Source organism: Chiloscyllium punctatum, chromosome 25, assembly GCF_047496795.1.
Source record: "Chiloscyllium punctatum isolate Juve2018m chromosome 25, sChiPun1.3, whole genome shotgun sequence".
NCBI lineage: Eukaryota > Metazoa > Chordata > Chondrichthyes > Orectolobiformes > Hemiscylliidae > Chiloscyllium > Chiloscyllium punctatum.
Genome location: NC_092763.1, coordinates 76439286 through 77592718, shown reverse-complemented (window position 1 = coordinate 77592718; position 1153433 = coordinate 76439286). Strand labels below are relative to the sequence as shown.

The window sequence follows — 1153433 nt, the reverse complement described above, 5'->3', positions numbered from 1 at the left end:
CATCTGCTCTCTTCATAGACCATCCTGGGAAAGAGAACCATTCAGTAAAGCACAGACCATGATAGTGCCAGCCAGCTGCAATCTAGAGAAATGCATTGGCTGAAAGGGGAATGCTCATTGTTAGAATCATAGAATCCCCACAGTGTGGAAGCAGGACATTTGGCCCATCGAGACCACGCTGGCCCTCCAAAGAGCATCCCACCCAGACCTACGCCATCCCTGTAATCCTGCATTTTTCCATGGCTAATCCCCCTAGTCTGCACACGGCTGGACTCTTTAGCTTGGCCAATTTAGCATGTGCACGTCCCTGGGTTGTGCAGACAGGGGGGAGAACATGCAAAATCCACACAGTCACCTGAAGCTGGAATCAAACCTGGGTCCCTGTCGTTGTGAGGCAGCAGTTCTAACCACTGAGCCACTGGGTCTTAGTTTAGCTTTTCACCCACAATTCTGAAATCAGTGATGTCACTGATCTTTAATTTGTCCGTACTTACATTCAGAAAAACCGGTGCTGAGTCTCTGTGATCACGTAGCCTGCAAGATAGGATTTTTAACTTCACATACTATGTCGTTACCTTTAGTCAGTAGAGTGCATTGACCTGAAGGGTCAATGAGCTGAGTTGCTAGTTTGCAGTGTAGATTGATGCAAACAGTGCAAGTTGAATTACCCCACCGGCTTAGGTTACCATGAAGAACTCTCCATCTCAGCGTCTACCCCCATGTAAGGTATGGTGACCCCTCAGGTTAAACTCGCCACCAGCCATCTAATGAGAGTGTAGCCTTTGGGATGATGACAGTTTTACAAGTGGGTTTTTATTTATCCAGCATAGGTCTTTTTTTTAAAAAAAGGGAATTAGATATTTGAAAGGAATTCTAAAAGATGCGCAGGCTGGAATTTGGTTTTTCCCTGATTTTGGGATCCGGGGCCACAGTGACCCCCTTGCTTTCTGGACTGACAGCTGTCTGTGTGCACAGCCCGCGCGTTGCTTCAGGCAAATCCAGCAGAGCTATTGTTTTCTTAAAGGCTCACAGGATGTTAATGACAGATTGAGCATTCACACAAATACATACACACTGCACAAACATGCTAACTTCTGGGATCTATGCCTCCAGCTTCCTCTGTGCCACTGAAGCCTGACATCTCTCTCCAATTACACAAAATGGAGCTTTTCGATTTGTGTGCCAAAGTGAACAGCTTCATATTTTCCCACATTATCCATCTGCCGCCTTCTGTCCACTCACTTTAACTGTTCATATCCATTACGAGCTCTTTAACTTCATTTCACGACTTTGAACAGATCGAGGAACTCAAGGCTGAGACATCCTGAGCCACCAACAAGATATCTGCACAAGACGTTGGTGAGACCACGTTTGGAGTACTGTGTGCAGTTCTGGTCACCCGACTAGAGAAAGAATATTATAAAACTAGAAAAAGTGCAGAGAGGATTTACCAGGATGCTACCTGCACTGGAAGGTTTGAGTTATAAGGAGTGTTTGGACAGGCTGAGTCTTTTTTCCCTGGAGCGTAGGAGACTAAGGGGTGACTTTAGAGAGAGCTACAAAATCATGAAGGCCGTAGATGAAGTAACAGCTTATCTCCATACCAGGGGAGTCTAAAATTCTAGGGCACAAGTTTAAGGTGAGAGGGGAGAGGTACAAAATGATCCAGAGAGGGGCAATTGTTTCACACAGAAGGGTGGTAAGTGTCTGGAACAGGCTACCAGAGGTGGTGGTGGAAGTGAGTACAATTTTATCAGTTAAGAAACATTTTGACAGGTACATGGATGGGATAGGTATGAAGGGATATGGACCAAATGCAGGCAAGTGGGACGAGTTTCATTGTGAAAACTGGGTGGCATGGGCGAGTTGGGCCGAAGGGCTTGTTTCTATGCTGTCGACCACAATGACTCTATGAACAGCAGCTGCAGAATTGTATTTAAGAACTATCTCTAGGTACACCTCCACTGCACCATTGCCATCAAAATGGGAGACCAACCCTGGCCCCACGGAGAGCAGCACCAGGCTTACCTAAAAATGATGTGTTAATTTGGTGAAGCAAGAATGTAGTACCATGCCCCATCAAACAACCAAAACATCATGCAATAGGCAGGGCTCAGTGATCCTACAAGCAACAGATCGGAACTAGGTTCTACAGTCCTGCCATATCCAGTTGTGAATGTTGGTTGACAAGTAAACAACTTAATGGAAGAGAAGTCTCCACAAATACCCTCAATGTCGGGGGAGCCCAGCACATCAGTGCAAAAGACAAACTCAGAAACGTGGAAACCAATAGCAGGAGTAGGCCATTCAGCCCTTCGAGCCTGTTCCACCATTCAATATGATCATGGGTGATCGTCTATCTTAATGCCATAATCCCGTATTCCCTCATTTCTCGTAATGTGATTAATATCTAAAAAATTCATTGGTGTCTTTCTTGGATATCTTTAGTGATTTGTTCTCCACAGCCTTCTGTAGTTGAGTTAACTGGTAGTTCACTGGCTCAAATTAGATTCCCATCGCCTTGTCCCCCGACATTTGGTCCCTCTACCTCCGGCTATCTGCCCCATTACAAGCTCAACCTTTTCTTTCCTTCCTTTCCCTTGGTTAACACCTGGTGCAGATCTGATTTTTTTTTCCATGTTTGGATGAAAGGACACCGGTTTGAAATTTAACTCTCTTTCTGTCTCCACAGGTGTTGCCAGACTTTGATAAATGTTGCATGGTTTCAGTTTTTGTCGCAGTACTCTGCTTTCTGGCCTGCTCCACTTTGTGTGTAACAGCACCATCCTCTGGCAAAAGGAAGAATAACATCTTACTCTAAACCTTAACCGCCAACCCAAAGCAACCAAAATGTTCAGTCAGGAATTTTGAAATGTTATTGATATTTTGAAACTTTTTATTAAACTAGTTAGTTTAAATGGAATAACTTAAACACTCATGCTTTCTAAACAAACTTACAATTCAAGAATAATTGAAAAGTGAATATTTTTTCAACTATTCACCAGCAATTTGACCAATTGTTTGATGTTTCTGATGTTCTTTCAAATTCTTTTCAAATAAAAAGTAAACTAGAGCAAGCAATGTAAAGAAAAAATGGTGGAAATCTGAAACAAATGCAGAGAATGCTGGAGAAACTAAGCAGGTTTGATTGATTGATTGTCACGAGTACTGAAATACAGTGAAAAGCTTTTCTTTCAAGCAGTACGGACAGATCATAATGAGCAAGGAGAGAGAAACAGAGCTAACATTTCAGGTGCAGTATGATTTTTGTTCTTGTGAAGAACACCACAGCCAATGAGCAGGATTTGCTCATTCTATCCCTTAAGGAGACTCTGTGTTGTCTTTAATATTGAGTTACTGATTCACACACTCCCACAGGAAAGAAGGAGGCTTTTCATCCTATCATGTTTGTGCTAAATCTTTAAAAGAACTACCTGATTTATCACATTATCCCCTCCTGTTCTTACACGATAATCCTATTTTTTTTTCCTTTCAACTGTTTATCCCAGGTCCCAGATTAAAAAACAAAATCTGTAACTAAGAGTTTAATGATGATGGTAAATCCTTTGTTAATTGCCAGGAAAATGCCAAGGATGGACAATAAATTCTGGCCCAGCCAGTGACACCCACATCCCATAAATGAATAATAATTCACCTGGAAATAAAAGAGCTGATGTTGAACCCATTAACGTCAAATTGCATTCTTTCTGTCCTTCAAATCATTTAACCAGAATTTATCAGATTGGGAATATCTTCTAAGGCCTTGTATATTGATCAGGTGATTACTTAATGCAAATAAAAAAGAGAAGGAAGTTTAAGATACATTGTTTGGCATTTACAAACAATTTGTTACATCACGACTCAAAAAACAGGCACTGGTGGGAATATACAGCTGTTCAAACATCAGGTTAATGATTTTGATACAGGGTGCTAAATCAATTTGGAGAAGTTTTTTTAAAATCTCTCATGTTAATCACCCGCTTCCACTTACAAAATCCTAATCTCGCTGGGGTGCATGTGGTTCTAACACCTGTTGGTTGAGTTTCAGATTTTCAGTGTAATCAGCAGCTTCATTTTCATTTCACATGTAATTTAAGATCCGCAATGGAATGTCCCAACTGGATTCCAGGAAAATAATCCAGTAACTTGAATAACTAAACACCTCTTTGTTTTCATTTCCTATATCCAGCCATGCTCTTACACACAATTGAGTGTGTCTTTTTTCATAATTGTGGTATTTTTCATCCGCAGTAGATAATCTAATACCAGTGAATGGAGTGGAGAGAGAGCATGTTGGAGAAACTCAGTGGAGCTTGGCAGCATTTGAGAAGATAAATAGTGTTAACATTTCAAGTCCAGTTTGACTTTTCTTCAGAACCGAATGAAGTGGGAATGCCATGTGCCTGTGTCCATTTTAGCCAAATATGTAGATTGCTTTTCATTTGGTTCCCTTGATAGAGGCCAGTAACATAATTTATGCTTTGATATGCAGAGGCAGTTCTGAAACTTTAGCGAGTCTTTGATTTTTTTAAGCAACATTTAGACTTATTCATCAGACAGGTGGGGCGGAGCAATCAAAAAGGAGCATAGTTATTTTGAATTTAAAAAAAATACTGTGATGCTAGAAATCTGGACCAAACACTGAGAATTCTAGAGGAACTCAGCAGGTCAAGCAGCGTATGTGGAGAGTAAACAGAGTTAATGTTTCACTACCAAAGTTACTCTTCTTCAGAACTCTCTAGAATTTTCCTTGTGTGTTTTCAAGAAGTTTCTTTCTTCCATTTTCTCATCTGTTTTTATACTATTAAAATCACTCAGATTTGTTGTTTGCTACTCTTTTTTCGATCCATCAGATAGCGGTGAACATTAAATCTTAATGATTCCTTACTGTTTTCATCTTTGTGGCAGGATTTCATTGACGATGTTGTCTGTTTTATCAGCTCCAGAGCTCCACCAAGAGGAAAGTTAGGACACAGGCAGAGCTTTGTAAAGCCGTACATTTCTGTCAGAAAAGTGAGGGCAACCACACTTTCTTGAAACTTTGGGTATCAGCAAGATGGAAAGTCAGAAGGATTTAGATACATTGGTCCACAGCACTGCCATCGTTCAGCAATGCCTGAAGAAAGCAAAACTGTGGCTTCATTTCTCTGGTAGTCATGATTTGGAGATGTCGGTGTTGGACTGGGGTGTACAAAGTTAAAAATCGCATAGCACCAGACTATAATGCAACAAGTTTATTTGGAAGTACTAGCTTTCAGAGCCCTGCTTCTTCATCAGGTAGCTGTGGAGCAGGATCATAAGACTCAGAATTGAAAGCAAAAGGTCATAGTGTCATGCATGTGAGATATTGAACAAACCTTTCCCTCTGACTTTAATCCCTTAATCTGAGACAATGTCCTCTGTTCTTAGATTTTCACACAAGGGGAAACAACCTTTCAGCATCTGACCTGTCAAATTCCCCCATGAATCTTATACATTTCAAGAAAGTCATCTCTTATTTTTCTAATCTCCAATGAGAGGCCAGGAACTGTGTGAAACACTCATGAAATGACTGTACTGTGTACTCCATGTTGTTCTGGTCATCACATGACATGAAGAATTGCAATACGGAAGGTACAGAGGAAATTCACAGCGGTGTTGCCATGATTGAAGAATCTTCGTAATGAGTAAATATTGGGGAGGCTGGGAGGAGACTTGATTGAGGTGTTTCAAGTGACGAGGAGCCAGGATAGAATGGGTAAGAAGGTCTGATTTCCATGACAGAAATCAATGCTCAGGACCATAGAAGTGAAATAATTAGATTAGAGGAGATGAAAGGGCAATTTCTTTAGAAGGTGATGAAATTCAGTGCCTGAAAGAGTGAGTCAAAAAGTGTGGCGCTGGGGAAGCCCAGCAGGTCAGGCAACATCTGAGGAGTTGGACAATCGACATTTTGGGCACAAGCTCTTCACAGGAATGATGAAGTCCTGATGAAGGCCTTATGCCCAAACCATCGATTCTCCTGCTCCTCAGATGCTGCCTGACCTGCTGTGCTTTTCCAGCACCACCCTTTTCGACTCTGACCTCCAGCATCTGCAGTCCTCACTTTCTCCTAGTCGCCTGAGAGAGTGATACAGGCTGATATCTTCAACCTAATTAAAAGCACCTGGGTGTGCAGTAATCAAAGAGCTAATGCCTTTCAAACCTGTTCTACTATTCAATAGGATCATGGCTGATCATCCAACTCGATTCTCTGTCTCTGCTTCTTCCCCGTATCCTTTGACCCCTTTCACCCTAAGAACTATATCTAACTCCTTCTTGAAAACATTCAAGAATTTTTTGGCCTACATCTCTTTCTCTGGCAGAGAATTCCACAGGCTTATCAATCCCTGGATGAAGACATTTCTCCTCATCTCAGTCCTAAATAGATGCCCCCTTTGATTTTGACCCATGGTTCTGGATAACCACGTCACTGGGAACATTCTCCCTGCATTTATCCTGTCTATGAAATCTCCCTTCATTCTTCTGAACTCCAGTGAATGTGATGCCAACTGATCCAGTCTCTCTTCCTTACATCAGTCTCACCCTCCCAGGAATCAGTCTGGTAAAATTTTATTGCACATCTTCCATAGCCAGAACAACTTTCCTCAGATAAGGAAACCAAAACTGTACACAATACTCTGGATATGGTCTCAACAAGGGCTTGTACATTTGTAGCAAGACATGCACTGTCATAGTGTCATAGAGATGCACATCATGGGAACAGATCCTTCGGTCCAACTCGTCCATGCCGACCAGATATCCTAATTAGTCTAGTTCCATTTGCCAGCATTTAGCCCATATCCCTCTAAAGCTTTCCTATTCCATATACCTATCCAGATGTCTTTTAAATGTTGTGATTGTACCAGCCTCCCCACTTCCTGAGACAGCTCATTCCATATACGCACCATCATCTGTGTGAAAAAGTTGCCCCTTAGGTCCCTTTTAAATCTTTTCTCTCTCATCCTAAACCTATGCCCTCTAGTTCTGGACTCCCCAAGCCCAGAGAAAAGACCTTGTATATTTACCCAATCCATGCCCATCATGATTTTATAAACCTCTATATGGTCAACCCTCAGCCTCCACCTTGAGTATTGTGTGCAGTTTTGGTCTCTTAACCTGAGGAAGGATATTCTTGCTATTGAGGGATTCCAGCAAAGTTTCACCAGACTGATTCCTGAGATGGCAAGACTGACATATGACAAAAGACTGGATCAACTGGGCTTGTGCTCGCTGGGATTTAGAAAAAATGGGGGCTCTCATGGAAACATATGAAGTCCTGATAGGACTGGACAGGCTAGATGTGGGAAGAATGTTCCTGATGTTGGAAAAATCCAGGACACGGAGTCACAGTCTAAGAATAAAGGGCAAGCCATTCAAGACTGAGATGAGGAAGAATTTCTTCACAGAGAGTTGTGAACCTGTGGAATTCTCTCCCACAAGTAGCTGTTGGGGCCAGTTCATTAGATATATTCAAGGGGGAGCTGGGCATGGCCCTTGCAAGTAAAGAGATCAAGGAGAGAAAGTGGGAATGGGATACTGGAATTGCATGATTAGCCATGATCGTATTGATTGGTGGTGTAGGCTTGAAGGGCTGAATGGCCTACTCCTGCACCCATTTTCTATGTTGTTATGTTTCTATCCCTGCTCCTCAAGCTATGAAGGCCTGCTTCACCACTTGCTGTACTTGCATGTTGGTGGATTACATTGGATGAGGCCAGATTATCTGACAATTTCCAATCGTCTGGCATGGACAAGGTAGACTGAGTGGCCTCCTCCTGTGTCATAATCTTTCCATGTTTCTAAGTTGAGACAGATAGCATGGATGCATTTCAGAGAAAGATTGCTAAATACAAAGGAGAGAAATGTAAAGAAACTCTGCTGCTAGGAAAAATAGGAGCAGGGAGAGGCCATTCATCCTCTCAGACTTGCTCTGCCTTTCAATGAGTTCATGCCTGTTCTGGGGCCTAACTCCATATACCTGCTTTTTGCCCATATACCTTAATACTTCTGCTCAGCAAAAAAATTATCTGTTTCAGATTTAAAATTAACAACAGATCCAACAACAGCCATTGGAAGTAGACAAATCCATTGCCATTTGTGGAAGACAGTTGCAAATCTCTACCACCCTTAACACCTCTCCTGAACAGTCTGGCTCTAATTCTTGGGCTGTGCCCCCGAGTTCTAGAATCTTGGTTAAATGCAAAAAAAAGTAGTCACACGACACCAGGTTATAAACCAAAAGGTTTATTTGAAATCACGAGCTTTTGGAGCACTGCTTCTTCATCAGGGAAAGTGAAGAGAAAAAGGTAGAAGGAGGCTCATGTGAAGCATTATCATAAACAGGGGTTGGTGGGCTGAATGGTTTATGTGCAGTAAATAGCCTGAAATGCAATAGAAAATGTTAACATAGCATTGGGACACAGGCAGACTTCATATCCATTGTTTAAAAAGCTGAGCTAACTTGAGATTGTAATTTAAAAGAAGTTCTGGGATTTACATATCAAAGAACAGAGACCAGCATATCCCATTCTAAAAGATGTAAGTTTTAATCTAAGATTGTTTACTGTATCACATCTCCATGACACTGGACTCCTTCCGCTATATATTATGTGAGCATGATCTTAAGCTCCACAATCACCTGATGAAGGAGCAGCGCTCTGAAAGTTACTGCTTCCAAATGAACCTGTCGGACTACAATCTGATGTTTTGCGAATTTTAACTTTGTCAACTCTCTGAAGACATTGATCAAATAGATACTCCTCATAGGACTGCAAACTTTTGCAGAAATGCATTTAACCGCAAATTATTCCATAAAATGGTGTAGAGATGAACTGCAGCGCTTTGTTTATTTTTAATGGCCTTATTAACATGCAGCACTACTTAGGGACCATGATTTAGCATCATTTCCCTGTGTAAATATAACATAGTACGTTTGTTATTGGTTAAAGTCAGATGAGATACTTTTTGTAGGGGTGTATATTCAGATTGTTCAATTGCATGCATTTATTGTAAATGGTGAGTGTAAATTGTTCTATTGCAGATACAAATGTAAGATATTGTTATAAAGAAACTCTTGTTATTCTGAATAACCTGTTTCTCTTCCTTTGTCTTATGGAATGTTAACATGATCAACAAGAAGATGGATAGAATAATTCAGCTAAATTTATGTAGTCTCCTTCACATCCTTGTACTATCCTGGGATATATTTCGACGAACATTTGAAATTGCAGTCACTATCGTCACGTGACTAAAAATGGCGGGCAATTTAAAAGCAGCGGGAAGCCACAGACATCAAATTAACATAACTCCGGGTGATCTATTCTGCGTTAAGTTCATTTAGAGAGCAATGGGAGCTAGAACAACAGCAGGATGCTCTGTTTTTATCTAAATTAGCACCATATTAGCAGCCAGCTGCTGAGACAGACAGCACCTTGTTTTCACGGGGTAACCAGAAGGCTGCAGCTCCAGTATTGTTTGAAGGAGAAGCTGAAAGACAATGAATAAGATTCTCACAATTTCAAGCGAGAGCAAGTTGCATTTCAATAGCATTACAATGTCACAAAATGTTCCAAGGTGCCTTACGGAACTATTCACAAATAGAATTTGACCATGCGTTACTAGTGGAAGTATTAGGGCAGGTGACCAAAACTAGATGGTAACTTTCAAGGAACATCAGAAAGCAGGAGAGGCAGAGAGGTTGCGGGTGGGAGCTGCAGTGGGTAGGGGCTAGGCAACTGAAGGTGTGGCAGCAAAGGATACGGAGATTAAAATCAGGGATCTGTGCCAGGCCAGTTGGACTCAGTCATGGAGGCTGTAGCCTCCAAGTCATTCAGAATCCCAGGTTGATGTCCTTGGGACATGGATTTGAATCCAAATTCAAGGATTAACTTTCAAATATAATTAAAAAACTACCCTATTGTCAATTAAAGTCCATCTGCTTGACCCATTCCATTTCAGAAAGAAAATGATAGACTCCCTGCAGTGTGGAAGCGGGCCATTTAGGCCACTGGCTCCCCAAAGAAAATCCCACCCTTACCCTATTCCTCTAACGCTGCATTTCCCATGGCTAATCCACCTAGCCTGCTCATCCCTGGAGACTATGACGTGGCCAATAGACTTAGCCTGTACATCTTTGGACTATGGGAAAAAACGAACGCAGACAGAGGGAGAACATGCTAAGTTCACACAGATGGTTGCCTGAGTCTGGAATTGAACCTGGGTCCCTGGTACTGTCAGGCAGCAGTGCTAACCACCGAGCCATCATGCCACCTTTCCCCCTAGTTGGTTTCACTTGGTCTGGCCTACATGTGACTTCAGACCCTCTACAATGTGGTTGACTCTTTCAAGGAACATCATGTAGCAGAGAGGTTTAAGGAGGGAGCTCCAGAGATTATGGGCTGGGCAGCTGAAGGTATGATTGCCCTCTAAAATAGTTGAGTGAGTCATTGGATGGACCAAAAAAAATGCTGTTTCAGCCAGCCATGCTCACATCTTGTAGACAAATTTGTTAAAGTTATTGAACGTAATAAATTCCATGTTGCATTTTTTTAATAGAGATATTACTGTTTCCGACAGTGATCTATTTCAACAGTTTACCAGTCTGGAATAGTCATTGTGTGAATCAGTACTGGCGTGCAATCTTTGACAGTATAAATGAAGTTATTACATTTCCCCCATTTGGAATAATCATTGTTATCATCATTCCAAGTATCTTGCTAAGTGCATATCTAATCTCTAACCCCAATTTATGTGCTTCCCAGAAGTATACATTGAAGAGGCCTTAGCCTCCTGAAATGTGCAGTGTAAAAATAGCAGATTGATGAACTATTAGCAGATATGAATTACAATCTGAGCATGAACTGGAACACATGCATCCTTATTATTGTGCACTTAGCAGGTCTGAGCTTTCATGTGGATTAACAAAAATACTGAATCCTTGAAAACGTAATTGATAAATAGGTATACACAGTGGAGACAGAGACAGAGAGTTCAGGGTCAAGTACACACATTGCGAAAGATGCAAAAAGGCTAATGGAGAAGGTATGTCACAAAATCTTAGATGTAAAAGAAATCAAAATAACATGATGGTATCATTTTGAATAGTGGCAAAGCAATCTGTCCCTGAACATCACAAGTACAGTAGAAGCAATGAGCCTATGATTGAGAAAGAATGTGTACTGCTGGAGGACTGGAAAAGGTAAATTAAGTTCCTTTATTTAAGTTGAAATGGTGAATTAAATTGCAATGGTGAATTAACTTCCTTTTTTTTAAACAGGGGGAGAGTAAACATCCAGCAAACTATAGGAACACATGTCCGTGGGTACAGGAATAAGCCATTCAGCCCCTTGAGTCTATTCTACCATTCAACAGATAATAGTTGATCTCTAGACTGATTTCATATATCTGCCTTTGACCCATATCCCTTAATACCTTTGCTCAACAATAAAAAAAATTTGATCTGCGATTAAAATTAACAACTGACGTACCATGGAATTGTAACAGGGATGGTCACCAAAATAATCAAATAAAGGAGACAACAGAAGGATATCTAAAAATGAGAGGTCACTGTGACCTCCCTCCATTCTATCCATGTGGTTTTTCATAGAAAGGATAAGGAGATAGCTGATTACTTTAAGATACAAGTCCAGATGAGGGAGAGGAATCAATGAATCTCAGAGTGAAAATAAACCAATTACTAATCATTGTGCCAGTTGTTAGCAAGGTCAGAAATTCACCAAACCAATACTGGGCTTAATTTCAACCTGGAGGGATAGAACTGATCTGGAGGGAAGTTGTGGTAAACCTGTACTAAACCATGGTTAGAACAAACTTAGAGTTATGTGTGCCAATAAGAACACCATCCTATGCAAGGGATATAGAGGCCCTGAAGAAGATTTAAAGAATGAACAAAAAATCACATTATCCCACTGGCTCACTAAGAATGTTGACTGAGTGACAATCTACTCCCATTTTTCAGTAAAACAGCATAAGCAGCGGAGAGCAGACACTACAATAAACATTGTCTGAGCAAGAGAGAGACAGCGAGAGAATGAGAGAGAGAGAGAGAGAGAAATAAGGAGAGAGAGCTCTGCAGAGCTCTACAGAGGCCAGTATCCTGTCACCAAGTCTCCCTCCATTTACACACAAACAATCCTTCACTATAGTACTGCCTCAAACAGAGCCAGGCACCACACTATCAGGATCTCTGGCACCAAACCTTTTTATTCTTATTTTTTCCACACTACCGCCAACTGTGGTAGTGCTTATTTTTCCCCAGCACTCATGTGTGTGTGCAGGTGTGAGACACAGTGAAAGACATAAGATGTACAAATCTTTATTTAATTTCCACCACCAGAAAGAAAGGTAACACCCAAGTGTGCCAGTGACAAACAGTGTCCTTCGCATCAAAGGGCAATGCTGCGCGATCAAACAGTGAAGGGGAGAGCAGAGATTATATCAAAATAGAATTGAAGGGGGAAATAATGCACTCCACTCCCTGTGGTGCCCACCTCTCCTTGAACAGCTACCAAACCTTTTTATCAGTCAGCCAGGGCTCCCTGATTGGACCAGATTAACAGCCCCAATCAAGAAACTCATAATCTATGAAGTCCACCTGGCTGATCTCATTATAATCAATATAAGTTGAGATCAGTTAAAATACTGTGAGAGAGAGACAGAGACAGAGACAGAGACAAGGAGGGAAAGATAAAGACAGCCTGAGCAGAAACCAGCAAAACCACTGCTCCAGAAAGAGAGAGAGAGAGAGACAGAGAGAGCTGAAACCAGTTAAAACACTGGGAGAGACAGAGAGAGACAGACAGAGCATGGACATGAGATAAAACACTGAAAGGAAGATTGAAAGAGTGAATCAGAGGTGGTTTCTTTGATTGGTTTTGGAATATGTCAATGAGGATTAATACATGACCTCAGAATAAAGGCACTGCAAACCTGTCTTCATACCAGGGCTGAATTGTAGTTCCAGCAATATCTTCAGTTCAGGAGCTGGTGATACAGCAGTCAACTTAGCCAGAGCTCTTGAAGAGCAGTGTTCCTTTCACTGAGCAAGGTAAGTTCAAATTCCACCCACTTCAGTCAGTCTGTGGTGTGTCATTGCTACAGGATGGTCATGTTTATAGGGGTCAGCTGGTGATTGACAGTGGTGGGGCCAAACTCTGGCTCTGTAACATTAAGCCAGTTTGTTGCTCCTGATATCCTCAGGCATCAAGAATATTTCCTTTCTACTTTGTTGTTGTTCCTACCACACTGTGACTAAACTTTACTATTCTGCTTTGATTTCATTTCATTTTGTTGCTCGTCTCTGACATCTCCCCAACTCCTATCCAACCTGCGGCCTCCCAGCCCCATTCATCCATGTCACCAATGTCCATATAGCTTTGTCATTTTCATATCATTGAATCTGAGTCATTCCTTAATTTTGGCATGCTTGCTCAATCAGGAACCTTTCACCTCGGTGACTGCAAGCAGAATCCAGACTGACCCACCAAGTGCTGGACTGAGAGAGTGAAGCAGGGTCAGAGATGTCAACTGTTAGATGAGATGCTGGACCCAGACACCACCAGCTCCCGTATGAACATAAATGACATTCTTTTGAAATGGAACAAGGAAATCTCACTGGTGATCTGGCTGCATTTTTGTAAAACAAATAAGGGCTGGACTTATGTAATTAAAAATAGGGCCTTAGTCATACGGTAGAACAGAGACCTAGGGGTTCAGGTACGTAAATCTTTTTGAAGTTTGAGTCACAGATAGACAAGGTGATTTAGAAAGCATTTAGCACTCTTGCCTTTACTACTCAGACCATTGAGTATGGGAGTCTATTTTCATGCTGTCTGACTCTATGACTACATTTATTCATCAACTAATATCTAAAACAGTGCAAATCGTTGTTTATATCGCAACTATTTGTGGGTCCTTACTATGAACAAATTGTAGATTTCCTTACAGTAGCTATACCTCAACTGTATGTCATTGGCTGTAAATTATCTGATAACATCCTAAAGTTGAGAAAGCTTTTGGTCTTTCATTCTTATAACTAGTAATGCTTTTTTGCTCAATTCACCAGCTTAAAAATTAATTTCTTAATGCTTAGGTGTTGTGTAAGGCAGTTGGATTCAGTCAACAGTCTAGAATTCCAATAATAATATTTATTATCAACAATAATAATAATTAAGGCATTGTGTTTTACAAAGCATTCAATAAATATGAAAATGTTTCTCAACCTGTAAATCACAGAACAACATTCCACCTCTCATTTGTGTCAGTAACATCAATTTTCAAAAAATCATTTCAAAAAATGTAAATAATTACTCCACAACACAATTATCTCACCAAGTCAGCCTTCCCATTCTGATTGCAGTGACAATCTTGTGCTGTTATTTATAATTTGGACTGGGCAATCTGCCAGTATACATTGGTCAACCCAAAATCAAATCACACAGAGTAAATTACAACCTACATGAATTTTAATCATTTTGATCCTGCAATAAGTCTTGGAAGAAATAACAAGAACATGGATAACACAGGAAATATATAGTACAAAAATAGATATATTACAAACCTTGCAGAGTATTAACTTTTTTTTGTATTCATTACACTTACCTCCTCCAATACCTCCTTGTCATTCTTCCTCTTCCTTGGCAGTAAATATTATTTGCTCTGTCCCAGGTAAGCAGAGACCCTGGCACGACCAGCCATGATAAACGGCAGGAAGGTTCAAAGGGCTGAATGGCCTCCTCATGCTCCTATCTCCTATGTTTCTATGATAACACTGTGTGGAGTAAAGAGTTAACTATATCTTTACGTCATGAGTACAGGTTGTAGTGAATGGACTTCATAGAATATGAGTTCACTGATTGGGGCTATTAATCTGTTCCAATCAGGGAGCCCTGGATGACAGATATAAACAGGAGTGTCACCTGCACACACACAACGTGGGGGCTGAGGAATAAATAAGCACTACCGTAGTTAGGCGGTAGTGTGGGGTAAAGAAAGAAAAAGAAAATTTAAAAAACAGGAGTGTTAGGGGTTTTGCTCACTCTAGGAGCCAGCCCTGAGCTACCTGGGTCACATGTAAATAAATGTTGACTTGTTGACAGGATACCAGCCTTCATGGAGTTATTTCACAGTTGGTCCCCAGTTCACAAACATCTGATTTATGAATGCTCATAAGTACGCACATAGAGTCATTGAGATGTACTGTAGTAACACACCTAGGCTCCTTTGACAACATAGAGTCATAGAGATGTACAGTACGGAAATAGACCCTTCAGCCCAACTCATCCATACCGACCAGATATCCCAACCTAACCTCGTCTCATTTGTCAGCATTTAGCCGATATCCCTCTAAATTCTTCCTATTCATGTAACCATCCAGATGCCTTGTAATTGTACCAGCCTCCAACACTTCCTCTGGCAGCTCATTCCATACACACACCACCCTCTGCGTGAAAAAGTTGCCCCTTAGGTCCCTTTTCGATCTTCTCCTTTCACCTTAAACCTAACGTGACTCCACATTGCAGGTTGGCAGTAGAGTAGGACACTCCAGTTGGAGCCTGTCTGCTCCCCCTGTCCTTCTATTCTTTTTTTCCTTCTCTTTTTCTTCCTCTTAATGCATTTTCTCCTTCTTCTCTTTCAACTTTTTTTTACTTCGACTCCCAGCCCCTGGCTGTGATGATTCCTGGCCTGGTTCAGTGACCTCCTGTAGCGGTCTCTCAGCATGGGGTGTCACCAGCGCAGTGTGAAGCCAGGGTGCAGTGTGGACTGGAAGCTAGGTGCCAGCATGGTCTGTTATACTGAACTTTATTTCTGTAATGCTGGACATTTATTTCTCTATTCTCTAATATCTTTTTAGTACAGATGCTGTCCCTTACTGCTTTTATATCTAAATCGTGCTGTAATTGGCAGTGGTTAGCACTGCTGCCTCACAGCACGAGAGACCCAGGTTCAATTCCCGCCTCAGGAGACTGACTGTGGAGTTTGCACATTCTCCCCGTGTCTGCGTGGGTTTCCTCCAGGTGCTCTGGTTTCCTCCCACGGTCCAAAAATGTGCAGGTTAGGTGAATTGGCCATGCTAAATTGCCCGTAGTGTTAGGTGCAAGGGTAAATGTAGGGGAATGCGTCTGGGTGGGTTGCGCTTCGGCGGGTCAGTGTGGACTTGTTGGGCCGAAGGGCCTGCTTCCACACTGTAAGTAATCTAATCTAATATAAACTTTTCACTGTACCCATTGAGTATATGTGACAATGAAGGCTATTCTATTCTATTGTATTCTATCCTCTCCTATTCTACTCTATTCCTCCACACTCTTTCCACTACCAATGCTCAGTAGCAACAGTGCATACTATCTATAAGTTGCACTGCAGAAATTAATCAAAGATCATCAGACAGCACCTTCCAAACCCATGACCACTTCCATCTAGAAGGACAAGGGCAGCAGTAACACCATCTCCTTCAAGTTTCTCTCCAAGCCACTCACCATCCCGACTTGGAAAAAGATCGCCATTCCTTCACTGTTGCTAAGTCCAAATCCTGGAATTCCCTCCCTCATGGCATTGTGGGTCAACCCACAGCAGGTGGTCTGCAGCTTATCACCACCTTCTCAAGGGCAGTTCGGGATGGGTAATAAATGCTGACCCAGTCAGCAATGGCCCCATCCCACAAAATGAATAAGTAAAAAAAAGGGAATGTATTAAAACTAATTTAACAGATCTGACATGTGAATATTCCTTTGTATTTATGCACGGTTATTTTATATCGTGCTGTATTGTGTTCCAGCTAATGGGCAAATCAACATGCAAACAGATGGCAGAACAGAAGTCATTCCCAACCCAGGGGCTGCCTATAGCTTCTGAAAATCTGATATTTTGGTTTTCTTTCTTTGTGTGCTGGGTATGAGTATTGCTGGCAAGGCCACCAGTTGTTGCCCATCCCTTATTGCCTAGAACACAGGTGGCAAACTAGGACCATTTCAGAGGGCAGCTCAGAGTCAACCTGTGAGTCTGGAATCACACGGAGACCAGTACGTTTGGCAGATTTCTTTGACTAAAAGACATTAGAGAAGAAGTTTCTTTTATAACTATTGGCACTGGTTACATGACATCATCAGACTAGCTTTATAATCCCGATTTTATTGAATTTGAATTTCAACATCTGCCATTTGGGATTGGAGCCCATGTCCTCAGCACATTAGCCTGTTATTCTGGGCAGCTTCCTTTAAATAAGAACACATGCAAGAAAATTAGAATGGAACCAGAATCTATGAATGTAAGGAACCAAACAGGTATCATCTCTGTTATATGGCTGTGAATCTGAAAGGATTAATTCTGAAGACTGCCACATACCATACCCACTAGTGGGGGACATGATGGCTTTGTGATCAGCACGGCTGTCTCACTACACCAAGGACCCAGGTTTGATTCCACCTTCAAACGACAGTTGATGTGGGTTTTGTACATTCTCCCTGTATCTGCGTGAGCTTGCTCTGGTTTCCTCCCATTGTCCAAAGATCTACAGGTTAGTTGGATTAACCATGCTAGATTATCCCATTGTATCCGGGGATGTGCAGGCTAAGTGGGTTTGCCACGGGAATATTTTTTTGATAAATAGCCTGGGGTCACAGAGCAACTTACAATCACAAGAATCTGAAGAAGGGGCCATTAGACTCAAAACATGACTTCTGTTTTTTCTCCACAGATGATGCCAGACTTGCTGAAGTGTCCCATTAATTTCTGGTTTTGTTTCGGGTTCCCAGCATCCACAGTTTTTTTTTAACTTACATTCACTTCCTTACTCAACCAGGTAGCCATTAGGATTCATCACAGTTGTTGGCTAGACATGTCACTCTGGGCTTTGGGTCATGAACATACTCAGTCTTCAAGCAAGAACACAACAACCGCCTTTAGAAACTTTTAGGCACATTGATAATCAGCTTGGTCCACCCAAAGTAACCAAGGATTGTAGCCTACATTGGAGTTGTACTCCTGTACCTTTACAAGATGCCTTCGTCATCTGGATTGTGCAATTGTCAGTGATTTATGTCAAATCATTCCCAATGTTTTGTGATTGTTTTCCACAGTGAAGTGCTTACCAAACAGATACATGTGGAACTAATGATACCAAATACCCAAACAAGTGTTTCACTTTCTATCTTGGAATAATTGGATTGTGCTTGTGATAGACAATTGGATCCAAATGCAACTGATTTTCCATTTGCATGTCGCATACTCTTAACGTTTTCTAGGAAAACATTGCCATCTAGGATTGTCTTCTTCCTTAAATATGGTACAGACTTCTGCAGACAACTATTGCTCGGTGACTTGAACATGTGCCATAGAACATAGAACAATACAGTGTAGAAAGGCCCTTTGGCCCTCGATGTTACACCTACTGTTGCTGTGAACTAATCTAAGCCCATTCCCCTACACTATCCCATCATCATCCATGTGTGTATCCAAGGATTGTTTAAATCGCCCTCATGTGGCTGAGTTAACTACATTGGCAGGCAGGGCATGCCTTACCACTCTCTGAGTAAAGAACTTGCCTCTGACATTTGTCTTAAATCTATCACCCCTCAATTTGTAGTTATGTCCCCTCGTACAAGCTGACGTCAGCATCCTAGGAAAAAGACTTTCATTGTCTACCCTACCTAATCGTCTGATCATCTTGTATGTCTCTATCAAATCCCCTCTTAGCCTTCTTCTCTCCAATGAGAACAGACCCAAATCTCTCAGCCTTTCCTCATAAAATCTTCCATCCAGACGAGGCAACATCCTGGTAAATCTCCTCTGCACCTTTTCCAATGCTTCCATATCCGTCCCGAAATATGGCGACCAGAACTGTACACAATATTCCAAGTATGGCCACACTAGCATTTTGTATAGTTGCAGCATAATATTGTGACTCTGGAATTCAATCCCTCTACACATGAAACATAATACACTGTATGCCTTCTTAACAGCACTATCAACTTGGGTGGCAACTTTCAGGGATCTATGTACATGGACTCCAAGATCCTTCTGCATATCCACACTACTAAGAGTCTTTCCATTGACCCAGTACTCTGCCTTCCTGTTATTGGCGAAGGTCCTTCTGCCATATGCATGGGATATCTTTCCTTAAGGGCACTCTTAACAATAATGCTTTGTTGAAAATAGTTGGTATGTGTGGTGTTAGGAAGTTAAAATATTCAAGTCATCACTACAAGTCTTCTCTACCTTGGGGAGGAGGCATTGATTGTAACTCTTCGACTTTGCCTGGATTGGGACACATCTAAAGAATTGAATAGATGGAGCCAAAAATGTTGATCAAATCTTCATTCTGATAGCACTCCTTGCTGCTGAAGAAAAGTCCTTCACAACAAGCCACTATGCCTAGTGAGTGTAGATTTTGATTGTGCCATTCCTTCATTTTGCCTATCACCCTGATATCTTTGGCTCTATGACAGCCAGGAATTCTTTCTTCCTTCTGTCCATGTGTTGCTGGAATAGGTCCTGATTGAATGTGGGTGACCCAAAATATGCTGTCCACTTTGCAGTTGTACATTTCATAATTAACTTAGAGCCATAGAAAATAGAAGCAGGATTAGGCCTTTTGCCCCTTCAAATCTGTTCCGTCATTCAATATGATCATGCTTGATCGTCCAAATCAATACACTATACTACTATTGTCCCATACCCTTTGATCCCTTTGGGCTACTATAACTATGTCTAATTCCTTCTTGAAATCATTCAATGTCTTGGCCTCATACTTTATTTTGACAGAGAATTCCACAGACTCACCATCCTCTGGGTGACGAAATGTCTCCTCACCTCAGTGCTAAATGGCTTACCCACTGTATCCTTAGAATGTGATCCCCTGGCTCTGGACTCCCCTGTCTTAGAAAGTATCCTGAGTGCATTTATTCTGTTCAGTCCTGTTCAAATTTTATATGTTTCAATGACAGCACCTACCCCCCCACTTCCTGCCAATTCTTCCAAACTCCAGTGAATATTGTCCTAACCAATTGTCCTTCATACGTCAGTCATGCCATCCCAGAAGAAAGACTTCCTCTACGCAAGGTACATAAATGTCATTATTCTAAATGATATGACGTTTGCATTGACTTCCATGTCAACTTTGGCCATAGCATATGTTGATCAAGTGTTTCTCATATGATGCTAACTGGAGCAAAAATTTCTAATTGTTTGACCTCATCCACACAATGCATAAGACACTGTATGTGAAATGCTGATTCACCGTCTCGTTAAAGACTCTTTCACTTTGAATTTTCAGCCTGACCTGCATTGCTGCTAATCTCATGCACATGCCTATGTTTACGCAGATCTCTGAAACACTCCCTTAGCAAATGTGCTGCCAGTATGCTGTGCAGTCGGTTCTGCGATAACACGGTCATTCCGTTCTCATACAATCCCGTGTTATAGGAAAATCGCATAATAGCAGCACCATTTAAACTAATGGGGCCAGAATTGTGTTATAACTAATACATACTTTAAAAGTTTGTGCTTCAGAAACAGTGTCACCAATTCGTCAATTGTGTTATTGTGGGTTTGCATTAAAGAAAAGCGTGTTATAGCCGAATGACCTGTACATGGCTTTTACATAGAACATAGAAGAATACAGCGCAGTACAGGCCCTTTGGCCCTCGATGTTGCGCCGATTCAAGTCCACCTAACCTACACTAGCCCACTATCCTCCATATGCCTATCCAATGCCTGTTTAAATGCCCATAAAGAGGGAGAGTCCACCACTGCTACTGGCAGGGCATTCCATGAACTCGCTGAGTAAAGAATCTACCCCTAACATCAGTCCTATACCTACCACCCCTTAATTTAAAGCTATGCCCCCTTGTAATAGCTGACTCCATACGTGGAAAAAGGTTCTCATGGTCAACCCTATCTAAACCCCTAATCATCTTGTACACCTCTATCAAGTCACCCCTAAACCTTCTTTTCTCCAATGAAAACAGCCCCAAGTGCCTCAGCCTTTCCTCATACGATCTTCCTACCATACCAGGCAACATCCTGGTAAACCTCCTCTGCACCCGTTCCAGTGCCTCCACATCCTTCATATAGTATGGCGATCAAAACTGCACACAATACTCCAGGTGCGGCCGCACCAGAGTCTTATACAACTGTAACATGACCTCAGGACTCCGGAACTCAATTCCTCTACCAATAAAAGCCAGTACGCCATATGCCTTCTTCACCGCACTATTTACCTGGGTGGCAACTTTCAAAGATCTGTGTACATGGACACCAAGATCCCTCTGCTCATCCACACTACCAAGTATCCGACAATTAACCCATTTTGTTCAGGGTTAATTCCACATCCATCAAAGTTTCACCTGCACATCCACCAATATCATTTATTGTATCCGTTGCTCCCGATGTGGTCTCCTCTACATTGGGGAGACTGGGCGACTCCTAGCATAGCGCTTTAGGGAACATCTCCGAGACACCTGCACCAATCAACCAAACCGCCCCGTGGCCCAACATTTCAACTCCCCCTCCCACTCTGCCGAGGACATGGAGGTCCTGGGCCTCCTTCACCGCCGCTCCCTCACCACCAGACGCCTGGAGGAAGAACGCCTCATCTTCCGCCTCAGAACACTTCAACCCCAGGGCATCAATGTGGACTTCAACAGCTTCCTCATTTCCCCTTCCCCCACCTCATCCTAGTTTCAAACTTCCAGCTCAGTTACTGTCTCCTTGACTTGTCCGACCTGCCTATCTTCTTTTCCACCTGTCCACTCCACCCTCTCCTCCTTGACCTATCACCTTCATCTCCTCCCCCACTCACCCATTGTACTCTATGCTACTCTCTCCCCACCCCCACCCTCCTCTAGCTTATTTTTCCATGCTTCAGGCTCACTGCCTTTATTCCTGATGAAGGGCTTTTGCCCGAAACGTCGATTTCGCTGCTCGTTGGATGCTGCCTGAACTGCTGTGCTCTTCCAGCACCACTAATCCAGTATTTGGTTTTCAGCATCTGCAGTCATTGTTTTTACCTACCAGACTGTGACCAGTACCTAGATTCTAGCTGTTCATAACTTACATCAATGCTTCAGATGAATGGACGGAAGATAATATTTCCAAGTTTACATAAGACAGAAAATGTGATAGAAATGCATATTATGAGAAGGATGAAAAGACCTCAAGGGGATTTAGACAACGGGTGAGCAACAGTAGACTAGATAGAATGTAATATGGAGAAGTGAGCTTATCCACTTTGAGAGGAGGAACAACGATGAAGAATATTTCTTAAATAGTGAGAGATTGGGATGAGTTGGGGCCACAATTATCTACAATCCATATTAACAACCTAGATCAGGAATCTGAATGTACTATAGCCAAGTTGGTGGCTGACACAAACATAAGGTGGGAATGCAAGTGGTGAGAATGGCACAAGGAGTGTACAGAGGGAAACAAACACATTAAACAAGTAGCCAAAATATTGACAATGGAGTATAATGTGGGGAAATGTGAAGTTATTCATTTTGGCAAGAAGAATAGTGGAACTGAATATTATTTAAATGGAGAAATACTACAGAATGCCACAGCACTGAGGCAGTTGAGATTTCTTGTGTATAAATCTTACATAACTAGCATTTAAGTTCAGCAACGAATAGAAAAGGCATATGGGATGTTAGCCTTTATTGCAAAGAGAATGGGATATAAGAACAGGGAAGCACTGCTGAAGATAAACAAGGCACCAGTCAGATCATAGCAGGAACACTGTGATCAGGGTTGAGCTCCATATCTATGGAACAATATGGCTCCATTAGGCTGATGCTGGCAATGGAGAGGCCACATTGTGAGGAGAGGTTGAGTAGGTTGGGCCTGCACTCATTTGAGTTTAAAAAAATGAGAGGTGACCTTCCATATATGATTCTTAGGGGTCATGACAGGTTAGATGCACAAAGGTTAAATCCCTTTTAGGTCCAGAGAGCATAAAGTTAGAGTAAGAGGGTCACCTTTTTAAAGACAAAAGTGGGGAGGAATTTCTTCTCTCAGAGGGAATATGCGGAATTCTTTACCACAAAGAGCTATTGAGGCTGGGTCATTAAATATATCCAAGGCTGAGATAGATAGATTTTTAATCAGTAGGGAATCAAGGATAATGGGGAAAAGGCAGGAAAGTGATGTTGAGGATTATCAGATTAATCAAGATCTCGATGAATGTTGGAACAGACTTGATGGGGTGAATGGCCTACTTTTGCTCCTTCATCATCTTCTGGTCTTACCTGGTTCCAAAGATGAAACTAGAGTCTATAACAGGACAGCACCAAACAAAAACCATGTCCAGCATACTGGCAACAACAACAGGGAGTATGCCAAAGATCTGCTTACACTTAAGCACATGTATGAGATTAGCAGCAAGCCAGAACCATAGAATCCCAACAGTGCAGAAACAGGCTATTTGGCCTGACAAGTCCACACCAACCCTCTGAAGAATAACCCATCCAGACCCATTCCCCTACCTTATTACTTTACATTTATCCCTGACTAACTCACCTAGAGACAGAGGCTACTAAGCCCAACACATTTGTGCTAACACTAAGTCTTCAACTGAAGATTTCAACTCCAGCTCTTTCACTCTGCACTTTTTTGTTTTTTCTTTCAATATTTTTCTTTTCAATTGCTCACCTAATTTTCTGTTCAATCTAGGAGTCACTTACATTATGCATTTCCTGTTTTATTAATCCTCAGTGTGAAAACAGTTATCCTGATTTTTTTTTCTCTTTTCCTAGAGGTAATCCCTATTTCTTCCTGCTAATGCACCATTTGTCGTCCAGTCTGCAATTTATGATGTCGGTAAGATATTTTCTGCAATCCAAATTAGGAGTAAGTAATGTAGTGGTTGGATGATGTACCTATACAGCCTTAATTCATAACTTGCATTCTTCCAATTAAGTTTCAGTTCATTACAAAATAAAGGTATGTTTTGCTGTCAGATCTGGTAAACAGTGTTGGGAATATGCCAGAAGGACAATAAAACTGATCAGCTGCACATTCTCTCCCATTCTCCCTCTTGACATCTAATCTTTCTTTCTTTGCCAAGGTTCATCAACAGTTGAACCCTCCTCCTACCATCACTGGTTCCATCTCACTTTAAAACTTTGCCATCCTCCCTTTCCCAAACTCGCCAAAAGCTGCCATTTCTCATTGAGGTCCTTGAATGTTTATTGCCACCTTATTGACTCCTCACACCGAAACTTGTGATGTTCTGCCTTCATTTTATGATTACTCTGTTTCACTGAACAACCAAGAAGATCATCCATTCCATTTTGTGTAACAGTCATAGAACATAGAACATGGAACAGTACAGCGCAATGTTGTGCTGACCTTTTGTCCTACTCTAAGATCAAATTATCCTACATTCTCTGCATTTAACTATCATTCAAGTGCCTATCCAAGACTCATTTAAATATATTTAGCATATCTGACACCACTACCACCACTGGCAGTGCATTCCATGCAACCACCACTCTCTATGTAAAGAAGACCTCTGACATCTCCCCTAAACCTTCCTCCAATCACCTTAAAATTATGACCCCTTGTGATAGCCATTTCTGTCCTGGGAAAAAGTCTCTGACTATTCACTCTATCAATCCCTCTCATCATCTTATACACCTCTATCAAGTCATCCTTCTTCGCTCCATTGAGAAAAGCCCAAGGTCCCTCGACGTTTCTTCATAAGACATGCCCTCCTGTCCAGGCAGCATCCTGATAAATCTCCCCTGCACCCTCTCTAAAGCTTCCACATCCTTCCTATAATGGAGCGAACAGAACTGAACACAATATCCCAAGTGTGGTCTAACCAGGGCTCTACAGAGCTGCAGCATAACTTTGCAGCTCTTAAACTCAATCCCCCTGCTAATGAAAGTCAACACAACATACACCTTCTTAACAATCCTATCAACTTGGGTGGCAATGTTGAGGGATCTAAGGACATGGACCCCAAGATCCCCCTGTTCCCTCGCAGAATCCTGCCTTTCACCCTGTATTCTGCATTCAAATTTGACCTTCCAAATTGAATCACTTCACACTTTTCCAGGCTGAAGGTCATGTGCCACTTCTCAGCCTAGTCCTGCATCCTGTCAACGTCCTGTTGCAACCTACAACAGCTCTCCATATTATCCACCACTCCACCAATCTTCATGTCATTGGCAACCTTACTAACCCACCCTTCCACTTCCTCATCGAAGTCATTTCTAAAAATCACAAAGAGCAGAGGTCCCAGAACAGATCCTTGCAGAACACCACTGGTCATCGAGCTCCAGGCTGAATGCTTCCCATCTACTACCACCCTCTGTCTTCAATGGGATAGCCAATTCTGTACCCTGACAGCCAAATTTCCCTGTATCCCATGTTTCCTTACTTTCTGAATGAGCCTACCTTGGGGACCATATCAAATGCCTTGCTAAAATCCATGTACACCACATCCACTGCTCTACCTTCATCAATGTGTTTTGTCACATCCTCAAAGAATTCAATAAGTCTTGTGAGGCATGACTTCCTCCTCACAAAGCCACGTTGAATATCTCCAATCAAACTATGGTTTTCCAAGTAATCATAAATCCTATCTCTCAGAATCCTCTCCAATAATTTGCCCACCACAGACTGACAGATCTGTAATTCCCAGGATTAACCCTTAGTTTGTTTGTCCTCATTCGCCTCCAGCACTGTTGCATTTGTAGTGGTCATGCATATTCAGGCTCAAGGATGCTTACTTTGCAGGATGTGCAACCCTTTCAAGCTGTGGAAAAAAACTGGCATTGGAAAGTACGACATTTTGCAAAATGTTTAGCTGATTCCAGATTTGCTGCAAGTTGCATTCCCTCATCAGCCAGTTCTCATTGAACTTCATTAGCTTCTGATTGAGCAATACTTCAATTTTAAAATTCTCTTCCATGTTCAAATCCCTTCAAACCCTTGTCCCTTCCTATTTCTAATATACCCGAATCTTCAGAACATCCGCAAAATCAGTAGTCCTCGAATGCTTGTCACTTGAGCATCCCAATATCAATTGCTTCACTGTTGGTGACCATATCTGCAGCTTTATTCACCCCACTTCCACTGCTTTCTTTTCTCCTTTAATGTACCACTTAAGAATTACCTCAAGAAGCTTTTTTTTAAGATGTGGTGACCCTCTTGTTAAACCAAAACCAGTCATTTTTCTCTAAGGAGAGAGCAGCCCTTTGGTCCACTGGGACTATGGTGACTTCACCTTTTCTTGCATGCCCTAAAGTCTCTTTACATTTGTTATTAAATATCATTGCTCTATGAAGCACTTTGGGATGGTAACTCTGGTAAAGGTGTTAAATAAATGCAAGTTGTTGTTGAAAGCATAAAATTAGATTAGGATTCGCAATATGTTTCCTGTTTATGTATCTCTCATTTGCAGGATATACTCTCTGACAATATTGTGGAACATTATGCTGCTTTTGTCATTGTGAGCAAGTGTGGCAATTCCCCCATTTCCTCCTGGGACTAAACTATGGTAGCAAGATTGACAATATGCATTGTTGCATTCGTTGTACCCGCTGAAGATCATGATGATTTGAAGATTCTGTTAATAAAACAGTCCCCCGAAGCAATGAGTAATGACTTCCCAGAAAAATCGTACGGAGCAAAAAGTGATGGATACATGAGACTTGCTTGCTATAATCTGTAAAAAGTTGGCAAACCATTAGAAAGAGTGATAACCAGACTCTTGCTGAAGGTTAAAAACACTTCTTTAATAACATTGAGAGGCAATACCCTTTCGGTGATTGATTACAAGCCCTCTTGTTCATATGTTGAACTTGTCATTGAAAACATAGCGTTTCTTATTTAATATTGATTTTCTGCTGCAAAAATACTTCGATAGGCTTTTATCAAATCTGAACCTCCTGGCATTGTGGAATTTCCATTTTACATATTTTGAGTAGTCAGGTGCATAACATTTATTTTTAAGCACAACTAAACGGGAAGGCAACATGACCGGAGACTCTAGTTACCCTAACATACATCAAAGACATTTCAGAGATAACCACCAGACTGCTCTGGCCCCTAGGTATCATGGTAGCCCAGAAACCTACTACTACATTGAAACAATTACTGATGAAGTTAAATGACCTCCTACCCACAGCCAGCAAACGAACGTCATATACAAAATACCCTGCAAGGACTGCAACAAACATTACATTGGACAGACGGGTGGGAAACTAGCCACTAGGATACATGAGCACCAACCAGCCACCAAAAGACATGATCAACTATCACTGATATCCATACATACGGACGAAGAGGGACACCAGTTCAACTGGGACAATACATCCATCCTGGGACAGGCTATATGAATAAGTCCTAGAGGCCTGGCATTCAAACTGGAACTCCATTAACAAACATATAGATTTGGACCCCATTTACCAACCTCTCTGAAACAGAACCGGAAGTGATATCACCCAACACAACAAATCGAGACAGATAAATAGAAAGTGGAACAGAACACCAATGTTTCACCGGAGGCTCACTGATGATGTTACCTAGCACAGTGACGAAACATCTGAGAACAAATCCACCAGCTTTGCGAGCAAACCAACAACCTGATCCACAAACTGAGCTACAAATCTTCTCCAAGATCTCAAACAACTTACTTTGTTTTCCTAATGTAGTTTCCTCAATGGGTACTTGAAATGGAGATACCGCATGTACCACAAAACAGTACCAACACAGGAACAATGGCCTGAATGGTCCTTACCGCCACGGTGTGATTCTATTAGATCTGAAGCTATCATTAGCAACAAGAGAAATAAATGCACATGTAACTGCTTAGTCAAAGGGATGCTTGATGCAGAATCTTCTTTTCATTTAGTCTGTTCTTGAGATAAGCGCATTGCTCACATGTCCATCCTTTATTGCCACAAAGTCATACAGCTGTACAGCATGGAAACAGACCCCAAAGACCAACCCGTTCATGCCGACCAGATATCCTAAATCAATCTGGTCTCATTTGCCAGCATTTGGCCCACATCCCTCTAAACCCTCACTATTCATATACCCATCCAGATGCCTTTTAAATGTTGTAATTGTGCCAGGCTCTATCATTTCCTCTGGCAGATTATTCCAATCAACCATCCTCTGCTTGAAAATGTTACCCCTCAGGTCCCTTTTAAATCTTTCCCTCTCATGTTAAACCTGTGTCCTCTAGTTTTGGACTCCCCTACCATGGGGAAACTACCTTCGGTATTCACCCTATCCATGCCCCTCATGATCTTATGAATTTCTAAAAGGTCACCCCTCAGCCTCCAACATTCCAAGGAAAATAGCCCCAACCCATTCAGCCTCTCCCTATAGCTCAAACTCTGGCAACATCCTTGTAAATCTTTTCTGAACACTTCCAAGTTTCACAACATCCTTTTGATAGGAAGGAGACCAGAATTGCACAAAATATTCTAAAATTGGCCTAACCAATGTACTGTACAGACTCAACATGACCTCCCAACTCCTGTACTCAATGACTGACCAATAGCAAATGCTTTCTTCACTATCCTATCTACCTGCGATTCCACTTTCAAGGAGCTATGAGTCCGCACTCCAAGGTCTCTTTGTTCAGCAACACTCCCCAGGACCTTGCCATTAACTTTATAAGTCCTATTGGGCTCAATGGGCACTATAGATGATGGTATTTATCATCATCAAAATACATAGGAAGGCAAAATGTATTTGTGAAGTTCTAACAACTTTTAGTAACAGTCTAAGAATAAACAAAATCCTTGAAAGGACAAGATTTAACAGAAGAGTTGAGCACCACAGGAAACCGTAGACAATCTTGTTATCACCTCTATAGATGGTTTTATTCTTTTATAGAATGTGGGTGCCTCTGGCAAGGTCAACAATTGCTGCTTATCTCCAATTGTCCTTGATTTGAGGGTCTTCTAAGGTCACTCAGAGGGCAGCTGAAAGGCAACCACAATACTGTGAATCTGGTGCCACAATGTAGGCCAGGCCAGTAAGAATGAGGGATTCTCTTAACATAGTGAACCAGGTTTTTTTAAAACTACTGGTGGAAATTTCATTGTCACCACTATTGAAGCTAGCCTGCAATTCCAGATTTATTCATTGATTCAGTGTAATAGGATTTGAACCTATGTCCCCAGAACCTTAGACTGGCTTCTGGATAATGAGTCCAATGGCATTACCAGTATGCTATAATAGTAGGAAATTGTGCCTGTGGAGCTTTTGAAATCATAATTCATAAGGAATAGAATTGTCATTGAACGTTTTGATTTTTTTTGTCAAATCTATTGCCGTCCAAAGAAGATTTGGCTCTGGAGAACACTATTAATAGTATGTGAGAAGTACAAATCAGGAAGCCTTGCAAAAAAATCCTGACAGGACAAATACTATAGGAGAGTAACACTTAATAATGTACAAACATTCTACAGACACATGCTACAAGACAACTCAAAGAGTCGGCCATACAGCAGACACAGTGAGTGAGTGTCAGAGCTGTGTCAGATAACTCCACAGAGCTGGTATCCTCCCACCTAGTCAACTTTTATTCACACATGAATAGTCTCGGACTTTAGTACTGCCTCATTAAGAGTCAAGTACCAGAGTGTTAGTATCTCTGACACTCATTCATTTTTCACATGCCAGCCGGGGTTCCTGAATGGCCCAGATTAACAGCCCTAATCAGGGACTCATAGTCCATGATGGCCAACTGGCTGATGTTGCTATAATCACAACATCCTTCCATTTCTGACTCTGAGGACACAGGCTGGTCCTTTCTCTTGGGGCATTTTAGCACTGAGTCAGGTTCCTCCAACTTGACGACTGATATGGGAAGCATGTAACACACAGAAGTTGGCCTCTGGTCTCAGGAGCCCCTCAGTAGATCTCTTCTTCTGGCAGCAAACGCATTGAGGCCATTACATTCATTTTGCTCGTCTCTAAATCTGAGGACTCATCAATGCTTGACAGAGAGGATGAACCCCCAGGTTCTGGCAGCCTTTCCAACTGTTCCAAGGGGCAGGGCACATTTTGCTCCTGCACTGTTTGCGAATTAACAGCTTTCATGTGGTCCACAAACTTGTTCAGGACCTTTGCAATTACCCAAACTTAATACACTACTGGTCCTGACTTTGCATCAACCATGTCTCTTACCCATGCAGGTCCATTTCCATGACTCGTCCCCTGCGTTAAACTGCCTCTCTTATTTGGCGGAGCTTTGGAGTTCTTGGTGCCGTTTCACCATCCCACTCCCCAAGTCCAGGAAGATCAGACTTAACCTGGTGTGGAGCCTTCTACCCAATAATAACTCTGCTAGTGCTATCCCTGTAGTTGCATGTGAGGTGGTCAGATAGTCAAATAAGAACGCGGACAGTTTGATATCTCAGGAGACTGTAGGTTGTTTCTTCAAACTAGCCTTCAAAGTTTGGACTGCTCTTTCTGCCAGGCCATTGGATGATGGGTGGTACGGAGCTGAGCTTATATGATAAATCCCGCTTTAAGAAGTAACCAAATTACCTGCTGGTAGACAATGGTCCATTATCTGTGACCAACATTTTTGGGACTCTGTGTTGAAAAAGAAGGGCAGAGTTTTTCTCATCCCCATGTTTGACAAATGAACCCTGTGCACATCCAACCACTTTAAGTGGGCATATACAATGACTAAGTACATTGAACCTATGAAAGGACCTGCATAGTCGACATGCAACCCAGGTTTACCCAGCTATTCCCAGAACTGCTGGCTTTAATTTTTGTTGGCACTCTGGGCACTGCCCCACCAATGCAGCTATAACTGCATCCAAACCTGGCCAGCAAACATTGCTTCCTGCTAGCATCTTCATTTTGGAGATCCCTGGATGGCCTGGAGGCATTCAGCCAATATTTGACGGTAACCTTTGCTCAGGAAAATCACTCTCAAATCCCCATAGCAATATGCCATTCTTTACCATGAGCTGGTCTTTCTGGGTCCAGAATCATGCATTACCCCCGTTGCACTGAAATAACTCTAGAGAGTCTGGTATCCTGTCACCCTATATCTACACATGAAAAGTCTTTGACTTTAACACTGCCTCATTCAGAGTCCAGTACCAGAGTGTCAGTATCTCTGACACACAACCTTTTATATATGTCAGACCAGATTAACAGCCCCAATCAGGGAACTCATATTCAATGATGTCAAACTGGATGACCTCATTATAATCGCTACTCAGTGGAACAGCAAAGCCTCACACATACAGGCAATGCCCGGCTCTGACAAAGGAATGTACCATTTATCAAACTGTAAAGCACTTCCAGATATGCAAAAATAGCACACAATTCCACAGCAGCAAAAATTCAAAAACTTGACCCATGCATAAAATTAAATCGGTGGAACCTTATTCTTTAGAAAAAGATACCCTGATTTGCCGTCATTGGAAACATACCCATGGCATTCCCAGGAGATATTGGTGATTTGACCAATCTGAATATGACAGAACTTGTCTATGTCAATGGATATCCAGTTAATTTTAAACTTGACACTGGTGTGGTTGTCACTGTCCTCATAAATTGAATCTCACAGCTGAAAAAGCAACGGTTAGAACCTATTGAGGTAAGAGTGAATACCCCAGGTAAAATAACTCCCAAGAAAGATAGTATGCCACAAGTAACAACATGACACAAAGAGCACGAGAGAGTTGATAAAGCTTATATTATTTGCAGTCAACATTTCGCACTTTTTAGCAAGCCTTAACATCCTTTAGCCAACAGGAGGAATTCAACAGGTTCTAAGAGAATGACTGGGCAGAAACAACCTGTTGCCAACCAACTGATCAAGATGCAAATAGTGAAAGATTTCATTGAGTTTCTGAGAATCCTGAACAGCGAATTCAAAAAGAAGGAAGTATCTCAAAAGATTGCCAATACTGCTATAGTGCATTTTTCACACTGTTGTCAGAGAAGATTATGCAGAATTTACTGAAGTGGTGGAAATGTTTTTGTTTCCTATCATTATTGAAAATTTTCAAAACACAGCTTTCACCACATTATTGGAAGTACGTGATTGCACGGGGGAGGCTACTGAGGAGTGCTATCAGGATGATACCTAGATTGGAAAGCCTCAGTTATGAGGAATGAATGGATCGGCTGGATTTGTTTTTCTTGGAGCAGAAGAGGCTGAGGGTTGATCTGATTGAGATATACCAAATTATGAGAGGAGCAGACAATGTAGATTGTGAGAATCTTTTCCCCACAGTAGATGTGCCCAAAACCAAACAGCACTAGTTTAACATAAGGAATAAGTAGTTTAGAGGAAATCTGAGAACTGTTTTTTTCCACCCAGATTGTGGTAGAAATATGCAATGTGCTACCTGAGAGGGTGGTGGAGGCATGTATTCAAGCAACATCTAAAAAGCATCTGGATGAGCAGTTGAAATGCCAGGGCATTGTAGGCTATGGACTAAGTGCAGGTAAATGGGATTAGTGTATTTTGCATTTGTTGGTTAGCATAGCCATGATGGGCTGAAGGGCCTGTTTCTATGCTACATGACTCGAGTTAACAGAGTTTGAAATATGAATATCTATCCTTCTAAATACCCCAAAACACAGACACAAATACGTCAGTGAAAAAGAGAAAATAAAAACAATTTCATTTCTGCGGAGATTTACTCTGAGAAAAAAATTAAAAATCACACAACACCAGGTTACAGTCCAGCAGGTTTATTTGGAAGCACGAGCTTTCAGAGTGGTGCTCCTTCATCAGGTGGTTCATCAGCGCTCCGAAAGCTAGTGCTTCCAAAAAACCTGTTGGACTATAACCTGGTGTTGTGTGATTTTTAACTTTGGTTGCTTGACCTGCTATGCTTTTCCAGCACCACTCTGATCTCAACTCTGGTTTCCAGCATCTGAAGTCCTCACTTTTGCCTAATTGATTTTTAACTTTGTCCACCCCAGTCCAACACCGGCACCTTCAAATCATGGTTAATAATGGTTAGCTTTTGAAGGCAAAAGAGAGAAGGTGTGAAATGTTCAGGTGGCTATTGATCTTGTTTTCTCCCACAATGTAAATTCATGTCACAAAACATAGGCTGTTGTCTCCCGGATCTTTGTTTCCTGAACAAACTACAGGCTGCACAGTATTAAGACGTTTTCTAATGGCTCTTCAAGCGTATGTTCATACATATCATAGCATACTAGATTCACAGGAAATGATTATATGCAGAAACAGGAGAGCATTGCTGGGAATTCCTTCTCTTTGAGATGCTGGTCATCAATCCCTCTAAACAATATTCAAATCAGAAACAACATGACAATCATAAATCCAGACAGGGAGCCTTCTGTAAACAAGCAGATATTGTACGGTATCTACTTTTCAAAATGATATCTTGGTTAAAAAAATCCAAAGTCCTTTCATCGAGCTCTTAAAAAAGTCACAAAATGTGAAATAAACACTTTTTTTTCCCACAATGTTTCAAACTCAAGTCCATAAATGATTGTAAAATCATAGAATCCCTACAGTGTGCAACAGGCCATTCAGCCCATCAAGTTCACACCGACCCACTGAAAAGCATCCCATCCCCCATTCCTGTATTTTCCATGGCTAACTCATTAAGTCTGTACATTCCTGAATGCTATGAGCAATTTAGCATGACCAATCCACCTAATCTGCACATCCTTAGACTGTGGGAGGAATCCACACACAGAATGTGCAAACTCCACACAGTTACTAAGGGTGGAATTGAATTCAGTCCCTAACACTGTGAGGCAGCAGTACTAACCACTGAGCCACCAAGCTACCCTATTAAGGCTTTATACCACCTTAGCCGTTGACATGTTCAATGAAGTTCAATGTAATCGCAAGGCAGAATCCTTCATCTTTTAATTGAGCACTTGCAGTGTTCCAGTCTCAATACTGAGTTCACGAATTTCAGGTTATAGCCTCTGTTTCCATTTTGACACCATTATAACTGATTCTATTTTCTTCCCATTTATGCTTCGATTGCAATGTAGGGGCTGCAGAGAAGATTCACCAAGATGTTGCCTGGGTTGGAGCATTTTAACTATGACGAGAGAGGTTTGAATTGTTTTCTTTGGAGCAGAAATGCCAAGGGTTGGGGTTACTGATTTAGGTGATTAAGACTTTCAAGGACTGCAATTTCCCCTTCCACATGGCTGATGATGCCCTCCAGTGCATCTCCTCCACTTCCCGCACTTCCACCCTTGAACCCCACTTCTTCAACCACAACAAGGATAGACCCTCCTCTGGTCCTCACCTTCCACCCCACCAATCTCCGGATACAACACATCATCCTCCACTATTTCTGTCACCTACAATCAGACCCCACCACCAGAGGTATATTTCCCTCCCCACCCCTTTCAGCATTCCACAGAGACCATTCCCTCTGCGACTCCCACAATAGGTCCATGTCGCACACCAATCTATTCTCTACTCCTGGCACCTTCCCTTCCCACCACAAGAAGTGTAAAACCTGTGCCCACACCTACCCCGTCGCCACCATCCAAGGTCCCAAAGGATCCTTCCACATTTGGCAGAGATTTCTCTGCACATCCAAAATCTCATATTGTGTCTGTTGCTCTCGATGTGGTTTCCTCTATATTGAGGAGTGAGGACACCAACCTGCGGAATGTTTCAGAGAACATCTCTGGGTCACATGACAACCCCACCGCCCTGTGGCTGACACTTCAACTGCCCCTCTTGCTTTGCCAAAGACATGCAAGTCCTGGGCCTCCTCCACCACCAAATCCTAGCCACCCAACGCCTAAGGAAGACAACCATCTTCCGCCTTGGGACCCTCCAACCCACACAACATAAATGTTGATTTCACTAGTTTCCTCATTTCCCCTCCCCTCACCTTATCTCAGATCCAACATCAAACTCAGCACCACACTCTTGAACTGTCCTGTCAACCTTCCTTCCCACCCATCTGTCCACCCTCCCCTCCGACCTATCACCATCACCTTTCACCTTCATCTACCTATCACCTTCCAAGCTACCTTCCCCCCGCATCCCCAACCCCCTCCTATTTAACTCTCAAACCCCTTGGTCACCACCTTCCCCACATTCCTGATGAAGGCCTTATGCTCGAAACATCAACTCTCCTGCTCATTGGATGCTGCCTGACCTGCTGTGCTTTTCCAGCAACACACTTTGACTCTGATCTCCAGCATCTGTAGTCTTCACTTTCTCCTAGTAGTTAAAATTATGACAGACATGAACAGGATGGATAGAAAATAACTTTTCCACTTTGCTGATGGGTGAAATAATAAGAGAAATTCATTTTAAGATGAAGGGCAGGAAGTCTAGATGGGATTTGATGAAAACAGTTTTCACCGAGAGGGCGGTGGGACTGGAATGCACTGCCTGGGAGAATAGTAGAGGCAGAAATAACTTCACAAATTTAAAATGCACGTTGATGAGCATTTAACTATCATAAAATTCAAGGCTACGGGCCAAGTGCTGGAAAGTGGGATTAATGTAGGACAGGTCAGCACCGATTCAATGGACCAAAGGGCTTCTTCTGTGCTGTACGACACAATGTTTCCTTTAGCCCAGACCTGGGCATTTTAAGGCCCGTGGATCATACTCGGCCCTTTGGTCGTTCTTGTCCAGCCCACATGAGGTCAATCTTAAATTAGAACATAAATGAAAAAGTATTTACGCCATGCATACAATACAACTGTGTTGCTTTTGTTTTGAAAGGGATGCTTTTTTTATTCATGTCTGGACGCACATGCGCGTGTGTGCATGCATGAACAGCTAAAAGTGATGCTTGCTGGCTGGCTCTCAAAATGTCAGCTCACGCCAAGACAAGTTATGTCATATCCCACAAAATCGCCAGAACCAGTAAACCGTTTTCTGATGGAGAGTTTACTAAGGAGTGCTTGTTGGACTCTGCAGAACTAATATGCCTGGAGAAAAAGGAGGCATTTGAGAATGTGCCCCTCTCCTGACGTACTGTAGCGAGAAGGATTGGGGACATCGCGAGAAATCTGGAGCTTCAGCTGCAGCACAGAGTGGTCAACTTTGACTTTTTTTCCTTGACCTTTGATGAGAGCTGAGACATACGTGACACTGCCCAGCTACTCATCTTCGTATGTGGGATAACTACGAACTTTAAAATCATGGAGGAGCTGGCAGCCATGCAGTCAATGAAAGGAACAACAACTGGTAATGATTTGTTCACGGATGTAAATGCATGTTTGGACACATTGGGACTAAAATGGGACAAGCTGGCGGGTGTGACAACGGATGGTTGTCTAAATCTAACGGGAAAAAATGTTGTTTAAGAGAATGCAGGATAAAGTGACAGAAATTGACCCTGAACAGAAATTGGTATTTTTGCATTGTATTATACATCAGGAAGTATTGTGTAAGTCAGTGTTAAAAATTAACCATGTGGTTGATGTTGTAACTAAAATAGTTAACTTCATCAGGGCAAGAGCTTTGAATCACTGGCAGTTTGTTGCACTTTTGGAGGAAAATGAGACTGAACATCGTGACATAGGTTACCACAGAGCTGTCAGGTGGCTCAGCCTGGGAAAAATGCTGAAAAGTGTATGGGACCGAAGAGAAGAGATTCAAGATTTCTGTGTGAAGAAAGGGAATGGCATTCCACAGCTTTCAGATGCAGACTGGATTGCAGACCTTGGTTTTGCTGTTGGTGTGACTGCACTTACGAATGAACTAAATGTGAAACTGCAGTGCAAGGGTCTTTTTGTGCATGAAATGTACAACTTGGTGAAGGCTTTTATGAGAAAGTTGCAGCTTCTCTGAAGCCAAATGGAGGACAACATTTTCACCCACTTGCCAACACTGAAGGAAGCCACTTCAGCTTGAACACCTCCACAGGTACTCATCTATGTTAGAAGCACTGCATGGTGAATTTTCAAGGCGATTTCAAGACTTTAAAACGGTTAAGAATGAAATACACATGGTTTTTTTCCCCATTTACATGCAATGTGGAGAATGCACCTAGTGATGTTCAGCTTGAACTCTTTGACCTGCAGTCTGACACACTTCTGGCAGAGTACTTTAGGTCAGTCTCACTGCTTGATTTTTACTTTTCCCTCAAAGAGTAGAACTTTCCACACATGAGGAGGCATGCTCAGAAGATTCTAGTCCTCTTTGGATCTACCTATATATGTGAACAGACATTCTCAGTGATGAAGTTCAACAAATCCAAATACAGATCCTGTATCACTGATGATCACCTCTCAGCTGTCCTTCGTATATCCACCTCAGACGTTCAACCAGATTTCAATGCACTTGTTCAAGCCCAAAACAGACTGGATTTTTCTCACTAAACAAGTAAAATGAACTGAAAAACATCAAAAGCATTTACTGCTTTTTGTATGGAGTTGTTTGTTGTTTGTAATACTGAACAATAATGAAACAACTTTTCATTATTGGTTTGTGAGATTAACATGTTAAAAATAAAACAAAGTACTGAAATTATTGTTTTTACTGTTTATTTCTTCTATATTTGATCTACTCCACAACCTCATATCTTTATTGTAACAGAATATCCTTATTCTTTTGATGATAAGTTTCAATGCAAAACTATATAATTCAGTACTTTTTACAATGGGAGAAAATTAATACTGAGTAGAATTATATTCAACTTATTGTTAGTTCGGCCCTCCAACACAAAAAAAGGTTTCGCATGTGGCCCCTTCGAAGATATAATTGCCCACCCCTGCTCTAGCCCCATCTTTTGATTGTTTTCACTTGTCCCATGAACTATCATCCCTTTGGTCACACAGTCTCCCCTTGTCACAAACCTTCCCTTTTCTTCACCACTTCCCTCCCTGCTGCACTTTGCATAAAACGTTTTATTTTTAGCATCTTTCCATCCTGATAACAGGTTATTGAACTGGAAAATTAATTCCACTTCTCTCTCCAGAGGGGAGACCTGCTGAGTATTTCCAGTATTTTCTCATTTTATCCCTTTAAGTAAGACTTGAACTCTCAGGCAGTGCTGTGTTTACTCCAAAAAAAAATGATTGCTGATAAGGAGTGTGTTCATCAAAATGCTGACCAACACATCTTGTTCAGGCACCTTTCAGAAGTGTTTTCAGGCAAGTAAAATGGCAATCATTTTTTCAATGGTTCCAGGATGTAAACGGTTCTTCTGGGACAATGGTAGTGTCCCTACCTCTAAGCTGGGAATCATAGGTTCAAGTCCCAATTGTTCCAGAAGTGTGGAACAGCATTATTGAAATGGTTTGACTTTTCTTTAAAAAAGTAATTTCTGGCACTATCAACATCATCTTTCGAGGATAAGATGCAATTCTAACAATTAATTAAACTGGTGTTTCACCTTAAGACTCCAACATTGGCCACCTCTTTAATGCCTAAAGTATTCAGTGAAAAAATGTTCTGTTTAGAGACAGCTAAGAATAATCTTTGCAGTACAATTACACAAATGCCAACTGGAGCCCTACTCAGAGCGAAGCTGAAGAAGAATCATATCACACTCAAAGTGTTAATTCTGTTTCGGTCTCCATGCATACTGCCAGGCCTGCTGAGTTTCTCCAGTATTTTCTATGTTTGCTTTAGATTTGCACTATTTTGCCTTTACTTGAGTATTTCAGGGGGCCTATGTCACGGTGATAGTGTCCCTACTTCTGAGCCAGATGGTCCAAATTCAAGACTTACCCACCACAGAGTACTACGAATGACTTGCCCAAAAAGGCTGATTAAAATGAGTACGTTCCCTATGGTTCCTGTGGCACTGCACTCGGGGCTCTACATCTAGGTCAGAAAAGCCTGGCTTCAAATTCTATCTTCTCCGGATGTGTTTAACATGTCTGAACAGGTTGATTCAAATATATGTAAAAGCACTAGATTATTACATTGTCTCATGGAATGGTTGAAGTGTGGAAATCTTTGAAAAACAACTATTTGAAGGAGTATAGAATTCCCAGGAGCAAACAGCTAAGGGACTCAAAAGTAGCTACAGTGGAACCTTTATTTCACGCACTACATTAACTTAATATGCTCCACAAACTTTGAGTGTACCAGAGCTTCCCAAAGTAGGAATGAGAGTTCTGAAGCAGCAATGACCAAAGCTCTGCCACTCTTCACCCTCATCCCACTCCCACCAGTCTTCTCTTCAACCCCCAATCGCCTACTTCCCACTGAGGGGTCATGACAATTTTCAAGCTTCAAATGGGGCCACAGGGAGATAAAAATAAAGGAAGCATTGTATTATACATTTTGGGCTTGGCCTGTAATATATTATGCTCTGCATTAGAGTTAAGTAAATATCTGTCTGCAGGCCCAAACAACAGTAGGCACACTAAGGCTGAACAAGTTTTACAAAATCCGCATAAAAATGTTAACAATAATAACTTGGGTGGCATAGTGGCTGAGTGGTTAGCACTGCTGCCTCACAGTGCCAGGGACCCAGGCTTGATCCCATCCTCTGGTGACTGTCTGTTTGGAGTCTGCATGTTCTCCATGCGTCTGTGTAGGTTTCCACTGGATGCCATGGTTTCTCCCCACAATCCAAAGATGCGCAAGCTAGGTGGATTGGCCATAGGAAATGCAGGGATAGGGTGGGATGGTGTACCTGGGTGGGATTTTTTTATCTCTCCATCCCTCCTGGCTCCCAGCCTCATTCTTGATGAAGGGCTTTTGCCTGAAACCTCGATTTCCCTGCTCCTTGGATGCTGCCTGACCTGCTGTGCTTTTCCAGCACCACACTCTCGAATCTAATCTCCAGTGTCTGCAGTCCTCACTTTTGCCTGGGTGGGATGTCCTTCGGAGGACTGGTGTGAACTTGATGGGCTGAATTGTCAAGACAAGATTGACAACTGCCCTCCAGTTTAACATGCACATCTTAAGGATCCTTTCTTCCCTATGTGAGCAGCCTTTCCTGTGCCTCTTGTGGAGGAAGTTGTCAGGTTTGGTTCTGTGAGAGCCAGGCAATGGGCATGGTTCTTTTGGCTGATACATGCTCATGTTCACTGACCCGGCTGACCTAGGCAGGATGCGTGAGTGCCAGGTGATGCAATGAGTGGTGTCTTCCACCAGGATCAACTGGGCCAAATTTTCTGGTCTTCTAGTCAGTCTGTCAGCAGGTGGACTCTCTACTGGAGGGGCTACGGGGGTTCAACTGGAGTCCCACTCATCTCCTCTGTCTCAGGGTCTACCTTAGCCCAGCTAAGGACTCCTGGCTGGCCAATTGGTAGGAGCTGGACATCAAAGTCTTAGCTTGCCTAGGTCACTGGAAAGGGCTGCTCCATGCTGTCTTACAGGAGTCGAGTGCTGGAGTTAAACCAGCTGGTAGCTTCCATGATATGGGACCTGTTGGTCCCTTCTCCTGGTTTTGTCGCTGACATACAGAGAACGTTGGTTCACTTCTCCTGGGACAAAAAGATGCACTAGGTCATGGCGCAGGTTCAGAGGCTCCCTATTGAAGGGGGCTAGTTGTTGCGTGTCTGCACCCAGGTGATGACTTTCCACCTTCAGGCCTTGCAGCGATACCTCTACATTGAGTCTCCTACTAGGTGGTGCGCCCTGATGTATTTTTTTGCCAGGTGCGTAAGCTGAATTACGACACATAGCTCCTGCTTATCAATCGTGAGAGTTTGGAGGTCACCCTAAGGACGCTGGTTGTCTTTTACTAGGACCTGATGACTGTCTGGGATACAGTCAACTAGTGTGGCACCTACCTTCCGTCTGGAGTAGCTGCTATCATCAGAGAGCCACTGCTCATGGATCTGCACCTCCACAATCGCAGGCTTGAGTGGCTAGCAGGGAGGAGTGGCTACGACGGTGACCAGTCAGGGATGTGCTGGGTGGTGGGGGCCCGGGCTAGATGCTGTTGCAGGATTTGGCACGCAGGGCGGTGATAGATATCTGGTTCACAACCTCTGCCATCCGATGTCTTAGAATGGCTGAGCTGACATTGTGCACCAGTTGGGAGATGCTCAGATGTGCAGTTGAATACCATCTGCAAATCCCCTGCCCAGACAGAATTCCACATTGGCCCAGGATCCTGTACCTCTCCTGGAAGCGTGTGCCCCACAGCTTGAGACACCTCCACAACAAAGATAGTAAGGATTTTACAAATGCTAAACGGTGGGCACTGTACAGACTGCTGCTGCACATAATCCACCTCTTCTCCATTTCCACTGCACAGACAGGCCTTGCTGTGCCCATTTGCCACCAGGCAGTGGAGATCCCCAGTGGATGGCTCTCTAAGTGGGAATCCGCCTTCTTTCCCTTGGGGTAGAGGGTGTTGCTTGCAGTAGGCCAGTGCAACCACAGATTGCAGTGGTTCGCAGACTCCCAGCCAAATGTTTGTTTTGTGGTGCTGTGGAGTCCATGGACCATGCGTATATTGGGTGTGGGCATTTGCACTCCCTTTTTTAGTTATCTCAAACAGCTTCTCCTCTGCTTTTGGTTGCACTTCAGCCCCACGTTCCTGATGTATAGGCACCCGGTGCCAAGTGGTGCAGGCAGGTTGGAGGATCTCCTCGTGGGTCTGCTCCTGAACCTGGCCAGGCTGGCCATTAACAGGTCCAGGCAGCAGGCTGTGGAGGGGCTGACTGCCTGCCCCTCTTCCACGGTTAAATTTGGACCCAGGTGTCCCTGGAGAAGCAGCATGCAATGTCCACCAACACTCTCAACGTCTTTAGGGAGAGATGGGCAGAGCAGGGGGCGGAGTGCTTTATTTCCCCTTGCAATTCTATTTTGATTTAGTCCGTACCCTTCCTGTCACTTTTTCTCTCATGCAAGCATTTCCCCTACCGCAGCTCTGCTTACCTCTAATTCCTTGGTGAGGTGGCTATTTTCTCCTGATCGTGGAATACTAATAAAGTTATTTACACAGCTGGTACTTGTCACTGGGTCCTGCATCTACACACACAAAAGGGGTAAAATAATATATAAAAGAACTAGCATTTGGCAAGTTTTGAGAAGATTTGTAGCTCAGGTTGAGGTTCTGGATGTAGGTTTGCTCGCTGAGCTGGAAGGTGCATTTCCAGACGTTTCAGCACCATACTAGGTAACATCTTTAGTAAACCTCCAAATGAAGCACTGTGGTGTACCCCGCTTTCTATTTATATGTTTGGGTTTCCTTGGGTTGGTGATGTTATTTCCTGTGGTGACATAATTTCCTATGGTGATGTCACTTCCTGTTCTTTTTCTCAGGGGGTGATAAATGTATGCAGGTCAATGTGTTTATTGATGGAGTTCCGGTTGGAATGCCATGCTTCTAGGAATTCTAGTGCATGTCGATGATTATGACATAGTCTCATGGGATGGTGCAAGGTTAGGGTGTGGAAAGCTTTGAAAAACAACAATCAAAAGGAGTACAGAATTCCCAGGAGCAAACAGCTAAGGGACTCAAAAGTGGCTACACCGGAATATTTCACAAACTACATTAACTTAATATGCTCCACAAACCTCGAGTGTACTAGAGCTTCCCAAAGTAGGAATGAGAGTTCTGGAGCTGCAATGACCAAAGCTCTGCCGTTCTTCACCCTAATCCCACTCCCACCAGTCTTCTCCTCAACCCCCAACCACCTGCTTCCCACTAAGGGGTCCTGACAATTTTCAAACTTCAAATGGGACCATAGGGAAATAAAAATAAAGGAAGCATTGTATTATACATTTTGGGTTTGACCTGTAATATATTATGCTCTACAACGTAGTTAAGTAAATATTTGTCTTCAGGCCCAAACAACACAGTAGGGACACTAAGATCTAAACAAAGTGTTTTACAAAATTAACATAAAAATTTTAACTTACAGTAGCAATAATCTAAGTGGTACAGTGGCTCAGTGGTTAGCACTGTTGCCTCACAGTGCCAGGGATCAGGGTTCAATTCCAGCCTCAGGTGACAGTCTCACCGTGTCTGCATGGGTTTCTTCCAGGTATCCCTCCCAGTGCAAAGGTGTGCAGGTTAGATGGATTGTCTATGGGAAATGCAGAGTTGCAGGGTGTTAGGGCACTGGGATGCTCTTTGGACGGTCAGTGTGGATGTGAATGGCCAAACTGAATGCATCCACGCTAGCACTGCTGCCTCACAACACCAGGAACCCAAGTTCGATTCCAGCCTCGGGCGACTGTGTGGTGTTTGTACGTTCTCTCACTGTCTTCCATTCTCTGGGGAACCTTGGTGAAGTCCATATAGATTATGTCCACTGCTCTGCCCTCATCAATCCTTTTTGTTACTTCTTCAGAATCCATATGGCTGTCAACAAGGTTCCCCATGGGAGACTGATTAGCAAGATTAGATCTCATGGAATACAGGGAGAAATAGCCATTTGGATACAAAACTGGCTCAAAGGTAGAAGATAGATGGTGGTGGTGGAGGGGTGTTTTTCAGACTGGAGACCTGTGACCAGTGGAGTGCCACAATGATCAGTGTTGGGCCCTCTACTTTTTGTCATTTACATAAATGATTTGGATGCGAGCATAAGAGGTACAGTTAGTAAGCTTGCAGATGACACCAAAATTGGAGGTGTAGTGGACACCGAACAGGGTTACCTCAGATTACAACAGGATCTGGAGCAGATGGGCCAATGGGCTGAGAAGTGGCAGATGGAGTTTAATTCAGATGAATGCGATGTGCTGCAGTTTAGGAAAGCAAATCTTAGCAAGACTTATACACTTAATGGTAAGGTCCTAGGGAGTGTTGCTGAACAAAGAGACCTTGGAGTGCAGGCGGTACAGAAGAAGCCCTTCGGCCCATCAAGTCCGTACTCGCCAATGCTACAGCTGCCCTCACCCTCCAATCTCTGGGGGGAAAAAAAATTTAAAACAAAACTACTTTTCCTGAGGCTTTCAATCCTGTAGAAGAGTCACACCAGACTCGAAGTGTTGACTCCGTTTTTCTCTGTACACAGGTGCCGCCAGACTTGCTGAGCTCACTCCAGCACCCTCGGTGCAGGTTTGTATTACGTCTGGGGGCTCAGCAATAACAACCAACACCTCTCCGAAGAAGGCCGCACACCTCATCACCATGACAACCCAGCGGCGATCAATCATCGTTTCAACGTCCCGCCCACTACGCTGAGCGAAGGGTCTTACGAGCGATTGGGCCAGGCGTCCGTCGATCAGTGCACCGTCCCAGAAGCATACGCTGATTGGGTAGCCACTTGGAGCGATTGGTTTATTTCCATGTCAGACAATTCAGGACTCCGCCCCGCAGCTCCGCGACCAATCAGACAGACGCCGTTAGATCTTCATGTTTTTCAAAACGATGTCTGCCTCGCCCTCAAACCACACGCTGATTGGCCAATATGCGGGCACTGACTGGATGAAGGTCACGTCAATCATATTCATATTGATCCCGCTCTCAAAACCCACACTGATTAGCCAACCCAAGGCTGATTGGGCGAATAGCACGTTAACACTTTGTGGTGATTCCCTCCCTCAGAGACGGCACTGATTGGCGGGTCTCCGACGGCCAATTAATTTACGTCCACGTCAGTTAGTTCCTTTGCGTCCAATGTACCAATCCCATTTCAATCGGCCAGCCCTACACGCAGCGATTGGTTTATCTTCACGTCAATCCATTCAGTTGTGGTCCTGCACGACGCTGGTCCGACCTCCGGGAGACGATTGGTTCATCGTATTGTCAATCACCCTCCTACCCCCCGCCTCCAAAGACCCGGCGCACCATTTGTTTTTGTTTAATAAACGCGCGCGCCTTGTAATAAAACGTTAATCCCCACTTTTCCCGCAAGGACGTACACGTTTAAAGGAAAAAAATACGATTGCAAATTTAAAAAATCGTCTTGACCGCCTCCGCAAACCCCTGGCCCCCTGTCTGGGAGAGGTGAGGAGTCTCAAGCGCGGCCGCCGGGGGACGGTTGCGCGGCTTCCCCTCCCTCCATTCGCGTGCACGCGCGTGGCCTCCGGAGGTGAGGCAGGAGTGCGCGCGGATTCCTTGACTCTCCGTCCACCCGCCGTTCCCCGAAGGCATTCGTGCACACACAGCGCGTGTGCTGCTTCCCGCCCTTCCCCTCCCCCCCCCTCCATGCGCACGCGCGGTGCTCGACGCCGGCTTCCCCCTCCCCTCCCCCCACGGTCCCAGAGTGCATCGCGCGTCAAGCCAAGATGGAGGATTTAATGGTGGAAGTGCGCGGCTCTAATGGAGCCTTTTATAAGGTACGGGGAGTAGGGGAAGGCTGTTGATTCATTTCCATATCCACTCATACAGTTCCCTCCTCCTGCTCCTCACGGTGAATGTCTCACGCCGGTGAGAAACTCCCATTCCCGAGTGACTCCTTGTATCCCATTTGATCATTCTCTCTCTCTCTCTCTCTCTCTGTCTGATGGCTTTTACCTCAGGAGTCCCGCACGCTTTGCTTTCCCTTTTTCTCTGGGTGGGCGGGTCTCCTCTCTCTTGGCTGCTCCTCCTCGCTTGTAGCTCAAGCTGCTGCTTTTGTTATTGTCCTGGTGAGGAGGCCCCTCAATCCAGTTTGGAGACGTGCGTGTCTCTGTGTGTTTGGTGTGAGCCTCTACCTTCAGGCTCGGCGGTTTGGAAATAAACGAAGGCCCTTGCTCCCTCCCCTTTTCTCTTTTGTGTTTACACTTGCCTTTGTGTCTGGGGAATGTTCACCTTCACATGGTCTGCTGTGAGTTGCTTTGTGTTTGAGTTTTTTCCCCCAAACTGGATGCCTGTGTGGGCGTGCACTTTGTCCACGGCTTGAGCTGGTGTGTTTAGACTGTCCCAAGTTACAGTTTCGGGGTTGATAATAGTCAAGTGAAATCTTCACTCTCCTGCAAAGATTGGCATTCACCACTGTAATTTTCATATAGTTTAATTTTTTTTCAGTTTGTGTAGAGTCTGTACTACAGAATCTGTATTTTAATTTTTAATTGATTACATCACATTGAATAGTAGTGTCTTTACTATCTGGAATGTGGATATGTTGCTAAAGTGATGGATTCTATTTCCAGCTTTTTCTGAGGGGTGATGAATTACTTCAGTTAATTCATTTATATTCCGTGATTACTCAATTTCTCAACGTCATACAGTACAGAAACAGATCCTTTGATCTAACTTATCTGGGCTGACCAGTCACCTCAATTGTAAAACGAAAATGCACCTTTAACTTCACAAAGTGTGAATATTTTGAGGAAATAAACTTTGGATTCTCAAATATTGCTGGCCATGATCCATTCTTTGATCATATTCCATTGATGTAAAATGTCCAGGCAGCATCTATGAAGAGAAAAATAGTTAATATTTCATGATTTATAGTTATTCTGTTTCTGGCATCATAGAGATGTATAGCACCTCCTTCAGTCCAACCCGTCCATGCCGACCAGATATCCCAACCCAATCCAGTCCCACCTGCCAGCACCTGGCCCATATCCCTCAAAACCCTTGCTATTCCTATACCCATCCAAATGCTGCTTAAATGTTGCAATTGTACCAGTCTCCACCACTTCCCCTGGCAGCTCATTCCATACATGTACCACCCTCTGTGTGAAAAAGTTGCCCCTTAGGTCTCTTTTATATCTTTCCCCTCTCGCCCTAAACCTATGCCCTCTAGTTCTCAACTCCCCCACCCCAGGGAAAAGACTTTGCCTATTTACCCTATCCATGCCCCTCATGACTTTGTAAACCTCTATAAGGTCACCCCTCAGCCTCCGATGCTCCAGGGAAAACAGCCCCAGCCTGTTCAGCCTCTCCCTGTAGCTTAGATCCTCCCACCCTGGCAATATCTTTGTAAATCTTTTCGGAACCCTTTCAAGTTTCACAATATCTTTCCGATAGGAAGGAAACCAGAATTGCATGCAGTATTCCAATAGTGGCCTAACCAATGTCCTGTACAGCCGCAACGTGACGTCCCAACTCCAGTACTCAATACTCTGACCAATAAAAGACAGCATACCAAATGCTGTCTTCACTATCCTATCTACCTGCGACTCCACTTTCAAAGACCTATGAACCTGCACTCCAAGTTCTCTCTGTTCAGCAACACTCCCTAGGACCTTACCATAAGGTATATAAGATCTGTTAAGATTTGCTTTCCCAAAGTGCAGCACCTCACATTTAGATTAGATTCTCTACAGTGTGGAAATAGGCCCTTCAGCCCAACCAGTCCACATCGACCCTCCGAAGAGTAACTCACCCACACAAATTTCCCTCTGACTAATGCACCTAATACTATGGGCAATTTAGCATGGTCAATTCACCTAACCTGCACATCTTTGGACTGTGGGAGGAAATCGGAGCACCCGGAGGAAACCCACACAGACACGGGGAGAATTTGCAAACTCCACACAAACAGTCGTCCAAGGCTAGAATCGAACCTGGGACCCTGGTGCTGTAAGGCAGCAGTGCTAACCACTGAGCCACCGTGTCGCCCTATTTATCTGAATTAAACTCCATCTGCCATTGGCCCATCTGGTCAAGATCCTGTTGTAATCTGAGGTCACCCTCTTCGCTGTCCACTACACCTCCAGCAAATAACAAAGCAATGACAGGTGCAGGAATGCAAACTAATTAGTTTTCAGTGGATTTTAAAAACTTTTGCTTTCATATTTCTGATGGTCTTTCAGTTTTTGTGAATTCCAGTGCTATACCATGACAGTCTAAACTTGCCCTTCAGCAAAGCCTTGATGAGGAGGATACTTTGAAAGTTTTTTTGTCTTGTTCAAGTTTATATAAACTGTCCAAGTGCATTGCATTCTGGTACCTTGATCAATGTTGAATTTTCAATGATCATGAGCAAGACATAAAACTAGTCACTTGTCTCACATTTTCTGTGGGGACTTTGCTGTGCGTAAATTGGCAGCTGTGCTTGGCTGCAAGAGAGTTGTTGCTAATTTTCATAAGTAATTTCTTGGCTGTGAAATGCTGTGAGACATCCTGTGAATGGCCTTATTAAAATTAAAAGAACCTACATGTAAGGATGCAATGTGGAGAGATGTTTGCATGCTTAAACTTTGTAGAAATTTGAAAAGCCATAAAACTACTACCATTAACATCAAAACCAATGAAGTAAACTTCGCAGTTAGCAACAATATAGTATGTTAATATTAGGCAAATATCATTGTTGCTTTTGTATGTTCTGTACCTGAATGGAGGATGGTGAGTACAAGGTTATTTAGAATTTATTTCATTAAAGAAGTAGCTGTGAGTTAACAATGTCAAGATACCCACTTCTCCGCATTTTATAGCACCCACAATCCTGTTAGGTAGAAGGTTTTAAAGTTTCACAACCCTTTAGAACAATAAGCTTCCCTTTGTCTTGATCCAAAATAGTCAACCCTTAACCTGTGTGTATCTCCACGTTCTAGATTCCTAGTCAGCAGAAGTAATGTGTCTGCCCTTTCCAGCCACTTGAGACCTTGGATATTTATCTTTTAAATCAGTTCAATTTGTTCAGTCTCATATCACAAGATAATCTTCTCATCCTAGAGACCATCCTGGTAAACCTTTGCTGTGCAACCTCCAAAATAAAAACATTCTTAAATGTTGAGACCAAAATTGTGCTCACTAATCCAAGTGTTTTTTTGCCCGAAGGTCTATGCAATTGTAATAGGACTTGTATTATTCTTATAACTCCAGTCTCTTTGTATTAAAGGGTAACATGCTGTTTGCCTTTTTAATTGCTTACTTTACTTGTGTTGGATTTCTCTGCTGTTTTTATGAGGGAACCAAACCTCTAAACATCAACATGTGAAAGGTTCATGCCTTTAAACAAATATTCAACTTTTCTGTTTCTCCTATCAAAAGTGAATAACCTCATTTCCCTACATTACTCCCATCTTCCACCTTATTGTCCATTATATCTGCAGTCTTTGTGTCTTATATCCTATATTCCCATCTAGCTTCAAATCATTAGGAAGCCCAGATAGCATAATTCAGTCTTTGTCTAAGATTAATATAAGTTGTTAGTAGCCAAGACTAAATACTGATTCTGGAGCATTGCACTGATTTAGTCCTGATGGTTTGAAAATGCTACATTTATGTCTGCTTCCTGCCCGTGAACAATTCCACTATCTGTTCTAAGTTATTGCTCCCAAATCCATAAGCAGAGATCTTGTGCATTGGCTTTTTGTGTGGGACCTTGTCGAATGCCTCTTGCAAATCCAAATACACTACATCTACTGTTTCCTTTATCTGTTACAGTTACCTGTCAAACATGACATTTCTTTTGTAAAACTGTAATGTAATCTAATATAATGAATAATTAATTAAAGACTTAATAGATGCAAGTATTTTACTGATATTTACTGGCTCGCTTATCAACCTCCTTCTGGAGGATTGTAACTGCCTTGTAATCCCTTTTTTCTCTCCTTTTCTTGACTAGATGGCTAGATTCTTTCTGGCATGTAATTGTTTTATAAACTTTTAAGTTTGCCATTCTCTCTGCTATGTTTTAATCTCAATATTGTTTGATTTGTGCTGAAAAATCAAGTGGAAATTTTTAAAACTGCAAGAAACTGGAGATGAGAGGACTTGGTTCATGAATCCCTCTGATAAGTCATAGATGATCTTCAACTCCATCTTCCCTCATTATCACAATATCCTTTGATTCCCTTAGATCTCAACAAATTTTCAGGTGCTATCTTGCACATACTGTATGTTGCACCACCTTCGAGGTTAGAAAATTCCAGAGGTTCATAAGTCACCATGTGAAGATCCTTTCTTTAAATCTTAGAATAAGGAATTGCTAATTTAAGACTGAGGCAATGGCCCTCAGCTATAAACTCTGTAGCCATAGTAACCTTTCAAATCCCTTTCAGCATGTATAAAATTTATATCCGATCACCTCTGTTTAAATTCTAAGGAATGTAAGCCTTGTCTACTGTTTTTCTTAAGGGCATTCCCTCCTTGGGAACAGCCAATATTCTGCATAATGCTCCAGGGTTGATCTCATCAAGTCTGCAGACAATTGCATTGAGACTTCTTTGATTTCATACTCAAATGCTTTTGAAATTTGCCTTTTGAATTACTCACTTTACCTGCATGCTAACTTGTACTTCATACACAGGGCATATGGTTATCTCAGAGTACTGACATTTCCTACCCTACACTATTTAAAAATAAGTCCCATTTTTCAACTTTTCCTGGCAGTTCCTAACATCTTCCATCTGTTATATTCTTGCCTACTCAATCAGCATGTCTGTATTCCCTTGCTGGAGCCTGTGTTGCACAGCCTCTCTCTCCACGACCCCATCTAAACACACACACGCGCGCGTGCGCAGACTATTCATGCATTATCACGCTCTGTTCCTTCACCACTGATACCAACCCTTGTAATGTCCCACTGTTGACATGAAAATAACTTGTGTTCTTAACACGCTCTCGCGATATGCTTGTACCAAAAATCAAAATATGCTATTTCCACAGATTCTCTTGTATCCATTCTGCCCATTATGATCTCAGATTATTTTCCTTTCATAAATAGTGACTTCATTGAACATTGATTTTCTACAAGTCCGGTTATCATATATGTAATAACAGATCCTTGCATTTCCATTACTTATGATGTCAGTCTAACTGGCTAAGACTTTTCTTTTACTAACCTTTCCTGAATGCTAGCATGTGTGGAAGATAGCACAAACTAATCACAATTGCTAATAATACTATGTTATAATTGAGTCTGACGCATGCTTACTTGCATGCCGTCTGTAATTGCATATCCTACCAATGTAGGGCTCATTTTACAATTTATTTCCAACAATCATGCTGTCTGCTACTAGCTGTATTGATGCTAACATGGAAACAGCAACTTGAATTTAAAATAATCCTTCAACATAAAATGCCCAAAATGGAGCATTACAAAGCTTATTTACCATGCATGGAGGGAGAAGTTACGATAGATAGCATGATGCTTGCAGAAAAAGATAGATAGAATAGCATTGTAAAGAAGAAAAGTAGAAGCAGAGTGATGTAGTAAGTGAATTCGATGTCTCTAGGACCCTGATAGCTTAAGTGATATTCACCAATGATGGAGCACTTGCTTGGGGATGGTCAAGAATCCAGAATTTGCAGGAGCACAGGAATCTCGGAAACTAGTAAGGTTGGAGGGGATTGCACGTGAAAATTTAATCTTGAGATATTGCCTGACCAGAACTACGTAGAGGTAATAACTCAGTTGAAGTTGACATGAGTTAGGGAATGGGCAGCAGTGTTTTGAATGGCCTCGATGGCCAGTCATGCATTGAAATACTCATCTACAGGTAAATCATTGGTGACGGTTTCAGCAGCAGATGGACTGAGACAGGGACAGAGGTGGAAAGAAGCAGTTTCCATGATGATATGAATGTCTCAGAAGCTCGACCCTGGGTCATATTTGACACGAAGGGTACAATTAGTCTCATTAAACTTCACACAGTTGCCAGAAAGAAGGATGGGATAAATAACTAGAAAGAAGGTGAGGACTGCAGATGCTGGAGATCAGAGTTGAGAGTGCGGTGCTGGAAAAGCACAGCAAGTCAGGCAGCATCCGAGGAGCAGGTGAATTGATGTTTTGGGCAAAAGCTATGCTTTTCCAGCACCACATTCGACTAAGTAGCTTGGGAACTGAGTTTATGTTGGGGACTGAACGCAATGGCATTGTATTCTCCAGTGATTATTTGAAGGAAACTTTACATGCATATGACAGTCACTCTGTTTTTAGCTAATGTTGCCAAAAAGCATACAGATGAGGAATAGGAGTCCAAGGAAAGATCTTTGGGGAATCATAAGATATTGGTGAGGCAGCAGGAAGGGAGATCTTTGGAGATAATTTGCTGACTGTGGTTAGATATATATAAATAGAACCAAGTGACAGTAATCCCAGTCCAGTCAACTGCTGATGGTGGTGAGCGACATGGTTGTTGTCTGTGGGATATCATTTGTGATTTCAGTACACCTCCATTTGGTTCTGTGGAAGGATGAAAGTCAGCTTGGAAGAATTGAACATGGAACTGTGCCAGTAAAAAAAGAGGAATGGGCTTTGAAGAAGATAACAGCAAAGACCTGGAGCAGGGGGGTTATGTTGGATAGCTGTTTCACAAAGAAGGAGTTGTTGAAGGTTGATTTTTTTTTGAGGTAGAGAGTAAGTTCAAGAAAGAGTGCCTTGTACATATCGGTTTAAGAAAACTGGCAAAACAGGAGCGGGAAGAGATCGTTCAATCTTTTGAGCTTATTCTACGATTCAAGTGCATACGTTCTATGCTGAATTAACAACCAAATATATGCAGCTCTTTGGGGAAGAGAATTCCAAAGATTCTGACTTTTAAAGCAACAAAATGTTTCCTCATCTCAACCAACATTCTGAGACTATGATCTCTAGTTCTGGAGTCCCACAGCGGGTGGAATGCATCCTCTCAGTATCTAGCCTACCAAACTCCTGGATTTTATGCTTTACTGAGGTCATCTTTCATTCTTACAAATTCCAGAGAAAATTGTTCTACTGTCCTTAAACTTACCACTGTAATACACTGCCCTTATCCCAGGAATTGGTCTAGTAAGCCACTTTTACCCATTATGTTTAGGCATGTTCATCGTTTCTGAGTTACGGAGACCATAATTGTGGACAGTATTTCCATTGTGATTTCACCAAAGCTTGGATAATTACAATAAGACTTCAGTTTTAATTTGCATGACTTTTTAATAAAGACTTAGATTATTTGCCTTCCTAATTGCTTGCTGCACCTACCCGTTAACATTGTAACTTACGAACAAAGGCACTGGGATTGCTCTGAGTGTCAGTACATCCATTCTCAATCTTTTCATTCCAAAGTGGATAATTTCACTTTTTCCCATATTCTATTCATTTGCTATGTTCTTGTCAACTCCCTTAACTAGTTTCTTTTTGTAACCTATGTCCTCCGTGAACTTTTTCTATCTCGTCCAGTTGCTTGAGCAAACATATACATAACGCTGAGATCCTTTGTTTAATTTATTGATTATAACTTGTAATTAACTGAGACTCCAGCAATTGTGTTATCCTACTAGTTGCACCTGTCAACTTGGAAAATTAAGTGTTCATTCCTGCACAGCTCAAAATCAATTCCCACTGCCTTTTGGACTATGACTCCTTTGTTCTCAAAACTCCCTCATCCTTTAACGTTCTATCCAATTTGCAGCTGCCCAATTAACATGGAATCTACAAAGAGGAGCTTTTTTTCGTGATCAACTAATGTTGAGGGAGTAGTAATTGATTCTTCTGCACAAAATCAACTCTGGGAGGATATTGAAAACTAGAAAATTATTTAAGATTTTAGGGTTCATCTTTACTCTGTAAGATCTTCATCAAATACAATTATAGAATAAATTGAGAGATCCAGTCCAAACTTTACCGGTATTGCTTAGTTTACAAACAATTGAGTATGTTTTCACAAGTTTTACAGCGTTTAAGTTTTGTCATAGCAAGTACGAAATAAATAATGCTTAGGAAAAGTAGTAGTTTTTCAGTCAATCCGTTTTGGGATGCCAGTTTGTGTCATTGGTTGGGTGGGCAGAGGTCTATTGTCTTTTCTGCTCACTGAAGTTCTCCTTCAAGCCTCCTTTTTGTGTAGCAAAGTGTTCAAATCTCAGGCCTTATTAACTTTTACTAATCGCTACCTCAGTGCATGAACAGTACCTGGTCAATCCTGAGCATGTGCAGGAATGGGAATTAATAAGAGGAAATTTGACCCACTGAGCTAGAGAAGAGGAGGAAAAGGATAGTGACCTGATGAGGTGATCTCTGTATCAGTGATAAGGCCACAAACTCCTTGCACCAGTTGGGTTTGATATGATGGGAGAGAGGCTAAAGAAGATGGTTTGCAGTAGCAAAAAGAAACTGAGGGCTATTTTCATATTCCCAGATAATCCTGGAATAATGAGTGAATTTGGTAGATGAGAGCAGGACCAAATACTGTTTTATGGACCAACTATATCTGGCAGAAACAGCTGAGCCAGTTCTCCATTATGTCCATTCATCTGCATTCTTTGGTCTTAAAAGAGCAAAAGCTCAGGCAGAAGCCATGGAATGACTGGGATTAGAGAGTAATAACAATTTAAGTAGTGACTAGGGGTTTGGTTCACCAAATCGGGAGCTGCGAAAATACTGTGGGTGCAGGGTTAAAGGTGAGGCAGTTAGGGTAATGCCATTCAAGAAGGCACTTCACCAACATCTTTATCAAGGGCAACTGGCATTGGGCAATAAATGCTGCCCAGACAGTGACATCCATGTCCCACTAGTGAATTCTTAACAAGTGCATTTTTATGTGAATTGGGAAGGGTTCTTATTTCCAGGGGCAAAACAATCACTTCTGAGAGGAAGGGGCAGGAGATTGTGTATGGAAAGCGATACAAGACAGTGATTGAGGTAGCCTTATCTGCAGTGGATACAATGGGAAAAACAAGACCACATGAAATGGCAAGGCCGCTATGAATACAGAATGGGGAATTTACATGAAACAGTGATTATAGGAGGATAGGATGAAGAGTGAACTCAGAAAAGAGAGCCAGAGGAATTGAGATAAAACTTTGAGAGGAAATATCTCTCCTTGAGCTGATGCACATGTCAGATTCCCTCAGGTTATCTGAAAATACTTCAGCCAATATCTTAATGTTACAAAAATCAGTGTGCTGTCCAGAAACAGTCCAAACAGGGAGATTTCAGCTGAAATAAACCCAGTATGGAATTTTGAGCATATTCCATTACATAGTGCAGAGGCAAAGCTATACTAAGTCATATATTCTCTGTTCCCCTTCAAGGCATAAGTGATATGATATCTTGCCATACTGTTTTATTTGCAGTGACAGGTATTTTTCTAATGATTAGATTAACAAGTGGTAAAAGATCAGTTTTAATTTAAGCATTGTTATAATTAGATTTTAGATGCAGTTGTAACAATGCTGACTTTTCATAATTCAAATACTAAAACTGGTCATCAAAATCATCTATTGAGTCAACTTGTATAGTTTGCACATTTGATCCTACTATAGTACTTTGATCCTATTTTGCAAAACCTTCTGGCTAGCTTTGTCATATTGCAATCATTAGATTGTATATTTGTTTTGTACCTTGGCAGTCAACATAATTGATTTGTTCAGTCCATTCTTAGTTGGATATAGTGACTAATATATCCTGGTCTAAGGTTAGAATACTGTGTGCCTGATTGAATTTTATCAAGTACATTGGTTTTTAAGTATCTTTTATTCTGGTCAATATATCAATTTTTAAGTCGTTTTCTGACCCTTTTGTTGTCAGTTAGACACAGTGAGCTCTAGGAAAAGTTGAGGTTTTAAGGAAGTATATTCAAATGTTACTAGTAGTCGCAGCTTCAAAGTTTCTTTCTTAGTGCCAATTTTCTTCATAAACTATGTTTTCTGTGGCATTTTCCCCACATCTGATCTACTGAAAAAACACTTTTAGAAATTCAGACAGATGGGCACACCTACATAATCTCATGTTTTGAATGAACTGGTGTTTCTACTGTGTATAATAATCTTACCACATTTCCTGACATTTTGTTTGTGTTTTCAAGTCATAAACGGAGGTGGGTTAATTTTTGGAAGCTATTGGAGACATGTTATCTTGGAATTTGCATTTACTTGGAATATACAGAATTCTGCCCCTTGTTGCATTATTTGGATTAGAACTCCAGCATGCAGAAGTGGGTGGAAGTTAAATGATTCCCAAACCTTCCTATTCTCTTCCACTTCTCCACTGCACCCTGACCCAACCTTGTTTGAGCTGTGTACATTTCTCATGCAGATAAGGTGCACCAATTTTAAACAAACCCACAGCATTACAATTATTACAGTGTGGAAGAACACAGTTTGGTCCATCATGCCTGTAGTAAATCTAATACCTAGTGCCAATATACTTTGGAGCTGCCATTCCTGGTAGTTTCTAACTGTCCACCACTGTTCTTGACTGGATGTGCAACGTTGCAGAGCTTTGATCTGATCCATTGCTTAAAGGATCTCTGATCTAAATATCACACGTTCATTCTGCTGTCTGCCTTGCAAGTAGTCCTGCATCATAGCTTCACCATGTTGACTTTTTTTTAGGTATACCTGATGCTGTTCTTGGTATGCGTTCCTGCATTCTTCATTGAACCGAGATTAATCCCTTGATTTCATGATATTAGAGTGTGGGATATTCTAACCATGAGCTTATAGTTTGTGATTGAATACTGTTTTATTGCTACTGGTAACCAACAGTGCATCATGGACACCAAATTTTAGCTGCTAGATCTGTTCTGAAACTATTTGATTTCATCTCCACAAGATTTGACTAGCTAACTAGAAATTACCCATAAGTTGGTTATTTTCTGGATGGCAAAATTATAATAAGTGGTGTGCCACAGCGATTGGTGTGGGTACTTCAACTTTTTACAATTTATTTTAATGGTATGATTGCTATCTTTGCTGATGATGTGAAGTCAGTTGTAAAAAGGGTGTAAGAAGGCTTCAAAGGCTGTGAATAGGTTGAGAATCGGTAAAAATCTGCATGATAATTGTTAGAAAAAAATTAAATTGTCCATTTTAGCAGGGAGGGTATGAAAGAAGCATATTATCTGAATGGTGAGAGATTATAGAACTCTGACATGCAGAAGAATCTGGGTGTCCTAGTGCATGAACCACAAAATGTTAGTATGCAGGTACAGCAAGTAATTAGGAAGTCAAATAGAATGTTTCCATTGTAAAAAGAGATTGAATTCAAAAGTAGGAAGGTTATATTTCAGTTTTACAAGTCATTAGTGATGAATATTGTGTATAGTGTTTGTCTCCATATTAAATGAAAGATGTAATGTGTTGGAAGCAGCTGAAAGAATATTCACTCGACCAACACCTGAAATGGGTGTATTGTCTTCTGAGGAAAAGTTTTACTCAGTAGGCCTACATCTACTGGGGTTTGGAAAAGCAGAAGGCAGCTTGATTGGAATATGCAAGATTCTGAGGCAAATTTACCAAATGGATGTTTACTATTGTGGGAGAATCTGGAACCAAGGGTCACTGTTTGAAAATAAGGATGTCTATTTAAAGCAGAGCTGAGATTTTCTTCTCAGAGGGTTGCGAGTCTTTGGAACTCTTCTTCAAAGGATGAAGGAGCAGAGTCTTTGGAATTTTTAAAGATAGAGGTAGATAGATTCTTGATAAGCGAGGAGGTGAAAGGTTATCAGGTTGAGTAGGAATATAGAGGAGATATGAGGGGCGATTAGCCGTCTCTCGCTCCTAATTAATCTGTTCATAAATAGGTTGTATTAGCAGCCTCATTCTTGCTGATGGGAGAGCCTAATACACCAATATAAAAAATAAGGCTGAATCCTTTTCAATTAGAAGTGTCAAGTAGATGATCTATTTTGGCTTCAGGTCCCCAGCAGAAGCTGGTCTTTGGCCAGTTTGATTCATTTCAGGTGAGACCAAGAAACAGCTGAAGTGCTTGATACAACAAAGTCATTTTAAGCCCTGATAGCATTCCATCAGTGGTGCTGATAACTTGTGCTCCTGAATGAGCAACCACTGTTGCAGAGCTATTTGAGCACAGCTGTAAAACTAACATTTACCGTACAATGAAAAAATTGTCCTGGTATTTCCTCTCCATATAAACTGGAGCAAATCCAATCATGTCAATTACTGCCCCATCAGCCTCCTCTCAATTATCAACAAGCTGACTGAAAATGTCGTCGACAGTGCTATCAAGTGGTTCTTGTTTGGTAATAGTCTGCTCTCTGGCACTCGATTTGAGATCCTATATGGCCACTCACGTCCTGATCTCATTGTATACTTGGTCCAAGCATGGACAAAAGAATTGAACTCAAGCAGGATGGTTCGAGTTCTTTACATCAAATTTTGATATCACTTAACCAAGCAAAAATGAAGCTAATCAGAATTAGTTATTCACATCCAGTTGTTGTGGTCCACTAGGTACCAACAATATAGGTAGAAAGAGGAAAGAGGTCCTGCTGAGGGAATTCGAGCAGCTAGGGACTAAATTAGAAAGCAGAACCAAAAAGGTGATAAACCTCGGATTACTATCCAAGCCATGAGCAACAAGTTTAAAGAGGTGAACTTGTGAATCTAAGATTGGTGTGGGAGGAATGGGTTCAAATTCATGGAACATGCTTTCATCAAGGGGTGGTCATGCCTGATAAATCTGTTAGTTGAGTTAATGAGCAAGTTAGACGGAGAGCATGTTTTTAAAAATGTATTTGCTCCATAGGGTGTTGCTGGCTGGCCAGCATTTATTGTCCATCACAAGTTTCCCTTGAGGTAGTGCTGACCTGCCTTCTTGAATCGCTATAATCAATAGGCTGCCTGTTACTGGTAGCTAGGTCCATCTGATTTCATTTCTTTGACATTGGGTAGCAATTGATACAGCTGAGTAGCTTGCTAGTCTATTTCATCTCCTGCATCTCCTCCAACCTAGTTTACTGTATCTGGTGCTCCCGAAGTGTTTTTTTTCTAAACTGAGGGATCATTTCACTGAGCATCTCAGCCAGGCCCATAAGGACCAGCCTGACCTTCCATTTCAATTTCCCTTCCCACTCCCTGTCCAACATGGCCATCCTCAACGTCCTTCATTGCCACAATGAATCAGACCACATATTGGAGAAACAACACTTTATCTTCTGCCTGGGCAGCATACAGCCTAGAGAACTCAACATTGAGTTCTCCAATTTCAAATAACCTTCCTACCCATCCCCTGACTTCCTTTCCAGACCAACCTCCTCCCTTCCATTACACCTACCAACCTTCTTTCCAGCTTCCAACCAGATTCATTCCTCCCATCGACCAACCGAGTCGTGCCTATCGCTACCACACCATTCCACCCCTCTCCTCACCCAAATGCCTCCCCTTTATCTGCAGCTTCCCCTACTCCCACCTCCATTCCTGAAGGGTTGTACCTGAAATGTTGACTTCCCCACCTCCTGATGCTGCCTGGCTTGCTGTGTTCTTCCAGCCTCTTGCTTATCTACTTTGGATTCCAGCATCTGTGGATTGTTTTTGTCTAATTAAGACTATTTCAGAGGGTAGTTGAGAATCAACCACAATGCTGTGGTCTGGAGTTGCATATAGGCCAGACCAGATAAGGATGGCAATAGTTTTATGGTCTTCAGTAGATTCTTAATTACAGATTTCATTGTTGATTTCAATCCATGGCAGATTCGACTCTGGATCCCCAGAACCTTTCTGCATTAATAGTTGACAGATAATACTACTAGACCATTGCCTCTCCGCAGTGGACGTGATCTGTTTGGGTTTCCGGAAGGCTTTTTGACAAGGTGCAGTAAAAGGTGACTACTAAATAGGATAAGAGCCTAAGATGTTGGGGCAAGGTACTGATATGGATAGAGGATTGGCTGACTGGCAGAAGGCAGAGAGTAGGGATAAAGAGCTCTTTTTCAGGATGACAGCTAGTCACTAGGGAGTTCTGCAGGGGTCAGCGTTGGGACTACAACTATTCAAGTTATACATTAATAATCTGGACGAAGAAACTGAGGGAATTCTTGCTAAGTTTGCAGATAACACAAAGACAAGTGGAGGGGCACATTATGTTGAGGAAGCTGGAGACTGTAGAAGCACTTGGACAGGCTAAGAAAGTGGTCACAGAAGTGGCAGATAAAATACAGTGTGGGAAAGATGAGATTATGTGCTTTGGTCAGAAGAATAGAGGCACAGACTGTGGGGAAAATGCTTTGGAAATCTCAAAGGGGCTTGGGAGCCCTAGTTCACGATTCTCTTAAGGTTAACACGTAGGTTCAGTTGGCGGTTATGAAGGCAAATGTACTGTTAGCGTTCAATTCAAGAGAGCTAGAATACAGGTTTAGCAATGTACGGTTGCGGATATACAGAGGAACCTCAATTATCCGGCAATTGATTATTCAAATATCAGATTGTCTGCCAAGATTGCAAGGTCCCGATACTTGTCTAAACTATGTTATCTGGCATTCAATTATCCAGAATTCAATTAACTGAACAAAATACTCCCCACCCATGTCCTTCGGATAATCAAGGTTCCCCTGTATAAGGCTCTCGGTCACACTGCATTTGGAATATTATGAACAGTTCTGGGCTTTGTATCTAAGGAAGGATGTGCTGGCTTTTGAGAGGGTCTAGAGGAGGTTTGCAAGAATAATCCCAAGAAATAGGGCTTGTCATTTGAGGAGCAGTTGAGGATTCTGTGTTTGTACTTGGAGTTTAGAAGAAAGGAGGAGATTGGATTAAAACTTACAGAATACTGAGAGGCCTGGATGGAGAAGATGGTTCCAAGAATAGGAGAGACTAGGACCCTAGGGAACAACCTCAGAGTAAAGGGACGACTTTTAGAATAGACATGAGGAATTTCTTCAGTCAGAGGACTGGGGAATAAATGGAACTTATTGGTGCAGAATGCCTTGGGGAGGGGAGGTGGTGGGTAGTAACTGTAATATAATGGAATTCACTCTGCCGTTTGAACGGGAGAAGCTCAAATCAGATCTAATGTTATTATACTTGAGTGAATGTAATTGCAAAGATATGAGGTAGGACCTGGCTAGAGTTGATTGGAAGGGGAGCCGCAAAGGGAAGACAGGGGAGTCACAGTGGAAGGAGTTTCTGTGGGTAATTCAGGCACAGTAGAAGTTCATCCCAAGGAAGAAGAAACATACGAAGGGGAGAACGAGGCAACCATGGCTGACAAGGGAAATCGAGGACAGTGTTAAAGGAAAGGAAGAGGCAGACAATGTGGTGAAGATTAGTGGGAACCCTTTAAAAACCAAATTGTAACTAAAAAAAAGAGGAGGGAGAAGATGAACTGTGAGAATAAGCTGGCTAGTGATCTAGAAGATTGCAAGAGTTTGTTTTATATATCTGAAATGTAAGAGATAGGAGGCAAGAGTGAAAGGTGTATAAGGCTCAGACCTCATTTGGAATTTTATGAGCAGATTTGGGTCTCATGTCTAAGGTTGAGCTGGGATTGGAATGAGTCCGGGGGAGGTTCATAAGAAAGATCTCCAGGAAGAAAGACTTGTCATATGAGGAGTGTTTGAGGTCTCTGGATCTGTACTTGGAGTTTAGAAGGTTGGGAGTGATATCATTGAAACTGAGGGACTTTGAGAAAATGACTCCACTATTAGTAGAGACTAGAACATGAGGGCACAGCCTCAATGTGAAGGGAGGAGCCTTTAATACTGAGATGAGGAGGAATTTCTTCAGTTAGAGACTTTTTAATTTGTGGAACTCCTTGCTGCAGAGGGCTATAGAGCCCAAGTCATTGAATGTATTTCGGTGAGATTTGGATAGGTTCTGATTTGATAAAGTGATCAAGGGTTGAATGGAAAAGGCAGCAATCTTCAGCTGCTTCATCTAGGCCATCCTCTCATCTCAGAGTCAGAAGACAGGATGTTTGCTGATAATTGCACGAGGTTCAGTGCCATTTTCGACGACTCAAATGCTGAAACAGTCCATGTCCATATGCAACAAGACTTGGACAACATCCATACTTGGATTGATCACTGTCAAATGATGTTAGTCCTGCACAAGTGTTAGGAAATGAGAGGATTTAATCATCTTGTCTTGGCATTCATCGGTATTACCATCACTAAATTTCCTCAAATTACCATTTGGTGAGTTACCATTTAGTAGAAATTAAACTGATTTTAGAACTGTGGCTATAAAAGCATGTAAGAAATTGTGAATTCTGAAGCAAGTTACTCACCCTCTGACTCCTCAAAACTTATCACCATCTGCAAGTCACAAGTCAGGAGTGTAATGAAATAATCTTGGGCAGTACAGTGACTCTGTGGTTAGCACTGTTGTCTCTCAGCACCGGGGACCCAGGTTCAGTTCCACCCATGGATGACTGTGTAGAATTTGCACATTGTCCCTGTGTCTGTGTGGGTTTCCTCCCTGTCCAAAAATGTGCAGGTTTGGTGGATTGACCATGCTAAGTTGCACATAGTGTCCAGGGATGTGTAGGTTAGGTGGATTAGCCATGGGAAATGCAAGGTGAAAGGGAAAGGGTGGTGTAGGTTTGAGTGAGATGCTTTTCGGAGGGTTGGTGTGGACTCAGTGGGCCAAATGACCTGCTTTCCCTCTGTAGGGATTCTATTATTCTATGGAGTGCATTCCAACAGCACGAGAAAAGTTCCATGCCATCCAGGATGAAGCGGCCTGTTTGATTAGCATCATAACAAAACAGTTTTCTGATTCAGTATGTGATGTACCTACGAGAGAAGATGCAAAACTTGACCTACTCTTATTTACTGTTGAAAAGGATATGGAAGATATAGACTGTAGGGAAATAGATGGTGACATCTTTCAAAATGTCCAGATTACAGAGGAGGAAGTGCTGGATGTCTTGAAACGGTTAAAGGTGGATAAATGCCCAGGACCTGATCAGGTATACCCGAGAACTCTGTGGGAAGCTAGAGAGGTGATTGCTGGGCCTCTTGCTGAGATATTTGTATCATCGATAGTCACAGGTGTGATGCCGGAAGACTGGCAGTTGGCAAATGTGGTGCCACTGTTTAAGAAGGGTGTTAAAGACAAACCAGGGAACTATAGACCGGTGAGCCTGACCTCAGTGGTGGGCAAGTTGTTGGAGGGAATCCTGAGGGACAGGATGTACATGTATTTGGAAAAGCAAGGACTGATTAGGGATAGTCACCATGGCTTTGTGCGTGGGAAATCATGTCTCACAAACTTGATTGAGTTTTTTGAAGAAGTAACAAAGAAGATTGAGGGCAGAGGAGTAGATGTGATCTATACAGACTTCAGTAAGGCATTCGACAAGGTTCCCCACGGGAGATTGATTAGCAAGGTTAGATCTCACGGAATACAGGGAGAAATAGCCATTTGGATACAGAACTTGCTCAAAGGTAGAAGGTAGGTGGTGGTGGAGGGTTGTTTTTCAGACTGGAGCCCTGTGACCAGTGGGGAGCCACAAGGATTGGTGCTGGGTCCTCTACTTTTTATCAGGGCTTATACACTTAATGGTAAGGTCCTAGGGAGTGTTGCTGAACCAAAGAGACATTGGAGTGCAGGTTCATAACTCCTTGAAAGTAGAGTCGCAGGTAGATAGGATAGTGAAGAAAGCATTTGGTATGCTTTCCTTTATTGGTCTGAGTATTGAGTACAGGAGTTGGGAGGTCATGTTGCGACTGTACAGGACATTGGTTAGGCCACTGTTGGAATATTGCGTGCAACTCAGGTCTCCTTCCTATTGGAAACATGTTGTGAAACTTGAAATGGTTAAAAAAAGATTTACAAGGATGTTGCCAGAGTTGGAGGATTTAAGCTGTAGGGAGAGGCTGAACAGGCTGGGGCTGTTTTCCCTGGAGCTTCGGAGGCTGAGGGGTGACCTTATAGAGGTTTACAAAATTATGAGGGGCATGGATAGGGTAAATAGGCAAAGTCTTTTCCCTGGGATCGGGGAGTCCAGAACTGGAGAGCATCGGGTGAGAGGGGAAAGATATAAGAGAGACCTACAGGGCAACTTTTTCACGCAGAGAGTGGTACGTGTATGGAATGAGCTGCCAGAGGATGTGGTGGAGGCTGGTACAATTCCAACATTTAAGAGGCATTTGGATGGGTATATGAATAGGAAGAGTTTGGAGGAATATGGGCCAGGTGCTGGCAGGTGGGACTAGATTGGGTTGGGATATCTGGTCGGCATGGACAGGTTGGACCGAAGGATCTGTTTCCATGTTGTACATCTCTATGACTCTATATCCACCATCTTAAAATTAATCTTTTCCCTCTACCACCTCAAGTGACAAGGGAGCAAATACACATAAACACCATTGTTTGTAAGTTTCCCATTCTAAGCACTCAAGCTTTGGTTGTATATCACTGTTCCTTCATTGTCATTGAATCAAATTCAAGAAATTCCCTAACTGTAGATGTACATGATTCCCGATGAGCAGTTTATACTCGAAACATCGACTCTCCTGCTCCTTGGCTGCTGCCTGATCGGCTGTGCTTTTCCAGCACCGCACGTTTTGACTGTAGATGTCCATGCGTCAGGTGGGCTGCACAATTCAAGGTAGCAGCTTATCGTCACTTTCGCATGAGTATTTAGAGATGGTTAAAAATCTCAGAACACCAGGTTATACTCCAATAGGTTTATTTGGAAGTACTAGCTTTCAGAGCACTGCTCCTTCATCAGGTAGCTCTGAAAGCTAGTGCTTCCGAATAAACCTGTTGGACTGTAATCTGGTGTTATGCGATTTTTAAGTTTGTCCACCCCAGTCCAACACCAACACCTCTATGAATGTTTGAGATAAAGGTTTGGTTAGTCCTCTCAATATCTGCTACAGGCCCAGTCAAGCAGCTTTGTCCACTAGAATCCAGTCAGAATTCCCCCACCAAGCATATCTTGAATGAATCTTTCCAAGGAATGTTCAATAATGAGGAATACCAATTAATCAGCTGAGGGCATATGATGGTAATCAGCAAGAGGTATCCAAACCATATGGAACCTAATGTTCTGAGCATTCATGGGTTCCTCTGTCAGTGACAAAAACCCATTGGACCACTGTCTCTTTCTTGTATCATTCTGCTTTCATCACCTAGCAGTGGACAAGTAAAGGTGAGAAGTTTCAGATTTTGGTTGATAAATTTGATTCTGTGAATATGATGAGTCTATGGGAAAGCACTGGTTCCCAGCAGTTTGAGAGAAGGTCTTTACTATAGTGTTACTTCAGTAGGGTGTACCTTTGTTAAAAAAGGCTTGATGCCAAGCATATGCTGCATGCTGTATCTGGTTTTATTCTTGGTTTCCTTATTCTTGCTATCTGTGCTACTGTATAAATTTTCATCATGGTTTTCTTTAAAATAATCAGTGTCGCATTCATTTGCAAGAGCCTTTCACGTCACAATAAAATGCTGAGTTGGAACCTACTCAACAAACATGATTTAAAGTGTGTATCAGTCATGGTTATCCACAAACTGCATTTATTTTATCGCATACTTTTTATGTTTTTTTATTCTTTACAGGCATTTGTGAAGGATGTGCATGATGAGGCTTTAACTGTTGCTTTTGAGAACAAGTAAGTCCTTGTCTTGCATGGTATTTCCTTTGTAACATTACTGCATCTTGTTAGTTTTTGAAGGAAAGTAACGCTTTAATTGAGAGTAAAAATGTAAGTCGCATGATTGCCTTATTTTTGTTTTTTGTTCCGAGTACTAATTTTCTGAATAAAACTTAGTTTGCTTTCTCCCCCAGGAATTTTTCCCCTCCTTTTAACAGTCCAAATATTAATTTTCAACCATTCGTTTATAGTGCTTATCAGCTGTGTTTGAATCCAAGCCAAGCCCAACCTAATTTTTATCCAATATCCATGCATACTTGCATTTCTAGCATTAAGCAGATAGCATTGAGAAGTTTTGCCAATTTTGTTCTGCCCTGATCTTTGAATGATGCAGCCATTTGCAGAAATTCTAATACTACTTTGATCTGGTACAAATGGAATTCTTTCCTACTGGGGAGTTTTGTGAAAACCTTTTTTTACGAATGAATTTGCTTTGATATAAATTCAGGTCCCTTTATTTGCCTGTCGATTCTCGGGGTGATCTGACTGACCTCCGATCACTTGAGACTCTTTAAGCTGGTTGTGATGTTTTATGTTCCTGGCAATAACTTGCTACAACTATTTTTAATCCTGGTAGTTTTTCTGGAGAAAATTTAAATCACTGACTCACGTCGTTTCACAATGATAGCAGTATTTTCTTTTGCAATACTTTTTTTTTCACTTAGGTGAAGAATTTAGCCAACTACCTTTTTAAAGTTAATAAACTGCAGTCATTTCTCGTGTCATCAAAAGAAAAAGTAGGACATCCAATCCTGATCTAATAAATGGTCTCAATGCAGGGCATGGGTTATGTTCTAGAGCACTGGATGGGATGCATCATGAGTGGTTTATATTTGGCTTTGAGATGTGGGTGGTCACTAACAATGCAAAGTATTGTTCATTCCTAGTTGGAAGTCACCATATTGTGTGATTCTGGGACATCAAGACAAAGTCAGGTGGGATAGTGGATTCTTCTCTTAATGTCGTTATGGTAGCTCTCTGCTAATTTGTGGCCTGACATGAATCACTGCATTCAGTTTCTCAACTTGGCTTGTTAGGAATATGGACTCTCAAATGGCTTTGTAAGACCATTTTCATTGAGTTATTGCATTCTCTTTTGATATTGGTACCCCTTCTGTTCCCATTTTGCAGTCTAATTTTGCAGCGAATTAGGAACAGGAATGCACAGGCCTAAGTGCAATGTGCCAGAGATGCTTTCATTGTTTGGGGAGTGTTGTAGGTCCTAGTTTGGCAATTCTCGTTGTGTTGGTGGGTCTGTGCCCAGGAAAGGTGACAACAGGCAGATGGCTGTAGGGGAGGCAGAGGTGGAAGTGTAATAGTGAGTCAGGAACGCTCTGGGAGAGAGGAACTAATGCAATGCAGCATTAGATATGGGAAACACCTTCTCCAGGCAGTTAGTGCCACTTCCTCTCATTGGTAAGCTTTGATTCGAGCACGTTTTTAATGGGAAAGGACAGGACTCGCTATATTACAGGAGCAACACTAAGCTGGCAAGCCCTGTGCTTTTGAAATATTTATTTCAAACAAGAATGTGGGCAATTTAAATCTGCGAGCTGAAATAAAAATCCAAACATCAAGCCAGTTTGTTATATCTCTTGTTACTTAGAATCATTTCATTCTCTGATTCGACTCATTTAAATCCTGGTTTCAGTTGGCAGCCTGAGCGGCAGATTCCTTTCCATGATGTTCGATTTCCACCACCAGCAGACTATCACAAAGACATTAATGAAGGGGATGATGTAGAGGTATGTGAATATCAATGAGTGTGTTATGTTACAGTACCTTGACGTTCCTAAAAGTTAATGAAGGGTCCACCCATGAAGTTAACCTAATGTATCTGAATGCTTGACATTTTAAACTTAGCATGGGTATTATTTAATTTGAATCTTCAGAAAAACCATTTTTTACAATTGTGTGACAAAACCTTAACTTTCAGAAATCTGATCTGCACTCCTAGAGCCAAAATATGAATAATTAATGAGAGACCATCCCATTTATAAGCTTAGTCTGCATGATGGGCATTTTAGAACTAAATTTAAGTGTCACGCTGCTAAATTAACTCTATTTTCTTTTCAGTTAATGCTTTACACCGCAATAATCACTATCAAAGTGCTTCATTGGCTGTACAGCACTTTGAGAAATCCTGAGAGTCACAAAGGTGTAATGGAAAAGCATGTCTGCCTTTCTTTTCTTGCTTTAAATATCTCCAGCTGAGGAGCCTCCGCTCATAGATGCACTATAAACCATTGTTAAAACTTCTATGGTTCCATGTTATATTGTGCATTTTGCATTGACTGCATTGAACATTCTAAGATGATTATCCTGAAGTGTGAGCTTTAAACTGGGATCTCCTCTTAACTAATTAGATACTTTTTCCTTTGGCTGAGAATGTGAAAATCGGAATACTGAAAATTATCTTAAACATGCTGTCCTTCCTTTCCTCTCTATTATTTCCTTCAGTTATTAAATGTATATCTAATTTTGCCTCGATCTCAATACCATTTGGGCATTAATAAAGCCGACCAGATTTCAATACCTTCCTTCCACATTTATTTATCTCTAGAGGGTTGGAATGTAAAAGCAGCGATGTGCTATTGATATTTTATAAAGCTCTGGTTAGGCCCCATTTGGAATACTGTGTCCAGTTTTGGACCCCACACCTCAGGAAGGACATACTGGCACTGGAGCGTGTCCAGCAAATGTTCACACTGATGATCCCTGGAATGGTAGGCCTAATATATGGTGAACGGCTGAGGATCATGGGTTTGTATTCATTAGAGTTTAGAAGGTTGGGGGAGATCTAATAAAAATTTACAAGATAATGCATGGCTGAGAAAGGGTGGACGCTGGGAATTTGTTTCTGTCAGGCAGGGATACTAGAATCCCTGTGCAAAGCCTTAGAATTAGAGGGGGTCTTCAGCCAGAGAGTGGTGGGCTGTGGAATTCATTGCCACGGAATGCACTGGAGGCCAGGACATTAAACGTCTTCAAGGCAGAGATTGTTAAATTCCTAATCTCTCAAAAAATTAAGGGATACAGGGAGAGTGCGGATAAGTGGAGTTGAAATGCCCATCAGCCATGATTGAAAGGCAGAGTGGACTCAATGGGCTGAATGGCCTTACTTCCACTCCTATGTCTTATGCTGTCATCCATGGAAAGAGTGTGTTGCTCTTCCTTACAGTTGATTCAGACTGAACACAAGTCATTGAGTCAGTTTTTAGGTGAATTGTCATCCCTTTGTATTTTTTTCTCTTCAGTGTTTAAACAATACTGCATTTATTAAGCTGAAAAGATTGTGGAACGCTACCATCTTGATATATTTTCCACAGTAGAATGGCATGCCTCTTTTCTGATATTGAATGGCAAATGGGAAAACTGGATTTCTTTCTTGAAGGACATGAGTGAATCTGCTGTTTTTCTTAAAACAATATGGTGGCTAATGTGGCTATTTTTCTGGTGGTAACTCACAAATTGCCATAGAATCATACAGCAAAGAAGGAGACAGATTTTCTAATTATGCCCTTGCCAGTCCTTTACAAGAGATATTCATTTAGTTACCCTGCTTTCTTGCAAAATTTCCCTATTTAAAATAAGTGCTTTTCAATCAGTTGCACAGTGTAGTGGAATTTGAATTCATCGCATGAGTTTTTTTCATTACCTTAACTACACTTCAATGTACCCATCTGCCTGCCAACCCACAAGTTATTTATTTGCGGTGAGAAAATGACATAATCCTAAATAATTGTGTCTTGGAAATATGTATGTAAAGAAGTTCCAGGAGGTCCTACAGAGTAAAAGAGGAATTATGGACATCAGCATTATCCAGGAAAACAATAGTGCATTGTATTGATGACCTCTCTGCACCTGGGGCTGGAAGAAGTATTCTAATCCACTGTAGCCAATTCCAATGGTGTTTCTTAGTAAGGGCAAATTCTACAGCATTCTGATGTGGTTGAGTAAGCAGAGCACTTGAACCTGTTTAAAGAATGGACCAGCAAATCTGTGACCAGCACGGATTTGTGAAGGGTAGGTCTTGCCTTACAAGTCTTATTGAATTCTTCGAGGAGGTGACCAAGCATGTGGATGAGGGTAGAGCAGTGGATGTAGTGTACATGGATTTTAGTAAGGCTTTTGATAAGGTTCCCCATGGTAGGCTTATGCGGAAAGTCAGGAGGCATGGGATAGAGGGAAATTTGGCCAATTGGATAGAAAACTGGCTAACCGGTCGAAGTCAGAGAGTGGTGGTAGATGGTAAATATTCAGCATGGAGTCCAGTTACAAGTGGAGTTCCGCAGGGATCAGTTCTGGGTCCTCTGCTGTTTGTAATTTTTATTAATGACTTAGAGGAGGGAGTCGAAGGGTGGGTCAGTAAATTTGCAGATGATACAAAGATAGGTGGAGTTGTGGACAGTGAGGAGGGCTGTTGTCGGCTGCAGAGGGACTTAGATATGATGCAGAGCTGGGCTGAGGAGTGGCAGATGGAGTTCAACCCTGCCAAGTGTGAGGTTGTCCATTTTGGAAGAACAAATAAGAATGCGGAATACAGGGTTAATGGTAGGGTTCTTGGTCAGGTGGAGGAACAGAGGGATCTTGGGGTCTATGTACATAGATCTTTGAAGGTTGCCACTCAGGTGGATAGAGTTTGTAAGAAGGCCTATGGAGTATTATCGTTCATTAGCAGAGGGATTGAATTCAAGAGTCGTGAGGTGATGTTGCAGCTGTACAGGACTTTGGTTAGGCCACATTTGGAGTACTGTGTGCAGTTCTGGTCGCCTCACTTTAGGAAAGATGTGGAAGCTTTGGAGAGGGTGCAGAGAAGATTTACCAGGATGTTGCCTGGAATGGAGAGTAGGTCGTACGAGGATAGGTTGAGAGTTCTCGGCCTTTTCTCGTTGGAACGGCGAAGGATGAGGGGTGACTTGATAGAGGTTTATAAGATGATCAGAGGAATAGATAGAGTAGACAGTCAGAAACTTTTTCCCCGGGTACAACAGAGTGTTACAAGGGGACATAAATTTAAGGTGAAGGGTGGAAGGTATAGGGGAGATGTCAGGGGTGGGTTCTTTACCCAGAGAGTGGTGGGGGCATGGAATGCGCTGCCCGAGGGAGTGGTAGAGTCAGAATCATTGGCGACCTTTAAGCGGCATTTGGATAGGTACATGGATGGGTGCTTAATCTAGGATAGAAGTGCGGCACAACATCGTGGGCCGAAGGGCCTGTTCTGTGCTGTATTGTTCTATGTTCTATGTTCTAATGATACCCTGTTTTGTGTGGACTTGGCCTCGGTTTGTTCAAAGAAAAGAAAGGAACCAGTGTAATTTCTCATCTTTTTTCTTTTGTGTCCTGAAAACAGTCTAATCACTGGATTAGCGTAAACTGCATGAACTAGACGACTTGGGGTGTCTTTCAAGTGATCTCCCTGGTTGCTGAGAATTAACTGGGACTTTGTAGTGCCTGTAAACTGAATCTTAAGATTTAGCATTAGACATCCAGCCGTCAGTTTGAGTCTGGCAATTGAGGGACAGTCAGGAAAAAGAGACGATGAGATGAAGAATCTTAAGATTTTCAACAGTTGCAGTGAACATTACCAGAAGCCCTCGCTCACCTTGTACTCAAATTCTAACCTCAGTCTTAACCATTTTCTTTTCTGCCCACTTTGTGCATTTCCAAACCTAATCCCCATATCTTAAATTTGGCTGATCTTTCATCCTTCTAGAATTCCAGACTTCCTAATTTTCCAGACTCCTTCTACTTGACCTTCTTTTTCGCATGTGCTGTATGTCCAATCCATTATTCATCCCTGCTTACCTGTCTGTCACTCCAGTTTTTCCACTTTCTCACATGCATGTTCCTGGACAGCTTTTCCTGCCATTATGGGTTACCCTTTACCTTATAAAAACTAAGATTAAAGATTGATCTAATGCCCAGAGCGAATGTAGTTGATAGACTTGCACAAAAAAAAGGGGAAAGGAAGAAATCTCACAAAATGATAAAAAGTTTGGTGCCAGTGGTTGGTAAGATAGAGGGAAAGCAAAGGTTGGCAAATATTAGGAGAACAAGTGCTCATTGTAGGATTTCTTTATTTAATTTGGGGAATGCCTTTGTTGGAATCCACATTTTTTTAATAAACTAGCTGGATGACAAATGAGCCATGATTTTAAGGAGCTAAAGGTCCATAGTCATAATATTATAATGCATTTACAACAAGTACATTACCAAAGGTGTAGAATCTCTCTCACCCCCCTCTCCAAACCATTTGCATTAGGCTTATTTCTGGCATTTTATCAGATTCTTCTTTCAAAATGTGTAATAATAACCTAAACTTTTATCAATGTCAAAAGGCCATGCTTTTTTTTGGTTTATTTTTTACTCAATGTTTCTTAAGTTGCCTTCTCTAAATTAGGAATTGTACTTCTTTTCTCAGGTGTATTCTCGAGCAAATGAAAAAGAACCTTGTGGCTGGTGGTTGGCAAAAGTTAGAATGATGAAGGGTGAAGTAAGAAATTTGTTATGCTTGTATTCAGGTTTCAATTTAGTATTGATTTCATTGATATTTACAGTGCAAATTACACTTGATTTTAAAATCGAAATCTATTTGAAATGGTAGAAAATATTTAGAGGCACTTTTCATTCTGAAGATGTCATTATGTTTTACAAAAATGCATGTTTTAAATTATATTACTTGCTGCCCCTTTATATTTTGAAACATGGCTTTAATCCTGCATGTTATTTTGTTTGGACTTGTGAATTAAATCATATTGCCATCACAAAACCGCAAGCTGACAGTTGTAGTAGTATAGTGGGTGAGTGGGGGAATTGAAAATTGACACTCGTGACACCTTCACATGAGGAAACTATTTTCATAAAATTTTTATTTTTTCCACAGTTAGTCTCGTGCAGTGCAAGCTAAATAATGTAAACTACTGTTGGGCGTGTATGCTAGATACTTGGTGTCTCATAACAGTAACCATTCAGTGAGCATTAAGTTAATGGCTTACTATCTGCTCTCTATTATAACTCTATAAATTTGTTAAATTGTGGCATGTTGGTGAAATTTGCTTATTTTCATAAACATTCTCATTTCTGATTTGAAATTTTCATTGATTTATTTACAAAGTTTATGTTTAAAATTAATAATGGAAATTGCTTCTTTAGAAGTAAAAAGAGTAACAATAGCATCAATTATGTTAGAGAGTAAAGTAACCCACATTGCTATTGATGACTCTTTATTAAGCCTTCTAGGGCTTGGTGAGGTGCACATTAAATAGCAAATATAGTCCCAGCAATTGTTGCAAGCATCACTTAGTTGTTGTCATCAGTACTAAGTCGTAAAGGATTTTTCATCCACATGTGCAGCACTTTCGTTCAGTTTTCTTTTGCGCTTTTGACTAATTCTGTTTGTCATGCATTTATGTCAAAGAAAGCACATATTTGAAGAAATGCTTTTTAAAAAGAAAAAAATTATTCAGTTTTATGTTATAGAATACGCCGTCTGTGATGCCACTTTCAATGAAATTGTTACAGTGGAACGACTACGACCTATTAACCCTAATAAACCTGCAACAAAAAGCACATTCCACAAAGTAAAGCTTGATGTTCCAGATGACCTGAGGCGGGCGTAAGTAATATTTTAATATCTTAAAAATAAATTTCAGAATTTAATGACTACCATATTAAATCTCGACTCTGTGTTTAATAATTAACCCTTAATCTGCTTTGTAACCTTAACTCTCATTCACTATTTCCAATTGTGTGTTTCAATTATTTCTAGATGTGCCAATGAATCTGCACATAAGGATTTTAAAAAGGCTGTTGGCGCTTATTGTGTGTACTTTGATTCAGAAAGTAATCAACTAGTTGTTTTGGTATGTGTGAGATTTTCTTTCTTGTTGCCTTCACAATGCTTTCAGTTTTGAGCTTCATTGTACTGAATTTATCCTGATACCATGCTTCTTTACAAAACCCCAGTCCACCAACGAAATGACAGCAAAGCGAGCAAGCATGTTGAGTGACATGCATTTCAGAAGCATCCGTACAAAGTTGACACTGATGTTGAGGAATGAAGAGGCCAGCAAGCAGCTGGAGGTATGTTTGGATGGAATAGTTTTGTTTTCAAATATTCCCTTATCTAACGATCGATTGTTTGTTAGGGAGTGGAAGTCTCTAATGAAAGCTTACCGTAAAATACTGGTAGGTAGGAAACGAAGGTACCTTCTGTGATTAGTCATGTTTTCACTCCATTCTCCTTTCTCACCCCTCAAAGCCTGAAAAGTTATGAAAGATTTGCAAACCAACTATTGGAAACTAATGGTTTGTTGATAGCGATAATCAGGCCAATGTTGCTGAACTACATATTGGTAACAGTTATGATCCCAGCTATGGGACATGACAGATCCCAATGTGAGTTCGGACCTGATCGAACAAAGGTCTTATTTTAGTTATTATTTATTCTAGACATCAGTTATTGAACATATTTACAAGAGGCTGCCGATATACTTTTAGCAAAATAACATTACTTCCTTTCATAAAAGAAAAATGCAAACTGGGCAGTACTAAATAAGAATTACTTAAAATGATGTTGTGGTTCTGTTCGCCGAGCTGGGAATTTGTGTTGCAGACATTTTGTCCCCTGTCTAGATGACATCCTCAGGTCTTGGGAGCCTCCTGTGAAGCGCTTCTGTGATGTTTGCTCCGGCATTTATAGTGGTTTGTCTCTGCCGCTTCCAGTTGTCAGTTGTAGCTGTCCGCTGCAGTGGCCAGTATATTGGGTCCAGGTTGATGTGTTTGTTGATAGAATCTGTGAATGAGTGCCATGACTCTAGCAATTCCCTGGCTGTTCGCTGTTTGGCCTGTCCTATAATAGTAGTGTTGTCCCAGTTGAACTCATGTTGCATGTCATCTGCGTGTGTGGCTACTAAGGATAGCTGGTCATGTCATTTCGTGGCTAGTTGGTGTTCATGGCTATGAATCGTTAGCTGTCTTCCTGTTTGTCCTATGTAGTGTTTTGTGCAGTCCTTGCATGGGATTTTGTACACTACATTGGTTTTGCTCATGCTTGGTATCGGGTCCTTTGTCCTGGTGAGTTGACTGCGAGTGGCTGTTGGTTTGTGTGCTGTTATGAGTCCTCGTGGTCGTAGAGTCTGGCTGATAGTTCAGAAATGTTCTTGATGTATGGTAACATGGCTCGTCCTTTAGGTTGTGGCATGTCCTCATTCCGTTGTCCCCTGGTAGAGATACAATGGGTCTGAGTGGGATGTCTAGTTTGTGCACTTTAGGTTGTCCATAGAATCTGTGGATGAGTGCCAGATTCTATCAACAAACACATCGACCTAGACCCAATATACCGGCTATTGCAGCAGACAGCTGGAACTGACTGGAAGCGGCAGAGACAAACCACTATAAATGCCGGAGGAAACATCACAGAAGCGCTTCACGGGAGGCTCTGAAGCACTGAGGATGTCACCTAGACAGGGGACGAAACATCTGCAACACAAATTCCCAGAACTACAACAACGAGCACCCGAGCAACAAATCTTCTCACAAATATTTAAAATGATCTTATAGATGTCACATTCATCCTTTTTACCCATTTAAGCACCTTGTAGACACTCAAACTGACGAGTCACCCATGTCTCCACAATAAAGCTTTCTCTCAGTGCTGTTTTCTTCAGTTAATGTCTCGTCCAGATACGCTTAAATAAACTGCTAACTCAGTTCACATATTACTTGTGTTCCTTAAACTCACCGTACCACCATTGTAGGCTGTCTTTCTCTTTGATGCTTTGTCCTTCTGGAGTTTTTCTCTTAATGTCAAAGCTGCTAAGGATTTCTTTTCAGTCCCAGTTGCTTAGAAACTGTTAATATTCATCCACAGTAAAACCTAAGCACTCATCAAGAGAGCTTGTTCATCACACCTTCCTGCAGAATGTTGCAATACAAAGATAGACAGCTGAATCAAATCAGCCTCCCTACTTCAGTATTCACAATATAGTAGAATTAAAACATTCAAAGACCTTCAAAATTTGCATCAGTGATTCCTAACCAGACTTTAGAAGAACCAATCCCAGATTTTGTGAATGGTCAATTCTAGACACTGGGTTTATATCTTAAAAAAAGACAAAACCAATTTATTAATAATACACTAAGTTTAGCGGTGTAGAATTAAACAGTAAACTAGTGTTATTAGTATCTATGATTTAAACATGATAACCTTTGTTTTCAGCGCCTTTCTCACAAAAGATAGACCAATAGTTAAGGGATAAATTACATATAAAGCAAATAACAAAACTGGACAGATGATTTCAGCAATTTTCACAAGACATTATTCCATAGGAATATGATTGTTTCCTGGTTAATTTTCTGAAGATTTCAATCAGTGCCACCTTATCAGTTCACTCTGAGGTTTCATGATGCTTATGGTTTAGTTTCTGTTCACTCAACTTCCAGTAGCTGATTAGGTAGGTTAGACAGACAGCTTTCAAATATTCATGCTGTAGCATCCACAGCCAAACTTCTATTCCTCTTCAGAAACATTGTCCAAAAATCAGTTCAAACTCTCTAGCCCTCTTTTATTGAACGTCATGTTTCCTCCCAGACTTGCAGGCACCAATTCCTAGGTACTGACCTCCTCAAAAGGCAAGCATCTGTGTTCTGGTTAAACGTACTGCTTTCACCAGTGTGAGACGATCTGTAGAATCCTTTGATCAAGAACCAACCTGTGATTAACTCCCAGGCCTAGCTTCCCCAACCTTAGTTTGTTCCTTTTTTGAAAGCAAGCACCTCCTCATAGTCCAAAGGTCACCTTTCAGCTGTCAGCTCACAGATCACAGTTCCAAACCAAGACTGATTAAAAAAGATAAAATAATGAAAACTCAGGAGGGTTCTATCAAAAAAAAGAACTGAAAAGCTACCTTAAAGAGGCCATTTAAAATGGCAGAGCTATTGAATAAATATTTTGCATCAGTATTCACATTAGACGCAAATAATAGTGTTCCAAAAATAACAAATAATCAAGTGTCAAAAGCAGAATAAATAAATATAATAACCAGGGAAAAAAAAGTGCAAAGGAAACAAATAGGACTAAAGACCCCTGATCAGTGAACCTTTCAAGCATTATCATATTCTCCTTTCTGATTTCTCAAAGGCCAATTTCAGAACTTCCATTTTCCAATTCATTTTTATTTTGCTCTTTCTTTTGCTACTATAAATCAATTTCTGTCCGGACTATTCTTCTTGACATAATGTTGCCTTAATATGATACACTTTTTCATGAACGTTTCTCCTGTCTCTAATAATCACTACATGCTTTGCATCATCCAGGTTCTTTAAAGTTGATGACATTCAGTGAAATTAGCTTTTCGTGGTTTCCAGGCATAGGTAACAGCACTAACAACTTATCTCTCGCAACAAAATTCTGAATTTTGAACTTTTTAACCTGCTCAAGTTTTCATTGTTTGTTGTGCTTTTTGTCCAATCTTTCACTTTATTTTTTTTCTCAAACTTGACTCAACTATCGGAAGTGTGTCTGTTTGGTTTAAGAATTGTATCACAAAAATAGGCTCTTTGGCTGCCATTGATGTCATTCTAATTAATTTCATCTGCTGACACATGGTCCATATCCCTGTATTACTTGCCAGTTCATCTGTGTGTCTAAATGCCTCTTAAATGTTGCTGTCTACCAATTTCCTAGCAGTGTGTTGCTGGCATTGACCACCCATTGTAAAAACAAAACTTCCCATGCACACCTCCTTTAAATGTCTCCCCTCTCACCTTAAACCTATGCCCTCTAGCATTTAATGTTTCCACCCTGGGCAAAAGACTCTGACTATCCATCCTTTTCATGCCCTCATAATTTTGTATACTTTGATCAGGTCACTGCTCTGCCTCCGATGCTCAAATAAAAACTATCCAATATTGCCGACCCTCTCCTGATAGCTAGTACACTCTAGTCCAGGCATCATCCCAACATACTCCAAATGTGGACTAACCAAAATCTTGTACAGCTGCTACATGACCTGCCACTTTTATATTCAACGCTCCAACCAATGAAGGCAAGCATGCCATATGCAACCTTTATCACCTTGTCCACTTGTGTTGCAATGTTCAGGGTGCTGTAGACTTGTACCCAAGATCACCCTCTATATCAATCCTCATAAAAGTCCTGTATCCTTTTCTCTTGGGTTCAGCCTCCCAAAATGCATCACCTCACATTTGTCCACATTAAATTCCATCTGTCACTTCCCTGCCCAACTTTCCAACTGATCTCTATCCTTTGATAACCTTCCTCACTATCCACAACTACACCAACTTTCATGTCGTCTGCAAACTTAATATTCAGACCACCTACATTTTCATCCAAGTCACCTATACTAGAGACAGCAGAGTTACCAGCACCGATTCCTTGCAAAACACTGCTGGTCATAGACTTCCAGTCATAAAAGCACCCATCGCAACTACCCTTTGTCTTCTATGACTGAGTCAAATTTGTATCCAACTGATCATGGATGCCATATGACTTAACCTCCGGAAGCAGCCTACCATGAAGAACCTTGTCAAATGCTTTAATGGAATCCCTGTAAACAACATCCACTGTCCTCCCCTCAATTGTCAGTTCGTCAAAAAATTGAATGAAATGAGCGAGAAGGCATCCCACACAGACACATGCACATGTGCGAGCACACAGCCATGCTGACTGTACACAATAAGTCATTTTTCTTTCCCAAATGCAAGTAAGTCCTGTCCATAAGTATCTTCTCCAATAATTCCCCTGCCACTGATATAAGGCTCACCGGTCTATAATTTCCTAGGTTGTTCCTGTTACCCTTAAATAAAAGAAAACCACTGGTTATTCTCCAGTTTTCTGGGACCTCTCCTGTGACTGAAAAGGATACAAAGATCTTTGTCACAGCTCCAGCAATCGCCTCCCTTGCCTCCCTCAATATCCTAGGATGGATTTTGACTTTAATGTTCAAGATACCCAACACCACCACCACCTTTAATATTGACATTCACCAGAATATCAACATGCTCCTCCCTAATTTTACCATCATCCATGTCCTTCTCATCGCTGAATACTGATACAGAATGCTCATTTAATATCACACCCACTTCCTCTGGCATCATGCTTAAATTCCCTCTTTTGTCCTTGAATGGACCTGCCCTTTTCCTCTCTACCTTCTTTCTCCTAATATATGTATAAAATGCTTGCGGATTCTCCTTAATTCTACTTGCCGAGAGTATTTCATGGCCCCTTTTAACCTTCTTAATTTGTTGTTTAAATCTTTTCTGCTCACTTTGTATTTTTCAAGAGCCTTGTCTGATCTCAGTTTCCTAAGCCATACTTATGCTTTGTTTTTTGTTTGAGTAAACTTTCAATATCTTTTGTCATCCACGATTTGCCATCCTTACCTTTCGTCCTAACAGGAACATGCTGCTCCCGAGCTCTGATCAACTCTTTCCTTTAAAGTAGCATCCCTAATGGCGAACTGAACAGAGGAATTGCATTATCCAAATCATTAAAACATTCCTGACAGTAAGCTTGAATTATGGCCTTTAACATTTGATTCCATCTTTCTAATGCCTGAATGTAGATGATAAGTTGAGATGTAAATTATTGGCATTGAGATTGTTCCCTTATCAACTTGGTCTCCAGATTGCTATTCCGACAAACTGATACGCACCTTTATAGCTGTACCTGTCAGGATATTCTGCAATATTAAAATTCAAATTTTTTTTGGCCACTTTAACTTCATAGCTGTTTTTTGCAAGTGAGATGAAATGTCTTAATTCCATCTTCTATAAATGTAAGCACTAAATACAGATTTCTACTAAAATCAAATCCCTCATTGGAATCAGAATCATCCTCTAAATTACTATGTCTTCTTTCTTCCTTTACTTTTTCTCCAGCCATTTCATGTCTCACTTCCTGTTTTTTATGGAGTTTAAACTTTTTTACTTTTTACCCTTTTCTCACTTCTTGCTGATCTGAACTTCTCATCCGGCTCTTTTTTTCTCTTGTCTTTTCCATACTCCTCTTCCAATTCAAGTTTTTAAAATTTCTCGTTTTTGTTCCTCTAATTGAAGTTTTTTTTCCCTATTTCAGACTTAATCTTCACTAATTCTCAATGACATAGCAATTTCAGGTATCGCCCCTTTGAACTTTGAATGCTAGAACTCACTTTAAGTATCTCATCCTTATGAGATTCTGTTCTAATTTTCTTTCTTTGGTTTTTCTGTTAACTCTCTCCATTTAACCACAAAGATTTCAAATATTTCAGCATTCAATTTAATACAGAAATGTCCAAACCACAATTCCAGCAAATACTGTACAACTCTTGTTTCTGTTCTCTGAGAAGAGAGAGAGGGCTGGAGATGCTGAATATCAGAGTCGAGAATGTAGTGCTGAAAAAGCACAGCAGGTTAGGCAGTATCCGAGAATGCAGGAGAATCGACGTTTCGGGCATAAGCCCTTCATCAGGAATGTGGAAGGGGGCTGAGAGATAAATAGGGGGTGGAGGCATGGTAGCTGGGAAGGTTATAGGTAGATGCAGGTGGGGAGGATGGAACAAATGGGTGGGAAGGAAATTGCACATTCTTTTATTTGAAGATTCATAGATCTCGCTAAAACTGGATGAATTTTGACCCTGCAAAGAACCTTCACTTTACTCCAGCCGATAGTAATATTTTGCTCCCTCAAAGCCTGCACGTTACAGTGGGTGAATTTGTGTGATTTGTTAACAGATATCAGTCACTGATGGCTTCTTGTTAACATTGATCAGGCCTGTATAGCTGAGCTGCACAAGGGTAACTGTTAAGATCTTGGTTTAATACTGAACCAATTAGGTCACAGATTGAGACCTGATTTGATAGGCCCCCATAACAACCTTCGATGCACTGAAGTCTTTGAGGGGGGGGTCACAATCTGTTTAGAATCAGAATTTTTGCTTTTGGCTTGATGCTATTTTCTCTAGTTAATGCCTCTTTTTGAGACACTTAAATAAGATGCCAATGAATTCCACTAAGTATTTAATGTGTGTTCCTCAAACGCATGTATTCATATATTGTATAATATCATTTTCTCTGACTACTCAACAGCCCTCTCTTTCAGGACCTTTTCTCTTATTAACTGCTATGACACGCGAGACTTCTTGTTAGCCTGCATTGCTTGTAAATTATTAATAACAGTATCTCCTCTGATGGGGACTTTTTCTCTTTGAAAGAACCTTCACACTACCTGCCATTTATATTGTTCCTACTTTTTGTATTAGTAAACTCTTGTTACGCAACAGCATTTTCTTTTTCTCTTTATTCTTCCTTTCCAAACACACTGAGCAATTGACAATTAAGACTTAAAGATATAATTAAAATGCACGTCATCAAGACAAATCTCCAGACACCCAGAAGCCACTCTAGTAACAAATCAAAAACAAAGCTTAAGACCATGTGTTTCTCCTTCTTACCAAACAGTATTGAAACAAAAGTCAAACTTAAAGCTATATATCATTGCGCCACTTCAGAAGCTAATCTGACCAACAATAATCATAACTTATGAACTTCCATCACAGTAACAATACAATATTTGAAGTCTGTGGGTAATAAATGCACCTCGAGCTGAGTAACAATGACTAGCGAGGTGAAGTTTTAATTGCATCGCAAATTATTTCACTGACAGCCCATTGCAATCTATAATGGCACCCATACGCTTTTTTTTGCCGTAATGGATGGAAATCGGTACTTTCCAACTGATATAGTACTTGTGATAGTAAAGGCAGAATTTGAAAACTATTCTAATGGTCATGAGTTACGTAAACCAAGTATAAGAGTTCATACATAGCGTGCATTTTTGACATTATTTTTGGGAATTAAATTACTGGGTTAGTTTCCTGCACCGTTATTCAGAATGTGAATTTGCTGAGAGATATTGGTGCTTTTCAAAAAAAAAATTCTTTGTTATGTATTTCTGAAGAATCTGTTCCTAAATTTTAAGGTACAGTAACTTATGGTTCTGCCTGCCCTTCTCTCTTTCGGTTCTCGTGGATGTAGTCTCAAAATCTTGCAATGCTTCACCAAAATGGCATTACTTTTTGTTTATAAGTTTTAGTAATGATCATAAGATCCTAGGGGTATGACAGGATAGATGTGAAGAGGATGTTTACTCCACTGAGCAAATCTAGAATTGGAGATCAATTTTTAAAAGTAAATTATCACTCATTTATAACCAATGGGGTGAATTTTTTTCTTCTCTCTTGAGTGTCATAGGTCTATGGAACTCTCTTAAAAAGGCAGTGGAAGCAGGATCTTTGAACATTTTTAAGGCAGTGGTGGATAAAGTCTTCATGAGGGAAGAGCTGAAAGATTATTGGAGTTGACAGGAATGTGAATTTGAGGTTAGATTTGCATCAGCCGCAAGTTTATTAAACAGCAGAATGAACTGAAAGGGTTGAGTGGTCTACATCTGCTCCTTTTGGTCAGTTTTTGTGTGTTTTAATAGACAGTAGACAATAGGTGTAGGAGTAGGCCATTCGAGCCAGCACCACCATTCATTATTATCATGGCTGATCATCCACAATCAGTATCCTGTAGCTGCCTTATCCCCATAACCCTTGATTCCACTAACTTTAAGAGCTCTGTCCATCACTTACTTGAAAGTATCCAGAGATTTAGCCTCCACTGCCTTCTGGGGCAGAGCATTCATATATCCACCACCTTCTGGATGAAGAAGTTTCTCTGCAACTCTGTTCTAAATGGCCTACCCCTTATTTTTAAACTGTGTCCTCCGGTTCTGGACTCACTCATCAGCGGAAACATGCTTCCAGCCTCCAGAGTGTCCAATCCTTTAATAATCTTGTACGTCTCAATCAGATCCCCCCTCATCCTTCTAAACTCAAGCGTATACAAGCCCAGTCACTCCAATCTTTCAAAATATGAGACTCCCACCATTCCAGGAATTGACCTTATGAACCTACACTGCCCTGTCCTTCCTCAAATTTGGAGACCAGAACTGCACACAGTTGTCCAGGTGCGGGCTCACAGGGCCCTGTACAGCTGCAGAAGGACCTCTTTGCTCCTATACTCAATTCCTCTTGTTATGAAGACCAGCTTGCCATTAACTTTCTTCACTGTCTGCTGTACCTGCTTTCAATGACTGATGTAGAAGGACACCTAGATCTCGTTGTACTCTCCCCTTTACCTAACTTGACTCCATTTAATCTGCCTTCCTGTTCTTGCCACCAAAGTGGATGATCACACAATTATCCACATTAAACTGCATCTGCCATGCATCCGTCCACTCACCTAGCCTGTCCAAGTCACCCTGTATTCTCATAACATCCTCCACACATTTCACCCTGCCACCCAGCTTTCTGTCATCAGCAAATTTGCTAATATTACTTTTAATACCTTCATCTATATCATTAATGTATATTGTAAACTGTTGAGGTCCCAGCACCGAACCTTGTGGTACCCCACTAGTCACCACCTGCCATTCCAAAAGGGACCCGTTTATCACTACTCTTTGGTTCCTGTCAGCCAGCCAATTTTCAATCCAAGTCAGTATTTTGTCCTCAATACCACGTGCCCTAATTTTGCTCACTAATCTCTTATGTGGAACTTTATCAAAGGCTTTCTGAAAGTCCAGATACACTACATCACTAGCTCTCCCATGTCCATCTTCATAGTTACATCCTCAAAAAATTCCAGATGTTTAGTCAAGTACGATTTCCCCTCCGTAAATCTATGCTGACTGTGATCTGCCTTGTTATTGCTATCCAAATGAGTCGTAATTTCATCTTTTATAATTGACTCCAGCATCTTTCCCACCACTGACGTCAGGCTAACACGTCTATAATTCCCTGTTTTCTCTCTTCCTCCCTTCTTGAAAAGTGGGACAACATTAGCCACCCTCCAATCCACAGGAACTGATCCTAAATCTATAGAACATTGGAAAGTGATTACCAATGCGTCCACAATTTCTAGAGCCACCTCCTTAAGTACCCTGGGATGCAGACTATCAGGTCCTGGGGACTTATCAGCCTTTAGACCCAGCAGTCTATCCTTCATCATTTCCTGCCTAATATAAATTCCCTTCAGTTCATCCATTGCCCTAGGTCCTTCAGCCACTATTACATCTGGGAGATTGCTTGTGTCTTCCTCAGTGAAGACAGATCCAAAGTACCTGTTCAACTCTTCTGCCATTTCCTTGTTCCCCACAATAAATTCACCCGTTTCTGTCTTCAAGGGCCCAATTTTAGTCTTGACCTTTTTTTTACTTTTCACATATCTAAAAAAGTTTTTACTATCCTCCTTTTATATTTTTGGCCAGTTTGCCTTTGTACCTCATTTTTTATGCACATATTACCTTTTTAAGTTATCATCTGTTGCTCTTTAAATGTCTCCCACTCCTCCGGCTTCCCACTCATCTTTGCTATGTTATACATTTTTTTTAATCTTTATACAGCCCTTAACTTCTCTCGTCAGCCACGGCAACCCCCTACCTCCCCTTAGGATCTTTCTTCCTCTTTGGAATGAACTGATCCTGCACCTTCTGCATTATACCCAGAAATACCTGCCATTGTTGTTCTGTTGCCATCCCAGATAGGGTATTGAACCATTGAACTTTGGCCAGCTCCTCCCTCATAGCTCCGTAGTTCCCTTTGTTCAGCTGCAATACTGACACTCCCGTTTCTCCCTTTTCCCTCTCAAATTGCCAATTAAAACTTATCTAATTATAGTCACTACATCCTAAGCTTCTTTACTTTTGAGATTCCTGATCAAATCCGGTTCGTTGCACAACACCAGATCCAGAATTGCCTTTCCCTGGTAGGCTCCAGTACAAGCTGTTCTAAGAATCCACTCAGAGGCACTCCACAAACTCCCTGTCTTGGGGTCCAGTACCACCCTGATTCTCCCAGTCTACCTGCATGTTGAAATCCCCCATAACAACTCTAGTAATATCTTGGTGATCTTTTGTTTGATCATGGGAGCATCATAGCCTGATTGCACGCTCATTTGGTTTCCATTTGGAATCTTTGGAAATGTGATCCCACTGCCAGTTTATCTGAGATCAGCAAATGGATACAAGAAATCGTATTCCAATATAGATTTACAGAGCCTTGGAGCTCTAATCTATTTTGTTCTGGGTTTTGATACCACTGATGCTAAGCATTAAAGGAAAATAAAATATGCACTGTGGGCTAATGTTTGCTTCACTCCTTACTGAAGAAAACTGAAGTAATACATGGCTTCTTGAATGACACACAATCAAATCTATGCTGTGTATGAAATAATCCAAGCATAGTACTCAACTTTATTTTCAATAATCGCACCCTACTTCCCTTTGCAGATTATTGACTGCAACCCTAATTAAAATTTGAAAATAAAGCCCTGAAAATCTCCTACGGTTTTGAAATCATTCAACTTAAGTCCAAAATGTTCAACTGAAAAATTACCTTCTTGTTTCGTAATTGATCAGGACAAGAGAGACCACTGGAACATGTTTGCAGCAAGCCAGACATCAACTACAGTGCCTTTAGGTAGTAAGTTCAAGAATCGTGACTCAGTGATGATGAAGGAACAGCAATATATTTATAGTTGTTTTCTTCCTATTTGCAATAGAGGTCACAAATTTGTGAGATGCCGTTATAGAAGCCATGGTGAGTTGCCACAACTCATCTTGTAAGTGATTCATAATGCAGTCACAGTATGCTTGTGATGGAAGGAATGAATGTTTAAGCTGGTTGATGTGATGCCAAGCAGGCAGGCTACTTTGTTAGGATAGTGAGCTTCTTGAGTGTTGGAACTTTACTCACCGAGGTAGATGGATAGTATCCACCAAGCTCCTGACTTCTGCCTCATAGATAGTGGAAAGGATTTGGGGAATCAGAAGGTGAGTTGATCACTGCGGAATTTACAACCTGTGACCACTATACGTATAAACATATGGTTGATTCGTTTAAATTTCTGGTCAATACTAATCCCCCAATATATAAATGTAATTAAATGTCAAAGTTAAGTGATTAGACTCTCTTATTAGAGATGCTCATTGGCTGGCATGTCTGCTATTTACCATTTAATAGCCCTGGCTTGAATGTTATCCAGATCTTTGCAGCATGTGGGTACAGATTCTTTCACTGCCAGTGGAGATATGAATGGAATTGATTGCGGCTATTAGCAGCGAATATCGCTTCTTCTGACCTTATGAAAGGAAGTTTGTTGGTGAAGGCTGAGGACAATTCTTTGAGGAAATCCTGCAGTTGAGATATTGGCATTCAACAATTGCAACCATTTTCCTTTGCTAGGTATGACTTCAACAAGCGGACAGTTTTCCCCCTTGATGCACATTGATTTCAATCTTACTAGGGCTGATTAAAGCCGCAGTTGCTGCATTAACGTCATGGGTAGTCACTCTTACTTCACCTCTTGAATTCAACTCTCTGTCCATTTTTGGGCTAAGTCTGTAATGAGGTCTGAAGTCATCTGGCTCAGGCAGAACCCAAACTACATTAAGTACGTTATTGGTAACTGTTACTTTATAGAACTTTGAATGTAGGTTGATGGGTTAATAATAGGCCTTGAATTAATTTTTAAAATCCTCTTGACAGAACGTAGCTGGGCACTTTTCCATTCTGTATGATGGATTCCTGTGTTATTTCAATCCTGTAATTATGCATCTTCGGTACTGAGCCGTGATGTTTTTATGGCCTGTAGCATTTGCAGCATCCAGTACACTCAGCTGTTCCTTGTTTATCACTTTTTCTGGTATAATATACTCTGAAATCAATTGGCAGATCTTAGAAGGATACATCCAATTAAATCTTTATTTGCTGTATATGAAAGTCCAAAGTATTATTTTGTGTGTACTTACTGCATAGAGAAGCAATTGTATGTATGTTGCTATCCAACAATGAGCATGTGAAAAACAATAATGTAAGAAAGAATTTACCTACCCAAGTGATTGATGTATAGGCTTATTATAAATTTTGAGACTCTATCCACACTCCTTAGCCCAAATAATCTAGATTTCAAGTCTGTGGTTAAATTTTCAGTTGCACTTACGATCTTGTTTTCCTGTTGATTTCTTTATTACCTTCACTTCTGATATCTCTTAAGATCATTCCTATTTCTTAATCATATGCTGTATCTCAGTGATATCTTCTGAAGGCATAACATTAGTTTTCACACGTATGCTGACAACACCCAGCTCTGTCTAACTACTACTTCTCTCATTATGTTCACCGTTGCTAAGTTATCAAAGTCCTTAAATGACATTCAGTGTTGCAAGAGTAGAGATGTCCTACAATTAAATGTTGGAATGACTGAATGTATTCTCACTCTAAATTCTGTTCCCTAACTACCAGTGCAATGCATCTCCCTGGGAGCAGTCTGAAACTAGTCTGTTTGAAGCTATGTCATATTTAACCCAAGATGAGTCTACATGCACAGATTTGTCTTCTAAATAAGACTGCCTATTTCCTGCCAGTAGCCTTAACTCTGTGTCAGCTCATTTGCTCCTGAAATCCCCAATCATGTTTATGTTACCTCTAGACTTGACCAGTCCAGTGCTATCCTGGTCTCCCACATTTTACCTTCTGTTCAAAACTACTGCCTGTATTTTATCTCGCACTAAGTTATGTTCACCCATCACCTCTGTGCTTGCTGAATTACATTGACTTCGTCAAGCAACATCTTGATTTTGACATTCTCATCCTTATTTTCAAATCTATCCACAGTCTTGCATCTCTATTTCTGCCTCAGAGAGCTGCATGTATATTCTGGTTTCTTGAGCATACCCAATTTTAATCACTGCAGTAAATGTGGCCATACCATTGCTGCCTAGGCCCTAATTGCTGGAATTCCCTCTCTCCACTTCTCTTGCTTACCGCATTTCTTAAAGACACACCGTCCATTTTTTTACCCCATGTAAAATCATTGTGGGTATCTACCAGGCAAACATGATATCTTGTTTATTTTTAACACATTCGCCAAAGTTGAATATAAAGTGAAATTATCTCTTGATTTGTCTAGGACTTGTCAGGTGATCACATGGACATTGCAACACCAAAGCCCCTCTACCCAGAGGGTTAGAATTCTGAATTTGTCTAGCATTAAGAAGAATGTTAAGGAGCTCACTATATTTGCTTAGCCATAATGTTTTTCCAAGTTACATGTTATAAAGAAGAAACTCTCCTGATATTACATCTGTTTGTGCTTGTTTTAATTTTGCAGAGCTCTCGACAGCTTGCGTCACGCTTCCACGAGCAGTTTGTTGTACGAGAAGACCTCATGGGTCTCGCCATCGGTACGCATGGAGCCAACATCCAGCAAGCTAGGAAAGTGCCAGGCGTCACTGCAATCGAACTGGATGAAGAGACTTGCACTTTCCACATCTACGGTGAGGTGGGTTCCTTTAGAAGCTGTAATAAGTGCAATCGGATTGACAATTAATGGGTGGAGCTGCTGAGTTTCATTTATTTTCATAAACCCATTGCATCAGTTTCAACTGAAGAATATTGCTGAAAGAATGAAATCAATTTTTTGCAGCAAATCAACATTCCGTCTAACTGTTTTCTCTGCTGCGCAGACCTCCAAGGTCCGTGCCCAGCAGTGGCTTCTGGAATTGGCATGCATCTAACCTCTAAGTTGCTGCAAGTGCACTAAAACATCTCAATTTCTCTATACCTTGGATTCTGCATTCATTCTCCATTTAAGTAATACCAAGTTTTGTATTCTTCCTGCCAAACTGATCAACTTCACATTTGCCCACATTATGCTTCCATCAACCAGATCTTTGCACGCTCATTGAACCTAGCTATATCAATCTGCATTCTTGCTACATCATTTTGGCAACATACTTGTTACCTATCTTTGTATCATCTGCAAATTTAGCCACAATATCTTAAATTCTCTCATCTAAGTTATCGGTGTAAATTGTGAAAAATTGAGGGATCCAGCACAGACCACTGCAGTATATAATCATAGAGACCCTTGGGGTTTGCTAGCCTCTAAGCTTTGCAATTTGCTCTTTAAATCTCCTCTCCTATCTATCTTCCTTTCTTCATTTAATACACTGTCAAAGCCTGTGCCTTTGACCAAACCTATGACTGCTGTCTTTGGCATGGCATCTAAATTGCTTTATCGCTGTCATTCCTGTAAAGCATTTTGGGGCACTTTATTATGTTGTAGTGTAAAATATCATAAAATAAGCTGCCGTTTATCTCCGCAATCTTTACCAGTCATTTTATAGTGTGTTCCTTGTGATGATGTCTCTACGATGTTGGGGAATTACATTAGTTTGCCCCAGTGATATTCAAAAGAGATGAGTTTGTGTGTCAAAGTCAGAATGGTGCCTGATAAGGAATTGTAGTCCAGTTGGTTTGCTGCTGTTGTCCTCCTTGGCAGTAGTGGTTGCAATGAAGTGTAGGTCTTTTGAAGTAAACTTGAACATAGCAATGCATGGTCCATCTGGCTAAAAGGAGGAAGGTGCGAGACTGATGAGACTAACGAGTCCAGTTTGAAACCTGAGGGATCATCAGCTGACATTACGGGGTCTCATCACCTTCCATGTTTTAACGAAAGAAGGAAGCATAATTACTGGAGACAAATGAGAGTTTGTGGGATATCTTTCCAAAGAATGTCATTCTGTTTTGGTTATAATTATTTTTAAGTTGTGGAAAAATCATAAGTAGAGTACTCAATGAATAAAAGCTGACAAGCATGGAATTGCACAATTCAGTCAGAATTCCCATTCTAAGCAACAAATGTGAAAGCTTTGACCCTGACCAGAAATAATGATATATTAGATATTCCAGTTTAGTTCAATTAGAAATAATTGTTTCTTCTAAGCTACATAATGCTAATTTCAAGTCTTTCCTAGTTAGTACCAAATGAATGTAGCAAACATCAAGTAAACCTTTTTAAAGTTTTACATTTTGCTTTGAGAAAAATTGCCCATGAGTCTCTCTCAACTGTACAGTATGCAGAGTGTATGAGAGGCTATTATCAGTGGCTAGATGAAGCCCCTGAGCTATTCCAGACCTTAAGCTTATAATCTCAATGTAATCTTCAGCACTGACCAGAGTGCTGCGTTCTCGAGGTCCATCAAATGATGTATGAAACCAGGATCTGGTCTTGCTTTTTCAGGTGGATGTTGAAGCTTCATAGCGCTAGTTAAAAACAAGCAAGACATTAGTTAATAAGATAATGTTCAATTAACCATACCACACCTGATCATTTATCCCACTGATGTCCTAGGATCCAAAATGACAGCAGTGGTTGATTACAACATTCCACGGTTTTGACATGTTTTGAGATATGATAGAGTATGACACTGAATAAATGAGAGTCTTTTATTTGTCTGTTGTTTCTTTTTTTGAGGCGTAATGTGTTTTTGTTTTAGTGATGCAAGTAAACTGCTTTGGGTGTACAGATTGAAGCCAGGAGATTTTGCCTGTTAATTGTGGTGTCACGCTTTAATTATTGGGGGCAGCATGATGGGGGCAGAGATGAAAAGAGAAATGGGGGTAAAATATAGCAATTTCATAACAATGCAAGCAGATGCATTAATAAACAATCTGTTTTCAGTTTGTGACTTGTAGTGGTGATAGTTTGAGATTCTTGCTGTGAAACATTAGGGACTCAATTTTTCCATACTTAATTTTGTCAGGTAGCATAATGCAACTGTTAGTTGTTATGTATCACTTGGTGTAGCTATCCTTGAGGAATAGTTTAGATTAGATGACTTACAGTGTGGAAACGGGCCCTTCGGACCAACAAGTCCACACCGACCCGCGGAAGCGCACCCTACCCAGACCCATTCCCCTATATTTACCCCTTCACCTAACACTATGGGCAATTTAGCGTGGCCAATCCACCCAACCTGCACATTTTTGGATCGTGGGAGGAAACCGGAGCACCCGGAGGAAACCCACACAGACACCGGGAGAATGTGCAAACTCCACACAGAGAGTCGCCTGAGGCGGGAACTAAACCCGGGTGAGGTTTAGTTACTGCTGTGAGGCAGCAGTGCTAACCACTGTGCCACCCACTAAAGATAGATTAGGTTTTCTTTTAGATTAGAATACTTACAGTGTGGAAACAGGCCCTTCGGCCCAACAAGTCCACACCGATCCGCCGAAGCGCAACCCAACCAGACCCATTCCCCTACATTTACCCCTTCACCTTCACGGGCAATTTAGCATGGCCAATTCAGCTAACCTGCATTTTTTTTGGACTGTGGGAGGAAACCGGAGCACCCAGAGGAAAGACACAGGGAGAATGTGCAAACTCCACACAGATGGGAATTGAACCCGGGTCTGGCACTGTGAGGCAGCAGTGCTAACCACTGTGCCACCATGCCTTCTCATGTGCCAGCGTGCCTTCTTGAATAGTCTCTGGATTTTTCCAGAAAAATGTTTTGAAATTAAATTCCAGTTGATCCCAACCTAGAATAAACATGGTTCTTAGTATCTTTGTCCATTGAAGCCATTGTACTCTTAGAAAATTTAATTTACACGTGTGGCGATGTATGACTGTATTGTCTTGGTCAAGAGGATTGATAAATTTGTGAGCATTTCTAGTTAGTTTTTGATCTATTTTCTTTCTGTTTCATTGTGAAACTGTTTTGCTTAAATATTCTCACTAAATGTATCTCCATCAGTAAGTCCATCTCCAAAAGAGTTGGCTATGGAGTGTAAATGTCATTATGCAAATGCTGAAAGCACTTTTCTGTTTATGAATGCCCCTCTTTGGGGGGAGCTGCCCCTTGAAAGAACAGGGATTGTAGTCTCCTGGAAAAGTACGGGGCAAACAGTTGAATTAATATATTTTCTTGGTTACATTTTAGTGGAAAAGAAACCTATAGGCAATGAGTATAGTGCCATTGGGCCTCGAGATTGCTAAACTAATGAATTGTTAACAGTATTTGGAGGTTCATTCCTTTCTTGCTGCGTTTGGCATTTATTGCTAAAGGAATAGAGTAAGAAAGTTGGGAACTGTTGCTGCTACTGTACATGGCGTTATTGAGAATGTATCTGCAGTATTATGTACAATTTTAGTTCCCTAACTTGAAGACTCATACTGAAGGCAGTTCAAAGGAAGTGCCCTTCATTGATTCTAGAGATGAGAGGTTTGATAGTTTAGGGCTATACTGTTTGGAGTCAGAAGAATGAGAGCAGAGTTAATTGAGATATATAACATCAAGATGATTAACAGAGGAGATCTAGAAATGAAGTTTCCTCGGGCAAGCTAGAACAAGAGGTCATATTTTTAGGATCAATTGTAATAGGTTTTATTAAAATGGATGAGAAATTACTTAAAGAGTCCCAATCTGGGGGATTCATTACCTCAGAGTAGTGGATGCTGGGACATTGAGTAAATTTCAGGAGGAGATAGATTTTTAATTAGTATTGGGCTTAATGGGTTATGGGGAACTGGCAGAAAAGTGGAGATAAGGCCAAGATGAGATCTGTCATGATCATATGAAATGGCAGAGCAAACTTGAGGGGCTCAATTTTCTACTCCTTCTCGTTCTTTTGTTCTTATTTAACCTTAAGTGATTTGCACTGTCGTAATTTGTTGTAATTGCAAGGTGTTTTTTTTATCTTGGTTAGAAAGTTGGTAATTTGCTTCCCCTTCCCAGGAAATATGACTGAATCTCATGGAGTCATTCTAGTTGAGATTCGGAAGAATATGCCAGAGGGTCATTGGGTCCTTACGGCTGGCTCATGAGGCAAAAGTAACCCTTTTAAAAAGTAACATTCTATTCAGAGTGGCTGTAGAGCTGGAGATGTGCACAGAATTTGGTGCCGGGACTCCAGGGACACAGTCTTATGTTAAAAGTTTGAACAACCAGCTGAGCAGGTGTTGAGGCAGTATGAGTCACAGTGGTTTTTGAGGAACATTCACAGGCTGGATCTCAGAACATGGAGTGTTGAAATCCCTTAGGAAGAAGACTACGTTTCACAGGATTTTGTGACTCAGTGTGATTATTGACGTCTGAATGAGTTGCTGTCAAATCCACGAGATCTGTCTTGGTCACATGTACTGTTTATTAAATAGTGTGGTGTATATGAACACAACTTGCCTATTAATTCAGAATTACCTCAAATTCTGGATGTTACAGTTTGTGTAGGTTGTTTACTTTTCTGATTTTGTATGTCAAAATTTATTTTACGTGGTTTAAAACTCTGCAAACCTGTTGCTTTTCTCTGAGTAACTGAGATTTTAAACTTTGTCATCTTTAAATAAACACATTGCTGGTTCCTAACAAGATCGTAGCATGATTTAGCTGTCTTGTCAGAGATTGTAACACATGGCATGATGATCTCCATGACACCAAAATCATCTTAAAGATACTTTTATTCTTGTTGATCTTTCCACCGGGACTTGCCCCTTTATTATGTGGAGGATGGTTTCTTTTGAAAAGTAAGGAAGCCTTTTCAAGAAAAGTAACTCATCTTCCTATATCTGCATGATGTTTCTCATATTCCTGTAATTAGTGAGATTTTATAATGTTGATGTGTGCCTACATGTCTCTCCTTAAGCTAGTTATTGGAAGGTGTGTCCCTAGCACCGTACACCGATAGGAACCGATGCTTTTAATAAGGAGGAAGCAAACTGGTCAGATCACCCTTCAAATTGCATTGCAGTATAACTATATACAGAAATGGTAACGTTAATATAATTAATTTAGTTGAAATTAATGTTTCCTCTAGGCGACATTCTTCCTTTAATATCAATCTGATTTATAGGACCAGGAGGCAGTCAAGCAAGCCAGAAATTATCTCGAGTTTACGGAAGACTCTGTACAAGTACCAAGGAATCTAGTAGGTAAGTCCAATTTAAGAAATGCACCAAAGTGAATATTATTAATTTTTGGATTTATAAAATGGAACTGGTCCATTCCTTCTCCAGGAAAAGTAATAGGCAAAAACGGGAAGCTCATACAAGAAATTGTAGACAAATCGGGAGTTGTCCGAGTGAGAATTGAAGGAGATGGTGACAAAAAGATTCCACGTGAAGAGGTGTGTTGTGCTTTTGTTGTGATTATTTGACACATGGTATACTGCTTGTTATTGATCTAAGTATGATGTCTCTTCATAAACTCTTACCATCCTCATCCTCCACTTACCAGACTGAGCATCCCTTCCCACCCATCTACCTCAGGACCTGACACAATTGAAGAGCTTGGCATGTCCTGGACTTTCTCATTTAACAACTGCCTCTCAAACTCTCCCAACCCCCACCAACACATTTGTTCAGCCCCTTGATTCATCTAGAAAGTTCAACCTCACATTTTCACATAAATTGCACCCACATTCCACTTGTTAGTTCTCACCAACTCCTAAGTTTCACCATATTAATATTGTGGAATGCACTACCACACCCCAAACGTGATTTCCATCTAATACCTTTTATGTGCTATTAAACTTGCTAGAAGTACTCTAACCTCAATGTACCTGTTTCCAGTCTGCTCCTTATTACTTAGCATTTTTTAAGTATAGCTTTTTATAAAGAAAAATTATTAAATACACGCAGTTGTTTTGTCACATGGACCTTAAACATTGCTAATCAGATGCATGCAATCAAAGCTGTCTTTTTAAACTAAACACGACTGAAATGCAAAAAAAAACAACTTTTGAAAGGAAAGAACAATTTATATCGCATGGGAAGTGGATGTGGATTGATTAAACTGTGGTTGGCATGGAGGAATGGCAGGAACCGTTAAATCTTTGAGGCAACTGATTAAATTAAAAAGTGGCAAGTCAACTTTGCAAGTTAGTTTAACTTGCCTCAAACAGATCAGTTGGTTTTCTTGCATTTCTGTTCTGATGAGTAGAACACAACATGTTTTGACATTGTTTTGTTTTAGCTGGGATTAAATGATAGATGAATGTACATTGCAAGCAAGTTGCTTGCAACTATTTCACAGAAAATGTTAGAATTTGTTCTCCTGCAGCAAATGAAGAATTTTTGGCAACTATATCATAATTTGACTTGCATGGTTGTGAGAAAGCAGTTTCCCTTGTAATACATGACATAACATTTCTATCATTCTCAACCAATGTCACTAATTACTTTATCCAATGCCATAGGAATACTTTTGTGCTTTTTTTTTCCTGAAAGAAAACGTGTCCAGTCCATCTTTAAATCTCGAGGATACACCTTTGCTATATTGAAATTGCAGGCTCGAGCTTAAACCAAAGAGAAACTGAGTACTCCATATGAACACCAAATATTAGATGTGTGTGTCTGCAAACCCTTAACTGATTTACATGAACTCACTAAGTCTTTAACGGCATTTAGATGTTTACATCCTTACACACGGCTACATCGACATTTTAGGTAGAACACTAATGTGTTATCTTCGATATAGCTTAAGGTTCCTTTCCTTCCAAGGCAGCACTATCTCTGTCTTGCTGAGAGCAGTATCATGAGAATGCCAGTATGAATTTAAGAAGTCTGAGTTGGCATTTGATCATTATGCAACATCTTGGAAAGTTATTGTGCCTGAAAGGATGGAGTCAGTTGCATCATGTCTCCAAGTGACATACCTCCAATGGTTACATTTCAAAGTATCAGGTTTCCCTGAATAAAACAAGCTTAAATGGCTGAAATAACCAATTTTTTAACAAGTCATCATTTAATAATCTAACTGATGCAAAAAGGATAAATGACTGAAAAATGACAACAGGAAGCCATACCGTCTTTTATTCCCTTCAGGCTTTCACTCTTGAAACAGCAAGTTATTATCGTGCTGGAGTTATGAGCTCCTACTCAATTTATAGTTTAGAAGTTCAGAGGAAAATATTAAAAATGCCAAATGTTTAAATCATTCAGCAGTGAAGCCAGTTTCCTAGCCACAAAATCCGTGCTCACCTGCTTCAGGCCTTAGAATTTATCATTCTGGAAACTTGTATTTTTTTTTAATTAATCCAATTAAAATTAGCAATGCGCATTATTTGTTTCTTCCTTTCTCATTTTTTCGTAGTTGTTAGAGGTAAGGATCTCTATTGGCATTTTGACCAGAAGAGTTTTTTTTTCCTGAGTCAGGGAACCTTAATTGAGATAAAAAGTGGCTTCAAATTGTCTTCCTTTTTAAAACTATCTGAAATTAACATGAGGAAATCTTACTATTCTTCTTACTGGTCAATATGTATTTACAGAGCACAAGCTGCAGCAAATTGTTTTTCTCGGCTTCAGACAGGTGCATTTACAAAATTGTTCAATATAAATTTTGCCTTAAGATTTTTTAAAATTGTTCTCTAGCTTTTCTTCAAATAAATTTGAAAAGCACCGGAGCCGAAGTCATTAGAAATTGAAGAAAATGTTGCATCAGTACAGCTTATTCAATGATATTGATACATTCTAGGACATCAGATATGTAGCACTTGCTTAGAGTGTACAGTTCAAATTAATCACATTATCATGACTCAAGGCAAATATATTAAGGCCAAGGCTGTGTTTTCAGATTGCAAGCCCTTTAAATGAACATTTTTTTTTTAAAAAGAGCTTACTGGATAAATTATTGCAACAATAATTTCTGTGTGAGCCCTTACTTCAGAAATAAGTTAGAGTGGATTTCAAATGATAAATTTGTGGGGGGGGGGGGGAGAGTAATAGAATATGAGTCAGATCCTCAAACTATAATCTTATTAAAAAGAAAAGAACATGGAAAAAAAATTAACGCCTTGCGTATGTGCCAATAAAGACTTCATCAAGTCTATAACAGCAACAATTCTGCAGATACACAAGATTTTTAAAAATAGTCAGTTCTTTTAGCATTCATTGACTTCATATTGAAATAAAACAATCATTTGCAATCTGCAGAGAGATTCCATGACCAACAAAACACTTGGAAGCATAGATGGTTCACTTGAATTAACCTTAATCACACAACATCTATTGTATATCTATCTCTCTGGCACTTGGTTTGTCTCATATTTCATACTGCAGTAATAAAGATGCAGATCACAATTTTGCAGGCCACCGACACGCCAATATGCAAGGAATATAGGAATATAAATCTTCCACAGTTTTAAAATGGAATACACAATGATTCAAATATTGAATATTGTCTAAATGTGTTTTGATGTTAATTTTGCATTTTCTCAGTAGACTAATTCTGAGCATCCAATTCTAAAAATCAAGTTTATAAACAAAATGTTACAGCATTTATAACAAATTAACAAAACTTAGCTATGCAGTTGCATTTTATGATATAATCCATTGAAGCATTGTAGCTTCAAGGAACCATGGCTTGAGCTCGTGAAACTTCACAAATATCATTTCACTAACTAAATGAAGCATCTGAAGCATTTATCAGACTAAAATCTGAGATAATGCAATCTTTAGAATAGTATTAAGGGCTGTCTGATTTCTGAATCAAATGAACACCACAATACTTTGAAGTTGGGTGTAATGAAACCCCAGACAGTGAGGTGAGTTGTTAACTGAGCTGCCAGAACCTGTTTCTTAAATCCTTCTTTATGACCAATCTCAGTAGAAATCATTGTATGAAACCTGGACCAGTCACTCATCTTTGTCTTTGAGTTGGAAGTCCCGTTGAAGGACTTAACTATTATTAAGAGAAAGTGAGGACTGCAGATGCTGGAGATCAGAGTCGAAAAGTGTGGCACTGGAAAAGAACAGCCGGTCAGGCAGCATTCGAGGAGCAGGAGAGTTGACATTTCGGGCATAGCCCTTCATCAGGAATTATTATTATTTCAATGGACACTTTGTATCCGTACCAATGTTTAGATGATTTCGTAAACAGCAGAATTTTCCACTTGTTCAAGTAGAGGTAAAATGTCCTGTTCTTCATGGAAGATCAGTCATTTTTGGGCACTTAAATGAAAATATTTGAAAGTAGATCAGTGCAACTTGACAGTTTGTTGGGAAGGGGCTGAAAACATGATAATATAAATAGAAAGTCTTTACACTCATAGATTGGTTATGCAATTTGTAGGCAGCTGGTCAATCTTTGTGCACCAGCTCCCTGGTTCTGACACTGGGCTTATCTAGTGAGATGTAGTGAAAATCACAGGAGGCAGATGCTTCAGAGGCAAAGGAAACTCTAATGTTATTAAAACAAGCAAAATCGAGAATATATATAATCCCTGACAAGAAAATGAATATTTGGGGAAAAAATGCGATGCATCAAGTGAAATGAGACCTGTCTGACAGCTAGTAACACCCTAATTAACCCTTTCAGCCCTGACTTGGTACGGGTTTTAATTAGCTGTTAATTATTGGGTGGCAGAGGGAGAGATAGTAAATGCAAATCCCATCCTGTTTCCTTGCCTGGGGAGTGCACCATCAGCCCTGAAGCCCACCTTTCCTACCCTATCTCACTGAGCTGGGACAGAGGGTCTCGATGACTTTATGCTCACCCCCAAGTGGCTTCTCTTGGCTTGAGCAGTGGTGGATATCACTGGTAATGTCCCAGTCGGTCTCTCAGCTCTCCAGTCACTTCTCATCAGTACGTGGGGGTTCTGGATTGGAAGATTGCTCACTCTCCTTTCCCTGAATCTATGACTGGTTGTGGCTAATTCTCTTGATGCTGGCTGCACCTCCTGCTGAACAAACCCCAGAGATCATGGTTTCCCAGTTATACTCATTGCCGGTTTCCCTTATCTCCCACTAAATCTGGATTGGATCACTGAGCTGCTGTTCCTTCTCTCGGGACTGAATGAGCTTCGGTGAGGTGTGAGTGATACTCCAATTGAAGTGAGTGGGTTTCCGGTAGCTTTGAATGACCATTATTTCTCTTGGATGGGTGTGGGTTAAGGTATTGCTGATTGTGTGAAGGCCATTCAGGGCAAACAGGTTTGCATGTCATACAATGTTCTGTATCTCTACGTCCGAGCAAATGATTACAACTAGAATGGTTTCATAATTTGTAGGCCCCAAGATGTCTTGGTTGTTTGCTCTGCAGGCTGATGTTCATTGTCTTGAGCTGAAGTGTTTGTGGGGGTCTTCCTTTGGCCTTACAAGCTAAACCCCTGTTCCAAACAGCTGCCCCTCGGCTTGCATATTGCCGAGTCCTTCTCAGCCAGAGAGCTCAGCGACTGTTAGTTCAAATTTGAATTCCACAAATTCCTATGCCAAGTTGAGAGGGTTTTAGTCCAGGGTATCTGATGGGAATTTATGCCTTCCCTTCAGCACTAACATGAAATAACGTGAGTTACACCAGGAAATAAATGGGGGAGGAGAAGAGTGAGTGAGAGTTCACAACCATTTCGATGAATGCTGTTAGTGAAGTCGTAAATGTGATAAAAAATGTTAGACAAAATCTTCTCTACTCTTTTGTTTGACCACCTGTGCTGGATGAAGATTTATAATTCATCACTTTGTAGGCATAGCTTTATTGACTTTGAAGGCTCCTTGTGACAAGTTTAGTTTTACTTTTATTGGCTGAAAAAGCTGAAAGCGTTTCCGAATTAATGAAAGGTATCATCTCCATAAATCAAGCTGGTTTATAACAACAAAATCCTCTGAAATATCTATCTATCCCATCTGTTTTAATTTGCTAGAAATAGAATGTCATGTTCAAGGGCTACTGCACAAAAATAACCAAAGTTTCTGACTTCTTGTAGGGGAAATAAATAGAATCACTCAATATTATCTCTAATAGATATGGCTAACCATCCAAGATTCTCATCATTGATAGAAGAAGTCAATTTCTCAGCATCCATAGTGGCTCTGAATGTTGTGTGTGCGTGTGTACATAATGGATTAGCAAAGCTGCTTCAGTGAACCAGAACTTGCATGTGTGCTAACAAAGCATGAACCATCTGCTTCACAATCCGATTAAAGTCATCTTACAGTATATCTTGCTATTTGGTCATGAGTATTTAAATATTTAATGATTTATGTTCATTATAGCTTTTTCCCAAAAATAATTTAGTAATCTGCAAGAATTTTGAGACTCAGGCATAAATAAAATACTTAATTCAAAAATCACTTACAGGGCATGGTTCCGTTTGTGTTTGTTGGAACAAAGGAGAGCATAAGCAATGCACGTGTTCTATTGGACTACCATCTGAACTATTTAAAGGTAAGAACTAAAATTTTCCTTTGCAGGACTGACTGATAACCTTTTGATTCCTAACTTTTTAAATTTTTTTGTAATGGAGCCGATATTGTTTTACTAATATCACTGCCTATATTGTCAAAATTGAGTGAAGTCAGCCAGAATTCATTGAAATTCGCTGGAGGAAAATGTTCATCTGTCATGAGGATAGATAGAAAAAGTTGACAGTTTTCTTCTTTGAGAGAGGAAGGCTAGGAGGTGATCTGATAGAGGTTTTTAAAATCGTGATTGGGCTCGAAAGAGTAGATAAGAAGAAAATGTTCCTCCTTGTAAAAGGAAGAAGAATGAAAGGGTCTAAATTTAAAATGATTTGCAAAAAAAGCAAGGCTGATATCAGAAAAAGCTTTTTCACTCTGCAAGTAATTAGGGTATGGAATGCCTGGAAACGTGATTGAGGCAGGTTCAGTTAAGGCATCCAAGAGGACATGGCTGATTAGTTGGATATAATAAGCAAGGATATGGAGGGAAACCAGGAGTTTGGCACCAGGTAATGATACTCACGTGAAGAGCAGTGCATGCACAAAGGGTCAAATGACTTGTGTGCCATCAGATTTCTGTGAACTGCTGCAAACTTCTAAATTCCACACTAACCTCTCTGCGCTGACCCCTACACTGTTTCAAGCTAAGGAAATAGTATCTTGTTGTCTCCCATCCACTGGTACAACCTTCCGGACTGAACACAGAGTTATCATACTTCTGACCTTGAACACCACTTCTGTTTTCCATGAGAGAGTAGATGCTGTTGGTTGAGGAAAGCTATTCAGCAGACAGTGTAAGTGGAAGAAGGTAATCTTGTACTTCAGGATGGAAATTTCCTGATGGTAGTTTGGGTAGTCCACACCACCAGGGTTCACTCTCAAGTTTTGACCACTTTCCCATGCATAGGACCTTCTCTTCACCTGAATTTTCCATGATTTTCCCATCTTCTATATTGCAGTACTGTTTACACCTCCTCTGAACATTTCTTTTGTGTCTTGTATACCAACGTTCCCTTTTGCTTTTAACTTTACACAATAATTTTTGTTATTTAGTCACCCCTGTCCATCCTTTCTCAGATCATTCTCTTTACGCTTTCTTACTCAATCACAACCCTGCATGGTAGACCTTGCACGCCAGACAATAGTGTACCCTGATGAGGCATTGTAATTTAGATTTAAAAAGTAAGCATTTTTAAAAAGTATTTGTTAGTATTGAAGTGAACTTCCCTTGGCAATCTCCAATACTTTTAACACGATCCTCTAGGTGGCTCCCGAGGATCACCATCTCTGCTTTCTTAAAATGCAGTAACTAAAAACCTCCTCTTTTAACAGCAAAAGGTAAGGTTGCCAATAGTCTTACCAAAGATAGGGCTGCTCTCTTGTTAGAGATAGATGACTGGTAGTGCTTTAATCTGAGGATCACCATGCCTCAGAGAAGGGAAGAGATTAAGAAGGAGAATCCTTCATGGTGAACTCAGCTGCTAAGATAATTGAACCGCATTGTTGATATCACACTGCATCGCAAACCAGCCATACTTTTAATAGACCACTTTGCTGATTGCATCCCCATCCCTTGTTGCATTTGTCTTCAAATTCCGATGTTCCATTTACCACCCTCAATCTGCTGAGAATTCTCTTTGGTGCCCTGTTCTTGGCCTGCAAATGCAGTGGCTCCACCCAGTGTTGTCTGTTTTCAGTCATGCAAACTGATATGACTTTGGCCCAGTATGCCAGTGGGCCTGTGAGTAAACTTAAGCTTAATTCGTGGGTCTGACAGAAGTTTTTGAATTTGCAGCCCATTAACCAATCTGGAAGAGAGATTTGAAATTTTGACCTAAACCCTATCACTTTATTGGGTGAACGTAACAAGGCTCCTCCTTAGCCTCTGTTGTGAGGGTTTACTGTCCATTCCCTAATATTGGATAGTTCCTCCATCTTTGCTGTTCCTATTTCTCTCCCCAATTCTTTTCCATTACCTCATCAATTCCAGGCACCTCCTCTTCCCTACCTGTCCCAGATGTTGAAATCATTTTCCTTCTCCCTCTCACTTCTTCCCCTTTGCTCTGCTGTCATCCCTTTCTTTCTATTTACATCCCTTCTTACCATCTACATTCCTCCTTTCCATGGTACTCCTTCCCTCTGTCCCCATTCTCCTCTTTGCTTTCTCTGACCACTTAGCTCTTTTCACCTTTAAACAGTGAGCATGTTTTTTGCAGTTCTTTATTTTATCCCTCTTCCATAAACTACTTTTACATTTCCCTCTTATTTCTCTTTGCAGTGATTTAACTTGGCAATTTTACATCTCTTTGCAGATTTAAATATCTTTGTTTTTCCTGAGAAACATTGTAACTTCCTTGAATGCCAAATGCCTGCATATTATTTTTCATGTGTAAAACATTAAATAAAGGACTTGAGGGTTATTATATTTGTAGAGTAATGTTCAGTGCAGAAGGAGTCAAGAGTGTGGTGCTGGAAAAGCACAGCAGGTCAAGCAGCATCTGAGGGGCAGAAGAATCGATGTTTCGGACAATGAGACTTGGGAGCCAAGGTGTGGAGAGATAAATGGGAGGTGGGTGCAGCTCAGGGGGAAGGTGTGATAGGTAGATAAAGGTGGGAGTAATGGTGATAGGATTTGGGATAAGGTGGGGGAAGGGGAGTTGAGGAAATTGGTGAAATCCACATTGATCCCATGTGGTTGGAGGGTTCCAAGGCAGAAGATGAGGCGTTCTTCCTCGAGGCAGTGGGTGGTTAGGGTTTGGCAGTGGAGGAGGCCCAGGACCTGCGTGCCTTTGGCAGAGTGGGAGGTTAAGTTTTAAGTGTTCGGCCACAGGGCAGTTAGGTTGGTTGGTGTGGGTGTCCCAGAGATGTTCTCTAAAGCGTTCTGCAAGTAGGTGTCCTGTCTCCCCAATGTAGAGGAGATCACATTGGGAGCAACTTAATACAGTAAGTGATGTGTAGAAATGCAGGTAAAATTCTGATGGATGTGGAAGGCTCCTTTGGGGCCTTTGGTGGAGGTGAGGGGGGAGGTGTGGGCACAGGTTTCGCAATTCCTGCGGTGACAAGGGAGGGTGGGTTGGTGGGGGGGGTGTGGACCTGACGAGAGTCACGGAGGGAATGGTCTTTACAGAATGCACCTAGAGGTAGGGAAGGAAATTATCTCTGGTAGTCGGTCCGTTTGTAGGTGGCAGAAATGGTGGAAGATGTATCTGGAGGCTGAGATGGGGTGGAAGGAGAGGAGCAGAGGGGTTCTGTCCTTGTTGTGGTTGGAGGGATGGGGTTCGCAGGCGGAGGTGAGGGAAGTGGATGAGATGCACTGGAGGGCATCATCAACCACACAGGAGGGGAAATTGCACTCTTTGAAGAAGGAGGCCATCTGGTGCATTCTGTGGTGGAACTGGTCCTCCTGGAAGCAGATGCGATGGAGGAATTGGGAATAAGGGATAGCGTTTTTACGGGTGGGAGGTGGTGTAGTCCAGGTGTAACTGTAGGAGTTGGTGAGTTTATAGAAGATATCCGTGTTGTGTCGATCATCGTTATGGAGATGGAGAGGTCCAGGGACGGGAGAGAGGTGTCAGAGATGATCCAGGTGAACTTGAGGTCAGGGTGGAATATGTTGGTGAAGTTCATGAACTGTTCAACCTCCTCGTGGAAGTATGAGGTGGCACCGATACAGTCGTCAATGTAGTGGAGGAAAAAGTGGCGGTGTAACAGCAGAAGATGGACTGTTCCATGTAACTGACAAAGAGACAGGCATTGCTGGGGCCCATGGCTACCCCTTTTGTCTGGAGGAAGTGGAAGGATTTAAAGGAGAAATTTTTGAGGGCGAGGACCAGTTCAGCAAAACATATGAGTGTGTCGGTGGAGGGGTACCAGTGGGGATGCCAGGAGAGGAAGAACTGGAGGGCTTGAAGGCCTTGGTCATGGGGGATGGAGGTATTGGGACTGGATGTCCATGGTAAAAATGAAACGTTGGGGGCCAGAGACACAAAAGTCTTACAGGAGGTGCAGGGCATGGGTGGTGTCTCCGAGCGTATGTGTGGAGTTCCTGGATCGGGGGGATAGGACAGTATCAAGGTATGTGGAGATGGGTTCGGTGGGGCAGAAGCAGGCTGAGACGAATGGTCGGCTGGGGCAGTCAGGCTTGTGAATCTTGGGTAGGAGGTAGAACTGGGCAGAAAGAGGCCGTTCAGCCCATTACATAATTCCCGACATAGCAGTCCAGTTAAGACCAGTGTTATGGTCAATTGCTATTTCAGTTAAGTACCCATCCAATTCCCTTTCAAAAATCATCAGGTGTATTCATTCCCACCATCTTGTGGATAGTGTGTTTCAGGTTATTATAACTCACTGCATTAAAATGTTCTTCCTCACATTTTCCTCCTCCTCCTCTTCCCTTTCCACCCAACCCCCCTCCCAAACACACACACACATCTCACTCAAGACCTTAAATCTGTATTCTCTAGTACTTGTACTAACAGTTACTGAGAATTGATTTTCCATGTCTACTGGAGCCATTCTGGTAAATTTCTTCTGCACCCCTCCAAAAACCTTTGCAATTTTCCAAGGTGAGCAAAACAGATGCAGTCTGTTAGTTGGGCCTATCTCAAGCTTTGAAAGGTCAGTGTTACTTTCCTGTTTTCAATTCAATGCCTCTATCTATAAAGCCTAATATCCGATATACGTTATGGAATCATAGAGCAATACTGCACGGAAACAGACTCTTCCATCCAGTTCATCTGTGCCTGACCTGATTTGATTTGTCAGCATTTGGCTCATATCCCTCAAACCCTTCTTATTTATATACCCATCCAGATGTCTTTTAAATGTAATAATACCCACCTCCACCATTTCCTCTGATAGCTCACTTCATACACTAACAACTCTTCTCAATATATCCTGCAACTTCAAAGATGGATGCACATTCAGTTCCCTGTCAGAACATCCACATCCCCACCACCTGCCCTTAATTCATGCCATTTTTGCCACTTTTGTAAAATCTGTACTTTCTTAAATTAAAGCTCTAAACAAAATTTCTGGTTTTATTTGTTCTTTTTGTTTGTGCTTTTTGTTTCCTGAGTTGCAGATGGAGGTTTGTAGAATCCAATAAGAAAATTCCTACTCCCCAGATATGCAACATTAAATAACCTAAATCTTCACTGCTCTTATCCCTGAGAAACCATGTGGAAGCAGTGGCTCGACTCTGTTTCATTCTGCATTTCTCCAGTTCTGGTCGGGTAATTCATGTTGAAACAAAGTTGTATTGCGTACATTCTCTGTTGAGCAAAAAAAGACATACATGTCCATGTTTACAATGTGGACCACAGTTCATCCTCCTATCCTCTACAGCAGACTCCAGTAAACGGCCACAGAGTAAGAAAGCCTTCTTTCATGCACTTTTCTGTCTTCCTTTCCTGTACCTCTCTTCCTGTGTGAAGACAGTGAGCATCAGTAGGCTGTTTCCACGAGGTCATCACACCCAAGTCTGATCCTGTAATTTCTCTAATATCCCCATATGTACATGTATGTGGAGCTGTGTAATAGTCACCACAGGGAACACTAACCAGTTTTTAATTATTTTCTCATCTTTCCTCCCTAATCAAGGATTGCTGAAAGCATTTATTATACTGCAAATAGGTGATTTATGCTATCTTACTCAGATTCAAGGCATAAATTTAAAATAAGATCCATCTGTTGACCACAGATACTAGCTGCCTGGTTTGGCTAGATCAGCCAGTTAAAGCCTTAACTCATTAAATCAATACAGCATCTACTCATTCTCTTAAAAATTCAAAAGAAACAGCAACATCTTCCAGTGTCTAGATGCCATCAGTGAAGCTGCTGACGTTAAGCCCCTGTCACTTGTGTGGCACAAAGTAGACTATCATATGAACACTTCCATTTCACTTATGTTCTTACATTGGAATGATGTTTCTTTAAGTTATCAAAATGTTAGATATTAGCCAAGTACTTGGATATTATCACATGGCCATAGTACAATGTACTGAAACACCTTAGGCACAGGCTGTGTCTGGAGATTAATGTGTACTGGATAAATTAGTTTAAACCCAAGAGCGATCTTTATTTACACAGAATCCATTTACCTCTTCTGTGTTACATATTTGAGAACAGGAATATTATTAAATGGTGCACAGCTGAGATTTTGTTTTCTGACAGAAAAAAACAAATGAGACCAACTTTACAAGCTTGAAGACCAGGGGCGCAGGAGCAAACAGTATAATAGTATGTAAGTTCTCCTCCAAGCTGCCCGCCATCTAGATTGGTAATATATTGCTAATCCTTCAGTGTCACTTGGTCAAAATCTTGGAATTCATCAGGTATTATGGGTTGCAGCAATTCAAGAATGCAGCTTATCAACATTTTCTCAAGGGCAATTAAGGATGTGCAGTAAATGCTGACCCTGCCAGTGGTGTCAACATCCCTTGAATGAAAAAGCAACTCAGCAATCCAAAAGTTCCAGCAGTGCAGAGAGGTTTCTTGTCCAACTGACAGTACCTCCAAGTTGGTCAGGTTTATGTATGCAGCCAGATGAGTTGAACCTGCCTTCTCTGAAGGTTATTTCTGAATACTCTCAACTAAGAAAACACTTGCATGAATTAGAACAATGAGAAAAGAATTGCATTCAGAAACGATCCAGATCCAAAAGAACAACCCCTAAAACAAGATTCAGGCTGATACATGAAGCTCTAGCTACAGTGGTCAAAGCACAGAAGAAGTGTACCAAGTTAAATGTCAAGTGAAAAGACAGAAGAAGAGAGGAGGATTGATACCAAATCCCCCATCATGAACTGAAAGGCAATGGATCCACTCTGCGTTCAGACTTTTTAAACAAAGGCTGCAGCTGTGTTTCATGGACTATGCAGTTGTAGAACTAATTGACCAGCTTTGAAGATGCTGATGGTAATTGATAATGAGGGGTTACACTGAGTCAATACACCACCCTTATCTGGAAGGTGAGAAAGGTCCCACGAAAGAATGGAAAGTTCAAGTGGTACAGCTGCATGCAAGAAAGAACTTCAGCTTCCAGCACTGTGAATTGATGTCCTGCAAGACTGCCACAGGAATCAGTACATCAGGCTGTCATATCTTGTAAGAATAGCATCTGTGGAATTCACTACCCCAAAGTGCAATGGATGCGGAGACATTGAGTAAATCTGAGGAGGAGATAGACAGATTTTTGATTAATAACATACTGAAGGGTTATGAAGAAAGGTGGGGTTGAGGCCCAGATGAAATCAGGCATGATCGTATTGAATGGCAAAATGGGCTTGAGGGCTGAATTGTCTACTCCTGCTCCTAGTTCTTATGTTCTCAACAAATGCTACTTTTCTGTGGCTAATGGTTGGAGCAGATAATGGAACTCATAATTGCCACAACACCTATCAACGAACTTCAAAAAGACCTCTTGAAATAAAGAATGGTTAGAGTGCTCAAAATGGCAGAACGTACGAAAATGTTGTAGTTGGGCAACAACACCTGCAAGCTTTTGGTGTTGAAAACAGTATAGGCACGAAAATTAGGTGCAAAATGCAGGGAACAGTGTGGCGCACATAGCCTATTACCCACCCCCTGCAAAGCTGTCTCATGTTCTAAGATCATTTCAAGATGTTTGGTACAAAAACAACAATGGACCCACCTATATAAGAAATTTGGCTGCAAATGTCTAATCAGAGCTACTACACGGTCCGACCAAACTGAAGGCATTTATGGCAGAATGGCAACAATAGACAGGAAAGCACCATGATCTACATAATGTGAGCCAATAAAGGACCCTCACAGCAAGATCAACTCAAGTCTAGACCCAGAGTGGAATAACTTCCAACTGGAGGCTGAATAGGCTTTCCAAGTTGTGAAAATATCACGTCGTGTGGGTGAAGTCATCCAAGTAGAAGCTTTTGAAACAGTCAACGTCATTTGGCCAAATCAACCATGCAAACATACCCAGAATCAAGAATGACTTGGAAGCTAGTGCAAGCGTCCTAGCAGTCTGAATTCTGAAGATGGGGTATCAAAATCGTTCGATCTCCATGGTGCAACTGACAAGTGCTAAATTAACTGGCATCAGATCGATGTAGTTTGATTGTACATACTGAGCGCAGAATCATTTCATATATGTCTAGATGAGAAACATCTAAACTTATTCCTAAAGAGATGCTCACAACGATTTTGTTGCTAGACGAGTTGAATCCCAAGTTCGCAAAATCCAAATTCTCCCATTGAGCACACCTAGATGGAATTTTTCTGGATCTTTTGGAGCAAGTTTACTTTCTGTGCCTGTGATTCTGAGTATTGACTGCCACCTTCATGGACTGAGAACTATAACATCCACCTCATTGTACACTTGTTCATCTAGTGCCAAGAAGTATACAACCCCTTAATGAGGAACCACTACTTAGCTGTTTTAGTCTGTCCATAACCTGTTTTTCTTTGTCTCTTTGTTTGTGTCTGAGTGTAAGAGGGAGTTTATAATTAGATTGAGTTTTAATTTGTAGTGTTATACGCCAGTGGTTTTTAAGTGTTTATTTGTAGCTGGAGTTCAATTACTTGTAATAACTACTCATTCTTGTTAAGTACAAAATCCTGGTCCGTGCTTTCTATCTACCTGAGTGTGAAAATCAGGTAGTTTGGGGAATATTGTGAACTTAGTTTTAAAAACTTTGATTTTTGTGACAACTCTGGGAACAGCAGGACTTCATTTCTAGCAAACCACCCAGTAAGTTACCAATTTCAGTATAACCAGTATTCACAGTAAATCCTGTCTGTTATTAACCTGTACCATCTCTACTCTATCATTGATTTGTCAGCTTCATTTTCCTTCATAAAAACGAAATAAACTAAATATTCCTGGCTTTCCCTGCGCCTCTAAGCATATCTCTCACTCATTGTCCCTAATGGGATCCACTTTGCCTCTTGCTACCTGCTTAGAAGATTTTTGGGTTAATTGCTGTTGGAAGTGAAATATACTGATACTGAAAGTTCAGAAATATTGTTTGCATTCTGCTAATTCTTTATTGAGTAAGGGTAACAAGGAATGCGGAACAATAGCGGGTAAATGGTGTTGGAGTATGGATAGGCAATGATCTAATTGAAAGACAGAAAAGGAATGAGTGGCTGAATGGCATAATAATGTTGGTTTATTTCTTGACTAATCACCTAAAACCTTCCTCAAGCCCTGATTAATTTGACACCTGGAATTGTGTCTCAAGAACAGTAATATCTGTGTATCAAAAAATAATGTATTTATCTTATTACCATATATATCCGAGTAATAGTCAATCTCATGTAAAAGGCGACCCTACTTTTTCACAGATAACAGATCAATGTTTGAGTAAGTGTGCCGGCCGTTACGTTCCGCTCCAGCTTTCCAGTCTAACAGTTGTTCCACTCCCTCCCAGTCTTGACGTCCGCTCCAGGTTTTCAGAATTACTATAATTCGTTTTGGGTTTTTTTTTCATTTGTTTAGAGATTAGTTGTGCTTCTGCTAATGATACAGTGTGAAGTTTGACAGGCATGAATTTCAGCACCTCAAAAATAGTATCCATGCAATATTCAACCTCATAAATTTAACCTTAAAAAGTAGTCAAAAAAATGTTGACTATTACTCAAGTATATACTGTAGTTTGCCAGAGTTGGCACATGTCTTGCATAGCAACAAGACAACTGTTTTTGATCTACTTCATCCTTCACCTTCGTAATTTGTCTTGGGATTTGAGCTTAATCGCTTTATCCACCACTGTCTTTCGACTTCCTTACTGATCTCAACGTTATACAATTGTTAGGTTTATTATATATCCCTTTTTTGGATCCTGGCCCATTTATACGCAAATGAAATGTCCTAACTGTCTCTGAACTAGCTGTATTTGTCTTCCTTATTGACTCACCTTTAAGTTCTGAGTCACACAGCACAGAAACAAATGCTTCAGTTCAACTCGTCCATGCCAACCAAGTTTTCCAAACTAAACTAGACTCACTTGCCTGCATTTGGCCCATATCCCTCTAAACCTTTCCTATTCACGTACCTGTCCAAATGTCTTTTAAATGTTGTAACTGTACTTCATCTGCCACTTTGGCAGTTCATTCCACCTATGAGCCATCCTCTGTGTGAAAACATTGCTCCTTAGGTCCTTTTTAAATCTTTCTCCTCTTTACTTAAAAATATAACCCCATGTTTGAACTCCCCCATCCTAGGGAAAACACATTTGCTATTCACCTCACCTGTACCCCTCATGCTTTTATAAACCACTGTAAGGCCACCCCTCTACCTCCTATGTTGTACTGAAAAAGTCCCAGCCGGTACAGCCTTTCCTTATATCTTAAACCTTCCAGACCTGGCAGCAACCTAGTAAATATTTTCTGAACCTGCTCAGATTTCATACAGATACACAATCCTTTATCCGAAATCCTTGGGGCTAGTTGTTTTTCGTAATTTGGAATTTTTCAGATTTTGTAAATACTGACATTTTAATAGTGGAATTTTATAAAAATGACCTAACAGCAGACCCACATTTGAATAGTGCGAGTGCTGAGTCACAAGTAACGCCTGCCAGTGCTGGGCCACACCACCACATCATATTTGAGTGATGTGGTTCAAGGGTGTGGAGTTGGGTCACCTGCTCACATGCCAAAATGGCACACTCTACTCCATGAACAAATTTTGGATTTTTGGATTTCAGAATTTCGGATAAAGGAGTGTGAACCTGTAATAACCCTCCTATTACATGGTGACCAGTTCTCCAAAAGTGGCCTTACCAGCATCCTGCACAACTTCAACATAATGTCCGAACTCCAACACTCAATGGTCTGAACAATGATGCAACTTTCAAAGAACTATATACGTAAAACCCTCAGTGTCTCTGTTCAACAAGCTTTTTTTTTACAAAACCTGCCTTCAACAGCAAAGACACAGTACCAGTTTTCCCCTGTCCAGGCTTAGCTTTCAAGCTTGAAGTTCTGATTGATTGATGTAGCCTGTTTGTGACTTTTAAACTTAAGGATTGCCTTTATCCAGTGGTTATACTTTTCCTTTTGTTTGATTACTCCTTTGCTTAATCAATGTAGGGTCTGATAAAAATTTCTGAAATCCAAATGCAAAACTGTTGCATTTTGCTTTCCCACTTTATTTCTTCAAAAAGGTGATGGATTATTTTGGGACAGTTTCTGCTACCTAAATCCGTGCTAATTAGTTGCATTTCTTTCACATCCATCCAATAGCTACATTACTGCACCATGACAGAGCCAGTGCAAGACGTGATGGCTCAACGGCCTCCATCTGTAACAGTTCTGTGAACTTAATGGGTATAATTTTCTTTGCTATCCCTCCCCCATTCTACCAATTCAGAATTATCAACTGCAGTAAATTTAAAGAATAAATATTCTTGCCAGCATTAGTCAAAATCCAGTGGATATACTTTTACCTTTTGTGTCCTTAGTCTTATGCTTAATCAATGTAGGACCTGGTAAAAATTTCTGAAATCCAAATGCAAAACAGTTGCATTTTATTTGCCCACTTTATTTCTTCAAAGAGGTGGTGGATTATTTTAGGGTGGTTTCTGCTATCTAAATTCATGCTAATTTAGTTGCATTTCTTTAGCATCAGTAGGTTCTGGAAATCCTAATTTCTAACTACAGTTCACTTTGCCCATTCTGAAAGTACTTGTGCTTTCTATGCAGGAGGTTGACCAGCTACGCATGGAGCGCTTACAAATCGACGAGCAACTTCGGCAGATGGGTGCGGGATTGAGGACCCCTGCAAACCGTCCTGACAAAGAAAGGGGCTACTCGACTGATGAAAGTACAAGTTACTTGCGAGGGGGCAGACCTTACAGTAGTCGAGGGCGTGGCAGACGGGGCCCAGGCTATGCATCAGGTTTAATATTCTTAATTTATAAGCATCCAGTTTGTGAGACAAGTCACTCTTTCAAACAGCAAAGTTGTAGCGATTGACTAGTCTAAGGTTTTAAATTTGAATGCATTACATGTGCAACAAATTGTTTTAGCTTATCTCTATAAGTTACCCAATGAAATTTTTTTTAAAATAGCAAATAAATTTGGATTCTGTACAGGAGACATGTACATGAATTTTGTTTCACAGTGTCAAAAGTGATCAAATCTACTTGCCCTTGTTGAATCAGGCCATTTGGCCCATCTTTGTTCATCCATCCAGAAAGGTTAATCCTTACTTAGTGCCAAGTTTCCCACCTCATTATTCGATGGGAACTGCTGTGGTTTTGCGGGATATGGAATTGTTAGCTTATGGTTGCTGTCTGGATACCCCGCCTTTGTGGCTGGAGAAACTGAGAAATGGGAAGGTTAAATGGGAGGAAAATAGTCTGGCTGAAGGAACTGTGACATTTGAATATCAATATTTTGTAGCTATCACTGTTGTAGATAGCTTAAGAAAAAGTTGATCAAAGTAGAGACAGCTTTCAACAAAATCAATATAATTATGAACCTGGATTTTATATTATTTTCTATAAAGTTTCAGCAATGCATTGAAAGATTGATTTATGATCCAAGTGAAAATAACTTAAGAAACGTAAGGCCGTATGGTTTTTACACAGTTGTTTGCATGATAAAGATTGGAGCGGCTTTTGCTGAGCAAAGGTTTTACAATCCCACAACTGAGTTTTGTTTTTCTTTCCTTTCTCTCCTCCTGGCTGCTAAGGTAATAACTCTGAGGCGTCCAATGCCTCTGAGACTGAGTCCGAGCACAGAGATGAGCTGAGTGATTGGTCACTGGCGCCAACAGATGAAGAAAGGGAACCGTACTCACGCCGGGGTGACAGTCGCAGGAGAGGGAGTGCTGGCCGTGGCCGTGGTGGAGGTCGAGGCCGTGGGAGCAACAAAAATCCCTCAGCAACTTCAGGTAGTTAGCGAGTATGGTTATGTTATCTGCATGCATTTCAACATTAAACTAAGATTGGCTCATCGCATTTTGCAAAATGCACCCAAATGAAGTTGGGTGTCAAAAATATTAAATGCCACATGAAACTGACTTAAAAACGAGCCAAATTTCTAAGGGTGACTCTGAATGCATATGCATGAGTATGTGCTACTTTTGTAGCAGTATTCTTTTTGTGTGCAAAGCTGGATAATTGACGCAATCTGTGACTGAACAGGTTACAACATATTTACGTTTAGATTAGATTAGATTCCCCACAGTGTGGAAACAGGCCCTTCGGCCTAACCAGTCCACACTGACCCTCCAAACAGTAACCCACCCAGACCCATTTCCCTCTGACTAATGCACCTAATACTCTGGGCAATTTACAATTCAGCTGACCTGCACATCTTTGTGGGAGGAAACGGGAGCACCCAGAGGAAACCCGCGTGGACAGAGAATGTCTGTGTGGAGTTTGCACAGTCACCTGAGGCTGGAATCGAACCTGGGATCCTTGTGCTAACCACTGACCCACAGTGCCGCCCCGGGTTAGCTAAACAGTGATATGCCTTCGTGAATTCTAAATATTAAAGTTCATTCTGTGTGTATTGTTTTATACCACTAGATGATAACTGCTGGAATACTTTAATTATGCTCTGCAGTCCTGATCTAAATCTTTTTTAAATCCGTTTGGCATTTTAGATGAATTCTTGAGGGCAGACATCCGTAAACGCAACTCATCAAGAGATTCAAAAACCAGGACGACAGATGGCTCATTGCAGGTAGCCTTTCGATTGTGGTTTTAGGTTGCACAGTTGAAATGGGGCTACTCTGACGTGCAGCTTATGAAGGCTGTATTCTGTAATTTAAGAAGTCTGAAGCTAAGCCTGCCAAATTGCATTTGTGAAAATTGTTCCTCTTGACAAAACAAATGATCTGGAAAATAATAGTGGTCATTGTTTATTTTCTCAAATATGCAAGTATTAGCTATTAACTATAACAGATTCTGGATTAGTGGTGCTGGAAGAGCACAGCAGTTCAGGCAGCATCCAAGTAGCTTCGAAATCGACGTTTCGGGCAAAAGCCCTATAACAGGCACAAAGTGAACATATGCTGCTTTATTTAGTGCAGGAGAGATAGATCTGTTTACCAAATAGTGTACAAGGAACCAAAACTTGAGAAAGAGGCAGGAAAGTTAGGTACTGAAGAAGTTTGGACTTGACATTTATAGAATTCCAGACAAAAACGAATAAGATGCAAAAAGCAAAGCGCTTAAGTTGAGTTTTATTGAAAACCGTAAGACACAGTAGAAGTGGACCATTCGGACCATTGATTCTGCTCCAACATTTGCTGAGATTCATTCTCAGCTGATCTATTCATTCTCAACTTAACTCTCCTGTGATTTCCCATGATTCCTTTGCCATATAAAACTGTGTGTTTCGGCATTTAATGATCACAGGAACAGGAGTAAGCCATTCAACCCCTTGTGCTTGTTTCACCATTCAGTGAGTTCATGGCTGATCTGTGGCCTAACTCCATATACCTTATTTGGCCTTTACCACACAGTACTTTTGCTAACAAAAAATTATCAATCTCAGATTTAAAATTAATGAATGGTTCTGTTCGTGAAAGAGAGTTCCAAACACCTACCACCCTTTCTGTGTGGATGTGCTTCTTAAAGTCTCTCCTAAATGGTCTGAGCCTCAGGATCCAGCCTCAACAACCCTTTGCAGTAAAGAATTCCACAGATTCATTACATTGATTGGAAGAAATATCTCCTAACCTCTGAGATGATTTGGCAACCTTGAAACTAAATTGTACTGTCTCATCATAGACTCTTCCCCCAAGGGGAACCAACCTTTTCATGTCCAGTGTGAAGCCTTCACATGCTCTGCTAATCTGGCATTAATTTGTCTGCTGGTCCTAACTACATTTCTGTCTTTTGTGATGTGGTAATTTTACAGTGATGTTCACTTTTCCAGTTTTGCGTCAGATGCTTACTGTATTGTAACATCATCCATTACTTTGAACCCTTCCAGCCTTTTTATAAACATTTTCTCTTGTGATTTTGTACAAAATTTGAATTTGCATTATTGCAAGTAAAAAATTGACAGATTATTTTATGTATTTCTTTACTTGTATGACCTGCATTAAGTTTTTGCTGTTTGTTCGGTCAAAAGGTCAGTGGTATATTATAATGCTGTCTCCTCGTGACCCAGCCACCTTTTAGCACAAGCTGGAAGTCCTTTGTACCCAGTAACTGATGTTTTATTCTTGGTGTGTACATTTACTGAAATACTTGTATTCAATGTAATTATTTTGGGTCTTCGGCGTTTGATTTGTCTTCACACGGATTCTTTCACTTATTTCTAATTATGGAAGCTTGGGTTTGTGAAATTTCAGAAATATTTTACGAGAAAACTAATCTGTTTGTCCAAATTTCCACATTCTTAGCATGCTGCTCATAGGATTTCACTGAAAGCACACTTGTTTGATGTTTCTTCCTCCTGGCATCTTTTAAATATTCATTTATTTATCTCTTTTTTTTGCTGGCACTATCAAGATTGGGAAGCCTGTATATGGGGAATCACAGGTATGAATGAACTGACGTTACATTATGGTGCAGCACAGCAAAACGGTTTGAGGCACATAGCTTAATTTATATAGCACCATTTTAATATAATCCAGTAAACAATGGTTTACAGAAAAATGGATGATGCACAATGTGACAACAGTTGGGAGGATCAGTTATAATCATGGATTCAAAGCAACTGATAAATGTGAACAAACAGCTAGTAAGGCAAAGGAACATGCTAAACATTCATCCACTGACAGATTAGCAGAGAGTGTGCAGGCAGGGTAATGAGCATGCACACATAGATTAATTGCAATATCCAGTGGACATGGAGTGAGACATGGACTGGCAGCAGTCAGAGGTAGATTTGGACAACTCCATAGAGAGATTGGGATTTGTAAATAAGGTCAAGGTGAGTCCTAAAAAGGAGCTTCAAAATGAAGATGTTGGGAGAATGGCCAATGAGTGTTTATATTGGGGACTTACAACAAAAACCTCTGGAAAAGCTGAAGGCACTATCCCAGTGCCTTTAGCTTGATCAACAATGCAATCAGTAACTAACAGAATTAAAACTATCTCCTCATCAATAGAAAGCATGATGATATATAACATCTATCAGCTAGTTGTAGGCTTGATCTGTTCATCTGTATCAACCCATGAATTATGAGACTATTAAGAATATATGGAAAATCTGTTCAATTTGTGCTCCACCTGAACTCTAAAGTTAGAACTGTATTAAACTTCTCAATTATCTTGGTAAACGTTTTCTAAGCTCCAGTATTATGCCTTGTCTCCGACCTATACTAAATGTTATGGGCTCAGCATCTCATTTCTGAACACTTTCTAATTTGTTCCAGATCAGAATTGACAGCAATAATGAAAGGAGTGTCGTGTCAAAAGCTTCCCACAGCCCAAATGTTTTCGGCGAGAGCACTCGACAGCGTGCGGGCAAGGAACGTGCTCAGAAGAAAGAGAAGCCAGAAAGTCCCACAGACAACCAGCAAGTGCTGGTCAATGGAGTATCTTAAATCTCATTCCTGTAGAGTGACGTTCTCTCTAAATTTCCTTTCATTAACCATACAAACCGGATGCTTACATGTCATTTAGAGAAACCTATTAGGCCAAAGACATGAAACTCATTTGTGCACAATTGATGCACATGGTCCACATTGTCTTTTGGTGGACAGGTGGAACATTTGTGATGTAACCATTTTCATTTCACTTAGCGAAACTCCTTTTTAAAGAAAAGATTTACAACAGAGTATATTGTTTGATCTGTGCCTTCAATATAACTTGCCAGAAGGGGGTAACCTTACTATAGTTGCAGAAATCAGGGAAGCTAAATGAGCAGAAGACAGTTACATTGTATTATACATGTATGTAGATAAAAAGTGTGGTTAAATATTGGGGAACCTTTACAGAAGAATGCATGCTTTTCATGATTTCATGATTTTCCTTATATATGCATCTAGCTGAACAGTAAAGGATCAGAAATCCTTGCACTGAAGTTTGTATGGCATTGATCAGACTGTGGGAGGGCACTTTTTTCTTTACAACTCTGCATTTGATGTACAAGAGTAAATGTAAAGAATTAAATAGTGTACTGTTTGAAAGGCATAAAATGCCTGAAGATTGTTGCCAAACTGATGATTTGTAGTTATTTATTTTTGGGAATGTACAGTATTTGGGGAGGAAAAAGCTTTGTTTATGTACCTGTCCACTATGGGCTATTGTGTTAACTTAGTGTAGATGATTAACAAAGGTAGATTGACCTTACAGTATATGAATCTGCAACAGGGGCAATATTTTTCTCTGTACATAGTAGTGAAAACAAATAATTTGGTTTTATGTTGATATTGTTTGGTTGAAGTGCAATATATTTTGTATGCAAGCAGTTTCAATTAATAAAGTTTGATCTTCCTCTGCTGACTGTAGGATAAAATTTACTTCCTGCTAATTTACCACAGTACAATTTGAGTTGTAGTGGTTATTAAAGAAAATGACAGAACATGATGTTGCAGCATATAAAATACGAGATTTGCATTGTTTTTTATTCCATTTTCATTGTCATGTGTTATTTGCTTGTATAAGTCATTATAATTTTTGGAACTACATTGCCCCAAAGTTTGGTGACAGTCGTGATAGCAAAATCATCTGTGATCGCCATCATTATTCCTCTGAAACAGATGCAACTTCTAGTGTCTGCACATGCATAATTAAATGCCAAAATCCCAAAATTACTATGAGTGATTCTGTGCCGTTCTGCAAAGGGTGTAATGTTGAAGTATCCCCCTCAACTACGATTCATTGGAAATCACTGAAGTGACAAAAACCTGTCCTTTTACGCTTTTTTTGCTGTAAAACCCCTTGACAAATGAACATAGAATGAGAATCCTGCAGAATGAGGTACAATTGGGTTTTAAATGGCACACTTAATTATAATGGCACACTCATAATTATTGCTGAAACCCTGATAGTGCAAACTTATATTTGTGGAATGTTAAATTTCGTACTCTTTAAAAAGTTGTTTACGATTCTATAGCTTCTAATTTAATTCCATATGTATTGTTTTCTGTCAAGTTCAATTAAAAGTGAAGGATAATCAGTGCATTTTACTTCCTGGTTTGCTGTCTGTGAGAATACCTCAGTGTGATTCACTACTTACCCTGCTCAATGCCACCACTATTACTGGGTGCCTAGACACAAACTAATATTGGGAAAGAGAAAATTCCATGCTGTTCACTATCAATTTGCTGAAAATGATGCAAATTATGATTGGTACGTAATTTAGTCAAAATCTATAATGAAGAGGAGAAACCCCATGGTATTGCAAATTGCAGTTAAGTATCTGAAGCTGCAATTAACCTTGTACTACTTATAATTGCTGTATCTGCAAGTTGCTGGTCACAAACTGCAAGTAACTCTCAGCATTAGCACAATTTTAATGGTACAGTGATTGATCCAGAGAGTAAGTAATTATATGTTAAGTCTAATTCATTCTACAGGATGTAAATAGTTTTTGTTTTTAAAAATCCTATTCACTTTCCTTCTCGCTTTATTCTTTTATTTCTCCCCTCTGTTTCTCTGGACATAACTTCAACGCCCTCAATTCTTGCTCTTTGTTTTTCATTCACTAGTTTTATCTCACTGGTTCAGGCAATTGCAATCTTGATCCCGTCATTCACCAAGGTCAGAGAGGCCCAGCAAATAAAAACAAAAGGTTCTCGAGATCTGAAACAAAATCAAGTGCTGAAGAAACTCAGTCAACCTGGTAACATCTGTGGAGTGAGAAACAGTGATTGAGTCTGATCTGAGTCTTCTTCGGAACCCAGAGAGCCTTCACAGTGCCATTATAAACTCTTAATTCCAACAACTTAGTAAGCAATGTTTTAAAATATGAGCCTGTGCTAACACATTTAGATGCCCCAAACAGGTCAGAAGTGTGACTTTGTGAGCAATTGAAACTGCAAGGTAAAACACTGCACCAGCAGAATTAAATCCAATTGGGAGTGAAATTATTTGATGTTGGATGCACTGACAATCTTGTCAGGTGTTGCTGTGGTGCAGTAGTCCCTTTCAATTTATAATGGGATGTGGAGGTCACTGGCAAGGTAAGTTTCCCATTCCTAATTACCATTGAACTCAGTGGCTTGCCAGGCCATTGCAGAGGGCAGTTAAGGGTCATCCACCTTTGTGGTGAGACCGGAAGATCAGACTGGTTAAGGACAGCAGATATACCTCCCTGGAGGGAATTAGTGAATCCGATGAATTTTTCGGACAATTAAAGAAGATAATATGGTCATCATAAACTGAGACAAATTTTCAGTTCTGGATTTATTAATTGATTTTTAATGCCATCAAATGATGTGGTGGGATTTGAACACACAAACCAAGAGCATCAGCCTGGACCTCAGGATTATAAATCCAATGACGTTACCAGTTTACTGTATTCTATACTCGGGCAAAAAATTCAAAATGCTCTGTCGGGCTGATGGAAGGGCGTCTAATAAATACGAGCATTGGATTTGGCTTCCCATTTATTGTTCCCACTATTATAAATTAAAACTAAAGGAAAAATCTCAATGTGTTCACAGGAAAACAAGAGAAAGGGATGCATTATTTTCATTTTCATAGCAATGTATAAGGGGTAATGGAGAGTGTTTTTAATCAGATCATGAACAAATCAAAGAGAGCAAATGTCATTTTCTATCTAGTATGTGCCCTGTCCAAGCGTAAGTATAAAGATATTTGCACTCTGAATTGCAAGTGTGGAATTGATATGCAGAATCCACCTACATAACTGCAAATCAATTATTGGATACATGGATAACTAGCCAGTTTCATACAGAACTGACTCAAAGGTAGAAGACAGAGGGTGGTTGTGGAGGGTTGCTTTTCAGACTAGAGGCCTGTGACCAGTGGTGTGCCACAAGGATTGATGCTGGTCAATACTTTTCATCATTTATATAAATGATTTGGATGTGAACATTGGAAGATATAGTTAGTAAGTTTGCAGATGACACCAAAATTGGTGGTGTGAGCAGTGAAGGAGGTTACCTCAGAGTTCAACGGGATCTTGATCAGATGGACCAGTGGGTTGAGGAATGGCAGATGTAGTTTAATTTTAGATTAATGTGAGATGCTGCATTTTGAAAAAGCAAATCGAAGCAGGACTTATACGAAATGTTAAGGTCCTAGGGTAAGTTGCTGAATAAAGAGACCTTGGAGTGCAGGTTCATGGTTCCTTGAAAGTAGAGTTGCACGTAAGTAGGATAGTGAAGACGGTGTTTGCTATACTTTATTGGTCAGAGCATTGAGTATTGGAGGTGAGAAGTCATGTTGCACATGTAAAAGAATTTGGTTAGGCCACTTTTGGAATATTACATGCAATTCCAGTCTCTTTCCTATCGGAAGGATGTTGTGAAACCTGAAAGGGCTCAGAAAAGATTTACAAGGGTGATGCTAGGATTGGAGGATTTGAGCTGTAGGGAGAAGCTGAATAGACTGGGCATGTTTTCTCTGGAGTGTCTGAGACTGAGGGGTGACCTTATGAAGGTTTATAAAATCATAAGAGATGTGAATAGGATGAATAGATGGTCTTTTTTCCTGTAGTGGGGGAGTCCAGAACCAGAGGGCCTAGGTTTAGGGTGAGAGGGGAAAGATATCAAAGAGACCTGTGGGGCAACATTTTCACACTGGTGGTAGTGTGTGTGGGGAAGTGGTGGAGGCTGGTACAATTGCAACATTTAAAAGGCACCTGGATGGGTATATGAATAGGAAGGGTTTGGAGGGATATGGGCCGGGTGCTGTCAGGTGGGACTAGATTGGGTTGGGATATCTGGTCGGTATGGACGAGTTGCACCGAAGGGTCTGTTTCTATGCTGTACATCCCTATGACTCTATATGTTAAAACAGTTATAATGTCTTTTGAGAAGGTTGATCAAAGCAAAGCTCACTTGAAATGGTTTTTTGCAAAGCTGAATCCAAAAGGGATGTCTTGAAAATACCTCATTTATCCCTTGGTAAATTTTTTTTGTCATTTATATCATGGGATGTGGATGTCACTGGCAAATAATTTAAGTGGGAATAGTGATTTTATTAGCTTTCAGCAAATAATTTAAGTGGAGTAGTGATTTTAATAATTTTCAGCATTTTTTTAAAAAATGGAGACATATTTTAAATGTTGGGTGTCCTTGTATGCAAATTATAAGAATAGAGTTCAAACACAGATACAACAAGCAATAGAAGATTTGTTACGGAATATTAGGAGATCATATTTTGCGTAGTGTGTATGGCTTTTTGTTGCCTTTTGTAAGGGGTGATGTCCTTTCTTTGCAAGCAGTACAACAAAGGTTCATTAAAATGATTTCTATGATGAGAGGTCGTAAGGAGAGATTGAGTAGAATCAGTATGTATTCCTTAGGGTTTAAAAGAATGAAATGAAATCTCATTAATAGAATCCTGACAGTGTGGAAACAAGCCCTTCAGTCCACAACGACCCTCCAAAGAGTAACCCATGCAGATCCATTCCCCATATTTACCCCTGACTAATGCACCTAACCTACACACCCCTGAACACGATGGGCAATTTAACATGGCCAATTCACTTAACCTGCACATCTTTGGACTGTGGAAGGAAACCAGAACACCCTGATACAAGGAGAATGTGCAAGCTCCATGCAAGCAGTTGTCCTAAGCCTGGATTCCTGGTGCTGTGAGGCAGTCGTGTTAATCACCGTGCCACCATGATGCCTATGAAATTCTAAGGATTTTTGGTAAGTGCGATGATAAGAGGCCATTCAGAGGCCAGACAAGCTAGAACTAGGAGTCTTAGTCTCAGGCTAAGAGGTTAGCCTTTCAGGACTGAGTACCTTTACTCAGAAGGTTGTGACTCTTTGGAATTCTCTGTCCCAGATGGCTATGGATCTTCATCATCCTTGCATATCATCAATAAGTGCAGATTCTTTGGAATAAAAGAGTTCAAAAGAGAAGTGGAAATGAGGTAGAAGTTTGGATTGGATTGTGGCCTGTTGAGTTGTATGGCATTCTCCTGTTCCTATTGTTGTCTTCACACATTTCTTCATCACTTCTGAAATCACCCACCAAAATCAATTACAGATAAAATGCAAGACTTCCAATCCAAATTTTCCAGCCACTCACTTCCAATAAACTGAGAGAGCTACAGAAAAATCAGTTTATTCTTAACATTTGAATGTATTCAATATCTTGGAGTGCAGGTTCATAGCTCCTTGAAAGTGGAGTCGCAGGTAGAGAGTATAGTGAAGAAGGCGTTTGGTATGCTTTCCTTTATTGGTCCGAGTATTGAGTACAGGAGTTGGGAGGTCATGTTGCAGCTGTACAGGACATTGGTTAGGCCACTGTTGGAATATTGCGTTCAACTCTGGTCTCCTTCCTATTGGAAAGATGTTGTGAAACTTGAAACTTGTGAAGCATGGATAGGATAAATAGACAAAGTCTTTTCCCTGGGGTTAGGGAGTCCATAACTAGAGGGCATAGGTTTAGGGTGAGAGGGGAAAGATATAAAAGAGACCTAAGGGGCAACTTTTTCACACAGACAGTGGTACGTGTATGGAATCAGTTGCCAGAGGAAGTGGTGGAGGCTATTACAACTGGGACTAGATTGGGTTGGGATATCTGGTTGGCATAGACTGGTTGGACCGAAGGGTCTGTTTCCATGCTGTATATCTCTATGACTCTATGCCTGTTTTGCTACCATATGTAAACATTGACTACATGCAACATTGTATGACAAATTCTGCTGTGTTTTGATGAATTCCTTGATGACAATTCGATCCCAGATCCAGTCAATGGTCATAAAATGAAAGTTCTCAAAATACTCTTGAGAAATTGGTTTGATTAGATTTTCTTTAAGATGTAATTGTCATTACTCTCCCACAGAGTGGTTAATTGTACAATCTAATTTAAAATTTGTGAGGAAATCGACATTTGAAATTAATTAACTATCCATTGGCTACTCATCTCATGATCTGTTTAATACTCATTGCAGGGTACTCATTTTTTTTCAGTGACTTAGTATAAATTCTCCACAGGATGACAGGCCTAATTTATGGCAGAATGTAACTCATCACGCTATTGATTTTGAACATAGGATGAACAGAAGTAATTATATCAAATTTTATTGAAAATTGAATCAAGCATAATGCAGGAGAAACTCAACAGGTCTAGTAGCATCTGTGAAGAGAGAAAAAGAAGCTGAGTCTATCCGTCAATCTCTCACAGTTGACATTATCTGCAGTATTTTGCTTTCATTTACTGAACATCGCAGGTTTATATGACATTAAAATAGCTGAACAGTTTACAATTCACCTCATTTCAGTACAGTCACTAGAAGGTAAGAGTAACATGAAAGATTATGAGAAACATGAAAGATTATGTGCAACATTATTGCATCAGTACAGAAAATAACCTTATGGGCAATGGGTGAGGAATGGGTGAGCCCCTAGGCAGTTCAAGAAAAAACAGGCAGGTGGTGGAGGGGAGCCGGAAGATCCTGGAGACTCCTCAGTTTTCCATTCTGGAAAATGGCAAGGGGATTTCTTGGAAGGAGTGTATCAACAGCCAGACCTTTGGTGGCCCAGGAGGAAGAGTGGAAGGAGAGTACTAATAGATGGCTCTCTGGAGGAGCCTAAAGAAACTGTCAGACTCAGCCTAAAATGCTCAATTTCCCTAAGTCCATTTCAACTCAAATAGAACGAAACAGTGAAGGAAGAAGCCTCATTGCAGGCTCCTGCTTTACCTTTCACATCAATAACAAAGACAGTGTCAGCTTCAACCAGGACTACACCTGTGACTGGCCATCAGTGACTGCTCTGGCTATTGGAGTAGATGGCAGCAGCAGCAGCAACTCGGTGGCGACGCTGGTGAATTTATTCTTGCCTGCTCCCCGTTTGGAGGGAATGGTCCTTCCTTCCGTCACTTTCAGTGATTGTGAAGTCACTCAGTGACCTGAGTCGAGCCAATACTGGGACTGACCTCCACAGCCATTCAAGACCTTGGGAGTTTCACAGGAACCAGGCGTGAGGCACTCACCGAGCGACTCCTATCCTGGAAATCCAACAGCATTGTCATGAAGGGGAGTTAATTTTCTGTGAAGTTGTCACGGAGCACCACATGTCAGGTATGCATGTTTGTTGGATCAGTGAGACAGCCTGATAACCCAGTGTTAAGTAAGACTCTACGGCAAACGGGAATTACATTTTGTACCGTGAATATATTTAACAAATGAACGGCGGTTTCCATTTCTAGGAACAGTCGGTAATTGTGTGAAGTTAGTTAATGATGCTACTGAGCCAATGTGTGAGGTCTTAGCTAAGAAAAGCAACCCCAGAGTTAGTGATTCGTACTGATGTAAACTTACTCATGATGGTAAATATCACACACCGCAAAAAAGAACACACTTTAAAAAGATTCCCTTTAACACTGCTTTGAAAAGTTGCTATTGTGTGACATTGCCCTGATGTCTTTGCCAATATAACCATTGCACTGTCTAAACAAACTAGAGGATGAATTTTCAGTGCTGTGCACAGGGCAGGTGGTAGTGTTAAAGAAATGTACAGGACCCAAACAGACCCTACACTGCAACTCATCCATGCTGACCAGATATTCTAAGTTAATCGAGTCCCATTTGCCAGCATTTGGCCTATATCCCTCCTAAACCCTTCCTATTCATATACCCATCCGATGCCTATTAGATGTCGTGAAACGGTTAAAGGTGGATAAACCCCCAGGACCTGATTAGGTGTACCCGACGACTCTGTGGGAAGCTAGAGAAGTGATTGCTGGGTCTCTTGCTGAGATATTTGTATCATCCATAGTCACAGGTGAGGTGCCGGAAGACTGGAGGTTGGCAAACGTGGTGCCACTGTTTAAGAAGGGCGATAAAGACAAGCCAGGGAACTATAGACTGGAGAGCCTGACCTCAGTGGTGGGCAAGTTGTTGGAGGGAATCCTGAGGGACAGGATGTACATGTATTTGGAAAGGCAAGGACAGATTAGGGATCGTCAACATGGCTTTGTGCGTGGGAAATCATGTCTCACAAACTTGATTGAGATTTTTGAAGAAGTAACAAAGAAGATTGATGAGGGCAGAGGAGTAGATGTGATCTATATGGACTTCAGTAAGGCAATCGACAAGGTTCCCCACGGGAGATTGATTAGCAAGGTTAGATCTCACGGAATAAAGGGAGAACTAGCCATTTGGATACAGAACTGGCTCAAAGGTAGAATACAGAGGGTGGTGGTGGAGGGTTGTTTTTCAGACTGGAGCCCTGTGACCAGTGGAGTGCCACAAGGATCGGTGCTGGGTCCTCTACTTTTTGTCATTTACATAAATGATTTGGATGTGAGCATAAGAGGTACAGTTAGTAAGTTTGCAGATGACACCAAAATTGGAGGTGTAGTGGACAGCGAAGAGGGTTACATCAGATTACAACAGGATTTGGACCAGATGGGCCAATGGGCTGAGAAGTGGCAGATGGAGTTTAATTCAGATAAATGCAATGTGCTGCATTTTGGGAAAGCATATCTTAGCAGGACTTATACACTTAATGGTAAGGTCCTAGGGAGTGTTGCTGAACAAAGAGACCTTGGAGTGCAGGTTCATAGCTCCTAGAAAGTGGAATCACAGGTAGATAGGATAGTGAAGAAGGCATTTGGTATACTTTCCTTTATTGGTCCAAGTATTGAGTACAGGAGTTGGGAGGTCATGCTGCGGGTGTACAGGACATTGGTTAGGCCACTGTTGGAATATTGCATGCAATTCTGGTCTCCTTCATATCTGAAAGATGTTGTGAAACTTGAAAGGGTTCAGAAAAGATTTGCAAGGATGTTGCCAGGGTTGGAGGATTTGAGCTACAGGGAGAGGCTGAACAAGCTGGAGCTGTTTTCCCTGGAGCGTCGGAGGCTGAGGGATGACCTTATAGAGGTTTACCAAATTATGAGTGGCATGGATAGGGTAAATAGGCAAAGTCTTTTCCCTGGGGTCAGGGAGTCCAGAAATAGAGGGCAGAGGTGTAGGTTGAGAGGAGAAAGATATAAAAGAGACCTAAGGGGCAACGTTTTCACACAGAGGGTGGTACGTGTATGGAATGAGCTGCCAGAGGATGTGGTGGAGGCTGGTACAATTGCAACATTTAAGAGGCATTTGGATGGGTATTTGAATAGACAATAGACAATAGGTGCAGGAGTAGGCCATTCTACCCTTTGAGCCTACACCACCATTCAATATGATCATGGCTGATCATCCTTAATCAGTATCCTGTCCCTGCCTTGTCTCCATAACCCTTGATTCCACAATCCTTGAGAGCTCTATCCAACTCTTTCTTAAATGAATCCAGAGATTGGGCCTCCACTGCCCTCTGGGGCAGAGCATTCCACACAGCCACCATTCTCTGGGTGAAGAAGTTTCTCCTCATCTCTGTCCTAAATGGTCTAACCCGTATCTTCAAGCTGAGTCCTCTGGTTCGGCACTCACCCATCAGTGGAAACATATTTCCTGCCTCCAGAGTGTCCAATCCTTTAATAATCTTATATGTCTCAATCATGTCCCCTCTTAGTCTTTTAAACTCAAGGGAATACAAGCCCAGTCACTCCAGTCTTTCAGCGTAAGGTATTCCCGCCATTTCAGGAATTGACCTCGTGAACCTACGGTGCACTCCCTCAATAGCCAGAATGTCTTTCCTCAAATTTGGAGACCAGAACTGCACACAGTACTCCAGATGTGGTCTCACCAAGGCCCTGTACAGCTGCAGAAGAACCTCTTTGCTTCTATCCCTCTTCTAATGAAGGCTAGCATGCTATTAGCCTTCTTCACTACCTGCTGTACCTGCATGCTTACCTTCATTGACTGGTGTACAATAGGAAGGGTTTGGAGGGATATGGGCCGGGTGCCGGCAGTTGGGACTAGATTGGGTTGGGATATCTGGTCAGCATGGACAAGTTGGACTGAAGGGTCTGTTTCCATGCTGTACATCTCTATGAGTCTATGAGTCTAAAGGCTGTAACTGTATGCGCCTCTACCACTTCCTCTGGCAGCTTATTCCATACAAGCACCATCCTTTGTCTGATAAAGTTATCCCTTAGCTTCCTTTTAAATCTTTCTGAACCCTCACCTTAAATATATGCCCCCTAGTTTGGACTCCCCTAGCCTGGGGAAATGACCTTGGCTATAATCTTCTATAAGGTCACCCCTCAGCTACCGACGCTCCAGCCCCAGCCTATTCAGCCTCTCCCTGTAGCTCAAACCCTCCAAACCTGGCAACATCCTTGTAAACCTTTTCTGAACCCTTTCAAGTTTCACAACATCCTTCCAAAGCAGCAAGACCAGAACTGAACACAGTATTCCAAATGTGTTTGAAGCAATGTCCTGGACAGCCACAACATGACCTCTGAAATCCTATCCTCAATGCTTTGACCAATAAAGGCAAGTGTCTCATACACCTTCTCCATCAGAGATGCCTTTATTTTTGGATTAGACATTAACCTATGGTCCCATTTGTTCTTTTATGCAAATGTAGAAGATCCTAAGACAATACTGGAAGAAGTATTGGTCTTATCTGACCAATACTTATCCTTTATCTAATATTAAAATAGGTTGGTCATCATCATATTGCTCTTTATGGTAGCTCTAGATCTGCAAGTTAGTTGCTCGTGACTGCACTTCAAGAGCACTTCACTGGTTGTGAAACATTTTGCAGCATCTTATAGTTAGATATTGTTACAGAAGTAATGCAAGGTCTTCCTGTAATGTGAGATTTCAAAATACGGATAACATGAAGTTAATGAGGCACTATTATTTAGTCCCACTGGTATCAAGTCATCGCAAACAGGAAGCGATGTTAAGGATAAGTAAAGAACTATTCCATACGTGGATTACATTTGTCCATCTGCTGTCGCTTCCCATCAGTCCTCCTTCCACACAAGACACTTTATTTCTAGAGAGAGGCCATATGACTGTTCCAGCTGCCCTCCTTCACCATTGCCACCTAGTTCCTTAGCTCAGTGCCTTCCATCACTGACACTGCAGGAGGTGATGTGACATTTGGTTTTTTTTTGTTTCAATATATATTCTGGAAAAATCTGAGCATGTGTCAAATCCAAGTTCTTTTTATCACTGGTGTCAAACAAGTTCAACAATAGCTTTAGTGCCCATTCCTATTGATTGTACCATTTGGCGAAAGCATGACCCTGTGAAAATGGAGGGGTCTCAACTTTCCACTCAAGTTCAGAAGGATTCCTGAAATCTCTGGTTTCCTAATTTGTGCATTGAGAATACTGATTCCAATGTCACGTTACAATTTTCTTGTTTAATTTAACCAAGATTATTCACTAAGTATTTCATTTTTTTTAGTCTAATTTTCCTAATCAACCTGTTCAGAGATGTTATTACACACCTCTGGAGCAGGTGGGATATGAACCCAGGCCGGGTAAAAACAATGACTGCAGATAGTGGAAACCAGATTCTGGATTAGAGTGGTGCTGTCTCTACCCCTGGTTCAGGAGGCCTGGGTTCATATTCCTGACAAAGGGCTTTTACCTGAAACGTCGATTTTCCTGCTCCTCGGATGCTGCCTGAACTGCTGTGCTTTTCCAGCACTGTCTCAGCTCCAATCTGCCAATGACTCCTCACAACAAGCACACTCCAAGATAACATAAACTAGAAAATCCCCTTAAACTCCATCCTCTCCTGATGAGGGGCTTTTGCCCAAAATGTTAATTTTCCTGCTCCTCGGATGCTGCATGACCTGCTGTGATTTTCCAGCACCACGCTAATCTAAACTCTGGTTTCCAGCACCTGCAGTCCTCACTTTTGCCTCCATGACAATGTAATCTGTTCCTGGCTAATATGTTTTATAGTCTTTAAAAGTTCATTGAATACTTACAATTAATTTAAATTTAACTGTTTTCCCTGGACCGTTGCAGGCTGAGGGGTGACCTTATAGAGGTTTACAAAATTATGATGGGCATGGATAGGATAAATAGGCAAAGTCCCTTCCCTGGGGTTGGGGAGTCCAGAACTAGAGGGCATAGGTTTAGGGTGAGAGGGGAAAGATATAAAAGAAACCTAAGGGGCAACTTTTTCACGCAGAGGGTAGCACGTGTATGGAATGAGCTGCCAGAGGATGTGGTGGAGGCTGGTATAATTGCAACATTTAAGAGACATTTGGATGTGCATGTGAATAGGAAGGGTTTGGAGGGATACGGGCCAGATGCTGGCAGGTGGGACTAGATTGGATTGGGATATCTGGTCGGCATGGACAGGTTGGACCGAAGGGTCTGTTTCCATGCTGTACATCTGTATGACTCTATGACTCTATAACTCCCAAAACAATACCTCTGAAATTGTAATTGCTGCAAATTTTGCAAAGACTCACATCTCTAGTTAAGTAAGTTGACTAATTTTACAACAACATTACTTTTATTCTGATTCCAAGAAACAAACATCTGAACCACTTGCTTTCAGAGTTCTGCCAGTCTCTAAACTCCAACGTTTTGATTACCTTACCCTCCCAGCTGTTAACCCTCATAAAGAAACATGACCACAACCTTTGAAGTGCACTCAACTTTAAGGTGCTAGAATTATATGCATTCCATCTTCTATTGTTTACTTTACATTCCTGAAATTAAACATTCTGTCCTAAAACACATGAATATGAGATATTCATGACAAAGGACAGACCAGACAGCAAGCTCTACAATCTGCACAGAGAAGTCAAAATTACAGCAAATCTTGGTCAGAGAATATTTCTATGTTGATGTTCCTGCTCTAGACACTCTTCAAAAATGTGACTATAAAGACAACTAGATTGTCTCTCTCATTTCTGTCACAAGGTCTCCTCTCGTATAAACATCAAGAACACTATTATAGATAGGGTCATGAAACAACAGCCTAACTGAAAATGGTTTAACAGCTTCTGCTACCTTGGGCCCAGGGTGACAGACAATGTGTATTTGATATGGAGCCTGACAGACAGAGAAAGAAAGCAGCAACCATCTTTTTGCCAACTCACAAATGTGCACAGAAGATGATCAAACTGACTCTTCGCATTATCCTGGTTTCCAATATCTTATAGTGTGATGGTGAAACACTAACTACTTCCTATAAATGAAGAATCTCAGCAATTTTCATTGACATTTGATAAGTATTCTTGGCATCTCAAGGAAGGACAAAAATATAAATGCGACAATCCTACCAAAAGTAAATCCCTCAGTATGATCTGAAACACAGGCAACTTCACAGTCTGAGGCACATTCATAAAATAGAGGGTAGATGTATTCCCTAGGATAATCTGTGCACTGAGATATCTGATGCCAGGTAATTGGCAGGATGTTCATAGCTCTGCTTCAAGGATGTGTACAAACCGAATATGAAAGTCGCAAGCATACATTCATATTTTTTTGGTGACATCAGCCAATAATAGAGGGAAATCACCTGCCAATTGGTGGCTAAGGCAGTTTAGGAACAGACACTAACACTGAAACAGCCATCCACAACAACATTTGATAACCACCTCATACACAGCTCTAGTGGCCAAACCTGCCTCTTGCAGATTGACCCCTTAGCCAGAAGCAAGAGTGTATGATATGTAAAGGTAGCTGCAAGACCAAAGCGCTGCCCTGTCATCAGACTGAGATGACTAGTGGTGGCTTAACCTGAGGGTCTCCACACCCAATGCAAGGGGACAGGTTGAGAAGGAGGGTCCTTCAAGGTAACTTCAGCTGGTGAAGGAATTGAACCCACGATGCTAGCATCACTCTGCATTGCAAACCCAGCCATCTTGCCCCCCTGAAATAAATCAACCCCTACCCCATTGCCAATTGATTTGTCACATGTGCATCGCCATCCATAAACAAAAGAATGCTGACAATCTTTTCAAATTGGCAACCTCTGCCCTCCAGAAGGCCAAGGCCAGAGATACAGGGCAGAACCACCACTTGCAACCTTTCATCCAAGTCACATATTAGCTGGAGTGGCAACTGTATCCTGATGAAGAGCTTAGACCCAAAACATCAACTCCTGCTCTTCAGATAGAACATAGAACAGTACAGCACAGAACAGGCCCTTCAGCCCACGATGTTGTGCCAACCACTGATCCTCATGTATGCACCCTCAAATTTCTGTGACCATATGCATGTCCAGGAGTCTCTTAAATGTCCCCAATGACCCTGCCTCCACAAATGCTGCTGGCAATGCATTCCATACTCTTACCACTCTCTGTGTAAAGAACCCACCTCTGACATCCTCTCTATACTTTCCTCCAACCAGCTTAAACCTATGACCCCTCGTGTTAGTCATTTCTGCCCTGGGAAATAGTCTCTGGCTATCGACTCTATCTATGCCTCTCATTACCTTGTATACCTCAATTAGGTCCCCTCTTCTCCTCCTTTTCTCCAATGAAAAAAGTCCAAGCTCAGTGAACCTCTCCTCATAAGATAAGCCCTCCAGTCCTGGCAGCATCCTGGTAAACCTCCTCTGAACCTGCTCCAAAGCATCCACAACTTTCTTATAATAGGGCGACCAGAACTGCACACAGTATTCCAAGTGCGGTCTAACCAAAGTTTTATAGAGCTGCAACAAGATCTCACGACTCTTAAACTCAATCCCCCTGTTAATGAAAGCTAAAACACCATCTGCTTTCTTAACAACCCTGTCCACTTGGGTGGCCATTTTAAGGGATCTATGTACCTGCACCCCAAGATCCCTCTGTTCCTCCACACTGCCAAGAATCCTACCCTTAATCCTGTACTCAGCTTTCAAATTCGTCTTTCCAAAATGCATCACCTCACATTTATCCAGGTTGAACTCCATCTGCCACCTCTCAGCCCATCTCTGCATCCTGTCAATGTCCCGCTGCAGCCTATAACAGCCCTCTATACTGTCAACGACACCTCCAACCTTTGTGTCATCTGCAAACTTGCTGACCCATCCTTCAATCCCCTCATCCAAGTCATTAATGAAAATTACAAACAATAGAGGCCCAAAGACAGAGCCCTGTGGAACACCACTCACCACAGACTTCCAGGCAGAATATTTTCCTTCTACTACCACTCGCTGTCTTCTGTTGGCCAGCCAATTCTGTATCCAGACAGCTATGTTCCCCTGAATCCCATTCCTCCTGACCTTCTGAATGAGCCTACCATGGGGAACCTTATCAAATGCCTTGCTAAAGTTCATATACACTACATCCACAGCTCGACCCTCATCAACTTTTCTAGTCACATCCTCAAAGAACTCTATAAGGTTTGTGAGGCATGACCTGCCCCTCACAAAGCCGTGTTGACTGCATTTAATCAAGCCATGCTCTTCCAGATGGTCATAAGTCCTATCCCTCAGAATCCTTTCTAACACCTTGCAGACGACAGACGTGAGACTTACTGGTCTGTAATTGCTGGGGATTTCCCTATTTCCTTTCTTGAAGAGAGGAATTACATTTGCCTCTCTCCAGTCCTCAGGTACGACTCCAGTGGAGAGCAAGGATGAAAAGATCTTCGCAAGTGGTGAAGCAATTGCATTTCTCGTTTCCCAAAGCAGACGAGGACAAATCTGGTCCGGGCCTGGTGACTTGTCAATCTTAATGTTTGACAAAATTTTCAGCACATCAGCTTCATCTATCTCGATCCATTTCAGCATGCACACCTGCTCTTTAAAGTTTGTTTCTTTCGTAAAGACAGAAGCAAAAAACTCATGCTGCTTGACCTTCTGCGCTTTTCCAGCGCCACACTTTTCAACTCTGACTCTCCAGCATCTACAATCCTCTCTTTCTCCTTGCATCTAGATCACCGTTCCTTCACTGTCACTCAAACAAAGGCATGGAATTCTGTCCCAGACAGCACAGTGGATGTATCGACCCTGCATAGACAGCAGTACTTCACTGTCACTACCTTCTCAGGGGCAATTAGGGAGGGGCTATCAATACTGACCTAGCGAGCGATGCCCAGACACCATAACTCATTACAATAACACACCATCTAAAACTTCTAAATTAAAATTGACTGAAAAGTTGTGAGCTGATATGTAATTTTTTACTTTTAAAAAATCTTTGAGGTAGAGATATATGCGTGTGTGTAATTTCTGTATTTTTTTAAGGACATCAATATTTTTATTCCTTGTTAGGAATGGCACTTTGATGGGTCTCGCTGTGAAGACTTGGTTGGTTTTACTATGGTTTGGTATTCTGTATGTCATGACCTGTAAGTATGTCAATCACTTTGAGAATAGTTTTACCAGTTAATGAATTAAATGTTGGTGTCTAGGCGGTTAACTTGAAATGCACTCGTCAATATATCCCAAATCGACTTTGAAGTTTGAATACAACAGGGACAAAGAATATTTCTTGTTATGTAATAAGCCCAATTTTTAAAAGAAGTCAGCGCAATTCCATGAACAAGCCATTTATTTATTAAAATAGTTGAACTGACTATTGTTCGCCTAATGATGTATAAATATCATGAGGAGAAAGACCTAACTATTATACAATATCTAATCAACAGCAAAGCAAGGTTGGGTCTGTAATTAGATTAGATTACATACAATGTGGAAACAGGCCCCTCAGCCCAATAAGTCTACACCGACCATTTGAAGAGCAACCTACCCAGACCCATTCCTCTACATTTACCCCTTCACCCAACACTACGGGCAATTTAGCGTGGTCAATTCACCTAACCTGCACATCTTTGGACTGTGGGAGGGAACCGGAGCACCCAGAGGAAACCCATGCAGACACGGGGAGAATGTGCAAGCTCCACACAAATTACCTCTTAGTCTAGTGTTTACCCCTAAGTGGGCTGACAGACAAGATTGGGAAGTATCTACAATTGGAATAATTATTAAATTGATACTTTTTGAGCTTTGAGCCGTGGTTAGAAATGATCATTTAGTATCCCTTCTCGGGATGACCTCATTTCCCTCACCTAACTGACTTTTCTATCCTGTTTCAAAATGAACAAAAGCAAAATATTATTACTGCTGGAAACCTGAAAGACTGATTGATTTATTGTTATTAAATGCACCAAGATACAGTGAAAAGTGTTGCTTTGCATGCTATCCATGCAGATCATAGCATACACAGTGCATCGAGGGTAACAGAACAGCATTCAGAATACAGGGTTACATCCACAGAGAAGGTGCAGAGAGAGAGATCATAATCAACGTTTGAGAGGTCCATTCATAATTCTCATAACAACGGGGAAGAAGCTGTTCTTGAATCTGTTCGTACATGTTTTCAAACTTTTATATCTTCTGCCCAATGGAAGAAGGTAGAACTGGGTGGGAGGTGGGGGTGGTCTTTGATGATGTTGGCCGCTTTCCTGAGGCAGTTGGAAGTATAGATGGAGTCAATGGTTGGAAGGCTGGTTTGTGTGATGGACTGGATTGTGATCATGACTCTCTTGCAGAGCAGTTGTCAAACCATACTGTGCTACATCCAGATGGGATACTTTCTATGGTGCACTTACAAACACTGGTAAGAGTCTTCAGAGACCTGCTGAATTCCCTTTGCCTCCTGAGAAATAGTGGGCTTTCTTGACCATCATGATGATGTATGTGGACTCGGACACATTGTTGGTGATCATCACTCCCAGGAATTATCACCCATGTCCATCTCAGCACCATTGATGCACATTGGGGCATGCCCTCCACTCTGCTTCCTGAAGTCCTTTCATTTTCCTTTCAGCTCCTTCATTTTGCTGACATTGATGGAGAGGTGTTGCCTTTACATCATGCCACTAAGCACTCAGACTCTGTTCTGTATTATCTTGTCGTTAACTGAGATCTAATCTCGAAAGGTGGTGTCATCAGAAATTTGTAAATGGAGTTGGGGCAGAATTTGGCCACACAGTTACGAGTTTATAAAGACTATAGGAGGGTGCTGAGTATGCAAAATGTTTCAGTTTAACATGGAACTTGGCCAACCATTTGTTGGCTCCAGCTGATGGACCGACAATGATGGGAATGACTCTAGGAATGGATTGAGTAGGATGGGAACTCAGTGGTGCAGCTGATCATCTGCTTTGGTGAATCCAGTCATAATTTGAGCTGGTCATCAAGGCCCACATCCGGAGAGGGTGGCCCCATTTTCCCGACTTGCTTTCAAGTTTTTCCGTGGCAGGTTGGAACCTGGGACACCACGACTCTGACCATTTTCCAGGTTGTGGTTAGTGGTCAGTCAGCAGGTGTACCATTGAGAGGGAGGGTTGGCATTAGTTTGCAAGTTCTGGAGCATGTTCTGGTAACAGACGCCAGGACTTGAGATGGGTGCCTGAATATTGTCTCTCAGTGTTGATGCTTTGTAGTTGTCTGTAGGTGGCGATCTCTGAGGAGGGTGTTCCTGCTGCTGACATCAGGAAGTTCAATATTTGCTCGCACAGAAGGATACTGAAGCTAGGAATAACCTTAAGAACATGGACCTTACCATGTTGCTATGGCAGCACCTGAAAAAAAATTCCCTGAAACGAGAACAGAAGAAGCTGAAAATATTCAGCAGATCCAGAAGTAACTGTCGAGAGAAAATAGTTAACACATCAAGTCAATGATGCTTTGTCACGGTCTTAGAACTGAAATGTTTAACTTTAAAATACTTTAGAATCAACGATCATCCAACAACAAATGAGGATTTTTGCACTGCATTGCTGCATGCCATGCCGCACAAATAGAGAAGGATCTACCATCCAACCATAGCTTATACCCAGCAGACAACTGCAAGTGACGTTGCCTAGTAACCATTTGTCTGCCCACTCTGACTCACAGAACATTCTTCATTAATGAAAGAGGAAAAGGAAAGAGATATGTGATGAACAAATGTGTTGAAAACTAGTCTAACTGTACACGGGACAGAGAATGCAAATTAAAATTCCATGTACAAGTAAGTGGATGTCAGCGAAAGACGTTAGAGTATGCCACCAGCTTAGATTGTGCGTAATTGAGATAACAAGAATCCAGAGAAAATATATTCCTGTCAGGGTGAAAGGGAAGGCTGGTAGGTAGAGGGAATGCTGGATGACTAATGAAATGGAGGGTTTGGTAAAGAAAAAGAAGGAAGCATATGTCAGGTATAGACAGGATAGATCGAGTGAATCCTTAGAAGAGTACAAAGGAAGTAGGAATATACTTAAGAGGTAAATCAGGAGGGCAAAATGGGACATGAGATAGTTTTGGCAAGTAGAGTTAAGGAAAATCCAAAGGGTTTTTACAAATATATTAAGGACAAAAGGTTAACTAGGGAGAGTATAGGGCCCCACAAAGATCAGCAAGGCAGCCTTTGTGTGGAGCCACAGAAAATGGGGGAGATACTAAATGAATATTTTGCATTAGTATTTACTGTGGAAAAGGATATGGAAGATATCAACTGGAGGGAAATAGATAGTGACACCTTGAAAAATGTCCATAATACAGAGGAGGAAGTGCTGAATGTCTTGAAATGGTTAAAGGTGGATAAATCCCCAGGACCTAATCAGGTGTACCCGAGGACTCTGTGGGAAGCTAGAAAAGTGATTGCTGGGCCTCTTGCTGAGATATTTGTAACATCGATAGTCACAGGTGAGGTGTCGGAAGACTGGAGGTTGGCAAACGTGGTGCCACTATTTAAGAAGGGTGATAAAGACAAGCCAGGGAACTATAGACTGGAGAGCCTGACCTCAGTGGTGGGCAAGTTGTTGGAGGGAATCCTGAGGGACAGGATGTACATGTATTTGGAAAGGCAAGGACTGATTAGGGATAATCAACATGGCTTTGTGCGTGGGAAATCATGTCTCACAAACTTGATTGATGCTTTTTGAAGAAGTAACAAAGAAGATTGATGAGGGCAGAGCAGTAGATGTGATCTATATGGACGTTTGACAAGGTTCCCAATGGGAGACTGATTAGCAAGGTTAGATCTCATGGAATACAGATCTCATGGATACAGAACTGGCTTAAAGGTAGAAGACAGAGGGTGGTGGTGGAAGGTTGTTTTTCAGACTGGAGGCCTGTGACCAGTGGAGTGCCACAAGGATCGGTGCTGGGTCCTCTACTTTTTGTCATTTGGATGCGAGCATAAGAGATACAGTTAGTAAGTTTGCAGATGACACCAAAATTGGAGGTGTAGTGGACAGTGAAGAGGGTTACCTCAGATTACAACAGGATCTGGACCAGATGGGCCAATGGACTGAGAAGTGGCAGATGGAGTTTAATTCAGATAAATGTGAGGTGCTGCATTTTGGGAAAGCATACCTTAGCAGGACTTATGCACTTAATGGAAAGGTCCTAGGGAGTGTTGCTGAACAAAGAGACCAAGGAATACAGGTTCATAGCTCCGTGAAAGTGGAGTCGCAGGTAGATAGGATAGTGAAGAAGGCATTTAGTGTGCTTTCCTTTATTGGTCAGAGTATTGAGTACAGGATTTGGGAGGTTATGTTGCAGCTGTACAGGACATTGGTTAGGCCACTGCTGGAATATTGCGTGCAATTCTGGTCTCCTTCCTATCGGAAAGATGTTGTGAAATTTGAAAGGGTCAGAAAAGATTTACAAGGATGTTGCCAGGGTTGGAAGATTTAAGCTACAAGGAGAGGCTGAACAGGCTGGGGCTGTTTTCCCTGGAGCATCGGAGGCTGAGGGGTGACCTTATAGAGGTTTACCAAATTATGAGTGGCATGGATAGACAAAGTCTTTTCCCTGGGGTCAGGGAGTCCAGAACTAGAGGGCATAGGTTTAGGGTGAGAGGGGAAAGATATAAAAGAGACCTAAGGGGCAACGTTTTCACACAGAGGGTGGTACGTATATGGAATGAGCTGCCAGAGGATGTGGCAGAGGCTGGTACAATTACAACATTTAAGAGGCATTTGGATGGGTATATGAATAGGAAGGGTTTGGAGGAATATGGGCCGGGTGCTGGCAGGTGCGACTAGATTGTGTTGGGATATCTGATCGGCATGGACGGGTTGGACCGAAGGGTGTGTTTCCATGCTGTACACCTCTATGACTCTGTGACCGAATGATCATGGTTGTACATTGTGGAGGAGAAGAAGACAATGTAGACCAAAGCACAGCATTCTAATAATGCACAGAAAAACGGTGGGTGGGGTGGGTTTGCAAAACCACGAACAATGATGATTGATGTTAATGAACAGCAGCCAGCAGCAAGATACACAAGTTGTCCATCAAGAGCAATCAAGACGGTGCTATTTTCTGGATCTGTAGATTGTGAAGGTGGAAAGATGGCCTTTAGTAGAGTGATATGCGCTTCCTGTCAGATGTGGGAGTTAAGGGAGAGTTTAAATGCCACTGAGGACTAAATGTGCAGGAAGTGTTTTTGGGTGCGAATCCTATCAGATCAAATGGATCCGTTAGAGTGACAGAGGCAATGAGGAATTTACAAGAGCCAGGGGGTGTGATGGATGGCAGTTAAATGAAGGGAAAAAAGCTGCAGATACAGTCAGATAAATGGGTAAACTCCAGGAAAGGTAGGAGAGATAGGCAGGTAGTGCAGGAGCCTCCTGTGGCTATCCCCATTTCATACAAGTATGCTGTTTTGTAAAATGTAGGGGGTGATGGACTTTCAGGGAAGTGAAGCATGAACAACTAATTTTCTGATTTCAAAACAGGCTCTCATGCAATGAGGGTACGTTGGGTTCCAAGTGATCGATTGTGATATGGGACTCTCTAGTCTGAGGCACAGACAGACATTTTTGTTGCCAGCAGCGAAAAATCAGAATAGTGTGTTGCCTCCTTGGTGCCAGGATCAACGATGTCTCAAAGAGTGTGCAGAATGTTCTCACGGGGGAGAGGGACCAGTAGGAGGTCATTGTACACATTGGAATTAACGACATAGGAAGGGAAAAGATGAGATTTTGAAGGGAGAATATAGAAAGTTAGGCAGGAATTTAAAAAGGAGGTGCTCAAGCGTAGTAATATCTGCATTACTCCCAGTGCTATGAGCTAGTGAGGGCAGGAATAGGCGGATAGAGCAGATGAATACATGGCTGAGGAGCTGGTGCATGGGAGAAGGGCTTACATTTTTGGATCATTAGAATCTCTTGTGAGGTAGAAGCGACCTGTACAAGAAGGATGGATTGCACCTGAATTGGCCGGGAGATTTGCTCGAGCTGCTTGGGAGGGTTTAAACTAGTAAGGTGGGAGGATGGGAGATAGTGAGGAAAGAGATCAAGCTGAGACTGGTACAGTTGGGAAAACGGACAAATCAAACAGTTAGGGCAGGCAGGGATAAAGCAGAGAACAAGGTAGGACTGATAAATTAAACTGCATTTATTTCAATGCAAGAGGCCTAATAGAGAAGGCAGATGAACTCAGGGTATGGTTTGGAACACAGGACTGGATAGTCACCGGTGAGGTGCCAGAAGACTGGAAGTTGGCTAATGTGATACCACCATTGAAAAAAGATGGTAAGGACAAGTCAGGGATCTATAGACCTGTGAGTCTGACATCGATGGTGGGCAAGTTGTTCGAGGGAGTCCTGAGGGACAGGACTTACATGTATTTAGAAAGGCAAGGGCTAATTAAGAATAGTCAGCATGTACGTGGGAAATAATGTCTCACAAACTTGCTTGAGATCTTTGAAGAAGTAACAAAGAGGATTGATGAGGGCAAAGCGGTGGACGTGATCTATATGGACTTCAGTAAGGTGTTCGACAAGGTTCCCCTTGGCAGGCTAATTCGCAAACTTAGATTTCATGAAATACGGAAAGAACTAGCCATTTGGATAGAGAACTGGTTAGAAGATAGAAGACAGAGGGTGGTGGCGGAGGGTTACTTTTCAGACTGGAGGCCTGTGACCAGTGGAGTGCCACATGAATCGGTGCTGGGTCCACTAGTTTTCGTCATTCATACAAATGATATGGATGTGAACATAGGAGGTATAGTTAGTATGTTTGCAGATGACACAGATTGGAGGTGCAGTGGACAGTGAAGAAGGTTACCTCAGATTACAATGGGATCTTGATCAGATGGGCCAATGGGCTGAGGAGTGGCAGGTGGGGTTTCATTTAGATAAATGTGAGCTGCTGCATTTTGGGAAAGTGAGTTTTAGCAGGACTTATACACTTAATGGTAAGGTCCGAGGGAGTGTTCCTGAACAAAGAGACCTTGGAGTGCAGGTTCATAGCTCCTTTGAAGTGGAGTCACAGGTAGAGAGGATAGTGAAGAAGGCGTTTGGTATGCTTTCCCTTATTGGTCAGAGTATTAAGTACAGGAGTTGGGAAGTCATGTTGAGGCTTTATAGGACATTGGTTAGGCCGCTTTTGGAATATTGTCTCAGTATTAAATGCTGTTTGATGATGCTCCTGTGAAATGTTTTGAGACAGTTGATTCTATTAAATATGCTATTTAAATGCAGTTAGATGTCATATTGTTGTTTCTAAAAAACACAATGGCAATACAGCAGGATTATTGTGCCCGGTCTGGACATCACACTTCAGAAAGGTTGGTTTGCTTTTTGTTTACTCACTCCTGGTTTTGAGCATTACCAACTGAGCTGGCATTTATTGCTCGTTTCTAGTTGCCTTTGAGAAGGTGATGGTGGCCTGCTTTCTTGAATCACTGCAATCCACATCCTGAGGGTAGATCCGCAATGTTTTTTTTATTTATTCACAGGATGTGGACATCACTGGCTGGGCCCAACATTTACTGCCCATTCCTAATTGCCCAGAGAGCAGTTCAGATATTGCTGTGGGTCTGGAGTCCATGTAGGCCCGAGCAGGGAGGGATGGCAGATTCCTCCCTGATAGGACATTCATGAACCAATGGATTTTGCGACAATCGACAATGGTTTCATAGCCATCAGCTGATTCTTAATTTCCAGACATTTTTAAAATTGAATTAAAATTAAAATTGAACCTGGCATGACAGGTTTCAAATCAGGTCACCAGAACATTAGCTGAGTTTCTGGATTAATGTCTCGACTAGAGTGGTGCTGGAAAAGCACAGCAGGTCAGGCAGCATCCAAGGAGCAGGAAAATCGACATTTTGGGCAAAAGCCCAACATCAGGAATGGAGGCAGGGTGCCTGCAGAGTGGAGAGATAAATGAGAGGGGGGTGGGGGTGGGGAGAAAGTAGCATAGAGTACAATAGGTGAATGGGGGTGGGGATGGAGGTGATAGGTCGGAGAGGAGGGTGGGGGATGGTAGCAAAGAGTACAATGGGTAAATGGGGGTGGGGATGAAGGTGATAGGTTAGAGGGGAGGGTGGAGTGGATAGGTGAAAAAGGAAGATAGGCAGGTCGGACAGGTCATGGGGACAGTGCTGAACTGGAAGGTTGGACCTGGGGTGAGATGGGGGAAGGTGAAATGAGGTGAAATTGATGCCCTGGGGTTGAAGGGTTCTAAGGCGGAAGATGAGGCGTTCTTCCTCCAGGCGTCCAGTGGTGAGGGAGCGGCAGTGGAGGAGGCCCAGGACCTGCATGTCCTCTGGATTAATGGCCTAGAGACATCGCCTCCCCAGGGAGGAGAGAAGGGAAGGAATTCCAAGATTTTGACCCAATGACAGTGACAGAATGGCAATATATTTCCAAGTCAGGATGGTGAGTTTCTTGGAGGGAAACTTGCAGATGGTGGTATATCTGTTGGCCTTAGAAGCAACTGTGGGTTTGGACGTCTGTCAAAGGATCTTTGGTGAATTTTTGCTGTACATCTTGTAGATAGTACACACTGCTGAGTGTCAGTGGTGGAGTGAGTAACATTTGTGAATATGGTGCCAGCCAAGTAGACAGTTTTGTCCTGGGTGGTGTTGAATGTGTTGAGTTTGGTTGGAGCTGCACCCATCCATTAAGTGAGCAGTATTCCATCACACTGCTGCCTTGTGCCTTGTTGATGGTGGACAAACTTTGGGCAGTCAGGAGGTGATTTACTCGTTGCAGTATTCCAAACTCTCTGACCTGCTCATGTACTCACTCTGTTTATATGATGCGTCCAGTTGAGTTTCTGGTCAGTGGTAATCCCCAAGTTGTTGATAATGGGGGATTCAGTGATGGTAACAATAAGAGAGACTCTAACCACTGCCCCTTGACATTCAGTGATGGTAACATCACTGAATGTCAAGGGGCAGTGGTTAGAGTCTCTCTTATTGGTGTTGGCCATTGCCTGACATTTGTGTTGTGCAAATGATCCTTTGCGTCTTTGCTGAATGAATCAACATAATGCATTTCTTTGCTTTAAGGACAAAAAGCTTTAAAGTGAGTCATAGTAGGCTCAAAACATTAACTCCCTCACCATGGATGCTGCCAGACCAGCTGAATTTCTCCAGCATTTATTGCTTTTATTTCAAATTTCCAACAACAGCAGTATTTTGCTTTTGTCTAACTTCCTTCCCCGGTAAGGACCGACTTGGTCATGCCCATAATCCATGTCACCTTTACTGGCATTGCCCGAGAATCAATCTAATCTTGCACTAATTGAGAAGGGAGGCTTGTATCCTTGTCTTAGAGTTGGCACAGACAATATGGCCAAATGCCCACCTTGTGATTCTAATTGTGTTACTGAAAAGATTTATTGGCGATGACATCCAACATCACTGGGTTGCCGAAATAAAAATCATGCCATCCCTTGTGTGGATGGGAAAATCCTTTAAATTATTCATGTGCCAAAGACATTTTTTTTCTCTAAGCTAAAGTGATGCATAATTTACTGTAGAACTGTCAAGCAGTTTTGGCACCAGTTGTAGATTAGCTGAGTGAATGAATTAGCTTCGATTATGCAAATCTCCTTTGTCAAGTTTCTTGTCATTAGTGAATTAGCTAAAATAATGCAGCCCATCTCCACAAAAGCAGCAAAGATCCTGATAAGGAAAAGGCCCTGGTACCATCAAAAGAATTTCTTGTGTCTTCCAGGTTACATTGAGTTTCAATATTCAGTTAAAGCTGGGAGAGAAAGAGTTTTGTTTCTCACATTTGTAACCTCAGGTCATTCCAATGCAGATTACTGCCAATGAGGTACATTTTGTAAACTAGGAGGTCTGCATAAAGAAACTCTCACAAGCAACAAAGAGATAAGAGATCAAGTCATCTAGGCAGCGTTGACTGAGGCATAAATATTACCCTTCAGAAAACTACCCAGCTCACCCTTGAGGAAGTGCCATCTGGTGTCTTACCTCCACCAGAATAGGAGGTCAGGGCTTATCTGAAAGGTTAAAAATCACACAATGCTAGGTTATGGTCCAAAAGGTTTATTTGGAATACAAGCTTTCGGAGTACTGCTCCTAGCTACCTGACAAAGGAGTAGCACTCTGAAAGCTTGTGATTCCAAATAAACCTATTGGACGATAACCTGGTGTTATGTGATTTTTAACTTTGTCCACCCTAGTCCAACGCCAACACCTCCGCATCATACCTGAAAAGTGACACTTGTGACAGTGCATCGCTCCGTCAGTGTTGCTCCAAAGAATTAGGTGAGAAATGCTGTATCTGTGTAGAGACAAAAAAAAACCCAGATGCTGGAACCCAAGATAGACAGGCAGGAGGCTGGAGGGAGACAGCAAGCCAGGCAGCATCTGGAGGTGGAGAAGTCGACGTTTCGGGTATAACTCTTCTTCAGGACTGGGGGTGGGTGCACAGGGAGTTGCAGATAAAGGGGGTGGTGGGGGCAGGGCGATGAGGTGGAGATAGGTAGAGACAGGTAGAGGGTACAACCTGGTTGGTTAATGGGATGGATGAATCCGGTAGGTGACTTAGAGGAATGGATGGGAGGTGGAGGGGCTGGGAAGGGAATTGTGGAATGGGAAGGGAGGTTATTTGAAATTGGAGAACTCAATGTTGATTCCTCTGGGCTGTAGGCTGCCAACTTGTGGTATTCAGATCCCTGGAGAGGAACTTGCTCCTGGAACCTTCAGACTCTGAGGCATGAGTTTTACCCACTGACCCAAAACTATAATGTGAACATTGATAAACTATGTTAATAATTCATGAAATGTCAAGGGGCACCCCAATGGCTCAGTGGTTAGCACTGCTGCCTCCCAGCAACAGGAATCTGGGTCCGATTCCAGTGTCGGGTGACTATCTGTGTGGAGTTTGCATGTTCTCCTTATGTAGAACATAGAACAATACAGTGCAGAACAGGCCCTTTGGCCCTTGATGTTGTGCCAACCTGTGAACTTTTCTCAGCTCATCCCCCTACACTATCCCATCCTCATCCATGTGCTTATCCAAGGATTGTTTAAATGCCCCTAATGTGGCTGAGTTGACTACATTAGCAGGTAGGGCATTCCACGCCCTTATCACTTTCTGAGTAAAGAACCTGCCTCTGATGTCCATCTTAAATCTATCACCCCTAAATCTGTAGTTATACCCCTCATACAAGCTGATGTCATCATCCTAGGAAAAAGACTTTCACCGTCTACCCTATCTGATCCTCTGATCATCTTGTATGTCTCTATCAAATCCCCTCTTAGCCTTCTTCTTTCCAACGAGAACAGACCCAAGTCTCTCAGCCTTCCCTCATAAGACCTTCTCTCCAGACCAGGCAACATCCTGATAAATCTCCTTTCCACCTTTTCCAGTGCTTCCACTTCCTTCCCGAAATATGGCTGTATACAATATTCCAAGTGTGGCCGCATTAGCATTTTACATAGTTGAATGATATTGTGGCTCCAGAACTCAATCCCTCTACAAATGAAACCTAACACACCATATGCCTTCTTAACAGCATTATCAACCTGGATGGCAACTTTCAGGGATCTATGTACATGGACATCAAGATCCCTCTGCACATCCACACTACCAAGAATCTTTCCATTGACCCAGTACTCTACCTTCCTGTTATTCTTTCCAAAGTGCATCACCTCACATTTAGCTGTATTGAACTCCATTTGCCACCTCTCAGCCCAATTCTGCAGTTTATCCAAGTCCCTCTGCAACCTGTAACATTCTTCCAAACTGTCCACTACTCCACTGACTTTAGTGTTGGCTGCAAATTTACTAATCCATCCACCTATGCCTGTGTCTAAGTCAGTTATAAAAATGACAAACAGCAGTGGTCCCAAATCAGATCCTTGTGGCACACCACTAGTAACTGGATTCCAGGCTGAATATTTTCCATCAACCATCACTTGCCTTCTTTCAGAAAGTCAGTTTCTAATCCAAACTACTAAATCACCCTCAATTCCATGCCTCTGCATTTTGTCCAACAGCCTACCATGTGGAACCTTATCAAAGGTTTTACTGAAGTCCATGTATACCACGTCAACTACCCTACCCTCATCTACATGCTTGGTCACCTTCTCAAAAAATGAGGTTTGTGAGACACGACCTGCCCTTGACGAAACCATGTTGACCATCTGAAATCAAATTGTTGCTTGCTAGATAATTATAAATCTTGTCTCTTGTAATCCTTTCCAAAACCTTTCCTATAACAGAAGTAAGGCTCACTGGTCTATAATTACCTGGGTCATCTCGACTGCCCTTATTGAACAATGGCATAACATTTGCAATCCTCCAGTCCTCTGGTACTAAACCTGTCGACAATGATGACTCAAATATCAAAGCCAAAGGCTCTGCGATCTTCTCCCGAGCTTCCCAGAGAATCCTCTGATAAATCCCATCTGGCCCAGGGGACTTGTCTACTTTCACTCCTTCTAGAATTTATTACACCTGTTCGTAACTTACCTCAATCCTTTCTAGTCTAATATCTCGTACCTCATTCTTCTCCTCTACAATATTCTCCTTTTCCTGAGTGAAAACCGATGAGAAATGTTCGTTTAGCACCTCTCCGATCTCGACAGGGTCCACACTCAACTTCCCACTTCTGTCTTTGACTGGCCCTATCCTTACCCTAGTCATCCTTTTATTCCTCACAAACCTATAGAAAGCTTTAGGGTTCTTCTTTATTCTATTTGCTAAAGACTGCTCATGTCCTCTCTTTGCTCTTCTTAACTCTCTCTTTAAATCCTTCTTAGCTGATCTGTACCTCTCCATCACCTCATCTGAACCATCTTGCCTCATTAACGCATAAGCCTCCTTCTTCCACAATTTCTGTAGTAAACCACGGTTCCCTTATCTTATCGCTTCCTCCCTGCCTGACAGGGACATACCTATCAAGGACACGCAATATCTGTTCCTTAAACCAGCTCCACATTTCCATTGTCTACATCCCCTGCATTTTGCTACCCCATTCTATGCATCCTAATTCTTGCCTAATTGCATTATAATTGCCCTTGCCCCATCGATAACTCTTGACCTGTGGCATGTACCGATCCCTTTCCAGCGCTAGACTAAGCACAACTAAATGATGGTCTCTTTCCCAAAGTGCTTATCTACAACTAAATCAAACACCCAGCCTGGTTCATTACTAAGCACCAGATTCTGGATTAGTGATGCTGGAAGAGCACAGCAGTTCAGGCAGCATCCAAGGAGCAGCGAAATCGATGTTTCGGACAAAAGCCCTTCATCAGGAATAAAAACAGAGAGCCTGAAGCATGGAGAGATAAGCTAGAGGAGGGTGGGGGTGGGGAGAAAGTAGCATAGAGTACAATAGGTCAGTGGGGGAGGGGATGAAGGTGATAGGTCAGGGAGGAGAGGGTGGAGTGGATAGGTGGAAAAAGAGATAAGCAGGTAGGACAAGTCCGGACAAGTCATGGGGACAGTGCTGAGCTGGAAGTTTGGAATTAGGCTGAGATGGGGGAAGGAGAAATGAGGAAACTGTTGAAGTCCACATTGATGCCCTGGGGTTGAAGTGTTCCGAGGCGGAAGATGAGGCATCTGGTGGTGAGGGAGCGGCGGTGAAGGAGGCCCAGGACCTTCATGTCCTCGGCAGAGTGGGAGGGGGAGTTGAAATGTTGGGCCACGGGGCGGTGTGGTTGATTGGTGCGGGTGTCCCGGAGATGTTCCCTAAAGCGCTCTGCTAGGAGGCGCCCAGTCTCCCCAATGTAGAGGAGACCGCATCGGGAGCAATGAATACAAGAAATGGTATTAGTGGATGTGCAGGTAAAACTTGGATGGATGTGGAAGGCTCCTTTAGGGCCTTGGATAGAGGTGAGGGAGGAGGTGTGGGCGCAGGTTTTACAGTTCCTGCGGTGGCAGGGGAAGGTGCCAGGATGGGACGGTGGGTTGTAGAGGGGCATGGACCTGACCAGGTAGTCACAGAGGGAACGGTCTTTGCGGAAGGCGGAGTGGGGTCTTTTTGGTGGCGGAAATGTCGGTGGATGATTTGGTTTATGCAAAGGTTGGCAGGGTGGAAAGTGAGCACTGGGGGGTTCTGTCCTTGTTACGGTTGGAGGGGTGGGGTCTGAGGGCAGAGGTGCGGGATGTGGACGAGATGCGTTGGAGGGCATCTTTAACCACGTGGGAAGGGAAATTGCGGTCTCTAAAGAAGGAGGCCATCTGGTGTGTTCTGTGGTTGAACTGGTTCTCCTGGGAGCAGATCCGGCGGAGGTGGAGGAATTGGGAATACGGGGTGGCATTTTTGCAAGAGGTAGTGTGGGAAGAGGTGTAATCCAGGTTGCTGTGGGAGTCGGTGAGTTTGTAAAAAATGTCAGTGTCAAGTCGGTCGTCATTAATGGAGATGGAGAAGTCCAGGAAGGGGAGGGAGGTGTCAGAAATGGTCCAGGTAAATTTAAGGTCAGGGTGGAATGTGTTGGTGAAATTGATGAATTGCTCAACCTCCTCGCGGGAGCACGAGGTGACGCCAATGCAGTCATCAATGTAGCAGAGGAATAGGTGGGGAGTAGTGCAGGTGTAATAATGGAAGATCAACTGTTCTACGTAGCCAACAATGCACCAGATGCAGTGTGGCCTCCCCTCTTGTCAGCCCATCGACATAGTGTGTCCGGAAACCCTCCTGTACACATTGGACAAAAACTGATCCGCCAATGTACTAGATTTATAGCATTTCCAGTCAATGTTGGAGAAGTTAAAGTCCCCCATAATGACCATCCGGTTCCTTTCACTCCTACCCCAAATAATTTTGCCAATCCGCTCTTCCACCTCCCTGGAACTCTGTGGAGGCCTATAAGAAACCCCAAGCAGTGTGACCTCTCCTCTCCTGTTTCTAACCTCAGCCCACACAAACTCAGTAGACAAGTCCTCATCAAAAGTTCTCTCAGCCACCGTTATACTATCCTTGACTAACAAGACTTCACCTCTCACTCTTTTACTGCCTTGCCTGTTCTTAATGAAATATGTAAAGCCTGGAACCTGCAACATCCGTTCCTCACCCTGCTCTATCCATGTCTCTGAAATGGCCACAACATCGAAGTCTCAGGTACCTATCCATGCTGCAGGCTCACCTACTTTATGTCTGCCTGGGTTTCAAAGATGTGCAGGTTAGGTGAATTGGCTGTGCTAAATTGCCCATAGCATTCAGGGATGTGTAAGTTAAGTGCATTAATCAGGAGTAAATGTAGGGGTGTGGGTGGGTTACTCTTTGGAGGGTCAGTGTGGACTTATTGGGCTAAATGGCCTGTTTCCACACTGAAGGGATTCTATGATTCAATAAAAAGAAATTATTTTGTTCTTTATTTGTGAATTAGACAAAATACAAATTAGGAGCAGGATAGGACTCTCAAACATGACCTGATTGGTCACTTTTCTGTTTGCTCCCCCCAACCCCCACCCCGATATCCTTTCATACCCTGGCTTATCAAGAACATTTCTACCTCCGACATTTTGTCCATTGCCTTCTGCGATCAGGAAATTTCTGACTGCTGCCCTGATCGAAAGTACATTGAAATGAAATACAATTTGAGCAAAGACTCCTTTTCTCTGTCTTAAATGTGCAACCCTTTGTTTTGAAACAGTGACTCCTATTGTCCTGCTACAGGACAAAACATGGAATCCCTTCAGTGGAGAAACAGGCCGTTCAGCCCACACCAACCATCTGAACAGCATCCCACTCTATCTCTGCATTTCCCACATTTAACCCACCTACGTCTGCATGTCCCTGGGCACCTGGAGCAATTTAGCATGACCAAGCTACAGATCTTCAGACTGTGGGCAGAAACCAGAGTACCCTAAGGAAACCCAGACAGGTGGGGGAGAGAGGGGGGGGGTGAATGGACACACTCCACACTGTTACCTGAGGGTGGAATCAAACCAAGGTCCCTGGTGCTGTGAGGCAGCAGTGCTAACTACTGGGTCACTGTGCTGGTACAAGAAGGCGAGCATCTTTTCCATATTCACCCCATCCTGTATTGGAGGGAAACATTTTTTTGTTACAGTTTATAAAATCAAATCCTTTTTTTTCTTAACTAAGTGCCCTTTTACAAGTAAATCCGCTTTCTTGGTAATATGTAAAATCTATTTCCATTTCTGTCATTAATTTCCAGGTAGTCAGAGTAAAGTAGTTACATGGAAATACATTAAGATTATCTTCGCAGAGACAGGCTATTCATCTTAATCAATCCATGTCGATACTTGCACTCTATTCATGCTTCCTCTCATCATTCTGAACCCAACTCTATCTGGGTAACTAATTTTCCTCACTCATCGAGCTTTTCTTTAAAATTGTGTTTCCTGCTGATGCTACTCCTGGAAATGTCAGATCCCCAGAATGTGATCTGTCTTGATGAATATTTCTTTTAAATTTTAGTTAGCATGGTGGTCATTCATGGAAAAAGAGTCATATGAGGCTGCAAAGTTTCAGAGCAACAACTGCACCAGCACAGTGACCCAGTGGTTAGCACTGCTGCCTCACAGCACCAGGGACCTCGGTTTGATTCCACCCTCAGGTAACAGTGTGGAGTGTGTCCATTCACCCCCCCCCTCTCTCCCCCTCACCCCCGCCCACCCCCCCCCAACCCACCTGTCTGGGTTTCCTTAGAGTACTCTGGTTTCTGCCCACAGTCTGAAGACCTGTAGCTTGGTCATGCTATGACACACAAGATGCAAACTAAAACAGAACAGAACAAGCTATTTAGATATACAAAACAGTTTAGAAAAAAAAATCTTAAATAATACAAGACAATATTTTTCAATGTTTTGGAATGTTGTGTGCAATTCTGGTCTCCTTCATATCGGAAGGATGCGGTGAAATTGAAAGGGTTCAGAAAAGATTTGCGAGGATTTCGAGGGTCTGCGCGATAGGCTGGGGTTGTTTTCCCTGCAGCATTAGAGACTGAGGGGTAACTTTATAGAGGTTTAAAAAATCATGAGGGGCATGGATAGGGTAAGATCTTTTCCCTGGGATGGGGGAGTCCAGAACTAGAGGGCATGGGTTTAGGGTGAGAGGGGAAAGATATAAAAGGGACCTAAGGGACATTTTTTTAATACAGAGGGTGGTCTGTGTATGGAATGAGCTGCCAGAGGTAGTGGTGGAAGCTGGTACAATTACAGCATTTAAAAGGCATCTGGGTGGCTGTATGAATAGGATGGATTTAGAGGGATACAGGCCAAGTGCTGGCAAATAGGGTTAGATTAGGTTAGGATAACTGGTTGGCATGGCTGAGTTGGATTGAAAGGTCTGTTTCTGTGCTGTACATCTCTATGAGTCTATGATTCTATGACCATCAACTTACAAGGACTCAAATCCAGGAAAATACCGTGCTATGTCAAATCTTAAAATTCTTCATAACTGATTCTCCCCAGTTTCTTCCTTATAAACAGATTTAAAGTCATAGAATCATAGAGTTATACAGCATGGAAATACACTCTTCAAACCAACCAATCCATGCTGACCATAATCCCAAACTAAACATAATCATCATCATCATAATAAATCCATAATTCTTATTTAAGTACTCACAGTACTGCGAACTTAAACTTTCTGAGCTGCTGATAACCTGCAGATTTCTAAGAAAGCTCTGTTGGTTTGGAAGTTGCACTAACTAAACTTTTCGACTGAGGTGACTATGATGTCCTTGAACTCATTTCAGGAGAGAAACCTAAATTTGTTTCTGACCCCAGTCAGGTCAGTCTTTGAACTGTCATAAAATCTTTTGAGTTTTTAACTCAACCTCAATCCTCCATTATTCTGAATTGAAAGCAAGCCATAAGTTACCTCAGTATAAACAATTTTCCCTTAATACCACAGCGGCCTACAGATACATGTTCTCTAAACAATGTTGGGGGTGAGGTTATGGTTTCAAAAGGAGTCTGACCTTGATTTTATTGTTAAGAAAATCTCCATAGATATGAGCCACACTCAGTGTCTCAGTGCCTTGTGACAGTGGGGTAGGCTATTTAGAATTGAAATGAGGAAACATTTCTTCACCCAGAGAGTGGTCAGACTGTGTAATTTGCTACCACATAAGGTTGTGTAGGTCAGGCCTGAGTGTATTCAAGAAAGGCCTGATGGCCTAATTCTGCTCATATTACATGGTCTTATGGAGACTGATCAATGTTTAGATATTACAGGTATCAAACGATATCAAAGAGAAAGCAGTATTATGACATTATGATCAATTTGAATTGTGGGTTTGGCTCAAAAGAGCTGAATGGCCTACTCCAGCTGTTTGGAACCACAGCCAGGTGGTTCTCATTGGCTATGAGATCACTGACTAGGGTTGTTAACCTGGGACAATCAGGGAGCCCTGGCTGACAAATATAATCTCAGGTCTCCTGAGTCTATTGACTGTCTATGAGTTGGCTGGTCAGAGCATGTACTGTGCGTGTGGAAATAAAGGGTGATTTGGTGACAGGATACCAGCCTCTTGGACCCATCGAGGCTGCTCTACCACTCAATGAAACATTGGCCGATCCAATAATCCTCAATCTCACTTTCCTCCCTCTCCCCCATAATCCTCGATTACCTTACTGATTAAAAATCTGTCTATCTGAGGCTTATATTTTCTTATTCACCCACCTTTTGTGATAAGACATGATCTGTAAATGATTCCAATCTCATACCAACATAATTGATTCTTGGCTGCCTGAGGAGGTGGCATAACAAACAAATCTGTTTTATGAAGCAACTATTGCAGAGCGACTGGGGATGGGTATTCAATGCTGGCTTTGCCAAGATTTGCCACCCTGAAAATTAACAATGAATATTTGCAAAGGTGAGACAGTAAGAAGATTAAGAAGCAATTTGATTGAAACATGTAAAATCCTGAGGGAGCTTGATGGAGACCATGATGTAGGGGATTCTAGAAATGGGGCTCACTGTTTCACAATAAGTGGTCATCCATTTATAACAGAGATGAGGCAAAGAAGATAATTCTCAGAGAAGGCCATAAGTCTTTGGAACTCTCTTCTTGGAAAGGTAGTGGAAGCAGAGTCAATGAAAACAAACTAAGGCAAAAGTGGGTTGATTATTGGTAAATAATAGGGTGAAAACTGTTATCTGGGTATGTAGGAATGTGAAGTTGAGGTTACAATCAGACCTTAGACCCAAGGAGCTAAATAGTCTATTCCTGCTCATTGTCTGAATGTTCATACATCCCTGCACCAGGATATTAGTAGCAAGGCTGTAAAACTTTCATCTGTCTGGGAGACCCATGGAGGAACATTCCCTCACACCAATCTCTGCTCAGATCTAAAGATAGATTAAAAACATAATTTGTCTTGTGGCTTATTCTGAAATTCTGTTGCCTCAGCAAACATGTTAAGGTTATCGAAACAGAAACAGCAACCTCCAGAAGTCAGTGCGCAGAGTTACCGTAGGTTCACGAGGGATTCAACGAATCGAAACACCTTCAGCAGAATATTTCGTCCACTCGGTAAGTATAGGTTTATGACCATGTGAAGCATTTAGCTGAAGTCACATCTCAATCATTTCAATTATTTTAAGTGAAAATGTGGAGGCTACTTAAAGATAACTTGTGTTGTTATAGAGTAATATAACACAGAAACAGACCCTTCTGTCCAACCTGTCCATGCTAAACATAATCCTCAACTAATCTATTCCCACTTGCCTGCTCCTGGCCCATATCCCTCCAATAGTTTGCATTCATGTACTTATCCAAATGTCTATTAAACGTTATAATTATTTCCACATCCACCACTTCCTTTGGAAGTTAATTCTACACGTGAACCACCCTCTGTGTAAAAAATGTGGCCCTCATGTCTTTTTAAAATCTCTCTCCATTCACTTTAAAAATTTGTGCCCTAGTCTTGAAATCCCCATCCTTAGGAAAACTTGGCACCATTAAGTCTATTTATAGCCCTCATTATTTTATAATCCTCTATCAGGTCGCTTCTCAACCTATTCTCCAGTGAAAAAAGTCCCAGCCTATCTAGCCTTTCCTTATAACTCAACCAGGGCAGTCAGGTTTGTGAATCATAGGAAGGAGGTAGAATCAAGCAGTGTGGAGTTCATGGTCAATGAGGTTAGAGGCTGTGGGTGGGAGATCATTGTCCATGAATCTGACTGCCCCAGTCGACCCATTGTCTCAGCCTGCGCCAGTCCCACTGAACTCATCTCTTCCTACCTCGACACTGTACTGTCCCCCTTGGTCCAGGAACCCCCCACCTATATTTGGGACACCACCCCCACCCTTCACCTCCTCCAAGATCTTTGTTTCCCAATGCCCCATCTTCACCATGGACATCCAGTCCCTGGACACATCGATCCGCCACGACAAAAGTTTCCAAACCCTCCGTCTCTTAATCTCACGCTGTCCCAACCAGTACCCTTCCACCAACACCCTCATCCACCTGCCTGGACTGGTCCATAAGACCATAAGACCTAGGAGTGGAAGCAAGGCCATTCGGCCCATCAAGTCCACTCCACCATTTAATCATGGGTGATGGGTGTTTCCATGCCACTTACCTGCACTGTCCCCGTAGCCCTTAATTCCTTGCAAGATTAAGAATTTATCAATCTCTGCCTTGAAGACATCCAATGTCCTGGTCTCCACTGTGCTCTGTGGCAATGAATTCCACAGGCCCACCACTCTCTGGCTGAAGAAATGTCTCCTCATTTCCGTTCTAAATTTAAGGTTGTGCCCATGAGTCCAAGTCTCCCCTCCTAACAGAAACAACTTCCCAGCATTCATCCTTTCTAAGCCATGCATTTCCTTGAAAGTTTCTAGTAGATCTCCCCTCAACTTTCTAAACTCTAATGAATACAATCCTAGGATCCTCAGCTGATCATCTTATGTTAGGACTACCGTTCCAGGGATCATCCGTTTGAATCTCCACTGGGCATGCTCCAGTGCCAGTATGTCCTTCCTGAGGTGTGGGGTCCAAATTTGGACACAATATTCTAAATGGGGCCTAACTAGTGCTTTATAAGGTCTCAGAAGCACATCGCTGCTTTTATATTCCAACCCTCTTGAGATAAATGACAACATTACATTTGCTTTCTTAATCATGGACTCAACCTGCAAATCAACCTTTAGAGAATCCTGGACTAGCACTCCCAGATCCCTTTGTACTTTGGCTTTATGAATTTTCTCACTGTTTAAAAAATAGTCCATGCCGGTATTCTTTTTTCCAAAGTGCAAGACCTCGCACTTGCTCACATTCAATTTCACCAGCCATTTCCTGGACAACCCTCCTAAACTGTCTAAATCTTTCTGCAGCCTCCCCACCTGCCTGTGCACCTAACTTAGTATCATTGGTGAACTTCGCCAGAATGCCCCCTGTCCCTTCATGCAGATCATTAATATATAAAGTGAACAGCTGTAGCCCCAACACTGAACCCTGCGGGACACTACTTGTCACCAGCTGCCATTCTGAAAAAGAACCTTTTATCCTAACTCTCTGCCTTCTGTCAGACAGCCAATCCCCAATCCATGCCAGTAGCTCACCTCGAACACCATGGGCCCTCACCTGACTCAGCAGCCTCCTGTGAGGCACCTTATCAAAGGCCTTTTGGAAGTCTAGATAGATAACATCCACGCGGTTTCCCTAGTCTAATCTACTTGTTACCTTTTCAAAGAATTCTAACAAGTTTGTCAGGCACAACCTCCCCTTACTAAATCCATGCTGATTTGTTCTAATCCGACCCTGCACTTCCAAGAATTTAGAAATTTCATCCTTAAATCTAGAATTTTACTTAAAACCGAGGTTAGGCTAATTGGCCTATAATTTTCCATCTTTTGATTTTATCCTTTCTTGAACAAGGGGGTTACAACAACAATTTTCCAATCATCTGGGACTTTCCCTAACTCCAGTAATGTTGAAAGATCATAGTCAGTGCCACCACTATTTCTTCAGCCACCTCCCTCAGAACTCTGGGATGTAGCCCATCAGGGCCAGGAGATTTATTGATTTTTTGGACCTTTTAGCTTTGCTAGTACTCTCTCTTTTGTAATGGCTACTAGAGTCAACTCTGCCCCCTGACTGTCCTTAATTGTTGGGATATTCCTCATGTCTTCCACTGTGAAGACTGACAAAGTACCTCTTAAGTTTTCAGCTGTTTCTTTATCTCCCAGCACTAGCCTTCCTGGATCAACTTGGAGCGCCTAATTTTTACTTTTGCCTCTTGTTTGTTTCTTATGTATTGAAATAAACTTTTACTATCATTTCCAATGTTACTGGCTGGCTTACCTTCATATTTGATCCTTGCCTTCCTTATTTCTCTATTTGTTATCCTCTGTTTGTTCTTGTAGTCTTCCCAATCTTCTGATTTCCAAGTCCTCTTGGCCACTTTATGGCTCTCTCTTTTTCTTTGATACATTTCCTGACTTCCTTTGTCAGCCATGGCTCTCTAACCTTTCCCCAGATAATCCTTCTTTTCTTTGGTATGAACCTCTGTAACTGTTCAGAAACTCTTGCCATTGTTGCTCTACTGTCTTCCCCACTAGGCTCTGCTTCCAGTCGATTTTCATCAGTTCCTCTCTGCCCACCTCCCTTTTTTTTGATAAGTTGTAAGTTGAGTGTTGAACTGCCAGTCCTGAACTCCTGCAACCACATCTATGTGATGCCTACCACATCATAATCATTCACGATGATTTGTGCTGTTAATTCATCTACTTTGTTACGAATACTACGAGCATTTAGATAAAGCGCCTTAGTGCTAATATTCTTATCCTCATGATTTCCAACATCTCTAGTAATATGTCCGAAGTTATCATTCCTTTTTGCTTCATTCCTAGCCAGCCTTGAACTTAAACCCTGCACACATGCTAACCTGCTGCTTATCTTTCTACTTGACTCCATATCTCTGTTGCTTTCCCTTTCCCTTCCCCCCGATTTGCAAGTTGAAAGTCCTAGTGACTACCCTATTTATCCTTTTTGCCAGAACACAGGTTCCAGATCGGTTCAGGTGAAGACCGTCCCATCGGTACAGATCTCCCTGGTTCTGGATTAGTGGTGCTGGAAAAGCACAGCAGTTCAGGCAGCATCCTGCTGTGCTTTTCCAGCACCACTCTAATCCAGAATCTGGTTTCCAGCATCTGCAGTCATTGTTTTTACCTAGAGATCTCCCTGGTTCCAAAACTGATGCCAATATCCCATGAAATGGAATCCTTCTTTCCTACACCAATCTTTTAGCCACGTGTTTACTTCCCTAATTTTCTTATCCCTATGCCAATTAGCATGTGGCTCAGGCAGTAATCCAGAGGTTATGACCCTTGAGGGCCTGTTCTTCAGTTTCCTTCCCAGTGCTTGATAATCCCCAAACAGGCTCTCCTTCCTAACCTTGCCAATGTTGTTAGTGCCAATGTGGACCACAACAACTGGATCCTCCCCAGCCCGCTCCAATATCCTTTCAAGTCAGTCAGAGATGTCCTGCACCCAGGCACTGGGCAGGCAACACACCATGCAGGACTCCTGATCTGGCTCACAAAGGATACTATCTGTCCCCGTAAGTATAGAATGCCCTATGACAACTACTTGTCCCTGATCGTTAATTGAGTTTGAATTACTTAAACTACCGGGTGTGACTGCCTCCTGAAACAAAGCATCCAGGTAACTCTCCCCCTCCCGGATATGCCGCAGTGTTTGAAGCTCAGATTACAGATCATCAACTCTGATCCGGAGTTGTTCCAGGAACCAACACTTGCTGCAGATGTGGTCACTGCCATTCAATGGGATCAGCCAGCTCCCACATCATATAGCTACAACACATCACCTGTCCAGCCATCTCTACTTATTGAATTAATTTATACAAATTTATGAGTTAAATAATTTCTAATACTTCTCTATGGTCTTAATCAACTAACCAACTAATAGATTAAAAGTTTACTATCAGACGATATACAAGAAATATAAATTAAAACGCCTTACCTTAGCAACACATGAGAGCCCCTTTTTTTTGGTTAGAGGAGGAGGACAGGTCCTCACCCTCAATAACTTCTCCTCCCAATCCTCCCACTTCCTCCAAACCAGAGGGGTAGCCAAGGGCACCTGCATGGGACCCAGTTGTGCCTGCCTGTTTATCGGATATGTGGAACAGTCCATCTTCCGCAGTTACACTGGCTCCTCCCCCCACCTGTTCCTCCACTACATCAATCACTGTATCGGCGCTGCCTCATGCTCCCACAAGAAGGTTGAACAGTTCATCAACTTTACCAACACCTTTCACCCCACCGCAAATTCACATGGTCCATCTCAGAAACCTCCCTTCCCTTCCTGGACCTCTCCATCACCGTTTCCAGCGACTGACTAATCACATACATCTACTACAAGCCCACCAACTCCCACAGTCATGTAGACTACATCTCCTTCACCTTATCTCTTGTAAAAATGCCGTCCCTTATTCCCAATTCCTCTGCCTCCACTGCGTCTGTTCCAAGAATGACTAATTTCACCTCCGAAGGTCCTAGATGGCCTCCTTCTTCCATGACTGCAACTTCCCTTACCATGTGTTTGACAATGCCCTCCAGTGCATCTCCTCCATTTCACACACCACTGCCCTTGAACCCCACCCCTCCCATTGCAACAAGGACAGAACCCCCTTGGTCCAGACCTTCCACCCCACCAACTTCTGCATACATCGCATCATCCTCTGCCATTTCCGCCACCTACAAACAGACCCCACCACCAAAGATATATATCTCTTCCTACCCCTGTCACTGTTCCGGAGAGACCATTCCCTCTGCAACTCCCTCATCAGGTCCATGCCCCCCAACCACCCCACTCCTGGCACCTTTCCCTGCCACCGCAGGAAGAGCAAAACCTGTGCCCATACCACTCCCCTCACCTCTGTCCAAGGCCCCAAGGGATCCTTCCACATCTGTCAGAAATTTACTTGCACCTCTACCAATGTCATCTACTGCATCTGTTGCATCTGGTGTGGTCTCTTCTACACTGGGGAGACAGGATGCCTTCTTGCGGATCGCTTCAGAGATCATGTCTAGGACACCCGCACTCACCAACCCCACTGCCTCGTGGCAGAACACTTCAACTCCCACTCCCACTCTGCCAAGGACATGCAGGTCCTGGGCCTCCTCCACCGCCAAACTGTTACCATCCGACACCTGGAGGAGGAATGCCTCATATTCCGTCTTGGGACCCTGCAACCACACGGGATAAGTGTGGATTTCAACAGCTTCCTCATTTCCTCTCCCTCCACATTATCCCAGTCCCAAGCCTCCAACTCGACACTGCCTGGCGGACCTGTCCATCACTCCTCCCTCTGAACTATCACCTTCTCCCTCACCTTCATCCACCTATCACTTTCTCAGCTTTCCCCCCAACCGTCCCATTTATCTCTCGGCCCCTGCCCACAAGCCCTATTCCTGATGAAGGGCTTATGCTCCTAATGTCGATTCTCCTGCTCCTCAGATGCTGCCTGACCAACTATGTTTTCCTCAGCACCGCACTCTTTGACTCTGACCTCCAGCATCTGCAGTCCTCACCTTCTCCCCATAGTTTTGACTGTTAGATTTATGGATATTGTGCTAACGCATGTCATGTGAAAAGTAGCAGAACATTTGAACTTTGGACATTGAAGTTAAATTCAACAATACGATAGTATTTTTTAGAAATGAAAATGAATCCGTCATTCCTTCTTCCCTTTTGCTGAACTTGGTGAACTCAGCATCTCACTCTAATGGAAGTCTTTACAAGACCTCCCCATTCTCTTGAAACTCCCTTTAATTGTTGGGTTCCAAATGGAATAGGGTACACTTATTTAAAGCAAACCTGATCAGATTAAGCACTATCACTGCTGCCTCCATGCTCGCTATCCAAGACTATCAATGCACAACTCCATGCGACACTAGCAAGTGCGTTTTAAAAATATTAACACAAGGTACGATTGTAAATGATAAAGGAGGTCATGCTAACCTCAGGAGGATTGTGATACAACCAAGGGTTTATGACATCTCTCTGGGTTTGAGTTCATTCATTCCTCAGACAGAATCAGCACTTAAAACTTATTGTTGCTGAGAGTCTGCAGGGTTCCTCTTATTGATCTGATGTAGTCCTGGAAAGCTAGCGGAACACCCAGGAAAAGGATGGACACTGGTGAAAATTTCAGGGCCACCTCACGGCTTAATTCCCCACACCCCTCCACCAAATCTACACTTCCTCTTCCCTGAATACTCTTGTATTGCTATCTCATGTGTATCCCTCACTGTACCTCATCCCTCAATATCACCATCCCTTTTGTCTACCCAGCAACTTGATCCACATACTTGAACCTCTTCACTGGTAGCTCCTCATCAACTCTATCAATTTCTCATCCTCTATCTTTTTCTGTTTTGTTTGAATACCCTTTCATGAAGCATTCTACATTGTAGGTGTGTAAATGCAGCTCCTGAGTCTCAAATAGGCCGTTGGCGCACAATGTTTCGGTCTTATTAAAGTAGTGAGGGCAGCCTCCTGCTCTATTTCCAAGATGCTAGGGAATTCTTCCCTCTGCCTTCTTCCTATCCTTCTAATCCATCTTCCATCTGATGATGAAAACTGCTGTCTTGAGACAGCACGAGAAGACCAGCTGCCTACAAGCTCTGCTTGATGAGAACTATCTGCTGAGAGAACTCCCCTTTGCCCAAGACACTTATGGTAATCTCGTATTTCCAAGGGAAGGTTATTTCTCTGTGTCAATCAATTGTCCAAGCCCTTTTGGTCAATGTCCACTCATGACCTCAGATGACCATTGTCCCCTTGCCTCCCTTCACCCGTGGGTTAGTTCACCAATATTCTGAGAAACAAACATGCCTTATTTTCAAAAAAGAGACACACTGACATTCGGATGCATTTGACATCAGATAAGTTGTTGACTCCAGTTCAATTGGCAACTTCTATGTTTTTTGTAATGCTTTCCTTTATTTTCACATGCTAGAATTTTGATAAGTTAACTCCTGCTGTAATAACTTTTAAATGAAATTGCACAGTAAACACGAGGAAATTCTGATTTTAGGGGACCTCCAATATGCAAGCAGAAGTGTTGTACTGGTTAATTTTATTATTTTCATTTCATGTGGCAGCTGTTTTAATTTGCTTAACTTTTATCAAACTATATATATTTTTAAAAATCTCATCAGTCCTTTTCCTCCTTAAATATTCATGCTGACTCCTTTCCCCACACTCTCCTTTGTCACAGATTCATCTGGTGGACATTATATAGTTCATCATCAATGACCTTTCTCATTGTTGGGACACTAAATGGTTTCGAGCCAAAAAGTGAAGTATGAAATTGACACAAAAGCCTATGTTTTTGAAACAGAATGCACTGTTATACATGACAGCCTATGTGTGGCTCACAGTGTTGCAGCAGGCTGCCTTTCTATGATTCAAGATACTTAATCATTACTCCCCGTGTGTTTCTCCTTAAACTGAGCAACCCAATTAACACTTTAACAGGAGTCTGGATGTGACAATGGAAGATGAACAGTAACTCACAACAAATCTTAGCCTGTCATATTTGTTATAGACTAGGCCCACTCAAACTTTATTAAGAAGGTAATCTAGACCCTTTAATTTTCCTGTTTTAAAGCTAAATATTAGATGATGCATTCCAGATGCAATTTGATTGATCGCACTACTTGATGTTAAGCAAAACACATTATAGTTAACATGCAACAATAAAACAAAATAAAACAAAGAATTGTCTTAGCTATAACTCTATTGGAATACTTTACAAAATAATAGATACAGCAACTAATACTAATTATCTGTTCCAATATAGTAACATCCCTTAAATACTGCCTTGGCAAAATGCAGATTCAGGAAACAAATTGTCTTCCAATTTTCCAATCTAAGAGGAAAGAACACCGAAAGACAATTCTGAGAAAAAGAGAACTCTAGATTTCAGCTGTAGCAAAGAGAGATATTTTTTGCAAGGTTTGTAGCTCAGGTTGAGGTTTAGGGTGTAGGTTTGCTCGCTGAGCTGTAGGTTTGATATCCAGACGTTTCATTACCTGGCGAGGTAACATCATCAGTGGCGACCTCCAAATGAAGCGAAGCTGTTGTCTCCTGCTTTCTATTTATATGTTTGTCCTGGATGGGGTTCCTGGGGTTTGTGGTGATGTCATTTCCTGTTCGTTTTCTGAGGGGTTGATAGATGGTATCTAGATCTATGTGTTTGTTTATGGCGTTGTGGTTGGAATGCCAGGCCTCTAGGAATTCTCTGGCATGTCTTTGCTTAACCTGTCCCAGGATAGATGTGTTGTCCCAGTCGAAATGGTGGTTTGTTTCATCCGTGTTTAGGGCTATGAGGGAGAGAGGATCGTGTCTTTTTGTGGCTAGCTGGTGTTCGTGTATCCTAGTGGCTAACTTTCTTCCTGTTTGTCCTACGTAGTGTTTGTGGCAGTCCTTGCATGGAATTTTGTAGATGATGTTGGTTTTGTCCATGGGTTGTACTGGGTCTTTTAAATTTGTTAGTTTTTGTTTGAGAATGTTGGTGGGTTTGTGTGCTACTAGGATTCCGAGGGGTCTTAGTAGCCTGGCTGTCATTTCTGAGACTTCTTGGATGCATGGTAAGGTGGTTAGGATTTCTGGCTGTGTTAGGTCTGCTTGTCGTGGTTTGTTCCTGAGGAATCTGCGGACTGTATTTTTTGAGTATCTGTTCTTCTTGAATGCATTGTATACATTGGATATCAAACCTACAGCTCAGTGAGCAAACCTATACCCTAAAGAGAGATATGGTAGCTTTTCACAAACCCAGCAGTTTTCAAACTCAGCACAGACCCCAGCAACAACTGCTGCTGAAAAATAGCCAGAAATTCTGGTTCTGTAAGAGGTCAACCCTACCCATTCAGGCTGCCTGTATTGTTCCAACATTTAAAAAAAACCCAAAGGCTCACATCCTGTTTACACTAGTGGTTTTGGTAGACTGCTCATTGGCCTTAAAACCTTTCTTCAAAAATAAAAACCAGGACGAAATAATCTTTTAAAGCCACACCATCTCTCTTGCTTTTTTTTGTCTCTCCTCTTCATCATCAGTAGTGACCAGTCTTTGTAAAGTGCCTGGATTCTAAGATCAGTACTTCGCTGGTTGGTGAGCTTGTATTGAAATCACTGAAGACTGCAAGGACTTACTGCTATCAAATGTATTCTGTTTAGTTTACATTTCTGTTTTGTTTAGGATGTAATCCTTATGCCAAAGATGTTAAAGCATGTGCTGTGGAAGATGTAACCAATAAGACGATTTGTCTGCTTGAAGGATGTTGTTTTAAGGACAAATCTGATGAACAATGTTACCATATGACAATAAATAGTAAGTCAAGTATCAAAGCCATGTCATTTTCTGGTAGCTTCGAATATGGTTTGTATTTTGTCAAATATTATCTGTGCAGTTATTTTTGGGTAAGCTACTCAATAGATTACAAGCTGATAATATGTTTCAATATAAACATTGGAGATTAAAAACTGAAAGAACTGTGGATACTGTAAATCAGAAACAAAATCAGAAATTGCTGGAAAAGCTCAGCAGGTCTGGCAGCATCTGTGGAGAGAAATCAGAATTAACGTTTCAGTTCCAACGTCCCTTCCTCGTAACAGGAACGGTTGCTCAACCCGAAACGTTAACTCTGATTTCTCTCCGCAGATGTTGCCAGACCAGCTGTGCTTTTCCAGCAATTTCTGTTTTTGGAAACATTCAAGATACTGATGGTAATGATTGTCATTCACAGCTATTGCCTTCACTGGGGCACATTAATGTCATTGTTGAATTGTTGACAATTAAATGCGCTTATAAAGTGCCTTTAATCATGGAGTAATTAAAATCAGGTCAAAGAGGTTAAAATGGGATGAACACAGCAATCTCAGAGGGGTGCAGAGCTTGAAGGGGATATAGAGATAGACAGAAGTAAGGCCATGAAGAAATTTGAAGACCAGGATTATATGTTATCAATTTTTGCATTCAAGCCACCAACCATTTTGCAAATACTATGTGTATTTCACGCAGATAATCTTTAATTGAGTCATTTTAACATTATTCTCCTTTTAGATCCTACATGATGCTTGCCCTTGCTTCATCTCTCTTCTGTTTTGCTTACTACTCTTCCACTTTGTTTTGTGTGGTTGGCTTCCTTTGCATCTGAGATCTCTCTTTGGTTCCCCTCTCATTCCAATCGAGTTTAAACCCAATCCACCAGCCCAAATAAATCTCCCTGCAGAGTTGTTAGTGCCAGTCCAGGCAATTTGCAAGCTGTCCATCTTCTACTGCTCCCACCGGCTCGAGAACTGGTCCCAAAGAATCAGAAATGTGATGCTCTCCCTTCTATGTCAGTGTTCCTGCCACCTATGCAATCACTCATTCCCCTGTTGAATGTAAATGGTTGCCATGGTGGGATTTGATCTCATGTCCCCAGTGATTTAACAGCAGATCTCCACCATCTCATTTTAGATTTATGAACCTTATTTCAGGAATCTCCCCACAAGAACAAACACATGGACAGCTACACTCTCAATCCCTTCATGATATTGAACACCTCTATGAAGTCAGTCCTCAACTTTATACTTTCTACAGAAAAGACCCTCATCCTGTTTCGGTAGGTAGAACCTCTCAATTTAGGTATCCCTCTTGAAGGCTGCTTTTTTTTAAGAGACTTTTTTCCAGTGCTACTTTCCCACTTTAGTAATAGGGAAACCAAAACTACTGCTCCTCAGATGCTGCCTGAACTGCTGTGCTTTTCCAGCACCACTAATCCAGAATCTGGTTTCCAGCATCTGCAGTCATTGTTTTTACCTACATACCATACCCCAAGTGCAGTCTAACCCAGGTGCTTTTCCATCATTCTAGAAATGAAAGTCAGTGTTTTTGTTAATATTATTATACTCTTGTTAAATCACATTATTATTTTTAAAGATGTAAGATACTATAGCCCCTAAATCACGTTTCTCCTCCACTCCATTCATGTTCTGAATTCCAAAAATGATGGGACCTCATAATTCCTTTTTCCAAATACACCATCTCATGGTGATCGATATTGAAATCCAGGATTAGCTATGTGGGATTTGTCTAGCTAAGCCTTGTTTAAGGGAAAGGAGAGCTGCATGGGTTTTTAATTGCATGACTGATGTTATCGACATTGTATGCATTTTCAGTATCTTATGAATAAATGGCTCAGTGGGGACCAGCTATTTTGTAGGCTTAGTTTTAATAGGATGAATATTTTTGACTGAAGTGCAAGGTACAATTTCAAAGGACACGTTTCTCAGGTTAATGACTGTTGATCTATTGTCAGGCAACTTTCCTGTAGCTTGTTATGAGTGGCGTTTTTTCAATTCACAGGAACAAAGCAAATATTGAATATTCTTGCACTTGGGTCAATGATACTTGCTTTCATAGCGATATGTCCATTGCTGTTTTGCCTGCTAACAGAAAGAACGTAAGTAAATTTTCTCTTACTTCAGGGAATGTGCAATGTTACATTTTATATATGATCGTATAAATTAGCTGCAGTAGGCCATTCAGCCCCTTGAACCTGTTCTGTCATTTTGTATGATCACCGTTGACCTGATTGTTGCACTTTTCTGCCTACCCCAGTTAACCTTTGACTTGCTAGTTAATGAAGAATCCACATCAACCTTAAAAATATTCACTGCCTCTGCACCAACTTCAAATTGCCTAGTTCTTCAATATAGATTCCTAATTCCCATTCTGATCTTTCCTCTGGGTCTGATACAAAGGGTTGGTGCCCAAGTTGGTAAGTATTTGATTTGATTTGATTTATTGTTGTCACATGTATTAAGATACAGTGAAAAGTGTGTGCTGACCAGACAAATCATTATGTAGTTAAGTACCACAGGGTTGCAGAACATGGCAGAATATAGTATTACAGCTTAGAATAGAATAGAATCTCCTTTATTGCTACAGTAAAGGTGCAGAGAAAGATCAACTCTATGAGAGTTCAGTTCATAAGTCTGATAACAGCAAGGAAGAAGCTGTTCTTGAATCTGTTTTCAAACGTTTGCATCTGTATGTATTGACTATATTGAAGAGCAGCAAGAATCTGAAGCTGAGAAGGGAGCTCAGTCAGCAGCTTACAGTTAAGAGTCTCCAAAGATTGTTCACCTTTCACTTTCTGCTATCCCTTGTTGACTTTATTCATCATAACAATGACTGGATGACAAAAGACTGAGGCCTATCTAATGCATCTTTCACCTTCTATTTAGTCACATGATATGATACTTGACCTGATGACTATGAGCACACAGAGCAATTTCTAAAAATCAATCCACATCTGATATGAACATGAGGCAACGAAAAACACCATTAACATCTGCAAAGGCATAGAACATGGAAATGGATTCTATGGTCCAACTAGTCCATGCCAACCATGTTCCCAAACTAAACTAGTCCTGCTTACCTGCAATGGTCCAAAGCCTCCAAAAACCTTTCCTATTCATATAGTTATCCAAATGTCTTTTAAACATTGTAACTGTCCTTACATCTCCCACTTCCTCTGGCAGCTTATTCCACACACTAACTACTCTCTGTGTAAAAACGTTACCCCCATGTCCTTTCTAAATCTTTCTCCTCTCACCTTAAACACATGCCCCCTTGTATTGAACTCCCCCAATTTAGGAAAAGGACTCTTACTGGAGAGATTTGGGAAAGGATGTGATAATAGCCCCATTTGTGGGCGTCATTGCTACTGAGCACTAATTCAGTCATGTGAAGTTAAGAGAGGGCATCTGCAGGAGCACTAAGCACCAAAATGGCAGTCAGATCCAAGGTCTGAAAAATTAACTCGGTTTTTCTCTCTCCACAGATGCTGCCAGCCCTGAATTTTTGTGTTTATTTCTGATTTCCAAAATCTGCAGTAAATTGCTTTTGGTGTTGAGTCATGGTATCAAGTCAGCAATAGATGCTGAGTGATGTCACAGCTTGCACTCTTTGGACAGATTAGATTAGATTAGATACAGTGTAGAAGCAGGCCCTTCAGCCCAACCCGACCCTCCAAAGAGTAACCCACCCAGACCCATTTACGTCTGACTAATGTACCTAACACTATGGGCAATTTAGCATGGCCAATTCACCTTTGGAGTGTGAGAGGAAACCGGAGCAAACCCACACGGACACAGGGAAAATGTGCAAACTCCACACAGACAGTCCTTCGAGGCTGGAATTGAACCTGGGACCCTGGTGCTGTGAGGCAGCAGTGCTAACCACTGAGCCATCGTGCCACCCCTATGCTCCCTCTGCGCTTGCTAACACCATCACCAAAATGGCGTCTGACACAGCTAGGTCTAATTGTGTTCCTCTATACCAATGCTGGCATTTTGGAGGCAAGACACACCCTGTAGTGCTGGAGTATGAGCTCTACATATCATCTGATTTTTGTGGGACTCTCAGAGTGCACATAAATTTCCAAGTGTTATTGCTGAAAGGGATCTGTCTAATTTAAACAGGGTAATAATAATTGCTTGCATTGGGTCTCTGAATGATCAAAACTGAAAGCTTCTTCCTTTGCTTGTTTTTTTTTAGAAAGCTAAATCCACTTCTCCGCAAAAACCAGGCGGTTGAACAGGCGAAACAGAAGGACATGAGAGTGGGAACTTATGTTCTGTCTTTGCTTCAAGATCACAAAAAGAAAAGAAAGCAGGGTATTATGCTCATATACCATGTCAATATGCTGTGTGATGTGTAGGCCTAAAATCATGACCCCAACCTTCATCAGGTTGGGAAGGAGGGGCACGTGTTTGGGATGGATAGTGGTGGAGTCAATAGGGCTTTCAGCATGAAGAATGAACAACGAAGAGACTAGAAATTCTGCAGAATGTAACTCCCCCAGAGCCTGTCTACAATCTACAAGGCACAAGTCAGGAGTGTGATGGAATATTCCCCGCTTGCCCTGGATGAGTGCAGCTCCAACAACACTCAAGAATCTCGACATCATCCAGGATAAAGCAGACTGCATCATTGACACCACATCCACAAACATCACTGACACTCAGTAGCAGCTGTGTGCATCATCAACAAGATGCACTACAGAATTTCACCAAAGATCCTCAGACAGCATCTTCCAAATTCACAACCACTATCATCTAGAAAGTCAAGGGGAGCAGATATATGGGAAAACCACCACCAGTAGGTTCTTCGGTCAAGCCACTCACCATTCTGACTCGGAAATACATCACTGTTCCTCCAGTGTCACTGGGTCAAAATCCTGGAATTGCCTCCCTAAGGGCATTGTGGGTCAACCCACAGCACATGGACTGCAGTGGTTCAAGACAGCAGCTCAACAAACACCTTCTCAAGGACAACTAGAGATGGCCAATAAATTCTGGACCCAACCAGCGACACCCACATCTCCTAAATGAATAAAATTGGAATTAAATCACAGGATTATAAATAATCTGGGACAGGACCCTCTCACTACTGAAATGTAGAGGAATGACACCAGGGCCATCAGTCAGGAGCTGGGTTGTGGAGTCAGTGGCCTTAAGGGAATGAGAAAGCTCTTTACTGTGATCTCAGCATTGACTAAAGGTATTGATTATTGACAAAGAGCCTGAAGGGAGAGTTGACATTAAGGTTCGGAAAATTCATCGGCATCCAACCGCAGAACTCAAGAAAAAATACTGTTTTCTCCTCCCACCCCCACAGCATTATCCATTAAAGTTTATTTGATGAAACTTACCTTGTCCATTTCTGATTCGGAGCTTCCCACTGTTGCCTTGTCTGATAAGTTTCAATCTGAGAGGCCTCCTATGCTTTGTCCCAAAGATGAGCTGTCAGTGCTGAGTGAAGGTGAGTTATCACTGCAAGTGAATGAGGAAACTTGAGACTTGGCCTCATTTTATCTCCAACACACCAACTACTCTTTATGGCTGAAGGCTATAGGTTAAAATCAGACCTGTGAATCCAGGAAACATATACTTATTAATGGGATGAGCAAAACCTTTATGAGCAGGCCAGCTTGAATTATTTATGGAACAATATAGTGTCAAATGACTCACCAATACACATGTACACAGATGAAAAGTACCCAGGTACAAATTAAATAAGACACAGCCATTAATTTGGGTAGAGAAGGAATGGAGTAACAATTGGAAATAAGATCAAAGCTGAGTTCAAAGCCATGCTATGTTGGGTTAATTAATCAAAACTAAATTCACTCAATAAAGAACTTACATTGACATTTTGCCTTCAAAGTCTTCATGGTGTTGCAAAACCCTTTACAGTAAAAATTATTTTCGTACTTATTTTTGTCTTCTGGTTTCTTCATAATCTCAATCTCTCCTAATCATTGTATTCTGCTCTAACCCTCTGTGTTTCTTTAACCTTGGTCTTCTGTACTCCCAGTTTTCATGGCTGCATCATAGCTGGCCAATCCCTTGTACATCTTAGGTCCTGACCTTTCGAATTTCCTCCCTAAACCTCTGCCATAGGATTCATATCCTCTTGTGTTTTGAAGAATGAGGGGTGATGTCTTTGAAGTTTACAAACATCTTCCAGGGAATAACAGGGTAGTTCTAGATTGGATGTTTCCCTTGGTCACTGAGTCTCGAACCAGGGAGCATACTCTCAGGGCTGGTTATTCAAGACTAAGAAGACATAGCAAGTTTTGAGAAAATTTGTAGCTTGGTTGAGGCTTTGGGTGTAGGTTTGCTCGCTGAGCTTGTAGATTCATTCCCAGACGTTTCATTACCTTACTAGGTAACATCTTCAGTGGGCCTCATGCAAAGCAATGCTGAAAATTTCTGCTTTCTATTTATATGTTTGGGTTACTTTGGGTTGGTGATGTCATTTCCTGGGGTAATGTTATTTCCTGTGGTGACGTCACTTCCTGTTCCTTTCCTCAGGGGGTGGTAGATGGGTCTAATTCGATGTGTTTATTGATAGAGTTCTGGTTGGAATGCCATGCTTCTAGGAATTCTCATGTGTGTCTTTGTTTGGCTTGTCCTTGGATGGATGTGTTGTTCCAGTCGAAGTGGTGTCCTTCCTCATCCGTATGTGAGGATACTAGTGAGAGAGGGACATGTCTTTTTGTGGCTAGTTGATGTTCATGTATCCTGGTGGCTAGTTTTCTGCCTGTTTGTCCAATGTAGTGTTTGTTACAGTCCTTGCACGGTATTTTGTAAATGATATTAGTTTTGCTCGTTGTCTGTATAGGGTCTTTCAAATTCATTAGCTGCTGTTTTAGTGTGTTGGCGGGTTTGTGGGCTACCATGATGCCAAGGGGTCTGAGTAGTCTGGCAGTCATTTCCGAGATGTCTTTGCTGTAGGGGAGAGTGGCTAGGCTTTCTGGATGTGTTTTGTCTGCTTGTTTGGGTTTGTTGCTGAGAAATCGGCAGCCTGTGTTCATTGGGTTCCCTTTCTTTTCGAATACAGAGTATAGGTGATTTTCCTCTACTCTGTGTAGTTCCTCTGTGCTGCAGTGTGTGTTGGCTCATTGAAATAATGTTCTGATGCAGATTTGTTTGTGGGTGTTGGGATGATTGCTTCTGTAGTTCAATATTTAGTCCGTATGTGTTGTTTTTCTGTAGACGCTGGTTTGAGGTTGCCTATTGGCTGTTCGCTCTGCTGTGACATCTAGGAATGGCAGTTTGTTGTTGTTTTCCTCCTCTTTAGTGAATTTTATGCAAGTAAGGGTATTATTGATGGTCTTGAAGGTTTCCTCTAACTTGTTTCATTCAGTGATGACAAAGGTGTCATCCACGTAGCTGACCCAGAGTTTGGGTTGGATGGTTGGTAGAGCTGTTTGCTCAAGTGTCTGCATTACTGCCTCTGCTAAGAACCTGATATTGGAAATCCCATGGGTGTTCCATCAGAAACGGATGCCATCCGACAGAGTGCCACCTTCTACTAAGTGTTTTCGTCTTTGGTGTAGCTTTTTGGCCAGTCTGTAAGTTGGTGTTCCAGGTAGCGAGACTATAGGTTTGAGGGGGGCTCCTGGTTTGTGAATTTTGGGTAATCCGCAGATGCATGGTGTGTTGGATCCGTCGGGTTTCATTTTTGGAAGTCTGTCTTATTTATTTGTGCAGATTTCTGAAGTTTTTGAGTAGGGCTGTGATTTGGTTCTCTAGTTGTGGGGTTGTGTCTATCGCCACTTGTTGGTAAGTGTTGGTATCTGCAAGTAGTGCGTTTGCTTTTTCAACATAGTCTCTTTGATTTAGAATGACTGTCAAGCGTCTTTTGTCTGCAGGTAGGATAACATTGTTTTTATCTTTTTTTAGTCTTTCCAGTGCTTTCCTTTCTAGTATATTGAGTGTGTTTCCTTCCCTTTTTTCTGCTTAATGTTGGTGCGACTACCTGTCTGATGGTTTGTTGGGTTTCTTCTGTGAGTTGGTTGTCTTTTGCTGTTGTTTCTAATGTTGCTAAGAAAGCTTTCTTGTCCACATCCTGGCAGTTGTAATTTAATCCTCTTACTAAGACGGCTTTTTCTGTGTCTGTTAAGTGTCGGTCAGATAAGTTTTTTTATCCATGCTTCTGTGTTGTTATTGTTGTTACTTTGTGTAAGTTTGTCTAGTTTTTTCTGCAGGTCTAGTTTTATTCATTTTCTATGTTTGTCGCTGTCTAATATCAATGGCTTGTCGTACTGTGTCTGTCCATTTTTGGTCTGTTGCATGACTGAGTAGAGATTTTTTTGTGCAAAATTTCCCGGAGTGTATTTACGGAGTCTGTTGTGGTCATCATGAATCATTTCTCTTAGCATTCTGCAGCTGTTTTGCTCTGCTATTCTTATGGCTAGTGGGGTGTTAAGGGAAGGTTTGTATTGAAGACATTTAGGTAGTACCTGTTTCCTTAGGCATTTGTTCAGGAAGTACAGCTGTTTGCGGGTGCCACTCTATCGGTTGGCATTCCTTTCCCATTTTCGGGCCAGTTTTAGCATATTGCCCCCATAGGTCTTAGTCAGTTTTGAGAAGACACTAAGATAGAAGAGGATGAAATAATGGTCTCCTTTGATGTAACAGCCCTGTTTGCTTCAATCAACATTAACCTGGCCAAGGAAACAGAGAAACCAATGGAACACCCATGGGATTTCTGATATCAGGGTTCTTAGCAGAGGCAGTAATGCAGAGACTTGAACAAATAGCTCTGCCAACCATCCAACCCAAACTCTGGGTCAGCTACGTGGATGACACTGCGAAACAAGTTAGAGGAAACCTTCAAGACCATCAGTAATACCCTTACTGGCATAAAATTCACTAAACAACAACAAACTGCCATTCCTAGATGTCACAGTAGAGCGAACAACCAGCGGGGAGCTTCAAACCAGCATCTACAGAACAACAACACATAAGGACCAAATATTGAACTACAGAAGCAATCATCCCAACACCCACAAATGAAGCTGCATCAGAACATTATTTCAACGAGCCAACACACACTGCAGCACAGAGGAACTATGCAGAGCAAAGGAAATCACCTATATAGTGTATTAAAAAAGAATGGGTACACAATTAACACAATCCGCTGATTTCTCAGCAACAAACCCAAACAAGCAGACAAAACACATCTAGAAACCCTAGCCACTCTCCCCTACATCAAAGACATCTCAGAAATGACTGCCAGACTACTCAGACCCCTTGGCATCATGGTAGCCCACAAACCCACCAACACACTAAAACAGCAGCTAATGAACTTGAATGACCCTATACAGACAACGAGCAAAACTAATGTCATTTACAAAATACCATGCAAGGACTGTAACAAACACTACATTGGACAAACAGGCAGAAAACTAGCCACCAGGATGCATGTACACCAACTACCCACAAAAAAGACATGTTCCCCTCTCACTAGTATCCTCACATATGGATGAGGAAGGACACCACTTCGATTGGGACAACACATCCATCCTAGGACAAGCCAAACAAAAACATGCACGAGAATTCCTAGAAGCATGGCATTCCAACCAGAACTCTATCTACAAACACATTGAGTTGGAGCCTATCCACCACCCCCTGAGAAAAGGAACAGGCAGTGACTTCACCACAGGAAATAACATCACCACAAGAAATGACATCACCAACCCAAAGAAAACCAAACATATAAATAGAAAGCAGGAATTTTCAGCATTACTTTGCATGAGACCCACTGAAGATGTTGCCTAGTAAGGTAATGAAACGTCTGGAAATGAACCTCCAAGCTCAGTGAGCAAACCTACATCCAAAACTATGAAGACATTTATTTTTCGCTCAGAAGGATGGAGAGTCTTTACAACTTTCTGCCTCAAAGAGCTGTCGAAGCTTAGTCATTGCACGTGTTCATACCTAAAATAGATAGATTCGTGGATATTAATGACACCAAAGATGTTGAGGAAACATGCAGTAGAGATAGATGATCAAGCATGACCTAATTGAATAGCAAAACAGATTTCATAGGCCAAAAAGTCTGATCCTGTTCCTGGTTCCTCCATCCCCTCAATTCTTTATTTCTCTTTCCTCCCTTTAAGATTACTTTTGAAATCTAATTCTTCATTCATGATTTTGTTCACCTGCCTTTGTAACTCTTCATCTAATTTAGTGTCAACTTTTTTTTGATGACACTCCCTCCAGTGAAACAGCTCAGATTGTATTACCGCATCAAAGATATAAGTTGTTCTTTCTACTTTGAGAGACTGGAAGTAAAATTTAGCCCATTTAGGGCTTTTCAAATGATGATTTCTTTTCTCATTAGAGTAACTGGCTGCAAATCTATAATCCTACTGACAAAAGAAGAGAAACATTTGTCACAGTATGACTTTCTTAATTCTCGTTATAATGCCTCAGCGAATTCATCAAAGTAAATGTTTAGGGTTTGTGCTTCAAATTGGAGTGAAGACACAACTGTTAATCCTTTTTTGCTCCACAGCAGTAGTGCTTCATAAAGATATTTCAACAGGGTGAAACTGATTCCTGAGAAAGGACTTCACGTAAATACCATGGTTTCTCAATGTTTCAAAATTGTGTTGAATGCTACTTGGGATTTGAAATTTTGGAAATAGTGATGTTTGGAACAATAGACAATACAGATTTCTATGTGGCATGATTCACAATAATAACAGTATTTTAGAAGGGACAATTGAGGACTGTACTCTACATTTGTCTCCTTCGATGTACCTTTCAAAGTAGAGTTAACTGGCAGGCGTTTCTATCTCTTGAAATGAGAACACTGAGGTGTGATGTGACAGAGTCCTTTAAGATTGTAGAAGGACTTGATAGGGTAGGATACAGAAGATGCATTCTCCAGTGAGTGAGACTAGAACTAAAGGCTGCAAATATAAGGCAGTAAATCCGAGAGAAAATTCTGAAGGAAGTTTTTTAAACAAACAGTGGTTAGAATGTTAAAATTAACCAGTTCTAGTTAAGGCAGATAGCATGGACACATTTAAGGTGAAGTGAAAAGGAGTGGAAGAACATATGGATACAGGGAGGTGAGAAAGGGTCAGAGGAACAGGATCAAAATATTATTTTATACAATCATAGTCATACAGCATGGAAACAGACCCTTCGGTCCAACCAGTCCATGCCAACCATAATATCAAACTAAACTAGTCCCACCTGCCTGCACTTGGCCCATATCCCTCCACACATTTTTTATTCATTTATTATCCAAATATCTTTTAAAAACTATAACTGTACCTGCATCTGGAAGTTCATTCCACACATCAACCACTCTCTGTGTAACAAAGTTGTCCCTCATGTCTTTTTTAAATCTTTCTCTTCTCACCTTAAAAATATGCTCCCTAGTCTTGAAATCCCCTACTCGAAGGAAAAGATACTTACCATTCATCTTATCTACAGCCCTCATTATTTTATTAATCTCTATATAAGGTCACCCCTCAATCTCATACACTCCAGTGAAAAATGTCTCAGCCTGTCCAGCCTCTCTCTCTAAGTCAAACCCTCCACTCCTGGCAACATCCTGGTGAATCTTTTCTGAAACAGAAGTTGCTGGAAAAGCTCAACAGGTCTGGCAGTTTCTGTGAAGAGAAATCAGAGTTCTGAGGAAGGGTCACCAGACCCAAACTGTTAACTTTGATTGTTCTTCACAGAAGCTTCCAGACCTGCTGTGCTTTTCCAGCAGCTTCTGTTTTTGTTTCTGATTTACAGCATCTGCAGTTTGTTTGGTTTTTAAGTCTTTTCTGAGCCCTCTCCAGGTCAATAATATCCTTCGTATAACAGGGCAACCAGAACTGGACACCCTACTCCAGAAGAGGCCTCATCAATATCTGATACAACCTCAACATTACTTTCCAGCTCCTGTACTCAAATGTCTGAGCAATGAAGGCACGCATACTAAAAGCCTTCTTAACCACTCGTATGATGCAAACTTTAAAAGATTATGCACCTGAACCCTGAGGTGTCTCTATTATACACCACTGCCCAACGCTGTATTTTTTATTGTAGAAGTCATACTGTTGTTTATTTTACCAAAATGCAATACATTACATTTATCCAAGTTAAACTCCATCTGCCATTCCTCAGCCCATTAACCCAATTGATCAAGATCTCTTTGTACTCTTTGATAACCTTCTTCACTATCCATTATACCAACAATTTTAGTGTCATCTGCAAATTTACTAACCATGTATCCTATATTCTCATGTAAATCATTCTTTAGATTTTCTTGAAGGCTGCTTTTTGAGTTTCAGAAGCTCTATTTTCTGTCTCATTAACTCTATCACTCGGTGATTCAGTCACTTAGTATCAATGCTCTCTGTGTTTTGTTGATATATGGGGCATTAGTCCTCACACTGAAACAGAATTGGAAGAATTCATCAATATCCTCAAAGTTTATCACCACTCCAGAAAACCTAAAGCCACAACACACAAGAAAACCATTAATTTCTTCAACACAATAGTTGTCAAATTGGCACAAGACAATTGGTAGAGCTGGCAACATTAATTCATTAAAAGAAATTGGCACACACATCTCTACACAAGAAACCTTAACATCCTAAGCACATTTTCCACTAACTGGTGACACATCTGTCTCTCATTCAGTCACTGCTCCACAAATAATTTACAATGTGAGTAGGTGACAAATGCAAATAAACAAGAAAAAAAATAGTTCACTATTACATTATCGACTTGACGCACAGTTCATTGCAGCCTTAATCTAGAGATTCCACTTCATTTGTAAGGAAATTGTTACCTCAGTGACTTTAGGTTTACCTGGTTCCAAGATAGTTGAATATTCCGATGTTGCAAAGGTTACAATTGCTGTATCCCTTTTGCAGCCTCTGTCTTCTCTATGCAGATCCCCTTCTCTCTCATAGCTCCTCATCTTGGAAGCACCTTTGCATCTTCTGCCCCTTTGCTGTTCCTCATTTCTGTTGCAGCCCCTCAATGCCCCGTGCAGCCATATTCCTCCATCAGTTTAACATCCTTGTCAACTCCAGCCTGGGAATAGTGCTCTCTCTACTCACGGTCATCTCACCAATTCTCCTTCCCTATAGTGCCACTTGCTCTAGCCCTGCTTCCTCCAATCTCTCCCCCCAGGTCCCTCCAATCCCAGAGCTTCACCCTCTGCCACTTGCACATTTTTCTGTGCTCCTCCAATCACAGGTTCCTTTTCTTGGGGGGGGTTGGAGGTGGGGGTGGGGGGCACGTGAGGAAGGAGGAGAATCTGCTCCATGATTTCAATTAGATTAGATTAGATTCCCTACAGTGTGGAAACAGGCCCTTCAGCCCAACAAGTCCACACCGACCCTCCGAAGAGGAACCCACCCAGACCCATTTCCCTCTGACTAATGCACCTAACGCTATGGGTAATTTAGCATGGCCAATTCATCTGACCTGCATATCTAGGGACTGTGGGAGGAAACTGGAGCACCCGGAGGAGATCCATGCAGACATGGGGAGAATGTGCAAACTCCATACAGATAGTTGTCCGAGGCAGGAATTGAACCTGGTGCTGTGAGGCAGCAGTGCTAACACTGAGCCACCGTGCCGCCCTAATTTGTTGCCTATATTTTGAATTTTCCCAGGCATTTTGGCAACTTTCAAGGGAAGATTTGTCCACTGATTTTGCTTATCATAAATGCTGCAGAGAAAGCTTTGAGGAACAAAAACTCAGTAGGTCTGGCAGCATCTGTGGAGAGAAAACAGAGTTAACATTTTGTTTCCAGTGACCCTTCTTCAATGACCCTTGTTCTGAATAAGGATCACTGGACCTGAAACATTAACTTTGCTTCCTCTCCATCATTGCTGCCAGACTTGCTGAGTTTCTGCAGCAATTTTCTGTTTTTGATTCCGATTTCCAGCATCTGCAGTTTTGTTTTGTTTAGAGTAGGCTTTCAGTTTTGTTCTCAACATGGTCAATAGTTTTACACTTTCTCTGATGGCACTAGATCTTAGTTTTAATACAGAGATCAGACTGTTCACAATATTCCAAATGTGACGTAGCTAAGGTTGTGTACCAGTTACTGGGTCAAGAACTTTCCCTACCAGAAAGTAACAAAAGCGTGTTAACATAGCAGAGGGAGGAATTTAGTCTGAGAATGTTAAACAAACATGTGTGAACAAAGCCCATCACAATTTTGACCTTTTAATTTGTGATTACATACCAACTCTGAGCTGTGTGTATTCTAAGCAAATGCAGAAAATGCTGGAGAAGCTCGGCAGGTGTGTGGACAGAGAAACAGAGTTAATTTTTTTGATACGACTTCTTCAGAATTAAAAGGTGTTTGTAAAATGTTACTTTAAGACTTTTAATTGAAGTGGAGGGGTCACATGGTATCGCGGTTCAGTGCAAAATGCAATGGGAGTGTTGTTGGTGGTGAAAGAGAAAGAGAGATACAAACTGGGTGTTAAATTAAGGTGTCTCTGTAGTTGTTGCTAATGTTCAAATGCAACAATAAGAGATTGTGGTTTCCTGTGTGGTGTCATGATCATTTGCTGTGTGGCAAATCTGAGTCAAAGCAATGGGCATTCTTTCTGTTTTGGGTGGCACAGTGGCTCAGTGCTGCCTCACAGCACCAGGGACCCGGGTTCAATTCTAGCCTCGGGTGACTGTCTGTGTGAAGTTTGCACATTCTCTCTGTGTCTACGTGGGTTTCCTCCGGGTGCTCCAGTTGCCTGCCACAGTCCAAAGATGTGCAGGTTAGGTGAATTGGCCATGCTAAATTGCCCACAGTGTTCAGGGATGTGTAGGTTAGGTGCACAAGTCAGGGGTAATGTGGAGTAATAGGGTAGGGGAATAGGTCTGGGTGGGTTACTCTTCGGAGGGTCAGTGTGGACTTGTTGGCCCAGAGGGCCTGTTTCCACACTGTGGGGATTCTATGAATAACACTTAGAGAATCATTCCAATATTTTTAAATGTAACTTATATGCTAAATATACAAATGAGACTTATTGAAGCAACAATTTGATATTTTTTATTATTCCTAGAGAGAAACTCTTCCACCAAGACTGAAGTCCCTTCAGCAGATTTGGCTTATGGATCATCTTCCTGAAAGAGATTGAAGAAAAGCCTTGCTAAGTTTGCAAATGTATATTTAACTTGAGAGTTTACCATTATTTTATTGGAAATACAATGTAGGATAAAATAAAACAGTTTGAATTTTTGAATGATCTAACTTCTATTGTGAAGAACTCTCAGGAATAAGCCATCCAGACCCAGTTCATTCAGGCTCTTTCTCAAATACAATGGAACTTTAAGTTAAAGGCACAATATAAATGCACACGGTTTGTTGTTTTGCTTTGCAAATTTGTGGAATATATCCCTGGGTGACCTGGAAGATTCCAGTCTGGAATGATAAAGCAAGAGGACACCATTCATCCTACTATATCTACTGTCGTGTCTCTGAACTAGTCAAATTAATCTCACACTTTTACTCTTTTTCTATTGCTTTGCAAATTCCTCCTTGATAAGTATTCATCCACAAAAAAAAATTCAACAGCACCAGGATATATTCCCCTCAAAAAAAAATACAATATTTATTGTTGATATAATGTGGAGTTGGGAAAAGCACAACAGGTCACAGAGGAGCAGGAGAGTTTCAGACAGGACCTGCCCTCAAGAGGGGATAGTGCATTTCCTCCTTGAACTGTTGCAGTCCCTGACCTATAGGGACATGCGCAGAGCTATTAGAGAGTGAGTTCCAGGATTTTCACCCAGTGACAGTGAAGGAGCAGCAGTTTAGTCCTAGGTCTGGATGGTGTGTGGCCTGGAGGAGCACTTGCAGTGGTGGGGATTTTCCTATGTATCTGCTGCCCTTGTCCTTCAAAGTGTGGATTTGGAAGGAATGCTGTTGAAGGTATAATGGTGATTTGCATCTGCTACCACTATTCATCAGTGAATGAATGTTGAAGTTAGTGCATGAGGTGCCAATCACGTGGGCTGGCTTGCCTTGGATGGTATCAATCCTCTTGTATACATTGAAGCTGCAGTCATCCAGGCAAGTGGGGAGTATTCCATCACACTCCTGACTTGTGCCTTGCAGATGGTGGAGAGGCTCTTGAGAGTCAACAGGTGAGTTACTCAACAGAACATGACCAGCCTAGGGTTTAGAGATTTGGGGACGAGAGGAGCAGATTGAAAAGATGTGTTCACGTCAAAGATCAACCATCATCGTATTGAAAGGCAGAGCTGACTTGATGGGCTGAATGGTCTATATCTGCTCTTAATTCTTCTATTCATGCATTCCCATCTATCCAGCTATTTTTAACAATCACTTCTTCTTATTTACAGGCATGATGGATAAGAACAAGAATGGAGCTCAGATGAAGATGTTATACTGGGGGAAGGTCAACTTTAACTGAACTAGGCAAGAATTGAAGAATGTGGAATGGAAACGGCTGTTTGAGGGGTAAATCCACATCTGATAAGTAGGAGTCTTTTAAAGACCAGTTGATTAGAGTGTAGGCTAGAAAAATGTGGTGCTAGAAAAACACAGCAGGCCAGGCAGCATCCGAGGAGCAGGAGAATCGATGTTTCGGGCATAAGCCCTTCTTCAGGAATGGGGCTGGTGTGCCAAGTGGGCTGAGATAAAAGGTCGGGGGGAGGGAATTTGGGGGAGGGGCGCTGGGAATATGATAGGTGGAAGGAGGTGAGGGTGAGGGTGATAGGCCGGAGAGGGGGTGGGGGAGGAGAGGTCGGGAAGAAGATTGCAGGTCAAGAGGGCAGCGCTGAATCTGGGAGTTGGGACTGAGATAAGGTGGGGGGAGGGGAAATGAGGAAGCTGGAGAAATCTACATTCATCCTGTGTGGTTGGAGGGTTCCTGGGCGGAAGATGAAGTGCTCTTCCTCCAGGCGTCGTGTGGCCAGGGTCTGGCAATGGAGGAGGCCAAGGACCTGCAGGTCCTTGGCAGAGTGGGAGGGGTGTTAATGTGTTCAGCCACGGGGCGGTTGGTTTGGTTGGTGCGGGTGTCCCAGATGTGTTCTCTGAAACATTCCACAAGTAGGCGGCCTGTCTCCCCAGTGCAGAGGTGACCACATCGGGTGCAGCGGATACAGTAAATGATGTGTTTGGAGGTGCAGGTGAATTTGCGACGGATATAGGAGGATCCATTGGGGCCCTTGGAGAGAGGTGAGGGGGGAGGTGTGGGCGCAAGTTTTGCACTTCTTGCGGTTGCAGGGGAAGGTGCCGGGAGTGGAGGTTGGGTTGGTGGGGGGTGTGGACCTGACGAGGGAGTCGTGGAGGGAGTGTTCTCTCCGGAACGCTGTCAGGGGTGGGGAGGGAAATATATCCCTGGTGGTGGGGTCTGTTTGGAGGTGGCGGAAATGACGGAGGTGCTCCGGATATGCTGTATCCAGAGGTTGGTGGGGTGGAAGGTGAGAAGCGCAAAACATACGCCCACACTTCCCCCCCCCCACCTCCCTCCAAGACCCCAATGGATTCTTCCATATCCGTCGCAAATTCACCTGCACCTCCACACACATCATTTACTGTATCCGCTGCACCCGATGTGGTCTCCTCTACATTGGGGAGACAGGCCACCTACTTGCAGAATGTTTCAGGGAACACCTCTGGGACACCCGCACCAACCAACCCAACCGTCCCGTGGCTGAACACTTTAACTCCCCTTCCCACTCTGCCAAGGATATGCAAGTCCTTGGTCTCCTCCATCGCCAGACCCTGACCACACAACGCCTGGAGGGAGAGCAATTCATCTTCCGCTTAGGAACCCTCCAACCACACGGGATGAATGCAGATTTCTCAAGTTTCCTCATTTCCCCTCCCCCCACCTTATCTCAGTCCCAACCCCCGGATTCAGCACCGCCCTCTTGACCTGCAATCTTCTTCCCGACCTCTCCGCTCCCACCCCTCTCTGGCCTATCACCTTCACCCTTACCTCCTTCCACCTATCATATTCCCAGCACCCCTCCCCCCTACCTTTTATCCCAGCCCACTTGGCACACCAGCCCCATTCCTGAAGAAGGGTTTATGCCCGAAACGTCGATTCTCTTGCTCCTCGGATGCTGCCTAGGCTGCTGTGTTTTTCCAGCACCACATTTTTCAACTCTGGTCTGCAGCATCTGCAGTCCTCACTTTCTCCTAAAGTGCAGGATAGGCATGTACCTGTGAAAATGAAGGGCAGGAATGGCCGAATTCAGAAATGATCAACTTAGTCAAAAAAAGGAAGCATACCTAAGGGCTAGGCAATGAAAAACAAAGTCCTTGAAGAATACAGTGAAAGTAAGAAGGAGCTCAAACAGGGAGTGAGGAGGACTAAAAGGGCGATGAAATGTCTTTGGTCAACAAAGATATGGAGAATCCCAAGGCATTTTATACATATGTTAGGAGCAAGAGGATAGCGAGGGAAAGCGTAGGTCCACTCAAGGATAAAGGAGAGAGGTTATGTGTGGAACCAGAAGAAATGGATGAGATCCTTAATAAGTACTTTATATTGGTATCCACCAAAGAGAGGAATGTGAGGGATGTTAAGGATGGGTGAATACTCTTCGGCATGTCAACATAATGAAGGAGGAAGTGTTGGGTGTCATGAAACGTATTAAGGTAGACAGGTCCCCAGACCTAGACAAGATTTAGCCTAAGAATACAGGCCCAGTTGGGATCTATCCCAAGATAATGTGGGTCGCAAGGGAGGAAATAGTTGGGGCTTTAACAGATACCTTTGCATCCTGTTTGGCCTCAAGCGAGGTTCCAGAGGACTGGAAAATGGCTAATGTTGCTCCTTTGTTTCAGAAGAGAAACAGAGATAACTAATTTAATTACAGGCCCATGACCCTGATGTCAGTGGTGGGAATGCTGTTGGAGAATTTACTGCGACACAAGATTTATTCACATTGTATTAGATTAAATTCCCTACAGTGTGGAAACTGGCCCTTCAGCCCAACCAGTCCATACTGACCCTCTGAAGAGTAACCCACCCAGACCCATTTTCCTCTGACTAATGCATCAAATACTATGGACAATTTCGCAGGGCCAATTCACCTGACCTGCACATCTTTGGACTGTGGGAGGAAACCCACGCAGACATGGGAGAATGTGCAAACTCCACACAGATAGTCACCCGAGGCTGGAATTGAAACTGGGACCCCTGGTGCTGTGAGGCTGCAGTGCTAACCACTGAGCCACCGTGCTGCCATTTGGAAGCAAATGGACTTCTTAGTGATATGCAGCGTGGGTTTGTGCAGGGAAAGTCAGTCACACCAATTTAATCAAGTTTTTTGAGGAGGTGACAAGAATGATGTTGTCTAATTGACCTTTGGTAAGGCATTTGATAAGATACCTTATGGCAGGCTAGTACAAAAGGTCAAGTCACGTGGGATCCAGGGTAAGCTGGCTAGATGGACACAAAACTGGCTTGATCATAGAAGACAGAGAGTAACAGTGGAAGGTTACTTTTCGGAATAGAGATCAGTAACGAGTGGTGTTCCGTAGGGATCAGTGCTGGTACATGTGTTGTTTGTAGTATATATAAATGATATGGAGGATAATGTAGGTGGTCTGATTAGAAAGTTTGTGGATGACATCAAAATTGACAGAGTTGCAGACCATAAGGAGGATTGTCAAAGGATGCAGCAGGTAACAATACTTATAACAAAGATTAAACAAACATTTTAAGTATGAAACAAGGCAACAAAATGTGTGCAATGCGAGATCAAAAACTAACAACTATTATGCAAAATCTGAAGATAATTTCAAATGCCTCGCAACAATCAAACAATGCAGTAAAACTCGCCTGTAGAAGACATGCCACCAGAAAATAATAAGCTTCCAGGTCGATTTGATAGATCAGAGAATTAGCATATGTGGAAAGCACAATATCTAAGATTTTGAACAGCTCCACAAAGCAGATTAGCATATTTCTCTCCTCGATGGGTAGAGTATTGGATCATTTGCTACACAGACAACAGATCAATATGAACCAAATCACTTTGACAACCTCATAATAACGTTGATCAATATTTTACATCAAGAACAGATAAGGCATTGGCAAAACTGCATTTCACTAACAGGTATCACCTTCCAGAAGTGTTTGTAGGTAGCTCCATTAATGAACTGTGTGTACTCTCTGAATTATGCAGCAATGAAAACTTAGAACAAGGGCTTATTTACAGCAGAATTGTCATTAATCACTTCAAAAAATCAATCGCTTAATTTCTTCAATCGAACAAGGATCTAACTCGAGAATGAGCAAAGCAAATAGCAGTTGATTCAAATTCTAATTAGTGTGACTACAACCCAATCTGTAGTGGTGTATCACATAGGTCAGTGTTGAGACTATATGATATGGGGCACAATTAGACCATTCGGCTCATTGAATATTTTCCACTATTCAATCATGTCTGATAAGGTTCTCAACCCCATTCTCCTATCTTCTCCCCATCACACTTGATCCTTTACTTATCAAGAAACTCTTGATTGAGTTTTTTGAAGATGTAACAAAGAAGATTGACGAGGGTGAGCAGTAGATGTGATCTATATGGACTTCAGTAAAGCGTTCGACAAGGTTCCCCATGGGAGACTGATTAGCAAGGTTAGATCTCATGGAATACAGGGAGAACTAGCCATTTGGATACAGAACTGGCTCAAAGGTAGAAGACAGAGGGTGGTGGTAGAGGGTTGATTTTCAGACTGGAGGCCTGTGACCAGTGGAGTGCCACAAGGATCAGTGCTGGGCCCTCCACTTTTTGTCATTTACATAAATGATTTGGATGCGAGCATAAGAGGTACAGTTAGTAAGTTTGCAGATGACACCAAAATTGGAGGTGTAGTGGACAGCGAAGAGGGTTACCTCAGATTACAACAGGATCTGGAACAGATGGGTCAATGGGCTGAGAAGTGGCAGATGGAGTTTAATTCAGATAAATGCGAGGTGCTGCATTTTGAGAAAGCAAATCTTAGCAGGACTTGTACACTTAATGGTAAGGTCCTAGGGAGTGTTGCTGAACAAAGAGACCTTGGAGTGCAGGTTCATAGCTTCTTGAAAGTGGAGTCACAGGTAGATAGGATAGTGAAGAAGGCGTTTGGTATGCTTTCTTTTATTGGTCAGAGTATTGGGCGGTCATGTTGTGGCTGTACAGGACATTGGTTAGGCCAATGTTGGAATATTGTGTGCAATTCTGGTCTCCTTCCTATCGGAAAGATGTTGTGAAACTTGAAAGGGTTCAGAAAAGATCTACAAGGATGTTGCCAGTATTGGAAGATCTGAGCTACAGGGAGCGGCTGAATAGGCTGGGGCTGTTTTCCCTGGAGCATCGGAGGCTGAGGGGTGACCTTATAGAGGTTTACAAAATTATGAGGGGTATGTATAGGATAAATAGGCAAAGTATTTTCCCTGGGGTCGGCGAGTCCAGAACTAGAGGGCATACATTTAGGGTGTGAGGGTAAAGATATAAAAGAGACCTAAGGGGCAACCTTTTCACGCAGAGGGTGGTACGTGTATGGAATGAGCTGCCAGAGGATGTGGTGGAGGCTGGTACAGTTGAAACATTTAAGAGGCATTTGGATGGGTATATGAATAGGAAGGGTTTGGAGGGATATGGGCCGGGTGCTGGCAGATGGGACTAGATTGGGTTGGGATATCTGGTTGGCATGGACGGGTTGGACCGAAGGGTCTGTTTCTATGCTGTACATCTCTATGACCCTATGACTCTATAGCCTATCTATCTCTGACTTAGATACATTCAATAACTTGGCTTCCATAGCCTCCTGTGGCAATAGGTTCCACAGATTCCCCATCCTCTAGCTGAAGAAATTCCTCCTTACCTCAGTTAAAAAGGGTCGTCCCTTCACTCTGAGGCTGTGCCTTGGGTCCTAGTCTGTTCCCTGAGTGTAAACGTCTTTGTGTCATCTGCATACTTAGCAATAATACTCTAAGTTCCTTCGTAAAGGTCAATGGGGAAAAAAATCACACAACACGAGATTATAGTCCAACAGGTTTATTTGAAAGTACAAGCTAGCTGATCCTTCCTCAGCTAGCTAGCCACCTGGTGAAGGAGCGGCGCTCCGAAAGCTAGTGCTTCCAAATAAACCTGTTGGACAATAACCTGGTGTTGGGTGGTTTTTAATGTTGTACCCACCCTCCTCACCCGAGTACAACACAGGCACCTTCACATCATTTGTGTAGGTCACTGCTGTATAACTGAGAGTTATGGTCACAATACTCACTCCTGTGGAAATCCACTAACCACCGGCTACCATTCTGAAATAGATCCCTTTAGCCCCATTCTTTGCCTTCTGCCAGTCCCTCTGATTGTGATATTCTTAAATGACATGGATAAAACCATGGGAAGGGATGATAAGTAAGTTTGCGGAAAACACAAAGATTGGTCAGGTAACTGACTAATGAGGAGGAAGGGGTTATTTTTTAGGATCTAAACAGATGGGCAGATCATTAGCAGATATGATTTAACTCTGATGAATGAAAGGTGATGCACTTTGAAAGGAAGAACAAGACAAAGGAGTACTCAATGAATGGCAGGGCAGTAGGAAGCTCAGTGGAACAGAGGGATCTTGGGGTAATGGTCCACAGATCCCTGAAGGAGTCGGGGCAGGTTGATTGGGTAGATTGGAAGGCATTAGAAGACACTTGCAGAGATGATGAGAGCAGTGTTACGACACTGGGTAAACCACTCTGCTAATTTAACACCAACACACAGAGAAGCTCATCTCGCACCAAAATCTGTTAAATTTTGACAAAGAACTATCCCAGATGTCACTACTTAAAGAAAAATTAACAATTTTATTCCTGAAGTCCAAAAGAGAACATTAAACAACTATTTACAACTCTTTTTTCTTAAACCTACCTTTTATCTCCCATTCTACAATACTGGTCCAATTAAAAAATCCTGATTAAGTTTACAAAAGAATTCAACTTTCAAAACCAGTCAGTTGTCAAATTTTATCCTTGTATTTTCCTCTGTAGATTTTCCTCCATCGTCTTTTCTTCAGTATTCTGCCCCCCAGGTCTTTCTTATGAACAGGTACCCTTCAGAGAGCTATTCATCAAACAGTCTTTTCTCGTTGGTGCTTGGTAGTTCTCCCCCTGACTGTTCACAATGTCCAGTTTTATAGCCCAAATAATCAGATTATTTCATTGTTCGATGTCATCCCAAATGGAAAATTCAAATTTGATTGGATTTTGGTATCTGGGGCATAATCTAAACTGATTGGCCAAACTTGAATTTGTTTTTTTTCCATAACAATACAACTCCAGCGATTTGTTTCAACCAAGTGTTACATTTTTGCCTTGTTCAGGACACTCTGCGCTATCTGCCAGTCCTTGTTAGCTTTTCAACTTTCTTAAAGGCACAGTACACCTCTACACCTTCATAACACCTCCACTCTTTAGAAAAAATGAACCATCATAATGAAAAGATGCTGTCATTTCTTTCCTCTATTCTCTAACCACCTTAAGCTAACATACAGATCATTTACTCTAAGTTCATTTTCACTTCTCCCAAAATATATTTATTTTTATTTATTAATAATTTGATCCCCTACAGTATGCAAACAGGCTCTTTGGCCCAACAAGTCCACACTGACCCTCTGAAGACACACCTAGACCCATTCCCCTACCCTATATTTACCCCAGACTAATGCACCTAACACTATGGGCAATTTAGCCTGGCCAATTCACCTAACCTGCACATTTTTGGACTGTGGGAGGAAACCGGAGCACCCAGAGGAAACCCACGCAGACACGGGGAGAATGTGCAAACTCCGCACAGACAGTCGCCCGAGGCTGGAATTGAACCTGGGACCCTGGCGTATATAACATTGGATATATACCAATCTCATCTAAACTTTATCAGTTAAATCTGCAATAATGCATCTGCAATACATTCTTATGACCCACAACATGTACGATTTGTAAATTAAAAGTCTGTAACATAAGACTCCAATGAAATAGTCTCATATTGTAGTCTTCCAAGAATGTAAGAAAATTGCAATCCCTGTACACAACCATCTCCGACACATTGTTTGTGAGGTACATATTAAAATGTTGTAAAGCCAGTACCAAACTCAATATTTCTTTTTCAATCGTAGATTTTTTTCCTTTGCTGGATGTTGAGTTTCTTCAAAAAGTAACCAAGTGTCAGTTCAATCTCATCATCATCTTCCTGTAGCAGTACAGTTCCAACTCCTGCGTCACGAGCATCGATGGCAACTTTGAAAGATTTTGAAAAGTTTGATTTAGCTAAAACTGGTTTGGTGGTTAATATTGCTTTGAAATGCTTGAATGCCTACTGGCATTGTTCTGTCCACCAAAACTTTGTGTTCTTCTTCAGCAAATTGGTTAATAGTGCCACGACACTGTGGAAGTTTGGAACAAACTTCTAGAAAATTTGCTTAGTCCCAAAAATCTTTCTTCGAGTTTGGTCATGGAAATTCCTTGATGGCCTTTTGTTTTTGCATTCCATGGGGTCAACCTTCCATGACCAATGTTATATCCCAAGAATGTTATCTCAGCTTTCGTGAAGTCCGTTTTGTTTAAGTTTATTACCAGTTTGGCTTCTCGTTCAAAGAGTTCTGCCAACTGTACTATGTGAGCTTTCCAGGACTTACTAAAGATCACTACACCGTCCAAACAGACTGCATAGTTTGTTAACCCAGCTACAACTCTGTGGCATGAGTCTTTGAAACGTGGCAGGTGCGTTCTTCATTCCAAAGGGCATCATTTTAAACTGATATAGTCCATTTGGGGTTACAATCGCAGATATTTCTTTCACCGACACTGATAAAGGTACCTGCCAATAACCACGCATCAAGTCCAACTTGGTGATGTAACTGGCTTGTCCAACTTTCTCTATACAGTCCTCCAATCTCACTATTGGATATGAGTCTGATTTTATAACAGCGTTGACTTTCCAATAATCCACGCAGAATCGTTGTGTCCCATCCGATTTGGGAACTAGGACAATCGGCAAACTCCACTCGCTCTGGCGTGGTTCGATGATATCCCTGTTGATCATGGCCTCCACCTCCTTCTGAACCTGTCTGGCTTTGAAAGGATGAAGCTGACTGGGGTGTTGTTTTATCAGAACAGCATTCCCTATGTCTACTTCATGTACAATAGGATTAGTCCTCCCATCTGATTTCTGCATATGTCCTCATACTGCAGTAGCAAACCTCTCAGCTACGTTCCTTGCTTCTGAGACAGATAATTCACTGATCTATCACATTCCTCAAGGTCTTCTTCATTTTTTAACATATTTTGAGGCATGTCAAAATCCACATCATCTGGATTTCATTCCTCATTCTGCGGGGCAGTAACTAACACCTGTTTCTCCAGTTTTTTCTCTCCAGTATAATACGGTTTCACCATGTTCACATGACATAACCAATATCTGTTTTTTTCTATCTGGTATCTTTACTAGGTAGTTGACCTGACTCAACTTTTTCTCAATTTGATAGGGACCACTAAATCTGGCTTTGAAGGGATCTCCTATCAGTGGTAACAGTCCTAAAACATAATCCCCTCAGGAAAACTTCCAGGTCTCAGAGCTTTTATCATCTTGTCTTTCTGTTGCAAGTCCCTTAGTCTTTCAGGATTAAACACCTCTGTCTCCCCCTCTGCCTTTTTCCTGCACCGTTACATCAAACAAAGTGTCCACTAACTGCACCTCAACTCCTTCATCTTTCTCCTTAGTTTTTGCTTGGCGCTGTGACTTATGATAATGGGATCTGGTTTCTACACAATCTGGGAACGAACCAGGATATTTTTCTTTTAACTCCTCAGTTTCTTGGTCTTCCTTGGGCTTCTCCACACCTTGGACCCTGCTAAATCATTCCTGAGAAGAAACTGGATTCCTGGAACTGACCCTCTGTCAATCATTTCATCATAAACTTCTACAGTCTTAAATTGGCACTCCAACCTGATATAACATAGGGGTATATTAAATTTCTGTTCATCTATACCACACTCTTGGGTAACAGATCAGAAAGAGTGCAAATTCACTCATCTCTTACTATTAGAGACTTTGTGATCCTGTATCTTTCAAAATCATAACTTCTTTCCCATCTCCCTCTGATCTTTCTGAGTAAACTTCTCCCACAGAGGCAAATTCTTTATAGAGATCAGGTACTAACTCCATACCCAGCCCCTGCCTAGGCTGTGCACTTTCTTGGGGTTTCCTTTACTGCTTTCACTAATGCCACTGACCTAACTTCTTTTACATCATCTTTTCCCACAATGCCTTTCTTTAATGACCAAGACTGTGCCTTTGTGTCCCACTTTAGCACAGTGGATACACCTGAGGCCTTTCACCTCCTTGCCACCCTCTTGGGCTTCACTAACCTGTGGTAACCACTTACCAGTGCTCTCAGCTCTTTGCTTTGTAATGTAGGATCTCCCCTTCTCCCAACTTCTATCCCTCACAGGATGAAACTCTGGCTGGAAGTTTTCTTATGCAGCAACATGTATTCATCTGTGAACTCTGCTGCCCTTCTCATTTCCTGAACTTTCTGTTCAGCCACGGGAATTCTGGAAGTGAATTTTTAAACTCCTCCAGCAGAATAATCTCTCTTAGAGCCTCATAGGTCTTATTTATCTTTGAGGTCCGCACCCATCTATCAAAATGACTGTGTTTAATTCTTTCGCACTCAACATAAGTCTGATCTGGTTCCTTTTTTGTGTTTCCAAAACGCTATCTATGTGCTTCTAGTACCAATTCATAAGCATTTATAGTATCTTTTTGACATCTTCATAATCCCTTGACCCCTCATCTGACAGCGTGGCAAAGACCTCAGTAGCTCTGCCTACCAGTTTATTCTGAACTAGCATTCCCTATAAATCCTTGGATCACTCCATCTGCCAAGCCAATTTTTTCAAATGAAATAAAGAAGGCTTCAACATCTTTCAAAATGTGGCAGAGTTTTGACATATCTGTTTATACTACTACCTTCTCCTTTAATCTCTATCCTGTTCACTTGACTTTCCTGACTAAATTATAACTTCTCAAATTTACATTCTCTCTCTTTTTGCTCAGCTGAGTGCCTTCTCTCGCTTTCTTTGTCCCTTTCTCCTCTACCTCTCTCCCTTTCTTCTCTCTCTTTCTTTGCTCAGCGAAGAACGTCTTTCTCTTTTTTCGTCTCTCTCTGTTCTCTCTCCCTCTCTTTCTTATTCTATTTTTCTCTCCCTTTCTTTTTCTTCTAACTCTATTTTTCCTCAACTGTAACTTACGTTTTTCTAACTCTACTGCATTTGTCTGTTTCTCTGACATACCTAAGTGTTTGAGTAATTCCCTTACAATTTCCACTTTACTTTTGTCCTTGGTTAAACTCAAATCTGACTTCTTTGCTAATTCTAAAAGTATGGCCTTTTTCTTTCCTTCTAAACTTTCTTGGCAAATTTGAGAATTGTCTTCAAAACCCAGAACCTCTTTAGCAATTTTAAGAGCCATTTTTCTCACTGTTAATTTAACCAAGCACAAGTAACCAAAATTAAACAAGTTGTCTCACCTATGTTTTATTTAAAGATCTAGGACACTAACCGGCAAGTGTATAAATCTACTCGGCTTTTTCTTACCCCCAAATATGTTGAAATCTGTCCAAATCTCAGACTGGAACTGTCTAAACGTTTCAAATCATAGACAAAAGCCCCGAAACTGTTAAATCCTGCGATGAGCCCCCAAACTGTTACAACACTAGGTAAACCCCTCTGTTAATTTAAACCCGACACACAGAGAAGCTCACCTCATGCCATAATCTGTTAAATTTCGAGGGACAAAAAACCATCCCAGAGATCACTATTTAAAGTAAAAATTAACAGTTTTATCCTTTAAGTCCAAAAGAGAACATTAAACATCTACTTACAACTCCTTTCTCTTAAACCCATCTTTTGCCTCCCACTCTATAATACTGGTCTGATTAAAAAACCCTGATTAAGTTTTATTTAAAAATTCACCTTGCAAAACCAGCCAGCTGTTGAATCTTCTCTTTATATCTTCCTCGGTAGATTTTCCTCTGTCGTCTTTTCTTCAGTATTCTGCTCCCCAGGTCTTTCATATGCACAGGTACCCTTCAGAGAGCTATTCCTCAAACAGTCTATACTCATTGCTGCTTGGCAGTTCTCCCCCTGACTATTCAAAACTTCCGGTTTTATACCGCAAATAATCAGATCATTTCATTGGTTTGATGTCATCCCAAACAGTAAAATTCCAATTCAATTGGATTTTGGTATCTGGGGCATAATTTAAACTAATTGGCTGAACTTGGATTTGTTCTTGTTCCATAGCAACACAACTCCAGCTATTTGTTTTGACCAAGTGTTATATTTTTACCTCGTTCAGGACACTCTGCACTTGCTATCTTTTCAACTCTCTTAAAGGCACAGGACATCTCTATACTTTCATAACAGCAAGGATCTTATGTTGGTGTTGTACAAAACTTTTGTGAGGCCACAACTGGAGTACTGTGTGCAGTTCTGATCACCACGTTATAGGAAGGATGTGTTTGCAGAGGGGCTGCAGAAGAGCATAGACGGGGTGGATAGCGAGCACTTGATCTCCTTTGTCGTCAGGCCAATAACAAAGGGCAAAATTTTAAAACAAAAGGCAAGATGTTTAGATGGAACTTTCGGAAAAATTTTTTCACCCAGGGGTGGTAGGGGTCTGGAATGTACTGCCTGGGAAGGTAGTTAAGGTGCAAAACCTCACAATGTTTAAAATTTGCTTGGATAAGCATTTGAAGTGTCTTAACATTCAAGGCTATGGGCCTACTGCAGGATAATAGGACAAGTGTAAGTCATAGGGTATTTTGACAGTAATGATTTGGTGCCTAATGGTCTCTTCTGTACTGTATAATTCTGGACAAATGTTCAAGAAACATATTGCAAAAAGTCTATTTAATGCAAACACTTTGCAGAGCATGTTGTTCACTTAAATCACAATAAATATCCAATCAGAAGAGACTGATATCTCAGCTGAACAATGTACCATGTATGAAAATGTCAAATTTTATTCCTACACAAACTGTGCGCCATCTATAAGATGCACTGCAGAAGGGCACCAAGGCTCCTTAGAAAGCACCTTCCAAACCCACGACCACTTGATTTTGAAGCTAAGGACTAATTCCACCTCCCAGATACACCTGCCAAATATGTGATCAGGGATGAGGCTCTAGGATTGTACTCATTAACCACGGAAGGTCCCTCAGAACCCATGACCAGTGACATGGAATTTCCTGGGTAGATAATCATACTCGCAAGTGAGTGATTGCCAATGGATATGGCTATAACTGAGTACCAAGCAATACATCAAATCAATCCCAGCATGTATATTAATGCATTGGAATGGAACCATGATCAATAAGTCAATATTGCTAGGGAGTAATATTGTTTCAGTGAAAGATGACAGGGAATGAATGGACAGCTTCATTTCTTCCCAGGGGAAGCTAATCCTGGTATCCAATGCTCATGGTGGAGTAAAAGACATATACCCATCTCACAATTCTCATACACTCCTGCAGTTATGTTACCACAGGTTTCTACAGCAAAGCTGATTGGATATCTAATCCAATGTAAGCCAGCTGAGAATAAGCAAGACCACCAACTATTGTCGCACAACTTGACAAATTGGTAGGAAACTCAAGAAACAGGATCACAACCATTAATTTTAAATGTACATAAAAGGTGCTAGCCTTGTCAGCGTGAAACGTAAAACCAACTCTGCGTGGGTGCAGAAACTTCCAAGCTTTACACAAAGTATTACATTTCATACTCCAGTGTTCTCTCTCTTCATCAAGGTGTCTTTCATTATGTACTGTTTTCACAGGCTCTGCCTATATTCGTGCTATTGGTGCTATCCTAATGATAATCCAGGCTGCTAATGTAGGAGCCACACAGTCTGTACATGTGCTTTTTGACCAAGTCCTTGCATGTCTGTGGCTCTCATTCGCCTTTGTTATTACTAACAATATGACTGAAAATTGAACCCATAACTAACTAAACAGATTTAACCTGCTACCGACATTTCCACAATTATTTCTATACCTAGTCGTAGACTTTTCAGACTCACCTGTCAACACAAATGAATCATATCAAAGACCTGAGGAGGGGGTAAAGGAGATTACAGTAAATGTTGTAAGAAGGAGTAATCTAAATAACTAATTTGAGAATGTATATAATTGTTAAACAATTTTCATGATGAGGGGAAAATAGCTTGGGGCGTGATGTTATGTTAATGCTTCAGGACCCCAGAGCAACCTTGCAATGATATCAGAGAGTTGCACATTACTGGTTATAAAAACCATAATGCAGGTGAAATTAAACTCATGATCAGGAACACTCTGGCTGCCACACGAGGGCAGCACTTTTGGGAAGAAACACAGAGCACATGGACAAGAACACACAAAAGATAGATCAATCCTTCTATCATGTATCTAGAATTCAGAGGCTGGTATATCTACACTTACCCATACGTATAATAAATATTATAATTTTCAAGTCTTAGCCCGAAGTCAGTCCTTGAGTTTACTTTTTTCCTTGACCTGTCTTTAAAGTATGCAAACTCATGGTGTGATAAAAGTTGCAAAATAACAGATTTCGGAGGAGGAAGAAGTCACATCAGTCCCTTGAATTTGTTCACCATTCAATAAAGACATGGCTGATTTGGTTACTCCACATTCTTGTCTCTCCCTTTTCACCATTTTGCTCAGTACGAATCGATCTAACTCTGCCCTAAATTATTACAGGGGAAAGTGAGGACTGCAGATGCTGGAGATCCGAGTCGAGAGTGTGGCGCTGGGAAAGCACAGCAAGTCAGGCAGCATCCGAGGAGCAGGAGAATCAAAGTTTCGGATATAAGCCCTTCATCAGGAATGAGGCTTGTGGGTCAGGGCTGAGAGATCACTGGGAGGGGATGGGGTTTGGGGAAAGGTAGCTGAGAAAACTGTAGATGGATGAAGGTGAGGGAGAAGGTGATAGGTTGGGGGGTGGGGGTGATGAACAGGTCCGGAGGGCAGTGCCGAGTTGGAGGCTTCAGACTGGGATAATGTGGGGGGGAGGGGAAATGAGGAAGCTGTTGAAATCCACATTGCAGGGTTGTGGGGTCCCGAGGCGGGATATGAGGCGTTCTACCTCCAGGCATCAGGTGGTAACGGTTTGGCCATGGAGGAGGCCCAGGTCCTGCATGTCCTTGACAGAGAGGGGGGGATGTAAAAGTGTTCAGCCACGGGGCGGTGGAGTTGGTGGGTGCGGATGTCCAAGAAATGTTCACTGAAATGATCTGCAAGAAGGTGTCCTGTCTCCCTGATATAGAGGAGGCCACACCGGATACAATGGATGCAGTAGATGACATTGGTAGAGGTACAGGTAAATTTCTGACTAATGTGGAAGGATCCCTTGGGGTCTTGGACAGAGGTGAGGGGAGTGGTGTGGGTGCAGGTTTTGCACTCCAGAAACGTGTCAGGAGTGGGGTGTGGGCTGATGGGGTGGGCGTGGACTTGACAAGGGAGTTGCAGAGGGAATGGTCTCTCCGGAACACTGACTGGAGTAGGGAGGGAAATATATCTTTGATGGTGGGCTCCGTTTGGAGGTGGCAGACGTGGCGGAGGATGATACAATGTATGCGGAGGTTGGAGGGGGTGGAAGGTGAGGACCAAGGGTGTTCTGTCCTTGTTGTGTTGGGACGGTTGGGGTTCAAGGGTGATGGTGCGTGAATTGGAGGAGATGCGCTAGAGGGCATCATCAACTACTTAGGAAGGAAAGTTGTGATCATGGAAGAAGGAGGCCATCTGGAACTTTCTGAGGTGGGATTGGTCATCCTGGAAACAGGTGCAGGCTGAGACAATGGGTTGACCGGGGCAGTCAGGCTGGTGAATCTTACAAAGGAGGTAGAATTGGGCAGTGCGGGGTTCTTGGATTATGAAGTTGGAGGCTGCGGGTGGGAGATCCCCAGAGGTGATGATGGTCTGGGAGATGATGGTTTGGTAATGGGAGGTGAGGTCATGATCGAGGGGGCAGTAGGAGGAGGTATCTGCGATTTGGTGCCTGGCTTCAGCAGTGCAGAGGTCAGTGCACCATACTACTACTGCGTCACAGAGGTAGTCACATTCGACAAATTCGTAGATTTGATTATATTCACTACCTGCACTACCTTTTAAGCAAGAGTTCCAAAGACTCATGAGCCTCTGTGAGAGAAAATGTTTTTGCATCTCCTATTCAAAGTGATGAAACAGTGACCCCAAGTTCTAAATTCTCCCACAAGAGGAAATATGCTTTCCACATGGACCCTGTTATAAATTCTCATGGCCAGAAGTCAGACGACACCAGGTTATAGTCCAACAGGTTTATTTAAAATCAGAAGCTTTTGGAGCACTGCTCCTTTGTCAGGTGAACTGAAGTACAGAGCGATTGGAATCCCAAAGGAGGGGTTTTTTTTTGAGAAGGCTGTGAACAATCCTTTTATTATTATCTGAATCCATCCAACTCCAGATGGTGGGTCTGGTTCTTGATTCTCTTCTCAACATGGGGCTATCCTGTGAAACCAGAAAATTTTAAAGCATGTTTTTAAAATAGCCAATATATCTAGCTTGTTGAAAATTCGTCAAACTATCCTACCAGCTGTAATAATAAAACTTCCTTACTCACTCTCCTGACAATTTCACCAGGTATAATTCCAAACAGACCATGTAGCAGGTTTAAGCCAATCAGACTTGTGACTTGTACAACAAATTACATACAGTTTGTGAATACAATGGGCAGCTTGTATACTGGCTTCAAATAGTTAACTCTCCAGTTCCTTGAATTATGTGTCTGTGCATCACAGGGGTGCTTGGGGTACAAGAGGCAAGCTAATTGGAGCAGGCAATGTTGAATGTATTTGCTAAGCAATTGGACTTCCAAACAATGGGAAGAAATGGAGAAGACCAATAAGACGGAGTGCAGTTTAACCTTCACAGTGTGGTGGTACTAAACTGTGTTCTGTCCAACAGCTCTATGTATTGGAGATTCCAGCACTGATGTTCAAATTGATTTTTCTAACGCTCTACTCTACTCTCCTGCCAGTCAATGTTTGATGCCGCAAGCGTTAATTAACACAATCACCGTCCACCCCCAGCCCATGTATGGTTTCAATGTGTTCTGCAAGAGTCCCCCTTATCAAAATCTTGGGTGTGTTCTTCAGACATTAATACAAGCTCAAACCAGACTGATTATAATATCACGATTGTAACAATGCCCATTATAAGGCCACAAAGCAGGAGACTCCAAGCCAGACAGGCTGCAGCATTTTCTTGGAACACTGACACATGACAGCTAACGCCACAGAAACATCAGAGGGCCTTCTTCACAATCATTGAACCCTACCTCAACGATAATGCAAATTTATCAGCATGAGATTCTTGTGGAGCTAGGGTGGTCCATAAGAAATAGAAATATGGATAAGCTGTTCAGCCTTTTAAGCATGTTCCACCATTTAATAGGATCATGATTGATCCAACACACCTCACATCCACCTTCCTGCCCCTTCCCCTTAATCCTGGATTCCACGACTGGCCAGGCATCTATCTCAGTCTTAAGTATACAAAAGGATTCTGCCCCCACAGCTCTCTGTGGTACTGAGTTCCAATCACTCAACCCTCTGAGAGAAGACATTCCTCCTCATCTCAGACTTAAACTGGTGTCCCTTTACTCTGAGACTGTGCCCTCTGATCCTAGATTCTCCCACGAGGGGAAACATCCTCTCAGCATTTACCCTGTCAAGCCTCTTAAGAATCCTATATCTTTCAATGTGATCACCTCTCATTGTTCTAAACTCCAGTAAGTCCCAACTTGTTTAGCCTTTGCTCAAAAGACTGCTTTTCGGATGTTGCGAAACTTGAAAGTGCTCAGAAAATTTTTCCGAGGATGTTGACAGGTTTGGAGGGCTTGAAGGATAGGGAGAGACTGAATAGGCTGGGGCTGTTTTCCCTGGAGTGCAAGAGGCTGAGGGGTGACCTTATTGAGGTTTATAAAATCATGAGGAGCATGGATAAGGTAAATAGACAAGGTCTTTTCTCTGATGTGGGGGAGTCCAGAACTAGAGGGCATAGGTTTAAGGTGAGAGTGGAAAGATATAAAAGAGGCCTAAGGGGCAACTTTTTTCACACAGTATGTATGAAATGAGCTGCCAGAGAGAGTAGTGGAGGCTGGTATAATTACAACATTGAAGAGGCATCTGGATGGATATATGAATAGGAAGGGTTTCGAGGGGTATGGGCCAAGTGCTGGCAAATGGGACTAGATTAGGTTAGGATATCTGGTCGGCATGGACGAGTTGAACTGAAGGGTCTGTTTCTGTGCTGTACATTTCTATGACTCTGGTTCCAGAGTGTTTTTTGGGGGGAGTCTGTCTGTGAGAGCCAAGTCAAATATTCTGAGGTTGTTAATGCCTTTTTTTTAAAAAAATGTATTCAGGGGAAAAGGGTGTCATTGGCTAGGCCCAGCTTTTACTGCCCATCCCTAATTACCCAGAGAGAAGCGCATTGCTGTGTGTCTGGAGTCACATGTAGATCAGACCGTGTAAGAACAGCAGATTTCCTTCGCTAAAGGACATGACTGAAGCAGATGGGTTTTCCCAACAATCAACAATCATTAGGCTATTAATTTCATATTTTTATTAATTTTATTGAATTCAAATTCCACCATCTACCATGGTAGGATTTGAACCTAGGCCCATAAAACATTACCTGAGTCTCTGGATTAATGTAAGCAATAATATCACTACACCATCTTCCTCCCCTTCTTGCGACTATAACAGGTTTCAATCAGCTAAAGACCTGGCTGTTGGCCCACAGTGGGAACAAGTCTAAGCTCACATTGAGTTCTGATGCTCCATTGCCAAAGTTACTGAAAAACTTTATCTGTAAATATAAAAGGGGGGCTTTCATTTTCCCTCTTTGCACAACAAGTTAAAGTTTTAAATTGTTCCTCCAGATGACTGCTGCCAGTTAATCTCATCCTAATGCATAGTCTCATTGAGAGCTCTACATTACAGATAACGATTTTTAGTGCCCAGGTAATTAGCCCTTGGATTGTCATTTCTGTTGGTGTTGTAGTCAGTCGCAGTCCTGGGAAGGAACCAAATTTTCAGAGGACACAAAAATAGGTGGAATGGCAGGGTGTGAGAGGGACACAAGCAGTTTACAGAGAGATACTGATAGTTTAAGTTAAAGGGGCAAAAAAGTGGCAAAGGGAGTATAATATGGGAAAATGTGAACTTGTTAAGTTTGGAAGGGCCAATACAGGAAAAGAATAGTTATTGAAAGGAGAAAAACTGCAGAAAGCTGCAACACAAAGAGACCCGGGGATAGTTATGCACGGTGGTACAGTGGTAAGCACTGCTGCCTCACAGCACCAGAGACCTAGGTTCAATTCCCGTCTCAGGCAACTGTCTGTGTGGAGTTTGCACATTCTCCCCGTGTCTGCGTGCGTTTCCTCCCACAGTCCAAAAATGTGCAGGTTAGGTGAATTGGCCATGCTAAGTTGCCCGTAGTGTTAGGTGAAGGGGTAAATGTAGGGGAATGGGTCTGGTTGGGTTGCTCTTCGGAGGGTCGGTGTGGACTTGTTGGGCTAAAGGGCCTGTTTCCACACTGTAAGGAATCTAATCTAATCTAAAACACAGGAAGCTAGCACACAGGTGCAGCAGGTAATCAGGAAGGCAAATGGAATGTTGGCCTTATTTCAAGGGGTGGGGGAATTGGAGAAGGGAAATCTTACTCCAACTATAAGAGGGGCTGGTGATATCACATTTTGAATACTGTGATTGGTTTTGGTCCCTTTATTTAAGGAAAAATATCATTTCATTGGAGGCAGTTCAGAGACTGTTCATCAAGATCTCTCCCCTGGTGTGGAGGGATAACGGTACTCTATTCACTGAAGTTTAGAAGAATGAGAGGTGATCTCATTGAGAAATATACGATTCCTAAGGGGTTTGACAGGGTAAATGGTGAGAGGTTGTTTCTCCTCATGGAAGGGTCGAGGACCAGAGGCTGTCATTTCAGAATAAAGAGGCATCAATTTAAGACTGAGATTAGGAGGAATATTTTTCTCTTAGCGGGGTGAGTCTTTGAAACTCCTTGTCACAGGGAGCTGTAGGAGCAGAGTCCTTGTGTATATTTAAGGCTGAGATAGATAAATTCTTGATCAGTCAGGGAATCAAAGTTTATGGTGTTTCCATAGTCTAGTCATCTAAAAGCATGATGACCAAAGCCGTAGCAATTGAAAGTCGATATAAGAGGCAGGTTTGGCGATGCACAAATTATGACTCAGAAGATCGTCAGCCTAAACATGATGGCCAAGAGAGGTTGTGGGCTAAGTCTATGGGGGGTTGATTGAAATGGAGTGCGGGAAACATTATATCTGTGTATCCAACCCTTACTGCTGTCCTAAGGAGTGGCATGTCATAACTGTCAATTCAATGTGTTTTCAATGCTGTATACGTATAAGGTTGTACTGTCCACGTATTCACCAGTAGAGTGCACTCACACACTATCGTACGGGCACAAGATTTTAAACTCAACGCATGACTCAATAACTATGAGCCCAGCACAGAAACACAGAATTAAATCCTTTTACGTTTAGCTAACATCTATCTTCAAAAAATAGTGAGGATTCTATCCAGTCAGGCATTTCAGATCTCTGTGTGGGGAATATCTTCCAAACTTGCTGATTTTTTCTTAATGGCTTTAATTTGATGTCCACTGGTTGATCAATCATTGAGCAGTTTCTTTTCCAATTCTCCTTATTGAAAACCCTCACAGTTTTGTGCAGTTCAATACATGCCTTGCTCCAATGAAATGAATCCCACTTTCACTAATCTCTCTTCATAATTAATAAAATGTTCCTCAGACTTAATATTTAATAAAAGCTTTTCATTAGTAGTGGCCACAACAGAGAAATGGCTGGATGAGAACTATTATTAAAACACTTTACTATTAATTTTGAATGGTTTCCAAAATGGTTTCAGATTCTGTTTTATGGTTAGAACATGAGAATGTGCAGGAACAGGATTAGATTGTTCTCAGCCTGCCCCTGAGACAGGGGTCAACATACTGATGTGTCCTCTCATCCTATCTTGCAATCTATTCTCTCTACTCCATTGCTTCCTCAATCCTGAATATATGAAGTGATATTTCCAGCTAATACATGCAGCAAACCCTCAGTCAAAAAGCTCTACCCTTAATTTCCTATTTTGTAACTTGTGCTTTTCTTCATGTTAACACATGGGCACCGTAAGCTGATGACAGAGGAAAATGGTGAGGCACTACCATGGGGATGAATGGAATCAGGTCTTACCAACAGGCTCCAACATCGAAAACAACACCCTGCAAAGACCCCTGCATGTGGTACTTGTGGCAGAACCTCGCTTTGACAGATTGGCATCAGCAACAATGTGTGTCATACGAGGCTATTCCCTCCCCCCAACAGACTTGTAGCAAGCCCATCATCTTATAAAAATGTCGCTTTGATCACATCAGCACAGATGGTCAGAGATTGCGAGGCTGGTCATCCCATGTGTGGAAGCCTCTGCACTGATCGACTGCAATGTAATGTTTATCTGGAATCTGTTTATCTGACTGTAATGTTTATCCTTTTAACTGTGTGTCTCATTTTCTAACTTATACAATGAATCACTGTAAGGTCATGTAATTTTCTCTTCTTTATTTCTCTTTTTGTATCTAAGATTTGTACCGAGGTACTTCGACATTTTGAGCTTTTTACCGTACTTCTGTACTTGAGTACGTGCGACAGCAAAACCGAAATCCATTCTATCCTATTCAACGGCTATGCAGCTTAAACCTTGACCAAAGTGAAGATCTTGTTTATGCCAGTTTTGTCTATTCATTAATCAATTTTGGCAATTGATTTTATAAAGCTACTGCACCTCCAAAACTTGATTTCTTTCACCTAAACATAAATTCCTATTGTCAAGAGTCGCCTCATTGCTTGTTTAAGTTCAATAATGTCCTTCTTCTCATCTAGAATCACGGTATCCCTACTGTGCGAAAGCCATTCAGCCACTGAGTGGGCACTGACCCTCCAAAGAGCATCTCACACAGACTTACCCTCCAACCTTGTCCCTGCATTTCCCATGGCTCATCCACCAAGCCTGCACATTCCTGGACACTATGGGCAATTCAGCATGACCAATCCATTCATCCAAACCTGTACATCTTTGCACTGTGGGAGGAAATTCACGCAGATACAGGGATAGTGTCAAAAGGTGTGGTGTGCCGGAAGAGCACAGCAAGTCAGGCAACATCTGAGGAGCAGGAGAGTCAATGATTAGGGCATAAACCCTTCATCAGGAATGTGGAGGGGAAGGGGGTTAAGAGATAATAGGGAGTGGGGGTGGGGCACGGTAGCTGGGAAGGCAATAGGTGGATGCGGGTTGGGGGGTAATTGTGATGGGTGGGGAGGGTGGAGCAAAGAGGTGAGAAGAAAGGTGAACAGGTAGAACAGTTCAAGAGGTTGGGGTTGTGTTGGAGAGTTTGAGCTGGATTGAGGTGGGGGGAGGTGAGATTTGGAAATGTTGAAATCGATGTTGATGCCGTGTGGTTGGAAGGTCCCAAGGTGGAAGATGAGGCATTTTTCTGCCAGGCGTTGGGTGGCTAGGATTTGATGGTGGAGGAGGCCCAGGATTTGCATGTCCTTGGTGGACTGGGAGGGGGACTTGAAGTGGTCGGCCACAAGGTGGTGGGGTTGTTTGGTGTGTGTGTCCCAGAGAAGTTCCCTAAAACATTCTGCAAGTTGCCGTCCTGTCTCCCCGATGTAGAGGAGACCACATAACAGCAACGATCACAATAGATGAGGTCTTTGAATGCACAGGAGAATCTCTGCCAGATGTGAAAAGATCCTGTGGGGCCTTGGACGGAGGTGAGGGTGGTGGAGGTGTGGGTGCAGGTAGTAGCAAGGGAAGATTCCGGGAGTGGAGGATTGGTTATTGGGAGGGTAGGGGTGGCGGGGGGAAGACGGCGAAGGGGGGGGAAAGGGGGTTTGGACCTAACCAGGGAATCGCCTCTGCAGAGCACAGATAGGGGTGGGGAGGGAAATATATCTCTGGTGATGGGGTCTGATTGTAGGTGGCAGAAATGGTGGAGGATAATGCGCTATATCCAGAGATTAGTGGTGTGAAAGGTGAGGAGCAGGAAGGTTCTATCTTTGTTGCATTTGGAGGGGTGGGGTTCAAGGGCAGAGATGCAGGAAGTGGAGGAGATGTGCTGGAGGGCATTGTTGATCACATGGAAGGGGAAATTGTGGTCCTTGAAATCGGAGGTCATCTGGGATGTCCCGGGTTAGAATTGCTCCTCCTGGGAGCAGATAAGGTGGAGGCGGAGGAATGAGGCGGAAGGGATTGCATTTTTACAAGGGGGTATTCGGAGGACCTGTGGTCCAGGTAGCTGTGGGAGTCAGTGGGTTTGAAATAGGTGTCCATGTTGAGTCAGTCACCAGAGAGGTCCAAGAAGGTGAGGGAGGTGTCCGAGATGGTCATGGTGAACTTAAGGTCAGGGTGGAAGGCATTTGTGAAGTTGATGAACTTTTCAACCTCCTTGGAAGAGCATGAGTTGGCACTGATACAGTCATCAATGTAGTGAAGGAAAAGGTGGAGGATGGTGTCAGTGTAAGTGCGTTCTCCATTTGGAGAACGTGCAAACTTCACACAGACTCACCTATGGCTGGAATCAAACCTGTGTCCCTGGTGCTGCGAGGCAGAAATGTTAATCACTGAGCCACTGTGCAACCCTAATTGGAGCTGAGGCCCCGTACAATATACCTGATTGAAGTTCTGATCAATGCTTCACATCTCAACAAAACAGTGGGCGAATATCTGAAACATGCTCCTCTAACTGTCCTCTAAATGCGTTGCATTAACTTTGGTTGTTCCAGACCCCAACCAGAATGCTGATGTGCTATCATTAGTGAAACTTCCATTTGAAGAGCATTAGCAGTCCTCCACCAAGTGAGACACTGTAGTCCTGCTATAAATTGAACCCACCTTGATTGTAGGGACCCAAACTATACTCCCTACTGGGTTGAGTGCCTTAAATTTGCATAGAAATTGATGGATCTTTGTATCTGCCCCAAAACCTCTAGACTCACTCTATGTCCCAGAAACACTCATTTCTATATTCATATGAATTTTAAGTAACATATATGTGTAATAATTGCACTTTCATTTTTCAATCTGCTTCAACTTAGCATCAGCATTAGCACTCATCAAATATAAACAGCACAAATAAGCATTTGGCTTCTCAAACCTGCTCCACCATTTAATAACACCATTGCTAATTTTCAATTTCAAACTCTGCCTTTCTGCCTAATCCCCACATCCCTCGATTCACTCAATGTCCAAAAACATCAGAATCTAGTCTTGAATTCCATCCCTGAGTGGGAATCCACAGCTCTCTGGAGTAGAAAATTACAAGTGTAAAACATCATGAATTATGCTGCAAATTTATCTGAAATGTTCAGAGAAAAGGTTTTTGTTGAGTAACTGGTATTACTTCCTATGCTGTTTTACATGCAGATGGTATTTGAAGTTTAATGGGCATACACAAATTCCTACCTTCTGTTTCATTATCAGTTTTCTGCACCATGATGACATGGTGAGGCTGAAACATGCCTGATGCCAGTATCTGTGGTGGGTGCTTGTTGGCACTGCCAAAGGAGCATGCCTGGCGATATTGGGAACTGGCGCTTCAGATGAAAGCCAAGAGGAGCAAATGGCAAGTTGACAGGTCCCCACTCTGACTGTCATGATGGGAACTGTCATCACCCAGCTTCTCTCTGCCACATGGGAGAACTGCAAATAGCACTTAAGTGATGTGAAGGTGTCAGTGTTGGACTGGAGTGGACAAAGTTAAAAATCGCATAACACTAGCTACCTGATGAAGGAGCAGTGCTCCGAAAGCTTGTACTTTCAATAAACCTGTTGGTGTTGTGTGATTTTTAACAGTTAAAGGAGGTGAGAGTTGGTAATGATCAGCTGTTAATGCATGAAATAGATGTCTTGTTGCTCACTGGCAAGATTCTCATTTTTTTTTTCTCGACATTGGGTAGCCCATTTCTCAGCTCTCACTCTATTATCCTAATTTATTGCCCTAGAATGTGCCGTTCAGGGGCTGGGAAAATTCAGCCCTTGGTATGGGACTAAATGGACAGCTCTTTCAATGGGCTGGCGCCCATACCATGGACTAAGTGGCCTCTTTCAGTGTTGTACTATTCTGGTAATCTGTGCAAAAGTTACTGAGACCACCTATAAGGACAAAGTATGTTTGGGGACACCAACACTTAAAGGTTCCCCACCATCCTGACTTGGAAATACATTAATGTTTCTCTACCATTACTTCAAAATCCTGCATCTTTCTCTCTAACAGCACTGGCTATACACTTTTACCACAGTCACAGAGAGCCTCAGGAGTGTGTTCACCATCACCTTACCCAGAGGAATTAGGGATGAGCAATAAATGCCAACTTAAATTACAACATTCACATCCCATGATTCAATTTTTAAAAGTCACAGCACAAAAACAGACCATTCAACCCTACAAGTCCTTGCCAATCTTTAAGCTGTGCCTGAGTTCTCTCCTGCCCCTCTTCAACAAATCACTTCATAATATCTTTCCATTCTCTTCTTCATGTATTTATCTAGCTTCCACTTAAATGCATATATGCTTTGGCTTCAAATACTGATACAGCAAATTTTACATTGTCATCGCTCTTCAAGGAAAGCAATGTGTCTTAAAATTTCAATTTGGTTTATTAGTAACCACGTTATCTTTTCTAGTGACTGGTCAAATGTATTGGCATAGTCTGATGAGTAAAGGCTAGCCTGTTTGTTAACTCAGCAGTAGCTAGAGGTGTAACTATTGTAAAAAAGTGTGTTGAGTTCATGAACTTTCATGTAACCTCTCTATCGAGAAAACCCTATGAATTATCTTAAATCAGTAGCATATGTAATCTAAGTGCCTCAGTTTAAACTACAGATCATTAATAAAGTATTCCTTGGATGTTGAACTCATGTGTTGGATTTTACCTTTTCAAAAATGTTGACTGCTGATTGATTAAATTCGTTTTCAAAAACTTGAAGAACTTCTTCAAAAGCATCTCCATTTCTGGCAATTTAGAACATTTATAGCTGAAGATACTATTGAATACAGCAACATGTTTACTTGCTCAGCTTGAGATTTAGTATTTAATTTAGAAGCAATTCTCTATCTTCAGAATATCTTACCTCTCAAGATATCTAACTCACTGTTATGTTGGCCCATCTCTAATATTAAAATTTACTACACACACACACACACACACACACACACACACACACACACACACAAACACCAGCAGGTTCAAGGATTATTAGTTTGATGAATGGATTCTGTAAAATCAAATAATATTGATCTAGCTTTATGCACCTCCTGTGCAGTGTAACCTATATACCTCACTCTAAGCACCCTATGATCTGTATGCCATTGTTTGCTATGATCTGTCTGTACTGCTCACAAAACAAAGCTTTACACTGTACTTAGACACGTGACTACAATCAATCAAATCAAATGTTCCCTTTCATGTTGGCAATGACACTCAATATGAATAATAAATTCTCTTTTGTTTAACGTCTATTGTAACTAGCCTGGTCCTTTGTGCCATTAATTCAAAATTCTTTCTTTTTGTTCCATAAGGATTTTAACCTTCACTCATGAAACTCCAAATCCAGTTGGCCTCCCAGTCAAGCCTCATGTCCAGTCTACACTACAGATCTATCTTCTGTCAGCTCTCTAACTGCCTAGCCTGACGAACATTATTCCACTCTTACTATCCTACATTATTTCTCATATGCCTTTTTCCATATCAGAGGTCCAGATTTACTTTACAGTGTTGTTTTTGTTCTGCCATTCTTTCTACAAAATCTGCTCGCCACTTGTCTGTTCAAGTAACTCCAGCCGCTGACTGTCTGAAGATTCTTAAAATATCTTTAAAGTTGTGAACTCACTAAAGATCCTTTCTCAGGATTGAACAGGCATTTTTAACTGCTGTTACCTTGAGATATTTAAACAATGAACTCACCACTGATCACCATGTTATATATTGTGCAGAATCAACCAGTACCAGCTGATGGAATGCTGCAACAGAATCCTTCTTTCTACACTGGTTCAAAGGAGGAAAGGATGAACTATGAGTGAGTCTTAACAAGAAGAGGCACGTATCTTAACAACAAGTAGTTTATTGCATGATAGCAAAATTGGAGGTGTAGTGGACAGCAAAGGAGGTTACCTCGGATTACAACAGGATCTTGATCAGATGAGCCAATGGGCTGAGGAGTGGTGGATGGAGTTTACTTTGGATAAATGTGAGGTGCTGCATTTTGGGAAAGCATATCTTAGCAGGACTTATACACTTAATGGTAAGGTCCGAGGGAACAAGGAGACCCTGGAGTGCAGGTTCATAGCTCCTTGAAAGTGGAGTCGCAGGTAGATAGGATAGTGAAGATGGTCAGAGAATTTAGTAGTGGTGCAACTGTACAGGACATTAGTTAGGCCACTTTTATAATATTGTGTGCGATTCTGGTCTCCTTTCTATCGGAAGGATGTTGTGAAATTTGAAAGAGTTCAGAAAAGATTTACAAGGATGTTGCCAGTTTGGAGGATTTGAGCTATCGGGAGAGGTTGAACCGACTTTCCCTGGAGCATTGGAGGCTGAGGGGTGACCTTATAGAGGTTTATAAAATCACGAGGGGCATGGATAGGATAAATAAACAAGGTCTTTTCCCTGGGGTGGAGGACTCCAGAACGAGAGGACATAGGTTTCGGGTGAGAGGGAAACAATATAAAAGAGACCTAAGGGGCAACATTTTCACACAGAAGGTGGTGCGTGTGTGGATTGGGCTACCAAGGGAATTGGTGGAGGCTAGTACAATTGCAACATTTAAAAGACATCTGGATGGGTATATGAATAGGAAGGATTTGGAGGGATATGGGACTAGATTGGGTTGGGATATCTGGTTGGCGTGGATGAGTTGGACAAAATGGTTTGTTTCAGTGTTATACATCTCTATGACTCCATGACTCTAAGTACAAGTTACATGGTCTCTGTAATGATGTTTAACTAGCCAATCAGATTCCATAGGTGACAAGTCTAACTCCATTTGGATCTCAAGCTAGATTCCTCATTCTCTAACTTATAACATCGGATTAGATGGAACTTAATGTCATTTCAAACATTAACCATTTCAAAACCATTGTCTTATATAATTGAACAGAACAAAGGGATATAGGAACAGAAGTAGGCCATGCAGTCCGTTGAGCCTTCCTCCCCATTCAGCATGATCATAGCTGATCAACCACTCCAATGTCTTTTACCCAACTTATCACATCTAGCAATCAGAAATCTATCAATCTCAACTGTAAACATACTCAAAGACTGAGCTCCGTGGCCCTCTGTTGTAGAATTATCTAAAGGTTCACAACCTTTGAGTAAAGAGCAAATTTCTTCTCTTGACATCCGCTTATTTTCGAATCATAACACCAGGATTTAAACTTCCGAACAGGGAATTCACCTTTACTGTGTCTCCTGTATTTTATTTAAGTTTCAATAAAATCACCTCATTCTTCAAAACTCTGGAAAATAAAAGTCCAGTTTGCCCAATTTGTCTTCATCGGACAGTCCTGTCTTCCCAGGAATAAGTCTGGTGAACATTTGTTTCACTTTGTGGTGAAGGGACTGAATGTTTGTGGATGTTGTGCCAGTCAAAAGTGGGCTGCTTTGTCCTGGGTGGCGTCAAGCTTCTTGAGTGTTGTTGGAGCTGCACCCATCCATCCATCATTGTCTTGATTTGTGCTTTGTAGATGGTGGACAGGCTTTGGGGAGCTACTCACTGCTAAATTCTGAGCCTCGAACCCACTTTTGCAATCTCTGTACTTGGCGAGCCCAATTCAGACTCTGTTCAATGGTAACCCCAGGATGTTAATAGTACTGGATTCAGTGATGCTAATGCTATTGAATGCTATGGATTAGATTCTCTCTTATTGGAGATGGTCATTGCCTGGGATTTGTGTGTCATGAATGCTCCTCGACACTTATGAGCCAAAGACTGAACATTGTCCAGATCTTATCACATTTCAATATGCACTGCTTCAGTATCTGAGGAGCCATGAATGATGCTGAACATTGTTCAGTCACCAACAAACATTCCCACTTCTGACCTTATGACAGAGAAGAGGTCATTGATCAAGCAGCTGAAGATGATTGGAAGATGAAGATGAAGACACTACCCTGAGGAACTTCTGCAGAGATGTCGCAGAACTGAGCTGACTGACCTCCAACAGCCACAACCATCTTCTTTTATGCTAGGCACGACTCCAATCAATTGAGAGTGCTTCTCTCTGATGCCATTGACTCTAGTATTGGCTAGGCTCACCTTCCACCCTACTAACCATCGCATAAACCAAATCATATGCTGACATTTCCGCCACCTCCAAACGGACCCCACCACCAGGGATATATTTCCCTCCCCACCCCTTTCCACCTTCCGCAAAGACTGTTCCCTCCGTGACTACCTGGTCGGGTCCACGCCCCCAAACAACCCATCCTCCAATCCTGGCACCTTCCCCTGCCACCGCAGCAATTGCAAAACCTGCACCCACACCTCCTCCCTCACCTCCATCCAAGGCGTTAAAGGAGCCTTTCACATCCATCAAAGTTTTACCTGTACATCCACCAATATCATTTATTGTATCTGTTGCTCCCGATGCGGTCTCCTCTACATTGCGGAGACTGGACACCTTCTAGCAGAGCGCTTTAGGGAACATCTCTGGGACACCCGCCCCAATCAACCACACCACCCTGTGGCCCAATATTTCAACTCCCCCTCCCACTCTGCCGAGGACATGGAGGTCCTGGGCCTCCTTCACCGCTGCTCCCTCACCACCAGACGCCTGGAGGAAGAACGCGTCATCTTCCGCCTCGGAGCACTTCAACCCCAGGGCATCAATGTGGACTTCAACAGTTTTCTCATTTCCCCTTCCCCCACCTCACCTTAGTTCCAAACTTCTAGCTCAGCACTGTCCCCATGACTGGTCCTACCTGCCTATCTTCTTTTCCACCTATCCAATCCACCATCCCCCCACCCCCGACCTATCACCTTCATCCCCTCCCCCACTCACCCATTGTACTCCATGCTACTTTCTCCCCACTCCCACCCTCCTCTCACTTATCTCTCCACCCTTCAGGCTCTCTGCCTTTATTCCTGATGAAGGGCTTTTGCTCGAAACGTCGATTTTACTTCTCCTTGGATGCTGCCTGAACTGCTGTGCTTTTCCAGCACCACTCTAATCTAAGTCCCTTGATGCCAAGCACAGTCAAATATAAAGTTAAAAATCACACAACACCAGATTATAGTCCAATAGGTTTAATTGGAAGCACACTAGCTTTCGGAGCGACGCTCCTTCATCAGGTGGTTGTGGCACTACCACCTGATGGAGCGTCATTCCGAAAGCTAGTGTGCTTCTAATTAAACCTGTTGGACTATAACGTGGTTTTTGTGTGATTTTTAACTTTGTACTCCCCAGTCCAATGCCAGCATCTCCACATCACGGTCAAATATGGCCTTGATATCAACTGTAGACACTCTCACCTTGCCTTAAAGGTGACTAGTTGTGTCTGGAGCAACCCAAACAAGCTGAAAATAGAAAGCTGAGGTATCCCAGACTTACGATATTAGCAATTAGCGCCCTCCTTTATAGCAGTGAGACATGGAAAACCTGTAGAAACCAAGGAAACAGGCTGAAAGATTTCCACCTTTGCTGCCTTAGAGGACTGTTTCCTTGCAAGACAGAAAGGTGAATATGGAAGAACTCCACTGTGGAGAGATCTACAGGTTGGGGCAGAGCTGTGCCAAAGGACATGGTCAACAGCAAACTTGCTATTGGCACTGGACCAACAGGTCATCCATGTTTGTGACACAGGGAATATCTGTAGGCAAAGCATTAAATTAACTGGAACTTGAGTCAGTGATGGGAGTTCTCGCTGCTGACTGTTGTGCCTGGAGACAAGCAGTTAGGAAGGATGGTAAAGAAATAGAAAAGAAAAGAAAAGACTGGATGGTGGAAAAGTGACCCCGTGGAAGGATTAACATCAGCCAACCTCAGACCGTCGCTATTCATCTGTATCAGTTGTGGAAGGGACGAGCATTCAGGATTCAGCATGGCCAGCCACAGCAGACAACTCTCCTCCGACAATCCAAACAAGTTCTCTCATAATTTTAAAGACCTTTGTCAAGTCACCTTTTCCAAGAAAAAGGGCCCCAGCCTATTCAAACTTATCCAATCAGTACAACTTGTCCACTTTGGTGTCTTTCTATGTGTTTTAGTGCACTTTCTCCAGGCTTTCTACATCTCTGCTTTTTTTCATGGTGATCAGAATTGTGCACAGTACTCCAAGTGCAGAAACCAGAGCTCTGTGCAAGTTTAACATAGCTGTTTTGTAATCTATCCCTGCAGAAATGAACCCTGTCTTTTTATGACCTTATTACAGAATAGAATAGTGCTAATGAAGCCCTTGTTTGACCAGTTGCAGTGTTGGCATTCAAGAACTTTTCTTTCTATCCTGCTGAAATATGGCAACTAAATTGTAACATGTGGAAAGTATCAAATTTTGTGAAGATTCCACACGCAGGTTGCAATATCAGTAAAGATGTTGTCAAGCAAGCTATTTGTCCACTTTATTAATGAAAGGATTCATTAATTATTAGAAATAAATTAACATCTCCATTCACAGAACTGAATTTGACATGTTGCAATTTTGAGACAATATTGCTAATGGGCAAGATGGTTAGAAAACCATCAAATCTGGTAGGAAAGGAAAGAGCCTGGACAACGCATAGTGAATTAAATCATAATGGAGCCTGAGCAAAATAGATACTTGTTCACAATATACAGATAGTCCCCAAGATGGCCTTGTCTAAAAGTCTCCAATTCTAGATGTTGAGAAATCCTCACAGGATCTTAATTGTCTGCCATAATAACCATTGTGTTCAGTTTTTCCCATGTTGCTAATCTAAGCCTGTTCACTACTGTCGCTCACTGTGTTTGATTGGTTAAACCAGCAGAAAAAAGCAAATATAACTGCGGAAAGTGCTGGAAATAAATAGCTGGAAACTAAAATAGTGTTCTCAGAGAGTTGACATTGTAAACAAAGTTTCTACATTCATAGGATCTGACATATCATCTTTTGTAGATTTCAGAGACATAAAATTTACAGCAGTGACTTCAATGAAATTAAAACATCAGAGGATATAAACCAAATTGCTATTTAGTCCGTTTTACGTCGTCATACCAAGTCATGTTTGGTGGTAACAGAATAAAAACTCTTTTCCTTCATTTGCCTTTTAGATGAGATGTTAAACAAAGGCTCTGGTGGATGTGAAGGATATAATTCCATTGTATCATTCAAAGGAGAACAGGGGAGTTCTGCCCAGCATCCTGGTCAATATTTATATACAATTTACATCCTTAAAAAGCAGATTCTGGTCATTGTATAATTGTTACCTGTGGGAGATGACAGACCCTAAATTAAGTGCCACATTTCACACACTACACGTAAGTACACCACAAGTAGAAAAAGTACCTTACTGGTTGGAAAGTGCTTTGGCATATCCTAAGGTCATGAAAGGTGCTTTATAAGTGCAAATTATTCTTCTTGTAGAACCTCTGTTGTGCACAAGGTACTGCTTGAATTTAACCAGGCAAAACTTATGAGCACAGACTGCTGTTTAGGCAGAATCATTCTATTCATTAAGGCTTTGACTATTAGGGTTCTGTGTAACTAAGTGAGAGACTCCTGGCCTTCTCCTGTGACAGCTCCATTCTCCATATCCCATTAATGAGTCAGACTTGTCAGCTCAATCACCAACAGAGTTCTGAAGTACTACAGACCAGCCTCGCACAAGTATTAGATTACGGGTCTGCTACAGCGAGCTGGCTCAGTTCCGAATTTCTCAATTTCTACATTTCTTGTATCAGCTGGGCACCAAAGAGACTCCCACTTATGACCCTAGGGAGCTAACTGTTAGTTTGTTGAGCAACAAATGACACATGTGTGCTTGACCCCTCATGAAGAGGGCAGCAAATAGCAGGAATGCTTCAAGATAGAAGCATCGCAAACTACACCATGAACTGTATAAGGGCAATCCCATTCTTCAGATCAGGATTCTTGCATTCCAGGGAGCAGGTAAGAGGAGGACTCTATGACAGGCAGTCTGCATCACATAGCATATGATACTGTGGCAGTTAGTGACAGCTGATTGGAATTAATTCTTGCTTTACAACAGAGAAGAGTGTATTACTTGGTGAATCTCTGGTAAGTGATTACAGCCTTTTCCATTCCATTTTCAGATAGTATGCCAATTAGTCATGAAGTTAATGAAATATATCAACAGCATTGGTAAATGAATACCATAGTTAAGTAACTAAAACTCATTTAACGTGGTAATTCAGGTGATCACGTCAAGGCTGCAACATGTTGGTGTCCCTGGATACCTCTGTGATCCAGAAACACCAATCAGCAGCAAGTTCTGAAGAAGGGTCGTACTGGACTGGAAACGTTGACACTGCTTCTTTCTCCACCAATGCTGCCAGACCTGCTGAGTTTCTCCAGCCTTCTCTGTGCTTGTTTCAGATTTCCTACAGCTACCTTTATATATCTGTAGGGAGTACTTGATGTTTGAGGAGCTTCGGTTCAGAGTTTATGAGCTGAAGGCTGAACTGCAGTCACCACAACATTACAGGAAAGGGACATTTTTCCTGGACCCTCCCAAGTGAGGCCGTGACACCACTTAGCATCGGATTGTTTGATTTGGTCAAATAGGGGATCCAGAGTGCTGGAGTGTCAGCTTCTGCAAGTTTCCAATAGGTTTGAGGTTCTCTCAACTTGTTTGGGGGAGAGTAGGGGCTGCTGGGCGGAAGTGCAAATGAACCATGACACTGCGGTCCAGGAAGTGGGGGAGTAACAAGGAATATAACAGCACTAGATGGGGGAGACTGACACTATTCACTTCAGCAAAGGGAGAGAACCCAGGTGGCTGTGTTGCCTGTCCCGTGCCAGGGTTTCAAGCATATGTTCAGGGCTGGGAAGGAACTGGCAGGCGTTAGAGGAGAATCTGGTGGTCATGATCCCTGTAGGTACCGATGACTAAGGAAGAACTAAGAAAAAGGTTCCGCATAAAGGTTATGAGGAGTTGGATACTAATTAGAAACCACAAAGTCTATAAGCTCTGGATTGGACTCAGAGCTGGCTGATGTCTCATCCTTATTTTTGTTATATCCTGTGCTGCTCTCTTGCTGACATTAAGGGTCAATGAATAACTTGTACACCATCCATAGACCTGTGGATCATTGGCAGAAAAAGCACAGCAAGTTCTCGCATTGAGGAAATTAGTTCTGCATTTTTGATAATATCACACAGTTGTTAAATCTGTAGATCTCTTTCTCAATATATTTCAACTGTAAGATCACAAAATTGGGTGGCACAGTGGCTCAGTGGTTAGCATTGCTGCCTCACAGTACCAGAGACCTGGGTTCAATTCCCGCCTTGGGCAGCTGTCTGTGTGGAGTTTGCACATTCTCCCAGTGTCTGCGTGCGTTTCCTCTGGGTGCTTCGGTTTCCTCCCACAGTCCAAAGGTGTGCAGGTTAGGTGAATTGGCCATGCTAAATTGCCTGTAGTGTTAGGTGGAGGGGTAAATGTAGGGGAATGGATGTGGGTGGGTTGCTCTTCGGAGGGTCAGTGTGGACTTGTTCGGCCAAAGGCCTGTTTCCACACCGTAAGTAATCTTATCTAATCATATAGGAGCAGAATTAGACTATTCTGCCTATTGAGTCTGCTCCACCATTCAATCGTGGCTGATACATCTCTCAACCCCATTCTCCTGCCTTCTCCCCATAACCCATGCTCCCCTTACTAATCAAGACCAACATACCTCTGTCTTGAAGATACTAAATTGTGCACTGTTACCTTTCATATTATTTTTGTTCCATTGAGATCTGCTTTCACCCAGACTTTGAACAAACTTTGCAGATGAGAACGATACTCTCTGCATCTCTAACTTCCATCCATGCATGGGGTTTCAGCTACTGGAGCTCACACAATGCTCTGTGCTTCCTGTAGAAACACCAAGGCAAAACAAAAGTCTCAGAGGCATATTCTCAGTGTTCGTTTCTGTAGTTCTCCGAATCAATGTATCTCACATACCATGGTGATGGCTAAATAATTAATATGACAAAAGCAAAAGCATGTTCTGAATCCCAACCTTATTTAAAATTCAGTCTACACTTGCTGTGCAGCAATACAATGTGGTTTGAGGATGACCACTATGTGAAATTCTCAGTGTGACTTGGGAAATTAACCCCTATCTGGATCGTGGATACACCAAAGCTGGGAGATGTGGGATCTCTGTGTGGTGTTTAGAATTCACTCTGTCATCGATATCACCCATCACGCTGCCACTATGGCCCTCTATAACATAGTACATAAAACGATACAGCACAGGAACAGGCCCTCAGCCGATGATGCTGTCCCAAACATGACACCAAATTGAACTAATCCCTTCTGTGTGCCCTTGCTCCATATCCCTCCAATTCTTGTATATTCATATGCTTATCTTAAAGTTCCTTAAACACTATTATGTACCTGCCTTCACCACCATCCATGACAATGTGTTCCAGGCTCCGACCACTCTCTTTGTGAAAATCTTGCCCCTCATATCTCCTTTGGTCATTCCCTCCTCTCCTTAAATTCATGCTTCCTAGTTTTAGATATGTCAGTTCTGGGGAAAAAATTCTGATTGTCAACCTTATCCATGCACCTCATAGCTTTACAAACTAAAACAGAAGTTGCTGGAAAAGCTCAACAGGTCTGGCAACATCTGTGAAGAGAAATCAGAGTGAATGTTTCAGGTCCAGTAACCCTCATGATTTAATAGACTTGTATCAAGTCTCCCCTTTGCTGCTCCTGAGAAAACAACCTGAGTTTTTCTAGCCTATCCTTATAACTCATACCCTCTAATCTATAACTCCATCGAACTTTGTATCATCTGAAAACTTACCTACCTACCCATCTACATTTTCATCCAAGTCATTTGTATGTATCACAAACAACAGAGAGTATGGATCCTTGCAGAACACCACAAATCTCAAACCTCCAGCCTGAAAAGCAACCTTCCACCACTACCATCTGTCTCCTTTGGCAAACCAATTCTGAATCCACATGGCCACATCACCGAATCTCATGCATTTTAATCATCTGGATGAGGCTACCATGAGGGACCATGTTAAAAGCCTTATGAAATCCATGTAGACAACATCTACTGCTCTACCCTCATCGATCACTTTGTCTCCTCCTTGAAAAATGCAATCAAGCTAGTAAGATATGACCTACCCTGAACAAAGCCATGCTGACTGTCCCTAATTAGGCCATAAAAACTGCACTTTTAGCCATGTTTCTGCTGCAATAATCTCACTTTGCATTTGACTAATATTTACCTGCCTACTGGTATGTAATTGGTCATATTATGATGGAGGGAACAGTCCTGTCTTTGGACCAGATCTCTATGGAGGTAATGGTGTCTCTCTGGGAAGCTGCTATTGTACCTAGGGCCCTTGGACTTCTTGAAGGTTAATTTTAGAGAGTTATCATGTGAGTGAAGTTTCTAATAATCATAACAGAGTCATAGAGCCATAGAGATATACAGCATGGAAACCGACCTTTCGGTCCTACTCGTCCATGCTGACCAGATATCCCAACCCAATCTAGTCCCACCTGCCAGCACCCGGCCCATATCTCTCCAAACCCTTTCTATTCATATATCCATCCTAATGCCTCTTAAATGTTGCAATTGTACCAGCCTCCACCACATCCTCTGGCAGCTCATTCCATACACGTACCACTCTCTGTGTGAAAACGTTGCCTCATAGGTCTCTTTTATATCTTCCCCTCTCACCCTAAACCTATGCCCTCTAGTTCTGGACTCCCCGACCCCAGGGAAAATACTTTGCCTATTTATCCTATACATGCCCCTCATAATTTTGTAAACCTCTATACAGTCACCCCTCAGCCTCCGACGCTCCAGGGAAAACAGCCCCAGCCTGTTCAGCCTTTCCCTGTAGCTCAAATTGTCCAACCCTGGCAACATCCTTGTAAATCTTTTCTGAACCCTTTCAAGTTTCACAACATCTTTCTGATAGGAAGAGACCAGAATTGCATGCAATATTCCAAAAGTGGCCTAACTAATGTCCTATACAGCCACAACATGACCTCCCAACTCCTGTATTCTGACCAATAAAGGAAAGCATACCAAACGCCTTCTTCACTATCCTATCTACCTGCGACTCCACTTTCAAGCAGCAATGAACCTGCACTCCAAGGTCTCTTTGTTGAGCAACACTGCCCAGGACCTTACCATTAAATGCATAAGACCTGCGAAGATTTGCTTTCCCAAAATGCAGCACCTCACATTTATCTGAATTAAACTCCATCTATCTGCCACTTCTCATCCCATTGGCCCATCTGGTCCAGATCCTGTTGTAATCTGAGGTAACCCTCTTCGCTGTCCACTACACCTCCAATTTTGGTGTCATCTGCAAACTTACTAACTGTACCTCTTATGCTTGTATCCAAATCATTTATGTAAATGACAAAAAGTGGAGGGCCCAGCACTGATCTGTGTGGTACTCTACTGGTCACAGGCCTCCAGTCTGAAAAACAATCCTCCACCACCACCCTCTGTCTTCTACCTTTGAGCCAGTTTTGTATCCAAATGGCTAGTTCTCCCTGTATTCCGCGAGATCTAACCTTGCTGATCAGTCTCCCACGGGGAACCTTGTTGAACGCCTTACTGAAGTCCACATAGATCACATCTACTGCTCTGCCCTCATCAATCTTCTTTGTTACTTCCTCAAAAACCCAATCAAGTTTGTGAGACATGATTTCCCCCTCACAAAACCATGTTGACTATCCCTAATCAGTCCTTGCCTTTCCAAATACATGTATATCCTGTCTCTCAGGATTCCCTCCAACAACTTGCCCACCACCGATGTCAGGATCACCGGTCTATAGTTCCCTGGCTTGTCCTTACCACCCTTCTTAAACAGTGGCACCACGTTAGTCAACCTCCAGTCTTCTGGCACCTCACCTGTGACTGTCAATGACACAAATATCTCAGCAAGAGGCCCAGCAATCACTTCTCTAGCTTCCCACAGTGTTCTCGGGTACACCTGATCAGGTCCTGGGGATTTATCCATCTTTACCTGTTTTATGACATCCAGCACTTCCTCCTCTGTAATAAGGACATTTTGCAAGATGTCACCATCTACTTCCCTACAGTCTATATCTTCCATATCCTTTTCCACAGTAAATACTGATGCAAAATACTTATTTAGTGTCTCCCCCATTTTCTGCGGCTCCACACACAGGCCGCTTTGCTGATCTTTGAGGGGTCCTATTCTCTCCCTAGTTACCCTTTTGTCTGAAATGTATTTGTAAAAACCCTTTGGATTCTCCATAATTCTATTTGCCAAAGCTATCTCATGTCCCCTTTTTGCCCTCCTGATTTCCCTCTTAAGTATACTCTTACTTCCTTTATACTCTTCTAAGGATTCACTCGATCTATCCCGTCTATACCTGTCATATGCTTCCTTCTTTTTCTTAACCAAACCCTCAATTTCTTTAGTCATCCAGCATTCCTTATACCTATCAGCCTTTCCTTTCACCCTAGCAGGAATATACTTTCTCATTTAAAATCATTAAATATGTCTATATGTGTTTGTTGTGTGTGTGTTATCATAGCTTAGTAAATCATTACTGGGGGTCAGTTCGCTCAGTTAGTGGGGCACCTGGTTTGTGTTGCAGTGTAATGCCAACAGAATGGGCAACAAAATAGAAATTGCTAGAAAACCGCATCAGGTCTGGCAGCATCTGTGGAGGGAAATGGGTATTAACGTTTCAGGTTAAATTACCTTTCCTCAGAGCAGCATAAGTTCAATTCCCCACACAGATGAAGTTATCATGAAGGACTCTCCTTCTCAACCTCTCCCTTTGCCTGAGATATAGGACGTTCAAGTTAAACCACCACCAGTCATTTCTCCATAATGAAGCAGCAACCTTATGGTCTAGTAAGACTATGGTAACAGTATTTGAAATAATTATTTAATTTTTCCATTAGAAAGCAGAAGGAATATCATGATTGCAATTTCAGCTATTTTATCCATTTTGTGTTCACTAATATGTGTTGTTAATTATTGGTACGTCTGTCTGCATGCATGAGAAAGGAATGAAGGAATTTTGACTCTATAGTGCTTGTTAGAATCTCAGAATGTTCCAAAACACTTCACACCAAATACTTTTGCAGTTTAACCAACTTGGTAGCCAATTTATGTGTAGCAGTTTTCCACAATCATAAATGAAATAAGAGATTAGGTAGTCTGTTTTAGACAATAAAGGCTATCATTTCAAATGTGCTCCAGGATCATTGACATCCATCTGGGAATGCACGTGGGGCCTGAAACTGCCTCCTAATTCTGACAGTGCAGCCCTCAAACTGAGGTTATATTGCCCAATTTTCTGGAGTGTCAGAGCGACAGAGTTCTGATGTGGAGGTGAACATGCTACCACCTAAGTCCCAGCCTGGAGAGAGAGCAGCACATTGCAGTCTTCACTCAGCCTCATGGCTGCCCACTTTCAAACCCTCATGAGAGTAAATTTTGCAAAGTTGCAATCCGAGCACAAATCTTCATCTTTGCCATTCAAGAATTGAAGATCCATTCATGGAAGAATTCACTCAATTGACTTGAATGGAAACATGGCTCAGCTCTGCCATTATTTCCCAGTTTAGCAGGTGCTTTGTCAAGAGATTCTCAAATGATGTGGGAAGCTTGACTACTGACTACACAATGGATCTAAAAGGGACACACAAGATCCTTATCAGTGGGCTCTTTCTCCTTTAAACAAAGCCCCCACTTTACAACTTGGCATGAAACCAAACCACAGTTTCTGAAATTCAAGACCTTGAGTCTGAACAACTGATTAAAATACTTTCCTTTGATCAATAGATTCTGAAATAACTGCACAGAGGCTGGTATCCTGTCACCGAGTCATGCTTTATTGACACGTGGAGAGTTCTTGACACTGATCTAGCTCCCTCAGAGCCAGCTCTCAGAGTGAAGAGGAAACTCCTGCTCTTATCAGTCAGTCAGGGGTCCCTGATTGGACCAGATTAACCACTCCATATCAGAGAACTCATATTCTATGCGATCCAGTGAGCTGACCTCATTACAATCACTACAGATTAAGTTGACATGGTGGATGAGACAGCATGCAAAATAAATGAAAATTGATCATTAATACCCCCACCATTTTTGTGTAAATTGATTTTAGCCCACGAGTCAATTCTTCTCATAGATTTTTCAATTGGTGCTTTGTCAAGTACAGTTCCTTTTCAATGATTTTATTCATTGCCAGTGAAAAGTTGCAACTCAGCATTTCTCATAGAGTTCTCAGCATTAACCCATTCTAACTGACTGGAGTACAACTTCAAAGGGATATACTACAGAATGGGCATAAAGAAAGCATTTCATTCCCTCAGTTACCTTCATGCTTCTCTTCAGATGACTGTGAATTGTTCATGTGCACCAACGGATTTATCTCACATCTCCATTCTGAAGTTGCCAACAAGCCTGCAATGGAATCTCCTACAGGGAGACAAACTATGAGCAATGGTTCTTCTGCAATTTTTTTAGCTGTATTTTTAGGATCTCGGTGACAATCTGATGCTGTTTCTGTGTGAATATGAAAAGTAATCAGGATTTGGGATAATTGGAGTAAATTAACATTTGTTTATCGCGTGCCTCAGTTGAACATGCTTTCAATTCCCCCTTACATGGTCAATCTTAATAATGATGCCCAAGTTAACTCTGGGTTACAATATGAAAACTTTCTTTCTTTGGATCAAAGATACTATTCATTGAGGAAAATCATAAATTGTCTCTTCTGAAAGTACTGGCCAATATTGGCTTTTCATTCTAGCAATGTCAAAATTTTACAACTGTCCTCCTTTCCACATTTGGATTGTTGTGAGCAGTTTTGGGTCCCCTACCTAAGGAAGGATGTGCTGGAATTGGATGGGGTCCAGAGGAGATGCACAAAAATGATCCTGGAGATGAAGGACTTGTCATGTGAGAAGAGCTAGAGGACTCTGGGTCGCTACTCAATGGGAGTTTAAGAGGATGAGTGGGGGCATCTGATTGAAACTTACAGAATACTGAGAGGCCTCAATAAACTGGATTTGAAGAAGTTATTTCCTCCAGTTGGAGGGATTAGGACCCTAGGGCGCAGCCTCAGAGTGAAGGGATGACCCTTTAGAACTCAGATGAGGAGAAATGTTTTCAACTGAAGGCTGCTTAATCTATGAAACTTATTGTAGCAGAAGGCTGTGAAGGGCAAATCATTTGAGTATATTTAAGACGGAGATAAATAGGTTCTTGATCAGTAAAAGGATCAAGAGTTATAGGGAGAAGGCAGGAGAATGAGTTGAGATACATATCAGCCATGGCCGAATGATAGAGCAGATTTGGACTGGATGGTTTAATTCTGCTCCTACATCTTATGGTCTTCCATAATCATCCATGATCACACTTATTCCTAACTCTGTAACATCCGACAGCACTCTCTCCACCCCCCTGGGCCCAGAATGTTTTGTTCAAAATTTGAGTTCTCTGGTTACTGATCCTTCTGCCAGTGAAATCCATTCCTCCCAGTTCACACATCATTTTGAACACCTCTTTGTCATAGAGTCATAGAGATGTACAGCACTGAAGCAGACCCTTCGGTCCAACTTGTCCATGCCGACCAAATATCCGAATCTAACCTCGTCCCATTCCTCAGTACTCAGCCCATATCCCTCTGAACCCTTCCTATTCAGATACCCATGTAGATGCCTTTTAAAACTGTAATTGTACCAGCCTCAATTATATGGAATTAACAAACACAAATGTTAACATATCACTTTCTTACAACACACATTGAATATCTTCAGAGGTTATGCTCTAAATGGTGTATTACCAATCCCATCAGACATTGAAGCTCCACTCTCATAACCACTATGAACAAGAAGTCAACTCATCTCTTTGCCAATGATGGGGATTTCCTCTCAATCTCCCTCTGTTAGTGTCCTTTCAGTCAGCCCTCCTAATGTGTGTCCCACATCCATTCATTCCAAACCACTGGGCCTGGAGTGTTTTGTTTGAAATTTGGGTTCTCTGGTTACTGACACCTCTCTCAATGAAATCCATTCCTCCTTGTTTGCTCTTTTCTTGCATCTCGGCTCATTTGAGATGAGTTAAAGTGAATGCAGCTTTTGTTTGTTTTGGATCAGTGATGGGAAGGGTGGGACACCTTGTGTTTTTCTCATTATCTCATCATTATGCCATCAGTCTGTGGATCCAAACCCGTGCCCCAGAACGTTCATCTGGGTCTGTGGATTCTGAGAGCAGTGTCAACGCCACTATGCCACTGTTTTTCCCTGATTCAGTGTTAGTGACTGTTTATACTGATAGCTCTTCTTTTGCAAAAAATAGAAATATTCATTTTGCATCCTCTCTATCCTTTATATTTTTTAATAGTTTCATTTGGCCATTCCTCAACTTTCTCTTTACAAGAGACAAGGAATACAGCCTTTTCATTGTTTCTTAATAAACATAGTCTTATAGTTCAAGCATCTTTGTACATCCTACATGCATCCTCTCCAGTGACTCTCCACTCTTTCAATACCACGATGATTAGCTCTCTACTTGTGACTCCACGTGAGGCCTAATCAAGGTCTGATACAGGGCTTGCATAACTCTTTCACATTTCCAGTCTTATCCCTTGAAAAATAAATCCTCTGGAGGTGAGCAAATGGAAACATCCACAGATCAGACTGATTTTGGAGGTCAATAGATAAATTGGTATTACACTCACTGTCACAGAGCCAAGCTTCACATTCCACTCTTCTGTATTTAATGAGCTGAATTTAAATTCTGCAGCTGTCAGCCTGGGATTTGAACTCATTCTTCTATCTCATTATAATAGAACTCTAGTTGAGCTGAGTAATATCACCACTAGGTTATCGTCCCCAGCAGCACCTGGAAGCACTTGCTGTAAAAATTTCTGAGTTTCAGCACCTGTGGAATTTTGCTCTTCAATGAAAGAGAATATCAATGCCTTAAGGTTTTCGGGGTGGGTTCACTATACAATGGCAACCTGTGGTAAAGGCAAAGAGATAGAGTCATAGAGCTGTACAGGAAGGAAACAGATCCTCATTCCAACTTGTCCATGCCGACCAGAGATCCTAAATTAATCTTGTCCCATCTCCCTCTAAGACCTTCCTATTGACATATCAGACCAAATGACTTTTAAGAGCTGTAATTATACCAGCCTCTACCACTTCCTCTGGCAGCTCATTATATACACGCACCACCCTCTGCATGAAAATGTTGTCACTTAGGTCCCTTTTATATCATTCCCCTCCCACTTTAAATCTATGTCCCCTAGTTTGGACTCCCCTACCCTAGAAAAAGACATTGTCTATTCACCCTACCCATGCCCTTCATGATTTTGTAAACTTCTATAAGGTCGCCCCTCAGCCTCCAACCCTCCAGAGAAAAGATCAAAGATGTTCTTTGCAGGGAGGATTCACGACACATTTCCAGTATTGCCAACACAGGTGGGTAAATGGGTTCATCTTGCCTTCAAGGTGTTGGTAAAATGTCTGATTTGGTTTTAAAATAGCAATTTGGGAGTTTAATTGGGGGAGCCTTACACAGCAGAGGACACATCAGCTGTTTCACTTTTCAAATTCTTGCCCTCTCCTTCAAATCCCTGCATGGTCTCACCCCATGCAATCTCCTTCACCAACTCACTCCTTCCCACATTCTGGGTTCACTGTGCACCTCCAAATCCAGTTTTGTCCACAAGCGCAATTTCCTTTGCCATTTCAGTGGCAGTCTCTCCAGCGCCAAGAGCTGGAATTTCCTCCCTCGCTGCTAACACTTGTTTACTTGCCCGACTTCCTCAAAGATGCTGACTGGACTGCACTTCTTTGGTCTTCCACTCCCTCTGAATTTTCCTGCTGCTGCATAAATCTCCAAGGTCCATGCGCAGCAATGAATCCTCATCAATTGGCATGTGCAGGTCCTCTCAGCACAGAGAGCATTGCTTTGATCATATTAGGAAGAAGAGGATAGAAGGATATGCTGCTGAGATGATGAAGGGGTGGGAGGTGATTCATATGGAGCCTAAATGACATGTTTCTGCAGTGTAACAATTTGAAATAGATGGCTTGTTGGAATTCTCTGCTGTTTCAGTCTGCTTTTGCAGTTCTTCTGAAGCACATGAGCTGGTTCAGTTGAACAGCAGCACTTGCACAGCGGCTAACCACTGAGATGTTAGAATTAGAATTAGAAGCCCTACAGTGTGGAAACAGGCCCTTTGGCCCAACAAGAGCACACCAACCCTCTGAAGAGTAACCTACTCAGATACATTCCCCCACCCCATATGTACCCCTGACTAATGCACCGAGCCTCCACATCCCTGAACATTATGGGTAATTTAGCATGGCCAATTCACCTAACCTGCACATCTTTATAGTGTGGGAGGAAACCGGAGCACCCGGAGGGAACCCACACAGACGTGGGGAGAATATGCAAACTCCATACAGACAGTTGCCTGAGGCTGGAATCGAACCTGGGGCCCTGGTGCTACGAGGAAGCACTGAATCACCGTGCCATCCTAGCTCAGCGTGACAGTTGCTCAGTAGAGCGACAGCCATTGGCATTGACATTCGGATTCATGCTGGGAGCTCAGCGATGCCTCCAGCTTCCACACCTCCATTTCACCTGTCAGCTATTTGACAGAGGGCAGGGTGTGCCAGTCATGAGTGTGCCAGTGCTCTCATGAGTTGACTGGTCTGTCCTTTAAATAGAATGCCTCTTTTGATGAGCTGGAGTTATGTAGACTGCTGGCAGCAAGACACTGCTGCACTGTTTCAGTGGTGCATTCGATGTTTTCCATTCAATACGCTTTACAGTGCTAGGTCCACTTGCAAGTAGTCCTTGTCTCAACTCATTTCCAATCACATCAATCACCCATTGCCCTGTCCATCTCATGGCTGTATAACACTGGCTCAAATCCCAATAGTGGTTTCCTGAAATAGGAGGAAAACATTTATTCAAGCTGGCTTTCCTCTTTATCATAAGAATAATATAAATGTACCTATAATAATATAATTGATGGATTTTTTGATATTTCTCAAGATTCAGCATCTTCTTCCTGTCTTTCTAACAAACACTGAAGGCTCTGTTGTTCTGTTTTTAATGTCTTTATTTCTCACATGTATGTGATGCATTAGCTTTTGCTGGTTTCTGCGCAATAAACAGTCTCTTTTCTTCTGAGAAAGGGAAAGAGATTTAGAAATTGCTGGACGAACTCAACAGGTCAGGCAGCATCCGAGGAGCAGGGAAATCGACATTTCGGGCAAACGCCCTTCATCAGGAATAGAGGCAGAGTGCCTGAAGGGTGGAGAGATAAATGAGAGGGGGGTGGGGGTGGGGAGAAAGTAGCATCGAGTACAATAGGTGAGTCGGGGTGGGGATGGAGGTGATAGGTCAGGGAGGAGGGTGGAGTGGATAGGTGGAAAGGAAGATAGGCAGGTAGGACAGGTCATGGGGACAGTGCTGAGATGGAAGTTTGGTTTCAGGACATGGTTGAAGAGCTTCAGGTCAGAGGAAATGACCTGGGAGTTGCAGTGGGTAAGGAACACTGCATCCTTGCACTCTGCCTCTATTCTTGATGAAGGGCTTTTGCCCGAAACGTCGATTTTCCTGTTCCTCGGATACTGCCTGACGTGCTGTGCTTTTCTAGCACCACTCTAATTCAGAATCTGGTTTCCAGCATCTGCAGTCATTTTTTTTTTACCTCGTTGATTTTAACCCTACTGCGAATCCTCTTGCAAGGATGCCTGCCTTGAAGAAGTTTTCCTCCTCTCTCTACAAGAATCTCAGGGAGTCCCTCTCCCACTGCAATTTGCAGGTCATTTCCTCTGCCCTGAAGCTCTTCAACCATGTCCTGAAACCAAACTTCCAGCTCAGCACTGTCCCCATGACCTGTCCTACCTGCCTACCTTCCTTTCCATCTATCCACTCCACCCTCCTCTCTGACCTATCACCTTCATCCCCACCCCCATTCACCTATTGTACTCTATGCTACTTTTTCCCCACCCCCACCCTCCTCTCATTTATCTCTCCACCCTTCAGGCACTCTGCCTCTATTCCTGATGAAGAGCTTTTGCCCGAAACATAGATTTTCCTGCTCCTCGGATGTTGCCTGAACTGCTGTGCTTTTCCAGCACCACTCTCATCCAGAATCTGCCTTCACTCTTCCCAGCTCTCCCTCACTGATCATTACTACACATTCATTCCCTTATCATTCCCCCCCCATTAATTTCTTACTCTCTTCCCCCTCCTCTTCATGATTGCAAATATTTCATTCAGTTAACTAATTAAGTCAGGCCTCCCATGTTCAGTGGAGAGGAGTTAATCTGAAAGGCTTTTAACTCATTTGGTTTGAATGCACAGTGCAATCAGGGAAGCTAAGATAAATATTCCTCACTCATGCTGTCACAGAGACTGGGCACAAAGATGGAACAAGACTTGACCTACGTCACTGTCCGGGAGAGGCAGTTGAAACTTACTGACGTGAATCCATTGTTTCGAAGGATGTCATACTTATTACCTGAGCTGCTCATAATATAATTTTTCATTTTTTCTGTTGACCTAGTTTCCAGATTTAAAGCAGCAGTTGTATCGATAATCCTCTCCTGTTCAGCAAGCTGCATGAAGCACTCTCTAATGGACTACAGGAAGCACTATATAAAAAGTGATTTACAGATCAGGCTGCACAAGTTAGTAAGCTTCTGATCTTTCTTCTTTCGTTTCTGATTCATAACCCATTTCAAACCCACTCTGTGCAAATACATATACAGTATAGCATTGTAAAGATCGTTCACAGAATCCCTACAGTGTGGAAACAGGCCCTTCAGCCCACACTGACTTCCTAAAGTGTAACCCATCCCCCTACCCTATTACTCCATTTGCTCCTGACTAACACACCTAACCTGCACATCCCTGGACACTATAGGCAATTTAGCATGGCCAATTCACCCTAACCTGCACATCTTGGGATTGTGGGAAGAAACTGGAGCACCCAGAGGGAACCACATGGGGAGAATGCACAAACTCCACACAGACGGTCGTCCAAGGCTGGAATTGATCCCAGATCACTGGTGCTGTGAGGTAGCAGTGCAAACCACTGAGCCACCGTGCCATCGAAATGCTTATGCTAAACACTTCCAACAACAAACTTCAACAAAATAAAATAGCCTAAGGCAGGCCAGAGGAGAATTATTGGGCAGGATGTAACACTGAACTAAAGAAGGAGATAGCTTCAGGAGAGGTAACTTATACCTTTAGTCCAAGAGGTAGATTTTTAGCAGAGGGAAGTTGTGAGATTCAGTGAGGGATATTTCAGAGTTATGGAGTTATACAACATGGAAACAGACCCGTCGGTGCAACATGTCCATGCTGACTGGATATCCTAAACATGTCCTACTTGCCTGCATTTTGCCCATTTCCCTCAAAACCTTTACTATTCATGTGCCCATTCAAATGCCTTCTAAATATTGCCATTGTACCAGCCTCCACCCCCACTTCATCTGGCAACTCATTCCGTAATTGCACCACCCTCTCTGTGAAAACATTGTCCCTCAGGTACCTTTTAAATCTTTCCTCTCTCACCTTAAAACTACTCCCTCTAGTTTTGAACTCCCATACCTTGAGAAAAAGACCTTTGCTCTTCACCCTATCCATGCTCCTAATGGGTTTATAAACCTCTGTAAGGTCACTCCTCAGCTTCTAACACTCCAGAGGGAAAAAAACCCAGCCTATTCAGCTTCTCCCTATAGCTCAAACTCTCTAATCCCAGCAACATCCTTGTAAATCTTTTCTGAACCCTGTTAAGTTAAACAAAATCTTTCCTAAAGCAGGGAGACCAGAATTGATGAGAGCTTTGATAGCTGGAGGTAACAGTGAAGATGTACATGAGTCAAGAAGTATAGCGATCCTGGAGAGTTGTGGGTTTGGAGGAAATTACAGAAATCAGGAAGGGATTCGGAAATGAGAATTTGCATTCTAACTTTAAGCCTTTGATAGGCCGAGATATTTGAGTGGAATGAAATGACTTTTGAGATGAATGTTGCTGAAAGCTGCTTCTTAATGCTGAATCTATGGCATTGACTGGTAGGAGACTGAATTACAGATAATGGTCAAGCTGGAAAGATAGAATCATACAGTACAGAAGAGACACTTTGACCCATTCAGTCTGTACAGTCAAAAATACACTGCTGCATACACTAGTCCCACTTTTCTGAAGTTACTGAATTTACACGGCTCAGTGGTTAGCACCGCTGCCTTGCAGCAACAGGGACCCAGGTTCGATTCCAGCTTCAGGCAACTATCCATATAGAGTTTGCATATTCTCCCCATGTCTATGTTGTTTCTTCCCACAATTCAAAAATGTGCACGTTAGGTGAGTTGCCCACAGCATTCAGGGATGTGTAGGTTAGGTGCACTAGTTAAATGTAGAATAATAGAGTAGAGGAATGGGTCTGGGGGGATTACTCTTTGGAGAGCTGATGTGGACTTATTGGGCCTGTTTCCACAGTGTAGGGATTCTATGATAAAGCGTCAAGTAGTTTTTAAACGTTGCTACATTTCCAACCTCAACTACTCTCCTCGGCAATCCATTCCAGATTCCCATTACCCTCTCAGTGAAAATGCTTTTCTTCAAATCCCCTCTAACTCTTCTGCCTTCCATTTCATGGTTAAACATTCAACAACTAGCCTACTTTCATGTTCATATGTATATTTATTTGTCAGATTATCTTGGGATACAGAACTTCAATAGGTAAATAGAGTTAAGACACATATCAACTATGATCTAGTTGAATCGCTCAAGTAGTTAGATAGCCTGTGCTTGTAATTATCCAAATCCCCTTTTGGAAGTTTCTGTTGAATTTACTTCCACCATATCTTCAGGCCGTACCTTCCAAGTCATATAAAAATAATTATCCTCACCTCCACTCTGGTTCTTCTGCAAATTATCTTAGATTTGTGTCCATTGGTTAATTAATTTCTCATCAGTAGAAATGCTTATGCTCATTGATTTACAACTTCAAACATCTTTGTTATGTTTCTCTGTGACATATAATCCCAGCCTCTCGAGTCTCCCTGTGTGACTTAACCCTGCTACAATTTTAGTTAATCTCCTTCAAACCCTCTCCATGCCTTAAAATCCTTCCTAAAGCATTACAGCCAGAATTAGACAGAAGTACTCCAGCTGAGGCATAGCCAGCATTTTCTAAAGCTTAAACATAGCTCCTTAACTCTGTCCAGCTCTAGTCATAATGACAAATTTGATGGTAGGTCCTGAGTGTGTGACTTGATTAAAGTATTTAAGATCCTGAGCGGTCCTGACAAGATGGGTGTGGAAAATCATGACGAGTCATCTAGACTTGAAACATTAGCTTGCTCTCAATCCACACATGCTGTCTGACCCATAGAACATAGAACATAGCATTACAGTGCAGTACAGGCCCTTCGGCCCTCAATTTTGCGTCAACCTGTGGAACCAATCTGAAGCCTATCTATCCTACACTATTCCATTTTCATCCATATGTTTATCCAATGACTATTTAAATGCCCTTAAAGTTGACAAGTCTACTGCTGTGATCTACAGCATATGTTGTTTTCTGTGGAAAAGATGTTTCCTCTTCTGGGTCTGGCGATAACGACATGCCACTTTCAAATTGAGATGTCCTTTTTAGAACAGCGATTAGGGAAATTCTTTTCTTGGATGGTGAGGCATCTTTCAAAAGTCTTCGAATCAGAAGGTGGTGGAAATGGGTTACTGAACTTTCTTAAGGCAGAAATAGATAGATTCTGTTCGGAAGGGAAATAAATGTTTATCAGGGGTAATTGAGAATTCTAAACATCAACTGATTAGCCTTCATCATATTAATGGTACAGCAGCTCGAGGGGCCAAATGGCCTACTCCTGCTTTTAATTCACATGCTCACATGACTGTAAATTGTTATCATTATTGACAAACATTTCCTTGTTTGTTTCTGCTCCTTCACCTTGTAATAACAGTGATTTCCACAACTCAGCCTAAATCAATCAGCAAAAATTGCTTTCCTATATCACCTCCAACTTAAAGGCTTTTATTAAGTTCACCCTGTGTTTAATGAGGTGCTTTGGGCAGACAATTACATGCAGGCACATGCTTCATACTCAACGATATAACGCGTTAAATTATAAAACATGTCAGGGTTATATGCAATCTCTGAATTTGATTCTTCTTGAGGGGAGAAAAAAATCCTTTCATTCATTTCCTGAATTTGCCACAATATAAATCCTGCATCTGTTTATTTTCAGATATTCAGAGTTGTGTGCCGATTTCTCTGAGCCACATCATATCATAGACATATATTCTGTATAGCACAGAAAGAAATATGAATTTCTCATGTCTGCTGTTCAGTGAATGGGACGTTAATCATTGCTGGATGATATATTAAATTGTGAAAGCATATTTAACATCCTCACTGTGAAGCCAGTAAGATTTTTTCTCAGTTCCCTTGCTCTCAATGGCTGTCCTTTCCTCACAATTCCCCATTTGGAGCCATGTAATTATCATATAAAACCAGATGTAGAACAAAGCACTGAAATATCCTGAAGAAATACATTCAAAATGGATCTTTTGAGAGATCAGCTTGCAAAATGAAACACCTGAATGCCTTTCCATGGGATTCCAGGCATGGTCTGATTATAACTCTCCATTATTCCTGTGATTGGTGGGGTATGGGCGCAATAAAATATTATTGCCTCAGTGAGTAGCCGAGGTGAATGATGTAGCTGCCTTGGGTGAGAGAGCTAAGCGTGGACGTGAGGGGTGAAAGCGAGAGAAGGATGTATGGATATACAGGGATCATGTAAGGCTGAGCAGTGTGGAACATTAACACTAGCATGGACCAGTTGAACTAAATAGCCTATAATCTATATGATACAATTATGTGCATCTGCCAGCTGTTCTGGATTCATATTTTGTTTTATCTCTGGCCTTGTTTGCCTGAACCGAAGCTGTAGCTTTTCCGTAACTTGAAGTAGAAAATGGGCATAGAGCTATCCAGAGTTGGGAGGAAGATGATTGGCCAATGCTGCTCGCAACTCCTTTTGAAGCTAAATAAAGGCGTGCTAACGCTTTGTGACCCAAAGGCATCTGATATCACTTTTTGACTGACAAAAAAAATCACAAATAAATCCTCTTTTGAACTTTAAATCACACACGCCTCCTGAAATAGCAACAGATATGAACAGAGCGATGCTTGTATATAGCAGCTGATTCGGTTAGTTGCAGACTCTCAAGTGGAAAAGAAGACCTGAGTTTAATTGTAAGTCTAGGAGACAGTGAGGACTGCAAATGTTGGAGATCAGAGTTAAGAGTGTGTTGCTGGAAAAACACACCAGGTCAGGCAGCATCCGAGGAGCAGGTGAATCGATTTTTCGGGATTCCTGAAGAAGGGCTTACGTCCGAAACATTGATTCTCCTGCTCCTTGAATGCTGCCTGACTGACTGTGCTCTTCCAGTGCCAAACTCTTAATTGTAAGTCTGACTCTTTTCGCTGTTAAACAGCATTGACTAATATTATAGAAATCAGTGGAAACATCAGTTATACTTACAAGCTCATTGTAATTCATATACGGAGTTATAAACAGATGTGCAGCATTTGAGACTCTTAATTTAAACGAATCCCCTACTGGATGGACACGAGGACCCAGGAGAGTCATTTAAAAAAGAGGGGAAGTTGCCTGTTTTGATCCCAATGTCTTTGCTGTGTGTCCTGTTGTTCCCCACTTTGTTTTGAGGGAAAGTATGGCATCTACCTCAATAAGACATGATTCTCTTAAAGTAACATGACCAAGATTCTTTGGAGTCGTCATTGTTAGTTGTCAGTTGTCCTTCAATTTGAGAGTGTTGTCTAATCAAGGTTGTGAGTTTCTGCCTTGAGTCTGCCTGTGACTAAATAGGCCAGTTCTGGAGAGGCAGGTCTTTGGGCACAGCAGCCAACCTGTAGTGAGACCCAGTAGGCAGGTTTTGCCTCTTTTCATAGAGAATCAAAGAATACATATGGAGTGGAAGCAGTCCATTCAGCCCATTGAGTTCAGAACAACCCTTCAAAAGCACCCAACTCAGATTCACCCCCTCCCTGCATTTTCCATGGCTAATCCATCTCGCCAGCATATGTTTGGGCAATGGGAGGAAACTGGAGCACTTGGGGGAAACACAGACACATGGAAAATGTGCAAACACAACACAGTTACCCAAGGGTAGAATTGAAACTGGGTCCTGACCCTGTGAGGCAGCAGTGTTAACCACTGAGCCATTGTGCTGCCCTCTGCCACAGCACCTCATTCTTAAGGGATTTGAACCTAAAATAAAGTACAGTTGGATAGATACATTGTTGGATAATCATAATATGTTCCACACAGTTATTAATGATACTGTTATTGAAGGAGCATATTAAAGTCATGCAGTTGTAGAGATGTATAGCACAGATATAGACCTTTCCGTCCAACTCGCCCAAGCTGACCAAGTTTCCTAACCTAATCTAGTCCCATTTGCCAGCACCTGATCCATATTCCTCGAAACCCTTCCTATTCATATACCAATCGAGATGCCTTTTAAATGCTGTAATTGTACCAGCCTCCACCACTTCCTCTGTTAACTGATTCCATACACGCATCACCCTCTGCGTTAAAAGATTGCCCCTTAGGTCCCTTTTAAATCTTTCCCCTCTCACCCGAAATCAAGCCCTTTAGTTCTGGTCTCCCTCACCCCAGGGAAAAGACCTTGTCTGTTTATCCTATCCATGCCCCTGATGAAGGAGCTGGGCTCCAAAAGCTAGTGCAGCCAATTAAACCTGGTATTGTGTGATTTTAACTTTGTACACCACAGTCCAACACTAGCATCTCCAAATCATGCCCCTAATGATTTTATAAACCTCTATAAGATCACCCCTCAGCTTCTGATGCTCCAGGGAAAACAGTCCCAACACATTCAGCCTCTTCCTGTAGCCCAAACCCTCCAAACCTGGCACCATCCTTGAAAATCATTTCTGAACCCTTTCAAGTTTTACAACATCCTTCGATAGGAAGGAGACCAGAAGGAGACCAAAAGTGACCTAACCAACCGCAACATGACCTACTAACTCCGATTCACAAAGCTCTGACCAACAAAGGAAAGCTTACCAAATGCCTTTTTTACTATCCTATCCATCTGCGACTCTACTTTAAAGGAGTATGAACATGCACTCCAAGTTCAGTAACGCTCCCCAGGACCTTATCATTAATTCCTGCTCTACATAGAACATAGAACATAGAACATAGAACAATACAGTGCAGAACAGGCTCTTCGGCCCTCGATGCTGCGCCGACGTGTGAACTATTCTCACCTTCAATTCCATGCCTCTGCATTTTTTCCAACAGCCTACCATGTGGAACCTTATCAAAGGCTTTACTGAAGTCCATGTATACTACCTCAGCTGCCCTACCCTCATCGACATGCTTGGTCACCTTCTCAAAAAGCTCAATGAGGTTTGTGAGACACGACCTGCCCTTGACGAAACCATGTTGACTATCTGAAATTAAGTTGTTGCTTGCTAGATGATTATAAATCTTATCTCTCATAATTCTTTCCAAAACCTTTCCTATAACAGAAGTAAGGCTCACTGGTCTATAATTATCTGGGTCATCTCTGTTGCCATTCTTGAACAAGGGCACAATATTTGCAATCCTCCAGTCCTCAGGTACTAAACCCGTAGACAATGTCGGCTCTGCTATCTCCTCCCTAGCTTCCCAGAGAATCCTCTGATAAATCCCATCCGGCCCAGGGGACTTGTCTACTTTCACTCCTTCTGGAATTGATAACACCTGTGTGTAACTAACCTCGATCCTTTCTAGTCTAATATCTCATACCTCATTCTTTTCCTCTACAACATTCTCCTTTTCCTGAGTGAACACCGATGAGAAATGTTCATTTAGCACCTCTCCGACCTCTACAGGGTCCACCCTCAACTTCCCACTTCTGTCTTTGACTGGCCCTATTCCTATCCTAATCATCCTTTTATTCCTCACATACCTATAGAAAGCTTTAGGGTTCTCCTTTAATCTATTTGCTAAAGACTGCTCGTGTCCTCTCTTTGCTCTTCTTATCTCTCTCTTTAAATCCTTCCTAGCTGATCTGTAACTCTCTATCACCTCATCTGTACCATTTTGCCTCATCTGATTTGCTAAAGGAAATATCAGGGTGATGGACTCTCAGGGGCATGTAGCACGAACAGTCAAGTTTCTGGTATCAAGACAGGCTCTAATGTAATGAGGGATTTGGCAGGTTCCAAGCGATTGATTGTGATAGAGGACTCTCTAATCAGAGGCACAGAGAGACTTTTCTGCAGCCAGAGACAAAACATAGGAATAGGAGGATAGAACAGATGAATGTGTGGCTGAGGAGCTGGTGCATGGGGGAAGGATTCACATTTTTGGATCATTGGAATCTCTTCTGGGGAAGAAGTGACCTGTACAAAAAGGATGGATTGCATCTGAATTAGAAGGGGACTAATATACTGGCGTGGAGATTTTAAGCTGCTTGGGAGGATTTAAACTTATAAAGGGAGGGGAGGAGATGGTGGAGGCAACAGGGAGATAGTGAAGATAGGATAGAGATCAATCTGAGACTGGTACAGTTGGGAAATGGAATGAGATAAATACTCAGGGCAGGAAGGAACAAAGCAGAGAACAAGATAGGACTGATAAATTAAACTGCATTTATTTCAGTGCAAGAGGCCTAACAGGGAAGGCAGATGAACTCAGGGCATGGGACTGGGATATCATAGCAATTACAAAAACATGGCTCAGAGTTGTACAGGACTGGCAGCTTAATGTTCCAGGATACAAATGCTACAGGAAGGATAGAAAGTGAGGCAAGAGAGGAGGGGGAGTGGCGTTTTTGATAGCATTACAGTTGTACTGAGGGAGGATATTCCCGGAAATACATCCAGAGAAGTTGCTTGGGTGGAATTGAGAAATAAGAGAAGGATGATCATCTTATTGTAGACCCCCTAATAGCAGGAAATTGAGAAACAAATTTGTAAGGAGATTTCAGTTGTCTGTAAGAATAATAGGTGGTTATGGTATGGGGTTTCAACTTTGCAAACATAGACTGGGACTGCCGTAGTGTTAAGGGTTTAGGTGGAGAGGAATTTGTTAAGCATGTACAAGAAATTTTTTCTGATTCAGTATGTGGAGGTACCTACTAGAGAAGATGCAAGTCTTGGCCTACTCTTGGAAAATAAGGCAGGGCAGGTGACTGAGGTGTCAGTGGGGGAGCAATGGGTCAGCGACTATAATTCTATTAGTTTTAAAATAGCGATGGAAAAAGATAGACCAGATCTAAAAGGTGAAGTTCTTAATTGGAGGAAGGCTAATTTTAACAATATTGAGCACTTCAGAGTGCCTTTGTAGCATTTTCTTTATTTTGCTCAGATCATCGGCCATTTTGGATTTAAAAATAACATGTACGGGAGAAGGTTAAAAATCACACAACACTAGGTTATAGTCCAACAGGTTTAATTGGAAGCACACTAGCTTTTGGGGCAACGCTCCTTCATCAGGTGATTGTCGCTCCGAAAGTTAGTGTGCTTCCAATTAAACCTGTTGGACTATAACCTGGTGTTGTGTGATTTTTAACTTTGTATACCTCAGTCCAACACCGGCATCTCCAAATCATGTCCTGGAGAGATACTATCCAGAAATACTGGCCAATCAATTGTAATTTATTCTGCAGGATGTGTGTTTGAATGTTTGCTGAGTTGGCTTCACTACATCCTCCCATTGAATCGGAACGATGCTGAGGGAAGGGAGGTGCAGTGAACGTCTTCTTTATGAAACCAAATCCACTGAGTGCCACAAGGCAGGAGTAGTGAACTTTGCTAAAAGTGCCACCCATTTACCATGAAACTGAGTACCATTTTCCCCAGATCCCTGCACACTCTTCCTTTTCAAATTATCGCCCAATTCCCTTTTGAATGCCTCAACAGAATCTGCCTCCACCACACTCTGAGGCTGTGCATTCTTGACCGTAACCACTTGTGTGTGAAATGGTTTGCGCTCATATCACTTTTGCTTCTTTCATCAATTACTCTAAATCTGTGTCTTCTTGGTGACCAATCACTGATGAGATGGCATTAAAGATACATTGCCATTCTATCCCAAATTCTGATCTGTCTCACATTAATTCATTGCAAGCAAAATGACCTAATTTGCAAATGAAGGCTGACTGATGATTTGAAAATATATTGCATTGTTAACCTGTCAAAATGAAAGATGTGCTAAAAGTTTGAATCTGAATGTCATTGATAGATCGATCCGTTATTCCAAAATAAGCATAACATACAGTTGCATTGCATTATCAATATTTTAACCGTGATAAAACACTAACCCTGGGTTATAAATCCTTCACTAAGTGACAAATGCAGTACTTGATGAGCTCCTGTCTAAGCAGTGTGACTGTCACAAACTCCTGGGTGGAGGGAAAATGGCAGTCTTTCATCTTGGGCACCCAGAGTCGTGCACGGGTGCATTTGATACCCTTAATAGGCAAAGCTCCACAGTGGGATTGGTGATTGTTGCCTGACCACTGGAAGTGGGCAATCTAATGAGATTTCCCAACTGCAGTATTGTCAATGAACTACAGACAAACAGTAGCATTGGTGCCCATCACCCATCAAACCAAAACTGTCACCCTTGGGGGCAGCAAGTGGAGAAGCAGGAAAGGTGTGTGATCTCAAAGGTAATGTACATCCAAAACAATTCTGAGTAAGTGATCCATATCCTTATGAGTATTAACAATTAGTTTGATTGTGCTGTCTTTAAGAAGTCCCGCAACAAAACAAAATGTGCATTTACAAAATACCTTAAATGCACTAAGCTCTGTCAAAAGTATGACTGGCACTCAAATTTTAACACTGAGCTAGAGACACAGAGATTTTAGGACAGGTCCTAAGGTTTTTTTTATATTTGGTCCTAAAATGTGAGCTTCATTGAAAAAGCAAGCATTTGTTTCCCATCCACCCAATGCCTTTCAGGATGCGAGAGTGATGAACTGTCTTTTTGAACCACTGACTTACAGATGATGTAGGTACACCCACAATGGTGCTAGGGAGGATATTTCAGGACATTCACCCAGTGACAGTTAAGGAATGACAGAGTACTAGAAGTCAGGACGTCACGAGTCTTGGATGGGAATTTGGACAAAGATTCAGGTTTTATGGAACACCTTAAAGGAGGAGAGAATTATAGAGGTGAAGAGGGATCTACAGTGGTGAAAGACACACCTGCCAATAGTGAAAATAAGGAAGGGGTTAAACAAAAGGTCAGTATTTGAAAGACAGCGGTACACAACTCATTGTGTACATCATTGCAAGCATATCAATGTGAGGTAGCCATTACTTGGACCAAGCACAGTAAACTATAGGGAAAGATGCAGGAAGAAGACGATTACTCTTTTTTTCCCAGGTACTGATCCAGGACTTGATTTCATGTCAGCATTTGTTCAGGTAAAGTTTAAGGAAAATGCAGAAATGCCTCCAAGCTGTGCTGTGACATGGCTGTGACCGCAGTGATCTGAGACTCTGCAAGAAGGAGGCAACTGGAGCAGCTCAGAGCAGAGAGCTCTTCAGTACAGGGGGGTCCCCATGTTACTAAAGCCAGGCTTATGAACACTCACACTTTGGAAAATGATCCTGCACATGTTTAGTTCACAAACATGTGCAGGATCATTTTCCTAAGTGTGAGTGTTCATAAGCCTGGCTTTAGTAACATGGGGACCCCCCTGTACTGAAGAGCTCTCTGCTCTGAGCTGCTCCAGTTTACAAACATGTAATCTGAGAAATACATATGAATGGTTCCTGCAGTTACAAACACCTATTATATATTGTCTTGTATTATGTTCCAACTTTCATACAGATTGGCCTGTGAACGAACTCAATATTCGAACCCTTTTGCAACTTGGGAACTGCCAATACAGTCATTAATTATGCACTGTTGGCAAGTACAGTTTCCAAAAGTATCTTGAGGTCTGATCTGAGCTGATCTAAACAGACAAACCCATATTAAAATATCAGTTATCCCAGCTCCCTGAAACAAGACAAGAATCTTCTAAATCCTACTGATCTACACAACCTCCCCTCTTAATAACATGATCACATTTAAACTGTTTTCAACAGTTTTATTTATTCATTCACAGAAAGTGGGCATCCCAAGATTTGTTGCCCATCCTGCGTTACCTTTGAGAAGACGTTGGTGAGCTGCCTTCTCAAACCACTGCGATCCCCAGCTGGACGTGGGGATTTTAATCTGGTAAAAGTGAAGGAATGGTGATTTAATTCCAAGTCATAATGGTGTGGAGGGAAACTGGCTGGCAGCCAGGAAACAAACAGTTTCCGAGTCTTTTTCCAAATGGCAACCAGTAACTAGAGGGTACAGAGGGGATCAGTGTTTGGACCTCTGGTATTCACTATATATATATATATATTATGAACGATTTGCAAATGTAATGGTCCCAAGTTTGCAAAGCTGGGTATTCGGGTGAATTGTGAGGAGAGGACACAGAGGTGGTTCCGTGAGATTTGAACAAACTGCGTGAATGATTAGATTAGATTAGATTACTTACAGTGTATAAACAAGTCCACACCGCCCCGCTGAAGCGCAACCCACCCATACCCCTACATCTACCTCTTACCTAACACTACGAGCAATTTTAGCGTGGCCAATTCACCTGACCTGCACATCTTTGGACTGTGGGAGGAAACCGGAGCACCCGGAGGAAACCCACGCAGACACAGGGAGAACGTGCAAACTCCACACAGTTAGTCGCCTGAGGCGGGAATTGAACCCTGGTCTCTGGCGCTGTGAGGCAGCAGTGCTAACCACTGTGCCACCGTGCCGCCCACTGGGCAAATGCATGGCAGATTAAGTATCATGTCAATAAATGGGAGTTATCCACTTTAGTAGCAAAAATAGGGAGGCAGATTATCGGCATGGAATAGCACAGGCAAGTTGATTGCCTGTAAACTGATAATGCACACTCAATGGAATGAATGACCTATTCCTGCTCCTTTTTTCCTAAAGGTGTTGCCAAAGTTCAAAAGGATGGCACACCAACTTCACAAATAGGACAATTACAGATGAGCAATAACTGTTGAGCTTGTCAATGATACACACTTACCATGAAAGAATGTTAAAGAAATCTACAGTCCAGTTATCATTCCTGTAAATCGTTTCATGCATTTTCACCAGCTCCTGCACTCACATGGTGCACTGACAAAATAAAACATCCCAAGAGTTCGACTGAGACATAGTAAAACAAAATATGGCAGAGGGACACATAACAGAGTTTCAAGGTTTGGATAGAAGGAGGGCAAAATGTAGTGAGCATCTTGCAGGAGGTAAAGAGGTGGTGGTGTTTCAGGAGGGATCTCCAGAGTTTGGGCCCAGTCAACTGAAGACTCAGACACTAATGATGGAGCAATTAAAATTGGGGATGCTCAAAGAGGGCAGAACTAGGGGAGTGCAGAGTTTTCAAAAGCTTGTAACCATGGAGAAAATCACAGCGATAGGAGGGGGTGAGGCCAGGGAGGAATTTGAAAACAAGGTGAATGAAAGTATTACTACTGAAGGGTTGCTTGAATGGGACCCAGTGTCAGTCAGTGAGCACAGGAGTGACTGGCGAATGAGGTTTTGGTGCACTTTAGGAACTGGGGAGTCAGGTTTCGTTGATCTAGAAGGTATCGAATATAAGAAGTCAGACCATTTTGTGTTGTTCCAAATGTGGTCAAGTATGGTCTCTGCAAGGCTCTGGATGGTTAACATAGGAAGAAACGCCCTGCAAACCAATTACAATAAAAGTATACACAGCATCCCAGGGGTTAAATTGGTGCAGCTGCTGAACCATTAAGCCCCAGGAATTTAAAACATTTCCCTTGTTTATTCAGAGATTCTTTGTTTGAATTTGACCACTAATGTTCTGTTGGATTGACTAGCCATTCAGTGATAGGAATCTCATTGTCAAAAACAGCTTTCAATCCTCAGTGAGCCTGTGTTAAAGATCTGTCGTAGAACTATTCAATTGTGTAGATTATTTGAATGTGAGTACTTTGATAGGAAAGGGTTTAAAATGATTCGTTTTGAACATTGAACCTGAATGTACTTCGCCAACAAAGAGAAGATAAAATAGTTCCTCTCGAAGGAGTAATGTATGCTTGGCGTTCTCTCCATTTTTTAAGAAGGGCCGATCTTTTCTGCGATGTGTGTCAGCTGACACCAACAATCTGATGGTGAACTCTACCTGCAAATACTCACTTCCATTTTTTTAAATTAGCACACACTCGTGAAATACAAAACCAATTTTTTTAAAATTAAAAAGAAATCTACTTTATTTAACAGCATTTTTCTCTTCTTCTAAATGCGTTTTTCCATTTTGTCACTTTTAAGGTTTATTAGATTGCTATCACTCTTCATTGCACATTATTTCAGAGATTTAGCTGTTCCTATTGTATTTCTGGGTGTCGGCAGACACAGCCTTCATAAAATTCCACTGAGAATTTCCAGCAGAGAAACAGGCCATTCGGCCCAACTGCTTTGTCTCAGTATTCATACTCCACCCCATTGTCTTCCCACATACATTTCCTCATTCAACTCAATCTGTCTATTTCTGTCTGCCCTTGTATCACGCATCCCCTGAAATGAATCTGTTGCTTGCCTCAACTGCTGCGGGTGGTATTAAGTCCCACATTCTCGCCAGTCTCTGGGTAAACAAAAAGGGTTTCTCATGAATTCCCAGTCAGATTCATTCGTGACAATCTTACACTGTGGGCCTCTTTGTTTAGGACCTCCTCGTGATTTCATTTGGAACCATATATCAAAAAGTCTCTCATGTTTACAAGGCTTTGACCTTATGCTTTTACTTTTTAAAGTCTTAACATTCCCTCGAATACCAATATCTCAGTGTAGCCATTGATACCATGCCCAGATCAGGAAGCCCATTGCTTGTCCAGAGCAATTTTCTATTTTAAACTGTGAAGAATGCTGGATTGTGTTAAATAAATTGAGCAATAACTTAAAATATTATCCAAAGCATGCATTCTAAGTTATCTGAGGCTATGTCGTATGTCATCTCTCTGCAACATGCCAATATTGTTACAAACAATAGTGATAACTTCTTTTATTCATGAGGGTGTCACTGGCTGGACCAGCATTTGTTGCCATCCCTAATTACCCAGAGGGCAGTTAAAAGTCAACCACATCGTTGTGGATCTGGAGTCTCATGTAGGCCAGATCACGTAAGGACGGTGATTTCCTTCCTAAAGGGCATTCGTGAACCAGATGAGTTTTTCCAACAATTGGTCATGGATTATGGTGATCATTAGGCTCCTAACTCCAGATTTTTATTGAATTGAAATTCCACCATCTGCCGTGACAGGATTCAAACTCGGCTTCTGAGAACATTACCTGAGACTCTGGATTAACAGTCCAATGGTAATACCACCAGACCATCGCCTCCGTGATACAGGTGGGCTTCAAAAGTGGCACTTCTTGAGCATTTGGCAAGATGACGGGGGAGAAAGATGAGATTTATTGTTCACAATAGTATCATGGTGTACTGTTTTCTGCAGTTAAATAAACTGCTTATAGCTATTAAGATCTATAAAAACTGTTGCTAGCTTTTATTCAGCCATGCAGCGGTCTGCAGTACAGTAGGATGTTGTACATAATTCTATCAAGAAAATGGGATGAAAGCTTTCAGGCAGTTAGAATCTTGAAATGTTATATAAACCGAGTTAAAATCTGACTGGAACATCAGTACAAAGTAAGCAATAAGAAACCGGTGACATGCCTTTTCCCTCTAACAGATTTTTGTGCACCTGATATTGGCAATGTTTCTGTTATTCCATATAATCTCGGGAAATAGGAGTGGACTTTTCAATACCATACTATCCACTCCTATTTCCCTAGATTATGCAGAATAATGGAAGCATTGCCATATCAGGTTAAAAAAAAAATACCCTGCTGGAGGTAAAGGACATGTCACCAGTTTCTTACTGCTCACTTTGTACAGATGTCCCAGTCAGATTTTAACTCGGTTTATATAACACCTCAAGATTTCTACTGCTTGAAAATTTTCATCTCATTTTCTTGATAGAATTATACACAACATCCTACTGCACTGCAGAGTGCTCCATGGCTGATTAAAAACTAACAATAGTATTTATAGATCCTAATAGCCATTTATTGTAGTTTACTAATGTATGCAAATATTACATTCACAGGCACTTTGGTATCAAAGTCAAATTTAAGGTAATCATTGTTGTGGTTCTGTTCGCCGAGCTGGGAATTTGTCTTGCAAACGTTTCATCCCCTGTCTAGGTGACATCCTCAGTGCTTGGGAGCCTCCTGTGAAGCGCTTCTGTGCTGTTTCCTCCGGCATTTATAGTGGCCTGTCTCTGCCACTTCCGGTTGTCAGTTCGAGCTGTCCGCTGTAGTGGCCGGTATATTGGGTCCAGGTCGACACATCGACCTGGACCCAATATACCGGCCACTACAGCGGACAGCTCGAACTGACAACCGGAAGTGGCAGAGACAGGCCACTATAAATGCCGGAGGAAACAGCACAGAAGCGCTTCACAGGAGGCTCCCAAGCACTGAGGATGTCACCTAGACAGGGGACGAAACGTTTGCAAGACAAATTCCCAGCTCGTTGAACAGAACCACAACAACGAGCACCGAAGCTACAAATCTTCTCCCAAACTTTGAATTAAGGTAATCATGATTTGGAGATGCTGGCATTGGACTGGGGTGTACAAAGTTAAAAATCACACAACACCAGGTTATAGTCCAACAGGTTTATTTGGAAGCACTAGCTTTTGGTATGCTGCTCCTTCATCAGGTGGTTGTGGAGAATAAGATTGTAAGATATAGAATTTATAGCAAATGTTTACAGCGTGGTGTAACTATAATTATATATTGAAAAAAACCCGAATCGTTTGTTAAGTTTCTCATCTTTAGAATGACCATGATGGTTACAGTTCTTTTATATGTAAACCGCAAAACCTTTTTTTAAAAGTTACATTCTCAATTGCACTTTAACAATTAGTGTCACGTTGGCCCAGATAAGGTATTGAAAATGTTAACTCCCTGTGAGGCTGTCTGTGCCGCAATGGTCAGACTGATTCTCACCAAAAAAAAATGGATTCACAGAATCTTACATGGATTCATGCAGTTTTTGAGCGAAGTAAAATGTAATTCTGCAAGTACAAATTCATCCCAGAAACCTATATTGTATGTGTGTGCATGTGTGTGTGTGTGTAAGAGTGGGGGGAGGGCTTATGACTGTATGTGAGAGAGGGTGTGTATGTGTGTGAGTGTAAAGGGTCTACGTCTGTGAGAGGGTGTGTGTGGGACTGTATGTGTGAGTGTATGAGAAAGGGTCTGAGTGTGTGTGCGTGTGCATGCGTGTGTGTGTGTGTCCGTCCGTGTGTCTGTGTGTGTGTATTGTGCAGTGGGGTCACCTGTAGTGTGACATGAACCCAAGTCCCAGTTGAGGCCATCCCCTTGATACTGAACTTGGCTATCAGCCTCTGCTCGGCCACTTTTTATTGTTGCCTGTCCCGAAGTCCGTCTTGGAGGGTGGTCACCCAAAGGTCTAAGGTTGAATGTCCTGGACCACTGAAGTGTTCTCCAACTGGGAGGGGACACTCCTGTCTGTTGATTGTTGTGCAGTACCCATTCATCCGTTGCTGTAACCTCTGTTTGGTCTCACCAATATACCACACCTCAGGGCATCCTTGCCTGCAGCGTATGAGATAGACAATGTTGGCTGAGTCGCATGAGTACCTGCCATGTACATGGTGGGAGGTGTGTCCATGCGGAATGGTGGTATCCGTATTGACAGTTTGACACATCTCGCAGCGGTCTTTGGGACAGGCAACAACGAAAAGTGGCCGAGCAGACGCTGATAGCCAAGTTCAGTACCCATGGGGATAGCCTCAGCCGGGACCTCGGCTTCTTGTCACACTACAGGTGACCCCATTGCACAATACACACACACACAGACAGACAGATGGACACACACACACACAGACACTCCTACACACACCCTCTCATAGACTTAAACCCCTTTACACTCACACTCACACAAATACACATACCCTCTCACAGACACTCATAAGACGCCCCTCCTCACACCCACATACCCCCATGTACACATACACATATAAGTTTCTGGGGGAATTTGTACTTGCAGAATTACATTTTACTTTGCTCAAAATCTGCATGAATCCATGTAAGATTCTGTAAATCTGTTTTTTAGATTAGAATCAGTCTGACCATTGTGGCACAAAGTTAAAATCCGGTCGGAGGGTGTGGTCCGATAAGTTGATAATAGACTTCCCCGCAGTGATAATGTTGTCTACTGTGGTGCCAGAGTGGGCTTCGCTACCACTGGTGGTGATGTCAAGTTTCTCCAGTTTTTCGTTCTTGGTGTGTGTGTACGTGGTGTAGTTTTGTCACCTTCTCTGTTTGGCAAATCCCATAACTGTACTGCTGTATCCTGAGCACAGGCTGAGAGTGTGGACTCCATCTGAATTTCAAGGTTCTGGCACCTTGGTGGCACCTGTAGAGTTGGTGCATGGGATGATTGAGGAATTTGCGAGAGGTGCGGTGGCAAAGTCTCTCCGCGTAGGCTGTGTTGTAGATCGACTTGAGCGAGTTTGTGATCCGTAATCCTTTTGGGATCTTTCCTGCTTTTTAACTTTGTACACCCCAGTCCAAAACCAGCATCTCCAAGTTATTGCGGCACAGACAGCCTCACAGAGAGCTAACACCTTCAATACCTTATCTGGGCCCACATGACACCAATTGTTAAAGTGCACTTGAGAATGTAACGTTTTTAAGAAGTTTTGCAACTTAATATGAAAGAACTGAAATCAACATGGTCATTCTAAAAGATGAGAGACTTAACAAACAATTCAGGTCTTTTTCAATATATAATTTCAGTTACATCATACTGCAAACTTTTGCTATAAGTTCTGTGTTTTACAATCTTATTCTGCACAATCACCTGATGAAGGAGAAATGCTCCAAAAGCTAGTGCTTCCAAATAAACCTGTTGGAGTATAATCTGGTGTTGTGTGGTTTTTAAATTTAAGATAGTAAGTTACACAAAGTACAATGCATTCAATAGCATGTCATGCTCTAAATGATTGGAGTGATGATGGAGACTGAGTCCTTAAGATTCTCAGATCCATGCTCTGAGAGTTATGATGATGTGGAGGTAGCAATGTTAGACTGGGGTGGGCAAAGTCAGAAGTCACATGACACCAGGTTATGGTCCAACAGGTTTATTTAAATCTCAAGCTTTACTGAATGCTGCTTCTTTGTCAGGTGAAGTCTGAATAAACCTGTTGGATGACAACCTGGTGTCGTGTGACTTCAGATGATATGATGAGCATGTCTCTGAAAACTGTTCTGTATAATGAACGTAGAACTTTATGGAGTGTTGAGACTTTATGTTACATCCCACTTGGTTAACTTTCTTTCCAACTCCAGATTTGCTGTCACCCATTTTGGGCTACTTACAAAGTCAAATTTAGTTCTAATTCAATATAATTTAACTCTTAATTCTGGTCACCATTATCTATACTTATCCATATATCATAGAAGCATGGAGCCATACATCACAGAAATACACCCTTCGGTCCAATCAGTTCATGCCGACTGTAATCCCAAACTAAACTAGTCCCACCTGACTGCACTTGGCCCATACTCCTCCAAACATTTCTTATTCATGTACTTATCAAAATATAGTTTTTAATCTTACCACAACTTCAACCCAAACTCTGGGTCAGATACGTGGATGACACCTTTGTAATAATTAAAAACACAGAAATAGAGAACACACACCAGATCATCAACGCCACACTCACAGGAATCCGATTCACTAGAGAGGAAGAAAAGGACAACCAACTCCCATTCCTAGACGTGATGGTACAGAGAACACCGAACGGAGAATTCACCACAAAGGTTTACAGGAAAGCCACACACACAGACCAAGTCCTAAACTATGAAAGCAACCACCCCAACACACACAAACAAAGTTGCATCAGGACACTATTCAAAAGGGCCACAACACACTGCAGCACACCAGAACTACAAAAAGAGGAAGAGGAACACCTATAGAAAGTATTCGCCAAAAACGGATACGCTCGCAATTTCATCAACAGATGCCTAAGGGAGAGACAACGGAACGAGGACATGCCGCAACCCAAAGGACTAGCCACACTACCATACATCAGGAGCATTTCTGAACTGACAGCCAGACTACTGCGACCACTAGGACTCATAACAGCACACAAACCAACAGCCACGCTCAGACATCAACTCACCAGAACAAAGGACCCGATACCCAACATGAGTAAAACTAATGTAGTGTACAAAATCCCATGCAAGGACTGCAGAAAACACTACATCGGACAAACAGGAAGACAGTTAACGATCCGTATACACGAACACCAACTAGCCACGGAACGACACGACCAGCTATCCTTAGTAGCCACACACACAGACGACAAGCAACATGAATTCGACTGGGACAACACTACCATTATAGGGCAAGCCAAACAGAGAACAGCCAGGGAATTCCTAGAAGCATGGCACTCATCCACAGACTCTATCAACAAACACATCGACCTGGACCCAATATACCGGCCACTACAGTGGACAGCTCGAACTGACAACCGGAAGCGGCAGAGACAGGCCACTATAAATGCCGGAGGAAACAGCACAGAAGCGTTTCACAGGAGGCTCCCAAGCACTGAGGATGTCACCTAGACAGGGGACGAAATGTTTGCAAGACAAATTCCCAGCTCGGCGAACAGAACCACAACAACGAGCACCCGAACTACAAATCTTCTACCAAACTTTGAATAGTTTTTAATGTATTGCAACACATTGTCTATTAAGCAATAAAGATATGCTCAAATGATCAGATGATGTAAAGATATGCTCAAATGATTAGATGATGTGAAAATAGCACATTTGGATGATACAATTCTTACTTTAAAAACAAAATTCCAGGTAAGGCAAAGTAACTGGAAGCATCACATTAGCAAACATTGAACTAATTCAGTACTTAGCTCTTTTAAATTGTTGGTATTAACATGGTGGCCTCAATAGCCTCCATCTGTGTGATAAAATGTGATTAGTCCCCTTGACCTCAACTTAACAACAAGCTTATGATTTCTGACCTGCCAGGCCATTTCAATCCATAAGGTAAGATTCCCAATACCTGCACACGCTCCAGCTTGAAATCCATGAGTTTTACACCACAGAAGGAAGTCAAACAGTTCACGATGCTGTCTTTTGCAAAGAGCTGTTTGCTTCATCCAGGATTGGGATAAGTTACAGTCAAAGGCAACATCCAACCTCTGGGCACTTTTCATTCAGTCTTAAAACTACATTACATCATTACAATTATGAGTTTGACCAGAGAAGTAAGTTATATTATCTGCTTTTATCAGTTTAGAGCATGTGGTAACTGTGATTTTCAAGGTAACTCAGATCAAGTTGCCACCAATTCTTCTTCCTCTGCTAGTCTCAGGGCTTTCCAGTAGTCTGTGGTAAAGGATGAACTAAAATAATTCTCAGTGATGGGAATAGGTGATTCAGTCACCGAGCCCATCTGATGACTGGGTGAGTATTCATGGTTGGCTTTCCTCATACTTGTTTGAAAGGCCAATGGGAATCTGCTACAATTCCCTAACAACTACACCAACCAGACAGAAGAGACAAAGTTTACTCTATCTTAACAACAATATGCAAGTCATGTTATATAAAAGGCAAAAGTGGCCATTGGGGCACTGGAAAATATCGCTGGAGAGATAGTATTGAGGAACAAGGAAATGGCTGAAGAATTGAATAATTACTTTGTGTCAGTCTTCACAGTGGAAGACACGAGTAATTTTCCAGAAATTCAAAAGATTGAGGGGCAGAGCTGAGTATGGTGGCCATCACCAAGGAGAAGGTGCTAGAAAAACTGAATGGCCTGAAGATGGATAAATAACCTGGACCAGATGGACTACACCCCAGAATTCTAAAGGAGATAGCTGAAGGCATAGTGAAGGCATTAATGATTATCTATTAGGAATCTATCAGAAAAGACAGAAAATTACAGACTTATTAGCCAAACATCAGTCGTGGGTAAGATCCTGGAATCCATTGCGAAAGATGGGATTTCTGAATACTTGAAAGTATATGGTAAAATAGGGCAGAGTCAGCATGGTTTCATTAAGGGGAGGTCATGCCTGACAAATCTTCTAGAATTCTTTGAGGAAGTAATGAGCAGGTTAGACCAAGAAGAGCTAATGGATGTTATCTACCTGAACTTCAAGAAGACCTTTGACAAGGTGCCACACAGGAGGCTACTGAGTAAGATAAGGGCCATGGAGTCAAGATGCTAACATGGATAAAAGCCTGGTTGTCTGGCAGAAAACAGAGAGTGGTGAATAAAAGGGTCCTTCTCAGGATGGCTGCCAGTGACAAAGTGGTGTTTCACAAGGATCCATGCTGGGACCACAACTTTTCACTTTATATGTTAATGATCTAGATGAAGGAACTCAGGGCATTCTGGCTATGCTTGCAGTCAATACAAAGATAGGTAGAGAGATAGGTAGCATTGAGGAGGTGGGGAGTCTGCGGAAGGATTTGGACAGTTAGGACAGTGGGCAAAGAAGTGGCAGATGGAGTACAACATGGGAAAGTGTGAGGTCCTGCACTTTGCTAGGAAGAATAGAGGCATGGACTATTTTCTAAATGGGAATGAAATTCAGAAGTCTGAAGTGCAAAGAGACATGGGAGTTCTAGTCCAGGATTCTCTCATGGTAAACTTGCAGGTTGAGTCAGTAGATAGGAAGGCAAATGCAATGATGGTGTTTATTTTGCAAGGACTTGAACATGAAATATTCTTGAATATACTTCTGAGGCTCCAAAAGGCTCTGGTCAGATCACGTTTGGAGTATTGTGCGCAGTTTTGGGCCTCATATCTCAGGACGGATGTATGGCCCTGGAGCATGTTCAGAGGGTGTTCACGAGAATGGTCTCAGGAATTATAAGTTTAACATATGAGGAACATTTAAGGACTCTGGGTTTGTACTCAGTGAGATTAGAAAGATGAAGGGGATATCACTGAAACATACAGAATACTGAAAGGCCTGGAGAGAGTAGATGTTGGGAAGATGTTTCCATTGGTAGGAGAGACTAGAACCCGAGGGCACAGCCTTAGAATAAAGGGAAGACCATTTTAGAATGGAGATAAGGAGAAACTTCTTCAGCCAGAGAGTGGGGAATCTATGGAATTCATTGCCACAGAAGGCTGTGGAGGCTGGGTCATTGAGCATACTAGAGTCTGAGATAGATTATCAAGGGGATCAAGGTTACAGGAAAAAAGTGGGAGAATGGGTTTGAAAAACTTATCAGCCATGATTGAATGGTGGAACAGACTCAATGGGTTGAATGGTCTAATTTCTGTTCCTATGTCTATGGTCTTATGGTTGCATGAGGTGTAAAAGTAATGAACGCCTGCAGCTGCACTGACCAAGAACTATCCATGACTACAAGAGCGGCCAAAAGTACAGTTTAGCTCCTAGATTCATTCTCACATACCCATTACCTTATACAACAAATTAGAGTAGTGGGTTTCAACTATTTTTCTGGTTCAGAAACTCCACAATGTATTGTGAGATTCTGTGGAATCTGGAATGTTCTCTCTCTCTCCTCACTTTCCACTTTATTTGGGATAGTTCTTTGCCACTCAAAATTTAACAGATTACAGCGCAAGGTGAGCTTCTCTGTGAGTCAGGTTTAAATTAGCAGAGGGGTTTATCCTGTGTTGTAATGGTTTGGGGGCTTGTCACCAGGATTTGAACAGTTTGGGTCTTGGATTTGTGGTTTGCATAGGTTTAGACAACCCAGTCTGAGATTTGGACAGATTTGAATAGATTTGGGGTATGAGAAAAACCCAGTAGAGTTAAACACTTGCTGGTTAGTGTCCTAGTTTTGTAAATAAAACACAGGTTTATTTCGGTTTAATTTGTTTAATTTCGGTTTCTTGTGTTTGGTTAAATTAAAAGTGAGAGAAATGGCTCTTAAAATGGCTAAAGAGGTTCTGGGGTTTGAAGATGATTCTCAAATTTGCCAAGAAAATTTAGAAAGAAAAGAACATAGCCTTAGAATTAGCAACGAGGTTAGAATTGGGATTAACCAAGGACTAAAGTAAAACTGAAATTGTAAGGGAATTACACAAACACTTAGGTGTGTCAGAGAAACAGACAAGTGCAGTAGAGTGAGAAAATTTTAAACTGTAATTGAGGAAAATGAAGTTAGAAAATAAACAGAGAGAGGGAGAAAGAAAAAGAGAGAGAGAAGAAAGAGAAAGAGAGAGAGGGAAAAGAAAGAGAGAAAACGTTCTTAGCTTAGCAAAAAGAGAGAGAATTTGAACTTGAGAAGTTGTGATTTAATCAGCAAGGTCAAGTTAACAGGATGGAGATTAAAAGAGAAGGTAGTAATGCATACAGATATGTCAAAACTCTGCCACACTTTGCTGAGAAAGATGTCAAAGTCTTCTTTATTTCATTTGAAAAGTTTGCTAGGCAGATGAAGTGGTCTGAGGATTTATGGGTAATGCTCGTTCAGACTAAACTGGTAGGCAGAGCTAGTGAGGTATTTGCCGCACTGTCAGATGAGGGGTCAAGAGATTGTGAAGAGGTTAAAAAGGCTATTTTAAGTGCTTATGAATTGGTACCAGAAGCATATAGACAGCTGTTCGGAACACAAATAAGGAACCAGGTCAGACTTATGTTGATTTTAAAAGAATTAAACATCGTCATTTTGTTCGATGAGCGCGGACCTTAAAGATAGATAAGACCTATGAAGCTCTAAGAGAGATTATTCTGCTGGAGGAGTTTAAAAATTCACTTGCAGATTCACATGGATGAACAGAAAGTTCGGGAAGTGAGAAGGGCATCAGAATTAACAGATGAATACATGTTGGTGCATAAGACAAGCTTCCAGCCTGAATTACATTCAGTGAAGGATAGAACTTAGTGAGGTTTGAGAAGATTTATAGCTCAGGTTGAGGTTTTGGATGTAGGTTTGCTCGCTGAGCTGGAAGGTTCATATCCAGATGTTTCGTCACCATACTAAATAACATCTTTAGTGGGCCTCAGGCAAAGCAATGCTGAAAATTCCTGCTTTCTGATTATACGTTTGGGTTTTTTAGGTTGATGATGTCATTTCTTGTGGTGATGTTATTTCCTGTGGTGAAGTCACTTCCTGTTCCTTTTCTCAGTGGTGGTAGTTAGGGTCTAACTCGATGTGTTTTTTTGTTAGAGTTCCAGTTGGAATGCCATGCTTCTAGGAATTCTCGTGCGTGTCTTTGTTTGACTTGTCCTAGAATGGATGTGTTGTCCCAGTCGAAGTGGTGTCCTTCCTCATCTGTATGTGAGGATACTAGTGAGAGAGGGTCATGTCTTTTTGTGGCTAGTTGGTGTTCATGTATCCTGGTGGCTAGTTTTCTGCCTGTTTGTCCAATGTAGTGTTTGTTACAGTCTTTACACGGTATTTTGTAAATAACATTAGTTTTACTCATTTTCTGTATAGAGTCTTTCAATTTCATTAGCTGCTGTTTTAGTGTGTTGGTGGGTTTGTGGGCTAGGGATCATGGATGCTAAGGGGTCTGAGTAATCTGGCAGTCATTTCAGAGATGTCTTTAATGTAGGGGAGAGTGGCTAGGATTTCTGGACGCATGTTGTCTGCTTGTTTGAGTTTGTTGCAGAGAAATTAGTGGACTGTATTCATTGGGTACCCATACTTTTTGAATATACAGTATAGGTAATTTTCCTCTGTTCTGTGTCGTTTATAGAGATACAGAAGCAATCATCCCAACACCCATAAACAAAGCTGCATCAAAACATTATTTCAATGAGCCAACACACGCTGCAGCACAAAGGAACTCAGACCCCTTGGCATCATGGTAGCCCACAAACCCACCAACACACTAAAACAGCAGCTCAAGAACTTGAAAGACCCTATTCAGGCAACGAACAAAACTAATGTCATTTACAAAATACCATGCAAGGACTGTAACAAACACGACATTGGACAAACAGGCAGAAAACTAGCCACTAGGATACATGAACATCAACTAGCCACAAAAAGACATGACCCTCTCTCACTAGTATCCTCACATACAGATGAGGAAGGACACCACTTCGACTGGGACAACATGTCCATCCTAGAACAAGCCAACAAAGACACGCACAAGAATTCCTAGAAGCATGGCATTCCAACCGGAACTCTATCAACAAACACATTGAGTTAGACCCCATCTAGCACCCCCTGAGAAAAGGAACTTCACCACAGGAAATAACATCACCACAGGAAATGGCATCACCCACCCAAAGAAACCCAAACATATAAATAGAAAGCAGGAATTTTCAGCATTGCTTTGCCTGAGGCCCACTGAAGATGTTACCTAGTAGGGTAACGAAACATCTGGAAATGAGCCTTCCAGCTCAGCGAGCAAATCTACATCCAAAAGAGATAGAAGTTTGGAGAAGGGGGATCCTACACTACAAAACTCAGTAAAGAACAATGATAAGTGTTTATCACAGGATAAAAGAAAAGTCCAAGGAGGAGGAAAGGAGGTGAAAGGCCTCAGGTGTTTCCATTGTCGTAAAGTGGGACACGTAAAGTCACAGTGCTGGTTGTTAAAGAAAGGCATTATGGGAAAATATGTGGCAAAAGAAGCTAAGCCAGTGGCATCAGTGAAAGTAGTAAAGGAAACCCCAAGAAAAATCGAGGAGCTGCAGGAGAGGCAGGTGCTGGGTATCGAGTTAGTGCCTGATCTCTATAAAGAATTTGCCTCTATGGCTAAAGTTGACTCAGAAAGAACAGGGTAGAAGGGCAAAAAGTTATAATTTTGAGAGATACAGAACCTAACTGGCCTCTAGTAGTAAGAGATGAATAAATTTGCACTCTTTCTGATCTGTTACCCATTTGTGGGATAGATGGACAGAAATTTAACATTCCCCTATGTAAGATCAGGTCTGTGTTTCAACTCAAGACTGGGGAAGTAACAGCGGGAAAACTGACACAGAGTGTCAGTTCCAGAAATCCTGTTTGTTCTTGGGAATAATTTAGCAGGGTCCAAGATGGGAGTGACACCCCTTGTTGTGGAGAAGCCCAAGGAAGACCACGAAACTAGAGAGTTAAAAGAAAAATGTCCTGGTATTTTCCCAGACTGTGTAGTAACAAGTGTTTAATCCTAAAAGGCTAATGGGCATGCAACAGGAAGACAAGATGATAAAAGATATATATGTGGATGTGTACTCCGAAAAGGAGGCAGGGAATATTCTGGAGTGTGGTTATCTGAAAGATAGAATCCTCAGGCGTAAATGGAGACCAAGGCAGGTTAGGGCAGAGGGGAACTGGGCCGAAGTGCACCAGATTGTGTTGCCAGTAGGATACAGACATGAAGAGTTACGGGTAGCACATAAACTACCTGAAGGAGGTCACCTAGGTGTACGGAAGATTCAGGCTAAGGTACAAAAACATTTCCATTGGTCAGGAATGCATAAGGATGTGGTTAACCTTTGCCATCCATGCCATATGGTAAGTAAGCCACAGCCAATAATAAAACTAACATGTTTGTTGCCAATTCCTGCATTTGAAGAATCTTTCACATAGGTCATAATTGATTGTGTCAGTCTTCTCTTGAGAACTAAAAGTGGGAACTCCAGTACTTGTTAACCGTAATGGACATGTCTACCAGATTCTGGAGGCAGTGACATTACAAAGTATCAAGACAAAAAGGATGGTAGAAGAGTTAGTAGCTTTCTTCACATGGTATGGGCTACCCAGAGAGATTCAGTCAGGCCAAGGGTCAAATTTTGCTGCTAGGCTGTTTAAGGAGGTCATGGATAGCTTAGGTATCCAACACTTTAAATCCAGTGTGTATCATCCTGAATCCCAGAGAGCTTTAGAAAGGTGGCATCAGCCCTTGAAGACCATGTTGAGAGCATACTGTCAGGATTACCTGAATGATTGGGATAAAGGTATCCCATTCGTATTGTTTGCCATTAGAGATGCCTGAAGCACTAACAAACACAGTCTGCTAGCTAAATAGCTCTCTGAAAGTTCTTCACCACTCAAAATTTAACAGATTACAGTGCGGAGTGAGCTTCTCTGTGTGCTGGGTTTAAATTAGCAGAAAGGTTTACCCCGTGTCGTAACTGAAGGTTCCTCACTGCCAGTGTAAGTTGAATTCTCCAGGTGCCCACTCTCAATGTCCAGCACATTTAGTAAGATAGTAAGTGGAGTATTGATGAGGTCAGTTGTGCTATTAATATGAAATTTTACCAGCAGAATTGCAGCCCCCACCCCACCCCCACCTACTCTTAATTGTCAACTCACTGCTGTCTGGTGAGAAACAGAGCCATGCAGCAAGTTTGGGAGGTGATAAAGAACAAAGAAAATTTACAGCCTAGGAACAGGCCCTTTGGCCCTCCAGGCCTGAGCCGATCCAAATCCACTGTCTAAACCTGTCACCCAATTCCTAAGCATCCGCATCCCTCTTCTCCCCACCTCCTCATGCATCCATCTCGACGCACTTTAAATGAATCTACTGTGCCTGTCTCAACTACCTCTGCTGGCAACGTGTTCCAGGCACTTACCACCCTCCATGTAAAATACTTTCCACGTATATCCCCCTTAAACTTTCTCCTCACACCTTGAACGCGTGACCTCTCATTATTAAATCTATCACCCTGGGAAAAAGCTTATCTCTAACCATCCTGCCTATACCCTTCATGATTTTGTAGACCTCAATTAGATCCACCCCCCAAATCTCCTATTTTCTAATGAAAACAATCCTAACCTATTCAAACTCTCTTCATAGACAGCACCTTCCATACCAGGCAACATCCTCGTAAACCTTCTCTGCACCCTCTCTAAAGCGTCTACATCCTTTTGGTAATGTGGTGACCAGAACTGTACACAGTATTCTAAATGTGGCCGAACCAAAGTCTTGTACAATTTTAACAATGACCTGTCAGCTCTTATATGCAATGCTCCGTCTGCTGAAGGTAAGCATACCATATGCCTTTTTGACCACTCTATCCACCTGTGCAGCAACCTTCAGGGTACAAATGGACCTGAACTCCTAGATCTCTCTGCTCAACGACTTTTCCCAAGACTCTTCCATTTACAGTATAGTTTGCTATCAAATTAGACCTTCCAAAATGCATCACCTCACATTTGCCGGATTGAACTCGATCTGCCACTTCTCTGCCCAACTCTCCAGTCTATCTATATTCTCCTGTATTTTTTGACAATCCCCTATGCTTTCTGCTACGTCACCAATCTTTGTGTTATCCGCAAACTTACTGATCAGACACCAATGCCCTCTTCCAGATCATTTATGTATATCACAAACAACAGTGACCCCAACACTGACCCCTGTGGAACACCACTGGTCACCTTGCTCCATTTCGAGAAACTCCCTTCAGCTACTACTCTCTGTCTCCTGTTGCTCAACCAGTTCTTTATCCACCTAGCTAGAACACCCTGCACACCATGTGACTTCACTTTCTCCATTAGTTTATCATGAGGAACCTTATCAAATCTCTTACTAAAGTCCACGTATATGACATCTACAGCCTTTCCTTCATCTATCAACTTTGTCACTTCCTCAAGGAACTCTATTAAGTTGGTTAGGCACCAACTCCCCCACACAAGACCATGTTGCCTATCACTGATAAACCCATTCTTTTCCAAATATAAATATATTCGATCCCTCAGTACCTTCTACAGCAACTTTCCCACCACTGACATCAGGCTCATTGGTCTGTAGTTACCTGGAATATCCCTACAACCCTTCTTGTACAGGGGGACAACATTAGCAAGCCTCCAGTCCTCTGGCACTTCACTGTTTTAAGGATGCTACAAAGATATCTGTCAGGGCCCCAGACATTTCCTCTCTTGGCTCCCTCAGCAACTTGGGATAGATCCCATCCTGTCCTGGGGATTTGTGCACCTTAATATCCTTCAGCCTACCCAACACATCTTCCCTTCTTCTGTCAACATGATCCAGAGGAAACAAACTTCTATCTCTAATCTCAACAATCATCATGTTCCTCTCCTCAATGAACACTGATGCAAAGTAATCATTCAGAATCTCACCTATTCTCTCAGGTTTGACACACAACCTTTGTTACTTATCCTTTAGTGGACCAACCATTTCTCTAGTTACCCTCTTGCTTCTTATATATGAAGAAAAAGCTTTGGGATTCTCCTCAATTCTGCTCACTAAAGTTATTTCAAGACCCCTTTTAGTCTGCTTGATTCCTCATTTAAGATTGGTTCTATTCTCCTGATATTCCTACAAGGCCTGTTCTGTTCTTAGCTGCATGGACCTTATGTACGCTTCCTTTTTCCTCTTGGCTAGTCACATGATTTCTCTTGTCATCCACGGTTCACAAATCTTGCCTTTCTTATCCCTTGTTTTCAAAGGACATGCCTATCCTGCACTATCTTCAACCTATCTTTGAAAGTCTCCCACATATCAAATGTGGATTTCCTTCAAATAGCTGCCCCCAATCCACATTTCCCAGATCCTGCCTAATTTTGATATAATTGGCCTTAGCCCAGTTTAGGACCACTTAGGACCACTTTTATCTTTATCTACGAGTATTCTAAATCTTACAGAATTGTGGTCACTATTCCCAAAGAAATCCCCTACAACTTCTACCACCTGGCCTGGCTCATTCCCCAACTCCAGGTCCAATATGGCCCCTTCCCTTGTCAGACTATTGACATACTGCTCTAGAAAACTTTCCTGGATGTTCCTTACAAATTCTGCCCCATCCAGACCTGTGACACTAAGTGTATCGCAGTCAATGTTGGAAAAATTAAAATCTCCCGTCACCACCACCCTGTTGCCTCTACATCTTTCTATAATCTGTTTACCTATTTGTTCTTCTACCTCATGCTCACTGTTGGGAGGCCTGTATTACAGCCCTGACAATGTAACTGCACCCTTCCTATTTCTCAGCTCTACCCATAATTCCTCACTGCTCAGGATCTCCATAGTGTCCTCCTTTAGCACAGCTGTGATATCATCCCTGACCAGCAATGCAACTCCACCCCCTTTTTACTTCCCTCCCTGTTGTATCTGAAGTATCTATACCCTGGAACATTTAGTTGCCAAACATTCCCTTCCTTCAACCAAGTCGCAGTGACTGCAATAACGTCATACTCCCAGGCACCAATCCAAGCCCTACGTTCATTTGCCTTATCCACTATACTCCTTGCATTAAAGTATATGCACTTCAGGCCACCAGTTTCTTTGCATTCATCTGCTCTCTGCCTACTCTTCCCCTTGGTAATGCTAACTTCATGATCCTATTCCTTACAGTCTCTAGTTTCCACCTCACTGTCTCGTAGTCTTCCCTTCTGGTTTCTAGCCCCCTGCCACATTAGCGAAATCTCCCCCAAGGACATTAGTTCCAGTCTGGTTCAGGTGTAGACCATCCAATTTGTAATAGTCCCACCTTCTCCAAAACCGGTCCCAATGTCCCACAAATCTGAGCCCCTCCCTCCTACGCCATCCCTCAAGCCTGCCTATTCTTTCATTTCTACCCTGTCTGGCACATAGCACTGGTAGCAATCCCAAGATCACTACCTTTGAGGTCCTCCTCTTTAACTTCTCTCCTAGCTTCCTGAATTCTGCTTTCACGATCTCATCTCATTTTTTTACATATATCGTTGGTGCCAATGTTCACCCTCCCCTTTCAGAATGCTCTGCAGTCGATCAGTGACATCCTTGACCCGAACACCTGGGAGGCAACATACCATCTGGGAGTCTCGTTTTTGGCCACAGAACTGCCTATCTACTCCCCTCACAATAGAATCCCCTACAGCTATGGCCCTGAGAGTCTTTTTCCTGCCCTTCTGAACAGCAGTGCCCACCAAGGTGCCATTATCCTGGCAACTGCTGCCCTCTCCTGGTGAGCCATCTCCCCAACAGTATCCAAAACAGTATACCTGTTTTGGAAGTAGGTGACCGCAGGGGACACCTGCACTGCCTTCCCACTTTTTCCTCTGTCTTTTGGTCACCCATTTACTGTCTCCCTCCACAATTCTAACCTGCGGTGTGACCAGTTCCCTAAACATGCTATCCACGACCTCCTCAGCAATGTGGATGCTCCACAGTGAGTCCATCCGCAGCTCCAGAGCCATCATGCGGTCAAACAAGAGCTGCAGCTGGACACAGGTCAGCCACGTCCCTGAGCTCCCACGTCAAGCAAGAGGCACATGCCACGGGTCTGAGGGCAGCTTTATATCAACTAACTAAAACCAAACAATGCACTTAAATATCTAAAAGAAAAGGAAAAATAACACCTTACCCTACAGAGTCCTTTTCTTCTGGTTAGAGGAGGGAGGGACGGGTGGGAGGGAGACACTACATGTGTAGTATCTTGGGTTTAGCCGCTGCCCAAATATATACTAAGGCCTTACCGTCCCGGAAACCTCCTGGTCTCCAACATCGCCTCCATTGTGTCTCCTGCTTCTCCCAGACAGGAAAAAGTGATGGCCTCGTGATATTGTCGCTGGACTGTAAACCCAGAGACCCAGGTAACGTTCTGCAGATCTAGGTTCAAACGTTGCCACAGCAAATGGTGCAATTTGAAATCAGTAAAGATCTGGAATAAAACAGTCTAATGATGACCATTAATCCATTGTTGGTTGTTGGGGGAAAAACCCATCTAGTTCACTCATGTCCTTCAGGGAAGAAATCTCCAATCCTTACCTGGTCTGACCTACATGTGACTCCAGTCCCACAGTATCGTGGTTGACTCTTAACTGCCCTCTGGGCAATTAGGAGTGGGCAATAAATGCTGCCTGGCCAGTGTTGCCCTCATCCTGTGAATTAACAAAGAAAAACAAATGCATAAAGGTGTAGGGAGATGGTTCTGACTTTGAGATAAACCTCACCCGACTTCTTGTAGGACTCTGCCACAGGTTTCACCATGACTGACATCATTCAGACCTCTATAATATCCACCCCTCAGAAGTTTAATAATGGTGCAATAATTCCAAGGGCTAAGAAGGGTTTTGGATAAAACTGTGTCATGTTCATTAATACGTCATTAAGTGTTGCTATCTGTGCAGGAATGGTGTAATGGGTTCTTTGTATAAGTTTTAACAAACAAGGAACAAAAAAAAACAATTCTGGATGTGAACAGGCCTTTGGGCCCTCCAAGCCTGTGCCAACACACTTTGCCCTTTTATATTAAAACTGTCTTCACTTCAAGGATCCCATCTCCCTCTATTCCCTTCCTATTCATGTATTCGTCCAGGTCCTTCTTGAAAGCTGCTATTGTGTCTGCTGTGCGTTCCAGGCACTGGTAGCTCTTAATTTAATTCATTGTATGCATACAACCCTCAGGAGCTCACCAAAACCTTCAAAGTGGCTATCCTACACAAATCGTTGTCGCTCTGTCAATTGATCCCATTTCTCAGCTCTTTCCTCACAGCCCTGTTCATTTCTCCTTTTATGGAATCCCAGTTTGGAAGTTGCTATCGAACGTGCATCCACTGTTCTTCAGCCAGAATCTTCCACAATATGCAAAGAAAAGCCAAATTCTGCGGATGCTGGAGATCTGGAGTAGAAACAGAAAGTGCTGGAGAAACTCAGCAAGTCGGGCAGCTTCTGTGAAGAGAGAAACACAGTTAACGTATCAAGTCCAGTGTGAACCTTCTTCAGAGATCAACGTGCTCTGCTGAAAACATCCCTCCTTTGTTCCAATAATCCTAAAACCTGTGTCCTCCAGTTACCACTTTATTTCATTAAAATCTCTTCATAATTTTGAAAACCTGTATTAGATTGCTTCTGATCATTTCTGCATGAAAGGATAATAATTCCAGTCCCTCTGGTCTCTCCATGTAATTGAAATTCTCCATCCCTGTGCTAGCAAACCTCTGTGCACTCTCCCTGATTGTACTTATTCCAACTGTACTAAATACATTGCCTCACATATCAGGCGTAAGCAGTCTGCCTTTGCTTATAGGTGGCACCAATTTGAATAATGTGCAGCTATTGCACAGCCAGAAGGCTTAATATACTAAGTCGCGCTGTGCAGCGTCCTTCATTTCCCCTCTGAGGATGTCTTGTGTTCCATGTACTGTCAAAATTCAGTATTTCAGAATTGAAGTCAGCAAGAAGGAAATGGAATAGATTCTTTGTTACGCTGCAGTGAGTGACAGGGAAAGGAACAGAAGACACAGCTGGAAGCTAATCTTAGGGCTGTGCTCCTGAGCATTAGGAATGTCCTTTGAAAAGTCCAGGCCAAAGCTCGGGAACAGATAAAACTGACACAAATGGAGATCAGAAAGCCAAGGCACTGCTGAGGTGAGCAACACAATAGGTCAATGTCGTGGGCATATTGAAACCGTCAGCAGTGTGTGTGTCGCTGAGATGCAAGGGGAAGACAGATGAGCTGCAGATGAAACATATGAACTGTTGAACAGAAACAGATGAGTTGCATGCTGACTTGGTGATAAAAACAAATAGCCTGCAGATGAAAATGAATGACCTGGCACGTGGTGAACAGGAACACCACAATAAAGGAAGGATGAACGAAGTCCAGTCGTAAAGACAAAGTTAATTTGACCCTACTTCAGAGTGGGATGTCACAAGGCAGAGTTATCAAAGCTGTTTCCCTTCATGGGTCACGTAGAGATGCCCCTTTTGACATGGAGGTCACATAGAAAATATAAGCCTACATTCCTGCTATGATGCTTATACCTCAAGGTACTAAGAGGCTGATGACCATGTTCTGATTAGCACTTGGCCAGGGCTGAGACTAGCATGCAAAAGATGTTCCAATCTTTACAATAGCTCAACATACAAAAAAGGCAAGACTCTAAAATGGGATCGGGATAAGTGGTTGGCTATTTAAGTTCGAGATGAGAAATGTGTGCGTTCTTGGGAAAGTGATGGCCCAGTGCTTTTATTGCTAGACTAATCCAGAGACCCAAGCAAATGTTCTGACCCAGGTTTGAATCCTGCCATGGACAGATGATGGATTTTGAATTCAATAACAAATATGGAATTGAGAGTTTAATAATGACCGTAAAGCCACTGCCAAGTGTCGGGGGAAACTCCATCAGTTCACTTTAGGGAAGGAAATTGCCATCGTCATCTAGCCTCACCTACATGTAACTGCAGATCCACAGCAATATGGTTGACTCACAACTGCCCTCTGTGTAAATAAGGAAGTGGAATGAATGCTGGCTGAGCAGAGACACCCACATACACTGAATGAGTATAAAAATATTCAGAGCCTTTTGGAATTCCTCCAGAGAGTTATGGAGGCTCAGGCATTCAGTACATTCAAGGCACCAAATGGTTCAATGTTTGGCTGATGAGGGAGCTCAGGGCATTGTAGATTGCACAAGAAAGTGGAGTGGAGGATGAAGATCAGGCACGATTGTACTGAGTAATGGAGAATGCTTGAGGGAGTTTCCTATTTCAATTCCAGACATGCTTACAAAATATACAACACATAACCAGCCTGGAGTATACTTGCTTTAATACTGCACATAAATCTCCTCCCTTTCCATTAACCTCACCTCAGCAATTCAGTATGTTTCCATATTCAATTTTCTCACGGAGTCACTTCCTTTTTATTTGAAAAAAATTAAGCAGTTTGTCTTCACAATTTCCTGGTTCCACATTCTAACCACTCACTGATGCAGAAGTTTTCTCTTTATGAGTAATTAGCCTGCGTCTCTGGCCCTAATGTTAACAATGAAAGCATGGGTTAAATTTTACCAGAAATCGCCTTGGTGTCAGTTTTGGTGAGTTTCGCAGAGAGACGGTTTCTCTCTGTGAGGCCTCATGGGTTTTGTTCCAAACAAATGCCCCAAAGTGTGCCTAGTATGATGCGCCAGGTTGTATCCTCCCTCTCACCACAGGCAGAAACTCTTACCACTGCTGGGAACTCCCAGGATGCCTGGCATTAGTGTCATCTTTAAAGACCAGCCATGCACTGAGTCAAGCACTGGCAGTGCTGAACTGTCCTGTATAGTTTCCTGTTGGTTGCTGCAGACACAACAGACAGAGGGCATTGGCACCTTGCTTTGACTGACGAGGACAAAGATGTGCACACAATCACTGCCCATGGAGACATTGGTGCCTAGTGTCCAAAATGGAGGGCTGGAGCAGCAAACAATGAGCCAGAGTTAACAGGAAATTGCTTAGACTTTCCTGTCGAGAATTATTGCTATGTAGCTTGCATCCAGTGGTTGGGAGAATTTTTTTATTCATTCACGGGATGAGGGTGTCACTGGCTATACCAGCATTTATTGCCCAACCCAGAGGGTAGTTAAGAGTCAGTCACATTGCTGTGGGTCTGGAGTCACATGTAGGCCAGACTGGGTAAGGATGGGAGTTTCCTTCATTAGTGATCCAGATGGGGTTTTTCCCAACAATTGACAATCGATTCATGATCATCATTAGACTCCTAATTCCAGATTTGTTTTTGAATTCAAATTCCACCTTCTGCAATCGCAGGATTTGAACCCAGGTCGGCAGATTGAAGGGAATAGAAAAGTCTATGTCAATATGGTGAGATAATGATGATGGTTCTTTGTCTAATGATATGTATTTAGGACTGAGTTGAGGGGAAACTTTTCCCATGGTTGGGGAATCGAGGATGAGACTGTATAAGGTTAGAGGAGAAAGAATGAAAGGGAACCTCAGGGGCAACCTTTTTTACACAGAGGGTGGTATGCATATGGAATGAACTGCCAGCGGAGGTCGTTTAGACGGGTATATGAGCAACATTTAAAAAGTATTTGGACAAATACTTGGATAGGAAATGTTTAGAGGGATTTGGGACAAGTGCATGGAAATGGGGTTAGCGTGACTGGACATTTTGGTCGGTGTGGACCAGTTTGGGGGAAAGGGCCTGTCTCCGTGCTGTAGGACTCTATGACTCGATGAAATTTCTTTCCATAAGGCGTGATGACTCTGTGGATAACTCAGTTGACTGGATAGCAAGGTTTTAATACAATATATTGCCAACAGCATGGGTTTCATTCCCACATCAGCTGAAGTCCCCATGCAGTTGCACTCCTTCTCAACCTCTTCCCTCATGTGAGACATTGTGGCTGAAATAACCACAGAGGCCAGTATCCAGTTACCAAGTCACTCATTATTTAAATGCGGAGTGTCCTTGACACTGATCCAGCTCAGTCGGAGCCAGCTCTCAGAGTGAACAGAACCTCAGACAATCCTGTTTATATCTGTCAGCCAAGGCTCCTTGATGCAATCAAATTAACAGCCTCAGTCGGGGAACTACGCAGTCTACCTGGCTGACCTCATTGCAATCACTACAGTGACTGTCAGGTTACACTTAATGAAAGAGCAGTCCTGTCATCTGCCAGAGACTATGGCAGCTTTACCTTTACAAGATTTGAGCAAGCAACAAATGGGTTGGATGTCAAGGGGCTGGTGGTGCAAGAAAGCAGCTATCAAAGACAATGGGCAAGGAGGCTCTTTGTGGAGAATTGTTGTTCACCAGTCCTGATGGTGCAATTTGAGGGTTACACATGCTCGAAAAAAAATGGAATGTGCCATTGGCACGGACTATCTGAAGATGAACCATATAAATAGTAACCCTATTGTCACAGAAGGCTGTGGAGGCCAGGTCATTGAGTAAGACTGAGATAGATAGGTTCTTGATTGTCAAGGGGATCAAGGGTTACAGAGAGAATGGGGTTGAGAAACTTATCAGCCATAACTGAATGGTGGAGCAGACTTGATGGGCTGAATGGCCTAATTTCTGCTCCTGTGTCTTATGGTCTATGCCCTTATGAGAAAACATGAGGCATAGCTTCTTTTTTATTTGAAAACCTGCATTGATAAAGCCCATCCACGATGTGCTTCACAGTCAATCAATCATTTTCGAATTGCAACCACTGTTACTAAGTAGGCAACAGACACAGACGATATGCACACTTCAAAGTCCCATAAGCAGCTTAAAGGTGAGTGGCCAATTATTCCGCTTTAATGATGTTGGTTGAAGAATAAATGTTAGTGAGGACACTAGGGAGAAATCACCGCATTTTTCTTTGAAATAGCGCCTCGGGATCTTTCCCAGTGCTCTCGGTTTTACATCCCATCTGAATGACATCACCTGCAATGCTGCAGTCAATCCCTCAATACTGCCCTGGGAGCATCAACCTGGATGATGTGGTCAAACTGCAAAGTGGGATTTGAACCGTGTTGCTGAGCGGCTTCATAAAACAGGGCACTTAGTGATAAAGGAAAGCTTTTACTGTAGATACAGTACAATCTCTAAAAGCCTTCAGGGCTTTTCTTGAATACCTTAAAGAGACTTTAAACGTTAAAATATGACTGGTTGCCCTGCTGATTCAAGCAATGAATTAGCCAAGTTGGCCATATGCCATCAAATTAAGAGACCTCTATTTTCATCCTGACTGGGGACGGAAGCAACCGAGCAGCAGGAAATAAACAAGGACTTCTATGGAAGGCTCAATCAGCCACATTGTGAACCCACTAAAGTGGCCATTGAATCACTGCTGGGTTTGCTAGGCCCTCCATACATCGCTGGTGAAAACAAGACAGCTCTCCACCAGCCTTCATCACTGCCGGTTGGCTGAAATGTTCTTTCATTTTACACAGTGAGACTCAGCTGGCTGTTCTGTCGGTTTCATTAAGAGTTTCAAGGATGAATCAACACCATTAATACTCAGAGTTTCACATAAAGCTGGGGAGAAGGGAACTTATTTTTTCCATGATTTTATACCCAAAGGAGTTTGAGCAAAATGTTAACTCCTTCCCTGTCTTGATCTTAATTTAGCAGCTGGCAAAGCAGGCGCTTGCCTGTGTATGTATTGCACTGAGCAGACCCAGATGAGGCTTTCAAATTCAACATGGCTTCCGACAGGATACACCACCTCATTAAACTCCCGGGTGAGGATGAATGAATTGTCTACTCTTCTTTACTCACCTGCCTCCCCTGTCCGGTTGTAGAAGGTTGATTCCAAAAGGATCCCTCCCTTGTGGATGCCTTAGCCCCAGACCAAATAAATTTATGTTTCAAAAGGAGGCAATTAACCAGGCTTTCTTGAGCTAACAAAACGGTGAGCTTATTATTTAGTGACTGCAAAAGGAATTGCTATTGCGACATGCATATACTCAAATTAGGAATAAGCATTGAATCCAAAAAGTTAGAAGTTAAAAGTTGTTTATGCAGAGTTAGTAGTAGAGCATTGATAGTTGACCAATAAATTTAAGCTTTTTGTCATATTTCCTTATTTCACTAGTTAGTTGGCAATACTAAGGTAAGAGATCCTTCTGTAATGGTCGGCTTCTTGTTAATTCATTCTGGGATGTGGACAGCACTGCCAAGACCAGCATCTCAGAGGATAGTGAAGATTCCTCATATTGCTGTGGGCCTGGAGTGATATGTAGGCCAGACCAGGTAAGGGGATGGCCAGCCAAAGATTTCCATCCCTCATGGGCATTAGTGAACCAGTTTATGTTTTTTTCCCCTCCAACAATTGACAATGGTTTCATGGTCATCATTAGACTCTTAATTCCAGATTGTTTTATTAAATTCGAATCCCATCATCTGCCATAGTAAGATTCAAACTTCAGTACCAGAATATTGGCCTGGGTCACTGGATACATAGTCTTGCAATAAAAGCACTAGGCCATCACCTCCGCGTCTAGTACTCAAAGTGAGAGATTATTTTAACCTGTAATGCAGGGATGGCTAGTGCATGGTTCTTTGACTGTGCCATTTATGGCACATTTGTACTTTGAACAAAAGCTAGTATACATAAGTTCTTCAGTTCTCTTATATATCTTCCAATAGTACACTTAAACCAGGCTTTGAGTTAGTTTTTAACCCTGTTTTTATGTATTCGTTGACGGGACAAGCACAAAAAGAGATGGCTTTATGCTACAAGTAGAAATATAGTCATTGTCCTTGTTATCTCTGCCTATTGCATCTCTTTCCCTGTTTAAACTTCATTTAACACTCCACAGGTGTGGCATTCCATAAGCCGCACATAGGACTTTTCCAGGCAGCACTGAATTTATACCTGCTATCTTTTATTGGTCTGTAGCAGCCATCTTATAAAAACACATTTTGGAATTAAAGGTTACTATCCATAGTATTTCTTGTTATGATAACATTATATACATGGATATACGATGAATGCTTACTAGCTGACTTTACACTCCGCCACAGTCAGGTTTGAAATCGGGGCAGGGGTACTTATTAAAGCCATTTGGTACTTTGCTTAATACCTACCTGCCTGTCCTTGCCTCCAATGTATTTAGACCATCCATGTTCAAAGATGTGAGGTGAGGTGGATTGGCCGTGCTAAATTGCACATAGTGTCCAGGGATGTGAAGCATAGGTGGGTTAGCCATGGGAAATGCAGGGTTACAGGAATAGAATAGGGAGGTGCGTCTGGGTGAGATGCTCTTTGGAAGGTCGGTGTGAACTCAATGGACTGAATGGCCTACTTCCACACTGTATGGATTCTATGGTTCTGTTTGTCACCTTTATGGATAAATCCCCTTATCAGCTCACTAATCACTTTTATGATTTGCATGTCGATAAAGCCTCTGAATTCCATATCATGTTAGCTGCCAGTCTCTTCTCAGACTTTCCCTAAGTTTCTCTAGTTACTTAATTAATTTCCTCTCTGAACTTTCAACATTGTGGCTGATTTTCACGTGTATTATTCTGACCTCCATCTGCCACACGGACCCTCTTCCTGTTCATTTCCCACCCATGTCATCCAGAGATCTGTGTTTGCTGACATTGTTTTCCCCCTTAACTCCTGGTGAGAATATATCTGAATCATATCTGAACTATTGCCTCTTTAAGGCATGGCATTACTCCGATGACTTTGTGATCTCTCATTTCTTTTCGTTTTACCCTCAGGACTGCCGATGTTTGAGGTGCCGTTGGCAGATTTTCAAAGGAATAAACCTCTCCTTATTCTGATAATTCTCTCCAAATTGTCTACATCCCATTAAAATTTCACCTGCGTGCTATTTTTATTACTGGGATTGAGGAAAAGGGCCGAATTGGGTGAAACACAGAAGTCCTGGAGGATGATACAGGCCGGAGGAGATTAGAGACTTAAGTGATCAGTGGGAAATGAAAACAAACAGGAGAAATTTAAAATTCAGGTTGACAGAAATAATAACATTGTTTGGATAAAGACTTGGGTGAGGCTCACACTGCTTTCTTACCTTCAATATTCCTCACGTTTACTGCTACAGGAATACAAACTTTGCAGAGTGTGCTGATCTTTGAACAAAACATATAATTTCATTTATCAGGATAATTTTTAAGTGGGCTATCGTTTCTAATTAATGACAGGTGCAAAAGGCTGATCAAGTCACCCGCTGGCATTGAAACTCTTCTGTCTCTAAGGGTTTAAATGTGAGATTAATTTGGTAAATTTTAATTTAGTTCCTAGTGGGTACAAATCCTCTGTCTAATATTCTCAGTCAGTCAGAATTACTTGGCATTAAATTGATCATTTCATCTTGGCCGCATGTAGTTCATACAAAGAAAGGAATTGAGTTCCCCTTGTGCTAACCTTTATCCATGCATTGTCTATCTTTCATAAAACAGTTGGATAAAGACATGAGGTGAATATATATATACAAGGATGTGGCTAAAACGGAGGGATGTCTGGCTGATAAATAAGCAAATTCCTGCAGATGTTGGAAATCTGAAATAAAGTCAGAAAATGAAGGGACTGCTCACCAGGTCCGGCAGCATGTGTGATGACAGAAACAAGGTTAACGAGCTTTCAACACAATGGTATTAGTTGGTTAGCTCATTAAAAAGATAGCATGAGGAGAGCACTATCCTCCTTCAAAGTTGTAGCATAATTTTATTCAATTTTGATGTCCCTGTCATAGGAGATGTTGTTAAAACTTAGAGTGTTCAGAAAATATTTACATGGATGTTTTTGGGATTGGAGAGTTTGAGCTATAGGGAGAGGCTGACTAGGCTGGGGCTATTTTCCCTGAAGCATTGAAGGCTGGTGGTTGAGTTTATAGTGTTTTATAAAGTCATGAGGGGCATTGATTGTGTGAATAGTCAAGGTCTTTTCCCCAGGGGAGACCAAAAGTAGAAGGCATAGGTTCGGGGTGAGAGGGGGAAGATTTAAAAGGGACCTAAGGGGCAACTTTTTCATACAAAGCATGTATGGGATGAAGTACCAGAGGAAGTGGTGGAACGGTGGCACAGTGGTTAGTACTGCTGCCTCACAGCGCCAGTTCAATTCCTGCCTCAGGCGACTCTCTGTGTGGAGTTTGTACATTCTCCCCGTGTCTGCGTGGGTTTCCTCCGGGTGCTCCGGTTTCCTCCCACACTCCAAAGATGTGCAGGTCAGGTGAATTGGCCATGCTAAATTGCCCGTAGTGTTAGGTAAGGGGTAGATGTAGGGGTATGGGTGGGTTGCGCTTCGGCGGGGCGGTGTGGACTTGTTGGGCCGAAGGGCCTGTTTCCACACTGTAAGTAATCTAATCTAATCTAAAAAGCTGGTACAATTACAACATTTAAAAGGCATCTGGATGGGTACCTGAAGAGAAAGGGTTTCGAGGGAAAAGGACCAAATGCTGGCAAATGGGACCAGATTAAATTAGAACATCTGGTCAGCATGGATGAGATGGACCGAAAGGTCTGCTTCCACACTGTACAGTTCTATGACTCAATGACTCTAAATCATTCCAACGATTGGGAACTGGAAATTACTTGGTCATGATGCTGGAAGCTCCTGGAATTGTGACAATCTGATATTCCTCACTGGGATTTCTTTTATTATTCATTCACTGGATGTAGGCATTGCTGATTAGGCCTTAGTGGGCAGTTAAAAGTGAACCACATTGCTGAGGGGTCTGGAGTCACATGTAGGCCAGACCAGGTAGGGACAGTAGATTTCCTTCCCTAAAGGACATTAGTAAGCCAGATGGGTTTTCTCCCTCAGGAGAACCAACCACAGCTTCATTGTTGTCATTGAAGTATCAGCCTTGATGGTATTGAATGGTAGAGCAGGCTCGATGGGCTTATTGGCCAACTCCTGCTTCTAGTTTCTGTGCTTCAATGTTTCTCATTAGAAGAGCTGTCCCACGGACGAGTCTAGCAACAGCCTAACATAATTATACTCACCTCCAATGGGCCAGGTCATAAGACCAAGAGACATTGGAGCCGAAATCGGTCATTCAACCCATCAAGTCTGCTGCACCCTACAATGAGTTAACGGCTGAACAGCTTATCCTCAACTCGACTTTTGTGGCTTTCCCCACAACCCTCAATTCCCTTACTGATTAAAACTGTGTCAACCTTGACTATAGTTAACGAGTATTCTGTGGTAAAGACTTCCATATATGCCCAACCAGCTGAGAGAAGAAATTCCTTCTCATCTTATTCTGAGATTATGCTGTCTAGTGCTAGACTATCCCACAGGAGGAAATAACCCTCTCAAAGGTACTGTAGCTAGTCCTTTAAGAATTGTGCATGTTTCAATAATGTCACCACTCACTCTTCCAGACTCCATTGGGTACAGGCCGAAAGCCAACTCCCTCCAATTCTCCAGATAAGAGTCTACATCAATGCAATCTTTGTCTTATGTGAATCTCAGTGGGTACTCAGGGGGTGAAATTAACATAGAAACATATAAAATAGGAGCAGAAGGAGGCCATTTGGCCCTTCAAGCCTGCTCCACCAAAATTAATTGAAAATTCGAGTTGATTTTAATATGGAGCATATTCATCATGCATTGTTCTGGCAGATCACTACAGAATGCTGCTGCATTGCTCGACGTTTTAAAAAATGGCTTCAATCATGGGGTCTGTGACATTGAACAAAATGCAGACCTTCGATTATGGAAAATATAAGCCATCAGCCAGTCGGTGTTTAAGTTGGGCGGGAGTTTAGTTTTAATTTGCGTGAGGTTCAATTCTCAGTAAAGGACAGACACGCTTCAAGTCTGCTATGTTGTCTCACCTGTGTTGCTCCAGTAGTTTTCGGTCTTTTCGTAACCAGCCAGCTTTCTAATTTTTTTTGACGAGAAGGTGACCAACAAGGTGCTAATTGCTTTTGGTCTTTCCATCTATCTGCTGCTGTGTGAAGATTAAACAAGTCTTTCTTTCAGCATGAGTTCATATTGGTTCTCAATAGCAGCAATTCATGTTGCAGCTAGGCAATAAAACTTGGCTCCTGCCTGGCTGGAGATTTAACTATCTTGCTCTGCACGCGCCTGGACACAGATTTGAAAATTCAGTCTCTAAATGTTCAGGAAGATCTGGGAAGAGCAAGAGTCAGCATTCTAAATCTTTTAATTAATAGTAAGCAAGTAAGTCAGCCCACTATGGTATTGCTTTTATGTCCCGCTTTGAGCTGCTAGACTGTCCTTAATCTGTAGCACGGCATAGTTCCACAATAAAAAGAACATAAAGTAAGGTAACTAGAAAGTCTAATTGTCTAGAAAATATTCTCTCCATCGGAGAGAGACAATTGGCTATTTATTGCTTGATGGTAACCATTGCACAAGTTTGGGTGTTAAGTTGAGGAGGGTGGGCCTTCATGAACCAAACACAACTGATATGGGGATTGAACCCATACTGTTGGCTTTACCCAGCATCACACATTTCTGCTCATTTTTCCAACTGAGAAACCCAAATAAATATACTTACTGAAAAATACCAAGCATATTCAATAGAATCTTATTCATTTTATAATACAACCTTGCAGTACGAAAAGAAGATCCTGTGTTTTCACAGACTCTTTCCACACTCTCGGGAAGTCCCAATGCCAATGCAATTCTTGAAGTGTCGAAAGGTAGGAATCCCAGCAACCAATTTGCAGAGAGCAAGTTCTCATAAACAGCAATGTGTTAATATTAGCAGATCATCTGTTTTATTTAATGATAGAATGTTAATTGCATGGGGTATTGAATACAAGGATAGGGAGATTATGCTTCCTTTATATAAGATAGTGGTGAGACCCATTTTTGGAGTACTGTGTACAGTACTGGTCACCATACTTATAGGAAGAAACAATTGCTGGGAAATAGTTCAGAGAAAGGTTACCAGCCTAATAGCTTTCATGAACAGATTGCCTTCTGAGGAAAGGCGAGACAAGCTTGGCCTGTATTCTCTGGAGTTTAGAAGAGTCAGAGGTGATTTATTTGAAACATGTAAGATGCTGAGGGGACTTCACCAGGAGGATGTTGAAAGAATGTTTCCTCTTGTGGGAGAACTTAGAATGAGGGGTCATGGTTTACAAATAAGGGGTCACCCATTTTAGACTCAGACGACGAAAGAGATTTTCTCTTGGGCTTGAGAGTCTTTGGAATTCCCTTTTTTGAAAGGCAGTGGACACAGAATCTTTAAATATTTTTAAGAAAGATGTAAATATATTCTTGATGACCAGGGGGATGAAAATTTATCAGGGATTTGGAGGAATGTAGAGTTGAACTCATAAGACCGTAAGATATAGGAGCAGAAATTAGGCCACTCAGCCCATCAAGTCTGCTCCATCATTCAATCATGGCTGATAAGTTTCTGAACCCAATTCTCCCACTTCTCCCTGTGACCCTTGATCCCCTTGATATTCAAGAACCTATCAATCTCAGTCTTAAATACATTCAATGACCTGGTTTCCACAGCCTTCTGTAGCAATGAATTCCACTGATTCCCCACTCTCTGGCTGAAGAAGTTTCTCCTTATCTCCATTCTAAAAGGTCTTCCCTTTACTCTAAGGCTATGCCCTCAGGTCCTAGTCTCTCCTACCAATGGAACCATCTTCCTGACATCTACTCTGTCCAAGTTGAGGATAAATTCAGATCAGCCACTATCTTATTGAATGGGTGGGCAGGCTGGGTGTCAGTTCTGCAAAAACAAAATAGTTTCAATCTCATTCAATCCCATGTTCTAAGAAAATCACATAATGCCAGCACCATTTAAATTCATAGGACTGGAATCACTTTATACAATACATGCTTTAAAAGTTCATGCTATAGAAACAGTGTCCCCAATTCATCAATTACACTACAGCGAATTTGCATTAACCAAACGTGCATTATAGCAGAGTGACCTGTATTGTTTGTGAGTCTATATTTAGTAGTTTTGGTTAAGTGATCAGGACATTGATCAGGACATCGAAGATATCTCACCTACTGTTCTTTGAGGGAGTGACATATGATCTTTGAAGTCTGGCACTTCATTAGCCATGAAGTGGAGGTCTACACCATGTCCTAACACCAAGATCCTGTTTTCCTTGGAGAGTGGGTCTGTATCTGCTGTACTATGCCAGTAATCTGGAGGTGATCATTGCAACAAGTACAGTCCGATGCTTATTCCACAGTTTCCATCATTGGGCAAACTTGGTCAAAATTCAAAGATCAGTGGCATGGTGGCTCAGTGGTTGGCACTGCTGCCTCACACTGACAGGGAACCGGGTTCGATTCCAGCCTCGGGTGACTGTCTGTGTGGAGTTTGCACACTATCTGCATGGGTTTTCTCCGGGTGCTCTGGTTTCCTCCCACAGTCTAAAGTTATATGGGTTAGATTGACCATGCTAAATTGCACATAGTGCTCAGGGATGTATAGGTTAGGTACATTAACCTTTAAATGCAGGGTTACAGGGATAGGGCGGGATGCTCTTCGAAGTTGAAGGGCCGAATGGCATGTTTGCACAATGTCGGGATTCTGTGATTTCGGACAGTGCAGTAATCCCTCAGTACTGCATAGGCGATTAAAGGGACATTGATAAATAAAATGAACATGCAGATTTTGACAAGAGCACTGCTAGCTTGATAAAATTCTTATTTCTTAATTATTTATCCAAGCGCATGATTACATCAAAAAAGATCCCAGATGTGGGTTTAATGATCTGTGTAAAAAATTTGTGTACAAGGAATAGTGAAGGGCTAAGCTGAAGCAACATCTGGTGACAGGCAGCACTAAGCCCTCAGTCTAGTTTTGCAGGACAGACTTCATTTCCAATAGCTCAATTTGTGAAGGTTTCAAACATTTAATGACACTGTTGCAGATTGAGCTTGTGTTAAAATGAGCACAAGTTACCTTTTCAGGGGAGAAGATGTTTATAAAAAGGTAAATAAATTGACAAAGCTAGTATGTAGAAATGTTCATGTTTCCAGACATGTTTTACCAATTTATTGGAGTTTCTTTCAAGGACTAACATCTGTTATGCATAACTGGGAGCCTCTGGATGTGCTGTTCTGGATTTCCAGAAGTTATTGATAAATTGACATAAAAGTTTGTCGTTGAAAATAAAAGCTCACAGTGTCGAGGTAAAATATTAGCATGGAAAGGATATTGGCTGGCTGGAAGAAAACAGAGAGTATATATAAAATTGCCTTTGTCTGTTTGAGAGAATGTGATGAATAGCATCCGATTGGGATCTGATCTGGGGTAAAATCAACTAGGAGAAAGGGAGGACTGCAGATGCTGGAGATCAGAGCTTAAAAATGTGCTGCTGGAAAAGCGCAGTAGGTCAGGCAGCATCAAAGGAGCAGGAGAATCGACGTTTCAGGCATAAGCCTAATCTGATCTGTGGTCGCAACTTTTTACAATTTACATTAATGAAGGGAGTGAAAGCTTGGCACCTAAATTAGCTGTTGAGCCTCAGATAGATAGAGAGGTAAGTTGTGAAGAATTCATAAGGGGATTGCAGATGGATACTGATGAGTTGAGACTGTGGGCAAACATCTGACAAATGGGATACAGTATCGACAACTATGAAGCTTTTCAGTTTGGCAGTAGAAATGAAAGGGCAGAGTTTTACTTAAACAGAAAGCACCTGCAGAATTCCAAGGTACAAAGGGATTTAGTTATTCTAATGCAAGAGGCCCAAAAAGTTGGAATGCATGCATAGCACATAATTAAGATGGCTAATAAAGACTAATAAAGATTATCATGAGAGGAAGTGTGGTTTTTCCACCAGAAGACACATATGGCACCTTTTACGACATTGCCACATGTCCTTGAGAAGACCTGTCCTGTCAAAAAGTTATCTTTGATGTATTAGGATCTTTGGATTCCTAGAAATCCCATTGTAGGAATATCATGAACTATATTAATGTATCTTGACAATGTTGGGTGGTACCACTATTTGGAGCACCACCACCTACTCATTATCCTTACATCCTCACTTCCTCTTCTGTAATGTGAACTGTTTTCAAAACATCAATATTTATTTCCCCGAGTTGTCTAGCCTCCATTTCTTTCTCAACTGGAAAAACTGACGTGAAATATTCATTTAATATTTCTCGCATTACCTGAAGTTCAACACAAAGACAATCCCATTGATCTTTAAGGATCCTACTCTTTTGCTAATTGCTCTTAGTATATTTGTAGAATCGTTTTGGATTATCTTTAACCTTATTTGCCAAGGATATCTCTTATCCCCATTTTGCCTTCCTGATTTCTTTATCCTCCTCAATTGATTGAGTAGATCCCAGTTGTTTATATCAAACATATAATACTTTTTTAATTCTTGACTAGAGCTTCAATATCGTTATTCACATATTGTTCCCTAATCTTACCAGCCTTACCCTTCACTCTAACAGAAACATAATGCCCCTGAACTCTTGTTATTACATATTTGAAGACCTTCCACTTTTCAGTCATCCTTTTACCTGCAAAGCGTCTACTCCTATCAACTTTTGAAAGTTTTTGTTGCAGACCCTTAAAACTCTCTTTACTTCAATTAAGAACTTTAATGGAAAACTTATCCTTTTCCATAACTATTTTAAAACTAATTGTATTAGATCACAAGTTCCCAAGTGTTCCCCATCTAACACTTTAGCGATTTGCCCAACCTTGTTTCACAAGAGAAGGTCAATTTTTGCTCTTTCACCAGTAGGAACACTTACATATTGATAAAGAAAATTTGCTTGAACACAAATTAACAAATTCTTCATCATCCAAAACCTTTAATATTATAGTAGTCCCAGTCAATTTTTGGAAAATTAAAATCTACTATTACAACCTTATTATTCTTACATATATTTGAGATATATTTGCTTATTTGCTTCTCAGTTTCCCGCTGACTATTGGGGGGGCGGCTTATAGCACAGTCCCATCAAGGTAATTATCCATTTCTTATTTCTAATTTCAACCATACATTTTCACTAAATGATCCACCAGAAATATCGTCTCTAACTACAGATCATGACTACAGTAATAATGTTTTCCTTAATCAAAAATGCCATGACCCTTACTGTCTTGTCTGTTAAGCTAGCCCCACAGTACCATCAAGGAGCAAGTTCCAGGATTTTGAGCCAGTGGCAATTAAGGAACGGCGACTCAATTCCAAGTCAGGATGGTGTGTGTGGCTTGGCGGGGAACTTGCAAGTGTGGTGTTCTGCTGTCCATGAATGTTGAGGCAATAGAGATCATGGGTTTGGTATGTGCTGATGGAGGAGTCTTGGTATGTTGCTGCAGTACCTCTTGTAGATGCCAAGCACTGTGGTCACTGTTCATTCTTGATGGAGTGAGTCAATGTTGAAGATGGCAGTTGAAATGCCAGAGAAAACTGTTTTGTCCGGGTGAGTGTTAAACTTCTTGAGTGTTGTTGGAGCAGTCTTAATCCAGGCAAGAAAGGAGTATTCCATTCCATCCTTGACTTGTGCCTTGTATGGTGGACGGGCTTAGGGGAGTCAGGAGTGAGTTGCTCACTACAATATTCATAATCTTTGACCTGCTCCTGCAGCCAAGTATCAAAATGGTTGAGTCAGTTCAGTTTCTGATCAACGGCAACCTCTAGCACATTAAGAGTGGGGTATTCAATAATGGTAATGCCATTGAATCTCAAAGTGTGATGGCCAGATTCTCCCTTGTTGGAGATGGTTTTTCCTTGCATTTATGTATCACAAATGACATTTGTTGTTTATAGGAGAAAGTGAGGACTGCAGATGCTGGAGAGTCAGCGTTGAAAAGTGTGACGGGGAAAAGCACAGCAGGTCATGTAGCATCTGAGAAGCAGGAGAGTAGACATTTCAGGCATAAGCACATTATCTATAGTGTGGAAACCGGCCAATCGGCCCAACAAGTCTACACCTTGCTGGACTGAATTGAATTGCTGCATATGGACATAGGCTACTTCAGTATCTGAGGAGATGTGAATGATGCTTAACATTGTGCAATTATCAGCAAACATTCCCAGTGCTGACCTTATGATGGAGAGAAGGTCATTGAAGCAGCTGAAGATGGTTGGGCCAAAGACACTATCCTGAGGAACTCCTGCAGAGATGTCTTGGGGCTGAGATGACTGACCTCCAACAAACATAGCCTTGACTCCAATCAGGTTGAGAGCTTTAACTTGTTTTCTAGGGCTCCTTGATATCATATTCAGAAACATGCTGACATGGTGTCAAGGGCAGTCACTCTCCCCTCATTTCTTGCATTGAGCTTTTTTGTATATGTTTGAACCAAGAATGTACCGAGGTCAGGAACTTAGTGATTTAGACAGAACCCAAACCAAATCAGGGAGCAGGTTATTGTTAAGCAAGTGCTCTTTTACAACATTGTTAAGAACTACTTTCATCACTTTGCTGATGATTGAGAATTGATTGATAAGGAGTTATTTGGATTTTTTTCCCTTTTTATTTGTTTTAAGAACACACCTGGGCAACTTTCCACACTTCTGGGCCAGTGTTGCAGCTATGTTGGAACAGCTTGGTTAATGGAGTGGCAAGTTCCGGAGCACAAGTCTTCAGTACTACTGCTGGGAAGATGTCAAAGCGTTTGCAGTAATAAGCGCCTTCAGCCATTTCATGGCATCACATGGAGTGAATTGAATTGGCTGACAATAGGCATCTGATGTGTTGGGGACCTCAGGAGGAGGCAAAGATAGAGATGGGGGTGGTAGGTGATAAGTAGTAGGAGGTTTCCATGGCTATGTTTGACTTGATACCATGAGCCTTCAATGGATCTGAAGACAAAGTTGAGGGAAATGTCCTCTCATCTGTAGTCGATGGTGCAAAAAGGAGGAAAAGACTTGCCTTTCAAAATCTCAAGATGGCTTAAACGCATTGCAACCAATTAAGGATTTGTGAAGCATAGTCGCTGTTTTAATGTTTTAATGTTGAAAACAATTTGACACAGAATATCCCATGAGTGATCACTGGAGTTTTTATTTTAGTGTGATTTGAATTAAATTGAATGATTTATTGTCAGTTGTGTTGAACAAATAACTACAGTGAAAAGCATAATTTGATTGTGGCCAGGGCACCAGTCAGAACTCTTCTTTGTAATTGTGCAATTGGTTCAGTTCTGCGGACTTGATGTGTGTAATTGGGCTTCAAATTGGTATCTTATCCAAAAGCCAGCACCTCTCGCCGTGCCCAAGCTGGGTTTGTCAGTCAAACGGTAGTGCTTAAGCCATCAGAGTGGGACTTGAGCCCTTGGCTTCTAGACTGAGAGGCAGGCATGCAACACACAAGGCCACAGCTGACATGAAGCCTGCTTATGGAGGCTAAAGATTTGGTGGATCTCACATGCCTTAATGGATTAGATGTAATAGGTTCACTGGACTCTCTAGCCGAGTCACTAATGATCAGCAATTCAGACACTTACTGCCACTGTTTTGATGAATTGACTATAAATTGGACAGCTGAGCTGTCAATGTTCTGGCAAAGTATGAAGACTGGCATTTATGATCATCAACCCTGACGCTGATTGCAAACACATTAAAACATATGAAGCTTTTTTCTTAAGAAGGACATATGTCAAAATAGGTTTCACTTCTCAATCAAAGTGATTGCAACTTCCAATGGATAAATGCATCACTTATTGATTTATACCTCACCATTATGAGAAAGACTGACCCTCTTCTTCAACCCACTAAACTACCTATGATCTGGCAGAGACATACTGAATTAATTTAAATTGGAATTGTGCTTTTCAGGCCCTCAGGATGTGCCTTTACAGTCATTCAATTATTTTGCAGTGTGATCAGAGTTTAGTACAGGAGACTTGATACACAATTAACACAGCAACCACTCCCACAAATAGTATTTCTTTTTGATTCATTCCATGGATTTAGGGATCACTGGTTAAGCCAGCATTTATCGTTCAAAGGGAGTTGAGAGACAATCACATTGAAGTGGATCTGGAGTCAAATGTAGGCCAGGTCAGTGGTTTCCTTCCCTGTAGGGCATTCTAGAAAATTTGTTAATGAATTCAAATTCCACGATCTGCCATGGTGAGATTTGAACTCGGGTCCCCAGAACATTACTTGGGCTGCTCATGTGACAATGTTGCTCCTTTAACAAGGTTATGTTATCCTTTGATATTTTTCAAAAGGGGTCGTAAAGGGAGAGGTTCAGATACGTCTGGAAATATCTACTTGAGAATGCTTTTAGGTCATTCTTTTAAAACACTTGTACAATGAAAGGGGAGTGGCCAGTTCTCCCAGTTCCAGGTTTGGTTTTAGCTGTTGGTCTGAAGCTGTTGGTCAAAAAAACCTACTGGGAGGGAGAAGCTTCCCAGATTCAACAGAGGTTTTCTGGCTGTCTCTCTCTGTCTCTCTCTCTCTATCTGACATCTCTCTCTTGTAAGAACCTGTGTTTGATTTTACCTTTTTTGCCAAGTGGGTGTTTATGGGGATGTTGCAGGTGTTTGGAACAGCATCATTAAGTTGTAATAGAGTCGATTGAGTTTCCAAATAAATTATGTTATTCTAAATTTGGATTTTTTTTGCTCATGTATAAATAAATTCTGTTTTGTTTAAAATTGAGTGGTTGGTCCAGCTGCATCACTCCTGAAATATCCACTTTTCACCTGCTATCTGAGCTATCTTTTTGAAATGTTTTGAGGGGATCTGGCCTCGTCCATAACACTGAATTAATGGTCTAGCAATGATACCATTAGGCTATCGCCTCCTTGATTATGATCTGAGTAATCTGTTTTCCTTGATATAGTTGAAGAATAAATATTGGCCAGGGGTTCCTCCCATTTGCTGTTTGGATGTAAATTACAGTTGGTAATAGTTCTTGTGGTCAAAAGAGAGCAATCAAACTAAGTAGTGCAAGAGAAAATTGTTGGAATTTATGGTTCCAATGTCATACGGTGTCTGACTGTTTCATTTATTTATTGAATATGAACTATATTCATTGCTCATCCCTCAGTACACTTAAGAAGGTCATGTTGCTGGAAAAGTGCAGCAGGTCAGGCAGCATCTGAGGAGCAGGAAAATTAGCGTTTTGGGCTGGAGCCCTTCATCTGGAAAACTGGGTGGTGTTTTGGATAATGTTTATCATTCAGTCAATGTCTCCAAAGTATACTGCTTGGCTATAACCATATTGATCTTTATGCGATATTGTTGTGTGCAGACTCTCAGTTGTGTTTCCCACACCATAACAGCAAATATACCTCAAAACTGCTTCATTGGCTATAACAAAAGCAAAACACTGTGGATGTTAGAGATCTGAAATAAAAACAGAAAGTGCTGCAGAAGCGCAACAAATCTGGCAACAGCTTTGGAGAGAGGAACAGAGCGAACATTTTGAGTCCAAGATGGTTTTTCTTCATTGGCTGTAATGTGTTTTGAGATTTCTGGTGCTGTGAATGGTGCTATATAAATGCAATTTTATTTTAATTGTTACTTTTCTGTTTTGTTTCTGAACAATGAACTGTGAAATAGTACTGTGTAAAAAAAAGAGTACTGTGTCCAATTCTGGCTGCCTGTTATAGGAAGGATATTGTTAAACTGGAGAAGGTTCAGAAGTGATTCACCAGGATGTTGCCGAGAATGGGAGGGTTTAGGTTATAAGGAGAGGCTGGACAGGTTGGGACTTTTTTCACTGGAATGCAGGAGGTTGAGGGGTGACTTTTAGAGGTTTATAAACTTATGAGAGGTATAGATAAGGTGAATGACAGTTGTTCTTTCTCTCGGTTGAGGGATTCGAGACTCGGGGCATATTTTTAAGGTGAGAGGAGAAAGATTTAAAAAGTACATGAGCGGCAACTTTTTTACAGAGAGTGTGATTCGTGTGTGGAATGAACCTCCAGAAGAAGTGGTGGATATGGGTACAGTTCTAAAGTTTACAAGACATTTAGATAAGTACACGAATGAGAAATGTTTGGGCCAAGCACAAACAGGTGGGACTAGTTTAGTTTGGGATTGTGGTCGGCATGGACTGGTTGGGCCGAAGGGTCTGTTTCTGTGCTGTATGACTCTACGATTCTATAAATAATACTTCCTTCATATTGTCCAACTGTCCCTTCAAAAAGAATAATAGATTTGACTGTAAGTATCAGTACCATGGTTAAAAGCAGACATTTTATCATCAGTATCTTCTCTACCCTTGGCAATGCACACTCACATGCTTAAGAACATCCAAGCAGCTGGAACCTTGCCCATAATGCAATATTTTGTCTTCCTGACACCAATCAAATTCCTTCACGCAAAATCGTGAGAGAAAGCTTCCATGGGACCAGGACAGATGTTGTGATAGGAAACTGTTGCACCCAATCTGCAGAAAGTAATAATTCACACAGATCTTCCATCGCTGGGCTCACCATATAAACACATTGAGGGTGTAGTGCTGGAAAAGCACAGCCAGTCTGGCATTATCTGCCGAGCAGGAAGGTGAAGGGCTTAAGCTCGAAATGTTGACTCTCCTGCTCCTCAGCTGCTGCTTGACCTGCTGTGCTTTTCCAGCACCACACTCTCGACTCTGATCTCCATCATCTGCCGTCATCACTTTCTCACATATAAATGCATTGGCCCTATTGTGGTGTGGTGGTAGTGTCCCTACACTGGATCAGGAGGCCTGGCTTCAAGTCCTACCTGCTCCAGTGGTGTGTCATAACATCTCCAAACAGGTTGATTAGAAAAATGGGTTGATTTTAATAAAAGGGAGCAATACAGTGGCGACAAGACCAGGTCAGAGGCTAGGAATCCTGTAATGAGTAACTCACCTTCTGACTCCCCAATGTCTGTCCACAAAGTACAAGTCAGGGGCGTGATGGAATACTCCCCACTTGCCTGGATTGTTGTAGCTCCATCAACATTCAACAGCCTTGACACCATCCAGGACAAAGTAACCACTTGATTTGCCACCACATCCACAAGCATCTACTCTTTCCCCCAACAACGTTCAGTACCTGCAGTGTGTCTCATCTATAAGGTGCACTGCAGAATTTCACCAAGGATCATTAAACAGCACCATCCAAACCCATGACCACTTCCACCTCAAAGGACAAGGGCAGCAGATAATACACAAACAACACCACATGCAAGTTCCCCTCCAAGGCATTCACCATCTGTACTTGGAAATATATCGCTGTCCCTTCACTGTTGCTGGGTCAAAATCCTGGAACTCCCTCTCTCACGGCCTACAGCACATAGACAGTAATGGTTCAAGGAGACAGCTGACCACCACCCTCTCAAGGGCAGGTTGGAGGTGGGCAATAAACGCAGTGCTAAGGATAAGTATATATCATGATTCCTGTTGTTCTTGAAGATAATGCCATGAAATTTCTACATCCTCCTGTTGAGCAGGTTGTTCAGTGTCTCAAGAGGGCACCTCCAAAAGTGTCTGAGGAAGGGCTTATGCCCAAAATGTCGACTCTCCTGCTCCTTGGATGCTGCCTGACCTGCTGTGCTTTTCCAGCACCACACTTTACAACGCCACTTCCAACAGTGCAGCAACTCTCTAATCTTGCACTTGGATGTCCACTTGGATCTCTGCAATGAAGTCTCTTGAGTGAGGCTTAAACCTACAAACTTCTGAGTTAGAGACACATATGCTATTGAGTGATCCCCTGCTAATACCTTACACTCTCGCATTCTGCCACATCCCTCCATACTCACGGCTGCAGCTCAACCTAGCGAGTACAGCTGAATACAAAATGAATGTGAGATAATTGCAAGGAAGCAAGGAATGAAAACAGGGAGATTTGCTATTCGAATCATTGACATGACCCCAGGATGTGCATTTCTTTGTACGAAGGAAGACTTAATACAGAAAATGACAAGGGGTGTAGGAAATATGGTGGATCATCAATCATTCCCAGCAACTGATTCACAACAGAATGTGTCGCAGTTTCTTTGCATCCTGACCCTTATCATCTTTTCTCATAAAGTCACTGTGTTATTTAATTTCCTTTAGGTAAGGATGCTTAGTCTTTTTTCTCATTTCCTAATTTGCTTTCCAGGCTTTCTCCAAGTCTGTGGGGAGTGAGCAATACACAGAGCTCCGAAAACTGACCTTCAGCAACTGGGAGCTCAGGATAAATCTTGCCCTGAGTACGATGATGACTGGAACCATTCTACATGGAATAAAAATGGACTGGCTTCACCCACTTGCTAATAAGGGTGTACAGCAGAAGTATCATTTACTTCAGCATGCATTAATTAGCAGAAAACTGAACAGGCAGCATTTCTTACTACAGATTTCAGAACCTTGGGCCAATAAATGGCAGATGGGTCTGGCCCCTCTTGAATAGTGTAGATCTCTCAAAGCTACAGGGCCGTTTGGTAGCATTGCTTTTTAATATCATGTAGGACACGGTCATTGCTGCCTGAGTCAGCATTTTACTGCACGAAACATCGATTTTCCTGCTCCTCAGATGCTGCCTGACCTACTGTGCTTTTCCAGCACTACTCTAATCTTGACTCTGATCTCTAGCATCTGCAGTCCTCACTTTCACCTATTTTACTGCCCATCCCTAGCTGCCGTTGAGAAGGTGGTGGTGAGCTGCCATCTTGAACTGCTGCAGTCCATGTGCTGTGGGTTGATGCATAATGCCCTAAGGGAGGGCAGGATTTTGACCCTGTGAAGGGAAAGTGATACATTTCTCAGTCAGGATGGTGAGAGGCTTGGAGGGAAACTTGTAGGCTCCCATGAATTTGTCACCCATGTCCTTCCAGATGGAAACAGTCATCTGTCTGAAAGGTGCTGTCCAAGGCTGTTTGGATTAAAATGCAAACATGTTGCAAATATCCTTCCTGCTTTATTCAAGTGACCTTTACCACGGGGCACACACAGTGGAGACGGTTATCTTGCAAGCAATTCAATAAAGTTGGCATGCAGATGGGACTACACAGCACGTGGTGAGGCTGTGATTGAGTGTTGATGAACTGTATAAAAAAGCATAGCTGCTGACATCAAAACAGAGGAATGTTCTGAGCTGTAGAAGTTGCAACTGAACTGGATTGAGAGACAATAAGGAGAGAGGCTCCAACTGCAACCCTGGATAAGACACATGGCTGCAACTTTCTCAGTTCAAAGTGAAAAGTGATAGGAAGTAAAACTGGCAGTTTTTCCATATGCAATGACAAAAAATTATGAAATAATAACAGACCTTGGAGCTTGATAAGACTTTGGTTAGGCCACAGTTCGGGTATTGCATTCAGTTCTGGTTGTCATATTACAGGAAGGATGTGGAGGCTTTGGAGAGGGTGCAGAAGAGGTTTACCAGGATGCTGCCTGGCTTAGAGGGTGCAAGCTATAAGGAAAGGTTGGAGAGATTCGACTTGTTTTCTCTGGAGCAGCATAGGCTGAGGGGAGACTGATAGAAGTCTATAAGAGTCTGAGCTACATCGATAAAGTTGATGGTCAGAATCCTTTTCCTGTCATTGAAATGTCTAAAACTAAGGAGCATGCATTTAGAGTGAGAGGGGAAAAGTTCAAAGGAGATGTGAAGGATACATTTTTTAACATGGCGAATCATATGAGTCTGGAACGTGTTACCAGGGATGATGGTAGAGGCAGATACAACAGGGGTGTTAAGGAACTTTTAGATAAGCACATGAGCATGCAAGGAATGGAGGGGTATGGACCAAGGGCAGGCAGAAAGGATTAAGTTAATGTGGCGTCATGTTATGCACAACATCATGTACTGTGCTGGGCTGTTCAATATTCTATCTGCTTAATAAGCCAAATCAGCCCAGAGTAATTGGTATGAGGATTGATGATGGAAAGGCCATTGATGTACTGTACATGGATTTCCTAAAGGTGCTAAATACAGTGTCACACCAACAGACTTGTGAGGAAAGTTATAGCTCATGCAATAAAAAGGAACAATGGTAACTTGGATGCAAAAAGTCATAAGAAACAGAGGGTGGTTATGAATGATACATTTCAAATGTTTTTTACTGGAATTCCCCAGGAGTAGGTATTGAGACACTTGCTTCTCCTAATAAATATAAATGATTTAGATCTTGGCATGTGAGGATAATTTCAATGTTTGCAAAAGGCACAACATTTGGGAGAAACAAATCCTTTGGTTCACCAACCAACCAACACCAAACTACACTAATCCCACTTCCCTGCCCTTGATTCATAGCCTTCTTTGCCCCGGCATTTTAAGAGCTCAGACAGATGCTTCTTAAATGTTGTGACAGTACCTGGACATTACCCTCTCAGGCAGCACATTCTATATTTCTACCAGCCTCTCGATGAAAAAAAAAATCTTTCTCAGATTTCCTGTAGGCCATTTGCTCCTCACCTTAAACTTAAGCCCTCTGGCTTTAGAAACATCTGCCATGGGGAAAAGATTCTCAAGGTCAATCCTGTCTACGCTTCTCATTGTGTACATCAATCAGGTCCCCCCACAGCCTTATCTGCTCCGTGGGAAACAAACCAAGCCTATCCAGTGTCTCCTCATAACTGAGACTTTCCATCCCATGCAACATCCTGGTGAATTTCCTCTGCATCCTCTCCAGTGCAATTACATCCTTCCTGTAATGTGATGACTAGAACTGCACACAGTACTCCAACTGTGACCTAATCAATGTTTAATAAAGTCGTAGTAAGACATCCTATGTCTTACATCCCAGGTAATGAAGGCAAGCATGCCTTATGCCGCCCTCACCAACCTGTCTACCTTCAGGGATCTGTGGACTTGGACACCAAAGTCCCTTTGTTCTTCAGCACTCTCTGGGGACCTACCATCCATTGTGTATGTCCTTCCCTTATGAGACTATCCAAAAAACATTAAGTCACACTTATCAGAATTAAAATTCATCTGCTATTGCTCTCCCCAATTTACCTCAGGTCTTCTTTAAATCACTTAAACTACTTAAACTTCTCCACTTACAATGTTGAACTACAAAACAACATTGACATGTTGCTGGAGTGGGAAAATGAGTGGCAGATGAGGTTCAATGCAGAGAAATGTGAGACGATACATTTTGGTACAAAGAACATGGGCAGCCAGTACAAAGTAAAGTCTACTGTTCTACAGAGAGACATGGGTGCATTAATACATCGTCATAGAGTCATACAACCCAGAAGTAGACCCTTCAGTCTAAAACATCTACGCCAAACATAATCCCAAACTAAACTAGTCCCATCTGCATGTTCCTGGTCCATGCTTCTTCAAGCCTTTCCTATTCATGTACTTATCCAATTAAAGATATTAAAAGTGGCAGGACAGGTAACAAAACCAATTAACAAAGCACACAGTATTCTAGGGTTCATAAATAGTGGCATAGTGTATAAGAACAAAGATCAAAGAACAATACAGCACAGGAACAGGCCCTTTGACCCATCAAACTTATGCCAATTCCTCATCCTTATTTAGACTCGCTAAATATTGCCCATGCACGGTTTCTATCCCTCTGATCGCCTCCTAGTCATGTGTCTATACACCTTGAACATTGTTAGTGTGCAGGCTTCCACCATCTTCACTGACAGTGCATTCCAGGGACCCACCACCCTCTATGTGAAAACTTTTCCCTGCACTTCTCCCTTAATCGTTCCTCCTCACCTTGAACCTGCGCCTTCTTGTAGTTGACCTTCCCATCCTGGGAAAAAGCTTCTGACTATCCACCCTTTCTATGCATTTCATAATTTCATCACCCTGAATCAGTTTGTCCCTCAGCCACCATCTTTCCTTTGAAAGAAATTGAGTTTATCCAACCTCTCCTCATAAAACCTCCAAATCTGGCAACATCCAGGTAAACCTCTCTGCAGCCTCTGCACGGTATCTATGTCCTTCTGTGTACTGAACTGCGTACAATATTCCAAATGTGGCCGAACTAAAGATTTGTACAGCTGTAACACAACTTGCCAACTTTTACATTCAATGCCATGGCTGATGAAAGCAGGTGTGCCATATGCCTACTTGACCACCTTATCCAACTGTATTGCCACTGTCAGAGATCTGTATTCAGATCCCTCTGTATGCCAGTGTTCCTAAGGGTTCTGCCAAATATTATATAATTCTCACCTGAATTTGAATTTTGAAAATGCATCACCTTGCATTTGTCCAGATTAAACTTCACCTGATGTTTCTCTGTCCAAATTTGTAACCTGTCTATATCCTGCTGTATCCTTCGATAATCCTCTTCACTATGCAACTCCACCAATTTTGGTGTCATCCACAAACTTACTCATCAGAACACCTACGTTTACCTCATTTATTTCTACATATTACAAACAACAAAAATCCCAACTTTGATCCCTGAGGAACACCACTAGGTACTGATCTCCATTCTGAAAAGTACCCTCCCACTACTACTCTCTGTCTTCTACAATCTCAAACTGCCACTCCCAATCCACGTTCTCCAATTCTTGTCTAATTCCATTATAGTTGGCCTTCCCCCACTTTAATGGCTTCATCTGTGATCCACTCTTGCCCTTATCCATAAGTATTTGGAAACTTATTGAATTATCGTCACTATTCCCAAAACGTTCCCAATTGAAACTTTGATCACCTGGCTGGGCTCATTTCCCAGTACCAGGTCACTTGGCTCCCTTCCTCATTGAACTAACTACATATTGTTTCAAAAAACCCTCTTGGACACATCTAACAAATTGCTCCCCATCCAAACCCCTGGCACTAAGGGAGTGCCAGTCAATATGGGGAAAGTTAAGATCACCCACCTCAACAACCCTATTACTTTCACATCTGTCCAGACTACAGCTGACTACATACCTCTTTCTGTATCTCTTGTTGGCAGCTAAACCCCAGCATTGTGCAACTTGGTATTTCTGAGTGCTACCCATGAGGCCTAGCTGTCAGATCCCTCCAGGGTGTCCTCAACAAAGCTGTGATCTGCTCCCGAACCAGTAATGTAACTCCTCCACCTCTTAAGCTTCCTCTTCTGTCTTGTCTAAAACATTGATATCCCGGAACATTAGGCTGCTAACCCTGTCTCTTCATGTCTCTGTGACAGCAACCACATCACGATTGCATGCATTAATCCAGGCTCTAAGTTCCTCCGTCTTACCTGTTATACTTCTTCTGTTGAAGCAAATACAGTCCAGGCCTCCAGCTCCGCTGAGCTCATTAACCTCTCCCTGACTGCTCTTCCTCTTTGCCTGAGTCTCAAGTTCTTCCCCAGTTTTATTACTTACTGACCTGTTGCTCCAATTCCCGCCTCCTTGCCAAACTGGTTTACAGAGTCATAGAGTCACAGAAATGTACAGCACGGAAACAGACGCGTCAGTCCAACTCGCCCCTGCCCCATAGATATTCTAACCCAATCTAGTCCCATTTGCCAGCACCCGGCCCATATCCCTCCAAACTCTTCCTATTCATATACCCATCCAGATGCCTTTCAAATGCTGCAACTATACCAGCCTCCATCACGTCCTCTGTCAGCTCATTCCATACGTGCACCATCCTCTGCCTGGAAAAAGTGCCCTTAGGTCCCTTTTATATCTTCCCCCTCTCACCTTAAACCTCTGCCATCTAGTTTTGGACTCCCCCACCCCAGGGAAAAGACCTTGTCTATCCTATCTACGCCCTTCATGATTTTATAAACCTCTATAAGGTCACCCCTCAGCCTCCGGACTCCAGGGTAAACAGCCCCAACCTATTCCTCCAACTCTGGCAATAGCCTTGTAAATCTTTTCTGAACCCTTTCAAGTTTCACAACATCCTTCCAATAAGACGGAGACTAGAATTACACAAAGTATTCCAACAGTAGTTTAAACCCTCCTCATAGAGCAGGATGTTATGATGAGCTAATAGTAATGAACATTGTTTGAACTTCAGCTGGAATATTACATATAGTTCTGGGCTCAACAGTATGGGAAGGATGGGTTTGCATTGGAGAGAGAGCAGAAGAGGTTTTTGAGCATGATTCCAGGAGGAACAATAGGAGAAGTTGGGATTGTTTTCTTGGAGAGGAGTAAAGAGGATCTGGGGTACACTGTCTCCAAGGGGGATGCAGGCAAGTTTGATTGAAGCATTGTAGAGTGCATTTGATGATGATTTAAATAGGAACAACATTCAGGGTAATGGGGAAAAGGCAGGAGATTGGGATTCATTTAAAATGCTTAGCGAGCCAGTGTAGTCTTGATGGACTGAATGGCCTCCTTTTGCATTGTAACAATTCTGTGAAGTAGCAATTCTACACTTTCTGGAAATCATCACTGCAGCAGAAACCTTAAATCTCAAAAGGCAAATACCTTGATCAAACTAAGCCAAGTATCCCACAAAGTGTAACTCTGAGTTCTGAAGCACTCTGCTATCTTCCCACAGGTGCTACCAGACCTGCTGAGTTTCTCCAGCAATTTCAATCTTTGCTTCAGGTCTCCAGTATTCACAGTTTTTTTTTATTTCATTATGGTGTAATTCTCCATGTTTTGCAAGGAGAAGCAATGAACAAATGGCCCAAGCACATCAAGGACACATCTACGATATGAGTGTGATGGGAATGCAGAGATGACGCATTGTACAAAGGCAATAAAAATGCTATCCTTCAACAGATGAGAAGAGAGGCTCTAAAGCATAACTTTGCACACCATTAAGGATTCGAGTCAAGTCTAAGGGATGCAAGATGAGACCTCTCCTGGTCAAACACGAGCAATCAATTTAAGGACACATTGAGCATTGCAGTGTTCGTAAGGAGCACCAAGCTCAGCAAGCTAGAGAGTCACTGATAGCACTGACATCCCAGACAGATCACAGCTAAAGCTGGGAGCAGGCAATTATCAGAGAAACTGCTTCTCCCGCGTAGGCAGCAGATCAGAAAGATGTGTGCTCACCACCTACACAGTCTGTACCTCAACCATTAGACACAGTGTCCCACAGCAACCTAACAATGGATATGAAACAACAAAGAGGTACTGCAGTAATAAGCAAACAATGTGGGAATGACACTGCCCTAAAGAGGAACATCACCCAGATGAATAGCCAACAACGACACTCATGTGCACCATTAATAGATCGGCATGAGTTAAAAATAGGAATAACGATCAGTTGTTAGTGCATGAGAACTGTAGTTTGTAAAATTTATGGGGAGGTGACTCATAGTTGCAAATGGTGTGTGCAAATTTATTTTCACTTGTTACTTGTAAAAAGAAAGATATTTGGATCAAAATGCAATCATTTACAATGTCCTTCCTCCTCTGCCATAGTCATCTGGTCTGTGCCATGAGGCATACATAGGGGAAGCAGGTATCACACAAGCATTTCAGTAAAAGCATAAGTAATGACCATACTCACTGCCTCTAAGAATGGAGGCATCATCGATCCAGATGTTTGTTGTGATGATGCTGCTCCTTTCAAAAGGTTGGGTTGTCCATGGGATTTGTTTTCAGGAGGTCATAAAGACACAGGCTCCAAAATGTTTAGGATTCAATGAGATTTAGGACCAATTTGATTAAGCTAACAGATACCACCTCAGGCAAAAGCTTTCAAGTTTCTTTTTAAATCACTTGTATGACGAAAGGGGAGTGGCTTGTTCTCCCAGCTAAGCTTTTCTCTAGTTTGTTTTGGTTTTTGGTGGTCTGGCTGTTCACTGAAAACAGGCAGGCAGTTTGGAGGCTGCTAGTCCAAGAAACAGTGACACGGAAGAGGGTGTTTCATGCTGCCATCTCTCTCTCTCTCTATCCTGGAAAACCCTGTGTTTGTTTTTGCCTTTTGTGCCATGGGGTAGTTATGGAGATTGTTGCATGTATTGGGAACAGCCTCATTAAGGTCATAGGATGATCTGTTGGGTTTTCGCAATTTGGTATTCTGGTCTCTTTTGTTTGTGTTTCATTCAGTTATCTTGTAAGTAAAGTCTGTTTTGTTTAAAAATAAATGATTTGACCAGCTGCATCCCTCCTGGAATATCCACGTTACATCTGCTTAAAACTGCTGGCAAAGTGAGGGTCTGGGCTACTTTCTTGAAATGTTTTGCAGGGGTCCAGCTTGGTTCATAATATTGTGTAAAAACAATGACTGCAGATGCTGGAAACCAGATTCTGGATTAGTGGTGCTGGAAGAGCACAGCAGGTCAGGCAGCATCCAAGGAGCTTCGAAATCGACGTTTCGGGCAAAAGCCCTTCATCAGGAATAAAGGCAGTGAGCCTGAAGCGTGGAGAGATAAGCTAGAGGAGGGTGGGGGTGGGGAGAGAGTAGCGTAGAGTACAATGGGTGAGTGGGGGAGGGGATAAAGGTGATAGGTCAGGGAGGAGAGGGTGGATTGGATAGGTGGAAAAGGAGATAGGCAGGTAGGACAAGTCCGGACAAGTTATGGGGACAGTTACTGAGCTGGAAGTTTAGAACTAGAGTGAGGTGGGGGAAGGGGAGGAAGCGAATGTGGCTGTGGTAGCGAGTTTGTTTCACGACATGGTTGAAGAGCTTCAGGGCAGAGGAAATGACCTGGGAGTTGCAGTGGGAGAGGAACTCCCTGAGATTCTTGTAGAGAGAGGAGGAAAACTTCTTCAAGGCAGGCATCCTTGCAAGAGGATTCGCAGTAGGGTTAAAATCAACGAGGTAAAAAAAAGTGACTGCAGATGCTGGAAACCAGATTCTGGATTAGTGGTGCAGGGAGGAGAGGGTGGAGTGGATAGGTGGAAATATTGGTAAATTTGCAATTTGCAGACTCACACAAACAAGAGTACACCACTCACTCATTTTAGGCTGCTTCTCCAGTCAATCAAATCGTAAGGGATCTGATTTCAACCTGAACTCTACATTCCTATATAGCTCTGATAAGCTTATATCCCCTTTGTAATCAACCAGAGGACCTCTGTGGTGCAGGGACAACCCCTCTACAGGTTAAAGGTGAACTCACCATAGTCTTAACAGATCATAGGACTGATTTCTCTTCTTAGAGAGTGAAGACAGCTGGTGGTTTAACCTGAGAGTCACCATGCCTCAGGTGTGGGGAGAGGCTGAGAGGGAGAATTTTTCATGGTAGCCTCAGCTGTTGGCGTCACTGTGTGTGGCAAACCAGATAAGTGTACTAACTGATCCTCAGGTCTACAGGGCAGTCTATGGCTGAAACCAAACTCAGGCAGGCATCAAAGATCTCAAAGTCTGCACCTTCTCCTTTCATCTCACCCTCACTACTCCTCACTCTGGCATCAGCAAACAAAATTCCCATATGCTTTGATATTTGGCATTAATACAGTCATAGAATCATAGAGATGTACAGCATGGAAACACACCCTTCAGTCCAACTTGTTCCTGTGACCAGGTATCCCAACCTAATCTAGTCCCACCTGCCAGCACCCGGCCCATATCCCTCCAAACCCTTCCTATTCATATACCCATCCACATGCCTTTTAAATGTTGCAATTGTACCAACCTCCACCACTTCCTCTAGCAGCTCATTTCCTACATGTACCACCCTCTGCAAGAAAAAGTTAACCCTCAGGTCTCTTTTATGAAATCTTTCCCCTCTCACCCTAAACTTATGCCCTCTAGTTCTGGACTCCCCACCCCAGTGAAAAGACTTTGCCTATTTATCCTATCCATGCCCCTCATAATTTTATAAATCTCTATAAGGTCACCCCTCAGCCTCCGCCGCTCTAGGGAAAACAGCCCCAGCTTGTTCAGCCTCTCCCTGTAGCTCAAATCCTCCAACCCTGGCAACATCCTTGTAAATCTTTTCTGAACCCTTTCAAGTTTCAGAACATCTTTCCGATAGGAAGGAGACCAGAATTGCACTTAACCAAGGCAAATGACCTACCTTCTGGGCAGCTAGCTCAGTCCCTCCACCATCTGGCCCATTGGAAAATGACTGTAGGGTGATGATGGAGCTGGGAAGCTGCCACTCTTATCGGTGCTATGCAATTTCACGTCCACGTACCTGACTCCATCCAGGTCGAAACCTTCATAATCCCTCACCAGCTTAGTCAGACTGTGAAGGCAACAGACAAATTGGAGAGGGTTTCACTCTCTGAGATTGAATGCAGATCATATCATGCTCACTCACTAAACAGCATACAACACCAACTTGCAATTCCAAAGTTGCTTCTCGGTTTGTGAAATGGGCTAAACTGTTACAGAGCAGCATTTCCAGCAAACATTTGTGACACTGAGTTACAGGGAGATATTAGATGACCAAACGGTTTCTCAAGGAGATAGGTTTTAAACAGGTTCCGAGGTAATGCAGTGTAGGAAACCCATCTGTTTGGTAGGATGTATCTGAGTCTTGTCTCTGAATCAAAGCACCGGGCATCAAACAGAATAAATAGGGAGCTGGCAGAAGATCGGAGAGGTCTGAAGCTAAGCGATGCCATGGAGAGAACATATATTGTCTCTTCTTCCCTCCTGAGTATCTCAAACTATAGTCTTTCTTCCTCGCCCAACTCCATAGTGGAACAGTAAGTACTCATCCTTGGAGTAGAATAATGGTTTTGGAGTCAGGGAAAGTCTTGACATGCAGCCCTGATGAATTTCTGCCTTTAAGCAGAATGAGAAGCTCAGTTGAAGTGAGAAGATAAGAGGCCTGGGGGGGGGAGGTGGGTGGAGGTGAGGGGATGGGGGGGTGGTGTATGTGGGCAGGGTGGCACAGTGCCTCAGTGGTTAGCACTGCTGCCTCACAGCACCAGTGACCCGTGTTCTATTCCAGCCTCGGGCGACTGTCTGTGTGGAGTTTGCACATTCTCCCTGTGTCTGTGTGGGTTTCCTTCGGTGCTCCGGTTTCCTCCGACAGTCACAAAGATGTGCAGGACAGGTGAATTAGCTATGCTCAATTGCCCGTAGTATTCAGTGATGTGAAGGTTAGGAGCTTTAGTCAGGGGAAATGTAGGGGAATGGGCCTGCATGGGTTACTCTTCGAAGGTTCAGTGTAGACTTGTTGGGCCAAATGGCCTGTTTCACACTGTAGGGAATCTGTGATTCCATTAGTGTTGGCCTATTATAATCAATTCCTTACCAGAACAAGTTTATGGTCATGTACTCCTGAAATTAATGTTTAATATTCAGGGCACTAGTGTGAGCAAACTCATTGAAATAACTGCACAGTATCCCGACATCAATTTACATGTACACAGAACATGGGCTCTGACCAGCCAGCTCAAAACCAGTCCCTAAACTGAGGAGACTCTGAATCTGTTGTTTATTTTTTTTTGGAACATGGAATTCATAACTCCCACAAAGGGTCAGGTATAACTGAACCCAACCATATACACACCTTTGAAGTGGACCAAATAGGATGGAAATAGTTCCACAGATGCCTGTATCCCGTCACCAGGTCACCCTTTATTCATATGTGGATAGTCCTTGACACTGATCCAGCTCCCTCAGAGCCAGCTGTGAAAGTGAACAGAACCTCTGACACTCATGTTTTTTTTCTCTCTTTTTTCTTTTTTCTTCTTTTTTTTCCTTTTCTTTTTCCCCCTTTTTTACCCCCACACTGCCGCCTAACTGGGGAAGTGCTTATTTAATCTGCTGTTTATCTTTTTTCTTACACACTGATCCAGCTTCCTCAGAGCCAGCTCTCAGAGTGAAAGGAAGCCCTGACTCCTGTTTTGTTTTATTTTTTTTTCTGTGAAGGGGAGGGCAGGGAAATCTCCTGTTTATTTTTTTTTCTTACCCCTACACTACCGTCTAACTGCAGTAGTGCTTATTTTTTCCCCCAGAACCCATGGTGTGTGTGTGCAGGTGTGAGACACAGTGAGAGACACAAGGCGCACGAATCTTTATTCAATTTCCACGACCAGGAAGATAGGAAAACACCCGAGTGGCCAGTGACAAGCACTGCCCCTCACATCAAAGGGTAATGCTGTGTGATCAAATCTGCTGTTTATTTTTTTTTATTATTTTTTTTTATTAGAGTTGGAGGGAGGAATGATGCACTCCACTCCCTGCGGCGCCCACCTCTCCCTGAATGACTCCAGGGTGTTGGTGGACACCGCGTGCTCCTTCTCCAAGGACACCCGAATCTCCTACTTCTTTTTTTTTTTCTGTGTGCAGGTGTGAGACACAGTGAAAGACACAAAGTGTACGAATCTTTATTCAATTTCCACCACCAGGAAGACAGGAAAAACACCCGAGTGGCCAGTGACAAGCACTGCCCTTCAAACCACAGGGCAATGCTGTGTGATCAAATCTGCTGTTTATTTTTTTTTTTTTTTGTTTTTTTCTTTTCTTTAAACTCACTCTGGACTTCAACCCAAGGTTGATGGGGTGATATTTGTTTTTTTTTTCCCTTTTACACCCCTGTTTTATTTTCTTTTTTAACACTTCTGTTTATCTTTTTTTTTGAAGGGAAGGAAACACTCAAGTGGCCAGTCACAACTCCAGGGTGTCAGTGGACACCCGCGTGCTCCTTCTCCAAGGACACCCGGGCTACAATCCTGTTTATTTTTTTATTTTTTATTTTTTTTATTTTTTTTTTGTTTCCCTTAACCCCCACACTACCACCTAAGTGCGGTAGTGCTTATTTTTATCCCCTGCACCCATAGTGCGTGTGTGCAGGTGTGAGACACAGTGAAAGACACAAAGTGCACAAATCTTTATTCAATTTCCACCACCAGGAAGATAGGAAAAACACCCGGGTGGCCAGTGACAAGCACTGCCCTTCAAACCACAGGGCAATGCTGTGTGATCAAATCTGCTGTTTTTTTTTTTTTTTGTTTTTTTTTCTACCACGTGCTCCTTCTCCAAGGACACCCGGGTCTCCTGGTTATATTTTTTTTTTTCTTCTTTTTTTTCTTATTTTTTTTTTATCTGTGCAATGGTTGATCTGTTTTTTTTTTCCCTTAACCCCCACACTACCACCTAAGTGCGGTAGTGCTTATTTTTATCCCCTGCACCCATAGTGCGTGTGTGCAGGTGTGAGACACAGTGAAAGACACAAAGTGCACAAATCTTTATTCAATTTCCACCACCAGGAAGATAGGAAAAACACCCGGGTGGCCAGTGACAAGCACTGCCCTTCAAACCACAGGGCAATGCTGTGTGATCAAATCTGCTGTTTATATCTGTCAGTCAGGGGTCCCTGATTGGCTCAGATTAACAACTTCAATCTTACCAGTAATACGATCCTTCTAGCTCTCGAACCTATCAATACATTGATAAAGAAAAGCTCACAAACCAATTGGATGACAAATTGTTTGTTCCTTTTCCAGTTGATTATTGTGCTCCAGGAAGATGGGAGTGTTGGATCCCAGGTGGCTTGAGGTGGGAGGTCACGTCATGACAGTTCCAGGAATCCATTCCAGACAGGTTGCATAACATGATGGTAAGGCTGATCTTTGCTCTGTTCTTGAATTAAATTGGTCCATTCAGGTGTTGGACTGGAGTGGTGAAGGTCAGAAGTCAGATGACACCAGGTTATAGTCCAACAGGTTTATTTGAAATCACAAGCTTTCAGAGCATTGCCCTTTCATCAGGTGAAGTGAGTTCTGACGAAGGAGCTGTCCTCTGAAAGCTAACCTGGTGTCGTCCGACTTCTGACCTTATTCAGATAAGGGCGGGAGTCACAGCATTAATACAACACAATTGGATTTATCTTGGGTTACAGGGCTGTCTGTGGTTTATATACTCTGGGTTAACAGAGTGTGAGACCTTCCAGACTGATACCCTTCTCTACTTATCGGGCCAGAATTAGCACTAAAAATAATAGTGAAACTGTAAGATTCATTGTTATGTAAAGAGTCATTTAGACCACACCCTCAGTGTCTACACATGCACAGTTAAACATTGAATTCAGAAGGTTTCTGTCTGTGATGACTAACTCCTCCAATAAGCTCCAATATACCATTATCTTGAGAGATGTGACATTGAAGTACAACAAACAATGTGAAGTTGGTTATATCTAAGTAAATATGCCAGAAAGAGTGAGGTATAATAAAATTTCTTGCATTGAAGTGTCAGTGAACTAACTGTTCATAGCTTTGTGAGTCTTCATTACCTACACACTACCTCTCTGGCACTGAAAATTAACTTTTACAAACATCAAATATCCATGCTTCAAATTTTTAATGATTGGAATTTGAAAAAAAAATAAATGCCTTTTTTTAACCTTTATCTTTCTGACATTTATCTCCCTCTCTCCTTATCCCATCTTTCTTTTCTCTTTTTTTATTCTATATACTACTTTACATTGAATTTAATGCCCTACCTAACGTTTCCAGTTTTGACTTTGTAAGACATCAGTAAAAATTCTTCAATATGATATGCTGACTGTGCACACTGTTGGTCAAACACCTCCCATAGCTCCTGAAGAAAGTGAAGTGTTGTTTTGGGTTTCTAATTGAAGACAATATCTAGTATAGAAGCCCATGGAATGTTCATAGAATCCCTACAGTGTGGAAGTAGGTCATTTGGCCCATTGAGGCCACACTGACCCTCTGAAGAGCATCCCACCCAGACCCACCCCCTTACCTTAACCCTGTAAATCCTGCGTTTCCCATGGCTAATCCATCCAGCCTGCACATTCCTGGACACTATGGTCAATTCATCTAACCTCCACATCTTTAGACTGTGGGAGAAAACTGGAGCACCTAGAGAAAACCCACACAGACATGAGGAGAATGTGCAAACTCCACACAGACAGTTGTCTGAAGCTGAAATCAACCCCAGGTCCCTGGCACTGTGAGGCAGTAGTGCTAACCATTGAGCCACTGTGACGCCCCCATATTGATGGGAATGTGTGAATTGAATTTTGTAAATGACTGCAAAATCCAGGCTATTATGTTTATTGCGGAGATGGATGAATAATATAACCTCTTAGATGCAGACGTTAGAAGCGCATTTAAAATTTTTAACCAGAAAGATGAATAAATATTTATTTTGAAACCAACCCTTTGTCGTTTCCTCTGACTCGAGAGCATTAATCCTAACATTAATCAGGTAAAGCTAAAGAACAACACGATGATGTTGACATCAAAATGACGTTTGTACATTGAAAGAGTGAAATCCTACTTTATTTCACATTACTTGGTGTTTATTGTTATTCAATATGCATGCAATCAATAGTGCTTGACAGCAAGAAAGATTCTACAATACCTTTAAAAATAAATAAAATCCTGTCAAATTTTCTGCAATTGTTTATAGGAAGGCAGGCGTAATAACCTGAAGTCAGTTGTTAAGGTGATTCCTGGAATATCCCTTGCTTTAAGCCCATAGATTATGCTGAACGTTGAGGCAGTCTGATTTAATGTGACTAGCAATGTACATGCAATCACTTTAAGCAAGATAGCTGGCAAATGATCATAATTGTTTGCTTATCTAATGCATGTCTTTAAGCAGATCTGTCATTCTGAAAGACCCAGGGAGCTGAAATCATGTCTATCGACCTCAGCAAGGATAATCTTCTTCTGTCATTCAAAACTATTTCCAGGGAGTCGAATCTGGCCTCGAAGCAGAGAAGCATTATTTTCTTGGCTGTAAATCCTGCTTTTGATCTGACTGCTGCCCTGTTAACTTCAACTAAAATCTGATTGTAGCAACACAAAGAGGAACGATATTTGTAGTTGGGAATCAGCAACAGTAATTACATGTTTGTACAGCTTCAATTCTAAGTGATGCTCCTGAAGGGCCATTACAATTAATGGTCCCAGGGCAGTTTTGGTTCAAACAGCACATATTAAAACCAAAAGGTAATCTCTGGGTCATCATTAGATTGTGTGACCTGTGTTTAATAACTTTTGTCCTTTGGAAAAATAGGGCTTTATATTGATTAGTTCAAGTCAAATGCTGCTTTAGATAGCCACTGATTGGCTGTATATTGTGTAGCCATCCATTAGACTGAAACACTGAACAGTTTCTAGACAGATATGACGGGCAGAGATCACATCTCGCAAAGCGTGAGTGATTTAATGGTCAAAGTAGTCTCTTAGACTACTTAGTTCAATCAATTGTACAGATTGGAAAGGGATTTTCCAGTACAGTTTTTCTCTGTTGTCCTGGACTTAATTTTCCTTTTATTTTGCATTTCTGTTGGAAAGTGTGTGAGTGTGCGTGTGTTTAGTCAGGAATCAGATTTACACAGTTGTCATGCAGTTGGGACAGGCTCAATGGATGAACTAATCTTTTCGTGTCTGTCTAGTTGGTCTGTCTGTATCAGCATTGATTTACAAAGCAGCAAATAGATGAATGAACCGCAGCAATGAGACATTCCAGACAGGACTATCCCCTTACTTTTGAGAAGATTGATTGGCGGAGTTGGAGGAATACTGTTTCCTTTAATAAACATAAATTGCCTTCTGTCTTTACAGGAGCGACTACATTTCATAAGTACCTCAATGATTGTAAAATGCTTCAGGATGTCCCGTAAGGGCCTCTATTTTAAGGTTTGTCAAGTCTTCCTTTGCTTTTCCCTTTTTTGCTGGTTCTTTCCTTTCTTCCTTTATCATCTTTCTTCCTCTCTTTCTTGCTGATACACTTTGAGTGAGGACTGAGGTGAATCTTAACATTGCCTACCTGGTTTCCAAAGATTGGACTGTGCAATTTATAATTTTCCAGGTTACTTACTCACCAGTTCCAACCAGGACACATGATTGCTTTTCCCATGCATGTGACATGTCCAAGCGATGTCCCATTTGAAACACGGTCAATCTCAGGAGGGTCTTAACAAAGTGAAATATTTTTCTTCCCTTTTCTGATCAAGAGTTTAATTTTGATTTGCTTTATTACTGTCCCCTGTACCAAGATACAGTAAAAAGTATTGTTTTGCATGCTATCAAGGTAAACCTTACCTTCGTAAATCCATTAGGGTAGTAGAACAGAATACAGGATATAGTGTTACAGCTACAGAGAAAGTACAAAGAAAGGTCAACCCTAATATATGAGAGGTCTGTTCATAAGTCTGATAACAGGGTTTCGGCAAAAAGCAGGATTGCTTGAGGGCTCCCTCCTGGAGATGGCATGGTGGCTCAGTGGTTAGCACTGCTGCCTCACAGCACCAGGGTCCCAGGTTTGATTCCAGCCTCGGGCGACTGTCAGTGTAGAGTTTGCACATTCTCCCCGTGTCTGTGTGGGTTTCCTCTGGGTACTCTGGTTTCCTCCCACAGTCCAAAGATGTGCAGGTCAGGTGAATTGGCCATGCTAAATTGCCTATAGTGCAAGGTGCATTAGTTAGAGGGAAATGGGTGGGTTACGCTTCAGAGGGTGAGTGTGGACTGGTTTGGCCGAACGGCCTGTTTCCACACTGTAGGGAATCTAAAAACAGCAGAGAAGAAGCTGTTCTTGAATTTTTGCTACATATTTTCAAGCCTTTGTACCTTCTGCCCAATGGAAGGGGGTGGAAGAGAGTATAACCGGAATGGGAGGGGTCTTTGCTGGTGTTGATTGCTTTCCCAAGGCAGTGGGATGTGTAGAGTTAATGGATGGAAGGCTGGTTTCATGATGAACTGGGCTGCATTCACAACTCACTGTAATTCTTTGTGGTTTTGGGCAGAGCTGTTGCCATACCAAGCTGTGATGCATCCAGACAGGATGGTTTCTATGGTATATGTTAAAGAGCATGGTCAGAGCCATTGTGGACATGCCGAATTTCCTCAGCCTTCTGAGGAAGGAGAGCCATTGGTGTGCTTTCTTGACTACAGCATTGGCATGGATGGACGAGGAGAGATTGTTGGTGACATTTACTCTGAGGAACTTGAAGCTCTTAACCACCTCTATTTCAGCACCATTAATACAGACAAGGGCATGTCCTCCACTCCTAAAGCTCCTCTGTTTTGCTGATATTGAGGGAGAGATTGTTATCTTTTCACCATGCTGTTAAGTGCTCTACATCTTTCCTGTATTCTGACTCATTGTTGTTTGTCATCCAGCCCACTATGTTGGTGTCATCTGCAAATTTGTACGCAGAGTTAGAACAGAATTTGGCCACCAGTCTTGAGTGTATAAGGAGTATAGTAAGAGGCTGAGTATGTAGCCTGGTGGGTACCAGTGTTGAGGATTATTGTGGAAGCAATGTTGTCACCTCTCCTTACTGACTGCATTGTGCTGGTCAGGAAGTCGAGAATCCAGTGGCAGAGTGGGGAGCTGAGACCTAGATCCCCGTGTTTGGAGGTGAACTTGGTTGGAATTATGATGTTGAACATGGAGCTAAAGTCAATAAATAGGAGTCAGACTTAGGTGACCTTGTTATCCAGATGTTCCAGGGATAAGTGTAGGGCCAGTGTCTGCTGAGGAGCAGGCATTGTCTTCTGAACCCCAGAAGGAAAGCTGAAGTCTCAATCCACAATCTGGTCTGCTTCACTTCCAGATTATGTTTCCCTGAGAATGTGCTAACCACAAGTCTCCCCTGGATTCCGATCCAGTCACATTGATAGAAGGTCGATGTTATTGAATTAATTGATGTCAAATTGAAAGAAGAAATCTATCAAACTCTGCCTTGAAAACTTACATTGTCCGTTAGCATGTATCGCCTTTATGGAAGAGAGTTCCAGAATTCCAGTAACATTTGTATGAAACAGTTCTTTCAGAGTTTGCCCACAGTCAATGTCTTAATTCTAATTTTAAAGTTCATTCTTGACTGTTCCATGAATGGGGCAACAAGAAACAGTCCCTCGTTATTTGTTCTCTGAAGCACTTTTTCATAATTTAAACCCCGAGATCAGATTGCACCAACCCTCCCCCAAATCTCTTACTCTAGGGGCATAAATTCAGACAAGCTGCTCCCTCCAATCTAACCATCTACCCGGGAACCATTTCAAACTTAATCACATTTGACTTGACAGAAGCGAAACACAATCTGAACAAATAAATGGTAACTTGTTAGAGGAACAGGAAGAAACTCATCCCCAAAGTAACAAAGGCACACAGTGACTGGGAACTGTGCCATGGGACGGAAAGGGCCAGCCTCACAACTGCAGTCACTCACAGCCGAGAGTTCATCAACAAGGCCAAGTTTAAATCGTCTTCAGGAACAGCACAACTGAAAAGCAAGGACAGAATTAGCCCAGGATGTTGTCATGTAAAAAGAAAATTTCAAAAAGAATCAGCTGCAAACCTGAGTTGGCAAAGATGTTGATATTTTACCCACCAACTCTGTCAAATCCCTTAACAGAAAAAAAGAAAATGTAATTGAGATGGGGGGAGACAGGTACTGAACAGTAAGGAAGTACTTGTATTGATATAGCGCCTTTCACAACCTCAGGGTGTCCCAAGTATCCTTTGATCAATGAAGCTCATTGTTTCAGTGTAGTCACTGTGATTGTGTGAGAAATGCAACAGCCAACTTGTGGACAGCAAGCCCCCATGAACAGCTGGAGTGATAATGACCATGCAGCCCGTTTATTTCAAGTGTTTTGAGAATGATATTGCCAGGTTGTCAGGACTAACTAACTTCAGAATAGTGGGTGGAGTGAACTGCCAGAGGAAGTGATGTATGCAGAGACAGTTACATCATTTCAAAGACATTTAGATGAAAACATGAATAGGAAAGGATTGGAGGGATCTGGCCAAACGCAAATAAGTGGGACTAGTTTAGTTTGGGAACATGGTTGATGTGGACTGGTGGGACTGAAGGGTCTGTTTCTGTGCTGTATGACTCCCATGACTCTCTGAGTGCAGTTACAACACTGGCATTTAGATTAGATTACTTACAGCGTGGAAACAGGCCCTTCAGCCCAACAAGTCTACACCGACCCTCCGAAGAGCAATCCTCCCAGTCACATTCCCCTACTTTTACCCCTTCACCTAATACTATGGGTAATTTAGCATGGCCAATTCACCTCACCTGCACATTTTTGGACTGTGGGAGGAAACCGGAGCATCTGGAGGAAACCCACGCAGACACGGGGAGAATGTACAAACTCCATACAGCAGTTGCCTGAGGCAGAAATTGAATCCGGGTCTCTGGCGCTGTGAGGCAGCAGTGCTAACCACTGTGCCGCCGTGCCGCCAAACAATGTGAAAAATTTCCAGGTATGTCCTGAACACAAAAAGCAGGACAAATCCAAACCAGCCAATTACCACCCAATCAGTCTCCTCTAGATCATCAGTAAAGTGATGGAAGGTCTCATCAACAGTGCTATCATACAGGATCCACGTTCAGCAATAACCTGCTCAGTGAAGCCCAGTTTGGGTTCCGCCAGTGCCACTCAGCTCCTGACCCCAGTACAGCCCTGGTTCAATCATGGACAAAAGAGCTAAATCCAGAGGGGAAATGAGAGTGACAATCCTTGACAACAAGGCTACATTCGAGTGAGTGTGGCATCAAAGAGCCCTGAAAACCTGGAATCAATGGATATCAGGCGGAAAACTCTTCACTGTTTGAAGTTATACCTGGTACAAAGGAAGATGGTTGTGGTTGTTGGAGATCAGTCATCTCAGCTTCAGGGCATCTCTGCAGGAGTTCCTCAGGGTAGTGTCCTAGGCCCAAACATCTTCAATTGCTTCACCACCAGCCTTCCTTCTATCATAAGGTCAGATGTGAGGATGTTTGCCAATGATTGCACAATGTTCAGCACCATTTGCGTCTGCTTCGATATTGAAGTAGTCCATTTTCAAACACATCAGGATCTGGACAATATCCATGTTTGGGCTGATGAGTGGCAAGTAACACTTATGTCACACAAATGCCAGACAATGACCAACACAAATAAGTGACAATCTAACCCTGATGCTAAAACATTCAGTGATGTTATCATCCTTGAATCCCATACTATCAACATTCTGGGGGTTACCATTGACCAGAAGTTCAGCTGAACTTGCCACATAAACACAGTGGCTACAAAAGGCAAGGAATACTGCAGTGATTAACTCATCTCCTGACTCCTCAAAGGCACAAGTCAGGAATGTGATAGAATACTCTCCACTTGCCTAGATGTGTGCAGCACATCCTCAAACAACACTCAAGAGGATTGACACCACCCAGGACAAAGCAGCCAGCTTGATTGGCACCACATCCAAAAACATCTACTCCCTCCACTATCAATGCTCAGTAGCAGCAGTGTGTACTATCTACAAGATGCACTGCAGAAATTCACCAAAGATCCCTAGTCAGTACCAGAGGTCTGGAGGATTGCAAAAATTGTGCCCTTGTTCAAGAAGGGCAGTAGAGGTGACCCAGATAATTATAGACCAGTGAGCCTTACGTCTGTTGTAGGAAAAGTTCTGGAAAGGATTATAAGAGATAGGACTTATAATCATCTAGCAAGCAACAATTTGATTCGAGATAGTCAACGTGGTTTCGTCATCGACAGGTCATTGAGTTTTTGAGAAGGTGACCAAGCATGTAGATGAGGGTTGGGCAGTTGACGTGGCACATGGACTTCAGTAAAGCCTTTGATAAAGTTCCACATGGAGAAAATAAAGTGGCATGGGATTGAAGGTGATTTAGCAGTTTGGATTAGAAACTGGCTTTCTGTAAGAAGACAGCAAGTAGTAGTTGATAGAAAATATTCAGCCCGGAGTCTGGTTACTAGTGGTGTGCCACAAGGATCTGTTTTGGGACCATTGCTGTTTGGCATTTTTATAACTGACTTGGACGCAGGCATAGGTGGATGGGTTAGTAGGTTTGCAGATGACACTAAAGTAAGTGGAGTGGTGGACAGTGTGGAAGAATGTTGCAGGTTGCAGGGGGTCTTGGATAAACTGCAGAATTGGGCTGAAAGGTGGCAAATAGAATTCGATGCAGCTAAATGTGAGGTGATTCACTTTGGGAAGAATAAGGAAGGCAGAGTACTGGGTCAATGGAAAGATTCTTGGTACTGTGAATGTGCAGAGGAATCTTGGAGTTCATGTACATAGATCCCTGAAAGTTGCCACCTAGGTTGATAGTGCTTTTAAGAAGGCATACAGTGTGTGAGGTCTTATTGGTAGAGGGATTGAGTTCTGGAGCTGTGATGTCATGCTGCAACTGGACAAAACACTAGTGCGGCCTCACTTGGAATATTGCGTACATTCTGGTTGCCCCATTTCGGGAAGAATTGGAAAAGGTGCAGAGGGGATTTATTAGAATGTTACTTGGTCTGGAGGGAAGGTCTTATGAGGAAAGGCTGAGGGCCTTGAGTCTGTTCTCATTGGAGAGAAGAAGGCTAAGAGGGGATTTAATACAGACATACAAAATGATCAGAGGATTAGATAGGATAGACAGCGAGAGTCTTTTTCCTAAGATGTTGATGCTGGCTTGTACGAAGGGGCATAGCTGCAAATTGAGAGGTGATAGATTTAAGGCAGATCTCAAAGGGGCATGGAATACCCTGCCTGCCAATATAGTTAACTCAGCCACATTATGAACACTTAAACAGTCCTTTGATAAGAATATGGATGATGATGGGATAGTGTACGGGGGTGGGCTTAGGTTAGTTTACAGGTCAGCACAACATTAAGGGCCAAAGGGCCTGTTCTGCACTGTATTGTTCAATGTTCTAAGTTCTATGTTCAGCACCTTCCAACACCACAACCACTTATATCTAGAAGGTCTAGGGCAGCAGATACTTGGGAACATCAGCACCTGCAAGTTGCCCTTGCAAGCCACTCACCATCCTGACTTGGAAATATATCATCGTTCATTCACTGTCGCTGGGGTCAAAATCCTGGAACTCCCTCCCTAATGGCATTTTAGATCTACGTAAAGCACATGGACTATAGCGGTTCAAGAAGGCAGATCACCACCACCTTCTCAAGGGCAACTAGGGACAGGCAATAAATGCTGTCCAGCCAGTAGCACTGATGTCCCATGAGAGAGTAAAACCAAAATATTAACTCTGCTTTCTCTCCTCAAGTGTTGCCTGAGCTACTGAGATTCTTCAGCACTCTCTGTTTTTATTTCAGATTTCCAGCAGCGAGGGAGTTTTACTTCATCAGTTTTTGGCCCTCAGACTGAACAGAAGGCCTGGAGACAACCACTTCTGAGGTATTCTATGGGCAAAAGCACCAAATATGTCTATCTGCTAGCAACAGGGAGGGGACTGGGGGATGGGGGTGGGGCATCATGGGATCCCATGTAGTCCCAGATTCAGAGTCCCGAAGATCACAATGGAAATCAGCACACAATCCCAGGCTTATAGTCCCAGGGCAGTACTACAGAAGTGCTGCACTGTCAAAGGAGCTGATTTTTCATTGAAACAGTAAACTAAGTTCTTGTCTAGCTTCTCAAATGGATCCAAAAGATCCCATTACACTCCAGTATTTCAAAGAAGACCAGTGTACTAACCAACATTTATATCCTCGTTAATGTATTTTAAAAACCTTTTAATCAATTGTTCCATTGATGCATGTGAGATCCTACTGTGTATAAACTGCTCTCGAAAGTACAACAGCTACTTGGAAAAGCCTCACTTTCACACATGTTTTGTTTATTCTTTTGTGGGATATGGGCATGACAGGCTAGGTCAGCATTTAATGCCCATCCTTTATTACCCAGAGGGCAGTTGAGAGACAACCAGATGCTGTGTGCCTGGAGTTACAGACCAGACTAGATTAGGAGAGCAGATTTCCTTCCAGAAAGGTCATTCTTGAACCAGATGTGTTTTCTTCTGACAAATAACAACCATTAGACTCTTGATTCCACATTACAATATCTACACAGGGATCAATCTGGTAGAAATTGGAAGGAGTTTCAAGACTAGCTGAAGACTTTAACATTTCGCACTGACAAAAGTTCGTGATTGATGCCTCCACAGCTAATGCTGACAAAAGATTGAGAATGCTTTGCACAATGCATTTTTAAATGAATTACGTTCTTGAGACACAGCTGTCACTTGCAAGGTGGGCATTTTCTTTCTTATTGAGGAGGGGGTAGGAGAGGTGAAGGGGTATGTTAGAAACGTGAACACTCTTGCTCCTCAGATGCTGCTTGGTCTGCTGTGCTTTTTCCAGCACCACCATTTATTTACTCTGACTTCTACATCATCTGCAGTCCTCACTGTCTCTAATTTTGTTCCTTATCCCGTCCAGTGTCATCCGGATGTGACGTAACACTTAAGAGGGTAGTTAGGAGCAGGGCATGCTGTTGGAGTTCTCGAGTCATGTGCAGGGCAAGGTAAACAGGTTTCATTCTCTGATGGACATCATCAAACAATTGTGCTTTTCCCAAGAATCCAGCAACATCCTTGTCACTTTTACCACTTTGAAAGAAAAATAAGCTTTTTCCTTCCTTGTACAGATATTTTCTGATCATCTCATTCACAGATGCTCTTATACATCTGGGAGGAGGTGGGAGTTGAAGTCAGGCCTCCTGGCTCAGAGAAAGGGACACTGTACCACAAGAGAGCATATCTTACCCGGCGTACATTCAGTTAATAGGTGGTGCTAGTTGATCAAAGATGCCGGTTAATAGGGTGTTAATTACTGCCGATGGCAAACAAGGCACTGCACTGGTTTTGACAAGAGGGGTGAAGGACGGAAAGACTTTGGGAAGTTAAGGGCCTCAGTACAACACAAACTGAAGGCCAGGTTTATTTTATTAATTTGTTTATGGAATGTGGGCATTGCTGGCTAGGCCAACATTAATTGCCCATCCTTCATTGCCCAAAGGCCAGGTAAGAGTCAACCCCATTGCAGTGAGTCTGGAGTCACATATCGGCCAGACTGGTTAAAGATGGGAGATTTCCTTCCCCACTGTCAGCTGTGGTTTCATGGTCACCATTAGCTTTTCACTCCAAACTCCAATTCAAACTTCACCATCTGCCATGTGGGATTTGAACCCATGTATTTAGGTCCTTCTGGATCACTAGACCAGCGACACTGCCACGCCAATACCCCCGAGAATGATATCACTGCCAAGAATTTCTGGTTATTATTTTCAAGGTTTGATGGTGGGCCCCATGACACACGGGTCAATGTCACTCACCCAAGCACTGTGATAGGGAAGGTCCACCAGACCTTGTGTCTGTCTGGTACCTGAGGGCTTTTGTCCTCTGTGCAGCACTTCCAGCAACAGTGGTACCTCATGCCTACCTGATGCTGCCAGTTCAAGCAAAGGCCAGAAGCCCTAGGGACTAGCTAAGCCACCTCAGAGGCTGTGCCAGATGGCACAACCACAAAGAGCCCAGGGGCAGCAAGCCAGGTAGGTCAGTGTGAAGCAGAGCAGTTCAGACAGCATCTGAGGAGCAGGAAAATCGACGTTTCGGGCTTCACAGCTATTCACTCTGACTTCCAGTATCTTCACTCCTTCCTGTCTCCGAGCTTTGTAAGCGAGTCTTCCAGAACAGGAATTGGAGAAAATTGCTGGGTTTGGGGACCGTGAAGGTGATCTGAGGGAGAGACTCAGTGGCAGCCAAAGGTAAGAGAGGGATGTGACTTTCATTGCCTGCTGTTCCTACTCCCCCTTCCTGATTTCCAACAATCTTGCGCCCCTAGATTGGGGAATATCGAGACCCCTGTCCCAACCCCAAAATCCACCAGGGTCAATTAGAAAGTCTGCTACGGTTCTCACGAGTGGATCAGAGTTAATGGCAGCAGTGAAATGCAGTAGTCATTAATCAACCTCTTAATGAGGGGGGAGGGGGAGGTCGAGCTTAAGCCTTCCTGTACAGAACCACATTCCTGTGATGAGGCGAGGGGGGCAGCGACTTCCCCAGTGCTAACCTGCTCGCTCATCTTCACCCACCCCCACTTTCCAACATTTCGGCCCACACTTCCTTAAAAACAAAATTGAGCTGTCACTTGCACTGGCAGTGGCTCATCCAAGCACCGTGTCATTGTGCAGGCACAATAACCAGAACTGTCCCAGTAAATTAACAATTTCAATGTTAGGCCTGAGAACAACTTCAGCAGATTTGTAATCCACCGACTTTATCGCTGTTGTTTTGACAAATGCATTGTTTGATTACTGAAAATAGATTTTTTAACAAAAAGAAATGGAGTTGTGAGAAATATCAGATACTGGCAAATTTCAGTTTGTAATGTAGAAACATAGAAATTAGGGACAGGAGTAGGCCATTCTGCCCACTGAGCCTACCCCGCCATTCGAGACGATCATCCAACTCAGTCTCCTGTTCCCACTTTCTCCCTCATACTCTTTGATCCTATCAGTCCTAAGAATCATATCACTTCACTTCAGCTCTGATGAAGAGTCACCTAGCTCGCTGTCTCGCTCGTTAGCTTGCTGTCTCTCCATGGATGCTGTCTGACCCATTTTGATCTCCAGCATTTGTTGTTTTCAGCCATATCTTACTCCTTCTTCAAAATATACAATGTTTTGGCCTCAGCCACTTTCTGTGGTAGAGAATTTTGGCTCACTACTGTGTGGGTGAGAAATTTCTCCTCATCCCAGTCCTGAATGGCCTACCCATATCCATAGGCTGTAACCTGGTACACTTTTGGAATACACAAAATTTACTTTCAATTGAAAATTCTCAAGACTGCTGTGGTGAATGTTCAATTTACACTCCCTGCAGTCTGTGGAGTGAAGGATTAATACTGTGCCTTACCTGCAGCAATCTAGAGTGTAAATAATATGCTTGTATACCTTTGATACTCAGAGATTCCAAAAGCTACTGTTCCCTGTTGATTTGGAATCCCTCAGAGTGCTTTATTAATGGGCCAGAGGGGGGTGGGACATCTGCACAATTGTTTCAGCTTTGTGCAGAAAATAGATATTCTTCTTTTACGATCTTCATTGTGTCTTCCTTTTAGGATGTTTTTCTGATGTTCATTTGTCTGAAGCAGGAATACACTAAGCCTCCAGGAGGCTCCACATCCCTCTCTAACCCTTGCTGTGTCACTTCACTGCTGCAATTCAAATACTCGTCCACTCGTGACAGGACCTCCCACAGGCCAAAATGCGTGTTGAAAATATGATTCAAAGATTGTAGCAGTCACACAAAGACTGACAAAGAAAAGAAAGTGTGTTAAATATTGATAATATATAAAAAATTTTTCAATGTACTGTACACATTTTGACGCTTGGTATCATAAATATTAAATATATGTAGATCCTTTCTAACTTACAGTGCTAATGCATGATTGTGACAAGGCAGTTACAGCCCATTTCACTTGCAAGTGACACAAAGGCATCAGCTGACTCTGTGCAACTCTTTCCTTATACCTTTGCTCTTGGCAGCTTCAGCCTGAACCTTTCAAAGTGTCCTCCGAAAACAAGCCTGGAATTCCTTCACTAAATCCCAATGCCTCTTCAGCTCTCTCTCTCTTTCCTTCTTTAAGCCACACTTTTGGTTGCATCAATCTGAGGCCCCCTTTTAGACACCTGTCCTTCTGTGGTTCAGCTGCACTGAATTGCTTTGGGATGTTGAATGAGAATATAAGGGCTGTATAAATCCAAGGTGGAGTATTGAGGATGATCATAAATGAAAATTGTTGTTCTTTATTCTCTAATGTGTGCTTAATTTTGTTAACAAGAAATTGAAGATGTCAAAGGCTTGAACAAGAAATTGAAGATTCTCTGCTAACCTGTGCAAACTATTGGCACTTGGCAAATTTTACTTCTCCCCTTTCATACAGAAAAGTCTCATTTTATTGCTTCAGGCAAATGTGGTTTGTAAACTATCGTATTCCAAATTACAATCACTTGCTGTGACAATTCTTGCTCTTTAATGAAATATTCAATTACAGCAGCAACAGTCATTGGCAAAGTGTTGCAATTAATGCTTTCAAGTAAAGCCTTTATGCAAAGGGAAACCCTTTTCTGGAATTCACACACTTTATATGGTGTGACTTATGCTTGTTATAATTGCTGAGTTATTTTCTCTGGCCTGTTAATCTCTATACTTGCAAAAGCCTCTTTTAAAAATTGCAATTGTATATATTACCTTTCATAGCCTTGAGACATTCCAGTTCACTAAAGAGACATTGAATCAGTTTAGATTAGATTAGATTCCCTACAGTGTAAAAACAAGCCTTTCAGCCCAACAAGTCCACACTGACCCTCTGAAGAGTAACCCACCCAGACCCATTTCCCTCTGATGAGTACACCTCTGTGTGATAATTTAGAGCGGCCAATTCACCTAACCTGCACATCTTTGGACTGTGGGAGGAAACCGGAGCACCCGGAGGAAACCCACACAAACACGGAGAGAATGTGCAAACTCCACACAGACAGTCACCCAAGGCTGGAATCAAGTCTGGATCCCTGGTACTATGAGGCAGCAGTGCTAACCACTGAGCCAACATGTCACCCCAGTTCTTGAAGCGTTGTTACTGGTATAATGCAGGACATTTGGCAGCTGATTTGAAAACAGGAAGGTCCCATAATCAGTGATAATCCAAATTGCCAGATCATCTCATTTAGTGTTGTTGACTGAGCGATAAACATTGGTTTGGATACAACTCTCTTGACATTCCTTCAATAGAACCATAAGGTCTTTTTACCATGGTCCACCTAGAGAGGGTAGATAGGGTCTTGGAACTACTTCTGACAGTGCAGCACCCCTTCAGTGGATTCTGCATTCATTGCTCTGGTGTGGAACTTGAACCCTTAGCCATTTGAATCAACGACTTGACAAGTCACAACTCCTAACTAGCTAACGCCACCACATACAGCTCTGTGCTGGGGACACTAATTTGCCAATGAGAAAGTGAGAAAGTGTTGCTCCTCTCTTTCACAAGGCAATGAATATTAAATGTTTTGCCTTTATGTGTAGCGGTTGCTGCCACATTTCGATATTAACACAAAAAGTCAAAGGTGCAATCCTCCAGCTTTGGGACTGTGTTTTGTGCCTGTTGAAATAACTGTGCAGACATTGCCCAGAAGGCCATGGGCAGCTCTCACGGTGCTGTGTCAGGGATAGGTGTCATCATGCTGGTTTCTATGGTTCCAGACAACCCTCGCCGTTGGAGAGTGCGAGCACAGTTTGAAGTCATTCGGATGTTTGGCGTAGCCAATGCTGACGAGCTCTCAGACCAGTGGTTCAGTAACGCGCAAAGAATTAACTCATTGTTCCAGCTCTGTACAATTAACAGCTTGAATCCCATATGCTGCAGGAAGGGATCCAATAAGAATGGCTGTTGTTCATTGGTGAATTGCCAAATATGCCTTGGTGTTCACACAGGAGGCCCCTTTAAGAGAACAGTACAGGCACAAATGATCCAGTGCTTGACTGATTTGTTTTAGTTAAATGGTGCATTTCCCAAGCTTTGGAAGGCCCCCATATACCTTACAAACAATGAAGAACATTTCAATGTGCAGTTGGGGTTGTAATGAATGAAATGTGGCAGCTGATTTGCACACAGCAAGCTCCCACTAGCATCAATGTGATAACAACCAGAACAATTTAGTTTGGTGACATTGATCAGAGAGATCATCATTGGCCAGGGATCTGGGGAAAACTGGTCTTCATTCACCAGACAGGGCAGGCTTTGCCTTAAGATCTCATCTGAAAGACATCACTTCGAACAATGCAGCACTCCCTCAACTCTGCACTGGGGGTAGCTTCTATCCTCATGTAGTTGGCGAAGGACACAGAAGAAATTTATGTCAGGCGTTGTGCAGAGAACTTGTCATGTGAGGTGATTTGACATTGTTTTCTCAGTCTCCCTCTCTCATTTAGCTGATGTGAGCCTGCCAATCCAGGTTATATCACTGTTGAGTAAATGGCTGTGCATCTGTCTGTCTGATATCTTGACAGCAATCTGTCCTTAACATCTGACTGCCTGATGCCTGTGGTGGAGGGAGGACAGGGACACTATGACATATGTGATTCACAGTGACCATGGTCTCAACTCACTCAAGTGGCATATCAGGCTGATGTTGTCTGGCAGCGGTTCACACTCTCACTGACCCACCACTGTCATGGGAATCTTTCAACTGTGTGGACTCCTGGAAGTTTAGATCAGAGTGGTGCAGGAAAAGCACAGCAGGTCAGGCAACATCCAAGGAGCAGGAAAATCAACGTTTCGGGCAAAAAGCCCTTCATCAGGAATAAAATGTGAATTGACTGAGGTCTCACAGCCTGCCCTCCATGCACACTATCCAATGGATTGTCCTATATTTGTGATGCCTTCAAACACAATGATTCCCAAACATTTTTCTCCCTCCTTTGAGAATTGACACGAGCTCCCAATGAGAATTGAGAGGGTGGAGGCAGATGAGTGGGGGAAGGGATCTGTTTGAGCAGGTGCATTCCCACTTGGACAATATTCCATCATGGTCTCAATGTTCTGTCACTTGTGACCCCACTGCTGCCTCAACCCCCTGCTTTGGGAAGTCCTGCTCGGACGGGGGCACGGGCCGGGCAATTAACCTGCTGCCATCCCAGGGAGGCAATAGAAGGGGGAGTGGAGGGACCATACCACAGAGGACTGTTGAGGCTGGGTCATTCAGTATATTCAAGGCTGTGATGGACAGATTGTAAATCAGTAAGAGAATCAAGAAGAAGGTAGGATGATGGAGCTGACTCTTATCAGATCAGACCAGATCCCATCGAATGGCAGTGGACTGATGGGTTGAATGGCCTGCTTTTGCTCCGATATCTTATGGCTCTATGTCTTATTGACACAAGACAATACTAAGTAAAAACTTGATTCATAAAAAGGAAAATTTGGGAGGGAGAATCTACTCAGTGCCTGCCATCTCCTCCATCAGCTGTATTTTTTTTTGTCAGCATTTTGGAGTTTAGCTGTTATTTCTAATTCTCTGTGTGTGTCTGTGTGAGTGTGTGTTTGTGGGTGTGTGTGTATTTGACTGTGTGCATGTGTGTGTTTGACCGTGTGTGTTTGTCTATGTGTGTTTGAGTGTGTGTGTCTGACTGCGCGTGTGTTTGTCTGTGTGTGTATGTCTGATTATGTGTGTTTGTCTGTGTGTGTGTTTGTCTAAGTATGTGTGTGTTTGTCTGAGTGTAAATGTGTTTGTCTGAGTGTGTGTCTGTATGTTTGTCTGAGTGTAAGTGTGTTTGCCTGTGTGTCTATTTGTGTGTGTGTTTGTCTCTGTGTGTGTGTGTGTTTGTCTGAGTATGTGTCCGTCTGTGTGTGTGTGCTTGAGTGTGTGTGTGTTTGTCTGAATGTGTGTATTTGTCTGTGTGTGTGTGTTTGTCTGGGTGTGTGTGTGTGTTTGTCTGTGTGTATGTGTGTTTGCCTGAGTGTGTGTGTGTGTTTGTGTTTGTGTGTGTGTGTTTGTTTGTGTGTGTGTTTGCCTGAGTGTGTGTGTTTGCCTGAGTGTGTGTTTGCCTGTATGTGTGTCTGTCTGTGTGTGTTTGCCTGTGTGTGTGTATTTGTCTGAGTGTGTGTTTGCCTGAGTGTGTGTGTTTGCCTAAGTGTGTGTTTGCCTGTGTTTGTGAGTGTTTGTTTGTCTATGTGTGTGTGTGTTTGTCTGTGAGTGATTATGTGTTTGTCTGTATGTGTTTGTGTGTGTATGTATGTCTGTGTGTGTTTGTTTGTCTCTGTGTGAGTGTGTCTGTGTGTTTTCTCTGTGCCAGATCCTGAGCTGATAGCATGCTGGCTCCATGTCATGGCTTCTTGCTGCCTATAGCTCCACCCCACTCTGTGTAATGTTCAGTCTGCCTTGCACATCTAAAGGCAGGCTCAAAGAGCCAGCATTCTCTCACTGTGAGAGCCAGCCCAGCCAGCACGTACAGTACGGGTTACAGTTAACAAGAACAATCGTATGTTCTGTCAAGCCCACTGCTGTCAGGAATACTAGTTCCAGGGACCTGACCAGCAGAACTGCGATGGACCTTTTCGAGTTTGACTTCTTTAGAGACTGGGAATTGGAGCAATCGTGGTAGGTCTGTGTGTGTGTGTGTGTTTTAAGCCTTTGTTATGAATAAGGTTGCTTCATCCCTTTTCCTACAGGCTTCACTGCTACCAGTGCCTTCCTCAGTCGCTATCATTGTGAAACGCTGTTTGTACTGCAGCCCTTTTTTTTCTCACCTCTGTCAAAGCAGATCCACGTTGGCGTCAGTGCGAGTCTGTATTTTGCCCACACTGATTTTTATTTTCGCTGGGAGCTTTTGCTTTGTGATGTGTTTTATTTTTCTTGCCAGAGCTTTGGTGAATAAAACGCACCAGAGACACCTAGTGCCCCCATGACACTGACTGACTTAAGTTGTAGCTGGAGATTCCTGCGGGGAAAGTCAATAGATGTTTCCAATTAACGAGTGACTGTCAGGCCTTTGAGGTCAGCATCCGACACAAACACACACATTTTTAATATATATATATACATATATGTGTGGAAAATGTTAGGTGCTTAAAGCTATACCCTCCTGGTGCGAGTTATAAAATTGCAATGCTTGATCATTCAATACATCATCTTGGTAGACTTACATGGTAATACTTAGGGGGTGCTTGAAAACTTTCAGGACACAAGAAATTTGTCCCTTTTTTTGCTTCCCGCTGGGGGAAAAAAAGCAACGTTGTAGTTTTGTGAGAGTAAGACTGAAGTCTCAGTTTTTAAAAAAATGTATGTTGGGTACAACCTTTCCATGTAATATTCTCAGTGCTGCTAAGCTGCATTGAAAAACATATCTAGGTCCATGCACTGTGCTCACTTGTAGGACCTGCCATAACATAAAGATAATCTCTTATGATCAAAGGGGGAGGTGGGATTCAACAAATTTTTTTTTCTCTTAAAGGGTTAAAGTGTAGAATTTATATTAACCCACCAATATCCAGGTTAGGTTTGGGATAATTGTACTTAGAAACCAAACAGCTTTCTCTAAAGTGGACCAGACTGAATCCATTGAGAGAAATCTCAATTTGGCCAGATCTATGAACATCTACAGTGCGCTATCTCTTTAAGATGAATGGGGATGGTTTACTTGTATCCTTCTGGAGGTGCAATGATCCAATGTGGCATGTGTGTGTGTGTGCGTGCACGCACGCATGTGTGCCTGTGTGTGTATAGCAGACGATCAACGGGCCAAATGGCCATTTTCTGAGTGGCAAAATTGGGAGTGAAAACATTTTGTAGATTCTACCAATGTGCCACTGTTTAGTAAGCGGTGCTTGAGAATGTTCCCAAGTAGTTGTTCCTTTAATCCGATTCTATTGTTACTTGCCCGTGCTCCATGGCTTGATATTGCCTCTTGTTTTTGTTTAGAGTGATTTTATAGGTACATGTGCCCATTATCACTGGTGGTCTAGTGAAGTGTGTTTTGCCTGTGTCCTAGCAGTCAAGTGGCGGTCATTCAGACTCTAGCAAGTAAATAATGAACATCTGTTTGATCTTTGGTAGTCTAGCAAAGTAGTAGTAGATGCCCAATGTTTGTTGACTTAGTGTCATTGTGTGCTGGTGCTTGAGAGGCCTATGATTAGAATATGTTACATGTTTTTGATTCAGTGATGACACGTACCAATTTTTGTGGTCTATTGACTGTGCATCTGATTCCTGTCAGTATTTTGGCAGTAAACGTCTTAGTAGTAATGTTGTATTGTCCTGCAATTGTTGACTTTGTCTCAATGTGTCCACTCTAAATTGGCCAAGTTGAAGTTTAAATGCACTCCTCTCATTGGATGAGGGGCAATGACTATTTAACCTTCATTGTTGTAATAGCATTAGGTATTTGGTCCACGGTGATTTAATGGTGCATATGAATTTGGTCTTTGATGATGTAAAATGGGATTAGGGAATGGTGAAGCTATGTTTACATTGTTCTTCTGTCCAGCTGGTCACACTATGCAATCATTCATTAAGGTTACGAGTGCACCGTCTCTAGGGTTAGTGTGGCAATGAATCTCAAAGGTTTTTAGTTCCATTTTGGTAAAGATTCATAAAATTAGAATTTCTTCTTGAAGCCTGCATGTTTTTGCAAACTCACTTCCAATGGGTAGTGCAACACAGATCAGCTACACTAAAGACAAAGATGATTTAGAATAAATATGTATGTACATGGACCTAATTTGCTCCAATACCATATGAAAAAGCTTTGCATTAAGGAGGCATGAGTCAACTTTCTGTTTCGAGACGTTATACATCCAGATGATTCACAAGGGACCTGTGTTTTAAAAACCAATAACCTTTAGCCCCGCACACACATGATTAGTTAATGGTTTCCTTATTCTTCAAACAAAATAATATTCAGTGGAATGTTCGTTCTCCAGGAAATCACAGCCCTTCTGTCTGTCTTGTGAGAGTACTTGTAACAGTATAGGGCAGTTTGTGTCTCAGATTTAATATAAATCCCTTTTTGGCAAATCGGTGTTAAGAGGGGAGATTTACAGAACTGGTAGGCAACTTTAATAAGATTGTATCTGGTACAGCTGTTGCACATGAACGTAAAGCCTGACCTGGAACAGATCACCTTTGTTTAGGGTGTACGATCCTGTCCAGAATGTCAAATTATGTTGGAACCTCACTCAATCTGATGGTGTGAAAGGCATTCAGATCACAACAAAAGTGTAACCCGAGTTTTTATTTTAATGGAAAATGAATCCTGTTTCAGAAGGGCTTGCTCACACCCTTGTCTTTGGCAAAAAATGGACCTTTGAACTTTCTAATTATAAAACATGGTGGATTCTTTGACATTTTTGCACATGGGTCTTTGTGCTCTCACTGAGGTCTGCCTAAGAGTGGAACACAGCAACAGCAGCCAAAAACAAAATCCCAACAACATCACTAGACTTTGTGATTTCAAACAGAGGGGTTGTGTTAATGTTCAACTATGCAGGTTGCTTGCAAGATCAATTATTAATCATTGGGTTAATTTCTGTACTTACTATGTCTGTTTCTGTCTTCTGTCTGTTTATCTCGAGTAATTTGACTCAATTGATTCTATTTTAGTGACATCTGACATGTATCTCAAAGCTTGAACACAGCGGCAATCCTATGAACAAGTGCCAATGTCTAGTGAAATGCAGTTTACTGTTCCCGAAAATGTGTGAATAATAAATAATGTAGTATGTTTTATGTGGACAGCCGTGGCTGCTGATATAAGACCATAAGATTATAAAACATAGGAGCAGAAATTCAGCCATTCAGCCCATCGATCTGCTCCATCATTCAATCATGGCTGATAGGTTTCTCAACCCCATTCTCCCGCTTTCTCCCCGTAACCCTTGATCCCTTTGACACTCATGCACATGTATTAAAAGTGCCAGTCTAGGAGGCAGCAACAAAAGTTTTGTCTTTTAAACACATGCATGTGCGCAGATATATGCATCTGAACATGTTGAGTAGAAATTTCAGTTGGAGGATGGTATGTGCAGTAGGCAGCATCTCTACCTTTTCTCCAGAAGTTTCAGATTGAACTCCCATCCCGGGACTTAATGACCATCGAAGGTGTGTTCATAATGCAGCCAATTTAGAATCTAAATCTTTCCAATACATGGATGGTCAGATTGGGAGAGTCTCCTGGTCAGTCATACTTGTTGCAGAGTGACGCCTGGCAAACTTTAGCATCCTGTGACAGACTACTGACCTGCTCCAGGAAGCGTGAACAACAGAACCAGACGTGTTTGCTTTGTCCACCTTGTGTGCATCTGGACCTGAGATATCTAAGTCTAATTGCAGTTACTGCATGATTAATTAAACATTGGTCCATTTGATTTGCTGCTATCAACCATGATGGAATAGTGTGTCAGAGTTGCCTGATGCAACATAAAAGGCAGGTCATTTTGAAATTTTATGATGTTAGTGTGCTGGGTTTTACTGCTTGGGACAGAGAGGTTTTTCACAATAGCACCACACCATGTTCCTGAGGTCTTTCTGCTTTAAGATATCCCAAAGGCTTCATCTGAGTGGTGCACTGAAACCCGAGTGATGGCGCTATATTGTTTCAACAGCATGCCACTGACAATTTCTTTGAAATGATTTTAGAGACGCAGGACAGGAAATGTCTGGAAGTCCCTGATGGCACAATGGTCCTTAAAGGGACACATTTCTTTTTAAACGCCTGAGAAACAGTTTTCTGTTTGATTGATAGTCACATTCTGACTTGACGTTGCCATTTGGATTGCCTGTCAGTCTGCCTGAAGGGGAAGCAGATCAAAAGAGAATTGGGTGCACACTGGAAAAGGGGAGATTGGCAGAATTTGGGGGATAGAATACCTAGGAGAGGGAATAATTGAACAGCTCTTTCAAAGAGCCAGCACAAAGACTGTGGGGCCAGTGGCCTCCATCTCTGTTCACTTTTTTGTTAAGGTGTAGTGAACGTGGGCTGGGAATTGGAACAGGCCATTCTGCTATTGGACATGGCAGCTCAATCTCTTTTGCTCCGCTTTGGAAACTTCACCAGTCTTGGCACCTCAGATAGTAACCCACGTTGATATATGGTGAAGATTCCAAATCCCTGGGCTGGTTATTGTTTAGTTGTCATCACTTGCAAGTGGGACTGCAAGCTGGGAGCATGGAAGGGCCCTGCTCCAACAAAACTGACCAACACTTTTTCACGAAGATGTCAGTGATTGAATGGTTTGGATTTCTAAATGAAAAAGAGGATTTGCCTGTTTAACAGACAAAATGTCTGTCGATGCCTCCTAGACTGGCACTTTTAATACATGTGCCATAACTCACTTCATTTGATCAACCACACCAACAGGTCAATGATGTTATAATATGGCTGCCTGTGAAAATATATGATTCTCTGTCACTGACCATTTTAATTATTGATCATCCCTGCCTTCAGAGATCAATATGGACAATGATAGCTCAAAAAAAATCTACAACTGTATCATCTTGCATTCACATAGCACCTTTAATGTGGTGAAGAATCAATCAAAGGCACATTTCACAGGAGCATGTTCAGACAAATGTTGACATTAAGCTACATAAAGAGACATCAGGGCAAGGTTGCTAAAAGTTCAATAAAAGCAGTCAGATTCTGAATGGTGGAGAAGAGAGTGAGAGAAGAGGGGAGGTTGAGGAAGGGAATTCCAGAGCTCAGGGCTTTGGCAACTGGAAACATCATGACCCATTGTGGAAAACATTCTGATGGGAAAAAACAAGGAGGATGAATGCCAGAAAGTCTAGAACATTCCGGACTGTTTCCTAGGACACAAACACATTTCAACAATGGAATTTACGATATGTACTGTTCTCACTTTTGAACGCATAACAGTTGAGGCTATTTTACCTCATGTTGCACTGTCTGATTTAGAGAAGGTTTTGGAATGTTTTAGTGGACATGCTTGAACCAGGAACAGCAGCAAGGGTCAACACTACCCCATGTAACTGTCACCCATGACCTGCCTGGTGGCAAACTCTTACTGCTGAGTTAGAAGATGACTGGCTCAGTAAGCCAGAAACCTGGTCTTCATTGTGAAAGCAGATGTGCTGAGTGCAGTACTGAGGGACTGCTGTGCTGTTGTCGAGGTCACCTTTTATATAAAATGTTAAATCAAGAGCTTGTCTGAACTTTAAGGGGAACAGAAGTAGATTCCACAATGCACAATCTTGACAAAGAGCGAGGGATTTTGGGCGGGCATTTATTTCCTTCATAAACTGAAAAAAAAACAGACAGCTTTAACACGAACCAATTTGACTCGATGTGGTCTTGCAGCTTGCACAGTGATTTCCTGCATTGCAATGGTGACCACAATTCAGAAGAGTTCTTTATTGGCTGATAAGCAGTTTGGGTCACTTTGAGGTATTCTAGGACTGTCTTCAGTGTGACTGATTAATATGAAGTTGCTGCATATGTCCTTTGTGTAGAGTTGGAGTGTCAAAGACAAATAGCAATCATGAAAGAGAAAATAGTTAGGAAAACTAATGGAATGCTGGCTTTTATATCAAGAGGACAGGAGTATTGGAATTCAGAAGTTATGCTGCAGTTATGCAAATCCCTGCTTAGACACCACTTGGTGTACTGCGAGCAGATCTGGGCACCACACTTTAGGAAGATTACGTTGGCCAACGAGGGAGTACGAGAATAATCAGAGACTTCAGAGATTAAATTATGAGGAGAGATTATACAAACTAGACATATTTTCTTTAGAATTCAGAAGGTTAAGGGATGATCTGATGGAAGTCTTCAAGATATTAACAGGAAAAGAGAGGGTAGATAAAGATAAATTATTTCTATTGGTCGAGGATTCTAGAACTAGGGATACAGTCTGACAATTAGGGCCAGACCGTTCAGGAGAGATGTTAGGATGCACTTTTACACACAAAGGGTGGTAGAGGTTTGGAATTCTCTTCCACAAGCAGCAGTGGTTGCTAGATCAGTTGTATGTTTTAAATCTGAGACGTAGATTTCTTAACTCAACTATGCCATCTGATAATACAATGAATAAAGAAAATTCCAGCACAGGAACAGACCCTTCAGCTTCCAAGGCTGTGCCAATCCAGATCCTCTACCTAAACCTGTCGCCTATTTTCTAAGGATCTGTATCCCTCTGCTCCCTGCCCATTCATGTAGTCTTAAATGACACTATCTTGCTGGCCTCTACCACTTCTGATGGCATCGCATTCCAGGCACTCACCATGCTGTGCGTGAAGAAATTTCCACGCATATCTCTCTTAAACCATTCCCCTCTCACTTTGAACTCATGACCCCTAATAATTGAGTCCCCGACTCTGGGAAGAAGCTTTTTGCTATCCACCCTGTCTATACCTCTCATGATTTTGTAGATCTCAATCAGGTTCCCCCTCAACCTCTGCCTTTCTAATAAAAATAATCTTAATCCACTCAATCTCTCTTTGTAGCTAGTGCCCTCCATACCAGGAAACATCCTGGTGAACCTCCTCTGCACCCTCTCCAAAGCATCCACATCCTTCTGGTAATATGGCGACCAGAACTATACGCAGTATTCCAAGTGTGGCTGAACCAAAGTCTTCTACAGCTGTAACATGTCCTGCCAACTCTTGTACTCAGTACCCCGTCTGATGAAGGAAAGCATGCAGTATGCCTTCTTGACCACTCTTTTGGCCTGCGTTGATTTCTACATTTTAGGAAACAAAGTTATTAAGAGGAATGGGACACAGATCATCCATGATCTCATTGAGTGATGGAACAGGCTTTCTGGGCTGAATGGCCTATTCCTGTTTCTATGTGAGCATAAAGGCAGTCTATTCCCTTCTGCAATTTCCATCACAACTTTGCTGTGTTATAGGGGAAGGAGTTGCTAGGAATGTAATCAGGGTTTGTGGTATACACAGGGAATATGACAAACCCTTTAAGCAACTGTTGTATTTTAGTCCTCCTGCTATGTCAGACTTTTCCATCAATTAATTGTGGACTCTTGAGAGGGAAGTACATTGTGATCCTGCAGTGGCGTTGAAGGTTGGCAAGGGTTGGGGTGCGTGGGCTGTGTATTTCACAATTAATAGTTTTCTGAATGCAGGTACAGAAAGAGGAATTGGTACCAATGCTGAATAACTATATCTGTTATATGCAAATTTCAACAATTTGGATGTGGACAACACATTGCAAAAGCAAATGTACAATTCAAAACAAAAATGTTGTAACTAATTTTTGAATCAAATGTATTAGTCTGTTTCAGTATTGTAAACTATATTTGGAGCTCTTTGTAGATGGGAATTGAATACAGTGTTCCAATTATTCTTTGGATCATTACATTTTGAATTCTGTTTTTGCAGTATCACTGACTCAATGGCTCTACGCCTAACTTCAGGCTTGGACCTGGCCTGCTATTTATTTATAAGCTCGACATATCTGTTACTAATATTGCTGCCGACTTGAAACTGTCCGGTTTCAGATGACAGAGAGGCAAGAGCTATCAACAGAGCACTCACGCCCCATTCACTGACAAACAGGAAGACCCAACCAGCTATTTGCAAAGATTTACCAGGTCATCATCCAATGCCAGAGTGAGGGTCAGAACTATACCTCAGTTTATATATTTTGCAGGACCACTAGAGGGGATGAAAAGAAATCTCCTTCAGCAGCTCCGGGTGCACAGGGATGTGGTAATGAATGAGAAGTGTCACGGAGATTCATTTCTCTCTGGCATTTCAACCGTATGAGAGAAGGCATGTGTCCAACCACACCATTCCATAATTATCCTGATCCCTGATCCATGTGTTCAGAATGCCATTACACTCCTTTGGAGCAGGCAGAACTTGAACTGGAGTCTCAACAAAACAAAAAGGACGATAGACTTGTGGGAAGATTTGTAGCTCAGGTTGAGGTTTTGGATGTAGGTTTGCTCACTGAGCTGGAAGTTTCATTTCTAGATGTTTCGTTACCTTACTAGGTATCATCTTCAGTGGGCCTCAGGTGAAGCAATGCTGAAAATTCCTCCTTTCTATTTACATGTTTGGATACGGATGAGGAAGGACACCACTTCGACTGGGACAACACATCCATTCTAGAACAAGGCAAACAAAGACACGCACGAGAATTCCTAGAAGCATGGCATTCAACCGGAACTCTATCAACAAACACATTGAATTAGACCCCATCTACCACCCCCTGAGAAAAGGAACAGGAAGTGACTTCACCACAGGAAATGACATCAACAAGCCAAAAAAACCCAAACATATAAATAGAAAGCATTGCTTTACCTGAGGCCCACTGAAGATGTTACCTAGTAGGGTAACGAAACATCTGGAAATGAACCTTCCAGCTCAGAGAACAAGCCTACATCCAAGGACTATAGAGACTGGAAATCTGCAATTGCTTGGGAAACTCAGTAGGTCTGGCAGCATCTGTGTAAGAGAAACAGATTTCATGTTTTGAATCCAGAACACTAAAGCATTCTGAAGAAGGGTAACTGGACCTGAAATGTTAACTCTGTTTTCACTCCATTGATGCAGCCAGACCTGCTGAGTTTCTCCAGCAATTTTGGGTTATGAATCCAGGACTCCTGGCTAAGAGTTAGGGACACTACCACTGTACCACAATAAATGTTCAATGCTTCCCCTGATCCACATGTTCAAAGATGTTATTAAGGGTAGAGTCACCATAGTCTTACTAGACCATAGTCATACTCTCTCTTTAGACAGAGATGACTAGTAGCGGTTTAATCTGAGGGTCACCACATCTCAGGTAAGGGGCAGAGGTTGAGAAGGAGAGTCCTTCACAGTAACCTCAACTGCTGCAGGAGTTAAACTCTCGCTTCTGGTATCACTCTGTATTGCAAACCAGCCATCCAGCCAACTGAGCTAACCATCCTGCAGATCAGAGGTGTTATTATACACCTCTAGAGCAGGTGGGATTTGAACCCATGCTTCGTGGCTCAGAGGTAGAGATACTACCACTACCTGACAAGAGCCATCCCATACAATACATCCAATACCAGAGCATAACTGAGCAATTCCCTTCATGTTCACTCACTGAGATAACACACTCAGGCTTTTCAGCCCACCTACTCTCTGTTGGTGCTTATACCCATTGTAAATCAATTATTCTCATCCTGTTAACATATTCCTTTGTGCTTCATGTGTCTATCCAGCCTTTCTTTAAACACATCTCTGTTATTTGTCTCAACTGCGCCATCTGGTAATGATTTCTACATTCTAACCTCTCTCTGGCTGAAAGGTTTCTGTTGAATTCTCTGTTGGTTTGATTGTTAAATTTATGGCTCCTAGTTTTGGTCTCCCTTATACAAGTAAAAACATCTCGATATCTATATGATTAAACCTTTTTCAGAATTCTAATGAACTCGACAGATTGCCCCTCAGCCTTCCCTTCTCTTGAGGCTGTTCAGGCTCTCCTGGTATGTACAAGCTCTCCGTTTGATGCCACCTCAACGTCATGGTCAGTTCCCTGCAAGAATCGGTTTTGCATCTTCTCCAGTCTTCTTAGAACAGACGACATAGAACAGTACGGCAAAGTACAGGCCATTCAGCCCACGATGTTGTGCCAAGCATTTATCTTAATTTGTCTTAATCTAAGGTCAATGAATATCCCTTCTTCTTCCAAGGGTAGGGAAGGTGCTCTGGTGGGGTTGTGTGATGGCTGAATAGTTCAGCCCTGGAGCTGCGGACTCTGGCACAAGTCAAGGTCAGTAGAGGTGCGGGGATAGGGGGCGGTATTTGTTGAGCCTGGTTGGTGGGATGCTCTGGCCTTTGCTTGCTCTTTCCGCTGTTTATGCTTGGCCCCCACGTGCTTACACTTGGCATCCTAGCCAATGCTCCTTCTCTGGTTTGTGTGTCCCAGGGGCAAGTGATTCCCATGTATCTGTGGGGATGTTGCATTTGGAAGGCTTCCACGGTGGTATTTCCTCATCTCTCCCAGTGATCACCTCCCATTATGGAGGTCGGAGTCAAGCACTTGTTTTGGGAGTCTTGTGTCGGGCATGCAGATGATGTAGCACACCCATCGCAGTCGGTCATGTGTGACCAATGCCTAAGTACAGGGGACATTAGCCTGGTAGAAGATGCTCACGTTGGTACAACCCATCCTGCCGGTTGATTTACAGTATTTTGCAAAGTTGGTGGTGGTAATAAAGTCTCCAGGGATTTGAGGAGTTCTGCTGTGCATGGTCCATGTTTCTGATGCTTACAGGAGTTGCGGGGTGGGGGAGGGTGGGGGAGGGTGGGTGGGTCCCTCCATAGACCATGAGCTTAGTGCTGGGTTTGGATCTCAGACTTTGAAGAGTCTGTCCGTCAGGTAGCTGAAGACTGCACTGGAGACAGGCAGGAGGCTGGAAGAACACAGCAAGCCAGGCAGCATCAGGAGGTGGAGAAGTCAACGTTTCGGGTGTAACCCTTCTTCAGGACTGGGGTAGGGGGAGCTGCAGATAAAGGGAGTGGCAGGGGCAGGGTGGTGAAGTGGGGATAGGTGAAGACAGGTGGAGGGTACCACTTGGTTGGTCAATGGAAGGAATGAAAAAGGGCTGAAAAATGTGTTGCTGGAAAAGCGCAGCAGGTCAGGCAGCATCGAAGGAGCAGGAGAATCGACGTTTCGGGCATAAGCCCTTCTTCAGGAATGAGGAAGGGCTTATGGGAGGAATGAATCAGGTTAAATCAATGTGAGATTTCATCGTCAATGCCTGTTAGTACTGAGAGGAAGCTCCTGAGGTATGAGAAATGATCACTGTTGTCTAGCATCTCACTGTCAGGGACAATGCAGTGTGGCAGAAATGGGCTGACAGAGAACCCATGTTTTCCAGATATTTCATCTGAGACCCATTCTCTCATACACCCCAGTCAAAGAAGGTTTGTAGCTCAGCCTCTTCATGCATTGTCTGTGTGCTGCAGCTCAATGACTGAAGTTGGGCTGGTCTTGATTCTGGCTTGAAGATTGAATAGATTACAGTTTGTACTGCTGGTTAGCTCCACTCTGGCAGGGAGCTTCAGGAGATGGGGTGGAGTGTTCTAATGATGAAGGTAGTTGGTGCGGTAACGCGGCCCTGCTTGACCCCAGTTTCGGTATTGGGTCTGTGCTGTGTCCATTGGTGAGGATCAGGGCTTATGTATCATCATGAGGCAGGTGGAGAATTGTGAAGAAATTCCACAGAAAGCTGAACTTGAGGAGAGTAATCCGGAATCCCTCACAGTTGACAGCAGAGTTGAAGGTCTTTGTGAGATTGAAGAAGATCCTGTACCGAGGCTGGTGCTGTTCCCTGCACTGTTCCTGGATTAGTCACCCAATGGAAATCATGTCCATTGTGCCTCTTGTTGAGTCGGAACCACATGAGACTTATGGAGGAGTTCTTCAGCCACTAGGAGGAGGCAACTGAGTAGCATTCTTACAATGACCTTTCCCCTGGCAGACAGTATGGAAATCCCTCCATAATCTCCACACTTGGACTAGTGCCTGTGTCACAGTTGCTAAGGTATTTGCCAATGCAGCTGTAAATAAGCAAAACTCAATGGGGCCATTACAGACACTTGCTGCCTTCCCATTGATAACCAGTTAGCGTTTTAACTAAACTGAAATAGAATGTGCCGGAAAGACGTAGCAGTTCTGAGAGAGAGAAAACCACCAATTACCATTTTGACTTGTAAAGTTAATTATTTGCCTGATAAATAAGTAGCACAAAACAAGGCCACTTGGCCTATCACCGCCCATGCTAGCCCTTTGAAAGAGCTACCCAATTACTTTATTAATTTAGTTCTTTTGCCATTGTTCTGCAAACATTTTGCCTTACAGCTTTTATTTGATTTTATTTGGAACATTACAAGTGAATCTGTTTTTACCATCCTTTCAGGCAATGTGTCACACATCATAACAACTTGCTGCATAAAATGTTTTTCCCACATGTCACCTTGCATTTTGTCAATCACCTTAAACCATGTCTTCTAGTTACCGACCTGTCTGTCAGTGGAAACAGTTTCTCCTTATTTACTCTATCAAGACCCTTTGTCATTTTGAACACTGTTTTATGAACTGCAAAACACCATTGGATGCTGCACATCAGAAATTAAAACAAAAAAGAGATACGCTGGAAATAATGACCAGATCGGGAAGTATTTGTGGAAAGAAAAGCAGAATTAGCATTTTCTGCTTTATACTGTATGTTTATTTTCAGACTTCCAGCATCCACAGTATTTTGCATTAATTTTATTATTCAGCACCAGAGGATCTACCAAAGGAAGTTTGTTGCTCTGAAATATTAACTCCAATTCTCCCTCCATAAGTGCCACCAGAGTATTTCCAGAATTTAAAAATTTTTTTTTACATCTACTAAATTTCATTTGAACCCATCTCTGCCCTGAAGATGATTATACTGGTGTCTCCAAATTCTCTGTGGAGCTAAAGATCTACAAACCCTTGGAATAAATCTTTTCTCACAGGGCCTTCAACTCCTTCCTGGGTTGGAAGTGGTCAGCGTTGTCTAAGACACGTGGGACCTGAAAGGGTTAACCAACATCGTGGGACCAGCTCCTTTAGAAACTCAACCTTTCGCGTAGGTAGAGCTAACGCCACAGGACAAGCAGGAAACTGTTCAACCTTCAAGCCAAAACCAAGACCAACCCAACCTCAGTCATTAAAAGCAATACTTTACAATGCACTTTCAAGGTGCCTCTGAAATGTCATCACCATTGCAGCAACAGATGACAGCACAGCAAGATCCCACCAAGCAAGTTGCCTTGCTTAAGGGCTTACCTCAAGGGGAGAACTCCCGGGTTCATCTTTAAGTGGGTGTGCTTGCTACAAGCTTCCTCACAGCCCAGTGGAGACAGCAGATGGAACCTTGGGTTAATGTCTCATCCTGTGCACCATGCCTCTGACAGTGCTGCTGTTCCCTCAGTGCTGTCCCCTTGGCAGCGTCAGACTGGATTATGTTTATGAGTCTACAGTGTGGGGGTTTGAACCCGCCACCTCCTGGCTCAAAGTTAGCTGTGTTACCCACTCACCCATCAATTAAAACATCGATGGACATTTTCCATCAGCCTGACAAGACCCCAGTGTCAGAATGTAGCCAAAACATTGGTCATCGATTGGATTTTTAATGGTCCAGATCTGCCCTATCAAAATATTTTCCAACCGGTGCAGTCTGAGTGAGACCTCCTCAATCTCCATGACAAGATGTGAAAGAAAACATAGCTTATAAACTGGGAAAAGAGATGCAGGCATGCTGTGTACATCACTGTGTACAGGCAGACTTCGATAAATGCCAGTGCTTTCTTTCAATGATTGAAGTTGGACCAGGTTCCTGCCACAGAGCTAATCAGAGGTCTGCTATTACACTGGAACATTTCATAAATCGTAGCATCTTTGATTGGAGTGTCACGGAGGCTTATCTGGATCTGCCTTGCACTAAGTTGTTGCGATGAGGTGCCGCTACATTAACCAGTGGCAGCATTGCTTCTTGTCACTTTATTTGTTTAGATAAGTCCTGTTCTTAACGGTGTGAGCACTTGCAGTGAGAACATGTGCTGAGTTGAGTGCTAGAAGATTGTAACCCATCATTCTAAGAGCAGCTAACAGTTGACGCAGTTATCTACAGAGTAATTGCTTCAGGTCTGGTAATTATCATCTGAATTAAGTTTGAGTTATGGCCTGAGCTAGTGACGCTAACCAGATTGTTCTTATCTGTGACCTCGTTGATAACTCACATACCTCACCAACATGCAGTGTCACCCAGGTGGACGGAATTGAATATTTTGATCTGCCATTGTATTAAGTTCCAGACTTATGCACATGCTGTGATTTTTCCTCCCCAATTAATGGTGCAAAGTACAGGGGTTTCTTGGTACCTTTACACTGACATTACTACAACTCCCTAGGCCTTACATCTGCTTTTAATTTAACCTCAAAGACTAGACTTCTCTTTTGCCTAAAACTCCAAGCCACAGTGTAGCATTTACAATTCAGTTGTATTGAGAGTACTGGGTAAATGGGGAGTTTTCTGGTATTTCTCCAAGGCCTGCTTAAAATCACATCCCACCCTCTGGCTCACTCAGTCTGCCCTCAGTTGCTTAGATTCATTCTTGGAATGGGATGTTGCCAACAATGCTGGTTCTTACTGCTCATGTTTATGAGTTTAAATTCATTTCCAGGATGCGAATGTCCCATGCATGACCAGCATTTACCACCTCTCCAATGAACTGCTCCTTGAAGACCAGTGAGCGACATTGCTCGCCTATTTCAGAAACTGGTCTCAGATGCATTCACATTTCTCAGGCTCCATACTTACTAGCCTCTTACACTATCTCAATAAAACCCAACAGCACCTTGTCCTTAAACTAGGCACTTTTTCTGGAGATAATGTTAATTTCAATCACCTCAGACACATAATCACTGCCCCTTTTATTTTCAGTCACAACTGTCAGTAATTCTGCTTCCCCCATTTATAGCTTCCATCCATTGTTTCTTTAGTTGTTTCAGCACCTTCCCTTTTGCTTTATCTCATCCCTTTCATCATTTAATCTTGCCTGCCTTCCTCTCTGCACAGAACTGATTATTTTTCCTCTTTACTTTCCTTTCTTTTTACATTTTCTGAGTTTTGACAAAAGGCCATTGATCGGGACAATTAGCTCTGTTTCTCTCTCCGCCGATGTTCTGAGTATTTCCAACATTTTTGCTTTTTATTTCACTTTCCGGGGTCAGATGGGGTATTGATGGCAGATTACCATCCCTAAGCATGATTGTGAATCAGATGGGGTTTTAACTTTTCACAATAGTTTGATAGTCATCATTACTTTGAGCTCCAGTTTTAAGAAATTTAATTCTAACAAATCAAACCTTAAATTCCTCGAATGTTGTTCAAGTATATGGGACAATTTCTGCAGGTCCCTGGGTGGTTAGGTTGGTGGTATGATCAGTGTAACACCATACCTCTCTTCAAAAGTTGATGGTTGGCATTTATCTTGAACCAATGCTGTCCCTGTGGTGTCTGTGCAACCATAGTGCTCTCAGGGAAGGAGTTCCAAGAATTTGATCCAATGATAAGTCATCTAAAAGTTAGGAGCAGGAGTGGGTCATTCAACCCTTTGAGCTTTTTCTGCTATTCAGTAAGATCGTGGAGAGTCTGGACTCAATTCCACTCCGAGGAAGTGGAGGATATGTATCAGGTACTCTCTTATCATTAACAAGAGAGCCGTAACCCTTTATCCCTTGTTAATGATGAGGGGTTAGATGATACATATCCAGGTCAGGATTGTGGAGGAGAATTATGAGGTGACAGTGTTCAGGGGTATGTGCTCTTCTTATCCTTTTTGGTTGACCAGTGAAATTGCATTTCTTCAATGTAGCGATGGTTTCAATTTGTTTCTTCCTGGCATGGATGTGCTGATATTGCACTTGATGCGTACTCCACCACCAACCAATTTCAGGCAGAACTTGTCAATATTATCTTCTCAGAACCTCCAAAGGGAAGAATTGAGACTCAGCTTTGAGCTCTCAAACCCTCTGTTTGGGAATCTACTCTTCAATTGTTAAAAGAACATAATTTCAAGCATGGTGGCTCAGTGGTTAGCACTGAGCTGCCTCACAGCGCCAGGGGCCCAGGTTTGATTCCAGCCTCAAGTGACTGCCTGTGTGGAGTCTGCACATTCTTTCCGTGTCTGCATGGGTTTCCTCCGTGTACTCCGGTTTCCTCCCACAATCCAAAGATGTGCAGGTTAGGTGGATTGGTCATATGAAGTTGCGAGGTGAAAGTGGATACTGCAGATGCTGGAGATTTGAGTCAAGATTAGAGTGGATCTGGAAAAGCACAGTGGGTCAGGCAGCATCTGAGGAGCAGGAAAATCAAAGTTATGGGCAAAACTTTTGCCCGAAACATCGATTTTCCTGCTCCTTGGATGCTGCCTGACCTACTATACTTTTCCAGCACCACTCTAATGTTGACCCCCATGCTAAATTGCCCATAGTGTTCAGGGATGCATAAGTTAGGTGCATTAGTTAGGGGTAAATGAAGAGCAATAGGGTAGGAGAATGGGATTCGGTGGGTTACTCTTCAGAGGATTGGTGTAGACTTGTTGGATTGAATATCCTGTTTCCACACTGTAGAGATTCGATGAATTTTATTAAAACAAAAATCGCTGGAGAAACTCCAGCAATCAGTGATGAGAGAAACAGAGCTAACATTTTGAGTCCAGTGACTCTTCTTCAGAAACTCAATTGACTCAAAATGTTAACTCTGTTTCTCTCTCCATACATGTTGCCAAACCTGCTGAGTTTCTCCAGCAATTTTTGTTTTCGTTTTACATCTTCAGCACCTGCAGCTCTTTATGAAAATCGCCATGTGTTTCATTTCCTACTATTTATAATTCAAACAAAACTGGGACAGTCAGTCTTAATATCACAAGATTAACAACGTAAATCTCCCTCAACTCAACTAATCCAGGTATTTCAAAGAGACTGATTTCCATGTGTGGGAAGAGTTTCCTATTGGTTGTGGGGAAGAGGTTTCCAACTGTCAGGAAAAAAAATGTTGGGGCGATAGTAACAAAGAACTATAGAATTCTGAAGGAATTTCTTTCCTTCTTTCCATGGGCGGCACGGTGGCACAGTGGTTAGCACTGCTGCCTCACAGCGCCGGAGACCCGGGTTCAATTCCCGCCTCAGGCGACTGACTGTGTGGAGTTTGCACGTTCTCCCTGTGTCTGCGTGGGTTTCCTCCGGGTGCTCCGGTTTCCTCGCACAGTCCAAAGATGTGCAGGTCAGGTGAACTGGCCATGCTAAATTGCCCATAGTGTTAGGTAAGGGGTAAATGTAGGTGTAGGTGTAGGGGTATGGGTGGGTTACGCTTCGGCGGGGCGGTGTGGACTTGTTGGGCCGAAGGGCCTGTTTCCACACTGTAAGTAATCTAATCTAATCTAAAAAAAAATGATGACAATGTGGAGTGCACTGCCCAATAGGATAGTCAAGATGGAAACCATGGATATTTATTGCAATGTGGTTGAATACAAGGGAGGACGGCATGGGCGTCAGAGCAAGGTACAGTCTGGAAGCTAGGTGCCAGCATGGCCTGTGTTCTAAACGTTTATTTCTGCAATGCTGAACATTTTATTTCTCTGTTGTCTAAGGTCTTGTAACTAAAGAAGCTTTTGCCTAGGTACCTTTTGTAATTAAGTTGATATTATAAGTAGAGCCGTATAAACTTTTCACTATACTCATTGAGTATATGTGACAATAATGGCTAATTCTCATGCTAATTTTAATTCTAAAACAAGGTGAAAGAAAGCTTCCATGAAGCATATAGACATTAGTATGGACCAGTTGGAATGAATAGTCTGCTTCAGTGCTGTAAATTCCATGTAATTCGTTGTAAACAGCACACTGCTTTGTTGCAAAATCATTCATTGTCATATTCTGAAAGTAGGCTTCAGTGCACTTAAGAATTGCATGTTCAGTTGTTTGGAGAACGTTTGAGTCGAATTAGTGTTGTTTACTGCTGTGTAATTGCTCTGCGGGTTCTGGATTAGTTGAGTTTAGGGAGATTTACTTTGTTAATCTTGTGATATTAAGACGGACTGCCCCAGTTTTATTTAGATAATGTATAGTAGTAAATAAAACAAATTGTGATTTTAAATGGGATCATACTTTCCTTCATATTTAGATTGTGTTCATTTCTAAATCATTTATATTAGGAACAAAATAGAGGAGGATTTTATGTGCACTGTTGCTACAGTGTTGCAATCCTGCAGTGGACCCCTGGTCCAATGTTGAACCTATCCCCTTTTTGTTCTTTCAGAATAAATGAGATGAAGATCAGGCAGATGCCTCTTAATAGTTGCACAAACATTTTAAGTGTTTGCTTACTAATATTATCAACAATCAGTTCCAATCTTAAACTATTTATCTTTGGAGGTGAAGAACTTAATCTTGAAATAAAAGTTTTAAATCCATGTTGGCAGATGTAAAATTTAACATTGATTTCTTCCTTTTCATATCTCCTCATTTTATCTCTATTACCTTCCTTTAGCCCCTTTGAGGCTGGGGAAGCAATAACAGAAATGGTGGAGGAGATGAGTAAACACTTTGTATCAGTCATCATTGTATTTGCTTCTGATAGCATTCCAAAAGTACAAAATAGAGTCATAGAGATTTACAACATGGAAATAGACCCTTTGGCCAAACTCATGCCAACCAAATATTCTAGATCAATCAAGGGGGAAAAGTCAGAAGTCACATGACACCAGGTTATCTAATGTGACTTCTGACTTTGTCCATCCCAGTCTCCATGGCTACAAACAAAGGAGAGGAAATAAATGCAAAGCATTTTCTTAAACATCCATATTAGGAAAATTAATGGGGCTGAAGACTGATAGGTCCCCTGATTCCGATGGGATGCATCCTCAGATATTAAAAGAACTAGCTACAGAGATAATGGATGCAGTGCTAGTAATCTTCCAAGAATCCTTAAATTCTGGAAAATTCCCAGAGGATTACAAAACTGCCAACATAACATTTGTATTCAAAAATGGAATGAGACAAAAAGCAGCTAACTATAAACCGGTTAGTTCAACATCTGTTATTGGGGAAATGTTAGAGTCTATTATAGAAATAGAAAAGCAGAGAATTTAGAAGTATGCAATATGACCAAGCAGAATCAGCATAGCTTCATGTGGGAGAATTTATGACAAATTTACTAGAAGTCTTTAATGAGATAACAAGCAGGATGGCTAAATAGGAAATGGTATATTTAATGTATTTGGATTTTCAGAAGGTGTTTGAAAAGGTGCCACATGTTAGGCTACTAAACAAGGTAATGGCAATCGGGGTAGCATATGAGCATAACTAGCAGGTTAGCTAACTAGTAGATGACAGAGTTGTGACAAGGAGGGGCATTTTTAGGAGGCATTCTGTAACTAGTGGAGTGCAAGATGGAGCGGTGCTGGGGCCACAGTCATTTACAATGTAAATTAATGACTTGGATGAGGAAATGGAATGTCCTTTTGCCAAGCATGCAGATGATACAAAAGTAAATGGGAAGGCAAATGGTGAAGATGATACAAGGAGTGTACAGAGCAATATAGACATGTTAAGTGAGAAGGCAAAAGCTTAGTAGATGAAATATAATGTTTGAAAATGTGAGGTTACACACTTTGGCAGGAAGAATAGAGGCACTGAATATTATTGGGAAAGACTGCAGAATGCTATTCATTGAGGAGTTTAGGAGCCCTCTTGCGTAAAGCTAGCATCCGAGTTCAGTAGATAATAGGGAAGGAAAACAAAACATGACGTTTATTTCAAAAGGAATCAAGTTTAACAATAGGGATGTCTTACTGAAATACATGAGGCACGAGTGAAACACTGTAAACAGTTTGGTTCCTTTATCTGACGAGAGATATATTAACATTGGAGGCAGTCCAGAGAAGGTTCACTGGGTAGATCCCAAGTATGGAGGGACTGTCTAATCAGGAGAGATTGAGTAGGTTGGGCTTGTACTCATTGGAATTCAGAAGAATGAAAGTCAGCCTTATTAAGACATAAGATTCCTAGTGGACCTGATTGGGTTGATGAGGAAAGGTGGTTTCCCCTTTTGGGGGAGTCTAGGACCAAACAGCATAATCTCAGAGTAAGGAGTCACCTAGTTAGGACAGAGATGAGGAGGAATTTCTTCTCTCAGACAGTAATCATCATCAAAGATCAATCCCACCCAGGTTATAATCTCTTCCGTCAGGCAGAAAATGCAAAACCTTAAATACACGAACCAACAGCTTCTTTCCTGCTGTTATTAGACTTCTGAATGGATCGGCATGGCGGCACAATGGTTAGCACTGCTGCCTACCAGTGCCAGAGACCTGAGTTTAATTCCTGCCTCAGGCAACTGTCTGTGTGGAGTTTGCACATTCTCCCTGTGTCTGTGAGGGTTTCCTCTGGGTGCTCTGGTTTCCTCCCACGAAGATGTGCAGGTCAGGTGAATTGGCCATGCTAAATTACCATGGTGTTAGGTGCATTAGTCAGAGGGAAATGGGTCTGGGTGGGTTGCTCTTTGGAGGGTCGGTGTGGACTTGTTGGGCTGAAGGGCCTGTTTCCACACTGTAAATAATCTAATCTCTCAAATTTCAAGTCTAATGTTGATCTTGCTTTTTGTGCATCTTCTTTGCAACTGTAGCTTTGTATTCCCCACTCTGTTCTATCACCCTATGATCTTTCCATAGTAATATCTGTCTGTACTGCACACAAAACAAAACTTTTCAGTGTACTCATGTACAGATGACAATAATAAATTAAATCAAGTCAAAACAAATCAAATAGTGAATCTGCAATTCTTGACCACAGGCAGCTGTAGAAGCTGTTATTAAGTTTATTCATGGCCAAGAGAGAAAGGGCTTTTTAATCAGTAGGGGAATCAGGGGTTATGGAGTAAAGGCAGGAAAGTGGAGTTGGAGATTATCAAATCTGCCATGATCGCATTGTACAGCACAGAATATTCAATGGGCTGAATGGCCTATTTCTGCCCCTATATTTTCTGGTCATCTGGTCTTTTCTCCAATTTCCTTTTGCTATTTTTCTCTTTTTTGGCTCTTTCCCCTCCCCCCTCCTTTTGCCTTTTTCCCTTTCTGACTATTCCGATTTCCCCATCTGTCCACCTTTCCTTCCACCTCACTTTCCTGACATTTCCCATTTTTCTCATTTACACACATTTTTTGGGGGCAAAATGGTAATTTGCTCAGGCTCAGAGCAATCAGGCAAAGAGAAAATCCAATCCTGACTTCCAAAACGGAATGGGACATGCACGCAAATCTTTGCGGAGGTGTACAGAAAGACAAAGGAGAAAGAATAAGTAGGTAATTTTTAATGACCTGGCAAATTACAAGTCCAATGGCTATGCTTTAAGATTCTATCAGAAAGTTCTTCCTCAGCAGAGTCGTGTATCCATGCTGAGTTTCTGCCTTCATTTATTGTGATTCCCATACTATTCATAGAATCATCATAGAAACAGACGGCACAAAAGAGACCCTTCAGCCCATCGAATCTGCACCGACAAAATCTACACTAAATTTATACCAATCCCACTCCCCAGCACTTGACCAATGTCCTTGAATGTTATGACCTTTCAAGTGCTTGTCCAAAACCTTCTTAACTGTAGGGTTTCCTGCCATAAACTGAGGGAACGGTTCACCGAGCATCACAGCCAGGTCTGCAGAGGTCAACCGGATCTCCCAGTAACCGTCCATTTCAATTCCTCCAACCACTACCTTTCTGACATGACCATCGTTGGCCTTCTCCATTACCACAACGAACTACACCGCAAATTGGAGGAACAACACCCCATCTTCCGCCTGGGCAGCCTACAGCACAGAGGACTCAACACTGAGTTCTCCAATTTCAAATAACCTCCCTCCCGATCTCTCGGCTCCTTCCCACCTCCTATCCATCCCTTCTACTGCTTCCTGCCATCAACTAGATTCATTCCTCCCATTGACTAACCAGGCTGTATCCTCTACCTGTCTTCACCTATCCCTACTTTACCACCCTGCGTCCCGCCATCCCCTTTATCTGCAACTCCCCATACACCCACCCCCAGTCCTGAAGAACTATGAATTGTCGATTTCTCCCCCTCCGTGAAATTCTGGTCTCCTTCCTATCAGAAAGATGTTGTGAAACTTGAAAGATTTACAAGGATGTTGCCATGGTTGCAGGACTTGAGCTATGGGGAGAGGCTGAACAGGCTGGGGCTGTTTTCCCTGGAATGTCGGAGGCTGAGGGGTGACCTTATAGAGGTTTATAAAATCATGAGGGGCATGGATAGAGTAAATAGGCAAAGTCTTTTCCCTGGGGTCTGGGAGTCCAGAACTAGAGGGCATAGGTTTAGGGTGAGAGGGGAAAGATATAAAAGAGACCTACGGGGCAACCTTTTCACACAGAGGGTGGTACGTGTATGGAATGAGCTGCCAGAGGAAGTGGTGGAGGCTGGTACAATTGCAACATTTAAGAGGCGGTTGGATGGGTATATGAATAGGAAGAGTTTGGAAGGATATGGGCCGGGTGCTGGCAGGTTGGACTAGATTGGGTTGGGATATCTGGTCGGCATGGACGAGTTGGACCGAAGGGTCTGTTTCCATGCTGTACATCTCTATGACTCTATGACTCCTGATGCTGCCTGGCTTGCTGTGTTCTTCCAGCCTCCTGCTTCTCTACTTCGGATTCCAGCATCTGCAGTTTTTGTTTTGTCTTCAGTCACTGTCTTAGGCAGTGCAGACCCCTTCATCCTCTGGGTGAAAATAATTTCCTCAAAATCCCTCTAAACCACGTGCATTTCAACTTATAATTACACCCCCTTGTTATTGAGCCTTTGACTGTGAGGAGCAGCTGTGCAGCCTCCATGCCTCTTGTCACCATAGACACATCTATTAGGTCTCTTCTTAACCTACTCTGCTCCAAAGGACACAACCTGAGCTTATCTAGCCTCTCTTCCTAGTTACAGTGTTCAAAACAGGGCAACATCCTTGTGCATTCCCTCTGCACCTCCACCAATGCAATCACAGCCTTCTTGTGGAGACCAGAACTGTAGACAGTACTCCAGCTGTGGCCTAACCATTGTCTTTTATAGCTCCAGCGTAACCTCCCTGCTTTTATAACCTATGCCCACAACTGATAAAGGCAAGTGTCCTTATCTACCCTATTGACCTATCCTGCCTTCAGGGATCTGTGGAGAAAGTGAGGACTGCAGATGCTGGAGATCAGAGCTGAAAATGTGTTGCTGGAAAAGCGCAGCAGGTCAGGCAGCATCCAAGGGTCAGGAGAATTGACGTTTCAGGCATGAACCATTCTTCAGGAATGAGGAAAGTGTGCCAAGCAGGCTAAGATAAAAGGTGGGAGGAGGGACTTGGGGGAGGGGCATTGGAAATGCGATAGGTGGAAGGAGGTTAAGGTGAGGGTGATAGGCCGGAGAAGGGGTGGGGGCGGAGAGGTCAGGAAGAAGATTGCAGGTTAGGAAGGCGGTGCTGAGTTCAAGGGTTGGGACTGAAACAAGGTGGGGAGAGGGGAAATGAGGAAACTGGAGAAATCTGAGTTCACCCCTTGTGGTTGGAGGGCTCCTAGGCGGAAGATGAGGCTCTCTTCCTCCAACCGTCATGTTGCTATGGTCTGGCGATGGAGGAGTCCAAGGACCTGCATGTCCTTGGTGGAGTGGGAGGGGAAGTTGAAGTGTTGAGCCACGGGGTGGTTGGGTTGGTTGGTGCGGGTGTCCCAGAGGTGTTCTCTGAAACATTCCGCAAGTAGGCGGCCTGTCTCCCCAATATAGAGGAGGCCACATCGGGTGCAGCAAATGCAGTAAATGATGTGTGTGGAGGTGCAGGTGAATTTGTGGCGGATATGGAAGGATCCCTTGGGGCCTTGGAGGGAAGTAAGGGGGGAGGTGTGTGCGCAGGTTTTGCACTTCTTGCGGTTGCAGGGGAAGGTACCGGGAGTGGAGGTTGGGTTGGTGGGGGATGTGGACCTGACGAGGGAGTCATGGAGGGAGTAATCTTTTCGGAATGCTGGTAGGGGAGGGGAGGGAACTATATCCTTGGTGGTGGGGTCCGTTTGGAGGTGGCGGAAATGACGACGGATGATACGATGTACATGGAGGTTGGTGGGGTGGTAGGTGAGGACCAGTGGGGTTCTGTCCTAGTGGTGATTGGAGGGGAGGGGCTCAAAGGCGAAGGAGCAGGAAGTGGAGGAGAGGTGGTAGACAGCATCATCAACCACGTCTGGGGGGAGATTGCGGTCTTTGAAGAAGGAAGCCGTCCGGGTTGTTCGGTATTGGAACGGGTCCTTCTGGCAGCAGATGCGGCGGAGGCGAAGGAATTGGGAATATGGGACGGCGTCTTTACAGGGGGCAGGGTGGGAGGAGGTGTCGTCTAGGTAGCTGTGGGAGTCGGTTGGTTTATAGTAAATGTTCGTGTTGATTCGGTCACCCGAGATAGAAATGGAAAGGTCTAGGAAGGGGAGGGAGGAGTCTGAGACAGTCCAGGTAAATTTGAGGTCGGGGTGGAAGGTGTTAGTAAAGTGGATGAACTGTTCAACCTCCTCGTGGGAGCACGAGGCAGCGCCGATACAGCCATCGATGTAGCGGAGGGAAAGGTGGGGGGTGGTGCCACTGTAGCTGCGGAAGGTGGACTGTTTCACATATCCTACGAAGAGGCAGGCATAGCTGGGGCCCATGCGGGTGCCCATGGCTACTCCTTTGGTTTCAGGGATCTGTGACAATCACTCCAAGGTCCCTCTATTCCTCTGAGCTGCCTGGTGCCCTGCCGTTCATTGAGCACTCACTTGTTTTGTTCTTTCTTCCAAAATACATCACCTACCTGTCATTTATCAGGGTTAAAGTCCATCTGCCAGCGACCTGTCCATTTGACCAATTGTCTTGTAACCTAAGACATTCTTCTGTACTGTCAACCACTTGGTCAATCATTGCATCATCCACAAACTTACTTCCACATTTTTTTCAATCTTGTTAATATATATCACAAACAATATGGACTCAGCACTGGTCCCTCTAGTACACCACTGGACACTGCTCTTCAGTCACACAAACAGCCTTCTACCACCAACCTCTGTCTCCTACCATTTAGCCTAATTAGGATCCAACTTGCCAATTAAATCTGGATTTCATGTGCTTTTATCTTCTTTATCAATCATCCCATATGGTCATTGTGAAAGGTTTTGCTGAAACCCATATAAATAATATCAACTGCACCATTAATATTAAACTTCTTTGTTTATTTTGATGACACTTGTATGTGTCTTTGTCATGATGAATTGAGGAGAGATGGTGTGTAGTGTTAACATTCTGAAGGCTAGGTATATATAGGTTGATTGTTGGAAATGAAAACCTCTTGAGATTTTTGTCAGATATAATTGCCTTATATAGTTGGCAGCTTGGCTCAGTGCGATGTCTCATGGTCAGTATACCTTTAACAGAAATGCACATGATTTCACCACAGCATCATAGGATGTGACCTACAGTTATAATGGTCTCAGTTCAAAAGAATGTCTTGCGTTACAGGACGATTGGTCAATTGGGCAGATGGAGTTTAACACTGGTAAATGACAGGTGATGCATTCTGGAAGAAGGAACAAGACAATCGAGTAACCCAGGATCACTCAAGAATAATGTGCTACTGGAAGCATGCTCAAAGCTATTCTGTAATAATTTAATCGTGTAATATTAGTTAAGTCACTTGTGCCTAAGGAATGTAATGTTTGTTTGTAATTGTTAGTGGATATAAACATTTGCTGGATTCTTCCATACCATGCTATCCATGCCCAATTTCTTATGTTTGTCATTACTGCATCAGATAAAGCACCCTGTTTGATGTAACTCACATCAAGAAGCACATATGCTTCCTTTAAGCCAATAGATTGGAGATTCAAACTTCACTGCAGAACCAAGCAAACCTTTGGTGCCAGTACTGAGGGTGTGCTGTACTGTCAGATGTACAAACCTTTCAAATTAGACATTAAACTGTTTGATTTCTCAGGTGGATGTAAAAGATCCCAACCTGTTTTGTGAAGAATATCTCTGACATCAGAGCCAATACTTACACCCCAGCCAACGTCACTGAAACCAATTATCTGTTTGTGTAAATATTTGTGGGATCTTGCTGTGTGTAAATGAGTTGCTGAGCCTCTTACATTCCAACAGTGGTTACATTTCAGAAAGTACTTCATCCAGAATACAGTGGTTTGGGATGCCTTGTGGTTGAAATTTGTGTTGTTTGACTGGGAGTCGTTCCCTTCCCTTTACATATAGAGATTTGGGAGTTGATTTGTGAACAGTGAGATTCCCCAGTTAGTGTATGAATGATTTGATGGTTTATGTTTTGCTGGTGTTGCTTAATGACACTTGGAGAACACTGTGCTCTTGAAAGCTGCCCAGAGACCACAAGAGTTTCACCTGAATACGCAGACAGAGTGTTAATTTAGATGCTCCAGTGCTGTGCGTGACTGAGCATGATACTGCACAAATTGCACTCACTTAACAATCTGCTTGAAAAAAGAATGTCAGTGTTCTAGGTACAGGAAATGGAAAATATCACATCCCTTCATGTCTGGGTGTTTTTCTTACCTTAGTATTAACATATAGTGACATGTCAGGGTGTGTGTATGTGTGTGTGTGTGTAGCATGGGACCAGTTCCTGACAAGGATACAGGGTCAAAATCCTGCAATACCCTCCCTAGTATCACTATGGGTGCATCTACACCACATTTCCAAAGAGGTTTACAAAGGTAGCATGCTCCCATCATCTCCAGGCCAATTAGGGATGGGCAATAAATGCAGGTCTAGCTTATGACACACAAAAATCCAAGGGGTAAATAAATAAGAAAGACCTAATTAATATCTTGGATATGTTTGATCGTCTGAGGGGTTTGAAAGTGATTTTATTTCAAAGTATTTATTGCTTTCTCTTTCCCTAAAGAGTTAAAATGTTGCTGTGCAGTAGGAAGGCACTCAACCTATTATATCTATACCAGCTGGTTTTATGAGCACAGAGTCATAGAGATGTTTCTGTTGATAGGAGAGACTTGTACCAGAGGGCTCAGCCTTAGAGTAAAGGGAAGACCTTTTAGAATGGAGATGTGGAGAAACCTCTTCAGCCAGAGAGTGGGGAATCTATGGAATTCATTGCTACAGAAGGCTGTAGAGGTCAGGTCATTAAGTGTATATAAGACTGAGATTGATAGATTCTTGAGTACCAAAAGGATCAAGAGTTATGGACAGAAAGCAGGATAATGGGGATGAGAAACTTATCAGCCATGATTGAATGGCGAAGCAGACTCGATGGGCCGAATGGCCTATTTTCTGCTCCTATGTTTTATGGTCTTATGTGCAGCATGGAAACAGACCCATTGGTTCAACTCATCCACGTCGACAAATCTGACCAAGTCCCATTTGCCAGAATTTGGCCCATATCCCTCTAAACGCTTCCTATTCATGTACTCATCCAGATATCTTTTAAATGCTGTAATTGTACCAACTTCCACCACTTCCTCTGGCAGCTCATTCCATGCACGCACCACCCCTGCATGAAAAAGCTCACTCTCAGGTCCTCCTTGAATCTTTCCCCTCCCACCTTTAACTTATGCCCTCTAGCTTTGGACTCACACAACCTAGGCAAAAGACCTTGGGCTATTCACCCCATCTGTCTCACTTATGATTTTATAAACCTCTGTAAGTTCACCCCTCAGCCTCCAATGCTCCAGTCCAGCTAATCCTACACCCCGATCTTTGCCCGTATCCCAGAAATGTGTTTTCTTTCAGGTATTTATCCAATGCCCCTTTGAAGCTTATTTCTGAATGTGTAACAACTGACATGTTAGATTGTGCAGACCAAATCTTAATCATATGTTTCTCAACAACATTGTTCTTCATGTGGCTTCACTTGTGATGTTCAAACGATGTGGGGAAAGACTTTTTTGGTCAGCGAGTAGTTAGGTTGTGGAATATATTGCCGAGAAGTGTGGCAGAGGCAGGTTCAATTGAGACATTTGAGATGACTTTGCATTAATATTTGGATAGGAATGGTGCGTAGGGATGTGAGGGAAAGACAGGAAATTGGCACTAGGTAATGGAACTGGTGTAGGCATGATGGGCTGAATGGCCTCTTGCTGCACTTCAACAACTCTATGATGGATCATCTGGTCTACCCATCCCTTTTATAAATGTGTGTGCATGTATATCATCTGGGCTCAGGGACAATATTGGGTGATAAAAGTGGAAAAACAACTATTTTCTCCAATTTTGAAATCCCCTGAATTTTTAAGCAAAATAATTGCAGAAAAGCAAAATGGATAAATGAAAGTGATTAAACAATTTTTCAGTTGTATTCTGCACCTCTTCATTTTTAAACATCACACAACACCAGGTCATAGTCCAACAGGTTTATTTGGAAGCACTAGCTGTTGGACTATAACCTGGTGTTGTGTGATTTTTAACTTTGTACACGCCAGTCCAACACTGGCACCTCCAAATCATGACTACCTCTTCATTTTGTTATGAAGCAGATTTCCAAACTATATGTTATTGGCTATGCCCTTGATAAATGTCCAAGTAACAATAATAGGATTGAGGTAATGATTTTTATAAGATGGACTTGTAAGTAATTGGCCTTTAACTGGTTAAACATTCTGAGGCATTTCTAATAGTTCTTGGAGATAAAGTTTGAGGCTGAACCACAGAAGGAGGTATTAGGGCAGATATCTAAAAGCCTGGTTGAAGTCCTGTTGGAGCATTATAAAAGTGGAAAGTGAGTTATAGAGTTGGAGAGGACTCTGTTGGCCCCATCACTCTCCCTGGTTAATTAGAGAAGGTCAGATGTCACTATGCCAAAAATAGGGCCCGGGGTGCTATTCCATCAATCAGAATCACAAAAAAGAAGAGATTATCAGTTCATTATCACTTTGCTGATTGTGCTGTGAATAAATTGGTCGCTGTGTTTCCTATCTTACTGTAGTTCCATTCACTGTGAACCACTTTGAATTGTCCAATGGTTGTGAAAGGTGCTAAGTAAATGCAAACCTTTCTTTTCCCTCAGAGCCCTGGATGGCTGAATCCATATTCACCAACAGTACGGCCTGAAAATGCAACCAAAATTAGAGGAGGCTAGAGATCCAGAAGGTCAAAAAGCTCAGGGTGAGGCCATGGACGGAGGAATGAGAGTTTTAAAATCGAGAATGCAATGATCCAGGCATCAGTGCAAATCAGCAAGCACAGGGCTGATAGATGAAGCAGACTTGGACCGAGATAGGATATTGACAGCTGAGTTTTGGATGAAATTAATTTCTGCAAATAAAGGTTCTTGATTCTAAGGTTTCATTATTTAGCATCTTAAGGGCTGTGAGTTCAGCAGCAGTAAGATGGAGCAATATTTTACTACAAAATATTTTTATTTATGAGTAATAGTTTATTATGGGTGGCATGGTGGCTCAGTGGTTAGCATCACTGCCTCACAGCACCAGGGATGCAGATTCAATTCCAGCCTTGGGCAACTGTCTGTGTGGAGTTTGCGCATTCTCCCCGTGTCTGCGTGGGTTTCCTCCCACAGTCCAAAGATGTGCAGGTTAGGGTGAATTGGCCATGCTAAATTGCCCATATTGTTCAGGGATGGCTTGGTGGCTCAGTGGTTAGTACTGCTGCACTCATAGTACAAGGGACCCAGGTTCAATTCCAGCCTTGGGCAACTGTCTGTGTGGAGTTTGCACATTCTCCCCGTGTCTGCGTGGGTTTCCTCCGGGTGCTCCGGTTTCTTCCCACAGTCCAAAGATGTGCAGGTTAGGTGATTTGGCCATTCTAAATTGCCCATAGTGTTAGGTGCATTAGTCAGAGGGAAATGGGTCTGGGCGGGTTACTCTTTGAAAGGTCGGTGTGGATTTGTTGGGCCGAAGGGCCTGTTTCCACACAGTAGGAAATCAAATCTGAAAAAAATGTGTAGGTTAGGTGCATTAGTCAGGGGTAAATATAGGGGAGGGAAATGGATCAGGTGAGTTACTCATCGGAGGGTCAGTGTGAACTTGTTGGGCCGAAGGGCCTGTTTCCACACTGAAGGGATTCCAGAAAGCAGAAACATTAGATAATTGAAAGTAACACTGAGGGTTATGTATGCCTGAAGACAGAATTTGATATCTACCATAATATTCCTTCATGAGTGTCAGACTTCACAGTTTCTTCTTGTTTACAATGCAGAAAAAGCAGTGAAGATTTCTTCCATTCGTTAATTGATGGTGTTTGTAATCACTCGAAGTGTTCACGCATTCCAAAAGCACAATGTGATCTGCCTATTCCTTTCTGCCTGGCTGTTCTTCCTTGTCAAATCTGCAAGAACGTCTCCAGGGAGGCACTTTCAAGAAAAGTCTCACGTCATTAGCCTTGCAGATTTATTCAAACGCCAGTCCATTTTATTCAGCGATGGATTTGCTTGTGTTTCAGATTGAAGGCTATAATTGTCAGCATGGAATGTTCGCCAACATTGGCTCTGTACTTCTCATGCCCGTTTGTTTGAGTCCTTCTAACTGCCATGTGAAGTGTCACTTGCAGGATTTAATTGTTGGAGAGAGGAGGTCTCACTTGCATTCTGAGTGAGTGCCCACATCTCAGTGCATTTCTCTCAGCTGTTATGCCTGAACCACTTCGGCAAGAAACTCACATTTTCCAAACTTGGGGTCCAGAATTGAAAATTCATAAGGGTGATAAGGTGAATGACAGGGGTCTTTTCCCCTAAGGTGGGGGAGTTCAAAACTAGGGGGCACATGTTTAAGGTGAGAGGAGAAAGATTTACAAAAGACATGAGGGACAAATCTTTTACACAGAAAGTGGTCCCTGTGTGGAATGAACTGCCAGAGAAAGTGGTGGATATAGGGACAGTTGCAATGTTTAAAAGATATTTGGATAAGTTCATGAATGGAAAAGGTTTGGAGGCATATGGGCCAAGTGCAGGCTGGTGGGGGTTGTTTAGTTTGGGAACATCGATAGCATGGACTGGTTGGACTGTTTCCCTGTTATATGACTCCATGACTCTATCATTGCTCAAACCCGTTCCCCTTGTTCGAATGCATCGCCTCATCCTCTTCCCACCACTTACTGACTGCTCACAACCGGTTTCCAACCTCAAATTGAAGTTTGGGAAACAAAGTGATATTCCACTGAGTCCTTGGTCCCTCCAGGTTTGATGATCCCCTGATTAATCGCTGCCTTCTACCTCTTGCTGTCTGTTCTCTCCAACCTTCACTGCTTGTCAGAGTCCCACCATCATTGGACTTCCCAGCTATGGATTCAGCCCTGATTTTGGGACCTTTCCAAAACGTCTTAGGTCAGTGTTAGCTGCCAACTCCAATTCCTGGAGGCATTGTCACTGTGTACCTTTGTGCTTGGTCGTCTGACATGCCCATGGAGTATCATATTGCAAAATGCCAGTCATTTGTAACAGGATGCACAGTAACTTCTGGCTCAGTGAGTAACACCCACATCCCATAGAATTTCTGTTGTGTGGAAGCAGGCCATTCAGTCCACTGAGTCCATACTAACCCTCTGGGGAACATCCCACCCATTCTCTGTAAACCTGCATTTTCAATGGTTAACCCACCTAGCCTACACATCCCTGACCACTACGGTGCAGTTTCCCATGGCTAATTCATCTAGCCTGCAGACCTTTGGACTGTGAGAGGAAACCGGAGCACCACGCTGACACAGGGAAGAATGTGCAAACTCCATATAGACAGTTGCCCCAGGCTGGAATCGAACCCGGGTCCCTGACGCTGTGAGGCAACAGGGCTAACCGCTAAGCCACCGTCTTTTTTTTAAAAAAAGCTGCCTCATTGGGCGAAACGATTTTGTTACACCATCTGCAATATTTTTACACAGTATTTGTCAGAAATGTTTCAAGATCAGGAAGAGAAACGCACACCATTTCATTGGATGGATCTCGACTTTACACGTCTGTGTTGTACATGGCAAAGTTTATATTTAATTCCTCAAGGATGACTCTTGTCCATTTTCTGGGCTTGAGGTGCACTCAGGGGAGCTGCTTGATAGATAGATAGATAGCAGGGGTTGTGTCTCAGCCTTTATATAGTAAATAACGGATCAGACAGGAACTAACTTTAAAGTGGTTCACAGGGAAATGGAGGCATGGCGACTGTTTGTCTGTTTAATGACTGCCGGGTGTTCCAAATTGATTCGAATATTTGTGACAAGGTTTCGACTTTTTTTCCACCTCGTCCCTTTCTGAGCAGCACTGCCGATTGAAACGTTCTACTTTTTTGTCCCCGAACTATACATTGCGGGTGGAACTGAACACTTCGGCATCGGCACAGATTCAAAAGCTAAGGGCAGTGAAATTCTTAATGCTTTGTGCAACATGAAAATTGAATCAGTCAGCAAGATGTAGACTGTTCAGGTGACAAGCATTCTGTTTTACTCCAAAATTCTATGGATTGGAAATTATCGAGCGTGCTGTAATTTAATTATGCAAATTGTCGCGGAATTAAATATTCAATGTTGTTGTAAGAAAAGACAACTGGCTGACTCACCAGGATATTTATCTTTGCACTGTTATTTAAGACTATATTTGTGCATCAACCTTGCAGAATAATTCCAAAGAAATGTCGCACGCGTCTGTTTTAGATTTTCAAATTAATTGCTCTGTTTATCTCCCTGAATTGACCATGTCATGAAGTTCCGTAGAACATTTTTAAAAAATACTTAGGACTGCATTTCATTTCATTTCATGTCTTTTGCAATTTCTGACTTGACGTCCCCTCACCACGGGGCATTGTAACCCTCCGTTCTGTCCCGATTTCTCCACGCCAAAGAAGAGAAGCTCTTTGCACTTGTGTAGCGCCTTCCGCAGCCTCAGGGTGGCACAGAGCGCTTCGCAAAGGTCACGTGTCTCCCGTTTTACAGAAGCGGGGAAAACTTCAGCTAATCTCCCAAACATTGAGGCTCTTCAGCTGCCAATTCAGTAATAGCATCCCTATAGTGTGGAAGCACGCCATTCGGCCCATCAAGTCTGCACAACCCTTCAAAGAGCATCCCGCCCAGATCTACCCCCCTCACCCCATATTCCTGCATTCCCCATGGCCAAGCCCAGGCAATTTAGCACAGCTAGCCCACCCAAGCTGCGCGTCATTGGTGCCCTAGGAGGAATCTAGAGCAGCCAGAGGGGATCTGCACAGATACGGACAGAATGTGCAAACTCCACACAGACAGTCACCCGAGGGTGGACTATGAACCCAAGTACCTAGCGTTGTGAGGCAGCAGTGCTAGCCATTGAGCCACCATGCTGTCTTAGTGCGCTTTGGCGGGGCGGTGTGGACTTGTTGGGCCGAAGGGCCTGTTTCCACACTGTAAGTAATCTAATGTAACCTCTCCAAGGTTCTTGTTGCACAGTGATGGCTCTTCAACCCCTAAGCTAAAAAGCTTGAGATTCAGGTCCCACCTCAGACTGTGATGGCTGCAGAGGTGTCACAAGCGGTCCAAGCAGTTTGTTAAAAGAGCATCCAGCTTTTAGTGGGCTGGGTGCCAAGCAAGATTCAGGAGCTCCTCTGTGCCCCTCTGACACATCTGCCCAAAGGGCATTGCTCTCCTTAACCCTTCCCTTGCAACCTTTTGAACCCCAAACCCTCTCCACCGTCACCTTTCCCACTTGGTGTGACGCAACCCCAAAGATTCTTCTTCAGGCTTTGCATGTAGTTCCAGCTGTGGCCACAGCATGGACCTGGTGACACTGAGATTGTAAAGCTGCAGGGCAATCAGATTAGCCTTGGGGTCTCTCGACAGTGGAACTTTCTCTTCAGATTGGAATGAAAGACTTCACCAATTTTTAAAGTTCATTCACTGAATTCTGCAATCACTAGCTGTACTAGCATTAAATGCTCATCTCTAATTACCCTTCACTAGGTGATGATGAGCTGTTTCCTTAAACTGAGTTCCGAACCACAGTGTGGTTTGGAATTAAATTCCAGGATTTTGACCCAGTGTCAGTGAAGGAACGGCGGTATATTTCCAAGTCAGGATGGTGAGTGGCTTGGAGAGGATCTTGCTGGTTTCCCCATGTATCAGCTGCCTCGGTCCTTGTGGATGCTAGAGTTCATGAGTTTAGGTAAAAACAATGACTGCAGATGCTGGAAACGAGATTTTGGATTAGAGTGGTGCTGGAAAAGCACAGCAGGTCAGGCGGCATCCGAGGAGCAGGAAAATCGACGTTTTGGGCAAAAGCCCTTCATCAGGAATAGAGGCAGGGAGACTGAAGGGTGGAGAGAAAAATGAGAGGAGGGTGGGGGTGAGGAGAAAGTAGCATAGAGTACAATAGGTGAGTGGGGGGTGGGGTTGGAGGTGATAAGTCAGGGAGGAGGATGGGGGAAGGAAGCACAGAGTACAATGGGTGAATGGGGGTGGGAATGAAGGTGATAGGTCAGAGAGGAGGGGGGAGTGGATAGGTGGAAAGGAAGATAGGCAGGTAAGACAAGTCATGGGGACAGTGCTGAGCTGGAAGTTTGGAACTGAGGTGAGGTGGGGGAAGGAGAAATGAGGAAACTGATGAAGTCCACATTGATGCCCTGGGGTTGAAGTGTTCTGAGGCGGAAGATGAGGCGTTCTTCCTCCAAGTGTCAGGTGGTGAGGGAGCGGCGGTGAAGGAGACCCAGGGCCTCCATGTCCTCGGCTGAGTGGGAGGGGGAGTTGAAATATTGGGGCACAAGGCAGTGTGGTTGATTGGTGCGGGTGTTGGAAGGTGCTGTTGATGGATCCTCGGTAATTTCCTGCAGTCCATCTTGCACATGGTACACCTTGCTGTAACTGAGTGGGGGTGGTGGAGGGACTGAGTGTTGAAGGTGGTGTTGACCATATGGGCCGCTTCGCCCTTAGCAAATTGACATTGCTTCCACTGAAAAGTGGCAGCTGAGTTCTTGATGCATCAGTCTTAATACTGACTTTATTTTTGGAGGTAATTGAAATAGAGTGTTCCATAAAATTCAGTGCACTGTTGTAATGCAAACCAGCAACTTAGTCGCCAAAGCAGAAATCTGATAATGCTCATTAAATCTATTTTTGTAAGATTGGTTGATGTGTGAATATTAGGCGAAAGTGAGGTCTGCAGATGCTGGAGATTAGAGTCAAGATTAGAATTGACATTTCGGGCAGGAGCCCTTCATCAGGAATCAGCCCTTTCCTGCCTGAAATGTCGATTTTCCTGCTCCTTGGATGCTGCCTGACCTGCTGTAATTTTCCAGCACCACTCTAATCTTGACTCTGATATGTAAATATTGCCTGGTGAGAACTCCCCTTCGCTTCTATGCAATAGTGACCTGAGATCTTTCACATCCACCTGAGAGGGTAGTTGAGGCCTCAGTATGATACCCCTGACAATGCAGCATTCTTTCAGTCACGTACAGAATATGTCAGCCTGGGCTTTGTGCTCAGGTCTTGGAGTAGAACTTGAATCCAGAGATGGATTGCTAACGCCACTTAAAAATGGATATAGATAGCTGGCCAATGGCTAAAGTTGTGCACATCATTTTTAATACTTCACTGATACCTTATTCCAGGTAACGTCATTTATAAAATGTAAATGGTCAATTTTTTACCAAGGGTCACCCTGCACTAATTCTTACAGTGGAAGGATCATTAAATATATATAAAATCTGGGTCAGAAAGCCTGTATGACAACTAGCTTTCATGTGCCATTTACTTCCAAACATTGGCTGTTCTTCAGTGGTCACCTGGTTTCAGTCCATGCCAATTTTAGTTGAACATGCCCATGAACAATTGCTGTCTTTTTGGATTGCCGGGTAAGTGAACAACAGTTTGAAACATGTTCAAATGAGGGTAATGCACATACACCTCAACTTATGAGGTGATGGCCTTATGGTATTACCATGAGACTATTAATTTGGAAACCTGCCAAGGCTGTTGGTGGAATTGGCATTCAATAAAAATCTAAAGTTAAGATTCTGATGATGGTCATAAAAAAACAGCCTCAACTGTTGAAAAAACCCAACTAGTTCACAAATGTCTTTTAGGGAAGGAAACTGCTGTCCTTACCTGGTCTGGGTAATTGGGGATGGGCAATAATTCTGGTCTGTCCAGTGATGCCCATACCTTATGAATGAATAAAATACATAATATTCAACAACACTCTTCTGCTTCTATATCATCCTTTCATTTGTGGTAAGATTGAATGATCTCAGGAAACAGCTCATCACAAAAGCAGTTACTACCTGGAGCAGTCTGCTGTTGGAAAGCTGTGGAGGCTGGGAGGTCAATTTCAAAACTGAAATTGCTGGGTATTTCCTAGTTTCAGGACATTAGTGCTTAGGATGTTGAGGTGTTGAGATGCAGATCAGATGTGTAGCTGAATGGTGGAATAGGTTCAGGCAATGAATCCCTCAAACTGTTGCTCTGATCCAATTTCTTTGGTGTTTGGTTTTCATGATCAGACAACATTAAGTAAGCCTAAGCAGGCAGGTCAACCATTGGACTGCTCTATGTGTGTTTGACACTTTGCTCAAGAGATTTGTGATCATGTTGCTCGGTTTCGGAAACTCTGTACCTAAAACCATGAGACTTAAAATTCCCGTGTGGTAAATTGGCAATGTCTTCCAGTTTTAGCTAATCAGAAAGGATCAGTCCAGCTATTGGAATCTATCACTTCTCAATAGGGCTGACTCGATTAGGCCAGATTACTTCATCTTAATTTGACCAGGGAGTGGAATCAGGCCCAATGTAAAAATGAGTTATTTCCCTTGAATATACTTTTTGCTTGCCTGGCAGGTTAGCCAAAAGATTGGTCTAGTAGTCTCTGACAGAGTACAGCAGCTGACTTGCAGAGTGGAGTGGATGTACTGGAGAGCAGGCAAGAAAAATGGACTAAATCCACTTGTTGACATTTCCTTGTAAGCCTTGATTCCCTTACTGATTCAAGCAAACTCCGCCTTATATACTTCCATTGTTTATTTGGGAGTGCGGTCAAATCAAGATGATAGGGCAGGAACATGAGGAATGTTGGATCAGCCATGATCTGATTGAATGGTGGAGCAGGCACGAGGGGCTGAATGGCCTTTTCCTGTTCTATTTCTTACGGTCTTATGGTCACAGTTGCTGTGAGAGCCTAAGGACACGCAGACAAACGTCATACCCTGTTTTGGGTTTTGAGTGATTTGCACCTTGATGCTGGACAAGAGAGATTGCTGTGTTTTTTAAAATATTTGTTTATGGTAAGTGGATGTCATTGGCTTGGCCAGGATTTGTTGCCCACCCCCAATTGCCCAGAAAGCACTTAAGATTCAACCACATTGCTCTGGGTTTGGAGACACATGTAGGCCAGAGCAGGTAAGGATGGCAGATTTCCTTCTCTGAAGGAAACCAGATAGTTTCTTTCTGACAATTGGCAACATTTTCACAGTCATCATTTGACCCTTGATTCCAGATTTTTATTTGATTCAAACTTCACCATCTGCCCTGGTGGGATTTGAACCCAGGTCCCCAGAATATTACTTGGGTCTGTGGATTAATAGCTGAGCAAAAACCCTACTAGGATGACGCCTTCCCAGTTCTGTCTCTCTTGGCATTGTCTCTTGCAAAGCCTCCAGTGCTTTGAGGTGCCTGCTGTAGGTTATCCAAGTCTCCAAAGCCGATAGGATATCAACAATTCATAAGAAGCACAATATTGGAATGAATGAAGAAAAAAATGGCATTGTAAACTGATTTATTCTTGTTGTTTTGGTAGCTGCATTGTCAGTCCCTCAGTTTCTTTATCAGCTCAATGTTGAGCACAAATGGATGACAGATAATTCTTTTTGCCACGTAGGACACAACAAAATCGGGCAATTGGAGGTGCAATAAATCCTGTACAATCCAAGTGACAACTAAGTACGATACATCTCAGCCTTGAATATATGAAGCAATTATTTTCTCAAAGGTTATCCCAGCCCAGTAAAGTGAAATTTAAAGCATAATAATGTCCTACTGTGTTCGCAGCCATCAGAACTAAGATCTTTATTAAAACAGACTTAAACAGTCCCGCATCTGAAAGATGTTTGCAGAGAGTAATGCGGAAAATTATGATTTAGTGTGATTATTACTTTGTTTGATGATACACAGAGACAGCACATGCAGTCAACCTCTCTTTAACCAATTTTCATTCCGACATGACAAAGATGGATGGAACACTGTCCTCTATCGTTCACTAGAGAGTGAAACTGTTAATGAGGTCATTACCTCAGCCCAGGCAAGTGGAGAGAATAGTGAAATTACCATCAGTTTGAAGCCCATTTTAAGTCCCATTCAGCCACTGATCCTGCCTGGAGCTGCTGAGGCAGTGGCTCTTCCCCTCTCCATTGTCGTTTCATTTACTTCCTGTTTTCCCAATGGTTCCATCGCTGAGTGGGCTTTTGTTGGTACAGATTTTGCCTGCATGTCATGGCAAATTACCACTGCTCCCCCCTCACCAGTCCAAGGTTCAGTGCTGCTAAAATTAGTGGATAACGGTTAGCTGTGTGACACTTATTCGACAATGAGGCAATTCCTCTTGGGCGGCTTAGTGGCTCAGTGGTTAGCATCGCTGCCTCACTATGCCAGGGACCTGAGTTCGATTCCGGCCTTGGCTGATTGTCTGTGTAGAGTTTGCATGCTCTCCCCGTGTATGCTGGGGTTTCCTCCAGATGCTCTGGTTTCTTCCAAAGATGTGCAAGTTGGGTGGATTGGCCATGGGAAATATGGAGTTATGGGGATAAAGTGTTGGGTGACTTGTTTTCAGAGGGTTGATGCAGACTTATTGAGCTAAATGGCTGCTTTCCACACTGTAGGGATTCCATTATTCTAGATTCCTAGGAGAATCAAGGATGGGAGAAAGGGCAGTAGAGTGGATGTCAGATCAATCATAATCAAGTTGAATGGCAGAGCAGCCATGAAAGGCCAAACAGCCTGCATCCTGTTCTTATAAACTTGGCCAAAGGGGCAGATATTAAGGTGAATTTTGAACAATTACTTATGAAAGGAAATTCTGGAGTTCAGAGGCTGAGCAGCCGAGGACATGGAAAGCAGGCATGGAGCGATGGAAATCCGTGGTACATGACTTGGAAGAGCACATGGAGATCTCGGAAAAGAGTAGGCCTCAGATTGGGATAGGCAAGGTATTGTGGGGATTGAAAACAAGAATAAAATTTAAAAACCCGCTTCAATGATCTGCACTGAATTCCCGCAGAGAGTCGTGTCAGAAAAATTCTGTAAAGGGGTCAAATGCAAATCTCATCAAAGTAGAGAAGGAAGGTTAATACTTTGCGTGCAGAATCTTCATCACAACCTTCTATTTTTAGCTGTGGACTGTGAGTTACCTTCGATGCTGAACAAAGAAAGGCACAGCATTCCTTTTCTGATTCTCAATTAGTGTCGGAGTTTATTAGAAACCAGCAGATCTTCTGTGCTCAGGTCCCAAATGGATTTCTGTATAATAGCTGCCAGTAACCTGCTGAGACTGGTCAGAAGCTTGTGGTAAATGTTTGTACATTGCTGGCGATGGCTCAGTGACTTCCTTTCCTTTAAAAGAGACAGATTTGCATTTGTAGCAATTTGGGTCAGCTGACATGTGACAAGGACCTGTCCATATGTTATGGGAAGTAGAGTCATAAGGGTGTGCAGCTGTTTGGCCCATCGGGTTTGACCGTCAAATACAAGCCCCTCACTATTCTAATGCCATTTTCCAGCACTTGGCCATAATCTTTGATGTCTTGGCACATCTCATCAGAAGTCACACAACACCAGGTTATGGTCTAACAGCTTTTTTGAAATCAGAAGCTTTCTAAGCGCTGGCCCATCATCAAGTGAATAAACCTGTTGGACTATAATCTGGTGTCATATGACTTCTGACTTTGTCCACCCCAGCTTAACACTGGCACCTCCACATCTTGGCGTGTCTAATTACTGCTTAAATGCTGCGAAGTTTTCTGCCTCGAAGAACCTTACAGGCAGTGAGTTTCAGATTCCCAATACCTTCCCACTATCTACTCTAAATCTTCCATCCTTTACCTTTAATTATTTCCCACGTCAATGATCCCTCCTCCAATATCTATAATTTAAAATCAGAATCTACAGTGAGGCAAAACTAATTCTGTGTGGGGGCTTTCAATAGCAAATTCTAGGGTTTCAAAGTACTGTTTTTAAACACAATTCAGCCATTTGTCAATTAGAAATCATCTATGGTGTTTCGCAAAGGCTCTTGATGCGCCCTCTCAGTGGTTAGCACTGCTGCCTCACAGCACCAGGGACCAAGGTTCAATTCCATATGTATGTGACTGTCTGTGTGGAGTTTGCACATTCTCCCTGTGTCTGCGGGTTTCCTCCGGGTTCTCTGGTTTCCTCCCACAGTTCAAGGATGTGCAGGTTAGGTGAATTGGTCATGCTCCATTGCCTGTAGTGTTCATGGATGTTGTAAATTAGGTGCATTAGTCAGAGGAAATGTAGAGCAATAGGGCGGGGGAATGGGTCTGGGTGGGTTACTCTTCGGAGGGTTGGCATGGGCTTGTTAGGCCAAATGGCCTGTTTCCACACTGTAGGGATTCTATGATTCTTCAATGGCATAAACTTCTAACACATAAGAGATGGAAGGATAAGCTATTGGATTCAAGTCCCTGCTTGGCAACTCATGGTACGGACCTGAAAAATGGGATTAAATGGGCAGCTAGTGCAGACTCGATGAGTTGAATGACTTCAGCCTGTATTGTAACATTTCTATTGCCCTTTGGTAAATTTGTGACTCTCGGACTGGCACCAGAAAATAAACATTAAAAAAAGTGTTGTTGCCTGAAAATGAAACAAAAATCCAGCAGGATTGTGAATGCACTCAGTTGGACAGCACCAGATCCCACAGTTTGTGTTTCACTGACGTCTACCTCAGGGCAGAGAGGAATGGGCCCCCACCACCGTGCAGCTGGTATTGGGTTAAAAGTGTCAATTGATGTGATTGTTCCGTAGTACCAGCCAATTAGATGTGGACTGTCAAAGAGTGTGATGCTGGAATAGCACAACTAGTAAGGCAGCCTCCAAGGAGCAGGAGAATTGATGTTTCGGACAGAAGCCCTTCATCAGCAATGAGGCTTGTGGGCCAGGGCTGAGAGATAGATGGACGGGTGGTGGAGCTGGGTAGATGGATGGCTGAGAAAGTGATAGATAGATAAAAGTGGGGTTGAAAATGATAGTTTGATGAGAAGGTTGGGACTGATAGGTGGGAAAGAAGATGGACAGCAGATCTTGGGCCTCCTCCATCACCAAACCCTAACAACATGACTCCTGGAGGAAGAACTTCTTCTGCCTTTCGACCCTCCAACCACATAAGATCAATGTGGATTTCACCAGTTTCCCCATTTCCCCTCCCCTCGCCTTATCCCAGTCCCAACCTTACAACTTGGCACTGCCCTCTTGAACAGTCCTACCTGTCCATCTTTCTTCCCACCTCTTCGCTCCACCCACCACTCCGACCTATCAATTTCAGCCCCACCTTTATCTACCTATCACTTTTCCAGCTACCTTCCCCCCAGCCCCGCCCCCGTCCCATTTATCTCTATAACCCCTTGGCCCACAAGCCTCATTCCTGATGAAGGGCTTATGCATGCAACGTCGACTCTCCTGCTCCTTGGATGGTGCCTGACCTGCTGTGCCTTTCCAGTGCTGCACTCTTTGACTCTGACTTCCAGTACCTGCAGTCCTCACTTTCTCCTTCGAGAGGTGGACTGGTCTCCTTCTTGAATCCTGCCCAATAAAGCTTTCAGGCTCTATTCCGAAGATCACCTTGAAGTGTAGCAGCACTGAAATTAGTGACTGGAAGATGCTTGTTACCAGTCAGTCAAAATGGTGACAACTTGTCCATCCATTCATCTGCATCACGGCTTGTATCCAACTTGGAACCAACGACATAGGAAGGGAAAAGGTTGAGATTCTGAAGGGAGATTACAGAGAGTTAGGCAGAAATTTAAAAAGGAGGTCCTCAAGGGTAGTAATATCTGGATTACTCCCAGTGCTACGAGCTAGTGAGGGCAGGAATAGAGCAGATGAATGCATGGCAGAGGAGCTGGTGTATGGGAGAAGGATTCACATTTTTGGATCATTGGAATCTCTTTTGGGGTAGAAGTGACCGGTACAAGAAGGACGGATTGCACCTAGTTTGGAAGGGGACTAATATAGTGGCAGGGAAATTTGCAAGAACTGCTTGGGAGGATTTAAACTAGTAAGGTGGAAGGGTGGGACCCAGGGGGACATAGTGAGGAAAGAGATCGATCTGAGACAGGTACAGCTGAGAACAGAAGTGAGTCAAACAGTCAGGGCAGACAGGGACAAGGTAGGACTAATAAATTAAACTGCATTTATTTCAATGCAAGGGCCTAACAGGGAAGGCAGATGAACTCAGGGCATGGTAAGGAAAATGGGACTGGGATATCATAACAATTACTGAAACGTGGCTCAGGGATGAGCAGGACTGGCAGCTTAATGTTCCAGGATACAAATGCTGCAGGAAGGATAGAAAGGGAGGCAAGAGAGGAGGGGAGTGGCATTTTTGATAAGGGATAGCATTACAGCTGTGCTGAGGGAGGACATTCCTGGAAATACATCCAGGGAAGTTATTTGGGTAGAACTGAGAATTAAGAAAGGGATGATCGCCTTACTAGGATTGTATTATAGACTCCCCAATAGTCAGAGGGAAACTGAGAAACAAACTTGTAAGGAGATCTCAGCTATCTGTAAGAATAATCGGGTAGTTATGGTAGGGGATTTTAACTTTCCAAACACCGACTGGACTGTCATAGTGTTAAAGGTTTAGATGGAGGGGGATTTCTTAAGTGTGTACAAGACAATTTTCTGATTCAGTATGTGGATGTATTACTAGAGAAGGTGCAAAACTTGTCCTACTCTTGGGAAATAAGGCAGGGCAGGTGACTGAGGTGTCAGTGGGGGAGCACTTTGGGGCCAGCGACCATAATTCTATTTGTTTTAAAATAGTAATGGAAAAGGATAGACCAGATCTAAAAGTTGAAGTTCTAAATTGGAGAAAGGCTAATATTGACGGTATTAGGCAAGAACTTTCGAAAGCTGATTGGAGGCAGATGTTCGTAGGTAAAGGGACGGCTGGAAAATGGGAAGCCTTCAGAAATGAGATAACAAGAATCCAGAGAAAGTATATTCCTGTCAGGATGAAAGGGAAGGCTGGTAGGTATAGGGAATGCTGGATGACTAAAGAAATTGAGGGTTTGGTTAAGAAAAAGAAGGAAGCATATGTCAGGTATAGACAGGATAGATCGAGTGAATCCTTAGAAGAGTATAAAGGAAGTAGGAGTATACTTAAGAGGGAAATCAGGAGGGCATAAAGGGGACATGAGATAGCTTTGGCAAATAGAATTAAGGAGGAAGTGCTGGATGTCTTGAAACAGTTAAAGGTGGATAAATCCCCAGGACCTGAGCAGATGTACCCGAGAACACTGTGGGAAGCTAGAGAAGTGATTGCTAGGCCTCTTGCTGAGATATTTGTATCATCGATAGTCACGGTGAGGTGCCGGAAGACGGGAGGTTGGCAAACGTGGTGCCACTGTTTAAGAAGGGCGGTAAAGACAAGCCAGGGAACAATACACCAGTGAGCCTGACCTCAGTGGTGGGCAAGTTGTTGGAGAGAATCCTGAGGGACAGGATGTACATGTATTTGGAAAGGCAAGGACTGATTAGGGATAGTCAACATTGTTTTGTGCGTGGGAAATCATGTCTCACAAGCTTGATTGAGTTTTTTGAAGAAGTAACAAAGAAGATTGATGAGGGCAGAGCAGTAGATGTGATCTATATGGACTTCAGTAAGGCGTTCGACAAGGTTCCCCATGGGAGACTGATTAGCAAGGTTAGATCTCATGGAATACAGGGAGAACTAGCCATTTGCATACAGAACTGGCTCAAAGGTAGAAGACAGAGGGTGGTGGTAGAGGGTTGATTTTCAGACTGGAGGCCTGTGACCAGTGGAGTGCCACAAGGATCAGTGCTGGGTCCTCTACTTTTTGTCATTTACATAAATAATTTGGATGCAAGCATAAGAGGTACAGTTAGTAAGTTTGCAGATGACACCAAAATTGGAGGTGTAGTGGACAGCAAAGATGTTTACCTGAGATTACAACACAATTTGGACCAGATGGGCCAATGGGCTGAGAAGTGGCAGATGGCGTTTAATTCAGATAAATGTGAGGTGCTGCATTTTGGGAAAGCAAATCTTAGCAGGACTTATACACTTAATGGTAAGGTCCTAGGGATTGTTGCTAAACAAAGAGACCTTGGAGTGCAGGTTCATAGCTCCTTGAAAGTGGAATCACAGGTAGATAGGATAGTGAAGAAGGCATTTGGTATGCTTTCCTTTATTGGTCAGAGTATTGAGTACAGGAGTTGGGAGGTCATGTTGTGGCTGTACAGGACATTGGTTAGGCCACTGTTGGAATATTGCATACAATTCTGGTCTCCTTCATATCAGAAAGATGTTGTGAAACTTGAAAGGGTTAGAAAAGATTTACAAGGATGTTGCCATGGTTGGAGGATTTGAGCGACAGGGAGAGGCTGAACAAGCTGGGGCTGTTTTCCCTGGAGCGTCGGAGGCTGAGGGATGACCTTATAGAGATTTACAAAATTATGAGGGGCATGGATAGGATAAATAGACAAAGTCTTTTCCCTGGGGTTGGGGAGTCCAGAACTAGAGGGCATAGGTGTAGGGTGAGAGGAGAAAGATATAAAAGAGACCTAAGGGGCAACGTTTTCACACAGAGGGTGGTACGTGTATGGAATGAGCTGCCAGAGGATGTGGTGGAAGCTGGTACAATTGCAACATTTAAGAGGCATTTGGATGGGTATATGAATAGGAAGGGTTTGGAAGGATATGGGCCGGGTGCTGGCAGGTGGGACTAGATTGGGTTGGGATATCTGGTTGGCATGGACAGGTTGGACTGAAGGGTCTGTTTCCATGCTGTACATCTCTATGACTCTATGACTCTAAATGCTTTAATGATGAGGCAGATTGATGGCAAGGAAGGAAAGTAAAGGATACAAGTCCTGCACTTTGAGTCCCAGTAAACCCCTTGATTCCCATTGACTTCAGTTTTGCTTGGACTTCTGAATGCCACACTCAGTCAAATGTAATCTCGCTGTCAAGGGCTGTTACTCTCACCTCACCTTTTGAATTCAACTTTATTGTCCACATTTCAACCAAAGCTGAAATGAGGTCAGGAGCTGAGTGGCACAGGGTAGTTACCCAAACTTGGCGTCAATGAGCAGGTTAAATGCACAGCCATCTCATTGTCTTAAACATTCAGTTGCGCCACCACCAACACACCTTGTCTGATGTTTGTAGCATCTACAAGATGCAATATAGTAAGTGTCATAGAGTCTTAGAGATGTACAGCATGGAAACAGTCCCTTCAGTCCAACTCGTCCATGCTGACCAGACGTCCTAACCTAATCTAGTCCCACTTGCCAGTGCTTGGCCCATATCCCTCTGAACCCTTCCTATTCATATATCAATCCAGATGCCTTTTAAATATTGTAATTGAACCAGTCTCCACCACTTCCTGTGCTGCAGCTCCTTCCATACATACGCCACCCTCTGCATGAAAAGGTTGCCCCCAGGTCCCTTTTAGATTAGATTACTTACAGTGTGGAAATAGGCCCTTCGGCCCAACAAGTCCACACCAACCCGCCGAAGTGCAACCCACCCAGATCCATTCCCCTACATTCACCCCTGCCCCTAACACTACGGGCAATTTAGCATGGTCAATTCACCTAACCTGCACATTTTTGGACTGTGGGAGGAAACCGGAGCACCTGGAGGAAACCCACACAGACACCGGGAGAATGTGCAAACTCCACACAGTCAGTTGCCTGAGGCAGGAATTGAACCCGGGTCTCTGGCGCTGTGAGGTAGCAGTGCTAACCACTGTGCCGCCGTGCCGCCCACTTTTTAGATTAGATTACTTACAGTGTGCAAACAGGTCATTCGGACCAACAAGTCCACACTGAACCTCCGAAAATCAACCCACCCAGACCCATTCCCCTACATTTACCCCTTCACCTAACACTGCGGGCAATTTAGCATGGCAAATTCACCTAACCTGCACATTTTTGCTCAGTGGGAGGAAACCGGAGCACCCAGAGGAAACCCACGCAGACACGGGGAGAATGTTTAGGTCATGATTTTATAAACCTCTGTAAGGTCATGCCCTCAGCCTCCGAGTCACTCACCGTCTTGACTTGGAAGTATGTCTTTCACGGTTTGGGCCAGAAGTGGGGATATTTGCTGAAGATTGTACAGTGTTCAGCACAGTTTGCAGATACTGAAGCATTTCAACAAGATCTGGACCTTATCCAGGTTTATGTAGATGACTGTCAAATAAAATTCACGCCACACAAATGCCAGGCAATGACCATCACCAATAAGTGATGTTTAACCCTACCCCTTGACATTCAGTGGTGTTACCAGCATTGAACCCTCCACTATCAACATCCTATCATAGAAACATGGAAGAGGTAAGAGCTGGAGTAGGACATTCAGCCCTTCGAGCCTATTCTGCCATTCAATATGATCATGGTTGATCCTCCAACTCAGTAGCCTTTTCTTCATGCTTTTGCCCCTTATCTTTTGAGCCCTTTCGCCCGAAGAGCTATATCAAACTCCATCTTGAAGATATTCCATGTTTTGGCTTCCATCACTTTTTGTGGTTATCCTAATGCCAGTGCAGGTCTCCCTACACCTCATGGACTGCAACAGTTCAAGAAGGCAGCTCATTGCAACCTTCTCAAGGGGCATTGAGAGATGGACAGTGCTGGATCCGGCAGAGATACCCACATCCCAAGAAGGAATTAAAAACAAGCCCAGAGCCTGCAGCAGCATACACACAGCTGACAGCTTACGTACAGGATTTTCACTCTAATAGTTCATATCAGCAGATTGAATGTTAAACATTGACCAGCAACATTGATGATCTGAAATTGGAGAGGAAGTGTGCACAGGTGCAATTTTAAATAAATGTGGAGGGTTAGTTTTAAGTGACTTATATTTTGACAATGTTACTGACATCAGTTGTCTGTATAAGCAAACAATATTTTTTAAAAAATCTATTTCAGTGATCTGAGATGTTTGCAACTTTATCCAATGACACTGGATCATATTGCATTCTGTTAGACCAGCATGTTCCAAAGGGAGAATTTTAAAAGCATTGGAATTCCCAAATTCCTGACGTATATTCCCAAGTGTGAGCTTTCCCATCATGGCTCTCAGTTGTAAATTCACTTCATGCAAAATGATCAGCTGTGACTGTATTAAATGGCCTGTTTGTGCTCCTATTTTCGATATTTGTACCACCAATATTTGCCAGTCAACCTGTGCCGAGATATTATTCTGGAGTAGGTGGGACTTGAACCCTAGGCCTCCTGGTTCAGTATACAACAACAGCCCTCAGTACCTTTTTTCTGGGTAAAAACAATGACTGCAGATGCTGAAAATCAAATACTGGATTAGTGGTGCTGGAAGAGCACAGCAGTTCAGGCAGCGTTCAACGAGCAGCGAAATCAACGTTTCGGGCAAAAGCCCTTCATCAGGAATACTACTTCAGTGACTTTGCTTCAATCCCACTCCCTCACCACTTGTTACCATGACAATTAACTGGTAAACACTGGTTGTTATGTGATATTGCCTCCAGCTCACGGTCATGGTTCACCAATAATTTTGACACCAACCTTTCATCATCTGAGTTTTCGATTTATTTCAAAACGACACTATCCTCTTTCCTATGCTCTTGCTGAAAATCGAAATGCGAATAGACTATGCAAACAGTTAGTAAGGAACTCCTTACCTTGTGTGATACTTGGCAAAGAAAAGGGGATTGTGCCTTCGGGGTAAATAGCTCATCTGTGTTGCCTCATCAGTTGTAATACTTAGGTAAATGTCAATGCCATGTAATCTTGACAATTCCAACAGATGAGTTGTTGGCAGGTCTCCGGCAGAGCTCATTTTGTTACTTGCTCTATGTGAGGCAGTATACAGTGCGTTCACGGAGTTGGTCAAAAATCAACAACATGCAATAAGGTACTTCAGCAGGCAAAGCCACCCTCTCCTCCCCTGTCAATCTCTCAAATTAAACTGGGTTTTTGTCACCAGGTTTGGTGGAATTAGTCAAACAAATGAATGACACAGATGACAGGTTTCTTGTGGTGCATAGGTAGTGTCCCTCCCTGTGGGCCAAGGGAGTCATGTTCAAGTCCCATCTACCCTAGAGGTATTTAAAACGTCTCTGAACTGGTTGGTTAGAAACTAGATACTTGAAAAGAATGACAAAGACTAGAGGAAACTTAAATGCTGCTTTCCCCTTCAGAGGAAGCTGATAGTCAGCAAATTAAACAAATAGTGTGCTGTTGTGTGCTAAAATGCACAGCTGAGCAAGGCCTTTGCCATGGCCTTGTTGATTGATAATGGAACATATACAGCGTTAAGTGCAATTGCTTTCCTTTTTACAAATCGGCAATAATCTAATCTGAATGTTAGACCTCTCATTTTAATTCTGCACACATACATAACATTGGAATCAATAAGGTCGAATCTCATCTGCACCTTTTCTTTTAAATCCACAATAATGCATCTGCAAACTGCCAATCAGGTCAGTGTAAAAGATCCCAGGCAACAAAGGGATTAGGAAGATATGTTGACCAGCATAGACGAAGGGGAGTCGCACATGGACCTGTTGAGCTGAGTAGCCTGTCACTGTGCTGCAAATGCTTTGTAACTCTTTAGAATATTTTGAAGAGGAGCAGTGAAGATTTTCTGAATAAGGTTTATCCCTCGATCAGCATCAATAAAGCAGTTGCCACATTGCCGTTCATGTGACCTTTCTGAGTTCAAATTGGTTATGCATTCCTACTGTTGCAACAATGAGCGGACTTCACAAAGGACCTTCATTGACCAGAAAGTATCTCTGGGAGTGGCATGTCCTGAGATGCACCTCTTCATGTTTGGAGAGTGGATAATTATGCGTTTATTCAGCAAGGTCTCTCATCCTGCAAAAATCCACCTGTATTTTGGAACAATTCCATCTGAAACCGTCAAGGCGGAAATTGACACAAGCCGATTGTCTGGATTTTCAAGATCAAGTAAGCTTTGCATGGCCAGAAAGGAGAGATCACTTCCAGAGTGAGACGCAACTAAGTGAGTATGTACTTTGGGGAATTCTAGAGGTAATGTGGGAATTCAGTGCAGAGGGATACAGGTGCTTTTTGCTTGGTTTTGTTATAGCTCATAATTTGTAAATTTTTATTTCAAACAGGATAACTTGAAGTGCAGGATCAGGGTTCCAGCACCAAAAAGTGTCATCACAGGTAAACAATAAGTTCATCTTTGGGATAGCTACCAATTTAGCTATCTCCAATAGGTTAATTTCAGATTGAGGGTAAATAGCAGGAAGATTTACAGGCTACAAATTAAAAGAGCGATATGATTTTAATTTAAGAACTTGGGCCAACAGATAAGGGTCAAGAGTGTGGTGCTGGAAAAGCACAGCAGGTTAAGCAGCATCTGAGGAGCAGGAGAATCGACGTTTTGGGCAAAAGCCCTTCATCAGGAAGCCTAGGGGGTGGAGAGATAAATAGGGGGTAGGGGGGAGGTGGGGCTGGGAAGAAGATAGCTGAGAGTGCGATAGGTGGATGATGTTGGGGGTAAAGGTGATAGGTCAGAGAGGAGGGCAGAGCGGATAGGTGGGAAGGAAGATGGACAGATAGGACAGGTCATGAGGACAGTGGCAAGTTGGAAGGTTGGATCTGGGATAAGGTAGGAGGAGGGGAAATGAGAAACTGGTGAAATCCACATTGATGCCATGGGGTTGGAGAGTCCTGAGGTGGAAGATGAGGCATTCTTCCTCCAGGCATTGGGTAGGTTAGGGAGTGACGAAGGAGGAGGCCTAGGACCTGCAAGGACATGGGGCGGTGTGGTTGGTTGGTGTGGAACCTCCATCCACCTAGCGCACTCTCAGCTACTTTCTCCCCAGCCCCCCCGCCATTTATCTCTTCACCCTCAAGGCCTCCAACCTCATTCTTGATGAAGGGCGTTTGCCGAAACGTCGATTCTCCTGCTCCTCAGATGCTGCCTGACCTGCTGTGCTTTTCCAGCACCACACTCTTGACTCTGATTGCCAGTATCTGCAGTCCTCACTTTCACCTATACAGGTAAGGGGCAAACTATAAAAAGGGGGCAGTTAACTCGGGACCGGGGGTGTTGTACTTAAATGTACACAGAACATGAAACAAGGTAAATAAGCTTGTAGTGCAGATTGAAGTTGGCAGGTGCTGTGGGTAAGACAGAGACATGGCTGGAAGAGGGTCAGACTGGGAACTAAATATCCAGGGAAACGTCCTTTCGAGAGGATAGGCAGATGGACACAGGGGTTGGGTTTGTCTTGTGAGTAAGAAATGAAATTAAATTGATGGTAAGAAGCAATATAGAGTTGGAAGGTGTGGAAGATGTGTGGGTTGAGGATCTGCAAAAGAAAGATGATCCCAACAGTTGAGTACAGGCTTCCCAGCCATAGTCAAGATGTGGGGAAGAAAATAAATCAGGAGATGGAAAAGGCATGGAAGAAAAGTACTTTTACTGATGGGGACTTCAATATGCAGGTGGACTGGAAAATCCAGGTTGGTAGAGGATCTTAAGAAAAGGAATGTGTGGAATATCTATGAAATTCATTTTTGGAGTAGATAGGAGTGGAGCCCACTATGAAACAATCAACGAGGAGAAAGTGAGGATTGCAGATGCTGGAGATCAGAGTCGAGAGATGGTGCTGGAAAAGCACAGCAGGTCAGGCAGCATCTGAGGGGAAGGAGGATTGACATCTCAGACAAGAACCCTTAATCAGGAATCAGAGAATCAGGAATGAGTCCCCATTACGGAACAGGCAATTCTGGATTTGGTGATATGTAATGAGGCAGACTTAATTAGGGGGCTAAGGTAAAGGAAACTCAAGGAGGCAGTGACTATAATATGATAGAATTCACCCTGCAGTTTGAGAGGGAGAAGCTGGAATCAGATGCGACGGTATTACAATTGAGTAAAGGTAACTACAGAGCATGAGGGAGGAGCTGGCCAGAGTTGACTGGAGTGATAGATGATCAGGGAAGATGGTGGAGCAGCTATGGCAGGGGTTTCCGGGCCTAATTTGGGAGGCACAGCAGAAAATTATCCCAAGGAAGAAAAAGTACACAAAGGGGAGGATGAGGTAATCATGGTTGACAGGGGAAGTCAGGGAAAGCATAAAAGCAAAAGAAAAAAGCATCTGTTGAGAGATAGATTGTTCTTGATTGGTAAGGGGATCAAGGGGTATAAGGAGAAGGCAGGGGAATGGGGTGAGAAATATATCAGCTATAATTGAACGGCAGAGCAGACTTGATGGGCTGAATGGCCTAATTCTGCTCCTTTACCTTCTGGTCTTAATTTGTGTTTTCCATAATGATGTCCCCAGATCCATACAGATGTATCACTCAGCCTTTGAGGAACAGGATGTTAATCCATATCTTGTCTGACTTTTTTAATGCTGAGTTGCTAATGCTAACAGGCTTAGTGGTTACTCACCAATTAAGCACAGCTTCCCTTGCAACCCCTAAGCTCTCCCCTTGACAAAGAACTCAAGAAATATGGGCTCAGGGGCTTTTCTTATGTCATTCACAGGATGAGGGCATTGCTCGCCATCCCTAATTGCCCAGAGGGCGCTTCAGAGTCAACCATATTGCTATGGGTCTGGAGTCACATGTAGGCCAGACCAGGTTAAAGGGCATTAGGGTTTTTTGCCTCCTGACAATTGACAAGAATTTCATGGTCATCATCAGTCTCTTAAATCCAGACCTTTTGCTGAATTCAAATTCCACAATTTGCTATGGCGATTTCAACCCAGGTCCCCAGAACTCTACCTGGGTTATGAATTAAGAGACGCATGATAGTACCACTTAGTCATCACCTCTCCTAACTCTCCTGCTCAGACCCAACCTTAAAGATAGGATAACCTGACTCCACGATCCCACTCTGTCTACAACAAGAAGATAAAATGCTCGGCTGAACTTGCAGTACCGTACTGAGAGAGTGTAGCACTGTCATAACCATCTTTAAAATATGTTCAGTGGAGACCTATCTACTTTCTGAAGTAATAGATCCCATTGAATGATTTTATAGATGGCGAGGGACAGTGGGATATCCCTACTGTCTTTCCTAATAGATGTCCCTCAATGATCAACTCTGAGGCAAAGAATCTGGTGCTTTTCAGTTCGTTGCTCATGGGAACTTGCAGCAAAAACTGCATTTTTCCATATTACAATAATGACCACTCCTCAAAGTACATCATCATTGTTTTCAAAAGGTCAGCCTGAGGTTGTAAAAGGCACTATAGAAATGCAAGTCTTTCCGTGTGACGTTGTCATTCTGTGGAACAAGAATGACAGGCTTGCCTAGCGTTTTAAGTTCACAACTGAACGGTGGTCTTATTGTCGACTTGCTTAACACTGAGCGGATGTAGCTTCATTTTCCAAATAATTCATTTTAAAATGCGTTGGAATGAAAGGGCTTTCAAATTTCTCATGGGATATTGAATATTCTATCACCGCTTACATCAGCTTATATATTTTTTATGTCACGATTTATTCCCCAGTTTCAGCGTGCTCATCACACAAAGTAAACTGACAGCCTCGCAAGAAAAATGGGGCAGTCAGTCAAGATCAGGCAGTGTTCCCTCACCATTCAACATTTTGATCAATGTGGTCGTAATTTGAATTTAGCAGCAGAGAGAGAGAGTAATTGACAGTACCAGGGGTAATAGAATGATAGAAAAGAAATCCAAATGACTGTGGATTGTCTCAATCAGAAACAAAAGCAGAAATCACAGGAAAAGCTCAGCAAGTCTGGCAGCATCTGTGGAGAGAAAGCAGAGTCAATACTGCCAGAGCTGCTGTGTTTTTCCAGCAATTTCTGATTTTTGTTTCTTGTAGAATAATAGGTCTGGTTGCCCCTATCTGCATGGGCTATACTCCCCCTCCCCGCAACTTCCCAGCCTACAAATCCTGCAGATGTGCAACAATGAAATTGGTGGTGGATGTGTGAGGTGCTTAGAGTTGCAGGAAAGCAAATATCTTGAAGTGTTATGGAACTGGAGGAGGTAGCAGAGATAGAGCTACACACTTCTGAAATAAAACTGGGAATTACTGGAGACACTCAGCACGTTTGGCAGCATCTGTGGAGAGAGAACAGAGTTCATGTTTGGAGTCCAGTGACCCTTGAAATAACTCTTCAGAGGCCAGCATCCCATCACCAATTGCTTTTTGTTTACAAATGTATAGCCTTGACAATAGGAGCAAATTATTGCAGATGCTGGAATCTGTACTGAAAACAAAAAATGCTGGAGATCACAGCGGGTCAGGCAGCATTTGTGGATAGAGAGCAAGATGATGTTTTAAATCTAGATGACTCTTTGTCAGAGATGAAAAGTGAAAGCAAAAAGTGCTGGAACTCACAGCGGGTCAGGCAGCATCCATGTCATTTCCAACATTTTTGGTTTGCAGCCTTTGATAATAGCACTGCTTCTCACTGAGTAAGACATTCCAGAACCTCAATATCCTTGACATTTATTATTTCATAGGAGAAAGTCAGTACTGCAGATGCTGGAGATCAGGGTTGCGAGTGTGGTGCTGGAAAAGCACAGCAGGTCAGGCAGCATCCAAGGAGCAGGAGAATTGACATTTCAGGCAGAAGCCTTCATCAGGAATGAGGCTTGTGAGCCAAGGGGCTAGAGAAATAAATGGGGAGGGGTAGGGCTCAGGGGCACTCTCAGCTACCTTCCCTCCAGCCACACCCCCCCTCCCATTTATCTCTCAGCCCCCCCCAACCCGCTCACAAGACTCATTTGTGATGAAGGGCTAATGCCTGAAACATCGATTCTTTGATGCTGCCTGACCTACTTTGCCTTTCCAGCACCACACTCTCAACATTCATTATTTCATGTCAGCCAGGGCTCCCTGATTGGATCAGATGAATAGTCCCCATTAGGTCACTCATATTCTGTGAGGTTCAGGAAATAGTGAGGACTGCAGATGCTGGAAGGCAGAGTCGACAAAATGTGGAGCTGGGAAGTCACAGCAGGTCAGGCAGCATCGGAGGAACAGGAAAGTCGAGATTTCAGGTCGGGATCCTTCATCAGAGCTGGGTACTGAAACGTTGACTTTCCTGCTGCTCCGATGCTGCCTAACCTGCTATGCCTTTCTATGAGATCCACTGGCTAACCCAGTTACAATCACTGGATGGAGCAGAGTAGATGGGCTGAATGGCCAGATGGAGCAACCTGTTGCTAATGCAGGTCACCGAGTGTGACAGGTGATGGGTGTGTGTCACTGGGTGAGAGTTCAGTGGAATTCTGTGGGAGTTGAGCCTCAGTACAGGCTGCAGTGTGGGATGTACCAGCAACAGCTTCACTCATTGGCACAGTGTCAGGCTACAGTCTATCTCCCAAGTTAATTTGACAAGCAGTGACACCAGGAGTGAGGGCAGAAGGCAGTCCCGTGACCCGATCAGGTGAGGGGAGGACTGTAGAATGGCAAGGAGGAGGAAATGCAGTCATTTCCTTTGAACCGCCGTGCTTTCAGCCGAAACACAATTTCCCTCTGCTACCGAGTGCTTTAGAACACGGTATGTTACACACTCTCTTTAATTTACCTGCTTTTAAGTCGCGACTCTGGTTAGAAGTGCTGGTTTTGCCTTTGGGGCTGTTGGGGAGCTAGGTGTTTTTGTTGCTGATATAAAAGATGACACATCATGTTATTCTTACTGTGTTTTCAATTGCCTGTGAATATATTCTGAAGCTTTCGTTGTGTCATTGAGGGCGTGGGTTAGTTAGAAGCTCTGGATCAACTCCTAACTGTGATCAGTACACACAACAGCTGAGAAAAGCAAATAATAATTACAGTCAGTGAACCAGTTTGTTCCTACCTGATGTAACAGTTGTTTAAAGGACTTAAGTGACAGTAAGGAAACGGAGGCTTGAATTTTGATATTATATATCTTTAAAGAGAGTGAATTTTTAGCAGGCAAGTTCTGAAATAGAATGGCTTATGGAAGGAACAAGATGGAAATTGCGCCTTTTCGATTCTCTCCACTGCACATCATCTATTGCAAGAATCAAACCTTCCTCTTTCTTCACAAAAGTGCTACAAGCAAATTGATGCAAACAGGTCCCTAGAGATCAAGGGCAGATTCTGCTGTAGTTTGATTATAGTTTCGAGACCTCATGATGAGCAGTCAAAACAAGCTGGAAATCTGGATGTAAAACAGAAAATGCTGGAAACAATCAGCAGATCAGGAAGCATCTGTAGAGAGAGAAGGAAAGTTAATGTTGTGTCATGAGCCAATCTTTAGGTCAATGTTATCTAAACCTGTCAGAATCATTTACACTTCTATCAAATCCCCCATTAATCTCCTTTGTTCCAGCTTCTCCTACCCAACTTTGCAGCTCAAACTCCTCATCCCTGGAATCATTCTCGGAAAGCTGTTTTGCATCCTCTTCCAGAATCTTACATTCTTCTCAAAGTGTAGTGGCTGGAATCGAATGCAACACTTTAGTTGCTTTATCAAGTTCCAATGTAACTTTCCTGCATTTTGCTCAATGTTTCTCTGTATAAAGTCTAAACTCCACATGGCTTTAGAATTGTCCTCATAATGTGACTTGCCAGATTCAAAGGCCTTTATTAGATGAACCCTTGGACCCTTTCTTCCTGTACACACTTTAACACTTTGCAATTAATTCTATATTTCCTCTCCCAATCCCTTCTGCCAAAATTCATCACTTGACACTTCTCGATGAGAAGTTCCAGTTGCTGTTTCCTTGCCCAGTCTGCTGGCTGACTTTATATTATTTTTCAGTTGATTAGCTTCATTCTCACTGTTTGTTAAATTTGTTACCATCAGCAAATTTTGTAACTGTGCCTGCATTCCAAAATCCATGTCATTTTTATATATATCTCAAATATATCGTCACAGTCTTCCATCCACCAGTCTGAAAAATAACCAGTTACTACTATTTGTTGATCTCTGTCCTTCAGCCAATTTTTTGCTCAAGCTGATACCGACCCTCCTGTGAACCTCAGTTTTGTTAATCAGCCTTATATGTGATTATTTGTTAAACACTTCCTTAAAATCCATGTAGACATTATCCATTGAGATGAGCTTGTCAATGGATAATGTTACTTCTCTGTTACTTCATCAAAAATATTCAGTTGGATTAATAGGCATGATCTGCCCTTTACAAATTGGTCTTGGATCTCTTCAGTGAACTTAAACCTCCCCAGTTGCCTGTTGATTTTTCTCTCTGATTCATGTTTCTATGCCCTTACCCACTGCTGATGTTATCTAGGGAAGCTCTTCCACTTTTCTTGCCCCACTGCCATCAGTTAACTAGGATGCCAGCTTCCTAGATGATTGCTTAATAAGTGTATGCCTTAAGATAATGTAACTCATCTGCAATGTTTTCTACGTTACAACAATGATTGCGCTACAGCACAACTTCATTGATTGTAAAACACTTTGGAGATGCCCTGAAGTCACGAATGGTGCTATATAAATGCAAGCTTCTTTCTGTTAACAGTCTTTTACAGATATACTTCATTGCAACATTGTTTACCCAACATTGTTTGCTCCAGGGACATGACTGCTTTTTCTACGTGGCAAATGCGAGTGTTTCTTTCCGTTAAACAGCAGTGAAATTTGCAATGGCACACCATTGTTATTCCCACATTACCTAGAATTTATTTTGGGCCCTATATTGAAGCTGTATTGACAAAAAATATCATTCTTCATCTCCCGAAATTTCAATTGACGGTTCTGCTGAAAATGCTATGAGACCATTGATTGGTGACTGTTGAAGGTATCAGCTGTGGCTCAAACATTAGAGTTGTTGCCTCTGAATTTGAAGTTTTTGAGTTCAAGTTCCGGAACTTGAAGATAAAGATCTAGATTCACTTTATCGAGGGAGTGCTGCGTTGCCACAGTTGCCATCGTTAAGATGTGATGTTGAGCTGTTTGCCCTTTACAGATGGACGCTAAAGCTCCTGTGATGCTATCTCAACCATTAAAAAGCACTTGAGTAGGCACTTGAAGTGTCATAACACTAGTATGGAAAAGTGGGACGAGTGTAGTTTTTTTGGCAATGCAAGCCTGATGAGCTGAAAGGCCTCTTCCATTACTGTATGATTAAAAAGACTGGAGAGTTATTGCCAGTGTCCAGGTAAAGAGACCTAAGGGGCAACTTTTTCACGCAGAGGGTGGTATGTGTATGGAATGAGCTGCCAGAGGAAGTGGTGGAGGCTGGTACAATTGGAATATTTAAGAGGCATTTGGATGGGTATATGAATAGGAAGGGTTTGGAGGGATATGGGCCGGGTGCTGGCAGGTAGGACTAGGTTGGATTGGGATATCTGGTTGGCATGGACAGGTTGGACTGAGGATGAAAACAAGGTAAAAACAATGACTGCAGATGCTGAAAACCAAATACTGGATTAGTGGTGCTGGAAGAGCACAGCAGTTCAGGCAGCGTCCAACGAGCAGCGAAATCGATGTTTCGGGCAAAAGCCCTTCCTGATGAAGGGCTTTTGCCCGAAACGTCGATTTCGCTGCTCGTTGGATGCTGCCTGAACTGCTGTGCTCTTCCAGCACCACTAATCCAGTAGTTGGACTGAGGGGTCTGTTTCCATGCTGTACATCTCTATGACTCTAATTGAAATATCCCACAATCAACATCACAAAAAAAGTCTGTTTGTGGGATCTTTCTGTGCACACTGAGCTGCAATTTTTCCTACGTTACACTTTAGTAGTTCCTCATTGGCTGGAAAGTAGTTTTGGTGTGGTGGGGCCATGAAAGGTATTACAGAAAGACCGATTTTTATTTTCCCTTTTTTTGTTGTGTAAGTGGTCATCCACTGGTCTATCAACAAGTGATGTACAGACAGACAGTTGGAACACATGTCTCTGAGTCCCTAATGGTGACGGCCATGCTGCTGAACCAGTAACAACCACAGTTTGTGAGTTCATGTTCTGTTTTGACGAGTAGCTGGTATTGAGTAGAAAAACATGTGGAAGTATGTGGGCACTTATTACTCATATCCCAAGAGCCACCAAGTTGCGTTGCTTTTCAAAGTAAACAGTGTTTGTATATTTACCAGGATAGTGGCAGAGCAGAGAGCCTGTAAACATCACGAAAGACCGAACAGTTTAGAAATTGTTTTGCCTTTCAAGAGAACTGGAAATTGAGGAGTGACAGGCGAAGGATTGGTAGTGGGAGAGACAAAAATTAGGGTTAAAAATATAAGCTAGGTGGGCATAAATCCGATAGCAAATTCAGTAGAAGTTTATATCTCCCAGAATGGTTCAGATATGGAACCAGCAGCCAAAAAGAATAGTTGATGCCAATGTATTGATAAATTTCAGTGGAAGCTAGATAAGCTCATGAGGGAGAAATGATTGAGGTGATAGTGAGAAAGAAAGGAAGGTCAGGGTGTATTCAAATGTCATGTTATAGAACCATTCAGTATAGAAACAGACCCTTTGGTCCAACTTGTCCATGCCATGTCAAAGCTAGCATTGACTAATTGGGCCAAATGGCCTATTTCTCTGCTGTAAATTCTCTGTTCAAATCAATGTATATCTTTTAGCTTCAAGTTTTGGGTTTTCCTCTGTGTTCACACAATTGGAATCATTCTCATTCCCTATCGATTTCTTTCAAATCCTCTATAAGGTTCCCCCTCACGTATCTCTTTTTCTGAGAGAAAAGCTGCATCTTCAGGGTATTGCATCGTTCCTTAATCAGCTTTTCCCGAGCACAGAAGCCGCGAGCTAAACTGTGAACTTTGCCTTAATTTTACTTTTTTAAAATTATTATGTATGATTTCTGTCATTAATGTAGGCGCCATGATGAGGTGATTTATAAAACCATATTTTTCATGTAAAACTTCACATGGCAATAAATTTCTATTCTATCCTATTCTTCTGTTGCTGATAAATGCAGGCCTGCAGTGAATTCACTTTCCCATCAGGGCATGCACAGTATAATTTATAGAAATCCTGGACTTTGAATTCTATTTTGTGCAACTTCCCTTGTTCATATTTCTCTCCATCACCATGATTCTTTTGATGCATAAATCACTCTCAACCACAACTCCCTTCACAAGCGTGCATACATTCCGTGGCTCCATTCTGCATTTAATATCCGTGCCTTGTCTGTAAAGCTTCCCTTTAAATCTTATATCGTCTTCCAGAGGTCCTGTGAGCTCAACAAACTGGACAAGACATCATTAGCTGTGCCAGTGATGTATTACGGTGCTTGTGTGGCATCAAGTCTTTGCAGTCATCCTCAACGAAGCCTAGTGCTATGACCGGTCTGTTTGAGGATCTGTGAAAAGTTCTGGGAAATAAAGACTCTTGTATGAACGTTTAAAGAACAGATTACAAATGTTGCAAATTAAAATGGCATTAGCGGATAGATACATGGGGTGGGGTGGGCGTTTATTTATTCTCTGATGGAAACAGAGGAGGTTAATGGTTTGAACACCTCGGCACAAAGGAATAGGACATTCAGCCATTTAATTAGATTATGACTGCCCTACAGGACACCGACATTATGGAAACAGGGTCATTGAGTCAGCACCAACCCTCTGAAGATCATCCCACCTAGACCTATACCCTACCATCTTATTTCCCATGGCTAATCCACCTAGCCTGCACATCCCTGGACACTATGGGTAATTTACCATGGCCAAACCACCTAACTTGCACACCTTTGGACTGTGGGAGGAAACCAGAGCACCCAGAAGAAGCCTCTGCAGGTTGGAATTGAACCCAGGTCCCTGGTGTTGTGAGGTAACTGTGCTAACCACTGAGCCCCCGCGCCGCCCTATACTTTGACATGGTTTTGCTCGACCTAACAAAAATCCTTTTGTCCCAATGTTGAAATTTTCAGAATTAGCCTCCAGTTTCAGTGGCCTTTTTGGGGGAAGGGGTTGCAGAATTCCACTGCCCCTTTTGTGAAGTTCTTTGAGGTACTGCCTGCACATGGCTCTGCTCTAATGTTAAGATGTCACATTGTCCAGACTCAGCTCCCAGAAGAAATACTTCCTCACTGTCTGCCCAAGCAGTTGAGTTTGTCAGCTCGATCTGTATGTATAGGCATAAGATTAACAGTTAAATAGTATTGTATGAGACACAATAGGCCTGGATTTTCTGTTCAAAGTTTGGATTTTCTGATCAGCTTTGTTATAAAGCAGAGGAAAATGCCACCAGCATTGTCATAATATCCAGTGGAAAGATTAGGCTCATCTTTGGAAACCATGGCAATATCCTCTGTGGAATGAAACTGGTTAGTGTTAAATAACCTTGTGTGAAATTGATATCTTGAAGTCTCACTTGGGAGAGCTGAAAGGGATGAGCCCATAATCCCAGTGTGGAAAAAACCCCTATGGCTTCACTGGGCGTAATTACTTCTTGTTGGAACCAGAAGAGTATGGGAGCTGCATGTACAATGTCTGTCTTGATTAGAATAATTCCCTTTATTCTTTTGTGAAATGTAGGCAAGGACAGCATTTGTTGCTGTTCCCTTGAACTGAGAGGTATGGCTATGGGCTCTGTCAGAGTCAACCTCCATTGTTGTAGTTTGGAGTCACATGTAGGCCAGACCAGAAGATTTCCTTCTCTAAAGATGGGTTTTTAGATTAGATTAGGTTCCCTATAGTGTGGAAACAGGCCCTTCGGCCCAACAAGGGGGCGGCACAGTGGCTAGCACTGCTGCCTCACAGCACCAGGGTCCCAGGTTTGATTCCAACCTCGGGTTACTGTCTGTGTGGAGTTTGCATATTCTCCCCGTGTCTGTGTGGGTTTCCTCTGGGTGCTCCGGTTTCCTCCCACAATCCAAAGATGCGCAGGTCATGTGAATTGGTCATGTTAAATTGCCCATAGTGTCAGGTGCATTAGTTAGAGGGAAATGGGTCTGGGTGGGTTACTCTTTGGAGGGTCAGTGTGAACTGGTTGGGCCTGAGGGCCTGTTTCCATACTGTAGGTAATCTAATATAAAGTCCACACTGACAACCAATACTAGTCTCCATGTTCACCATCTGAGATGAGCTTCCAATTCCAGATATCTGGAGTCACAGGGATAAGAGGGGTTTGGGTGGGATGCTGTTCAGAGGATTGGTGCAGACTCGAAGGGCTGAATGGCCTCTACTTGCTTTGTAGAGATTCCGTGACTCTATACATTAATTGAATTCAAGTTCTATTCATGACCAAGTATCCAGACTGAGCCTCTCTATTATTAGTCAGGATGAGAGTGGTGCTGGAAAAGCACAGCAGTTCAGGCAGCATCCGAGGAGCAGGAAAATCGACATTTCGGGCAGGAGCCCTTCATCAGGAATGAGGAATCCTGATGAAAGGGCTCCTGCTCAAAATGTCAATTTCCTTCCTCCTCGGATGCTGCCTGACCTGCTGTGCTTTTCCAGCACCACTCTAATCTTGGCTCTGGTTTCCAGCATCTGCAGTCCTCACTTTCACTTCTCCACTATTAGTCCGGTGACAAACCCACTAAGTTACCATCTCTCATGCTGTCTATAATAGAATCACATAGAATCAACTGTTAAAGATTGACACCATTTGGCCCATCAAGTATGTGTTGACTCTTTGAAAAACATATCCACTCGGTCCCATCTCACCTGGTGTTCAGCCTCAACCCTGCAAATGTTCCTTTTGCAAAGATTAATCCAATTCCCTGTAGGAAAATTAAATCTGCTTCCACTGTCCTTTCCAGTGAAGTGTTCCAGATGACTGTGCAAAACAAAGAAAAATGTCCTCATCCACCCACTCTGGCTTTTGCCAATTATCTTGAATCTGTGTCAGTTCGTTACCAACTGCTCGACTGTAGTGGAAACAGAGTCTAATTTTGGCAATGCAAAAAGTAAAAGTAGTAAACAGTCTGTCACCTGGTTTTACTTCTGCAATTTCATATGATTTAGAGTTAGATTGTGTGGGGGAAAATTTCAGTATTAATTGTGATTATGTAGCTCCCGTGTAAGTTGAGTTCAGTTGGTTGAATGCCAAGAAGGAGTTTGTCTTCTGTTTGTTCTGGAAGGAGTAGTATTTAAGAACCAAATTGCCAGTTCTCAAGCCAGATACATTTACTCAAGCTGTGGGTGGAATCTTCTGGTCAAAGAGATGGTAAGATTGGGTGTGAGAAGGGCATTTAATTACGCAGGATAGTGGCATTACAGAACTTAGCCAGATTCTCACCTCTGCCTGAATTACATACTAGGCCCAATTGCCGGTACAAACCTGCGTGTGATTGTGTGGGCTCACCGAGGAGGTGAGTGAGCCTGCCCTTATGATTCCGAGGAGAGCACAGGACCTGGCATCGGCTGCTGCACCGGCAGAGGTGAAGTAGGTGAAAGAGGGTGCCTGGCAATCGCCAACTTCTTTGATTGGATCTGGTACTGGTGGCGGTGAAGCGGTGGTGGAGGTGGGCCCAGCAGCAAGAGATGCGACTCTGATAGTGATTGGTCTGATGCAGGTAGCAGCAAGGTGGTGGTGGCAGAATATCAGCCCAGCGGCGAAAGATGGCAGCTGAGGATTGGCGACTTTGTGGTTGGGTTCAGTGTGGAGGAGAGGCGATGGCACAGGCATCATTGATGTTGATAAACTGGCTTCGGGCTGGCTCAGTTTCTTTCTTCTCTTTCTTTTTCTTAAACCATTCAAAATAGTTCCAGATTGCAGCAACAGTGGAAAATCATTTAATTAATTTATTAGCTCATTCATTTATTAATGAATTGACTGTCTAACTTCAAATAATGCAGATCTTGTTCATGTTGATCTTGCCTTGCATTTGTCCTGCGCGGGATAACCTGTATACCTTACTCTGTCCAACTCTTGTCACCCTATGATCTGTGTGTCCTTGCTTACTTTGATCTACCTTTACTGCTCACAAACAAAGCATTCCACTGTACTTAGGTACATTTGACAATAAATCATATCCTCTCTCCCTCCCTCCCTCCATCCTTCTGGATCACTTGGAGGACCTCCTTCACCCAAGCTAGTCAATATCCAGGTGGCTTAACAAAGAACAAAGAAAATTTACAGCCCAGAAACAGGCCCTTCGGCTCTCCAAGCCTGAGCTGATCCAAATGTACTGTCTAAACCTGTCGCCCAATTCCTAAGCATCTGTATCCCTCTGCTCCCCACCTACTCATTCATCTGTGAAGACGCATCTTAAATGAATCTACCGTGCCTGCCTCTATCACCTCTGCTGGCAACGCATTCTAGACACCCAACACTCTCTGTGTGAAGTACTTGCCGCATGTACCCCCCCTTAGACTTTCCACCTCTCACCTTGAAAGCATGACCTCTTGTTATTGAATCCTTCACCCTGGGAAAAAGCTTGTCTCTATCCACCCTTCATGATCTTAGACAACAGAGTCAGGCTATCCAACTGGTAAACCATCATGAACAGGTCAGTATGGGGTGAAGGTGGGAGTAGCGGTGTGCTGTTTATTCAATATCCATAGAGAAGGTGGTTATGAGATGTCTTTTAAAACCATTACAGTCCTCTGAGTGTAGGGATATCACATTGCTGGTAGGGAGGGAATTCCACGATTTTCACCCAGCCACGTTGAAAGAATGGTGCAGTATTTCCAAATCAGGATGACGTGGTTTGGAGGTGAACTAAAATGTAGTGGTGTTCCCATGTGTCTGCTGCCCTTGTGCCTCAAGTTGGAAGAGTTTCGAAGATGCTGCTGGATGAGCCTTGCTGAGTTGTTGCAATAAATCTTGTTGACAACATACATTGGTGGTACCATGTCAGTGATGAAAGAATTAACTGTTGTAGGTCATAGATGAGGTGCCAATCAAATGGACTGCTTTGACCTGGGAGTGTTGGGCTCCTTGAGTGTTGTTGGAGCTGCACCCAGCTAGCAGAGAATATTCTATCACATCCCTGACTTGTGCCTTGTAGGTGGTGGGATAAGCTATGGGGAGACAGAAGGTGAGTTACCCATTGCAGTATTCCTATTCCCGACCTGCTGTTATAGCCATTATATTTATAGTGCGGGGGGTTGTTTGGTTTTGGCAATGGTAATAGCATTGAATAAAAAGGGGTGACAGTTAGACACTCCTTCGTTGGTGATAGTAATTTCCTACATTTGTGTGGTGGAAATGCTATTTACCACTTGTTAGCCTAAGCCTGAATATTGTCCAGGTTTTGCTGCATTTGGACATGGACTGCTGCAATGTCTGAAGATTCATGAAGGGTGCTGAACGTTGTGCAAACATCCTCACTTCTGACCATACGATGGAGTGAAGTTCATTGAAGCAGGTGAAGACAATTGGGCCCAGGGCATTACCCTGAGGAACTCCTGCAGAGATGTTGCTGGAGCTTAGCTGACTGACCTCCAGAAATCACAACCACCTTCAATGTACCAGCTCTGACCCTAACCAGCAGAGAGCTTTCCTTTTGATTCCCACTGACTCAAGTTTTGCTAGGGCTCCTCGATGCCGCACTCAATCAAGGGCAGCTGCCATTTGGAATTCAGCCCATTAGCCCTATTTGAACGAAGGCTACAATGAAGGCAGGAGCTAAGTGGCCATGGCAAAACCTGAATTAATGTCAGCAAGCAGGTTATTGCTGACCAATGCCTGTCTAGATGATGGCCTGTTCAATCAGATTAATGCTCATTGGGAATGGACTGATAGGGCAGTAACGGGCCAGCTTGAATTTGATCTACTTTTTGTGAAAAGGACACACCTGGGCAGTTTTCCACATTGTCAATTGGTGTAGGTATTAGAACAGGTTTCCTTGGGGTGCAGCAAGTTCTGGAGTATCAGGCTTCAGTCCTATAGTTGGAATGTTGTCAGGGCCTTTGCAGTATCCAGTGCCTTCAACCCTTTATTGATGTCATGGGGAGTGAATCGAATTGGCTGAAGACTGGTATCTGTAATGATGGGGACCTCAGGGGGAGGCCGACACAGATCATGCACTGGGCATTTCTTGCTGCAGTTGGAAGCATATGTTTTGGTCTTGCCTTTTTGATGACAGCTGTACTTTGTGGCGACTCTTCCTCCAGTTAGGTGGTTAATTGCCCACCCTGTGCATGACTGAATGTGGCAGGACTGCAGAGCTGATCCATCGGTGGTGGGAGAGCCACTTTCTTGCTGCTTCTGCAGTTTGTCATTCACGGTAGTCTTGTGGTATAGCTTCACCAGGCTGGATGCCTCATTTTATAAGTGCTCCTCTTGACTTGCGTTTCACACTCTTCATTGAACTAGAGGCAATACATGAGTTTTGGTGGTGTTTATACCATGCCTTGAGGTTACAGACTGTGGTTGAAGACAAATTCCTATTGTCCCACAGTGCCTAATGATGCCCAGTCTTGAATTGTTAGATCTGTTTGAAGTTTGTCCCATTTAGCACGATGATAGTGCCACACAGTACGGTGAAGAGTGTTCTCAATGTGAAGGTGGGAATTTGTCTCCGCAAGGACTGTTCTGTGGTCACGCTTACTGTTGGTTTCCTCACCACCTTCCACAGACCCAATCTAGCAGCCACATTTTTTCAGACTCATCCAGCTCACTCAGTGCATGCTGCTGCCAAACCTCTCTTAGCGATGGACATTGAGGTCTCCCTGTCACAATTCATTCTGTACACTTGCCACCTTCAGTGCTTCCTTCAAGTACCATTCAAAATGAACAAGTACTGATTCATCAGCTGAGGGATGATGCTACGTGGCTATCAGCAGGCAGTTTCCTTGCCCATGTTTAACCTGAAGCCATGAGACATCATGGGGTCCAGAGTCAATGTTGAGAACTTCCTCCTTACTGTATGCCACACCTCTAGTGGGTCTGATCTGCTGTAATGCTGTACATGTTTTAGGAAGGAGAACTGTAGAGTTTACATAGAATCCCTACAGTGTGGAAACAGGCCATTAGGCTCAACAAGTCCATGCCGACCCTCCGAAGAGTAACCCACCCAGACCCGTTCTCTAACCTATCACTCTACATTTAGCCCTGACTAATGCACCTAACCTACACATCCTTGAACACTATGGGCAATTTAGCATGACCAGTTCACCTAACCTACATATCTTTGGATTGTGGGAGGAAAATGGTGCACCCAGAGGAAACCCACAAAGACATGGGGAGAATGTACCAACTCCACATAGACAGTCGCCCAAGGTTTGAATCGAACCAGGGTCCCTGGTGCTGTGAGGCAGTAGTGCTAACCACTAAGCTAACGTGCTGCCCTATTTGATAGTACCGTTGTCACTTCCTATGCTGAGGTTAGTGTTGGCTGGTGCATCTGGTTTGATTTCTTCGTTTTTATACAACTGAGTGGTTTGAAGGGCTTATGCCCAAAACGTTGACTCTCCTGCTCCTCAGATGCTGACTGACCTGTTGTGCTTTTCCAACGCCGCACTTTTTGACTGGGGCAATTAAAGGCAGTGAAGAGGGAGCCACAGTGCTCTAAGTCTAGAATCACATATAGACCAGGTAAGGATGACAGATTTCCTTCCCAAAAGGGCTTCAGTGAACCGCAAGGGTTTACCACCGGTGGTTATGTGGTTGTCATTAGACTCAACTTTAATGACAGATATTTTATTGCAATCAAATTGAACTATCAGCCCCCTTGGAATTTGAACCATTTGACTAGTTAACATTACAGCTGAGAGTCTTCCCTTGCTGCTGATTCCCCTTCACACATCTTTGCACAGCCTCAGCTCCAGAAGACACTCCTTTATGAAATGCATTTATGTGATCCCTTGGTCCTCAGGATGTTGGATGTTCTCCTAGCAGCAGCTACTGCCTTCCACATGGCACTGAGTTTGGGAACCACCAGCCTCTGATTGGGAACGGCTGCTGGTTTTCAACAAAGGACCCACTGCTTCCTTCTGAACAGCTGATTGTCAGAAAATGTAGGTAGCCTCGCTGTGAAAGGTCAGCTCGAGTGCTTTGTCACTTCTTAGCAAGCAAGTAAGAAATTGATGAGGAGCGAAGATTCCGCCTCTTGTCTCAGTTGGCCGTGCTTTCCCTTCCATGTTAGAAGGTTATAGGTTCAAGTCTCACTCACAAAGACTTGAATCCAAAACCTAGGATGATCTCCAGGACTGTACCTCACATCATGGTCTTGTTGGGTTAGACACAAAACTAAAGCATAGTTGCCCTCTCATTGCCATGGGATCTTGCCCTCTCATAGTGCCATGGGATCTTGACATTTCATTGTGCCATGAAACTTGATGTCTCATAGTGCCATGTGATCTTGCCCTCTCAGTGCCATGGGATCTTGCCTATCTTGAAGAAGAACAGGGAATTTATCCTTGTGGTTCTTGCCAGTATTTATCCCTTAATCAATGTCACTGAAAATAAAACCAGATAAATCTGGTCATTATTATCTTGCTCGGGAGGTAGGTTAGCTAACTAAATAAAAACCGAAAGAACTGTGGATGGTGTAAATCAGAAACAAAAGCAGAAGTTGCTGGAAAAGCTCAGCATCTGTGAAGAGAAGTCAGAGTTAAAAGTTTGGGTCTGGTGACCCTTCCTTAGAATTGATGGAAGCTAGGAAAATGTTGGCTTATATGTCTGTAACTAAAGTTAGCTTAGTTGGCTGAATGGCTGGTTTGCAGTACAGGGTGATGGCAACAACGTAGGTTCAATTCTAGCACCAGCTGAGGGTACTGTGAACGACTCTCCTTCTCAATCCCTCTCCTCAACTGAGGTGTGATGAACCTCCAGTTAAACAGTCACCAGTTGTCTCTCTGTCTCTCATGTGACCACTAAGACAATGGTGACTTTACTCTTATCTTGATGTTTGGCACAGCTTGCCAAGCATTAGTTGGCTGTTATTTTCTCGATGTTACACTTCAAAAGTGTGTCATGGTTGACAGAGTTTTTGGGACAATCTGAGTTTGTGAAAGTTGCAAATATAAATAAATGCAAATATTTTACTTACATGATGGTAACTAGGAAAATGGTGGCTAGGGGCACACAGCAGCTCAGTAGTTAGCACTGCTGCCTCGCAGCACCAGGGACCTTGCTTTGAATCCAGCTTCAGGCGACCGGCTTTGAGGAGTTTACACATTCTCCCCGTGTCTGTGTGGGTTTCCTCCCACACTCCAAAGATGTGCAGGTTAGGTGAATTGGCTGAGCAAAATTACCCATAGTGTTCAGGGATGTATAGGTTAAGTGCATTAGTCAGGGGTAAATGTAGAGTAATAGGGTCGGGGAATGGGTCTGGATGAGTTATTCTTTGGAGGTTCGGTGTGGACTTCTTGGGCCAAAGGGTCTGTTTCCACGCTGTAGAGATTCTATGATTTGTAAGCATTGTTCTCTCAAAACGATGATTATCTTTTGCTTATGTCAGCCACTTGCCTTGTTAGAAAATGAATTGTCACAAAAAGGTGAAAGTCAGGAAGATAGATTGGACAAGTTGAAGGCCTGGAGAGAGGAAGACTGAGAAGAGACCAGATTGAGGTTTTCAAAAATTGTGACTGGGCTGGGCAGAGTAGTTAGGGCAAAGCTGTTTCTGCTTGTAACAGAAACAAAAAATGAGAGGGGCATAGATTTAAAGTGATGTGCAAGCAAAGCAAGAGTAATGTAAGAAAAACCTTTTTTCATACAGTGAGTTATTTCTTTATTTTAGTTTTTTATTTCTTTGTTTTTATACTTTAATGCTAAGAAGACTAGTGCTGAACGTTTTAACTTAGTTCCAGAAATAGAAGAATGAAGAAATAAGATGTTTCATCGAGGTACTGGTGCCATGTATGGTGGCCCGGTACATTCTTTTCTGTGCTCTTGCACTCCGTCCTTGAGTACATGTGACAATAAAATTCAATCGAGTTAGGCTGTGGAACGCACTGCCTGGAATATGAAGGCGGCAGGTTCAACGGAGGCATTCAAGATGGGCATTGGATGTCATTGCTAGCCAAATAAAAAGTCACGTCGGAATATGTGGAAAAGGCAGGGAGTAATAGAGCTGGACTAGATAATAGATTCAGTGCAGATAAGATGGGCTGAATGGCCTGTTTCTGCACCATAATAATTTTTTTTTGATTCTGTGGAGTTGTCATAATTCAGAATGTTTTGCCAACATTCCAAAAGGCAGTTTGTTGAGGATATGGAAGGTATAAGGCTACAGAAAAAAAGCAGGGGAGGGGACCTAACAGCGAGTAGAGGCTTGATTAGAAACAAAAAAACCTGCAAATGCTGGAATCCAAAGAATACAGGCAGGAGGCTGGAAGAACACAGCAAGCCAGGCAGCATCAGGAGGTGAGAAGTCAACATTTTGGGTGTAACTTTTCTTCAGGACTGAGTAGAGACTTGATGGTTTAAATGCCAATCATTTGTGCTGTAGTCTCCTATGATCCAAAGTTGGAGTAGCTCAATGGCTAAGATCAACGAGGTAAAAACAATGACTGCAGATGCTGGAAACCAGATTCTGGATTAGTGGTGCTGCAAGAGCACAGCAGTTCAGGCAGCATCCAAGGAGCTTCGAAATCGACGTTTCGGGCAAAAGCCCTTCATCAGGAATAAAGGCAGTGAGCCTGAAGCGTGGAGAGATAAGCCAGAGGAGGGGGGGGGTGGTGGGGAGAAAGTAGCATAGAGTACAATGGGTGGGTGGGAGAGGCGATGAAGGTGATGGGTCAGGGAGGAGAGGGTGGAGTGGATAGGTGGAAGAGGAGATAGGCAGGTAGGACAAGTCCGGACAAGTCATGGGGACAGTGCTGAGCTGGAAGTTTGGAACTAGGGTGAGGTGGGGGAAGGGGAAATGAGGAAACTGTTGAAGTTCACATTGATGCCCTGGGGTTGAAGTGTTCCTCCAGGCGTCGAGAGCGCTTTAGGGAACATCTCCGCGACATCCACACCAATCAACCACACCGCCCCGTGGCCCAACATTTCAACTCCCCCTCCAACTCTGCCGAGGACATGGAGGTCCTGGGCCTCCGTCACCACCAGACGCCTGGAGGAAGAACGCCTCATCTTCCGCCTCGGAACACTTCAACCCCAGGGCATCAATGTGGACTTCAACAGTTTCCTCATTTCCCCTTCCCCCACCTCACCCTAGTTCCAAACTTCCAGCTCAGCACTGTCCCCATGACTTGTCCGGACTTGTCCTACCTGCCTATCTCCTCTTCCACCTATCCACTCCACCCTCTCCTCCCTGACCTATCACCTTCATTCCCTCCCCCACTCACCCATTGTACTCTATGCTACTTTCTCCCCCCCACCCCCACCCCCCCCCACCCCAGCTTATCTCTCCACACTTCAGGCTCACTGCCTTTATTCCTGATGAAGGGCTTTTGCCCGAAACGTCGATTTCGAAGCTCCTTGGATGCTACCTGAACTGCTGTGCTCTTCCAGCACCACTAATCCAGTCGCTCAATGGCTGATGAAGTATCCCTTCTGACTCATTTAGCCAAAGGCCTGACTATCCAACCTACAGTTACAACTGTCAATGGGAAGGAATGCAGATAAGCAAATAAACTGTGGCATTTTAGTCTTTCACACTTTGGGTCGTAAAAGATTTGCATCAGTGCACCTGGAACATTTATAAGATGAATGCCCTGGGGATTGGTGGTTAAGGAAGTGATCTCATGTTACAATTGCTGAGACAGCTTTGAACAGTGTCAAAATCTGAACAGACATTTGTTCACCAGTAAATTTGCCCAAATTTTAGCTTATATGAGCTTGTAGTTGGTTTCAAACAAATAGAATTTCAACAGTATCACTAACTTGCATTTGTGTGGTGCCTCTGACGTAGGAGGAAGCTCCAATGCACTCTGCAAGGACTTTGACGTTGAGCGCAAAGACGGAAACCTCTCAAATGGAGATGGGTTACTTGGTCAACAAGGTGGTTTATGGGTTTCACCTTTGAGGAAGGGGCGGGGCTGAACTCAAGAAGAGATTTGGGAGGCAATGCTGGGGTTTGTGCCTAACAACTGAAGATATGGCCACAAACTGCGGAATGTAAAGAGGATAAATGTGCAAGAGGTCAAGCTGGGAAGGACAAAAGGTTGAGATTTTGAGCTCCATGCAATGTGTTTGGGGCAGATATCTTCAGGTGTGACTGAAACCCCAACCCCCCATCAGTAATGAAGCCCATCAGATTAAGCTCCAATTGGCCATTGGCAGGCTTGAACGGCATGATGGTAATTGCTTTTAGTTTTTGGGTTTCACAGAATTGGGGTCGTGGTGGAGGAGGGGGACCCAGACAAGGAGAGGGGTGTGGCCAGCTCTTTTGCCCACCCCTCCCCGTTTCCCAACCCACCCAGGCTGATGGCAAATGGTGCCCTCTCTCTCTCTCTGGCATGGAGATTGCCATGGTTTCTCAGCTGGGCAAAAGACTATATTTCTCATGTGCCAAGGTCATTAGGCTAGTGGTGAGTTGAGGCCCTTAACTGGCTTAATTTATACATTAATGTGGCAGTGAATCACGAAAGCCTTTTCATCCAGTATTTAATCGCTGAGGAGGAGGAAAGGAGGCAGGGTTAATTTACCAAATTTGTTTGTCTTATTTTGCCTCCTCCCCATCGGGGGTAATTGCACCCATAGTTTTCTGGAGGCATAAAGGGCCAAATAAAGTTTGAGATAAAACAGCACAGAAAATAGCTCTCAAAGTGGACGTTAAATGTGATGTAAATTGTCACTATTGTAAGACAGTTGTACTTATTGTACAAAGTTATCATTTTTTTGTTAATGAAACAATCTGTTGGGTTGTTAAGTTATATTGGACATTTTTGCGAGAGTTTTTTTTCTGCATTTCCTTAACTGCTTTGTTCTTTTTGTTCTGTTTGGTGCTCCGTTACTCATTGCATTAGCACTAAGGGAGACTGTGCAACGTTGTGATTGTGTCACCGGGCTAATAGAGTCATAGAGATGTACAGCACGGAAACAGACCCTTCGGTCCAACTCATCCATGCCGACCAGATATCCCAACCCAATCTAGTCCCACCTGCCAGCACCTGGGCTAATAATCCAGTATTCCAGTCTAATGCTCTCAGGACACAGGTTTGTGAAGCTTAAATGCAAGAAAATATCTGGAATTCAAGCCAGTCTCTTGGTTTTGTTTTATTCATTTATGGGATGTGGGTATTACTAGCTGGGCCAGTATTTATTGCCATCCCTAATTGCCCAGAGGGCAGTTAAAAGTCAACCACATTGCTCGAGGTCTGGAGTCACATGTCGGCTTGGATTTGCATGTAGGCCAGACCAAGAAAGGATGGCAGTTTCTTTCCCTACAAGACGTTAGTCAACCGGGTGGGTTTTTCCAACAATAGATTCATGGCCATTAATAGACTCTTAATTCCAGATTTTTGTTTGTGGAATTCATTCCACCATCTAACATGGCAGGATTTGTACCTAGATCCCAGAACCTTGGCTGTGCCTCTGGGTTAAGAATTCAGCGATAATAACAGTAGGCTGTTACCTTCCCGTGTCACTGAGTAATTATTGTTAAAAACCCATGTAGTTCACCAATGTGCTTTTAAGGGATGGAAATCTATGGTCTGGCCCACATGTGACTCCAGACCCACAGCAATGTGGTAGACTCTTAACTGTCCCCTCAAATGGCCTCATTGGATGATGGTTCTCCACTGATGTGCCAGGAACATTTGTACGTGGGTAAGGAAATTCTGTTTCATTTTTAATGACTGAAACCAAAATTAAACGAGAACTTGTGAAGATTTGCAGGTGGTCCTCTCACCAGTTCTTCCCCAGATCAAAAGGCTTTGCAACTCGCCAGCAAGCCCAGGTTTCCCGCTCACCAGATATATTGCAATTTATTCTGTTATGTTTTGCTCTGACCCATTGAATTTCAATGATGGATCAGTTCCATGAGCGTGCGGAACAGCTTTAGGGCCTTGAACGGTTACAAGTAGTTGAGTTGAGCAGACTTTGAAAATGCATCATTATGCAATGTGAGTCATTCACCCATTTGCTTGTTCTTTAGCTTGTTGGATGCACTATTTTACAAACCTCTCTGGTAAGTCTGTAACCATAGTAAATGCAAGTAATTGTGATGTTTATGAGCAATCAATTCAGCTGAAAGAAGTGGGTATGCTGTGGAATTGTTTATCTCATTGAAATGTGCCTTGATTCTGAAAAGGTTTGGAAACCACAGGCCTGGAGAGATGTTCAGTTCAAACGCCAGCCTTGTCAGCGATGTCTACATCCCATGAATGAATAAACAGCAAAAAATACTTTTTTTATATTCGCAAAGCTGTCAGACGGACCCCTCATTCTGTTTACAGTTCTCCCTCTGCAATACACTTTTTAATCCACAAAGTTCATCACCTTTATTGATTCAGAACCCAACATGGCCCAGCAGGATTTCATGCTTTTACAATCTAAGTGCGCAAAACAAGTGCCTGTGTTATTGAGAGTCCTTCTGTAACACACAAGGCGGTGTTTCAGAATTGCATCTTGACTTTGCAGCTACACCGTTGTGCAAAGATGACCCACACATAAAGTGTGCTTTGATTGATAACTTATTGCAACTGTGGAAATGTTTACCCTACAAATAACTGCTACAGCTGGGAAATCCGTGTAAACAGCGATAGGCCTTCATGGCTCTTGCTATAACTCTTTGAAAATGCTTTACAAACATGATTCCTCTCTCTTTCTGAAAGAATGAGCTCCAGCATTTGAGCACAGCTGATAATTTTTCATTGAATGAAAATGGACCGTGCTGTTATTTTAAAAAAAAATCACTCTTGTAGAAGTGGTGTTGACGATAAGGTCAGCATTTTGTTACTTGTCAGAAGTGGGTTCCGCAGATGCTGGAGATTAGAGTCAATTCCTGATGAAGGGCTTTTGCCCGAAACGTCAATTTTCCTGCTCCTCGGATGCTGCCTGACTTGCTGTGCTTTTCCAGCACCACTCTAATCTTGACTTTGTTACTTGTCTCTAGTTTCCCTTAAAATGTTGATCTTGTTTTTATAATTGCTATGATCCGTGATGGCATGTGGAATTCCTCTGTGGAATTCCCTGCTCCAGAAAGCAGTTGAAGACAAAATAGAATGTTTTCAAGAAGGGAGTTAGATAGTTTTTTTTTCCCCCAGAGTTGAAATGTTTAATACTAGAGTCCGTGCATTGGAGGTGGGAGGGAGGAAGTTCAAAGGAGATGTGAGGGGCAAGTGTTTCACACAGAGAGTGGTCAGAAGCTGGAACATGCTGCCAGAGGTAGTGGTGGAGACAAAGAAATTGCAGCTGTTAGAATCCAAAGTAGATAAGCAGGAGGCTGGAAGAACACAGCGAGGCAGGCAGCATCAGGAGGTGGAGAAGTTGACATTGCGGTTATAATCCTTCTTTAGGAAAGGCAGATACAATAGAGGTGTTTAAGAGACTTTTAGATAAGCACATGAATAACAAGGAATGGAGGGATATGGGCCAAGGGCAGGTAAAAGGCATTCATTTAATTTAGCGTCAGATTTGGCATAATATCGGGCTGAAGGGCCTGTTCCTGTGCTGTACAGCTCTTAGGACCAAAGATCAAAGGGTATGTGGACAAAGCAGGAACAGGGATGATCAGCCATGAGTTCATTGGATGGCCGAACAGCCTCAATGGCCAAATCCTGCTCCTACTTTCTATTTTTTTTCTATGTTTCCATGAAGTGGGAATGCTCACCTGGTGCAGCTAGAGTATGATTTTGACCCAGTGGTGGTGAGGAAACAGTGGTATAGATTCAAGTTATGATGGTGTGCAGTAATGGATGACCAGCCATCCCAGAATTTCTGGGACTTTGACTTGTTGTCCCGTGCACCGGGTCATGCTTTCCCGGAAGCATTGATCCCAAATTCATCTGCCACTCGAACATTGTCTTTGTGTTTGCATGTGCATCAGCTTTGGAGGAACTTAAAGGTGCTGGTGTTTCCATGTGCCTGCTGCCCTTGTTCTTCAGAGTGGTAGATGTTTAATCTGAAAGGGAATAGGGCAGGAAAGCTGAGTAGAGGATTATCAGGTCGGTCATGATCTCATTGAATGGCGAAGCTGACTGGATAGGCTGAATAGCTGACTCTGTTCCTGTGTCTAATGGCCTAAAGCCTTGGAAACTCACTGCTGGGAAGCTGCTGGCCCTGAGCTTACACTCATGCCCGAGGGACAAACAGATAAGGAACACAGAACTGTACAGCACAGCAAAGGGCCCTTTGGCTTGCACTGTTATGCCGACATGATGCCATATTAAACTAATCCCTTTTGCCTGCCATACCCCTCCATTCCTTACAGATTCATGTGCTTATCTAAAAGTCCCTGAACCGCCCCTTTCGAATCTGTCTCTGCCACCACCAGTGTGTTCCAGACTCCTACCACTTCCTGTTTTAAAAAAATGTACCCCCCCCCCCCCCCCCCCACATCTCCTTAGAATGTTTCCCGCTCTCAGCTTAAATGCATGGCAGCATGCCAACCCAGTGCTTAACACTGTTGCCTCACCACGGCAGGGACCCGATTTCAACTCCAGCCTCAGCCAATTGTCTTTGTGGAGTTTGCACATTCTCCCTGTATCTGTGGGGGACTCCTCCAGGTGCTCTGATTTCCTCCCACATGTGCAGGTTAGGTGAATTGGCCAAGCTAAATTGCCCACAGTGTTCAGGGATGTGTTGGTTAGGTGCATTAGTCAGGGGTAAATGTAAAATATTAGGGTAAGGGAGCAGATCTGGATGGGATACTCTTTGGAGTGTTAGTGTGGATTTGTTGGGCTGAGTGGCCTGTTTTCAGACTGTAGGGATTCTGTGGCCCCTAATACTAGACATTGCAAGTCTTGGCGGGGAGGGGTGAACATAATGATCAAGGCAAATCACAGTCACAGAATTATTTTAGTGCAGATGTGGCCATTCGTGCCCACACTGGTTCTATCATCTGGTGTCAGTCTCCTGCCTTTAACCCATATCCCTGAACCACATTTCTATCCAAATAATGAAAACTGCTCAGAATGGCACAAAAGCACACAGGCTCACTTCCAAAGCTGGCGAATGCGCATTGCAAAGTGAATTTGCAACGAGAGCCTCTGTGAAATCTTTCATGTCAAAATGTCAGGCAAAGCAATTCCAGACTGCAACTGGTGAGCTAACTGCTGTCTGCTGAAGTCAGGCTATCACTGTCCTTCTCTCCATCTGCAGGATGCCTACCCCTGTTGTTTATGGTGTCAGAAGTGGGAGGGGAGGTGGTTTAACCATGTCATGCAACTGATAATCTCACTGCACAAATAGTTTAATCATTGTTGGACACACTGGAAGGGAATAAATAGAGCGGAGAGATGTAAACAGGGGAATTTCAATAAACAAAACATATAGGGAAACTACTATGAGGAAACAGAGGGAACTGTTGAGAATTGATGTTTGGAGATTTGTCACTTCTGTAGAAAGGGGCAAGAGCACTTTATTAACTATTGTAATAGATCGGTTCTTAAGACTCTTAAATGACCATTAAAATTGCAGTCATTAAAGAGCCCATGCACGCACCTCGTGAATAGTAATTTGGTGGGATTCAGCAATTTAGTAATTTATTAGAGGCATGAATTCTCTTTGGCAACAGCTTTGAATCAAAGGCAATAAACTAAAGCAAATAATAAACATGGCAAATGTAATTGCTTTGTTGTCCGATAGAGCTGCCATCCCTTTCTCAACAATAAAACATGATTGTCTTTTATTCCTGTGCTGTCATAAAATGGTAAATAAATTACCCATCCTGTTTCCTTTGGCCAGCCTGTCATCACACTTTTTTGGTTTTTTTTGGGCTCTGCACTTTAATAATCACTGAGGTGTAAATCACTGAGCATTGACCAGAGCCTAGCACAGTGAGTACAGCCACCAAAGGAGCGCAAAGTGTTGCTAGCATGAAGAGACATCGCTTTAAATTGAGGGGTGATTGATATAGGACAGATGTCAGACGTAGTTTCTTCATTCAGAGAGTAGTCAGGGTATGGAATGCCCTGCCTGCAACAGTAGTAGACTCACCAACATTAAGGACATTTAAATGGTCATTGGATAAACATATGGATGATAATGGAATAGTGTAGGTTAGATGGGCTTCAGATTGGTTCCACAGGTTGGTGCAACATTGAGGGCCGAATGGCCTGTATGCACTGTAATGTTCTATGTTCTGCCCCAAACTGACAATTGTGAAGGAAAACAGAAAGTTCCAAGTGGATTTCTGTGGAGGAAGTGACTCTGGCCTGAAGTTCTGACCAGAGTCGTTTCTGTGCCCTGCATTGGAATTACATAGAATTGCCCGGGAAATTGACATTAGTTTGGGCATCTACCCTGTGTCTGTAATGTCCCCTAAAGCTGGTCATTTCAGATGTTTTCCACTCGATTAATTTAGGATAGTTCCCCATGGTGAGATGATTTTTTTAAAACTGTCTCTAATTCCTTGTTGAAGCTTCAAGGATACCCTCCTAATTACTTACCCCAGGACAACCCTCGCCCTGACATCACCGACTCCCCTGGGACCTGTCCTGTGCACTTAGCTGACACCGAATACCTTTACCCACCTGGCAGCTTTTACCTGGCACTCTAGACCGTCACCCACCTGGCACCTTTAACCCAATGCTTCATCCAGTTTGCACACTGCTCCCTCAAATACCACACTGTCTGTCTCTCACTCACTCACACACGCACACACAAATACATTCTCTGTCTCTCTGTCTCATTCTTTCTCTTTCTGTGTTTCTCATTCTTTCTTTCTCTTCCTCTCATTCTCTCTTTCTCTCTCTATATACATAACTCTCTTTCACACAGACACACACCTACCCTCACAATTAGTGTAATACCATTAGAAAAAAGAACAGTAGACCATTCAGCCCCTCAAGCCTGCTCTGCTAGTCAGCTAGATCATAGCTGGTCATATTATATGTAGGGATAATACTTATATTTTCACAATAGTTATCAAAATGGTCACAGAGCACCAAACTCTCCCGACTGCAAAGGGGAACGTGGTTTCCATATTGGTCCCTCCTCCACTGCTGACTGTGATGTTTCCTGGATTGGTCTCTGCTTCTGTGCAGGAAATTCCTGAATGGAACTGGTCAAAGGGTAAATGTGCATTTTTTTCTTTTATTTTGATCAGGCTCAGAAATGGAGGTTTTAGTTTCTTCACTGGAATTTCTGGGCCAGACGTAACATTTCAGATTGATGGTCCTTCTTTTTCGTTCAGCTCTAATAATAATTGGGGTCACCAAGCAGAGGTGGAAGGTTACAGCTTGTTCAAGAGATGGGGTTGGTAATGTCCCCAGCTTTGAACAGAAAGGTCCACCACACATCCACCTGTTTTACATCCTTTAAACATCTCAGTTACATCACCTGATAATCTGGACACAAGGGGATGTGTTTTGCACCATATCATGCCTTCTTAAAAGGGCCCTAAGCAAACTTTGACTGCCGTATGATTTTGAGGCTAACGGTAACTGTTCAGAGTTTTTGTGGGATGCTTTGGCTTGTGATTAGATTGTGAAATCTAATGAAGTGGAGAGATGCATATTGGGGAAAAAGCAACTCACATGTGAGCAAGTTACCTATTGACTTACTCTTTGTGTTTGTGCACTGCCAGCTTTACTGGATATAACCCTGTACTACATCAGCAGGCACTGGTCCTTTTTTTCCCCAGGTAAAAGAATTATAAACCTCTCTCTATTCAATCTGCCAGGGCTCATAGAATCCCAAACGGTGTGGGAGCAGGCCATTCATCCTATTGAGTCCACACTGACCCTCTGTAGAGCATTCCCCTAATCCTGCATTTCTCATGCCCAATCCACCCATCCTTGGTCACTATGGGCAATTTTGAATGCCCATTCCACCTAATCTGCACATCTATAGACTGTAGGAAGAAACCAGACCACCCAGAGGAAATACACACAGACACAGGGAGAATGTGCAAACTCCAAACAGACAGTCATCCGAGGGTGGAATTGAACCCAGATCCTTGACATTGTGAAGCAGTAATGCTAGCCACTGAGCCACCATGCTGCCCATTCAACAACTCCTTCAACAGCATCTTCTGAACCAATGAATTCTACCAACTAGAAGGACAATGGGACTCAGATGGGAGTGCCACGACTCGTAGGTTCCCTTGCAAGCCTCGAATCGTCCTCACTTGAAGCTGTATCACTGTTGCTTTGTTAAGGCTGGTTCAGAATCCTCGAACTCACTCCCCAGCAGCACTGTCGGTGTACCTACAACCCGAGAACTGCAGTGGTTCAAGAAGATGGTTCATTCTCCAGGGCAACTAGAACTGGAGTTCTGAGGAAGTGTCACTCAACCCGAAATATTAACTCTGCTTTCTCTCTGCAGAATCTGCCAAAACTGCTGAGTTTTTCCAGCGCTTTCTGTTTTTGTTTCTGATGGACAGCATCCACAGTTCTTTCAGGTTTTATTAGGTAGGGCTGGGTAATAGTTGCCTTGTTAGCCATTGTTATATCCTGTGAATACAAGAATACAAAGAAGTTGTTACTAAGGGGTCTCCCCTTCTAATCAGTCAGTTGCTAGCATAGAGCTGATGGGCTGAATAGCCACCTGTGCTGGAAGCATTTTGTGATTCTGCAAATAGCAACTTTTTTTGGCTACATTGCCAAGTATTGGTCCATCAGAACCAACGGCTTGTCAGGGCAAATCATCTGACATTATTTGTCAGGAATTTGGCCATCAGAAAGAAACTTGCATAAAAGTCAAAATGTACTATTCCATTTGCATTTATTGGTAGCAGGTGCTTCAGGCTGGCTATGGAACACAAACTCCTGAATTTTCAGAGGGCACTTCGTTATCTTTGCATGTGCAGCGTGCCCATTATTACACCAAAGCTATCATTATGAAAGAGCTGGCATTATGTTTTTGGAACACACTTGGAAACATCCACAAACTTACCTCAAACGGATTAATTTGAGTGGGTGCACAATTTGCATTGGGCAACTCCACTTACTCAAATAGTACAGAATGAAAATTGGGTCAATTTCCAATTCAAATAAAACAGGCAAATTTCCCTGCCTAGCTTCGTTCTGTAAGTGAATTAAGTGTAATTTTGTTTCTTGATCTGCATTTTCTTGGCAGCAGCTCAGTGATGCACATACTGGCTTCAGAAAGAAGATGGTCACAATGACCAAATCTTCCCACCACTTCAGTCATTCCACTGAGTAGGAGTTCTTGCATCGATGCTATTTACAAATTGTGTCCTGGGACTTAGGCATCAAGGAAGCCCAGTATCTGTTGCCCGTCCCTGCTGCTTTGAACTGCTTGCTACGCCATTTTCAAGGACAGTTAATAGAGTTTTCAGGACAGAGATAGATATACCTTTTGTGGCTAAAGGGACCAAAGGATATGGGAGGAGGGTGGGATTGCGATATTGAGCTCAATGATCAACCATGATCATATTGAATGGCAGTGCAAGCTCAAGGGGTCAAATGGCCTATTCCTGCACCTACGTTTCTGTGAATCAACTGCATTGCTGAGAGTCTGCAGTCAAAGACCAAGTCTGGATGATCCCTAAAAGACATTAATGAACTCAATGGGCTTTTAGATTAATCAGTGATTAATTGCATTCAGTCAGTGGTTAATGTCCGGCATTGTTGGCATGAGTTGCTGAAGTTAACCTTGAGATAATGTCTTGAGTCATTGAGTTTAGGAGGTCCTTTAGCCCATCGAGTTTGTGCTAGGCTTTTGACACTAATCCCCCACTCCAACACTTGGCCAATATGTTTGTGCCAGCCCATTGACATTAATCCCACTTTCCAACACTTGGCCCATAGACTTGAAAGTTACTTTTTATTTAAAAGGTTGAGGTCGACTACCTTCTAAGGATGCAGAGTAGGGCATTTAAGATAGAGATGAGGAGAAATATCTTCACTGCGAGAGCAGGCCTGTCGAATTCTCTGCCACAGAGAGCATAGACACCAAACCATTGAATGTTGGAAGGCTAAAGGGATCAAAGGGTGTGGGCAGAATGTAGGAACAGGTACTGAGTTCGATGGTTAACTATGATCATGTTGAATGGTGGAGGCTGGAAAGGTCTCCTGCTGCTGTCTTCTATATTTCTGTGTTTCTTGAACCTTTATAGTGTGATCTAGTCAAGGTCCTTTCACCTTGCTGTTAAGTAGGCAGCTCCAGGATTTGTTAACCAGCCTAAACGGGAACGTTACAGTAAACATCCAAGGAAGTGTGTGCAGGAGACCCAGACTGAAGGTGTCTCAGGCACCTGCTGCCCTCTTCCAAATAATTGCTGGACATTTTGTGGAATGACATTTGGCCATTTCATTGTGGATCTGTGGGGTTTTCTTCTGAATTTGCTGCCACCGCTGTTAATTCCACCGGGGTTAATTACGAGAAATTAAGGAGCTGCTATGAACAGACTGTACCTTTCCCACTCTAATAAAGCCTGAATTGTGGTGTTAGAGTGTTAGTTCATTAATTTAGAATCCCCAGGGGCTTCAAGCAGGCAGCTTTCAGAATATGAATCATAAACGATGACTTTCCTGCAGGAACCAGAAAGGATTGGATCCACACACACGGACCGACACACACACACACACACACACACACACACACACGTGTGCGAGCGCACATACACATGCGCACACACGCACACATACTCTCTCACTCGCGCACATACGCGTGCACACACACATATGCACAGACACATACGCACAGACACACACGCACACACTCATACGCGCGCACACACATGCTCTCAGACACACACACACACACATTGACTGTTTCAGCTTGATTGCCCCAGGAATATGATGAACAGTCTGTCAGTCAGGAGGTAACCCTGCTCCTGACAGTGTTGTGGGCAGAGAGAGAGAAAATAATGTGTGCACTCAAGTTACAGACTCGCAATCGTTCAATTGATGAGCAACTTTTTTTGTTTTAACACGCACTCTGAACTTCAAATTAACGAGAGCGATTTCACTTGAAGAACTGACACAAAAAGAAGGGGGCTAAAAACATGCTGGAGCTGAAGGAGATTTTGACAAACTCTTTTCTCAAACCCCCTCCCATTTCATGTCAGATTTAAAGGGGGGGTCTTGATTCTATTGTTGCATCGTATCAAATAAGGCAGCCTGATCAGCACACAGTCCAGACCCAAGCTGACTATTGTGCCTGGGCTAGAGGAGGCAGCAGCGAAATGGTGTGGGCTGTATTGATGAGCAGCTGGGACAGTAGGGGTAATAGCTGCACATTAACTGCAATAGACGACCCTCCAGTATCAATGGAGATACTGCCTGCTGATAAACTGTCTCCTGTTGGCCCATGTGTTGCTATCAGCACAGGGAGCGAGAGAGAAGATTGTAATTAGATTCCCTGATCTTTGTACTATTTACTGCAAGCTAGCTGATAAGTGAAGCTTTTAGATTGAATGAATTTCCTTTGGAACGTGTGCATTTCTACTGAGTGGTTGTAACCAGATGCAAAAAGTAAACACGGGGACCTGTTCTAATGATTTATTAATTACCTCAAATTCCTCTCGAAAGAATTACATTATTTTCTTTGCCATTTATACATAGGCAACCAAAAATAATTTTGTCCACCCACCACCACACACACACACACACACACACACACACACACAGTTCAGTTACAGTGTGATGTAGGCTATGGAGAAGGGCTGGATACCATTTCTACCTTCTCCCCTGTTCTGACCCTGAGTGTTAACTGTGCCCTCCCTGCACAGATGCAGCCAGACCTGCTGAGTTTCTCCAGCAATTTCTGTTTTTGTTTCTGGATAAACCACATTTTCTTTGGAGCAGGGAAGGTTGATTTTAATCACTACTTTAGGAGGAGGTAATGGCCTAGTGGTATTAGTAATCCAGAGACCCGGATAATGTTCTTGGGCATCTGGGTTCAAATCCTGTCATGGCAGATGATAGAACTTGAATTCAATCAAAGAAAATTTGGAATTAAGAATCTAATGATGACCATGTGTTAATTGTCAGAAAAACCCATCTGGTTCACTAATGCCCTTTAGGGAAGGAAACCGTGATCCTTACCTAGTCTGGCCTGCATGTGACTCCAGACCGACAGCAATGTGGTTGACTCTTAACTGTCCTTAGGGATGGGTATTAAATGCTGCCTAGCCTGTGACACCCTCATTCAGTGAATGAATTTAATACAGGCTCCACCATTTTTCTGAGCGTATCTTTGCCTGTCTACCCACTTTTCTCCTTTGGAAGTTCCTTCAAACCTATCTCATTGCTCAACTGCTGTAATATATCCATGATGTGGAAGTGCTGATGTTGGACTGTGGTGGGGGGGAGCAAAGTCAGAAGTCACGTGACACAAGGTTATAGTCCAACCTGTTTATTTAAAATCACAAGCTTTCTGAGTGCTGCTCCTTCGTTACTTCATCTGATAAGGAGCAATGTTCCGAAAGCTTGTGATTTCAAGCAAACCTGTTGGACAATAACCTCATCATATATCCATGTATGGCTTGGTTTAATCTTTTGTAATATTTTGCTTTGTAATGCTCCTCTGTTGAAGATGCTATGTAAATCCAGCCTGTAAATGTTGTTGAAAAACTGCGTAGACACGGAGAGATTTCGGGATGGAATTAAGGTCCAAGATGTTGAGGAGATGGCCCCCAGTGGGTGGGTTTAGGAAAACTGGGTATCCACAAGAGGCCAGAATTGTAAGGGCGTAGAGGTCTCTGGAGGATTGTAGAACTGTTATAGAGTCACCTGTTTCTGACTGACAACATTCAGGGTGTTCACAGTCTGAAAGTAGAGGCATTCAGGTAGCTTACTCTGAAAATTAGTCCTCGTTTTCCTCATTGGTTACCAAGAAACAGACAGCCTTACTCATGGATGAATATATCACATTTTTTTCCTGCGGAAGGTATAGGTTATGACAGGGAGTGAACCCATTTATGGAGGATTTGAACTCTTTTCTACATTGACATTTCCATCCATGATGGGCAGGTGAAACATTGCTATCAGTGTTGGCACTTCTTTCTTGTGGTTTGAAATGGGTGGTCCCGGCGGTTTTGATGGGTCTGTCTGATTTCCTGTTATCTCATCAGTGATATATCCTAAAATTCAGCAGAACAAGATCTGTTAGAAACTGCAGCTTGAGTGCAAATGGAAATGCTGATTTGGACTTTATGCATGAGTTCCTTTTGTATGGCACTTATTAAAGCTTCCCCTTCAGACATATGAAGGAAAGAATTGTATTGATATAACACAGTTCATGAACTCAAGGAACTCTAAGGGGCTTTCCAGTTGATGAAGCCCTGTTAAGACTAGGGAGCGCAATTTTAAGGTGAGAGCTTTAAAAATGACATGGGGGTGAATTTTTTATGCAGAGGGTGGTTCGTGTGTGAAATGAACTTCCTGAGGCAGTGGTTGATGTGGGCACAGTTACAGCATTTGAAAGACATTTGAATAAGCACATAAATAGGAAAGGTTTGGAGGAATATGGGCCAGGAGCAAGCAGGTGGGATTAGTTTAGTTTGGGATCATGTTTAGCTTGGACTGGTCGGATCCGTGCTGTATGATCCTATGAAGTGCAGTCAATCTTGTGATATAAAAAAACAACCAGTGAGCTCCCACAACTGTGATATGATACCGATCAGATAATCAGCTTTAGTGGCAATGGATGAGGTTAAATATCAGCCAGAACTCTCTCCCTCTTTTCCCTGTTAATTATTAAATCCTTCCAAAAGGACAGGCACAAATCTCTCTTAGTTTGATGGAGGTACAGTTACCATGATTAAACAATGTTTGGATAGTGACATGAATAGGAAAGGTTTGGAGAGAGATGGACCAAACCATGGCAAGTGGGGCTAGTTTAGTTTGGGAAACTTGGTCAGCATGGATACGTTGGACTGAAGGGTCGGTTTCCATGCTGTACGACTTGATAACATCCTAATCGACAGAGTCTTCTGTTTCAGTAACATGTCGAGAGTGTGGGACTGGGGGGAAAGTGATTGAGATTGCAATAGGTAGATGAAGGTGGGGGAGAAGATCGTTCAAAGAGGAGGGTGAAGTGGATAGTTGGGAAAGATGATGGACAGGTCAAGAGGGGGGTGCCAATTTGGAGGCATGGGACTGGGATGGGGGAGGGGAGGGGAAATGCCTTTCCCCAGCCCCACCCGCCCCCACCCATTTATCTCTCAGCACCTCCCAGACCACAAGCCTCTTTCCTGATGAAGGGCTTATGCCCGAAACATCGATTCTCCTGCTTCTCGGATGCTGCCTGACTTGCTGTGCTTTTCCAGCACCATTCTCTCGACTCTGATCTCCAGCACCTGTAGTCTACATTTTCTCCTTGTTTCAGTAACATGCAAAGTTCTTAGAGGACTTGACGGGGGTGGTGCAGAATAGTTGTTTGCCCTTGTGGAAGAGGACCAAAGGAGGTGCATATTTTAAGATAGAAATTTCTTCTCTCAGAAGCTAGTGAGTCTGTGGAATTTTTTGCTACAGAGGGCTGTTGCGGCTGGGCCTTTCAGTATGTTTAAGGTTGAGATAGGCATATCTTTAATCAGTATGAGAATCGAGGGTTACGGGGACAAAGGCAGGAAAGTGAAGGTGAGGTTATCAGATTAGCCATGATCTCATTGAATGACAGAGAAGAGTGGATGGGCTGAATGGTCTGCTTCTGCTCCCATGACTTATGGACAGTGCAACATATTGCGAGCACGGCTCTAGGCATTTCGAATCGAACATTCGGAGACGAACTTGAACCTCCAGTTTCAATTGGAGCCTCCAATACCTACTGACAGAGCACCAACTATTCCTCTGCCCATGGTCATCCAAGTCTGAAAATACCTGATCTCAGAACCTAAGCAGACTCAGACCTGGTTAGTACTAGGACAGGAGAGTGCCTGGGAATGTCCAGTGCAATAGGCTTGAGGGGCCCTCTTGTGCATGATAGTGACCCTATCCCTGGAATAAAATGCCTGGGTTCACATCCCACCTACTCCAGAGGTGTGGGCGGCATGATGGTGCAGTGGTTAGCACTGCTGCCTCACTGCGCCAGAGACCCGGGTTCAATGCCCGCCTCAGGCAACTGTCTGTGTGGAGTTTGCACATTCTCTCTGTGTCTGCGTGGGTTTCCTCCGGGTGCTCCGGTTTCCTCCCACAGTCCAAACAATGTGCAGGTTAGGTGAATTGGCCATGCTAAATTTCCTGTAGTGTTAGATGTAGGAGAATGGGTCTGGGTGGGTTGCTCTTCAGAGGGTCGGTGTGGACTTGTTGGGTCGAAGGGCCTATTTCCACACTGTAAGTAATCTAATCTAATCTAATCTTTGAACAGGTTGTTTAGAAGAATAAGTTCAATGAAAAAAGATTGATTCCCTGCCAAGCAAGTGGGAAGGACACTTATTCAGATCACAAACCCAACGCTTTGTAAAAGGCTGACTGCTAGAAGGTGCAGATGACTGGTTAGGTCTTTCTTCCCTCACTTACCCTGAGGGTGTATATTTTACTCCTGCTCTGCGGCTTCCCATGAGTTTAAGTTCCTCAGTGTGGTAGTGTACTACTGGTGTACACTACTACACAAACTCTTAAATAATTCTATTTAAAATAACAAACTGTGGAAAACCTAACTACAAAGAAACATCATCAGTGAAACCCTTATTGAACGTTTTGTGCTGCCAAAAAAATATTTGACGCACATTGAAAACACCAATGATGGTTTTTTTTCTGTCTGTGGCTTTTCAGATGTATTCTTGGGAGACAAGCACAAACATCCTTCTCTAACTAAACAGCATCGTGGTGATAATGATGAACCACTTTGATTAAAAGGCAAATTATATGCAAATCTGGAAGCTACTGATGTAGCCACTGTAGACTGACAATCATTGAATGCTGTGGCATCTTTTTTAATGTCAAGGGAAAGTGGTCAGAATTTCTAAAATCATAGAATCTCTCAGCAGAGAAGTAGGTCATTTGCCTATTGTGCTTGTGTTGGCTTTTTGAAAGAGAGAGATCCAAACCTGTTTTTGAACCTGCAAGTTTTAATGCCATTTTAAGTACATCTCAAATTCCACCATCGCTGTTTCAGACATACCAGGTCACACAACTTACAAAAACTAATATTCTCCTGAACATACCTTGGGTTTTTTTTTCAATTATCTTAAATCTACATCCTCTGGTTACCAACCCTCCTGCTGCTGGAAATAATACTCCTTATTAAAGGAAGAAAAGATTACCTTTGAGCTTTATCGTATGTGATCCTTCAGGTCTGCTGTGATTTCTTGCCATTGATTTGTGTTTGAAGGGATAATAATGGTCAGAGCTTTTCTGTTTATCCTGGCAGTTCTGTCCTGATTGGGGAAGTGTTATTTTATGAGTTGAGCGTTCATTCAGATGGTAGAGATATCAAATAGCAAAAGGCATGTTGCTGTTTACTTTGCCACAATGGTGATGGAGATTGCGAGCATGACTGTAAATTTACAAGTGTGGTTTTTGACTGTAAACAACTTCTGAGCTCCACATTGCTTTGGCTTCATTAAGAGCGGAAAATGAAACATTCTGAATGAATGTAACACGTGAACTGTATTGTCAGAGATAGTGCAGCTCCACACATTTGACACCTTTCTCTTGCTAGCTTGTGGCTTCCTTCCTTTGACTGTGGAGATGAATAGAGCCATATTTTTGCCTTTGCCTAGGTTTGGCCTGACTCACTATTTTGTTCCCATGTGCACCTATTTTTCTTAGTCGAGGTAAGGATTTCGTACTGCCTTGTAAAAGGCGCAAGAGATTTGTTTCATCTTTAAAGTGGCAGCTATCTGTTAGATCAAACAACATTTTACTCCAGGGTAATGCTTTATCTAAGTACACATGAGCTCGTGCATATTAAATAGTGACAATGCAGAAGTTTAAAATCAACAGCTTAATGATACCCCAAAAAAAGTCTGTGTTTGTGGACGAACAGCGGAAACACATATATTTATGAAAAATTTGACTCCAGAGTATTCAGGTTATTTATTCCAAGTAACCCTCCAAATTGATTTTTTGATGTTTTGCATGAAGATAGGATTGTCTTGAATTTAATAATTTCCAGAGGCCTTCCTTTATACTTTATAAAGGCTGCTGAATAATGACACATCACGTATTTTTAATAACACTCAGCCTATAAATAACTGTTCCTGACTATGTGCACAGATCCTGCAAAGGTGTTATAGAATCTGTATTGGTGAAGAGGGGATTTATGAATTATCAAGTGTAAGTATTTTGAGTATCGCGATATCTCATGTAGCAGGTTGGTTGATCTTTTCATGTACAAACGTGACCCCCAAAGATACATGAGACATGGTAATATTAGAAACATAGCTTGTAAATTAATTGTGGTACTTAGAAACAGAAACTAAACGCAGTGATTTATAAATCACCTCAGTTGGAAGTGCTGTGAACAAATCCAGGCTCCACATTTTTAGGACAGATGTCAAAACCTTGACAAGGGGTCAGAAGGATACAGGAATGAAAGACTTCAGCTATGTTAAGAGACTAGAGAATCTGAAATTGTTCCCTTTACAGCAGAGAAATGGGAATATATGACAGAGGTGTTGAAAACAATGAAGAATTTCAGGAGTGCCCACAGAGAAACTGTTTCCTTTGACAGAAAGGTAGATAGCCAGAGGACACATTTTTAAAAAAATTGACACAAGGACTCGAGGGGAAAGATAAGGAATGTTTTTTGTTCAGGTTGTTGTGATCTTTCTGTCTACAAGAGGAGTGAAGCAGGTTCAATGATATCAATCAAGAGTAAACTGGATATATATTTGAAAATGGTAAATATATATGTGCTTCAGTGTAAGAGCAGGATTATGAGACCAATTCCTTCGTCTTTTGAAGAGTCAGCACAAGCTGAATGGCTTCTTTCTATCCACTGTTTCTTTTAATGTATTATTCCAGGAAGAGATACAAAACATGGAGGCAATAGCCTAGGGTGTAAGGGATGGGAGTGGAACTAATTGACTTGCTTTTGCTAAGACCTGGTCTTGACCTGGTGGGCTGTATGTTGGCCTTCATTTCAAGAAGGTTTGAGTTCAGAAGCTGAGATTGACTTATTACAGTTACACAGGGCCTTGGTAAGACCACACCTGGAATACTGCATACAGTTATGGTCTTCTATCGAAGAAAATATACTTATCACAGAGAGATGAGACGTCTGATGGAAATGTATAAATATTTAACAGGGCTGGACAATCTCAATGCAGAGAATGAGGTTTCCCTGGCTAGGGAAAAACAGTCTCAGGATATGGGCTAGGTCATTTGAGACTGAGATGAGGATGCATTTCTTCACTCAAAATGTAATGAACTTGTAGAATTCGCTACCAATGAAGGCTGTGAAAGCCAAGTCATTGAACAAGATGAATAATGTTTTTATATTTTAAAGGGAGACTGTGGGAATGTGATGTTGAGATAGAGGATCAGCCATGATCACAGTAAATGCTGGAATTGGCTCAAAAGACCAAGTAGCCTAGTTTCTCTGTTTCATAGACTGTCCTCCTTCTCTGCTGTAACTGTTCGTTGATTCCAAAGTATGTAAGACTAATGAGCTTTTAAAATACAGGAGGGCTCTTTCTCAGGAGACAGTTTTAGTTTGCTGCATGTGTTGTAACTCCAGACACCGTCACAGCAGCATTAATGCACTGGGCTTGACAAAGTGGATGATGGGGTGTTTTACAGAATGTAAGCCTCAAGTTCCAAGCCAGTTTCTGAAGGTTTTCATATTTTACTGAGGGCTGTTGCCTCACCTACATGCTGTCGGTTTTGAATGTTAGCATCTGTGGATATTTAACTGTCCAGGCATATGTTCAGTCCTTTCACATTTGACTTTGCAATGCCAAGTGTGCCCAAGATCTAACTTGGCAATGTGTTTTGCACTTGCAATTTAGCAACACAATGGGCCTCTATGGATAACCTCACATGGCACCAATTTAACAACTGATTGTTTGTGCATGCTGAGGAGGGAAACTGACTAATGCAAATGGTAAAAGGTTGCAGTAAAAACAGGTCAGTTAAAGCCATGAATCTGATGCTATTGATGACTAGCCAGTGAGTTGTTACAATGAGGGGAGACAGATACGTTAGCGCCTTTCAAAGGGGAATTGGACAAATGCTTGAAAAGGAAAAAAATGTATGGCTCAGGGGAGAGAGTAGTGAGGGAGGGGGTTTTAATTGAATAGGTTTTTCTAGGAGCTGTTGCAAGCCAGATGGGCAGAATGACTTTCTATGGAATGTGATTCCACAACTAGCTTCAGCAACTGGGGTAAAGTCAGACTTCTGGAGTTGTCATTTCAGTGGGAATGATCCAGGTCACTTCAGTTTGTGCTGAACATTGACGGGCACGTGGCGTATGACTGGTATCTCATTGGGATCCAAAGACAAAGTTGCACTTTAATCACACCTACCTAGAGTTGTATCAACCTTTACAATTGAAAGCATACTCGATGTAGGAATGGCCTCTGACACAGGAAATGTTTGTTGATAATTAATCTTTACTCAGGATGTGGCAAGTCCCCACGTACAGTGATAGCAGCATCATCAAAACTGCTTTCTTAGCGTGGGACTCCACCAGCACTTTTTCTTTTCAGACAATTTTGTCTTCATTGCCTGAACATCTTGACCAGGTGTGACTCCATGAATACAATAGTTCAATCCATTGTTTTGATCCAAGTGAACCTCCCAGTTTCCAAATTCACAATCACTTTATGGGCTCACATCGGAAGTTGTTGCTGGTAGGGTTAAGCCATTCTGTTTTAAATGGTTTAATTCTTGTCTGCCAAATAGATTATATTAGTTTTCCTACAGTTTGGAAGCAGGCCATTTGGCCCAACAAGTCCACGCCAACCCTCCGAAGAGTAACTCACCCAGACCCATTTCCCTCTGACTATTGCACCTAATACTATCGGCAATTTAGCATGACCAATTCACCTGACCTACTCATGTTGGACTGTGGGAGGAAACTGGAGCACCTGGAAGAAATCCATGCAGACACGGGGAGAATGTGCAAACTTCACACAGACAGTCACCTGAGGCTGGAATTGATACCAGGTCCCTTGCGCTGTGAGGCAGCAGTGCTAACCACTGAGCCAGTGTTTGTTACAGTCCTTGCACGGTATTTTGTAAATGACCTTAGTTTTGCTCATTGTCTGTATAGGGTCTTTCAAGTTCATTAGCTGCTGTTTTAGTATGTTGGTGGGTTTGTGGGCTCCAAGATGCCAAAGGGTCTGAGTAGTCTGGCAGTCATTTCCGAGATGTCTTTGATGTAGGGGAGAATGGCTAGGGTAACAAACACTACATTGGACAAACATGCAGAAAACTAACCACCAGGATACATGAACATCAACTAGCCACAAAAACACATGACCCTCTCTCACTAATATCCTCACATACGGATGAGGAAGGGCACCACTTCGACTGGGACAACACATCCATCCTAGGACAAGCCAAACAAAGATATGCATGAGAATTCCTGGAAGCATGGCATTCCAACCGGAACTCTATCAACAAACACATCAAGTTAGACCCCATTTACCACCCCTGAGAAAAGGAACAGGAAGTGACTTCACCACAGGAAATAACATCACCATAGGAAATTACGTCACCAACCCAAAGAAACCCAAACATATAAATAGAAAGCAGGAATTTTAAGGATTGCTTCGCCTAAGGTCCACTGAAGATGTTACCTAGTAAGGTAACGAAACGTCTGGAAATTAACCTTTCAGCTCAGCGAGCAAACCTACATCCAAAACCTCAACCTGAGCTACAAATCTCAAAACTCACTAATGAAAGAAGATGGGTAGGTGTTGCAGACAATTAAGAAGACAAATAGTAAACTGGCCTTAACACAAAAACAGAAATTACTGGAAAAGCTCAGCAAGTCTGGCAGCATCTGTGGAGAGAAATCAGAGTTAACATTTCAGATTGACTGACTCCTCTCTAGTAAATTGACCTTTGTTACAAAAGGATTCAAGTTCAGAAGCAGGAATGTCTTACTGCCATTATACAGGGCCTTGGTGAAACAACTAGGAGAAAGTGAGGACTGCAGATGTTGGAGATCAGAGCTGAAAATGTGTTGCTGGAAAAGCGCAGCAGGTCAGGCAACATCCAAGGAGTAGGAGAATCCACGTTTCGGGCATGAGCCCTTCTTCAGGAATGAGGAAAGTGTGCCAAACAGGCTAAAATAAAAGGTAGGGGGGAGGGACTTGGGGGAGGGGCGTTGGAAATGTGATAGGTGGAAGGAGTTTAAGGTGAGGGTGATAAGGTGAGGGTGATAGGCTGGAGTGGGGGTGGGGGCGGAGAGGTCAGGAAGAAGATTGCAGGTTAGGAAGGTGGTGCTGAGTTCGAAGGTTGGGACTGAGACAAGGTAGAAGGAGGGGAAATGAGGAAACTGGAGAAATCTGAGTTCATCCCTTGTGGTTGGAGGGTTCCTAGGCGGAAGATAAGGCGCTCTTCCTCCAGCAGTTGGGTTGCTATGGTCTGGCGATGGAGGAGTCCAAGGACCTGCATGTCCTTGGTGGAGTGGGAGGGGGAGTTGAAGTGTTGAGCCACGGGGTGGTTGGGTTGGTTGGTAGTCCGGAGTCCGTGCGGGGTCAGTCGGTTCCGTAGGCAGGTGCTGAGGAAGGAGATGTGGCTGTAGTAGCGAGTCTATATGAGAACGTGGCTGCTTCCTTGAAGAAGCTCTCTTCCTCCCTCTACAAGGATTTCAGTGAGTCTCTCTCTCACTGCACACCCCAGGTCATCTCCTCTGCCCAGAAGCTCTTCAGCCACGTGTCTCAGTCCCAACCCTCGAACTCAGCATCACCTTCCTAACCTGCAATCTTCTTCCTGACCTCTCCACCCCCACCCCCACTCTGGCCTATCACCCTCACCTTATCACCCTCCTTCCACCCATCGCATTTCCAACACCCCTCCCCCAAGTTCCTCCTCCCTACCTTTTATCTTAGCCTGCTTGGCACACCTTCCTCATTCCTGAAGAAGGGCTTATACCCGAAACGTCGATTCTCCTGCTCCTTGGATGCTGCCTGACCTGCTGCGCTTTTCCAGCAACACATTTTCAGCTTGGTGAAACAACATCTGGAGTGTTGTGCGCAATTTTGTTATTCCGACCTAAGAGAGGATATACCTGACACAAAGAGAGTGTAGCAGAGATTCACTGGGCTGATATCAGGGATACCTGTTCCCTAGCCTCCAACTCGGCACCACTCCCTTGACCTGTCCATCATCTTTCCTGTCTATCCACCCCACCCTCATCTTCTCCTCCACCTTCATCTAGCTATTGCATTCTCAGCTACCTTCCCCTGAGCCTCTTCCCCCTCTCACTTATCTCTCAGCTCCCCGGCCAATAAGCCTCATTCCTGTTGAAGGGCTTATGCCCAAAATGTTGATTCTCCTGCTCCTCGGATGCTGCCTGACCTGCTGTGCTTTTCCAGCAGCACACCCTCGATTCTAATCTCCAGCATCAGCCATCCTGAGTTTCTCCTCCTGATACCAGGGATGGCGGAACTGTCCCATAAGGAGGTGCTGGGCCTGTATTCAGTAGAGTTTTGAAGAATGAGAGGAGATATGATTGAAGCATTTAATATTCTAACAGAGCTGGACAGAATAGATGCAGCGGGGATGTTTCCTCTAGTCGAGGATTCCAGAACCAGGGCTCAGAGTGTCAGGAAATGAGGGAGGCCATTAAGTACTTGGGAAACAATTTTTCATTGAAAGGATGATCAACTTGTAGAACTTGCTGATGCAGAAGACAGTGCAGACTGGGTCACTGATTGTATTCAAGAAAGACTTTGATAGATTTCTAGATGTTAATGCCATCAATGGTGTTGAGCTAGCAGATCAGCCGTGATCTTTTTGAATGGTACAACAATGTTGGAGGACAGAATGGCCTACTCCCAGTCTTTGTGTTTACTGCACTCACCCACATTTCACATCCAACCCTCTATCACCACTTGCTGAAACAAAAGGCACTGAAATAGGCTGTTTTAAAAAGAAATCTGCCAGCCTTTACAAGGTTCATGAGTTTGGAAGAAAGATGGGATGGATCTTTTTTTCATCCCCTAGTTATTAAATCGAGCGAGTATGAACTAATTTGCTCACTGCCTTGGAGTTGATTTAACTTTGGAGCTGTGAAAATGTGTTGCTGGCATTTCTTTCTCTTTAATTTATTCATTTTTTAGTGGGATGTGGGCATTGCTACCTGGGCCAGCATTTATTGTCCATCCCGAGTTGCCCTTGAGAAGGTGGTGGTGAGCTGCCTTCTTGAATTGCTCCAGTCCACCTGCTGTGGGTTGACTCACAATGCCATTAGGAAGGGAATTCCAGGATTTTGACCCAGTGACAGTGAAGGGAAAGTGATATATTTCCAAGTCAGGTGAGTGTTTAATCATCTACCACCATTCATGGGTGGATGTGACAGGCCTGCAGAGCTGAGATCTGATCTGGTGGTTGTGGGATCGCTTAGCTCTGTCAATCACTTGCTGTTTATGCTGTTTGCGATGCAAGTGGCCCTGTTTGGGAGTGTCACCAGGTTGACACCTCATTTTCAGGTTGCCTGGTACTGCTCCTGGCATGGCATCCTGCACTCTACTTTGAACCAGGGTTGAACTCCTGGCTTGATGGTAATTAGATTAGATTAGATTACTTTACAGTGTGGAAACAGGCCCTTTGGCCCAACAAGTCCACACCGCCCCGCCGAAGCGCAACCCACCCATACCCCTACATTTACCCCTTACCTAACACTACGGGCAATTTAGCATGGCCAATTCACCTGACCTACACATCTTTGGAGTGTGGGAGGAAACCGGAGCACCCGGAGGAAACCCACACAGACACGGGGAGAACGTGCAAACTCCACACAGAAAGTCGCCTGAGGCGGGAATTGAACCCGGATCTCTGGCGCTGTGAGGCAGCAGTGCTAACCACTGTGCCACCGTGCCGCCCACAATGGTTGAGTGGGGGTTATGCTGGACTATGAGGAAATTACAGATTGTGCTGGAGTACAATTCTGCTCCTGCAATTCTTCACACCATGGGAAGCGTTCTTCAGTTGGATTAAATAGCTGCTGGTGAAGCCGCAGTGGAATATTTTGGCTTGACCAGAATCGCTGAACCAATTCTACCCTTTTTATCTGTGTTCGCCATTCACTGATATTTCACCCAGTGCCGGATGGATCACTCAGACACAAGTAGCAAGTTGGTAGACAAGATCCCAGATTCACTGCTTAACTCTACACTTTCATTCCTCCTCATGCCAATTGTGAACATTATTATTGGTGCAGTTCCAATAAATCACTGCAAGTCTGAGGAACAGGACCAAGCAGGATATGAATTTTAAATGCAGCTTTCAACACAGTCTGCACAGAGGTAGTTGCTGGACTACCTGAGTGCTGTGGTTTTATTGGGGTTGGGTCTGCCACTGAGATGAGGGTAATGCTAATGTGAAGCTCCCACCAAGAAAAATGAAAGCTAATTTGTACTTCTACTCATCGCTGTTAAAACAGATCAAAAAGGTTGGTGTGATTTATTGGCGCCAGTTTCTCGAAGTGAAGAAAATTCTTTAGTTTGGGATTGTATGAGTTGGAGAGATCTGCAGGAATGTCTGAGTTAGGCCTGGTTGGCCATGCTGTGTACTGCTCAGTGCACTGGTTTTCCAAAGTGATCAATGACATTTGCAAAGTTGGGCAGTCTGAAGGTTACTAAAACAAAACAATTTGAAGTGTTTTGTTTCTTGGATGTTGAGTGCGAGCTTTTTCACTTAACAGGGGAGGTGGTAGTCTAGTGGTATGGTCGCTGGACTGTTAATCCAGTGAACCAGGTCATGTTCTGAGGACCTGGGTTCAATTCTCACCATGGAAATTATTGAAGTTTGCATTCAATAAAAATCTAGAATTAAGAGTCTAATGATGACCATGAACCCATTGTAGATTGTCAGGGAAAACCCCATCAGGTTCACTAATGTCCTTCAGAGAAGGAAACTGCCTCCCTTACCTGGTCTGGTCTACGCAGCATCTGAGGAGCAGGAGAGTCGACGTTTTGGGCATAAGCCCTTCATCAGGAATGACCTTATCAGGAATCTCACAAGGGAAGCCTGATTTTACTGTCTGTCCTTGAAAATAGATTCCTAACCCATGGTGCCAGTCACACATTGGCAAGGCTAGGTTAAAATATTTCCAAAAGTCTTACCATTGGTTGAAATTAGAGCACTTCCGTTTTGAGTCAGATTCAAGGCACACTCCAGTTTACATAGTACTTCCAAGCCAGTGCTGAGAGAGTGTTGCATAGTTGGAGGTAACTCCTTGAGTAAGACTCCAAATGTAGGAATGGGAGTAGGCCATTCAGCCCATTGAGTCTGTCCTACCATTAGACGTAATCATGGCAGATTGAACACTTCGACGTTTCTTACTTCAGAGCAGTTCTGAAGAAATGTCACTGGACCTGAAATGTTAACTCTGTTTTTGTCTCCACAGATGCTGCCTAATCTGCTGAGTTTCTCCAGCAATTTCTGTTTTTGTTGCAGCAACATTAACTAGTCATTTAAACCACTCAGTTACCTCATCGCTGTTTCAGATTCTTGTGTGTAAAATGGCTTACATTTGCGAGCATTATTCTGATAAAAATGTATTGGTTTGAGCAAATACTTCTAAGAAATTGTAATTGAAGATCAGCCTCTTGATGCTGAGGCATAGCAGTAGAGAAAGAACTGCTGGCGGGTAACTGCATAAATCATTCAGATGACACATTCTGTTGTTTTAATGTGAGTGTTAACCATTTATTTTCAGTGGGGGAATATCACAACCAAGTTCATAAATAAGTTTCAAGCATTCACTTGCTATTATTCCCAACAGGAATATTGTCAATGATAGGAAAATTGATGTTTTGGGCAAAAGCCATTCCTGATGGAGGGCTTTTGCCTGAAACGTCAATTTTCCTGCTCCTCGGATGCTGCCTGACCTGCTGTGCTTTTCCAGAAGTACTCTAATCTTGACTCTAATCTCCAGCATCTGCAGTCCTCACTTTCGCCTATCGTCAATGATAGTCACCCTTCACATCATACCTTCATTCAGCCAAAGCCTGTCTACATTCAGGAAATTACCTTCAGAGTGCTGTTCTCCCTTTATTTAGAATTTTTACCAAAATGTACTACAGCTTTTGGCAGCCATTATAAAAGACACAAAACAGTAACGTATTAAAACAAAATAACTTAGCAAGTATTTACACATCTCTATCAATGTCATTGCATGCAGGGGATAAATTAGCTCAAAGGATACTTCATTTTATTGAGATTTGCAGTGGTGAGAGTTCTGTCATCTGATAGTTAACTGTCTTTTTGTAATAAAAAACTTAAACAGCCATGAGATTGAGAGGCAAATGGAACAGAGAAGGAGATGGTATTCTGTAGGCACAAGGTGTCCAATGCTGAAGACCAAACCCACTTAGCAGACAGGCTGAATGATGGCTCAGGTAAAAATAGCTGTAAAATTTCTGGCTGTGAAAAAACAAAAACCTTGGGTTTCACAACTTTAGATTAAGTTGTAAGGGAGTAACTTACTGTTGTAATTCAGAGAAAAATGAATCACGATGAAGCTGAGTGTTACTTGATTGCAATTCAGAAGAGCCAGCATGGTCTCAATGGACCAAGTAGCTGGACTGTTTTATGATTTTTAAATTCAGATTGACAATACTCTCATTGATAAATAAGCAAAATTTGATTAATTCATTAATTCAATTCAGTTCCCATTGAACTTTGAAAAGCTTCACTCAGTGGAAAAATGTTAATGGAGAACAAATGTCATTCTTTCATCAGTCATATTATTGGAAATGTGAAACTTTCTGAATGAGTTGCTCATTTGAAACATTTCACTTTTTGTCCATATCAGTAGTTAATAAGCTTTGGAACTCTATATCTATTCATTCATTATATGTATCAATTGTAGCAGGTTTGGTTATGACATTTTTGACAGAGGCTGATAGCTGTCTTTTAAATGAATATATTGCAGTTCCACTGGGTTTATATAACAGTGAAATGTCCAAAGGGAGCATGCAAACTTCTGATTTTATAAAGAGCTCAACTATCAGGATTTTGATCTGGATCAAAATCTCTTGGTACGTGACAGTGTATTGCTATAAAGCATGACAAATCAATATTTATGGAGATAAAGCAGAGTGTTTTATACATCAGAGCCGAGAGTGTGGTGCTGGAAAAGCACAGCAGGTAAAGCAGCATCTGAGGAGCAGGAGAGCTGACGTTTCGGGCAAAAGCCCTTCATCAAGATTCCTGATGACTCTCATCAACGCTCCTGCTCCTTGGATGCTGCCTGACCTGCTGTGCTTTGCCAGCACCACATTCTCGACTCTAATCTCCAGCAACTGCAGTCTTCACTTTCGCCCTGTTTTATACATCAGATAGAGGGTTGCCAATTAAAAGTTTCAGTCCCTGGCTTTCCACCCAAATTTCTCCATCCTCCATGTACATCACGGTCTAATAGCCAGTTACCGACAGACTCACGAAGTCTTACTTCAGTTGTACACAATGTCAGTGTGACCATACATGCTTGTCCCCTCAACATCAGAAGGATATTATTGCTGTTGTGGGAGCACAACATCAGTTCACCAGGCTTGTTCCTGGGAAGTAGAAACTGTCCATAGACATAGGAGCAGACATTAGGCCATTCAGCCCATCAAGTCTGCTCAGTCACTCAATCATGGCTGATAAGTTTCTCAATATCATTTTCCTGTCTCCTCCCTGAAGCCTTTGATTCCCTTAACACTCAAGAACCTATCTCTCTCTGTCTTAAATATACAGAGGAACCTCGATTAGCGGATACTTGATTAACTGATCTTTGGATCATCCAGACAAGATCGCAAGGTCCCAATGCGTGGTTAACGATGTTATTCAGCATTGATTATCCGGCATTTAATTAACTGTACAAAGTACTCCCCACTTATGTCCTTTGGATATTCGAGGTTCCTCTGTACTCAATGATCTGGCCTCCACAGCCTTCTGTGACAATTAATTCCAAAGATTCACCACTCTCTGGCTGAAGAAATCTCTTCTCATCTCTGTTCTAAAGGGCCTTCCCTTGACTCTAAGGCTGTACCCTTGGGTCCGAGTCTATTCTGCTAATGGGAGTGTCCTCCCACTGTCCAGTGTAAGTGTCAATTAGATCCTATGAAGAAAGATTTGAAAACTTGGCCTTTGTTCTCTCGCGTTCTGAAGAATAAGAGATAATCATATTGAAACTTAGCACATACTTTAAGGGATAGACAAGGTCGGTACAGGTGAGGTGTTTCCCCTGGTTGAGGAGTTTAGTACCAGGAGACTCAAATACAACATAAGGGGGATGTCACTTAGGACTGAAATGAGGAGAAATTGGTTGATTCAGAGGGTTCTGCATCCACAGAATCCTCTACCACAAAGGGCTTTCGAAACACAGTCATTGAATATACTTAACATCAGAAATCACACGACACCAGGTTATGTCCAACAGGTTTATTTGAAATCACAAGCTTTCAGAGCACTGCTCCTTTGTCAGGTGACTTCACTAACACCTCCACATCATGAATATAGAACATAGAACATCACAGCGCAGTATAGGCCCTTTGGCCCTCGATGTTGCGCCGACCTGTGGAACCGGTCTGAAACCTATCTGTCCTACAATATTCCATTCTCATCAATACATTTATCCAATGACCATTTAAATGCCCTTAAAGTTGGTGAGTCCACCACTGTTGCAGGCAGGGCATTCCATGCCCTTACTACTCTCTGAGTAAAGAACCTACCTCTGACCTCTGTCCTATAACTATCACCCCTTAATTTAAATTATGTCCCCTCATGCTAGCCATCAGCATCCGAGGAAAAAGGCTCTTACTGTCCACCCAGCTAACCCTTTGATTATCTTGTATGTCCCAACTAAGTCACCTCCCAACCTTTTTCCCTCTAACTAAAACAGCCTCAAGTCCCTCAACCTTTCCTTCTATTTAAAGTAGAGATTGAAAGGTTTACAAATCCCTGTGGTATTAGGGATCTGAAGATAGCGAGCGAAAAGGGCATGGAAGTGGATGATCATCCACGATTGTACTAAGTGATGGAGCAGGCTTGATGGAATGCTGCTCCCATGTTTCTATGAAACACTTAAGAAGGGAGGGAGACAGAAGACAGGGAACTATAGGGTCGGTGGTCTGACCTCGATCATTGGTAAGATTTTAGTCCATGATCAAGAATGGGATTGTAGAGTGCTTGGAAGTGCATGGTAAAATAGGGCTGAGTAAGCGCGGCTTTGTCAAGGGGAGGTCATTCCTGATAAATCTGTTAGAATTATTTGAGGAGGTAATGAGCAAGTTAGACAGAGGAGAACCAATGGATGTGGTCTCTTTCAGTTTTCAAAAGGCCTTTGACAAGGTACTGCACAGGAGGCTGCAAAATCTGATAAGAGCCCAAGGTCTTAGCGGACCAGGACAGAAGATTGGCTGACTGGCAGAATGCAGAGGTTGGGGATAAAGGGGTCTTTTTCAAGATGGCAACCAGAAACTAGTGGAGTTCCGCAGGGGTCAGTGTTAGGACCACAACTATTCACATTAACAAGGATCTGAGGGGATGGTTGCTGAGGTTGCAGATGACACAAAGATAGGTGGTGGGTCTCCAGCATCTGCAGTCCTTACTTTCTCCTGGTGGGATGGGTAGAAGTGGGGAGGCTGCAAAAGGACTGGAACAAGCTAGCAGAGTGGGCAAAGAAGTGGCAGATGGAACACAATGTAGGTAACTGTGAGGTTTAGACTAAAGACAACTACTATTTTCAAAATGGGGAAAGGCTTTGGAAATCTGAAGCACAAAGGAACTTGGGAGTGCTAGTTCAGGATTCTATTAAGTTAACATACAGGGTCAGTTGGCAGTTAGGAAGGCAAATGTTAGTATTCATTTCAAAAGGACTAGAGTACCAGAGCAGAGATGTACTGCTGAAGGTGTGTAAAGCTCTGGTCAGACTGCATTTGGAATATTGTGAGCAAATCTCTGGGTCCCGTATCTAAGGAAGGATGTGCTGATGTTTGAGGGGATCCAGAAGAGGTTTGCAAGAATGATTCCAGGGATGAAGAGTGCGTCATATGAGGAGCTGTTGAGGACCCTGCGTCTCTGCTTGATGGGGGTAGGGAGGATGTGATCTCATTGAAACTTGCAGAATACTGAAAAGCCTGGATAGAGTGGATGCAGAGAAGATCTTTCCCCTGGTAGGAGAGACTAGGAACTGAGGGGACAGTTCTGAGTAAACATACGACCCTTAAGAACTGAAATGAGAAATTACTTCTACCAGAAGGTAGTTAATATGTGGAACCCATTCCTGTAGGAGGGCTGTGGAGGCCAAGTCATTGAATGTATTTAAGACAGAGATAGATAGGTTCTTAATTGGTAAGGGGGATCAAGGGTTACAGGGAGAAGACAACAGAGTGGTTATGAGAAACATATCAGCCATGATTGAATGGCAGAACAGACTTGATGGGCCAAGTGGCCTAATTCTGCTCCTTTATCTTGTCATCTTATAAATAGCCTCATTGTTATCCAATTGGATTAATCATGTTCATCACTCAAACCAACTTTCCTGCTATTTTCTATATTTATTTTGCCATTAATAAATACACAGTGAAAATGAACAGGTCATTTTTAAAAACAGATTATTTTCCTTATTGTTACTGCTAGTAGTAGCCTGGGAAATAAATCTTCAATTCCTGTTAGTCCTGTTGTGCTGTTCGCACTAATCAAATGGGATAAGATCACAATGTAGAGCCCATTAACCCGGTGCCAGTGTAATTATATTGAGTAATAATGGACACGTTGCAGATCTTCAACAGTCTAAATCTTCTTGCAGCAATTCTGGCTGGCCAAATGATGGCTATCTTTCCATTTAAGCACCGAAGGAAAGGAATTGAAGTTGAGATGTCTGTAATGAGCTCTGTTGGTTGAAGTGAAGAGTAATGAAAGTGAACTTAGACCTCAGATGCACATGTGGAATACAGAGATCCTTTACCTTTTGATGAGATCTGGATTAGGGCCTGTCTTGGAAGTATAGTCTTTTGAGCAATACATGAACAACAGGAAGTTGATCTCAATCCATTCTGCCATTCAGTAATCTACTCGTGACTGATCCACAACTCAGCTCCATATCCCTTGATGTCCATCCTGAAGTAAATCTGTCAAACTCAGTCTGGATATTTTATCAGCATTCATGGCCTTATTGTGAAATGTTATGTTATGCCTCCTGGTTGGTATGTCCTTCAGGAGACATTTTGATCATGACGTGTAACACAACAGGGAAGGAGTTCCAAACTAGCCTTCCACCTGAGTGCCTCCATCTGAGGTTTAAGTGGTGCTAATGGCCTCATGGACCAAGAGCCTAAAACATGGATGAACGCCTGTGGTGTGTTTGGCACCATTTTGAAAGGAATCTCAGGTTTTCTAAGGTGCCTGTATTATAGATGTTGGATCATTGTAAAATGTTAAGGAGAGTCCTGCACTGTTAGAGAGACCTGAAATTGCCATTTGACATGCCCTACTTTGGACATCTCAGCTATACGGTTTTGTTGGCAAATATAACTGATTACTTCTGCCTATTGTTTAGCATAATGTTGAAATGAGAACTCCAAAGGATATTTTGCTTTCATTCTGCAGTTCATACTGATTTCTTTTGGAATGTATTATAATCATACAATTAAGAATTTTATACATTTCAATCATTTTGCCTTTCATTCTTCCAAATAACAGGCCAAATCTGGTTAGTCACAGAATATGTGGTTTTATGAGCATTAATATACTTTAATCCATAACCAGGCAGAAGCTGTGTATAAGCTGTGTTTTATGGCCATCATGTCATATTGCTATAATTACAGATTGATTAGGGGCACCTTGGGGTTAACTAGAGGGTCCTTTCAACAAATTTAAACTCACTTTCTGTTCCTCTGTTTTATTAAAGAATGTCCCAGCAATACATATAGATGAAAGCCTTACATATGTCCCTCAGTACTCAGCACATGTTTTTCCCCTGAAGGCTCCAGAGGGGCTTGAACCCACGACCTCCTGACTTCGAGGAAAGAGTGCTACCCACTGAGTCACAGCTGGTACTGAATGCCAGCTTTGTAGTGCAGCACTAAAGCAGAGGCTGTGGAAAAACTAGCCTGCAGTGTTTACACACAGGCAATTGCTGTTGGAAAGCAGCTGATTTGAATGGCTGTGGCCCTGTGTGCAGTCTACAGAGTACGACAATGTATACTGGAATTCACAAACAATAATATATTCTGTCTCCAAAATCTCCTCTGACCCTGCAAACCTTCGAGATCTTTAGACTTGTTCAACTGACTACAGGAGTTGGGAGGTCACTTGCGGCTATATAAGACATTGGTTTGGCCACTTTTGGAATATTGTGCTCAATTCTGGTCTCTCTGCTATAGGAAAGAGTTTGTGAAACTTGAAAGGGTTCAGAAAAGATTTACAAGGATGTTGCCAGGGTTGCAGATTTTGAGCCAAAGGGAGATGCTGAATAGACTGGGGCTGTTTTCCCTGGAGCATTGATGCTGAACCTTACAGAGGTTTATAAAATCATGAGGGGCATGGATAGGGTGAATAGTCAAGGTCTTTTCCCTTGGGTATGGGAATCTGAAACGAGAGGGCAAAATTTTAAAGGAGAGGGAAAAGATTTAAAAGGGACCCAAGGGGCAACTTTTTCATGTAGGAGGTGGTGTGTGTATGGAACGTGCTCACAGAGGAGGTGGTGAAATTGGGTATAATTACAACATTTCAAAGGTATAATTATAGGAATAGGAAGGTTTAGAAAAATATAGGCCAAATGCTGGCAAATAGGACTAGATTAATTTCGGATATCTGGTCAACATGGGCGAGTTGGACCGAAGGGTCTCTTTCCATGCTATGCATCTCTCTCACTATGAATCTGTGAATTCTGGCCTCTTGCTCTTCCCTGATTTTGATCACTCCACCATTGGCCCATACCTTCAGCTGCCTGGTCCTTAACACCTGGAATTCCCTCCTTCGCCCTCTGGCCACCTCTCACTGCCCTGCCACTGTCAGGCACTACTTAAAAGCTGTCTCTTCCAAATGCAAAAATGCCTCCTTATGAGGCTCAATGTCAAATGTTGTCTGATGGCACCCCTACCAAACACCTTGGGTTGTCTTTTGGAATAGATTAGATTCCCCACGGTGTGGAAACAGGCCCTTCGGCCCAACAAGTCCCCACCAACCCTCCGAAGAATAACCCACCCAGACCCACTGCCCTACATTTACCCCTGAGTAACGCACCTAACACTATGGGCAATTTTTAGAATGGCCAATTCACCTGACCTACACATCTTTTGGATTGTGGGAGGTAATTGGAGCACCTGGAGGAAACCCATGCAGACACAGGGAAAACGTGCAAACTCCACACAGACAGTCACCCATGGTGAGAATTGAACCCGCTCCCTGGCGCTGTGAGGCAACAGTGCTAGCCACTGAGCCAACATGCCACCCCAGCATTAACTGTAGTGGCAGCACATCAAATAAGTTGTTCTAAATACCCCCTTTCCCCATAATAAACACAATTACATTTCATACACTACAGCAGTAATTATTCATAACTAACCATTGTCTTGATTTGGGTTTCTTGTTCTATTAATGGAGCACGCCTGAGAATTATACTGCACAATCAGTGTTTTGTCCAGTGGGACTGATCTATTAGGGTGTGATTGAATGATGATTTGTGCAGCAATTACCCACTATGTTCTAGATTTTCATGCTCTCCTGGCTGACACTGGTGAGCCATAGCTATGTACAAAAGCTTTATTGTGTAGCACTGTAGACCTATCTACTGTCTCAGCAACAGACTTTCAGAGCACGATGCAGCACAGCATGTAATATGCACGGCAAACAAGGGGGATTTGTTGAAGCTGTATGTGGCACATAAACTCAAACAGAATCTTAATTGAAGCGAAAAGACAAAACTACCTAGATGTACACCCTTGAAAAATACTATCGACTGTCATATGCTTACCAAATACATTTTTGGAAATAAGTAAATATTTCAGGTTTTTTTTGTTTTGAAGACCACCAATCTCAATTTATTCAGCGCTGGCAATAAAGCAAAACATTATGAGATGCGTGACAGCAGCAAACATTGACAAGGACCTGCAGAGTGAAATACATCAACAGGAGATCAAAAAGACAGAAGTTATGATGTGGAATGCGCTGCCTGAAATAATGGTGGAAGCTGATTCAATAGACACTTGAATGGGAGAAGATGTTAAGGATTGTAGATGCTGGAGATCAGAGTTGAGAGTGTGGTGCTGGAAAAGCACAGCAGGTCAGGCAGCATCAGAGGAGCAGGAGAGTCGACGTTTCTGGCATAAGACTTTCCTGACGAAGGTCTTATGCCTGAAATGTCGATTCTCTTGCTCATCAGATGCTGCTTGGCCTCCTGTGCTTTTCCAGCACCACACCGTCAATTTGAATGGGAGGCTATGAGTTAATTAGAACTAGGGGTAAGATAGAATTAGCGGAAATGATTGGTTACTTCTTTTGAAGAGCTCTTTCACAGACATGATGGACTGAATGGCCTTCTTCTGTACTGTTTTATGTATGCATATACACCACACAGACTGCAAGTTAAAATATTTAATACACTGTGATATTAATAGTACAAAGAAAATTGGAGAAAGGATAAAACCTGGGATAAAAAGAGAAAGACGAAAAGGGCAGTAAGCAAACCTTTAAACAAATGTTGTTTTAAAACCTCTAACAATAATTATTTTCGGTGAGAGTAAGTGTCCAAGCTTGTAGAACTAATATAACTGAAAGGAGACGCATATTCTTTTTCATCTTGTGTACATCAGGACAGACAGAAGAATTCCGAATTTAAAACAATCATCACAATTTATATTACAGAAATCATCACAATTTATACTGCAGAATTCATCACAATTTATACGATCGAAATGATCAGAATTCATACTGCAGAAATCATCACAATTTATACTACAGAAATCATCACAATTTATATGACAGAAATCAACAGTTTATACTACAGAAATCATCACAATTCATACTGCAGAAATGATCACAGTTTATACTACAGAAATCATCACAGTTTATACTACAGATATCATCACAATTTATACTACAAAAATCATCACAATTCATACGGCAGAAATCATCATAATTTATACTGCAAAAATCATCACAGTTTAAACTACAGAAATCATCATAATTTATACTACAGAAATCACAATTTATACTGCAGAAATCATCACAATTCATGCTGCAGAAATCATCACAGTATATATTACAGAAATCATCACAGTTTATACTAAAGAATTATCACAATTCATACTGCAGAAATCATCACAACTTATACTACAGAAATCATCACAATTCATACTGCAGAAATCATCACAGTTTATACTACAGAAATCATAACAATTTATATTGCAGAAATCATCATAAGTCATACTGCAGAAAGCATCACAATTTATATTACAGAAATCATCACAATTTATATTACAGAAACCATCACAATTTATATTGCAGAAATCATCATAAGTCATACTGCAGAAATCATCACAATTTATATTACAGAAATCATCACAGTTTATACTACAGAAATCATCACAATTTATATTACAGAAATCATCACAATTTATACTGCAGAAATCATCACAGTTTATATTACAGAAGTCATCACAATTCATACTACAGAAATCATCATAGTTTTACTGCAGAAATCATCACAATTTATATTACAGAAATCATCACAATTTTTATTACAGAAATCATCACAATTTATACTGCAGAAATCATCACAACTTATACTACAGAAATCATCACAATTCATACTGCAGAAACCATCACAATTTATATTACAGAAATCGTCAAAGTTTATACTACAGAAATCATCACAATTTATTTTACAAAAATCATCAGTTTATACTACAGAAATCATAACAATTTATATTGCAGAAATCATCATAAGTCATACTGCAGAAAGCATCACAATTTATATTACAGAAATCATCACAATTTATATTACAGAGATCATCACAGTTTATACTACAGAAATCATTATATTTTATACTGCAGAAATCATCGCAATCTTTATGACTGAAATCATCACAATTCATACTGCAGAAATCATCACAATTTATACTGCAAAAATCATCACAATTTATGCTACAGAAATCATCATAGTTTATACTACAGAAATCATCACAATTCATACTGCAGAAGTCATCACAATTTATACTGCAGAAATCATCACAATTTATATTACAGAAATCATCACAGTTTATACTACAGAAATCATCACAATTCATACTGAAGAATTCATTACAATTTATGTTACAGAAATCATCACAATTTATACTACAGAATTGATCACAATTCATACTGCAGAAATCATTACAATTTTTATTCCAGTAATCATTACAATTCATACTGTAGAAATCATTACAATTTATACTACAGAAATCATCATAATTTATACTAAAGAAATCATCACAATTTATACTACAGAAATCATCGCAGTTTATACTATGAAAAAAATCATAATTTATACTACAGAAATCATCACAATTTCTACTACAGAAATCATCACAATTCATTCTGCAGAAATCATCGCATAACATCCTACAGAAATCATCACAGTTTATACTAAAGAATAATCACAATTTATACTGCAGAAATCATCACAGTTTATACTACAGAAAACATCACAATTTATATTACAGAATTCATCACAGTTTATACTACAGAAATGATCAGAATTTATACTACAGAAATCATCACAATTTAGACTACAGAAATGATCAGAATTTATACTGCAGCAATCATCACAATTCATGCTGCAGAAATCATCATAGTATATATTACAGAAATCATCACAGTTTATACTAAAAGATTATCACAATTAATACTGCAGAAATCATCACAATTTATACTGTAGAAACCATCACAATTTATATTACAGAAATCATCACAGTTTATACTACAGAAATCATCACAATTTATATTACAGAAATCATCACAGTTTATACTACAGAAATCATCACAAGTCATACTGCAGAAATCATCACAGTTTATACTACAGAAATTGTCACAATTTATACTACAGAAATCATCACAGTTTATATTACAGAAAACATCACAATTCATACTTCCGAAATCATCACAATTTTTGTTACATAAATCATCACAGTTTATATTACAGAAATCATCATAATTCCTACTGCAGAAATTATCACAATTTATATTTCAGAAATCATCACAATTTATATTACAGAAATCATCACAAATCATACTGCAGAAATCATCACAATTTATATTACAGAAATCATCACAGTTTATACTACAGAAATCATCACAATTTATACTACAGAAATCATCACAGTTTATATTACAGAAATCATCACAATTTATATTACAGAAATCATCACAAATCATACTGCAGAAATCATCACAATTTATATTACAGAAATCATCACAATTTATATTACAGAAACCATCACAATTTATATTGCAGAAATCATCATAAGTCATACTGCAGAAATCATCACAATTTATATTACAGAAATCATCACAGTTTATACTACAGAAATCATCACAATTTATATTACAGAAATCATCACAATTTATACTGCAGAAATCATCACAGTTTATATTACAGAAGTCATCACAATTCATACTACAGAAATCATCATAGTTTTACTGCAGAAATCATCACAATTTATATTACAGAAATCATCACAATTTTTATTACAGAAATCATCACAATTTATACTGCAGAAATCATCACAACTTATACTACAGAAATCATCACAATTCATACTGCAGAAACCATCACAATTTATATTACAGAAATCGTCAAAGTTTATACTACAGAAATCATCACAATTTATATTACAGAAATCATCACAATTTATATTACAGAAATCATCAACATTTATACTACAGAAATTGTCACAATTTATACTGCAGAAATCATCACAATTTATATTACAGAATTCATCACAGTTTATACTACAGAAATGATCAGAATTTATACTGCAGCAATCATCACAATTCATGCTGCAGAAATTATCACAGTATATATTACAGAAATCAACACAGTTTATACTACAGAAATCATCACAATTTATATTACAGAAATCATCACAAGTCATACTGCAGAAATCATCACAATTTTTGTTACAGAAATCATCACAGTTTATATTACAGAAATCATCACAATTTATATTACAGAAATCATCACAGTTTATACTACAGAAATCATCACAATTTATACTACAGAAATCATCACAGTTTATATTACAGAAATCATCACAATTCATACTTCCGAAATCATCACAATTTTTGTTACAGAAATCATCACAGTTTATATTACAGAAATCATCTTAATTCCTACTGCAGAAATTATCACAATTTATATTACAGAAATCATCACAATTTATATTACAGAAATCATCACCATTTATACTACAGAAACTGTCACAATTTATACTGCAGAAATTATCACAATTTATATTACAGAAATCATCACAGGTTATATTACAGAAATCATCATAATTCCAACTGCAGAAATCATCACAATTTATATTACAGAAATCATCACAATTTATATTACAGGAATCATCACAATTTATATTACAGAAACCATCAACATTTATACTACAGAAATTGTCACAATTTATACTGCAGAAATTATCACAATTTATATTACAGAAATCATCACAGTTTATACTACAGAAATCATCACAATTCATACTGCAGAAATCATCACAATTTATATTACAGAAATCATCACAATTCATACTGCAGAAACCTTCACAATTTATACTGAAGAAATCATCGCAATTTATATTACAGAAATCATCACAGTTTATACTACAGAAATCATCACAATTCAAACTGCAGAAATCATCACAATTTATATTACAGTAATCATCACAATTCATACTGTAGAAATCATCATAATTTATACTACAGAAATCATCACAATTCATGCTGCAGAAATCATCACAGTTTTTACTACAGAAATCTTCACAATTCATACTGCAGAAATCATCACAATTTATACTGCAGGAATCATCACAATTTATATTACAGAAATCATCACAGTTTATACTACAGAAATCATCACAATTCATACTGCAGAAATCTTCACAATTTATACTGCAGAAATCATCACAATTTATATTACAGAAATCATCACAGTTTATACTACAGAAATCATCACAATTCAAACTGCAGAAATCATCACAATTTATACTGCAGAAATCATTACAATTTATATTACAGTAATCATCACAATTCATACTGTAGAAATCATCATAATTTATACTACAGAAATCATCACAATTCATGCTGCAGAAATCATCACAGTTTTTACTACAGAAATCTTCACAATTCATACTGCAGAAATCATCACAATTTATACTGCAGGAATCATCACAATTTATATTACAGAAGTCATCACAGTTTATACTATAGAAATCATCACAATTCATACTGCTGAATCATCACAATTTATACTATAGAAATGATCAGAATTTATACTACAGAAATCATCACAGTTTATACTATGGAAGTCATCACAATTTATACTACAGAAATGATCAGAATTCATACTATAGAAATCACAATTTATACTACAGAAATCATCACAGTTTATACTACAGAAATCATCACAGTTTATACTACAGAAATGATAAGAATTTATCCTGCAGAAATCATCATAATTTATACTACAGAAATCATCGCAGTTTATACTACAGAAATCATCACAATTCATACTACAGAATCATCACAATTTATATTACAGAAATCATCACAGTTGATACTACAGAAATCATCACAATTTATACTGCAGAAATCATCACAGTTGATACTACAGAATTCATCACAATTCATACTGCAGAAATCATTACATTTTATATTCCAGAAATCATCACAATTCATACTGTAGATATCATCATAATTTATACCACAGAAATCATCACAGTTTATACTACAGAAGTCATCACAATTTGTAGTACAGAAATCATCACAATTCATACTGCGGAAATTATCACAATTTATACTACCGAAAAAGAAAAAGATACTGATCGGTTGGCAACCTGATTGACTGAGATGGTGCCATGATGAAAGCAAGACAGCACTCATGGCCTTGCAATCTCAGAAATAACTCAAAATTGAAGCGAAGCTAGATCGGTTCCCTTCTGTTGTAATTATACGTTTGTCGTTGGCAGGCTGTTGTGTTCTTTCAGATAATGGTTCTGAAAGTGTTAACTTTGGGAGCCATTTAATCAATTTACAATTTGAGAAGGCAATAAGGAAAAGCTGAGAACCTTAGGATGGTGCATGGTTTATAGTATGTCCACATGTCTCCCAGTAGTCTTTGTGTTGATATCTAACTCATTCAGATAACTTATTCCTGATTGCTTTCATGCAACCAATACAACAAGTTGAAGATAAGTGTCTCTTGCTAGATTTCAGTTGTGCTCTTGGTCTACATTGTTAGTCAAGTATGCCCTTTGACCCAGCAGGATAGTGGCTGCAAACTACCCAGTCACAAACTGGTAGTGGTTGACATCACAGTGCAGACAAAAGATTGGTATCCTCAAATATGTTCACCCTGTATTTCTGTGGTGTGTTTTCTATTAGGTAGGTACCCACTGATCACCAATAGTTTCATGATAAAGTAATGGTTATGTTCCTGGTCTGGCCTAATGATTGGGAGGAATGAGTTAAAATCCTACCATGACAAGTGGAAAGTTTAAATTTAGTCTTTAAAGGCTCATCTAGCTGTGGTCGCCATAAAACCACTAGAGTATTGTGAAAAAGCCCATCTGGTTCACCAGTGTCCCTCTGAGGAGGAAATCTGTTGTCCTTCCTCAGTTTGGACTACGTGTGGCTTCAGACCCACAACAATGTGGTCAAATCTTCACTGACCTGTGAAATTGCTCACCTTTTCAAGTGTATTTTGAGATGAACATTAAGTCTCAGCCAGCAATTAGTCTTGCCACTTGAATGAACAAAAAATAATAAATCTATTACGAACCCTTTTTGGTCAGGTCCCGCTGTGGTGATACTTGTAAAGAATTTTAAGTAAGATATGATTTTGCTGATTTCATGTGTTTATTTGTACATTTGTAATCTCCAGAGGCTGCTGCTTGACTTACTTGGAACATTGCTGGCCTTGCCATTGATCTTGATGCAAATCTGGGCCAACTCTTTTCTTGTGGGCATGCAATTTTCGAAATACATTCAAGTCCATCCATCCATCCGTTATTAGCCATAGTCTGCAAGGGTGGAGAGATAAATATAAGGGGTGTGTGGCTGGGGAGAAGGTAGCAAGGAGTACAATAGGTGGATGGGGGTAGGGATGAAGATGATAGGTCAGAGAAGAGCTCCTATCTGACCTATCACCTTCATCCCCACCCCCACCACCTATTGTACTCTTTGCTGCCTTCTCCCTATCCCAAACCCCTTCCATTTAGCTCTCCACCCTGGAGGCTCCATGCCTTCATTCGTGATGAAGAACATTTGCTCGAAACATCGATTATCCTGCTCCTCGGATGCTGCCTGACCTGCTGTGCTTTTCTAGCACCACTCTAATCAAGACTCTGATTTCCAGCATCAGCACTCCTCACATTTGCCATAGCCTACAAGGGACTATAGACATCTCAGCTTGTTTCAGAGTGAGATGAGTGCTGACATCTTGAAGTACTCCAATCAAACATGGCCGACAAGGAGTCTCTCCTGAGTTTGCCACCTTCCTGTCATAGGTTGGAAAGATTAACAGATTGGTTGCATGATCAGGTATTCCTTCCACACCCAATTAGTCATGGAGATGGATTTGAACGCAGAGGTTCTGACTTGGAGGTAGGGATGCTACCTACTAAGCCTCAAGATCTCCCTGAACTCCTCTTGCGCAATCTATGCTGCTCAATTCTTCCATGAATTTTCAAACTCCCACATATGAACATGCATTGATTGAGTGAGTGCATTACCTTGGTCACTCTTGGAAATGGGAAACTCTCCAATGAAATCTTAGAATGATGAAACAGCATAAGTCACAACAGCTTGTATTGATGTCATGACAAGATTCTAGCTGGTGTTATCACTAGACAAGTTTGATCCCAGTCTGAAACCTGGTTTGAAAGATCATGGTTTGTTTTTTTTAATTTCAGTTTGAACAAGATAGCCTTTCACTGCAACACTAACACATAAAGCTGCAGATTTTGTATTTTTAATAAGATAGAAGGCTATTTCACAAAAGAAATGAAGAATGAAAAGATAAGAAACTAAACTCCTTATTTACCACACTAGTTTGAAGATTTCAAATGCATGGTAAAATCCAACCCCATTAATCCCTATTGTGTTCCTTTATTATTCTCTCTTACCAGAGAGATGGCTTTCCTCTTTACGTCTTTAGGGTTTAATTTAAACTGAGGCTTAAATTTCTGAATCTGATCACCTCTTCTTTGAGCCTTCAAACGTTGTCCTTTGATATTCTCAGCTTCAAATAATCCTTTCAGTTTTTTTTAACCAAACACTTCTGGCCTGAAACTTTACCTCAGTGTCAGGAGTTTAGTTTTACTTAATTGATTTGCAGTTCTAAACTGCCTCTCTTTAGGAGCAACTGTCTTACACATCCCACCAAGACCTCTGCAAACTCCTAAACCAAATTAAAAATATTTCCAAGCTATGGGTGTTTCCCCTCAGCTTAAAAAAAACACAAGTTATAGAATTTTCTAATTGACTCGAATGCACAACTGCTCACTCTGTTGGCTTATAAAGTTCACCCAATGAAAACAAAACTCTATTCAGCTTTAGGAAGTTTTCTTTTATACTGTGTTTTAAATGATCTAGCTGTAGAAATACTTAAAAATTAATTGTTAAACCTCATCATAGGCATGGAACAAACCTACATGCCACTAGTTCAAAATTCAAATTCTTAAAAAAATACTGCCAGTTCTGATATAAATGCAATAGTTCCATTCTGATGCAATCTTGCTTTATAAGAAAATCACGCAATGCCACTTTTGGTGGAAGCTGGTACAATTGCAGCATTTAAAAGGCATCTGGATGGATATATGAATAGAAAGAGTTTGGAGGGATATGGGCCGGGTGCTGGCAAATGGGACTAGATTAATTTAAGATACCTGATTAACAAGGATATGTTGGACTGAAGGGTCTGTACAACTCTGCGACTCTGTGATGCTTAAACCAATGGGACTGGAATCGCATTATAGCCAATACAGGTCAGGAAAGTTTGCGTTTTACAAATAATGGTCTAAATTCTTCAATTGCATTTAAGTCAATTTGCTTTAAAAAAAACATGCATTATAGCAAAACCAACTGTATATAAATCATACACCTTACAGCACAATAGCGTTTCGTGTAGTAAACTGTCTCAGCTATATCACAAAAATAAAATTGGACAAAATTTAATAGAAGCAGGTGAATGAAAGCGTGTTTAATTGGCAGGTTTCAAGGTTTACCCTAAAACAGGAAAGAAGAGATCTATGCAGGGAATTCTAGAACGTAGGGCTGAATCAGCTGAAGTAAAGCTGTGAGTGGAATAGGAATAAAAATCAGGGATATGCAAGAGGCCAGAAATGGAGCATACGAAAATTGATGTGATCTTTTTTTTCAGCATCTAGACCAGTTGTGCGTTAGGTTCACTTCAGCCCAAAATAGAATTGTTTTTTAATGTAAAGGGAAAACTCAAGCCTTTGTTGCATCCTAACCAAGAGCTGGCTGGGTCTCACTTTGTTCGTCCAAGATGGTTCACTAACTTTCTTGCCAAACAGACCAGCGCTATGAATGTGCTCCAACTCGTCTGTAACTCTCTGGCCCTGTTTTGCATAAGACTTTTATCCTCAGCCAGGCCCACGTTTGTATTCATTGGGGAAAGGAATTGTATAGCAACCCGTCTAATCAGCAACAAATGCCACAGTCGAACTGAGAAGCTTTGAATTGTTACGTCTTGTTAAACTCATAGAAGCATTAAGATTCTGCGAGCATTTGGAAAACAGGGAGAAAAGAAAGAAAATCGAAGTTGAAGAGAATGAAAACTGACAAAGAAGTAACGGACGCGTGCCAAGCATTGAGTTAATAAAAGGGCATAGAGATAATATATGTACTTAAAAACCACAAAAATAAAACTGGTATGGTACTAATAAAATTCAGCACATCTCTTGTTTGGCCAATGTGCGTGCATCAAACAATACCTAAAACAGATTACTTGGTCATTATCAAATTTCTATTCATGAGAGCTTGATGTGCACAAATTGGCTGCTGTTTTTCCTGCTTTACAACAGTGATTACACGTCAGAAGCAATTCATTGGCTGTGAAATGCTTTGGGATTCCCCGACATAAATTCTAGTTTTGTTTTTGTTTTTTTTCAAAATACAGCTGTAGTGAATGGAGCAGCACTTCACTGTCACAGCAACAACTATCTTTTCTTTTTAAAAAAAGACTTGCAGTTAAATTCTTAATTTGAATTTCGATTTACACATTTAAAAGAAACTGGTACAATGCATGAGAACAGTGCACTCCTGTAACTTCCAGCAACCTTCAGGGAATGTGAGATTATAATTAAAATAAAAGTGTAGAGTCAGGGCCCAACTCCACCCTGGGCCTCAATGGAGTTTCATTTTAACCTTCTTCAATCTAAGTTTGGACTAGTCTCAGTTCCTGGAATTAGACAATACAGAATAGCAATCTTACCATGAGACTTGTGAGAACCCTCGTTGAGTTTTCTTTATTTTTATCATTTTGGACCAGTGAGTTGAGAGCTGAGGATGATCTTTGGGCTGTGAACAGCAGTGTGTGTTTTTTTTTTGAAAAGAGGAGAACAAGCCTTTTGATGTTTGTTTGATGCCAGCCTGGACATTAATTACTGGTTGATTCTTGTTCAAAGAACACTCTAGATATTTCTGTTCCGGAGGCGTATTATGTGTTGGCAGTTTGCCGATGTTTGGACATTACCTGGCGCCTCACAGAAAGTTATAATATCAAGCTGTCTATCACAGAAAATGTTAGGAAAAATAGAAAGAGAAACCAAAGTTTGCCCTAGTTTTGAAGTGTACATTTTTGTCAGAAAGATTTTGGCTGAAAGAGATTTGATTGTTCCCTAGTTGTCTTCACATTGCCAACTTATTGAAAGTTCAGAGTATATAATCCTAACTATGAGTACTAAGTGAATGTTCTTCAGAGCCGACCTGAAGTTACTTGCATTGACTGGTTCTCTTAGAAATGAAGCAAGATACAACTGCAAATGCCTGTGATATTACAGATTGTGGAGACTGCTTCAGTGAACAGGCCAGCGATAACTTTATGTTTTTTTTAGTTGATTTATCCCTTAACTGCTTCTGTTTGTCTGTCTCTCTGTCTCTGTGAGTGGCTGAGGGACTGATTAATTACTTCACGTCAGTCTTCACAGTGGTAGACACAAGTCATTTCCCAAAAATTCAAAAGAGTGAGGGGGCAGAGCTGAGAAAGGTGGGCATCAACAAGGAAAAGGTGCTCGAAAAACTGAATAGCCTGAGGGTGGATAAATCACCTGGACCCGATGGACTGCACCCCAGAGTTCTAAGTGAGATAGCTTAAAGAGATAGTGGAGGTGCTAATGGTAATCTTTCAGGAATCACTAGAATGAGGGAGGATCCCAGAGGACTGAAAAATCACTAATGTAATGCCCCTGTTTAAAAAGGGAGGAAGGCAGAAGATAGAAAATTACAGACCAATTAGCTTGACCTCGGTCATGGGTAAGGTTCATTGTAAAGGAAGGGATTTCTGAATACTTGGAAGTGTATGGTAATATAGAGCAAAGTCAGCATGGTTTCATCAAGGGGAGGTCATGCCTGACAAATCTGCTCGACTTCTTTGAGGAAGTAATGATCAGGTTGCACCAAGAAGAGCCAATGGATATTCTCTACCTGAACTTCAAGAAGACCTTTGACAAGGTGCCACACAGGAGGCTGCTGAGTAAGATAAGAGCCCTTGGTGTTGAAGGCAAGATGCTAGCATGGGTAGAAGCCTGGCCGTCTGGCACAAAGCAGAGAGTGGAGATAAAAGTGTCCTTCTCAGGATGGAAACCAGTGACAAGTGGTGTTCTGCAAGGCTCAGTGTTGGGGCCACAACTTTTCATTTTATACTTTAATGACCTAGAAGAATGAACTGAGGGCATTCTGGCTAAGTTTGCAGATAACACAAATATAGTTTGAGGGGCAGGTAGTATTGAGGAGGCGGGGAGGCTGCAGAAAGATTTAGACAGGTTAGGAGAGTGGGCAAAGAAATGGCAGGTGGAATACAATGTGGGAAAGTGTGAGGTCATGCACCTTGATAGGAAGTATGGACTATTTTCTAACTGGGGAGCAAATTCAGAAGTCTGAAGTGTAAAGAGACTTGGGAGTTCTAGTCCAGGATTCTTTCATGGCAAACTTGCAGGTTGAGTCAGTAGTTGGGAAGGCAAATACAATGTTGGCATTTATTTTGAGAGGATTTGAATATAAAGGCATGGGTGTACTTCTGAAGCTCTATAAGGCTCTAGTCAGGCCACATTTGGAATACTGTGAACAGGTTTGGGCCCCATATCTCAGGAAGGGTATACTGGCCGTGGAGCGTGTTCAGAGAAAGTTCATGAGAATGGTCCCAGGGATGAACAGCTTAACATATGAGGAACGTTTGAGGACACTGGGTATATACTCGATGGAGTTTAGAAGGATGAGGGGGGATCTAATTAAAACTTGCAGAATCCTGAAAGGCCTGGACAGAGTGGATGATGGGTAGATGTTTCCATTGGTAGCAGAGACTAGGAGCAGAGGGCACAACCTTAGAGTAAAGGGAAGACCTTTTAGAACGGAGATAAGGAGAAATTTCTTGAGCCAGAGAGTGGGGAATCTATGGAATTCATTGCCACAGAAGGCTGTAGAGACCAGGTCATTGAGTAAATTTAAGATTGAGTTCGATAGGTTCTTGTGTATCAAGGGGATCAAGGGTGACAGGGAGAAAGCGGGAGAATGGTGTTGAGAAACGTATCAGCCATGATTGAATGGTGGAGCAGACTCGATGGGCTGAATGGCCTAATTTCTGCTCCTATGTCTTATAGTCTTATGGAGTTAGAATCAGAGAAAATTGGATCTAAGTCAAATATTAATTAGATTACCTTGCTGTTTAACTTTGTTATACTGAAGCTAATGTATTAGTAAGACAACCATAGAATCTCTATAGTTTGGAGTAAACTGTTCATTCTTTTGTTTCAGCTGTAAATTTGGTGTTTTGTTTTGGTTATTCACAGTCTGGTATTTTAACAAGTCCGTTTATGTACTATGGGGGTATTTTTGAGGATCATTTGAATATCTTAAGTGTACCTTGTTGAGAATTCGGGATAGAGAGGCTGATTTTATTTTGTTCTCGGTCTCTGTGTCATAACACAATGAAGAAACTTTCTGATATAAAAGTTGCTTTGTACCTAATTTACACTACTTGTATTTTAGACAGGAGACTGGTCTCATCGTACCAGTACAATGCAAACTTGTGGTTTTCTGTCTATATATAGGTTTTACTTGTGTTGCTTGTGATGTTGCAGGTGTCTTGACATTGTTGATTTCATTATTTTCAGTTAACCCCCCAGTCAGTTGAATTTGAATATTACTGGAAAAAGATGCATTTTGTCTGAACTTTTTGTCTCACCCTCATCAAGATAGTTTGCAAGAATGCAATTCAAGTGGACAAACAATATATTTATACACCATGAAAGGAGAGTGCTAATTGATTGGAAAGTGAATTCTGATTGCTGGAGGTGTTGCTATGGAGAATAAATCCATTAATGCTGATTTACAGTTAACTGCCAGACTTGGTTTAAATTTTAAACCCAACAAATTACTTCTAATTGGTCAGGCCATGCCATTACCAACTAGAGTCTACTTGGTATCTAATCAGACCCTCCTCTCATATATTTATGAATGTTGGTTTGCCCCTCAACTTGTCAGCTCTGATGCTAGAAACCTGAAGAGGAGGTCAAGATGGATCCTCCAGTTAACATTTCTGGCATTTTTTTGAGATGAATGCTTCAGGCTTGCCGTTTGCAGTCCTGAGCCAGGCCCCCTACTGAGGGTGTGGCTAGTTGTCGACACTCCTCCTCCCTCCACATTGTGAATTTGTCTACCCAGTTCATGACTGCTTGGGGCAACACTGCAGATTGGATCCATTCAATTGGATTGGATCACCTAGCCCTGTTGACTATCTGCCACTTCTGCTAATTGGCATATAAAATGTCCTTTGTTGTAGCCTTACACCTCAGTACTGCTGCGGTGTCCTCCTGCAGTCTTCATTGAATCAAAGCGATCCCTTGGCTTGGTGATAACTGCACTATTTCAGAGCTAAAGCATGGGATATGCTGGGTTTTGAGGTTACACATTATGATTGACTACAGTTCTGCTGCTGACAGCCCACAGTGCCTCCAGGATGTGTAATAGGTTATTAGATTTGTTTGACTATCCCATTAAGCTTGGTTACAATACAACATGATGCAGGCTATATTCAATATGAAAGTGAGACTTTGTCTCCACAAGGATTGTGTGGGGGTGACTACAACTGATCGTATGGTGATCTGATATGTCTGCAATGGGAATTTTGTTGAGGCCATGGTACTTTTCCCTCTTGGTTCCCTCACTACCTTCAGCAGACTGTGTTTGGAAACTATATGCTTCAGGACTTGGCTAATTTAGTTCATAGTGGTGATAATGAGCCACTTCTGGTGGACCTTTGAAGTTCCCAGACTCACTGAGCTCCTCCTGTTTTCCCTATAACTAGTTATCAAAATGACAATGGGACCCGCTATCATTAAGATCATTGCGATTGCTCTTTTGTCATCCAACTGATGCCCACTAGCTTACTGACATTCCTGGGCATGCCTGGATCTGTCAATTGGTCTGAGCTGAGCATCTGTAAGACAGTGTAAATGTCATCCCCATGCCTTTTATAGAACGGTAGCTTTCAGATTTTTGCCTAACTTGACAAATGATTTCTTTTCATCATCATCTTAATCTCTTTTCAAAACAAAGTTTGTCAGGAGCTGTTGCCACATCTGAGACTTGCAGAGGTGAGCATTGCAACTTGACACCAGGCAGGGTACATGTGACTGGATTGTCAAGCCAACTCTCTGAGCTGATAACATTTCTTCTTCTTCCCTCCACTGACAGTCCCTCAGAATGGAGGATGACTTGCTTCCATTACAGTTGGTTGGTGTCTGAGACAGCTTATCAGTCCAGTGTGTAGACTTTGCCACACAAGCTTGGGGTGGGTTTCTTGCACTCCTTGGCATGTCTCATTGTTTCCTTTGTGTGTTTTCGACAAGTTCCTTGATGTGTTCCATCCCTTCTGGGATGAACAATCATCATTTTGGCCCGGCACAAGCTGAGGAGAGAGGAATCTCATGAGCTGGTGGTTATTGGAGGATGTTTTTTGGGGGGTGTTTTCAGGTCAGCCCTAAAGTATTTCCCTATCCCCTGGAAGTCTTGGCTCCACCACCAAGCTCCGAGCAGAGCCCTTACTCTGGGAGTCTGATGACAGGCATACCAACTCTGTATTGCACCCATAGAGCTTGTTTTGAGTGATTAGCGCGTGTGCTGTGCGTGCTGATGTGTGAGAGGTGCTGTTGGACTGCCTTCCTTGCAACTCGGGTTTGAGGATTTTCTGGAGGTTGGTACTTTTCTCCAGTGCTTTAGGAGTGTCTCCTGCAGGTTATTTTTTAACTTACATTACCATTCCCAGCGTGTGAGTATTACTGACAAGGTCAACCTTTTTGCCCAGCCTTAATCATCCTTGGGAATGTGATGGGAATCTGACTTCTTGAACCACGACAGGCCTTGGAGAGTAGGGACACGCAAACAAGTTTCCCAAGTCTCAAAGCATGGAGGGACATGATGACCAGCACTGCTTAATAAACCGTGACCATAGTCTTGGGTTGGTGATATGGGTCAGAACATATTCTGATAATGATTCAGAAATTTGGATGCCTGAGAACGACTGAGAAAGGAATGGGATCAAAGTCAAATCGGTACGGAAGCAAAATAAAGACTTCCATTTGTACACTGCATCTTTTACAACCTTTGAACATTCTACAGCCACTGAAATTGAAACGTAGATTATTTTGTAATGTATAAAACATAATAATAAATTCAGACCCAACAAATTCCTTCAAACAGTTAGGTGAAAATATCCAGATATTTCTGACGTTGTTGGAGAATATTAGCCAGGCCACTGGAATTACGCCCTTAGACTTCTTCAAAATAGCAAGATGAGATCTTTTCATTCTCTTGAGATGGAATGTCTCATCGAAGAGACATCATCTTTCCTAGTGCAGGGCTCCCTCAAGACTGCAGTCAGTCAACGTTTCAGCTTAACTCCCAGAAGGAGATGTGAACTCACGGTCATCTGACTCAGATTTGAGAACGTTGCCAAATGAAGAGAGGGAAAAGAAAAATGGATTGAGCGAGACATACATAGTTCTTTTTTAAAAAATCTTTAAATATAATGTTACATTTTGTAAGAACTCTAAGGACAATTCACCAAAGTGAATGAATGAAATTCAACAACAGAAACTTAAGGGTGGTGTGGTGGCTCAGTGGTTAGCACTGCTGCCTCACAGCACCAGAGATCCCGGTTCGATTCCAGACTCAGTCAGCCATCTGTGTGGAGTTTGCACATTTTCCCTGTGTCTGTGTGGGTTCCTCCCACAGTCCAATGAAGTGCAGGTTAGGTGAATTGGCCATGCTAAATTATCCATGTAGGTTGGGTGTGTTAGTCAGGTGTAAATATAGGGTTGAGGAATGGGTCTGGTTGGGATACTGCTTGGAAGGTTGGTGTGGACTTGTTGGGCCAAATGGCCTGTTTCCACACTGTAGGGATTCCATGAAATTATTCCATTTCAGGGCCAGAGAGGTTGATTGTTGTTACACTTCGAATGTTCATGTAGCTGAAAGGATCCTTGAATTCATGATTATGAGCCAGAAGATTTTGTATGTGTTTATTGAGAAACTCCTGTGTAAACAAGCAAACTGTTAAAATGACTGGGGAGACTAAGAGTGAAATGTCATTTGTGTGAATGTTCTGAATGTAACTAGTAATTCTGCAGATTTGCTTTTCACTTTGTGAATTCATAAGAACCTGTATTATTAACAGTCTCCTATTGTTCCAGTAAATTTCAGTTCATTGTTTTGAGAAGTCCATTTACTTAGAAGAACATATTGGGAGGGAACTTGGTTGAGATGTTTTGATGTTGTGTGGTGATCTGTTCCAGATAAATAGATTGCAGTTGTGGGAATGCACTTTAGAGAGAAACTGAGGAATTGTTGCAGTTATGGAAATGAAATGAAATGAAATGGAAGCAGACAGCAGCAGAAACTGATCATGTGGTTAAGAAAGTGATAGAAGGTCAGAAAGGATAACTAAGCAATGCAGAGGCTTGAATTGCATCTTGTCCCAAGGGTAAATAGTATGTTTGCCAGAGGTTGGCACTTGGCAAAAGGTTAAATTGTGATTTTAAATGTTGAAATTTATTCATAGATGGGTTTAAGCCATTAGGCTATTGAGAATTTCTGTTTTTTCAAGCCATTTTTTTAGCTTTTATGTAAGGCATTTATTATTAATTTTGATAGAATTACCAGTACTTTTCAAAATCCATAAATGACCTGTCCAACACTGCACTTTTATTGCTATTTAAGCAGCTATAGAGGCACATCAATGGAAAAAAAGACTTGCTCTCGTAATACTCATTGTCACAAGACCTGCCAAAATGCTTTGAAGCATTTGCTGTTGTAAGGCAGAAAGTATGATGACTAATTTGAGTGCAGCAAGATTCCACAAGCAGCACTGAAATCATGATTAAATCTCATTTTTAGTAATTTGATTCTGGATAAATATTGGTCCAGTCTCAAACTCAATTCCCACACAGTTTTTCAAAGTTGCACTCGGGGTCTGAAACAAAAACAGTAATTCCTGGAGGAACTCAACAGCTCTGGCAGAGCCTGAGGGTAGAAAGCAGAGTTAACAGTTTGGGTTCAGTGACTTTTCTTCAGAGGGCCTGCATCTGAATTCTGCAAATCTTCATATTTCTGACTTTATGATGGAGGGAAGATCATTGATGAAGCAGCTGAAGATGCTGGACCCTGAGGAACTCCTGCAGAGATGTCCTGAGCTAAGATGACTGACCTCCACAAACCACAGCCATCTTCTTGAGCGCAAGGTAAATTTCCAACTGGCAGAGAATTTTCCCCTGATTCTCATTGATTCCTGATTTGCTCGAGCTCCTTCCTGCCACACTGGAATTCAGCTCTTTTGTCCATGTTTAAACCAAGGCTTTAATGAGGTCAGGAGCTGAGTGGCCTTGGCAGAACCTAAACTGGCATTGCCGAGCAGGTGCTGCTTGATAGCACTGTTGATGACACCTTCCATCACTTTATTTGATGATTGAGGGTAGACTGATGGGGCAGTAATTGGGTGGGTAGGATCAGTCTTGCTTTTTATGTACAGGATATACCTAGGCAATTTTTCCCATTGTTGGATAATGCTCGTGTTATAACTATTCTGGAACAGCTAGGGGAGTGGCATGTTCTGGCGCACAAGTCTTCAGTACTACTGTTGGGGATGTTGTCAGGGCCCATAGCCTTTGCAGTATCCTGAGCCTTCAATCATTTCTTGCTATCACGTGAAGTGAATTGAATTGGCTGAAAACTGGTATCTGTGATGTGGGGACAAATGGAAGAGGCTGAGTTAGATCATTCACGCAGCACCTCTGCCTGAAGATTGTTTTGAATGCTTATCTTCTGTACTGATGTGCTGGGCTCTCCTGTCATTGAAGATGGGAATATTTGTGGTGCTTCCTCCTCCAGTGAGCTGTTTAATTGGCCACTTCCATACAGTGGATGTGGCAAGACTGCAGAGCTTATATCTGATCTGGGATCACTTGATTGCTTAGCTCTGTCTATCACTTGCTGCTTATGTTTTATAGCACACAGGTACTCCTGGTTTGTCACTTCATGGTTGACACCTCATTTTTAGATATGCCTGGTGTTGCTCCTGGCATACCCTCCTGCACTCTTCATTAGTACAGAGTTGATCTCCTGGCTTGACAATAATGATTGAGTAGGGGATGGGCTGGCCATGAGGTTGCAGACTGCGCTGGAGTACAATTTAAATATTACTGATGGTTCCACAGTGCCTCCCTGAATGACGGAATCTTGAGTTGCTAGATCTGTCCAAAGTCTGTCCCATTTAGCACAGTGATAGTGCCACATAATATGATGGAGGACCTCCTTGCTATGAAGATGAAACTATCTTAACAAGGACTGTGCAGTGATCACTGTTACCAGTATTTTCATGAATAGATACATCAAAAGCCTGCAGGTCAGTGAGGGTAGAGTCAAACTGTTTCTCCTCCTTGTTTGGTTTCTTCATCTTTTGCAGACTGGTCTAGCAGCAATGTCCTTTTTCAACTAACCAGCTTGGGCATTGGTGGTGCTGTGAAGCCAGACCTAGTGGTGGACATTGAAGTCCCCCACCCAGAGTACATTCTGTGCTCTTGTTATCCTTAGTGCTACCTCCAAGTGGTGTTGAATGTGGGTGAGTGCTGACACATTATCAGAGAGGGATGGTCAGTGGTAATCAGCGAGAGGTTTCCTTGCCCAAGTTTGACTGGAGTCAGTCTTGAGGACCCCACCATCTCTGCCACCACTGATGTTGCTTGGGACATGGTCTATAAGATGTGATTCCATGAGTATGGCAATGTCAGATTATTGCTTGACTAGTCTGAGAGTCTGGACTAGTCTCTTATTGCTGGATCAAAACCCGAACTGCCTCCCCTAACAGCACTTTGGGATTACCTTGAACAGATAACTTGCAGGGGGTCAGCAAGTTGGGCTTCTCAAAGGCATCTGGGCACGGGTAATAAATGCTGACTTTGGTGGTGCACCCAAATCCCATGAATGAGCAAAGAGAGAGATCCCAATCTGAATCAAAAGCTGCTTCACTTGCCTGAGTCCCATGCTTGTGCCAACAATCTCCCTGTGGTTGGACCCTATGCAGTGGTAGTAATATCAAAACAAGTGTCTATATTTTGGTAAGGCAGATGGCTGGGGAACACCATTAAAACAGCACCCAGCTTCCTTAACCTACCCAGTAGCATTTTATTTGCCAGTATGTGTGGCCAGTACTTCAGAAACTGGTCCTACTGGCATAGCGTTGAAGTAAAAACTGCAGAACATAATAGCACTGACATAGCCTAAAGGCAAAGCCACTTCTAGATGGAACCTCACGCACATAGACGTCAGTGCGAGTGAAGTGTAATCAAGATTTAGGAAGTGCTCCTGTGTCCACCTTAATTTTCACATTGGGTTCAAAGTATGTATATACACATATCACTTGAAATCTTTTCCCTGTGTTCACCCACTTAGTTTAATCTGGAGTTGTGATATATTATCTGGAACAAATATTTCCTGTTTGAGAGGGTAGTGGGAGCAGAATCAGCGGTAACTTCCGAAAGGGATTTGGATATCTGCTTGTGAAATGGTAAATTTGCTTGGTTCTTTGGAAAGAGGAAATGTTTGGAATTGGGATTAATTTGTGCCGGCCATAGCTTCTACCGTCGTGCTGATGCAGTAAGTTCAAGTGCATCTCCAAGACGTGAACACAAAAATCAAGCCTGACTCTGCAGAGCTTTGGGAGTTTTCCGAGCACATCTTGGTGACTGTATTGCACACTTTATAACTTCAAATGTGTGTCATTGACTGTAAGATGTTTTGAGACTTCTGGGTGATCGTGAAAGGCATTATATAATGCAAGTCTCCTGTCTCTTTTCCTCTCTTTCAAAGAACTGGAATAGGTACAATGGACTGAATGCTCTTGTTTTTTGCACAATGATTCCTGATTCTCTTGACAATAAAAAAAATGAATCACAGCTAGTGTTTGCTGGTTTTGCTGTCTGTCTTGCACTGTGTAACCCCCCAGTATGTTGCTGCTCCTGTTCAACTGCTGCAAGGCAAAGCACTGTGGATGCTGGATATATAAAACTTCAATTGAAAGCACTGGGACCAGCCAAATGGTCAAGCAGGAGTGGCAGGTTGTTCACATTAAGACTTATCAGTGATGGTAAGCATTCTCTCTGTAAAGACAGAGAGAAAGAGAGACAGTTGTTACCTCAGGTGAACAGAGCTGCAGTACATGCTGTATTGTAGCAAGTCCAAATTCTCTTGTTATGTTACCTCAATGCCATTTGAGCCTGGTCCTCAATAGCTATTTTTATGCACTAACACCCTTCGCAGTCTTTTGTGAGAGTGTTGCTCTGTGGTTTCTGCATGCCCTCGGTCAAAACATCGTCCTTTCACTGGAGTGGACATATTTCAACAACGTCTGACCAAGCTCAACCTCAACATCATTGCAACCCTGATGTGTAGGCCTTTGCATTTGTGCACCTTGCAACATAAAAAGCTAAAAGGAGGACAAAGAGAGTTTCGAAGTGGATTGAAAATGGTGTATTACGCACTTTGTTACGCAGTGCACTCCTACACACATACAGATGTACTTGTTCTGAACTTTGAAACAACACCAGACAGATTCAAACCACCTGAACCCTTTCTTTCTTTTTCTCTTCTGTACTTGCATTTGTAAAGGCTAGCTCTGAGTGGCCTCGTTGCAGCTGGAGCAAACAACCGTCTCATGTGAAATGTAATGACAAAAACAAAATTGCAGGACTTTTATTGTCATTCCTGTGAAACCCATTTTTCTTGTCAAGTTGAGGGAGGAGGTATCAGACTTGAAATTGTTTGATCAGGACTGAGATTCCCCCTTTTTAATGAAAAATGCCACAAACTATGCCATATACCCATGCTTTCAAGAGGTTCTCAAATGGTTCATGAACGGCAAACACATGTTTGGAGTGCAGTTGCTGGGGCACTGTAGGAAACTCAGTAGCTAGTTTGTGCACAGCAAGCTCTCAGAAAAACCGTGGACCAGGTTTCATATTTCATGATATAGGTTAAAGGAGAACTATTGGCCATTCTTCTATGAAATAGTGGGTCCATGGGATCGCTTACATCCACTTGAGAGGGCAACTGAAGCTTGCATTTGGCATATCATCTGGACACTGACGCCTCTGACAGTGTTTACACACAAGACTTCACAGGACTAACCACATTTTCAAAGTGATTCATTGGCTTTAAGCTGCACCAGGACCCCATGAGGTTGTGAAAAGTGCCGTAGAATTGCAAGTTCCTCTTTGTTTCTCTGTTATGGTGAAGGGGAGGGTGTTGGTACTTCTTGTGAGGATCTATGTAGCCTCTGGTGCGAGAGTATAGAGAGTGTTTTGAATTCCTGGTTGGATATTGTCAGTTGGATCAATGTCACTGGACAGTTCAGTTATTGAGTTTACTAAAGAGTGAGTGTTGTATTTGTGATCTGGTGGTTTTTTAGGGTGTGCCGGATATGGGGAGATGGAAGCAGGAGTGGCAGGTTGTTCACATTAAGACTTATCAGTGATGGTAAGCATTCCATTCACATAGCATGTTATTATAGAAGCATAGAATCTCTACAGTGTGGAAGCAGGCCATTCAGCCCATTGAGTCCGCAGTGACCTTCCGTAGATCAACTGAGCCAGACCTCGCCCTCTACCCTATAACCCTGCATCTCCCATGGCCACTCCACCTAGTCTGTACATCCCTGGACATTATAGGCAATTGAGCAGGGCCAATCCACCTAATCTGCACATCTTTGGATATTGGGGGGAAACCAGAGCACCCGGAGGAAGCCCACACAGACATGGGAGCATGTGCAAACTTCAAACAGACAGCGTTGAGCAGTGTGCAAGAATTTGGAATAATATTTTGGCAAAATTAATGTCTAGTTCAATGTCATCCGACAGTTTGTATGTTGTTGAGTCAGTTTTTGTTAATTGGCTAATGTGCAACGTAATAGTTTGACCATTGGTAATTCTGCTTGTGGGATGATGCTGTGTGTAGTGAAGCTCGTGCAGACTTGCAGCTGTACATAATATGGATATCACAGAAGTCTAAAGCTGTTTGAATGGGCAATTGGGTATGCAATTATGGGAAAAGATTGGAGGTAGGGGGTCTATGTTTGATAGCTCTTTCAAAGAGTGGACACAGGCACAATGGGCCGAATAGCCTTGCTCTGATTTGGTTAGGCCTCGGCTGGATGATAGTGTTCAAACCTGAGAGCTGCAATTCTGGAAGGATGTGAAGCAGCGGCAGCGGTGCTGGATTTTAGGGGGTGTGGGAGTGAGGGGGCATGCTGAGGTGGGGCAGTGGGACGGATGGAAGAGCCCTGCCTGAAAGCTAACACAGGCGAGTGGACCAAACAAGCCTTTTTCTGAGCTCTACAGCTCATATATTTTCCTGCAATTTCACCTGATTTTTTTCATGTGGTCTCTGGGTACCAAAGTTCTGATGTTCTCTTGCGAATGAAGTCCAGAATCCTCTGCCAAACTAACGCAGATGCTCATGAGCTGTCAGACGAAATGTGAAACTCTTCCAAGGCACTTGCTGTGCTGTATGGAATAAGGTGAAAAATACAGTTCCTACCTTTCCCTGTGCTGATCTAACAGTGTGGAAGCCCTCCCTGCAAACTTGGCTTCCCAATGGTAAGTTTGCACAAGAAACGCAAACAGATTCTCAATCTCCTGTTGAATGCCCTGGAGATAATTATAATGTCGCTGGCTGATGGCCTGTACCAATGTCACTATGTCTTAAGTGCAACCATTTCCTTTTTGTTGATTCCTTCATGCCAGAGGCCAGGACACTAATAGAACCATCCACAATATAGGGGTGATTTCAATCTTTCTGTGGTTGATAGTAACTCTATAGTTGCAATCATCATTTGAAATACTAAAAGGCATTTTCCAATGTTTTAACAGCCTAAACCTCCTCCACTGTAGACAAGGCTTGAGTTTGGAGTGCGGTGGACCCACACGCAAACGTATGAGCTAGGAGCAGATGTAAGCCATTCAACCTTTTGAATCTTCTCTGCTATTGAATGAGATCATGGCTGATCTGATTGTAACCTCAAATCCACATTCCCGCCCACCATTGAGAACCTTTCAAGCGCTTGGGGCACACTCTGCACCTTCAAAACTCCATCCACGACAAAGCAGCCTTCCTCATGAGCAGTCCATCCATCATAACAGTGTCATCCATTGTTACTGTGGGCTCAGAATGGCCTCAGTGTGTACCTTCTGCTTGTCAAGATGTCTTCAACTGCAGCCCTCAAAGCATTCCCCCACATATTAGGATAGATCATAAAACATCGAAACATTCGACCCATCGAGTCTCCTTCACCATTCAATGAGATCACGGCTGATCTGATAACCCTTGATTTCACTTTTCTCCATAACCCTTGATTCAAAAGCCCTCTATGATAAGGAGTATCACAGATGCGCTACCCTCAGAGAAAGACAAAATGGCTCCTTAAATGGGTGGCCCCTTACATTGAGATTGTACCCTTTGGTCTTGGACTCTAACAGTGGGAACAACCTCTCCATGTCTATCCTGACCAGTCTTAAGAATCTTCTTCACCTCAAATAACAGCAAAGGAACACCATCAGCTGCAGTTTCCTTTCCGAGTCACACATCCTCCTCACCTTGGGCACATGTAGTGCTATTCCTCCATCCTTGAAATGTCTTATTGGACAGTACCTTAAAAACACAGACAGGGATGATTTGAGAAGGCAGCTCACCCCTACCTTGCCAGGAGCAAATAAGGATGCGCCATAAAAGTTTGCCTTGACTGTGTTAGCCCATCAGAATAAATTGAAAAGCAAACAGAATGCTTCTTCAGAGGAAGAGTGAGGGTTTACATTGATGCCACTTCAGGAATACTGGGGCTGGATTTCATGGGGTGGGGGGCAGTAATCCTCTACCCTGACCTCTTCTTACCACCCCCAACCAAAAATTGGGAAGGGGGTTAACCCGCCATCCCAGGGCCTGCTATTTAACCATTTAATTCAAAGTGTTAATTGGCAGAAGACAGGACTCCCACTTGGAATGAAGTCATTAAGATGATTGGGAGCTCTGTATTGTGACTCTGTCAATCTGGCAGGCAGGAGTGAGGGATGGGCAGATGTATGGCTCATTCTAATCGATGGGAAGGAAGCATTAAAGTAGGAAGACCTTCCAAGTGAGTCTATGGGTCTGACTGCATTTATGGTCTCAAATGGTCCAAGGAATATATCTGTGTAGTAAAAGGTTAACTCTACTTGTATGGACATCCTCAGTAGTTATTTGCTGAGTAAGAAGCTATTTAAAACATAATGGCAGATCACATGGGTCTGAGATCCAAGTCTCCAGAGTTCCAGAAGATTCACAAATGTTTTGTCAACCTTTTTTTTTAGACTACTTACAGTTTGGAAACAGGCCCTTCAGCCCAACAAGTCCACACCGACCCACCGAAGTGCAACCCACCCATAACCCTACGTTTACCCCTTACCTAACACTACGTGCAATTTAGCATGGCCAATTCACCTGACCTGCACATCTTTGGACTGTGGGAGGAAACCGGAGCACCCGGAGAAAACCCACGCAGACACGGGGAGAATGTGCAAACTCCACACAGTCAGTCGCCTGAGGCGGGCATTGAACCTGGGTCTCTGGCGCTGTGAGGCAGCAGTGCTAACCACTGTGCCACCCACTAAGCATCTCCATTCAATAAAGTCTGTTAATGTTCACATACCTGAATGCATGCAAGATGATTGCAAGAAATAAAGCTTCAGTGCACTGTCTCTTTCCAATCATTTCTGAAGAGGCATTGTATAAAGTGAGTTACCTTTGGGAGGAAGTGAGGACTGCAGATGCTGGAGATCAGAGTCAAAGAGTGTGATGCTTGAAAAGCACAGCAGGTCAGGCAGCATCCGAGGAGCAGGAGAGTCGAAGTTCCGGGCATAAGCCCTCATCAGGAAGGCCTTTGTTACTATCCTTTGGTTGAATGATTAAACCTACCAACAAAACTGGATGTGGAATATCCCTTGGACGTCTGAAGCAGAGGTCTGCTGTGATACATGTCCGGCTGTCTCCATTCTCTTCCCAATGTTTGAACAATATTTTCTTGGAAGCTGATATTTACATGTTCCTCTTTGTTTTTCTGGCCTAGTGTCCCTTCTCCAATCTCTCCTGGTAGGCAGGAGAACTGCAACATTAGTATTCCCAAAATAAAATCAGAAGACCCTTTCACCCCACAGAATTGATTTTACTGATGGTGTAGAAGGTTAATATTATATGAGAGTCAGGACTGAATTCTGCTTGTGATTGTTTGGACTTGCAACTTGGAATGTCGAAGGAAGTTGGGCTGCTTTTCTAAACTAGAGGAGCTACATTCATGTTGTTGTTGCTGCTTCATTTTGCTTGCTCCCTCATGTGACAGTATGAAACAGCAGTGTATGAGTGGCCAGTGTGTTCACCTGGAATTCCTCATTTTCACAAGAGCTGAAGTGTTGGTGTCCAAAGAAGGAAGACTAGAATTTCAAAGGAATTGAGCCAATGCCCCACTGTAACATTTTGAAGCTTTTGCATTTTATCATGCAGTTTTAGAAAGGAATATAATAAGCATTGAGTGTTTAATGGTGACAGGTTGTCACACAACACTCAAACACAGTGATCTATTAGGTAATAAACATAATTGTACATTCTTCTCCCAAAGAACAAGTCCCACACAAGAGCACACCATGCTAGTTGACAGAAATACAAAAGATTTATCATATTTGTTCCTCAGTGGAAAAAAAAACATATTGTGAAAGAAAGTAATCAATTAGAAGCATTCCAAATTAGTAAGTGACATGTTTCTCCTTATCAGACAACATGCTTGGCTGAATATCATTTGGCAGTTTGGTCCCTCACGCTAGCTATTTTGCCTTGACAGTGTTTTGGGCCATGGGTAACATCATTTAAAAGTCAAGCTAAAAACATGTTGGAGCCAAGCCACGTGGACTACCAGAAAGGACCATGAGTCAATAGACTAATGAGATTTATATTAGTATTTTTAGGCACCTACCAAAAATGCCGAATGTGCAACTGGGCAAAACTGAACCCTGATATGTTGAAATATCATATAAAGATATTGTCATATTGCAAGGACATGACGAAATCTTGACTTAATGCTAAACCATGTTTCTTATAGCCCAAATCAGTTGGTATGAATTGAGAGTTTAAAGCTTTCTGACATTAACTAGTGTGATGTGGTTGGATTTTGGCTATCATTAACAAACAGTAACTGATGTAATGCAGACTGTATGATTTCCCATTATACGCAGTTGGCACTGTGACAAATTATGACCATTGCCATATCTCAGCCGTTCTGAAATAATTCTGGCCTGCAACTACAATATATTTTGTGAATTCTACAAGATTAGTCATGGACAGTTTGAGGTCAGGAGAAGGTGGTTATTTTCAGACCTTTCTCCTTTTTAGTGCCACTGTTTTGGTTCCCACCAGATGTCCAGCTACAGTCAGTTCTTCCATAATCCAATGCTTGTGTTCTTGTGCAACCCCATGTTATAGAAAAATCACGCTAAAGAAACAGCACTTAAAGTGTTGATGCTGTAATTGCATTACTGCTAATGCAAGTTAAAAAGTTTGGACTTTAGAAACAATGTCCCCATTGGTCAGTAGCGATACAGCGAATTCACATTAACTAAACTCGCGTTATAGCAGAATCGATTTGTGAGGCTACTTAGAAGTTCAAACAGTTTTGTTTTAAGTATCTATTTTGATCTCCTTGTTTTTAAGATCAGTTTACATCTGTAACAAAGTTCATCTCTCAGCATCAGAAACCTGGGTTTGTACATTCTCCCCGTGTCTGCCTGGGTTCTTCTGAGTGGTCCCGTTTCCTCCCACAGACCAAAGTTGTGAAGGTTCGGTGGATTTGCCATGCTAAATTGCCTCATGTTCAGGGATGTGTAGGCTAGGTGGATTCGCCATGGTCAAATGTGAGGTTACGGGGATAAGGTGAGGGTCTGGGACTGAGTGGGAGGGTCAGCGCTGACCTCTTTCCATATTGTAGGGATTCTATGATTTGGTAATGGCTGGAGGGTGTTTTCTTGTACATAACAGACTGCAGGTTTTAGGTATTATTTAAAAGTTATTTTACACCTGCAGTTCTCATTCATGCATTATAATATAGTTATAAAGTATATATAACTATATTAACAACCACTCACCTCCTAAACCCGTACCATCTAGAAGGGCAAGGATGTAGAATAGTGCATCACAGGATTAGGCCCTTCGGCCCACCATGTCTGTGCCGACCATGGTGCTATTCTAAATTAATTTCATCTGCCTGGACATGGTTCATATCCCTCCCATTCCCTCTTTGTTCACGGGACTGCCTAAATGCCTCTTAAACAGCAGCAGATACAAGGAAACACCACCACCAGCAAGTTGCCCTCCAAATCTCTCACCATCTTGCCTTGGAAGTATTTTACTGCTCTTTCATTGTCACTGGGTCCAAATCCTGGAATTCCCTCGCTGAATATCACTGTGGATGTACCTGCACTACATGAACTGCAGCAGAGCAGTTTGAATCTGGTTCAGGGCAGAGTAACTTAACTTACTGTTCCCCAGTTACCCACGAATCAGATCATCGATTCATCATTGCACTCTGGAGACTTGAGAGCACAATCATAACAAGACACAGGAACAGTCGTAGGCCGTTAAACTCATTGACTATTTCCATTCAATGAGATAATCCTCAACTCCACTGCCATTCCATTGATTCCCTTATGGATTAAAACCTGTCTATCTCTGCCCGAAATATACTTAATGTGACAGCCTCCACAGCACACTGTGATAAAAAATTCTACAGAGAGAGGAAATTCCTCCTTATCGCTGGTCTTAAATGGGTGACCATTTACTCTGAGAATATGTCCACTGGTCCTTGACTCTCCCACAAGGAAAAACAACTTTTCCCCATCGACCCTGGCAGATCCCCTAAGGACCTTATGTTTCAATAAGGTAACCTGTCATTCTTCTGAATTACAATGAGTACAAGCCCAACCTAATTAACCTTTCCTCATAAGACATCCCTACATACCTCAGATCAACCTCGTGAACCCTCTCTGGACTGCCTCCAATGCCACTATATCTTTCCTTCTTTATGGGGACCAAAGCTGATCACAGTATTTCAGGTATTGTCTAACTAGTACCTTGTATACATTCAGCAAGACTAAAGACCCACATTCCATTTATCTTTCCTATTACCTGCTGAACTTGGATGCTAGCTTTTTGTGATTTAATCATGAGGACTTCTAAATTTCTCTGTGCTGGAGCTTTCTGCAGTCCTTCCCGATTTAAATAATATTAGTTCCTAAATTCCTTCTGTCAAAGTGCATAACTACACGTTTTCCCACATTATATTTCATCTCCCAAGTTTTTGTCCACTTGCTTCACCTGTCTGTATCCTCCTGTATCTGTTTCTGTCACCTTTACCACTTGCCTTCTCATTGAGCTGACTCTCTCAGTGTAGCAGGGAGTAAGTGATGTCTTTTGATGAACTGGAGGTCCATCTACCCTGTTGTGTTGATATAAAAGATCCATCAAAATTTTTGGAAGGGGAGCAAGGTTAGATTTTCCCCAATGTATTAGCCAACATTTGTCATCTATCAGCATTTAAAATCTGACCATCTGATATTGTCTGTGCACAAATTGATTACATATTTCTTACATTAATATAGTGACCAAGAAATACTTTCATGAATGGAAAACACTTCAGGACTTCCTGCAGTTGTGCAGCTAAAGCTTGCTCCAGATTTAAGTCTTTTTATGTGCCTCAACTCAGCATTCATATGGCACCTTTAATGTGGTAAAGGATCTTAAGGTGCTCAAGAACGTTATGAGAAAATGCTTTGACACTGTAGACACTGGGATTTGACACCAGTGAAGATTAGGATTTAACGCTGCATTATTTCAATTCTACCATTGCATTGCCAGCTGCTGTAATACAATCAATTTAAAAAAAGGCAAACATTCCCTTATGTACTTAGTTATTAGAAAGGATCCGAATGTTGGTCTAAATCCAAACATATGTACAACATATACTTCAAAGAATTCAACTTGTGTCAACCAAGAGGACAGCAACACTTATCAATGAAGTGACAAAGTAATGAATGTGTTCCCAAAAGTATTTTAAATACTTGACTTTGGTAACATGCCCGACCTAATCCTCAGATATATTACTCACTAATTATTGCACTCGATGTTCATTATCCCTTAAATGTAATTCAGTTTCTTTTCAGAAATGTCTGATTGGCAGGCTGCTTGTCTGAAAAGATATGAATTAATGTTGGCAGATCATTGCTCTTAAGACATTCCTTTGATCTATCATATTTAGCAAGTGTGTTAACTGACTCCAGATAAACGTGTTATTGCTTGTTTTGCAACGGCACACAGAAGAACATTGCAGGTATCTTTTAAGCTTGCATTTGTCACTCATCACCCACAGTATTTTCTCGAGTATGTTTATTACAGCTGCCTAATATGTGTTAACATCATTTCATTTTCGTTCACCAATCTTTTGAAATGTCTGTCGGCTGGATCTGTCTGGGGATGAGCTTTTTGCCCCATGCACCGTTAGTTCAATTTTCTTTAAAAAGATGTTCTCTGAAGCTCACAATTCTTTAGCATTTTTAAATTGCTGCAACGCAAGCAGATACTGACATGATGAGGACAATAGGCTACCTGGGACCTTTAGTGAATGACAGGACCAATAGATAATTCGTTAACAGATGAGTGTTGAACAGCTGAGAAAGAAATGGCGAATAATGCATTCAGAACCTGAGACACTTAGAGTCAAAGAGCTGTAGAGCATGGAAACAAGCCCTTCAGTGCAACCCGTCCATGCCGACCACATATCCTAGATAAATCTAACTTAAAAATCACACAACACTGGGTTAGAGTCCAACAGGTTTATTTGGGAGCACTAGTTTACCAAGTGCTGCTCCTTCATCACAACCTCCTGATGAAGGAGCAGTGCTTCGAAAGCTAGTGCTTCCAAAGAAACGTGTTGGACTATAACCTGGTGTTTAGATTAGAGTGGTGCTGGAAAAGCACGGCAGGTCAGGCAGCATCCAAGCAGCAGGAAAATCGACATTTCGGGCAAATGTTTTGTCTGAAAAGTCAATTTTCCTGCTCCTCGGATGCTGCCTGAGCCATTGTGCTTTTCCAGCACCACTCTAACCTAGACTCTGATTTCCAGCATCTGCAGTCCTCACTTTTGCCTAGTTGATTATAACCTGGTGTTGTGTGATTTTTAACTTTGTCCACCCCAGTCCAACACTGACACCTCCAAATCAAAAATAAATCTAGTCCCATTTTCCAGCACTTGGTCCATATCCCTTTAAACCTTTCCTATTCATATACCCATCCAGGGTATATGCTGTAATTGTACTAACCTCCACCACTACCTCTGGCAGTTCATTCCACACACGCACCGCCCTGTGTGTGAAAAGGTTGCCCCTTTGGTCCTTATAAATCTTTCGCCTCTCACCTTAGACCTATGCCCTCTAGTTCTGGACTCCCCCAACCCAGGGAAAAGACTTTGTCTACTTATCCTATGTGCCCCTCATGATTTTATAAACCTCTATAAGGTCACCCCTCAGCCTCCGACACTCCAGGGAAAACAGCCACAGCCTGTGCAGCCTCTCCCTGAAGCGAGAAGGAAAGAAAAGAACCATAAAGAAAAGTAAGAAAAAAATAACGTTTTCAATATAACTTTTAAGAAAAATCTCTCATAACAATTCACTGCATAAAGGTAGATTTTGAATATTTTAAATTGTTCTCTTTCGAGACAAGAGATGTTGATTGGCATTGCATGAGCAAATGTTAAAGATAATAGATGGGATGCAGAGGAGGTTCACTAGGTTGATTCCAGAGTTGAAAAGCTTGCTTTATGAGGAAAGCTTGAGTAGACTGGGACTAAACTCACTGGAATTTAGAAGAATGATAGGGGAGAGATCTTATAGAAATATATCAAATTATGAAAGGAATAGATAGTATAAAAACAAGGAGGTTGTTTCCACTGGCAGATGAAACCAGAATGAAGAGGCACCGCCTCAAAGTAAGGGGGATAGGACTGAGCTGAGGAAGAACTTCTTCACCCAGAGGATTGTGAATCTGTTGAATTCCCTGCCCTGTGAAGCCGTTGAGGCGACCTTGTTGAATGTATTTAAGGCAAAGAAAGATTTTTGAACCGGAAAAGAATTAAGAGTTATGGTGAGTGGGCGGGTAAGTGGAGCTGAGTCCATGAAAAGATCAGCCATGATCTTATTGAATAGCAGAGTGGGCTCAAGGGGCCAGACGGCCTCCTCCTGCTCCTGGTTCTTACGTTCTTAAGTCACATTGTTGAAAAGATGCTCAATCCCGCGTCCTAACTTTCTGCAGTATGTTTATTGAACAATTAATGCGGAAATTAGTTTGTGCAAACTCAGAAGCACTGCAATGTGCTCTGAGCATCAGGTTTTGGAGAACCATAACACGAGGCGTATCACGTCATCTTGAGAATTTGCTGGCTGATTGGTGTGTAATAATAGCATGCATCATTAATGTGCTATTGTTTTTCCTCAAGGCATTGTTACAGCTTTTATTTTGAAGAGCCAACATTGCATTGGAACAAGAGAGAAGCACACACCCCATTTATTCTAAAAGGCTGATTACAGTTAAGATGCTTACATAAATGCAAACAGAACAAAGGGCCTAAATAATCCACCACTAGTTTAATTGGCTGCTGTTTCAAATTAATAATTGACATTTCAAACATTGAAAGAGACATTGCTGTAGTATTTAATCCTCTAAGTGATACAGTTCATTCCCCATTACAACCTTTGTGATCTATTTGGACCTGTTTAAAATACTGGAAAATTAGTTAGAGTTCTTGATGATTTTTTACATGTTAGCTGATCTGACCAGTGCCGAGATGCCCCAACCTTGCAGTAGATATTAATATTTGTACTTGTGCTGTACAAAATCCAGCAGAGATTGGGGCTTTTCCTTGCAGCAGATATCATCAGTGTGTGCAATCTACTATTTAAATTGTCATCTTGAGTTTGTTCACTAATTAACTGCTACCAAACGCTCATAACAAATCAATGCAGGCTGAATGCACACCAGTGTCCTTTGCTGCTGGTCCCTCATGTGTTGGCACTGCAAGTTGGAGCCTGCCTGCCTCTTTGGATTTTAAAAAATCTTTCCCGCAATATTTCAAAGGATTTGTGCATCGAACCCCCGCATCACTCCTCCCTTCCTTGCCCCGCACCACTCCTATTCTGTGAGTTGAGCTGTTCCTTGTATCGAGGGGCATCACTGCTCCTTGCACAACAATCGTAAGTTCTGTTCTCTTGTCTGTTGCGTTACTCTGTCAGCTCGGCAGAGCCAGCTTGAGCATACATGTCTTTAACAGCCATCCCTCCCATGTCTGTTGCAGTCACTACGAGCAGGATCGGAATGCACTGCGGAGGAAGGAATGGGAAAGACGCAACCAGGAAGTCCATCAAGATGAGGACCTGTTTGCTGCAAGCTTTAATCTATTCAGTGAACCCTACAAGGTAGCCTGGTCCAAATGCGTTAAAAGGTTGTTTGTTTAACTTTGGTGTACCTTGGCATATTTGCACATTAAGTGACAGTGATAGCACTTTAATAATCTGCTTTGTTTTGAACCACACCGTTAATTAATCAATTTGCAGTAATTACTGTTAAACTTGAGCAATGTGAGAAAAAAAATCACATCTATAATTTCTAAATTTAGTTAATTGGTGTTACAGGATTCACTCTGACTAAAGTTGTCTTTTTTAGCTTGATGACCAAAATTGTCACTTTTTTTTCAATTGATTTGAAAGTGAGAGGCTGAGAGATGAAGTCCTGATGGACCCAGCTCTACAGGGGAGGATTGAGCAGAGATTCAGGCTGGGTCATTCAGGGATACCAGACCTCTTAATGTGCAAAGAACATTTCCATCTAAGCTGGCCACAGAGGGAGAGCAATTGTGTTTAATGAAAGCACCAATTAATTAACAGTTTCACTTGTAGGTGAGAGGGATAAACTGCAGAGAGAGTATAAAAAAGGAAGTGACATGCCCTCCCATGTTGATACATAGAGAGAAAGATTGATGAATAATGTGGTCTAGCTGCCAATGTTGAGCTGTGGCTGTGGTTGTAAGCAATAGTTTTGACATTGGGTTTGTGGGGCCTAACCATCATTTTAACCAGGTACATCCAAGCTGTCAATAGGGAAAGTAAACAGAGTTCCTGCAAAGGAAGTGCTTATCAGAGGTAAGGGCGTGGGGGGGTAGAGAGGTGGAGAGAAGGATGTTTGGTTGGGTTCATACAGTCATACAGCACAGAAACAGATCCTTTGGTCCAACCAGTCCATGCCGACCATAATCCCAAACTAGAATAGCGCCACATGCCTGCATTTGGCCCATATCTCTCCAAATATTTCCTATTCATGTACTTATCCAAATGTCTTTTAAATGTTGTAACTGTACCTACATCCACCATTTCCTCTGGCAGTTCATTCCACATATGAACCACTTTCTGTGTGAAAATGTTGCCCCTAAGGTTGCTTTTATATCTTTCTCTTATAACCTTAAACCTATGCACCCTAGTTTTAAACCCCCCAGCCGAGGGAAAAGACATTTGCTATTCACCTTATCTATGCCTCTCGTGACTTTATAAATCGCAATAAAGTCACCCCCTCAACCTTCTGTGTTCCAGTGGGGAAAGTCCTGGACTATTCAGCCTCTCCTTATATTGAGGAAGATCTAATTACCTAATAGCAGGAATATCCAAAGTGCAGAGCCCCTTCTGATACCTCAGATATATGTAAATATAATCTTGTATAGTAAGAACAGCCTTTGGTTTATTTACTGGATAGAGTCAAACTTCAGTGTTTATTTCTTCATACGCTACTGTACAGAACTGAACTTCTTTAGGAGCTATGTATGTATATAAAGATATTTTTATGAATAAAGTGTATTTTTGAAACTTAAAAAAAAATCCATCGTGCAGAGCCACACCCCTATCAGCTTTCTCAGAGCTGATGGGAACTAAAAGATTCTGCAGGCAACGAACCTCTTTGAGGCTGCACACAAAAGCCCTTTGCAGTGACTGAAATTAGTTCTTAGCTCAACAGGAAGTGAAGTGCAGTCAGAAACGAAAGCAAATCATCTTTCTTATTTGGATCATCTTGCATGATTTGTGTGGGATAATCATTTATCAACCAATTGTTCACCAAAATGCCATAAATAACAGCTTTAGTGTGTTTGTGTCTCTGGTAAAGAGAAGTGTGATTCAGCTACTAGCATGGATTAGACTGCTGAAAACAATGTATTTACATGCCCATCATCTGAAAACTCGATCCAATCTTTTCTGATTCTGAGGCTGTCTAGTCCAGTTATCCATTGTAAAATGCTGTATTCCTTGTAAATGAATGAGGTGCCACATAATTATTTTTATATTGTGATTGAGTATATTTGCAACACATCTTCTAAGCTTTGATCAATAGAGGTACAATGGCGAAAATGGCATTTTATTGATTGCAGTATAATTGCTTTATTATACATCACAGGGCAGATAAATGCCGTTTGCAAATTTATTTTAAATTGTTTTTTCTCGAACAAGTGCAGTTTTTGCAGCCAAGTGTTTAATGTTTAACTCGTTCCTCCCAACCCTTAGTAAGGTTTAAATGCCACTATAAAAGAGGCTGGGGGGGGGGAAGAAAAAAATCAAAGATGGGTTAATTGAGTGTAAATTCTGAAGCCTTTAAGCCTGCAATCTTCAAAAGGGATTGTGCTTTTTTGGCCAATGCTGCGAGGGACTAAGTGGAATGACCTTTTAAAGAATTGGCTTGCCATCTCGATGTAATCAGTAATGTGGCAGAAATGGTCCCTGTTCTGGCTCTGAGATCATTTTGTTTCAAACGTGGAGTTGGCTTCACCCAAATTAGATTATTTTTGTTTGATTTCAGGCTGCTAGGTTTTATTTACTGCCCAGACACAATCAAGGGGAGACAACATAACCTAGTGATTGCAGTTGGTAGCTTCCTTAGCCATTTTCAGAGTTTTAAGGCTCAATTGTACCAGGCTGGACTGAAGTCACGAGTGTTCTAGGTTGGGTAAGGGCAGCACCTTCCTGTCTTCCCCACTGGGACACTGGTGAGCCACTTCAGTTTTTAGAACGACCTCAAAGACAATCACATTAATTAATTTTTGGTAACTGTGACTCAATATGTCAAACGCGAGCAAATGTATTGAATATCATTTGGTGACTGTGCCGTGTTGTCTATTATAAGGATTCTTTGTTGTGCTTTTAAAATAATTACTGTTTAGTCTTGTATGCCGTCTAATTTCTTTCAGACCAGCAAGGGGGATGCTCTTTCCAATCGTGTGCAGAGTACATTAGGGAACTATGATGAAATGAAGGACCTGTTAACGAATCGCTCGAACCAGAGTCACCTCGTAGGGATCCCCAAGTCGTTGATTCCACAGACGCCTGTCGAGAAAATGGAGCAGAGTTTCTTCACCGAACCCAGAGCCAAAATAGCCTCATCCCACCAAAGCAGTAGTCATTCCTCATCATGTATGCCTCCACCTTCTTCCTCTTTGTCATTGAGTTCAACATTGCTGCATGGGCACCAGAGCAGCAAGAAATCCCGGATGGACTGGCCTCGCAGTGGCCATGGTTCTGGGAGTGGGCATAGCGTGCAATCCATAGGCCAGTCCGGCAATCAGCAGAGCCGAGGAAAGCATGAACAAGCCCAGGACCGGTACGGTGACCTGTATAGCAATCAGACTGAGCAGCACAAAAATGATCATCAGGCTATTGTTGATGATTGCGTTAAGTCACAGTCACCTAGTCCCAGTACCACTTCCCGTTCCAAAAGACACAGCCATTCCAAATCCAGCAGTGGGGATCATGCCTATAAAGAAAGCTGCCATGGAAAGTCTCCCGTTGACAGTGACACTGCTCTCCATTCTGCGGGATCTCCAGCTCCTTCAACATCCCTGATACCCTGCAGCAGTGCAATCTCCGCTCAGAATTTCCCTCCTGGACTGTATTCTAAGTCTAGCATGCTCCAACAGAAGCCCACTGCTTATGTGAGACCAATGGATGGGCAAGACCAAGTTCCTATCGAGTCGCCCGAACTAAAGCCACTCATGGAGATGGACGATGCTTTTAGCAGCCAGCTGTTTGGCAGCCTTCTAGATGGAAAGCCCAGCACAGCAAGTACTAAGTGCAAGTTACCCAAGCTGACAATCCCTCAACCTGGTGAGGTAAGTGGGCCCCTCACTACTTTCAAGCTTAAAGTAAAAACACAGATAAAAGCAGAATACTATTAGTTTGTTTTAGAGCAGGAAGATTACATTTTGGCAAAGTGAGATTGGCATTATCTTACTGTAGGGAAGCCTATTTAATGTTGGGATCAATCTGGCTACATCAGAAATGGTTACAGCGAGGAAGTATAATGCATGTAAATCTGAAGTGGTTTTTGATCGACCCAATTTGAATCCCTGGCATTTAGTTGAAAGCACAGAGATTAATAGTAATTTGGGATGAACCATTGATGAGTCAGGTAAAAACAATGACTGCAGATGCTGGAAACCAGATATCTGGATTAATGGTGCTGGAAGAGCACAGCAGTTCAGGCAGCATCCGAGGAGCAGTAAAATCTTTTGCTAAATGCTATGCAGTGTACAATGCTTATCTTTTTGTCTGCATATCACAGTAACGTTAGTAACAGAAGCAGACTATTCAACACCTCAAGTCTGCTCCATTCTTCAAACAGATTATCCATCTCCAGTCCAGAGGAACCTCGATTATCTGAAGAACACGGGTGGGGAGTATTTTGTTCGGTTAATCGAATTCTGGATAATCAAATGCCAGTTAACATAGTTTAGCCAAGCATCGGGACAATGCAATATTGCCAGAAAATCTGATATTCAGACAATCAAATGCTGGATAATCGAGGTTCCCCTGTTATTTTTCTGCCTTTTTTTCTTATCCTGTGTTCTCTCACCCAACAACATTAGCCATAGGAATAATATGCACACCTAAAAGTCTACTTTGGCTGTCAGGACCCAAGGATATGAAATAATGTACAAAAATGCAATTGTTTTCTTTCTTGATAGTTTTAAAGTTACAGTCAAAAAGAGCAATTTCATTGCAGCCACTATTTACAAGTAACTTTACTGTTTTATCAAATTCATTTTGTGATTGAATAATAGTCAATGCTATAGATTATTCAAGGTAGCACTTCATTTGTGAATAAGTATTTTTGGTCAATCTGAGGTAATTAAAGTTGCTACGTAAATGCAAGATTATTTTTCTCTTGTTCTTTGAGACAAGAAAGACTTTGAGATGTTTGGAGTTGCGAGTTATCCATGTTCCCATTGGCAGAGAACACAACATGTACAAGTCATGGAAAGGAAATAGATCAACTGCTGGCACTAGCTGTTGACTTGTACCCTCGGTTATAATGCCCTAATCCTTTGAATCCAATTGTATGATGAAAGTATTCATCCAAAAATACTTGTGAAGAATCTTAATATTTCTTTAACAGCTTTGCAAACTGTAAATGCTACTGGAGTAAAATCATGCAGAATAAATCAAGGCATTACAAAGTGACCCTTTCAACACAGATAACAGTGTGAGAGAGATTATGAAGCATAAGTGCACTTCCCTGCAACGTTTCAGTGATTTAGACTGAACATTAATTCAACTCTTATGAGCCCTTGCTCTTACCCTGAGTATTGTGGTTTACATATCAACTGGTACTTTATCTTTGTGCAAGTGAAGGGCAAACAATACTTCTCTGTTTGTAATAGAATGCCAGCCTCTTTATTCACCTCTGGCCAACAAAAATAGGACTTGGAACTTGGGCTGGAGGAGCTGTTGCCTTGGCAGTTACACCAACCACTTGTGTAGTTACTATTCACGCTTCATGTCACACTATACAGAATGTGCTGTGTCACCTCTTTGAGACAGGATGTCATATTCCTGAACATTGTAAACATCAGTGATTGTATCATGTGTAGAAACATATGTGTCAGCTACTGCTCGTTGGAATGATCCTACAGTGAAATATTACCAGGGAGGTCGAATTCCTGTCGTCTGTCTGGGTAGGGCCATAACGTTGTGGATTCATTATTTGGTTTAATTATCATTTTTTTGGGTTAGCAATTTCACAAATGTATAAGGAATAAACATAAATTGACACTTTATTTTATAAAACTATTTTACAAAACAGTAATGGACAGTTGAATGGTAATCATTACCGTTGATACCAAATTAAGAAAGGACTTGCATTTAGATGGCTCCTTCTATGAATTTAGAACTTCCTGAAGTATTCTTCAGCCAATGGAGAGTGTTTGATGTGTGGTGGGTGCTCTCATTTATTAAATTCTTTTCATAAGATGTGGATGTCACTGGCAGGCTAGTCACAGTACCCATCTGTAATTGCACAGCATAGTCGCTCAGTGGTTAGCACTGTTACCTGACAGCGCCAGGTTTGATTCCACCCTCAAATGACTGTCTATATGGAGTTTTCACACTCCCCCATGTCTGTGTTGGTTTCCTCCCACAGTCCAAAGATGTGCAGGTTAGGTGTATTGGCCATGGGATTGGCAGGGTTACAGGGCTAGGGTAGGGGATGGGTCTGGGTGGGATACTCTTTGGAGGGTCAGTATGGACTCAATGGGTTGAGGGGGCAGGGATTCTAGGAATTGCCCTTGAACTGAGTACTTGTTTGACTAATTAATGATAATGACATTGCTACAGGTTTGGACTAAAATGTGAGCCAAACCAGGTAAGGATAGCTGATTCCCTTCTCTGAAGTACATTTAAAGAGTCAGATAGGATTTTACAGTAATCATTTCAATGACTTGCTTTCAATTCAAGGATTTATCAATTGAAATTAAGTTCCACCAGTTTCTCTGGCAAGATTTGAACCTACTTGGCCCACAGCATGGCTTGGCGCTCTAGATTAGTAGAATTGCCACTGAGCCACCATCTCCCTCTGTGTCATGTATGTGGCAATTTGCACACTGTAAGGAGCCACAGGCAGGAATGCAATGTGGGAGAGACCATTTAGGAGTGAGTTGAGAAGGAATGTCTTCACCTAGTGAGCCTGGGGAATTCTGTGCCATAGAAAGCAGTTGAGGACAAAACATTAAATATAGTTCTTAAAACTGAAGGGATCAAAGGGTGTGGGCAGTGAATGGGAACAGAGTAAAGAGTAAGTATTGACAATTGCAGAAGTTTTGTCCGTTAATGTACATTCACATATAACACACTTTCCCGAAAACCCTATAGGGTCTTTGCCTACTCAGCAGCATGACTGGTATATAGCAGATACCTCATCTACTGTGTCTGTTGTTCCCAGTGTGCTCTCCTCTACACTGGGGAGACAGGACACCAAGTTGCGGAGTGGTTCAGGGAACATCTCCTGGACATATGCACCCAACAACCCCACCATCCTGTGGCCGAACACTTCAACTCCCCATCCCACTCTACTAAGGACATGTAACACCTGGGCCTCCTCCACTGCCAAATCCAAGCCACCCGACGCCTGGAGGAGAAACACCTTATCTTCTGCCTTGGGACCCTCCAACCACACAGCATAAATATTAATTTCACCAGTTTCCTCATCTCCCCTCTCCACACCTTATCCCAGAGCCAACCCTCCAACTTGGAACTGCCCTCTCGAACTGCTCTACCCGTCCATCTTCCTTCCCCCCATCTGCTCCACCCTCCTCTCCGTCCTATCACCATCAACCCCCAGCTTCATTCACCTATCGCCTTCCAAACTACATCCCCCCCTGCCCCACCCCCATCCCATTTATCTCTCAGCCATCTTGGGCTCCCCCCCTCGCCCCGACAATCCTGACGAAGAGCTTATGCCCGAAGCGTCGACTGTCCTGCTTCTTGGGTGCTGCCTGACCTGCTGTGCTTTTCCAGCGCCACACTCTTTGACTCTGATCTCCAGCATCTGCAGTCCTCACTTTCTCCTGGTTTCTAGTAGGTGTCTAACGTTGACACTTCCGAGTTTCACAGATCCCTGGAGTAGGTTAGATGAGCCATATAACCCTTTTCCTGTTCACCATTTTCATAACTTTGAATCTTTAGATTTGTTCATTATCCTGCTCCAAGAGTTCTCAAACTCTGGAAAAAAAATCCCATCCCTTAACAATGGGCCATCATCGAATATCACCACAAACTGTTGGAACTGTTGCGGAAAAATTACGTGTCATCGTTGAATTACTTTTGGAGAGTTGTCCGTATTTGTGTGAGATGTTAAAAAGTTAGTAATCTTAAAAACAAAATGCTGCAGACGGTGAAAAATTGAAATGAAAACAGAAGGTGCTGGAGAAATTCAGATCCAGCAGTATCTGTGGAGAAGGGGAAACAGGTAACATTTTGAGTAACATGATTATTTTTCAGGCTGTTATATTTATTGGCAGTGGACAGGGTGAGGGTTCATAACAAGATAAGGGAAGGGGAAGAAATTGTGTTTAGTTAGGGGCATTTTTTATTCTTTCATGGGTTGTGGGCTTGGCGGGCAAGAATAGCATTTGTTACCCATCCCCATTTACTGTGACTGAGAATCTTTTTAGACCATGTCAGAGATCAGTTGTGTGTTCCCTAGACTCTGCGTAAGGATGTTAGATTTCCTTTTCAAAAGGGCATGAATGAATCATGTATTTTTAGGACAGTTGATAGCTTCATTATTTGAGACCAGCTTTCAGCTCCAGTTATTATTAATTCATTGGATTGGTAACAAGGCGACATGGTGGTTCAGTGGTTAGCACTGCTGCCTCACAGTGCCAGGGACTCAGGTTTGATTCCAGCCTTGGATGACTGTCTGTGTGGAGTTTACACATTCTCCCCATGTCTGTGTGTGTTTCCTTTGTGTGCTCTGGTTTCCTCCCACAGTCCAAAGATGTGAATGCCATGCTAAATTATGCATAGTGTTTTGGGGTGTGTAGGTTAGGTGCATTAGTCAGGGGCAATGTAGAGTAATAACATTGGGGAATGGGCCTGGGTGGATTACTACTTGGAGGATTGGTGTGGAGTTGTTGGTCCAAATGGTCTGTTTCCACGTTGTAGGGATTCTATGAAAATCTATGAGCTGGAATTTAACCCAGTGTCCCCAGAGTACTTGCCCAGGCTTCTGGATTATCCGTCCAGTGACATGGCCAGTATCATGGAAACTTTGAACTGAGGTCTGGCCACAACAACTCTTCTCAAATCAGGGTCCAGATTGCGGACAGCAGTGAGGCTTTCAATTCTGAGAGTTTACACATGTGTTAAGCACTGGTATCAAGGTGTAAGGAACAAGTGCTATAAAATAGATGTCATGAACAGCGCCACCTCATTATAATTAAGTGCCGGTGCAGGCTGGAGGGGCCTGTTATCATATTCCCATTCCTACTATTGCCATCTTCTTTTACTTGTCTCAATTCAAGTATGATTCCAAACTTAAAACCATGCATGGACTGTCTACCTTACGAGCAAGTGTTCTGTGGAAAGGACAACACATCGTGAGATTTCTGTTTCTGGCCAGAAAGTGGATGATCTGGTAAATCTACTCCTTTTAAATGATTAGTTTTTACGCTGGTGATTTGTCATTGGCTAACCATCTTCCACTACCTGCGTTTGGTGGGAAAAATGATCCGTCTTCTTCCAGGAGAATTTGCTCTTGTTTCTGTCACAATTTGGTGAATAATATTGCACTTTGTTTTAACTTCTGCACGTCCTTCTTTCAAATTAAAATCAAGAATTGTGATGAGTAGAGACTGAGTTTCTAATTAGACTCTGTAGACTGTTTGCAGGGCACGTGGACTTTATACACTGTGAAATAAGGATGTTTGGATGTGAGTCCTGTCGTAAGTCCTGTCCGCAGCTTAGATCTCATGATAGAAGCCATGATCATCTTAGTCACTCTGGTGTTTTACAGAGTATCTCAAGATACTAATTCAGCTTGCACACAGTATCTAAGATGACTTCGGTGATGCATCGTGCTTGATAATTGGACTTGAGATAGGTAGCCGGTTCCATACCCTCTGTTTCATTGTGTGGGTGACACAGTGGAATTCTAACCTCTTAGAAAAGGGTGAATTAGTTCACATGTGACCTTACCCATGAAAGGGGAACAAGAGAGCACCCTAGTGATGAAATCTATGCACTGTTTCCAAAACGTGCAATTTCCCCACAAACATAAACGCCACAACAGCGTACAGTCACAAACAGCTGGCAGCAGATCATGCTGGTGAGTAAAGTATTAATATTTACCATTTCTTAATTTCTCTCCTCTCCATGCAGCTTGCTAGATTGACAAGAACCAACTCTCTTGGGTGCCGGTTATGTAAAAGTCAAATCTGTAGCATTTCAAATTAGCTTAAGGTGGAATAAGAAATGTTTGGCTGTGTTCTTTTTTTTGTATTTGCTTACATTTTGTGAGGATTTTGTTGTGTGTGTGTGTGTCTGTGTGTGCGTTTCTGTGTCAGAATTGCCAAACATCCGTGTTACTGCAGGTCTGGGATATTAAGTAATCAAACCTGTTACATTGGAATTCAGAGAAATAATCTAACCGTTTGAATCATTTCTTGTGTTTAAAACTCTGTAGAGCAAAGCAATGATTAAAGGTGCAGTTGAAGATTCTATGGGTTTAAGACAGATTAATAAGCGGAAGCCCTGACAGCTGTTGTGGGTATCGGGAGTAGCATTTTGACTTTGAGTCGGAAGGTTGTGAGTTCATATCCCAGCCCAGAAGCTAAAAGCACATAATGTAGGTCAGCGTTTGTAGTCATTGACTGAGAGAGTGCTGCATGGTTGGAGGGGTAGTTTTTCACATAAGATGTTCAAACTGTAGACTTATCAGCTGTAAGACCCAGTAGAGTTACTTCAAAGAATGGGGCAATTCTCCCCAGTATCCTGGTCAATACTTTTCTCTCAAACAACATCATAAAAACCAGATGATCCGGTCATTATCACATTGCTATTTGCAGGACCTTACTGTGCATTTCTCATCTGACGATGCATTCCAAAAGTACTTCCTTGACTGTAAAGTGCTTTGGGATGTTCTGAGGTCATGAAGGTTGCTGTATAAATGCAAATTATTTCTTTCCCTCTTAGATGTTACAAGCTTTATTGATGTTCACACACAAAAGAAGAAGAATAATCTCTCAATATTGCGATCAGCAGTTCCAGGAACAGTTTGTGTTCTGACAGTTTTAAAAAGCAGATAATGCGCCGATTGACTTCCTGCTGTTGGTCAAAGCACAGATTACTGTCTGAAACAAGAGTGCAGTTTATTGGTAGATTAATATCTACAATTTGTACGTAGTACTTTTCAAAATACATAACAGTTTAGGAAGTAAAGGGAAACAATGTGTAATTATTAGTCCCCAAGGATTCAATTGCAGAGCAATTGTGTTAATAGTATTTAAAATATGCAAATAACTGTACAACTAGGCTTCTAAGTGTGCGGGAAAGGGGCACTTAAAAAGAGGTTGGTGTGTTCAAAGTATGCCATCTGAGAGAACTATACAAAGGTCTATTTATATCCACAGAAGACTGATTGCAGATGGTATTTAGTTAGAAGAAAATGAAAAAGTTTATTATTATATACAGTTTTCGCCAGTTTGCACTACAGATGTTACTGTTTATTTTTACTTCAGGAGAAAATTTGCTGCTGAACATTTTTCCTGCCTCAGTACATTTTGTCAATATTAACTCTTGAATTACAAATAAACACCAGGCGTATGAGAGCTAGATTGCATATTGACAAAGTAATCAGGAAGAATATTTTGGGCACTTTGGGATTTTTGCCCTTTTTTTTAACAAATCAACATTAAAGAATAAAAGTTGCACAAAACTATTGGACATCTCCTTTAACACAATACATGAGGGTGGTCTTCAGTTCTCCGTGATTTAGACTAAAATATTCATTCACTTGACAAGGCTATGGAGCTGGGTTTTACAAGGAGGAGTCCTGTCCCAATACCTAAAATGTCAGGGGTGGGGAGAGAGAGTGTACTCTTGTTTCTCCAGAGACAGAATGGGGAATGATAGATCCTGGACTTTAAGGAAATTCCACATATTTGATAAAATGTTCCTGTGGGACATGGGTGGTGCTGACTGGGCCTGTCCCAAGTTGCCCTTTAAGAAAGTGGTGCAGAGTTGCCTTCTTGAACTGCTGCGGTCCATATGTTAAAGGTAGGCCCACGATGCCCTTCTGGGGGTGGGGAGGAATTGCAAACTTCTCACCCAGTGACAGTGAAGGGATGGTAATATATTTCCAAGTCTAGAACTTTTCACACCGCCCCGTGGCCCAACATTTCAACTCCCCCTCCCACTCTGCCGAGGACATGGAGGTCCTGGACCTTCTTCACTGCTGCTCCCTCACCACCAGACGCCTGGAGGAAGAACGCCTCATCCTCCGCCTCAGAACACTTAAACCCCAGGGCATCAATGTGGACTTCAATAGTTTCCTAATTTCCCCTTCCCCCATCTCACCCTAGTTCCAAACTTCCAGCTCAGCATGGTCCCCATGACTTGTCCGGACTTGTCCGACCTGCCTATCTCCTTTTCCACCTATCCACTCCACCCTCTCCTCCCTGACCCATCACCTTCATCCCCTCCCCCACTCACCCATTGTACTCTATGCTACTTTCTCCCCACCCCCAACCTCCTCTAGCTTATCTCTCCACGCTTCAGGCTCTCTGCCTTTATTCCTGATGAAGGGATTTTGCTCGAAACGTCAATTTCGAAGCTCCTTGGATGCTGCCTGAACTGCTGTGCTCTTCCAGCACCACTAATCCAGAATCCAGCTCAGTCATTTGCCATGACTTCAGTGATAGCCCTTTCCAGCACCACTTCATTTATGGATGTGGTGCAGGCTTGGTGATTAGTTTCTGCTGCCTTCCAATGTGTGTCATCATCATCCTCTGTAAGACACAGGGAAGTGTCAGTAAGTGTCATGCAGTTTTGTTTCGTTTATGCCACCATCATAGTTGAATAGCTTTTCTTTTGGATTAACTCACTAGATGAGGGCATTGCTGGCTGGGCCAGTATTGATTACCCATTTCAAGTTACTCAAAGGACAGTTAACCACCTTGCTGTGGGTCTGGAGTCACATGTCGGCCAGACCAGGTAAGGATGACAGCTTTCTTCCCTAAAGGACATTAGTGACCCAAACGGGTTTTTCTCAACAATTGACAATAGATTAGTGGTCATCATTATGCTCTACATTCCAGATTTTTATTATGTTAAACATCCTACCATCTTGCCATGGTGGGATTCGACCCCATGTCTCCAGTACACTACCAGGGTCTCTGGATTAACAATCCAACTGTAAAGCCACTAGGTCGTCACCTCCCTCATTGCCTTGTGTGCAAGCTGTTTATTCACTTACAGTTTCCAAGTGGAAGAACATCATCCTTGATTCTGAGGGACTGCTTTGGAAGGAGGAGGAGCTGACGGGCAGAGGGGCTGGAGTGGGATTGGATAGAGAGGGAAAATATTGGGTGGGGAGGTTGGCGTGGATGCACCAATGGGTGCAGAAAGAGGTACCCTCCCCCCACTACTGGCCATCTGATTGAGCAGTGAAAATACAATGGGCTGCATGCTACGAGCAAAATCCCAGTTATGGTGGGAGGAAGGTTTAACGGCCTCATTTTGCACTAGATTAGACAAGACATCAATATCTGCCCTGTGGGTGATAACATTGAGGTGGCCAGTAGCGAGTAGGCACCTATGACATTGCACCCAATTCTCTAGCCCCCATCTGCCAGCCCGGGAGGTTTGTGAGATGCAGGCTCTGGTCGATGGAGAGGCCATCTTCAGTTTGGGCTCCACTGGATGTTCCCATTTTTTTAAAAAAAGCAAGTGTTGCACACAGGAAACTAATTAGTTTGGTCAGTGTGCAAACACTTTCAGTGTGTGGTTCATTGCATTCAGAACTGCAAAAGAAAATTAGCAAATATTTGTCAATAAAGAATATTAACAGCTGCTTAACAATTAGCAATTGTTTTTAAAAATTGACTATTTGACCCACAAAGTTTATGGCAACTTACTGTACATGAATTGGCTTTGTCCATCACAACAATAACTCAATTTCAAAATGTTTCATTGTCAGTGATGACCTTTCTTATGGTTTGAAGTTACGAAAGGTGCTATAGAAATGCATGTTCCTACCTCCTTAACGGGCATTTCCTAACCAACCTGTTCATAGATATTGTTACACACTTCTGAGACAGGTGAAACTTGAAACTGGGCCTCCTCCCTTAGAGGTAGGGACTCTACCACTGCATCACAAGAGCCTAGACACAGATATTTGCTAATCAACTTGTTCAGAGATGTTATTACACATTACTGGAGCAAGTGGGATTTGAACCCAGGTCTCTTGCCTCAGGTATGGACTGTACCACAAGAGTGCCATCCTTTCTGCTTTCTGTATTGACCACAGTAATCCAGAGCACCAGGAACTCATCTTGCTCATTGGTACAGTCTAAGGAGGGCCAGCATTGCATGTTTAGTTTTTGGTCACTTGGGTGGCGAGGTAACACAGCAGTTAGCACTGCTGCCTCACAGTGCCAGAGACCCGGGTTCAATTCCCATCTCAGGCAACTGTCTGTGTGGAGTTTGCACATTCTCCCTGTGTCTGTGTGGGTTTTCTCCGGGTGCTCCAGTTTCCTTCCATAGTCCAAAAATATTCAAGTTAGGTGAATTGGCCATGCTAAATTGCCTGTAGTGTTAGGTGAAGGGGTAAATGTAGGGAAATGGGACTGGGTGGTTTGCTCTTTGGAGGGTCAGTGTGGGCTTGTTGGGCCGAAGGGCCTGTTTCCACACTGTAAGTAATCTAATCTGTAAGGGGAGGTTATGGCCTCCCGGTATGACTGGTAATCCAGAGACCAAGATAATGTTCTGGTGAGCTGGGTTCAAATCCTGCCGTAGCAGATAGTGGAATTTGAATTCAGTCAAAGTCAGAATTTTAAAGTCTACTGGTGACCATGATTCCATTGTTAATTGTTGAAAAAACCCATCTGGTTCACAAATATCCTTTAGGGAAGGAAACTGCCATCCTGACCTGGTCTGGCCTATGTGTGACTCCAGACCCACAGCAATGTGGTTGACTCATAGCTGCCCTCTGGGTAATTAGGGATGCTGGACTATCCAGTACCTCCCTTATTCAATGAATGAGTGAAAGCAAAACCCAATAGATACCCTGTACCCCTTCATGAAGCATTGCAGCAGTAACATTCCCAGAAGCAGGAACCAATAAATGATGCAAATTGGTCTGACTTATACACATCAAATTGGAGTTCCAGTAGGACCAGTACGTTCATTTCCAAGTGTTGCTGTTTTTCATCTTAACTCATTTTTTTTTCCTCTGATTGGGAAGACCTTACAACCAAGTGTTCAAAATGCTGACAGCTACATTGTGACAGCTGTCACCATGTCTTAACATTGAGGCCAAGTGGGAGACAGAAAAAGTGAGGAAAGGCCTATTCAATCATGGCAACTCTGCCTTGACATCAACCTTAAATCAAAAGTCAGTGATGAAGAAAGTTTTGAAAGGAGAAGAACTTAATTGAGGGACCTCCAGAGCTTAGGCCTTTGGCTGCTGAAGTGATAGCCACCAATGCTGGAAAGATTATAGTTGAGGTTATATTAGAGGCCAGAGTTGAAGGAATTTGGGGTCTGAACAGATTACAGAGATAGTGAGCTTCAAGACATGGAAAAATGTTAAAAATAAGGATGAAAATTTTAATGTTGAGGTATGGTTTAACCAGGAGCTATTGCTTCTTATAATGAATGGGGCTTGTGAGAGTTGAGAGACAGAACAGCATAGGATAGAATGACTTTGGGTCCACAGAAAGTAGACTGTGAGAATCCTCCAAGGAGTGCTTTGGAACAGTTTTTGCTGGTGGTACCAAAGTCATTGATGGATTTCCAGCAGCAGACACTGGAGTAAAAGAAGGAAACAGTGTCTACTAGAGAGTCGACAACAGAACTAGACATGAAGGTGAGGAAAAGTTCCAGTGTTGGAGAGATTTGAGAATCTAGGCCCATTGTCACCTTAGTCCCCAGGATCACAATGGACATCCTTCAGTGGGGGAGGTGTTGGCCTCATGGCATTATTGTTAGACTATTAATTCTGGGATCCTGGTAATGTTCCTGGGGTCTGGGTTCGAATCCCTCTATGGTAGATAGTGGCATTTGAATTCAATAAAAATCTGGAATTAAGAGTCTAATGATGACTATAAATCCATTATCGATTGTCAGAAAAGCCCATCTGCTTCATTAATGCCCTTTAGGGAAGGAAACTGCCATCCTTACCTGCTCTGGCCTACATGTAACTCCAGACCCACAGCAATATTGTTGACACTTAACTACCCTCTGGGCAATTAGGGATGGGCAATACACGCTGGCCTAGCCAGTGACGCCCACATCCCATGAATGAATTAAAAAAAACTGTAGGTGACCTTGGATGATCCTGAATGTTTCATGACTGATAAATCCAGCTGTCCTGCCATAAAAAGCTCAATAAATTTTAAATGAAAAGTGAACATTCCAAAAGGATGACAATTATGGATAAAATTGGCCCAGCCCCCAACCGTCATTGTCTGTTGGAAAAAATAATTTTGAATAGTATTATATCTTCAGGTATTGTTCAGCTTGGCACACAGTTGCTGTCTCACTATCAGTGACAACAAGACTTGCAAGCAAATCAAAACATGCAGTTAGTGAAGGTCTTCTCTCTCTGTTATTGAGTCATTGACAGGAACATTTTTACTGGGAACAGAGACAGACTGGCGGGCTTACAAGTAACTCATGTAGCTGCCAAATAATAAACTGTGTGGGTACAGAGTGTGCTGTACCAAGATACTGAGCAAGTAGTGACTAAATGAGGAAATGCACACAAGAACTCAGTAAAATCAGATATGCCCTGTTTGCAGGAAAGAGTCAGGCTGATTTACGTTAATGAATCTCCATGATGTGATGTGTATTTCCATTCACAAAACAGGCGGAAGTGCTGAGTTGGAAGACTGGTTGACAACGCATCATTCAGTATGACATAGTGGCCTGTGCTGGCATAGTGGATTAGGCATGTTGTGTCCCACCCTGGCTTAATGGGTGATCGACGTTTATCTCTTTTTGAGATATTTTGAAAAATCTGGACTGCTGTCTTGACGTATTAAGTCAAATATTACTATTTCAACCAGATTTTTTTTCTCCTTCTAAAACGTTTAGTTTTACTTTGAAGAAGGATTTTGTATCCCCTTGCTTTCCAGCGCCTTCCCCCAACTGTTTATTTCATCCCATGCGCTGACTTTCTGTCAGTGTAGAAGATTCGTCAATGACTGCTTTCTCGAAAGCATTCTCAGTCTGTTGGGAGGAGGGCTACAAAAGGTAGTTGTGTAACGTTGAGGTGTGAGACACTCATTCCAGCTATTTCTTTGTCCTTACCTGAAATGCGAAACCCCCTGCAGCAGGGGAGATAAATCTTTTCACTTCTGAGAATACATCCCACCACTAAAGCGACCTCAGTGTAGTAAAACATTCCAATGTGTTTGACAGAGCTACAAAAACAGAATTACATCAGATGATCAAAAGCCTTGACAGAAAGCTGGATTTTAAGGTATGTCTTAAAGGAGGAAAGCCATGATTCCGATGTGCCAGTGTTGGACTGGGGTCGACAAAGTCAGAGGTCACATGACACCAGGTTATAGTTCAACAGGTTTATTGAAATCGCAAACTTTTGGAGTGCTGCCCCTTCGTCACATCAGGATAATAGAACAGAATGCAGAATATAGTATTACCCCTACAGAGAAGGTGCAGAGAAAGATCAAATCTAATATGTGAAAGGTCTATTCATAAGTCTGATAACATCAGGGAAGAAGCTGTTCTTAACTCTATAGTATGTGTTTTCAAACCTTAGTGCCTGCTGCCCGATGGAAGAAAATGTAACAAGGATGGGAGGGGTCTTTGATTATATCGACTGCTTTCCTGAGGCAGTGGGATGTGGAGACAGAGTCAATGGATGGAAGGCTGGTTTGCGTGATGGACTGGGCTGTGTTCATAACTCTCTGTAATTTCTCTGTTGCCTTACCAAGCTGTGATGCAGCTGGATAGGTGTATCTATAAAAATTGGTCAGGGTCTTTGTGGACATGCCGAATTTCCTTAGCCTCCTGAGAAAGTACAGTCACACATATGCCAGACAAGATAAGGATGATCGATATCCTTCCCTAAAGAATATTAATGAACCAAGTGGGTTTATAAAAGCAATTGGTGACGGTTATCAGGCTCACTTTTAACTTCCACCAGCACCAATAGTGGGATTTGAGGACACATCTTTGGAGTATTAGCCTCAGCCTCTTGTCCAATGAGATTACCACCATGTCGCCATTTCCCTGATTATAACAGTATAATGGGATTATTTCCCTTCCAGTCCAAACATGTGCAGACCAGGTGGATTGGTCATGGGAAATGGAGGGTTACAGGGATATGGTACAGGTGTGTGTCTAGTAGGATGCTCTTCAAAGGATCAGTGTGAACTTGGTCTGAATGACTTGCTTCTGTGATTCAGAGGAAACACTTCCTCTGTGTATACTTTGTGCAATTCCTTCCAGCATTTGAAACACTTGGATCATGTCCCTCTGAAGGGTCAAATGGCTCTGAAGGGGCGATGAGGCAAATGTTTATCATCTGTTCTTTTACCTTAGCCTTCGGTAACCTGATATCATTCTGAAGTAAATCTCTTAGTGTTTTTGATTTGCTTCTTTTCTCAGTCCTGGACAAGACACCTCATGTTGAAACCACTAACGTGGTTGGGGCTTGTTTCATTTTCTCAAGCTGTCCTTTTAAGTTCACACATGGAAGGGACAGGAAACCATCATCTGCACCAAAAAACTTCACCCACCCAGATTTCCCGAAGCCATGCAAATCTTCAGCGCCTTGTCATGCTAAAGGAAATGAATCTGCAGGAGCAACTTTGGGAGATTGTTCCCTGACTCCTGAACAATGCTCCAAAGGACTGCAGTAACTCACAAGCCCCACAATGTAAACTGTGGAAATTGATATACCTCTCTCACCCTGACCTATCCAGCACTGTCAGATTTCCAGCATCTGCAGTATTTTGCTTTTGTACTGTCACATGAGATCTGGATAGGAGTAAATGCCTACACTGTTGTATGCTGTGGGCCATTTCTTAACAGACCTAACAAAAGGGCAATAGCACTGTGTTTCCAAGTGCGAATTGCACTGATCTGCATCCAGCGATAAACAACGAGATAAATTCTTCCATAACATAGTACTTCCAAATGAGATGTAATTGTACCTTTCACACTACAACAGTGAAATCTAGAGTTTGCTGATTGTGACTTGTGTTAAATGTGTCTATAATCACCTGCAATCAGAGTGACTATTGATTAAATACACATTTCTACATCATTTTAGTACATAACTGTCTGCTACACAGCCATTGCATTGACTATAAAGAATTGATAGCACCATAATAGTATTGATCTGCCATTGAAGAGTACATAGGCATATTTATCCTTGATTGGAACCTCAAATCTCCAGTACAATCATCTCTGTCAGAGTATTCCCAGTCGTATGAATGGGTACTTGTTTATTGGGCATGTGTGGAAGCAGATTCAATCATAACTTTCAAAAAAGAAATCTGATAAATATTTGTAAAAGCCAAAAAGATTGCAAATGGGGACAGAGCAGGGGAAGAAGGATAGATTTTCAAAGAGCCAGAACATGCACAGTGGGTCAAATGGCCTTCTGTGTTGCAAGACGCTAAATTTGACTTTGTCCGCTAGCAAATCGGCAAACCATTTCACATCCCTCCAAATGGACAATACCTTTAATGTCGGGGATTTTAACTGAGGATGGGGTGTCAGAGGAAGTTGACCTGTTAACTTCCTTTCAGTATTACTGCCCAATCACCTAATGTCCCCTTTACTGCAGAGGTATTAAGATATTTAATGTAGTCCATGCTTAGTCTAAACCAGGGGGAGGTAGTGCTGTGTCCCTAGGGATTCTGAGTTACTGGACAATCTAATCTGATAGAGGTTGGAGCCTTGGAGGGTGTTGGTAGAGGCAACAACACTTTATCCAACACATGCTTGGTCAGGAAATTCTTGCACACCACCTGCCTGTCATTGGTATGTGCTTGCTTGATACTTAATCTATTTATGGGGCGTCACAGTGCCTTAGTGGTTAGCATTCTTGATGAAGAGCTTTGCTCAAAATGTTGACTCTCCTGCTCCTCAGATGCTGCCTGACCGGCTGTGCTTTTCTAGCACCACACCCCTGGAACCTGAGGGGCACCAGTATCCTTGGGGGGAGGTTTGCTAGTGCTCTTTGGGAGGGTTTAAACTAACTCTGCAGGAACATGGGAACCTGGAGTGTAGCTTTAGGGTACAGGACCTTGAGTGTAGGGAGGTTAGAAACATGGCATCGATCTCGAAGGAGGGTGCCGGTAAACAGGAAGGTGGCTTGAAGTGTGTATACTTCACTGCCAGAAGTATAAGAAATAAGGTAGGTGAGCTTGCAGCATGGGTTGGTACCTGGGACTTCGATGTTGTGGCCATTACAGAGACGTGGGTAGAACAGGGACAGGAATGGCTGTTGCAGGTTCCAGGGTTTAAATGTTTTAGTAGGGTCAGAGATGGGGGTAAAAGAGGGGGAGGTGTGGCATTGCTTGTCAAGGATAGTATTACAGCAGTAGAAAGGGTGATGGAGGAAGACTTGCCATCTGAGGTAGTGTGGGCGGAGGTTAGAAATAGGAAAGGTGAGGTCACCCTGTTAGGAGTTTTCTACAGGCCTCCTAATAGTCCGAGAGAAGTAGAGGAAAGTATTGCGAGGATGATTCAGGAGAAGAGTGATAGTAGCAGGGTGGTTGTTATGGGGACTTTAACTTCCCAGATATTGACTGGGAAAGCTATAGCTCGAGTTCGTTAGATGGGTCGGTGTTTGTCCAATGTGTGCAGGAGGGTTTCCTGACACAATATGTAGACAGGCCAACAAGAGGTGAGACTATACTGGATTTGGTTCTAGGTAATGAACCAGGCCAGGTGTTAGACTTGGAGGTAGATGAGCACTTCGGGGGCAGTGACCACAACTCGGTGACTTTTACTCTAGTGATGGAGAGGGATAAGTGTGCACTGCAGGGCAACAGTTATAGCTGGGGGCAGGGAAATTATGATGCGGTGAGGCATGACTTAGGATGCATGGATTGGAAAAATAGGCTTCAAGGGAAGAACACAAATGATATGTGGAGATTGTTCAAGGAACAGCTAATGGGTGTCCTTGATAAGTATGTACCAGTCAGGCAGGGAGTAAAGGGTCTTGTGAGGGAGCCATGGTTTAATAAGGAATTGGAATCCCTTGTGAAAGGGAAGAGGGCGGCCTATGTAAAGATGAGGCGTGAAGGTTTAGTTGGGGTGATTGAGAGTTATAAGGTAGCCAGGAAGGATCTAAAGAGAGAGCTAAGAGCAGCGAGAAGGGGACATGAAAAGTCCTTAGTTGGTAGGATTAGGGAAAACCCAAAGGCTTTCTATAGGTATGTCAGGAATAAAAGAATGACTTGGGTAGGTATCGGTCCAGTCAAGGATAGTAGTGGGAAGTTGTGTGTGGAGGCGGAGGAGATTGGTGAGACACTAAATCAATACTTTTCGTCAGTATTCACTCAGGAACAGGACACTGTTGCTGATGTGAATATTGAGTCACAAGTGATTAGAATGGATGGCCTTGAGGTATGTAGGGAAGAGGTCTGGGGTATACTGGAAAGGATGAAAATAGATAAGTCCCTTGGGCCTGATGGCATTTATCCTAGGATCCTCTGGGAAGCTAGGGAGGAGATAGCGGAGCCATTGGCCTTGATTTTTATGTCGTCGTTGTATACGGGAATAGTGCCAGAAGACTGGAGGATAGCGAATGTGGTCCCCTTGTTCAAGAAGGGGAGCAGGGATAACCCGAGTAACTATAGGCCAGTGAGTCTCGCTTCTGTTGTGGGCAAAGTCTTAGAGATAATTGTAAGGGATAGGATTTATGAACATCTGGATAGGAATAATGTGATCAAGGATAGTCAGCATGGTTTTGTGAAGGGCAGGTCGTGCCTCACAAGCCTTATTGAATTCTTTGAGAAGGTGACCAAGGAAGTGGACGAGGGTAAAGCAGTAGATGTGGTGTATATGGATTTTAGCAAGGCGTTCGATAAGGTACCCCATGGCAGGCTAATGCAAAAACTACGGAGGTATGGCATTGAGGGTGCATTAGAGGTTTGGATTAGGAATTGGCTGGCTGGAAGGAGACAGAGGGTAGTAGTTGATGATATAGGTTCATCTTGGAGCGCAGTTACTAGCGGTGTTCCACAAGGATCTGTTTTGGGACCATTGCTGTTTGTCATTTTTATAAATGACCTGGAGGAGGGGCTTGAAGGCTGGATGAGCAAGTTTGCGGATGACACGAAAGTCGGTGGAGTTGTGGACAGCGAAGAAGGATGTGGCAGGTTACAGCGCGATATAGATAAGTTGCAGAGCTGGGCAGTAAGGTGGCAAATGGAATTCAATGTAGCTAAGTGTGAAGTCATTCACTTTGGTAGGATTACTGGGCTAATGGTAGACTACTTAGTAGTGTGGATGAGCAGAGGGATCTTGGTGTCCATGTACACAGATCTTTGAAAGTTGCCACCCAGGTAAATAGTGCGGTGAAGAAGGCATATGGTGTACTGGGCCTTATTGGTAGAGGATTGAGTTCCGGAGTCCTGAGGTCATGTTGCAGTTGTATAAGACTCTGGTGCGGCCTCATCTGGAGTATTGTATGCAGTTTTGGTCGCCATACTATAGGAAGGATGTGGAGGCATTGGAACAAGTGCAGAGGAGGTTTACCAGGATGTTGCCTGGAATGGTAGGAAGATCGTATGAGGAAAGGCTGAGGCACTTGGGACTTTTCTCATTGGAGAAAAGAAGGTTTAGGGGAGATTTGATAGAGGTGTACAAGATGATTAGGGGTTTAGATAGGGTTGACAGTGAGAACCTATTTCCGCGTATGGAGTCAGCTGTTACTAGGGGACACAGCTTTAAATTAAGAGGTGGTAGGTATAGGACAGATGTTAGAGGTAGATTTTTTACTCAGCGGGTTGTGAGTTCATGGAATGCCCTGTCAGTAGCAGTGGTGGACTCTCCCTCTTTATGGTCATTTAAGCGGGCATTGGACAAGCATATGGAGGTTATTGGGCTAGTGTAGGTTAGGTAGGCTTCGGTCGGCGCAACATCGAGGGCCGAAGGGCCTGTACTGCGCTGTATTTTTCTATGTTCTATTTTTCACTCTGGTTAGCCCTGGTGCCTCACAGCACCAGGAACACAGATTTGATTTCAGCCTCGGGCGACTGTCTGTGTGGAGTTTCCCCATTCTCCCGTGTCTGCGTGAGTTTTCTCCGAGTGCTCTGGTTTCCTCCCACAATCCAAAAATGTGCAGGCCAGGTGAATTAGCCGCGGGATATTCAGGGTTACAGCGATAGGGCAGGGGTTGGCTCTGAGTGGGTTGGTCTTTGGAGGGTCAGTACAGACACAATCAGCTGAATGGCCTCTTTCCACATTGTAGGATTCTATAATTGTATTTGACCACATGGTGCGTGTGCCTTCTTCAGCTGCAAAAATATGATCGGGCAGCCAATCCCTGAGCTTCTGGTTCAGAGTCAGGGAGGCTAACCCCTGCACCAGAAGTGCTCCTGTAAAAAGACAACACAATAATTTTGTAACATAAGAATTAGTATTAGGAATAAAGAACTCAGCACCTCAAGACATCTCCAGCATTTTAATACCACCATGACAGGCCTCATAGAATCATAAAGCATAGAAACAGACCAACACTTCTGTGCTGACTAGATATCCCAATCGGATTTAGTCCCATTTGCCAGCACTTGGCCCACATCCCTCTAAGTCCTTCTTATTCATATACCCATCCAGGTGCCTTTTAAATGTTGCAATTGTACGAGCCTCTACCACTTCCTCTGGCAGCTCATTCCATACACGCACCACCCTCTATGTGACAAAGTTACCCCTCAGATCATTTTAAAATCTTTTCCCTCTCACCTTAAACCTATGTCCTCTAGTTTTCAGTTTCCCCATACTAAGAAAAAGACCTTCCAATCATTATCATGATTTTATAAACCTCTATAAGGTCACCTCTCAGTCTCTGATACTCTTCAGCCTTCTTCACACACCCCTGTCTGCCTATGACTCCACTTTCAAAGAATGTGGTGTCATTGCTTGGCATCATTCCCCAGGACCTTATGATTAACCGCATAAACCCTGCTCTGGCTTGCCTTAGCAAAATGCAACACCTCACATTTATCCAAATTAAACTCCATTTGCCCCTCCTTGGCCCATTGGCCTAATCTCTGCCTCAAACCCCACTTTCCTGTCTGCTCTTCACAACTCCTTGACCCATTACTCATTAAAAATCTGTCTATCTTCCCCTTAAATTTATTCAATGTCCAGTGAATTCCACAGATTCATGATTCCTTGAAAGAAATAATTCCTTCTCCTCTTCATTTTAATTCTGTTATCCCTTCGCCTAAAACGGTGACCTCTTGTGCTCAATGTGTATCAAATTGTCAGTTCTTGAGTTGCCAGGTTTGCCATTAACTCTGGCGCTGTGACTTCACCTAGGGCTTTCAAACAATGTTTTGAATCTAATTCTGTAGTTCTCTCCTTGTTTTGATCATTGACCCAGATTTGCCTCTGATGGGAGGAAGTGGGGACTGCAGATGCTGGAGAGTCAGAGTCGAAAAGTGTGGCGCTGGACAAACACAGCAGGTCAGGCAGTGTCCAAGGAGCAGGAGAATCGTTGTTTCGAGCATAAGCCCTTCATCAGGAATGTGATGGGGGGAAGGGGGCTGAGAGATAAATAGGAGGGTGGGGCTAGGGTTGGGCTGGAGGTAGGTAGCTGGGAAAGTGATAGGTCAATGCAGGTCCTGGGCCTCCTCCACCTCCAAATCCAAACCACGTTACGACTGGAGGAAGAACGCCTCATCTTCTGCCTTGGGACCCTTCAACCACACGGTATCAACATCGACTTCACTAGTTTCCAAATCTCTCTTGCACCCCACCTCATCCCCAATCCAATCCTCCAACTCGGCACTGCCCTCTTGACCTGTCCTACCTGTCCATCTTCCTTCCCACCCAGCCGTTTCACCCTCCCCATTGACCTATCACCATCACCCCCACGTGCAGCCACCTGTTGCTTGCTTCCACACTATGAGGATTCTCTGATTTGAGAATGACAGATGAGTCATTAAGCTGATGATTCTTCCTTCTGTTTGTTCAGACAGATCCTATATGAGGAAGGGAAGGTTTCCATGGCCCCAGGACATACTGCGATACTTCACACCCAGTGAAGCACTTTTTGAAGCGCACGCGCTGTTTTATTGTGCTCATTCTTGGGATGTGACTGTCTCTGACAAAGCTGATCTATTTATTGCCCATCTCACATTGCCCTGGAGAAGATAATGGTGTGTAGTCCCACCCACACATAGAGGTTAGGAGCAGGAGTAGGCCATTCAGCCCTTTGAACCTGTTCTACTATTCATTATGATAGTTGGCTGATCATCTAACTTAGCCTGTTTGCACATTTCCCCCATATCTTTAATTTCAAATGCTGTCCAACTCCTTCTTTAAATCATAAAATGTTTAGCCCTCAACTGCTTTCTGCAATAATGGATTCCACAGACTCACCATTCACTGATTGAAGAAATTTTATCCTCATCTCCGTTTCCCCAAGTGTCCTTGGACTGTGACCCCTAGTTCTGGACTCCCTGGTCATTGTGAACATCCTTCCTGCACCGACCCTGCCTAGTCCTGTAAGAATTTTGAGATTCCCCTCACTCTTCTGAATTGCAGTGGATGTAATCCTAGCTGATACAACCTCTCCTCATCCGTCAGTTCTGTCAACCCAGGAATCAATCTGGTAGAGAGAAACCTCGGTTATCCAGCATTCGATTATCCAAATTTTGGATTATCCAGCAAGATCACAAGGTCCCAATGGTTGGCTAAACTGTGTTATCCAACAGGCGATTATCTGACATTCGATTATCCAAGCAAAATACTCCCCGCCCGTGTCACTCGGTTAATTGAGGTTCCTCTGCCCTTCACTGCACTCCATCTGTAGCAAGAACATCTTTCCTTAGATAAGGAGACTAAAACTGCACATAATACTCCAGGTATGATCTGAGCAAGGCCTATATAATTGCAGCAAGACATCTCTGCTCCTGTACTTAGATTCTTTCACTATTAAATCATTAATATATATTGTGAATAGTTGTGGGTACTTCATTAGTGACTGCCTGCCATTTGGGGAAATAAACCTGCTTATTCCTGTTATTTGTTTCTTGTCTGCTAATCAGCTCTCTATCCATGTCATTACACCACCTCCAATCCAAATGTACTTTAACTTAATATGCTAATTTTTAAATGTGGGACTTTTATTGAAAGCCTTCTGAAAGTCCAAAATAACCTCAACTACTGGTTCCCCCTCATCAACACTGTGAATTAAACCATTGAAGAATTCCAATAGATTTGTCAGGCGTGATTTCCCTTTCACAAATGCGTACTCACTCTGTTCAATCCAGTCACCGTTTCCCAAGTGCTGAGCTATTAATTCTTTTATAATGTACTCTAGTGTTATCCCCACTACAACATCAGGCTGACTGGTCTAATTCTTGGCTTTCTGTCTACTTCCCTGTTTAAATACCAGGGTGACATTAGCTGCTCTTTAATTTATAAAAAATGTTCTAGAGTCTAGAGAATCTTAGAGGCTGATTACCAATGCATCCACTATTTCCAGGGCCACTTCCTTAAGTACTCTGGGATGTAGTTTATCAGGCTGTAGGGATTTATCTGCCTTCAATCCTACCAATTTCCCCAATACTAGTTCCCTAAATACTGATTTCCCTCAGTGTCTCCCTCTCTCTCTCTCAACCCTTTGACTCAGTAACACTGAAGGAACGGGGATCTATTTCCAAGCGAGGAGAGTGAATGGCTTGGAGGGGAACTTGCTGGTGCTGCACTTGCTACCCTTATCCTTCTACATTGTAGAAGTCACCATTCCCAGCTTTGGAGGGTGCAGTAATGGGCAGTGCTGATGAAGGAATCTTGAAGGTTTGTAATGTATGAAACACAACAGCCAATTTCTGCTTAGCAACATCCCACAGTCAGCTGAATATGGGGCAGGATAGTAGGAATTCCTCCCTGCTTGTCTTTGAAACAGTACCATTTATGTTCAGCTGAGAGGCTAGTTGGATCAGCTGGAGATCTCATTTCAAAGATGGCCTCACTGACAGTCCCTCAGGCTTGTCTTGGTGCATCAGCATGCTTTATGTCCCTCATTCTCCCGAGGGAGGTCCTAATCCATGATGACTAGCATGGCTTCAATTCCCATCACCGGTTTGAGGTTACCGTGAAGGACTCTCCTTCTCAACCTCTTCCCTTGCCTGAGGTCTGGTGGCCCTCAGGTTAAATCACCACCAGTTGCTTCTCTCCAATGAGAGAATGGCCCCTATGGTCTGGTAAAACTGTGGTGACATAACAACAACAACTGTTCAGAATCAGAGGCCAAAGTGGTACCCCCGGGAGCCATAGATAACACCCTCAGGACAGTCGGCTTTCCTACAGCCATAACTCTCATCCTCATATCTCGTAACATAGCAATTTACATTTATATGTTAGCTTTAAAATAGTAAAACATCTGAACATAATTTACAAGAACTCTTCCTAAGTTCAATATAACGTTTAGTCATAGAAGTAGATGGGAGGAAAGATGATTACAAGTTTATGGGAGGGGCAGTTTAATGGAGCCTTTGGTGCCAAAAGCTGCATTGCACTTTATTTGATGCCGGCAGGATCTTGTGGGCCAGTTATTACTGCTTTTGATGTCCCGGCAGGGAATGTGCTACAAAAGCAGCTCATAGGTTAGTATTTCTACGTTTCATCCACAGTGAACTTGAAAACTCATCATGTAATGATTTAACTGGGAGGAGTGCACTGATAATCATCTCCCATGGTTCCACAAGTCACCATCAAAATGACCAATTACCTGATTGACAGCTACTCAGGACAAGAGCAATTCGAACTAGGCTTTATCATTAATACAAAATAACAATTTATTGTAACACTTTAATGATTGAGAAAGAAAAGAAAGAATTCCAAATTTACTACTATGGAACATAAAATATACCCCTTTAAATAACCTCGAATATACACCTCTCTCTCTTTCTCTCTCTCTCTCTCTCTCTCACATTGTCTGTCTGTCTGTCTGTCTCTCTTTCTCTCTCTCATTATTGAGACAGATGGTTTGCTGCACGTATATTATTGTGTGGTGGGAGAAACAAAATTCCATAGATCAAAAGTCCAAATTACAGGAATTGCCACTCAGTTCCTTTTGGTTTCAGCAATGATATTGGCTGTGAAATGATGATTGTTCTTCACTTCACTCATTGATTCAGTGGACCCAGGCTCTTTCTTGTTTGAAATTTTTCTAAGCTTTCTTGATTTTCTTGTCTTTTGGCCCACATGAAGAGAGAAAGAGAGGCAGGCTGAGAGACAGGTTCGTGCAGTTTGCAAGCCTGGATGTCTCTAATTGCTGTGCACTTACTGATTTGAAACAAACTGCAGTTCAACCAAGTCGTAACACTCTGCTGGTATTTCAGCAATTTAGACGGATAAATTGAAATGAAAGTTCGAATGCTACCAGTCCAAAGCAGTGGTCCTTCAAAATCTAATAATCTGATGCCTGTTTTCCAACTTGAACCACATACCCTTCACCCATTACTCCTGTTCTTGCTCACCTTAATTATCTCCTCTTCTACCAAAATTCTCATCCATTGTGTCACCTTCCCTGTGTCTGTAATTTCCTCAAGCCACATTCAAAAAAAATCTGGGCCCGTAACACGACATCAAATGCCTTCACCCTGCCATTGATGGCTGTGACTTTAGTTCCTTGGGCAGTAAACTCTGGAATTCCCAAGAATTCTACATTTCCCTGTCACTCACACATCTCCATCCTTACAGGCATGCTTTAAAACTACTCCCTTTGATCAGATTTCTGCATGCGTGTGTGTGTGAATGTGTTTGTGTGTGTGTCTGTTTGTTTGTCTGTGCATGTCTATTTGCCTGTGTTTGTGTGTGACTGTCTGTCTCTGTGTTTGTGTGTATCCGTTTGTCTGTGTGTGTTTGTGTGTGTGTCTGTTTGTCTGTGTGTATGTGTCTGTTTGTCTATGTATATGTGCCTGTGAGTCTGTTTGTCTGTATGCATGTCTCAGAGTGAGTGTGTGCATGAGATCTTTCAGGGAGGTTTCACCGCATGAAAGATACCTTATAAATAGGTGTTGTTGTTGTAAATCTGAATTCACTTACCAGATTCATCCACCTCGCTGGTCTCTTCTGTGGCCTGTTGCTGGAGCGAATCATTTGGTCAATTTGTGCAGAGATAGTTTGAATATAGCCTTGCACATCTCAGCAATATGTGAAAACCATTGCTTCACGGTGAGCTATCATCTTGACTGAACCACAAAGTACAAATATAGCATTGGGAGAAGATTTCTCAGTGTCAGCGCCTTCATTGGGTGATGCTTGTTCTTCGGAAATGGCACTTTGCATCAAAGACACAGGACAGTTGATAAATGCTGCAACTTGATTCAAAAGTAATGAGACCCCAAGATTGATTTACATAAAGATAAGACGTTGTAGCATCCAAAAGAGCTTGGACCTGGCTCCACTGTGCACCTCTCACTGTGCAGTCTCTTCACACATTGGAGACACAATGTCGTGTCATAAACCACAAACAAAAAAAAACTCTCAAGCCTTGAAATGACAACATATGGGGACCAAATGCATAAAAGCTTCCTCTCCACTTTCTATCCAAGCAGGCACAGGCAACGTTCAAGCATTTGTGGATAATGGTTAGTTACAGTCATAGAGTCATAGAGATGTACAGCACAGAAACAGACCCTTTGGTCCAACCCCGTCCATGCCGACCAGATATCCCAACCCAATCTAGTCCCACCTGCCAGCACACGGCCCATATCCCTCCAAACCCTTCTTATTCATATACCCATCCAGATGCCTTTTAAATGTTGCAATCGTACCAGCCTCCACCACTTCGTCTAGCAGCCCATTCCATACATGTACCACCCTCTGTGTGAAAAAGTTGCCCTATAGGTCTCTTTTATATCTTTCCTCTCTCGCCCTAAACCTATGCCCTCTAGTTCTGGACTCTCCCGTCACAGGGAAGAGACCTTGTCTATTTACTCTATCCATGCCCCTCATAATTTTGTAAACTTCTATAAGGTCACCCCTCAGCCTCCGACGCTCCAGGGAAAACAGCCCCAGCCTGTTCAACCTCTCCCTATAGTTCAAATCCTCCAATCCTGGCAACATCCTTGTAAATCTTTTCTGAACCTTTTCAAGATTCCGATAGAAAGGAGATCAGAATTGCACACAATATTCCAAAAGTGGCCTAACCAATGTCCTATACAGCCGCAACATGACCTCCTAACTCCTGTACTCAATACTCTGACCAATAAAGGAAAGCATACCAAATGCCTTCTTCACTATCCTATCTCCCTGTGACTCCATTTTCAAGGAGCTATGAACCTGCACTCCAAGGTCTCTTTGTTCAGCAACACTCCCTCGGACCTTACCATTTCTCTGCTAAGGTACTGGGACAGGGGGAGAAATATTAGATGTCAGTGTATTTTTTTTCACAGGGATTTTCCCACACATGTGCTAAAACATCTTGGAAAATCCCAGAAAATATGCCTTGAATAACCCCCCCTGCCAAGTTCTCCCACTAAACCCAGACTGAATGAAGGCAACAACTCACTAAAATGTTCATGCTCTAGTATCACAAGTCATCACTTCAAGTGCCCTGTTCATTTGGTCATAAGCCAAAACTGGTCAGAGTAGCCCTTGATGAAAAACTGCTTAAAGCTCTGGTGAAAGCCACTTTTTTAGCTGTGGTTCAGTCTGTAGCTGTCTTGCCTTAGAACAAAAAGATGGTGCGATGCAGGCCCCACAAAAGACAGCACGGTTGGGTGGCACGATGGCTCAGTGGTTAGCGCTGCTGCCTCACAGCACCAGGGACGCGGGTTCGATTCCAGCCTCGGGTGACTGTCTGTGTGGAGTTTGCGCATTTTCCCCATGCCTAGGTAGGTTTCCTCTGGGTGCTCTGGTTTCCTTCCACAGTCCAAAGATGTGCATGTTAGGTGAATTGGCCATGCTAAATTGCCTATAGCGTTCAGGCGTGTATAGGTTAGGTGTGTTAGTCAGGATAAATGTAGAATAATAGGGTAGGGGAATGGATCTGAGTGGGTTACTCTTTGGAGGATTGGTGTGGACTTGTTGGGCCAAAGGGCCTGTTTCCACACTGTAGGGGTTCTATGATCCAGTGTGGAACTGAGGGACGACAGAGTGCTGCCTGTTGGATCAGATGTTAAACTAGGGCTTTATGTGCCCTTCCAGGTGGAAAGAAATGATCCCATAGCACCATTCTGAAAAGGAGTAAGAAGTTATCCTCAGTGTCCTGGCCATTATGACACAGCAATAGTGGTTTATGTGAGCTTGCTGTACACAGATTGGGTGCTGCCTACCTGGTTGCAATAGTCATTGCATTTTACAATGACTTAAATGACTGTAAAATGCTTTCAGCTATCCAGGGAAAAAGCAAACGTGAGTCCTCATAGTCTGCTGTCTTGTTACAGACAGAGAGAGAGGCTGATGTTGGTGAGATGAACCTCAGGCCCAGCACACACTGGTAGGCAGGCGGCAGCCTAGTGGTATTACGCGATTTTCTGGGGACCTAGGTTCGAATCCTGCCATGGCAGATGGTAGAATTTGAATTCAGTTTTTAAAAAATCTGGAATTAAGAGTCTAATAGTGACCAGGTTTCCATTATTGATTGTTGGGAAAAACCATCTGGTTCAGTGTCATTTAGGGAAGGAAACTGCCATCCTTACCTGGTCTGGGCTATATGTGACTCCAGACCCAGAGCGATGTGGCTGATTCTGAACTGCCCTCTGGAAAATTAGGGATGGGTAATCAATAATAGCCTAGCCAAACTCCCTTATCCTGCGAATGGCTAAAACAAAGGGGATACTGCCTTCAGGATAGTCTCTGCCAGTATGAGAATTGAACCCTCACTCACTGGGTGACTGACTGACAGACCAATGCAGGTCTCTTGTTGACATTTGTCGTCCATCTTAGTTTGGACAGCACAATAGTGCTGTCATGAAAATGTTGTTTAATGTCACAGTTCTCAGATGCACATTCAAAATATTATTCTGAGTACTAATAATACTGTAATGCTGGGAAATCAATGGGGAAACACGTCTGGGAGGTTTCAACTATTTTTGTAAAAACATTTTGAAAGGAAGAAAGTTTCATTTCAACAGCACCTTATAGAACATAGAATGTTGAACATTACAGTGCAGTACAGGCCCTTCGCCCTTGATGTTGTGCCGACTTGTGGAACCAATCTGAAGCCCATCTAACCTACACTATTCCATTCTCATCCATATGTTTGTCCAATGACCATTTAAATGTGCTTAAAGTTGGCGAGTCTACTACTGCTGCAGGCAGGGCAGTCCACACCCTGACTACTCTCTGAGTAAAGAACCTACCTCTGACATCTGTCCTATATCTATTACCCCTCAATTTAAAGCTACGTCTCCTCATGCTAGCCATCACCATCTGAGGAAAAAGGCTCTCAATGTCCACCCTATCTAATTCTATTAACCTTCTTCTCTCTAATGAAAACAACCTCAAGTCCCTTAGACTTTCCTCATAAGGTCTTCCCTCCATACTAAGCAACATCCTAGTAAATCTCCTCGGAACCCTATCCAAAGCTTCCACATCACTCCTATGATGCAGTGACCGGAACTGTGCGCAATATTTCAACTGCGGCTGCAGCAGAGTTTTGTACAAATGCAACATGATCTTATGGCACCAAAACTCAGTCCCTCTACCAATAAAAGCTAACACACCATATGCCTTCTTATCAACCCTATCAACCTGGGTGGCAACTTTTAGGGATCTATGTACATGGACACCGAGATCTCTCTGCTCATCCACACTACCAAGAATCTTACCATTAACCCAGTACTCTTTATTCCTGTTGCTCTTTCCATACCTCACACTTTTCCACATTAACCTCCATTTGCTACCTCTCAGCCCAGTGCTATGTCCCTCTATGCAACATCCTTTTGCACTATCTGCCAACCTTAGTGTCATCTGTGAATTTACTAACCCATCCTTTTACACCCTCATCCAGATAATTTATAAAAATGACAAACAACAGTGGCCCCAAAACAGATCCTTGTTGTATACCACTGGTAACTGAACTCCAGGATAAGCATGTGGGCGGCATGGTGGCACAGTGGTTAGCACTGCTGCCTCACAGCGCCAAAGACCCGGGTTCAATTCCTGCCTCAGGTAACTGTCTGTGTGGAGTTTGCACATTCTCCCTGTGTCTGTGTGGGCTTCCTCCGGTTTCCTCCCACAGTCCAAAGATGTGCAGGTCAGGTGAATTGGCCATGCTAAATTGCGCGTAGTGTTGGGTGAAGGGGTAAATGTAGGGGAATGGGAATGGGTCTGGGTGGGTTGCGGGTTGGTGTGGACTTGTTGGGCCGAAGGGCCTGTTTCCACACTGTAAGTAATCTAATGATTTCCCATCAACAACCACCCTCTTTCTTCTTACAGCTAGCCAATTCCTGATCCAAACCCTCAATCCCATGCCTCTCTATCTTCTGCAATAGCTTATTATGAGGAGCCTCATGAAACACTTTACTGAAATCCATAGACACCACATCAACCGCTTTATCCTCATCCACCTATTTGGACATCTTCTCAAAGAACTCAGTAAGGTTTGTGAGGCACGACTACCCTTCACCAAACCGTGTTGACTATCCCTAATCAATTATTCTTTCTTAGATGATTATAAATCCTATCTACTACAATCCTTTATCAATACTTTACCCACCACCAAAGTAAGCCTCACTGGTCTATAATTACCAGAGTTTTGTCTCTACTCCCCTTCTTGAACATGGAGACAACATCTGCTATCCTCCAGTCTTCTGGCACTATTCCAGTAGACAATAATGTAAAGATCAAGCCAAGGGCTCTGCAAACTCCTCCCTGGCTTCCCAGAGAATCCTAGTATAAATCCCATCCGGCCCAGGGAACTTATTGATCTTCACACTTTCTCGAGTTGCTAACATCTCCTCCTTTTGAACCTTAATCCCGTCTAGTCTAATAGTCTGTATCTCAGTTTTCTCCTCAACAACATTGTCCTTTTTCCTGTGTGAATACTGATGAAAAATATTCATTTAGCGTCTCTCCTATCTCCTTAGACTCCACACACAACCTCCCACTACTGTCCTTCACTGGCTCTAATCTTACTCTCATTATTCATTTATTTCTGACATACCTATAGAAAGCCTTAGAGTTTTCCTTGAGCCTACCTGCCAAAGACTTCTCATATCCCCTCCTGGCTCTTCTTAACTCTCTCTTTATGTCCTTCCTGGCTAACTTGTAACTCTCAAGTGCCCTAACTGAGCCTTCATGCCTCATCTTTACATAAGCCTTCTTCTTCCTCTTGACAAGAGCTTCAATTTCTTTAACAAACTATGGCTCCCTTTCTCAACAACAACCTTCCTGCCTGACACCTACATAATTATCAATGATACATCGTAGCTGTTTCTTGAGCAAGCTCCACGTGTCAATTGTGATCATCCCCTGCAGTTTCCTTCCCCATCCTATGTATCCTAAATCTTGCCGTATCGCCTCATAATTGCCTTTCCCCCAGCTATAACTCTGGCCCTGTGGTATATACCTATCCATTTCCATTGCTACAATAAATGTAACTGAATTGTGGTCAATATCACCAAAGTGCCCACCTACCTCCAAATCTCGCACCTGGCCGGGTTCATTCCCCAGTATCAAATCCAGTGTGGCCTAGCCCCTTGTTGGCCTGTCTGCATACTGTGTCAGGAAACCCTCCTGCACACATTGGACAAAAATGACCCATCTAAAGTACTAAGTGTACTTATCGAAGTCTCTAAAAAATGTCTCAAAGCATTTTGCTCAAACCAGGAAGTGCTGTGCCTGACTTTTAAGTAGACAAACCCTGCAGTTAATTTGTACACAAGTTCCTCATTATGACTGCACTGAGTTGTTAGGTTCGGATGTGGATAAAATGTTTGAGCGGGATTTGGAACCGCAACCATTCAATTTCAAAGGTGAGAGCCTCTGTGTATTAACAAATTGGTTCCCGGAAGAAAGATTTCGAGAAATTAAGTACCTTACGTAAAAAATGTAGTCATTGAGATGCAATAGATTGAGAAGTTACTGCCTCAGTTTTAATTGCATTTTGTACAAGTGAGGTCCAACATGACAGCAACAATTTGCCTTTATATGGTGCATTTAGGATAGTAAAGTGTTCCAAGTTACTTCACAGGAAGCGATAGTCCGATAAATTTCAACCCGTGTTCGGAATCTTCTCTAGAGGCTTTGGGCAAGAGTTGGAAATGCAGTTTAATTTGGCGTAATGCCCTCAGTTTCCTGCCCAATAAATTCTGTCCACTTCCATCTCGTGGACAAGGGCAACAGATAGATAGGAACACCCTCCCCCCCCACCCCCCACACCCCACCACCCATGCAAATTCCCCTCCAAGCTACTCACCATCCTGACTTGGAAATATATTGCTATTCCTTCACTGTCGCTGGCTCAAATCCCTCATGGCATTGTGGGTCAATCTACAGCACATTGACTGCAGCATTTCAAGAAGGCAGCTCACCCCCACCTTCTCAAGGAACAGTGAATAAATACTAAACCAAACACAGAGAGTGCTGGAGAAACACAACAGATCAGGCAGCATCTGTGGAGACAGAAACTATTGACATTTCAAGTCTGGTATGACTCTGCTTCAGCAATAAATCCTGGCACAGCCAGCCACTCTCACATCTCATGAGTAAAAATTTGATTGAGACATTGAGTCATGCTGTTGTTCTTAAAAAAATACTCTCACTGTTTTGAATGAGAGCAAAGCAGCTCATCCCACTAATCATAAAGATCATAACCACTCATCAGAAGATCATAATCACTAATCATCTATGGAGAGAGAGAGACAGAGTTACTGTTTTGAGTCTGATACAACTTTAATGAGAAAAGTCATCTTGAACTCAAAGTGGAGACAGTGAGGTCTGCAGATGCTGGAGATCAGAGTTGAGGGTGTGTTGCTGGAAAAGCACAGCAGGTCCGGCAGCATCCGAGGAGCAGGAATATCGTTCCTGATGAAGGGCTCATGCCTGAAACATCAATTCTCCTGTTCCTCGGATGCTGCCTGACCTGCTGTGCTTTTCCAGCAACACACTCTCAACTTTGGACTCAACGTGTTAACTGTGTATCTCTCTTCACAGATGCTGACCTACAGCACATTTGTAATAGTTCTTTTGTTTTTATTTCAGGATCCAGCATTTTCACAGTTGCTTTAGTCCTTCCCAGTGTCCTGGCCCATATTCACTCCTCAACTAACCTCTCAAAAACTAAACCTGATGTTTATCATACTAGTGTTTGTGGGAGCTTACTGGGAGGAAATTGGCTGTGGCTTTTCCGACTTTGTAACAATGACCTACACCCCCAGAAAAGGAAGACTGGCATTTATTTCCCATTTTCACATCCACGTCACAGCCCTTTAAAGTTATAGAGTCATAGTCATAGAGGTGTACAGCATGGAAACAGACCCTTCGGTCCAACTTGTCCATGCCGACCAGATATCCCAACCCAATCTAGTCCCACCTGCCAGCACCAGGCCCATATCCCTCCAAACTCTTCCTATTCATATACCCATCCAAATACCTCTTAAATGTTGCAATTGTACCAGCCTCCACCACCTCCTCTGGCAGAGTTATAAGGAGTTCTTTCTGAATTGTTATTGTGGAACAGCAGTCGCTTTTCCACAAACAGCAATAGGATAACCATCAGATAATCTGTTTTTCATTAAGGGCTACATATTGATACATTCTACATTCACATCCAAGTTGTTAGTGCACATGACAAGTCACAAGAGTCCCAGCACCAATCCTGGTGGTACACTGCTGGTCACAGGCTTGAGGTTGTGAAAGTTGCTACATAAACCTCTTTAAAATACTTCAAAGCTGGCTTCTGCTGATTTAAAAAATGCATACAGTTGAATATAACCTTTGACACTTTCCTTGCTGATAGATAGCATGCTACTGAGTAACAATGGTGAATCTGGGGAAGCAGGCATAAATGGCTGAGTGGCCTCCTTCTCCCCTGTACCATTTACAAGTCAGCCATTAAGTCTGTCCTTGTTTCGAAGGCAGTCTGTTCTGATCGGGTGCACTTGAGAAGGATTTTGCTAACAATGCTATAAACTAAGGAGCTGGTGGCAATGGCTGGGCCTGACACTTTGATGTGCCAGTCAATTCAATGGAAACGTTTATGGGCTTTGTGTGAAAGCTGATGGATCTATGGACAACTTATGCTGAATGCAAATGAATTCAGGGCAGACTGTGGAGTAGATCAGAATAATAATTTAATTATTTTGTCACAGGGAGTGTTGACAGGGTGGGGGGGTGGGGTAGCGGAGAGGGTAGTGAAGCGGTGGAACAAGAAGGATGTCAGTAGATTTTATGAAAAGGCACTATCAACAAATGGCAAACAATAATCGATTAGGAATTGGGTCAGTCAACTTTGGTCTCTTTCACTGACCCACACATGATTTGCTCCACTCAATGCTGCTATTTAAAAAGATCTTTCGAGTTTAATTGGTATTCATGGCATTTCAGGCATTGAGGATTACTGCTTGCGAAAATTAAAGGCTGCATGTATCTGATGTGGTTTTTAAATCTGTAAAAACAGAAAAAAACTTAATGTTTTGTTCATCATTTTATGCTGTGGCTTGGAATTTCAAACGACTGTGCATTTTTTCACTAGGCACTGGTGTTCAATGTGCCAAGTTCCTGGTTACACTGTCAGAAGGGTGAGGGTTTTAGTTCACTTGGAGGCACAGGGAACAGTGCAGATTAACAAGTAAACACACATCAAACTTTGAAGGAATGGCACAGTAGATCTGCTGCAATGGGTAATTTCAACTTTGCATGTTGTACACCAGCAAACAATGTTGTATTGGCTGCCCATTATTACATATGTCCAGATTATCCTGTCCATTCATGAAACTAACTAACATTTGCTCCATTGCTGACAGAAGCGTATCACATTATGTATTCATCCACTAATATTGCCTCCAATAGCTTTAAGTCCAAATGCTTCCTGCATTCTGCAGCTCTTCTGTCTGTCATTTTGATTTCTGATCTCTCTTTTGGACTGTTAAAGGACAGTTCTAATTCCTCTACTTATCCATGTCCTCTTTGCCAGTGGGAAGTATGGCACACAAGAAATAAAGAGTATATATTTACATATTCCATGTATTGTAGTAAAGCATCCCAAGGAGTGTAGTCAAGGAAACATTGACATTGGGCCATGTGAGAATATTGGGATCGGTAATCAAAAAGCTGGTCACAGAGGGAGATTCTAAAGATGCTCGTAAAAGGAGGTGACAGAGGTTGAGGTGGGAGACATTTGGAGAAGGACATCATCGGTTTAAAACCCGGAGAGATAAAGGCACATTTTCTAATGATGGAGTGAGGGATGTGCAATGGTACACCGAAGCTGTAGGACAGCAACATTCCTCCTTATTTTAAATGAGTTTCCTCCAACGCTACAATTGTTTAATGGTGACCTTTTGTGCATTCACTCTTTTAATTATTGCATTGCTGCTGTCCTTGACTTCAGCCACATCGGTCCCATAATCTGTAAATCTTTTCCTATCACTGTCCATCTCTCTCGATTTCCCTTTATTTGTTTTGATTTGATTTATTATTGTCACATGTACCTAGGTACAGTCAATTCTTCTGTAGTGTGATACTTGCATTCTTGTGTAAGCCCTTGGTTTGGAAAACTCGCGCTTTCGAAACAGCGATCAAAGCGTTGGTGATGTTATACCCACCGTTTAAAAGTTTGCTCTTTAGAAATAGTCCCCCAATTTGTCAATCGCATTACAGCAAGTTCAAGTTGATGAAATGCACGTTACGACCTGTACAGTGAAGAGTTTTGCTTTGCAAGCAGTGTAGACAGATCATATTATTTAAAATGCATATAGGTAACAGAACAGAGTGATGAATACAATGTTACAGCTTCAGAGAAGGTGTACAAGAGCAAGATCAACATTGAATTTAAGATTTGAAAGGTTCATTCAGCAGTGTAATAACATTGGAGAAGAAGCTGTTCTTGAATCTGTTGGTATGTGTGTTTAAGCGTGTGTATGTTCTGCCTGACAGAAGAGCTTTGAAGAGATTATAACTGGGGTTATAATCCTTTAAGACACTTTTTTCTCTTTAAAAAAGTCTCTTGTTAACTTCCAATATATGCGGTTTGGCATCAACGTTTGTTTCATAACACTCAAGCATGTGCCTTTGGGTGCTATGTAAGTACAATTCATTGTTTTCTGAGAGTTGCAAGGCTGATGACATTCCGATCTGAAAGGGATTTTAAAATTGGTTGTAAATCCAACTTGCATAAATCTTCAAAAAGACTTGATTGTTATGGGCTGTTGGTGTGAAAATAATCAGCAGCTATTACTCAAATGTTTAGTGGTTGGAAGTCAATACAACTGATGACCAAGTGTTTTAACTGAGCTTTATTCTAATGACTGAAATGGCTTAGTGTCTTGGAGTGTTGCAAAGTAATAAGCAGAGAGGCAAGCTGTTAAGCCTTTAAGTCATTAAAATTTATATTTGATGCCATACGCAGTTGCGAATATCTTTGGTGGTTTGCAATAACATACCTACTGTGCACTATCGCATTTATGTCAAAAGAAAGCACGGCCCAGTATGCAAATATGATACTGAAGTGTCAAAATCATATTCACAATGCTTCACATCAGCCCTGCTACGCAAGGAGCCCTTTGAATGGTTCGTACTTGAACGCTGTGACCCAAATTAAAAATCATTAGTGAATTCTTTTTTCCAGCATTCACGCAGAGAGAGGACACCCCTCCAGAAGGATCAGCAGCACTTGCAAAAATTTAATTAGGTGGATTTTAAAATAAACAAATTCTGCAGGAAGCCCGGCAAATGACTTCTTGCGATTATGGTTGTATTATGCAAAAAGAGCTTAACCTGGGTGATTAATACCGTGTGCAACTTAAACATGTGCCCTGCAATACTGCAAACACTTTTTGTTAATTAGTTCCGCTAGAATACCAAATTGCTGGGGGAGCATGTTTTAAGCAGCCTTTCTAGCCATTTATAGAATGTACAACAGAACAAAAGAACCTAAGAACAAAAGACCCTTTGACGTTTGTGGGTGTCTGATTGTTTTCAAAAAATAGGGGAAGCCTTTTCATTGTGGAGGCTGAGCAGCAAAGGTCAAGCAGGGAAATGGAATGAAATGGCATGATGGGCTGAATGGTCTTCAGCTGCACTCTCACTCATTGCGATCTTATGCAGTCTGGTAGCCTCAACAGGTATGGGATTTAACCTGCATTGTTGGCATCGCTCTGTACCTCAAACCAGTTAACTGTGTTAACCATTTTCTCAATCTCGACCCTCACCTGAGGTGTGGTGACCCTCAGGTTAAACTTACCAGCTGTCACCTCCACTCTAATGAGAGTACTCCTGTGACTTCATGCAGTGAATGGGTGCTACATTGTCAGAGGTACTGCTTTTCTGTCGCAATACTGTGTGTAATCTTTGCAGAAGTGGGCTTCCCAGTTTAACTTGAAAAAAACCCGCAAGACTCAGTTTGGGCCAAAGAGCCTGTCTCAGTGCTGCAGGACTCTATGGACTCTGTGAACTGCAGATGCTGTAAATCAGAAATAAAAACACAAATTGCTGGAACAGCTCATCGGGTCTGGCAGCACCTGTGGAGAGAAAGCAGAGATAACGTTCTGGGTCAGTTGCTGAGGAAGGGTCACCAGAGTGGAAACGTTAACTCTGATTTCTCTCCACAGGTGCTGCCAGACCTGCAGCGCTTTTCCAGCAATTTCTGTTGTTGTTTCCCAGTTTAATTATTTGACAACAGCAACTGCACTTTACTTTGGAATTTTCTTCACAAGATGTGCCAAAAATGGCAAATCATTTATTTTAAGTTTTCTATTGATACGTTTCCGTATAATTGAATAACAAATATTTTCCTTTTGAGATAATTTTGTTCTGGTGTTGGAACTGGAACAATGGTCCAGACTGCTTTATAATGTGTTGAGAGTGTGTTGCTGGAAAAGCACAGCAGGTCAGGCAGCATCCGAGGAGCAGGAAAATCGATGTTTCGGGATGAGGAATGAGTTTGTGTGTTATTAAAAACTCCCATGATGTGGATGCAGAAGCAACAGTTAATGAAGAATTAAGAAGGGAAGTCTTTGCTAAAACTATAGTTTGCCTGCTGCTGAAATATTGTGAAGGGTTTTGGCTCCCTTCTCAAAGGGAAGATATGCTGGTATTGCAGGCAGTCCAAAGGACATTCACAAGGTTGCTTCCAGGTATGGAGGCACCATCTTATAAATGAGAGGTTGTTGGGCCTGTACTCATTGGAATATAGAATAATGAGAGGTGACCTTATTGAAACATACCAGATTCTTAGAAGATTTGACAGGGTATACACGGAAAGGTTGTTTCCCCTTGAGGTAGTGTAAAGGGCCAGGGCACATAATCATGATGAGGCAGAGATAAGGAGGAATTTTATTTCTGAGGGTCATGAATCTGTGGAATTCTTTACTGCAGACAGCTGCTGTGGCTGGGCTATTAAGCATACTTAAGGCTGAGATTTTTGATCTGTAAGGGAATGAAGCGTTTTAAGGAAAGGTCAGGAATATGGAGTTGAGGATGATCAGATCAGCCATGATCCCATTGAATGGTGCAGCAGACTTGATGGGCTGAATGGCCTACTTCTGCTTTTGTGGAGGTGGGTACTGCAGATGCTGGAGATCAGAGTGGTGCTGGAAAAGCACAATAGGTCAGGCAGCATCTGAGGAGCAGGAAAATTGACGTTTGGGCACAAACCCTTCATCAGGAATCCGGATGAAGTGTTCCGCCTGAAACATCGATTTTCCAGCTCCTCGGATGCTGCTCGACCTGCTGTGCTTTTTCAGCACCACTCTAATCTTGACTACCTCTGCTTCTGTGTCATATGCTCTTTATAAAGGTGGACACCTCACAAAAATTGGCAACAATAGAATGCCAGAGAACAAGATCAGGATAATAAAAACCAAAAGTACTGCGGATGCTGTGAAACTGAATCGAAAACCAAAGTTGTTGGAAAAGCTCAGCAGGTTTGGCAGCATCTGTGGAGAGAAATCAGAGTTAATGTTTCAGGTCGAGTGACCCTTCCTCAGAAGATCAGGATAATGTTTGCTTTTCTCACTAGTAGCTAGCCCGATAACTTGCTATGTTAAGCCTGCTGGTTATCTAGTAATCCAGAGGGCTGTGCCTAGTGTGTCACCATTCACAGAAAAAAAAATCAGATAATCACTTCACATTCCGGAAAGGCTTGCATTTATCTCACACTTTTAACAAGTGCCAGCCACCTCTGAGCACCTTGTAGCTGATGTTGGAATGTAGATAACGTGACAACCAATATGCACACAGCAAGCTCCCCAGAGCAGCACTGTGATAATGACTTGATTATCTGTACTGTCATTGGAGGATAAATATTGGACAGGAGAAGTCTGTTTTTCTCAAACCTGGAAACAAAATGTTGGCATCGGTGCAAAGGTAACCATGAAGCTGTTGAATTTTCATGAAAGATATTTAATTCATTAATCGTCTTTCGAGAAGAAACCCTTCTCTCCTTACCTATTCTGTGTCTAACTGTGGTTACAATGCCATAGTAATCTGGTTCACTCTTCATTGCTCTCTGGAGTGGCATGGAAAGACAGAAAATAATGCTCAGCCTGGATAATGAGGGATGGATTGTAGAAGTTAGTCTGCAGTTACAGTCAGTAGTCATGAAAGCTAAAAGTGTGTTACATTTTATTGCAAGGGGAATTCAAATCCTGACTTATACTTCAGTTGTATAGGGTATTGGTGAGATCGCATCTGGACATGTTATCTACATTCCAACATCAGCTGCAAGGTACTCAGAGGTGACTGGCACTTGTTAAAGAAGTCTTGCCAGAATCTGAAGTGATTATCTAAATTTTTTTGTGAATGGTGACACACTAGGCACACTTGGACATTGCACTTCGAGAGGGATTTTCATGGAATGCCCATAATGTGGAAGCAGGCCTTTTGACCCATCGAGTTCACACTGCTCCTCCAAACAGCATCCCATCCAGACCCAGCTTGACCTTATCCCTGTAACCCTGCATTCACCATGGCTAACCCACCTAACCTGCATGTCTTTGCACTGTGGGAGGAAACCGGAGCACCCGGAGGAAACCCACGCAGACACAGGGAGAGTGTGCAAAGATGTGCAGATTAGGTGGATTGGCCATGTGAAATTGCCCATAGTGTCCAGGGATGTGTAGTCCAGGTGGATTAACCATGGGAAATGCAGGGTTACAGGGTTAGGGTGGGGAGGGTGGATTAGGGTGGGATGCTTTTCAGAGGGTCACTGTGGACTCGATGGGCTGAATGGCATGTTTCCACACTGTAGGGATTCTGTGATTCCATGAATATTGAGTTGAGGTTAAATACTGGTAACTTTATAACTGGAATGCAATCTGTGAAAAGTTTGCACTGTTGACTAATCTTGAACACTTCAACTTCAAATGTCGAGTGCCTCATCACTGTTTTTTTTGCCTGAATCAAGTTTGAAATCTCCCACTAAGGTGTACAGGAGCTTTTCACTGAATGAACAAATTGTTACAGCACAGAAAGAGGCCATTTGGCCCATCGTGCTTGCACAAGCTCTTCATATGAGCATCATTATCTGTTCTCAATCAGATTTGTCCCAAAATCACTGCACATTATTCCTAATCATCACTCAAAACCCTCTTGAATGTTACGATTGAACCTGTCTCCATCATATTTCTAAGCAGTGCCCTCCAGAACCTAACTACTCGCTGTGCCAATAAGGTTTTATTCACATTACCCGAGTTTCTTTTGCACACCACTATAAATCTTATGACTTCTCATTCTCACCTTTTGCAAACAGGAACAACTTATCCCTATCTACTCTATCCGTGAGGTGGAATAGTATTTCCATATTGTAAGATTGAAAGAAATGTGACAGGTCCCACAGAAGAATAAGATAGGCTTGGATTATCAAAGTGATTCCCAGTCACAGACAACTGTAGTAAGGTGGGGGACACTATCACTGGCTTTGTGGTAACAGAATTCGACAATCGTATGACTGGACAGAAGTAGAGCATGCACGTACGCAAGCTCTTACGCAAAAAGGAGGCTGTGAGCGAATAGTCCAGTCTGTATAAATTGCTGTGGTTTTCCAAAGACAAGTGAGATGCTCTCTTCTGTTTATGAGTATGCTGTATGTCTGTATTGACCTCACTGCTGTGGAATGTAATGGGAGTGAGGGCGGCACACCGATAGAAACAGCAAACTGAGCTCACACAGGCAGCCTACTCCACACTGCCCTTTCAAAGCTCAGAAACCCAACAAACCCAGAAGCATCAGTCTCTGCTTTACCCGTTTCTTTCTTATGGGTAAATCTGAAGAGCAGCTGGGTAGAAATCCCATGGCCTTATCGAATGTTTCAGCTACAGCTTCTTCTTTTTCTCTTAATTAAAAATCACACAACACCAGGTTATAGTCCAACAGGTTTATTTGGAAGCACTAGCTTTCAGAGCGCCGCTCCCTCATCAGGTGGTTAACCTCCTTTTCTCTTGGTTACAAAAATCCTGATTGAGAAGTGAGATCATGCTTTGTCCCCATCTTCTCCTGAGCGTAGGAGATTGAGTGGCGATGAAACTGACTGCTTCCCCTGCTCAGATATTCTGCAGGATGAATCCTGTGAAACAGTTCAGGTACAATCAGGAGTCAAGATCTTATCAACCTAACGGTGCCCTCAGTACTGAAAGCATCAGCTTAGAGTTTGTACTGAGGTTTGTGCAGTGGAATTTAAACCGACAACCTCCTAATGAGGAGATGAGAGAGCTACACGTTGAGTCACTTGACTCCCTGAGCAGACACAACCCACCCACTGCCAGTCCATATCATGATTGATCACTCTTATGAAAGACTGACTATGTGACACTCCGTCGAGAGTAATCAAGCTCTTTTTGAAGCCCCATATTCATGCAAATAATTTTCCTTTCACTGTCAAAGAATTCAGGTAAATATAAGACCTTCTTTGTGAGTGATAAGCACAAAGAGTGCAACCAAGTATTCCATTTTGGAGCGAAATAGAATTTACAGCCATTCAGTCCATCAGAGCTATACATGTGTCTATGCCCTACATGTGTGTCCTTCTATCCCTCTTCAACTCCATCCACATAACCTTCTCCTTCTTGTAAATATAAATATATCTATGCTGTTGATCCTAAAATATGGTAGGGGGTTCCACTACTCTCTGGCTGAAGAAGCTTTTCCTGAATTCATTGTCAGATTCATTAATGCCCATCTTATATCTCGGAATCCTAATTTTGGACTCTCCCATGACCCAAATCAACCCCTCTCATAATCTCAGTGGCCCATATTAGATCAGAGCACACTCCACCACCACCCTTCCCTAGCACCACATCCTTGTTCCTCAAACAATTTTATTTTCCAGAGAAAAGAGTTCTACCCAGTTCATTTCCAGATCAATTCAGATTTTTGAACAGAGCCTGGTGTTTTCAGCTGCTCTGAGTTTACTGCAAATGGATATAGGGTCACTGCAGCAATCACATTAACTGGAGGAGCAGGGTCAATGATGCCAGGAACGAATAGCAGAGAAGGAGGAGAGTCACTCAGTGAATAAATCCAAGAAGGGAATTGCCGGCAGTCCACCTAAAGAAGGGGACCTGCTGTACTAATAGTTGCTACTGTTTATAGCAATTTGATGTTTGAGAGGGCTGAGGTCAAAGCCCGTGTTCAACAACAGCAACAGCTTGCTTCTATTTATATTTGGAATTAATTAAATACAAACCTGCCAAGGTACTTCGCAGGAGTGTTGTAAAGCAAACTCTTGACACTGAGATGCTCCGAATGATATTGGCATTGCTGCTCAATGGCTTGGTTAAAGATGTAGCTTTGCTGGAGAGAGTCCGAGAGGGATTTCCACAGCTGAAGACCTCAGGCAGCTGAAGCTGTTGAAATGAGGGAGCAATTAAAATGGTGAACGCTCAAAAGCCTGGCACTAGATGATCGGAGATTACAAAGAGAAGTGTGGACACTTGACAGAAGTTTCCAGCGGCTGGGACATGACAGCTTTGAGCCCAGTTTCTTTCAAGTGGTTAGAGCATTGAGAGTGTTCCCTTGTCGGATGAATGAGGAGTGACAGCAAGAGAAAAATGCCGAATGTAATCATTGAATTGAATTTTTTGTCATGTCTACTGAGGCCCAGTGAAAAACTTTGTCTTGCAAGCAATACAGGCAGATGTTTGCACATACCGGATTCACCTGACCCAGGGGGAGGTGATGACGTAGTGGTATCATTGCCAGATAATTAAGTAGGAGGTAATGTTCTGTGGACCCAGGTTCGAATCCCACTATAGCTGGTGGTGGAATTTGGATTCAGTAAAAATCTGGAATTAAGGATCCAATGATGACGGTGAAACCACCCCTGATTGTTGGGAAAACCCCATCTGATCCACTGGCATCCTTTCAGGATGCAAACTGCCATCCTTAGCCAGTCTGGTCTACATGTGTCTTCGGACCCACAGCAACATGGTTGACTCTTAAACTGCCCTCTGGGTAGTCATTGCTGTGCCATTAAAAAAAACTTTAAAATTTTATGTAAATCTCTGCAGAATATTTGATGTGTCTTAAGGAAAAAGCATGGTTACTTCAAGGCATCAACCAGCACTTGAACAGGCAGCTATCCAGTGAAATAACTGAATCACTGATTCTGGTAAGTCACCAAAAGAGGAGTTCTTGGTGTTTTTCAAGTGAATTGAATCTACAAAGGTCCCATTTATGGGCGGCACGGTGGCACAGTGGTTAGCACTGCTGCCTCACAGCGCCTGAGACCCGGGTTCAATTCCTGCCTCAGGCGACTGACTGTGTGGAGTTTGCACGTTCTCCCCGTGTCTGCGTGGGTTTCCTCCGGGTGCTCCGGTTTCCTCCCACAGTCCAAAGATGTGCAGGCCAGGTGAATTGGCCATGCTAAATTGCCCATAGTGTTAGGTAAGGGGTAAATGTAGATGTAGGGGTATGGGTGGGTTACGCTTCGGCGGGTCGGTGTGGACTTGTTGGGCCGAAGGGCCTGTTTCCACACTGTAAGTAATCTAATCTAATCATTGACAACTGCCTGTGTCAAGTCACAATGTGTGTCACGATGTTGATTGAAAGTCATATTTATGCCTTTGTATTTTTCATTCGAGAACTTAAAATTATCAGTCTTTATGTTTCCTTTCTCCAAGTTAATCACTGCAGAAAAACGTTCTTGTAAATTAGTGACCCTGTGTGTGTTTATTAAGCTTGCCCTTTCATATTTCCAAGTGTGTTAATCAGCTTTATATATTGGCCAAATAGGTTCTACTTTCACAATAATCAATAATTATATTGTCTATTAAAGAAACCTAGTAGATGGATCAATCTTAATCTAAACCAAATATTGATATTTGCTTGGCAAAGCATTTAAACATCTTGACAGAAGAGTCATGGGCTTTAATAGAGACAGTGCACTCCTCCAACCTTGGTCATAACAGTACCTCATAGAATAGAATCCCTACAGCGTGGAAACAGGCCCTTCAGTCCAACAAGTCCACACCAACCTTCCGAAGAGTAACCCACCCAGACCCATTTCCCAACACTGCTGCTCTACATTTACTCCTGACTAATGAAAAATATCTAACCTACACATCCTTGAATGCCAGGGCCAATTCACCAAACCTGCACATCTTTGGATTGTGGGAGGAAACCAGACCACCCAGAGGAAACCCACACAGATACAAGGAGAACATGCAAATTCCACACAGACAGTTGCCCAAGGCTGGAATCAAACCTGGATCTCACATTCTCTGAGGCAGCTGTGCGAACCACTGAGCCACTATGCTGCCCTGAACATTTTGGATATTTAATGCAGTCCTAGTTAACCAAGAGATGACAGTGTCATCTTTCTACTTCGGACTATTGCTCTCATGTCGGGGGGAGAATCTGACAGTCATGTTGCAGCTTGGCCTCAGAGTGTTTAGAGTTTTGGAAATTGTGAGAAAGCCCATGGGTGATTTGCCAACTACTTCCAGATGCTGCATGATCTATTAGGCAAATACCATGGGAAAAGACAAGGAAAGGGAAAAAAAACATAATCCTCGAAGAGAAACCTTCCAGCTGAAATATTCTCTCATGCTGAAACACTGTTGGCCAGTTGTGCACTTAAAATGTATTTAGAATTCTCCCCAGGTTCACTGATTTTTCTTTTATCAAAATTAATCAATTAATTCTTGCAAATTATTGGCTGTTGGAGTTATACATATAACTGGCATAGGATTTAGGAGCAAGTGCCAGCCTTTTGGCTTTACTGCCTGCTGTATGATTCAATAAGATCGTGGTTGGCTGGTTGTGGTCTTGGATCCAGTTTCCTGCCTGACCCTCAGTCACCCTTGACTCCTTTGTGTGTCAACAATCTTCATAACTTCATAAGATCCAGGAACAGACATAGTTTCTCCTCAATTCTGTTTTAAATTTGCTACCCCTTATCCTAAGGCTATGACATTTCATCCCAAATTGCCGCACAAGAGGAAGTATCCACTCCACATCTATTTTATTCACACCTTTTATCATCCTGAATGCCTCAATTTGATTTTCCCTCATTCTTCTAAATTCTAGAGAGTATCGGCCTAAACTATTCAATCTCACTTCATAACGAGTAACCCCTCATCTCTGGGATCAGTCTAGTCAACTTTCTCTGAACTGCCTCCAATGCCATGACATCTTTCCTCAAATTACTCAGCCTCCAGTCCTCTCTTCGAGGGGAAGAGAGCTCCACACTCTAACCACCCTCTGAGAGAAGAATTCTCCTCATCTTTGTTTTAAGTGGGAGATCTCTTATCATTAAGAGCACCCCCACCTTATCTAGTTCCCTCTTAGACTTTTATGTTTCACTGAGGTCACCTCTCATTCTTCAAAACTTCAATGAATTTAGTGCTAACTGTTTAGCATTTCTTGAAAAGACCTTTCTCTTATAAGTGAGATAGAGAAAGGGATGAATGGCTTACTGTTCACTTGAGTGATCGATGTCTGACTACATGGTCGCCCATAAATGGATGCATCTGATAATAAAAAATCTCTAACATAGATTTGGAGATGCGGGTGTTGGACTGGGGTGTACAAAGTTAAAAATCACACAACACCAGGTTATAGTTCAACAGGTTTAATTGGAAGCACTAGCTTTCGGGGCGCCACTCCTTCAACAGGTGTGAATCACCTGAAGAAGGGCTTATGCCCAAAATGTCGATTCTCCTGCTCCTTGGATGCTGCCTGACCTGCTGCGCTTTTCCAGCAACACATTTTTCAGTTCCAATTAAACCTGTTGGACTATAACTAGGTGTTGTGTGATTTTTAATTATATACATATGTAAACACACTTAAACACCATGTGTTTGGCCTGTGCTTCTTGTGCATGAACTTTACTTGCTCTAATCACAATCATTGGCTGCGTTTGAGAAGTCAGTCATTCAATTTTAGTGTCGTTGCAGACCCCACTCGCTAAGTAGTTCTGCCAAAATCCATCACCCAACTCACTTGCCATCCTGTATGGAGCGGGAAAAGAGCCTTTGTTCTCAGTAACAAACAGTAGGGCATGGTAAAGGAATTTCTGAGGGCTTTTGTTAAATTCCACAGTGAAGATAGATTTTTTTTGAGTGATTGCCTCTGCACAATGCTATGAGTGTGACTGGAATTTCTTTGTAGTGGGTTGTCTTTTTCTAATGTGGACTGGTAGTGAATGAGCTAATTGGCTTGTGGTTTGGCCTGGACAGTTTTGTGCACAGGGCCTCTAGCTTCTCACTGTCATCTTTCTTGAAGGTTTCTGCACTGTTTTCCCTTTGTCGGACTGCTGGTCCCAGATCCAGTATTCAATGAGTAGGACTCACCTTCAAACCAATCATAACCTTGGCCAGTTCCACCCCGGCTTCAGTTCATCAGCTGCTGAAACCCTCATTCGTGCTGTCCCTTACCTCTCAGCTTCTGCTCTCCCATTGTTTGCCCTCTGTCAACCTGGGATCATCCAAGTGTCTGCTGCCCTTTTCCTAAGTAAGGCAAAGCTTCATTCTTCGATCTGCTCTGGGCTCATTCCTTAACTAGGAGTCTGTGTAAGCCAATGTTTAATTTAAAATGTTCACCCTTGCTTTTTTATCTTCTAGTGGTCTCACCCATACCCAGTCCCTTAAGCACCTGCAGCCCTGCAAACTCTAAGTCATCCATATTTATCGAATCTGGTCTCTTCCACACCCCAGATTTTAATTGGTCCACCATTGAAGGCTACGGCATCAGCCACCTTGGTCATTAGCTCTCAGACATGCTCCTTACATTTCTCTACTCTCCAACTCATTTTCTTCCTCTAACAGACTTGTTTAAAGGCAACTCCTTTGACTAAGCATTGTCACATTCCAATCACTTAATATCAACTATCAACATCTTTTCTGCACCAGTGTCCTACACCCAGCACCCCACATCCCATCCCCAGTCAACAGCAGCATAAATGCTGTCCCTTCCACACTTCTTCATAGATGAAGTGAAGTCATTTAATCTCGGCACGTAAGCTTGCTCTTTCTCCATAGCTGCTGCCGAACCCGCTGTGATCTCCAGCATTTGTTCTTTTCAGTGCAGATTCCAGTGTCTACAGTAAGTTGCTCCTACTTCCTGGTGTGGTTTGGTCTTACATTTTGTTTGATGACACTCCTGCGAATTGTAATGGGGCATTCCAGTGGGTCACAGGTGCTGAGTAAGTTCACATTTATTGCTATTGTTCTTGATATCTTTCTCGACCAAGCATTCACATTCCTGGTACAGGTTACACTTTATTTTACAAATGATGTTGCTGTTGCTGCATTTCTCTGTGGATTTATGTAAGTAACGCACAATGCTAAATGTATTATTTTTTAAAAAATGATACAGCACTTTAATATCCTATTATCATACTTGTATTTATCAATATAACATGTTATGGTAGGCCGTACATGTGAATATGAAGCCATTTTTATTGGCTTTATTTTATGTATTTGTTCAATAAATGTGTCATATAAAGTTTTCTGTGATACATTCTAATTTCATAAGGGAAAGGTCTGGAAGTTTTAGTGTTTGGAACAGCTAGAATGTGTTAGCAGCCTTATGCAAAACAGATGCCTTCTATAAAGATTCTGTTAGTTTTCTCTCGGCCTGACTTTGCAACTGCCTAACAAAATGGAAATTGGAAGTGTTTCCACATTCATTTATAATGGAAAACATTGGCAAAGAAAGCACCACAAATTGCAGCAGGAGGAAGTAATATTTTTGGGCAAAAAGAATGTAAGAATTATATTTTAACTTGTAAATGTATTCCTCAGGTTTATTTGGCATTGCTTTGATAATATGAGGGCATAATATGATGTTTGTGTTTACATATGTATGTCTATATATATAATGTCTAGAGTTGGGATTTTAAAATAGTGGCACATGGGCTTCTTAGCTTTTCTGAAGTGATTAAAAAAACTAAGTCAGACGTCATTTAGTGATGTTGACCTAACCCAATACATGTGTCAAAAGATAATATAAGATTTGTTTTTACTGTGCTGATTTGGTTTAAGGGAATCAAGGATTGATTTTAGCTTAGAAAACCCAGAGATTGCAAGCTTTCAGGAGAAGTAATGGTCAAGTACATTTTCTCTCCTGGAAAGCTGCATAGGACAGTTCAGGGCAAGCACCATTGCCTCAGGAGAATTGTTAAGATTTGAAACATCCAAAGGAAGACTGATGAGAAGTCTAGAGGTTATTAGAAGCTGCAAAACTCTAAGCTTGCAACTTTGTGAATCTTCGTGCAAGAAAACTTCACAGCTAACAGAAAAGGACTAGGAAAAATTAGTTAAGTTGAACTTAAAGGTTTTGTACAAATGAGTAATTTTTCTAGGTTTGAGTTTTTGTAACAGAGAGTGTCAGCGAGTGAGATGACATGGTTTTGAAATGTGTTCCAAGATCTTTCAACTGTTCCATGTTTAGATTTTTAATATATTTCTTCTTTTATGTTATAAACTTCTGTTGTTAAGGAAAAGTTCTTTAACTTTGTTTGACTACATTTCACTGAATGGTCACCACATTAACAAAAGTTATCAGTTATGTATGATTAATTAAGCCAGATTTACTTCTGGGATTTTGTTTATCCAGTAGTACTGTCAGCTGGGATCATAACAGTTGGATCATGGAAGGTCATTCTGCCTTTTGGGCCAGTTACACTGTTCAATCATGTCTTGGCTGTTCTGCACCTCAACTGCAAGTATACATCTTTGTTCATTTTTTTTAACCAAGACACATCTGTTGATCTTGGTTTTGTAAGTTTCTCCATTAACCATCTCCTTTTGAACATCAGAGCTCTGTATTCCCATTATACCTTGTGTGAAGTCCTTCTTGATAATATCCCGACTAAATGTCCCATCTTTAATCTTAACATTTTATTTTAAAATTCCCTAAAGTGTGGAAACAGGTCATTTGGCCCAACAAGTCCACACTGACGCTCCAAAGAGTAACCAACCCAGACATATTCCCCCACTCCTCTACACTTAACCATGTAAAATGCATCTGACCTGCATTCCTGACCACTATGGGTAATTTAGCCTGATCAATTCATCTAAACAGAACATCTTTGGAGTGTAGGAGTAAATCCATGCTGACACGGGGGAACATGAAAACTCTGCACAGTCACCCGATGCTGGGATCAAACCCAGATCCCTGGCACTCTGAGGTAGCAGTGCTAACCATTGAGCCACCATGCTGCCCCTAACATTAAGATGTAGTTTGCCCTGTATGTGTTCTGTTAATCCTTTGAACATTTAAACATGAATCAAAGTTTATTGAGATCATGTGGCATTCAATCCATAATGAAAACTGTATCTCAGTGCATGTGACAGGAATAAATCAGATCAAATCAAAAATATCCAATTTGATTGGACAAGGTGTTGAATGGATAGTGCACCAGGAACCTATTGCCCCTTCCCAGCACATTTTGTGATTTGCCATTTTCTAACAACTCACCTTTTGTTCTGCTGTCATCACTTTCAGTCTCTTTCAATTTTGTCAACGTCATTGTCAGTGTTAACAATGTTAACTTCCTTAATGATGCTTTATAGGCTGCTTGCATCCATTCTGTGTGAATTGAAAGTTAGTTAGTTTTAAAGTTGCACAAGGACTGTAAAAATATCCTTGATGTAGATGCAGGTATCCAACTTGACCGATGTGCAAAGGCTTATGAAATAAATTTCCCCGCCACGGTATTGTTATAAACGAGGATGTATTTTTGACAGCTTTTTTCATGTGTGATACAGAAATGCGAATAGCATCTTGCTTATGACAGACATCCCTTGATCCCTGCAGTGACAGAACTTCAATGCCATTGCTTCTAGCCAGTCTGCTAATGCACTGTTTAATGGCCACTGGTTGTGATGGGCTGCGTGTGATATGCAATAAATGGAATTCTTACAATGCAAGTGATTCCAGGATCTGGCCAAGAGCAATTAGCTTCCAATTGAACTAGGAAGCCTGAGAATAAATCTTGATTGTCTTGTTATATCGCAAACATTTTCACTTGCATGTCAGAATAATGCATCAATAGGGCCAATCTTAAACTTTTGGTGCAAAGTGTGAAGGTCTTTTAATTTATTCAGAGGATGAAAAGAAGGATATTATTAATGTGGAGAGTCATGATCTAGAGATGCCAGTGACAGATAGGGGTGTACAAAGTTAAAAACCACACAGCACCAGGTTACAGTCCAACAGATTTATGTGGAAAAACGAGCTTTCAAAGTGCTCCGAAAGCTAGTGCTTCCAAATAAACCTGCTGGACTATAACCTGGTGTTGTGTGGTTTTTAACTAAGCTGAAGAGGGTTCAGAAGAGATTTACCAGGGTGTTGCCAGGTATGGAAGGTTTGAGTTAAAAGGAAAGGCTTGACAGACTTGGACTTTTTTCACTGGAACATAGGAGGTTGAGTGGTGACGTTATAGATATTTGTAAAATCTTGAGAGTTACAGCTAGAGTTAACCGTAGTTGTCTTTTCCCTCGGATAGGGGAATTCAAGACTCGGGTGCACATTTTTAAGATGAGAGGACAGAGATTTGAAAAAGACATAATAGGCAATTTTTTTACCCAGAGGGTGATTCGCATGTGAAATGAACTTCCTGAGGAAGTGGTGGATGCGGATACAATTACAACATTTAAAAGACATTTGGGTGGATACTTGAATAGGAAAGGTTTGGTGGGCTATGGGTCAGGAGAGGGAGGTGGGACTAGTTTAGTTTGGGATTATGTTCAGCATGGACTGGTTGGACCGAAGGGTCTGGTTCCTTGCTGTATGACCCTGTGAGTGTTGCTGGTTTGGTCAGCATCAATTGCGTACATTGCTGTGAGTCAGGAGTCATGTATCAGTCACACCAGGTAAGGAAATTTCCTTACTTGAAAGTCATGAGTCAAACAGATGGGTTTTACAGCAAGCAATTGTCGCCCATTTTTCAGAGGGGTTGGAGTATAAGAGTGGGGAAGTCTTATTGCAACTGTATAAGGTGCTGGTGAGAGCACATCTGCAGTGCCGTGAGAAGTTTTGGTCCCCTTTATTTCAGAGGAGATGGCATTTTAATTGAGGCAGTTCAGAGAAGATTCACCAAGATGATCTCCAGTGTGGGGAGATTGTCTTTTGAGCAAAGGCTGGAACTCAGTGGAGCTTAGTAGAATGAGAGGTGATTTCATTAAAACATGTAGGACCCTTGAGAGGCTTGACAGGGTAAATGCTGGCAGGATGTTTCCCCTTGTGGAGGAGTCTAGGACCAGAGGGCACAGTCTCAGAATAAAAAGGCGCCAGTTTGAGACTTAGATTATGAGGAATTGCTTCTTGGAGGGTTATAAGTCTTTGAAACTCTTGGCCACAGCGAGCTGTGGGGGCAGAGTCTTTGTGCACATTTAAGACTGAGATAGATTGATTCTGGATCATTCAGGGAATCAAATGTTAGGGGAAAGATCAGGAAAGTGGACTTGAGGAATGTCAGATCTCCATAATCCTATTGAATGGCGGAGAGGTTGGAAGGGCTGAAAGGCCTACTTCTGTTCCTATTTCTTGTGGAAGACGGACTTACATTAAGCCAGCTTCTTATTCCAAGGTTTATTGAATTTAGATTTTACCATCTGACACAAGTAGGATTCTGTTCTTTGTCTCTAGAACATTTAGCCTGGGGTTGCTGGTCCAGTGATAGTACCACTGTGTCATCACCTCCCCTTAACTGGGGAAAGTGCAACCTGCCAGTCAATACAGTGGATGGGGAAGGGGTCACAGTTGTTAGGGAGGGTGGGGGCTTAGCATTTCTGTGGTGAAAAGTTGAAAGAAAATTGATGATGAGAATTGGTTTTAAACCTATCTTTTGTGCAGTTACTGCTGGTTACTTTAAGGACCACAGATCAGCTTGATAAACTCCCAAATCAGTGAGTGGCACATCAGTGTTACTCGGTCTATTCACTTGGACTGCAAAATCTGGCAACAGGCTGAGTATTAAATGTGGCTGTACTGATATGAACAGCCAAGCTGGTGGAAACAACACATAATTTCCAAAGGGAGAGGAAGTGGAGTTTCAGAAATGGCTGAAAATTTAAGCTGTAAGGATTGGGATCCTGTTGTGCTATTGCGGTTCTGAAGCTGCTTTCCCTAGGCCCAGGGATAAGCTCTATCAGTGGGTTGGTCCAGTGTGTTAACAGTGACTGGTAAAATGATATAACCCAGAAAGTGACACACACGTGAATTTTGTTTTTTCAGAAAGAGTGTTTATGTTATGTCAAGTTGTTTTACCCAAGTTATTGATAATATTTTGAAAATTCCAGACCGCTGTGCTCACGGTCTGGATGTCCTGAAGTCTGGAGGTGGAACATGCCTTTGTAAATCTCCAGTATTGTCAGGAAAGCATGGAGGGTGCTGAGGGTCACATGGTTCACCCAAGGCAGGGTCTTTATGTAATATTGTAACAGAGTGGAGCAGGGTTCTTCTGGAGCAGTGGTAGTGTCCCTACCTCTGCCAAGGTTCAAGTCCTACCTGCTCCAGAGTTGTGAGTGTGTTGCTGGAAAAGCACATCAGGCTAGGCAGCATCCGAGGAGCAGGAGAATCGATGTTTATGCTCCTTGGATGCTTTCCCAGCAACACACTCTCCACTCTGATCTCCAGCATCTGCAGTCCTCGCTTTCTCCTGCATAATAACAATTCTGAGCAGGTTAATTAGAGTTATCTAGAAGAGCAGAGTGCTGAAAGAAGCAGTGTTTTCAGCCCATACTGGCTGTTTCACAGAGGAATCCAGTTGCTCCCACTCGGTCACGCTTTCCCATTTCCATGCAGTTTCCTTCTGCTTCAAACATTTTTCCGATTCCCTTTTCAAGGGAATCTATTCAATTTGTACCCCTCATCCTATCTGACTGTACATTCCAAGTAAAACAAGGAGCTGTGGATGCTGGAAATCCAAAACAAAACCAAAAATTGCTGGAGAAGCTCAGAAGGTCTGACATCATTTATGGAGAGAAATCAGAGTTAACGTTTCGAATCTGGTGATGACTCCTACATTCGAGATACTGACCATTTGTTGTGTAGTACGTCCTCCCTCAGAGTGTCTTCTTTTGTTTTGTAAATAGCTTTATATTGGTAACCTCTGTTCCTGACACGTCAGCCTTCAGTTTCTGTTTATTCTCTTCTTCCTAGTTTTGAACACATCTGTTAAATCGCCTCTGAGCCCTTTCTGCTTTTCGGTGAAGAACTCCAGCTTTTCCAAGTAACTATTATTTCTCATCTCCAGAGCCAGTCCAGCAAACCCCTCAAGCCTTCACATCCTTCTTAAAGTGTAGCATCCAGAGCATGTTATAATATGACTCAACTTTTGCTCTGATGGAACAGGAGGTGGCCATTCAGCCCATTGAATCGACTCTACCATTCAGTTAGATTATGCTAAAACATCTACTTCCATCTTACCTTCCCACACCATCTCCATTTCACTTGATGCCATGAGTCTCGAGAAATCTATCAATTTCTGTCTTGAATCTGCTGAATGACTGAGTCCTCTGAGGTAGAGAATTCCGAAGATTAACCATGCTCTGAGTGGAAAAGTTCCTCCTTCTCTCGATCTAATCCTGTGATTTTGTCCCCTGGTTTCAGACTGTTGGCTGAATAACACTCTTATTTACATCCCACCCTGACACACTCTTGCTTCCAATGTTGTCCACAGCTACTTCTAGGTGGCAAGATTCCAGTAATTGGAGGTGTACTGTGTAATTTACTGGCTGCTCAATTTCCATTGTGTTCCCTCACATCTATCGAGGTGCCAGGTGTCTTTCTCAGAAGGTTTGGAGGTTGTTAGCATAATTACTCTTCAGGGATGCCTTACCTACAACAGCAGTGAGGCCACACAAACAGTAATTCCTTACAGCGTCAGCAGCTGATGCCCTACATGTTGAGGCGAACAAGGCGAGGTATAAATTTAACTTGCTGGGAGTATTAAACTTCTAAAGCGGAAGCAAGATGCGAACTGTAGCAGGGCTTAGCTAGGCCAGCTGTGTTTCATTTACACATGTTTAGTTCCTGCCAGTTCCTAATATTGGATCAACATTTTAATGTGCACTTATATTTAATTTTACATGCTTCACTTTCCGAAGTTATAGGCTGACCGCATTTTAATGTGGATTCATATTCTGTCAATTCAGACAGTACAAGCGTTGTTAGGAAGACTAGCATTTATTGTCCACCTCTAATTGTCTTTGAGATTGTAAGTGTTGAGTGGCATTCTTGAACTGCCACAGTCTGAGTAGTCTTGAATTCCATGCACAAACTTCTCCCACTCTCTAAGTTGCTTTCTTCCTTAAAGCCTGCCTCTTGCGCCAGCCTTTTGACACCTGTCTCAATGTCCCTTGTGTGCTGGTGGCAATATCTACTGCACAAGGCTCTGAAGCACCTTGTTAGAGAGTGTGGTGCTGGAAAAGCACAGCCAGTCAGGCAGCATCCGAGGAGCAGGAGAATTGACGTTTCGAGCATCATGGTCATTGCTGATGAAGAGCTCATACTCGAAATTCTCCTGCTCCTCAGATGCTGCCTGACCAGCTGTGCTTTTTCAGGACCACATTCTTCGACTCTGATCTCCACCATCTGCAGTTCTCACCTTCTCCCCTCTGAAGCACCTTGGGTTGTTAAAGGTGCTATATAGATGCAAGTTTTTGATGTTCTTCTATATCTGTACATCATTCATCCACTCCACGAGCTGAAAGGTTGTCACATTGAAGTGTAAAACAAAGACAGTTGTCAGGTCTTTGCAACTTGTTAGTGTTTATATTTGTATCAAATTATTAACCAGTTGGAATTGCTCTGAAAGCTCTTCCAGAGTCTGATCCCACTCACATTCCTGAACCCAACTTGAATGCTGTGTTGGGGGGTGGGGGGGGGAAGAAGAACCGAAAGATGTGCGGATGCTGTAAATGAGAAACAAAATCAGAAATTGCTAGAAAAACTCAGCAGATCTGGCAGCATCTGTGGAGAAGAATCCAAGTAACATTTCAGGCCCAGTGACCCTTCCGCAGAATGCTGTGATGTGGTCTTCCATTGGAAGTCGAACACCTGATGAATTGTGTCTTAATTTTATTTTTAATCTCTTTGCTTTTGAGGTCAGCTCTGTGCTTCTGAGATGGAGCGGTCTTGATTAGAGCTACCTTGATGAAGGGTTTATGCCTGAAATGTCAATGCTCCTGCTCTTCGGATGCTGTCTGACCTTGCTGTGCTTTTCTGGTTCCACATCTATTGAGTCTGGCTTCCAGCATCTGCAGTCCTTCCTGTCTGCAGGTCTTGATTTTAAATTTGCCTCTTCCACCTCCCCCTGACTCCACCCAACCCGAAATAGGCAGGAGAGGGGTGGCTGAAGGGCTAACCTATAAACCAGCACATTTCTGCTCAGGGCTTCTACTGGGAAAGTGTTGATTTGGAGATGCTGGTGTTGGACTGGGGTGTACAAAGTTAAAAATCACACAACACCAGGTTATAGTCCAACAGATTTACTTGGAAGCACCGAACGCTCGTGCGTCCAAATAAAGCTGTTGGACTATAACCTGATGTTGTGTGATTTTTAACTGGGAAAGTGAGTCTGTTGAACCATGGATTAAGAAAACTGGTAGTTCAACTCTCCTCTTGAGGTATTTAGATTTTGGTGCTCTACACTGGAATATCTGCCAGCATTTGTGTGCTGTTAATGATATCTCTTAAATGGCTAACTGAAGGATGACAGTATACTTGCAGGCATTTGATTTTCTGGCTGTGCAGGACGACTTTACAATTGTTAAAAAGTGAATTCCAAACATGCAGATTAACCACTGAGTGCGATCTGGCATGAGCCAAGATTACAGTGAGCTAAACCAGCACAGCATGTTTCTTCAGCTGTGCTTTGGAGTATCGGGCAGGGTTGCCAATCCCTCCGGCACTGGCCTAGAGATTCCAGAGATTAAAGGTCTGCCTCTCGCTGCAGACAAACCCAGGGGAATCAAATCAGAGGAGCCTTCAGAAAGTGGCGTGTCTTCTTTCGCTTCCTTTGCAAACTTTGTTTTAAATTTTGAAGACGGTGCAAAAAATTAACAATTCGACGAACGGTGAAGAATGGCCCGATGGAGATAACGAGGAGTCAGTTGGCTTTCTGACTGGCTGTCAGTAAGGCGAGGCAGAAGGATAGATACAGAAACTAATTGTGAGAAGAACTCGGCAAATGTAGCAACCTTTGTGGAGAGAAAACAGAGTGAAAGTTTAGGGCAACAATTTCTGTTTTTGTTTCTTATTTCCAGCATCCGCAGTATTTTTGTTTTGTGGATGGACATGTTGGCTGACCAATGCTATTTCTGATGAAGGGCTTTTGTCCAAAATGTCGATTTTCCTGCTCCTTGGATGCTGCCTGACCTGCTGTGCTTTTCTGGCGCCACTCTAATCTTAACTCTAATCTCCAGCATCTGCAGTACCCTCCTCCGCCTGACTAATACCAGGTGCCTAAAGGCAGGGTTGGCATGGAAGATGTGCAATCAGAGTTCCCATGTTCCCCATTGAATGGCTGTCTCATGGTGCCCTTGGATTAATCCGATTTTGAACCATTTTGTTTGGTCAGGGAACTGGCCAGTTCACGATGTGCTGGGGAGATTCAGTCACCATCCTGGGCAAAGCAGTCTGTTTGATTGGTACCACATCCACAAACATCCACTCCCTCCACCAGTGATGCTCAGTAGCAGCAGTATGTACCATCTACAAGGTGCACTGCAGAAATCCACCAAAGATCCTCAGAAAGCACTTCCAAACCCACAACGACTTCCATCTAGAAAGATAAGGAAAACAGATACATGGGAATAACCCCAAGTTTGTCTCCAAGACTTTCACTATCTTGACTTGGAAATATATTACCGTTCCTTCAATATCACAGGGTCACAGTCCTGAAATTTCCTCTCTGATAGCATTGTAGGTCAACCCAAAGCAAGTTGACTGCTGCGGTTCAAGAAGGCAGCTCACCACCACCTTCTCAAGGGCAACTAGGGACGGGTATTAAATGCTGGGGCCTAGCCAGCGATGTCCACACCCCAATGAATGAAACAAAGCTAGGTCTGATATGTTCAGCTTTATGTGGGAACCAGAGTCGAGATGGAGATGAAGCGTTACATGATGGAGGAGTTTAAAACAATCAGGGAAAATGAAAGAAAAGGAATTTTGTCATGGCAGATGAAGAGAACGCTAAATGAGAGCACAGATGCACTCCAAGGGTGGAAGTATGTGCCTGTACATCATGGGCACCACAGCTTGTTGATACCCGCTGAAGTTTATAGATATTTTCTAATCAACTCTATTCAGAGATGCTATTACACATCCCTGGATTAAATGGGACTTGAACCTGTGTTTCCTGGTTGATAGGTAGAAACATTTGCAGTGCACCACACAGGACCCTTTATTAGAGTTGGTAACATTATACATCATTGTGAATTTTATTTTAGCAAAGACATGTCCTCTGTGTGAGCTAGGTTATCTCAATGTGGGAGGAGCTGAGTTATAGCTGAACAAATGAAAGTATCCAGCTCATTTAAGAAGAAAACACTTGTATTTATGCCAATGCCTTTCATGTCCTTAGGTTGGCCTCAAATGGTTTATGATCAAGAAAGTACTGAAGCAGTCAGTGTTATAGTGTAAAGATGTAAGGCAACAATGTTCACATAACAAGCCCTCACACAGAACACTACTATAATGGAGAGTTAATTTATTTTCCTGGTGCTAAATAAATATTAGCTAGCACACCAGAGAGAGTTTAATGGTGCTGTTGGATTGTTTATATCTGAGAAGGAAGGCAGAGCCTTGTTTAAACCTCTTATTCTTAAGGCAGTACCTCAGACAGCGAAGGACTTCCACAGCACAGCGCCGGGATCATTCATGTGCATTTCTGTTTTAGGTCATTGCGTATACAACATTCAAGGCTGAGACAGACAGCTTTTTAATCAATAAGGGAACCAAGAGTAAGGCAGAACAGTGGAGGATGATCAAATCAGGCATGATCTCATTGAATGGCAGAGCGGACTTGATGGACTGACCGGCCTACTTCACCTTTATGCTCGTAAGGCCTCATGCAGTGGGGTTTAGAGTCAGAGAGATGTACAGCATGGAAACAGACCCTTCGGTCCAACGCATCCTTGCCAACCAGATATCCTAAATTATATCTTGTCCCATTTGCCAGCATTTGTCCCATATCCCTCTGAACCTTTCCTATTCGTGTACTATTCCAGATGCCTTTTGAATGTTTGAACTCACAACCTGCAGAGACTTGAACCCCTAACCCGTAGATAACAGAGCTACCCACTGAGCCATCACTGACACCAATAGTTTGGGAAGAAAATGTTAAGGAGGTAGTGTTTGACTTTGAGCTCCCAGTGGAGCACCCCTGCTGCTGGGAGCAAATAATGGAAATCCAAAATCTGGGCATGATTTTCTTTTCACAGTGGGATAATAGTGTGTTGCTGAGCCCGAATTCCAACAACATGCTCCCAGACATCTCCCTGCCATGGGCACTCTGTCAGAAAATGAGTAAAGGAGAAAATAGACAGCCGACTGGCGGATATCTAATGGCCACCATTAAAACAGGAACACTTTGTTCTGGACTGAAGCTCAAGTAAGTTTTCTCAAAGCAAATCAATGCCAGTTAATCTTCCAGTGTCAGACGGGTGAGTTTTGTAGTCGTGATAAATGCCTTTGCAGGAAAGTTGTAATTCTGGAATGTGAGTCTGTGCTCTGACAGCTACAGATGGGACCAATTACTGCCAGGGAACCTATCCTTCTGTGAGTCTATGGAGAATCTAAGATCACAGCATGTCAACAAAACAAAAAAAAAGAAGAGAAAGTTTGGCGAGGTTCACACCGAGACTAACACCTGCTCTGTGAAAACTCTTGTTTGATGTAAAGCACAGTAAGATCCAGGCAGACTCTGCTTAGAATAACTCCAAATGAAGACATTCTTTCCACATTTGACTTGGCAGGATTTTGAAAGCTGACAAGAGAAATTTTATGTGGTGTGTGTTTGATGCAGGGGCCCACGTTTAATGGAATGTAAATGATATTGCAATTATGAGCATAAAACGTTAAAATATTTCTACCTTGTGAAGGTGCCTTCTGCCAAGAATGAAGTTTCACGGCCACCAGAGTGCCATATGGTTATTGTTTAGAAAGCAGTCCAGAATCAGACATCATAGAAGTTTTCAATTATGTTAATTCAACAATAGCTACATGAACTGCCAACAGCTTTCACCACTGGCGTCCCCAGGTCAACTTTGAAAATGGTGAATTGTGAGGATCAGTTATAATTTTGTTTCACATGTTGAATTGCATAACTACAATGACTTTCCATGAAGGTAAAACAAAATCCCTGCTTAATGGTGAGAAATATTCATTCCCAAATCCTGCTCAAGTAGTTACAGACTCAAAAAGAGGTTGTAAAATGTCAGGGTAAAGACTGAGCAGTTATCACCTGAAGCCTTCGATTACAGTAGGTCTACATGGTTGAACTGTCATGATGCAGTCCTTAGGCTAATAGTCTTGTAGCTGAACAGTTTATCGCAATTATCATTCAGTAATGCCCATTATTGGAATGGATCAGAAAATAAAATGACACTTTTCACCCACCTCAGGATTATCCACAAATCAGCAAAGTACTTTCAAAGTACCGTCAGGGTCAAGTTTAGCTCAGTTGGCTGGTCTACCATGTGGAGTGAAGCCAACGGTGAGGGTTCAATCCCTGCACTGGCTGAGATCACCGTGAAGGGCTCCCCTTCTCAGCCTGTTCCCTCTCCTGAGGCCTAGTGACTCTCAGGTTAAACTGCCCCACCACAAGTCATCTCTTACTCTCTCTGATAGAGCAGCCCTAATGGTGGCTTTACCTTTTTTGTGTTTTAGTCAATGCTGTGAGACACCTTATTTTTGCACAGCAAGATCCCACAGGCAACGACATGGGAAATGACTTCACTTCTGTGTCTCCTGTACAAAGCAGCATTTTATGCTTCCTGCATTAATTGGAGTGCATCACAGTCTTTTATTCTCTCTTGCCATGCTGAGGTGGGTGGCATATGGGCTTAAGCTTGTTCCTGCAGTGAGACATTCCTGGAACAGCTCGCTAGCGTCTCACCAGAGACGGCAGCAAGTTGGGGCACCACGCCATGTTATCTTCAGCTGCACCAGGAGGTGTTCCCACTGTTACCACCGTTGGTGCATTCGAAGAATTGCAGGCTGGTAACAAACCTATTTGGCTCCGTCAAGCCCTGGAATGGAAACAACAACAAGAAATGGCTGGAAAAACTCAGCAGGTCTGGCAGCATCTGCACAGAAATAGCAGAGTTAACCTTTGGGGTCCAGTGACCCTTCTTCAGAGCCCTGCAGTGGTACTTGAAACATTAACTTCATTCTTAATCAGGGATGCTCTCAATTATAAAAACCAAAAGGACTGCAGATGCTGTAAATCAGAAACAAAAGCAGAAGTTGCTGGAAAAGCTCAGCAGGTCTGGCAGGATCTGCAATGAGTAATCTGAGTTAATGTTTCGGGTCTGGTGATCCTTCCTCATGCTCCCAATTATCTTGTCTCGTCATGCTTTGTCCAGGTTATACACAGACTTTAAACACCAGCGTGCTTCACTCAAGGGAACATGATCTGGTTTTATACTTGTAATGTCCTCATAAAGCGTTGCACCAGGTCGATCTTCTCCAGGCTCATAAGGTGATCAGAGTCTTTTGAGTGTTGCTAATTGAAGATTAAATTGTTACAAGGCTTCTCATATCTTATCCTCCTGCATTAAGTACCGCTTTCCAACCTTTCAAAGGCACACAGACAAATCTGATCTATCAAATAATTATAGGATTCTTTTTTCTCTTTACCAGTGGTATGCTGGACAGTTGCCATGGTGTCTCATATTTAAGGTTGTATATATACCTGAGCAGTCACTGGAAATAAACCTGAAATAACAAGGCATTTCTTTTGGTGTGATGTAGCCATCTGTTTTGGCTATACCACAGTAGTTATATCAATGTAGAATCACAGGACTGTTACAGGACAGCAGGAGGCCTTCTCAAGGGAGAGGCTGAACAAGCTGGGGCTGTTTTCTCTGGAGCATCGGAGGCTGAGGGGTGACCTTATAGAGGTTTACAAAATCATGAGGGGCACAGATAGGATAAATAGACAAAGTCTTTTCCCGAGGGTTGGGGAGCCCAGAACTAGAGGGCAAAGGCTTAGGGTGAGAGGGGAAAGATTTAAAAGAGACCTAAGGGGCAACTTTTTCACGCAGAGGGTGGTATATGTATGGAGTGAGCTGCCAGAGGATGTGGTGGAGGCTGGTACAATTGCAACATTTAAGAGGCATTGGATGGGTATATGAATAGGAAGGGTTTGGAGGGATATGGGCTGGGTGCTGGCAGGTGGAACTAGATTGGGTTGGGATATCTGGCTGGCATGGATGGGTTGGACCCAAGGGTCTTTTTCCATGCTGTACATCTCTATGACTCTATGTCAGTCCTGACTCTCTAAAGCAGTAATTCTGAATGAAATTCACCCTTTTGAAAAAAAAACTACATTACATTCAACCTACACTCTAGATCCTAACCACTTCATAGAATCCCTACAGTGTGGAAGTAGGCCATTCAGCCCATGCCGACACAATGAAGAGCATCCCACCCCCTACCCTATCCTTTCATTGCCCATGACTAATCCACCCAACCAATGCATCCTTGGAAACTCTGGGAAATTTAGCATGGCCAATCCACCTAACGCACACACTTTGGATATTGGAGGAAACCGGAGCTCACACACAGGCACAAGGAGAACATGCAAACTCTTCACAGACAATCACCAAGGCTGGAATTGAACTGGGTCAACTGTGAGGAAGCAGTGCTAACCACTGAGCCACCGTGCTATCCTCGCTGTGTAACGTAATTTCATCTCGTGTCAACTTTGCTTCTTTTGACAACCTCCATGAGTCTATACACTCTACTGCTTTACCTTTCTCCCTATGGGAACTGTTTCTCACCATCTAGAACTTTGAACATTTTGACTGAATCTTCTCTCAACCTTCTCTTCTCCAAGAAGACTGTCCCAGATTCTTTAGAGTGAGAGAATCATAGAGACTAACAGCACAGCAAAAAGCCCTTCATATCCACACCAGTCAAAAACAGCCACCAAACTATCCAAATCCTATTTTCCAGCACTTTAGCTCATAACCTCTTATGGCTTGGTATATATTGAAATACTACTTCACTGCGATGAGGGTTCCTGCTTCTCCTACTCTTACAGGCAGGGAGTTCCAGATTCCTCCCAGCCTCTGGATGAAAAAAAGATTTTCCTCACATCTCCTCTCAACCTCTTGCCCCTTATCATTTTCTAATCCATTCACATACAATAAATCTGACCATAAATTGTCTGAGCATTTGCCTGATACTCCTCTGGCATTACTTGAGTGGAGATGTTAAGCAGGTATACAGGTAATGTTGCAGACTAAAATAGTGGAGGGAGACATTTCGAGCGAAAGGGTTAAAGATCCTTTGCTAGGGTCATGTGGTTCTCAGTTAAAGTTCCTCTCGAAGAGCATTAACATGTGTATGATGCTTCAGTGCAGTATTGAGCGAGTGCAGTACTGTTGGATGAGTTGTCAAGCAAGTTTGTAAAATAAACATTATCCTATCTCAAGAAAGAATCAAGGAAGTTTTTCCTGAGGTCCTGGCATTATTTATCGCCAGGAAATCCTGATGAAGGGCTTTTGCCCGAAACGTTGATTTCCCTGCGCCTCGGATACTGCTTGACCTGCTGTGCTTTTCCAGCACCACGCTCTTGACTCGGCAGTCAGTTTAGGAATGTGCAGAACAGACTCTGGATGAACTCAGGGCTTGTGTGAGAGAGGTGAAAATGCTCTTATCATTATGTTTGCATCTTCTCTACTTTGGGCAGTTTTGGGCTCATGATTGCCAAGAATCACTGGAATTGAACCCAGGTTTCTGGCTCAGTGGTTAGCACTGCTGCCTCCCAGTGCCACAGAGCTGGGTTTGATTCCAGCCTCATGTGACTGTCTGTGTAGAGTCTGCAAATTCTCCCCATGTCTGCATGGGTTTCCTCCAGGTGCTCTGGTTTCTTCCCACAGTCCAAAGATGTGCTGGTTAGCTGAATTGGCCATGCTTAAACATTTCCTGTAGTATCCAGAGATGTGTAGGTTAGGGGAGCTAGCCATGTGAAATGCAGAGTGATGGGGTGAGTCTGGGACTAATGCTGTTTGGAGGGATGGTGCAGACTTGATGGGCTGAATGGCCTATATTGGCATTGCTGGTGGTATTTTTCTCAAGATTTAAAGTATCCTTTGCAGATTATCCATGTCTCTGGTTCACGCAGGAAGGCAGGTAACAAAGCTGCCTTGTAGACCATGAGCTTTGTGTCACTATGCCACCATTTCCTCCCCAAACTAAAGGCTGTACCTTGGCTCTGTTTCTCCCTTTAATCCATCTCCTTCCTAAAATAGAACAAGAGTTAGCTTGGTTGATAGGAATTAGGTAGGTTGGGTGGGGAGTGTGGGACATAGGTCAGCAGTGAGAGGCATTTAGTTTTCCACCCATTCCCAATGAATTCCCACTGACTTCAATGGGGAAGAATGCAGAAGATAGTGTTGCCATTTTTTTATTGCACAGAGTCCAGGTCTACGCCCCCATTCATTCTGCTGAACACAGCCATTAGGTCTGGACTTAAAGTGGACCCAGTGAGTTTCCCATGTGCACACTATTGGAGAACTGAGAGCTGCTAACAGATAATAAAGCAGAAACTGCATACATCAAAGCGTGATTTCCACAGCCTCTCCAAAGTGTGGACGTCACAGATTAGCAATGGGGCTAATGTTTCAGTGATTCATATTCCAGTGTAATTATATGGTCCACTGAAAGTGATTACATCTCTGCTTCCATCTCCAATTGAAAAGTTTTGCCTTGATGGTGGCTTCATAATTTACAGCCTCGGCATAATAGGCCGATCTCATGGAAAGAAAGAAAAAGATAGATGATGCTGGCAAGGTTTCATAGATTTATTAAATTTCTATCAAATAAAGAAAAAAAAAGTCTGCCGCACTTGGAAATGGTCTGAATTTTTTTAAATCAAAATTCATGAGCCTCAGAGTTTGGTTCAGTAGGTGAGAGAGGGGTTTGAATCAAAAAATGATGAAAAAAAAATAAAGAGCCTGTTTCAGGTAATTTTTCAACGCCAGCTTTTAATTGGCTGTTAAATCAAATGCTTATCTGCCTTCCTGCAGATATCACATTATATAAAATACAATTAGTGTAACTTGCAATGTAACTGATACACTGAATAATAAGTTACAGGGATGACAGACCTATTGCATTGGTCACTTGCAGAAATATTGAGTGCACTCGTCAGCAGCATTAGAATGGACTCTGCATCAGTCACGCTTAAATAACACACCCAACTGAAGGGGGTTTGATGGCAATTTCCAATTGTCCTGCTTACACTCTGAGATGAGAGAGCTTTAGAGAAAGAGTAGGGCCAGGGGAGTCATTGGAATCATTAGATGGTTACAGCACAGAAGGAGGCTATTCAGCCCATCATGTTTGCATCGGCTCACAAAAGTGCAATTCATAGAGTGCCCCTTCACCCCCCCCCTCCCCTGCCCCCACTTCTCCCCAAATCCCGCATATTCTTCCTTTTCAGATAACAATCCCATAGCCTTTTTGAAAAGGCTCCCTCCACAACGATCCCAGGAGTTGCACTCCAGATCGTAACTGCTGGCTGAGTGAAAATGTTTTTGCCATGAATCTGCGCTGTCTTTCTCTCAACGGGAAGAGCTTCTCCATATCTTCTCTGCCCAGATGCCTCATGGTTTTGAAAACTTGAATCAAGTCCCTTCTCAATCTTCTCCTCTCCAAGAAACAGTTCCAACTTTTCCAATCTATCTATGTGACTGAAGTAACTCTTTCACAGGCTGCACACTTGATGGAGTTGAATGGGCTGATGTGCTGCAATAGTCTAGATTAGAGTGGTGCTGGAAAAGCACAGCAGGTCAGGCAGCATTGGAGGAGCAGGAAAATCGATGTTTCGGGCAAAAGCCCTTCAGCAGGAATAGAAGCAGGGTGCCTGCAGAGTGGAAAGATAAAGGAGAGGGGGGTGGGGGTGGAGACAAAGTAGCATAGAGTACAATGGGTGGTGGGGATGAAGGTGATAGGTCAGAGAGGAGGGTGGAGTTTTTGCCTTATGTTCTGCAAAATAATTCTATATTCAATTCTCAGTATGTTGATATTTCCTTATTGCCCAATAACAATATGAAAATATTTTAAGTGGAAATATTTTATATAAATGTAAGACCAATGATTACAGTGAAATTTATGGCAACTGAAAAGGTGGGCAACTCCTTTTGAATGTCAATTTTAATTTTGTTCAAGTACAGATTTTTGCTTAATTTTCCTGCTTGTGTTATGTTTTTGCCCCTGACCTTTTATTTATAACAAAACGGAAGAAAAATTGAGTGTAATTTGCAAAACTATCTCATATGATTCATATTTACACTGTTCAAAACTGATTTGGAGTGGGTTGGTGAATTTTGGAATGGCTATTTTTTTGTTGGGGTAATTGTTTCAGGAGCTATGAAGCAAAGGCAAATTGAGGTGCATCTCAGCTGTGATCTAATTGAGTTGTGGAACAGGCTTGAATAGCCTCATCAATGCATTTGAAGAGAAGTCAGATACATTGATTAAGTTGCATTGAAATTCCAACAGGACTGAACATGTTTGATGCAGTAGGGAAGTTCCTGATGGTGGGGGAGTCCAGAACTAGGGGTCACAGTTTAAGGATAAGGGGTAAATCTTTTAGGACTGAGATGAGGAGAAATTTCTTCACCCAAAGAGTGATGGAATTCACCACCATAGAAAGTGATGGAGGCCAAAACATTGTACCTTTCAGAAGGGGGTAGATCTAGCTCTGGTGGATAAAGAGATCCAGGGATTTTTATGGGGTGGGTATTGAGCTTGATGATTGGCATTTATTGAATGGTGGAACAGGTTCAAGGGGCTGAGTGGCCTCATCCTGTTCTTGCCTTCTATGTTTTTATGTGGTGGAATGAAGTAGGACAGAGGAGATGAGTTTTGTGCTCAAACACTTGCCTGGCCTTTTTGGGCCAAATAGGCAAAAGTGAGGACTGCAGATGCTGGAAACCAGAGTTTAGATCAGAGTGGTGCTGGAAAAGCACAGCAGGTCAGGCAGCATCTGAGGAGCAGGAAAATCGACATTTTGGGAAAAGCCCTGCATCAGGAATGGGGCCAAATGGCTAGTTTTGCTGCTGTTCATTCAAGTTAACATGTTCCTGAATTTTGAGTGTATACTGGGTCATTTTGAGATTTCCTATTCTTTCATGGCATATGGATTTTGCTGGCTGGGCCAGCTTCTGTTGTCCATTCCTTATTCCTCTTATGAAGGTGGCGGTGAGCTGCTTTCTTGAACCGCTTCAGTCCATCAACTACAGGTAGACCCACAGTTCTGTTAGGGAGGGAATTCCAGGATTTTAATCCAGTGACAGTGAAGGAACAGCAATATATTTCCAAGTCAAGATGTTGAGTGACATGGAGGGGATTGTGCAGGTAGTGACCCTTAGGTTAAGCCCACATTGCATTATCTCTCTTTCTCTATCTCACTCTCTCTAATGAGAGATCAACCCTATGGTCCTCTGGGACTATGACAACTTTGCCTTTTTGCTGTCTTTGTGGGATCTTTCTTTGCTCAAATTGTCTGCTGCATTTCTCACTTCAAAAAAAGTTAACCCTTTATTGACTGTAAAATGAAGTGGGACATCCGGTGGGTGGGAAAGGTACTGGATATATGCAAGTCTTTTATTTTTCATTGCTGAGACCATCAACCATCGTAGCCAGGCCATGTTCAGTGTTCAGTAAAGCTTTGAGACAATAGATTTGGAATAAAATCAGTGCATACCATGATATGTGAAGCAGGGACTGATACCCATTGTAGGTTCCGATCGAAATGCCGAACACTGTAATGTCTGCTTTGGGTTAATGAGCACAGAGCAGTGCTGGGGCTAGCACTCAGTGATGGCGTCAAAAAGATTAATAAGGCACTTGAGGAAATTCTACTGATCAGTGATTTATTGCAGAATTGTGACTGACTCATGATAGAGTGAAATATTAAGATTTTCAGCGAAACTCTGTTGCAACTGCATTTTGATTTCCAGTTGTTTTCTCAATCAAAAGTCCTTGCAGCTAATATCCAAGGCAGAATATTGATCTGATCAACATTTCCTTTCCATCATTCTGTCCAATTACTATGAGGCCTAACTGCACACACTGTTTGTAATGTTAATATGTCCATTTGGCTCGATTATGGGGAGTGCCTGACTGATCTGAAGAGGAGGAAACATTTGCATTTAAATAGTGCCTTTCAGAAAATCAGAATGAGCCAGGGCCCTTTTCAGTCAATGATGCATTCATTGTGCTGTTGTAGACAACAAGATAGCCTGTTTAAACACATCAGCATCCCACAAAAAGCAATCAATTAAGTGACCAGGTAATTCGCTGATCTTAATGAAATCGATGGCTGTGCAATTGAACGCTTCTACTTGGGCAAGTAGACAGGGGCCTCAGTGAACATTTCATCCCAAAGATGACACCTCCTGTAGCAAAGCCCTTCCTTGGTGTTACAGTGGGAGTGCTAGCCTGATTGCGTGACTCCAGAGATCCTCTTACTCTTCACAGACAATCTAACAGAGCCCCATCGCTGCACAGCAGGAAACATTGAGATTCTAACCTCATTAGCGATTCTAATACTTTTACTGTTCTGATATTCTCATTTAGTATTTTAATGCTGTTAGCTCAGTTGGCTGGATGGCTGAGCGATGTCAACAGCACAGGTTCAATTCCTACACTGGCTGAGGTTCCCATGAAGGACTTCTTTTTTCAACTGCGCCCCTTGCCTGAGATGTGGTGATCCTCAGGTTAAACCATCACCAGTCATCTCTCTCTAATGCATGAGCATCCTCTGTGACTATGGCAACTTTATCTTTAATACTTTTGCACATTAACTTCTGGCCACAAATGCTGCATTTCCATGGTGCTGTGTTGATAAGAGTATTGTTGAGAAACGACTCCACCTGAAAATGTGTTGCTGGAAAAGCACAGCAGGTCAGGCAGCATCCAAGGAGCAGGAGAATCGACGTTTCGGGCATGAGCCCGTCTTCAGGAATGCCCTTCCTGAAGAAGGGCTCACGCCTGAAACGTTGATTCTCCTGCTCCTTGGATGCTGCCTGACCTGCTGTGCTTTTCCAGCAAAACATTTTCAGCTCTGATCTCCAGCATCTGCAGTCCTCACTTTCTCCTAAAAGACTCAACCTGTCTTATATACATCAGGACAATTTGCAAGAATGTCAATGCACTCTGTTTAGAAGGGTGCTGAGTGGTTGTCTTCATGTGGAAAGTGCAGTCATGGAGGATGCATTATTTTGTGATGATTGACAGTTAACAGCCACATTTTGTTTACATTGTAAAGTAGGCAGGTTGATTCTGATTAGTCCGGGCATTGCCCTTATATTTGAACCTGTGAAATCTGTCACTGGTTTTGTTGGGATTTCATTTCGGCGAAGCTCAATTTCTGTACTACCAAATAGCTATTGGTATACATTGGGAAGTTCAATGCCCGATGTTGGAAACAGAGAATCCCAACAGTGTGGATGTAGACCATTTGCCCAAACCACTCTATCCCTGTAATCCTGCATCTCCCATAGCTGATCCACCTAACCTACAAGCCTTTGACACTATGAGCAACTTAGCACAGCCAATCCACCTAAACTGCAACCTTTGGACAGTGGAAGGAAACCGGAGCACCTGGAGGAAATTCATGCAGACACAGGGAAAATGTGCAAGCTCCACATGACAGTCACCTGAGGCTGGGATTGAACCCAGGTCCCTGGCGCTGTGGGGCAGCAGTCTGAACCAATGAGCCGCCCTAAATATGATAGCAATTTTGAAATATTAGTATTCTTTCTATTCCAGCCGAGTCAAACTAGACCTAGGAATGATGACATTGATGAATGTTGACTTTATGTGCAGTTTATACTGAGACTGACTGATCTTCTGGGCAGTTGATCATGGCTCTTGGTACGTTGTTAGTATTGGGTGGGGGGTACACAGGCATCTGTTGCCGCTGGCAGTTTCTTTGCATTGGTAGCTGTTCGGCTTGGTTCCTTATTGGGAGACCAGCTTCTCTGAATTGAAAATCTTGCAGTAAACACTTGGCTTTTTTCCTGTTATTTATTTTCAGTGACTCAGCTATGATTGTTGGTGCTTAATACAGAGTCTGAAGTATGATCGCTGAGAAAATCTGAGATTATTGTGATGCATTAACAGTACACATGAGATATTTGCTAGATCAGTCACACAAAGTATCTGCAACACCTTCTGCCATGTTTTGGTGATAATAGCCTTATTGCTATTGGGGTAATTCTCGCTGATCCCAGTGATAATAAATAATAAGTCAGTAGTATTGTCTATTAAAAATCATTGAAGAAGCCAGTTTGGAGATCTTAGCACAGAACAGTTCTATATCCTGTGATCTCCCCTCATTAGAATAATACTGTGAGTGACTTGCTCGTTAGGTGATACAAATATAAACTTGCATGGGGGTGCCCTGTTTTTTTCTGCAAGCATGATGTGGGCACGGTTGCAACGTTTAAAAGTACATAAATAGGAAAGGTTTGGTGTGTGTGCGCGTGCGTGTGTGCGCGTGTGTGTATCTATGTGCATGTATAAGTGTGTGCGCATCTGTGTCTGTGTATTTATGTGCGTGTGTGTGTAGTGATAAGTAGATATTAAATCAGTTACACTCTTCTCTAAGTTGTGATGTTTCCTTTTCTTCAGTTACTCTGTTGTGCCTTTCAGGTACTCCCTCTCTGCTGTTGCAGGATAACTAAACATTAATGCTCTTAATCATCTTCATTGATATAACTACTTTACTCACATCCCTCGTTATTGTTCTGGAAGTCATGGCTGGGACCACAATGTTATGGTGTTGTTAAAGCTCATGCAGAATTAACCATTCCCCATGATGTGGAAGATGTTGTATTGCTGCCTTCCATTCATGTAATGCAAATTACACTCTGTTCATGTCAGTTCAATTTGCTAATCATGACTCATTTTCTATGTAGCGAAAAGGAAAACAAATTGAGCATTAACGTAAATTACATCAATGTTAAACTCCTGAGAAAATGAAAAATGATTTTGAAAGATTCCTTGTGGAGCAGACTGCAAGTGCATCGAGAATGGCCATCTGGGCTTTTAACGTACAGCTGTGGTCAGGTAAATTAGTTCGAAATGTGGGTCAATTATAACGTCCACCCCGTGCTGAAGAACACACAATCTGTTTCGAAACAGTGACTTCCATGATATACTTGCACAATAACATGGCAACTGAAGTTATATATTTGGCATATTATGTATGTGTAATAATTATTAATGCCTACTATCCATTTTAGTTAAGATCTCACTCAGACCTAAATACGTTGGAACAATTTTCTTCATAATTCACCTGTGTGAGTGTTTCCTCTACCCTTTGTGCTTAACATCCTACAAGCAAGCTGTACTGATGGGACTCGAGACTATGATGCTGGAAAAGCACAGCAGGTCAGGCTGTATCCGAGGAGCAGGAGAATCAACATTTTGAGCATAAGCCCTTCATCAAGAATGAGGAAGGGCTTATGCTCGAATCGTCGATTCTCCTGCTCCTCGGATGCTACCTGACCTGCTGTGCTTTCCAGCATCACACTCTCAACTTTGATCTCCAGCATCTATAGTCCTCACTTTCTCCTGTACTGATGGGACTCTCAGATCAGTCAAGTGAGTTTGACAATTGAAAGCGAGTGTAACCCAGAGGTGTTACACTAAACGTCAGAACACTACTTAACTTACAGGTGTCAACCATGACTCACTGTGGAGCATTCTTACTTCAGAGTCTGAAGGTCATGGTTTAATGTCCCCTTCTAAATACAAAATCCAGGCTAATACTCCCTGTGTGGTACTGAGGCCGTGTTATATTGTCTGAAGTGCTGCTGGATCATTAAACTCAGTCCCGGGCTGACTTTCTGGAATTGGGGAAGGATTGTACAAGGTCCCATGGCATGAACAAGAAAAGAGGGAGTTCTGACCAACACTATCCCTCAGTTGGCAGTGCCAGAGGGAGGTTTAAACGAACACAGAGAATGTGGGAGAAACTCAACAGACCTGCAGCATCTGTGTGGAGAGACAAAGTTAATGTTCTCAGTTGATAAAACATAAGAACTAAGAGCAGGAATAGGTCGTCTGGCCCATCGAGCCTGCTCCACCATTCAGTAAGATCATGGCTGATCTTTTCATGGACTCAGCTCCACTCACCCACCTGCTCACCATAATCCTTAATTACTTTACTGCTCAAAAATCTATCTTTGCCTTAAAAACATTCAATGAGGTGTCCTAAACTATTTGAGTGGGCAGGGAATTCCACAGATTCACAACCCTTTGGGTGAAGAAGTTCCTCCTCAACTCAGTCCTCAGTCTACTCCTCCTTGGTTTGAGGCTATGCCCCCTAATTCTAGTCTCACCCACCAGTAGAAACAACCTCCCACTTTTATCTATCTTATCTTGGTGATCCCCTGTTGGCTGACCTGCTGAGTATATAAACCAACTTTCTTTCTCTGTAAAGCCTAATAGATGTTTCTCTAAAATTCTCCAGAAGCACTTGATTTTAGCCAGACTGTCAAATCCCTTTTGCATTAATGTTCTGGTGACATTTTGCTGGGACTAAAATAGAACATTGAAGTGATTTCCAATGTTCTCGCACTTTGCTGAATTGTGGCCTACACACGAACAGCATGTGTCTGAATGCTGATTACAGGGCCAAATATCACCATCAACACCAGGATGAGGACTAGTAACATTTATTGTTCATTGTTTAATCACTGGAGATTCAGATATAAAGCATGTTCTTTCCTATTGCACCTCAGGGGAATGTCACCTTTTGAATTGTTCGATATTTCTCCTTGCTTCATTGTTCTGGAAATGGAAATAAGAGCAGGAGAACCTTTCCCCCCATTGTCCTAACCTGGCTGCCTCAAATGTGGAGGCACACAGGCCCCCTTGTTTTCCTATTAAAGCTTGCCTCAGTTCAGGTTTTATTTCAACAGCAGGTGTTAATGGGCAGTAGAGTCAAAGTGTGTTCAAGTCCCACCTGCTCCAAAGACATGCTTTGCTGTGGTGTTAACTGTCAGTAATGTTTACTTGACTGGGCTCAAACTTGGGGTTTCCACAGTAACACTACACCCTGCTTATATGAGCATTCCCACCTCTAGAGCCAGTTCCTCTTTTTACCTGATTTCATCTGTGGCCAGTTGAGCAAGGAAATTGAAGATGATATATATGTTTATCTCATTCTGTCCCTCATCTAAAGACCATGAAAAGGATCTTAGCGCACAGTGGGACATATTTCAGCCCTTCGTTGAAACAGCTGTCCAAGTGGTCCATCCTCCATTCCTCCCACCATCCCTCCCCCATCAGGCTCTTAGCGGGACCTTGGCATCCTTCCTATGTTGTGGCATCCAGACTTGATCTAACCAGCACTTTGCAAAGATTTACCATGTCATTATTTGCTTTCATCTGTTTTTTTAAAATAATTCACTCATGGGACGTGGGTGTCTCTGGCTGGCCAGCACTTATTGCCCGTCTCTCGCTGCCCTTGAACTGAGTGGTTTGCTAGGATACTTCAGAGGGCAGTTGAGAATTAGCCACATTGCTTTGGGTCTGGACAGTTAGGGATGGGCAGTAAATGCTGGCCCAACAAGCAACCCCTCCCATTGAATGAAAGAAAATCCACTCTCATGCTACCACATGCATCATCGAATTGACATGGGGCAGCTTTAAGTTCAAACCCAGTGAGATCCAAATCAAAGTAATCCTTGTGAACCAAAGTGAGTGATTTTATTTTTAAAAAGTGTTCATCAGATGACTAAATGTAACATCACTGTAATCCTACTGACCATCAGGGCTGCTTTTTCATTAGAGAAAGAGCAGATGGTAGTTTACTCTGAGGGACGTTACATCCAAGAGGAGGAGAGAGATTAAGGACAAGTCTCCTTCATGGTAGCTTTAGCTGGTATAGGAATTGAACTCACATTGGTAACATTGCTGCATTGTAAGCCAGCCATCCAGCCAACTAAGCTAACCAAGCCTATGAGGTAATCAGAAAAGACCTAGGTCTGTTTGTGCACCATTGTCTTAATAAGGTTTAAATTTTAAACAGATTGTTCCTTTAGTCTGACGATTTTCCTACGCTGTCTTTGGAAATGGAAAATTCATATCGGAAAGGATACTCAAAAAATACCCTGACATCAGATTAAAATGAAACAAATGACCTCATCCTCAATGTACAGATCCCATGGTGGAAACAAAATGGATTGTAGCTGGTCATTAATGCCCTTGGTCTGTTACACTGCCATGGTTAGCTCTTCTTTGATGTCCTGCATCTTTTGCAAACATGTTGAAAGGGTCTCATTATTAATGCATGCACTTGACACGGATGGCACATTACTTCAGCTATCCAGTGAATGGGATTCTAGTCAGAGCAGGCTTGCTGGAGTGTTTTATATGAAATGTCAATTATTAGACATTGTGCTCTCTGGTCCTGTCGTGACTACCAGAAAACAGGCCATTGCTGCTGGAAACTCTGATACTAAATCAAAACAGATGTCGATCCTCTAGCCTATAAATAAAGGGGGAAAAATTACGCTGTTTAATTACTCCGATTACTTCCGTGGCTTTATGTGCAGCGGGGACTCAATTCCTCCTCACTGTCCTCCTCACATATCCAGCTGGAAGAAATAAAATATTAATTCTTCCTTTTTGGCATTGACTGTGTCTCAACTGAGTCTCATCACCCATCAGGCTGTGCTCACCGACCGCCTGCATCTGACCCAGCAGTGTCACGTTCTTCAAATACTCATCTTTGATATCAAATCCTTGCAAGACCCCCTCCCTTCCAATTCTGTAACTTCCGCCCGCACCCCGCCAAGCGCTATATAAATGCAAGCTGTTGTTGTACCATTTCTCAATTTGAGCAGATTCGGATTCACTCCGATCGCGGCACTGAAAGCTTTGTGCGCTCCGAAAACGATCAAACCGATCTGTTTAATTTGCTCTGGCATTGGAGGTGAATTGACGTGCATGTGTGTTTATATTACACAACGATATCCCAGTGTCCTCACTTTGTTATGGAAACTTCTAAAAAAAAAACTACAAAGTGAAACCTCTGGGCACATCTGCTTTCAATCCGTTTCTTCTTCCCCTGGATTAAGATTAATGTTGTCAGGGTAGAGAATTTTAATAGCAAGATCTTGGGTCTGTTTTTAAGGTTAGACGCTGGGAGAGAATTTCAGCATTTGTCCTTTCTGACAATTTCACAGCCTATGTTTGAAAGACAACATGATTCCCCAGGTATGTAAACTTGCGTGTGACTGTGTGCATGTGTATTTGGTCACTGAGCTACATTGTATTGCATTACTGAACCCTGACCTGTTATGGACGAATTGTGATAGAGTCCTACAAAGTTTTAACAGGACTAGACAGGGTATATGCAGAAGGGATGTTCCCAATGACTGGGGAGTCCAAAAATAGGGGTCACAACCTAACGATTCAGGGTAGGCCATATAGGACTGTGATGAGGAGACACACCTTCACCTAGAGCATGGTGAACCCGTGGAATTTCTCTACCACCGAAAGCAATTAAGACTAAAACATTGATTTTTTTTCAAGAAGCAGATACAGGTTTTAGGGCTAAGGCGACCAAAAGGGATGGGGAGAAAATGGGAACAGAGGACTGAATTGAATGATGTGCCATGATCCTATTGAATAGAGGCAGAAAAACCTGCAGATGTTGGAATCCAAAATGGACAGGCAGGAGGCTGGAAGAGCACAGCAAGCCAGGCAGCATCAGGAGGTGAAGAAGTCAATGTTTCAGGTGTAACCCTTCATCAGGATTGGGGGTGTCTGAAGGACCCCCAGTCCTGAAGAAGGATTACACCCAAATGGCTGGAAAAGACTCAGCAGGTCTGGCAGCATCTGTGGAGAGAAAGCAGAGTTAACATTTCAGGTCCAACAGCCGTGCTTTAGAACTGGACTCAAAAACATTAACTCTGTGCTTTCTCTCCCCAGATACTGCTGAGTTTCTCCAGCCATTTCTGTTCATTTATTTCAGGTCTCCAGCGTCTGCAGTTCTTTGTTTTGTTTTCATATCAGTTTAAGGAGCCTCTTTTGAATGGTTTTGACCAAGAGTTTGTGAAGCAACTAACAGTTACAGATAAAGTACTTATTTTAAGTTGAAAGGAAAATGAACAGCTTGGAAAAAAGCTTGCAGAACCTAAAAGCTGTTAGACAGTGAACAGGGCACTCAAAAGCAGTAACTGATAATTATAGATCAGAATTAATGTAACAAAATGCCCAGTCAAACAGTGTATTGATTTTATAATTCTAATCCCTCTATGGTCACACCCCTCCCATTCTAATCATAGAAGTCTTCTGCAAGGAGTTAAGAGCAGAGAGGTATTAGTCCTGATGACCAAATTAGAAATAGTGAATACACAAGGTCTTTTCCCTATGGTGGGGGAGTCTAAGACTAGAGGGCATAGGTTTAAAGTGAGAAGGGAAAGATTTAAAAGGGACCTGAAGGGAAACCTTTTCACGCAAAGGGTGGTGTGGGTATAGAATGAGCTGCCAGAGGAAGTGTTGGGGGCTGGTACAATTACATAATTGAAAAGGCACATAGATGGGGACATGAATAGGAATGGTTGAAGAGGGATATGGACCAAGTGCTGGCAAATGGATAGTGAAATTTGAATTCAATACAAAAATCTAGAATTAAGAGTCTCATGATGACCACAAATTTAGGATAGCTGGTCGGCATGGACGAGTTGGAGCAAAGGTCTCTTTCCATGCTGTACAGCTCTATGACAAGATAGGTTCAAAATTAGGGAGACAGAGGCAGATGAGTTGAGAGGGAAATCCAGAACATGGGAGCCAGGCAATTGAAGGTATGACCATTGATTGGATAAGAGAGAAACCAATGGTCTAGTGATATTATCGCTGGACTGTTAATCCAGACATTTAGGCAATGTTCTGGGGGCTTAGATTTAAATCCCAGTATAGCAAATGGTGAAACTTGAATTCAATAACATATCTGTAATTAACAATTTAATGGTGATCATGAAACCATTGTTGGAAAAACCCACCTGGTTCATGAATGTCCTTTAAGGAAGGAAATTGCCATTCTTACCTGGTCTGGCCTACATGTGACTTTAGACTCATAGCAATGACTCTGGGCAGTTAGGGATTGGTAATAAATTCTTGCCGAACCAGTCATGCCTTGATCCCATGAATGAGTTTTAAAAAGGAGGCCAGAAGAAGAGGAGCAAAGATATCTTGGAGGGTTGTGATTCTGGAGGAGGTTACGGAAATAGGGAGGGACAAGACCAAGGAGGAATTTGAAAACCAGGAGGAGAGTTATAAAATCAAGATATTCCTGACTTGGGACTAATGTTTGTCATTTGAGGGGAGGTGATGGCCTGCTGGTATTATTACTGGCCTGTTAATCTAGGGATCCATATAATATTCAAGGGGTCCCAGGTTCAAATCTTGCTTCAGCAAATGGTGAAATTTGAATTCAATACAAAATTCTAGAATTAAGAGTCTCATGATGACCACAAATCCATTGTAGGCAAAACCCATGTGGTTCACTAATGCCCTTGAGGGAAGGAAACTGCCATCCTTATCTGGTCTGGCCCCCCTGTGACTCCAGACCCACAGCATTGTGATTGACTCCTTAACAATTAGGGATGGTCAATAAATACTGGCCTAGTCAGTAATGCCTACATTCTGTGAGTGAATAAAAAACAGTCAGTGATGATAGGGGAAATAACAGCAGCTGAGATTTGAGACATGGAAAGCAGGATGACGTCAAATGCATGGAAAACTTGGGAGCGCAGCCAGGAATGAATCAGAGAATCCCCTACTAGGTAACATCTTCAGTGGGCCTCAGGCAAAGCACTGCTGAAAATTCCTGCTTTCTGTTTATATGTTTGGGTTCCTTTGGGGTCTAACTTGATGTGTTTTTTGATAGAGTTGGATCCAACTAGAACTCTATCAACAAACACATCGAGTTAGAACCAATCTACCACCCCCTGAGAAAAGGAAAGGAAGTGACTTCACCACAGGAAATAACATCACCAACGCAAAGAAACCCAAACATATAATTAAAAAGCAGGAATTTTCAGCAGTGCTTCACCTGAGGCCCACTGAAGATGTTACCTAATAGGATGACGAAATGTCTGGAAATGAACCTTTAAGCTCAGCGAGCAAACCTACATCCAAAACCTCAACCTAAGCTACAAATCTTCTCAAAACTCGATAGAATCCCCACAGTGTGGAAACAGGCCCTTTGGCCCAACATGTCCACATGGATCCTCTAAAGAGTAGGCCACCCAGACCCATTCCCCTACATTTACCCCTGACTAATGCACCTAACCTACACATCCCTGAACACTATGGGCAATTTAGCCCAGCCAATTCACCTAACCTGCACATCTTTGGACTGTGGAAGGAAGTACACACAGATACAGGGAAAACGTGCAAACTCCACACCAATAGTCACCTGAGGCTGAGAATTGAACTTTGGTCCCTAGCGCTGTGTGACAGCAGTGCCAGCCACTGTGCTGCCATTAAAATGAGTTTGAATTGTAACAAGTGACTGATAAGGGCTTCTGCAGTGGGTGAGCTGAGTTAGGGCCAAGGTCAGGCAATGCTATCTACGTTATTTAATTATTATCAATTTTTGTATTGGTTCTGTAAGAAGACATTGATAAATATTGCAATTATTATCGATGCAAACTGGGAACATTAATTGTCATTAGAAAGCGTCGGTACACTACATGTTTTTGTAGCAGCCGTTAGTTGGTGAAGTGTTGACAGAGGTGTACAAGATGAGAGGCATAGATAGAGTGGATAGCCAGAGACTTTTTCCCAGTGCAGAAATGGCTATCACAAGGGGGCATAATTTTAAAGTGATTGGAGGAAGGTTTAGGGGAGATGTCAGAGGTAGGCTCTTTACACAGAGAGTGGTGGATGCATGGAATGCATTGCCACTGGTGGTAGTAGAATCAGATGCATTAGGAACATTTTGGTTGGGCACATGGACAATAGTGCAATGAAGGGTATGTAGGTTAAGTTGATATTAAAGTAGGATAAAAGGTCGGCACGACATTGAGTGCTGAAGGGCCTGTACTGTTCTTTGTTTTATGTTGATATGGAATCCAAACAGAATGTAAAACTTTATCCATCCCAACTTATGTTGGTGCACTGATTTGAACAAACAGTCATGCCAACTCTATTGGATTTGGATGATAGGCAAACTCAGTGCCTCCGTTATTAGTGTGAGGTTTAGAGTGTTCCTCTGTACTTGGTGGGGGGAACCTGAACAGCAATGTGTCCAGACCAGACGTGTTCAGACCTGCCCTTCTTAAAGACAGTCTGACATACAGGGGGACTTCAGCTAAACAAGAAAAAGATGACTCGATCCTGCAGAGCGGGTGGCAGCGAGCAAAAAGTCAGAGTAATCTTGTTGCAACTTTAAGGATGGAAAATGGAGCATGGACAGTGAGTGGGCTTCCAGGTGAAGGTTGCATCTCTTCAGGCATTGGTCTTGGATGCTGGTGGCGGGGGGAGGGGGTGAGAGAGACGCCATGACTGCTTGGGCAGGGGGTGCTGTTGGCAGAATATCCACGAGCCCACCCTCAGAACCCAGAGGGTAGACCTGAGGACCTGGATAGGAAAAGATTAGAAGGATATGGGCCAAGTGTAGGAAAATGCGGTTAACATTGATGGACATTTTGGTTGGCATGGACCACTTCGGGGCCAAAGGGCCTGTCTCCATGTTGTATGACTCTATTAATTACAGATCCTGTAAATCAGAAATAAAAACAGAAATTGCTGCGAAAGCTCAGTAAGTCTGGCAGCATCTGTGGAGAAAAATCCGAGTTTACCTTTCAAGTCTGGTGACCCTTCCTCAGAACTGAGGTTCTCAGACTCTCAGTTCTGAGGAAGGATCACTGGATCCGAAATGCTAACTCTGATTTAGCTCCAGAGATGTTGCCAGACGTGCTGAGCTTTTCCAGCAATTTGTGTTTTTGTTACATCCCTTCCATGTCCACATTGTTCAGACCATTCAGAGATAATGTAATTCAATCAAATCATTCCTTGCTTTTCTAAACTCCAGTGAAAACTCCAGCTTGTCCTACCTATTCTCATTAAAAAGAAACCTGCTCAAAACAGATACAATCTAATCAAAATCCTCTGAAACTTGAGAGAAGACAGGAATATGGAGATGAAGCCACACTTAGTCTTGAGCCTATTGAATGGTAGAGCAGGCTCGAGGGGCTGAATGGCCTTTTGCTGCTTACTTGCATATTCCTATAAGAACCAGCTTCATTCCAGCACCTTCCTCAAAGACCCATAAAGAGGCATGATTGGCAGAAACATCCAATGGTGATTAATTCAATCTGGAGGCATATTGTGTGGATGAGATAGAATTGCAGCACCTTGCTTTGTAGACTAATGCAAAGGACTGGAGAAATCTGATCTGCGCTGGATGTAATTTGCTTTTCAAATTCCATGATCGTTTGTACTGATTAGAGCAGAAAAGACCGGTGTAACCAAACAGCAACTCTAGGCTGTGATCTGATGTAACGCTTTTCTCAGTAGTTTTGTAGAAACCCAGGAAATGTGCAACATGTTGGGGGTCACTTGCCCCATCTTGTCTTTGTCAGCTGACAAGGTTCTGACCAGCATAATGTGCATAGGTGCTGCCTTGTTACTCCCATTCTGTGAGTAAATGTCTGAAACTCATAACCATCTGTAAACAATGATGCTGCTGTACTTTTGAAAATCAGTCTCATTTTTTACGACTATCTCTTTTGTATTTCCAGACTTTCTGTTGTCTTTCGTACAGGCAGACCAGGCTTCCTATTCTGGAATTCAGACCTTTTAATGATCCAAAATTATTATATTTTAAATTTATTCAATTTTGGGATGTGGGTGTCCCTGACTGCCCAGCATTCATTTCCCGTCCCTAGTTGCCCTTGTGGTGGTGAGCTGCCTTTTTGAAGCGTTGCAGTCTTCCTGCAGTGGATTGACCCACAATGTCTTTGGGGAGTGAGTTCCAAATATAGAAGACATTTGCTAAAATTTCACGATGATAAAGAATTTCAGATGTGTGGACAGAGTAGAGAAGGTTCACTAACCCTATCAAAATATTCATCTATTCCTTATTTCCCCTTATTGAAACGTACAATATGCATTGAGAACTTGACAGGACCAATATGGAGAGGTTGCTTTCCCCTTGCGGAAGAGTCAAGGACAAGCAGGCACAATCTCCCATTAAGGTCTCACACGGAGAAGAGGAGGAATTTCTTTGCTGAGGGTAGCGAACCCTGTGGAATTCTTTATTGCAGAGGGCTGTTGAGGCTGGGTCATTAAGGCCACGATAGACATTATTAATGAGTTAGGGAAACAAAGGTTATGGGGAAAATGGCAGGGAAGTGATAATCCACAACCCCAGATTAGCCATGATCTCCTTGAATAGTGGAGCAAACTCAATGGGCTGAATAGCCTTCTTTTGCTCCAATGTCTTATGGTCTTCAGACTTCCCTTTAACAGCATCTATACTAATTGTTTCAATTACTCAGTGTTGTATTCAGTTCCATATTTTCATCATGGTTTTCTCCCGAATCTCTCTTGAACATAAAAGCAAATACTTCAATTTGTATAAAACCCTTCACTACTTCAGGATGCTCCAAAGAGCTTTCACAACCAATGGAAAACTTATGAAATGTGATCAAGGGTGCAATGTCAGAAAAATGCCGCCAATTTCTACACAATAAGTTCCGACAAACAGCAGTGATGATCTGTTTTGTGATATTGATTGAGGGATAAATATTAATCAGAGCAATCAGACAGATAAATTGGATTTAGCAATTACTTTATCATCATATTCCCTCATTTTAGATTATCCACAAGTGGAATTGTGTTCTTTATGTCTAAAGTATCAAAACACCTCATGGCTTCAATGCTTCAGCATACAGGGCAAGTTGAACAGTACAAAACAATACTGTGACATAACAGCAATGAAATATTCAATTAGTCCGGCCATGGCTCAAATCAAATTGCTTCTAAACTGACATGTACATTTACATAGCCGGCTGCAAACTCATAGCCAGAATTTAAATTGGCAAACAGATAATTAGGATAAACGGAGATAGTTATTCTGCCAATACATGGTATAATTAGAATTCATGGGAAGAGTTACTGCTGAGGCTAATTAGAATAGTGGGATGAACCAAGTCAGAGTGAATGAATGTTCTGTGCAAATGAATATGATTAAAAATTATTCTCTGTCTGATGTACATTACCTATTGAAATGTGATATTAAATTGGTGATGATGTGAATGGTTCAACAATTGAAAGATTCCATAGGTGCGCACATCAGCATGTAAAAATTTACAGCATGGTTTGTGTCATATGAACCTGATTGATTGGTATTTCGTTTCCCCTCTGGTAGCATTTCAATTCAGCGTAAGGACCCATGAACTCGGCAATAATTTAATCAAATGAGTCATTGGGCTGTTGTGACTCATTCCAAGCAAGGTTGTGACTTGACAGGAAACAAAGGCCAACCATGTCACAAGAACATTGAGGACATTTACAGGATCTATATAACAACTCTAGAATTGAAAACATTTATTTACTTACGACTTACTGTTAGTTTTAGACATGAATATGAGAAAAACAAAACAATGATTGGATTTAAGCCATTCTCATGAGCTGACACATCTGACAGAACGGCTTGTGAGTTGTGTTCAGGAGCTTGTGTCCTGACTAGGTCTGGCTTTCAAACAAGTCTGAAAAAGTTCAGTTTGATTTTTTTTAAAATGCTTACAGCTGCCCAGACATTATTTAACTTATGTAGTGTACTACTTCTTCAAAGCATTCCAAAACACTTCACAGGAGCAATTATCAAACAAAGTAATGACCCATATAAGGAGATGTTAGGACAGTTAACTGAAAGCTTGATGAAAGAGTTGGGTTTCAAAGAACATCTTAAAGGAGGAAAAAGAGGCAGAGAGGATTATTTAAAATTTGTTCATAGGATGCAGGCGTTGCTGACTCGGGGTAGCATTTATTGTCCATCCCTAATTACCCTGCAGAAGGTGCTGGTGAGCTGCTGCTTTGTACCTCTGCAGTTCATGGGTGTTGAGACACCTACAGTGCTGGTCGGAAGGGAATTCTAGAATTTTGACCCAGAGACAGTGAAAGAACGGTGATATATTTCCACACCAGGATGGTGAGTGGCTCGGAAGGGAACTTGCAGGTGGTGGTTTTCTCATGTATCTCCTGCCCTGGTCCTTCTAGATGGTTGTGGTCCTGGGTTCGGAAGATGCTGCTGAAGGAGTTTTGCTAAATTTAGGTCGGGTATTCCAGTGGTTAAGGTCCAGACATCTGAAGAGACGGCCACCCAAAATGGTGCAAATTTTATTATTCACAAACTTCACTAAATGTAGCAGAGAATTTCAATGGCAGCTATGTTTTTGTTGGAATGTAATATTTGGTCTCTGCTAAGGTCATGTTTAATGACCCTATGATAGCCAAGGACTGTAAGACCTTGAACAAGGAATGAGATGAGATAGAAAGACAACATTTAGTTTTATTTATCTAGATTTTCTTATTTCAGAATGGATGTTTATTTTTTCTCCAGTTATTCCTCACCCCACACTTCTGCTATCACACACTGCACATCAATAATGACCAGAAGACCACAAGACATCGGAGCAGAGGCATGCCATTCAGCCCATTGAATCTGCCCTGCCATCGAATGAGATCGTAGTCTGACCTGATAATCCTTAACTTCACTTTCCTGCCTTTTCCCCATAACTCTTGATTCCCTTACTGATTAAAACCCTGTCTATCTCTGGTGTAAAGCATATCACAATGCTCCAAAAGAAGAAATTCCCTCTCGGCTCTGTCTTAACTATGGTTCCCCTTATTCTGCAATTATGTCCTCTAGTCCTAGTCTGTCCCATAAGGGGGGAGCTACCTTTCTACATTTACCTCATCAAGTCCCCTAGGAATCTGAGATATTTCAATTAGATCTCCTCTCATTGTTCTATATTGCAGTGAGTACAGGTTCAAACTACTCAACCTGTCCTCATAAGACATTTCATCCATGCCTGGGATCAGCCGAGTGAACGTCCTTTGGACTGTCTTCAATGCCAGTATATCCTTACTTTGATAAAGATCCAAAAAATACTCACGGTATTCCAGCTGTTGTCCGACGAGTGGCTTGTACAATTTTTCCAAAATCTCCCTATTTTTATACTCCATTCTATTTAAAATAAAGATGAACATTCCATTGTCCTTCCCTGTTACCCACTGAACTTGAATGCTAGCTTTTGGTGACTCATGAATGAAGACTCTGTTCCATTGCTTTCTGCAGTCCTTGTCCAATTTATTTAATATTCCGCTGTTGTATTCTTCCTGCCAAAGTGCCTAACTTCAATTTTCCCCACATTTTCCTCCAACTACAAACAAGGTTGCGTGTTGCCTTAACCAGTCTGTACCTCCTCTCACCAGCTCGCCCCACCCCACCATGGGCTGTCATTTTATTAATTAGGGGCTTACATGTGGTACTTAATGCTTGAGGGAATAATATGATTCTGCTACTATTTTTCAAATAATGTCTTTAATGGTTGCCTCAGGCTTCATATAAAGGCACTTATAGCAGAGTTAGAGGTTACATGTCTATGATAAGCCAGCCAGTACATGAAGTGCAATTTCAAATCTCCAAAGCCCCTCTGTGGCCTTACAATCCCCTGTCTCTTTGGTTGGTCACTGTTTGCTTTTGACTGCCTATGTTGGCGGATCTGGAATTTCCTCTCTTAACCTCTCCATCACCAGCTCCCCACCCCCATCCTCTTCTCTCTCTCTATCTCTCTCTCTCTTTCTCTCTCCCTTCCTTTGCAACACTTCTTCAAACCTATTGCTTTGACCAATCATTGGGCATTAAGCCCTAATTGTAGGTAGCTGTCAAACTTAGTTTGCTAATGTGGTTGGTACATTTTACCACACTGCAGCTGCTAAAACAATGCAGAAATGGATCCCTGGCCTGAGGCCTCATGATGAACAGCCACTAGTTGTCTCTTTCTAATAAAAGAGCAGCCCTATGGTCTGGTAAGATGATGGTAACTTTACCTTTACGTAGTATGCCAAGAAGTACTGGTGCACTGAGAGTCAGGACTTGCATTATACTGCTGTGCTGTATTCAAGTACCTTCAGTACTTTGCAGATCCACATTAAAAAAAAGAAATCAAAATAAACTGCTCGTCAAACATTGAGTTAATAAGTGGCCTATAATCCTAACGTGGCTGTGATAAGTCATGAAATGCCAAATTGTATTTTCATTTAAATCCATCGCTCTATTGTGGAGTCACTTGCCCTTTCTTTGTTCATTGAAGCATGCTGCAGGATATTTAGAACAAAAATAGATCCACGTTTATAGAAATAGTGGGAAATTGCATTGGAGTGTTTTAGACATGAGGCACTTTAGTCTTCATGCTTATCATCTCACTGTGGAGCCTGGCTGAATTTGCTTCAATGTTTTAATCAGTTATGTCAATGTGTGTTCTCTTAAGCGTTTCAAAAATCAATATTTAATGCAGACAATTACAAAGAAGGCCTCTCACAGCGACAGCAAGATACTGAGGATGAGATAGAATGGGCCATTATTTATCTGTGCCCGAGATATTAATCCTTCTTGACTGCCTGGGAAATAAATCTGAGGAACGTTTCTTTCATCATCGAGATTTTAGGGAAGACCTTAATTATGATGCACAATCAATATTTCCATTCTACCCACGGAGGTTCAAGGAAATGATCATGAGGAAAGATATGAAATGGGTTCCCATTGGCTCTCACCCATTTTTCACTGTCTCCCAAACTCAAGATTATACAACTTTTGCTCATTCTATTCTGGAAATGGTCAGCTGATTAGATATGTAGTGATGACTATTAAACTCCCCAGAAATATTGACTTGGCAAGTTGAACCAGAACTGAATTGAGCTGGAGTGGAGGTTGGTAAAATGTGCTTAACGACGTGTGCCCTGCTTGGAATGTCTGATCTCTAATGATTGAACCACGATAAGGCTGGAGAGGAGATGATGACTGAGCATTGGGTTTTGCTTATGGTTTGGGTTAAGTTCACTCTTTGTGAAGTGACATATTTTGATAAAAGGCATTGAGGTGGCGTGGTGGCTCAATGGTTAGCACTGCTGCCTCACAGTGTCATGGACCTGAGGTTGATTCCACCTGTGGGCGACCGTCTTGCATGTTGGGCGACCGTCTGGAGTTTGCATGTTTTCCATGTGTCTGTGTAGGCTTTCTGTTTCCATCTGAAGTGTAAAGATGTGCAGGTTAGGTGCTTTGGCCAGGCTAAATTGCTGATAATGCCCAGTATATGTGGGTTAGCCATGGAAAGTGCAGCATTACAGGATTGTGGTATGGGGTGGGTCTGGGTGAGCTGCTGTTTGCAGGGTTGGTGTAGACTCAATGGGTCGAATGACCTGCTCCCACAGAGTAGGGATTCTATGAATATGGACAGGTAACATAAAACAAAGTGAACAATGTAAGAGTTGCAAAAGCAGAGGGATCTGAGTGCATATGTGCACCAATTATTGAATATGGCAGGATAGGTTGAGAGAGTAGTTAATAAAGATACTGGATCCCAGACTTTGTTATTTTTTTAAAAAAAATGACCCTGCCACTTCAAAACACCACTGTGTTTCCTGGCCAACATCTCTGTCTCGGGTTTCCTGCAGTCCTCCAGCAAAGCTCAGTGCAAACTAGAAGAACCGCACCTTATTTTTCCATTTTCCCTACAGTCTTCAATATCAATATCAAGTTCAGTAACGTTAGCACCTGAGCACCTTCCCCGATGTCCTTACCTTGATCCCAACACACCAGGCCTTGTCATCACATGGGCTGCTACCACAACTAACCCATTGTCTGTTACTATTGGTCCCCAATAGCAGCTACTGATTCTCCCAGGCTGACCTTTATCCACTCCTTTGTCTGTCCAGCTGCTGTTCTCTCTCTCTCTCTCTCTGGACTCCATCACCACCTATCATTTATTCCTCCTGCCCACCTCTCCCTTTTTGGCATGTACACCAGTGTTAGAAGGATCGAGAGCTTGAGTGTACATATGTAAAGTGATCAGTAAAGAAGCAATGGCAATATGAGGGAGAACCTTTTCACGTAGCAAGTGGTTAGGATTTGGAATCCATTGTCTGAAAGCGGGGGAGGCAGACTCACTTGAGACATCCTAGATCTTAATTTTCAAATCCCTACAGTGTGGAAGCAGGCCATTCGGCCCATTGAGTTCACATAAACCCTCCGAAGAGCATCCCACCCAATCCCTGTACCCCTGCATTACCTATGGCTAACGCGCCTGCCCTGCACATCCCTGGACACAGTGGGGCAACTCAGCATGGTCAATTCACCTAACCTGTACATCTTTGGACTGTGGGAGGAAACCAGAGCACTTAGAGGAAACCCATGCAGTCACAGAGAGAATGTGCAAACTCTACACAGCGAGTCACTCTAGGCTGGAATCAAACTTGCGTCTCTGGCGCTATGAGGTAGCAGTGATAACCACTCAGTCATCATGCCATCGCATTGAAAGCATTGGATCATTTTATGAAAAACGAGAATGTACGGGGAGAGGGGGACGGAGTGGCACAAGGTGAATTGCTTCAGTGGAGAGCCGTCACAGACAGGATGGAATGAATGGCATCCTGTAATTCCGTTTGTGGTGCTTGTGTGTTAACTCCTTGGTCTCCACCTTCTCTGATTGCTTTGATGTTGATGATGGTTCTCATTTCTGTTTGGAGATATTATCAGGTGCCTTTACCCTGCCATTGGTTACCTGATCTGCCCCACCTTTCCATTCCATTGGGAGCATGGATGGATTTCCCTTACCTGATGATGAAATTGGTAGTCACAAAATCGTCCTCTCTTCCTTATTTCTATTCCCGAGGAAGTTACTCTTTCAATGCTGGAGACTTGAGGACAACTCTGACAACCCAACTGGGAAACTATTCTCTGCTAATTAAAAATGGAAAGAACTGCAGATGTTGTAACTCAGAAACAAAAACATAAATTGCTAACAAAGCTCAGCAGGTCTAGTGGCATCTGGGGAGAGAAATCAGAGTTAGCATTTTGGGTCCAGTGACCCTTCCTCAGAATCATTCTCTGCTATTTTATGACAACAGCGTCTTATCAGACAGAAACAAAGAGCAAGGCCAAAGAAGGGTCTCTTTTCAGACTGCTCGCATTTTTAAAAAGTGGAAAGAATTGTTCACAGGCGTCCATATTAATCACCTGAAGCACTCCCTTTGGCAGCAAGTTCCACATCATCGCTGCTCTCATTGCTAAGTATTCCCTTCTGAATTCCTGACCGGATTTCTTGGTGACTGTTTTAATTGATGACCTTGACTTTTGTTCTAATTCCTCAAAATCAGTCTGGATTTTCAATATCTTCATTGAACGAACAAAGGGATGTAACTGCAAATATAGAAATATCGTACTTCAGAATATTTTACAACTTGACTTGTACCTGGCAGAAAGGCATTGTTTCCCACCAGAATTCCACATTCCTAGCATTTAATTTTCATTTGGGAAGTGGTACCATGTGTTCTTCAAGGGACTAGGATGCCAAACTATCTGTTGGCTTAAGTGTAAAACAAATTGCAGACAATAGGACCTTGGAATAGTGGCTGTTAAGCTTATAAAAACACTTGGCTGTCGAACCTTCATATCTTCATTAACTCTTTGTTGTCGATTGAACATGTATCTGTAATGTTTGGATGAGATGGTCAACTGAGACCTCTTCTTTCTCCGTAAAGAAACAATAGCACAACTAGGAAGGAGAAAGTGAGGACTGCAGATGCTCACAAAATTCACAAACCTGACTGTCCCAGTCAACCTTTCAGCTTGGCCTGCTCCTGCCTCACTGAACACATCTGCATGTACCTTGATACAATCCTATTCCCCCTGGTTCAGGAACCCCCTACCCACATTCACAACACCACCCACGTCCTCCGTCTTCTCCATGACTTTCATTTCCCCGGCCCTCAACATCTCATCTTCACCATGGACATCCAGGCCCTGTACACATCTATCTGCCATGACAAGGGTCTTCAAGCCCTCCGTTTCTTCCTCTCCCGGCATCCCTACCAGTGCCCTTCCACTGACACTCTCATTCATTTGGCTGAACAGGTCCTCATCCTCAATAATTTCTCCTTTGAATCCTCCCATTTCCTTCAGATCAAAGGGGTAGCCATGGGCACCCACATGGGACTCAGCTATGCCTGCCTTTGACAGTTACGTGGAATAGTCCACCTTCTGCAGTTACACCGGAACCATTCCCCATCTCCGCTACATCGCTAACTGTATCGGTGCCACCTCACGCTGACACAAAGAGGTTGAACAATTCATCAACTTCACTGACACGTTCTACCCCAACCTGAAATTTACCTGGACCATCTCTTGGACACCTCCCTCCCCTTCCTGAACCTCTCCATGTCCACTTCCAGTGACTGACTCAACTGCTCCCAGGAGGATCAGTTCCGCGACAGAACATCACAGATGGGCTCCTTCTTCAAAGACTGCAATTTCCCCTCCCACATGGTTGATGATGCCCTCCAGTGTATCTCCTCCACTTTGCTCACCTCCACCCTTGAACCTCACCCCTCAGTCGCAACAAGGACAGAACCCCCCCAGTCCTCACCTTCCACCCCACCAACCTCTGGATACAATGCATTATCCTCTGCCATATCCACGACCTACAAACAGACCCCACCAGAAGTATATTTCCCTCCCCACCTCTATCTGCATTCTGTAAAGACCATTCCCTCTGCGACTCCTTTGTTAGGTCCACATCCCCGACTAACCCACCCTCCCCTCCCAGCACATTCCCCTGCCACCACAAGAATTGCGAAGCCTACACCCACACCTCCTCCATCACCTCTGTCCAAGACCCCAAAGGATCCTTCCACATCCGTCAGAGATTTATCCGTACCTCCACGCACGTGTCTGTTGTTCCCGATGTGGTCTCTTCTACATTGGGGAGACAGGACGCTTACTTGCGGAATGTTTCAGAGAACATCTCTGGGACACCCGCACGAAACAATCCCACCACCCCATGGCCAAACACTTTAACGTCCCCTCTCTGCCAAGGACATGCAGGACCTGTGCCTTCTCCACCACCTAACCCCTAACTACCCGACACCTGAAGGAAGAATGCATCATCTTCCGCCTTGGGGCCCTCCAACCACACGGGATCAATGTGGATTTCACCAGTTTCCTCATTTCCCACCTTATCCCAGTTCCAACCTTCCAACTAGGCAACACCCTCATGACCGGTCATACCTGTCCATCTTCCTTCCCATCTATCCGCTCTACCCTCCTCTCCAACCTATCACCTTCACCCCAACTTCATCTACCTATTGCATTCCCAGCTACATTCCTCCCAGCCTCACCCACCTCCCATGTATCTCTCAGCCCCCTTGGGCCAGGCCCTCGTTCCTGATAAAGGGCTTATGCTCGAAAAGCGATTCTGCTGCTCTTTGGATGCTGCCTGACCAGCTATGCTTTTCCAGCGCCACTCTCTTTAGCCACAAAGGAGTTCTCCCTGGAGTCCTGGCCATTGCTAATCCCTCAATCAATATGACTAAGCAAATGGTCTGATTATTATCACATTGTGGATTGGAGGAGCCTGCTGTATGCAAATTGACTGCAATGTTCCTTGCATTACAACAACGAAATGCATTCCAAAAGCTGCTGTTTTAACTGAAAAGACATTTGGGATTCTGAGGTTGTGAAAGGTGCTATATAAATACATGTTCCTTCTGTTTTTCTTTCTCCATACCGAAATTGTAACTTAAGTTTTTGATCAAATATGGGTTTTGCTATGAAAATACATGCTCAGCTTTGATCCATCCTGTTACACATGGCAAAGAAATGTCCGTACATCCAACACAGTTCTATGTTGAGTTAGTTAATCCCAGGCAGATCTGCAGAGGGCTTAGTGACAGAGATAAGAAAATAAAATCATCCAATATTTCTGCTACTGACTGCAGGTGTACATTTCCCATTGCAATGTGCGTGAATGTTTGCTTTGGAAGAGGCAGGATAAAGCACCAAGAGTTATAAGTCTTCAGAGTTGTGTACTGTGGAGAGGTGTGGATGTTCAGTCATTGAATATATTCAAGACTGAGATCAATAGGTTTTTGGACACCAAAGGAATCAAAAGATTTTGGGATAAAACCAGAAAGTAGAGTAAGCTCAAAATGCTGCTGCTACTTTGAATTCTTGTGTTCAACAAATTAAACCAATTGGCCTAGATTTTGAGGCATTTTGTTATACACCGAGAAAGATTGATGCTGAAAAAATAGGCATGCTTGAAGCTTTTTGTCTTGCACTCATCAGGACAGACATATGAATGCTTACTGCATTCGTAAAGAGTGCTGGTTGGTTGATTGGTAAGTTAACTCTGATTAATCAAGGTGCTTTTGTCCAGAATGCACCAGGTTTCACATGGTTTTCTTTAATTCAGGACAGATGAAATGATTCGACATGTTCCTTTCTCCTCAAAGGACAATTCCCCTCATATGATGTTGAGGCGGTGGTGTTGGACTGGGGTGGACAAGGTCAGAAGTCACACGACACCAGATTATAGTCCAACAGGTTTATTTGAAATAAAAAAAACCTGCTGGACTATAACCTGGCATTGTGTGACTTCTGACTTTGCCTCTCATATCAATATAACAAACATCAGTGAGCAACATTCCAAGCCCAACTGATCATCTTCAATTGGTTGCTAATGCAATTCTTACAACACTCTGAATTGCTCAGCAAGTGCTATCTCATCACAGAATTACATCCAGTGTTAGCCATCATGTTTCAAGTTTCCAAGAACAGGCTAGCTGAGAACAGTCAGTACTCTGCCGATTGCAAACAGCTGAAGGGACATTCTGCCCAATATCAGCTGCCAGTCTTTTTGATGTATGACCTACATATCTTAAAATTCCTTTGGCACTGACATTCATAAACCACATTTCTCATTTGTGTGTTGGGCAGAATATCTTTTTGGCTTGCCAACTGTATCTCATTAGAATACCTTTGTAACATTGTGAAACAGGTAACAGTTATTCAAATTTTATAAGAAACCCTACCTTTTCAGGAGAATTTGGAGTGGAGTGAGCATCTTTCAGAAATGCCTTGATTATTTTATCAATCAGTCAATGAGTGCTGTTCCCTCAAGCAATATGTTCTTTTAAGTTTCTACATTCCTGTGTCTGTCCTGATTATTGTAAGACACAAAGATTCAATACTGGATTAGTGGTGCTGGAAGAGCACAGCAGTTCAGGCAGCATCCAACGAGCAGCGAAATCAACGTTTCGGGCAAAAGCCCTTCATCAGGAGTGTCTATTTTTCCAACGACAACCTCTCAATGTGTAGAGCTAAATGCCTCAACCTTAGTCCCATTGTTAGTAGCATGTGCGATGCACAGTGAGTAATGAGTGTTGGCTGGAATTCTGCAGGAGAGCAATATTCTTCCCTGTTATGGCACCACACATGGGATTGCCAATAAGCTTTGATTTCATTTATTTGGAGGAGTGTCTTCATTCACGGCTATCTACCATTGAGAAGGTGGTGGCAACATGCTTTCTCAGCCTCTACCAGTGAACTGGTTCGGGAGCACCCAGAGGGGTGCTGGGGAGGATGTCCAGGATATTGAGCAAGGTGCGTCTCTTGGAGGGCGAATTTGCAGATGGTGGTGTTCCCATGCACCTGCTGCCCTTTTTTTCTACTAGGAGACTTCAGATCTGCAAGGCTGTGTCAAAGAAGCTTGGCACATTGCTGAAACATTTCCTTGAACTGGTACACACTGCGCCAGTGTTGGAGGGAGTAGACACTTAAACTGGAGGGCAGAAGTACCAACCAAACAGATAGTTTTGTTTCACGTGATGCACCTCTCCCAGACTCTGTTAGTGATAAACTGGGTTGTATGCTGTCAAATGAATGCCTTCTCCTGCTTTCTGATTAGAAGCTCGACAGATGTGAAGCCAAGAATAGTTGAGCAAATTTCAGGTCCATCTGAAAGTTGGAGGAAGAAACACTGTTTCAAATCTCTTTCAAACTTGGCCATTTTTCAGGATAAGTAAATAAGAAACCATAATGAATAGAAGGGAATCAGCAAAAAGTTGGGCCGATACATGTAATTCAAATTTAATATATTTATCAGACTTTGAAGGTGAGCATCTGGTGGATGTTTGCTCTTTGCAGGGGAATTCACTGCTTTCAACAGAATTATCTGGAATTATCCTGTGAGCCCACAGGCAAAACAGTGAGGGGATAATGTGCCTTGATCTCCAAATACGTATTCCGAATCACTTGATGTCCCCAGCATATATCTGTGCATTAAAATTCTTGCTAAAATATGTGAGTGTTAAACATATAGGAATGTCGCTTTTGCAGATACAAGGTAGTAATGAATTACATTGTTTATTCTTTTACTGTGTCCATAGTTTTACATTGAGGGGTTAAATGCTTTGCTTCAGATTCTTGAAATATTGGAACAGTGGAGATAATTGTAGGCATTGGTTGATCTATAGAAAAATGTCATTAAAAGACATCAGAAACAAATATAGAAATGTTGTGGTTCTGTTCGCCGAGCTGGGAATTTGTCTTGCAAACGTTTCGTCCCCTGTCTAGGTGGCATCCTCAGTGCTTGGGAGCCTCCTGTGAAGCGCTTCTGTGCTGTTTCTTCCGGCATTTATAGTGGCCTGTCTCTGCCGCTTCCGGTTGTCAGTTCGAGCTGTCCGCTGTAGTGGCCGGTATATTGGGTCCAGGTCGATGTGTTTGTTGATAGAGTCTGTGGATGAGTGCCATGGCACAGACTCTATCCACAGGAGGCTTCACAGGAAGCTCCCAAGCACTGAGGATGTCACCTAGACAGGGGACGAAATGTCTGCAACACAAATTCCCAGCTCGGCGAACAGAACCACAACTGCTGACCCTTCCTCAGAACTGAGAGCCTGAGGACCCCAGTTTTAAGGAAGGGTCACTCGATCTGTAACACTAACTCTGATTTCTCTCCACAGTCGCTGCTGGACCTGCAGAGCTTTTCCAGCAATTTCTGTTGCTTCTGATTTATAGCAGGTGCCGTTGTTCTGATTTTTATTAAAAGACATTGCATGCTCTTAATCTCATTGTTGACTGTGGGAGCTTTTTCTGCACAAATTGATTATAGCAGTCCCTGCCTCATTACAGTAATGACACTGGAGAAGTACTCAATTGGGCTGAAAAGTACTTTGCAAAGGTTCCATAGCAATATCAATCTTTGAGTTCTCTGCATTATGAGCGAGTGTTTTTCGACCTGCAGGTCCTCATGATCTGTCTGCTGTCTGCCACAGTGTGGTGGAAGTATTAAAGTCCTTTGTCTGCAGCTGTGTAATGAAGGGTTTGGACAATACATAAATGTTAAGCCACAGTTGTCATGTAATCGATTACTGGGCTGTGAGGCTGGCAGTGATGAAGAAGCAGTGATCTCATTTGTTATCTCTGAATTGTTCAGTACAATCTTCATTCAAACACATCTTTGCTTACATTACATGGTTAACAATAATTATCATTTTGACTGGCCAGAGTTCTGGCTGTTCTAAACTACTAGCTTCATTTCTAATCACCTCAACCTCTCAGGATTGAGAGTGGCCCTTGAAACCGACAACTCTGACTCAAAAATTGAACATTCAATAAAGACCAGCCATTATCTCCTGAGGTATTTCATCCATCCTGACAGCTGACTCAACTGGGCGACAATTACGTGACTCCAGATACATCAGCATAAATCCTTAAGGTGCTGAAGGCATCTTTCAAAGTGCTTTAGCTCCACTCCTGGCTTTGAAATAACCATTTGGCTTTTTTGATGACACTGTTTCCTATTTCAATTGGGGCTGTCATTTGGAAAGGAGCTGAAAAATAATCTGTACAGAAGGAACCTCCATTATCATAGCGAAAACAAGGACCATCTGCATTCACTGGAGAGGAAGAGAAAGGGAGTGAGAGATTTGGGAGTGGTACTGCACTGTCTTAGGTTAGACAAGCACAGTGCAAATAGTAAACAGTTAATCTATTTACATTACTTCATGCACTGTGAATGGACAAGCACAGTCAACTTTGTTAAGAAAATTAGCACAGGAGGAATTCTTTTACATGCCCAGAGATGTACAGGTTAAGTGGATTGGCCATGCTAAATTTTCCCATAGTGTCCAGGGTTGTGCAGATTAGGTGGGCTAGGTATAGTATATATGAGGGATTCCAGGGATGGGGTATGAGCCTGGTGTGTATGGGATGCTCTTCTGAGAGTCAGTGCAGAGATGATGGGCCAAATAGCCTCTTTCAGCACTGTGAGGATTCTATGATTCTATGTGGTGTTATGAGTTATGTTTGCTTGCTGGGTTAGTGATTGAGTCTGAAGCTCTGCTAGAATTCGTAACAAGATTAGGTTGGATAGGTGGCTGGAGATAAAGGGGCTGAAGCAATATGAGTGATTGGGTAAATACAAGAGTAAGTTGTAAATTTGGAATGATTCGGGCTGAAATTGGGGCACACTCCTACTGTTAATGACTGTATTGAGTTCTTGTAATCATTTCTATAAGTGAGAGAAGGCTAGATTGGAACATTAACATCACTGTTGGGGCAAATGGTCTGATTTTGACTGTGTGTGTGTGTGTGTGTGTGTGTGTGTGTGTGTGTGGTGTAACATTTTACCGTTTTGGTGGTACCCAATTTGACCTTTGTTGAAAAGAAGCACAGATTTTGTCAAAGCTTAATTGTCTTGCATTCTTCAGGGTAATTCACAAGAATACTAATATATCCAGAAAACTGCATTCGTGCCATGTAAGAGGAGAATGGTGACTGATTGATAAATGAACATACCATGGAATGCAATTGTTCAATGTTGACTGACTGTTAACTGTCAAGCTTTGTTTAAATTTAAACCAGGCATGTTGACTCTGATTGGCCATTGCTTTCAGCAGTACTCCAGTTCTGTAAGGTTTTGCATGAATGGCTGAGGCACTGTGTTGCAGAATTGATTGCTTCATTCACTTTTTCTAGTCTACAGCTTGATAAAGTTGTTTAATTTCATTACACTGTGTATTAGTTGTTGATAAAACAGTTTTGTTGGTATGCCTTTGGGTAATTGGTGCTGACATTTGGAGGAGCTGCTAACTAAGGTCTTCTGTGCCCTCTCAGTGATTGTAAATATCTCCTGGCTGTACAGAAATCCCACTGTTTATGGGGGATGCATCCCGGGAGATCATTGCAAATGACAAAATTGCAACCTGCGAATCTGGTTTAAATCGTGGGATACACTACGGCGAATTAAAATGTTGACCTTTGCAACGCATAGAGCAGGCTAAAACTTACTGAAAGCAAAGTTTGTGTTAAATATAAAGATCTTGCAGTTGAGAAATAGTGCAATAAACTGAGAAAAATAACAAATGTGTGACAGTAATCCTTAACATACAACCAATACAGCGCAGTGCATGTGTCGATACACAAGCTCGTTTTCTGGGCTCTTTGAACTTTTAATTTATTTTATCATAATTTTTCCATTGTACTCTGCATCCTGCATTGATGGATAAGTGGGCATTGATGGGCAATATTGTGAACAGAACATAAAGCATGGGCAAGCGAATTTGTAAATGGCGAATATATGGTCAATGGGAGTTTGCTGTACTTCAAGACAGGCAGGAGAGTTTTCACCAGTGGTAGGTAAGTTTCTAGAGACAAGAATCAGGGAGAAACAAATCTCAACAGGTACCTGACGAGGTTATAGTAAATTAAAGACAGATCTGTAAATTGCAGATCATGTTTGACAAATTCAGTTTCTTCCTTCCAACAAAAACTGTGGTCCATATACTGGTCCCTGTCTCCCACTTTCCAGTCTGAAACATAACCACTTGCCATGACTTGTTGTAAATTGTCCTTAACCCGTTTATTTTTTTTTAATCCAACCTGATCCTTACTCTCCTATGAGTCAAGTTTGTTGACCACCCTTTTGCACGGTGCTCTATTAGAGCTTTTATTAAAAACCATACAGACAATATCCGTTACATTCTCTCTTTGGCAACATTTGCTGTTGCCTCAACAAAGCATTCGATTAGTCAAGTAATGTGCATTTTATAAATTCAGGCTTGCTTTCCTCTGTTCATTTTACTTCTCATAAGTAAAAAGTTTCATTTTTCAGTGATTATTGTTTCCAAAACCATACTCACCACTGATGTCAAACAGACCAGTCAGACTATCCACACACTCTTTCTTGAACAGGGGTGTCACGTCTGTCACTCTCCAATTTTCTGGCACTTCTCTCACGTCTGGGGAAAATTGAGAGATGATGACTAGCCTTTCCTCTCATACTAATTCTGCCAAACTAGGATGCAAGCCATTGAGACCAAATGACTTAGTAATGCTGACCGAAGGTGATAAAGCAGCTTAGTCCTATCATCTCCACCTTCTCCACTTCTTCAGATATTTTGCTCCCTTCCTGTTCCTCCAACTGTGCATAATATTCGTTCAGTGTCGCACCATGTCCTGTCCTTTTAAACGAATACCACCTTCGTCATCCTTAAAAGGTTCCATCCTCCACCTACTGTTTACTGGCCAATAGAAAACCTTTGGGTTTCCCTTTGATGTTAACTGCCTTTAGCTCAGATATAGGAATAGAAGGCTCCAGTGAGAGGTTTGAATGAAGAGGAGTGGGAATAGCCTCTTGTGAAGGGCAAACACTGGCATGGACCAGTTGGGCTGAATGGCCTTTTCTGTGTGCTTGATGTAATTTTGTCATTTGGCATCATGTAGCTGTGGGCTTTGACCACTAAGTTGTCCTGTATTTTGTTTTCATAAACTTCCCTCCCAAACAAACCACCATAAAAACGAATGGTGGAGCCATCAAATATCACAGAGTGGGTTACTGTGATCTAGAACCAGCTGTCTGTGAGGGTGATGGGAGAAGTCAATGGGAGCATTCAGGCTGAGAGTTTGATAAGCACATGAAGGGGGAAAGTTTGCAGAGGGACTGGCAAAGGATGGTTCAGTGAGACTGAGTAGACAGCATGAACTCTCAGCACCAGCACAAAGAGCCCTCTCTCAGTGCTGTAAAGCTTCAGTTTGAACCTTTATTCAATTCATAATCTTTAATGGATAACACAATTCATGGACAAGATGATCTAACCAGCACTTTATATTGGGTTAACCAGATTCCAGAAGGAGTGAATGGCTGCTGTCTCTTCATATTTCTGTTAATCATTTGTGGTTGTTTCTAATTGCCTTTTTGTTGCCTGGGTACTTATAATCGTTGGTGCTGTTTTCTCATGTGTGTTTTTTCTGAGTGAACTGAGTGATTTACATCAAGACCAGTCATTTCAGAGCATCTGCACAGATAATAAACCCAGTTATATTCCCCGTGTGTTTCTGCTGTTCAGTGCTATTGATCAGAGGAACAGACAATGGGGCTCGATGCACAATTTCTAATCATAGCACCAAGATAAATATTGATCAATAAATTGATCAGACGCTACAGGAAACCATTGATTCATACGAAAATTTGCAGATTCTGTTATCTTCTGGACATCACCCGAAATAAATGCTGCACAGCTTGCCCATCAGCGTAAAAGTAACATTTTGTTTTTAGATTGAAGGCTTTCCAGAGATTAGAAGGAACCAAAGGTTCTGATAAAATAAAGTGCTTGTGTGTAACCAGAGTAAGGCATTGCAGAGCAATGTGCTCGAAAGTCCTGATAAAAACATTAAATCAGCGTAATGATGTTCTCTGTGATCTGTTTGATAAGTTGCTGTGATATGTGTTCACAATTATCTCCAGATTCTGTCCTGTATACAGTACTTGAAGGCAATGTATTAGTGTCCTGCAAAACCATAACTCAGATTAAATGGATACCCTTATTTCCAACTTGATTTCTTTCCCAGTGCATGCAAACATAATCCATTGTCATAACATAATGCTTCACTTTTAGTGTCAGGTTTGATGGAAAAAGTTAAATGACCAATAATGAAAACCCTTCCCAGTCCCAGTTGATACCTTTGTCTTTTATATGTAGATAAAATATATATGATGTGAAAACAGAATGGGTTCAAAAGTTAAGGATCTCAAGCGACCTCATTCTGTCTTTGGAACTTACAGCACAGAGATTACAAAATAATTGTAATGATGTTTTAAATTTTGTATCTAAAATGTCCTGCAAAACTATGCAATTTGCAATCCTGTTATCAAGACAGGACAATCCTGTCATAATGTGGTATGAACTGTGCAAAGCACTCAAGAGACTCAACACCATCCAGGACGCAGCAGATCACTTGGTCAGGACTCCATCCAATAAATTGAACATTCATCTCCTCCAACACCAGCAGCATGCAATATCTGCAAGATGCACTGCGGCAACTTACCATGTCTCTTCCTCTACTATCTCGAAGGGTAAAGGTAGCAAACAGTTGGAAACACCAACATCAACAAGATTCCCAGCTCGTCTCACACTATCCTGACTTGGAACTATATCGCCATTCCTTCACTGTCCCTCTGATAAAATCCTGCAATTCCCAGCACTTGGGTGTATCTCTGGTACAAGGTCTGCAGTGGCTCAAGAACGCTGCTCACGACTCGCTTCTGCTGGGCCATTAAGGTTAGGGAATGAATGGTGGTCTAGCCAGCAATGTTCATATCTGTGAAAGAATGAAAAGAAAGATTAGGAATCCACTTTACAGGAGCAGCCTTCAAGGCGATGGCATGTGGGCGGCAAGATGGCACAGTGGTTAGCACTGCTGCCTTACAGAGCCAGAGTCCTGGGTTCAATTCCAGCCTCGGGCAACTATCTGTGTGGAGTTTACACATTCTCCCCATGTCTGGGTGCTCTGGTTTCCTCCCACAGTCCAAAGATGTGCAGGTTAGGTGAATTGGCCATTCTAAATTGCCCATAGTGTTAGGTATAGGTCTGGGTGGGTTGTGCTTCGACGGGTCAGTGTGGACTTGTTGGGCCGAAGGGCCTGTTTCCACACTGTAAGTAATCTAATCTATATTGTGAAGCATTTACTGAAAACTGGGCATCCTTGGAGCTGACGTAAGACATCAGAGCAGAAATAAGTCATTCTGCCCTGACTCTCCATGAGACCAGGTTGATCTATTAATCCTCAACTCTCGTCTCTTGCTTTTGCTCTAAAACCCTTGAGTGCTTACTGGTTACAAATCTGTCTCATGGTCATGCAGCATCATTTTGCTTCAAGGGTTGATGACTTTTCCTGCATGAAGCACCCTATACCTTTCTCCATTTCTTGTTCCAGCCATTTAACAGGAAGTAGATGGGAGTGGCCATCAGGTTCTCCCCTCCCTGGGTGCAAGAACAACAAAGGAAAGCGATATCATTGACCTTGTCTATTTTTATGTTGGTTTAAGTGAGTTAAGAGGAATAGCTGATCTCTCCAATCCCTGCTCCAGAGAATGACTTGTAGCCTGGGGCAAGAGCAAACTTTAAGGGAAAAGAAACCTTTTTCTAAAAGAACAGCAAGGCCAAAACATGTGGCTAATTGTGTCATCACCATATGATCATGCAAAATTAGTTTCTCAAGACCCTGTCACAACATTTCATTTTTAAGAAACAACCAGAACTTGCTGGAGCAACTCAGCAGGTCTGGCAGCATCTGTGGGAAGAAAGCAGAGTTAACATTTTGAGTCCGGTGACTCTTCATCAGAACTCAGCCTCTATGGTTGAATCATTTTATATTGCGTGACATCTTTCTTAGAAAATAAAATTCATCGAAGATTCAAGACATTCAGGAACTCAAATGGATATTCCAAACTTCAGTTGAGTCACTTTTGAATCAGAGAAATGAGTAAGTTGTTAGAGAAGATTGAATGGAACAGAATGGTTTGGTTAGAATAGATGGGATTACAGGATGATTTGATGCCTTGTTCTGGGTGATCCCTGGGTTAAACTATTGCTTTATGAGAAATTGAATAAAAAATTGGCATGCTTCTGATCAGATGGGCAGTCTGCTTTCAGGAGTGACCAGTATCTTTGAACAAAGACAGTATCGAGTGCAAAGCTGAACAAATTGAAATAATATTGGTTTGTACACCCTAGGATTGCATATGCATTGTTTTAATGCAGCTGAGACTTCTTTGCGGCTAACACTGTTTCCTGCAGTCTGAGGTTACTTGTCTTTTGTTTGGCCCATTTGACCTGAGCACTAAGGGAGTACTGCACAACCAGAAATACAGTCTTTCTGAGATACTAACCCAAACTGCCTCTGCAGTGGTCCTAGGAGATACCACAAAAACTGTCTGGCCCAAGAGCAGGCGAGTAAACCCCATTTTCAATGCCTGTCATTGTTTGGTCATTTCCTCAATGCTGCTTGCTTGGGGGTTGGTTAGCTCACTTTGCTTGGATGGCTGGTCTGTAATACCAACAGCATGAGTTCAATTCCTGCTCTGGCTGAGGCTACCACAAAGGACCCTCCTTCTCAACCTGGTCCCTCACTTCAGGTTAAGCCACTAATGTAAGAGTAGCCCCTTGGTCCAGCGAGATTATAGCAACTTCACCTTTACCTTCATGCTATTTGTCAGAGCTTGTGCAAATTGGTGGCCACATTTCCTACATTACATCAGCCATTACCTTTTAGAAAATCCTCAGAGGAAGTGAAGTACTTTGGCTCTTCCTGAGGTCATTTCTTGAAATGAAGCAGGCTTGGTTACACCGCATAACTTCCATGAGACTGTAAATGTGTCAAGGGTGACAATGGAAGTGGGACTTGGAGCGTGGGAGGCTGGCACTTCTCTGGGTGATGCCACTAGGTTGGCAATCTCTTCAGCGTTGAACTGATCCTTTTTTCAAGGCTGTTGCAGTCTGGCGTTTGGGTGCTCATTATACAGGATACAAAACTGCCTTCAGGCCGGTGAGAACATAGAGTGGCCAGCATTCGGAGGATGGATGTAATTATTAAAAAATCAAACTTGATGGGAAAGCCCATTGCAAAGGAGCTAATGGGTTTGTGTTTACTCAGTCATTTACTTTGAATCGGAATCAAGGTGGCTGTTTCCCACATGAGTGACTGCTCTGGGGACAATTGATCATTTATTCATCCATATTCTGTGGTAAGAATAACAGTAAGGCAACTATCCCTCATTTCATTAAGGAATAAGCCACTCAGCAACTTATGGGGTCTGTAAATGTGAGATTCCAGGTGAAAATCAGTAAGTAAGTGTCTGACTTTTGCTGCTCACCTACAATCTGCATTCTCCATTTTGACTGAAAAGCCTTAGATTAAAATCCATGAAACACTGGAGTAAAAATGTGCTCTTTTCTCTTCAAACCTATTTTTAAATTAATTATGTGATAAGACTTGATTATCACCAACAACCTCTTTGGCACTGAAATTTTGTTTTGAAATTGTGAAATCTCATTCATTCAAGCTGTTTTTATTTTTATGTAAAAGTTCCCTTGACTCGATTTCCCTATTTCTTAATTCTAATTTTTGACCTCTTTATTTTGCTTTCTCTGCACGGTTTCATATTGAATTAAATATTCTGATTGATACTTTCTCATTTAGACTTTATGGGGTAATGTGAAGATTTTTGAGTCTGTTTGACTGAAGGTACCCATTCCAGTTCACAATGATCACCTAATCCTGAGCAACAACATTGCCCTTTTTCTGATTCCTAACTCCCAAAGGTTTACATTGCCATGTCGAAACTCTCAAAGTAGGTGGGTGCATCTAAGAGCATGTGCCCTGCACAGGCAAAGAAAGAACAAGGAAATGTGTGCATTTATATGGCATCTTTCAAAATCACAGAAGTCCCCAAAGCATTTTACCACTGGCAAAACATACTTACTAATGTAATACAGGGACAAAAATAGAAATTGCTGGAAAAACTGAGCAGGTCTGGCAGCATCTGTGGAGAGAAACCTAGAACGTTAACTCTGATTTCTCTCCATAGATGCTGACAGACCTGTTGAGGTTTTCTAGCAATTTCTATTTTTTTTTTCTGATTTACAACATCCACATTTCTTTAGGTCTTTTATAATATAATACAGGAAACACAACAACCAGTTATATACAGCTAGCTCTCTCAAAGCAAGTGCTGATGACAGTCACAATGTGTAACTTCTGAGGACTTTTTTGGGAAAAATAATAATTTATGGAAAATATGTTCAAAGCAAACTGAAAACAAGCATTGCCAAGAAAGGTTCAATACGATGGAATGCTCCATTCTGAGCCTGAAAGAGGGCACCAGGTGGAAATCCTTTCTCACGTTTTCTCTCCTGACCTGCGTTCAAAGGTCACTGCCGTTAACTAGCACTTGGTGCCATCACTCAATGTAGGAAATATCCACATCTCCCCTCTGTCTTTTCACCAGAGCTTAATTGGTCAGGATGTTCAGAATATATCAGCATTAAATCATCCATCGCCAGCCTGGTCTCACTGTGTACATTGTGTGTCGGTCTGGCTTGCAGTACCAAAAGCTATTCCGTTTACCTCAATGTAATGCTCACAGTCCGGGATCCGCACTAACCCTTTGGTTCAGTTTATCGTCGTCATGGAGCTCTGCCCCTTCGCCTTTCCCCACTCACGTGGAGTCATGGTGCTCAAGCTATTCATAACCAATTGCCTCTCATTTCAATGGGGAGAGATACCTATGGCCTCTTGTGGCACATTACCCAGCCCTCTGCTGTCTTTTGCAGAAAGCCATTCAACTCTCAGGATGTTTTATGTACAATGCGTTTTGTTTGACTCAATATGACTCATACAAAATTAGTTTGCAAATTCTTGTTGTGAAGTTCCAACAAATTATGGCTCAAATCCTCTGTGTTTGCTTTAGAATGGCTTTCAGCATCACTTGTGGCTTGCAAGGCCCTTATTTTCCATTGAACTCAAATGCTGTTCTGTCATGTACTTGGCAGAAGGTGATGTAATTCCAATAGCATTGCCTTGTTTCAACTCCTGGAAGCATTTCAGTGTAAATATTGTTATCCAGAAAGTACATGGAGCTCACATATTGCCTGAGCTATCAGTGATTTTACATCTTCTTTCAATCAGAAACTAGGACATAATTAAATGCTTGAAACATTTCAACTCGGCCCAAGGTTTTACAATGGCTGGCACTACTCAAACTTGCTGATAATGTTTCTATCCTTCAGTCAAATGTCCCACTAACCTTTCTCAATATTTTTCCTCATGTATTCTTAGGTATGGGTGTGACTGTAAAGGTCAATCCTTATGGCTCATTGCTAGTGGCTCTAATATGGGGCAGATAGGGCAAATGAGCTTTGCTACATCATTGGGTGATTACTAGGCCAAGCACATTGGTTACAATACAATATAAGCTCTGCACTACCTCATCCTCAAGTAGTTCAGTGAATTGTGTTTGAATTCATGATGCAACTGGTAACATACTCTGAGCCAAAAGGTTCTGGGTTCAAGCCTTACCTTGGGGACTCACTGCAGAAATCCCAGGCCGACTCTCCTTTGTAGTACTAAGGTGGTGCTGCACTGCTGGGAGTGCTGCCTTTGGTTGAGATGTGAAACCTCAGCCACACCTGGCTGTCAAGGGGACAGTCTGACATTGTGAAAGACAGAAAGAGGACATCAATCATGCACCTTTGTAGTTGCTGGTGGCCCGGGCCCTAATGTACCTCAGCCTCTCTTGGACATTGTGTAAATGTAAGACCTTTCCAACTTCAAATACTGTTGATCTTGCCTTGTGGACCTCCTATGCTGCCATAACCTGTATGCCTTGCTCTGTCTAAGCACCTTATGACCCGTATGTACATCTTTGCTATGATCTGCCTATGCTACTCTCAAAACAAAGCCTATCACTGTACTTAGGTACATGTGGCTGCATTAAATCAGTTCAAATCTACTTAGGGGCATAGAGATGAACAGCATGGATTCAGACTAGTCCAACTCATCCATACCAACTAGATATCCCAAGTTAATTGAGTCCCATTGACCAGCACTTGGCCCAAAGCCCTCTAAACCCTTCCATTTCATGTACCCATCCAGATGCCTTTTAAAAGTTGTAATTGTGCCAGCCTCCACCACCTCCTCTGACAGCTCATTCCATATACACACCACCCTCTGCGTGAGAAGGTTGCCCCTTAGGTCCCTTTATAAATACTTCCCCTCTCACCTTAAACTTGATGCTTTTGCCACAGTAATAGCTTGTCAAGGTTGAACGTGCTTTATAATTAATGCTGTCATCACTGAAAGCTGCATTGAGTTGCCTGAGCGTGTTACTTGGGTTGAGGTTGTTGATATTGAGATTGAAACAGAGCTGTTTGATCTGACCACGTCTGATTAATCTGCAGTTATTGCGTTTGTCAGTAAACTGTGATGCTGTTGAAGAATATAATCTTTCCTTTATACACAGTTGAGAAAAGATTTTTGTGCAGAATTTACCCTGATGGGTTTACAGTGCATCATGTATAGAACCCAAATGGACTAGTCATGCTGCAGTAATGTTACTGGAGAGATCACCCCAAACCCCAGGATAGGAACACTGGTGCAGCCTCAGGCATACGTTTGAATCACACCTTGGTAGATGCTGAATTCAGTGAAAAATTCAACAAAAGAAAATTGTTTGTCCAACAATGACCATGTAGCTACTGTTGATAGTTAAAACTCATTTGGTTTAATAATGACATTTTTGGGGAAAATAAATCTGCTGTCCTTACTGGATCTGGTCGACATGTGAATTCAGACTCACAAAATTGTGATCGACTCTTCACTACACAATGGGCGGTTCGGGATGGGCAATAAATGCTGGTCTCCTCATGATGTCCACAGCCCACAAACAAAATAAAACAAACTCTAATATTGCTGTTCCAGGCTCCAACCAACTGGCTTCCTTTAATGCTTTCAGCATATCTTTGTGTCTCTTTTACCCTCATATAGCGCCTAGTTTCCCTTCAAATCTACTCATGTTATTCACCTCACCACAGTACATGACAGAAGAACAGAGAAACATGCATCCCAAAGAACCTGGAACTCTTTCATTGATCGTTTGAAAAACAGAAATTCCTGGAAAAACTCAGCAGCTCTGACAGCATCAGTGGAGAGAGAAATGGAGTTAATGTTTAAAGTTCAGTGCACCTTCTTTGGAATTGATAGCGAGGAAAAGATGGTATCTATGTGGGTATCTATCAAACGTATGCCTGAGGCTGCACCAGTGTTCCTATCCTGGGGTTTGGGGTGATCTCTCCAGTAACATTACTGCAGCATGACTAGTCCATTTGGGTTCTATACATGATGCACTGTAAACCCATCAGGGTAAATTCTGCACAAAAATCTTTTCTCAACTGTGTATAAAGGAAAGATTATATTCTTCAACAGCATCACAGTTTACTGTGGGCGGCACGGTGGCACAGTGGTTAGCACTGCTGCCTCACAGCGCCTGAGACCCGGGTTCAATTCCCGCCTCAGGCGACTGACTGTGTGGAGTTTGCACGTTCTCCCCGTGTCTGCGTGGGTTTCCTCCGGGTGCTCCGGTTTCCTCCCACACTCCAAAGATGTGCAGGTCAGGTGAATTGGCCATGCTAAATTGCCCGTAGTGTGAGGTAAGGGGTAGATGTAGATGTAGGGGTATGGGTGGGTTACGCTTCGGCGGGGCGGTGTGGACTTGTTGGGCCGAAGGGCCTGTTTCCACACTGTAAGTAATCTAATTGTTGGGCGAGGGGAGGGAGAAAAAGGAAGTGAGCAGATAATAGGAATCAGCCCAGAGAAAGAGAGTGATAGCTAAAGTAGGCAAAGGAATGGATAGCAGTAAGGAAGGAAAGGAAACCTGATAATAGGAACCATAAGGAAGTGAAAATAGGTCAGCTGTGCTGAAAGAAGCCCATGCCATTGACTGTGGGGTGGGTAAATAACATGGAAGAAGATGTTCAGGTTCTAAGATAATTCAGCTGGTGCAGTCGCAATCCCTCAGTCTCTTTCTTGCAATGTCAATTGAAGAGTAAATACTGGCCAATATGACAGGGACAACGGCCCTACTCTTCATTGAGATAGTGCCATGGGACCATTCACATCCATCTTCAAGGGACAGACAGGTTTAACTGAAAGGACAGCAGCTTTTTGTTCTCTAGCCTTGAAAACATAAAAACAGGAGTAGGCCAATTAGCCCATTTAGAAACATAGGAGCAGGAGTAGCCCATTCGGCCCTTCAAACCTGCCGTGGGAAATCATGTCTACCTCTATGTCACTTTCCCACACTATCTCCATGTCTATTGATGCCATTATCCTCCAGAAATCTATTGATTTCTGTAGTGAACCTGTTCAGCCTACACAGCTTATTGGAAATGTGGGAGAGACATTCAGTTGAGACGTTCAAGCATTGGACAATTATTTGGATAGAAATAATGTGGGAGAAGATGGGAGAAAAGCTGGAGATTCTCATAAAGTAAAGCTGAGGTGAAGAGCTGGTGCAGGGTGATCGGCCATCTGGGATCAAGAGTTCCAACGTTCATTACCTTCTGGGTGACAGAATTCCTCCTCATCTCAGACTTAAAAATTTACTTGGGTGTCAGAATGGGATTGAACCTGAGAGAGCAACTTCCAATGCAAGACTATAAATCGCAGCTGAAGATTGAGGCCTACATGACTTACATGCGAGTCAGAGTGGGATCATTAGGAGCAACTGAGTTTGGAAAATAAACAAAGTGACATGTCACAAAATCAGTAAGTTCATTGGTTGATGAAACACTTTTTTTTGGCTGGATGGAGTTTAACTGAGAAACAGCAGGAACATGTGAAAGTCAGAAGCAATACAATAATGTAATTTCAGTAAGACAAAGTAGAGTAAGGGACATTAAGTGACACAAGGGAACACAACATGGTGACCCATGTCACTCGATTGGAATGTGTGACCTATAATGTGTGGCAAGTCATAGAAGGAACTCACCAAGGTGAATGCTGAGAGGACGTTTCCCCTGATGGGTATAATCTTAGAATAAAGGGGCATCAATTTAAGACTGAAATGAGGAGGAATTTCTTCTCTCAGAGAGGTATAAATATTTGGAACGCTTTGCTACAGGCAACTGTGCATTGATGTGTGTGTTTAATGCTGAGATAGATTCTTAGTCAATCAGGGAATCAGGGGCTATGGGGAAAAGGCAGGAAAGTGGAAGTGAGGAATTTCGGATAAACTGTGATCTGAATGAATGGTGGTGCAGTCTTCAAGGGCTGAAAGGCCTATTCTTGTTGCTGTTTCTTATGGTCTTATAGTCCGAAGGGTCCAGCAGGCAGATTCAGTAGAGATATTCAAGACACCGTTAAAAAATTATTTGGATAGGAATAATGTGCAGGGAAAAGCTGCAGATTCTCACTGAGCAATGATGCTCATGTGAAGAGCTGGTGCAGACATAATGGGTCAAGTAGCCTCAATCTGCACTGTGCTACTTTGGTGATTCTCTGATGAATGACTTGGGCCTTATCCTGAGATTGCATCCCCTGGTTTCAGACTCTCAACCTCAGGGACACCAACCGAGATTTTTGTGCACCGTGTCAGGAATGGGACTTGAACTAGCAACCTTTAGACTTAAAGGCAAGAATTTTACCAACTGATCCATAGCTGCTGCAGCCTCGTGTGCCACAGGCTAGCCACAGTCAGGATTTGTGCGCTGGTTTGAATGTGGCTCAGGGAAGCCTGGCAGACTTTCCCTGCACCTTGGCTGACTCCATTTTCCTCCACCACCAGTTGCTGGGTGATTTTGTCAACCCTTTTCATTTGGTTCTGATTCCATAATTGTGCAAAACGCAATTTACAAATATCTATGGACTTCCTTAACACAACACGATTGAATTACCCAGTATATTTTTTCAATTATTTTTTGGGATGGTAAACTGGAAAATTCACTGCTTCAGGCCATGTCTGGACTGCTGTCTCCTTGTGTACAAGAGTCCAATTACTGCAGAGCAGATTTTGTTTTTGGAATAACAATTTCCTTTTGACAAAGGTCGGATCAGTTTTCTTTCAGACTGAACCAAGAGCAGAACACTGCAGATGTTGGATGCTCAAGTGGATGGATTGAATAGCTCCCTTTCTATTTTACTGTTTTAAACTGCTAACAGCTCTCTGTATCAGGAAGGGAATTAATCTTCGGCAGCGAAAGTGACTAAACAACCACATCATAACTCGATTATTCCCATTGTCTCTGAGCTGCACTGCATTTCCCTAGGGATTTGATAGAACATACATGGAGAAACATGGAGATACATTGGCGGCATGGTGGCTCAGTGGTTAGCACTGCTGCCTCACAGCCCCAGGGTCCCTGGTTTAATTCCAGCCTCAGGTGACTGTCTGTGTGGAGTTTGCACATTCTCCCTGTGTCTGCGTGGGTTTCCTGCAAAGATGTGCAGGTCAGGTGAATTGGCCATGTTAAATTGCCCATAGTGTTAGGTGCATTAGTCAGAGGGGTGTGGGTTACTGTTCGGAGGGTTGGTGTGAACTTGTTGGGCTGAAGGGCCTGTTTCCACAGTGTAGGGAATGGAATCTAATCGAATCTTTAAAAAAAAACTGATTCCTCTGGTGGGTAGGTCAGGAGAGTGGGTACTACAGCACAGCAAACTTCTTCAAATTACCATAGTATCCCGACTGTGTAGAGATGGCCATTGAGTCCACACCAATCCTCCAAAGAGCATCCCACCCCAACTGTATAACCCTGCAATTTCTCATGGCTAATCCACGTATCCTACACATCCCTGGACACTGTGGGCAATTTAGCACAGCCAATCCACGTAACCTGCATAATTTTGGACTGTGGGTGAAAACCAGTAATGCCTGGAAAAACCCACACAGACAGCCACCTGAGACTTGAATTGAATTCAGGTCCCTGGCACTGTGAGACAGCAGTGCTAACCACTGAGCCATCATGCCACCCCAGCTTAGAGCAACATCATTTTGGGAGTGAAATGAGGAACCACTTTCATATGGAAAGAGCAGTGGGAATCTCAAACATTTTTTTTCTCAAAATATTAAGGATGGTGGAAGTGATAGTGAAAGCAGCGAGTCTATTGTTCAACCCTAACTCTGAGATTTTTTGAGTATTTCAGGAAAAAAAAACATGCTTTGTTGAAGATTGGCGCCTTGCACTCATCAGAGCAGTTTGTAAGAATACAGATGTATCTGCCAATGAAGGGAAATCAAACACCTGAGGTGCTGTTCCTAACTTAATATCCTCCATAGTCACCGACCCTCTGGAAATTGTCTCGAATCCTCAGGAATTGTGGAGGAATTTCCTGGTCACTGCCATTAGCCAACCCAACTGAGTAAGCCGCGTGGTGTTTTTGTGTGATTGCAGATTATTTTCTCCTGTTGACCTTGAACAGATGTTCAGTGGTTTTGGGAAATGGGAAAAGAGCTGGAATGGAATGAGGTTTCCTCAAACAGTGGCCAATCTAAATTGGCAACTCTGTCTGAAATCTGGGTTGTCTCTTTTTTTCAAATCGATTCACCTTTATTGACTGGGTATTGGTGTCGACTGGAGTGGGCTGCAAGATGCAGGTTAGCAACTTTGATGCCTCATGTTATCCGGTTCCCAATTTCAGACTACAATAGACTTAGATGCGGAAAAGTTGTTTCCCTTCGTGGGAGAACTGAGGAACAGATGGTATCATCTCAGAATAAAAGGTTGCACATTTAAGACAGAGTTGAAGAGGAGCTTCTTCTCTGAGAGGGTACTGAATGTGTGGAATTCTTTACCACAGAGGCTAGATCGTTAAGTATATTCAAGGGCTGAGATAGATTTTTAATCATGAAGGAAATGGGGGAGGGGCAGGAAAGTGGAGTTGAGGACTATTAGATCAGCCATGAACTCATTAAATGATGGTTCTGGATTAGAGTGGTGCTGGAAAAGCACAGCAATTCAGGCAGCATCTGAGGAGCAAGAAAATCGACGTTTCGGGTAAAAGCCCTTCATCAGAAATGCAGACAGAGTGCCTGAAGGGTGGAGAGATAAATGAGAGGAGGGTGAGGGTGGGGAAAAAGTAGCATAGAGTATAATAGGTGAATGGGGGTGGGGATGGAGGTGATAGGTCAGGGAGGAGGGTGGGGGAAGGTGACAAAGAGTACAGTGGGTGAATTGGGGTGGAGATGAAGGTGATAGATCAGAGAGGAGGGTGGAGTGGATAGGTGGAAAGGAAGATAGGCCCATCCCCACCCTCCTCTTATTTATCTCTCCACCTATATTCCTGATGAAGGGCTTTTGCCTGAAACATTGATTTTTCTGCTTCTCAGATGCTGCCTGAACTGCTGTGCTCTTCCAGCACCACTCTAATCCAGAATCTGGTTTCTAGCATCTGCAGTCATTGTTTTCACCTCATTAAATGGTGGAACAGTCTAGGCGGGCTGAATTGCCTACTTCTGCTCTGACAACTTTTGTATTAAAGGGATGTGGATGTCACTGGCCAGGTCAGTATTTATTGCCCATCCCTAATTTACCAGGGGACAGTTTGAATCAACCACATTGCTGTGGGTCTGGAGTCACATGTAGGCCAGACCCAGGAAGGATGGCAGATTTCCTTCACTGAAGTGTGTCGGTGAATCAGATGGGTTTTTCTGACAATCGGTAATGGTTTCATGGTGACCATAACTCTTAATCCCAACTTTAGTTTTCTGGACTGAGGCATTGTTATTTGGGAAAATACAGAGCAGAGACCAAAGCAGAAATGTAACATAAGATACAGTTCAGGTATTTCTTGAAAGGGTAATCTTATCTGGCTGTCACATTCCTAGGAACATAACGCTGCACAACTGAGAGGAAAAAGATGGATGATTTATGTTTATCACTGATATTACCCCCACATCCCCTACTCCCCCCCCCCCCCCCAACCCCTTCAGTCAGGAGTAGGTATGAATCCTTCATTCAGGTAGCAACACCAGAAGTTTATTTTCTTACCTTTTCTAAATACAAAACAATTTGGTGAATCTCATTTCATCACAATGCATGTCTTATTTTCTGCTGGGAAATGTGACTCTTTGCACGTTCAATGTAGGGAGGAAGTGCATACAGGCCAATGAAATGTGCTTTGATCATTGCTCCTTCATTCCCAACAATGGAACAGGCCTCACTTCCAGCAGGGTCCATCTTGAAGAATCTGTGGTGGTGTATAACATGCAATGGCAAGTTGTCAGTCAGTTTGAGATCTCTCCAATCAAGCAAAAGACAAAGCAAATTGGGGAGGAGATGTAAAATGGACTCGTGCTTTACTGTTTACTGTCTATTTCCCAAAACTCCAGTGACTGCAAGATTGGGCTCCTGGTGACTGCCACAATCTGTACAGGCTCCTATACTAATTGCAGGATATTGCGTAAACTTTGAAAGTTGGCATCTAGCTTCTGCCTATTGATGCTACAGCATTCTGGGACAAGCAGTGATAAACAGACAGGGCCACATATCACAGGCACTGAGAGCATGGATAACTAAAAGTGTGCCAAACAATATCTCATGATTAGTTTAGTATCTGCCTTTTTAACTGCTTCGAGCAACTTTCAAAAAAAACAACACTCCATTGTCTGGAGCATCCATCTAAAGATAAGAGGAAATAGCTGCAAAAGCTGCTCTCTCTTTGCACTTAAAATGCATTGACACAATTATTGATCTCCAATACAACTGTGAATAAAACAGACATTGAGGTATCATCCTGTAGACATATAATCTCCAATAAAGCCCTGACTTTACTGTAACATCACTGGACCCAAACCTGGATCGTGTTTAAATACTCATTGATTGATCATTCAAGTTTAATTAATTTGTTTTTTTAACACAGAGATTGAGAAAATTATTCAGGCTTTTGATAAAATAAAGGAAGAAAAATTCCACTTCCAGAAGGGTTGGTAACCAAAGGGCATGGGCTAAAGAACCAAAGGTCATGGAGGAGAAACAAGAACAATTAGCAATCCAGAGACCCAGGTAATGTTCTGGGATCCAGGTTCTAATCCTGCTATGGCAGATGGTGGAATTCAAAACCACTAAAAATCTAGATTGAAGAGTTGGTGATTGTTAGGGAAAACCCAACTGTTTGCCAATACCCTTTTAGGAAAGGGAACTGCCATCCTTAACCAGTCTGGCATCCAGACTGCAGCAGTGTGGTTGACTCTTGTGGACAATTAAGGATGGGCACCAAATGCTGTCCTAGTCAGTGGTGACCACAACCTGTGACTAGCTCTCTCAAACAGTTGGCAGAGGCAAGATGGGGTGAGTAACCTAGTAGTGTGCTGCCTGGTTGTATGACTTTGAGAGAAGATGGCAGCGGCATGGTGACTCAGTGGTTAGCGCTGCTGCCTCACAGCGTCAGGGACCAGGGTTCGATTCCAGCCTTGGACGACAGTCTGTGTTGAGTTTACACATTCGCCCCGTGTCTGCGTAGGTTTCCTCCGGGTGCTCTGGTTTCCTCCCACAGTCCAAAGATGTGCAGGTCAGGTGAATTATCCACAGTATTCAGGGATGTATAGGTTAGGTGAATTAGTCAAGGGAAATGTAAGGTAATGGGTCTGGGTGGGATACTCTTCAGAGGGGCGATGTGTACTTGTTGGGCTGTTTCCACACTGTAGGAATTCTAGTTCATTGTGTGGCCTGTTGGCAAACTGTTCTGGTCTGATCCATGTTGTTCTTAAGTTGCGTGGACTTGGATCAGTTGCTGCAGACAGGATACGTCAGCGGGAGAAAAAAGAAACCAGTCAAAACATTTGTTTGTGGTACTAACAAGACACAGTTGTGGAGAGGAGGGCAGACAGGGCTTTAATTTACTGCCTCATCTGAAAAGCAGTGCCTTCAATAATGCATTGTTACCTCAACAGTGAAGAGGGATAGATCGGGCAGAAAGGGGGCAATGATCTCTACTGTTTGCTGAGTCCAGGATGAGTCTGAAAATTAGAGCTAGCCCTTTTAGGAAATATTTCTTCATTCAGGGTGGCAAGAACTTGGAAGGGAGATTTGAACGATCCTTGGATAAGCACATGGATGATGATAGGAATGATGTAAGGGGACGAGCTGAGAATAGTTCACAGGTCAGCGCAACATCGAGGGCCGATGGGCCTGTTCTGCGCTCTATTGTTCTCTGTTCTATGTTCTAAATGCCAATTGATGCTTGAAAATTTGTTCATTTTAAATCTGTGAACCAAAAGCACAAGGAGTAAAAGTGAGTTTGTGGAGTCAGGATACAGATGAGCTAGGATCTCATTGAGTGCTCAGACCTGAAGAGCTGAATGGTCTCCTTCTTGTTCCTCTGGATTGTCAGCCTCAGTGATGCGGTTGCGTTTCTGGAATGAGTGTCGCCACACAGTTCAAAGTTAACTCAAGAGCAAAAGGCTACCATTACTGAATATGTCCACGGCCACAACCTGTAGTCTTATTGGGCATGTTAGTGTTGGTTACAGAAATAAGCCACGACAAATAAACCCACCCAGGCACGTAACATAACAGAAACATCGAGACATAGAAGCATAGAGGCAGAGTAACATAGGAGTAGGAGTGGGTCATTCAGACCTTGGTTCCTGCTTCACCATTCAATATAATGACGGCTGATCTTGCATCTCAGTACCCTGTTCCCATTCTCTCCCCATACCCTTTAGCTCCAAGAACTAGATTCATCTCATGAAAACGTTCAATGTTTTGGCCTCAACCGCTTTCAATGGCAGAGAATTCCTGAGGCTCACCACTCTCTGAGTGAAGGCATTTCTCCTCACCTAACACGTATCCAGAATCTGTGACCCCTGGTACTAGACTCCTGGGTCATGGGAAACAACCTTCCTACATTCATAGATAATCTCAGAATAAACCCAGACTGTGCTGGTTACTACATGCTCACTTCATAATCCTGCTGTAACTCTGCTGATTCGAACTGCAGTGGGCTTTGTTTCAGAGTCTTGTCACCAGTGGTTGGTTGCTGGATGGATTAATGACTCGGAGACATGAGTTCAAAACCCACCACAGCAGCTGGTGAATTTAGATTAGATTCCTTACAGTGTGGAAACAGGCCCTTCGACCCAACAAGTCCACACCGACCCTCCGAAGAGTAACCCACCCAGACCCATTTCCCTCTGACTAATGCACCTATCACTATGGCCAATTTAGCATGGCCAATTCACCTGACCTGCACATCTTTGGACTGTGGGAGGAAACCCACGCAGACACAGGGAGAATGTGCAAACTCCACACAGACAGTCACCCGAGGTTGGAATCGAACCTGGGACCCTGGTGTTGTGAGGCAGCAGTGCTAGCCACTGAGCCACTGTTAACTAAATGAAGCTGGTGCTAGTATCTCTGACTGTGAAATGAGTGGATGGACATAAAAGCCCATTTAGTTCACTCTTGCCCTTTCGAGAAGGAAATCTGTTTCTCCTGCCTGGATTTCTGTAGAGACAGCTCCAAGGATGCTGAGCGATAGGCAGTAAATGCTGGCCTTGCCGAGGTGCCTACATCATGTAAATGAATTTAAACATGACTCACAATTCCAAGTAACCACTGTGACTGCCCCCAAGCCTATTTGCTCATTTGTTGAGCCACTGTGATTATAACAAGCAGCAGCCTTCAATCCTCAACCAGAAAACAACAACGACAGACAACAGCAAAGTGAGTGAACCAAGCATAGCACACAGCTTGCAGCCTTCCCACAGGGAATTTAGGCAATCTTCTATCAGCCCGGAAATATTTTTTTGTCTCCTTCTGTAGGGCAAGGTCATAAACAAGGTGGATGTATTTTTTGTTTTGAGAATCAATGCATGCTTACCTGTCATTTGTAGCTGACCTTTTATTGATCGCAGTGAGCTGAAAAAATGAAATTTGTTCCCTGTTACGTATTTAATTGGCCCAAATGTTCATGTCTGTGTGATGAATGCAGCAGGGACAGTAACATGCAGCTTCATCATCAGAAAGTTGTGCTTTCAAATCTCACCGGCAAATATCTTGGGTTATATGAGGGGATGCTTTCTTGGTGCAAATACAGCTTTTTGGAATGGACATGAGTCTCAAGCTCCCACCGTCTGCTGTCATGGTTCAAGGAAACTTGAAAGGGTTCAGAAACGATTTACAAGGACGTTGCCAGGGTTGGAAGATTTGAGCTATGGGTAGAGGCTGAATAGGCTGGGGCTGTTTTCCCTGGAGTGTCGAAGGCTGAGGGGTGACCTTATAGAGATTTATAATATCATGAGGGGCATGGATAGGATAAAGAGACAAGTCTTTTCCCGAGGGTGGGGGAATCTAGAACTAAGGGGGTTAGGTTTAGAGTGAGAGGGGAGAGATATAAAAGAGAACTAAGGGGCAATTTTTTCACGCAGAGGGTGGTATGTGTATGGAATGAGCTATGAGAGGAGGTAGTGGAGGCTGGTACAATTGCAACATTTAAAAGGCACCTGGATGGGTATATGAATCGGAAGGGTTTGGAGGGATATGGGTCAAGTGCTGGCAAATGGGACTAGATTGGGTTGAGATATCTGGTCGGCATGGACGTATTGGAACAAAGCGTCTGTTTGTTTTGTACATCCCTATGACTCTATGATTCTAATTGGAGACATTCTCAGCACATTATTCTGAGATGAGCAGTCTCCTGCCCAAAATCTCTCCCTCAATCATGACGTCAAAAGACGAATTATTGACTAATTATCTCAGTGCTGTTTGTAGGAGCTCACTGCAAATAATTATTGGAACGTCATAAGAATGAGAAGAGCACAGTATGAATACAAAACTTTTCTCCCTCTATAGATTTTCTGGTGCTTTTCATAAAGAAAGTGATTTTGTCTCTTTATTCACATGAAAACATGATATACCACATACTGCACTGTGCTTGGAAAAAGCTACTGTGCTGAGCGAGTTAGAGAAAAATAACGTGGTACGGCCTATTATAATTCATTTTATAAAAGAATCAAAGTTGATCTATTTAAAAAGTGAATTGAGGTTAGTAAATTCTTTTGACCTGAGTGGGTATTGCTAAAATCTGACTTTGTATAAAACTGTACTCCTAACCCCAAATGAAGCTTGTATATTCACCAGCACTTGCAACATTTAAGAGGCATTTGGATGGGTATAAGAATAGGAAGGGTTTGGAGGATATGGGCCGGGTGCTGGCGGGTGGGACTAGATTGGGTTGGGATATCTGGTTGGCATGGATGGGTTGGACCGAAGGGTCTGTTTCCATGCTGTACATCACTATAACTCTATGATCTCCTAAAAACAGAAGATAAGGCTGGATCATGACATGGTGAGAGGACAAAGGTTAACCTCTCAATTTGGCGTACTCGAATAAATGTGCCAGCTCATGGCATATTTGTTCATATTCACTCATGGCATGTGGGTTTTGCTGACTTGGCCAGCATTTCATTGCCCATCCCTAATTGCCTCAAGGGTAGTTAAGACTCAATAACTTGATATGGTGTCACATGTACCAGACCAGGTATGATTTCATTCCCTGAAGGACACTAGTAAAGCAGACTTTTGCACTAATGACTAAACTAAAACAAGGAACTGTGGATCAAAGACAAAACATAAATTGCTGGAAACGCTCAGCAGGTTTGGCAGCATCTCTGGAGATAGTGAGGACTGCAGATGCTGGAAAGTCAGAGTCGGTCAAGTGTGGAGCTGGAAAAAACACAGCAGGTCAGGTAGCATCAGAGGAGCAGGCACCTGAGGATCGGAATCAGAGTTAATCTGTTGGATTGAGTGACCCATCCTCTGAGCTTTTCCAGCAATCTCTTATTTTGTTTCTGATTTACAGCATCCCAAGTTCTTTCAGTTTTTAAAGAACTGTAGGTGCGTGAAATCTGAAACAGAAATTGCTAGAGAAACTCAGCAGGTCTGCCAGCACCAATGGAGAGAGAACAGAGCCACTGTTTCAAGTGAAGAGGAGTCCCTGGGCTCAAATGCTCTCCCTGTTACTCTCTCCACGGATGCTGCAAGACCTGCTGACTTTCTCCAGCAATTTCTGCTTTTGGTTTGGGTTTTTATGATAATTGACAATAGTTACTTGCTTACCATTAGGACAGCTTTTTGTTAATTCCCATGGTGACAGCACTTGTCCCAGAGCATTCATCTAGAGTTCTGCATTAGTAGCCCACTGACATTACCACAGAGTCACCACATCCCCTAACTGCATTCCCCCCTGCCTTTTACCCTGCTATCTTTTATTTCTTCAGGTAAGAATCTGCATCCCAGCATGATTATGTTGCAGCCCAACACAGTATAAAGAATAGAATGCTTGTCATTGACTATTGCTGATCAGCTGTGACAGATGATTTGCAATAATTAATGACTAATAGGTAAAAAAAGACACATACAAGGAAACCAGATAGTCCTCCATAATTTTGGTTTTTAGGTTCATTCCATTTTTGATGAAGTATTCCCACTGCTTTGAAAGGTCAGTCCTGCTGCCGTGATATTTTAGCAGCAGACTTTGTTTCAGAAGCTGGAATCTTCACCTACTGTTACACTGAAACCTCTCCAGGGCCCTTGTCTGTATGTGTTGGGGGCAAGGGATACAGGCTGCAGAGGGCACTGGACCAGCTGGCTTGCCTTTTTGCATTGAACTTTGGCCCTATGTTTCTATAAGTCATAAACTTTACCAGAAGAAAGGGATAATCTGTGAAAATGTCCTACTACGACTTTTCACAGATTCACATTGAGTTATTTGAGTAAACTCCTCAGTTCAGCCCACAATTGGAACAGTAAGAGTTTATAAGAGGGTGAAAGCGGTTACAGATGTAGGGAGAGGCAAGATCTCGAAGAAATTTAAATTGGATGAAAATTTTAAATTTGAGAGTCATTAGAGGATTGGAAGTCAATAAAAGGGTGGTACATGCATGGGGCAAGGTGGAAAGTAGGACATGGGCATCATAAATTTAAATGGGTGTCATCTTTTTGGATAGAGGAGAATGAGAGTTTGCTCAGGGCACTGTTGGGATAGTAGAGTCTGGAGAAGGAAAGGTATGCATGAGTGTTTGAGCAGTTACCGTTGGAGAGTAGGTTGTGAAGCAAAGGGTCTGGTGTCAGAAGCTCAGCTGAGTCAGATAGAGATTGTGAATAACAGGAGACAGTGGCTGGGGAGGAAGATGGAATTTGAAAGTGTAAAGTTCCTCACCCTAGTTAACAGTACAGACACAACAGCAGTCAAGATTCATCAAGACTCATTTGCATAGCTCCAGTGCACAATGTGAGAGTAATTCCTTGGTTTAATGCAATCAGCAGCGATGGCATTTAAAGAATAAATGTTGGCTGGGTTTCAGTGAAGGCAGACACATAACACAAAAGAGGAAAGCATATAGAGTCATACAACTTGAAAACAGATCCTTTGGCCCGAACCAGTCCATGCCGATGATCATTCCAAACTAAACTAGTCCCACCTGCCAGAGCTTGGCCCAGATCTCTCCAAACATTTCTTATTCATGTACTTGCAAATATTTCTTATGCATATAATTATCCAAATGTCTTTTAAATGTTTTAATTGTACCCGCATCCACTATTTCCTCTGGAAATTCATTCCACATACGAACCACGCTCTTTGCAAAAAAATTGTCCCTCATGTATTTTTTAAATCTTTCTCCTTTCAATGTACCCCCGAGTCTTGAAATTCCCAACCCTAGGAAAAAGACACCTGCCATTCACCCCTCATGATTTTATAAACCTCTTATAAAGTCACCCTCAATCTCCTATACTCCAGTGAAAGGAATCCCATCCTATCTAGCCTCTCCTTATAACACAAGTCCTCCATTCCCAGCAACATCCCTAGTAAATCTCTTCTGAACCCTATCCAAGTTAATAATATCCTTCCTATAACAGGGTGACCAGAACTGAACACACAACTGCAAGAGAGGCCTGGTGTTAGGTTGGAAGAGGTGAGATGGGGAAAGCTGATAAGGAGCAACAGGTATCATTGCAGAAATAGGCTATTCAGCTCATTGAGTCTGGTCTACCATTCAAAGGGGTTGAATCATCCTCAACTCCAATTTCCTTCCTTTTTCTCATAGCCTTTGATTCCCTTACTGACGTAAGATGCCTCTCTGTCTCAGTCTTGACTATATAGAGGAACCTCGATTATCCAAACAACACAGGTGGGGAGTATTTTGTTTGGATAATCGAAAGCCAGATAACACAGTTTCGCCAAGCATTGGGACCTTGCGATATTGTCCGGATAATCTGAAATTCAGATAACTGAATGCTGGATAGATTAGATTAGATTACTTACAGTGTGGAAACAGGCCCTTCGGCCCAACAAGTCCACACTGATCTGCCGAAGCACAACCCACCACACCCATTCCCCTACATTTACCCCTTCGCCTAACACTGCGGGCAATTTAGCATGGCCAATTCACCTGACCTGCACACCTTTGGACTGTGGGAGGAAACCGGAGCACCCGGAGGAAACCCACACAGACATGGGGGAGAGTGTGCAAACTCCACACAGTCAGTCGCCTGAGACTGCAATCGAACCCGGGTTTCTGGCGCTGTGAGGCAGCAGTGCTAACCACTGTGCCACCGTGCCACCCATTAATCAAGGTTGTTCTGTAATTAACAACGCAGCCTCTTCATCCCTTTGTGCTAAAGAATTCCACAGATTCACTACTCTCTGAGCAAAAAAATTCCTTCACATCGCTCTCTTAATTGGACAGCACCTTACGCTGAGATGATGCCCTCCAGTCCTAGACTCTCATACAAGTGAAAACAACCTTTTCACATCTATCCTGTGGAGTCCATTAAGAATCCTGGATGTTTTAATAAGAAGGACTCTCATTCTCCTAAATTCCAATGAGTACAGGCCCAGCCTACTTCATCTCTCCTCACAAGATATCTATCTCTCCATACCCAGGATCAATCGAGTGAACTTTTTCCCAACTTCTTCCAAAGCCAGTATATCTTTCTTTTGACAAGGGGACCAAAACTGTTGTGTTCCAGGTATGGTCTAGATAGTGCTGAAAAATGTGTCGCTGGAAAAGCGCAGCAGGTCAGGCAGCATCCAAGGAGCAGGAGAATCGACGTTTCGGGCACAAGCCCTTCTTCAGCATCTGCAGTCCTCACTTTCTCCGTGGTCTAAATAGTGCCTTGTACAGTTTTTGCGAGACTTCCCTATTTTCATAACGCATTCTCTTGGAATTAAAGGCCAACATTACATTTGTGTTCCATGTCACCCACTGAACGTAAATGCTGGCTTTTTGTGAATTACACATGAGGACTCCCAAATCCCTCAGTGACACAGCCTTCTGCACTCTTTCTCCATTTAAATAATACTCAGCTCCTCTACTATTCCTGTCAAAACCTCACATTTTCCCACATTATATTCTGTCTGCCAAGCTTTAGTCCACTCACTTAATCTGTCTGTATCTCTTTGCAGACTCTTGATGTGATCCTTACCATTTGCCTTTTCACCTAGAATCATAGAATCCCAACAGAGTGGAAACTGGCCATTTGGCCCAACAAGTCCACACCAACTGTCCGAAGAGTAACCCACCCAGACCCATTCCCCTACGCAATGCTTACCCCTAACTAATGCACCTAACCTACACATCCCTAAACACTAGGGGCAATTTAGCATGGCCAATCCACTGAACCTGTACACCTTTGGACTGTGGGAGGAAACCAGAGCATTCAGAGGTAAATCCACACAGACACAGAGAGAATATACAAACTCCACACAGCCAGTCACCCGAAATAGGAATCAAACCCGGGTCCCTGGTGCGATAAGGCAGCAGCGCTAACCACTGAGCCACCGTGCCACCCAAATTATGAGCAGCAACCCATCTGTTTACTCATGCCTTTTAGGGATAAAACTGTGGTCTGTACGTCGTGTGGCCTAAATGTGACTCTAGACCAACAGCACTATGATTGGCCCATACTGTCCTCTGGGCATTTAGGAACGGGCAATCAATGCTGGCCTAGTGCCAAAATCCAGTGAGTGAATTTTTAAAAAATATATACATTCATGTCTCAAATTTCTCGACAGAGTTGCTTTTTAAAAGATATTTAAATGCCATAAAATATTAATATTAATTAAAGCTATTTAAAATAAATTTAAATATAATATCTGTGACAATGTGCCGTTTTCTTCAGGAAAATATCATCCTCCCATATTTCTCCCAGCAGTACCTTGCTTCTGGTTTATAATGGGGATGACTAAGGAAGAGGGAAGCTGGAGCCAGGGCAGGGGGCAATAGTTACCATGTTGATTAAAGGGACTTTCCAAAATCATTGCACCCTTTGAGTTCAGTTCTAAAAAGGCAACCATCTTTCCTAATGCTACTGTTAATAATTTCATGTAATTAAGAGCTGGGGCTGTTGGGCAGTTCATTGTAAGAGGAGGCTGGTTGAGAAGCTTCAGTGATCCTCCAGCTATTCATTCAGTGAGCAGCTTGTCACTTGTCAAGAGATTCTCATCAGAAGGTCTTCAATTATTTCTCTCATTGCTGTACAGTTAGCAGTTATGGATACCATCAAGTTCATAATTCCTGGTGAATTCCTCATATACACAGTAATGTGAATGATTGACTTGCCACCAACCCGAGCAAAAAACAGGACCAGCAACGTGACAGTGAGAAAGAGTAATTGTGCAAGATGTGGTAAAAACCAGTAACACTGATGGGCAGGAAAGCAGCATTAATTTTCAAGGTTTCACCATGCCGCATCAGCTGGTTTAGCAGGCCTCAATTTTAAAATTCTCATCCTTGTTTTCAAATCACGCCATGGCCTTGCCCCTCCCTATGTCTGGAATCTCCTCCAATCTGATAACCCTCCAAGGTCCCTGCGTTCCTCCACTTTAGACCCCTTGAATATCCCTCATTTTAATTCAGACTGTGCCTTCAGCTGCCGAGATGTTGAGTTTTGGAATTTCTTCGTCAACCTTCCTCACCTTTCTTCCTGTCTCCATCTCTCTCTCTCTCTCTCTCTCTCTCTCTCTCTGTCACACACTCTCATACACACTCTCTTGCTCAGACATGCACACACACTCTGTCATACTCTCACACACATTCACTCACTCACTCACTCTCACTTTCACTCATTCACTTACTCTCTCTCTCATAAACACGCATACATACCTATAATCAGATTCTCACTCACACAGATGCACACACAGTCTTTCTCTCTCACACACACAGATACACAGACACACACACACAGACATAGACACACACACACACAGTTGCATTTTCTCTGTCAATGCCTCTCTCTCTCACTTACATGCTCACATATACACTTGCATACACTCTCTGACGTGCACACTTACTCTCTCATGCGCACAACTCCCCCTCTCACATGGACACACATCGAACTTGGACCAAACTTTTGTTAATGCATTTGAAAGTTGCAATAGAATGCACCAAATAATGGAACAACACACAAGATGTAGAAAGACCATGGAATGTATGTCCTCTGATCCTTAAATTAATTAGATTAGATTACTTACAGTGTGGAAACAGGCCCTTCGGCCCAACAAGTCCACACCGCCCCGCCGAAGCGCAACCCACCCAGCGCAGGTCAATTAAAGATACCAGCACAGGTCAATAAAATGATAAGAAGCCACATAGCATGCTTTCTTTCATTAGTCAAGGTACAGAATAGTTGAAGGAAGTTATTTCAGAATTGCATACAAAACAATTGGACCACAGCTTGAGAATTGTATATGGTTCTGGTCATCACATTACGAGAAAGATGTGATTTATAAGGATGTTGCCCAGCTGGGACATTTTAGTTATGTGGGTTGTTGAAGTTTTTCTAGACTTTATAAAAACAAGTAATCTGACACCCCTTGTCAGTGCTATTCATACGGCTGCTTGTCCCAGCACTGGGGGAGGAACCAGATGTGTATGAACTGTAGCTGGGGCTGAGCACAAATGGATTTTTACCTGGCAACAAGTAGCTGATTGGTCTGTGGACTAGAGAACCAGTTATCGATGACAAAGGTCTTCTACCAACAATAACAGCTTGGAGATGTGAATTTTTGGGGTAGAAGCAATTGGACACCTAGGAGGGAAAGAGCTGTTTTGGCTCTGCAGTGAAAACAAAATCTCAAGCGTCAACATGACCAGTTTATTTATCAGGTTATGGTAAGCTGCAATTTTTAACTGAAGGGCAGAGACTTTTTAAAGTGTAAACTAGCCACCCCTGCCTTTTGCCAACAACTGAAAAGGACCTGGAGAAGGAAGATTGAGAAGCTGCATTCTGATCATCACAAGAATCATCTCACCTGACCCTGGGTTCACTGATCTGCCCCGCACTGAGTCTATCCCTCTGCCTATAAACCCATTTCTTTTTTCATGTCTGTCTATTTGTGTGTATAATGGGGGAGGTTTATAACTGGGTTAGAGTTTTAAGTAGTAGAGTTATACGTTGATAATTGTTTAGCTGGCGTTAGAATCCATTTCTGTGCAATAAATTGCATTTGCATTAAGTGCAATAAGCTAACCCATCCTTTCTGTCAACCTGGGTCTAAAAGACAGACAGATTGGGGAATTCTGCATACTTTTAAAAGTCTTTAACTATTGTGATGACTCTGGGAATAGTGGGGTTTAATTTCCATTGCACTACCCTAGTGAGGTGTGGCATTGCTTTGATTCTAATCCACCTATTACCTATGGGTAATGGGAATAGATTTATCTAGAATATCTGTTCGGTATGGGTAAGGTGGGCTGGAGGGTATGTTTCCATGCTGTATATCTCTATGAGTCCACGAGCAGAGTGCAGTACTAGATCTGGGCTGGGTTCCTTGGACCATCAGATAGAAAACCATGTAGTTTTCTGTTTATTCACAGAATGCGGGCATTGCTGGCTGTGCCTGTGTTGGCAGTCCATTTCTAATTGCCCCGGCGAAGGTGGTAGTGATCTCCCCTCTGGAACTACTACCATCCTTGGGGTCTGGAAACCACCACAGTGCCTCTGGGAAGGGAATTCCATGATTTTGACCCAGTGACAGTGAATGAAAGGTGATCTGTTTCCAAGTCAGGATAGTACATGTCTTAAAAGGACACTTTCTGGTGATGGTGTTCCCATGTACCTTGACCTTGGGATGTGTTTGGGATGGCTGGTTTAGGAGGTGCTGTTAAAGGAGCCTTGGTGAGTGCAGTGTATCAGTGGCGAAGGGATTGAATGTTGAAAGTGGCGGATGCCAATCAAATGGGTTGATTCTGTAGAACCCCAACTGTGTGGTGGCAGGCCACTCACCTCATCAAGTCCACATTGACCCTTTGAAGAGTATCCCACCCAAACCCATCCCTCTATTCAATCACTGTACCCCAGAATTTCCCATGGCTAGTCCACCTGACCTGCACATCTTTGACTGTTGTAGGAAACTGGAGCACCCGGAGGAAAACCACGCAGACACAGGGAGAATGCGCAAATCCCACACGGACAGTTGCCCCAGTGTGGAATTGAGTCCGGGTCCCTGGTGCCGCGGGGTAGCAGTGCTAACCACAGAACCACCATGCTACCCCATGTCTCAGAAGATCTTGAGCTTCTTGAGTATGGTGTTGGGAGTGTAGTGCTGGAAAAGCACAGCAGGTCAGACAGCATCTGAGGAGCAGGAGAATCAATGTTTCAGGCATAAGCCCTTCGTCAGTAAGGGCTTATGCCTGAAACATCGATTCTCCTGCTCCTTGGATGCTGCCTGACCTGCTGTGCTTTTCCAGCAGTACACTCTCAACTCTGATCTCCAACATCTGCAGTCCTCACTTTCTCCTTCTTGAGTATGTTTCTGACTGTCAGTCAGATATCATCACTTTGTCCATTGTGGTTTCCATCAGTCATAATTTCAGTTTAAGAAATTCACAAAAGATCCTTCAATAGCAGCTTCCAAACCCACAATCACTACCATCTAGAAAGACAAAGACCAACAGTTAGATGGGAATACCACCCCTTCAAGTGGCCCACCAAGTCACTCACCATCCTGGAAATGCATCATCATCCCTACAGTGTCACTGAATCAGAATCCGGGAATTCCTTTCCTCATGGCATTGTGAGTCTACCTAGTTCACGAAGGAAGCTCAATGCCACCTTCTTAAGGGCGACTCGGGATAGGCATTAAATGCTGGACCAACCAGCGATACCCACATCCTACGAGTGATCATAAAAAACACATCTACGGCAAAAGGACACATTTGAGGGGTTTCCCAGGTGACGACACACACGCGGTAGATTTCCAGCTGTACATCATTAGTCTTGTGAACAGAGTAATGGAGCCAGCCCAAAGCAAAATTTGTACAAACACGTGGGAACACTGCAATTTCCGTTCAGCTGGCCTTTCATGTTACAAAAGCTGATTAAACCCTTCAGACCAGGTTGTCATTAACAAGAGAAAATGCCTCATGATCCATAGAGTAAATTAATCTTCAAACAAGTCAGCCACATGGAGTGAAAGCCTCAAAAAAGTGTCACAAAATATTCTCTCAGAGATGTTGCTTTACCAGCTTTGCCAACAGGCAGCCTGACGAAGGGGGTACAAGATGGATCAAAGTCACATCGAACACCTGTAGAACTTGGCAGGAGATCTGATTTAGACTCGCTGAACACGGCAAGAAAGAAAAGAACAAAGCAAAACTGGCCTTTAATCGTCACACATGGAAGTTTATGAAAGTGTCACCTTCATCAGTCAAAATGACTTTTGCCTTGGGAAAAGGCAATGGAGCAGCACGGCCGAATTCCTCGACGTTAACACTCCGCCATGCCATTCAATGTCACGGGCTGGAAGGCAGGACAAGTTCTGGTTGCAAATGGTTAGTAATCTCTGCGTTTTCCCTGCAGACAGGAAGAACTCCACATGATGTCTGTTTAAAGCAGTCCTCCCCCTGGTACTCTCCTCTGGCCAATTGCTACAGAGGCTTCCTGTCTTTGTTTGATCTGTTGGCCCTTGGTGGGACAAGGGACCTCCTCCACAAGTGTGCAGAGGCTTTTGACACTGGCATGTAGATACAGGTAAATGAGTGAATTAAGGTTCTGTTGGTATACATTTATTAAGGAATTTTTATCCTCACAGCCTTTGTTGAGCTGCTTAATTGTAAGCTACAGAATGTATTGGGAGCAGTTGGCTGTGTCAGCAGTGGGAAAATGCCAAGTATTAATGCAGCAAGTTGGTCATTACATTCAGCACTCATTATGTATCAGTCTTTGCTTTGTTTCATTTTGGTGTCAAGGTTGCTGTGATGCATGCATTCATGTGCCCAATATTGACTGGAAGAACAGAGAATCACTCAAGTAATGGCAGTTATATATTTATGTTTATGTAGCGCCTCATTCTAACTTAATATCGAAAGTGCTTCACAGTAGTAGTACAGAATAAAGTGTGGCACCAAGCCACGTTAGGTCAAATGAACCAAAAGTTCGATCAGAGAGTTGGATTTTGGGAGCATCATAAAAGAGGACAGTGAGCCCGGTGGGGTTAGGGATTTTACAGCCTAGATGCCCAAGACATGGCCGAGAATGAAGGCACACATAAAATGGTGGACTCTCAAGAGGCAAAATACGGTGAAGGCAGATACCTTCGAGGGTTGTGGGGTAAGTGGAGGTTGCACAAATAGTTGAGGCCATGGGGGGACTTGAAAAGGAGGGGGGGAATTTTAAAACCAAGACATTGATGAACTGGGAGTGAGTGGCGGGCAATGAGTTGCTGAAAGACCAAATCTGGTGCGTTCAAGGACACAAGCAACAGGGTTGTGGAGGACCTTCAGCTCATGGCGGGCGGAACGTGGGCGAGGAGCACTTCAAAATAGTCAACCCTCGATGTAACGGTATCAACGAGGATTTCAATGCCAGAATAGCTGAGGCAGGACCAGAGTCCCACAGAAGGAAATGGGAGTTCTCAACAGGGGCTTGAGTCTGTGGTCGACAGTGCTCTGAGCTTGTTCTCACCATCTATTCATCGGAGGCCACAACTTTGGCCACTCAATGGTGGAACATTCCTTATTTCATGAAGGGAGCTTTAAATAGGCCTGCTCCCTCCAAACTTTGAGGCCAGTGTATCTTTTTATACCTAAAGGCCTCACCGCCCTGACTGCTGGAAGTAACTGGGTGTGGAAAAAAATTGATCAGGATTTGCAGGGTATTCTGGTATGTTTCCCAGCTGTCACAGTGGCATCAACATTTGTAAAGAATGAGGAAGGAGGAGAGGATGGTGGTGGTTGTTATGGTAACCTGAGTTGGCTGATTTTGTTTCCCGTCATTTCTGTCAACCAACTTGGGTAGAATTTTGCATAGGAAAGTCCAAGCCTTCAATTCACAGTTTCCCAGACTCGAGTCCCACCTGCGCCATCTGTGTCATGACATCTCTGAACAATTTGGTTGGGAATATATCTGCATTGGTATAGCACCTTTCATGGAGTGAAAAGTCCCCATGTTACTTCACCGGCAAGTTGTCAGGCAGTGTTTGATATTGAACCATATCAGGTCAGACTGTCAGAAATTTTGATCCAAGTGGAAGCTTTTAAGGAGTCTCTTAAAGGCAGAAGGTTTAAGGAGGAAATTCCAGAGTTTAGACGACATGAATTCCAAGTAGCTGACGACATAACTGCCAGTGGTTCGGTGGAGGAATTGGGAGGAGAAAATATGGTTGGATTTTTCTTTTGATATTGTACAGTATATGAATTAGAATTTGTGATTTGGAGGTGCCAGTGTTGGACTGGGGTGGACAAAGTTAAAAAAAGAAATCACACAACACCAGGTTATAGTCCAACAGGTTTATTTGAAAGCACTAGCTTTCAGAGTGCTGCTCCTTCATCAGGTGATTACACTGAAAGAACTGAAACCAACAACATGGTCATTCTAAAAGATGAGAGACTTAACAAACAATCCAGGTATTTTTCAATATACGATTTCGGTTACATCATACTGTAAAGTTATGCTAAAAATTCTGTGTCTTATGATCTTATACTCCACAATCACCTGATGAAGGAGCAGGGCTCCAAAAGCTAGAGCTTCCAAATAAACCTGTTGGACTCTAACCTGGTGTTGTCTGATTTTTAGCTGTAAGTTAGAAGTTTCATTTGATGAAGCGCAGCATGTAATTATTACAACTTTCACAGCCCTTGCGGATAACTCTTGAAAAATCATTTTGTGAAACTTTTTGATGGAGCTCACAGACGTTGATTTTGATGTAGTTGTTGTTTCTGAAAGACACTGTGCCTTGCGTGGCAGTTGGCCAGCTTTATTGCACACTGCGGATGCTTTCTCTCTCATTAGCGATGTGGCTTCTGTCCATTGCTGGCCAGCGCTAAAAATCTGCTCAGTACAATTTGTAGCTGCTTGCACAATGACTTTTGCTGCTACATCAGACATCAGCTGTGGGCTCAGTGGGCTATCTCTTTCTGAGAAACTGACAGGTTTAAGTTCTACTCCAGAGATTTAAGCGCAAAATGCAGGCTAACCCAATGTGTTGCTGAGGGACTACTGCGTTGTCAGAGGCGCCATCTCTCAGATGATACTTCATGAAGCTATTTCTAAGCACTGGGGGAGAAGCGGGGGAGCAGGAGTTTTCTCGTTTGATGTGAATGATAGTTATCCCCTGACCAACATCACTAGCGAAATATTCTGGACGTTATTTTATTGCTGTTTTCCAGGAACTTGCTGTGCACAAATTCCCCTCAAGCTTCTTACAGAACAACAGTGATTGCTTTTCACAAATTACTTCCTTGCTGTAAAGTGCTTGGCTTTCATGAAAGGTGCTATATAAATGCAATGTTCATGTGTGAAGTCATTGATTTTGTAGGAACCAACTCAGGGGTGAGTTTCCTTTGGATTGATTCAAAAAAAATCACAAATGACATCCTAATAGAATAAAAGAGCAAAAAAATGTTTCTGGTAGCAGTGAAGAAAAAGGCCATTCAGCCCATTTAAGAATGTGTGAGCTATTTCACCGAGCAATTCAAATCGTTTCAATCCCTTGGCATATGCTGTTCTTCAGATATTTATGCAATTGTATTTTGCAACTTACTGTCACACCCACTGTCAAACAGGGCATTACAAATAGTTAGCACCGATTGTCTGATAATATTCCTTCAATGTCATCTCCACTTTATTTTATCAGTCACCTTAAATCTGTGCGCACTACTTGTGGACTCTTTAGCCAATGGAAACATCTTTTTTATTTACCCTTTCTAAACCTTTCACGGTTTTAAATCTCTCCATTAAACCTCATCATTTTTAATGCTGTAAGGAGATGAGCCCTAGTTTATTCAGAGCAATCTACAGTCCCTAGTTGTTGTCCTCCTTTGTTGGAACCACTCCAACGATCCTTTTCTGCACCTTCTCCAGCAGCTTGACCTCTTCCCTAAAGGGTGATACTCGAAGGTTATACAGCGTAGTCCAGGTGGGGATGACCTTGAAGTTTTATTGAGGTTTAACATGACTTGCTGGCTTTCATATTCTCTGTCTCTATTCATAAAGCCCGTGGCTCCATTTGTTTTATTCACTGTTTTGCTAACCTGTCTCACCACCTTCAAAGATTTGTGTGCAAACACCCTCTTGTTTCCCCTTTTAAGACTAAGTCCATGATTTGCAGAGTACTGCCTCTCCACATTCTCCCAGACAAAATGTGTCATCTCTCATTTTTCTGGCCTGGTTTTCAACTGTCATGTTTGTCCTTTTCACTGGCCTCTCCATACCTTATTGAGGTCTTACCATTTTCCTTGATGTTTATTGCACTGCCTAGTTGCATATCATTTGCAAATTTCAAAATGGCGCCCTGAAAGTCCAAAGTACATATCACTAATGAATATCAAAAGCAACAGTGGATCTGGTACTGAATTGTGGGGAACCCCGTTGTAATCCAAACAATGACCCTGAGCATTCTCCACTGTATCTTCCATGTCCGATATGATGTTACCATCAAAGACATCTTGTCCTGCCTTCTTCTTTCAGCATTCTGAAAGGGTCAATCTCTCTGTGAAATCTTGGTCCACCCTCCTGTTACTTCCAACAGTCTATCCCTTTCCACAGCACCTATATATTCAAATGCTGAATGCCTAGCTCCTGCCCTTTTTAGCTCCTCTTTTCACCACCCAATTCCCCAGATGCTGAGACCAATGATTTCCATTCCAGTTCCCTGTATTTGCTGCTCACGATGTGCTCTCCCCAACACCAGGCAGACTAAATGGAGACGTGGTGGCTGCTTTGTGGAGCCCCCTCTGTTCAGTCCACATGCACAACTTTGAGCTTCCTGCTACTTGCCATTTCAGTTCTGCACTTTGCTGTCACATTGACGGTATGTGCCTGCTGCTCCCACAGTGATCCAGGGATGCTCAAGAGGCAGCAGCTTTGCTTTCGACTCACATTTCACAGTCCTCTGGGGATCAATATTGTTAGATTTTGCGATTTAGCTCATACCCTCTCACAATTCTTCCTGCGTTTTTGTCCCATTGCAACTTTGCCACTTCGTCTGTTCACCAACATATCACTGCTCTTCCCTTTTGGTTCTTCTTCCCAATGTCCCGACTCCTACTTCCTGCAAATCAATTACATTTTTGATGTTCCTCAGTTCTGGTCAAAGATCACAGTCCAATCACAGGAAGGATATTGTTAAACTTGAGAAGGTTCAGAAGAGATTTAGCAGAGTGTTGCTGAGTATGGAAGGTTTGAGTTATAAAGAAAGGCTGGATAGACTGGGAGTTTTTTTCACTGGAGCGTAGGAGCGGCGATCTAATAGATGTTTATTAAGTGATAGGGGCTATAGATGGAGTCAATAGTAGTTGTTTTTTCCCTCGGACAGGGGATTTCAAGTCTCGGGGCACATTTTGTAAGGTGAGAGGAGAGATATTTGAAAAGTGTTTTACACAGATGGTGATGTGCATGTGGACTGAACTTCTTGAGGAAGTGGTGGATATGATCACAATTACGACATTTAAAAGACATTCAGATAAGTAGATGAATAGGAAAGGTTTGGAGGGATATGGACCAGGAGCAGGCAGGTGGGACAAGCTTATTTTGGGATTATGTTTGGCATGGACTGGTTGGACCAAAGGGTCTGTTTGTGTGCTGTCTGTATTTCTCTCTCCACAGCCTTTGTTGGCAGATTGGAAGAGCAATTCAAGCATTTTCTATTTTTATTCTATTTTGCTTTTGTCTTGTTTTCTGTGCCTTAGCCTTGTATCCTTGGGGAGAGGGAAAACAGTGATGAAATTGCAATTTACTTCGTAATACTTGGTTTGAAAACTAGTCTGAGTCATGATGACTATAGAACTGCCATTGACTGATGCAACAACCCATCTATTCACTAAAGTCCTTTCGGGAAGGGAAATCTGGCACCTTTACATGGTCTGGCCTGCATGTGACTCTGGATCCCACAGTATTTGATTGACTTTTAACTGCCCTTTGAAATGGCCCAACAATCCACTCACTGAGTGCAATTAGGGATGAGCATCAAATGCTGTACTTACCACTGGCACCCTCTATCTATGAAAGAATGGAACATATTGACTTTTCATTCTGCCTGCTCATAACTGTAAATTCATAGCTTCTCAACTTGTTTCTGTTAGTGATGATAAATAGGTTACTGTATAATTCTCTAGTGGATGATTACAATCCTCCTTTGGCACCATTGAACGAATATTGCGACCAGCTTCTGCATGATTTCTGCCTTTCCATTCCACCCAGCCTACCTGGACCAGGTGGTGTCTCCACTTGAACTTTCAACAACCTTTCTGGTGCCTCGTTGAGTTAATTTTGCATTTTGGCAATGTGTGAAATTTATCACAGCTTTGGCAAAGCCTCATTCCTTCGTAAACACTGAAGCAAAGTCCTCATTTAGTATAGAGTCATAGAGATGTACAACATGGAAACAGACCCTTCAACCCAACTCATCCTTGCCGACCAGATATCCTAAGCCAATCTAGTACTTCTACCATCTTTCTTCCTGATATTTGTTTCAGTCCCTAATCAGCACTACTGTAACCCTGATGGCTCTCGAACCATTAAGATACCTAAACTTTGGACTCCCTTTGATTTCCGTCAGGGAATGCAGATTTACGGTAAAAGGCAGAAGATTGAGAAATGGGATGAGACTTGTTAAAAGTGCATTTTGCTATGACCTGGAATGCTCTGCCTCAGTAGAGATTGAAAACAGTGACAGCTTTCAAGATGTGGCGCGGTGGCTTAGTGGCTAGCACTGCTGCCTCACAGCATCAGGGACCCGGGTTTGATTCCAGCCTCAGGAGACTGCCTGTGTGGCGTTTGCACATTGTCCCCCTGTCTGTGTGGATTTCCTCTGGGTGCTCTGGTTTCCTCCCACATGATAAAAATTCGCAGGTTAGCTGGATTGGCCATGCAAGATTGCCCATAGTGTTCAGGGATGTGTTATTAGGGGTAAATGTAGGGGAATGGGTTTGGGTGGGATACTGTTTGGAGGGCCAGTGTGGACTTGTTGAGCCGGAGGGCCTGTTTCCATACTGTAAGGATTCTATGACAAATATCTATTCCATTTGTATTCGTGCATCAACAGAAGAATGTGGAACAGGAGGAGGCCAGCTGGTCCCTGTAGCCTGTTCCCTCCATTCAATGAGGCTTCTCTTGTCATTGCCTCAAATCCACATTCCTTCTAACCCTGAGTAATCTTTGACTGCCTTCATGAATCAAGAGTCTGCCCAAATCTGCCTGAACATTATCCATTGCTCAACTCCATCATTCTCTGGGGAAGAGCATGTCAGAGACTCATGATACTTGGAATTTAAAAAAAAAAATCCTTTTTTTTGAAGTGGAGAAAGTTTCTGGGCTGTTGAGAAAGAGCAGTGAGCAATGGGTACAATTGGATAACTTTCAAAGAGCTGGCAGTGACACTGTGGACTGAATGGCCAAATTTCTGTGCTGTACGATTCTTGATATGAGCAGTCTGCTCTATAAAAATAATATTTGTGAAAAAGGAATTATTGATATTTTGAAATGACTGCCTGGGAAATAAAAGCCTAAAACAAGAACACAGCAGGGATGGAAGTGCAAAGTCTTTATAATGGGGAAAATAACATGCATTATTAAACTGCTAGGAAACCCTCACAGGCTGTTGTCAACTCTGAATAATGCCTATTTATTAAACCTATTCAGTAACTCAGGCCTCCCACTTTGGCACTCAGTTTATCAGCCTTTTCATTCAAGCAGGTCCTTAAAATTAGTTTCATTGATCTGAGAGACCTATTAGGTACCCTTGGCTGCTAAATACATATTGCTTTGCTTTATTTATCATGAGCTTTTACATTTTTTCACCGATAAATCCTGTTTTCTTAAGCACATGTCCAGACTAAATGAAGAGAGGGCAGACTGCCAAGGATTTTGTCGACTTTCTGTGGAGCATCACAGCTCCATGTCTCATCTGGTCTTTATCTGTTGGGAGGGTAAGGGGCAACGATGGGTTGTGTCCTGAGGTAGAGCCCGGATGACGGATTTGGAGGTCCAGGGATAATATCTACACACCGTGGAATGGATTGATGTTATTAGATTTGGCCCAGACCCGTTGGAATATCATTGGCTTAGCAGTTGTTTTCAAATGAACTGAAATGATCATTTTCACAGCTATTCCCACCTCAGCGTTTGCACTTTCAATAAGAATCATAGCTGTTATTTACAGATCTCCATGTAAGTGACTTAAAATGGCAGTGGTCTGCTGAAATGGACTATTTGGGAAATCATTCACTCAGTACTATACCAAGCATTCATTAGGTCTTGTGGTGTGTCGTGACTGTAAGGGATGCCTAATGATTACTACCATGCTGTTGAAATCAAGTCATGCAAACACTAGCCCATTCTATGCAGTTATCTATCTATCTATCTATCTATCTATCTATCTATCTATCTATCTATCTATCTATCTATCTATCTATCTATCTATCTATCTATCTATCTACCTGTATAACTACATGTAGAATAAAGTAGAGGTCATAGTGTTAGGTGCATAAGTCAGAGGGAAATGGGTCTGGGTGGGTTACTCTTCAGAGGGTTGGTGTGGACTTATTGGGCCGAAGGGCCTGTTTCCACACTGTAGAGACTCTAATCTAAATGGGTGAAGAGGAAATATCCACGAACAGTTCCTTTATTTTTGATATATCCATGACTCAATCTGCTCTGTATGCATCAAAGGTCTGCAGTAGGTTGTATATATTCACTGCAGTGACAGTGGCAAACTGTGAAATGTTCTGGGTTGCAGCTGATTCATAACATAATATGTAGAGTCCATTGAAAAGAATTCCCATTCAGTCTGGAATATTTGATTCCTTTAATTCAGCGGTTTCCTTCCGCAGTCATAACTGCTATAGTTTGGACCGATGTAAATAATAGATATGATGACTTAAAATTTCTCCCAGGGCCACATTTTGGGAACATGTACTCAAAAGCCCCTGGAAAGTCATTGCAATGGCTAAATGAATTTATGCCCATGCTACTGCTCAAGCTTATCTGTGTAAGCTTCATCATAAACCTTCATACGAATTAGATACTTTGATATCAAAAATAATCAGTTATTGATGGGAATAGGATCAGTGGAGCCTCAAGATTACAGAATTAAACTAATTTACACTGAAAATGTGTTCAAGAAATTACTGCAGCTGAGGAAACAGTTGACTAGTCACAGGTATCACGTACCAAGGACCGATCAATTGACTGAATTTGAAGTAATTTAAACTGAGTTTAAAGCCATTTAAAGTAATTCTGGCATTCATGTGTGAAACAGACCTGGGTGAGGCTGCAGTTAACTGTTGGTCACTGAAGTTAGAGATCACTGATGGTGGATTGCTGTAACAATGGATTACTACATACCGAAAGGTCTGGGAGCAATGTGGTAAATGCCTACGGAATAGGTGGAAGTTGGTAACAGGGTCTGCTTCCGTTGTATTGCCACACCATTGGTGTAAAAGACCACAGAACCTCAAGTGACTGTGGGTGTAACTGAGCTGCATTTTAATCTTTTGAGTTTGTCCCTTTGCATTATTTTAGTTGATTGCATCTACTTCTGACTTCTGGGCTAAAACCAAACAGGAATAAAGGTCTAAGGATCAAAAACGGGCAAGGGAGAGAAGAGGCTGTTTTTCAAAGAAAGTTCTTGAAGGATAACAAATGATCAAGCAACCCATAAGATCATCAAATAACCCATTTTAGGAGACTCCTGTAAAACTTAGCAAATGAAGTCTTGCTTCTGCATAGCCTCCTGATGCTCCAAAGCCTAAAGCCAATGCAGAACATTTGAAATTTAGTCTGTGACAATGTGACAGGGAGCAGCTAATTTGCACACAGCAAGGTCCGAGAAACAATAATGAGATCCACAGTGAGATCATCTGTTTTTATGATTGTTGGTTCAGGGATAAATATTGGTCAAGACACTAGGGAGAGCAACCTTAATCTTTCTTAATTAATGCCACAGGATCTATCCAGCCAGGAGATCAGATAAGGCCTTAGTTTAACAAATCATCCAAAAGACAGCACTTTTGACATAACTACACTCCCTCAGTACTGTACTGACAGTGTCAGCCTACATTTGTTGTTTAGATCTCTGGGGTGAGATTTGAACTTTCAAGCTTGTGACTCACTAGGCAAGAGGCAAGCCTGACAATAGTTCATAGGTTCAGAAATTCTTCTTTTACAAACCACAGTGAGGCCATAACAGCAATTGTTCGTTGCAGTTACTGAGATGGGGGAGAGAATGAGGGGAATATGCCAGACATTGGTTAATAAGCTTTCTTGACAATGCATTCAAGGGGCCAATCGAATTCTGCTCTCAAGTGTCTGGAGTGGGATTCGAACGATTCAGCTGAGGCAAATGATGAAAGATACATGAAGCTGAAGTGAATTGAAAATTCCAAAGTATAATGCCAAAGGAATCTTGTTCATGTAATCCTATGAAAATGCAATCAAACTCCAAACAAAATAAATCTATCTGAGTTCAGATGATTTTAAAAATGTATAATTTTGGTGATGCAGAGGAGTGCTGTTTGCAAGCCCTCAACGGCTCAACTGATCCTGTCTTAAGAACAATGAGAATAGGAGGGGTGGGTGTACAATCACGGCCAATCTTCTATTTCAGTGTCACTTTCCCACACTATTCCCATTTCTCTTGATGTCTTTAATGTCTAGAAATTGATTGATCTCTGTCCTGAGCATACCCATGGATTCAGCCTTCACAAAGGAGAGAATTCCCAAGACTCTATGCGATGATATTTCTTCTCATCACTGTCCCCAGTGGCCTGACTCTTATACTGAAAGTGGTTCAGCCTAACCAAGGCTATTAGGACAAAGTCAGGGCCACAGATACTGGAGAGTCAGTTGAAAAATGTGGCGCTGGAAAAACACAGCAGGTCAGGCAGCATCCAAGGAACAGGAGAATCGACTTTTCAGGCATAAGCCCTTCCTGATGGACATCGATTCTCCAGCTCCTCAGATGCTGCCTGACCTGCTGTGCTTTTCCAGCGTTCCCCTTTTCAACTCTAATGAAGGCTGTGCCATTCTGTTATCTTCCCTTTTGAGGCCTGCAAGTATTTTGTCTTTCTCAATTCTATCTCCTTTCAATCTTAAAAGCTCCAAAGAATGGAGGGCTAGTCTCCTCAATATGTCCTCCAAGGACAATCCCACCATCCCAGAATCAGTTTGGTGAGCCATTGATGAATTTCCTTCTGGAATCTCTATCTCTCCTTAATTTAAAGGGAAAAGAACTGTGCACTATATACTAGATGTGATCTGACCAAGGCTTTATACAATCACAGCAAGACCTCTTTACTCCTGTACTCAAATTCCCTTGAAATAAATACCAAATTAACATTTGCCTCCAAACTGGCCAGAAACTGAAGTGGACTAGGCACAAAAGAGCAGATCAGAGGAGAGGAATACTGCAGAAAGTAGGTGTCAGTGTGGACTCGATGGACCACAGGGCCTTTACTATGCTGTATGAATGTAGATAACCCACCTCCTGACTCCCCAAAGCCTGTTCACCATTTACAAGGCACAAGTCAGGAATGTGATGGAATCCTTCCACTTGCCTGGATGGGTGTAGCTCCAACTCAAGAAGCTTGGCACCTCATTCAAACTGGGGACAAAGCAACCCAGTTGATTGGCAAGCATCCACTCCCTCCACCGCCGATGCTCGGTAGCAGCAGTGTGTACCATCTACAAGATGCCCTGCGGAAATTCTATGAAGACCCTCAGACATCATCTTCCAAACCCATGACCACCTCCACCTAGAATGACAAGGGCATGAGATAAATAGGAATTCCACTACCTGTAAGTGTCCCTCCAATCCACTCACCATCCAGATTTAAAAATGTATCATCATTTCTTCAGTGTCGTTGGGACAATGCCTGTAATTCTCTTCCTAACAACATTGTGGGTCTACTGCAGCATATGGACTGCAGCAATTCAGGAAGGCAGCTCACCACCGCCACCTCGAGAGCAATTAGGGAAGGATAACGACTGCTGACCTAGCAGCCAGTGATGTTCATGTCCCACGAGGAAATATCAAAAATGCTTTCTGAAGCTGTGTGTTACATCAGTGATTGGTAACCAAGGACACTCTCATTTGGACCTCGGCACCTCTACGCAGTAAACCTCAGGCAAAGCAAGAATGGCGAGTATTATGTAGCACCTTCCATGATCTAAAAGTGCTTCATGCTTAGTAGGCTGCATTTGAAGTGTAGTCATTTCTATAACTAAGGAATATAATTTGTGCACAGCACGCTCCCATAAACAGAAAAATGATAATGAACGAGTTATTTTTTGTTTGTTTGTTAGCTGGGGCATAAATATTGACCAGGACATTGAATCATAGAATAGAGTCCTACAGTGTGGAGGCAGGCCATTCGGCCCATCGAGTCCACACTGACGCTCTGTAGAGCATCCTACCCAGACGCACTCCCCTATCCCTGTCACTCTGTATTTCCCATGGCTAATTCAACTAGCTGGCATATGCCTGGACACTATGAGCAATTTAGCCTTTTCAATCCACCTAACCAGCACATCTTTGGACTGTGGGGAGGAAACTAGAGCACCCAGAGGCAACCCACGCAGACATGGGGAGAATGTGCAAACTCCGCAAGGACAGTCGCCCAAGGCTGGAATCGAACCCAGGTCTCACAGCAATGCTAGCACTCATCATCACACTGTGAGACCTGTTGCATCCATCCAAGAAGGCAGAATGGGGAATCAGATGTAACATCTTCCCTAAAAGTTGGTCTGTTTGCAAGTGAAGCACTTCTTCAGTCATGGCACAGGGAATGTCAGCCAAGATAATGAGGGTCAAGTCACTGGAGTGGGAGTGTGAAAGAATGACAACTGGACTCCGTCAACCATTACATGTAGAATAAGAAAAAGTTGAGAGGAATAATCCAGTCCTGAAAGAGTTGACAATCTGTCGCCATTTGAGACGAGGGAGGAACATGCATTAAAATACCCTGCCTTATCCAGTTACATATTGTAGAATAAGTGACAGGAACCCAATAATTTGCCTGTGTTACTGAGGCTTGTATTTCTGATGCTTCTTCAGTGAGGTTTTCTTGACATGAGCTACTCTGGCCTAGCAAACACAGTTGGGTCAATATGCAACAATAAAATTTGAACATTTACAGTTCAAACAGAACCACACCGTTTGCATTTCTTAAATAAAGGTAATGACACAAAAGAGAATTTTTAAGCTGTAGCATAATCTTGAGGCTTGTTTATATTGACGAAACACTCAATATTCTCCTTAATGTTTGAAAATATCAGTTGCACCTCCTCAAATGCCTTTGCTGCTCTGAGTTCATTTTAATACTCTGCTGTCTAAGAGGCAGGTAGGAAATGGATCTTCTCATCCTTATCATTAAAGCAGCCTTCTCTCTTCTTAAAAACTGCAGTTCGTTTCCATGGAGATAAGACATTAAACTGCCACCCTCCAGCGAACAGGAAGTTTACAGGATTTCAAAGCCCTGTCTGTGATGAGTGTTTATAAAGTCTGTGTGTTGTCAGTCTGTCTAAAGCTGCGAGTAATTATCTCCTTCCCTGTACAGTTAACAACTGCTAACCTTGTTGACTAACACAATTCTGGTCACTTGTATGAGAGTGTCTTGCCTAAGACCATATTTGCTCAGGAGTCCCTTCATTTCAATTTCAAAGGAATTAAGGCTTCCCTTTTTTCCTTACAACTGAACTGCTCCGAGGTCAAAGGTGTCACGAGTTTCAAGGGAATCTAGAGAGAGTAGCTCATTCTTTACAAATGGTGCTGTGGTTCCAGACTCAGAATGATAGAATTTAACTTCTAAAAGCATCAGTATTGTGTGACTTACGAATAGCAACTCCCAATTATCTTCACTGAATATGACACTGATACTCATCTTGGTCTAACTATGTATAAATCACCTCTTGAATGAGGGCAAATTATAGCCAAGAATATGTGAATCTAACTCGAGCTAAACTCTGTCAAATTCCATCCTCACGTTCCTCTTCACCCTGTGCTCCACAATGAATAATGTAATTATCTGCTGATAAATAGACTTGTGTCCCCTCTTTGGAAAACCATCAACGCTTTTCCAAATATGTCGAATGGAGGGTGGGTTGGGACGGAAAGGTTAGAAGGTGGCTTGTTAGTGTCACCTTGTGGTTTGTGGCTGCAACTACGTTGTGATGTTGACATAGCAGAATTGAGTGGAGAAGATTGATTGTAGAAACATGCAATAAAGCAGTTGGAAGAAAACTGCAATCATGATAACAGGCTTGTGCAAAAGTACTTGCCCAACATGAGATTTTTAATAATGTGCTTCCATATGTTCAACTCATGAGCTGTCAAAGCAAGGATGGGGACATGCTGATTTGACTAGCCTCATTCAAGCTCAGAGAATACTGGAGAAACTCACCAGGTCTGGCAGCATCTATAGAGAGAGAAAAACAGCTTAATGTAATGAGTCCAGTTCTGAAGAAGAGTCGTGTTGGATTTGTAAAGGTAACTCTGTTTCTCTCTCCACAGATGCTGCCAGACCTACTGAGTTTCACCAGCATTCTCTGCTTTTGTTTTAGATTTCCAGCACCCACAGTATTTTGCTTTAATTTAACGAGCTTTATGATTTCCTTAGCTTCAAGAGATGGAGGTGGCTCATCTGTATTCCCTACCCCTGAACATATTGAATTGTAACTACAGCAAACCTTTTATTAATCAGTACGTATGGGACCAGGAAATGTACTGGTTGATCAAAAATTCCTGTTGAACAAAAGGTCCACATAATTAATGTAAAACACATGCTAACTTATAAGAACATAACACAGAGGGTATACACATCACTTTTATACTTTATTTACAGCATAAATCATTTAAGTAATAATACAACTCTGCCTTAAAGTAAAACTAACTTCTCACTTGCATTCTTTACTAACTACTTGGAGATCGCGATAATACAGTAAACTTCTGGTATTCGAGGTATATACTTTTTGCTGCTTTATTGACACTAATAACTGCCTTCTCTAGTTTTTCACTCCCAACCCACTTTCCATTCTACATATTTGGAAAAATGTTGATCATTTTCCAAACAGAGCATCAAGGCGCCAGTTAAAACTGTACGGGAGGCTGCGTTTGTGCATCAATTGTGAATAGATGACCTCTCCACACTGACCCCAATCACAATGGAATGGCCTCACCTTGTTCACATTTGAAAAATGGCCCAAAAGCATAGGGCTGTGGAGGCCTGCAAGTCATGTGCCATCCTGTATAGCGAGAAGGCTGGAAGTGATGAGAATATCACAAAATCTGAAGGTGGAGAGATATCGGGGCTATCTTGACATACAGCGACATTTTACATGACGAGCGTGTTCAGAGGAGGTTCACGAGAATGGTCCTAGGAATGAAAAGCTTAATACCTGAGGAACATTTGAGAACTCTGGGTTTATACTCAATGGGGTTTAGAAGGACGAGGGAGAAACCTACTTGAAACATACAGAATACTGAATGGCCTGGACAGAGTAGAGATTGCGATGATGTTTCTATTGGGAGGAGACACTAAGACCTGAGGGCATAACCTTAGAATAAAGGGAAGAACTTTTAGAATGGAGATAAGGAGAAATGTCTTCAGCCAGAGAGTGGTGAATCTGTGGAATTCATTTCTACAGAAGGCTGTGGAGGCCAAGTCATTGAGTGCATTTAACATAAATATGTTCTTGAGTATCAAGGGGATCAAAGGTTACAGGGAGAAAGTGGGAGAATGGGGTTGAGAAACTTATCAGCCATGATTGAATGGTGGAGCAGACTCAATGGGCTGAATGGTCTAATTTCTGCTCCTATGTCTTATGGTCTTACATCTTTGAATATCGCTTACCAGCACTGTTATTATTCTGTTTGCAGAATGTGTCATAAACTGAGTACAAACCGATTCAATCTCAAAGCCTGCATTGCAACATTAACTTGCACTTAATAGGGTTAAGAATAGGGCAGAGCAGAGGTTTGTTGGACATGCCCCTGAACCAGTTCTGCTATTCAATCAGGGCATAGCTGGTCTTTATCCTCAATGCTGTTTACCTCTTTTTAAAAAAATTCATTCACAGGATAATGGTAGGCCAGCATTTATGGCCCAGCTAAGATTCAACCACATGTCTATGGGTTTCCAGTCACATGCAGGCCAGATCAGGTAGCGATGGCAATTTCCCTCCCTAAAGGACATTAGTGGGTTTTTCCTGACAATGGATTCATGGTCATCATCAGACTCTTAATTTCAAAGTTATACTGAATCCAAATTCCAGCATCTATTGTAGCACGATTTGAACTCCGGTCCCCAGAACATTACCTGGGTCTCTGGAGTAACAGTCCAGTGATAGTACCATTAGGCCATTGCCTCACTCCCTCTGCCTGCTCGATGACCAGATTCCATTTGTATCACACTTTGATGTGCTGAAATGTCAAAATGCTCCTCACCAAACAAAATGTGATTCCGAGTTATAGAACCAGATATTAGGACAGCTGAGCTAATATGGTTCCCCTTGATCAACTTTGAGGAGTGTCTTACAGGAAGAAAGACAGCTTGCTTGGAATAGAGATTTTGGGAAGCAAATTCCAGAGCTTGGTTTCCAGTTAGTTGAAGGCTCTTCCACCACTGATGGTGCATTTAAAATTGGACATGTCCAAGATGCCAGAATTGGAGAAACACAGAGACACCTCAGAGGGCTGCAGACTTGTAGAGGATGCCAGAGATGAAGAAGGATGAGGGCATGGACATCTGTAAAAGAAATATCTTTTTTTTCTTTTGACATAGCTAACATATGTAGATGAAGACATGTGTTTGTCACTGATTCTGCTGTGGGCTCTTTGTACAAACAGGCCAGGTGACTCTGGGAGCTGTTGTGAGAACAAGACATTATGCATTTATACTTTGCTAAGTTGGATCTATGCGTACAGGTTACAGCTAATTGGCGTCTACCTTTTGAACAATAATACTGTCACAGGTGTCAAGGAAAGTATGTGTGAAATTGGTTGAGCTCTTGTATGATATTTAGGAGCTGTAAACCAGAAAAGGAGTCTGGTGTGGCTTGCTCTGTAAGGTTCAGTCTTCAGTTGACCTTTCCCCTGGGAGCACAATATGGGATATTGTGAATGATTAATGGAAAGAACTTAAATGACCAAAGAACCTTTCTCTTCATCTCAAGGCTTTCTAATACATTTCTAAACAACACAATATTTTTGCAGTGTTAAAATATTGCAAGCATTATAGATAATACATATACAGCAAGCTCCCACAAGCAGGAACAACAGTTTCCCCCAACAATAACGCTCTCTCAGACCTGTAGTGGATGTGTACAGCAGAGATTAGGTATTTAAACCTCTAGGGAGGATTTGAACCCGTAACCTTCTGAACTGCCCACTGAGTCAAGACTGATTCATTTGAGCTGCACAGTTTTAATTTCCCAGGTGATGGTTCATGTCAGCAGAGGGCTTTACTAATGTTCATTTTGAGTCTTTATAAGTCAGAGGAGAATGGTAGACTAGAAATTACAAATAGCGATATTGGTGGATAAACATTTAATGTGATATTTCTCCGTCAGTTTAAGAGGTGTTGACATGTCTATTTAAAGCAAACTAACCCCTCTAATGAAATTTTTGACAGAGAATATCATATAAATGCGTTACGCTTTTGGAAACCAGTATCACCATAGCACTGCCAGATATGCATGATGCCTAACAGACATGGTGTCCACTCAAGGTAAAAACAATGACTGCAGATGCTGAAAATCAAATACTGGATTAGTGGTGCTAGAAGAGCACAGCAGTTCAGGCAGCATCCAACGAGCAGCGAAATCAACGTTTCAGGCAAAAGCCCTTCATCAGGAATAGGGCTTTTGCCCGAAACGTTGATTTCGCTGCTCGTTGGATGCTGCCTGAACTGCTGTGCTCTTCCAGCACCACTAATCCATGGTGTCCACTCAGGCTCCTGTTCATTTTAAATGACCCTGAAATACCAAAAGGTATAGATTTTCACTTCTGCCTCTCCTAGGTTGGAAAGTCAAAAATCAAAAGAACAATATCACCTCCTGACTTAGCTCAGTAATGTTTTCTCGTAATGATTTCCTCTAATTTAAGCCCATGCAATGACCATTGTGAAACAATTGGAATCACTCCAGTTTTCCTGTCAGGCATGGCACATTTTGAAAGTATTGCGGATCTGATGTTCGGCATGCTTCTACAAGTTCACTTGGCCTGACAGTGAGCACAGCGGATGAAGTTCTTTAAAGGCTTCAAATATGTTGAACCATTGATGATAGTGTCCATAGGCTTATGAAGTCAAGAATATCAGTCAAGCATAGGTGCTTCAGCTCAGCTGCTGAAGGCTGGTAGATGGCAGAGAAACAGATTAAACTTGCTCCATGGAGTGATTGGAACCTTTGTCTATCATTGCAGTGAGCAAATGTTCTTTATTCAAGATTTGCAAGCTAATGGACAAGAGCATGAAGAATGGAAATGGTAAAGAATGGTGAAAATTACTCTGCAGAGGTACAACAGTGACCCTCTACCAACTAATAAAATCTTGAGTTTTATTGGGAAAGAAAGACAACCATTGCTCCAGCAACGTTCACAGTTTTGAGACATGTAAAAACAGCTTAAAGTCAATCAAGTGTTTTTGATTTCTAAGCTACTGCTTTAGTGTAGGAAATGGAACAGTCATTATACCTACAATCAGCTTCCACAAGCAGTTGTGATGTAATGATTCAAAAATTTATTTTGATTATTGAAGGAAGAAGCTTGGCAAGTGAAATAAAGAAAATCTCTGCTACAAAATAGCAGGCTGGAATCTTTAATGTTCACCTGAGAGTGCATACAGCTCTTTGGTTTAATATTGAATTGGAAAATACAGTATTTCCAGAAGGGCAGCACTCCTTCAGCATCAGCCTAAATTATATACTTGAGTCACTAGAATGTTCCTGAATCATAGATAAGAGTGTACTACCGTTCAACCGTAAGCAATTTTTAAGTTATTGGCCCATCTCAATTTGTGCTTACCAATTTTCATTGATGCATCATAGAAAGTATCCTATCTGGATGCAGCACAGCGGGGTTTGGCTCTTCACAAGACTGCAAGAAATTACAGGGATTGTGAATACAGCCCAGTAGGCCAGCCTTCCATCCATTGACCCCATCTATACTTCCTGCTCCTTCGAGAAAGCAACCAACATAATTAAGGACCTCTCCCTCTCTGGGTATACTGTCTTCCATTCTCTTCTATTGGGCAGAAGAACTAGAAGTTTTTATACACGTGCAGCCTCTTCCCCACAGTTATTAGACTTCTGAATGGATCTTTCAAATTTTAAATTTAATGTCAATCTCACTCTTTGTGTGCCTTCTTTGCAGCCATAATAATCTTCGCTCTGTTCTATTATCCTAATGCATCCAAAACAAAACTTTTCACTGTATCTAGATACATGTGACAAGAATAAATCAAATCAAATCAACCTTAGAGATTGTTTATAAAATCTAGAATATACTATACCATACTAAGTTATAATGCTCATTCAGAGAGTTGGTGAAGACATGAAGGGAAGAATAGCCTTCTTCATTACTGTAACAATTCTGTTATTCTGTGATAAAGCCAATTCCAGTAACAGTGCCTGTGACCATCACTGCAAAAGCCCCTCTGGTTAATGAGAGAAGGAAATCCTCCATCCTTGCTGATCTGGCCTACATGTGACTCCAAACAAAACTGTTTTTATAATTTGTTCACAGGAGGTGAGGCAGTGTCAAATTTTAATCTGATAATTGCCTGTGTGAAATGCCTTGTGAAATATTGCTATTGTAAAGATTCTACATAATTGTAAGGATTCGTGGTTTTGTTCAGAGCTTATGAATCAGGATAAGAAAGAAAAACAGCTTATTAACAAACGGTGAGGGTTGCCTTGTAATATTGAGGAGGTTTGAACACAGTGGCTGAGTGAAGTTGATGTTTAACATCCATACCTTGCAATTTATTAATGAAAGAGATTTTCTGTTGTTGCAGCCCCTGGTTTAAATGCACAACAATTCCATGAAAGTCAGTAGACCAGCTGATCTTGTTATTTAATGGGTAATCTTGACAATGTGCAGCACTTGGGCATTATCACCCCTGAAAATTTTGAGTAGAATTTCTATACAATGCTGCAAACAGTACTGAATCCAAGTCCCAAACACAATCTGTTTCACAGCAACCGAGGGATTCTATAATTGAGTTCATTCAAACTTAAATTGATTTTTACTTTGTGGAGAAAGAAAGCACTTAGTGTAATCTAAAATAAACACTTTTGAGTCTCTATCAGAATGACTTCTTTGTGGACAGTATGATCAGGGCTTAAATGGGAGCTGTTGAGTATCAAGAGCAATATGGAAGCAAAGGTGAAAACCCAATCCAAACCAGTAATAGTTACAATGCCAGGCATTTGTGGCATTTTGATGTTTCTTTTAACATCATAAGATTTTTTTTAACCAAGCTGGTAAAATATCATCCCTACAGTAGGGATTCTACAACCACACTAATTGATCATAGAATCCCGACAGTGTGAAAGCAGACCATTCGAGTCCACACTGACCCTCCAAAGTGCATCCCACCCAGACTCACCCCATCCCCTGTAACCCTGCACTTCCAATGGCTAATCCACCGACCCTGTACATTCCTGGACAGTATGGGCAATTTAGCCTGGCCAGTCCACCTAACCTGCACATTTTGGACTGTGGGAGGAAACAGGAGCACCCAAAGGAACCCCACGCAGACACAGGGAGAATGTGCAAACTCCACACAGACAGTCACCCAAGGGTGGAATTTAACCTGGGTCCCTGTCACTGTGCTAACCACTAAGCCACCGTGCTACCCCATGTTCTGGAGAATATTTAGTCCTCCTCTTAGCATATCACATATCAATGGTTATTAGCAAATGTTATGTGTCTATTTATTGCAAGAGCTTAAATCAACAAACTTTTTGGAAAGCTGGTGTGTTGAGCCGGACAATCTTAAATCCTGATTGTGGTCTGGTTTTGACAGGAATTGACTTTGACTTGGAGATCACAATCAGTTGTCAGGTAGAACACTACATTAACCTCAAATGTGTATTTATGCGTATCCATAAAAGAAACGTAATCTGAGGTAATTTGCTGATCAGCAATAAACACAAAGTAATAGAAAAGAGTATTGGCACTCTCTATAAGCTAGTGACATACTTGAAATGCAATCAAACTAAGGAATGTTCTTCATGATAGACGTAGCTCAGTTAGTAATTCTTTTAAATCAATGGATTGGTGGGTTTATGTCTCATTCTAGATGAGTACCCTAATATTGGTTGACTATCCTAACAGTACAGTGCCACAAGAGTGTGGTGTTATGGCGGTACCATCTTTCCGACAGGATGTTATCTGAGGTCCTGTCAGTCTCCTTGGGCGATCAGAGAGAAGAGGGGTGGGGAGGAGTGGTGTCCAAAATGTTTCTCAGAATCTCAATTGAAAACATTGTCATGTTGACTTTGAGGTGATCTCGTCACAGCACAATGGTGAATACACTTCGAACATTATTCATTGCCCACAGAGCATTTTAGGACATTCTGAGGATGTGAAAGGTGCTATATAAAGGTACTAATCTCCCTTCAGAATTTGGGATTTCTAGCTGCTGTTTTTTTTGGTGTACCCATAACCCTCACCTTGTCAACATGGCCATTTTTGCTGAGGCGCATTTGGTGGCAGCCTATCTGCCCCACTAAAGACCATTAAGAATCTTCTTGGCTGCAGTTAAATGAGACAGACTCGAGTTTCCATTTTCCCAACCCAGTGGCCAGTTTTGCTCCGGCCCAATGCCAGTCTGAGCTGTGGACTCAGAACCAGCCTCCAAGCCTTTCTGGCGCAGGGATGGGTACAGCCAATGGCCATCCTACTGTGATACTCTTGACTACTCTCTTCCTGTCTCGACAGTGGTGGTCCAGTTGGTGAAAATCACCACCATATTGACACATCCCCTCAGTCATTTATCCTCCACTGCAGATTACTCTTCCTCTTGAGCTGCAAGGTCTTAAAGTGTGGCCCTCTATCTTTGTGAGCCCTATATACCTCCCTTTATTGCTAAGGGATACGATCTCCATCTGGGGCACCTTGTGGGGACTATTTCAGGACCAGGAAAGTCAAAATGTCTTTCACAGGGACAGGAGGAAGCCATTCAGCCCATCATGTTCGCCTCAACATCCAATGTGATCATGGCTGATTGAACCTTTCAGTGCCTTTTAACGGGGAACTCTGTGGGCTATTGGCTGCGGTGGAGCTTGGAGTGGGTCTGTGGAAGGCCCACAGTGGGGACTCGGGTCATTGGCAGCAATGGTTCTCCATGCTTGACCTGGTACAGCTTGCTTGATGAACTGTAATGCTGAATGCTTTATTTCTTTATTTTTCTAATTTATTCCCAAGACCCTGTACCTAGGTGGCACAGTAAGTGGCAACTTTGTAAACTTTTCACTGCACTCATGTGAGTACATGTGACAATGAACCAAATTCTAAATTCCTAAATTCACAACTCTGTACCCCACCGGTACGCATAAATCTATCTCTACTTTTAAAAAACTCAAAGACTGAGCTTCCACAGCCACATGGGGTAGAGAGTTGCCAAGGTTCACAACCCCCCACTTCGCTTCCCCACACTTTAAAGAAAACTCAGCTGATGTTTTCAGTTTCTTAGAATCATTCAATTGGTGACCGTGCCATCATCAGTCTGTCCAATCCTCTTTCCTAATGGCCCTGTATATTCATCATTTTCAAGTCTCTCTGTACAGCATTCTACAGTCTCTCTCTTGCCATTGAAACTCTCCCATTCAATGAATTCACAACCAGCCTTTGTTCAACTCCAATCTCCCACCTATGCTCCCTAAATCTTGTGACAGTCAGTTCACACAGAAGCTAGAGGTTTCAATCCACCCCTGGCCTTGACAACATTTTCAGGGGAAGAGGAGAATTCCAGAAGTAATGCTATGCCTTGTGTAGACAATTGCTTCTAGTCATCACCCCTGAATGATGTAGTGAGAAATGGTTTTCTTTGAAAGCATGTTCTCGAGAATTTAGAAGGTTAAATGGTGATCTGATCAAATCTTCAAGCTATCAACAGGAAAAAACAGAGTCGATGGAGATAATCCCCACTGGTGGTTGATTCCAGAACTAGGGAGCATAGTCTGAGAATTAGGGCCAGACCTTTCAGGGGAGATGCTAGGAAGCACTTCATGTACAAAAGGTGGTAGATGTTTGGGACTCTCTTCCGTAAATGGCATTAGACAGCTCCTCAGATGCTGCCTGACCTGCTGTGCTTTTCCAGCACCACTCTGATCTAAACCCCAGAATCATAGAGTTGTACAGCATGGAAACAGATCCTTTGGTCCGACTAGTCCATGCTGACCATGTTCCCAAACCAAGGTAGTCCTGTGTGCCTGCACTTGACCCATATCACTCCAAACCTTTCCTATTCATGTTTCTCTCCGAATATCTTTTCAACACTGTAACTTTACCTGCATCCATCACTTCCTCTGGAAGTTCATTCCATGCATGAATCACTCCGTGTGTGAAAACAATTGCCCCTCATGTCATTTCGAAATCTTTCTTCTCTCACCTTAAAAATATGCCCCTGGTCTTGAATTTTCCTAACCTCAGGAAATGACCCTTGCTTTTCACCTTACCTATTGCCCCGCATGATTGTATAAATCTCTATAAGGTCAGACCTCAATCTCCAATGCCCCAGCAGAAAAAAATTCCAGCCTCTCCAGTCAATATTTATAACTCAAACCTTCTATTCCCCGCAACATCCTGATAAATCTTTTCGGAACCCTCTCCAACTTAATCATTACCTTCCTATAACAGGGGGATCAGAACTCTACACAATACTCCAGAAGAGGCCTCACCGATGTCCCTTACAACCTTAACATGACACAGTTTTACTTTTAAATCTAAGATAGATAGTTTTGGTTAAGCAAATGTAATCAGGAATAAGGGCCAAAGGCAGGCATGTGGAGTTAGGCTACAGGTCAGCCATGATCTCATTGAATGGTGGAACGGGCTCGAGGGACTGAATGGTCTACTCCTGTTCTTATGCTCACTTTTTTTACTACATTTTACCTTGTCAGGGAAAGCAAGAGTATGTGTTGTGACCTTTGTATCTGGCTGTAGTCCGTAGCTTTATGCACATGAAAGCAATGGTGTTACTTGATGCATTGACTAGAATGAATCTGGACAACTGGAAGTGAATTATTCACTATTCCATTATGATTACATGCATCACATCGTCTGATTCTTAACAGTCACATGATAGGAACTGACCTCAGTATCTCTGGTAACTTATTGAGTTTCAGTGATCATCAAAAACTGAAATTCCTTAACCTAACTGGTCCTCGAAATGGGAAAACATGACATGGCTGATTCCTCAGGCCATTATTGATATTATCAGAAAATTGCATGCATTAAACTTTCATCTATCTTTTTTTTATTACGCTCTCTTACTCATACAAAGGACAGATTACATTTAATTTGCTGAGTATTTATGTCACGGAGCTCAAAAGGATCGTCACTGAACAAGTGTTGACTGCAGTATATGGTCTGTAGACGAGGGCAACATTTGACTTATGAGACATTGACCTCTAGCCCTTACTTTACTGGATAATTTTGGAAAACTGTTGCCTAATTGTAGATTTATTGTTATTCTTTCATGGGCTGTCACATGTTACTGGGCCAGGATCTGTTAGGTATTTCTGATTGCAGCGGAAATGTGATGGTGATATTCCTTCTTTAATGGCTGTAGTCCATTTAATGTAGGGGCACTCACAATACCGCTAGAGATGATGTTCCAGGATTTTGACCCATCGACAATGGAGAGATGATATAATTCCAAGTCAGGATGGTGGGTAGCTTGGAGGGCAATTTGTTGGTGGTGGTTGTCCAATCTACTGCCTTTGCTCTCCTAGATGGTACAGGTTGCAGGTTTGACATGTCTTCTCAATGGTACAAGTTGCAGGTTTGACATGTCTTCTCGATGGTACAAGTTGCAGGTTTGACATGTCTTCTCGATGGTACAGGTTGCAGGTTTGACATGTCTTCTCGATGGTACAGGTTGCAGGTTTGACATGTCTTCTCAATGGTACAGGTTGCAGGTTTGACATGTCTTCTCGATGGTACAGGTTGCAGGTTTGACATGTCTTCTCGATGGTACAGGTTGCAGGTTTGACATGTCTTCCTGGGGGTAACTTGGTGATTTGCTGCACTACAAAAGATTTTTTTTTTGTCATGCATTCACGGGCTGAGGGAGTTTATTGCCTATCCCTAATTGCCCAGAAGGCAGGTAAGAGTCAACCACATTAATACAATATTGGATGAGGTGCCAATGAGATGGTGTTAAGCATCTTGAGTGTTTTTGGACAAGTGGAGATTGTTCAATCACGTTCCTGACTTGTGCCAGGTAGATGAGAGTCAGAAGGTGAGTTACTCATTGTAGTATTCCTTGTCTGTGACCTATTCTGTTTGACTAATTTCTGTGGCTGGGCCAATTCATTTTCTGTCAATAGTTATGGCCAGGGTGTTGACAGTGAGGGGTTTAACAATGGCAATGCTAAGGGTAGGTGATTAGATTCTCTTTAATTGAATATGGTCAGAATTCACATGACACCAGGTTTTGGTCGAATTTGGAAATTTTCAAATATACCTATTGGAGTATAACCTGGTGTCATGTGAATTTTGACTTTGTCCACCCCAGTCCAACACCAGCACCTCCACATCATCATTGAATATGGTAATTGTCCGGCACTTGTATGGCGTGAATGTTACATGCCTCCTCTAAGCCGAAATCTGAATGGTGACGAAGCCTGGCTGCACATGAATATCAGCTGTTTCACCATCTAAGGAGCAGTTAATGATACCTCGTATTATGTAATTACTCCACTTATGATCTTATGATGGAGGGTTGGTCATGAATGAAGCAGCTGACGATGGTTGGGCCTGGGGCACTACCCTGAGGAACTCCTGCAGAGATGCCCTGGGCATGAAGTGAGTGATCCTCAACAATCAATCATTTTCCATTGTTCCCAGTATGACTCCATCCAGTGGAGAGTTTTTAATTTCCCTACCACACCACACCATACCACCACAACCACACCCCTCCCAACCCCCCCCCCCACCATCCCAACTCCTATATCTATAATCTACGCCTGAGTGCAAATATTTCCAGGAACCTGAGAATACCACAAAGGCTATGACCTCACTTTGACCTTTGTAGCTGTGCAAAAAATTAGCATTTCTCTCAATGTGAGATCTGGAGACCCCTGATGACTTATGAAGCTCAAGACCCGGTTGTTCAGCAGTCTCTCTATGCTTACATCATTTGGTTGATTTGATAAGAGGTGCCTTCGCTTTTCTCGATCAATGCTGGAAAGCTGAAGTGCTTAGCTTCCATACAGTTATCTCATCTTTCAGATGAGTAGTTAAACGATGACCCCATCGGTCTTTCCAAGTGAATATAAGAAATCCTATTCAAAAAAGAACTGGGGAGTTATGGCCAGTGCTGCAGTCAATATTCATTCCTTAACCAACATCACTATCACATACCCAAAACACATGTGGGTTCCCTGTGTTCTGAGGGTGAATGTGAATCACAAGTACTTTCTTGGTTTAATAGCAATTTGGGACGTCCTAAGGTCATGAAAGGTTCTATAGGTCTTTTTGTCTTTAGGTCTAGCTTTATGAATGTATATTGTCATAACTCACAGGGGTTGTGCACTAGAAATCAAGCCCCATTACTCTCGGAATTATCACTAAAGTTGCCTTTCGAAGTAACATGCAAAATTCTTGAATTGTAGACCCTAGGTCCATAGAAAGCATGCGCTATCTTTCAGTACTTAACAAGAAATCACTATTTATTACAGGTCATTCGATTCTAGCTGTAGGGAAAAAAATAGACTAAATTAAGCAAACTCTGCAAATTAAAAATCTAAAGCCCTTTTAAACTTGTCCTTACACACAGACACAGACACACACACAGAGACACAGATGTTCTCACACACTGTCTCCCTCTCTCTCCCCCCTCCACATGCACACACACACACTCTCTCTGCCCCCCCCCAATGCACGCACAGAGTTTACTGCAGAGAACTGAAAGAGAGGGGGCTTTATGCTGGTTTCTCTTCTGGTCTGATAAGCTACATTCTGTCTTGCACACAACCTGAGCTTCTCAGCAAACTGACAACCAATCACATTGTTGGCAGGCAAAAGACCTTTGTCATCTGTGATTGAACCCATCCAAAAGCAGCATCACTTACAAACAACCCCTCAGCTGCAGCTCATCTGTATATTGGTGAAACCAACAGCTACACAAACAGGCTTCACAATAGGTATTAAATTCCTAACTTTCAAAACATGCAACCATTCTTTGGAAATCTCTGGTTTAAAACTTTTCATTAACCCAGTCTTTAAAAGCACCCGAGCAAAGCAAGGTCTTTGTGTGATATTCTTGCCTTGGTTTTACATGGTTAAGAATGGACCAAGAAATTTGGGCACATGGAATATTACTTTCAATGTATGATCCAGATGTTTATCTCTTGATTTTTTTTAGTATGTCTTCCCTCCTGGGTCCTTTCACACCCTGGCCAATTAATTGTCCACATTGAACTGTAGTCGCCATATACTGACCCAGTCAACAAAGAGATGAAAACTGTTGGAATCTAACTGCGTTGTTTTTGGGTTTTTTCCACTTCCTGATATTTTTGTAACCGCAGAGAACTTGCTTGTTGTGTTTGCTTATGCCTTCCTAGTTCACGTACATAGTTCCAAACTGGTAAAATAACCCAGGATTGACCTTCAGGACATGCAAGTAACCTTTTCTCAGCATGAAGAGTTTCCATTCAGTGTGTTCCTACTTCAGTTTTTAAAATATATTTCCAATCTTGTGTCTTCTACTCTCTTGCCATCATCAATCACCAATATGAAATCGTACCGAAACACTTTCGTAAATCCAGTATATATCGTATGTGTTTGCCTTATTCCTTGTGTCAACAATATTTTTGAAAAATATCAACACACAACTTCCTCCCAGCTCTGTTTCAACAGATCAAGATGTCCCATGTTTGGCCTTCTCTCTGTGCCAATATAGACACTCTCAATGATGTTGTGGTAGAGATTATTGCGATTGACTTGAATATCACTTTGATAAAAAGAAAATATTGTTTAGGGTTCTTCCCAGTTATTGTCTAATTACAACTTTTTAAAATAAACTTGTTCATGGGATGTGAGTGCTGCTAACTGGACCACCATTCGCTGCCTTTCTCCAGTTGTACTTGAGGAGGCGGTGGTGAGCTGCCTTCTTGAATTGCTGCAGCCTTTGTGGTATTGGAGTACCTCCCAAAGGAAGAGAGTTGCAGAATGTTGGCCCAGCCACAGTGAGAGAACTGTGTGAAACTACACAGTTCCAATGATTTGCTGCCCTTGTCCTTCAAGATGGTAGGGGTTCTAGGTGTGGAACAAACAGCTACTTGAGGGCTGGTTAGTTACTACAGTGCAACTTGTAGCTGGTGTAAACTGCTGCCAGTTTAGTGGATCAGTGGTGAAGAGGGTGAATACTGAAGATGGTAGATGAGTAGTGAATCAAGCGGGCTGCTTGTCCTGGATGATGTCAAGCTTCTTCAGTGTTTTTCGAGCTGCACCCATCCAGGGGAAATAGGGAATATTCCACCACACTCCAGACTTGTGTCTTGTAGATGGTGGACAGGCTCTGGGAAGTCAGGAGGTGAAGTACTGAATGCAGAATTCTTAGGTAATGCCCAGGATATTGGTAGTGTGGGATTACATGATGAATATCCAGAGATAATGTCTATTTCCTAGCCCAAGCCGAGCTGTTCATAGGATCATGGACTCCCTACAGTGTGGAAGCAAGCCATTCGCCCCATCAAGAAACACTGACCCTCCAAATAACATCCTACCCAGACCCACCCCATCCCCATAATGCTACATCCCCTATGGCTAATCCACCCTCATATCCCTGAACACTATAGGCAATTTAGCATGGCCAATCCACCCTAACCTGCACATCTATGTGGGAGGAAACCGGAGCTCCCAGAGGAAACCCATGAAGACATAGGGAGAATGTGCAAACACCACACAGACAGCTGCCTGAGGTTGGAATCGAACCTGGATCCCTGCTGCTGCGAGGCAGCTGTGTTAACCATTGAGTCACTGTGCTAACCTGTTGGGCAGGTCTCATTGCAGATGGACAAGTGGAGCCGCAAGTGAAACTGTGTTGTCAGTAAATCTCTCCACTTCTGTCGTGGAGAACTGATGTAGCAGCTTCATTGATGAAGCAGCTATAGTTGGTTGGGCCTACAGTTCTACCCGGAGGAGCTCATGTGCTGATGTCCTTGGTGTGAGCTAATTGACTTCCAATAATCACAACCATCTTGAGATAAAAGCCCGTCCAGCAGAAAGTTTTCCCACTGACTCCAGTATTGCTCCTCCTGCTCGATGCCACAATGGTGTAAATTGTTTTCTTGATGCCCCAAGGGAAGTCACTTTCACCTCAGCTCTGGAGTTCAGCTCTGATGTCTATCTCTGAATGAAGGCTGTAATAAGATCAGGAGTTGAGTGGCCCTGGCAGAACCCATGAGCTGGTTATTTTCTTTTGACAGTACTGTTGATGACTACTTTGCTGATGATTGAGAGTTTGCTGACAGAGCAGTAATTGGTCAGGTCGGAGTTGTTGCATTTTGTGTACAGGATATACCTGGGCAATTTTCACCACAAATGGTGAGTAGAAGCCAGTGTTGTAGCTGAACTGGGACAGCTTGGCTAATGATGTTGTGAATTCTGGAGCACAAGTTTTCAACGCTATTGTCAGAATATAGTCGTGGCTCATAGCTTTTTGCAGTATCCAGTGCCTTCAGCCATTTCTTGATATCATGTGCAGTGAATAGAATTTGCAGAAGACTGGCAACTGTGATACTGGGGACCTCCTGAAGAGGTGGGGAGGACTCATCGACTTGACACTTGCAGCTGAAGATGAATAGAAATATTTCAGCATTGTCTTAACTGTTTTTTTGTCTGTTTGCCCTTGAGTGTTTAAAAGAATATGTGCCTGTATATGTTTGCGTACATCTGCACACATCTTTGTGCATATGAGTCTGTGTGTAAGTGTGTTTGTCTAAGTAAGCGTATCTATATATGATTGAGTATGTGCGTGTCTGTATATCTATGTCTGAGTGTGTGTGTGTTTGACTATATATATGTTTGAGAGTGTCTGTGTATGTCTTTGTCAGAGAGCGAGTGTTTTGTGAGAGAGACAGTGATTCTCATTTGACAGTGAGTGCATATGTGTTGGTTGTTGTGTCTCGTTGTATTTCAACAGACTGCTAACATTTTACAACCAGCTGAGGTGGCATTGTGGTTGTGTTACTGAACTAGTCATCTCAGCGAGTGTGAGTCTCTAGTCCACCACTAGAATTTGAAATATGTTTCTAAATTTATGTACACACCAGCATCAATAAATTTAACCAGGACACTGTCAGACCTTTGCAATGAAACCCAGCAGTTGTCATTCAGAGAGGGAACCCTGCTGTTCTTGCCCTATTTAACACATAAGTGACTCCAGTATAACATTTATTGTGGTTGATACTTACCTGTCTACTGAAGTGGCATAGCAAGCCCCTTCATTGAATCACCACATTCTTAAGCTGATGATGGCTAACGAATACTGGCCTTACCAGTAATGCCTATATCTGGAAAATGAGCTTAAAAATGTGTTGCTGGGAAAGCACAGCAGGTCAGGCAGCATCCAAGGAGAAGGAGAATCGACGTTTCGGGCATAAGCCCTTCTTCAGGAATGAGGAGGGTGTGCCAAACGGGCTAATATAAAAGATAGGGAGGAGGGACTTGGGGGAGGGGCGTTGGGAATGCGATAGGTGGAGGGAGGTTAAGGTGAGGGTGATAGGCCGGAGAGGGGGTGGGGGCAGAGAGGTCGGGAAGAAGATTGCAGGTCAAGAAGGTGGTGCTGAGTCTGAGAAAAGGTGGGGGGAGGGGAAATGAGGAAACTGGAGAAATCCGCGTTCATCCCCTGTGGCTGGAGGGTTCCTAGGCGGAAGATGAGTCGCTCTCCCTCCAGGCGTCGTGTTGCCATGGTCTGGCGATGGAGGAGGCCAAGGACCTGCATGTCCTTGGCGGAGTGGGAGGGGGAGTTAGTGTTCAGCCACGGAGCGGTTGGATTGGTTGGTGCGGGTGTCCAGGAGGTGTTCTCTGAAACATTCCACAAGTAGGCGGCTTGTCTCCCCAATGTATAGGAGGCCACATCGGGTGCAGCGGATTCTTGACCTGCAATCTTCTTCCCGACCTCTCCACCACCCACCCCCTCTCCAGCCTATCACCCTCACCTTAACCTCCTTCCACCTATCGCATTCCCAATGCCCCTCCCCCAAATCCCTCCTCCCTACCTTTTATCTTAGCCTGCTTGGCACACCCTCCTCATTCCTGAAGAAGGGCTTATGCCCGAAACGTCGATACTCCTTCTCCTTGGATGCTGCCTGACCTGCTGCGCTTTTCCAGCAACACATTTTTAAGCTCTGATCTCCAGCATCTGCAGTCCTCGTTTTCTATCGAGAGAATGACCAAGAATTTACATCACAACACGCACATGAGCAACTATTGTTGCAATGTAAGTCTACAAACAGTAATGGAGACCATCCCTTTGGCACCAGGCAGCAACTTCAGAAAACGAGGGAAACAAAGATGTGGGGAATGTACAGCAGGGTGGAGACATATCCCAAACTCAGCCATGAACGTATTGAATCACAGAGCAACCATCCTAGGTGGCACTGTGGTTATGTTACTGATATGTCATCTAAGAGAATGTGAGTCAATGGACTTAATGGTCTACTCCTGTTCCTATTTACATTATTCTTTCCCTTTCTGCATAAATAAAGAAGAAGCTCAGTAGGTGAGGAGCAGATAATCCCTTCCTCTTGAATCCATGAGCATTATCTGTCTCTGATTTACTAGGACAGAAATTGCAGCATCAGCAAACTGTAATGAATGTAAATTACATCGTATTAGACTTGCGGAAACCAATGATGGCACCCAGTGAATGAGCTTCTTGATGTGCTATTAGCCAAAGCCTAAAGCTCCATCGATAGCTTATGTATTGTCATTAGACAAAGAATAAAACTGTAATGTGATGGATAGTATTTGGAAAGCAAGCCTAGATTATTTGGGGTGGTGGAAATTTTAATGTTAATGCATTCTGCAAATGAGATCTTGTAGTAAAACTCTTTCTTTCTTATTCTCCTCTTCAGGTCAGCCTTTCCAACGAGACCAGCTGCGTGGAAGAAATATTACGGGTTAGTGTTTCTCTTTCACACCATAACTCACCTGTTTGAACTTGTGAGGCTAAGCAGACAAGTGTTTGAACCAAAACAAAATGACAAAAGTAAAGCAACACAGCCATATATTTGCTTTAGTCAGGGCACCATCGGGGAGGCAGCATAGTCATCCACTAACATAAAGACTGGTCAGTAAGGTTCCCAAATTGTAACCATGTTGCAGGGGTTACATAATGCCTTACACGAGTTGATTGGCACAGGCTCCCAGAGGGAACTAGTCTTATATTATTGGCTGACAGCCGACTATTTTCATTATGGGTACTTAAGGGAAAAAACGTTCCAGCCAGCTAGAAATTTCAAGTGGTTCTGTTGATGGTGATCTTCATACACAGTGTGCAAAGTTTAAAATTAATGTGGCAGCTTTAATTTAGCTTAGGAAAAACAATGTGGGACCATCTCACTGATGAGTGAGGCTGTGATGTTGCTGGTGGTTGTTAGGACTGACAGATTAATAAGAAAATAGCCCCAATCTGAGCAGTTTTTAACATCGCAACATGTGAAAGTTCAGACTCTTTGCTTGAAAGATCAACACTGTTCACATTAGTGCACTCAATGTAAAGGGCGTGGGAACAGGAAGAGGTCTCCGAGCCGCAACACCTTCTTCCACCATTTCAATGAGATCATAGTGAATGGCCATTTTGTGTGTTGCAGCCTTCCCTGTCATTGACCTGGAAAGATTGGTTTCTAAGTTTCAGACAAAGTCCCCAAGTCCTGGATTCTCTCAGCAGCAGAGATTGTTCTTCTCTATCTACCTACGCTGCATCCTTAATATCTTGGAATCCTCAATCAAGTCACCCTATCATCTTTAAATTCCAGGAAATACAATCCTGTTTCATGTAACTTGTCTTCCCAATTTAACCCTTGGAGCTTGATTATCATTCTCGCAAATGTAAGCTATGCTCCATCCAAGATCAGTCTAACCTCTTGAAGGTGTGATGCTTTGGACTGAAGACTGCTCCAGGTGTGATTGAAACAGGCTCTCATATTGCTCAGGTGTTCCATTTACTCTTATGTACTCCATTCATCCAGACACAATGGTCACTAAAATACTCATCTTCTTGATTATTCTCCGTCCAAGTCCATGGGACTGCAATGAATAGTGTGCCTGGATCATAAGTCTCTATAATTCAACTGTCGAGCATTTCCCCCTTTAGAAAAAGACATGTTTTATGCTTCTTTGGCCCAAAGTTTGCCTCTATTGAAATGAATCTGCCACAGCTTTGTCCATTCACTCAATCTATTAATATCTCTTTGTAATATTACACTTCCATTTATGCTGCCTTCAATGCTGAATATCATTATGCCGTCTGCAAACTTTAATATATAATTGTTTATCTGTATTTAACTCATTGACAAATCCAAGAAGCCTGAGCATGTAAGACACTATGAGTCATATCCTACCAGTTAGAATACCTGCTCATTATTCCCCCTCTTTGTAGCAAGTGGGACGAGATGAGGTTAGGATATCTGGTCAGCACAGACGAGTTGGACCAAAGGGTGTGTTTCCATGCTGTACATGTCTCTGTCTCTCTGACTCTAAGACTGTAAGATGTCGGGGCAGAAGTAGACAATTCAGCCCATCCGGTCTGTGCCACCCTTCAATGATCTGATAATTCTCAGCTCCACTTTCCCACCTTTCCCCCATTACCCTATCTCAGACTTTATGAACCTCGATAAGGTCACCTTCTGATGCTCCAGGGAAAATGGCTCCAGCCTACTCAACCTCTCCCTATAATTCAAATCCTCGAACCCTGGCAAGATCCTTGTAAATCTTTTCTGAACCCTTTCAAGTTTCACAACATCCTTCCGATAAGAGGGAGACCAGAATTGCATGCAATATTCCAAAAGTGGCTGAACCAATGTCCTGCACAGCTGCAGCATGACCTCCCAACTCTGTACTCAATACTCTGACCAATAAAGGAAAGCATACCAAATACCTTCTTCACTATCCTATCAACCTGCAAGTCTACTTTAAAGAAGCTCTAAGCCTGCATTCCAAGGTCTCTTTGTTCAGCAACACTCCCTAGGACCTTACCATTAAGTGTAGAAGTCCTGCTAATATTTGCTTTTCCAAAATGTAGCACCTTGCATTTATCTAAATTAAACTCCATCTGCTATTCCTCGGCCCATTGGCCCATCTGGTCAAGTTCCCGTTGTAATCTGAGGTAACCTTCTTCGCTGTCCCCTACACCTCCAATTTTGGTGTCTTCTGCAAACTTAATAACCATAACTCTTAAACTCACATCCAAATCATTGATATAAATGATGAAAAGTAGAGGACCCAGCACTGATCCTTGTGGCACTCCACTGGTCACAGGCCTCCAGTCTGAAAACAACCCTCCACCACCACCCTCTGTCTTCTACCTTTGAGCCAGTTTTGTATCCAAATGGCTAGTTCTCCCTATTTTCCATGAGATCTAACCTTGCTAATCAGTCTCCCATGGGGAACCTTGTCGAATGCCGACACGTCTACCGCTTTGCCCTCATCAATCCTCTTTATTACTTCTTCAAAAATCTCAATCAAGTTTGTGAGACATGATTTCCCATGCACAAAGCCATGTTGACTGTCCCTAATTAGTCCTTGCCTTTTCAAATACATGTGCATCCTGTCCCTCAGGATTCCCTCCAACAACTTGCCCACCACCGATGTCAGGCTCACTGGTCCATAGTTCGCTGGCTTGTCCTTACCACCTTTCTTAAATAGTGGCACTGTGTTAGTCAACCTCCAGTCTTCTGGCACCTCACCTGTGACTATCGATGATACAAATATCTCAGCAAGGGACGCAGCAATCACTTCCCTAGCTTCCCACATAGTTGTAGGATACACCTGATCATGTCCTGGGCATTTATCCACTTTTATGTGTTTCAAGACATCCAGCACTTCCTCCTCTGTAGTATGGACATTTTTCAAGATGTCACCTTTTATTTCCCTTCTATACCTTCCATGTCCTTTGCCACAGTAAACACTGATGCAAAATACTTGTTTAGTATCTCTCCCATCTCCTGTGGCTCCACATAAAGGCTGCCTTGCTGATCTTTGAGGGGCCGTATTCTCTCCCTAGTGACCCTTTTGTCCTTAATGTATTTATAAAAACCCTTTGGATTCTCCTTTACTCTATTTGCCAAAGCTATCTCGTGTCCCCTTTTTGCCATCTTGATTTCCCTCTTAAGTATACTCCTACTTCCTTTATACTCTTCTAAGGATTCACTCAACCTATTCCTGTCTCTTCCTGACATATGCTTCCTTCTTTTTCTTAACCAAACTCTCAATTTCCTTAGTCATCCAGCATTCCCTAAACCTACCAGCCTTTCCTTTCACCTTGACAGGAATATATTGTCTCTGGACTTTTGATATCTCATTTCTGAAGGCTTCTCATTTCAGACGGCTTCCCATCTTCTAGCTGTCCCTTTACCTGCAAACATCTGCCCCAGTCAGCTTTTTTGAATTGTGAAAAGAGACATTAGGCAAGTCACCAAAAATTTGGTCAAAAAGACTGTTTTTAAACTATGGTTCAAAAGAGGAGAGGCAGGCAGAGAGATATCGTGAGGGAATTGCACATCTTAGGACTTGGACTGCTGATTGTCAAGTATCCAGCTTTGGAGTGAGGGAAATTGCAACAGTGCAAAAGTCCACATTTCAAGGAGTGTTGGTTAAAGAGATAGCGACAAGGGACTTGAAAAGAAGAATTTTAAAATTGAGGAATTGCTCAACTAGGAGCCAACATAGATCAATGAAGACAGGCTTGGATTAAGTACATGTTGCATGACCAAAAAAAGTTGAAAGCCCAAAACAAAATGTTTTCTGTTTCATATTCTGCGACTGGACAGCAATTGAAGAACAGTCTTGTGAGTGTGACAGGAGCTACATTAACAATCGATTCAGGATAATCAGTTCAGTTTGTGGCATGGTTCATTGCTAGAACTGACGTATATTCATACACTTCCTGCAAACAGAATAACTCTATTCAAGTCTTGTGCCTCTACTGAATAGCCCAATAATTTAGGGTGGTGATAGTTCCTCATTTTCTCCATGGCATCACTGTGATCAATCAGAGTTGACAAGCCACAACATTTTTTAGTACAAATTGTAATGTTTGTAGTATGCCTTTCTTGTCATTGTCCTTATGAGTGCGTAAGGCAGAAAGCTGAGGAAAATGTTTCTCTTTTCATAATTATCAACAATTTGAATAGACAATTAGATCCCATTGAGAATTGTATTTATCATTGCGTTGTTAAATATCTAGTCTCAATCTCAGTATAACTTTGTCATACTGAGAGCAACCTATAATCCAGAAAAGCTTCATGTCAGGTAATGAAATTTAACAATTGACATGTAGGCAGGAAACAAATGTTAAGGAAAACAATAACACAATTTTGAAAAAGCCAAGAAGGAAACTTTTAAATCTTTATATCTAATTTGCTCTGTCAATGCAGAGCAATAATTAATCAAGTAAACAGTAGTTCTAAACAAATGAGAGGTGACGAAGGGAGGGAAGTGCCCTTAAAATTACCACTGTTGCAGGCAGTGCATTCCATGCCCCTACTACTCTCTGAGTAAAGACATTATCTCTGACATCTGTCCTATATTTATCACCCCTCAATTTAAAGCTATGTCACTACGCGCTAGCCATCACCATCCAAGGAAAAGGCCTTTCACTGTCCACCCTATCTAATCCTTTGATTATCCTAGATGTCTTAATTAAGTCACCTTTCAACCTTCTTTTATCTGATGAAAACAGCCTCAAGTCCCTCAGCATTTCATCATAAGACCTTCCCTCCATACCAGGTAACATCCTAGTAAATCTCCACTGAACTCTTTCCAAAGCTTCCACATCCTTCTTAGAATGTGGTGACCAGAACTGTATGCAATACTCTAATTGTGGCTACACCAGAATTTTGTACAGCTGCAACATGACCACGTGGCTCCAAAACTCAATCCCTCTACCGATAAAAACTAACACACCGTATGCCGTCTTAACAATCCTCTCAATCTAGATGGCAACTTTTAGGGATTTATGTACATAGACACCAAGATCTCTCTGCTCATCTACACTGCCAAGAATCATACCATTAACCCAGTACTCTTAATTTCAGTTGCTCCTTCCAAAGTCAATCATCTCACACTTTTCCGCATTAAGCTCCATTTACCACCTCTCAGCCCAGTTCTACAGCTTATCTATGTAACCTGCAACATCCTTCGGCACTATTCACAGCTCCACTGACCTTAGTGTCATCCACAAATTTATTAACCCATCCTACTCTGCCCTCATCCAGGTCGTTTATAAAAATGACAAACAGCAGTGGCCCCAAAACAGATCCTTGCAGTACACCATTCATAACTTAACTCCAGGATGAACGTTTCCCATCAACCACCGTCCTCTGTCTTCATTCAGCGATCCAATTTTTGATCCAAACTTGTCTGTGTTTGGCCCAAATCACTCCAAACATTTCTTATCATGAACTTATCTTAATCTCTTTTAAATGGTATAACTGTACCCACATCTATCACTTTCTCTGGAAGTCCATTCCACTCGTGAACCACACTCTCTGTGTGAAAAATATTGTCTCTCATGTCTTTTTTAAATCTTTCTCCTCTCAACTTAAGAATATGCACCAGTCTTGAAATCCCCACCCTAGGGAAAGGACACCTGCCATTCACCATTTCTATAGCCCTTATGATTTTATAAACCTCTGTAAGGTCACCCCTCAACCTCCTACCCTCCAGTGAAAGAAGTCCCAGCCTCTCTTTATTACTCAAACCGTCCAGTCCTGGCAACGCTCTGGTAAATCTGTTCAGAACCTTCTTTGAGAGAATTGGGTGTTAAATAAGAGAATTTTAAAAACTCTCCACAGGGATGAGTTTTGATGGGCTGGACGGTACTTTTTTCTTTCTCATCTATTTGTGGGATGTAGTCATTACTGGTATGACTAGCATTTACTGCCCTTGGAAAAAGTTGTGGTGAGCCACCCTCCTGAACTGCAGTAGTCCATCTGATGCAGGATCTCCTATAGTGCCATCAGTCATGGGCTTTTTTAATGGCCCAAGATTGCAGCTTTAACTTGTATCCTGATTTTTTTTTTTGGAAGGTACAGAGTGCAACCAAAATTTATGCATCTCCTTTTGGCTGCACATCACACAGAAAAATCAGAGATTATTATCTTGGAGTGAAGCGCCAATCACAATGCACAGTAATGTGCCTATGAATGTGAGTCATGTTCACAGCTTATAAAGACACAGTATGTGCATGCTCCATGAGTGATTTGCAATCTTTTGACTGAGTTTGGAACCTCTTATGTCACGAAGGAATAGGGCAAATTAAAATCAACAGGAAATTGAATAGAAGCGGGGACAGGCTGTTTTAGATGGCAATCAACAGAAACACAGGCGCTTTGCGAAGCAGTGCTCACTGCTAAACAATGCCAACTGTTCTCTGCAATGTCATTTTCTTTCAAAAACATTCCCCACTCCTGGTTCTCACACCTATCATCATTTTGTTTGTGTGTGTGTGATACCTTGCGGCTCCTTTGACAAGAAAGTCTTGCCATGCAGTGTCAATCCGAAATGAAATTCCAGGCAGGCAGAAAGAAAGCTGGACAGTGTTGCAAGTGGGAATTCAGAGATGATGGAAAATCTTCCACAATAAAAATTGCACTGCATTTTCAACATCTCCAAACAGTACGACCTTCAGCCCATGCACTTAGGGAGACATTGTTGTAAGATAACAACCATGTTGTTGAATTTCCGAGATAAGAGCCTCACTCACTTTTCCTCAATATCAGCTCTGGCCTTGAAAATGAAGTTTTTTTTTTCTATATTTCTCCCCGTTGTAATTTCTAACGCACCAAAATGACACCGCGGATTTCAACCTTACAAGCTCATAAAATTGAAATTTGAAATCTGCGAAATTTCACTCTCCATTCTTTAAGAGAGGTTGCACCCATTAGGGTTAATGCTCCAATGAAAATAGCTGGAAAAGACTAGTATTTTGTTCATTTAGCTGCTCCTATCCTACAATGTAATCCTTTATTTACTGTCAATCTTTCACTCTGTCAGACAAGCTATTGTTCAAATTTCCTTTGCAGCAAGTGTCAGTGGAATCAAAGTTATTTTTGATTAAATGCAGTTTATTTTTAACATGATATGACTTTATAGCATATTTCCCCTCACTGGATAATTTGAAGCAAGCTACAAAAATTGACTATCAAGATGAAAAAAACAGCTAACATTGTGTATCCTTTCAGGCTGGCATCACATGTTCCAATTTTGAATTGCTTTTGGAATTTGTGTCCCTGAAGTATCTCAGTACACTCATTTTAATAGGCCAATGTATTTCTCACAAGGTAATTTGGTTATGGTGAGGCTGGAACAGAATGATCTATTAAGCTCACTGAGTAGCTTACCGATGAATATCTTTAGGACTGTGCAGTTAAGGACAGACCAGGGATTGAATGAACAGCTGGACCATTATATTCTAGCTCTACAGAGAGAAATTATTGAGACTGGTGAGTGATGGGGCAAGGGCTGAAAAATTGGAACACAGCCATCTCAAAGGAAGACTAGTCACCTTGACTCAGATGGTCTTAAAACCGGCTGCTTAATCATACTTGGAAAGGACTGCAGCGAGAGACTGATCATCCTGGGGAATCTGAAAAGCAAAGACTGGCATGTGACCAAACAGAGATCTTTAAGATTACGATGGGGTTTGATTGAGTAGAAATAGAGACCTCGAGATGGACGGGTGAAAGCTAAGGCGAAAGTGAGGACTGCAGATGCTGGAGATCAGAGTCAAGATTAGAGTGGTGCTGGAAAAGCACAGCAGGTCAGACAGCATCCGAGGAGCAGGATCGACATTTCAGGCAAAAGCCTTCATCAGGAATGAGACAGGGAGCCTCCAGGGTGGAGAGATAAATGGGAAGGGGGGGGGGGGGGGGGGGGGGTGGGGGGCTTGGGAGAATATAGCTAAGAGTGCAATAGGTGGGTGGAGGTGGGGATGGAGGTGATAGGTCAGAGAGGAGGGTGGAGCGGATAGGTGGGAAGAGAGATTGGCATGTAGGACAGGTCATGAGGACAGTGCAGAGCTGGCAGGTTGGAACTAGGATAAGGTGGGGGGAGGGGAAATGAGAAAATTGGTGAAAGCGGAGGGTCAATAAATAGAAAATCAGCACCAATTCACCCAACACAGAAGTTAATAGAAACTCTTCAACCAGAGAGAGTTCAGAATGTGGAACTTGCCACAATAGGAAGTAGTTGCAGCAAAGAGAATAGATGCATTAAAGGAGACGCTAGATAAGAACATGAGGGAGAAAGCAAACTTGATGATGAGCTCAAGAGAGAAAGTTGGTTTTGAGCTTAATACTCGAATACATCAGTCAGGTGGAATGGCCTCATTCACTGTTATAAATTCAATGGAACTGCATGTATTTGGAGCTGAGCAGGAGATTTACCTTGGATTAACAGAGTACAGAGTGCTCGGAGAGTTTGTCCATAAGTTATTGTTGTTGGCTGCCACATGCATTAATGTACCCGGTGCCTCTGACCTTTCGTCCTTGGTCCCAAAGGAGGATATCTCAGTGTCCGCACCTCCCTTATGAGCATGCTTTTTGCCCTGTGGTGGGTGAGAGGAATGTACCCATTCTAACAGTCAGCTCTACATTGTGAAAGAGTTGGTTTTAATGCTCCCGCTCTGTATCAGAGAGGAGCACAGTTGAGCCTTAAAGCATTCAGTTGGAGTTAGGCAGCTTCTAAATGACAGATCAGCCAAGGATTGAATGTAGAGTCATTGGCACTAGTTGATGTTCTTCAGAATGCCTGAGTGTTTGAATTATATCTTTTTAAAAAAACGTCAGCTCCTGAGGTACCTGTCAATCACACGGACAGTGCATGATGTGAACAAAAGGACAATGAAATTGATTGGGTCCATCAAGCCCAGGACTATCGATACATCACAATTGGTGATGCAATGTTCTCAAGGTGCCCTCATTACTAGCAGCACTAAGAGTGTATTACTCAGACAAAAAAGGGCAAAAACAAGAGGAAAAAAAATGGTGGCTGTCAATCTGAACATGTTTCAAAACATTACACAACTGGTAAAATATTTTCATTGAGAGGCTTCCCTTTATTAAGGTCAGAAATGTAGCAGGTAATGTGTACACAGCCAGCTCCCACAGTATGATAAGACCATAAGACATTGGAACAGAAGTTAGGCAATTCAGCCCATTGAGTCTGTTCTGCCATTCGATCATGGCTGATAAGTTTCTCAACCTCATTCTCCCGCTTTCTGTCCATAACCCTTGATCCCCTTGTTACTCAAGAACTTATCTATATCAGTCTTAAATATACTCAATGACCCGGCCTCCACAGCCTTCTGTGGCAGTGACTTGCATAGATTCACCACTCTCTGGTTGAATAAGTTTCTCTTTATCTCTGTTCTAAAAGGCTGTTCTAAAAGACCAATGGAAACATTCTTCCCTATATCCACTCTGTCCAGGCCATTCAGTATTGTGTAAGCTTCCATTAGGTCCCTCCCCATTCTTCCAAACTCCATTGAGTACAAACCCAGAGTCCTCAAACATTCCTCATGTGTTAAGTTTTTCATTCCTGGGACCATAGTGACTGGGTCTTGAAGATGTTTGTTCGTTGGTCAGTATTGATGAGGAAACAGGGGGCAAACCTCCTTGTTATTCTTTGAAATAGTGCATTCAGATGCTTTGCATTTCCCTGCTGGAGAAGACAGATTGGTAGTGGTGGAGATCTCATTGGACGAGTAATCTGGAATGCTGTGTGGGATTTGAATTCAATTCGCAAAATGACTTGAAACAGAAAGCTACCCACAGTACAATGAAAATATAATCAATTGTTGTAAAAAGCGATCTGATTCACCAAACTCCTTTAGGGTAGTAAATCTGCTGTTTCTCCCCATTCTGACCTGCATGTGATTTCAAACCCTCAGGTAACACTGAACTGCATTTTGTAATAGCTGAAGAAGCCATTCAGTTCAAGAGCAACTGAGGAGGGACACCACATGCTGGCCTACTGAGAGATGCTCACACCCAAGGAATGAATAAAAGTAAAACTGAACAAACTGCTGATGCTGTAAATCAGAAGTAAAACCAGAAATTGCTAGAAAAGCTCAGCAGGTCTGGCAGAATCTGTGGAGAGAAATTAGAGTTAATATTTCTGATCGTATCAGCCATGGTTGAACGGCAGAGCAGACTTGATGGGCTGAACAGTCTAATTCTGCTTCTATATCTTATGGACCTATAAGGTCAAGTGACCATTCCTCAGAATAGAATTTCCCAGTTCTGAGGAAGGATCACTCGACTTGAAATGGTAACTCTGATTTCTCTCCACTGATGTTGTCAGACCTGCTGAGCTTTTCCAGCAACTTCTGTTTTTGTTTGTGAATAAAAGGATCCCAGTTTAATATCTCACCCAAAGGACAGCACTTGTAACAGTGTAGCACCCCTCAGGAATGCTAGTGGACACTGTACAGTGCTATTGAATCATAGTTAAAAGTCACACAACGCCAGGTTATAGTCCAGCAGGTTTATTTTGAAGCACTAGCTTTCAAAACACTGCTCCTTCATCAGGCCACTACCATCTGATGAAGGAGCGATGCTCCGAAAGCGAATACTTCCAAATAAACCTGTTGGACTATAACCTGGCGTTGAGTGATTTTTAACCTTGTCCACCCAAATCCAACACTGACTCCTCTAAATCAAATCTATTGAATCATAGAATTGTTACTATGGAAGAAGAGGCCATTCAGCCCTTTGTGTCTACACCCACTCATTAAATGAGCACCATTACCTGGTGGCTGTCTCTTGCGATTTCTATTGCACATTCCTTTTATTGAACTAACTATTCTGAGTCCTGTTGAATGCCTCGATTGAACCTGCCTCCACCACGTTTCCAGTCAGTGGATGCCCAACTATTCACTGAGTGAGAAAGTCTTTCCTCACTCTTCTCTTGCTTCTTTTGTAAATCACTATAAATCTATGCCCTCTTGTACTTGTTCGTATTCCTTTTATGAGTGAGAACAATTTCTTCTGATCTAGTCTCCCCAGCTAGCTCATAATTTTGCAAACCTCAATTAGATCTTCCCTTGGCCTCTTCCGTCCAAGGAGAGCACTCCCAACTTCTTCAATCCATCCTCATCCCAGGAACCAAATCGCTTCCTATAATGTGGCACCCATAACTCCATCCACCATACTCTAGCTGAGGTCTAACAAATCTCTTGTACAAGTTCAATATCGCCTCCCTGCTATTGTACTCCACATGTCATATAATATAGCTGATGATACTGTATGCTTTACTTACTGCTCTGTCTAACTGTCCTGCATGTGCAATCTGTTCCTGCACCACTTTTCGAATTGTATCTTCTCCTTTCTGTCATCTTTCAATGTTTTTCCAAGCAAAATGCATCACCTCACATCTCTTTGAATCTCATCTGCCACTTATCCGCCCTCTCCATCAACATGTCTTTGTCATTCTGGAGTTCCACATTCATTGTGATGAAAAATGTTTAAACTGCGCAGTGAATTAGTCTAAATGTAGCAGTGAGCAAGGCAAATCCTTTGTAGGTACAATGTGATGGCTATTCTTGTCAGTGAGTTTCATAGGGTGGAAGTGTTCCCCTCTCTGTGAAATATTGAGAGTCACAGAGTCATACAGGACGGAGGTCCAACCAGTCCATGCCGGACGTGATCCAAAACTAAACTAGTCCCACCTGCCTGCTCCTGGCCCATGTCCCTCCAAACGTTTCCTATTCATGTAATTATCCAAATGTGTTTTAAATGTTGTAATTATACCCACATCCACCACTTCCTCAGGAAGTTCATTCCACATGCAAACACCCTCTGTAAAAGATATGGCACTCGTGTCTTTTTTAAATCTCTCTCCTCTCAACTTAAATGTGTGGCCCCTGGTCTTGAAATCCTCCTTCCCAGGGAAAAGACAACTACTATTAACTCTATCTATACCTCTCATAATTTTATAAACTTCTATTAGATCTCCTCTCAACCTCCAACACTCCAGTGAAAGATGTGGTGGGATGGGGAAATAATTAGGCAAATGGGTCCTGGAGGGGAACTCAACCCCTTCTCTTTCCCTTTGCAATCACATGCTGGGTATTAAGGGTCATGGACATTTTTCTCAGCTTACCAACAGTGATGTGATAAATGAATGGCTACTTACGGGGCTCAATTTGACTCAGGTTCAATCCCTACCTCGGGCGACTGTCTGTGTGGAGTTTGCACATTGACCCCATGTCTGCTTGGGTTTCTTCCGGATGCTCTGGTTTCCTTCCACAGTCCAAAGATGTGCCAGTTAGGTGAATTGGCTATTCTAGATTGCCCACAGTGTTAGGTGCATTAGTCAGAGGGTTTCTGTTCAGAGGGTCGGTGTGGACTTGTTGGGCCAAAAGCCTGTTTCCACACTGTAGGGGATCTAACCTAATTTGCTGCCCCTTGATCTCTGAACCCTTTATATTCATATACCCATCCAGATGCCTTTTCAATTGCAATTTTACCAGCCTCCTTCACTTCCTTTGTCAGCTCATTCCATTCATGCACCACCCTCTGCTTGACGAGAAAATATTTGAAAGGTTATGTAATTGGTGCTTTGTGATATATTCTTGATATATCAAAGGAAAGATTACACACTTCCATACAATGTCTTTGGAGCTTGTGATTAACTAAAGACTCTGAACATAGCAGGGGTGGGAGAAAAACAAAGGACATAGAGTGGACATGGAGAAGATATTTCCACTAAGAGGAGAGACTAGGATTGAGAGCGCAGCCTCAGAGTTAAGGAACTATCCTCTAGAACTGAGGTGAGGAGGAGGCATTTCTTCAGCCAGAGGGTCGTGAATCTGTGGAACTCATTGCTGCAGAGGGCTATGGAGGCCAAGTCATCGAGTGTATTTAAGACAGGGATAAGTCCTTGATTGGTAGAGAGGTCAAGGTATGCAGCGAGAAGGCAGACATATGAGATTGTGAAACATATCAGCCTGATCGAATGGTAGCGTGGACCCGATGGGCAGAATGGCCTTATTCTGCTCTGATATCTGATGGTCTTACCCGCGAATGCTGGATATTTGAGACAAAAACAGAAATTGCTGGACAAACCCAGCAGATTGAGTTGGCCAGGGACCAAGCCAACCCAATTATACAAATTCTGAACAAGGGTCGCTGGACCCGAAACATTAACTCTGCTTTCTCTCTCCACAGATGCTGCCAGACCTGCTGAGTTTCACCATCGATTTCTGTTTTTGTTTCTGATTTCCAGCATCCTCAGTTCTTTGGGTCTTGCAATTTTTGTTTAAATTATACAAGTTCATGAAAATGAAAGGCACTTCATTGAATTGTTAGACCGATAGTGAGGCAATGATAACTCCAGGCCTCAATATTTGTGAACATCCTTTTGTGCTTCTGAAAACAAAGTGGAGCTGAAAAGCAGCCCCTCTTATCAATCTGGCGTTCACATTAAAACCAGGTTGAAAATACCTCGGGTGTCATACTGGCAATTGCTTTTTTTTTTGGTGCAGGCATAAAGCATTAGCAGTGTGGGAGTACATGTTGTGCATTTCAAATGATTTTACAGACGTCATTGGAAAGTGGGTAACGTGTCCAGTGCCACAGTCAATCAGGCGGCCCTGACAGTAGTGTAGACAGCTGTGGGAAGAGTTGATGTATAACAACCGTATCCAAGCAACAACAGTAGGACTGACTAACTGTACATCTCTCCTAAAATGAATGAATCCTGTGTGGAGATGTCTATAAATATATTTGCAATATTTCTGTAGCTTAAATATTGTGTTAATGAGTGGCTGTGTTTTATTTTCTGTTAAAATGAGCATTAGAAGGGAGATACTTCAGGCTTGTACATGTCCATGTCACAGTTGTATGCATTAGCCTTCACTAGTACTGGGTTGATTTTTTTTTCGGTGTAACCCATGCTGCTTGGGTACCTCAGAAATTCCTGACTGGAATCGACTGGAATTTCATACTCGTTATAAAGCTTCCGGCTCTGAGAGAGCCAGTCCTGTGCTAGTGCAGACTCAGAGGAGCCAGCTAGTGAAAACACAAGGACATCACTGAGGAAAGCAGATTGTTTTTTCAAGCAATGAACAGCATGTTCTTGTCGTGACAACTCTGAGCTAAAGAGCGATTTTTTTTTTAAAAAACACTTTGAAAGCTACAGATGTGTTAACCACTCCAGCTGTGGGTGTTTGAAGTCCACAGACAACTACTTAGATTTGAGTCACATATCCCATACCTTTGCAACAAGGAAACGGTGCTAATTTCTTTTTTTGATATATATTCAGGTTGCCTGATTTCTATCTGGTACCCTAGCCCCACCTCCCCTTCCCTAACACCTCCCCCACCCTGTTACTGCTTAATGTAGCATAGGGTTTTTTTTTTACGGCCCACTGGAAACAGGCCAAACTGAAACTAGGAAGATATGCAGACTGAGGCTTGTTGCCAGATTTTGAACAAAACAGTTCAGAAATGGTGTGGGAGGGTGACGGGCCCCTGAGTCCCATGGCTTGCCTGTTTGAATGTTCCTGGGCTGCTGGGCAACGGCACCTGTACTGACGAGGTGAGTATTTGCCAAGTTTGTCGCAGGAAGGCGGTGTGGATTGGTGTGACTGGGCTGTGGGGAAGGGGGCAGCAAGGTTTTAACATCACTAACTCTTGGCTAGATATTCGCTTCAAGGCATGCATGACCTGACCTCCAGCAGACACCAAATTAGTGGTATCTTGGGGTGAAACCGGGGCTTTTCAACTTGAGGCAGAGTATTAAGCAATGGGAGGCTGGGAGTAATCCATTTAGAACATAGAACATTACAGCACAGTGCAGGCCCTTCAGCTCCCCATGTTGTGCTGACCTATTTAAGACAGAGATGAGGAGATATCGTTTTCCACTGGAGGGTTGAAAGCCTAAGGAACTCTTTGTCACAGAGAGTAGTGAAGGCAGGGTCATTATTTTCTTTTTTAAGCGGAAGTACATTCTTAAAGAAAAAAAACTGGAAGAACTGAAAAATCAGAAACATAAGCAGAAATTGCTGAAAAAGCTCAACAGGTCTGGCAGCATCCGTGGAGAGAAACTAGAGTTACCGTTTCATGTCCTTCTTCAGAACTGATGGTAGCTAGGAAAAAATTGTTTTCATACAGAAGATGGAGGGGGATGGGGAGGTGAGGTTAGGAGTAAATGAAAGGTGGAGATGGAGGCAAAAAAAAGAGCACAGTTGGACAGACCAAGGTATCGGAAGTCGCACCAAACCAGGTTATAGTTCAACAGGCTGGAGCACCAGTCTAACAACTTGTGATTTCAAATAAACCTGTTGGACCAAAGCCTGGTTGTCATGTGATTCCTGACTTGATCCACCCCAATCCAACACCAGCACCTCCAAATCAAGACAAAGGAATGGATCACAATCAACTGGGGAGAATGAAGAGCTACTCATGGAGATGTTAGTGATTACAGAATGCCTACAGTGTGGAAACAGGCCATTCAGCCTCGCAAGTCCACACTGACTCTCTAAAGAGCATCCCACCCAGAGCCATCCCCCTACTCTTTCTCTGTCACCCTACATTTCCCATGGCTAACATACCTAATTTATTCATCCCTGGACACTATGGGCAATTTAGCATGGCCAATCCACCTAACCTATAAAACTTGAGGAGGAAACCAGAGACACGGAGAGAATGTGCAAACTCTACACTGTCACCCAAGGGTGGAATTGAACCCGGGTCCCTGGCTGTGTGTGTAATAGCAGACCAAATAGAGAGATTCTTGATGATTAAGTGAGTCAGATTGTGTAGGTAATCGGCAGTGACTGTGGAGTTGAGGACAGATCAGAGCAGCCATGATCTTATTGAATAGCAGAGCTAAATGGCTTGAATTAGTGGAATTCTCTACTATAAAAGGCAGTCAAGGCTGGGATGTTTAGAATATTCAAGGCTGAAAGAGATGTATTTTCAGTCAGAAGTGCAATGCGGGCTTCTAGGGGAAAGTCAAAGTGGATTTGAGGAGTATCAAATCAATCATGGTCTCAATGAATGGCAGGAGAGTCTTGATGGGCCAAATGGCCAATTACTTCCTGTCTTCCAAGTCATACTTGAAGAACAAACACTGATTTTAAAACCAGTTAAATAGCACCAAGTAAAATGCTACATAATTCAGCCTCGATTTGAATTTCTTTTCTCAAGAAAATTCTTCATCTTGCTGCCTTGTAGTCATTGTCCAATCACACTAGGTGTTATTTCCTTAGATGAATATTAAGACTGTGGTAGACTGAACAGCAGTGAAATAAGGTGCCCTAGCAGGACCTTACTGTTTTATGGTGATATGCATGCAGTGAAATACTGAGCCTACACCAGCAATAAAAGGAATGTCTTTAGGTGTCAACTATGGCTTGGCCTCTGTATCAGGTTGTGAATTGGAGTTCCATTCTGGAGAGGTGACCTCATCCCGGCTGACATTCTCATGGAAATCCTATGGAAGCTATCACTTTTGAATGTGATATTAAACCACCCTTTGGGTGGATCTAAAATATCCCACAGTGAGGAAGCTCGAATGTCTGAAATCGATTAGCTGGTCTGTGTCATGCCACTCTCGACAGGAGCTTGCATTGTACGTGTTGCCTGCTGGGTTTCTCTGCATCACAACAATGTCTACACTTCAAAGTATTTAATTGACTGTGAAATGCATTGGGGTGTCTTGAGTTGTGAAAGTTGCTGTACGAATGAAAATCTTTCTTGAAGCATCTTCTACACTCTAATGGAGAACAGTTAAGCCTGGTTGACCTCGAAACCATACTGTGATCATTTGCATGCAAACAGAGCAGCAAAATGGTTGTGGATTCTCTTGTCATATGTCTGTTGTGCCAGCACATCACGTTGTCACTCCAGGTCAATGTAGGTCATTGCATACGACAACTCTACTTAAACAGGACAAAGTCTTTGTTATTGCTGGAATCAATACAACTTGTAGATGCGTTTTTGTCTGGCACTCAACAGAATATTTTGCAAGAAAACTAATTCAAAGGGAAAGACCCAGCATTGATTATGCATCAGAAGAGAGTGCTGATTGGTTGGCAAGTGAGCTTTGATTGGTAGCAGCATTGTCAAGGACAGTGTACCAGTGAATGATGACTGACAGTTACCTACAAAGGAGGAGAAAGTGAGCCCCACAGATGCTGGAGATCAGAGTCAAGAGTGTGGTGCTGGAAAAGCACAGTAGGTCAGGCAGCATCCGAGGAGCAGGGGAATCGAAGCGAGATTCCTGATGACGGGCCTAATGCCCAAAATGTCGATTCTCCTGCTCCTCGGATGCTACCTGACCTGCTGTGCTTTTCCAGCAACACACTCTCGACAGTTACCAACCAAGCTTTGTTTCAACTTTACAGCAAATAAGTTGAATCTGCTTGGTTAGGTCCGTTGTGTCGAAAAATTGACCAGTGAATGCCTGCCACATATTACATTGAATTGAAACAGGTGCGGTGTGTCTGCATGTTTCTTTGTTTTGCTTTTATGGAAGTAGCTTTATCCAGCAGTACTCAGCATTTTGATGCATTTGAATCTTCAAAGGTAGGCTTCATAACAGGAGACAAAGTGTACTGGTTGATTGTTGCTGTTGTGAATGGAATGCTGTTTCCAGTGATGCTCTTCAGGGTTCAGGAGTGGGACCCCTGCTCTTTATTTGATATATTAACAATTTGGACCTGAGTGTCAGGGGTGGGTGGGGGCACATTTGCAGATGACACAAAAGTTGGCTGTATAGTAGAAAGAGTAGAGGAAAGCTGTAAGCTCCAAAATGATATAGATGGATTGGTGGAGTGGGCAAGAAAGAGGCAGATGGAGTTCAATTCTGGTAAGTGTGAGGTAATACCTTTAGGGAGGTCAAACAGTAAAAAAAAACACAATAAATCAAAATATACTAAAAAAAAAGTAGATGAAATGAAAGTACACAGGTCCCTAAAGGTAGCAGTACAGGTAAATAAGGTCATAAAGAAGGCATATGGAATGCATCCTTCGTAGGCAGACATATAGGTATAATGATGAACATGTGTAAGACCACAACTGGATTGTTGTATGCAATTCTGGTCACCACATTACAGGAAGGGACATCATTGCTCTGGAGAGAGTGCAGAGAAGATTTACGAGAATGTTGCCAGGGCTAGAGAAATATAGCTATGAGGAGAGATTGGGTTCCTTGGAACTGAGTGCTGAGAGGTGACATAATTGAGGTATACAAAATAGTAAGGGGTAGAGATAAAGTAGACCTGATTCATTTGGCAGAGAGTTTAAAAACCAGAGGTCACTGATTCTAGCCAAGTAGCAGAAGGATTAGAGGGGACGTGAGGAAAAGCTTTATTGCGCAGAGGGTGGAGGGTGTCTGGAAAATTGCTGTGTTGGTGGTGGAGGCAGAGATCCTAAACTCTTTTAAAAAATACTTCAATTTGCATCTGAAGTGGTGTAAGCTGTAGGGGTATGGGCTGTGTGTAGGAAGATGGGATTAGAAAGAGCATCAGGGTGTCTTTGGACCAGCATGGATAAAATGGGCCAAATGGCTCTCTTCTGTGCTGTATCATGCTTATGGTTCTTTGGTTCTATTTTCTTCTCTGTCCATGTTATTCTTCCCCCAACCTCTGACGTACTAAGGAACCTCCAGGAGCATATCAATCTGAAATATTGCTCTTCATCTTAGGAATGCCAGGGAAAGCCAACAAAGTCCATATTCCATGAATAAGTAATTACAAAACAAAAATTCCTGACCACTTCCTCAGGCCATACCCAGGTACTCCATGACGAATTACTTTTGAAACATAATGATTGCAATTATGCTAAAAATACCTGACAGCCAATCTACACACTCCAAAGTCCCTCAGCTACTCAGAATGGTTGAGACAATAGAAAAAAATACAGGTTACCTTGCTATAGGAAGGACGTTATTAAACTGGAAGGAGTGCAGAGGAAATTTACGAGGATGTTGCCAAGACTCAACGGCTTGAGTTATAGTGAGTGGTTGGAAAAGCTAGGACTTTGTTCTTTCGAGTGTTGGAGACTAAGGGTGAATCTTATAGAGGTGTATAAGATCATGAGAGGTATGGATAGGGTGAATGCACTCAATCTTTTCCTAGGGTTGGGGAGTCAAGGACAAGAGGGCGTCAGTTTAAGGTTGGAAGGGAAAGAATAAAAGGGAACCTGAGGGGCAACTGTTTTACTCAGAGGGGGGTGCACATATGGAATGAGCTGCCAGCAGAAGTGGTAGAGGCGGGTACGTTAACATTTCAAAGGCATTTGGACAAATATATGGATAGGAAAGGTTTAGAAGGATATGGGCTAAGTGCGGGGAAATGGGGTTAGCATGGACGGACATTTTGGTCGGCATGGACCAGTTTGGGCCAAAGGGCCTGTCTCCATGATGCAGGACTCGATGACTCTAAATGAAGATCAAGGAGTATGGGAAGTGACCCAGCAGTGAAATTAGACCTTGCAAAAAGACATGTCATTTCAAATGGTTTCCACAAGGTGAAGAAAGAGAAGTAGGCCATTCAGCCCATTGAGTCTGCTCCACCATTCAGTGAGATTGTGGCTGACTTGATAATCCTGAACTCCACTTTCTTGCCTTTCCTCCATGACCCTTGATTCCGCCCCTTAACCGATTAAAAATTTGTCTATCTCAGCCTTGAATATGATTAATGACCCAGCCAAGACAGCCCTCTACAGCAAATAATTGCACAGATTCACAGCCCATTCAGAAGCAATTCCTCCTCATCACTGCTTTTAAGGGTGATTGCTTATTTTGAGAGGGTGAAAGTGAGGACCGCAGATGCTGGAGATTAGAGTCGAGAGTGTCGTGCTGGAAAAGCGCAGTAGGTCAGGCAGCATCCGAGGAGCAGGAGAATCGACGTTTCGGGCAAAAGCCTTTCATCAGGAATCTGATAAAGGGCTTTTGCCCAAAACATCAATTCTCCTGCTCCTCGGATTCTGCCTGACCTACTGCGCTTTTCCAGCACCACACGATCAAATGTTTATTTTGAGATATGCGCTCTGGTCTTCTGCACTGCAATAAAAGCAGAAATGGATGGGAAAACTCAATAGGTCTGGCAGCATCTGCGGGGTGATAAACAGTTAATATTTTGACTTTCCCTTTATTTAGGAACAAGTTTGGAAGTAGTGTTTTCTCCTGACCATCTTTCCAAAATGACAGGGGGTTTGTTTATCTGTGTTGACAGCACATTTGCTTCTGAATCACAAGATTCTTTGAGCACAGCAATTATAATTGCCATTCCACAGCAGTACTGACGGAGCACTGTGTTATTGGAGGTGATGCTTTTAGATAAAATGCAAAGTTGCCCTTCTACCTGTTTGGGTAAATGTAAAAATGAGCACAAATAAAGAAGAATGTAGGAGTTAACCACAGTATTCTTGTCTATATTTATCCCTGAATCATCTTTTTAAAGGAATTATCTGGTCATTATCACATTGTTTGTTAAGGTGTAAACTAGTGTGTGCTTTGCCTCATAGGGTGGCACGGTGGCTCAATGGTTAGATTTTAGACTAAGGCGACTGTCTGTGAGGAGAGTGCACATTCTCCCCGTGTCTGCATGGGTTCCCTCTGGGTTTCCTCCCACAGTCCAAAGATGTGCAGGTTAGTTGAATTGGCCATGCTAAATTGCCCATAGTGTTCAGGCAGGTGTAGGTCAGGTGTGTTATTCAGGGGTAAATGTAAAATAATAGGGTAGGGGAATGAGTCTGGGTGGGATGTTTTTCAGAGGGCCAGTATGGGCCCAATGGCCTGTTTCCATGCTGTAGGGATTCTATGCTTACAATATGACAGCGACTGCACTGAATGTAAAGTGCTTTAGGAAGTCTGGTGATCATGAAAAGCCCTTTGTAAATGCACACCTTTTTGTAACAGTACTCAAGAGTGTAAAGTAATTTCACAAGCAGCAAAGGTTTCAAGATGTTTGTGGTCATGCAGACCAGCGTGAGAAACACCAACAGTCACAAGATTTTAATTAACTGGAGTGTGCGGTGATCTAGTCCACCTTGTTTTCAAGGCTATCCCAAAAGTGGTCTTAACAGGTACATTACAACTCAACAGGACAGTTAGGATCAACCCCAGCAAACCTCAGCTAGTTTTTATTAAGTAAGAACCAATTCTCCTCCCGGGTTAGTTTAAATAGTTTGAACAGCAAACTACCAATTTTTTTTTACATTAATGAAATCAACTCATGCAGATGTTCAAAGAGCAGGAATCTATTTTGCAATAAATTCAATTTGCATTTTAAATCAGGAGTAATTAGCATAACTAATTTGTTATTCCTAATCACAGTGTAGTTTTGGTTATGCAAAGACATGATTTACTATTTTTCAGTTATAGGAAAATTCACATCATTTTCATTTGTTCAGGTGTGATTTGCATGATCGAGTCATAAATTATCCCCAATAACTCAGCAAGATAAAAGTTAGAATTACATTTATATACAGTAATATCTTTCATAACTTCCAAACATCTCAAAGCTGTTTATCGCCAACCCAACACTCAAAATTGCAGGATCCCTACAGTGTAGAAGTAAGCCATTTGACACATCGGGTCCATACTGACCCTCCAAAGAGTATCCCTCCCAGACCCAACTCCCCACCCTCTCCCTGCACTTCCCACAGTTCATCCACATTGCCCTTGTGTCCAGCCTACACATCCTTGGACACTATAGGCAATCCAACTAACCTGCACATCTTTGGAATGTGGGAGGAAACCGGAGCACCTGGAGGAAACCCACGCAGACACTGGGAGAATGTGCAAACTCCACATCGCCCAAGGATGGGATCTAACCCGGGTCTCTGGCGCTGTGAGGCAGCAGTGCTAACCAGTGAGCCACTGTACCACCCAAAATGTAAAATGTAATCTCCTAAATTGTAATCCTTTAGGAAATGCAGCAAGCTCTCCCGAAAACCAACCAACGATGGCCAGATAACCTACTTCGGGAGTAGTGACGAAGGGAAAAAGATCAACCATGCCTTTGGGCAATTTCCACTGTTCATCTTCTAAATCGGGGCAAGGGATCATTGATAACCACTTGAGAGGGCAGATGGGTTTGAGGCTGATCTGGAAGTTGGCACATCCAACAGTGCAGCACCCCCCCTCAGTACTGCACTGAAATATAGTTTGGGGCGTTCGCGAAAGAAAGCAAATGGTTTCCACTGAGGGAAAGTAAACCTTTTCACATTGCTAACCAGAGTCGAGAGTGTGGTGTTGAAAAAGCACAGCCAGTCAGGCAGCATCCGAGGAGCAGGAGAATCAATGTTTCAGGAATGACGAAGGGCTTATGTCCGACACGTCGATTCTCCTGCTCCTCAGATGCTGCCTGACCTGCCGTGCTTTTCCAGCACCATGCTCTCAACTCTAATCTCCAGCACCTGCAGTAGTCACTTTCTCCACATTGATAACCAGCACAGTGTGTAAAGTGCAGTCACCAACCACCTGTAGATTTCACCCTTATTATTAGAATCAGTTGTATTGGGGTGAAGTGAGCTGATGTACGGTGCGAAGCCCTCAAACCCTGCAATTGGAAATTCAGTTGGAAGCTGGCTAATAGTAAAACATATTGCACTGCAGCAGTCCTGGGGGCAATTCAGAGGGTAGATGTGGGAAAGGTTTCTTTCTCCTTGTGCGAGAGTTGGGACCAGTGGGCATAATCGCCAAATAAGGGGTCACACATTTAAGACAGAGATAATGAGAAATTTCTTCTATTGAGTTGTGAAGCTGGGAATTTCTTTACCACAGAGGGCTGCTGAGACTGGCTCGTTAAGTATATTCAAGGCTGAGGTATACGGGTTTTTAATCAGCAGGGAATCGAGTATCATGGGGAAAATGCAGGGAAGTGGTGTCGAGGATGATCAGGTCAGCCATGATCTCATGGAACAGTAGAGCAGACCAATGGGTGGAATGGCCTATTCTTGCTCCTAAATCTTATGGTCATATTATACATTGGGGATGGCTTTAACAGGGTGAGTGTGGGATTGCCACAGGAAATCCTGGCTCATGAGAGCTGCCACAGTAACTGAGTAGTGGCTTTGGCCGAGATGGCATCAATTCTCAAGACGGTAATGGATATTGGATTGATAGGTCAGGGCTTTTGGTTAGGAGGAGATTCTCACTGTCTCCCTTCACCCTGGTGAGTGTGCAGCTGCATTGGTTTCTCATCTAGCAATGTCTCAATCTTATCCTTCTCAGCATTAATTTCCATCCTTGCTCACTCTTCCCTCTCAGTCATCAAAAGGAAAGGGCAATAAAACTGCTGAATGAGACAGTTGAATGATCTGACTTGTATATAGACTCACCAGAGTTATACAGCATGGAAGGTGGTCAGTCGCTCAGTGGTTAGCATTGCTGCCTCACACTGCTCAGGACCTGCGTTCGATTCCTGCCTTGGATAACTGTCTGTGTTGAGTTTGTATATTCGCCCTGTGACTGTGTGGATTTCCTCCCACAACCCAAAGATGTGCAGGCCAAGTAAATTGCCCATAGTGTTAAGTGTGTTAGTCTGTGGTAAATATAGGGTCAGGGAATGGGTCTGGGTGTGTTGCTATTCGGGGGATTGTTGGGGTCAAATGTCCTGTTTCCATACTGTAGGGAATCTAATCTCATTATATTAGATCCTTCAGTCCAACTTGTCTGTGCTGACCAGATATCCTAAACTGATCAAGTCTCATTTGCCAGCAGTTGACCCATATCCCTCCAAACTCTTTCCATTCATATACCCATCCAGATGCCTTTTAAATGTTGCAATTGCACCAGCCTCCACCACTTTCTCTGACAACTTCCATGCTGTATACACACCAACCTCTGTGTGAAAATGTTGTTCCCCAGATCCCTTTTAAATCTTTCCCCTCTCACCTTAAATTTATGCTTTGGACTTACCTACCCTGGGAAAAAGATCTTGTCTATTTATCCTATCCATGTCCCTCATGATTTTATAAATCTCTAAGGTCACCCCTCAGCCTCCAATGCTCCAAGGAAAACAGCCCCAGCTTCTCCCTATAGCTCAAACTCTCCAACCCCGGCAACATCCTTGCAAATCTTTTCTAAACCTTTCCAGGTTAACAACAACTTTTCAGCAGCAGAGAGATCAGAATTGAATGCAGTATTCTAAAAGTGGCCTAACCAATGTCCTGTACAGCCGCAACATGACCTCCCAACACGTGTACTCAATGCACTGACCAATGAAGGCAAGCATTGTTGGGAGGTCATATGTGCCAAACAGGACATTGGTGAGACCACATTTGGAATATTATGTGCAATTCTGGTCTCCCTCCTATAGAAAGGATGTTGTGAAACTTGAAAGGATTCAGAAAAGATTTCCAAGGATGTTGTCAGGGTTGGAGGATTTGAGCTGCAGGGAGAGGCTGAATAGGCTGAGGCTGTTTTCCCTGGAGTGTCGGAGACTGAGGGGTGACCTTATAGAGGTTTATAGAGTCATGAGGGGTATGGATAGGGTAAAGAGACAAGGTCTTTTTCCAGGGATGGGGGAGCCCAGAACTAAGAGGGCATAGGTTTAGGGTGAGAGGGAAAATATTTAAAAGGGACCTAAGGGGCAGCTTTTCACGCAGAGGGTGGTGCGTGTATGGAATGAGCTGCCAGAGGAAGTGGTGAAGGCTGGTACAATTACAACACTTAAAAAGCATCTGGATGGGTATATGAATAGGAAGAGTTTAGAGCGATATTGGCTGGGTGCTGGCAAATGGGACTAAGTTAATTGATGATATCTGGTCAGCATGATCGATTTGGACCGAAGGGTCTGCTTCCATGCTGTACATCTCCATGACTCGATGGGAGTGACTCTACCAAACACCTTCTTCACTACCCTGTCTATCTATGACTCCACTTTCAAGGAGTTTCAGAATGGAGCTTCACTCGACCCAATAGATTTATTTCTCAGTAGTGCTGTCTGTTTTAAATCTAATTTTTACTGCGGATAGTGTGCAGCAATCTGCGATTTTGGTATATGTGTGAATCCTTGATTTCTGTTGTGCCATGATTGGCGGCTGTGCCTTCAGCAGCCAAAGACTCAAGCTCTTGAATTCTCTCTTTAACCCACTTTGTCTCTCTCTATCACTGCTTACACCTTGAAGGTGCTCCTTAACATCTACCTCCTTTCCAAGGTTTGGTCATCGACCTTAATGCTCTGTGGCTTTCTGCAACGTCCCTTAGGATAGTTTGCTATTTTTACGGTGCTGTATAAATGCATGTAATTGTTGACTAGAAGAATTGCAGACTTACACAAAAGCACATGACTATTATTACGGACTATCGTGGGATGATACAAACAATAATGATGTCTCCTGCTCGATGCACGTTTTATTCATGTCAAAATACCAAAATGCTGACTTGTGTCCAAACCTGTAAACATCCCTCTTCCAGTGTAAAACAATTAGGCTGAAAGCTGATTGAGGCCATTTAAGAGTGAGCACGTAATCGTGGCCCCACTGGGTGGTCCTTGGAAAACCTCTGCTCCCTTGTGTTTGACCCTCGATAAACTACTGTAAATAAATGGCTTGTTATTTCTTCCTGCCCTCAGAGGAGAAAGGACAAACCATTTCATCATCTGGGTTCTTTTGAAATTATTTAATATCTGCTGTGCCAAATAGAAAATGGTCAGGCAGAGGAAAACAGTTTTTCTTATTTTCCTATTAAATTTACCTTTTTACTGCTAAAGTCTGACCTGATCCATGCTCCATTGAACTTGTGGAGTTGGACGAGGAGGAGATTCATCATAACACTCTGCAATTTCTTTTTGTTTTCAATTCTTTTTGATATTGATCCATTATCTGGATCACGGGTATACTCACGCCCTGCACTAAATGCAAAGATGGAGAGGGTTCTTTGGCATGCATGTCGTGTCTGCCTTTGCGTGGACAGATTGTGTTCCCGTGCGATGCAAAGTGGGATAAATCCTGACTTTGTGAAACCATACTTACCATATGATAATGAGCCAAGAATCTATTTCTTACGTCTCTCCACTTTTATTGCTGTCGTACTCAACAGATCTCAACAGTTGGATATGCCAAATACACCGCTGACTTGCTATGATTATGTACCATTGCACAAAGTTAAGGTTTACCTTAGAGTAGTGTTAAGAATCAATGCTTTTCTGGGCTGTCTGGGGTATGTGTTTTCAAATTCCAGTGCCGAGCATTTCTTGCATGCCATAATGCATTTGCAGAGTAAAATAGGCGGCAAATGCTTAGCCCAGCATTGCAAGTATTTTGGTGGCTATGGCAAACATATTAGGAGATGTTTTTCAGATGGTGGTGTGAAAACCTGACCACAGGATCAATGACAGTGGGAAAAAGTGAGCCACATGACTGGGTGATTGTCAGCAGAAGGAGTTCCAGAGCTGCTGTTATTCACAGGCTGCAGGCAGTCAGGGTTTAAGGATAATCCTGATGAGCTGAGAAGGTGGCAAAGTTGTGGAGAGAGATCAAATCAACTAACAGTGTCTCGATACTGCGAAAGTACATTGGAGTGGAGGAAGCCCTCATGTAGGATTTGCTTGGTACAACTGAAAAACGCTGGAGTTCAAAGAAATCCAGGGGCTGTGGCAGCTTAGTGAAGCTAACTATCTGTGGAAGAGATTGCATTGAGCTCATGCAGAATTGAGAATCTAATGGAATGCAGTCTCAGGAGAAGTGATTGAACTACCAGAATGTGAGCTTTTATGAGGCTGTCTGCGATGGAGCAGATTTTGATGGAGTTCTGAAATGAGATCTTTGAGAGTGAAACAATGGAATCCTTTATAAAGGAGGCGAAGCTGTAATGTGATGTAATGACCCAGAATATAATTAACATGTGGGCAGTGGGAGTGGGGGGGGGGGGGGGGGGTGGAGGGTGGAATGGAGGAGGGTGACATTGATGATAACTCTATGGGCTTTATCAAATCAGCTATTTGATGTGCTGTGGGATTTTTGATCACAGTTTATTTGTTAAGCCCTTTACCTTATGTTAATTCTGAATGTTAGAGTCTTAATTGTGTGCATTTGTGTGCATATATATTTATATATTTTTCTCTCTTTACATATTTTATAGCAATTTTTATTTGGTTTGTTCAAAACTACGGAATCTTGTGGCTTTCTTCTCTTTATAAAGACCAGAGATATCAAACTTTGTGTACTTTAAATAAAGAAAAAACTACTGGTAACCATATCATTATATAACTTACTAAAGAAAAACTGAAAGAATTGTGCATGCTGTAAATCAGAGATAAAAACAGAAGTTGCTGGAAAAGCTCAAAGGGTCTGGCAGCATCTCTGGAGAGAAATCAGAGTTAACGTTTCGGGTCAAGTAGCCCTTCCTTGGAGTTCTGAGGAAGGGTCACCGGACCCTAAATATTAACTCTGATTTCTCTGCACAGATGTTGCCAGACCTGCTCAGCTTTTCCAGCAATTTATGGCTTTGTTTCATTATACAACTTGATGGTTTAGTCCAAGATTATAATAATGTAGAAAAGTTTGTGTGTGCAAAGTGTATCTCTACGTGTACACAATATTTGTTCCTGAGCAGATATAAACTACAATGCCTAATTATGAGTAGTACTTTACAATATTAATAAATTAGCCTTTGCCGTTTCAAGTGACTGATATCACATATTGGGGGTCAGATGTATTGTGATTTCAGACCAAAAAAACTTAGCCTTTTGCCCCATTCAAAGAAACTGTCAGATCTGTCATAGTAATTGTCTGTTTTCAAGCTTATTCATTGTGGTGTAGTTTATAAATATTACAAAGTAGGGCTGGGAGATTGAGTTGTATATTTTGAAGGCCTGGCATAATGTTCAGTGAAATACGGTGCAGTGACCATTTTCTCAGACATACTTGTCTGGAATAGTGTGAAATGGATTGGGATGGTCACTCTCTTTGGTTACCATCATTGTTTCCTCACAGCTGAATGTTTTTTTTACCAATCCTGCTTTCCTTCAATTCAACGCCCTTGATTTAACCCTCTCGCAGACCCAAAATGATTTATGTCACCAATCACCAAGCAGCATTGAGTTCAGCCTGGTTTAGATATCTTTGAATAAGACAATAATGAATTAAAGGCTGTGTGTTTTTTGTAGACTTTAGCCCATAAGGAAATGTTTTGGCATGAACAGAAAATGACAACAAAGCTACTGAAATTTAGACAATGATACATATTTGACTTGGCTATTTTCCACATCTACTTTACAATTTGCAGACTGACTATTCTTGAATTGGGTGACTCGATGCCACCACACTGAGTTGAGGTTGTCTCCAGAATGGTCGAGGGGAAGACAGAGTCAACAAATATCTTTAGGTTTAGACATCAATGTAACACAACATATTATACATTAATACTAAACACTGCTGTACACCATAATCATGGATAGACCAGTCTTTGACTTATTGTTAAATTACATAAGGACTAAACAACCTCCTTCTATGTTCATACCCATATTGTAGCTCAGTCTGGCAGTCTTTCAAAGTGTGCCTTCTAGTGCGTTCTAACTCCACCCTCACTGTGGTATTTAGACTCTGTGATGTGCAGCTCCTTGGAACCATCATGAAGTTACTCCATGGTCCTTATGATCTTACACAATGACTGAGATTCTCCCATGATTTTACTGGCCCTGGTCAGTGAATTTCCAGGACTGCAAATAGTAACATGGCTGTCTTTCAACAGTGACAGTAGATATTCGCCCGGTGGGAGAGTGTCCCTGGATTCTGGGATTTTTCAGTCAGTCACGAGAACGAAAAGCTAGAAAACCTAAGTCAGTCTTTAGCTATTTCCAGGAAGTGGAAGAACTTTAATTTATGTTGTTCTCATCAGACCCGCAGGATATCCCCTAAATGTATCACAGGAAATAAATTGCTCATTGTCAATCCTATCCTATTTTGTGAATGAACAAAACAACTTTTTATATTCAGAAACATTTCCCCAACAGCAACAGATGGTCCAGAGCAATCTACCCAGTCAAGCCCCATAAGAAGCTTATGTTTTCAGTAAGATCTTCTCTCATTCTTCTAAATTCCAATGTGTACAGGCCCAACCTAATCAAATTGCCCTCATAAGAAATCCTTCCATGTCTGAGATAAAACTAGTGAACCATCTCTGAACTGCCTCTAATGCCAAGATATCAACTTTTAGATTAGAGGACCAAAAGTATTCTCGGTATAGTCATCTAGTGCCTAGTATTGTTTGAGTTAGACTTCCTTGTTTTTTCAACTAGGCGAAAGTGAGGACTGCAGATGCTGGAGGTCACAGCCTAGGTTCGAGTGGTGCTGGAAAAGCACAGCAGGTTAGGCAGCATCTGAGGAGCAGGAAAATCGACATTTCCTGATGAAGGTCTTTTGCCCAAAACATCAATTTTCCTGGTCCTCAGATGCTGCCTGACCTGCTGTGCTTTTCCAGCACCACTCTAATCTAAATTCTCTTCCTTGTTTTTATGACAATTCTCTTTGAAATTAATGGAAGCATTCCATTTGCCTTCCTTATTGTCTATTGAACATAGATAGGAAGCCTTTGCGTTATGGATGAAGACTCTCAAGTAGCTTTCTACAGTCTTTCCTCATTTCAATAAAATTCAGCTCATGTTTTTTTCCTGCATAAACTCACATTTTCCCAAATTAAGTTCATTCTGCCAAAATTTTGCCCGTTGCTTAACCTGAATACATCCCTCTGCAGATTATGTGTTTCATTCTCACCACTTGCCTTTCCATTTATTTTTCTGACATCCACAAACTTGGCTATAGTAGAGTCACCTCCCTCATCAACCCATTAATATTTACTGTAAATAATTGTGGCCTGCAGCAATGATCCCGATAACAATCTACAGCCAATGCCATTGGCTCTTATCTTATTAAGTAGACTTACATGCTGTACTTTATCGATTATCTTTTGGAAGTCCACATATATTACAACTACTGTTTCCCCTTTATCTATTCTACTTGTTACTGTCTCAAATAATTCTAATACATTTTTCTCCCTCCCTTTTTGAATAGAGGCTTTACAATTGCAGTTTCCCAATCCTCTAGGACTTTTGCAAAATCTAAAGATTCTTGGAAGATTATGACCAACATATCCATGATCATTGTAGTTGCTTTTTTGTATACCCTAGGGTACAATCCATCAGGCCTGGGTGACTTATTGGCCTTAAACTCCATTAGTTTCCATGGTAACTTTCTCTGATGTGATTATATCCGCACTATCTTTTAATTGTTTATTTGGTACTTTTGCATTGCTATTAGTTACCTTGAAGAGAGATATAGAGTATTTATTTAACTCCTCTGCCATTTCTCAGTTCTCCATTGTTATTCCTTATTTTCTATGGCATCCATGTTCACTCTGTCCTCTCTCTCTTTCTTCCTCTTGATATATTTAATTAAACTCTTACTGTCTATTATATTGCTTGCTATCTTTCCCCGTAGTTTAATGTTTTCCTTTTTTTTTAAAGTTTTGTTGGCTTTTAAAACTCTCCCAATCTTCTAGTTTACCTCTGATATTTGCCACATTGTGTGTTTCTTCTTTTAACTTGATGAATGAAAGAATTGAATTTATTGTCACGTGTACTGAGGCAGTGAAAAGCTTTGTCTTGCAGATCATGTAGTTAAGTAGCATAGATAAGTAGGTGGACTGGATAAGTAAGATACTAACTTGGCTAAACATAATTCACTTATCCCTGTCCTGGAACCTTCTTCCTCACTGGGATATTCTTTTAGTGAGTAATGAACTACTTTCTGAATTATCAGCTATTGTTCATGAACTACTTTTTCTGATAAACGTCTTTCCCAGTCCGCTCCACCAAACTCTGCTCTGTCTCCTTTATAATTGCCCTCATTTGGCACAATTGCTTCTGACCCACGTTTCTCACTCTCAAGCTAAATGCTATGATCGGCCAGAACATTACTTTGCCCTGCTTCACATTGTTCTGATGAATCTACAGCAGCTGCCAGAAAACAAGCCACAATTTTCTCTCATTTAAAACACAGCACCCCTAACAAAGCAATTCTTCCTTAGAACTGCATGGAATAATCAACCTGGATGATGTGCTTAGGTGGACTCTTAATGTGTATTCATCTTCAGCTGAGTTTAGATTGGCACTTGTTGGATGGCTGATCGGTTTTAACACAGAGCTGTGCTGGAACTGAGAAAGTGAATGACCACGTACCCCACCTACGTATCATGCCATTCCGACGATTTAACACTGCACTGCCTAGAATGTGTGTTGACTTGTCTTGTGTACTGCTGGGCTTTTCAATCTAAAAGCGCAGGAAAAAAATGGGAAGTGCTGAGAGAAATTTAGCTAGCCTAAGATCAGCATCAGCTCTTTATTTATCTTTGCACAGTTGGAGTCGATGCAAGACTGAAGCCATTAGGTTGGCAATCACCATTAGGGAGTCTGCACACTACCTGCCAAATCATTCAGTCTTAGCAATGCAGAGTTTAGCACAGAAATACTGTGCCTTTAAAGCCAGGCTTTCTTGGGTGTTAGATGCATTGATCGAATAGTCGGAAACATGTTTAATAACACTAAACAAAGGCTGTGACAGAGCTCAGTAGAAACTGTCTTTTAAGAACAAAGTGATTTTGGATTCTGGAGACTGTATATCATTAGCCTGCAGCTACACACAGCAGAGGACTGTGTGGTTCTCGCCCACACATCTAATGGAGCATTGACTAGAGAGTATCTCATTTATGCAAAATGCCTGTGACAGCTTAGTGTCCCATATCATCAACGCATTTAGAAGAAATGGGATATAGCTTTTAGTTAAATCCTTTTTTTTAAATTGCTATACTTTTGAAGTATGGGAGTTAGCACTGTAAGGAGGAATAACTCATCACCCATGGCCTGTGAATACAAAATGAACACACTGCAAATAGCAAAAACATAACGGTAAGGTTTGGTTTATGCTTTGCAATTTACGTCATTACGTTCATACCATGAGGGGTGCTTTGAGCGGTACGATGTTTACTGGATACTGTCATAACGGTTGCAACAATATGTGGTTGGCACGCGATGAAATAGGTCACAGGTTGATTTGTGAAATTGTCTTTTTCTTTCTGACATTGCAGGAGATGACACATTCCTGGCCTCCTCCTCTAACAGCCATACACACGCCTTCCAAGGCTGAACCAACCAAGTTCCCAATTCCAAGCAAGGTAGGAACCTGCCATTGAGGTGGGGCATTTTACCAGAACTGAGAAGTATTTAAAATGAAGTCCCTATGATTTTGGTTTGACACTTAAAAATGTACCTTTTCAGTATGGTACAAAAAAGAGGTTTTACCTAAAACCTGATGATTATGACCAGAGCGCTGGAAAATGGGATGAGAATAGTGAGGTACTTGGTTCTATGGACTTGATTGGCTGAAGGGCCTCTTTTCTGTGCTGTGGACCTCGATGCATCTGTGCTTGCCTTGTTGTTTGGAATCGTTTGTAGTTTTTATGAGTATCTATTAATGTGCACCAAAGGAATTCATTTAATCACTTAAAATTTACACTAAATAAACAGGCCATTCAGCCCAACTGCCCCAGGCCAGTATTTATGCTCCAAGTGAGTTTCCTTTCCTACCATCTCTGGCTGTTATCCCAAAAGAAGGTTATGGAATTAGGACTCTCAATAAGAGCGATGTAATTTGGATTTGTTCACTCTTCCTGTGTTACATTTGGTTACATTTGCCACATTGGGGTCAATCTTTGGAGACTTGGATCCCAAGGCATGAGCCAAAGTCTGTGATTTGATCATAGCCAAAACCACCAAGAATGGGGTTTCAGTTTCTCACTATTCTTTTCTGTGATTAAATAGAAAGTGGAAAGAGTGTTGTTTCTCAGGCACCCTAATGGCTCCACCTACAGCACCAGTTTTCCATTTGACCTTCACCCACTTCATCTTTTCTTACTATTGTGTTTTACGGTGAGAGCATTATTTTAACTCTGTCTGTCCTTTTTGTTCCCTTAATGCTTCTATTAAACCACCACTAAATTTCTAAATTCCAGCAAATGTAAGCATAGTGTTTTTTTTTTCCAAATTTCCCTTTTAATTGAACCTTTTGAAGTCAAGGTTTCACTTTGCGAAACCTATGCCTTGCTACCTCCAAGGCCAAAATGTCCTTCCTGTAGTTGGACATCCACATTCTCCAGGTGTGGTCTAACCAAGGCTTTGTGTTGGTGGGTATTGAGGATTTCATGGCACAATCCAAAATGGAGCAGAGAACTCTTCCCTGTGTCCCTCCTAGCCAATGTCCGTCACACATCATCATTCAAAATGGACGAACTCTTAGTTATGAAATGATACCAAGATTGAGAGTGACAAATCTTAAGTACAGAATCACTAGAGGTGAATAGGGGTAACTTTCCCCCCTCTGTTCATTTCCTCTATTAGTCTGTGAGCAATATACTAATGGGTTTCAGTGAAATATAGTACAGACAGGGTATGGGCCAAGGAGGGACTTTGATCAGATTTTGGCTCCTGGGTCCAGGGGTGCAGATCGTTCACCCCCCGGGACAAAGTCCCTGACCAGTCACTGATCTACATCTGCCCCGCAGCCGAAAGTGAAAGCCTGAAGAATTCCAGAATGAGGGAATTCCGTGCTGGGACTTGCTTTAGCTCCAGTGCTCATCGTAGATCATATATTTGATCTTTGGATCTTCTAGAGACCAGGTAACCAAGAGACAGATATGCTTTCACTGGTTTTGGTTGCAGGTTAAGCATTGTCACCTTTCTTTTTGAAATATTGCCGTTGGATCATTTCTCATCACTTGTTAGGACACATAGGGCCTTGTGTTAATGTTGCATCTGAAAGACCGCACCTCCAACTGGGCAGCACTCCCTCAGTATTGCATTTGGGGTATCAGAGTTTGAGCTATTAATCCCGAAGTCACCCTGAGATGAGAACAGTAATTGCTGAGCCACAGCTGACATCTCATAGTTGAAATGCCCTTGAGATTTGATGCGGTGTCATATGAACAAATCATTGTTTATGTATTGTAAAATTAGATTTTTAAGGTACTGCATACTCACTGAGATTCATCATGTTTTAGCTTGTTTATACTGAAAGCTACTGCCATTGATTGAGTTTAACTAACCAATGTCACAGGCTAATTAGCACAGTTACATGGATTTTTCTCTTTTATTTCTGGAACAACTCTGTACAGAGATTCAGATGTGTGCAAGTTTCTGTTACTGCTTTACTGGCTGGAACAGTGTCTGCAGCATTTGACAGGCCAGGAATTATCAGACAACAAACCCACCAGGTCAAAACTAACATGTGCCCGAATTAGTACTGGCATGGGATCTGTCTGAGAGTTCAGCCACTTAATTAAGACAGTACTGCAACCGCACCAAAACACTGTGGATGCTGGCAATCTGCAATAAAACCGGAACATGCTTGAAATTGCTCAGCAGATCAGGTGGCATCTTCAGAGGGAGAAGTGGCGTTATGTTGCACAGATGTGATTTATCGGCAGAGTTCCAAGTTAGAAATGTCATAGGTTTTGAGTGAGGGAATTGGAGATTGGTAGAAAAGGAAGGAAAAGAGAAGGTTGACTCGAGATGTTAAACAATAGAAAGACTTGATTATAAAGATTGGTAAAAAGAAAAGTAAAGAAAGAATGTGTCCAAAGGAAGGGTGAACAATAGAATGATGGACAGGTGCCATTTGTAAGCATTGAACAGAGATCAGTAAAGCACAGGAACGGGCACTTTTGTCCATGATGCTGTGCTGAACATGATGCCAAATTAAACTAATCCCTTCTGCCTGCCTTTGGTCCACATCCCTCCATTCCGTGCGTAGGAAAACAAAGATCAAGAGAAAGACAAGAGTAAAGGCAGTTCCTGCAGAGAAAAGGGAAGAGAAATAGATCAGGAGACTATGGTTTGAAATTGTTGAATCCACTGTTGAGTGCAGGATTCTTATAATGGTTAATCAAAAGAGAAGGTACTGCTTCTTGAGCTGATTTGAAGTGGAGTTGGAACACTGCAGGAAGTGAAGGACAGGGAGCAGAGAGCTCAGTGTGAGAGCCAGGTGGGGAATTCAAATGACAGGCCATCGGATGCTCAGGGTCATGTTTGTGGACTAAATGGGAACATTCCACAAAGTGTTCACCCACTCTGCATTTGGTCTCCCCATTGTGTCGGGCAGATCATGTTGTGAGCAGGGAACACAGTGGACTGAATTGATAGAATTACAAGTAAATTGCTGTTTCACTTAGAGGAGGATTTATGGCTTTAGACAGTGAGGAGAGAGGAGGTTGAAGGGTTGGTGTCGCATCTCCTGGCCTTGCATGGAAAGTTGCCGTGGGAAGTGGAGTGGGTGTGGGGAGGGTTTAAGGAGTGGGTGAGGGTTTGTGAAGGGAATGGTCTTTTCAATGCATTGACAAGGGAAAGGGAAGGGACAATGTATTCACTACCGGAATCATGCTGGAGGTAGTGACCACGGTGGAATATGAACCATGGAATATGGAACTTGGTGGCATGGATAGTGTTGAGAAGGAGAGCTCTTTTGTCGGGATGGAGAGAAAAGAATGCGATCAGAACTGAGGGAAATGAAATGGGTCTGGCCTTGTGGATCAGGGTGGGAAAGTGGAGGAGAGGCTGGGATGGAATCATCGGTTGAAGAAATGGAGAGACCTATCAGAAGTCCTAGTGTTGAAAGATAGGTTATCAGAGCAGTCAATGCAATACTGTGAGGCATAATTTGAATGTGTTTTTGTCACTGATACTTTTAAGTAGACTTAGGATAAATGAGACTTTCATTTATCAGAATGAAAAGGACTATGGAAATCCTGTGCATAATATGTGCGATGCCTGCTCTTTAGTGAAACAGGCACTGCATTAATTTTTTCAAAGAGATATTGTTAAGATGACATAATGTGCGATATTCTTTCATCAGCAGTATTCTGTCATGCCGGTCGTTCTGTTAGAATTGTATGTTTAGTTCTAATTCAACCAGGTAATTATCTGACACAAACAGTGCAACACAGTGCCATTGTGTTCTGCTTAATTGCTTTTGTATTCTCAGTCATTAATTTTTGCAATCATTACATGTAAAAACGAAATGATTAAATTCTTACCTCCTTTGCTGGCATTGTGTGGTTAGGAAATGAGCTCTGATGTGCCCTGTGTTCTTTATTTGTAGGACTCTCAGCATCTAACCTCTGGGTACAATGGACAAAGTAGGTCACCTTTTACTCTTGTCTTTAAAGGCAATTTAATGCTCTGTCTGTAATTAAACTTAATATTGGAATGTTAATTACATGGTGCCGACACTTAGAAGATGGAAGAATAATTTCCTGATGATCAAGTATTATGTGTTGTGGCATGTTAATAGTTGAATTTCAATGGGAATGCCAACAGCTGTAGAAAGATTGTGTGTAAAAATAACAAAGATGTGAAACTCCAAATGTCTGCTTCTTTTCAGAGCGCTGTGATGTTCAAGGAAAACCTCCAACAAAGTCTGCACCACAGAAATCGTAAGTACCATTGGGTTGATCTGTTTCAAAAATAAAACTCCCACACTTTCTCCCTGGTTGGAACCGATGTTGTTTGAGAGTGTGGAGGTCCTATCAGCTGGTGCTTCTGATCCTTGTGAGTTGATACCATTACTTAGATTGTTGCAGTTGAACGTGGTTGACCACGTGGTTGACCTCAGCCACATGCCTCAATTCAAACCACCCAGCAGATATGAGACCCGATACTTGGGAACACTACCACCTTGAAGGTCCCCTCCAAGCCACTCTCCATCGTGACTTCGAAATATATCACTGTTCCTTCACTGTCGCTGGGTCAAAATCTGGGAATGGCATTGTGAGTCAACCCACAACAGATGGACTGCAGTGGTTCAAGAAGGCAGCTCACTACCACCTTTTCAAAGGGAGCTATGGACGGGTCATAAGTGGCGCCCAGATCCCACAATGAATAAAAAAAGCCTTTAAAGTCCCTGCTTGTCTTCACCATATCCATCCATCACCCATTTCCTTTAAGCCATAGTCTTAAGTGCATCCTAACTATTTGTCCTAAACAGCATTTATTTAAACATTCATCCCGTCGTTGAGGGCATCACTGGCCAGGCCAGTATTTATTGCCCATCGCAGAGGGCGGTTAAGAGTCATCCACATCGCTGTGGGTCTGGAGTCACATGTAGGCCAGACCAGGTAAAGATGGCAGTTTCCTTCCCTAAGGGACATTAGTGAAGCAGACAGGTTTTTTCCAACATTCGATAGTGGATTTGTGATCATTAATTCCAGATTTTTATTGAATTCAAATTCTACCAAAGCTGCAGCAGGATTCAAATATGGATCCCCAGAGCATTACCTGGGTGTCTGGGTTAACAGTCCAGCGATAATACCATCAGGCCATCACCTTCACATAATTTTACGTTCTCACCAGCCTCTAGACGAAAAGGTTTCTTTGAAATTCCTTGTAGGATTGATTAGTCTTAGATTTAGCCATTCTGATCTTGCTCACAAGTGGCAAGATCTTCTCACATCTCCTCTGTCAAACCTTTCCACAATCTCGAAGACTTCTTTTGAATTAAGTCATTTCAAATGCACTCCATGTAAAATGTATGCGCCGACAATGAAATGATATTGGAGAGGAGGCAATGCCAAGATGCTTGAAAAGGAAACTGAATACACAGTAATGAGCCAAACAGGGATGCAGGAAAGAAGTGAGGTGTGACCAGGGGATGAATGTGATGGTCAGGATTATTCGTGAGCCATTACATTAATGGGGTTAAATGATAAGACCCTTCACAGCCCTGTGCAGTTTACATGTCAAAGCTGAGGAGTGTTAGCATCAAAACAAACAGCGACACATCATTACTGAAATCACATTATAAAGGCAAATTGAAATTGACACCACAAATGAGTAAAAGAATTCTAACCTGCTAGCTGACAGTTTCAGTGAGTATCCACCGATTATCTGCAATCCTGTTACTGTCTCCTCGGAATGGTGAAATGAGTCCGGAATCTCTTGCACCCTGTTTATTGTGGCCTCGTCTAAACAGAGTTAGAGACAAAACGACTGCAGATGCTGGAATCGAAAAGAGGCCAGCAGGAAGCTGGAAGAGCACAGCCAGCCAGGCAGCATCAGGAGGTGGAGAAGTTGACGTCTCTGGTATTAACTCTTCTTTAGGACGGGATGTAGGGGTAGTAGAGCTATAGATAAGGGGTGGGGGAGTGTGTGGGGTGGAGATGTGGGGAGAGTAGCAGAACGGTGAGGTAGTGACAGGTGAGCACAGCCAATGGGTACGACTTGGTTGGTCGATGGGAGGAATGAATTTGGTTGGTAGCTGGAAGGAAGGGTTGGTAAGTGGAATGGAAAGGAGGAAGCAGGGCTGGAAAGGGAGGCCGGGGGATAGGTGGGAAAGTGATTTGAAATTCAAGAACTCAATGTTAAGTCCTCTAGACTGTAGGCAGCCCAGGCAGAAGATGAGGTGTTGTTTTCTTCAATGCGGCAATGGAGAAGGCTGAGGGTGGACATGTCGAAGAGGGAGTGGGAGGGCGAATTGAAATAGGCAGTGACCACAGATCCAAATTAGTGTTTCAAGTATGTACCAATTATTCAGAACCAATTGAACATGGGAACACGAGTAGACCATTCAGCTCCTTATGCCCAATCCACTGTTTAATCAAATTGTGGCTGACCTGTGTCCCAACTCCATTTCCCCACCTTGTTCTCAGCAGCCTTCACAACACTTAGCCAACAGTAATCTTCTGAAGGTTGCTGCGGTTCTGGAGTCACTTGCAGGCAAGTAAGGATGGTAGGTTTGCTCCATCCATTCAGTAAATCAGATGAGTTTTTACAACAAACATGGATTTTCGTCATGATTACTGGGGTTAACTTTAAATTTCAGAATTATAAGCTCAATTTAAATTCCACTGGTGGGATTTGAACCCATGGTTCTCAGAGCATTAATCTGCATCTCCGGTTGGTTTACCATAACACCACCATCTTCCCTAGATCTCTATAATCTCCTTCAGGGCACAGAAACATAAAACGGGAGTGAGGGATCCCTACAGTGTGGAAATGGGCTATTTGGTCCAACAAGTCCACACCCAGCCTCTGAAGAGTATCCCACCCAGACCCATTTCCCTGCCCTACTACTCTACATTCAACCCTGACTAATGCACCTAACCCACATTACGGGCAATTTAGCATGGCCAATTCACCTAACCTGCACATCTTTGGACTGTGGGAGGAAACCAGAGCACCCAGAGGACACAGGGAGAATGTGCAAACTCCATTAAGACGCCCAAGGCTGGAGTCAAACCCAAGTCCCTGGCACTGTAAGGCAGCAGTGCTATCCACTGAACCACCTTGGGTGGGGTGACATCTGGGCAAATCTTTTCAAAGGTTGGTGCAAATTTGAAACACTTTTCCTTGAAGAGTTGTTTTGGCCAGGCATTCAAGAAAGGATTCTAAATTGAAATTAAGGAGATTGGTGTTGGCTAAATGTAATGAAGGCTGCAGAGAAAAGGTGGGGAAATGGAGGTAGCTGACAGGTAGGGCACAATTTAATTAAATGGTGGAATGGACATAAGAGGCTGAATGGTCTACTCTTTTGCTCATGTTTAATCAGTTCTGTTAACTGATGTATGCTTCGAGCACTAATTTGGATATGTTCAGATGAGGCCACGATAAACAGGGTGCAAGAGATTCCGTGTTTAATTGCCCTCTGAAATGGTGTAGCAAGGTGAAGGGCAATTAGATCCATAGAGTTTTGAACAGCAGGAAAACAGGCCCTTTGGCCCATTATGTCAATGCCAGTCATCCACTCTAATCCATCCAGGGATGGTTACACGTGCTTGCCCACCAACAATAGCCACATCGCATCAGAGAATTTGTGAAAAGTGACCATACCATGTCAATGCTAGTATACCTGACCATCTCGCTGAAAGCCCAACATTCCACAAAGAGTTATTGGGGTGCAGAATTGGCCTTGCTGAGTGTAGCAGCCTGAAAAATCACAAGGTCTGACTTCCCATCTGCTGATTCAACTGACTGTAAAATCAAGGCACACAGGTCAATGATTTACAGGTCAACATCCCCTAGGGGAGCGGTTTCTCACTGAGAGATTTGTATCAGAGAATAGTCCCTTATGTCACTGTATTTCTTTGTACGTTGTGGAATTTGTTTTCTTAAAAAGTCCCTTGTTGGCTGCCAAGTGTTTTGGAATATCCTGAGGTTGTGAAAAATGCATCGTCGATACAATTTCTTTTTGTTTTAGCTTGTTCTTTCTTGAACTAGGACTCTTGACGTAGAACGGGCAGGTTTTGCCTACTGCAACACTCTCCCGTTGTCTGCACTCCATGAATTCCATCTCATGCAAGGTTGTGTCATCCACACTTCCTTATGCCCCCACCTTCCACCATTGATGGACTTCACTTGCCTTGCCCCAACACACCTTGGAATTCTGTTGTATGCTGAGGGTGTTAGTTAAACGCCAGTTGTTGTTATCGTTTAGAATGCAGTTTGTCAGAGATTTGAACGCGGTTATCAATCTGCAGTTGTGATGTACTCAATGGAATCAGACGTTAAATAGAACATTCAGTGGAACATTAACATGAAGGCCAAAACATAATCAGTAATATTTTTTCAAACACGATACACATGATTACTTGTCTTTATATGAAGTCAACTGAGCCCAGAATAGCGATGACGACAATGAAACACTGTCTGAAAAAGACAGTGACAATAAACTTTGATTTGAATGGCTTTGAACTGATTTTTTTTTAATAAAGGTCTGTGTTGAATGTGGAGGCCATTCAGAATAAACACTGTTCAAAAAGAAGTTCCTGGCAGTCTTTCTCTATCTGCCGCTACCGTCATCATTCTGATTAGGCTAAAGTTGATTGTGTACGAATTATAAAACAGCAATATCTCGGATGCTATGGTGACAATATTATTTTCAGCTGGAAAGAGAATGTGTGCATGACTCCCCAGTCAATCAAACCTGGAGACTACTCTGTTGCAACATGAATATTCAATGACCCCACCTCAACCACTCTCTGAGGAAGAGTGTTCCATAGACTCTCAAAGCTCTGACAGAAAGAAGAGTCACTTCTTTCTCATCTTAAATGGGAGACCCTTGATCCCTAACCGTGTCTTTAGGTCAAGTCTCGCCCTCAGTTGGAAACAAATGAGGTTGAGGGGTGACGTCATCGGGGTTTATCATGCGGTGTATTTTAAAGGTGAATGGTAAGTCATTCTTTTCTTGAAGCTGGGGGATTTCAAGACTAGGGGACATATTTTTAAGGTGAGTGGAGAAAGATTTTAAGAAGGCATGAGGAGCAACCTTTTTGCACAGAGACTGGTTCGTTTGTGAAATGAATTTACAGAGGAAGTGATGGATGCAGGTATAGTTAGGACATTTAAAAGACATTTGGAAAAGGACATTAATAAGAAATATTGAGGGATATGGCCCAAGCGCAGGCAGGTGGGGCTAGTTTAGTTTGGGACCACAGACTGAAGGGTCTGTTTGGGTGCTGTATGACTCTATGATTCTCTAACACCTGTAGATGTACAGCGATTGGCAAAAGAGATAGATAACAATGTAAAAAGGGTGTAAATGAAGGTGTACAAAGGAGAAGATCGACAGACAAAGGAGATCCCTTGGTTTAGATCTCTATCTTGCCTTCAACACCATTAGCAACCGCTTTGTCATTTGCTCTGGGTACTCTCCCCCTCTGTATCACTTGCTCCTCCCTCTCTGTCAGGAGAAGAAAAAACACAATTTTCCATCCATTTTTGGTTCTGAAGAAGAGTTATATTTGGCACAAAACTCTATTTTCTCTCCACAGTTGTTGCTGGACCTGCTGAGTTTCTCCAGCACTTCCTGTTTTTATTTCAGATTTCCAGTATCTGCTGTATTTTGCTTTTAGTCCAGGGGCTAACTGAATTGCTCTTTGAAAGGCACATTGCACATGTGACAGGCAGAATGGTCTCTTTCTGGTCTGTACTATTTTACAATCTGTTTTATACCCTTTCCATGCGACATGGCTTTATCATTGTAGAATGGTTGCAGAAAAATCGACATTGTCCCATGTTGTTGTTCCCCTTCTTTCTTTAGATAGGCCAATGGAAAGGTGAAAGAAATTGCATTCATGGAGAGTCTTTCCTGTCATCGTGACATCCTCAAGCATTTGACAAGAAACAATATTAATTTGAGGAGTATTCTGCTGTAATATAAGAGGGTAAATTCAGAAATGATGCATGGCTATTATGAGATTTAATTCAGTCAGTCATGGAATGTATAGTATTAACTATTATTCAATGAACACACTCTGAAATGAACATTCATCAAACCAGCAATGAAAAGTTCCGTGTAATGGACAGTACATCCTCGAATCCTCTAATCCCGGTAATGGACAGTGCATCCACTGATCCCAGGAATGAACAGTGCATCCACTGATCCCAGGAATGAACAGTGCATCCATTAATCCTGGGAATGGACAACATATCACCGATCCCAGGAATGGATAGTGCACTCACTGATCCCAGGAATGGACACCATATCCAATACTGGATTAGTGGTGCTGGAAGAGCACAGCAGTTCAGGCTGCTCGTTGGATGCTGCCTGAACTTCTGTGCTCTTCCAGCACCACTAATCCAGTATTTGGTTTTCAGCATCTGCAGTCATTGTTTTTACCATATCCAATAATCCTGGGAATGGACCGTGCATTCACTGATCTTGGGAATGATTGAGGATGCAATCTGATCTAAGAGAGGAATTCATCCCCAAAGTTGATAATTCAGGGATTGTTTTTGATAACATTATGAAAAGTGCTTTCCTCTTTTAAATGGAAGAATACAATCACTGCACCCATTGTAAATTCCAAAATAGTGGCAAAATATGCCAACTGAACAGAGAGAAAAAAAATGATGGGATAGTCCCACACACCACTGAGAGACTAAAGGCAGGATTTAATGCCCACTTGCCAAGTTTTTAGTTGGGGGGAGGGGGTCAGTGTTTTGAAACATATGCAGACATTGCAGTGCACTGTCTAGCACCCTCCTGCCTTTACCCAGTTACATTCATGATGGGAATATCTCTGGACAGTCTCCCTGCTCCACTGCCAATCAAGAGGGGTAACTGATGACCAAGGAAGGGCCTTTATCCTCCCAGGGTTGGTATGGAGCCAAGGGCAGGTGGAGAGGGGGCATCTTATCATTGTGCAGCATGTGGCATCCAACCTCATGTGGGATTGCCTGTGGGACCCTTAGGAGTGGGAGGGGCGGATGTTCCCTTGTTCAAAGGCACTCAATCTCTGATCGAGGGTCTGGGCATGAGGAAGGGTTGGGACACCATTGAGATTCAACCTCATACTCTTACTGCCCATTCCCCTCCCACCCCCATGACATCTCAGCTGTGGCCTAGGGTGCCACATTGGCTGGATGTCCTATCAAAGTCTTGTCTGGTGCTGACCCATTGCTTGCTTTTGATGGGTGGGCCTTTTGGTCTCAGGCAAGCCACAACACTATTCCTTTGCAACAAGAGGAGAGGCATCATTTTTGCCCACTTTCCAATCTCAGGTCAGGGCTCAATCTCTTCCATTTACTGCTGCCATTTTAATTGGGGAGGTGATAACATAGTGATATTGTCACTGGAACAGGAAAATCTAGTCTAATGTGGGGCAGCTGTTTGAATTCCACCATGGCAGATAATGCAGTTGGAATTATTGAAAAACATGTTTAGTGGTAAGCACTCAGGAAATATCTGTCTGGTTCCCTAATGTACCTTAGGAGATGATGTCTGATGTCCACATGTGACTCCAGACCCACTGTGATGCAGTTAGCTCCTAACTGCCCACTGGAGACTTCGGGATGAGCAATGAGTACTCCTCACTTCCCATGAACAAATTTTTAAAAAGTCCTTAATCATCTTTTCTGCTCAAAGCAGGTTTTGATATATCCAGTTTGTTAAATGTTGATGTCCTAATTCACTCTTAGGTTTAGTTATCCAGTTTCATACCCTATATAAGGCAGTACAGTGGCTCCGTGGTTAGCACTGCAGCCTCATAGCATGAGGGGCGTGAGTGTGATTCCAGCCTCGGGCGACTGTCTGTGCGGAGTTTGCACATTCTCCCTGTGTCTGTGTGGGTTTTCTCTGGGTGCTCCATTTTCCTCCCGCAGATCAGGTGAATTGGCCATGCTAAATTACCAATAGTGTTCGTTACATTAGTCAGAGGGAAATGAGTCTGGATGGGTTACTTGTCGGAGGGTCTGTGTGGATTTGTTGAGCCAGGTAGCCTGTTTCACACTGTAGGAAATCAAGACAGCTGACATTTTCTTCTTCCACTGGTGCTGTTGTAATGCTGGACACAAGGAAGGTCTGATCAGTGTCAGTATTTAACTTAGCTATAGAAACGTAGGAAATGGGACCAGGAGTAGACCACTCAGCCCATCAAGCCTGCTACTCATTCAGTATGATCATGGCTGACCATCCAACTCAATTATGTTTCTGCCAGTGTTCCTGTTCCTGCATTCTCTCATCCCATTGGATCTCCTTTGCCCCACGAACTATATCCAACTTATAAAATTTAACAAGAAAATACTGCAGATGCTGGAAATCTGAAACAGAATGTGAAATTACAGGAGAAACTCAGTAGGTCTGAAAGCATCTGTGGAGAGAGAAAAACAGAGTTAACATTTTGAGTCCAGTGACCATCTATAAAGGATCTATCCTTTGACAGGGACCCATGACAGGGACACTGAACCTAATACATTACTCTGCTTTCTCTCCACAGTTGCTGCCAGAGTTTTCTCCAACAAATCCTGTTCTTCTTTCTGACTCCTTGAAAACATTCAATGTTTTTGGTCCCAACTGAATTCTGTGGCAGAGAATTCCACAGGCTCCCCATTCTCTCCGTGAAGAAATCTCTCGTCCTCTCAGTCCGAAATGGCCTGGTTCATTATCCTTAGACTGAGACCTCTCATTCAGACTCCACGGTCACCGGAAACATCCTTCCCATATTTACCTTGCTTGGTCCTGTTAGAATTTTCTATGAAATCCCACCTCCCCAACCCCAGCCCTTCTCATTCATCTAACCTCTAGTGAATGCAAAGCTAACCAGTTCGGTGTGTCTTCAGACATCAGTTCTGCCATCCCAGGAATCAGTCTGGTATGATGGACGGGTGGAGAGGATTTCATCTGTGAATCTGAAAGCTCCCTCATGCTCAGTCCCAATATGATTGATCGCATAGTCTTAGTGCTGACTTTTAAAAATGCAAATTACTTCCAGCAGCTGATACGGCTGCTATCATTTTGTGCTCCTGCCAGCACCTGCAGTTGACAACAGCCAACATCTGCTCTTCACCCTGCACCCCCAGGCTCAGGAATTGAAGTAAAAGTGACTTTTGGCTGTTCTCATTGGAGAGAGAGAGACAACTGGTGGTGCATGTAACCTGGAGCTGGGGGCGGGGTGGGAGGAGAAGGGGGGGTCACCAAGCCTTAAACAGGGGTGTCTCAGTGGTCAGCACTGCTGCTTCAGAGCGCTATAGGGTTCAATTCCAGCCTCAGGCAGCTGTTTGCATATTCTCCCTATGTCTTTGTGAAGTTTCTCTGGGTGCTCTGATTTCCTCCCACAGTCCAAAGAAGTGCAGGTTAGGTGGATTGGCCATGCTAAATTACTCATAGTGTCCACGGATGTGAAGGTTAGGTGGATTAGCCATGGGAAATGCAGAGTTACAGTGATAAGATAGGTCTGGGTAGGATGCTGTTTGAAGGGTTGGTGTGGACACGATGGATTAAATGGCCTGCTTCCAGATTGTATGGATTCTAAGGTTGAAAAGACAAAGTTATGGTTAACTCAGCTAGCACAAGAATCGAACTTAAACTCTTGGCAACACTCTGTTCCACAAACCAAATTCTGACTAACTGAAACAAAAACAGAAATTGCTGGAAAAGCTCAGCAGGTCTGGCAGCATCCATGGAGAGCAATCAGAGTTCACGTTTCAGGTCCAGTGACCCTTCCTCAGAACTGATGATAGCTCGGAAAAGGTTGGTTTTTATGCAGAAGACAGCGTGGGAGGAATAAACGATAGGTGGGGACAGAGCCCAAAAAGAGAGAAGAACCTGAAAGGTTAACTCTGATTTCTCTCCACAGATGCTGCCAGAGCTACTGAGCTTTTCCAGCAAATCCTGCTTTTGTTCCTGATTTCCAGTATCAACAGTTCTTTTGGTTTTGTCCAGCAGACTGTGTGAACCGACCCTGATAATTTGCTTGAATGACTGCAATATTATCCAGTGACTCGTCGGAAATAATCAGTGGCACCCTTAGTTTTGAATCTTTAAGTTATGGGTTCAAGTTCCACTCTGGACACTTAATGCAAAATCTAACTTGACACTTCACCAATGATGACGAGGAAGAAAGTAGGACTGTAGATGCTGGAGATCAGTGTTGAAAAGTGTGGCGCTGGAAAGGCACAGAAGGTCAGGCAGGACCCGAGGAGCAGGTGAGTTCGACGTTTCAGGCATAAGCCCTTCATTAGGAATGTAGTGTGCTTTGGACTTCAGATGCTACTTCCAGCCTTGGCACCTCCTTTCTGGCCAGAGATGTTGGAGCATTCCTAGCAATCCCTTCTCATTCCTGGTTACTTGACTTCATTTTACCCTCTCATTTCCTATCCTGGCTGGTTTGCGGGGTAATGGAAAATGTATTTGGATTGTTGACTCGCACATCATTAGAAGCCATCGCAGCTACCTGTCTGGCTGTGACAACTTCTGGTTTTCAATGTCAGATTGTACAAATGGAAGGAGTAAAATTTTAAATTATTTTGGGAGAATTACTTTCCAAAGAGTCTTGGACGTTATCTTCAATGCCCTCATGTAATGCTCTGCCCCAGAAGGCTGTGGAGGCTAAGTCTCTAGATACTTTCAAGAAAGAGTTGGATAGAGCTCTTAAGGATAGTGGAATCAAGGGTTATGGGGATAAGGCAGGAACAGGATACTGATTGAGGATGATCATTCATGATCATAATGAATGGTGGTGCTGGCTCAAAGGGCAGAATGGCCTACTCCTGCACCTATTGTCAATTGTCTGCACATTATAACAGTGACTGGGATTCATTGGGACTATAATGCTCTGGGACATCCTGAGGCTGGTTGGTGCTTATGGGGATGTAAATCGTTGCTTGCTTCTTTAGTAGGTGATGTAGCAGCTGAGACATATAATGGCAATACCCTCAAACCAAAGTTTGGCAATTGAGAGATATGGTCTGGCAAATATTCCCATGGATTCTGCCTAGACCAAGAAAAGATGTTGGTTCAGAATCCTCTTGGATAGCCACAAAAGAAAACTTATGGAATTCCTACAGTGTGGAAGCAGGCCCTTCGGCCCATCAAGTCCACACCAACCCTCCAAACAGCATCCCACCCAGACCCAGAACCCAAGGCTAACCCACTTCGCCAGCACATCCCTGGACACTATGGGCAATTTAGCATGGCCAATCCACTTAAAATGCACATCTTTGGACTGTGGGAGGAAACCGGAGCACCCAGAGGAAACCCACACAGACACGGGGAGAATGTGCAGACTCCATCCAGACAGTTACCTGAGGCCGAAATCAAACCTGGCACTGTGAGGCAGCACTGCTAACCACTGAGCCAGCCCAACTTAAACGTTTGCCTTGGTGAACTGGCCAGCTTCTTTGGAGAGAAGCAAGGGTTCATGTTTAAGTGATTGATTAACCCTCATCACAACATCAACCTGAGCTCTTCACTCTCCTCCTGCACAAAGCGCTATCCGACTTGCTGGGTAGTGCCACCACTTTCTGCTTTTAATTCAGATTTTCTGCATCAGCAAATTTTGCCGTTGGAAGGTCTCTCATTTATCTTGGAGCTATATGTGTGGCCTTTTTTAACTCTTGTTCCCGGACAACAGTTGCAACTCCATGTCTGGCAGTAATATCTGTGGAACGGAGAAACAAGTCAAGTTGATGGCCCAGACTGACCTTTAGCACTGGATTAAAATTCCCAGCTGTTTCCATGGCAACAGTATCTCGAAAATTAAATCTTTGAAGAGGCAAGAGGAAACTTGAGACCCTGTGAGCAGCAATGAACTCTGTGAGAGGGGTTCGCTGAAATTGGCAATGACATCTCCCTAATTGAAATAATCTGGGTCTTTGCCTAAGAGAGACCTTTTATACGTGCCCTGGTATTTTTTTCTCTGAAAAAACAGTAACCGATCACCCTTGATTAGAAGTAAAACACACTTGTTGCCATGAATTTTAAATCAGTTTAGGCATGGAGTCTGAAGCACTGATGTACAGACTGGGATATGAGACGGCCAAGTGCCAAGGCAAGCATTTGGAGACAGTATTCCAAAGACTGTAGCCTGTGGCTACACATATATTCACGTTGGTACCAGCATTGAAATGGTGGCTGACTTTAAATCACGTATGACTCTTTTACAAGCCTGTAGGAGACTGCACAGAGTACTTTGTTTTGTTTTAGCAAGTGCTAGTTCCAAATCGAAAGATTTGTTGCATCAATTTGCTCCCTAACTCAGTCAGGAGCCTGTCACGGGTGTCTCATAAGGAACCAGCAAGGGCTGTCTCTTAACCTGTACCGGGAGAGTTGACAAGTCTGAAGTGGAATCCAGCATGAAGTGCAGATTTTTATCTCTCCTTTCCATCTGAATGATCTTCGAGTTGCACTCTTCATTTTTATGACTTCAAATGCGATCTCCTTCAAATTGAATTCAATTACCCGTATGAGTTATGATGAGGAAGAGACATAATGACTTAAAAAGAGCCACTGCAACATTTGTCAAAGTGGTCCTCAGTGCATAGTTTTGCCAGATATGAAGAGAAATGTATGATATTTCCGGCTTTAGTAAGATAAATACGGGAATATCAAATGACATTGCTCGCTGGTGTGGGGCTGTTTGTTGGCTTCTGCTATGCCATGAATTTGTGCCTATTAACTTCTTAGAGGGAGGGGCTACACTGTACTTCCAGATACTGTATCTTAAAATCAGGCCTATGAAAGCAAGTCAAGCAAACATTCCACTGGTGTATATTTTTAATGTAGCATGCTCAGTTTTCTTATTTCTTTTGTTGTGACCTTTGCCTCACAATTTTGGATTGGTCAATTCTAGTGAATGACATCTGGTTTGCCCACGATTTTCCCTTCAGTGGCTTTCAATACGAGCAAACAAAGCAATAGGTCATTCAGCCCATCAAGTCTCCTCAGCCATTGGCAAATCAACTACCTGAACACCAATTTGCCCTCTGATCCCCATCTCCTTTGCTGTCATTCATATCCAGAAATCTGTCCTGATCCTTCTCGATGACCGAGCGTCCACAACTGCCATTCATGGAAACATAGCAAAAGACCACACAGCCCTTTCAGATCACTCTCCCATTCAGTATGATCATGTCTGAGGGGAGATATGGCCAAGTGGTATTATCACAGGATTGTTAATCCAGAGGCCCAAGTCATATTCGAGGGACCTGGATTTGAATCCAGTTATGGCAGATGGTGGAAGTTGAATTCAATTAAAAAGAAACTCTGCGCTTGAGTCTAACGATGACCATGAATCTTTGCTGATTATTTGAAAAACCCATCTGATTCACTATGTCCTTTCGGGAAGGAAACTGCCATCCTTACCTGATCTGGCCTACATGTGACTCCAGACCCGCTGCAATGTGGTTGATTCTGAACTGCCCTCTGGGTAATTAGTGATGAGCAATAAATACTGGCCAGCGATGCCCTCATCCTGTGAATGAATTAATAAAAAACATCTGATTCTTTATCTCAAAACCATGCTCCTACTTTATAACCGTATTCATTGATGCTTGAGTTTTGAAAAACTTACCAATCTTCTTCCTTGAATATGCTCAGAGTCCCAGAACCCAGTTTCCACAGCCTTCTGTGATAGAGGATTCCACTGATGACCATGAATCCTTGCTGATTGTTGGAAGAACCCATCTGATTCAGTATGTCCTTGAGGGAAGGAAACAGAGTGAAACAATGTTTCCGTTTGCAAAAACAGAAGTTGCTGGAAAAGCTCAGTCACTCAGGCAGAATCTGTGCAGAGAAATCAAAGTTGACATTAACTGGGTTCTGAGGAAGGGTCACCAGACCCAAAACATGAATTCTGACTTCTCTTCACAGATTCTGCCTGACTTGCTGAGCTTTTCCAGCAACTTCTGTTTTTGTTTCTGATTTACAGCAGTTCTTTCGGTTTGTCTTTGTGTTTCCGTCTGTCAGTCCTAAATGGTATCCTGAGACTATAATCCGCTGGTTCGAGATACCCCAACTAGGGGGAGCACTCCCCCTGCATCCAGCCCAGTAAATGTTATGCATTTCAATCAGACCCTCTCCCCATCCTCCTGAACTCTAGTGAATACAGGCTCCCGTTGCACCAATCTCTCCTCATGCCAACCCCAATGTCAGTTCACTGAATCTCCGCTGCACTCCCTCTATGGCAAGTATATCCTTTCAGTAGGGAGACCAAAACAGCACACAATCGCCCAAGTGTAGTCTCACCAAGACTCTGTCTAACTGTAGTAAGGCATTCCTACTTCTGAATTTAAATCCTCTTACACTGAAGGGCAGTATATCAGTTGCCTTCCTAATTGCTGTACCTACAAACCTGCTTTCTTTTTTAGTCACTCACGGGATATGGGCATTGCTGACGAGACCATCCCTAATTACCCAGAGGGCAGTTAAGAGTCAACCACTTTGCCGTGGGTCTGGAGTTACATGTAGGCCAAACCAGGTGGGATATGAGTGAACCAGATGGGTTTTTCCAACAATTGGCTATGGTTTCATGGTCATCATTAGACTCCTAATTCCAGAGTCTTTTTTTTCATTGAATTCAACTTCCACTTTACTGCCATGGCAGGATTTGAACCAGTGTCCCCAGAATATCAGCTGTTAATAGTCTAGTGATAATACCATTAGGTCATCACCTCTCCCTTTCATTGACTGATGTACAAGGGCATCCAGATCCTTTTATATATCCACACTTCCCAATATTTCATCATTTAAATAATATTCTGCCTGCCTGTTGGTCAATCTGAAGTGCATGACTGTTTAGGAGGGGAGAATGACAGACCCGTGAAGGGATTTGAGACTAAGTACAACAATTGGTTGTTGTATTTTAAAATTGGTTTGTGACATGAATGGGAGGTAGTGGAGGTTGGCAAATGCAGAAAATGATGGGTGAACAGAACATGATGTGAGTTAGGAAGCTGTTTCAGTGAAGTTTTGGATAAACCCAAGTTATTGAGAGGTGGAACCCAGGAGGTCTGCTGAGAGGATATTGGAATAGTTGCATCTAGAAGTTACAAAAGCACAGTTGACCAAATGTCTCTGCTCCAAATGAGAGTTGAACACACTGAGCTGTCTTGTACTGGATGCATGTGAATCCACGCAAGTAATAAACAACGGTTAAACCTGAGACATCTTTGCTTCCTGGCTGTTTTCCCTGTGGCAGCTAATGGCCCTGACCCTGACCCTGAGAATCAGATGTGCAAAAATGGAAGCTGAAAATGCTGGAGAACCTCAGCGGGTCTGACAGCATCTGGGAAGAGAGAAACAGAGTTAATATTTTACCCTTTGGCAGATGCTGCCAGGTCTTCCTGGTTGCGCCTGTACTTACTTTTTCATTCACATCTCCAGTGTTTGCTGGAATTTACTTGTAAGCATAGATCTGAAGCTTTGCACCTGCCTCTTGGCAAAACAAGGTGCAATCAGGGAATTGGGTCTGGATTTAGGGTCTGCACTCATCATGCAAATGGCATAGAAATGGATTATTGTGCTTGTTGGGTAATCTGTAGGTCTTCAGAGAGGAACATCTCTGGCGAACAGCTCCATCCGTCCAAATCTTTCCAGGTCCTTGCTCTACTACAGCTGGTAACTGTGGAAAACAGCCCACTCAGTGCAGCCCCAAAGGCTGAATAGCCTCCCACCATACTGCCATTGCCCTACCTTTTCTGAAGTTATTTCACCACTTACAGAGCCATCGTTAGGACCTGGGGTTTACCACATTGAGTGACTTGGGTCTGGAATGCATGGCTTCAGTGTGTGTTGGAGGTGGATTCAATCGCAGCTTTGAAAGAGCAATGGATAGTAATCTGAAGGGACAATGATTACTTTGAGAGAGATGGAAAGGGGAGTGGGACTAGCTGAGTTGGTCTTGCTGAGGCCAAGTACTGAGACTACAGACTGACTGACTGACCTTCTGCTCTACTGTGACAATTCTGTAGGCTCGATATTATAGGCTCCGGATGTGTATGTTTTTCGCTGGTGGCTAGCCTACTATTTCCTCACAAACCCCACAATGTTTTGTTTTATTCGTTCAAAGAATGTGGGTGTCAGTGGTATTTACTGTTTGTCCCACACTGCCTCCGGAGCTGAGAGACTTGCTAGGCTGTTTCTAAGTCAACCACATCATTGTGGATCTAGAGTTGCATGTAGGCCAGACCAGGTAAGGATGGCAGATTTCCTTCCCTGAAGGGTATTACTGAGCCACATGGGGTTTTTATGATGCTTGACAATCGCCATTAGGCTAATGTTTTATTCCAAAATTTTATTAAATTCAGTGTCTCCATCTGCCATGGAAGGATTTGAAACCCAAATTTCTGGAGTTTTAGCGTCTCTGGATTAATAGACCAATGACATTGTCATTATGCGGCTGTCTCCATCAGTACAGGGGTAAGTGGGTGTCAACATCAGCAGCCTGCCCTCAAAATGTAGGCATTTCCTAATCAGCCTGTCCAGACATATTGTGACACACCTCTGGAACTAGGGGGTCTTTAACCTGGGCCTCTTGGCTAAGAGGTAGGGACAATACCACAATTCCACTCCATCACATCGAGTCATACAGCATGGAAACAGGACACATTGAGGGTCAACTGAGCTTGTTAAAACCTCAGTGTGCCCTATTAACATGCTGGCCATGTCAAAATACAGTTGGCAATGGCAAGAATGGTGCCTTGATTTTCTAAAGCTTGTTGGTAAAGCAGAGTGGGAATTGGGATGGGGGATTCAGAGTTTCTGGGGACTGCCCTTTAGACATTGAGGGCACCCTGTCTGCCCAAAGATAGTGACTCTCCCACACTCTCTGCAAAACTCATCACCTCCTGAACCATCCTTTGACTCCACATCTTGGATTTGCCTTAGGCCAAATTCCATAGGGCCTGTGGCAGTTGAGCTCCTGGTCCTGCTGGTTTAGCTGCAGGACATCCTGCCCAGCACATGGAGGGAGTCTCTTCCAATTTGGTAATTTAGCCCACCTTCTGTGCCCAGGCAAAGCACCCAGTCAGTGAGGTGACCTCCAAACGGAGTTCCTTCTGTTGGAAGCAGTCCTCTATTCTTCTCCCAAACAGAGTTAACAGAAAGCAGAGCATAGAGATGCAGCTCGATCAGATCCCAGGCTAAACAACAACAACAACAGCTTGTGTTTATATAGCAACCATAACATTCAAAGCTGTCCCAAAATGCTTCTCAAAAGCACTATAGAGCAAAACATGGCACTGAACCACACAAGAAGACATTAGGTCAGATGATCAAGAGTTTAACCGCAGGTAGATTGTGAGGAAGGAAGAGAGTTTGAGAGATAGAGAGTTGTGGAAGGGAATTCAAGTGATATGGCCTTGGCAGCTGAAGACACAGCCGGCAATGGTGTAGCGATTAAAATCAGATACTCAAAGGGCCAGGCTTGAAGAAGCACAGATATTGCAGAGGGGCTGCAGGACTAACGGTGAGTCCGAGCTTATTTAACACCAGAAAGCTTGTGTACCGAAGATAATCTACTTTAGCTCGTCTAATCTTTTGAGCAAATGTTACATACCAGGAAAAGCTCCACACTATCACTCTTTTCCACTGCTCAATTCTGATATATAACCTTCAACTCATCTGACACTCATGTCATTGAGGGCGAATGGATATAATTCACCAGGCTGTTTTTCCAAACACAGTGAAGGAAACCTGCTTTACACATTCGGATGCCCTTATCTCATGGGGCTTTTAGCAATGATCTTGTAGATCTGCTAAATTTCCGACCACCAACCAATTTTAAGGCTGTCAGAACATTGCTTATCAGTGCATCTTGAATCTAAGATCGGTGCACATAGCTCAAAGTCAGGCACAACAGACGAACATCAGTCGATAAGTAACATGCCAGGTTTCCACTCAACTTAAAACATGTTACATGTCAGTCCAAGAAAGTTGAAGCTCTTGTTCTGCAAAAGTGCTGAAGCAAAACCAACAACAACATGTAGTTACGCCTCACTGTGCCAAAAATAACCTAAAATGCCCTGGCCAATATTTGATCCTCCAGTAACGCCCAAAAGCATGTTACTTCGTCATTATTACTTTTGCTGCTTGTTTGCGGGAGCTTGCTGTGTGCAAATAGGCTGCACGCCAACAGTGACTACATTTCAAAAGTATTTCATTGGCTGTAAAGCTCCTGAGATGGTGTGAGATATTGAAAGAAGGTGATAATGCTGTAGAAACGCTTTCATCAACTCTTTAATCATGGTTCCTTGCCTGAATTTGAAACCTTAATGGTGATTGAAGCTGGAGTAAGAGCATTCATGCCAAAAATCTCAAGAGTATAGGTAAGAGAAACCCAACTCTAGGCTTCAATATTGTAGTAGAATAAAATAAATACCGGCCAAATGAAACAGGTGCAAGAATGCCTGAGATAGAACATACCTGTTGCTGTCAGGGCTCTTGTGGTACAGAGGTAGACCTGAGTCAGAAGGCCTTGCTTCTAGTTCCACCTGTTCCAGAGTTGTGTCTAGATGTAACTCAAAACTAAAAAGACTATGGATGCTGTAAGTCTGAAACAAAAACAAATTGCTGGAAAAGCTCAGAAGGTCTGGCAGCATATGCAAAGAGAAATGTTAATTTCTCTTCACAGATGCTGCCAGACCTGCTGAGCTTTCCCAGCAATTTCTATTTTTGTGTCTAAACATACTTGGCCAGGTTGATTAATAAGTTCACATGCGAGTGCTGAGGGAGGTGTCGTGTAACTGTTGCTCCCTGTGTGAAAATGGACTGCGCAATTCTGACTTGTATTGAGGGCAAACCAACTCAGTCGCCATAGGCATAGATGGATTAGATCATTGTTTAAGAAAGTAGTTTTAGCTTTGGACAGCACCTGGCAAGATGTTTGACCAGCAAGTATCCTTCAAGTCTCGCCACTATTGCAATATTATGCAACCAATGCCTCCTAAGCCAGTTGCCATGACCAAGCAGATAAGAAGTTTCATTGTTGCTTTTGGAGATGTTGGTTGAGGGACTAATGTTAACCAGGAGGGATTTGAAAGACAGTGCTTACAGCAGGACAAAACTCATGTCCTCCAATAAGAACAAAATAGAACATTACACCACAGTACAGTCCCTTCGGCACTCGATGTTGCGCTGACCTGTGAAACCAATAGCTGAGAGATTTGCTCTTAAGTTTCTGGAATGGACCTTAAAGTACCAATGCCACATGTCGGTGTTTAATACATGTCATTTGACTGACTCAAGGGACAAATACACAAGCCAAGGGCCCACCAGAAATCCAGGTGCCCCATTATTAGATATACTTAGAACCTGGAGTACAGAAACAGGCCAGTCAGAGACAAACGTTTTGTGATAGAAGTCGATAAAATTATGAGATAGCGTTGACAGTCAGAATCTTTTATCCCAGAGTTGAAATGTCTAATACCAGGAGAACATACATTTAAGGTGAGAGGGGGAATGTTGTGAGGGGCAAGTTTTTGACATAGAGAGTGGTGGGAGACTGGAGTATGCTGCCTGGGGGAGTGGTGGAGGCAGATGTGGTAGGGGGCGTTTAAGGGACTTTTGGAATAAGCACATCAATATGCAAGAAACAGAGGGATGTGGACAAAGGGCAGGCAGAAGGGATTACTTTAATTTAGGCATCACGTTCAGCACAGCTTTGTGGGTTAAAGTACCTGTTCCTGTGCTCAACTGTTCTAAGTTTATGTTCAAGTTGCTCTTTCCACCATTCTCTATTGGAGCAAATTACTGCAGATGTTGGGATCTGTTCTGAAAGCAACAAGTGCTGGAGATCATAGCGAGTCAGGCAGCATCTGTGGAGAGAGAGAGCAAGCTAACGTTTTGAGTCTTGAAGACTCTTCTAGAACTTTTAGATAGTTCTAGACTCTTCTAGTTGTTTCCACCAATCTCCTCAGCTCACTCCATCAATATCATGTTTCTCCCTCACGCATTTACCTAATCTGCCTTGAATATAATAATTTGATTCACCATAACTATTCCTTGCGCAAGTGTGTTTCACACACTAACCACTGTCTGGTGAAAGGACTTTCTGTTGAATGTTAGATTTATTACTGATTATCCTGTATTTATGGACCCTGCTTGTTGTCGTCCTCCCACAGCTTAAAACATTTTCTCTACCTGTGTTTTATGGAGGGCTTTAATAATCATCAGGATCCCAAACAGGTCACTTCGAGGTATTCTGTTTTCTCGAGCCTTCCCAGAGACCTGCTTCTCGGATACGAACGATCACATTGGGAGGGGGGCTGGTGGCGTAGTGATGTAATCACTGGACTAATAATCCAGACTGATGTTCTGAGAGTTGAAAAGTGTGGTGCTGGAAAAGCACAGCAGGCCAGGCAGCATCTGAGGAGCAGGAGAATCGACGTTTCAGGCATAAGCCCTTCTTCAGGAAATCTGAGACCATGGGTTCGAATCCCTCCCAAGACAAATGACAAAATTTGAATTCAATAAAAGCTGGTCAAATGTTGATTGTCATAAGAACTCACCTGGTTCACTAATGTCCTGGCAGAAAGAATATCTGCCATCTTTATCTTCAAATGACCTATGTATGAGTCTAGACCAATAGACTCTTCACAGTCCTCTGGGCAATTGGGGATGGGCAATAAATGCTGGTCTTATCTACTGACACCCAAATCAAACAAAGGAAATTAGGAACAGGAAGAGGGCCATGTGACCCCATGAACAAACCTTGCTGTTTGAGTAGATCATGGCTGACCTAATAGGTATACTCCCTCAGTTCTGTTATTATTCTTGTAAGGGGAGGGAGCTCTTTGTGAATGGAACAAACTCATCGCTTCTTCAGAGAAGGCACGATCACATTTGTGGATCAAATTTTGCTCACTTATTCTCCTAAGGGAGATGAGGAACTGCAAATTGAGTTTCCAAGAAGATAAGAGCTCAAAAAAAAATTGCTGACCCTTAAGAAAGTGAAGTGTAATTTCAGGGCATGAATCTAACATTACAACTGGTAATATTCAGCCCTAATGAGCTGCATTTCACTCGTGACATTTCAAGAGGCACATCAACGCAGGGGTCTAATTATATTTCTGTATTTGAACTTGCATCTGGCAAGGATTAAGAATAAGCCCATAAATTCATTTCCAACTTAAGATGAATGTTTCTGAGTAGCGTTTGGCAGGGAAGTGCAAGAAGATCTGATCAGTTGTTTGACAAGGAGTTGGCAGGATTACAAATTGCGGACAATGGGGAGCAGAACTATTTGACTGAAGGGCTAGACTAGTGATTTGGAATGCAAAACACCATTCCTGCATTTGTAGATACCAGCAAATTGCGAGGATAATGAGTTCGGAGGAGGAGTCGAACAAATTACTGGAAGTCATTAACAAATATGCAGAATGGGCAAATAGTTGGCAGATGAAGTTCAATGTTGGGTGAAGTCAGAAGTCACATGACGCCAGGTTATGGTCCAACAGGTTTATTTCTGAAACCCTGTGATTTCAAATAAACCTGTTGGACTATAACCTGGTGTCGTGTGACTTCTGACTTTGTCCATCCCAGTCCAACACTGACACCTCCACGTCATAAATTGGCTGGGAAGAATAAGGAGGTTGAAGTAGCAAGTAGAAGTCTAGATGGAGCAGAGGAACAACTGTATGTCATGAACTTCAAATGAGGGACTCTTTAAAGTGTGCATAGCCTTGGGAAGCCCTGACTTCAGAAAGGCCTTGGGACAGTGTGTCCAGTGTGGTTGCCATTATGCATCAGTGGTGAAAGGAATGAATGCTGAAGGTGGTGGACAGGGTGCCAATCAAGTGTGCTGCTTTGTCCTGGATGGTGTCAAATTTCTTGAGTGTTGTTGGAGCTGCACTCATCCAGGCAATTGGGGAGTATTCCATCCTTTCCATTTATCGTGGCTTGCAGATGTGGGCAGATTTTAGGGAGTCAGGTGGTGAGTTACTCGCTGCAGGATTCCTAACCTCTAATCTACACTTGTAGCCATCATACTAAAATGGAGAGCCCAACTGAGTTTCTGCTCAGTGGTAACCCACAGGGTATTATTAATGATGGCAATGCCATTGGACTTCAAGGTATGGTAGCTGACGAGGCCATTTCCTGGAGTTTGTGTGGTGTGAGTGTCACTTGCCAGTTATCAGTCCAAGCTTGGATAGTGTTCAAGTCTTTGCTGCAAGTTATTTTAAAAGTTAACATTTTGAGTTGCTTCCAACATGCTGCAAGGAAGTGCATTCCTGTTTCTCAGGGTTTACACCTCTATCCTCATTTAAAAAATGTTTTGCACTCAAATGGTTACAAGACGCTGCGGGCAGCCCAGAGTGATGACAAAACCATGGGCCAAAATATTTGTATGAGAGGTCATTGTGAAACTGAGCAGCCCTCGTTCCAAGCTGCTGCACTGTGCTGGCCTGAGAGTTCCTTGGAGATCACAGTCTGCTCAATTCAACATGAAAGGCTACAAAATGGCAGACGTCGAACATACAACCTCATTTGATCTGTTTGTGGCATTTTATAAATGCTTTTTGTTCCATCTTTAAAGTTTGGTGTGTCTTTTTATAAACCACCATCCTAGTCTGGAGATTGCTCTTCCTGATATTAATGCACAAGCAAGACCCAGTGAGGAGAGGCTTCAATTCTCTGGAGGGAGACCAAAAAAACTGGGATCGTTCTCCACAGAGCAGAGATTTAGTGCTGGCATTCAAAATTATGAAGGGGTTTGATTGCGCGAATTAAGATAAACTATTTCCAATGCCAGAACAGTCAGTAACCAGAAAACACAGGTTTAATGCAGTTATCAGGGCTTATGGCTAATGGTAGTGTCCCTACCTTGGAGCTAGGAGACCTGAGATCAAGTCCAACCTGCTTCAGAAATGTGTAATAACATCTTTGATCTGTTTATTAGAAAAGAGATGAGATTTTTATTACATGAAATGAGCGCCACACTCTGGTATGAACTGTCTATAAGGATGTTGAAAGCAGTGTCACAGGTAGACAGGGTAGTGAAGGAAGCATTTAGCATGGTGGCCTTCATTGGTGGAGGCATTGAGTACAGGAGTTGGGGCGTTATGTTACAGTTGTGTGAGTCACTGGTGAGGCTGCACTTGGAGTATTGTGTACAGTTTTGATCACCCTGTTAGAGGAAAGACATAGTTAAATTGGAAAGAGTGCAAAGAAGATTTATGAGGATGTTGTCAGGACTAGTAGGTCTGATTTATAGGGAGAGGTTGGCCAGGGTAGGACTCTAAAGAAGGAGAATGAGGGGTGACATTATTAAGGTGTATAAAATCATGAGGGGCATAGCAGGATGAATGCATAAAGTCTTTTTCCCAGGGAAGGAGAATTAAAAGCTACAAGGCATCGGTTTAAGGTAAGAGGGACAAGATTTCAGACAGACCTGAAGGGCATCTACTTCACACAGAGAATGGTGTGTATGTGGAATGGGCGGCCAGAGAAAGTGGCTGAGGCAGGTACTATAGCAACATTTAAAAAACATCTGGACAGGTACAAGGTTTAGAGGGATATGGATCAAATATGGGCAATTGGAATTAGCTGAGTGGCTGCCATTGTCAGCATAGACCAGTTTTGGGCCGAAAGACCTGTTTCCATGTTGTATTACTCTAAGACTCTGTGTTGAAAGCACAGACAATACTAACTTTGGGAATAGCTGATATATGTGAAAAGAAGGAGATTGACTGGGTGTTCGTGGTGTAGCGGCAATGTCACTGGACTAGCAATCCAAAGGCTGAGACCAAGTGCTATGGCTACTAAGGTTTAAATGCCACTGTAGCAACAACTTTAAAATCAGTGAATAAATCTGGAACATAAAGCTATGAGTGTCAGTGTGAGTAGATGTCAGGGGAAGGGGTATCAATTATTATGTGTCATTGTGGGTGAATGTCTGAGGACACCCATCGAGGCATGTGGGGAGCATTCCATCACACTCCTGACCTGTGCCGTGTAGATAGTGGATAGATTCTTGTGTGGTTTGGACTTTGTTATGAGGATGAATTGACTAGGTTGGGTTTGTGCTCATTGTAATGGAGAAGATTGAGAAGTGTGAACTTATTGAAACGGACATGATTCATTGGGGATTTGGCAGGATTGATGAGGAAACGTCAGTTCCCATTGCGAGAGAGTCTACGACCACAGGACATCATTTCAGAATAAGGGACTACCAATTTCAGACAGAGATGAGGAGGAATTTCTTCTTTCAGGGAGTGGGGATTCTCTGAACTCCTTTCCAACAGAAGCTACCAAGGTTGGGCCAGTAACGGAATTGGGGGTTATGGGCATAAGGCAGCAGATGGAGTTGAGTATTATCAGATCAGCCATGATCTCACTGAGTTGGGGAAGGGCCTGAATGGCAAACTTCTGCTCCCACATAGGCTGCATATGAATGAATTAGGTGCTTGCGAAACAGTAGTCTTTCCGTGGGGTTTTACTTACATTGAACTTCCAAAGGTCACAGAAAATCAAATAGTTACACATCTTTCCTTAGAAAGTATTTAATGTATGGTGTTGGAAATCAGCATTAAATGTGACAAAGTATTGAATTATTTCTTTGGGATCACTTCTGGCAGGGAAACCATGAATTTTTGGTTTTGCCAAACCTCCTTCCATGGATATCTACTTCCTCAGTCTTAGCTGTACCTGGCTGCACAAAACAAAGGATGTGTGTTACATAGAGTCTTTTCATAAGGTTCCCGAAAATCAGTTGATGAGTACTTTCTAAATTGTGGTCACTTTTGGTTGCAGATGACAAATTGCATACAGTGCTTAGCACAAAAAAAGATCTGACAGTGATTGGACGATCAGTTCAGTAATAAAAACCAAAAGAAGTGTGGATGTTGTAAATAGAAGCAAAAACAGAAGTTGCTGGAAAAGCTCAGCAGGTGTGGCAGCATCTGTGGAGAGAAATCAACATTAATGTTATGGGTCCAAAATGTTAACTCTGATTTCTCTTCACAGATGCTGCCAGAACTGCTGAGCATTTACAGTAACTTATGTTTTTGTGTCAGTTCGATAAGCTTTGTTAGTGGAAGGATAGTTACTAGGCTGGACACAGAAGAACTCCCCTGCTCTTCCTATGGCATGTCAGCTGGATATTCTAGTTCAAAGAACAGCAAGGCGACTGACTGTGTGGTGTTTGCACGTTCTCCCTGTGTCTGCATGGGTTTCCTCCAGGTGCTCCGGTTTCCTCCCACAGTCCAAAAATGTGCAGGTTAGGTGAATTGGCCATGCTAAATTGCCCGTAGTGTTAGGTGAAGGGGTAAATGTAGAGGTATGGGTCTGGGTGGGTTGCGCTTCGGCGGGTCGGTGTGGACTTGTTGGGCTGATGGGTCTGTTTCCACACTGTAAGTAATCTAAAAAAAAAGGGAGTTGCCCCCCCAGGGTCCTGGCCAGTGCTCATTCCCTAACAAACATCTCGAATGATGTTTTGAAGATGCATGTCATGATTGTATGACATTGCTGGGTTTCCTGACATTATGAACATCACTGCACTCCAAAAGTACCCAACTGTCTGTAAAACAGGTGTTCTGGGGTTATGAAAATGCCAAAAAAATATAAGTTTCTTCTTCCCATCTTCAGAATGCAACTGTGCAATCTGTTACCTTGAACCTATGAAGGCAGACTGGACATCGGCCTAACGTTTCCTCCAAACATTGTGCATCCCTTCTGCCTTACACCCACAACCCTCGATTCCTTTATTCATCTCTGTCTATAATGGATAGGCCCTTATTCTGAAATTATGCCATCTGATCCTAGACGCTCCCAAAGTACAGCCCTCTGCCAGCACCGCACTGGGAGTCTCAGCCATGGTTCTGTGAGGCTACGGAGTGGTTTTGCTGGTCTGTTGCTGCTTGTAATAAACTTTGATCGTTGATCTGATTTCAAGTCTTTGGAGATGATCTTGGATAGCTGTCTGACTAGAGCTGAGATATGTTAAGGCTTGACAGAGTGCAACCAGAGCATCAGGAGAAGATTCCTGTGTAAGGATTGTGTGTGTTCATCAAGAGCTAAGTAAGTGAAGCATCAGTGGAAAGAAAAGGGTAAATGCACATACAATCTCTTCAAGGAATAACTTGAGTTAAATTCCAATGGTTACAACTCACAACTAATCACACGTTAGTTTGAAACCATGAAAGGATAATATTTATCTGTTAAATAGAAGGAAGAGTGAATTAAAGGGCCAGAGGTACAGTGATTATTTTGTTTAGTTTGATATGATTGCTAATTACAGGGGATGCAATGCACTAGTATTTCTTAAACATGAGATTTGTTTTTAATGAAGTTCAGAACCTTCACACCTCTCGTAAGATTGAAAAGCAATGATCTCCATTCCCACATTTTAAGCAATGTTACATCCCTTTTCTGACAATGGCCATTAATTGTTTATTTCCCATTCTGTTCTGGCAATTGGATGGAAATGCTTTGGGAGGGATGGGTACAATTTGGCAAATAATTGGCATCTTTTCCAGCATTGGGATAATTGTGATTTGATGCTGGATGACAAGGTGGGCACATCATTGATACAGATTATACCATAGGTTCATGGGATCATTGGAACATTCATTTTTGGATCATTTGATAATTCCTCTCACCCTCGTGGTAGAGATTGAGGATCAAGTCGAGAAGTGATCCACATTTTCAAGGGGATAGTTGTTAACCCTAATTGTTGGAGGGACAGTCAGATGGTGGTTAATGGACAACTAGAGTCTTTTTATTGTGTGAAGGGTAGAGCCGAGGAGATTTTATGCCTTGGCAAAGCCATCTAAGATGCACTGCATCTCTACTGCAGAGTGTGCTGCGATGGCATTGTCATCAGCATATTGATGCTCCAAGATGGAGGTGGTAGAGACCTTGCCCTTAGTCTTGAACCTATGAAGTTTGAACAGGCTGCCATCCATATGGTAAGTGATTTGAATTTTCTTGAGCAGAATTTGGCCAGTGAGATGGAGGATGGCAGTAGTGAAGATAGTGAATTGGGTGGTTGTGATGATGCAGCCCCACTTGACCTCATCTCCGCCTCCAATCTGCCATTTGTAAGCACTGTTGCAGACATGACATCACGCAGCAGACTCAGTATCCTGATGAACCTATCAGGATCACAGACACATCATGGTAGTGTCCACTAGGGAGCTTGGCAGTTAACTGTATCAAAGGTCTTAGGTCAGTCAAGGCCACACAAAGCAGTTGTTTCTGTTCCTGACATTTTTCTTGTCATTGACATACTGTGAAGGTCAGGTCTGTTGTTCCTCTGGATGGGCAGAAGCTGCACTGCGATTCAGACAATATTTCCTTAGGTAAGGACAGAACTCTATTGTCAAGGAGGCTTCCAAGTAATTTGCCAGTGGTTGACAGAACAGAGATGCCACTGTCATTTCCTACAGTCAACCTGGCCATCCTTATGGTCACAATCACTGAGCTCCAAGGGAATTTCAACTTTGAGCCAAACCTTTAAGAGCAAAGCATGTATGTGTTCATGGAGCTGTGGGCCATCCTCCTTTAGGATCTCTGCAGGAATCCCATCAGGACCAGCAGCCTCCTTGGTCCTTAGGCACCTTATGGCATCTTGTACTTTAGTCACACTGGGAAGTTCTCCCATGTTACCTTGCATGGATCTCTGGGGATTTGGTTGATGATTTCCAAGTTATCATTGGTTTTACAGTTGAGGTGTTCTTGGAAATGCTCTCTCCAGCAGGTGTTTATTGCCTGGTTGTCCTTGGGAAGTTTTTGTTCGTCTTTAGAGCACAGGGGTTTAGTCCATATACTACTTTGGACCATAAACTACTTTGTTGGCATTGAAGAAGCCTCAGTCATAGAGTCATAGAGATGTACAGCACGGAAACAGACCCTTTGATCCAACTTGTCCAAGCTGACCAGATTTCCCAACCCAATCTAGCTATGAACTTGCACTCCAAGGTCTCTTTGTTCACCTGCCACACCCGGCCCATATCCCTCCAAACCCTTCCTATTCACATACCTTCCAGATGCCTTTTAAATATTGCAATTGTACTACCCTCCACCACTTCCATACACGCACCACCCTCTGTGTGAAAAAGTTGCCCCTTAGGTCTCTTTTATATCTTTTCCCTCTCACCCTAAACCTATGTCCTCTAGTTCTGGACTCCCCCACCCCAGGGAAAACACCTTGTCTGTTTAGCCTATCCATGCCCCTCATGATTCTATAAACCTCTATACGGTCACCCCTCAGCCTCCGACACTCCAGGGAAAACAGCACAAGCCTATTCAACGTTTCCCTATAGCTCAAATCCTCCAAGGTAAAACCAATGACTGCAGATGCTGGAAACCAGATTCTGGATTAAAGTGGTGCTGGAAAAGCACAGCAGTTCAGGCAGCATCTGAGGAGCAGGAAAATCGATGTTTCGGGCAAAGCCCTTCATCAGGAATTCAGGCAGATGCCTGAAGGGTGGAGAGATAAGTGAGAGGACGGTGGGGTTGGGGAGAAAGTAGCATAGTGTACAATAGGCGCGAGTCTGTCAAATCCTCCAACCCTGGCAACATTCCTGTAAATCTTTTCTGAACATTTTCAAATTTCACAACATCCTTCCAATAGGAAGGAGACCAGACCTGCATGTAATATTCCAATAGTGGCCTAACCAATATCTTGTACAGCCACAACATGATCTCCCAACTCCTGTTCTCAATACTCTGACCAATAAAGGAAAGCATACCAAATGCCTTCTTCGCTATCCTACCTGCGACTCCACTTTCAAAGAGCTATGAACCTGCACTCCAAGGTTTCTTTGTTCATCTACACTCCCTAGGACCTTACCATTAAGTGTATAAGTCCTGCTAAGATTTGCTTTCCCAAAATGCTGCACCTTGCACTTATCTAAATTAAATTCCACCTGCCACTCCTCAGCCCATTAGCCCATCTGATCAAGATCCCGTTGTAATCTGAAGTAACCTTCTTTGCTGTCCATTTGGTGTCATCTGCAAACTTGCTAAGCATACCTGCTATGTTCATATCCAAATCATTTATATAAATGACAAAAAGTAGTGGACCCAACACTGTTCCTTGTGGCTCTCCATTGGTCAAAGGCCTCCAGTCTGAAAAACAACCTTCCACCACCACCCTCTGTCTCCTACCTTTGAGCCAGTTCTGTATCCAAATGGTTGGTTCTCCCTGTATTCCATGAAATCCAATCAGTCTCCCTTGTTGAACGCCTTACTGAAGTCCATATAGATCACGTCCACTGCTCTGCCCTCATCAATTCTCTTTGCTACTTTTTCAAATAATTCAGTCAAGTTTGTAAGACATGATTTCCCATGCACAAAGCCATGTTGGCTATCCCTAATCAGTCCTTATCTTTCCAAATACATGTCAATCCTGTCCCTCAGGATTCCCTCCAAGAACTTGCCCACCACCAATGTCAGGCTCACTGGTCTATCGTTCTCTGGCTTTCCTTACCACCCTTATTAAACAGTGGCACCACGTTAGCCAAGTTCCAGTCGTCTGGAACCTCACCTGTGATCATCGATGATACAAATATCTCAGCAATCACTTCCCTAGCTCCCTATAGGGTTCTAGAGTACACATGATCAGGTCCTGGGGATTTATCCATCTTTATGCGTTGAAATGCAAGGGGAAAGTTACCAAAGATTCTTAACGTTTAGAGCAATTTTGTGACATGAGGGTCATCACTGGGACAGTGAGGCGTGATTGCTTTAGACAGTGAGTAATTGAAGCAATGTTTAAGGTAAGTATTTGTCGGTATATAGTGGATCTGTCACAGAAATGATGAGCTGATTGGCCTGATCCTACATTGTAAGCTTATACAACTTTGCAGTATACGATTACAAGTCATTCTACTAGTCACATGTCCTAGTCCTTCCTAGTCACTAGTCCTTCTCATGGAGGTGAGCTGTTCAATTTCCCCATCATTTTCTTTGGGCTAGTCCTGATGTTTCCTGGACTTGTACCATGGGTGTTATTGCAGGTACTGAGAATGGTTGATTTAAGCAGACTCCAGTGTTCTCCCATGTCCTCTCAGTATTCCTGAGGTAGGTTTCTAGTGGGTGAGTCCTGGAGATGTTGCATGGTGACCATGTCACCCAGGGTCTCGATATTGAATATTAGCCAGGTCTTCTTCTTCTGAACTCTCCTCCCTCTGTGTCATCTGATAGATATTGTGGAATAGATAAGATGATTATAAGTCCAGCAGTCATCTTAGTTGATCATAGCCCTGGTGAAACTCACATTCCAACAGTCCCGAGAGCAATGCCGTTGTTTTGAGTGTGGGTGCCTCCAAGGTGGTTTGAGTTTGATTTTCTGATGGAGCAGTGTGTTTTTGACAGTGATGTTGTACTTAGCGCATTTTGTGAGAAGAAGGACTCTTTTGGAGTTGAACACTAAATAAAAACTGGAAGAACTGCAGATACAGTAAATCAGAACCAGAAATTGCTGGAAAAGCTCAGCAGGTCTGGCTGCATCTGTGAGAGAATACAGAGTTAATGTTTCACTTCGAGTGACCCTTCCTCAGAATAATGGAAGGGTTTGAGGAAAGATCAACTAAACCTGAAACATTAACTCTGATTTCTCTCCACAGATGCTGCCAGACCTGCTGAGCTTTTCCAGCAATTTCTGTTTTTGCTTCATTGGCATTGAGGTTGTCTTCTCTTCCTGGGTGCCATTCCAAAGGTTGTGGTTTTGACCAACAGTGGCATCGAAGTCTTCAAGAAGAGTTATCTTGTTGTCCTTGGGGATGCTTGACAACAGTGTGTCAAGGTTGGCGCAGAATGACTCCTTGACTTCGTCCTCCGAGTCAAGAGTTGGGACGTAAGCACTCACAAATATCGCGATCTGCTTGTTGGTGATCATCAGGCAGATGACGATAAGTCAGTCGTTGATCCCCGCAAGAATTTCAGAGAGGCAACTGATGAGCTGGTTCTTAATTATGAATGCAACACTGTGATATCTGGGCTAATCAGCTTTCCCTTTCCAAGCTCCCCTCTAAACCATTTAACTACTCTTGCCTTGGAAATATGTCTCCATTCCATCAGGATCGCTGAGTTAAAATCCTTGAACTTCCTCCCTAACAGCATTGTGGATCAATGGACTAAAGCAGTTTAAGGAAGCCACTGTCCACTATCTTCTCCAGGGCAGCTAGGGACAGGTAATTAAGGTTAACCCAGCCCACAATGCCCGTATCCCATGGATAAATTGAAAGGATCTCTGCAGTGAATTTGAAACCATGACTCAGAGGCGAGAGTGCCGCCAGTGAATAAAGGCTGACAATTGCTCAGGTTGCTGAGTGAGGCTGTTCTGTTGCTGAGGGTGAGTGGGGCATTTTGCCGGGATGGGGTGGTACAGGCAGGTTAGATTAGATTACTTACAGTGTGGAAACAGGCCCTTCAGCCCAACAAATCCACACCGACCCTCCAAAGAGCAACCCACCCAGACCCATTCCCTTACATTTACCCCTTCATCTAACACTACGGGCAATTGTAGCATGGCCAATTCATCTAACTTGCACATTTTTGGACTGTGGGAGGAAACCGGAGCACCCGGAGGAAACCCACATAGACACGGGGAGAATGTGCAAACTCCACACAGACAGTTGCCTGAGGCATGAATTGAATGCCAGGTCTCTGGCGCTGTGAGGTAGCAGTGCTAACCCACTGTGCCACCGTGCCGCCCAGGTGTTCATGACTTGTGGGCGATTTCTGTTCGAAAATCGCAAGTGATGCGATCAGGGCTCTGGGCTGTGAGAGGAGCTACGGAAAATCTCATCCTGTTTGCTTTTTCTCTTCGCCGGTTTCGTTTTTTTCTGGACCTCTGACCTGTCATGTAAAGAATTGATTTCATCCCAAGAGTGTGGAAAACAAAACACATATGCATTTCAAAAGCTGAGGAGAAGGCAGTTGAAAGCATTCCCAGTTCTCTGGTATTTTCATTACAAAGGCCAAGGTATACAGAGATATGCACCATCGTGTATTGGAAAGAGTACTGGGTGCATCTGTAACTGTTGTTTTCTTCTTATTATTTATACGTCTCGGCAGAGTTTGCTCTGCTCACGTTTCGAGATGTTCATCTTGGACCAGCTACCCACTCCTTCCTAAGTGCCATTGTCCAGTTCTCCAGTAGTTACATGAGCTGCATGCTCAGAGGCTGGTTTGATCTGATTTGTGACCCATGAACAGGCAAGGGTCCTCCACATGGTGACAGCCATCATCGCCCCAGCTGGAATAGGAAAGCTACCTTCTGCGAAAGTGAGGACTTGAAAAATATCGTGCCACAGGATGTTGGCACACTGTCCGTGTGTGGTTGCCAAACCTACTTTTAATATTATTTGTCGAGCATTTGTAAGTGGAGCACTTCCATTACTGCCAGACAACATAATACCAGCTCTCTCAAACAGCCGCAACAGAATAAGCACTTACAAATGTCTCAATATCTATTGACAAGGCTGTTTAAAAAAAGGAATTGGATACGTATTTAAAGAGGGAGAATATAAAAGGGGCATTCCAAAGCACTTCCCAGCTGCTGAAACATTTGTGAATTGTAATCACTGTTGTGGTATTGGAAACACAGTACTCATTTTACAAGCAGCAAGATTCCATAAACAGCAACATGACAATAGCCAGTTCATCTGTTTTAGTGATGCTGGTTAAGGGATATTTTGGGGAGATCAGGAGTTGACAGCTTTGCTGAGTTGGCAGGAAAAGTAGAGAGTGGTGTGTGAATGGAATGAGCTGCCACAGGAAGTGGTGGAAGCTGGTACAATTATTACATTTGAAAGGCATCTGGATGGGTTCATGAATAGGAAGGGTTTGGAGGGATATGGGCCAAGTGCTGGCACATGGGACTAGATTAAGGTCGGAGATCTGGTCGGCATGGACGAGTTGGACTCAAGTGTCTGTTTCCAAGCTGCACATCTCTAGCTGTACATCTTTAAACGAGGAATTAATATCTGATAAAGGGTAACTGAAATGTTAACTCTGTTTTTCTCTGTACAGATGCTGCCAGATCTGCTGAGTTTCTCCAGCACTTACTGCTTTTGTTGCCGATCAGCCCCAGTCTTGTTTAGATGGCAAGACAGCTCAACAGGCTAAGTGATCTACTCCCAGCTTCTGTTTCTTGCGTTCCTATGATTGAAACTGACCGGGACACAAGGGAGTATTCCCCTGTTCCTTTTTCAAATAGTGCTATTCCATCTACCTGAGAGGGCAGGTTCCAAGCTTAAACTATCAGTTGGAATTTCTAACAGTGTAGCATCTTCTCAGTGTTGCACTGGGACTGTAAACAGCAATTTATGTCATTTAGGGCATTGGTTAGCTCAGTTGGCTGAATGGCTGGCTTGCACTCCAGAGTGCTGCCAACAGCCTGGGTCCAATCTCTTCACCAGTCAAGTTTACCATGAAAGTCTTTTGTTCTCAACCTTATCTGAGATGTGGTAATCCTCAGGTTACACCACCAATCAGTACTGTATCCCAAATGAATGAACAACCCTCTGGTCCTCTGGGACAAAGACAACTTTAGGTGTTTATTCACTGAGGCTATTACCCAGCCCTAATTTCCTGCAGAACAGTTAAGAGTCAAGTCCATTGCTGTGGGTCTTGAGTACATGTAGGCTAGTCAAAGTAATGATGACAGATTTCCTGGTAGAAAATATATTTGTGAATCCCTGATGGGCGTTTTATGACGACTGACTGTGGTTACACGTACTTTATTTTAAAATTGAACTCAAATATTACCATCTACGATGGTGAGGTTTGAACCCACAGCCCCAGAACATGACTTGGATGTTCTGGACTTCCACTATGTCAACATCTCCATCAACACCTTAATCAACCCTTAGCTCCAACTATTGGTGTTAGCTAGTTCATGCTGGATGACTGCCTATTTACAGGCACGCTTGCAAAATCCATCAGGTGGACCTGGACGGTCAAAGAGGTGACCTACAGATTAACCTGCAACCTCGCTCACAGTCCAGCAGTAGTCCAAGGTCTGTTTAAAAACAAATCCCTTGACTTTGCAGCGATCTTGTCCAGTCCTTTTGTTGTGTTTTTTTTTCAAAACAAATCAGCAACTGCTTATTTGAACTGAAGAAAAAATAATATAGTTTATGACATCTGAGAAATAAATTGCTGTAACAATATCTCAACTCTTTATACATTGTTCTCTCATAGCCCTAGTGTGGGAATTAACACAAAGCAGGAATTGTACAAAAACCAGGTGTGCGACACCCTCCTGACAGACAGTCACGTTTAGTGGTCCCCTGTGAATGAAGCATTGCTTTAACAAGAAGCAATCAAGTGTTTGGACTTTGGGTTCATTTAACATCCCATTTCTGGGAAACAAAAACGGAAACAGACTGTAGATACTCACATCAGGCTTTCTCACTAAGTGGGCCAGAGAGGCTTTTTCCATTCCCTCCCTTGGCTGTTACTTTGAGCGCGTTTTTAACTCGAGCAAACCTTTGCAGAGTACCCTTGCAGACACACAGACCATGCCGGTCCCTCGCACATTCCCCACTGGTAAATCACAGGGGCTGAGTGAAGTGGGAGAGGAGCCATTGTGAAGCTGTCAAGCCAAGGCAAGTTAAATAGGCTGAAGTGATAGCTCATGTTAACACTCGACAGTCATTGCCAGGCAAACAAAGAGCCAGCGGAGGACAGTTAAAAGGCAATTTGGCTCTAATGGGTGGTCGATTTTCAAAACACAAGAACAAGGAATAAAGGGAATGGACAGTCCTGCCACTTGCGGTTGAACACAAAGAATCTGGGGCCTTTTTTCTAAAAACAAATCCTGACAGGGCTTCTTTAAGTGTGACCTGAACAAACGGAGAGAATAGAATCATTTCTCCAAGTAAATACAATGAAGGCAGGTGTCGCTGGGAGGTCTCAGATGGTTGCATGTAACTACGCAAATTTAACATTGATGAGTGGAAAGGGGACAGCCTCCTCTTTGCAATTCAAATGATTGCAAAGGTCCTCCAACCACCTACCCACATCACCCCCGCCCACCACCACCCACCCCCCAACCTCTCCCCTTCCCTTTATGCCTCACAGCATGCAGGCATATTACACAGCGGGGAGGGGTAACTAGGCAGAAGCACTGATGCTGTAAGAGAGCAGGACAGGTGGGAGATTCAAATAGGCCCCCTAATGGGACAGCCATTACTTTAATGCATTAAAATTCCCCATCAATTGTCAGTTCCTAATTCAAGGTTGGAAGGTCAATGGTAAAGTAGCAGAGAGAGAGACAGAAAGAATAAACCTGTCTGCTGCCTGTGAAAGAGAACTGAGATTTTAATGGTCAAAGATTTAGGTTTTGGCAAAGTTGTTTCAGAGGGTAATTTATTTTCAGTCACTCCATGTTTGAAGGCAGTGTGTTTTTGGCGTTACATTCCTGTATGGGAAATGATGATAAGAAAAAGGAGGCAATTAATTAAATGCTACAGCCAATTGTGAGGTGGCAGCTAACTAACTCCGGGATTACCTTCGCTGTTTTAAACTGTAATTACACTAATTGCATTTGGCGCCAGAAAGGATCCATAGCAGGCAAGTTACTTGCGCTATTCCAATGACAAGGTAGAGCTGCTGGATGCTTGGCCTGATTTACTCTGATACAGAGAGCAGAGAGGGATCTGGTTCCAGGCATACAACCATAGCAGAGGCAGCCTTCCCCTGCCTCCTCACAGGGCGAAAGCACACAGCCAGGCTGCAAACTGAAGCAACTGCAGCTTGCTTGGTTTCTTTTGCAAGCTTAATCTCTTGTTAATTGTTTCATAATGAGCGGCTCTTCAGCCTCAATCCTACCTTGTGTAATTGAATTGGAAATTCCTCCCCTCTTTAATCCAATCCTTTCCCCTGCTGTGTAAAGCCTGTACTAAAACTTGATTAGTTTACAAATAGATCCATGCCATTTTGCTGTTTGCCTTTGTTCTCTGGTGGATTGAGTGTGTGCGTGCATGTACATGTGTGTGCATATATGTACATGTGCGTGCCTGTGTGTTGGTGCATTATAACAATGCCCTTAACACTAGAGAGAAAGACATGACTTTCATGATCTCCAAATATCCTAAAACAACTTCCAAATACTGCCTACACTCAAACACAGTCCAGTGTTGAAATGTGGGAATGACTGTCGGCAATGTTGGTATATGGGAAGTATAGCAAGCAAATTGGGCACAGCAAGCTCCCACAAACAACGTTGTAACACATAATGGATTGGCTGTTTTTGAGATGTCGATTGAACAGTAAAATATTGGGTTGGACAGCCAGGAGAACTCTGTTGTTCTTCTTTGAAACAATGGCAAGGGCTCTTTTGCCTAGGACTCTGTTTAACAAGATAGACTGGGCTTCTATTTAACAACTTCAGCCAATAGACAGCACCTCTGATAGTATGGTTCTCCCTCAGCACTGTCCCTCCAACAGTATAGCATACACACAGTACTGCCCCTCCAACAATGTAGACCTCCTTCGGTACTGATTCTCCATCAGTGTATCACTGCCTCAGTGCTGTCCCTCCAACAGTGTGGCACTCCCTCAGTACTGTCCCTCCAATATTGTAGCATTCCTTTAGTACTGTCCCTCCAACAGTGTAGCACTCCCTCAGTACTGCCCTCCAACAATGCAGTTCTCCATCAGTACTGTCTCTTCAACAATGTGGCATTTCCTTACTACTGTCTCTCCAACAGTGTGGCACTCCTTCAGTACTGACCCCAACAGTGTAGCACTCCCTCAGTACTTTCCACCTGACAGTGTAGTATTCCTTCAGAACTGTCCCTCTGACAGTGTAGCACTCCCTCAGTACTGTCCCTCGAACAGTGTGGCACTCCCTCAGTACTGTCCCTCCGACATTGTAGCACTCCATCAGTATTGTCCCTCCAACAGTGTAGCAGTCCCTCAGTACTGCCCTCCAACATTGTAGCACTCCCTCAGTACTGCCCTCCAACAATGCAGTTCTCTATCAGTACTGTCTCTCCAACAATGTGGCATTTCCTTACTACTGTCTCTCCAACAGTGTGGCACTCCTTCAGTACTGTCCCTCCAACAGTGTAGCACTCCCTCACTACTGCCCTCCAACAATGCAGTTCTCCATCAGTATTGTCCCTCCAACAGTGTAGCACTCCCTCAGTACTTTCCATCTGACAGTGTGGCACTCCCTCAATACTGTCCCTCCGACATTGTAGCACTCCGTCAATATTGTCCCTCGAACAGTGTGGCACTCCCTCAATACTGTCCCTCCGACATTGTAGCACTCCGTCAGTATTGTCCCTCCAACAGTGTAGCACTCCCTTAGTACTGTTCCTCCAACAGTGTAGCACTCCCTCAGTATTGTCCCTCCAAAAGTGTAGCACTCCCTCAGTAATGACTTTTCATTCAGTTCAAACCGTCTGGCAGTGTTTTGCACAGGGAATATTGTCCTCATAGGTGATGTGCTCAAATCCCAAGAGTGAGATGATTTTGTTCCCTTTGATTTTCTAACTTAGAGATAAGGAGGCTACCCAATGCAGAGGAGCTGATACATTTAAAAGCAGCGACTTATATCATTGTGAATGCTTACAATTAAAAACACAAACAGGAAGTTGTGGTAAAAACACTCAGCAGGTCTGTTAGTATTAGCGGAGGGAGGAGAACAGAATTATGCTTAAGATCTGTGACACTTCATCAGAGCAATGATGAAGACTATGCTGAGAGAAATTTTATAGGGATCTGGGTAATGTGGGCCATAGTGAGTCTTGTGACAGAATCGTGCAATAGGTTCAGCAAGATCCACCTTGACTTTGGGAGCACCTTGCATCATTTTTTTATGCTTTTCACCACATATGAGGAGTTTCTCACTGGAAACTTGCCAACTGATGTGAAAGCCTTTTTACGTGCCTTGTTGGCTGACTAATTTGTCTCATTAATACTCTGCTGCCTATCTTACCAAACAAGCTAGACTTCAGGAAAACTCAACATGGCAGCCAGAGTGGATTCCTGATAGATTCAGCTCACTGCTTTCCCTAAATGACCTCCATGTTGCCGACAACCAAACATAAATCATGGGAACCAGCCCACTCTCCTCAGCATCTGCCAATCCCTGGAAGCCAGCCTGGGATCTCTCCAATGCATTGGCAATTCCCTTTGGAAGCACAGACATGCAGCATCAGCAGCCAGCCTGCAGTGGGAACAATTTGCACCCACAGAGAGGCATCACATCCAATAGACAATCCCAAGAAGACACTGTCCCGATCAACACACTGATCATCATATCCTACCCATATCAGAATGAACTACCAGGCTGTTACAAACACTAGGTATCATAGTAGCACACCAACTAAAAGCCACACTATGCCAACTACTTACCAGGACAAAGGCCCCCATACCCACAACATGTAGGACCAATGTGGTACACAAAGTCCCTTGCAACAACTGCAACAAGCACTGCATTGGACAAACAGAAACAAAACTAGCTATTCGACTTCGTGAGCATCAACTGGCAACTGAATAACAGGATCCACTCTCCCTCATCTCCGTACACACAGACCATCAATTCAACCAAAGATGTGCAGGTCAGGTGAATTGGCCAAGCTAAATTACCCATAGTGTTAGGTGTATTAGTCAGAGGGGGGTGGATTACTCTTTGGAGGATCGGTGTGGACTTGTTGGGCCAAAGGGCCTGTTTCCTCACTGTAGGGAATCTAATCCAATCTAATCTAACTGTGAGAAAGTAACCATTCTAGAACAAGCTAACCAAACCCACACCAGAGAGTTCTTGGAAGCCTGGCTTTCAACCAAAATGGTCATCAACAAACACATAGACCCAATGTACAGAGAAGACCCAGAGGTGACACTCACTAAAACAGACTGGACCACAGAAGAACCAAGCAAGATGGAACAACAGCGCCTCATGGCAGTCGTCCTGATGATGTTACCCAGCATGGTAATGAAACATCTGCATGGTAACCCAGCAGCTCAGCTAACCAACTACAGTCCACAACCCGAGCTACAGATCTTTGTGAAAACCTCCAATCACCCTGTTTGTTTCTATATCCCTTGATAGCTTTATCCCAAATAAAGGAGTCTAGCAACCTCAGTATAATAGGGTCAATTAACTTCTGCTTTCTAAAGAAAGTCACCATAGTCCCACTCTCTTGTTTGAGCGAGAGAGAACTGATGGTGTTTTAACCTGAGGGTCATCATACATTGGGCAAGGGGAGAGGTTGAGAAGGAGGACCTCACCTGGTGCAAGGATTGAACTTGTACTGTTGGTATCACTCTGTATTGCAAACCAGCCATCCAAACCAACCAACCACCATTTGTGTGAACGCATATCTCCTAACATCGAGTTGAACATTTTAATGTTGTGCCTCCTTGCATTCTTGTTCTTCGGTCTTGTACCAGAGCATCTCTGTCAACTCATTTTATCATCTTAAGTGCCCAATTAGGTCATGTTTAATCTATGACACTCAAGATATTTTTCCTTGCTCCATGTCTGTGAAAACTAGGGTAACTTCAGCCTTTTAAAATTCTTTTGTGAGCATCTATTGCCCCATCCTTAATTGCCTTAGTGGTGGTGATGAGCTGACTTCTTGAATCTTTCCAGTTCAGATATGTGGTGTCCCACTCTCGGTGTGGTTAGGGAGAGTGTTCCAGGATTTTGACCCAGTGACAGTGAAGGAATAGTGATGTAGTTCCAAGTCAGGGTCATGTATGGCTTGGAGGGACAGTGTCCACTGGTAGAGTTCCTGTTTCTCTGCTGACCTTGTGCTCTGAGGTGATAGAGACCACAGATTTGGAATTTGCTGTGAGAATCATAGAATCCCTTCCTCACGGAAAGAGGCCATTCCGCCCATCCAGTCAATGTTGATCCTCCGAAGAGCATCCTGCCCATATCCAGCCCTCACCCTATGCTCATATCTACTAGGGTTCAGATCAGAGTGGTGCTGGAAAAGCACAACAGGTCAGGCAGCATCTGAGGAGCAGGAAAATCGATGTTTCGGGCAAAAGCCCTTCATCAGGAATCCTCTCAGAATTCCAGCACCACTCTAATCTAAACTCTGGTTTCCAGTATCTGCAGTCCTCTCTTTTGCCTCATATCTACTTGGGCCGACCCACCTAGCCTGCACATACCTGGACACTGTGGGCAGTTTAACTTGGCCAATCCACCTAAGCTGCAAATCTTTGGACTGCAGAAAACCAGAACACCTGGCGGAAATCCATAGACACTGGTACAAACTCCACGCAATGAACCTGAATCCCTGGCACTGTGATGCATCAAGGAGAAAGTGAGGACTGCAGATGCTGGAGATCAGAGTGGAGTGTGTGGCAATGGAAAAGCACAGCAGGTCTAGCAGCATCCGAGGAGCAGGAGAATCAACGTTTCAGGCATAAGTCCTTCACTCCTGATGAAGGGCTCATGCCCAAAAACATTGATTCTCCTGCTCCTCGGATGCTGCCTGACCTGCTGTGCTCTTCCAGCAACACACACTCAGCACTGTGAGGCAGCAGTGCTAACCATGCTGCTGCCCTGTTAAAGGAGCCTTCTTGCAGATGGGGCACACTAATGCCATTGTGTGTCAGTGGTGGAGGGAGTGAATGTTTACGTTGGTGAATAAGATGTCAACAGTGCTAGGGTCCTGAGTTCTGATGCAGAGTGACATGATGAGCTGATGTGCTTTGAGGTAATTGATTCAAGTTCCAGCTCCTACACACTGTGCTGAATGCAGGAACCACAGCTGGTCAGGAATAAATGACTTGTCTAGTTCGATATGTTTGGGGCTCACTGATGTATAATTTTCTGACCTTACCTATGGCGACCCAAGGTCACAGATTTCAGGTAATGTCTTGATAATTGGCAAAAGAACCCAGAGGGAAGATAAGGAGAGTTTTATTTATCGTGCAGTGTGCATTCAGGATATGGAATGTACTGCCTTACTGCGTGGATTCAGCAGTAAGCCCGAAAAGGAAAACAATGAAATTTGGGGAAACCATCTGCAACGGCACAGGGAAAGGACAAGCGATGGGGGCAAACTGGATAGACTTTTCTGAGAGATGTCTATGCAGTGGTCAGTCAGAGCAACGATCTTCTTGCAGAAATTGCTGGAAAAGCTCAGCAGGTCTGGCAGCATCTGTGCAGAGAAATCAGAGTTGTCGTTTCGGATCCAGTGACCCTTCCTCAGAACTCGACCCGAGACATTAACTCTGGTTTCTCTGCACAGATGCTGCCAGACCTGCTGAGCTTTTCCAGCAACTTCTGTTTTTGTTTCTGACTTACAGCATCTGCAGTTCTTTTGGTTTTTAATCTTTTTATAAGATTGTTTATGGTTATTTTTTCTCTTACAGGATGCTCGAAGATGATCTGAAGCTCAGCAGTGATGAGGATGATGGTGAACAGGTAAGTGCAACAACAACAACAATGTGTATTTACATTACACCTTTAATGAAGGAAACAATCCTAATACATTCGCAATAGCATTATCAGTTAGAAATTTGACATTGGGGCACATTAAAGTGATATTAGGACTGGGAACTCAAAGCTTGGTTGAAGACTTCGGATTTGAGGAATGCCTTAAAGGAGGAGAGAGAGAAAGATGGAGAGGTTTATGCAGAGACTTCCAGTGAAGGACTAGGCAGCTAAGTTGTTGTTGCTGGTGGAATGACTAAAATTGGAATGGTCTAGAGGACAAAATGTGAAGAACACAGAAGTGTCAAAGACTTGTATTTCTGGAGGACTTCACACAAAACTCTTGCACCTGTTTTTTTTTTATTTTAATCTTCTGTTATGGTTTACAAGTATCTCCTGAAGAGGGTGATCCTTGAAATCAAAGTGAAAAGCCCATGATTCGATATCGAACCATCCAGTAAGGATGTTGTTTTATTGACTTGTACTTTGATCTTGGAGGAGCACCACAGATCATTGGTAAAACAGCTCCACTTGCTTCATGCTGAACATAGGAGTCCAAATCTAAATACTCAAGCTTTGAGAAGCCTGAGACCAATTTATGAATGAATGAACTTTCCTCTCCATTCCCAGTGACCCACACAAATGGTGATAGCTTGTGTGTTACAATATGTGCATACCCTGTTCCAAACACGGGAAAGAAAAGTGAGACTTATATTTGGTACAGCTGGTGACATAGTGGCTTTAACATTGGACTGGTAACCGAGAGCCTCTGACTTATGCTTTGGGGCTAGGGTTCAAATCCTACCATGGTGGAAGGTACCATTTGCTCCCTTGATGGAGGGATCAATAACCAAGTACATAGATTTAAGTTGAAAAATGTGGTGCTGGAAAAACACAGCAGGCCAGGCAGCATCCAAGGAACAGGAGAATCGATGTTTTGGGCATAAGCCCTTCTTCAGGAATGAGGCTGATGTGCCAAGCGGGCTGAGATAAAAGGTAGCGGGGAGGGAATTTGGGGGAGGGGTGCTGGGAATACGATAGGTGGAGGAGGTGAGGGTGAGGGTGATAGGCCGGAGAGGGGCTGGGGGCGGAGAGGTCGGGAAGACGATTGCAGGTCAAGAGGGCGGTGCTGAATCTGAGGGTTGGGACTGAGATAAGGTGGGGGGAGGGGAAATGAGGAAGCTGGAGAAACCTACATTCATCCCGTGTGGTTGGAGGGTTCCTAGTCGGAAGATGAGGCGCTCTTCCTCCAGGCGTCGTGTGGCCAGGGTCTGGCGATGGATGAGGCCAAGGACCTGCATGTCCTTGGCGGAAAGGGAAGGGGAGTTACAGTGATCAGCCCGCACCTTCGCCTTTTAACCCCACCCCTCCAATCGCCACTAGGACAGAACCCCACTGGTCCTCACCTTCCACCCAACCAACCTCTGGATACATTGTATCATCCTCCGACATTTCTGCCACCTCCAGACAGACCCCACCACCAGGGATATATTTCCCTCTCCACCCCTATCAGCATTCAGGAGAGACCACTCCCTCCGCGACTCCCTTGTCAGGTCCACACCTCCCACCAACCCATCCTCCACTCCCGGCACCTTCCCCTGCAACCGCAAGAAGCGCAAAACTTGCGCCCACACCTCCCCCCTCACCTCTCTCCAAGGCCCCAATGGATCCTTCGATATCCGCCGCAAATTCACCTGCATCTCCACACACATCATTTACTGTATCCGCTGCACCCGATGTGGTCTCCTCTACATTGGGGAGACAGGCCACCTACTTGCGGAGCGTTTCAGGGAACACCTCTGGGACACCCGCACCAACCAAACCAACCGCCCCGTGGCTGATCACTTTAACTCCCCCTCCCACTCCGCCAAGGACATGCAGGTCCTTGGCCTCCTCCATCACCAGACCCTGGCCACATGACGCCTGGAGGAAGAGCGCCTCATCTTCCGCCTCGGAACCCTCCAACCACACGGGATGAATGTAGATTTCTCCAGCTTCCTCATTTCCCCTCCCCCCACCTTATCTCAGTCCCAACCCTCGGATTCAGCACCGTCTTCTTGACCTGCAATCTTCTTCCTGACCTCTCCGCCCCCACCCCCTCTCCGGCCTATCACCCTCACCCTCATCTCCTTCCATCTACCGTATTCCCAGCACCCCTCCCCCAAATTCCCTCCCCCCTACCTTTTATCTCAGCCCGCTTGGCACATCAGCCTCATTCCTGAAGAAGGGCTTATGCCCGAAACGTCGACTCTCCCGCTCCTCGGATACTGCCTGGCCTGCTGTGTTTTTCCAGCACCACATTTTTCAACTCTGGTACTCCAGCATCTGCAGTCCTCACTTTCTCCTACATAGATTTAAGGCAGGGGTAGAGGCTTTAGAAGAAATAGAATCATAGAAATGTATATCATGAAAACAGACCCTTCAGTCCAACATGTCCATGCCGACCAGATATCTGAAATTAATCTAGTCCCATTTACCAGCACTTGGCCCATATCCCTCTAAATCTTTCCTCTTCATATACCCATCCAGATTCCTTTTAAATATTGTAATTGTACCAGCCTCCACCAGTTCCTGGGGCAGCTCATTCCATACACGCAACACCCTCTGTGTAAATAAGATGCCCCTTAGGTCTCTTTTCAATCTTTCCCCTCTCACCTTAAACCTATGCTCTCCAGTTTTGGACCTTAGAAAAGACCTTGGTTATTCACCCTACCCATGCCCATTATGATTTTATAAACCTCGACAAGATCACCCCTCAGCCTCCAACGCTCCAGCGAAAATAATCCCAGTCTGTTCAACCTCTTGCTGTAGCTCAAACTTTCCAACCCCAGCAACATCCTTGCAAACCTTTTCTGCACCCTTTCAAGTTTAACAACATCTTTCCTATAGCTGGGAGATCAGAATTTAACGCAATATCCCAAAACTAACTTAACCTGCGAGAAAACATATTTTCACGCAGAGGGTGGGGGGTGTCTAGAATGCTCTGCCTATAACATAGAACATAGAACAGTACAGCACAGAACAAGCCCTTCAGCGCACGATGTTGTGCCGACCACTGATCCTCATGTATGCACCCTCAAATTTCTGTGACCATATGCATGTCCAGGAGTCTCTTAAATGTCCCCAATGACCCTGCCTCCACAAATGCTGCTGGCAATGCATTCCATACTCTCACCACTCTCTGTGTAAAGAACCCACCTCTGACATCCTCTCTATACTTTCCTCCAACCAGCTTAAACCTATGACCCCTCGTGTTAGTCATTTCTGCCCTGGGAAATAGTCTCTGGCTATCGACTCTATCTATGCCTCTCACTATCTTGTATACCTCAATTAGGTCCCCTCTTCTCCTCCTTTTCTCCAATGAAAAAAGTCCGAGCTCAGTCAACCTCTCCTCATAAGATAATCCCTCCAGTCCAGGCAGCATCCTGGTAAACCTCCTCTGAACCCTCTCCAAAGCATCCACATCTTTCTTATAATAGGGCGACCAGAACTGCACGCAGTATTCCAAGTGCGGTCTAACCAAAGGTTTATAGAGCTGCAACAAGATCTCACGACTGTTAAACTCAATACCGCTGTTAATGAAAGCCAAAACACCATATGCTTTCTTAACAACCCTGTCCACTGGGGGGCCATTTTAAGGGGTCTATGTACCTGCACCCCAAGATCCCTCTGTTCCTCCACACTGCCAAGAATCCTATCCTTAATCCTGTACTCAACTTTCAAATTCGACCTTCCAAAATGCATCACCTCGCATTTATCCAGGTTGAACTCCATCTGCCACCTCTCAGCCCATCTCTGCATCCTGTCAATGTCCCGCTGCAGCCTACAACAGCCCTCTATACTGTCAACGACACCTCCAACCTTTGTGTCATCTGCAAACTTGCTGACCCATCCTTCAATCCCCTCATCCAAGTCATTAATAAAAATTACAAACAATAGAAGCCCAAGGACAGAGCCCTGTGGAACACCACTCACCACAGACTTCCAGGCAGAATATTTTCCTTCTACTACCACTCGCTGTCTTCTGTTGGCCAGCCAATTCTGTATCCAGACAGCTATGTTCCCCGAATCCCATTCCTCCTGACCTTCTGAATGAGCCTACCATGGGGAACCTTATCAAATGCCTTGCTGAAGTCCATATACATCACATCCACAGCTCGACCCTCATCAACTTTTCTAGTCACATCCTCAAAGAACTCAATAAGGTTTGTGAGGCATGACCTGCCCCTCACAAAGCCATGTTGACTGCATTTAATCAAGCCATGCTCTTCAAGATGGTCATAAATCCTATCCCTCAGAACCCTTTCTAACACCTTGCAGACGACAGACGTGAGACTTACTGGTCTGTAATTGCCAGGGATTTCCCTATTTTCTTTCTTGAAGAGAGGAATTACATTTGCCTCTCTCCAGTCCTCAGGTACAACTCCAGTGGAGAGCGAGGATGAAAAGATCTTCGCAAGTGATGAAGCAATTACATTTCTCGTTTCCAAAGCAGCCGAGGACAAATCTGGTCCGGGCCTGGCGACTTGTCAATCTTAATGTTTGACAAAATTTTCAGCACATCAGCTTCCTCTATCTCTATCCATTTCAGCATGCACACCTGCTCTTCAAAGGTTTCATTCACTACAAAGTTCGTTTCTTTCGTAAAGACAGAAGCAAAAAACTCATTTAGGGCTTCCCCTACCTCCTCAGACTCCACACACAAATTCCCTATGCTATCCCTGATTGGCCCTACTCTTTCTTTGACCATTCTCTTATTTCTCACATAAGTGTAAAATGCCTTTGTGTTCTCCCTAGTCCATTCTGCCAAGCCTTTCTTGTGCCCCCTCCTGGCTCTCCTCAGACCATTTTTAAGCTCCTTCCTCGCCTGCCTGTAATCCTGTAGAGCTGAGCTTGATCCTAGCTACCTCCACCTTATGTAAGCTACCTTTTTCCTTTTGACGAGAAGCTCCACCGCTCTCGTCATCCAAGGTTCCTTTATCTTACCCCTTCTTGCCTGTCTCAGAGGGACATATTTATTCATCACTTGCAACAACTGTTCCTTAAACAATCTCCACATGTCACGGTGGGAGAGACAGAAACCTCATCACATTTTAGAAGTATTCAGATTTATGCTTGTAATACTAAGGCATCTAAAGCCATGGAGAAAGTGAGGACTGCAGATTCTGGAGATCAGAGCTGAAAAATGTGTTGCTGGAAGAGCGCAGCAGGTCAGGCAGCATCAAAGGAGCAGGAGAATCGACGTTTCAGGCATAAGCCCTTCTTCAGGAATCTAAAGCCATGGGCCAAGTGCCAGAAAATGAGATTAGAACTGGCATGGAAACGATAGGCCAAAAAGCCTTTTTCTTTGCTGTAGGTCTCTGTGGTCTATCTGTCTGGTATGTTTTACTAACAGCAGATGTTCCAAAGTACTTTATAGTCAATGAAGTACTTTTGAAATGACTGCTATAATATGAAAAATGGTGAAAGAGAAAAGTGAAATCATAGGCCAAAACAAAAACAGTAAATGCTGGAAACCTTCAGCAGGTCTCACAGCATCCATGGAGAGGGAAACAGGCTTTGTATTTCAAAATGACTTCTTTCAGTTGATGAAGTGTCATGAAAGCTCAATCTCTTTCTTTCTCCATGGATTGACCCAGTACTTTCTTATCTCAGACTTCCAGCATCTGACAGATTTTGATTTTATGAAATCACGGAGGCCAGTTGGGAGAGAGCAGGAGAAATTTCTCTCGGACCCTTTTAGGCCAACAGAACCAGGCCAGGGAAAGACCTGGGCCTTGCTTCAACACCTCTATACAATATAAAGTGATCAGTTTACCCAGCAGAATCTGAAGCTTGATGGACCTCGAAGGGAATCTAACTGAGACTTACCCTAGTACAGTTCAAGCGTGAGTCTTCTGACCCTACCAACTCTATTTACAAGGTAAAATCACCATAGCCCGACCATACCATAGGGCTGCTCTCTCATTACAGAGATGACTGGTTGTGGTTTCATCTGAAGGCCAATATCCCTAAGGCAAGGGGAGAGATTGAGGAGAATCCTTCATGGTAACCTCAGCTGGTGTGGGACATGAACCCAGCACTGTAGATAATTCACTGGAACACTAACCATGATGGTTCAATGGTTAGTGCTCCTGCCTCACAGTACCAGGGACCTGAGTTTGATTCCAGCCTCGGGTGACTGTATGAGGTTCTCACTGTGTCCACGTTGGATTTTTCTGGGTGCTCCAGTTTCCTCCCACAGTCCAAAGATGTGCAGGTTAGGTGGATTGGCCATGCTAAATTGTCCATAGTATCTAGGGAAGTACAGGCTATGTGGATTTTTATTATAGAATCCTGACAGTGTAGAAACAGGCCCTTCAGCCCAACAAGTTCACACCAAACCCTCTGAAGAGGATCCCACCAAGACCCATTCCCCTACCCTATTACTATACATTTTACCCCTGACTAATGCACCTAACATATACATCCCTGAACACAATGGGCAATTTAGCATGGCCAATTCACCTAACCTGCACATCTTTATATTGTGGGAGGAAACTAGAGCACAAGGAGGAAACCCAGGCAGACAGGGGGAGAATGTGCAAAGTCTACACAGACAGTCTGCCAAGGCTGGAATCGAACCTGGGTCCCAGCGCTATGAGGCAGCAGTGCTAACCACTGAATCACCATGCTGCCCATTAGCTGTGGGAAGTGCAGGATTACTGGGTGTGGTGGGTCTGCAGGTGATGGCTGGTGTGGACTTGATGGACCAAATGGCCTCTTTCCACACTCTCGAGATTCTATGATTCTGTTGAGTTGAACAGGGTAAAGGGGCAGCATTCCTGCTTTACCCTGTTCTTTTGCTTTCTGTGATTCCTTGTGATGGTTATTGGTTTTACAGAACTTCCAATCTTAATTGACAGTTTTTAAATCCCTACAGAAATAAAGGCACTTAACCTCTCCTGTCATAAAATGAGAGAAAATGTCACCAAGTGTCCTAATTACGTATAATTAAGAAGTGAAATGCAGAAGGTATAGTCTGTTACCTGTGCGAAGCAGTAAACCCTGGCTGTATTGTACATGACATTTACAATTGCTACAGGAACCCTATTAAATACACATTCCTCTTTTATTTACTTGTGAGTTAGTGCTGAGCCTCAAATGATAGGAAATCAAAGGCTAAGGCCTGGAATCAATTTCCATTTATTACTTAGAAGCTGTTATTGATGCTCGCTGCCTTAGAATGATTGTCTAGTCACAAAGCTTTGTCCAATGACCTTAATACAAATGAACACAGAAACACAACTGGCTCACAATGCATCATTTTGAACAAGTGTCCAATATATATCAATCAAATGCATATTTGAGAGTTGCCCATATTTCACTTGGTGAGCTTCAGCAGTGTGAGGATTTGCAAAGAGATACTCTACTGAAGGTACATTGGCGATAACTGTCAGGTTTGAAGATCTAGGGAGGAGATAAATCGATTTAATTACAGCCAGCATCTGTTCTTACAATTTACTGTAATTCACATCAAGTCTGCTGCATTCCTCTAACTTTAATGAATGTGGCAACTGTACGAAAGCCTTAAGCATCCCCTTTTCTAAACATATATTTGCCATGTCATTCGCCGAACAGTATAAAGCTCTGGGCGCAGAACACACAAACGTGCAGACACAATGGAAATGGAATGTTGAGCTGATCTAACTAGAAAATGATTGGACTTGACATCAACATAAAATTCATACGGGTGAAATATATTGGAATACTATTCGTCGTTTAATGACCTGTGTGACATTTTATCTTGCCCTGTGTATGTGAACTTTGCAATAGATGACTAAAAAGTTTGAGTTAGAAATAAGAATTACAGCCTGAACATTGTGGAGCGTGATCTCTGCTGATCTAAAACCCTGCCTTGCCTTTGATTGATTTGACCTAATGCCACATATACTGATAATCTTTTGGATTCTCCTCCCACAACAACCAGCATGCTTCATAGTTTACGTTCCAGTGTTAATTTTAGTTTTCTGGCTCATGTACCATGGGATGCTGGGGTGTTCCTGTGTTCTATGTACCTGACAGTCTAAAAAACAGGAACTCAAACAAAAAAATCGCTGGAAACTCTCAGCAGGTCTGTCAGCATCTGAAATAACTCCACAGAGACCAGTATGCCATCACCAAGTCACCCTTCATTTACATGTGGAGAATCCTTGACATTGATCCAGCTCCGTCACAGCCAGCTCTCAGAGTGAACAGACCCTCTGCCACTCTTGTTTATATCTGTCAGCCAGAGCTCCTTGATTGGACCAGGTTAATAGCCACAATTAGGGAACTCCTATTCTATGAGGTCCACCTCATTGGCCTCATTACAATGACTACAGCATCTGTAGAGAGAAATCAGAATTAATGTTTCGGGTCCAGTGACCCTCCGTCAGAAATGGATTTAGAAAATAGGAACTTGCATTCTCAGACACAAACATGCAAATCCAGATTAACATGCACACACACACACACACATTCTCTCTTTCTCGCTCTCTCAAACACATACACACTCATAGTCTCTCACACTCTTTCACTCTCTCACTCTCTCACATACACTTCCTCTCTCACGCGCACACACACACGCGCTCTCACACGCACATTCTCACTCTCACTTCCTTTCTCTCTCTGTGTCTCTCCCCCCCTCTCTCTGTCTCACTTACGTTCACACAGTGTGTGTGTAAATCACCAGATAATTAATTCTGTTGATTCAGGGACAGATGTCGGCCAGAACATGGTATCTTGCATCTCCAGCTGAAAAATGTGTTGCTGGAAAAGCGCAGCAGGTCAGGCAGCATCCAAGGAGCAGGAGAATCGACGTTTTGGGCATAAGTCCTTCTTCAGGAATGAGGACCTATTGCGATTCCTCTTGCAAGGATTCCTTCCTTGAAGAAGCTCTCTTCCTCCCTCTACAAGCCTTGGATGCTGCCTGACCTGCTGCACTTTTCCAGCCACACATTTTTCAGCTCTGATCTCCAGCATCTGCAGTCCTCACTTTCCCCATCTTGTATCTCCACCCCATGAGAGGGTAAGCAGTGTTTGAATGTCCCATCTAACCTGAAAGTCAGACCCTCAAACAGTGCCACTATCACTCCATCCTGGTGTCAAGTGTTAGCCTTGGCTTTTGCAACTGAGTCTCAGGATTGGGGCTTGAACCAACAACATTTTGACTCAGTAGCAAGATACAAATCTTGACCATGGAACCTGACATTTAACAATGATATAAATTTGTACTGGGTCCATGCAAAGTGATAAAAATAGCCATTCATTTCATCTCTGAGTTATCAGCTCCAGTGTTTCAAATGTGTCATTCTCGACCCCTCATTAAAGTTGAGTCTTCATCATCATTCTCATGGATTTCCTTGCTTCTATCCACACTAGTTACATGTTGATATATTTGACAGTGTCATCTCATATACATGACAAGATAATTTGAAAGTGAAATTGAAAACATATCTATGAAGCTGAGAAGACACATGCATCTAGGACAGTAATTTGCCACAAGCCTTTAACACAGTGACACTTTAACACATGCTAGTCCCATAATTAACCCATACAGTATTCAGTACTGGGCACAACACGTCAACACAGTTTCACCAGAATGGTGCTGGTGCAAAAGACAATAAATTGTGAAGCTGACTTGAATAGACCGATCAGGTATTTTCTCAAGAAGGTTAAAGGTGTTAAGTTAGCTTATTAAGGTAACTAAATCATTAGTTTGTCAGATAATGAAAACTATTTCATTTAGTCAGATCAAGTAGAACTGAGCAATTCAGGAGTAACATCAGAATGCCCATGATCCAAAGGGAGTTGGAAAACTGGAACAAGCACAGAAAATGTTGTTCCAAATATTGGACTCGGCATGAACACATTTTCTCTCTCCACAGATGCTGACAATCTGCTGAGTTTCTCCATCATTCTCTTTATTTGTTTCAGATTTCCAGCATCAGCAGAATTTGTTTTGATTGGAAATCTGGAACTCTGTTACCCCAAAGCTGTTATTTCTCGGTGTGAAATGAAACCATCAAAACTGAAGCTTTTTGCTTTGTCAGGCAATGGTATTAAGGAGGACAGAACCAATTCACAAATGAGTTGAGATGCCCGTCATCTGTGGCTTAAGTGAATGTTGGCAGAGACGGAAAGGAGGAATCATGTAGGAAAGTGGTAATGCCCCGTCTCTGAATTAGAATCTCCAGGTTAAACCCTCAACCGCTGAAATATGATGCTTATGTAAAATGTGTTCATAATGTGTCCAAATGAATTGATTATTAGCCTGTAAATCTTTCCAATTATTGACACTGAGGGTGTGAGAGATTCCTAGATTTTGATTTTAGATTTTGTCACTTGCTCCCAAGTACAAAAGTACAGGCATACAGTGACAAGTATATAATGTCATCACACAAAACACCATCTTCGGTGTGAAAACTCTTGGTACAAAGTACTAAGAGAAACAGAGTTACAAAGTTAAGCATTACTTCATAGAATAAGTAGAAAAATAACTTTAACAAAACAGTGATGCATGGATAGAAAGAACAAGAGGATGGCCAATGCTCCAATCAATAGCTCGAGACTGCAACACACATGTAAAAAATTCAATGTTACCACAGCAACACAGTGAACTGTAAGTCACTACAGGCTTGACAGGCTGTACATTCTGTTCCTATGGAAACTTAACACTTAACCCTTCATTGCATTGGGCCTGGTAAAACCCTATCTTGCTTCACCAGTATTATGCAGGGAGAGTACCTGAGCTCCATGCTCCTTGAAGACACTGAGTATAATTTAGCCAGGGTGCAATGGGACATTTTGGAAAAAGAATTTCAGAAGAAGGGAGTTCCTAAATTTTCTTTGTTCCCATGAGCTTTAATTAGATCTGGTCACAGCCAGCAGCCATTTCCTGTGTGTCTCTTAGCAGCACGGCGACTTGCTAAGTCTGCTTATCAGTAATTTAAAAAAAAGACTTCTTCTTCTCTGACCTCCCACCTTTTCCAGCTTGAGTAACATTTGCTTCTTAGTTCTTCTTGCTTTTCCCAGACATGCACACTGGGAACTCAATATAAGGGTAGCTTCTAGCAGGGGCTGAAGTTTAGTTCTTGGTTCCTGTTCTCAATACCGGGCAGAATTCCTGGTTAAGAACCCAGACATGGCATTCCCAATTAAGGATGGTCTATAGCTGCTCGAATTGGTGACCGCAAGTTGAAGGTGCCCTTTTTTTGTCTTCTTGCATGTGATATAGGTGAGGTTGGAATGGAGGGTTTGTCAGATGGGGAGCGGTTGAGAAGATTAGATTAGATTAATTACAGTGTGGAAACAGGCCCTTCGGCCCAACAAGTCCACACCGACGCACAACCCACACAGACCCATTCCCCCACATTTACCCCTTCACCTAACACTACGGGCAATTTAGCATGGCCAATTCACCTAACCTGCACATTTTTGGACTGTGGGAGAAAACCGGAGCACCCGGAGAAAACCCACACAGACACAGGGAGGATGTGCAAATTCCACACAGTCAGTCACCTAAGGCGGGAATTGAACCCGGGTCTTTGGCCTGTGAAGCAGCAGTGCTAACCGCTGTGCCACTGTGCCGCCCACGAGCCTGGGTCACCACTCAGAGTTTAGGAGGATGAGGATGTCGGATCTGACTGAAACCTTTAGGACACTGAGTGGCCTAGATACAGTGGACATGGAGAAGATGTTTTCACTAGTAGGACCTGAGGGCACAGCTTCAGAGTGAAGGGATGACCCTTCAGAACTGACATGAGGTGGAATTTCTTCAGCCAGAGGGTGGTGAATCGTTGAAACTCATTGTTGCAGTGGGCTGTGGTGGCCCAGTCATTGAGTGTATTTAAGACAGAGAGAGATAGATTCCTGATTATTAAGGGGATCGATGGTTATGGGGAGAAAGTAGGTGAATAGAATTGAGAAACCTATCAGTCATGGTCAAAAGATAGGTCAGACGCAATGGGCCAAATGGCCTAATGGTCTTATTGAAGTGTTTGTTGCCCTTGAATTGATTGATTCTCCAGGCCATTTCAGAAGGCAGTAGAGTCGAACTGGACTGGTCTAGAGTCACATGTAGGCCAAACCATGTAAGGACAGCAGATTTCCTTCTGTAACGTGCATGAATGAACAACCTGGGTTTTTATAACAATTAGTAGTAATTACTTGGTTGTCATGAGACTGGTGTTTTAATTCCAGATTTTTAATGGATTCATATTTCATCATCTGCCATGGTAGGATTTGAACCCATGATCATCAAAAGTACCCTGGTGTTCGGGATTGCAAAGTTAGTTGACATTACCAGTGTACCAGTGAAAAACAGGGATGGGGAGAGCCTTTCCACAGCCTGTGGCTGTAGCTGTAGCCCTTTCTGCCCATCTGGTCCAGACTAGGCTACTTTGCAGGTCATGTATCTCTGAAGCCAGCCCCTGCTTTTGTGAGACCACCATTGTACTATTTGCAGGCTGCATGTATATCAAGGGACCAGAATGCAATCTGGAAGATGCAGACAGTATGTGAAGAATTCTGTCAGCACTTTAATTAGGGTTGGTTGGCTATCTGTCACAGATGGTCAAGTAGCCATCAACACCCACTCACCTTCTGCACTAATCACTTCCCCAAAATATTCAGAGGCAGGAATAGGCTGGTAGACTACCCGTGTTGTAGAGTAGCAATTGTCAGCACACTCAATTCTGAACCCACCCCGGCTTGCAATGAATCCATAACTCTGTGAGTCTTAATGTACATTTGAAAGCAATCTGCAATGTTTACACTCTTGATTGCACATCATATTGTCAATGAACTGTGATGCGTTTTTCTGTTTGAATCAGTATATGTGTTTGCGCATTGTGGATATACATTATTCTGGATTTATTGTGCAAGTTGAATGACTTCTTTAGATGAAGAACACAGGAATTCTGAGATGTAATATTCACCATTCTGCATTCTGCCATCTTGGTGGTACATGAAGGTAATGCTGTTGACTCATCCAAGCAAGGAACAACAGCATCTTTATATTTATACAGCCCCTTGACTGTATTGGAACACCCAGATTTACTTAACAAAAATGTTATTTTGCGACATTTAATGCCAAGCCTATGAAGCTTTATTAGCGCAGATAGCGTAATGTTTAATCCAAAAGGCAAGCTTTGACCATTCAACTAAAAGCAAAGTACTTCAGATGCAGGAAATGTGAAGCCAACACGGAAATTCCTGGAGACACTCAGCAGGTTTGGCAGCATCTGCAGAGACAGTTCTCTGTGTTTGTTACATTTTAATGATTGCTTTAAAAGTGGAGACTAGAGAAGTTTATAGAGGGAATTTCAGAACTTAAGACCAAGGCAGCTATCCTCTGCTTTCAGCATATCATAAGTACTTGAGCATGTGGGAAGGCGATGGCCTGGTGGCATTATCGTTGGACTGTTAATGCCAAGACTCAGGGAATCCTTCAAATTCCACCACAGCCGATGGGGGAATTTGCACTCATAAAAAAAAATCTAGAATTAACACTCTCATGGTGATCATGTATCCATTGCCGATTGTCAGAAAAAAAACATCTGGTCACTGATGTCCTTTAGTGAAGGAAACTGCCATCCTTACCTGCTCTGGATTATACGTGACTCCAGACCCACAGCAATATGGTTGACTCTGCACTGCTTTCTGGCCAGTTAAAGATGGGCCATAAATACTGGCTGAGCCAACAGCCCCATCATCCTGTGAATAAATAATAAAAAATGCTCACATTGTATCATCAAGGTGTGATCTTTCAACTGGTAGATAAAACAATAATTTTAGTCAAAATGAGAGAATTGTTCCAATTACTAACAAAAAATCCAAAGAACTGTGAATGCTGAAAGTCAGAAATAAAATTAGAAATTGTTGGATAAACTCAGCAGGTCTGGCAGTATCTGTGGAGAGACAGCAGAGTTGCCATTTTGAGTCCAGTTCTGAAGAAGGGTCACTGGACCCAAAACATTAATGCCCTCAAAATGCTGCACCTCACTGTATCTCTCCCCATCTGCACATGCCTTCTCACAATTCCTTGTGCAATTTCTCTCAACCATTTGTGGCTAAGTGCCCATTTCAGTCTGCCTTTGTTTACTGAAATGGAGTGGTGATATTATCCAGACCAGAGAGCAGTTTTGGATCTCACCAGAGCAGTTTCTGAACCATTGAAAAATAAAGTCTGAAAATGGAATGGGTAGTAGAGGTGACTGTGAAGCTGCGTTAGGTCGGTATATGAACCCGGCTGTTACACTTGGTAACCTGTCATCCTTGGTTCTCACGTATCTCTAATCCCACCCAAAATGCCTTTGGCGCCAATCTGTCCTCTGTTGTCTAACAAGCCACTTGAGAATGGGCAGTGTCCAAAGATGTGCAGGTCAGGTGAATTGGCCATGCTAAATTGCCCATAGTGTTAGGTGCATTAGTCAAGAGGAGGGTGGGTTGCTCTTCAGAGGGTCGGTGTGGACTTGTTAGGCTGAAGGGCCTGTTTCCACACTGTAGGGAGTCTAATCTATAATCTAATCTAGATTATTGCCAAGTGTGCCCATGTCCGAAAAATCAATGTATTGTCCAATATGTCGTCAATGTAAGGTGCCAATTCCATCAGAGTAGAATCAAGGGCAGATTATGCCACAAGTTTCAAAAAGTTTGATTAGGTCCAACCAAAGGGTTCACATGTTAATTCATTGCTGGTCAATCAGAACGTTTGTGGAATCCTGCTATGAGTGACTGAATTGAGGGTGGGATGAAGAGTAAAGCTCTCTGGCTGCTTGAACTAACACATCAATGACAACTGGGCAAAAGGGAAGATTCAGATAAGAAAGGAGTCAACTGCTGCGAGTAAATTGTTCAACACGGCAAACAAATTAAGAGACAAATGTGCTTGATTAATTAAATATTGGTTGGACACAATTTCACTATCATGCTCTGTATCCTCATTGCTATTTGAGAGTCACTGTTAATCAATAAAATGTCTAAGCAGAAAGTGTCACAACCTTCCATCCATGGTTCTGGGTCAAGTTCCTTTCACTCAGTGAGATAAGGCCAATAATACAAACTCTCAGTTCAACAAAAGATGAGACTGCTCTCTTCCTTTAAAACATAAAGCAACAAAATTGTTTTGAACAGCCACCTAAAAGGGCATTGTAACTAAAGTAATGGTTGATGTTATAGATTGGAACAGAAACATACTAAATCCGACCAACATTACCTGGCGTAATGATGCAGCCCAGGCCCTGCATACCCACCAATCTTGAAAGGTATCCAGCGTACCATGAACACTGTACTGTCCCTCTCTGTGAACCCCTGGGTATATGTGTAACCGGGAAAGAGGGAAAGACAGTCAGGTACAATGGCCCCCTCCACAGCCCATTGCCTCGACCCATTAATGGGCACTTTGGCCAGGCCTAGGAAAGGGTCCACAGGGTCACCCTCTGACCTGTCCCACCCTTCCCCACACAGGGTGCTGTTCTTGATTGACACTGTGGCCATGACAGTGATTGTAGGAAGTCAGTTGTTAAAAAGAGAATTGTTGATTCGTGCAATGTGGGAATCACTGGCTGGGCCAGTTTTTATTACCCATCCCTAATTGCCCTTCATGTAGCATAGGTAGTCCCTCAGTGCTGTTATTAAGGGACAGAGTTGCAGGATTTTGACCCAGCAGCCCTAAAAGAATGACCATATTTTTTCCAAAATTAGAATAGTGCGAGGCTTGGAAGGGGGCTTTCAGCTGGTTTGCCCATATTCTGGGGTTTGGAAGGTGCTATTTCAAGTGTCTTGATAAATTGGTTCAGTCGGTGGTAGATGCTGCTTGCTCATGGAGGGAGTGAATGCTGAAGGTGAATAATGTGACAATCAAGCGAGTTACTTTGTCCTGGATGGTATTGAGTTTCTTGAGTGTTCGTGGAGCTGCACCCATCCAGGCATGTGGGGAGTACTCCATCACATTCCTGACTTGTGCTTTGTGGGCCGGCTTTGGAGAAGTAGGAGTTAAGTTACTCACTACAGAATTCCTGTCCTCCGATGTGCTTATATGTATTTATGTGGCTGGTCTAGTTTATTTTCTGCTCAATGGTACCCTGCGGGATATTGATAGGGGAGTATGTAATGATAATGTAATTGAATGTCGAGAGTGATGATTAGATTGTCTCTGATTGGAAATGGTCGTTGACTAGCATTTGTGTGCTGTATATGTTACTTGTCATTCATCAGGCCAAGCCTGGGTATTGTCCAGGTCTTGCTGCATTTGGACATGGATTAATTCAGTATCTGAGGAGTCGTGAATGCTGCTGAACATTGTGCGATCATCGGCAAACATCCCTATTCCCCTTGTAGTTAGGGCAAGGTCATTGATGAAGCAGTTGAAAATATGACATTACCCTAATGAGCCCCTGCAATGATATCCTGAAGCTGAGATGACTGACCTCAAACAACTAAAGCCATCTTCCTTTCGGCATGACACCTACCAGTGGAGAGTTTCCCACTGGTTCTCACTGATTCCATATGTGCGTGGGCAGTCTCATGCCAAACTTAGTCAAGTGAGGCTTTGATATCAAGGTCACTCTCACCTTATCTCCAGTATTTAGCTTGAAAGTCCAGCTTTAGACCCAGATGAGGCCAGGCCCTGGTGGAACCCAAACTGAGAATCAGTGAGTAAGTTGTTGTTGAGTCAGTGTTGCTTGACAACACTGTCAATGACCCCTTCCACCACTTTGCTAATGATTGAGAGGACACTGACGGGTTGGTAATATGTCAGGTTGGATTTATCCAGTGTTTTGTGGGCAGGACATGCCTGAGCCATTTTGCAGACTGCTGGATAGATGCGAGTGTTGAAACTGTACAACATGGCCATGGGCATGACAAGTTCCTGGAGTTTGATTTTATAGAGTCTTCCAAAAGAAGGAAGGTGGGGGAGTTTGAGAGATTTAGGCACAACTGGGGAAGATGGTGTAAAAGGATTTGTGAATGCTCATGTGGCCAGAATTAGACTAGCACCGATACCATCTTCTGGGATTGCGGGAGTATAGCAGTAGAGGGGGCTGTAGACGTCTTAGAGGCATTTCGACAAAACTCTGCCAGAAATGCACTTAAATAGTTCTCAAGTTAAGAAATGAGTGGGACGTGGTTTTCAGCAGGAGATGGTCATAAGACTGTAGATGAGCTAAAGGAGAGGCAAAGGTAGGCTACCCTTGTGATGGAGAGAATCGACAATGAGATGATCTATTCTTACTCGGAAAGGATGCCAAGCAGTGGTTTCTCTAAAGTTGCGCATATGTGCAGCTGAGCAGTCACCGTACAGGCAATTGTCCCCTTTATGATGGGGTGCAGCCATTCCAGCGGGATTTAAAGTGAAAGAACATCAAATTCAACAGGCTGCTGACAACAAAGAAACAGTGAAGGAACATTAATACCAAGGCTATAAACAGTTTGGCCCAGCATCAGTCAGTGGCCACAGAGCGCAGAATGCAGTCAACAACCAGGGAATGGAATTCAGATGGTAAGCAAAGCCAATGACTTCAGTCCTGCATATCCGATAGAAGAAAATTCAAGAAATATGATAATTGTGCAAGAAAATAGTCTTGCAGTAGAAGATTAGTCATGTCCTCCTTGAATGGCAGATTGAACCTAAAAGGCTGAATGGCCACCTGGCTGTATTTCTTGTGTTATTATTTTTCTTTAAAAATGTATTCTCATCAAATGACGGGATGTTGGACATGCCATAATTCATGTAGTAGGGAGGTCGAGCGGGCTCATGGTGCAGCATGGTGTCAGATGCTGTCGCCGATAGGAAATCTGGATTTAGAACCACGGTTTCTATGAAGTTTAATTGCTGTAGATCTCAAGCTGACTTTCTCTCCCATTTATTTGTGTCTCACTGACTGAGCGGCAACTCTTCCCAATCTTAAAATTGAAACGAAAGCATTGAACCGAAAGTCTTCATATTACACCAGATTGGCAGCATTGGTGAACAGTTGAACACGTTTGGCAGCAATTAAATTTTCATCTCTGTTTGGTCATAACACTGATGGAGTACTCTGCCTGTTTCAAGTATGTGATGGAGGCTGTGCACTGTCAAACACATTTACCTTGTGGTGTAATTTGTTGCTGCTTTTCACCTGCAGTTCAACTCAATATCAGTCAATATTTCAAGGTATTAACTCCCTACTGTTTCCCATTGCTAGTTTCCTCATCTTTACCCTTACACAGAATAGCTCCTCTTCAACAATCACATGAATATAAATGGAAAAGAAAGGTCAACTGATCAAAGCCATGTACTCTTTACACGGCTCATTATAACGTGAGCTACAAGGACACCTTGATTGACTTTTGCACTTTTTTTCATGACTTGCTCATTATCATGGATTTAAGAAAATTAAAACGATAAATGCATTTCAACTGGGTAGCTTTTCAGAGCTGCGGAGTATGGAATCATTGCCCAGGTTACAAAGAAAACCCAATGGATAGCACAAAAGATTTTGACATGTGATAGATGAGATCATCTTGGGAGACACGTGCGCTTTGATTGAAGATTTGACTTGGGCTGTGGGACAATTGTTCAGATGATTGGAGAGGCTTTTTATTAACTAATGCCTTAGATTTAGTGATGGAAGTCTAATCATTACAGTACAAACTTAGTGACGATTGAATACAGGAAGTGGTTAGACAATCTTGAGCTACGTTTAGCAGAAGGATGCCCCTTGGTATTAGTCTTCCAAAAAATCCAAAATGTGACAGGTTAATTGTACTTTGGTAAACTACTGTCTAACATCTATCTAGCCGTATGGCAGCTCCGTGAAATAAATAGTGCTTTCTGAAATGCAGTAAGGATTTCAGGCTGTTAAAATGATTTGATAGACTATGTTTTTAGAAGCACTGAGCCGGCATGCCTTCTGGCTGTGTTGCTTAGCAACATTTTAATTCAAGAAGGATCAAAAAGACAAAATCCCTATGGAGTTGAAAACAGAAATAAGTCTGCAGTTGACAGATGATATGAGTTGTTATATAATATACTGTGAAGCTCACTGAGTTCTTTCATGAATGATAAATGGACTGTACACAGATCAATGAGTTCTGCAATAAACTGGAACCACGGTCCATATCTGAGGCAGAACAGGTTGCGTAGGAGGGAAGGCAGTCGGAGATTTAGTCATTGAGACAATTTGTGTACGTTTTACTGTTACAAAGTGTGAGGGGAAACAACTGGCAATATTTGGCTGTCTCATGACTGTTCCCTTCTTTCAATAGGGGTCGACCTAACTGTACCAAATATAATCATCCAGTCGTGTTCACCAACTTGATAGAAATCGGCATTTCCTTTTGAGATGTTACCGCAGCCGTCTCAGTGAGGGCATTGCTACGAAATGATTATTCACCCATGTGTAGTGTGCCTTTGGAGCAGCATTGTGTCAAAAGTGGCAAGAGCAAATGCGGCTTTCCTTAAGCAAGTTCTGAAACAGCTCAAAGGGTTTGTCTATTTGGATCAGGCGGCAATTTCATCGCTTACACTTCTCAAATGCAGAGCAAATGACATTGGTTTAGTACATTTTCGTGTATTTTTGATAAAAACCTAATGGACCAGTCTCAGGTGCATCGTCCAAAAATTGCTGGAGTGAGGAACTGGTTGAGTTGTTTAATCTCACCCTCAGATTGTCCTGCACTTTTCAGACAAATTGCTTGAAGTGGAAGCTGATAACATTGCTTCCAAAGCAGTTGGACACTTGGAACCTTAGTGAAGTTTGGGACGAATGATTTATCTCCTTTAATTAATGAACAGAAGGAGGACCTGAATGAATTTGATGCAAATTAGGACAAAAAGAGAAACAAAAAGGACAGGGAAAGGAACAGACTGCATTAGCCGAGAGAAAAGACAGAATTGCAAACTGAGATGAAAATAAATAGAAATTAACTTAAAATCTCTCAGAACAACTTACAGCCTACAGGAATGAAACTCCTGTTTCAGTACAATGTTGAGTTTTAGATCAGAATCATCAATCACACAATTAACAGATCTCTTCAGACTCGAAGTCTGAGGCTTAATTAGATTTATTTTGATGAACAGAGAAAATCCAGCAATGTTTTGATGAATTTGAACGGAAAGACTTGAGGTGGAGCTTTTTTTTTGGTTTTGACGAGGTTGATAGCAAAACAGCACAAATCATCTGATAATGTGTAGAGAATTGGAACCTGTGCAGTATCTGTCCCTCATGCCCAATTACTGGGACTTTAATGAAGTAATATCGACAAGCATGCTGAATACAGAGCTCCTCTTCCAACAATTTCTGAGTCATTAAGGTTCATGTTTTTGTGATATGCTGTATTCTTAAAGGATCGAGCCACAGTTTAAATCCAAGAGAATTGTGTAGATACAATCTGTGGCATATGCAGCCAAACAAAACATAGGATTACTTATTCATTAGGACTGAACATAAATATCTACTTGCCAATTGAGATGAAAGAGTCATTTTTAAAGATAATTACAATTACACATTTTGATCGGACATTTTCAATTGATCAAAAGGAGTCGGGGTAGATAGGATAGTGAAGGAGGTGTTTGCTATGCTTACCATATTGTTCAGTCATTGAGTAGAGGAGTTGGAAGGTCATGTTGTGGCTGTACAGGACATTGGTTTGGCCACTTTTGGGACATTGCGTGCAGTTCTGGTCTCCTTCCTATCGGAAGGATGTTGTGAAAGTTGATAGGGTTCAGAAAAGATTTACAAGAATGTTGCCTGGGTTGGAGGGTTTGAGCTGTAGGGAGAGGCTGAATAGGCTGGGGCTGTTTTGCTGGAGCGTAAGAGGCTGACGAGTTATCTTATAGAGGTTTAAAAAATCATGAGAAGGCATGGATAGGGTCAATAGGGAAGGTCTCAGGAGAGACATACTGGCACTGGAGCGTGTCCAGCGGACTTTCACATGGATGATTCCTGGAATGGTAGGTCTAACATACGAGAAACAGCTGAGGATCCTGGGATTGTACTCATTGGAGTTTAGAAGGTTAAGGGGAGATCTAATAGAAACTTACAAGATAATACATGGCTTGGAAAGGGTGGATGCTAAGAAATTGTTTCCGTTAGGCGGGGAGACTAGGACCCATGGGCACAGCCTTACAATTAGAGGGGGTCAATTCAAAACAGAAATGCGGAGACATTTCTTCAGCCAAAGAGTGGTGGGCCTGTGGAATTCATTGCCGCGGAGTGCAGTGGAGGCCGGGATGCTAAGTGTCTTCAAGGCAGAGATTGATAAATTCTTGATGTCACAAGGAATTAAGGGCAACGGGGAGAATGCGGGTAAGTGGAGTTGAAATGCCCATCAGCCATGATTAAATGGCGGAGTGGACTCGATAGGCCAAATGGCCTTACTTCCGCTCCTATGTCTTAAGGTCTTCTCCCTGGGGTAGGGGAGTTCAAAGCTGGAGCGCATAGGTTTACGGTGAGAAGGGAAAGATCTAAAAGGGACCTGAGGGCAACTTTTTCATGCAGAAGGTGGTGCATGTATGGAATGAGCTGCCAGAGGAACTGATGGAGACTTGTACGATTTCAACATTTAAAAGGCACCTGGATGGGTATATGAATGGGAAGGGTTTAGAGGGATATGTGCCAAATGCTGGCAAATGAGACGAGATTAATTTAGGGTCGGCATGAACGAGTTGAACTGAAGGGTCTGTTTCCATGCTCAATAGTTTTATAACTGTAATTCATTTTGCATTTGCATAATTGGTCATAATGGAGGATCAAAGTGATAAAATAGTATTAGACATTGTTTAAAGAAGACATGACGTCAAAGCTTTTCACCTTCCACTCACCCGATCCAAGATTAAACACTCTTATTTAATGTGTTATGGTGTTCCCTTTCTAAGCTAATCTTGCCTCCCACGCCGAAGGGACTTGAAGGGTAAATGCTGAGAGGACGTCTCCCCTCATGGGAGAGTGAGCCACCGGGGGTTGTCATCCGAGAATAAATGGCCACCAATAAAAGAGTGAAATGAGAAGGAACTTCTTCTCTCAGAAGGTTGTGAGTCTTTGGAATTCCTTGTCACAGAGAGCTGAGATAGATTTAAGGCTGGAATATAGATTCTTGATCAGCCCAAGGACGATGGGGAAAGGGCTGGGAAGTTAAAAGGGGGATTGTAGGATCAGCCATGAACGGCCTGCTCCTGTTCCTTTTTCTTATGGTCTAGTCCTGATGAATGCATGACAATAAGCTTTTGACATTATGTATTTTCTTTAGCAAAGTCTAGGCCTTTAATGCTCAGGAAGTCTTTGTAGGATAATCATTAATAAATCAAATGTGCAATTTAGGTGAAACATCTTTAACTAGTGAGTCATTGTAATATGGAACCCACTGCTGAAAGGACTAGTCAAGATTAATTATGGAGAACCTTTCAAAGGTGAACTAGGTAAGCACATAAGCAAAAGAAACTTAAGGGCTGCTGTGATAAGGTGAAAGGGTGTGAGAGAAGGTACATTTGGAACATTAAGCATAGGCACTGAGCAGTTAGGCCTGTTTTTATACTGCTACATCTAAGTACTTCAAAGAAAAGATTTACTTTGGGTCCTTGAAAATTGGCAAATAGTATCTTGATCACTGAAACTTAAACATTGTGTGCTCAGAGCTGAAGTGTTGTTGAAATAGTGACGATGAATGACTTTGGAAGGAAATTGGATAGAAAGTAGGGGACAATGGGAATGGAGCAAAGTAATGGCACTGACTGGTTTGCTGTACAGAGGGCTAGCATTGACTTAACAGGCTGAATAATCTCCTTCTGTGTCCTACCAGCTAAGTGACGCTGCAGCACAAAAAGGCATTCGGACATTGGTCTGCTCCTGCTATTACTGTGAGCCCCATGTGCACTAATTTTCCAAAATCAGGATTGGAATTGCATTCCAAAAATAACTAATAGATTTTTAGGAGATGTTGAGCCCGCAATCTGTAGGTCACACACCATAAAACCAAGACCAAGCAGATTCTGAGAGAAAAACATCCTCATTCTGAGCTGAACCAAAACAAATCTGAAACACTCGCTCTGCTTTCCCTGCACAGGTGCTGCCAGACCTACTGAGTTTCTCCAGGAATTTCTGTTTTTGTTCCTGATTTCCAGCATCCGCAGTTCTTTGTTTTGTTGTTCTCATTATGCGCCGGTTAAATTTGAATGACTTTATTTTAAAATAGTGCAACGTGTAAGGCTGTCTTTAGCAAGTGTAACAGAAATAGTGGAAATATATATTTATAGCAATTCACATCTCTACCACCCCCACCACCCTGCTCGCCAACCTTTCCTGCCAAACACTCTAATGAACATTTTTCATGCCAGAATACGACTTTCTAGCTGGCAGTTTGAAGCTGTGATATATCCCTTGAATCATCATTAATGAAGCATCTGAATATAATGCACAGCTCCAAAATTAAAATACCGAAAGAAAGCACCAAATTATTAATTGCTGCAATCATTAGATCATCTCAAAATGTTAGATCTAAGTGGAAAGTAAGAAAGGAATTCAACTTATATGCCCGAAGGGCATTACAAGATGCTGTCTCACCAATAAAGTACATTTTGAAAGTATTGTGATTTCAGAAATGCAGCAATTTGTACCAACAAGATCTGTCAAACACCACTGTAATAAAAGATCATCGTTGTCTTTCAGTGACATTACTTGAGGTATAAATATTGGACAGGCCGCCCATCATTTTCTTTGAAGTGGTGCTATTGGGTCTTAAATATATACATCACCTCCTAGCACAGAGAGAAACAGGGTCCTGGCTCAATATCTCAACCAAAAGACTGCTCTTCACATGGCACAGCGCTCCCTCTGTATTAGTGTTACAGTGCACGCCTAGATTTGGAACATACAACTACATTTTAAATCTGCATGCATATATAGAAATTATAATCTATGCAATGATATTCTGAGGGATGTGATTGCATTGGAGAGAGTATTGACGAGATTTATGGATGGAGAGTGTGCTGCTGGAAAAGCACAGCAGGTCTGGCAGCATCCAAGGAGCAGGAAAATTGACATTTCAGGCCGGAGCCCTTCATTAGGAATCTATTACCTGGACTGAAGAGTATTACTTACGAAGAGAGGTTGGTCTGACTGAAGTTGTTTTCCTTGGATGAGGAAATTGAGGGGGGACAAGATTGAGATGTATCAAATTACGAGGGGCATGGATATGGTTGACCAGAAGAAAAATTTCCCTTGATGGAGGAATCGGGGTGATGGATTTAAGGTAAAGGGCAAGTGGTTCAAAAGTGATGTAAGAGAAAATTTTTTTACCCAGAGGCTGGTGGGAGTCTGGAACTGACTGCCTGAACGGATGGAGGAGGCAGAACCCCTCCCGACATAGAGGAAGTACAGGTTGTTCTGCTGGAGCGTGTGTTTCGTCAATGTAAATTTGCTATAACGCGATTGACGAATAGAGGATGGTGTTCCTAAAGCATGAACTTTTAAAAGGTGTGTTGGCTCTAATGTGATTGCATCGCCGACACTTGAAGTGTGAGTTATATTCTGTGATTCTTCTATAGCGCGAGGTCACACAGGAACACGACTATCGTGTTATAGAAGAAATTGTGGTATTTATATGTGCACTCACAATGGCAAGGCTACAGGCTAAGTGCTGGAAAATGGGATTAGAATAATGAGATGGTTGTATTTGACTGGCACCAACTCGATGGGCTGAAAGGTCTTTTACAGTGCTGTGGACCTCAAAGGTGCCATTACAACGGAAGTAGTTACTCGCCAAAGGTCTTTATCTGTCTTCTACTGTCACATGCACACATGTGCATCAAGTGATAGTTCAGATCCCTTTAAAAATCTCCTGTGCTGTCTGACTGTTTCTGATTGAGTTCAGGATTCAACCAGTTGTGTTGATTTTCCTATTGGCTTGATGCCACCTGTGTCAGATCCTTTTTTTGGGGAGGTCAATGGCTGCCGCTGCTGGTATTGTTTAATGCAGGTAAACGGGTCTGAAAATAATTTGATGCCCCCTTTATCTACAGGTATGCAAAATGGATACCACAGTTTTCAGTACTGAATAACATACACATACATCTCCTGAGACATAGGTTTACGGGAACACTTTTTTTTCCCCTTTGGCTTTTTGCAGGAAGAGGGCTGATATCTGCTTCAGATTGTCTTTGCACTTGCTTGAAAGCAGTGTGGCTGCTCTGTTTGAGATAAACACAGCTTGCAACAAAAAAGAGAAATTGCTGGAGAAACTCAACGGGTCTGGCAGCATCTGTGGAGAGAAAAAACCAAGTTTGAGATGGTTCTTTGTCAAAAATCTCAAGAGTCATTGTTAAGAACACACACATAGACAGTAAGGACGGAAGCAGGCTCTTCAGCCCACCATGTCTGTGCTGACCATGATGCCATTCCAAACTAATCCCACCTGTCTGCACATGGTCTGTATGCCTCTATTCTCTGCCAGTCCATATGTCTGTCTAAATGCCTCTAATACATTCCTTAAGTATCTGCTTCTCCCACCTTCCCTGGCAGCATGTTCCAAGCACCTACCGCCCTCTGTGTTAAACAAACTTTTCCTCGCACATCTCCTTTAAATTTTTCCCCTCTTACCTTAAACTTATGCCCTCTAGTATTTGACATGTCCACCCTGTGAAGAAGACTCGACTCTCCACCCTATCCATGTCTCTCATAATTTTATAATTTTATATGCTTCTTTTAGATTGCCCCTCAACCTCTGACTCTCCAGTAAAATCAATCCAAGTTCTGAAGAAGATACATTTTAGTTAACTCGGTTTCTCTCTCCACAGATAGAACAGAACTGCTGAGTTTCTCAAGCACTTTCTTGTTGAATTTCTGGCTTCCAGCATCCACGGTATTTTGCCTTGGTTGAACCTTGCTCGAATAAATGGCAGTGAAATAGACTCAAAGAACTGAACGGTCAGCACCTATTCCCATGTGCCGAATCCACAGCAGATTAGATTAGATTCCCTACAGTATGGAAACAGGCCCTTTGGCCCAACCAGTCCACACCGGCCCTCCAAAGGGTAACCCACTCTACTACCTAATGGCCCTAACAGTATGGGCAATTTAGCACGGACAGTTTAGCACGGCCAATTCACCTGACCAGCACATCTTTGAATTGTGGGAGGAAACTAGAGCACCTGGAGGAAACCCACACAGACACAGGGAGAATGTGCAAACTCCACACAGACAGTAACCCAAAGCAGGAATTGAACCCAGGTCCCTAGCACTATGAGGCAGCAGTGCTAACCACTGAGCCACCGTGCCACCCCAACCACTGAGCCACCATGCCACCCTGAGAACATCCTTTGCAGTAGTGAAATATCAGTGGAAAGGGAAAATGTGCCAGGGATGCTCTCAAGCAGATTCTAATGGTGGTACAAACAGTCTAAACTGATACATCTTTGATTAAATGACTGCTAACTGCCGTTCCAATCTTCCACTAACAAGATCGCCACAAAGCACCACATAAAACAATACCTCAGCATGAGTGACATGACCCACAGAATACAGAGTCCGAGGCTATTACTGGGACTATAATTGGGTAATTTTTGCTCTTCAGTCCACGACGTTTTAATTCCTTTCGGCTATTGTTGTCCTTCTTGTGAAGTGATTGTCGTGGTGTGTGAGATAATAGGAGAGCAACTCCAAGTGGTCAACTTTATCACTAGCTAAATACTGCCCACTGTTTAATTATTACCGCCATGAGCAGTGCAGTAAACATTAAGCAGCAGGCAAGGTTCTGCGCAAAATGAGCTCTCTGGAAGTGCCACACACACACTCACAAAACCTCGCCTGGTCATTCCACAACAAAGTAAAACGGATTTATTATCTCCTTAAGTTCCAATAAATGTCCCCCCACTAAGCAGCTGACCTATCCTTCTGCAGCTGGTCTTTCCATTTCAGCTGTCACAGTACAATGTGGACTCTTCATTCTGACTGGGACTTGTAGCACGATGAGGGAGGAGGACTTACATTTCTGTAGCACCTTCTCGTGACCTCAATGCCTTCCAAAGTGCCAGCGAGGTGCCCTTTAGAAATGACACAGGACCAGTCATCCAGAATCCCAGGTTAATGATCTGGGGTCAAGAGATCAAATTGGAGCATGGAAGCTGGTTGTATTTAAATTCAGCCAGTAACCGAGAATTTGAAAGCTATCCTCTGTAATTATGATTTGGAGATGCCGGTATTGGACTGGGGTGTACAAAGTTAAATATCACACAACACCAGGTTATAGTCCAACAGGTTTATTTGGAAGCATAACTTTCAGAGCGCTGCTCCTTCATCAGGTGGTTATGGAGTACTCAAAAAGCTAGTGCTTCCAATTAAACCTGTTGGACTATAACTTGGTGTTGTGTGATTTTTATCTTCTGTAATGTTGACCATGAAGGGGAGGCCACAGCCTAGTGGTATTATTGCTGGATTGTCAATCCAGGAAACCAGGTTCACAGTCCCACCACAACTGATGGTGGAATTTGAATTCAAGAGAGATTTGGAATTAAGAGTTTAATGATGACCACAAAACCATTATTCAGTGTTGGGTAAACCCAATCTGGTTCACTAATGTCCTTTAGGGAAGGAAGCTGTCATCCTTACCTGGTCTGATCTACATGTGTCTCCAGCAATGTATTTCACTTTTAGCTGCCCTTTAGAATCGCCTAGTAAGTTACTCAGAGAAAATGGGGACTATAGATGCTGGAGAGTCAGAGACGAAAAGTGTGGTGCTGGAAAGGCACAGCAGGTCAGGCAGGGTCCAAGAGCCCTTCATCAGGAATGTTACTTAGCACGTTTTGTAATACCTTGTCAGTGACATCCACATCCCTTGAAAAATCAAAGGAAACAAATGTTTAGAGCGACAATATAATTAAGTGTTTTAAGAGTCTCCCCAAAGACTTCCTTTTAAAAACACAACACTTTACCACAGGTTTTGTTCTTTGCAATGACTGGCAGAATATAACAGCGTATACACAGATGGTCCACAATGGTCATTTTTAATGACAATGTCCAACCCCTGCATTAGGAATAACAGATTTAGGAGGCACAGTTAGTAAGTTTGCAGATGACGTCAAAATCACAGATATCATGGACAGTGAAGAAGGTTATCTAAGATTACAAATGGATCTTAATCAATTGGGCCAATAGGCTGAGGAGTGGCAGATGGAGTTTAATTTGGATAAATGTGATATATTTTGGTAAAACAAGCAAGGACAGACACAGGGAGAACATGTAAACTCCACACAAGTAGTGGTCTGAGGATGGAATTGAACCCAGGCCTCTGGCACTGAGGCAGCAGTACTGATCACTGAGCCACCATGCCGTTCCCAAAACTGATGCTTCTTCTGATTTTCCTGTGCTTCAAAGTATCTTGGCCGACTTCTTAATGCTGCAACTCTAAATTGTGAAAGCCTTTGCAATGACTGTTTTGTTTCAGCTAATTATTTTCTTTGTACTCGCAGGTGGAGAAAACCAAGATTCGATCCATCGCTGTAAAGTAAGTTTTTTTTTTAAGTTTCTCTGATTTTATGTTGCGTGTTTCTATGTGTGATCAAATGCTGAAGTGTTTATCATATTTAGTTGGAGGATTATTTATGTTCTTCAAGGTATCCAGTTAAGTGATGGTGCAAGCATGACTCTGCAACACACTCATTAGCATGAAGGAAGACACGTGATTTACTCCAACGTAAATTATCCAATCTAATTCCAAAGCAACTTGTGTTTTGTTTCAGCAAATTTACTCAGCGAGCACTGCAAATCTGAAAGCAACTGTGTAGGCTTCTTTAAACAAGCTGTAACGCGATTACAAACGATTATCCTCAGGTTAGCCCGAGAGATAAACATGGAAGTAAAGGTTTTGTCAGTGGTTCAATGTTAATGCAACCAGATTTTAAAGAGCTGTTGTAGAAATTCAAACTGGTGGTAACCCAATACTTACCTACATTGGTCGGCGCTCTGGGATGTCGTGGAGAGATGTAGTCAGGTTTTGCATCATTAGGAGGATCAGATAAAACGATCATAGTGACTTCTGCACCTACACCTCTCCTTTAGTAATGCTAATGATAACATGTACTTAATATAGACAATGAGAAGCTGAACACAAATTGATCACAGAGGCTTTGGAAGCTGGGTCAATGACTATATTCATGAAAGAGATTGATAACAGATATTAAAGGCATTAAGGGGCACAGAGTGAAAATTGGAATATAGGGTTGAGGTAGAGGATCAGTCACAATGTTATTGAATGGTGAAGTGAGCTCAAAAATCTGAACGACATTCTACTCCTAGTTTTTCTGTCTAATGTTAGTCATCGCATGTTATGCATAAATTGAACAGAACATTCCAACACCATACACAAATAATTTCAAGCAGACCCAAGCTGATACTCAGTATTAATAAGCTGGCGGGAGAGGCTTCATAGGACATGGATGGAGGCAATGTTCTGGTAGTCATGTCAAAAGGCTAGTCAGCCAGAGAGCCAGGCTAATGATTTTGAAACATGGCTTCACATCTGTCTAGGATAGCTGGCAGAATTTAAATTTGATGAACACAATCCAGAATTGAAAGTTAGTCTTAGAAACAGTGACCATGAAAATATCATTGATTATCGCAAAACATCTATCACTAATATCACCAATAAAATTTGCCATCCATATCTGAACTAACCTATTCCTTGCTTCAGACTCACAACAATGATGGTTGACTCCAGAATGTCGAGGCATGTCATTCTATTTGAGGGCAATTAGGATGCACAACAATTGTTGCTGACATTTCATCCCAAGAACAAATCATGTTAAAAAGAAAGGCCCACGTTGGATAGGACTCTGGGTTTGCTGGGCTCCTACCTGTGGTGTTGCTGGAGATTAGTCAGCAGTGAGCAGCTGGAGGTTTGAACCTGACCTATCTTTTGAATGGGCCTGGACACTTCCTAAGGGAAGTAGTGGAAATGGGCCTTCAGGTCAATCAAAGGCCAATGATTGTTACATGCTGCAAGTGTCTTGAGGTTGATAGCCTGTTGGCTCCTTCCCAGTTTATCTCAAGATCGGAAAAAACAACCAGAAATCACTGGGTTCCGTCCCCTTTATCGTCTGCCTTTTTTAAAAAGGGGTTTTCAGTTGTAATTGTTTGCTGTTTCATTCCAAGGCATCCTGAGTGCAAAAAAACAATGTCGATCGTTTGTTGTTCTCATTCCAGGGCTTGCGTTTTCATGTCACAAGATTTCTGCAGGCAAAACGTACTCATTTCAAATGAATATATTTATACTTGAAGAAAATACTTGGTTTAATTTCCTAGAGATCATTTTGACAGTGTATAATATTGCAAAACTAGTGGCAGCAGGTAGACACCAAGTTTCATACCTGTCGTCATTTGCATTACAATTAACTTTAATGTACTTGTACGTTTCATGAATGTAATTTGATGACAATCAATCATCACAAAGTCAGTAATTCACCATCCCAACCTTTGACCTTACCTTGCTTAGGTCACAAGGCTGACATAAAGTTTAACCTTTGGCTGAAATCTATGGCAAAATATTTTGGAATCGCAGAGTCTTTGCTCTCTTGTTTATGAACATCTGTGCAGCACCAAAGATAGGGTGTAGCTTAATGTCATAGAGCCCTACAGCATGGAGACAAGCCATTTGGCCCAAACTGGTCCATGCCGACCAAAGTGTCCATCCACGCTAACACCATTTCCCTGCACTTGGCCTATATCCTTCTAAACGTTTCCTATCCATGTATTTGTCCAAACGCCTTTTAACTGTTTTAATGTACCCGCCTCAACCATTTCCTCTGGCAGCTCATTCCACATGTGTACCACCCTCTGTGTAAAAAACGTTTTCCCTCAGGTTCCCATCTATTCTTACCCCTCTAACCTTAAACTGATGTCCTCTAGTTCTTGATTCCTAAATCTTGGGGAAAAGACTGAGTGCATTCACCCGATCCATGCCTCTCAAGATCTTATACACTTCTACAAGATCCCCCCTCAACCTCTGATGCACTAAAGAAAAAACAGGAAACAAACACTTGCATTAAATGGGTGTCAGAAGTGGTGAACTTCATGGATCAGTTCAGACCCACTTTTGTTTTTGATACAAGCAAATATTTGAACTTGGGTTTTGGTAAACAATCATGAGATGATTGTGAAATGCAGTGTGCGAATACTGGCGGACTCCAGGAGATATTAGCAAAATAGGGATAACTTATTGAAAAATGGGTACGAGGGGGCAGATATGTCTTCATGTGGGCAAGTGTGAAATAAGGTACTTTGGAAGATAAAGGAGTATGCTGTGATTGGAAAGACGCTGGTGCGAGTGCACAATTCAAAAAATTAGCGGGAAGTGAGGAAAGATAAAGCCTCGAAATTAAAACAAACACCGATACTTTTATGTTCATTAAATAGAATATTAGAGTCAAGAAGTATTGATAAATTCATACAAAATATTAGTTAGGCATCAGTTAGTGAGTTAATGTGAAGTTTTATGTGCCATATGGAAACAACTACATTGAAACCACATAGGATGATGTTGGAATGGGACACAGTTATAATAAGAATTGGCCTGAAGCTTAAGGATAATTTCCACCGATCCAGTGTCATAGAGTTATAGATTCAGAGAGATGTACAGCATAGAAACAGACCCTTTGGTCCAATTCGTTCATGCCAACCAGATATCCCAACCCAATCTCGTCCCACCTGCCAGCATTTGGCCCATATCCCTCTAAACCCTTCCTATTCATATACCCATCCAAATGCCTCTTAAATGTTGTAATTGTACCATCCTCCACCGCCTCCTCTGGCAGCTCATTCCATACATGCACCACCCTCTGTGTGGAAGAAGTTGCCCCTTAGGTCCCATTTATATGTTTCTCCTTTCACCCTAAATCTATTCCGTCTAGTTCTGGATTACATCCCCCCCACCCCCACTCCCCCTCTCCACCAGGGAAAAGACTTTGTCTATTTATCCTATCCATGCCCCTCATGATTTTACAAACCTCTATCAGGTCACCCCTCAGCCTCCAATGCTCCAGGGAAAACAGCAATAGCTCAAATCCTCCAACCCTGGCAACATCATTGTAAATCTTTTCTGAACCCTTTCAAGTTTCACAACATCTTTCCGATAGGAGGGAGACTAGGATTGCATGTAATATTCCAGCAGTGGCCTAACCAATGTCCTGTATAGCCGCAACATGACCTCCCAACTCCTGTACTCAATATTCTGACCAATAAAGGAAAGCATACCAAAAGCCTTCTGCACTATCCTATCTACCTGCGACTCCACTTTCAAGGAGCTAAGAACCGGCACTCCAAGGTCTCTTTGTTCAGCAGTATTCTCCAGGACCTTACTATTAAGTGTATAAGTGCTGCTAAGAGTGGTTTCCAAAGTGCAACACCTTGCATTTATCTAAATTAAACTCCATCTGCCACTTCTCAGCCCATTGGCCAATCTAGTCAAGGTCCTGTTGTAATCCGAGGTAATCTTCTTCGCTGTTTTGGTGTCATCTGCAAATTTGCTAACCATACCTTTTATGTTCATATCCAAATCATTTATGTAAATGACGATAAGTAGAGGACCCAGCACCGATCCTTGTGGCACTCCACTGGTCACAGGCCTCCAGTCTGAAAAACCACCCTCCACCACCACCCTCTGTCTTCTACCTTCGAGCCGGTTCTGTATCCAAATGGCTAGTTCTCCCTGTATTCCATGAGGTGTAGGTAAAAACAATGACTGGAAACCAGATTCTGGATTAGTGGTGCTGGAAGAGCACAGCAGTTCAGGCATCATCCGAGGAGCAGTAAAATCAACGTGATCTCCATGAGATGTAATCGGTTTCCCATGGGGAACCTTGTCGAACTCCTTACTGAAGTCCGTATAGATCACCTACACCACTCTGCCCTCATCAATCCTCTTTGTTGCATTTTCAAAAAATCAATCAAGTTTGTGAGGCATGATTTCCCCACGCAAAAAACCATGGTGACTATCCTACTTGCCTTTCCAAATACATGCCAATTCTGTCTCTCAGGAGTACATCCAACAACTTGCCCACCACCAACATCAGGCTCACTGGTCTACAGTTCCCTGGCTTGTCCTCACCACCTTTCTTAAGTAGTGGCACCACGTTTGCCAACCTCCAGTCTTCTGGCACCTCACCTGTGACTATCGATGATACTAATATCTCAGCAAGGGGCCCAGCAATCACTTCTCTAGCTTCCCACAGAGTTCGAGGGTACACTGATCAGGTCCTGGGGATTTATCCACCTTTATACGTTGAAATGCAAGAGGAAAGTTAGAGGGAATTTGTGACATGAAGGAGAATTATTTCCTATAGTTGGTCAGGTAGTGAGGAAGAGTCATCACTGGGAGAGTGAGGCGTGATTGCTTTAGACAGTGAGTAATCAAAGCAGTGTTTAAGGTAAAAATAGGTAAGTATTTGTAGGTATATGGTAGATTCAGCCAAAGTCTGTCATAGAAATGATCGGCTGATTGGCCTGATCCTACGTTGTAAGCTTATACAACTTTGCAGTATACGATTATAAGAGAGAATTCTATTCATATTGGGATTAGCCAAGCAGTGTGTGATCAGAATATTGAGGGACTGAAATGGAACTTTTTCTAATGAGATTATAATTCAAACATTGCTGATTTATTAAATACATAAATAGTTAATAAAGTTTCTCAATGTAGGTTGGCTGATTCCCAAGGTATAGGGACTACTCCTGGGTCAATTAAACTTTAATCCAGATTTCAGTTTTGAAAGTATAATGAAATGTGCCAAGGTTGCCAGGTTACAGAACAGGCGCACTTGGAGACAACAGATACTGTCGAGTCTTGGTTATCTGAGACCTAGCCATTTCTGATTGGCCATGGCTGATGTAAGTACAAGCCGGTAAAGTAATTCTGATTTGCAATATTAAATAGTAGGTGAGAGAGAAGGAGAAAACAATTCTTAAAGCTTTCACTGCTACTGCCCAGCTGAGCTTTTGGAGATTCTGATAAGACAAGGTTGGGAATTCTATGATGGCTCTATTGGCAATGTTGCCTTACAGTGCTAGCAACCCTTGTTTGATTCCATCCTTGGGCAACTGTCTGTGTGGAGTCTGTGTGGGTTTCCTCTGGGTGTTCCGGTTTTTTCCCATAGACCAAAGACGTTCAGGTTAGGTGGATTGGCTGCACTGAAATTGTCCATAGTGTCCATGGAGGTGTAGGTGGATTACCCATGGGATATGCAGTGTTATAGGATAGGGGGGTGGGTCTAGGTGGGATGCTCTTTGGAGGGTCGGTGTGGACTCAATAAACCAAATGGCCAACTTTCACACTGTAGGGATTCCATGATGATGCAAAAAACATAGAACAACATAAGAACTCAGAATGGCGTAGGCAGTTCAGCCCCTTGAGTCTGCTCTCCATTGGTTGGCTAACCCCATCTCAGCCTCAATTCCACTTTCCTTACTGCTCTCCATAACCCTTCTGTACTGTACGTTCTTAGCAACCCCCTGATCTTAAAAAGAAAGGAATAAAAATCTTGAATCCCTGGTCTTCCTAAAGCACACTACAGCCAATGAAATGCTTTTGATGTGTGAGCACTGCAATAATGTTATTAAAAATAACTGCAGATACTGGAAATCTGAAACAAGAACAGAAAGTGCTGGAGAAACTCAGCTAGTCTGGCAGCATCTGTAGAGGGAGAAACAGAGTTAACGTTCTGGATTCAGTGACCCCAAGGGTCACTAGACGCGAACTGTTTTAATGCTTGTAGCTAAATAGCACGCAAGATTCCTCAAAAAGCGATGAAATGAATAATCTGATAGTATACTTTTGGTATCAATGAGGGATGAATATTTGCCAGGACATTGTGGAGATCTTGCTTTCCATCCTCAGATATCACTATACCACCTTCTACCTCCATCTGAAAGTACAGACCAGGACTCCATTTAATGTTTCATGAAAAGATGGCACCTCTGATAGTACTGTACTCCCTGACTCCTATGGCGAAGTGCCTGTCTAATTTTATGACCAAGGATCTGGAGTAGGTCATGATCCATACCTCAAACTTCTGAATCTGAGGGAGGAGAGTGTCCCATCTCCATCCTCTCTAACCTCTCAAACCCACCTGCGCCCCTCCAATCTCCAATCTCTCTCCAATACCAGATGCCTTCACCTGCAAGGCAACAAGTTTAGGAATTTTGGGTCCCGTATCTAAGGAAGGATGTGCTAAAGGCAGAGAGGGTCTGAAGGAGGTTTTCAGGAACACTGACAGAGATGAAGGGCTTGTCATATGAGGAGTGGTTGAGACTCTGAGTTTGTACTTGATGGAGTTTAGGAGAATGAGGGGGATCTGATTAAACGGCAGAACACCAAAAGGCCTGGATATTGTGGACATGGAGAAGACGTTTTCAAGAATAGGAGAGATTAGGACCCGAGAGTACAGCCCCACTGTGTAGGGATGATTTTTCAGAACTGAGATGAGGAGGGATATCTTCATCCAGAGTGTGATGGATGTGTGGAACTCTCTGCTGGAGAGGGCTGTGGAGTCAGTGAGTATGTTTAAGACTGAGATAGATAATAATGAGACCAACTGTCACCCACCCATCCCCCCACAGGGAGAAGGTAGGAGAATGTGGATGAGAAACATATCAGCCATGATCAAATGATGGAGCAAACTCGATGGGACAAACGGTCGAGTTCTGCTTCTATATCATACGGCCTTACGAATTCCCTCTCTTAACCTCTCCCCATTCACCTTCCTCTCCTTATTTATGAAGCTCCTTTGTCCAAGCTCCTGGGCCCATGTGTCAATATCCTTCTCTGTCTTGGTTGGCCACGATGTTATGAAGCACCTCAAGGTGTTTCACTCCATTCAGGTGCAAGTTGTTGCTGTTAGAGTACATGACCCTGGGCTGACATTTTTATCTCTCCAGTTAATGTTTGAGGAAGAAGGCTATTAGGAAGGAGTTGGGAAATGCCCTTACAAAGAGGGAGGTAATGGAGAGGGGGCAGACATACATTTCCACCAAAACACTTGATCAGCCTCAACCCACTGGATGTTGACAATGGGAAGGGGTAATATGGATGCCACCCCACTGTCCTAACTGCCCCTGACTCCCCCACTCATCCTTCTCCTTGTGATCCCCACCCCATTAAATTGTGCCTTGGGTTATCCACTGATCCTGAGAGTCTGGCTCTTGTTCCTCCCAGCAGCAGCCACAACCATCTACTGTGGGGCTGCGAAGCATAAAAGCTGCTGACTGAAATTGGATGTGTCAGTAGCTTCCAGTCAATGGGACTCCCTTTGGAGGGCTGTCATTCCTGGGAAAAACATAAAAACATAGGAACGGGAGATTTTGCACTTTGAGACTGCTCCGCAACTTAGGTGCCTGTTCCCATTTTCTCCCCGTAACCTTAAGAACTATTGTGTGTCTGACACCCTCTTAATAAAATAAACATCCTGCCCTTGGCCTTGCCACGACCTGATTGGCATGTGATTCAAGAGAAAAGCCTCAGTTGAAATTCTGATTTTGGTGAGTTTGCGTTTTATAAATGGGACATAGCAACGGTGCTTCTAAAATGCTAAGGTTCCACAAGGCATCAACTTTCCCGGTCACAGAGCCCCGGAAAGAAGGTTAGATGGAATGCTAGTACACACTGCTGCCACAATGCTATGAATATTTTAGCTGGTGGAGGTGTACAAATCAAGCTGGTTGCTTTGCCCTTGAATGGCGTTGAGCGTCTTGAGTATTGCTGAGGCTGCACAAATCCAGGCAGCTGGAGAAATCCACCTTAAATTGAGGAAAGAGAGAATGCCAGTTGGAGTGAGACCCCAGGCCAATACCTTGTCTGAGGAACAGTGTGTGGTGGCTGGCAGAGGATGAAGAAAGAGTTATATGCATATCAAGCTGCTGTGCATAATGATCAAATAAAGAAAAAATGAATTTCTGTTTCAGCAGCATTAAGATGAACAATTCTAATTTCACACTCTCAAATACGTCGTACACTTCAAGTAATGCAAACACTTAGGTTTATTGCTATATAAATATGATTAAATATTCCATTAATGGTTATTTTACTAAAGTGTGAAGCTGAATCTCTCAATCTTTGACTGGTGGATTATATCATTTAGGGATTATCTGTCCCTGCAATCATTCTACACTTGCTGTGAAATCACAGCCATTATACTGATATATCTAACTAGCTAGCAGCAAGTAACTCAAATGCTTCCTCACAAGAGCAATTGCCAAATAAACTGATGGAATTTGATTTTGTTAATGTGTCATTTGAAAATATATTTTGCAGAGACTGATGACATCTCGAAATGCTGAACGTAAAAATAGTAGCCGATACAAATGGGCATTCGAAGCATCTGACCCGTTTATTAATCAGTCTCCCTACTCCACCTTTGATGACACAACTTTTCCCTTTTGAAATGATATATAAGGTTATGGAATAGGTGAACCCATTTCGAATAGTTTTTATGTCATTTTTTTTCCCACATGGTTTAATATTCGAATTGTGAAGGAAGTCCCAGCAAACACATTGACCTTGGGACGTGGCTCTCAATCTTGGTTTCAGAGACCACTGCTTACAAAACTCTAGTGGTCGCTATGGTATGGGTTTCCTCTTCCCAAAATCAGTCTGAATCTGGGATTATCAAGTGGATTTGGAGGAACAGTACATGTCACATCATCAAGTAGGCAAAGCAGCTAAGTATATTCTAGTATCGAACATCTATGAATGTAAACCATCACATTTTTGCCAGTTCAAAATCAGGACTATTAAGCACTGATTATAAAATTTCCCAGAGCTTCATGTCATTTTATTTGTGATAATGTTGTGCCTCTAGTGAGAACTGAAACATCCCTCAAGCTGTGTCAGAGAGATGGGATTAGCAAGAAAGGAACATGGAGCTATTGGAGTTAACACAATGATTTGGTCAGAGAGGTTGCTGAGAGAGTCAGAGAGGGTCTTTTAGAAAGAGAGTAAAGAGGGGAAGATTTGTAGAAGGAATTGTAAACATGCAGACTATGTGGCTGCAGGTATGAATTGAGTGAACTATAAAGGGTAGGGAGGATGCACAAGAGCATTTGCAGAGAATGGATAGACCTTGGGGATTGTTTAGGGATTACTGCGTAACTGAGATGGGGAGCAGAAATACCATGTCAGGATTGAAACACAAGGCTGGGGCTTTGAAATTGGAGGCTGTTAGAGAGCCAGTAACCAACCAGCAAGAACAAAATGTGACACAGATTCAGGGTGCAGACAATAGAGCTTTTAATGAGTTTGAGTTCATGGACAATGGAGCACAGGAGAGTTAGTAGAGTTGTGAAATAGCCAGGTCTTTAGCTTGATCCCTGAGATAGCTGCATATATTGCAATGTCCTTGCACATTATGGTTATGACCAGAGTCCAGCTGAGAATCTGTAAGTGGTTATGGTTCCAGGCCAGCACCCCAAGCTTCCAGATGAGGATCTTGCCTTTGCGGATACCTCATACCAAGACCAAATTAATTTGTAAAAGGAGCCAATGTAACCAACTTTCTTGAATTAACATAGGAGTGAGTTTCCTGATGAAGGGCTTTTGCCCGAAATGTCGATTTCAAAGCTACTTGGATGCTGCCTGAACTGCTGTGCTCTTCCAGCACCACTAATCCAGAATCTGATTTCCAGCATCTGCAGTCTTTGTTTTTACCTCTGAGTTTCTTAAATGCCAACTGCAAAAAGAAATAATGCCAGTACACAAAAATCTGAGTCCAAAAAAATGATAAAAGTAAACTGGTATTCAGATCAGTCTCTCTGCATCATTTGTGAAGAGTAGACAGTGGAATTTTAAAAATTGAACAGTCAATTTTGAGGTTTTTCTTTGCTGATGAGTTGAAATCCTTTTGTCCTGTTTCCATCTACTTGGCAGCACACAAAGCACAAGTCCTTTTTGCTGTTTTCCCTTCTGGCTGTCTTGTCGGCTGGCTGGTTTCGAGCCCTCGGAGCAGGACGATCCTTTTGCCTGCCATGCTGGGGTGATTTCTTGACTGTGACGTTCAAGCCCAGGCTCATCCCCACAAACCTCAGTTCACCAGCTCACCGTCTCCCGCTAGTACACCATCTCCCACGAGCACACACACCAGGGTTGTGTTTAGCTTTCCTTTTGTATATCCCTAGAAGGACAAAAAGGTTTGCGAGATGTGATTTTTCTGCTGAGAGGAGATCATCCCCCTCATTATGTCTTCCTTTTATATCTCTCTCCCGGACTGGAGTCTCCCCGGCACCTTATGGATCGCTATTCCAGTAGTCCCATACAGAATATTTCCAGACTGCGCTGAATTTACATCTGCAGTCTTTTTTTGTGTCTCCTCTCTCCAACACATTTTGCACGTTAAAGTTAAAAATGTCCATCATGCTTTAGGTTTCTGATCAGTCATGTGGTGCTCTCTTCAGTTTATGTTCTGATATCTGAATGTTGCATGCGAATTGAAGATTAATCCGAAAGGAATCATGGAAAACTATCGTTAGCAGTAAATGCTACAGTGAAGACACTTGACAGGATTGCTGTTGGAGATGAATAAAAACTGCTGCTTCAGATTTTCAGTACTAACCACATGTGTAATATCACACATATTAATGAAGAAAAGTTGTTATTAGGCCATATGTGATATTAAACTTTTATAAATGTAATTTGGCCAACAGCCATATGTGCTGATAAAAATTCATTGAAAACTACTGCACTTTTGACATTTGCCACAACCAAGTAAATAGTCACTTTTGTTGCTGAGAAATGAGTCTTAGTTTTTACACAGTGGGATAGCAACAAGGAGGTGTGACCTGAATGTATATTGTGTCTTTCACTGCCTCAGGACTTACAAAAGTGCTTTACAACCAATGAAGCACTTCTGAAGTTCAGCCGCTGTTATAATGAACAAAGTGTGGCAGTCAATTCAGTCACAGAAAGCTCCTACAAACTGCAGTGGAATAAAGCATCTACATTAAGTATTGGTTGAGGAGCAACTATTGCTCAGGACACTCAATTTCTTCTTTTGTTGCACTTGAGAGGGTTGCCGATGCCTGCTTTTAGTGTCTCCTCTAAAAGCAAGCACCCCAAACAATGTGGCACTCCCTCACAACCATGTTGGAGTAATTGTCCAGATTCTGGGTGAAAGTGGAGCTTGAAGGGTCAAGCAAACTCCCCATTGAGCTCCAACTGCTAATCACCAGCAGTATTCCTGCTCAATGTATGACACCAACTTCACTAAATTCACGATTATTTCTGGCTAATAACAGAAATGCATTTCAATTTGTTCTGCCCCTCTTATTACCTTTATGTCATTAATAATGCATGACCTGTTGCTTCAAAACTTTGGTTTGCCTTTTTTCTTTGCATTGCCATCACTGACAGCATGGCTGTTGAAAGATGAAGTGCATTAGGTTAGTTGAACATTTTCCCAATTGCATCACGAAAATGTTCAAACAATCTCACTGTCGGAGCATTCTACCTTGAGTGTTTATTTTCAAATTAAGCTGAGACATTGAAAAGAAGACTCTTGATTATTAAATTTGATCTTCCTTCCTTTGCATTCCTGTTCACAACTAGTACAGAAGTGGCAAGAAAAATATATCTATTATGCAGTTATATCTATTACACCACTGACATTAAAAGTTCATGTACTTATTGTATGTACTCATCATCTGCACTGTAAATTTTAAAATGAAGTTCTAACCTTTCTCTAACAGTAGGTTTTTATTATTTGATAAATGGGAATTCAAGCAGCCCTTTAGATCCCTTGAGAACATGTTTAATGTATGGCAATTATAAAGTGATGTCAATTCTTCTGACAATCATAATGGCTATGTTTCACCTATTTGTAAAAAACTAATTGCTCCTGCTCACAAAGGGTCACTCCGTTAACTTTATGCAAATAAACTGTTGCCTATTGTTTCTGTGCAAAGTGCTCATATCTCTAGATCCATTCGATGAATGGTTAGCTCCACCGAGTTAACAACCATCGCTCATAAAGCAGCCAGTCCGATTGAAACCCATCAGAGAAACTATCAATCTTTCCATTCGGAGGCAGATGGAATGAATCAGTGACTAGGTGAATGTCCCATTAAATTGATGCGTCCATTGATCAGCAGCCTGCTTTGTGTTGAGACATGAAGTTTACCTCCCATTACGGAAGTTGTCTGTGAGCTCGGGCAATAAAGACCCTTCAACCTGTTTGATCTCACAATTCCAGATTACCGACCTCAGCATCTTCTAATTACAGCATTGAGCAGACTCTTAAATCAGCAAAGTGTCCCTGTCTCGATTCATCTTTCTGCCAATGCAGTCCAGCCTCTGAATTTTTTTCTGGTTTGTTCTTGGGTTTCAGTCAATTTTTGTAAAGCAGCATTCGGTGCCTGGACACTGATACAGTGAGACGTTGGTGAGAGACATCATGCTTGGTTGAGGGGTTTTGCTGCTGCCATTAACGATGTGGAAATGCTGGTGTTCGACTGGGGTGGACAAGGTCAGAGGTCGCACCACACCAGGTTGTAGTCCAACCGTTTTATTTGAAATCATAAGTTTTCATGTGAAGTTGCCTGATAAAGGAGCAGCGCTCCGAAAGCTTGTGATTTCAAATGAACCTGTTGGACGATAACCTGGTGTCGTATGACTTCTGACTTTGCTGACATGAAAGTAGAGTGGAAAGGAGGCCAGAATGGGAGGAGTGCTGAGCTCAGAATGAGGGGAGTGCTGAGCAATAAGCTGGAACTCTGAGATGAGGGATGTCACCGAAGGAGGGCCGAGAGCATGAAAGGACAGAGGCCTTAATGCAGGCAGGCAGATGTGTGAGGGCTTTGACAGCCTCATTAGGAGATACACAGGAGCAACCTCATGATTTGTCATTGGATTGACCTTGACCTCTGCCTTCCAGTGACATATCTGGTACAGTAAGGACTAACTTTATCCATTTTGTGTTTCGCCTGTTTATATACCTGGAGCATCCAGTTGGTGAAAATCACACTGTCAACTCCAGGCAGCTATAGTTGATGGCACAGCTTTCCAATGTCCTTCACCGATATCAACCTCTCGCATTCCCCTGAGTACACCTCACAGCGAGAGATGTTAAGTGAGCAGCATTGTGTTATGCCTCCTGAACAGTACAGAAAGGCTACTATACCTTAATCTAATGAGATATAATAGCCGGAAAATATTAAAAGTAATCCAGTATTTCACTGGAAAAAGTAATGGTAAAGTTCATTCCTTTGAAGATACTCTAGAACTCTGTTCTCATTGCCCACCAACAATTGCTTTAATATTGTTGGTACAGGAGCTTCATGTATTCTACAGAGAGTGTAAAATAATTTATTCTGCAGTTTCCTCAGGCAGATTTCTTGATTTAGATGTATGCATGCTAGTAAAGATCCTTGACATTGCAGTGTCAATTACTGTTGTTCTGACAACTGAACTTGGGATATAGTAAATTTATTAACAAAAGGAGTTCTCAAATATCCTTCTACAGATGAAATTAGTCCCTACCTTCATTCCGCTTTGTTCTTTGTTTTGTAATACATTTTGAGAAGTGATTATGCAAAGGAGAATTTCTGGTTCAATGGTGAGAAATGACCCTGTTTCCAGCAAAGGTAACTTAGAAACAAATTGCAACTCCTTGACTTTTCGTCATTACAACAGTAACCACACTTCAAAAGCACTTTGTTGTTTGTAAAGTGTTTTGGAGCAGCGTGTAGCCACAAACAGTGCACTGGAAATGCAAATGCTTCTAATCCCTTTTTTTCACAGAGTGAATGCGCACAAGGCTAAGAGTTTCAAATGTGCCATCACTTATTCAGACCTGCAGAAGCTCCATGGTTATCTTTGGCACAGCTACCTCACTTTGATAACACCTGCTCACTGCACTCCATTCATTAACTTGAAAGGATGGAAAATCATGGACTGATTCCATTGAAATTGCACAGAAATTCCAGGATAGAAACACAGTATTATTATACCCGAAAGGTTTATGCCAATGTGTATACTTTACAAGAGCACACCCCCCCCATCCCTACTTCATTTATTTCTACCTAACTTTGTATGCCTTTCACCCTCATGTTTCAACTCTCAAGAGAACAGCTAGAATATAAAATACACTGATACCTTAAAAGTGAAACAGGCAGATTGTCATAATAACCCACCTGGTTCACAAATGAGATTTACTGAAGGAAACACATAATTGTTCAACAGAGACATGAGAACAAAGCTTGTACTTCTCTGGGCTGCGGTACAAGAAAACAAGCTTAAAAAGGGAAGAACAGTTTAGAAGATTAGATTAGATTAGATTCCCTACAGTGTGGAAACAGGCCCTCCGGCCCAACCAGTCCACACCGACCCTCCGAAGAGCAAACCACCCAGACCCATTTCTCTCTGACCCATGGCAGCTAACACTATGGCAATTTAGCATGGCCAATTCACCTAACCTGCACATCTTTGGACTGTGGGTGGAAACCGGAGCACCTGGAGGAAACCCACCAGACACAGGGAGAATGTACAAACTCTACACAGACAGTCACCCGAGGCTAGAATTAAACATCAGACCCTGGTGCTGTGAGGCAGCAGTGCTAACCACTGCGCCACCAAGGGAGCTGACTAGTTGGACTATGGTTGACATACTGTAACAGTTATGAACTGTCAATCTTAGTTAATTAAACTCAGCTGCATTCCCATGTCAACACCCTGACTAATCAGAGTTAATCATCAAACTAAAATTGATAGTTAACAGTTCATGACGTATTTCCATGCCAACCATAGTCCAACCAATCAGCAAGCTCTCCTCAGGCTGGTAAATTGCTGTCCCTTTGAATTTGGTTTGTTACATCCCAGTCCTGATGAGCACATAATGAGAATACATGATTTGTTTTAAAAATGTTCAATTGCTCTACTATTAATTTTGGTCTGGTCTATGTGAGACTCATCTCTAGAATCCTGACAGTTGGAGACATCTGGCAATATGATACAAAATGGGGTAATTTTCTCAAGAAAAGGTACAGTTAGGGGGTGAAATAATGGAGGCTGCAAAAATTATGAAAAGTCTCCTTAGGATGGTTCATAACTCCCTACTGTGTGAAAGTCGGCCATTTGGCGGCACAGTGGCTCAGTGGTTAGTACTGCTGCCTCACAGCACTAGGGTCCCAGGTTCGATTCTGGCCTTGGGCAACTGCCTGTGTGGAGTTTGCACATTCTCCCCGTGTCTGTGTGAGTTTTCTCTAGGTGCTCCGGTTTCCTCCCACAGTCCGAAGATGTGCAGGTCAGGTGAATTGGTCATGCTAAATTGTCCATACTGTTAGGTGTATTAGTCAGAGGGAAATGGGTCTGGGTGGGTTACTTTTCGGAGGGTCGGTGTGGACTGGTTGGGCCGAAGGGCCTGTTTCCACACTGTGGGGAATCTAATCTAAAAAAAATCCATACTGATCCTGCTTGCAGCATCCCACCCAGACCCACCTCCTACCCTATCCTGATAAACCTGCATTTCCCATGGCTAATCCACATAGCTTGCACATCCATGGACACTATAGGTAATTTTCTATGGCCAATCCACCTAACAATCTTTGGACTGTGGGAGGAATCCCATGCCGACACCGTGCCACCCCCATATACATGTGTATATGGGTGAGAGCAAAATCAGCAGCCATTAACTTAAGAGAGTTGCTGATCAAAATAATAGCTGAAAATGTGTTGCTGGAAAAGCGCAGCAAGTCAGGCAGCATCCAAGGAGCAGGAGAATCGACGTTTCAGGCATGAGCCCTTCTTCAGTAATTCTTCAGGTTCCTGAAGAAGGGCTCATGCCCGAAACATCGATTCTCCTGCTGTTTGGATGCTGCCTGACCTGCTGCGCTTTTCCAGCAACACTTTTTCAGCTCTGATCTCCAGCATCTGCAGTCCTCACTTTCTCCTGATCAAAATAATACCCAACTGAGATTCAAGAAAAGCTATTTCATGAAGGGCTAGCTCACAATCTGAAATACACAGCCATAATAAGAGGATGCTAGTATGGATCAGGAACAGTTAGGCTGAATGGCCATCTTATTTCGTGTAGTTTCATAGTAGCAAAGCTGACTCGCAATCAGGTCAGCAACATCCACGTCCTGAAATTGAATGTAATTTTTTTAAAAATACATGGGACGGTGCACATTTATCGATTGCAGTCTGACTGCCCACTCAAACACATACTCCACAACAGGCTTTTAAGAACACCCTGCAAACACAGAGAAATGGATATATTAAGGAAATTTACTTCAAATTGTTTCCGGAGTTGTAATATAGCAGGTCAGTAATCAAATTGTACCTCATAACACGGACTGTAAAGAATGTGATTAGCAGCGACAGTAAAGATTGCAAGCTGAATTATCGTTTGATGGCTTAGTCACACACATTTTCATATGGCAAGATATAAGTGCCCCAAGGTCATTGCTAGCGAGTAAATTAGCATATCAGGGACTTAGGCTTACACTGACTGAATTATGGTATAGATGTGATGCTCCGAAGCATCTGTGCATCACAAGATCAATTATTTATACACCTACTGAAGTGTGTCTTAGAGAGATTTCCTCCAGTTATTCTGAGCACATAATTTACAGACTTTTGTATCAGCTTGCAAAACCAGTGTTTAGGTGTGGTTACATCTATAATAACATATCACAACTCTTAATATAATGTTTAATAAATTTTGTGTTGAATTTCCATTTGAAAATTATGATTGAATCAACTTCGATCTCCCTCTCAGGTTCCTGATCATCAGATCTTGTTGTGCCGAACAACAGTTGTCCTCATCTTTACCCCCATGTCTCTGACTCACCACCAAGCCACTCCCTCCACCCACTTCTCCCCACACCAGTTCTTTTGCTAATGGTGTTACAAATGACAGAAAAATACAGAAATTGACCTTTGTACCAGGACAATTCTGCAGAACTATTCATGCTGATCTAAGTTAGACAAAGGCTCCTTAAAAATGTTCAGATTTAAAGAATCATTTGATGCTACCATTGTGCAGAATTGCCAACGTGGACCAAAGCAGTCAATGAAATTTTATTGTAGAAATGACCGCCAGTTGGGCAGGCTGTTTTAATCAATGTTTGCTCTTGAGAAAAGCAGAGTTGACTCTGGTAGAATGGGTGGCACAGTGACTCAGTGGTTAGCACTGCTGCCTCACAGCACTAGGGTCCCAGGTTCAATTCCAGCCTTGGGTGACTCCAGTCTGCATGGAGTTTGCACATTCTCCCTGTGTGGGTTTCCTCCCACAGTCCAAAGATGTGCAGGTTAGGTAAATTGCCCCATAGTGTTAGGTCAATTAGTCAGAAGGAAATGGGTCTGGGTGGGTTACTCTTCAGAGGGTTGGTGTGGACTGGCTGGGCCGAAGGGCCTGTTTCCACACTGTAGGGAATCTAATCTAATTAGGGTTTTTGCTCGAAACATGATTCTCCTGCTCCTCAATGTTGCCTGACTTGCTGCATTTTTCCAGCACCACTTCTCCACTAAAAATTGGGATTGTCTAGTCTCATGTCGAATGCGCAGTGCAGCTGTGATGCATTTGCATGTCTGTTTTTATGACGCAATTTAACCCCAATATAAAAGGAACAGAAATGTGTATAAAGTGTGAGCCTATTAATTCACTGATACTTCACGCCATGGTATCCTAAACAGGCTCAAGCCTAGAGTGTAGACTGGGATCCAATTCGCTAAGGGTTCCAATGATAGTCAGCCCTCCCTGTGGGAAAAGGAGGCAATTGGCCAGTTTAAAGTCTTACCATGATTTGTACATCTGAGAGTAGCCAATCCATGCTTGTCTTTGATGTTTCAATCCCCTCCCTCTGGAGCAAAAGGAAGATGAAAGAATGGAATGTAGGTGACATCGACCCAGAGTGCATTGGGTTGGTGAAAGACCCCTACTCAGTGTAATTGAAGGGACTGGCACATCCCAAACAGTTTTACTCTGTCCTGAGGATCTAAGCAAATAAAGACTTGCATTTATCCTGCACTTTTCGTGATATCCAAATGCCTTGAAGCACTGTGTAATGTAATTCTTCCTTTTGTGAAGTGTAGTTACTATTGTAATGTGGAAAGTCTGATAGGCAGCTTGTGTCCAGTGAATTCCCCCAGACAGCAATGTGATAGTGATCACCTAGTTTGGGTTATGTAATATTGATCGATGATAAATATTGCTGAAAAACGTGTTGCTGGAAAAGCACAGCAAGTCAGGCAGCATCCAAGGAGCAGGAGAATCGACATTTCGGGCATAAGGAACTGAAGAAGGGCTTATGCCCCGAAACGTCGATTCTCCTGATCCTTGGATGCTGCCTGACTTGCTGCGCTTTTCCAGCAACACATTTTTCAGCTCTGATCTCCAGCATCTGCAGTCCTCACTTTCTCCAAGGATAAATATCGACCAGTGCAACAGGGGAGAACTCTCTTACTCTCCTTTGAAATTGTTTTCTGGGAATTTTTTATATCCATTCAATGTATATGATATAACATCTCAAAGTAAAAAAATCACACAACACCAAGCAACAGTCGAACAGGTTTATTTGAAAGTACAAGCTTTCAGAGCGCTGCTCCTTTGTCAGGTAGCTAGTGCTCTAAAAGCTTGTTCTTACAAATAAACCTGTTGGACTATGACCTGGTGTTGTGTGGTTTTTAACTTTGTCCACCCCCAGTCCAACATTGGCACCTCCACATCACCTCAGTGTAAGTGCTCTTTCAGTACTGCACTGAGGTGTCAGTCTTGATTCTGATGTACAAGCCCAGGAGTGGATCCTGAGTCTAAAACTTTAGGATTCACAGGCATGCGTGCCTGAAGTAGAGTCAAGGGTGGCTCCCATAAAATTTGGTAACTAAGTGCAGGCAGGAAAAGAGCCATCTAGCACCAAGGGATTTTGGAATCTCTGATGTCGAACTCCCTGCAGAGCTGGGTAAGTCACGTGGGGGTAAGGTCCATTTGGTGGTGAGAGGCAGTTTCACGGAACTTGAGCTGTCCGTGGGAGCCGCAATCATGTTGTTGGATCACATCCAGCTGGGAGGCCACAACAAAGGCACAGAAAGACTTTTGTTGTGGCCAGGGGACAGATTCTTCTGTGTAGCTCATGTCTTCCTTACCAAGAACCATATGTGCATCTTAATCAGTATCGTGGCCTGAGTTTTGTTTATGGTAACCATACATGATTATAACTAATACCATCTTTCATCAGTTGCTTTTGAAACCAGTATGACCACAGGCCATTTAATGAAGACATAGAAGTAGCAGCTTATATACGATTAAGTGCAACAAGATGGGCTGCATCAGAGGAAGCAAACACATCAAGTGTAACATTCACAGACATAAGCTGCAAACGCTTCAGTGGCTATTTTACAAGTTGTTTTTATTTATTTTTTGAAAACAATCGGAATAATTATGCCAAAATGGCTGCCGGGCCTTTGCGCATGTGCAGGTCCGTCCAGTGATGTCACCAAGGTTGGATCACTTCGGGGAGCTGGCTCAGAAAAATGTCATTTTGAAGATGACTTTGAATGCAAAAAGGTTTGCAAAATAAGGATGCTTGTGTTAAATCTTGGATGTCAAAGGGGTTCATCTTTTGCATGTGCTGGGATATTGAATTATTGAGATGGTGTCATTTCTAAGAGTTACTGATGCTGAATTTGACCATATACTGTGAGTGGTATATCAGAGGTATCAGGGTAGTTTATAAATGTAATGGGGTAAGATCTTTTCCCGCTGTTAGGTGTGATTTATCAAAGAAAATAGTGGTGATTTATTGGCAGAACGAGTGTAATGTAAATGAGGAACTGAGTGTAATTCAGTATCTCCATGGCTGGCTGCTGCTTGCAAATGATGTTGGTTTCCTTGATACCCTTATCTGCTCCTTGTGCCACCCAAAAGTGGGTTTTGAACCATTTGCAGAGTTTTTCCACACAATTTTAGGAGTACAAACAAATATATTCTCCCATTTTAACATCAACTTCCAGAGAGTAAGTGGGATCGCGTAGTCTGCACAACCACCTGATGAATGAGCAGCACTCCAAAACCCAATACTTCCAAATAAACCTGTTGGACTATAACGTGATGTTAATTCTGCTATTTAACTCTGCTATTCTATACCTCCTATTGTTAGCGACTAGCAGTCCCCATTAAAAGCTATTTATCCTCCCAGCCAGATCGTTATTCCATCCTTTGTCTGCCTAATTGCTCTCCTCTATCTTTGGGTTCTGTCCCCACCTATCATTTACTCCTTAACTCCACCCTGCACCCTACCTTCTGCACATAAACCAACATCTTCCTAGCTACCATCAGTTCAGAATTATTCAACCTGAAACGTTAACTCTGATTCCTTCCTACAGGTGCTGCCAAACCTGCTGAACTTATCCAGCAACTTCTATTTTTTGTCTCTGATTTACAGCATCCACAGCCCTTTTGGTTTGTGTTTACTAAGTGTGAGTATATAGAAAGCCATTCAGACCCACCTCGGTTCCATCATCCTGAAGGATGTGAAGTCACTTACTGCATGATTCCAATATGGAAGCTTATGGTATTTGTTGCTGATCTGTGAGAAGGATCTAACATTCATAGTAAATAACATAACTAATGCATATAAATTAATAACATGCAAGGATTCATCAGTAATATGGAAAAATGTGTTGTAATCAATAGAATTTTTATTCACTCATTTATTGCCCATCACTGATTACCCTTGAGAAGATGACTAATGAGCTCCCTTCTTGAATAAAACTAAGTGGCTTCCTACACAATTTCAGAGGGCACTTATCAAATTGCTACAGGTTGGGAGTCACATGTAGGCTAGACCTGGTAATGATGTTAAGAGAAGTTAGAGGTTAGAGTCGGGAAGGTGGGTTTACATCTGAAATGCTGACTTCTCCACCTCCTGAAGCTGCCTGGCTTGTTGTGTTCTTCCAGTCTGCTGCTTGTCTACCAGGTAATGATGGCATAATTCCTTCCCGAAAGAATGTGAATGAGTTAGATGGGGTTTTATGGCACTCCACTAGTTTCATGGCTAACATTGATGATTCCAGCTTTCGCATCCAGCAATTTAATTATTGTGCTACCATACTCTGACAGCACAAATAGCATGAAGAAATAATTACTATGTGATCATATCATGAAATGTAATAGTAACATGTATCAATCAATTGGTTGAAAAAAATCAACAAGAAGTTAATCAGGAACTTGAAAATTTCATTGACAATCAATATCATGGAATCCCCTCAGTGTGGAAGCAGGCCATTCAGTTCATCGAATCCATACTGACCCTCCAAAGAGCATCCCACCTAGACTGATCCTGCTACTCTGTAACCCTGCATTTCCCATGGCTAACCCACATAGCCTGCACATTTTTGGATGTCATGGGCAATTTAGCGTGACCCATCCACCTAACCTGCATGTCTTTAGATTGTGAGACGAAGCCAGAGCACCCGCAGGAAACCCACACAGACATGGGGAAAAAAGTACAAGTTCTACGCAGTCACCTGAGGTTGGAATCAAACCCAGGTCCCTGGCGCTGTGAGGCAGCAGTGTTAACCACTGAGCCATTGTGCTGTACATTATTTATGTATCAGTAACCTTCACCTTCCTCTTACTTGCAATTATTTGAGATACTTTTCTGAGCCTCATTCACTGCCAGTGGTCAAGGCAGTTGTTTCATTAACTTGTGGGATGTAGGTGTCACTGCAGTGCAGTTTTTATTACCTGTCCCTGATTGCCCTTGAGAAGATGATTGGTGAGCTTCTTGAACTGTTGTAGTCCATGTGCTGTGGGTAGACTCACGAGGGAATGGCACAAGGGAAGGAATTTCAGGATTTTGACACAGTGACAGTGAATGAACTGTGATATATTTTTCAAGTCAGGGCAGTGAGTGGCTTGAGGAGAACTTTCAGATGGTGGTGTTGCCCTGTCCTCCAGAGTGGAAGTAGTTGTACATTTGAAAGGTGCTGTAAGAAGATCATATTGAGGTTTTTAATCATGTTTAAATATGATACATCTGTGAGACAGGTGGGATTTGAACCTGTAATTTATAGCCCAGAGGTAGTGACACTAGCACTGTGCCAAAAAAGGCCCTCAATCAGTCATGTTCAATTGGATACCTTATCAAATTGCCTCATTTTTAATGAAGGAATTATAAGGCTGAGAAACTTGATTACTCAATAACCAAAGTAGCCTAATATAGGTATGAAATACCTCAGGATTTTCCTTAATCCTTCTTCCCAAAGACATTTCATGGCTCCTTCCAGTCCTCCTAATTTCTTGTTTAAGTTCTTTTCTGCTTTCTTTATATGCCTCAAAGACTATGTTTGATTTTGGTTTCCTAAATCTTACAAATGTTTCCTTTAAATTTTTGACTATATTTTCAATATTTCTATCTTCATTATCCAAGGTTCCTGAATCTTGCCATCTTTCTTTTTCATCCTCACAGGAATATGCTGGTCCTGAACTCTGATCAACTGGCCTTTGAAAGACTCCCCGATGTCAGATCTTGATTTACACTCAAACAGCCATCCCTCTTTAATTTCTTCAGTTCCTGCCAGTACTGTTGTGACATGCCTGTCCCTAGCTTAGCACTTTCACACAAAGACTAGTCTTATCCTTGCCCATAGCAATCTTAAAACTTATGGAATTATGGTCACTGTTCCCAAAATGATACCCCACTAAAACTTCAATCACCTGGCCAGGCTCATTCCCCGATAGAAGGTCCACTGCAGCCCCAAACGTGGTTGGACTATCTTCATGTTGTTTCACGCAACCCTCCAGAATGTGCCTAACAAATTCTGCTTTGTCAAAGCCCGTGGCACTAAGGAAGTCAATTTTGGGGAAGTTAAAGTCATGTCAGTGCTATGGTCCAGAAAGCACACCATACCAGTATTTTCTTAAGAGGCTAGGGAAATTCAGAGTGCCCATAATGACTCTTCTTTTGTCAGCAACACTGCAGTTTTGTACGACCTCGTGATTGCTTAATTACAGACAATCTCAATCAATGAAACAGGCTGATGGCCCAAGCAATTAGTACTGATGTTTAATTCTCCATATGACTTCTGTTCTCAATCCATGTCTCTCTCTGTACCTCAGTCCTTTTCTAAGCATTTCTGCTAAGTACCTGTAAAACCATTTCTTCAATGTTAAGTAAAAACCAGAAGAACTGTGGATGCTGTAAATCAGAAACAATAACAGAAATTGTTGGACAAACTCAGCAGGTCTGGCAGCATCTGTGAAGAGTAATCAGAGTTAATGTTTCGGGTCCGGTGACCCTTCCTCAGAAGGCTGAGCTTTTCCAGCAACTTCTGTTGTCTTCAATGTTACTATAGTGTCTGCCTTTATCCTTAACGCAGCTGAAGCATTCCATAGTCTCATCACCCTCAATATGAGTGAGATTGTCCTGCTTTCTATAGCACTTACAAATGGTCCACATCAATGGACTTTACAGAGTTATGGAACAGTGCAAGCGTTTGGAAACCAACTGAAATCCTTCAACCATTGAAAATTTCAAGTAAAGAAACCATTTTTTTTGTGGTGGGCGTGCTATTGCAAAGTTGGAGAGGACAGGAAGATAAAGGGCAGCAAAGATTTATTTTGTTGGAGGATAGGGTCATTTGTTACCTCTCCAATGCCCATTAATCTGTCAGACGGACAGGGATTTGGCAGGATGAGGAAGTGTGGCCTGGAATTTGGCAGTGTTTTGTGAGCACAGCTGTCTCACTCGTGGGTGTTGGTATTTTAGACCTTGGCTAGGGAGCATTTGTGGAGAATGGCACTTTTATGTTGAAGCTCCGATTCAATATGGACTTAAAAATTAAAGCCAGATAAAGTGGTAATCTGCCGTGATTATCCAAGAGTACAGCATTCTAACTAACAGGTTTTCCCTGGTTGCATTATAATTAGCACTTGTTTCACACAGCTTTACTTGTGGAAGCTTATATTTCAAAAGTCTTGATAAGAGTGAAGTATGAGGTGGTAAACACCTAACAGGGATGCTGGCTGGTATTTTCACAAACAAAAACACCTACAGGAAAATCTTGCAGAATAGTATATGGTACATGTATTGCTTCTGAACTAACTTCTCCACACGATCCAAGTAACAGGTACTGCCCTAGCTCTGCTCATATCTTAATTCCAGGCAATTGCATAAACATTTGCTTCGTTGCTCTGCACATTGGCAGCCGGGCCTTCAGAAACCAGGCCTGGCTTCGTTTGGATGTGAGGCCTTGTTCTTGATGTTCCCACCAGACATGCCTCCATACTTGTAGAGTTCATAAATGTTATTACACACCTGTGGAGCAGGAGGGACTTCAACCTTCTGGCTGAGAGATAGGGACACTACCACTGCATCACAAGAGCCCTCAGCCAAAAACATTTTCTAATCAAACCAGTCAGGAATAGTGTTGCACACCTCCAGTCTTGAACCTGGGCCTCTTGGCTCAGTGATAGAGACGCTACCACTATATCGCAAGACCCCCATCAAACCTTCATTTTATTCAATCCTTTCAACCTTTCAACAACTGTATCAGAATCTCTCTTCGATATCCTAACCTCAAGGGTATTCAACTTGATTTGTGCAGAATTCTGGTAACGCAGTCAATGATGGACGTTGGCTACTTATAGTTTTGATGTGGAGATGCTGGTGTTGGACTGGGGTGTACAAAGTGAAAAATCACGCAACGCCAGGTTATTGTAACTACTTATAGTTTGACATTATTCCTTCCAATTGGTTTTCTTCTAATCCTAACTGAACTCTTCATTATTCCCATTTAACAAGTCCTTTTGTTCTTCACCTACATAAGCTTCACACAATTATTTTGAGCTGAATGAATTAAAAAGTATAAATCCTGGAACTGAGGCCTAAGTCTGGTGTGGGCCTAGCAGAAACCTTGTGATAAGGCACCTCGCCTCTTTGTACTGATGTGGTCAGACTCAAAGCCATCAGAAAGCAAGCTATTCTGAGTGAAGAATTAGTTTTACTTGAATGAAAAATAGGAATATGCAAGTCTCCAGATCATCCAGTTCACTTTCTACCTGTTACGTCATGTGTTACAATGATAATGAAGGTGTTGACTAATCACAGCAATCAAATCTCCTTTGTTTAATCTACAGCTCAGGCTGACATGACACTCCCTTACTTGGAAGGTTAGATAAAATCAAAGGATGTTTACTTACTTTTCAGTGCAAATGTTAGTTTATTCTACATCACAGTCACAAAGGGAAACTATATCAGTAGAGCTGCATTAATGATAATGTAACCAAGGCTACCGTTTGCTTAGGTAGTATCCTGCCGTGTAATTGAGATATGCTTTTCCTTTTGGCTAATTAGATGAGAGTGTATTGTCTTCACTTCCTAGTCGACTTGAATATGATGGTTGACACAGCAGAGTCAATATAACTCCACAGAACTTGTATGACTTTTGACACTGGTCCAGCTTCCTCAGAGCCAGCTCTCAGAGTGAACAGAATCTCTGACACTCCTGTTTATGTCTGTCAGTGAGGGCTCCCTGATTGGACCAGACTAACAGCCCCAATCAGGGAACTCATATTCTCTGTGGTCCACCTGGCTGATCTCATTATAATCACTGCAGTGTTCTTATTTGTAGGTACATATTAAACACTGGTTTTTGGCTCAACCATTTTATCCTTAAGTTCTAGAGGTATTCTGATCATTGAGTAATTACTACCATATTTTTACTTAAATACTAAACTGTTGTCAGCATAACATCAGTTATGGAAAGGTGCCCATTTAGCAACCTGCTGTTTTTATGCGATTGCATTATAATTTGGATCATAAAAGATTGCTGGTTTTGTAAATGATCTTTATTCGTTCCTGGGATATAGGCATTACTGGCAAGGACACTTTTTTTTAATTGCCCATCTCCCTAGTTTTGCCTGACAGTAGTTAAGAATCAAGTGGATTATTGTGGGTCTGCAGTCAATTGTCGGTCAGACCAGTTGAAGACAGTACGCTTTCTCTCTTACACCACCATGGTGAACCGGGTGGGTTTTACATTCATTGTTATTAAGTACATAGTCACTATTAATGAGGTTAGTATTCAATTCCACATTTCCTCTTAGCAGTGAGATTTGAACCTGCATCCCCAAGACATTAAACTGCAGTATTAATCTTCGGACATTACCACCTCACCACCATCTCCCATGTTGTGTTTGCCTGCTCTGGACTCATTTTCTGGTGGTTCTCTTGGCATCCAGGAGGCAGATTTCACTTGTGGAGGAAAATAGAGCTTTATTTCTTTCTTTCTTTATTCATGGGACATGGGCATCATTGACTAGGCCAGCCCTAATTTCCCAGTTAAGAGTCAATCACAAGACTATGGATTAGCAATCATATGGATAAGAAGGACAGTTTCCTTCCCCAATGGACATTAATGAACCAGATTTCTTTTTTTTTATCAGCAATTGACAGTGATCACTTGGTCAGTATTATTCCAGATTTTGGATTAGTGGTGCTGGAAGAGCACAGCAGTTCAGGCAGCATCCAAGTAGCTTCGAAATCGACGTTTTAGGCAAAAGCCCTTCATCAGGAATAAAGGCAGTGAGCCTGAAGCGTGGAGAGATAAGCTAGAGGAGGGTGGGGGTGGGGAGAAAGTAGCATAGAGTACATTGGGTGATGAAGGTGATAGGTCAAGGAGGAGAGGGTGGAGTGGATAGGTGGAAAAGAAGATAGGCAGGTAGGACAAGTCCGGACAAGTCATGGAGACAGTTACTAATCCAGAATCTGGTTTCCAGCATCTGCAGTCATTGTTTTTACCGAGTTTATTCCAGATTTTATCAAAGTTCAAATTCCATCAATGTCCACGGCAGGATTCAAAATTTTGAGCCCCAGGGTATTAGCTTACCCAGTGACACTACAACTTTGCAACTGCCTGACCATTTGTAGGATGTCACCAATAAATCAAACATTCTTTACCAGAGATAAATTACAGTGTAGTACTCCCAACTGTAAGGTGTAGTGAAGGTGAGTGGTTTGGCTGTTATGACAATTACAGAGAGAAAGGAGTGGAAAATTATGTTGTTTGGACAAAGTGGGAAAAAAGTGAGAAGAGACTCATGTTCAACATAACACACATCACAGAGTGGATGGACCAAATGGCCTGGGCTGTAAAATTGTTAAGATCTACTTCTATATAATTGAACAATTGTAAATCCATGAACCAATTGTAGATGGCGGATCTATCAAATACCAAACACAAACAAGGCAGGGACTGTGCAGACAAGAGAAAGTGGAGTGGAATATTATAATGTCCTTCGTTTGGTTTTAAACTGATGACTTGGGCTAGAAAGGCAGACCAGAGTTGATTTTAATGTTTGTCACTTCATGGGAATTGCTTTTAATGAGTTGGCTGCTCATTCTCTTGTCCATTGTTGGCCAGTGTCAATACTTTAGTTAACTTGTGCCCCATCTAATGTGGGATAATGGAGAACTCAAGAAAACCATAAGACTCCATCACACTGAGATCTAATTCTTGATTTTCACTGAGTCCACCAGTGAGCAAATCTCCACAGGCTTTGATCCAACTCGAACCCTGCAAGCTCATCCCCTGCCATTTGCTTTGCCTCATTGTAGTAGAATTAGCGAGGGATATCATAGAAACCTGTAAAATTTTAATAGGACCAGACAGAGTCAAAGCAAGAAGGATATTCCAAATGACCAGGATGTCAGTGTCTAAGAATACAGGGTAGACCATTTCGGACTGAGATGAGGAAAAATGTCTTCACCCAGTCAGTGGTACGTCTGTGGAATTCTCTACCACAGAAAGTGGTTGAGGCTAAAACATTGAATGTTTGCAGAGGGAATTAGATATCGTTCTTACCGTTAGAGGGATTACAGACCATCAGGAGAAAGCTGGAACAGGGTACTGTAATGGATGACCAGCCATGATCCTATTGAATAGAGTAACAGGCTTGAGGGACTGAATGGCTGCTCTGATTTTCATTGGTTCTGTTTCAATTAGCAAGGTCGGTACTGACTAACCATCTCCAGTTTACCCAAAATGTTGGTGACGCACTGTCTTCAGGTGGGTAGCATTGAGAAACTTGATAACCCGTTTCAGAGGGCAGTAGGAAGGTAACCCGATTGGTGAGGGCAGTAATGGTGATGAATAGCGCTGTGTAGAGGCCAGGCTGGGTAAAGACAGGAGATTATAATCACACCCTTTTGGGGATGTTATTATAATCCAAAAGCTTCATGGCCCCTTTTACCATGTGCGTCTTTTTATTAAGCGACATTAGGCTTCTCAAGCGAACAGGGCAAGCTTGGAAATAGTTCCAAAGCAAAGCATACAAGACAAACATGGACTGTGGCCATCATTTCCAATTTTTTCCATTGTGTTTTCTGTTTCATGGTGGGAGTTGAACTCATACTCATTTGGAATGTTTAGCCCAGGCCTCTAAAGCTGCTACCTGACAAACAGCCTCTGGCTGTTTTCTTTCACATCAGTGAAATGCTTGAATGGGCCAGTAACTGAGTGGAGCATTTATAGAGCTGCCTTTAAACCTTTCTCAAAGTTCTTTCATTTGCAACATTATTATCTGCCACTGTCCGGCTTCGTTTTAACCTGAGACATTGCCACAGTTATGTGTTCCATCACTGAAGGAACACACCTGCACTAAACACCAGATATTTCCGGCTGCCATAAACTACTAAGTACCAGCGTTACCGGAGTTAGTTCCTAAGGGGTGAGTCATGAATGGCCTGCTCCTCTGTGGCAATGCACATCCTGAGTATAGAACCAGAGAACATACAAGTTAGGAGCAGCAGATTGGCCCTACCATGCCATTGTGTTCATCCTTAACTCCACTTTCCTGCCTGTCCCCACCGCTTCATGACCCTCGACTCCCTTGTCAATCAAAAATCTGCGCAACGTCGCCGCTGAGTTGCTAGACTCAGCCCTAAACAACCAATAGCACATTTCACTGTTCAAAGCCCAAAGCTGGCAGCTTTCACTAAATCAATGTCAAGGTCTATTATACAATGACTCAAAGCAACGATTGTTTGATCACACTAATGCTTTATCAGTCTCTCCTTATCTCGAATCCTGCTGTTCCTCATCTTTACTCCAACTCTTATCTTGCCTCTGTTTATATCAGATGATGATAACTCTCAGACCTACATGAGCAAAGACTCCCTTAGTCATTAGTGCCCGTCAGTAAATAATTAATTGCAACCGTTCTCCACTAAATGCATGCTAATTGCAGGGTCCACTCAGGCCGATCCTGTGAGGTATTTGTTTGCTGTTGAATTACGGAAGCCAGTGTGTCTTTAAAACTTGCTTTGTACCTGTTTGTGCCTGAAACTGGATTAGCTGAGCGTAGAGTATCATTGCTGCTCAAACATGAAGCCCCAGAGTCACTCCCTTCTGCCAGGGGTCAACTGGCATTTGCAAATCACTTCTGATAATGTAGCGGAAAGGGAAGACTTTCTTGTATTGGTTTCACAACCTCAGGACATTCCCTCAGCATTTTACTTCTGAACTGTCTTTTCTATTTCAATATTGGCTGCGTGATCACTATCTACCATCAAGGAGAGGACCATGTGACCAGGCATAAGACTAAGATGTTGGTTTTGAGCCCACATTCAGCAGCAGAGCACCACTTACCAAATAAATCTTCTAATCCGAGGCTCGATGTACATGTATCTACAGTCTCACTGCAAACTGGAGGAACAACTTCTCATCTTCAGCCTAGGCACTTGACAAACGTCTGGACTTAATACTGAGTTCAACACCTTCAGATTGTGGACTTATTCCCATTTCTTCCCCTTTAGCTTTCCTTATTGTATTTTCTGTCACCATATTCCTCCCTTCCCCCTCTCCAATGGGACCCCCTCTGTTCTTTCCAGTTTGGCAATTGAACACACCATTGTTCTGCCATTCTCACAGTCTGATCACTTAATCGGCACCATTAACATCCTCTCTCCCCCAGAACCCCACCCTCCCCTGCAACTGTAGCATAAATGCTGCTACCTCCACACTTCACATCAGATCTGATGAAGGGACATCTAGACTCGAAATGTTAGCTTGCTGTCTCTCCACAGATGCTGCCTGACCCGCTGTGATCTCCAGCACTTTTTGTTTCCAGCATCTGCAATAATTTACTCCTCTGTAATACTTTCCGCTTTCTTATGGACTCCAGTCAATAGGAGTAATGAGATCCACCAGGAATTGGAAATGCAGGGGTTATTTTCAAAACATTTTCACTTTGTGTAAGATGGATTGCCATATTCAATAATGGTACATATATGGCAATTGCCCCCACAATAATGTGATCGTGACCAGTTGGTCTTCTCTTGATGTTCATGAATATTGAAACAGGGCAATGACGCTGTCCCAATGTGAATTAAGAAACTTTTTTTTTAATGTCCACCTGAGAGAACAAATGAAAACTCCATGTTGAATCTGACAGGCAATGTAGCACTCCCTCACTACGGTCCGGGAAGCACCAATCCAGAGTCTGTGTTTGTGTGTCCAGAATGAGTCTTGACTGACTAGACAAAGTTAAAAATCACGCAACACCAGGTTATAGTCCAACAGGATTATTTGGAAGCACTAGCTTTCGGAGTGCTGTTCCTTCAACAGGTAGCTGTGGAGCAGGATCATAAGATTACAGCAAGACATCACAATGTCATGCATGCAACTGGTACAATATCTTGTCAGGATGGCTGAGAGGTCTAAGGTGCCAGACTGAAGGAGTAAAGTCTTACTGCTGAAAGTCAAGTGTTCTGGCCTCCAACTGGAGGTATTGGTTCGAATCCCACTTCTGACATAGTTTTTCCCTCCACGTTTTGACTGGGTACAGTTAGTAAGTTTGCAGATGACACCAAAATTGGAGGTGTAGTGGACAGTGAAGAAGTTTACCTCAGAGTACAATGGGAACTTGATCAGATGGGCCAGTGGGCTGAGAAGTGGCAGATGGAGTTTAATTTAGATAAATGTGAGATGCTGCATTTTGTGAAAGCAAATTTTAACAGGACTTATACACTTAATGATAAGGTCCTAGGCGTGTTGCTGAACAAAGAAACCTTGGAGTACAGGTTCATAGCACCTTGAAAGTGGAGTTGCAGGTAGACAGAATAGTGAAGAAGGCGTTTGGTATGCTTTCCTTTATTGGTCAGAGTATTGAGAACAGGAGTTGGGAGGTCATATTGCAGCTGTACAGGACATTGGTTAGGCCACTGTTGGAATATTGCATGCAATTCTGGTCTCCTTCCTATCAGAAAGATGTTCAGAAAAGAGTTACAAGGATGTTGCCAGGGTTGGAGGATTTGAGCTACAGGGAGAGTTGAATAGGCTGGGGCTATTTTCCCTGGAACACCGGAGGCTGAGGGTTGACCTTATAGAGGTTTATAAAATCATGAGGGGCATGGATAGGATTAATAGACAAAGTCTTTTCCCTTGGGCCGGGGAGTCCAGAACAAGAGGGCATAGGTTTAGGGTGAGAGGGGAAAGATATAAAAGAGACCTAAGGGGCAACTTTTTCACACAGAAGCTGTTACGTGAATGGAATGAGCTGCCAGAGGAAGTGCTGAAGGCTGGTACAATTGCAACATTTGAGAGGCTTTTGAATGGGTATATGAATAGGAAAGGTTTGGAGGCATATGGGCCAGGTTCTGACAGGTGGGACTAGATTGGGTTGGGGAATCCATTTGGAATGGATGAGTTGGACTGAAGGATCTGTTTCTGTGCTGTACATCTCGATGACTCTATGACTATGACTGGGAGAAGGTCCTCTCCATGGAAGACCCACAATGCCAGAATGGCACAAACATGTTCAGTTTTGAATCTGCCATGTGGATAAGCCTGCTCTTCATCGAGATGAAACCAGGTATAACCTACCTTGGCTTAAGGGATTTACAGAAAAAAAGTTTGTCTCAAGAAGCAATCCTGATTTTTGTCTACTTGAGAGTCTTTACGTCCCATTAATGAGGTTTAGAGACATGTTCAGTGGACCAGCCCCATGAACCATGCTGTTGTCTACATTGGAACACGTCACATTGTTCCCCAAGCCATATCGTCAAGCAATTGGCCTCTCACAGAATCTGAATAGTGCTATTTCCCCTTCTGTCTTTCCATTTCTCTCTCTCTCTCTCTCTCTCTCTCTCTCACACACACACACACACACACACACACACACACACACACACACACTCTCTCTCTCTCTCTCTCGCTCTCTCTCTCTCTCTCACACACTGCTGATTTTGTTTTTACAAGAGCATTTGGACAAATAAACATCTGCCATAAATTTCATCTCAATGGGATGATGTTCAACCTTTCATAATCCCCATCACAATTTTCATTACAGCTGAACACTGGTAATTGAAAGAATCTATTAAGACAGGTACTGATTCTACCAGTCAGTTCAGGCAGTGTACTGGAGATGAATAACTGCAAGATGACAGCTGAGTGACACATTGCTCATAGTCTAAAGACAGCAATGATATATCTGATTATTTGTGCAGTTATTTATCTGGAACAGCATAAAGTTACATAGGATTTACAGCACATCAGTAGGCTGTTCAGTCCGATAGTTCTGTGTTGGTGTTTCCACTCCCCACGTATCTTTTCTTGTCTTTACTTCATCTCTGCCCTTCACATATCCTTATCTCATTCCTATTGTGCACTCATTCAGCTTCACCTTAAACGCATCTATGCAACAGCGGGTCTATGAAATCTTTGGTCACAATATATGTTGTTTTGCATTCCCGTAACTGTTTAAAGGACTTATTTGTAAACATTTCCCTGCACTCGCATCACTATTATTTTTGACACAATACACTTGTAGAAAGCACGCAACTCATGACCTTAGAACATGGAACAGTCCATGCTGACCATCTTAGCTTCTGCTGCCTGCATCCTGCCTGATGTTTCTAAGTCACATTAGGCGCTCTCACGTTGTTCACTGTGAGTGCACCTCGTAATTGCTGTGAACTTTTTCTGAAATTATCATTGCGATCCTTCAACTATAAGTAGCAAGTGTAGCACGAGGGAAAATGTGAATGGTGAACATAAGACAAAACACAACAGCATTAGATGAGATAGCCAATTGGAAGTGGGAAAACGTAGTGGAAAAGGTGAACTGAGAGACATTCGTCGAGAGTGTGGTGCTGGAAAACCACAGCAGTTCAGGCAGCATCCGAAGTACAGGAGAATCGACGTTTTGGGCATAAGCCCTTCAGCAGGAATGGCATCACGTCGTGATGAAGGACTTCTGCCCAAACCATCGATTCTCCTGCTCTTCGGATGCTGCCTAACCTGCTGTGCTTTTCCAGCACCACACTCTCGACTCTGATGTCCAGCATCTGCAGTCCTCACTTTCTTCTCCCTAATGAGAGAAATTATCCTGATATGAGTCGCATAGGTGACTGCTAATGTTTCGTAGACTCCCTATCTGCCATATTTACATTTTTCTTATGTGAAAGTTTCCTCAATAGAACCCCTACGGTGTGGAAACAGGCCCATTGGCCCAACAAGTCCACACTACCCCTCCGAAGAGCAACCCACCCGGACCAATTCCCCCTAACCTATATTTATGCCTAACTAATGCACCTAACCTACGCATCCCTGAACACCATGGGCAATTTAGCACAGCCAGCTCACCTAATCTGCACTTCTTTGGATTGTGAGTGGAAACCGGAGTACCCGGAGGAAACCTACACAGACACGGGGAGAATGTGCAAACTCTACACAGTCGCCCGAGGCTGGAATTGAACCCAGGTCCCTGGCGCTGTGGGGCAGCAGTTCTAACCAATGAGCCACCATGTCGCCCCTTCTTTTAATGCTTCACAGTACACGACCCTGGTGCCTGTCTATACCTGCATGTATTTTTCCATTGTGAAGATTGATGCAACGTATTCATTAAGATACGTGCCCATATTTTCTCGGTCCAAACACAGATTACCACTCTCATCCTGAGCAGGCCCTCCACCTTTCCTAGTTACTCTTTTGCTCTTTTTATATATTAAAAAATCTCATCAAATTTTCTTTCATTCAGCCCACAAATGCTTTCCCATACACTCTCTTTGTGCAGTCTGTGGTTGCAGTCACAGAGAATACTATTCACATTTTTTTTAAACTTAGTTGTTTTGACGCTGTGGGCAATAATTTGACAGAAACATTGCATGGTCAAATGCTCATCAAGGTGAATCTCACTTCAGATATCAGAAATCATAGATATACGGAGTTATAAGTTACACTTTTCTGGTCGATAACCCCAATGTTAATCAAGGGTTCTCAAGGATTTGCGAATGAGGTCCAGATTCTCACCATTTTCCCAATGAATGTTTTGGTTCCTATCTTAAAATGAATGTCCTGATGTTGGAATCCCCTGAAAGGAAGTACACAGGTATTTGGAAAGCACCAGAGGCCCAATGGTAGATGGGATAATCAGTGTTAGAAATCTGTGTGCTGGATTGCCATTGTGTCTTTGTCTCTGTCCTATTTTGGAGAAAGTGAAGACTGCAGATGCTGGAGACCGGAGTTGAAAAGTGTGGTGCTGGAAAAACACATCAGGCCTGGCAGCATCTGAGGAGCAGGAGAATCGACGTTTCGGGCATAAGCCCTTCTTTAGGAATGAGGCTGGTGTGCCAAGCGGGCACACCAGCCTCATTCCTGAAGAAGGGCTTATGCCCGAAACGTCGATTCTCCTGCTCCTCAGATGCTGCCAGGCCTGATGTGTTTTTCCAGCACCACACTTTTCAACTCTGTCCTATTTTGGTTGAGGGAGGTTCATCAGGCTGGGGAGAACGGGTTGTTGGCTTGCAATCCATGAGCAGAGGGAGGCTGGTGAACAAGTGTCGTAAGGCCAATTTTCTGAGATTGTTTGGGATCTTCCAGTCAGCTGCTGGACCCCCTGAGGCAGCCTCCAAACAATAAAATGGAAGCCCATGGCTACAGCATCATTTACAGACTCCCTACCTCTCCTACCACAGCAGATCAAGATGGCAGTAGCTGCAGCCATGTCATGTGATCTCTTTGCTTTAGGAAATCATCTTAAACCCCCCCCCCCCCCCCCCCTCCTTCTTAAAGAGCTGTCTCTCTTCCTCTGGCTGTGGGACTGGGTACTTGCTGCATTCGCCTCCAGTTACTCATTCCACATATCCCCACTCCACTCTCACCAGACTCGTCTGCACAAAAAAAAGTCACTCTTTGGGTCTGAACATCGATGCGTGAGGGCTTCCAACTCTCATTTCCAACCGTGCAATCAAAAACTCCAACCACAATTCAACCCATCCTCTCTTCAAATCTTAACAAATGCGACAAGTTGTGGCCCTTGTATAATGGTGCAGTTACAAACTAGGCAGAGACTCAATGCAGAGAATCTTTGATGATGTAAATCTGAAATGAGGCCTGTAAAATGGAGTGCAGCTTTCTCCTGCTGGCTTTACTCAGACAACAAATTTACACTGCAGGTTCTGCATTGGCTTAGAGCAGTCTTCCACTACACTGACACTGCAGCTGCAGTGTTAAATAAAGCAGAGATGAGAAGCGAGAGTGCAGTTAGAGAAAAAAATCCCATCAGAAGAGGGTTATTTAAATTTGAATGGTGCAGTGAAGGCAATAAGATACAGTGAGGGGTCTAATATCTGTGTCAGGACGTGACTTGCATTGAAAGTTGTAGAGTGCACTGAGGATTATAAGGGATAGTGAGAGCTGTAAAATAGTGAGGGCTCTGAGACCAATCATAAGTTTTATTGAGGACAGTAAGATGCCTGAGAACTCCAAGATGTATTGGGGATTGTAAGAGACAGTGGGAACTGAAGGATGCCATATCCTGCATCTGGTTATTTTGATGCTGCCATAAGCTATGCAAAACTCAGGTTTCACGGAGATTACAACACTCTTTATGTTCAAGTGTGGCTCCTTGGGATCTGTTTTATCCAGGTCTGTGCAATTATGGAGCATATTTAACACAGAGGTCAAGAAATGTTTGCATACTTAAATAATTTTGGGAAATGGGGATAAAGAGAGAGTGTGGGAAGGTGATGTTCGGATGGAAGATTAACCACGATGTTGTTAAATGCTGAAGTAATCACAAAGGGCCAAATGGCCTACCCTGCTGCCATTTCTTAAGTTCATTTGTTCTCATTTCATTGAAATAACAGTAGAATTGAGAAGCCTATTTTAAAGACCACAAAATGATTATAAGAACTTGGACAGTAAAGGCATCATTAAGTTAATGTTCACAATTTACTGTTTTCTAATCCCTATGGTTTGGAGATTTTTTTTATGAATCGCACTTAAAAAATCTGACCTTTTATTTAACTGGACGAATGAATGTATAATCTTTGTAAGTAAGTACAGATAACGCTTTGAGATTGCAAATGTCCCATTTTATACAATCACCACCATTCTGAGTGTGACCACAGTATTCAGGGAAAAAAAGATGGTCTTTTTGGCAGGTTCTCTCTTCAATCTCATCAAAAGCAACAAAAGAAAAAAAATCGCCTTTGTTAATTCCAGCCATGCTCCCACTAGGAAAAGCTAATTGGATTGAATTTCCTTCAAATGACTCTTTCCAAGTCACTTGAAGTTCACAATTGAAATGGAAACTGTTTGCCTTATACTGTGGATGGAACATTCCAGCATTCTGTGGTTTGTAATGGATGAATTTTTTTACAGTTCTGCACTATCTTATAATTCTTTGGCTTGTGTTAAGGATAGGAAACAAGAATTCCTGCAAAAGCATTCAAGAACTCTGCTTCATTTCTGCTATCCTGTCTCTGTTAAGGGCAACGATTGTCGATTGTCTGTTTCACCCTAGGGAAGGAAATCTGCCGTCTTTACCTGGTCTGGCCTCCATGTGCCTCCAATCCCACAGCAACGGGCTGGATTCTTAACAGCCCTGTGGGGAATTAGGGATGGGAAATAAATGCTGGCCTGGTCAGTAACGCCTTCATCCTGTGAATGAATAATAACAATTGAAAGTCAGTCCCAGTAGTGGTATCATTGATTATTATAAACATCCATTTGGGTTCCTTCATGTCCTTCAGTGAAGGAAATCTACCAGCTTAACTGGTCAGGCCTACATGTGAGTTCAGACTCACATTGATGTTGTCAAGGACAATTGCATTGGGATGCAAATCTCTGCCCAGCCAGCAACATCAACATCACATAAACAAATACAAATGTTCTTTTGGAGTAACCAACCACTGATCTTTTTTTGAAAAAAAGAAGAAAATACAAAACTGGGACTGTATTTGAACAATTCTATGAGCCATTATAAACTAATCGTGTTTCCCTTTTTTTTAATGATTGGTTTTCTGCCAAGACAGACTGAGATTGGTGACTGGAGACAATCAAATGAAGATTACCGGCATTATATCTATGGAAGGAAACTTCGTATTTTTAGTATCCTGAGTGGGTGTTTCACAGGAACTTGCAACCAATTTGCGTGATCCCTCAGGTGTTGTGTCAAGCAATAGGAGGATGAAACATGAGCCAACACAGGTCACAAAGCTGGAGGGAATGAAAGCTTCATGCCTATCAAAGCTACCTCCAGGGAACAATAAAAATTGTTTGAACACGATCAGTATTTTTAAGAAAATATGAACCACTAAATGATGTTGTGAGATGTCCATTGTACAAACACTTAGGTTGTTTAATCGGAGGTGCGGAGTTATTTTGGGGAGTTTCTTACTCATGATGAAGTGATAGAGTCAGGGATTTTACAGGAGTTTGAGGTCAGGGTTTCACACTTCAGAGTCTGAAACACAAGATTCCAGGCTGAAACTTGCAAGTTAGTCCTAAAGATGATGCATCCTAATGATAAGGTGTTAAACTTGGGCCCTGTCTGACCTCGCAAAAGAACACAAGAGATCCCACTGCTCTTCCATTGAAGTGGTGTTCCCAGCCAATATTTATCCTTCAACCAATATCACAAAAAATGAACTATCTGATCACAATCACCTTACTACGAATAATTTGGCCACTGTGCTTCTTTGGTTAAGATAAATTGTTCTAGGAGGAAGTGAGGACTGCAGATGCTGGAGATCAGAGCTGAAAATGTGTTGCTGGAAAAGCACAGCAGGTCAGGCAGCATCCAAGGAGCAAGAGAATCGACGTTTCAGGCATGAGCCTGAAGAAGGGTTTATGCCCGAAACGTCGATTCTCCTGCTACTTGGATGCTACCTGACCTGCTGCGCTTTTTCAGCAACACATTTGCAGCTAAGATAAATTGTTACCTTTCCTGAGCACGAAACAGCACGAAGCACTATTTTACCAGTGCACTACTTTGTTAATGTAGTTACTGTTGTTATGTAGGAATGAACATATAAGTATTGACATTCAGTATCATCTCCTAATAAAGTGGGCTAGTTGTCTGAAACATCTGGGCCTTTATTCCCTTTAAAGATGTCAATGATCAGATGCTAATGGAGCACTTGATACTCAGAGCATTGGAGGCCAGGTCTTAACCTTCCAAAGCTCCAAATGTCAGGATATCCTCCTGGAACATCTCCATCTCTCTTCTTCTCTTGTCTCTTTCTCTTATTTTAAGAAGTTTTCAACATTTATCTTTTCTTGTATTCATTCATGGGATATAGGTGTCTCTGGCTTCTCTTGTATCCTCAGTTGACCTGGAGAACTTGGGGGTGAGCTGCCTTCTTCTACTGCTGCAGGTTGACCTACAATGCCATGAGGGAAAAGCTCCAGCATTTTGACCCAGTGACACTGAAGGAACACAAATATATTTCCAAGTCTGGATAGGTACATGAATAGGAAGGGTTTAGAGAGATATGGGCCCAGTGCTGGCATATGGGACGAGATCAGTTTAAACTATCTGGATGAATTGGACTGGAGCATCTATTTGCATGATGTACAACCCTATGACTATGACTATATGACTCTAAGTCTGGATGGTGGATGGCTTGGAGGGGAACGTGAGAGTGGTGATGTTCCCAATGTATCTGCTACTCTTGTCCTTCTAATACATACAGGAAGATGTGTTTGGAAGGTGCTGTCTGTGGGACCTTGTTGAATTTCTGCAGTGTATCATACAGATAGTACACATTGCTACTACTGAGCATTAGTGGTGGAGGGAGTGGATGCTTGTGGATGTGGTGCCTGTCAAGCGGGGGATGCTTTGTCCTGCGTGGTGCCAAGCTTCTGAAATGTGTTGGAGCTTGCATCCAGGCAAGTGGGGACTATTCCATCACACTCCTGACATGAGCCTTGTAAATGGTGGACAGGCTTTGGGGAGTCAGGAGGTGAGTTACTCGTTACCATATTCATAGCTTCTGACCTGTTCTTGCAGCCACAGTTTTAATATGGCTCGTGCAGCTGAGTCTCTGGTCAAGGGTAACTCTGGGGGTTGAGGACAGTTGAGGATTTATCGATGGTAACAACATTGAATGTCAAGAGATGATGGTTAGTGTCTGTCTGGGAGATGGTAATTGCCTGGCATTTGTGTGGCATCAATGTCCCTTTCCACCTTTCAGTCCAAGCTTGGATATTGTCAGCCCCTGAATCCATCCAAACCATGCCACCTCATTCCCCCTACCATTACCTCATTGCCCCTCATACCCCCTGTGTTGTCTTCTACCCACTTCCATGTCCTGTTAAGGCCATCATGCCTATTTATTGCCTGCTGCTGCTACTTAGGTACCATTAATTGCCCTTAGATCTACCATGTTAACTTTCTGAGTATTTCGTATGGGAAGACCTGATAAATTTACTGTGTAAAAAAACACTTGCACTAATACAAATCCATTGCTTCTACTACTTAATCCCTTACAAAGACCTAAGTCAAAAGCTTCATGAACACTTAGACCTGTGGATTAAACTGTGAATCAACAAGCAGCCGAAACCTGATAATAGCCGTTAGGATTATTTCAACAGACAAAGTAAACTGATTTCTTTTAGGACTGAAAGCTTTTTACTTTAAATTTACAGACCAGGAGATTTAAATGCTTTACAGCTTGACAATGCCAGTGAACCAGTTTGAATGTGAGTTATGCATTTTTTATTTTCACACTTCCACATCAACTTTTAACAATCCCAAAGGACATTAAACTGCTCCCAAAGAGAGGGAAGTGATGGCTGAATGGTATTATTGCTGGACTGTTAATCCAAAGGCATTGGTAAGGTTGTGGGGACCCGGATTTGAATTTAATTTTTAAAAATTTGGAATTAAGTGTCTAATGATGACCATGAATCCATTGTTGATTGTCAAAAGAATACCATCTGGTTCACTAATGCCCTTTAGGGAAGGAAACTGCATTCCTCATCTTGTCTGTCCTACATGTCACCCCAGACTCACAGCAATGTGGTTGACTACAGACCCACAGCAACGTGATTTAATGCCCTCTGGGAATTAGGAATGGGCAATAAATGCTGGCCGAGCCAGCAATGCCCTCACCCTGTGAACAAATTTAAAAAAAGGGGTCGTGGCGCCATGCAAAAGGGTAATTTAGCTCTCCAAAAGTATACCCTACCCAACCTCTCCAATGACCTCCAGTATGTTTAAATCTTCTTTTGAAAACTGTCAAGCCCACAAATCATATTTTGGACAACATACTAATGATAATTGATGTGCGTGAATACACCTGCACTTTTAGACATAAACATGCCCTTGTTTTCCCCTCTGTCCCCTGCTAGAACAGTGTGTGCCGGGTTTGGGACGGGTCTTGTGAAATCAGATCCCCATCTCCATTTTTGGCTAAACCAGGGACCTTCTCTGCAGTTGTTCAGGCTGAAAGCTCCTGTGAGGTCCTGCTGAATTCCCAGCTTGAGTCATTATTCATATCTCACTGCCAGTCAGGCTAAACATCACATACTTGCAGCACATAGTTTACATTGCTGCTTTCGTAATAGTAGGAAATGTACAGCTCAAAATATAATTTCCCATTCTAAGGCAATGAATGCATACTCCGATAATACAAAAACTTAAACAGATGTGTCCTCAGCAGTAATTTCTCTTTAAATATTGTTGGCTAAATTTCCCTCCACCTGAAAGATATTCTCACAATTCAAGTTCTCCGGAGGCTGTCAGAATCCTTTGAAAGGCCATCGCTATAAGCATTTCCAGCCAAGCTCAGCTTCACCTGCAATAAATTATTGAACTTGGGCAGTTTTGTTGAATCCATCCTCAGTCACAGCGAGTATTTACTTTGTTTCAAAGTCCCTACACATTTCCTGGAAGTGGTCAAGACCCCAATGAAATACACATCACAGAGAGGCTGCTGGTTACTATTGAAGAGCATCCCTGGAGACTCAGCAATGCAGAGAACCCTGGACTGATTGATGTGAGTTGGTTTGGGCAGTGGGAGAGGTGGGGAGAGAGCGTTATTCTTCTATAGGGATGAAGTGGAGTTGCAGTGTTGGACTGGGGGTGGACAAGTCACATGTCAGCAGGCTATAGTCCAAAAGGTTTATTTGAAATCCAAGCTTTCGAAGCGCTGCTCCTTCATCAGGTGAAGTGAAGGAGCAGTGCTCCGAAAGCTCGTGATTTCAAATAAACCTTTTGGCTATAACCTGGTGTTGTGTGATTTCTGACTTCTTCTGTAGGGGTATCACAGGAAACTGGACAGGGGTCAGAAGCAAGGGCTGTGCATTGTGCCACGTTGTTGTAGCTCCAGTACACGCCCAACTGCCCAATGCCCTGTTCAGTCATCGGGCACTGACTGCCTTCGATCAAGGGGTACCCTGAGGTCACAAACTGTCCACAGGGCTATCGGGAGTACCACATGGTCCCAGGAATGTCTGCCACTTGGTTAATCCCAGTGCACACTGCAAAATTATGTTATTCACTCGACCACAGGGCAAGCAACACCCAACAAAGCATGGCATGCATTCGCTATAGACTGAGAATGCTGTAAGCTGCTCATGTACACACTTTGACGTCACAGATCTGAAGTCACTTTTATTTAGGGAAGAACTTTATTGCATAACTATTATACCAGAAGATATTTATCCCACCGAACATATTAAAATGCAAAACGACAGTTGTGCACATGGTATATGATCCAGTTTTTCATGTCCTGTAGCCTCAAGGATTTCCAACATTAAAAATGCACACTCAGTCACGGTCCCTTTACTCAATTCTAAGATGTTCCTGAACAGACCATGGAATCTACTGGGCAATTTTTTTTTAGAAGTGTAAATTAGGACCAAGATGAAATAGAATTTTTACACAACACTTAAGCTATTTAAATTCCTGCAATGCTTTCCATCCTGTCTTTCCTGGAATGTATTGCAAGTGGATGGAAGCTTCAGAAATACTTTCCACACAGAAGTCAAAGCCCATTAAGGCTAGTCAGGCGATGATTCATGTAAACCTGCTCCTGGCTTCAGCTTTGAAGGAGTTTTAACATGTATAAAATGTAATTGTGTTTAGCTGCTTCAGTAGAGAGAGTCAACATCAGCAAGCATGTGTGTGTGTGTGTTTGACCTGTGGTGTAGACGGTGTAGTGAATAATCCTCATCTTTGTTCCTGCATGTCAACTTCACGCAGGTTCACAAAGAGCAGGGAACTCAGTGAGTGCTTTCCCCTTGTACTGCTCCCTACTCTCATCTCCCTGCTGTCACTATTTCATCCTGAGCTGGTTCCTTGCTGATTTACACAGAATGTCCAGACCCACTTGTGTTTGACCAGGTCACAACTCATTCCCAGAGACTGTGTACTTAAAATAAAATGTAATTAAGAAAAACAGTTGAACGTATTTCTGCTTTTACCTCTGAATTGTTGCATGACTATTTTTGGACTGTCCGTAGGAGTAAAGTGAAAACATTCATTTATCCAAATATGGTTTTGCTCCCTTACTGTACATTAATGTGGCTGTCAGACAATGTGACTGAGCTCCCAAAATGGACAATACTGACCATTGATTCTGGTGCTAACACAACCATTCTCCTTGTAACTGATGTAAAGGCAGGCTGCTGTTTGTTGGGTTACAAAAATCATATGTTACAGTATGGACCCAGTGTGCACTTAAACAAAAGGAAAAAAAATCTATTTGCAGGGCTGGTGTTGACATAGATGGAAAGAAGCAAATTTATTGCGAGGTAGTGGGAATACAGAATTTATCAGAAATTGCAATTCCAACCTGACCCAGTTCTCCTCAGACAGCTGACATGAATCAGTCTTATCCAGATGTTCTACCAGATGTGTGGCCTGTTGCAGTAAAACCGAGGTGGTAAATAACAGCGGCCAATGGAAAATGTTCAACAGATGTGTACATTTTTAAGATTAATTTTGATGAAATTTGAAACTAGATTCACAGAATTTCACAGCACAGGAGGCATTTGAGAGTCTCTCAGCACAGGAGGCCATTCAGCCCATCTTATATAAATGCCTGGCCTTTAAAAGTGCTATTCAGGAAAACACTCCTGCTGTTTCCCCATCGACCAGCATTTGTTTTATTTTATTTTCATTCCAAGGGACTTGTCCCATTCTTTATTGAAAGCCAGAACTGAATTTGCAGACAGTCTATTCCAGTTCACAACAGCAACAAAACGAGACCTGTCTTTGTTAATGAAAGCAACACTCACGGATGCCATGGAGATGTTCCTTTTTCCTTTTCTCATGTGGAGGGCACATTTGCAGCATCCCATTTGCTTGGAGAATCATTATGTCCCGCAGCTGACTCTGCAAAGCTGCTGAAATTAAGCACACACTTAAGAAAAAAATACATCTATTTGAAATTTTACTCTGTAGTTCTAGCAGAGGTTGTAACTCATTTGATCTACTGGCGTTAACCGCCACGCTGAAAATGTGGGGGCAGGAATTGCTGATGAATGAGTTAAGCACTTTCATTCTAACACAGTTTAATGGCTTGTATAAATGAAACAAGGTAGCATTGTCTGATGAAAACCATCTCGATGAGTGAGTTCTTACTCCATTCATCTTACAAGGCCTGTGTCACAAACAGAATGGTGTTCAATAAGTCTGCTCTCATTGTACTTCGCTTGGAATCTGTAACGTTTGTTTAAATCACATATCATATGAAGTAGGCTTCATGGAATCATTGCAATTATAGTGGGAACCATGTCGAAGTCATAAAGCTAAAACTTCCTTCTGGAGGTCACACACACCATTTATAAAGAGAAAGTACATCGAGAGTAACTGTATTCTCATTACACAATAACTAGACAGTCGCGGTGCCTAATGTTATGAGACATTGTCGAATGGTTCAGAACCTGCACACAATCGTTACCAGCATAGCTGTTGTTCCACAAACAGTTAGAGTGAAAGAACATCCATTTTTTTAGTGCAGCTTCTTACATTGCCCCAAAGTGTGCCTCAACCAATTAAATAGCTAAAGCTCTTTGGTTGTACAGAACCTGTCTATTGATTATACTTGATTTATTGTTGTTACATGTACCTACGTAAAGCAAAACACTTTGTTTTGCATGCAGTACAGGCAGATCATACCATACAAAGATTATGAGGTGATAGAACAGAACGGGAAATGCAAAGTTAAGGTTGCAAAGACGGTTCATGAAAAGCAAGATTAACATTAGATTTGAAACTTGAGAGATCCATTCAGCAGTCTAATAACAGCGTGGAAGAAGCTGTTCTTGAACCTGTTGGTACGTGTTTAGGCCTTTGTATCTTCTACCTGATGAAAGAGGTTGGAAGAGATTATAACCTGGGTGGAAGGATGGGTGGGGTCTTTGATAATGTTGGCTGCCTTCCCGAGGCAGTGAGAAATGTAGATGGAGTCAATGAATGGGAGATTGGCTTGCGCAATGGTCTAGGCCCAAGGTCCCTCTGTTCCTCCACACTGCCAAGAATCCTGCCTTTAACCCTGTATTCTGCATTCAAATTAAACCTTCCAAAGTGAATGACTTCACACTTTTCCAGGTTGACCTCCATTTGCCATTTATCAGCCCAGTTCTACATCCTGGCAATGTCCTCTTTCAGCCTACAACAGCCCTCCACACTATCTATCACTCCACCAACCTTAATGTAATTGGCAAACTTACGAACCGACGCTTCCACTTCCTCATCCAAGTCCAAATCACAAAGAGCAGAGGTCCCAGAACAGATCCCTGCGGAACACCACTGGTCAACGAGCTCCAGGCTGAATACTTTCTGGCTGTCTTCTACAGGTCAGCCAATTCTGTATCCAGACAGCCAGATTTCTCTGTATCCCATACCGCCCTACTTTGTGAATGAGCCTATCATGGGGAAACTTATCAAATGCCTTGCTAACATCACTGCTCTATCTTCATCAATGTGTTTTGTCACATCCTCAAAGAATTCATTGAGGCTTGTGAGGCATGCCCTGTCCCTCACAAAGTTGCTGTATCTGAAAAGGGATCTGCATTGCTGAAGTTTTTCATCTTGCATCAGCAAAAATACAAGAATGCCGAATTTCAAGTGGTCATAGCAATTTATACTTCAGGGGAAAAGAAAGAGGGCTAATTGGTCAGCAAGTCAACACTGACTAGCCAATTGTTGTAATGGAGAAAACAACAATGACCTGTAGGTTACAAACAAGTGATTCCAACTCTGGGCAGCATTTTCTGAATAATACTGAGTGGTCTAATAAGTGACTTAAAGTAAGCAATAAAGCTCATAATTTGGCTCATTTAGTTTACGAGAAGTGAGATACCTTTCTCCACAGGAAACCATTCTCTGAAACAAAAGGTTTATACTCCCACCTTGTCCCTTTTATTGAATTACCCAGTCGTTTGGGGAGCCCTGTTACTTTCTCCATCCCAGTACTTCAGCTAGACAGATTTCACTAACCAACTAGCTTTTCTTCAGTGGTATAAATTGCTGTGATTGTTTGAAATTTGGCTTTCTTGCATCAGCCCTATGTACAAAGCAATAAGTTTTGGCTATGCGTCTCCCTTATCAGCAAACTGCATGACTCTAAAGCCCAGTCATCTCTTTTGCAGGCCAAAACAGCAGCAAATAGGGCACAGAAAGACCACAAATCAAATAAATTATTGGATTGTTTGAGGTAGAAATGTTGATCAGCACAATGCAGGAGATTCCAACTCTCACCAATAATGTCTTGCACACCGGTCGCTGAAAGTAAGCATGCAAGCGGTGAAGAAAGCAAATAGCATATTCATAGGATCCCGACAGTGTGGGAAGAGGCCATTGGCCCATGGAGTCTGCAATGACCCTCCGAAGAGCATCCCAAATTATCCCACACCCAGCTCACCCTATCTCCATAACCCTGAATTTGGCGTGGCCAATCCACCTAACCTGCACATCTTTGGATTGTGGGAGCTCCCAGAGGAAACCCAGGTAGTCTCAGGGTGAATGTCCAGACTCCACCCGAACACAGTCATCCAAGGCTGGAATTGAACCCAGATCCATGGTACCGGGAGGCAGTAGTGCTGACCACTAAGCCACTGTATCACCCACGTTGGCGTGCGTTGCAAGACCATTCAAGGACAGGAATAGGAATGTCTTGCTGCAATTGCACTTGGCCTTGGTGAGACCAAACCTGGAGTATTGTGTGCAGTTTTTGTCTCCTTATCTGAAGAAGGCTGCTCTGGCCAAATGAGGGAGTGCAATAAAGGTTTATAAAACTGGTTCCTGTATATGCAAGGACACCCAGATCTTGCTAATCCTCCCGACCTTCCCAATCACCTTCAGATAATAATACCTTCATGATTTTGCTCATGTTTATCCGCATTATACTGCATCTGCCATGCATTTGCCTATTCTGTCAACTTGCCCAAATCACACTGAAGCATCTCTGCATCCTCCTCACTCTTCTTTGTGTCGCCTGCAAATTTGCAGATATTACATTTAGTTCCCTTATTTAAATCATTCATATATATTTTGAATGGACTGGATCCATGTTGCACAGTTTTATAAACTTCGAGAAAATCATTTAACATTTATAAAAGGCGATTTGGTGATGAGGCATTGCAGCATCTTGAGAAAGTGCTTGTGATTTTCCGTCCATTACAAAAAATGAATGGAAATTTATGAGTTGCATTCAAGCTTGCAATTTCTTAAAATACATTCCCAGCCAGTATTATTCCCTACTGGGAGCCATTGGCTCATGGAATCCACCTTTCTAATATATTGATATGTACATCAAAACCTCTCCTTATTAGGAATAGGTGGTAATGGATTATACATGTACATAAAGTTGCGAGGGAATTATGGATTACATCATCTTTAATGTAATTTTCAATTTCCACTTTCACTGCTGAAAGCCAAAGGATTTATGTTATGGCTTTGCAAATTTGATCAGTCCCTTGAACATGAACTCGTTCACTCAGCAACATAAAAAATGCTTCGTTAAATTTTCACCATGTTCTTCTCCCTCCAGGCAGCCACTCAATGCCTTTAGAAACAGACACACACGTGTGAATTACTGAATCAATAATTCTCTGCTATTGCTGATGTTGGTGGACAGATACTTATGAGACTCACCTTATATGTACCCTGTAAAGGAGACACCAATTGCTTATAGAGTTGAAATTGTAAACAAGTGAATGTCATGTAAATCTGTTGAGTCAATCAGGTCAACAATTATCTTAACCTTTTGGGTATATTTTCCTCCCACTCTTATTCATTCCATTCATGGGTTTGCATGCGAATCTCCATGGATGGAATTGCTTTGAGTTTGTGGCCCATGATCAGGCCATTTGGCCCATCTGCTCCTTGCCAGCCCTCTCCATCTGACACGATCAATAAGCCCTCCAATTCTTTTCTTTATCCCTTCATGGGATGTCGGTGTCACTGACAAGGCCCATCACTAATTGCCTTTGTACTGAGTGGCTTGAAAGAGATTTGCACACTCTCAAACCCACTGGACAGTTCTCTTTCTCAGAAAAGAAAATTATTTGTGACTTTGTATCCCTGTATCATACAATGCCTTATTGCAAGGCAGCAGTCATTCTTATCCTTGCACTCTTCTTGGAATAAAAGAACAGGAGCAGACCATTCAGCCCCTCGAGTTTGTTCTACCATTCATTGAGATCATGGTTGATCTGTGGTGTATTTCCATATGCATGTCTTTGGTCCATATCCCTTAATACCTTTGCTTCACAAAAATATATCAGTCTCAGATTTAAAACTAACAACTGGTCCAGCAGCCATTTGTGGAAGGCAGTTCCAAACCTCTCCTACCCTTTGTGTATAGAAGTGCTTCCCAATATCTCTCCTGAATGGTCTGGCTCTAATTCTCAGACTGTGCTCCTGTTCTCCCCTTGTTTTCTAAAGTCTAAACTATTCATTTCAAGGTTTTTTTAAAAAAACCCTGATTTAAATGCATGTAATCAAATTTCGAGCCAACCCACCACCACTCCCAGAACTCAGAAGGTGAAACTGAACTCATCTCCCTTTTTTAACACGGAAAATATAGAAATAGAATTAAAACTGAAAGCTGAACATGGCTCTGTGCATTTTCGTACCCAAGTTTCCAAACACAGGCAGCCCCGAGGTCACGAAAGGCTTCCATTCTCGAGTCTGTTCACAAGTCGATTTATACGCAAGTTGGACACAATGCAGGGCAATATAAAGGAGCTGTTCATAAGAACAGGAAATGTTTAATTTCGGATCTTTAAAATTGCACCCCCTCATGTGATAGCGTTCGTAAGTACAAGCATTTGGAAGTCAGACTTTTGTAAATCAGGGGGCCCCCTGCAGTAATAAAAATAATGTGTCATGAGCATTTATCACAGAATCCTGTGTCATTAATACCATGCCATCACCACTCTTCCGCCACCCCCCCCCCCCCCCCCATTCTTCATGTTTTTATCTATTTTCCCCTTAAATAGGTCAATGCTATGCACCTCAACTATTGTACCTCCTACCCTGCAAGTTCCACATTCTAATCAGTCTCTGAGTGAATGCATTTCTTTTGCGTTCTTTCATGGATTCTTAAAAGTGTATTATTTCACAGAATGTGGGCATCTGTTGCGTATTCCGAATCATGCTTGAATTGGATACCTTGCTAGACCATATCAGTGGGTAGTTAAGAGTCAATCGTATTGATGTGGGTCTGGAGTCACACATAGGCCAGGCTGGGTAAGGATGGCAGATTTCCGTCCCTAAAATAAAACAGGTGAGTTATTTTTATTAAACAACCATAGATGAGAGTTCTATAGTTTCCCTTACTGAGGTGAGCTTCCAATTCCAGATTTTATTAATTGAAATTAAGTTACTCAATCTGCCAACATGGGATTTGAACCTATGTGTTTAAAGCAGTAGCCTTGGTGTCTGGATTATTAGTCCAGAGATTTCACTACTATGTGATCACCTTCCCTTAATTTATTAGTGACTGTCATTTATTTATAGCCCTGAGTTTTGGTCTCTCTCAGAAGTGGATATATTTTACTTCTCTCTCCTCCATCAAACCCCTACATAATTTTAAAGGCATGTATCAGGTCACCTCTCAGTGTTCTGTTTCCTGGAGAAAGCCCCATCTAACCTCTTCAACCTTTGCTGATAGGAGTCACCTCACAGTTTTGCCCTCATCTTGGTCAGTCTCCTTTTGTATTTTCTCCACCATTTCTATTTGAATCTTTTAGAGAATTTGTGTAATATTCTGAATTTTGTAGTTCTACTAACATTGGCCAGAGGCATATCCAGCAACTGTGCGTAATTGGGGTGAGACTTTCTCCACCTCATGTCCCAGTATGATTTTTCAATTGCTCATTTAAATAACCTGAAACTTAAGGTCAAGATGCTGTAGTCCTGCCAGACCATAGGGGCTGTTGTCTCTTTAGAGAGAGAGATGATTGGTCTTATTGCAAGGCACATAACCTGAGCGTCACTACATCTCAGGTGAGGGGTGAGGTTAAGAACATGGAACCTTCATCATAACCTCATTAAAGGCAGGAATTGAGCCCAAGCTTTGGGCATTGTTCCACATTGTAAGCCAGCTAAGTAAGCTGACTAACCCTTCCGTTATAAGTGAGGGAAGTGGGACTTCTGATCCCAGATTCCCATGGTCAGTATGGCTAGGTGGAAAATGTCTGTGTATAAACATTGGGCCAGGAATCGATTTGAAACTTGAATAATGTTAGGGTCAATGTGTGATATTTTAGATGTGTGTCGGGTTATTCACAGCCTTGAGCAAGCACCAAAATTCAGAATTGATAAACAATGATGAAAGTCACTTCTGAGTCCAGCATAGCACAGTTCCAAAGTGCAACCACTCAGTGCATTAGTCAGGATTTGGAATATGGTGCCTGATTGGTCAGTGTAACAAGATTCAGTAGCAGCTCTCTGAAGGGGATTGAATTAATCCTGGAAGGATAACAAATCGTAAGGAGAAGGGTCAAGAACAGAGAAGTTGCACTGATTGGATTTCTCTTCGAAAGAGTTGGGACAGACTCATTGAGGAGAATTGCCACTTTTTCTGCTGTGCTGTTCCACCAACGGTTCAATGATGTTGCTATTTTAACCAACAAGAAAGATGTGGCATTGATTTTCATTCCTCCACATATTGTAGCCAGATCTGATACAATCAGCCTAACTTTTCCATATGTACGTTTGAAATGTCAGATATGCTTAGGTAGATGGACATTAATATCAAAGCAACAGATATAATAAGGAATACAAATCCTGTTTTTATTTGTTCCTGGAATGTGGCAAGACAGTACTTATTAAACACTATTATTGTCATCAGGGTATTAAGAGTTAAGCACATGTTCCTGGATGGATTCCTGGCTCCCATTCCAAAGGGCATCAGTGAACCAGTTGTGTTTCTTTACTGAGACCCATTAGTTTTAATAAATCATCCTGGTACTACCCTGGAAATTTGTAAATTTACTGACATGGTGATATTTGAATTCAAAAGTTCAGACTAAGTATCCTAGAAAGGAAAGGATCTGTGCTGATTTAGTGCTTTTCAGGACAATGCATAGTGAAGCATGACAGGAAGAGCAGGACAGCCTGGATCACTCTGAGGAGATCGAGCATGAACTCGATGAGTTGAATGTTCTCATCCTGTGCATGAATGAGTCTGTGGGCAGAATCTTGTTGAGGGCATCGGGGATCTCCCCTGGCAACTGAAGAGCCAGGGAAAAACTCTGACTCATATCTGTTTGGGATGGTCCTCTTGAACAGTCCCAACCTAAAATGCCAGCTCTCCTGTTCCTCTGATGCTGCGTGACCTGCTGTGCTTTCTCCAGCTCTACATTTTATTGACTCCGACTTTCCGGCATCTGCAGTCCTAGCTATCTCCAAACTCCTAATCACAAGCCAACTGGGGAGTGGTGAGACCACTGGGAGAGGGTTGGGGGCGGTGAACTTTGTCTGGAGGAGGTTCTGCCTATTGAGAGCTGCTGGCCAATCAGAGGCTCAACAGTGCCGTAAGATAGGCGGTGGTTGCTCAAGGGATAACATCTGCCAGAGTCCCAGGAACGCAAAGTGACCCAGGCAAGGGTAAGTAATCTGAGACAGGGAGGAGGTGGCAGGGTGTTTTGAAGGGGAGGTCATTACAGGGAGAGAGGGGCAGGGAAGTTGGTTGCATGCCCAGGGAGGTGTTTCCTTGTTTCAGTCTCTGTATCAGGCTGTGTGCATTTAAATCAAATGACTGTCGCTCCATAGCCCCCTACCCCAGGTGACAAGCTGACCCCATAGAGTTTGCTACCTGGGTTGCACCTTATAACTCTGAACTGGTTTGCATTCATTGAGGTATGGACACAGTTGTGGCCACCATACAATTGTCTACATTCACCCAAATTTGCAGACAGGGCCTGAGGTTAACGTTGCATTCAAAGATCTCCACAAATGTAGAAAGCCTGCAGTATTGTAGGTAAGTTGCAACCTCGAAGAGTAGTTAGCAACCTTAATAATAAGAACTTCTTTTATAAAGAAAAGGCAACATCGCCAGAACCACAATGTTGTTACACAAACGTCAATAACATTGACAAATTGATGCAATTTAATGACATTATAAAGGCTTTTTTTTACAAAAAAGCTCTTTGATGAATGTTACTTTCTCAGGAATCCAAGTTAATAAACATTTAAGAAATGTAACAAGCCATTTATTTTCCAGCAAATTCGAATTCATTGCTGAAGTAGGAGTAGTACATGACTTCTGAATGTTGGAGAAGAGTGGACTGCAAATGCTGAGAGTCAGAGCCGATAAAGTGTGGCACTGGAAAAGCACAGCAGCATCAGAGGAGCGGGAGAGTTGATATTTCGGGCATGAGCCCTTTGATTCACTGAAGGTAGCAACACTCCTAGTCAGGTCCAAATTGCGTTGGACTGAATGTGGTCTGGAGTCCATGGGGATGAGTTGATTGCATAGACAGGTGCTGAGGAAGGAGACATGGCTGTAGTAGCGGGTCTGTGTGGCTGGAGAGTTTCAAGGTGGAGGAGATAACCAGGGGTGCTGGGGGGGAGTGGTGATGAGGGTAGGTGCAGTGGGAGAGAGGCTCACTGAGATCTTTGTGGAGGAAGGAGGAGAAGTTCTTCAAGATGGGCATGCTTGGAAGAGGCTTCGCGGTAAGGTTACAGCAACTAGGAAAAAGTGAGGCCTACAGACACTGAGAGTCAGAGTCGAAAAGTGTGGCGCTGGAAAAGCACAGCAGGTCAGGCAGCAATTGAGCAGGAGAATCAACATTTTGGGAATAAGCCATTCATCATATTCCCCTTGAAGGCCTTATGTTTGAAACATTGATTCCCCTGCTCCTTGGATGCTGCCTGACCTGCTGTGCTTTTCTAGTGCCACACTTTTCGACTCTGACTTTTGAATGAGTCACATGTAGGAGGAGGTAGCAGCAAGGTCAGTGAGTAAGTGACCAACAGCCTAGGGCTAATGTTCTGGGATCTATTTGATTCAAATTCCATCTTGATTCACCATGTGAAATTTGAATTTTATAAAATCTAGAATTAAAATAGGATGGCGACCATGTGATGTTGTGTAAAAAAAAACCCTGTGATTCACTATTGTCCTTATGGGAAGGAAATCTGCCATTCTTACCCAGTCTGGCCAACACGTGACAGCAATGTAGATGACCTTTAACTGCACTCTGAAATTACCCAGAGTGCCAATGTGTAAGTCATCATGGGCCACAATTGCCAGTGATGCCAACATTCCCCATGAATTTCAAAAAAACATGTGATTTCAGGATTGCAATTTGCAGACCCTGACCAAAGCTTTACAATCGGGTTCCTAGTACGAAATCCTGGCCCAGAGGCAAGAGCATTACCCCTTGATCAAAACAGCTGTCATACGAAACCATTGCTTGTGTACCCAGAAAAATTCTAAAACTGATATACCTTAGTTAGGATTACTTTTATAAAAGCAATGCTAGAAAATAAAAGATAGGCAGAAAAATAAGGAATGCAGAGGCAGACTAGTTATGAGAACTTGGCACCAAGAATCTGATGGAAAAGTAGGTCAAAAGAAAATGGGGAGAAAATTGCTACAATAAACAGAGAATACAAAATTGGAGCCTACAAACCACAACTCCTCCTTTTAATTGGGAACATTAACATTCTTGCTGTGGCTACCATGACACATGACAACTTTATTGGATTTTTAAAAAAAATTTACTCTGCCAAACAGTACCTAATGTGTGCAAGCTGTGTTCCTAACATGAGTACAGAGTAACCAGTTACCCAGGGTAAATTACTCAGAGTGGAAGAGATTCCAGGCAAACATCTGTTACCCTTGGATTCCACCTCTGTTCTACCAGACGCAAAATATTACAGAGTTTGAGTTCTTTTTGAAAGTGATACCAAGATACAAGTACGAGAGCAAAAACAGAAAATGCTGGAAGGTCTGGCAGCAATAGTCGAGTGACGAAGAGAGTTAACATTTCAGGTTGTGACCTTTCCCTAACTACTAGATGCTCAGTGAATTCAGACCCTTTACAACTCTGGAAGAATGGCAGGCAAGGTAGAGATATATCGAGCAGCACAAATGATGCTCTGAACTGTGCGAGGTCTGTGCATTGTATTGCAGTTATTTTGACATGCAAATGTTTGTCTTCAATTTAGTGCGAATCTTCTTATTTACCGTACTTCTGATTGTCATGATTCATATGGATGTGTAAGAGGGAAAAATGAGCAAAGTTCCATCAATTCAATGAATATGCTCATTTAGGATTTCCTCTGACTTACCTTAGGGGCAGCATGGCGGCTCAGTGGTTAGCACTACTGCCTCACAGAGCCATGGGGGTCCTGAGTTCAATTCCACCCTCTGGTGACTGTGCAAACTCTGCACAGACATTCCCCCCATGTCTGTGGGGTTTTCTCTGAGTGCTCTGGTTACCTCCCAACAGTCCAAAGATGTGCAGGTTAGGTGAATTGGCCATGCTAAATGGCCCCATAGTGTCCAGGGATGTGCAGGAGAGGTGGATTTGCCATCCTATAATGCCCTATAAGGTGCAGGATAGGTCGTTTAGCCATGGGAAATACTGGGGGTTGGGGTGATTCGAGATAGGATGCTGTTCAGAGGCTCAGTGTGGGCTCAATGGGCTGAATGGCCTGTAGGGATTCTATGATGCCTGGTCTTTTTAGTGTGTGTGTAAAGTGGTTTTCTGTTGTACTTGCAGCAGAGACAGAGCAGTGGAACGGGGAAATATGCCAGTAATCTTGCTGCAGCTGCCCACCTTGCCATTGTAAGTTTGTGAGCACTCAGTCATTTCAGAAGACTGAAATCAGTTTGTTTCCTTTGAGAGTGACCTGGTGGAACAATGGATGCGAGTATTTTCTGTGAGAGAGCGGGTGCTTATCTGACCAGGTGCAAACACCCAAGTGAGACCCTTTAACAGAGGATAACTCGGATGAGCCGAACATCCAAAAGCATGCTCTATCACCCACTGTTGGGTGGAGGGCTTGGGGAACTCAGCGTTCTGCAACCATCCTTTTGGAACCTGGAAGGAAAGTACAAATGTCAAAAAAACACAGCCAGACATTGCAAAACTATTTCTCAACGTGCTTCAAGGTCATCATTAATTGCCCATCCCAAGCTGACCAGGAAGGCGATCATGGGTTGCTTTCTTTGAGGGCTTGTTCAAATGTCGTTAGTCATTTTCTGGGTTGGTTCAGAGAGCAGTTAAGAGTTGAGTTACTGTGGGAAGAGTGTCACATGCAGGCCCAGAACATGTGAAATGCATCAAACTGCATGGGATATTAGTGAATCTCTTGGATCTTGTTAACAATCGATCACTTCTCTCTATTAATGCCAGTCTTTTATTCCTTTGGAAGAACTGAGCTCAAACTCTTACAGCAGGATTGGAGCTGATAAATATTTGACATTATTAGCCCTCCTTCCTCAACTGGCACAGTCACTCAGCATCGAAGATGACTCTTCTTCAATGGGTAAAAGCAAATTACTGCGGATGCTGGAATCTGAAACCAAAAGAGAAAATGCTGGAAAATCTCAGCAGGTCTGGCAGCATCTGTAAGGAGAGAAAAGAGCTGACATTGTTCAATGGGTTTGGATGAGCCCAATGCACAATCTCCTGACCTTGCCTCATCTGGGCCATGGGGTTGGGTAGATGAAGTGTTAGGAGGCCTATGCATTCCATCCAATGCCTTGCCTTGGCCTCTGGTTGCACTGGATGAAGTCTTTCAATCTGTTCAGTGCCAACCCAAATGGTCCTCCTCAATTTTGCTGTGATTGACTTCTGTAGGGATGCTTTGAAGTCCATCCCTAAAGCATTGGGAGTTCCCTTGCACAACTAAGTTCTAAGTAATGTAATAGCTTCGGGTGTCTGGTGTCAAACAAATGAAAGGCATGCCCTGTCCAATAGTGTTGGTGTTATACTGTAGGCTTACAACCATGACTAGTGCCAGATGTTGCCCCCTCAACATTTGACCAAATATGCTAGCATTGAGCATTTGGGCATTGTCCAGAGGAGTTTCTATGTCTTGGACTCCTGCAAATGGCAGTCATGCCAAATATGGACTGGAGTCAAACAGCATAGAAATTCCTGTGCCGGCCAACAAACACCAAATTACACAAATCCTTTTATCTACACTGGCCTGGCATTTAAGTGCTCATTTCAGATGCTTATTCAATGTTGGGTGAACACCTGCCTCTACCACCCTCTTAGCTAGCACATTCCATATCTCTACCACTCCCAGGGTGAAAACAAATTCTCAGATCTCCCCGAATGACTTGCTTCTCACCTTAAATGTATGCCCTCTGTTCTTAGACACTTCTGCCTCTGGAAGAAACTCTCATGATGTAATCTTTCTGTGCCTCTCATAATTTTAAATCCCCCAGTCTGATCCCTCCCCCTCCCCACCCCCCACCACACTTCACCTGTGGCTAGCGAAGTATTAAATATTTCTGGCAAAGCCCCAGCAAACCCATCCCTTGTCTCTCACAGCAGCTTGGCTGGTTTCGAAAAGGACAGCGGAATTTTCCATTGTAAAAACGAAATTGTTTTTAAACTCTGTCAGCCCCATTCTTACGCTCAGGTTTTCTTTAAATGGCAAGTCAACTTTCTTGTTAGAATTGTAAAAAAGCTAGAAACAGATGTAAAAGTAAGTTTACGATTGATAAATAACGAGAACTCCAAAGAATTTGTTGTGAATCTTTGGAATTTTCTCCCCCAGAGAGCTGTGGATGCTCAGTCATCAAGTCTATTCAGGGCTGAGATTGAAAGATTTTGTTTGGGCTGTCTTAGAATCGAGGGAAATGTGACTGAGCAGGAAGATTGAGTTGATGTTCAAGAGCTTATTACATGATGGAGCCAGCTCAAGAGAGCACACAACCTATTCTTGAACCTATTTCTTTCACTGTCATCACTGTGCCAGGCATATATCTTAAAGTATGTTCAAAGCAAAAATACAAATGTGTAATGCTCATTTTTTTGCACTCTAGTTACGTCAGCCATCATTTCTTTCCTCAAGCCAAGATCATGCTGCTGTGCTTGTTTCCCACCAGGTTAGCTTTTGCTGCCTCTGGTTATGCCTCCTACAAGAGACAACAGTATCTCAATAAATGTAATTCAGTGTTTTTGCAGTGGCATACCTGACATATGCCTCCTTTTTCCCAACCAAAGCCTCAATATCTCCAGTCATCCTGTGTTCCCTACACCTGCCAGCCTTGCCCTTCACACTAACAGAACATACTGTCACTGAACTCTCATCTCATTTTTGAAAGCCTCCCAGTCACCAGATGTCCCTTTACCTGCAAACTGCCTCACCCTATCAACTTCTAAAAGTCTCTGTCTAATATTGTCAGAATTGGCCAGGCGTATCCTTTCACAAAACTATTTTCAAACTAATACAATTATGATCAAAGATCCCTGAATGTTCCCCCACTAGCACCTTAGTAACTTGCCTTGTCTGAGTTCCCAAGAAAAGATCGAGTTTTATTCCTTCTGTAGTAAGAGATATTGAGGACTGCAGATGCTGGAGATCAGAGTCAAGAGTGTGGTGCTGGAAAAGCACAGCAGGTCAGGCAGTATCCGAGGAGTAGGAGAGTCAATTTTCCGAGCATAAGCTCTTCACCTACTACCTTCTGTAGCAGGTACATTTACATATCGAGCAAGAAAAGATTCTTGAATACACTTTACAAGTTATTCATCATCGAAGCCCTTCACAATGTGTCAGTTCCAGTCTATGTTTGGTAATTTAAAATACCCTATAAGCCTATTATTTTTACAGACCTATCAGTTCTCCCTATATAGTTGCTCCTCAATTTCCTCTGACTATTGGGGGGCCTGTAATAAAATCCCATCACGGTGATCATCCCTTTCTTATTTCTCACTCCCCCCCATGTAACTTCATTGGAAGATCCCTTGGTGTGCAGATGGAACGGGCTGCCAGAAGAAGTGGTAGAGGCGAGTACAAATACAATATTTAAAAGACATTTGGACAGGTACCTAGATAGGAATCATTTAGGGGGATACAGACCAAATGCAAGCAAATGGGACCACTTGAGATTAGGATACCTGGTCAGCATGGTCAGGTTGAACCGAAGGAACTATTTCCATGCCGTACGACTCTATGACGTAAGACATGGGTGTGAGGCATGGTGAAGTGTAACATTTATGTAGTTGCAGTGAACTCTATGAGCGCTTGTCCTGACTGATCATACAGCATGTAAACAGATCCTTTGGTCCAACTAATCCATGCCAACCAGATATCTTAAATTAATCTAGTCCCATTTGGCCCATATCCTTCTAAACCTTCCTATTCTTGTACCCATCCAGATGCCTTTTAAATGTTGTAATTTTACCAGCCTCCAGCACTTCCTCTGGCAGCTCATTCCTCTGTGTGAAAAAGTTGCCCCTTAGATCCCTTTAAAGAATTTCCCCTCTCACCCTAAACCAAAGCCCTTTAGGTTTGGCTGGGGAAAAGTCCTTGTCTATTCACCCTATCCATGTCCCCCATGATTCATAAACCTCTGTAAGGTCACCCTTCAGCCCCCAATGCTTCAGGGGAAACAGCCCCAGCCGATTCAGCCTCTCCCTATAGCTCAATCCCTCCAACTGGAAAAAGACAATGTTATCAAGGAGAATGCCGAAATACAGGTTACTAGGCAAGACAGAATTGAGGTTGACAGGGAAGAGGTGTTTGGAATTCTGGAGAGTGTGAAAATAGATGTTGCCTGGGCTGGATGGGAATCATCCCTAAGAGTCTATGAGAAGTCAGGGAGGAGATTGCAGAGTCTTTAGCTTTGATCTTTATGTCATCATTGTCTACAGGAATAGTGCCAGAAGACTGGAGGATAGTAAATGTTGCCCCCTTGTTCAAGAAGGGAAGTAGAGACAACCCTGGTAATTATAGATTAGTGAGCCTTACTTGAGTTGTGGGTAAAGTGTTGGAAAAGTTTAGAAGCAATAGGATTTGTAATCATCTAGAGAGGAATAAGTTGAATAGGGATAGTCAACACGGTTTTGTGAAGTGTAGGTCATGCCTCACAAATCTTATGGAGTTCTTTGAGATGGTGACCAAACAGGTGGATGAGGGTAAAGTGGTTGATGTAGCGTATATGGGTTTCAGTAAGGCAATTAATAAGGTTCCCCACAGTAGCCTATTCACAAAATACAGAAGCATGGGATTGAGGGTGATTTAGTGGTTTGGATCAGACATTGGCTAGCTGATAGAAGACAGAAGGTGGATTAGTGGTACTGGAAGAGCACAGCAGTTCAGGCAGCATCCAAGGAGCTTGCTGCCTGAATTGTTGTGCTCTTCCAGCACCACTAATCCAGAATCTAGTTTCCAGCATCTGCAGTCATTGTTTTTACCTAGAAGACAGAGGGTCGAGGTTGATGGGAAGTGTTCATCCTGGAGTTCAGTTACTAGTGGTGTACCGCAAGGATCCATTTGGGGGCCACTGCTGTTGTCATTTTTATAAACAATCTGGATGAGGGTGTAGAAGGATGGGTTAGTAAATTTGCAGATGACACTAAGGTCAGTGGAGTTGTGGAGAGAGCCAAAGGATATTGCAGATTACAGAGGGACATAGAACAATTGCAGAGTTGGGCTGGTATCAAATGGAGTTTAATGCAGAAAAATGTGAGGTGATTCACTTTGGAAGGAGTAACAGGAATACAGAGTACTGAGCTAATGGTACGATTCTTGGCAGTGTAGAAGAGCAGAGAGACCTCGATGTCCATGTACATAGATCCCTGAAAGCTGCCACCCAGATTGGTAGGGTTGTTAAGAAGGCATATGGTGTGTTAGCTTTTATTGGTAGAGGCATTGAGTTTTGGAGCCACGAGGTTATGCTGCAGCTGCACAAAACTCTGGTGCGGCAGCACTTGAAGTATTGCGTACAGTTCTGGTCACCGCATTATACAAAGCATGTGGAAGCCTTGGAAAGGGTTCGGCGGAGATTTACTAGGATGTTGCCTGGTATGGAGGGAAGGTTTTATAAGGAAAGGCTGAGGGACTTGAGGCTGTTTTCATTAGAGAGAAAAAAGGTTGAGAGGTGACGTAATTGTGACATATAAGATAATCAGAGGGTTAGATAGGGTGGACAGGGAGAGCCTTTTTCTTCGGATGGTGATGGCTAGCATGAGGTGACATAGCTTTAAATTGAGGTGTGATAGATATAGGACAGATGTATACTCGCCAAGTTTAAGGGGAGTTAAATGGTAATTGGATAGGCATATGGATGAAAATGGAATAGTGTAGGTTAGTTGGGCTTCAGATTGGTTCCACAGGTTGGCGCAACATCGAGGGCCGAAGGGCCTGTATGGCACTGTAATGTTCTATGTTCTAACCCTGGCAACATCCTTGTAAATCTTTTCCGAACCCTTTCAAGTTTCACAACATCCTTCCTATAGCAGGGAGACCAGAATTGCATGCAGTATTCCAATCATGGCCTAACCAATGCTCTGAACAGCCGCAACTTAACTTTACAACTCCTATACTTAATGTACTGACCAATAAAGGAAGGCATTCCAATGTCTTCTTCACTATCCTGTCTTCCTGCGACTCCACTTTCAAGGAACAATGAACCTGCACTCCAGGTTCAGCAACACTCTACAGGTATAATTGTATAAGTCCTGCTCTGATTTGCCTTTCCAAAATGCAGTATCTCACATTTATCTAAACAAAACTCTATCTGCCACCCCTTGGCCCATTGGTCTATCTGATCAAGATCCTGTTGTACTTTGAGGTAACCTTCTTTGCTATCCACTATACCTTCAATATTAGTGTCATCTGCAAACGTACTCATCATACCTCCTTTGTTCACATCCAAATCATTTATAATAAATGACAAAAAGCAGTGGCTCCAGTACCAATCCTTGTGACACACCCCTGGTCACAGGCCTCCAGTCTGAAAAGTAACCCTCATCACCATCCTCTGTCTCCTACCTTCAAGCCAGTTCTGTATCCAAATGGTTAGTTCTCCCTGTATTCCATGTGATCTAACCTTGCTAACCAGTCTACCATACGAAACCTTATCAAATGCCTTACTGAAGTCCACGTCCCTCATTAATCCTATTTGTTAATTTTGCAAAAAACTTAATCATGTTAGACAAAATTTCCCATGCACAAATCCATGTTGACTCTCCCTACTCAGTCCTTGCCTTTCCAAATACATGTCAACCCTGTCCCTTAAGATTCCCTTCAACAACTTGCCCAACACTGATGTCAGGTTCACCAGTCTATACTTCCCTGGCTTTTCCTTACCATCTTTCTTAAAAGGTGGCACAACGTTAGCCAACCTCCAGTGTTCACTGGCAGTCATTGGTAAGTTAGTGACAGGTGTGTGGAACATTGAGCAGACAAGACCATAAGACATAGGAGCAGAATTTAGGCCATTCAGCCCATTGAGTGTGCTCTGCCATTCAATCATGGCTGATAAGTTTCTCAACCCCATTCTCCCGCTTTCTCTCTGTAACCCTTGATCCCCTTGACAAGGCAAATGGTGCAATTGGTATAATGTGGCATTTTAGGATCAGTTCATTGAGCTTGACAACTCATGTGCAGTCATTGAATTCTTTGCAACACTGCAACCAGGTCCTTGGGTCTTCAATGGTCTTTGTCCCGTGGCCTTTCTAAAATTTGTCTTGTTAATAGTTGATTACAGCAGTAGCAATGTATACAGGCCAGACCACACCACAGTTCCTGTATGTATTTTCATGGGTTATCCAATGTTGCTTCCATGACATTGCCTGAACGGCAACCAGCCCAAAAAATATTGATCGAATTATCAAGTTTCATTCTTCACGTTGATGAGTGTCAAAGTATTGGAATAGTCATGCCTGTTGAGAGCAAACCATAATTTTTATCAATTATTTCTTTTTTTTTGCCACTTTATCAACTTTTCTTTACACTGGCCATCTCCCATTGGGAATTTATAACCTACTACAAATGCATTAGGGATGTTTGTAGGACCTTTGAATGAATCTCAATGAGATTGATCAGTATAAATGGAGCTTGTCATCTATGTATTGCCATGATTGGATTTAATGATGGAGGAGGCTCAGTGGACTGAATGCACCCCCCCCCATTTGTTATTTGTTATGCTAAAACCAAAAAATCTACGTTTCTCGGTCAGTTGACATGAAAGACACCTATTTCAATATTCAGTCCTCACTGTAACACCCTGATAATCCCAAAACTCCTCATTGGAACACATTGATATCTACCACACTCCTCAGTGTAACACCCTGATATTCCCCACACTCATCACATGTGTGGCTGCTGGTGTTTTATTTTAAGACTCCCTGTCTTTTCTTCAAGACAGCACAGGAACAGGCCCTTTGGCCCCACCTGTAGATCAGGAGTCTTCTGGTACCTCATGAGGTTGCCTTGAATATTCAGGGCTTTTGCCCAGAACGTTGATTTTCCTGCTCCTCAGATGCTGCCTGACCTGCTGTGCTTTTCCAGCACCACTCTAATTTTGACTCCAATTTCCAGTATCTGCAGTACCCACTTTTGCCTGCCTGATTGCATATTGTCGTCCCACGGCTTGGCACTTGACTGATGGTGAGCATTCCCACAAGCAGTCCCCACCCCTCCTCCTGTCAGATTCTTGTTCGTGCCCAATGGTCAGGTTGTGACTCCTCTGACATCTGGGTCTTACATTAGCCATATCAATTGTTTTACCTGCTTTTTAATGGAAATGTCTTAATGCCTGTCAGAAAGGTGTAGACATTGGAGGATATTATAAATGCAATTTCTAACTCCAGCCTTTTAAGACACAGCCAATGAAATATGGCTGCTGATGATTGTTTTTAATGGAAATTACATTCTTGCAGTGCTGTGTAGTATCATGGAGGTTAGTTTCCTTGCATTAAATCTTTGCAATGTTGGAAAATTTCCACCTGGAGATGGAGAGAGTGCCAGTTTTGACTCCTGTTCTAAGCTGCTAGCAGCCAGACTGTGAGGCGAGTACTCCAACACATGAAAGAAGGAAGGAATTCAGACCGGGGGTTCGTAACAGAGGGCTCCTCTGACAGAAGGATAAACCTAACGATGGTCAATGATCCAAGAGAAGCAGATGCTGCTGGGAATTTTGGCCTGTGACCATGAGAAAGAGAGCGCTGCTAATGATGTTGTGTTCAGAAATTCCATGGAAGAGTCTTTAGTGTTAGGTTCTGACCCTGCCTTCACTCTTGAATTCAATTCCCAGCCCTGCTCATTACCACCTCATACTCGTCAATCAACCAAGCTCAGTATCTGATGCTGTTTGTCTGGCTCTCAGGACATTGCACCATTGCTAGCACCTTTGTGCAGAATGTTTTTGACTAATTCATTTTGTTTAGATTTGTTTTCAAGCATACGGCTTAGCAATACCACCCTCCATCTCCGTTTTGATCAGACACTAATAGATATGTAATGCCGCGAGGAGGGTTTGTTTTTTTCCTTTGCGATAACCTTCTTTTCGTTTCGCGTCCACAAGGACTACAAATTAATGCAGTTACACGGGCGCATTCACTGGTAGAATTAAGAAACAGCTGTTCCACGACTGAACGCATCCGTTCTGTGTAGGCATTCTGGTGGTGTAACAGTGAAAGCTTTCCTCACACCTCTGGTGCGTGATGGTTCAGTTAAGGTTCACTGTGCAGACTTTCATGTACAGTGTTGATCCTGGGGCTGCATTGACAGTTTTCTATCATACTGCCAAGGCCGGGATGCCTTAATATTAGTGAGGGAATGCAGAGTGGCATCAACAGAGTGTTTGCAAGTGCTAACCTGGGAATTTCATGCATAGGGGAATTTGACACAGAGGGGGTCAGAGGTGCTTTGTCTTACACTATGTTTTCTAGGTTTTCAGACGCATTCCTTTGATGAGCAGATAAGTGATTGCTTAGTGAGTTTTAAGATTTTACTCTTCTAACCATGACTTGCTTAAAGTCATACTGAGGAGATGTCAGCATTGCATTCAATTTATATCTTAACCACTCAACATATTTAATGCAACTACAGATTCAAGCTGAATACATTGTGGATAGGAAAGTATTAGTAGGATATGGGCCAACTGCAGGGAAATGGGGTTAGATTGGATGGACATTTTGGTCGCATGCATCTATATGGGCTGGATTGCTGTCTCCATGCTGTATGACTCTATGACTCTATATTTCTGAACATGAAATGTATTTTGTGAAATAAAACACCAGAAGGATGGCAGAAAAGGTGATGTGTTGCAACTGTAGCACGTGGGTACCAATGAACACCAGCGTGTTCGATGGCACCTACATCTGCAGTGAGTTTGTGCAGCTCAAGGAACTTCAACTCTGAGTTGATGAGCTGGAGTCAGAGCTTCAGAGATTGCAATGCAAGAGAGAGGGGGATCTTCCACAGAAACATTGTTCCAGCAGGGAATCATATCCTTTGGAGTATGTGTTTCTGCTTTGGTGGTCATCATTTAGGGATGGGAGAGTGTGACTGGAGTGACTGGGGATCCAGAAGGTAGCAATAGAGCAGCTTTACTCCCTGCATAAAGTCCAAAAGAACTGCGAATGCTGTAAATCAGAAACAAAAACAGAAATTGCCGTCTCGGCTTTTCAGTGAAGTTTGGAGGAAAGGTCACTCAACCCAAAATGTTAACGCTGATTTCTCTTCATAGATGCTGCCAGACCTGCAAATGTTTTCCAGCAACTTCTGTGTTTCTTACTCCCTGCAATTGTCTATGCAGGATTGAGGTTCCTGCAGCTTGTGCCATCAAGTGCAGAGACTGGAATGAGAACAAGCAAACTGATATTGTGGTACCAGATACCTTTCGAGTATCTGAAATGAAAAACCAACATCATTGTAGGAAAGGAATAGATGTCATTCTCTATAGCCAAGAACAAGAATTGTGAAGGATATCTTGCCTGCCCTATATCTGGGTTAAGGACATCTCTTTGAGATTGAAGAGTAGAAGGGAAAGGATTCAGTTGTCGTAGTCCATGACAGAACCAATAATATAGTTGGAATTAGGAAAGAGGCTTTGCTGTGTTAGTGCAAAATGTTAGGAGTTAATTTAAAAGAAAAACAGAGCTGCAAAGGTAATAATCTCTGGTTTGTTATCTGAATCACAAGCAAATTGGTACAGACTAAACCAGCTGAACTTATTCTTTATTCATTCATGGATAAGGGCATCACTGCCTGGCCCACCATTTATTGCCCATCCCTAATTGCCCAGAGTCAACCATATTGCTGTGGATCTGTAGTCACATGTAGACGTGATTGGTTTTTCCCTGACAATTGATAATGATGTCACGGTTATCATTAAATTCTTAATTCAGCTTCCACCATCTGCCGTAGCAGAATTTAAACCCGACTCCCCAGGACATTACCTGGGTCTCTCAGTTAAGTATCTCATGATAATACCACTCAGCCGTCACCTCCCCCTGGCTGAGTGGGTGGCTCAAAGGTGAAAGTGGTTTCAATTCATGAGGTGCCGGCACCATAACTAGAGAAAGGGGGGAGCTGTGTTTTTGGGACTGTTTTCAGTTCAAGGTATTGCTAGAGCAACAGAGAGGGCTGCAAAGTAAATAGGGGTGGGGGAGAGGGTGGTGGTGGGGGAGTGGGAGACACTTGTGACATTAGAGAGAAATGACAGTAGTGGAGGAAATGATGCAGGATAATGGTAGCTGGAGTATAATAGGGAGAAGCTGCTGAAAAATGTGTTGCTGGAAAAGTTCCTGAAGAAGGGCTTATGCCCGAAACGTCGATTCTCCTGCTCCTTGGATGCTGCCTGACCTGCTGCGCTTTTCCAGCAACACATTTTTCAGCTTTGATCTACAGCATCTGCAGTCCTCACTTTCCCCTATAATAGGGAGAAACAGAGCATACAAACATCACAGTGCACCAGTAAATATGGTCAGAGTAGGGCAAAATTGCTAAATTAACAGACTGGTTGTAGGATTCAGGTGAAGAGAGATTTAGAAATCCATCGATAAAAGTTAAGGCAGTAGAAAAGTATATTGATGTGGGTAAAGGCAAGTTGAGTTGGTCAGGAAGGGACATATTGTGCATGTCACTGTAACAGTGCATCGAGAGTGGGATCTCTGCAAAGGGCAGTGGTTAAAAAAAATCAATTTGAAGTTACTTTATCTGAATGTGCACAATCAGGTAGATGAACTGTAGAGATAAATGTTTTAGATCTAATCACAGTTACGAAGATGTGCTTACAAGGTGTCCAAAGCGAGAAGATATAAACTCAGAAAGTTGTCGTTGCAAAAAGAAACGAACAGTAGGTAAAGAAAGAGACTTGGTACTCACAATTTAAAAATATCACAAGGTGGAGAGTGAGAAACCATCTGGGGTCTGACAATCAGGAAGTAGCATCAGCATTGTTGAAGATTAAAAAGAGCAAAGGTCAGAAAATTCTGGTGGGATAGGTTTAAAGACCCCAGAATAGTAGTTATTACATTGGACAGGGCATTAAAAAATAAATGACAGTATTGTCCTAACAAAAGCAATATATTTTTGGAAGGGACCTTAATCTTGGTATAAGTTGGAGCAACCAAATTATTAAATATTATCAGGGAGAGGAGTTTGTAGAATACTTCTGCAAGAGTTTCCAATTGCAATATGTTGTGGAACCAATCAGGGTGAAGCAATTTTAGATGCCGCATTGTGCATTTGGGTCTGGAGTCACATGTAGGCCTGATTGATTTTTCCCTGACAATCACCAATGATGTCGTGGTCATCATTAGATTCTTAATTCAACTTCCACCATCTGCCGTAGCAGTATTTGAACCCTACTCCCCAGGACGTTCCCTGGGTCTCTTGGTTAATTGTCTCATGATAATACCACTCAGCCATCACCTCCCCCTTACAGAGTTAAATAATAATGCCAGAGTAAAAGATCTGCGGGGGACTAATGATCATAATACAATTGAATTCCATATTCAAAAGCAATACACTACAACCACAAACAAGAACCTTAATCCTAAAACAGCCAATTTTATTGTCATTTGAAGGATGGCATGGTTAATGTTGATTGGGTAACGGTATGACAGTATGTAAACAGTGGGAAACATTTACAGAAATGTTCAACAAAAATAAGCTCCACTGACAAACAAAAACTGAAACAGAAAATCCATCTGCAGCTTACTGAGGGGGCTAATGGTAGTATTAGATCAAAAGAGGCTTGTGATGTTGCATAGATGAGGTAAATCTGAAGATTGGATTTGTTTTATAAGCCAACAAAGGCTCATCAAAAATTTGGTACAAAGGAAAAGCAAGAATATTGAAGTACACTAGCCAGGAATATAAAAACAGAGATCTTGCAAGAATATAAGAAGGAAATAAATATTAACATAAAAGATGGGTCCCTGAGAAGCTGGAGCAAGAGAGATAGTGAGGGGAAATGAGGAAATAACAGACAGAGAACAAAATCTTTGGGCTAAATCTTGCATTTTTGTAGTGAATTTTGAATTGCACTGAATTTTTTTCCAAGGGTTATTTTCCATGGTACTAGCATGTTTTCGTGTTGTATCTCACCAAACATGCCTCATTAACTATCTTCCCTGCGTCAGTGGCTTCCATATCATCCACTTCTAGCCCCATCTTCCCACATGCCTTTCCTGGAACAGCTTTCCACACACCAGAAATCCCAGAATTGACAGGCCTCCCTGATGCAGATGCCATCAATAAATACTCACTGTGCATCTGAGCGAGTACTCAGATGGCATTTACCCCACTCCACCATTAACCTGCATCTTTCCCACTCACACCCACCTCCTCCAGCATTAACCTGCATCTTCCCCACTCACTGTCACGCACTAAAACCGCCAACAGCATTAACCTGCCTTCTCATTCACTCAAGACACCAGAAGTAACAGCTGTGCCCCCTCCTTTAATTCCCTTTATATCTGCCTCTCTCATTCCTGGAGGAAAACAGCCCACCAAAGGGCAGCAAGTGTAAAGACAGGATCCTTATGTGGAGAGGATCATGACTCTGACCACTCCGAGCAGCTGACTGAGCAGAAGTTTTCTTGTTTGATTTTACTGAGTCCTGCTCGCATCAAAGATAAGCCTCCTGCCTTTGTGTCATAGTGAACAGCAAGGCAATACAAAACTAATTGGAGCCTGGTTTCTTTGTTGAGTGGAAGAAACACAAAAGGCTAAGGGAAGGCCCGTTGCTGGAAAAGCGCATCAGGTCAGGCAGCATCCAAGGAACAGGAGAATCAAGAAGGGCTTATGCCTGAAATGTCGATTCTCCTGTTCCTTGGATGCTGCCTGACCTGCTGCGCTTTTCCAGCGACACATTTTCAGCTCTGATCTCCAGCATCTGCAGTCCTCACTTTCTCCTCTAAGGGAAGGCAGTGCAAGGCAGAGGTGCTGTGAACATCTCAGAGTGAGTGAGCAATATGGGAGCAAGCAAACGGGCCACAGATGCAGCCTGGGGTGCTCGATATGGTGGATGTATGGCCTTCAACAGACAGACAGGGTCCGAACTGTAGCATTAATTGCCAGTGCAGCCTGAGGTATAGCGCACCATAAACGGATCTGAGATGTGTCATGAGGGAGTCCGGCACATGTTGGATGCCAATGTCCAGGGAGGTGGGCTGCATGCGATTGGTACCATGGAGGGTGTCTGCAGATGTTGGTGTCTAGTATCCAACATGGAAGTCCTTTAGAGCAAGTGGTGAGCCAAAGTTGTCAGGTAGCCGCTCTGACTTCTATGTTGAGGGTTCTCAATGTCTAGTTTGGTACGGTGGGAAGCTGAGTTTTAATAAGGTCAGTTGTGGTATTAATGCGCCAAACAATAATCCCCCTTAATTGGCAACTCGTCACTCACAAGAATCCTTTCTTGAAACTAATGCATAAAAAATTCAGGTTTTTGTGTCTGTCTTCACAGTGTAAATAGAGAATAACCAAAGGCTAATTCGAGTGAGGAAATTAAGGTAATTAATATCAGCAGAGAAAAAAAGGCACTGGAGATGCTCAGGGAGTAAAATACAACAAATCCCCAGGATCTGATATCCTCAGGTTCCAAACGAGAGTGAATGTACTGGTTATGCTTTAGCAAAGTTCCTTAGCTTCAGGAGTGGTCCCAGCAGATTGGAAATTATGAAATGTAACACCAATTCAGGAAAGGAGGAAGAGAGAATAAAGGGAATTATCGGTCCTTCAGCTTGATATCAAAGTTGTGGAATCTGTTATTAGGGAAGTCAGTTTAACAATGCACGGTGAAAATCATAGTGCCATTGAAACATGCCAATGTCTTTTTACAAAAGGGAAATCCTATTTGACTAATATATTGGAGTATTTTGAGGATGCAGATAATAGGGTAGATCAGGGAGGGTTTGCACACCTGGATTTCTGAAAGCTTCCATTGAAGCTTCCTAAGGATTCATAAAGCTGGGGAAGATACATAGGTATAGATAGAGCATTGGTTACCAGACAGGAGGCAAAGAACAGGAATAAAGAGGCATTTGTCGAGTTGGCAGACTGAGTGCCATAAGGATCAGGCTGGAGCTTCAACTGTTTGTAATCAATATTAATGACTTAGCCAAAGAGACAGAAAATTGTGTATCTACATTTGCTAATGAAACAACAATCTGCGGCAATGTAAACTGTGAGGGGGGGGGGGATACAAAATGGTACAGTCAGGTTAAGTGAGGGAGCAATATGGTGCCAGATGCAGTAGGATGTGGAGAAGTGTGAGGCTATTCATTTTGATTGTAAGAACACCAAATCAGAATGTTTATTAAAAGGATTAAACATTTCAATTATGTTGCACATGTTGCTCCTCCAAGGAGCACAAACAATCTGCGTGTACAGCAAACAATTAAGAAACTAAATGACATGTTGACCTTCATTGCAAGAGGACTGGAGTTCAAGGGAAAAACGTCTTGCTACAGAACTTGTATAGGGCTTTGATAAGATCACACATGAAATTCTGACCACAATTTCGACTTCCATTTTTAATTGAATGGAGTTAGCTTTATTGCCACACATATTCACATGAGTAAAGTGAAAAGCTTAGAAGTCAGCACTTGCGGTTCCATCATAAGTAAAGGTATCAGGCACAGATTCTTGAGTACAAAATCTCAAGAGGAAAAAACTTAGAAAAATAAACAAATAAAAACCCCAGCATTACAGAAATTCAAAATCACAAAATCATTGTAATAAAGAAATATAAAGAAATAAATGTTTCAGAATAACGGTACTTCCACAATAATGTAACAAGATGAAACAAGGAATTTTTTAAAAAGTGAGTTTAAGACATGTACAAAGAAGGATATACTTACATTGGAGGTAGCCTGTCAAAATAATGATCCCTGGGGGTTCTCCCAATGAGAAGCTGAGCCACTTGAGTCCATGTTCTCGACAGTTTGAGAATGTCAGGTGATCATGTTGAAACAATCAGGACTCAGAGGAGGTCTGACAGAGTCGGGACTGCGATGTTTCCTCTGGCTGGGAAATCCAAAACAAAGGGCTGATTACTTCGGACTGAGAGCAGGGTAAATTCCTTTCGAGTTTTGATTGTGAGTATTTGGAATTCTCTGCCCTGGAGATGGGTGGATATGCCACCATTGAAAATATGTAAGGTTACAATAGACAGATTCTTTTTGTCTTTTAAGCAATGGTTGGGAAAGTCGAATCGAATCCCAAGTTAAACAACGTTCTTATTAAATGTTGGCGTCAATATGGTTCGTTGAGCGTTATGCTCCACTCCTGCTCCCCATCCTTATGGTTTGATATGCCTCTAAGTCGAGCTGACACTTAATCTGAATCCTTGAGAGACAGCTTTAGATCAGTTGGCATTACGTTTCTCTTTGAATCACGTTGCATGTTCAAGAGACTTAGGGCACAGAAATGAAGGCTGAAACCCGATACTTTAATGAGAGGGGGTCAGTTAGCTCAGTTGGCTGGACAGTTGGTTTGTGATGCAGAGTGACACCAACAACATGGGTTCATTTCAGGCACTGGCTGAGGTTACCATGAGGACCTTTCCTTCTCAACCTCTCCCCTGCCTGGTGACCATCAGGTTAAACTATCAGCAATCATTTTTCCTGAAAGAGAGAGCATCCCCAAGGTTTGGTCGGACTATGTTGACTTGACCTTAACCTTTGCCCACAAAGAGGGAGTGCTACATTGCTGAACTATTGTCTTTCAGGTGATATGTCTCATCAAGGTCCTGTCCAGCTTCTTGGCTGTACATAAAATATCCCATGGCACTATTCCAGGGATGAGCAGAAGAGCTATCCCTACTGTCCCGGTTAATATTTATCGCTCAACAATTAAAACAAAATGATATTGCTAGTCATGGGAGTTTACTGTGTGCAAAGCTTTCTGCCAAGTTTTACACATCTCATCAGCGACAATCCACTGTATTGTTAGGAAAACATGTTGACATCCTTAAAGGTGCTATGTAAATGCAGGTATGGTTATAAAGGCATTCAAAGCATAGTTATATTCTATAAGGTCACCAACTGCAGTGCTAGTGGGAGAATTTAAATGTACCTTCATAAAAACATAACCAATCTCATGAAACGGGTCAAGGAATTGGCCACATTTAGAGTATTGCTACATTATAGGAGGGATGTGGAGGCTTCGGAGCGGGTTCAGAAGAGGTTTCCCAGGATGCTGCCTGGATTAGAGGGTATGAGCTGTCAGGAGGGGCTAGAAAAACTCAGGGTTGTTTTGTCTGGAGCGGAGTAGTCTGAGGGGAGATTTGATAGAAGTCTATAAAATTATGAGATGCGTGAATAGGGTTGACAGTCAGAATCTTTTTTTCTCAGAGCTGAAATGTTTAATACTAGGGAGGATGCATTTAAGGTGGGGGGGGAGGGTGGGCATAGTTTCAAAGCAGATGCGAGGGGCAAGTTTTTGACACAGAGAGTGGTAGGAGTCTGGAGCATGCTGCCAAGGGAGGTGGTGGAGGCAGAAATGATAGGGGGCTTTTAAGGGACTTTTAGATAAGCACATCAATATGCAAAGGATGGAGGGATATAGACCAAGGGCAGGTAGACGGGTTTAGTTTAACTTAGCGCCATATTTGACACAACACTGTGGGCTGGAACACCCGTTCCTGTGCTGTACAGTTCAATGTTCGAAGGAATTATTTATTTCACTCAGTTGCAAGATTCATTTTAGTTCCTGTAAGAGAGTAAAGTATTTGGGGACATGCAATCAAAGCTCTGTCTGCCCCTTCAAGTGAAAGCAAAGGTTTCACAGTGCAATTTCAATGAAGGCAAGGCAACTCATCCTTAAAATATATTCAGTGAAAAGTCTCTGGGAATTTACTGTACACAAATAGACTGCAGATGTTCCTGCACTGAAACAGTTTACAAACACCCCTACTTACAGTGACTATTTCCAGTAAGTGAGAATTTGAGGATCTATGCTCAGATTACAATTACTGAATTCCCCACTAGCAACATCCTGGGGTTACCATTGATCAAAAACTGAACTTGCCTAGCCATATAAATACAGTGGCTACTACAACAAATTAGAGGTTATGAATGCTGCAACAAGTAACTGACACCCTGACTCCCCAAAACCTGCAAACCATCTGATACGCACAAGTCAGGGGTGTGATGGAATACTCCCCACTTGCCTGGATGAGTGCTGGTCCAACAACACTCAAGAAGCTTGACACCATCTGGGACAATTAGCCTGCTTCATACCCTCCATCACTGGCACACAGTGCCAACAACATGTGCCATCTTCAAGGTGCACTGCATTCACCCGCCAAGACTCCCCCTTAGAGAATAGACCTTCCAAATCTGTGATTGGTTTGCAGGTGTATGGAAATACCACTTCTAAGCCACTCACCATCCAGACTTGGAAATATAGCACCATCCCTTCACTGTCACTAGGCTCCCCTCCTTAACCTCACTGAATGACCCCATGCCTCAAGGAGTGCAGTGGTTCAAGAAAGCAGCTCCCTCACACTAACTCCGGGGTAATTAGGGATGAGCACTAAAATTGTTCTAGCCATGGATGCCAATGAACAAACAAGAAATATCTTCATTGGCTAGAAAGCATTTTGGAATGATCTGATGAAGGGCTTTTGCCCAAAATGTCGATTTTCCTGCCCCTTGGATGCTGCCAGAACTGCTGTGGTTTTCCAGCACCACTCGAATCCAGAATGATCTGAAGTCATGAATGACAACAGATGAGTACAAAATATTTCTTTTCATTTCTGGTAGATCCCTGAGCACATTGTCGGTTTAATGTGTTTGAAAATGAGTGAGTTGACAGGAAACAGTATCAGAACATGCAAGCGTTGATTCCAAAGACCCTTCGAACCTGCACGGTGAACGATTTCCAGCAGCTCCCCACACCCACTGTGGCCCACCCAATGATGATTTTGACAAATGTTTTGCTTCCAGGTTCTGCTGGCTTTCTGTGGAGTGCAGTGACTAAGGATTCGTTCCACCACTAGCTCAGAGAAAGGAGAAAGGTCTTAAGTGAATTAGAACAGTTTCAAACCAGAGTGATCGATCAAATAAATCCTGACCACTTTAATTGGTTTCACTAAATTTAATTGGTCGTAATTTCACGACGATACGTTTGATTTAGCTGACGAATCTTACCCCTCTGAGGAATATCATGACATTATAGCATAGCCATAACAGTTGATTTTACACAATTACAGTGTGTGAAAGCAATAATTTAATATATTAAGAAGTTTAATGATTTTTAAGGCAAGTCATTGCACATTATGATCTCTGAAAGTGCTGAAATTATTCTTCAAGGCAATTTATCACAAGATTATAGTAAATGATGTGTTGAAGATCATTTAATAACAGCATGCTTATGCTGGAGTGGTTGCACAGAAAACATGGACGTTATGGATCACCCTTTTAGGTTTCTGGTGAAAGAAAATCACTTCTGACCTCAACCATTCAGGAGAAATATTTGCTTAGGGCTGGGGAGTGTAATAGTCAGGGGTCACTGCATGGGTGGCTAGAGGCTGATGCCAGACAGAATAAAAATCTTCAAACATAAATCAGAGAGAACTTAACAAGTCTTGGGCCCTGATTTCACTGTTTTCTGTTATTTCATATTGTTGTTCCTGATCCATGTTGCTCGCAGACTGAATGTCTGTGAGCTCTGTAGCTCATGAAGCATTTGAAAACTATCTGCCTTCCTGATCTACACAGCACCAGCCGGAAATGATAGGGACAACATTTCGACTTCGGCTCCAATCGAAGAATTGCCCTAAAAAAAATGCTTGAAATTGCACTACTTGTGTTAGGCTTTGCTTATGTGCTAACACTTATTTGCATAATCACAAATATAAAATCTTCCCTAAGACAGGTGGTCTAGCAAAACAGAGTCACTTCCTTTAATCTTCACTATCCATTAAACTGTGATTCTTAATGTATTTCGGTATGATTACTTGGTGTAGTTTTATTAATCTAGCTCAAAATAGGTTTAGTACGGAAGTAAGAATTTTTAATTAAGGTGTTCAGGTGTTCACCTCTGGATAGTATAATTTCATAACATTGAAAATGCATTTTAAAGATCCACATGAAACCATTTCAGATTCCTGTGTATGTAGGGGGAGGCAATGGCCAAGTGGTATTATTACTAGATTATTAATCCAGAGACCCAGATAATGTTCAGGGGGAATACAACAAAGAGCTGCAGGTGCTGGAGATCTGACATACACAAAAACAAAAATTTCCCTAATAATTTCCTGACAGCTGACATCAGGCTTACTGACCTGTAATTTTCCAGACTTTAAACCTGACACTCTTCTTAAACAAAGGAACGATGTTGGCTATTTTCCAATCCTCTGGAACCTCCACAGTGACCAAAGAGGATGCGAAGATTTGTACAAAGCCCCGGCAATTTCCAGACCTGCCTCCTTCAGCATTCTGGGAGAAGTCCTATCAGGTGCTGGAGACTTGTTTACCTTAGTGCTATTCCAAAGACACAATACGTAGCCCATTTTTAAATTGAGATGTCCTAGAGTATCAATATGACCCTCCTGACACTTACCATCTATCATGTCCTCCTTCTTTGTGATTACCAATACAAAGTATTCGTTAAGAACCTCATCGACTTCCTATCACTCCACACGTAAATTCCCTCATTTGTCCTTGAGTGGAACTACCCTTTTCCTCCCCTCTTGCTCCTTGTGTTATGTATCAAACGCGTTGGGATTTTCATTAATCCTGTTTACCAGACATGTTGTGGCCCTTTTAGCCCTTGTACTTCCTCGTTTGACTTCTTTCCTGCTATCTGTGCACTGTGGGCAGCACGGTGGCTCAGTGATTAGCACTGCTGCCTCACAGCGCCAGAGACCCGGGTTCGTTTCCCACCTCAAGGAACTGTCTGTGTGGTATTTGCACATTTTCCCCGCATCTGCGTGGGTTTCCTCCGGGTCCTCTGATTTCCTCCCACAGTCCAAAAATGTGCTGGTTAGGTGAATTAGGTGCCTGTAGTGTTAGGTGAAGGGGTAAATGTAGGGGAATGGGTCTGGGTGGGTTGCTGTACGGAGGGTTGATGTGAACTTGTTGGGCCGAAGGGCCTATTTCTACACTGTAAGTAATCTAAATCTAAAATCTTTGTATTCTTCAAGGGCTCTGTCTGTCTTCAGTTTCCTAAATCTCAACTATGCCTCTTATTCTTTTTGACTAAGCTCTCAATTTCTTTTGTCATCCAAAGTTCCTGAAGTTTGCCGCCTCTCCATCCTACGTATAATCTCTACTACCCTCTTCTGTCGGGAAGAAGATACAAAAGCTCAAACACATGTACCAGCAGGTTCAAGAACAGCTCCCTCCCTGCTGTTGATAGACTTCTAAATGGACTTCTCAAAACTTGAAATTTAATGTTGATCTTGCTCTTTCTGCAGCTTCTCTGCAGCCATAACATTGTATTCCTCGCTGTGTTCTATTACCTTTAAGCGCTTTGGATGGTATGAGTTGCCTGTACTACATGCAAAACACAACTTTTGACTGTACCTAGATACATATGACAATAATAAATCAAATCTAATCTTTTGCATTATGGCCTCATGATGAGGAAACCATGAATTCAAATGCCATTGTGCTAGGTGGGGGATTTAATTTCAGTGAAATACATTCTATAAAATTTGTAACAAAAAAGAACTAATATCAGTAATAGTGACAATACAAGGATGTTAGGAAAATCACATCGGCTTCACGAATATTCTTTGCAGGTGGAGATCTGTTGCCCTCACCTAATCTGGTCTGTATTAACATACGTAACTATGGCAAACAGATTAAGTACTGCTGCCTGGAACAGTCTCAAACCTATTCAGAGCGTCATAGAGATGTACAGCACATAAACAGACCCTTCAGTCCAACTCGTCCATGCCAACCAGATATCCCAACCCAATCTCGTCCCATCCGCCAACACCCAGCCCATATCCCTCTGAACCCTTTCTATTCATATACCCATCCAGATTCCTTTTAATTATTGTATTTGTCCTATCCTCCACCACTTCCTCTGGCAGCTCATTCCATACATGTACCACCCTCTGCGTAAAAAGTTGCCCCTTAGATCTCTTTTATATCTTTCCCCTCTCACCCTAAACCTATGCCCTCTAGTTCTGGACTCACCCACCCAAAGGAAAATATATTCCATTGTATAAATGCAGAAAGCTCATGCGTCCCCTTCTCAAGGGCATTATGGGAATGAGAATTAAATGCTGCCCTTATCAGTGATTCTTGCATGCAATGAATAAATAATGAAAACAAAACCTATGTTTAAATTCTCACCCCTTCTCCCCAGCGTTTGTGCTGCTCCAGTCTATTCTGTCCTTTCCTGTAGATATTACCAAAAAAAAGTGTACTGTTTGTGAATGCTTTGGATAACAGTGTCCGTTATTGAAGTGAGAACTGCACAATCCAAGACATTTAAAGAACAATATCAAGAGAGTACTTAAATGATTTGATGAGAAAAGAGCCCAACTGATACTTAAAGGTGAAATATTGAATTTCTAGACAACACCAAAAGCCATAGTGAAATTTGAGCACCAACAAAGTTTTGGTTCACATTTCTTTGCTGGTGTTACCTGAAATGCTAACATTTTGAATAAAGTCAAAAGGCCAAATAAAAACAAAAAGACAGAATTTTGTTCTATTTATGGTGATTGTCAAAGTGTTTGACATTGTTATTGTAATGTGGTCAGCCAGGTGGACCTCATAGAATATGAGTTCCTTGATTGGGGCTGTTAACCTGGTCCAATCAGGGAGCTCTGGTTGACAGATAGAAACAGGAGTGTCAGAGGTTCTGTTCACACTGAGAGCTGGCTCTGAGGGAGCTGGATCAGTGTCAGGGGATCTCCACGTGTAAATAAAAGGTGATTTGGGGACAAGACACTGGCCTCTGTGGAGTTATTTCCGTTATGTGTTATGGTCCCAGCTGATGTTACTGCAGGACAAGTCAGATCTCAGAATGAAACATTTGAATAAAAGCAAAATACCGCAGATTCAAGAGAACTGAAACACAAAAATTGCTGGAGAAACTCCTTAGGTCTGGCAGCATCTGTACAGAGAGAAACAGAGTTAACATTTCAAGTTCAGTTTGGCTCTCTTCAGCAATGAACAGAAATATCAGACTCATGACATTAATTTTGTTTCTCTCTTCACTGATGCTGCCAGACCTGCTGAGTTTCTCTGGTTTTTTCTGTGTTGGTTTCAGAAAGAAATAAGGCTTGACAGATCATATTTGTTCTAATTTAACATGATGGATTTTCTCTGAAACATAAGCACACAAGGCTGTGGGTTTGACGTTAACAATGAAACAGAATATCATTGCAAAAGGGAAATAGAAAATTAAAATAAACAAAATTAAGCACTCTAAATATAACATAGTTTGAATGGTTTCAAAAGAGATGACAAAACAAAAACCTATTTACTCCACATCATCACTTTACAGTTAAAAAAACAAGAGAAACTTCCCTCCCCTTTCAAATGTATAGGTTTGACTGAAATACTTCTTCTTTGTTTCAGTCTTGTCCGATGCCTTTTTCATTGAAACCCTACAGTTTGGAACAGGCCATTCAGCCCATCGAGTCTACACTAACGTCAGAAGAGCATCCCACCCAGAACAAACCCTTTACCCTATCCCTGTAACCTTGCAGCCTTCATGAAAATTCTCATGCCATTGAGATCTTAGACTTCCTCAGATTTGAATAACCAATGTTGAAGGTTTCTAAGTAAACACTCCTGGTTTGGAAGTTACACTAACTGAACTGTTTTACTGATGTAATGTATTTCCTTAATAAATCTCCTTTATCTCGGGGAGACTGCTTGAATCTGGCTTCAGTCAGACCTTCCAAAAGCCTTTCCAGTCTCTGGGTTTTCTTAAGCTAAAATCAATTCTCGATTACTCTGAACAAAACAAACTAACATCTTCCATTATTTTCTCTTGCCTATTTCCATTAATATTTCCGAAGACAAATTCTTATCTAAAATCATGGCTTCTGAAAAATGAACCTTGTTGATTTTAAACCTCTTTATAAAAATAGACCAACACTCATATGCCATTGTCAAAATTCAAAATCTTTAAAAAGTGACATTAATAATCACTTCATAGCTGCAGTGATTTGAAGAGAGTTGGTAATGTTACCGTTAGTGCGAGAATATGTGATTGGAGGGGTGCAAAGCTTTCTTAAATGCTGAGGAGTTGATGTCTCAAAGGGATCTTTTCTGACCATTTATCACATCATCCCTCGCTGCTAACATCAAGCAAATGTTCGCACATGCCCCCACACCTGCTGCTAGCCCCCAACCTCATCCAAAGCTTTCAACTGACCCATCTTCTCCACTGGCATCCTATTAGCAGCACTGTCAAATCCAAATCGTACTTAGCTTTGGAAATGACTGGGTTAACTCTCCTTTTCTTTCTTGTAGCAGCATCACTTTGCAGAATTCCCACGTTTCAGGCTCCGGCCATTCCAGTGGTGGATGCAGCAGCTCCAGTGAGTCCGGGAGCAGCTCGGAATCTGACTCAGACAGCGAAAGCAGCTCCAGTGACAGTGAATGCAACGAGCACTCGCGTAGTGCCACACCAGAGGTACACAACTCTCCCTTCCACTGAGACAGCTCCGAGTGGGAATGAACGCGTTCTGCTGTTTTTTGTTTGTTTCGATTGCCTCCACTGTTTAGATAGTAGAGAGCAGCAGGGGTATGGGACCACTGAATCCTGTTCCAGATTGCACTGTGGCTGAGTCAAAATCCTGCAAATCCCTTCCTAACAGCGCCGTGGGTGACCCTTAACCTTATGGACAGCAACGTTCAAGAGAAATGTTGACCCCCCTTTCATCAGGAGGACAATTAGACATGGAAAATTAAATTCCGGTCTTGTCAGCAGTGCTCACATCTCAAGAGAGATCATATTTTAAAGACTATTCAGTCAGACATTTGATTCCAGTTAACATAGGCAATGCCTCGTGTACGAATTTGGCAATGAAAATGCCTTGAAAGCTCTTGAGTTTGAATGGTGAGATTTGCCTGCCACCAACAGTCACTGCCCATTTTAATTCCCCTTCCCACTCCCTTTCCAACACGACCATTCCTTGGCCTCCTCCATCGCCACAACGAACCACACCGCAAATTGGAGGAACAACACCTCATCTTCCGCCTGGGCAGCCTACAGCACAGAGGACTCAACATTGAGTTCTCCAATTTCAAATAACCTCCCTTCCCATCCCCTGACTCCCTGCCAGCCCCACTCTCTTTCTTCCACTCCTCCCTGCCACAACTGGATTCATTGCTCCCATTGACCAACCAGGTCATACCCTCTACCTGTCTTCACCAAACCCCACTTTACCACCCTGCCCCCCTCACCTCCTTTATCTGCTGTTCCCCCCACCCCCATCCCCAGTCCTGAAAAAGGTTACACCTAAAATGCCAACTTCTCTACCTCCTGATGCTGCCTGGCTTGTTGTGTTCTTCCAGCCTCCTACCTGACTACTTTGGATTCCAGCATCTGCAGGGTTTTCTTTTGTCTTTAACCAGTAGACCTGGAACAAGATAGTTTCCTGAGCAGGGAAAATTATCTGAGGGGACCATAAAACATAAAGGCAAAGTCACCATCGTCTTACCAGACTATGGGACTGCTCGCTCTTCAGAGAGAGACAGATGACTAGGGGTGGTTTAACCTGAGGGTCGCCATGACTCAGGCGAGGGTAGAGATTGAGAAGGCATATTCCTCGTGGTAACCTCAGCTGGTGTGGGAATTGAGCCCACACTGTTGGTGTCACTCTGCATTGCAAACTAACTGTCCAGCCAATTGAGCTAACTGACTAAGATACAGCATCGTGGGTGTATCCCAGTTTAGCACATGAGGATGACTGGGCAGTTGTATAACCAACCATGTGGAATCAGGAAGGTGTGTATAACCCCTTTGGTAATGGTTGAGTGACTGTCTGAAAGGTTGACTGTTTCCTCCAACTTATATTAAGTTCTGAGTCAGGAGGTCATGACTGTTGACACTGTTTGTTGTAAGAATGTGATGAAGTAACTTTTCCTCTTCGATCTCCTAGCCCGAACCACCATCAACCAATAAATGGCAATTGGATAAGTGGCTCAAAGTCCACTCACACAACAAGACCATCGTCAACAACCAAACCGATTGTGATGGACTTGGTGATTCTCAACCTCAGAGCAATCAACAGAATGACAAAGAGATCAAAGGGAAGCAGACCATATCACTGCCTCAGCCAGATTCCAAAGATAGGGTCTTACTCAGTCCCGTCAGGGAGAAAGCTAAACCAAGGACTGCACAGAAAACCCCGGAAGGGAAAAGTGTGAAGCAAAAGTCCCCCGTACCCAATGAGCCAGCTCCTCCAAGGAAGACCACGGGTAAGAAACAGCCCAGGAGAGTGGAATGCACTCCCAGCTTGGAGGAACAGAGCTGGGCCAAGCCAAATAACCCCAGCAGCACTCCCAAAGAAAGAGAGAGCCGAGGAGCTTCAGCCGAACAACCCAAAGCAAAGCCGAGAGCAGCCATTAGCAAAACGGGACCCAGGAAAGAGCCAAGAACCAGCACAGCGCCTGCTGTTGACAGGAAAAAGCACAGAGTGCCTGGTAAGATTGTGCCTAAATCGAGAGAGTTTGTAGAGACAGACTCGTCTGATTCCCACACAGATCAAGAAGAACACATGCCAGTGAAAATCACAGTGGGTTCCACCATCACGACAAACTCACTCCAACCTAAGGATTGTGGGAGCATCAGTAACTGTGCGAGTAGCATTTCCACTGACGCGCCTACTACTGACTTAGAGGAACCCTCATTCTCACCTCTTCCACTACCGCAAAATGAACTTCTTTCCCCCCTGAGAGATTATGAGGAAATTAAATCGCTTTGGGTGAAATTTGATCTCAGTCTGTTGTCCAGGATTCCTGGACAAACCCCAGCAGAGATAACACCGGTGAAGACAGAGGTCAGAGAGTCCAACAGTAAATGCAGCTATCAGTCACCTACCGCAATGACGGACAAAAACACAATCAAAACAAAACGGAAACACAAGGTTAGTGACCTTTCTTGAAAGGGCAGACGCGAGGAAATTTGACCTGTGAAAATTCTTAAACACTGTGGAGATACAGGAAACAATGGGGGCTGTAGATGCTGGAGAGTATCATGGTAGAGATACAGTAGTATAATGAGTATGTTAATGGATCAGTAATCAGAGACTTGGTGTAATAGCTGGAAGATATCATTTGATTTGATTTATTATTGTCACATGTACCTAAGTACAGAGAAAAGTTTTGTTTTGCATGTAGTAATGGCAGATCACTAACATACAAGGACGTACAGATCACAGGGTGTTTAGACAGAGCAAGGTATACAGGGTATACCTGCAGGAGGTGTACCTGCAGGGTATATGGCTGCAGGAGGTGTACAAAAGCAAGATCAGCATTAGATTTGAAATTTAAGAGGTCTATTCATTTAATTCTTACCGTAGTGACGAAGGAACTTAAATTCAAGGAATAAAATAACATCCAGACCTTTTTTTCTGAAGGAAAGACTCAGGAATGGTGACCATGAAATGACAGTGTGAGAACTAGTGGTCTTTCCATTAAAAGCAGTGATGAGAAACATTTGGAAAGACAAGCAGACTTGTAGGGCCTGCTCCTGTTCCCCATTGATCCGTGTGTTCAAAGCCTGTCCGATACACTAATGTCCATTAGAGAAGGTGACCTGCTGACCCCATCTGACTTCAGACCCACACTGAAATGGCCTAACTAGCCACTCGATTTGTACTCAAGGAAACAGCTCACCACCACCTTCTCAATGGCCCTTGATCACGGGCAGTAAATGCTGGCCTTGCCTATGATGCCCACATGGGATCTAGACAGAAAGAAAAGGTACAAAGCATGTAGAGCAAAAAGTTGAGAAGCAGACGACCCATTGTGTGACAGCACTGGATGGAATAGCTGAATGGTCGCTTTCAGTTCCTATCCAGTGGCAATTGAGCAGCCATTGAATAACCATAAGTAACCTCAGCCAGTCCATTCTCAGGAGTGGAAATGAGACTTTTCCAATCAAGAAAATGAAATGGAAAAATATACTTCTTTCTTGTCTCCCAGAATCAGCTTGCTCCTAATTTGAGTTTCCACGGCTTTGGGATAATTAAGATTATTATTCATCCCTAGATAGATCCCATCCAAACTTGTTAAATTCCTAAATAGAGCATAGAATGTTACAGCACAGTACAGGCCCTTCGGCCCTCGATGTTGCGCTGACCTGTGAAAATAATCTGATGCCAATCTAACCTACACCATTCTGTTATTATCCATATATGTCCAATGCCCATTTAAATGCCCTTAATGTCAGCAAGTCTACTACTGTTGCAGGCAGAACGTACCACACCCCTACTATTCTCTGAGTAAAGAAACTACCCCAGATATCTGTCCTAAGTCTATCACCCCTCAATTTAAACCTAGGTCCCCTCGTGTTAGCCATCACCATCCGAGGAAAAAGGCTCTCCCTGTCCACCCTATCTAACCCTCTGATTATCTTATACGTCTCAATTAAGTCACCTCTCAACCTTCTTCTCTCCAATGAAAACAGCCTCAGTTCCCTCAGCCTTTCCTAGTAAGAGCTTCCTTCCATACCAGGCAACATCCTAGTAAATCTCCTCTGAACCCTTTCCAAAGCTTCCTATAATGCGGTGACCAAAACTGTACACAATACTCCAAGTGTGGCCTTACCAGTGTCTTGTACAGCTGAAGCATGACCTCATGGCTCCGAAACTCAATTCCCCCTACTAAAAACACCAATGCGCCATATGTCTTTTTAACAGCGCTATCAACCTGAATGGCAACTTACAGGGATTTATGCACTGGATACCGAGATCTCTCTGTTCATCTACCCTGCCAAGAATTTTACCATTAGCCCAGTACACTGTATTCCTGTTATTTTTTCCGAAGTGAACAACCTCACACTTTTTCGCATTAAACTCCATTCGCCACTTCTCAGCCCAGCTCTGTATCTTATCTATGTCCCTCTCTGACCCACAAAATCTTTCGGCACTATCCACAGCTCTGCCTATCTAGTGTCATACGCAAATTTACTAACCCATCCTTCGACACCCACCTCCTGATCATTTATGAAAATGACAAACAGCAGTGGCAGCAAAGTAGATCCTTGCAGCACGCCACTGGTAACTAACCTCCAGGATAAATATTTCCCACCAACTACCACCCTTTGTCTTCTTTCAGCCAGCCGATTTCTGATCCAAATCACGAAGTCACCTTCAATCCTGAAACTCTGTATTTTGTGCAATAGCCTACCGTGTAGAATCGTATTAAATAAATTTGCAGATGACACCAAAATTGGAGTGGACAGTGAAGAGGGTTACCTCAGATTACAACAGGATCTGGACCAGATGGACCAATGGGCTGAGAAGTGGCAGGTGGAGTTTAATTCAGACAAATGCGAGGTGCTGCATTTTGGGAAAGCAAATCTTAGCAGGACTTATACACTTAATGGTAAGGTCCCAGGGTGAGTTGCTGAACAAAGAGACCTCGGAGTGCAGGTTCATTGCTCCTTGAAAGTGGAGTCACAGGTAGATAGGATAGTGAAGAAGGTGTTTGGTTTGCTTTCCATTATTGGTCATAGTATTGAGTACAGGAGTTGGGAGGTCATGTTGCGGCTGTACAGGGCATTGGTTAGGCCACTGTTGGAATATTGCATGCAGTTCTGGTCTCCTTCCTATCAGAAAGATGTTGTGAAACCTGAAAGGGTTCAGAAAAGATTTACAAGGATGTTGCCAGGGTTGGAGGATTTGAGCTATAGAGAGAGGCTGAACAGGCTGGGGCTGTTTTCCCTGGAGCGTCGGAGGCTGAGGGGTGACCTTATAGAGGTTTACAAAATTATGAGGGGCATGAATATGGTAAATAGGCAAGGTCTTTCCCCTGGGGTCGGGGAGTCCAGAACTAGAGGGCATAGGTTTAGGGTGAGAGGGGAAAGATATAAAAGAGACCTCCGGGGTAACTTTTTCACACAGAGGGTGGTACATGTATGGAATGAGCTGCCAGAGGAAGTGGTGGAGGCTGGTACAATTGCAACATTTAAGAGGCATTTGGATGGGTATATGAATAGGAAGGGTTTGGAGGGATCTGGGCCGGGTGCTGGCAGGTGGGACTAGATTGGGTTGGGATATCTGGTCAGCATGGACGGGTTGGACCGGGGGGTCTGTTTCCATGCTGTACATCTCTATGACTCTGTGACTCTAAATGCCTTACTAAAGTCCATATGCACCACATCAACCACTTTACCTGTATCCACCTGTTTTGTCACCTCGAATAATGCAATAAGGTTAGTGAGGCACAACCTAACCTTCACAAAACCATGTTGACTATCCCTCATCAAATTATTCCTTTCCAAATCCTATCTCGTGTAACCTTTTCCAACATCTTACCCACAACCGAAGTAAGGCTCACTGGCCTATAATTACCAGGGTTGTCCTCACTCCCCTTCTTAAACAAGGGAACAATATTTGCTATCCTCCAGTCTTCTGGCACTGCTCCTGTCGACAATGATGACATAAAGATCGAAGCCAAAGGCTCTGCAATCTCCTCCCGGGCTTCCCAGAGAATCAAAGGATAAATCCCATCCGACCCAGGGGTCTTATCGATTTTCAGACCTTCCAAACTTGCTAAAACCTCCTCTTTGTCAACCTCAATTTCATGCAATCTAGTAGCCTGTATCTCAGTCTCAAACTAACATTGTCCTTTTTCAATGCGAATACTAACGTAAAGTATTCATTTAGCGCTTCCTCAATATCCTCAGATTCCACACACAAGGTTCCACTACTATCTTTGATTGCCCCTCATCTTACTCTCGTCATTCTTTTATTCCTGATATATACATACAAGGCCTTAGGATTTTCCATGATCCTATCCACCAACAACTTCTCATGTCCCCTCCTGGCTCTTCTTAGCCCTTTTTTTAAGATCCTTTTTGGCTAACTTATAACTCTCAAGCCCCCTAACTGAGCCTGTACGTCTCATCCTCACATAAGCCTTTTTCTTCCTCTTGATAAGAGCTTCAAATTCTTTAGTAAACCATTGCTCCCTCTCTCGACAACTCCCTCCCTGCCTGCTTGGCATATACTTACCAAGGACCCGCAGTAGCTGTTCCTTGAATAAGCTCCACATTTCATATGTGACCAGCCTGCAGTTTCCTTCCCCAGCCTATGCATCCTAAGTCTTGCCTAATCACATCATAATTGCCTTTCCCCCAGTTATACCTCTTTCCCTGCGGTATATACCTATCCCTGCCCATTGCTATTGTAAACATAAATGAATTACAGTCAAAATCGCCAAAGTGCTCAGCTACCTCCAAATCTAATCCCTGGCCGGGTTCATTACCCAATACCAAATCCAGTGTGGCCTCGCCCCTTGTTGGCCTGTCTACATATTATGTCAGAAAACTCTCTTGCGCACATTGAACAAAAATTGACCCATCTAAACTACTTGAAATATAGCATTCCCAGTCAATATTGAGGAAGTTAACATCCCCCATAACAACTACCCTGTTACTCTCACTTCTATCGAGAATCATCTTTGCTATCCTTTCCTCTATGTCCTTGGAACAATTCGGAGGCCTATAGAAAACTCCCAACAGGGTGACCTCTCCTTTCCTGTTTGTATCCTCAGCCCAAACTATCTCAGTGGATGAGTCCTCAAACATTATCTCAGCTGCTGTAATACTACCCGATATGACGTTTACTTTCAGGTGTCTACTAAAGAAAGGCCTTCTGCTAGTTTCAAGAGTCATTTTCAAACCAGGTCTGCCAATTGTGTTCAGAAAATCCAAACATATTTCTTAGAGCTGGTTGTTGCCATCAAACAGATGTGTCACGGTGGCTCAGTGGTTAGCACTGCTGCCTCACTGTGCCAGAGACCTGGGTCTGATTCCACCCTGGGTGACTGCTTGTGTGGAGTGTGCACATTTTCCCCATGTCTGCGTGGGTTTCCTCCAGATGCTGTAGTTTCCTCCAATAATGTGTGGGCTAAGTGGATTGGTCATGCTCAATTGCCTCCAGTATCCAAGAATATGCAGGCCGGCTGCACTAGCCATGGGAAATTTAGGATGGGGGTGTGGGTGGGATGCTATTTGGAGAGTCAGTGTGATCTTGATGAATTGAATAGTCTGCATTAACATTGTAATGATTCGCTGAAGAGGGAATCAGAACTGTATGAGCTGTCAAACATGAATCCTTTATGATCTCTTCCCAGAAGACTTGCTCTGCTGGTCCATGTAGGTATGGTGGCCTGAAGTTAACAAAATGCACTGTGCAATTTTCAATACTGTCCAGCTGAGTCCATGAAAACATCCATTGATTTCCATGGTGCTTTGCAGAACCATAACATAGGATGATATCTCCTCCTGATCTCTCTACATATTGTATTCACTGTCCTTCACAATCGATGACTGCCTTTCTTTGGCAGGTGGAACATCCAGAAGTTCTCTGCGATAACAAGAAGCAGCGTGTGGAAAGGGAGATAACTGCTCCAACACTTGTACCTGTCAGCTGTCCAGTTGCCTCCAGTCACAAGCTTCTGAGCAGCAAAGAGTAAGTACCTTTCAATTTCATCACCTTTGACTTTCATTTAAGATTGTAACTTCTAAAAAGCATTTTATACTTGTTTGTTTTTACTTTTAAATTTTAAATAGCAAAGTCTATAACGTACTTGGAGACAGTAAAGATCTTTTGAAATTATGCAGAGGCTTGAGAATGTTGGCACAGCAGTTTGTCAGAGGTCAAGATTAGGCCTTATGAATATAAAATAGTCACTAATCAACCCAATCAGAAAGTCAGGAGAAGCCTCTGTCCCAAAAGTGATGAAAATTTGAGGTTTGCTTTCACAAGGAGGTGAGCAATAGGAGCAGATTTCGATATTTCAATCAGATTTTGTAGCATTTCTAATAAATGCAATGATATTGAATCTGGCTGTTCAGAAGGAAAATTATTGAAAATTATTAGCAATTTCTATCTAAATGAAATGAAACAGAAGATGCAGTTGTGGTCGAGTGGTCAAGGCAATGGATATGAAATCCATTGGGGTTATCCCCTTATGGATTACAATCCTGCTGACTATGATCCATATTTCTATCATTAAGGGCCGTCTTGTGGCACAGTGGTAGTGTGCCTATCCGTGGTCTAGGAGGCCTAGTTTCAAGTCCCACCTGCTGCAGAGGTGTGTAGAAACATCTCTAAGCCAAATTGACTCGAAAAAATAACTTAAGTAAGAAACAGAAAGTATCTGGAAAATGTAGAAAGTCTGGGAACATCTGTTCCCAATGACTGGGGAGTTGAGACCCAGGGGTCACTAGGTGAAGGGTAAGGGATAGGCCATTTGGGACTAAAATGAGGAGACATTTCTTCACCCAGGAAGTAGCAAGCCTCAAAGTGGCTGAGCTCAAAACATTGAATCTTTTCAAGGCATTGGGTGTAGTTCTTGAAGCGTGGTGGGCGGCACGGTGGCACAGTGGTTAGCACTGCTGCCTCACAGCGCCAGAGACCCGGGTTCAATTCCCGCCTCAGGCGACTGACTGTGTGGAGTTTGCACATTCTCCCCGTGTCTGCTTGGGTTTCCTCCGGGTGCTCCGGTTTCCTCCCACAGTCCAAAGATGTGCAGGTCAGGTGAATTGGCCATGCTAAATTACCCGTAGTGTTAGGTAAGGGGTAAATGTAGGGGTATGGGTGGGTTGCGCTTCGGCGGGGCGGTGTGGACTTGTTGGGCCGAAGGGCCTGTTTCCACACTGTAAGTAATCTGATTTAATCTAAAAAAGGGATCAAAAGGCATGGGTAGGAAGTAGAAACAGTAAGTCAGTTGGCTTAAAAGGCTGAATAGTCTCCTCCTGCTTCTATTTTCTGTTTTGTTTATGATTAGCAATTGGAGTTAATGTTTAGGGTTGGATGTAACTGCTTCAGAGTCCTTTATTTTAGTTTGGATTTCCAGCAACCACAATGTTTTGCTTTCATTTATAACTGTATCAGTGCAATTGGGAAGCGTTTGAGGACTGAATTGTTTTTGTAGTCCTTCCATTGGAAATGTTCTTCTCAATATTGGATCTTCAAAATCAATGTGTAACAAGTAGTTTGCTATCAGGAAGAATATTAAAAGGTGCAGAGAGCAAATCAAAGAATGAGATTAGCCTAGTAGAGAGAAAAGGATTCACTTGATGATCCAGTGCCTTTTTGTGTTAATTAAACATTCTGTGTTTGTTCAACTTATCCCAATGTTTATCCTATCATCAGACATTCATTCTTTCTTTTGATGAACTAATAAAACATGTTGTGTTTGAATGACTTATCCCAATATTTAACATACCCTCAAATATTCATTCTTCCTACTCTGTAGGCTATCGAAGCAGTTAACAAAGAGGGAGAGGAAGTTCCCACCTCCGCTGTCACCCTTGCCAGATGAGCCTGAACCCAAGCGACGGAACAGTGAGAGTAACCCCCTGAGCCAGGAAAGCAACAGCAATTCAGTATCAGCCAGTGCCTCGCAGTCATCCGCACAATACAAGCACCGGAAAGCTGACAATAAACCCTCTTCCCATGTGAAAGATCCCATTGTGAGTTATTGCCATTAATCCCTTCTTACTTAGAGATGAGCAATGGTGGAAAATACAGAGCAAATCCATCTTTGAAGAGAACAGTGCAGGTTGATGTCCATTGTGGGCCAGCCCTCCTTATCTCTGTGTGTGAAGGGTATTACGTGGAGACCCACCCCAAAAACTTGAATGTATGCTCCCAGTGCAGTATTGAGAGAGTTCTGTCTTGTCAGAGGTGCTGTTTTTTGACTGAAATGTTTTTCCAGAAATTTCTTATTTTACTTCTGATTCCAGCATCCACGGTTCTTTGTTTATCCTTTAAATTCGAACATTTCTCTCATTTTAAATGCAACGTTGCTTTATCTACTAGTTCACGCCTTGATGATATAATATGAGCATTTTTGTTATTCATTCACGGAATTAAGGTGTCGCTGGCTAGTCAGCTTTTAGTGCCCATTCCTAGTTGCCCGGAGGATAGTCAACAACATTGCTGTGAGTCTGGAGTCACGGGGCGGCATGGTGGATCAATACTTAGCACTGCTGCCTCACAGCGCCGGGACGAGGGTTTGATTCCAGCCTCGGGTGACTGACTGTGTGGACTTTGCACATTCTCCCCGTATCTGCGTGGGTTTCCTTTGGATGCTGCAGTTTCCTGCCACAGTGCAAAGGTGTGCAGGTTAGGTGTATTGGCTGTGCTAAATTGCCCATAGTGTTCAGGCTTATGTCGGTTATGTGCATTTGTCAGAGGTCAATGTAGAATAATAGGGAATGGGCTTGTGTGGGATACTCTTCGTAGGGTCGGCGTGGACTTGTTGGGCCGAAGGGCCTGTTTCCACACTGTAAGGATTCTAAGAATTATAGGCCAGGCCAGATAAGGATGGCAGTTTCATTCCCTAAAGGACATTAGGGAACCAGTTGGGTTTTTCCCAACAATCGTCAATGGAGTCATTATCATCATTAGACTCTTTAGTTACAGATTTTTTTTAATGAATTCAAATTCCATCATCTACCATGCAAGATTCAAACCCTGATCCCCAAAACATTAGCTGGGTCTCTGGAATAACTGCCCATTGGTAATACCAATAATGAAATCAAGGCTCTGTTATCTGTCTTGATTGGGTATAAATGCTTCTGTACCATTATCCAGAAGAAGTAGACGAGAATTATCCCCCAGTCTTCTGACCAATATTTTTCCCTCAGCCTGCATCACTGACAACCACATTATTATGTCATTATCACGTTGCTATTTGAGGACCTTGCTGTGAGAAAATTGACACAATTACTACATCAGAGCAGTGACACCACACGAATGTACTTCATTAGCTACAAAGTGCTTTAAGCCATCTTGAAAGGTGCTATATAAATGCAAATATTCATTGCATGCAATTTAACAGTAAAGTGCCTAGAGCTAAAACCATCTTTTTTTTCATTTTAGGTGCTATATAACTCAAGTATTATTTTGTTAAATGACCAGCTCCCAGTAGCTGGTTTAACACACCCGTAACCAAGTGGAATAAATGTTTTTTTTTCCGTTTTGAATAAATTTATGCTGAAACCCTTAAAATAAAAGGGATCATGGTGCTGTTTCATGCACAAAAAACTAACATGAAGCACGGTCTGATATGATTAAAGAGAACGCAGCAATGTTTCTGATAAATTGTGTGGCACCTTCACACAGAATCCTTCATATTAAGATTATACCTTTGAACTATTCATACATATCACTATTAGTAAGGCTGTACTAGACTCAATTTCTGTGAGCATCTTGGACATAACCTGAATTGATTCTGTTGCTATAGTAACAGCTCAGTTAAGTCTCAGCTATTATCATAATGTCTCGGGCCCGCTCAGTCTCTTCACAGATGAGATAAGGCTGTTCATTTTCAGATCATGTAATGCTCCTTTTTCAACATTTTCGAAACATTTTTTGGGGTTTTTGTTTGTGCAAATTTAATTTTTCTGATTTTTCTTTTGCCATGAGGTCATATTTCAGGTGAAAAAAGTTTAGAATTGCAAAAGAAAATGTTGGCTGAGGAACATTTGTTTGTTCATGGACCTTACAATGTTGTGGTGGGATTCCAGTGAACAGATGTGTACCTGACACCCCAATCATCAGCGTTTTAATGGGACCATTGATTGTTTTCTTTTGGGTCCAAGTCTCCAGTACTCTGAAAGAGAACTTTCAAGGATGGAATGACTTTTACTGCTGTATAATGTGCTTTTAAAAGTTGATTGCATGAACCTTCAAATCCCAACAGAGACCTGCACTCAAAGGACAATGCTAATTGGAAAGTTTCGCTGCAGTAGTAACTTTTTTTTACTGAAATCTGATCCCTTCGGGGCTGTCCCCAACTAATCAAGAGGTGTAGTGTGAAAATGTTCCTTTTTTATTTGCTAACATTACGTAAAACTCATAAGCCACTTGTTTAATTTTCTTTTCATTTTAATGATTTGTCATTTTAACCAATTGTATGACTGACCCTGATGTGAGGGATACAACACAGATCACACTGGATGCGGTTTCCTTCAGAGCTAAATGGGAATTAATTGTAGATCACACAGTCATGGATATCACTGGCTGGGCCAGCTTTTAATGAGATCTATTTTGATGGGGTACCAGTGAAGTGGGCGACTCTATCCTGAATGGGGTTGAGCTCCTTGAGTGTTGTTGGTGCTGCACCTTCAAGGCAAGTGGGTAGCATTCCATCACACCGCCGACTTGTGCCTTGTCACTAGTTGACAGGCTTTGAAGATTCAGGAGTTCAGTTACACACCACAGTTTTCCCAACATCTGACTTGCTCTTGTAGCTGTTCCATTTATATGTCTAGATCAGTTCAGTTTCTCATCAATGACAATCCCCAGAATGTTCACAGTGAGAAATTAAACAACAGTGATACCATTAGTGATGGTAGGATTCAGTCTCTTCCCCCCCCACCGCTTCAGTCTCTCATGCCAGTAGCCACACTTTCAAAGACCTATTGAATACATCCCTCGCCCCTCTTACCTTGCAGCCACGCAAATTCCCCTTTTTTTTTATCCTTTTCAGCTCAGCCAGTGACACTGAATAACTAAAAGAATATAGTAAATTGCATGAAATCTACCAAAGTCTTGTTATCCCACCTCTACACAGTTTTTTGTTTCATGATTATAAATACAAAAGTTAATGTCTTTGACAAGTTGGTGGGAAAAGAGAGAAACTGAATCAAAATGCTCATAACCATGTATCCTATTATACCATACAATTCATAGAACATTACGGCGCCGTACAGGCCCTTCGGCCCTTTATGTTGTGCTGACCTGTGAAAATAATCTGATGTCCATCTAACCTACACCGTTCCATTATTATCCCTATGTCTGTCCAATGCCCATTTAAGTGCTCTTAATATCAATGAGTCTATTACTGTTGCAAGCAGGTCGTTCCACACCCATACTGTTCTCTGAGTGAAGAAACTACCCCTAATATCTGTCCTAAATCTATCACCCCTCAATTTAAAGCTATGTCCCTTCATGTTAGCCATCACCATCCGAGGAAAAAGGCTGTCACTGTCCACCCTATCTAACCCTCTGATTATCTTATACACCTCAATTAAGTCACCTCTCAACCTTCTTCTCTCCAATGAAAACAGCTTCAGTTCCCTCAGCCTTTCCTCTTAAGACCTTCCTTCCATACCAGGCAACATCCTAGTAAATCTCCTCTGCACCCTTTCCAAAGCTTCCACATCTTTCCTATAATGCGGTGACGAGAACTGTACACAATACTCCAGGTGCGGCCGCACCAGTGTCTTGTACAGCTGAAGCATGACCTCGTGGCCCATTCATAGAATGTTTGAAGCTTTGCCTATCCTCAGGTAAGAGACATAAAAACTGCAGATGCTGGAATTCAAAGTAGACAGGCAGAAGACTAGAAAAACACAGCAAGCCAGGCAGCATCAGGAGGTGAAGAAATTCTGGATATACATTTGCTCGCTGAGCTGGAAGGTTCATTTCCAGACGTTTCACCATCCTACTAGGTAACATCTTCAGTGGGCCTCTGGGCAAAGCACTGCTGATGATTTCTGCTATTTATATGTTTGGGTTGGTGATGTCATTTCCTGTCCTTTTTTCTCAGGGCATGGTAGATGGGGTCTAACTCAATGTGTTTGTTGATAGAGTTCCGGTTGGAATGCCATGCTTCTAGGAATTCTTGTGCGTGTGTCTGTTTGGCTTGTCCTAGGATGGATGTGTTTTCCCAGTCAAAGTGGTGTCCTTCCTTATCTGTATGTAAGGATATTAGTGAGAGAGGGTCATGTCATTTTGTAACTATTTGATATTCATGTATCCTGGTGGCTAGTTTTCTGCCTCTTTGTCCAATGTAGCATTTGTTACAGTTCTTGTATGGTATTTTGTAAATGACATTAGTTTTGCTTGTGGTCTGTATACGGTCTTTCAAGTTCATTTAGCTGCTGTTTTAGTGTGTTGGTGGGTTTGTGGGCTAACATGATGCCGAGGGGCCTGAGTAGTCTGGCACTCACTTCCAAGATTTCTTTGATGTAGGGGAGACACCCCTCAGCATCATGGTAGCCCACAAACCCACCAACACACTAAAACAGCAGCTAATGAACTTGAAAGACCCTATACAGAAAACAAGCAAAACTAATGTCATTTACAAAATACCATGCAAGAACTGTAACAAACACTACATTGGACAAACAGGCAGAAAACTAGCCACCAGGATACAGGAACACCAACTAGCCACAAAACGACATGACCCCCTCTCACTAGTATCCTTACATACAGATAAGGAAGGACACTACTTCGATTGGGACAACTCAGCCACCCTAGGACAAGCCAAACAAAGACATGCACAAGAATTCCTATAAGCATGGCATTCCAACCAGAACTCTATCAATAAACACATCGAGCTAGACCCCCATCTACCATGCCTTGAGAAAAAGAACAGGAAATGACTTCACCATAGAAAATGGCATCACCAACCCAAAGAAACCCAAACATATAAATAGAAAGTAGAAATCATCAGCAGTTCTTCACTCAGAGGCCCACTGAAGATGTTACTTAGTAGGGTGATGACACTTCTGCAAATGAACCTTCCAGCTCAGCAAGCATACCTACATCCAGAACCTCAACCTGAGCTACAAATCTTCTCAAAACTCACTAAGGTGAAGAAGTCAACGTTTTGGGATAACCCTTCTCCAATCTTGAAGAAAGGTTGCACGCGAAACATTGACTTCTCCAGCTCCTGATGCTGTCTGGCTTGCTATGTTCTTCCAGCCTCCTGCCTGTCTACTTTCCTTGTCCTCTGGGCAAGTTTGCCTCTGCAGAAGCCATCGCTTATCTTGCAATACCCTCTTAGATCTTGATTGTGTTTGTACCTATTGTAGGTTACCAATATTGCGTGAATTGTGATTCACGTACACAGTTATGTCTTTGTTTCCAAGCCAATAAGTTATGGGATATAATTGCTGGGAAATACATTCCCATTGCAAGCACATTGGTGTCAGTACACTGAGAACTCCCAGGCCAGTTATAGAGCCATCTCAGATATAGTGCTAAACACTCTCCCTGTTTCTGAAATAGGATTGGCTCTTCATGAAGCCACTGAAGTAGAAAGGCCATAATCCACACAGAGCATTTGGATGTCAGACTTTCCCACTGTGCCCCACCAAAGTTGAATTTTACCCCCTACAAGTCAAGAGCAAACAGACCATTTCCCACTCTGATCATTTGTAGAATTATTTGAGTAACACTTCCAAATGCATATTTGACTGAACTGACTGAGCTATCCGGACCTCTCTCACTCCTATCTTTCCCTTGTGTTTTCACTGATTCACGTCGTATTGACCTAATGAATGGTGGATACTTGACGACAATCTGGAATTGTCTTTGGCTAAATGTGATAGCCCACCGGGCACCATGGGGTTACTCACAACAATAAATCAATAAATGCAACAGCCCACTGGGCACCATGGAATCAATTAGAGTAGAAATTGGTGTTAAGTTCCAAAAAGGATCAGGAGTTGGAAGCGTTAAACAGGAGGTGTTCATTCTACAGGCAGCAAGGTTAGAGAGAGCTGCTTATCTGTCCAAAATGGTCGATGATGTCATCATTGTGTCATGTGACTGTGGCAGTCCTTAAAGAAAAACACATTTTTATTGTATGCAGAATGAAGAGCAGTATTTCCTCCAATCAAAGGTCAGGCATTGAGAAACCGAGTCAGTAATTTGTCTGACCTAAAAGTGAGAAGCAAAATCTTAAGGATGCTGGAAATCTGAAATACAAGTTGTAGAGTCATAGTGATGTACAGCATGGAAATAGACCCTTCGGTTCAATTCATCCATGCCGATCAGATATCCTAAATTAATCTCATCCCATTTGCCAGCCTCTCCCTCTCAGGCCCTCCTATTCATATGCCCATCCAGATGCCTTTTAAATGTAATTGTACCAGCCTCCACCACTTCCTCTGTCAGCTCATTTCATACACACACCACCCTCTGTGTGAAAAAGTTGCCCCTCAGGTCCCTTTTAAATGTTTCCCCTCTCACCCTAAACCTATGTCCTCTCATTCTGGGCTCCTCCATCCCCAAGGAATAGACTTTGTCTATTTATCCTATCCATGTCCCTCATGATTTTATAAACCTCTATAAGGTCACCCCTCAGCCTCCGACACTCCAGGGAAAACAGCCCCAACCTGTTTAGCCTCTCCCTAGAGCTCAAACCTTCCAACCCTGGCAACATCCTTGTAAATCTTTTCTGAACCCTTTCAAATAGAAAGCACTGGAGCAACTCAGCAGGTCTGGCAGTATCATCCATGGGGAAAGTTAATGATTCAGGTTCCAAAGAGGAAGATTCACCTTCCATTTGGAATGTTAACTCTGTTTTTGTTTCCACAACTGCTGCTAGACATGCTGAATATTTCCAGAAGTTATCTGATCCCTCTGTTTAATCATCGACAGTCGTATTGATGTAAGCATCAGTGAAAATATCACTATCTCACGGAGGGTAGTGACCAACAGGTAAATATATCACGAGGCCCCTGCTTGCTGTTAAGAGGGATTCAGGTTTCCTACACTAACAAGCAATCTCTTTACTGCAGGAGACTGAATCACATCTGAACCCGTCCAACATTCACCATGAAAATGGCCAGTCACAAACAGATCCCTGGACGTTAGTATCCAATGGTCATTCAGAGCCAAGAAGACCAAAATTAACTTTTGATGATACGTAAGTTTTAACTTGTGACTTTCTTATTAGCACATAACTCTGAAACATTAACTCTTCTGTTAGATTTCCTCAGTTAACTTGAGTCTTCCCTCGAAATTATGTTGTGGCCAATTTAAGCAAACCACTGGTTGGGACCTCCTGCTCATTTATCTGTTGCCTGTTTGACAGAAGGTGACAGAAGTCCTGGAAAAGTGGCATGAGGCTGTTTTGTGCAGAGGCGTATGTTTCTTAACTAATGGGACAGGTTTTAATCTTTCCTTCAGCCAAAACTGGATAGAATTCAAGTTTTGACCCGTGTTCTTCATACATGACTTTCTCTGCCCTGAAATCTACAAATCTGATCATGATTTAAGCCATTGCTCATATTCGGTTCATCACTACCATCACAGATCCTTTCCTTTAGATAAGTTCACTTAGGGTCATTAGTTTCTCCTGTAACTGGAGTTAATTTGAATGCCATTACACTGTGTTCAATAAAGTAGCAGGAGCCTACTGAAGGAACAGTGCTTATTGAAAGCAGTGGGATATTAAACACTGAGTGCTTTTTCCATCTTGATGAAGTGGTATCAACGCAGTACTTGCCAAGACTAACATTTTTTGGAGCTCAAGTCTGGAACAGATGCAAGGTTTTCTTCAGTTCAGTCTGAGTTTGTCCTTCCGTCTGCCTATTAACAGCCACAGTTGGAGACTAGCTGTTTTGCAAGGGAAGCATAGGGAGCTTAGGAGTGTTGTTTGGCTTCTAAAGGCCGGATGACCTTAATAATAGTGTCATGTACACCAATAATGTTAGGGCATATGTTAATAATAATGGTGCAATATTTTGATAGTGATAGGTATATTGATAATAGCGATACACATGTTAATAAAGTGGAGCATATAAGTCATGCTATTGATGACTGTTCTTTATGGGATGTAGGTGTCAGTGCACCAACTGTTGCCCATCCCTAATTGCTCTGAAGTAATTGTGTAGATCCAGATTCACGCACAATGACTGTTTTCCTTTAGTACGACAGAGTAACTTATTAGATCATTTCAGAGGGGAAATACAAGTCAGCTGTGTTGCTGTGAGTCTGGAGTCATATGTAGGCCAGTCAGATAGCAAGGATAGATTTCCTTCCTGAAAGAATATTAGAAAGTCAGATGGCTATTCAATGAGTATTGTGTATCTATTAGTGCATGTGTATTAATAGCAGTGTTGTATAAATAGTAGCTCATTTACATATTGAACATTGTACTGTACAGTACAGGAACAGGCCCCTTCAGCCCATGATGTTCTGCCAAACATGATACCAAATTAAACTGATCCCTTGTGCCTGCCCTTGGTCCATATCCCTCCATTCTTTGCATGTACCTATCTTTGAGTCCCTTAAACTCCCCTATGATATCTGCCTCCACCACCACCCCAACAGTGCATTCCAGACTGCTACCACTCTCTGTTCAAAAACCACTTGCCCCCACATCTCCTTTGAACTTTTCCCCCTCTCACTTTAGTCGGTAGTAGAACATATATAAATAATGGGTAAATGGTTAATAATGACTGTCATCCAGGAGTTTTGTCACCCCCTTCTCTCATGTCACTTTAATTGCCATACCCAAGGTTGAAGTTCTTAAAACTCTGCTTTTCCAGAGCACTATAGGGCAGCTCTCCCATTAGAGAGACAGAGAACTAGTAGTTAGTCTACCCAAAAGTCAGCAAGCACCAAGGGTGAAGGTTGAGAATGCGGGACGTTCATGGTAATCATAATGGTGCCTCTGTGAGCAGCAATGCATAAGTGTTGGGTGTAAATGATATTTGCAATCTATTACAAGTACAGATTGCAAAACATCAAGGTTGAGGATTAAACAGCTGGTACATTTGTTTACTTCTGTTCAGTTGTACAAACAGGCTTGCAGCAGGAATACTGTGAAAACATGGTAAATAAAAACAACCGCCTCACCCAAAATGCCAGGACCAGATGATTTTCTTTTCCCCCTTAAGCAGACAACTGTGTTTTGAGCTCACTAGGACAAAGTGTTTGCACGGCTGTCTATCTTGTCTTTCCAAGCAGCCAGTGTGATTTTACAGTCAGTGCCAACTAGCAGTTGTAGGGAGATATTAGACTCAACACTTGTCTCTGCTGACCTCTGAGAATGGATTACCTTCCCCGGATATGGCAGGGGCTGGCTGTTCAACTCTCCAAAACCATAGTTGCTTGATTGTGACTGATGATTACTGTTCTGCAGGTCGCATAATGCTGATTACTACATGCAAGAGGCCAAGAAGCTGAAACACAGAGCTGATGCACTGGTAAGTCATGCTTTCTTCTTTCTAGCATTTTTTTCTTGTATCAATGAAGTTGACATAAATTAATAGCTACAAGAGGAGGCTGCTGCTGTTGCACTGGTGAGAAGTGAAATTATGTTGCCGCTTGTTGAGATTCACATCACTAAAGTTCTTTTCTTTTTTAATTTTCAGCTTGATAAGTTTGGAAAAGCAGTTAATTATGCAGATGCAGCACTATCATTCATTGAATGTGGAAATGCCATGGAGCGTGATCCATTAGAAGCGAAATCCCCATACACCATGTATTCTGAGACCGTGGAACTCATCAGGTTAATGTCTTTTTGAAGATAATTTTACTAATCATTTTTAGATGATAATTAATAACCTGCTGTGAGGAAATCAGGGTAGAAGATTAAGATCTGTACGGAGATGTCATATTTCAGAACTTAATACTAAAAGTGACTTGTAACACATGCTATTTTGTTCACTCATAATTTATGTATTTTATTATTTCATGATGTTTGGAATCACCTGAGTAACTATGTGACCAAATAAAAAGTCCGGCTTGCACCAAATCTATGGAAGATAGTACCTAATTTCAGAGAAGCTAGTGAAATAGGAAACGCATATAATAAATTAAACTTATCTCAGCCAGGTGAGGTCACATACTCTAGAAGGAAGAAAGAGGGATAGATAGACTTGCATTTATATAGAATTTTGCACTCAGGATTGGTTAGCGAGTGCTGCCCTGTTTTGTTTCTATTTTGGTCCAATTGAGTCTAGTCTGTACACTATTGCTTACAAATAAGTGAGAGAACATGCTGCTTGATTCAATCTCCCAATCGTTTGGGCATACTGCCAATGTACCCAACATCATAGCAGCACGGGAACTCAAGCCTGACGTTGCTCAGTTGTGTGGTTGGCGGAAAATTATTGTTGACTGATGGCAACATCCTTTGAGTGGAAAATATCAGTCACGCCAACACAGCTCAGTAGTAACATGAAATGCTTCCTTGACCTGTTGTTCAAATCTTTGAGACAGAATGCTTTTAAATGAACGGTACCAATCCCAGTCCTCTCAATGGTCTGATGTCCTATGGTGACAAAATATTGTTTGCACAGCTTGCATTCACAATTGTACAGCCAAGCATTGTCACATTCTTAACTGAACCTGAGGACAGTGTAAAGTTTAGATGGTCTTCATTTATGGAGTAGGAAAGAGAAACAGGAATAGGAAGACACCACTTGGAGGTGCCAACTTTTTGATGAGTTATTAAACTAAAAACCCCTCAGATGGATGTGGAATATTCCAGCACACCATTCACAGAAGGGCTGGGAGCTCTCCAGAGTATTCTAGGCCACGGCTTATTTCTAAGACAACATTTAACTCAGATTTTCTGCTTGTAATCACATTGTTTATCTGTGGGAGCAAATCAGCTGCTGTGTTTCCAACATCACGACAGTGCAAGGAATTTAGAAGACAGACATCATGTTGTCCTTTTTAACAAGAGGAGTTGAGTATAGGAGCAATGATGTCATGCTGTTAACTTTATAGAGCCTGGGTTATATGTACCTGGAGCATTGGGTGATGCTCTGGTCCCTTGCCTTTGTACTACAGAGGGAGAGCAGCAGGGATTCACCAGGCTTATTCCTGGGATGTTCTGTAAGGGAAGATTGGGGAGATTAGTCCTATATTATGTACAGTTAAAAAGAACGAGGGGAGATTTCATTAAAATCGTACAAAGTTTTGAAAAGGGTGGACAGGGAAGAAGCAGGGTTGATGTTTCCCATGGGTTCTAGAACCCAGGGTCACGGTCTTCAAATAAGAAGTGAAGACTGAAACAAAAGGAATTTCTTCACTCAGTGTTTGGTGAATCTTTGGAGTTCTCTGACCCGGAGGATTCAAACATTAGGCAAACTCACGATTGAGATTGATGGATGTTTAGTTACCAGTAATGTCAAGGGACATGGAAAAAAGAAGAAAAATCACATTGAGGTAGATGATGAGCCATGAACTAGAATGGGGGAGTGGGCTCAAGGGGCAGATTGGCTTAATCTTACGCCTCTAAGTATTCTTCCGAAGTACATTATAGGCTGCAAAATAAAGGGATTTCCTGAGGTTGTGCAAGGTGCAATTTAAGTGCATATCTTTGATTGTGATTGATGTCTACCTTAATTCCACTTACCTGTCTTGATTTCACATTTCCTCACTCAACAGAAATCTCTGTAAGCCAACCAGAAAAATAATTGGGGATGCACCAATAGAGATCAATAACTCATTCTGAAACATGCTGTGAATTTCGTGTTTTCTGACATGTGCATCCATATGTTTGTAGCTATTTATTCAGCTATATGTGAAATGATGTTGATGCACCATAATATGAAAGGTCATTTCCTTCATTAGCTGGGGCATGATGTCTAATTTTAGTAACTGCGCAACATGAAATGAAAATTGAGAGATCAGACTTGTTGCTGCAAATGTTTCCCTTTTACTTCCGCAAGCTACAAAATTATATTGAGATGTCACAGTGACTGAGTGCCTGATGACACCAGTTCCTCAGGCTGTAGAATGTAGAACAAAGTCTCATCTTGCTTTCCACATAGCTACACACAAAGAGTCAAGCTTAACAGCTCAATTCAGCAATAATGCAGTCCCTTTCCAGAGCACCTATGTTGATGTGTGTGCACACATCTCACAAAATGCCATGTAAATGAACTCAAATCCGAGAGCTTAGATCTTACAATGTGGGTATTTTCACACATGAATGGTTTAAAATGGGTTTTAGCGCTGTGCGGTAAACAATGTGAGTGTGCTTTTTGCTCTCAATTTTCATGCATCAGCTCAGAGATGCATTTCTGCACAGCTACAAGTCAATAGAACATAGAACATTCCAGCACAGTCCATTCGGCCCTTCGGCCCTCGATGTTGCACCGACCTGTGAAACCAATCTGAAGCCGATCTATCCTAGACTATTCTATCTTCATCCATATGTTTTTCCAATGACCATTTAAATGCCTTTACTGTTGTAGGCAGGCTGTTGAATGCCCCTACTACTCTCTGAGTAAAGAACCTACCTCTGACATCTGTCCTATATCTATCACCCCTCAATTTAAAGCTATGCCCCCTTGTGCTAGCCATCACCATCCAAGGAAAAAGGCTCTCCCTGTCCACCCTATCTAACCCTCTGATTATCTTAGATGTCTCAATTAAGTCACCTCCCAACTTTCTTCTTTCTAATGAAAACAGCCTCAGTTCCCTCAGCCTTTCCTATTAACACCTTCCCTCCATACCAGGCAACATCCTAGTAAATCTCCTCTGAACCCTTTCCAAAGCTTCCACATCCTTCCTATAATGCGGTGACCAGATGTGGCCACACCAGAGTTTTGCACAGCTTGCAATATGACCTCGTGGCTCCGAAACCCAGTTTCTCTACCAATAAAAGTAATGCACTGTATGCCTTCTTAACAACCCTATCAACCTGATGGCAAATTTCAGGGATCTGTGTACATGAACACCGAGATCTCTCTGTTCATCTACCCTGCCAAGAATCTTGTTCATCTTCACTGCTCTTCTCTTGCTCATCTTGATCATCTCTACTCATCTACACTGCCAAGATGTGTGCATGGAGCACGGCAGGGGCTAATTAGGATTCTTGATCATTATACATCACTCCCTATCTTTTCTCTTTCTCACTGGATTCAGTAAAAACAAGAACTGGGCAGATTGTAGAACGGGTGATGGATGTGATAATGCAACATTCTCAGTCCCAGCCAAGAGTCGGATTTCCCTGCAAAAAGATATTTTGAGACAAGTTGGAAAATCGAGACTGTTGTACATTAAGACCAATGTGTCACTTCATACGAAGGATGGATATTGCCCATATGTTCCCCCTATCTCTGAAAACCTCATAAAAGCTGCTCACCAGTCAGGATTATTGATTGTTCCTTATTTCTTTCCCAAGGTACGCCATGAGGTTAAAGAATTTCACAGGTTCTATGGCCACGTTAGCTGATAAGAAACTGGCAGTCTTATGGTGAGTTTCAGTGAGTCAGCTATCAAGTGAATGAACTTCCAGTCAACTACCTTGTAATGTTATAAGTGTATCATTACTTCATGAAGAAAATAAATTAATGAAGCAAAATTTTTACCTTCTCACATTCACAAATTATAGAAGACTCCGCTGTGCTATTTTGTGACATTTATTCATTACCTTAATTTCACACTGTGATTAACCAGGCAAAATGTGTTGTTTTGACTTTGTCTCAATCTATCCAAATTGTGTTCCTCAAGAATCCAACATGAGAAGTATAATTGACATAAATTGTGTTGCTGTACTGAGTGCTAACCTTAATACAATGTATCTCTAATTTAATCTAGTTACCGATGCTTATCACTTCTCTATTTGCGAATGTTCAGACTTAAGAAGGACCATGCTATGAAGTATTCTCGATCCTTGATGGAATATTTTAAGGTATTTGAATGATTTTGGTGGGGGGCGGAATATGTTTTCAAAAGAGGCAGTCTTCATTCAAGTGTTGTATATTGCTGAGCCCTGCTGCCTTCTCCCAGTGGTAATCCTTGGTTTCTCAGCAACATTTCTGGGCTAAGGCATCCAGATGGACATGGGAAAATGCATTTCTGATAGCAGGACTGAAGAGACACAATTACAAATACAGCCAGTCTACCTAAAGGGAGAAATTAAGAAACAGTTCTTCCCATTATAAAAAGGCATTAAGAGCCTGGAACTCTGTCCCTTAAATGACTGTGGATGCTGGGGAACAGTTGGAGCTTTCATGGCTGAAGTTGTTAGATTTTGTTAGAGAAGGCATCTTCTGGGAGTACTGTGTCCAATTTTGATCGCCCTGTTATAGCAAGGATATCATTCTGCTGGAGAGGGTTCAGAAGAGATTTACCAGGATGTTGCCGGGTATGGAAGGAAGCATCTGTGGAGAGAAAATAAGTCAGTGTTTGGAGTCCCTTCCTTCTGGGTCCCCCCTTAATGTACAGTAACCAGTACTAAATTCCACTTACCCACTGCCTGCTGTGCTTGCTAATCTACAATGGCTCCCCGTCTGGCAAATCCTTGATCTTAAATTTCCCTTCCTGGTTTTCAACCACCTCTACAGCCTAGCATCTAGCTGGCCATGTACCTGGGCTTCCCAAAGTATGGGAGTGTAACCCCAAGTGGGCTTGCTTGCATGCTCTGAGACAGTAGTGACCAAAAATGGATTGTGACCAAACTATAACATCAGGGCTTCCTCTCTAACAAGCCCCGGTCCAGTCTCACTGAGGATTCACAACAGCTTTCATGCCTTAAAATGGGGTCAAAGGGGAAAAACTTGGCACAAACTGCTGTAATCTCCCCAGCCCGACAAGCCTTCAACATACCTGCACTTCTCGAATTCTGACCTCTTGATTTTAATCAGTCCATTTGTGGTGGCTCTTTTTATCAATTGCCTGGGTCAAATCTGTGAAATTCCATCCCTGAATCTCTTCACCGTCCTTCACTCTCTATCTTTGTCTAAGATGCTTCTTAAAAGCTATTACTGCGACCAAACCTTTGGTCACCCATTCTGATATCTCCTTATATGACCCTGTGTCAAATGTTGACGAACAGAGCTCTTGTGAAGCACTTTGGGATGTTTTCATAGAATCATCAAATCCTTACAGTGTGGAAACAGGCCATTTGACCCAACAAGTCCACACCAACCCTCCGAAGAGTAACCCACACAGACCCTTCCCCCACCCTACATTCCCCCCTGACTAATGCATCTACCGTACACATCCCTGAACACTATAGGCAATTCAGCATGTCTGATTTACCCAACCTGCACATCTTTGGACTGTGGGAAGAAACCGGAGCACCCGGAGAAACCCCATGCAGGCATGGGAGAATCGTCTGAAGCTGGAATTGAACCCGGGTTCCTGACACTGTAAGGCAGCAGTGCCAACCAGTGAGCCACTGTGCTACCCAAATTTACTATCAGGGTGCTGTAGAAATGCAAATTGTTGTTGGTGAATGATTCTACTCTGCCTTAAGCAAGTATGGCTTTGCTTACCTAACATCTCCTTGATCCCAGCAGTGATTTCCAATCTCCATTTACTCTGAGAGTGCAAGGTTCGTTATCAAACAATGATGGTTAGAAGAATTAAATGCCCTGATTGATTTTATTTTTTAAATGGTCAGTATTTCAAATTCAATCTGACACCCAGTTCTCCAAAAACCTTTGTCGACATTTATCCACCATCTGCATATTATCTGGACTGAATTGCAAAGTGTATATTTAAGTAGCCAGCAATTGCTGGTTGTCTGTTCTGAACTGCCATTTGATTGATGTTTCGATCCAATCAGTATATTTCCTAGTGGATTTGTTTTGGCCCCTTTGGAGAGATCAGCCCAATCTCCCTCCTGCCCCAATGACTTTGATGTCAATTCCTGGTTGAAAGTTCTGGAATGTCTCTGTAGCAAGCTTTTCACCAGAATCAGACAGCACAGAAGGCAGCCATATTTGTTGTTTGCGCTGTGCAAGTGTTCCTTCATGAAGTAATCCCAGTAGAAATGAGCAGTTGCTGGGCCACCACAAAGGTCACTAAGACATGGTTACCTTGGGGCATGAGTCAACCAGTTGGCTTTCGAAAGGAAAACAGAAAGTGCTGGAGAAACTCAGCAGGCCTGGCAACATCTGTGAAGAAAGGATCAAGAGTTCACACTTTGAGCCCAATATGTCTCTTCTTCAGGACTAAGACTTGAAACATAAACTCTCTGTCTCTCCACAGGTACTGTCAGACCTGCTGATTTTCTCCTGCAATTGCTATTTTCATTTCAGATCTCTAGCATTTGCAGTCGTTTGCTCTTGTTGAGTGTTGGATTTTGAGACCTTCCAGAATTGTTGTTTCCAGAGGCTAGTCTACAAACCTAACTTTCCAGAGCAAGAATTGAACTTGCGGCCTTTTGGTTCATTGCTTATACTCGGTATTACTGTATCCTAGACTCCCTTTGTAATATACATGGGATCCTTCTCTGCATCAATAATGCTGTTTGATTCAAGCAGTGGAAAATTTGGTTGTGCTATTAACATTATGGCATCTGTTGCCAGTATGGCCAAGAAATTCTCTCTTGTCTTGATTATGGATGTGTTTCAATATGTTGTTGCTTTGCCACCTGATTTTGCCTAATCTAACAATGAAGCTCTTTACAAAGGACGTTGCAGCAAGATGCTTCCCCATGGGAAGAAATACTCTTAAACTGGATGTGTTTTACTGTTCTTTGGAAAGCTGGTAGAGATCTCTTGTATTTTCATGCATGATGTTTTCTGTTACAGAGTTCCTCAAAAGCCTCACAAGCTCCTTCGCCTTGGGGAACAAATGGAAAGTAAGTCCCCCTTCAGAATTCTCAGGGACCAAATTTTGCTGGATTGAGATGTCTGACAGTACCACCAATTATGAAGAGATAGCTTCTCGCTGTGGCAGCACATGTGCCTACAAGTTGCAAAGTTTGAGGTCCACGTCCAATGCCAGAGGCTGATGACAAAAACAAATTGACACAGGTTTTCCAGTTGCTGCACTGTCGTCTTTCCTATGAGATGTTAAATTGAGGCAATGTTAGCTATCTTCCGTGGATGTGAAAGATCCTAGGTACTCTTTAATTTCAAGAAAAACTGGGGAATCATTCCTTTATGCTGGCAAGTATGTATCCCTCAAGTCAAAAATCAATTAAGCCAGTTGTGATCACCCTCCTGTCTTTGCTTGTCACAGAACCATATACACTTTTGCTAATCCTTTCCTTTTGTGTATACGACAGAAGCTTTTACATCTCACATTTTATGTTTCTTTCTACTTTTCATTCAGATTCTATTCTCTCTTTCTTTATCAATTTAGTTCCACTATGCTGACTTTCTCTCAGTCCTCAGGCTTACATATTTTTGGTCAACTTGACAAACCTCCACCATTAATTTAATGCAATCTCCAATTTTTCTTGTTAACCATTACTCTTGCTTTTCCCATTGGGCATCTTAACCTATAAGAATGTATAATTTTTTTTGTTTGGAAAACCAAGCAGCATTTCTTAAAATATGAGCAGTGTCTGCCTATCAAACTTTTTAATGTATTTTCCAATTCATCACAGTTCTTACCTCTCTAATTGCTCTTGTTAAGATTTAAGGGCAGTACTTTCAGACTAAATTACATCAGGTTCAAACCTAATGGAAAATTCGATCATTCTGTGGTTACTATCCCTAAAAGTCATGTTATTACAGGATTATTAATTCACTTTTCTCATTGCATAATACCAGATCTAGAATAATGTTGTCTAACTGGTTCCACAATGTGTTATTCCAGAAAAGACACAAACACTTTCTAGAAATTGCTCCACATCATAATCAGATTGAAGTCACCCACAGTAACTTCATTCCCCTTACCACATGCACTTCTAATTTCCTTATTTATACTGTACCCTATGTTACTCCTATGGGTTGATAGCCTATAAACTACTCCTAGCAACGTTTGATCCCCTGCTGTTTCTTAGCTCTACCCAGATTCAATTTCCTGTTCTTCCAAGGGTGTTCTTTCACTGATATGCTGATACCTTTCCTTTTTTTATCAGCAATATTCACCTCCTTTTACTTTTAGTCCCTCATTCCTTAAATGTCAAATATTCTTGAATATTTCGTTCCTGGTTTTGGTCACCATGCTGCCACACCTCCAGAATGACAATTCAATCATACTCTTTTACTTTGAGTAGCAGTTTGAGTTCACCTGTTTTGTAGGTGAATGCTGCGTGCATTCAAGTAGAGTCCTTTTTATCATGCCCTTACAATCTTATCCTGTCATTTGACCCTGGTTGATTATCAGACTTTTTTCTGCTGCTTTGTACTTTCATTTACCGCTCTTCTATTTCCCATAAGCAATTTGTTTTCATTGTAAATCTCCCCTCAGACAGTGCTAGCAAATGTCCCTCTGCCGGATGTTAGTCTTGGATTTCAGGTCAAAGAGAGTTTTTTTTAGCGAAGATAACAGTGGAGCTACACAAATTAAGTTGCAACTAACATTTCAGGGGGTTTCTCTCACTCGTCACAAGTTGATGGATGATTTGCATATTAATAATAATCTGCATCATTCATATGCCAGTGTACAGGAGATCCTGACACTGTCAGATTACCAACCTTTCTCAGCTACCTCCAACGTTTAGCTCATTCAGAATGCATGGCTTTGTTGAAGAGTGATCAGGGTATAACCAGGCCAGCCTCCTTGTGTTCCACTTTCAGGCCCACTTGTCTTTATATTTAACATGCGATCATTTCATTTCTCTTTCCTGTCCAGGGATTCAAAATAACCTTGCAGTACATAGGCTGCCTTCAATAAAGGAGAATTGTCAACAGTTAATGTGATTTACTCGCATCCTGAGCTACCATCTTTCAATTTAATATCGACCTTTAGTCTCAGAGTCACAATGTTTACATTTGCTGAAGGACTGATGCATATTTTATTGATAGATGCTAAGATCTAGTTTAAAAGCAATCCAAGTCATGGTTGATCGGCAAATAGCCGCCACTTTTACAATGCCTGGTGATTGTGATTATGACTGAGAACTTAGCTGGATTTAATCTGGCCTAAATGTTTTTCAATACAACATTTATTCAGGGCCCTTGTCAGAACCAATAAGGAGGAATTGAGTGTAATTATTATGAATGAAATAACAGCACCCTGATTGATTCATAAAATAAAATCATGCATCAGAGTGTTAATCAAGTTCCTCTGAGCATTTGCAAGCTGTTTAATGTATTGATCACAAAAGCAACCCACTGACAGAGTGAACAAAGGGACTGCCTACAGGTTCAGCAACATCTGTTTCCTCCAAAATGACTGTTTGTTTCCTAATTATATTAAGATTTTAAGGAGATAAACAAGCTGGATTTGAGTCAGTCGATGTTTTTTTTCCCTCTAAGGAGTCCCTCTCTAGCTGAGTGCCAGATCCCAGTTTTGACCTTCTGGTCTGCGGAGGCCAGGTCATTTCACCAACACCTGCGAGCATGTGGGCATCACTACCTGTGCCAATGCTCAAAGCCGCGTGGCCAAGCACAGTTTTATTTTGCCTGAGCTTTTAGCAACATCAGATCTTTTTTTTTAATGTTCTTGAAGGCACATTACAGAACAGGAGCCTTGCATTGAGATGGCAACTTCCCCAAGCACAGGTCACCCTGAAGCAATTTGAAACCAATGAAGCATTTTTCAAAAGTGTCATCATTGTTGTAATGTAGGAAATGTGGCAGCCAAATATACACAGCAGTGATGCCATGATCACCCATGTGGTTATGCTCAGGGAGGATGAGTCACCTTTACTTGTTAGCACTCAGATCTTAGTTGAGGGATAAAGAGTGGCCAGTACACCAGAGATATCCTGCTTGTTCTTCCTCAAAATAATGTCATGGGACAGACATGGAGGCAGCATGGTGGCTCAGTGGTTAGCACTGCTGCCTGTTAGCCCAAGGGACCCAAGTTTGACTCCAGTCTTGGGCAATTGTCTGTGTGGAGTTTGCACATTCTCTCTCTGTCTGTGTTGGCTTCCCCTGGTGCTCTGGTTTCCTTCCACAGTCCAGGGATGCGCAGACTAGGTGGGTTAGCCATGGAAGTGCAGAGGGTTACAGAGATGGGGTAGGAGAGTAGGTCTGGACGCGATGCTCTTCAGAGGATCAGTGTGGATCGATGGGCCAAATACCCTGTTTCCACACTATAGAGATTCTCTGATTCCTCAAAATCATATCACGGACAGAAGTAGCCTCTGTTTAACATGTCATTTGAAAGGTAATGTCTTTTAAAGTGTTACGCTTTCCCTGTACTACACTGGGAGAACCAGGCCAGATTGTGGGCTCATGTTATTGAAGGGGTTTGAACCAGGTAATTTTGCCTCACCAAGTTGGGCTGCTAAGGCTGGTTCTAACCGCCCTGGGCTGGCATCAGCTATATCAGCAAAGACCAGGGTTCAAACCTGAGGGCACAAGAGTTGGCAAGTTTTTTAAAAATTCATTCAGAGGATGTGTGTTTTTCTGGTTGGGTCAGCATTTATTGCCCATTCCTAATCAGCTTGAGAAGGTGGTGGTGAGCTGCCTTCTTGAACCACTGCGGTCCATGTTCTGTAGGTGTACCCAAAATGTTACGAGGGAGGGAATTACAGGATATTGAAGGAATGGTGACGTTTTTCCAAGTCAGGATGGTGAGTGGCTTGGAGGGACATTTATAGGGTGCTGGTGTTCCCAGGTATCAGCTGCCCTTGTCCTTCCTGAAAGTGGACAGCTGTTATTGTGTAAGGATACATGATATAGAGGACAGAGAACCCGTGACTTGTTGCCTGAGCAAATTTGATTCAGTGATTATACTTTTCAACATCCATCCTTTACCATCAATCCCCTCCCAATCTACCTAGCTACCTCCCAAATTAGATATTTCTGGAGGTGGCTGTAATTTGAGACTCAAGCAGATAAATTATACTGGCACTTCAGTCCATCACCCTGAGTCATTTTCTTATGTGACAGGGTAAATCATGGAATCATCCTACTATCCAATCAGCGTCTACAGTTCTGTGTAAAGAGCCCACACTAGAAGATTGTCAGATGTTTATTGAAACCGGTGCAAACCAGTGAGTTGGTGAAGTCACATAATGTAGACCATATGGCAACAGTTTCCCCACCTCAGCAGATACAGGGAAACCTTAATTATCCGAATGAGTTGGGCGGGCACTATTTCGTTCAGATAATCGTTTATTCAGTTAATCGATTAAATGCCTTTCCTCTGGGGCTCGGAGTTTTTAAAGTCTACTCCCCGTTCAGGAGACTGCAGCAACACATAACGCGCGAGCCCCCGCCCCCAACACCGCCCGCGGCCAACACCTCTGCCACCCCTGCCCGCAAACAGTCCAACATCCCCTCTGCCCCCTGACACCGCCCCCCAACCCCTGGACCCCCCCGCCCCGGCCCCAACCCCAACCCCAAAAACACCCCACCCTCCAACATCACCCTCGCCCGCCCCCGATCCCGACCAGCACTGCCCCTGCTCACCCCCAATCCCGTCCAGCACTGCCCCCCTGCTCACCCCCATTCCCATCCAGCACTGCCCCCCTGCTCACCCCCATTCCCGTCCAACACTGCCCCCCTGCTCACCCCCATTCCCGTCCAGCACTGCCCCTGCTCACCCCCATTCCCATCCAACACTGCCCCTGCTCACCCCCATTCCCGTCTAGCACTGCCCCTGCTCACCCCCATTCCCGTCCAACACTGCCCCTGCTCACCCCCATTCCTGTCCAACACTGCCCCTGCTCACCCCCATTCCTGTCCAACACTGCCCCTGCTCACCCCCATTCCCATCTAGCACTGCCCCTGCTCACCCCCATTCCCATCCACACTGCCCCTGCTCACCCCCATTCCCATCCAGCACTGCCCCTGCTCACCCCCATTCCCATCCAGCACTGCCCCTGCTCACCCCCATTCCCATCCAGCACTGCCCCTGCTCACCCCCATTCCCATCCAGCACTGCCCCCCTGCTCACCCCCATTTCCGTCCAACACTGCCCCCCTGCTCACCCCCATTCCCATCTAGCACTGCTCCTGCTCACCCCCATTCCCATCCAGCACTGCCCCCCTGCTCACCCCCATTCCCATCCAGCACTGCCCCTGCTCACCCCCATTCCCGTCCAACACTGCCCCCCTGCTCACCCCCATTCCCATCTAGCACTGCCCCTGCTCACCCCCATTCCCGTCCACACTGCCCCTGCTCACCCCCATTCCCGTCCACACTGCCCCTGCTCACCCCCATTCCCATCCACACTGCCCCTGCTCACCCCCATTCCCGTCCACACTGCCCCTGCTCACCCCCATTCCCGTCCACACTGCCCCGGCTCACCCCCATTCCCGTCCAACACTGCCCCTGCTCACCCCCAATCCCGTCCAACACTGCCCCTGCTCACCCCCATTCCCATCCAACACTGCCCCCCTGCTCACCCCCATTCCCATCCAGCACTGCCCCCCTGCTCACCCCCATTCCCGTCCAACACTGCCCCCCTGCTCACCCCCATTCCCATCTAGCACTGCTCCTGCTCACCCCCATTCCCATCCAGCACTGCCCCCCTGCTCACCCCCATTCCCATCCAGCACTGCCCCTGCTCACCCCCATTCCCGTCCAACACTGCCCCCCTGCTCACCCCCATTCCCGTCCAGCACTGCCCCCCTGCTCACCCCCATTCCCATCTAGCACTGCTCCTGCTCACCCCCATTCCCGTCCACACTGCCCCTGCTCACCCCCATTCCCATCCAGCACTGCCCCTGCTCACCCCCATTCCCGTCCACACTGCCCCGGCTCACCCCCATTCCCGTCCAACACTGCCCCTGCTCACCCCCAATCCCGTCCAACACTGCCCCTGCTCACCCCCATTCCCGTCCACACTGCCCCTGCTCACCCCCAATCCCGTCCAACACTGCCCCTGCTCACCCCCATTCCCATCCAACACTGCTCCCCTGCTCACCCCCATTCCCATCCAGCACTGTCCCTGCTCACCCCCATTCCCGTCCAACACTGCCCCCCTGCTCACCCCCAATCCCGTTCAGCACTGCCCCTGCTCACCCCCATTCCCATCCAGCACTGCCCCTGCTCACCCCCATTCCCGTCCAACACTGCCCCCCTGCTCACCCCCATTCCCATCCAGCACTGCCCCCCTGCTCACCCCCATTCCCATCTAGCACTGCCCCTGCTCACCCCCATTCCCGTCCACACTGCCCCTGCTCACCCCCATTCCCATCCAACACTGCCCCCCTGCTCACCCCCATTCCCGTCCAGCACTGCCCCCCTGCTCACCCCCATTCCCATCCACACTGCCCCTGCTCACCCCCATTCCCATCCAACACTGCCCCCCTGCTCACCCCCATTCCCGTCCAGCACTGCCCCTGCTCACCCCCATTCCCGTCCAGCACTGCCCCTGCTCACCCCCATTCCTGTCCACACTGCCCCTGCTCACCCCCATTCCCATCCAGCACTGCCCCTGCTCACCCCCATTCCCGTTCAGCACTGCCCCCCTGCTCACCCCCAATCCCGTCCAACACTGCCCCTGCTCACCCCCATTCCCATCCAACACTGCCCCTGCTCACCCCCATTCCCGTCCACACTGCCCCTGCTCACCCCCATTCCCGTCCAGCACTGCTCCCACTCCCTTTCCAGGGCGTCCGGACTGGACACCAACAGTAAGACTGCTGTTGCTGCTGCTGCTGTCTTTGTGGGGTAAGTCTCCAAATAGCACGTGCGCGTAAACGTGCGCACACACACACATTTTACTGCAACTTTTTGACAGGTTCCATCTCTGCTCTGTACAGGACAATGTTGTAGAGATTGTCTGGGGGGGTGGGGCAGGGGTAGCGGATTTAGGGTACACTCTTTAGAACTCCAGGGAAAGTGTGGTGAGAGAGAGGGCAGGAGGTCAATCATTTGGAGACAGTGGCTGTTTAATGACTGTAAACAAACGACGTGATCACTGTTGGAAACACATCTTTGATGTAATGTTTCTATCAGGACCTCGAGATCTCCTTCAGATAATCTGACTTTCAGATAATTGGTATTCGGATAATCGAGGTTCCACTGTATGCAGTTTCATGACAGCAAGCAGTCAACAAGGTCTACTTAAAAAGAGTCATTACCAATGGCAGCTAACTGGAACCATGACCAAAAACTGCAACAATTTCTCATAATAAAGGCAGTTCAAACCCTTCAGAAAAAATGATGTGGGTGGAGGCTGTACCAATTATATGTCTCAAATCAAACACTGTCACTCACATGGACCATTAATCCAGAGACCCAGGTCACATTTTGGGGACCTCGGTTTGCATGACGCCATGGCAGATAGGGGAATTTGAATTTAATGAAAAAAGGTTTGGCGTTAAAAATGTATTGATGGACCATGAAGCTGTTATCAGAAATTTCCATCTGGTTCCCTCACACCTTTAGGAAAGTAAACAGCTTTCCTTACCCAGTGTGGCCTATAGGTGACTCCAGGCCCACAGCGATGTGGTTGACTCTTGACTACTCTCTGGGTAACGGGGGATGGGCAATAAATGTTGGCCTGCCCAGCAACTCCCTTATCCTGTGAATGAATGAATAATAGAAGATAAAAAGCAAAAATACCTTTTCAGGAGCCTATAAGATCTCTCCCCTCGAGGGACTGGGGCATCAGGCACGTTCTAGCACCAGCTTTCTTTCCAACTGATTAACTCAGAATTGTGTCATCGTTCTTTCAGTGTCACTGGGTCAATACTCCGGGAATCGTGTGTGTGTGTGTGTGTAGGAGTGCCTCTATCTGTGTGTAGGCCTTGCGAGTGCAATCCACCTGCTGAGTAGAAAATAAAAGCTAAGTGGTAAGCTCAGACAGTGATATCGTTTCTGCTTCTCGTCCTGCAGAACCACAGGAACAGCCTCCCCTTTATCTCCCAGCCCGTCTCCCGTCAGCTCAGTTGGGTCTCACGGGAGTAGCACAAGCACCTCTGGCTCATCACCCTCAGCGACCATCAGCATTCCACAGCGTATCCACCACATGGCTGCCAGTCACGTCAACATCACCAACAACATCCTCAGGAGTTATGAACACTGGGACACGGCTGACAAGCTGGGCAGAGAGAACAAAGGTCAGAGTCATTTCATGAGCTGAAGGAATGCACGTGTTCCTTGCTGTGATGTGCTGTGTTAAGATTTGGCAGTGTTTCTCAGTAAGTGCCTCAGGGCAGCACAGTGGCTCAATGGTTATGACTGCTACCTCACAGCAGCAGGGACATGGGTTCAGTTCCACCATCTGGTGACTGTCTGTGTGGAGTTTGTACATTCTCCCCATGTCTGCGTGGGTTTCCTCCCACAATCCAAAGATGTGCAGGTTGGCCATGCTAAATTGCCCATGATGTTCAGGGATGTGCAGGCTAGGGGAGTTAGCCATGGGAAATGCAGGGTTACAGGAATAGGGTGGGGAAGGGGGTGGGTGTAGTTTGGTGGGTCTTTGGTGGGTCTGTTTGGATTCAATGGGCTAAATGACCTGTTCCCACACTGTAAGGATTATATATATATTATATCAATGCAGATTCTTCAGACTGATAAGAGGAATGAGAGCGTCCAATTATGAAAGTTAGTTGTGTAAGCATTTTTCGAAGATGGAGATGCCACCAGATCGAGTCGTTTAAAATGTTAAATAAGAACTGAAATTGCTGGAGAAACTCGGCAGATTTGGCAAGATTTGCGAAGAGAGAAACCAAGTTAACATTTTGAGGCCAGTGACCCTTCCTCAGAAGTAAGGTCACTGGTCTCAACATTAACTCTGTTTTTTCTCTCCACAAATGCCCTTGGGGGCACTTTTGCTAACGCCGTTGGGGAAGTTTTAAACTAATGTGGCTGGGAGATGGGAACCAAATGAGGTTGTTAATGGACTGTAAGGAGGTAGTAACTAAAGCCTGTAAGGAACTAGATAATGAAGTCAGCATAACTAAGGGGAAGAGTAGGCAGATGATGAACGCAAAGGGACTGGTGGTCTGAGATGCTTTTGTTTTAATACAAGATGTGTAGTAGCTAAGGCAGACGACCTTAAGGCTTGGATTAGTCCCTGGGAGTATGATTTTATTGCTATTACTGAGACTTGGTTGAGGGAAAGGTATGATTGGCAACTAAATATCCCAGGATATCTATGCTTCAGGCAGGATAGAGAGGGAGGTAAAAAGGGTAGAGGAGTTGTATTGCTGGTCAGAGAGAATATCACAGCTGTGCTGAAGGAAGGCACTATGAAGGACTTGAGCAGTGAGGCAATATGGACAGAGCTCAGAAATGGGAAGGTTGCGGTAACAATGTTGGGCTTGACTGCAGGCCTCCCATCAGCGAGCGTAAGATAAAGGAACAAATATGTAAATGGATTATGGAAAGATATAGGAGCAATAGGGTAGTGGTGATAGGAGATTTTAATTTTCCCAACATTGACTGGGATTCACTTAGTGCTAGAGGTCTGGATGGAGCAGAATTTGTAAGGAGTATCCAGGAGGGTTTTATTGAGCAGTATGTAAATAGTCCAACTTGGGAAGGGGCTGTGCTGGACCTGGTGTCGGGGAATGAGCCCGGCCAGGTGGTTAAAGTTTCAGTAGGGGATTATTTTGGGAATAGTGATCACAATTCTGTAAATTTTAGAATACTCATGGTCAAAGACAAGAGTGGTCCTAAAGGAAGAGTGCTAAATTAGGGGAAAGCTAACGAAACCAAAATTCGGAAGGAGCTGGGGGATGTAGATTGGGAGCAGCTGTTTGAGGGTAAATGCACATTTGCAATGTGGGAGGCTTTTTAAGAGTGGTTTGTTAGAGTGCAGTAGAAACATAGAAACATTGAGAAATACAGCGCAGTACAGGCCCTTTGGCCCTCGATGTTGCGCCGATCCAAGCCCACCTAACCTACACTAGCCCACTATCCTCCATATGCCTATCCAATGCCCGTTTAAATGCCCATAAAAAGGGAGAGTCCACCACTGCTACTGGCAGGGCATTCCATGAACTCATGACTCGCTGAGTAAAGAATCTACCCCTAACATCTGTCCTATACCTACCACCCCTTAATTTAAAGCTATGCCCCCTCGTAATAGCTGACTCCATACGAGTCATGTTCCTGTGAAAATAGGGGATAGAAATGGCAAGATTAGGGAACCATGGATGACAGGTGAAATTGTGAGACTAGCTAAGAGAAAAAAGGAAGCATTCATAAGATCTAGGTGCCTGAAGACAGATGAAGCTTTGGAAGAATATCGAGAACGTAGGACCAATCTGAAATGAGGAATTAAGAGTGCTAAAAGAGGTCATGAGATATCTTTAGCAAATAGGGTTAAGGAAAATCCCAAAGACTTTAATTAGTATATGTGGAGCAAGAGGGTAACTAGAGAAAGGGTTGGCCCCCTCAAGGACAAAGGAGGAACGTAATGTGTGAAGTCAGAGAAAATGGGGTGAGATTCTTAACGAGTACTTTGCATTGGTATTCACCAAGGAGAGGGACATGACGGATCTTGAGCTTAGGGATAGATGTTTACTTACTGTAGGTCAAGTCAGCATAAGGAGGGAGGAAGTGTTGGGTATTCTAAAATGCATTAAGATGGACAAGTCCCCAGGTCCAGATGGGATCTATCCCAGGTTAGTGAGGGAAGCCAGAAAAAAAAAAAGCTGGGGCCTTAAAAGATATCTTTGCCGCATCCTTGAACATGGGTGAGGTCCTGGAGGACTGAAGAATTGCTCATGTTGTGCCCTTGTTTACGAAGAGTAACAAAGATAATCCAGGTAATTATAGACCAGTGAGCCTGATGTCAGTGGTAAGTCAGCTGCTAGAGAAGATACTGAGGGACAGGATCAATTTACATTTGGAAGAAAATAGCTTATCAGTGATAGGCAACATGGTTTTGTGCAGGGAAGGTCATGTCCACCAACTTAATAGAATTCTTTGAGGAAGTTACAAAGTTGACAGATGGGGAAGGGCTGTAGATGTCAGAAACATGGATTTCAGTAAGGTGTTTGATAATATTCCCCATGGTCTGCTGATGGAGAAACTGAAGTCACATAGAGTCCACGGTATACTAACTAGATGCATAGAGAACTGGCTGGGTAACAGGAGACAGAGAGTAGTAAAAGAAGGGAATTTGTCAAAATGGAGACCTGTGACCGGTGGTGTGCCACAGGGATTTGTGCTGGGACCACTGTTGTTGGTGATATTATATATATATATGATTTGGAGGAAGGTATAGGTGGTCTGATTAGCAAGTTTGCAGATAATACTAAGATTGGTGGAGTAGCAGATATTGAAAGGGACTGTCAGAGAATACAGCAGAATATAGATAGATTGGAGAGATTGGGCAGAGAAATAGCAATCTGGGCAAATGCAAGATGATGCATTTTGGAAGATCCAATTCAAGAGCAAATTATACAGTAGACGGAAAAGTCCTGGGGAAAATTGATGTACAGAGAGATCTGGGTGTTCAGGTCCATTGTAGCCTGAAGTTGACAATGCAGGTCGATAGGTCAAGAAGGCATATGGCATGCTTTCCTTCATCAGACAGGGTACTGAGTACAAGAGTTGGCAGGTCATGTTACAGTTGTATAAGACATTAGTTCAGCCACATTTGCAATACTCCATACAGTTCTAGTCACCATGTTACCAAAAGGATGGGGATGCTTTGGAGAGGGTGCAGAGGAGGTTCACCAGGATATTGCCTGATATGGAGGGCACTAGTTGCAAAGAGAGGTTGAGTAGATTAGAATTCTTTTCATTAGAAAGAAGGAGGTTGAGGGGGGACCTGATTGAGGTCTACAAAATCATGAGGAGTATAGAAAGGATGGATAGCAAGAAGCTTTTTCCCAGAATGGGGGACTCGATTACTAGGGGTCACAAGTTCAATGTGAGAGGGGAAAGATTTAAGGGTGATATGAGTGGAAAGTTCTTTACGCTAAATGTGGTGGGGTTCTGGAACACATTGCCAGCGGAAGTATTAGAGGCAAGCACGATAGCATCATTGAAGATGTATCAAGACAGGTACATGAATGGGCAGGGAGCAGAGGGATACAGAACCTTAGAAAATAGATAATGGGTTTAGATAGAGGATCTGGATTGGCGCAGGCTTGGGGGGGCCGAAGGGCCTGTTCCTGTGCTGGAATTTTCTTTGTTCTTTGTTCTTTGATTGCTGCCAGGTCTGATGAGTTTCTCCAGGAATTTCAGTTTTCATTTCAGTTTTTCAGCATTTTCAGTTCTTTGCTTTATTTTAGCTTTTATTATATTAACGGATTTGTGAGGGCAGCGGCAGAGGATTGACTTCCTCTAGTGGAAGAATCAAGGAATGGGAGACATTCAAAGCAAAATCAAATCGGATTTCATAGCAGACTTTCAGATGGCATCATGTTACAGAGAGTAGAATGTTAGTGGCTTGTCAATTGGAGCAGTCAGGAGCTAACAAAGGCATGAATGAAGTTCTCAGCAAGAGGGGAGTTGAGGTAGAGATCATGTTTTTTGGAGGTGGGCAGTCTTTGATGATGATGCAACTCTGCTGTCAGAAATTTGACATGGGGTCAAAGATAACATGAAGGTAACTGTCTTCCTTATCTAGTTTTAATCTTCATGTAAAGTTTGTCTTTGCATCTTTGTAATTTAAAATGTAAAGATTCGAAAAAAAAGCAAAATGTAAATTCTCATTTTCTAAACAGAAAGCATTTTTGCTGTAAAATATATTACTTGTTTTAGATTAGATTCCTGAAGAAGGGCTTATGCCCGAAACGTCGATTCTCCTGTTCTTTTGATGCTGCCTGATCTGCTGCGCTTTTCCAGCAGCACATTTTTAAGCTCTGATCTCCAGCATCTGCAGTCCTCACTTTCCCCTTAGATTAGATTCCGTACAATATGGAAACAGACCCTTTGGCCCAACAGGTCCACACTGACCCTCCAAAGAATAACCCAACCAGACCCATTCCCCTACCCTCTATTTTACCCCTGACTAATGCAACTAACAGAGCTGAAAATGTGGTGCTGGAAAAGCGCAGCAGGTCAGGCAGCATCCAAGGACCAGGAGAATCGCGTTTTAGGCATGAGCCCTTCTTCAGGAATGAGGAAAGTGTGCCAAGCAGGCTAAGGTAAAAGGTAGGGAGGAGGGACTTGGGGGAGGGGCGTTAGAAATGTGATAGGTGGAAGGAGGTTAAGGTGAGGGTGATAGGCCGGAGTGAGTGTGGGGGCAGAGAGATCAAGAAGAAGATTGCAGGTTAGGAAGGCGTTGCTGAGTTCGAGGATTGGGACTGAGACAAGGTGGGGGGAGGGGAAATGAGGAAACTGGAGAAATCTGAGTTCATCCCTTGTGGTTCGAGGGTTTCTAGGCGGAAGATGAGACGCTCTTCCTCCAGCCGTCGTGTTGCTATGGTCTGGCAATGGAGGAGTCCAAGGACCTGCATGTCCTTGGTGGAGTGGGAGGGGGAGTTGAAGTGTTGAGCCACGGGGTGGTTGGGTTGGTTGGTGCGGGTGTCCCAGAGGTGTTCTATGAAACGTTCCGCAAGTAGGCGGCCTGTCTCCCTAATATAGAGGAGACCGCATCGGGTGCAGTGGATGCAGTAAATGATGTGTGTGGAGGTGCAGGTGAATTTGTGGCAGATACGGAAGGATCCCTTGGGGCCTTGGAGGGATTAAGGGGGGAGGTGTGTGCGCAAGTTTTGCATTTCTTGCGGTTGCAGGGGAAGGTGCCGTGAGTGGAGGTTGGGTTGGTGGGCGGTGTGGACCTGACGAGGGAGGTCACGGAGGGAGGGGTCTTTTCGGAACGCTAATAGGGGAGGGGAGGGAAATACATCCCTCGTAGTGGGGTCCGTTTGGAGGTGGCGGAAATGACAACAGATGATACAATGTATATGGAGGTTGGTGGGGTGGTAGCTGAGGACCAGTGAGGTTCTGTCCTGGTGGCAATTGGAGGGGCGGGGCTCAAGGGCGGAGGATTGGAGAGTCGAGGAGATGCAGTGGAGAGCATCGTCGATCACGTATGCGGTGGAGAGCATCAAAATGGTGGCCTCCTCTACATTGGGGAGACAGGCCGCCTACTTGTGGAATGTTTCAGAGAACACCTCTGGGACACCCGGACCTACCAACCCAACCATCCCGTGGCTCAACACTTCAACTCCCCCTCCCACTCCACCAAGAACATGCAGGTCCTTGGACTCCTCCCTCGCCAGACCATAGTAACACGACGGCTGGAGGAAGAGCGTCTCATCTTCCGCCTAGGAACCCTCCAACCACAAGGGATGAACTCAGATTTCTCCAGTTTCCTCATTTCCCCTCCCCCCACCTTGTCTCAGTCCCAACCCTCGAACTCAGCACCACCTTCCTAACCTGCAATCTTCTTCCTGACCTCTCTGCCCCCACCCCGACTCCGGCCTATCACCCTCACCTTGACCTCCCTCCACCTATCGCATTCCCAATGCCCCTCCCCCAAGTCCCACCTCCGTACCTTTTATCTTAGCCTGCTTGGCACACCTTCCTCATTCCTGAAGAAGAGCTCAAGCCCGAAACGTCGATTCTCCTGCTCCCTGGATGCTGCCTGACCTGCTTTTCCAGCAACACATTTTCAGCTCTGATCTCCAGCATCTGCAGTCCTCACTTTCTCCTAATGCACCTAACACTATGGGCAATTTAGCGTGGCCAATTCATCCGACTTGCACATCTTTGGATTGTGGGAGGAAACCAGAGGAAACCCACGCACACACGTGAGAATATACAGACAGTCGCATGAGACAGGAATCAAAGCTGTGTCCCTGGCGCTGTGAAACAGCAATGCTAGCCACTGAGCCACCATGCCACCCAACTTAACCTTAAAATTTGTAATATTATACCTGCACACAGATGTAATCCTCTCAATATTTCTCCTGAACTGATTAGATGCCACAGGTATAATTTCTCTTAGGAAAGCAGAAATTGCTCAAAAAACTCAGCAGGTCTGGCAACATCTGTGGAGCTGAATCGAAGTTAGCGTTTCGGGTCCAGTGACCCTTCTTCAGAATGGTAACTTTAATTTCTCTTCAGAGGTGCTGAGCTTTTCCAACAACTTCTGTTTTTGTTTCTGATATACAGCATCTGTAGTTCTTTCGGTTTTTCTAATTTCCCTTTTCAATTCTGCTTCCAACAGGTCAAATAAATTCTGTTTCTGTGAATTATCACATTCCCAGCTCAGCAAGTGAAATGGGATATTAAATCTCATTAAAATAAAAATGAATTCCAACTAAATTATGCTGGATCATGTAAAGCACTTGAACGGTTGTTTGTGATATTTAATTAAAAGTTTAAAGTTAAGAGGTTTTCTATCAAGGCATATTATAGATGAGTGATGTTGTTTGCACAGTAGTTAAGGCTGAACGATATGTACTTCTGCTCTGAGAATTAACAAGGGATCATATCGATTGAATGTATTTCATTAGATGCAGATAATTGCAAATCAGTTGGAAAGAGCAATATCAAAGATAATCTCAAAGTGTAAACATGATGTGTCTTAGGGAAGGATTTTAAAATAAAGCAGCTTACAAGCTAATGAAAGGAAGATGTAACAATGGTAAAATAATATTACATTACTGGCATATCACAGCATCATTTTGAATTGCAGTTTGCTCTAAATATGTAGTAAAGTGTTTCGCATTTTCCTTCCCTGCAGAGTTTTTTCATGAGCTGGACACACTGATGGGACCGTTAACACAGCACAGCAACATGACTACCTTGGTTCGGTACACTCGACAGGGACTGCATTGGCTGAGGGTCGAAGCTCATTTATTATAGTGACTGTGCTGTGCACTCCTTTTCTGCATTTCTGTCTCTACCTCTGCCAGGACCATGACTGGTGGAACCCCTTGCCGCTCCGCAGCTCCAAATTGAGTCACCGACGTCGGGCCCTCTTCCAGCCATCCTTAAGACTCGTGACGATGTGATTGGAGCCAGTTGATGCTCATCCCACAAGAGGGACCTGTACGTAGTACTGCAAAAGCAAAAGCGCCGTTTTGTGCTCGTCTGTTTCCATGGGATGTCACTGACCTCTTTGGTCTTTGGAACAACCAATCCCTGAGGCATTTCACCACCTTCCTGCCTGCAGGCCCAGTCTAACTAGGACCATGTTCGAGATGGAGACAAAGAGTGCCTGAGAGAAATAAAATGAAATGCCTGAGAGGAAAGTGAGTATGTTGAGTCCCTGATGGATAACCCGCAGGAGGAATTGCTCCTGAAGAATTCATTGTTGCGTTCTCTCATAGACCACATGAGGAACGTGCTACTTCATGACAGACTGCTGAAGGGGTCAGACTGAGGCATAAGGTCAAAACTGAGAGTCTGACATGTGGTGGAGTCATTTGACTCTGTATTTTATACCCTCTTTTTGAATCTGAAAGTAAACCTACACAGGTAGAAATGGAAAATTGTGCATTAAATTGAAGTACTCTGTCCGTGTTTTCCGTGGAGTGGAAACTCATCATCTTACATGTTGTATGGTATGCCTTAGAGATTTGTGATCACAAGCACTTTTTTTTGAGAATATTTATTAGGATGTAAGTCCTGACACCTAGTTGGTGTGTGAAGAAAAAAATCCATGCTCATGGCCTCTGCATTTATTAGGGAAGACTCAAACTCTGAGACTATCTTACCCTCAAAAGCGATGGTCAATCTTCTGAATTTACACGACAAAACCATCGGAAATATCCAAGTCTCTTATCTTTTCCATTCCAGAAGATCCATCTTTCATTCATAGTCTTGCGATCGTTCCTTGACGACCAAATGCAACATGTCCATCCGCAACTAAATCCAGAAAAAGAGAACTGTCCCTGTACAAAAAGGTGATGGCTAGCTGTTTGTGAATTGTTGGTTCATAGATAGAAACAATGAAGGAGGTTCAACGATTGAAGCTTTAACTTACGACGGATGAGAGGGTTAGAAGAAAGGACTTTGGGATTGCAAGCGCTTTCTAAAGCAGGCATTTGTTCTTCCTCAATCTTATTATTAGTGGGAGCGAGAAGTTAGCCTGTTTGAAAAACGTGGGTTGACAACTAATCTTAAATAGTGGAGAGAGAGAGAAAAAACAGAAGGAGACATCAAGTGCTGGTATGCAGAGATCAAGGTCTTCTCCCAGAATGCTACAGACTGCTCAAACCTGACACAGATCCCTGATGAAAATGTGTTGCTGGAAAAGCGCAGCATCCAAGGAACAGGAGAATCGACGTTTCGGGCATAAGCCCTTCTTCAGGAATCCCTGATGCCAACTTCCATCAAAATGAATCATAACTTAAAATAACTGAGAGAGAAGACATAAGGAACCCTCTTCACCTAATGGGAATCTCATCTAAGGTTTTTATGGAGTCAGCTGGAGGCAATTTTTGGTGGAAACATAACATGCAGTTTGTTTGATGAAGAGTCCTTAAAGTTGCCCTTAAAGCATTCCTGAGAGTGTGTCTGGTAAAAGTTGCAATTATCATTAATGTACCGTCCATTACGTCAATATCGGTTTAGCTTCAGAACCGAAATACGATGCAACAAGATTTTAAAAGGCAAACTCATGCTAGATGCTTTGGTATGATGTACATCTTACAAATGCAGAAATCAATATGATTTGGTTACAAAGGCTGTCTGTGCCTTATTACCTTTTGAAAGCACAGCTAAGTTGAGTCTGAGATTGTTTCTGTTTCATAAACTGTGGAGCCTACAGTCACATCCATGGGCAAGCCTCAAAGTAACAGGTGTGATCAGTCCCCAGACAGGATTGCTGTTTTCAAAAGACCCTGGGCAGAGTCTACTGCTGTTGCTAGGGGTGAGCTTGGAAGTGGGAAAGGCTTTTAATTCGTCAGGGTGGTGGCATATTGGAACCACTGCCTTTCCAATCCACCAGGGTTAGCTTCAAAGCCCATGGTCAGTCTGCCATCCACTGAGGCCTTTGGATGGGAAGTTAACGGCTGATTTAACACGACATCCTACTGCTGCCCATATTAACTCAACGGCAGGCAAATGGTCATCTCCCTTGGGGAGGGGGTCAGTCCCGTGATTAAAGGCTCTTGCTGTCCGAGCAAGGGACTGGAAATCAAGGAGGAGGGGAGGTGGGGGTGAGGGGGAGGGGTATGGCATCACCCCTACCTCTTGCTATTGAATCACCTTCCAGTAGGCCGCACCTTATCACGTTCCGAAGGGTTGGGTCACTCCACAGTATTGGGGCTATATTCCCATGGCAACAGCCATGCCTTCCTGTCCTGCACAGCCAAGCACAAGAGTTTCTAGCCTCTAATTCCATTCCCAGTACTGCCTAATTGGCTTGTGATAAGTATGCCTCCCTGAAAATGGGCAGCAGGGGGCCCTGTTCATCTCTCCATCTGGTAATTGAGACCCCTACATCCCCAAGATCCCATTTATTTCACAAGAGCACATTTTCTAATCTGCAGGAAACCTCGTTGCCATTCCCACTCATCAAGCAATCATTTGTTTCCGCATTGTGAGCCTCCTCTGACATGGAAAGGGCAAATCTAATGTATTTTTATACCTTTGATGATATGGAACCTGAGTATTGTTGATAAAAGTCCAAGCTATTCGTTTTGCTCTTGTCAGGGCAATTCATGAGAATAGCAATTGGAGGGGAAAGCCAACGTTTAGGAGAGGACAGTGCTGATCGCTAGCAAACAGACTCTGATTGTTAAGGTATGCCATGGAGAATGCATGAGTTAAATGAAGACTGACACTTAACTGCCAAGCTTTGCCTAAATTTTAAGCCACGCAGATTTGTCAAGGCTTGCCCTGAGATATTAACTAAGGAATGGCTATCACCTATTTTGTCAATTCGAAGGAGGTGGAATGTGTGTGCATATTCTTTCTGTCTGTGAAGAACAAGATTTTGTGTTAAGAAACTGTATAGCTTCTCGTACTCACAAGTACTGTGAGCTTGGCTGACAATCCCATTGTTAGAATAATTCATTGCACACTCAGGATTGTCCAGCAAATGTTGCCCAATTATAAAATTCCATCTAATGGTGCATACAGTGTTTTGCAGGAGTGGTCTGGTTGGGAACGGTCCATACCTTATATTTAGCTAATTGCATTCTCCATGATGCTACCTCTACCAATCAGAATCCACTTGCCAACCAATCACCACTCTGCTCTGAGCAGGATTTCTTGTGAATTGTCCTGATGAGTGCAAAGCTTTGACAAAATTTGCCTTTTTTTCAGCAGGACTTATTTTCATGTCGATGAATAGGTTGAGAGGAAATAAAACAGTATTCATTTTACTGATGTGAAATGCTCCCAGTCTGTTTCAATCACTTCTGAATGTCAGATGGTTACACAGTGACCAAGCTCAGCTCCTTCCCTCAGAGCCTGAGGGAGCGCACCTGTTGGAGCTATTGTCTAAAGCTTAATGACTGAGATATAAAGATCCAGTTCACGTGTTGTGAATATATATTTAATAGGGAAAGATTTATAATGCAACAGGGAAAGAGGAACAGACTGGGACGAATTTGATAGCTCTTTCAAAGAGCTGGCAGGGAAATGAAGGGCAAAATGGCCTCCTATGTGCCCAGTCACACAAATAATAAATTGTTCAACAGCCTGCTTCAGAACTTTCTTTACTGGCCTTTAATTGGACCAAGGAAGATTTATGCTCTCTTCTATTTAAATAGGGCAGAGTTAGATAGGTCTTGACAGTAAAGCAGAAACTGAGGGCCTGAGTTTATTAATCGCACTAAGTAGTGGATTAATAATAGCCCGAGCTGTTCTGTTAATGTTGCTAAGGTGTGAGAAGAAGGATGAAAATGGACCATCAGGTAGACCTTTTAGACAGTGCATCTTTATCCTATATCCTCCCCAGCTATTACAGTAACACTTTCTCACCAAAAGCCTTTCAGAAAAATATTTTAGGAATTTCTCCTGATTGCTGAAGCAAACTTTGTGTTCATATGTTCACACTCATTGTTTATCACTGCCTGTGTTTCAGCCATTAACTAGCTAGCAGGAAGACCTTGCTACAAATTGCATTCTGGCTCTGACGAAGAGCTATCCAGCGGATACTTTAACTGCAGGGCATGAGAGACTCGTCATTGCAAAGGGATATCACCATTGTAAAGGCCTAATAGCTTCTGCTTTGTTTTTTTTAAGTGTCATCACCAAATCCAATTTTAATGTATTTAAAAGTTACATTTAATTGTAATGAAGCAAATACAATGCAAGAGCTTGATGTAATGAAGACAACATTGGAATAGCATAGGAGAGCTATTACAAACACTCCACGCTAATGTTATGGCACTCTGAAGTGACTCACACATGCTATTGACTGATTATATGTTAACAAGGGGAATAATAAGTGAGAATGTGCAGACATAAATGACTTTATTACATGGTATTTCCAATGCTTTCTTGATGGCACTCACCCACCTCTCCTTTGTTGTTCCCTAAACTCATTGTCACTGATAGACCTAGTTGCCACAAACGTTGCCAACTGCTCCTTTGTTCCAAATGTTATTGCGTGTATTCCCCTTAGCCGCCTCCTATTTCCCATCTTGATATTACATAGCTGCAACATGAATGTCTTTGACTTAGAGGAGGCATAGCCTAATAGTATCATCACTGAACCAATAATCCAGAATCTCAACTAACGTTCTGGGGACCTCAGTCCAATTCACTTCCATGGCAGATGGTGGGATTTGAATTCAATAAAGAACCTGGAATTAAGCGTCAAATGATGACCATAAAACCATTGTCAATTGTTGGAAAAACCCATCTGGTTCACTAATATTGTTTGGGGAAAACATTTGCCAGCCATATCTGGTCTGGCCTACATGTGATTCTAGACTCACAGCCGTGTGATTTGACTCTTAACTGCTCTCTGGGTAATTAGAGATGGGCAATAAATGCTGCCCACATCCTGTGAATGGATTTTTAAAAAATGGAATTGCCAGCATAGAAAGAGACCATTTGATTCAATGAGTCCATGCCAGTGTTAGTGCTAAACACTTTCATTAAACTCTATCAGCATTATCTTCTCTTCTTTCCTCCCTTGTATTTATGTATCTTCACATTAAATGCAATTCATCTGTATTACTCCTTACATTAATGAGTTCCACATTCCCACTACTCTCTGGATTAAGATGTTTCATGAGCATTATCTATGAACAAAGGTCAGTCTCCACATATATACCCATGACATTTGCCTACCTCACCCCACCTTGGCTTCATAATCTTTACCATGCAGTTTGGCAGCCTGTCTGGTTACCAGGTTGAAATGAAACAGAACCATCTGCAGCTCCACATCGACAGAACCAAAGTCACATTCTTCAGCTCTATACCCCCAACCCTCAGGTCCACACCCTGTCCCTTTACACACTGAATCTCAAGAGAAAATGTGAACCTCAGTGTCCTGTAAGAGTGGGGTCCCACACCCAGAAGACTTTCCTTCTAGCTCCAAAATATTGCTGCTCTTTATCTCCAGTTCACAGCCAGGGATCCTTTCATTTGTGACCTTTTGTCACCTTTGTACTCAACTTGTCCAATGCTCTCTATCCAGCATAGATGGCATCTCATACAGAGCTAATTTGTCCATATTGTATCCCAGAATTATGAAACATTAATTCTTTATCCATTATGCCACACTTTATTTGATTATAATTTTCACACAACTTTCTGCACAATGATCACCACAGTCACACTGAATTTCTTTGGTTCTTCATCTCTCAAAGCTCTTGTTGATAGATCTATCTGTATGCCTCTTCTCTGCTGTTCTGACATTAATTAACTGCGGACTGCCCTACTTCCTCCATTCTACGGCTCTGGTAAAGCAATTACCTTACCCCCTAGGCTGGCCTTCAATCCCTTTTATATTTTAAATATCCCTTTTTACTTTGATCAGCTTCCTAAAACTTAAACACCTTGATACAGTTTTCAGCAATCCCTTTAAAGGTCACACTAACCATCATTTGAATCTGGTCCAAAGGGCTGAATACTCTTGAGATGTTTTGCTACATTCTTGGTGCCGCATACATGAAAGTTGTTTTACAACATTGAAAGCTTAATCTTAAATCACTTTTGCTGCTAACACTCCTTCGAAAATGCATGTATAAAATATGTTCAGATTTTATTTACACTCATATCAGCCGTGCGGATTTAAAATTGGATAAGAATTGGTATGCACACAACAGAGATACAAACTGTAGCTTCAAAGTTTATTGATGTCAAAGCATTCAGTCAAAGCAAGCACAAACTAATCTTTTCATCACCATAAACAGCATTGAAAGAATTATTCACACCAGAATTATCAGACTAAAACAACTTTCATTGATATGGCACCCTGACATTCAAGAGAGCATTGAGTGATTATTTGGATAGAAATGGTTTGCAGGGGTATGGGGTAAAAAGACGGGAAATTAGCATGAGGTGTTAGAACAGTGCATCATGCCAGGTTAAATAGTCTCCTTCTGCACAATAACAGTTCTGTAACCCTGAAGTCATTGGGTGGCATGGTGGCTCAGTGGTTAGCACTGCTGCCTTACAGTACCAGCAACCTGGGTTCAATTCCACCTTTGGAAAGCTGTCGGTGTGGAGGCCCATTCTCCCTGTGTCTGCATGGGTTTCCTCATGCTCCAATTTCCTTTCACAGACCAAAGGTGTGTAGGTTAGGTGGATTGGGTATGGGAGTTCTGGGTGAACTGTTTTTTTTAAATGTAACAGTACTTATATCTTGGTGGGAGATGGGTACAGTCCAGAGATGAACTGAAGATGAGGCAGTACAGAGAAAATGGTGGCACGTGCACTGGCAAAGTGGAGGTCATTGACCTTCTTCTTTCAGTGCTGGGCACTCCTCCAGATGGTTGAGACTGCTATAAACTGGCTAGTAACCTCCAGAGTCATAGCGTTCTTGGGGTAAGAGGGGGTCCTGCACCACTCCTGGTCTACAAAGCAATGTGCTAATCTCCCTCTGACCACCATGTCTGGGGCAAATATCAGAAGCCACACAGGCAGGCCTAGACTGGCAGTGCTTGCCTGGGTACACAACAGAGTCAGTGTGGACTCGACGGGCCAAATGGCCTGATTCTACACTGTAGGGATTCTGTCCTCCAAATGCACTTCACATGAGTTAAATTTAAGGAAAATGGACACTGAAACAAAGAGGGTGACATTTCTCTATCCCTAATTTGTCCCTCAAACCCAGTTCTGTTCTTATTTTACCACAAACCGCTCTTTCAAGAGATAACTCAAAATTTATCGGCTTTACTTGCATCTTTAAAAGCCTGTTGTGTACCCAGGCAAGCACTGCCAGTCTAGGCCTGCCTGTGTGGTTCCTGATATTTGCCCCAGACATGGTGGTCAGAGGGAGATTAGCACATTGCTTTGTAGACCAGGAGTGGTGCAGGACTCCCTCTTACCCCAAAAACCACCATTGGACACTATGACTCTGGACCATGCCACTTGCTTGGAGGTTACTAGGCAGTTTATAGCAGTCTCAACCATCTGGAGGAGTGCCCAGCACTGAAGGAAAAAGGTCAATGACCTCCACTTTGCCAGTGCACGTGCCACCATCTTCTCTGTACTACCTCATCTTCAGTTATCTCTGCTACTGTACCCGGCTCCCACCAAGATATAAGTATAGTTACAACGTCTAAAACCTATTTGGACAAGTTCATGAATAGGAAAGGTTTGGAGGGATATGGGCCAAACATAGGCAGGTGGAACTTGTTTAATTGGAGAGCATGCTCAGCGTAGACTGGTTAAACTGAGGGGTCTGTTTCTATGCTGTGTGACTTTAAGTGCTGAAGCATCTTGTAAATGGATTGTAGATGTGCAATGATGGCTCTTAGAGGCTGGTACATATCAGGTACCAATGCTGATGGCAGCACGGTGGCTCAGTGGTTAGCACTGCTCCCTCACAGCGCAGCAGCCTGGGTTCAATTCCACCCTTGCCAAGTGTCTCTGTGGGGTTTACACATTCTCTCCGTGTCTGCGTGGGTTTTCTCCAGGTCTCCAGTTTCCTCCCATAGTCCTTGAATGTGCAGGTTAGATGGATTGGCCACACTATATTGCCCCATAGTTTCAAGAGTTGCGCAGGCTAGGTGGGTTAACCATGGAAAATGCAAGGATAGATTAGGGTGGTGGATCTGGTGAGATGCTGTTCAGAAAGTCAGAGTGGACTCAATGGGCTGAATGGCCTGCTTGGACACTGTAGAGTATTTGTTAATCTGTGGTGGACGTGGGATAGTCCTGTGGAGCATGCCCTGAGATGCAAGTTGTCCAACATGTTCAGAGCAAGCAGCGATATGCCAGGTACCCATTCTGACTTTCAAGCTGCATTTTCTCATTGTCTAGCTTGTCTGGTGGGCTCAGTGAGATAGGAAGCTGAATATTAAGGAGCAAGATGGGCCCTCAAAGGTATTCAGCAAGAAATAATCTCCCTTAATTGGCAACTTGCTGCTACCGAGTGAGAAACATGCCATTGTGCTTGTCAGAAGCGTACAGGGATGGACAGTGAGATGCTCCTGACATCGAGATAGGCCTTGCTGGGCTTCTTATCCAATTCCACGCAAATCCAATCTTAACACATGCCACTCAGTCCCCTTTAAGATTCTGCACATTATTTTTTCTTCCCCAAGGACTTTTTTTTCCAGCTCTGCAGCATCATTAGGGGTGGCACGGTGGCTCAATGGTTAGCACTACTGCCTCACAGCACCAGGGACCCACGTTCGATCCTGCCTCGGGTATCTGTCTGTGTGGAGTTTGCACATTCTCCCAGTGTCTGCGTGGGTTTCCTCTGGGTGCTCTGGTTTCCTCCTGCAATCCAAAGACGTGAATTGGCTGTGATAAATTGCCCATAGTGTTAGGTGCATTAATCAGGGGTACATATGGAGTGGGGAATGGGTCTGGGTGGGTTCTCTTCAGAGGGTCAGTATGGACTTGTTGGGCCAAAGGGCCTGTTTCTATACTGTAGGGTATCTAATTTGGGGCATTTCAAAAAGACCCTTAACATTGCTGTCCGTAAGTAACTGTGATTAGAAGAGGTGATGGGAAATGCTGATCAGATAAAAATGACAGGTTTTATTGTGAAAGGGTGGGTATAGCGGCCCTGGTTTTTGACAACAATTCTATATCTTGTACCCAGTCACCTTTTTCTGTAATTGGTTCTGTTTTGCGCTCCAAGTGGAAATTATGGGGGCACAAGTGTACAGGTCTGAAATATAGTTCAAAACTAAGATTATATTCAAGGTCTTTAAACCAGTGGAATTATATTTCTGAAAAGTCACATCTTAACTTTTCAAAGAATCAGAGATTGAGTGGTGACGTTCTTTCAATTTCAATTTTGACTGCTTGGAATTTCTTTACAATTATCAGGTGCCTAAAATATATTCAAACTGCAATCATTTACTGTTGCCAGGATTGCACACTAAACAATAAATTAGAAAAAAGATGTACCCTTTAACAGATTGCAGTCGGACAAAGAATAGAGAACAGGGTATTTATATTTAGCCTAACAATAGATTAGATATTTAAATAGGTGTGAATTAAAACCAACCGAAAAGGAAAATGCCTTCCAATGAGCGGAACTTATTTACAAAATTTCAACAGTGCAATATGAATAAAGTTGACTACAAATGGGTGTAAAGGAGGCAGGGTTAATATAATGCAGGAATTAGTTGTGTAGCAAAATGACAAAAAGCACTTGCATTTATGTAGCACCTTTCATCATCTGAGGGTGTTCCAAGTTGCAGTACAGTCAACGAAATACCATTGAAGTGTCAGTATCGATATGGCATTTGGAAGCACAGCAGCCAGCCTGTGCTCAGCAATGTTGCCCCCTCCACAAAGTGCAGTGTGACGATGACCAGTTAATTTTCTTTCACGATGCTGATTGAGGGTTAGATGTTAGGACACGGGGAAAACTTCTTGCTCTTTTTCGATCTTTTACATCTGCTTGAGAGGTCAGAAGATTTGTCATCCAGAACATGGCTCTTCCTTTCTGAGAGATTCCCACCAGGAATTTGCCCATACACTAGCCACCTCTTAGAATGAGAGTCATAGATCATTCATCAAAAACAAAAAGAGGAATGATTTCTAATGTTTCTTTATAAAATCATATGAAATTGAATGAAGGCGTGCTTGGACCAAGTGCACATGTTCTTCCATGGATCAGCGCTGGGTTGAGCTTTGTATTTCCACCAGGAATATGGTCGTTGTCAATCTTATCATGTTATAGATAATGAAACATAGCAAAACCAAGCCACATATCATATGGAGATCAAAGGGTTTCCATTCATTATCATGTTTGGCATACATTGTTTCTTACATTTTTAAATCAAACTGAGGACATTTTATAGTATAAACCCACAATTTTAAAGATTATTTATCGTGATATTAAGTGCTGTGATGGATAAGCAGATAATGTCTGACAGTAAACCATGTCTGCCAAGGTTTTGATGAGTTTTGACATGTATGTCAATTATCAAGCCTATTAGTCTTATCATTGTTAAATTATTCCTTTTTTTTTGCATTGGTGCAGTCTAGTCACATCAAGCATCTCCACTCAAGTCTCTGTAAATAATGCCTTCCCTCTTCAAGTCTCTTCATTTCATTTTGCTCATCGAAACTTCATTCAGAGCAAAGAATCTGCACACTCCCAATTTGTTACTGCCAAATGTTGATAAATGCACTGCCTACTCCAAGAGATTTTCTCAAGGACATTTCAACGAGCCCAGTTCTGTCTCTCTTTTTATCATTTTGCACCATCACTTAAAGCTTATGTCTTGCCCTAACCACCTCATTATCTGTGGGTAGATTCAGCATTTGCGATTCTCTAAAGGCTGGATCAGAACTGAACTGCTCGTTTTCTACCATGCTGCCAATGGGAAAAGGAATTGGGTGCGGGAAGGGGAGTCCGATGTAGAGATTAAGGAACTGAAAGACACTCACTAACATATTCAGCCCAAATGTCACGAGTTGACTTTGTTTGACAGGCATGCTGTTGTCTATCCTTGTAAAAAAAAATTTTGTTTTGGTAAGTTATGAATTTTTTGTACAGAGAGCTAAAATGTAATTATGTTAAGCTATTGATTCATCTCTGTATAGCTGTGAGAGGTTGACTTCTTTGGCTTAAATATGAAATATAACCTGCCTGTTTCGCTTTGTATTTCAGCTGTGTTGCACAGTTAATGCATTTTTGTTACTAGTATGTTCATTTGGAAACATTAATACTAAATGTACAAACATTAATCTGTTATTGGTATTTTTTTGTTCTTTTTAAATGTAATGTCTCGATATAAATAATAATTGTATGCACTGGTCTGATTGCTTCTCTCAAAGAGGGCTTAATTATAGTACCAGTACGTTGAATAATAAAGAACTACAATAAAACTGTTTTTTTTCTTAAATATGCCTGAGTGTTGTGTTTATGTTGTTATGGGCCAGACCAAACTACTTCAAATTATGTTAGGAAGGTAGTCGAGACCAAAACTTTTCTTATTTTAAAGGGAAATGTAAGGTGATGTAATTCGATTGGTCAGATTACCTGATTGGAAGCAAACCACACTTTATTCATATACTCCAGTTAAAATGTAACAAAAGAAAAATAAAGAAAAGAGTTGACTAAGCTGGAACTCTGTTGGAGAACTTAACTGAATAATAGATTTTTTTTGGCAACTAAACAGTTTACTATTCCAATATAGTAACATCCTAGAAACAAACCCTTATCGAAAGGCAAATTCAAAAATCAGATTGTCTCACATACAACTCCCACAGCTCAAGAAAAAATACATCGAGAACATGGAGAGAGCATGGCGGGGAGAGAACATGGTGGGAAGAGAGTGTTACGGGGAGAGAGTGCGGCAGGGAGAGAGTGAGGTGGGGAGAATGTTACGGGGAGAGAGCGTGGTGGGGAGAGCGTGATGGGGAGAGACCGTGGCGGGGAGAGAGTGTTACTAGGGGAGGGTGTGGCAGGGAGAGAGTGTTACGGGGAGAGAGTGTTACGGGGGAGAGTGTGGCAGGGAGAGAGTGTGGCGGAGAGAGAGTGTTACTAGGGGAGGGTGTGGCAGGGAGAGAGTGTTACGGGGAGAGAGTGTTACGGGGGAGAGTGTGGCAGGGAGAGAGTGTGGCGGAGAGAGAGTGTTACTGGGGGAGGGTGTGGCAGGGAGAGAGCGTTACGGGGAGAGACGGTTACGGGTAGAGAGCGTGGCGCGGAGGGAGCATGCTGGGGGGAGAGCATGGCGGGGGGAGACGGCGTGGCCGGGAGAATGCGGCAGGGAGAGAGAGTTACGGGGAGAGAGAGTGTTACGGGGGAGGGTGTGCAGGGAGATAGTGTTACGGGGGAGGGTGTGGCAGGGAGAGAGTGTGGCAGGGAGAGAGGGTGACGGGGAGAGGGCGTGGCGGGGAAAGAGTGTTACGGGGAGAGAGCGTTAGGGGGAGAGAACGTGGCAGGGCGAGAGTGTGACAGCAGAGAGTGTTATGGGGGAGGGTGTGGCAGGGAGAGAGTGTGGCGGAGAGACAGTGTTACGGGGAGAGAGTGTTACGGGGAGAGAGCGTGGCGGGGAGAGAGTGTGGCGGGGAGAGAGTGTTACAGGGATAGACTGTTATGGGGACAGAGTGTGGCGGGGAGAGAGTGTGGTGGGGAGACAGTGTTACGGAGAGAGAGTATTATGGGGTGAGAGCGTGGCGGGAGAGATGTGCTGCAGCAACAGACTCAGCCATAACTGCTAAAGCTAAAAACCAAGAAACTAAACATCCTGATTCTGTAAGAGTTTGACCAGACTCTTTCAGGCTGCTTCTATTGTTCCAACATTTTTAAAGGAGTTTTCAATAGACATGTTGGCACCTCTATCTTAAAACCTTCCTTCTTTAAAAAAAAAGGACCAAGCAGATCTCTTAAATCTATACTATCATCACAATGTATTGTCCAAACACTGTAACTACTTACACGTTATTGATATCCCACAGATTGGCATGATTGTAAGTAATGGTTTAGTTTTGGTTCTGGTTGGGAGAGGGAGGAATGGGAGCTCGAGAGAAGAATGCATGCTGCAGGCAACACTTGCCTCTTCTCATTGTGTTCCAGACTCTTCCCGCTTTCCAGTGCTAATGGCCACCTTCTCTGTAACAGGAAGCAGTTTCATGTAAATAAATTGGAGAGGAAAACTTCGTTCTCCTTAGAAAATAAGAAGAAGGCAGATTATTGTTTGAACGGCAATAAATTGAGAGAAGGAAATGTTCAATGAGACCTCATGCACTGAAAGTAAGCGTGCAGCTGTAGTAGTCAGTCAAAAAACACTGTTTTGGCTTTCATAGCGAGAGGATGTGAGTAAAGAAACAAAGCTACTTTGCTGCTATTATACAGGACATAAGTGAGGCCACATCTGGAATATTGTGTGCAATTTTCATCTCCTTACCTGAAGAAGGATGTTCTTGCTATGGTGTGAGTTAAGTAAAGGTTTACCAAATTGATTCCAGAGTCGGCAGGCCTGACCTATGAGGACAAATAGAGTCGGTTTGGATTGTATTCACTGCAGTTTATAAGAATGAGGAGTGAATCTCATGGAAAGCTATTAAATTCTAATGGGATTAGATAGGTTAGATCCAAGAAGGATGCTCCCAATGATGGTGAAGTCCAGAACCAGGGGTTATCGTTTAAGGAAAAGCTGTAAATCTTTTAGGGCTGAGATGAGGAAAAATTTCCCAGAGAGTGGTGAGTTAGTGGAATCCACTGCCAGAGGAAGTGGTCGAGGCCAAAGCATTATGTGTTTTCAGAAAGCAGAGATAGAGCTCTTGTGACTAAAGGAATTAAAGGATATGGGATGAGGGAAGGATGAGAGTACTGAGCTTGATGATCAGCAATGATCATACTGAATGGTGCAGCAGGCTTGAGAGGCCAAATGGGCTGCTCCTGCTTCAAGCTTCCATCTTTCTCAAAGAGAGGAATTATGAATGGTTTTGAACAGATTGGTCATAAGTCATAATGGGCCCGGATGGGGTCAATAGAAAGAAGCCGGTCCCATTGGTGGAGGGATCAGGAAACTGATCCTATGAATTTGAAATATTGCCAATAGAATCAGTGGCAACACGATGAGAAGCCTTCACATGGGTAATGAGTGGTTGGATTCTAGAATGCACTGCCTGAAGAGGCCTTCAGAACAGGATAGTTATATAATGGGAAAAAATTTGCAGAGTTACATTTAAAGGAGTTGGAGGTGGTGGGCATGGGGGTGCTATGTAGTTGGAATTATTCTTCAGGATAGCCAAAAGAAAAACAACAGACCAAATGGCTGCCTTCTCTGGGTAATTCTGTGATTCCATAAGGGCAAAATAAAAATTACACTTATATCATGCTGTTCACAATCGTAAGACATCCCGAAGAGCTTTTTGACCTTTGAAGAATTTTTGAAGTGGAGAGCATTTTGCAATGTCGGGATTACTGTAACCAATTTACACAAACTATTCCTGTAAAGAATAGTGTGATAGTGGCCAGATAACCTGTCTTAAATAGATTTGAAGGATTAATATTTAATATGGATTCTATGCTCTTTTTTGAGTACTAAAGTACAGTTCATTTGTCTATTTAAGAAGGTAACCCCTGTTGAACTTCTTAATCGATAAACACTGCTTCTGACAGCACAGTGCTTTTTCCATACTGCACTGGCAAGTTAACCCAGATCATGAGCTTGAAGTCTCATTTTCACAATTAACAACATGTGCTACCCACTGAGCTATGATCAAGTCCCCATTCCAGTTTTACTGAATAATCCAGACCAGGCTTTGACATTGTACCTAAGCTGCGGGGGTTTCGTAAGCCCCTTCCCCAGAGGTTGGAATGCCCACTATGTTGTCAGTGTTTTGGCAGAAGGAGCAACTTTTAATTTCTAATCATTAATTCATAAATTGTGCTGACAGTGCTACGGCTATGAGACCGGTCTTAACACAAATGCTAATGTTACTCTGAAGCAGTTGTTTACATAGCAAAGCATGAGACAACATATTCAGTTGGCAGTGCAAAATTGTCAAGCAGTAATACTGCCTGTCAACAGGGAAATAATAATACTTTGTAGTTTCAGTTTCTCTGTAACTGATCTAATTTATATCTGCAAATCATGCTTATCATATGAAACCATTCATTCACTTTCCCTAATGCAGTAACATTAACACCTTTTAAGTTTTGCAAAAGAAGATTTACATTGTATCCCCCAGTTGTCTGGAAAGTGTGTTTGCTGATTAAGCTAACTAGCACACAATCTGAGGAAGAATTATTGAGCTGAATACTTGAAATGCCAAGATATACAAGGGTATGGGTCAAGTGTTGGGAAGTGGGACTAAAATAGATGGATGCTTAATGGCCAGCACAGACACGATGAACTGAAGGGCCTCACTCCATGCTGTAAAAACTCTATGACACTCATTCCCATCAATGAACCACCACATTGTGTACATATCAGTAAAAATGTGTGGAAAGATAGTATAATGTGACAGGAGGTCATTGGGCCCATCATTTCTATGCAGTCATGTTTAGTCCCACTGTCTCATTTGCTTTCTTTGGCATCACCTCATCCTGAGGGGTGGCACAGTGACTCAGTGGTTAGCACTGCTGACTCACAGCACCAGGGTCCCAGGTTCGATTCCAGCCTTGGGCGACTGTGTGGAGTTGGCACATACTCCCTGCATCTGTGTGGGTTTCCTCCCACAGTCCAAAGACCTGTAGGTCAGGTGAATTGGCCATGTTAAATTGCCCATAGTGTTGGGTGCATATGTCAGAGGAAAATGGGTCTGGGTGGGTTACTCTTTGGAAGGTCTGTGTGGACTTGTTGGGCCGTAGGGCCTGTTTCCACACTGTAGGGAATCTAATCTAATCAACAATCTGTGAACTCCCTTTTAAAATTATTTACGGAGTCAGCTCGACCTGAATTCTCAAGGATAGCATTCCATATCCCAATCACTAAGTAAATATCCCAGTCACTAAGTAAACAAGTTATCTTCTCAACTAACTTTGGAGCTTCTGAAGATTTTTATACCTACATCCTCTGGTTATTGACTGGGTGCTGATGTACAGGAATGAAAGAAAGGCAGCAATGGCAGTCATAAAAAACTAGTACCGTGGGATGGCACGGTGGTTCAGTGGCTAGCGCTGCTGCCTCACACACCAGGTACCCCGGCTCAATTCCTGCCTTGGGTAACTGTCTGTGTGGAGTTTGCAAATTCTCCCCGTGTCTGCGTGGGTTTCCTCCAGGTGCTCCTGTTTCCTTCCACAGTCCAAAAGATGTGCAGGGTAGGTGAACTGGCCATACTAAATTGTGCATAGTGTTAGGTGCATTAGTAAATACAGCGTAAGGGAATCAGTTGAGGTGGATTACTCTTCGGAGGGTCAGTGTGGACGTGTAGGGCCAAAAGACCTGTTTCCATACTGTAGAGAATCTAATCTAATCTTTATTTGTCGATGGGATGTGGGCATTGCTAGCTAGGCCAGCATTTATTGCCCATCCCTAATTACCTAATGGGCTGTTAAGAGGTAGCCACATTGCTGTAGGACTGGAGACACTGTAGGCCAGACAAATTAAAGGATACTTGTGAATCAGATGGGTGTTTACGTCAGAAAATGGGGGAGCTACTAAATGAATAATTTGCATCAGTATTTACTGTGGAAAAGGATATGGAAGATATAGACTGTAGGGAAATAGATGGTGACATCTTGCAAAATGTCCAGATTACAGAGGAGGAAGTGCTGGATGTCTTGAAATGGTTAAAGGTGGATAAATCCCCAGGACCTGATCAGGTGTACCCGAGAATTCTGTGGGAAGCTAGAGAAGTGATTGCTGGGCCTCTTGCTGAGATATTTGTATCATCGATAGTCACAGGTGAGGTGCCGGAATACTGGAGGTCGGCAAACGTGGTGCCACTGTTTAAGAAGGGCGATAAAGACAAGCCAGGGAACTATAGACCGGAGAGCCTGACCTCGGTCGTGGGCAAGTTGTTGGAGGGAATCCTGAGGGACAGGATGTACATGTATTTGGAAAGGCAAGGACTGATTAGGGATTGTCAACATGGCTTTGTGCATGGGAAATCATGTCTCACAAACTTGACTGAGTTTTTTTAAGAAGTAACAATGAGGATTGATTAGGGCAGAGCAGTAGATGTGATCTATATGGACTTCAGTAAGGCGTTTGTATGCTTTTGTTTATTGGTCAGAGTATTGATTACAGGAGTTGGGAGGTCTTGTTGCGGCTGTACAGGACATTGGTTAGGCCATTGTTAGAACATTGCGTGCAATTCTGGTCTCCTTCCTATCAGAAAGATGTTGTGATGGGGCTGTTTTCATGATGGGGTGCTGAAAGCTGCCCATGTAATGACAAGGCCTGGGGTGTGGGGTTTGGGGTAAAGCCATGGAAGGAGGAGCTCAAGATCTAAAATTGTTGAACTTGATGTTGAGTCCTGACGGCTGCAGGGTGCCCAGGCAGAAAGTGAGATGCTGTTATTTCAGCTTGCGCTGAACTTCACTGGAGCACTGCATTAAGCCTGAGACAGAGATGTTGTCCAGGGAACAGGGTGGTGTATTGAAGTGGCAGGCAACTGGAAGGTCAGGGTTATTTTTGTGTTCAATTTTGCTTTTCCTAAATAAACTTGGAATTGTCTGGTTGCTTGCCTGTACGTGATGGTCCGTACTGGAAAATGACAAGTTGCCAGTCTACAATGGGCCTTGATGTAGACAGTGTTCAGACAGGAGGTAACTATGAACATGAAACTGTGTGGTCTTGTAGTGAAACAGATACTCGGATGAGAGAATAGGGCTGGAGATGTGAGCGAGTCTCAGCTATGCCAGCTATGTTCCATGTGGAGCACAGAGGCCTTCCAAGGATGGTGGCTGTGAGGATTGCCAGTCTTTTGGTGGATATCCATGGTGTGGCTAGTTATTCTTGGAACGGTGTAAGGCTAAAAGTGGACATGAGCAAAATTCAGGGTAGCTAGTTGAGGTGAGTTTGCTTAGATACAGCATGATGGCTCAGTGGTTAGCACTGCTGCCTTACAGCACCAGGGATCTAGGTTTGATTCCAGCCTCGGGTGACTGTATGTGTGTAGTTTACATATTCTTCTTGTGTCTGCATGGGTTTCTTCGAGGTGCTGTGGTTTTCTCCCACAATCCAAAGTTTTGCAAGTTAGGTGAATTGGCCACACTAAATTACCCCATAGTGTTCAGCAATGTGTAGGTTAGGTGCATTAGTCAGGAGAACTCTGGGTCAATCGGGCAGGGGAATGGGTCTGGGTGGGATACTCTTCGGAGGGATGGTGTGGATTTGCTGGGCTTCTATGATTCTATGATTCTATGATACGGTGGGAGAACTCATTCGGGCTTGTCATGGAAAATCATCCAAAGCACAAATGTTAGCAAATGAGACTAGATTAGGTTTAGATATCTGGTTGGCATGGATGAGTCGGTCTGAAGGGTCTGTCTCTGTGCTGCCCATCTCTATGACTCTATAACCTTGCTATAACTTAGACTCAACCTTAAAAAAGGGAAGCTCCAGACCGACATTTCCCCTTGTTGGAGAGAGTAAATTATGGGGTGGAGTTAAATAATATGGCGTCTCCCATTTTAAAATGGAGATGAAATAAATGTTTTCTTTCAAAGTGAAGAGTCGAAGAGGAGCTGGAACCACAATCGAATCAGCCACTGGCTTATCAAACAGCAGAACGGCTCAAGAAATTAATTTCCGAATCCTGTTCAAATTCATATTGGTAGTACAAGCTGAATAGATAATCACATTGCAATAGAGTTACTTTCCACACATCAAAGTCGTGGAAATTTAAATATATCTAGTGAGTGAAGGGCATGGGATAACTTCTTACTGCCCTTTGCCAACCTGCCTAACTGAAATAAATTACCTGCTAACTCCTTTTCCTTACTGATGGTGGGGGCCAGCTGTGTACAGACGCAATGCCATGTTTCCTAAATTCCAGCTGAGATTGCATTGTATCAGTCCACTTTGGAACTTCACATAGCCATGAAAGGGGCTTTAACAGTGCAAGTGTTTGCACTTCATTATTTCATGCATCTTTAGCCCAGCCAGCATTTGCTGCCAATCCCTAACTTCCCTTGAACTGAATGGCTTGCTCGGCCATTTCAGAGGAAAGTTGAGAGTTGATCGTATTGCTGTGGGTCTGGACTCACTTGTAAGCCAGACCAGGTAAGGATGGCAGTGTCCTTCCTCAAATGACAATCGATAACAGGAGGTACTGGGAATTGCACTGGAGTATAATCACCTGGTTATTATCCTAAGGATGTAGTTTAAGTTCATCTTGGCACCATGGATCTACCTGCATGAAATTGACTACAACAGTTCAAGAAGGCAGTTCACTACAACCTCAATGGAAGTTGAGGATAGGCAATAAATGCTTAGCCAGCCAAAGATGTCGACATCGCATGAATGATTTTTTTTTTAAAAAGCCTGTATTAATGAAATCAAGGAGTAGGTACTGAGCGCAAATCCATAACTTTTGACAAAAGACCATCCAACTGAGACAGATCTATCCCCTTAATATTTGATCATTTGTCTTTTTAGTAATCCTCGCTGCTGCATTTCACTGGGTTAGTGCTCTGGAGTTTAGGCCCTGCTATTCCGTGAAATCACCAAAGTTAGCTTTTACCAAAGGGTGAAACTTGAATGAAAAAGAAAATGGAATAATAGCTTGACAACTAGAGTCATAGAGTCATAGAGATGGACAGCATGGAAACAGACCCTTCAGTCCAACCTGTCTATGCCGACCAGATATCCCAACCCAATCTAGTCCCGCCTGTCAGCACCCGGCCCATATCCCTCCAAACCCTTCCTATTCATATACCCATCCAAATGCCTCTTGAATGTTACAATTGTATCAGCTTCCACCACATCCTCTGGCAGGTCATTCCATACACGTACCACCCTCTGTATGGAAAAGTTGCCCCTTAGGTCTCTTTTATATCTTTCTCCTCACACCCTAAACCTATGCCCTCTAGCTCTGGACTCCCCAACCCCAGGGAAAAGACTTTGTCTATTTATCCTATCCATACCCCTCATAATTTTGTAAACCTCTATAAGGTCACCCCTCAGCCTCCGACACTCCAGGGAAAACAGCCCCAGCCTGTTCAGCCTCTCCCTGTAGCTCAAATCCTCCAACCCTGCAACACCCTTGTAAATCTTTTCTCAACCCTTTCAAGTTTCACAACATCTTTCTGATAGAAAGGAGACCAGAATTGCATGCAATATTCCAACAGTCGTCTAACCAATGTCCTGTACAGCTGCAACATGACCTCCCTACTCCTGTACTCAATACTCTGACCAATAGAATAAAGCATACCAAACGCCTCCTTCACTATCCTATCTACCTGCAATTCCACTTTCAAGGAGCTATGAACCTGCACTCTAAGGTCTCTTTGTTCAGCAACACTCCCTAGGACCTTACCATTAAGTGTATAAGTCCTGCTAAGATTTGCTTTCCCAAAATGCAGCACCTTGCATTTATCTGAATTAAACTCCATCTGTCACTTCTCAGCCATTGGCCCATCTGGTCCAGATTCTGTTGTAATCTGAGGTAACCCTCTTCGCTGTCCACTACACCTCCAATTTTGGTGTCATCTGCAAACTTACTAACTGTACCTCTTATGCTCGCATCCAAATCATTTATATAAATGACAAAAAGTAGAGGACTCAGCACCAATCCTTGTGGCACTTCACTAGTCACAGGCCTCCAGTCTGAAAAACAATCTTCCACCACCACCCTCTGTCTTCTACCTTTGAGCCAGTTCTGTATCCAAATGGCTAGTTGTCCCTGTATTCTATGAGATCTAACCTTGCTAATCAGTCTCCCATGGGGAACCTTGTCGAACACATTACTGAAGTCAATATAGATCACATCTACCGCTCTGCCCTCATCAATCCTCTTTGTTACTTCCTCAAAAAACTCAGTCAAGTTTGTGAGACATGATTCTACACACACAAAACCATGTTGACTATCCCTAATCAGTCATTGCCTCTATCATTTACACCCACAAACTGTGCAGCTACTCAAGAGCCAATTATATTGCTGTTGGTAGGCTGTTGTCATTGACAACTTGTCACTAATCCACAGACCAATCAGCTAGTTGTTGCTGGCCAAATCATTCTTAACTGAGACACTTGGCTCCAGCTCATCTGCAGTAATGTTTTGGAGGATTGCATATAATTCTGGTCACCCTGCAGTAGGAAGGAAATTATTACATTGGAAAGCGTGCATAAAGGATTTACAAGGATGTTACCAGAAGTGGAGGGTTTAATTTATGGCTGTAAAGGACATTGGTTAGGCCACTTCTGGAATATTGCATTCAATTCTCGTCTCTATATTATAGGAAAAATGTTATAAAACTTGAAAGGGTGCAGCAAAGATTTACATAGATGTTGCAGGGTTGGAGGGTTGGAGCGAGATGGGGGAGGCTGAATAGGATGAGGCTATTTTCTCTGGAGTGTCGGAGGCTGAGGAGTGACCTTATAGAAGTTTCTAAAATCTTGAAGGGCATGGATAGGGTGACTAGCAAAGATCTTTTCCCTGGGATAGGTGAGTCCAAAATTAGATGGCACAGGTTTAAGGTGAGAAGGGAGAGATTTAAAAGGGACCTAAGGGGCAACCTTTTCATGCAGAGAGTGCTGCACGTATGGAATGAGTTGCCAGAGGAAGTGGTGGAGGCTGGTACAATTATAACATGTAAAAGGCATCTGGATGGGTATATAAATAGGAAGGGTTTAGAGGGATATACGCCAAGTGCTGGCAAATGGGATTAGATTAATTTAGGATATCTGGTCAGCATCGACAAGTTGGACCAAAGGATCTGTTCCTATGCTATACAACCCTCTGACTCTAAGTTATGAGGAGAGGCTGGATTGGCTGGGACTTTTCTCCCTGAAGTGTAGGAGGTTGAGGGGTTACCTTTTAGGGGTTTATAGAATCATGAGGGCATAGACAAGGTGAATAGAAAAGGTCTTTTCCTATGGTAGGGGAATTCAAAACTAGAGGGCACAATTAAAAGGTGAGAGGAGAAAGATTTAAAAGGGATCTGAGGGGGCAACCTTTTCAGTCAGAGGCTGGGCATATGTGGAATGAACTGCCAGAGAAAGTGGCAACATTTAAAAGCCATTTGGATCTGTACACAAATAGAAAAGGTTTTAAGGGATATGGGCCAAATGCAGGCAAATGGGACTAGTTTGGTTTGGGAAACCTGTTCGACAATCACAAGTTGGGCCGAAGGTCCTGTTCCCGTATATGACTCCATGACTTTATTTTGTCACTTACCATTGTGAGATTTGAAGCCATGTGCCCTGAACATTAGCCTGGGGTTCTGGCTGCTTGAACAAACAGCAGTGTAAACAGCACTTATAATGACTGTCAATAGTCAGCTTTTGAAAAGTACAGCAATTTCCTTCCACAATAAAACAGTCCTTCTCATCAGTCCAGTCCAAGTGAAGACACAACAAAAAAGAAGATACAATCTACTGCATTGTCAAACGCCAGGATACCAGTGACAATTCACTTCTCTTTTTGAAAATAGCACCATGGGATCTTTTAAGTCCACCAGACAGGGAGACTAGATTGCAACTTAACCTAACATCAAAGAGACGCATCTTAAATGTTGTTGCACCTCAATACTGCGCTAGGCTGTTAACTCAGATTATCAAAATGACTCTAAGGCTAATTAGTGCATCCAAATATCTATTACAGTCCAGAGTGTAACAAATTGTCAGAGATTAAATAATCTTCAAAAATGACTGGTTAAAGAGTACAACAGGACTTTGTATCTGGGAGATTTGGACACAATAAGCACTCAGCAAACCTGAGAAAATCAATCACCATCAAAACGCCTTCAGCAACTAAAGGGACATGTCTCCACCTTTGCAGCAGAATGATACATTGGGCATCACTTGGGCATACTCTTCACAGTAGTACCCTCTCAGCAAAGTATACTTTCTCAGTGCCATTACTAGCAATTTCTGCTTGTAAAAGAGAAATATTTGGGATCGTATAACTGGCGTCATTTGCACCAACCATTTTTAAACAGTTATATTCATGCTTTGACTATACATATATGTATATAGTCACAAGAAGTTATACAGTCATGAGAAAACATAATCATGAGAAAATATATCAGGGTCAATACTTGTGAAAGTTGAAGATGCAGCATATAAACCACAGTCGAAGTTACTTCAAAGATTGTTAGATGTTACAAAAACCGTGCTTTGCATGTGTTCCTGAACCAAATAATGCCTGTAATTTGTTACAATAATGGACACCTGACAGCCTATTGATTATAGGTAATTCAGCTATTGAGAGCTATTAAGCTTCTTCTTCCCAGCCAGCCCCCTGCTCCATGTGTGGCTTCCATCAGTTTCCTCATTGACTGTTAAAGCTGAAACACTGGAAAGGATGCTTTTCATCAGCAGGTATGTGATTTTTACAGCCCCAGTCTCTTTTTAATGAGTGCAAATTAATAGCAATTAAATTCTTAAATCCTTGGAATTTCTATAGGAGCTTTATTCACCTGATTGCAAACATTTGTCACAGTGTGTGAATTAAAATTCAGTGATATGCTTTTATATAATAAACAATAATTGCAGGGCAGAAACTGTAGCACAACTGATAAATAATTTCCCAAACAAGGTGTCAGAAATCTGAATTTACAAATTCCGTGCATTTCATTTACTCTTGGCTGGCGTTCAAGGTTTTTGACAGAAAGATTTATTGATTTAATTGCCTAGGGTAACCATGCAATAAAATTATCTAAAAGATAAATTTTCATGGCACACTGCTGCATTAGAGTAATTCTTCAATGCTATGACTCTGATTTTTAACAGGTTTCAGGTACGGATTTTCTTTAAAGTGGTCTGGTCATATATCTGGGAGTAATTCAAAATGAAAGAACATGCATTTATTCAGCATCTTAAGCATGCTGCAAAATAATTTGCGGCCAAGGAAGTACAATTGAAGGGTGGTCACTGCTGTAATGCAGCAGCTGGTTTTTGCACAGAAAGCTTCCACAAATAGATACTTTTTTTTGAATGATGCCACTTGAAAGGAAACTACTGGCCTTGTGTCTGGGGAGAAGTCACCTTTTTAAAAAAAAATTAACCTATTCAGATACATTCATTCAACCATCGGGAGCAGATGAAACCCAGATCTACTAGCTCTGAGGTAGGGGCATTACTGCACTTCAGGAGCCCCTTTCCCTGCTCCTTAGATGTGTAGTAATGTGGGAGCTGTTAAGAAACCATAGAAAATTGTGAACATAGCCCAGATCATCACACAAGTCAAACTTCCATCCATTGACATCATCTACACTTCTCATTGCCCATGGAAAGGCAGCCAATATCATCAAAGACTCCTCTCAACCTGGTTATAAGCTCTGTCAACCCCCTCCATCAGGCAGAAGATACAAAAGCTTAAACACACATACCAACAAGCTCAAGAACAACTTCTTCCCCGCTGTTATTAGACTGCTGAATGGTCCTCTCAAATTTCAAATCTAATGTTAATCTTGCTTTTTATGGATCTTCTTTGCAGCCATAGCTTTGTATTCTTTGTTCTGTTCAATCATCCTTTGGTCTTTGTATGTTATGACCTGCCTGTACTGCACACAAAACAAAACTTTTCACTGTTCTTAGGTACATGTGGCAGTAATAAAGCAAATCAATTGATTAAATGAAATCAATTATTGCTGTAAATGAGATTGGAGGAGCAACCATTGATCTAGTCCCATCACTGTACGGTTCGCAATATAAAATAAAAATACTTTCTACAGTTTCTAAGATAACCAATTAAATATCATTTATGTCAGGTTTAAGCAACAATTTATCAACCATTTTTATCATAAACAAAGTTTTTGGTTTATCATGAAAAGAAAATTTACTCAGTGAAGATGCAATCATTGATTCCCATACACAATTGCTAATTTCTCAATATAGAATATGCTAATCCCTATTGATTTACCCAAAACACTCTCTCTCTCTCTCTCTCTCTCTCTCTCTCTCTCTCTTCAGCATGGGTCTCCATAAAGCAAACAGTTATCACCAGTCATGTAATTTAGAAGAAATTTCAATGCCCATGGTGAACTTTCAGTGATTTCTTTTAAAGAAACAACTCTAGGTATTTCCACAAAATTTGAAATAATCCCATTGTCCATATTTCCCCGAGTCCTCCAGGCAATAATCAATATAAAGCATCCTTGTCATATTATTCCCACTTGAGAGGGCAGATGGACCTTGGTTTATTATCTCACCTGGAAGACAGCTGCTCTGAAAGTGCAGTGCTCCCTATATACACTTAATGCAACATTTCTCTGAGTCAAACACCCTTTTCTGAATTATTTGTATGTGGAGGCATATTTTCCATAAAGATTTCAGTTTTCTATTCTTTTCAATCTATTGAATGGACAGCACAGAAACAGGTTGTTTGGTCCATCAGGTCAGAACCAGTGTTTCTATTGCACATAAGTCTTCCCCCAAACAATCCCTTCAGCTAACGCCATCATCGTACACTTTTATTGCTTTTCTCCCCTCATGTATTTATCTAGTTCCCCTTAAAGCTATCGACATTATTCATCCATCACACAAGCCAACCTTCCACCCAATGACTCCATCTACACTACTCATTACCACGGAAAGGCAGCCAACATTATCAAAGATCCCTCTGACCCTGGTCATAACCTCTCCCAACCTCTTCCATCAGAGAGAAGATATAAAATCTTAAACATACATACCAACATGTACAAGAACAACTTCTTCTCCATTGTTATCAGAATTCTGAATGGACTTTTCAAGTTCAAATCTAATCTTGATCTTGCTTTCTGTACATCTTCTGCACAGCTGGATCTTTGTATTTCTCCGTCTGTTCAATCGCCCTATCACCTGTAAGTCCTTGTATCTTATGATCTGCCTGTCCTGCAAGCAAAACAGAACTTTTCGCTGTACTTAGGTACATGTGGGAATAATAAATCAAAACAAATCAAATCTCAGCTATTCCCAGAGGGGGTGAGTTCCACATTCTAACAATGCTCATGGCAAATAAGTTTCCCTCCAAAGAAGTTTTGGAATTGTTGGTATTATTTTCTGCTTGTGACTCCTAGGATGAAGTGACTCCCATACCAAGTGCTCATCCAGTCAGCTGAAAGGACAAATTCAGTGAACAGGTTGTTCTACTTCTGTAAAATAGTTAACTATTCTCTGTTAAATATTAGAACTGTTTAAATTCCAACATAGTTCTATTCTTACATTACTTGTGAGCATGAATACTAGTCCTCCTAGACTTATCTATTTAAAATAATTGAATCTTGCGAATACCTTCGCTTCCCTTGAGCATTTTCTGAACCTTTATCAAATTGTTCCAAATCCATGCATTCAGATGGAAATGTTCTCACAGCCGCTGGTCAATATCCTGAAGTATTGCAGGCATTTTAGACATGTAATTCCAAGAAAACTATTTTTTGAAAAAAGTTGATACAGCCAAAAAAAGAAGACTTACAATGTAATTTAAGTGGCTATTGGAGAGGGAGACACACACATAGATGCAAAACGAAATTTGAACAACAGCCCTTCAGAGACAGAGGCAGTAAGTCAAAACAAACTAGACTGTGATCTCTTGTGATGACCAAAGGTAACAAGAGGCAGATGATCCCTGGTTAAACAACAAGCTATTCCTACAGATTATATCCTAAACTGCAGACATATTTCGTGTTATTTTGTTTAATGAATACACAAGGACAGGAGTTTAAAGCTATTTTCAACTCTACTGGAATGCACTAGTGGGACTGAATGTTCTCCTCAATACTAGCCTGGGGTCAAGTGTTAATGAGCTGTGAAGCTCACTGTAGAAGAACTATTGCCCTGTTGCCCCTATGTCATAAGTAAAAGGAGCATGTCACTTTGAGTGCAAGACATCAGCTGGCTCGCAGCCAGCTAAAAGAAAACAGGGCAACAAAATAATTCTCTCTCAACTTGAATGCTGGAATTCACTCCCGGTCAAAAGAAATCCAGACTACAGATTTGCTATCAATCTGCGAAAGTAGGAATCTTAAAACTAATATGTCTCAACCCTTTAACTACCGTCATGAAGGCTACGAAAATCTCCACTGCAATGGTGCAATGCTGAACTATCCTCTACTTGTGCACAATTCAGAAAATAATCTGCTTATCTTTTGTTTAAACTTTTATCTTTTTGAACTCACCTTATTTCTAATCCGTGTTTTTGTGTGGTGTTTTGCGTTACTAATTGTTCTTATATTTTGTCATTAGTGAAATCAATTTTTGTTAACTCAAGCAAACAGAGTTAAATTGGCTACTTTTAAAGCATAAGCTCATTTGGTCTTGGGAGAGAGATAGTCATATGGATGGAGGTCCTTTGTAAATTATTCTGATTGTGACCTACTGAGGGAGTGGGTGAATAGAGAAGGAGAACCAATTTGTCCATCCTCATCCGGAAGATTAACAATTTGGGCGATCCCATTAAAAACCCACCTGGGATTCCGATGCAACAATGCTGCCAGCTCATTAAAGCTATGTAGACAAATAATGTCATCTGAATGAGAAACCTGATCTATTTTAAGGCTCCTCATTCCATCTGAGACAATATCCTTTGAGACAACAATAATATCTCCAGATTAACAATTTTACGAATGGCAGCCCCTCTTAATGTTGTTTGTTGCAATCATCTTCAAGAGTAGATATTATTGCAAGACATTCACTTAGTCTAAAACCAAAATACAGTAAATGCTGGAGAGCTGTAATGAAGTAGCTGGAATCACACAGAGGTCAGGCAGCATCTTTCGAAAGAGAAACAGAGTTAATGTTTCAAGTCATCTCCATCAATAATTATGATTCATTTCAGTTTTCTGCCATATCCTGAGAGTTCTTTCTGACCTGTCCCTTACTGATGTAATTTTGTCTTTGACTGTGATCTGATAGAATCCCTACTGTGTAAAAACAGGCCATTTGGCCAATCGAGTCCACACTGACCTTCCAAACCCACCTCATCTCTGGATTTCCCACACCTAATCCACCTAGCCTGCACATCCCTGGACACTATGGAACAATTTAGCATGGTCAATCCATCTAACCTGCACATCTTTGGACTGTGCAAGGAAACCAAAGCACCTGGAGGAAACACACACAGACAAAGAGAGAATGTGCAAACTCCACACAGACAGTCACTTAGACTGGAATTGAAACCGGATCCCAGGTGCTGTGAGGCAGCAATGTTAACCACTGAGCTACTGTGCCACTATGATGCTTGTTATAGAGTCATGCAACATGAAAACAGATGCTTTAGTCCAACCAGTCCATGCCGAACATAATCCCAAACTAAACTAGCCCCACCTGCCTGCTCCTGATCTATATCCTTCCAAAACTTTCTAATTCATGTATCTATCCAAATGTCTTTTAAATGTTGTAATTGTACCCATATCCTCAGGATATTCATTCCATTCGGGAACCATCCTCTACATATATTAAAAAAATTGCTTCTCACCCTGAAAGTGTGTCCCCTAGTCTTGAAATCCCCCATCCACGGGAAAATACAACCACCGTGAACTCTTTCTATACCCCTCATTATTTTATAAACTTCTATTAAGTCGTTTCTCAACTTCCTACATGTAAAAGCGCTTCCCATTACTCTTAAGGTTGCCCACTATCCCACATAAAACAGAAGAATCTGGAGTAGGACTAGGCCAATCAGCCCCTCTGGTCTGCTCAGCCATTTAATAATATCATGCAGATTTGATTGTGGCCTCAACTCTGTGTGTGACCTGACTCCTACAGCCTTGACTCCCTGGTCGGTCAAAATCAGCCTTGAATATATTCAATGACCCAGCCCCAAGGTTTGCTGGTGAAGAGAATCTCAACGGTAATAATTCTGAAATAGTAAATTTCTCCTTCACTCCACCTTTCATAGAAGACCCCTTATTTGAAAACTGCCTCTGTTGAGCTGGATACTCACATGAAACAGAACATCCTCTTAGCATCAATCTTATTGAGTTGAGAGTATGTTGCTGGAAAAGCACAACAGGTCAGGGCATAGATAGAGTGAGCAGTAAGAAACAGTTCCCCTTGATGAAGAGGAACAAGAACATCAATGTTTCGGGCCAGAACCCCTCATCAGGATTTTCCTGTTCCTCAGATGCTGCCTGACCTGCTGTACTTTTCCAGCAACATACTCTCAATTCTGACCTCCAGCATCTGCAGACCTCACTGTCTCCTCGATCTTATTGAGGCCTCCCAGAATCTTATCTTTGTCAGAAAAATCACCTGCCATTCTTCTAAACTCCAATGAGTAAATCAGCTTTTCCACTCACCTTTTAACTTGTCTAATAGTAGCCTCAACTCCCATTAACTCTTTATGAGACTCTCCTTTCCGAATGGAAGTGTGATAGCATCATTCACTACAATTTCCAAACTCACTCATTTTGAAGGTGCATGTTGTTAACTGTGGTAAGTTCTGATATTGTTACAGGTGGTCAAAGCCAACCTCATCATTCAATGTTTCAAGTATGACTAGGTCTGCGAAAATCTCACCTACGCTGGAGAGTTTCAGTGATGAAGAGAGATTGGACAGACAGGGGTAGTTTTTCTGAGAGCAAATTCTGGATTAGTGGTGCTGGAAGAGCACAGCAGTTCAGGCAGCATCCAAGGAGCAGCGAAATCGACGTTTCGGGCAAAAGCCAGGGCTTTTGCCCGAAACATCGATTTCGCTGCTCCTTGGATGCTGCCTGAACTGCTGTGCTCTTCCAGCACCACTAATCCAGAATCTGGTTTCTAGCATCTGCAGTCATTTTTTTTACCTTTCTGAGATCAAAGGAGATTGAGAAGAGGACATGATGGAGATGCATTCAATTATAAGGGGCATAGATAGAGTGAGCAGCAAGAAACAGTTCCCCTTGATGGAGAGATCAAAGAGCAGAGGACATACATTTAAAGTAAAGGGCAGAAGATTTAGAGCAGATGTGAGGAAAGACTGCCTTGAAGGGTGTAGAAACACTCATAATATTTAAGAAGTATTTAGATGTACAATTGCCATGCCAAGGCATACAATGCTACGTGGACCAGTCTATCTTCCTCAGTTACACTACTGAGGCACTACTCCCCACCTTTTCCTCCGTTCCATTGATGACTGCATTGGCACCACCTCATGCTCCCATGAGGAGGTTGAACAGTTCATCAACTTCCTGGACCTCTCCATCTCCATCAACGGTGGCTGACTGAACACTGATATTTTCTACAAACCCACCGACTCCCACAGCTACCTGGATTATACCTCCTCCCACCCTGCCTCCTGTAAAAATACTATCCTTTATTCCCAATTCCTTTGCTTCTGTCGTATCTGCTCCCAGGAGGACCAGTTCCACCACAGAACACACCAGATGGCCTCCATCTTTAAAGACCACAGTTTCCCCACCCACGTGGTTGATGATGCCCACCAGCACATCTCATCCACTTTCTGCACCTCCACCCTTGAACCCCACCCCTCCAACCGCAACAAGGACAGAACACCCCACTCTTTACCTTCCACCCCACCAATCTCCGAAAACCTTGTGTCATCCTCCACTATTTCTGCCACCTACAAATGGACCTCACTACCAGAAATATATTTCCCTCCCCACCCCATCTGCTTTCTGTAAAGACCATTCCCTCCAGGACCAGGTCCACACACCCCACACCTCCCTCCCCAACAACCCACCCTCCCCTCCCGACACCTTCCCCTGCCACTACATGAATTGCAAAACTTGTGCTCACACCACCCTCCTCACCTCCATCCAAGGCCCCAAAGAAGCTTTCCACATACATCAGAGTTTCACCTGCACTTTCACATGTGTCATTGCTCCCGATGCCATCTCCTCTACATTGGGGAGAAAGGACGCTTACTTGCAGAGTGCTTCAGAGAACATCTCCAGGACACCCATGCCAACCAACCCCCCCCCCCACCATCCCCCACCCATGGCTAAAAACTTCAACTCCCCCTCCCACTCCACCGAGAACATGCAGGTACTAGGCCACCCCCACCACCACCTCCTTACCACCTGAAGCGCGGAGGAAGAATGCCTCATCTCCCGCCTCAGGACCCTCCAACCCCAGGGCATCAATGTGAATTTCACCAGTTTCCTCATTTCCTCTCCCCCCAACATTATCTCAGTTCCAAACTTCCAGCTGAGCACCATCCTCATGGCCTCTCCTACCTGTCCATCTTCCTTCCCACCTGTCCGCTCCACCCTCCCCTCTGACCTCTCACCTTCAGCCCCACCCCCATTCACCTATTGCATTCTCAGCTACCTTCCACCTAGTCACACCCCCCCTCCCATTTATGTCTCCACCCCCAAGCCTCCCAGCCTCATTCCTGATGAAGGGCCCATGCCCAAAACATCAATTCTCTAGCTCCTCAGATGGTGCCTGACCTGCTGTGCTTTTCCAGCACCACACTCTCAACTCTAATTTCCAGCATCTGCAGTCCTCACTTTCACCCGTACAAGGTTACAGACCAAGTGCTGGAAAATGCGATTGGAATTGTTGGGTTGTTTTTGACCGACATGGCCACAATAGACTGAGAAACCTTTTTCTGTGCGGTAGACCTCTCTGACTCAATGGCACCAGTGGTCATCAGTTGGTCATGGGTGAATGATGAAGATTGGGGGAAAGAATTAATGATCAATTTCATCTGGTACATCTGTTATTTGAAAAAAATGCTAAAAGTTTTGAGGACTGATCACAATAATCAATCCGCATCGATGAGTCCACAACTGACTTCAATATCAATGAGGTTAACCCCTGCACCCCAGTGGGGAGTGTTTTGGGAACCATCTATCCAAAGTCACCTCTTTGTCCCATGCAACACTCACCATACATCTTGTCTCAAATTACTCATAAGCTGGATCCCAAAATGTGACTAATTTGCATTGGAATAAATCAAAATGATTTGCTTCCTCCAATCCAGGTGAAACTTATCCACAGATTTATCACTGACTTACTGATTAAAGTATGGGATTCCTGACGCTGCTCTTCAATTTATTTGTTCTACAGAAGGTGCATCTGCTTATTATATGGAGTCAGAGACTCCTAGATGTCTACAACATGGAAACAGGCCCTTTGGCCCAATTTGCACATGCCGCCCAGTTTTCACAATTAAGCTAATCCCATTTATCTGCATTTGGCCCATATCCTTTCATGCCTATCCCATCCTTGCACCTGTACGAATGTTTCTTAAATGATAAAATTGTACTCGCTTCCACCACTACCTCTGGCAGCCCATCCCAGACACTCACCAGCCTCTGTGTGAAAACATTGCCCCTCTGGACCCTTCTCTATCTCTCCCCTCTCACCTTAAGCCTATTCCTTCTAGTTTTAGACTCCCCTATCATGGGGCAAAGCTGTTCGCTAATTACCTTACCTGTGCCTCTCATGATTCTCCAGACATAAAATGTATTCATTTCCTTTAAAATCAGTTATATAGTGTTTACAGCAGAGAAAAATGCCCTTCAGCCCATTGTGTCTGTACTGGTACTCAAGCAAGTACTCATCCAAATAGTACTTAAGTTTCTTGAGAGTTTTGCCTCTGCCACCCTTTTGAGCAGTGAGTTCCACATATCCACAACATTTTGCTTAAAAAAGGCTTTCCTTAAAACCCGTTTGAAGCCTTCTCCTGCTCCTTACTCAATACTGTTTCCCCTGATTATTAGCGAAGGTGTGAAAGCTTCTCTCTATCTGCTCTCAGTAGTTTGTACATCTCAGTTAGATCCCAGCACCCCCACCCTATCCTTCTCTGCTCGAAGAGTTAACCTCAGCCTAACTAACCTCGAAAAAGGGAAATCGTATCACCTCCCAACTTTCCCTATGAACGTGCTAAATGTGCACATCACTACTTAAGATCTCCTGATTATACCAATTATTTTCTTCTTTATCTTATCAGTTGCTGCATATCCCATTTATACTGTGGTAACCAGAACTGTGCATCGTTTTCTAAGTGCAGTCATGTACTTTGATTAACAGCTTGCAGTTTTACTCATTTCAAGGACAAAAGGACATTTTGTCGAGTCTTCTTCAGACCTGTGTTTCTCTTCCTGTTTTCATTCACCTCCCACAGGGGATTGAATAGATTAGTTTACATGTGCAACTCCTACGTAGTGTGGCTAATGAAACAGCCTTAACAGATGACTGTTTCACATGCCTTATTAATAACTTGTTTATTTTTCTTGACTCATTACAAACAAGTATAAATAATATTACAGAACAGAAGCAGGCTATTTGGCCCAAATGGACTATTTATACCATACCTGAGCCTCCTCAAACCTCACTTTATCAAAGCCTAATAACATATCATTTAATTCCTTAGGCACTCACCTCATCAAAGGCATTCACATGATTGGTCACAACTGATCCATATGTTAGCGAGTCCCATATTAGAGTCATAGAGTCATAGAGTCACAGAGCTATTCAGCATGGAAACAGTCCAATAGAGACACCATGTTAACCAACCTTCAGTATTCCAGCACCATATCTGTGGCTATTGATAATACAAATATCTCAGCAAGAAGCCCAGCAATCACTTCCCCTGGTTTCCACAGAGTTTGAAGGTGCGCCTGATCAGGTCCTGGGGATTTATCCACTTTTTTGCATTTTAAGACTTCCTCCTCTTGAATATGGATATTTTTCAAGATGTGGCTAACCTTTCTCCCTAGTTTGCATATCTCTGTCCACAGTAAACACTGTTGCAATTTTATATCATCCCCATCTCTTGCAGTTGCAACATCTGCAGCCTTGCTGATTTTTCAGGGGCCCTATTCTCTCCCTAGTTACATTTTTGCCATTAATATATTTAGAGAATCACCTTTGGATTCTCCTTAACCCTTTTTACCAAAGTTATCTCATGTTTGCATTTTGTCCTCCTGATTTCCTTCTGAAGTATACTCCTACTTTATACTCTTCTAAGAATTCACTTGATCCCTGCTGTCTCTACGTGACATATGCTTCCTTCTTTTTCTTGACCATATTATTATCTGTTCAGCAATAAAAATAGCTACTGAGTATTACATGAATGGCTAATATTCAATAAAACCATTATAAATCTACAATACTGATATTCAAATTTATACATCTCATATTTATATAATCCTCCCATTGTAACTAAGATTCATTTTCTTATTAGTCACAGTGTTTACTTTTTATCTTTTAGTTTACATTGCCAACTCCAACAGTAATGCTTTTGGATCGTTAACTAACTATGCTGAGTATCAAAAATTGAAAGTTTGGCACCCGTAAAAATTACTGTCCTTATCATGTTAGGTAGATGGTGTTAAATGTGTATTAATTTTCATTAAGCTGATGCAGTTGTGGGCCATTTCAATTGTGGCTTTGTGAATAGACAGAAACTCTCATTACTGAGAGAATTTGTGCAGGTCGAAAATGTATGTTTCGGTCAACAAATGCTCATCGAAGAGCTTAAATATTGGCTTCATTGCTGTTCCTCATAACCTGGCTTTCTAGATTATAACAACTGGGTCACCTATTGAATGCCTATGGGAAGGACAATAATATTAATTCATCTTGTTTTATTACAAAAAGAAAGGTTTCACAGTCAGTGAGCAAGTAATTCCCGAGAAATCTTGACAAACAATGATTTTGCAAGGAAGTATTGCTTTCACCTCAAGTGTGCAATCTAAGCAGGTCACAAGTCACACGACACCAGGTTATAGTCCAACGGGTTTATTTGAAATCACAAGTTTTCGGAGCACTGCTTCTTCATCAGTTGGACTATAATCTGGTGTTGTGACTTCTGATCTTGTCTACCCCAGTCCAACTCTGGCACCTCGATTTAAGTAGGATAATAGTAAGCTTGAGCATGTAGAAGATCATGCCCGAATTCATTGACCAAAAGATTTTGGCTTTATCGAACTGCCAGGCTGAACTTCAGATTGGCACTATCATTCATCAGTTGGTTATCAAGTCTATCAATCTATTCTAATGCAACAAATCAAATGTTGGTCAGGAAAGATATATCAATTTAAAACCTTTTTACTGACACAACACATTTTTATCGGTCTTCTCTGATTCCTTTTTTCTGGTCGGCTAGTATTTATGGAGCATTCACTGAACCACTGGACTATAGCAAGCAATAGAATAGAAAGTTGAAAACCTCAGTTGTCTGGAAGAGGATTACCAGATAAGTATGGAATCTCCTGACCTAAGAGATGTCGACTTAAGCTGTAGGTATCAAAATGTCGCAGGGATCAAGTGTCACGGTTTCTTTATTCAAGCCTGTACTCACATTTCTCGAGAGTTTACCTGATGGATTTGATGGCACAATCAAATGGGCTACCTGATACCTTGTGGAGTTAGCAAGTTCTAATCTCTTCTGCCTCTCCATTTCTGCAGCCTGGAGGGTTGAATTCTTTCTTTGAAAGAGAAAGCACGCCTTTCTCAGCTCTGACAGGCAGCTGTGTTGGTGGGCCTTGAAGTGAAAGCTGAGATTAAATCGTTGACCCAAGAACAACCAGACAGCAGGATGGGCCCATTTAGCACAATCGCTCCCATCACTCTCTCTTTCTCTATTTTTCTGAAGTTGGGAGGAAGCCACTCACTAATTGCCAGGCAGCAGAACTGACAGAACTGGTCGTGAGATGAGGGAATGGGCACATACAAAGTCTGTATACAGATGAAGGAGTGCAGAAATTCACTATTTCAGCAAGACAATATTCAATGTAATAAATTAATGTTATTAGAAAATAGAACATAGCACAGTACAGCAGAGGAACAGGCCCTTTGGCCCGCCATGTCTGTGCTGACTTTGATGACATTTTAAACTAACTTTCAGTGGTGGACTCTCCCTCTTTATGGGCATTTAAACGGGCATTGGATAGGCATATGGAGGATAGTGGGCTAGTGTAGGTTAGGTGGGCTTGGAACAGCGCAACATCGAGGGCCAGAGGGCCTGTACTGCGCTGTATTCTTCTATGTTCTATGTTCATCTGCCTGCCTATAGTCCAGATCCCTCTATTCCCAGCCTGTTCATGTGTTTGTCTCAAAGACTCTTAAATGTTGCTGTTGTATCTACTTCTGCCACCTTTCCTAGCAGCATATTCCAGGCACCTACCACCCTCTGTGTAAAAAACATATCTCACACATCTCCTTTAAACTTTTCCTTCTCACCTTAAACCTATGCTCCCTCATATTTGACATTTCGACCCAGGGCCAAAAACTCTAATAATATGCCCTATCCATACCTTTCATCGTTTTATATACTTCTGTCAAGTCACCCCTCAGCCTCTAATGCTCTGGCGGAAACAATCTAAGTTTGTCCGACCTCTCCTTAGAGCTAATTCACTCCAATCTAGGTAACATCCTGGTAAACCTTTTTTGTACCTTCTCCAAAGCTTCCACATCCTTCCTATAGTATGGCGACCAGAACTGCTCACAGTGCTCCAAGTGTGCCCAACTAAAGTTTTATACAGCTGCATCATCACTTGGCAACTTTTATACTCAATACTCAAATGCCCCAAATGATGACATGGGCATGCCGTATGCCCTCTTTATCATCTTATCCACCTGTGTTGCCACTTTCAGGAAGCAATGATTTGCATCCTCTGATGTCTCGGTACATCAATTCTCCTAAAGGTCTTGCCATTTATTGCCTTCGTGATTCAGGAAAAGCAGAGAACAGCAGTTGCCCTTAGCTGAACAAAAGGGCATAATTTTCAAGTGAAAGGCAAGAGATTTAAATGGGATTTCAGGAAAAACCTTTTCACGCAGAGGGCAACAACAATCTGGAATGCAATGCCTAGGAGGGGAGGTGAGGCGAGAAATCTCACAACTTTTAAAAAGCACTTGGATTGGCACTGAATGTCATAACATTCAAGGCTATAGATCAACTGCTGGAAAGTGGGACAAGTGCAGATAGTAATATGTATTTTGGTAGTGACACTCAATGGGCCAAAGGGCCATCTATACTGTATTACTCTATAATTGTATAAATGAGAGATGACCCATTTCCACCCCCAAGACTCCCAGCCTCATTCCTGATGAAGCCCTCTCACTGTATCCCTTAATTCTTTAACTGTTCAAAAAAATCTACCTTATCTTTAAAAGTGATTACTGAAGTAGCATCAACCACTTCACTGGGCAAGGAATTCCACAGATTAACATCCCTCAGGGTGAAAAAGTTCCTTCTTAATTCAATTCTAAATCTGCTCCGTCTAATCTTGAGGCTATTGCCTCTTATCCTAGCTTCACCTGCCAGTGGAAATATCCTCTTTACTTCTATCTTATCTATTCCCTTCAGAATTTTATATGTTTCTATAAAATTCCCCTCATTCTTCTAAATTCCAATGAATATAATCTCAACCTACTCAGTATCTCCTCATAAACTAACCCCCTCAACTCCAGAATCAACATGGTGAACCTCCTTTGCACCCTCTCTAGTGCCAGTACATCCTTTCTCAAATAAGGAGACCAAAACTGCACATAGTACGCCAGGTGTGGCCTCACCAGCACCTTGCACAACTGCAATATAATCTCTCTGCTTTTAAACTCAATCCCTTTAGCAATGAAAGACAAAATTCCATTTGCCTTCCTAATTACTTGTACCTTCAGACCAACCTTCTGTAATTCATGCACAAAGACACCCGGGTCCCTCTGCATAGCAACATACTGCAACATTTTACTTTTCAAGTAATAGCCCTTTTTACTGTTACTCCTACCAAAATGCATGACTTCACATTTATTAACATTGTTTTCCATCTGCCAGACCTTTGCCCACTCACTCAATGCATCTATGTTCCTCTGCAAAGTTTCAGTCCTCTGCTCACTTTGCTCCTGCCACTCACCTTAGTGTCATCTGCAAACTTTGTAAATAATTGTGGTGTCAACACCGATCCCTGAGGCACATCACTAGTCAGTAATTGCCACCCAGAATAGCACTCATTTATACTCACTCTTTGCTTCTTGATAGTCAACCAATCCTCTATCCACGCTAACATCTTACCCATAATGCCATGCATCCTTATCTATTGCAGCAGTCTCTTGTGTGGCACCTTGTCGAAGGCCTTTTGGAAATCTAAGTTCATCACATCCACTGGGTCCCTGTTGTCCACCTTGCTCATTATGTCAAACATGGGCTGCTTTTGTGTTTGAGGAGTCACGAATGGTGCTGAACATTATGTTATCCTTCCCAAACATCCCCACTTTTAACCTTATGACGGAGGGCAGGTCATTGATGAAGCAGCTGGAGATTTTGGGGCCAAGGACAATACCCTGTATACTGATTGGAACGAGGTCAGCCAGGTGGATATCATAGAATATGAGTTCCCTGACTGGGGCTGTTAACCCAGTTCAATCAGGGAACCCTGGCTGACAGATATAAACAGGAGTGTCAGGGGTTCTGCTCACTCTAGGAGCCAGCTCTATGCTAACTGGGTCAGTGTCATGTACTATGCACATATAAGTAAAGAGTGACATGGTGATGGGATACTGGCCTTTGTTGAATTATTTCACCCTGAGGAACACCTCAGGCCCTCTTGTGGCACAGAGATAGGGTCCTTACCTCTGAAATGGGAGGCCTTGGGTTCAAGACCCTCCTGCTCCAGAGGTGTGTAATAATATCTATGAACAAATTGATTAGGAAAAAATAGATTAAGTAAAATAAAACCTAAGGAACTCCTGCAGTGATGTCCTGGAGCTGAGATGACTGACCTCCAAAAATTACAACCACCTCCCTGTGTGCCAGGTATCAACCATAAGACATAGAAGCCAATAGACAATAGACAATAGATGCAGGAGTAGGCCATTCAGCCCTTCGAGCCTGCACCGCCATTCAATATGATCATGGTTGATCATTCCCAATCAGTATCCTGTTCCAGCCTTATCTCCGTAACCCTTGACTCCACTATCTTTAAGAGCTCTATCCAATTCTTTCTTAAATGAATCCAGAGACTGGGCCTCCACTGCCCTCTGGGGCAGAGCATTCCACACAGCCACCACTCTCTGGGTGAAGTAGTTTCTCCTCATCTCTGTCCTAAATGGTCTACCCCGTATTTTTAAGTTGTGTCCTCTGGTTCGGCACTCCCCCATCAGCGGAAATATGTTTCCTCCTGCCAGAGTGTCCAATCCTTTCATAATCCTCTACGTTTCAATCAGATCCCCTCTCAGTCTTCTAAACTCAAGGGTATACAAGCCCAGTCGCTTCAGTCTTTCAGTGTAAGGCAATCCTGCCATTCCAGGAATTGACCTCGTGAACCTACGCTGCACTCCCTCAATAGCCAGAATGTCTTTCCTCAAATTTGGAGACCAGAACTGTACACAGTACTCCAGGTGTGGTCTCACCAGGGCCCATCAAGTCTGCTCCACTATTCAATCATGGCTAAGTTTCTCATCCTCATTCTCCTACTTTCTCCTTGTAACCCTTGATGCTCAAGAACCTATCAATTTCAGTCTTAAATATACTCAATGACCCGGCCTCCACAGCCTTCTGTGGCAATGAATTCCATAGATTCACCACTCTCTGGCTGAAGACGTTTCTCCTTATCTTCGTTCTAAAATGGTCTCATCCTCCTCGTACCCTGCTTCTTTTTCCTCAGGATGAAACTCTGCTGTGTCTCCTGAATTACTCCCTGAAACATCTGCCATTGCTGTTCCACTGTCTTTCCTGCTAGGCTCCTCTCCCAGTCAATTATATCCAGCTCCTCCCTCATGCCTCTGTAGTTGCCTTTATTCAGCTGTAATATTGTTACCTCTGATTCTATCTTCTCCCTCTCAAATTGCAGAGTAAATTGAGTCATATTATGATCACTGCTTCCTGAGGGTTCCTTCACTTTAAGCTCCCTTATCAACTCTGCCTCATTGCACAGCACTGAATCCAATATGCCCTGTCCCCTAGTGGGCTCTATCACAAGCTGCTCCAAAAAGCAATCTCGTAGACATTTCATAAATTCCTTCTATTACAATCCATTGCCAACTTGATTATGCTGTCCTCCTGCATATTGAAATTCCCCCATGATCACTGCAACTTTGCCTTTCCTACACATCTTTTCTACCTCTGGGTGTTTCTTGTGCCCCAGCTCCTGACCACTGATTGGGGGCCTGTACATAACTCCAACTATGGTTTTTTCACCTTTGCGGTTCCTCAGCAATGGAGCTGTAGTTGTTTGTGTCAGCATCCTCACTGCTATGTTGAAAATGGGGTCCATATTCATCCACATCTAGTTCACTTTTATCTCCCCATGATATTAATTGACTCACAATGGCTGTCACTCGATTTAACTTCTGCTCCTCATTTTGTTCCAAATGTTTTGTCAAATATAGGGTATTACTGAAGATTTTTAAGAAATTTTATGTCCAATTAATTTGAATATCTTACTCATTCCATCACTAAATCAAGGTTGTCAATATAATTTATTACTATTGTACAATTATTACAATATCTTGAATGATTTTCACATTATGAATCATTAAATAAGGATGTTGTAACATAATAAATTAAATCATTGAGGAATTAATGGAATACTGTTTATATCATGGATAAGGGTTATTAATAAAATCATATTCTTCATTTATATAAGTGACATACAAATTAGATGCTACCAAATATTAGGACAAAGGAACAATACAAGGATAATTTAATTTTTTTCATCAAATGTACCAGGAATTTTAACTGTATTAAAATACTTCAGCATAAAAATTTAAGCCAATCCAAAATGGAATAAACGGAATTAGAAACAGGAATAGGACACTCAGCTCATCAAGCTTGCTCCACCATTAAATAATGTCACAGCTGACCCGATATCTCCATATTTATGAATTTGCTTGTACAGAATATCTACATCTGCAGGATTGCTGCACTGTTGTCAGAGGTATATTTCAGATGAAACTTAACAGCTATGTTCTTACAGCTAGAAGTAAAGGATCTGATGATAATAACAATATTTCGAAGAAGACTACCAGCGTTCCCTGAAGAATAGACTATCTGGTTATTACCATATCACTGCTTTACGAAATACGAATGAATGTCACATTTCCTATATTACATGAGATTATTCTTCATTCTGGGATGTGAGCTTGACTGACTGAGCCAGTATTAATTGCCCATCCCTAACTACTCTGGAGAAGATGCCTTCTTGAATCACTGCAGACCATTTGGTGCAGGTAGACTGATGATGTTGATCAGGTCAGAGGTCGAATGAGTACACATCAAAGGTACTTGATTTGCTGCAAAGCACTTTGGAGCATTATGTGTTCATAAGAGACACTGCCTAAGTGCATGTCTTTACTGTCTATCTTTAAATAGAGAAAATGGATAGAAAGAAAAGTAAGCAAAATGACTAATAATTTGAGGAATACTGAGCATCTAACGCCATGCAGTTTGCATCACTGACTCCATCTGGTATAAATGGTGTCACAGGAATGTTAGCATTCTCTGAGGTGAAAATGTCACCCGTTTAAAATGTACAGTCGCTCAGAAACAATATAATTAGAATCTCGGTATATCTCATTAAATCACCTGAAGATGAAAACAATGGCGTACTTCTCCTGAGAGAGGGAAGAATCATTGCAAAAATGTCAAGAAGAAAAGACAAGACTATCTCTAGACAACTCTTCTGATAATTGTTTGTGCTTTTATTTTCCCCAGGGAAAGTGGCAGATGCAGGTTCACTTACAATGTTTAAAGGACATTTGAATAAGTGTATAGAGTCATAGATTTACACAGATGTACAGCACAGAAACAGACCATTTGGTTCAATTTGTCCATGCCAACCAGATATCCTACATAAATCGAGTCCCATTTGCCAGCTCTTGACCCATATCCCTCTAAACCCATTCTACTCATATACCCATCCAGATGCCTTTTAAATGTTGCAATTGTACCAGCCTGCACCACTTCCTCTGGCAGCTCATTCTACACATGCACCACCCTCTGTGTGAAAAGGTTGCCCCTCAGGTCCCTTTTAAATCTTTCCCCCTCACCCTAAACCTATGCTCTCTAGTTTTGGACTCCTCCACCCTGGGGTAAATACCTTGTCTAATAACCCTGTCCATGCCTCTCATGATTTTATAAGCTTTACAATGTCACCCCTCAACCTAGGAGGGAGTGCAGAATTGCATGCAATACTCCAAAAGTGATCCTGTACAGCCGCAACAGGACCTCCCAACTCCGATACTCAATGCACTAACCAATAAAGGCAAGCATACCAAACACCTTCTTCACTGTCCTACCTACTTGTGACTTCATTTTCATGGAGCTATGAACCTGCACTCCAACATCCCTTTGTTCAGCAACATTCCCTAGCACCTTACCATAAAGGGTATAAGTCCTGCCCTAATTTGTCTTTGGAAAATGCAGCTCCTCACATTTATGTAAATTAAACTCCATCTGCCACTCCTCAGGCCATTAGCCCATCTGGTCAAGATCTAGTTGTACTCTGAGGTAACCTCTTCGCTGTCCACTACACCTCCAATTTTGGTGTCACCTGCAAACTTCCAACCACACCTCCTACACTTACATTCAAATCATTTATACAAATAACAAAAAGCAAGGTTTGGAAGGATATGGGCCAAACACAGCAAGTGGAATTATTTTGTTTTGGGAACATGGTCAGCGTGGAATAGTTGGGCTGAAGGGTCTGTTTCCATGCTGAATGACTCTATGACTCTATGACCTAGGCTTGATTCCCAAACTGGAGCAATGTTCTAATTGTTTTTTTGAACATACATATTCCCCTACACCGTTAATAAACCCAAAAGGCATGAGACCCAGTCTTGAAAGGATGCCTGATGCCTGCACCTACTCTAAAGGATGCCTGACACCCCATTCCCAAAAGACCCATGACCCAATCCCAAAAGTACCTAGAAGCCAAGTCCACAGGTTTAGCCCAGCTCTCCAGACGTGATATCCTGGCTATCAAAAGAAATGAATTGACAACAGTTCTGGTCTTCTCTAGATTAGTCTCCACACATTGGCTTCCAGACACCAGATGCTTCAAAATTTAATTTGTGTTGAATTAATTATTTCAATGGCCAACTGCCTGAGAAAGCCACACGTGTATGAACGAAGCCCCCAATTCTACCCTCATGAAAATGAGGAATGCAAAGTTCTGCTGTGGGACTTCGGATGTTGGATACTTCCCACTATTTTCACCATGGTGTGGAGGGTTTCTGTCATGGTGAGTCATTCAACATGGTTTCCCAACCTTCACTCGAAGGTTAAGCCTTTGTACCTTGGAGGACATACTGTTAAACTTCTCTGAACATTTGACTAAGTATGAATATATTGGGCAGATAATGTGATTCGTGCCCACAAATCAATAATGCACATGTGTGTGGGGTTTTGCTACAGTGTGCAGAAAAATCTTCCCCACATTTTCAAAAAATATAAATGTGATTTTCACGGCATCTTGTTTCTTACAATACGCACTAAGGAGACTTACAGAGTTTGTTCATCGTTAACTTACATGTGCAGAAACCTACTTTAATTTGCTTTCATTGTATGAATAGAAATGTAGAAATCAGTTGTAGGAGTTAAGTCATAGAGAGAGGTGACAAAGTTGGGAGCAAGTCAATGTAGAAAATGACTTTCCGTCTCACAGCAAGAGGGAGAAAAGATGGTTATTGGAGAAAACGTGTGTATGGTATTGATATTCACATAGCTAACCCATTTTTGCAGCTGTCACCTTTCCAGTGTTTCAGTGGAAGTGATAGGCAATTTACTTTAAAAGATGTAAAACAGTGGACCTCAATTTAAGAATAGTCTCTAAGCAATTCAGAAGGGACTTTAGAAGAAATTTCTTTACCCACAGAGTAGGGAAAATGTGGTTCTCATTCTCACAGGGTGCAGTTGAAGCAAATATTATAAATGCAATCAAACAAAGTCTGGATGAAAAGAAAAGAGGGAAGGGATGAGGAGTGGACAATGGGGTTTATGAAATCAATTGGTTCAGCTGAATATTTGAAGATGTTACGAACAAACTTGCTAAAGGGGTGTCAATGAATGCAGTATATTTGGATTTTCAGAATGCTCTTGATAACAGCCCCCACAGTGGTTGGTTATCCACATTAAAACATGTTTTGTGGGTTTTTAATGTGGATTAAGGATTGGCTAATAGGCAGAAAACAGACAGTTGAAAATGTGTTGCTGGAAAAGCGCAGCAGGTCAGGCAGCATCCAAGGAGCAGGAGAATCAACGTTTCGGGCATGAGCCCTTCTTCAGGAAATTCCCTTCTTCATTTCCTGAAGAAGGGCTCATGCCCGAAATGTCAATTCTCCTGCTCCTTGGATGCTGCCTGACCTGCTGCGCTTTTCCAGCAACACATTTTCTGCTCTGATCTCCAGCATCTGCAGTCCTCACTTTCTCCTAGAAAACAGAGAGTAGCAATAAATGACTCATTTTCACATTTGTAGGCTGCGACTAGTGGGGTACCGCATGGATCAGTGCTTGTGTCTCATCTGTTCACAAAATATATAATTGATTTGAATGTGAGGACCAAATGTGAAATTTCCATATTTGAAGGTGATACGAAGTTGAGGAAGATGTAAAATGGCTTCAGGGTAATTTGAGTGGTGCTGGAAAAGCACAGCAGTTCAGGCAGCATCCGAGGAGCAGTAAAATTGACGTTTCGGGCAAAAGCCCTTCATCAGGAATACAACTATATTCCTATGAAGGGCTTTTGCCCGAAACGTTGATTTTACCACTCCTCGAGTGCTGCCTGAACTGCTGTGCTTTTCCAGCACCACTCTAATCTAGACTCTGGTTTCCAGCATCTGCAGTCATTGTTTTTACCTTCAGGATAATTTGGACAGGCTTAGTGAAAGAGAAAAGAAAGGAACATGGCCGGTGGAAAATAATGCAGAAAAAATGTGGAATTATCCAATTTTGCAGGAAGAACAGAAATGCATGGAATTTCTTCAATGGTGAAATCTTGGAAAGTGTCGATATGCAAAGGAACATGGGCGTCCTAATCAATAAATCACCTGAAGGTTAACATGTAACCATAACAACCTGATGCAGGAGCACCAAGTTAAAAATCACACAACACCAGGTTATAGTCCAACAGGTTTAATTGGAAGCACACTAGCTTTCGGAGCGACGCTCCTTCATCAGGTGATTGTGCAGGGCTCGATCGTAACACAGAATTTATAGCAAAAATTTGCAGTGTGATGTAACTGAAATTATACATTGAAAAATTGATTGTTATTCTTCAATGTATAATTTCAGTTACATCACACTGCAAATTTTTGCTATAAATTCTGTGTTACGATCGAGCCCTCCACAATCACCTGATGAAGGAGCGTCGCTCCGAAAGCTAGTGTGCTTCCAATTAAACCTGTTGGACTATAACCTGGTGTTGTGTGATTTTTAACTTTGTACACCCCAGTCCAACACCGGCATCTCCAAATCATGATTCGGGAGCAGCACTGTGAAAGCTAGTGCTTCCAAATAAATCTGTTGGACTATAACGGAGTGTTGAGTGATTTTGAACTTTATGTAGGAACAACACACTATTAGGAAGACTAATGGAATGATAGCTGTTATTGCAAGAGGATTTGGGTGCAGGAGTATTGAAACCTTGCTTTATTTGTATAAGACACTGGTTAGACCGCACTTGGAGTGCTGTGTGCAGTTCCTTATCTCAGGGATGATATTATTGTCATAGAGGGAGGACAAAGAATTTTCAGCAGACTAGTTCCCAGGATAGCAGGACTGTCATATGAAGAGAGATTTGGCAATCTGGGCCAGTATTTCATAAAGCTTCGAAGACTGAGAGGTGATCTCTTTGAAACCTACAACATGCTTCAAGGGATAGGCAGGGTAGATGCAGATGGGATATTTCTCCTTATTGAGGACTCTTACACCATTAGTGTGATTTTACAAATAAGGGATGCTGTTTAGGTCTGAGATTATGGGATTTATCTTTTTCTCAGCTGGGTGGTGAGTCTTTTGAATCCGCCATCCTAAAGAGTTGTGGAAGTTTAGTCTTTGAGTATGTTTAATTTAGAGATGTAGAGTCATGGAGGCAAATTGCCCTTTGACCCAACTTGTCCATGCTGACCAGGTTTCCTAAACTGAACCAATCCCATTTGTCTGCAGTTGGCCCATATCCCTTGAAACCGTTCCATCCATGTATTTATCCAAATGTCTTTTAAATTTTGTAATTGTACCTGCCTCTACCACTTCCTCTGACAGCTCATTTTATATACGCACCACACTCTGTATTAAAAGATGCTCAGGTCCACTTAAACCTTTGCCTCTCACCTTAAACCTATACCCTCTTGTGATAGATTCCCTCCCCTACCCTGGGAAAAGACCTTGGTTGTTCATCTTATGTATGCCTCTCGTGATTTTATAAAACTCTGCAAGGTTACCCCTCAGCCTCCTACACTCCAGGGAAACTAGTCCCAACCTATCACTCCTGTGGTTATGACACAAACTTTCCAGTCTCGGTAACATCCTTGTAAATCTTTTTTGCAACCTTTTCAGTTTAATAATATTCTTCCTAAAGCAGGGTGACCAGACTTGTATGCAGTACTCCAAATTGGCCTTACCAATGTCCTATACAGCTGCAACATGTCATCCCAACCCCTGTACTCAATACTCTGATCAATGAAGGCAAGCAAGCCAAATGTCTTCTTCATTACCCTGTCTACCTGTGACATCAATTTCAAGAAACTTAGGTACCTGCACCCATAGGTCTCTGTGTTTGATAAGCTTGTCAAATTTTTGATTCCCAATCACCACAAAGGTTTATGGAGGATGGGATGTACAAAAGGCTTTGAAGTGATTGATCAGCCATGATCATATTGAATGGTGGAGCAGGCATGAGGAGCTGAATGTCCTCCTCTTGTTCCTTTGGCCTGTCTCCGTGCCACATATTGCGTGTACTCCCATATCACTTAACTCCTCTGTTATAAAGGCAGAAGCAGGAGTGTGAAGATTGCAAATGGTTTTCTGCTAATATCACCAGCAGTAGTTTCACAGCAATAATTTTGATTTATAATTTCATAATTTCTATCGCAAGGTCAAAACCCTAAAATTCCCTCCCCATGGGCATTGTGGGTCTACCAATAGCATATGAACTACAGCAGTTCAAGAAGGCAGCTCACCACCATCTCCTCAAAGGCAACTAGGGACAGGCAATATATGCCGGCCCAGCCAGTGACATCCATGTACCATGATTTGATTTGATTGATTTATTGTCACGTGTACCTAAGTACAGTGAAAAACTTTGTTTACAAGTAATAAAGGCAGATTGTAGTAAACAATGACATACAGATCATAGGTGAAAAAAAACCTAGACAGAGGCATACAGGTTATGTTACGCAGGGCACGTGCTTCATAATCTGTTATCCCAGTGATCCATGCAATATTTTGAGGACCCAGGTTCGACTCCCACCACAGCAGATGGCGGAATTTCAATCCAATAAACTCTGGAATTAAGAATCTAATGATGAGTAAAGAATCCTTTTCTTAAGGAAAGAAACTTCCATACTTACCAGATCTGGCCTACATGTGACTCCAGACCCATAGCAATGTGGCTAACTCTCACCTGCCCTCGGGGCCATTAGGGATGGGCAATAATGCTGCCCCATCTCGTGATGTCCTCAGCTTGTGAATAAATTACAAAAAAAAATGTGAAAATTAACTGCAACATGTCCTGCACTGCAGAAGTATTCTTTGGCCGTAAGGTGCTTTGGGACATTCTGAAGTTAGGTCTTTGGTCCTTTTTTTTGTTGCAGTGAACAGTCATTGTGTAACTTAATTTAGGATTGCCAGTTCTTCGAGGTGCCAGAGAACTGCAGGCATGGGCAACTAACAGGGTGTGGTGAAGGAGCTGATAACTTCACAGCATTTTTGTATCAAACTTACTTGGTGTTTGTTAACAGAGAAGATGATGCCGTTCTCTAATAATGTTGTCAAGGTCTTGTTTAATATTCTGCAGATTGTGCTAAACAGGAGGGTAAGCCAATATTGTTTCCCTTCCATTCTGGACTGTGTGAGGATGCTTTCTGACAGCATGTTGGACTGACGTGAGAAAGAAATCTCATCTGGAGACTTCGGCCGTGAAATCATGCAATCCGGATGCATTGTTGTTGGCCAAAGACCCAACCACCTGTTCTAACTCAAGGAGGGTAATGAGGCGATTCCAGAAATGATCAGATCTGTGTGCCAATCTGCAGAAATGTTCAATCTCACAAGAATTCTTCCATCTGTTCCGTCAAAGGGATACATTCGGAGGTGTGATGACATTTGCTTGAATTATTTGAGAGTTGTGTTACTAAGATTGATGGGTGATCTCAAAAAACCATTTGATTCTGTCATAAATAGCAGTTTATGGATTTGCACCATCGATAATTTGTGATCTAATATTAAGAGCAATCCCTTTCTTTTAGCGTCTAGGGCAATAGTTTTTTTGGTGTATGCTGGGAGCTGGGAAATTTAAGAATTCTAAATAACACATTGTTCAACTCAATAAACACTGGAATGGGAGGGCGTTATTAAGCAATTGAGCCTGCTCTGTATTTCAATTAGATCACTCAACAGTTCATCAGTTCATCTTGAGCTCTTAATATCTTTGTCTCATAAGATTTTGCAAATTCGACTGAGAAACTTTTAATTGACCTCCCTCCCTCCCCCCTCGGATTCAACTATTATCTGTGAGAGAAGGTTCTGGATGTACTGACAAAGAGTCAATTATTCACCAAAGCAAGATAAGAGATCTTTCATCACATAAAACTTCTATTTGGTATATTTTAAATTATATTTTAAATCCTAATATTTCTGGCACATAGCTCTGAGTATTAAGTATGAACTTGGCAGAGTATTAGTTCCTGCAAGGTCAACTAACATCTCAAGATAGGTTTTGTTCATTAGGATTTAAAGGACTGTTGTTAGGAAGAGCTAACAAGTTCTATGTTTGTTACTAAGGCAGTTGAGAATGTTTCAGGAGCATTAATGTTAACCTGTTTTTAAGTTGAGTCAGGTTTCTCAAGAGAGGGTCATGTATCTCAGGAGTAATGTAAGTAGTTATTAGGTCGTATATAATAAACCTATAAGCTGCTCATTAAGATTGAGCCCTACGTCCCATTTGGACATCCTTTCCCAAACTTTATCAGGCGTGTAGACTTCGCGCAGCAAAAGGCATTTAGGCAGTGAAATACCAAATCTTTCTAGCTCCACCATTAAATTGGTGAACCTCATAATTAGCGCCAATGCAACATTACCCACCACTGACCTTGAGGATAACTGTTCACAAACACTTAGTGATAGCTGTGGCAAGATTTCACCTTCCACTTTACCAATCTGGTTCCAAGGTAAGAGGATCTCAAGTTTTCTGGCAGCAGTGACGTAGAGATTTGTCAGGCAATCACTTTGAAGTATTCTCACAGATAGCAAGCCAGAAATGAAGAAACAATGAACTCATGCATTATTTTAACTTATCCAGGTTGTGAAATGAATGATTTGCATGCATAGATAGGATTACGATATTGCCAGAGAATTTAGCCCAATTAATCAGAGACCACAAATACACAGATCGGACTGAGAACTGACAAGGATTTATTTAACAACCAGCGATATCGCAGAAGAGACTTGACTCCACTGAAACAGTCACTGACAGGCTGTTCAGAAAGAACCACAGCTTTTTCCCCGAACGGAGAATACAGTGGAGTTTTATACACTTACAACAATGAAGGATGAGTTATGAAACAATGGCGTGAGTTGTACAACAAAGGGAAATAAAGTTCATTCATTGAAAAGATTCAAGTGTCCCATGTCTGACAATGAGGTTTTTAATTGTCTCAGGAGATTCCGATCCTTGGCTGGAGTAGGTGTTAGTGGGTTTCATCCTGGTATCAATGTGTTTGTGTTCTTGAGGGGGCAAGTGAAGTACCTTTGCTGCCTCCTTGTCTGGGTACCCTTTGTGAAGGCTTGACTCCTAGTGGGAGCAGCTGTGCCCTCAGGACATCAGATGTGCTGGGCTATTGTGGAGTGGGAGGCTCATTATCCGTTAATCTGAAGAAGTGTATTGTCTTGGTCTGGGGCTGGATGAGTCATGTCCTGAGGTATGTGTGATGTCTGGGGTGGCTGGTTTGGCAAATTTGAGGCATTGCGGTTAGGCTCAGTGGCTAAGCGCAGACATTTTGTGTTGTCTGTTTTATGCTGAAAATGTGTTGCTGGAAAAGCGCAGCAGGTCAGGCAACATCCAAGGAGCAGGAGAATCAACGTTTCGGGCATGAGCCCTTCTTCCAGCAACACATTTTCGGCTCTGATCTCCAGCATCTGTAAGTCCTCACTTTCTCCTTGTCTGTTTTATGGCCAGGACCTGTATTTTCTCCAACAGGTATGAGTCAAGTATCAAAAATAAACTTTAAAATAATACAATTATGTGGGATTTCTTAATATATGGAAAGAATTTGACATTACAAAAGCATAAAACTATACTTTCAGAGCCAGTGGTGCTGGTCATTACTAATTAATGAACTCGGTACACTACTAAAAACCCAGATGGACCTCTTCTCCAGGTTTTGCACCTTTTCAAGGGCTTTTATAATGAGACTGAGGGCAAGTTCCAGTAACTTTAGTGATTTCCAATTGATTGCAGGTTGTGAAGAGCCATCAATTCCACACCTCAATGGGAAATGTAGAATCACTGCAGGCAACCTCTGTAATTCCACGTTTGTGCATGAGCAGTTAGACTCCAGACTTTGCTGTCAGTTTCAGAAAAGTCATGGTGGCAAATGTTGACAGTTACATGTCATTGCTATAGCAAAGCCCAGCCACTGGGCAAAAGTCTAATGCAGCCAGTCACGTTGGGCACCACGGTGACAGGGCTAGTCAGCATCCCAGTGGCAATGAAATATCTCCTGATTAAATCAGAAGGCAGAAGGGCTGACCCAAAGATTACTGGCTGCTGGCAGCAGCATGTCAATTGCATTCATTAGTCACGGAGTTATCCCTAGTTTCCTGCTCAGCAATCACTCTCAAACAACATTTCTAAAAAAAAGATAATCTGGTCATTATTGCATTGCTTTTCGTGGGAGTTCGCTGCGTTTCCTCCACTATTACAGTGATTGTATTTCAGAATGCTTAATTGATTGAAAAGCATATTTGGGTGTTCTAAAATTGTAAAAGTTGCCATATAAATACAAGGTCTTTTCTCATTTAGTTTAAACTCAGAGTCACAATCCATTGGAAAATTAAAAGGCACTTCCTTGTTCACTCCAGATGGGTGACTTTTTTGCGATACACATATTTGAGCAAATCGTAACGGTGAATTTGTAACAATTACAGCACAGGGAGCACTGTGCCTGTGTTTGCTGCCAGCTCTTGCACTGCCTTGATTTATATTAACCAAATTTCCCAGCTTTTTAATCATCTTTCTTTTCATATGTTAATCCAAATCTACCTGAAATTATTTTTTAATCTCAACCAAAATCAGTAAAGGCAGTAAAACATTGGTGTTCGGATAATGTTCTCTCTCCATGGAAAAGAAAATTCTACCATCACCCTCTTGGACCTTCGGGAAATAATCCTTAATGGTTCATTTAACTTCTACTGGGAAAATAAGTATTGGAGATTTTGGACGCTGGGGAAAGGTGCAGCAGGGAACACCACCCTGATCTGAAAAGAATCAGTTAAGTTTATTGTCACACGTACTCACACGAGTACAGTGAGAAGTCCACAAATTATCACTTATGGCGCCATCTCAAATACAAAGGTACCTCGGTACAGAACTTAGTTACAAAGCAGAAAATAAGGACAAGGTTAAATATTAAAGAAGGAGAACCTCTCAGAAAGTGCTGGCCTCGTGGTATCATCTGGGTATCATCAACCCAGAGACCCAGATAATGTCCGGGGACCTGGGCTTGAATGCCATCACGGCAGATGGTGCAAAGTGAATTCAATAAAATTATCTGGAAATAGAATTAGATTAGATTCCGCAGCAGGTCAGGCAGCATCCAAAGAGGAGGAGGAGAATCGACGTTTCGGGCATAAGCCCTTCTTCAGGAATGAGGAAGGTGTGCCAAGCAGGCTAAGATAAAAGGTAGGGAGGAGGGACTTGGGGGAGGGGCGTTGGGAATGCGATAGGTGGAAGGAGGTTAAGGTGAGGGTGATAGGCTGGAGAGGAGGTGGGGGTGGAGAGGTCGGGAAGAAGATTGCAGGTCAAGAAGGCGGTGCTGAGTCCAAGGGTTGGGACTGAGATAAGGTGGGGGGAGGGGAAATGAGGAAGCTGGAGAAATCTGCATTCATCCTTTGTAGTTGGAGGGTTCCTAGGCGGAAGATGAGGCGCTCTTCCTCCAGGCGTCGTGTTGCCATAGTCTGACGATGGAGGAGGCCATGGACCTGCATGTCATTGGTGGAGTGGGAGGGGGAGTTAAAGTGTTCAGCCATAGGGCGATTGGGTTGGTTGGTGAAGGTGTCCCAGAGGTGTTCTCTGAAACATTCCTTCCACATCCATCACAAATTCACTTGCACCTCCACACACATCATTTACTGCATCCATTGCACCCGATGTGGCCTCCACTACATTGGGGAGACAGGCCGCATACTTGTGGAACATTTCAGGGAACACCTCTGGACACCTGCACCAACCAACCCAACCGCCCTGTGGCTGAACACTTTAACTCCCTCTCCCACTCCCACTCCGCCAAGGACATGCAGGTCCTTGGCCTCCTCCATCGCTAGACCATGGCAACATGACACCTGGAGGAAAGGTGCCTCATCTTCCGCCTAGGAACCCTCCAACCACAAGGGATGAATGCAGATTTCTCCAGCTTCCTCATTTCCCCTCCCCTCACCTTGTCTCAGAGCCGACCATCAGACTCAGCACTGCCTTCTTGACCTGCAATCTTCTTCCCAACATCTCCGCCCCCACCCCCTCTCCGACCGATCACCCTCACCTTAACCTCCTTCCACCTATCGCATTTCCAATGCCCTCCCCCAAGTCCCTCCTCCCTACCTTTTATCTTAGCCTGCTGGGCACACTTTTCTCATTCCTGAAGAAGGTCTTATGCCCGAAACGTCGTTTCTCCTGTTCCTTGGATGCTGCCTGACCTGCTGCGCTTTTCCAACAACACATTTTTCAGCTCTGATCTCCAGCATCTGCAGTCCTCACTTTCTCCTTAGATTAGATTCCCTACAGTATGGAAACAGGCCCTTCAGCCCAACAAGTCCACAGTGACCCTCTGAAGAGTAACCCACCCAGACCATTTCCCCTATATTTACCCCTGACTAATGCACCTAACACAATGGGCAATTTAGCATGACCAATCCACCTAACCTGCACATCTTTGGACTGTGGGAGGAAACCAGAGCACCCGAGGAAAACTCACGCAGGCATGGGGAGAATGTGCAAACTCTACACAGACAGTCGCCCGAGGTGGGAATCAAACCCAGACTCTTGGCACTGTAAGGGAACAGTGCTAACCACTGAGCCACCATGCAGCCCCATTGGGAGTCTAATGATGGTCATGAGTCGATTGTTGGAAAAACCCATCCAGTTCACCCGTGTCCTTTTAGGAAGGAAGCTGCCTTCCTTACCTGGTCTGGCGTACATGTGACTCCATACCCACAGTAATGTGGTTGACTCTTAACTGCCCTCTGGGCAATTCGGGATGGGCAATAAATGCTGCCTGGTCAGCGACACCCATGTCCTGTGAATGAATAAAGAAAAACAATTACAGTCCTTCTTAGCAAAAGGTACAAAAACCAAGAAACAGTTAACAGTGCAACCCCATCGTCCATAAGGGCCTGGCCACGTTGGGCTGTCACTCCTTACAAGGGCCAGACCATGTCCCTGCTGGCTGTCTTGGACTGCCTATTCCCGCCGATGCTGCTGAACAGATGAAACTTAAGAAGAAAGAGAAAAGAAGAAAGATAAGGAGAAAAAAAGATAGAGCCAGCCTGGTGCTGGGAGTGGGCGGGCTCACAAGCCAGAATGTTGCCTTCTCTATCGTTGCCACCATCTTGTTTAGGAATAGCCCAATCTAGAAGATGTTTAACGCTCTGGAGCTTATTAATTGGGTGAAGGTAGGACTTACTGGGGAAGCCACTCAGCCTTGGGGTGAGTTGCCAATCGATCAGAGTATCTGGCAGCTCTGTAGCTCTGGCAGCACCAATATGAATAGTGACCACTTGAGGGGCAACACCTTGTCCCACATCTCTGAGTCCTGTGTATTTATTCCAAAGAAATGGCACTTGAGTAAAGGATGCTTGCGGCTGTTGTCAAGAGTGGAGGCCATGCTGGCTCAGAGCGGGGTAAAGGGAAGCTGCAATGCTTGATAGAAATACTGTAGGGCAAGGTTGGGGGGGTGGGGGGGTGGGTGTTAAAGTTTGAGGGGAAACTCAGGTGGGGATGAACATTGGCAGGGGAGGTGAGGGCAATGCTTCAATCAGGGCTAGAACTGCTGATGGAGGTTCTCTCTCTTTCCCGCATAGGTGCCCAGGTAGGTTGGCATGACCGACTATACTCCAATCCTTTCTCTCACCATCTCTCACCAAACTCAAAGATTCCAATCAGGCCTGCAAGGTGGCCATTAACCTGCCAAGTAAGGGTTTCAATTGGACCACACAAGGGACGGCTGATGGCAGTGAGGTGACCTGGTAAATTGGATGGGTACCTGTCCAGGAAAATCTGTTGGCAATTCCCTGTGATATTCTGGCCAATGATTGACAGAGGAATGTGTTGGCATGCTTGGCACTTTAGAAAGAATTAAGGTGTGCATTTACATAATGTCTTTCATGATGCGCCAAATCAAAATGGTTTTGGAAGTGTTGACTCTACTGTAAAATATGATAAACAGAATTCAAACCTGCACAGCAAGTTCCCACAGTGTTAATGACATAAGCTATCAGCTCATTTGCTTTACGTACAGCAGGATAAATATTAGTCAGGCCACAGGTAATAATGTGCCTACTCAAGCCTGAAGGTGGGAGCACTATATTTTTCATATCTTGTTTACACACCAGCAAATTGCTGCTAGTCTCAGATTTACTTTGTCTCCCTATGTTTAGTGGTATTCTGTCTGATTGTGGAACATTTCACACGAACTAATAATGTTACTATCTGCTGCATCGTACATATTGATGGGAATGTATACTTTGTATGGAGGTTCGGTACTGGATATCATCACAATAAGTAATGGTGGCTTATTCTTGGGTCCAACTTTGTCAATCATTAAAATTTCCTGAATATCTATAAAAACTAAACTAAGGCTGAACAGTATGCTGACTTTTATATCCGGATGATTAAAACACAAGCAGGTGGAAGTCATGTTTTAGCTACACAAAGCCTTTGTTACCCCATACTAGGGGGCACTGTGAGCAGTTCCAGGAACCACACTTTTGGAAGGCTATATTGGCTTTTGGGAGACTGCAGTGTGATTTACTGTAATGATAGCTGGTCCCCAAGGCTTAATTTAAAAGGAAACTTTACACTATCAAACCTATTGGACTATAACCTAGTGTGTGATTTTTGACTTTGTCCATTCCAGTCCAACATCATGGCTACCATCAAGGGTTGTAACCTCAGGAAATTAGAAAGTTTATTGTTGAGTTAATATATTGTTGTCACATGTATCAAGATACACTGGAAAGTGTGGTTTTGCATGCTACACAGGCAGATCATATTTATCGAAGTTTACAAGATATTTAAGGAAGCTGATAGGATAGATATAACAGAACTCTTTCTGCTTGTGGAGGTCTAGAACAATGGAACACAGTACAAAAATTATAATCAAATCTTTCAGGAGTGAAACTAAGAAACATTCCTGCACCCAAGGTTAGTACAATTTCAGAAACCACTTTTGCAAAAGTAATTATTCTCAAAATGTATGAAGGAATATTGTGCAAAGATAGAACAGGTGGATTTAGGTGATAGGTCAGTCATGATCCCACCAAATGATAGTACAGTCTCAAGGAGCTAAGTGTTCTCCTCCTATTCCTGCAGGAAATTCAGGACCAGCTAGACTAGATTAGATTCCCTACAGTGCGGAAACAAGCCCTTCAGCCCAACAAGTCCACACCGACCCTCCGAAGAGCAACCCACCCAGACCTACACTTACCCCTGACTAATCCACCTAACACTACGGGCAATTTAGCGTGGCCAATTCACCTGACCTGCACATCTTTGGACTGTGGGAGGAAACCGGAGCAAACCCACGCTGACACGGGGAGAATGTGCAAGCTCCACTCAGACAATTGCCTGAGACGGGAATTGAACCCAGGTCCTTGGTATAATGAGGCAGCAGTGCTAACCACTGATCCACCATGCCGCTAGTGTAACATCAGTTGTTGGAAGATTACTGGAATCTGAAAGTAGGGGGACTGAATACTTGATAAATTTTTAGCAGGTCACGGAAAATGAGCGTAGATTTCTAAACAATGACAAGCGAATACTATGTAGAGCTTAGAAACTTAAAAAAGGCCGTTTGGCCCAGCTGGTCACCCTCAACGTTTGTGTTCCACAAGGACCACCTCCAACCTTCTGCCATTCCTTTCTCATTTATCGTTTATCTGGCTTCCCTTTCAATGTATCAAATCTATTCACCTCACCAAGTTCGATATTATCATCACTGTCCAGGTAAGGGAGTCTCTCCTCAAATTTATATTGGTTTTATTAGAGGCTATCTTGAATACGCAGCCCTTAGTTTTCAGTCCGAAACAAGCAGAAACAAACTCGCATTGATTTAGCAGCTAAACCAACCTACCCATTAGGACAATGGCATGTAGAGCTAACAAAGGGAAAAATGAAAGAACTCTCTCAATATTGCCAATGGAGATGATGTGCTCAAATCTCTGCAATAAGACATAAACCTTGTAACTCAGAAGCAAGAGAGAAATGGACTCAGTGATGAATGAAGAACAGTGGCAAAGTCCCAGTCCCAGTAATCGTCTTTAAGACCCATCAATTAATGGACCTAATTGGTTCGTCAATCATATTGGTGTTGGATGACAGAAACAAAAGCGAAATACTGCCAACTCTGGTTTGTGTTGTGGCTACTCTTTAGGTGAATGTAAGTGAGAAACAGTGGTGCCATTTTAACCTATAATGAACTTTGGTTAGACCTCACTTAGAAATACTGTGCACAATTTGAGCATCTTAATATAAAAATAATGATTAAATAAAAACAAGGATCAATAAGGTAAGGACTGAGAAAAGCTAATGGAATGGTTTTATGGCATTGAGTTAAAGATGTTGAAGAAACCAGAATTAGAGGTTATAAATCTGGATATATAAGCAAGTGTTCATTGATTTAAAGTGTCCGTTGATTTAAAGTAACAACTTGGCTCAAATTGTGAAGACATTTATAGATGACCCATCACCTTTCCATGTGCCAGAGAGAAAATCTCAGCCTGTTCAGGCTTTATTTGAAAGTGTATGCTCTCATTTCTGGTATTAAACAGTCTCCTTGGAACAATTTCATTTTTGTCCTAATGATTTCCAAAATTCCTTTCTAATATCTTCCTGTGTTCTTTGAACCACCTACACACCAAATTATTCCAAGTGTGTGGATTTGCAATGAGTCTGGTTTGCAGCATTGTTCCACGTTTGACTGCATTTACCTGAATCGAGGAAGCTGAAATCAAATTCTCCATCATATGACATCTCAAGGGGAGCATTCATGGCCGTATGATAATCACCTGGGGGTTTGCAGCACAGAAATGCTGACAACTATCTCCGAGTTGCGAAACACACAGATTCATGTCCTTGTTTGAATTCATTCATTTCCTTTGGCCTTTATTCATTTATTTCCCATCAGCAAGTTTTTAAAGGTGTCCACAACATTCATTTCACTCAAATAGATCCTTAACTTGCCTTTATTGATCTTTAATGTTGGTTTCTAAAATAAATTGCTGCAAGTTTTATTGAATCAAAAAACCAAAGAACCGCGGATGCTGAAATCAGAAACAAAATCAGAAATTGCAGGAAAATATTAAGAAAGGCCAGGCAGCATCTGAGAAGAGAAAGCAGAGTTAATGTTTCCAGTCTCATGGCCCTTCTTCAGAACTGACTGTAGTGAGGAAAAGGTTAGCAATTCTTATAACTTTTGATTGAGAAACCTTCACATTAACCCTGTCGAAACTCTGTGCTCCTTCAACTACGCCCACTTATATACCAGCCAGTTCCTTCACTCCAGCCTTAGTGAGTGTGCCTGTATTTGCATCCATCCTGAGATCTGGAACTCCATTCTGAAATGACTCCACCTCTATACCTGCTTTCCCTCCATCCTCGAAAAGCAGCCTCTTTGACCAAATCTTCACTGACTTATCCTAATGTCTCCCTCTGATTCTGTGTCAATTTGTACCTATGATGCTGGTGGAAAGTATCATGGATTATTTCTGTGTGTCAGAAGTACAATGTAGTGACAGCTTATTGTATAGTTTCTTTTGGAGCTCTGTCAAGTGCATGTTTCTTTGCTCCTTTGTCAGCCCAGTGCTTTTAAATCAGTGCAGAGTTACACGGTCAGTCAGGTCCCATTGGGGATTATGTGACAAAAAACACAGAGGGGACAAAGCTTTCCTTTCACATTAACCAGCCCACCTCAAATGATGAATTGGGTACTGATGTCCACTGCTGGTTGTGGTTACTCAGGCTGGGTTTTAAAGTGGTATAAAACTCCATCTGAAAATTCAGGTTATGGATATTGGGTTTAATTTCAATGAAGAGTAAGGAAGTTGTCGATTTTAGTCAATAGTTATGATTAGAATAACATAACTGAAGGAGAGATGCAGATTATCCAGTCAGTGTCTCACTGTTCTGAATGGAATTTTGACAAAATTCTTGCTTACATCATTGTTCAACGTCCTCACTTTACAACTACAAATCAGGGAGGGGGGAATGTGGTGGGATGGGGCAGGGATAAACATATGGGTGAAAATGGAATAATGTCGGATAGATAGGCTTCAGATTGGTTCCACAGGTCGGTGCAACATTGAGGGCCGAAGGGCCTGCACTGCACTGTAATGTTCTATGTTCTATGGATGTGGGGCTGCTCAGCTGGGGTGTGGTTGGGGAAGGAGGAGTCTTGAGACAATAATAGCAAGTACGTGAGAACTCAAAATCAGTAAACAAAAATTTACAACTGACCTTGCTAAGTCACAACATTATCATCTCCTGGCTGAGTGACTTATTCACTTGCAGTGACTTTCAAGTTACTCCAGCCCAGCACAGTCTCCCACCAGCTGTCCCAGCCAACATGGGACAAGAGATGTTGCTCACAGGACATGAGAAAAACAGTACATTTAATGGACAATCCATTGAATATAGGCCAGATGATCGTCCTGGATTTATTTGTGACTGTCTAATAAGCTCTAGTTCTCCATCACCAGGGCAAACATCTTTATGATCACCCTATCAACCATTCCATTACTTTTGATGCTGCCTAGCTTTCCCTTTTCTTGAACTCAAACCTGTTGTGTCCTTCCTGCAAAAGATGTGCAGGCTAGCTGGTTTAGCCATGGTAAATACAGGGTTTCAGGGTTAGGGTAGAGTAGGGTGTCTGGGTGAGCTGCTCTTTGGAGGGTTGTTATGGACTTGATGAGCCGAATGCTTCCACAGTGGAGGGATTCAATGATTCCTGGTTATTATAATCAATTAATTACAATGTTATCTTTCCAAATGCATTTTCTGCGTTCCTCAATGCCTCTGTGAAGACCAAAATAATGCACCCTACTTTGAATGAGGTGTAACCAAAGTATTTTATGCTCAACATGGTTCTATTGCTTCTCCCTTACTTAGTAATCCAAAACCTATGTGGTTGCTTAACCAATCAGCCAATTAATTAATGGGGTGTAACGAATGAAAGCTATTCCTGGGACTGGGACCTTCCCACCACCAGGTCATTCATAGCCCTGTTGACCATTTTCTTGCTTCTGAATTCCAAAGTTTTTGTCCTATGTGTGAGCCTCAAGCATTTCACCCAGGCTGAAACATTAGTGGAAATATTGAGAGAGTTCTTCCATTTTTTTGACTCTGGATAGCCCAGCATGCCATTATCCTAATACACAGAACAGTCCACCTGTAACATCAGTAAGAAGTTAATACTAGCTGTTTAACTTCTGACAGAACCCTTCAGAAGACCTGACTATGCCTAAGTTTTGCCTTCATAATTCTGATTGCATTCCTTTGGATTAAATAAATGAATGGGATTTCTAGTGTATCCCTCTCTGGTGAGTCAAGAAAATAACTTCTGTGCAAAATGACTTCAGGCAGGTCCCGATAAAGTGAGAGCTGCGGGAGCAACAACCAAGGGGTGTGAAAAACAGTGCAACACTTTCCCTGATGATTCAAATATTTGACAAAATTCTTGTCTGCTTCGTTGTTCATAGGGGCAATCATTATGTCAATGCACTGCTGAAATGATATCGGGGCACAGAACATGAAGTAGCCTTCACTAAAATCAAGCAACTATTGACGGTACTGCAAGTGCTGAGATACTGTGATGTCAATGATGAGGCCAGTGAGACAGGTCTTGGAGAAATGTGAATGTTGCAACAACAATTGGATATATTTATACCCAGAGTGTTAATATAAATTGAGTGTCATACTGTGCTTAGATCTTGAAAGAACGCCTGGTCATTTTTTTTTCATGTGAACATTTTCTTCATTTACTTAGTAGACACAAAGTGACGGTTGAGTCTGACTATAAGCCATTCAAAGCATTTCCCTCAAGCTGCTTATATTTGCTCCAAAGCATCTTCAAATAATGCTACTTGTGAGACAGTTATCATCTGGGTGTAGCATACAAGCAAGGGAAGTTGATGTACATGGTAGACACGCTGTCAAGAGCAGCACTCCCAATTAAGAAAATAAAGGATGCTACAACACAGTGGCAAACATTTGAAATTCAATGTGAATTAACAGCTCGTCATGCTCTGGAAGCAGAGACATTGAATTGAAGAACCAATCACCTAAGATCAATTCAAGCAAACTAGTCAACAAGATGCAATTGTCCAAGTGCTACAAGATGTGGAGATGTTAGCATGGTCCAATAACAGCAAGGACACATTCATTGCTGTAAGAGGGTAAAGAGTATACAGGGATGAATTGACTGTTCACAAAGGAAATAGAGTCGCTATCTCAAATAGGTTTAGAGGAAAGTTGCTAAAATGTATCGGATGTAAGCCGCTAAGGAATTGAGTCACCGCTGAGGAAAGTAAGCAATGGGTGATGTGGCAGCTCAGTGGTTAGCACTGCTGCCTCACAGCACCAGGGATTGGGGTTCAATTCCAGCTTCTATCAATTGTCTGTGTGGAGTTTGCACATTCTCCCCATGTCTGTCCAGGTTTCCTCTGGGTGCTCTGGCTTTTCCCACTGTCCAATACAGTGTAGGTCAACTGAATTATCCATGGTTAATGTGGGGTTACAGGAATCAGGTGGGAGGCTGTTCAGAGAGTCTGTGCAACTCAATAGCTGGCCTCTATTTGCACTTTAAGGATTCAATGATGTGATCTCGTGGCCATGGGCAATGAAATGAAGGACTATAATACCCAGAGCAATGGTTATAATGAGCACCAATCTAAATAAACACTGGTGGGACATATCATCTCAGACAGACTGTGAATAATGCTAGAAACAGACCTTTTCATACTCACAGGATCTGATTACCTAGTCACTGTAAACTACTGTTCTAAGGACGGGTAGAAGGACCCACTCTGTACTACATCCTCAGGAGAATTCACACTCTCAACAAACAGTATTTCAACTCCATCTCAAACATCAAAAACTGTAAGTACAACAAACTTTTATTAACCCACCTCCATAACCAGCACTCCTCAAACATTCCAGAAGATTCCCCCAGCCTCTGGAACTGCTCCAACGCCATTAGCCACGCAGCTGGTGCAGCTGCCACCCCCATGCTGATTGATGATGTCACTTCCGCCCCCATCATGGCCACTCCCACAACCATTTCCGCTCCGCACAATTCCTCATGTATCACATGTGACATCACTTCCGCCACTCACATCATCGCTGATGTCACACGCTCAGTGACTTCCGCCACCCCTACTGCTGTGTCTGTCACCACTTCCGCCCCCACCAATGCCACTCACCTGCATTATGCTGACATGCCCCCCACAGATCCCACTGTCACCATTCCCGGCCCCCAGAACCCCGAGGGGAACACTACCCCTGCTCATGACTCCACCCCCATTCCCCCCACCATCACACCCACTCCAGGTACTGGCTCCGCCCCCACTCCCAGCTCCACACCCACACCAGATCCCAGCTCCCAGCCCAGTCGAGCTTTCACCATCCCTCCAGACCTCCCCCTCACTGAGGACGAGTGATCAGTCCTCAGCAAAGGACTCACCTTCATCCCCCTCCGTCCACGCATCAATGAATTTAATACACGCCGTGACGTCGAACAATTCTTCCGTCACCTCCGCCTCCGAGCTTACTTTCACAATCAAGACTCCGCCCACCTTCCGAGGACCCCTTCGCCCACCTCCAACACACTGCATCCACCTGGACACCCCGCGCTGGCCTATTACCTGCCCTCGACCTCTTCATTTCCAACTGCCGCAGGGACATTAACCGCCTCAACCTATCTACCTCCCTCCCCCACTCCAACCTCTCACCCTCACAACGTGCAGTCCTTCAATCCCTCTGCTCCAATCCCAACCTCATCATCAAGCCAGCGGATAAAGGGGGCGCAGTGGGTAGTCTGGCGCACTGACCTCTACACCGCTAAAGCCAAACGCCAACTCGAGGACACCTCTTCGTGCTGCCCCCTCGACCATGACCCCACCCCCCATCACCAAACCATCATCTCCCAGACCATACAGAACCTCATCACCTCAGGAGATCTCCCACCCACAGCTTCCAACTTCATAGTCCGGGAACCCCGCACTGCCCGGTTCTACCTCCTTCCCAAGATCCACAAGCCTGACCACCCTGGCCGACCCATTGTCTCAGCATGATCCTGCCCCACTGAACTCATCTCTACCGACCTCGACACTGTCCAATCCCCCCTAGTCAAGGAACTCCCCACATACGTTCGAGACACCACCCATGCCCTCCACCTCCTCCAAGACTTCTGTTTCCCTGGCCCCCAACGCCTCATCTTTACCATGGATATCCAATCCCTCTATATCTCCATCCACCATGACCAGGGCCTCCAAGCCCTCCGTTTTTCCCTCTCCCGACATCCCCAACAGTACCCTTCCACCAACACTCTCATTCGTTTGGCCGAACTGGTTCTCACTCTTAATTTCTCCTTCGAATCCTCTCACATCCTCCAGACCAAAGGGGTAGCCATGGGCACACGTATGGGCCCCAGCTATGCCTGTCTCTTTGTTGGCTACGTAGAACAGTCCATCTTCCATAATTACACCGGCACCAGTCCCCACCTCTTCCTCTGCTACATTGATGACTGCATTGGCGCCACCTCGTGCTCCCGCGAGGAGGTTGAGCAATTCATCAACTTCACCAACACATTCCACCCTGACCTTAAATTTACCTGGACCATCTCTGACACCTCCCTCTCCTTCCTGGACCTCTCCATCTCCATTAATGATGACCGACTTGACACTGATATTTTTTACAAACCCACCGACTCCCACAGCTACCTGGATTACACCTCTTCCCACCCTACCTCCTGCAAAAATGCCATCCCGTATTCCCAATTCCTCCGCCTCTGCCGTATCTGCTCCCGGGAGGACCAGTTCCACCACAGAACACACCAGATGGCCTCCTACTTTAGAGACCGCAATTTCCCTTCCCACGTGGTTAAGGATGCCCTCCAATGCATCTCGTCCACATCCCGCACCTCCGCCCTCAGACCCCACCCCTCCAACCGTAACAAGGACAGAATGCCCCTGGTGCTCACCTTCCACCCAAACAACCTTCGTATAAACCAAATCATCCGCCGACATTTCCGCCACCTCCAAAAAGACCCCACCACCAGGGACATATTTCCCTCCCCACCCCTTTCCGCCTTCCGCAAAGACTGTTCCCTCCGTGACTACCTGGTCAGGTCCACGCCCCCCTACAACCCAACCTCCCATCCTGGCACCTTCCCCTGCCACTGCAGGAACTGCAAAACCTGCGCCCACACCTCCTCCCTCACCTCCATCCAAGGCCCTAAAGGAGCCTTCCACATCCATCAAAGTTTTACCTGCACATCCACTAATATCATTTACTGTATCCGTTGCTCCCGATGCGGTCTCCTCTACATTGGGGAGACTGGATGCCTCCTAACAGAGCGCTTTAGGGAACATCTCCAGGACACCTGCACCAATCAACCACACCACCCTGTGGCCCAACATTTCAACTCCCCCTCCCACTCTGCCGAGGACATGGAGGTCCTGGGCCTCCTTCACCGCCGCTCCCTCACCACCAGACACCTAGAGGAAGAACGCCTCAGCTTCCGCCTCGGAACACTTCAACCCCAGGGCAACAATGTGGACTTCAGCAGTTTCCTCATTTCCCCTTACCCCACCTCACCCCAGTTCCAAACTTCCAGCTCAGCACTGTCCCATGACTTGTCCTACCTGCCTATCTCCTTTTCCACCTATCCACACCACCCTCCCCCTGCCCCTGAACTATCACCTGCATCCCCTCCCCCACTCACCTATTGTACTCTATGCTATTTTCTCCCCACCCTCACCCTCCTCTAGCTTATCTCTCCACACTTCAGGCTCTCTGCCTTTATTCCCAATGAAGGGCTTTTGCCCGAAACGTCGATTTCGAAGCTCCTCGGATGCTGCCTGAACTGCTGTGCTCTTCCAGCACCACTAATCCAGAATCCAGCTGACTTTAATGACTAGCACTGAGACTAAAAGGGCACATCAGCTATTCCAGCATTCCTGAAATTGGCAATGTCCCTTCGCTTCTGAGTGAAGAATTCACAGATTACATACGGTACAGAAGACGCTGTTCATTCCATCAAGTCTGCACCAACAAAAAACCTACACTAGTGCCTTATTCCAGCATTGAGTCCATAGTCTTTCATGTTGGGACATTTTGAGTGCTCATTTAAATTTTCTACCTCACTAATTCCATTTTGAAAACTCTCCTGTAGATTTATCCTGAAGTACTTGCTCGCTGTATACATTCACCAGATCCTGCCTTATTTTAATGAGGTCTGCCTTACCCCCAATCCAAAACTCATTTCTCACAGACCACATTTTTCCTTTTCCATAACAAATGTAAAACACACAATGCTATGGTTAACATCACTGAAATGCTCTCCCATTGCCACCTTGAACACCTGTCTATCTTCATTCAACAGAATTAGATCTGATGCTGTACCGTCCCTTGCTTGACAATCTACATATTGTCATTTTTTAAAAATTCTAATATAATTACCCTATTATTTTTATACACTTTATATAAATTCTAAGTTTTGTGTACGGATGTGTAGCTTGGGTGTCAGTTACAGTTGTTAGGGGTGCCTCGTTGAGCTGGGAAATTGGTTTGCAGACGTTTTCATCTCCTTGCTGGGTGACACCTTCAGTGTTGTGGAGCTTCCTATGAAGCACTGCTGTACTGTGTCGGTTGGAGTTTATTTGATTTCACTTTTGCTGCTTTTGGATGCCCATTCCAGTTGTTCATTGGTTGGTATATTGGGTCACTATATAAACACTAAAGAAGACAAACAGGCAGACAAGTCGCAATCCACATCCATGAATATCAACTAGTCACTGAACACCATGCCCAGCTATCCCTGGTAGCTATATACACAGATGACAAGGACCACAAATTCAACTGGGACAACACAACAATGATAGGGCAAACAGAGGACAGCCAGAGAATCCTTAGAAGTGTGGCATTCATCCATGGACACCTTCAATATTGACCCAACATACTGACCACTGCAACAAGCAACCGGAACCCGGAACCCGAAGCAGGGGAACAAAACCAAATGAATTCCAGCTGATGTAATACAGCAGTGCTCCACAGGAGACTTCACAGCACAGTGGATGTCACCTGGAAAGGGGATGAAACATCTGCAAACTAAATTTGCAGCTCAGCGTACACACCTACAACAACTGAAACTTCATTAAATTGACTCCATAGCTGCCCCTTGATTGCTGACTGACAAACTTGTTGAGTTTTTTAGATTGATGAAGGCAGAGTGGTAAACATTATTTACCTAGACTTTAGTAATTAGCCTGTGACAAGTTTCTGCATAGTAGGCTAATTAGTAAAGTTAGATCACATGGCATTCAGGGTGAACCTGCCAAATGGATACAAAGTTGATTTGACAGTAGGAGACAGAGGGTGGTGGTGGATGTTGGTTTCTCTGCCTGTTCCACAGGGATTGGCACTGTGTCCATTTTTGTTTGTCATTTATATAAATAATTTGGATGACAATATAGAAGGCAGTTTGCAAATCGCATCAAAATAGGTGGTGTAGTGGACAGTGAAGAAGGTTATCTAAGGTTACAAATAAATCTTGATCAATTGGGTCAATGGGCTCAGGAGTGGCAGATGGAGTTTAATTTGGTTAAATTGCAGTATGGCATTTTGGTAATACAAACAAGGACAGAATTTGTGTAAGTAATGGTCGGACTTTGGGTAGGGTTGTAGAATTGAGAGATCCGGGGATCAGGTACATAATTCTTTGAAATTTGCATCACAGATAGACAGGGTGGCCAACACCCACCAAAACACACCACCCCGTGGGGGAACACTTCAACTCCCCCTCCAACTCCATCATGAACATGCAAGTCCTGGGTCTCCCCCACCGCCAAACCGTTAGCACCCGATGCCTGGAGGAAGAACATCTTATATTCCACCTTGGGACCCTGCAAACACAGGGGATAAATGTGGATTGCAACAGCTTCCTCATTTCCCCTCTCCCCCCAACATCATCCCAGTCGCAAGCCTCCAACTCGACACCGCCCTTCGGACCTGTCCATCACTCCCCGCTCTGTCCTATCACCTTCTCCCTCACTTTTATCCACCTATCGCATTCTCAGCGACCTTCCCTCAACCCCCTCCTATTTATCTCAACATCTTACAAGCCTCATTCCTGATGAAGGGCTTTTGCCTGAAATGTCGATTCTCCTGCTCCTCGGATGCTGCCTGACCTGCTGTGCTTTCCCAAAAACACACTCTCAACTCTGATCTCCAGCATCTGCAGCCCTCACGTTCTCCTAGGGTGGTTAAGAAGGCGTTTAGCACAGTTGCCTTCATTGCTCAGATGTTTAAGTATAGGAGTTGGTCTGTCGTGTTGAGGTTATACAGGACATTGGTGAGACCTCTTCTCAAGAACTGTGTGCAGTTCTGGTCACCCTATTACGGGAAGAACATTTTAAACTGGAGAGGGTTCAGAAAATATTTACCAGAATGTTACCAGTAAGGGAGGGTTTGAGATATAAAAATAGACTGAAAAGGCTGGGACTTTTCACTGGAGCACAGAAGTTTGGCAGGTGACCTTATTGAGGTTTATAAAATCAAGAGAGGCATAGATAAGGTGAATGACAAAGGTGTTTTCCCGAGGGTGGGGGATTTCAAAATTAGGGAGAATATTTTTAAGGCGAGAGGAGAACGATTTAAAAAAGACACAAGAAACAGCTTTTTTACAGAGACAGTGGGTCATATGTGGAATGAATTCCCAGAGGAAGTGGTGGGTGTGGACACAGTTGCAATATTTAAAAGTATTTGGACAAATACATAAATAAGAAAGATTTGGAGGTATATGGGCCAAGCGCAGGCAGGTGGGACTGGTTTAGTTTGGAAACATGGTCTATATGGACTGGTTGGACCTAAGGGAATGTTTCCAATGAATGACTCTGCACTTCTTTTGATTTTATTTATTATTTAACTCATTGCCACATCTCTTCTAGGCATGCCCAGCTTGAAGAAGTTCTGCTCCTCTACATTTTCCTAGCAACCATCAGTTTTGAAGAAGGGTCACTGGACTCGAAATGTTAGCTCTGATTTCTCTTCACTGAATGATTCAATGACTGACCGGGAGGACCTATAGTGTGATTGCCCCCTTTTTGCACTTAAGTTCTACCAACAAAACCCCATTGATGCCCCTTCCAAGATACTGTTGTAACTGCAGTAAATGACTCCTTCATTAATAAAGCAACACAACTTCCTCTTTTCCAAGCTTTTGTGTCCTGTTTGAAGATCCTACAGCCTGGAATGTTGAGTTGCCTGTAATACATCTCCCTCAAACACTTCACTCTGATAGGGACAACATTGCAAATCCACATGCCAATCCGCAGCCTTAACTCACCTGCTTGACCTATAATACTCCTAGCATTAAAGTCGAGATCACCCAGCCTCACCTTACTCCCTTGAAACTCAACATGTCTAAACACCCTCTGCTTCAGTCCCTTCACTATGTCCCTATTGTATTAATTCTCTGTGTCTCCTTCCTGTGCCAAACTAGTTTAAATTCCTCCCAACAGTGCCAGAAAACCCATCCACAAGGATATTGGTTACTAACAAATGATTGGGAAATTCAGCACCATACATCATCTCTGAACTATCCTCAGTCAAATGGAAAGGCTGAGGTGCAAGTGAAAATTGCCAAAGAATCATGAAAAAAATTATAGGAATAGTCATGTATATATAAGATAAAAATTGAATGAACTGAGGATGCTGGAAATAAGAAACACGAACAGAAGTTGCTGGAAAAGCTCTACAGTTCTGGCAGCATCTGTGGAGAGAGATCAGAGTTAACGTTTGGATCCACTGACCACTTCTCAGAGGTTCTGAGGGAGGGCCACTGGACTTGAAACGTTAACTCTGATTTCTCTCCACAGATGCTGCCAGACCTGCTGAACTTTTCCAGCAATTTCTGTTCATGTCTATTTTTGATCGCTGAGTCACTCAAAATAAACATGATAATGCATGTACTTTCTCCCCTTTTTATTAGAAGGCTGGTGTAGAATTCTTGTGGTGTAGTGGTATTGCCCCTACCTTTAAGCCAGAGAGATCTGTGTTCAAATCCCACCTACTTGCAAAGTATGTCATAGCCTATCTGAACAGGGTGATTAAAAATATCTGAAAATTTTGCATTGAAATAAAAGCATGAACAAATGGGCCTCCAAAGTTGCCATGGTCATGTGATATTTAAAGTACTGTACATGTGAAACATACTCCATGCTTGGCAACTAGAAACTCTGCTCAGGCAAAACTGTAGCTTGATTTCAAACAAAATTCTGACTTTTCTTATGACTCAAATGTCTAAATAATACGAAACAAATCACTTAATAAAGGTGGAATATCTGGCTTTCCTACAATTTCACCTGAAACAATTTTTCATCAGTATCCTTTATTTGAGCATCATGTTATCCATTAATTCATGAAATCAATCTGCTGATTTTATAGCATAGACGTGAACAGACATCAACAAGCCTTCACTGTGCTTGAATAAACTTGAAAATATTGATCAGGTGCATGATAGCGAAGTAAAGTTATGGATATATCCATGTACCTTTAGGATACGCAGAATGTACAGATATGTAATCCCATGTTCGTGCATTTTGTAACCAATAAAGTACTTTTGGACGTAGTCACTGCTGTAATTTTCTTTAACCATTCATAGGATTTGGTTATTACAGACAAGGTAAATATTTACTGTCCATTTGTAAGTTGTTTTGAGAAGGTGATGATGAATTACTTTAGGCCTTGTGGTGTAGGTACAGCTGTGGTGCTGTTAGGGAGGGATCTCATTCAGTAAGAGTGATGGTCTGGTGATATAGTTCCAAGTGAAGGTTTTGTGTGTTATGGAATTGTTTTGCAGATGGTAGTGAGCTGCACTCAGTTCAGAAGAAGGGACACGAGACCGGAATCATTAGCTCTGCTTTCTCTCCTCAGATGCTGCCTGACCTACTAAGTTTTTCCAGTAACTTCTAATTTTACTTCATATTTCCAGCAGCTGCAGTGTTTTGGTTTTTTTCTTATTCAATAAGAATTGCAGCAATTTATTTTCGAAACGCACATAACATCAATGAAGACAAATTAAGGAACTACTTGAGTGAAATGAATGTAGTGGGCACCTTTAACAACTTGCTGGTGGGAAACAAATGAGAGGAGGCCGGAGGAAACGAACTCATGCAAAGATGTGTATCTATGTGTTTTACAACTCAGAGATAGCTGTCATCATTCCTGAACTGTGCTGCAAACCGGGTGATTATCATAAGGCTGGGAATACTCCCCTTGATACTTCATGTAATGGAGAATTTGACTTCAGCTTCTTCAAAGCTGAAAATGTGTTGCTGGAAAAGCGCAGCAGGTCAGGCAGCATCCAAGGAACAGGAGAATCGACGTTTTGGGCATCAGCCCTTCTTCAGGATCTGCATCTGCAGTCCTCACTTTCTCCTCTTCAGCTTCTTCAAGTCAGGTAAATGCAGTCAAACTTGGATCAATGCTGCAAACCAGACCAATCCAAATCCACAAACTTGGAATAACTTGGATGCATATGTGGTTCAAAGAACGCAGGAAGATATTAGAAAGGAATTACAGAAACCATTGGGACAGAAATGAAAATGTTCCAAGGAGACAGTTTATTCAGATTATACCAGAAATGAGGACATACACTTTCAGAAAAAGACTGAACAGGGTGAGGTTTTTTCCCTGGCACACGGAACGGTGATGGGCAGTATTAGGGTCAATATAGAGAGATTGTTTTTACTTGTTTGGGATGCTGAAGCTGGAGGCTATATATTTAAGATAGCCACTAATAAAACCGATATAAGTTTGAGGAGAGACTCCTTTACCTCGACAATGATGAGAATATGGAAGTTGAGGTGAATAGATTTGATACATTAAAGGGAAAGTCATAAACAATATACTAGAGACAAATAGGACTGGGTTGTGTGCAGAAGGTTGGAAGGTCGTTACAAACATTGAGAGCGAGGGAAAGTTGGGCCAAATGGCTTTTTTTAACCTTCTAAGCTCAATGTAGTATTCATTTCTTGTTGTTTATAAATCCATGCTGGCTTCCTTTGATCAGCTGAAAATTTGCTAACTATTCAGTCACCCTAACCTTCAGAATCTAGTAAATTTTCAAATAACTGATGTTATGCTAACTAGTCTATGATTCCTTGGATTTCCTGTAGGAACACAGGTACAAGAGGAGGACATTTATCTCCTCGAGGCTGTGCTATCATTTGGTGTGATCATGAATGACCTATCATATAACTCAATATATTTGTCTTTGCACAACTTTCCCAAATCTATTTGAATTCTAATCATCATTAATTAGCAAAATTGAGTTCCAAGCTTCCACCATCCTTTGAGAATCGAGTTTCGTCTTTGTTTCACTCCTGCAAGATTTGGTTCTAACACTCATACAGTGCTGCATTACCCCAGACTTCAACAGAAATAGTTGAGTTTTCTCTATCCTTTCAATTCACGAGATACTTTGCAAACTTTGATCATGTCACTCACTAACCTTCAAAATGCCTCAGGATACAATGTTCAATGCTGCAATCTTTCCTCATAAATGAAGCCTTGATGGCCAGATAAATCAAGGTATCATCAACACTATAATTTCTTGAAAGCCAATATGACCTTCCTAAGGTGTAGCATCTAGAAATGTTCACCCAGGTGTGGGTTAACCATGGCTTTGATTAGCTGAGGTATGTCTTTCACATGCTTGTATTTTAGTTTTCTAGATTTAAGGCAGGTATTCCATTCACCCTTAGATTTTTTTTTCAGCTGTTCAGGTCAATTTGATTATCAACGAACAGGAAATTCAAGTATGAGCCTTCATTATTTACGATAATGATCTTCACTACGGAACATAGCCCGACTATCAACATCCTGGTGGCTACCATTAACTAGAAACTGAATCGGAATCACCATAAAAATACAGTGGGTACAACAGCAGGTCAGAGGCTAGGAGTCCTGCAGCAGGTAACTCACTTCTTGACTCCCCAAAGCCTGTCCATCATCTACAAGGCACAAGTCAGCAGTGTGATGGAACACTCCTCACTTGCCTGGATGGATGCAGCTCCAACAACACTCAAGAAGCTTGACACCCTTCCAGGACAAAGCAGCCTGCTTGATTGGCACCACATCCACAAAGAATGTTCAATGCCTATACCAGCAATACTCAGTGGCAGGAGTGTGCACTAGCTACACGATAGACTGCAGAAATTCACAAAATTTCCTTCAACCGCACCTTCCAAACTCAAGACCACCACAGTACAGAAGGACACGGGCAGCAGGTACATGGGAACTGCCATCACCTGCAAGTTCCCCTCCAAGCCACTCACAATCCTGACTTCAAATCACATGGCCATTCCTTCAGTGTTTTTGGTCCAAAATCCTGGAATTCCCTTCCCAAGGGCATTGTGGGCCAACCTACAGCTCATGGACTTCAACAGTTCAAGAAGGCAGCTCACCACCAGCGCCTTCTCAAAGGTAAGGAAGCCCAGGCAATAAATGTTGGCCCAGCTTGTGAGCCCATGTCCCATGATTTTAAAAATCCCAAAATGTAACCGTTCACGAGTACGTGTAAGATGCAGACAGCAACATTATTTGATTGTGTCAGATGTTACCGCATCAGAAAAAGTGCCTGTAAGCACTGAGAGAGAAAGTAAACCTGGGACCTGTGGCTATTTGCAGGTGCACAAATAAAATGTGAAAAATGTATTCCACCCACTTTATCCTTGATTGGAGGATTTTCCACCTGAGACGTTGCTAATATTTACTCACTTAAAGGAAATGATCTGGTCACTGATTTAGTTGCTCTTTGTGGGAGCTTGCTGTGCCATGTGAATGTGGTTTTTCCTACATTATAACAGTGTCTGCACATCAAAAATATCATACTTCTCTTCAATGCAGATTTGGACTTTGGACAATATCACGAAATGCCTTTATTCTTTCTAAGTTGCATGCCAACAGAGAAAAAAAAAATTCCTGTGAATACATGAGCGGAATATTATAGGACAAAGCCATCAGTTTTGATAGGATGGGCACCCATTAAATTTACTGGTGGACATCTTCCTGGAAGTCCACCCCATATGGCCTAATTGAGATTCTTAAATTACACATTATAACCACTTAGTCACTGCCTCCTTCCCACTGGTATATTGAGACTGGCAGAAGTTGGTTAGGGCCAGAGATGGAGAGAAGCCCATTGTGTTAACCTGCTTCCAGAAAAGGGGAACAACATCCATCACTGGTCCCTCTCCTGATTAGGGTGCCAACCCTTCTAAATTTGTATCCTACCCAGTGCTCCCTAACACACTCAGGCCTTCAAACATGACCTCCACCCCCATCGCCCCTTATTCCTCATTGGGGCCTTACCTCCTGTCCCATCTGCACATGATCCATACTTAACTATGCGAGAGGCTATTGGCGTTTAGATGCAGTCCCATCAGGGGACACTAATCATGTTGGTCTTGCCAGACCTACAGAGCTCCAATTCAATCAGAGGGGTTGGCATTGCACTGAGGCAGGATTGACTTCTTTAGCAAAGGGTGCAATGATCAGCTTCAGCCAATTAACACCCTCAGAGCGCTGAATGGCTCTGGGGCAGCAGCACGGTTATGTTCCCTGGTGGCTAATGATGACTGTGCTGCTGGTTGGAAAAACCCATCTGGTTCACTGGTGTCCTTGAGGGCAGGAGATCTGTCATCCTTTCCTGGTGGCTACTTGGTCCTTCTATGTGACTCCAGACCCACAGCAGTGAGGTTGACTCTGCACTACCCTCTGAAATGGTCTCGCAAGCCATTCAGTTAAATCAATTATAACCTCAAAGAGCAGAAACCAGCAGATCCCAATACAATAGATGAAATCTTTAATCTAAGGTTGTTTATTGTATCACATCTCCATGACACTGGACTCCTTTGGCTATAAATTCTGTGAGCATGATCTTAACTCCCACAATCAGCTGATGAAGGAGCAGCGCTTCGAAAGCTAGTGCTTCCAAATAAACTTGTTGGACTATAATCTGGTGTTGTGTGATTTTTAACTGCATTTAAGGTGGATTTTGAATTAGTGTGTGAAGACGAAGATTATCAAAGGACAGGGAAATGTCAGTATGTAGTAAAATGAAGACAGTGCAATCACCAGCAGCAGCATGTACACAGTGCCCTCTGTGCAGTAATTGGTACAATTTCATTGTCACAATTTGTCTGAATCTGCATATCATGAAATGTTAACCACCTGGAGTGATCAAAATGGGTGCATTTTAATTTTCAATGGAATAAGGCTCTGAGTTGAGAGTAAATGATAAGACAGTGACTTGCATTTAGTTAGCAACTTTCACAGTTTCGGAATACCAGCTGTGTTTCCAAACCAATGAAACACTTTTGAATTATTGCCACCTTTGTAATGTAGGTAATGCAGCAAGCAATTTGTACAGAGCAAGCTTCTACAAACAGCAATGTTATAAAGACCAGATTAACTGTTTATAGGAACAATGCACAAAGGTAGTGGGAAACAGCAGAAGACTGGCAATGATCAAAATGATCAGGCAGCCAGTACAGACATAGCAGGCCAAATGGCCTCCTTCTGTGCTGTAACAATTCTGTGACTCCATGTTCGCCTGTTGTCTTGATGTTGTTTGAGGAGCAATGTTGAGCAGTATAACTCCCTTACTAATGAACCCAATTGACGTCCCACTACCAATAACCAGGAGTCCTACATTAGAGTCAAGATTAGAGTGGTGCTGGAAAAGCACAGCAGGTCAGGCAACAAAAGCAGGAAAAATCAACTATTGGGGAGAAGTCCTTCAACAAGAATGCTTTTGCCTGAAATGTCAATTTTCCTGCTCCCTGGACGCTGCCTGACCTGCTGTGATATTCCAGCATCACTCTAATCTTGACTCTAATGTAGGCCTCCTGGCCATTGATAGTAGGATATCTCCGGCATCTGCCAAGGACTCCTACATTCTGCCCTTCTGCCCACTGACACAATCAGGGGAGTCTTTGCCACCACAGGGAAGCTGGTGTCAGGGTCTCTCCTGATGTGATGAAATGGGTACAGTCACCACCTTTCTTCTCACGGGCAAAGGCTAACTCACCCGTCAGGGAGATTCTGCGCCCAACAATTGTACTCATTCTTTGGGTCCCATTTGTGAAAGTAACAGGTTAGTTACTGAACAACGTGGGAACTGGATTACTGAAATGAAATCAAAATCCTGCTGATGTAGAAACCTGGAAGATAAAAACCCAGAAATTGTCAGAAGTACTCAACAGGTGTGACAGCACTGAGGAGAGAGAACCAGTGCAAAAATGTCAAATCAACTGTGACTCATCTTCCGAATGGAAGAAGTTGGAAGTGACTAACCATCACCAGTTGTCTCTGTACGATGGGAAAGCAAGACCATGGTTATTTTGTTTTAATCCCCAGCTTTCCCATGAAATCTTCAAACTTTTCAACTTTGACGTTAATATGTGCCTTTGAAGTTTCACATAAGATAATTGGTGATGTGCTAGTCCATTGCTTGATTAAATATTTAAGTTCAATGTTACCTTTCTTTATTAAGTAATATTTGAGATGTTTAGTCATGGAAGAGAGGCGAGTATAGAAACTAGATTTAGGCCATTCAATAAAACCATTGCTAATCTGTTTATTTCTTAATTCTACATTCCCATCTACCTGTGATTGATTCCCTTGTTCAACCAGAATCTAACCACCGCTGCCTGCGAAATATTTAATGACCACAGTGATTGTAACAATGGCTGGGTGGAATTCATTGACCATGAGATCCCTGATTGGGGTTGTTAATCTGGGCCAAACAGGGAGCCCTGGCTGATGGATATAATCAGCAGATTCAGAGAGTGTCCTCACTCTATGGACTGGCTCTGAGCTGGCTGGTCAGAGCCATTGTAGTGTGTATGTTTAAATAAAGGGTGACTTGGTGATGGGAGACCAACCTATGTGCAGTTATTTCAATGACCCTGTCTGCAGTGCCTTTTAAGTTAGAGGGTACCAAAGTCTTTCAAGCATCTGATGGAAAAATATCCTCTTCATCTTTGTTCTAAAAAGGTGACCTCAGATTTCTAAACAGCATCGCCTAGTTCTGAGCTCACCCAGAAGGGGAAGCCTTCCTTCCATGACTGCCTTGTCAACATCAACACTCACAGACAATGCACAGTATAACCACAGCATATTGACTCTTCAGTGGGAGAATCAGCTCCATTTCGCATCTTCAGTATTGCCAGTGATGGTCCGCCAATTTTTATTTTGGCCACAGCATCATTTTATCATCAGAAAAGGCATTTGCTCACAAATTCATAACAGGAACATAGACTTTTAACAGATGAAACAACCAGGAAAAGGCTGCTGGAAAATACTCTGTGGGACAGGCAGCATCCATAGAGAGAGAAGCAAATGTAACCTCTCAGACCTTCCACTGTAACAGTCACCTTTGTAATTTAATAGAATACAGAATCTTGATTTTGCAAGGTGGAGACATTTTAAGTTCTTCCTGTTTTGTTCTGTTAGTTTTTAAAGTGTTCGTTCAAGTGTACAAGGAGGATTTCTGAGTATAATTGTATGTCAGGTGGTTTATCAGTGAATGGGAGGTATTGAAAGAAGCAGTGCTTTGATTTTGATGCCAAATGGTGATTTAATAGTCATTTATCTTTGTAGGTGAATGCAGCTGTGTTTACAGCTCTGGTGGTATGCAACACATGTGGTATGAAATAATGATAAAGGTAAGAAAACAAAGAGCGGGGGGAAATAATAAACATGTCATGCTGAGGGTGTAATCTTCTATTTGGATTTTATCATTGTGTATAAAATACATATTACCATGGGATTGCAAATCATGCATCTTGTTTAAAAATGCATGAGCATTGGTTCCTGGGGTAACATTATAATAGTTGTCTGCATAATCTAACATAATGTAGAATGCTGGAACTGTGAAAATAAGCCTCTTGGATACATAATAGGTCTACGTTTTTTACCTTGTTATCATAGTTATTGTTTAACATCTGCTCGCGATTGCCCTGTCATTGTCACCAGGTTTAATTGTTAATTGATACTGTCAGCAGGGTCTTGAAGCAGCTTTGTCATGTCTCTAAAAATTCATTAAGATCTAATCAGTAAGGGCCGCAATATTGTAAATGGGACATCTAGATTATGCACCAGCAAATGTTCCTGCATAGACATACTTAATTTAATGTGATCTTGTGAATGAATGATTACAGTAGTAGCTATAGAAAGATTCTGTCATATAGGGCAGTTCAGTGATCCCACCAGACATCAGCTTGTCTGCTGTTGATAAGTGCACTGCATTGCTACAACAGAATACGGACTGCGAGAAAGCTCCTCATGTCACAAAGCTGTCTTCTTCTACAGACCATTAAAATACAATCCTACTGGGGCTTCTACCTTAGCTATGAGATCCTCAGAAAGAAAATAATGCCTCACATTTCTAGTACCTCTTGCAACTTTGGGATGTATCAAAGTGCTTCACAGCCAGTTGGAACTTATTTTTGAAGTGTTACCATCTGGCAATCGTGAGTTCAGATAAAAATGCTGCAGAAGTCTGGCCTGATACTCAGCTGTAAGAAAACAAATCTCCATCACCTTATTCAACCCCTGTATGACCACAATCAGCAGCCATCCTCAGACAGAACTGTCCAAACTCCTTCCCAGTCTGAGCAACGCTGGATTTGTTTGGTTTAACAAAAGTCTAGATCATGTTTATTGAAAGATATTAGATCTAGTGCCCTATAAAGTGTTTTCCTATTCCTCAGGCAATCCCTTGAGATTGACAATGACTTGTTCCCTCACTACTCCGATGGCTGGAATGTCGACTGTGTGATCTGCAGACACAGCCACATAGAATTATAGAATCCCTACAGTGTGGAAACAGGCCCTTTAGCCTAACAAGTCCACACCAACCCTCTGAAGAGTATTGCATCTAAACTCAATCCCCTATGCTATTACTCTATATTTACCCCTGACTAATGTACCTAACCTACATATCTCTGAACACTGTGGGCAATTTAGCATGGGCAATTCACTTAACCTGCACATCTTTTGGACTCTGGAGGAAACTGAAGCACCCAGAGGAAATCCACACAGACACCAGGACAATGTGCAAATTCCACACAGGCAGTCACCTGAGCCTGGAATTGAACCCAGGTCCCTGGTACTGTGAGGCAGCAGTGCTAACCACTGAGCGACTGTACCATAAGGGGCAGACAGTCCATGAACAGTGAGTGGGTGAACTTCTATGTTGTTTTGGACACTTTGACTTTGCCTTTCGGTATTTGTGATTAAGTCTTGTAAATTAGTCAAAGCATTCCTGAATAAACCATTTGATAGATAATAGTTAAGCATCCATCTTCTGACTCTGTACTAATACATCAAAGAAGTGGATCTCAGTTGATTGTTCATTATGAATGGTAAATTTGATTAGATTAGATTCCCTACAGTGTAGAAACAGGCCCTTCGGCCCAACAAGTCCACACCGACCCTCCGCAGAGTAACCCACCCAGACCCATTTCCCTCTGACTAATGTACCTAACACTATGGGCAATTTAGCATGGCCAATTCACCTGACCTGCACATCTTTGGGACTGTGGGAGGAAACTGGAGCACCCGGAGGAAACCCACGCAGACACGGGGAGAATGTGCAAACTCCACACAGTCACCCGAGGCTGCAATTGAACCAGGGACCCTGGTGCTGTGAGGCAGCAGCGCTAACCAATGAGCCACTGTGCTGCCCCACGGCACAGGATGGAGTTTATTAAGCTGCATAATGTAATTTTTTGATTGAAATATTTCAGACATGTCATCCACATATCGGAAGTATGCAAGTGGTAGGAGGTTAGTGGTATTTCCATCTAAGATATGTTTCCATGACAACCACTAAAGATGTTAGCAAGAACTGGGACAGAAGGGGACCACATAGCAACTCCATCTATTTGAACATACAAAGTATCATTGCTTGCCAGAGAAAAGAACATCAACCATTAATTACTATTTTGCCCTTGGAAATCATTTATTAAATAATCCAGATTGTGCTAAGAATTGCACCGAAAGAAAAGTAAGGTCACCTGCCAGAGAAGCAGTGTGATGCACTTGCATGTGTGTGAAGCCACATATATAATTTCTAAGAACCCTGTTTTACACAGGGAAGTGCAATTTAAACATAAATTGCACCTTTTTCAAAAAAGGCAATCATGGAGACATGCAAACACTGATGCCATAGCAACGCCCTGAGCAATGATAAACTACCTTCTTGGTCTGAGAATTAAGGTTGACAATTAATTGTTCTTGCTGCATCTTTATGTCAATTGCTGTTCAACCAATCAGCATCTCTCATCCTGGTTAATATGGTGTCCCTTTATTCAAGTTTATTTCTTAGGTCCGAGTTCTGGTGAGTATCACCAAACATTTATTCAATTAACTCCTGATCTTGGTTAACTTTGCATCTTTGATTTTTCTAGTTTATGTATAGATTTTTTTTTACTCATTCAGAGGATAAAGGTATTGCTGGTGAGGCAACATTTATTGCCCATTCCTAATTGCTCAGCAGGCAGTTAAGAGTCAACTGCATTGTTTTGGGTCAGGAGTCACATATAGGTGAGACTAGATTGGGATAGCAGTTTCCTTGATTCTATCAGCCAATGACTTCTCATGACCCATCCTGGCTCTTCTTAGCTCTCTGTTTACGTCCTTCCTGGCTAACTCATAACTGTCAAGCGCCCTAACTGAGCCTTCACATCTCATCTGTACCTAAGCCTTCTTCTTCCTCTTGACAAGAGATTCAAATTCTTTAGTATACAACTGCTCCCTTGCTCGGTCACTTCCTCCCTGCCTGACAGGTAAGTACTTACCAAGGACACACAGTTGATGCTCCTTGAATAAGCTCCACATTTCACTTCTGCCCATTCCCTGCAATTTCCTTCCCCATCCTATGCACCCTAAATCTTACTTAATTGTATCATAATTTGCCTTTCGCCAAGCTATAACTCTTGCCTTGTGGTATATACCTATCCCTTTCCATCACTAAAGTAAACCTAACCGAATTGTGATCACTATCACCAGATTGCTCATCTACCTCCAAATCTAACACCTGACTTGGTTTGTTGCCCAGTACCAAGTCCAATGTAGCCTCGCCTCTTGTTGTTTAAGGAAAACCCTAAAGCTTTCTATAGTATATCAGGAATAAATGAATGACTAGCGTGAGATTAGGGCCAGTCAAGGACAGTCATGGGAAGTTGTGCGGGGAGTCTGAGGAGATAGGAGAAGATCTAACTGAAATTTTTTTGTCAGTATTCACACTGGAAAATGATAATGTTGTTGAGGACAATACTGAGATACAGTCAATTAGACTAGACAGGATTGAGGTTCATAAGCAGGAGGTTAGCAATTCTGGAAAGTGTGAAAATAGATAAGTCCCCTGAGCCAGATGAGATTTATCCAAGTATTCTCTGGGAGGCCAGGGAGGAGATTGCGAGCCTTTGGCTTGGATCTTTATGTCGTCATTTTTGACAGGAGTAGGACCAGAAGACAGGAGGATAGCAAATGCTGATCCCTTGTTCAAGAAGGAGAATAGGGACAACCCTGGTAATTATAGACCAGTGAGCCTTGCTTCGGTTGCAGGTAAAGTGTTGGAAAGGATTGATTAGGTATAGTCAACATTGTTTTGTGAAGAGTAGGTCATGCTTCACAAACCTCTTTGAGTTCTTTGAGAAGGTGGATGATGGTAAAGCAGTTGATCTGGTTACATGGTTTTCAGTAAAGCATTTGATAAGTTTCCTTATGGTAGGCTATTGCAGAAAATACAGAGGCATGGGATTGAGAGTGATTTAAAAGTTTGGATCAGAAATTGGCTAGCTGAAAGAAGACAGAGTGTAGTGATTGATGGGGTTCAGTTACCAGTGGTGTACTGCAAGGATCTGTTTTGGGGCCACTGCTGTTTGTCATTTTTATAAATGACCTGGATGAGAGCGTAGAAGGATGGGTTAGTAAATTTGTGGATGACACCAAAGTCAGTGGAGTTGTGGTCAATGTGGAAGGATGTTGCAGGTTACAGAGGGACATAGGTAAGCTGTAGAGCTGGGCTGAGAGGTGGCAAATGGAGTTTAATGGAGAAAAGTGTGAGGTGATTCACTTTAGAAGGCGTAACAGGAATACAGAGTACTGAGCTAACGGTACGATTCTTGGTAGCTTGGATGAACAGAGAGATCTCGATATCCATGTGCATAGATCTCCAAAGTTGCCACCCAGGTTGATAGGGCTGTTGGGAAGAATTACGTTGTGTTAACCTTTATTGGTAGAGGCATTGAATCGCGGAGCCATGAGGTCATGCTGCAGCTGTGCAAAACTCTGGTGAAGTTGCACTTGGAGTATTGTGTACAGTTCTGGTCACTGCATTACAGGACCGACGTGGAAGCACTGGACTGGATGCAGGGGAGATTTACCAGGATGTTGCCTGGTATGGAGGGAAGGCTTATGAGGAAGGTCTTATGAGGAAAGGCTGAGGGACTTGAGGCTGTTTTCATTACAGAGAAGAAAGTTGAGAGGTGACTCAATAGAGACATACAAGATGATCAGAGGATTAGATAGGGTGGACAGTGAGACCCTTCTTTCTCTGATGGTGATGGCTAGCTCGAGGGGACATAGCTTTAAACTGAGGTGTGATAGATATAGGACAGATGTCGGAGGCAGTTTCTTTACTCAGAAAATAGTCAGGGCGTGGAACATCCTGATTGAAACAGTAGTAGACTTGCCATCTTTAAGGGCATTTAAATGGTCATTAGATAAACATGTGGTTCATAATGGAATGGTGTCGGATAGATGAGCTTCAGATTGTTTTCATAAGTCAGCGCAACAACGAGGGCCGAAGGGACTGTACTGCGCTGTAATATTCCACTTTTCCTTCCCTAAAGGACATTAGTGAACCAGATGGACTTTTCCAGCAATTGACAATGGATTCATGGCCATAATTAGACTCAAATTCCAACATCTGCTGGAGCAGGTTTTGAACTGGGTTCCCAGAGCATTAGCTAGGTCTCTGGATCAACAGTCTTAGCGATAAAGCCATTGGACTATTGCCTCCCCCTCATCTTGATTATTATGAACATTTCTGACAATCATCAATTTCTTGCTCCTGTATTTCCAACCTACTGAGTGATTACTTTGTGGCAGATTGCCCACCATGTCCACAGTGAATTCTTGCTTTTATCATTCCTCATCTTCCTCAAACGTCATTGACATTCCAGATTCCTCAGTTGCAAAGGGAATACACTAACCAGACCAGATTTATCCTAGGCTACTCCGAGAAGTGAGAAAGGAGGTTGCTAAGCCGCTGATATTTGCCTCCTCACTTTCCACGGGAGTCGGACCGGAGGATTGGAAGGAGGTGAATGTTGTTCCTCTTTTCAAGAAGGGGAGTAGGGAAATCCCTGGCAATTACAGACCAGTCAGTCTTACATCTGTGGTCAGCAAAGTTTTGGAAAGGATTCTGAGGGATAGGATATATGACTATTTGGCAAAGCATAGTGTGATTAAAGACAGTCAGCTTGGCTTTGTGAGGGGCAGGTCATACCTCACAAATCTTATTGAGTTCTTTGAGGAGGTGACAAGACAGGTTGATGAAGATCGAGCAATGGATGTGGTGTATATGAACTTCAGCAAGGCATTTGATAAGGTTCCCCATGGTAAGCTCATTCATAAAGTCAGGAAGTATGGGACACAGGGGGATTTGGCTATCTGGATGCAGAATTGGCTGGCTGACAGAAGGCAGAGAGTGGTTGTAGATGGAAAGTATTCTGCCCGTAGGATAGTGTTGAGTGGGGTCCTGCCGGGCTCTGTTCTTGGGCCTCTGCTCAATGAAGTTTTTATAAGTGACTTGGATAAGGAGGTTGAGGGGTGGGTTAGTAAATTTGCAGATGACACAATGGTTGGAGGTGTCGCCAATAGTATAGAGGGCTACTGCAGGCTGCAGCATGACATAGACAGGATGCAGAACTGGGCTGAGAAATGGCAGATGGAGTTCAACCTGGATAAATGCGAAGTGATACATGTTGGAAGGTCAAACTCGAATGCTGAATATAGGATTAAAGATAGGATTTTTGGCAGTGTGGAAGAACAGAGGGATCTGGGTATGCAAGTACATAGATCCCTCAAAGTTGCCACCCATGTCGATAGGGTTGTTAAGAAAGCATGTGGTGTTTTGGCTTTCATCAACAGGGGGATCGAGTTTAAGAGCTGTGAGGTTTTGCTGCAGCTCTACAAGTCCCTGGTGAGGCCACACTTGGAATATTGTGTCCAGTTCTGGTTGCCCTACTATAGGAAAGATACAGAGGCTTTGGAGAGGGTGCAAAGAAGGTTTACCAGGATGCTGCCTGGACTGGAGGGCTTACCTTATGAAGAAAGATTGAATAAGCTCGGACTTTTCTCTCTGGAGAGAAGGAGGAAGAGAGGAGACCTGATCAAGGTGTGCAAGATAATGAGTGGAATAGATCAAGTCAATAGCCAGAGACTTTTCCCCAGGGCAGGATTGACTAGTACGAGAAGTCATAGTTTGAAGATATTAGGAGGAAGGTATAAAGGAGACATCAGAGGTAGGTTTTTCACACAGACAATTGTGAATGCATGGAATGCATTGCTAATTGAGGTGGTGGAAGCAGAGTAATTTGGGACATTTAAGCGACTGCTGGACATGCATATGGATAGCAGTGCACTGAGGGGTGCATAGGTTGTTACTATGTATAATATTAGGATCAAATCTCGGCACAACATCGTGGGCCTAAGGGCCTGTTCTGTGCTGTACCTTTCTATGTTCTATGTCCTATGTTCTAACCAAGTGAGTGGGCAAAGCTGAGGCAGATGCAGTTTAATATGAGGAAATGTGACATTATTCAGTTTATATCTGAGGAAGGCACATCAACATATTTTCCTAATGGTGATAGATTAGTCAATGTCAAAGTGTATTTGGATTTGCAACATGTAAATGAATACGATATGACAAACAGATACAAAAATTAATCTGAAAGTCTAGTGCAGTGTTAGCTTTTATCTCAAGATGATAGCCATGATGTGGAGGTGCCACTGTTGGACTGGGATGGACGAGGTCAGAAGTCCATCGACACCAGGTTACAGTCCAAAAAGTTTATTTGAAATCACAAGCTTTTGGAGTGCTGCTCCTTCATCAGGTCATATGACAATGCATCAGCATTCCAAAAGCTTGTGACTTGAGATAAACCTGTTGGACTATAACCTGGTGTGGTATGACTTCTGGCATTATCACAAGAGATCTTGAATACAAAAGTGCGCAATTTATAGCTTCGTGGTACAGAGATTCCTAACTGGAACAGTATGCTCAGACATGGAAGTATAATGAAGTATGAAAGGACCAAATTGAGAAATTGGGTTCATTTAACCTGGTCTGTTTTCCCTCTGAAAGTCTGAGAGTTTACATAATCCAGCTCTTAAAAATATTTGAGGCATTTGACAGGGATGGATACAGGGAAGCTTTTTTTGCAGGAGAATGCTAGAAAATAGAACATAATCCTAAAATGAACATTCAGTCATTCAGAAATCAGGAATCAAATTTCAACCCATGCATTACCTGGTGCTTATTGACTTAAGATACTGAAGAATGCTAGAAAGACTTTCACAAAAAGTATTGAAGGATATGGAGCATATGCTGGGAAATAGGGTTAAAGTACAGATCGCCTGTGGTCTAAGTAAACAAATTTAAGTGGAGGACACCTGTCCATCAGTTCCTTTACTTAAATGTAATACTTTACAAATACATCTCATGGTGCTGTCTTGATCCACTACTGCTTGGCTTTGTGATCATTACTTCAATAGATTTAGCTAGTAATGAATATAATTGAGAATAAATTGGATTTTTTATTCAAATCACATATGCATCCTGAGTGTGATTTCTTCAGAGCCAATTTTAGATTTCAAAGAGCCCCTTTTTCGAAGAACACGGCAATATCTTTTTTGATAGTCTGTTGCCTAAGCAATTTGCTAGCTCCATTGCACTTGAAAATGGTTTGGGCTTCAGGCCAGTAAAATTAAGAGGCAGTCTACTTGCCAATAAATTAGTGATCCTCTGGTACCTTTGTGTGGATAAGACCAACGTGTCACGTTATTAGATTTTCGGATTCTGAAAAAATATTATTTTCTTCGCATGGCCTCCTTGCTACTTCCATTCCGTTTGCCAAAGCAAGTAATATGTAAAAGACCAATCATATGAGTAGAGTAAAAGTTAATTTTCCAGTTTGAAAGATATATTGCCGTTATCTACAGATTTCTAACATGTTATACGCCATTCTAATCAACACATTACAATAGAATAAGAAGATGGTTAGATAATAAGAGGAGCCTATTGACCTGTTGAAAGGTTACACAGGTTTGTACCACAAAAGGATATCGTGGCAATTATTTAATTAATGATACCCAGAATAGGACAGGGTTTAGATTCCCTACAGTGTGGAAACAGGCCCTTCGGCCCAACATGTCCACACCGACTCTCCGAAGATTAACCCACCCACAACCATTTCCCTCTGAACAAATGCACCTAGCACTATGGGCAATTTAGCATGGCCAATTCACCTGACCGTCACATCTTTGGACTGTGGGAGGAAACCGGCGCACCCGAAGGAAACCCATGCAGACATAGGGAGAATGCGCAAACTTCACACAGACAGTCGCCCAAGGCTGGAATCAAACCTGGGACCCTGGTGCTGTGAGGCAGCAGTGCGAATCACTGAGCATCCTGTACAAACATAATTCTTTTTGAAAAAAGCAAATAGTGTCGAAGCCGGAGAAAAGTGCAAAAACTGCAGAGTTAGTGGCTTTTGACTTAAGTGCACATAATTGAGTGATGATCATATGGCTTTAAGAGATGTATTTTATCCTGTTTTACTTTAAAAAGAGCAGTTGAGAAAGAGGTGGCAGGTGGTCTGTATCAAGCCAATAAATTAAGCAGCGTGTGGGGCCTTGGAGTCGTTTTTATAAAGTTGGAACAATAGAAACAGCATGAATGGATGGAGTCAGGCTCCCATAGAACCAGAGTTTTAGTTTAGCTTTCAGTAGTTGTTGAAGTTTTCAGGTTGTTTGTTGAAGCTGCTACATCTTTCTCTCTGCTACAGCAAAAAAACTTGGGTTCTTGGCCTGCTGCCAGAATTGGATGTAAGCCAAATCTATTTTACTGAATCTGCCTTTGCCAAGGGTGTGTTTATGGGACAGTTGCTATATTGGAACTGCTGCTGTTTAGTCGTTAAATAATCTGTTATTCTGTCATGTTTTCCAGTAGAGTTGAAGTAGACTAATTCTTCTGTGTTTTGTTTATATTTTAACTGCAGAGTAAGAATAAGGTGGTAATATGTGGAACTCAAGGTGAGAAAAGTAATGCTCCATTCTATAAGGTGAGGTCGGAGACTCTGGTGAAAGTGGCGAAGTGGGGTGTGTTAAGATTAATGGAGAAATTCTCTGTTCATCACATACAGTTTATCCTCAGGAGTGACATAGCTGGATCACAGGTGGGAGTAATACCTACTGTAGCTGAAAACCCAGTTGAAAATAAGGTCACTGAGATGTTATAGGAAGTATATCCTGGATTTTTCCTGACAATTGCAAAGTCGCAGAGAGGAGAAATCAAAGAATAAAGATAAGGAAGCTGAAGTTCATTTGTCAGATTTGTGTTTGATCAAATGGGTGTGAAAAAAAACCAAGAATAGGTGGAAGACAAAGCAGATAACTTTAGTTCAGTGAGGTTAGTTGAAGATGAAAAAAAACCAGCAAAGCGTATGCACAGAAGAATCTGAGTGTATCCCAGAATGTTACTGTCTTAAAAAATGAAATCTTGATGAGGAAATGAACACTATTACATATTCAGAAAGATGATAAATGGGCAGAAGTTCATCAAATTGTATTGCGGATAGGCTACAGAAAAGAGGCTTTGTGGGTAGCACGTGAGGTATCAGTAGGAGATCATTTGGGAGTAAGGGAAATGCAAAGCCAAAAGACAAAGCCATTTTCATTGGCCTGGATTGCTGAGAGACGTGGTTGAATTTTGCAGGACATATCAGGTAATAGAAAAACCACAGGCAGTGATAACACCAGCACTGTTAATACCTATTCCACAGTTTGAAGAACCTTTTATGAGATTGTTAATTAATTGCAAGGGATCCCTCTCTAAAACAGTAAATAGGAATCAATATTTGTTAAATGTAATGCATGTTTGCGATTTGTAGAGAAAGTTTATAGCTCAAGTTGTGGATCAGGTTGCCAGTTTGCTCACTGAGCTGGTGGGTTTGTTCTCAGACAGTTCATCATCATGCTAGGTAATATCATCAGTGAGCCTCCGGTGAAGCGTTTGGTCGCTCTATCCCCCTTGCTATTTATCTATCTCGCTTTGTTGTGGTGGGTGATATTATTTCTGGTTCTGTTTTGGAGAGGAGGCCCAAATCAATGTGTTTGTTAATAGAGTTCAGATTTGAATGCTGGGCCTCTAGGAATTCCCGTGAATGTCTTTGTTTAGCCTGTCCCAGGATGGATGTATTGTCCCGGTTGAGTTGGTGTCTTTCTTCATCTGTATGTGTGGTTACCAGTGATAGTTGGCCATGTCTTTTGGTGGCTGGTTAGTGCTCACGTATCCTAGTGGCTAGTTTCCTGCTGGTTTGTCCAATGCAATGTTTGTTGCATGAGGGTTTGGTCTGGTCCATACCAGTAGTCAGAACAAAATAAATTTATTCATGGCACAAGTAGAGATATGTCTTATAGCAGAGATGTTGTTACAAGGAGATCAAAGGTGGCATACTTGGATACTTACACAGATAGAGGATTGACTAGTTAATAGAAAAAAAGAGTTGGTATAAAGGGAGCATTTTTAGCATTGCAATCTGTAGTTCATGGAGACCACTGTAAATAGTGCTGGGGTTACAATAATTTACAATATATTAATGGCTTGGATAAGGAAAATGAATTTACTATTGCCACACTTGTAGATAATGCAAAATTAGGTGGGAAGGCATCTGGCAAGGATAACTTAAAGAACCTCACAGCACTAGGGACCCGGGTTCGATCCCGCTTCGGTGACTGTCTGTGTGGAATTTGCACATTCTCCCCGTGTCTGCGTTGGTTTCCTTCGGGTGTACTGGTTTTTTCCCACAATCCAAAGATGTGAAGGTCAGGTGAATTCGCCATGCTAAATTGCCTATAGTGCTACCTGCATTAGTCAGGAGTAAATGTAGGAGGTTTGATTACTCTTCAGAGGATTGGTGTGGACTTGTTGGGCTGAATGGCCTGTTTCTACACTGTAGGGAATCTAATCTAAAAGTCTTTAAATGGTTATAAATCGATGAAATTTACGGCAACAGCTTGGCAGATCGAATAGAATGTGAGAAACTCTGAGCAGAAAGAAAAGAGAAGCTGAATATTCTTTAATTAGAGAAATACTGCAGAAAGCTGCAGTAAAGAGGAATTTTGGATTCCTCATGGATCATGTAATTTAAAAAAAATCAGTGGGAAGTACAGAGAGCGGGTCATGACCCAGTGAAACTGAGATTTAATAGAAGAGTGTCACAAAGCTAGTCCCTCTTCTTTCTAAAAGCTGTTCCTTGGCTCAAGGAGACTCTGTCCTTGATTTTTTCAGAGTGGTAATAAACCAGGCCGGTCTCCGATCAGTCTGGTTTGGTACAGAGATGAAAAGGATTTTGAGAAGCCTTCTGTTTATACATAAACAGATGAGACTTCAGGCCAAAGAAAACTGTGGATGCTGGAAATCTGAAACAAAACCAGAAATTGCTGGAAAAGCTCAATCGGTCTGGCAGCATCTGTGGCGAGAAAACAGAGTTGATGTTTCAGGTCCAGTAACCATTCCTCAGAACTATCATTATTACCCTGATGTAGTCTGAGCTGTGTGCAATGCAGACTCACTGCAATGTGGTTGAGAACATAAGAACAAGGAGCAGGAGAAGGCAATTGAACTCTTTGAGCCTGCTCCAATATGATCGCAGCTGATCTCAACTTCACTTTTCTCTCCCTTACTCTTCAACCTGTCCCTAAATAAAACTCTATCTATCTATGAATTCCACAGATTCACAACCCTTTGAGAGAAGTAATTTCTTCTCATCTCTGAACTGGCTCGAGCAATCCCTCAGATAAAGGGCAATTAGAGGTGGGCAGTAAATGTGGGCTTTGCCTGCGTCATTCACATCGCCTGAAGGAATAAAGAAAATAAAATCAACACATCTCAAGAACCATGGAATATCAAAGTAGGATGACCAGTACATTTTATCCGCATGTAAACTTCTCCAAAAGTAAAAGACCGTGGATGCTGGAAGTCTAAAGCAAACCAATTCCAAAACAATATGCATCTTATTCCTTTGCAAATACCATTGGGAAGTCGATGCTTACTTTTTACTGTGACTCGATTGGTGATGGAACTGTTTGTATCCATGAGCAGGTTGTCAGTCAGAAAGCATCTGCTCTCCCGTTCCACTCCCAGCATTGTACACGTTATACATTCCGAAGGATGAGCTGAGCCATCTGGGAGAATAATTACAAAATGCCAGCCCCATGCTCTGTCAAATATTGTTATTACTTCAGGCAAAATGAACATTCAGTGACATACAATCACAAATTGTTAGGATCTGTTGAGGATAAACAGAGGGATGGAGGAGAGGGAATGTGCCATGGATTCCAAAAAGTTGAATTTTTTTTGTTTGTTTGTTTTGATCGCTCAGTAATGGTCGCTAATTGCTCTGGAGAATCAGCTTCTTGAAGCATTACCATCCATGGATTGTAAGAACACCCCACCCCCACCCCCTCACCCCCAGCCCCTCAACCCAGTGCTACTAAGAAGGGAATTCCAGGATTTCAACCAGTGACAGTGAAGTAATATGTTATATTACTAAGGCTGGATGATGTGTGGCTTGGGGGGGAGCTTGCAGGTGCTACAATTCCCATGCACCCACAGTCCTTGTCCTTCTAGCTGGTGGAGGTCATGTGCTTGGAGGATGCTCCAGCTGATCCTCAGCTGCAGTGCAGCTTGTACACACTTCTGTCAGTGTGTACAACGGTGGAGAGAACAGAGTGGTGAAGGAGGTGGATGTGGTGCCAGTCAATTGGGCCACAATGTCTTGGATGTTGTGGTGCTTCTTGAGTTGGAGCTTCTCTCATCCAAGATCATTGTCCATCTACCAGACGTTTAGGGCTAAGCCATAAATACTGGTCGACAATGGCCACATCCAAAGAATAAAACAAAACTGGGTGATATTACGGAGGAGGAAATGGGAAGCCTGAAGGAAATAGTTTCAAGCCTATCTTGGGAACATGAAACCTCTTGCTCTATGTCCTAGTTGTTTAGAATTTTCATAAACGCTCTAGATATTGGTTTCTTCAGTGCATCAAGTCCAAAATGTTTGCTTTTGTCTATAAATCCTATGATGATCCCACGCTGAAAATTCCTTCCCTGGATATCTTCAATGTCTCTAAAATGTGTTGAGTATCATGTATGTCTTTTGTATTTTCTGAATGACTGTGTGCTCAGTAACTGTGAAAGAGGAGATCAATACTTTGTTAATGTTGCACTTCCGCAAACTGGTGTTACATGACAGACTGGAAAATTTCAGGAATTGATGACTGTTGACATGAGTAATTGATATGATGATGGTAAATATAGACGATCAAATTTCATTTCCATTATCTGATTGTTATACCAGAGTCTTTTCATGGAATAAAACCATTTTTAAAAATGAACAAGCATGGACCTAAAATCACTGCAGTGGTCATGGTGGCTCAGTGGTTAGCACTACTGCCTCACAGTGCCAGGGACCCAAGTTCGATCCTAGCCTCGAGCGACTGTCTGTGAGGAATTTACACATTCTCCCTGTGTCTGCGTGGGTTTCCTTTGGGTGCTCTAGTTTCCTCCCACAGTCTAAAGACGTGCATGTTAGGTGAATTGGCCATAGTGATCAGGAATGTGTACATTAGGCGCATCAGTCAGCGGTGATGTAGAGCAATAGGGTGGGGGAATGGATCTGGGTGTGTTATTCTTCAGAGGATCCATGTAGACTTGTTGGGCCAAATGGCCTATTTCCACACTGTATGGATTCTATGATTCTAAACACAGATTAGTGCAAGCTTCAGGAATAAATCAGGCTCTCTGTACTAAAATGACATCATAAACAAGGCAACTAAGTCAACATCAAGAGATTTGCATCTCCCATTAAATTCACATGTATTTGATAATGTCACAGATTGGGAAATGAAAGGCTCATCTGCTAGTAAGCCAGCTTGGAAAGACAATGGAGCTAGACTCTAGAATTTGCACTGAACTATATTCCAATAACTGCCTTGGAGCAGCAGAATTCGGAGAAGGGCAAAATGAATTCACAGAAACAGGAGGTGGAACTCTATCTCTGTCCCCCTCCCTGTTTCATCATGTTTGAATCAGTGCCACAAAAGAATGGACATTGAGAACAATTGCCTTTTCTAACTTATTATTTATGTTTTTGTGTGTATTTTATCTAGCATATTATGGGAAAGATTGGGACTTATTGAGTGACAGAGATATGATGGGATGAATGACCTTTTTCTATGCTATTATAGAGAAATGTAAGCTCCCTTAACACTATCCCTATCAAATGCTCCTTGACAGATACGGCATGGGGTTCGATATAAAGCAAAACTCCCTTTACTTTTTTTAAAATTGAAAGTAAAGCTCCCGCAACATGGTCTCCATCAAACACTCCCCAGGACAGTTACAGCATGGGTTTAGAAACAGTGTAAAATTCTCACCATGTTTTTAAACTGAAGGTAAAGTTCACTCAAGATTGTCCCCATTGAACACTTCCTGACAGTTACAGCATGGGGTTAGAAACAGAGTAAAATTCCCTCTACTTTTTAAAACTGAAAATAAAGTCCCCTTAACATTGTCCCCATCAAACACTTCCAGGACAGGTAGAGCAGGGATTCCTTTCCAAGTACAAACCAAATTCAACTTTGAAAATTAGAACCATAGTTCTCTCGTGGTATAAAAAGGCTTTTTTTTTTGGATTATAATGAGGAAGCATTATACAGTGTAATAAACACAGATTATAGAAATCTATCAGAATATCAATGTTACATGAGGATAGATTTTAAGAGTATGACTGCTTCGCTGGGGTATGTGTGACGCTGTAAAATGGGCGATTGAGTGCCTTGTTTTAAACCCCTCTCCTATTAAAATCAATGGAAATATAAATGAACAGAAATGTACTCAGGGCTGCTGGCTCTCTATCATCCATTTGAACTAATACACAATGTTGAAGTGCGCCTCCACCCTCCACCCTCAGTTGTTGGTCTGGGCTTGTACATTATCTTCCTGCTTGTTCCTCCTCTGCCTCACTCAAAAGTTAAATAAAACCTATTTTCCAAGATTTTCCATTCTGTTACAGGAATGATACCAAGCATTAACTCAAATTTTCTCACTGCAGTTTCTCCAGCGTCCTCGTGTTTGTTTCAGATTTCCAGCATCCAAGTATTTTACTTTTATTGTCTAAGTGGCTCCATTGGGTGATTTGGTCTGAACCAGGACATTTTCAGGTTGGATCAGGTTTGAGTTACCCTGAGTGATAACCTCAAAGCTGTCTGTTCCATGAACCTCACTAATAATTGTTATCAGTGACCCTTACTGTCAAGTGTATGAATGCACACCAAAAGAGAAAATTCTGGAAAATCTCAGCAGGTCTGGCAGCATCTCTAAGGAGAGAAATTCAGATTCCAGCTTCCGCAGTAATTTGCTTTTATTATATGAATGCACACATTCTGCTTGGGATCCTGCAGCCTTCTGGACTCAGTATCAAGTTCAATAACTTTAGGGCTTGGCTTCACCATGTCTTTAACCCAACCCCCACACACCAGGCCTTGTTATCACCCAGTCAACTATTACAAACAACCCATTATTAACCACTAATAGTCCCTATTAACAGCCATTCACTCTCCCAGCCAGATCGTTATCCACTCCTTTGTCTGTCCAATTACTCTTCTCTCTCTTTGGAGTACAACCCCACCTATCTTTTACTCTGTACCTCCTACCCACACTATGTTCTGCATATAAACTGACATTTTCCCATCTGCCATCAGTTTTCAGAGTCATGTGACCCAAAACATTAACTCTGGTTTCTCTGCACAGATGCTGCCAGACCTGCTGAGCTTTTCCAGCAATTTCTGTTTTTATTTCAAAGGATTTGTTCTTGGGTTCCCACACATCAGCAGATGAAGCATAGCTAGGCTGCAGGTTGGATCAGATTGGCAGTATCTGTCAGGGAGTGTTTGATGGGAACAGTGTTAAGGGAGCTTACATTTCTCTTTAAAAGCATAGAAAAAGGTCATTCATCCCATCATGTCTCTGTTACTCAATAAGTCCCAATCTTTCCCATTGCCCTGAAAGATCCCTTTCCAAGTACAAACCAAATTCAATTTTGCTGCTATCCTTCTGTGTGTTTGGTGGTGGGGATGTTAAATTTGATTGTGGGTGAAGACAGAGTCTAACTCTGCTGCGATGACCCACATGGTCAGATAGATTTTGTTTTGACATTCTCTGGCGAGGGCAAATCATGATCAATGGGCACTCGGACAAAGTAATGCATAGTCAATCAGACAGGACAAGGCAAGGGACTGACCTTCTTGTGGAATGAGGCAATGTATCTTACAAACGCTATCGCAGATCACACATTGAAAACATATGGACCTAAATCTCATTCGAATTGGAGACTCTCACTGTGGGCTGGGAGCTCAGGCTGTGCTGCTGAAGAAACTACAAACTGTGTGACATGAAATATTTCTTTTTGAAAGGGTGCACAAGTTACGAGCTTGAGTCTAACCTATGATTGATTTCTTGCTGTACATCGCCTGGATTACACAAAGACAAAGAGTTCTCCTGGTTGCGATGAGCATCGTAAGCACGTTCCTCTTGAGCACATTTACGATGTTGCTACACTTAACAACAAATCAATTCTTCCTCCAGTTTTAGTGATTTAGTTTCAGCCAGCAGACTGGATGAAAAATTAACAGCACCAACGTATATCAGGACTGCAATGAAGAGAGGCAGCTAGCGCAATGAAAGCTCAAACAAACTCACTAGTATCCTTTTCAGATCTGTCTGTTATTTTGTTCTCTGAGTTATGATCATTTCTGATGTGAAGCCATTTTTAAAATTGTCCTTGTGTGTATGGAGGAATGTTTGATAAGTTGACTTTCTCAAGGTGGAAGCTAACTCAGTGATTGTGGGATAAGGCAACTGTTCACAGAGGGTACAGCAATCTATTTGGTCTCACTGTCATGACATCAAGACAATTAGCAAGCTGAAACTTGGGGCAAACTGCAAGCAGAGAATTCTGAAATTCTGTGTCATATTGTCATAACACTGAGAGCTGAGAAGTAAAAACAATGACAGCAACACATTTTCAGTTCTGATCTCCAGCATCTGCAGTCCTCACTTTCTCATAGATTAGTTAAGAGTCAACTACAATGCTGTGGATCTGGAGTCACATGTAGACCAGAACAGGTAAAGAAGATAGCTTCAAAGAACAAAGAACAAAGAAACTTTACATCCCAGGAACAGGCCCTTCGGCCCTCCAAGCCTGAGCCGATCCAAATCCACTGCTTCATTCCCTGAAGAGTACGAGTAAAACAGATGGGTTTTATTTCCAACAATCGAGAATGGATTCCTGGTCACCCTTGGACTCTACATCCTTCATGGAATTCAAATTCCACCATCGGCTGTGGTGGGATTCGAGCCCAGAACATTACCTGGAACTCTGGATTAACAAAATAAAAACCAAAAGAACTGCAGGTGGTGTAACTCAGAAAGAAAAACAGAAATTCCTTGAAAAGCTCTGCAGGTCTGTCAGAATCTGTGAAGAGAAATCAGAGTTAAGGTTTCGGGTCTGTTGACTCTTCCTCAGGTCTGGGTCTCTGGATTAACTGTCCACTAGTCTCTCAGCTCTCAGTACTGGATTAGTGGTGCTGGAAGAGCACAGCAGTTCAGGCAGCATCCAACGAGCAGCGAAATTGACGTTTCGGGCAAAAGCCCTTCATCAGGATGAAGGGCTTTTGCCCGAAACGTCGATTTCGCTGCTCGTTGGATGCTGCCTGAACTGCTGTGCTCTTCCAGCACCACTAATCCAGTACTGAGAGCTGAGAGACTAGTGGACAGTTAATCCAGAGACCCAGACCTGAGGAAGAGTCAACAGACCCGAAACCTTAACTCTGATTTCTCTTCACAGATTCTGACAGACCTGCAGAGCTTTTCAAGGAATTTCTGTTTTTCTTTCTGAGTTACACCACCTGCAGTTCTTTTGGTTTTTATTTTGTTAATCCAGAGTTCCAGGTAATGTTCTGGGCTCGAATCCCACCACAGCCGATGGTGGAATTTGAATTCCATGAAGGATGTAGAGTCCAAGGGTGACCAGGAATCCATTCTCGATTGTTGGAAATAAAACCCATCTGTTTTACTCGTACTCTTCAGGGAATGAAGCAGTGGATTTGGATCGGCTCAGGCTTGGAGGGCCGAAGGGCCTGTTCCTGGGATGTAAAGTTTCTTTGTTCTTTGTTCTTTGAAGCTATCTTCTTTACCTGTTCTGGTCTACATGTGACTCCAGATCCACAGCATTGTAGTTGACTCTTAACTAATCTATGAGAAAGTGAGGACTGCAGATGCTGGAGATCAGAACTGAAAATGTGTTGCTGGAAAAGCGCAGCAGGTCAGGCAACATCCAAGGAGCAGGAGAATCGACGTTTCGGGCATGAGCCCTTCTTCAGGAATGAGGAGGGTGTGCCAAGCAGGCTAAGATAAAAGGTAGGGAGGAGGGACTTGGGGGAGGGGCGTTGGAAATGCGATAGGTGGAAGGAGGTTAAGGTGAGGGTGATAGGCCGGAGAGGGGGTGGGGGCAGAGAGGTCAGGAAGAAGATTGCAGGTTAGGAAGGCGGTGCTGAGTTCGAGGGTTGGGACTGAGACAAGGTGGGGAGAGGGGAAATGAGGAAACTGGAGAAATCTGAGTTCATCCCTTGTGGTTGGAGGGTTCCTAGGCGGAAGATGAGGCGCTCTTCCTCCAACCGTCTCCAGTGTTGCTATGGTCTGGCAATGGAGTCCAAGGACCTGCATGTCCTTGGTGGAGTGGGAGGAGGAATTAAAGTGTTCAGCCACGGGGCGGTTAGGATGGTTGGTCCGGGTGTCCCAGAGGTGTTCTCTGAAACGTTCCGCAAGTAGGCGGCCTGTCTCCCCAATGTAGAGGAGGCCACATCGGGTGCAGCGGATGCAGTAAATGATGTGTGTGGAGGTGCAGGTGAATTTATGGTGGATATGAAAGGATCCCTTGGGGCCTTGGAGGGGAAGTGAGGGGGGAGGTGTGGGCACAAATCTTGCATTTCTTGTGGTTGCAGGGGAAGGTGCTGGGAGTGGAGGTTGGGTTGGTGGGGGGTGTGGACCTGACGAGGGAGTCACGGAGGGAGTGGTCTTTTCGGAACGCTGATAGGGGAGGGGAGGGAAATATATCCCTGATGGTGGGGTCCATTTGGAGGTGGCAGAAATGACGACACATGATACAATGTATATTGAGGTTGGTGGGGTGGTAGGTGAGGACCAGTGGGGTTCTGTCCTGGTGGCAATTGGAGGGGCGGGGCTCAAGGGCGGAGGAGTGGGAAGTGGAGGAGAGGCGGTGGAGAGCATCGTTGATCACGTCTGGGGGGAAATTGCGGTCTTTGAAGAAGGAGGCCATTTGGGTTGTTTGGTATTAGAACTGGCCCTCCTGGGGGCAAATGCGGCGGAGACGAAGGAATTGGGAATTTGGATGGCATTTCCCCGTGGCTCAACACTTCAACTCCCCCTCCCACTCCACCAAGCACATGCAGGTCCTTGGACTCCTCCCTCGCCAGACCATAGCAACACGACGGCTGGAGGAAGAGCGCCTCATCTTCCACCTAGGAACCCTCCAGCCACAGGGGATGAACTCAGATTTCTCCAGTTTCCTCATTTCCCCTCCCCCCACCTTGTCTCAATCCCAACCGTCGAACTCAGCACCACCTTCCTAACCTGCAATCTTCTTCCTGACCTCTCTGCCCCCACCCCGACTCCGGCCTATCACCCTCACCTTAACCTCCTTCCACCTATAGCATTTCCAACGCTCCTCCCTACGTTTTATCTGAGCCTGCTTAGCACATTTTCCTCGTTCCTGAAGAAGGGCTTATGCCCAAAACGTCGATTCTCCTGTTCCTCGGATGCTGCCTGACCTGCTGCGCTTTTCCAGCAACACATTTTCAGCTCTTAACTAACCCATGGGTAATTAGGAATGGACAAGGTCAAAAATCACACAACAGCAGGTTATAGTCAAACTTGTTTATTTGAAAACATAGTGCTCGAACACCTGAAGAAAGGGCGAGTCTCCAAAAGCTTGTGATTTCAAATAAATCTGTTGGATTGGTGTCGAGTGATTTTTGACCTTGTACAACCCAGTTTAACACCGGCACCTCCACAATGAGGCATGAGCAATAAATGTTGGCCCAGCCAGCACAGCAATGAATAGGAGAAATGTCTCTCTATTCACTGACACTGAGCTCAGAGGGAAGAACTGGGCTGAGAAGTAGCAGATGAAGTTCAACCTGGAATAATGTGAAGTGATTCATTTTGGAAGGTTCAATTTGAATGCAGAATACAGGGATTTTTGGCAGTGTGGAAGTACAGAGGGATCTTGGGGTCCATGTCCATTTGCCACTCAAGCTGATAGGGTTGTGAAGAAGGTGTATAGTGTGTTGGCTTTCATTAGCAGGGGGATTGAGTTTAAGAGCTGCGAGGTTTTGCTGCAGCTCTATAGAGCCCTGGTTAGACCACACTTGGAATATTGCGTTCAGTACTGTTTGCATCATTATAAGAAGGATGTGGAAGCTTTAGAGAGGAGATTTACAAGGATGCTGCCTGGACCAGAGGGCATGTCTTGTGAAGAAAGGTTGAGGGGGGCTAAGGCTTTTCTCATTAGTGTGAAGAAGGATAAAATGTGACTTAATAGAGGTGTACAAGATGATGAGAGGCATAGATAGAGTGAATGGTCAGAGGCTTTTTCCCAGGACAGAAATGGCTATCACAATTTTAAGGTGATTGGAGGAAGGTTTAGTGGAAATGTCAGAGAATGGTTCTTTATGCAGAGAGTGGTGGGTGCATGGAATGCACTGTCAGTGGTGGTAGTCGAGTCAGATACATTAGGGACAGTTAAGCAACTCTTGGATAGGCACATGGATGATAGCAGAATGATGGGTATGTAAGTTAGTTTGATCTCAGAGTAGAATAAAAGGTTGGCACAACATTGAGGGCAGAAGGGCCTGTACTATGCTGGACTGTTCTATGTTCTAATTTCACCTGTGTTCGCTGCTGCAGTTTGTTGGGAAAACTCTTGAGTGGACAAGTTAAAGCAACCCTCATATCTACTTTTGTTACTACTTTTATAGAGAGGGCTTTAAACTCTTTGAATGGAGAGGGAGAGCTGTTGGGGGAGAGTTGAACTGAATGAAAGTTTTTTAGAAATCAAAATGAAATGAGAGAGCAGAGGTGTACGGTATGTAACGGTGAATGATAAACTGTGACAGGAAGAGGTTGAAAGTATGCAGAAGCGTGCAGCAGAAATGAAAATATGTCTAAGTGCTAATGGAAAAGAAAATCAAAGTTTATGGCTCTTTATCTGAATGCACATGGCATTTGTATCAAGATAGATGAATTAACGGTCATAAAAGTGAATGAATGTTACTTGCTGGGTACTATGAAGACAATGTTACTTACAGTCATAGAGTCATAGAGATGTACAGCACAGAAACAGATCTTTTGATCCAACTTGTCCATGCCAATCAGATATCCCAATGTAATCTAGTCTCATCTGCCAGCACTTGGCCCATGTCCCTCCAACTCCTTCCTATTCATATACCCATCCAGATGCCTTTTAAATGTTGCAATTGTACCAGCCTCCACCACTTCCTCCAGCAGCTTGTTCCACACATGCAGCACCCTCTGATTGAAAAAGTTCCCCCTTAGGTCTCTTTTATATCTTTCTCATCTCACCCTAAACCTATGCCCTTTAGTTCTGGACTCCCTCACCCCGGAGAAAAGACCTCATCTATTTACCCTATCCATGCCCCTCATGATTTTATAACACTCTATAAGGTCACTCCTCAGCCTCTGATTCTCCACGGAAAACAGCCCCAGCCTGTTCAACCTCTCCCTATAGCTTGGATCCTCCAACCCTGGCAACATCCTTGTAAACCTTTTCTGAACCCTTTCAAGTTTTGCAACATCCTTCCGGTAGGAAGGAGTCTAGAATTGCACACAATATTCCAACAGTTGCCTAACCAATGTCCTGTACAGCCGACACATGACCTCCCAACTCCTGTACGCAATACTCTGACCAATAAAGGAAAGCATACCAAACGCCTTCTTCACTATCCTATCTATCTGCGACTCTACTTTCAAGGAGCTATGAACCTGCACTCCAAGGTCTCTTTGTTCAGTAACACTCCCTAGGACCTTACCATTAAGTGTGTAAATCCTGCTAAGATTTGCTTTCCCAAAAAGTACCACCTCACATTTATCTAAATTAAACTCCATCTGTCACTCCTCAGCCCATTGGCCCATCTGATCAAGATCCCATTGTACTCTGAGGTAACCTTCTTCACTGTCCACTGCACCTTCAATTTTGGTGTCACCTGCAAAATTGCGAACTATAGCTCTTTTGCTCCCATCCAAATAATTTATATAAATGACAAAAAGTAGAGGACCCAGCACCGATCCTTGTGGCACTCCACTGGTCACAGGGCTCCAGTCTGAAAAAACAACCCTCCACCATCACCTTCTGTCTTCTACCTTTGAACTAGTTTTGTATTCCATGAGATCTAACCTTGCTAACTAGTCTTCCACGGGGAACCTTGTCGAACGCCTTTCCGAAGTCCATATAGATCACATCTAGCGCTCTGCCCTCATCAGTCCTCTTTGTTACTTTTTCAAAAAACTCAGTCAAGTTCATGGGACATGATTTCCCACACACAAAAGCCATGTTGACTATCCTTGCCTTTCCAAATACATGTACCTCAGGATTCCCACCAACAGCTTGCCCACTACCAACGTCAGGCTCACTGGTCTATAGTTCCCTGGCTTGACTTTATCACCTTTCTTAAATAGTGTCACCACGTTAACCAACCTTCAGTCTTCCAGCACCTCACCTGTAACTATCGATGATACAAATATCTCAGCACAGGGCCCAGGAATCACTTCTTTAGCTTCCCACATAGCTAGCTGTAATATAAAAGAAGATTGCAGGGGTTTTTTAAAGACATAAAATATAAAAGAGACAAGAGTCAACATTGGACTGCTGCAAAATGAAGCTGAATTAGTAGTAATGAGGAACAAAGAAATGGTGGAGGACCTGAATTAGATACTTTGCATCAGTCTTCATGGAGGAAGACACCAGCAGTGTACCAGAACTTCAAGAGAGTTGGGGGCAGAGGTGAGTGTAGTGGCCATCACAGGAGGTTCTGAGGAAGCTGAAAGGTTTGAAAGAGGTCAACTCACCTGGACTACACCCCAAAATTCTGAAGGAGCTAACTGAGGAGGTTGTAGAGATTATTAGTGGTGACTTTTCAGAAATCAGCTCGGCAAAAGTGAGGACTGCAGATGCTGGGAACAAGAGTTTAGATTAGATTGGTGCTGGAAAAGCACAGCAGGTCAGGCAGCATCCGAGGAGCAGGGAAATCAATGTTTTGGGCAAAAGCACTTAATCAGGAATAGAGGCAGGAAGTCTCCAGGGTGGAGAGATAAATGGGGGTGGGAGGGGGGTGGGAGGTGCTGGGGAGAAGGTAGCAAAGAGTACAATAGGTGAATGGGGGTGGGGATGGAGGTGATAGGTCAGAGAGGAAGGTGGAGCGGATAAGTGGGAAGGGAGATTGGCAGGTAGGACAGATCATGAGGACAGTATTGAGCTAGAAGGTTGGAACTGAGGTAAGGTGTGGGGAGGGGAAATGAGGAAACTGGTGAAGTCCACATTGATGCCCTGGGGTTGAAGTGTTCTGAGGCGGAAGATGAGGCGTTTTCAGAAATCAGTCGAGTCAGGGAAGGCCCCAGAGGGACTGCAATGTGGCAAATGTTAAAGCAGGGAGGGAGAAGACCCGAAACTATTCGCCAGTTAACCTGATCCCAGTTTTGGTTGGATTTTGGAGCCCATTGTTCAGGATGAGATTGTGGAGTACTTGAAAGTGCATGGAAGAGTAAGGTCGAGTCAGCATGGCTTCATCGGGGAAGGTCATGCCTGACAAATCTGTATGAATAGAGGGTTGGTCGACTAGCAGACGACAGAGAGTGGACTTAAAGGGGTCTTGTTCAGGATGGAAGCTGGTAACTCATAGAACTCTGCAGGGGTCAGTGTTGGGACCACAATGATTAATGCTTTACCTTAACTATTTGGACAACGCAGGCATTGTTGCTCAGTTTGCAAATGACACAAAGATAAGTGGAGGAGTAGGTGGTCATGAAGAGGCAGGGAGGCTGCAGAAGGACTTGGATAGACAGAGAGAACAGATGAAGAAATGGCAGATAGAATATAATATAGGAAAGTGTGAAATTATGCACTTTGGTCAGAAGAATAGAGACATAAATTATTTTCTTCTTTGGGAAGGGCTTTGCACAAAGGGACTCGCAGGTCAGGATCCTCTTGAGGTTAACATGCAAATTCAGTTGGCAGTCCGAAAGGGCAAACTACTCTTAGCATTCATTTCAAAAGTGTTAGAATACAAGAGCAGAGTTAAACCACTGAGGCTGTCTAGGATTCCAGTCTGACTGCATTTAGAATATTGTGAGCAGTTTTGGGACCCATATCTAAGGAAGGATGTGCTGGTATTTGAGGTGGTCCAGAGTAGAGTTATGAAGGCCTTGTTATATAAGGAGCGATTGAGGACTCTGAGTCTCTACTCGATGGAGTTTAGAAGGATGAGGGAGATCTTATTAAAACCTATCGAATACTGATAGGCCTGGATAGACTGGATGCAGAGAAGATGTTTCCAGTAGTAGGAGAGACTAGGACCTGAGAGCACAGCCTCAGAATGAAGGGATGACCCTTTAGAATTGAGATGGTGAGGAATTTCTTCAGCCAGAGGGTAGTGAATGAGTGGAACTCACTGCTGCAGAGGCCAAGTCACGAAATTATTTTAAGACAGAGATACATAGGTTCTTGATTGGTAAAGTGATGGGGAAAAGGCAGAAGAATGGGATTGAGAAGCATATCAGACATGATCAAATGTTGTAGAATTTTCGATAGGCTGAATGGCCTAATTCCAGTATCTTACTTTTTTTGGATAAATGTGAGGCTATCCAGTATGTTAGGTCAAATAGGAAGGAAGCTGATGATGTAAATGGTGATAGATTTGGAAAGTGGGAGGTACAACAAGACCTGTGTGTCCTTGTGCACCAATCACTGACAGTAAGCATGCTGGTGCAGCAGGTTGTGAAGAAGGCAAATGTCCTATATAGTGGGAGGGTTCAAGTTCAAGAGCAGGGTTGTCTTGCTGCAATTGCACAGCACCTTGGTGAGACTACACTTGGAGTACTGTGTGCAGTCTTGGTCTCCTTATCTGAGGATAGATGTTATGGCAGTAGAGGGAGTGGAACAAATATTTATCAAACTGATTCTTGGGATAGCAAGACTGACAGATGAATGCAGACTGGACCGATTAGAACTGTATTTACTAGAGTTCAGAAGAATGAGTGGTGCTCTGTAAAATTCCAACAGGATTGCTCAGGTAAATTCAGGGAGTATGTTCCTGATGACCCGAAAGTTCAGAACAAGGCTCATAGTCTAAGAATATTGAGTTGACTATTTGGGACAGAGATGAGGAGACCTTTCTTCACCCAGAGCCTGTCATCGAGAGCAAAACATTGAAGGTTTTCAAGAAAGAGTTAGAAATGGTTTGTAAGACTAAAGCGCTCAAAGGGAGAAAATGCAAACAGACTACGAAGGTAGATGATTAGCCTTGACCATATGGTTTAGATTGGTCTTAACCTTCCTGAATGTTATTGAAGATGCCCTCATGTAGTCATGTGAAGAGATTCCATCACCACAATGCCTTGTGCCTTGTATATTGTAGAAAGCTTTTGAGGATTCTAGAGGCAAGTAATTTGCTGCAAAGCATCCAGTCTGTCTCTGACCTAGCCATAGTATTTTATATAACTGTTCCAACTAAGTTTATGGTAGCTCTCAGGATACTGATGTGTGGGATTCAGCATTGATAATGTTATTAAATGTCAAAGGAGGTAAACTTTGTCTTGAGGGAGTCATTGCTTGGCAGTTGTGTGGCATAAGTATTACTTGTGTTGCTGGAAAAGCGCAGCAGGTCAGGCAGCATCAAAGGAGCAGGAGAATCGATGTTTCGGGCATAAGACCTTCTTCAGGAATGAGGAGGATGTGCCAAGCAGGCTAAGATAAAAGGTAGGGAGGAGGGACTTGGGGGAGGGGCGTTGGGAATGCAATAGGTGGAAGGAGTTTAAGGTGAGGGTGATAGGCCGGAGAGATCGGGAAGAAGATTGCAGGTCAAGAAGGCGTTGCTGAGTCCGAGGATTGGGACTGAGAAAAGGTGGGGGGAGGGGAAATGAGGAAGCTGGAGAAATCTGCATTCATCCCTTGTGGCTGAAGGGTTCCTAGGCGGAAGATGAGGCTCTCTTCCTCCAGGCGTCGTTTTGCCATGGTCTGGCGAGGGAGGAGGCCAAGGACCTGCATGTCCTTGGTGGAGTGGGAGGGGGAGTTAAAGTGTTCAGCCACGGGGCAGTTGGGTTGGTTGGTGCGGGTGTCCCAGAGGTGTTCTCTGAAACGTTCTGCAAGTAGGCGGCCTGTCTCCCCAATGTAGAGGAGGCCACATCGGGTGCAGTGGGTGCAGTAAATGATGTGTGTGGAGGTGCAGGTGAATTTGTGACGGATATGGAAGGATTCCTTGGGGCCTTGGAGGGAAGTGAGGGGGGAGGTGTGGGCACAAGTTTTGCACTTCTTGCGGTTGCAGGGGAAGGTGCCAGGAGTGGAGGTTGGGTTGGTGGAGGGTGTGGACCTGATGAGGGAGTCGCGGAGGGAGTGGTCTTTCCGGACCGCTGATAGGGGAGGGGAGGGAAATATATCCTTGGTGGTGGGGTCGGTTTGGAGGTGGTGGAAATGACGAAGGATGATACGATGTATCTGGAGGTTGGTGTGGTGGGAGGTGAGGACCAGTGGGGTTCTGTCCTGGTGGCAATTGGAGGGGCGGAGCTCAAGGGCGGAAGAGCCTGAAGTGGAGGAGATGTGGTGGAGGGCATCGTCAACCACGTCTGAGGGGAAATTGCGGTCCCTCGTCAGGTCCACACACCCCACCAACCCAACCTTCACTCCCGGCACCTTCCCCTGCAACCGCAAGAAATGCAAAACTTGCGCCCACACTTCCCCCCTTACTTCCCTCCAAGGCCCCAAGGGATCCTTTCATATCCATCACAAATTCACCTGCACCACCACACACATCATTTACTGCATCCGCTGCACCCGATGTGGCCTCCTATATTGGGGAGACAGGCCGCCTACTTGTGGAACGATTCAGAGAACACCTCTGGGACACCCACGTCAACTAACCCAACCACCCCGTGGCTGAACTCTTTAACTGCCCCTCCCACTCCGCCAAGGATATGCAGGTCCTTGGCCTCCTCCATCGCCAGACCATGGCAACACGATGCCTGGAGGAAGAGAGCCTCATCTTACGCCCAGGAACCCTCCAGCCACAAGGGATGAATGCAGATTTCTCCAGCTTCCTCATTTCCCCTCCCCCCACCTTTTCTCAGTCCCAACCCTCGGACTCAGCACTGCCTTCTTGACCTGCAATCTTCTTCCCGACCTTCCCCTCCCCCCCACCCCCTCTCCAGCTTATCACCCTCACCTTAACCTCCTTCCACCTATCGCATTCCCAATGCCCCTTCCCCAAGTCCCTCCTCCCTACCTTTTATCTTAGCCTGCTTGGCACACCCTCCTCATTCCTGAAGAAGGGCTTATGCCTGAAACGTCGATCCTCCTGCTCTTTTTTAGATTAGATTAGATTAGATTAGATTAGATTAGATTACTTACAGTGTGGAAACAGGCCCTTCGGCCCAACAAGTCCACACCGCCCCGCCGAAGCGCAACCCACCCATACCCCTAACCTAACACTATGGGCAATTTAGCATAGCCAATTCACCTGACCTGCACATCTTTGGATTGTGGGAGGAAACCGGAGCACCCGGGGGAAACCCACGCAGACACGGGGAGGACGTGCAAACTCCACACAGTTAGTCACCTGAGGCGGGAATTGAACCCGGGTCTCTGGTGCTGTGAGGCAGCAGTGCTAACCACTGTGCCACCGTGCCGCCCACAATGCTGCCTGACCTGCTGTGCTTTTCCAGCAACACATTTTTCAGTTCTGATCTCCAGCATCTGCAGTCCTCACTTGCTCATAAGTATTACTTGTCAATTGAGATCACAGGCTCAAGGTTGTCCAGGTCAGCACTCGGGCAGAGATATTTTTATTCATTTGTGGGATGTAGGCATCGCTGGCTGGGCCAGTATTTATTTTCCATCCCCAGTTGCCCCTTCAGAAGGTAGTGAAGAGCTACTTTCTTGAACTGCTGTAGCCCACAAGTTGTAGGTAGACCCACAATACTTTTGGGAAGGGAATTCAAAATTTTTGACTGAGTGACAGTGAAAGAATGGTGAAAAATTTCCAAATCAGGATGGTGATTCTCTTGGAGGGGAATTTGCAAGCGGTGATATTTCCATGTATCTGCTGTCCTCGTCCTTCTGGATAGAAGTGGTCGTAGGTTTGGAAGGTGCTGTCTGAGGATCTTTGGTGAATTTCCGCAGTGCATCTTGTAGAGAATATACACTGCTGCTACTGAGTACATTGCTTCATTGACTGAGAAGTTGCAATTAGAGTCATAGAGTCATAGAGGTGTACAGCATGGAAACAGACGTTTTGGTCCAACTCATCCATACCGACCAGATATCCTAACCTAATCCAGTCCCATTTGCCATTTGGCCCATATGTCTCCAAGCCCCTCCTATTCATTTACCCATCCAGATGCTTTTAAATGTTGCAATTGTACCAGCCTCCACCACTTCTTCTGGCAGCTCATTCTATACATGCACCACCCTCTGAATGAAAAAGTTGTCCCTTAGGTCTCTTTTATATGTTTCTCCTCTCACCCTGAACCTATGCCCCCTAGTTCTCAACTCCCCACTCCAGGGAAAAGACCTTTGTCTATTTATCCTACCCACGCCCATCATATTTATAAACATCTATAAGGTCATCCCTCAGCCTCTAAAGCTCCAGGGACCTCACTGTCAGAGCACACTGGGACCTCACTGTCAGAGCACACTGGGACCTCACTGTCAGGCAGCACCGGGACCTCACCGTCAGGGCACACCGGGACCTCACCGTCAGGGCACACCGGGAACTCACCGTCAGGGCACACCGGGACCTCACCGTCAGGGCACACCGGGACCTCACCATCAGGGCACACTGGGACCTCACCGTCAGGGCACACTGGGACCTCACCGTCAGGGCACACCGGGACCTCACCGTCAGGCTGCACTGGGACCTCACTGTCAGGGCACACCGGGACCTCACCGTCAGGGCACATTGGGACCTCACTGTCAGGGCACACCGGGACCTCACCATCAGACTACACTGTGTCCTCACCTCCAGTCTATGCCACACAATTTGCTTTCAGACAACCTTGCCTCCAGACCACACCCGGTTTCCCCTTGAGAATCTCGAGACCAGAAGTCCACAGTAAGGCTGGGAGTCTGGATCGAGGCCAGGAATCTGCACCGAGGCTGGGAGTGTGCACCAAGGCTGGGCGTGCCCGCTGAGGTTGGGAATCCGCACCGAGGCCGAGGGTCCGCACCGAGGCCGAGGGTCCGCACCGAGGCCGGGGGTCCGCACCGAGGCCGGGAGTCCGCACCGAGGCCGGGAGTCCGCACCGAGGCCGGGAGTCCGCACCAAGGCCGGGAGTCCGCACCGAGGCCGGGAGTCCGCATTGAGACTGGGAGCCCACACGCTGACTTCACCATGAACATCACTGATGCCACCTGAGGACAGAATGTAAGAAGCAAGAAGTAAGAATGCATGAAAAGAGAGCAAAAGAAAATAAACTGACAGAGCAGACTGGCTCTGCCTCAGGAGTCCTACTGTGCCGCCATCCTGGGCCTTGATACTGAACAACACTTAATCATCACTGAGCGACTGACCTGATAATGGAAGGAAAGGGCATTGATGAAGCAACTGGACACTGAGGCACTCGTGCTCTGAAGCTGTGCGGCTGAGCTGACTGAGCTTGGGAAGATCTGAATGGATAGCCTACATATTGCATTGTGAATTTGAACTGGAGGACTGCTTTAATCAATGTATAACTTGTATCTGCATTTTTAGTGCTGGTACAGCTTAAAATTTAATATCCAGTTAATGCTGACAACTGCCTTCTGAACTGTAAGTTCCATCCACAACCAGTGAGTTGCAAGCACTGTTACAATTACCCATGCACATGCCCAGGAAGGTCATTGTGGTACTGAGTGCACTCCTGCATCCCTGAAATAAAGAACTGTCTTAACCTCAGAAATTACCAAACACAAATACTAATATTTCATCTTCCTCCCATGAGTATTATAGCAAGTTATCTCTCGCCTTCCCAGATTGGAAGGTGGTCAATGATGAACGAGCCTTCAGATTTTATTTATAAAGCAGGTTCTTCCAGATAGGAACAGATCATTTAGTTGCTGACACATTAAGACCTGGTAAATGACCCCTACAAATCCATGGGGTGCTTACTTTCACATTCTGATAAAATATTGCAGTGTAGAATTTCCTCTGTACCTGAAGGATAAATCACATTTCCCAGTTTACAGATCATTTCAATGGTCAAGCGGTAACCTGGAGTTTGATTACTTTATCAATGTTAGTGGGCACCTTCTTGTTTTTACTGCATGGTTAACAGAATTTCTTTAGTTGGCTCCTGGAGACGTAAACTCACAGCAGATTGCCAGTTTTGAGAAAGCCATCTTTTGAAACATATTTTGCCTCAATATCAATTGATTTTCTAATGCATTTAAAGCAGCAATGATGTTTTCTTCTTTATTCATCGGAGACAATTTGAAAAATGAGACTATTTCATTTCTGCTGGGTCTTCCAGTTAATAAGTTTGCACAATGTCTCTGCTTTGTATTCCGTGACAGTACAACGCATTCCCAGGTCGGTGATGGCATAGACCAGTTTCAATGCTTATCTCCTTTTATATCGCCCTGCAGGAATGAAATTGGAATTGCCTGAAGTCGACTCTCATTTGCCTTTCCCTATTTCACCCCTGAGGTCAGTGAGGGAAGACTTTATCGTTCTCTTTTCTTTTTCCTGAGCTAGATTCTAACTCTTTAGCAGTAGCTAATACTGGAGTCTGAGAGTGCAGTACTGATTTCTACACAGCAGTGTCAGAGCAGCATTCAGCCATCCCCTAGAACTTTACCACCAGAGGTAATGGCTATCAAGCAGGCCAGTGACATTTGCAGGATGCCCTTGATGACAAGTTGCATTATAGCAAATATGGTTTAAGTTGGTCATTTTTATCTTGTGTTACCAAAATATTGATTGAAAACCACACATGGCTAAATCAGATGTAGAGTCATATAGTCATACAGCACAGAAGCAGACCCTTCGGTCCAACCAGTCCATGTTGAACATAATCCCAAACTAAACCAGTCCCACCTGCCTGCTCCTGGCCCATATCCCTCCAAACCTTTCCTATTCATGTACATGTCTTTTCAATGTTGTAACTGTATCTGCATCCACCCACTTTCTCAGGGAGTTCATTCCACACACGAACCACCCTCTGTGTAGAAAAGTTGCCCCTCATGTATTTTCTAAATCTCCCTTCTCTCACCTTAAAAATGTGCACTTTCTCCATCCCAGAGAAAAGACAATTACCATCAACTCTATCTCTCCCTCTCATTATTTTATAAACCTCTATAAGGTCACATCTCAACCTCCTGTGTTGTTGTGAAAGAAGTCCCAACATATCCAGCCTTACTTTATAACTCAAACCTTCCACAGCCAGCAACATCCTGGTAAATCTCTTCTGAACCCGAGATTGACCAAGATTTCGTGGTCACTTTTAAATGAATGGCACTCATCACTGATCTTGTATAAAGTTTTCCAGAAAGAGTTTGCAGTTTCTGGAGCATTGACACATATTATTCTGGCATTTCTTAAGGTTAGCACCAATTGCAGCACACAGCAACAGGACAGACAGCACTCAACATAGAACATAGAAAATCGAAAAGTACAGAACAGAACAGGCCCTTTGGCCCATGATGTTGTGCCAAGGTTTAATCCTAATGTAAAATATTATAACTTAAACGACACACCCCTCAACTCACTGCTATCCATGTGCATGTCCAGCAGTTGCTTAAATTTTCCTAATGACTCTGCTTCCACCACCACCACTGGCAATGCATTCCATGCATTCACAACTCTCTGCGTAAAGAACCTACCTTTGACGTCTCCTCTATACCCTTCTCCTAGTTTTAAGATATTATGACCCCTCGTACCAGTCAATCCTGCCCTGGAGAAAAGTCTCTGGCTATTGACTCTATCTATTCCACTCATTATTCCACTCATTATGGGTGGCACGGTGGCACAGTGGTTAGCCCTGCTGCCTCACAGTGCCAGAGACCCAGGTTCAATTCCCGCCTCAGGCGACTGACTGTGTGGAGTATGCACATTCTCCCCATGTCTGCGTGGGTTTCCTCCGGGTGCTCCTACAGTCCAAAGATGTGCAGGTCAGGTGAATTGGCCATGCTAAATTGCCCGTACCTTTTAGGTAAGGGGTATGGGTGGGTTGCTCTTCGGTGGGTCGGTGTGGACTTGTTGGGCCGAAGGGCCTGTTTCCACGCTGTAAGTAAAGTAATCTAATCTAATCTATCTTGTATACCTCGATCAGGTCTCCTCTCTTCCTCCTTCTCTCCAGAGAGAAATGTCCAAGCTTATTCAACCTTTCTTCATAAGACAAGCCCTCCAGTCCAGGCAGCATCCTGGTAAATGTTCTTTGCACCCTTCCAAAGCCTCTTTATCCTTCCTACAGTAGGGTGACCAGAACTGGACACAATATTCCAAGTGTGGAATATTCCAACTTATAGAGCTGTAGCAAAACCTCGTGGCTCTTAAACTTGATCCCCCTGTTAATGAAAGCCAAAACACCATGAGCTTTCTTAACAACCATGTCCACATGGGTGGTAACTTTGAGGGATCTATGTACTTGAACACCAAGATTGGATTAGATTACTTACAGCGTGAAAACAAGCCCTTCACCCAACAAGTCCACACCGACCGGCTGAAGCACAACCCACCCAGACCCATTCCCCTACATTTACCCCTTCACCTCTGTTCCTCCACACTGCCAAGAATCCTGTCTTTAATCCTACATTCAGCATTCGAGTTTGACCTTCCAAACTGCATCACTTAGCATTTATCCAGGTTGAACTCCATCTGCCATTTCTCAGCCCAGCTCTGCATCCTGTCTATGTCGCGCTGCAGCCTGCAGTAGCCCTCTATACTATCGATGATACCTCCAACCATTGTGTCATCTGCAAATTTACTAACCCACCCCTCAACCTCCTTATCCAAGTCACTTATAAAAACTTCATTGAGCAGAGGCCCAAGAACAGAGCCCGGTAGGACCCCACTCAACACTATCCTACGGGCAGAATACTTTCCATCTACAACCACTCTCTGCCTTCTGTCAGCCAGCCAATTCTGCATCCAGATAGCCAAATCCCCCTGTGTCCCATACTTCCTGACTTTATGAATGAGCTTACCATGGGGAACCTTATCAAATGCCTTGCTGAAGTCCATATACACCACATCCATTGCTCGATCTTCATCAACCTGTCTTGTCACCTCCTCAAAGAACTCAATAAGATTTGTGAGGCATGATCTGCCCCTCATAAGCCCATGCTGACTGCCTTTAATCACACTATGCTTTGTCAAATAGTCATAAATCCTCTCCCTCAGAATTCCAAAACTTTGCTGACCACAGATGTAAGACTGACTGGTCTGTAATTGCCAGGGATTTCCCTGCTCCCCTTCTTGAAAAGAGGAACAACATTCATCTCCTTCCAATCCTCTGGTACGACTCCCGTGGAGAGTGAGGAGGCAAATATCCTCGCCAGCGGCTAAGCAACCTCCTTTCTCACTTCCCGGAGCAGCCTGGGATAAATGTGGTCTGGCCCTGGGGACTTATCAATCTTAATGTTTTCCAAACTTTCCAGCACATCAACTTCATCAATCTTGATCTGGTCAAGACTGTACCCCAGCTCCTCAAAGTTCTCATTCACAAGGTCCCTTTCCTCGGTGAAAACTGAAGTAAAAAACTCATTCAGGACTTCCCCATCTGCTCAGACTCCACGCACAAGTTCCCTTCGCTATCCCTGATCGGCCCTACCTGCTCCCTGATCATTCTCTTATTCCTCACGTACGAGTGAAATGCTTTTGAGTTCTCCCTAATCCTTCCTGCAAAGCCTATTTCATGCCCCCTCCTGGATCTCCTCTGTCCATTTCTCAGCTCCTTTCTAATAAGCCTGTAATCCTGTGTCAATGTGGTCAGTGAATCAGATTGAGGGATTCTCACAGCTCAACAGGATTACAACATACATTTGGATCATTGTAATGAAAGTGAACTAAAAATCGGGACATGTTCGTTAGATTAAGGCAACACTGAATCAGCATAAACATTAAAGAAAATTAAAATAACATTAAAATAACATTTTATGTTTTTCATAATCTGCAACTTGTAAAAGTTATTCAGAGGGAATGAGACTGCAAAGTATAAATATTTTTTTTCAACACCTGAGTGGTTGTTTCACAATAATTATAACTTGGGCTCCCTTTAAAACTTTCAGGTAGTACCAAGTAACCCAGGCTTTACGTTTTTGATGGTTCTTACAGCAAAAATAGTGCATAATGCTGAACATAGAACACTACAGCACAGCACAGGCCCTTCAGTCCTCGATGTTGTGCTAGCCTTTTATCCTATTCTAAAATCAAACTAACCTATATACCCTTCACCCATGTCCCGATCCAAGAGTCGCTTAAATATCCTTAATGTATCTGATTCTACTACCACCGCTGGCAGTGCATTCCACACACTCACCACTCTCTGTGTAAAGAACCCATCTCTGACATCATCCTTAAACCTTTCCTCAATTACCTTAAAACTAATCCCCCCTCATGATAGCCATTTCTGCCCTGGGGAAAAAAAGAACACTCTGGCTATTCACTCTCTCACCATCCTGTACACCTTCAAGTCTCCTCTCATCTTTCTTCACTCCAATGAGAAAAGCCCTAGCTCCCTCGATCTTTCTTCATTAGCCATGCCCTCCAGTCCCGGTAAATTTCCTCTGCACCTTCTCTAAAACTTCTGTATCTTTCCTATAATGAGGTGACCAGAACCAAATACAATATTCCAAGTGTGGTCAAACCAGATCTTTATAGAGCTGCAGCACAACCTCACGGTTCTGAAACTCAACCTCATTCTAATGAAAGCCAACACACAACACACCTTATCAACAACTCTATCAAGTTGGGTGGTAACTTTGACTGATCTTTGGACGTGGACTCCAAGATCCCTCTGTTCCTCCACACTGCCCAGAATCCTGCCTTTAACTCTAACCTGAATTCAAATTCGACCTTCCAAAATGAATCACTTTACAATTTTCCAGGTTGAACTCCAACTGCCACTTCTCAGCCCAGCTCTACATCCTATCAATGTCCTATTGCAACCTACAACAGCCCCCCACACTATCCACCACTCCACCAACCTTTGTGTCATCAGCAAACTTACTGACCCAACTTTCCACTTCCTCATGCAAATCATTTATAAAAATCACAAAGAGCAGAAGTTCCAGTGGCAATCCCTCCTGAACACCACTAATCACCGAGTTCCGGGCTGAATGTTTTCCATCTACTACTACCCTCTGCCTTTTAAAGGCCAGCCAATTCTGTATCCAGAACTTTATCAAAGCACTTGCTCAAAAACATATACACCTTAATACTGCACTACCTTGATCAATGTGTTTTGTCACATCCTCAAAGAATTCAATAAGGTTTGTGAGGCATGACCTGCTCCTCACAAAGCCATTCTGACTATCTCTAATCGAACTGTGCTTTTTCAAATAATCTTAAATCCTGGCTCAGAATCCTCTTCAATAATTTGCCCACATAAGACTGACTGGCCTGTCATTCCCAGGGTTATCCCTAATCCCTTTCTTGAACAAAGATATAGTATTTGCCGCTTTCCAATCATCTGGTACTACTCCAGTGAACAGTGAGAATGCAAAAATCATCACCACAGGCGCAACAATCTCTTTCCTTTCTTCCTGTAGTAACTCTGGGTATATCCCGCTAGCCCAGTGGACTTATCTATCCCCATGTTTTTCAAAATTTTTAGCACATCCTCCTTCTTAACATCAACCTATTTGAGCGTATCGGCCTGTTTCAAGCTGTCTTCACGAACGACAAGGTCCCCCTCAGTAGTGAATACTGAAGCCAGGTATTCACTTAGGACCTCCCTTATCTCCTCTGACTCCAGGCACAAGTTCCCTCCATTAACCCTAATCAGCCCTACCCTCACACTGGCCATCCTCTTGTTCCTCACATAAGTGCAATGCCTTGGGGTTTGCCTTCACATTAATTCACTGATTCCTCCCTTAAGTTTTCTTTCTGACATTTCCAACTTGCACCTTCACCTCCAGCTGTCATAGAATCTCTACGATGTGGAAACAGGCCTTTCAGCCCATTCAGTCCACACAAACCCTCCAAAGACCATCCCACCCAGACCTACCCTATCTCTCCAACCCTGCATTTCCCATGTCAAATCTACCTAACCTGCAAGTGCATGGATATTATTGGCAATTTAGCATGGCCAATCCACCTAACCTGTCCAACCTTTGGACTGTGGGAGGAACAAGAACTCCCAGAGGAAACCCATGGAAACACGGGAAGCATGTGTAAACTCCACACAGACAGTCGCCCGGGGGGAATTAAACCTGGGCCCCGGGTGCTGTGAGGCAGCAGTGCTAACCACTGAGCCACAGTGGCACCCCATCTTTTGCTTAGTCAGTAAGAATTGTGTCTAGTTCAAGTCCCCATTCCACCATGCTGAGTGAATATTCTAAAGTACAAACTCTTGTACAGTACTCAACAATACAATTCTGTCAAAGATGCAGTCTGTTGAATGAGACATTGAATGGAGATCCTGCCTACTCTCTCAAGTGAATATACAAATTCCCATGGCACTAAATAAAAAATGCGCAGCATGTTTATCCTGGGGTTCCAAGAATATTTGCTCTTCAACAACCTGTTGGAAAGATAATTGATTATTTAATCTTTCGACCACAACAGGAACCCCTGTGTCACATTTTCAACATTGCAATGTTACGTACACTTCAAAAGTACTTCAGTGGCTGAAAAACATTTTGGGGTATCCTGTAGTTGTGAAAGGAATTGAATCAATGCAAGATTTTTCTTCCTGCATATTCCAAGAAACTCAAAGATCATCAGAAATAATTAAGAGAAAACCTGTTAATAATTTTATGCCATATTAGCTTCATAGTTACCGAACCAGTATATTAGAACACTGAGCAATGATTATAATTATAAACAGTAAAACTCACACTCCTAAATTGCTGGAAGTCACATTATTCATTAAAAGCAGTTCAGCTGAGTGTTAAGTTTGTTATAAAACATGGGAAGAAGGAGTAATTTAAACATATCAGCACAGGTTGACACATTAGGTGTTCATTAACGATATGTAAGCTAATGAAAACCTGATCTACAATTTGCTTTGTGAGCCTGAAAATGTGTAAAAGAATTGTCTTGATTGACATTTCAGCATTAGAAATTGCACCAGGCATTGTGCTCATTCAAAACAGAATCTAGGTTAGAGACAGTTATGTGTCCAAGGTAAAAACAATGACTGCAGATGCTGAAAATCAAATACTGGATTAGTGGTGCTGGAAGAGCACAGCAGTTCAGGCATCATCCAACGAGCAGCGAAATCAACGTGGGAAACGTTGATTTCGCTGCTCGTTGGATGCTGCCTGAACTACTGTGCTCTTCCAGCACCACTAATCCAGTATACAGTTATGTGTCCAGCCTGGTCTTCCTGTTATAGGAATAATATTACTAAACTGGAGATGGTTCAGAAGAGGTTTACCAGGATGTTGCCAGGAATGAGGATTTGAATTACAAAGAAAGACTGGCCAGGCTAGAGCTTCTTTCACTGGAGCGTAGGAGGTTGAGAGGTGACCTTATAGAGGTTTTTTAAAATAATGAGGTATATAGATAAGATGAATGGCAGGTATCTTTTCCCTAGGATGGGGGATTTCAAGACTAGGGGGCATATTTTTTAAAGTGAGAGGTGAAAGATTTTTAAAAAGTCAAGGGGGCAATTTTATTTACACAGAGTGTGGGGTTCGTGTGTGGAATAAACGTCCAGAAGAAGTGGTGGATGGGTGGGTACAATTACAATGTTTAAAAGACATTTTGTTAAGTGCATGAAGAACAAATATTTGGAGGGATATGGTCCAAGCGCAGGCAGGTGGGACTAGTTTAGTTTAGGATCATGGTGGGTATGGACTGGTTGGACTGGAGGGTCTGTTTCCTTGCTGTTTGACTCGGTGACTCTAAGTTGTTGCTACAACAGCAACTTGTGTTTCAATAGTGTATTTAGTACAGAAAACATTCCACAACACTTCACAAGAGCAACTTCAAACAAAATTTGGCACAGAACCACTAGTGCAGATGACATGAGGTTAAAATGACATGGAGAACTGAGAAATTTAGAATTCCTATCGTGTGGAAACAGGCCATTAGGCCCAACAAGTCCACATCGACCCTCTGAAGAGTCACCCACCCACACCCATTCCTCTACCCTATGTTTACCCTGAGTAATGCACCTAATCTACACATCCCTGAACACTATGGGCAATTTTAGCATGGCCAACTCACCTAACTTGCACACCTTTGGTTAAGAGAGCTTCTTTTATTCTTTAATCTGTTGCTAGCATGAACAGCAATTGTGTTCCATCTCTAATTATCCTTGAACTAAGTGGCTTGTTAGAACCATGTCAGAGGGCAGTGAAGAGTAAACTATATTTCTGTGGGTCTGGCAATACCTGTAGGCTAAATCAGGTAAAGATGACAGATTTCTTTTTCTAACGAATTCAAGCTAACCAGATGGGGTTTTATGTCATAAACCAATAAACAATGTCATGGCTGTCCTTACGGAGACTAGTTTTTTCATTCCAGACTTGAAACTGCTAGTTGAATTTAAATTGCACCAGTTGCTGGAGTAAAATTCCAATCTGCTCCTCCATGGGTAAGTCTGAGCCTCTGGGTTACAAATCCAGTATTGTACCCTTGTGTCATCCATCGCCTGGGTCTTAAGGCCAATTCCGCTTTCAACTTCTCACCCATTGATGGACTGAAGCATAGAAACCTTAGAGGGGTACATAATTGGAGGAAACCACAGACACAGGCATGGACAATTCCCTCCAGGAATAAGAATGTAGGAATAGACTTTTCAGTCCCCCTCGTCTGTTTTGCCATTCCATATTCTGGTTTCTTAACATCATATTCCCTTACCATATCCCTATCCCTGGCAAATGGTGGCTGCTGCAAATTAAAACACAAACAGCAATGCTTTGGAAGGTCTTGTTGACTTTAGGGAGGAACATTTATGATTGCAGTCTGTTAATCTGAACTGGATAGCAGCATCTAGAGATGGACAAAAAATGCTGGCCCAGCCAGCGATGTCCACATCCATGAGAGAACAGAACAAAATCTGGACAGTTGACAATTTGTAGTGATCTTCTGATTATTTATTGAGTTTATTGAGAAGCAGCAGCTTCAAAATGATACATGAATTAATTAGACAACGAGAGGACATATTGTAACAAATGAAACTCTTCACTGATCCTGAAGCTGTACTGCAGAATGGCACAGGGGTGACAATGGTTTTGCAGCAATACAGTGTTTGTCCCTGATATCATGGAACTTTTGGAAGTGGCTTTTAGTAGAAGCAATCTTTATTCTTCCTTCAGGTTCATGTAGGGAACTCTTCTTCTTCTCTAAAGAAGATGGTGGGTCATTTCTCTTGGATCCTCTCTCTTCCTCCCCGCTCCCCTCTGAAGATTCTTATTTTCGGGACCTGGCTGTCTACGTTGCATCAATCAGCCATCAAAACCCTCTTGGTGAATGATCACGTTCATTTGTTCGTGGTGCCAGAATGACTTTTGTGCCCCTTGCCAACCTTCACTCAAAAGTTAGTTTTCACAACAACAAGAACTTCTCATATCAAGTCATAGAGTTATACAGCACGGAAACAGACCCTTCGATCCAACCAGTCCATGCTGACCATAATATCAAACTAAAGTAGTCCCATCTGCCTGTGTTTGGCCCATGTCCTTTAAAGCATTTCTTATTCATGTGCTGATCAATGTTGCAACTCTTACCCCTATCCATCACTTCACCTGGAAGTTCATTCCACACATGAACCACCCTCTGTGTAAAATAGTTGCCCCTTGTGCCTTTTTAGAATCTTTCTCCTCTCACCCTAAAAAATGCCCCCTAGCCTTGCAATCCCCACTCTATTGAAAATAAAGTTATATGGCACTCATCGAATCTATTGTGCACGCTTGTCGAAGGCTAGCTACTATGACAGCACAGCTAAAAAAGGTCAAATGCTACACAGGAAATAGTAACTTTGGAATACTAGAGAAAGGCAATTTTAGAGGGAAATGCAATTTCCAAAAAACCTCAAGTATATCATACGGTAGAATATGGACAAACAAGAGTGCGTAAGTACAGTAAAGTCTAGATGTAACAAAGACAGGTTTCAATAGCAAATGAATTGAGACAGGGGTGAGGTTTGGCAACATTGCTGATGTGAAAGTAGACATGTGTTGCCTTGGAAGCTCTTTCTAGGACTAAAAGGTTACGAACAGTCTGGCTTCATCTCAGGCTGTTCCCAGGGAGAGGGATGGTGTTAATAGCTGGGGAATAGAGTTTGGAACAGGGCCTAAAAGCAATAGGTTCAGTCTTCCCAATATTAATTGGAGGGATGTTTTGCTCATTCTGCCAGTACTGGATGTCGAACAAGCAGCCTGATAATTGCAAGATATTTGAGGAGTCGAGAAAGATGTTGGTGAGATGTTGGATGTCATGGACATGCAAGTGATTTTTACATATATTTTAAATATATATTAAAGGGATTTGAAGTTGCTTGTAAAAAGCAATGTTCCCTGAGGTTACCTGATGCTTTGTTTATGTCTGATTCTTAAGCTTCAGTGAATGCTCTTTGAAGGAACACGCTCCAATGTAAACAGGCAGTTATTCTCACTTTCTTCCTAATTGGGAGTCTAGGTATTAACGTTGTCAACACCTGCAATACAATACTGAATAAATCAAGCTGTTTGAGTTCTGAGGTTGGCTTCACCAACAAGAGTAGGCACTGTGCCTGCTTGCTTCGCTCAGTCACAATAACTTGTGTGAGTGTGTTGAAAAGTTGTGTTCAAATCCCTCTCTATGGCCTGCTCCCCCTTATCTCTCTGACAATCATTATTCCACAAACAACCAAAAATAAAGCAATGGGTGCCTTACCTCATTTGCTACCTCTACAACTTCCCTCCGTCCAAATCAATTGCCATGTTAATCCTCACCACCCCCTCACAAACATTGAGCAGAAAATGTGTTCATTTTGATATGAAATGATCTTGGACATCTAAAAGTCTGGATTTGGAGAATCCACAACCTGATGAAGGAGCAGTGCTATGAAAGCTAGTGCTTCCAAGTAAACCTGTTGGACTTTAACTTGTATTGTGTGATCTTTTAACTTTAAATGTCTGTAAGTTGTTTTCTGAACTTTGATGTTTCAAAATGTTCGTAAGGGTGCCAAAAGGACAACGTGGATAGAGCTTTTACAACCATTCAGACAGATGACAGAACATTATTAGGCAGGTATTTGCTGTATAGCGTTAGAATATTGCTGAAAAGAGAGAGACTTTGTCTCAGGTTTTCATTGTGCCTCCATCAGGGCATATTGCACATTGCCAAATTTCAAATGATCGCAATTCATGTTACAGATAAAAAAGGCATTCACACATAAACAAGACACTTTCATTCACAGGGATCTGTCCTCTGCAAATAAAAGGCATCTAATCGAGTGTTGTGCCATATGGGATTTACCCAGGAGATTGGGGAGCTTGCTTGTTTCTCCACGGCAACATCTTGGTCAATCAGTGTCGAACTGACAATCAGTACTCTTTCCCCCTACAATATAAACTCTCTGAAGAAGTTCATGAAAAATTAACTAGAAAGAAATATTGAGGGATCATGTGGTGCAGTGGTGAAGTATCTACCGCTGAGACAGAAGGTTATGTTCAACTCCATTCAATATTGACACAGAGTTCTCAACCACTCCTCATATGACAAGCCCTTCAACCTGGGATCATTCTTGTAAATAAAACAACCATTGCTGGAGATCACATCCATGGAGAGAGGGCAAGCAAAAATTTTGAATCGAGATGACTCTTCATCAGAGCTGCTCTAATGAAGAGTCATCGAGACTCGAAACATTAGCTTGCTCTCTCTCCATGGATGCTGCCTGACCTGTTGTGATTTTCTGCATTGGTTGTTTTCAGTACAGATTCCAGCATTGGCAGGAATTTGGCTCCTTTGTTCTTGTAAAGCTCCTCTGGACCCTCTCCAACACCAGCACATCCTTCCTTAGATGTGGGGTCCCAAGCTGCTCACACTATTCAAAATGCAGTCTGACCAGATCCTTTACAGATCAGAAGTACATTCCTGCTCTTCTCTTCTAGCGCTCTCAAAATGAATGCTAACATTGCATTTGCCCTCCTATCTGCCAGTTGAACTTGCAAGTTAACCTGAAGAGAGTCCTAAATAAGAACCTGTTCCAGAAGTGTACAATAGCAGGTTGATTAAAAATATCTACAATTCATGTATCATTTTGGTAGAACCTAGTGGCGCAGGGATAATGTCCCAATGCTGGGCCTGGTTCAAGCCCCATTTCCCCCAGAAGATGTGTCCTTTCTTGATACTTTTATTCAAGATCCTGACATGTTACAATACACCTTTGTAGCATTCAGAGACTGAACCTGGGCCTTCTGGCATGTAGGTAAGGACACAACAGCTGACTGTGGCTCAAGGTTCCCATTTAAAGTTAGGAGTTAAAGAAGAATTAAAACGACATTAACTTATTCCAAGATTAAAGGTTTAAGGACAGAAGTGCAATAGCATTTAGCTAGTACAGAAGTTAAAATAGTTTTAAAGGAGGAAAAATAAATAATGGAAGTCAGAAGACATTCAAAGAGAATAAATACTACTAGTGAGAATTAATATCGGAGATGGGCCACACAAAACACAAGATGGAACATTTTGGAGAAAATAGTTTCAATGTCACTGAACTAGAAATCCAGAAACACGGGCTAATATTCTGGGGACATGGGTTTAAATCCCACTGTGGCAAGGGGTGAAAATTTAATTCAAGATGAAGTCCAGAATAAAAGGTTACTATAATGGAAATCATCTAACCATTGCTGATTGTCACAAGACCTCATCTGGTCATTAGTTGTTGTGTCCTTTAATGAAGGCAACTGACCATCTTACATGGTCTAGCTTATACATGACACCAGGGCTACAGGAATATGATTGACTCTGAACTTCCCTCTGCGACATTTAGGGCTAGGCAATAAATGCTGGCCCAGTCCACATCCCATGGCTAAATACAAGATCATAGACCATAAGACGTGGGAGCAGACTTAGAGCACTCAGCCCATTGAGGCTGCTTTGCCATTTGATCACAGCCGATATATTTATCAATCCCATTATGTTTCTGAGTAATCATTGGCCCCCTTATTAACTGACTGGGAAGGATGGAATTTAGTCCGAGGATTCTCTGGGAAGCTAAGGAGGAGATGGCGGAGCATTTGGCCTTGATCTTTGTAGTCGTCAATGTCTGGAGGACTGGAGGATTGCAGATGTTGTGCCCTTTTTCAACAAGGGCAGTAGAGATAACCCAGGTTATTGTAGACTGGTGAGTCTTATGTCTATTGTAGGAAATGTTTTGGAAAGGATTATAAGAGATAGGATTTATATTTATCTAGCGAGCAACAATTTGATTGCAGAAAGTCAACATGGTTTCATCAAGGGCAGGTCATGTCTCACAAACCTCTGAGTTTTTTGAGAAAGTGGATGAGGGTAGGGCAGTTGACGTGGTGTACATGAACTTTGATAAGGTTCCACATGGTAGGCTTTTGGAGAAAATGGGGAGGCATGGGATTGAGGGTGATTTAGCAGTTTGGATTATACACTGGCTTTCTATAAGAAGGCAGTGAGCGGTGGTTGATGGAAAATATTCAGCTTGGAGTCCATTTGCTAGAGGTGTGCTACAAGGATCTGTTTTGGGATCACTGCTGTTTGTCATTGTTATAATGACTTGGACGCAGGCATTAGTGGATGGGTTAGAAAATTTGCATATGACACTAAAATTGGTGGAGTGGTGGAGAGTGTGAAAGAATGTTGCATGTTGGAGGGGGACTTGGATAAACTGCAGAATTGGGCTGAGAGGTGGCAAATGGAGTTTAATGCAGATAAATGTGAGGTGATGCACTTTGGGAAGAATACCAGGAAGGCAGAGTACTGGGGTGAAAAATGTGTTGCTGGAAAAGCGCAGCAGGTCAGGAAGCATCCAAGGAGCAGGAGAATCGATGTTTTGGGCATAAGTCCTTCTTCAGGAATGAGGAGGATGTGCCAAGCAGGCTAAGATAAAAGGTAGGGAGGAGGGATTTGGGGAAGAAGATTGCAGGTCAAGAAGATGGTGCTGAGTCCAAGGGTTGGGACTGAGATAAGGTGGGGGGAGGAGAACTGAGGAAGCTGGAGAAATCGGCATTCATCCCTTGTAGTTGGAGGGTTCCTAGGCGGAAGATGAGGTGCTCTTCCTCCAGGCGTCGTGTTGCCATGGTCTGGCGATGGAGGAGGCCACGCACCTGCATGACCTTGGCAGAGTGGGAGAGGGAGTTAAAGTGTTCAGCCATGGGGCGGTTGGGTTGGTTGGTGCGGGTGTCCCAGAGGTGTTCTCTGAAACGTTCCGCAAGTAGGTGGCGTGTCTCCCCAATGTATAGGAGGCCACATCGGGTGCAGCGGATGCAGTAAATGATGTGTGTGGAGGTGCAGGTGAATTTGTGACGGATATGGAAATATATCCTTGGTGGTGGGGTCTGTTAGGAGGTGGCGGAAATGACGAAGGATGATATGATGTATCTGGAGGTTGGTGGGGTGGTAGGTGAGGACCAGTGGGGTTCTGTCCTGGTGGCGATTGGAGGGGCGGGGTTCAAGGGCAGAGGAGCGGGAAGTGGAGGAGATGCGGTGGAGAGCATCGTCAACCACATCTGAGGGGAAATTGCGGTCTTTGAAGAAGGAGGCCATCTGGGTTGTTCGGTATTGGAATTGGCCCTCCTGGGAGCAGATGCGGCGGAGGCGAAGGACTTGGGAATATGTGATGGTGTTTTTACAGGGGGCAGGGTGGGAGGAGATGTAATCTAGGTAGCTGTGGGAGTCGGACATGCAGTTCCTTGGCCTCCTCCATTGCCAGACCATGGCAACACGACGCCTGGAGGAAGAGTGCCTCATCTTCCACCTAGGAAACCTCCAACCACAAAGGATGAATGCAGATTTCTCCAGCTTCCTCATTTCCGCTCCCCCCACCTTATCTTAGTCCCAACCCTCAGACTCAGCACCGCCTTCTTGAACTGCAATCTTCTTCCCGACCTCTCCGCCCCCACCCCCTCTCCGGCCTATCACCCTCACCTTAACCTTCTTCCACCTATTGCATTCCCAATGCCCCTCCCCCAAGTCCTTCCTCCCTACCTTTTATCTTAGCCTGCTTGGCACACCGTCCTCATTCCTGAAGAAGGGCTTATACCTAAAACGTCGATTCTCGATGCCGCCTGACCTGCTGCGCTTTTCCGGCAACACATTTTTCAGCTCTGATCTCCAGCATCTGCAGTCCTCACTTTCCCCTAGGCAGAGTACTAGGTCAATGGAAAGATTCTTGGTAGTGTGAATGTGCAGAGGGATCTTGGTGCCCATGTACACAGATCCCTGAAAGTTGCCACCGGGGTTGATAGTGATGTTAAGAAGACATATGGGGTGTTTGGTTTTATTGGTGGAGGGATTGAGTTCCGGAGCCATGATGTCATGCTGCAACTATACAAAACGTTAATGTGGCCTCACTTGGAATACTGTGTACAGTTCTGGTTGCATCATTACAGGAAAGATGTGGAAGCATTGGAAAAGGTGCACAGGAGATTTACCAGGATGTTGCCTGATCTGGAGGGAAGGTCTTATGAGGAAAAGTTGAGGGACTTGGGTCTGTTCTCATTGGAGAGAAGAAGGCTAAGATGCTTTAGATAGGGTGGACAGTAAGAGTCCTTTTCTTAGAATAATGACGTTGGTTTATATGAGGGGGCATTGCTGCAAATTGAGGGGTGATAGATTTAAGACAGATGTTAGAGGCAGGTTCTTTACATAGAGAGTGGTAAGGGTGTGGAGTACCCTGCCTGCCAATGTAGTTAACTCAGCCACATTAGGGAGATTTAAACGATCCTTGGATAAGCACATGGAAGATGATGGGATAGTGTAGGGGGGTGGGCTTAGATTAGTTCACAGGTCGGCGCAACATCAAGGGCCAAAGGGCTTGTTCTGTGCTGTATTGTTTGATGTTCTATGTTCTATAACCTATCAATCTCTGTCTTAAACTACTCAGTGACTTGGTCTCCAGGGCTGTCTTTGGCAATGAGTTCCACAGATTACCCATCCCTTGGCTAAGGAAACTCCTCTTCAAGTCAGTTCTAAAAGCTCGTCCCTCACTCTGAGGCTGTGACCTCAGGTTCAGGTCTCTCCTATTAGTGGAAAGATCTTCTGCTCACTATCCAGAACGCTCAGGATCCTGCAATCAGATCCCCTTCACCTTTCTAAACCTCATCAAGTAGAAGAGTGTTCAAACATTCCACATTGACAAAACCTTCATCCCCAGAATCATTCTTGTAGGAACTCATATAGATCCCTCCAACACAAGCACTTCCTTCTTCAGATATAGGGCCCAGATATAGGTCACAATACTCCAGATGTGGTCTGATAAGAGCCTTATTCAGCCTCAGAAGTCCATTCCTGCTCTTGTATCCTAGCCCTCCAAAATGGATATTAACATTTAATTTGCCTTCCTAACCGCCAATGGAATGTGCATGTTAATTTGAAGAGAATTCTGAACTAGGATTCCCAAATCCCTTTATGCTTCAAATTTCTGAAGTCTTTCTCAGTTTAGAATATAGTGTATACCTCCACCTCTGACCAAATTGCATCACATCACACTTTCCCACATTGTCACTTATTTGTCCACTCTCATAGGCTGTTCAAGTCTTTCTGCAGCCTCCCTGCTTCCTCAATATGACCTATCCCTCCACCTTTCTTTGTGTCATCTGCAAACGCAGCAACAATGGCCTCAGATCCTTTAACCAGATCATTAATGTATCACATGAATAGTTGTGGTCTCAACACAGACCCTTGTGGAACTCCATGAGTTTATCTCCACTGTCTGCTTTCTGCCAGTCAGCCAATCCTCCATCCATGCCAGTACCTTGTCTGTGACACCATGGGTTCTTTTCTAGGCCTTCTAGAAATACAAATAGATCATGTCTACTGGATATCCTTTGTCTAAATTGCTTATTACCTCCTCAAAGAATTCTAATAGATTTGTATGGCATGGTCTCTCCTTGACAAAGCCACACTGACTTAGCCCTTTTTTAGCATGTATATCCAAGCATAAACAAAAAAGAAATTATCTCACTCAGAAGTCTGAATGACTGCAAAAAGAAGGCACATGTTTCCACTGAATAGCCATCAGCCATGATAGAAATTCCGAAGAGTAAAGGACCCCTGATAATATTATGGAAAAATAACCTGTGTTAGCAGGGAAAGATTTCTTTATAAAGTGAATTCAAGAGATTAAGGATATTTGAGATTGGATCATGGACCTTCTATCGGATCCAGCGGTAAGATAATTTTCTGTGAAGGTAGAATATGCTGCAGTATTTACAAACCAGTCAAGGTCAGTATTAGAATCAACAGTCTTCAAACAAAGAACTGCCAATCTTCTAGGTCCGAAATGAACATGCTCTGAAAAAGTTAAAAATCACACAACACCAGGTTATAGTCCAACAGGTTTAATTGGAAGCACACTAGCTTTCGGAGCGACGCTCCTTCATCAGGTGATTGTGGAGGGCTCAATCGTAACACAGAATTTATAGCAAAAATTTGCAGTGTGATGTAACTGAAATTATACATTGAAAAATTGATTGTCTGTTAAGCCTTTCATCCATTAGAATACAGTGATAGTTTCACTTCTTTCATGTGTAAATCACAAAACCCTTTTTTTTAAGTTGTATTCTCAGGTTAGCTGTTAACAATGGTGATAGCTAGACAATATGTTGAAGATGTTAGCCCCCTGTGTTCTCTGTCTATGACCTGATGTTTAGATTGATTCCAATCTAAAAAGTGAGATAACAGAGTTTTACATAAATTCATGCAGTTTTTGAGCTCAGAGTTCTACATGAATGTATGCAGTTTTTGAGCAAAGTGCAATGTAACTCTGCAAGTACAAATTCACCACACAATATATAAGTGTGCATGTGGGTCTTTGTCTGTCTGTGTGTGTGTCTGTCTGGGGTGGGGGTTGTGAGTGTGAGAAAGTGTGTGTGTGTGTAGTGAGTGCAGAGTGTCTTAAGTCTGTGAGGGGGTGCATGTGTGAGTGTGGGAGTGTGTGCATCTATAAGGGTGTGTGTGGGTGTCTGTGTGCGCGTCTGTGTGTACCTGTTTGTATGTGAGAGTGTGTGTGTGTGGGAATATCTGTGTGTGTGTATAGTGCAATGGTGGTCACCTGTAATGTGACATGAACCCAAGGTCCCGGTTAAGGCCCTCCCCATGGGTACCGAACGTAGTTATCAGCTTCTGCTCGGCCACTTTCCTCTGCTGCCTGTCCCGAAGTCCACCTTGGAGGATGGTCACCTGAAGGTCTGAGGCGGAATGTCCTGGACCACTGAAGTGTTCCCCAACTGGGAGGGAACCCTCCTGTCTGTTGATTGTTGTGCGGTGCCCATTCCTCCGTTGTCGTAGCCTTTGCTCGTTTTCCCCAATGTACCATGCCTCCGGGCATCCTTGGCTGCAATGGATAAGATAGACAATGTTGGCTGAGTCACATGAGTACCTGCCATGTACAAGGTGGGAGGTGTTCCCACGCGTAATAGTGGTATTTATGTCCACAATCTGACACGTCTTGCTGCGTCCACTGTGACACAAACTTTCTCACACTCACAACCCCCACCCCAGACAGACACACACACACACAGACAAAGACCCACATGCACACATATATTTTGTGGGGTGAATTTGTACTTGCAGAGTTACATTGCACTTTGCTCAAAAACTGCATACATTCATGTAGTGATGATTCAGAGATGCCGGTGTTGGACTGGGGTGTACAAAGTTAAAAATCACACAACACCAGGTTATAGTCCAACAGGTTTAATTGGAAGCACACTAACTTTCGGAGCGATGCTCCTTCATCAGGTGATTGTGGAGGGCTCGATCATAACACAGAATTTATAGCAAAAATTTGCAGTGTGATGTAACTGAAATTATACATTGAAGAATTGATTGTCTGTTAAGCCTTTCATCTGTTAGAATACAGTGATAGTTTCACTTCTTTCATGTGTAAATCACAAAACTCTTTTTTTAAAAGTTGCATTCTCTTTAAAGTTGCTAACAATGGTGATAGCTAGACAATATGTTGAAGGTGTTAGCCCCCTGTGTTCTCTATCTATGACCTGATGTTTAGATTGATTCCAATCTAAAAAATGAGATAACAGAGTTTTATATAAATTCATGCAGTTTTTGAGCTCAGAGTTCTACATGAATGTATGCAGTTTTTGAGCAAAGTGCAATGTAACTCTGCAAGTCCAAAAAAATTCACCCCACAATATATATGTGTGCATGTGGGTCTTTGTCTGTCTGTGTGTGTGTCTGGGGTGGGGGTTGTGAGTGTGAGAAAGTGTGTGTGTGTATAGAGAGTGCAGAGTGTCTTAAGTCTGTGAGGGGATGTATGTGTGGGAGTGTGTGTGTCTATAAGGGTGTGTGGGGGTGTCTGTGTGCGCGTCTGTGTGTACCTGTGTCCGTGTGTATGTGAGAGTGTGTGTGTGTGTGTAGGAATATCTGTGAGTGTGTAGTACAATGGTGATCACCTGTAATGTGACATGAACGCAAGGTCCTGGTTGAGGCCCTCCCTATGGTTACCAAACATAGCTATCAGCCTCTGCTCAGCCACTTTCCTCTGCTGCCTGTCCCGAAGTCCACCTTGGAAGATGGTCACCCGAAGTGGTGAATGGGCACCGCACAACAATCAACAGACAGGAGGGTTCCCTCCCAGTTGGGGAACACTTCAGTGGTCCAGGACATTCCGCCTCAGACCTTCGGTTGACCATCCTCCAAGGTGGACTTCAGGAGAGGCAGCAGAGAAAAGTGGCCGAGCAGAGGCTGATAGCTACGTTCGGTACCCATAGGCAGGGCCTCAACCGGGACCTTGGGTTCATGTCACATTACAGGTGATCACCATTGCACTACACACACACGCACAGATATTCTTACACACACACTCTCACATACACATGGACACAGGTTCACACAGACAAGCACACAGACACCCACACACACCCTTATAGACACACACACTCCCACACATGCACCCCCTCACAGACTTAAGACACTCTGCACTCACTACACACACACACACTTTCTCACACTCACAACCCCCACCTCAGACAGACAGACAAAGACCCACATGCACACATATATTTTGTGGGGTGAATTTTTTTTGCACTTGCAGAGCTACATTGCACTTTGCTCAAAAACTGCATACATTCATGTAGAACTCTGAGCTCAAAAACTGCATGAATTTATGTAAAACTCTGTTATTTCACTTTTTAGATTGGAATCAATCTAAACATCAGGTCATAGACAGAGAACACAGGGGGCTAACACTTTCAACATATTGTCTAGCTATCACCATTGTTAGCAACTTTAAAGAGAATGCAACTTTTAAAAAAAGAGTTTTGTGATTTACACATGAAAGAAGTGAAACTATCACTGTATTCTAACAGATGAAAGGCTTAACAGACAATCAATTCTTCAATGTATAATTTCAGTTACATCACACTGCAAATATTTGCTATAAATTCTGTGTTACAATCGAGCCCTCTACAATCACTTGATGAAGGAGCATCACTCCGAAAGCTAGTGTGCTTCCAATTAAACCTGTTGGACTATAACCTGGTGTTGTGAGATTTTTAACTTTGTACACCCCAGTCCAACACCAGCATCTCCAAATCATGCTCTGAAAAGGTTGTGAAGTTAAACACTTGGGGGAGTGACAGTGGGGGGAGTGACGGTGGGGGGAGGGGGGGGCGGGTGTTGGGAGGGGATTTGGGGCGGGGTCAGGGAGGTGGTGGAGGAGATGAGGTAGTGATAAAAGTAAATGTACAATAATATCTTAACGTATAAGTATTCATGATGGGAAAATGAAAATGTTGACAGGAGTGTGGTAGATGTTGTCCGAGGTAGTGATTCTGAAATGGTTAATGTTGCCGATTGCAATCCTGTCCATGCAATTTGATGATGTCATGCAGACCTGGATGGAGCAGAGAGAGACTCACTTGATATCCTGATGGAAATAGATATGTCATCATGATCTTTTGATAGTGTAACTCGAAATTGTCGAATTTGTAGCTATTGCCATCATGCAATAAACAACATTTTGTTTGAGACAAGTGCCTTTTCTTTTTAAGCCTCCCAAGTGTTTCTTCCCCCATAACTATTCAATTAAAAAATAAGTTTTTACACTCAGTAAAGAAGGTAGGATTGGTGACAGCACTCTAGGTTTGGGGAATGGGTCTGGGTGGGATACCGTTCGGATGGTCGGTGTGGACCTGTTGGGCCAAATGACCTTTTTCCACACTGCAGGGATTCTATGAAATTCATCCTTCTATTGTAGTAGGGTAGGACATGACCGAGCTTAAAATGCGTGGGGGCATGGTGATCAAAATGTGCTGGATGCATCATTCTCAAAAATAGAAGTACAGTTTGTTCCATTTTTGAATTAACTGAGATAGGAAATCAGCAGCAAGGAGTAAAATAAACACCATTGCAACTGGCAGATACCAGCTGACTTGAAGATATAACACAGGGAGAGCAAGCAAAGGAGTGAAAATGAAATATAGATACCATCTTAGAATTCAAAGAAATTTCAATCCCTGTTCTCTGCAGTTTTATTTAAAATAGAATGAAATCACAACTGTTGTTTCTCCTTCAACATGCAATTTCTTTTAGCGAGTTGGACATGGCCAGAATGGGAGCAGAGCTTATGTATACACGTAATTGATTGGGACAAGATGTAATGAACTAATTTTCTCGTACCTAGTACCTATGCTTACTGCTCAGCTGAATCATGTCTGAAATACAAGAAGGGCAAACCAGCAACTCAAGCCTCAGCGGACTGCCAGCTGTGTCTCAGAATGATTAGGATTGCTATGAACAGTGGCAGGACCTTGGAAAGACTCCAGACAATAGAGTGACTTTACAGGAGCGTGGTTTTCATCATGCTCAAACACAAATGAATCAGAACTCTGAGACTGGGCTGAGGTCCGAGCTGTTGGGGTGCTGTGATGTTTGTGACAGCAAACACAAGATTCTGCTGAGAATTGAATTAAACACGATTGACTGTAGCCGGCATGTGAAAAATGGTTGAGTCTAACCAGAATGAAAAACAGTAATAGGATCTTAAGACTCAAGAGCTGGGTTAGGCTATTTGGCCCTCCAAGCCTGCTTTGCCATTCAATAAGCTCATGGCTTATCTTGTTATGGCCTCCAACTCCTATCTGCCCAATCAGTTCATAACTCAACTCACTTGTCAATCAAATATCTATCTTCTTAAACAAATTCAATGATCCAATCTCAAGTGTTTTCTGGGGAAGAGAATTTCATCACTAAAAACCCTCTGGGAGAATAGAATTCTTCTCATATCTTCTTAAAATTGCAATTTCTTACATTTAAGCTGAATGGCGCCTCCTGGCATCCCTTTTATCCAGTCACCTCAGGAATTCATGTTCAATAATACCACTGTTCATTCTAAATGACAGGATCACTGAATTGTTACTTGCAGAAGAAGCCTATTTGGGCCATCGTGTCTGTACTAGCTCTCTAAATGAGCATCATGAATTAGTGCCCTTTCCATTATCCTTCATTTGTTTCCATTCAAATAATCCTTTTGCATGTTTAAATTGAACCTACACTCCTAGACAACGCATTCCAGAACCACTTGGTGCTTGAAAGAGTTAGTTTTCTTTCCCACATCATGTTTACCTTATTTGAAAAAATGTGCCCTCTTATTGTTAATCCTTTACAATTGGCAACAGTTTCTCCTTACTTACTCTGTCCTACCTCACTTGCTTTTGAAAACTTCTGTCAAATCTTCTCTTAGCCTTCTCCTCCTAAAGGAAAACAGTTGTAATTTTTCCAATCTATTTTCATTTCTCATCTATGGAAACATTTTCATAAGCCTCTTCAGCACTCTCTCCAGTGCATCCATTTCCATCCTAAAGTGAGGTGTCCAGAACTGTACACAACACCCCTCCTGAGATCTAGCCAGTGTCTTGTATAGTGTCAGCATAATCTCTCTCTTCTTGTACTCAGTGACAAGATGAATACAATTTAGAATAAATATAGTAAGCTTTATGAACCACTCTGTTCACCTGGTCTATCGGATAAAAGGTGGTGGTGGTGGGTGGTTGTGACCCTTATGGATCTATTACTATCATTTATTTCACTGCCTGGATTTTTTCCTTGGATGGTGGATGAACTGATATTTGTAATCTTCCAACTGTCCTGAAATAGAGGATTGAAAAACTGCCAAGTGAACCATTTTTTTGAGAAAGGGAAGGAGTCACAATAAAGGAGGTAACTACAGGCCAGCTATCTTTACATCTGACACATACAGAGAAACGTGAGGTTTTGCACTTTACTAGGAAGAATAGTGCAGGGCTGAATATTGTATTAATGGAAAAAGTTAGTTGAAAATTTCAAAACGGAAGGATTTGGAGATCCTCATACATTAGATGCAAAAAGCTCGAATCCAAGTACATGTTTTCTTAAATACGAGGGCCAAAACTCGATAAAATAATTCAATTGCCACCCTACCAACATTTTAGAGTTGAAACAACATTATTTTTAAACTCCAATCCCCAAACAATAAAGGCCAAATTTCAATCTGCCTTCGTGATTACTTGCTGCATCTGCAAACTAGCCCTATGGTTCAAGCACAAACCCTCAGGTTTCTCTGCACTGCACTTTTCTTTTGGTTCATCAAGTCACAATGGCATTTTAACTTGGGAGGAGCTTGCCAATGATGGTGTTCCCATACATCTTACTGCCCTTGTCCCCTAAAATAATGGAAGTCATGGATTTGGAAAGTGCTGTCAAAGGAGACTTGCTGAGTTTTTGCAGTGCACCTAGTTGATGGTACGCACTGCTGCCATTGTGCATTATGGTGACAAGAGTAACTGTTGAGTTTGATGGATGGGGAACCAATCCAGCCAGATTCTTTGTCCTGTGTGGTGTTGGGATTCTTGTGTGTTGATGGAGTAGATGCCAATGTTGTAATAGTATCAGAACAGCTTAATTAGGGGCACAGTATGCTCTGTATCTCAAGTCTTCTGTGCTATCACTGCAATTTTGCCAGGGCTCGTAGCCTTTTCAGTATCTGACATCTTCAACCATTTCTTGATATCAAGTGGAATGAACTGAATTTGTTGAAGTCTGATACCTTTAATGCTGGGGACCTCATGAGGAGACAAAGGTGAATCATCAGGCACTTCTGACTGAAAATGGATCCAAATGCTTCAATCTCTATCAGTCCAGTAGTTAAAACTCACCAACACAATATACACCCATTTAGCTGCAGGTTAACTAACCAATCCTTTATCCATGCTAATACATTAGCTTCTACACCATGAGCTCTTATCACACGTAATAACCTTTAAAGTACCACCTTAAGAAATGCCTTTTGGACATCTATTTACACCATTTTGGCATTTCCCTCTATCAATCCTGCTTGTTACTTCCTCAAAAAACTTTAATAGATAAATTAAACATGTTTTCCCTTTCACAGTATCATGCTGATCTGTCTGATCACATTATGATTTACTTTAGTATCCTGTTGCAACCGCCTTAATGATGAATTCTAGCAATTTTCCAGTGAACGATGTTAGGCTAATTGAAGTATAGTTTCCTGTTTCTGACTCCCACATTTCTTTCTGAATAAAAATGCTATATTAACTATTTTTGATATACTGGGATCCTTCCAGAATCTAAGGATTTGTGGAAGATAATAACCAATGCATCAACTATTTGTGCACCAATTGTTTTTAAAATACTGTGTTTCAGGCCAAATGGTCCTAGGGACTTGTCAGCCTTCAGGTGCCAACACCATTTCTCTGTTGATGTTTTAGTTTCTTCCCCTCATTTATCTCTTGATTTTCAAGTATCTTTCTGAAGGTTTCTAAATATTCTAATGTGAAGACAGGTATGTTGCCACAATATTTACAGAACCATCATTTGAACGTGTCCATCTCCCAGTTTATTAGTTCCTCTGAATATTCACTGCACTTGGCATGAGTGAAACAAAACATATTGTACTTTGAACAAGTAGGGCACAAAAACATAATATTTGATCTAACTTAGTTTTATACTGCGCTGATTGGTCATTACTCCTGCATTTTCTAGATATTTTCTGTCAGAAACAGAGAGCGTGAGACTGAAAGATAAAATAAGAAATTTATCTCGCACCATCCGTGACTTCAAATATTCCTAAATTGCTTTATCGACAGCAATGTAGTTTTGAATGGAGTTGCTATTGTGCTACGTGAAATACAGCAACCAACTTGCACACAGCAAACTTCCACAAAGAACAATTTGATAATGTCTATTCTTCTGTAAATGTTGGCTGAAGGAGAATGAGTATTGGCCAAGGTGAAAGTCACCAGTGGGGATCTTTTACATTTGCTTGTGTAATTCAGGCAGGGTCTTGGTTTAATGCCTTATCTGTGTGCCAGGCCCCTTTGACAATGTAGCTCTGGAATGTCAGATTGGATTAAAGGTAGAAGACAATATTTCCATGGTCTTACTGGACCATAGGACCAGCCTGCCAATGGAGAGAAATGACGAGTGTTAGGCTGGTCTTGAAGGTTACTACACCTCAGGTGGAGGGAGAGGTTGAGAAGGAGAATCCTTCATGGAGGCAGCATGAAGGCTCAGTCGCGTGGCATGTTGGCTCAATGGTTAGCACTGCTGCCTCGCGGCACCAAGGAGCCAGGTTCAATTTCATCCTCAGGTGGCCGTCTGTTTGGATTTTGCACATTCTCCCTGTGGCTGCATATGTTTCCTCCAACAGTCTGAAGATGTGCAGACTGTGTGGATTGGTGATGGGAAATGTAGGCTTACGGGGATAGGGTTGGTAGTGAGTCTGGGTGGGATGCTCTTCAGAGGATCAGTGTGGACTTGATGGGTCAAATAGGCAGAAGTAAGGACTGCAGATGCTGGAAACCAGAGTTTAGATTAGAGTGGTGCTGGAAAAGCACAGCAGGTCAGGCAGCATCTGAGGAGCAAGAAAATCAACATTTCAGGCAAAGGCCCTTCGTCAGGATGGGTCAAATATCCTGCTTCCACACGGTAGGGATTCTATGAAGCATCAGCCGGTGCAGAAGTTCAATCCAGACTGTTGGCTGCGCTGCACATCACAGACTGGTCAACCGAGCTAAGCAGTCGAGAGTGTGGTGCTGGAAAGGCACAGTTGAGCAGGGCAGCATCCGAGGAGCAGGCGAATCGACATTTCAAACATAAGCTCTTCATCAGGAGGTAAATCAGGAGGATTGTGTTTTCACTCAAGGCTTCAATCTTTAAATTCAGAGGCAAGAGTATTGTTGCTCAGGCAAAGTAAACATCGAAGATCAGGGGAAGGCTAAGGAGAAAGAATCGAAGCGCAGCGCAGTTAGATGGTGTGTCATATTACACAGGCAATACCAAACATGGGAAGTTGAGTTAACACAAGGGGGATATAAATTTCCAACACAGCATCTTCATAGATGGGAGAATGCTACAAATGCAGAAAGGCTTAGGGAAGGAATTCCACAACAGAGCCACCAATGAAGGCATGAGGATGGCTGGGAGTGCACAAGGCGGCATACTGATGGGTGGGAGTGCACAAAAAGGCATAAGGATGGGTGGAGTGCGTAAGAAGGTATGAGGATGGCTGGGAGTGCACAAGAAGGCATGAGGATGGCTGGGAGTGCACAAGAAGGCATGAGGATGGGTGGGAGTGCACAAGAAGGCATGAGGATGGCTGGGAGTGCACAAGAAGTCAGAATTTGAAAAGTCTGAAGACCATAGCAGCTGTACATCTAAAGGAAATTACAGAGATAGGAAGATTGAGGCCACTTGAAAATGTGGACATAAATTTTATATTGAGGCATTGTTGGATCAGGAGCCATTGTACATAAACAGGTTCAAGACGTAATAGGGAAAAATTGGATACGATCAGCAGAAGTTATGATGGAGGGTTTTAGATGGGAGGTTGGACAGGAAAATTTGGGATAATCAAGTCTAGTGGTAACAAAGGCCTGGTGAAGATTTCAGCAGCAGAGGAGCTAAGGCAGGGTTCGAGTCAGGTGACAATGCCATCACCACCATTTTGAATATGCCCTATTCAGTCTATAGCTTCCTCTGGACCTTACAACTTTTCAACATGAAATCACAAAACTCTAAATTAAATAAGTATACTATTTTGTGATTAATTTGACAGTTTAAATTATTGGAGACTGTAGCCTAAACTAACGCAGAGTAAAATAGTAGAAGGCAAATTTTAAATGATCATTTCATAAATCATATTGAATAAAATCAAGCCTTTATAGATTTCACACTCATTGTTAATATTCATACATAGATTTGATAATGAAAGCAAATGAAGAAGTATTGCTACAGAGATCAGTTTGCAATTGCATTCTTCGAATCCAGTTCCCCCAGATATATTAAGATATATAGAGTAAATGGCTTACTCTATGACTCTTATTTAAAATATCTGATATCACTTGTTACCCTTACGATGCCAGAGGCATGTTTATTTCCAGTGTCAGGGTTATTGCTGATAAATTGTAGTGCACTATGGTGTGATGACACCACTTCTTTCTTTATATGACATAATTTACTTTGGTGCTGTTTCTGTTTTTCGGTCTTTCAACTCTGGAAAATGACTTGCTAATGAAAATGAAAACAACTTGCATTTACATAGTTCCTTTAACGTAATAAGCTATCCAAGGTGGGAGGTTTAGACTCCCAACAGAGTGGAAAAGCTATTGATTCCACATTGATGCTCTCCCACCCAGATCCAACCCTATCTCTGCATTTCCCGTGGCTAACTCACCTAGCCCGCACATCCCTAGACACTACAGGCAATTTATAATGGTCAACCCCACCTAACCAACACATCTTTGGACTGTGGAGGAAACCAAGGCACGTGTAGGAAACCCACGCAGACACAGGGAGAATGTGCAAACTCCACACTGACAGTTGCATGAGGCTGGAATCAAACCCAAGTCCTTGGCAAAATGAGGCAGCAGTGCTAACCACTGAGTCACTGTGCTGCCCCAATTATCATTGCATTATTAATCCAGAAAGCTAGATAAGATTTCAGGAGCTGACTTTCCACATTACAATGGCAGTTGGTGGATTTGATTTCAGTAAAAGATTCTGGAATTAATAGTCTATGGATGACCATGAAACTATTATTGATTCTTGGGGAAAAACCCATCTGGCTCAATAATGTCCTTTAGAAAAGGAAACTGTCATCCTTAAGACCCACAGTGATGTGGTTGACTCTTAACTGCTCTCTGGTATAAGGGATGGGCAATATATGGTGGCCTAATCAGTGACAATTACATCCTGTGAATGAATGTCAAAAAAAATTAAAGAAAGCAATAGCTTGTCTTTATATTGCATATTCAATGTAATTAAATAATACAACCAGTTCAAAGACATTTTTTTTATTTATTCATCAGTTTTGGGTGCCATTGGAAGACCAGCATGTTTTGCTCATCCCCAAATGCCACTGAACTGCATGGCTTGCAGGCTGTTTCAGAGGCCAGTTAAGAGGCAACCACATTGCTGTGGATCTGGAACCACATGTAGGCCAGACTAGGCAAAGTTGGAAGATTTCCTTCCCTAAAAGACATGAGTGAACCAGATCTCTTTTTAATGACAATGGTTACTTAGGCACATGAGACCACTTTTTAAATTCCAGATTTCTCATTTTATGAAATACTGTCATGGTGATGCTTGAACCATGTCCCCAGAGCACGAGCTTGGAATCACATAGAACATAGAACAGAACAGCACAGGAACAGGCCCTTCGGCATACATAAAGCCAAATTAAATTAATCCTTTTGTCCAGATCCCTTCATTGCTTGCATGTTCATATCCTTACCTAAATGCCCCTTAATTGCCCCTTTCTTATCTGCCTCCACCACCACCCATGGCAGTCACCTATCACTCTCTGTGTAAAACCTTGTCCCCCACATCTCCTTTGAACTTTCCTCCTCCCACATTAACTGTGTGTCCCCCAGTATCAGACATTCTGTATTATTAGCCTATTGACATTGCCAATGCACAATCTCTCCCTTTATTTAACCTCTGACTGGCATTTATAACTATAGTATTATATGTCTTGGCCCACTGCTGTTGCTGGTCATTGTTTTCAAAAACATCGACCTATTCAGAGACGTTATGACACACCTCTAGAGCAGGCAGGACTTGAACACATGCCTCCGAGATAGGATCATTGTGCCATAAGAGACCTTTATCAAAATTGCCTTCTCATAATACCTCCACAGGCCTGATATGCCTTTGGCTAGGTAGGACTTGAATCAGTAACTATTGGCCTAAGTGTGTGTGGACAAGAGGACACAAGAGGACATTTGATTAGATTAGATTAGATTACTTGCAGTGTGGAAACAGGCCCTTCGGCCCAACAAGTCCACACCGCCCCGCCGAAGCGTAACCCACCCATACCCCTACATCTACATTTACCCCTTACCTAACAATATGGGCAATTTAGCATGGCCAATTCACCTGACCTGCACATCTTTGGACTGTGGGAGGAAACCGGAGCACCCGGAGGAAACCCACGTAGACACGGGGAGAACGTGCAAACTCCACACAGTCAGTCGCCTGAGGCGGGAATTGAACCCGGGTCTCAGGCGCTGTGAGGCAGCAGTGCTAACCACTGTGCCACCGTGCCGCCTAGAGGTTCCTGTAACCTCTAGGATATTGATATTTGAGGATTCAGTAATGGTAACGTCAATGATTGATGGTTAGATTCTCTCATTGGAAGTGGGTGGCACGGTGACACAATGGTTAGCATTACTGCCTCACAGCACCAGAGACCCGGGTTCAATTCCCACCTCAGGTAATTGTCTGTGTGGAGTTTGTACATTCTCCCCGTGTCTCCGTGGGTTTGCTCCGGGTGCTCCATTTCCTCCCACAGTCCAAGAAATGTGCAGGTCAGGTGAATTGGCCGTACTAAATTGTCTGTAGTGTTAGGTGTAGGGAAATGGGTCTGGGTGGGATGCTCTTCGGAGGGTCAGTGTGGATGTGTTGGGCTGAAGGGCCTATTTCCACACTGTAAGTAATCTTTAAAAAAAAGTGGTCTTTTCTTTTTAATTTGCTACTTATCAGCCTATCTTGGATACTGTCCATGAATGATATGTCAGTAATCCACCTTGACATATGAATGGTTCTGTTGTAGCCCACACAGCAATGAAATAATGACTATTTATTAGTTCTGGAATAATTGACACACAGCAATGAAATAATGACTATTTATTAGTTCTGGAATAACTGACCAAAATACCCTGCTTTTTGTATAATGGACCTTTTACATTCACCAAACAGAATGTCAATTTAATATCTCATCGACAATTCAACACCTCTAACAGTGCACATCTCCCTTCATACTGCACTTCAGTGGCAACTTGATTTTTCCCTCTCTGACTATCTTCTTCACTCTTCAATAGATATGTTCAACTGGGCAATCAACCTAAGCATTACTCGTCATAAAATTAAAATGATCAACACATTTATTAAAGTCTTAAAAAGATAATCTTCAGATTTTAGGTTCAAGCTCTTTTGCCAAAGTTGAAACCCCAAATTGGAATCGCCTTCCATTCAACCAGAACTATCAATCTCAGGATTCTGCAGTTCTGGTCTGAGTCGGGCAGTTCATTTCTGTGTTTGGCACAGGGACATATGAATGTGGATTGCTGACGTATCATTCATGGACAGTATCCAAGATGGGCTGGTAAGTAGGAACATTTTCAGGCAGATTTCCTTCCTTCCCCTCATGTACTATTCTTTCCTTCTTTGACATGCCCTCTATGCACAGCCTCACCTCTCTCTCGTCCTTCTTTTATTTGCTATTTTTCTTTCCACTGATGTTCCCTCCATTGCCTGCTGTCCTCTCATCCTCCATTACCTTGTTCACCCCTAAACTCCTCTCAATCACCTTCGTCCAAGTGCAGGCAGCTGGGAATGGCATGGTTTGGGATGACAGTCGGCATTGACTAGTTGGACCGAAGTGTCTGTTTCCATGCTGTATGCCTCTGTGATTCCTTCTGACTCAGCTCACAATTAATCTGGAGTCAGTTGCCCTTCCCCATCTCTGCCACTTCCTGGGATTTTCTTCATCTTCTTTGTCATCAGACCTGTTAATCTTGATGTATGACTTAGATTCTGGTCACATCCTGGTGACTTTTGCATAGCTTTGAACCCTGATTCTTTACACAACATCAAAGAAAACACAGACTGAATTTTATAATGTGCACAAGCTCAGAACATTCTGAAGTCCAAAATAGGCAATTGTGGATGTAGGTTTGCTTGCTGAGCTGGAAGGTTCATTTCGTCACCCTACTAGGTAACATCTTCAGTGGGCCTCCAGGCAAAACACTGTTGATAATTCCTGCATGGCATTTCAACCGGAACTCTATCAACAAACATATCGAGTTAGACCCCCATATACTACCCCCTGAGAAAAATAACAGGAAATGACGCCATCACAGGAAATCACAACATCACCAACCCAAAGAAACCCAAACCTATAAATAGAAAGCATAAACTATCAACAGTGCTCTGCCCGGAGACCCACTGAAGATGTCACCTGGTAGGGTGACTAAATGTCTGGAAATGAACCTTCCAGCTCAGTGAGCAAACCTTTCTGCAGAACCTCAACCTGAGCTACATATCTTCTCAAAACTCACATAGGCAATTGTGTTTACTGACTAAGTTTTCTTTTGTAGAAGTGCAATGCACATTGCCAGTACTGTAATGGCATTCCATTGCAATCACATATATCTATTGTGATTATTTGATCATCACCATATTTTCTACTGGCAAAGTGAGTCACAAAAGGTGCATACACAACATTTTGTGCATATGCACAAAACAACCTTTAGGCAATGTGATCAAATACAGTAAAGTACTAACATCATTATTTTTAAGAAACAAACAGCTCAGCATGTCTGGCAGCATCTGTGAAGAGAGGTCAAAGTGAACATTTTGGGTTATACTCTTTATACACTTTACAGTGTATTCAAAAAGAACAGGTACCCAATGAATACAGTCCGCAGATTTCTCAGCAACAAACCGAAACAAGCAGACAAAACACGTCCAGAAACTTTAGCCACTCTCCTCTATATCAAAGACATCTCAGAAATGACTGCCTTGGCATCATGGTAGCCCACAAACCCACCAACACACTAAAAGAGCAGTTCATGAACTTGAAAGACCATATACAGACAATAAGCAAACAAATGTCATTTACAAAATACCGTAAAGAACCGTAACAAACACTACATTGGACAAACAGGCAGAAAACTAGCCACCAGGATACATGAACATCAACACAAAACGACATGACCCTCTCTCACCAATATCCTTACATACAGATGAAAAAGGACACCACTTTGACTGGGACAACACATCCATCCTAGGACAAGCCAAACAGAGACACGCACGAGAATTCCTAGGAGCATGGCATTCCAACCAGAACTCTATCAATAAACACATTGACTTGAATCCTATTTACCACACCCTAAGAAAAAGAACAGGAAGTGACGTCACCACAGGAAATGGCATCACCAACCCAAATAAACCTGAACATATAAATAGAAATCAGGAATCATCTTCAATGCTTCAGCCGAAGGCTCACTGAAGATATTACCTAGTATGGTGACAAAATGTCTGAACATGATCCTTACAGCTCAGCAAGCAAACCTATATCCATGCTTATAAAATCGTGAGGGGCAATGTTTTCATGCAGAGTGTGGTACGCATATGGAATGAGCTGCCAGTGGAAATGGTGAAGGCTGGTACAATTACAGCATTTAAAAGGTGTCTAGAGGGATATGGGCCAAGTTGTGGCAGATGGGACTAGATTAGATTAGGATATCTGGTCGGCATGGATGATTTGGACCAAAGGGTCTGGTTCCATGCAGTACATCTCTATGACTCTATGACTCTATGACCTTGGTGAAAACATCTATGAACCTTTCATGCTAGGGATTATTTAGTTAGAAATCTGAAGATTATTAAAATACTACGAATATTCACAGAAAACGCCTCACAGCTAACAAAACTGGAACTGAGCAGAAACATTTCAGCCAAACCTACAGATTTGATTGAGAAGAAATTTTTCTAGATTTTGATCAACCGGGAAATCGCTCTTGCGAAATAAATGAATCTTTACTTTGCTGTGTGCTTTTAAATCTTTTAAATTGTATGTTTATTCAGCTTGGTTTGTTTTATTTTATGTTTATTTCTTTTGTGTAATGAACCTCTGTTTTACTGCTACAAACAAATCTTCAATCTTGGATGTTTAAGTTTCAGTGAAAGGTTGTCACATTAATTTTTAAAAATCAATCTATCAAGGCAGATTTCATTCTGGGATTCGACTTACACAGTAGTAAAATCAGTTGGTACCAAATTGGAACTTTAAAAGCATGGTCATTGTTGCAATAATAATATAGGAACAGGAGTGAGCAAGTCAGTCTCTATTCTGTTATTGAGTTGCAGTGTGGTTGATCTGTACCCCAACTCCATGCATGCAAATGGGTTCTGTTGTAGTCCACACAGCAATGAAATAATGACTATTTATTAGTTCTGGAATAACTGACCAAAATACCCTGCTTTTTGTATAATGGACCTTTTACATTCACCAGACAGAATGTCAATTTAATATCTCATCGACAATTCAACACCTCTAACAGTGCACATCTCCCTTCATACTGCACTTCAGTGGCAACTTGATTTTTCCCTCTCTGACTATCTTATTCACTCTTCAATAGATATGTTCAACTGGGCAATCAACCTAAGCATTACTCGTTATAAAATTAAAATGATCAACACATTTATTAAAGTCTTAAAAAGATAATTCTTCAGATTTTAGGTTCAAGCTCTTTTGCCAAAGTTGAATCCCCAAATTAAAATCGCCTTCCATTAAACCAGAACTATCAATCTCAGGAGTCTGCAGTTCTGGTCTGAGTCGGGCAGTTCATTTCTGTGTTTAGCACAGGGACTGCTTAATCTTAGAAACACAGAATGTTGCAGCAATGATATTTGTCGCACTCAATCTGCATTTCTTTCCACATGAGCCATCTTGTTTAATCCAATTTACCTGCATGCTTCTAACATTTTGCTTCTAGTTGCAAAATATTGAAGTCCATTTTTAAAATGTCTTTGTGGAAGTTGTTTCAACACATTACACAGCAAATGTTTAAAATGTGTGAAGATTTCTTGTTCAATTTTTTTTTCCCATGGTTTAAGTATGTTTTTCCGAATTACTGTTTCACTGATGCTTCATTTAATGTGTTTAATGGCTGCAGAGAGTTAAAGTGAAAGCACTGACAGCGAAAATAGAGGGCACAAAATGACAGCAAGTCAGACAGTGCATGTTGTACAAACTCATTTCTCTTCATTGACCAAAAAAAGAATTGCCTGCATTATCATTTAGTGTTACACACCCTCCCAGTTATCCAAAATCCATTGTCAACAAAGAAAATAATCATTCAATAACTAAACTGTCATAACTCATTCAGTCCCACTTTCATCAGTCTCTGTACATACTTTACATACATAGTCTTTTAAAAACTGCTGGTCTTGCAATTGTAAGTGTACACATTTTCAGTTTTCCTTGATTCTGCTTATTCTGGAGGCGTGTTGTTCCAAGTAGAGACTTGATCAGACCAAGACATTTGCCTTTCAGAATCAATTTCTCTGCTGAGCTGTTGACTTCCAGAACATGTCCAGCTATTGTTACTAATTTTCTGATTTGAGTGAAAACTGCTTCCAGCTCTGCACCTCAATACCACTTCATATTCTTAGCAGTGAACTTTTGTGGAGGTATAGACTCTGATCGCACATCATTAAATAATTCCTATTGATGGTTAGTTAGCTCAGGTGACTGTTTTGCAATGCAGAGGGATGCCAAAATTCTGGATTCAGTTCCTGCACTGGCGGAGGTTACCATGAAGGACTCTCCATCTCATCCTCTCCCATCACCTATGGCAAGGTAGCCGTCAGGCTAAATCACCACCAGTCATTACCCTCTCAGGAGAGAGGAACCCCAGGACGTGGTGACCTTTTTTTTCACCTTTGAATTTCTATATATACTAAGAATCATTTGCTGGTCACTGCATCTCTGCAACAATTCTGTCCTTGTCAAGATGCAGGCGAAGTCCTTTTACTGTCAGTACGTGACTTATGTACTTAACTCAACTGTTATGTACTCAACTGGACTCACCACAGAAATGCAGTGGCTACAAAATCAGGTCAGAGGTGAGGAATATTGTAGCAAGTAATTCATCTGCTGACTCCATACTGCCTGTCCATTATCTATGAGGCACAAATCAGGAATGTGATGGAACACTCCCCACTTGTCTGGATGAGTGCAGCTCTCACAACACTCAAGAAGCTTGACAACATCCAGGACAAAGCATCCCACTTGATTGGTCCCATATGCACAAACCTCCAATTCCCTCCACCACAGACTCTCAGTAACAGCAGTGTGTACTATCTACAAGATGCACTGCAGAAGTTCACCAAAGATCCTCAGACAGGCACCTTCTAAATCCATGAACATTTCCACCTAGAAGGGCAAGGGCAGCAGATACACGGGAACATCACCACCTGTAAGTTCCCCTCCGAGCCACTCACCATACCGACTTGGAAATATATCGCAGTTCCTTCACTGTCGCTGGGTTAAAATCCTGGAATTCTCTCCTTAAGGATATTATGGGTCGACTGCAGCTCAACACCACCTTCTCAGGGGCAGCTAGGGACAGACAATAAATGCTGGTCCAGCCAATAATGCCCATGTCCCATAAAATAATAGGTTAAAAAAAAACTTCGGGCATCTTCAATTGCATCTTTTTCTTCTTGTTACATTATGTTTTCTTATCAACTTTTTTTATTCTGCTTTATGTGATGACTGTCTCTTCTGCTTCCACTTGCTAATCATCAGCTGCAAGCATAATTTATTGGCCTTCTTATTTTCCATTCCATGTTTGATGATGTCCTGGTGATTGGGCCATAGGTTCCTCTATCTTGCCTTTCAGGCTGTACCTGAGGGCAGCTCGAATTCTATTTGGCAGATGCTGAGCTGGTCCAAAACTGTCATCTACTTTAAGGTGATATTAACAAAGAAGATATTAAAGACCCGTAATCTTCTAGAATCTATTGAGCAATCAATGACCTAGTGTCCTACAAAACAGTGTCTTTGATTACTCATTGAAGCTCTCGACTTGCTTGAGCAGAAATGAGGGGTCCATGGACCCTGACAACATGGAAACAGGCCATTTGGCATCCACCCCCATTCTCTGAAGAACATCTACTCAGACTCACCCTATCCCGGTGACCCTGCATTTTCCATGGCTAATCCACCTAACCTATACATCCCTGGGCACAAAGAGCAATTTAACATAGCCAATCCACCTGAGCTGAACATCTTTGGACTATCGGAAACCCACACAGACATGGGGAGAATGTGAAAGCTCCGCACAGACAGTCTCCTGAGGGTAGAATTGAACCCATATCTCTGGTGCTTTGAGACAACAGTGCTAACCACTGAGCCACTCTGCATTTTGCAAAACATCTCGAACATAGAACATAGAAAATCAAAAAGTACAGTACAGAACAGGCCCTTTGGCCCACGTTGTTGTGCCGAGGTTTAATCCTAATGTAAAATATTATAACTTAAACTACACACCCCTCAACTCACTGCTATCCATGTGCATGTCCAGCAGTTGCTTAAATTTTCCTAATGACTCTGCTTCCACCACCACCGCTGGCAATGCATTCCATGCATTCACAACTCTCTGCGTAAAGAACCTACCTCTGACATCCCCTCTATACCTTTCTCCTAATATCTTAAAACTATGACCCCTCGTACTAGTCAATCCTGCCCTGGGGAAAAGTCTCTGGCTAGTGACTCTATCTATTCTTCTCATTATTTTGTACATCTCTCTCCCTCCTTCTCTCCAGAGAGAAAAGTCTGAGCTTATTCAACCTTTCTTCATAAGGCAAGCCCTCCAGTCCAGGCAGCATCCTGGTAAACCTTCTTTGCACCCTCTCCAAAGCCTCTGTATCCTTCCTACATTCGGGCGACCAGAACTGGACACAATATTCCAAGTGTGGTTTCACCAGGGACTTGTAGAGCTGCAGCAAAACCTGGCAATTTTTAAACTTGATCCCCCTGTTAATGAAAGCCAAAACACCATATGCTTTCTTCACAACCCTATCCACTTGGATGGCAACTTTGAGGGATCTACTGTCTGTAACTTCAAATCTTCATTCTTCCCATTTTGTTGGACTCTCGGTTTCATGTGTCATCTTTGCATGAGTATTGGAGCATCATGTAGGCTCAGTCTGTCTTTTAAAGTCTTTGGTATTGGATTATTTTTAGCAACTTTGCACAGGTTTGTGAAACTCATAACTTTACACGAAACATTGGTATCTACTTGGTGCTTAACATTCACTCAATGCCCTTCTTTTCAGTCATCATTCTAAGAGTCACAAATCACATATCCCTTTTATACCTAACAATACTAACTTGTTGTTTGATATGGATGATTCATAAGATTAATTGTCTGACGTCTCTGAAACAGCTGTCTTCAGAGGCTTACTGTCCTTCTTTCTCAATGAGCACTTGAATATAAAGTGATTCCACTTTTTGTGTTTAGAACATTGCTTTCCCCATGCTGGACATGTTTTCCTTCCTGTTGTATGTCTTCACAACATTTATATCCTGCTGTGAAGTGCACAAAACATGGATAGATTATAAATTATTTTAAAAGTTCTAATTTCTTGTTTTAAGTTTTAAAATTATTTTTCTGGATGAAAACATGACAGCCACTATTCACAACATGTGGGTGAACTTCTGAATAACTCTGATCTACAGTAACCAGGAAAGAGTTCAAAACATCTTCCCAGAATATCTCACCCTCACATTGTGTAAACTTTGGAATTCATAACCACCAAAAGATGATGTGTGCCCCTCAAACAAACACAGGAAATGCTGGATAAACACAGCAGGTCTGGCAATATTTGTAGAGAGAGAGAAATAGTTAATGTTTCAAGTCCAATATGACTCTGAAAAAAGAGTCATATCAGACTCAAAATGTTAATACTTTTATTCTCTATATAAATACTGTCACATCTGCTGAGTATCTCTAGCGTTTACTGTGTTTGTTTCAGATTTCCAGCATCCTGAGTATTTTGCTTTTATTTGAAATGTCTTCCTTGATCATTTCTGATTCAAGGTGAGATAACACTTAAGGTGGATCTAATAGCTCAAACTTGCTCTCACACAAACAGATAATTGTCCTAATGAGTGGTATAGAAACTCTTCAAAAGTTTCATTTAGGAATGCTCTCATAACCAAAATACCCATAGCCTCTGGACAGATTAATTATATTTGCTGGGCTGCCTTCTTCAGTCTTATAAGAATCCAGTTACTGCAAACATTATAACCATTTATCAGGTGGAACTAGGCTTGCCTCTTCTGAACCTGGTTTCTGACGAAATCCTATTTTCACATGAAAAGTGGACCAGCCTCATAGAGTCCCTTCAGTGTGGAAGCAGGCCCTTTGGCCCATCAAGTCCACACTGCTCTTCTAAAGACAATCTCATCCAATCCCTGTAACTCTACATTGCCCATGTCTAATCCACCAAATTTGCACATCCCTGGAGACTGTGGGCAATTTAGCATGACAAAGCCACCCAACCTGCTCATCTTTGGACTGTAGGAGGAAACCAGAGCACGCAGAGGAAACCCACACAGACATAGGGAGAATGGGTGAACTCCACACAGATAGTTACCCGAGGGTGGAATCGAACCCAGGTTCCTGGTGCTGAGAGCCAGCAGTGCTAACCATTGAATCACCATGCCACTTATATTGCTACACTATCGTTAACACAAAAAGGCATTCTGCAATAAAAACCTTCACTGGACAACATTCTCAACTAAAATAAAAGAAACATTTGAATTAACGTTTATAGCTCTGATATATAAGGTATTTTTAATTGTAACTTTTATCTTCCTTTCCTTCTTTCCCTTCTGTTCCTTGTATACTTGTACATGTTGTGGCAGTCATGTCAGAACTGAATGCATGAATAAGCAATACTTCTGAGTACTGTACAAAAGCTTGTTTTAGGTCATTTAAGATTCAAACTTCACAACCAGAGGGTTTGGGAAGGATCCATCACAATCTGTAACAAAAGGGAAAAGAAATCAGATATAATAATGAACAGCTGTGCTTACAAACAGAAGAGGAAAAAAATAAAAGTATGTAACTTACCTGTCGCCACTGACCGTAACAACACCCGTTGGTTTATAGGAAAATATTTCTTCCTTTTAACGAGTTTTTGAGAAGATTTGTAGTTCAGGTTGAGGTTCTGGATGTCGGTTTGCTCGCTGAGCTGGAATTCCAGTCAGTGAGCAACCCTCCATCCAATTCTTCCTTCTGTCCAGTATGTCATTCAGCTTGTGAAGTTTCTCAGCATAATGCAAAGCCTCGAATGCTCTCTCCTTAGCACTGTCTAGGTGACGATTGACAATTCCACAGCTTCGGCACATATTGATAGTTTCCTTGAGAACATGTTTCTCTTCTCTCAATAGATGTACTGTCAGTAAGGCTGCTTATGCCTCAGACAATCATATATTTGATGAGATAATCTCTCATAGAACATAGAACATAGAACAATACAGCACAGAACAGGCCCTTCGGCCCATGATGTTGTGCCGAACTTCTAACCTAGATTAAGCACCCATCCATGTACCTATCCAATTGCTGCTTAAAGGTCGCCAATGATTCTGACTCTACCACTCCCACGGGCAGCGCATTCCATGCCCCCACCACTCTCTGGATAAAGAACCCACCCCTGACATCTCCCCTATACCTTCCACCCTTCACCTTAAATTTATGTCCCCTTGTAACACTCTGTTGTACCCGGGGAAAAAGTTTCTGACTGCCTACTCTATCTATTCCTCTAATCATCTTATAAACCTCTATCAAGTCACCCCTCATCCTTCGCCGTTCCAATGAGAAAAGGCCGAGAACTCTCAACCTATCCTCGTACGACCTACTCTCCATTCCAGGCAACATCCTGGTAAATCTTCTCTGCACCCTCTCCAAAGCTTCCACATCTTTCCTAAAGTGAGGCGACCAGAACTGCACACAGTACTCCAACTGTGGCCTAACCAAAGTCCTGTACAGCTGCAACATCACTTCACGACTCTTGAATTCAATCCCTGCACTGTATTGAACATAGTACAATACAGTGCAGAACAGGCCCTTCGGCCCTCGATGTTGCACCCACCTGTGAACTATTCTCAGTTCGTCCCCCTACACTATCCCATCACCATCCATGTGCTTATCTAAGGATTGTTTAAATCTCCCTGATGTGGCTGAGTTGACAACATTAGCAGGTAGGGCATTCCACACCCTTACCACTCTCTGCGTAAAGTTATCAAACTTATAAGAATCTGTCTGTTCTGTCACAGCAGCCACCTACTGATCAATAGTCTCTCTCTGCCCTAACCTCTGGTGGTGAGTACATACCATTTAGAAGCAAACTTAATATGGATTTCAAAGTATGAATTCAAAGTCTTCAAAATCTCTGCTATCTTGATTCTGTCCTCCTAAAGTGGGGTTTGGCTGCAATATTCCATATAGTTCATTATCTGCAGCTCTGATAAGGGGTTTGCTACTCTCATTTGCCCAGTTTTTAAATTCAGTTCTGGAGTTATTTCATAGTGTTTTTTTTTCCTGGCGAGACTGGAACAAATTAAAATTCTCAGCAAAAGTGAGGACTGCAGATGCTGGAAATCAGAGTCTAGATTAGAGTGGTGCTGGAAAAGCACAGCAGGTCAGGCAGCATCTGAGGAGCAGGAAATTCGACGTTTCAGTCAAAAGCCCTTCATCAGGACTGATGGCAGGGAGCCTCCAGCGTGGAGAGATAAATTGGAGGGAGGGGGGATGATGCTGGGGAGAAGGTAGCAAAGAGGTGTCTTCCTCCAGGCGTCTGGTGGTGAGGGAGCGGCGGTGAAGGAGAATGCCTCATCTTCCGCCTTGGAACACTTCAACCCCAGGGCATCAATGTAGACTTCAACAGTTTCCTCATTTCCCCTTCCCCCACCTCACCCTAGTTCTAAACTTCCAGCTCAGTAACTGTCCCCTTGACTTGCCCGGACTTGTCCTACCTGCCTATCTTCTTTTCCACCTATCCACTCCACCCTCTCCTCCTTGACCTATCACCTTCATCCCCTCCCCCACTCACCCATTGTACTCTATGCTACTTTCTCCCCACCCCCACCCTCCTCTAGCTTATCTCTCCATACTTCAGGCTCACTGCCTTTATTCCTGATGAAGGGCTTTTGCCCAAAACGTCGATTTTGAAGCTACTTGGATGCTGCCTGAACTGCTGTGCTCTTCCAGCACCACTAATCCAGAATCTGGTTTCCAGCATCTGCAGTCATTGTTTTCACCATGTCATGAGGATGGTGCAGGGTTGGAAGGTTGGAACTGGGGTAAGATGGGGGGAGGGGAAATGAGGGAACTGGTGAAGTCCATATTGATGCCCTGGGGTTGAAGTGTTCCAAGGCGGTTCTTCCTCCAGGCATCAGGTGGTGAGGGAATGGTGGTGGAGGTGGTCCAGGACCTGCATGTCCTCAGCAGAGTGTGAGGGGGAGTTGAACTGTTGGGCCACAGGGCGGTGGGTTGGTTGGTGCGGTGTCCCAGAGATGTTTCCTAAAGTACTCCGTGAGAAGGCATCCAGTCTCCCCAATGTAGAGGAGACCGCATCAGAAGCAACGGATGCAATAAATGATATTGGTAGATGTGCAGGTAAAACTTTGATGGATGTGGAAGGCTCCCTTGGGGCCTTGGATGGAGGTGTGGGAGGAGGTGTGGGCACAGGTTTTGCAATTCTGGTGGTGGCAGGGAAGGGTGCTAGGAGGGGAGGGTGGGATGTTGGTGGGCGTGGACCTGACCAGGTAGTCACAGAGGGAACGGTCTTTGCGGAAGGCGGAAAGGGGAAATTAAAATTTTGTCTTACATCTCTTTTCTGCATTATCAGGCAGAGGAAAATTCAGCATCATTCTGACTCACCCAGAGCTTCAAAAATGCAGATTGGTGTTTTAATTCTTCTTTGATGATTTTTTACTTTAGCTGCTCCCTCATGGCTTTGAAAATTCACTCACTTCTGACACCATGTTTCAATGTCAGGTGGTTAATGATCCTAAAGTGAAAGCACTTCTAGTGGGGATAGAAGTCACATGACTGTAGTAAGCGAGCCACCACTTACAAATACATTTCTCCAAACATGTGAGAGCCAGAAAGCTGAGAAATGCCTGTTTCCACATCTGCAGACATTGTTACCTCTGAACTTGACCATGCCAATACAATCCTGGCTGGACTTACAAAAGTTCCTGTCTATACACTTGATATCACCCAAATCTTTACTGATGTGGGAGAAAGATCTGCTACCCTGCCCACCCTATAGCATGATCACATAAGAAACACAGAGGCCGGCCTGCGAAATCAAGCCTGCTAACACACACAGAACACACCCACAATGTCCCAGTCTTGTGAAACAGGCGAACAAAGAAACCAGACATGGCCAAGTTACTCCCAGCCCAGAGAATACACTTCCCAAACAGGGCGAACATGAGGAATGCAGATGCTGGAGATCAGAGTCAAGATTAGAATGAGCTCATTCCTGATGAAGGGCTTTTGCCTGAAATGTCAATTTTCCTGCTCCTCGGATGCTGCCTGAACTGCTGTGCTTTTCCAGCACCACTTTAATTTTGACACTTACCAAACAGCCTTCACACTAAAGCTCCCATCCCTGATTAGCACTGTGGTCCCAATACCCTAAGGGCAGGCTCACTTCCCATTGAAACCGATATCGCATAAACAAACGGGAAGACTCTGGAAGGCTTCATTTGCAAGAGTAACACAATGGACACACCTGAATGCCAGGAGAAGGGACATTTGCACATATTCGCGTGGATGGGAAATACAATGAAGAATCTTCTAGAAGACATTCTCACTCACTCAAGGAGAATCTCCTGTGTCAATTACAAATGAATTGTTGCTGCCGGACGCTTGATTAATTTCCATTCAGTTTATTCTTGTTTTAATCAATTTCCAATTTTTACCATTGTACTGTAACTGCTTTACAATTATCACCATTGTGTTATACCCCTATATAACCCATCAGCACCTTCCACTTTGGAAAGAGCATTCTGGCCATCTGTGCAGAGGATCAGTTCTGTGTCAGCCTGGTCAATTTCTCGTCCACCATATCAGTTTGTTCAATAAACTGCTTGTCATTTTCACCGCGATTCTCCTTTGGTGGTCTCTGATTCATTGGCCTGAATTTCTCCGACAACTGACCATGTTCTACTCCCACCAAACCCTATTTACCATTCACAAAATGGCTTCCATAGCCTACACTGGATCGCATTAAAGTAAAGCCTTGCTTTGAAAATTTTCATCCTTGTTCCCAAATATAGCAGTTGTTGGGAGATTAGTTGTTAGGTTTAAATCTGAGACAGATAAATTTTTGGTTAGCAGAGATATTAAGGGCTAAGGGTCAAAGGCAAGAATATGGAGTTAGGCCATAGATTGGCCATGATCTCATTGAATGGCAGAACTGGTTTGAGGGGCTGAATGGCCTACCTCTGCTCCTGTGATGGGAGGGTGCTGATTCCTGAAACTCATCATTAAAAGCAAGATCAGAACATGATGGCAAGTATCCTATCCGGATGCATCACAGCTTGATACAGCAACTGCTCTGCCCAAGACAGCAAGAAATGACAGAGAATTGTGAATGCAGACCAGTCCATTAGGAAACCCAGCCTTCCATCTATCCATTGACTCCGTCTACACTTCCTGCTGCCTCGGGAAAGCAACCAACACAATCAAAGACCCCCTCACACCCCAGTTATACCCTCTTCCTTCAGACAGAAGATGCAAAAGTTTGAAAACACTTACCAATAGATTCAAGAACAGCTTCTTCCCTGCTGCTATCAGTCTTATTAGATTAGATTACTTACAGTGTGGAAACAAGCCCTTCATCCCAACAAGTCCACACCGACCCTCCAACAAGCAACCCACCCAGACCCATTCCCCTACACCTAACACTATGGGCAATTTCCCATGGCCAATTCACCAAACTGCACATCTTTGGACTGTGGGAGGAAACCGGAGCACCCGGAGGAAACCTACGCAGACACGGGGAGAATATGCAAGGAAAGGCAGGAATTGAACCCAGGTCTCTGGCGCTGTGAGGCAGCAGTGCTAACCACTGTGCCACTGTGCCACCCACGGATTCTCATATATTTTGATCTTTCTCTGCACCTTCTCTGCACTATATTCTGCATTCTATTCTATTAGACAATAGACTATAGACAATAGGTGCAGGAGTAGGCCATTCAATATGATCATGGTTGATCATCCTTAATCAGTATCCTGTTCCTGCCTTATCTCCATACCCCTTGATTCCACTATCCTTGAGAGCTCTATCCAACTCTTTCTTAAATGAATCCAGAGACTGGATCTCCACTGCCCTCTGGGGCAAAGCATTCCACACAGCCACCACTCTCTGGGTGAAGAAGTTTCTCCTCATCTCTGTCCTAAATGGTCTACCCCATATTTTTAAGCTGTGTCCTCTGGTTCGTCACTCACCCATCAGCGGAAACATGTCTCCTGCCTCCAGAGTGTCCAATCCTTTAATAATCTTATATGTCTCAATCAGATCCCCTCTCAGTCTTCTAAACGCAAGGGCATACAAGCCTAGTCTCTCCAGTCTTTCAGCGTAAGGTAGTCCTGCCATTCCAGGAATTGACCTCGTGAACCTACACTGCACTCCCTTATTACCCTGATATACTTATGTAAGTATGATTTGTCTGGTTAGCACGCAAAGCAATACTTTTCACTGTATCTCAGTACATGTGACAATAACAAATCAAATCAGATCAATTGGTGGAGGTGATTTCAATTTAATTGGGCAGGCTTAGAATAGAATCTCCACCATGTGGAAACAAGCCATTTGGCCCAGCAATTCCACACCGACCCTCTGAAGTGTAACCCACCCAGGGCCCATTCCCCTTCATGTACCCCTGATTACTGCTGAGAATGTGGTGCTGGAAAAGCACAGTCGGTCAGGCAGCATCTGAGAAGCAGGAGAATTGATGTTTCGAGCATGAGCTCTTCATCAATGCACCTGACCTACTCGTCCCTGAACACTATGGGCAATTTAGCATGGCCAATCTACTTAATCTGCACATTTCTGAATGTTCTCCGGGTGCTCCAGAGGAAACCTACGCTGACCTGGGGAGAATGTGCCAACTCCACTCAGGCAGTCACCTGAGGCAGGAATCAAACCCGGGTCCCTGGCACTGTGAGACAGCAGTGCTGACTACTGAGCCACTGTGCCACCCTAGCTGATGTGGCAACATTCACAGTTCTACAACAAAGAATCAAGTGATCAAAGCTTACAAAGTATAACACCAGAGGGGACAATGTGGTGAAGAGCGATTGGCGGAAGTCAAAAGCACAGACAACTTACACTTTCTTCTCAATAAGCAGGTGGGAATTGAGAGTCGAAGCAATAATGATGCAAATGACTGTAATCAATTAATCAGTGTGGAAGTACTTGGGGCATACAATTAGATGAGCAATTAAATGAAAGATTTGAAAGCAGTGTGACAATCAGTGTTTCATTCCAGTGCTACTACATTAATAAGAAGTGCTGGCTCCACGTTTCATAACCAGATGAGGTAACACTCATAATTGAGTAAATCTTTCCATAAACCCCTGCTGTTACTGTACAATTGATTCAGTCCTAAAGAAATGCATTGCTCCCAATTTTATAACCACTTAGTGTCTAATGAAAACCTGCTGTTAGAGATGGGTTAATGATTTTAGACCTTGTGCATTCAGAGGACATATGACTGCCAAGTGGGATTAGTTCACACTGTGCTTCTAATGGTATTTGCTTAATAGGAACAATTGGATGAAGAGAATGTATTCTTCACCATGTGAGCATTGCCATTAAAATTACTGATAGATAAGCACCTTTTCAAGAACTCACAATTTTGATCCTCTTTAGACAATATTTACTGAATGTAGCATTCAGGCCATTAACTGTAGCAAGATGGAAAGTATACAAGGAGTCTATTTGACCCGGTATATCTGTGTCAGTTCTGCATGGGAATTCTACAACAAATATCTCCTTCCCCTCAAACCTTGGCTTTTATCTCATAACCCCGAAAGCTTTCTTTTCTGAAGGATACTTCCAATTTCCTTTTGAAAGTGACAATCAAATCTGTTTTCACCAACCCAGGAAGTGAATTCCAAATTCAAATGAGTTGCTGTGTTGGTGTCAATCAATCACAGCTCAGTCAGTAGCACTCTTATCTCTGAAACCCTGCAGGGTTCGAACAAGTATGTAAGGTTGATACTTAAGTGCAATACCAAGTGCAAAGCCCCAACTCCAGATTCATGGATGTGTGAAAGATTTACCTATAACAGTTCAAGGAGATGCATTAACCCTGGTGCCCTGGCCTATGTGTAATCCTTGATAAATATCATGTGGTATTTTCCCTGATAACCACTCCTAGCACCTGTGGTGTTTGGTAACTCTACCCAGTACTGGCTAAAGGTTGTTTGATATAGTTCACTGCCATCAATCATCCTTTGTTTCGTCTTAGTCTTACCGAGTGAATAATGCAAGATGATACTACATTGTCTCAGATGCAAGAGGATATTGTTTGGTATGAGATAACAAAAAGGTTTATTTCACAATAACAATAAACGCTGTTATAACTTCTATGTTCTGTATACAATAAATACAAGTAGATTTGCTCAGGCATAATGATTAGGACCTTAGAGAGCGGGTACAACTACTCTCTGTAGAAGTGAGAATTAAACTTCCAATCTCCATCCAAAATATTATGTGCAACATCAGTAGAAAGGATGGAGCCAATCAATGTTCCCTCTCAGTTGCACAGTTGCAGTTGCTCTAAGCTTTCACACATGGCGATAGGTATCAGCACACCAATCGTGACATTGACTTTCAGATCCAGAAAATTTGATGGAATTCTGGAGCCAACATAATTTGGGCATTAACCCATTCAGCACCATCACTTCATATAATACATCATTCACAAGCAAATGTTATCTGGTCATAATCAAATTGCTGTTTGTGAGTATTTGCTTTGGGTAAAATAACTGTTATGTATGCTACATTGTAACATTGACTACACTTCAAAAATACTTTATTGGCTCTAAAGGGATTTGAGGTTGCCAGTAGCGATGAAACATGTAATATAAGTGTTTCTGTCTTTCTCTTAAAAATATCCTCCTTGTCTCTTTGGTTCTTTTGACTGCTGCATCAATAGTATTGTGACACACAAAAGAAATGGAGACCCATTGAATGGACTGGATTTCATTTCTTTAAAGATTAAAGGATGATGAAATTAAGATGTTCAGGATGATTGACAGATTTGATAAGGATGGCAGAGAAAATCATTTCCTCTGGTGAAAAGAATCAAGAATAAGGGAAAACATTTTTAAATTTAGGAGTGGGCTGTTCAGGGTTGAGAGAAAATATTTCTGCATGTGAAAGTTAATGGAAATCTGAAACACTGATCCTCCAAAATTAGTCAATTGAAGGTTTAAAGCTGAAATTAATAGGCTATTAATTTGGCTCAACTAATAAGGGCGATGAAGCCAAATTTGGGAAATGTGGAATTAAGATACAGATTACTTATGAAATAATTGAATGTGGGAACAAACTCAAAGGGTGAATGGCCTCCTTTTCTTACACTTCATGCTGGCATTGGTTTTCTGTAACTGGTCTCAGTCTGCTCTCACATCATTTGGAACCACCTCTTGTGTTACAAAACTAAAAGCAAGCCAAATATATTCATTTATCGTAGAGAGTCGAGACCAGTTTTACCATCAGAAGGTAGCCTCTGCTAAATAATGCATGAAGCTGAAATGAAAAATGGCATAAACCTTTAAAAACAAGACTTTTAAAATTAAATTTCACAATTCAGATACTGAGCTGCACCACTGAATAAAGTACATCCGATGAATTAGGTACCAGGGTAAATTCTCCATAATTCATCAGTTGTCGTCTAAATATATTAATGCCCTTCAGTAAAGCATGCACCTCTGAAAATTTGTCAACTGTTACATTTCCAACATGGCCAAAAAAAAAGCTGATATTGCATTTCTTTTTCAGACATATATCTATTTGTTACAAGAATAAAGAATTGATTTTAATCCTTTTGGTTATGAATGAATGAGCCAGTGCAATTATGAAAGAGTTATTCCTTTATCTAAGTTTTGTCCCACACAGTTCTTCACTGAGATGTTGTTAAACATTTAGGGTAACCCAGCTTGAAGAACTCAAGGGTTATTAATCCTCTCATTTAATGTCATAAACTATGATGACGTCAGGCGAAAGCTGATATTACTCATTGAGAATTATTTTCCCCTTTTAGTTTCGTGGTGGTGTGATGATAGAGATGTTCCCTAAATGGCAGCAGGTTCAAGATCAGTATTGTAATTGAGCAGTTGGTTAGACCCAGACTAAAAGGGGAGTATATTTGCAAGGCAGAGTTTTCACTCTGAAGCTGGATTGCTGAATATTATGACATTTTCAAATGTAAGAGGTCTATTAAATTGTTTTTATCTCTCTTTATTAAATTATTGGAGCCTCGAAAGCCAACACAATGTAATGGCAGTTTTCTTTTATGATATATCTGAGCAGTAATCACTTTTAAGAAGGTCAACATAGTATCCCTACAGCATGGTCATTCAGACCATCAAGTCTACAACTACCCTCTAAAGAGCATCCCAACCAGAACCACCATCCTACCCTGTCCCTGTAACTCTGCCTCTCCCATGGCTAATCCACTTAACCTGCACATCCCTGAACATTGTGGGCAATTTTGCGTGGCCACTCCACCTAACCTGTACATCTTTGGATTGTGGGAGGAAACAGGAATACCAAGAGGAAATGCAGAAACAGGGAGAATGCGCAAACTCTACACACACAGTTGCTCAATAGAGAAATCAAACCCGGGTCCCTGGTGCTGTGAGGCAGCAGTGCTAACCACTGAGCCACCATACTGATCACAAACTCAGGTTTGGTGAACTATTTTCTAAAATCGTTAAATACATCTGGTTTTGGCGCACCACAATACACACTGGAAGAAAGTTTCAGGCTTTTAACTCAGTGACAATGAAGAATGTAGTTCTACGTTAGGATGGTGAGGGTGGGTGATATGTAGCTGTTGGTGTTCCCATGTGTCTGCTGCCCTTGCCCTTCTAGAACATGGATTTGGATAGTGATTATAATGTTGGTCCTGCCACATTTGTAATGAGGAACATGGTGATTGTGAAAACAAAGTAATGCAAAAGTAATTCCACTGAATTTGATCCAGGATCTCATTGTAAACATGTTGTGGTTAAACTTCTAGGCTACAGAATAGAAGTAATGTGGGACAGACTTTCTCAAGACATGAAGATCATGATTATGACATCGTAGCAAAATTGAGGTCAATGAAAATCAGAGAGAAAATCCTCTACTAGCTTCAGTCATATCAAGCACATCAGAAGATGGTTGTGGTTGTTGGAGATCAGTCATCTCAGCTCCAGGACATCTCTGCAGGAGTTCCTTACAGTAGTGTCCTCTGCCCAACCATTTTCTGCTGCTTCATTAATAATCTTCCCTCCCTCCATCAGTAGGTCAGAAATGGTGTTGTTCATCAATAAGTCAGCAATGTTCTGCATCATTCATGAATTTCCAGATACAAAAGTAGCCCATAAACATATGGAGCAAGACTTGGGTGACATTCTGGAGTTTGCGCTGGTAAGCAGCAAGTAATACTTGCACCACACAATTGCCAGACAATGACCAGTCATTTCTTTTTTGACACTCAATAAATTGAGCTTTGCTGAATCCCCATTACCAACATCTTCAGAATTATCATTGACGAGTAGCTGAATTACACTAGCCTTATAAACACTGTAGCTATGGAGAAATCTGTGATGAATAACTCTTCTAATTCCCAAAGGTTTGTCCATCTCCAGGAACAGGTCAGGAATGTTTTTGAATATTCCAAACTAACCTGAATGAGTGCAACCCCAACAGTACTCAGAATGACAGAATTGCAAAATTGTTACAGTGCCGAAGGAGGTCGTCTGACCCATCATACATGCACCAGCTTTTCAAACAAGCATCATTTCCTTGTGCTAACCTACACATGATTACTATCAGGATAATTATCCAAAGCTCTTCAATATCTCAATAGAACCTGCCTTGACCACACTTCCAGCGAGTGTATTCCAGACCCTAACTACTCATGCAGTCATAGTGTTATAGAGCTGTATCAGATATTCTAAATTAATGTAGTTCCATTTGCCAGCACTTCGCCCATATCCCTCTGAACCCTTCCTGTTCATATACCCAACCAGATGCCTTTTAAATGTTGTAATTGTACCAGCCTCCACCACTTTCTCTGGCAGCTTATTCCTTTCACTTACCACCCTCTGCATGAAAACGTTGCCCCTTAGGTCCCTTTTAAATCTTTCCCCTCTCACCTTAGACCTATACCCTCTAGTTCTGGATTCCCCCACCCCAAGGAAAAACACTTTGTCCATTAACCGTATCCATGCACCTCATGATTTTATAAACTTCTATAACATCACCCTTTAGTCTCCAACACTCTAGGGAAAATAGGCCCAGTTTATTATCCTCTCCCTGTAGTTCAAATCCTCCAACTCTGGTAACATCCTGGAAAATCTTTTCTGAACTCATTCAAGTTTCACAACATCCTTTCGATAGAAAGGAGACCAGAACTGCACACAATATTCCAAAAATGACCTAACCATTGTCATGTACAGCTGCAACGTGACCTACCAACTCCTGTACTCAATACTCTGACCAATAAAGGAAAGCATACCAAACGCCTTCTTCATTATCCTATCTACCTGCAACTCCACTTTCAAGGATTTATGAGCCTGCACTCTCTTTGTTCAGCAACAGTCCCCAGCACCTAACCATTAAGTGTATAAATCCTGCCCTGATTTGCCTTTCCAAATGCAGCACTTCACATTTACCTAAATTAAACTGCCACACCTCGGTCCATTGGCCCACCTGTTCAAGGTCCTATTGTACTCTGAGGTAACCTTCCTCAATGTCCATTAAACCATCAATTTTGATGTCATCTGCAAAGTTATTAACCATACCTCCTATGTCCACATCCAAATAATTTATATAATTGACAAAAAGCAGTGGACCCAGCACTAATCCTTGTGGCACACCACTGGTCACAGGTCTCCAGTCTGGAAAACAACCCTCTACCACCACCTTCTACCTTTGAATCAGTTCTGTATCCAAATAGCTAGTTCTGCCATTTTAAGCTTGTTAACCAGTCCACCTTGTGGAACCTTGTCAAACACCTCACTGAAGTCCATACAGATCATGTCCACTGTCAAGAGTGTGGTGCTGGAAAAGCACAGCAGGTCAGGCAGCATCTGTGGAGCAGGAGAATCAATGTTACGGGCCTAAGCCCTTCATCAGGAAGACCATGTCCACCGATCTGCCCTCATCAATCCTCTTTGTTGCTTCTTCAAAAAACTCAGTTAGGTTAGTGTGACACAATTTCTTAAGCACAAAGCCACTAAGTGAAAAAGTATTTTCTCACATCACGCTTGCTTCTTTGGTACATCATTTTGTATCTATACCCTCCTATTCCTATTTCTCTTACACGCATAAACAACTTCTCCCTATCTATTCTATCCAAGTTACTCATGACTTTGTAAATCTCTATCAAATCCCCTTTCAGCCTCTCCTCTGTGGTCTATCATCTACCACTAACTGCTGATAGGTAGACAAAGCAAAGGTAAAGGAGGACTCGTCACAGTGTGAAATACATCAAGTAACCCTGACCTGTATCACAGACGAATGCAAGCAGAAAATACCATAACATACTGCATAATACTTAATTCAGACACCCAGATAATGACCTGGGGACGCAGGTTCGAATTCCATCATGGCAGACAGTAGAATTTGAATTCAATAAAATCTGGAATTAAGAATCTCATGATGGCCATTGAACCAGTATTGATCATTGGAAAAAAAAATCCTTACCTTGTCTGGCTGACATGTGACCCAAAGCAACTCTTAAGTGTCCTGGAGTCAATTAGGGATGGGCAATAAATGCTGGGCGTGCTGGTGATTCTGAATGAATTTTTTTTTAAAAACATGCAATAAGTGTGTTTATTCTGGCCCAGACAAACATCTTATTTTTTTGACTGATTACCTCGACATGAAGGCTTTCCTTTCAAATGTATTGTTCATTTGGAGTTTTTTTTTCAAGTGCATGCTGTTACCTGTGGGTTACACACTGATATTGCATGCTGCTCAGGATCCTCACAATTCCTTCAATTGGTGGCGGTCTTTCAACCTTGTCTGTTTCTTTGCTCTCTGTCCCTCCCACTAGTGCAGGAAGAAAGCTCTTTCTTTTGTTCACACTCCTACATGCCTTCAGCCAACTTCCTTGTCGTAGATTCAAACAACACTGCCAGTAAGATAATGCCTGAGTGATGTCCCTTATGTTAGCTCATGTAAAATATACATGCAAACTTTTTATTATTCGGCACCAGGAATGTGTTAGTTGATCAAATATTCCAGACAATCAAGATGTCCCCATAAATAATGTAAAAACACACTCTACATAAGAGAAATGTAATGCAGGGGGCATACACATCACATTATACTTTATTTACAGCATAAGTCATTTAAATAATAATAATGTAACTTTGCTTTAAATAAATCTTACCAGCAGAGAGTCTTTTCACCTACACCCTCAACTCACTATTCGAACATTGAGGTATTTAAGGAGAAATTGAATCAACTGATGATTTTTAATGTGGCCATTCAATTGAACAACAAGTATATTTACATTCGGGTGAATAAATTCATAAACTGTTATAATCTAACAGAATTATAAAGTAAACCTTGCTGTGTTTGAGGTACATAATGTTTTCCGATTTATTGAGAGTACCAGTCCATAAGGCATTGCTTCAAAGTTTGCTTTACTACTTATTGAGACCAATGTCTTGAAGTTTATTAACACTAACATTGTTGTTTTATCACAGAATTTCCCTATGTCTGTGTTTACTGATTTTAATGTACCTTACATGCATATGGCTGACTAACTGAACACATTGCACTGATTCTATTGTACTGAAAGAGAGAGAGAGAGAGAGACAGGCAGTCAGAGAGAGAGAGAGAGAGAGAGACTAATAAATGAGGAATGTATTTTAATACACAGATGTCATACTTTGAAATGTCATGCAATTGTCTGAAAGGTAATTGTCGATCTGGAACAAAAACCAACATTATGACACTAAGGTAGTCAGAATTGTGGATAGTGCTGAAGGATGTTGTGGATTACAGAGGGACACAGATAATCTGCAGAGCTGGGCTGAAAAGTGGCAAATGGAGTTTAATGCGGAAAAGTGTGAGGTAGTTCACTTCGGAAGAAATAACAGGAATGCAGAGTACTGGGCTAATAGTAAAGTCCTGGTAGTGTAGATGAACAGAGAGATCTCGGGATCCAGGTGCATAAATCCCTGAAAGTTGCCACCCAGGTTGATAGGGTTGTTCAGAAGGCATATGGTGCGTTGGCGTTTATTGGTAAGGGGATTGAGTTTCGGAGCCATGAGGTCATGCTTCAGCTGTACAAGACACTGGTGCAGTCGCATCTGGAGTATTGCGTACAGTTCTGGTCACAGCATTACAGGAAGAATGTGGAAGCGTTGGAACGGGTTGAGAGGAGATTTGCTCGGATATTGCCTGGTATGGAAGGGAGCGCTTACGAGGAAAAGCTGAGGGAACTGAGGCTGTTTTCATTGGAGAGAAGAGGGTTGAGAGGTGACTTAATCGAGACATATAAGAGAATCAGAGGGTTAGGTGGAGTGGACAGTGAGAGCCTTTTTCATGGATGGTGAAGGTTAACACGAGGGGACATAGCTTTAAATTGAGTGGTGATAGATTTAGGGCCGATATCATATGTAGTTTCTTTACTCAGAGAGTAGTAGGGGTGTGGAACGGCCTGCCTACAACAGTAGTAGACTCGCTGATGTGAAGGACATTTAAATTGGTCATACATATGAATAATAATAAAATGGTTTATTGAGGTTAGATGGACATCAGATTAATTTCACAGGTCTGCCTAACATCGAGGGCCTGTACTGCGCTGTAACTCTCTATGTTGCATGTTCTATTGTTGGAAAAGCTCAGCAGGTCTGGCAGCATCTGTGGAGAGGAATTAGGGTTAATGTTTCGGGTCGAATGACCCTTCCTCAGAACTGTCAATTGCCTATCTGGCTTGGAATCTATGCAAGAATACAGTGCTCGTTTTTTCCTGTGGAGTGAAAATAGACCCAATGTCTAGAGTCCAATGACCCACCATTTGCTCATCTTTCTCTCCACAGATGATGCTGGACCTACTGAATTTCTCCAGGAAAGTGTTTTTAAACTGCTACTGGGGTAGCAAGACTTTACTGTCTACTTCAGTTCTCTACTCAAAAGTGGGTCCAGTACATAGCACTAGTGTAGGGCAAGGAGGGAGTTTCTGATTCTGTTTCAGATTTTGAGCATCCACAGTTTTATTATTACCCTCCTCCTATCGCCTCTCATTGCTTCGAATCAGCTTACTCAGTTTACTGCAGGAGGTCATGTTAACCCCCTATCACCTCTGAGCCAGAGTTTGATTCTAACTCTAGGACTTGATGGTCAAGAAAGGTGCTTTCATTATACAGCAAACGTTCTTCCAAAAGAAGGCTTCCAGATAAATCCTTACAACACTGCAGGAAGGAAGAGCGAGAAAGTTTCCTGGTCATATGATGACAGGTAATTGGAGTCTCCACTTTCAGTACCTATTGTATATTGCTACAGTAGCTTGAACTTTTTGAGGGCTGGTTGGCTGGATAGCTGTTTCAGCTCAGGTCAGTGTCAGGTTCAGTCCACGTTCTGTCTGGTGTGTATTGAATACCTGCCTCCATGATGCAGGACTCTATGCTCTATGGTCTGTTCCCCAGGACACACATTGAGACAAACATCAACAGCGCCTGAAGGACCACCTACTCAGTGAAAGACTATCATTGGTTTGCCTGAACCTTGTTGACCTTCCAGGATAAGAAGTTGACCTCAACTGAGTGATGCAAGCTGGCACATTCCAAGGTCCAGGACTACGTGCTGATGGACACAATAATGCTTGGGGAAGCTGCCGTCAAGGCACAGTGGGGAAAGACCAAAGTCTAAGGTCTTCTTGCTGAAGGTAAATGGGCTCAGTTCAGTTATTGGACTCTCCCTATGCCTCAAATCCATATAAATATAGTCTTGTGCAAGTAAGAGATGCCGTTGGTTTGTTTGTTGATTACAATCAAACTACAATGATGCTGTAGAGAGAGAGAGAGTTTTTAATGCATAATGTATATTTTTGAAATAAAAGACTGTCTCCTTGCCCTACTCTTAATGGAGGTCATGGTGCCATGTACTGTACCCAATTCTGGGCAGAGAACTGGAGCAGAACGATAAGGTCTGTCGCCCCAGTAAGAGCAATTTGCTCCCGTAAGTTTAAATAAAAAACATTTTAGGATAAAACAAAATGTTAATACAATGTGCACAAACGAAGGCTGCTGTTACTTATTTAATTCAATGCCTAATCTTTTGCAAAAACAAGTTAACATGTTTTAACTGAGGTTAACTGTCATTTGGCAAAAAAAAATGAGATCCAGATTTATCACTAATTCATAAACAAATATAATTAATTTCTGTCCAATTGTTTAAAGTGGAGGCTGTGTTCTATTCAGCAGAAGACTTTGAGCACTGCAAACTGTGTTTCATCTGTTGCCTTAGAAACATTGCATTACCAATGTATCCTAATCCCTTGATGACTGCCATTTTATGAGCTGGTGTTGGTTGACATTACAATAATCTGTTCAAGGTCGCATTTAATTGTTATTTTCAGCCGCCTGACCTTATCTATCACAATGTTTAGTGTCTGATTACAATTACTGATTTATACTGACTTAATGTATAAATAAGAGGATTGTACCAGAGGTATTGTGCGAAACATAGCTTGTAAAATAGCAAGCAGTAAATTGATTCATTAGTTCATAAATCAGGATCCTCTTCTGACTGCTCAGGTACATTTACAGAGATTCTGCTGTCACTCTCTGTAATTTCTGTAGTGCTTTTATTTATGGGCCCCATCGGTTTGGCTTTCCTCAGTAATACTCTAGCACTGGAGCTCCTTCCCCTTCCTTACGTACTTGCTGTCCCTTGGCAATGTGTAATGATGTTGCTCCTTGAATAAGGTTGCGATGTCCTTGTTTTTTTTCAGAAGAGTCGTAAAGGCACAGTTTCCAGGGTGATAAGGTTTGAAGGGCTTTAGGGCCAATTTGATTATAGCTAACAGATACAGCCTCAGGCACTAGGCTTTCAAGTTTTTAAAAAAAGAAATCACTTGGACAATGAAAGGGGAGTGGCCAGTTCTTCCAGCTCAGTTTTGAGGCTGTTGGTCAAAGAAGCAATTACATGGAAGGGGGTGTTTCATGCTGAATCTCTCTGCCGTCTCTCTGACATTTCTCCTGTAAGAACCTGTGTCAGTTTTTTTTATGGGGATTGTTGCAAGAATTTGGAATGGCATCATTAAGTTGGAATAATCTGTGCAGATAGGTTAAGTTAATGCTTGGTTCAGTTATTCTGTATTCTGTTCTCTGTGTTTCATCGGTAATCTTGCAAATAAATTCTGTTTTGTTTAAAACTAAGTGGTTGGGCCAGCTGCATCACTCCTGGGATATCCACTGTATACCTGCTTAAAACAACCAGCAAAGTTAGGGTCTGCACTACTTTCGCAAAATGTTTTGTGGGGCTGGGGGGGTGCGGTTTGGAGAGGTGGGGAGCGGTTCTGGCCTGGTCTATAACAGGTGTCTTCCACAAACATTGAACCTATCTCACTGTGTCTGGTCACAGCAGCTTCTTTTTCTTCAACAACTAGACTTGGCCAAGTTGCTTTCCAATCCTTTTAAAATTTTGTCAAGGTTAAATCCCATCGTCTTTGCCCCCACCACAAACTCATCATTATTAAGGCACCCAACCATTTCATACAAACAATGGGGAGACCACTCGGCCCTTCAAGCCTGTTGTACCATTCAATAAGGTCATTGCTGCTCTGATTTTAACTTCAACTTCATATTTAATCTTCCACCCCATTGATAATCAAAAATGTATCGACCTCTACCTTAAAAATATTGACAGAGTCTGCATCCACTGTCATTTAAGGAAGGCGATTCCAAAGACTGACATCACTCTGAGGCAGCACATTAACTAGTGGTTAGCACTGCTACCGCACAGCATCAGGGACCTGGGTTCAATTCCACCCTCAGACAACTGTCCACATGGAGTTTGCACATTGTCCACATGGGTTTCCTCTGGGTGCTCCCATAGTCCAAACAATGTGCAGGTTGGGTGGATTGGCCATAATTGGCCAGAGTGTCCAGGGATGTTTAGGCTAGCTGGGTTAGCTGTGGGAAATGAAGGGGTCTGGGTGGGATGCTTTTCAGAGGGTCATCTGGACTCAATGGGCCAAATGATCTGCTCTCCCACACTGTGGGGATCCTATGATTCTCTGAAAGGAGAAAAAAATGTTTCCTCATGTCTGTCTTAAATGGATGGTCCCTTATTTGTGAACGATAAGCCCTTGATTAAACCGAACTGTTTGCAAATGTCCTGTTGTGTTTGACCCAGTCTGAGCTTCTGATCCCTTACCTTTGCAGCAGTGTTTTGCAGACAGCGACAATGTGGGCCAATCTGCACATGCACACATTTGGGAATGCATGTTTCCAAGGATTTGTAATGTCATGCATAGATACATGCATATGCAGAGATAGACACGCCATTTTGTACTGGGGTTTGGTGATGGGGAGAGGGTGAACCAGATTGGGGGGGGGGGGGGGGGGGGAGGGGGGGGTGGGGGGCACCCTCAGAGTGAGAAGAGAAAAGGGCCCAGAAGCCAGGAGACCCTCTCCCCTCTGTCTCCCTTTCTCACTCCTTCTGGCAGTCTCCCCATTTCCCCTCCAGTTCTGTCTCAGATGCTCAGCCCCCCACCCACCTCCTACCCTTCCAGGGTCTTCCTATCTCTCCTCCAACCCATCCCCATGCTGACCTTTTATTCAAGCTGGCAGCAGAGTGTTAAGACTGTGTATGAGCTCTGGAGCCCAGGACTAAACTGCTTCTATCTGCTTTGTTTGTTTCCTTTCTCTTTTTACTTCTCTTTTACTTTCTTTTCCTTTTGTTGTTTTTTTTTCTGTTCATTTTTCTTTACTTGGGGCTTTTTACAGCAGGGTTAATTAGCAGCATAAGCATGGCAGTGACAGTTGATCATGTGCAGATTACCAGAAGCCTCCTGGTGGACAGAGATGGCGGTGGATGTGGTTCCTCCCAGCGATTGGAGGTGGTGGCAGTGACATTCAGGGATCAACAGCATTAGCGGTAAAGCTCCTCTGGTAATTGGAGGCAGTGGGCATTTCAAGATGGCAATGCCGGCAAGATGACGCCTCAGAGGAGAGCAGCTGGAGAGGGACTAGCGGTGGCGACCTGGCCTGGCAACAGGGCCAGAGACCTGTGGTTGTGGTAGACCCAGAGCAGGGGCTCCCAGTTATTGGTGAGACTGTGGAGCCAGAGACCCCTAGTTGTGGTAGGTCCAGAGCAGAGGCTCCCTGTTAATGGTGAGACTGTTGAGCCAGAAATCCCCGGTTGTGGTAGGCCCAGAGCAGGGGCTCCTTGTTATTGGCAAAGCGGTGGTGGCAGCTCTTGGTTATGGCAGGCCTGAAGCTGAGAACTCCTGGCAGCTGGATGAGTGTGGTTTCAGCACAGCATCTGGCATCACTTGAAGGGTCCAGCAAAGTGGGCCCAGCGGCGTAGAGCTGACATCCAAAGAGTGGCAATTCCTGCATTGATGGGGATAGTGAGGCAGTGGAGAAGGGGTGGTGGCACAGATGTCATTGTTGAGCTGGCTCAGAGCTCAGGACCCATGGCAGAGGCAGCGGAACGAGGATAGACTCTTTCTGCTTTGTCTTTTCATTCTTAAACTACTCAAAATGGTGACGGATTGTGGCTTTTCACTGTATTTTACTGTAAAATGCAAGTGATAATAAATCATTCAATTCAATCTCTTCTCCGCACGAGTCCACTAAAACCTGTGCACGTGTGATTTAAAGTGATGAATAGTCCGCATGTCGATGTTAGCAAACAGCCAACATTTATCATCATTTACATTAGCCATCCCACTTCCATGATGTTGGTCTTCACCCAGCTTCCCTTGCAGTGTGGTGGAAATCGCCCCCCCCAACCTGGGTTCAAGTCTTACCTGGAAGCTTGGGCAAAGGAGGTGTGTTTATAATATGGCAAAAAAAAAACAACGGAGCATCAACCTGCAAATGTTTCTAACAGATAACAACGGCACACTGTAACAGCAGGAGCAATCCCTGGTCTACCATCTGATGGAAAGAATGTTAGAGTCTGTGCAAATGCTGTCCACAGCTCCAGACTATAACATCTGTATAAAAGTGCACATTACCAGGGAAACGGGGACTGTGTGAGTAACAACATCACTCCAGTCACAGTTCATCTGGCACTGAAACACTCATTCATATCTTGCAAACTCAAAACTTGACTACTCCGTTACTGTCCTATCCAGCCACCATAAAATTAAGTGTATCCAAACATCACAAGCTACCAAGCAACAACCCAGGTCTTTTCTGAATTACGTTGCTTCTGGTGGTACCTGTGCCTTCAGTTGTTTAGACCATTGGTATTAAAGTTCTCTCCCTAAACTCTCTCACTCATTACCTCTGTTTCCTTTTGACTCTTTGACCAAGCCTTTGGTCACCTGTCCAAATAATGCCTTTTTGGATCTCATCCCAAATTTTGTTTGTTAATGACTTTGGAGTGGGAGAAAGTGAGGACTGCTGTTTCTGGAGATCAGAATCAAGAGTGTGGTGGTGGAAAAGCACAGCAGGTGAGGCAGCATCTGAGGAGCAGGAGAATCGACATTTCGGGCATTAGCCCTTCATCAGGAATGGCTTTGGAGTGCCTAGTGACACTTTGCCAAATGATAAAAACTACATAAATGCAAGTTGTTATTAATTATTCTCCTCCACTCATCATTAAGACTCTTGAAATTCCACAAGAGGATAGTAACATATGATCACCGAACAAATTTCTGCAATTCTCTGTTAGTGACTAGATTGGTGAAAAATTTCTCTCTTTAAAAGAAATGGGTTGAGAGTAATGTCAATTAATACTCTCTTCAGAATCAGGAAATTGTGGGTTCAATTCACTTTCTAGGAACTGTGTGCTCAATATATATGAGATTGCTGTACATTACTGAGGGAATGTTGGAGTTGTAAATGTGTCAGAGAGATTTGCTGGAGAAGATCAGGGAAGGATTTAAATTCAAGGTTCAAAATCATAATTAAAAACATCGAAACATTGAAAGCAAGAGGAGGCTATTAGGCTCTTTGAACATCCTGCACCATTCAATGTAGTGATGGTTGATCATCCTGAAGAAGGGCTCATGCCTGAAACGTTGATTCTCCTGCCCCTTGGATGCTGCCTGACCTGCTGCGCTTTTCCAGCAACACATTTTCAACTCTGACCTCCAGCATCTGCAGTCCTCACTTTCTCCATCCAATTCAGTCTCCTTTTCCACTTACGCCCCATAGGTTTAGATCCCTTTAGCCCTAAAAACTGCATCTAACTCTTGAAAACATTTAATGTTTAGTTTCAATCATTTTCTGTGGCTCAGAATTCCACAGACTCACACTCTCTATGTAAAGAAATCTTTCCTCATTTCAGTCTGAAACGTGATCCTTAGGTCTGTACTCCCCAGGCTTCCTGGAAGTTACACAACTCCATTAAGTAAGAAAAAGAACATCTGTCATTTAGCAAATTAATTAGCTTTCCAGACCTTTATGAATTCAGTTAGTATAGCAATGAATTCAGTTAGTATAGCAATGATTGACCTCCAGATATGAAGAACCTGGACTTTGTGGTTAAGCTCGATCTCTATGACTTTAATAGTAATTTTTATAAAACAGCTTCCCAAATCTCAATTTACAAGTTTGTCAAAGATACCACCATTGTGGGTCATATCATAAACAATGATGAGATATTACAGAAAAGAGAGAATTTTAAAGGTTACTATGTGATGTCCCCACAGTGTTTGATACTCCAGTGAATATAGTCATTACTGACCCAATCTCTTTTCAACTGTCATTCCTGCCATCCCAGGATTCAGTCTGGTAAACCTCCTCATCTAAGACAGGATGTTCCAGTTCACTCCCTCCATTGCCAGAGCATCCTTTCTTAGATGAGGAGACCAAAACTGCTCATGTTACTCCAGCTGTAGTCTCACCATGGTGCAGTACAATCACAAGGAGAAAGTGAGGACTGCAGATTAGATTAGATTCCCCTACAGTGTGGAAACAGGCCCTTCGGCCCAACCAGTCCACACCAACCCTCCGAACAGCAACCCACCCAGACCCATTTCCCTCTGACTAATGTATCTATAACACTATGGGCAATTTAGCATGGCCAATTCACCTGGCCTGCACATCTTTGGACTATGGGAGGAAACCGGAGCACCCGGAGGAAACCCACGCAGACACAGGGAGAATGTGCAAACTCTACACAGACAGTTGCCTGATGCTGGAATCGAACCTGGGACCCTGGCGCTGTAAGGCAGCAGTGCTAACCACTGAGCCACCGTGTGAAATAGATCAGAATGCAGAATATAGTGTTACAGCTACAGAGAAGGCTCAGAGAAAGATCAACTCTAATACATGAGAGGTCTGTTCAAAAGTTTGATAGCAGCAGGGAAGAAGCTGTTCTTGAATCTGTTGGGATGTGTTTTCAAACTTTTGTATATTCTGCCTGATGGAAGAATGTGGGAGAGAGTATAACTGGGGTGGGAGGGGTCTTTAATTATATTCATTGCTTTCCTGAGATAGCAGAAAGTGTAGACAAAGTCAGTCATTGGAAGGCTGGTTTGCATGATGGACTGGGCTGTGTTCACAACTCTCTGTAATTTCTTGCGGTCTTGGGCAAATCAGCTGTGATGTATCTGAATAGGATACTGTCCATGGTGCATCTATAAAAATTGGCAAGAGCTGAATTTCCTTAGCTTCCTGAGGAAGTAGAGATGTTGATGCACTTTCTTGACTGTAGCATCGATGTAGATGTACCAGGACAGATCATTGGTGATATTTACCTCTAGGAACTTGAAGCTCTGACTAGCTCCACCTCAGCACCATTGATACAGACAGGGGCATGTCCTCCACTCCGCTTCCTGAAGTCAATGACCAGCTCCTTCATTTTGCTGACATTAAGAGAGAGTTTGTTGTCTTTATGCCATGCCACTGAGCTATCTCCTTCCTGTACTCTGTTTCATCGTTGCTGAGATCTGACCCTCAACAGTGGTGCCATCAATAAACTTGGAAAGAGTTACAGCTGAATGTGGCCATGAGTGTGTAAGGAGTACAGTAAGGGGCTGAGAACGCAGCCCTGCGGGGCATCAGTGTTGAGGATTATTGAGGAGGAGGTGTTGTCACTTATCCTAAATGTTTACGATCTACAAATCAGGAAGTTCAAGATTCCAGTTGCAGAGGGCGGAGCAGAATCCTTGGTGTCGGAGTTTGGAGATGAGTTTGGTTGGAAATATGCCACTGAAGGCAGAGCTAAAGTCAATAAATGGGAGTCTGACATAAGCATCCTTGTTACGCAGTTGTTGCAGGCATGGGTGTAAGATCAGGGAGATGGTATCTACCATGGACTTAGGTAGGTGAATCATAGTGGATCAAGGCAATCTGAGAGGCTGGTGCCATTACTAACCTCTTGAAGCACTCCATAACGATGGAGGTCAGAGCCACCAGTTGGTAATCACTGAGGTACACTGCCTGATTTTGTTTTGGCACAGAGATGACAGTGGTCTTCTTGAAGCAGGTGACAAACCTACATTGAAGTAAGGAGAAGTTAAAGGGTTTGAGTGCATGACCGGAGCCTCCATCTGGGCCAGCCATTTTATGTGGGTCAACACCAAGGTGGCTTGCTGGGGATCAGAGTCAAAGAGTGTGGTGCTGGAAAAGCACAGCAGGTCAGGCAGCATCCAAGGAACAGGAAAATTGATGTTTCGAGCATAAGCCCTTCATCAGGAATGAGACCTGTGGCACAAGAGGGCTGAGAGATAACTGAGAGGGGGATGGGGCTTGGGGGATGATAGCTGGGAAAGTGAGAGTTAGATGAAGGTGATGGTGATAGGTAAGAGAGGAGGGTGGAGAGGATAAATGGGAAGGCGGTGGCCAGGTAGGACAGTTTAAGAGGGCGGTGCAAAGTTGGAAGGTTGGATCTGGGATGAGGTGGGGGAGGGGAAATGAGGAAATTGGTGAAATCTACATTGATCCGGTGTGGTTAGAGGGCTCTGAGAAACCCTAACCACCTGGAGGAAGAACACCTCATCTTACACCTTGGGATCCTCACTGGAGCAAGACATCCCTGCTCCTGTTGGAGAAAATAAGGACTGCAGATGCAGGGGATCAGAGTCGAAAGAGGGGCACTGGAAAAGCACAGCTGATCAGTCAGCATCCGAAGAGCAGGAGAGTCGACGTTTCGGGCATAAGCCCTTCATCAGGAAAGAGACTTGTGAGTCGGGGCTGAGAGATATATGGGACGGGGGTGGGGTTGGGGGGAAGGGAGCTGAAAAAGCGATAGGTGGATGTAAGTGAGTGAGAGGGTGATAGGTCAGAGGAGTGAGTGATGGACAGCTCCAGAGGGCAGTGCCGAGTTGAAGGCTTGGGACTGGGATAATGTGGGGGGAGGGGAAATGAGGAAGCTGATGAAACAGGCTCCCTGCTCGTGTACTTGAACCTCTTGCTGTGGAGGTTAATGTATCAATTTCATTTTTCACCATCTGCTGAATTTTTGCTTTCGTGAGCTGGTTAGGGTTAGGGATTGTGTACAAGGTCTAGTTGAATGCCCACCTTTTCCAATTCATTGTGATTCAGATAATAATGTGCCTTTCTGCTTTTAGGAGAACTCAGATTTATCCACATAATGCTTCATTTTCCATATATTTACCCATTCATTCTGCTTGTTCAATTCATACTGAAGCATCTCTGTATCTCCTCACAGTTCACCCTCCCACCATACTTTATGTCATCTACAATTTGGAGATATTTCATTTTGCACCCCATGTGGACCAATAATAAATATTGTGAATATCTCAGGTCCAACTATGGATCCCTGTCATATCCCAATAGTCACTGTCTTATTAGAGGAGGGAAAGTCAGGGTTGGGAAAAGGAACATGGCTAGAGAATCATTGAACAGGAGGGAGAGTGGGGATTGAGAGAGGAAAACGGTGAGAGAGCCCATGAGCAAGAGGAAGAACGGGGATTTGGAGAGGGATATCACGAGAAAGTCTGTGAACAGGGGAGAGTGGGGATTGAGAGAGGGACATGGCAAGAGAGTCCATGAGAAGGAGGAAGAAAAGGGATTGGGGGGGGATATAGTGAGAGAGTCAGTGAACAGGAGAGAATGGGGATTGAAAGGGGTATATAGTGAGATAGTCAATGAACAGGAGAGCGTGGGGATTGAGAGAGGGACATAGTGAAAGAGTCAGTGAACAGGGGAGAGTGGGGATTGAGAGAGGGACATAGTGAGATAGCCAGTGAACAGGGAAGAGTGAGGATTGAGAGAGGGACATAGTGAAAGAGTCAGTGAACAGGAGAGAGTGAGGATTGAGAGAGGGACATAGTGAAATAGTCAATGAACAGGAGAGAATGGGGATTTAGAGAGGGATATAGTGAAAGAGTCAGTGAACAGGAGAGAGTGGGGATTGAGAGAGGGACATAGTGAAAAAGTCAGTGAACAGGAGAGAGTGGGGATTGTGAGAGGGAGATATAGCGAGAGTCAGTGAACAGAAGAGAGTGGGGATTGAGAGAGGGACATAGTGAAAGAGTCAATGAACAGGAGAGAGTGAGGATTGAGAGATGGACATATTGAGAGAGTCAGTGAACAGGAGAGAATGGGGATTTAGAGAGGGACATAGTGAGAGAGACAGTGAACAGGAGAGAATGGGGATTGAGAGAGCGATATAGTGAGATAGTCAGTGAACAGGAGAGAATGGGGATTGAGAGAGCGATATAGTGAGATAGTCAGTGAAACAGGCGAGAGTGGGGATTGAGAGAGGGACATAGTGAAAGAGTCAGTGAACAGGAGAGAGTGGGGACTGAGAGATGGACATAGTGAAAGAGTCAGTGAACAGGAGAGAGTGGGGACTGAGAGATGGACATAGTGAAAGAGTCAGTGAACAGGAGACAGTGGGGACTGAGAGATGGACATAGTGAAAGAGTCAGTGAACAGGAGAGAGTGGGGATTGAGAGAGGGACGTAGTAAGAGAGTCAGTAAACAGGAGAGAATGGGGATTGAGAGAGCGATATAGTGAGATAGTCAGTGAACAGGAGAGAATGGGGATTGAGAAAGGGACATAGTTAGAGAGTCAGTGAACAGGAGAGAGTGGGGATTGAGAAAGGGACATAGCGACAGAGTCACTGAACAGGAGAGAGTGTGGATTGAGAGAGGGACATCATGAGATAGTCAGTGAACAGGAGAGAATGGGCATTGAGAGAGGGATATAGTGAGAGAGTCAGTGAACAGGAGAGAATGGGGATTGAGAGAGGGACATAGTGAGTGAGTCAGTGAACAGGGGAGAGTGGGGATTGAAAAAGGGACATAGTGAAATAGTCAGTGAATAGGAGAGAATGGGGATTGTGAGAAGGATATAGTGAGAGAGTCAGCGAACAGGAGAGAATGGGGATTGAGAGAGGGATATAGTGAGAGAGTCAGCGAACAGGAGAGAGTGGGGATTGAGAGAATGACATCGTGAGATAGACAGTGAACAGGGGAAATGGGGATTGAGAGAGGGTCATAGTGAAAGAGTCGGAGAACAGGAAAGAGTGGGAATTGAGAGAGGGACATAATGAGAGAGTCAGTGAACAGGAGAGAGTGGGGATTGAGAGAGAGATATAGTGACATTATCAGTGAACAGGAGAGTGGGGATTGAGAGAGGGACACAGTGAAATAGTCAGTGAGCAGGAGAGAGTGTGAATTGAGGGAGGGACATAGTGAGATAGTGAAAAGGGACACAACGAGAAGGTCAATGAACTGCAGGGAGATTGAGATTGAGCGAAGATATCAGTCAGTAGGAGGGAATGAGAGCATCAGAAGAAATTGTGAGAAAAGCAGCAATTTATATAGAAGAACATATTTTGAATTGGTGGTTTAATTTGATGTCATGTTCAGCATAACAGGGTGTGATGAAGGGTCAGTTCCTGTGCTGTACTATTCAATGTTCGAGAACAGACTGAAAAGATGCAGTTATGTTTCTTGGTGTGAGCCCAACAATCCTGTTAAGGCAAAAATGAAGCATTTACAGCAATGAAAAACTTTAAAATAACTGATGGAATGTGCTTTTAACAGGTAAATATCAATTCTAAATATTTTCAAAGACTATTATTTGACCTTCACTATGGCACAGAAGGTGGACATTTGCCACATGGATCTATTCCAGTTGTTTGAAAAAGCTATCCAATTACTTGCATTCCACCAACTGCTGCACAACACACTCCCCCCACCCGAACACACACCTTTTTCTTTCTCCAGAGCCCTGTCAATTTCCCTGGTCAACTATTTATCCAGGTCTCTTGTCAACATTAATGTTGGTTGTGCTCACCTTGTCCCTTTGAACAGTGTATTCCAGATTATAATAACTAGCAGCTCTCTTTAGCTTCCAATGTCCCTGAGCTGAAAGATTGTCAGAGAGTCAGAAGCCTTCTTTGCCTTATCTCTTTTTCAGTCACAAGGTTTAACGGTTAGAATTTAGCTGTTGAGAATGCACAGTTTCGGATTCTTCTGCACATACATTTGAGAATCGCAGACTACATTATCCACAGCCCCCATCTTTAGGTTAATCTAATATTCTGCATGTGGTCTCATATTTAACTGCTGCTGAACATCTGTAATCGCATGAGTATTTTGCTGAATTGATCGCAAATGAGTGAAGCAGTCTGACTGCCAGTGCCCCCAGCTCCCATTTTGAAAGCCCTGTCATTCCTACTTGGCAGCTGTAATGTATAGGGCCATCTCAATTCTGAATGTGGGTCATTTCACCAATCAATCATGGGCCTAGTACACATATTCATTGCCGCGGTTTGATATCAATACCAAAAAAAAGAGACTGTGAAATACCTTTTCAAATTCATGATCGCCTACATGGGGTGGAGGGGTGGAGGGGATAAAGCCATGTCTCTCCAATTCAATTCCATACACAGAGCAGTAAATGCTATTCAATTGCCATAAATTTGCTAAATTCAGAGCCTGTACTTCAATGGTAATGTGCTCAGAGCCTGCGATACAGAAGTGAAGCAGCCTTCCTTATTTTATATTGCAGCTGATGACAGTTTTGAAAATTGACTTTTTCTGATTAAATTTACTGGCAGAAATTTAATCGCATGGGTTTGGGGGGGGAGTGCAGGGGAATTTGGTCAGGGTGAGTACACATTACCATCAGTACACTTTGGTGTAAACTCCTCTTCCTTCCATTTTAAACAGGTTGCTGTGTAGCATTACTACAGTAATAGAGATGGTGCTGGTAGATTTGTACTGAATGAAACTGTGATGTTGGAATTGTATTTGAGCAACATTGGCGAGGCACAGTCAGTGGGTGTGTCGTCCAGCTTGTGTGAATGAAACAATAATAAAAAATACCGTAAGTATTCAGCAAGTCAGGTGGCGTGTGAAGAGAGTGAGCTTTATGACCTCCTGACAGCCTTGGGAAGCCACTGAGGTTGCTACTATTGAGGGCGGAGGAGTAGACTGATTCCTGTCCTCGTTCCACTCCTCCCCAAGTCAAAAGTTCAAAATATTGGTCATGATATACTTCAGTTATGGGGATATATCATATTGAAGAATCATATAATCACTAGAGTGTGAAAGCAGGTAATTTGGCCCATTGAGTCCACACCGACCCTTTGCAGAGCAAACCACCCAGACTCAAACCCCCCTTTTCCCTATCCCTCTAACCCTGCATTTTCCACAGCCAACCCACCTAACCTGCACATCCCTGGGGACTGTAGGCAGTTTAATGTGGCCAAGCCACCCTTACCTGCTCATTTTTGGCCTGTAGGAGATGACCGGAACAACCAGAATAAACCCATGCAGATACATGGAGAACGTGCAAATTCCACAGAGACAGTCACCCAAGCGTGGAATCGAACTCAGGCCCCTGGTGGTGTAAAGCAGTATTGCTAACCACTCAGCCACCATGCTGCCCCAAAAAGTTAAGACAGTTCACCTTGAAAAGAAGCAAGCTTAGAGGAGATTTGATAGATGAGCTTGTTGGATAGAGGAGATTCTTGATGGCCAATGGATGAAAGACTACCGGAGATGTTCAGGAATGTAGAATTGAGGTTAAAAACAGATCAATCACAATTTTATTAAATGGTGGGGCAGGCTTGAAGGGCCGAGTGGCCTACTCCTTTTCCTTGGTCATACGTTAGGAATAGATAGGGCAATGCTACCCTGCACAGAAAAGGAACAAGAACAAGGAGGCATGGATTTAGAGTGATATGTGAGATAAGCAAGGGATATGAGGACTCTGGGTCTGGACTCTATTGAGTTTAGAAGGATAAGGGGAGATCTCACTAAAACTGACAGAATATTAAGACACCTGGATAAAATGGAGAGGGAGAAGATGTTTCTGCTAGTAGGAGAAACTAGGACTTGGGGGCACAGCCTCATACAAGCTTTAGAACTGAGATGAAGACAAATTTCTTCAGCCCAAAGATGGTGAATTTGTGGAACTCATTACCGCAGAATGCTATGGAGGCCAAGTCATTGAATGTATTTAAGATAGAGATAGATCAGTTCTTAATTAGTTGAGAAGCATATCACCCATGGTTGAATGGTGCAGCAATCTCAATGCACCAAATGGCCTAACTCTGTTCCTATATTTTATCTTCTCTTAAAAGTCCTTTCCATATATTGAGTAGTTAGAGTGAGGAATGCATTGCCTGGAAATGTGGTGGAGGCAGGTTCATTGTGGTAATGGATAACTATTTGGATAGAAATGTGCAAGAACATGGGGTTAAAAAAAAGGAAATTGCCATTGGTTATTGATGCTTGTCTGAAGAGTCAGTACAGGCACGATGGGCCAAATAGCCTCCTTCCGTGCCCTAATAATGCTGTGATTTTGTGATATACACACAGTTCAGATGATAAGTATGTTAGTATACAGAACAAGTCTGCCAGATTCCTTTTGTTGCAAATAAAGGATTAGTTCATCGCAAACAAAATTTACCCAAATAAAAATAGACAATTAACAAAAGGTTCAATTGTACAAATTTATATAGTTACCATTCTTGAAAACTGCCACACAAAACCTCCAAGTCTGTGGAGTTATCTCCGCTCAAGTACATTGAGCAATTAATAGCTAAATTCAGGAAAATGAATAATTCAGATTGTCCAAATGTTAGACTGTAGCTGAACTCACTTTGCACACGGAGTGTTTGGCGCTGGGATTCCTTTCTGGAATAGGTATGGCAGGCTGAAGTCTTTTTTATCTGGAGTCAGTAATGGGTGATCTTGGACTCTTCCTTAAGGTCTCTCAGATTTAGCAATGTAGGCCATCGTAGGTACTGGTGGAAAGGAAGTGTTCCATTGGGTTTGGGGGCTCTCCAACTTTGGTGAGAGTGGTTTCAGAGAAATGAGAGGAAAGGAAGAGAAAGGGGGCAGAGATTGTCGCTCCAAGCAAGCGATCTCTTAGACTCTGTGTTCGTAAGAACATCTGAATGAGAAGCTGGAGTAGGCAGTTGGGCCTGCTCTGCCATGCAGTGTGATCGTGACTCATCTCATTTCAGCTTCAAGTCCACTTTCCAGGCTATGCTCCTTAACCCTAATCCAATGTCTTCATTGGCTTTGTCAGCTGACACTGAGGGGCTTGTGTAGTGTGCTCCAGGGAGATGCCGGCTTACGCGCTTACGAATGAAATTCTTTGAAAAGTATCCACATCATCATCTTTGTCCTCAGAACCATATCTGCAGCTTTTTGGTTTGAACACACTTTCAGACCTTAGTTATATTTTTGATTTTTTTTTAACATGTAGATTTAACTAGTTTCATCTTTATAGATCGGGTGAAGGGGAGAGATGGAGCAGGGGAGAGACATGTGATGGGCTTGTTCTTCCCCACCCCCATCAGCTTTGCCCCATGTTCTTTTCCCGTCCCACACCCCCGTGCGCTTCCGTGTTACCGTGTGAACACAGATGCGCAGTCACCCCAAAGTTTCGATGTCACCAAACACAGCCATTTTATATCACCCACAAACAGGGTCATGTGATTTATCTTTGAAAGTATCACAGACCCAGTGACACTCAAGTGAACAGCTTGTGTCCTTTACAAATGCAACAATTTTTCTGACTGTAACCACTTTGCTTTGCAAATGTTTCTTTCCAAAATTGTCCAAGATATTGGAATGTGTCCAGTCAGCAATATATTAAATTGCTATTTCTGATGGCAGACCATCATACCAAAAGGTTTTAAGTTCATACACAGCTGGGAAAGGGGGAGCTGGAGAAAGAACAAATTGGAGGGTCTAAAACTGAGTCAATGTCAGGAATGAATGAATGACAAAATGCATGAGGAAAGAACATGGAGTAGGAACAAGAAATGAAAATGGCTTTAAAAGAGCAGTGAACAGGGAATGCAACCTAATCAGCAACTACTATTGATGTCCAAAAATCCAATAAACACAGAAAATGCAAACAAGTCATGGAATTGGGGCACGGATATGATCTGGAATTGTTTAGTCTGGAGGATGAATTAAAGATGCTTGATGTTAAAATGCCTGTGTGAATGGATGTGGTCAAAAGTCACAGAACATCGGGTTATAGTCCAACAATTGCTTCACTTGATGAAGGAGCAGCGCTCCAAAAGCTTGTGATTCGTAATAAACCTATTGGACTACAACATGAACATGTTTACCCCAGTCCAACACCAATACTTCCTCGTCAATGAAAGTGGCTTTGGAGGGAGTTTGTTAACAGCACTGCAAGGCCTTTGTTGTGCAGTGGTAGGGTCCCTACCTCTGAGCCAGCAGGCCTAGATTCTAGTTCCACCTGCTCCAGAGGTGTGTAATAACATCTCTGAGCAGGTTGATTGGGAAATACCTGTAAATCAATCACTCCAATCACATGCCTACCATCAACACAATCACTCTAACATCACATTGTGGTGTATATTACTACCACATTACTATCACTAACTAATTTTATATTCACAGTTACAGCGCCAATCTAACATTACATGTGTAGGGTATTGCAAAATGTAGACAGAAGCGATGGTTAGAATGTCCCCCTTCTTGATTTTTATGTCAGCAATGCCAACAGAGTTAGGAAAATACTATGAGAATGAAAAGATTAGATTAGATTAGATTACTTACAGTGTGGAAACAGGCCCTTCGACCCAACAAGTCCACACCGCCCCGCTGAAGCGCAACCCACCCATACCCCTACCCCTACATTTACACCTTACCCAACACTACGGACAATTTAGCATGGCCAATTCACCTGGCCGGCACATCTTTGGACTGTGGGAGAAAACCGGAGCACCCGGAGGAAACCCACGCAGACACGGGGAGAATGTGCAAACTCCACACAGTCAGTCACCTGAGGCGGGAATTGAACCCAGGTCTCTGGCGCTGTGAGGCAGCAGTGCTAACCACTGTGCCACCGTGCCGCCCAAAAAATCAGATTCTCAATGTTGAGAGAATTTCTTACAAGTTTCCCCTCAAATCTTGAGTGGCAACATCAGATTAACACCATTGAGTACCAGCTACCTTATCTACATAAATTTGCATTTCATTAACACTCCATTATTGCATTATTTCTATGTTGTCTAAATTGTCCTTCACAGAATAAGTGGACAAATCCCTGAGCAGCTTCTCCTGCTGGCTGCAACTCACTGAATGCTCACCTCAATCATTTCCCAACTCTTTCTTCTCACCAATCTCCCTGCTCCAACATCTTCCTCAAACCTTCAACCACACAAGTCACCTTCAGCAAATGACCAGCCTCACCACATCATCACATCTTCTTCAGACACCACTTCAGTCCCTTAATGCTGTTGGAATCAGGGTCACCTAGGATTTAAGACCAGAAGAATAGGAATGGGAATACAGTGTTTGAACGTTTGTGCCAGGTTAGTCATGTATACATTTTATGGATCTAAGAGAATATATATTATAGTTCTTCATCTGAATTTGTGGTGCTAGAAAAGCACAGCTGTCAGGCAGCATCCAAGGAGCTGTAAAATTGACATTTCGGGCAAAAGCCCTTCATCAGGAATACAGGCAGAGTTCCTGAAGGGTGGAGAGATAAATGAGAAGAGGGTGGGGGTGGGTAGAAAGTAGCATAGAGTACAATAGGTGAGTGGGGGCGGGGGGGGGGAATGAAGGTGATAGGTCAGTGAGGAGGGTGGAGTGGATAGGTGGAAAAGAAGATAGGCAGGTAGGGCAAGTCATGGGGATAGTGCTGAGCAGGAAGTTCGGAACTGGGGTGAGGTGGGGGAAAGGGACATGAGGAAACTGTTGAAGTCCACATTGATGCCCTGGGGTTGAAGTGTTCCGAGGCAGAAGATGAGGCATTCTTCCTCCAGGTGTCAGGTGGTGAGGGAGCGGCGGTGAAGGAGGCCCAGGACCTGCATGTCTGCAGCAGATTGGGAGGGGGAGTTGAAATGTTGGGCCACAGGGCGGTGTGGTTGATTGGTGTGGGTGTCCCAGAGATGTTCCCTAAAGCGTTCTGCTAGGAGGCATCCAGTCTCCCAATGTAGAGGAGACCGCATCGGGAGCAACGGATACAATAAATGATATTGGTGAATGTGCAGGTAAAACTTTGAAGGATGTGGAAGGCTCCTTTAGGGCCTTGGATGGAGGTGAGGGAGGAGGTGTGGGTGCAGGTTTTGCAATTCCTGCAGTGGTAAGGGGAGGTGCCAGGATGGGAGGGTGGGTTGTTAGGGGGGGCATGGACCTGACCAGGTAGTCACAGAGGGAACACCTGCACCAATCAACCACACCTCCCTGTGGCCCAACATTTCAACTCCCCCTCCCACTCTGCCGAGGACATGGAGGTCCTGGGGCTCCTACACCGCCGCTCCCTCACCACCCGACGCCTGGAGGAAAAATGCCTCGGAACACTTCAACCCCAGGGCATCAATGTGGACTTCAACAGTTTCCTCATTTCCCTTTCCCCCACCTCACCCCAGTTCCGAACTTCCAGCTCAGCACTATCCCCATGACTTGCCCTACCTGCCTATCTTCTTTTCCACCTATCCACTCCACCCTCCTCACTGACCTATCACCTTCATCCCCACCCCACCCCCCACTCACCTATTGTACTCTATGCTACTTTCTCCCCACCCCCACCCTCCTCTCATTTATCTCTCCACCCTTCAGGCTCTCTGCCTATATTCCTGATGAAGGGCTTTTGCCTGAAACATCGATTTTACTGCTCCTCAGATGCTGCCTGAACTGCTGTGTTTTTCCAACACCACGAATCCAGAATCTGTTTTCCAGCATCTGCAGTCCTTGTTTTTACCTATTATAGTTCTTAGATTGCTTTCCAGTATTTCAAAGCATGAGCTTTCAAATTACGCTCCGAAAGCTAGTGCTTCCAAATAAACCTGTTGGACATAACCTGGTGTTGTATGATTATGCCCGAAACGTCGATTCTCCTGCTCCTTGGATGCTGCCTGACCTGCTGCGCTTTTCCAGCAACACATTTTCAGCTCTGATCTCCAGCATCTGCAGTCCTCACTTTCTCCTCGATGATTTTTAACTTTGTTCACCTCAGTCCAACATCAGTACCTGCAAGTTATTTCTAGTATTTATTCACTTTACACTTACTCAGAAGCATCCAGCCTCTATTTGTCTCACATTGTTTGCTTAACACTCTCTCACTGCCTTTCACATTGACTTCGGGTCTCGGAATCTGTGTGGCTCATATTGCTTTCTTTGCACTCAAGATCTTGACTGTTCAGTTACAGGCTATGATCCTCTCTAGCTTACATTGTATGTAGCGCAGAAGAATTGGGAGGCAGTGTCTAATGGTATGGGACAGCCAAGGGATGAACATGTTGCTGTGCTCCATTGTGATACATCGATGTCACATCTAATGCAGTCTACATGGCAAACGCACTGCATCTGCTTCAAGCAAATGGCCAAGTGTGAAAGTCAAAGGGAGCCATCCTCAGGTGGGTGAAGGTCAGTTAGGAAGTACCGCCACAGTCAGCCTCGCTCAATCAGTGAGCAGGTAGCACAAAGGACAGGAAGGGTGAGCAGTTTTGGGGGAATGAGACTGGTAAGTGTTGAATGAAGATGACGCATGCAATAATGAAGTGTTCTAGTCCATGAACCTTGATGGGATGTGTGCGCGATGGTAAAGCTGGAGTGTATGCTGACCTTGTGAGTGGGAGATAATAGAGAGGGGACAGTGACACTTATGCATGCAGACCGTGGAAGATCACTGACCTTCTGCCTGCACTGCTCCACAGTGGAGCAGAGGATGGTGGTTGATGGGAAATGTTCCTCCTGGGGTTCAGTTACCAGTGTTGTACCGCAAGGATCTGTTTTGGGGGTGACTGCTGTTTCTCATTTTTATAAATTACCTGGATGAGGGCGTAGAAGGATGGGTTAATAAATTTGCTGATGACACTGACGTCAGTAGAGTAGTGGATAGTGCCAAAGGATGCCGTAAGTTACAAAGGGACATAGAAAAGCTACATAGCTGGGCTGAGAGGTGGCAAATAGAGTTTATTGTGGAAAAGTGTGAGATGATTCACTTTCGAAGGAGAACAGGAATGCAGTGTACTGGGCTAATGGTAAGACTCTTGGTAGTGTAGATGAGCAGAGAGATCTCGGTGTCCATGTACATAGATCCCTGAAAGTTGCCACTCAGGTTGATAGAGTTGTTCAGAAGGCATGCAGTGTGTCAGCTTGTTTTGATAGAGGGAATTAGTTTCTGAACCACGAGGTCATGCTGCAGCTGTACAAAACTGTGATGCAGCTGCACTTGGGGTATTGCGGACTGTTCTGGTCACTGAATTATATGAAGGATGTGGACGCTTTGGAAAGGGTTCATAGGAGATTTATTAGGAAGTTGCCTGGTATGGAGGGAAGGACTTATGAGGAAAGGCTGGGGGACCTGAGGCTGTTTTGTTAGAAAGAAAGGTTGAGAGATGACTTAATTAAGACATATAAGATAATCAGAGAGTTAGAGAGGGTGGACAGTGAGAGCCTTTTTCCTTGAATGGAGATGGCTAGGACAAGGGGACACAGTTTTAAATTGAGGGGTGATAGATATAGGACAAATGTCAGAGATGGTTTCTTTACTCAGAGAGTTGTAGGGGCGTGGAACACAGTGCCAGCAATGGTAGACTCACCAATTTTAAGGGCATTAAATGGTCAATGGATCGACATATGGATGAAAATGGAATAGTGTAGGTTAGCTGGGCTTTGGATTGGTTTCACAGATTGGTGCAACATCGAGGGCCGAAGGGCCTGTACTGCGCTGGAATGTTCTATGTTCTACGTTCTACATCCTCTTTCTATATGGGTACAGCATTGATCTGGCCTGCCGTATGGATGTAGCTGCCTGGGCCTGCCTCCTGTGTCAATCAGCAAGAAAACAGATTCTCTTCCTCTTCACCGTCCCATCCATCAAAATTCACTGCCCCTTCCATCCCAGGCTTCTTCCACCTGAAGTAAATTGTGTAGGGAGAAGTGTTGCTGAAAATTCAAACATATACAATGAATGTCCTTCCCAAATGCATGATTTGTTACCCATTCCTTATTGCCCATGAGGAGCGATGGTGATCTGCCTTCTTGAATGACCGTCATGCCTATGGTGAATGTCGATAAGCTGTAATTTTTAGGGAGGGAGTTCCAAGATTTTAACCCTGCAATAGTGAAGGAAAGGTGAGTGAAATAATGGATCACTATTTGCACACCGTTACACTATTCAAAATGACTGCCAACAGGGTATAAAAATCGCCCTCCTTGGATCGTGAGACACAATGGTGTCTGGGTTGTTCTTAATCACTCCAGTGTCTATACAGAAGCAGATGCACAATCCAAAAGCCAAGCAATTTGGCTCCTGTTGACATTACAATATCCTCACAGTTTTCATGTTGGATTTATACCACAATGGGTACAAAGTTTAACACATTTTACTCCAAGATTACGCTACTGTGATTATAATCACTCCAAGATTACACAGCTCATTAGCAAAACATTCTAACCTCAAACTGCCATTAACACGCAGACTGAAGACACTCACCTGACATCTAATGAACAGTACTTTAATCCACCATTGAGCAAAGTTAAATTGTTATGTCTAATGGTTTGTTGAATTAACCTGGGTGCATAGCCACAGCCTATTTAGCTAATGTTTTATTTAAAGTTTTGATGGCTAAATTAAGCGTGTAAAATGAATCTGAAGTATAAATTGAGTAATAAAGTGATTAATAATATATTATAATAATTTCTCTCAGAAAATGAAATGCTGTAAGAACATGGGGGAAAATACATTGTTAACTTGCATTGAATAAATTATTTATTTCACAAATACAAGCCTGCATTTCTGCCAATGCCTTCTCAATTTGTATCATTAATTTTAACAAAAGGTTTAAAGTCCAAAATATAAAATGAAGCATGGTATGAATTCCTGATTTCATCTAGATGTGAGGATGATGGAGCAAGAAGAATGCGTGTTGTTTAGAAACGACAGCAGAGCTAAAGATTTAATGGACAGAGAAGACAATGACAAGCATTACGTCATAGTGTCATTGTCCCAAGATTGTGCAATTGGTTTTCTGATTGACAAGCTTGTTGCCTCTTGTCAGGAATACTGTTGGGGAGCAGATGCCAAGTAAGATGGAGAATCTAGTGGAGAGTCAAAGGTTGAGGGTCAACAGGAGCAGAAGAAACACGAACAGGAACAGGAACAAGCTCTTCACCTCTTGAGTCTAGATTAGAGTGGTGCTGGAAAAGCACAGCAGGTCAGGCAGCATCCGATGAGCAGGAATATCGACACTTTGAGCAAAAGCCCTTCATCAGTACACCACTCTGGTTTCCAGCATCTGCAGTCCTTGTTTTTATTTAGTTGATCTTCACCTCTTAAGCCTACTCCATCATTCAATAGGATCATGGCTGAACTGACACTTCTCCCATCCACTTTCCTGCCCTTTCCCCATAATCTTTGGTTCCCCGATTGATCAACAATTTATCTAACTCAGTCTTAAAGATAGACATGGACTCTGCCCTCACAGATCTCTGTGGAAAGGAGTTCCGAAGACTCACAACCCTCTGACAGATGACTTTCCTCCTCATCTCAGTCTTAAATTTGTGCATCTTTAATCTGACACTATACCCTCTGGTTCTAGATTCTCCCATTGGAGGAAATATCCTCTCAGCATTTACCTTGTCAAGCCCCTTTCAGAATCTTATATGTTTCAATGAGATTGCCTCTCATTCTTCTAAACTCCAATGATTAGAGCCCTTGGCAATAATTTTCAAATCCTCTCTGGAGGACTGCTAACCTTGTTCGACGTTGAGAAGATGTTTCCATTGGTAGGAGAGACTAGAACCCAAGGGCACAGCCTAAGAATAAAGGGAAGACCTTTTCGAATGGAGAAGTTGAGAAACGTCTTCAGCCAGAGAGTGGTGAATGTATGGAATGCACTGCCACAGAAGGTTGTGGAGGCCAGCACATTGAATATATTTAAAACAGAGATAGATAGGTTCTTCATTGTCAAGGGGATCAAGGATTACTGGGAGAAAGCACGAGAATGGGGTTGAGAAAGCCATGATTGAATTGTGGAGTAGACTCGATGGGGTGAATGACCTAATTTCTGCTCCTATGTCTTCTGGTCTTATGGTCTTCCATTATTTAAAAAGAAAGGGGCAAGGATAGACCAGGAAATTGCACAGAGACCAGTCAGTCTACCCTCAGTAGTGGGGAAGTTATTAGAAAATATTCCGATGGATGGAATAAAAAGCATTTGGAGTGACTTGGATTAATCAGGTCTGGCCAACGTGGATTTGGTTGAGGAAATTTGATTGAATTTTTTGAGGTGGCAGTCAGGATGTCTTGATGAGGGTAACAGATTGATGTAGTTTACATGGGCTTTAACATGAACTTTGATACGATCCACGATGGCAGAATAAGAACCCATGGGATCCAAGGCAAAGTGGAAAATTGGATCAAAATTGGCTGAGAGGCAAGAGATACTTCAAGGGGCTGCAAGAAGGCTCAGTGCCTGGTGATATTTGATGTTTGTGGCGTACGTTAATGATTTGGACTTAAATGTACAGGTATGATCAAAAGGTACATACAAAAGTTGGTCAAATTGCAAATAATGAGAGGATAGCTACAAACTCCCAGAGGATACCAATGGACTGGTCAGCTGGGCAGAGCATTGGCAAATGGAATTCAAGCTTGAAAAGTATGAGGCAGTGCACTTGGGAGGACTAACATGCCAAGGGATTAGACAATGAATGGAAAGTAACAATGACCAATAAAACCTTGTTATGTATATCTATAGAACCCTGAAGGCCACAGGGCACAAATGTTAAATGGTTAAGAAAGCAGATGTCCTACTTGCCTTTATTAGCTAAGGCATAGAATACAACAGCTGCGAGGTTCTGCTAGAATTGTCTCAAGTATTTATTTGGCCACAGTTAGAATATTGTGTGCAGTTCTGATCACTATATTATAGGAAGGATGAGATTGTCCGACAGAGGGTGCAGAGGAAATTTACGGGTGCTGTTTGGGCTGGGGAGGAGGGGGGCTGCTCTGAGCTATAAGGAGACATGGGAGTTGTTTTCCTTTGAACAGTGAAGGTTAAAATGGGACCTGACAGAGGTGGATAAGATTGTGGGAGACATAAGGTGGTTAGAAAGATACTTCTTTCCATTAATGGAGGGATCAATAACAAGGGGGAATAGATTTATTATAAAATAGAGAAGGTTGAGAGAAGCATTGATGAGTACCTTTTTTTTTCATTCAGAATGTGATGGGAGTCTGGAACTCACTGATTGCAAGACACGTTGAGTCAAAATCTCTCATAATAATCAAACAACATTTTGCTCTTCACTTTCATTGTCATAGCCGACAGAGATTAGATGGTTGTAGACAGATGTTTGTTTACCAGCCTGGACATCATAGGCTGAATGGCCTCCTTCTGTGCTATAAATATCTCTGAGTCCATGACTCTCCCTCTCCCTCATCTCAGTATTAGACAGAGTCCTATTCACTATTCATTATGTTCAGGTTTATGTCATCCACAAGATGTAAACTTGTCCTCTGACACACATGTCATTTACATAGCAAGGAAAGAAATATTTGGATTGGGATTCTTGTGATTCCCCCTGACTCTTAGTTAGAAAAACATACATTCACCACTACTGTTGTCTCCTATCTCTTAGCAAACTGATTTTGTCCCTTTAACAAAGAAACGTTGGAAGTAGGAACAGGAACAAGCTATTTAGCTGCTTGTACCTGCCTTTCCATCAATTAGATTTGTTTGATCTTCTATCCCAATCCAATTTTGCTCCACTGGATCAATTAGATCATAACTAATCTTCTAACTCAATGCAATTTTCACACACATGACCAATTAGATCATGGCTGATCTTCAATGCCATGAGAACTTCAACATGTAGCATGAGGGAAAGGCCCTTGTGCAGTATTTTCCAAAACTTTTACACCATTTATAACATCTACTGCACGGTCTTCATCTTCAATGATTTAACCAGTTCAACGGTTGTTTGAGGATTTGAAGTCATTTTTTTCCATTTTTGTTCCCTACCTGGAGCTTCCTTTCCTCTGTCTTTAGTGGTTAGCACAACTACGGCACAGTGGTTAGCACTGCTGCCTCACAGCGTCAGAGGCCTGGGTTCAATTCCCACCTCAGGCAACTGTCTGTGTGGAGTTTGCACATTCTCCCTGTGTCTGGGTGTTCCAGTTTCCTCCCACAGTCCAAAAATGTGCAGGTTAGATGAATTGGCCCTGGTAAATTGCCCGGAGTGCTAGGTGTAGGGGAATGGGTCTGGGTGGGCTGCTCTTTGGAGGGTTGGTGTGGACTTGTTGGGCCGACGGGCCTGTTTCTGCACTGTAAGTAATCTAATCTAGTGAATGCAAATTGATAGAACAGTTACATCAGAGCAGGAGGCTATTCAGCCCAATGTGTCCATGCCTTCCCTCTGTAAGAGTAATTCCTTTTCCCTGTCGCCAGGCAAACCTTTATCTTTGTTACAAAAAATTGTCGAATTCTGTTTTGAAAAGCACAATTGAATTTATTTCCATCCCAGTCATATGAACTCCATTCCAGGTCTTACGCACTTGCTGGTTAACTAATGTTTTAATGACCATCTCACACTTGTTTCTTTTGCCAACCACCTTTTATCTGTGTTCTCTAGTTCTCAACCCTTCCTCCACCAATGAAAACATCTTTCCCTGTCTATTTTGTCTTGATCTCTCATGACTTTAAACAACCTCACTCAAATCTCAATTCAAACTTCTCTTAAAATCCCAACAGAGCAGATAGAGACCACTCAGACCCTCAAGTCCACACTGACCTTCTGAAGAACTTCCCACCCAGACCCACCTTATCTCCATATTTCCCATATCTAATGCTCCTAGTCTGTCCCTCCCTGAAGACTATGGGTCAATTAAACATGGCCAATCCACCTTCCCTGCACATTATTTGGACTGTAGGAGGAAACCAGAGCACCCAGCAAAACCTCACATAGACATGGGGAGAATATGCAAACTTCACACAGTCAGTCACCCGAGGCTGGATTGAACTTGGGTCCCAGGCACTGTGAGGCAGCAGTGCTAACTACTAAGTCACCATGTCATCTTGTGTTGCCTCTTCTCTAAGATGATCAGTCTGCGTTTCTCCAAGTCATCCACATGACGGCACATTTTATCTGGTGATCTTCTTTACACGAGGTAATGAACAGTGCAATATAAACGCAATCTATTTCTTTCTGCGCAGTTCCAATTCTAGTCACTGCACTTTATGAAGAAGGTCAAGGTCTTAAGGAGGCTGTAGAAAAGGTCAACAAGAAAATTTCCAGGATTGGGCAGCATGGTGGCTCAGTGGTTAGCACTGCTGTCTCAGTGCCAGAGACCTGGGTTTGATTCCAGCCTCGGGCGACTGTCTGTATGGAGTTTGCACATTCTCCCCATGTTTGAGCAGGTTTCCTCTGGCTGCTCCGCTTTCCTCCCACATTCCAAAGATGTGCAGGTTAGGGTGGATTGGCTATGAGAAATGTAGGTTTACAAGGGTAGAGCAAGGGAGTTTAAAAAGAAAATGAAGCAGTTGGGATTGGTCTCTTGAGAAAAGACCGGGTTGAGAGTTGATTCGATTGAGATGTTTGAAATCATGAGGAATGTAGAGAAATAAATACACTTCCCCTTGACAGAGGGAGAGATTGAGGACCAGAGGACACAGATTTACAGTGTATGGCAAAATGTCACTGCAGGAAATGTTTCAAGCAGCAAGCATTTAGGATCCTTTCTGAGAGTGTGATGGAAGGAGATTAAATTGAGTTTTCACCTGGAGAAAAAGAAATCGCAGGGCTATGGTCAAAAGGCAAGGAAGCAGGAAAGGCAGGGCACTCTTTTGGGATCTGGCATGGACATGACAGACTGGACAGCCTTTGTTCAGTGCTGTAACCATTCTACAGTTCTGTCTCCCTTTCTGCCTTTCTACACAAATATAAAAATTGGGAGCAGGGTTACATCATTCAACCATCAAACCTGCTCCACCACTCAATAAGATCATGACTGATCTACTTTTGACACACTGACTTCCTGCAATAATCTTCGTTCCCTTTGTTTACCAAGAATTTATTTACCTCTAGATTAAAGAAAATATTCAATGTCTCTACTTCCACCTGCTTATGAGGAAGAGAATTCCATAAACTCTGAGAAAACAATCTCCTCATCGCTGTCTTAAACAGGCAATCCCTTATTTTTAAACAGTGACCAGAGGAAACATCCTCTCCACATCCATCCTGTCAAAACCCCTCAGGATCTTATAGGTTACAAGCAATTTGCCCCTTACGCTTCTAAATTCCAGTGGATACAAACCAAGCCTGTCCAATCATTTCCCTTAAGGCAACTCACCAATTCCAGGTATTGGTCCAGTAAACCTACTCTGAGTTTCTTCCGTTGTGTTCACACTCTTAGAGATAGGTTTAATGGTAGGTGTCCTTTCTCTAGGATGAGTGATTGAAAGACTGGGGGCATATTTTTAAGGTGAGAGGAGAAAGATTTGAAGAAGACATGAGAGGCATTTATTTTGCGCAGAGGGTGGTTCACGTATGGGGTGGGCTTCCTGGGGGTGGTGTATGTGGGCATAGTTGCAACATTTTAAAATATTTAGATCAGTACATGATTAGGAAACATTTGGAGGGATATGGGCCAGAGGCAGGCAGGTAGGATTAGTTTAGTTTAGGATTATGTTCAGAATAGGCTAGTTGGACCGAAGGGTCTGTTTTCATGCTGTATGACTCAATGACTATGACCACGACCCTTGTTAAAATTTCCACTTTTTTTGTTAACTTTCAGAAGCATTTCAGCATGAGAACCAGGAATAGGAGTAGGTAATTCAACCCTTCAAGCCTGCTCCACCATTTGATATGATCATGCTTGATCTCATCTCATCTCACATACATTTATGTGTTTAAAAACAGCATCAAGACTCAAAGTGGTAATTCAGAGGAAATGGCAGACTTAGTATACTACTCCAACTCAATAATAATATCCTGTTAGCTCATCATGGCAGTGTTGGTGTCATGTTGGTCTGTTATATGTTGTCTGGAGGGGCTGTTTATCTAACTCTTAATATTGAAAAGGTTCCAATTGTGCTATTTATACAAAGGCAATTAAAATCAGGCCATGGACCAATGATGCAGCCATCTAGTGTGAATTATTCATTTATACAGGACAGTAATTTAATCAACAAAATGTACTTAACTATGTAAGAGATGGTGTTAGTTCTACATTTTAAAATCATGTGCATGTGCAGTGGATAGAAAAGAATGTTTAAAAAATAATTTCCATTTTTAATCAGGAGCTTTGAAGGAATATTGAAAGCATAATCTTGGCAAAGGCACTTAAACAGCGTTTTATTTTAATTATGATTTTTATCAAACCTACCAGGCTGGGACTGGGACGTTCTGGATTATCTGTCAGTGTTGGATTATCATCTGCACATATAATATTGGATGTGTAAATCATACATTATCCTTGAATTGTAGTTATGAAATGATGGTAATAAGTGAAAATTATAAACATCTGTTTATTATCAAATTCATACTTGTTAAATGATGCTTTGGAAAATACAGTAGACAAAAACAATCAAGGTTTTGTTTATGTTGTTAGTTCATGTAATCTATACGTCTGGTTATCAAAAATTAAATTTCACAGAACAGTGCCTTTAATGAACTCCATCCATCTTGCAAGAAACAATTTAAGTTCTTGGTACAAATTTAAGTTTTGTTCAACCCTCCCATCTCGGAAAACATCAGCCTGTGTAACAACTTGCTCCCTTTTTATTAATAGAAGCATAAAGTTGCCAATTTATCACCTTGGATTTGTGCTTACAAATCTAATACACCAAGGTAGGTTAATAAAAGTATTTTATAACCATTTCCTGTTGTGTTTTGGCATCTTGAATCACTCATTGGTGAGCAATATTTTGAGACATGCATTTGTAAGTACACAGCACTGCACTGTGACATCTACATTGTATGTGCTTCCAGTATTGAAGAAGAAGCCATTACACCTGCATGTGAAATATACGGTCACAATCAGTTGTCTTTGTGAATACAAAGTTCTTGCCCAGTTTGTGACTAGAGATTGAACCTCTAAAGAAACTTAGTACAGGGAACGTTCAATGCTATCGTGGCACAGAACAAGAAACAGCATTTGCTGGAATAAAAATAAACTATTTTTACAATGTCAATGCTGAGGTGCTATGAGTTCAAGGTAAAACCAGGAAGATAAGATTTGTAGCAACTCTTATATGGCATTGATAGCCAGTTGTGTTCACATCCATAGTGTTAACATGAACTGAACAATGTTACATACAGACTGACAAAGAGAATCTCATTACTGTATTTGCTTGTATTTTCATCATTACCTGTTTGAGGAAGATCCAGCACAATGTGCTCTGGAAGTCATTGACCCAACAATGCTATTGAATCAGAATGACAAGCATTGGAGTGGGTCAGAAGTCAGAGGACACCAGGTTATAGTTATTTGAAATCACAAGCTTTCAGAATGCTGCCTCTTCGTCAGGTAAAGGGGGCAATGTTCCAAAAGCTTGTGATTTCAAATAAGCCTGTCAGACCATAACCCAGTGTTGTATGACTTCTGATCATGTCCACCCCAGTCCAACATTGGACCTCCACATCAAATCAATAGGGTTAGGGTTCCAGGCAAAGGAACCTCATTCCTGGAATGAGCAGCCACCAAATGAACAATCAACAACAACTTGCAAGTGTACCATTAGCAGGTGAATGTTTTAAAGATTGTATAATACATTCATGGAGATTGACAAGAGGGGGACAGATTAGAATGGTGAAACAGTTTTTGCTAATGGGTGATAATGTTCTTCATAAACCATGTGTATTGGATGACCATTGAGGGAAAGCAGTGGCTTGATGGGAGAGGTACTGGAGGTCGGTTAGCTCTGTTGGTTGGATGGCTAATTCACAATGCAGAGTGATGACAGCATCGTGTTTCTATTCTCATACTGGTTGAGGCTCCCAGAAAGGACATTCCTTCTCAATTGTCTCCCGTGACTGAGGCATGGTGATCTTCAGTGTAAACCACCACCAGTTGTCTCTTTCTAATGAAAAAGCAGTCCTATGATCTGGTAAGAGTACCTTAGTACCACTGGCCTAGTAACACAGTGCCCCCAAATTAATATTCTGGAAAGATGGTTTTGAATCAAATCATGGCAGATTATGAAATTTGAATTCAATTTTTAAAAATTGGCATTAAAAACTAGATAACCGTTGCTGTTTGTCATTAGAAAAAATCTGGTTCACCAATATTTTTTAGGGAAGGAACTTTACCATCCTTACCTGGTCTGGCCTACATGTGACTCTAGTCCCACAGCAATATGGTTGACTCTCAATTTGCTGACAGAGCTAATCAGTTCAAGGATAAGTGGGCATGGCAACAGATGCCAGGTTGCCAATGACATCCACACCCATTCAAGAATAAAGGTGAAAGAAATTGCTGTTGTTGATTGGAATAACAGGAATGTTAGGAAACCAGTCAAATAGGAGTTAATACCTTTTGTTCCATCAAATTCTTTCTGCTGCTTTGTCAAACAAAAACAGTTTCTTGTTTTACTTACTTTTGTCCCAATTATTTATAGCTGCAGTTGTACAGAACTTTGGTTAGGCCATAGTTTGAATGTTGTGTACAAGTCTGGTCGTTACACTACCACAAGGATGTGAAGGCTTCGGAGAGGGTACTGAAGTGGTTTACCAGGATGTTGCCTGGTTTGGAGGGTATTAGCTATGAGGAGAGATTGGAGAAACTCAATTTGTTTTCACTCGAACATCAAAAGATGAGAGGCAACCTCATGACAGGCATGGATAAAATAGATTGTCAAAGACTTTCTCCCAGGGTAGAAATGTCAATTAATAGGGAACGTAGATTGGAGGTAAAATGGGTAATTTTTAAGGATAAGTGAGAGGTGGGTTTTTTTACACAGAGGGTGGTAAGTGTCTGGAATGTGATGTCAGAGGAGTTGGTGGAGGCACATACAATAGCAAAGTTTAAGAGTCACCCTGACAGATATATGAATAGGCAGAGAATAGAGAGATATGGACAACATAGAAGCAAAAGGGTTTTTAATTTAGAAAGGCATCAGGTGTTTTGGCATTGTGTTAGTGACAGAAGGAACTCTTCCTGTGTTGTAACATTCTTTGTTGAAAAAAAACTTCTAAAAGATCACATGGTGCTCTGAAAGTAAGAATTCACTTCCCTTTGAAGGTGAACGAATTCTGTGTTTGCAGCCTTCTGTGGTAGTGAACTTCACCCTCTTCCGACATTTGAGTGTGAAGATTGTTTTTCTTGACTGGGAAATGCTGCATGTTTGCACAGCTGAAACAAAAACAGGCAAATGCTTTAAGCACTCAACAAATCAGGCAGGATCAGAAGCATGAAACAGACAAAGTTAAAAATCACACAACGCCAAGTTAAAGTCCAACAGGTTTAATTGGAAGCATGCTAGCTTTTGGAGCGTCGCTCCTTCATCAGGTGATAGCTATCACCTGATGAAGGAGCGACGCTCCGAAAGCTAGTGCTTCCAATTAAACCTGTTGGACTATAACCTGGTGTTGTGTGATTTTTAACTTTGTACACCCCAGTCCAACACTGGCATGTCCAAATCATGAAACAGACAGGTTGACATATATAATCATGAGCAGATCCTTTATCACAACTGGCAAAGATTCCTGATAAATTTTGTCTGTAAAGGAAGAAAAATGTGATTGGAAAAACACAAGTTATCAACACAGACCTAGCAAATAAACAGAATGAATAGAAAAGTGCTAAAATGGAGGCTATAAACACAAGTTGTTTTGGGGAGATTACTGGCATCAGGGATTTTATCACAAGACCAAATTGAATTTTTTTATTCATTCTCACAATTAGATTAGATTAGATTAGATTACTCACAGTGTGGAAACAGGCCCTTCGGCCCAACAAGTCCACACCGACCCGCCGAAGCGCATACCACCCAGACCTATACTCCTACATTTACCCCTTCACCTAACACTACGGACAATTTAGCATGGTCAATTCACCTAACCTGCACATTTTTGGATTGTGGGAGGAAACCGGAGCACCCGGAGGAAACCCACGCAGACACGGGGAGAACGTGCAAACTCCACACAGAGAGTCGCCTGAGGCGGGAATTGAACCCGGGTCTCTGGCGCTGTGAGGCAGCAGTGCTAACCACTGTGCCACCGTGCCGCCCACAAATGTGGGCATCACTGGTTTGGCTAACCTTTATTAACCATCTCTATCTTTGCTTGGAATAGTACATGACATTTAGGAAAGACAGGAATTGGGGAAAAAAAAGACAAAGGAATAGTTCTATTCATTTTAAAAATTTCATTCAGCAGAACTGGGCATCACTGGCTGGGCAGGAACTTATTGCCTATCACAAACCACACAGAGGGCAGTTAAAAGTCAACATATGGTTATGGGTGTGGAGTCACATATAGGCCACAACAGGTAAGGGTGGCAAATTTCCTTCCCTAAAGGATGGACCAGACTCAAGAACAGCTTCTTCCCTGCTGTTATCAGACTTTTGAACAGACCTCTCAAATGTTAATGTTGATCGTTCTCTCTCTCTGCTGTAACACTGTATGCTGCACTTTGTTCTGTTACCCTGATGCTCACAAATCAACACTTTTCACTATATCTCAATGCATGTGACAACAATCAATCAATTCAGATAGGTTTTCCCCCAGTCGTCAATTCATAGTTATCATTTGACTCTTAATGCTATACTTTTGTTGAATTCAAATTCCACAACTTACCATGATGGAGTCTGAACCCAGGTCCCCAGAATATTACCTGCCTATCGGAATTAATAGTCTGATATTAATAATGTCACCAGGTACTCACCTCCCATCATGAGATGATGGTATTGGCACAAGAGTGACTTAAGTTCAGAAAACTGAGATGAAAAAGCAGTTTGAGTGGAAGTGGAAAATGTGTGGGTTTCCTCCGGGAGCTCCGGTTTCCTCCCACAGTCCAAAGATGTGCAGGTTAGGTGAATTGGCCATGCTAAATTGCCCATAGTGTTAGGTGAAGGGGTAAATGCAGGGGAATGGTTGAGCTTCGGCGTGTCGGTGTGGACTTGTTGGGCTGAAGGGCCTATTTCCACACTGTAAATAATCTAATCTAATAAAGGCCAGCAGTACAAACCCCCTGACAGGAGCCACCTGGTACAATGGAGCAAAAAGGAAGGCAGAGCTGAAAAATGTATTGCTGGAAAAGCGCAGCAGGTCAAGCAGCATCCAAGGAAGAATCGATGTTTTGGGCATAAGCCCTGAAGAAGGCCCTGCTGCACTTTTCCAGCAATACATTTTTCAGCTCTGATCTCCAGCATCTGCAGTCCTCACTTTCTCCAAAAAGGAAGACAGAATGGGAACTTGTCAGAAAGATGTTGCAATAAATATGAGGAACTTTAATCTACATTTAGACTAGAAATGTCAAATTGGCAAAGGTAACCAACATGAGGAGTTCATAGAATATTTTCAGGATAATTTCTTTGAACAGTGTGTTCTAAAGGGCAGGCTAGACTCAACCTGATAATGTGAAATGAGGTTGAGTGAATCAATTAGGTCAGTAACAATGCCAGTCACCATAATCTAGGTGAATTTTGAAGAAAAGAGTGGACCGAAGATTAATATTTTAACTTTAAAAGGGACATCAAAGCAGAAATAGCTAAACTGAACTGATAAATTAGATTAAAGGGTAGGTCAGTAGCAATACACTCGCAGACTTCTGAGGGGATATTTCAGAATGCAAAGAATAGACACATTCAAATTAGAAAGCAAAATTCCTACATTATCTACCATCTGTGGTGAGCTGGGAAATTTAGGATGGCATAAACCTTAAATAAAGAGCACGTACCTTTTCAAGGATAAGTGGCATGTCAGGAGACTTGTCAGGATATAAAAAAATACAAGAAATATTAATAATAAATAAGGAAAAGTTAGAGTTTGGGAGAAAGCTAGCTAGAATATTAAATAAAACAAATTGTAAAAGCTTCTCTTCGAAAAGAATGAACATATTAACAAAGTGAGCGTTGATCCTATGGAAAGTGATTCTGGTAAATTAACAATTTTAAATAAGTAGATGGCTGGTGAACTTAATGGATACTTGCATCTGTCGTCGCTACAGCATATACAGGACTGAAATAGTTGTAAATCAGAAAACGGGAGGGAGAGAGAGGAATTACAGAAAATTACACTCATTACGAAAGTGGGTACTATGTAAGTGGAACTGGAGGCTGACAAATCTCGAGGTCTTGAGTCACTTCATAATGAGCTCCGAAAAAAATGGTTAGCGAGATAGTTGATGAATTGATTTAAATTTTAAAGGTTTCCTAGGTTTGGAGAAGTCCTTTCGATCATAAAATCCCAACAGTGTGAAGGCAGGCCATTCGGCCCATCAAATCTACACTGACTCTCCAAAGAGCATCCCACCCAGACCCACCACCTCCCTGTAACCCTGCAGTTCCCATAGCTAACCCACACAACTCTGAACACTATGGGCAATTTAGCCTGGGAGGTCCAGCTAACCTGATGAAGGGCTTTTGCCCGAAACATCGATTTTACTGCTCCTCGGATGCTGCCTGAACTGCTGTGCTCTTCTAGCCCCACTAATCCAGAATCTGTTTTCCAGCATCTGCAGTCATTGTTTTTACCCAGCTAACCTGCACACCTTTGGACTGTGGGAGGAAACCAGTGCAGACACAGGGTGAATGTGCAAACTTCACACAGTCACTCGAGGCTGGAATTGAATCCAGGTCCCTGGCACTGTGAGGCAGCAATGCTAACCACTGAGCCACACTTAAGCCGCTGTGCTGCCCCTAAAATTGGAACATAGGAAATGCAGCTCTTTTGTTCATAAAAGGAAAAGAGACAATAAAGCAGAAAACTATAAGGCAGCTAACTTAACATCTACCACTGGGAAGACTTTCAACTTATTATTAAAGATATTATAGCCAGGCACTCTGAAAATTACTAGGCAATCAGGCAGACTCAAAACAGGTTGTGAAAGAGAAATCATATCCAACTAATTTATTAGAGTTCTTTGAAGTTGATGGGAAGCAAGGAGTCGATGAGGAATATAAATAGATTAATCGAATGAGCAAAGATCTGATGTACAGAGTACAATACCAGAAAATGTAAAATCGTCCACTTTGGCAAGAATAAAAAAGAAGCATATTTTCAAAATGGTGAGAGATTTTAGAACTCTGATTTGCTTTTCCTCAGGCTTAATTTGTAAGTGGTTGGAGTGCAGGCACAGCAAGGAATTACAAAGATAAAGTCAACATACAGCTCATCCTGTTATAACGGCATTTCGTTAATGTGAAATATGATTGACAAATTGGGACACTAGTTCTATAGCACGAACTTTTAAAGTATGTATTGGTTATAATGTGATTCCGGTCTCATTAGTTTAAGTGGTGCTGCTATTATGCAATTTTCTTAGAACATGGGTTGCATGAGAATGGAACTAATGCTTTATAGCAGAATCGACTGTTGTCCTATCAGACCACAAGGCTGTTCTCTCATTAGACAGAGACAACTGATGTTGGTTTAATATGAAGCTCACCACACTTCAAGCAAAGGATGAAGTTGAGATGGAGAGTTCTTCATGGTAACCTCATGGGAATTGTGATATCACAAACCAGCTATCCACCCAATTGAGCTAACCGATCCCTGCTAATAGAATGTATTAATTAATCATAAGGGGAAATGAATACAAACGTCAGGAGGTTATGTTCCAATTATCCAGGATATTGCTGAGACCTCAACAGGAGAGTAATGTACAATATTAGTCTTCTTATTTAAGGAAGGATGTAAATACATTGGAAGTATTTTGACAAGGTTTATAACATTAATACCTGAAACGGGTAGGTTGTCTTATAAGGAAATATTGGACAGACTAGGCTTGTATTTGTCAGAAGTTAAAAGAGCAAGAGATGACTTAATTGAATCATAAGGGGTGTTGGTAGGATGAATGCAGAAAGGATGCTTTCTCTTGTGGGAGAATCTAAAATTAGACATCAGGGTTTCAACATGGGGACCAAGATTAGGGAGAGACGAAGGGCTTTTATTCTCACAGCGTTGGAACAATCTTGCTCACACGTTGGTGAGAGAAGAATCAGTGATTTTTTTTAAAGCAGAGGTAGTTAGAATCTTAATAAGCAAGGAGATGTAAAGTTACTCAGGGTAGCAGGAATCTGGTGCAATCAGATCAACCATGATCTTACTGACTGGTGGAACAGATTCAAAGGACTGAGTTGCCTACTTATAGGTTCATACAGTATATAGAAGCTTGTTCTAATCAAAGGAGTGAGCAAATAAAGTGAGAAAAAGAGAAAAATACAAGGCCACTTACTAAATCCTCCACCATGAGCTGGAAGGACACAGGTTTCCTCCTGACTTTAACTGTTTCAAATAAATAATGCAGCTAAGCTTCACAGGCCAAGCAGTTGCTGAATTGATTAAACAATTTGTGAAGATATTCAAAGCAGTTGCTTATGATGGATTAAACAGTGTCAACACCTTGGGCTTGTTTGAAGAAAACCAGAATGATCCTACAAAAACAGAAATTGTTCCAAGACCATAACAGCATGAGATTGTAGGAGCACATATAATATATATGCGTATGATATATATATGTATAATATCAGACTATCGAGATTGCTCAGCCTCGTTGTCCTGTCTTCTGCCCGTAACCCTTGACCTGTTACTAATCAAGAACCTATCTATCGCTGTCTTAAATGCACTCAATGGCTTGGTCTCTACAGCTTTCTGTGGCAAAGAGTTCCACAGATTCCTGATTAGACCAGATTAACAGCATTATTCAGGGAAATCATATTCCATGAGGTCCATCAGGCTAATATTATTACAATCACTACAGTAGACATCACATGAATTCCTTTTCATAAGATCTAATACCAACTTGATTTTCCTAGTCTACCAGAATATTGAAGTCCTCCATGATTATTTTATCATTGCTTTCTTCCATGCCTTTTCAATCTCCTGATTTATTTTCTTCCCCAAAACCTGACTATTGCTAGGAGGCCTGTAAAAACTCCCACCAGGGTCTTTTTATTCTTTGCAGTTCTTCAACTCTACTCACACAGATTCTGCACCTATATCACTTCTTGCTATTGATTTAATATATTTTCTTTCCAACAAGGCCATGCCACCCCCTCTGCCCATCTGCCTGTTGGATCCTTTCAATTGGATGTGTATTATAGAGTCATAGAGTCATGGAGATGTACAGCATGGAAACAGACCCTTTGGTCCAACACGTCTATACCAACTAGACATCCCAAATCAATCTAGTCCCACCTGCGTACTGAGGTTCTACCTGTCCCTGGTGTTGCGAAGGATGGGCCTGGCCTCGTTGCCGCGGAACACTCTGAGTGGTTGGACCATTCCGTATCACCGGTCCTTCATGGGGAAGTTTATGAAGAAAAACACCTTTGACCACAAGTCCATCAGGAAGTGGTCAGCACGTAGTGTCCTTGAGACCCTTCGGAAAAGGAGAGGGCGGATCCTATCGAGCAGTTCCCTGAGCAGACTGTCAAAGCCATTTGACAGAATGCCTCATCGCCAGAACTTTCTAACGAGCACCAAGACATGGCTTGGCTGGTGGTGAGAAGGGCTCTGCCTGTGAGATCCTTTATGCACTCCTGGACTCTCAGCCACACTGCACGCTGCCCTCGAAACGGCTGCGGGGGGGGACGAGACTGTTACACACCTCCTTCTGGAATGTGCCTATGCAAAGGAAGTCTGGAGAGGAATGCAGTGGTGCTTGTCGAGGTTTGTCCCGAGCAGCTCCGTGACGCGGGACTCCGTGCTATACGGTCTGTTGCCGGGGACGCACACCGAGACGAACATCAACTGTGCCTGGAGGATCATCAACTCGGTGAAGGGCGCTCTCTGGACGGTCCAAAACCTGCTGATCTTCCAGCTGAAGGAGTTGACCCCAACTGAGTGTTGCAGACTGGCACAGTCCAAGGTCCAGGACTATGTGTTGAGGGATGTGCTGAAGCTTGGGGCAGCTGCCGCCAAGGCGCGGTGGGGAAAGACCACCGTGTAAGGTCTGCCTGCCTCAGAAGAACAGGGGACCCTGATTGGGGCTGTTAACCTGGTCCACTCAGGGACTTTTTTTTATTTCAAAAATAAACTTTATTCATAAAATTATTTGGGTCTCTTTACAATTGGTCATGCCAGTCTTGAGCACACATTACATTACTTTACATTCAGACATCAAAATGTATTTTTCCTATATACAAGTCTGTACATTTACTATCCAGCTCTTCTGCTGAGGCGCCAGCGGAGCCCAAATGACTGGGTGGGCCTACTTCTGCACCTATTGTCTATTGTCTAATCTATTCCTGATTACGACTACAGTTCTCTTTTCTCCCCCTTCTTAAATGGCTCCCTGTACCACGGTGCAATGGTCAGTTTGCTCAAACTCCCTTCAGCCCCCAATCTCATCCACACAGGGAGAAAGAATCTCAAACCTGTTGGGCAAACTCAAGGGCTAAGGTTCCTTCATCACTATCTCCTGGATCCCGCTACCTGCCTCGCTCAAACTCACACCTTCCTGTCCCTGACCAAATTCGAGGTAGTTAAGTAAAGGAGTGTAACTGCCTCCTGAAACACTGCGTCCAGGTAACTCTCCCCCGCTTCCTGAGGCGTTGCAGTGTTCAACGTTCAGCCTCCAGCTCAACTCTGAGCCAGGAGTTCCCCGAGCAAACATCACTTACTACAGACATGATCACCGTGAACCATAATGGAATCCACCAGCTCCCACATCATGCATGTAGGACACATCACCTAGCCTGCTACTTCTGATTAACTTATTTTCTAAAGCACATTTTGCTATTTATTTGGTTTGCAATCTATGAATATTTCTTGCACTTACTTTCAATGTGAAAGTAACCTGTAATTGGTGTTAGCAGCTATTACCAACCAATGAACTTGTGGTTTTCCTATGATGTTTTAGACTAGATTCCCTACAGAGTGGAAACAGGCCCTTCGGCCCAACAAGTCCACACCGATCCTCTGAACAGTAACCCACCCAGACCCATCTCCCTCTGACTAATGCTATGGACAATTTAGCATGGCCAATTCACCTAACCTGCACATCTATGGAATGTGGGAGGAAACCAGAGCAAACCCACGCAGACACAGGGAGAATGTGCAAATTCCACACAGACAGTTGTCCAAGGCTGGAATCGAACCTGGGATCCTGGTGCTGTGAGGCAGCAGTGCTAACCACTGAGCCACTTTGCCACACCGATTCTAGGTTTAAATTCATCCTCTGAAAAAGATTTTGCAAACTATTAACCAAAATGCAAACAAAAGGACCTCTTCCCCTGTCCACTGAATTCCCACTCTGCCTCCAAATTCCCCGAACCCTCTACATACTCACTTGGGCTCTGTGTCAATCTGGATGTGATCTGTTTCCTGGTCATGCAAAGCTTACTGATTGGCACTTTCAACAGACCCTCTCTTTGATGTGTGCAAGAGCCAACTTTATGATTTGTCGATCAAAATTGATGTTCTGCAGGTGAAAATCACTGGACTCAATAGAGCAATTTGTGAGCAACTGCTGTGACAAGTTTAAAGAATGTAACTTTTCAAGGGCTGGACTTTGTGGATAATGGAGTTGGTGAAGGCCTCATAACTCTAATTACCTGTTTGAAAGCAACAACTTGAGAAAAATAAGGAAACACTGATTCATTGCAAGCAGATGGCAGAACGTACAAAGTCATCATAGTTGGACAATAGCACTCATGAGCAATAGTTGCCACCAGGAATACTGGAACTGGAGCTAAGACACTAAAAGCAAGCTGCCAATGTGGTAAGTGCAGCCTATCACAGCCACTGTGAAGTTTTCTGCTATTGCAAGATTTGTGCAAAGTGTGCAGGACCAAATTACATTGGGTCTGGCTGTGTAAGAAATCTGGCTCCAAAGCTGTATCCAGAGGCTACAAAAGGGAACAATCAAACAGAAGACAGACACAGCAGCATGGCAGGATGAAATGGCATGATATGGGATAGATAATGTTCACAACAAGATTTATCTTCGTCAAGTGGAGCAACCCACTAGCAGAGGCTTGGAACAAACTTCCCACATTGTAAATGTAACATCTTATGTGGGAAACGTTTGCGGACTAGGAGCTTTCTCCACAATCAACATCATTCGCTCAAAAGAAAACTGGCAAACTTGCACACACAACACCAAGATTCACAAGGCTGCTCACGCAAATATCCTCCCAGTCTGAATTCTGAAGGGTATGTAAAGTGCAACAACCAGTTCATCAACTGTATACAATGGTTTTCCAATTCATTGCGTCATTAACAATGCAGTATAGCTGTGGCAATTCAGCATGGAAACCACAAATAATTTACTTGGTAGATGCAAGTAAACTAACAGGAGCACAACTAGCAATGGACATGACTGTCAACACTGTTACTGCTCAAAAGGTCAGCAAGGTAGCCATGGTGGCAGAAGAGACCAAGAATACTCACAGGGGCGTAGTCCCGGATTTAGAAATGTTGTGCCTGGATGGATTCAACACCATAAAATAAAGCAAAAACCTTGCAGATGTTGAAGATGTGAAACAGAAATTGCTTTAGAAATTCATCAGGTCTGCCAGCGGCTGTGGAGAGAAACAAAGTTAACATTTTGAGTCCAGAGTTCAGTTCTGAAGAAGGGTCAGAAACATTGACTCTGCTTTCGCTCCGTAGGTGCTGCCAGACCTGCTGAGCTTCTCCAGTAACTTCTGGATCATTGCAAGCCATGTTACATGTCGGCAGAGATACAATTCTGTCAAATGACCCTCCCAGAAAATGTAAGTTCATAGACAGAAAAAAGTTCAAAGGTGAGCTGGATGATATTGAACATAATGACATCATCCACCATGGAGATCAGTCTATTGCATTATCCACCATGGAGATCAGTACATAGACTGGCATGGTTCAATTATGAGGGTACAAAGATGGATAGCACATTCAGGGTGTGTCTAAATCCAAATACCTAAACCTCTCTTTAAGTAAATGCCCACTCAATTCCAACACTAGAAAAATTAGATCCTATCATTACAGAAACTAAATTATTTTCCAAGTTGGATACTAAACATCGGTATTACTTTATACACTTAGTCAGAGAATCTCAGGAAGTCACTTCTTTCAGAACACCATTTGGACAATATTGCTTTGAGAGATTGGCTTTGGTTTATCTGTCAGTCAGAACCTGTTCCAGCAGCATATGGACAGAAAACAGAAAGTGAGTTTGGATACATGTGCATTATGGTAATAGGCAAAACCAAAGAAGAGCATAATTTGAAACATCACTCACTGGTGGCTGTAGCTTGCTTTCAAGGGCTCACTTTCAGCAATCAGCAACATGAGGTGAATTTCAGTAAGAACACGTTTCCAGACTTTATATGTATATCTGTGCAATTGGTCCTGATCCAGTCAACATCAAAGATGTAAGACAAATGCATCCCCATAAAACAAAGCAGACTCACAGAGGTGTCTTGGATTCATCAACTTTGTAACATTATCAGTGCAGGATCTCTGAAAGAAAGTTGCTCCAAATGTGTAGCAGGAAGAACAGCAACACAGGTGGGAGCCTCGCAAAGGAGTGCTGTCAGCAGAAAACTAAAATCTGCAGTGTCCAAAGAAGTACTGCATGACCCAAAGAAGAATGCAGCACTAGAAGTCATATTTCGCAGAAAGTGCTCGCATCATGCATTATTCAAAATGGTAAACTAACTGCAATTAGATCCAAAAGTCTAAAAGAACTGAAGAACTAGGAGCAGGAGTAGGTCATCTGACCCTTCGATCTGACCCTGTTCCACCACTCAATAAGATCATGGCTAATCATTTTGTGGCCTTAGATTCACTTACCTGCCCTCTCACCGTAATCCTTAATTCCTTTACTGTTCAAAAAATGATTTATCTTAGCTTTAAAAACGTTTGATGAGGAAGCCACAACGAAATTATTTCAACAGGAAGAAGAACACCTGTTCTAGTATTCGGTATCAGAAGATTTCATATGTACTGGTTCAGTTTTTCATATATGAAAACTACTGAAAATGATTTGACATAAACCACTGGCAAATGCCATCTAATCTATACCAACTTCTCGTTAACGTACAGGGATATGACTTTAATATCCCCTCCAAATCTCATACCAAAATGGTCAGCTTGGATATATTGAGCAGATTGTGATATGATTGTGATCTATGTGTCGTACTATTTGTTTTAAAGTTTGAATTTGAGCTAGTAGAACATAGGTTTGTGTTTGTGAGTCTGAAAGAATTTAATGATTGACTTGTAAGTATTTATGTGGCCATGGTGATTTTCTTATAAACAGAATGATAACTGGAGTTCTTGGTGTGAAATGGGTTTTATTTATGTTGGGAGAGCTTTTAACAAGAGAATAAATCAAACCATTATGCATTAAGCTTTCATTTTAGTAGGTCAGAAATTAATTTTAATTTTTGATTAGGAGAGTTGTCCACTGTTCAGGAAAAAGTTTTTAGGTTTCAGTTTGGCACAGGTTTTGGCCGAAGCTGAATGTGTAAATAGTTATTTCTAAAAAAATAAAAGAGATAGTTTAGAACTGTTAAGAAATAGGTTATCTGAGTATAAGGAGTTCAGTTTGAAAGTTCCATACCAATAGTGTTTGGGTAAACCCTGAAGGGGTTATTTGAAGCTGAGAACATCAAATCTTAGTTGCATCAAAGCTCAAGGAAGAGGTAATCAAGTTCTCCAACTGGAAAACAAAACTACTGCTAAGTCAAAACTTCCTTATGATAGAGAAAGAAATTCTCTTTGTTGTTTGAATACTGTGAAGGAATACAGTCATAGAGTCATCGAGATGTACAGTATGGAAACAGACCCTTCAGTCTAACTCGTTCATGCCAACCAGGTATCCCAAATAAATCTAGTCCCATTTGCCAGCATTTGGTCCATATACCTCTAAAGCCTTTCTATTCATATACCCATCCAGATGCCTTTTAAATGTCATAATTGCACCAGACTCTACCATTCCTCTGGCAGCTCATTCCATACCTGCACCACCGTCAGGATGAAAAAGTTGCCCATTAGGTCCTTTTTAAATCATTCCCTTGTCAGATTAAACCTATAGCCTTTAGTTTTGGGCTCTCCCATCCCAGGAAAAAGACCTTGTCTATTTACTCTATCCATGCCCCTCATGATTTTATAAACATCTGTAAGGCAGCCCTCAATCTCCAATGCTCCAGGAAAAATAGCCCCAGTCTATTCAACTTCTCCCTATAGCTCAAACCCTTCAACCCTGGCAATATACATGTAAATCTTTTCTGAACCCTTTCAATTTTAACAACATCCTTCCGATAGCAGGGAGACTAGAATTGCATGTAGTATTCCAATAGTGGCCTAATCAATATCTTGTACAGCCACAACATCACCTCCCAACTCCTGTACTCAATGCACTGACCAATAATTATTGGGATTAATGGGATTGTAGTTTACCATATATTTCAAAATCTTTAAATTTGTGTAATATGCAAATAATTTTATTTCTTCAAATTTATTTTCACTTCTTGTGTATAATTAGCTTCTGTTTAATGGTTAGAACTAAATCTGCAGCATTGCATGTTTGTATTTCACTGAAAGACCACCTCATCAAAACCAAAAAAAAATTAGATTTGAGTCTGGGGTCCGACTTGTCCCAGAATAACATCAGCTAGAATCATTAACAAGAATGCCAAACCCAAACAAGAATGCAGATCTTTGACTGGATCTACAAGTTGACAGCACAGATATTGGGATGGGGAAGGTGCATAAAATTAACCTATTGCGTTTCGGCCAGCACAATAGTGAGCAGCTTCAATTGGAAACAGTTCATAGTCCATTACTGAAGTCAGAAGGCTAGCACTGAAGGGTGATCCGATACAATCAAAGAAGTGCCAGACACTGTCAGATAGTTTTGGCAGAGATGAGCTTAGTATGTCAAGAACTGTTTTCTTCAGAGGAAAATACAGACTTGTGAATGGAGCTTGCTGCCAGAACAGATTGTCACAACTACACCATGGACGCATGGGCATACAGGAGATGAGACAAGGCTGACACTTGATATGGTCTGTGGCCAGGTATCAATGGTGCGATTGAAAATTTGATGAGGATATACGAGACATGCCAGAGTCACAGCCACAATAATGCTGTGAAAATTTACACCGTCACAAGATTCTGTCAGTCTTTTAGTCCAAAATTGTCACTGCTTGAAATTACCATGAATGGAGATGAATTTGCCTCCATTACGAATTTCTTCTCCAAGTTTCCACAAGTCAGACAGGTTAAGAGAACTTGAAGCATATCCATGACGAGACATACCCACTCGATTTGATGCAGATGAAGAAATTAATTTTCAAAACGGGCCGCAGTATACTGATAGACCTTTTCATGGATGTGAGTGTAAAAAGGAGTGTGAACAATGTGACACCTTCATATGTTAACACATAGCAAACGGTCTTGCCAAGCAAATAGTTTGCATCCTGAAGTGGAACACAATGACTTTTTTGTGGCGCTGTGTTACACCACAGAGCTAAATCTCTGAATATGGGATTACCATTGCCAGCAGAGATCAAGTTTGGAAGACAAATGATCATGATCACTTATCCTAGTTCTCTAAGAATCAGGACATGTTTCTTGAGTAGCAAGGAATGCTGAAAGAGGAAGACGACTGGCATGGAGATATGGAACTATCTCAAATATGTAGACAAATGGTCAGTGTCACACACTCCACAACGGGACTGTTTTTGACGCATAGAAGGTCCCAAAGTCAGCTGTGTGTCCACATCTTATCATCCAACAGAGAAATGATGATGTCAAACAGAAACCAGTCAAGAGATGTCTACAATATGCCAGTTGTGTACAGTGAACACAAAAGATTACACCCACATAGTGACAGGGTGATGGAAGACCAGAACAATAATCAACACATTGTGATGCATCTTCAGACCAAGAATAGCCAAGAGAAAAATCTACACTTCCAAAACAATACAGCATAACAAAATCTGGAAGAGTTATCAAACTGCTGAAATAATTTATGGGCTTTCAGGCTTCTGAACGTATATATTTTGCAATCTGTATGACCAGTTTTAGTACTGCTGAAGAAAAGGCATATTCTGCTGCTTTTCATTTTGCACTGACCAGGACAATTCACAAAAATACCAATTTTAGTGGAAAAATAACAGTTGCACATTATGAGAGGACAGTGCTGATTCATTGGCAAGTGAATTCTGATTAATAGGGTAATTGCACCAGTTGATAATGATTGACAGCTAAACATTAGACTTCAATTAAATTTTAAAACAAGCAAGTTGACTCTCATGCTCTGACAAATGAACCAACAAATGGCTGTCAGCTATTACTTTGGGAAAGAAGAGGTGTAGCATGCGCATGTACTTTCTGTCTTCAAAAAAATAGGGCTCTTTGTAATAATATATAGAATCTCTAGAACATGCAAGTGTGCCACACTGTAAGACTAATTGACAATCTAAATTGATTGATTTTCAGCATAATTCCTTGCATGCATTCAGGAATATCCAGCAAATGCTGTCCAATTACAGAATTAATTCTAATGTTGGACACTGCGTTGCAAGTTTCATCATACAGGTTGGTTGGGCACAGTCACTTATTTATTTACTTGGGTTCTTTACACTTCAGTTACACAACTTTCAGTTTCTGGTGTATTCCTCTTACAGACATTAAGTCACTCAAGACTTATTTTCTTTTGTCCTGATTGCATTGGAAACTGCTGAACTGCCTTCTCTAAAAGAAACATGCACACTCTTACTTTGTGGATGTTTCTGTTAAAGCATTAAAGGGTTTCTTTTCCTCTTCTGTCCTCATGCTAATATGTTGAACTATTCACCTCTAACTCGACTCCAACGCTGTAAACCCTCACAAAAAGAACATTTACCAACAAACCTTAGTTACACTTGTACATCAAACAAATCGAAAATGGAACTAAAATTACATCATTCATTTCTTAATGTAGACAATATAGAAATTCAAATAAAGATATTCATTATTTCTCCACCTTAGAACTAAAGTTTCCAAATAATAATACATTCTGACCTGCCAATAAACAAAAAAAATTTGCATCCTGCCTATTTAAGCCCTCCCTTACATTTTGTGACTCTGTAGACTCCATGACTCTCACGTCCCCCACCCATCCATCTGTTATAAATCTCAGGATCATGTATATATTTTTAACATCTTTCTCACTTGTCCTTCAAACACTTGTGCACACACCAACATCCCTCTGCGGCATCCCATTTAAAATTGTAGCATTTTGTTTACAGCGTTTAGTGTTGTTGCCTCTCCTCATGCTTCCTCCTTAAACATATCACTTTATTCACACTTTTCTGCATTACGTTTCGTCTGCCATGTGTCTGCCCATTGCACCAATCTGCCTATGTCCTTCTGAAGTCTGTTACTTCCCTGTGGCAGTGAAATCCTCTCTCTTCATAACTGAGCATAAAATCTGCTATCAATTGTTTACTGATGCTTTGTGAAGCCAGAGAAAGATTGTAAATATTTTATGTTTCAGTGATCTAAATGAAAATACTGCATTTAGTTTGATATATTAGAAGATATTGGTACAGATGCTTCGATGTCCCATTAATTGCAACATAGATATTGGTGCCAAAAATAATGAGCTTTGCAAAGCATTTTGAAACAGAAGGTGCCAGTAATTCCCATTATACACTATGAATTAATTGGATGAAATGAAGGGCAAGATCATCTATGCAAAACAGAAGAGCATAACTGCAAAACTGCTTCTCTCTCTTTAATTTGCTAAATGCATTTTCATTGCGGTTTATTTGATTTCTGTAACTGAAAGCTCTATAAATCTAAAGACCTCACTGTTAAATGTACACTCCCATGATTCTTTTCTGTTTGAGAAATAAAGCTGATGTGTTGAGAGTGTGGTGTTGAGGGGCATTCTGGAGTCACAAGCAAAGCAGTCAGAGAGGATAACTGCTATTAATGGCCCACAGTGCTGTCTGTAACACACATGGGAAGGGGAAGCATTTATTTTCGTAGAGCCATTAAGTTGACTGAATAGCATTACACTCCACCCACAATGTGTCGTGGCATGCTTTGAACTGCAGCAGGTGTCACGCCAAGTGTTTTTATTGTTGCGAACAATTAGCATGTACAATGAAATATTGATTTCTGGAAGAACTGCTCTGGTCTTTGTAAAACCAGAGACAAGCATTCAGAAGAGCCTTTTGCTTTGTGGAACAAGCAATGGAATTGCATACACAATAAATATTTAATAAGAAATCCTTTCTGGTGGGATTTGTACACCCATAGCATCTCATTACCGTGTCTGGGAATAACATCCTCATTGTCACTTGCTTAATTACTTTCAGAAAGAGTAGGAATGTGAGGCTGCTTGTATCAGAAAGTGATTAAACTATCTGGCAGAATTCAGTGTCCCTCATTATGATCCTCATTTAACACCTCCTAATGGATTTACATTTTTACCGCTCGGGTTTAATTTTATTTCTTCTTTGCCTTCCACTTGCACAAAAGTGCGAGTCGCCTACGAGCAATTAATTGCTAATGAAAGGTGTCTATCAGCCCCACTCTCTCAGCAGGCTGCCAGGGTGATTGGCACTGTCAGCAGCCTGGCCCTGGAGTACGCTGTAATGTGACAGATTGCGTTCTGTAAAAATGCTAAATGAGAAGTGAGGATTTGTGATTTCCAATGCCCTCAGCTACATCGCTGACAGTTTTGACATTTTGGTGCATTCAGGGAGTGTGCAGAGGATCTGAGCAGCCCCTACTGGATGGCAGACAACATAGCAGTCAGTGGGCACTCATTTCAGTTTCAAGTTCAGGGGGTCAGTTTCCAGATGAGTTTAGTGGTGAGAATAAGAGTGGGATATAGCATTGCACTACCATACTGTCCTATGTTTAAGCTAGGAATTTGTTTAGTCTGAGCAAATCAAAGCGTGTTCACCTCAGCAATGGCCTTAGTTCCATTTTATCTATCCAACTGGCACTTAAGTGGTTGTCTGGAGTGAAGTGCAAACTGACTTGCCAAACAGCAATTCAACAAAAAATCTCTCTGGGAATCTCTGCAGAAAGACACCTTGCCTCAATGCTGGCAGTGGAAGACTGGTACTTCAGGCCAGAAAAAAATTGAAATTCCCCACAGTTACTGCTGACAAGTGAAATTAAATGATCATGTATTGAATTGAATTGAATTTATTGTCACGTGTACCAAGACACAGTGAAAAGCTTTAATATGGGCAGATCACATAATTAAATAGCATAGATAAGTAAATAATAGGTAAATAGCAGCAAAAACCAAAACACTGGTACAGGCGAATGTTAAGAGTTTGTATGTCCATTGAATATTCTAACAACAGTAGGGTAGAAACAGCTTTGAAACCGGCTGGTGCGTGTGTTCAGGCTTCTGTATCTTCTCCCTCATTGTAGAGGTTGGAGAAAAGCATTGTCAGGGTGGGATGGATCTTTGAGAATTCTGGTGGCCTTTCCTTGACAGTGGGCCTGGTAGATGGATTCTATAGATGGGTGGTTGGCCTTTGTGATTGTCCAGGCTAAGTTCAACACTATCTGTAACCACCTCTGACCTTGAATGGTACAGTTGCCATACCAGGTAGTGATATATTCAGGCAGAATACTCTCAATGGCGCGTCTATAAAAGTTAGTAAGTGTATATGTAATTGTGTTAATAATACCTGTGGTGGCATTGCTCAGGATGAGGTGAAGGAACCCATGATTTCAAACACAATGCGTTGACAGCAGCTATTTCTTCCAGAAGTGGGCAGTTCCTTGTTCCTCAGTGGAACTAGGTTTCTATCTAACCCCAGCCCAGATTACACTCCCTGACCTTTCACATACAAACACCTCAGTGGCTGTTTTATCATATTGGCCAACAAAATAAAATGGCTGACTAGCCAACCATGGTGCACGTCCTCTGATTTTCATGACTTTAACAGAAAGAAGAATGGGGAGATGATGGATAAGACCTTGGGGACCTAGGATCAAATCCCACCATGTCACATGGTAGGGTCTGAATTCAACAAAAAAAAACTTGGATTAAGAGACTAATGTTGACCGTGAATCTTTTGCTGATTCTCAGAAAAACCTATCTGGTTCACCAATGCCCTTCAGGGAAGGAAACTGCCAACCTTAACCAGTCTGGCTTACCCGTGACTCCACACTCACATCAATGTGGTTGACTCTTAAACTGCCGTCCGAATAATTTGGGATAGGTATTAAATATTAGCCTAACTAGAAGCAACCTCCTCCCGTTAATTAATAAAAAAAGGTAGGAGCAGTATAATTGATCTGACATCATCCATTCTACACTTACACCCAAACTCAGCATTGTCCCTCCCTTCCCATATCATGTTATCTCTCCTTCCTTCCCAATGAGGTGGAGTTTTCCTCCCACTCTGTCCGTATAAAGAATCTATCGCTGACAGTGTTTTTATATCAGGGAGAAAGTGAGGACTGCAGATGCTGGAGATCAGAGCTGAAAATGTGTTGCTGGAAAAGCACAGCAGGTCAGGCAGCATCCAAGGAGCAGGAGAATCGAAGGGCTTATGCCCGAAACGTCGATTCTCCTGTTCCTTGGATGCTGCCTGACCTGCTGCGCTTTTCCAGCAACACATTTTCAGCAGTGTTTTTATATCACTTTGGCCAAACCTAATTGGATTTCAAGCTTTTTTGTAATGTCTCTCTTGCATGCTCAATTTAAAAGGTTTCTTTGACTCTTCCCTCCCACTGCAGCCTCTACCTTTATTTAATTTTCCTTTAGCTGGACTGTAGCAAGGTTGAAATAAATGAAGTCAGAAGTTCACATCTCAGACAGCAATTGTCACCAATGCAAATATCACTTTCCCTCACCTCCTCTAGTTTCTCCTGGTTGAGGAGCGTGCACTGGGCACTTGGAGGTGGTTCCAGCATCAAGTTCTCTGCATTGGCAGAGAAATCCAACTCTATATTTGGATTTTCTTCTGCAGTTCTCTGCCTGAAGGGACTGTTTGGTGATTATTCACTGAATCAAGGCCAAACGCCGTGATTTCTGCACGAAACACAGGATCAAGTCCCAAGTCTATCTCGACTGGAAAGAAAATTTAACCTTGTATTTTTGACAAAATAAAAGCTAAATGCTAGTTGTCCAGCCAATTGATCCAAGCTGCCCACACCCCATCATATTTGCAATAACAATCAAAAACAGAAGCTGCTGGAAAAGCTCAGCAGGTCTGGCAGCATCTGAGGAGAGAAATCAGATTTAACATTTTGGGATCAGCGACCCTTCTTCAGAACTGATGGTATCTGGGAAATGTCACTTTTATGCAGAAGATAGGGCTGTTGTTTCTTCACAGTTTTACTAGACGGTAGGGGCTACTCTCTTATTAGAGTGAAGCGATTGGTGGTGATTTAACCTGAGGATCACCAGAGCTCAGGTGAGGTAAGAGGCTAACAAGGAAAGTCCTTCATGGTAACCTCAAACTGGTGATGGGAATTGAACCCATGCTATTGGCATCTCACTGTTCTGTAAACCAACAATCCAGCCAACTGAGCTAAAACAATTCCCAGCAGAGAGGGTAGGGGAAGAGTGTAAAGACCAAACGTTAGGTGGGGTTAGAGACCAAAGAGAGCCCATCATATTTTCAGCTAACTCGTATTTTTGTGTGTCCTTGTTTTTGTAATTTTTATGGATTTTGGGAAGTTTTATTCCAATATCAGGGGTAGGCAATAACTCTGTGATGTGTTGGTGACAAAGAGGCTGGTACTTGTTTTACCCTGAAAGTGGCATTAATCTGGCACACAATAGCCTGTGATGACCTGAATCTCCCTCTGTGATTCTCTTTGCTGTTTATCCATGAAGTCTGCTGGATGAAGTGACAGTATTCCTGTCAAAGAATGTAAGCATCATCAACATGTCTCAAGCCCTTTTTTCCTACATTCTGTAGCTGGGCAATGTATGTCTTTCTGCACCAATGCATGAAAGTTGCCCTCATTGTCTGAAATTGGACATTGTGTGTTTGGTTCCCTGGCAATCTGGTGAAAGAAGAAACCATTTTGCCACTCATTGTAAAATGCACTTTATTTAATTGCACAAACTGGCTATTTGGCCCAACAACAGTCTCCACCTAGCTCCATTCAGCTCCATCAGCATATCTTTCCTTTCTCCTTCATATGTTTAGCCTGCTTCCCCTTAAATGTATTGCCATATTGACCTCAATTATTCCAAGAGATAAGCAATTCGACAATCTAATCATACTGAGCCAAACAGCCATGCTGATTAGAGTCATAGAGTCATAGAGATGTACAGCATGGAAACAAACCTTTTGGTCCAACCCGTCCATGCCGACCAGATATCCCAACCCAATCTAGTCCCACCTGCCAGCACCCGGCCCATATCCCTCCAAACCCTTCCTATTCATATACCCATCCAAATGCCTCTTAAATGTTCAATTGTACCAGCCTCCACCACATCCTCTGGCAGCTCATTCCATACATGTACCACCCTCTGCGTGAAAAATTTGCCCCTCAGGTCTCTTTTATATCTTTCCTTTCTCACCCTAAACCTATGTCCTCTAGCTCTGGACCCCCCGACTCCAGGGAAAAGACTTTGCCTATTTATCCTATCCATACCCCTCATAATTTTGTAAACCTCTATAAGGTCACCCCTCAGCCTCCGATGCTCCAGGGAAAACAGCCCCAGCCTGTTCAGCCTCTCCCTACAGTTCAAATCCTCCAACCCTGGCAACATCCTTGTAAATCTTTTCTGAATCCTTTCAAGTTTCACAACATCTTTCCATAGGAAGGAGACCAGAATTGCAAGCAATATTCCAACAATGTCCTGTGCAGCCACAACATGACCTCCCAACTCCTGTACTCAATACTCTGACCAAAAAAGACCCACCTGCCATACCAAATGCCTTCTTCACTATCCTATCTACCTGCGACACGACTTTCAAGGAGCTATGAACCGGCAGTCCAAGGTCTCTTTGTTCAGCACCACTCCCTAGGACCTTATCATTAAGTGTATAAGTCCTGCTAAGATTTGCTTTCCCAAAATGCAGCACCTTGCAGTTATCTGAATTAAACTCCACCTGCCACTTCTCAGCCCATTGGCCCATCTGGTCCAGATCCTGTTGTAATCTGAGGTAACCTTCTTCACTGTCCACTACACCTCCAATTTTGGTGTCATCTGCAAACCTACTAACTATACATCTTATGCTCGCATCCAAATCATTTATGTAAAAGACAAAACGCATAGGACCCAGCACCGATCCTTGTGGCACTCCACTGGTCACAGGCCTCCAGTCTGAAAAATAACATTCCACCACCACCCTCTGTCTGCTACCTTTGAGCCAGTTCTGTATCCAAATGGCTAGTTCTCCCTTTATTCTATGAGATCTAACCTTGCTAATCAGTCTCCCATGGGGAACCTTGTCGAACGCCTTACTGAAGTCCATATAGATCACATCTACTGCTCTGCCCTCATCAATCTTCTTTGTTACTTCTTCAAAAAAACTCAATCAAGTTTGTGAGACATGATTTCCCACGCACAAAGCCATGTTGACTATCCCGAATCAGTCCTTGCCTTTCCAAATACATGTACATCCTGTCCCTCAGGATTCTTTCCAACAACTTGCCCACCACTGAGGTCAGGCTCACCGGTCTATAGTTCCCTGGCTTGTCTTTACTGTCCTTCTTAAACAGTGGCACCACGTTTGCCAACCTCCAGTCTTCCGGCACCTCACCTGTGACTATCGATGCAACAAATATCTCAGCAAGAGGCCTAGCAATCACTTCTCTAGCTTCCCACAGAGTTCTCGGGTACACTTGATCAGGTCCTGGGGATTTATCCACCTTTAACCATTTCAAGACATCCAGCACTTCCTCCTCTGTTATCTGGACATTTTTCAAGATGCCACCATCTATTTCCCTACAGTCTATATTTTCCATATCCTTTTCCACAGTAAATACTATACGTTCATTTAGTATCTCCCCCATTTTCCGTAGCTCTGCACAAAGGCCGCCTTGCTGATCTTTGAGGGGCCCTATTCTCTCCCTACTTACCCTTTTGTCCTTAATATATTTGTAAAAACCCTTTGGATTCTCCTTAATTCTATTTACCAAAGCTATCTCATGTCCCCGTTTTGCCCTCCCTGATTTCCCTCTTAAGTATACTCCTACTTCCTTTATACTCTTCTAAGGATTCACTCGATCTATCCTGTCTATACCTGACATATGCTTCCTTCTTTTTCTTAATCAAACCCTCAACTTCTTTAGTCATCCAGCATTCCCTATACCTACCAGCCTTCCCTTTCACCCTGACAGGAATATACTTTCTCTGGATTCTTGTTATCTCATTTCTGAAGGTTTCCAATTTTCTAGCCGTCTCTTTACCTGCAAACATCTGCCTCCAATCAGATTTTGATAGTTCTTGCCTAATACCATCAAAATTGTCCTTTCTCCAATTTAGAACTTCAACTTTTAGATCTGGTCTATCCTTTTCCATCACAATTTTAAAACGAATAGAATTATGGTCGCTGGACCCAAAGTGCTCCTCCACTGACACCTCAGTCACCTGCCCTGCCTTATTTCCCAAGGTTAGGTCAAGTTTTGCATCTTCTCTAGTAGGTACATCCACATACTGAATCAGAAAATTGTCTTGTAAAAATTGTTGTAAAAACCCAACTAGTTCACTTGTTCCTTTTAGGGAAGGAAACCTACCATCGTTACCTGGTCTGGCCTACATGTGACTCCAGACATATAGCAATGTGGTTGACTCTTAACTGCCCTACAGGTAATTCAGGACAGATAATAAGTGATGGCCTAACGAGCAGTATGCACATCCCATGAACAAATAAAAATAAGTCACCTATTCCAAATTCTTGGTTGGGAAGTGGATGGCTATTGGGTGAATGTGCCCACAAGCTCCCATTATTTACCAATCAGAGGAATTGGAATGTGAGCTGCAGGTGCAGTTGCACTTTGAGCTCTCAAAGCATCCTGGAATGAAATTCCTCCCATGGTATGAATTCAAAATCTGGTTGGTATCTGCAGTGCTGAATGGAGGGAGTGCTGCTTTGTCAGGGGAGCTGAGTTTCAGATGAGCTAACAGACTCTGTATCTACCCTTTCAGATACATTTGTGCAATGTTGTAGAAATGCAAGACCTTACTTCTGCTTTTTTGAAATAAACAGCTGAACCCAAGCTTCTGCGAGTGGTCATTCACAACAAACTTTTTTGGACTCTTTATGTGGACACACTGGTTACTAAGGCCAAACAACGTCTCTTCTTCCTCAGGGAGCTGAGAAAATTTGACATGGCTGCGAGTGCCTTTGACAACTTTTATAGGTGTGCCACCAGAAGCATTCTGACTGGATGTATCACTACCTGGTATGGCAACTGTACCATTCAAGATTGGAGATGGTTACAGAGAGTGGTGAACTCGGCCCAGACAATCACAAAGGCCAACCTCCCATCTGTAGAATCCATCTACCAGGCCCGCTGTGGAGGAAAGGCCACCAGCATTCTCAAAGATCCACCCCATCCTGGCTATGCCTTTCTACAACTTCTCCCATCAGGGAGAAGGTACAGAAACCTGAACACAGCACCAGCCAGTTTTGTAACAGTTTCTACCCTACTGTTGTTAGAATACTGAATGGACTCACAAACTCTTTGCATTTGCCAGTACCTGTGTTTTGGTTATTGACACTGTTTGTATATGATTTACTTATCTATGCTATTTAACAATGTGATCTGCCCGTATTCCTGGAAGACAAAGCTTTTCATTGTGCCTTGGTACACGTGACAATAAATTCAATAGAATTCAACATTAGATCCCCAATCTGTTCTAAGTCATTCAATCATGACTGTGGTGGTAATTGCGAATACTACAATCACCCCACACAGTGCCTTGGTAAAGGAAATCAAATTGGCAGAAGCCTCTGTTCTTGACAACTACACATGCTCCTCCACGATTAAGCAGCATCCCAATATTAACTGCCCATGTTTATATAATAATAGTCACTCGGGAACTATAAGAAAGAGCAACCAGTACTCTGGGAGCCATACTTCAGCAAGAAGTCACTGCATTTGGGGGATGGAAGAGAACTGCCAGAGCAAATTGGCAAGGAAAACAAGACCAGACATAAATAAACACCAGCAACACAAATTTCTGTGACCTTAAGCACCCTTTCCTCTTTAGCAGTGTTTACAGCAGATAAAGTACAAGAGTCATACATATACAACACATGGGGCACGCTATTGCTACTGGTGAGTGAATTGTCAGCTCTCATGCAATGTGTGCTGCAGTTTGCTGCTCATTAAAGCAAGGAGCAGCTATTAAAATAGGAAGCACTTCTGCTTCATATTCAGTGTGAGAACTCAGGGTCACTGATAACGGAGCAACTGAATCCTTCACTCATGGCCTTCAGGGCCCAGTCTCAATCTCCCTTTCACTATCCAAGTGAGATATCCACGGCACAAACAACCTACATCATGAAGGCACCATTTCTTGCTCAGCTAGTTCTATTTTGATGAACCTACAGGGCAATTATTAAATCAGTGATAGCATCATGTCCAAAAGAACCCAAATCACAAGCAAACTCTCTTTCATGGCCAAGTAGCCTATCCAACAACCAGAGTTTCCTGGAGGTGGGACAAAATCTTATTTAAACCAGATTCTAAACAAGAACAAATCCCGTCCCTGGAAATGTGTGACCATAACTGACTTGAAGTCAAAGTTGTTTCCCCCTGTGGGAGAATCTTGGACCAGAAGGCATAACCTCAGAGTAAGGGGTGACACATTTAGGTCAGATATGAGGATAATTTTCTTCTCTCAGAGGGTAGTGAATCTGTAGAATTCTTTGCCACAGCGGGCTGTTGAGGTCAGATCAGTAAGTATATTCAAGGCTCTTTTTAATGAGTGAGGGAATCAAGGGTTATCAGAAAAAGGCAGGAAAGTGGAGTTGAAGATTGTCAGATCAGCCATGATCTCATTGAATGGAGGAGCAGACCTGATGGGCTGAATGGCCTACTTCAGCTGTTACATTCTATGTCTTAAAGTGGCCATGTATCCCAATGTTTACACGGTTGAGCAAAGACTGTTTCCAGCCACCTGCTTCAAAGCTGACCCTGAGTTACAATGATTGCTCTCGTGGACAAGTCAGATCCTAGAATGAAACCTGGATTGCCTGATCTGTTATTTAAAATGAGTTCGTTCACATGGTAGTTAGTCACTGAAACATATTCACTTGAGGCTGTAAATGTTCTTTAATAACAGAACATAAGATTATGATGCACAAATAAAATAAAACAATCAAACAAAGCAATATAAGCAAAGTAATGTAGATGCTGAAGATCTGAAATTTTTAAAAATATTTGGACAAACTCATCAAGTCAGGCAGCATCTGTAGGATGTGAATATGTATGTTACAGTTGGAAATACCTTAACACAGACATGAAAACAAAATTCAAATCTAATTCCCAGGACTATTCATTACAGAGGCTCAAATCCACAGAAAGCATGTTCCTAGCTCAACTCTGGACTTCTTCCTTCCAATCTCCCTTTTTTGAACTGTAGAGACAATCTTATGATACATCTCTGAGTCTGATGGCATGAACCATGTCTCACTTTTGATGGGCTTTTTTAAAACCAAATTCTAATAGCATGAGGACCTTTGTGCCAAACTCTCTTGGTTTGGAAACGTCAGAAACTAGAGGGGAAAAAAAACCAGCTGACACAGTAGTTGGTCACTTCTGTTCTGGGCTGAACCAAACAAAGTGCTGCTAGAAGAGAATTGAAAGCGTGCTTCTGAACTCAATACTAAATTCATCTCAACTAAAGTGCTGGTGTTTTCTGAAGTCAACTGAAATCAACATGAATGGCTCATTGCATCTATGCTGCCTGTCATAAATACAGCAGTAGAAACATTTTATTCCATTAACACTCCAGGGTTGTGCTGAGACCTTGGAGTTTTGTCATTTTTTTTTGGAACTGATGCATTTAGGTCACTCTGGCAGAATGACTGTCTGACCTTTTAAAAAATATGCAAAGCACTAATGTTGTTTAGAAATTGGGACTACTGTCAGTAGTAGTGTATTTTTGGCAGTGCAGACTCAAAGGGCTGGAGGGCCTCTTCTGTACTGTATGACTCTGTGATTCTATGATTTAAACCTCATCCATTTGCCTCCCTTTGTAAGACAATTTCAGCCTCAAAGTATATAATATATTTATGTCCTGTCATAAACACCAAACACTGGATATTTTGTAACCTTAAAAGAAACCCAGGATCATGACACTTGAGAATGGATATGGCTCAGAAATTTGGAAACGTTTTCTTCAGGATATCAGCCAAGGTTCAGTTAGGAAGGCTTTGTCACTGAATTCTGAAGCATTGTGGGCTCCGGTCCCATTCCAGAACTGAACATAGACCTCAACCTGATGTGCACAGTACAGTCCTGAGGGATGCACCCTGGAGATGGTACCTTTTGAAGGAGATGATGAACTGAAGCCCATTGCATGCCTCAGATTTTCAAATTAAAAGGTGCCTCATTGCAAGTGGGATAATGGCATACTTTGCAGGTTTCGAATTGTAAATTAGTCATTCCCTCACCAGTTATATGCTTGGAAACATTTCTTTTTTAAGTTTGGGACTCAAAACTAATTGGCTAATGAATAGTTAAATTACATATAGTTATGAAGACACTTCATAATAAATATTACTTCCAGGACATAGGTTTTGAAGGATTTGGGAAAGTAATTTGTTTGAAGTGTTGTGGAAATAACTGGAGTGGTTTCTTTAAAAGGAGTCAATAAAGTGCACTGTGAACAATAGAGTTATATTTTAACAAAATCCTCTGTAAATCACATGCTTAGTCATACTGCACAGAAACAGACCCTTCGGTCCAACCAGTCCATGCCGACCATAATCCCAAACTAAACTAGTCCCATCTGTCTGCACTTGGTCCATATCCCTCCAAACCTTTCCTATTTGTGAACTTATCCAAATATCTTTTAAACATTGTACCTGTACCTGCACCCATCACTTTCTCTGGCAGTTCATTTCACGCATGACCCACTCTGTGTAAAAAATGTTGCCCCTCATGTCCTTCTTAAATCTTTCTCCTTTTGCCTTAAAAACAACCCTCCTCATTTTGAGCTGCACCACTCCAGGAAAAGGACATTGTCAATGCCCCTCTTAGTTGTACAAACCTCAATAAGGTCACACCTCGCCCTTCTAAGCTCCAGTGGAAAAATGATGCAGCCTTTTAGTCTATTTTTACTTGTCATTCCTGGCAACATCCTGGTAAATCTTTGCTGATCCCTTTCCAGATAATAGTATCCTTCCTATAGCAGGCCAGCCAGAATTGCACATCGTACTACAGTAGAGGCTTCACCAACATCCTTTACAACCTCAACATGATGTCCCGTGGATCGGTGCTGGTTCCACGACTTTTTGTCATTTACATAAATGATTTGGATGTGAGCAGAAGAAGTATCATTAGTAAATTTGCTGATGACACCAAAATTGGAGGTGTAGTTGACAATGAAGAAGGTTACCTCAGATTACAACAGGTTCTTAATCAGATGGGCCAATGGGCTGAGAAGTGGCAGATGGAGTTTAATTAAGGTAGATGTGAGATGCTGCATTTTGGGAAAGCAAATCTTAACAGGACTTATACAGTTAATGGTAAGGTCCTAGGGAGTGTTGCTGAACAAAGAGACCTTGGAGTGCAGGTTCATAGCTCCTTGAAAGTGGAGTCACAGACAGATACAGATAGGATAGTGGAGAAGGTGTTTAGTATGCTTTCTGGTCAGAGTATTGAGTACATGAGTGGGGGGGGGGGGGGGTCATGTTGCAGCTGTACAGGACATTGGTTAGGTCACTGTTGGAATATTGCATGCAATTGTGGTCTCCTTCCCATCAGAAAGATGTTGTGAAACTTGAAAAGATTCAGAAAAGATTTACAAGGATGTTACCAGGGTTGGAGAATTTGAGCTACAGGGAGAGGCTGAACAGGCCGGGGCTGTTTTCCCTGGAGAGTTGGAGGCTGAGGAGTGACCTTGTAGAGGTTTATAAAATCATGAGGGGCATGGATAGGGTAAGTAGACAAAGTCTTTTCCCAGGGTTGGGGGAGTCCAGAACTAGAGGGTATAGGTTTAGGGTGAGAGGGGAAAGATATAAAGGCGACCTAAGGGGCAACTTTTTCACGCAGAGGGCGGTACGTGTATGGAATGAGCTGCCAGAGGAAATGGTGGAGGCTGATACAATTGCAACATTTAAAATATCTGGAAGGGTATATGAATAGAAAGGATTTGGAGGGTTAAGGACCAGGTACGGGCAGGTGGGATTAGATTGAGTTGGGATATCTGGTCGGCATGGACAAATTGGACCGAAGAGTCTGTTTCTGTGCTGTACATCTCTATGACTCTATAACTCAATGAAGACATGTGTGCTAAACACCTTCCTAACCACCCTGGCTTCTCCATTGCCAAACTCTAATCACTCAACGCCTGGAGGAAAAATGTCTCATCTTCCGTCTTGGGATCCTCCAACCATATGGGATCAATGGGGATTTCACCAGTTTCCTCATCTCCCCTTCCCCAACCTTATCACAGTCCCAACCTCCCAACTTGGCACCGCCCTCTTGAATGGTTGTATGTGTCCATCTTCCTACCCACCTATCTGCTCCACCATGCACTCCGACCTATCACATTCACCACAACTTCATCCACCTATTGCTTTCCCAGCTGCCTTCCCCCCAGCCCCAGCCCCTTCCCATTTATGTCTCAGCCCCCCTTGGCTTACAAGCCTCATCCCTGATAAAGAGAAAATGTTCAAAACGTCGACTCTCCTGCTCCTTGGATATTGCCTGCCCTGCTGTGCTTTTCCAGCACCACACTCTTCAATACTATCCATGCCTCTACCATTTGTATACATCCTCTTCTAGTTTGTATCAACAAAATGCAATACCTCACATTTATCCAAATTAAACTCCATCTGCCACTCCTCAGCCAATTGACTCAGTTGATTAAAATCTCCTTGTAATCTTAGATAACTTTTTTCATTGTTGACTACTTTGTTTTGAGCTTGAGTCTGGGCTGTTTTGAATAGTAACTGGTTTCGAGAAATTCTTGTTTCATGTAGGTCAATTGGAGGAAAGCCACAGAACAAACTGAACTGGAGGAAAGCCTGCACAGAACTAATGGCTGAGCTGATCACTCTCATTTCCGCAAAGAAAAATCTCTTGTTGAGTACACAATGAAAGTTATTTGGTCTTTTGAAGGAGTAATTGAAGAGACATCTCAAGATTGTATTTACTGATCAAGCTGTGTCTGCAAGACTTCCAGACAATGGTGTGAATTAGTAACGTGACCACATCAGCCAGATCATTAGAATAACAGAAACTGAAACAATTCACACAATATCCTTTTGCCTTAAAGAATAGCCAATTGGCTAAAGCTGCTTTTTTTTTCAGAAAGCCAACCTCGGTAGAGAAATCTGGTTTTATTTCCCCCTTTACCTGCAGAAAAAGGGGGGCTGGGGGGGGAGGGGGGGTGGAGGGGGGAAATACAGAGTATGTGTGTAAGAGAGAGAATGTGTGTGTCCGTGTGTGAGTGAAAGAGAATTTATGTGAGAGAGAATGTGTGTGCGTTTGTGAGAGAAAGAGAGTGGGTGTATGAGAGAGATTGGTGTGTATGTGAAAGAGTGTTGTTTGATAATAAACCAACAATTGTGTTTATTTTGAAACCTGGTTGATCTTGTTGTTTAGCAACTGATAAGGTATTTAACTGGTCATCTTGGTAACTGGAAAAAGGTTTCTTTATTTTACTTTGCGATCCACAGAGTAGAGAAACAAGAGTGACAATATGCTCCTCCAATCTCAGTTGTAACAATACGTAAATTGTGTTCATGACTTCCTCTTTTTAAACTTTGCATGGATCAAACCTGGCATTTATTTGTCATTAATTGGCATTAGCCTTGCATAAATGATAAGTATTGAGCTTTTGCCTTCCCTAATCTTGCTTTAGAAACATAAACCAAATTTCCTGGGTAGACCCACCCATACATTATGTAACAAAATGTCCTGCAGTTCAGTCCATTACAAATTGCCATTACCCTGGCTTCACCTCATTAAGCTGTACATGTATCACTTCCAAACAAATTATTTGAGTTTTGCTTTCAAAACTTGAATCCCATTGTTAAATTGCAGCTGTTTTATTTAGCCCCAGTTGCTCATAATTGTGCACGTGAAACATTACGAGAAGCAGATTTTCAGTTGAGCGTGAGCCATAACTTATTAAATTAAGTACAACCTTTACACATTCCTCTCCTAAACAAGATGTAGGTTCTGAATTATTTAGCTCTTAAACTGGCTAGCAATCGAGGAAACAATCTAGGCCGACACTGTAATATTGTCAAGCTGTATTGTTCAGAATGTGACACAACTTGGGTGACCTTAACCCTCAGTTTCCCCAAGAACTTCTTAAATAATCCCTTTGAAGCAGACACACAGTGAACATCTGATAAAGCTCAAGGAGTGATACGGGAAGAGAAGCAAAGAGCGAAAGAGAAGGAAGCAGGCTAATGTTTAGTTTGGAGATTTTTAAAACATATTTATAACTGAATAGGGACATCAATTGACAGGATTGAATCTTATTTCCAAACAGAATAGTGGGGAGCTTTCTTCCCCAAACAAAATATTTTATTGCAGTTTCTCTATTTTTCTTACAATCTCTGACCAGATTTCTAGGCTTTGCTTAACCAATATTTATCAATAAGATATACATGATGGGAAGACTCCTTGCACTGAACTCCAGGAGAGTCCAAACGCATGCCAACTAAGTCCACAGTTGCATCACTACCTTTGTATTCTTTGAACTCTATCTCTACATGAAGCACCGTGATACAAGTGAGGGTTACTGGGCATTGCCCACAGTGCTGTGGTACTGCAATCATCTATATGCCAGGGCAGATAAAGATGTCAGAATTCCTTTCCCTGAACAGACACCAGTGAATCAATTCTTCTGCCATTTCCACCATCTCCATTGTGATGTCACAAATGAATGTATCTTTCACTCTCTTTGTTTTATGAAGGGAACCTGCCTTCTGCAACATCCTGCTCTACCCTTCCTTCACCCCCAATACTCACTCCCTTTCTAATTGAATACCCCAGGAAAATGCAGGAGGTAAAACACTTCCCTTTCATCATCCTCCTCCACATTCCCCGGTGACCTCATTGAAACAGTGATTTACTCGTGTAAGTTTGAATCTGCTATGCTGTATGTTCTGATTAAATGGGGTCTCCTCCATACTGCGAAGACAAAATAGAGATTGAGTTATGACTTTGCCAAGCATCTGTGCTTAGTGCACAAGTTTAATTTGAGTTGATTTGACTGATTTATTGTCACCTGTACCTAAGTACAGTGAAAAGCTTTGTTTCCGAGCAGTGCGGGCAGATTTTCGTAAGCAAGGATATATAGATATTAGGGTGATTAAAACTTTGGACAGAGTAAGGCATACAGGTTGCGTTACACAGGGCATGTGCCAGACAAGATCAACATTTTTTGAAGTTAGCAAATCCATTTATGATTCTGGATTAGTGATGCTGAAAGAGCACAATTCATGAGTCTAATAATGGCTGGGAAGAAGCTGTTCTTGAACCTGCTAGTGTGTGTGTTTAAGCTTCTGTACCTTCTGCCTTGTAGGTTGTAGGAGAGCATTGTCGGACAGTATGACTTAGAGTTTCAACTCATTAACGTTCTCCAGCACCTTCCTGTGCTCAATCTCTTATATTATTCCCATGAAGTTCAACAGCAGTTTGAAGAACAGTACCTCATCTTTCCGATAGTTACTTTATAGCCTTCCTGCCTGGATGGGCCCAGCTCCATCAACCATCCAGGACAATGCAGCCCACTTGATTGGCATCCCATCCACTACTTTCAGCCTTCACTCCCTTCAGCCCTCATACTCTGTGTCAGCTGTGAGTACCAGATAAAGTGCAGTAACTTCACCAAGGCTCCTTTGACAGCATCTTCTAAACTCATGCACCCTTCCACCTAGAAGGACAAGGGTAGCAGCTGGATGGGAACATGACCTTCTGCAAGCTCTCCTTTAAGCCGCACACCTTCCTGATGTGGAATTATTTTGCCATTCCTCTACTGTTGCTGGGTCAAAATCCTGAATTTCCCCTCCTTAAAGAGTTGCAGATGGGCTTACGCCACATGCACTGGAGTGGTTCAGAATGACAACTCACTACCAGTGAGTTTTTCCAGAGCAATGAGAGATGAATAACAAATACTGCGTTAGCCAGCGACAGCAGTAATCTATGAACAAATATTAAAAAATGAAGTGTACCATACCAATTTCAGACATCATCATTGCCTCTGCTTTATTTGTCATGTCATGTCATTACATTTTATTTGTGCCATTTGCCTTCTGTTGTCATCACTTTTATCACTTAAGTCTCTCTTGTTTCCCTTCTGTTTGACCCTGACACATCCTCAATTGTCCTCCTCCACTTTTCCTATCCCTGAGCTTGCTTTGCATCGTTAATTGTTGCTACTTCTGATGCTAGGTCACTGGACTGGAATTTGGATTGGATTTTGTTCAGGCCTTCCCCAGCCCCACAGCCCCTCCAACTCCCTCCCGCATCCCCCGCCCACCCCCACCTGAGTACAGAACCAGTGTTGGCTTCTGACAGGGAGGCCTGACATGACAAAGTGCTTATCTGCCCGAAATGTCGATTTTCCTGCTCCACGGATGCTGACAGACCTGCTGTGCTTTTCCAGCACCACTCGAATCTTGACTCTCAAGTATTCATCAATGGCCAGTTCTCAGGCCCCCAAATGTGGTGAAAGTTGGCCAACGTCTTGATCATTCACATGAACCATCTAGGATATCCTTGGTAGATTCATTGCCATCAATGCTCCTTGCTAGTCTTAGTAATGATATCTTGTGAGTGCAAATTTTTGGCAGAAGATAAACTCAATCTTGATGAATAGTAAATGCATTTTTTCAAAGAATAACCTGACACGTCTCAGATGCAGCATGATCAACATGACACAACCATGTTTGAACCATGTTGCTAATATAACAGACTGCACTAAAGACACTAGTACAACATAGATGGTGATGATTTAGAAATTCGGTCAGTTTCTGCCCAGAGCAGTCCTTTGCATCCTGATAAACAAAACTTATTTTGTGATGTCAGCAAACATTTTTAGGTTCTAACTGGCTTATGCAACATCTTTCAGTAAGCTTGTTTTCTGGTTATTAAATTCATTACAGAGTTGTTACAAATAAATGAAAGAGGTTTATCATTACCCCATCTCTCCTCAAGTCTCTGACTTTCTAAGTGACTGACAACTTGGTTGAAAATCTGCTGCTTGTGAGCAAAATATTTAGATATTATTTCCATACTGGACGATTTGTGGATCTTTGTCTTCATGGATTATTTTTGTTGACAATATCTATTGGCATTGTTCAAAGTTTGCTAACCTTGGAGGATCATTAGTTTTCTTAAATAATGTCAGAGAAAAAAGTTGTTTCTGAAAGAATTAGTCATCTCATTTTGACACTATCACACAGTATAATCAAGTGTGACCCTCCCATTCTTTTTTGTGCACTATTGGATAACATCATAATTTTACTAAGTTCAAACATCGGCAGAAATGCTGGTTTTCCTTTTTTTAATACTTTTTGGAACCAGCAGAACTGGCCAGAACAGGAGGTTTGCATTTCACAGGGAGCTTTCCAATGGGACACCGTAGTCCATTCCACAACCACCAACACCATCCCCTGCCCTCCATGCCACCTTCCCATGCAACCGTAGAAGATGCAACACTTGCCCCCTCACCTCCTCCCTGCTCACCATCCAAGGGCCCAAATAGGCTTTCCAGGTGCGTTTCACCACCTCCAATCTTGTTCATTGTATCCACTGCACTCACTGTGGCCTACTCCACATTGGAGAAACCAGACGCAGATTGGGTGACTGCTTTACATGAAGACCTCTAGTCTGTGCACAAGCATGACGCTGACCTTCCCGTAGCCAGTCATTTTAACACAGCGGTCTGCTCGCATGCCCACATGTCTGTTCTCAGCATGTTGCAGTGTTCCAGTCAATCACAGCATAAACACAACACAGGAACAACATCTCATCTTCAGACCAGGCACTTTGCAGCCCTCTGGACTTAATACTGAGGAACCTCGATTATCCGAAGGACATGGACGGGAAGTATTTTGATCAGTTAATCGAATTCCAGATAATCGAATGCTGGGTGACATAGTTTAGCCAAGCAATGGGATATTGCGATCTTGCCGGATAATCCGATATCCGATAATCGAATGCCAAATATTCGAGGTTCCTCTGTAATGAGCTCAACACCTTCAAGTTGTGAACGTACTCCCATTTCTTCCCTTTCCTTTAGCTTGTTATCACGTCCTCCCCTCCCCCATCCCACTCACTATCCTTTCACGTCTGGCAGGAAACACGCACTGTTCTGCCATTCTCACATTTTGATCCGCTTAAGCTGAACTATCAACATCTTTTCTTCACCAACACCCTACACCCACTACCCCAGCACCCCCACACACCCCTCCACAATGATAGCATAAATGCTGTTCTCTCCACACTTCAGCTCTGATGAAGAGTCATCTAGACTCGAAACGTTAGCTTGTTCTCTCTCTCCATGGATGCTGTCTGACTTGCTGTGATTTCTAGCATTTGTTGTTTTGTAGCTGGAGCAAGAACCTACTACTGACTCCTGGTGGTTGTAATGGTAATGACATCCAACAATCGGATTTTGAAGATTCCTTTGTGATCGGAAGACAATTGAATATGTCCTCCAACCTGTGAAACCAGTAGTATCTTCTGATACCTCTGTTCTGAAGAGTTGTCAGACTTCAATCTCAACTCTCTTTCAGTATTTTTCTCTTAAATTCAGCAACATTCTTCTGAAAACTATCAAGTTTTTCTCTTAGAGTAGAGTAGCTTTTATTTGTAATTTCTACCATATACAACTTACACAGTAAAAAATGAGACAACGTTCCTTTAGGACCAAGGTGCTATATGGACAGCACAAACTACACAATCATACACGGGGTGGCATAAAGTGCATAAGAAGTGCAAAACACACAAATTACAGTGTTACAAAAGAATGAAAATTAATAGACATTGCTCTAGCAGCAATTCAAAGTCATGCAAAGAACTTCAGATGGAAAAGAGTCTGGTGGGTTGGGAGAAGAAACTGTTACACAGTCTGGCCTTGAAAGACCGAGAGCTCCAGTATTTTCTGCCAGACGGCAGGAGGGAGAAGAGTTTGAGTAAGGGGTGTGTGGGGTCTTTCACAATGCTCTTAGCCTTTAGGATGCAGCGTGTGGTGTAAATGTCTGCAATGGAGGGAAGAGAGACCCTGATGATCTTCTGAGCTGCCCTCATTATCCGTTGTAGGGTCTTGCAATTCCTGAACTAGGCAGTGACGCAGCAGCTCAGGGTGCTCTCAATGAACCCTCTGTAGAATGTGGTGAGGATGGGGGATGGGAGGGAGGCTTTCCTCAGTCTACATTGATCTCTGTTAGTTAGCCTCTGTGCTACTTTAGGTCCTCCACTTTATTACAGTAGTAGTCTTTCTATAGAAGTTGGAGTATTGTGTACAGTTCTGTCATCCATATTACTGGAGTGATGTGATAGCACAGATTTACCAGGCTGTTGTCTGGGCTGGAGAGTTTCAGTTATGAAGAGAGATTGGACAGAATGGGGCTGTTCTCCTTAGAACAAAGGAGATTGAGAGGAGACATGATTGAAATGTATAAAATTATGAGGCTCATAGATCAAGTGGATAGTAAGAAACAGTTCTCCTTGATTGATCAATAACCGGAACATAAATTTAAGGGAAAGGGGCAGGAGGTTTAGGAGAGATTTGAGGAAAATTCTTTTTCACCCAGAGGGTGGTGGGAATCTGGAACTCGCTGTTCATAGAGGGAGAAACACTCAGAACATTTGAGAAGTACTTAGACGAGAACTTTGATGTCCAAGCATACAAGGCTATGGGCAAAGTGCTGGAAAATGGGATTCGTACAGTTAGGTGGTTGTTTTTGAGACCATGATGAACCGATGGGCCTTTCTCTCTGCTGTAGATCTCCATGACTACAAAGCACAAAGCACACATTCCTGCTCTGACATGAGAAGTGTTGATTTTTGATGATGCACACTTGTTCCATACAGTAAAGGTCTCTGAATTTTAAACTGCTCTCAGCATTCCTTTGATCTTGAGTAATGTTCTGCCTGTGCCATGCATTTCACTGTCATTCTCTTCAACCAAGGGATTTTTCCAGCCACTCAATAACACTCACCCAGTGCATTTGAAATTACAGATCGTTCTGCTGTAACGCACGTTTCGTTAATGCGAATTCGCTGTAACACAACTAACAAATTGGGGACACTTTCTATGATGCGAACTTTAAAAGAGTGTGTTGGTTGCAATATGATTAATTTAAATGGTGCTGCTATTACGCAATTTACTTACAACACAGGGCTGCATGAGAATGGAATTACCACATTACAGCAGGACCAACTGTACTAAGATGATCATTAACTCGTACAATCTGTACTGTTTCTAGTTCATATTCCCCCTAAGAAAGGTTGACTTATATCTCCCAAAGACTGCATATCATCAAATATTGATTTGTATTCTAATGAATGTATGTGTTTTTTTCTGGGTTCATTTTCCCAAAGATACTTGCTGTAATGTTTAAATCTTCTTGTGCATATGAACATTACTAGTTCTTTTGACCTATGGTTGTTTTTTTTTAACTCTTGTTGCGTCAGTGTGATAGAGCCGGATATTGTTTGTGTTTATGTGTTTCCACAAGTCTGCAATTGGAACAGTAACTCCAAGCATCAAAGGATAAGAATAAATTTTGGCAGAAAAACAGAAGTTGCTGGAAAAACTCAGCAGGTCAGGCAGTGTCTGTGGAGAGAAGTCAAAGTTAACATTTTCAGGTCCAACTAACCCTTCTTCAGAACTGCTTCACTCTGATTCCTCTCCACTGCTGCCAGACCTGCTGGGTTTTGCTAGCTACTTTTTGTTTTTGGTTCTGATTTCCAGCATTCACGGTTCTTTCGTTTATTTTTGTTTAGTAAATAAATTTTGTGTTGGTCTATTATCTGATGCTCTAACATTTTCGTCTCTTAGAAAATTGACCAAGTCTGATGATAATTTCTGAGTTAAATTGGCTTTATGATCTCATCATTCACTTGTATTGTACTGTCCGACTTGATCTTTCCAACACGGGATCTGATTTTGAATGTGACTTATTTTGAAGAGTCACATCAGAAATTCAGATGACAACTGTGACTCAAATTACTTCCGGTTGTAAATTATCACAATCATAAGATCCTACTGAAATGGAAAGGTCATGAATTAAGAGGTCAATACGTTCTTTCGTAAACTATATCCTTTTTTGTTATTCATCTATGGGATTAGGCTACACAAGCTGGGCCAGCATTTATTGACCACTCCTTGAGCAGGTGGTGAGCTCCCTTCTTGAATTGCTGCAGTCCATTTGACATAGCTAGACCCACAATGCACTAGGGCGTGAGTTGCAGGATTTTAATCCAGCGACATTGAAAGAACATTATGATTTGGTATATACTTAATTATTTTAACAAAATTCTTTAATTACTGGATGATGAGGACAAATAATAATAACGTTTTATTTTTAAGAGCTTTGATTTGTTTGGGGAAGATTTTGAAGTTATCTTCATATTTCTTTTGTTGTAAATTTTATTTACTTTCTACTAATTAAAGTTGAAAACCTCTAAATGTTTCAGACTTGACTTCCTACTTTTGTTGTAAAATTAGTTTTCCAGCATTTCGCCATCACTGAAATGCAGGGAAATGAAGGAAGGTTTTACATTGTATTTCTAGTTTCTCTCAAGATGGAAGGATGACTTATCATTATGTAACAGTTTCTTCTTCTTAGAGATTTTCACAATGTTTTCAGTCTATAGGTGGCTTGTTTTCTTTCTGCCTCTTCTCCAAGCTTCTCTTTACTTTAAAATGAAATGGCATCTTCTTAAAGAAATATTCTTCTTAAGTAAATAAATGTTCTGAAAGAAATATTTTCAGTTGAACAGTAAAAAATCATTAACTTCAAAGCACAGTCTTCTTTTGCCTTCACTTTAATTCATGTACATTTGACAGCATATGCTGCTATTTTCAAAATTGCCTTAATGAAGGTCCATAAGTCCATAAGACCATGAGACATAGGCGTGGAAGCAAGGCCATTCGGCCCATCAAGTCCACTCCGCCATTTAATCATGGCTGATGGGTATTTCAATTCCACTTACCTGCACTCTCCTTGTAGCCCTTAATTCTTTGCAAGATCAAGAATTTATCAATCTCTTCCTTGAAGATATTTAATGTCTCGGCCTCCACTGCGCTCTGTGGCAATGAATTCCACAGACCCACCACTCTCTGGCTGAAGAAATGTCTCCTCATTTCTGTTCTAAATTGACCCCCTCTAATTTTAAGGCTGTGCCCACAGGTCCTAGTCTCCCTGCCTAACAGAAACAACTTCCCAGCATCCACCCTTTCTAAGCCACGCATTATCATGTAAGTTTCCATTAGATCTCCCTTCAACCTGTTAACTCTAATGAATACAATTCCAGGATCCTCAGCCGATCATCATATGTTAGGCCTACCATTCCAAGGATCATCCATGTGAATCTCTGCTGGACACGCTCCGGTGCCAGTTTGTCTTTCCTGAGGTATGGGGCCCAAAATTGGACACAGTATTCTAACTAGTACTTTCTCAAGTCTCAGAAGCAAATCGTTGCTTTTATATTCCAACCCTCCTGAGGTAAATGACAACATTACATTTGCTTTCTTAATCACAGACTCAACCTGCAAATCAACCTTTAGAGAATCCTGAACTAGCACTCCAAGATCTCTTTGGACTTTGGCTTTATGAATTTTCTCACCATTTAAAAAATAGTCCATGCCTGTATTCTTTTTTCCAAAGTACAAGACCTCGCACTTGCTCACATTGAATTTCATCAGTCATTTCCTGGACCACTCTCCTATACTGTCTACATCTTTCTGCAGCCTCCCCACCTCCTCAGTACTACCAGCCTGTCGACCTAACTTCGTATCATCGGCGAACTTCACCAGAATGTCCCCAGTCCTTTCATCCAGATCATTAATATATAAAGTGAACAGCTGCTGCCCCAACACTGAACACTGTGGGACTCCACTTGTCACTGGCTGCCATTCTGATTTAGAACCTTTTATCCTAACTCTCTGCCTTCTGTCAGACAGCCAATCCCCAATCCATGCCAGTAGCTCACCTTGAACACCATGGGCCCTCACCTTACTCAGCAGCCTCCCGTGACGCACCTTATCAAAGGCCTTTTGGAAGTCTAGATAGATAACATCTATATCCTTTTATTAACAAAGATTTTCTCATTCCTTTTCCCAATATTTGTAAGCAATTCTAACAATGTTTTTTTGTGTACTGTAGCATTTTGAAAACAATAAGAACTAAGAGCAGGAGTAGGCCGTCTGGCCCTTCGAGCCTGCTCCACCATTCAATAAGATCATGGCTGATGTTTTCATGGCCTCAGCTCCACTCACCCACCCTCTCACCACAACCCTTAATTCCTTTACTTTTCAAAAAATTATCCATCTTAGCTTTAAAAACATTCAATGAGGAAGTCTCAACCACATCACTGGACATTGAATTCCACAGATTCACAACACTCTGGGTGAAGAAGTTCCTTCTCAATTCAGTCCTAATTCTGCTCCCCATAATCTTGAGACTATGTCCTCTTGTCCTAGTTTCACCCACCAGTGGAAACATCCCTCTGCATCTATCTTATCTATTCCCTTCATTGTTTTATATATTTCTATAAGATCCCCTCTCATTCTTCTAAATTCCAATGGATACAATCCCAGTCTACTCAGACTCCCCTTATAAACCAACCCCTTTAACTCCAGAAGCCAATCCACTCAACTCCAGAAGCCTTCTTTTAGCTTTACAAACTAGAGTTTTCCTTTAAATGCAAACTTTTGAGCCTTTCTGCAAGAAACTTCACTCATACTGAATGTCCAGTATTCATCACTGTATCCTGGGATTACAATTTGGATTTTTCCCCTTGTAGCATCAGACTTTTCCTGCCCCCACATTAATTGAGAATATTCTTCTTGATGTTGGGAATTCAATGTAGATACCCTTCACCCAATTCTCCTGCCTCCCAGCTTTCATTCCATTGAGTCATCCTTCAATAATGCCAACCCATTATCACTGTCTCTCTCTCTCTCTCCACAGCAACTGTCTGATCTGCTGAGTGTTCACAGCAATTTCTGATTATATTAGTGGATCGATCTACCTGCCTTACAACACAGATGTCAGCTTTATGTTACATCTTTTGTGGAAAAAATTGAATTTACAAATTGCCATGGTGGCATTGGAATGGATTTACCTGTTCACCAACAAAGCTAAAATGTGAAAATTCAAATGTAAAAATAAAGCAGCTACCAGTTTCTCTGAGACCAGTATTTCCTGAAACTTTGTTGTGTTAATATTTAGCTGTGTGCATACCTAGACAGCAATTCTTTCCTCAGCCAAGCCATATCTAATTCAGATGCTATTCATCATTTGAAAACTGACGCAGGCTGAGCTTATTTGGAGGCAAAGCAACAGAAAGCACACACAGCTCAGAGGCAGTCCCTGGATAGTATGCGCATAAATCAACACTTTATAAGAAGGCCAGTCTCTCTCAAGCCACTTCCTGACTGATGATCTATTTTGAAATGATGCAGCGTTAACTCCAGTTTCCTCCCACAATCCAAAGATGTGCAGTTTAGGTGAATTGGCCATACTAAATTACCTCTGGTGTTAGGTGCCCTAGTCAGGGGTAAATGATGGGTAAACCCATCTTGTTCATTAATGTGTTTTAGGGACGGAAATCTGCTCTAAGATGGGTTTCTGCAACAATAGATAGTATCTGGCACGCACACCATTACTGAGAATCATAGAATCCCTACAGTGTGGAAGCAGGCCATTTGACCTATCAAGAGAATAGCTATCAATTCTATATTGATCAATCACATTCTCATCAATCACAAGAGGGTGGTATGGTGGCTTAGTGGGTAGCACTCCTGCCTCACAGCACCTGGGACCTGCGTCCAATTCCTGCCTTGGGCAACTGTCTGTGTAGAGTTTGCACATTCTCCCTGTGTCTTTGTGAGTTTCCCCTGTGTGCTCTGGTTTCCTCCCACTGTCCAAGGATGTGCAGATCAGGTGAACTGGACACACTAAATTGCCTGTAGTGTTAGGTATGTTAGTCAGAGGGAAATGGGTCTGGGTGGGTTACTCTTCGGAGGGTCAGTGTGGACTTGTTGGGCTGAAGGGCCTGTATCCACACTGTAGGTAATCTAATCTAATCATTCAAATTTCATCAGCTTCCATAACAGGACTCTCTCCAGCTATAACCAGGGCATCTGAATTGTTAGCGCAGTGACATTACAAGCACACCACTTCCCTGCTGTTAAACTATTAAGAAAAATCTCACCAAATGTCTATTCCAATGCTGACAGAAATGGAAGATCACACTGCAATAATGGAGGAAGAAAAAAAATGCTTCCCTTAACACAAAAAGACAGCGTTGTGGATGCTACAGATTTCATTTGTATCCAGGGAGAGAGACAAGCAGAGTTAAAATTTCAGGTCTGTGACCTTTTGTCAGAACATTTGGATGAGAGGTCATCGACCCAAAGTATTAACTCTGTTTCTCTCTCCACAGATTTCCTAGCATTCTGCTGAAGATTACTCCCTCACTCTGCACCATTATAAACAGATGAGCTGATCATGCATTACGTTATTTTCATGGGGTTCCCATATGCAGAATTGTGGAATATTAACGTACATAATAGCTGTTAGGGCACTGCAAATTAATTGAGTTGACATGAATAACATGTTCAGGATTGTTAATACATTTAAAAATTGCACATGTTGGACCTGCCTTTAACATTCTCAGTTACCAGCATGAACATAATTAGATGCTACTTTATGGTTGGTTTCTCACAGTTTTTTTTTGAGTTTCACACTTCCATGCCTTCATAAACTGTTCATGTTGCTCTGATTAGGTGTCAGCTGCAGTATAATTTAACGATTGGAGGAGATGTCACAGGGAGAACTTGTATTTTTATATGACCTCTCACATCCTTAGTAAATTTCACAGTTTTTGACAGCCAGTGAATTACTTTTGGACATCAAGTCAGTGTTGTTTTGATGGCAGATGCAGTGATTAATTCATTCACAGTAATATCTCACAATCAGTAACCGAGAGGGAGGACCTCGTCATCTGTTCCTTGAGGATCTTGACTCTCCATTAATTCTTGCCTTTTACACAACCCCTCTTCCCTTCACGTAACCATTATTGACTGAGTTGCCTGCGCCCTCTGTTCTGGAATTTTCTCCCTAAATCTTACTGATTCCCACTCCTTCTTGAATATGCTCCTTAAGTTTTGAGTCTCTGACCATGCCAATTGTGATCTGTCGTAATATGTGCCCAATTTGACATGAAATGCTGCTGCAAAATATCTTGGCAGGTTTTCCTGACTCAAGTTCCAAAGTAAATTCAAGTTGCTGCTCACGAATAGATAACTAGAGTCATTGAGTCATACAGCAGGGAAACAGACTTTTGGTCTAACTCGTCCATGCTGACCAAATTTCACAAATGAAACTAGTCACACTTGTCTGGCTCATATCCCATTAAACCTTTCTTATTCACGTACCTGCCTTATTTTCTTTTAAATGTTGTAACTGTACCTGCATCTACCCTTTCTGCTAGCAGTTAATTCCATTCACGCACCACACTCTGTGTCAAAAAGTTGCCCCTCAGGAGCCTTTTAACTCTTTCTCCTCGAACCTTAAAATTAGACCTTGTAGTTTTGAACTCCCCCACCCAAGGGAAAAAACCTTTACTATTCACCTTTTCTATGTCTCTCGTGATTTTATAAACCTCTGTCAGGTCACCCCTCAGCCTCCTATTCTCTTGGAAAAAGAAACCTCAGCACATCCAGCCTCTCCTTATAACTTGGACCCTCCAGTCCCAGTAACATGCTTGGAAATCTTTTCTGCACCTTTTTCAGTTTGCAATCAGAATTGTACACGGTACTCCAAAAGTGGTTTCATCAGTGTCCGGTATAGGTGCAACATAATATTCCCACTCCTATGCACAAAGGTCTGAGCAATGAAGACAAGCACGCCAAGTGCCTTCTTTGCTGAGCATGATGTTTGAATAGTGCCATTCAACTTTTGTTTTTGCATCTCCTAAATAAAAGATGATTTAGCATCTCACCGAAAAAAGATGGCCACTCATCGTTGTTGGGGACTGTCCCTCAATTCGTGGATGACACCTACTCAGGATCATGGGTGTTTACCCAAAGTCTTCACATGAGTGAACAGATTGATTCTCAACTCATATGTTTGGGCACAAGGTTCAGGATGTGTCAGGAGTTAGTGAGATCCAGGGTGCAAGAGATGACGGCAAGCAAATCTTAGCAGGACTTATACACTTAATGGTAAGGTCCGAGGGAGTGTTGCTTATCAAAGAGACCTTGGAGTGCAGGTTCATACTTCCTTGAAAGTGGAGTCGCAGGTAGATAGGATAGTGAAGAAGCCATTTGGTATGCTTTCCTTTATTGGTCAGAATATTGAGTACAGGATTTTGGGAGGTCATGTTGCAGCTGTACAGGACATTGGTTAGACGACTGTTCGAATATTGCATGCAACTCTGGTCTCCTTCCTTTCGGAAAGATGTTGTGAAACTTGAAAGGTTTCAGAAAAGCTTTACAAGGATGTTGCCAGGATTGAAGGATCTGAGCTGTAGGGAGAGGCTAAACAGGCTAGGACTGTTTTCCCTGGTGCGTCGGAGGCTGAGGGGTGACCTTATAGAGGTTTACAAAATTATGAGGGGCATGGATAGGATAACAGGCAAAGACTTTTCCCTGGGGTCAGGGAGTCCAAAACTAGAGGGCATAGGTTTAGGGTGAGAAGGGAAAGATATAAAAGAGACCTAAGGGGCAACCTTTTCATGCAGAGGGTGGTACATGTACGGAATGAGTTGCCAGAGGATGTAGTGGAGGCTGGTACAATTGCAACATTTAAGAGGCATTTGGATAGGTATATGAATAGGAAGGGTTTGGAGGAATATGGGCCGGGTGCTGGCAGGTGGGACTAGATTGGGTTGAGATATCAGGTCGGCATGAACGGGTTGGACCGAAGGGTCTGTTTCCATCTCTATGACTCTATGACTCTATGACAAGATTCTGCCTTTCTTAAACTGGGAAAACTCTCCCTTTGATTAATGAAATGTTCCTTGTACTCATTAATGCCAATGCTGCTGTGCTTCTCTGGCAACTTCAGAGAACCTTTGACGCTGTCTTTGTTCTTGACTATTTGAGATCTAAGTATTCAGGACCTGACAGATTAGTCTGTTCAGACTCAGTATCCAGTCCATTGACATTGGTTTTGTAAAGGTTTTCCATGATTACTTGTGGAGTTGGCTTCAAGAAGGACACTGGCACTCTTTGGTGGTTGTCACATTGGATCCAAAGAATGTGGAGAAAGTATTTCTGTTGGAGGTCAGAAACTCCCTGAGGTGTTGCTGATGTATAGCCTGGGTCTCATTGCAGTACTGGACTGCACTGAGAACTGAAAGAGCTGTGGATGCTGTAAATCAGAGACAAAAAATAAACATTGCTGGAAAAGCTCAGCAGGTCGGGCAGCATCTGTGCAGAGAAGTCAAAGTCAACATTTAAGGCTGAGTGACCCGTCCTCAGAACACGACCTGAAATGTTAACTTTGATTTCTCTCCACAGATGCTGCCAGACCTGCTGAGCTTTTCCAGCAATTTGTATGCTTGTCACTGCACTGACCACACCTGCTTTGTACACTGGAACTTTTGTTAATTTAGACCATATAAAATAGGAACTGGATCAGGCTGTTCAGTCTCTTTAGCTGCTCTGCCATTTGACAGGATCATGACTGAGGATCACGCCTTGTAGCACTCTTTATTGTCAAGCCCACTCTGTTGTAGTTTGTAGCAGGTTGTGCTGGCACAGCTTAATCCAGTGTTGAATCTCCTCATTGACATTGGTCTATTTTAGAGAGTTGTCTGCCAAGGTCTGGGAAGAACTCAAAATCCAAAGTTTCTCCTTCAACGTATGCAGCCCAGAGCATCGCATTCATTGGGAGTCTATACATGGAACAGGAGTCAAAACCAGGACCTTGGGACTCTCCAGGCAAGAGTGCTACCTTCACAATCACCACCAATTTTCCTCTTCTACAAACCAAAACTGTTCCACTATACAATTAAAGCAAAATTTCCATTCATTAACAATTTGTTAGGAAGAGCAGACTTGGCCTTTCCAACATGGTAAAATGTATTCACAGGAATCGAAGGATCTTCTCTTTGTTTCCCAGATGTAAACAAGCATAGAAATATCGCTTCTGCCACCCTCCATGGTGGTTTCAATAATTTGATTTGATTGATTTATTGTCACGTGGACCTAAGTACAGTGAAAATCTTTGGTTATGGGCAGTACAGGCAGATCATAGTTGACAAGGGCATACAGATCATAGGGTGAAAAAATAACTTAGACAGAGGTATACAGGTTATGTCGCACAAGGTGTGCTCTAGATAAGATCAACATTAGCAGGATCAACATGATTTGAAGTTAGAGAGTCCATTCATCAGTCTAATAACGGCCGGGAAGAAGCTGTTCTTGAACCTGATGGTACATGTGTTCAAGCTTCCTTATCTGCTGCCTGATGGAAGAGGTTGTAGAAGAGCATTATCGGGATGCGATGGGTCTTTGATGATGTTGGCAGCCTTTCAGCAGCAGCGAGCTATGTAAATCGAGTCCATGGATGGGAGGTTGGCTTCCATGATAGTCTGGGCTGTGCACACCACCTTCTTAGTTTCTTACGGCTCTGGGCGGAGCAGTTGCCACACCAGGCTGTTTTGCACCCGGACAGTACGCTTTCTATGGTCCATCTGTAGAAGTTGGTGAGGGCCCTTATGAACATGCCAAATTTCCTGAGGTACCGAAGGAAGAAGGGGCATTGTTGTGCCTTCTTGACTGTCACATCTACGTGGAAAGTTCAGGACAGTTTGTAAGTTATCGCCATTCCTGGGAATTTGACTCTCCACACCTTCTCAGTCTCACTCCATTGATGTAGATAGGGGCTTGTTCTCCTTTCTTCTTGAAGTCAATGATCAGTTCTTTTGTCTTGCTGACACTGAGAGAGAGGTGGATCTCACTAAACCATGTCACCAAGCCCTCTACCTTCTTCCTGTATTCTGAAACATTGTTGTGAGATATTTGTCCGACCACGGTGGTGCTATTCGCAAACTTGAAGATGGCATACATTTGGAATTTGGCGCACAGTCGTGGGTGTACAGGGAGAACAGTAGGGGGCAGAGAACACATCTTTGGGCGCCTCCAGTGTTGAGGATTATTTGGAGGAGGCGCAGTTACCTACCTTCACAGTTTGTGGTCTGTGGGTCAGGAAGCTGAAGATCCCATTGCAGAGGGTGGAGCTGAGACTAAAGTTACAGAGTTTGGTGATCAGCCTGGAGGGGATAATGGTGATTAAGGCAGAGCTGTAATCAATGTGCAGCGGTCTGATGTAGGTGTCCTTGCTGTGCAGATGATCCAGGGATGAGTGCAGTGCTAGGGAAATGGTGCTCACTGTGGACGTGGTTACGTCGGAGAGCAAATTGTAAGGGATTGAGGCAGGCTGAGAGACCGCAGCTGATGTGGGTCATGACCTGCTTCTCGAAGCACTTCATGATTATGGAGCTCAGTGCCACTGGGCGATTTTCATCAGTGCACGTTACATGTACTTTCTTAAGTACAGGGATGATGGTGGTCTTTTTGAAGACTTTGGCTTGTAGGAGGGAGAGGTTGAAGATGTCAGTGAATACTTCCGCCAGTTGGTCTGCACAGGATCTGAGTGCTTGGCCGGGTACTCCATCCAGACCTATCACTTTCCTTGGGTTAATTCTGACTGATCTGACGTCTGCAGTAGGGACTGGGGGAACAGGTCTGCTCGGGGTTGTCGGGGCAGGTGAAACCACGCCACTGGCATTCTGCTCGAACCGACTATAGAAAGCATTCAGCGCATCATGGAGGGATGTGTCTTTGTTCACCATCTTGCTGTGCCTTATTTTGTATCTTGTAATGTTGTTTAGGTCTTGGCACAGGTGGTGAGAGGCTGTTTGATTGGTTTTGGCCTCTCACTTGGTTTGCTACTGCCTCTTGGCATGTCTGACTGCTTTGCGCAGGTCATACCTGAATCTCCTGTATTTGTCTGAGTCATTAAACCTGAATGCTGCACGCCTGGGCTTCAGTAGTGAGAGAATTTCTTGGTTCATCCAAGGTTCGCAGTTGGTGAACCCTTGGATTGACTTCTTGACAGTAAGGATTTGAAGTGGCAAGGGCTGTAGTAGGATGGGAAAATCTGGAAGCACATCCTGAACAATGTTTTGCAAATTGCAACACTGCTTTGCCACTTCTGTATGGGATTTCTTTTCACAGGGAACTGGAGAGACAAGCAAAGGCCTTTTAGGAAGCCTATTCCACAAACTCAAAGCCTATGGGGCAGGTTAGTTTAGTGAGGTGAGGGGGGGTGGGGGTTGGGGGGGCTGGAGTGGGGTGGCCCTGATAATGAGGAGTGGTCCCATTTGTGTGGAGGAGCCACCATGACAATGGTTAGTGAGGCCTCTTCTGGAATACAGTGTCCAGTTCTGATTGCCCTGTTGGAGGAAGAATATCATTAAATTGGAGAGGGTTCACAAATGATTTACCAGGATACTGCTGGGAATGGAAGGTTTAAGATATAAAAATACTATGGCAAGACTGCGACATTTTTCACAGGAGCGCAGGAGGTTGGCGGGTGACCTTATTGAGGTTTATAAAATCATGAGGGGCCTAAATAAGATCAATGATGAAAGTCTTTTCCCTCGGGTGGGGGAGTGCAAAACTAGAGGGCGTACTTCTAAGGTGAGAGGAGAACGATTTGAGAAGGACATGGGGGGGTAACGTTTTTGCACAGAGTGTGGTTCATGTGTGGAATGAACTGATGGAGAAAGTGGTGGATGCCACAGTTGCGACATTTAAAAGACATTTGGATAAGTTCATGAATAGGAAAGGTTTGGAGAGATGTGAGCCAAGTGCAGGTAGGTGGGACTAGTTTAGTTTGGCAACATGGTCAGCATGGACTAGTTGGAGGAAGGGTCTGTTTCCATGTTGTATGACTCTATGACTCATCAGATTCAAGGTGGGGTCTGATTCACAGAAGCAATACCCAAATGCCGATGGCTGAGAGAGGTGGACTAAATTGTCAGTGGGTGAGGAATGTGAGAGAAGGATCCAGAGAATGTAGCCAAAGAGAGAGTCCAATGCTGGGCAGGCTGAATCAGTGGAAGGTAACAGTGATAGTCAACAGTGTCAGATAGTGTGGTTGGATGAGTAGGTGTTTGTAGGTGAGTAAAAGGGTGCAGGTGGATAATAGGGGTTGTCCCAGTGGACAAGTTATTTGGTAACTTGTAGGGTTGTGGATCTCCAGCTGGTACACACAGAATAATGTCATAAGATTTATCACATGAATTCAATCATTAGAATCCTTAAAACTGGAGAAAGGGAGTAGTGTGTGCAGTTATGTTTCCATTGCCAATGGAAGGATAGATTTGCCACTAAGACTGTGTAGGACAGGGTCAATAAATTTCTGGCGTGGTGAGACTTCCGATAAGGTGAGATTGGGAGACAGAGTTTGTGTTCTCTGAAGTTTAGAAGACAGAGGGGCATTTTCTCATGAAAATGTGCAAACTTCTAAAGGCAAGAACAGGGTAGATGGAAAAAGGATGCTGCGTCTGATTGTAGGGTCTAGAACCAAGAATATAGTCTCAGAATAAAAGGCAAACTATTTAAGACTGGGATGATGAAGAACTCTCCACTCAGAGTGTGGTGAATACTTGGATTTTTCTATTCCAGAGGGCTGTGGAAGTTCGGTCATTAAGTGAGTTTAAAAGTAAAATTAAGTGATTTCTAATTATTTAAAATGTTCGGGAATTCATGTTTTATTCATTTATGAGGTATGAGCATTGCTGGTGAGATGCAGTTTTGTATTCCATTACTAATTGCCCAGAGGGCAGTTAAGATCAACACATTGGTGTAGATCTGTTGGCCAGACCAGGTAAAGCTGGTGGATTTCTTTCCTAAAAGGACATGAGTGAACCAGGTAGGTTTTTGCAACAATCACAAGTAGTTTAATGCTTGCCATCGGATTAACTTCTGTTTTCTAGATTCCACCTAAGTTCAATTTTCACCATCTGCCATGGTGGGAATTGATGCAATATCCCCAGAGCATTTGTCACTGCCGCCCCATGCAAATAGTAATAGTGCAGGAAAATGGTTTAGAAGTTAATCATCCATGATCTTATTGAGTGGCAGAATGGTTTTGAAGGGCAGAATGGCCTATTTCTCCTATTCCTTACATCTTTATGGAGTTATACAGTCATAGAGATGTACAGCTTGGAAACGGACCCTTCGGTCCAACCTGTCCATGCCGACCAGATATCCCAACCCAATCTAGTCCCACCTGCCAGCACCCGGCCCATATCCCTCCACATCCTTCCTATTCATGCAGCAGGGAAACAGATCTTTTGTCCAACTCATCCACACCAACCAAGTTTCCCAAACTAAACTAGCCCCGTTTGCCTGCATTTGGCCCATATCCCTGTAAACTTTTCATGTTCATGTATCTATCCAAATGTCTTTTAAATGTAATTGGACCTATATCTACCAATTCTAAACCTCTTATGTTTGGCATGGACTGGTAAGACTGAAGATTCCTTTTCCATGCTGTACGACTCTAAGACTCTATGATTTCAAAAACTCCAGTTTATGGGAAAGGCATCTGGATTGGAAAATGAATAGGAAGGGTTTAGAGGGATATGGGGTAAAAACAATGACTGCAGATGCTGGAAACCAGGTTCTGGATTAGTGGTGCTGGAAGAGCACAGCAGTTCAGGCAGCATCCAAGGAGCTTTGAAATCGACATTTCGGGCAAAAGCCCTTCATGGGCCAAGTGCTGGCAAATGGGATTAGATTAATTGAGGATATCTGGTTGGCATGGACGAGTTGGACCGAAGGGTCTGTTTCTGTGCTGTACATCTCTATGACTCTACAACTCTGTCCTGTCTCCATTCACCTGCTGGACTCCCTGCAGTTGAGAAACCCAGCTGCTTTTGGTTCAAAATAAAGACATGCAGCCTCATTACAATAATTAAATGATCAATCCGTTTCTCACAGGTTGATTGTTCAATTGCCCTGGGTCCTGCCTCCATAAGACCGGAAGTGGGTAGGTTTGAGCAGATTTGGTTCCAGTTATTCCAAGACTGCAAGCCACAAATCCCAACTGTTTATGGGAATGAAGACTCAGCCCCAGAGTCATAGAAGAGTGCCATCTTGTGTACAGGCTGAGCAATGACCTATGAACAGCCACCATAATTGTGAGTTGGTGGTGCTCATACCTACAAATGCAGCATTGAAAATATGCTTGTTTGTATAAAGGATGCAGAAGTGAGGAATCAATTGATGTTTTTTTGGCATAAACACCCTGCAGAAACTGTTTCAGAGCCCTCACTTAATTTAGGCTTTTGTGTTTAACTGGAGCATGAGATAGGACAGAGAGAGAAAGAATGGGAGCTGGGTAAGTTTTTAATTTTTGGCTGTATTTAAAATGAAGTTGTGTTGTGTCCTCAGTTATCCAATCCCTTTAGTTAGCACGGCCCATCTCTGAAACCAAACTCAAATGGAAACATTGTGTTTTATGGGTTTAAAATGAAATTACCATTAAATTTCTACTGGACACCTAATTACAGCAATTACTTCTTTTCTGACAGTGCTCAATGTGTACATAGACGGACACCAAATAGAATCTTTACAAGGCAATCGATATTGAGTGGACACTCTCTGCAGTAGCCAAATTTTGAAAAAGGGCAATGATGTTATAAATAGAACTACATGCACTGAGAAACCAGTCTATTGATTTTGTAATAGAATATTCCACTACAAAGGCAAGCATTGCTGTTGAGGGTTTTACACAACTGAAGAGTAACACAAGCCTATCGAATTCCTTCCTCCAAGACTTTACTGGAGACATTAGTCCCTGTAACTTTCCTGCTGTAACATTTTTTCTGTTACTTTTATTCATTGGCAGCTTTATTCTATCATTCTTGATTGCATCATATCCCACAGGAATAATTCTTTGGTCTGCACCCCAGGGAACTCAGTGCACTTTCTCAAGAATTGAAGTATGTCAGAAGCAAATACATTAAACCAAAGAACTTTGGATGAGCTATTAGCAATAGCATTGGAGATTTTGACTTTACCAGTAATGATTCTTGCAATTCAGTTAGTTCACTCTTTGCACATCTCATATTAAAGTAATTGTTAAAGATATAAAACAGTTTTAAAATATTCCATATTTCAGGTCTCCACCTTTCTCTCTCTTGCTCCCTCAATATCCCTTTAGCAACTCGATAATTCCACTGTGTCCATAAGTTCTTAATTGATCTGCCAGTCAAACAAAGCCAGAGTTCTCATCTGTAATCTGATCCTTAAATGAACCCACCATTCATTTCAAGAATGTACAGTGATTGCACAATTCAGCCTCAGAACAGAGGACAAGGTTACATTTCATTTTATGTGGTATAATGTTCCTGTCCTTATAAAAATGGTGCATGCTTCAAGTTACCATGGGAGACTCCACACACATGCACACTTATAGACGCCTCATGATATTTCAAATTGTTTGCAACAAATTATAAAGGAGCACATTTCAAATAACCAAAAACTATCAAACAATTGAATCGTTGTTCAAAGCATATAAACAAACTTCACATGCACGTAGTATGCTCAGAACTTTTGAACAGTGATTGGTCGGTCCGTAACTTGCAGAAATAAAAGTGGGTATTTGGGGGAACAGAGTGATGAATCAATCAGGTGGGGAAATCATGTAATCCTCAGTAGGAAAAGATGGAGGTCTGGACACAGGAACAGGAAGAGGCCATTTAGCCAGTCATGTCTGTTCCACAAATCACTGAAATCAAGGCTGATTTGAGATAAATGTGCCCCATGTTCCAAAATAAACAACAGATAAACAAAAATCTATTAAGTTAAGGATTAAGACTTACAATTGCTGCACCATTTTTGCCATTAGTAGAAGTAAGGTCCTAAAGTCCAATACTTCTTAGGTGTAGAGGTGTTTCCCACTCCTGGAAGGTAATTGTCAGAACAAATGGCCAACATTCATAAGGACATCAGAAATAGGAGCAGGAATGGGCCAGCTAACTCCTCAGGTCTGCCCCACCATTCAATAAGATCATGGCTGACCATTTTGTAGACACAGCTCCACTTACAACACCCCCTCCAACCACCACACCCAGCTCCCCCCCCAACCACCACTACCACCATTATGCTTAACTCCTTCACTTTTTAAATATCTATCTATCAATGATACAAATATTTCAGCAAGGGACCCAGCAATCACTTCCATAGCTCCCAGATCGAAGGGCCGAATGCCCACTCCTGCACATATTATCTCTTGTCTATTGTCTATTCCCACAAAGATTAGGTCCTGGGGATTTATCTGCTTTTATGTGTTTCAATACATCAAGCTCTTCCTCCTCTGTAATATAAACATTTTTCCCTAATGTGGGGGAGTCCAGAACTAGAGGGCATAGGTTTAGGGTAAGAGGGGAAAGATATAAAAGAAACCTAAGGAGCATCTTTTTCACGCAGAGGATGGTGCATGGATGGAATGAGCTGCCAGAGGAAGTGGTGGAGTTTAATACAAATGCAACAGTTAAAAGCCCTTCCTGATATATGAATAGGAAGGCTTGGAGTGATATGGGTTGGGCGCTGGCAGGTGGGACTAGATTGGATAACTGTTCGACATGGATGAGTTGGACCAAAGGATCTGTTTCTGTGCTGTACATCTCTATGATGTTATCTTCCTCTGCCTTAAAAACATTCAATGAGGTCGCCTCAACTGCTTCAATGGGTCAGGGAATTCCACAGGTTAAAAGAATATTGGAAAGCAGAGGTGGGTAGATTCTTGTTAGACAGAGCAGTCAAGAGTTGAGGTGGAATGTGGAAAATAGAGGAGCCAAAATCTTATTGAATGGTGGAGCAGGTGTGAAGGGCCAAATGGTCTTCTCCTGTTCCTATCCTATAAGTTCGTAATGCTCAACTGTGCTACCAAACACAGTGAGCAGCACGGTGGCATAGTGGTTAGCACTGCTGCCTCTCAGCGCCAGAGACCTGGGTTCAATTCCCGCCTCAGGCGACTGACTGTGTGGAGTTTGCACATTCTCACCGTGTCTGCGTGGGTTTCCTCCCACAGTCCAAAGATGTGCAGGTCAGGTGAATTGTCTATCCTAAATTGCCTGTAGTGTAGGTAAGGGGTAGATGTAGGGGTATGGGTGGGTTGCGCTTCGGCGGGGCGGTGTGGACTTGTTGGGCCGAAGGGCCTGTTTCCACACTGTAGGTAATCTAATCTAATCACACAACATTGTTTTCTCTCTACCCATCCTACCCATGGCCCTGAAAAAATATGAATCAAATCTAAGCATTTTCAGGGAATACAGCACTGGCTTGTGCAATGTCTTCTTGGAAATTAACCCTTGAAATTTGGTGTTTCAATCGGATGAACCAATATTGAATTCATTCCAAGATTACTGCATCCTTCCAAAGGTCTGGTCGCCATAACTGTCCATGACTGAAGCATGACTTCTGCTGATGTGGGAAGAGCTCAATATATGTTAGTACAGCATCCTCTCCTGCACCTTGTACCTAATGCAACTCATTGTTAGCCTACAATAAACAACATCGCAGAAGATGAAGCACTGAACCTAATTTTCATTGAAACTGTTGATCTTAGGAATCGTTCCCTCTGGTTCAATCCTGGGTAATATGTTTTGGCAGTGAGAAGTTATTCTTGGTGGCTTTGTACAAAATCAGAGCCAATGAATAGTTACTAGCCACTAAAACATTCTCTAACAAGACTTGCAGCTGCGGATGGGTAAGGGTATCAAACTGCAATTCCAACTTACTGTTTCTGGAATGTTGCCCCAAGGGAAAAGAAAATATAGTGGGGAACTTGCCTTTTTAATTCACATCCTGCAGGACTGGATCATGGAGAATCTGAGGGTGTGCTCAATTCTCTGTGATGAACTCCCTGTGAGCAAGGATTAGTATCGGGTGCATGATATTAAAATTATTCCATTTCCACATGGATTCATAAAGACTCCTAGAACCAAAACTTTCATTCGTATGGTGGCCTTTTATTTAACATAATGTCTATGTTATATGTAATCTGAAGAGGAGGTCATTTCATCATTTTCTCCCCACTGTTGAGCAGCTCAATATTTGAAGAACTTTCCATTTCTATTTCAGATTTAGTATTTCAATCCACATATCATTATTATTTCATTCTGGATGAATCTAGAATGAGGAGCTGTTTTAAAATAAGGGGGTTATGCAGTTAAGGCAGAAATGAGGGTTGGAATTCTCTTCCTCAACTCAAAATATAATGCAAATAAACTCTTTGACATCCTTAAGGCTGAGGTTAAGACCACAAGACAATAGGAAATAGGAACAGGAGGAGGCCATTCAGCCCCTCAAGCCTGCTTCACCATTCTGCCAGTTGGTAAGCCAGTGGATGAAAGTTTGTTAGGGTAGACAGGAATGTGAAGTAACCAGATCAGCCTTGAGCTTACTGAATGGTAAAGTGAGATCAAGAAGCTAAGTGGTCTATGCTTAGTTCTAATTTGTATGTTCAAGTGTACTTTCAACATCTGCGTTATTCAATTCTTGATAAGTTCAGTAATGTTGGCTGATGTAGATCAAAGAGATCAGGTAAATGAGGCAACAATATAACATAAACGAGACATAAGCTGAAGAGAAAACTGAGAGAGAAGCGACACTCTGTGTGTAAAGAGATATGTCTCTTCCCAGGAGTCTATGTTATATACAGTGTGAATAAAGGGTTGGATTACTTTACCAAGCCTATGTCATAATTATAAGTACTTGTAACTGGGACAAGTTCTTCAATGTAATTGACACTAAGAGTGAAGGGACAAACCAAATTTGACACTGGTAACAAACCAGACAAGTTGATGAATAATTATTGGCCAGGCCACAGGAGAATTCCCCTGATTTCCTGTTGAAGAGTCACAGGGGCTGAGTCACTTACACCTGTGCAAGCAAAAGAACAAAATCATAGAAATCAGAGAAAGTCCAAGTTGATGTGAATCACACACGGCATATTGAGAGAAGCAGACTAGAGGGGCCAAATGACCTTAGTTTGCTCCTTGTTTTCTTAAGCACATTTGAGACTGTAATTTATTTCATAGACTGATTGCTGTGCCAAAAGAATGAGAGGGATAGTTATGTTGGTCTAAATATTAGGATTGCATTAATTCTTCTAGCTGTGGAACAAGAATGCACATGGGAGCCAGTATTATAAACTATCATTAGAACTTCATGCTTCAGAGTAATGGAAGATGCCACCAACATGAGGTAATCAGATTTGGAGACTTCGATAGTCTGCCAATAATAATTCTTTCTCCATGAGGAAAAGGCACTGCTCCATAATGAGTTGCTTGCATGATTTAATCCAATTAGTTTTTGTTTTAGATAATCCCTGCATAACCTGTCTTTTAGACTGTGTGCTTTCCTACCCTTTTCAGAAATGATGCCTCGTGATCTTTCCCTAAGAAGGCAAGTATGGAATTTAACGTCTCATCCAAAACAAAACGTAAGTGAGCAATGAATTTCACTGTATGGCAGCATCCTTTGGCAACTTGTAGCAGTTGGCTCGTATGGTTTCAAATCTCTTTTCCTCTCTGGTCTCACACATAACCAAAACTTCTAAAGTGAGCCCCATCCTCAATGTCGATCTAAGTCAGGACTTGACCTTAAATCCAATGTACAGACCCTGGCAGGTTAAGTTAGAAGGGCCAGGCTCCAAAAATTAGTTTGGATTACAAAGGACTGAAGGCAACGTAATTGAGGTGCTTTAGGCAACTGAAAGAATAGATAGTTAGGCAACAAGAATCAGTTCCTTTTGGTCATGAGCTTGAATTTGGACCTCTATCATTAAGAAAGGATGTCATTAAGAAAGTTCTTCACATGAAGGGGGTGGAACAGTGGCTCAGTGGTTAGCACTGCTGCCTCACAGCACCAGGGACCCGGGTTTGATTCCTGCCTTGGACCACTGTCTGTGTAGAGTTTGTACTTTCTTCCCGGGTCTGTGTGTGTTTCCTCCGCGTGCTCCTGTTTCCTCCCACAAGCCAAAGATGTGCAGGTCAGGTGAATTGGCCATGCTTAATTGCCTGTGTTAGGTGCATTAGTCAGGGGTAAATATAGGGTAGGGGAATGGATCAGGATGGGTTACTGTTAGGCCAAATGGCCTGTTTCCCTGTTGTAGGGAATCCAATCTAATCAAGAGTAATGAAATCTGGGACTATCTTCTCCAAACCTTGTTAACTCTAGTGGTCAATTTGAAGTTTCAAGATTGAGATTGATGCATTTTGTTAGGTTTTGTATTAACTTATAAGTAACCAGGCAGGTAAAGGGAGTTGAGGTCCGTGTCAAGTTGAATGGCTGAGTAGCTTAAAAACAAGAACTAAAGAAATTGAGCAGCTATTGGCTCTGCTGTTCTTCATGGGTTGCTTCACCATCCTATATAATTCCTGCAATCAATATAGTTCAGTTCTACTCTCCCACACTAGTGTTAAATCCCTGGATCCTCTTAGCACAATCTATTGCTCGCAGTCTTAAATATGTTTCACAGTCCTCTGTATGACAATGCTACTCCTTTTACAAGGTTATGTTGTCCTTGGCTTTCTTTTCAGGAGGTCGTAAAAACACAAGTTCTAAAACGTCTGGGCTTGAATGGGCTTTTGGACCAATTTGATTAGATTAGTTTAGATTAGATTCCCTACAGTATGGAAACAGGCCCTTCAGCCTGACAAGTCCATACCGAACCCTCTGAAGAGTAACCCACCCACACCCGTTACCCTACCCTCTATTAACTCCTGACTAACGCACCTAACACTATGGGCAATTTCGCATGGCCAATTCACCTGACTGGCACATCTTTGGATTGTGGGAGGAAACTGGAGCACCCGGTGGAATGTGCAAACTCCACACAGACAGTTAACCGAGGCAGGAATTGAATGCAGGTCCCTGGCGCTGTGAGGCAGGAGTGCTAATCACTGAGTCAATGTGCTGCCCTTTGATTCTCGTTAACAGATACTGCCTCAGGCAAAAGGCTTTCGAGTTAAAAAACAAACATTTGTACAATGAAAGGGGAGGGGCCAGTTCTCCCAGCTCAGCTTTTACTCTGGTTTGGATTGGTCCGATTATTCACTGACAGCAGTAGTGGTTTAAAGCTGCTAGACCCAAACAAGCAGGTCCTTGCTGAAACTCGTCTCTCTCTGACATCTCCCCTGCAAGGTCTTGTGTTTTATTTCACCTTTTGTTCCAAGGGGTGTTTATGTGGATTGTTGCAAGTATTTGGAACAACATCACTATGTTGGGATGATCTGCTGGGTTTTCGGATAGGTTAGGTTTTTCGGTATTCTGTTCTCTTCTGTTTGTGTTTCATTCGGTAATCCTGTAAATAAATTCTGTTTTGTTTAAAACTAAGTGGTTTGACCAACTGCATCACTCCTGGAATATATGTGTTACACCTGCTTAAAACAACTGGTGAAGTTAGTGTCTGGGGTACTTTCTGGAAATGTTTTGAGGGGCTCTGGCCTAGTCCATAACATCTGGGATAGAAAATTCTGAAGATTCTCAACCATTTGTCTGAAGAAATCTTTCCTCATCTCAGTCAAAAATGGTCAACCTCTCATACTGTACTAGCGACCCAAAATTCCAGTTTCCACAAGCAGGGAAAATAATCTTTTTCAGGAACGAACCTGACAATTTCTACATGAGACTGCCTCCCATTTTTCTAAACTCCAGAGGGCATAGGCCGAGATTACTCAGTCTCTTGTCACAGGAAAATCCCATCAGACCAGGAACTGATTTAGTAATTTGACACTGCAATCCCTTTGAGAGAAGCATATTTCACATAGGTAAGGGAACTAAACATCATAATGTAGCCCGTATAAAATTTTAGGATTTCTATACCTTCCAATGACTTTGTTATAATATGTAACATAATATTTCTTTCCTAACTGCTCACAGTCCTTGCATGTTAATTTTACTGTCATCCTACATAATCCTAGCAGTTTAGTTTTCCACCTAACTTGTGTCATTAATAAAATTGAATGCAATACATAATTTATTTATCTCAAAGTAAAGCAGAGAGGACATTAGTTCCTAAGTGGGTAACACGTTTATTTGCAAGAGTTTTAATTCTCTATGTTATCGCAAAACCTCTGTACCATGCTTGGAGTTCAGCTTGCGAGTAACTTATGTCGTATCTGCTAACTTTGCTCAGAGGCTTTAAGCAACCAATCACAGTGAACACAGATCAGTTACTAGATTCACATTATCAAACACAGAGCAATTAAAAAAAACAATTAAACACTACAAATTGTAAATCTGGATTATAGATAGCTAAGGCCAAATCACAGATCTTGCAATAACCCACTAATTGCAATCTGCCAACCTGAAAATGCAATGTTTCTTCTCGTGCTGATTTCCATGCATTAACCAAAATCTCAATGCTAATATATTAACTCTAATCCCATGAGTCCTCATTTTTCTGTCCTAATCTCAAATGCTTTTTGAAAATTTGAATACATTATATCTACTAATCTCTTGTTATCTACCCCACCAGATACAACCTCAAAAATATAACTGATCTGTCAAACCAAATTGCCCTTCAGAAATCACATTGGTTGATTCTTCTCAATCATAGCTGTGATTTTCTAAGTGACTTGTTATCACATCTTTAATAATAAGTTTGAGGGTTTTTTTTCCATATAAGTAATGATGCATTTTGGAAGGTCAAGTACTGGTGGAAATTATACAGTGAATGGCAGAACCCTAAGGAAGATTAATATGTAGTGGGATCTGGGTGTGCAGGTCTACAGATCACTGAAAGTGGCAGTGCCAGTAGATAAGGTCGTAAAAAAGGCTTATGGCATGTTTGCCTTCATTAGAAGAGACATTGTGTATAAAGATAGGCAAGTTATGCTGCAGCTTTACAGAACTTTAGTTAGGCCACATTTGGAATATTATCTACAGTTCTAGTCACTACACTACCAGAAAGATATGGTTGCTTTGGAGATAGTTCAGAAAAGGTTTACCACAATGTTGTCTGGTATGGGGGGATTTTAACTCTGACGAAAGGTTGGATAGACTGGGTTTGATTTCACTGGAATGTAGGAGGTTGTATTTTTTACCCTTTGAGGAGAAATGGAGAGGGATGGGTTCATTTTCTATGGTGTTTAAATGTGACCTGATAGAAGTTAAGAAGACTGTGAATGGTATGGATAGAGTGAAATGTATGAGGCTCTTTCCCAGGTTGAAGGGGTCAATTACTAGGGGACATTGGTTCAAGATGCGAGGTGGGGTAGTTTAAAAGCGATGTGTGAGGCATGTTCTTCACACAAAGGGTGTTGAGTGCTTGGAACATACTGCCAGAGGAGGTGGTGGAAGCAGACACAATAGCAGCATTCAAGAAACACCTCAGTGAATACATGAATCAGAAGAGAATCGAGGGATATGGATCCTGTAAATGGAGACAGTTTCAATATGGAAGGACAAAATGTGGTGACGCCAGCATGAAGGGCCAAAAGGCCTGTTCCTGTGCTGTATTGTTCTTTGTTCTTTGTTCTAATGCCAGATTAACTAGCCTGTAGTACCCTGTATTTCCCTCCTACCTTTCCTAAACAACATGATTGTTTTGCCCCCTGGAATCCACAGGGATTGCTCAAGAATCTAGGGAGTTATGAAACATTGAAACCAATGCATCAATGGTCTCAATGACCTACTACTGTATTTACGTTTCTAATCAACATGAAACACATTAATCTGGTGTTACAATCTTCAGTCAACTTCACCTTCAATTCACAGATGACATATTTTTCCATGTGTCACCATTTATGCCTATGTAAAACACAATCTATCACATAAAGCAATATGTGGAGATAAATCTCTGAAAGAAAAGGGTGGTTTTTTACCCCTTTGAGGAGAGAGGGAGTGAAATGTATTCATTTTCTATGGTATTTAAAAGTCATCTGATCGAAACACATAAGATTCTGAAAGGACTCAGAAGTGCAGGTTCTGGAAGGCTGTTTCCCTCGGCTTGAGCATCTAAAGCTATTAGATTACAGTCTTAAGAACAAGGACTTAGGACTGAGATGAGGAGAAATGTCTTCACCCACAGATTTGTGAACCTTTGAACTTATCCACCCCCAGAGGGTTGGTGACATTCAGTTGTAAAATGAGCTAAGTGTCCTTCAGAAAGACATGGATGAGAAGGGGTTCAGAAGGGCTAGGTGCACAGTGATTTCCCAAATCTACCATCAAACTGAAGTTCATCACCTAAAGTGTAAACATCCTTTCAGTCTGTCACTTGTGTATCCAATTGCTGCTGTGAGCAAACTGCATCTGCTTCTGTATTCATCAAAGATTACTAAAAGCCTTAAAGAATAATTTATTTTTGTTCTGAGGGTGCACCCTCCTGATTCTGTTCCCATGTGCCAGTCCAAGTACTGGCTCCCCTCTGGTGCTCCAGCATTGAAGAGCCTCTTAAAACAACACACATAAAATCTGAGGCAACAGCCTGACTCATTTCACAGCCATAAAGTTGAAAACCAAGAGCCAACTAAGTGTCAAGTTACAGACAATATTCTCGGTGTAAGGCATAGTGAGAGATAATAAAATAACAGATGCTCAGCCCTGACAGAGCGCAGCTGATTTGGAGAGAGAGGAAGCTGTGGCAAGATGCATGTCATATCAGGTTTTGAATGTTTAGAAGTTGCCCCTCCATCTGCGAGAAAAAAATAAACCCCACTGATAGCTGCCTTGCCTCTTGAACTGAAATAGAAGGTAATTGAGGAAGTTGTGGGTTTTTGGCGATAATGCTAATTTTCCATACCAGATATGGCCATGTATGCAATATAGCTTTAACATCCGATTCATTCTCGTAATGCAGCTAATTTCTGCTCAGAAGTTCTACATTGTGCTTCTAGCAGACATCACAGATGGAAATATACAACGGCACTCTAAGGCAACCGAAATAAGACCAGTGGGGTTTTCACTCTATTGAGCAATAATCGTTATCATAATATTACAAGTTTAAATTAGTTTTGTAGCATTTATATAGACCACACATTCTTCTAAGACTTGCTGTGTGTGTACCTGCAAAGTATTGTGTGTGTGTGCGTGTGTGTGTTTATGTGGGATTTTCATCCCAGTTGTAGTAAGATCACAAAGACCCTCCAGCCCTCATGATCCTCATACTGCCCATGTCACATTCATGCCAATTCATCCTCCCCAATCAATGCCTTTGGCCCTTCATGGCCCAAGGTGCATGAGAAAATGTAACCATCCCACCATGACACTAGGTAGCATTCCCATAAATGACAGTGCCACAATCAGCGTTCTGGTGTCTAACCAGTGACCAGGAACTGAACTGGACTAGGCATATAGATAGTATGACTGTAAAAGATGGTCACCTGGGAATCCTGAAAGGAGTAATTGAAGTCTGTCTCCCAAAAGTTGTCTATTATCTGCAAGGGATAAGTCAGGCTAGCATTTAATACCTATCCCTAATTGCCCAGAGTGCAGTTATGAGTCAATCACATTGCTGTGCGTCTAGAGTCACATGTATGCCAGACAAGGAAGGCAATTTCCTTCCCTAAAGGACATTGGTGAACCAGATGGCTTTATCCCAACATTTGGCAATGGATTCATGGTCATCATTAGATTCTAAATTCCAGATATCTATTGAATTCAACTATCTGTCCTGATGGGATTCAAATCTGTGTCCCTAGAACATTACCTGGATCTCTGGATTAAGAGTCCAGCAATAATACCACTCAGCCGTCACCTCCTCTTTGTGGGCATCACAACAGCTTTTATTTGTCCTCAATTGTAAATATTGAACACTTCACTTTCACTAAAGCCATTTGGATCTTCACTTTGACCCTTACTAATTACATCTAGATTTCACAATCAGATAGATGCCAGCACAAATCAGATGATCTCTCTCAATTAACCTATATTTCAGGTGACTATCCAAAAACTACAACTCATTTATAAATCAAAAGATGGAGTCCTAAAATATAATAATTGTGTCAACTTTACAATAGTAATGCTTCTATTCTTTACTTTTTTTGGCTATGTTTAGGGTGGCACGGTGGCTCAGTGGTGAGCATTGCTGCTTCACAATGCCAGGGATCCAGGTTTGATTCCAGCCGCGGGCAGCTCTCTGTGTGGAGTTTGCACATTCTCCTCATGTCCGCGTGGGCTTCCTCCCACAGTTCGACGATGTGCATGTTGGGTGAACTGGCTATGTCAAATTGCCCATAGTATTAGTCAGAGGGGAATTGGTCTGGGTGGGTTACTCTTCGGAGGGTCGGTGTGGACTTGTTGGGCTAGAGGGCCTGTTTCCACACTGTAGGGAATCTAATCTGATCTTTTTAGTTGTCTGTCCTGATCTTCTTCTGGGATGTTTTGAACTGTTTTGATGAACCCTCCCATGAGCAAGGTTTTGCTGTTCTCAATGAACATTGTCTATTTCTACGAGGTTGTAAATCTTTGCAAGACTTCGAAAAATGAAACCTGTGCAACAGTCCCTAGAAACCTATGAGTAATACACATCACATGCAAAACTCAATCAGTACATTATGGAAAAGTGAAGTCTTGCAGGTTGGATTTTATTATTCAATAAACTATTGATGTTCTTCTGATTTCCCCTGTGATTTAAGTGATCATTCATTCTTAGTTACAAAAATAATATTTTGTATAATTCCTCACTTTCTCTAAACAGAGCTTGCAAAGATTTTACAACTTTCAAAAGGTAGCTAGATAAGCAACTGAAAGGACAATGTCTGGAGCCCTGTAGGAGTAAAATGGAACAAAGCTTAAGCAACAGGGATCTGCATTATTGCCAATGTCTGTATCGCAGACAGAATTTATGTGATCATTTTTACAAACATTAATCAGTATGGTGGTAGGTATTCTGTGTATTCATAGCCTCAGAGTGAGTGACCCAGCTAAATCATTCCAGCAGCTCGTGTTTTTTATACATTTTAAAATAAATAGCGTTATTAATTATCACACATTTTCTCTGGATTTTTAAGTATTGTTTGTAACCCGTTCATCTATCACAGAAACACCCATACAATTATCAGAAACTGATGAGGGTGAAACAATACTGTCACAACTTAAAATTATTTCAGTCATTTTTTGTGGCAGGCCTAGAATTTATTGGATGAAGGTGGATGCTTTAAAGTGGAAACAAAAGTTATTGCATAAGGCAATTAGTAACCGAAAAGCTTAACTTCTGACTGTCAGGATCTAAAGGTCTGTCCCTGGGAGATGCTAACCAGTTTTCAGAATGCTTCAGTGATTGTTTATAGCATTAGCAGCATGTATTTGATTTGATTTATTATTATTGTCATATGTACAGAAATACAGTGAAAAATATTGTTTTGCACGACAACCAGACAAATCATATCTTACGTAAGTGCATCAGGGCAATATCATCGAATGCAGGATATAGTGATGCAGCTACCGAGAAGGTGCAGAGAAAGATCAACTCTAATAAACAAGAGGGCAGCACGGTGGATCAGTGGTTAGCACTGCTGCCTCACAGTGCCAGGGACCCTGGTTCGATTTCCACCTCGGGTGACTGTCTGTGTAGAATTTACACATTCCCCCCACGTCTGCGTGGGCTTCCTCTGGGTACTCTGGCTTCCTTCCCCCAATCCAAAGATGTGCAGGGCAGGTGAGTTGGCCATGCTAAATTGCCCACAGGTGCATTAGTCCGGATAAATGTAGGGTAGGGGATTGGGTCTGGGTGGGTTATTCTTTGGATGGTTGGTGTGGACTTGGTGGGCCAAAGGGCTTGTTTCCATACTGTAGGGAATCTAAACTTATCTACTTCTGTTCATAAGTCTGATAATTGTGGGGAAGAAGCTGCTCTTGAATCTGTTGGCGTGCATTTTTAAACTTTTATATCTTCTGCCCAATGGAAGAGAGTATAACCGGGATGGGAGGGGTCTTTGATTATGTTGGTTGCTTTCCTGAAGCAGTGCCAAGCTAAAGTAATCATGTATAGTTACTCTTAAGTTGAACCTGATGTTCAACTTAAGTATGTATCATGTATCTTAGATATAGGGTTTTCTAACTACTAAGTAATATGTAATAAACCTTCATTGTCTAATAAAGACCCAGGCTTTCTTCCACATGAGACATTGTGTGGGTACTCTGTATCAATAGCCTCAACTAATACTAATAAGTAAAACTATTGTTCATGAATCTACCAAAGATATCACAGATCATATCTGACATTATAAGACTGTGGCAGCAAGAACAACTTTGTCAAATTAAAGAATGGCCTGGTTAAGCAAAGAATCTCAATAAACCCTGAGACTTTATTTTGTTGCATTCCCAGGAGAGTGGTTTTTAAATGAACATGAAGTTGGAACATGTGGTGGGAGGAGTTCTTTAAGTTATTGATGTTTATTACCTTGGCTGCCTCAATAGCTTGCAACTAGTTCAATGGCTTTCAATGGAATGCTCTCTGTTTGCAATCAGCTTCTGCTGATTTTTAAAGCAGATGACCAAAGTAGTTCCTCTAGATGTGACTTTTGTTACGACCAGCCCTCTGGGTAAGATTCCCAAATTTATCACTGTTCCAGTCATGAAACCCCAAATTATTGCGTTCCTGGGTGAGGAGCTATGGGGATTAACTGTTTCTACTTTTTTTTGTTCGCCTTCCCTATTCAGGTCTTCTGGAACAAGGTCAATTTGAAAAAAAAAATCCTTTCCCTTGCAGAGGGTTTTTTCTGTGATCAAATGATTTTATACTTTAAAAGAAGCACATATAAATGGAGTTTACTTGAATTAACGAAAGAGTGAGTTTATTACTCACTAACCGCAAGATGAAATAATAATGCAAAACACATGGACACAAACTAGAAATGAGAGGGGAGTCCAAAGAAAAATGTTTAAGGAAAAGTATAAATCAATCTATGAAGAGTAAATAATGGGATGTTGTAGTTGCTACTTTGGGTGATATGGTGGCACTAATGTCAGTAAGTGAGCTGTTGACTTCAAGATCCTTGGCTTTGCAGGTCAACTTAAAGACAGTTCTCATGTTCCCTTTTGGCTGGGATTCCACTTGCTTTCTGATGTGTGTGTGTGTGTGTGTGTGTGAGAGAGAGAGAGAGAGACATCCTTTCTTTTTTACTTGCTACACCGGGATGACGATGAGTTTCCTTAGCTGTGACCTACTTAGCACACAACTCTGTCCACCAGCACACATGGACCAAGGTTGAAATTGGCTTTTAACCTCTGTCCTTGTATAATTGTAGACTGAGAAAACAAAGAAAAAAGTATTCAAGCCAGCCTGCTGTTCTTTCTCCCATCATGCTCATATTCTGAGATAACTCACAGGAAATTACAGTTAAGTTTGCTGTGTGTTTCTTTCTTTTGAAGTCCTTCCTTATGAAGCTTCCATGTCAGTCATCAGGTATGACATTCCATAGGATCTCTCCAGGCTAAGCATAATCCACACAGATCTTCCAGGCAGTTGGAGGTGTGTGTATGGAATGAGGAGGTGGTGGAGGCTGGTATAATTATAACATTTAAAAGGCATCAGGATGGGTATACAAATAGGAAGGGTTTAGAGGGATATGGGCCAAATGCAAACAAATGGAACTAGGATAGCTGGTAAGTTGGCTTGAAAGGTATGTATAATTCCTTAAGTCTACTGGTTAAGAATTCATATTCTTGGTCAGTTTTTGGCTATATTCCCTCTTTTCTCAAAGAAAACAGATTATAATTAAAGGTTCAATTTGCATGTATGTTAGGATATATCATCATGACACTTTCTGAAATTCAAAGTCGTTCTTTTCCAAATAAGGGGTGATATGTCTGTTGATTCCAATCAAGTGTATTGTACCTCGACATTTTGAGATTCACTCAGCCTAGTTTGGTTGAGGGAAATCATCATAGTACAACAGAATATAAAAACAAGAAGTCCTGGAGTAACTCAGCAGATGCGACAGCATCTGTAGGGAGAAATGCTTTGAGTCCAATTTGTTGTTTGGAAAATACAATTGAAGTTCAATCAGAGACTTTCACACTTGTCTTACACACATTGAGTTTTGATATTTCCTTTTGTCCATGGTGAAAGAGAGAGGCAACTATGGCTGGAATTCTACAGTTCCTTCCTAATGATCTATCATTAAAGTGACGGATGTGCAAATTTCCTTGATGATGGTGAATGTCTATAATGAAATAAATATTTGCTTGAGACTCAGGACTGAATGGAACTTAAAAATGCCAAATGTCACACGATTTGCAGTTCTCATTTTAATGTGTTGCACGAATTAAGTTTACATGACAAGTAATTGTGAGACCCTGATTTTAAAATCAAGCCCGAGAAATTGAAAATAATGAAAATATCCATAAATAAGAAGTTGTCAGAAGTCAACAAGTACTAGGAAATCACGGTGGGATAATATCGAAGGAAGGAAATTCATTATCATTGTGTAGTTTGGTCAATGTGTAACTCCAGTCTTATATGGTTGACTCTTAATTACCTTTTGACATAACCAGGTGAGCCCCTCCCATTGTCTTGAACATTCTTCGGGCAGCAAGTACAGGGTGAGAGAAAGACAGACCACATTGTAAGATGAAAATAAAATGATAGAACAGGAATCAATGGTGATGCAATCAAACTCCTCTGCCACATTAAAGGAACATTGACAAACTTAACCGACGTTTTAACAAGTCTTTAAAATCGCAGAGGAACATTTATTCTGAGAACATTCAGCAATAGCACTGCTAAGGGTAACTTAATATGGGTGGTCAATGAGCTTGTATGGAGCCCCTTTTTGATTCACTGAAAGACGCCTTTGTTTTTTTACATACTCTGACCTCACCAACTCATATTTGAGGGTTAAGAATGAAGTGCAACTGCTGAGACAGCCAAAGAAACGTTTTACTTTGTTATCTCGAGAAACCATCATTTTCCGTGCTAATTGGAAACATATATTTCAACATGGTTATGAGAGTTAAAAATGGTCATAAACATGTTAGAAAGAACACTGATATGACTTGCCTGACATCTGAGATTCCATAATGATGAGGAAACCACTTGAACGTAATTTTCTTGAAGAGAAATGATGTTTGCCAGGTTTCCCCCAGATTATTAACAGGACACGGTTCGATTCTGTTTTCTGTGAGGCAATTTAGCTGGTTTGAATCAGTCTGTGGAATAAAAACGCAAGGGCTAAGGCTTGAGTGCATGATTTATTACATGTGAGAGGTTGCATTGGAAAATGGGGTAACGTTAAAATAAAAGATCCAATCTTTCCCCCTCAGCACTGCAGAGCCATTAATTTCAATAAATCGAATGATTTCCATGAACTGAATTTGGTAGGTTGTGGTAATTTTAATAGACTAATGTTAATGTTAATGGCGAATGTTAATGTGTTAATTATCCAAAACTCTCAGGGTAATGAGCTGGGATATGAATTTAATTTCTACCATGGACAATGGTGACAATTTGAATTCAATTAAAAATCAGCAGTTAAGAGCTAGTCTAATGTGATCACGGTTGGTTGTTGCAAAACTCCATCTAGTTCACTAATGTCCTTTTAAAGATGCAAGTCTTTCCTTATCTGTTCTTGCCTACATGTGACTCCAGTCCCACAGCAATGTGGCTGCCTCTTAACTGCCCTCTGGGAAATTGAGGATGGACAATAAATGCTGGCCCAGTTGGACTGGTATAGATAACAAATTTTGGGAAGATTTGTAGCTCATTTTTTTAAAAGATTAGATTAGATTCCCTATAGTAGTGGAAACAGGCCCTTCAGCCCAACAAGTCCACTCCGACCCTCCAAAGAGTAACCCACCCAGACCCACTTGCCCTCTGATTAATGCATCTAACATTACAGGCAATTTAGCATGGCCAATTCACCTGATTTGCACATCTTTTGGACTGGGGGAGGAGACCGGAGCGCCCGGAGAAAACCCACACAGACACAGGGAGAATGTGCAAACTCCACACAGACAGTTGCCCAAGGCTGAACTCAAACCCAGGTCCCTGGCGCCATGAGGCAGCAGTGCTAACCATTGAGCCACTGTGCCACCCAAACAGCTCATTTTGAGGTTCTGGATGTAAATTTGCTCGCTGTGGTGGAAACTCATGAAATAATATTTTTAAAAATTATCGCTCCGATGTTAATTACACCGATTCTTCTAATGTTTGCAGCCCAGCAATATGGCGTTCAATCCAACCAGTCCGCATGTCTGTTCCAATCGAGACCTCTTACTCCCTTCTTTACCTCACCATATTTGCATGTTGCTTTTCACACTCTGTGTTTATCTAGCTTCCTCTCAAATTCATCTACACTAGCCACCTCAACCACCTAATGTGGTAGTGAGTTCCATCTTTTAATCACTTTCTGGATAAAGATATTTCTCCTGAATTCCTTATTAGATCTATTAGTTACTCTGTTCTATTTGTAATATCCAATATTGGTCTCTTCCTCAAGTGGAAAAAACTCTATATCTACTCCTTGTGCTCCTGTCATAAACTTAACTATCTCTGGATGTAAGTTTACTCACTGAGCTGGAAGGTTCATTATCAGACGTTTTGTCATCAGACAGCCTCCAGGGAAGCACTGGTGTTAGTGACCTGCTTTCTATTTATTTTTGGTAATACCTGTTTCCTTAGGCATTCGTGCAGGAAGTACAGCTGTTCACGGTGGCACTCTGTCAAATGCCGTTGGTTCTAATAAATGGAAAGCAGATCATTAACACCAGTGTTTCACTGAAAGCTCATTGATGATGTTACCCAGTATGGTGACAAAACGTCTGAAAACAAACCTTCCAGCTCAGCGAGCAAACTTACATCCAGAACCTCAACCTGAGCTAAAAATCTTCTCAAAGCTCATTAACTATCTCAATCAGTCCAACTTTCTGTCTTTCTGAGAGACTGGATTAATTCGGACTGGGATTAGAATTATATTCACAGGTGTTTCAAAGAATGAAAGAGATCTATAAACCTACAAATTCTAACAGTTCTAGACAGGGTAAATGTAAGAAAGAAGTTCCCAATGACCAGGCTGTCCAGAACCAGGGGTCACAGTCAAAGTTGGTCATTTAGGACTAAGATGAGGAGAAATGTCTTCACCCAGAGAGTGGTCAGCCTATGGAATTTTCCGCCATAGAAAGTGGTCGAGGCAAAAACATTGAATGTTTTCAAAAAGGAGTTAGTTATAGTTCTTCAAGCTAAAGGGATCAAATGGTATGAGGAGAAAGCAGGAATAGGGACTGAGTTGGATGATCAGCCAGGGTCATATTGGATCGTGGTGCAGGCTCAAAGGACTGAACAAGACCAAAATATTGTTCCTACTTTCTATGTTTCTATGTTTTCTGTTTGATCTCTTTAGATGAGTATAGCCTCTCAGTTTTAGCACCACTCTTACAATTTCTATTTGCTACAAATGGAAACAATGGGCAGAATTCTGCTGAAGCAGCAGGAGATTGCTCAAGGATATGAAACCAAAGCAGTTGGATGAGGTTCAGAGACAAATCAGCCAAGTTCTCACAGAATGGAGAAGATATCTTGAGGATCTGAATGGCTTCCTCCTGGACCGAAAACAATGTGAAAAGAAAATGATGTCTTGAAGTTACAAACGTGCTTTTGGATGTAAGAGTCCTCACGGTCTTTTTCTTGACACTGATGAAAGTTTTGGGGCTGCACTTCATTGAATCAATGGTAGGGCCTTGGGGATTGTTGATGAACAAAGAGGCCTTGAGTTGCAGGTTCGTCATTGCTCAAAGCGGAGTCGGAGGTAGATAGGATAGTGAAGAGGCATTGGTCCGCTTGCCTTTATTGGTCAGTGCATTGAGTATTGGCATGTAATATTGCAGCTGGACAGGATATTGGTTCGGCCACATTTGATATACAACATTGAATTCCGGTCTACCTGCAATAGGAAAGATATTGTTAAACCTGAAAACTTTCAAAAAAAGATTTTTAAGGATGTTGCTGGAATTGGTGGGTTTGAGTTAGAGGGAGAGGCTGAACAAGCTATGGTTATATTTCCCAGACCTTTGGCATCTGAGAGGTGACCTTACATAGGTTTATGAAATCATGAGGGACGTGGACAGGGTGAATCGTCAACGTCTTTTTCCCTAGGGTAGGGGAACCTAAAACTAAAGGACGTAGATTTAAGATGAGAGGGGGAAGATTTAAAAGGGACCCAAAGACCAACTTTTTCATGCAGAGGCTGTGCATGCATGGATTGAGCTGCCAATACAATTAGAACATTTAAAAGTCATCTGGATGGATAAATGAATAAGAAGGGTTTAGAAGGATATGGGCCAAAAGCTAGCAAATGGGGGGACTAGATTGATTCAAGATATCTGGTTGGCATGGATGAGTTGGACCAAAGGATCCGTTTCCATGCTGTATAACACTATGACTCTATGACCCTAAGAGCAGAAGTCGCTATGTGCAAATGTCCTCAAAATGCACTGGCACAAAATTCCTTTCTCTGCTTTTGGGAGAAAAGCAGTAACCTGTTTATTTTGCACATTTTCACTCCATCACTGAGATAGCAGAAATAGCCAATCACTTACTGCAGCCAGTTACACGTTTAAAGAAGGTGGAAATGCTGACCCTTTTCTTACTAAGGCTTATCTTCCTTTCACTGTGTTTCTTTGGGAAACAGACAGTAACTAATTGTGAAGTGGGAGTAAGTGTAGGTGTGTGTGAGATGCATGCAAAGTAGAGGTTGCTCTCACCTTTGCAAAAGCTTTGCACAATTGACTTTGTGTCTTTTACAGTGAAATGTCCATGATTAGTTGATTCAAGAAGCATGATGTTAGTTGTGCAGACATCGATGTATAACTTTTAACAGATCCCCTGAGCCAAAGAAAAAACAGTTTCCTCAGTTCGATCAAACCAGGGGGCCTTTGTAACCAAATACATCTCATCCCCCAGGGCACATTCTGACAGGCTCTCCTGGAATGACTGAGACCACATGAAACAACCACCATTCATTCATATGGGGCATTTTATGAGAACAGACTTAATTTGACTTCGCATGAGGCAGTCACAACCAGCCATAAATAGGCTCAAATTACAGAGTCTTAATTGATTCCATTTATCTGCACCATTTCTGTGACCACTTCCAGTCATCAATACAAATCACAGAACTTGCTGTGATAGGTGGATCTTGGCTGTGAAGATCAAAACCCCTTCTTTCTCTGGATAATGAATAGTAACATTCCATTTGGGGGTTAATCTTAATGGGTAGCTATTAGCCCATATTGTCAGGGAGGGAATCATCATTTTTACAGTGAATTCTGGTCTTCTCTAAACATTAGTCCACTGGTCAGCAGTAGCTGCTCGCTGAGGTATCAGCTCCTGACCCTGTTCTGTATGCACAATACCACATTTGTTTCCATCCTCACCCTCTAATTGTATAAGCACCCTGTTCCATAAGAGATGTCAAAAGTGCGTGCTTTCTAGGGGTGAGATTTACAATCAAAATGAGCAAGATGGATTGCCAACCTTTTTTAATATAAGTGTAGTGTTTATTTTTTAGGATTCAAATGCAGGTGGCCAACCTTTAACCAAACAAAGGAGTCAGTTTTCAGGAGAGAGGGAGAGTTGACAGGACACTGACATCTCCTACATAAGGAAACCAGACTGTATACTTTTTTTCCACTTGACTAACAACTCTATAAATTCATTCTCTTGACTTCAACTGGCCCCTTGTGTTTATCCAGCATTGCAGCCTGAATGGTTTCACTGCAGAGTGTCATTTTGAGAGTCAGAGAGCATCCATGGTGGGGAATCAACAGAGTCAGGTTGTGATCCACACCCCTCCTTTCTTGAGGACTTTTTCTGTGGGCAACCTATTGCATTCTGTTGATAAGGACTGAGTTTTGAAGGCCTGTGACTTACACATGTCCAGAGAGTTGCCTTCAATCATTAGTAAGATTGTAAGAATTTGTGAGTGTCTGTGAATTTCTAAACAAAGTGAGACCATGAGCTTTCAAATTAATTTTCCACTTTCCTGAAGTGGTGAGCAGGATATAGTGATTGATGAGGTTCTTTTCACAACTTCAGGATTCTCCGAAGCCCTTTCCAATCATTGAGCTCCTGAACTAGTCTAAAATAAATAATCAGATTCACTGTCGCAGAGTCATAGAGTCATAGAGATGTACAACATGGATGCAGACTTTTCGGTCCAACTTGTCCATGCTGACCAGATATCCTAAACTAATCTCGTCCCATTTGCCAGCACTAGGCTCATATCCCTCCAAACCCTTCCTATTCATATATCCATCCAGATGCCTTTAAATGCTGTAATTGTATCAGCCTCCACCACTTCCTCTGGCAGCTCATTCCATATGCGCACCACCCTTTGCATGAAAATGCTGTTCCTTAGGTTCTTTTAAATCTTTCCCCTCTCACTCTAAACCTATGCCTGTAGTTCTAGACTCCCCCAACTCAGGGAAAAGACCTTGTCTATTTACCCTATCCATGCCCCTCATGATTTTATAAACCTCTATAAGGCCCTCCCTCAGCCTTCGACTCTCCAGGGAAAACAGCCCCAGCCTATTCAGCCTCTGTAGCTCAAATCCTCCAACCCTGGCAACAGCCTTGTCAAATCATAGATTCATACAGCACAGGAACAGACCCTTTGGTGTAACCAGTCCATGCCGACTTTAATCCCAATCTAAACTAGTTCCACCTGCCTGTGCTTGGTCCATATCCCTCCAAACATTTCTTATTCATGTACTGATCCAAATGTCTTTTAAATGTAACTGTACTGGCATTCACCACTTCATTGGAAAGTTCATTCTCCGCAGGAACCATTCTCTGCATAAAAATGTTGCTCCTCCTGTCCTTTGTAAGTCTTTCTCCTCTTACCTTAAAAACATGTCCCATAGTTTTGGACTTCCCCACCCGAGATAAAATACACCTACCATTTACCTATCAATACCCTTCATGATTTTATAACCCTCTATCAGGTCACTCCTCAACCTCCTACACTCCACAGAAAAAAAGTCATAGACTAGCCAACCTCACTTTATAACTTAAACCTTCCATTCTCGACAACATTCTGGTAAATCTTTTTTGAATCCCCTCCGGCTTCATAATATCCTGCTTATAAGTGGGCGGCCAGAGGAAATAAATGTTAGCCACATTGTGTTCCCATACTATGAGGGGCATGGATAGGATAAATAGACAAAAGTCTTTTCTCTGGGGTTGGGGAGTCCAGAACTAAAGGGCATTGGTTTAGGATGAGAGGGGAAAGATATAAAAGAGACCTAAGGGGCAACCTTTTCACACAGAGGATGGTAAGTTTATGGAATGAGCTGCCAGAGGAAGTGGTAGAGGCTGGTACAATTTCAACATTTAAAAGGCATTTGGATGGGTATATGTATAGGAAGAGTTTGGAGGGATATGGGCTGGGTGCTGGCAGGTGGGACTAGATAGGATTGGGATATCTGGTCGGCATGGATGGGTTGGACCGAAGCGTCTGTTTCCATGCTGTACATCTCTATGACTCTATGACTCTTCTTCAAATCAGGATTTGGAGCTTTTTACATGATATGAGGAGGTATTCAGGACCTTGTTTATTTTAAATTTGTTTGTGAGATGTGGGTGTTGCTAGTTGGCATTTATCACCCATCCCTAATTGTCCTGAACTGAGCGGCTTGCTGGGTCATTTTAGACGGCAGCTTAGAGTCCCATAGAGGCCAGACAAGGTAAGGAAGAGAGATTGCCTTCCCTGAAAGGTACTAATAAAACATGATGGCTTCACAACAATTGGCAGTGATTATGTGGCCACCATTAGGCCAGCCAGATCTTTACCGAATATTCCAATTTCACCATCCGCTACAGTGGGCTGAAAACAGATAGCACCAGAACAGTAGCCTTGGGTTCTGGTTTACTCACCCATTGATGTTACCATTATGTCAATGCCTTCCTCAAGGCCAAAAGACAGAACTGCCAACCATGCTGCTCTCCTCCAGCTGATACTGGTGGAGGGCAAGGAATCATTAAAAAAAGAACTAAGTATGGATAAAGCAGCCTTATTGACTCATCCCATAATCCATTTCTTTTTTACACTGCCTAGTTTTTTGGTGACAGGGGAATTAGGTGCAGGAGTCGGCCACTCAGCCCTTTGACCTGCTTCGCCGTTCAATCTGATCATGCTATTTCTCTCAATGCCATATTGCCACTTTCTCTCCTTCCGCTTGAAACCGTTAGAACCTAAAACTTCATCAATCTCTTTCTTGAATGTATTCAACAAAGGATGGCATGGTGGCTCAGTGGTTAGCACTGCTGCTTCATAGCGCCAGGGACCCGGTCTCGATGCCAGCCGTCAGCCTTGGGTGACCGTCTGTGTGGAATTTGCACATTCTCCCCGTGTCTGCATGGGTTTCCTCTGGGTGCTCCGGTTTCCTCCCACAGTCCAAAGATGTGCAGGTTTGGTGAATTGGTTATGCTAAATTGCCCTTAGTGTTCAGACATATATCGGTTAGGTGCACTAGTCAGTCGCAAATATAGGGTAGGGGAATGGGTCTGGGTGGTTACTCTTCAGAGGTTTGGTGTGGACTTGTTGGGTCAAAGGGCCTGTCTTCACACTATAGGGATTCTATATTCAGTGATGAGGCCTCCACAGCCTTCTGTGGTAGAGAATTCCACAGATTCATTTCCCTCATCTCACTCCTAAATGGCCTACCCTGTATTCTGAGACTGTGGCCCTTGATTCTCCTTTTGGAGGGGAACAAATGTCAACCAAAGGAGTTTTCATCTTGCTGTCCCAAGGTGCCATGAATTGGTCTGTTGGTTTGTTGTGAGTTGTGAGGACTGAGGAGTTAGTGGAGCTGGGTTAGCCTGGGAGATCCATATATTTGGGAAAGATTAAGTTCACCTTCTTCCTCACTCAATTTCTGTCTCTCGATTAAAAAGTTATCAGATTGCTCCCCAGAACCAGGTTGTACTGGAATATCTTTCACCTGATAGCTAAAGCTAATTTCCACGCATTGACCTTCTTTTAGTTTTGAATTTGAAGGGAGGTTTTAACACCACTGTGATGTCTAGGAGTCTTCACAGAAAGAAATATTTAAAGATTTTGAAAAGGGGCAAGTGACCAAGCTAACCACCTACACATACTATATCTAAAGCATTGCATGATGTGTCTTGAGAGGTAAGATACTTTGTTAGAATGTTTAACTGAGTTAAGCAGTTAAGGGAATATGACAGCAGTGTAACATCAAGCCAAGAAAGTCTTCTTTACATCACTGATTGTGGGTCTGAAGGATGGGGAGGTGTTCTTCCAAAGTGACCACAAGTGTGCTACTTCCCCTGAAAACCTGTGACTCCAGCTCCAGACTCCATAGTCTTTCCAAACTCATTGCAATGTCAGCATTCTCAGGAGATCCAGGCCTTTCTCACCAGCTGTAGCCCAGATCTCTGTGACACCATCTTTAAGGACTTATAAAGCCAGAAGGAAAGTGAGTAAATAAAAAAGTAATAATTGGAAATGAGCATGCTGGTTGTTATGAGTTCCCCATTCAAGGGCGCTAAATGTGTCAGACCACTCTGTCTCATTTGCTACATTTTTCTTCTGGAAAGCACAAACTTACATTTTAAAAAGTCCTGTTATGATACCAAGATGTCCTAAATTGCTTTACACCCAATGAAACATTTTGAAAGTGTAATCATGTTGTGATTAGGGAAATGTGACACTTGATTGAAACACAACACAGAATTAAATGATAACAGCCCTTGTATATTTGCTGTATATTTGGTTGAAGCATATGTATTAACATCCCTGCTTTTCTTGAATATAAAGTCACAGACATGCCTAATGAAAGCCAGAGAGGACAGAGGTCTCACTTTAAGAACCCATCGAACAGAAAGCCGGAATAGTGTACAGTTGCGGGTGCTATGTTATTGGAAAGATGTGAATGTATTGGAGAGAGTGCAAAATTGGTTCCAGGAATGAGCAACTTCAGTCATGAGGATAGATTGAAGAAATTGGGACTGGTCTCCATAGAGAGAAGAAGGCTGAGAGGACATCTCATTGAGGCAAACAAAATCGTGACAGGACTGGACAGAGTGGGTAGTATAAAGATCGAGCAGACTGAGAAGATATGGATTTGAAGTGATGTGCAAATGAAGCAAGAGTGACAGGAAGAAAATATTTTTTCGCACAGAGAGTAGTTAGTGTATGGAATGCACAGCCTGGAAATGTGGTGGAGAGGCAGATTCAATGGTGACATTTGAGAGAGCATTGGATGGCTTTTTTTGGAAACTAATGGTGCAGGGATATGGGGAAAGTGCAGGAGATTAGTAATGGATAATAGAGCCAGTACAGATATGATGGACCAAATGGCCTCCTTTTGCAGTGTAATAATTTTGTGATTCTGTGAAAAGATAGCTCTAGATCAGTCATGATTCTATTGAATGGTGGAGCAGACTGAAGGGCTAAACAGCCTAATCCTGTTTCTATTTGTTATGGTCTTATTGTCTTTGACAGGAGTGTTAGGGCAGTACCCAGTGCTCAGTTCTCTGACTGCCTATGGACACACAAACAACTCACTCTTAGGTGAGAGTGGTAAGCATTGAGGTAAAAACAATGACTGCAGATGCTGGAAAACAGATTCTGGATTAGAGTGGTGCTGGAAAAGCACAGCAGTTCAGGCAGCATCCGAGGAGCAAGGAAATCAACGTTTCAGGCAAAAGCCCTTCATCAGGAAAGACATTGAGCCATGACATGTATCCCACCAGCAGCCTTTCACACTCAGTTCACCCTCCCAAAATTAAAAGAGAATATAGTGCAAAACCAACTTTAATCAAAACTTGATGACCCCATGAGTGTTAAAGTTCTTATTGCTGATCTCCTAATTTTTAAATTATGTTCCCTGGTAATTGAAGTTTTCATGTGAAATGAACAAGTGCTTTGGGACATCTTAAAGGCAGGAAATGCAAGATCTCTCTCTCTCCTTCTGCAACACAGAGGAAATCTCCCACATGTCATTAGATCAAGGATTGATATTAAGCACGCAGTTAAGTAAAGAACTAGGAATGATAACATAACACAGGAACCATAATTTACTCTGTCTAGTGTGTTGACGAGCAGCTGAACTCAATTTTTACAGTTTCACTGAAGCCATTAATATTTAATTAAATTTGTTAACCTTCCTGGTAAAAATGTCATTATTTATGTATTCTCTGGAAGCATCATGTAATAAGTTGCTTCTAACACAAAAGTACAATGTATACTTTTCAGATAAAGCTACATGACATTTGAAGGGAAAAGCCCAGGAACTTGCTTGCGATGCTTTCGAAATGACAGCATTTCAATTCTAACTTTCATTAGCTTTCAGATATCTGTGTAATGACACTTAATTAATATGTTAGAGGAGGCTTTTAAACAATATTGAAAAGGCAAAAGCATTTATAGAAAAACACAGGTGACAACATTATAAAAGATTTCAGCAGATTTAGACTGGCAATTCCATCACCGTTAAGTAAACGCAACTGAAATCAAATGGACACACTATCGTACTGCCCTAATGTTTATCGATTCAAGGTTTTTTATTATTATATTTTTTATTGTGCTGACATCCATTTAATCTTGTGAGTGGTGCAGCAATTGTTCCATACATGCAGTGGAAGGCGTTTAATGAGGCTGAGAGGTGCAAGTGTCTGTAAATAACATCCGCCTTGCTACATAGAAGATCAATAACACTTCATCTGGGTTGTTACTAATGGGGTTTCATTGGGAAAGTGCTGATGAGCTTTCAGTCTGGGTATTTCACTGTCACTGTCAATGGTTGATCATGAGTGATGCCAGAAATTAACTGGGCAATGTGGTAGAGATCCTGTGACTCCATTTAAGAAAAGAAATAATTTGAAACATTTAGTTATTTGTTGAGTGAATGCAAATCCCTGGAGCTAAACAATGGGTTTAGCTGAGCATTTGCTGAGTTTAATGTGAATGCTGCGCCATTTAGTCTGGAGAAGGGTCATTCCTCGGCAGTGTTTGTGTCTCTCCACAGGTGAATGAGGTGAACAGCAATCCTGTCCTGTCTTAAACCTGTTTAAAAAGGATCATTATCACCACAGTGCTTTGGGATGACTTCCTCATCCAGAAATATTGCTGTAGTCACTTAATGGTTCAAATTAAGTTTGCTGAAAAAGAGACTCATTTCGCCAAAGTTGTTCTGATCAGTACATTTGCAAGACTACCAATTTAAAAGTAGAACTAAATGCTTTACACAATGTTTATAGCAATCATGGAATCCCTACAGCGTGGAAGCAGGCGATTCTGCCCATTATGTACACACCAACTCTCTGAAGAGCATCCTACCCCATTCCTGTAACCCCGCATTTCCCATGGTTAATCCACCTAGCCTACACACTATGGGCAATTTATCATGGCCAATCCACCTAACCGACACATCTTTGGACTTTGGTAGGTAATAGGAGCACCCAGAGGAAACCCACACAGGGAGAATGTGCAAACCCAACACAACAGACACCTCAGGTTGAGTGTGGGTCCCTGGTGCAGTGAGGCAGCAATTTTAACCACTGAGCCACCAGGCCACACCCTATTGTTCCTCTTTACTGGTATTCTTGCAAATGTCCTGATGAGTACAAGATAAAAAACATTAACAAAATATGTCTTTTTTCCACTAAAATTCAAGTTTGATGATTGTGCTACTATGGTCAAAAATATTGCAAAACATTCCAAGATTCACATAAAGAATTCCAACAGAAAAATCAATACTGATGCCACACGAAGGTATTTTGGGAAATGTGACAATGTTTGGTCATAAAGATAAGCTTTAAGAAGCAACTTAAAGGAAGAGAGAGGTTTGTTTAGGAAGGGAGCTTCACAGATTTGGACGTAGGTTGATGTAGAAATGACTAGCAATGGCAGAACTATAGAAATCATAAATGGTAAAGAACGCAGGCTTAGACGAATGGACAGTTCATGACAGTCAGAAAGATAATAGCGTGTGAGGCCATGGAGGGATTTGGAAACAAGAACGCAAATTTTTAAATCAAGGTTTGTAAACATATCAAATTTTCTTATATCTTAGGATGTAGAACTTAAGGTCAGCATTGGTACAAAATCAGCAGCAGTAAACTGACAATATAAATCCCACTCGCAGGAGAAAATATGTGAGAATCTCTGGAGATTATAGTCTTACGCTGACACTTTGCGTAACCTAAATAAATTGGATTGTGAAAACTGAGCTGGAAAGGCATTGAAAGGGGCTGGTGAAGTGCTGGACGTTTTGTAATCCTATCTTACCTCTTCCTGATGTTTTGCAATTAGGGATTTCTAACTGTTGGGAAGCAGCACTATATCCAAGGGATGCATGGGTTCGCTCCTACACTAACCCTATCGCAGGTTAAGCCTGAATAGAGAAAAGCTGTAAACAGGATTCTGGTTGGCTGGAGCTAGTGGCTGTAGTGTAAATGTCCACTGGATGGCCTTATCATATTTTGCCTTCAATAACACCAAGGTCTCCCAAACTCTCCTGCCTATGATCTAGCTGACCAGCTGATCCTGCCTCTGCACCACCTACCTCCCACACAACCGCTATCCCTGACCATATTCCCCTCTCCAATGATTATTCCAGACCCCACTAACCATAATGCTGCTCCGGTTCTAACCTTCAACTAGTCCTGGCCTGATCTGTCACCCTGATCCCTGGATTGTCCTGACCTGCAGCCATTCCTGCTTTTAGCTTGCTTCATGTCGAATATAGTTTCACATCTAGATTTGTTCATGAGAAATGTTACATTGGTGTCTATTGGGGCCCAATTATTGGTACAATCTCAGAAAAAACACAGATAAACAATTACAAAAAGCACTGTTCATCGGCAAGTTTACATTTCCAAATCTATGGTGAGACGTTGTGAATGTTTTAGGCAAATCTGTGAAGGTAACGGAAGAGTTTAACAAAGTTCATAAAACAGTATGGTCCTGAGCTTTGTAGACAGCCAGAGTACAAATGCCAGAAAATTGTACTGAGTAGGTATAGAATGTTGATTATGGTTGTGAAAGAGTTAATGTTTGTGATATGTTGAGCTCCACCTGATGATAGCACACATCCTCAAGGTGAAGAATCAGTTGAATTCTGGCATGGCCTCCTCTCCAAGCTTAAGATTCCTTTCTCTGTCTTGTTTGTTCAAGTTAATCTGCCTAAGAATTATTTTAACCTGTGTACAGTTGGATGGTTGGTCTGCAATACAGAGTTATACAAACAGTGTGGATTAAATTCTCTCACTGGCTGAGGTTACCATGTGGGATTCTCCTTCTCAACGTCTTCCTTTGCCTGAGGCGTGGTGACCCTCAGGTTTAACCACTACCCGTCTGGGATGGGACCATTCGCCACAGCAGATTCACCGCCGCCGATTAGCCACTGCCCTTTGACCACTGAAGACAATTCGCCACCGCAAATAAGTTTAAAATGTTAGAGAACAAGCTTATCTAAACTATACAAAATTGTCATTATATTGGTTAAGGTAGTGTTTGCGTTGTTTCAGTAATAACTTATTTTCGTTACAGGAGAGTTTTTTTTAAAGCTTGTTTCTTTTTCCATTTACCCTCAAGTCTTCAAAATGGAAAAAGAAATTATTAGTAAACATGGAAATAAGAAGTTTTACCATGATGGCTTTATATATGTTTTTGATTAACTGTCCAAGAGTGATTCAAGTATTACGTTTTGGCGACGTGAACATTCTTATTGTGTTCTTATAGTGTTCTTATTAACGAATGTGTAGCTGATGTCCCTCAGTCAGTCCCAGCATCTTTACCAATGACAAGCAGCATGAAGAAAATAATTTGACGGAAAAGCAATGATAGGAGACGCAGACGATAGAATACAAAAAGTTGTTCTTGATTACGGTGAAAGAGATTGTGTGGAATATCTTAGAGGAATAACGCATAACTATCAAATGAACTAAAATTTCATTGTTTAATATTAACATGAGATTTTACTGCCATTATAAAGATTTTAAAAATATATTTCCTTTTTCTGGTTAAAGTTTGTAACTCACTTTTATATATAAACCAATAATATGATATTTATTTTACCTCTTTTTTAAAAGTCAATATGTAGTATGTAGTTGTATAAATAAAGGAGACTGAGAAATATGAAAGAACAGACGGGAGGGAAAACAATCAGTACATATATATATTTCCGGTGGCAAGTAGTCTCCAGAGGTCAAACGACCCGAGTGGAGAAACTCCAGTGGAGAACTGGCAGTGGCTAATCATTGGCGGCAAATCTGCCATGGTGAATCATCACCAACCCCTACCAGTCATCTCTCTCCCTCTCTCTCTGTCTCTCTAATAAGAGAGTAGCTCTGGTTCCAGTGGGACTATGGCAACTTGACTTTTCTTTTGTTATGATAATGCAAAAAAATACAACTTGTTATCACAGAGTCATAGAGTCGTGCAGCACAGAAATGGACCCTTTGGTCCAACCAATCCATGCAACATAATCCCAAACTAAACTAGCCCCACATGCCTGCTCCTGGGTCCATATCCCTCCAAACCTTTCCTAATTATGTAGTCATCTAAATGTCTTTGAACCATTGTAACTGCCCGCATCCACCATTTCCTCAGAATGTTCATTCCACGCATGAAACGCCCTCCATAAAAAAAATTGCCCGTCGTGTCTTTTTTAAATCTCTCTCCTCTCACCTTAAAATTGTGCTTGCTAGTCTTGAAATCCTCCATCCTTTGGAAAAGACACCCGTCATTAGCCCTCTCTGTACCCCTCATGATTTTATAAACTTCTAAGGTCACCTCTCAACTGCCTATGCTCCAGTGAAAAAAGTCCCAACCTATCCGGCCTTGCTTTGTAACTCAAACTTTCCAAGCCTCGCAACATCCTGGTAAATCTCTTCACCGTGAGGACCCTCTTCTGTTGGGATCTATTTGTGGTCTATCCTCCATCACAGACTACTGAACGGTTGCTTAGACTGGCATAGGAAGGAGAATAGCAGGCAGCATCCTATCCCAACTACTATCAACCAGTACCGAGGTATCACAGCATATTGTAATATGGTGACGACAAATGGACTTCTCATGATAACATAGCCCCAGCTTGAATGCTGTGTTCAAGTCAAAGCATCATACACCAGCAAGGATGGAAGAGGATAAATAAAAGAAGATTGGCTGGAATTTTTTGAGGACTGTGCACTTACAGTGGCATGTGGGATGCTGAATTTGTATTCATGATGTGGGGGAGCAAGTTTTAGGCTGGAGTGGACAAAGTTAAAAGTCACACAACACCAGGTTACGGTCTAACTGGTTTATTTGGAAGCATAAGCTTTTGAGTAAACCTGCTGGATTATAACCCGGTTTTGTGGATTCATTCTCGTTAGAGGAAGGAAAGTTAAAAGGAAATTAGATAGAAACATTTATAATCATGAGGTTTAGATTGGGTCAATAGAAACAAGCTGTTTCAAATGGCTGGAGGACCAAGAGGCAAAGGGAACTGATGTGAAAGAACAAGCGACTACATTTGGAGAAACCTGCTTTAGATTAGATTCCCCACAGTGTGGAAACAGGCCCTTCGGCCCAACAAGTCCACACTGACCCTCCGAAGAGTAACCCACCCAGACCCATTTCCCTAACACCGTGGATAATTTAGCATGGTCAATTCACCTGACTTGCACATCTTTGGACTGTGGGAGGAAACCAGAGCATCCAGAGGAAACCCACATAGACACGGGGAGAATGTGCAAACTCCACACAGACAGTTGCCTGAGGTCAGAATCAAACCTGGGTCCCGGGTGCTGTGAGGCAGCAGTGCTAACTGTTGAGCCAGCATGCCATCTGGTAGTGGATGCAATAACTATAATAGCAAGAAGTGGAATAGGATTCAGGATATGTTGCCTGATGAAGGGGTGAAAAAAGATTCAACAGAAACATTCAAGCAGGAATTAGATAAATACTTAATAAAAACTGAAAAAACAGCAGATGCTGTAAATCAGAGACAAATATAGAAATTGCAGGAGGAGCTCAGCAGGTCTGACAATATTTATGGAGAGAAATCAGAGTTCATGTTTCAGGTCTGAGGAACATCTGGGAAACTTCTGATGTCTCTCCACAGATGATGCCAAACCTGCTGAGCTTTTCCAGCAATTTCTGCTCTTGTCTTTGACAAATACATGAAAGGAGAAAATATTTTAGGGATATGGGGAAGATGAACTAACTAGGTTGCTCTCTAAAGGATCTAGCACAAAAAAAAGAGGCTGAGTGCTCACCTCTGTGTTGTGTTGTTCTGTAATTGTTTTCTGAAGTTTAAAAGGCCTTCATGAATGCAATGTAACATTGGTAACATTGATCATTAAGTTTAAATTTAAGATATCAGTCTCAAATCATTTTATTCAACAATTAAATATGCACAGCTCAAAAGCACAGTCACATTGCAGGTAACTGCTAGCTAGTGTTTAACATATGTTTTTGTTCCTTTTTATGGACAATGTGGTTGGACCTTTTTGGCTCTCCCTCTGATGATTTTTTTGTAACAGTTCTGCAGGGGATGGCGTGTGAGTGCCACTTCATCTTTTAGTCGCTGCTCAGCTGTGTTTACAGTTTGGAGCAATGTTTCAAACCTGGTCCTTATTTTTGTGTGGAACTGCCGAATGTTAAGATGGCAGGTGAGTGACTGAGGAGATCAGGACAGGTACCTTGCGTGACTTTTATGTTTCCCTAATCGAGAAGTGCTGTCAATCACAGGCGCAGTGAAAGGAAACGAGGTTGGAGGATTGAATCTTCAAAGCACAGTCATGGAACCTGATGTAAGAAGAGATTGCCTTCGGAACAGTAAAAAGCTTAGGTTCACATCCAGGAATTTTTATTAAATAGGATAGGTCCTGGCAGGTTTATAACACAGTGACTACATTACATTATGCAGTGTGAATCTACAATGCTCTGTTTCCATACCTGCCCTATTTGTAATCTGCAATGCAAAGGACAGTTTGCGATTCCTTCAACTTATGAAGTATGCCTAGTCAATTATAACCACTGACAACAACACTGCAGTCAGATTCACAGCTCATCATCCTAAAGAGATGCTGCATTAGTCAAAAGATCATTGCTTCCAACCCTGTCTCTGTGGTGTTGTAACAGTACTTGAGCTCTTTTACACTAATCAGCAATCCAAGTTGGTCAGATCACATCCAACTGCCTATCCGTACACGCATTATTGTGTCCTCCACCTGCTTTTCGCATTAAATGAAATAACAACATTAATGTAAAGTAACAATCTTTATTTGTTGGTTTAAAATTGAAGCGATTTTAAATTACACAAAAGAAACTCCTTTGTTTCAATGCGGCTATTTTCATGCCTTAGAACTGACTCTTAACTAGGAACGTGAGGAGGCCATTCAGCCCCGTGAGACTGTCCTTTCACACAATGGCTATTTGTGATCTGACCCCATCACAGAATTTCAGAATGTTACTAGTACTGAAACAGGCCATTCAGCTGAGCCAAGGAGAGAAATAATAGGCCATGCTGCTTCTCTTATTTCCAGGCCTTCGAAATGCCTTTAATCCTAACAGAGTCAGTCAGAAGTCTTCACAAGATACAAGGATCCTTCAGAATAGAATAACACAGCACAGGAAGTGGCCATTCTGCCCAGCAAATCTGCACCAGTTACTGCCACTCCCACACGGGATTTTTCCCTTTCTTTCTCTTCAAATATTAATCCAATTTCCTTCTAAATTTTCACTTGAATCTGTTTTCAGCTCACTGTCAGGGAGAGAGTGTATTTCAAACCGTAATCACTCTTTGTAGCTGAGTCTTTCCTCATAACGCCCATCAATTAGATGAAGTTATGTAATGGCGCAGTGGGAAAGTCACTGGACCAGGTATTCAAAGTCCTAGCTTTGTATTTTAAGAAAGAAAACAAAAACAAAATCTGTGGATGCTGGATATCAGAAACAAAATCTGAAATTGTTATGAAAACTCAACAAGTCAACAATCTCTGTGGAGAGAAAGCAAACTTAACGTTTCGGGTCTAGGGACCGTTCTTCAAACTAGACTGTAGCAACACATCAAGCTTCCTTTGACAGCACCGTCCAAACCCTTGAGCTCTAAAATCCAAAAGGATAAGGTCAGCAAATACATGAGAACATATCGGCCTGCGAGTTCTGCTCCAAGCCACACATCAATTTGACTCGGAAACTTATCACCATCCTTTTACTATTACTGGGTCAAAGCCACCAAACGTTCTCCTAATAGCACTGTGAGTGTACCCACACCACAAAGACTACAGTGGTGCAAGAAAGCAGCTGACCAATGTTTGGCCAGATAAGTCAAGAGCCCACGGTGTTGGAGGTAGTATACTAGTTTGGATAGAGAATTGTCTATTGGGCAGGAAACAGTGAGAGTGGATAGGAGGTCCTTTCTCAGGTTGGTGACCTGTGACCAATGGGGTTCTACAGGGCTCAGTTCTGAGGCCACAACGGTTTCCAATACATATTAATGACTTGGAAAAAGGAAGTGAGTGTGCTGTAGCCAAATTTGCAGCTGATGCAGACATTGATTGAAAGGTAGGTTGTGAGAGGGAAAAAAATATTGACATGTTAAGTAGGCTGCCAAACATCCTTCTGATAACAAAATGTGAAGATTTTTTTTGGAAGGGAGAACAAAAGAACAGGATATTATTTAAAATGGAGAAAAACTACAAAAAGCTACAACACAAAGGATCGTGGGAGTACTTGTGCACAAAACACAGAAAGCTAGACATAGGTATAGCAGGTACTCAGGAAGGCTAATGGAATGTGGCCCTTATTTCAAGCGGGTTGGAGTATAAGAGTAGGGAAGTCTTGCTGCAACTATTCAAGGTGCTGACAAGACCATATCTGAAGTACTATATAGTCCCTTTATTTAAGGGAAGGTATTATTTCTTTGGAGGCAGTTCAGAAAGAGTTCATTACGATGATCCCCAGTACGGAGGGTTCTCAGGAAGGGTCACTTCACCTGGAACATTAACATTATTTTCTCTCCATAGATGAGTCATTGAATCACAGAGTCCCACAGTACGGAGACAGGCCCTTTGGCCCTAACTGGTCCATGCTGACCAAAATGTCCATCCACGCTAACCCCATTTCCCTGCTCTTGGCTCATATCCTTCTAATCCTTTCCTATCCATGTATTTGGCCAAATGCCTTTTAAATGTTGTCAATGTACCAACCTCAACCACCTCTGATAGCATCTCATTCCATATGCGTACCACCCTCTATATGAAACATTGCCCCTCAGGTTCCCTTTTATCCTTTCCCCTCTAACCTTAAACTGATGTTCTCTAGGCCTCAATTCCCCAACCCTGGGAAAAAGACTGAGTGCATTCACCATATTCATGCCTTTTCATGATCTTATACACCTCTAAAGAGTCCCCTCTTGGTCTCCTATGCTCTAAAGAGCTTGTCCAACCTTTCCCTATAACTCAGACCATTGGGAATGGGCAAAATCTTGTAAATTTCTTCTGCACTCATTCCAGTTTAATAACATCCTTCTGATAACAAGGTGACCAAAACTGAACACAATATTCCAAGTGTGGACTCACCAATATCCTGTAATACTGCACCATAACTCCCCAACTTCTATACTCAATGCTCTGACTGATGAAAGCCAGTGTGCTAAAAGATCCCTTCATTGCCCTGTTTACCTGTTACTCGGCTTTCAGAGAACTGTGAACCTGAACTCCATGATTCCTCTGTTCCACTACACTCCTTAAGGACCAACCGTTTACCATGAAACTCCTACTTTGATTTGACTTTCAAAATGCAAGACCTTACACTGATCTATATTAAACTCCATTTGCCATTTCTCAGCCCACTTCCCCAGCTGATTAAAGTCCTGCTGCAATTTCTGATAACCTTCCTCACTGTTCCCGATACTGCCCATTTTAGTGTCATCAGCAATCTTACAAATCATGCCTTGTGCATTCTCATCCAAATCATTGATATAGATAACAAACAACAATGGGCCCAGCACCGACCCCTGAGGCACTCCACTAGTCACAGGCCTATAGTCTAACAAAGCATCCTTCCACTATTACCCTCTGCTTCCTACTATCAAGCCAAATTTGCATGCAATTTACCAGCTCCACCTGGATTCCCACAAGCTAACCTTCCAGAGTGGCCTACCATGCAGCACCTTATCAAAAGCCTGACTGAAACACATATCAACTACATCTACCACGCTGCCCTCATCAACCTTCCTATCACTACTTCAAAGAACTTCTTCAAATTTATGAGACATGATGTCCCACTCACAAAGCCATGCTGACTACTCCTAATCAAACCCTGTCTTTCCAAATGCATGTATATCATATCTCTCTGAATCTTTTCAAGTAACTTACCCACCACAGATGTTAAGCTTACTGGCCTATAATTTTGGTTGGAAAGTGATGAATTTTCACAGAAGTAAAATGGCAAGCATCAAGACAGAATGTTTTGGCTTCACTGTAGCTATTGGTGAAATCTAAAGGCAATCTTCAGCTGAAAACTGCTTGGGTTTCCTGAATGTGGTTTTGAAACAGTAAACTATTGACTTCCTGCTGACTTCAGGGTGAATGCTGAGAGGATGTTTCCCCTTTTGCAAGAGTCGAGGACCAGAGGGTACAGTCTCAGTATAAAGGGGCACCAATTTAAGACTGAGATATGGAGGAATTTTGTCTCTCAGAGAGTTGTGAGTCTTTGGAACTCCTTGCCAAAGAGAAGTGTGGGGGCAGAGTCCTTGTGTACATTTAATGCTAAAATAGAGAGATTCTTGATCAGTTGGGGAATAAAGGGTTATAGGGAAAGGGCAGGAAAGTAGATGTGAAGAACGTTGGATCAGCCATGGTCCTACTGAATGGCAGAGCACATTTAAAGGGCTGAATAGCCTGCTCCTATCTCTATTTCTTGTCGTCTTCTGGTGTTACTGCCACTTTGCCAAGGACAGTTAGGGATGAGGAAAAAATCCTGGCTGAGCCAGCAATGCTTGCATTCCACAAGCGGATATAAAAAGGAAAGTGTTTGGTTGGAAAGTGATGAATTTTCACAGAAGTAAAATGGCAAGCATCAAGACAGAATGTTTTGGCTTCACTGTAGCTATTGGTGAAATCTAAAGGCAATCTTCAGCTGAAAACTGCTTGGGTTTCCTGAATGTGGTTTTGAAACAGTAAACTATTGACTTCCTGCTGACTTCAGGCCTGTCTTTAATCTCATCAAATATACAGCTACATGACGATAGATCAGAGTCCTGAAATACATATGAACATATTGAACTCTTAATTCCAATATGTGTCCTTTTTAAAAGAGGATTGCTGCCTATTTTACTGCTGCTTATCTGGCAGAGCTCTGTGTGGAACTACAAAATGTCACACTCATACAGAGTCAAGGATTCTGTGAACTGAAAGGTTAAAAATGATGAAATAATGATAGGCTAAATGCCCAACCTACTCTCAGCCATCTCCTGCAGACTATCTTTGTGCCTTACCCCTCCTGAAATCTTCAAAGAAAGGGTTTAGAAACTGGCTATACCCATGGTCTGTGTGAGTTAGTAATCTGACGTGCTTATGTTTGGATTAGTGTGCTATGAATATCACAGTCTGACATCAGTCATGGAAGACCACTAAACTGTCAGTAAAGGGAAAACCATTCTCTCACTCCAAGCGCTGCCAGCCAGTCACTGTCGAAATGAATCAAGACAAAAGAATTTCAATCAACTTGCAAATGAAGAATTTCAAAATCAACTGTTCGACAACCAACATCAGAGCTGCTGGTGTCATTCAATCCGAAGCCAATCCATTACCTACTGTTCATGAATGACTCTAAAACTGAACCATAACTTCCTTTGAACTTTTAGCTTTTATGGACTCACTTCTTATTCCTAATCTGTGTGTATTACCTCATTATTTCTTCTTGTGTTTTGTAACAAATAAATTTACTCTTTTGTTATCTCAAGAAAGACTTGTTCCTTAGTTCCTTTTAGTGCATAAATTAATTTGATCTAGGACAAAAGAATCCACAGAAAAGAGGTACTTTATAAATTAACCTTGCTGTCAATAAAGAAAGCAAGTTAGTTCGTGCAAATCTTTTGATTTATTTTAGTCATGTGTACCTAAATACAGTGAAAACTATTGCAAGCAATACAGGCAGATCATAGCAAACAAGGACATAGAGATCATAAGGTGCATGGACAGAGCGAGACATACAAAGTATATTAGGTTACACTGCACAGGAGGTGTGTAAAGCAAGATGAACAATATTTGAGGTTAGAGAGTCCATTCAGCAGTCTGATAACGACATTGTGTTCAAGCTTCTGTATCTTCTATCTGATGGAAGAGGTTGGAACAGAGCATTACTGGGGTGGAAGGGATCTAGAACATAGAACATAGAACATAGAACATTACAGCGCAGTACAGGCCCTTCAGCCCTCGATGTTGCGCCGATCAAAGCCCACCTAACCTACACTAACCCACTATCCTCCATATACCTATCCAATGCCCGCTTAAATACCCATAAAGAGGGAGAGTCCACTACTGCTACTGGCAGGGCATTCCATGAACTTACGACTCGCTGAGTGAAGAACCTACCCCTAACATCAGTCCTATATCTACCCCCCCTTAATTTAAAGCTATGCCCCCTTGTAATAGCTGACTCCATACGTGGAAAAAGGTTCTCACTGTCAACCCTATCTAACCCCCTAATCATCTTGTACACCTCTATCAAGTCACCCCTAAACCTTCTTTTCTCCAATGAAAACAATCCCAAGTGCCTCAGCCTTTCCTCATAGGATCTTCCTACCATACCAGGCAACATCCTGGTAAACTTCCTCTGCACCCGTTCCAGTGCCTCCACATCCTTCCTGTAGTATGGCGACCAAAACTGCACACAATATTCCAGATGCAGCCGCACCAGAGTCTTATACAACTGCAGCATGACCTCAGGACTCCGGAACTCAATTCCTCTACCAATAAAAGCCAGTACGCCATATGCCTTCTTCACTGCACTATTTACCTGGGTGGCAACTTTCAGAGATCTGTGTACATGGACACCAAGATCCCTCTGCTCTTCCACACTACCAAGTATCTGACCATTAGCCCAGTACCCCATCTTTTTATTACTCTTACCAAAGTGAATCACCTCACACTTAGCTACATTGAACTCCATTTGCCACCTTTCTGCCCAGCTCTGCAGCTTCTCTATATCCCGCTGTAACCTGCCACATCCTTCCTCACTGTCTACAACTCCTCCGAGTTTCATATCATCCGCAAACTTGCTCACCCAACCTTCTAACCCTTCCTCCAGGTCATTTATAAAAATGACAAACAGCAATGGTCCCAAAACAGATCCTTGCGGAACACCGCTAGTGACGGCACTCCAAGATGAACCTTTGCCATCAACTACTACCCTCTGTCTTCTTCCAGCCAGCCAATTCCTAATCCAAACCTCCAACTCACCCTCAATGCCATATCTCTGTATTTTCTGCAGTAGCCTACCATGGGGGACCTTATCAAACGCCTTACTAAAATCCATATATACCACATCTACCGCTTTCCCCTCATCTACCTCTTTAGTCACCTTCTCAAAGAATTCAATAAGGTTTGTGAGGCACGACCTGCCCTTCACAAAGCCATGCTGACTATCCTTGATCACATTATTCTTATCCAGATGTGCATAAATCCTATCCCTTACAATTCTCTCTAAGACTTTGCCCACAACAGAAGTGAGACTCACTGGCCTATAGTTACTAGGATTATCCCTACTCCCCTTCTTGAACAAGGGAACCACGTTTGCTAGCCTCCAGTCCTCTGGCACTACTCCTGTCGACAAAGAGGACACAAAAATCAAGGCCAATGGCTCTGCAATCTCCTGCCTTGCTTCCCAGAGAATCCTAGGATAAATGTCATCAGGCCCAGGGGACTTATCTATTTTCACCCTTGCCAGAATTTCCAACACCTCTTCTCTACATATCTCAAAGCCATCCATTCTACTTATTCGTGCCTCAGTATTCATATCGACAACAATGTCCTGTTCCTGAGTGAATACTGACGAAAAGTATTCATTCAGTGCCTCCCCAATCTCTTCAGCCTCCACACGCAACTTCCCATTACTATCCTTGATTGGACCTATTCCTACCCTAGTCATTCTTTTATTCCTAACATACCTATAGAAAGCCTTAGGGTTTTCCCTAATCCTACCAACTAAGGACCTTTCATGTCCCCTCCTTGCTGCTCTTAGCTCTTTGATGATATTAGCAACATTTCCATGGTAATGAGAGGTGTAAATGGAGTCCATGGATGGAAGTGTGTCTTCCCTTCTTAGCTGGGAGCTTGATTAATTTGAAGAATTCCCCCTGGAACTGAAGTAAATCAGGGAACCTTCCCCTATGACTCATTGTAAAACAGCAGTGAAACAATCGTTCCTGGAATTTATCCTCCACTTTCAGCTTTGTCCATCCCCCATCCATCCACAACTCCCTTTTCACTCCAATCACACAGGAGGCTGTGAAATAAATTAAGAGCCCATCGGGTTAGGAGCAAAGTACTGACTTGGATAGAGGATTGGCTGACTGGCAGAAGGCAGAGAATGGGGGTAAAGTGGTCTTTTTCAGAATGGCAGCCAGTGACTAGTGGAGTTCCATAGGGGTCAATGTTGGGACCACAACAATTGTTGTGGTACATCAATGATGTGGATGAAGAAACTGAGGGCAGGTGACACAAAGGTGGATGGAGGGACAGGTCATGTTGAGAAACTGGAGATGCTGCAGATGGACTTAAATATGCTAGGCAATTGGGCAAAAAAGTGGCAGATGGAGTACAATGTGGCAACATGTGAGATTATATATTTTGGTAGGATGAAAAGTGGTGTAGGCTATTTTCTAACCAGGGTAAGTCTTCCAAAATCTGAAGAGCAAAGGGACTTGGGAGTCTTAGTCCAGGGCTCTCTTAAGGTTAACATGCAGGTTCAGTTGGAGTTAGGGAGGCAAATAAAATGTTGGCATTCATATCAAGAGGTCCAGAAAACAAGAGAAGTGATGCACTGCTGGGGCAGTACAATACCCAAGTCAGACTGCATGTGGAATTTCATGAGCAAATTTGAGCCCTATATCTAAGGAGAGATGTGTTGACAGTGGAGGGGGCCTAGAGGAGGTTTATAAGAATGATCCCAGGGATGAAGAGCTTGTCATATGAGAAGTAGTTGAGGACTTTGAATCTGTACTCAATGGAGTTTAGAAGGATGGGAGGGTGGGTTCTGATTGAAACCTACAGGATACTTAGAGGCCTGGATAGAATGGATGTAGAGAAGATGTTTCCATTAGCGGAAAAGCCTAAGACTTCAGGGTTGAAGGGATGGCCTTTTAGAATGGAGATAAGGAGGAATTTCTTCGGCCAGAGGGTGGTGAATGTGTGGAATCCATTGACACGGGGTCATTTATTTAAGACAGAGAAAAATAGGTTCTTGATTTGCAAGGGGATCAAGAGTTAGGAGGAGAAAGCAGAAGAATGGGGTTGAAAAAATATCAGCCATGATCAAATGGTGGAGCAGACTCGATGGAGTGAATGGTCTAATTCTGCTCCTATATCTTATGATCCCAATTAGCCCATGTGGCTGCCCCTTAATTGTAAGCAGGTTATTCAAATCAACAAGTTCCAGTGATCAGGAGTTCAATATTCTAACCACTCCTTCGTTAAATTCTCTACCTGATTTTTTTTGTAGTTATGCCATCTACGTGCTATCTAAATTCAATCTTCCCGATGTACAATGCATTTTGATGTGATCCTTTCACATCAGAAGTCTGTATCCTAAGATCCATGCGGGTTATTTCCCAATCAAATGGTGCACCATTATACTTAATTAACTAAGACATTTAATGATGAGGTTAGCCCTTTTCTTTCAATGAGGTTGAACAAAAAGCTAGCATCATTGCTTTTGAAAGAAAGAAAACTGAGATAGGTCCTATTATAGGGTCTGAATAGCGAGATAAGCCACACTATATTTCTTACTGTTTTACGACAGTGCGTAGCTTCAATCATGATGTGTCTGCTATTTAGAATCACTGTGCTGCTAATTACATTTTAATCAACAGTAAATTGTATCCGCTTATTAAATTTGAACCCTGCATGAGCCACGGCTGTCCTTAGCTGCTTGCTGTTTTTTTCTATCAAAGCTTATCAATTTCACAGGGTTGCCATGTTGTATTTAGTATATCAGGTAATTCCTTTGTAAGAAAGGACCTTATCTATTGTCGGGTGTGAACCCATTATCGCGGTCATGAGAAGCCGACATCTTACAGCTAAGCTGCTTATACTGATGTTCTTTGTGGCATGTTGTGCTCTTTTAACAAATGCATGTTATTCTTTTGTAAGCTCCCATACATCAGGCTCTTTCCTGTTTAATGAGCCTATCGACCCTTCCAACTTGAATCCCACACACTCACCACTGGAAGGAAGAGTTACTATCCTTCTAATCCACCAGAGCTAATGATGTTCTCTTTTTCTTTACCGTTTATGTTCTTGTAAAGCTTCACATTTCTTCTGTGTTATTGTACTGTAACTTATCAGCCTTGGTTTAGTTTTTAGTCACAGAATTTTGATTTCAAGTCCGACTCCAGAGACTGAAACACAATCAATGAAGTTGACTCTCCCAATTGAAACCCAAAGGAGTGTTACACTATTAGAGATATAACACAAACAAAGATCTGTCAAAACAAGCTCCTTCCTGGCTGCTAGATCAGCTTAAAAGATCCACAGCACCACTTTGAGGAAGATCAGAGTTTTGTGCCCTGGGAACTGACTGCGTTGATTAGTGATTCTTTTGTATTTAGATAGCCATACAAGTGGAGACATTTTCACTCTCTACCTATTGTATCCTATCACAATCTGAAAGACCTCCATTGCTTCACCCATTAGTCTTCCTTTCCAAGAAAAACAAAACTAAGCCCATTCAATCTTTCTTGATAATATCTAATAATGTCTCAGTTTTCAATGCATCATTTTTGCACCTTCTCCAAGATTTCAATATCTTTTTTAAAGTACAATGACCAGAAAAGTCCACATCCTGAATTTTCAACGCTTATCACTCAAGAAATAAGCTGTGCTTTATTCGCTCTCTTTAATGGTCATATTAACCTACACTGCTGTATTTAGTGATTTCTGTATGTGTACATCCAGCTTCCCATGTTGCTTGTTTCATTTTAATTCTTGTTATCCAGGCAGTGCATGACCTCCTCAGTCTGTCTAACCAAAATGTATGATTCCATGTTTATCTGTGTTGAAGTTAATTTGCCAATTTGCAAACATTTAAACTCTATATCTATTACCTGTGGTACACTTAAGGTTATTTATAAAGTTACTGCCGATTCATTATCCAAGGCCCCAAATACACCTTGCAGCTGAAACAATGATTTTCTTCCCCTTTTTTCCAACTTTATCTTCTCTGTTTATTGTACAGCTTCTTCTACTTGGACAATCATCCTCCTACAAATGCAAAATATCTCCATCCAGCTCTTAAGTATAACCTTCACCTTCCAACTGCTTGCCATTTCAATACACCATCTTGCTCCCATTCCATCATAGGCCTGCTGCTATATCGTAGTGAAGCAAAATGCAATCCAGAGGAACAGCACATAATTTTCCATTTTGAAACCTTATAGCCTTCAAGACTCAACATTGAGTTCAACAACCTCAAACCATGAACTGTGTCCCCACAGTTGGTCTCAGAATGGCTGATCTAGATTCTGCCATTAACACCTATCATGCACACCAACTCTTCCTTTATATCAGGTAGAAGAAAATTACTGCAGGCGCTGGAATCGGTACTGATAACAACAAATGCTGGAAATCATAATGGGTCAGGCAGCATCGATGGAGAGAGAGCAAGTTTCCGTTCTGAGTCTGGATAACTCTTCATCAGAGCTTCCTTTATATCACTTCGCTACTACGATGTGCACTCCCTTTGTCTTTTGCACTCAAACATCTGTTCTGCTTGTTCCTTCCACCCCATTTTCTACAGAGTAAAGCCTCGTACATTTCCACCTCCCTTCAATTCATAGTGGACTCAAAATGTTAACCCTGCATATATTCTCGACAGATACTGCCAGACCCGCAGTGATTCTCCAGTAGTTCCTGTTTTTCATTTCATATTTCCAGATTCACTGTGCTTTGCTTTTATTATATTGTACAGAGTATAGTGAGAAACAAACTTGGTGCCAACAATTTGTAAATAATATGACTTGGTTATAATTGCCACAATACAAACAGTTGTTATTCCACTGGATCTACAGTATTTGGGTCTACAGTGTAGTCAAGTTTAAAAACTTGCATCAATGAGAAGTCTGCAACATAAATATTTTCTGCTGCAGTTATAGTTAATACACCATATGCTTTGTGCAAGAATTGTATAAAGACAGTTGTGCTGAATTATATAATTGTCACAAATTACAAAGATTTACTCAGTCAACATATAATTCAAAGTCACTTTTCAAATGGAAATAAATCAAATTAAGCAGCTTCAAAAGAAGAGGAGCAGGCTGTATGCAAATACATTAGATGTAAATATATCTAATTATATTTTATAAGTCATTAATTCTCAATATGCACAAATGCAAATCAACATGTTTTCACGCTGTTAATCACTCCAGCTTGCAACCATGCATTCAGCTGACTGAGCCCGAAACTATGGAATTCCTTCTCCAAACTATTCCACTTCCCCACCTCCAAGACACACCTCTCTCTTTCATCCTTGCTGTCAAATTCTGTTTGATATTTGTTCATGTGAAGAGTCTTTCAATGTTTTGCAACATTAAGGTCTCTATACAACTGTTGCACCAATATAGAGAACTGTGAGGCAAAATGTTTCCATGGGAATTGATGCCAAATGCTTGTACTACATTTGGGTCCCAAGCCAACATATGGCATTGAGGGGAGGAAGTGGTTCAGTGGTAATGTCACAAACTGGTTGTCCAGAATATTAGATCGATGAAGTTCTGGAAGAAATCATACTTTTTTAAAACTCATAACCCATTGCCTGCAGGCATGTTAGGATCTCCTCAAGTGATCTTCCTATGTTGACTTGTATGTGGAGTTGCCGATATTGGACTGGGGTGGACAAGGTCAGAAGTCACAAGACACCAGGTTATAGTCCAACAGGTTTATTTGAAATCACAAGCTTTTGGAGCGCTGCTCCTTTGTCATTGTCCCAACATTACCTATGTCAACCATAAAGCATCATAAAAGGGAGCAAGGCAGCAGCTAGTGAACACAGGGTAGACAGCCAGAGGATGAATGCCTGGACATATTGGAACATTAGTGCTTGAGGAGGTTCAACTCATTATTACAGTGGCGATGTAAATCTGTAGCCTCATATACTCACTCCTGGATGTGCGGGTTCTTCATTTCTATTGGCCCTCAACGTTTTTGTTGCCAGGCACTTCCATAGCCAGAGATGTACCCAGGATCTCTCAAGTCAGTGGTCAATATCTACATTCATCCTTTAAGTGGTGGAGTTGAGCATATTGCTATGCTTTGAATGGCCAATTTCAAATGCTAAGAAGCTGTTTGAGGTAAAAGAAACAACTGCTGAAAGCTTTGTACTTCCTCTGGGATTCCTCATGCTCTAAGAGACACAGATCCCAATGCATCACTGACAGATCCATTCTCTCCACTTTTCTCTTTGCCGATGCTGCCAGACATAGTGAGTGTTTCTACCACTTTGTTCTTTCCTATATTTAAATGTGGATAATTAGTTGATTTAAATGGGCTCTTGCATACATAAAAAGAATAAAGAATATTACAGCATAGGAACAGCTTATGTTGATCCATATCCTTTATCTAAACCTGTCACCTATTTTCCAAGGACCTGCGTCCTCTGCTCCCTGCCCATTCAGGTATCTATCCAGATACATCTTAAATTATGTTATCATGCCCGCCTCTACCACCTCCACAGGCAACACGTTCCAAGCACCCACCACACTCTGAATAAAGAACTTTGCTGGCATATCTCCTTTAAACTTTTCCCCTCTCACTTTGAACTTATGACCCCTAGTAATTGAGTCCCCCATTCTGGGAGAAAGCTTCTTGCTATCCACCCTGTCTATACCTCTCATGAGTTTGTAGACTTCAATCAGGTCCCCCTCAACCTCCGTCTTTCTAATGAAAATAATCCTAACTTACTCAACAACTCTTCATAGCTAGTGCCCTCCACACAAGGCTACATCCTGATGAACCTCCTCTGCACCCTCTCCAAAGCATCCACGTCCTTTTGGTAATATGGCGACCAGAAATATATGCAGTATTCCAAATATTGCCGAACCAAAGTCCTACACCACTGTAACATGACCTTTATTCCTGATGAAGGGCTTTTGCCCGAAACGTCGATTTCGAAGCTACTTGGATGCTGCCTGAACTGCTGTGCTCTTCCAGCACCACTAATCCAGAATCTGGTTTCCAGCATCTGCAATCATTGTTTTTACCTCTGTAACATGACCTGCCAATTCTTGTACTCAATACCCCATTTGATGAAGGAAAGCATGCACTATGCCTTCTTGACAACTCTATTGACCTGCATTGCCACCTTCAGGGTACAATGGACCTAAACAGCCAGATCTCTCTGTACATCAAATTTCCCCAGGACTTTTCCATTATCATATCGTTCGCTCTAGAATTGGATCTTCCAAAATACATTTACCCAGATTGAATTCCATCTGCCATTTCTCTGCCCAACTCTCCAATCTATCTATATTCTGCTGCATAATCTGATAGTCCTCTTCATTATCTGCCACTCCAGCAAGCTTGGTGTCATCTGCAAACTTTCTAATCAGAACACCTATACCTTTCTCCAGATCATTTACGTGTATCACAAACAACAATAGTCCCAACAAGGATCCCGTGGAGCACTACTGGTCACAGTTCTCCATTTTGAGAAACTCCCTTCCACTACTAATCTCTGAATCCTGCTCTATCCATCTAACTTGTACACCCTGGACTCCATGTGACTTCACTTTCTCCATCAGCCTACCATGGGGAATCTTATCAAATGCCTTACCGAAGTGCATGTATATGACATCTACAGCCCTTCTTCATCAATCAACTTTGTCACTTTCTCATAGAATCCTATTGAGTTGGTAAGACATGACCTTCCCTGCACAAAACCATGTTGCCTATCACTGATAAGCCCATTTCCTTCCAAATGTAAAAAGATCTTATCTTCAGTAACTTTTCTAGTAGCTTCCCTATCACTGACATCAGGCTCACCAGTCTTTAATTACCTGGAGTATCGCTGCTACCCTTCAGAAACAAGGGCACAACATTAGAAATTCTCCAGTCCTCCGGGACCTCACCCATGTTCAAGGATGCTGCAAAGATATCTGATAAGACCCCAGCTACTTCCACTCTTGCTTCCCTCAGTAACCTGGGATAGATCCCATCCAGACCTGGGAACTTGTCAACCTTAATGCCTTTTAGAATACCCAATACTTCCTCACTCCTTATGCTGCCTTGACCTAGAGTAATCAAACATCTACCCCTCACCTCGACATCCATCGTGTCCCTCTCCTCGGTGAATACTGACGCAAATTGCTCATTAAGAATCTGACCCATTTTCACTGACTCCACACAAAACTTTCCCCTTTTATCCATGAGGAAGCAAAGTCAGGTAAAAATAGGCATTCCTCAGGACCTCTTTGGAAACCTTGCTACTATCTGAGAACTGCCTTTTTATATGCCTCCTTTAATCTTCCCCCTTTGGACAGGGGAGTTCTCCCCAATATTCTGGACAAAATTTAACCCTCAATAAAAGTCCATTAAAGAGAAAATATGATTTATTCAATATCTTATTTTTATTTGTTGGATCTTTCCACACACAAGCTGTTTCCCATCATGCAAGATCCATCGGACTCTAGAGCAAACTTGAGGTGACGTCATGGAGTTGCTTCTCACTGGGCATAAATAGCACCATGTGAGTAGGGTTAAGCGGGAAGAGAGAAACATACGGGGAGTTAAACAGAAGTCTGAAATCCGAACATGTAAATGATAGAAATGCATGTGCAATGGACCAGTTAGCATTAGTCAGTAGAGTTTATGGGATAATCTTTCAATAATGTGACAGTGAAAGTATATCTCTGAATAGATGCACTGCAGGATTTAACTTTGATATGTAATAAGCCATGTAATAAAGAAATCCAAGTTGGAAGACACCTCTTACTGTTGCCTTCTCCGGTCTGTCTTGAACCCAACTTCATGAATGTGGGAAGAAATCAGCAGGACAAAGGATATTCCACTTCACAGCAATGGTTCTATTTTAGAAGTATTTCATTGATTGTAATGGAGATTGTGAGTTCTTACAGGTATGAAAGATGCCATAGCAATGGGCCAAGAAGTGGCAGATGGAGTTTAATTTAGTTAAATGTGAGGTGTTGTATTTTGGTAATCAAATCAGGAGAGGACTCATATACTTCTTGGTAAGGCCCGGGGCAGCATTGCTGAACAAAGCAACCTTGGAGTGCAGGTTCATAATTGCCTGAAAGTGGAGTCACAGGTTGATAGGAAAGTGAAGAAGGTGTTTGGTTCACTTCCCTTTATTGGTCAGTGCATTGAGCGTAAGAGTTGGGCTGTCATGTTGCAGCTGTACAGGACATTGGTTAGGCCACTTTTGGAATACTGTCTGCAGTTCTGGTCTCTCTGCTACAGGAAGGATGTTGTGAAACTCAAAAGGGTTCAGAAAAGATTTTCAAGGATATTGCCAGGGCTGAAAGGTTTGAGCTATAGTGAGAGGCTGAATAGGCTGGGGCTATTTTCCTTGGACCATCAGAGATTGAGGGGTGTTCTTATAGAGATTTATAAAATCATGAGTAACATGGATAAGGTAAATAGACAAGATCTTTTCCTCAGGGTGGGGGAGCCCAAAAATAGAGGGCATAGTTTAAGATGAGATGGGAAAGATTTAAAAGGGACCAAAGGAGCAACTTTTTCATGCAGAGGGTGTTTGTGAATCGACTGAGCTGCCAGAGGAAGTGGTGGAGGCTGGTACAATTGCAACATTTAAAAGGCATCTGAATAGGCAAATGAAAAGGAAGCGTTTAGAGGGATATGGGCCAAATGCTGACAAATGGCACAAAACTAATTTAGGATATCTGGTCGGCATGGACGAGTTGGACCAAAGGGCCTGTTTCAGTGCTGAACAGCTCTATGACTGTATAAACAAAGCAAGTTCTTTCCCATTCCTTGGTACCCATTCCTTATTTGAAGGAGAGGTGCTTCAGAGAAACACACTACAAACACAGTGGTGAATGAAGAGAGTTTTTGAGATTCAGCATGACGGTCTTACAGTGGATGGAATGTGTCAGAGCAATAAAAGAAGAATCAGAGCACATACATTGCTTCTAGATGCTGATAACCAGTTTACAATGGTCCCCAAATCCTTTTAGTCACATTTACAAGCATCTGATATGTAAGCTGAATTTGACCTCTGACTAATGCTATGTAGGAGACTTATGGGGGATCCTGGCCGTCTGCCAAAACTAGGTTGCTAAGTAACAATATTTTTTAGCACATTGTGTTCTGATGTTGAAAGGGATTGCCATTTCTGACACGAGCCTGTCAGTAATGGTCACTCAAGGGTCAAAATCAGCTCCTCTAATGATATTGGACTAAGAGACATAGAGGCATTCCGATGTAATGAAATAGATGTTTTGTACTCACTGTAATTTCAAAGCTGACCCACAAATCTTTTATTAACGTATCACCATTTATTTTCCACTCAGAATAATCACACACCATGTCAAGTAATAATGTTCATTAAAATCTATTCAGAATTAAAATTACACGAGCTGTAATGGAAACTATTTGGATTCATTTATGTGCAGCAATGCTAAACATCTTGTGGTGAAAAATTAATGGGTAAAAAAAATGGTGATACATATTCAAAAACATGCCATCAATTAGCACACCAAACCAAACCATTTTAAATCATCATTAAACTGTCAACTGATGTTCAGCTTGAGCACAGCAGGCGAAATACTCTAATATCTTGCTAATATAGCACTCTCTCAACACTGAACAAGAAACTATCGACTAACACTTAAACGATTCTTCCTGACAAAATCCTGTGGCATTTTTTTAAAACGCTACTGAAGTAATCTAGGCATAACATCAAATGATAAATTATGAATTTCTGTGTTCAAAGCAAATGGCTGGCTTTTGATGCTAATTTCAAACATGGTGTTGCAATAACAACAACAACTTTCATTTCTGTAGCACCTTTGACCAACTTGAAATGGCCCAGATTCTTTATTGGAGTGGCAACCTAAAGTAAGCACCAGCCTCATTCCTGAAGAAGGGCGTATGCCTGAAACGTCGATTCTCCTGCTCCTCGGATACTGCCTGGTCTGCTGTGTTTTTCCAGCATCACATTTTTCAACTCAAAGTGGTAAGTCTTGGGTAGTGACTTAATATGGGTGGTGGTGTTGCAGTGAAAGGTGGAGAGTTTTAGGGAGGGAACTCCAAAGTTTGGGACCCAGGCATCTGAGGCCACAGCGACCACTGAAAATGTAAAAACAAATTGGGGCACTTAAAAATTGGAGGAGTGCAGAACATTTTGGAAGGGTGCAGCAACAAGAAGATTAAAAAGACAGAGAGGGATGAGACCAGGGAGGGATTTTGAACAAGAATTATAATTTTTAAATTATGCTTTTGCAAATATAGGAGTCAAGGTAGGTCACTGAGCACTGAGATGACTGTCTGAAACTGGAAATCTTCATTCTCCTGCTGGTCTAACTGGATTGTGAAACAGAAGTTATCGTAGATCGTTAGCTCTCATTGCACACAAAATATAAACATTGGAAAGCTTAAGCTTTCATCTCAGCAAAAGGAAAGAATATTGTGAAACTGTATTTTTCATCAACCACATTTTGTGTTTTGTAGTTAAATGGACCATTCTGGAGTTTGAGCTCCCCCATCGGGGCAAACCGACATGCTTTCATTGTTTGAATAGTCACATCAATCATGTGTTAGCAATCGTAGTTAAGTGTGAGGTATTTTTAATGTGTATACAAGGAAGTTTGAGGTATGTTTTGTTCATTCCCCACACTGTATATCATCCATTACTGAGAAGGCTGGGTGTAGTTCTGCCTAATCTCAGAATTGTACTCCTCATTAACCAGCTGTGCTGATACCTATATCTTTTTTTTTCCAGTGCATCAGTACTGACAGGGTCTTCAATTGTCCCAAACCATTCAATGTTCTACCTTATCCCTCAGCCTAGTTCTCCCTCTCCTCAGCTTAAAAGAAAATCACCAAACGTTGACCATTATTTTGACACAATTGCCCCACTAACTCATCTCTCGATATTTTGGCATGTTTACCAACATTCAAAATAGTTGGAACTGCCCTCCATCCTAATGTTGGACCAAGTGCTGTGATCATGCAGTTTTGAAGGAGTCTTATCAAACTCAAAACATTAACTCTGTGTGTCTCTCCACAGATGCTACCAGACCTGTTGAGTTTCTCCAGCATTCTCTGTGCTTGGTTCAGATTTCCAGGATCTGCACTATTTTGCTTCAACAGAGTTGCTAAACCTGTCTCATTCAATGATGTTAGATATGATCACAAACACCAAATGAACATTTCAATTGCCGTCTGTAACATATTTGGACCAGCCCACTATGTTTATATCAACATCATCAGTTCCACTGGGCTATAAGTCATGAAGAAGGGTGTTGTGGCACTGGAGGCAGGGATGAAAGGGCTGTCATACGAGGAGCAGTTGAATAACCTGGCTTTATACTCACAGGAGTTCAGAAGAATGGAAGAGATATATAAAATGCTAAAGAGGATTAATAAGATGGACATTGAACAGATGATCCTCCTTGTGGGACAGTCTCAAATAAGAGGTCATAGATATAGAGTGAGAGGAGATAGATTCAAACTAAGGTGAACGGAAACTACTTCTCTCAGAGAGTTGTGAATCTGTGGAGCCCACTGCCACAGAGTGCAGAGGAGTCAGAATCAATCAACAGATTCAAGAAAGAATTGGATATGTTTCTGAAGAAAAGCAGGATAAAGAGCTAGAGGGAATAGGCAGGAAAGGAGTTGAGACCAGGATAAGATCAACCATGATCATGTTAAATGGCAAAGTGGGCTCAAAGGGCTGAATTGCCTATTCCGCTCCTAACTCCTAAGATCCTACGGTATTTCCAAAACAAGTAAAAATATTTTTGACAGTATTTGAAGCAGTGTATGACAAGAACACACTAACCATGATTTAGTGATTGGAATTCTCAGTGCCTGAACCTTTGTGGATTCAAGTTTCACACCAGACACTGGATTGTGTAATCTGGGCAATTCCTCCAATCACTGCAATACTGAGGAAGTGCTGCACTGTTGAAGGTGCTGTCTTTCAAATGAGACAATAAATGCATACACTGACTCAAGTGAATACGAAAGGTCCCATGGTACCTTTTGAGAAACCGCAGGGACTTCTCCCCAGTGAGCCAGCCAATCTATCCTTTCCTCAATCAGCAGGTAAGAATCAATAATCTCGTTATTGCTGTGGGAGCTTGCTGGGAACAAATTGACTGCCAGATTCCTACATTGCAATGGTAACCACACTGTAAGAGTATTTAATTTGCTGTCAAGTGCTGTGGGACATCCTGGGATCATGAAAAGGAAAATGTGAGCACAAATATTACTTAAAGTGCACATCCATAGGAGTTACTGCAACATTAATTATATTGAATTGATTCTTCAATGCAGCCTGCATGCTATTTTTACAGATACTTAAAATATTGTTTTAAATAGTGGCAAAGCGTCATATGATTACTAGACAAGCAAAATATTTAAGTGTAAATTTTTGGGTATGTCTTCAAAACAGATTTTTTATCCTCCATTAAATTATTTCGAGGAATGGACTGAGGACATATCAAGTGCAGACATACCAGAAATCCTGATTTTATTCCAGCCTCGGGTGACTGCCTGTGTGGAGTTTGCACATTCTCCCCGTGTCTGCGTGGGTTTCCTCCAGGTGCTCCGGTTTCCTCCCACAGTCCCAAAGATGTGCAGGTCAGCTGAATTGGCCATGCTAAATTGCCCATAGTGTTAGGTGCATTAGTCAGAGGGAAATGGGACTGAGTGGGTTACTCTTCGGAGGGTCGGTGTGGACTTGTTGGGCCGAAGGGCCTGTTTCCACACTTTGGGAATCTAATCTAATCTATTTAATCTATCAAGGAAAAGTGAAACTATATGGCATTCTGGGTACAGCCGCATGGGACGTAAAGACATTTCCAACAGTTTTCTAGTTAGTGGATCAATATTTGATCAATGTAATTGATGTTAGAAAAAGGTCATTACAACTTTTATGGACGTATTAATGTTGGATAAGTAAATCTGCAGTTTGTGATTAACTTGCTGGAATTCTTCAATGAAGAACACATAAGATATCATGTAACATTTTGGCTCATACCAAATGAACAATAATAAATAAAAATATGGACATATGTATGTATGTGCATATCTATATATATATACATTTCCTTTACGTATGGCAACAAAACCAATGTTTGTCTAGCATCAGCAAGCATTCACCTCTGTTTCTTCTTCCTTCCTGACAGATTTTAGCTGCAACACTTTAATGAACACTTCCATGAAATCTTGAAAACACACATTTTGTCTGTTCATGATAAAAAATAAGAGAGGATGGAAATTAGCAACAGCACAATATTACAACATCAGGTTCAATCAGATGCCCCATCTGTTTTGAGCTCCCCTGACCTTGATTTTTTTTTTTCTCTTTTCAATGAAATTACACTTTGGAATTTTCCTGCCCAGCTGCCGATGGAAGTCCACACGGATCAGTTGAATGCACTGGCTAGTCTCTGGAGGAATCTCTCCCATCCGTTTTCTTGTGTGTGCGAGATTTAAGAACCAGCTCAAAAGGCACATTGGAATGCAGCCAACCTGCCTCGATGAATCTGTTATTTATTCAGTCAGAGTGTGTGAAGACAGCAGAGCTAATTTGAATTAAAAGTGGTTATCACAGTGCCAGGAAGCTTCATAGATCTCTGTCTTTGCAGAGTGATAGACAGTGATTTGGAGAAGGGAAAGGAAAATCATTCACAGACAATCGCCTGTGGCTGTACCTCTTTGGTTGACAGATACAACACAGCAATGTTTTAAAGAAATTATATGATTGAGTGTTTCATATGTTGAGTTTAATTTATATCAAGAATCTCTCAGTTTGATGTGTAGGTGTTTGTATGTGGGGTGAAGTGTCAAATATTGAGCATCCATTAATCTAGCATATTTATTCTCATTTGATAAAGACCAACATTCAGAGGTAACTGATTTACCTGTCACTTTTAGCAAATATATACATTATATATATATATGTTTTATGACAATTCCTTAATAATTAGAATAAATTTGAAGAAAAAAATGGTAATTATATTTCACATACTCTGAGTGACTGTGCAACTCAGGAGCTGCCAAGCCAGGAAGTTCAGCACAACTATTGAATTTTTTTTGCAGTTACACAGACAAAGATTTGCACACAGCAAGATTCCACAAGGAGCAAGAGACTTAAATGAGGGTGACGAGAGGAGAATGCTGGAGAGGACAGCAGAACAATTGCCGGTAGTACTGTCTTTTCCCTGGGGTGGGGGAGTCCAAAACTAGAGGCCATAGATTTAGAGTGAGGGGGGGGGAAGATTTAAAAGGGACCCAAAGGGTAACATTTTCAATCAGAAGGTGGTGCATGCATGGAATGAGCTGCCAGAGGTGGTGGTGGAGGCTGGTACAATTACAACACTTAAAAGGCATCTGGATGGGTATGCGAACAGGAAGGGCTTAGAGTGATGTGGGCCAAATGGTGGCAAATGGGACTAGATTAATTAAGGATATCTGGTTGGCATGGATGAGTTGGACTGAAGAGTCTGTTTCTGTACTGTACACCTCTATGACTCTATGACTCTAATTCTAAGAGATTTCTCTTACATTACATGCAACAGGGATAAACAGACAGATGCAGAATTCCCTCAAAGGGTTATTTTGTTCTTGAAATTTTAATGAGGTACAAACCTCAAACATCTGATTCAGACACCACTAAGAGACGGCACTGTAACCAGTTGGGAAGTATTGACAGGATTGCAGTGTCAGTATAGGTTTGTGTTTCAGTTCAAGGTTTGCGTAAAGACTTGTAACTCGGATGCCAGTTGTAATTATGAGTACATTTGCTGAGCTGGAAAGTTGATTTGCAGACGTTTTGTCCCCTGTCTATGTGACATCATCAGTGCTTTGGAACCTCTTGTGGAGCGCTGCTATACTGTGTCTTCTGGAATTTATTTGATCCCTTTCCTGCTGCTTCCAGTTGGCTGGTTCTGGTTGTTCATTACAATGGTTGGTATATTGGGTCTATATCAATGTGTTTGTTGATGGAGTCCATGGATGATCCTAGAAATTCTCTGGCTGTCCTCTGTTTAGCTTATCCTATGACTGTTGTGTTGTCCCAGTCGAATTTGTGGTTCTTGTCATCTGTGTGTGTGTCAACTAGGGACAGCTGGTCATGGCGTTTAGTGGCTAGTTAGTGTTCGTGGTTGCAAATTGCTAGTTGTCTGCCTGTTTGCCCTTTATGGTGTTTCATGCAGTCTTTGCATAGAATCTTGTAAATGCTGTTTGTCATGCACATGATGGGTATAGAGTCTTTAGTTCTGTTGAGTTATTGCCTGAACATGGCTGTCGGTTTATGGGCTGTCATGAATCCCAATGGTCGAAGAAATCTGGCTGTCAGTTCTGAGAGCTTTTTATGTAAGGTAGTGTGGCTATTGAGTTAGGTCGTGACTTGTCCTCATCGCATGGTATCTCTGTTACGCATCCGCCGATGAAATTGCGGGGATATCTGTTCTTGGCGAAGACTCTGTAGAGTATTCTTAGACCATAAGACCATAAGACCATAAGACATAGGAGTGGAAGTAAGGCCATTCGGCCCATCGAGCCCACTCCGCCATTCAATCATGGCTGATGCGCATTTCAGCTCCACTTGCCAGCGTTCTCCCCGTAGCCCTTAATTCCTCTAGACAACAAGAACCTATCAATCTCGGCCTTGAAGACATTTAGCGTCCCGGCTTCCACTGCACTCCGTGGCAATGAATTCCACAGGCCCACCACTCTCTGGCTGAAGAAATGTCTCCGCATTTCCGTTCTGAAATGACCCCCTCTAATTCTAAGGCTGTGTCCACGGGTCCGAGTCTCCTCGCCTAACAGAAACAATTTTCTAGCATCCACCTTTTCAAAGCCATGTATTATTTTGTACGTCTCTATTAGATCTCCCCTTAATCTTCTAAACTCCAATGAATACAATCCCAGTATCCTCAGCCGTTCCTCATATGCTAGACCTGTCATTCCAGGGATCATCCGTGTGAATCTCCGCTGGACACGTTCCAGTGCCAGTATGTCCTTCCTGAGGTGTGGGGACCAAAACTTCTTCTTCTTCTTCTCTTCTTCTCTGATTCAGTCTCTGGAATGGAATTGAGGCCCATCCCATTCTGTCTCAGGGACTTTCATGCTGCCATTGAACAAAATGGGTTTTTTGTCCATGTGCTTTGCCCTCTAACAGTGGGCACAAATCACCTTACCTGCTGTCAGGATGTTGCCCCTAGACTGTTGCTTGGATGGGTGCAGCTGTAACAGCAGTCAGAAAGCTCCAACCCATCCAGAACCCAGATGTTCATTCACTTAGCACCCTGTTACCAGGATCAATATCCATTCCCCCACCATCGGACATTGACGCTCCAGCACACAGGATATCATACATGCCCTGCAACAACTCACCAAAGATGCAACCATACAACCTTCACATCCGTTATCTCCACCATTAAGAAGAACAAGGGCAGTGTAGCTCATGAGAAAATCATTAGCTCCAGTTTTCAATTCATCCCAACATGGACATATACCATCATTGCTGATTAATGGATCAGGAAGTGCTTTTGACTCATAGTCGAGTCATTTATCCATCCAAAGAGATTCCAAACCCTCCTCCCACTCCCATAATGCATCCAATTGTTTTTATAATGGTCTCTTGGTTTCTGCCTCCATTGCGTTAGGAGCAAGTTTATATCAAATGTTACTCAATCTTAAAATCCTCCAGAAATGTGGGCAGCACGGTGACACAGCAGTTAGCACTGCTGCTTCATAGTGCCAGAGACCCAGGTTCAATTCCCGTCTCAGGCGACTGTCTGTGTGGAGTTTGCCCTTTCTCCCCGTGTCTGCGTGGGTTTCTTCCAGGTGCTTCGGTTTCCTCCCACAGTCCAAAAATGTGCAGGTTAGGTGAATTGGCCATGCTAAATTGCCCATAGTGTTAGGTGAAGGGGCAAATGTAGAGGAATGGGTCTGGGTGGGTTGCTCTTCGGAGGAGTGGACTTGTTGGGCCGAAGAGCCTGTTTCCACACTGTAAGTAATCTAAATCACTGTCTGGATCCACCTTATTTTTAGCCATCTCCTTTCCGGCTTTCAAACATCTTCCCTGTGACAAGGTCTTTCATTTCCACTTCCATTGACAGTATTTTTCCTTGTACCCTCAATCTGACTTTTACCTACCCTTTTAGTGTTGATGCAAAAGGCTTTACGTTCTTTGAAGACCACAAACAGAGTTTTGCCAGTATCACAGCAAATCACATCTTTAAACCCGTCAGAAACATGCCAATGGGGGCATGCTGTACCAAATGTGACTAATGCATTTCTTATATTACAACAATGCCTGTGTTTTAAAAAGTACGTCATTGGCTGCAAAGGACTTTGGAACTTCCTGTAGTCATAGAAGTGCTAGGTAAGCACAAATTCTTATCTCACTTGTTATCTTCTCTCTTCCTCCCATTTCCCAATATCCATCATAACCATCCATCATTACATTCCTCCTTATTGCAGTATGCTCTGAGGCCTGTTCTAGCCCAGTCTATAGCATTAGGCTATAGTAAGGAAAGCCGCTGCTGTTGTGGACAGTGTACAATGACTGATCTTGAACTGACCTTGATATAGGTTGTTACAAATGGTGGCAGTAAGTGTCTATCACCTTACTCTTTTTACTCCTTTGCTTTACAACAAGAGCACATCAAAAAACTGCTCAAAAGATTGACAAAACAATACAATCTTTGAATAAAGACTGTCATATGCCTACATTCTTCAAATGTTTGACAGCCAGCTTCCACACGACTGTTTGAGGAAATGCATGGAATTATCTGGGTACAAGTGGGGGTCCACATTATTTGCAATTTAGCAAGCAGTACATACAACTGATTGTATTCATTGATATGTTGATGCATGAATTAAAAGAAACAATTTATAATTCAATGGTCATGATCTCAGAATTACTCCAACTACTTTTAGAAATGTTGTAATGTAGAAATGTGGTAGCTAACTTGCATATGGCAAGTTCTCACAAACAGCAACATGATAATGACCAGGTAATAGTAATTCCCTTTGCATTAATCCATTGCTCAGTGATATTGGTTGATGAATATATATTAAGGAGGGCATCAGGCAGAGCTTGCTTACCCTTTTTTTAAAAGAATGCCATGGAATCTTCTACATACAGCTAATAGTGCCTTTGTGTCACTTGAAAGGCAACTCCTCTAAAAGTGCAGTATTCACTCGGCGCTGCACTGGACTGTCATAATATATGTGCGTGCAAATTGCCTGAGACGCCTTGAATCGGCAACTTTTTAAGTGAGCAAAGTGTGCTACCACTGAGCCATGTAAACAGTTTCACACCAACCTGCACACATGATCGCATGAAAACCTAACATATGGGATCACAAATAAACCAACACTTTGAGCCTGTACTGCTATTTTATATGATTATGGTTGATTGTTTGGTCAGTTAGGCACGAGTTAGAGGTTTTATAGATGTGTACATATATGTTTAGAGATTGTGGAATATGAGCATATGAACTTAAAACAGAAGTAGGGCTTTTGATGAAGGGTTTTTGCCCAAAACGTTGATTTTCCTGCTCCTCGGATGCTGCCTGGCCTGTTGTGCTTTTCCAGCACCACTCTAATCTTGATCTAATCTCAAGCATCTGCAGTACCCACCTCCGCCTTCAAGCAGAAGTGAGCCTTTCAGCCCTTGAGCTAGCACCTCCATTCAAACAGATCATAGTTGAGCAGGTGTTGATCTCAACTCCATGGCTATATACATGTTCCATACACACATGAAAGTTTTACAGTGGTGGAAGAAATTAATTGAGATAAACATAGCTCCTTTATTTTCATAAGGCTCGACTTTAATGATCACTAAGTGGCTTGTAAAAGAATAGTGGAATTATAACACTCAGCTTTAGTTTCAAGTTGATCTGAACTTTGAGGATTTTCCTGAAGTCTACAATTCACAGGTTCTTGAATACCCTTTTAACTGATTAGTGATTGCTAGAGGTCAACTCATTTACAATCAACAAGTTTGCGGACATTTGGAATGCGATAAAACAGTTGTTGATAGATTCTGTCTGTCTGCTCACCTCCAGCCTAGACTGTAGACACTTGAACTATTTTCTCATAAATAGCAAGCAGTTTCACCATTTGAGAAGGCTGTCATTATTCATTATGTACAAATACAGATCTCTATTCAAGACTAAACAAAAGTTTGAGCAATTGTTCCTCTGATTATTTAAGGAGGGTTGAAATCAAGTTTCCCCAGACCTAATTGCTATGCACGAGATCTATATTCAAGTAGAGGAAATGTAAACTAATTTATAAAGTATCTGGTCCAAAATCCTCAAGTCTTTCAATGCAGGAGAGCATTCAGTCCTTTTTGTCTAAACTGGCCCCTTTGAAATAGAGACGCCCTTACGTTTGTTCTTTGAATTATTATAAGCATGTTTGAATCGATCAAGAGCACCGAATCCTCTATTGATCAGACGCAGTTATTGAGCAAAGCCTTGGATATTTTTCCAGGCTCTGGATTATATTTGTAAAGGTATGGATATTCTTGACAAGCAATTAATTTAAAGACACCTCCTTATAACAAAAAAAACAAATTGATTAAAATTTATGATTACCTCATAATTCATAGACACTGTGGGTTCCTAATAACAGACACCTCGATTGTTACACATTTCAAACGAGCATCAACGTTTAAGGGTCAAAAACCATACATCATCTGTTTCACTTTAAAATGGAAGGTAATTATTTCCATACATTATAATCTTTGTAATATGAGAGCACAGTCAAATTAGCTGACAAGATGATGTAGCCAGGCTAACTTTTCCTGTTGAATAATAAATGTATGGGTCTATTTATATAAATGGGCTGTTTGCTTCATTCAGGTGGGCTGGTCAATTTTAAAAGTCAGAATAATATGTCATGCAAGATTTGCCTTGAAAAATATGGCATGTTGGATAATGAATGTACAGATCTATTAGTATAGATGGGTCAGTAAATATACCTCATGGGATAACTTAATCTTAGACAGAATTAAATGTTAGCTCATGTTGCAAGTTTATGGTGACCTGAATTTAAAGTGAGATCACAGAAAGAGGAGTCCCAACAACTAGTGTCCTGGTTCAATGGAGACTCATTCCCACAAGCTCTGACTGAGCTTCAAATGACGCAAGAATAGGGAAGGAGTGAATAAAAGAGATGGATGAGCAATAAGAGAGGGGAATGAAGAAATTGAAAAGAGAGAACAAGAAAAGGGAAAGGAAAAAATGTGAAAGTGGCTGAGGAGTGAATAATGAAAAGGAAAGAAAAATTGAAGAAAGGGGAATGCAAATGGAGAAGGGAAGAATGTAAACATGATGCAATGAATAAAAGGAAAAAGCAAAGTGGCATTAATGAGAGAAAAGGAGGAAGACATGCAGGAAGAAAGTGAGCAATGGGAAAGAAAGAAAGGAGAGAAAGTTAAAAAGAAAAGGTAAAGAGAGAGAAATAGTAGAAGCTATATGAGTTGATAGCATTCGACACAAAAGTTTCTAACAGCAATGCAAGGACTATAATAACTACATTTCAGGAACATATGTATCGCAGCTTAGTAGTTGCCAAGTTCCACACATCTTTCCTTACAGCTGCAGAACTAGCGAACTGATGCTGGAACTCTACTTTATATATGTGGAAATTCAAACACAAATGTCACCATTAGTTGTTGAACTAAGATTCTTGCATTTGACCTTGGTGATGCTCTGGTCTTGCCTGCAGGCAACCAATTTGAATAAAATATGACACATGATTCTTTTTCCCTCAGAAACCACCAGGGCCAATTTTGTGATGCATCTGTCCTCATGATGGCAGCCGCCAGCTACATTTAATACATACGCAAAAACAAATCAATCTAAATCTTTTTGAGTGGCACTCACAAAACTTGGGATGTTAGAATTGAAGTGAAGCTGTTTACTGAGGGTGCTAAGACTGAGACCATAGCAACAGAGAAAGTGAGAGCATGTTCTTCCACAAATCTATACAATTGGTTTGTTGTATGGATGTGAATGTGCTGAATGGTACTGAAAATAGCCTGTACAATATATTGTAATCTCTAGGATTGTTGATGACCAGAATGATTCTTGAAATGGCAGGACTGATGTAAGGAGAGATATTGAAGAGAGTTAGAGCCATATTCATTGAACTGTAGAAGAATGAGGAGGAATTACGTAGAAACCTTATACAATTCTAACAGGACCAGACAGGTTAGATGCAGGAAGGACATTCTCACTAACAAGGGATTCCAGAACCAGGGGTCACAGTCTAAGGATGTGAGGTAAGTCATTTAGGACTGAGGTGAGGAGAAATATCATCAACTAGAAAGCGATGAACCTGTGGAAGTCTATGTCACAGGAAGCAATTGTGGAGTTTTCAAGGAGTTAAACATAATTCTTAGGCTGCAAAGGATCAAAGAGAATGGGTAGAAAGCAAGAAGAGGGGACTGAGTTGGATGTCAGCCATGATCATAATAAATGGGGAAGCATGTTCAAAGGGCTGAATGGCCTAATCCTATTCCAAGTTTTTTTAATTTCTACGTTTCTATGATAAGCACAATTCAGTTCTAATCAACAAATAATTTGTTGCCCATTAGCAATTCAACCAATTTTACTCCAAACCAAGTGATTTCCTTACATTACCAGAGATGCAATTTCCATTTAATGTATTTCTTTGTTTTGTGGATGGACAATTTTGGGTTTTTGCAAAAGCAAAGTCCTAAAAATAGATGCTCACCACAAAAGATTGCACTTTAATTGAAGCAGGGATATATTTGGACATGCGTCCATTCTCGTTGCTCTAGTGCAACACTGACAAAGTTTCCCTTAAACTTCTGAGTTGGGAAAGTGAAAGCGACAGGGAGTATGGAGTTAAATGGAAAGATAAGCAGCAGGATAGCATATGTGCAGGCGGATTTAAACTTGAGGCAGACGGGAATGCAGCAAAAAGGAAGGATAACTTAGGACATCTTATGACTTCCAATATCTTTAATGATAAGAAAGTTAGCATTAAGTTACTTTACCTGAATGCTCGTAGCATTCGTAACAAAGCAGATGAACTAATGGCACAGATCATCGTGAATGATTATGATGTGGTAGGCATCACAGAGACGTGGTTACAGGGGGGTCAGGACTGGCAGTTAAACATCCAAGGATTTTCAACTTATCGAAAAGACAGGGAGGTGGGCAGAGGGGGCGGGGTTGCTTTGTTAGTGAAGAACAAAATTAAATCTATGGGACTGAATGACATAGCGTCGGATGATGTGGAGTCTTTGTGGGTGGAATTGAGGAACCACAGAGGCAAAAAAACCATAATGGGAGTTACGTACAGACCTCCTAACAGTGGTCAGGACCAGGAACGCAACATGTACCGGGAAATAGAGAAGGCATGTCAGAAAGGCAAGGTCACGGTGATCATGGGAGACTTCAATATGCAGGTGGACTGGGTAACTAATGTTGCCAGTGGATCCAAAGAAAGGGAATTCATGGAATGCTTACAGGATGGCTTTTTGGAACAGCTTGTCATGGATCCCACAAGGGAGCAGGCTGTTCTGAACCTAGTGCTATGTAATGAACCAGACTTTATAAAAAAGTCTTAAAGTAAGGGAACACTTAGGAAGCAGCGATCATAATATGGTAGAGTTCAGTCTGCAGTTTGAAAGAGAGAAGGCAAAATCGGATGTAATGGTGTTATAGTTAAATAAAGGTAATTATGAGGGCATGAGAAAGGAACTGACGAAAATGGACTGGAAGCAGAGCCTAGTGGGGAAGACAGTAGAGCAAAAATGGCAGGAGTTGTGGGTATAATTGAGGACACTATACAGAGGTTCATCCCCAAGAAAAGAAAGATTATCCGGGGAGGGATTAGACAGCCATGGCTGACAAAGGAAGTCAGGAAATGTATTAAAGAAAAAGAGAGATCCTATAAAGTGGCCAAGAGCACTGGGAAATCAGAAGATTGGGAAGGCTACAAAAACAAACAGAGGATAACAAAGAGAGAAATAAGGAAGGAGAGGATAAAATATGAAGGTAGGCTAGCCAGTAATATTAGAAATAATAGTAAAAGTTTCTTTCAATACATAAGAAACAAACGACAGGCAAAAGTAGATATTGGGCCACTTCAAGCTGATGCTGGAAGCCTAGTGATGGGAGATAAGGAAATAGCAGGAGAATTTAATAAGTACTTTATGTCAGTCTTCACAGTGGAAGACATGAGTAATATCCCAACAATTAAAGGGAGTCAGGGGCTGAGTTGAGTATGGTTGCCATTACAAAAGAGAAAGTGCTAGAAAAGCTAAGTGGTCTTAAAATTGATAAATCTCCTGGCCCTGATGGGCTACAACCTAGAGTTCTAAGAGAGGTGGCTGAGGAAGTCAAAAGTCACTGAAGTCAGGGAAAGTCCTGGATGATTGGAAGATCACTGTTGTAACCCCCCTGTTCAAGAAAGAATCAAGACAAAAGATGGAAAATTATAGGCAATTAGCCTAACCTCGGTTGTTGGTAAAATTCTAGAATCCATCATTAAGGATGAGGTTTCAAAATTCTTAGAAGAGCAGGGTCGGATTAGAACAAGTCAACGTGGATATAATAAGGGGATGTCGTGCCTGACAAACCTGTTGGAATTCTTTGAAGAAGTGACATGTAGGTTAGACCAGGGACACCCAGTGGATGTGGTCTATCTAGACTTTCAAAAGGCCTTTGATTAGGTGCCACACAGGAGGCTGCTGAGCAAGGTGAGGGCCCATGGTGTTCGAGGTGAGCTACTGGTATGGATTGAGGATTGGCTGTCTGACAGAAGGCAGAGAGTTGGGATAAAAGGTTCTTTTTCGGAATGGCAGCTGATGACAAGCGGTGTCCCGCAGGGTTCAGTGTTGGGGCCGCAGCTGTTCACGTTATATATTAATGATCTGGATGAAGGGACTGGGGGCATTCTAGCGAAGTTTGCCAATGATACAAAGTTAGGTGGACAGGCAGGTAGTACTGAGGAAGTGGGGAGGCTGCAGAAGGATCTAGACAGTTTGGGAGAGTGGTCCAGGAAATGGATGATGGAATTCAATGTGAGCAAATGCGAGGTCTTGCACTTTGGAAAAAAGAGTACAAGCATGGACTACTTTTGAAACGGTGAGAAAATTCGTAAAGCCAAAGTACAAAGGGATCTAGGAGTGCTAGTTGAGGATTCTCTAAAGGTAAACATGCAGGTTGAATCCGTGATTAAGAAAGCAAATGCAATGTTGTCATTTATCTCAAGAGGGTTGGAATATAAAAGCATTGTTGTGCTACTGAAACTTTATAAAACTCTGGTTAGGCCCCATTTGGAGTACTGTGTTCAGTTTTGGTCCCCACACCTCAGGAAGGACATATTGGCACTGGAGCATGTCCAGCGGAGATTCACACGGATGATCCCTGGAATGGTAGGTCTAACATATGAGGAACGGCTGAGGATCCTGGAATTGTATTCATTGGAGTTTAGAAGATTAAGGGGAGATCTAATAGAAACTTACAAGATAATACATGGCTTGGAAAGGGTGGACGCTAGGAAATTGTTTCCGTTAGGTGAGGAGACTAGGACCCGTGGACACAGCCTTAGAATTAGAGGGGGTAAATTCAGAACAGAAATGCGGAGACGTTTCTTCAGCCAGAGAGTGTTGGGCCTGTGGAATTCATTGCCATAGAGTGCAGTGGAGGACGGGACGTTAAACGTCTTCAAGGCAGAGATTGATAAATTCTTGATGTCACAAGGAATTAAGGGCTACGGGAAGAATGCGGGTAAGTGGAGTTGAAATGCCCATCAGCCATGACTGAATGGCGGAGTGGACTCGATGGGCTGAATGGCCTTACTTCCACTCCTATGTCTTATGGTCTTATGGTCTTAAACGTTTTCCAACTACTGTATGCGGTAGCCTCCACAAAATATGGGACAAATGTAATATGGCCAATTGCAATACCATCAGCCTTCTCTAGAACAAGGAGTTTTAACAGGGCTGTCAAGGGACACTTACACAGCAATTATCTGGTTACTGATGCTCAGTTTGGGTTTTGCCAGGATCAGAGCACTCCAGGCTTCACTACAGCATTGTCCCAGTATGCGCAGAATGGTTGAATTGCAAAACTAGGGAGACAATGAATGCCCTTGAAATTGTAGCAATTTTTGTCCAACACTGGGACCTACAGCTCAGTCTCTGGGTGTAATGAAGGGTATATGGCAGAAAACTGTGGCTGAAATTAGACGATATAGTCTTGGGAACATTGGTAAAGAAAGAGAGATCAGGAGCAGTTCACTGATAGGCTTTTGTCCAGTTCGCTTCTTGACAGTGGCATCATTGATTTGTCTGGCTTCCAGCACTCAGAGCAAGAGAGAGCTGTTCTTTTACCTACAGCACAGAAGTGTGTACTGGCTGTAATCTTCAGAGCATATTAGACAACATCTAGCACACCAGCTCACAAATACATACAGACCTTGGGCTTCAGTCAGTTTTTCATCCTTTTATTTGCACATTCCTGGATGTGTGCTATGGGTAAAATCCACAGGAGATGGCTTTCTGCTGAGTCAGCTGTCAACCCCTCATTACTGTTTCCTTTAAAATCTCTCTTCCATAGATTCACATCGGTTTTGCCAGACAATTAAAGTACTTACATCCGCAGCCAGCGTTTGACATTATATCTTCTTAAAAAAAACACATGCCGCAATCTCAACTCCAATGTGTCCATAAGAAATCCAGGGTTACGGTCTATTTTTATGAGAACAATTTCCGCATTTTTACAAAGTTTGTCTCTAACTCTCTCTATTCAAATGAGGGAAACCTCAGCTTCTCCACATTACTTTATCTAAGAAGACAATCTACAAGATTCTATAAGCACAGGGAAAAAAAATTTGCCCACACAGTCCATGTCAGTGATTTAGCTCTGCTTGAATCTATCTCAACTTTTCCAGGCTATATTACCATGACAACGAGCTGTCCATTCCCTTCTCCATCATGGGTTGTCTGGTTTCCTCTCGAAGGACCTCGACTAATGGCTTCAAACACTCTCTGTAACATGTGAGGATAATATTCTGGGTGAAGACATTTCTTCTGAATTTCCTATTTGGATTTTCGGCGACTATCTTACATTGATGGCTTCTAGTTACGTTCTCCCACACAAGCGGGAACATTCTCGCTAGATCCACTCCATCATGACCTTCAATAATTTTAAAGGTTTCTACTAAGTCACCCCGCAACCTTGTTTTTATCAGAAAAAGAGGCACAGCCTTTCAATTCTTATCCATATCACTTGATCAAATCCTTGATGTGTGTCCTTGAGTGTGAGTGCTCTACTAAACTCAACCCTTCCAGATTTCTTACCAAGTCTAGAGATTGATCTCCATGGATTAATTTTATCCCAAGGTAATGTAAAAGATCTCCACAGACTACAGTCTCCCTGAAACATCTCTTGCAGTATTTACAATGCACACAGTGTAATGCATAGCAGCACTTAAGGTACTAATTCACCAGAATGTCAAAGTGCCAACAATATTTTTTTTATCCCTGGACTGTGAGAAATACTCTTGCCTCAATAAAAGAATTTTTTTCCTTTTCTTTTTCTCCTTATTAAACTAATACATAGTACATTCTGACAAGGCTGATGTATGTTAATATGAGCCCTCTGCACACTTAAAACACTGACAGCTTTGAAGTATTATTCATCCAGTCTCTCAGACAGCAATCTTTCAGCTTTAATGGGCATACATATATAAAAAAAATCCTTGGTACTGAGCTGGGGATACAGGTTAGGAGACTTATTTTCTTGCCTTCCGCTTGCATATTGTAGTAATTACGTGGAGACCCCACCTCTTCTGTTGGATTAGCATCATTCTAAAGTCCAATCTTATTTACAGCCTGCAACAGAACTAGCTGTCTGAGGGAAGTTGATCACGATGTCTTTTACTTACCTCATACCTCCATATGGAAACACTTTGCAGTTCAGAAGAGGGACTAAATCATATAATGGACACTGAGCTCTGAGTACTTCAGCAACTAATGTACCAACAGAAAATCCATTTTAACCATCTTGAATACAGTTAAAACAACTCCATTCAAGGCAGATGTTTTTGCTGTTCTGTCCATTCCCTTAAAAGTTGATACATCCTGTTAATATCATACATGTGGTACACAGATTTACAATGTCTATAAAATATCAGCTTCACCCTGAGGATTTCTTGACTTATCCTACACAGGACCTCCGTGTACGCCACCTGGGATTACACCCCCACATTCTTACACTAAATGGCTGAAATTATTACATGCCATTCTTGAAGCTCCGTGGGAATTCTGCCATTTCTATCCCCTCTCCTCCCTTGCAAACTGCAAAATATGCATACCTTTTTGTTGCTGGATGTTCAGGATTTGTTAATATTTAAACAATACTTTAAGCTACATGGAGGCTAGCAAGTGTTAATAGGATAATGGCAGGTTTTCGCAGGGCAAGCGAATTCTAAACTGTTCAATCCGGAAAGTCTGGCAGCAACACTTGAGAAAATGAATAGTCAAGTGATTGTTCTCCAAATTATTCATGGACACGCAGGCGTCAGTGCTGTCA

General features: G+C 42.5%; 2 protein-coding genes across 9 annotated transcripts; both read left to right on the top strand.

The window, feature by feature from the left end:
- Window positions 1-44736: 44736 nt before the first annotated feature.
- On the top strand, window positions 44737-116484 carry fmr1 (fragile X messenger ribonucleoprotein 1). Of its 5 annotated transcripts, none has more exons than XM_072595602.1 (16): window positions 44737-44828; window positions 64926-64978; window positions 66672-66765; window positions 71445-71516; window positions 72490-72638; window positions 72792-72885; window positions 72989-73105; window positions 87242-87412; window positions 92764-92842; window positions 92927-93036; window positions 98985-99071; window positions 110774-110969; window positions 111768-111968; window positions 112686-112765; window positions 114547-114576; window positions 115416-116484. In XM_072595602.1, the coding sequence occupies exons 4-16, from the start codon at window positions 71502-71504 to the stop codon at window positions 115584-115586; spliced, it is 1500 nt and encodes a 499-aa protein (XP_072451703.1). In that variant the 5' UTR covers window positions 44737-44828; window positions 64926-64978; window positions 66672-66765; window positions 71445-71501; the 3' UTR covers window positions 115587-116484. The 5 variants fall into 5 exon arrangements, with proteins under 5 accessions (XP_072451703.1, XP_072451699.1, XP_072451701.1 ...); XM_072595598.1 differs by lacking the exon at window positions 44737-44828 and adding an exon at window positions 45048-45160; XM_072595600.1 differs by lacking the exon at window positions 44737-44828 and adding an exon at window positions 45048-45160 and having other exon boundaries at window positions 115421-115521.
- A 195026-nt stretch (window positions 116485-311510) lies between these two features.
- aff2 (AF4/FMR2 family, member 2) lies at window positions 311511-846875 on the top strand. Of its 4 annotated transcripts, none has more exons than XM_072595595.1 (21): window positions 311511-311725; window positions 450191-450311; window positions 453119-454036; window positions 611628-611672; window positions 643819-643905; window positions 647883-647919; window positions 648165-648216; window positions 689292-689343; window positions 717818-717852; window positions 796957-797119; window positions 798591-799577; window positions 805009-805133; window positions 806926-807142; window positions 814214-814341; window positions 816565-816628; window positions 816797-816933; window positions 820567-820638; window positions 820983-821076; window positions 823928-823977; window positions 832034-832257; window positions 839796-846875. In XM_072595595.1, exons 1-21 carry the CDS (start codon window positions 311673-311675, stop codon window positions 839915-839917), a joined length of 3783 nt encoding a protein of 1260 aa, XP_072451696.1. In that variant the 5' UTR covers window positions 311511-311672; the 3' UTR covers window positions 839918-846875. The 4 variants fall into 4 exon arrangements, with proteins under 4 accessions (XP_072451696.1, XP_072451695.1, XP_072451694.1 ...); XM_072595594.1 differs by having other exon boundaries at window positions 453092-454036; window positions 796960-797119; XM_072595593.1 differs by having other exon boundaries at window positions 453092-454036.
- Window positions 846876-1153433: the final 306558 nt, after the last annotated feature.

Excerpts from the sequence above, each read along its gene's own strand:
- aff2 (XM_072595593.1), top strand. The coding sequence starts at position 311,673 with ATGGACCTTTTCGAGTTTGACTTCTTTAGAGACTGGGAATTGGAGCAA. Across the intron at positions 643,906-647,882 it reads AGTTCCCAATTCCAAGCAAG|GACTCTCAGCATCTAACCTC; the intron begins GTAGGAACCTGC and ends CTTTATTTGTAG. Across the intron at positions 816,629-816,796 it reads AACACAGAGCTGATGCACTG|CTTGATAAGTTTGGAAAAGC; the intron begins GTAAGTCATGCT and ends TTTAATTTTCAG.
- fmr1 (XM_072595598.1), top strand. The coding sequence starts at position 45,110 with ATGGAGGATTTAATGGTGGAAGTGCGCGGCTCTAATGGAGCCTTTTAT. Across the intron at positions 112,766-114,546 it reads CGACAGATGGCTCATTGCAG|ATTGGGAAGCCTGTATATGG; the intron begins GTAGCCTTTCGA and ends GGCACTATCAAG. Across the intron at positions 114,577-115,415 it reads CTGTATATGGGGAATCACAG|ATCAGAATTGACAGCAATAA; the intron begins GTATGAATGAAC and ends AATTTGTTCCAG.